Source organism: Zophobas morio, unplaced genomic scaffold (assembly GCF_036711695.1).
Source record: "Zophobas morio isolate AGI-343-1 ecotype UQ-CSIRO unplaced genomic scaffold, CSIRO_AGI_Zmor_V1 ptg000023l, whole genome shotgun sequence".
In the NCBI taxonomy this organism is placed as follows: domain Eukaryota; kingdom Metazoa; phylum Arthropoda; class Insecta; order Coleoptera; family Tenebrionidae; genus Zophobas; species Zophobas morio.
The window spans coordinates 6,503,415-7,544,722 of NW_026972128.1; the positions used below are offsets into that span (position 1 = coordinate 6,503,415).

Here is a 1,041,308-nt window from a genome sequence, read left to right on the forward strand (position 1 = left end):
AGTGAACTTAGAAATTAACATATTTTGTTAATGATGTGCTAGGATACAACTTTAATTATTAGTTTGTAAAGACATTATTTTAAAAAGTATTAATTCGAAAATCCAGCAGTTATAGTATAAGCTTTAATGTAGCAACACACTTAACCAAAGTCACAGAAGGTGAGTATCTAAGTAAATATTTTAATTTTATCCTCTAGTGTCATGAATCCTACAGTTCGTTACAGTTGAAAATTATTACATATAAGCTGTACGTTTTACTCCGGCTTACCTATATTGAAATCTGAAAATAAAGTCAGATTCGTAGGTACATTATTATTATTTCGAGCTTAATCAAATTGTCAATTAGTTTTCGAACTTTGAATCAAATTGTAACGTTTATTTCTCTAAATCACAAAGGTTGAAGAAAAATGTGGACTCTTGAAAAAGATAAATTTAGTCTCTGATTGATGAAAAATGGCAATACTCAATTTCTGCCGCCAAAAAACGTACCTATTATTCAAAAGCAATTTTAATATTATAAATATATATTTTAATGATCAACTGTAATAGTTAATAATCAAATCTACTTACAAATAACCCTAAAACACTATAAACAAAACACAGTATACAGAAACTTATAAGTTATAAAATTAATAAAAAAAAACTGCAATTTCTTTTTTTCTTGACCGAAATCGTCAATTACTCCACTAACTAATTTTTCGTCAGCATTAAAACCAGCTCCTAAGTTTTCGGTTGTGGAGTGTTGCATACATTTTCAGAAATTGCTATGAAATTTTAAATATAACTTGTCCACAAATTTCTTATATAACACAATGACAGTTTAAAAAAAACAGTTAACCATTTAAATTTTGTTGAAATTTTTCATCATGTGTTTTTAAAAACCAATATCTGAGTTATTATATATGGAAATTTCAGAGCGCGGTTTTCGCCACTATTTTCAGCTTAGAGCACTCTTAGACACTATCCAAGAAATATCGACATTTTTGTCGAAATTAAGATACAGTAAAAGCTATTTTTATTCTACTGTATCTCATTTCCATTAAAAAAAGTCTATAATATTGCGTGTGTAGTGTCTAGAGTTCTGTAATCTATCTAGAACAGCGGCGAAAACCGCGTTCCGAAATTTCCACAAGTAACTGAGATCCTATGAATTTTTAAAAATAGGTACGTAATGAAAAATTGACCAAAATTCGAAAAAGAAGATGATTAATGGGACAGGTTAAAATTTCATAATAAGTCTGTTAATAATGGAGATACGACATTCTGAAAATATGTTAAAAATCCCATGCTCTAATCGTAAAGACTCCTCGTAACTCTCTTTCTATGTTTCGAAAATTAGCAATAACAACTTAATTGTGAAATACACAAACCAATATATGGTAACACAGGTTTTATTATCAGTAGTGCCAATATCAGAAAACACTAAATTATATCACCTGCAGAGGCTGATTTTTGCCCGGAATTACTGATTTAACGATTATAACTGGCAAAGAATCGAACTCTGAACGATTTTATTCCTCAAAATTCACTCGATTGTTTAAATTTTCGAAAATACACATTTAAAAAATTTCGAAATTTAACCTTTGTCCGTTCTCAAGATATATTCCGTGTGATAAGAAATGACTGAGTCTGTCTGTTGGGAATACTTTTTAAACCAAAATGTGAATTTTTCTTGCGTTTATGTTGGCATAACGGAAGTACTTGTGTGACAGATACGTCAATAGTGACATGCGACAAATTTAGGTCAACATATTTTGGATTTTGCAAGGTAATAATGTCAACAATCTGTCAATCTTATCAGTTGACAACCGGAAATTGTTGAAAACATGATACCAATTTCAACTAAAAATCCAGGATTGCCAACAGACTTTGTCATTTCTGATCACGCGGTTGTGTATTTATAGTACAAGTGCATAATAATTATATAGTAGTATTCTTTCCGAACGTAGTGATATAAAATAAGCATTGTTAGTTGCATTTTTGAATTGTGATATTCAAACTTAAAACATCCCTAAATTATTTTTGAACCACCGCAAAAGCTATGCCAATAAAATTAGAAAACTAGTTAATACGACAGCCAGGTTTTAGGAAAAAGATTGTCTAGAGTTATTTAAATAGATATCAAAAATAGAACACCCAAGGGTTTCCAAAAAGTTCTTTCAAATTTTAAAATCGAAACACAAGGGCTACAAAGATTCTTTCAAAAACAAAACACCAGAATTCCGAGATTTTTTCAAATTCTTTCAAAAATAAGAACAGCAATCTTTCAGTCGTTAAAAAATGACCATGAATTCTATTTTTTATGATAACCCCTATAAAATAAAAATAGGAGTGGATTGTTAAACTGTAAATAAAAAGGCGTGCTATGCATGTATTTATAGTGACTTATTCTTCGTAAAAATTGTTTCTGATGGCATGATCAAGTTGTTAGTGGGGATTTCACAGTAATCAATAAAATCGCCAACAGACGACAAATAGACGGAAACGGAAGACCTACTTCTGGGATCGAGATGTTTATCTGTAGACCCAAACTTAACCAGATGCAATGGTGTACAAATACAGACACCTTTCGTGGTAAAATCCGTGACTGAAAATACCAGAAAACTAGCACAGAACCGTTTTTTGGGTCAAACTTATGACAAGAACGTATTAGTGAAAATTGTTCCAAAAATTATGTTAATTGATTCTAGTGGTGCCAGACATACCTGGCAGTGTCAACATTTTCATTCTTAATGAAACCGTGTCTTCATTCATTGTTTCTACTATTTACTTTATAGGGATTGCTACACACAATAGATCGTGTATACGAGTACGTGAGCGGATCTTTCGTTTCAGTGGTGTCATTGTTCCACTAAAGACCCTGTAGAAACCGAGAGTACCTCACTGAAAAAAAAGACAAGAAAACACCAAGCTATCAGTTAGCAAAGGTGTAACCTCATCACTTCCCAGCTCGAGAAGACTCCCCGGCGCTAATCCTGCCGAGGATAATTCCGGCTGAAATATCGTCCTGGCGTACGGAAAGAGCGCCAGGACATTAACGTGCAATCCTGATTCCGGACTTGAACGGCCATTGGTCATCCTAGATTGGTCGCGGGGTCCGGTTGACAGCTCCTATATAGGCCTGCGCCCGGAAATTGTGTCCAGTGCTGCCGGCTGCCTTCCGGTTCCGTTCCATTCCTTATACCGCGGCCGCCTTGATTCATTACCCTTATCATGGACCTGGACCAAATGACTTTTCTCCTTCTGGCCCCAACTCCATTTCTGGAAAAAATCGATCGCGGCGCCCGCATCATCCTGGGCGACTTGTAGCGACATTAATTAAATAAGGAACCAATGTAGTCGGACACGGTGAATGAATAACAAATGGTAGGTGGCGTGCCGCGTCAATCAAATGTCCGTGCTACGTGACCGATGAGCGTTTCCGGCCAAAACACCGCCATTTTCTGTGTTGGTTATTACCACGATTACGGACCTAGGGCTTCCGCAGCGTCAGCGATCTCTGCAAGAAGTTGTCCACGGGATGCACGAATCGTCGGCTTCGTTTCGTCGGGCCAAATTGCGCAAGCGGCACTAATTATCTGTCCCCTCGTGTAACTAAACCGAATCGGAGTAGTGTGAATCGAGTTGACAATGCAGAATTTTAATAATTTCGGGGCAAGAAATTTGATTCCGGAAGTGCTGCTACAAACCCAAGATGACGTCGGCTTGAAGGGTCCAAATGCAAGGGTAGAGGTTTTATTTTTAATTACTGGATACTGCTAGTCAAGGATAAAAGGCACTTTTTAAGGGTAGTAGAAATAAAAACTATTGTTCACACCACCTAGTCACACAATTATAGAAGTGAGTTTAGAAAATTGAAAAACGATCTGTTTTGAAAAATTTTGAGATGACGTCATCAAATTAGGGGTAGGGATGAAACAAATTTTGGTTAGGGTTTTACCATCTACAATTCTACACGATAGCTTACACTCGGAAATTAAAAAGGTGAAAACTATTTTGAGTGAATCTTAACTAGAGACAGAAGTGGTTTTTTGGACCCTTCTAGGATCACTCCTTAAGCTCATAAGTCCACGGCCCACAATACTTGCTGATTAAAAGTTAAAAAAATAACAAATTGAAATCTCAGGTCATATTTGACAAAAACACCCAGAGGTGTTTGGACCTTATTCAAAAAATGTCAGACAATTTAACAATATGGCACAAGAATTTATGATCTCGAAGATAAACAAACGATTTAAATATGTTTTACCAACAGCTGTTGAGTTGAATCATTGATACATGGTCTTGGTATAACGCCAACTTTATTGTAAAAATACTGTATATCTTTTACCATACTTTGTTGCGTCAGTTCTATGATTTCTTCAAAAGACCATTAAAATTCTCCTAGAACCGTTTTTTGTTCCATTATGCAGTCATGGTACATCCATGGTATCAGTCACTGTTTCTTCAAAGAAAATTTATTTGAGGTAAAACAAGACGAAGTGAATATAATAAAGAACTATTTCGACGTTCTTTAGACACTGGTAATAATTATACTTGGTTAATATTGAAGTCGCAATATATATGAACTTGACTTGCATTTGCATTACTGAAATGAACAGCTGTTAATATATTAGTCGATATTTAGGGTTGTGTGCCCTCCAAGTGGACATAAATCAGACAGAAAATTCCTCCAGGCGAGTCAGAAAAACGGCAAATAATAACACTAATTCAGAATTAGATTCGCAAAACTTATGTGACACCCAACATCCACATACAACATACCATAAAGATTTTATCTCGCATTAGTAACCGCAGCAAGGCGACATTCAGTTAAGTTTTATTCGCGCATTAATCCATGCACAGTTACATTTGGAAAGGTGTTCCGTGTAATTAGTGGTTGTTCTTTGAAGCTGACCTGGATGCAAATAGAATGTAAACTTTTATGGCTATTTTCCGAGTCGCAAAATTTCCCTGACGGAATCGTTGCACGATGCACCAGGGATAGATAGGCTATTGCGGAGTAAAAGCAACTAACAATAACTTTAAGGTTATTTGGAGCATCTCATAACCGTAACAGAGGGGCGTCAGTGATGATTTGGGGGTTTGTTCGCGTTCCATGTGATAAGCAGTTAGTTTTCATCTCGCCCAACGACATGGTGCTCGTTTCGCCGGCAGTTTGCATCTCCGACACCGCACATACCTCATTATTCTTTCATGCTATTGCAAATTATCCATCAGGAAGAACACAGCGAGGGAAGAAGTCTCCCGCTTAAAAAATTCCGAAAGTTGTTCGCCCGGAAACTTAATTATATTGGATGTTTCGAGTCGGCTGCCGGGGAGATTTACAATCGAATCGGTTAATCGATTGATGGGAAAAGGGCCCAGAGCTAGCCCAGAAAATAAGACACGGTTTTTACACATAATTTTTGTCAGTGACGTTACACTGATTTTTAACTTATTTGTGTGAAGAGATATTGCAGTTTTTTCTGGTCATTGCTTTCTCGACGTTGCATGACCCCTGGACTGTGAAAAAGTAGGTCTCGTTGTACTGTGGCGAGGGAAAAAATATCATATTATATTGCCCCTAAGTACACTGTTCCTACTGTGTAGCGAATTTTAGGTTAAACAAAGCCAAAATAGGTTTTAAAATAGGCGATAGAAACGGGGGATAACAAATTAGATATTTTTCTAAATTTTCGGCAAAAAAAATTTTACTTTTGTCTGTAATACTTTGCTAACAAGTTTAAGCTCTTGGTAGCCGGTATTTTTTTGTAAAGTATTGTAGTTTTTAAAATGCCATTTCACCTACTTTCCCCGGGGTATCTTCCAATCGTTTATACAATTACTCTACTATATTCACACACTGACTTAAGATCAGCCCAATGATCTCTAATCTAGTTATACTTGTTTTTAAAATGGTAAAATTTATATTTGAGATGCTTTTGTTGGAAATAGTATTGAGCATCGGCGATGCATTTCGACACTGTGGAGTCAAATTCCACAATAATCCAAAATGTTTCATTTAATTTAAAATTACACAACAAAATTATGAATAGCAATAATATATCTGTATTATTATATTTGAATTAATATTATCATTTCAGAAATTGAATCACAGACCAAATTTAAGTTCGGCTTACCAAAAAGCAAAGTTGCAAATTTGCCCTAATTGTGCAACAGTGTTAATGGAACTGACATTAAATACTAAATAAGAAAGAATTTCTAAAACACTTTTACACTTTTGAACTTCACTTTACGAAAACCCAACACGAACTAATTGATACAAGAGGAGGACTCGAAAAGAAAGTTGTAGGAGGGCTTGGTGTATTTAACACATCAAAGCTCTTCTTAGAAAAGCAAGAGACAACTTGTGTCGGGGTCTGTAAATGGGTGTTTTAATTATTTTAAAACCTATCCATACGTACTTAGCTGTGCAATAAAATTTGTTCTTTGATGGTTTAAAAATAGATTTGGGTTATTGAATTGTCGGCATTTTGCTAACAGAATTCCTCCAACGTTCTTACCCAAAACTCGGATTGGATTTTCTTTCTTTATATTAAACGTGACATTAGCAAGAAACATGTGGCAAAAGTAAAATAAGGCGAAAAAAGCAATAAATATATGATAAATGATCAAAAATAGGCAAATAGGCAAAAATAAGTAGGGCTCAAATAAAAGAATTCATCCTAGAATCCGCTCTTTAGTCATAATTGTGATTCCGTAACCCAAAAAATTCCAACTAAAAGTTCGTAAAAAATACTCTACCGTCGATGTGCTTGTAATTTCAGGTTGTATTACGTTCCTCTCCACTCTATTGTTTTTATTTTGTTAACAGCGAAAACCGCGAGACAGGCCTTAATTAAAAATTCCCCGATAGCTCCGGAATAATTCCGGGCAGAATTCGTCGGCTTGATTCCGGTTCCACGTACTACAGGTGTGCTCCTAATACAGCGAAGTGTTTCTAGGGCCTCTTGGGAGCGGGGAAATGGATTGGAAAACTTCCATCCATTGATTTGTATTCGCTTTGCGTCCGCCTGCCACTGTACTCACATATTCACCGACCGGTTGGTTACCTTATACGACTACACTCCGAATGGCTCCATTTCAGACCAAAATCGACTTTTCCGACCATTACTTGCCGCACCCTTGAAAATGGATCGCAATTAAAGAAAATGACCCAACACCCACGCTGACCGTTTGTACGCACACGGCGCTTCAACAGATATGACACTTTACATCTTCAATTTCGAAGCGAGATACAGCTAACTCTACCTGCAGGAGGTGTGGTCCACAAGCATCGAGTTACATTCTAATGGGAGTAGATTATTATGCATCGGAGTGATCTTTGAGGCACACGAAGAAGGTGATTTGGTGATATTTCTTACTACATTACTGCAACAACCATGCCAGATGTGGAGATCAAATGTTTCCCATTTACAACACGACGATCGCTTATCATACCACCAAGCATGTAGCAGTTTGGTTTGTACGAATAATTTCAGTGCAAAGAAAAATAAAACAAAGGATGGACATAAAACTAATTCTGTAATTTTTTATGTATGAAACGAATATCGTGTAGATGATGAAATGCTAACGAAAATTTGTCTAATCATCCCCACGAACAATTTGATGACGTCACCTTAAAAATTTGCATGGTAAACGTAAACATCTGCAAATAACGGTAAACTTGGACACCTAATATACAAAATAAAAATCGTTATGGTCGTAGATATGTACTTTCAGTAAAAGGAAGTTTTAGGATATTGTCGTAACTTCTTTTAAAACAAAACAAAAAAATTTGTGTGATTTTGAAGCAGCAAGTTATACAAAAAATCCTGTACGTGTGTTCGTGCTCGTGCCTTTTCATGCTTAATTTGGCTCCATAAGCGTTTCCGGCTAAAGATTGTTAAAAACTTGCCTTCTGAAGTTACAGCAATTGTTAGGGTGTAGAAAAATTTGTTTGAGAATTAGAACTTTTACAACTTTAAAATACTTCGTTATTATCGTTAAACGCCAACGTGATGTTCGTCGACCCCGAAGATCCAAATTACACAGGCAAAAAAAATTAATTAAATTCGCTATTACAGCAGAAAAGTCACTAAAAGTAAACGAGCTAGTTACGCTTATAAAAAGTGTACGGAGTGTACGTGTCGTATTTCAGATGTCATAAATTGTCCATCAAAATGTCAAGGAAATAAAAATCTACTTCTGGGCAGGTCGAAAGAAGTACTTGGTTTATCGCATAATTCTCGATGACCAAGTTTGCTTTTATGCCACTAAAGTGGCACAATTCGATCGGAATAAGATGTCAGCAATCACGTTACGTTAATTCCATCGACCGTTCCGGGGGTGGTTTTGCTCAGAAAATGCGCTTTCTTTGCATCGGTCGGGGCGATTAGTCTCGCGTCGCAACCCTTCACTGCGTCATCCTCTTTTGCTCCCATCCATCTCCTGGAAGCGCATCCATATTCATATAATTGTAATCGCATCATGCATGTGTCATTTGAGCAGTGTAACTACATTTCCTGGGCATTGTCGTCGGGTTATCGCGTCCCACCCCTCTTAATATTACGTTTTCTCGTCGCCACCCCTATCAAAACTTTGCTCGCACGCCGAATCGCAATTGCATTATGTGAAATCGTTGGTCAAGTCCGTGGAAGGGAGGTCCCGGTGCCCCTGGCTTTAATTAAAGGGAAACGAGTGCCCCTTTAATGCGGCGCATATCTCGTGTGCGCGATTAAGGGCCTGTCAAAAACAGAGAAATTCATTTTTTCGCATTCGTTCTTTAATTCCTTTTTTATCAGCTAAGCGGCATTCATCCGGCCGGGCCGTCGCTTCTCCTCGCCGCCCTCCGGAGCTTTTTTCTCCGGCTGGAATGCAGATTTTTTGATTAAATGTTTTCGCACCGCGGCCTGTCTCCGATGACAACGATCTAGCCAGTTAGGAAACGAATGGATTTCCATTATTTTCGAACCATAACCGAGCGGCTTTTTCAATACCAGGGCTGATGCTCTTTCAAAATGGAATCTGCTTGCCCAAATTATTATCTCCTTCCTTAAATAGAAGCGTACGTTTTCACTTATAATTTTGATCTTCCGTTTAACCAACACGTGTAGGTCTAGTATTTTCTACGTGTTCCACCGTGCGTTCATTAATTATTTAGATCAGTGGACGCTGTGGACGTTAAATTGACAGATTCTGATTGTCTTTGATACATTTAGCGGCGTTAGTGCTTGAAATGTCAAACTTTCTAATTTTTTGAAGTGCAAAATGGTTTTCTTGTGGAACATAAAACATTCATGATTGAGTCCTACTTCCAAAATAGAGTTGTCATTGAAAGCGAGTGGCATTATAACAGTGGTGCTTATTTACAAGAATTCCAACAAAAACCACAAAAAAGGTGCTGGGCGACCAATGAAGTCATAGAAGATGTTGAAGAACGCGTGGAAAACAAATCCATCAACTTATTGAGGCATCTGTCACAAGAAGTTGGATTTTCCCCGGGTACATGCCATAAAATTGTAAAAAAGCGCTCCATCTTTGCCCGTACCTACAAACTTCACCCCTATCACGACCTTTGGCCGTATGATTTTAATAAACGTCTTTCCTACTGCAGATAGTATCTTGAACATCTCAATGGTGATAACTTGCTGGATCTAACATTCTTTTCTGAAGCTTGGTTTCAGCTCTCCGGTACTGAGTTTGTGTGAGTTTGAATCACAATTATGAGATTTTGTTTTGTAGGTTATGTTAACTCTCAAAATATGAGATGTTGGAGTGCTCAAAATCCACATGTCTTTCGTGAAACACCACTCCATCCTGCTAAAATTAGTGTATGGTGCACAATGTCTCGCAGACGTATCATTGGACCCAAATTCTTTGAGAAAACTGTAACAGCAGATATCGAAACAATATCCTAACTGCTTTTGTTCAAAAGTCACAAGATGATGAACTCCAAGACGGAATTTTTCAACATGACGGTGCCACTGCACATACAACAGTAGACAATTTGAATTTTTTGCGTGATTTGTTTTATGATAGAGTGATAAGTTTACATTCAGTTGCTGAGTACCCCTTGAAGGTCACCAGATTTAAACCCTCTGGATTACTTGTTCGATCATCTAAAAAACACAATTTTAAAACTTCCATTCACACTATAGAAGAACTAAAAGACAGAATTACCGAAGAGTGCTCGCATTACTCCTGCTACGCTACAAAATGTGTCCGAAATCGAGAAGACATACGTTCAAAATCGCACAGCATTCTTCGATTTAAATAATTAATAAACACACGTTGACCTCACTGGTAATTCAACATTTTTATGGCACGACCACAGAATTCACCACACATCAGTGCCTTTATACTGATATAAAACGTGATGGTGTAACTTGCATTCTTTTGCGAAAATCTGGATGCTTACGGTAAAAAGTCAAGGCGGAATCATAAACCACAAGTATCGGTACATGTCATTTTGAGGAGACGTCATCAGATTATTGGTGAGGATGATTAGAAAAATTTGGGTTAGCGTTTTACGATCTGCACGATATTCTAACATACGAGTACATTATAAAATTTAACAACTATCGATCCGTTAGTTTCGGAGATTAATTATAATAAATATTGACACAGACAGGCGACAGAGAATAGACAGACGGAAAGCGAAACCTACTTTTTTGTATTCTTGGGATCATGAAACGTCGAGAAAATATGAAAGTCGCCGTTCGTCGGAGAAGTAAAAATGTCGCTATTAGTGAATCTCAAAAAATAAAAATACGGATATTCAACTGTAAAAAGTCTACACTAAACTCCAGATAGTGGGTGTAGATGGTTTTCTAAATATTTTATCCAGAGTTTTTTTGAGTTTTTAAAGTTAAAGCATTTTTTAAAATTTGTTCAAAGAAATTACTTTCCAAAAGAAACTGTAAAATTTTGTAGCGCAATTTTAAAATCTTTTAAAATAACCCATGCTCGCAATAAAAATAAAGATAAATTACAGAAACGTGTCCACACTACACACTTCAAGGAAGATTTACTCAAAAAAATTTTATAGGTGACGTCAAAAAATGGTTGAAGGAAGTAAATAAATAACATTTTCTGAATGTTTTACTATTTCACTCGAATATTTTTTGTTCTAATGAAAACAATTGACGATTACAAAGACTAGGGCAACATTTTTTTCAAAGGTTATTTCGACAGAACTCCCCCTGCCTTTGGAGTACTATTTTATTAAAAAAAAAAACTGAATAAACGACAGTGATATGAATATCTTATTTCCATTGCTTTTTACTGATTTACTCATCTTGACATGTTTTTTTTTTTTAATAGTACCATAAATGATATCCAGCTTTTTCAAAAAACCATAAAATTTGTTTTAGCGAATTTAATCTTTTTTGTGAGAACTCCTTATAAATATATTGATAAATCACGAATCTAGACTCATTATAAGGTAACTGTAGTACTTGCTAAAATCAGGCTGATTTTGGCGAATGACATACCCTCTAAAAAAATAAAAGACGAATGGACGGAACTAGTACTTGCCGAGATAAAACTGATTTTGGCAAAGCCATACCCTCTAAGAAAAGAGAGAGAGAGAGTGGGTAGGCGGGGCTAGTACTTGGTAAGATAAGGCTGATTTTGGCAAATGGCATACCCTTTAAGAAAATAGAGGGCGGGTGGGCGGGGCTAGTACTTGGTAAGATAAGACTGATTTTGGCAAATGACATACCCTCTATGAACAGAGAGGGCGGGTGGGCGGAGCTAGTACTTGTTAAGATAAGGCTGATTTTGGCAAATGACATACCCTTTAAGAAAACAGAGGGCGGGTGGGCGGGGCTGGTAGGTGCTAAGATCAAGCTGATTTTGGAGAATGACATACCCTCTTAAAATATAAAAGGCGGATAAGCGGAGGTAGTATTTGCTAAGAGAAGACTGATTTTGGCAAATGACATGCCTTCTAAGAAAATGAAGGGTGGCTGGGCGGGGTTAGTATTTGCTAAGATAACACTGAATAATTAAATTATTTTACAGTTTTAACTGTCGTAAAAATATGATAATGTGTTCCACATACGTGCACGAGGAGTGCGTGGGTCTCAATAAAAATGATACAGATATTTTTATTTGTCCTTAGTTGTGTAAATTAACAATTTGTTTGCCAATAAACTTTTTTCCAAGCCATATAGGGTACATATATATGTACTCAATTTGGCCTAAAGACACACTTTAATTAAACCGGGTATTATTGGGTTCTACAATTTTGAAAATATCTGAAATTTGAAAATTATGTGCAAAAATGTACAAAATTCTCAAACCTTAGGCAGGCTATACAGGGTCCAGTTACCTTATTTTGCACCTTTTAGATAGGATATATTCGGCAACATTTTGAAATGAAGTTATTAATTTTTTTGAGGTATGTATCAACAGAAGATATAGTTAAATTGAAAGTATGTAGGGGAGTATTTTTTTTTTCCAAAAATCTGAAATCGGGTGAAACCCAACCTGCAGGTTTAAAAGATTAAAATTCATTTAATACGTACAATTTTGAGATCATCAAATTGTTGATGGGGATGATTGGCCAAATTTTATCATCTACATGATATTCCTAATATACTTAGATACAAATTTTGACAACAATCGGTTCAGTAGTTTCGGAGATTATCTGTCCAATACTCTTTCGTACTCTAGGGGTCATGAAACTTCGAGAAAACATGTAAATGGCAAGTCGACCGATGGACTCGTTTACTATATTTCCTTGACTTACGCTCAGAAAGTAAAAATTAATCAAATTTTTAATTTTTTCTTAAGATTGCTGCTGAAGTTGTCAACTTGAGTATTATTTACAGAATGCTAAATTTTGAACGACAGTTCTTACAAATATTTTCCTGTTTTTAACTGAAATATAAATTCCTCAAGATTACATTTTGTGAACAGCTTTATATTTAATGGATTATTACCAATCATAAGTGGTTTGAAATTGAAACTTTAATAACCCATCGACTGAGTAATGACGTATTGTTCTGTCTGGGTTGTAAGTTGTGTTGTTGATATTTGAGGTGATAACATCGAACGTTTTAATTAAAGACAAATCTCTAGGAAAGATTTTAATATTATTCTTTACTGGTTGTAAGTGGTTTTGTATTGTTGCACATTACAACATATTTAGTTTATTAAAAGAAAATGGTTTCAATACAAAACAATCCAGCCCTTTCTTACCGTAATTGTAGCTGAAATTGTACACAAAAAGTCAAAGTTAGCATCATCATTGAAACGAATTTTCATCGTCACGGTGTATCATTTTCTGGTTTCGAACCCTTTGTATATCATTTTTCACACTATGGACCCTCTTATTTGACTCATTTTTAATCAAATTTGCTTAGCAAAATTTGAGGTGACATCATCAAAATTTTGACTTTTGTTTCCACTAAATTTGCAAATGCAGAGTTAAACCTGTAGCAGGATTGAAATACCAGATTTTTAGAAGACATCAGCTAGTTTTTGCAAGTGTTTGATATATATATTTTAATTAGTGATTTGTGTTGTTTACGATAAACTTAGACCATTTTCAAAATTTCAAATCAGTCGATATCATATTTTCTGAAACAGATTTGCAAACTTTTTTAAGCAATTTTGAAAAAGGGCAAATATACCGGGTGTCTGAAAAATGGCGGATGAACTCTTCGCTACGCTCTTAACAATCAACTGGCGAGTCTGGGAAAAATAGTAAAAAATTCCTTCTCACATTTTGGTGGAGTTATAATGATCACTTGCCAAAATCACTCTTATCTTGGCAGGTACTAGCCCCGCCCACCCACCCTCTATTTTCTTAGCTGGTATGTCATTTGCCAAAATCAATCTTATTTTAGCAAGTAGTAAGGATTGCATTTCAGTCACCATCGTTACTAAGAAATCAGAAAGTAAGCGGGAGGTATTCACTCCTTTTTTACTTTTATAAAATTAGGTTTTTTGACTAATCTGTGTATTTTTTATGTTGGCATAACAGAAGTAGGGTAAATGTGTACAAGAGTACGCACTTAGTGTAAAACTGTCAACAACTTTTTAATTTTTTTGGATAGACAAATTTTATGATATAGGTTCGTTATATACATGTTTAGAGATCAGATATATTTAATTGTACGCCCCAACACCACTATATTTTAAGAGTAATTTCAATTTTTGTCAAGATGTGTAAATGCGCACTCCTAGACAGTTTATTGTACAAGAGTGCGCATTTGAACGCTTATGAGTACGCATTACATTTTATGAAAAAATATTTGTTTCTAAGGTGAAAATAAATGGGAATAAGAGTGACTACAGACTACACATAAAACGGGAGACCTATTTCTTCGTACTCTAGGGGTCTTGAAAAGACGAGAAAACGTAAAAATAGAGAGTCGGTCGACGGACTCGATTACAACACGCTTAGGAAGTAAAAATAAAAAAAAATTCACCATAACCATCACCACACAACCTGAGAAGCAGTACAAAGTAGTAGAGTTAAATAATTCATTATCGTATGATATGTATCTCCAAGACTATTAGACTACGTATTGCACGCAATGCGCACTCTTATAGAATACCTCGCTGCGCACTCTTGTACATTTGTACATAACCTAATGTTTTCAAAGTTAAAAGCTTTTGATGGACAGAAAGTGTAAAACTGTTAGTGTATAACGACACCTTAAAAGTTACAACTAATGAAAATTATTACTGTAAAATAAAAGAACTGGTACGTACCTTACAAAAAACTAAAACTATGAGCGGTAAAAATTACATCCACACAACGTGTGAACATAAAATCGTCAGTACGACCAAACTATAAACTATATTCAGGTCACTTTTGCACCTTTATCTCAGGTTTAACGTTAAATTCTGAATGGTATAACTTCATCTTACCCAGATGGCACTAATAAGCAGAAATCATCAGTGCGTACTCTTATACATATGCGCACTCTTGTACACATTTACCCTAATTGTGTGATATATGTCAAACGTAACATGCGATAAATTTAGGTTATGTTTTGGATACATTTTCCAAAATTTTGTAAAAAATGTAGACATTATTTAGTTATTTACTCCTTTTCATTATTTTATGTTAACTGCTAAGAACAATTATGTTATATGTAAGATCAAAAATGTTGATACGGATTATTAAAGTTAAAACTTAATTATTACTTATTCAGTTGTGAATTTTAAATTTGATTATATTAATTATGCTTATTAAATACTGAAATAATAATTGTTGTTAATGTGATAAGTTTCATCTTTGCATCTACGAAATTACTAGATTTACATGGCCTACCTTTGTCTAAAAACATCCTGAACGATATATAGAAGTATATTATTTTCTAAAATTTAAGTAGGATTTACATAGCAAAATTTTGAGGTGATAAAATTGTAAGAGGGGGTTGACAAATCTTTGGTAGCGTTTAACCGTCAACACGCTGGTCTTTATTACACCCAAACTTCCCTAGCAATAATGCAAATTTTAATAACACTTTTGATGACCGCATTTGAAATGGGGGATGTCGAAATAACTGAAACTTAATTGGTTGATTTAATAATTGATATATGCCTATTATGTCAGTTATACGTAGGTATGTAAGTTATCTTAGATTAAATGTAGGTACCAAATTCTTTTTTTCAGTGAACATTGTGTTTTAATTTAAAATTATCGTAGTGATTTTCAAAAAGTCGTTTGTATCATAACCCCTATAAAACTTTAAAAATAGCCAAACCACGTAGAATGACAAGCAGTGCTAAAACATCTTCACTATCAATGGTCATAAGTTCCCTTATCTCTAAATTTGTTTCGACCTTCGTCGCACGTCCTCCTCAGCTCCTACTGCCCTCATGCCCTTCCTGTACGTAATAGAGCGACTTAGTCGAAGAAAAAGCTCGCTTCCAGCAAGAACTGAATCGGCTTCAGAACGGAGCGAATAAAAAAGTCCTCTTTGCGTGAGCCCCTTGGGGTGGGTAGACAAATGGGTGTCGCTGCATATGTAAAACGAGGAGCCCAGTCACCCTTTGTCTGTCATTTGTCACTGTCCGAGCGTCGGGGGCGGCACACGTCGTCATGGTAACACGCACACGACCGCTGTGCCCCCGTGCATCATAACCGAAAAGAACACACACCGCCGAAAAAGCGTAACACGAAAAAATGCCGTTTTGATCGAGTGCCGCCGGCCGCCAGGTGGAGGCCTTCTTGAAGGTCGGGCGGGGGGCGGCGGGGGCGGCAGCTCCGCAGAAAGAGAGCTTTCTGGCTGGGCTTGTGCATCAGTCAAAGCACGGTCCATTACGCAGGGCTAAGCGATAGCGGCTAATGGCTGAAAACCGGAGATGAATGGCCGGCTGAAAAGCTAGCCCCGCTCACTGAAAACCATCGACCTAAAACTCCCCAATGACGATATGTTAATTTGATGGGAAAACGGTATTAACTGCCTGAAAACACAAAAACTGGCGACTCTAGGAAGATTCGCACTAGCGCTAATGCTGATCGTTGGACGATAAAGCCTAAGGATAATGCCTTGAAATGAAACCGCACAAAATGTCACTGATTTCGAAGAAATATTACCGCCAGGATCATAAATCTGTCATCAACATTTTTTTCTCGCGCGCCATTTTCGCACAGCAAATTAACCCACAATCAACGTTCAATTCGCACAGCAGAGTTGCTGGCGTGGAGTTGGGCCAAAAAAATTTCATTTTGATTCTACGGAAAAAATTACCCACAGGAAGAGAATATATGTACATAATTTAAATGGTTTCAAACAAGACAAATATGCGTATTTTCAAAATTAAAAACTGAACGCTAAGTCTTCTCAATAATCTTTTCTAGGCCACATTATCAAACACAGTGAGAAATTCTTAATTTTGTCGCATAATTATAAGTACTTTATTGTAGGAAATAACAGCTGTTAACTAAGTACATAAAATAATTTTTGCCTAATCTATCTCATGATAACTTTTCCATTACCATTAAAAAGTCCAAACAATATATGAGACGACGGGGTGCTCTGTGAGGGTGAAAATTCAAGGTTAAAACACAGTGTTAAATTTTAAAATGTTGTGGAAGTATCCATGTTTTGAACTTTTTGCAGTTGCTGATAAAATATGGTTATAATTTTCTTATTACTGTTTTATTTAAATAAACCCATAAGACAAGTGTCATCTATTTTCGAATTGATGTGATAAAAATTGGTCGAATGTTATTTCAACAGAAGTTGAAGTACATTCCAACAAATCCCGCTTTTTTTGAAAAAATATAAAAATTAAAATTTAAAACCAGTGACGTAAATAACACCCCCACAGTTTTTTTGAGTTGAATTTTTCAATTATTCCATTTTTGTTTTTTTTGTTTCTTCAATTTTTAGATTTTGCAATTTTTCGATTTTCAATTTTTATTTTTGCAATTTTTCGATTTTTAATTTTTTCGATTTGCAAACTTCAGTTTTTCAATATCTAGATCTATCAATTTTTCTATTTCTCAGTTTTAGATTTTCCAATTTTTAGATTTTCCAATTTTTCGATTTTTTATTTTTCAATTTTTCGGTTTTCCAACTTTTGCATGTTTCAATTTTTCGATTTTTCATTTTTTCGATTTGCAGTTTTCCGTTTCCGTTTTTTCGATGTTCTGATTTTATGATTGTTATAATTTTTTTTTTTTTCAATGTGAAAATTTCAATTTTGAATTTTTCACTTTTTTGATTTGCAAATTTTCGGTTTTTTAACTTTTAGATCTAGTAATTTTTTATTTCTCAGTAGTAGATTTTACAATTTTTCGATTGTTAATTTCCCAATTTCTCAGTTGTTCAATGTTACAGTTTTTCGACTACAATTTTGATAATCCTATAATTTTTCGATTTACAATTTTTGGAATTTCCAATTTTTCGTTACGATTGGTTTTTTCTTCTTTCAAATTTTTTGATTCATGAATTTCTTTCGATTTTTAAGTTTCTCGATTTTTAATTTCCCAATGTTTCGATTTTTCACTTTTCGATTTTCTAGTTTCACGAGTTTTCCCTTTTTGATATTTCAATTTTTCGATTTTACATTTTTTTAATCTGCAGTTTCTTGTTTCGGTTTTTTATTTTCTTTATTTTTTCAATTTTTAGAGCTTTCGATGTTCTCATTTTATAATTTGTCCATTTTTCAATGTGAAATTTTTCTTTCGATCTGCAAATCTTCGGTTTTTTAACTTCTAAATCTTTTTTTTTCTGTTTCAGATTTTCCAATTTTTCAATTTTTAATTTTTCAATTTTTCTGCCTTTCAATATTACAGTTTTTCGACTTAACAATTTAGACAATTATTCTATAATTTTCCGATTTTACAATTTTTGATATCTGCCAATTTTTCGATTCGTTTCGTTTTTTCTTCTTCCAATTTTTTTATTCATTTCTCGATTTTTACTTTTTCAATGTTTCAATATTTCGCTTCTTCAGTTCTTCGATTTGCAATTTTTCGATTTTCCACTTTTCAATTTTGCAATTTCACGAGTTTTCAATTTTTGATATTTTAATTTTTCGATTTGCAGTTTTTTGTTTCGGTTTTTTATTTTCTTTATTTTTTTCAATTTTTAGGTTTTTTAATGTTCTGATTCTATAATTTTTCGTTTTTTTCAAAGTGAAAATCTTTCAATTTTTTCTCAGTGCTACATTTTTCAATTTTTCGATTTTTAATTTTTCAATTTTTCGATCTTTCAATATTACATTTTTTTCGACTTAACAGTTTTGACAATTCTAAAATTTTCCGTTTTTACAATTTTTAATATCTTCCAATTTTTCGATTCGATTCATTTTTCCTTCGTTCCAATTTTTTTATTCATTTTTTTTTTCGATTTTTAGTTTCATTTCTTTAGTTCTTCGGTTTGCAATTTTTCGTTTTTTTGCAATTTCTCGTCTTTTCAGCTTTTTTATTTTTCAATTTTTCGATTTTTCAACTTTTCGAACCAAAAAAGTGGAAAAATTGCAAAATTGCATAACCGAAAAATTAAAAGTGGAAAAACGAAAAAGTATAAAATTAAAACCTAAAAATTGGAAAAGTCGAGAATACGAAATACTTATTGTAAGATCGAAGTATTGGAAATTAAAGAAATCGGAAAATCCAGAAATACTTACAAAAATTGCAACATTGAAAAATTAGTAATTGGAAAACCGAGAAATCGAAAAATCGAAAGTTTGAAAAATTGAATCAACAAAAATGATAAAAGCGAAAGAAACATTGAAAATAAAGGAAAGGAAAAAACTAAAAATTGTGATATGTACAAAATGGAAAAAATGAAAATCAAAAATTCGGGAAAATAAAAATTAAGAAGTTGAAATGTAGAATTCAAAAATTGAAAAATTGAAACGTGAGGCTCGAAAACTTGGAAAATTGAAAAAATTAAAGTTGAACAAAGGAAAATGGTGAAACCCAAACTCTGAAAAATGGTAACATTTTAAAATGAAACGAATGAAAAAATGAAAAATTGTAAAATGTTGATTAATAATTTTGATTTTGATTCCAAAAATCTGGATCTCAAGAGTGTAAACTCAACACTGTTTCTTACACCACAAGTACAGGAGTATCGTATATTGTAAAAATTGGTCTAAAGAGTTTAGACAGTACTTCCCTCGCTGTCAGAAACGTGACGACTGCATGTCTATTATGTTTTTTTTCGCAGTAGATTTCATTATTTTTTTTGAGTCACCCGGTATATGCAAATTCAAAAAATATGAATGGAATGATAAATTACAAGTAAAGACTCATCATATTTTGCATATTCTAGATAGGATTTATTCGGCAAACTTTTGAGCTGACGTCATCAGTTTTTTGTAGAAGATAACCAAATATATTTTGACTAAAAATTTATTATGCTCTTTATAATCTTAAAACATTTACAAGATTTCAAAACATTCGGTTCTGGAGTTCCTGATTAAATCAATAAAATACATTTACCCATTCATTATTTTTTTTGGGTCACCCTGTATATGCAAATCCAAAATACATGAATGGAATGATAAATCACAAGAAAAGACCCATCATATTTTGTACATTTTAGATAGGATTTATTTAGGAAAATTTTGTGGTGACGTCATACATTTTTTAGGGGGGATGAGCACATACATTTTGATCAAAAACTTACCATACTTATGGTAACTTTAAAACACCTTCAAGATTTCAAAGCATTCGGTTTTGTAGTTCCTGAGTAAATCAATAAAATAAATTTACGCATTCATTAATTTTTTTGAGTCACCCTGTATATGCAAATCCAAAAAATATGAATGGAGTGATAAATTACAAGTACAGACTCATCATATTTTGTACAGTTTAGATAGGATTTATTCGGCAAACTTTCGAGCTGACGTCATCAATTTTTTGGGGGGGGACAAGTAAAAATATTTTGACTAAACATTTATTATGCTCTTTATAACCTTAAAACATCTGCAACATTTCAAAACATTCGGATTAGCAGATTCAAAATTAAATTGCAAAATGTTGTTTTTTATAATTTTGATTTTCCAAAAATCTGGACGTTACAGGTAAAAACTCAATTCGGAGTCGTAAACTACATGTTTAGGACTATATTATTTTATACAATTTAAAACCCATTTACTATGTACCATTTTGAAGTGTCGTCATCACATTAGTGGTGGGGATGATTAAACAAATTTTGGTTAGCGTTTTACCATCTACATGATATTCCTAATATAAATACAAAATTTCACAAGAATCGGTCCAGTACTTTCGGAGATTATCTGTCTAATAAAAATCCGGGACGGCAGACAGACGGACAGACGGACGGACGGACAGACGGACGGACAGACGGACGGACGGACAGACGGACAGACGGACAGACGGACAGACGGACAGACGGACAGACGGACAGACGGACAGACAGACGGAAATGGGAGACCTATTTCTTCGTCTTCTAGGGGTCATGAAAGATCGAGAAAACGTAAAAGTAGAGAGTCGGCCGACGGATTCGATTACAATACATACTTCCTTTGCTTACGCTCGGGAAGTAAAAATAAAAAGAAATGTATTATTATAAATTTTGGAGATCACGTCATCAAAATGTTGGTGGGGATGACCAATTTTTGATTGGCGTTTTACCATTTACATGATCATAATATAATAAAAAAATTTGACAACAATTCGCCCGATGGACTCGATTATACACTTCATTAGCCTATGCTCAGGAAGTAAAAACTAATAATTTCAGAAGTTACTATCTAAATGTTGTGCAGACAAGTGTAATTTTCAAATATTTATATTCTGCAAATGTTTTTCTTACAGTTTTTAACTGCCATGTGGGTCTGACTCTGAAGCACTGCCTAATTAGCAATAAGTAATTAATAAATAATTACACCGATCATTTCTCACTGAAAATCAATTTAATTATGTAAAATAATTATACCACCAGGCAGAAACTGCATATTACCTTATTAATTAACCTCCTTTGTTCTAATTGATACAACATTTATGCAGCTGCCTTACTACGCTGCACATCATGACATATAAAGTAAAAATTCGTAAAGTTTGCTAACATATTTAATGTAATATGCGCCCACATACTACAAATTTTTCTATAAATTTAGCTTAATGATATGGGCGGTACCACCTTCCCCTATCCACAATGAAGATTTTTTCAAAAAAAAATTCTTTTTTATGAAGGACCGAATCATCCACATGTAATCCAGTCACACTACACTAATAAAATAAAACATCCAGTACTAATGGACACACGGTTAACAAAGTCATCTAGAAAAGCGAAATATCAAATTTAATGTAATTAACAATTTTTAACAGCAAAAAATCCACGAGGGAATTTTCAAAACTTCACCCTTTGCTACAGATGTACTTCGCTCTGCATCCATTTGAGACATGACCTGTTTACCATTTGAAAAACATTTTGAATAAATAAATAGACGCTGGATGATAAAAACAGCACAACATGCAACAAAAACTGACACACAAATAATGAACTAAAACAGTTTCAACCTGCTTGCTTGCATTAGCCAACAAATTAAAATTTTACAGCCAGTCACCGCTCGACTGGATTTTGTACAAATTTTATGCGATTTATGCATAATTGGGAATTGTCGTGACGCCTCGCAACTGCAACTGTCCCAACAAATTGTGATTAGTTCTGACAAAACGCACGAAAATAATTATTAAAAAAAAAAGAAACGAGTTCCATGAAAAAAATGGTGTTGTTTATGCAGCGAGAGGACGGGCGAAAATAATGTTTAACTCTAAACTTCTAACAATTAGAGATTAGAAACCCCCGAAAAATGAATTCGCTCTGTTAATTAGTTTAAAAGCAGTTACGAAAACGAGGCGTCCACACTTATAAAAAGAACATTCAATACTGAGAAAGTTTGCGAAGATCCACTTTCGTTGAGTTTTCAGAGGCAAAAACAAGTTTATAAATATAAATAAAAAATAAATTACAATTTTAGTAAAAGTTAAAACTGCATCAAATAAATCACCGCACTTATAATGTTCCTGAAGTGGCCAAACACCCGGCCTAATTTGGGGGTGGCGCGAAAGACGCCGCCTTTGATCGGAAGCGATTGTCCAGAGGCGGCTTCCAGCAGAAGTAGACCTGCTGATAACGACCTCCTTCATAGCGTTTGATTCCAGTTTATGGTATCGCAGACATAACCGTGATCACCTCGTTTACTTTACGATCTGTATCCGTTGGGTTTTCAGTGCGGCCACTACATTTGCGCTAGATGAGTACGTCCATGATACTTTTATAACACAATAACAGTAGTAATGAAATGTTCAATCAATCTCAGCGGTTTTGTCGAGAGGCCTTACTGTGGCTACCGTGTGCTAGATGGCGGTGCATCTGTTGGTAGGCTTATAAAAAAATTTAACGGCCCCCTTGAGCGAATGTTATTTGTGGTGTATAAAAATCCACAAAATTGGCGTAATGGTATAATTCATGCATTTTTTAAACAGCTGACATTTACTGGTCGTAGATTATTTCATCAAATCCAGATTTCGATGTTGTAATTCACATTTGGTTTAATTATAACTTGTCTATGTCTAGGGGAGCCAAAAATGTCTCTAGGAGTGGCTCAAATTCCTCTGGCTTCCCCCTAGCTACGACCTTGTCTAGGGGTCATGAAACGTCGAGAAGATATGAAAGCACCAACTCACCCAATGGACTCAATGACTATACTACCTTAGCTTACACTCAAGTGTAAGTAAAAATGGCCTCTCAGCAATAATAACAACTTGAAGTGTTTATGTCTATACGTTGGAAGAATCTCACGTAGAAATTAGTTTCAATTAAATGAGTTTGTCGCCTCAAAACAGAGGATTAAAATTATTCATTAAACCACAATCGAACAAAATGTTCTGAATATTGTTATTATAATTCTTATTTAATCATTATTAAATAAAGATGTGTCTATTCTCACATTTTCGAGAAAATTGGGTGACTCACTCTTAATTTGATCTTTAAGAAATTAGAGAGTGATTAATTTTATTTTATAAAGTGGGTGCTTTGTGTAAAAAGTCAACACATATTCATAAACTACACGTATAGGACTATGTTATTTTATACAATTTAAAACCCATTTAGTGTGTACAATTTTGAGAATGACGTCATCACACTATTGATGGGGATAATTAGGCAAAGTTTGGTTACAGTTTTACCATCTGCACGATATTTATAGTATACATATAAAATTTGACAACAATCGGTCAGGTAGTTTCGATATTATGTGTTAAACAAAAATCCACACGCCGGACAGACCGACAGACAGACAGACGGAAACCGGAGATCTACTTTTTTTCGTAATCGATAACAATACTTCTTTAGCTGACGCTCAGGAAGTAAAAAGTAAGCTAAAAATCCCTATATATATTTTATTAAAATAAGTGTTAAATTTCTGGACCACCTGTAATTGGGAGACACATGCGTGTTATATGGATCACGAAATGTTTCCCAAAATTAAATAATAATTACAAGTTTCTTGGAAATTACAAAACAATTAACGAAACTTATTTTATCTCTATCTTCAACGTACATAGCTACAGGAAGTACTCAAAAAACCACATTGTTTGATAATGAAAATAAGGAAAAATGGATTTAATTTCATCACATTCTTGTCTTTTATTAAAACACACGCACTTAGTCGAGATTACATGAAACAACATAATAAAATAAGCAGCTGTGACCTTAATTGTGGATTGTGGATAAAACAGGTTAATAAGAAGTGATTTTTTAGGTAAAGTGTGCTACACATGACAAACCATCATTCAATTCAAACGCAACTAACTTTCCTGTCACAAAACAAGAAGAAAATGAGATTTTATAATCAGTTCGCCCTGATGTTGCATCAACTGAACTTTGGTTTTACCTTCAAAAGCGAAAAAATATTGTACATAGAGTGGCAATACGCCGAGAAGACATTGTTCTGTTTCATGGCTGCTTTATTGTTTCAACTAACAGTATTTCATTTTATCTACTAAAAAAAATGGTCGAAAGTTGTTTCGACAGAACTTCCCTCGCTCCTGAAATATAATGATAATTTTTTTGAGTCACTCTGTATACGCAAATCCAAAAAATATGAATGGAATGATAAATCAAATCTCATCATATTTTGTACATTTTAGCAAAATTTTGGGGTGACGTCATCAATTTTTTAGGGGGGGATGAACAAATACATTTTGATCAAAAATTTTCTATTCTTATGATTCCTTGAAAACATCTCCAAGATTTGAAAGCTTTCGGTTACGTAGTTCCTGATTAAATGAATAAAATAAATACACGTATTGATTCATTTTTTTTAGTTACCCTGTATATGCAAATCCAAAAACATTGAACGGAATGATTAATTACAAGTACAGATTCATCATGTTTTCTACATTCTGGAAAGGATTTTTTCGGGAAAAATTTTGAGCTAACGTCATCAATTTTTTGGGAGGGTTAAGCAAAAATATTTTGATGAAAAATTTATCATGTCTGTCATAACCTTAAAATATTTGCAAGATATCAACGCACTCGGTTTAGCAGATTCAAAATGAAATCACAAAATGTTGTTTTCTGATTTTGATTTTTTTTTCAAAAAATTTGAACGTATCGGGTAAAACTCAATACGGAATCATAAACTACATCGTAGCACTATGTTATTTTATACAATTTGAAACCCATTTACTGTGTACAAGTGACGTCATCACATTATCGGTGAAGATGATTAGACAAATTTTGGTTAGCGTTTTACCATGTACATGATATTCTTAATTTAAATACAAAATTAACAACAGTCGGCGCAGTACTTTCGGCGATTATCTGTCTAATAAAAATCCGGGACGGCAGACGGACGGACAGACAGACAGACGGAGGGACAGACAGACGAAAACGGGAGACCTATTTCTTCGTACTGTAGGGGTCATGAAATGTCGAGAAAACGTAAAAGTACAGAGTCGGTCGACGGACTCGATTGCAATACTTCCTTTGCTTACGCTCGGGAAGTAAAAATATGTATGAAAATATTTTTGGAATGACCACATTTCAAATGTAAATGATACATCAGCAGTCAAAGTCTAAGTGACAGATTGTGATGACTCAACATGTTTTTCTTATAGTATTTCCAGTCTAGCAAAATTAGATTTCGTCCAAAGTTCTCAAAACGTAATATTTGACCGTTTAATAGTTTGTGACAATTTTGACAACGCCTCTTCTATCTGCTATTTCACTCGTGCATTACTCCCCTATTAACACAGAAAAACTTGGAGCAATTCGTCAATAACTTTTTTTTTGTATGCAATGGACATGGTGATTTTTTAAATTTTTGCTCTAGTAACCCATGACGCTTACTACATTATATATTTTCACAGTTTTTTGCACCACCTCCATACATTGACCAAGTGTGGCGTGTTAAAATCTTTCGAAAGTTTACACCCCCCACCCCCTCCCCTATGAGTCACCCGAATTAGCTTTGACATACGAGAAATCAAGACCAGAACCAAGAGAAATATTTGATGAATCATGAAAATGCTTCACGATATTTCCAGTGAATAAAAGTAATCTCAGCGAAACATTGCTGAGATGTTTATTCTTTAAAAACGAAAGGAAAAGAAAATACGGTTGAACAGTTTCATGACAATCTCTACGTAAGCTTCACATTCCATCGGACGAATGACCACTTTTATATTTTCTCGACGTTTTATGACCTCTACAATACGAAAAAAGTAGTCTCGCGTTTCCGTCTGTCTGGTGTCTGCATCCATTTTTATTAGACACGTAATCTCCGAAACTGCTGGACCGATTGTTGTCAAATTTTGTATGTATATTAGAAATGTCGTATAGATGGTCAACTAACCAAAATTTTGCTAACCATCCCCACAAAGAAAGGGAAACTTTCGCGATGGCTCCAACTGAATTTTTTTTAAGAATGTAAAACCTTCTCGGGGTTTCCAAGTGTATTTTTTTTTAAACAAGATGAAACCTTCTCGGGGTTCCCAACCGTCTTTTTTTAAACAAGGTGAAACCTTCTCGGGGTCCCAACTGTCCTTATTTTAATAATGTGAAACCTTCTCTAGATTCCCAAGTTTCTTTTTTTTTTTAAGAAGGTGAAACCTTCTCTGTGGTCCCAAGTGTCCTTTTTTTAAGAAGTTGAAACCTTCTCGGGGTTCCCAATTGTCTTTTTGTAAAGGAGGTGACACCTTCTCGGGACCCAACTCGATTTTTTTTTAAGAAGATGAAACTTTTTTTCTCTCTCTTACGCTGTGACGAGTACTTTTTATATTGTTTTTATTCTATAGAGGTTATTACAAAAAAGTAAAATTTCGCAAAATCAAATTTCATAATTTTTCAAAAGAAGCAGGATTTGTTGAACTGTAGTTGAAAGGCGAGGGAAGTTCTCTCGAAATAACGTTCGATCAATTTTTTTAGGATTAATTTAGAACAGCCATAATGACCACAAAAAAAACATGAACCAGAAGAATCAATTCCTTCTGTTGTATAAATTTCAAAAAAGAACTCGTAGGCAATATATTGTAAAGAAACCTGTTAATAATTTATTTCTTGGGTGGTTAATCACAATTGAGACTGATTGTGAATTAGAGTCTTCTAATAAAATAGATGACCGGGAACACAATGATTTTAATGGTACGGAACGCCACTAAAGTTTATCAGCAGTTTTTGTTTTAACTGAAATATTTCACCTTTAATTGGAACTACCTGTTTTTGATTTCTATTATCGTATCTAATTTCGTGCCATTTGTATCAATAACGTTTCAATTTAAGTCGCGTTAACTTGAAATGGTTTGCAATTTCTTAAATGGTGCATTGTAAAGCGGCCAGTCAGAAAACACGATTGTCAAAATTTTTTACAGAATGCTCGCGCAATGGAATAATTTACTGATCTGAGAAGTAATAAAGATTATCGATGAATATATTCTATTGACAATCTGAATCAAACTAGAACAGTGAAAGTGAGGTTATGATCGGTTCATGAGCACTAAACGAAGCTATTACCTATATACACTGTTACTGGATCAATAACGTTGGACTGAAAAAAATGTACACATGGCGTAAGTAGTAAATTATGACAAAGTGTTTGACGACTTGGATGACTTTTGTGTAGGTATTTTTTTAATTTAAAGACATTTTTATATTATCTATAAAATCAAAAGTGAAATGTTTGAATATGAATACCGTGGCTGCAGCATCTTTTAGTGACCAATCCAGAAAACAAACATTTGTAGAAAGTGATCTTAACTTTTTTTAAGGAAATGCAGAGATTTTTATTAATTGTTCCAATTCATTCCGTTAAGTGGGGTAATTTCGGGGTGCTAAAGTTCCGCCCTTTGCAAGATTTCAGATGATTTTTGTAGGGTTTTTAAAGTGCTCGATTTGAGTTGGTCCAAAAGTAACATTTCATATACTAATAACATCCGCCAAAGTGGGCCGTTAAACTGTTTTATGGGGCTGGAAACGGGCCGGCAACAGATGGAACCGTCACACGTGCCGCCATCTACCAGACGGTAGCCCCAGCGAGCCCTCCCGTAAAAACCCCTAAGAATTGATCGTAAAACATTTTACAATTCTGCTTTAATGCATCGCTAATGCAACTCTTTACGACCTAGGCAAAACAAGTGAAAAAATGAGTATATATAAATTAGATTTATTTTTGAGCCGAGACTGATTGGTTCATAGTGGGGCGATGCTTCTTCTACTGCTAATAAATCCGAGCGTTTCGCTAATGAATTGCGCTATCTCTTTAGATTGTTCTGATGTGGGTCTTTTTTGTGGAGGCTTTCATAAAGATTCCATCGTTATATGCGAATGTCCGCGTACTTTTTGCCAACCCGGCTTCTTGTTAAGGAAGCCTGTAAAATTATAATAGAGATCTTACAGTTTTTGCCGTTCCTTCGAGATGCATCCAATACGCGCTGAGTTATGTTACGTGTGTAAATTTATCGGCGGTGTGCCTTTTTATACCGACATGATATTTATGCAACCGTGGCGTACTAAAACAGAATACCAAACGGCTAAAGCTCATCTTTCTACTTCGGTAGTTGATTTTTTCGATAACTGAACTTCATCCATTATTGATAACAATCGAAATTTCAAAAGGAATTTATCAGTTCAGAAAGTTGACGGTCCGAAATACTAACATAATCAACAGGATGAAACGACAAATGCCCATACAAAAACTGCAAGTAATCACAATCATTATTGTTCATATTCTGAAGTCTCACTACAAACTTCGAAAGTCGCTATTTTATTTACAATTGTAGATCACTATCTATCTGGCAAATTTTTAATCTGTGTTACCGTGTTAAATGGCTTTGGTATTTTGATGATAATAATTATCATCAGGGCGTGGACATTGCAGAGTACCTAATCCATAGAAAGCCTGCAAACTTCAAGGCCGGGGGTTTACGTTGACAATTACCTACTGTTCTGAAAATTTTTGCCTTGCAGATGTTTACAAACCACCAAAACACTAAATAAGCGTGGAACCACCTAGAACACACCTAGGTTTTTTATTTTTATTGAGAAAAAACTGAAGTCATATCATAATTCATAACATTTGTGCAGTCGACCTGGTAAATAGTGCGCATGAACTCGCTTAATTCCGTTGAGTAATGTGCTGGCGTCCGCGATCTGATCGTTATATCGTTAAGATTCCTGATGGGAATTCAGCAAAAAAAACCGATTTATTTTATCTATTATTTAATTTCCTTAAGGTTTTGGAAACACAGTTACAATACGTCCAGTGTATGAAAATAAAAAATTTATCCCCTACAAAAAGGACATGACGTCATTTCAAGAACTGATTTGTAAATCACATTTCAATTAGGGAAATGTCCTTCGGTACCGCTTTTTGTTACATGTTTTTTCATTCACTTGTTATTAATCAAGAGTAGTTGATACTTGTAAGGAGAATTTTGAAAATTTCGCTAGATACTGGCTTGTTAGATTTACAATTCTAGCCAATAAAATAAATTAAAGCTCGTGAAATTTCAAAGTTTTGTTTCACCAGTTAAACCAAAAAAGAATGTCCCTTAAAAAATTAGTTTTTTACTAATACCGGGTGACTACTAATGATTGAAGCAAATTTTTGTGTTGGCATTTTGAATTATTAGCATCCATGCTAGTGAGTTCACAGTTGTCAATTTTGACATGTAATAAACGTGTTGATTGGTTGACACGATGGCAGCTGTCCTAAATATCATTTTGACAATTAGGTGTTCCATCATAGATTTTAAATAGGTTACCAACCTGACAAAAAAAAATCGCAAACATTAATAGTCACTTGGTATTTAAGTATTAGGTTCTATAAAATAATTTCACTAATTAATTGCACGTAATTACCTATGATTTACCTGTGTGACGCATTTTCAAAAAAGGGAAATTTAGTAAATAAACAATATCCTGGGGTGGATGGAACCTCTTGAACCCGCGTGGAAAAAATTTACACTGGTGCTTGAAAAGCCGGAATTTTAATTCATTTAAAAGTACCTGTATAAAATCGGCAACACTTTGTATTCTATTTCTGAAGTAGTTTGAAAGGATCTTGGGAACCCCTTATGTTTTGTTTTTGAAGTAGTTTAAAAAAATCTTAGGGATCCCTTGGGTTCTGTTTCTGAACGAGATTGAAAGAATCTCGGGAACCACATGTGTTTTGTTTTTTAATTAGTTTGAAAAAATTTCGGATATCCCTTTTTTATTTTTAAAGTAATTTGAATTAATCTCGGGAAACCATTGTCTGGTTTTTTGATAGTTTGAAAGAATCTAGGAGATTCCTTGTGTCTGGTTTTTGAAATAAGTAGTTTGAAATAATTTCGGGGATTCCTTGTCTTATTTTTAAAGTACATAATTGAAAAGAATATCGGGAACCCCTTATGTTTTAGTTTTTGAACTAGTTTGAAAGAATATCAGGGACTCCTTTTGTTTTTGAAATAGTTTGAAAATTATTTCCTCGGGGATTCCTTGCCTTGTTTTGGTTTGGGAGTACATAATTTGAAAGAATCTCGGGAACCAATTGTGTTTTCTTTTGAAGTAGTTTGAAAGAATTTCGGGAATTCCTTGTGTCCGATTTTTGAAATATTTTGAAAAAATCAAACGAATCCCTTGTGATTTATTTTTGAACTACTTAGTTTGAAATAATCTTGGGGATTCCTTGTCTTGTTTGAAAAAATCTCGGGAACCACATGTGTTTTGCTTTTGAAGTAGTTTGAAAGAATTTCGGGGATTCCTTATTGTATCTGATTATATTATTGAAGTATATTGAAAGAATCTCAGGGACTCTTTGTGTTTTGTTTTTGAACTAGTTTGAAACAATCTCGGAGACCCATGGTCTTCTTTTTGAAGTACATAATTTGAAAGAATCTCGGGAACGAATTGTGTTTTCTTTTGAAGTAGTTTGAAAGAATTTCGGGAATTCCTTGTGTCCGATTTTTGAAATATTTTGAAAAAATCAAACGAATCCCTTGTGTTTTGTTTTTGAACTAGTTTGAAAGAATCTTGGGGATTCCTTGTCTTGTTTTTGAAGTACATAATTTGAAAAAATCTCGGGAACCACATGTGTTTTGCTTTTGAAGTAGTTTGAAAGAATTTCGGGGATTCCTTATTGTGTCTGATTTTTGAAGTATTTTGAAAGAATCTCAGGGACTCTTTCTGTTTTGTTTTTAAACTAGTTCGAACGGATCTCGGGGACTCCTTGTCTTGTTTTTGAAGTTCATAATTTGAAAGAATCGTGGGAACCACTTGTGTTTTGCTTTTGAAGTAGTTTGAAAGAATCCCGGAGATCCATGGTCTTGTTTTTGAAGTACATAATTTGAAAGAATCTCGGGAACCACTTGTGTTTTGTTTTTGAAGTAGTTTGCAAGAATCTCGGGGATTCCTTGTGTCTGATTTTTAAAGTAGTTTGAAAGAATCTCAGGGACCCCTTGTGTTTTGTTTTTGAACTATAGTTTTAAAGAATCGCGCGGATTCCTTGTCTTGTTTTTGAAGTACATAATTTGAATCTCGGGAACCACTTGTGTTTTATTTTTGAAGTAGTTTGAAAGAATTTCGGGGATTCCTGTTCTTGTTTTTGAAGTAGGTACATAATTTGAAAAAATTTCGGGAAAAACTTGTGTTTTGTTTTTAAGTATGTAGTTTAAAAGAAACTTCTTTCAAACTACATTCTTTCGGGTATCCCTTATTGTCCTGTTTTTAAAGTAATTTGAAAGAATCTCGGGGATTCCTTGTCTTGTTTTTGAAGTAGTTTGAAAAAATTTCGGGTATCTCTTTCTTGTTTTGGAAGTACATAATTTGAATAAATCTTTGGAAACAATTATGTTTCGTTTTTAAGTAAGTAGTGAAAGAATCTTAGGGACTCCTTGTGTCCGGTGTTTGAAGAAAAGAATCTCGGAGATTCTTTGTCTTATTTTTACGTAGGTACATATTTTAGAAGAATTTCCGATATCTCTTTCTTGTTTTGGAAGTAATTTGACTGGATCTCAAGTGCTTACACATTTTGTTTTATTTTTGAAGTAGTTTGAAAGAATTTCGGGAACCCCTTGTTTTGTTTTTGAAGTAGTTCGAAAGAATTTCCAGCCTCTGCGTGTCTTGGTTTTGAAATAATTTGAAAGAATCTTGGAATCCAGTGATCAAAAGGGCGAATGAGACGTGGTGAACCAGCGCGAGAAAAATTTAGACCGGTGCTTCAAAAGCCGACATTTTACTTCATTTAAAAGTATATAAGAATCCAGCTGGCGCCATCTGCCCCTGATAATATCCTTTCTACATACATATTTTAATAATCAGTTTTATTAAATTTCATAAAAAAAAAATTATTCAGGATCCATAAACCACGGGTACAGGTGTTATATTATTCCTTAAAATTTAGATAACCTTAACTACGCAATATAATCAGCGGACGTCATTAAATTGTTGGTGGGGATGATTATACAAATTTTGGTTAGCTTTTTACTGATTTCTACCATCTACACGATACTCCGAAAATGCATATAAAATCTATTAATTTTTATTTTAAAGTACTAACATTAACACGAGTTAAATAAAAAACGTCCATATTCATACCTACACTGTAAAAATTCCCACATTTATGTTTATCGCACGGTACGGCTCCCTTAATAATAGTCTCCTTGGGAATGATTTAATGCGCATCCAAATCACCAGAACGTTGTAGTTAGTTATTTCACGATGCCCGATCTTAGGACCTACCTGCCCACCATTTAACGGGTTGTGGGTCGACTAATGACGATTGGCCCAACATCGGAGCGAATAGCATAACGCGTCGAGGATGTTTCGTGATCGGAAATAATTATATTCGCAACTAAAATGGATAGCATAGCAAGCACCGAACAGACCCACCCTCACCCAGCTATAATTTCTACCTTCCCAACAGCTTATTGCATACTTGTGATATGCAATTTTTATTTTTTTACCTCTATAATTTAGAGTTTATGATAATAACACACGACGTTAATGCGAAACTTTTTTCTCCACGATGTGAGAGTGTGACTTTAATGTAGCGTAAAAAACGTTAAGTTGGGTTTCTTTGATTTGTGTGAATCTTGCAGGCTTTTATCTTTTGATCTTGTTATACATCTGTTTCATTAAAATTCAATGATTTTAAAAACAACCTACCTGTTAATTAAGTGCAGGTAGATTCACAAGCCTAAGAATCCCAATAAAAACAAGGGGACATTAACATCATCTAATAGTGTGCATAACATTCACACAATTAATTATAATAGATTATAGTATCTAAAAATGCAAATTAAATGAGTTAAACACATACTTAAAAATCACTTTATTGTCAATGCTTTTTTAAAAAAGTTAAATATATTGGTGCTTTCTTCTCTACATAAACTAAGAGCGTCTTTGTATTGATCAATACTAAATGAACCTTCGGTGTGGGATGCTAAAATGGTCTTTTCTACACTGTCAAAAACAAACATGAAGGAACCTTTTATTTCTCTTTCATCAGCAGGTGGAATAAGAACAATGGAATCAGACCTGTCTAGAAAACACGTTACAGCCGCATACATACATTTCATGTCAATTCCTGAATTTAATAATGCTAGACAGGTGGCATTTAAAGCACATGAAATTAACTAAAAAAAACAAGATTAATATTCTCATTAAATCAACCACCATGTGCAAACCTGTCCATTATTTTGCATTTCTTGTACAACAACAACTACAGCAGTTCGAGGGAAAAGGGCTACAGCAATGACTGCCTCACACACATTTCTAATCATCGATTCATTTAACCTATCTTTCACTCCTAAAAAATATCAAATAAAAAGGTAAGTAGTTTTAAAGGCAAATAGCTTTTATTAATCTATACCAACCAGGTAATCCCGATTTTGGTCTAAAATATGCTTCTACACAAGCTTTTTCAACCAAAGTTTTATTAATTTTGCTTTCGACTGGTCCATAGATTCCTGCGACAACTGTCGTCTCACCTGAAAGGTAAACGCTGTATTTTTATACCTGTTTCGAAACCAATGTCTTACCTTCTGAAAACAAGACTGAACCATCTGGACGAGTTAAAACACCTAATTCACACCGCAATTTTACTTCGTCCATTTTTGAAAAAGTGAGGTTAAACAATGTCACCAACTTGAACGCTTCAACAAATAAAATCTCTAGTTTTGGGGCGCGGTTTACGAAACCAGGAATCGTACAAATCACAAACGTTTAAATAAAATATTTATTTTAAATGCAAAATGTCACACATCAGTTCCCACAACAACAGATTAACATGGATTGGAGGTCCTCAAAACACTCAACACCATAAAAAATATTGTATTTCGTTAAATAAATCCAGACTGGTGCTCACATGTATTAGTCCAGCATGCATGTTAATAAAATCATTCTGAAACCGTTTTTTCGGGGCTTGCATTGCCAATTAAGTGAAACGATAACCACCATGAAAGCACAGGTTGGACCGCTGCTACAAACAACAAGAAATACAATCTCCTTTTATTTCCTGAAGTTGGAACAGCATCCCCATAGTAACTTGGTTGAGTATTGACCTCAACTAAAACTTGAGCTTTCAGGGTTCTAACCAAGAAAAATGCTAGCGCTAAATTCACATATATCAAACAGCTGTAGTAGGCTGTTCGTGCTCCTACAAGACTTACTAAAATACTAACAATAATTCCGACAAATTTATAACCACTGAAAGCTAACAAATCAAAAGTTCGTAGTGTGGTCTTGATGTTAGCTATATAAAGAGTGCAGCTGTATAAAGCTAATTCCACCACAAACCAAGCTAAAGCAGATGAAGCAATAATTCCAATTTGTTCAGGGGTGAATTTCTGCTGCATCCCCAAAACCATCCCTGCTACTAGAACATAAGTTGCATAAGCCATTGTTGGAATATATAAATCAGGAGCGTTGATCTCAAATCGAGGCTGCACAGGGCCATCTTGCTCATATTTGACAGACCAATCCTAAAATACACATTAGCACTACAAGAAAAATGTGTATTGAATGTCTACCTTGTGCGTAAATGGGAAGAACAAGAGCATTAATTTAGACAATACGTATTTTGTATCAACAGCAAAATAATATTTTAGGCTATTAACTGGAACAAATTTTTCAACTTCTTGTTTTAGCATTGATTTTCCTGTGTTTGCAAGCTGCAAAACAATGATGAAAAAATGAACCCTCTACCATTTATTCAAACCTGTTGCCCATATTGCAAAGCCATATCTTGAACAATTGGCTGTCCAAATACAGTACCAAACTGTGCATTTGGTGTAGGTGGTACATTGGAATAAGGTCCAGGCTGATTAAATCCATATACCGGAGGATTACCTTGCGGCACGCCATAATTTTGATTAGGTGTTGTAAACTGTTGGTTAGCAAAATCTGAAAGAAAGCTTGAGAACAAAGTCAAGTATTTGCGTCACACTACTTTGTTGATATGCACTTGGGGCTGGACTTTCGGAACCCAAATTCGGATATATGTTACTTTGTACTCCCTGCGCTGGATCATACGGTGTGTATCCCATAGAATTTACATCGCTAACTCGTTTTACTTTCCGCCCGAGTGCTAAAAAATCAGCAAAATGACAAAGTGAGGTTATGTAAGGCACCAATTTTTTAAATTGACGCCAAATCGCTTACTTGGTCGGCTCCCGGTGTTTGCGTTATAATTCATTATGGCAATTTAGTTGATTTGAAACATTAGAATTCGTAAATTTGTTGGTTTTTAATAAATAAATAGGGACAGACACGTCACTTCGACATCTGTCATTTTATGAGATTTTTATTGGTTGTTGAGCTGTTCTTTGAGCCACCGCCGTCACAGCCTGCTAAACATTTACGTCACATTTAATAATGTATGAAAATATTACTTTATAATTTATGGGTCATATGAAATAATTAATACAAAATGTTTCTTTTTTATTGGTTTTTCCTTATCTAAGTATATACAGTTATTACAGATCTCTGCAGTTAATTCGCTGCGAATCTACGGATAGACTGTAACTATTTTGAGGGCGTGGGCGACGCACTGACGTAATTTTGAATACAGTGTGTCATTTCAGATTTCAAGAAATGAATATAAAACAGACTCTTTTTGCATGAATTAAAAAGATTACAATTGCCTGTGAGACATTTGCTGCAAGTTATAGATCGTGCAATTAAAAATAAAATCAATAATTAGAGTTGGCTGAGAGGCCAGTTATATGGGTGGTACGACTACACGTCTGCCAAATATCTATAAGATTGTATTGACAGCGATTTAGATGAAATGTGGACAGTAGAATCAATCAAAGTCTGACAGGTAACTAGAAAGTTTCAAACCGAAATGCAGATTTTTGTGCTGTTTTGGAGTCGTTCAGTTGAAAAAAAGGCTGTTTTTTAACTCACAAATGACAGATTTTCTGAAGTGGGTGCTTTGTGAGCTTTCTGATGTTATGGAAATTTAATAGATTTTATGTATGTGTTACAAATTTAAAATTTATAGACGATGAGGGAACTACCAGATGAGAAAATAAGGTGTGACGTATGAACCCTATAGATATACGACAACGTAAAGAATTTTACAGAAAAAAATACAAACTTTATTTTCACTAATCAAACCGTTCGCTTTTACTACTTAGAAGTTATATCATCATTGTTCCGCTTTTTAATTTTATAACTCTTTGTTTTCGTAATCTGAAATTTCACATTACATTAATTTAAGGCATAATAATTAAAGATTGCACAATTGATAACAAATGGTGGGTGACAAAAAAAATTCACGAAACTATTTCATGACGAACCCATTTTTCTCTTTGTTAATACAAGTAAGAGTATAATGTTAATTTTCAAAACACAGAAAACACAAAAAAATTGTCGACACATTTCGCCAGTCACGTTGACATTATTTGACGTTTATGTTAATTTCAGCTTACTTAACGAGAAATTTTAAACAAATTTTCAAAAAAGTTCTGCATATAATATTTATTTCAAAATGGTTGTCGACGCATCGAGGACATGATTGTGCAAAGCCACCTTTAGATTTAGTTACAAAAATTAGTCGAAGTTTATTTCCACAGAACTTCCCCCGCTTCTGAAGTCCAATAAATTACAAGGGGACGCCGCACAAGTACGGACATTGTAAAATATATTTAAAGAAGATAACCAACGGGAAAATGGCCTCTCAGCAATAATAACATGCTTAACTGCGAGTGTTTATGTTTATGTATTTAAAGAGAGACACTTTTAGAAACTCAAAGCGGATTCGTACACCACAAGTGTCGGAGTATATTGTTGTATACCATTTAAAAACCGAATGTTTCGAAAATATTGTTCCGTGACCATAAATATGCTATATTTTTGGAATCAGCACGTCGAGATCTGTTTTTCAGAATTTTTTGAGAACCTTTGGACAACTTTTTCAATAGTGAACTGTTTCCAACTTCTTCAAATTTCGACCCATTTTCGACCATTTTTGAAACTTAACTAAATACATTTTATTATAGATTTCGAGTCGCACAAGTTACTTATTTCCGGGCTCGATTCTGTGATAACTCGGACCGTTTTTCCAGAATCACCCATTGAAAAATTGCAATTTTTGAAATATCTAAAAAATTTGATTTTAAAGTCGAATATTTCGAAAATATTGCTCCATGCTACGTTTTTGGAATCAGCATGTCGAGATCTATATTCCAGAATTTTTTGAGGATCTTTGGACAATTTTTTCTAAAGTGAAATTTTCCAACAGCTTCAAATTTCGAGCCATTTTCGACCATTTTCGAAACTTAACTAAATTTTCTTGTTGATTTCGAGCCGTAGAAGTCACTTTCGGGCTCAATTCTTCGATAACTCCAACCATTTTTCCAGAATCGTCCATTGAAAAATTGCAATTTTTTGAATTTTTACAAAATTTGATAATTTTAAAATAGTCTTTGAAATGACGTCATCGAATTATTGGCGGGGATGATTAGCCAAATTTGGTTAGCAGTTTACCATTCTTATAATATACCTACAAAATTTGGCAACAATCGGTCCAGTAGTTCGGAGATTATCTGTTTAATAAAAATCGACACGACAGACTGACAAACCGAAACGGAAGAAATTTTTTTCGTATTCTAGGCCAGGGGTTATAAAACGTTGAGAAAACATGAAACTGGAAAGTGAAAATACAAAAAGTAACTAAAAAAGGAACTAAGATATCAATTTTAACAGTTTGAAGTTATAATTTTAAAGACTGCCTCAGGTACGCTTTCATTTAAAAGTAGCATTGCTTTCATTATAAAAATTTGTAAAATAAGCAAATTCAAAACAACGAAGATTACACCATGGGTTTATGTACACACGTGTTTTTGACAATTGAGATGTCAACAAAGAATTTCATAATTTCAAAATTATTATACTGTACTGCAAATTTTATTTAGAATTTTCACAGCCATCTGCGACGACAACTATTTTGGATTAATAGATGCAATATAGCATTTGCCATAATTAAAAAACCACCAACACTGCATTCTAGCTTGAAAATATAACTCTGACAACACCGTAGCATTAAATTTGAAGTTTGACAAAGATAGTGTTACAGTTGGCTCCAGTAAAAACGGGAACTGTCAAAATTATTATGACAGATTACTGTGTGAATTTTTCTAGTTTAAACAGGACTATTTTGAAATAGATTAGAACAATTATGACATTGCAAAAATTTAGTGTCAAAATTTTGACAAATATATCAGATTTGTCAAATTGACAAGTAAGAGACAAATACATTTTACACTGTACAGGAATTTGATTCCCGTTTCTTCTGGAGCCAACTGCACGATGAACGGGTATTTAAAAACCGGCGTGCGTAAAACTCAACAATTTATTTCTTAATAACTTGAAAGTACACGTCTAATTACACAGCAATTATGTACAAAATAATCCCGGCGCAACTAGGCTGGCTTCTCTCAACATTTGCTGGACTCGACTCGACTGAATAATAATCGTTTCCGAAGGTGGCCTCTATTTAAAGCCGTATTGTATTTTAAAATACATTATTTGGTAAAAAATCTAGCATAATCAAATGTTTATGTTCATATATGTACCTATAGCTGTAGAAAAACTTTCAAAAATTTTCACTCTTCAAACAAAAAAAATAAATAAGTTGCTATTTAAAAACATGTCAATGAGAATATAATTTAAAACAAAAGACAATCAACATACAATTTTTATGTAGCGATGTACAGTTGCAACCCCCCAAAAGTGCACGATTTTTCGTTGTCATGGAATTTTTTGAATTTTTAAATTAATGTACTGTAACCGTATTCGAGATACACTCACATAAATTTTTATGGCACTCAAAAAGCGGTGCTCCTGAAACCGCAACCATAAATTATGAAAAGGGCTTGACAGGTCATTTTATACAGAGCCATATTCGGGTTGAGTTGAAAGTTTTACCTGCTTTCGGCAATGAAATTGTTTACTCAAATTCCCAAAGTACTTTGGGTAGATTTCAATTGGTCTTAATTCAAATAACTGATTTCACGTCTTACTTGTCAGTCGTTAGAGTGACTTATAATCTTATAAGTATTATTTAACTAATACAATTTGTCTATTATTTCACCTTATTTTTTTAACAGAGTACGGCCCTGAAAAATTCTGCGGGAACGTGCCGATATCTGGTCGCATAGGGTGTTAAAAGCAATAAATTGCTGTTGCCATTGTGCAGGGGTTTCACTAATTATCTGTCATAAAGTTTTATGTGGGTGTATCTCGAATGAAATTTGTCTGGCTATTACCAGTGACGTAGCATTTTTGAATAAACAAAATGTCAAATTTGACAAACTTTGTTATTCGAACGCCCATGATTTGCACATATACATATACATTTACAAAAGAGAAAATTATCGTGTACTTTTGGAAGGCGGCAACTGTACATGTTGAAAATATGTATTTAGAAAATCGAATTTAAAAATTTAAATATACATACCTATCAAAATTAAATGCAAAAAATTTTACTATAATGTTTTGTTTTTTCAAGCAGAATGCCTCGTTTTATCATAAAATGGACAAAAAGAGTAAATAAGGAACATGTATATGATTACCAAATGCAAGGCCAGTTGCACATAACGAAAAGGAAATCTTGTATTTTTGCCATTTGGACACTCAAAGGGGTTAAAATTACATACGTTCGATATGACGAAGAATTTTGTAAAAAAATGGTTCTAAAACTCCAAAAAGTTTATTACGGATGCGTTCTTCCGGAACTTGTTGATCCTAGGAGACGTAGGGTATTATCTATTCGAAATCCTGATTATATTTTAAAAGCACACAGAGAAAAAAAATCACTAAAAGTTAAAAAACAACTTTCATTTTAAGTTTAATAAAACTGATTGTTATTTTTTTGTTGTATTAATTCGTCATTATTAATTTTATAAATTTGACATCTTTTTAAATTATCATTCTCTGTTTTTTGGAAAGTTTGGTCGAAATCAGCTTCGAGCAAATTTTTTATAATCTATGTATCTATCTATCTATAAGCCTGTCTGTCCAATTTTGAACGTATGCCTCCCCTTCATTCTTACATACTTTCTTTATTTTTTTATTACTATAAATTATACTCCTATTGCATACTATTTATGTATAGATTATTTGCTCGTTTTGAAAATATTTAATATACTTACTAAATCTGTCAGCTCTAAAATGGTAGTTTTATTGTCTGTTATTCTTCTGGTTTATATTGATCAACATGATGCCTTTCTTAATACAAAAAAAAAAACGTGAAGATTATTTAGATAATCGTAAAATTTACCTGCAAAATAGAAAATAAACATACTCGACCTGCAACAACCAGAGGACGGACGACCGTCCTCAGGTAATTTATTCAGATAAGGAATTAGTACAGTCGCCCATTCAAGTAAAGATTTTCGGTGCTAATAATCCGCACCGACAAAATATTTTACTTTAGCTCTCCAAACGTTCATATAATTGAGTTAATTTTGTGGGGTGATCAGGTGATTGAAACAGTACTTGCGTTTTGGCGTATTTATTTTGATGTTGTCGGTACGGCAGATGTAGGAGAGTCTTAAGAGTTTTTTAAATTGAAATGAAAAAAAAAGGTCGGTAGAAAGCGGTGGAAACTTAAGAGTTCTTGGAAGGTATTCGAAATCTGGGAAAGGGATAAGTATTACTGAGAAGGATGAACAAAAGATAGGTTTTACGACATGCAGGTGGACGCAGAGAAAGTTTCGGGATGATTTTTTTTTGTTAGCAAGTGAGATCAACAAGTGGTGGTTTTTTAATTTTAGCAAAAACTATATAAGGAACACTGACTTATCGTTGTCATCGTTTTTCTATCCCATTTATTACTACCTGTCTTTTTCTTGTGGCTATTTGTAGAGAAAGTATGAGTTTTAGTTTACGTCTTTTGTGATCAAGAATATGAAAAACTAATTTAGAAAACGGCAACGTTTAAGTCGAGACCCAAGGTCTAGGGATCATAATTATAAATAACATTTCAAAATTATTTTCGAGGCAGTAGGCCATGATAGTGCACACCCGTTTTTAGATGCAGTTACAAAAAAGTACTAGATAGATATCAATTTTATCAGTTTTACGCTGCATTTTATTATAAAAATTTGTAAAATAAGCTAATTCAGGACGAGGAAGATTACAGCATAGTGATAACATGAGTTTTTGACAAGATAATTGAATTACCAACAACAAATTTCATAATTCCGAAATTACTATACTTGATGTAGGACTGCCAACTTTATTTAGAATTTTCATAGCCAACTGCGCCTATAACCATTTTGTAATAAATGATAAATATGTGCAGAAACTTTTTGAACATTTGATTGCTTGAGTTAGCATATTTTAAATACATTTTAAATATCGGATATCGTTAAGTTTACGCGTTTACGATATTTTAATAAAAAAAATAAGACGCAATTCGTTTAAATTGCGTCAATAAGGCGCACTGCGCAATTGTAGCACGCATGTCTGTCAAAAAGTTGCAGTCTGTCTCTAACACGACGGTGCGATTTCCTGTTTTACCATGCCGCTGACGTTCCACAGTTGATCTATCGCCCGCCAGAGTAAATTTGTCGTCTCAACTTCCCGTCCTCGTCTAATAATCTGTGTATCTCCGTTGTTTGAGTCATTCGTTGCATCGCAACTGTCACTTTTGCGGTCTTTGTACTCGTTTGACAGTTCATGATGCAGTTGACATAAACCGTGCAAAAAGTAGAGTTCAGTGATGCTCGTGGGTAATGTCGGTCGGTCCGAGAGTGTCTCGGGTGTGATATTTCTCGGTTTGGGGCCTCTGATTTAGCGACTACGCCCCCGAAAAAAATGAGTGAAAAACTGAACAAAACCATGAGCGGGGCGGGTGCCTCCGCTCCCAACAAAATGAGGCTGTATGCCACTTGGGTTGACAGAACCCCCTCGAATTGTATACCCAGGTCAGTAACACACGAGTGTAGTTATTTAACGTTTGTGTCAAGAATTTATTTTTAGGCTTTGTTCACTAACCCTGACCAGACTGGTTGTCTTAAGACCTTTGGGCTCAGATTTAGCCTCGATTTCAATTGCCGTCAAAATGCAATCGAGTAAACGCACATTACGCTCCAATGAGCTGATTCTGCCACAAAGCGGATTGTTAGACACGCCGTTGGAATTAACTTTTTGTCTTCAGTATCCGCATTTTTTGAAGAGAGAAGGAAATAAGCTCCACATTTTGCTACAAAGACGGAAACGGTACAAGAATCGCACAATGTTAGGGTTCAAGACGCTCGCGGAAGGGATCATTCGGATGGATCAGGCAAGTACAAAAAAATATATATTTGTGAAAAATGAACGAAAATCCTGTTAACATTGAAAACTGAAATGCGTCACCGGAACTAAATATACATAACAAAGTACTTATGTTAATGTGACGAATTTACATATATTATCCATTTAAACTTAAATAAAAGATCATCCTAATATATCTACCTGTAACCTTGTATCATATGTTAATAACTTCAAACATAAAAAAAATGAATTCATTAAAGTTCAAACAATTGCTCTCATGACCTCTCACTGACTCATCTACTTCAGTGGTGCTTTTTATGAGAAACATGTGTTGGGAACTATGCTATAGCAGTAAAATCATATTAAAAAAATGTTAACTGCAATAAACAGTTTTATAGAAAGCGTGACCCTGATTTAAATGTATCAAAAACATAATGCTGTTGCGCTAAAACAACAAAAATGGACGCATTATGAGTGTCATAAAGATAAAACTAAAATTTGCATAAAACAATCAATAATCGGGGCGTCATAACGAACCTAACATGTTTTATTTTCGTGAATTAATTACTCAAACTTCAGCGGTGTGTGCATTCGGATTAATAAAAATTCGAAATTTCGTTTCATTAAATATAATTACCCATTGTTTCTTTAACGTTTTCTCGCCGTGTTTACAAGAATATGTACAAGAGTCGTTAAAAACAGTTAAAAGTCGCGCCTATTGTAATACGAACTATTTCCAACTACGCCTCATGCTCTTTATCGACTTTGTAAATGAAGCATCTCGTTCATTCCGTAATGATTTTTTAATGAAGCGTTAATTGAACGCTCATTTGCTCGAATCATATAGGATTTTTTAGTAATGCCAAGTGCTGAAAGCGTGGTCGTTGCAAAGCTCGTATTTAAAACTTTTAAATTACCAATCATAAAATGAACACACGGTTAATCTCCGGAATTATCTCATAAATCCGCAAACAAAACTGGAAAAATTGTCTAAGGAGATTGGGCTCGTATTGATTGAAATATTGGCTAATAAATCATACATTTTGAAGATTAATAAATGCGCGCAAATATTATGCAATCTGCACCCGCGGCGAATGTTTTGATGCAATGAATAACGGATTTGCGAACAATCGATTTGTTTATGTATAATTAAACGGTGTTCGTCCGCCAGTGGAAACGGCGAATGAAGTCATTTGTTCAGTTTTTGCCTAAAAATGTGCTTTTATGATGTTAATAAAAGAATTGTTCGCAAATGTCAAATGGGAAAATATTCCAATTAGTAAAATAATAAAAACGCAATGACGCGTTTTGTTTAAATTTTAGTATTTTTTTAATGCAGATACCGGGACATGGCGTTTAATTTGGTTGATAACATTGTTTTTTTTTATTTCCGGAATTAAGTTGCGTACTTAACTCCTTTTCTTTAACTTCATCGAGGAGACGAGATTTTTTGTTTTAAACTGGAAGTGTTTATAGAAATTTCGGAACGCGGTTTTCACCATTGTTTTCAGCTTACAAAACGCAGGAAACATTGTCGACTTACTGCATCTCACCTCTGCCAAAAAAGTCTACAATGTTTTCCTGCGTGATTCCTAGAGTTTCGTAAGCTGCAAACAGTGGTGAAAACCGCGTTCCGAAATTTACATAAATATGTGAGATATTGATTTTTAAAGGCACGTGATGCACTTCTTAAATATTTCATAACTAGAAGTCATCAGCTCTCCCCCGTTCAAGCAACTTGAGGTCAAAATTTTTTCTATATTGTGTTTGTTTGCATATCCTGTTTATTTTCATTGTTTTTGTATGCACTTTTATGTACTGGTGAAGGTTTAAATACTGACTTATAAAGGCTTCAGGAAACAAATGAATACATTTTCCTTTAATTCTTAGGCAAAATTATTTCGGTTTTCGATAATTTAAGTTTTACTGTGTTATGTTTTACTCTTTTTTTTAATGTTTTACCTGAATTATTTAAGTAAATATTATTTTAAATAGGATTGCGAATTTACCGTCTTGTCAGCCGTATGACATTCTTATTAATAACGTTGGTGAATGTTATGCTTCGTCCTTCAGGGGAAACAATGCTGGAGAATATACTTCGACATTTTGACGCATATGGTATTTGGAATGTTCCTATAAGGATAAGATTTTCGAAAATTAATTTGATAATGTTAATGGATTCTGGGAAAATTGTTGGGAGTAAGGCCGAAAATAACTTCTAGAAGTCGATATCAATAAGAAAATGTATTTTGGTAATTTTCGAAAAATGCTGGAAAAAGTCAAAAAAATTCATACCTACTGAAAAAAAAAATAGATTTTTTAAAAGTTGCCTAAAGAAATCATAAGAAAAAATAGTGTTAATGGTTCCAGACCAAGATTTTCGAAAAATTCGGTGTAAAAATGAAATTTTTCTTGAAATTTGTTATTTTTCATTTTCTCGATTCTGGAAAAATTGTTGGAATTTTCGAAGAAATAGAGCCACAAATAACTTCTACAAGTGTAAATCTACTAAAAATCTCTTAGAAGAATGCTTGAAAAATAGTCAAAAATATATTATTGAAAAATTCGGATTTTTGAAAAGTTGCTTAAAAATTCACAAAAAATTCTGAGATATAGATCTCGACGATCTGACTTGAAAAACATAAAGTGTTAATGACCCGGAATCGAGATTTTCGAAAAATCGGAGGAGGGTTTTGGAATATAGATCTCGATGTGTTGATTCGAGAAACATGGTGTTAATGTCCCATACCAAGATTTTGGAAAAAAATTGGTTTGATAATGAAATTTTAAAATATCCCCAAAATTGTCGTTTTTCATTTTATGGATTCTGCAAAAATTGTTAGAAATGAAGTCGAAAATAACTTCAGCAACTCGAAATTTACAAAAAAATGTCTTGAGGTAATTTTCGAAAAATGTTCGAGAAAGTAAAAAAATGTAGATATCATCGATCTGTTTCGAAATATTAACGGTTCCAAAATTTTCGAACAACTTGGTGTACAAAAATGAAAGTTTTTTCTCGAAAATTTGCATTTTTCGTTTTATTGATTCTGGAAAAATTGCTGGATTTTTGAAGAAATTAAACCATGTGTCCTGGATCAAGATCTTCGAAAAAACCGGTTTGATAATTTTAAAATTTCTGGGAAATTGTCATTTTTCATTTAATCGATTCTGGAAAAATTGTTGGAAATGAAGGCGCAAATAACTACATGCTACATGTCAAAATATACATGAAAATGTATTGAGTTAAATTTCGAAGAATGCTTGAAAAAGTAAAAAGATCCATATTGAAAAATTGATATTTTTGAAGAGTTGCCTAAAATCATCAAAAAATTTAGATCTCGACGAGCTGTTTTGAAAAACAGTGTTAATGAGAGATCTTCGAAAAATTTGCTGTACAAAAATGAACGTTTTTTTTTCCTAGAAATTGTTTTTTATTTTATCAACTCCGAAAAAATTGGTGGTATTTTCGAAGAAATGAAGCCAAAAATGACTTGTACAAGTCGAGGTGTACAAGAAAATGTCATTATATACGGACTCTCCGGAATGTCTCAAACACCCATAACGGTTATTATCAAGGAATGTCGATAAATACGAAAAAATAATTTAAAAATTCTTTTCAATGTAGATAACAAGAAAATTATATTTTCATAAAAGTAAATTTGGCAACGTTGAACATACGTATTGCATGAAAAACTTTTCGCTTTTGAACAAGAAAATGTATTTAGTTAAATTTTCGAAAAGTGCTAAAAATTCATATTGAAAAGTTGAGATTATTGAAAACTTTTGGGAGATATAGACTGTCCGGAATGACGCAAACACCCTTAACGGTACATTGTTAAAGAATGTCGATAAGGGCGAAAAAAATTAAATTCTTTTCGATGCAGTCATAAGTTTATAAAAGTAAATTTGGCAACGCCGAACTTACATAATGCATGAAAACCTTTTAATTTTTTAAGACGATAACAATAGCAACGCCTACAACATTACCATGGATAACAGAAATGTGAACTAAACGTTTCATTATTAGTTATTGCGATAACTGAACCGTTTTTTCATTGTTAAACGTAGCAAAAAACTCAAATGTAAGATCACATATCTCCACCAAAAATAGGAAAAGTAATTTTTTCAATATTTTTATCGTACTCTTAAGGGTGTTCGCGCCAATCCGGATGGCCTGTTCAAGTTGAAAAGAAAATAAAACTTAGAGTTTTGAAATGCGAACAAAATTCTGTCCTTTTTTTAAACGCTAAACAAGTTAGTGTTCCTTGAAAGTAGATTCTCGCTTCCCGCTGTGTTTTTTGCCAAAAAAATTAGCAATTTAAAAACTTACGAGCGCATATGTGTAACTAGTTCTTGACCTGCTAAGAAGAACGTGAAATGTGGTGAATGAATGAGCGTTTTACGTTTTTTGGTATCTTTTAATGTCACAGATAAAATCTTTATGACCCTGTACAGGTAAACTGTAAAAATATCGTAACCTGAGATTCTTGTGTCGAGTAAAAATTGTGTTATAATATATTTAGTTTCCCGAAACATTTAAAAATGTTTTTTTAAATAACTGTTATATGTGAAGAAGTTTTTAAATGAAAATGTAAATATTTATAATGGAAACCATAAGCATTTGACAATCAATTATTTCTTTGAATATGAAACAATCAAGCTTTTAGATTTATTTATAGAAATATGAGTTATTTAGTGCCAACTGCGTGCATGGTGTATTTTGTTTGGAAAAATTTCGTAAATATCGTTTGGATGAAAATTAGTAAGTCTATAATCATTTGGAAGTGGCGCAAATAATGAGGACCTCAGACTGGGGTCTTGTCGGTCTCCTGGTGGTAGGTAATTATTTTAGAAGTGTGTTTCATAATTTAAGTACTTGTACTTATGTTCAGTTACAATATACTACATACTTTTATTATCAATAAATCTGTGGGTTTATTGCGTTTTTATTCAAAATGAACATGTTTCGTCCAGTTTTGTTATTTATAATAGTTACAGTCAGTTAATATAAAATTAGAGCGTGAAATTGTTTACACCGGAATTACATTAACACCCACTATTAATCATTTTAAAGAAGTTTCTTGTTCTACCAATTCATCGCTACGTGAATATTTATGACGTATTACGAGGTGGAAATACGGTTTTGCCTTTAAATGAAACCGGTCTGTACTAATTTTGAATGTGAATAATTGTGAGATTTGTGTGTTGATTATTATTAGAGAATTAGTAGCGTGATATATTTTCCCATTCGTTAAGTTTTATATTACATTTATCCAGGCGCACATATAAACTAGAAATGATAATGATTAGATTACGAATCTATAATTTACTGAATATGTAATTTATCGGATTTGGTGGACAGTGTGATAAGTTTCTGTTTCTATAAAAATTACACTCCGTACAAAAATAAAATAACTAGTTAAGTGACCACTGAAATACATTGCAAATCCAATTATTCTAAACTTTTCTACACATTTTACGGTTGTCATGAACATGATAAATGACTAATCAGAATTTATCTGTTGATTCCTTCCAAAAGTTTGATGACGTCAAGATTATATTGTGACATTCTCCTTAATTAAAATTAAATTAACTTGTTTTTACTGTACAGTATAAAAAATGTTCATGATAAATCTGAATTATTTTTTCAATTATTATTAGTTGCTGTAAAACAGTAGTGGGTTACAGAAAATTAACCATCCTGTATATCATCTATTGTAAAACAATGCTTACATGTACTGCAAACATGCATGCATCGACGTGACAAGTTATTTATGTGATATTTAAGTTATTTGACAATGTCAGAGCTGTGCGTCATTTCAGTTTTTTAAATAAAAAGTGTGTATGTTGTGTTTGAATTTTTGTAAACAATCTCACGAAATGATGCGCTTCTGAAAAAAATCAATCTAGAAACATAAATGCTTTCAATAATATAAAAAAAGACAGTGTAGGTCTAGCTTTGATTATCATTAGCTAAACATAGTACATAAAAACGAATACTAATCTTAAATTGATGGAATACATTCATTCATTTTGTTTATTTTTGCTTGTTGACCCGTACATCATAAAGTAATTTTCATTTATTATTAATTTGCTTGTTATTTAGACGGTATCAGTGAATGAAGTTGTAAGATGTTAAGGAATTTATGGAAATCACTGATTATTTATTTATTGGGGCTACAACTTGATTATTATTTTCGATTTTACATATGTAGTCATAAAATTTTATGAGCAATAATGCTCGGTTTGCATAATTTCAATCATTGCATACTTGTACCAAATTTAAGTCGTCGGACCTTCTGGCTGATATTATTTGGAAACATTTAACCACACTCAAAATGAAAATAAATCGACTGTTTGGAGGCTTGACGTCATCCGTTGTTTACTTTTTAGCAGACGATTTATGTTTAATAAGAAAATTAATTGAACGCGTGTGAGCTTGTAACTAAATGGAGGGATTGGCAACTCGTCCAACAATCACAAGAAAGATATTTTTACAGTGAATTCCCCAACTTCATTCCGTGAAAAATGTTGCACACATTTTTATGCATTAATCCTGTTGAAAACGGAATACTAAATACGTTTCACTCACGGTTCCCAAAGAGTTTTTTAAAAAATAAACATCGTATCTTAGCTACAACTTGTGTATCGTGTGCTTGCGTAAACTCTGGTAAAAATAGTAAAAATAATAGTAGTAATTATAGACTTCTACAACCGTTTCGCCAATCCTGTTGTATTTTTGAGAAAATTTTTCGTTTGCTTACACGCAAAGGTTTATTGCGAATTAACGACAATTTACGTTTTTATGTCCCATTCAATATCGAGTTCGAGTATAGCTTGGAATTGTTGTTTGTATAAATTCGGAAGTATTCAGATTATACAAAAAACTGTTTAATTCATTCACCGGTTTTTTTACATGCTCTCGTGATTGTATGTATACTTGGAATATCACGCTTGGTTTTATTTTAAGAGAGTTAATTAAAATAAATATCTGCTAAACGTCGCGTGTTTTATTTAAAATACAAACCAAACATCAGATAATGTTGAAAAATATTTACTAATCAAACACGGTATGCATGAGCAAACACTGTCAAAATATACATCTGCAAGAAATGAGCTCGTGAAATGCGCCTCAACGAAATGTTACTTTAATGTTGCCAGCGCTCATAATTACGATTGTTGTCTAGCGAAAAATTATTTTAGATTTTATTTATATCGCGTTTTCTATAATTATGTTGACAACAAATTTACGTAAATGAATGTTGCGAAGATAAATTTAGAAACGTCCGGTTATACCTTTCACTAGGTGGGAATTATCTCCGCTGCGCTGGTATCAAAGTTTTTGTTTCTTTTTACTTTCGGAGCGTAAGCTAAGGAAGTATTTTATTCGAGTCCATCGGGCAACTGGCTTCTTTATGTTTCCTCGACGTTTCATGACCCCTAGACTAGGGAGAAATAGGTCTCCCGTTTCCGTCTGTCTGTCTGCCTGTCGTCTGTCTGGATTTTTATTAGACAGATAATGTGTTCTAAAGTACCGGATCGATTGTTGTCAAATTGTTGTATGCATGTTAAATTTGTCTGCTCATCCCCGCCAACAATGTTGAGTGTTGAGTTTTGACCTTGGGCATCCACAGATTTTTGAAAGAAAACAAAATTGAAGATACATAACAAATTTTCGATTTTTCGGCTTTTCGATTTCCCGATTTTTCGATTTTTTGATATTTCAGTTTTGGGATTTTTCGTTTTTTTTTTCAATTCTATTTTTCGATTCTTCGATTTTCTGATTCTTCAAATTTTCAACTTCCCGATTTTTTTATTTTTACAATTGTTCAATTTTTTTATTTTTAAATTTTTCGATTTTTCGATTAATTTTCTCGTTTTTTTTCTTTTGGTTTTTCAATTTCTCGACTTCTATCTAGATTTCCCGATTTTTCGTATTTTCAGTTTTTTAATACTTCAATTTTTTTCGATGTTTCAGTTTTGAGATTTGTCAATACGTATTTCGATTCTCCATTTTTCCGATATTTCGACTTTCGATATTTCAATTTTGGGATTTTTCAATACATATGTATTTCGATTCTTCAGTTTTTCGATTGTTCCATTTCTTGATTTTTTGCCTTTTAGACTTTTCAATTTTTTGATAATTTCATTTTTCAATTTTTAAAATTCTAGATTTTTGATTTGTCAATTTTTCCGTTTTTTGATGCTTCGACTTCATGATTTTTTGATTTTCGACTTCTTGGTTTTGGATTTTTACATTTTCAGCTTTTTCAATTTTTTGGTTTTTAAATTTGTCAGTTTTTCAGTGTCTCGGTTTTTCAATATTTTCAATTTCCCAATTTTTAGATTTTTCGGCTTCGCGACTTTTTGATTCCTCGATCTTTTGATGTTTCATTCCTCAATTTTTCGATGTTTCGATTTTTAAATCTTGGTTTTAGATTTTTCGACATTTCATCGTCTCGATTTTTAAATTTTTTGATTTTTAAATTTTTCGATATTTTCGATTTTTCAATTTTACGAATTTTCAGTTTCTTATTTTCTTGATTTTTTGATTTTTCGATTTCTCAACTTCTCGATTTCCCAATTTTTAGTTTTTTCAGTTTTTTGATACTCCAATTTTTCTTCGATATTTCAGTTTTGAGATTTGTCAATATTTCGATTCTCCAATTTTTCGATTTTTCGAATTATCGATGTCGCAATTTTTTTAAATTTTATATTTTTCAATATTTCATTTTTCGACTTTTTTGATGTGTCGATTTTTCAATGTTTCGATTCCTCAATTTTTCTTCGATTTTTCAGTTTTTCGATTTTTTGTTTTTTCGATTTTTTAGTTTTTCGATATTCAAATTTTAGATTTTTCGATATTCAAATTTTAGATTTTTCGATATTCAGATTTTAGATTTTTCGATTTCTCGATTTTTAAGTTTTTTGATGCTTCGATATCTCGATCTGTTGATTTTTCGACTTCTTGGTTTTAGATTTTTCCATTTTCCGATTTTTCAATTTTTTGGTTTTGAAATTTTTCAGTTTCTCCACTTTTCAATATTTTTGATTTCCCAATTTTTAGATTTTTCGACTTCCCGACTTTTCGATTACTCAATCTTTGATGTTTCAGTTTTTCAATTTTTCTAAGTTTCATATTTTCAATTTTTCGATTTCCCAATTTTTCGTCATATCAATTCTCGATTTCCCAATTTTTCGTTTTTTCTGTTTTTTAATACTCCAATTTTTCTTCGATATTTGAGTTTTGAGATTTGTCAATATTTCGATTCTCCAATTTTTCAATTTTTCGAATTATCGATGTCGCAATTTATTCAACTTTTAAATTTTGGAGTTTTCAATATTTCATTTTTCGATTTTTTGATGTGTCGATTTTTTGATTTTTCAATGTTTCGATTCTTCAATTTTTCTTCGATTTTTCAGTTTTTTGATATTTCAATTGTGGAATTTTTCAATACATATTTCGATTTTCAGTTTTTCGATTTTTCCATTTTTAGATTTTTTGCTTTTTCGATTTTTTAGTTTTTCGATATTCAAATTTTATTATTATTAATTTTTCAATTTTTAAAATAGATTCGATTTCTCAATTTTTCAGTTTCTCGATTTTTCAATATTTTCGATTTCACAATTTTTAGATTTTTCGATTTCCCGACTTTTCGGTTTATCGATCTTTTGATGTTTGGTTTCTCAATGTTTCAGTGTTTCAATTTTTGATTTTTAAATTTTTCGATTTTTCAATTTTACGAATTTTCAGTTTCTTATTTTCTTGATTTTTTGATTTCTCAATTTCCCGATTTTTCGTTTTTTCAGTTTTTAATACTTCAACTTTTCTTTGATATTTCAGTTTTGAGATTTTTCAATATTTCATTTTTCGACTTTTATGATGTCGATTTTTCAATGTTTCGATTCCTAAATTTTTCTTCAATTTTTCAGTTTTTCGATATTTCAATTTTGGAATTTTCCAATACATATATCGATTTTAAGTTTTTCGATTTTTTGCTTTTTCGATTTTTTAGTTTTTCGATATTCAAATTTTATTATTATTAATTTTTCAATTTTTAAAATAGATTCGATTTCTCAATTTTTCAGTTTCTCGATTTTTCAATATTTTCGATTTCACAATTTTTAGATTTTTCGATTTCCCGACTTTTCGATTACTCGATCTTTTGATGTTTCAGTTTTTCAATTTTTCAAAGTTTCGATATTTCAATTTTTCGATTTCTCAATTTTTCGTTTTTTCAGTTTTTTAATACGTCAATTTTTCTTCGATATTTCAGTTTTGAGATTTTTCAATATTTCATTTTTCGACTTTTTTGATGTGTCGATTTTTCAATGTTGCGATTCCTCAATTTTTCTTCGATTTTTCAGTTTTTCGATTTGTTGCTTTTTCGATTTTTTAGTTTTTCGATATTGAAATTTTAGATTTTTCGATTTCTCGATTTTTAAGTTTTTTGATGCTTCTTTTTGCTGATTTTTTCATTTTCCGATTTTTCAAATTTTTTGGTTTTGAAATTTTTCAATTTTTCAGTTTCTCGACTTTTCAATATTTTTGATTTCCCAATTTTTAGATTTTTCGACTTCCCGACTTTTCGATTACTCGCTCTTTTGATGTTTCAGTTTTTCAATTTTTCCAAGTTTCGCTTTTTCAATTTTTTGATTTCCCAATTTTTCGTCATATCAGTTCTCGATTTCCCAAGTTTTCGTTTTTTCAGTTTTTTAATACTCCAATTTTTTTTGGATATGTCAGTTTTGAGATTTGTCCATATTTCGATTCTCCAATTTTTCGACTTTTAAATTTTGGATTTTTCAGTTTCTCGACTTTTTAGTATTTTCGATTTCCCAATTTTTAGATTTTTCGACTTGACTTTTCGATTTCTCGGTTTTTTGTTTCGTTTCCCGATGTTTCAGTTTTTCAATTTTTTAATGTTTCGATTTTTCAATTTTTGATCTTCCAATATTTCATTATTTCAGTTTTGGAATTTTTCAATTTCGATTTTGGATTTTTCGATTTCTCCATTTCAGATTTTTCGACTTTTCGTATTTTCGATTTTTCAATTTTTTTATTTTTAAATTTTTCAATTTTTTCGATTTGTGTGATATTTAGATTTTTCAATTTTTCAATATTTTAATTGATTACAATTTTCTCAAATTTTAGGTTTTTTGATTGTTCAATTTTTTGATTTTAGGATTTTTCGGTTCCGTTTCATAACAAATCGGTTTTTCGATTTTTAAAATTTTTCAACTTTTCGATTTTTAGATTTCTCAGTTTTTCAACATTTTAATTTTGGGAATTTATCAATTTTTGGATTTTTCGATTTTTTAATGTTTCGATCTCCCGATTTTTAGAGTTTTCGGTTTTTAAGATGTTCAATTTTTCGATTGTTCGATTTCTCGATATTTTAATTTTTCAGTTTTTCGACTTTTCGAAAAGCTTTTTTCCCGTTGGTTGCCTGCTTTATATATATTTCATATTTTCCGCACTTGTACGGACTGCGTCCCCTTGGAATTTACGCCCTCGTGGCAAGAGACGTTCCGTCAAAATTACCTTCGATCAATTTTTTAAAAATAGAAATATGTTTTACAAGTCTGAATGGTAACAAATTAGACACCAGAGTCCAACTAATCCTGCTTCTTTAGGAAAAATTATGACATTAGATTTTACTATTTTTTGTTCTAACCTTTGGTTATTGTAAAAGGTTGCTGTGCAATTTCGATTTTTTTGCCTCGGGAAAAATTTCAAGGCGGATTCATAAACAAGTACAAGTATGTTACGGATATTTGATAAAATTTAAATCCTGTAGGGATGACTAGGCAAATTTTGGTTATCGTTTTAGTTCAACCAACAGAAGTCGAAATTTAACCTGTTTTTAAATAATCTTGTGTATATAATGTAGTGAACTTCGGACTATGTTTGTAAACCTTTAAATTTTGTCACCGTCAGCTAATCAAACAAGAATAGTTTTCTTATAAATAAAAAATTGTATTCTACGAAATATAACTGAGCTTTAATTTTCTTGCATTTCCTGCTGAGGTGCCGTTAAGAAATATCGCTTAAAAAGTAAAAAATCATTGGCAATGTTTCAGTCCAATTAACTCTGCGTCACAACAAATTCTGCTTGCAATTTGCTAGTCGATAAATTAAGTATCCGATCAAAAATAACCGTTTCAATTGAAATTTTATGTGATGTAGTAGGTACATAAGTAATTTTGTAAACAAATTAACGAGTTATAAGTAGTTCTAGAAAATACAATTTTTAGGTTAGGAATATCATGTAGATAGTAAAACGCTAACCAAAATTTGTCTAATCCGCCCCACCAATAATGGGATGGTCATCTCCAAAATTTACAGTAGTAAATGTTATTTAAATTTAATAAAATAAGATACTCCTGCACTCGTAGTTTATAAACTGTCTATTTTTTTTGTGAATAAGATTTAAAAACTATATTTTATTAAAATGGTGGAACGCTGTAATATGAAATTACAGATTCTTTTTCGTAGTATTGCCCTAAAACCTGATATTCAAATCTGACAAATTTGATATCGATCAGTGAAGTGGTTGCTACGTTTGAATGAAAAATCCACACATACAACTAGACGCACTTTACTTTACGAAAAGCACGTTCAATGTATTCAATTACATTTTCCGTACTTTGTACTTCTAAAAATATACGTGCTGTGTACCACCATTTTCATTATTTTAATCGAAATTGAATGGATAATAAAATTGATATTTAATAACTTTATGATATTGCTGCCTTAAGATTAGCAGTTTTATCTCACTTTTATCTTAAATAAATTTAGACTTAAAACGAAAACGTGTTCTTGACGTGGTTTTTACATTCAATTCTTGATTATTTTAAATAGTTTTGTGGTTTCTTATTTTAAATCCTAGAACCATTATTATACTTCGAATACATTTTTTAGTTTAAAATTCAGAGCATATTTTGTTTTATTAAAAAAAATATATACATATATAAAAATTTATTGGCGTGACATAACTTATAAAATATTTAAAAATAATGCTTGGTAATTGTATCGTGTACTCATCTATACGTATAAAATCGAAGTTCGCTTTTAAAAATGAAAAACAACTTCTAAAATCCACACCTCATTTTTTTTAATCAATGATGATTTAATGTGTTCAGTTATCGCTTGTTATAAGAAACTAAAATTTGACTGTTTTAAAAGGTCATTATTTTTTAATGCATTAAGACGAAATTTCTCAAATTACGAATCAAATTTCGAGCAAAAACTGTTTGAACATGCTTTTCCAAGATTATTTTTTTTGTGTTGAAAATTTCTTAATTACAACTAATCCTTCCGTATTGATTCAAATAATGTGCGTTGTGCGAAGTTTCGTTCAAGTTTAAAAATAAAATTCTTTCATGCCTTGACCAACCTGACAACATCGCCCTTGATATTGTGTAGGAAATCCACTGTGGAATTTATCGGTAGCCATCTACACCTGAACTGAACAATAGATTGTTTCTTATTTTCCGTATCAGTAGTTTTTTACACTTTATTAATCGGTCCGTCGATATTCTTGTCTGAGGCGATTTTTGTGGTTAACCACGTGTCATTTTCAAATCAATAATCCTTTGCGGTAGTGTAGTAAACGCAGCCTGCTCCGAATCATTTTATTTTCAACCAGACGATACCTTTTCTGGAAACATTTCTAGTTATTTAAGTAAGGGCTGTGGGTGTATCTGATTGATGTGAGTATTGATTAAAGTAGCCAACTAGTGAGGTGGTTATAATAGAACAAGGGTTTTCAAGTTTTTTCAAGGGTAAAAATCCGAGATAAGGTATTAAAGAGAAGCGAGCCATCTTAATTTAAGATTGGGATGGGAGCTGGGAAAGAGTTTTATAATCAATAGTTACACTACAAATGGTTTTGGTTTTTAACAATACATTCATAAATTTATTGAAGAAATGTCGAAAAATTGTAATAAATTTAATACCGTAACGGTTTTATGTGTCTTCCATTGAACAAATAATTTATATTGAATAAAAAAAAAACGCCGTGAATAGAGAATTGATTTGTAATTTTAACACAACGTTCTGAAGTATGTTTTTTTTTCTAACGCCCATCCGCGTTCCATGTGTTGGCGTGTTACTAAGCAACATGCTTTTGATAACTGTAATAACATTAGTTCAATTTTCAACGCCTTTCTAAGACTCTGAATATTAATATTCCAATGACTATAATACTGATAATAGTTCTCGTGTTTCGTCTCTGTTGGAAGTTTTTTGGAAAGGTAATTTTCCAAGCTAATTTATGGAAAACTTTAAGTGCGCCATAAGATCGTCGTGACGTCTCTTCCTATAAAAAATTGATGGCGTCACGTGCTCTTTTAATGTTTTAAGCTCTACACATGTGGCTTAGTTCAAACAAATAAAATTTGTGCACCAATTTTACAAATATCTGAGAAACCATACACGTACGAACTACTTTTGAAATTTTAATGAAATAACTACAAGTGGTTGTTGAGTCATCATGGAACGTTCGTGTGGGATCCTGGAAAGCTGAATTGTTGATCCCTATATTTTTTTAGAGACAATTTAAATTTATTCAAACGAATTTGCCATTGTTGCTCAATAATTTGAATTTGAAAATTGGATAAAATTTATTATTTCAACAGGACTGTGCTCCTGCGCATTACTCGTATCATGGAAGGGTGTGGGATTACCAACAGGTGCATTGGGAACTCCAGTTAATAGCGTGGAACATATGGAAGATAAAATTAGACAAGCCATAGAATCAGTCTCACTAGATGTTTTAATGTGGGTGTTTGAACCATTGTTATATTGAATAAATACATTTTTGTTGTTAAAAGTGATTGTTGCTTTTCATTGGAAATGAAGACGACTTTTTTCCAAATATTTTTTCAAAAGTTTATAATTTTTTAAGTCGAGCAACACAAAATTTAAAATGCCAATTTACACTTTTTTCAATTGTGATTTTTGAAAAGTTGTCTAAAATCCTCAAAAAATCCTGGGCCGTAGAGCTCGACGAGTTGAGTCTAAAAACATAAAGTGTACGTTCCCAGATCAAGATTTTTGGAAAATTCGGTTTGCTAATATATTTTTTTAATACCTCAAACTGCAATTTTTCATTTTGTCGATTCTGGAAAAATTGTTGAAGAAATGAAAACATTTCCAAAAAAATTTAGAACGACAAGCTCATGCACCATTATAGTTTGATTAGACATCTGAAAACACTTTTATTATATCACCTCGGATAACCGGAAAAAAATGAGAAAACAATTTCCCAAAAATTAACAACAAAAAATGTTTTAATGGACTTTATTCATAGAGAAAAATGATGTCTTGTAGACAATTATCCCTGGATCTTATATTTAAAATCAATTTTACTAAATCATCAAATAACCCAGCAAAATGGAAAAAAATTATTCCGAACATTTTTCAAAAAACTTAAAACAGACTCCATACAAATAAAAAACACAACTGTATTCAGAATATTTTCCAAATTACGAATTTGAACTCATTGTTTCGATAATTTTTATTTTTCAAATAATTACCGCATAAAGGAAACATTTTCCAAAACTTTTCCAAAAAAATGTTCAGACCGGCTTTAACCAAGTTAGCATCTGATGTCATTTTTTGTCCACTTCTTCAAACGGCCAAGTAAATCAAATTATTAAAAAAAATATCGCAACGAAAAATTTAAATGAGTATGAAATAAAAGCAAATAACATGAAAAAAATATAAGCTTATAATAAATTTGAATTGTTTAATTTCGAATTTCAAATCATCCTTTTACATCTGGTCAAACAGGAAAAAAATCTAAAATTTTCACAGACAATATTTCCGAGATTTACGTATTTGAAGTCGTTTTTGCTATGTTTTTTTTAATAATAAATTTATAGCAAATTCAAAGAATCGAAAAAAACTGGCAAGCATTTTTCAAAAAATTCAAAAAGAAGTTAAAATAGGCGCCATGAAAAAATGACAAAGTTATGTAGAATTTCCATTGCCTAATTATAAATTTAAAATAATTTTTTGGGTTTTTTTGGTTAAGCGAAAAAAATTGGAAAAGACTTTCGATAAATTATCAAATAGCTCAGCAAAATGCTATAATTTTTCAAAGTTTTTCGACATAAAAGGGAAACATTTTCTAAAAATTTCAAAAAAAAGTTGAAACCGGCTTTAAAATTGTGAAAAATTTGAAATTATGGTTATTACATCTGTTCAAACAACCGAAAAAGGTAATAATTTTCCAACAAAATCTTTTAATGGACTTCACTCTATTAGAGAAAATTGACTCGTCCAAGACGTCATTTTTGCCAAATCTCTTAAAATGCCCCAGCAAAATGAGCCAATATCATGAAAAAATGTTTCAAAGAAGCTTTAAAACGAAAGAAAATTAAAAATAATAATTTTACAGACGTATTTTACGTAGGTGTCACGAAAAAAGATAAACTTAAATATGTAGAATTTTCATTACCTAATTACAAATTTGAAATAATTTTCCTTATATGTGTTAATGGTTCCGGACAAAGATTTTGGAAAAATTCGGTTTGATTATGGAGTTTTTTTTAATATCTCGAAAATGTTTCTATTTTTTTTAGAAAATGAAGCTCAAGAAATCTATAAGAAAATGTTTTTTTAATAATTATTTTCAAAGGATTTTCAAAAACGGTAAAAACATTCAAACGGGGGATATTGAAAAATGATATTTTCGTTGCCAAAAACTGCGAAATAGATCTCTAATTCGAAAAACATAACATGTTACTGGTGCTACTTGGTGCCGGACCAAAATTTTCGAAAAATTCGGTTGGATAATGGCATTTTTTTAAATATCTCAAATATCGGCATTTTTCAATTTAAGGATTCTGGAAAATTCTTGGAATTTTAGAAAAAATGAAGTCAAAAATAACTTTTATAAGTCGAAATCTACGAGAAAATGTCTTTTTTCGCCAGCCGTCTTAAAAGATGTCACTTTTAACGTCAATTTTGGACGGAAAACTTGACGTTTTTGTGAGAGTAAAAAAAAGTTGCGTTACTAAAGTAACAACGTCATTTTTGCCTTTTTAATCCTAGCATTAATTTTTTTTTTTAATCCTAGCCTTAAAAAGTTAAAATTTTTTTGAGATTTACTTTTTGGCTGGCGAAAAAGTAGTATGTTTCATTCGGATTAAAAGTCAGTTTTTGACTCGCAATTTTGCATCCGCTCGGCTTCGCTTCGCTCCGCCTCGCAAATGCAAAATTTGCTCGTCGCAAAAAATGGCACTTTTAATCCTAATAAAACAATCTACTATTGTGTAATTTGGAAGGGTGCTCAAAAATGGTCAAAAAATTCATGGAAGAGGTTTTGAAAAATTGAAATTTTAGAAAAGTTGCCTAAAAATACTCAAATTCTGGGAAATAGATCTCGACGCGCTGATTCGAAAAACATTACATGGTAATGGTGCCGGACCAAAATTTTCGAAAAATTCAATTTGATATTGGGGTTTTTTAAATTCACCGAAAATTGTCATTATTCATTTTAAAGAATTGTGGAAAAATTGTCAGAATTTTAGAAGAAATGAAGCTGAAAATAACTTCTATAAGCCAAAATCCAGAGAAAAATGTCTGTGTAATTTCGAAGGGTGCTCAATAATGCCTAAAAAATTCATACATCATTGAAAAATTGAAATTTTGGAAAAGTTGACAAAAAATATTAAAAAAAATTCAGCGAAATAGATCTGGACGAGCTGATTCGAAAAACAATATGTTACTGATGCCACTTGGTGTTGGACCAAAATTTTCGAAAAATTCAATTTGATATTGGGGTTTTTTTAAACCCACCGAAAATTGTCATTATTCATTTTAAGAATTGTGGAAAAATTGTCCGAATTTTAGAAGAAATGAAGCTGAAAATAACTTCTATAAGCCAAAATCCACAGAAAATTGTGCGTGTAATTTCGAAGGGTGCTCAATAATGCTCAAGAAATTCATACATCATTGGAAAATTGACACTTTAGAAAAGTTACAAAAAAAATACTAAAAAAAATTCGGCGAAATAGATCTGGACGAGCTGATTCGAAAAATTCAATTTGATATTGGGGTTTTTTAAATATACCGAAAATTGTGGTTTTTCATTTTAAGAATTGTGGAAAAATTGTCCGAACTTTAAAAGAACTGAAGCTGAAAATAACTTCTATAAGCCAAAATCCACAGAAAAATGTCTGTGTAATTTCGAATGGTGCTCAATAATGCTCAAAAAATTCATACATCATTGAAAAATTGAAACTTTGGAAAAGTTGCCAAAAAATACTAAAAAAAATTCGGCGAAATAGATCTGGACGAGCTGATTCGAAAAACAAAATGTTACTGGTGCCACATGGTATCGGACCAAATTTTTCGAAAAATTCAATTTGATATTGGGGTTTTTTTAAACCCACCGAAAATTGTCATTATTCGTTTTAAGAATTGTGGAAAAATTGTCAGAATTTTAAAAGAAATGAAGCTGAAAATAACTTCTATAACCTAAAATCCACAGAAAAATGTCTGTATAATTTCGACGGGTGCTCAATAATGCTCAAAAAATTCATACATCAGTGAAAAATTGAAATTTTGGAAAAGTTGCCAAAAAATACTAAAAAAATTCTGGGAAATAGATCTGGACGAGCTGATTCGAAAAACAACGTTACTGGTCCCACATGGTGCCGGACCAAAATTTTCGAAAAATTCATTTTGATATTGGGGTTTTTTAAATCCACCGAAAATTGTCATTATTCATTTTAAAGAATTGTGGAAAAATTGTCCGAACTTTAAAAGAAATGAAGCTGAAAATAACTTCTATAAGCCAAAATCCACAGAAAAATGTCTGTGTAATTTCGAAGGGTGCTCAATAATGCTCAAAAAATTCGTACATCATTGGAAAATTGACATTTTAGAAAAGTTGCCAAAAAAATACTAAAAAAAATTCTGGGAAATAGATCTGGACGAGCTGATTCGAAAAACAATATGTTACTGGTGCCACATGGTGTCGGACCAAAATTTTCGAAAAATTCGATTTGATATTGGGGTTTTTTAAATACACCGAAAATTGTCATTTTTCATTTTACGAATTGTGGAAAAATTGTCCGAATTTTAAAAGAAATGAAGCTGAAAATAACTTCTATAAGGCAAAATCCACAGAAAAATGTCCGTGTAATTTCGAAAGGTGCTCAGTAATGCTCAAGAAATTCATACATCATTGGAAAATTGACATTTTAGAAAAGTTACCAAAAAATACTAAAAAAAATTCGGCGAAATAGATCTGGACGAGCTGATTCGAAAAACAATATGTTACTGGTGCCACATGGTGTCGGACCAAAATTTTCGAAAAATTCAATTTGATATTGGGGTTTTTTAAATACACCGAAAATTGTGATTTTTCCTTTTGAGGATTGTGGAAAAATTGTTGAAATTTTAGAAGAAATCAAGCTGAAGATAACTTCTGCAAGCCAAAATCTACAAGAAAATGTCTGTGTAATTTCGAAGAATGCTCAAAAAATTCATACGGGAGTTGAAAAATTGATAGTGTTAATGGTTCCGGATTAAGTTTTCGAAAAATGCAGTTTGAAAATGATTTTTTTTTATTTGTTACAATGCATTTCCTTGTTCTTGACGTTTTTGCTCTGAAGATAGCAGTAGAAAGTGCTGAAACATGTTTATTAATTTATGAAATCATGGCCACTTCAAGAAAAATCACAACGAATCATTCGACTATGTTTAATATTTTTGATACATTGAAAAATAAATCTAGGAAACCCCTGAAATGTATTTTGTCTTGCATCTTCGGATTGGTTAGATTCGTTATTACTCTTGAATCACCCTTATCTAGTTTGCTGTGCTATATTGGTATACTTTATCTACAATATGTACTACTTTTTAATTGCTCCTCACACCCCACCTATTGGACTAGAAAACGTTCTAGGCGTTGTTCTGCTTTGCTCTCTCCGCCTTAAAAATTTTCTCTCAATACTGTATCGATTTATCGCCTCTTATCCACCTTTGACAACCTGAAACAAATAAAACCCTTTATTTGCAGGTATTACAGAGACAAATGGACATGGAGCTCGAAATGCTCCCCGAGGGCGGCGGCAAAGACAAAGACAAAGGTCCCATAGCGCGCCTCAGCGTGCTCCAGTTGAGTTCGACACCCGTCGACCAAGAACACAAACCGGACCGAGACCACGACTTCAGCGACGACGATGACGAGATCAGCTCAGGCGAGGAAGAAGTCGCGGACCTGTCCGACAGCGAGCCGATCCGAACGAAAATGCCCCACGCCCGGCACAACCTGAAGCAACGTTTCGTCTCTCTGCTGCGCCGCTTCAGGGTGCCGGACAGCGAGGGCGGGCGCAGCGCCGACCTGTCGAACCCCAGCGACATCCAGGCGCTGTTTCAGGAACTCGAATCGCTGAGCTGCGACGAGGACTCGCCCGGGGAGCAGGACACGATGTCCATCTCCAGCACGCCGAAGCCCAGCCTGCGGCCGTTCTTCAGCAGCAGCAAGAGCCTGCTGGACTCCAACCCGGCCCACAGCAGCGAGACCGAGAAGTTCATCGACGACAAGGCCTCGGGCAGCGACGGCAACGCGGATATCTGTTTCACGGACCCCGAGGTGCAGTCGGATCCGCAGACGGGGTCGCCGCCGAGGGAGCAGTCGGGCACGTCGAGGCAGAAGATGTCGGGAGACAGCGACTTCACTAACTTGATGCAGGAGTTCAGCGAGAGGAAGTCGAAGTTGTTCAGGTCGTCGGCTTCTTCGGGCAAGAAGAAGAACTCGCTGAGCGTGAGCTCGGACGTTCCGGTGCCGGAAGTGGTTACGGTGAGTTCGGTTTTGGGCAGGGGCGGACTGAAAGAAGGAAGTCGGGCGGGAAAGAGGCCGCGATTGTTGGGTTGAGCGGCTTCAAACTTTTTATTGCTGAAAACTTCCGTTTCCTATTTGTTACACAAAAAAAGCCCATTAAGCCGATGTCGATTGAAAAGAGCGAAGTAACAAGTTTGGTTTCTTGAATAATCGCGTTCTAAAAAATTGTTGTAGTATTGCGGATGGATGTGGTAATTTCTTTTGAAAACTGTTGTCGTTGGAAGTATACATTAAATTCCGCATCCGTGCGTATTGATCACGACAAACTCTCAATTTTTCGATTTTTAGGTTCGCAGTCTTTTGATTTTACAGTTTTTTGATTTGCATTTTTCGAGTTTTAGTTTTGCGATTTTTGGATTTTTTAATTTTTCGCTTATACGATTATTAGTTTTTTGTTTCTTCAATTTTTCGAGCTTTCAATTTTTTCCATTTTTCAATTTTTGATTTTTTTTTCGATTTTTTGCTTTTCAGTTTTTAGGTTTTGAAATTTTTCGTTTTTACATTTTTTGATATTATATTTTTTTATTTTTACATTTTACGATATTTAATTTAATTTTTAGATATTTTAATGTTCCATTTTTTCAATTTTTCGATTTTTAGCGTTGTTATTTTTCCTTAATTTTAGGATTTAGCAGTTTTATAATTTTGTGATTTTTCGATTTCTCAAGCAACTTTGGGTGATACTTCAATTTGACGTAAATCAATGTAGACATGTTTAACTAATCACTTGTAAAACACTTTTTGAAAGTTTGACAGGCAACGCCAACTCTAATAATTCATTCTATTATTTATTAATTGTTATGAAAATTTTAGGTGTTGCCTCCACTGGAAATGTTATGAATTAAAATAATTGAAAAAAGCACGCGTGTCGAAAATGACGTTGCAGATCATAATGCGAGTGCAACAACAGCATCCATTAATTTCCATACCCGTGCTGACCAATCGAAAAATTGAAAAACTGAAAATGGGAAAATTGGAAATAACAAAATTGTAAAACTGAAAAAAAAATCGCACAATTGAAGAAACGAAAAATCACACAAGTGAAAAATTAAAAATCGGGAAACTAAAAATCTAAAAAACCAAAACTGTAGAAACGAAAAATTGCACACTGAAAATCGAAAAATTGGAAAAATGAAAAAATTGAGAAGAAATAAACATTGATAGTCAAAAATCGTAAAATTTGTAAAATATGAAAATCGAAAAGTTGCAAAATTGTAAAATTAAATTGTAAATTCAAAATAAAAAATTAAAATATGTACAATTTATAAAAGCGAAAGTCATAAAACTAAAAAATTGAGCAAATTGAGAAAGTCACTGAAAAATGGGGAAACATTAAAACATGAGAAATTGAAAAATTAAGAAGTCAAATAATCGAAAAATCAGAAAATTGAATAAACGAAAAATTGAGAAAAAAAGCTGACCAATCGAAAAAAAAAATGAAAATCGACAGGTCGGAAAATTGAAGAAAGAAAAAACTGAAAAATTGAAAAAATTTAAATTAGAAATTTCGAAAAAATGAGAAACTATAAATCTTGAAACTGGACAATCAAAAAATTGAAAATCAAGAAGTGAAAAATTTAAAGAATTAAAAATTGAAATATCTAAAACTGAATAATTATAAAACCGAAAATTTGTAAAATAGAAGGGTTAAAAATTGGAAAACTAAAGATCTAAAAAATCCAAAACTAAATATTCTAAAAACTGTAAAAACGAAAAATTGCAAAATGGAAATCGAAAACTAAAACATCGAAAAATTGCAAAACTGTAAAATAGAAAAATCGAAAATAACGAAAAATTAAAACTTGACAAATTGTAAAATCGTAAAATATTAGAAATAGAGAAATTCAGAATCAAAAATTAGAATATCTAAAAATTATAAAAACAAAAGTCATAAAACTAAAAAATATAAAAATGGGAAGAGCAGAAAAATGAAAATTCGGGAAATATGAAAATTAAAACAGGAGAAACTGAAAAATAAAGAAGTCGAAAAATCGTAAAATTGAATAAACGAAAAATTGAGATGCTGACAACTTCAAAAATTGAACAATAAAAAAAACTTGAAAATTTTAAATCAAAAGGTCGAAAAATAAAAGAAACAAAAAACTGAAAAATTAAAAAAAATTAAATTGAAAATTAGAAAAATTCAAATTGAAAAAATGGAAAATTAAAATTCGAAAAATTGAAAAAATTAGTTATTAAAATATGTATCTAAGATTGAAAAATTATAAAACCGAAATTTGTAAAATTGGAAAGTTAAAAATCAAAAAAATTAAAACTGAATTTTCTAAAAACTGTAAAAACGAAAAATTGCAAAATGAAAATTGAAAAATCAAAAAATTGAAGAAATAAAAACTCAAAAATATAAAAATCGAAAAAGAACGAAAAATTAAAGCTAAAACTTGAAAAAATGTAAAGTCGTATATTTGTAAAATTGAAAAATTGAAAAGTTGCAAAATTAAAATATCTAAAAATTATAAAAGCGAAAATTACAAAACTAAAAAATTGAAAAATGATGTCACTGAAAAATGGGAAAAATGGAAAAATTAGAACACGGGAAATTGAAAAATTAAAAATCGGGAAACTAAAAATCTAAGAAACCAAAACTGAACTTAAAAATTACACAATGAAAATCGAAAAATTGGAAAACTGTAAAATGGAAAAATTGAAAAATTGAAAAATTCAGAAGTTTAACAATGAAAAAAATTGAGAAGAAATAAACATTGAATAGTCTAAAAATCGTAAAATTTGTAAAATATGAAAATCGAAAAGTTGCAAAATTGTAAAATTAAATTGTAAATTCAAAATAAAAAATTTATAAAAGCGAAAGTCATAAAACTAAAAACTTGAGCAAATTGGGAAAGTCACTGAAAAATGGGGAAAAATTTAAAACATGAGAAATTGAAAAATTAAAAAGTCAAATAATCGAAAAATCAGAAAATTGAATAAAGGAAAAATTGAGGAAAAAAAGCTGACCAACCGAAAAAGAAATGAAAATCGACAGGTTGGAAAATTGAAGAAAGAAAAAACTGAAAAATTGAACACTTGAAAAATTGCAAAAAATTTAATTTCGAAATTTCGAAAAAGTGAAAAATTAAAAATCTTGAAACTGGAAAATCGAAAAATTTAAGCAGCAAAAGTTGAAAAATGGAAAAATTGAAAAATTAAGGAAGCAAAAAATTGAAAATCAAGAAGTGCAAAATCGAAAAATTTAAAAAATTAAATATTGAAATATCTAAAATTGAAAAATTATAAAACCGAAAATTTGTGAAATTGAAAAGTTAAAAATCGGAAAACTAAAGATCTAAAAAATCCAAAACTAAATATTCTAAAAACTGTAAAAACGAAAAATTGTAAAATCGTAACATTGGAAAATTGTAAGATTTAAAAATCGAAATATTAGAAATAGAGAAATTCAGAATCAAAAATAGAACATCTAAAAATTTTAATAACGAAAGTCATAAAACTAAAAAATTGAAAAATGGCAAGAGTAGAAAAATGAAAAATCGGGAAATATGAAAATTAAAACAGGAGAAATTGAAAAATTAAGAAGTCGAAAAATTGTAAAATTGAATAAACGAAAAATTGAGATGCTGACAACTTTAAAAATTGAACAATCGAAAAAACTTGAAAATTTTAAATCAAAAGGTCGAAAAATTAAAAAAACAAAAAACTGAAAAATGAAAGAGTTGAAAAATTGAAAAAATGGAAAATTAAAACGCGAAAAACTGGAAAATAGAAAAATTTAAACATTCAAAAGTCAAAAAATTGAAAAAATTAGTTATTAAAATATCCAAGATTGAAAAATTATAAAACCGAAATTTCTAAAATTGGAAAGTTAAAAATCAGGAAACTAAAAATCAAAAAAATTCAAAACTGAACTTTCTAATAACTGTAAAAACGAAAAATTGCAAAATGAAAATTGAAAAATCAAAAAATTGAAATAAAAACTCAAAAATATAAAAATCGAAAAAGAACGAAAAATTAAAACTAAAACTCGAAAAAATGTAAAATCGTATATTTGTAAAATTGAAAAATAGAAAAGTTGCAAAATTAAAATATCTAAAAATTATAAAAGCGAAAATCACAAAACTAAGAAATTGAAGAATGATGTCGCTGAAAAATGGGAAAAATGGAAAAATTAAAAATCGAGAAATATGAAAATTAAAACACGGCAAATTGAAAAATTAAGAAGTCCAATAATCGAAAATCGTAAAATAGAATAAACAAAAAAAATTAAGAATCAGAAGGTCGAAAAATTGAAGAAATTAGATATTAAAATATATAAAGTTGAAAAATTATAAAACCGAAAATTTGTAAAATTGGAAAGTTAAAAATCAGGAAACTAAAAATCAAAAAAATTCCAAACTGAACTTTCTAAAAACTGTAAAAATGAAAAATTGCAAAATGAAAATCGCAAATTAAAAACTTGAAAAATTGCAAAACTGTAAAATTTTAAAAATCGAAAAACTGAAAAATTCAGAAGTTGAAAAATCAAAAAATTGAAGAAATAAAAACTCAAAAATATAAAAATCGAAAAAGAATGAAAAATTAAAACCAAACCTCGAAAAATTGTAAAATCATAAATTTGTAAAATTGAAAAATCGAAAAGTTGCAAAATTAAAATATCTAAAAATTATAAAAGCGAAAATCACATAACTAAAAATTGAAAAATGAAGTCACTGAAAAATGGGAAAAATGGAAAAATTAATAATCCGGAAATATGAAAATTAAAACACAGGAAATTGAAAAATTAAGAATTCCCGTAATCGAAAATCGTAAAATAGAACAAACGGAAAAAAAATAAAGAGTCAGAAGGTCGAAAAATTGAAGAAATTAGATGTTAAAATATCTAAAATTGAAAAATTATAAAACCGAAAATTTGTAAAATTGGAAAGTTAAAAATCAGGAAACTAAAAATAAAAAAAAATTCTAAACTGAACTTTCTAAAAACTGTAAAAACGAAATATTACAAAATGAAAATCGGAAACTAAAAAATCGAAAAATTGTAAAATCGTGAATTTGTAAAATTGATAAATCGAAAAGTTGCAAAATTAAAATACATGTCTGAAAATGATAAAAGCGAAAATCACGAAACTAAAAAATTGAAAAAGGGGGAAAATGGAAAAATTAAAAATCGGGAAATATGAAAATTAAAACACGGGAAATTGAAAAATTAAGAACTCCAATAATCGAAAATCGTAAAATAGAATAAACGAAAAAAAAATTAAGAATCAGAAGGTCGAAAAATTGAAGAAATTAGATATTAAAATATCTAAAATTTAAAAATTATAAAACCGAAAATTTGTAAAATTGAAAAATTGAATAATCGAAAAACATTAAAAATTGAAAAACTAAAATAGAAAAATCAAAAAATAAAAATACGAGAAATTGAAAAATTAAAGAGTTTAATAATTGAGAAATCGTAAAATTGAATAAACGAAAATTTGACAAATTCAGAAATTGAACAATCGAAAAAAATTTTAAAATATTAAATTAGAAGGTCGAAGTATTGAAAAAAAACAACTGTGAAATTGAAGAAACAAAAATTAAAAATCGAGAAACTGAAAAATCAAAAAATGTAAACAATCAAAAGTTGAAAAATTTAAACTTCGAAAAATCGGATGTTTGAGAAATCAAAAATCACAAACATTAAAAAAATTAAAAATTCAAAAATCGAAGGGCAAGGGAACATGGTCCTACTAAATTCTACTGCACGGTTTAAATTTTTAACGTTGACAGAATGCTGTGATGTCAAGTAGTACCACCTACAACTTTCACAATCAACTCTGATTCGTTTTATTTTCGTTAGCAAGGTGTTTTCACTAAAAAATTTTCATTGGTAATGATATTCATTTCACCTAATTTATACATAATCTCCTTCATTGCTCGAGATTTACTGTCATTATTTTTCCATCAATCGTTCTAAATTAAATTAGTTTCATTAGTAGTATTGTTTAAAACAAACTCTGTTTTAGCAAATTTAAGATTATGCATTCTTAAAAAATATATTTGGCACAATCTAATAGAGCTAAAATTTAAAATTATTTTCAGATATATAGAGTACGTCGTTTGAAAGCTATACACCGTAGTTGCATTTTAATTCCCGGTTAATTTTATAATATTCAAGTATTCAAAAATAAATAATAAATGCAGTGAAAGCTATCGTCAATTGTATGTAAATATAAACTGCAGAAGCTGTGCAATCGAAGACCTTTACAATTCTTTAAATCGGCCGTTGAACTTCACAAGACTGTAAAACTACTTTCCAATAAACCAATATTTGTTGCGGTATCGGTTATGACTTGCAATCGCATGCACCACACATCAAACAAGAATGTTATCCAGAACAGAAATAGCAGCAATTTCGGAGAAAAATTTATTGTAACTTTTACCTGAACTAAATCTGATCGTAATAGTTCTGAGACTTTTATTTGTGGCGATGACTAGTGTTTTGACCAAAGATGACTAATGCAAATAGAAGCACTTCTCTCAACTGCCTAACAGCTGTCGATCGACCTTTTCAAATGCTGAAAATTCTGGAGTATCATGAAGCGTCAAATAGCTACTACTTATTCTGTCAAGTAGCAATAGCGAATTTTAAACAAAAATAAATACGTTTAAAGGTTTAAAGGAACAGTTTCTTACATGCTGTAGTCAATGCATAGTTATTTAGGCTTAATAGCCTTGACAGACAGTGAACCGAGAGTCCTAAGATGACTAAATCCAGCACACCCTTTACAATACGCAAATCTCTTGACACTTGACATTAACGGCCATTTTTTATTACTAAAGTTTGTTTACGACTCTATAATGTAATTTGCGTCGAGATTTTGCTCCCATGACAATTTAGTTCCTAAATAAAATTCTACTCGTCGAAAAAATTTGACGAAATGTCTGTTTGGTAGTTTTTTTTTTAATTCAGCTGTTATTACTCCAAAATGATAAAATCCTTTGTACTCTTAATCTCGAATAGTATAGGCAGTACTTTCATTATTATGTTGTATAATGCAAACATCTGGAATATTTATCGGGCTATAAATGTGTTCCTTTATCAATTACCAGGGAAGGTTGGAAGTGTACTATAGAGTGTTTTAAAAAACGATATTTTTTATTGCCCAGATTTTACGAATATTTGTCGTGGTTATCTAAATCATACTGTTTGACAAAATCTCCGTTAACGATATTTTATTGAATTTATCAACTTAGATAAATAGAAATTCGACTGTATTGTAAAGTAGAACACAGAATTAAATAAATGAAAGAATGAAGGTTTTATACTGCCAAGTTGGTAGGAAGAAAAACTTCAAATTTATTAAGTATTATTGTTATTAAGAGAAACATTATTTAATGTTGCTAGTATTAATGGGAAAATATTGTCACAGGAAATAATATTTGAATCAGTCCGCCTCTGTTTTCTTTTTTTATACAATTTTTGGGAATGTACACTGACGCTACGGTTGCCTAGGCGCGAAAAATATTTCTCGAACAAGTCACTCGAGTCCTCCCTCTGGAAGAAACCGCTCTTCCGGAAGCAGTTGTATTAATCACAGGCCCTGACAGTATTACTGGACCATTATCAGCCCGACTCACCCATCATCGTATTTTTCTGCCATTATCATCAGTCGAAGTCAAAGCAGTCCTCACAGCCGTATTCAACAAAATCCACAAATAGTGAGTCGACAACTCCGAAAACCCAAACAATAATTAACTGTACAATTTCAGTTGCAACAGCTGTGCCAAGCCGGGAAGCTTTGTTAAATTAGTATTGATAGGAGGAGACACCCTGATTGGCTGGGTGATCCGTCCTTACGTCGAATTGTTGTCGAGTAAACCGCCGGAATGGTTGAATTACACGAGAATCTACATTGTTCCGGTGGGTAATTGCGGGTTAACGAGACATCTCGCTAATCTCGATCAAGGATACGCATCTCTGTTTCCCACCGATCAGGAATTGAAAATTGATGAACTCACTGGGAGATTACAGAGATACTTATCGGTTCCATCGTCGGCGCCGATTGCCCAACTTCCTCTCGGAGAAGCGATGCTGACGTGCCAGGATGACTCCAGTCAGCTTTTCGTACCATTTTTAAACGTAAGACGAGATTTATTTATTTATGCATTCGTTGTCTTGCGTATTCGTGTGGAATGGAGTCATTTCTTACATATGCGGCAAATGCAGATCACGCAAGTGAGAAATGGCCCATTTCGCGTGAATTGTAAACTATATTGTTTCTGCTATGTTACCTTTTTACTTTCTGAGTTACCAGATTTTTCAATGTTATAAATCCGTGTACAATTTTTTTCCCAAGCATCTAGAATTTTGGGAAAAAAATCAAAATTGTGTAACAACATTTTACAATTTAGCTTTGAAACTGCAAAACCGAATGCCTGAAATCTTGCAACTGTTTTAAGGTTATCGTAACCATGGTAAATCGTTAATCAAAATTTATTCGTTTATCCCCTTCCAAAAAATTGATGAGGTTATCTCAAAATTTTGTGGAATAAATCCTCTCGTCACTTTTGATGACTCAAAAAAAATAAATAAAATAAATGGGACAGTCTATTGTATTTATTTAAATCAAGAACGATTCACAAAACCAAATCTTATCATTTTTCGTAAAATCTGGATTTATTTACCTTCGACCAATTTTTTGATATCACAATTTTTGTTTTTTTTTTCATTTTCTTTATTTTTTTCAATTTTTCTATTTCTCACTTTTTAAAATTTTTAATTGTTCGGTTTGCATTTTTCAATTTTGTAATTTTTCGATATTACAATTTTTCGATTTTTCAGTTTCATTTTCCTGATTTTTTAACTTTCATTTCCCAATTTTAGATGACAATTTTTCATTTTTTCATTTCCTTTATTTTTTCAATGTTTGTTTCAATTTTGTAATTTTCTTTGTTTAATTTTTAAAATTCTCACTCTTTGATTTTTCAGTTCCACTATTTTCCAATTTTAAAATTTTTCAATTTTATGATTTTTGGATTTCTTAATTATCCAATTTTCTGATTTCTTTAATTTTGAATATTTCGTGTTTTCGATTTTGCACATTTTAGATTTTTAAATTCTCAGTTTTTAATTTTTCGATTTTTCACTTTTTCGTTTCTTCAATTTTCCGAGTTCTTGATTTTCAATTTTTAGATTTTTCAAAGTTTTCATTTTACACTTTTTCGTTTTGTTTATTTCTGGTTTTTCAATTTTACTATTTTTCCATTCTTTTGATTCGAAATATTGAAAAATTAAAAATCGGGAAACTTGAAAATTGAAAAAAATTAATGAATCAAAAAATTGGAAAGAAAAAACGAATCGAATCGAAAAATTATAGAATCGTCAAAATTGTAAAGTCGAAAAACTGTAACATTGGAAGATCGAAAAAATGAAAAATTAAATATCGGAACATTCAAAATATAAATCGAAAAATTGAAAAATCGAATAAATGAAAAAGTTTAAAATCGAAGAAATGAAAAATAGAAAAATTCTAAAATCGTAAAATCGGAAAAGTGAAAAATTTTAAAAATTATAATTATTATTACATATTTAAAATGAACAATTTTTCGGTTTTGAAATTTTTCAATTTTTCTATTTTTCACTTTTCATTTTCCCGATTTTAGGTAAGACTTTTTGTTTTTTCATTTCCTTTATTTTTTTTCAATGTTTTTTTTTCGATTTTATAATTTTGTTTTCTCAATTTTTCAAATTTTCAAACTTTGATTTTTCAGTTCCACGATTTTCCGACTGTAAAATTTTTGTATTTTGCAACGTTTGGATTTTTTAATAATCCGATTTTCTGATTTCTTTAATTCTGAATATTTCAATTTTACAGTATTTCGTTTTTTCGATTTTGTACTTTTTAGATTTTTAAGTTTCTCAACTTTTAATCGAGTTTTCAATTTTTAGATTTTTAAATGTATACCTTGTATACTCTTTTGTTTTTTTTTTTTAATTATTTTTCAATTTTACAATTTTTCCTTCTTTTGATTTGAAAACTTGAAAATCGAAAAACTGAAGAAGCGAACAATTGGAATTTTAAAAAACTAAAAATCGAGGAACTTAAAATTTGAAATAAATTAATAAATCAAAAACTTGGAAAGAAGAAAAATCGATTCAAATCGAAAAGTTGGAAAAGCCAAAAATTACTAACATCGAATAAATGAAAAAGTTTTAAAATGCAGTAATTGAAAAATGGAACAATTCTAAAATCGTAAAATAGAGAAAGTGACAAATTTTAAAAACTATAATTATCATTATAACATATTTAAAAAAAAAATTAGGAAAATTGCAAATCAAAAATCGAAACCAAAAATTAAAAAATCGAGAAACTGGAAAATCTAAAATTTCGAAAAAACGAAAAATTATGGAATTGTTAAAATTGTAACATTGAAAGATCGAAAAAGTGAAAAATTAAATATCGGAACATTAAAAAAATAAAAATCGAAAAATTGAAAAATCGAATAAATGAAAAAGTTTAGAATCCAAGAATTCTAAAATCGTAAAATAGGAAAAGTGAAAAATTTTAAAAATTATAATTATTATTACATATTTAAAATGAACAATTTTTCGATTCGTATTTTTTCAACTTTGCAATTTTTCGATATTACAATTTTTCATTTTTCCGATTTTAGGTAAGACTTTTTGTTTTTTTCATTCCCTTTATTTTTTACAATGTTATTTTTGATTTTGTAATTTTGTTTTTTCAATTTTTCAAATTTTCAAAATTTGATTTTTCCGTTCCACGATTTTCCAATTGTAAAATTTTTCTATTTTGCAATGTTTGGATTTCTTAATTATCCGATTTTCTGATTTCTTTAATTTTGAATATTTCAATTTTACAATATTTCGTTTTTTCGATTTTTAACTTTTAATCGAGTTTTCAATTTTTAGATTTTTTAATGTATACCTTTGATACTCTTTTGGTTTTTTTTATTATTGATGTTTCAATTTCACAAATATTCCTTCTTTTGATTTGAAAAGTTGAAAAATCGAAGAACTGAAGAAGCGAACAATTTAAATATTAAAAAACTAAAAATCGAGAAACTTAAAAGTTGAAAAAAATTAATGAATCAAAAACTTGGAAAGAAGAAAAATCGAATCAAATCGAAAAGTTGGAAAAGCCAAAAATTAACTGGAAAATCTAAAATTTCGAAAAAACGAAAAATTAGAAGTTCAAAAACCGAAAAATTGAAAAACTTCAAATTGAAAAATTGAAAAAATAGATTAAAAAAACAAAAAATTGTAAAATCGGAACATTGAAAAATTGGGAAATTAAACATTGAAAACTCAAAAAATTGCAAATCAAGAAACTAAAGAAAAAAAATTAAAAATTGATGAACTGAAAAATTTAAAATAAAAAATTGGGGGAATGTTATTTACGCCGCTGTTTCTAATTTTATGAGGTTATAAGAAAACAGAAATCGCAAAAAAAGTATAATTTTTTCAAAGGAACGAGATTTTTGGCTATACTTCAAGGGCGAGGGAAGTTCTGTCGAGATAACGTTCGATAATTTTTTCGTTTAACGCTATTTTATTAATTAACTGCAAAAGAAGCTATATGTGGACCAGTCAATTAAATACTATTAATTTCTTAATTATTATTTAATCGATTATTATTATTATTATTTCATCTTTTCTTTGCATTACAACTTGATACTGATATGCATGCAATAAACATTTTCTTTAACAAAATAAGAATACAATAATTGTGACATGGTTTGTATATTGAACTTTACACTACCATATAATTTTGCACAAGTTACGTAATAACTTTTTATTTCGTGTTACCTTTTTTCCTGTTTAATTTTCAATTTAAATGCAAATTATTCCATTTTTTGTTCACTGCTTTGATATATTGTAAATAAAATATGTTTCCTGTTTCCGTTTGGTTGTCTATCTGTTTTGGACTATTACATATATTGTTCACTAAACTACGAACTTTTGTTTATCTACACATTTGTCTCAAAAAATTTGAAACATCATCATACATTTTTTGTTAAATGAATCTTACCGCTTTACGTAGATTGTTATTGTTATTGTAAAAAAAATGTACAATGAAAATTTTACGATTTATATATCTAGTTGGCCATGATGTTTACGTCAGCCGTTTCAACTGCACTGCGACATGGTCAACTAGAGCAGAAATTTAAAAAAAATCACGCAATATAAGATAAAAGTTCATTTTAATAAAATATGTTGTCAGCATTGTGAGTTGCTAATTTTATCCAGTTCTAAATTTAAGATATCAAGATTTTAAAATAAAATATTTATCGAATAAAAAGCTCTTAATTCAAGTAGCATTTCAGATGAACATTTCACGAAGGTGTTTTCAACACGACGTTAAAGTTGGTCGTTAAAGATTAAACTAATAGTTGCAGTGACTGCTTGCTTGTAAAGTGAAACGTGATTATAGTTAAAAGTGAAAACTCGTTTATATCTATAACACATTTTGACTAGCGTCCAAAATTCGTGGTTTCAATGTTAAAAAAAATGTATATTTTCTAGCATCGATTGTACCCGTAGTCCATTAAGAGAAGTAGTGTAATTACAAAAATGATTTACTATTATCAACCGTGACTTTTAGCGGTGAGGTAGTTGAACTGCTAATGATTCATCATTAAGGAAATATAATTAGAACTGACCGCAAAAGACGAAGAGCTACGATTTCCATTGGGAGTTTTTACGTATTTTGTTAGTTAAACGAACAGATAATTGAAGCACATTATTTTCCACGCATTGTATAAATAAGTTCTATTAAAACTGAAGCATTTATTCAATTTTTTGTCAACAGGAAGTAAGGGTAGGCCCTGCAGAACACGCCTTATCGATGTCTGTGGATCTTGAAGACTTAATGTGTTCCAGTCCTCCAGCCCCTTCCTTAACACCACCATCATCACCCAACGTCCAAACTCGCGATTCACCATGGGAACCACTCGAACTTCAATTAGACTACTGGCAAATTTTTAAATGTACTGAACCTATTACAGTAAAGACTGATAAAACCAAACAAGACGGTAAAACTTCACTCAAAGGGCTGTTTAGAGGGCTCCAGGCGTCACCTTCGAACACTTCTGGACTTAACATTACCATGCACATGGCAAACAAGGAGAAGAAACAGAAAAGTAAGTAGCGAAATTAACGTCTTAATATCGGTTTAGTAGAATCATGCAGGTGTGTACATAATGAAAATTGTAAAACCAGTGACTCAGTGTGTGTCAGATTTTATTTAGTAATTAACTGTTTGAAAAATTACGTGTTGAATATTGACAATGAAAACACCAGTTTCACGCTTTACACGTTGTTCCCCAAATTCGTCACATAAAATTCCATACATTGTTTCAAAATGAGAAATTGTCACGGCACATTGTAAACAAATATATGCAGCATCCTCGAGTGCCTTGAGTTACTATGCAGTTTTTAAGAGTGTACGTTCAGTATTAAAATAATTTAGATTATATAACTGGTTAGCTAGATATGTTTTCTTGTACTTCAGGGGCGAGGAAATAATACTGAGAGAGAGGAAAAACCATATAATAAAATTTCTTCAGTTGTCTTATTAACTTAAAAAATATATCTTTTTATCTTGTTTATGAAATAAGAATTTTAATTAAAGACAGAAAAAATTGTTGAAATTTGGACCCCAGAGCAACAATAATGTGGAAATAAGAATGGGCTAAAGCAAGAATCGAAAAATTCTGGAAAATTTAATTCCAAAACGAGTTTATCTTGACACAGTGCAGCAAGATGGCGTTTAAGTAACGAAAAGAAAAATGTGTGGTAAAGAAGCAGTAGATGAAGTAAAATAAAAAAAATCGATAATATTTAGTGTGAAAGAAATTCTTATTCAGTATTCAGTTATCAATTTTTGTATACATGAAAAGAAATTGATCACTTAGAATACCGAAATTTTAAAAACCTTATATCTACATGTCATTCTAAAAACAGAAGTTAAAATGAGGTTGTATTGTTGACATGCATCAGCAAAAGCCTCTTGTACCCTACTGGCAATTTGACCGGCCACTCGTTTCGTCGGCCGGTGAAAAAAACTCAATAATATATAATTTAAATATTCTTGGGAAAAAAAATTTGAAAAAGATTATTTTCTCCTACACGAAAAATCGAAAGGAAAAAATTGTCTGAACATACGCACATAAGGAAACATAAGCAAAAGAGCATAAAAAAATTAAATAAAATATGTATGTACTCACAAAATATGTAACAAAAAGACGTCAAAAAAAATTTTACGATACAAAAATAAGACAAACTTACAGATCAAAATAGCCTTCATAAAAGATAAAAAAAAATGTTTAAAAAACAACACCTGATTTAAAATTAATTCAAAATTCTAACCTTTAGGCTTCTGCTACAATTTAGCGTATTCCCTCATCTTCATTTAGGAACCCATTGCAACAAAAAACACATGAAATTTTTGTGTACACAAAGAAAAATACCATAGAAGTTAACATAAACTTTATACATACTAATTTTTAATAACGGTGCAATTCAATATTACACAGAAAAAGTTTTGAAATCACAATATAAATTCTAAGCAAAATTTTACATTTGCATCACGCAATTCTTGGTGAAGATAAACAGAAAAAAATCCTTGCAACAGACTCAAAATACACGCCAAAAAAAGTTTCAGAGAATATTTGCCTAAAAATTCGCTAACAAACAGATAGACGGAAATGGAAAATCGATATTTTCACTTCATAAACTGGGAATGTCCAGAAAACAAGAAATGAAAGTCGAATTAAAATAGCCCTGCTACACTACGTTTGGAAATTACGAACATTCTAAAATTAATTTAAACGAAACTTTAATAAACAGTTCCAATAAACTCAAATCAGTTTCAATTAAAATGTGTGAAATGTTTTGCTGATTTTGTGAAAAACAATAACGATAACATAGCAACACAATAAAAAAGGTAGCAGAGAGGAACGCGTTTTGATACATAACCTCAAAATAATAACGATAATTGCAATGAATAATAATATTAATTCCATTGTTGCGTAAAACCTAAAGCAATGAGATAAAAATGTAAATTGTATTTAATTTTTAAATAATTAACTTTGATAAAAACTCTGATAACCCAATCATCCCGCCCACCCGCCTTAAATTGACATGCGAAAAAAAAAAATGAAACCCGCGAAAAATTCAAAATTTGCCCTTGGCTGTGATCGTCTAACAAAATGGAACCCTACATTGTGGTTTTAAAAAATGGCGGGATGGGTTCAGATGCAAATGGAAAAAATTATTCCTCCACTGACAAAAAAAAAAAAGAAAGAAAAAGCTGGGACTAAGTCGCGCAGGTTGAAGACCTTCTTAGTACTCAGCTACAAAAAAAACCTTTGAATGACTTGGAATGAAATCAAAATAAACGTTCTAAATCAATGCAAATATTTGAATATCACAAATTTAATAAAAACAAATAAAAAATCTGAATTAAAGTAACTGGATCCAAATATATAAGTTTTTACGGGCGTGTGGCGGCAAATTTAAAATTATGGCAGTCAACAAGAGAACAAAATTTTAATAAACGAACTATGCAGCTCTATTAGGGTTGGCGATCGGACTGTCAATTTCATTGTAGAGCACAACGAAAATACCCATAGGGGGCGTTGTAGCACGAGCGGAGTTTGGGGCTCCCGGTCGTGGCTGTTCTCCTACCCACGACGATGATTCTATCTATTGCAAGCACTGCCACAAAGCACTTCTTTATTACGGACAGGCCGTTACGGTAGCAAGCTCGTGGTTGCGACTCGTCTATGGACAGAAGCCGACAGCGCCACGTCATCTCGACCGCCTCGGACTTCTATTCAAACATGCATCCTTTATGCAGGTGGCGCGATAAATCCCGCCAGCTCGACTAGGAACCGGGCCCTACGCTTCTGATACGTGTTATGGCATTATTAACCTCAATTCCATTTAAATGTTCATTTTCTATGACTCTGCTATTAAACTACAACTGAACAAGTGTCCAAGTTTCAAAAAGAGCAATAAGCAACATTTAAATTCGCCATACACTCTTGTGAAATTTGAAACAACAAAGAATTCTTATCTGAGATTAAGATTGGACAGCAGACAATTTTATGATGGAAGCATCAGTCAACAAAATATTTACAAAACAAAAAAAACTAGCAAAATTTATAAAAACAAAAAATCTGGTGTGAAATAAAACTTGTGCAGACAAAAAATTACGTGAGGTTAGAAACTGCGAAGCATGAAAATTTACGTTGAATTTAAATTATACAACAAAGAAAATTATTGAGTGAGGCTAAAATTGTGAGATGTAAACATTGTGTGAGGTGAAAATTTGCAAAGCTAACAAAATTACAGAGTTTAATATTTTATGTCCATTCGAGTTATTGGTTATTATTTTTTTTTAAGTGACATTATTCAGCTGCGTTGTGGGCCATTGTTATAGATTCCCTCAAACAAACAAAAAAATACCAGGCAATCTGGAAGTTCAAAATAGCGTCGGACGAATGCGTCGTTCAAAAAATTATGCGTCAAAAATAAGTCTCCCAGAAATGCGATCAATCCTGTGAGGTTATGCAAATAATGGTCTAAATCAAAGGAATAAAATGCATTTCCACATGGCCGCTGTCAGAACAAAAAATTTACGTTATGTTAAATTATGCCACCCTTTATCAACGATTCAAACAAAGAATTTACATTATGTTAAATTATGCCTTGATCCAAGTGATTGATTACTTAAAACAATTAGCTTTGAGAGTTTATATCGTGGACTGTTTATCCCAAACAAAACCCATGATAAATAAATAACACAAAATGTATCAGGCGTTGCTAGGAAAGCTCCTCGGTGATGTAATTTTTAGCGTTGCGAGAAAGTATGTCTGATGTGATGATGATGATACGATGATAATAATGATGATAACTGCCTAAGGAGAGACATTTTTAATCCCTGTACCTCACTCCACGATATCATGAATTCTGCCGCAGTTTTCTACGGTCTATTAGCAATCTTGTGTGAAGAATTAAGAAATGTTATAATTAATACTTCAGTATATGCATCCAGAAACTTCATTCATAACTTTGTAAACAAAAGATGTTATCCTGACTAAGTGAATTTCATGAAATCTCCTAGTAAATGTTTATCTAAACAAATTCCTGATTGTTAAATTGTGTTCGAATTAGTTAACGATTAAACTCCTAACATGAACTATGAATTTACAAACAATAAAACAAATTTACACAACGTGTTAGCGTCGGTCGAAAATTCACTTATTTCCGCTCGGAAAAAACCGCAAGAATTAGCTCCGCGCGTTGGGGAAACTGTAGCGTAGTCGTCGTTACGATTAATTCTCGTTAAACAAAGCCTTTCCCTTTTTTATAACTACTAAACCAACTAACGTAACCTAGCTAACTCACCACGTGGTTACACTCACAACACACACACACACCAATTCAAATTGAAATTATTCAAATGCGATTTCTTGCAGGTGTTAATTTTTTTTCAGCCCTATATTTTAATTCAAATTCGGTCACCACAAAACCTATTATATATTCTAAATTATTTCAGCCGAAAACGCCAGTTTTAAAAAATAAATATCTGACGAGATATTAACGTTTGAGTTCTTGTTCAAACAAACATATTTATGAAGTCGTTAAGTAACGATTTGTATAATACAGCTACTTCTCCCTTACCATAATGTATTTTTATATCAACTTAGAATAAAAGAACTAAAAATAAGGAACAATACATTGAATAATAATAGACGGATGTACAAAGCCTAGTAGAAACGCTTACCCTTTAAACCCTGCAGACTTCTTCCTCATAGGCACATCACAGCAATCACTTTTCACCTTAAGCCCGAAACCAAATTATTTTTAACAAAAATAAACCACTTAAACTAATTTTCACACCGCACACCTCAACAAAATCCAAACCGACGGAACTCCTTTGCGTAACGCGAAAAATGAACAAAAAATTCTCGCCGATACCTTATCAGATATTTTTTGCAGAGTTTTTTTTCATCGATGCGTCGCACACTATATGAATCTTAATTCAAATACTGCAACATTATTCATTAGTAGAACATAATTTTCGCGCTTAGAGAACTCGATTTAAATACATCTTTCCAAAATATTTTATTTTTCGGCAATTAATGACACAACACAATTAAATTTTTTTCACCATATCTGCCAAAATACTCATCTTAAATGGATTCATACCGGGTGTTTCAACGGCCAAAATTAAACATTCGAGAGTAGAAAAAACCTTCAACGCAATCTAATAAAGCTATAATTTAGAAGTATTTTCAAACATATAGTGTTCCATTTAACTTATACAACAAAGTTGTATGTTTACTTTCGGAGCGTAAGTTAGAAAAGGATTGTAATTGAATCCGTTTGGCTACTTTCATGTTTTATCGACGTTTCATAATCATAACAAGTTTATTTCGGCAGAACTTAGCTCGCCCCTCAACCAACGGGTAACGTTCTTCGCAGCCCATGCGCCACGGAGACAAATTGCAACGTACCGTGGTCCGCACAAATGCGATCGATAGGAAATATATTTACACCAGAACCTACGGGAAAATGAACTCTTAGTAATTGAATGGTTAACTTCGAGTATTTATGTTTATCCTTAGTAAGAATTCGACTATAATCATTAATCACGTACGCGCATCAGTGGCCGCAGAAAAGAAAATTAAATTTGATTAATTTTGTCTCCTTAAACCAGAGGAGCGGACTAAAGTAATACAGCAGAATTTGACAGAAAACAAAAATCTACAGGTGTACTCTTCTCAAGGGTAGCAAAGGACTACCATATCTTTCTTTCTAACTTGACGTTGCTGTTAGTCGTGTCCACACTCTTAAAAACGACATAACACGCCAAGGCACGCTGCAACATTATTTATTTATACCTTCCAGAAATTTCATGACGTCATGTCAAAACATTACTAAATAAATACTTAATAAGAAGTGTCTATTTTTAAGAATATCGAACTCGTTAAATTTAGGTTGTACTTAATGCTGCTATTTTTTTTCAGTTATGAGGCTCGGCAAGAAGAAGGAAAAGGAGAAAGATTCTGAGCCGCGCAGCCAAACCGTGGAAGGGATTTCGAGATTGATATGCTCGGCTAAAGCCTCCCACAACACGCCGATGAGAGGTAGATAGTAGTAGTAAAATTAAAGTTGTTTATTTAATTTGCTTTATTTTTAGTTTATGTCGACGGCGTAGAGTTCAACGGGGTGAAATTCTTCCAGCTGAGCTCAACGTGGCAGACGCACGTAAAGCAGCTGTCTGTGGCTTTGGTAGGAGTGCCATTGGCGAGTTCCGAAGTGAATTCTATGTAACAAAAATTTAAACGGACCTTCCCTTTTTTAAAACCCGCCGCTTTGCTTCCGTGTCTCGTTTCCGCGATGCATTCATCGCTTCTAGTCAAGGTTAAATCCATCGTAATCCAACCGTTGACAATACATCCAAGTAAGGCTCAAAACTCAAGTTTGAAATGAAAATTTTCAACAAGAAAACTCACGTTAAGAATACTCCGTATATGTGATATAGTTTATAGTCGTCGTTATTGATATCGATAAATGCTTGAGATTTTTTGAAAACAAAAAATACTTTTTTACAAGCTAAGGTTAACTGAGTATCTAACAGTTTGTTTATAAGCACAGCAAGATTTATTTGTGGCCAAACCACTTTTATATCGGTATAACGTATCCAACGGGTTTGCACGTCATCATGCGTGTGTTCGTTGAAGCTCGGTTGACAACCGCCATCCAGGTTCATGGGGAGTGATGTGCGAAGCCCACCATATCAGCATTTTTGCATAAATACCAAAGCAACAATTTGTGTAATTTGAGGGAAAGTTGTTTGTATTATTAATGTGTAGAGGTTTCTCGCGGTCATCGTAGTCGTTTTTTTTTTTTCGAAAAGTTACACTTAATGACTGCAGAGAATAGTTCCATGTCAAAATCAAATTTTGTTTTTGGGAATGTTGAAAGGATCTCACTAAAGTTGTTTGTTGAACTGTGATGATGTGAAAGTAGGAGGAAATATTGATATAAGAAATGGAAAACGCCGTGCAACTGTGATTTTAACGCAGCTCATTCCAACTTGTTAGCTCGGATGGATGTTCCGTCATTAATCTCATATGGAATGTGCAACAAGTTTTGGAACATCCATCTATAGTTCATCAGTGTTTGATTGTAAATGATAGAGTAGATATCTGTTGTATAAATGCAATAATGTCTGGAATTAGTATTGTTTATATATACTACATACATACAAATAAACATGAATATGTACTTTTATTATTGTTTACTTTCGTTTATAACACAGTATATTAATCTGGAGGCTGCTGTTCCGACGACTCTTTCTGCTTTCGAACCGTTCCAGCCAGGTACCTGAATCTCATCATACACTCGTCCTGAAAACGAAGCCGGTATTAATTGCCGCTAGATGGCACCACTGCAGTCACACAAATCGTATGCTCGCTAAGCTATCTTACTATTGTGATTTTGAAAACCATAAACTACATAGGGGATTATTAAAGTTTTTTTGGAATCTTAGAAAAGTAGTTGATTTTTTCTTAAAACTAGAAATATCTGGTTTCAACGAAATACAAAAGAAATTAAACGAAACGTAAAATAATAGACAATTAGCCAAATTACGTTCCGTACAACGTATTTTACTTTAACTTACACAATCGCCAATAGGAACACTGCATCTTCTATGTTTCCATAGATATAACAGTTTTTTCTACGTTTTGCGTGCTGTACGTTCTACGGAACGTGGTTTCGCTAATTGCCTAATTTATAGGGCTTCCATCAGCCATTAAACAATCTATAAAATTAATGTTACGAACTTCCTCGCCTCGAATTTCATTACGCATTTTTCTTTGTCAACAAATCACTAATTATTAATTTTTAAGTAATGTTTTTGACTTTTCGCAAAACAAATGTAATTAATCCTACTCAGTAGTCAGTACTAACTACATTTCATTTTGTGTACATATTTTTTCAAGAACACCTCACTATTATTTTGGTGATAATAAAAATAATAAAACCCTAGAAATTCACGTGTTTCATATTGGTGTTTCTGAAATTCCGAAAATAATTTCTGGAAGTCTAAATTTACAAAAAAATCTCTAGGTAATTTCGAAGATGAGCAAAAAACGGTCGAAAATTTCATAAAAAGTTGGTTAAAAATTCACAAAAAATTGTAGACTCGACGTACTCATTCGAAAAATATAACGTGTTGTTGATCACGGACGAAAAATTTTAACTAGTCAATTTGAAAGTCATATTTTTTAAAAGCACAAAAATTGCCCTAATTTATATTGGCGGTTCTGAAAAATATGTTAGGGGTTTTCGAAGAAATGCAGCCGGAAATAACTTTTGGAGATCGAAATTTCCAAAAAATGTTTTTGGGTAATTTTTGAAAATGATATAAGTGTCGAAAATTTCATGAGTGGGAAGTATTGAAAAACTGAATTTTCGGAAAGGTTGCCTGAAAGATCACAAAAAATTGTGGAATAGATCTCGGCGTTCTCATTCGAAAATTATAGCGATCCCGGACCAAAAATTTTTTTTTAAATACAAAAAATAAATAAATGAAGTTAACAAATCCGTTGGGAAAACCTGTAGGCGAAATGTAATTATGATGAGATATTAGGTGGATGTCATGTATCAAGTGTGACAAGGTTGTTGTGTCGGCTTTTAATCGGGAAAACAACTGAGTAGACCTGTGAACTATTTTGCGAAAAGTAACGAGAACTACTAAAGTAAGCAAGGGGAACCTAGTGGTAACCAAAGAAACAATAAGAACAACAGGGGTGAGTTCCAACAAACATAACCTGTTCATGAAAACGGTGGAACCCTTGGTCAACAGAAACGGGCAAGTGGCGACATCGGTGAGCTAGACACCTGACCAGTGTGAGGGTGGGCCAAAATCTGAACCGAGTAGGAAATTGGCAAAACCACTCTCGCAACGTCCGGTGCTCAAGCAATAGAGGACGCGCCTAGCTGGGAAGCGGTGTCACCCCCACCTGTCTGTTCTGACCATCTGACGAAAATCACAACCAAGTCAAAACAAGATGAGCGCGGCAGAGCTAGCGGAGATCCGCGATATGTTCAAGATGATAAATGAAAAATTAACGTCCATTGAGGAGAAATTTGAAGACTGCAAAACAGAACTGAAAACGATCAAAAAAGAAAATGAAGAACTGAAAATAACCATCGCTGAGCAGGGAGAGAGGCTGGAAAATCTTGAAAAAGAGACCAGGAAAAGAAACATAGTAATAAAAGGCCTGGAAGACACAGCAGTTGAGAGCACTGGCGACTTACAAATGAAAATAGAAGAGCTTGTAGCTAGAATCGGTGTTTCACTAAACGGCAGTTTAGATATAAACGAAACATTTAGATTAGGTAAGTTTAGAGAAGGGAAAATAAGACCGATCTTAGTTAAACTGCAGTCATTCGACAAAAAAATTGAAATATACAAAAACGCTAAAAAGTTGAAAGACAGCAACATTTGGATAGACGACGATGTCACTAAGGCTGTTCAAGATATAAGAAGAAGATTAATTCCCCACTTAAAAGTAGCGCGGCAAAACGGGAAAAAAGCATTCCTAAAATACGACCAACTAATAATCGAAGGGGCTAAATACGGAATTAAACACTTCAACCAAGTAGACCAGGAAGAAATAAAATTTAAAAAGCGCACAGCAGCCGAACGTTCACCAGAAGAGGGATTTAAAACAAAATCACAAACAAAAAAGATATTCAAACCGAGTTAGCTTAGTTTAAATGTTTAAAAAAAAAAAAATAAAATAAAATAAAAAAAAAATGATATACTTATATAAAACTAAAAAAAAAAAAATTAAAAAAAAAAAGAGGAAAAAAAGGAAATAATAATTAAAAAAAAAAAAAATATATATATATGCATTTAGGGCTTGTCTGGAAGCCACAGTCGGCAATCCCGACACCAGAATCGGGCGCTACAGACCAATCATCTGTACGCCCTAAATTAACTGATTCCAGAAACTTCCACAAGAAATAACCGGACTGACCCTACGACGACGACAAACCGCAAGAATCAGGCTATACGAATTGGCTGCTGGAACGTGAACACCATGACAGAACCATCCCGGCTGGCACAAGTCTCAAGAGAAATGGGCAGGTATAAAATACACATCCTCGGGCTCAGCGAAACACGTTGGAAAGGAACTGGAGAACATGTGACAGGAAATGGCGACATCTTTTTGTACTCGGGGAAAAATCAGAGTGAGAAACATGAAAGCGGCGTTGGCATTCTAGTAACCAAGCAGATACGTAACTCCATAATAGACTGGAAACCGATAAATGACAGAATCATCACCGTACGAATCCAGACACAACATAAGAAAGTCAGTATAATCCAGTGTTATGCTCCTACAGAGGTAGCCGCTGTGGAAGACAAAGACACTTTCTACGACGTGTTGAGAGCCACGCTAGACAAGATTAAAAGAGGAGACATAATCTTTCTACTAGGTGACTTTAATGCGAAAGTAGGTTGCCACAACACAAATTTAGAGCACGTCATAGGAAAGCATGGATTGGGAATGAAAAATGATAACGGGGATAGACTCATTGATTTATGTAGCAGTCACGAAATGGTTATAGGTGGTACATTATTTCCGCATAAGGATATCCACAAAGCGACATGGAGATCCCCCGACCACCGCACCGCGAACCAAATAGACCACATCGCAGTTAGTAGCAGATGGAGACAAACGTTATTAGATGTAAGAAGCTACAGGGGCGCGGACATAGCAAGCGACCACTACCTGCTCATTAGCAGAATCAAGCTAAACACGATGAGAAAACTCCATGTACATAAATTAAATAGACCAAAATTCAACGTTGACCTTCTCAAGGAAGAAGCGATGGCAGAAAAATTCCAACAAGCGGTCCTAGAAAAAACTAATAATATAGGTATAGACGAAGAAAGTGGGAAAAGTTGGGAGACGGCCCGAAAAGCAATGCTCGCATCCGCCGAGCAAATTTTGGGAAGGAAACAAGGCGACAGAAAAGACTGGATTACCGATGAAACATGGGACAAAATCGGACTTCGTAAGGTAATACACAACAGCATGAACAACACAAGTGCAACGGAACAAAAAAACAAACTGAGGGAAGAATATAGAGCAGTAAACAAAGCAGTGAAAAAACTAGCCAGACGAGACAAAAGACAATGGGTAACAAACTTAGCGCAAGAAGCCGAAACAGCAGCTGTCCAAGGCAACTCGCGACAACTGTACAAAATCACCAGGCAATTAGCGAATAAGAATTTCGCCAATAACTGCTCAACTGTGAAAGACAAAAATGGCGAAAATCTCACCTCCACGACTGACCAAATAAACAGATGGTATGAACACTTCAACACTAGCTTAAGTACCCTCCCCGATGGAAACGAAGATATAAGTGAATCTCCAAATCCCTCAAACGATGCAAGAATTCCCACAACTGAACCAAGCTACGAAGAGGTCAAGAAAGCTATAAAACTTTTAAAATGTAACAAGGCAGCAGGCCCAGACAATATTCCTCCAGAATTACTGGTACATTGCCCGGACATCGTCGAGACCGTTATTTACCCACTTATAATAAATGTTTGGCAACAGGAAAAACTCCCTGATGACTGGAAAGAGGGGCTCATAGTAAAACTACCTAAGAAAGGTGACCTAACCTTATGCAAGAACTGGCGCGGCATTACACTGCTCAATGTAATAAACAAACTCGTCGGGACCATTCTGCATACCAGACTCGCGGATACACTAGAACCAACCCTACGAAGGGAACAAGCAGGTTTCAGGCCACACCGATCAACTATAGACCACATCAATACCTTACGCCTTATAGTAGAACAATCCCAAGAATTCCAAACATCGTTAGCACTATGTTTCGTCGACTTCGAAAGAGCATTCGACACGCTTCATCAGGAGGCAGTGTGGAAAATCCTGCAAAATAGAGGAGTCCCTGCAAAGATCGTCAACCTGATAAAAGAGATGTACCGCGGCGCAAACTGCAGAGTGATGCACAAGGGCAATATCAGTAAAGAAATAGCAGTAAGAAATGGGGTAAAACAAGGATGTGTTCTGTCACCACTGCTATTTAACATATGCTTAGACCATGTCATGAAGAAAATAAATGACACAGCAAGCGGTATTCGGTGGGGCATGGTAAGCAGACTCGGCGATCTAGAATATGCAGATGACATCTGTCTCATCTCACAGTCCGTACGAGCGATGGCACATAAACTAACCAGATTAAGCGATGAAGCAGAGAAGATAGGATTGAAGATCAACATCCAGAAAACAAAAGAGATGCGCATGCGAATTCAAGACGACAGAGAACTACGTTTGAAGAACACGGTAATCGAACAAGTACAGGAGTTCACTTACTTAGGTAGTATTATCGACGAGACTGGAGGTACAGAAGCAGACGTAAGAGCAAGAATTAACAAAGCCAGAAGGGCGTTTGGCATGCTCAACAATATCTGGAAGTCAGGTAGCTACTCCCGTGAGGTTAAGCTGCGCATCTTCAATACGAACGTTAAGTCAGTTCTCTTATACGGCTCGGAATCCTGGAAGATCACAAAGAACTTAGCAAATCAACTGCAAACTTTTATAAATAATTGCTTACGTAAAATACTACGTATCTTCTGGCCAAACCGCATAACTAACGAGGAGCTATGGTCAAGAACCGGACAGGAAAAAATAGAAATAGAAATCAGACGTAGAAAATGGGGCTGGATAGGCCATACTCTTCGGAAACCGTCAAATCACGTAGCCAGACAAGCACTTGATTGGAACCCCCAAGGACAGCGAACTAGAGGACGTCCAAAAAGCACATGGAGAAGAACAATCACACAAGAAACAAATGCCCTTAACAAGACGTGGAATGAAATAAAACCTATTGCGAAGGACAGAACCCGATGGAGAACACTTGTGGAAGCCCTATGTTCCTCCTAGGAATGATGGGGTTATTATTATTATTATTAGGTGGATGTCAATACACCCTGTAGAAAGATAATTTCTAAAAATATCGAGAATCAAACTTTTTTCAAAAATTGCAAACATCATCAGAATTTTGAAAATTTCATGAATTGAATACATTTTCTTTACTCTTTTAAGTCCTCAAAATTTAACAAATCTCAAAATGCTAATAATAATGCTCTCTCAATTGAAAAAGTTGTTTAAAAGTTAAAAGTACAAAACTTCACATTCAGTTGGTAAAAAAATTAAAAGTTGATTGGAATGAATTTAGATATTTTATAATTTTTGAACTTTTGTATCTTCTTTCGGTTAAAAAATAATTACAAAATGTGTTAAAACTATTGAAAAAAACATGTATTTTTTTTAATGAGAGCATCATGGAGACCTCTAGTGTCCTGTTTTCAAAAAGAGTGTTTTGCTTTTGAAAGATTTTGAAGAGAATTTCGACATGATAATTTCGAAAAATTTACAACTGTGTTTAAGAAAATGAAATTACTGCAAATAGGCTGCAGATGAAATGTCATCTTATTTAAGCGAACTTCCCTCGTCTCTGAGAGACAACAGTGAGGAAAAGAAATGAATTAGGTACACCAGATTTTAGTTTTTGGTAATGTGAAATACTTGTTTTATTTTAGAACAAAGCAATTTGTTGACTGAAATGGAGAAGGTGTGGGTGGGTGGGGCTAACTTTTTTAATCTATAAAATTATTTTAGCAACTTTTGCTTCTAAAGCACAACCAATACACCTGTAGATGTAGAAGATGATTTCTAAAAATATCGAGAATCAAAAATTTTTCAAAATTGCAAAAATTATAAGAATTTTCAAAATTTCATGAAGGTACACCATTTTTTACTCTTTGAGGTCCTCAAACTTCAATAAATCTTAAAATGCTAATAATAATGCTATTTATCAATTGAAAAAGTTGTCTAAAAGTTAAAAGTGCAAAATTTTACATTCAGTTGGTAAAAAAATTAAAATTCAATGAAATGAATTTAAATATAGTATAATTTTTAAAATTTGGTGTCTTCTTTCAGTTACAAAGTAATCACAAAATGTGTTAAAACCACAGAAATTTTTTTAATAAATGTATTTTTTTTAAGAATGAGAATTTCGAGAGAAAAATTTTGAAAAATTTGCAACTCTGTTTAAGGAAATGAAATTGCTGCAATAGGGAGCAGGTGAAATGTAATCTTATATAAGCGAACTTCCCTCGTTTCTGAAAGGCAACAATAAGGAAAAGAAATAAATTGTGTGAAATACTTGTTTTATTTTAGAACAAAGCAATGTGTTCACTGAAATGGAGAAGGGGTGGGTGGGCGGGGCTAATTTTTTTTAAACTATAAAATTATTTAGGTTAAAGTTACCTATAAAGCACAACCAATACACCCTGTAGAAGATAATTTCTAAAAATATCGAGAATCAAATATTTTTCAAAATTGCAAAAATTATAAGAATTTACAAAATCTCATGAAGGTTACCAATTTTTTCTTACTCCTTGAAGTCCTCAAACTTCAATAAATTGTAAAATGCTAATAATAATGTTACGTATCAATTGAAAAAGTTGTTTAAAAGTTAAAAATGCAAAATTTCACATTCAGTTGGTAAAAAAATTGAAAATTGAATTGAATGAATTTAGAAATTGTACATTTTTGTAATTTTGGTTTCTTTTTTCAGCTAAAAAATAATTACAAATTCTATTGAAACTACCGAAAAATTTTTAATACATGTATTTTTTTTACGAATGAGAGAATCTCGGGCGCCCTGTATTGTTTATGAAAGGGTTTAAAAGTATCTTAGAGTCCCCTAGTGTCTTTTTTTAATATGAATCCTGGGCCCCTGCTGCCTGTTTTTTAAGAATGTATTTTGTTTTTGAAAGAATTTGATGAGAATTTCGAAAGGAAAATTTCGAAATATTTATAACTCTGTTTAAGAAAATGAAATTAGTGCAGATAGGGTGCAGATGAAATATAATCTTATTTCTGCGAACTTCCCTCATCTGTGAAGGCCAACGATGAGGAAAAGAAATGAATTACACTAGGTTTTAGTTTTTGGAAATGTGAAAACCTTGTTTTATTTCAGAACGAAGCAATTTGTTCACTGAAATGGAGGAGTAGGTGGGCGGGACTATTTTTTTTAATCTATAAAATTATTTAGGTCAAAGTTGCCTCTGAAGCAAAACCAATACACTCTGTAGAAAGATAATTTCTAAAAATCTCGAGAATCAAACATTTTTCAAAATTTCAAAAATTATAGGAATTTTCAAAATTTCATGAAAGTTTACCAGATTTGTTTTACTCTTTGATGTCCTCAAATTTCAATAAATCTTAAAATGCTAATTCAAATTCAGTTGACAAAAAAAAATGAAAATTGAATGGAATAAATTCAGTAATTGTAATTTTTGAAAATCTAGTGTCTCCTTTCAGTTAGAAAATAATTAATATATAAAATTAAAACAACAGAAAAGTTTTTAAAACATGTATTTTTTTAAGAATGAGGAAATCTTGAGGGCCCTTGTCTTATTTACAAAAGAGTTTAAAAGAATCTTAGAGGCCCATTGTGTCCTTTTTTTGAAGTAAATCTTGGGGCCCCTGCTGTATTTTTTTAAGAATATATTTTGTTTTGAAAGAATCTGACGAAAATTTGGAGAGAAAAATTTTGAAAAATTTGTAACTCTGTTTAAGGAAATGAAATTACTGTAACAGGGTGCAGGTGAAATGTAATCTGATTTAAGCGAACTTCCCTCGTTTCTGAAAGGCAACAATAAGGAAAAGAAATGAAATAGGTACACCAGATTTTAGTTTTTGGTAATGTGAAATACTTGTTTTATTTTAAAACAAAGCGATTTGTTCACTGAAATGGAGAGGGGTGGGTGGGTGGGGCTAACTTTTTTAATCTATAAAATTATTTAGGTTAAAGTTGCTTCTAAAGCACAACCAATACACTCTGTAGATGTAGAAAGATGATTTCTAAAACTATCGATAATCAAAGATTTTTCAAAATTGCAAAAATTGTAAGAATTTTCAAAATTTCATGAAGGTATACTCTTTGAGGTCCTCAAACTTCAATAAATCTTAAAATGCTAATAATAATGCTAGCTATTTATCAATTGAAAAAGTTGTCTACAAGTTAAAAGTGAAAAATTTTACATTCAGATGGTAAAAAACATTAAAATTGAATGAAATGAATTTAAATATTATATAATTTTTAAAATTTGGTGTCTTCTTTCAGTTAAAAAATAATTACAAAATGTGTTAAAACTAAAAATTTTTTTTAATAAATGTATTTTTTTTTAAGAATGAAAGAATGTTGGAGTCCCTTGTGTCTTGTTCATGAAAAAGTTTAAAAGAATCTTAGGGACCTCAAGTGTCCTTTTTTTTTAAGAATGTATTTTATTTTTGAAAGATTTTGAAGAGAATTTCGAGAGGAAAATTTTGAAAAATTTGCAACTCTGTTTAAGGAAATGAATTTACTACAGACAGGGTGCAGGTGAAATGTAATCTCATTTAAGCGAACTTCCCTCGTCTCTGAAAGACAACAATAAGGAAAAGAAATAAATTAGGTACACTAGATTTTAGTTTTTGGTAATGTGAAATACTTGTGTTATTTTAGAACAAAGTAATTTGTTCACTGAAATGGAGAAGGGGTGGGTGGGCGGGGCTAACTTTTTTTAATCTATAAAATTATGTATGTCAAAGTTACCTCTAAAGCACAACCAATACACCCTGTAGAAGATGATTTCTAAAAATATCGAGAATCAAATATTTTTCAAAACTGCAAAAATTATAAGAATTTACAAACTCTCATGAAGGTTACCAATTTTTTTTTACTCCTCGAAGTCCTCAAACTTCAATAAATTGTAAAATGCTAATAATAATGTTACGTATCAATTGAAAAAGTTGTTTAAAAGTTAAAAATGCAAGATTTCACATTCAGTTGATAAAAAAATTGAAAATTGAATTGAATGAATTTAGAAATTGTGTATTTTTGTAATTTTGGTTTCTTTTTTCAGCTAAAAAATAATTACAAATTCTATTGAAACTACAGAAAATTTTTTAATACATGTATTTTTTTTTAAGAATGAGAGAATCTCGGACGCCCTTATGTATTGTTTATGAAAGAGTTTAAAAGAATCTTAGAGTCCCCTAGTGTCTTTTTTTAATATGAATCCGGGGCCCCTGCTGCCTTTTTTTTAAAGAATGTATTTTGTTTTTCAAAGAATTTGATGAAAATTTCGAAATATTTATAACTCCGTTTAAGAAAATGAAATTACTGCAGATAGTGTGCAGATGAAATGTAATCTTATTTCTGCGAACTTCCCTCATCTGTGAAGGCCAACGATGAGGAAAAGAAATGAATTACACTAGGTTTTAGTTTTTGGAAATGTGAAATCCTTGTTTTATTTCAGAACGAAGCAATTTGTTCACTGAAATGCAGGGGTAGGTGGGCGGGGCAAATTTTTTTTAATCTATAAAATTATTTAGGTCAAAGTTGCCTCTGAAGCAAAACAATATACTGTAGAAAGATAATTTAAAAAAATATCGAGAATCAAACATTTTTCAAAATTTCAAAAATTATAGGAATTTTCAAAATTTCATGTCAGTTTACCAAATTTGTTTTACTCTTTGATGTCCTCAAATTTCAATAAACCTTAAAATGCTAATTGAAATTCAGTTGACAAAAAAAAATGAAAATTGAATGGAATAAATTCAGTCATTGTAATTTTTGAAAATCTGGAGTTTTCTTTCAATTAGAAAATAATTACAAAATATATTAAAACAACCGAAAAGTTTTTAAACATGTATTTTTTTAAGAATGAAGGAATTTTGGGGGCCCTTGTGTCTTATTTATGAAAGAGGTTAAAAGAATCTTAGGGACTCCAAGTGTCCTTTTTTTAAAGTAAATCTTGGGGCCCCTGCTGTATTTTTTTAAGAATATATTTTGGTTTTGAAAGAATCTGACGAGAATTTTGAGAAGAAAATTTCGAAAAATTTGCAACTCTGTTAAAAAAATGAAGTTACTGCAGATAGGATGCAGTAACTTTTTACGCTTATTTACACGAACTTCCCTCATCTCTGAAGGGCAACAATGAGGAGAAGAAGTGAATTAGGTTTTAGTTTTTGGTAATATGAAAACCCTGTTTATTTTAGAACAAAGCAATTTGTTCACTGGAATGGAGAAGGGGTGGGTGGGTGGGACCAACTTTTTTTTAATCTATAAAATTATTTAGGTCGAAGTTGCCTCTGAAGCAAAACCAATACACTCTGTAGAAAGATAATTTCTAAAAATATCGAGAATAAAATTTTTTTTTCAAAATTGCAAAAAATATAGGAATTTTCAAAATTTCATGATGGTATATCAATTTATTTTTTTTAGTCTTTGAAGTCCTCAACCTTCAATAAATTAAAATTCTAATTCAAATTCAGGTGGTAAAAAATGAAAATTGAATGGAATAAATTCAGAAATTGTATATTTTTCAAACTTTGGTGTCTTCTTTCAGTTAAAAAAAAATTGCATAATATATTGAATCAGCAGAAAAGTTTTTAAACATGTATTTTTTTAAGAATGAAGGAATTTTGGGGGCCCTTGTGTCCTTTTTTAAATGTGAATCTTGGGGCCCCTGCTATTTTTTTTTAAGAATGTATTTTATTTCTGAAAAAATTTGAAGAGAATTTCGAGAAGAAAATTTCGACAAATTCACAACTTTGTTTAAGAAAATGAAATGACTGCAGATAGAGTGCAGATGAAATGTAAACTTATTTACGCGAACTTCCCTCATCAAGGGCAACAATGAGGAAAAGAAATTAATTACACCAGGTTTTAGTTTTTGGTAATGTGAAATTCTAGTTTTATTTTAGAACAAAACAATTTGTTCACTGAAATAGAAAAGGGTGGTTGGGCGGGGCTAACTTTTTTCAATCTATCAAATTATTTAGGTTAAAGTTGCCTCTAAAGCACAACCAATATCGAGAATCAATTTTTTTTTCAAAATTACACGAATTATAGGAATTTTCAAAACATTATGAAGGTGCCTTCAAACTTTAATTAATCTTAAAATGCTAATAATATTGCTATCTATCAACTAAAAAAGTTGTTTGAAAATTTCAAATTCAGTTGGCAAAAAATTTAAAGGAATGAATGTAGATATTGCATATTTTTGAAACATTGATATCATTCAGTTAAAAATAATTACAAAATGTATTAAAACCACAGAAAATCTTTTATACAGATATGTATTTTTTTAAGAATGAGAGAATCATAGGGACCCCAAGTGTCCTTTTTAATGTAAATCTTGGGACCCCGGCTGCCTTTTTTTACATAATGAATTTTGTTTTTGAAAGAATTTGAAGAGAATTTCGTGAGAAAAAATTGTAACTCTGATAATAATTGTCGTAAACTCTGACTATGAAAATATTGATTCGTTGCCACATAACGAAAAGTGTGGGCTGGGACGGTATGCCTGCCATATGGCATATGAGTTGCGTAGAAGGTCTCAATGGATCTCCAGCTATTTACCTATCGTCTCATCATAATTAAATTTCGCCTACACGTTTCCCCAGCGGATTTATCAACTTCAACAGCGTCATTTTATTTTGTGTTATTTTATAACAAATCTTTTATTATATTTGTGTAAAGTGCCCACACTTCAGTGTTTTAATTTTATGAACACTCCTTTTCATCTTTGATATATATTTTATTATCCCGTCGGGAGACTTGGTCATAACCCGATTTTCAAGATCACAGTAGTAAGAAAACTCATGCAACTACTTATGACGCTAAATCAAAACATACCTTAGTTTTATTAGGAACACAGTCTGCTATTTTATCCCACCTCTCAGCACAACCTTTCGGGTACCTCGCTAAAGCCTCTTCGAGCGCCTTTTGGTGCACCTGACTCCATTTTTTCACGCTATCATCGCCAATATCGACTTCTTTTTTCGTCTTCTGCTTCACCTTAACTTGTACAGGCTCCTCCTCCTGTTCATTTGGTAACTTGTAACAACTGTCTTTCATTTTATTTGCCATGTATGTGACCTCAGCCACAGATCTTCCCATTACTTCAGCTATAATTTCCCACCGCCCTGTCGTGCCACCAGGGTACTTTTTCACCAGTTTTACCAATTCAGCTAAGTCGTCGTCCGTCCACAAGCCGCCAGAACTAACGGGAGGTGGCGCTGGAGCACTCGAATTGTCATTGGAGCTCTGGAAAGTCGTTTCAAAGTTGGGTCCTTCTGGTACAACGAAACCCTTATTGCGTTTGCGAACAGTCTTGACTCTGACTGGTGCCTCTTCTGGTTCTGGTGTGGGGGCCCTTGTCACTTCTTCTATTTGTTGAGCTACTGCGGTTTTAATAAATCCTAAAGTCCTAGGTAGAGATATGATCATGTGCCAAAGTAGTCGAGGTATTTGGATTGGTAGAGTGTCTGTTATTGAAGGTTTTATCACAATCATTTCTAACGTTTCATCTGCTTTTTTACGGCGTTTGGACTTCCTGATTTGTTCCTGATAAAAAAATTATTATTTATTGATACAGGCGAAATTAGTAACTCACAAGTGTGTATTTTCGCTCGAAGTACGACGCCCAATTCACTATATACTGTCCAATAGTAACAATCACAAACAAAATTATACAAACTTCCACCATGCCCATTTTACGGACATAGCGATAATAATAAACGGCTGAGCGCCAGTTCGGTAGTCCATTGACAAGGACTTCATCGTAATATTGTCGCTTGGTGCTGCTTCTAAGAACTTCATAAACTGAAACTAAATTTCTAAATTGCACTGACGTGTCTTCGTGAGGGTTTTTATCAGGGTGCAACTTCAACGAAAGGGCTCTAAAAGCTGACTTAATTTCTTGATTCGTGGCACTCTACAACAAAACAAAGGTACCCTCATAATACGAAAAAATGCACACATTCAACAACTTACCTGCGAAACATTAAGCAAAGTGTAAAAATTTTCTTTGACTTCTTCAACAACATCAAATACTTCCAACTGTTCCGAATCAAACGCAGCAGCCGTATTTAACGTAAAAACAACAACAAGTGCACGTATTAGAAGCATATTTATTGTTTAAAATGATTGTAAATTCACATTTTTATAACGAAAAAAAGAAGTGAGGTTATGCTGCGTGTCAACTTAACTGTCACAGTCACCTGTTAGCACCGTTCAAAAAAGTGAGGAAAGTGCCCACAAAGCGTAAACTGTTTTTATATTTATTCACCCTATTACACACTTTCACGTTCAATAAGGCGTAAAACCGCCAGTGTGAATTATTTCCAGTTCAATCAACTACGGAGGATAACTGACTTGCAATTAAGACCCAAAGGACCGGCTATTCCACCTTCAGGAATCATAAACGTAATGTCTGGTTGCTTCTGGTATGTCCCCACTTCGTTTAGTTGTGCGTTGCTAGCAGATAAGTCGGATAATTTCCAAATTGCGATGTTTCTGGCTTTCCCGTGACGCGCGAGGACAAAAAAGTTTGTGTCAGTTTCTACGGCTCCACAAATAATTGCCCAGTGGGCTTTGTGCCCTTTGAGAAGACACGGCGAATTGTCTTTATCGGTATCATAAGGCACTAGTAGATTGGCACCTTGTAAAAGAATTTCTTTAATTTCTTTTGTATTTAATAATCCTGAGTAAACTTGAATGTCGGTGGACTTTAAGTGTATTTTGGCCAATTCAGCCATGTCGTGGGCACTGAAAATTTCTCCATTGTTAGTATATCCCTGTCTTTGAGCAGTTTCCAGTAATAATTGGATTGATTCCTTGGTCGGACTCCCCATATACATCCCAAGTGCAACTAGTCCACACTGGGGCCCATCCTGTGTAAATCCTTCCAATGCTTTATACGAATATTTTACGGGATCATTTAATTCCGTTAAAGTAAATAAAGTGCACACCTTATGCACTTCTGGATAATTTTCAGCCCACGAAAAGTTCATTTGTTTAATGTTATATTAACAATCTAAAACAATACATGTACAACACACCTCGCATTTACAATTAACCGTAGTTGTAGCTACTTTCGGCAGGGTCTCATCAGTCTTTCCGGTTTTCTGGTTTTATCTAAAGTGAGGTTATGTCGTCACAAAACACGACCGCTCGGGCTGAAAATAGCAGTGTAAATACAAATTCCAAAATTAAAAAATGTCCCGGAAAAGACACCTTTCAACGAATGAATTATTTGTACCAGGTGTGTGTATTAAGATATATATTTTTTTTAATAATAATAATAAAAAATATTCCAGGCTTGTAATGCAACGGCAACTGAAAATGCAGCAAGTAATTCTGCTTCTATCTTGTACAGCAACCTTTTGGTTGCAATTTCAAAGAAAGCAGTTCAGAGACTGTAAGTTTTAAGTTTATGTTTTGACAAAATTACAATTCTGGCTCTAGGGACATTGACCTGAAGCGAACACTCTGTAAAGGCTGTCGTTCATTGCTACTAGCCGGAGTTAACTGCAAGGTAAGAATAAAGAAAAAACGATCTATTTGGATATGTACAAACTGTTCCACAAGCAAAGTTTTTGATTTGCGCAACCCAGACTATCAACCTTGGCCTCAGCAAGCTGAGAGTCTTGTGGAAGTTATAGATTATAAAAACGACTGATACGAAATATTAATTTTATTAATAAAATTACAGAAAATGAATCTGATAGTCTAAATTATTTACTTAACGGTTTTAATAAGTAGCTAAATAAATACTTGTTCATTTGCTAGACTGTCAGCAAACGGACTAACAATTTCTTTGGTAGCAAAATAAAAAATCAGACCAAATGTAATAGAAATGGGAAGTGCAGGTAACGCCTTCTTGAAAATTGCCAGCAAGAGTAAAGTAAGACAGAGTCCCTAAAAACACACCAGTGAGAATAGGAAAGTCACAATTAATTAATTATACAATGAGGATGGCAACAAAACACGCCAAAGTGGTATTCCAATCTCCATACGACGATGCTTTACCAACCAGAACACTATAAAAAATGAAATCCCCCAGGCCCAGTTTGACACCTCCTGCAACAAAAAACATGTTTAACACTGAAGATCTTGTTTGTACTACCTACTTTCTTCTTCTTCTTGATGAATTTGTGTCCGCGGGGCCCCTCTAGGAACATCATGTACTTCTATTTGTCGTTGAGCAACTCTGTTAGAATGATTTTCGACCCAGTCTTGTGTAAAACCATGTTCTTCACTGTTTGATTCCACTGAAGAACGGGACGTTGCTACTGTTGGAGGAGTATCATCACTGGTGGCCATACTTGTGTAAGTGTACATGTAAGTTGCTAAAATTTACTAAATGTAAACAACTATCACTCCAAACTACCAACATACAGGAGTAAATGAGAGCGGGGAAAATTTGTTCATTTCGCTCTTGAGCTGTTTCCACCAAAATCCGTAAAGGTCCTTTAGGCATTAAAACAGCAATTAAATCTGGAATTAAAAACATAGAAAACGTCTTTGTGAGCGCTAAAATTTACCCCAAACTGAAATTACAGCCAACACAGCCCATGTTGTCCACTCTGGGAGATATTTAATGAACACTAAAGCCATAAGAGCGGCAACAAAAATGAGGTACGCTTGTTGCAAAAGTAATGGACCTTGCCAGTGAATACAAATCATGCCCATGACTCCAAAATTCCACATCAATAAAACTATTGTTGGATAATCCATGGGAATGTTGTATGCCCTTAGAATTTCTCTAAAATAGTTGTTATATAGTATTACAAATTAACACAAATTTCCCTACCTACTCCAAATAAAGATATGAAAATACTGAAAGAAGCATTAAAGATGACAAGATTAACCACCCATGTATGGTTTTATAGCAACGATATTTATACAAGACGATCAACAATACAGTCATAACCACAATAACCGCCATTAAAATTAATGAATTTGCCGCCGCGTTCCACGCTTTGGTGCTTGTGTCTGAACTTTCTTCATGAAATGGTGTGTAAACCCTACAAACACATCGTCATCAAACACACCCCGAAAACAATCTCCCACTTACAAATACATATCTTTAACTGAATAAAAATTCACAGCGCTTATGGTAGCCACCACGACTACCATACACAGGGACACGGGGGCAAATAACTTAATTACGTGTTTGGCTCCATATTTTAACTCTTCTTCTTCGTCTCTGAATTCAGCAACATTTTGATACTCCCTAGGTGAATTTCTATTTGTACTACCGTCCACAACACGGGTCTCGGGGACATTGTCGTCCTCCTCCTCTGGGATTCTTCGCGACCGCCGCTTGCGAGAACCCTCAGGACCTACCCTAGAATCCCCTGTAAGTGAATTTCCGCTTCCGTTTGTTTCCACATGGCCGTCCATCAGTCTCGTTTTTTCCGACACCGACTCGAACTCGCTTTCACTCTCAGACATACAATTTTCAGTGAGAAGTTGACGAGGAAACTCAAGAAAAAAAATAAATGGACAAAGTTTTGACAGGTGTCAACTGTCGGGGGAGGGGAACAGGGTGACTCAACGTGACAAGCAGTACTGCCAATAGCGACAAGCGAAAGAGCGTCTGATTTTAATCACTTTCAGAACCACTAAATTGCTGTAATTGCAGTCGGGCAGGAAATCGCAACTTTGTTGAACGTATTGTGAAATTTATATGTTAAATATCATTTATACACAATAAAAATATTTCCAGTAAAGAGCAAATGTTGGTATGCCTGACTGTCGTGTCTTTTGTGACCAAGGAACAGGCCCGTATTAGCTCCAATTTAGGACTCGGCTAAGAAATAATTTAATTACATTTCCCTGATTACATATTATAATGTTGGGTGCATTTAGTGTACCTTGTAGTTTCCATGTTACCCAAAAAACTGTCACAATTCTAAAACATGTCAGAAGATCTACTTCGCGTTTCAGAAGAGCGTCTAACGGAACCAGGTTCTCCTACCGGGGATGCAGCCGAGACTGAACCGGAACCTGAACCAGAAGTATATAAACCATTCAAAGTCTTTATTAATCACGTCGACAGTTACCATTCAAAATACATCGCAGCTGTAAGACCCTCAGATCTGTTGACTTTCGCCATAAACATTTCTCTTACAGTACATCACTGATCAAATTTATGGGCTCGGGAAACTTGTGCGAGGTGGTGGTGGTGAAGCTCTCGGTGAAGCCGAAGAAGCACCAGTTAAACCACCGATGGGAAATTTGCCCACTGACAAATACGAGTTTATCGGTTCTATAAGCGCGTCTTTAAAACATGGGACTGAAGATATTCTTTATATCATTGACGAGCAGAGCACGAATTTCGAAGAAGACATCTTGAGATGTGGTTTTATAATTTATGACATTACACGAATTCCGACCGAAATAAGCAAAGCGCTTAAAACTTTGTCCATTTTAACACAACAACTAGAAGAAGTAAAGGCTGTCGGTCCTAAAGCTTATGAACACTTTAATGAAAAGAAAACTTTTATACTGATATCGACTGTTATGACTTGGGCTAAGACAAAACCGTTAGATCCTGTAGGTTTTATAACTTTGGGGTAAATTTGTGTTAGGTATTTATTGTTTAGGACGATCCAGATCTTCCGTTTTCGGAAGTCGACTATAGAAAGAGAAGGCCGCACCCGAATTTTAAGGATCACTACAACTGTGAAAAGGAAGTCATAAAAATCGGTCAAAAAGTAACTTATTGTAAATTATTCTTCCATATTTTTACTTTCTGTGTAGTATAGCAACAAATTACAAACTTACGTTGTATGCAGCGGTATTACTTACGGTCAAGAAGAGGATCTTCTGGAATTTTTTTTCAAAAACGCGTGGTACAATGAAGTCGTTCCGATTTTTGACACCGGTAATAACAAAATTCCGTTTATACACGTCGGAGACTTGGCTAGGTAAGTCGCAACCTGTCTCACTGTTTTCACAAAGAACCACCAACAGAGTTCTTCATGGACTAATGGAAAATACTCCTGCGAAACCTCAATACATCCTTGCGGTAGAGCAGACCCCCACCACGTTAAGTCAGTTTGTTAAGACTCTCAGTAAAGTATTATCAGATAACAAAGTTACCAACATCATTGCAGAAGAAGCGTTTCTTTACAAAAATATGACCGTAAAATTTTTCGGCCACACGTAACAATTTTCATAGGACTGTTTTTTAGCAAACCATTTTCGACAGATGTATGGTTAATCTTAACATGGAACCTGTATTTATTGTGGAAAATCTGCAACTGCAGTGGCAAAGCGATCTAAATATCGCCGAAAACATGAATCAAGTAGTGCGCGAATTCAAAACTACACGAAACTTAAAACCTGTGAAAATCGTCATCCACGGACCACCCGGGTGTGGCAAAACAAAATTAGCGAAGCAGCTGTGCGAATATTACAACTGTAAATATGTTTCAATTGCTACCATGTTGGACGATTTTATACACATTTGGGTAAGATTGTGGTGGTTATAATTTTTAGTATCTTTCGTGCATGTAGAAGGAAAGTTTGATTAAACCGAAAGCACCCAAACCCGAAGAAACTGAGTATTTGGGTGAAGAACTAGAAGAAGAAGATGAAGAAGAGGAAGATCCTCAACTCATTTTAGACCAAATAAGAGAGACTGAAGTGTTTATGGAAGGAGGGATAAATAAAATACCCGATACTTACATCGCCGGTTTATTAAAAACATACTTGGCGAAGAATTTTTGTCAAAATCGAGGTTATGTTCTTGACGATTTTCCTCAAATAACGGCACAAGTACACGATTGTTTGTATCACCACCCACTACTACACTGTGGTTGTTGCAGGCCAAAGAATTATTCGGCCAAACCCAAGAGCCAGCAGGTGAAGAAGAAGAAGTGGTGGAAGTGATCGAACCTGGCAAGATCTTGCCCGATCTTATTGTCAGTTTAGTAGCCACTGACGAATATATCACGCAAAGCGTCATGAAATTACCAGAAGAAACAATCAGAGTATTATATATTTCCCATAGGTGCAAGTTGTTGCCTTCGCCTTTATCACTCTCTTCTAGGACACTCGCAACTCTGAAGAAAATCTTCTAGCAAGACTCGAGGTCTATCGAGAAAACAACACTGACGAAAACACAGTTCTCAACTATTTTGATGAACTAGAAATCGACATTATCCTTCTAGAAGTGAATGCTGAGGATGATCAAGAACCATTTAATATGATAATAGAAAAATTAGGACCTCCTTGCAATTTTGGCTTGTCGCCGGAAGAAGAGGAAGAACTGCGTCTGCTCTATGAACAAGAACGAAAATTATCGCTCGAAAAAGCTGAATTGAATAGGCAACTGGAAGCGGACAGAGCAGAAACTGAGCGCAAGAATAAAATGGAGGCCTGGGCGGAAACATTGGAGAAATTACAAATGGAAGAAGAGAAGATTCTAGTTGCACAAAGCGAACCGCTGCGACATTATCTAATGAAATATGTCTTCCCCATTCTTACTAAAGGCTTGATTGAGGTTGCTACGTTGAAACCTGATGATCCTGTAGACTACCTAGCCGAATTCTTGTTTAGAGAAAATCCGGAGGGGAAAATGTTTGATCCGTCGTATACTGCGGAGTGTGAAGATCTGTACAACGAGTTTAGAGGTTACATTGAGAAGATTATTACGGACAATGAGGCTTTTAATAAATAGAACAATTTTTTCAAATAGTATATTTAGTTTGTATTAGTATACATATTATTAAAATACATGTTGTGCGTTATTGGAGATGCATTAATTTTACTATAACTGCAAAATCTGCATATCGAGAGTAAAAAATAATGGTGGATTCATAAACTACAAGTATGAAATTTAAAAAGTATTCTGTTGAATTATCTGTCTCTTATTAGTGTGGCATTTAGAGTGAATAAAACTAGGGTATCGAATAATACATTTTATTTTGTAATTTGAAATCACCTACTCTATACATTATTAGAATACATGTTATGCAATAATATAAATAATTTATTAGGTACTATCGATTTGAATGCCAAATGACTAAGAAGCTTGTCTATTTTGCTAAGACAATAAATAAAAAATTCAGCGAACGTTAAGTCACCAAGATACTTTGAGCATTTCAATGACGTAACGCTTAATCTTTTCTTAATAAGTAAATATCACTCGTCCATCTTAACACTATCAAAAAACTAGCACTAGAACTAAAGTTACTGTACATAATAAAAAAAAATAAGTTTTTAAATAATGGAAGATGTCAGGACAAAAATATTCACACCCCTTTGGGAACAATTTGGATATGACTAATCACAGTGATTGCATTTCAACTAGAAAAAAGGCTATAGCCTTTCAGGCTTCCGATCTGCGTTCCCCTAACAATTGTATATAATCTGTTCCAAACTTGAACAAAACAATTCTTCGTGAACTCACCCCCTTCGCAAAAGAATTGAATAAGTTTTGATGTGAATTTAAAAAGAATCTAACCAACTAGGGTAAGTTCCATGATACTAGTGCACATACCAACAATATATACAGTTATAGGGACAATCTTATGTACAATGTGGACTTAACAATTTCAAATCTTCCAAAACTCACATCACATTTATTTTGAATATGAATACTTGGTACAAGTTATGAACTACTAACTAAGCGCCGGCAATTAGCACCACACCTTGAGAAAATCCTCGCCGCGACGGCGTGTAAGTAGACATACCGAAATTGAATTTTCAAACTCTTCAACTAATTAATAAAAATAGCCTAGAGTGGATTTCATCCAGGAAGTGTGCGAATTTGTGCTTTCCCTAACTACATACAGTTTTACAAAGAGCTATAACGTGGATACTAAGCATTATAAGTGTTATAAATGAGCATAATTAGGAACGTAATCGATTGCGCGTTATCGCTAAAAGAACCTGACAGACACACTAAACGGTTAGCTCTACAGAATGCAACGTAGAACCGGCCATAGGTTTCAATATTAACCCTACCTGACATTATAATGATGTTATAGTAATACTCGTAAACTAGGTAACACTAAGCCATAACATCGAGAATTGATAGAAGAGTATAAAAGGCGACTTGTGTCCCACTCCCCTTAGGACTTGAGGAGTTTGTTGGCACGCTGGTTTGCCATTGCAATGCGCGTTTCGTTGCTCTCACCCTAACCAACAAACATATAACCAGTGTGCCCCATCACAAAAAACTACGGCCCAACCCCATCCGTTCCCGGCCCTCGGAATCGTTAGTAACGCAACAAAAACCGACTTTGGGTAATAGCCAGGAGTTTATTGTCATAATTTTAAGTAGTGATATAACATTATGCACAAAAACTTGGGAACGGATCAGGTTTGCAATCAAAGTCTGTAATCATTTTAGTGTTTTTGTGTTGTGTGTCTACTTGAGAAGATCGTGGGCACGTTGGTTGGCCATCTGTATCCTTGTTTCATTGGACTCGCTCTGAACAGGACCATCGGTTTAGTAGGTATGTACGAGTAGATGTAGTGTCGTGGAGTGAACGGCAATGTAAACAAACAACACCCAGATTATTAAAAATTCAAGCAAAATTAGTTTATCGGTCGCCAGTAGCGCTAACGGAAACCTCATAAATATCTACTACATTTATGATGTTTCCGACGATCGATGGTAAAAGCTTTTTGAAATTAAAAGAAAATTATTCATAGACAAGCGGTATTCGAAAATCAATTAAAAGTGCATTGAAATTCTAGTGCACGCAAATTAAATAACCAATATTCAAAAAGCCCAACACGTTGGAGGAGGCTATTTAAATTTGTACAATACGCACATGATCTGCTATTCTAATTACAGGGAACGTTTCGATGTTGCTCGTTATTTCAACAACTCACTTTTGAAATAAACAACTTTTCGTATAATGGAACACCACATGGAATTTGTAATTGAATTCTATTTTTCAAACACAATCCGATTGTGCTCTAATATTAATGTTAATATCAAACTAGCTACACAGACCTTTCGGGTAAAGTCAACATTACGTTACGGTTTTTTATTTCCGTCGGTTTATTTGTTACTAGCTTTTCTCATTGTAGGAGTTACAGCATACTTCTTTCAAACTTAGACGTTCTATCTCTGGATTACTTAATTCTGATTTTTAGAACGAAAATAGACAATATGCTAAAAATTATGCAAAACAAAGAATAGGACCAAAGAGGGCTGTGACAGTTGAGGAAGAGAAAGAGGTGTGTGTTGGCACTCTGTCGTCACGACCTACCCCGTAGGGAATTTGGCGTGATGATTAATACCTATGTAACACTATATACGGCAGCACTGGTTTACGTGCCATATGAAATTTAATGTCGCTAAACACCTCTATACACACAGGATGTCACTAAAAGCGCCATCTTCGATATCTCTCATTGATCACACAGGCCTGCGATGAAAAACCTGTCTTAAATGAACAGATTAACTTAGACTTTTCGATGCTTCACGATAAAAATAATAAAAAAATTCCATCACGTACTTTTTTCAAAAACAAAAAATCAAAACGAAAAATTTCATCGAATATTGCGCATTTCTTAAATTTTTTTTTTTTTTGTATTTTTTTCCAAATAAACCTTACGTGACAGCAAAAATGAAGTTCATTTTGCAGGCCTGTGTTCTTAGAAACAGACAAAAAGTCAAAACCAAAGTTTTACGATTCTTTGAGGACTATACTCTAAAATTATTTTTAACTTCGTAAAGTGTTCTGTTTTTAACGCCACAAGGTAGTTTTTTTAAATGAAACACCCATACATGTTTACATATTTTGATTAACCTCTTTTTAGGCTTTGCAACCACAGTTTACTTTTGAAACTGCAAGGTGACGTTGCCACGTTATTCCAATTTTCTTGAAATTTTTTGGTAATGGAAGGGTTCACATAAAAAATCGCAATACGATTATTTTTAAAATCTGTCTTATTATATTTTTTAGAAGAATAAATAAAGGTACGCGCTTTGTTGCGGTATCAACTAAATGAAATTTTGATATATAGAATATCTGCAAAAAATCTAAAAGTTTACACTTTTAAAATATTAAGATTTTATTTATTTTATTACTTATCTTGCTCTACTTTTTGTTCTCATTCTTCTAATATGACGGGTCTATTAAAAAAAAAGTAAAACATCGCAGTAGCTATCAATTTTAAAACATGTTTTATAAACACTCTTTATATGAAAATTTAATCTTAATCTTAGCGAGTACTTACTTTTCTTTATCTCTCCACAAAATGTTGCAACACAAATTTTAAAAATAACCCTATTATTATTATTTTTTTTGTGAACTCTCATTACTAAAAAATTCAAAAAAATTTAAATAACTGCAAAAAAAATGGACTGCAGTCAAAAAAGAAGTCAATCAAAATGTATAAAAATGTATAGGGCGTTTCATGTAAAAAAAGTTGTGTTACGCTTTAAAAACAGAACATTTTGTATAATTAAAAATATTTTTAGAGTATAGCCCTCAAAAAAACCTACAACTCTGGCCGTTGACTTTTTTTTTCTATTTCTAATTATAAGTCTCACCCTGTATATACAGGGAGTCTGGAAAATTGCGGATTAACTCCCCGCTAGGCTCTTAATAATAATCAACTGGTGGGTCTGGGAAAATAGTAAAAAAAAAATCCTCTTCACATTTTGGTGGACTTATGATTTTAAAATTGGTCTTTTGCTACGTTTAACAACTAAACAACACATTCATTATCACAATAACTAGTAATAAAATTTTTAGTTAATATTTCTCTCGCCCATGACCATGTTTAATTACCATTTCAGTTACAATGTACAAAGATATGATTGTGTTGTTTTTGTAATAATTTGATAAAATTCCATTTGACAACAATGTTTGCCTGATATAAAGCGAAGGTACAAATCAGCAAATTCTTGAGTGCCGCAGATTTTTTTTTTAAATTCGGGAGACTCTTCATGGTGTATTATTTTGGGAGCCCACGGAGATTTTTTTTGTAAATTATTTAAAACAATTTTGGGGGACTTTGGTGTTGTATTGTTGGAAAATTCTGACCGGACCTGTTTTTGAGTTAATTTTAGGAGCCCTTTTTTGAACAATTTACAACAACCTTGAGGTTCTAGGTAGTCCTGTTTGGAAAGAATTTGGAAGTGCTTTGGAGCCTCTAGTGTCTTTTCATATAATAATTTAATTACATTTCTTAGATGATACGTCATTTGCTAAAATCAGTCTTATCTTAGCAGGTACTAGCCCCGCCCACCCACCCTCTCTCTTTTCTTAGAGGGTATCTCATTTGCCTAAATTACTCTTATCTCAGCAAGTACTAGCCCCAACAACCCACCCTCCCTTTTTTCTTGGAGGGTATATCATTTGCCAAAATCAGTTTTATCTTAGCAAGTACTGATAACTAACTTTTACAAAAAATGATCAAAATTTGGAAACATTACGAGCTTACTTACATCTTTTCTAGTGTTTAGTTGGTCATGCTTTAATGGATTTTTCTTTTATTGGTTTCGTTTTTGTTTATAATTTATAAATGTCTTATTAAAGTTTTTTTTTGTTTATTTATTAATGTTGTGTATTAAGGTCGTTGTCCTAAAAAAAAAATAAAAGGTGGATTTCAGTCACCATCGTTACTAAGAATCAGAAAGTAAACCGGAGGTATTCAAGCATTAGGTGCGTGCAGTATTGCCAATTTTAATTTTATAAAATTACTTTTTTTTCGTAATCTACTCCAGAAAGAATTTATTTATTATTTTTTTGGGACTCCCGAAACCCCTGTACATAACGTAATGAAGAGTTAATTCGTCATTTTCCAGACACCTGGTATAAAAGAGTAAAATGACCGATCGACTGATTGACTGACTGACTGAAATATCATCCACTAGCGTATACCAACCGTCATTTGTGAAACAAACTATCTTAGTTCTAAGTATTTTTTTAAGTAAATATGACTTCCATACAATCTTTGATTTCCTATTTGGCCCCTTCAAGGGTGGAATTTCCAAAAACGCTGAAATAAGTAAGTGTTAAGAAGCCTAAATATTAAATTTCAAATTTTTACTTTGAAAATGTAGGACTGAACGAATATTAAGATACTCATACCCTATTTTACCCTCTTGGGGGAGGAATTTCCAAAAATCCTTTCTTGGCGCGCGCCTACATTATGATGAGAACCTACATACAAAATTTCAAGTTTCTAGATCCACCGGTTTGAGCTGTACGTGATAAATCATCAGTTTACTCTTTTATACATATGTTGATCCCGTGGGAATTCCGAAAAATCCCGCCTTATTCCTTATCTACACCATAAAGGCGAAGCTATGTGCAAAATTTCAGCTTTCAGGTCCCAAGGGTCTGATTTGGACTTTGATGAGTCAGTCAGGACTTTTCCTTTTATATATATTGATTGAGATTTTTTCTGGACTGGGAGATAATTTACATGTCGACAGAAACAATAATTATTGACTGCGATTTAAGAAAATCAAACTGTCTGGTGAATTTCCACACCTTCAAATACAGAAAGAATCCTTGAGTCAGCTGCATGATGAAGAATTTACGGTATTTCCAGCAAGATGGGGCAACAGCTCATACTGCGCGCGAAACAAAAAATATTTTGATAATAGAATCATAACAAAAAATATTTCTTGGTCAGCCCAATCGTCTGATTTAATCCCTCTGGAGCATTGTATTTATTTTATGCAAATAAACCAATTTGATGTACGATATTTTGAAGGATCTTTTATAATCTTCCTGTATATAGCTGTGGTTTATATTATTCTTTAGCAAGTATTTATATTTTGCTACTTTGTAATTATTTTTGCCATTTCCTTTCTTTAAAACACAACCCCTATAATTTAACCAAAGGTCATACTAATCGTTTTATAATCGTTAGAGACCCTACTGTGATCTCTAATCACGTCATAAAATTTTATAGTGTATACAAAAATAACGTTCCGAGTAAACTTATAATTTGAACTTCAGTTACGAGAAAATTTATGGTTGAATTTAGGACTTCGAAACATGTAGAAAAAACAACTTAAAAAAATCAAAATAAGATTGATGCTTTAGCGTTAAAATTTAAAAAACCTCCCCCGCATCACTTGACTTAAGCCAAACTTACTTACCCAGTCGGTGTTAATTTAACAAATGAATAAAATATCCAGTGCTAGCACAATATCAAACGAAACAACTTATAAAAACCCGCCATAATTACCTTGTGATTGATACGCTCGATCTGTCTGTTTTGATTCTCCAACTCCGAGCCCATATCGATGGCCATGTTACGCAGATTCCCGATCATGGTATTAACCTGTCCCATATTCTCCTCCATCTCCTCCTCGCGAGCGTCGTTAGTTATACGTCCGATGTATCCTCCTTGAGGTCCCAATCCGTTGCGGTCGTCCATCATTCTCTGCGGCTGGTTGTTCACCACCTTCCCGTCGTCGTTGCCCTTCCATGTGCCCTCGTCCTCCTTAAACGACGAGCCCCTACGAAACAGCGCGAATTAACCCGATCGAAAGGCGCACGGGCTCCCCCGAAACGGACTCACTTCTGACATGGTAAAACGCAAAGTCCGCAACATTTTTCCATCCCGGTAAGGTTCTTTTCGGCCTCTCGCATATCAGCGTTGATCTGGTCCATGCCATCCTCGATACGGTCCAGTTGTTCTGTACAAGACCGACTTCGATTAACACCCGATCGACCCCCGAGCGACTTAGCACATTAAAACTCGCTATCTCGAAACGTGTAGCGTTGGTTGTGTGTGTGTCAGAGTTGGAACAAACCGCATGCACATGCCTCTATTCTACGGGGAACCCCCGGAAACGGGCCGAGGCGGCGCCGTGTTCGAGGGTTCAGTTAATGCACTACAGTTCTATATGTAGTAGTAAGCAGACTAGTTTTCAGTAAAGTCCATGCTACTCGAGATGTTTATAGAACGGCCTGAGCTGGGAAATATAAGAGAACTGACAGTGTGAAATATACACGTTTAACGGTTATGTGAGTTAGTGTTAACTTACTTCGGCAGTGTTAATCCTTCATGTATGTGGATGTCTTTGAATCATGTTATTAACCATTATAACGCAATTTTTATTCAGGGTGGATGCGGCTGAAACGCTTTTTTTTTCACCTTTTCGTGTTTATTGTTCATTACAAATGGGATAAATATCGAAAAAGGAGAGATAAAAACGTTTCAACCTTGACTGTACTTCATCGATTTGTTTTGGGCACGTTTTCTTTGAGGAGGATCTGGGAAAGTTGTGCAGAACGATTTGGAAAGAGGTCACATCCTTGGAAAAACTTTATTGGCCAAGGATCATTTCTATTCTTGAATGTATCATCCAAATAAGATTATTTGCCAAGAAGACGGTGAATAGCTACTATTCCAGAAATTGAAGGCTTTGATTTTCTGTTCATTAATTTTACTCCGTTACTTCTGTAGGTTTCTAATTTCGAAATGTGATATAAATATGAACCAATATTCGTTATCCAAGGTAAAAATATATCACATAAAAAGGATTCTTATTTTAAATTATACACAGCGGCCATAATCAAATGTAGGCATAAAATTAATACGAATATTTACTCATAAATCAATAAATAATAATATGGGTTGCTTCATTGTGATTATCAAAAAATTATCAAAATTTGTCTTTCTACACACTTTTTTTATGTAGGTGAAAAATTCCAATGTAAAACTGATTAAAAATAAATATCTCTATCTCATTTGATTACGTAATTGATTCATTGCCTGATTTAAATTAATGGCGTGATTAAGTGCTTCTGTACACCGGTCTATATAATTTTAATAATCTTTCGATTACTTGTACGTGATTGATCCCGTTTTGTTTCAAAAGTGACTGTTTAATAGTCGAGATTAAATAATATGTTTATATGCAGCCGACACTTTAAATAATCGATCGAATAAGATCAAACGATCTAGTTCAGCATATATATTTTCATCAATCTACGAGCAGCAGATGTATCATCTAAAAATTTTCTAACAGATACACCAAAATGTGTGGTCCGTAACATTTTGTAAGCATTAGAAAGAATTTTTAACATTTAAATAACTTTTCCTGTAAACATTGCTTTACTTTTGTAAAAAAATCAGATTATTACTATGATAACATGTACTAAATTTCCTTGTATGATTGATTATGTATAACTGTATGGTTACACAATCATTTTTTTTTCTGTCTGAACGCGCCAAATGTTTTCACTGATACAAACATCAAGATGACGCACAGGCGTCCAACATTTTCCTAAATTTGACAGGGTTATTGCAAAGTGAACTAAGTTTACTTGACTTTCCAATTGTCTAGGTAGTAATTTCGATTTTCAATGCTACACAATGGAACAATTAATGAAATTGGTTTATGGAGTGCCATTTGTCAAACAACTTTTGCTTTGATTTAAATTTGTCAACGTTTACACAATGACCAATTAAAGACAATTCCTTTGTTTTCCAAAGCTATTTAATCAAGTTTATTGATCATACTATGCTTTATGTAGAAATATAATTTCACGTTCACGATTTTGGAGAGAAAATCAAAATAAACTGCGTTCCCCGGACTACTTTTTTTACATTTTTTATTAACTTATAGGAGCGTAACTCCGTTTGTACAATACTTTCAAAATTTGAAAAATTTGGACCGGCCACGGAATTCTTTTCTAATTCGGGCTCAAGAATGAATTTCAGTGTAATTTTTTTATTAAAAACCCAAAGTCCCATATTTTACCTCTGTAAATTTAAACTTCAACATGACCACAAAGAATAATTACTAGGGGATTTAAGTTTTCCGCTTAAATTTCCAAATAATTTTTTTATTTATGAAAGTACTTACTTAAAACACTACCGTTTTTAAAAATGGAATTATGCAATTTTCAAATTAGTTATCCTGTTTTAACAATAGCGAATAAAAAACGGTTTAATTGTTTTGAAACAGGTTTTTTGTTTTAATTATTTTTTTAAATTACTTTTTCTACCGCGCACGTTTTTTGATTTTCTAATAGAGCACCCAAATGACGTCAAAGCGGTTCGTTAATAGACGAAAGGGGTTCTGGAATAGTTCTGGTGTAATTTAGATCGGTAAGATTGGTAGCCATGACGAGAAATGTCAGGTGAATGTCAGTGGCAAATGTCAAATTAAAATTTCCCGTATTTCGGGAGGCATAAGGACTTCTCTAACTTCTTCACAAGACATTTTAACTTACAAAAACTCGAATTGATTCAAATTAGTTATTGTTGTGAAAATTCGAACTTCAAATATTTCGTGGTTCGTGTCAGACCAACCCATCACCGACCACGATAAAATTCCCCAGATTTAAAAAAACGCAAATTTCAATTAAATTTTGCGAAAAAACGTGCGCGGTAGAAAAAATAGTATAAATAACTCGTTCATAAGGCCATTGTGGCATTCATCCTTTATGTAACTCGCGGCTTCGCCGCTCGTTCTATAAACGTGGGTTCATGCCTTAATATTTGCCTTATGAAACTCGTTCTTTAATATACTATTTTCAAATATTTGATGTGACTGATGTTAATTATCGTTAGAATTTTAGAACAGTCTACAAATTAATCAAATAAATTTATTTTTTATAACTGCTGCATAAAATATAATTGTAAAACCGTTTCTATCTCTCCCTTTTTTTAAATTGTATCTTTGGTATTTTATGGCTGTTGAACTTCTTCTTTTCCTAAGATTTTTTACTCAGTAGTTTTGGTATTTATTTGGTAAGTCACCCTAACGTTTCTATTTAATCACTGACTTTGCAAAGTTTAAGAGACATAATATATTCTTTAAAAAATACTTGTGATTTTTTTGATTTGTGATCTAGTTTTCGTTACCCATTATGTCACCAAATTACGTAGGTCGTCTCTTAGGACATACAATTTGTGTTATGATGACAAAAATCAGTCGTTTTTAGGGCTAGAACTTTATTTAAATGTGAAACAAAACTATCCAGGTGTGTTTTGGTAGAGAACTTAAATTTTCATCTCGAGAAAAATGTTCTCAGAACATCATAAGAAATGCTTACTTCCGCAAAGACTAGCAAGAAATTTCATGAAAAATTTTCTCGGGTTGTTCTTCTTGAAGCTAATTATTTAAGGACACTCAGTTATCTGATAAAATTATTTCGTGAGACTGGTAGCATTAAGAGGAAATCAGGAAGTCGCACATTAACAAAACAGAACTACCGAAGCTATTGAAAATGTCCGACAGGTTATGGATGATAACCCCCATACATTTTTAAGAAGGTTTTCGTAGTAGGGGAATGATTTATGTAACTTGTTTGAACCACGATCCTCTTGATGTAACATTTTTTAGTAGTGAAGCTTCATCTATCAGAGTACGGAAACTCGAAAAATAAAACGCCATTATATCCACAAAAAATTGGAGTTGGGGCTCATTTTCTTCGAGGAGTCAGTTACAGCCGCGAAATATTAGAACATGTTGCAGGAATTGACCAGATTAATCATGAAGAAATGCAGAATGGACATTTTCCGCATGACGGCAATAAAATATGTTCCTTATCATAAATAAATCATTTTAAAATCCAACGACGGTTTAATTCTTGTTCACATAACATAACCAGCTTTCTAATTTTGGGCCGCATTTGTTCTGTCAACAAATTCTTGGGAAATTACACCACGAATCAAAAAAATCACCCGGTTTGATATTGCGCCATCGTTCCTATTCTTATACTTTTCATATTTTCTTTTCTGTCTTGGCTGCATCTAAATAAACCTATTACATTATTTTAGACATAGCTGATCAGTTTATTCAGCATCCATTTCTACCGTAAAACATTTACGGCACGAATACGTGCACAGGTTTCCTTTCAAATCAACATAAATTAGTAGACTGCACAATTCTGCTTCGGTATAACAATACGCCAAACACAATGTACAGCAGATCGACATGGTATTCAGTAAAGTTATTGTCTTTAGTGCCGGTGTCAGCACCAAAGGCCAAGAGGGTTCTAAATCGTGACATTTCATACTTTATTGATGCTACATGATTTTAAGATGCAATATAGCGAAGCATATAAACACGAGAGCAGTCATCTTTTAAAATAACGCTCTATAGATAAAAATAACGTTTCGACGTGGGAATAGATGGCATTACAGAAAATAAATTACAATAATTGTTAGTAATTAGTTAATTAAATCACCTTGCAGAATCTGAAGCGTAATTAATAAAGCTGAGAAATGTTTGCAAATGTCATCCCTCCTCTAGCTACCTTGCCGCTAACCTTCATCTACGCTATAATCACTAAAACTGGCTTTATTAATATTTAAATAATAGAAATACTGTTAAAAGCTGGAATTTTTCAAACGCTTAGGTAATTTTACGGTCACTACCATATTTATTCTACAAATGAAAAAAGCATCCATACTTGTAAAAACGTGGGTGACAAAATAGATTGCATGCATATCCGGAAAACCAAAAATAATAGAAATTTATGCCCGTTTTTATTTATGTTTAATAATAAATATCCATTCTAAAAAACTTAAATTTTCTCTCTTCTTTATTTTATTAGAACGTTTTAATTAATAAACCTGTTGCTCACGATGTTTTTTAATTTCTGGTAAGTTAGTCAAGAGTTTCCGCAAATACCAAACACCTGTTAACACCATGAATTTCATCCTCTTTCACTTTTAACTCTTAGTAAAAGAGCACGGTTTTCCATATCGATTTTCCTCCATCTTCGTCACTCCGTGCAACTAGCAAAGAGTAAAGCGAATGATTCGGCGGAAACTCCTCGGAAACCAAATATTTCAAAGGTAAACTAATGTAAATGTATATGCTTGACTTGGCTAAGCCGGAGTGAAACTCGCTGAAGCATCAAGACGTTAAAATTGAAAAACGAATATAACATTCAAAGAGATAGTAGCACTTTGGAGTAGAAGAGATTTCAAAGTATCACATTTAAGTTGCCAACAACAGTTAAAATATAGTGTGATTTCATCCACAACCTTACCTGCCTGATCCCCATAAATCGTCCTGCACAACTAAAGTGAGTCTGTGTCGTCATTTGTTATGTCGGGTAAAGATCGGGAGGGCATGAAATTAAACTTTGAATGTCGTGTGGTACGGATCTAAGGAGTGAGAATTGTTCAGTTACTGTTCGGTGGGTGAATTGGAATAGAGAGACACAGCGAGACTAGATAGTATGCTTACCGCCCTGTTCATCCAGCATGACCAGGGTTTTCATCCCGACCTCGTGGCTCTACAAACATCAAGACAATCAGCTCGGATAACCTGCTCCCGTTCTCACCATGTCCTCCCGTATCAAAACTGAGTCAGACAGGCGAACACATCTCTGTGTTCGCCCGACTGGCGGTTGTTAGTTCCGTCGTACCAACACCTAAATACGTTAATCCACCAGAGGAAGGATCAGTGGGTACATCTATGGAGTTGCAACATTAGACCTGTTAGCCCACCACAAAATAAAAAACCGCAAAACCCACAAAGCTTTGTTAATTAACACCTCCCAACACTTTCCGGTGCTTACCGCCTTGATGATCCAGTGCTTCCAACGTCTTGGTACCGGCTTCCGAACTCTACAACATCACAGTGCCAGTAGCATACTTACAAAACCAAATACAGCACACCACTATCCTTACAAACACCCATATTTTAAAAAAGAGGTGAATAAAGCAGAAAATACACTTAAAGTGGAAGCGAGTGGACAAGCTAAGCGACAACAGCATGCGAAACGTGTCTAAGTGTTTCAGAACTGCAAAATGTTATCATGTTAGTTTCATTATCATGTAACCTTAGTTTAATATGAAATGCACCACATTAAAATGATGGTGGGCGGAGCCGCGGCACACCACTAACCGTCGTACTAGTGGTCTGTATATTTGAATTTAGCAACCAATCACAATTTGTAGCACTAGTACTAGTACGTACTAGTGCTACAATCTGTGACTGGATCTAGAATGCGTTGGTGTGCACGTGGCGCCCTCCCGGTCAGATGAAGTACACAACAAGTAGAGCGAGTCACAATGACGGATCTTGGGTAAAATGATGGATTGGGTCAAGTATGATAGAGTGAGAGTGGAGAGAGACTCACCTCCCTGGTCATCAAGAGCGACCAAGGTTCGGATTCCAGCCTCCTTGCTCTACAGCAGCACAAAACAAGTGTACATTGTATGTTAGTATATATGTTAAGTGGTACACGCCCGCTACAGATAAGCACTCAGTATATTTTATGTTCGGTTCGGATAGACAGAGAAGACTTTACAGACAGAGTTGGAGAGAGTGGAACGGGTAGCCCGGCAAGCTGTGGATGTGACGATAAGCCATGTTATTATATGGAACGACGCGACCTCCGACACCCTTCCGGACGTGTGTTGATACTTTTCTCCTCAGCAACGTAACTGGAGTGGATTTAGGAAAACTGTTCTGTTTTCACGTAGAGTTCTTCATGACGCAAGAAATAAACCGTGCATTAAATCTTTCTGCAAATATTGTTAGATGCGTCAGCTCCTGCATAACCTAAGACTCATTTCGCGGAAAAATAAAACCAGGATTATGGACATAAATGGCGAACATAAACTGAGCATGTTTAAACAGTATAAAATTTCCATAAAGAGCACACCTTATACTACCAAAGTTGAAGTTTAAACTTAAAGAAATTCAAGAACAGCTGTAGCTAAGGTTTAGTGTAAACACGAGAGCTTGTTTTCATAAAAAATAAAATTTGGTGGAAACAAGAGATAATTTATTTTTCATAAAGCATGCAATTTTGAGTACCACCATTGTACACACATAATTTATATTATCTCTTGCGGATTAATCTATTCAACGCAGTAGATATATTCGGGTATTTTTTGTTAAATGACAATGGGTTACAACCAGTATTGGACCTTGTCGGCATTTTATAGTTACCAACTAATCTAATATGAAAAGGTAATTTAGATAGCATGAGAATCACAACTGCACCGACACATGTACAACATAAAACCTTAATAAATTCAATCATTCCGTGGTATTTTCTTTTGACGATGTTGTTACTGTGAACACTTTCAACTTCACTACAAGAACTATCAATGTGGCGAACAATTAATCCGGAAATTGCTACCAAAATTTATGCACGAAAGATATTCTATACTTTGATGGTAAAGTGCGCAAGAAATTGCGCAGACGTTCAAAACATGACCATGTGCTTACATTTTAAACGCAACGTCTTGGAGTTTACCAGCAAAATATGTATAAAATATTTTTCTTGCAAAATGTTCAACTTAAACTTTCGACAGTAATTTTCGGAATAATTCTGTGACCTGTAAAACGACTCTTGGTGCTTAAAAAATTATATATTAATGCATATATGAAATATGGAGTTAGACCGTCATGATGACATGTATTTTGGTTTTTTTTTTTTTTTGACACGGATTGCTTTCTCTGTGTGATGTGGATTTTGTTGTATGCGTCATTAGCCAAGTTCCTTATTCAATTTGAGAACTTTAATTGTAGCTTCCATTAGAGACTCCGAACTGTCAGGCAACGCCTATGACGGACTTTCTGTTATCATTTCCAACAACGAAAACTAATAAATTAATTAATATTCGTTCCTTACGTTTCTATTCATTTGAATTTTGCGTAATTTCTGTGGTACGTGCATTAGAAAGTCTGTTGAAAACAACACTACTTTAATTATATACCGATGAATTTATTTCATTAAAATATACTCAATCAAGCAAATTTGTTTTGAATTCATGTTAATAAATTAAAGCCTCTACAACAAAACAAATACGTAATAGACGTCACAGTGTTGGATTTTTTTAAATTTACGTTCCACTGAAGTTTTAATTATCTCCAAGGTTCTTTATTAATTCTGAGTTATTTAATTAGAGCAACAAAATAATTATTGATAAAGAAGCTGCAGAGTTCATCTATGATGCCCTTTACAAAGTTTTAAATACCCCAGAATTCATTTGTATTTGTTTAATTAGTTAACTTAACTCCAGACAAAAATTAAAAATCAATATTACCACAACTTTACAGAGTGCTTCGTTTTTTATGACATTTTCTCACTTATTTTTTTAATTAAAAATTAATTTTTTAGAATTTTTATTTGCATTCTAGTGTCCTTAACCATTTTACATGTAACTAATAACCCACTAATCGCCAAAACGAGTAAAATTTTGCTACGATAAGGGGTTCGGTTACATAATTAGAGTCTAGTAGGCCATGGATTTTTAAAATCAGTTCGTACTTCCTGCGCCTCACTGCGCAATATTTAACCTAAAATTGTTATACGTCAAGTACCACAATAATAGCAACGTGCGACTTTGATACCAAACGTCAAATTTCAAATTGAACTTGATAATCTGTCAGTCGTGCCAACTTAACAAAGTGAACAGCTTACTAGAAATCAAACATTAATGAAAGCCCTGAATATTAAAAAACATAGTTTGGCAGGCAAACATTTGCGACGTCTCATGTGAAATATGCTGCTTTTCAGTTTAATAATAATAATAATAATAATAATACGATTATCATACCGATGTTGGTTCATTTGCCTACATTTGATTTTTAGGCAAATTCTAATATACAGGCTGTTCAAAAAATGGTGCAGCAACTCAACGATACATGATTAAATTCACAAATCTAAGTTGGGGAAAAACTATTAAAAAATTCTTCCCGTCAATTTGACGTTCACTTACAAAAACAAAATATCGATCTAGATAGACCAAACAACGTGAAAATTTAGCCACTTTCACCAGATTCATACTAAATAATTTTTAAGTTTTCGTTTTTAATTCCTGTGAATGAAGAAATCTATAGATAAAGACAAGATACCTCCAAAATTATTTTGAATAATAAATGTCCAATCGACTTCAGATACCCACCACAAAGTAGTGAGTTAAAATATGGTGAAATTTCGAAAAAAGAAATCTTCCCACTTCTACATTTGCACCAGAGGATTTTTTAAATAATTTTTTCTCTGCTCCTTAAATGGTCCTGAACAACGTGTCATAGAGTTGGTACGTCATTTTTTGAACATCTGTATATTTATCGAAAACTAAAAAGATTAGGTCATAGTGAGTGTAATAATTTGGTATGCAAAAAAAAAAAAAAACAACTATGATATTTAAATACTTTATTACTGAATAATGGAATTGAGTCTGTATACAGAGGGAACAAAAAATGACGGATAAGCTCCACAGTACGTTTTTAAAAAGGCTCTGAGAAACTCGAAAAAAATTATTAAAAAAATCCCTGCAACAAACTTTTGAAAATATTAGACTTCAAAGTTGAAGAATTAACTTTGTATTGTAATTCTGATGTTTTAATGAACTGGATGTCTAATAGTGAAGAGGAGTTCCTTTGGCTTTTGGGATTTTCAATATATTTTCAGAACATAATATCTCCGTTATTAATAAACCTATTATTATGAAATTCGCAATGCAACGTAAGAGTTTTTTTTTACATTTATATCATTCTTCTTTTTAGCATTTTGGTGAAATTTTTCATCACGTATGTTTAAAAATCAATATCTCTACTATTGAGGGCAATTTCGTAACGCAATTTTCACCACTGTTTTCAACTTACACAACTCTACAAATTACCCGGGTAATTGGCGATTTTTTTTTCCGAAAATAAGATACTCTAAAAAGAAGCTTATGTCAAAGAAGCTGCTTTTACTGTATCTTATTTTCAACAAAATAAATCGACGTTTTTCACATAATCTATAGAGCTTTGTAAGCTAAAAAGAGTGGTGAAAACTGCGTTTCGAAACTTCCATAAATAATTAAGATATTGAATTTTAAAAATACGTGATGAAAAATTTCACCAACACTTTAAAAAGAATAAACATAGTAAACTGTTTAAATTTTTTTTTTAATTTCATAGCAAAAAGTGTGTTAACAGGAATATTACATTCTGAAAATGTACTAAGCACCCCAAGTGACAAAGGTATGGACTCGCCTTAAATAATTAGTTATTAATACTTTAATAAGAATTTGCAAGAATACGATTCACGTCATTTTTTACTGTTGGTAGATGTCAATTTGATAATTTTTATGGGAATTTCATTTAATTTCATTTTTTTCGAGTTCTTCATAGCCTTCTTAACAACGTACCATTGAAATTTTTTGATTATCTTGTGTTATACAGTCGAAGTTCTAATATGTACAAATCCAAAAAATTCCATTTTAGTATAAAAATTTCGAAGTACAATGAAACTCTTGTTTTACAGAGACAAGATGAAAATCTGGAAAAACTTGTATACCGAACGGACTGTTTTGCAATACTTATTAAGCACACAACAATCATGTTCGTAATGACTGTCTGAAGAAAGTATTAACAGCGTTTTTTTGCTATCCATATTTTCCAAAATTTATGAAAAGAAGAATTTGGTTACATTTGAAATAAAAAATACATATTTTGTGGTGACAAACAATCGAGAATGAAATTATGAAATTCTGCGCAGCTTCAAAGTTAATCATCTCAAATTTCTTGTAAGCGTATTATTACCAAGAAATTAAATTTCTATTTTGTGTCAAAATTTTTTACATGACAATATAAGCTACCAACATAAATTAATAAATTTGATTTTTTTTTGTTTTTAAAAGAAGTAAAAATCTGACGCTTGCCATTTCCAAAATTCAAGTAGTAAGTATTGTTGTTGCAGTGATTTGTTAAAAAATACGTGTAAATTAAAATTTACCAAACCATCCAAACAAATTCATGTAAAACAAATTTGATGAGTAATGTTGATGAATAAATCCAAAACAATTTCAACAAATAAATACACCAAATCATGCACTGCGAGACTGCTGCTTCCAAATTAGCTTTCTCAAGAATTTGTTACTTCTGAGCATATTTTAATCAATTTAATGAAAAATATAACTGAGAAACATATTCACCGACAAATATTTTTCGAAAAAAAAAAAAATCAAAATAATCTATACACAAAAGCGACAATAAACCAGCACAAGTACGAATGTATCAAAACGAAAAATTTCGTGAATGAAACCAGACGTCTGCCACGATAAATAAACGAAACTCAGTATAGGAACTCGTTCCAAACAAAGCTAAAAAGCAATCAAATCCTAGGCGAAAATTCCAATCTTCCACAAGTCGGTTTAAAATGTTGACAAGGGATGAATAATGGTTGTTTCGAACAGTGCATTTCTAAATCCACTTTGTCAGAAAACGGTGGTGAGGTGGAGGTGGCGGTGGTCGCGAACCAAAATATTCAATTGTAGTCTGCTAGTGTGTGTGTGCGAAAGTGCGTGTGGGTATAATCTCAGTACCGTGCCTAGAAAAAGGGCCGCCTGTCTGAATATATCGGATTTTAAGTTTTTAACAAATGTGAAAAGGTGGGCGCCATACAGACCCGGCCACCCCCTAAGCACGGCCCTGTATAATCTCATATCTGTACACGTAACACAGCACAAACACAGGCACACTTGCAGGGCTACCGCTACCACAACATCGAGTCCATGTAAGCACACCGCAACCGTCCCATAAAACCCCCCGTTCTTCAGCAGAGCGTCCCCACGGTAGTCCTGCTCTGCACCAGTAGTGGCTCAGACTCGGTTCACAGGACAGAAAGAGACAGTGCAAGACATGCAGCACAGAGATACATCAATACGATTTCCATACAACAAGGCCTCGTTTAACAATCATGACATCACCGCATTGTATGGAAATTGCAACACTTAGAGCAAAGAAGGTATGAATTATTACAAAATAAATCAATCAACTAAAAAGTAAAATCCTGACACCCCAGTTTGGTTCATTTATCATGAAATTGCATTTGTCGTGAAATTAATCACCTAGAGAGAATAAGGTAATTAAAGACTTGGTACAAGTTTTGGCTGCTTGGAAAAGGATAAGAGTGGATAATTACCTCCTCACAGTATTGTAGCATGCGCCGGGTGCTCTCCAGAGACTGGAAAAAAATATTTTATGTTAATTGCCGCTGGTGGGTGATTTTTATGCCAGAGTTGGCCACCGAGAAAGTTGCTGTACATCTTTTAATGAATGTTAATTGCTACCGAATTCGCTGTAATTATTAAACATTTTTATTTGTTACAAACAAAAAATTTTCCATTATTATACCCTAATCACTTTATTAATTAATTTTAATTTGTGCACAAAAAGAGTCCTAAATTATTAAATTAAGTAAACAACGTATCAATAACTTAAGCCAATTCACTTCAATTATTCAGAACACACAGAACATGTTGTTGCGTGTGCTACAATGTCGTCGGTACGCCTATGTCTTTAGTACGCCTATGTCGTCGGTGTGTCAAAGAAATGTTGCAGCTGCAGGTCTGCAGCCACCCCTTTGACCCGGTTGACCCGTAAAAAATCATTGGGTTTCGATTCGGGGGCGACTTCTTATGTTACACCGACACAGTTAGTTTTTAAGTCAGTCGCTATTAAGTTTTGTCCGGAACATCTAGCACACGGGTGCTCTGATGTAATAATCAATTTTCAATAAACCTGTGTGCCATACACAATTGTTTATAATCTCCCCTCACCGCTACACACCATTTTGGTCCTTCGAGCCGGATTTTTATAAATTCCGGTAAAAAACAGTGGAGAGTAGTGACCAGTGAGCAGCAGGAGAAGAAACACAAAAAAAAGGGAAACAAACAGTTCTCGCAGCAGCACGGCAGCAGTGGTTCTTCAATTAAGTCACCACCCCGTGTCAACAATCTAAAAAATCTCCGGAAGCGACGCATACAACTCCGGTGAAATCATCCCGAGGATCCACAGCAGATCCCACTTCCCACATCGCCGTCGCCGAGGGCCCGAGACCTGCAGCACGGAGTAAGACGCCTGCGAGGAGTTCGGCCGCCAGTAGCACGGGAGTCAAAGGTCAGATCCCATTTTCCTACATTCCTACGATTTCCGCCTCTGTTCAAGTACTTATTGTGTGTATTTCCACATAAATTAAAATTAAAATGGGCAAAAGGGTTAACAAATCGTCCAAAAGCAGAGATGCCGAATCCGATTCGGAAGGTGAAACAGCTAATTTATTAAGATCGTGGATAAATAAGCGCAACCAAATTGTTTCAGAGTTGGATCGAATTTTAGAATTTGTCAGAAATTTTCCGTCTGGCAGCAATATCGGTTTAATAATCGCGCGAAGACCAATCGCTCTTAACGCAATTAACGATTTCAAAGAAGTGCAATTTAAAATCGAGGAAAATGTTCCACCTGCATTGCTTGACGATGAGGTAGACCACCGGATTAATTTCGAGGCAAAATATTACGAAACTATAGCCGAAATTGATACAATTATTAAAAGCGAAGGTAATTCGAAACATACTAGTATAAACAATCGTGAAAATCCAACTCCAAAAATAACGCTTCCGGCATTAAAACTTCCGGAATTTAGCGGAGCTTATTCTGACTGGACTTCTTTCCGGGATACTTTCAAATCTGTTATACATGAAAATTCTTCGTTATCAAATATTGAAAAATTCCATTATTTGAGGTCCACCTTGAAGGGAGAAGCTTTTCGAGCCATCGAGTCATTGTCCCCGGTAAATGCAAATTACGAAATCGCGTGGGATTTGTTAAACAAACGTTTTCAAAATAAGAGACTAATTGTACATGAGCATATAAAAAACATTTTAGATGCGCCAGCCGTCACAAGGGCTAATCAAGAAAATTTAAGACAATTAAGCGATTTATTATGCGCCAACATTGCAGCATTAAAAGCCTTTGAAATTCCAGTAGATCAATGGGATTCAATCTTAACCACCATAATTGTCGATAAACTTGATTACCAAACAAAGCGTGAATGGCAGTCAAAATTAACAGATGATATACCCAAATTAGCGGAATTATTTAAGTTAATAGATGCGCGGTGTCAAATTTTGGAAAGTACTGCCCATGTTAATGCAAATCCACGACCGAAACATTACAATATTAAGGGAACAGTCAGTCACTTCACAACAAAAAGGACATGCTTAGTTTGTAAACGGCCTAATCACAATTTGTACTCATGCAATGAATTTTTAAAAATGTCATTAGAAGAACGCATAAAAAAGATAACGTCTCTAAAACTTTGTAACAATTGTTTAAAACCAAACCACATTTGTATCGAATGCAGATCAAATAGTTCATGTAAGTATTGTAAACAAAAACATAATAGCTTATTACATAGAATGGAGATCCAACAAGTATTGCCTGAACCTCACGTTGGGACAAGCACTTCAAATCACACTAGCAATTACAATTTGTCAGAGACATTACTTAGCACCGCAATTATCTACATTTGGGATAATTTTGGAAAGATACATAAATGCAGAGCATTACTTGATGGAGGCTCACAATCTAATTTCATTACCAGAGATTTATGTCAAAAATTGCGCCTCAAAACACAGAGTACAAATCACATTATCACTGGCGTAAATTTATCGTCCAACAGAGTAAACGAAACCGTTCAGGTGCATCTTTCTTCATTATTTAAAGAGGGTTTGCATTATAACATAGATTGCTTGGTATTGAACAAAATTACACAAAACCTACCTCTAAACTCATTTTCTACGAAGGGTATGGTAATTCCAGATTTTGTAAATTTAGCTGACGCCAATTTTAACATTTGCGGAGAAATAGATATCTTATTAGGGGCAAGAATGTTTTTCCAAGTATTAAGAGATGGGAAAATCCAAATAGGCAACTCTCTTTATTTGCATAATACAGATTTTGGTTGGATTATTGGAGGATCCATAAACACTACTAATTTTATGAGCTTAAGTACGTGCAATACAAATACGCTGCAAGCTTTAAATGACCAAGTCTTAGATTTTTTTCAATTAGAGAGTCTTGCTGGAAGTCCTAATAACAAGATACTCTCTCCCGAAGAGAAATCTTGCGAAAAACAGTTTGTTGACAAACATAAACGTACCGATCTTGGAAATTTTGTAGTAGACCTCCCCTTCAAAAATAAGTCCATAATGTTGGGACATTCAGAAACAATGGCGCGAAATCGATTTTTCACATTAGAACGAAAGCTCTTAAAAAACATGGAACTGAGACATCACTACATCCAGTTCATGAGAGAGTATGAACAATTAGGCCATATGCAACTAGTGTCTGACATTAGCTCAGAAAATTCCTATTTTATTCCTCATCATGCAGTCATAAAAAATACGACACAAGGAAATAAACTTCGGGTAGTATTCGATGCATCCATGACAAGTTCTAACGGTCACAGTCTAAATGATAATCTATTAATCGGACCTAACTTGCAACAGGAATTATTTTTAATATTATTAAAGTTCAGAACGTACAAGTATGTCATTAGTGCGGACATTGAAAAGATGTATCGTCAAATTTTCTTAACTGAAAATCATCAACAATTTCAAAGAATATTTTGGCGTGAAAATGTAAGTGACCCTCTCCAAATTTATCAATTAAAAACAGTGACGTACGGGACAGCGTCAGCGCCATATCTTGCGATGCGGTGCTTAAAACAATTAGCACTAGAAAATATGAATGTATTACCTGTAGCCGCGTCAAATATTTTAAATAACTTTTATATGGATGACTTAATTTGTGGTTCAAGTACATTGGAAGAAGCGCTTGCACTTCGCGACGACATCATTCAGATCTTAAATCAAGGTAATTTCAAATTACACAAATGGGCTTCAAATGAACCAACATTATTACCAGAAAGTGACATAAAGGCTTCTGTTAATTTTTCTAGCGACACTGAAACAAAAACTTTAGGTTTAATTTGGAATTGCCACAAAGATCAACTGAAGTATAACTTAGCGTTAAACAGGCTACCCAGCAAAACTACAAAACGCACTATTTTGGCCACAGTGGCTACAATTTTCGATCCATTAGGTCTTATCACTCCAGTAATTTTAAAGGCAAAATTACTTCTGCAATCTTTATGGGCCGCGCAAATTGGTTGGGATGACCCAATTACTAGTGATTTAGAATATCATTGGAACCAATTTCTGATTAATTTACCCGATGTCAAGAATATTGAAATCTCACGTCATATTTTTAGAAATGACACCCCGAATATCGTTGAATTGCATGGCTTCGCAGATGCGAGTACTAAGGGTTTTGGAGCCGCCATTTATATTAAAACAATTTTATCAAGTGCTGAAACACATACTCAATTATTATGTGCAAAAAGTAGAGTAGCCCCACTTAAAACTATATCGCTACCTAGATTGGAGCTTTCAGCAGCGTTACTATTAGCGCGATTAATAAGTAAAATTCTGCCTGAACTAAATTTAAAAATTAATAAGTGTTTTTTGTGGACCGATTCAACAATCGTGTTAAACTGGATTGCGGCTTCACCACATAATTGGCAAACTTTCATGGCGAATAGGGTGTCAGAAATTCAAACTTTAACATCCGGTCATAATTGGCGCCACATAAATGGTACTGATAACCCTGCAGATCTGATTACAAGAGGTTTATTTCCTAAACAACTCATTGATTGCAAATTGTGGTGGTTTGGTCCCGAATGGCTCTCAAAGCCACCTACGGATTGGCCACAGACAATCATAGACTTAGGAACTGCAGTTCCAGAAAGACAAAAAACATTAATTACTTCCACATGTACTACCTTTAAATCGGATTTATTAATCAGATTTTCAAATTTTACCAAGCTTAAAAGAACTGTTGCATGGATCAAGCGTTTTGTAAATAACTGTAGAAACAAAAGACTTAACAAAGAATTAAAGTCGGGTTTACTAACCATAGAAGAATTGGACGATGCCAACCGCATAATTATAACGTTAGTTCAACGTGAATCTTTTCAAAAAGAAATTGCTATTTTAAAATCGGGTAAAGAATTGCCAACAAACAACTCGTTACTCTGCTTAAGTCCTTTTTTAGACTCTAATAACATTTTAAGAGTCGGTGGTAGATTACGTAATGCCGTTCTTGCTTATGACAGAAAGCATCAGATTATTTTGCCAAAGAAACATTACGTCACGGAGCTATTAATTCGTCAATATCATATCGCTCACTTACATGCGGGGGCCCAGGCCACACTAACCGCGTTGAGACAAATTTATTGGCCCATCGCTGGACGGGATGCAGTCAGATCCATCCTCAGAAAATGTATTAATTGTTTTAAAGTAAAACCCATAATTAATTCTGAAAAAATGGGCGATCTACCGGCGGTGCGTCTGCAACAGTACCGGCCTTTTTTAAAATGCGGTGTCGACCTTTGTGGTCCGATCATCATAAAGGATGGCCGTGGTAGAAAACCGAAACACGTTAAAGTGTACATAGCGTTATTTGTTTGCCTCAGCACCAAAGCCGTGCACCTGGAACTTATTTCTGATCTTTCAACCGAAGGTTTTTTAAATGCGCTAAGACGATTTATTTCGCGACGTGGTACTGTTAGTGAAATTTATTCAGATAATGCTACCAATTTCGTAGGCAGCGACCGAAAACTAAAGCAAATCTTTAGAAATGTTTTAAACAAAGAAGCTTTAAAGTCAAATTTGGCAAACATGAAAGTAAAATGGTGTTTTATTCCCCCCAAAACGCCCAACTTTGGAGGAATTTGGGAAGCCAATATCAAATCGGCAAAATTACATTTAAAAAAGACAATTGGTGATACAATTTTGAATTATGAGGAAATGCACACACTACTTGTCAGAATTGAGGCTTGTCTTAATTCGCGCCCACTGCTCCCCTTGACCAATGATCCAAACGATCTTTATCCTCTAACACCTGGCCACTTTTTGATTGGGGCTCCGTTAACTGCCCCCGTAGAAGAAGATCTCGAGTCTACAAAGCTGAACCGGCTAACACGGTGGCAGCATGTCGAAAAAATGCGGCAACATTTTTGGCGAAGGTGGCAGAGAGAATACGTGTCGCAACTACAACAGAGGTCCAAGTGGCGAGTTAAGGGGGACTCTTCCGTGAAACCGGGCATCTTAGTCCTTCTTGTAGAAGATGACGCACCACCTCTTCACTGGCCGCTTGGCCGGGTACAGGATGTCCACCCAGGAAAGGACGGCGTCGTCCGCGTAGTGACGGTAAAAACTTCAAAGGGTGTCTACAAACGCGGTGTGTCCAAAGTGTGTGCGCTGCCAATAGATGGCCAATAAAAATACTGTACCCGCGAAATGTCAAAGTGCTATTGTGTAGTGAAGTGCGTATGATAACGACCTTTGTGGCTCTTGTGCTGTGCGTACTCACTCAGACTTGCATTTTTATGTGTTTAAATTTACGTTTCTGGATTTTGTACACTTCATGTTATGTTCAAGTTTATGTTTGCCTCTTAATTTGTACATATGTTGTTGGATTCAAATGGATGCTTATTCTTACGTATATTATTTGACGTGTTGTTAGTACTCAAATTCAATTTCTTTAGCGCATTCCAATCAATGTCATTTCTTGTGTATTTAAAATATGGTACTGTCTGATATGCACTACAGGTTTTGTATGGTTTATCATCAATATGTGTGTGTTCTTATTTTTATATTGCTAGTCTAAAATGTACAATTGTAGTGTGAATTGTATGCCTAGAGGCATTCAAGGGCGGCGGCATGTTGCGTGTGCTACAATGTCGTCGGTACGCCTATGTCTTTAGTACGCCTATGTCGTCGGTGTGTCAAAGAAATGTTGCAGCTGCAGGTCTGCAGCCACCCCTTTGACCCGGTTGACCCGTAAAAAATCATTGGGTTTCGATTCGGGGGCGACTTCTTATGTTACACCGACACAGTTAGTTTTTAAGTCAGTCGCTATTAAGTTTTGTCCGGAACATCTAGCACACGGGTGCTCTGATGTAATAATCAATTTTCAATAAACCTGTGTGCCATACACAATTGTTTATAATCTCCCCTCACCGCTACACACCACATGTAAATCAAGTAAATATTAAAAATGCAAATAATGATGAAACGTAACAGGTACATTCATCCCAAAATAACAAAAATTATGACATACAGCAGCACAGCTATCTGCTATTTCTGTTTATCACGTCATATTTCAGAATCTATCTAAAATTTTGTCTTAGCTTTTATTATGCTGGTTACACAGGCCTGATGAATCTAAGTCTAAGTAACTCCGCCTCAATTAACCCTATGTACGTTAACAATAGTCCTCGTAATATTTTCCTGCATAAACTGAGTCTGTAATGCGATGATCTTAGCGATTTACATGTAATGTGTAGTATGACCGCCGCTGGGTAAGATTAACCTGAAGGTTAATTGCTCCAACGGGAGATTCAGATGAATCATTACGCTGGCTGTTTTCCGCATTACCCGCTAGAATCCGTTCTCTGCTAATTACGGTTAAAATAGTTAAAAAATCCATCACACATAAATAAAAACAAAACAAAAAATTTGGCATACGTTATCAAGTTGCAAAAAATACGTCATCAGGCTTTCAACGGTTTAAAGTGGAATAACAAAATGCTGATGGAATAATGGCTGCTTAGCGCCACAGAAAGTTGAAGAGAAAAAGACAGAGCCTTGTTGGGGAGAAACGACAACAATTAAATTTTTTACCCCAAAACTAAGAAATAAACATTTTTTTTTAAGAATTCCTAAAATATTATTTCAATAAAAATAACGTTGTTTGCTACTATGACATTAAAAAAAATGGTCAAAGGTTTTTGAAACATAATAAAATATTATTTTGCGAACTTTTATTTGTGATAACCTTTAGACATTAAAACAAATATTGATAAATAATACCAATAATAGTGTAAGAAACACTATATATTTTTTAGACATTCGTGTAGAGCTCGTTTTTTTGAATTCATTAATGTGTCATACTTTAGTCATCCATGCCCCGCTACTGCTCCAAAAATATGAATGTATGTATTGACAAAACGCAGGGCTATGCTATCCTTATCCAGTGAGTTTTCCCATTTGAAAATATTCCAATCAACATTTCAGCAAGGCCACGTATGTCAATTCCGACACGTGCAGTGTAATATTAATAATAAAACAATGAGGTGGCCCGTTTTTGATTTGATCAATCAGAAATAAAGTATAACCTCGATAATTGGAATTAATTCGGGAAAAGGTGTGTTCGTTTTAGCGATTTGTTCGAATCAGCGAATTTTTCAAAAATCTGAAAGGAAATAGAATAATAATTTTATACATTACTAAAAAGAAAGTTCAAGAAATAAATCTTAATTTTAATAAACAAAAATAAAGTTTCCTTAGTGCTCATTCACAATGGGCATAAAGCATAACGATGTCCTAAGCATTAATGCATAAAAATTTATGTTTAGTGCTCTATGCTTGTATTCGTTCACAATGAGCATAATGCTTCAGGCATCCGAAACATAAATTTTTATGCATTAATGCTTAGGACATCCTTATGCTTTATGCCCATTTGAATGAGCACTTAAGCAATAGATAATAAAATAGATACATTCGAAAAAAGAACTACTCCGTGACCATAAACACGCTATATTTTTGGAATCAACTTTTTCAAAAACGAAATTTTCCCCCTTCCGCAAATTTCGATCCATTTTCGACAATTTTCAAAATTTAACTAAATACATTTTCTTGCAGATTTCGGACCGATATCTTTGTTTTTTTAGAATCGTTCATTGAAATATTGGAATTTTCAAAAATTTCAAAAAATCCGAATTTCACACCGAATATTCTGAAAATATTGCTGTTACCATAAACACGCTATATTTGTGGATTCAACACATCGGGATCTATATTCCTGAGTTTTTTCGAAATTTAATTAAATACATTTTCTTGTAGATTTCGGGGCGTAGAAGTCACTTCCGAACTCATTTCTTTGATAACTCCACCCGTTTTTCCAGAATTGCCCATTGAAATATCGCAATATTTAAAAATTTGAAATTCACACCGAATATTCTGAAAATACTGCTCTGTTACCATAAACACGTTATTTTTTTGAATCGGCTCGTTCGGATCTATATCCCTAAATTTTTTTCAGAAAAATGAAATCTACCTCGGTTCTGATTACTAGATGTTCGAATAAACGTGGGTTCGGATTATAGAGGTTATACTGTGTAGATAATGGCGGTAACAATGTAAAAAACAATCGAGCCTTGTGGGAGCTCCGCTTATATTAATATAAAAGGGTGCTATTACATACAATAACTGCGAAAATTTTGATGAATCGAGGAAAACCTCAAGGGGGATTCATAAACCACGAGTACAAGAGAATGCCATTTTATAAAATTTAAACTGTACTTGCTTTGAAAGTTTTGATGTTTGGGCAAATTTTGGTTATCGGTTTGCCATCTATACGATATTATTTCGTAACATACATATGTATATAAAATTAGACAACAATTGGTCCGTTGCATATAATTTTAGTAGTCAATACACCCTGTTGTCTGTTGTATAGTAGTTTACGTGGGTGTTATTAGTCACATTAAAATATGCAAGTACTCGGAAAAATAATTTAACTTTCACACAATTACACACGTACTTATTAATCATCAAATATGTATAAAGAGATGAAACACTGTTTACAAAAGCAGATTTGCCAATCTTTTTATCTCTGTACTGCTAGACTATGAAATTCATGGAACCGCGGCGCGCAAGTGACCAACACCTATTCAAACAAGTAAATTTTATTTTAAATTTGAAGGTGGTCGAGTTGAGTATACAACACAACAACGTTATCTATTAGTTTCTATTCTTTTCCTCTTAAAAAAAAAACTCTGACATGCATTTCTTCTTACACATTAAATTGTTTACCGCACCTTCAGAATAATAAGCCTGACTTCACACTTGAACCACAAGTAAAAATTATACGTTGAGAAATACATACTTAATGCAAATGTATTTTTTAGTGTTTTATACACAAGTTTGCATTCAAGTACAAATTAAATTATCTAAGGCATTCCATCGACCATTTTACAAATCTTAATTAAAATTACATAAAAAACAAAGTGATGGTTGTAAACAAGAATAAATGAGTAATATTCGTAGATATCACGCAATACAAACATTTTAATTACATAATGAATCACTTAATTTCGCTATATACACATAATTCGAACACTCCTTTTAAATCATTTTGCAAATAATTTGACAACATTATCGAAGTGGGATAGTTTGGTTTTTACACCGACTGTATTCTACAACACTGAATTTTTTGGCTAACAACGTCAGAGCTATAACGTAATCGATTTTTTTAATGGAAACCCTAGTTTTTTACCGTAAATCGAGAGCACATCAAAGCAAACTCCGGGATACTCACAATTTAAAAATTCGAATACGATGACGCCCATTCAGCAACCAAATTTACTTTTGTTGGGGGCGTTGGAAAGGTCACCATTTTGTACACATATTTTAATTTAATTAGATTGCAAACTTTGTTTTAATAAACTAATTCTGAATGAAATTTTTAATTTTGAACATCTGTAAATTACAGGAAACGCAATGGCTTCGATTTTATTTGTGTTACACTTCTTTTGGATAATTACCCACATGTCATAATTGTTTGAGTTAGTGCATTTATAATCGGTGATATCGTTTAATATCTAGATAACCGTGAGGAAAATACATAGATTAAACCCATTTGGGGAAATTCAAATGATAATCTTCTGATTTGCTTTATGCACAACATATTGCTGCCACGATAAGTGGTTTTCCCTAAATAAAATATGTAACACGTTTGTTTTATGTATCTCGTGTTTATTCGAAAATGTTTACAAAGCAACAATTATAGTGGAAAGTGTGGTGTGGAACACGCGGAAGATAATCGTTTCCTACTCGTATAAATTTACACCGTGAGAAATGACTGTCGTTCGCTGCGTAATATCGCGTTTCCGAAAACACCGCCTACGAGAATATGTGGAAATAAATTTCTTAAAGTTGTCTTACACATTGTTAACGTTTAATTCCTCGTTATTTTAAAGTTATGACCACTTCTGCGTATTGTTTTCAACTTTACGAGATTCATTGCGATATTTTTATATTTGAAATTCAATTCATGGAAACCTTGATCCTTTCGGGCAAACTGCCCAAGAGCAAGCAGGTCAGGACTATAAATTGTTACAACTAAAATCCTCCAGTTTATTGATTTTCAAATAAACCCATTGGGAACCCCTTGGGCCATGTTCACGACGGTTGAAAATAAAATGGGCAGATTTTTAAGTTCGGGGAAGTCAAACCCTTTTCCAGAATTATAGCACGAACTGTTTGGCCTTAAACCACTGGTATAATGTTCAACAAACACAGTCAAATCTAAACTACTAAAAACATTCCTTCTGCATTAAAAACATTGAAAAATCACGTAAGTAGCTGTAGAATCATTAACTATGGCGTTCCATAAGGAACAATTCTAGAACCGCCTCTACTTGTTTCCTACATTAATGAGCTTCTTAATTACGATACAATACGCCGAGAACGATTAGTTTTGAGCTATAGGAAATCATTAAAAATATTTCACACAATTATCTAATTAATATTAAAAAAAAAAATGGTTCCGTAGTAAAACTTCGGCCAACAATTTTAGTAAAATCTATTTTACTGCATTTAGCATCTATATTGACAAAACAATAAATTTCACGAACTGAAGATAAAAATCGATAATACGCCTCGCATGGTAGAGGGAGCAAATGGAAATAGTTAAGAACAATAATAACCGGATACTTAAGATGGGATGAACATATCACTGCTTATCACTAGTATGAATGTAAATTACACAATTGTGTAACAACTTGTTATTATCTTTTTCCTTTCGCAAATTGTCATCGAGATCCTTTTTGTTTTACACAACTTATTTTTATTATTTTGTTGCATTTTGAGTTACTTATAAGATTAATAATAGGAGAAACTATATTCAAATTCGTTCCACGATCTGTAGGCGTGGACGAAGGGTTTAAAGTTTCCACGTCTTTCACGAAAATCACTTTTGATTAGTGTCCGATTTAAAATCAAATTGGATCGTTTCCCACTTCGCGTTAAAAGCACTTTCCCTGGTAATAATTACAGCAAAACACCTACAATAAAAATTGCGCAATTCGTGCATATTTCAAAACCACATCAACAAATAAATACAATTCTAAAAATAGCGAATTCGGGAGCAATAAACGATGTACAGTAATTCCGCAGGTGGTAAACCCCTATAGCAATTTCGGCGAAGTACCTCATCGGTGACTTGTCCCGCTCTGAGCTGCAGCTCCTGCAGTTCGGTCCTGGGGGCCCCATTTTCGGCAGCTGGTGCTGGTGCCGGCATTTTCTGGCAAAGATCAAGAATGACAGATAAAATAATTGGCGAAAAGCCGTCGACGCACAAATCTTTTTGCTTGGGACTGTACTTTACATTGTTTGACCCGAGAAAATCAATAATCGCGTAGAGGCAAGCAAGACGGGCGCGTTCTCTTATCTAAATCAAATGGTGTTACCGGAACATCCAGAATTTGCCCCTTTCCGAGGTGACATCATCGGTATTCCCACAGGCGAATTCCTAAGGCCTGTCTCGGTTTCCGTTTGCAGCAAAACACGATCGCTAGCGCGGCGTTTGTCGGGAAAAATTATTGCAAAAATACTTACGGCGGTTTCGGTGCTGGTGCGCGGACGAGGAGTTTAGCAACTAATTTTTGAGCGAAATATTCGGAATCGACGACAAACAACACTGTAAATTTCGTTTCACATAACACTTTGACAGTGAACTGTCAAAGCGTTAACGCATTTGGTTGACAACAGCCACTGAGCGAATGGTGGGGAAAGGGAGATGCGAGATGCAGAGGAAATTTCGAGTGGAGGTGCGCATGATCCGATAATTGTTGCAGAGTGGCGCGAAGTTTGATTTTTACGTTAGATTGGTCACGGTTCGGGTGCGTAGGTTTCGGATTAATCGCCGATTAGTGATTAGTTATTTTGATCGATGACTTGATGAAACAATAAATAACAAAGACTCATTTTGAAGCCTTGGAAAACTACGATTTCATCATGGGCGGTTGTCTGTATTTTTCCTTGGCCAGGGCCGGGTGCGCAAATTTTAAGTTAAGCGATTCCCGCAGTGGAAACTCTGAAATCGCATCTGTTAGAATCACAAGTCAGTTAAAAATATTTTCACTAATTTATTTAAATAAAATTCTATAGTTTTTGTTTTACTTTTGGATAGAATTCTCAAGGACCAAATCTCATAAGATATATTTTTATGTTCAAAAGTTTTTGCAATGTTTATGTTTTATCAAACTGAAGAGTAGTACATAATCACACAGATCCAAAAAAAAAATATTATATATTCTTTACTGTGGTGACCGAATTTAAATCAAAGTTTTCGCGCTGAAATTAATTGACAACGGCGCGAAATCACATTTGAATAATTTTAATTTGAAAAAAAAAAAGAGTTCAATCACAAAAAGGAACTCCTTAAACATAGGCAACCAAATATGCATGGAAGGTCTCTTGCACGTAGCGTTTAGGGGTTAGTTTGCATGATCTTTGAGTAGGTGGCAGCACGTAGCGCTAGGGTAATTTCAGTTAGAGGGTTGGTAGAAAAACCGCATGGTAGATTCATTACGAATGTGGCTGTGTGTGTGTGACCACGTGGTAAGAGCTAGGTTTAAATTAGTTGGTTTGGTAGTTAATAAAACGGGAGGAAGCCTTTGTTTAACGACGATCAAACGTATTTTTCATACTGATACAGTTGTCCCCAACCCGCGCGGTAAATTCTTGCGCCCTTTTAATCGAAAATTGCAGACTTCCGGTCGGACGCGAACACGTGTTGTGAATCTGTTCTTTGTTTGAAAATTCACAAATCAAGCTACTTTTTCTTAATACTCAGCTAGAGCAAACACAATTTAACAATTAGGATTATTTAAATGAACCATTTGCTAGAAGATTTCATGAAATTCACTTAGTCAGGAAAAACACCTTATGTTTAATTACGAATAGGTCTCTGGATGCATATACGTAAGTGTTACATTATAACACTTCTAAATTCTTCACACAAGATTGCTAATAGTTCATTTACGGCAGTTAAACAAGTTCATTATACTGCGGACTGGCGGGGGGGTTATGATATTTTCTCCCCTCAGGTGGTTATCATCATTATCACGATTAATTCATCGGGGCATGTTTCGCAACGCCAGATTGATTAATTAATTAAGGCATGCCCCCAACGCTACAGAAAATTTACGTTACCGAGACGCTTTTTCCTCGCAACGATTTTGGATACATCACCGAGACGCTTTTTCCCTCGGAGCGATGATTGGATATTTTTGTATTTGTTTATTATGTGTTTTGTTGGGGTAACCAGTTCGTAGTATTTTAACTTCTCAAAGTAAATTATTTTTGAAGTAACCAATCATTTAGATCATGATATAATTTGGCATAATGTAAACTCTTTGTTTGAACCGTTGATAAAGTGTGGCAAATATTAATCTCCTGTAAATTATGTTAACTCTGCAATTTTCACATCATACTATATTTCTTAATCTCACAATCTTAACCTCAGTAATTTTATTTGTTGTATAAATTTAATTGAACGTAAATTTCATGTTCTACAGTTTTAACCTCACATAGTGTTTCTATTTGTACAAGTTTATTTCACACCAGATCTTTCGTCTCATAAATCCTTGCTAAGTTTTGTTTTGTAAATACTTTGTTGATGAATGTTTTCTATCATATAAATTATTTGATGTCCAACTTTAATCCCACATAAGAATTATTTGTTGTTTAAGATTTCACAAGATTGTATGGCGAATTTAAATGTTGTTTATTGCTCTTTGAAACTTTAACACTTGTTCAGTTGTTGTTAACATCAGAGTTATAAGAGATTGAATGTTTTAAAATGGAATTGAGGTTAAATGACACAGAAAACGTGGCAGAAGCGAGGTTTGGTTCCTAGTCGAGCTGGCGAGATTTATCGCGCCACCTGTACAAGTCCACAGGTTTGGATAGATTCAGGGGGCGGCCGCCGACGTTGTGAATTTCTCGATTTGGCCCAATAGTCGAGATCTTTGCGGGTTGGACGACCGTAATGGCCTAGTTCCGCAGGGCAAAGTTCGTCATGGGATATGCGTGTGGGGTAGGCTTTGCGATAGATAGAATCACCGTCGCGGGGGGAGAACAGTTCCAGACCGGTAGCTCAGACTCCGCTTATGCTACAACGCTCCAGGGGTACTTTTGTTGTGCTCCTATTAACTGCCGTAACTTAAAAAGGAAAAAGAGATCGGCCGCCACACGCCTGTAATAACTTGTGTACTTGCATCCAGTTACTTGATTCGGTTTTTGCTTTGTTTTATTAAACTTGTGATATTCCAATATTTGCATTGATTCCAAACAGATGTACAGAATTTCCGTTTGTTCGTTTTTCGTATGTGTATGTCTGTAAATTCGCGAGTGTTTTTCTTCCAGTCAATTCGCGAGTGTTTTTCTTTCAGTCAATTCGCGAGTGTTTTTCTTTCACATATCTTAAGGTGTTTGAAATGTAATAAAATGTCGTCCGGGAATAAAACCAAGGGGGTTTTTGCGCTGAGGGGTAAATCTTCGCAGCGCCTTTCCCCCTGTGAGGGTGGTGCCGTTTCCCCCCCTCCAAAACAATTTCTGTCTATTATTTCTTGCGCTCTCGACAGTGTATGCACTTGTATGAAAGAACTTCTTCCCGCCATTTTTCAAAAGCAAAAAAAAAAAAAAAAACACAACGTAGGTTCTCATTTGTTAGACGATCACAGCCAAGGCCAAACTTTGAATTTTTGAATTTTCGCGGGCCTTTCAAACTGTTTCAAGGTCAAATTTTAAGGCGGGAAGATTGGGTTATCACAGAATTTGTTGCCGCGTGACCAGGATACAATGTTTGCATACAGCTTTAGAGAGATGCATTGTTGACAGACAACACATATTTTGTTATTATTTTTGTGTACTGCCGTTTGTTATTTGTTTTATGAAATCCGACCCTGAGCCAACAAAACCGAGCCGACCGATCAACAGGACAACTAATCAGCTCCCAACGACACCGACCTCCAGGTGAAAGCGATACACGATTGACGACGACGTCCAAAGATGCCAAGAACGAGACGACATCGCCCGCCGATGATATTTTTTTTTTAACACCCAATGCCCAAAGACGCCAAACACAATGAGTGCGATTGCCCCAGACGAAATCAAAAATCAAGTTCAGGAAGTCCCAATGATTTGATCGAATATTCCAGTGACGTGCGATTGAGTCCAGTTCCGAAGCCACACCTCTGGAACGAGATTTACTTGTCAGGTAAAGTTGCTCGTTCCAATTCAATGAAACCCGATATCTGAGTGTTGGGTTTCTGCACTAATCTTTCAGCAAGATCTTTTAGCACCAGGATTTCCTAGATGTCAGGAGAGATTTCACTAACGATGCCTGAAATTTTCCATCTCAATTTCAGAAATTTGTTTCCAGAACCAGATGACCAAAATTGTGTCAGGATGTTTGAATTGGGGGCGAGAGCTTTTAATTCATTAACAATTTTAGCACTAGGGGGCGCCGTAGCTCAAATTTCCAGTGGCGGTTCAAACTGGGGGGCGAGGGGCCCATTCCCAGAAGAGCATTTTGTCCATTTAATCCAAGCTTAGTCATAGATGTCACATTTTTCTCTACAGGTCACCCAAGCAGAGTTCAGGGGGGCGTAGGTTTTCCTCACCAAGACGAATCACATCATCTGAGTGTCAGCTGACGTTCTCTTTCTTCTTCTAACTAGGTGTAGCTGTCAACAGAAATCTTGTGTTCGATGCGAGGCCAAACGATCCTGTTCCTTTTTTTTTTCAGCACGTTAACTTGCGGGTTAACAAACAAGGGGGCGTTTTCAACTAGCTTTGTTGAGAATAATGTTTTTCCGCAGGAAAACACAACCATGGTGGAGACGACTATGATGTGACTGAACCCACTTTGACACTAGTTCATTTATTTGTAATTATGTCATTTTTCTCTCCAACACGAATCTGAGTGGAACTGTTCTAACATTTTTCTCTTTTCATGGACCCGACAAACGCTTCGAGGAGAACTGGAACATTTTCGTCAAAGAACACGAACGGCCACCACCAAGAAGGAAGTGTCTCCGCTCGTTTCGCAAGCTTCACTCTGAAAACACTTGGGGGCGACTGTGGTGACCGAATTTAAATCAAAGTTTTCGCGCTGAAATTAATTGACAACGGCGCGAAATCACATTTGAATAATTTTAATTTGAAAAAAAAAAAGAGTTCAATCACAAAAAGGAACTCCTTAAACATAGGCAACCAAATATGCATGGAAGGTCTCTTGCACGTAGCGTTTAGGGGTTAGTTTGCATGATCTTTGAGTAGGTGGCAGCACGTAGCGCTAGGGTAATTTCAGTTAGAGGGTTGGTAGAAAAACCGCATGGTAGATTCATTACGAATGTGGCTGTGTGTGTGTGACCACGTGGTAAGAGCTAGGTTTAAATTAGTTGGTTTGGTAGTTAATAAAACGGGAGGAAGCCTTTGTTTAACGACGATCAAACGTATTTTTCATACTGATACAGTTGTCCCCAACCCGCGCGGTAAATTCTTGCGCCCTTTTAATCGAAAATTGCAGACTTCCGGTCGGACGCGAACACGTGTTGTGAATCTGTTCTTTGTTTGAAAATTCACAAATCAAGCTACTTTTTCTTAATACTCAGCTAGAGCAAACACAATTTAACAATTAGGATTATTTAAATGAACCATTTGCTAGAAGATTTCATGAAATTCACTTAGTCAGGAAAAACACCTTATGTTTAATTACGAATAGGTCTCTGGATGCATATACGTAAGTGTTACATTATAACACTTCTAAATTCTTCACACAAGATTGCTAATAGTTCATTTACGGCAGTTAAACAAGTTCATTATACTGCGGACTGGCGGGGGGGTTATGATATTTTCTCCCCTCAGGTGGTTATCATCATTATCACGATTAATTCATCGGGGCATGTTTCGCAACGCCAGATTGATTAATTAATTAAGGCATGCCCCCAACGCTACAGAAAATTTACGTTACCGAGACGCTTTTTCCTCGCAACGATTTTGGATACATCACCGAGACGCTTTTTCCCTCGGAGCGATGATTGGATATTTTTGTATTTGTTTATTATGTGTTTTGTTGGGGTAACCAGTTCGTAGTATTTTAACTTCTCAAAGTAAATTATTTTTGAAGTAACCAATCATTTAGATCATGATATAATTTGGCATAATGTAAACTCTTTGTTTGAACCGTTGATAAAGTGTGGCAAATATTAATCTCCTGTAAATTATGTTAACTCTGCAATTTTCACATCATACTATATTTCTTAATCTCACAATCTTAACCTCAGTAATTTTATTTGTTGTATAAATTTAATTGAACGTAAATTTCATGTTCTACAGTTTTAACCTCACATAGTGTTTCTATTTGTACAAGTTTATTTCACACCAGATCTTTCGTCTCATAAATCCTTGCTAAGTTTTGTTTTGTAAATACTTTGTTGATGAATGTTTTCTATCATATAAATTATTTGATGTCCAACTTTAATCCCACATAAGAATTATTTGTTGTTTAAGATTTCACAAGATTGTATGGCGAATTTAAATGTTGTTTATTGCTCTTTGAAACTTTAACACTTGTTCAGTTGTTGTTAACATCAGAGTTATAAGAGATTGAATGTTTTAAAATGGAATTGAGGTTAAATGACACAGAAAACGTGGCAGAAGCGAGGTTTGGTTCCTAGTCGAGCTGGCGAGATTTATCGCGCCACCTGTACAAGTCCACAGGTTTGGATAGATTCAGGGGGCGGCCGCCGACGTTGTGAATTTCTCGATTTGGCCCAATAGTCGAGATCTTTGCGGGTTGGACGACCGTAATGGCCTAGTTCCGCAGGGCAAAGTTCGTCATGGGATATGCGTGTGGGGTAGGCTTTGCGATAGATAGAATCACCGTCGCGGGGGGAGAACAGTTCCAGACCGGTAGCTCAGACTCCGCTTATGCTACAACGCTCCAGGGGTACTTTTGTTGTGCTCCTATTAACTGCCGTAACTTAAAAAGGAAAAAGAGATCGGCCGCCACACGCCTGTAATAACTTGTGTACTTGCATCCAGTTACTTGATTCGGTTTTTGCTTTGTTTTATTAAACTTGTGATATTCCAATATTTGCATTGATTCCAAACAGATGTACAGAATTTCCGTTTGTTCGTTTTTCGTATGTGTATGTCTGTAAATTCGCGAGTGTTTTTCTTCCAGTCAATTCGCGAGTGTTTTTCTTTCAGTCAATTCGCGAGTGTTTTTCTTTCACATATCTTAAGGTGTTTGAAATGTAATAAAATGTCGTCCGGGAATAAAACCAAGGGGGTTTTTGCGCTGAGGGGTAAATCTTCGCAGCGCCTTTCCCCCTGTGAGGGTGGTGCCGTTTCCCCCCCTCCAAAACAATTTCTGTCTATTATTTCTTGCGCTCTCGACAGTGTATGCACTTGTATGAAAGAACTTCTTCCCGCCATTTTTCAAAAGCAAAAAAAAAAAAAAAAACACAACGTAGGTTCTCATTTGTTAGACGATCACAGCCAAGGCCAAACTTTGAATTTTTGAATTTTCGCGGGCCTTTCAAACTGTTTCAAGGTCAAATTTTAAGGCGGGAAGATTGGGTTATCACATTACTAATTATAAATTTTGGTTTTATGGAGAAACAGCTCTTAACGGTTATTTCTCACTTTTTTTGAAATTATTTAAACCAATGGATTGGAACGAACAAGTGAAATAAAATCAAGAACTATTCAAAATACGTTACGTGTACGTTTTTTGAAAAGGTCTTTAAAAGTAGAATACGAATCTTTTCGAAAGAGCACAGAAAAAAAACTTGCGCAGATGACCCCTTTCAAATTTAAGGCGTGTTTTATGTGGTGAAAGTCAGCTGTTTTACAGTGGTGTGTTTATTATTCTATACTTCCGGTTCATAAAAATCAGTCCATTTCAAAACTACAATTCCTTCTGAGAGAATTTAAGGCAAATTAGTGGTTGGTAAATACCACATACAAATAATAATTGGATATATTTTTAGTTTGCATTTTTCAATTTTTGTTGAACAACAATGTTAACAAAGAAATCAGTTGGAGTTAGTGTTCTCAATTTTCAATACATACATATGTTCGCAATAATATTTTTGACCCCTATGACCCCTATGACCACATACAATTTCGACGCCACTGGTCGATTTCCTCCATGTGCTGTTTCGAAAAGATTCGTACTATTATAGTACGAATCTTTATAATAGCACCTCTCTAAAAATATCATACAACAAACAATGATCTAGTATTCCATTTAAAAAATTGCATATGACATCATGGTTCGAAAAGGGATGACGTCACAAGTAAAGCAACTTATTAAAAAAAGAGTAAGTAAAAATACAAATTGACATGTTACAGTATCTTCATCAAAAACCATTAGTTTTGACATTACCGAATTTATTCCATAAGTACACATACATATGGATTATTTATTAAGAACCGAAAAAAAAAATATGTTCATTGTTCATGAAAGTTATTTAGACCGCAGTTCCTCCGCGAACTCACAGATTTTACGAAAAGTTATAAAATTTAATTTTGCGAATTTTATTTATATAAATAGAGATATGTGTGGACTGTTAAAATACAGGTAAAGAAAGTATGTTTCAAGTGAATTTTTCCATAACAAAATTTTGAGGTGACGTCATAAATTTTTTGGAAAGGTATAAACAGATGAATCTTGATCCCTTACAGATTTCAAACCATTCGCTTTTGCAGTTCAAAGTCTCAATTGTTATACAATGTTGATCTTTATTTAAAAAATCTGGATGTCTAGGGTAAAAACTAAACACGGATTCATAAACTACTACAGGTACAGAAGTATAGATTTTATAAAATTTAAATCTACTACTGTAAATTTTGCGAATAACGTTATCCCTTTTATGGTTGAGATGATCAGACAATTTAACAACAATCGGTAGGGCAGTTTCGAAATTTACCTGTCAAATAAAAATCGACACAGACGACAGATGACGACAACGCGAGACCTACTTTTTCATACTCTAGGTGTCTTGAAACGTTGAGAAAACATACTATGCTTCCTTACTTTACGTTCGGAAAGTAAAAACACAAAAGAGCCGAGAGATTCTTTCAGTTTTTTTTTAAAGAGGAACTTGAGCCCTCAGGAATATTTCGCATTTCAAAAAACAGTAGAAGTCCCGAGTTTCATTAAGCTTCTATTAAAAAAGACGCTAGAAGACCCCAGGATTCTTAAAGTTTCTCTTAGAGAAAAAAACACTAGGGGACTCCGAAATTTTTCAAATTTTAGAAAAACCTACAAGGGTCCCCAGATATTTTTTCAGTTTTTTTTTTAAAAGAGCCACTCGAGCCCCCGGAAAATCTTCCGCTTTAAAAAAGACACTAGGAATCCCCGAAAATCTTTAAGCTTCTTTAAAAAAACATTCGTTTAAATTTTAGAACGCAAAATTTGGGACGGGTTGTATTTATTGTGAATCTATAAAAATCAATAATTCTTGGAAAAAATCTCTTGACGAATTTCTTGCAAAAATCGAACGACTTAACTCGTGAAATTCCCGAAAACAGCTGATCTAGAAGTAGGTCTTCGATTGTTGATTAATTAGATGAACTTCGAGTGATTTTTGAAAAAAAATGTTTTGGTTTTTGGTATGTAATGTTAGTGGGGTTAGTGGTAGAATGGGGTAAAAAGGATTTTCTGGAGATTCTGTAAGTGGTAAATTTGTACTGCCTGTGTTTTATTGGGATCTTTAAATTCACATTTTCACAAGTTGATTTATATTTTTCAAAAATTACGATATTTGCAAACATTGCAAAAATATTCTTAAAGACAACAATGTCGAGTCATTTAACAAACTACTTTGTTTAATTAATCCTTAAATAACAATAATTTGAAAATTTTATTAATACCCGTTGTTTGGAAAATTTAAAGTAAAAAATCATTTAGATTTAACTTTAGATGGCGTCACATTTTGGAGGTATAAACTGATAAACTATGATGAACGATTGCCTTATACTTACCTTGAAATCAAATACGGATTCATAAATCACAAATATAGGAGGGTGTTTTTATTTTATAGAACTTAAGGGGGAAAATTTGTCTTTGAGGTATGAATTTTTTTTATTTAATTAATTGGTTCACTACACAAAGTATGCGAATGTAACAACTTCATTCATTTGAAAGCGTACAAAACTGTAACGACGGAATACGATAATCTAAAAATCTGCGCAAAATCAGAAGGAAAAACTTCAGTTAGCACCATACTTGAACCAAAGTCACAAAATTGACTTCCTGCACTCCACAGAGCACCACAGAAAAGTACACTGTTGATCACCGGAAACAACAAATTTCTTCTATTCTTTGCATCCCAACAGTACCACGAGCATTCACACAATGCAGCAAAAATTCCCTCATCCTAAAAGTTCCACTTCAGATCAAACTACGAAAAATAACTCACAAAATTGAAGTTTAACCATGTTTATCAACTCCTGTCCCCAGATGAGACCCAAGAATAACCCATAAAAGTTTCTTGCTACATTAGAAACGACAGTGAAAGCGTCAATATCCATTGCAGCTGACATCTAGAACATAAATTTTGAACATTTTGTTTGGAAATAATACATGGGGCAGCCCATTAAAAATAATAGATATCGATAATGATGACCGAAATGTGTATTCAAACTTCTACTTTACAACATACGTTTGTTAATTTTTGTGATATATGAACAAAACCATACGCTTGTGAAAAGATTACAAGTTTCCACTAGATTTTTTTTTCCTGTTCTGGGGTGTTTGTTGTAGTCTGTTTAGAATAAAGACAATTATGTCCCTAGTTTCTATGTAATCCAGTGGCGGCTCGTGAAGTTTTCTTCAGAGGAGGCTCAAATTTGAAAAGCACTACTTTTTATATCTTTTATTATCTGAATAATTTTTTTCGTCATGCCCACGAAAAGAACACTCTTGCGTTGACAGATAAATTATATTGCATCGATTAGTCTTTTCAAAATTGCCCAATTTTCACCAATTTTCTCGTAATAGTTCACCCTTTTATGAGCCGAATCTAAATTATTGGCAATGTTTTGCTTACCAAGCATTTCTAATTTGATCGAAGAAAATATGTGTTCCTGTGATTTTTCATGCCTTTCTATAGCTCGTGACAAATTTTGTAAATTATTATAGCCTGTTTTACCCCAAGCGGAAGATTTATCAGTTTATCACTTATAAATAATACACAATCCAGCAGTATAATTTGTTTCTTAAAACCGAAGCCGTTAACTATTTAGTTTTATTATAATTATTTTCATGAAATGCTCTGTTTTGTTTCTAATTGTAACTGTCAATACCATTAATGGGAGTGATGGTGTTGGTCTTCCCTTTTATACCCTTACCTACGTAAAGCCTAAACACCACCACCACTGAACAGGGAGCTCGCGAAACCACCTCAATGTTTTTCCTACTTACACCCGATTGCTCCAACTAATAAGAAAGAGATAAAGTTATCTGTACGACTTGATCTGAAAAGAGATGAACTAGCCGGAGGCTAGCGGCTTCGAGCGGCAGTCCGATGAACGTTTTAGCCAATGCAATACCCACGGACGGTGCGTCAAGGTTACCGTCTCATTATTCAGATGCATCGTCGTTCGGAGGCTAGCGGCTAGCAAGCCTCTGCGGCTGAAACCAAACGCGGAGTGGTGTGAATGTGAATTATGATTGTGAGGGCGCAAATATAAATTTTTCCGACATTTTAACCTGATATATGATGAAAGTAAATGAAACCCAAGAAAATATTCTGAAAAATAACAAATGTCTACAAAAATATAAATTCTTTCATCGAAAAAAATTAGAGGAAACTCAGCTCCAAAAAATAGAGGAGGCTCAGCCTCCCCTGCCTCCTCTGAGGAGCCGCCACTGATGTAATCTCTTTCTTGAATTATTAACGTATAGAGGATAAATAAGGACACATTGGGCAGTTGTTACAATAAATCATCAATGTTAAATGAAAGTACTGGGTATAACGACACAAGCAAAAATTAGAAGCTTTTGTACGTGATAATCAATAATAGATGGAATCATCAGAAAACGAATAAATTAACTTGGAACAAAATTGGTCTAAAATTATTTATGGCAAAACTTCCCTAGCACCTAAATTAGACATTTTATTCTAATTTTGTCACATTCTTTTCAATCCCTCAAAAAAAATTGCCCCCCTCCCAGATCCTTTCAAATTCTTTCAAAAACAAAACACTATGTTTCTTATACCTTCATAAAAAAAAAACATTAGAGACTTCCAAGATTCCTTTATATTTTTTGGAAAAACAAAATACTTATTTTTTTGTGATAGCTTCTATAAATTAAAAAAAATAGACAACAAGAGTCGGTCTTTAAGAAAAAAAGACTGGTTCCCATGTGCGCTTCGAACGCCCAGCCTGTATGTCTTGGTTAAAAATTTAATGGGGATTCATAAATTGCAAGTATAGGAATATATTATTTTATACAATATAAACTTCGTTTACTTAAAAAATTGGTGAAACACCTCCAAAAAAGTAGGTTAAAGGATATAAATAAGGGTTAGTTGTAATTCCACTTCAGTTTAGTCATAGATTGATATAGATGCGACATAGAGGCTGATTTTTGCCAAACCACCCTTATTGACATTGGGAGTCCTCAACCGCCAAAGACAAGCGCCAAATTTAAATAGTCAATGCCAATAAAAAAACTTGTTCCACTACAACTCGTCGCCTGAGAACTTGTTTGATCTACAGATCAGAGCGCGCTCAGGCCAATGTCGACTCTATGCGTTCAGGACCGATTTGGTGGGTTTGGACTATAATTTCTGCGGGAAATAGTTATTTATTCTATTTTGTATGAATTTTTAAATGTTTTTAGTGACAATTTTTGTGGTTGTTTTCGATACACTGTATGATATTAACAGTGAGAAAAAAAATGAAAAATTAAAATAATCGAAAATTCGAAAAATTGAGAAATCTAATAATCGAAAAATCGAAACCTTAAAAAATCGTAAAACCGAAACATTGAAAAATCAAAATATCGAAGAACTGAACATCGAAAAATGAAGCATCAGAAAATCGAAAACTCCCAAATTTAAAAAATCGGATAACTGAAAAATCGAAACATCGAAAAAAAGATCAAGAAATCGCGGAGTCGAAAAGTCGAACAATTGAGAAACCGAAATAGGCCAAAATTGAAAAATCGAAAAGTTAAAAATTGAACAATTTATAAATTGAGAAATTGACAATCAAAATATCGAAAAATCCAAATCTCGATAAATCGAGAAATCAAAAAACTTAAAAATTCGAAAAATTGAGAGATTGAAAGATCAAAGGAACGAGAAAGTGATGAAGTTGAAAAATTGGAACAGCGGAAAAATCAAAAAACAAAAAAATGGAAAACTGGAAAAACTGAGAAACCGAAATAGTCCAAAATAAAAAATTGAAAACCTGATAAATCGAAAACCTGAACAATCAAATTTCAATAAATCGGGAATGAAAAATTAACAAATCGAAAAATTGAAAAACAGAACATCTAAAACCAGGAAGTGGAAAAATCGAAAGATTAAGAAATATTGAAAAATTAAAATATCAAAAGATTGAAAAATCTAAAGTTTAAAAATCCAAAAATTGAAACATCGAAAAAATAAAAAGGTAGACACATCGAAAAATCCAGAAGTCAAAAATAGAAAAGCAGAAGAATTGAAATATTGAAAAATCCTAAAACTGAAATATCTAAAAACTGAAAAATCAAAAAAGTGAAGTCGAAAAATAGAAACCTTAAAAAACCGAAAAATTGAAAAATCAAAAAATTAAAGAACGAAGAACAGGCAAATCGAAACACTTGAAGGTCAAGAAATGGGAAAATCAAAACATCGATTAATTGAAAAATCGAAAAATTGAGAGTTTATGAAAGTCAAATTTGGAAAATTAAAAAATCGAAAACTTGACAAAATGACAATTGAAAAACAGAAATTCTAAAACCGGGAAGTCGAAAAATCAAACGATTAAGAAATCGAAACATTTGAAAAATTCGAAAACTTGAAAAATTCAAATATCGAAGAACTGAACTGACATCCAGAAATCGAAAAATCTGAAATTTTAAAAATTAAAAAATCTAAAATTTAAAAATCGAAAAATTGAAAAATCGAAAAAGTAAAATAATCGACACATCGAAAAATCCAGGAGTCAAAAATCGAAAAATCGAAGAATCGAAATACTGAAAAATCCCAAAACTGAGATATCGAAAAACTGAAAAATGAGAGAAAAACTGAAAAATGGAAAACCTGAAAAATCCGAAAATTGCAATATCCAAAAACGGAGAACCTAAAAAGTCGAAAAATTGAGCAATCGAAAAATCAAAAAAGTGAAGTCGAAATATCGAAACCTTAAAAAAATCGAAAAATTAAAAAATCAAAAACCTGCATAATCGTAAGATCGAAAAATTGAATAATAAGTAAACTGAAAAATCCCAAAACTGAGAAATTAAAAAACTGAAAAATTGAGAAATCGAAAAATCAAAAAAGCGAAGTTGAAAAATCGAAACCTGAAAAAGTAGAAAAATTGAAAAACCAAAAAACCTGAAAAATCAATTAATTGAAAAATCGAGAAATAAAAGTTTATAAAAGTCAAAAATTGAAAAATGGAAATATTTAAAAATCGTAAATTGGAGAGAAAAACTGAAAACCGAAAAACTGAAAAATTGAGAAATTGTAAAATCCAAAAATTGAATAATAAATAGGAGCAAATTGAAAAGTCCTCAAACTAAAATTTCGAAAAACTGAGAAATCGAAAGTTGAAACAGCAAGAAATTATGGTCGAAACCGGTTAGGATGTGTATCAGATCACGGACCATGGCTTATAAATATAAATCAAATCGTTTCCGAACGCTTAGAGTCGACATTGGCCTGAGTGTGCTCTGGTCTGCAGATCAAACAAGTTTTCAGACGACAAACTGTAATTCGTGTGACCTGAATTAAAGTGAAGGAAACAGTAAGTAGCTTGTAATTAATATTCTGGTCGAATTAATATATAAACGAGTCGTTAAAAATATTATGACATTTTTTCTATTGTAGTTAATTTTATTCCTAGTTAGAAACAAACACTGTTACCAACATAAGTCGAGGAGTCCTCGACCGTCATTTAATTTAAACTATGACGCTTCTCTATGTTCTCTGGTTTAGTTTTATGTAGACAATCCCAACGTAGTTGGCGAAACGCGTCGACAATTTTTTTTATGTCTTCAGTCTTATAGGCAATAAACATTATAGAACTTGATTTCCATTTATCTTACCTTGTTTTTCTGTTGGACTAAATATCTTTCGCTCCAAATAATTTTTAATTCCTATATCCGTGTCCTGCAATATTGTCAAAACTTTTCGCAGAATGCGTGCGCTGCCGCTGATATGTTAAACAAATGAAAATTAAGCTTGTCATCCGTTTTTTCATTGATAATAGTATTCAGTTACGTAAAATCATTACCGAAGTGTCAGATTTACGATAACCACATCATAGGTGACATGTCATAATTAAAAAAAAACGACTCAGCTGTTTCAGACAGGATGAGAGAACGTGCATGTTGAAGCTCGAATCGATAGTGACCGATATTTTAGCGGCGTAGTACCGATGAGAAAATTCCAGAGGATACATTTTTCAAACCTTCACCCGTTACAGTTTCACCAAATTTCGCAGACTGCACACGACAGTTGCTGACGAATGATTAATGTACAAACAAAGATTTACCTAACAATTTAATTTTAATATCATACTATACGAGTAATGACAATAATGTCACTGTGACTAAATAACTTTATTCAATATTTGTTGAAACATTCTGTACAAGCATTTCTAATAACAATAATAATAATGTAATATTAATAAACAAACGTATTTCTTTAATAATTTTTTGAAATGACGTCATCCACTTTCTGGAGGGGGTAAATAAGACCTGCAATCGCGAAATTACAAATTTGATTCTAAAATTTATTTTTCTCTGCGACAATATGCGTAAAGTTATAAATGTGAGTACTTAATTAAACTGCGTATAAAGGGACATGGCGCGCTATAAATTTCAAATGATATTTACTTCATAAAATTTTGAGAGACATCATCAGTTTCTCGAGGGAATGGGTAGACAACGTCTGTTTATGTTTTAGCTCCTACACGATGATCTTAATTTACGTCTAACATTTCATCGCAATCTGTTTCCTAGTTTCGGAGATTTTCTCTCATACAAAATCTCTCACAGACGCGAAACAGACAGAGGGGAAACGGGAGACCGATCCTTTTGTATTCCGTGAGCTGTGAAACATTGAAACAAGGGGAAATTACACATTTGTCAAAATTACCCTATTACAACACTTCCTTCATAATTATACGGTCGGGATGTAAAAAGACAAACATTATTTCAGACGTTTCATAGTTTGTAGAATGTGAAAATGTAGGTCTTCCCTGTGCTTTAGAAGCGATGGAAGTTCTGGTTAAATAACTTTATACCAGTTTTGTTATAATAAAATGGTAATCTTTAAGTAAAGTACTGCATTATTTGATTCACGTGACTAAAAGTAATTAAGTACTTACCGTTCATAATAAAAGTGACTCATCTTGTTAAAATTTATTACAGATTTAAAACGTCTCTAAATCATTGTGGTTTTTTATTTACATGAATAAAAATCTAACTTTCCTCACAAATTTTGCTAATTTTTATGAACAGAATCAAACTTATCTTCTTTAAAAAATTTATTCGCTTTGCTAAGCGTTAAAAACAACTGAAACACACCACTTTTTACAATTTCAAACTTAAATAAAGCATTCTTACAACTTTTATGTACAATGGGGTCGCTAAATTTAAACTTGGAGCTACTAATAGATTATCGGATTTGCACACCTAAAGCAGAGGCTGCAACTTTTGCGATTTCCTTGTGAATTATATTAACTTCAGATTGAATTAACGTTCTCTCCATGTGTCTATAAATAATTCTATAACAATGACTAGTTTTCCCTGTTTTAGGGTGTGTAAATTCATCTACTAAAACTACCTGCTCTATTATATCACCTCCTATGTTTCTCGCTAAATCGTAAAAATCGTTACTGGCGAATTCCTTATCTTGGGGTAACCAAAAACTTAAATCATTAACACACTGAGGAAACTGACTAACAGACTTATAAGTAACATTTTCATCACATTTAACTTTAAACTGATTCAAAAATCCAGTGTCCTGAGACCAGAAAAGCCGGATATCGGGAATCTTGTATAAACACATAGCAACTCTTTCAAGACCTATCCCAAAAGCCCATCCAATTCTATCCACAATTCCTGCATTAGTTAAAATTGGTTGCCTCATGATTCCACAGCCCAAAAGCTCCAACCAGTTGTTTTCGTGAAATACTTCTAGTTCCCAAGAAGGCTGAGTGAAAGGAAAATATGTATCAATCCACCTATATTCAATTTTTTCCCCAAACAATTGTTTCGCCAAGCCCGCCAGCGTCGTTTTTAACTCATGTTCCATCAACTTCACGGCTTCCAAAGTGTGACATGCTTGCTTTTGTTGAGTTCCTGTACTTTGAGTGTTATTGCCAACTTCGAATATTTGCAGAGTGTCATCTCTTGGAAACAATTCTTCCCGGGTTTTCAATCGAACTGCATCAAGTTGATGGAATACTGGATAGTGAGTTCTGTCAATTTCATCCCTTCTATATACATCTCCGACCATTATAAAATTATTTAACCCAGCTCTCATCAACTCTGACTGGTGCGCCGTCATATGAGCCCTTAGTAAGTAGTCTCTGTTTAAATAATAACAATCGGTTTTGGATCGTGACGGGTGGTCTTTCGGGGTGAGCAAACTGTCGAAATTTTGATCCAGGGAAACTATCGGTGATAGAGAATCATACACGGAAAAAAATGGGTTCCCACGCCGGTTGACGAAACGTTTGTAGAAATAATTGACCATTCGCTGTCGGACGTGGCTTAAAGGGTGATGTTCTTTGGTGTAAATATTGCGGCCCAAATGCGAAATTATTTTGTCTGTAACGTTGCTGAAGTCATCTTTGAGGTATGTGTTGTCTAGGAGTGTCACGTGCGACTGTATTTCTGGTTTAATCGACGAAGACAGCAATCTTATAATCTGGTAGTTGCTTATATTTTGAATTTTAAGCATTTTTGTTGTGGCCATAATTCTAACCTCAATTTCAAACTGACGTTAAGTAATGGAGCTGTCAATTCAATTGACAGTTGGAAGCGTTTTCTGGTGATAAGCCGGAGGCGTGTTGGTATTCCTACCGGGCGTTGACGTCATTGTAGGTAACGACTTTGACATAATGTAAATACGTAAATGTTGTCTTTAGGTGAAGGTGTCCTAATTATGTTTCGTAATAAATATCCGAACTCTTCGTGCAATTTGTTATTTAGTGATTAACGTAATTATTCATTTTACAGATTACAAGAGAAGTTTTTGCCAAATTTTGGATTTTTTAAGCAGCCTTATTTTTTATTGTACATTTGGTACTAGTTTAATTATTTAATATTTGTTTTTATATAAAATCAGTCACAAATGATATAAAAGTTGGGTCAAAAATTTAACGGACAGAAATTATGAAGATAATTAAAGCCACAGTTTTAACCAGTTTGTTTTTTACTCAAAATTTTTCAACTTATTAATATAGAATCAATCTACATAGTGCACTTTATACACATTTACTTTTCAAAAAAAAACAATGTTTATGAATTCATACAAAATAAAATTTTAGAGATAACAATGAGGATTAGATTTTTGAATACACAGTCTGTTATAGAAAATGACAAAGTTTCAGAGATTTATTATCGCTTTAAGACAGTAAAACATATTTGATTTTTATTCTCCACCATATTTAATAGTAATCCATGTCTGGTATTCTGAGGGCCTGTAAGTTACAAAAAGTATTGGAATAACTAGGTAAGAATTAGCTTTTAATATTTGTCATAACTTTTACATGTACAGCACAGATGGTGGAGGCGCCGGGTAATATTATGCCATTGCATTAATTACTTATGTGTACAGAAAAATTATCATTTTTAGGTTGTTATTATTATTTATTTGATATAGGTTATTTGGACATTAATTTGGGAAAAATTATGACTTAAGTAAGAGACTTTTTCGGTTATTCAATTAGAGGAAAAGAAAACGATTTTTTTTCAACTGGTTTATTACATATTTTAGAATAAAGAAATATTATTAATTTAATGGCTTTGTATTTACAAGAACTTTTGGGTTTGATATATTTTTAAACGAAATTAACTGGTGGGTGTAACTTAGGTAAATATATATTTTTATTTAATCCTCTTAAAATTTACACATTTCAAGAGGATTACATTTTTTGTTGAAACTTATCTCTGCAGAAATAATATATGTATGTAGTAGAGTTATTTGCAATGAAGACAGAAAAAGACAATGCACGATTTTGTATGCAGAAATAATATTACGGGACTTGTTTTGTGTAAAAAACCTTTATGTAGCAGACAGTGGACTATGATATTTTTCTTCCAAATCGGACTCCAAAACTTGTTCTATTAGCGCTATCTGTAACTACTCTCATATAAATAAAATACCAAATAAAATTACAAAATAAGCTCTAATATTTCAGACATTATAGTCAATGCTGCAGCAATGAAATGTATATCCTTTCCAAGTAGCAGCCATCCGACTTTTTCTTAGTCTGCGCATCGATAACAGATTGAGTGAAGGTCATCGACTTCCCGGCTGTTCCCGGTACGTCGCGACGCCTCGGATCCATTGTGAATTAACAAAGCAAGCGAGCTGGATAACAATCTCTGTCAATCGAGAAAGATGTGTGCGGTATGCAACAAAAAAAGAAGAAGAAATAAAAATCTAAAAATAATTTCCTGTGGCATAATTTTAATCACTATGTTTGTAGAGATCTGCGCCTGATCGACTATCCGCGGCGCTTTGTCCAATCACAGCCAGTTTCCTGTCTTAAATCTGCGTTTTTATTAAAAATGCCGAGGAATCAGCCTCAATATGCTGCTTTTTTACACTGACGTATATGATTACGTATGAAAATAAAAATAGGTCTTCCGTTTCCCGCTATCTGTCCTTGAAACTAGCGGACTGCTGTGAAATTTTGTGTGTTAGGAATAAATATTGTGTGAATCAAAATTTATCTGATCTTCCCCAACAACAATTTGCAAAATTTTGCATGGTAAATGGTATTAAATTTTATAAAAAAAACATATTTCCATATCTGAGGTTTACGAATCCGACTTTATTTTTTACTTTAGAGATCAGATATAGCTAGTCATTCTTATGATGACTAAGTAAAAAGAAGTGTAGAAGTATGGGTGTTAGAAGGTGTAAAAAAATTATGGAAGAAAATCCGTCCACATCAATTCAAACATGCATTTATTTTGTTGAGACGTCCCTTCACCCGTTTAAGCTTGGTCTTTGGGTGACTATTTCAAGAAAACTTACCAACTTTAGTTAGCACCGAAAGGCTCTCATTTTTATGTAAAAGATTTTTGAAATTTTTCAATTTTGTCTCAATTTGGTGCGTTTCTAAGTCTTCTAATTGTTTACTTCAGTGTAGTACGAATACTCCAAGATTTTTCAAACAGAGAAATATTTAGTGTCTTTTTAAAATTTGTTTGTCAAACAATAATTTAAAAGCAGTTTAACTAAAAATTATAATTAAAAATTTCTCAAAATATAAATCACAAATAGTAAAAAAATCGTCATTACTAGAACTGTGTGAATATTTGCTTTTGACAAAGATTATTTTGTGCTAAGAAGTTAAAATATTTCTAGAAATATGTGGAAACAGTGTTAAACACTTTTATTGCCCTCGTAATGGGCCATAAATACCCTTATAATGGTAATAAAGTATACCAACGAAAATACAATTTTCCGAACCCCCTCATTTATGAACACACCATAAATGCCTCTAAGAATAAGCCGATTCTATTGAGGAATAAACAAATACAACAAAACGTCGCTTTTAATTTTGGTATGGTGTCATAAGTTTCCATCTAATACGCTGCATTATTTGTTGAAAAATGTGATGGAAAAGTCAAAATCGTAAAATCACTCTTATCGTTGGTACACTATACGACGGAAATTTCTTTTTATTATTAGTAGTAGTAAATGAAATTATTTGAAACAAACGACTTGGAAATGCAGTAAACTTTGCATTTATCCCGAAATATTCATTTAATTCCAAAGTAGACATATTAGGAATATTAATTCGGTCTTTATTCTTTAGTAGATTCATATTGTACTTTTTTTTTTCTTTTTAACTTTGTCACTTCCAAATGTAGACGGTTCTGAGTGATCTTTAAAAAATAAGTCTCTATTTAACAAAATATTTAATAAATTTATAACTATTCGATATAAGTAGTTGACACAGCACACAAGTTGGAAAAGAAATAAGAAAACATGTAGGGTGTTAATAAATTATGTACACCTGGTGGACTGTGAAATTCGTTTATTAACGTCCGCTTTATTTGACTGTCTGCCAAATTAATTAATTTGTCAATTAGGTGTCAAAGTTTGAATGAAATTTTAACGTTTATTCCTTTAAATCACAAAGATAGGGGAGAAATGTGGATACTAATAGAAGAAGATAAATTTATTCTCGGTTTGGCCAAGCGATTGATTAAGAATGCAATATTCAATTTAAGAAAAATTCATTCATTTTAACTTTTTTTGAAATACTCACCAGGAGTACAAAATGACTTATCTTTCTATTTGGGGTTTTTGTTAGATTCAAAAGCTTGCTCAACAATGACGCGTTAAAACAAGTGTGTTTTAAATATGAGTAACAAAAAAGAGAAAGAAAAAAAAAGAAATATGGTGTACTATTCCAACAAATTATGTCCCTCTTCCTGCCATAACGTCAGAATTTGTAGACCTTCCGTTCCAAGCAGCAGCTTCTCGATGCTGATAAACACATGAGTTTTTTCCTAGTCTGCGCGTCGATAATATATTGGGTGAAGGTCGTCGACTTTCCGGCTGTTCCCGGTACGTCGCGGCGCATCGGATCCATTGTGAATGTAAAACGGGGAATTGTGGGAGTCGACGGGATCGGGATAAGAGCGGCTGTCAATCCACAGAGGAAGTGCGGCGGTGTGTGCGGTAAAAACCCGAAAAGCGTCTCCTATGCCGTCATCTTAGCCGTCGAGTGCGAGATGTTCACGGGAACCGTCCGCATCAAGCTGTGCGAAGCCCGGGAGCTGCGCCCCACGGACTGCTCGCGCCGCTTCGGCAAGGACGACCAGCTGTTGAACCCGTACGTGAGCATCGACGTGGACGACACCCACGTCGCCCAGAGCACCAGCAAGCCCAAGACGCTCAACCCTGTCTGGAACGAGTACTTCGAGCACGGCGTCGTCGACGCCAAGACGCTGACCATGACCGTCTTCCATTACGCCGCCATCGGGGAGTCGGACTTCGTCGCCAACTGCAGCCTCCCGCTGGAGGACCTACGCGACCATGACAAGGACTTTTGGGTAAGGCGTCGCGACGCTCGCCGACGACCAGGCAAAATTGCGCAAAACCGACGTCGTGTAAATAGCTGAGTGTTTACATGAAAGCCAATATTGATTTACTGCACCCTAAAACTGTGGAACGAGGCAGCGGTGATGGTGATGGGCTATTTTTGGAGGGTTTGAGGTTAGGTTTTTATTCCGATTTCGATGGGTTCGCTGTGGCGGCTGGAGGATGGGTTGAGGCGATCGTCAGCTTATCGGCCATGTTTATGTGAGAAGGATCGAAATTCGCGACTGGACCTGGAAGTGCTTTCCTTGCGCATTTTTTACAACGGGATTCAAACAGGAAATTCAATATTACACAGATAAGATTACTAAATACTACATCTACATACCAAACAAATTTACTACAATTTCAAAATCGTCGTTCTTATCTAAAACGGTTCATTCAATTTTTCTCGAGAGGAGAAATTCCGATTAACTACAATTCTAGAGAAACGCAAAATAAACATTAAAAAAAAATTTCAAACAGAAAATTATAACATGGTATATTTATCTTTAGTTTAGTAATTCGAGAATTATTCAAAAAAATTTGCTATCATGGGGTAGGATCTAACTGCATGTATGTGGAGGCGTATCTTTTAATAAAGATTTATTTAATGATTTTTTGAAATGACGTCATCAACTTTTTGGTGGGAATAAATATATTAATGTCGATATATACAGTGTCACAGTAATCACAACGTAATTGTCTACCATAATTAGATGAGCCACTTCTGAGACAATCGATAAAGTAAATCGGTTTATCCCTGATTTTTATTTTGAGATTGCGTCATCAAATTTTTTAGTGTACCTATTTAAAATTTTCGGGAAAAATAATTTCCCCAATAAAGCAGTTCAACCATGAATCCAGTAACAAGGTGTCAGGTATGTAGTTCGTGAGCTAAATCGAACATTTAACAGTAGACGTAAAGTTATATACCTACACTACACATTTTAAGTGAGACCTACCTAAGAAGCATTTGATGATGTTATTAATTCTTATATTTTGCTCTTTTTTTTCTAATATACGTATTCTTCTTTTCATAACAAGAAACTTAAAATGTGCTCAAAATGGTAAATTTTTGCAGGGAAATATGTATTCTGCAATTACGCTCCGCTTCTCGGTCTAAAATGAACGAAAAATTCATCACAATTTTTTTTCTTAAAATAAGTATATAGTTTTCTTTGAACAACACGGTAGTCAAACATGTTTTCAATTTCTTGTGGGGAAAAGAAGACTTCGTATATTAAGAAAAAATGGATATAATTTTAGCCCCGCCAACCTACCCCCTCTCAATTGTGATGATTTTATTACTCATCGTGAGCCGAGGGGCGGAGCTTAGATGCAAAATCCTCATTTCTGTACAAGAAATTACCATGTGAAATATGTTTTTAAGAGGGTAAAATGTTGTAGAGAATATAGATTTTGCAATTAAACTCCGCCCCCAGTCTGATGACGAATGAAAAATTCATTAGAATTGAGATCGGAGCGGGTGGGTGGGGCTTAATCTTTGGCTTTCTTTTTCTAGTACATATGATTTTCTTTCAACAATCTTTTGGCACAGAGAACAAGAGATATAATAAAAAAAAACTTAAAGTCAATGTATTATTCAATAATTTTGGATTGTACTCCTGATGTAAGCCACGTAGACCAACTTTCAATCATTGCACGGTCTGTGAACATTGCAGAAAATTTGATAAAATTTAAAAGGGAAAGGAAAAATAAATTTGATGGAGAAAAATAAAGAAATATATTTTTGTAAAAGGTGATGAGCATTTTGTGAAAAAATATTTTCAGTAGACAGATTACAGAGAGGCAGATGGAAACGTGAAACCTTACCTGAAACTCCAACATAATCAAACATTCGTCAAAATGACTATTGACTACATCATGTTTCGTTTTAGCTATTTCTTTTGAAGTTAAAACAGTAAGTATAGGGTATATGATGTCCAATGGCTGAGGCAAAAATACGTTCATGCAGCTTAATAGAACTGTGTATCTATAACCTGAAATTATATATGAAACAGCATAATATTTTAGTTAGTAGTGTTGAAAACAATAACAGCTATGTATAAAAACCATCGTATTTAAAAGTTAATCTTTCCACCATTTTTACTTCCTGAAAGTAAGCTAAGGAAGTATAGCAATCGAGTCCATCGGACGAGTTGTTACTTTCATGTTTTCTCGAAGTTTCATGACCCTTAGAGGACGAAAAAAGTGATTTCCCCTTTCCGTCTATCTATCGTATGTCTGTCTGTCCCTGTGTGTGTGTCATAGTTGTAAAAAAAAACAATTTTTTTTTGTTAAATGGGTTCATTTTTTTGTTTTTCGGGTTTTTTTTATTGTTATTGCAAACATTTAACAGTTTTATTAATTAAATAAGTAGTTAAAATATACTTTTTTCCGTAAACTAGCAAGTATGTGTTATTTAATAGTCAAGGTTTCCTTAGAAATTTCAAAAATTTTAAAATTTGCTATTTATAACCCCACAATTTTTAATAGAGACTAAAACAAAGATATTATTGAATAAGTAAAAAACTTCCTTGGATTAAAACAAATAATTTCGTTGATATGTTTTATGGTATTTATATTATGGTGCAGTTGTTAACATCAAATTGGTTACTTATTAAAAAAATTTCTAAAAAAATTAATTTATTTACAAAAACACGTCTCATGTTTAAAAAAAAAACTTGTTTTAAGACAATTAAAACAAACCGTTTTTTATTCACTAATAAGATCTGTAGTCTGCTGTCTGTGTCAACGTTTTAAGGTTATTGTAGTCATGATAAATCGTTAATCAAAATTTATTCGTTTACCCACTCCCAAAAAATGTATGACGTCATCTCAAAATTTTGCTTAATACATTCTATCTGAAATGTGCTAAACGATTGCATAAATAGAATTTTCCAAGATTGACAACAATTTGAGATAACTTCAACTTTATATGTATTAGGGGTCGCCTATTCCTATTTCTATTCGCGGACTGCTAATTATAGCAAAGCATTTTGCTCCCCCTGGAAGTTAACCAACCTAGTTAAAGATATTTGTAATTTCGAAAACACTTTCGTTAGTCTGCTTTATAAATACCGAGACTATTAATGTTTTTGATTTTTTGTCAGGTTGGCAACATATTTAAAATTTGATGTTGGCATATCTGATGTCAAATTCAAATTTGGGGCACTAATTTAGTAGACTCTAAGAACAAGACTGCGTAGAAACACAAAATCGGTCGGGCCAAGTTCAGTTTCAAATTTAAGGGGTGCACTTTCAGAGGCGTCCGTCATCGTTTCTCTGTCATAGTGAACTTTTTTAGCGTAAGGGTACCAGATTAGTGCCTAATAGATTCATTCGCATTCATGCTAGCGTGTTAAACGGTTCACTTAAGTCTATGTTTCCATGTGTTATTGTTTGCGATTTAAAAAAAATGACAAAATAAATTTTAAAAACCATCCCCTTCTAAAGTGTGCATGTTACGCTACTGACTCACAGTCCACTGTCAGATTCTGATGACTCACCATGTTGAACTTAAAATGATCCATCTGTAGCTGCCATCTTCTCATTGATTCTTAGCCGCGCTGATGTCAAAATTGACAACTGTGACGTGTTAACAGTGCTGCCAATAATTCAGAATTGCCAACCCAAAAATTTGTTTCAATCATTAATAGTTGCCCGGTGCTTAACTGGAGACGATTACATTACTTATACAAACAAGTTAATTAGATTTGTAATTTGCTGTTTGTCCTATTTCTACAAACAGAACACTTTTACTTCATAACTATCTAGAACTTGTGTTTGAGCAAGTTTTCTTTTGATACTGTGTTTACTGAAGTTTATTCTGAAAACTTTGTATTAATAATGAATGCTTTGTTTTGTAGCCTTTGGTGTCCAGATTTTGTTTTATTTCGTATTCACATGGTACAAACAGAAACAAGTAGTAAAATGACGATTTACTGAATATTTAGCGTAAATAGAACAAAATTTGTGTTACAAAAATCATAGCCAAACGTGTATCTTTTCAGATTGATTTGGAACCAACAGGCCGATTGCACATTCAAGTAGACTTGGATCATCGTGGTATTAAACATTCACGTATTTATACAGGGTGTTTCCTCTAAAGTTTACCCACTTTCTAACTTTTTGTTTACAAAGAAAAACTGCTGAAATTCGGAACACCTCTATATTGTTTAACAACTAACATTACGAGTTGCTAAATATACCATGTGTTGGAAATAAATCGTTTAGGATTCCAAAAACTTAGAATATATTCAATAAATTTAAAAAGTTTTTTGTACATATTCTAAGACAGTTTCATATCTCTGTCCCTTATATTTTTTTTAACCAGACTAAATAATATTGCAATGCCTTCGGGGTATATTTAATAGCGTAACAATAAGCTTCGTTAAATAATACACGGATGTCCCAAATTTCAGCGGTTTTCTTCATAAATAAAAAGGATAGAGCTAGAGAAATTTTAGATGAAACGCACTATGTAATAAGCGAGAGCTAAGATACAAAACATTCTAGGTGATGGCGAGATTCAACGGCAATTTAAAGAAAGGCAGCAGGGGTTTAACAGGCGACGCGGAGCTATGCGTCGAAGAGTTCATCAAGTCAATGGACACAAATTCATGGCGACTTTCCTACGTCAACCGACATTCTGTTCACACTGTAGAGAATTTATATGGTGAGAAAATAAAACAGTGAAGTGTTGAAAAATGTTAAATGGAAAATAATAATTTTAGGGGTTTAGGCAAACAAGGCTATCAGTGCCAAGGTACCAAACATAATATTATATATCGTGTTTTTAATATACCTATATGTATGTAGAGCTTTTTTACTGATTAATGATCGTCGGTAAAATCTGATTTCATAAATAGTTGTACATATTGTAGTTTTAAAATGATTTCAGTGCATCCTAGAATGATCTTGTTTTTGTTTTAAGTTGCAGCAACCTTCTGGCATGGCTGTTTTAATAGCTTTTCTTTAATGTTGTAAGTTGTTGTTGTTGTTCGGATTCTATAACAGTATGTCATTGATACATCATTTAAAATTTTTGCAGTCTGCACCTGCGTCGTTCACAAGAGATGCCATTCTTTAGTACTTACGAAATGTCCTGGAATGAAAGACGAAGTAAAAGTTTTATTAATGCGATTCGCCAATTTTACATTGTAAAATCAATTTTAGTCTACTCAACCAAACACCGGGTTCAGCGTGAATATTCCCCACCGTTTCGTCGTTCACAATTACAAGAGATTCACATTTTGTGACCACTGTGGCTCGCTACTGTACGGACTTTTTAGGCAAGGACTCCAGTGCGAAGTATGTTCTTTGAACGTCCATAAAAGATGCCAGAAAAATGTGGCGAACAGTTGTGGCATAAATGTGAAAGAAATGGCCGAAATTTTGAAAAATATTGGTAAGTTGACTCCTGAGAAATCCGTCTCACGACCTTCCAAATGTACGCCAAATACGCAAGCACAAGAACTTCCGTCGGACAATGCAGAAGCCAATAGAACTCAGTCTAATGCCGTTAAAGAAAACGAAGACGCTCTTCCCCAAGAAGACAAGGACAAAGCAAGTGGACACAAAATCGGCTTGGACGACTTCAATTTTATTAAAGTTTTGGGGAAAGGCAGTTTTGGAAAAGTCATGTTGGCGGAGAAGAAAAATACTGAGGAAATCTTTGCAATCAAGGTTCTGAAAAAAGACGTCATTATTCAAGATGACGACGTCGACTGCACCATGACTGAAAAAAGAATTTTGGCTCTAGCGGCTAAGCACCCATTTTTGACTGCTCTTCACTCCAGTTTTCAAACTAAAAATCGGCTTTTCTTCGTTATGGAATACATTAACGGGGGAGATTTGATGTTCCAGATACAAAGGGCACGAAAATTTGATGAGCCTAGAGCTAAATTTTACGCCGCTGAGGTCACTTTAGCGCTGCAGTTCCTTCACAAACACGGTGTCATTTACAGGGACTTAAAATTAGATAATATTTTGTTGGATGCTGAGGGGCATTGTAAACTGGCCGATTTCGGAATGTGCAAAGAAGGAATTTCTGAAGGGACCACTACTACAACGTTCTGTGGCACTCCGGATTATATAGCTCCTGAAATCTTGCAGGAGTTGGAGTATGGTCCTAGTGTTGATTGGTGGGCTTTAGGTGTTTTGATGTATGAAATGATGGCAGGTCAACCACCGTTCGAAGCAGACAATGAAGAAGATATGTACGAATCAATTTTACACGACGACGTTCTTTACCCTGTGTGGTTGAGTAAAGACGCTGTCAACGTACTGAAAGGGTTTATGACAAAAAATCCTAACAAAAGACTGGGATGTGTGACTTCTCATGGCGGAGAAGCAGCCATCAAGGTACATCCTTTCTTTAAAGAAATCGACTGGTTAGCTTTAGAACAAAAGAAAGTGAAACCACCTTTTAAACCTAGAATCGTGAGTATGCGTAAGACGTTTTAGGAATATTATAAATGTTTTCGAATTCTAGAAAAACAAGAAAGATGCTCTTAACTTCGACACAGAATTCACAAAAGAAGAGCCCGTGTTGACTCCCATTACCGCCGAAGTGACAAACTCTATAAATCAAGAAGAATTCAAAGGGTTCTCTTTCGTCAATCCAAATTACAATCCTGGTCGTTACAACGCTTCAGCGGAGTAAATTTTCTCGATAACATTTTTTCCATTTCATTTTAATCAAGTGGGAAACTTACATCTAACTCAGTTCTTAGGTAGAAGATTTCTGTGATCTTACTGGATTATTATACCAGAAATTAAATGTATAATTACGAATGGCGGCCTAAGCTCTGTAAATATTTTGATGAATTGAAAAGTTTTATTAGATCGAGTCAATTTATTATTGTTGTGGTAGCCTTAACTCTGCACTGATTCAGACTTCGTCACATTTGTGTTTGGAACCAAAACAAAAGCGGCAAATACATAAAGAGAGCTTATTATGAGAGATTTTTTTAATCATTATTATTGTTGATAATGTCATAGTTTATGTACATTTTGTTTAACGTGTGGCACCAGCTGATAAAAAAGCCACACAATAACAATAAACGTGGAGAGCAATCATTACGCAAAGCGTGCCTGTTAATGTTGTATGAATTAAAAGTGACGACTTTATCTGCCATATTGAGCTAATTAGCAAAATTCCAATACATTTCGAAGAAATGTAGGTACTTACGTTTGTTGTTGGAAAGAGCGAAATATTTCATGTCAGTAGTAGTTTAAATAATTATAGTCCAGCCAGCTAATATAGTGATGGATGTTTAGAGAATTTCCCACCATCATCAAACTACAAATTTCTTTGCGTCTTTGTCTTTGGTTTGTTTCTTTCCAGCATTATTAATAACGTTATTGAACATTTGCGTCCGTTATTGTGCCAAATTTTCTTTGCCTACCTCCTCTTTGTCTTTGTATTAAGATTTAAATGCAGGGCATTAAAACTTTATTTTGTTGTATTAGTATGATGTGTAAATTGATTATTAGATGGTATTATACCTATTTCTCCAAGTGTACTAAAATATGAATAAATATTATTTAGTGTAAAGGTTTTTTTTTATTTAATCGGCAACAGTGATTTACTTTAAAAGTGAAATAAAAACACTATTACTCTCTATTAATTGTATAATATCGTAAGAGCTAGGGATTTAATGGGAGAAAAACTATAGTAGAACTTAGTAGTGCGAAATTTTTTACTTTCCGCGGGCAAATTCGAAAATTCTTACCATTTTTCTAGAATCGCCAACATCAAATATTTTGTAATTTTTTAGTTTAAAAATATATTATTATTAAAAAAATAATAATAAAACTCAGTATTTCGAAAATGTTGATCCGGGACCATAAACACGTGCGAATCAGGTCGTCGAGATCTAACTATAGCAAATTCTTTTGTGGATTTTTAGTAAACTTTTCCAAAAGTTCAATTTTTTGATACTCCACACACATGACAAAATTTTTGACATTTTCTCGAGCAAATTCGAAAATGAACTGAGGATATTTTTTGCAGATTTCGATCTCCAGAAGTTGTTTTCAACTTCACTTCTTCGAATATTTCTACCATTTTTCCAAAATAGGCAATATGAAATATATCAATTTTTATGATTCAAAAAAAATTATTTGTTATGGATTTTTAGTCAACTTTTCAATGTTTAAAAAAATTATTATTTGCTCGAACACATTTGAAAATTACCGAAACAATTTTTTTTTATGAATTTCGACCCCCAAAAATCAACTTCCATTTTCCTTGTTCGAAAATTCTTACCATTTTCCCAGAATTGGCAATATCAAATATTTTGCAATTTTTAGAATTAAAAAAAAAACTTTCGAATCCAACAATTCGAAAATGTTGATTCGGGACTCTGTTTTTTCAGGTTATCAACATCTTCCTAATTTGTTGTGGATTTTTAGCCAAATTTTCTATATACTCAATTTTTCAACATATCAAAACTTTTTGAACTATTCTAGTGCATAATCAAAAATCACTGAAAGATGTTTTTGTGGATTTCAAACCCTAGAAATTATTTCCGCCTTTATTTTTTTCAAAATTTCTACCATTGTTCTAGAATGGCCAATATGAAATATGGCAATTTTATGATATTTTAAAAATTTGACTTATCAACCGAATGTTTCGACAATCCTATTCCAGGATAATAAACTCACTATATTTTACGAATCAGGTCGTCGAGATTTAAGTATAAGGTAAAATTTGTTGTGGATTTTTAAGCAACTTTTCCATAAGCTCAGTTTTTCAATTTTCAAATTCAATATTTTTGGCTTTTTCTCAAGTACATTCAAAAAATACTTGCAAACCTGATATTTGAAAAATATTGATACGGAGCCCTAAATATGCTATGTTTCTTGAAATGTTGACGAAATCTACACATACTTATAGCAAAATTTGTTGTAAATTTTTAGGCAATTTTTCCCTAAGCTTTATTTTTCAATATTTTAGAAATTTTTGACCTTTTCTCGACCACATTCGAAAATTCCGAACGTATTTTTTTTTATGGATTTCAACCCCCATATGTGATTTTCGAGTTTATTTGTTCGAAAATTCCTACCATTTTTCCAGAATCGCTATTATGAAATTTTTAGGAATAAAAAAAAAAAACTTTCAAACTCAATAATTCAAACATATTGTTTGGAATTATCGAAACGCTGTTTTTATGCAGCTTTTACATAAAATCAATTTTTCAATACGAAATATTTGGCCTTTTTTCGAGCAAATTCTAAAATTACTACAAGAGTTTTTTTCCCAAGAAGTTATTTTCGGATTTATTTCTTCAAAAATTTCAATTATTTTTTCCAAAATGGCCAATATGAAATATGGCAATTTTTAGGATATATAAAAATTTTGATCTACGAGATAAATATTTTGAAAAACTTGGTCCACGATAAATCATCTCCACTAACAATTTAATAACATTATCTCCAAAATTTACAACAGTAAATTTGTTTTTAATTTTATAAAAGAAGTTGGTTTTAAGATTATCGTAAACGTGGTAAATGGTTGATCAAAATTTATTCGTTTAACCCCTCCCAAAAAATTGATAACGTCATCTCAAAATTTTGCGGAATAAATCCTCTTTGGAATATGAAAAGTATTATGATTCTATACTTTTGTTTTATCAATGCACTCATAGTTTTCAGAATTATTTATACAGGGTCACTAAAAAAATTAGTGAAAGAGTTTATTGTACTGATTAAATCAAATCATCACAAAATTTTGTAATGGAAAAACTCACTTGAAACAAACGGGTAGTACGCTTATTTACATTTACTATAATCACTACATGCATATCCTATATCCTTATTCTAACATATAAGGCTTATCATAAAGATAAAATTCGCAAAATCAAATCTTATAATTTTTCTTCCACCAATTTTTTGACCTCACAATTTTTCGTTTTTCCTCTTCCTTCAATTTTACAACTTTTTTGTATTAAAATTTTTCATTTTTTCATTTTATTTCATTTTTCAATCTCTTGACTTCCTTTTTTTTCCACTTAATTTTTTTCTGTTTTTCAATTTCTTGACTTCCAAATGTTTAAATTTTTCGTTTCTTCAATTTTTCATGTTCTTGATTTTTATTTTTCATTTTCCAGATTTTTTTCATTTCCTCGATTTTGTATCACAATTTATCGTTTTTTCATTTCCGTTATTTTTTAAATGTTTCTAATTTTTAGTTTATTCGAATGTTCAAATTTTCATTACCAATTACAAATTTTTCAGTTAAGCAATTTTTGGATTTCTCAATTATCCGATTTTCCGATTTCTTTACTTTTCACTGTTTCAGTTTTACAATATTTCGTTTTTTCAATTTAGCACCTTTTTGATTTTTGAGTTTCTCAAGTTCTTGATATCCTATTTTTAGATTTTTGTAAATTTTCATTTTATGCCTACTTTTTAGATGTTTAATTTTTGATTTTTCAGTTTTACGTTTTTCAATTTTTTTCATTTTTTCTTCGAAAAGTTGAAACATTAAAAAATTTAAAATCGCCAAAAGTAGGAAATTGAAAAATTGCAAATTGAAGAACTGAAGAGACAAAAAATCGAAATATTGAAAAATTAGAAATCGAAAAATTTACAAATCGAAAAATATCAGTCAATCGGAAAATTCGAAAACCCAAAAATTCTAAAACAGAAAATTGATATAATCCTCAAAATTGTAAAATCGAAAGACTAACACTAAAAAATCGAAAAATTGAAAAATTAAAAATTCAAAAATTCAAAAGTCGAACAAATGAAAAAGTTTTGAAATCCAATAAATAATTGAAAAATATAGAAAAGTTCTAAAATCGTAAAATTAAAGATTGTTTTTAAATTTAAGTGTTATGACATTTAAAATGAAAAATAGGAAAATTACAAATCAAAAATTGCAAAACCGAAAAACTGAAAATCCAAAAATGGAAAAATTTTACACTGAAAAAAGAAAAATTATAAAATCATATAGAAAAACCGAAAATTAAAAAAGGAAAGAAAACAAAAAACCGAAACGGAAAATTGCAAATCGAAAAATTGAAAAATCGAGAAATTTTAAATCGAAAAATTGCAAAATATAACAACTGAAACACAAAAAAATTAAAAATTGAAAAATTACAAATCGAAAAATTGAAAAAACCAAAAATTAAAAAAATTAAAAATGAAAAAACCGAAACATTGGAAAATCCAAAGAGGTAGTAGGTGATGTTATCTCCATGGACAAATCGAGTAATTGAAAAAATAAAGAAAATAAAAAACCGAAACGAAAAATTTCAAAGCGAAAAATTGAAAAATTAAAAAATTAAAACTCGAGAAACAAATCGAAAAATTGCAAAATTTAGAAATTGAAAAACTCAAAAGTCGGAAAAATAAAAAACTCAAAAATTGCAAATCGAAAAACTGAAGGAACAATGACAACATTGAAGAAGTGAAAAATTCAAGTCAAACAAGTTGCAGGAGTGTAATTTACGCCACTGATTTTTACTTTATAGAGGTTATCAGAAAGCAAAAATTGTAAACTTTTTTTTACAAATTGTCAAAGAAGTGGGATTTATTGGGCTGCACTTCAGCGGCGAGGGAAGTTCTCTTGAAATAACCTTCGATCAATTTTTTACAGAAATAACAATTTCAAATGGAATAATGTTCCAAAATTTCGTGCAAAAGATGTACAGTTGGGGACACGGAATTTTAAACGACCTGTCAATCATAATGACAGTAAGGTATAAGACTACAATGTTTTTAAATGTCAGAAAATTGGTTGTCGTTTGAAATTCCGTGTCCCAAACCGTAGGTACCTAATTCATCATTTTTAATAGCTATTGTGTATAAAATTTAATTTTGGAGATCGATACATTTTTTGTTCACAATCAGACAGTAGCTGTTCACAATCAGACAGTAGCATACAGCTTTTTTGACATCTGAAACATTAGTTGGAAAGCCTGAAAGGGGTGAGTAATGATTACGCGTAACATAATCGGTCAAAAATGACCCACTTTCTGACCTGTGGTGGCGCCGCTGTCGATTTGAACTATAAATATCAAACGAAAGTATTTATTGCAGTGGCGCCCGCATAAATTTTGGTAGAAATTGCTACAAACTTTTCTAGTAGTAATGATAGTGATAATGATAACGAAAACCAAAGACTACGGAGAGAGCCGTTTTCCATACGCCAGATTTCTGTGAGAATAATACAAGAAAAGGACGTTATCATATCACCATCTAACGCCAATGAATAGGTTGTACGTCGCTTTAGAATGTTATGCGTTAGGTCCAACAATGAAAAAGTGAAGAAATGACACATGTGGCAACAGGAAAAGATGCTACATCTGTCTGAAAAATAAAGGTATAAAACAGTAACAAATATGCGATTTATGCGAGAGAAATGTATGTATTGAACATTCGATTAGTCGATTACAAAACTAATTTGTGCTAATTGAAAAAATTAATCACTATGTAACACGCAATTATTATTTTCTAAAAATAATAACATACCTTAAACAAATATTTTTACTATTGAAATTAATCTTATTTAATAACACAAATACAACCAGCGGGTCTACCGGACCCGGGTTGCTCAGGTACACAGATAAAATGCATTGCCCCGGATAAGCGTAAAACGCAGTGAATAGTGAATTGTGGTTTATGGTTTTTAAAATACCATCTTACCATGGCTTAGATTTATTACCCCTCAGGATTATATTTAAAGATGTATAAGTACTGAAGGCTACAATGTAGGAAATGATGGTATTTAAAATATGAAAATTTCCGTGGCAGAACACTATTAGTGGACCTCTTACCTCTATTTTTGTTTATGTGACCAAAATCACCAACATGAAGTATCAAAAATTACTATTAGTATAACTCAACTAATAACTACCGAAAAAAAGTGAAATAAAAAAATGTATCTGTATCTGCGCCCTTAATTTTGTATCTAGATACAGATATTTTGTGCTTAAATTCGATTTTATCTAGATACAGATACAGATACCCAAAAATGTATCTAGATACTCCCCAACACTGTCAATAAATATGAATTTTTCGTTTGTTTTATTGAATAACTTTTTAAGTATTGACTTTAGAATATTTGTTGCTTTTAATTTTTTAGAAAAAAAAAACAACAATCTTTCCATTTATGAAAAATATACCTAGTGTTCCATATAGAAAATAAAGTTGGCGTCATTAATAAGTGATAATAAAAATGTGAGGTTGCCGTACTTAGATGTTTTAAAATGACACAAATTTGCTCAAAGAACTACAGGTTTATCTTTAAGAGTAAAAAAGTTACAGGGGTTGTATCATTTAAAACAAATACCCTGTATTTATCGACAATTTGGCCTTCACTCGAATATTTCTGGTTTCAAACCAGCGGTCGCCCGCATTCTTTCCAAGCAAAATCGAGTTGAAGAAAGCAACGATACCGATGTCGCGCTCTCCGCTTTCATCGCTTCCATCTAAAGAACTGTATTATATACATGTATGTATAATAAAGTACTTTATTACTTCCATTGATTACGTAATCGCGTACGCTGCCGCCATCTCTCGTCCGCGGCCCTACTCATCCCCACCAGCGCACCGGTTCTTCTGTTCGCTGCGGCCGCGAGTGTCCGCGCGCTCGCCATCGATTCCGGGAGAGGTGGGTAGAGGTCGGTCGCGAATCGGGAGCGGGAGCGGCGCCGCCGTCGCTCGTCGTCCATGGCTGGTGCTGTCAAGAAGTGGTGTTTGTATCGTTGCGCGTCCGACGTCCGCGGGCGGCGGTGTTGATGTGGCTCGCGCCCCGTTCCTCCTAAGTGCATCGGCGGCGGCGTGCGAGGTGCGTCCCAATGTTCACGGGGACCGTCCGCATCAAAATATGCGAGGCTCAGGGCTTGCGGCCGACGGACTGCTCGAAGCGCCACAACATGACGTTCGGCAAGGCGGCCGACGACCAGCTGATGGACCCCTACGTTACCATCGACGTGGACGACATCCATGTGGCCCAGAGCACCACCCGCCAGAAGACGCTCGATCCCGTCTGGAACGAGTACTTCGAGCAGGCCGTCGAGAACGCCAAGACGCTCACGCTGACCGTCTTTCACGACGCCGCGATCCCTCCGGACGTCTTCGTCGCCAACTGCAGCATACCCTTCGAAGACCTCCTCAACCGGGACAAGGACGAGGCCGACTTCTGGGTGAGTGCGGGATGGACACGGCACGTTCGACTGAGTTGAGGGACGATTTCTCGACGATATGATTGACGGAATGTTTGTTTTCGTCTTGGATTGGAATAGGGTCAAGTTGGCGAATGCACGGTTACCTGCGTTACACAGTTCGTACGATACGAAAATGCAAGTTTTCGGTTTACGTTTGTCTGTTATTAGAGAGATAATCTCCGAAACTAAGTATCAAGTAATTTAAAATGTTAATAGTGTACTTCGCGGTAATCACGAAAATGATAAAGTTATTTATTTATAAGAAATCTGCTTCTACCCCCAATACTTAAATTTTCGGATAACGGTTTTGCAATAACAAAAAAAAAAAATGTAAATATCCAAATTGTACAATTCTGTATGAAAGTACATATATACTTAATGGAATTTTTAGAAATTTGAAAACCCGACCATATTGTTGATGACGTCACCCCCAAAAATTATTAAATAGATATATTTATTTTATCGATTATCTCAGGAAATGTTTATCTAATTTTTGCATAATGTAGGGTTAATTTGGTTAGAAATTAGATGGAGATGTAATCTCTGAAATTATGGCAATTCCTACCAAGTAATTTGAAATTTTAAGTGTACTTTACGGTTTTCATAAAAATGATAAAAGTTTTTTTTTGTAATCTGATTCTATCCCAACACTTAACTTATCTTATAAGGGTTTTCCAACCTTAAAACGTTTAGGAACATCTATACAGAAAAAATAAAGGTATAAATTCATAAATCACAGCTATATAGATGTATGTTAAAATTTTGAAATGACGTCATCAAATTGTTGGTGGGAATGATAAGACAAATTTTTGGTTAGCGTTTTACCATCAACATCATGAAATTCCTAAAATACATAATAAAAAAATTCACAAGATAACAAAGACAAATTATAACGACAAACAGACGGAAGCGGGGATGGATCTTAGATCATATAATAAATAGATACCACCACGCCGTGTTCTTTCCCTGACAGAGCCTGTGACGACATCCTCCTGTCACACATCTCTCTTCTGCATAGAGGGATTACAGTCAAGCTATCCTTGCCTGATCACTATTTGAATTTTGCGCGCCTAAATTTTAGGAAGTATGTCTGAACTAATTTCGTACGAAAGATGTTGACAGCTTGATTTCATAAATAATTCACAGTAGATAACGAAAGGAATAGTAAATTATTGGGCAGCAATTGTGATCCTTTATGATTACATCACTTAAAATAGAATCTTTGTTCTAAATTATAAAATTGTTTTTCATACAAGAACTCGAAAGAGAGGTTAGAAGAAACATCTGTCAAAAGCAATTTGTTGCGCTGGTGCGGTACCAGGATGGAAGTGAAATAGACATATACAGATGAAATGCATATAACAAAGATGAAGATGTGGTGATCACACAAGGATAGCATTATAATATTCCCCTTGACGTAGAAAACGACAACAGATAGCTTCATGTCTAGTCACAGCTTTCAGTTTGAGTATTGGTATCTATTTATTATATGATCTAAGGGATGGATCTACTTTTTCGTATTTTAGGAGTTATCAAACCTCGAGAAAACACGAAATTAGCAATTCACCGGATGGGCTATTACAATACGGGAGTAAAACTGATAACTAATTAAATGCAAGGAAGTTGTGTATTAACATAAAAACGAAAGGCAAAATCATCTTAGAAGCTTCGTTTTGCACTGATATTCTGCAAGATATCCAATATTGTATCCAGTTTGAAGTTGACGCAATGCCTTTTTGAAATTAGTAGTGCTATTCAGGGTACAGACCACGCTAAATTAACTAAGAATGAATATTTATTTATATCAATCTAATTTATTAAAAGTTGAAAAGTTCCCCAAAAATGCCACTAAATTTTATAGTTTTTAAAAGTTTTGTGATTAATAAATTAAGATTGGAAGCCTGTAGCTGAAATTACAAAAATGTAACATTTCAAATACATAACTAAAATACTTTTTTTAAGTCCACCAACATCTCAATTTCTATCAAAAATATACGTGGCAACATATCTTTAGTGATATATACCGAGTGATTATTAATGTTTGAAATTTTTTTTAAGGTGGCAACCTATTAAAAATTTTATGATGGCATACCTGATTCTCAAAGTGATATTTATGACAGCTGTCATCGTCTCAAACGATCAGGCGTGCTCATGTCAAAATTGACAACTGTGAACTGACGTACTAGGATGGATATCAATAATTCTAAATTGCCAACACAAAAATTTGTTTTAATCATTAATAGTCACCCGGTATCAGTATTTATAGACAGAAAGGAGTTTAGGATTTAATTACGTCAAAAAAAGGCGTTTATGGAATAGACCTTTTGTGAAAATTAAAAAAGATTTAGTGAAAAAGATGGTGATATTGGTCCGCACTCAAATTTAAGTTGGCAACAATGAATCTCTTAAAAGCACCATATTCGATTGGTGGATTTCATGGCACCCAATTTAAAATGTAGAAAAATCAGCCTAAGTCATTGTTACCAAGCTAATTTTGAGTGCGGACAAATATTACCATGTTTTTACTTCATAAAAAAAAATCTTTGTAGTCCCAAAGGTCCATTATCTATCATTTTTGAAATGGGAGGTGCGACTCAGGTCTTGCAAGTGTCAAATATAGTACATCTACATTCCCCTATGTGTAGGGGAGTTTACTTAGTTAGACATAACGCAGCAAGTAGTGGTTTTTGGAAAAAAGAAACGCACTTTATTGAATACTAATTTAAAGTTTGCAGTTGGTATAATTGATTTAAAAATCACACCAAGTTCGCCTCAACCACTTTGGTTGTCAGATTTCGATAGCTACGATTTGAAATTGAGTAATGTCATTTTGAAATCAGGAGTGCCAATCGAGGGTACAAATCACCCCAAATCAGAATATTTACATGAATTGTAATTTATTAAAAGTACAAAAGTTCCCCAAAAATGCTACTAAAGTGTATAGTTCTTGGAAGTTTTGTCAATAAACAAAGATTGGAAGTCTATATCTGAAGGTGAAAATCAGAAAAATATGACTTTAAAATGACTAATATACTTTTTTTTTTCTAAAGTCCGCCAGCAATTTCTATCAAAAATATACTTGGGGACATAGCTTTAGTCATAAATACCAACCCAGTCTATAGATAGAAAGGGGGTTAGGAATGTTAGGATTTACTTATGTCAAAATTATGTATCGTATAGGGGAATTTACTTAGTGCAACATAACGCAGCAAGTATGTTATATTTTTAAAAGAAAAGCTCCCTAAAAATGTCACTAAAGTTTATATAGAGTTTTTGAAAGTTTTTTGATTAAACTAAGACTGGAAGTCTGTGTCTGAAGCGGAAAATTACAAAAATATAACATTTAAAATAACTATAGTCTTTGCCATATCTATTGAAACACCACTTGTTAATCGTAAATTTGGCAACGACGTTCATATTCAGACAATTTTCTAACTAAAAGCCGTTGTCAATCAACCGAAAACTTATCAATTGCTAAATTTTAAGCAAAATTGACAACTGGTGTTTCAACAGAAATGGCAAAGACAATAAAATACTTTTTTTTCAAAAGTCCATCAACATCGCAATTTCTATCAGAGTTGGCACCACTGATTAAAAAAAATGACTACAGATCTGAATAACAACGTGTTTGAAATTGACATAATGCCATTTTGAAACTAGGAGTGCCAATCGAGGGTACAAACCACACTAAATTAACTAAGAATGAATGTTCACACATAAAATATAACTAAATTTTTTAAAAGTAGAAAAGTCTCCTAAAATGACTACTGAAGTTTCTAATTTTTGCAAGTTTTGTGATGAAACTAAGTTGGGGAGTGTACGTATGAAGCTGAAACTTACAAATATAATATGTAGAAAATACCTAACTAAAATAGGGTTTTTTAAAAAGTCTACCAACATCGCAATTTTTATCAAAAATTATGTGGCAGCATCGCTTTACTGATAAATATCACTATCTATAGACAGAAAGGAGGTTAGGATTTAATTATGTCGAAAGTGGCGTTAGAAAATCAGCAACAAATGTAAGAAATTTTAGAAACTATTTCCTACCATAAAGAATATTTGTCATATTTTTTTATGTTTTTTTTTGTGTTTAAGACAAGAATATTTTTTATAATAACTTATAGCATGTCAGTTTTATTAAGCTTTTGTGTAAAAAGACTCAAAAAACGCGTTTTTCCTCTTTGAATTTTATAATACGGAGGATTTGTCGGATTTTGCAGTAGTATTAAAAAAACTGATAAAAAGCAATTGTTAGTAAGGTAGTTTAGACCCAATTTTAGATCATAACGACCAACTGTTAGAAAAATTACGGTATCTGTAGCATTGAGTTGAACTAGATATAAAATTACGTAAAAAAAAATAATAGGGTTCCATTTAAAAAGTTGATTGATGACGTCACGCTGTCGTCATAACAACGAATATGGATTGTGGGTTGGTGGAAGTTGAGGGGTTATTTTGCGTTGTCTTTCTAAAATTTAGTGGTGATCCCTTGCTGAGATAATCTACAAAACATGGCATAAATTAAATTTTACAAACATCATCGCTGGGTATATTTTTTTATAGTGACTCATTCAGTATTTTTTAAGATGGCGTCATTCAGGTTCAAAGAAGTCGGTTGTGAAACATTTGAAAGAATTGTAGATTCACGGAAAAACAATATTTAGTACCTACTTGCATTAGTTAAATGTTAAATGTGAAATAAAAAATTGCACTCATTGATAGAGGTTTTTCGAAATTTCTTTGACCTTAACAAGGTTAAGGTTTAGACACGGACATTTTCCAGAAATGTTTAAAAATATTTGGTTTTGATCATTGCTCATTTTCATTAGGTGTTCCTTTTTGCTATACGAGAATTGAGTATTAAGTATAAAACCAATGGAATTTATTTATTTCAAAACGTGACGCAAGTCTTAGAACCGTTATTTACTGTTCCACATATTCGTAAGAGAGAAAAAGTGGTATCACTTTTACTACAGATTTCCTTGAACGTTTAATGATTAATATATTCACAAGTATCACACTATTAATATGAACATTCACTTTTAATGCGTTGAACAAATATTGCTTTGTCTTAATTTTACACTTTACTTTTTTACGAAACTTTTTTAGTTCATAAATTTCGAAAAAATAATCTGTGTTTTGTGACTGTAAGAATTAAAAATCTGATTTAAATACAACTAATTTAAAATATAATTGATGTTAGATATTTAATTTACTACGACGTGGAATATTAATAATTTCTGCTTTAAAATGTGACCTCTAAATGCAATGAATGCAAGATATTCAGTGAGGTAGAATTTATTACGTAATATTCCCTCTATATCCTTTCTAGTTTTTTTTTTGTAAATTCGCCCCTTCACCCTTGTACTTTATCAGTGTTATGAAAGTGTTCCCTAATGCCAATTAAACCAAAAAACTAGCAATTACAAAACCACGTAACAAAATTCGGAAAATTTAAAAATAAAATACAAAACAAAAATTTTAGTGATGAATAATTTGATAACAAAGAACGTGTAATGATCTGTTTATTGAATTCGTTCCAATTAGATAACTTTCCCGTATCGTTTTCGTGACATTGGCACTAATGTTATGAATTTACTTGGTTTATGCGTTATTCAAGGACCAAGGACGTATCTATTTTCTTATTTGTTTAAATAACTTTATTATTCTCAGGATAATTTTCGCGCAGAGTTTATTATCGAGCAATAATTACACAGTTTCTGTAAAAAATTTTGCGTTGTCACTCGTCATAACCTTAATAATAAACAAAACAAATTTACGTTGTGGAAATTCCAGAATTATTGTAAAGAAAAAATTATGGTAAATTATTACATTACATCACTTTTTAATGTGTTTGGGATAACAAAATCGTACTTACTCATTGGGTTTTCTAGCTTTCATTCATAAAGTCGTTGCGTAATTTATATTATTAACATCTGGTTTAACTGTGAACAACATCGTCACTTACTGGTTATGTGTCAGTATTTTCGTATTTTCCATATACAATGTGCTCAGAAAATATGTAAAAAATCTTAATTAAAATCTACTTTTTTAAGTGTATGTCAAAAGAGCGTCAAAAGTGAAAATTTGAAGTGGCACATCAATAATACTTAAAACAAGCCCGGCGAAAATATTTACAATTTTTTGTTACTTGGATCTACAGTCTTTTTTACAAATTTTGCCTATTTTTATTTTATTAAACGTGTAACTTTTCTTAGGCGTAAGAAAGGATTACTTAAGATTTTTTTTCTGGAAGAATGTCAGGCTATTGCACCCCATATGCTTAAACCAGGATTTTTCTAAGAATTGTTTGCTTCGATTGTTATGTGGAAAATAAAAACAGGATGTACAGTCACACTGAACGAGAACTCCAATTTGGTAACAGATGCCAAATAATATTTATACACTCGCCCATCTTTTTAATGACTAGTGTCTCACTTGTAATGTCATAGGTAAAAAAAAACCTTTATTTGTAATTTTCTCTAAAATTAAAAAAGGAAAAGGAAAAATAATAAAAATTATATGTTAAGGCAGTTGCGTCATTTACACTATGTGGTGCTAGTTGTGGTGTGTTTGTGGTTAATGTGTCATTCACACATGTGTGTACCACAGTTGTTGTCTTTTTGTATTTTTTTTTTAATTGTTTTAATATATACGTAAGAAATTGAAAATTGGAAGTCAAGACTCTTCCATTTAGTTGAATTGATTTAATTTTTCGAGGAACTGCAAAATTTTCCAGTTAGATTGATAAAAATCTATTCTAATCAAAGTTGTTTTGTTGTAGCGGCATTTATATGTCGCCACCTATCTGTGTGAAATGTTTGCGGTAATTTAGTAACACTTTCTAATCAAGCCGGTTTGACACTGGGAAATATTTATTTTGGAAAAGCTTGTGTAAATATTTATTTAAATCGTCCAAGGTATTTCCTAGTTGGTGAAATTTCAAAAATTTGCAAATGAGTTTGCTGACTGCACACATTTTTATGATTTGTGAAAAGCAGCCCGTTAGATAACCGTTCATAAATTTAAACACTCAGGGCTACCTATCAAATTGACACATCATCATCAAAAAATTCTCCGTTTTGATGGCACGACAAGTTTGTTTTTTTGGCCCAAGTAAACAAAACAAAAAAACATGCAAGTGAATTTTTCAAATGCTTTCGAAAATGACTCATCCGGTAAATAACTTCCACCTTGAGAATGCTCCTTGAACGCGGTGACGAAACGTCGGCATTTTGCCAACTGTACTAAGTTAGTGTATGCGTGTATCGTCAATTTATTTATTAACTCGGTCTGTTATTTCCAGGTAAATTTAGAACCTAAAGGCCGTCTTCACCTTAGAATAGACTTGAAGTTGACAACGAAAGGTAACCGAAAGTCGGGAGTAAGGGTTGTTTTTGATTAGATTTTCGCACAGATTATCATGGAGCTAAGCCTCGCGAGTTCAAGGAACGCCAAGGATTCAACAGAAGACGCGGCGCCATGCGGCGGAGGGTCCATCAGGTTAATGGCCATAAATTCATGGCAACTTTTCTCCGTCAGCCTACCTTCTGTTCGCACTGTCGAGATTTTATTTGGTAAGTTTGGAAGTTTCTTATGCACGGTTAATCGAAAATGTAATAACAAAATTGTGTTTGTTTCCGGGGCCATTAACTTCACAATGGTGGTTCTGTTTTCAGGGGTTTGGGCAAGCAAGGCTATCAGTGTCAAGGTACGAAGCCGTCGGCTGCATGGTCCGTGTATATAATATGTACATAGTGCAGCTTAGCTTATTTTTATTTTGTTGTGTCCTGTTCGAAACGAACCCCTCCGGCGGCGTGCTTTAGCGGCGCCGGAGGCGGTCATGATTTTCTATTGTTTATAGGTGTGGTAGCTTAATCTATATAGCATGTGACCAAGTTCAGGATTTGGTGACCGATTAATCGATTAATTTCATTTTTGATTTGCAGCGGCAACGGCATGGCTCTGTCTTTATATAGCTTTTTAAGTTTTATTGTAAGTTTATTGCATTCTCCATTTCTTTCTTTAATAACTTAACCGTCTGTCATGCAATCATGTTAAGTAAACAAGCTTCCCATATTAGTTAAGAAACTTTTTGGTAATATCATTTTTCTTTCGGTAATTCGGTGTTAGTTAATTGAATCATTGCCTTCAACTTTCCTTTTTTTAGTAATGAAGTTTTAAATTGGAATTTCTTACAGTTTGCACCTGCGTTGTTCATAAGCGATGCCATCTCTTAGTTGTTACAAAATGTCCAGGAATGAAAGATGAGGTAACTATTTTATACTTTGTTGTATCGACGAAGGCCATTCCATGATAACGGATCGAACAATCCTTCCATAATTGGCTAAAATTTATTTTTGACAAATATTTATTTACGACGGAATATTAGTGGTATTAATTGCGCAGACATAAAAATATTTTTAAAATATTGTTCAACACTTTAAATATCTCAGGTTACTGTCATTAGAACGGCTACTAATAAGTTATTCATTAAAAATAGAGTAAAAATTTAGAAACAGCTCAAAATTGTTGTGTATTAATATGAAATATTAATGTTGATATTATTTTTAAAAGTTAAAATTGCCTGCCCTTATTTTTGAAAAACTTGTAAAACATTTTAAACTGTCCAGCGCCCTAAAAAATCACAGATTTTACAAATTTTGGATGAATTCCATCACTTACAGACAAATTTTCGGACTACTGGATGTAGGTCGATGAGGATGGAATTCGAATCCACAAGTCCGACAAACACGAAAATATTACATACAAATTTTTGTAGAAAGTACTTGTGATAAAAAGCAAGGCGGATCCATAAACCACGAGTTTTTGTTTGTTTTGTTTTATAAAATTATATACTCTTTCTACGCAAAATAATAGACGTCATCAAATTGTTGGCTGGTATCATTAGACAAATTTTTGTTAGCGTTTTACACGATATTCATAAATCACATAAAATTCGACGACAATCAGCCCACTAGTTTCAGAAATTATCTGTCTGATAAAAACCGACGGTTTTTTCCTTTTCAAGGAACGTCGACAAAACCTGAAAGTAGTCATACTTCTTTAGTTTACGCTTAGAAAGTAAAAACACAAATTTAAGTCACGTGACTGTTTAAACAAAAAATATGTACTTTTATTTTTTCAAACTACTTCAAAACTACTTCAAAACAATGGGTCCCAGAGATTCTTTCAAACTACGTCAACAACTAGACACAAGGGGTCCCAAAATTTTTTCAAACTACTTCAAAAACAATAAAAGGGGTCCCCGAGATTCTTTCAAACTACTTCAATAATGAGGCATAAGGGGTCCTCGAGATTCTTTTAAACTACTTCAAAAATAAAACAAAGGGTCCTCTAAATTATTTCAAACTACTTCAAAAATCAGCCACAAGGTCCTCGAGATTCTTTTAAACTACTTCAAAAATAAAACATAACGGGTCCCTGAGATTCTTTGAAACTATGTACTTCAAAAACCACAGACGAGGTCCACGAGATTCTTTCAAATTACTTAAAAAATTAAACAAAAGAGATCCCAGAGATCCTTCAAACTACTTCAGAAACAAAACAAGGGGTCCCCGAGATTCTTTTAAACTACTACAAAAACAAAACACAAGGGGTCCCCGAGACTCTTTCAAACTACTTCAAAAACGAGACAAAAGAAGTTCCAGAGATCCTTCAAACTACTGCAAAAACAAAACGCAAGGGGTCCCCGAGAGTCTTCCAAAATACTTCAAAAACCAGACACAAGGGGCATTCATTAAAACTAGTTCAAAAACAAAACAAACGGAGTCCCCGAGATTCTTTCAAACTACTTCAGAAACCAGGCACAAGAGGTCCCCAAGATTCTTTCAAATTACTTCAAAAATGAAACGAAAGAAGTCCCAGAGTTTCTTTGACCTACTTCAAAAACAAAGGACAAGGTGTCTCCAAGATTCTTCCAAACTACTTCAAAAAGCAGACACAAGGAGCCCCTAGATTCTTTCAAACTACTTCAAAAGCTAGACACGAGGTCCCCGAGATTCTTTTAAATTACTTCAAAAACCAGACACAAGGAGTCCCCGATATGATTTCAAATTACTTCAAAAATGAAACAAAAGAAGTCCCAGAGATCATTCAAATTAGTTCAAAAACAAAACACAAGGGGTACCCGAGATTCCTCAAAACTACTTCAAAAACCAGACACAAGGGGCCCCAAGATTCATTCAAACTACTTCAAAAACAAAATGCAAGGGGTCCCTGAGACTCTTTCAAACTACTTCAAAAACGAAACAAAAGAAGTCCCAGATATCCTTCAAATTAGTTCAAAAACAAAACACAAGGGGTACCCGAGATTCCTCCAAACTACTTCAAAAACCATACACAAGTGGCCCCAAGATTCTTTCAAACTACTTCAAAAACGAAACAAAAGGGGTCTTCGAGATTCTTTCAAACTACATCTAAAATCAGACACAAGGAACTCCTAAATTCTTTCAAACTACGTCAAAAACAGAACAAAGCGAGTCCCCGAGTTTCCTTGGAATTACTTCAAAAACAAAACAAGGAGTCCCCGATATTATTTCAAACTACTTCAAAAACCAAGTACAAGAGGTCCTCGAGATTCTTTCAAGTTACTACAAAAATAAAACTAAAGAATTCCCAGAGATGTTTCAAAAACCAGACAGAAGAGGTCCCCGAGACTCTTTCAAACTACTTCAAAAACGAAACAAAAGGGGTCTTCGAGATTCTTTCAAACTACATCAAAAACTAGGCACGAGGAGCCCTTAGATTCTTTCAAATTACTTCAAAAACAAAACAAGGATTCTCCGATACTATTTCAAATTACTGCAGAAACCAGGTACAAGAGGTCCTCGAGATTCTTTCAAGTTACTACAAAAATAAAACTAAAAAATTCCCAGAGATCTTTCAAAAACCAGACAGAAGAGGTCCCCGAGATTCTTTCGAACTACTTCAAAAACAAAGCGCAAGGGTCCCTGAGACCCTTTCAAACTACTTCAAAAACGAAACAAAAGGGATCCTCGAGATTCTTTCAGACCACATCAAAAACTAGACACAAGGGGTCCCCGAGATTCTTTTAAACTACTTCAAAAACTAGACACAAGGAACTCCTAAATTCTTTCTAACTACGTCAAAAACAGAACAAAGCGAGTCCCCGAGTTTCTTTCAAATTACTTCAAAAACAAAACACAAGGAGTCCCCGATACTATTTCAAATTACTGCAAAAACCAGGTACAAGAGGTCCTCGAGATTCTTTCAAGTTACTACAAAAATAAAACTAAAGAAGTCCCAGAGATCTTTCAAAAACCAGACAGAAGAGGTCCCCGAGATTCTTTCAAACTACTTCAAAAACCAGACACAAGGGGCCCCAAGATTCATTCAAACTACATCAAAAACTAGACACAAGGAGCCCCTAGATTCTTTCAAAAACAAAACAAGGAGTCCCCGATATTATTTCAAATTACTTCAAAAACCAGGTACAATAGGTCCTCGAGTTACTACAAGTTACTACAAAAATAAAACTAGAGAAGTCCCAGAGATCTTTCAAAAACCAGACAGAAGAGATCCCAGAGATTCTTTCAAATTAATGTTAATATTTTTAAAATTTGATAGATTTGAAGTTTATAATTTGTTAAAATACTATTTGTAATAATTATACAGTTTCATAGGCATAACACGGCTGGCCCTCTGCCCGTTATCTTTTATTATTATTAATAATAATAATAATAAATTACTTCGAAGACAAGGTATCACGGGCTACGTCCAAGACATTTTTCAGGTTTAATTTCTTCCTGGAAATTCTTGAATGAAGGGGTAACCTGCTGGTCGAGATAAATTTCTCTGCTTATTTTCGCATATACTTTAAGTTATTATTTTTCTTACATTCAGTATTAGTTTCTTTCCAAATTTTTTATTGCTGGTTTTTATAATTGTGAAAAATCGTAAACTTTCATCACAATTGATTTTAAACTTTCTTAAACTATTTTAGTAAATATTGTATATATCTGTCATTCCTAATCCATTGGATTTGCCCATTTCAATTCAGCGGCAGTGATATAAGGTAACAAAATTTTACCGAGTCTTTTTTACTCTCACTGTATAAAGAATTTCGATTTTCAAACTCTTGCTTAAAATAACGTGTGATTTTTTTTAATTATTTAGTATTATTTACTCTACGGCTGACGTAAGCGTCATGGCCAACTAGAGCAGAAATTTAAAAATTCACCCGTTATAACGGTCTATCTTTTCCATATTCTCTATACTAGAAAGAAGTCGTGATGCGGCAAATGTGGACTACTTTCAGTGCCAATCGAATACAAATGATTTTTTTACAAGTAAAGATTTCGATTTAAATCGATCGATTTAAAAATTAAGAGTACCCATATTTCATTTTAAAAAATTTAAAGCTGTCGTTTCCAGTCGCTATACATGCTAACAACGTTCTTGTTAATTCATGTTTTAAAAAGAGGACAAAAGAAAACCAATGACACGGAGTTAAAAAGTCATTATTAAATCGGGAATTGGTAAATTAACGACAGATCAATACTAGAACTAGAACTACCAAGTAATACCACAAAGATAATAAGCAGGGTTTTGTAGTAATAAACTCCCGTTTTGATGTGTGTTGCGTTTATTCTTTATTATAATAAGTTAATTTCATTTCTATTTAAGATCTGTCTGTTCAGACGCAGATTAATGTTATTTTTCAGTATATAGTAACACCCCACACAAGGCTTATCAAGGTGATTTCATGTACCGATTTGAAGTTTCGATTTTTAAAACAAAAGTGGAGCAAAAGTGTTAATTGTACACAGGGTTTAAAAATGTATTATCTGGTGCTTTTCAAATCTGCTGGGAATTATACACTCCATACCACAACTCTTGTATTTTTTAACAAAACAATATTTCGTTTTCTAAAACGAAAAAAAAAATCACTAATTCGTCCTGTTAATCATGGAATGGCTAATACGCGCCACGGAATGTGCGTCTAACCGTACAAATAAAATCCCCCTTATAAATATTGACCATAATAAAAATTAAACACTCGTAACAGTCTAACAGTAAACACCATAATTATGAACTTGACCTTGTATGCACAAATTTTAAATATTTCGTTTGTCTTTGTTTCCAGTCTAGTCAACAAAGTACAAGATTTAATGTGAACGTGCCGCATCGTTTTGTAGTCCACAATTACAAAAGGTTCACATTTTGTGATCACTGTGGTTCGTTATTGTACGGTTTAATCCGTCAAGGACTCCAATGTGAAGTTTGTTCCTTAAACGTGCACAAACGCTGCCAGAAAAATGTAGCGAATAACTGTGGTATCAATACAAAACAAATGGCTGAAATTCTTTCCGAAATAGGTATTTCGCTGGCGTTGTGGCTGGCTTTCGTATTTTCATGCTTGAGTTTCAGGTGTTTCTCCCGATAAGCAGCCGCTCAGGAAAAATAGATACATGTCAGGTTCAGGAGCCAACGGCGCCAATTTCGAAGGCCAATCTGAAAATCAAGCCCCAGAAAACGAATTAGAAGGTGCAGATGAACGGTTAACTAAAATGATGGAGGAGAAGTTGTCCAATAACGGTAATGATTTTTGATGATTATATCAAATGTACTTGTAAAACATGAATACTCTTGCAACTATACTTGTTTTCATATCTTTATAGATTTTATAGCACGTTAGAGCTTAGCTTAATGAATGAACTTTACCGAATTCCCGTATCGAAATTCGATAATAGCTTTACGGTTGGAGTTGCATTGTCAAGGGACCATACTAACACATTGCATAAGACTAATGCGTATTTTACGTTCAGTTCATCACGCTTGCATTTACTTTTGGTTAAATCGATAATAAAGTCACTCATTTTTGGTATGTGTGATGATTTGGCAAATTTTTGGATTTAAAGTCATCCTAGTTCAAAGTCATCTATTAAATGAAGAAACTTAAATATAGCTACTTTGGTGTTAATTTCTAACAACCGACACTGAATGCCTAATAATAATCCATGTTTAATTATCTTAATTTAATTATACATTTTTTCAGAGACTATTTTTTTCCGTGTTAACGTAAAGGGCGAAATAGAAATTACAATCAACGTTTCTCTAAGTAAATACTTACCTTTCTTGTAGACTCTGGAAACTACTTCGAGAATAAATTTAATAAATAATACAACAGAATATCTTAAAAAACTTTATAAGAGAGGTATTTTTTCTGTTCACTGTGCTTTTTAACTAATTTGATCTTTGACGTTATTTCGATATACAGGGTGATGAAAAAATTATGGATGTGCTCATGTACGTTGTTAAGAAGGTATTGAAAAACTCGAAAAAATCCCCGCACCAAATTTTTGAAAATATTGAATGTCCAAGTTGAAGAATTAACTTCGTAATTCTGATTTGTTTTAACGAACTACAGTATAACCTCTAATCCAAACCCACGATTATCCGAACATCTAGTAATCCGAACAGAGGCTAGTTGAAGTCGATATCTCTTTAATCCGAACAAAAACTCTGCAATTCGAACTGAACTTGAAAACATGCACCTACTTGCAAAAATGATGCAAGATCTTTCTATACGCGTGTTGTATCGAATTTTTTGACAAGAAAAAGTATTTAGTTAAATTTCGAAAATCGTCGAAAATTTCTTGTCAAATAACCTAACCTCTAAGAAGATAAAAAGCGGGTGAGCCAGGCTAGTATTTGCCAAAATAAGACTCATTTTGGCAAATGACCTACTCTTCCAAGAAAAGGTACTAGCAACGCCCACCCACCCTTTATTTTCTTTGAAGAGTGGGTCATCTGTCAAAATCATTCTTATTTTAACAAGTACTATCCCCGCCCACCCACCCTTGTTTTCTTAGTTCTTATGTGATTTGCAAAAATCATACTTGCGAAAATAAGACTGATTTCCACAGATGACCTATTCTTTATTTTCTTAGAAGAGTAGGTCATTGGCCAAAATGAGTCTTATTTTGGCAAATACTAGCCCTGCCTACCCGCCATTAGTTTTCTTAAGAGAGTGATCATTTGCCAAAATCAGTCTTATCCGTAGTGAGTACTACTAGATTTTTCAGTTTTTCGGTTTTTCAACTTTCGAATTTTTCAATTTCTCGCTTTTTAAATTTCCAATTTTTTTATCTGTCTTTCTATTATTGATTTGTCTGGACAACTGAAAAAACTTTCGATTTTTTAATTTTACAATTTTGGCAGTTTTCCGATTTCTCAATTATTTGATTTTTAAAAATATGATGTTTCGATTTTTGATTTTTTGTCACCGAGCTTTTGGAAGGGAGAAAAAAGTAATTTTGATCAGCGATTTGCCACGTTTACCGTAAGTTTAAAACATCTGAAAATTTGTGTCTAATTTTTAATTTTTGGATTTTTCGATTTTTCAAAATTTCGGTTCGAATAAATTTGTTCTTTTAGTTAAAAAATCGAAAAATGACAAATCGTGAAAAGGAAACATTTTAACTTGAGAACTTGAAAAATTAATAATCAAAAAATTCAAAAATTGTAAAGTTAAAACTTGAAAAATCAGAAGGTTGGAATTAAAAACTGCAAAATTGTCAAACAAATTACCAAATGAAATATTCAAGTTGAAAAAGTTGAAAAATCTAAAAACTAAAAAAAATGAAAACTGGAATTTCGAATTCGATTTTATAAGATTTGTTTTTTTCAATTTGTCGATATTTCAGTTTTTGATTTTCCGATTATACAGTTGTACAATTTTACGATTTCTCATTTGTCCGATTTTTCAATTTGTCATTTTTTGATTTTTCAATTTTTTTGTTTTTAACAAGTGCTAACCCCTCCCACCCAGCCTTTATTTTTTTAGAAGAATAAGTCATTTGCCAAAATCAGTCTCATCTTGACAAGTACTAGCCCCGCCCACCCACCCTTTATTTTCTTAGAAGAGTGGGTCATCTGCCAAAATCAGTCTTATCTTGACAAGTATTTTCGGAAAATTCGGTGTGAAATTCGAATTTTTTGAATTTTTTAAAAATTGCGATATTTCAATGGCGATTTTTGAAAAACGGTTTAAGTTATCGAAGAAATGAAACCAGAAGTGACTTCTGCGACCCAAAATCTATATGGAAGTATTTAGTTAAATTTCGAAAATCGTCGAGAATGGGTGCATAAGGGAGGTAATACGAATACATAATGGGAAATTTCATCTTTGAAAAAGTCATCTAAAATTCTGATTAAATTTAGGGATATAGATCCCGACGTGTCGAATTTATTTATTCTCCATTGTTGGTTAAGAATATGTACTTTATTTCTTTAATAAAATTAAAGTTAATTTGAAATTTCCTTTTAAGCAGTGTATAAAGTTGTTATTCAATTCCCTTTCAGCATTTTGGGAAATTCGCTGATCCGAACAAATCGCAATTCCGAACACACCTTTCCCCAATTAATTCAAATTATCGAGGTTACACTGTATATGTCTAATAGACAATTAATTATTAATAATTTCATAATAATTGGCTAGAATTTTTTCAATTTTTATCGAATTTTAATTTTTCCACTAAATTCATATTAAAACATCAAAATTACGAAGTTAATTCTTAATTTTGAAGTGTATTAATATTGCCAAAAATGTGGTTCGGGGATTTTTTTAACCAACTTTTTGAGTTCTGTAGACCCTCCTTAACAACGTACCATCGAACAAATGCATCATTTTTTCATCGCCCTCTATTTTATTGCAAAAACACGTTTCAAATAAACGTCAGTCTGTACCACGGAGGTAGAAGAGACCGGAGGGAGCGTACCGTATGCTAGCAATGTAACGATTCTGGCATCGTTCAAGACCCGGTCAGACACCGGTTATGATCTTATTTGAACAAGGCACCAATATTTGCCAGCCCGACGCAAACGCGCTCCTACACTCAACAGCTGACAGAGTTTGGGTTTCCAGTGGCGTACTATCACGTAACACGTGCTGTTTATATGCAATTGTTCGTTCTTGAGTTTCGAGTTTAGTTGTGCTGTTTTAGTTTTGGACGTGTTGTTGGTGTTTTTAATTTGAATAGATTTTGATTATAATTAAAGATCATAATAACATTTAGAGACTTATATATAAGGTTGTCAACATAAAATATGTTGCCCCGCCACTGGTTATGACTGCTAAACATTTAGAGGGTGGAGCTTAGCACAGCGCGCATTTCAAGTAGGGTCATAAACGGTGCCTGAGTCTGTCACAAAATTCACGACACCTTCCCTCCGGTCTTTTCTACCTCCGTGGTCTGTACTAGTTCTTTAGATAGCCACAGTTCCACATAACATATTAAAAAAAATAAAGCTTTTAGAGTCCTTGTAATAAATGAATGACCTCAATTTATAGTCAACCCAAAAAATATTGGGAATTATCAGCATATATTTTTACTTTTATCTTGTATCACTAATAAAAATACATAAAAAAATTAAATAAATAACATTGAATCTTCATGTACAGAATGTTATTTAAAAATTGTTTAATTACTAGAAATTTCAACTATCGATATTTCAGTTTTTTTTTATATTTAGAACATCCTTGATTTTAGTACTGCATTGTATTCTATTTTGTGTTTCCTTTCTTTTTTGTTAAGTATTGTTTATATTTAAAGTTAATAGTTACTGCAATTTTTACTTTTTTAAGAGACATATCGACATATTGAAATAATAAGAATAAAAGAACAGTAATAAAATTTGAAAAAAATTAAAAAACTGAAATATCGTTATTTGAAAATAGTAAAGTTTTAGATCTTATATAAACACTCCGTGCATTCAAATTAGATTTATGGTATCACAACAAAGTAAAAATATATATATTTTAAAAAAACAGTCTGTATAAAAAGACTCACCCTGTTTATTAAAAATAAAGCATTTTAAAACAGGTTTACTGGACATCTATTAAATAATAACATTTAAAAAGCATAAAAAAGTATGAAGGGTGTTCAAAAAATGGCGCACCAAGTCAACGGTGCATTATTAAGTTCACAAGTCTAATAAGTACGAAAAAGTCGTTAAAAGATCCCGTATGTGATTTAGACGTTCACTTACAAAAACAAAATATCGATTGTGATAAATACATAAAAAAAAAACGTGAAAAATTAGCCACTGTTGTCAGATTCATTCTAAACATTTTTTTTTTAAGTTTCTTGTTATATTATAAAATGAAGAAAACAAAAAGTTCGATCGATTTCAGATACCGAACACAAAATAGTGAATTAAAATAGGGTGAAATTTTGAAAAGAAAAATTAAACTTTGAAGGGCTGTTTCTTCTATATTTGGATAAAAGATTGTTTTAACACCATGTATAATTTAATAAAAAAAAAAATTACAGGATACTGTTAAAAACAACAGAATTAAATAAATTGTTAATCGAGCATCTTTATAATAAATTGTGGCCTTTTGGACTTTATTCCATAAGTAGTGTTCACCTTGTATACAGAGTATTTTATCGCATATAATTCGTTCAAATTACTTCAAAACTATAACGTTATAGAAAATAACTTTAACGAAAATCAGTAAAAAGTCTATTTTTGAAACGTCATAAACTATAGTACTCTCGCTTTCTACGGAAATGAAAACTGTTCTTTTTTAAATAGTATTTTTTTACTATTTTCTGAAAATTTACTGTTTTAATGATGTGTAATAATAATAATACAAAATATACAGGGTGGGTCAATAAGTGCGCGGTTCTCGATATGTCATTAATAATAATTAGAGACAGAAAAAAGTTACAGACCAAAGTTGTACAAATACGGTCCTTTTATACAAAGTGTTTTTCTTTTGAGGCATAGCGTTAGTTTTTTTTTAAATAGAACACTATATTTTTACTTATGCGCTTTGTTGTGGTACTATTTACATAATTCAAGTATTATATATGGAGTGTTTATAAAGAATGTAAAATTCTAGAATTTTCAAATATGGAGATTTCAGTTTTTTTAATGGAACATCTTCCTCTATTTTCATTAATCCAATATGTCGATGTATCTCATAAAAAAGTAAAAAATCGCAGTATCTATCAACTTTAAATATAAAAAGTACTTACCAAAAAGGAGAGACAATAAAAAATAGCATAAAAAAAAAAATGAAATACCAATATTTGAAATTTGTAATATCTAAAAAATTGTTAATCGTTCGAGTATCTTTATTATAAATCTGGGTTTGTGAATTGTATTCTATAAGTAGTGTCCACTTTTTATGCAGAGTATTTTATGCCACATAATTCGTTCAAATTACTTCAAAACCATAACGCTGTACAAAATAACTTACTTTGACGAGAATCAGTAAAAAGTCTATTTTTGAAACATCATAAACTGTAGTACTCTCGCTTTCCACGGAAATGAAAACTGTTCTTTTTTTAAACTGTACTGTATCTTTTTTAAATTTTTTTGCAAATGTATTGTTTTAATTATCTAGAATACATAAACAAAATATACAGGGTGATTCAATAAGTGTTTTCGTTTTTGTTAAACGTTCTCTATATCTAAATGAAAAAACAATTATTCCAACCAAGCGGTATGGTTATAATTATTGTTAAAACATTATGAAAAAACTATTCAAAAAGGGGAAATTTAGTTCAGTTATATGTATGTATGTATGTCTATGGTTCTTTGAAAAGATTTCATTTTGTATTAGATCAACGTTTGAATAAGATCTTGTATTCGAATTTAACAGTTCCTAGTTAAGATTATTTTTCTTCAAGCATTTATCCGTTTTATTTCCAGTAATAAATATTTTATTGCTGTTAAATTATCTGCCTCCATGAATTATCTTTGTGTTTACTTGCCGTGTGTAAAATTGTTAACACAAATAAATTATAGTTATTATTATCGAAAAAGATAAAAGATATGAAACGTATGGTATGTCAAAGTTCCGCAAAACGTTAAAATAAAAAAAATCGATTTTAGAAAATTATTTAATCTATTTTTCCTTCAAGAAAAAAATAGATTTTTTACTTATTGCTTATACGTGTTATCGTGTTAACAATGTCAGATAATTAGCAGAACTGATTTTTCAGGTGGTGATTCTGCCGAACGCAAGAATAAATCAAAGATAGGCCTTGAAGACTTCCACTTCATTAAAGTATTAGGGAAAGGTAGTTTCGGCAAAGTGATGTTAGCCGAGAAGAAAGACACCGAAGAAGTATACGCTGTGAAGGTGTTAAAGAAGGACGTAATAATCCAGGACGACGACGTCGACTGCACAATGACGGAGAAACGCATCTTGGCCTTGGCCGCCAAACATCCATTTTTGACAGCGCTGCATTCGTGCTTTCAAACAAAAGACCGTTTATTTTTTGTTATGGAGTACGTCAACGGCGGCGATTTGATGTTCCAAATACAGAGGGCCCGAAAATTCGACGAGCCCAGAGCCAGGTTCTACGCTGCCGAGGTTACTTTAGCTTTACAATTTTTGCATAAGCACGGTGTCGTGTATAGAGATCTCAAATTAGATAATATCTTGCTGGACGCCGAGGGGCACTGTAAATTGGCGGATTTCGGAATGTGTAAGGAGGGAATTTTGGACGGGATCACGACTACCACGTTTTGTGGGACTCCGGATTACATTGCGCCTGAAATTTTGCAGGTAAATGGGGTAGAGAGGAGAAGTGGTGGAGGTTGTGTTTGTTGGGTTACAGGAATTGGAATATGGTGCTAGTGTGGACTGGTGGGCTTTGGGCGTGTTGATGTATGAAATGATGGCTGGTCAACCCCCGTTCGAATCTGATAACGAAGATGATCTGTTTGAGTCTATTTTACATGATGATGTTCTGTATCCAGTTTGGCTGAGTAAAGACGCTGTTAGTATATTGAAAGGGTTTATGACGAAGAATCCTAGTAGAAGGCTGGGCTGTGTGGTGGCACATGGCGGCGAAGCTGCCATTAGGGTGCATCCGTTCTTCAGGGATATGGATTGGGCCGCATTGGAACAAAGAAAAGTTAAGCCACCCTTTAAACCAAAAATTGTAAGTATTTTCAATATGTTGTTAATGTTATGGCGTAAAGTTCCATTTGAGTCCGGAAATATAGTCCAGAGTCAATAGATCTCATTGATCATTGATGTTGTATTGATTTTATAGTTTATATATACTTCAAGTTCAGCGTTCTATCAGTGGTCCTATATTTAATTTGTTAAATAGTTAAATGTGTTATCGACCCGTTGTACACGAGTCTGTATCATGTTTATGTTTGTGACTGAGTTAGGTTAACTTATCAGTGAAAATAAATTTGACTATTTCCATAATTTATAAAAGAACACTAGAATACAACCATCGCAAAACCTACTTCAGTTTTTTTTTTGACAAAAAAATCCCCCTTTGGAAAATTATGAAAATTGTGATTTTTATTTTCTGATAACCTCTATAAAGTAATGGCTATTACGTGATTTTCAATTCTTCAGTTTTTTGATTTGCGATTTTTTGAATTTTTAAGTTTAAATTTTTCAGTTTTTCAATTTTCTAACTTTTCAATGTTTCAGTTTTAATTTTCAATTTTTCTTTTACTTTTCAATTTTTTATTTTCTTATTTTGTTTTTTTGATTCTTCAATTTTTAGATTTTACAATTTTTCAGTTCAAAGTTTTCATTTCTTCAAATTTTCAATTTGCAATTTTTCATTTCGGTTTTTTGTTTTCTTTATTTTTACTAGGGATGTACCGACTAGTGGCCGACCGGTCGGATAAGCCGACTATTCGGCCGTTTTTCATCGTCGGCTGCAGTCGGCGACTAGTCGGCTAAACAGCCGATCGGTCGGCTTTTTTTTATTAAAATTAAAATAGTATATAAAACAATTAAACCCGGTTTACAGAACCTCAATTAAATATTTAATTGCGATCTAATTTTTAACCCCGCGTTAAAGTATCATGTGATCGACTCTACGCCAATCAGACGTCGCTAATGGCCTTCTTAAATGCGCGATCAATTTAAACTCAGTTAAAATATTGTATAAACTGGCCCTAAATTGTGTTATTCTTTATTTTTGTACTGAGTTACTAAAAAAAATTAAATGTTAAAATTATCCAAACAAATTTAACACATTTTTTGGAAAACAAAGGAACTTTAGTTATTCCTTTTATTAAAATAGAACAAACCTTTAAGGTAGCCAGAGAAATAGAAAAAAAAACACACTGTTTGTCGCATTTATAAACCGGTTTTAGCAAAGCCGAACAGTCGGCCGACTAGTCGGTTTTTACTGGCCGAACAATCGGCTAGTCGGTTAGTCGGCCAGACTTACAGTCGGTACATCTCTAATTTTTACAAACTTTCGGTTTTTCAATGTTCCGATTTTCTACTTTTTTGTTTTTTCAATTTGTCGTTTCTTCAATGTATCGATTTTAATTTTTCATTTTTTGTTGTTTCTTCAATTTTACGATATGCAATTCTTCGAGTTTTCATTTAAAAATTTTTCAGTTTTTCGCTTTTCCAACTTTTGGATGTTTCAGTTTTTAGATTTTTTTGTTCTTCAGTTTTTAGATTTTGCAATTTTTCATTTCGGTTTTTTATTTGCTTTATTTTTACAAATGTTCGGTTTTTCAATGTTCCGATTTCATACTTTTTTGTTTTTTCAATTTTTCGTTTCTTCAGTTAATCGATTTGCAATTTTTCGTTTCTGTTTTTATTGTCTTCATTTTTTAAATTTTCCGGTTTTTCATCGTTCTGATTGTATACTTTTTCATTGTTCAATGTGAATTTTTTAAAATTTTTGGATCTTTCAGTTTTTTGCTTCTTTAATTTTTCATTTCTTCAAATTCTCAGTTTGCATTTTTTCATTTCGGTTTTTTATTTGCTTTATTTTTTACAAATGTTCGGTTTTTCAATGTTCCGATTTTATACTTTTTTGTTTTTTCAATTTTTCGTTTCTTCAATTAATCGATTTTCTATTTTTTTATTTCTTCAATTTTACGATATGCAATTGTTCGAGTTTTCATTTTAAAATTTTCCAATTTTTGTGCTTTTCCAACTTAGATTTTTCAGTTTTTAGATTTTGCAATTTTTCGTTTCTGTTTTTATTGCCTTCATTTTTAAAAATTTTTCGGTTTTTCATCGTTCTGATTGTATACTTTTTCATTTCTTCAATATGAATTTTTTTGAATTTTTGGATCTTTTAATTTTTCGATTTCTAATTTTTCTGTTTTCAATTTTTCGATTTTTCAACTACAGATTTTTTAATTTTTCGTTTTTTCAATTTTACGATTTTAGAAGTTTTCATTTTTTCGATTCTTCAATTTTTCTTTTCTTCAGATATTCAAATTGCAATTTTTTGTTTTTTTTTTTTTATTTTCTTTATTTTTACTATTTTTCGATTTTTTGATTATATAATTTTTTGTTTTTTAAATTCCAGTTTTTTTAATTTCTCGTTTCTTCAACTTTTCGTTTTGCAGTTTTTCGTTTCGATTTTGATTTTCTTCATTTCTTCAATGTGAAATTTTTCAATTTTCGGATCTTTCAATTATCGATTTCCAATTTTTCGGTTTTCAATTTTATGATTTTAAAAATTTTCAAATGTTTCAGTTATCGGATTTTTAAAATTTTTCATTTATTCGACTTTTCAATTTTCTTTTATTCAAATCTTCGAATTGCAATTTTTGGTTAATTTTTTTTATTTTCGTTATTTTTACAATTTTTCGATTTTTCAATGTTCCGATTTTATAATTTTTTGTTTTTTAAATTTCAGTTTTTTTAATTTTTCGATTCTTCAACTTTTCTTTAAGCAGTTTTTCAATTTTTCTTTTTTTCTTTCTTCAATTTTACAACTTCTTTTTTTCTTGAATTTTCATTTTTAAAATTTTCAGTTCTTCGATTTGCAACTTCACAAGTTTTTCAATGTTTAGTTTTTTCATTTCTTCAATTTTTGGATTTACAAATTTTCGTTTCGGTTTATTTTCTGTCAATTTGTCGGTTCTACAATTTTCGATCTGCAATTTTTTGGTTTTCAATTTTTTCGATTTTTTTTGAAATAAAAAATCTGAAGATTTTGTAATTTTTCGTTTTTTCAATTTTAGATTTTTCAGTTTCTCGATTTTCCAGTTTTTCATTTCTGCAATTTTTGATTTCAGTTTTTCTAGTTTTCATTTTAAGCATGTTACAGTAAATATAATTTTAACAATTTTACGATTTTAGAACTTTTTTCTCAAATTTTTCGATTTTCCAAGTTTTGATTTTTCAATATTTTCGTCTTTCTCTCTCAGTGTTACAGTACAATTTTGACAATTCTATAATTTTTTGATTTGTTCAGCTTTTCGGTTTTTCATTTTGACGGTTTTTCAAGTTTTCGAATCAAAAAATGGAAAAATTGTAAAATTGAAAAATCAAACATGAAAATACAAAAAAAGTATAAAATGAAACCTTTGGAAAATCTAAAAATTGGAAATCAAAAACTTGAAAAATTGAAGAAATGAAAAATTCAAAAATTGAGAAACTAAAAAACGAAATAAGTATTGTAAAATTGAAATACTGCAAATTAAAGAAATCGGATAATTGGAAAAATTTAATAAACGAAAAATTATCAAATCGAAAGAAACTTTGAAAAAATAAAAGAAATGAAAAAATCTGAAAAATAGAAAACAAAAGTCAAGAACTTAAAAAATTGAGGAAACGAAAAACTGAGAAGTTTGGAAGTCGAGAAATTGGAAAATTAAAAAAATTAAAGTTGAAAAAATGAAAAATTATGATATCAAAAATTGGTCGAAGCTAAATACAGATTTTTCGAAAAATTATAAGATCTGAGAAAATAAAAATATGTACGTAACGTTAAAGTAAAGATAAAAAAGCGTTCCCAAATTTTCGGAAAAATTAAGTGAAGCGTGCTTGATTTAATTAATAAAATAAATTGCCTCATTCATCAATATTTTTTTAGTGATCCTGAATAAGTAATTCTAAAAATTATGAGTGCGTTGATAAACCACAAGTACGTAAAAAAATACATATTGTTTTCACCAATTCAAAAACTACCTTTCACATTTAGCTTTCTCTAAAGATGCCGAATATGGGTTTTTAGTTTTCTGGGATTGCTTATTTTCCAGTAAATAGCTCTATGTTTGTGCTTAAAATACAGTGTTGGTATTTTTTGCAGAAGAGTAAGAAGGATGCCTTGAACTTCGACGCCGAGTTCACGAAAGAAGAACCGGTCCTGACACCAGTTAGTAACGAAATCATCCATTCGATTAACCAAGAAGAATTTAAGGGTTTCTCATTCGTCAACAGAGACTTCAATCCTTCACGCTTTGTCGCTGAATAACTTTACCAAACCCATTAATATCCTTCATTATTGGTCCTTTAGTTCAAATTATCCGATCGGGTAAATCATAAGCTTGAAAGCTTTAATTTTTGTAAAACTTAAGGAAAGTAATACGCCAGTACTCATGTTACACTGTTATTACTGAAAATATTTATTATATGAAGAGAAGTTTATTTAACGATTGCAGATACCAGAGTTTATTTAGATCGTTTATATTTTGTATGTAAGTCAGATCTGAGATCGGTCTTTGATATAAATTCTATATTATAATTTCTAAGCTAAATATTCGTTAGAGCCCCATTTCATTGGAGCTACATCGTGCACAAATCTATTTTAAGGTGATGACGGTTCGATGATTGTGAAGTGGGGCTGTTCGGGGTTTCTGTGATTTTATGCTGAGACGCCAGAATTATTGTATTAACTCTAGTCACTGAATGGCCTATGCTCTGTAAATATCAAAAGAGTAAACCAGCAAGTCGGTCGAGGTTGGCCACTATAATGTTAATTATATATTATGAACTTTTATTAAATTAACGCACTTCTGCAGAGCCTTATATTGCGGTTTGTTCTTCCGAGGCCGAACTTGCCCTTCATAAGGACTCATTCATACAATATTGTCTTTCTGAATTATTATTTATTTGTATTGTGATATTGTGGGAATTTGCAATAGATTTAGTGTAGGCCGTTGCGCCATTTTTTCAAACATTCGTCGGTATCGTAAAGTCTAAAACGTAAGTAAGTTCTTGCTTGGACAGCGACCCGCACTAGACAGAAATAACAGTTTTATCAGTCACTTGTACGTAACACAAATACACGTAACGATACATATTAGGGAAATGTGCATTATTTTAAGAAAGCTTAAGTAGGTTGTTTACATTTTACCAAAGATTTTATTTATTATTTTTTAATGAAATGAGTGTGCAAACGTTAATACTATGTAGTTTATGTAGGAACTTGTAATTTATTTCGTCGGTTGCGTGCGAACGATTTCCGCAATGGCTTAGGACTGGTCTTTGCAAGATTTGAATGTGTGCGAGCCCTAACAATTAGTTCAACTTTGATCATAGCAACACAGAGTGTTTCAGTTCATTATCGCCATAACTAAGCTATCTAGAGAACATTGAGCTACATTTCAAGGAAATGTACATATTGTTAAAAGTAAAAAAAGAAAGTATATAACGTTTTAGATATTTATTAATGTGGAGCTTAGAGTAGTAGGTAAATTAATACAATTAACCCACGCTAATTTTAGTGTATGTCTAGATAATATCTATATCACAGATCAGTGTTAGCACCGAGCTGTTCAAGAATAACTTGAGGTTGGCAGTGTAAATTAGTGATTTAGTTCTCTAGTAGAGCATCAGAGTCCCTTTCACTCGTTCGGTTTTTTGCCGTTAAGGCGCGTGCTTGCATACGGTGTTGTGCCAAACCATGTTCACCCTAAAACCCGCAGCCTTTCCGCACCTCCCACCACTGTCTAAACCCCACTGTCGCATTGTTATTGTTTATATCATATTTGTACTAGCAATGTGTTGTAAATGGTGTACCTATTTCTCTGACGGTGTACTAAATTATAAATAAACATTATTTAATGTATTTATTTTATGGCGAATAAAATCGCTCAGCCTATCACGTTACAACACCATTTTTGATCTTCAGTACAGCAAAGTAATCAAGACAAGACTAAAAATGCGTTAGCTGGTTTTTAAATGGAACAGTCGTCCAAGAATCTGAAAGCTCTTTCTTTCCTCATATGGATTTTATAATGAAGATTTTTGAATTTTTTTTTCTCAATCCCTGATTCTGTTGTTATTAATCATTATTATCCCAACTTACTATATTCACGGAGTTGGATGGAGTGGAGAACATGTATCTGTGGCAGGTCAAATAATTTCAAGTTACTCAGTTACACTTTTGAATTGGCACTTAATGACTTTCCAAGTCTTTATATATGTCCCATTCAATCTTCTTAAATTCTCAGACGAAAGTTTTCTGGATTTTATACTCAACTCAATTTCAACTATATATATATAAGAATTCTGTTAAAATGATTCCATGAAGAGAGCGACAACATCTTGGATCAATCGAAAGTGGTTTAAGATCTTTTATCTTTTTATATTGTGGTGTCCCAATAATTAAATTTCATTAATTATTATTAAAGCTTTTGAACCGGTAATTTCTGAGGAAATATTGTATTATTGGAAGCGAATAACATTACAGAATCTGTACCAATAAATCTTCGTGTTATGGTTGACTAAACTTTGAGCATCCTCAAAATACCATAATCCCCAAATCCTCAAAACACCTTAATCCTCTGATCCTCAGAGCACCATAATCCTCAAAACACCATAATATTCAATCCTCAAAATAGGTACCATAATCCGCAAATCCCCAAAACAGTTTAATCCTCAAATCTTCAGAACAAGAACACCATAATCCTGAAATCCTCAAAACGCAATAATCCTCAGAACACCATAAACCTCAAATCCTCAAAACACCTTAATCCTCAAAACACCGTAAACTTCAAAGGACCTTAAACTTCAAATCCTCGAAATTTTCATATCTTAAAAATGCCAAGATACTCAAAACATCACAATCCTCAAAACGCTATAATTCTCAAAACACCCTAGTCTTCAAATCCTCAAAACACCATAATCCTCAAATCCTCAGAACTTCATAATCCCCAGATCCTCAAAACATCTTGATCCTCAAATTCCCAAAACACCATAACCCTCAAATCTTCAAAACACCATAATCCTCAACACCATAATCCCGAAATCCTCAGAACTTCATTATCCCCAGATCCTCAAAACACCATAATCCTCAAATCCTCAAAACACCATAATCCTCAAAACACTATAATCATCAAATCTTCAAAACACCATAATCCTCAAATCCCCGAAGTCGTCATATCCTGAAAACGCAAACAACGTAACCCTCATATCCTCAAAGCACCTTAATTTTCAAATGCTCAAAACACCATAATCCTCAAATCCTTTTTATATTGTGGTGTCCTAATAACTAAATTTCATTAATTACACAGTCGAACAATTTTTGAAACATTTCTTGTTACAAGCATTCTGAAAGGTTATTTTGTGCTGAATAACTATCTAATAAGACATTATGCCTATGTCGCCGTCGTCAAAAAAAAATTTTTTTGGAGATTGTTCATAGATAGTTCCAGTTAAAGGTGTACTACACCATAATGGGAATAAATATTTAGTACTGCCGACTGCATACTCCCTACAAACTGCAGAGACATATGAGAATATTCAACAGTTGTTAAACTGTATTAACGACAAAAAGTTTGAGTGCAATTTGATAGGCGATTTAAAAATTGTAGTTTTAGTGACTGGCTTCCAATCTGGACATACCAAGCATATGTGCTTCTTATGCAAGTGAAATACAAGGGAGAAAGCATTTCAACATCTGAAAACAATATTTTCTTAACTTTTTGCTGCTAACATAAACCAAGGTAAAGTCTAAAATATTACAGTGAATTTCAGTTTTCATATTATGTACGTTTTCTATATTTAGGAATTTCCATTGGGCCTGAAATTCGAATGAAGGATCAAATGTTCTACGCCTATTTGAATGATACGGAAAAATTTACTTGGGAATCAATTAGCTTAGCGATCAGTGAATTTTTAGGAAACAAACGTTCCACAAATTATGTCTGATATAAATTTCTTTGCTGATAATCTTTTCATCCAGAAATAAAGAAAGTCGAAGAAAGATTTAAGAGAAAGACCCAAGTATCCATTCTTTCCGAATACATGAGGCTTTTATAAAGAGTTAGATCCTTCTACATATTCTAGGCAGGTTAAATATTCGTAGACGTAATTAAATATCTGTCGACATAAATCTTTGGAACATTTTTTTTAGTGCTTCTTGTGCGTTTTTCTATATAAAATTAGAATTCAGTTCATTTTTTCTAATTGTTCACCGGACGACAATAAAAATTTGAATTTTTTTTTTGACGACATGGGTATATTATCTCTTTTAAGTATTGCTCTGCGCAAAATTACCTTTCCGACCATGTTTAGAAAATATATGTAATAAAAACACTGTTCTACTGTATTATTATATAGGAGTAGGTATTAAAGATTTTGAACTGGTAATTTCTGAGGAAATGTGAAAATGTGTTATATTGTATTATTGGAAGCGAATAACGATTACAGAATCTGTACCAATAAATCTTCGTGTTTTGGTTGACTTGAAACTTCAAATTTTCAAAATATTATAATCCTCAAAACACCATAATCATCAAATCTTCAAAACACCATAATCCTCAAAGCACGTTAATCCTCAAATCCTTAACACCATTGTCCCTAAATTATCAAAATACGTTAATCTTCAAATTCTCAGAACACAATCCTCAAAACACCATAAACCCCCAAATCCTCAGAACACCATAATCCTCAAAACACCATTTTCCCTAAATCATCAAAACACGGTAATCCTCAAATCCTCAGAACATCATAATCCTCAAAACACAATCATCCTCAAATCCGCGGAGCAGCATAATCCTTAGATCCTCAGTACACCGTAGTCATTAATCCTCAATACACCGTAGTCCTTAATCCTCAAAACACCACCATACTCAAACCCTCAAAACACCATAATTCTAAAATCCTGAAAACATCATAATCCTCAATCCTTAAAACACCAAACGCTCAAATCCTCAAAATACTATAATCATCAAATCCCCAGAACACCATAAACCTTAAATACTCAGAACTTCATAATCCTCAAATCCTCAAGACACCATAATCCTCAAATCCTCAAAACACCACAATCCACAAATCCTAAAAACATCTTAATCTTCAAACACTCAGAACACAATAATCCTCAAATCATTATTACACCATATTCCTCTGATCCTCAAAACACTATAATCCTCAGTCTCCAAAATACTAAAACAATAAAATCCCCAAAACACCATAATCCTCGAAATTCTCATATCCTGAAAACGCCAAAATCCTCAAAACAACAATTCTCAAATGCTCGAAACACCATAATCCTCAAATCCCCAAAAATAATCCTTAAATCCTCAAATCCTCAGAGCACATAATTCTTAAATCCTGAAAACACCATAATCCTTAATCCTCAAAATACCAAAATCCTCAAAACACACCACAATCCACAAATCCTCAAAACACCATAATCCTCAAATCTTTATACACCATAATCCTCAGATTGTCAACACACACCATAATCGTCAATTCTCAAAACATCAAAACCCTCAAATCCTCAGAACATCATAATCCTCTAAACACCACAATCCTCAAAACACAATCATCCTCAAATCGGCAGAGTATCATAATCCTTAGATCCTCAGAACACCGTAGTTCTTAATACTCAAAACACCAAAACCCTCAAATCCCTGGAATACTCATAATCTTGAAAACGGCAAGATCTTCAAAACACCACAATACTCAAACCCTCAAAACACCATTATCCTAAAATCCTGAAAACATCATAATCCTCAATCCTTAAAACATCATAATCCTCAATCCTCAAAATACTATAATCATCAAATCCCCAAAACACCATAATCCTCAAATATTCAGAACACTTTAATCCTCAAACCCTCGAAACACCACAATCCACAAATCCTCAAAACACCTTAATCTTTAAACACTCAGAACACAATAATCCTCAAATCCTTATAACACCATAATCCTTTAATCCTCAAAACACTATAATCCTCAGTCTCCAAAATACTAAAACAGTCAAATCCCCAACACACCATAATCTTCGAAATTCTCATATCCTGAAAACGCCAAGATCCTCAAAACAACAATTCTCAAATGCTCAAAACATCATATTCTTCAAATCCTCAAAAATAAACCTTAAATCTTCAAAACACAATAATCCTCGAATCCTCAGAGCACCATCATCCTCAAATCCTGAAAACACCTTAATCCTTAATCCTCAAAACACACCACAATCCACAAATCCTCAAAACATCATAATCCTCAAATCCGTAAAACACCAAAATCCTCTATCCTCAAAACACCTTAATCCTGAAATATTCAGAACACCATAATCCTCAAATCTTTATACACCATAATCCTCAGATTGTCAAAACACCATAATCGTTAATTCTCAAAACATAAAATCCTCAAATCCTAAGAACACCATGGCAAAATTTTCGAACAAGTTTACTGTTGGTGACGACCTTATTCCTAGTTTCTTGATTCGGGACTGTAGATACGTCTTAGCTAAACCGCTCTCCATAATATTCAATGCTGCTATCGAAAGCTCGTCTTTCCCGTCAGTATGGAAACGTGCAAAAATATGCCCGATTTTGAAGAAAGGAGATCCCTCCAAGATTCCTAACTACAGGCAAATTGCTATTTTATCGAACTTCTCAAAAGTGTTTGAGCAGGTGCTCTATTCAGCAATTTATAACCATGTTAAGAATTACATTTCACCACAACAGCATGGTTTTGTTTCTGGCCGCTTAACAGTTACAAATCTTGCTACAGTTAGTCAGTATCTTGCTGAAAAGATTGATAATCGTGGTCAGGTCGATATTATTTATACGGATTTTAGCCGAGCTTTTGATACAATTCAGCATAATATCCTATTACATAAACTTAGCTACTTTGGACTTACTGATAGTGCTCTGGCACTGATTCGATCTTATTTGTACGATCGAGTTGCTTATGTTTTTTACAATGGTTACACCTCAAGTGAATTCATCGTCGCATCTGGGGTTCCGCAAGGGTCCAACCTTGGTCCTCTATTGTTTATTCTATTTATTAATGATCTTCTATTGCAACTGTCTTGCCCAGCTTTAGCTTATGCGGATGATGTAAAACTTTATCATGAGATCTCTTCAGTGGGAAATATGGACTTGCTTCAATTAAATTTAAATAGGATTATTCAGTGGTGCGAAAGGTTCAAACTCAATCTGAATGTGGAAAAGTGTTGTACGGTTACTTATACGCGGACTCTGACACCCCTTAATACCTCTTACTATATAGATGATCATTTGCTCGAGAAAAAGCATAGTATGAAAGATCTTGGAGTGTGGTTCGATGCAAAACTCACTTTTCTTCCACACCTTGACAATGTGTGTAGTTCATCGCTTAAATCCTTGGGCTTTGTCATGCGTATCAGCAAATAATACTTCTCAGATATCAGTTTGATCAAAAAACTTTATTATGCCTATGTTTTGAGCAAACTTGAATATGCCTGCCTTATATGGTGCCCCATTTATGCATCGCATGCAATTGCCTTGGATAAAATTCATCGTCATTTTTTGAAGTTCCTGTCATTTAAGGTGGATGGCATTTACCCTGAGATCGGTATTGATCAACCTCAGCTATTACATCGACATGATATGGTCTCGTTGAGCTATAGGAGGGATCAAAGTTATGCTAAATTCGTATACAAACTGTTGCATAATCAAATCGATTGTGAATTTTTACTTTCAAAAATTCCAATTTATGTTCCACGCATCTCTTCGAGATCTGATGTTTCATTTCGTCCCCCGGCTGCAAGAAGTGATGTTCTGCGCAGAGCTCCCATCAACATCATGTGCAAGGCGGCTGATCGCATCTTTGACGACATTTTTGCTTAATTCCTGCTTAAATTCTTAATTTTTCTTTTTAATTTTTTTATTTTCTCTGTTAATTGTACAATATACATATTTTCAGTTAATTTATATTTGTGAAATATTATTACTTTATTTATTTGTCCTATAATTAGTTATTCCGTTGGACAATAAAGACTATTATTATTATTATTATTATTAATATTATTATTAACACCATACTCCTCGAAATTCTCATATCATGAAAATACCAAGATCCTCAAATCCTCATAACTCCATAAGCCCCAAAACCTCATAACACCATAATCCTCATACTCTCAAAATACCATAATCCTCAAATCCTCAAAACACCATTATCCCCGAATTATCAAAACATGTTAATCCTCAAATCCTCAGAACATCATAATTCTCAAGTGCCCAAAACACCATAATCCTCAAAACATCAAAATCCTTAATCCTCCAAACAGCAAAATCCTCAAATCCTCGGAATCATCATATCCTGAAATGGCCAAGATCCTTAAAACACCACAAACTTCAAATCCTCAAAATATGTATTATAATCCTCAAATCCTCAAAACACATAATCACCAAATTCTCAAAGCACCATAATCCTCAAATACTCAGAACTTCATAATCCTCAAATCCTCAAAACACCATCATTCTCAAATGCTCAAAACACTTTAATCTTTAAATCCTCAAAGCACCATTATCCCCAGATCATCAAAACCTGTTAGTCCTCAATTCCTTAGAACATCATACTTAATTCTCAAATCATCAAAACACCATAATCCTCAAAACACAATAATCCTCAAATCCTCAGAGCACCATAATCCTCAAATTTTCAAAACACCATAATCCTTAATCCTCAAAACACCAAAACCCTCAAATCCTCGGAATCATCATATCCTGAAAACGCCAACAGCCTCAAAACACCACAAACTTCAAATCCTCAAAACATATAATCATCAAATTCTCAAAACACCATAATCCTCAAATACTCAGAACTTCATAATCCTTAAATCCTCAAAACACCATCATTCTCAAATGCTCAAAACACTTTAATCCTTAAATCCTCAAAGAACCATTATGCCCAGATCATCAAAACACGTTAGTCCCCAATTCTTTAGAACATCATACTTAATTCTCAAATCCTCAAAACATCATTATCCTCTAATCCTTAAAACACCAAAATCCTCTAAACACCAAACCCTCAAATCGTCAAAACACCATAATCCTCAATTCTGAAAACACCAAAACCCTCAAAACACAATAATCCTCGAAACCCTCATATCCTGAAAACGCCAAGATCCTCAAAGCACCACAAACTTCAAATCCTCAAAATATTATAATCCTCAAATACTCAGAACTTCTTAATCCTCAAAACACCATCATTCTCAAATGCTCAAAACACTTTAATCCTTAAATCCTCAAAGAACCATTATCCCCAGATCATCAAAACACGTTAGTCCCCAATTCCTTAGAACATCATACTTAATTCTCAAATCCCCAAAACATCATAATCCTCAAATCCTCAGAGCACCATAATCCTCAAATCTTCAAAACACCATAATCCTTAATCCTCAAAACACCAAAATCCTCAAATCCTCAAAACACCATTATCCTCAAATCCTTAAAACACCATAATCCTCAATCCTGAAAACACCAAAACCCTCAAATCTTCAAAATACCATAATCCTTAATGCTCAAATCACCAAAACCCTCAAATCCTCGGATCATCATATCCTTAAAACGCCAAGATCCTCAAACCACCACAAACAGCAAACCCTCAAAATATTATAATCTTCAAATCCTCTAAACACCATAATCCACAAATCCTCAAAACACGTTAATCCTCAAATCTAACCCTCTAATCCTCAAAACACCTCAAATCCTGTTGGAAACTGAGGAGAATTCGATTGCTTAGATCAGAGCTATTTTTTTGTGTTTAAATTTTTGATGTTAACGATCACAGTTCAAAGCCAAATTTAAATTTTTTGCAGGTTTTCAGATTTGTTCACATGTCTGATTTTGGCGTGATGTTTGGGTAACCACAACATTATTATTATGATTGTGCTATCATTGATTTCACTACTCACATTATTGTTTGCGTTCACAATGTGGAGATTTTAGAAAAAGCATGTTTTTATATGTATGTACATAATATATCCATAAATAACACAGGGATCAAGTGTGTTGCACAATATTGAATCCTCTACGCAATGTGATGTAATCAAAATAAATTATCTAATTTTTGAAAAACAGTTCATTTATTTGCTTTTCCTTATCAAGCGGAATTAATAAAATAAATTCGAGAGACACGATACTATTAAACAATTAAACACTACTTGAACAAATTTCTTATCAAATAGGTAATTAATAAGAGTATTTTTTAAACGAATTTATTATGTGTACCATGTGAACTATTTATATAGCACACTACACTAAATAAAGATATTATATGGCCAATTTTTACTTTAAGTGGTAATTATTGTTATGAAATTAGAAGAATTACAAACAGAATTTTATCTACAACTATTTCTGTCTCTGTGTGACAATATTACATTACGAAATTACTCACTCGAACGTTGCCACGGATAATTTTATGTACCACGGGCGTATATATTTGTTTGCATAAAAGGAAACGACTCCCTCAGTTATCACTGGTGGGTTTATTTTACCCCGATTTTTAACCACTGGTTTCGTTAGAACTGGCTCATACACAACCTATGGTGAAAAGCAAAAAAAAATTATACATGCTGAAACAGGAATGTTTTAGTCAATAAAAATATTACACTGGATTAGTGTCCCTCTGCAGTGCTGCCACAAATATGGTTTGCTTCTGCTTTCATAATAGTCATGGTAAGTTTACTTACTTAAGCACTACTTAAGGTCACTCCAACACGTCTTTAAAAAAATAGAAAGCGACTTTATACATTTGTTACATCGCTAGTTTGTTTTTCAAGTAATGTAGATAATTACTACACTAACCTATGCTAGATTTTGTGAATATGTCTACAGTTTATCCAAATAGAAAATATATAAGAAAGGCTAGAGTATTGCAAGATTCATTACAAAAACTGAACTGGTTAAAGCAGCAACATTTAAAACGTATTATTATTATTATTATAACAACTTTTCGCATGAATGAGCGCATTTCTAAAAACCTTGGAAATCTCCTTGGTACTGGGATAATTGATCAAACAACGTCTTGTTATAGCAACAGAAAATTTTTTCCTGTTAAATTGAAAGTCATCCAAACTGAACCGCTATGGCCACGTATAAAATTAACCAAAACAAGCTATTGCAAGAGCTTGTAGCAGCAGTTGCTGAAGACAAAATGTACTGGGTGAGAAATGACGCTAAAATCAGGGCAGCCACCACATCGAAGTCTTATGACGAGTTTAGGTACGATAACTCTGTGAAAGTATAAACAAATTCTTATAAAAATTTCAACAGAGACATAGTAGCAGCCGCACACTTGCAGCCTATAAAAAACAAAGACAAAGAGAGAAGGCAGCGCAGCTGGAATACTTTGACAGACGGGAACTAAAGCACCTTCACTTTTGAAAACTATTCTATTAAATAGAAATGATTGGAACATGATAACAAAGTAAATTATATTTATATCAATAATAATAACCATCCCCAAACCATGTTACTATAGTATAGGAAACTGTCTTTATATCTATTAATAGAAATGTAAAAAATATAGTGCGACTTTGTTGGAATCATCAAGAAAACCCTACTTTCTGGGCTGCTGGATGGGGCACTGCGGTTTCATTGGATGATTAACAGCAGGTTTTTCTTTGTGGAAGCTCTGCACGGCTTCTGCCGGAAAATCTGCGTGACCTTTAGGAATGGCCCCAGAGATGGTCGTTGGCTTAGGAGGACTGCCTGAAATCGTGATTCCTGTGGTGTCTTCAGTCAAACCTCCCGAGTCTTTCCGGGTCTTGTGCTGCGTGATCCTCATGCCGCCAGCTTTGACTGATGGGGTGCAGATTTTGTTAATCAAAGGGATGCTGAGTGCCCTTGGGCTACTTACCTGCAGGGGGATGACCGGCTTTCAGTTCGCATTCGCTCTTGCCTGGGCTAGACATTTTTGTGCAATATGTTGCAAGTGTAAACACAAACACGTATTAACACGTCAACTTTCTGCTGCGTATTATTTTTACTCACGTTTACCTTCTTATCAATGTTTTTATGCAAATTTCATTATTTTCGACAAGGAAACCTTTGTTGAAAAATTGTGAGTTGTGGTTAACAGAGGACGCCACATTGGGGCCACTTAAATTCATCTTAAAAAAAATTAATAAAGCCACGGTAACTGATTTGGACATCGACTTATCAAAATTTATACAAAGATAAGCCGTTGTGACTTAGAAACACCAAAGCGACTTCTGTTATCTTATCGAACCAAAATTACCGAAATTACAGGTTTCTGTAATTCTGGAATGCCCGCATTGATTTATAGGTTATGAGAACGTGGTGTGGAAGTGTCAAAAGCAGCATATTTTTTACAAGAACTTAAATAAAAACACCTATTTTAAAACTAAAGTAGCGTTATTACGAAGCGATGGTGTTACTAGAAAACGACTCGGTAACTATTCCACATTTTTCCCCTCAGGAGCTCCATTTACTCGAAAAATTCTTTCAGTTCCTCTCAGAACTCACCAAGTTGTTCCAGAAAGCCAGACAAAGTGGTGCTGTGACAATGATTTTTAAGCGTTGTAAGTATGGTGTTCGGTTTTTGAAGAGTCGTTTTACATACTTTTCCTAGATGATGGGCGAGACCGTCCTATACCCAGAGATGGAAAAACGCCTTTACCCAACCCCCAGGAACATATGTGTTTAGTAAGGGCGAAGTCAAGGACTAAAAAAATTTCCACAGTGATTCACCAGAAAGACATAAATAAATTTCAAGTAGCGTATAGTAGTTTATTGAAAGGCAATTTGGATGGACTGAAAAAGTTAAAGAAATCCAAGACAAAGACGAAAGCTGAGTGATCTGAGATTATTGGGTGTTTTTTTTACAATTCTGGGGCAGGAACCGTGTGTACAAAACGGTTAGGATAAGATTTTGTGTGTGTTATAAGTATTTGTAAAATTTTAAGAATAATATATTAATTTTGTAAGAGTATACATATTTCATTTGAAATAAAAGATAAGCATCTAATTACAGTTTTCCTTGTGCTTGGTGGATGTACAGGGTCGATACAATACAATACTGACGAGTGCCTGAAGTGTCTAGCGTATAACTGGTTGCATAACTCACATGAATTTTAAGTTTAAATATATTTTACAGCGGGTTGGTTAGAACTAAAATAAGGGCACTTTTGTTTCCAAGACGAACTTACTTGTCCAGATGTGGCAAGGCAGTGGTTCGCACAATTTAAAAGCGCTTGATTTTTGAAACACTTATCACAGATTAAAATGCATATGTCCGTTTCGTCTAGGAAGGCTCCAGGGTGAGCTCCTAAACTACCGATCAGGAAGAAAACTGCCACAACTGTGAGAAATACTTGGTGAAGAGTATCTGAAAAAACAAAAAGTTGTATTAACAATAACGACACTACACTAAAGTATTTACGCATTTCGTCTGTACTGTATTTTTCTGTCAACTTTTTTGGAAATGCTGCCGCAGTTCCAAATCCTAATCACCAGTGGTTGCTCTACGAACTTATCAGCGTGTATGGAGAGTGACAGGGTTTTATATAGCTACAGAATTCCAATCGATGATTTAATTACTTAGTAAAGTAATCATCACCAATAGAGTTAAACACGTAAATAATTAATAGTCCTACAATGGCGCCATTAGAGCACATATCTATATAAATTATGGCGAGATAATGGGTTTTAATGGGGAAAAAGGGGCTTTGAGGGCCTATTAAAGCCAATTTGTTTGTTTGTTACATTAGTACATTTTTAATCTTGACCATGTTAAACACTCTCTTTGTAAAGTGAAAATCTCTCTTTTAAATTGCGTGTAAAGTATTGTTTACAAGAAATCGGATAAATGAACAATTTTTTCATTCTGTTTTATAAAGTGGTTACAACTCTACATTATAATTATAATTTTAATGAATTTTTATGGCAGCAATTTTTTTTACAACACATTTGGACTGAATAAAGGTAAATGTTGGTAAGATTGTGTCATACTTTTGATATATATTATACAATATAATTGTACCGAATAATATCAAAATATTTATTAATTGTCTCTAAGTATGTTAACTTAAATTTCATTATTTCGCAATTATTGAATTGATTATCCCGACTCAGAGTGTAAAATATGTACATAAAATAATGTTAGAAATAACGAACTATTTATAGGCATCTTTGTATATTAAAAAAGAAGTTTACGTCATATAGCGCCATTCTCGGTATAATATGTGTAGTAGGGTTTACCACAATATAATATATCTGACGATTGTTGGCCTATCCTGTTTATTTTTTAACTGTATTCGCCGAATATTCCGCACATAATCATTATTTATCGTAATCAGATTTCTTTGAATAGGGCAGTAAATCTGGTGAAATAAATATTTGAGAACTGATTTGTTATTGTTTGTAAATATTTGGCCTTAAAACGTATGAAGAGTGGATACATTTTAGAATTTGTATTATTTTTAAGAATTTGAAGCTTTCGGAATTGCATTTGTAATTTAAAATAAACAGTGATGTATGTGATAACGTACGAGGGCTACGAATTCTGTTAAATTCAAAGTTATCAGAGTCAGAACAAACACTCGAAATTAATTCATAAAATTTATGTGTTCTTTCAGAAGCTCAAAATAGCACTTGCCTTCTGAGTGCTACAAACCATGCGACCTATCAACACTTTTATTTCCAGAAGGTAGGAAACTTTACAGCAAATTATCGCATTTACCTTGTTTTCACCACACTACAACTTTGACTTTATGGTATGGAAGCACGACATTTCGTGTCGTTTCCATTTACAGAAACATCTATCCACTGTCTAGAAGACTTTATCACAAAAAACAAACAACATCTATTTTTACAGCATTACTTTTGAAAGTCAGCTCAACGGGAATATTAAATGCGGCACATTATGTCAAATAAAATATAATGTATTTTTTAACTCCACTCTCGTCTGTTATCTCCATTTCGAGATTTCCAACTATAACCGACTTAAACGTGCTGCATCTAAAAGCTTTTGCATTAAAAAATCCGGACTAGTGTACGATGTGTAATAAAAGAATTTATGCGATAAAAAAGGATGACGAATTATGGCTTGTCAAAGAGTTTTTAAACTGGTATGTTCTTTTAGCAAAAACATTGTTGATGCAAATCGCGTTTCAGCAGCGACCGGAGCTTATTGTGTGTCTGGAAGTCCTCCTCAAAAGCTCGTTTGCGGAGCAGTTTGAAAACCTGACGTAATTAACCCAAGATTGACTCGTTGAAGCGTAAAGTTAATTCGGTCGGTTTCAAAAGTTTATTATTTATCTTTTGTGGTTTGGAGATAATATCACTGACACAAATTGCCAGTAGAGTAGATGATAGGTTTACATCTTCCTCATTCATGAATGTTAGTGGCAATTAATAAAGAGATATAGTTTGACGTTGTGGACATTAATATCAATTATGTTCTCATGTACCTGATGCGAGCCACGTTTATCGATTGCTGTTATTTGGAAAAATGATAATTGCCTTTCGTAGATCCAATAAACATTACGCCCACTGTAACAAAGTGCGTGTAATTGTTGGGCAAACAAACTCATCCGAAATTGTTTCGTGAGAGGATCCATCACTTATCTTTCACAGACCAGACATTTTTAAATAATGCATCACATACATTAAACACATATATTCCATTTCCTCTATTCCTTTACTAATTAAACTTGGAAAGCATTCGAGACAACGCTGAATAAATTAGTAGCGTGCTTTAATTGCCGTTTACAGAGACCACAGCAAGCTAAAGCTATTAGATGGCGCAGTGGCGGAACCAAACTGTGTAAAAAAACACGAACTCCTTACATGTTAATTGTAGATTAACACTTGAAAGGTGTTAGATTCTCCAACAATCTAATTTTATTCCCCCAAAATGTGCGCGTATGACGTTGAACGGATTGGAGGAACTTTGCTTTGAAATAACGGATAAGTGTGTACAGGAATTCTTGCAAATGAGTAAGAACTAAAAGAACATTTTATTGTATTAATTTTTTAAGTGGTAATTTTACAGAAATTAAAAAGTCTTGTATCACATTTGTTTACTATGAGTGTTTTTTTAAGGAGCAAATAGGGTTTGTTTTGAAATCATTAAAAGTTAGACGGGCTTTTTATCCCGAATACACAATTTGTTAAATGTCAATTTCTGTGTCACCTCTACTCAGTTTACGATGTATAAAAATAAAAGGTCAAGAGGTTCTGCTCACTGAATAAAACGCAAAGTTTAGTACGACAGCTTAAATTTCAAACAACTTAACTTGTATAATAATTATTAATTTATTTGAATTTGCTAGTTTTTTATTACCTATTACTCGACGTTTCATGACCACTAGAGCACGATTTCGTCTATCCGTCTGTCTGTCCGTCCGATTTTTATTAGACAGATAATCTCCGAAAACTTTGTCTGCATGTTAGGATTATCATGTATAGATGGTAAAACGCTAACCAAAATTTGTCTGCTCATCCACACCAACGATGTAATGACGTTATCTCCAAATTTTACACTGTAATAAATGTTATAAAATAACGTACTCATGGTTTGTGGTTGCTGAATTCGTGTTGAGTTTCTTCTTAAGCATCTAGATTTTCGGAAAAATAATCAAAACTGTATAACAACATTTTACAATTTAATTTTGAACTTGCAAAATCGAATGCTTTGTTTTTTTAAGGTTATCGGAAGCATATAAATCGTTAATCAAAATTTGTGTGTTCATATCTCCCCAATCAGGAATTTCATGATACAATTTTTTCGAATAAATATTATTTAAATGTTAAAAAGTATCATAGTTCTGAACGTGTGGGTTATGAATTCGGGTTGAATTTTTATCCTAGACGTCGACATTTTTGGAAATAAAACAAAATTGTGGACATAACAATTTTTCTATTTGTCGTGTTGAATTTTTATCCTAGACATCGAAATTTTTGGAAATAAAACAAAATTGTAGACATAACAATTTTTCTATTTGTCAATTTTTTATTATTTCGGCTCTTCGATTTCTTGATTTTTCGAAATTTTCGGTTTTCGATTTTTTTATTTTCCCATTTATCGATTTCTAGACTTTTCACTGTTTTAATTTCTCGATTTCAGGAGTTTTCAATTCTTCAATTTTTCGAGTTTTCAGTTTTTTTTATAGGTTTTTAGTTTTTGAATTTTTTACTTTTTTAATTTTTAAAATTTTTGATTTTTTGAGTTTAATTTTTCGATTTATCGATTTTTCAATTTTTGGATGTTTCAGTTTAGGATTTTTCAATTTGTCAAGTCCGCAGTTTTTCTTAGATTTTCAGTTTTTCAATTTTTGAATTTCTCGATTTTCAGTTTTTCGCTTACTCAATTTTCGAATTTATCAATTCTTTAATTTTCCCCTTTTCTAAATTCTAGATTTCCCAATTTCTGGATTAATTGATTTTTTGATTTTTCGACTTTTCGAAGTTCGGCTTTTCGATTTTTTGTGCTTCCCATTTCTCGATTTCTCGTCTTTTTACTGTTTTAATTTCGCAATTTCAGTTTTCAATTCTTCAATTTATCGACTTTTCAATTTTTTTGCGAGATTTTGGTTTTGGAATTTTTAATTTTTGATTTAGAGTTTGATTTTTCAATTTTTCAATTTTTGGATGTTTCAGTTTGGAATTTTTAAATTTTTGAAGCCCACAATTTTTCTTAGATTTTCAGTTTTTCAATTGTTGAATTTCTAGATTTTCTGTTTCTCGCTTACTCAGTTTTCGATGTTTCAATGTTGGGATTTTTCAGCTTTCCGAATTTTTCAGTTGTTAATTTTATCAATTTTTTAATTTTCGGCTTTTCGAAATTTTAGATTTCTCAATTTCTCGATGAATCGATTTTGTGATTTTTCGACTGTTCGCTTTCTCGATTTTTCGAAGTTTTGAATTCTTCAATTTTTCGACTTTTCATATTTTTTTCCAGGTTTTTAGTTTTTGAATTTTTTAAATTTTCGATTTTTTGTTTTTAATTTTTCGATTTCTCGATTTTTCAATTTTGTTTGGGATTGTTCAATTTTTTAAGTCCGCAATTTTTTTCAATTTTTCGTTTAGTTAATTTTCAATCTTTCAGTGTTGGAATTTTTGAATTTTTAAATTTTCGATTGTTTGAGTTTGATTTTTCGATTACTCGATTTTTCAGTTTGGGATTTTTCAATTTTTCAAGGCCGCAATTTTTCTTAGATTTTCAGTTTTTCAATTTTTGAATTTCTCGATTACTCAATTTTCAATCTTTCAGTATTGGGATTTTTCAATTTTTCGAATTTTTCGTTTCTTAAATTTCCCAATTCTTTAATTTTTGGCGTTTCTAAATTTTAGATTTCCCAATTTCTCGATTAATTTTTTGATTTTTCGACTTTTCCCTTTCTCGATTTTTTCAAGTTTCGGCTTTTCGATTTTTTGATTTTCCCAATTGTCGATTTCTCGACTTTTCACTGTTTTAATTTCTCGATTTCAGTTTTGAATTCTTCAATTTTTCGACTTTTCAATTATTTTTCCAGGTTTTTGGTTTTTGAATATTTTAATTTTTTAAATTTTCGATTGTTTGAGTTTGATTTTTTGATTACTCGATTTTTCAGTTTTTGGATGTTTCAGTTTGGGATTTTGCAATTTTTCTTAGATTTTCAATTTTTGAGTTTCTCGATTACTCACTTTTCAATCTTTCAGTATTGGGATTTTTCAATTTTTGGAATTTTTTGTTTCTTAAGTTCCTCAATTTTTTAATTTTCGAAGTTTCGGGTTTTCGATTTTTTTGATTTTCCCATTTCTCGATTTTTCGACTTTTCACTGCTTTAATTTCTTGATTTCAGTTTCCAATTCTTTCCTTTTTTCTTCTTTTTCATTTATTTCCATGTTTTTGGTTTAAGAATTTTCGATTTTTTAGTTTTTTTTTGAATTCTCGATTTTTCAATCTGTGGATGTTTCAGTTTGGGATTTTTCAATTTTTTTCAAGTGCGCATTTTTTCTTGAATGTTCAATTTTTCAATTTTTTAATTTCTCGATTTTCAGTTTTTCGCTTACTAAATTTTTCGATCTTTCAGCGTTGGAATTTTTTAATTTTTCGAATTTTTCGTTTCTTAGATTTTTCGATGTTTTAATTTTCGGCGTTCCTAAATTTTAGATTTCTCAATTTCTCGATTAACCGATTTTTTTATTTTTCGACTTCGCTTATTCGAAGTTTCGGCTTTTAGAGTTTTCGATTTTCATATATCTCGATTTCTCGTAGTTTAAAATTTTTTTTCTAGGTTTTTGGATTTTGAATTTTTGAATTTTTCGAATTTTCGATTTTTTGAGTTTGATTTTTCGATTTCTCGGTTTTTCAATTTTTGGATATTTCAGTTTGGGATTTTTCAATTTTTCAAGTCCGTAATTTTTCTTAGATTTTCAATTTTTCGATTTGTTGATGTTTTGATTTCTCGGTTCGTCAATTTTTCGTTTCGTCAATTCTTCGACATTTCTATTTTTCAAATTTTCAAATTTTTAAACTTTAGTTTTTCAGTTTTTTGATATTTCGATTTCTCGATCTTTCGATTTTTACACTTCTAGGTTTTAGATTTTTCGATTTTTCAATTTTTCGATTTTTAAAATTTCGATATCTTGATTTATAGAGATTTCGAGGTTTCAATTTTTAGATTTTTTGATTTCTCAGGTTTTTGATTTCTCAATTTTTCGATTTTCAGTTTTGGGATTTTTCAATTTTTCTTCCAGTTCTCAATTTTTTGATATTTTAGTTTTGGGATTTTAAATTTTTTTGATTTTTTGATGGTTCAATTTCTCGATCTTCCGGTTTTTAGACGTTTCGGTTTTAGAATTGTCGGTTTTTAAATGGTCCGATTTTAAAAATTTTTGTTTTTTCAACTTTTTAGTTTTTCAGTTGTTAAATGTTTCGATTGTTCTTTTTCTAGATTTTTTTGATTTTTTGTTTTGTCGATTTGTTTCTAATTTTTTCAATTTTTAACTCCTCGGTTTTTCGATTTTGAGCTATTTCGAAATCTCAGTTTTTCCATTTTCTCAATATTTCAGTTTCTCAATTTTTACATTTTTTGGTTATTCGATTTTTCGGTTTCTTGGTTTGCTTTTTCTGTTTTAATCTTTCAATTTTTCTATTTTTTGATGTCTCGATTTCTCGAGTTTTCACGTTTTCGCCATTTTAATTGTACCCTTTTTTAAATTCTAGGTTTTTCCGTTCTTCAATAGTTCTATTTTTCCACTTTTCGAATTTTTAAAATTTTACATTTTTCGATGTTTCACGATTGACACTCGGTTTTTCGATGTTTTAAAATTTGTCGACTTTTCGATTTTTAGATTTTTCGATTTTCCAACTTTTCAATTTTGAGGATTTTTCAATGTCTAGATTTTTCAATTTTTCGATTTTTCCAAGTTTCGATTTTTAAATTTTTTTAATTTCTTACAATCTCGATTTATTGATGCTTCAATTTTTCGATTAAATTTTTCAACCATTTTTTTTATTGTTGTTTATTTAGCAGAACTTTGTAAATATAAATTCTATTCACTTCCTCACTTCACTTAATTAATTAGTTCTTAATTTTGTTTAACTAAATTTAATTTTCTTTACATTTTCACGGTCAGGTCAGCACGCTTCGGTCACCTCTGTTAATTAATTAGTTGTTAATTAAGTTTAAATAAATTTAATTGCAAATTAACAGTTTCTGTAGCATTTCAGTGCCAATTAGTGTGTGATTAATTATTGTCGGTTACGCTACATTTCTGTGAACAACTTTCATGTAATCAAAATGATCCATTTCACATTCATATGAATAGCAGTTGCCTTGCTCGTGACGTAAAGTGTCGCACTCATGGGAGTACTATTTTGTGCTCACTGTACAATATACAATTTTATGTTCATGGCGCATCATATGAATTGTGAACTTAGTAAGTTTTATTTTTATCTTGGTTATATTTTGATGATTAAGTTGGTTCACAGTGTGTTTTAATTTTAAATATGACTACTTTCTTCGAATAAAAGATTGTTCGTGTATTTGTTAGTATTATTCTTTGTTGAAAAGTTCATCGCTTATTTAATTTTGAGAGTGGAGTTTTGTAAATACACATACAACCAATTATTACTGTTGTGTTTGTTTTGTTGCTTTTAATGAATATAAAAATGGAAACGAGAAAAGTAATTTACAGCAGGAGTATTTTGCAATTCCAGAAGAACTCCTAAAGGGGAATTTGATGTTAACACTTACTGGCCAGAACATTAAAACGAAACAAAAAAATCTGATATAATTTCTAATGTAGTCAGGCATTGTAGGCCTCTGTTCTAGGTCCCCTGCTTTTCTTAATTTTTCTCAATGACTTTCACTTCTTAATGGATCATAAATCGTTATTATTAGGCACGGTATTGGTACGAATAAAACTTAAATAAGTAATTCTCGCGACTGCCGGCTCAGTTGCGCTTTGCGTGCAGCCACCCCTAGCTGCGCCGCTGATTGAGTTTACTTTTTCTTTCTGTGGCACTTCAAAGACCTAGAATTTTCCTTTTTTAATTAAACAAAGTGCTTCCACAACGTCCCACTCCGTATTAATTCAATCAATTAAAATGAAATGTTTGTTTGGTGGGTCAAAGGATCTTTATTTGCGGCGACGTGAGTCCACTCGACGTCTTTCACACATGTTGCGGACCACCTCTTGGTGTCAATCAAGAACGCTACGAATTCGTATCGATCGCGATAGCTGTCGGTTGCTTAGCGAGCTGTTTATTATTAGCAAACAGACCGTTAAAGGTCTGTCAAGTGTTGAAAGTTTTTAAACTCCTGCAAATGGGAGATGATAGGGCTTCCAAAGCAAGTGCTGCGAGCTCCGTAGCAAGCGCCGCTCCAAGTGAAGCGAAGAAGGCTGCTGCTCCTAAAGCAGAAGCTGCCAAAGCTGATGACACGAAATCCGTGAAATCCACAAAATCTACCAAGTCGAGCAAATCTAAAAAAGATGAAAAGGCTCTTGACGAAGAAGAAGTCGATGAAAGACTTGAATTTATTCTTTCGTACTTTACGAAATCGTATCGCCTGAAACAAGAAAAATGGACGAAGATGATGGCAGCGGATGAAAATAAGGTAACGCCTCGTTGTCAAAGTGTGAGTAACTATTTTTGTATTGTAGAAAATGATTTTGAAATTTTTGGACAACCCGAAAGAGAAGTTCTTGATCATGACTATCACCGCTGCAGGACTATTGACACCATTTACTGAGTTCAATAATCAAATCAAGTCTAAATACACCTACTTTATCAAAAAGAGGAAGGAAAAAGTGACGATAGATAATTTCTGCGATGTTGTGCTTTTTGGTGATATGGCAGGAAAGCCAATTGAAGAACTGTCGGTTCTTTTAGACACTGTTCTAATCCCGTTGCTGGCAAACCCTGGAAATCAGACTAACTGGCCTCAAGTGGTTGCAGATGATGTTGTAGCTCATGTCAGAACCTTCAGAAACGCAGTGGAACAAGTAAGTTGACCACATTATTGTTACGATTTTGTGACATTTCTTTGTTTTATATTATTTAAGTGTTAAGAACGTGTCTTTCTAAAGTTTTTTTTTATTCTTAGCTTAAGGGTGCCATGAAGAGCCAAACTGTGCTTCCAATGCCTCAAGGCATGTCGAAGCTTTTCGAAGCAATCACCCAATTTGAAGACTCTGATGGTACTAGAACAGATCTAGTTCTTAAAGCGTCGTTGGAAAGTGGTGTCACTAAATGGTCAACTGTGTGCAACGAAATTCTGCGCCAGTCTTCTACCATTGCTTTCGACGGAGGAAATCATCCATCGCCGAGTACCGAAGTGGCATTCTGGAAAGCACGGTTAAAGAATCTAGAGTTTATTTACGACCAGTTGAGGGACCCTCGAGTCAAACAAATGGCAAAGTATCTTGAAATGACCAAAAGTGCTTACACCTCCACGTTCAAGAAAGTCTTTAAAGATATAGTTGCTGGTGTTGTCGAGGCTAGAGACGTTTGCTTGTATCTGAAGCCTCTGGTTCCCCATTTTGCCGCATTTGAGGACAACGAGCTTCTGGAAAATGAGAACAAGATTAAACCGTTGATACACTGTATGGGTCTGGTTTGGGCTAATTCCAAATACTACTGTTCCAATGAAAAAATGGTCATTTTGTTTAGAGAAATCGCCAATATGTTGATAGACGCAAGCAATCGTCAGTTGGATCCTGAGTCTATTTTTCAAGGAGAACCTGACGAAATGTACGAAAAAATTGTCAAAACTATAGACATTTTGGATTTTTTTATGGAATCGTTTGAGTTTGTGAGAGATAATCTGGCTACATATTTCAGAAAAGAAGACGAAGAAATGCCTCCTCTTTGGACGTTTCACAAAAGAACTGTTTTTCAGAGACTCATCGACTTTGTCAATCGCTTAAAATTGATAAAAGGGATTCTCGCAACTAATTTAGGATTTAGTAAATTAGAAAAGGTGGAATTTGGTGGGATCAAAGGAAGATTGTTGTCTCAAAAGTGTGAACAAATTTTTGACGAATTTGGTAGCGCTTACAGCGTTTTTAATAATATTCAGTACGATCCTTGTGATATTGCTGACGATAGTATCCTTAGGGATAATGACGAGTTTTTTGCCAGATGTGCTGATTATGATAAAAGATTAGCTGCGATATTTTCTCAAGCGTTTGACGATTGTTACAATCTTGAAAGTATTTTCAAATTCCTTGCAGTCATTGGAAATTTGCTTGAACGGCCTGTCATCAGAAATGAAATAACACCAAAGTATCAAAGGATTATTGATATTTTTAACGAAGAACTTGATACGGTTAAAGTGATCTACGACGAAGGAAAAAAGAATGGAGTGCCTATTGATAAGAACTTTCCCCCAGTGGCGGGTACTTTAATGTGGCTTTTCAAGCTGAGACAAAGAATTGAAAAGCCTGGGGAAGATCTGAAATTACTTGAAGACGATATTATTAAAGAAGAAGAGGCTCTTCACGTCTTTGATAAATACGACCATATGTTAAAAATTCTGGAAACTGATAGTCAGCAAACATTTAATAAATGGTGTAAATCAATTCCAGCAGAGATAGAGGCTAGTATAGCAAAATTCGAGTTGATACGCAAACCGAACGATTTAATATATCTGAATTTTGATGATCAGTTAGTCGCTGCTCTGCGAGAAGTCAGGTATATGAAATTTTTGGAGCTTCCGGAAATTCCTCCTGAGGCCGTTGAGTTGTATGAAAAAGTAGAACTGTTCTTCGACTGCCAACAGAAGTTTAACAGAGTTGTGGAATGGTATAACCATCTGAAAATAAGTACACTGCCAGTGGAATATAATTTAATTGAGGCCGAAATGAAAAAAGTTGATGAAATGTTAGAATCAGTCATATCTGTTATAACTTGGAGTACGCATGAGAATGAGACTTTAATAGCGATATATGATAAAGTAAAATATCTTTACGACAGAATTAACCAATGTCAGAAGAATCTGACCCAAATTAATACTGAATTGGATGCATGGGTCAATTTCCCTCTGTTCGAAAGAAGAGAGGGCAAGAAAGAAAATTTGCTATATTTAGAAGATCGACACGAACGTTCTATCAAGCGATATAATCAAATTGAGACCACGTACGAGGAAGCTAAAAGAATGTTGGCGGAGAATTATCGACTATTCTTCGATATTCCTGAAGTTGTGGAAGAGCCCCCTCCTGAAGAAACCTCTCCGGAAGAAGAGTCGCCCACTGTTGAGACCCCAACTCCACGGAAAGGCAAAAAAGGGAAAAAAGAAGATGACGAGAAAAAGGAGAAAGCAGACAAGAAAGAAAAACCGAAGAAAGAGAAAGAGCCGGAGAAAAAAGAAAAGGACAAGAAGGGAAAGAAAGGAAAGAAGAAGAAGAAGTCAGTTGAAGAAGAAGCGCCACCGCCAGAAGAAGTGGTAGTTGATACTACTGAAAGCGAACGCCAAGCAAACTGGAGAAAATATTTGGAATATATTGACGAACTTGTTAAATCTAAGTTGATCAAAGCGGTTTACAATAGTTTAATTTACATTATGAATGAAAGCGGTGACGTAGTACCAGTTGTGCCTTTGTTTGAGTTATCTTTAGAGCTTCACGACCCGATGATCAATTTTGTACCATCTATCGACTTAACAGACGAGGACAATTTTGTTGAAGATATGACAGCCTTAATTGAGGATATCTTTAAAATGGGAGAAGTTATGAAGCGAATTGATCCAGAGAGAGAGGAATCTGATTATTTTAAAGACGTTAAATCTGATCCTACTTTAGCTAAAATGACTGAAGAGATTTTAAGCAGGGTTATGCTTATGAGGGAAGATGCATACGAATATCTTAAGGAGTTTGACGAATACGTACATTTCTGGACTGACGATAGACAAGAATATCTTCGACAATTCTTAATGTTCGGCAGACTTTTGAGTCAAGAAGAACTCGAAAGAATTGCGGAACTTAAAGAAACTCCCCCCACTGTTCCTCAGTTTAAGGAACAAATTGACCATTACGATGACATGTATAAAAAAATAGAGGGAATGGCTGATGATCACATATTAGATGGTGACTGGACGAGAGTTAATGTTAGACCTTTGAAGCAGGCTATTCTGAATACCATTTGTAAATGGGGTAACTTGTTTAAACAACATCTTTACGATCGTGTTATTAATAGTCTAAACGAACTGGATAGTTTTATCGTTGAAGCCATTCAAGCCATGCAAGTAGAACTCGCGGAAGATGATTACGATGGTTTAATAAAAGTCATGGGTTATCTATTTAAAGTCAAGGAAAGACAGCTAGAGACTGATAACATGTTCGAACCGCTGAAAGAAATCATGGATTTACTTTTTGAATACGGAATGGAATTTCCTGAAGAGGTACACGTTCAACTTCAGGAGATCCCAGACAGATGGCAGCAGTGCAAAAAGGTTGCCGCAACAACGAAACAAAATGTTGCTCCACTTCAGGCTCTTCAAGTCAACGCGATCAAAAGACGTATTAGCCTGTTTGAAATACGACAAGTTATGTATAGAGACATGTTTAAAAAGCTTCCATTTTTCAACTGGAACTGCAAAAATGTCTATAAATTGTTAGACAAAACAAACGGTGAACTCGTGGAATTAGAAGCTGAGATGGTGAAGTTACAAGAACAAGCTAATTTGTTTGAACTGACACTGCCTGAATTCAAACCTATGAATTCTGCACGGAAGGAAATCAGGCAAATTAAACAACTGTGGGATTACGTTTTTATATTTAGATCGTGTATCGACGAGTGGAAGAAAACACCTTGGAAGAAAATCGACGTTGAGGCTATGGAAATGGAATGCAAGAAATTCGCCAAGGAAGTCCGTCAAATGGACAAAGAATTGAAGGCTTGGGATGTTTACGTTCAGCTAGAAGCAGCAATTAAAAACATGATGACTTCTTTGAGAGCAGTAACGGAATTACAAAATCCAGCGATTAGAGAACGACACTGGAAACAACTTATGCAGGCAACAAAGGTAATTTTTATTGATACTTTAGTTACAAGTTACATTCAACTCGTTTGCCCTCTTATACTGCTTGCTTAAGGCTCAAGAAAGACTGCCATCATATTACACAGTGAGTACAAACACTGCAACACAAGACTGTTTCATACCCTATTTTTAATAAATTTTTCATAATTACCGTGTTTCCATAATGCCCTTACACATCTTATTCCTAGGTCCGCTTTGTCATGGACGATTCCACAACTCTCAGTGAATTACTTGCTTTGAATTTGCATGAATACGAGGACGAAGTCAAGAACATCGTTGATAAATCCGTGAAAGAAATGGCGATGGAAAAAATTCTCAAAGAATTAAACGCAACATGGGTTAACATGTCCTTCGCTACGGAGGTTCATGAGCGGACTAACTTGAAACTTTTAGTGGCATCCGAAGAATTAATAGAAACGTTGGAAGAAAATCAAGTGGCGCTCCAAAATATGATGACGTCTAAGTTCATCGATTTTTTCTTGGACGAAGTTTCCGACTGGCAGAAAAAACTGTCGAACGCCGATCAAGTCATCCAAGTTTTTTTTGAAGTGCAACGTAAATGGTGTTACTTGGAGAGCATTTTTATAGGGTCTGAAGATATAAGAAGTCAGCTACCTGAAGATTCGAAGCGATTCGAAAAAATAGATAGGGATTTTAGAGAAGTTCTCAATGAAATGTTGAAAGACTTGAACGTGATACGAGCCACGAACAAACCAGGGCTTTATGATAAACTTGACGGGATTTTGTCACAGTTGATTTTGTGCGAAAAAGCATTGAATGATTATTTGGATACGAAGAGGTTGGCATTTCCACGATTCTACTTCGTGTCTTCCGCAGATTTGCTAGATATTCTTTCTAATGGAAACCAACCTGATCTGATTCAGAGACACTTAACAAAGTTATTTGACTCTTTAGCAAAACTTAAGTTCGAAAAAGACGGCGGCAAAAACACAAAAAGAGCCTTCGGAATGATATCCAAAGAAAATGAAGAGCACGTACAGTTTAGTCAAACTTGTGACTGTTCGGGGAAGGTTGAAGTCTGGTTAAATCGCGTTATAGACGTAATGAGAAAAACCCTACAAAGCTGTTTTGCCGAAGCAATATCAACCTACGACGAGAAACCAAGAGAAGTTTGGATCTACGACTATCCGGCTCAACCTGCCCTTTGCGGTATAAAAACTAATTTTGACTATTACTGTTAGAATAAACGATGATTTTCAGGTACCCAAATCTGGTGGACGACTGAAGTGAATTTAGCTTTCGCACGATTAGAAGAGGGTTACGAGAACGCTTTAAAAGACTACCAGAAAAAACAAATAAATCAGTTAAGCGCTCTCATTAATTTGCTATTGGGGGACTTAACTGCAGGTGAACGTCAGAAAATTATGACCATATGTACCATCGACGTACATGCGCGAGATGTAGTGGCGAAAATGATACAAATGAAAGTGGAAAACTCACAAGCGTTTCAATGGCAGAGTCAGTTGCGACATCGATGGGACGATAAGATTAAAGATTGTTTTGGAAACATCTGTGATGCTCAATTTAGATATCAGTATGAATATTTGGGTAATACTCCACGCTTGGTGATTACCCCTCTGACTGACAGGTGTTACATAACTTTAACACAAAGTTTACACTTGATAATGGGTGGGGCACCCGCCGGACCCGCAGGAACCGGGAAAACCGAAACCACTAAAGATCTAGGCAAAGCCTTAGGGGTGATGGTATATGTCTTTAATTGTTCAGAACAGATGGACTACAAGTCGATCGGAAACATCTATAAGGGACTTTCGCAGACGGGTTGCTGGGGATGCTTTGACGAATTTAATCGTATCTCGATCGAAGTGCTATCGGTGGTAGCGGTGCAGGTAAAAAATATCCAAGACGCTATTAAAAATAAAAAGTCAAAATTCCTTTTTTTGGGACAAGATATCGTCTTGGTACCTACGGTAAGTAAAGCGAAACATTAATCAAGTCATTTAACGTTGTCGATAGGTGGGGTTGTTCATAACTATGAATCCTGGTTACGCTGGACGAACAGAACTTCCAGAAAATTTGAAGGCTTTGTTTAGGCCGTGTGCAATGGTCGTCCCGGATTTTGCTTTAATTTGCGAAATTATGTTGGTAGCAGAGGGTTTCCAAGAAGCTCGTCTTTTGGCTAGAAAATTTATCACCTTGTATACCCTTTGCAGAGAACTGCTGAGCAAGCAAGATCACTACGACTGGGGTTTAAGGGCCATCAAATCCGTCTTAGTTGTCGCTGGGTCTTTAAAACGCGGTGACAGGCAACGACCCGAAGACCAAGTGTTAATGCGAGCGTTGCGCGACTTTAACATTCCTAAAATAGTCACCGACGATCTTCCGGTGTTTATGGGACTGATTGGAGATTTGTTTCCGGCTTTGGATGTTCCAAGGAAACGAGACGTGGATTTTGAAAAGATGATTAAGAAATCAGCGATTGATTTGAAGTTGCAACCAGAAGATGGCTTTGTTTTGAAAGTGGTACAGCTGGAAGAACTGTTTGCTGTGAGACATTCGGTTTTCGTTGTTGGTAATACAGGTACGGGAAAGACTATGGTGTGGAAAACTTTAAATAAAACTTACCACAACCAGAAGAGGAAACCGGTGTATAACGATTTGAACCCTAAAGCTGTCACTAATGATGAATTATTTGGAGTAATTAATGCGGCGACCAGAGAGTGGAAGGATGGTCTTTTTTCGGTTATTATGAGAGATCAGGCTAACATGACTGGAGATGGACCTAAATGGATAGTTCTGGATGGTGATATTGATCCGATGTGGATCGAATCCCTGAATACTCTGATGGACGATAATAAGGTTCTTACTCTTGCTAGTAACGAACGTATTGCTTTGACACCAATGATGAGACTGTTATTCGAAATTGCGTCACTAAGGACGGCGACTCCGGCTACTGTTTCTAGGGCTGGTATTCTATACATAAATCCGGCCGATTTAGGGTGGAATCCGTTCGTAGCTTCTTGGATTGATACCAGAACGCAACAAAACGAAAAAGCAAATCTTATTATTCTTTTTGACAAATACGTACCACCATGTCTTGAAATATTGCGTCATAAGTTGAAAAAAATCACACCCATATCCGAAATAGCTCACCTGGCAATGTTGTGCCACCTTTTAGACTGCTTTTTAACTCCACAAAACGTGCCCCCGGATTGTCCGAAAGAATGGTACGAAATTTATTTTGTGTTTTGTACTGTTTGGGCGTTTGGATCTGCCTTGTTTCAAGATCAGATAGTAGATTGGCGCAATGAATTCAGCAAATGGTTTATTAACGAATTTAAAACTATTAAATTTCCAGTTACCGGAGGAAATGTTTTCAGTTATTATATAGAAGAAGAAAATAAAAGATTTGTTCCATGGATCGAGCTAGTACCTGAATTTGAACTCGATACAGACATACCTCTACAAGCGACGTTGGTCAATACCCCCGAAACAACAAGAATACGATTTTTTATGGACTTGTTGATGGGTAAGAGGATTCCTGTGATGCTAGTAGGTTCTGCTGGAAGTGGGAAAAGCGTAATCGTTGCCGACAAGCTTCAGAATCTCTCCGAGAGTTACGCTGTTACAAACGTGCCGTTCAACTTTTACACAACTTCGGAAATGTTGCAAAGGATTTTGGAAAAACCTTTGGAAAAGAAAGCAGGTAGAGTATTTGGTCCGCCTGGAAGTAAGACCATGATTTATTTTATTGATGATTTAAATATGCCAGAAGTGGACAAATACTTCACTGTACAACCTCACACTTTGATTAGACAGTATATGGATTACCAGCACTGGTACGACAGACAAAAACTTACATTGAAAGACATCCACAACGTTCAGTTTGTTTCTTGCATGAATCCGACAGCCGGATCATTTACCATCAATCCTAGACTACAAAGGCATTTCTGTACTTTTGCTGTAAGTTTTCCATCAACTGACGCGTCAATCCAAATTTATCATAGCATTATCAGTCAACACCTTGAAGCCGAACAAAACAAATTTAACCGATCTATTCCGAAGTATTGCGAGAGCTTAGTAAACGCAGCGGTGTTTTTGCACCAGAAAGTCGCAACTACTTTTCTTCCGACTGCTATTAAATTTCATTACACATTTACTCTGAGAGACTTGTCGAATATCTTTCAAGGTATGTTGTTCAGCACTGGAGACGCTATTAAAACTCAAACTGATTTAATGAGGCTCTGGATCCACGAATCTAACAGGGTATACGGAGACAAATTAGTAGAAAAGCGGGACTTGGATACATACAAGAAGCTTGTTATCGACTCGGTTAAAAAAAATTTTGAAGAGTTTAACGAAAACGAAGTGTTTGAGGAACCTTTGATTTTTTGTCACTTCGCTGAAGGTATGGGAGATCCGAAATATTTTCAAATTCAAGAATTCCAGCATTTAAGTAAACTTCTTCAGGAAGCATTAGATGGTTACAATGATTTAGTGATGGCAATGAATTTGGTCCTGTTTGAAGATGCAATGTATCATATCTGTCGTATTAATAGAATAATGGAAGCTCCTAGGGGCAATGCGTTGCTCATTGGAGTTGGTGGTTCTGGTAAACAGTCTCTGACAAGACTTGCCGCTTTTATATCGTCTTTTGAAGTTTTTCAAGTTCAGTTAAAGAAAGGATATGCCATTGCTGATCTTAAAGCAGATTTGGCTACGTTGTATTTGAAAGCAGGTTTGAAGAGTGTTGGTATTGTCTTTTTAATGACTGATGCCCAGGTTCCTGAGGAAATTTTTTTGGTGGCTATTAATGACATGCTAGCTTCTGGAGAAATCAGTGAGTTATTGCCAGACGAAGACGTCGAAAACGTTATCAGTGCGCTTAGAACCGAAGTGAAAAGTACTGGAGTCCAAGACACCAGAGAAAACTGTTGGAAATTTTTTATCGACAGAGTCAGAAGGTTGTTAAAAACAGTATTGTGCTTCTCACCTGTCGGTTCTACTTTAAGAGTGCGCTCAAGAAAATTTCCAGCACTCGTAAACTGTACATCCATAGATTGGTTTCATGAATGGCCTCGAGAGGCTTTAGAGTCTGTGTCTAAGCGATTTTTGGCGGAAATTGAAGTCCTTCCAGAAGATCTAGTAATATCAGTTTCAACTTTCATGTCCGACGTACACGAAAGTGTGAATAAAATGTCTGAAATGTACTTACAAAACGAAAAACGTTACAATTATACGACTCCTAAGTCATTCTTGGAGCAAATAGCCTTGTATGGAAAACTTTTATCGGAAAAGACCAAAGCTTTGGAAGATAATATCGAGCGCTTGGAATCTGGCTTACTTAAATTAGCTTCTACTTCTGAAGAAGTTGACGGGTTAAAGGAGGTACTAGCGGTTCAAGAAGTCGAATTGAACGTAAAGAACGAGGCAGCTGGAAAGTTGATTGCTGTTCTCAGTGCCGAAAACGAAAAAGTCGCGAAAGAACAAGCCGTTGCTAGTGAGGAAGAAGCCAAAGTAAAAGTGATTGAAGAAGACGTTAGCGTAAAACAGAAGATTTGTGCTGACGATTTAGCAAAAGCTGAACCAGCTTTAATAGCAGCCCAACACGCTTTAAATACCTTAAATAAAAATAATTTAACAGAACTTAAATCTTTCACTCAACCACCGGAAGCGGTAGTTACTGTGGTAAGTGCAGTGCTGATTCTATTTTCAACGAAAGGTAAAATACCCAAAGATCGTAGCTGGAAAGCCTGTAAAGGAATGATGACAAGAGTAGATAAGTTTTTGGAAGACTTAATTCACTACGACAAAGAGAATATGCACCCTGATATAGTTAAAGCTACCCTGGAATTGACCAAACATCCAGAATTTAATCCAGACAAAATTTTGAGCAAATCTATCGCTGCAGCGGGACTGTGTGCTTGGGTTATCAATATTTTGAAATTCTACGATGTTTTTGTGGTTGTTGAACCGAAAAGAAAGGCACTGCAAAAAGCAAACCAAGACCTGTCAGAAGCAAGAGCTAAACTTGCTGAATTGAATGATAAACTGAATTACTTGGAAGCACAACTGGCCGTTTTGAAAGCAGAATTCGACGAGGCCATAGCTGCTAAAATGAAGTGTCAGGCTGAAGCAGACGCGACTACTCGAATGATAGATTTAGCCAACCGGTTGGTTAACGGTCTTGCGTCGGAAAATATTCGTTGGAGAGAACTCGTGAAACTTTACAGGCAGTTAATAAAGACTTTACCGGGAGATGTCTTAATGATAACATGTTTCATTTCTTACGTCGGATGCTTCACTAGAAGATACCGGGCCGAACTAGTCGATAAGTATTGGGCGCCGCGTCTGAAAAATATCGAGCCAAAAATTCCGATGACTGATGGTTTAGATCCTCTGTCACTCCTTACAGACGACGCCATGGTAGCACAGTGGAACAATGAAGGACTACCCAATGACCGCATGTCAACAGAGAATGCTTGTATTTTGACGAATTCTGCACGTTGGCCATTGATGATTGACCCTCAGCTACAAGGGATTAAGTGGATTAAAACAAAATACGGAGACACTTTGACTGTTATTAGACTGAATATGAAAAATTATTTAGATACTATTGAGAGGTGTGTTAGCGATGGAGAGGTCATTTTAGTAGAAAACATCGGAGAAACTATTGACGCAGTTTTGGATAATATTCTTGGAAGAGTGTTAATAAAAAAAGGCAAAGCCATTAAAATTGGGGACAAAGACATTGATTACAATCCTAACTTCAAAATGATTTTGCAAACGAAATTAGCGAATCCTCATTATAAACCAGAAATACAGGCCCAAACGACTCTGATTAATTTCACAGTAACACGAGATGGATTAGAAGAGCAGCTCTTAGCCGAAGTCGTCAAAGTAGAACGTCCGGATCTAGAATCCTTAAAATCGTCATTGACCAAACAACAGAACGACTTTAAAATAATTTTGAAAAAATGTGAGGATAATTTATTGTATCGTTTATCGTCAGCCACCGGCAATATCTTAGGAGATGTCGAACTGGTAGAAAACTTAGAAACCACAAAGAAAATGTCCACCGAGATTGAAGAAAAAGTGAAAGAAGCTAAAGTAACTTCCGTTCAAATTGACGAGGCACGTGAACAGTACAGACCATGTTCTGCGAGAGCATCTCTTCTGTATTTTATTCTCAACGACTTATGCCGCATTAACGCGATATACCAGTTTTCGCTAAAAGCTTTTAGTGTGGTGTTTAAGGACGCTTTGGCCAAAGCAAAACCTGCAGAGAAGCTGAAAGAACGAGTCGTTAATTTACTCGATAACATAACTTTCTCCGTTTTTATGTACACCACTCGAGGTCTTTTTGAATGTGATAAACTCACCTTTATGGCACAGATGGCATTCCAAATTTTACTTCATTCAGACGAAATTGATCACGAGGAGCTGGATTATTTGTTGCGATACCCAGTGGTGCCAAATCTGACATCGCCAGTTGATTTTTTAACGAATCAGTCGTGGGGAGGAATCAAGGCACTAGCGGAGTTCGAGGAGTTCAGAGGTTTAGACAAAGACTTGGAGGGATCAGCGAAACGTTGGCGAAAATTTGTGGACAGCGAATGTCCAGAAAAAGAAAAGTTTCCTGGCGAGTGGAAAAATAAAACGTCACTACAACACTTATGCATGATGCGAGCCCTAAGACCGGATAGAATGACATATGCTGTGCGTGTTTTCATAGAAGAAAAACTTGGTTCTAAATATATCACGGCTAGAAGTGTGGAATTTGAAAAATCGTACGAAGAAACGAGTTCGTCAACGCCGGTGTTTTTTATCTTGTCACCTGGAGTTAATCCTTTGAAAGATGTAGAGAAGCAAGGAAAAAAGCTGGGTTTTACTTTGGATCAAGGGAATTTTCATAGCGTGTCACTAGGACAAGGGCAAGAAATAGTGGCCGAAAATGCTTTGGACCTGGCGGCGGAGAGAGGCGATTGGGTGATTTTGCAAAATATTCATCTAATACAGAGATGGTTGGCTAGTCTAGAAAAGAAGATGGAATACTGTGCAGAGTTTGCTCACCCGAGTTTCAGGTTATATTTAAGTGCTGAGCCGGATGCCGACCCTTTAGTTTCTGTGATTCCACAAGGGATATTAGAGTCATCGATCAAAATTACGAACGAGCCACCGACGGGAATGTATGCTAATTTACACAAAGCTTTGGATAATTTCAATCAGGAAACGCTAGAAATGTCTACTAAAGAAGCCGAGTTTAAAGCTTTCTTGTTTGCTCTGTGCTACTTTCATGCAGTGGTGGCTGAACGAAGAAAATTTGGTGCCCAAGGATGGAACAGGAATTATCCTTTCAATGTTGGCGATTTAACAATCAGCGTCAATGTCTTGTTCAACTATCTGGAGACAAATAATAAGGTAAAGTTAGAGTTTCTCGTATCTGAAGAATAACGTGTCGTATGATTTTAGATTCCGTATGAAGATTTGCGCTATCTGTTTGGAGAAATCATGTACGGGGGCCACATTACTGATGACTGGGACAGGCGCCTATGTCGCACTTATTTAATAGAATATATGCAACCGGAATTACTAGAGGGTGACCTACAATTTGCCCCAGGATTTTACGCTCCACCTAATATCGACTACATCGGTTTTCACCGATACATCGACGACCGATTACCAACTGAAAGTCCTTACTTGTACGGTCTTCACCCGAATGCAGAAATCGGGTTTCTGGCACAGATCTCAGAGAAAATGTTTCGAACCATCTTTGAGCTGCAACCTCGAGATACGGGAGCTCAGGCCGGAGCTGCATTTTCCAAAGAAGACAAGGTAAAGTCAACAAAAACACTTCCATTTCAAACATTTAGTTTATAGGTGAGAGGCATACTTGAAGACATCTTAGATCGGCTTCAAGATGAATTCCCAGTTGCTGAAATGTTAGCCAAAGTTGAAGATAGGACACCGTACATAATAGTAGCGTTCCAAGAATGCGATCGCATGAATACGCTAACCCGAGAAATGAAAAGATCGTTAAGAGAACTCGATTTGGGTTTAAAGGGTGAATTAACCATCAGTTCTGACATGGAAATTCTACAAGAATCGTTATTCATGGATAACGTGCCGGACACCTGGTCCGTAAAGGCGTATCCTAGCATGCTACCACTAGGACAATGGGTTGGTGATTTGGGTGCGCGGATCAAGGAACTGGAAAATTGGGTGACAGATTTTTCGATGCCACCTGCGATTTGGCTGGGCGGATTTTTCAACCCTCAGTCTTTTCTTACAGCTATTATGCAGCAAACTGCGAGGAAGAACGAGTGGCCTTTGGATAGAATGTGTCTTTTGACTGATGTGACTAAGAAAACTAAAGACGAGTTCAACGCTGCACCTCGAGAAGGTGCCTATGTTCATGGTCTGTTTATGGAAGGAGCTAGGTTAGTAATTTAATTAAATTTGTGTTTTCTTGGTCTAAATGAGGAATAGTGTTTAATTTCATAATGGGTCACCCTTGGCTACGATCCTGACAGATTAGCAAGAGTTTACTATAATTAACCAAATTTAATTCAGTGTTAAGACGTTCCTCTTACTTTAGTGCACGTTTTAAATTATGGAACAAGTTACGAACTAAATTTTACGTGAATTGTTTGTTAAATTCGGTTGAATGAATATTATAGAATACAAATTATATACAGGGTTAGTCACGAGAGAATTACTTCTGAAAATTATTTTTACGCAACCCAAAATACTAATACCCTGTACCACTTGATATTATCTAAATTTAAAATGAAATGCCTAATCCATGATTGCTTTGACTTTGGCATTGTCACTTTGACGTTAATTAATTTTTAACATTTTTTTTTTCATCGTTGACTCGTCTCTAGAGCCCCACTGGATCGACGACATACCGTCAGATCAATCTGGGCTATACTGAAGCCGTAAGTGCTCTACCAATGTTGTTCGCCGCTAATGTGCATGTGTTAATTCGCCATCTCTGCGTCACCTAGAGCCTCTTCGAAGTGCAAATCTGCAACCTCTGGACTTCTTCGGCCATCCATTTACAAAAAAGCCGTAGCATCCCCCCAAAATGCCCAACATTTTCAACAGATTAGTAGTTAAATTATTTACTTACTTGTTTGAGTTTGTTTTAACCTTTGAATAAAATGCCGTAAAAGGAATTTTCCGAAATAATTTTCTCGTGATTAATCGGTTGCAAAGGATCAAGAGGCACACTGACAAATTTATTAGCGCCGCCGGAGGAGATTTCCGACTGGCTGCGGTACCACCATGGACACTCGCGTAACCTCCTTTTCCACAATTGTCAAAATGAGATTGCCAAACTCAAAGCAATCATGGATTAAGCATTTCATTTTAAATTCAGTTAGTATCAAATGGTACATGGTATTCGTATTTTGGGTTGCGTAAAAATAATTTTCAGAAGTAATTCTCTCGTGACTAACCCTATATAATTTCAATTCGCTGGAACAAGTTCTAAAAGCTGAATTGCGGTCGATACATCTGTTGTGGAATAAAAACTTAGACTAAACACGTGTGTTGATATTATTTGTACTAAGTAATTTTGGTTTACTTTGTTACAGGTGGGATATCCAGCTCGGTAGCATCGCGGATGCCAAACTTAAAGATTTATTCCCGGTAATGCCGGTCATCTTCATTAAAGCTATAACGCAGGATAAACAGGACTTGAGAAATATGTATGACTGTCCTGTTTACAAGACTCGATCGCGAGGACCGACTTTTGTGTGGACTTTTAATCTGAAAACAAAGGAAAAAGCTTCCAAGTGGACACTTGCAGGTGTAGCAATCTTGCTGCAGATTTAGTCTTTGATTGTTATGTTGTAATTCAAATGTTATTTTTGTTAATAGAGATGTTGAATTTAAGTTCTTGGTCGTTATTGAGATCTGGTTTACAATGAAGCATCTTGTTTGGATGCAAAGTTGTGATGAGATGTGTACGAGTGTGAAGTCAAAAATTTGTCTTAAAAATGTACTTTTTTGATTCATAAATTAGCTTTGAATGTGTGTAAACTGGAAACGAGTTTGCCGCTACTTAACCAATTGTTCTTAATTCTAAAAACACATTAGTGAAAACGTACGTCCTTATGCAAAATTCCTAATGCAATTAATCTGATCTACATACCTATGTAGGGTGATTCGGCCTAAATGACGAAGTGATTTGTGGTTAGCGGCAACCCAAAATACATAATTCATTAATTCCTTGATTCACACTAGAATTTCAAAAATATTACAAATCTAGGAAGTAGGAAGTCTGATTTTAAAAATGTCAAAAAAGTGCCACTGTCACGTGTAAGTTAGCTTCTTGCCAAGAGAATATCATTTTGACATGTTTGTTTTAAAATTTCCTTTTGATTGACATTTTGAAGAACAATTTATAGTGCTAAAATACCGATAGTAGGTACATAGTCTTTTAATTAGATGTGTGTATAATTAATTATCATGCCAGAAACTGTTTGTTTATTTATCGCAAGTTGCATAATCGGTGTATCCACATTTGTGTGATCAACCCGAAATCTCGAAGACTACAGGGCGTGAAAATGAACGTTTTGTTGAAGCCGTTTTTTAATTTATCCTTAATTAAAAATTTCGTACTTTTGAGTCAACTTTAGCTCGATTTAGAAGATTGGTCGCAAAGAACAAACATCAAAAGGTCATTCAATTTCCTTGTCGCTTTTTTCAGTTATTTGTTTGTACTAAAGATGGGACTGAAATGGGAACGAAGAAAACGAAATTTCATTAATATGATCGTGAATAAGTTGGTCACGAATCGAGATCCCCGAAATTATTCAGTCTACACATAAATCTGTACAATTTTTGTGATCTTACGCTTCATTATTGGATTCGTTATACAAGCGAAATCATGTTTGTCAAGCGAATTACGACCCCCCGGTGTCGCCCCTTCTGTGAACAAAATGGCGTCACCTGTCCACTTTTCTCTAAAAAAATGCTTCTTGGGGACGCCGTAATGGAATAAATTGTCGGTGTCTCGGCATACTCTCGGAAGCGTTTAGTTGATCGAATTTCCTAATGAAATCAATTATTAAGATGAGGTGTTGTTCGCGGCGCGAAACTTCTGGATGGTATTCGAATTCCGTTCCATATTTATGGGCGCGACGCCTTGCATCGTCCGAAAGCGCACATCCCTCACTGTATTCGCTCGGGAGTTGTGCGTACATTGTTAATTCAACGATATAATACGCGAATTTGCCTACAAATTACCAACTACCCCTCTAGTAACGCTTAAATACGTTAGTTTCCACTAGAAATGTTACCGACTAAATTGCACAAGCTGCTGATTTATCGGTTTTTCACCCCGGTGCAATTTTCTTCGGGATCTGGATGCATATTTTAGCAAATAATAAATTTATGTGACGGTTTAGCACCAGTTTTTTTCGTGTTGGGTTACGGGCATTAAAAAATATGTAGTTGGGAAAATCGCTATATTTTTCTAAATTTTAAACGCTTAAAATATTATCGCCATAATTTGCTGCTACGTTGAACAGATCACACATTAAGTGAACAGCTGGAGATTTACGCAAATGTTGGTTCTATTATTTCCTGAACAATAAAACAAAGCGTGTACTTACTACTTAGTCGACAGTCTTGAGGTATTCAAGTTTACCAAACTAAGTACTTATTATAGGACAATCGACCTTATTGTTCCGCAGGTTGATCAAGGTTTTGACAACACAAATAATCCTTCTAGTTTTCAAAGAAACGAAATTAAACCTGTTTGATAACTTTAAATGGAGGATATACCTCATCTAAAATGCGAGACAGAAATTTTAACAATTTTCGCTGTATCGATTCGAAGTTGGCAATGTACACAGAGTACCAAAAAATAGCACCATATTCCAGACACGATCTTACTAAACTAACTTATAAAGTGCGTAGCGTGCGAACATTACAGACCTCCCTACGATTTCTATATACCTTAGTACTAAAATAATGCAAATCTTTAGAGACAAATAAAACTTTCGTATTTTGTTTTAAATAGGTAGCTTGTAATTTTTCATCAGCAAGAAACGTAACATGTTATCGACAAGTTTTCAATCTAGATTTATTTGTACTGTGAGCTCACATGGGGTATTTTCTTTTAAGAAACTTCTGCACACTTGTTGTCTAACTTTTATGTGCAGTTCCCTTATCGACTCTTTCAGCAGATTTTTTTACAACTGCAAATTATAACCGCCACACTAAAAATGTTTTGGATGATGTCCCAGATAGCCGTATGTACATACTACTACTCTACAAGAGGGTTAGTTTATACAACTAGTTAATCATTTTTCTTTTATTAGAATTACCTTTTATTCTTTCGCACGGCTTACTTCCTATAATGTAGAAATTTGTATAATTTGTGCGTTGTAGCAACACGATAATAGTATTTATTATTTTGGCATTCTCGTGATGTTTACGTGGCAATCACGTTTGTTTGCAATTTGCATAAAATATGCACTGAGTTTATGTGTGTTCGTGCTCGGCAGTCTACCATGATCATATGTTGTTTGTTCGCCCGCAATAGAAAGTTGAGTAATAATTGTGATTTATTTCTTACACATCCAAAATACTATATTTCTCTTGAGGATTATTATCAGTAGTAATGACGTCATTTGTCAGTTCGTCCATTCCAAAACTGTGATGTCACTCCAAGTTTTTTACATTTTGCTTGAAATTTATAGAGCGGGGTTTTCCGTTATATCTTTGAAAATTAGAGTTGATTAATAAATGCTGTCAATAATCGCTAAATTATGCAACCAAGTATACACCTTATCTCATTCCAGTTCTCTGTTCCATTGTGCCATTTGAAAGTCCGAAATTGACAGATTATAATCAAACCAAAACGATAAATATGTTTATGCGAAGGAAATTATTTAAGTTGCCAATACATTTTAGAGAGAAACAACAAAATTTTATTAAAAGAAACTTCAGTAAAACAATTCTTACGTTAATCTTCATCATCTTTATTAAAATTACTAACTGACCCCGTGAACTTCGTTTCATCTACAACTTAATTTTGAATCTCCAAACCGAATGCTTTGAAATCTTGCAGATGTTTTAAACATCTGATAAGCATAATAGATTTTTATTCAAAATAATACTTACTTCCTGCAAAAAATTGATGACGTCAGCCCAAAATTTTGCCAAATGAATCCTTTTTAAAATATCCAAAATAGGATGAGACTATATTTGTGATTTATCACTCCATTCATATTTTTTAGTTTTGCTTATAGGGGGGGGGGGGGTGTCTCACTGCGTCAGTTTATTTTATTGATTGAATCAAGAATTGCAAAACTAAGTTTTTAGATTTATTGCAGACGTTTTGAAGTTACTGTTTGACATGGTACGTTTTTAATTAAAATATATCTGTTTATCAAACCCAAAAACTTGATGACGTCATCTCAAGATTTTGCCGAATAAATCCTATTTAAAATGTGCAAAATATCATCAGTATATTTTCGTAAATTTATCATTGCATTCATATTTTTTAGATTTGCTTTTACAGTGACAAAAAAATGTATGGATCAGTCAATTTATTTTAGAAAATAACTCAAGAGTTGCAGAAATGACATAATTAATATAATTCATAATGTTTAAATATGATAACTATTAATATGTGATAATTAAACCGAAAACCATTTTCCTAAGAACACGAGGTTAGCAAAAACAAATTAGTTTGTTTAAACATTGTTAAATTAACCCCGAACATGTACAATTTCTGAGCGAAAATATGAAAAATAATTTTTGCAATCTCATCGTGACGTACCATGACGCCACTGTCACGTGAGCCACCTGATAAAAGGTCACATTTTTCGGTCCTCTGCGTTTAGTTTTGATTTCGGTTTGGTGGCAGCAACATCAGAGTCCGTTTTAGCTTAAAAGTAGGGCTCTTTTCACGAATTTCTAATTTATATATTTAAATATTAGTGAAAATGTGTTGTATTAGTACTGTGAACACGAACGAAAATGGATATTTTTTCGAAAAAGACCGAAAACAGGGTAAGTTCGAGTTCAGTTTTAATTTATCGGATTCCGTGATTCGTTCACTCGACAATATTTAAATTTTGGGAAAATTTTCGAAACGATTGAAATCGGTTGATCAAAGCTATACATTTTCACGACATAAATAAATAAATTTTAAACATAATTAATATCATTTATAATGTTTAAATAATTAAATATGATAAGCATCAATGTATGATAATTAAACCGAAACCCGTTGTCCTACAAGCCCGAAATTATTAAAAACAAATCAATTTGTTTAAACAATGTTAAATTATCCCCGAAAATGTGCATTTTCCCGGCCAAAATATGAAAAATAAATTTTGCAATCTCATCGTGACGTACGATGACGTCAATGTCACCTGAGCTACTTGTATAAAGGTCACGTGTTTCGGTCCTTTGTGTTCAGTTTTAATTTCTGTTTGATGGCGGCAAGATCGTCGCTTCATTTCGGCGTAAAAGTGGAGCGTTTTAGCGAATTTCTAGTTTATTATTAATACATATTACGGAAAATATGTTGTGTTAGTGCTGTGAACACGAACGAAAATGGATATTTTTCCGAAAAGGACCGAAAACAGGGTAAGTACGACTTCAGTTTTAATTTATCGGATTCCGTGATTCGTTTGGTCGACAATGTTTACATTTTGGATAAATTTTCGAAACGATTGAAGTTGGTGGGTCAAAGCTATACATTTTCGCGATATAATTAAATAAAATTTAAACATAATTAATACAATTCATAATGTTCAAATATGATAACTATCAATATATGATAATTAAACCGAAATCCGTTTTCCTAAGAACACGAGGTTTGTAAAAACAAATTAGTTTGTTTAAACGTTGTTAAATTAACCTCGAAAATGTACAATTTCTGATCTAAAATATGAAAAATAATTTTTGCAATCTCATCGTGACGTACGATGATGTCACTGTCACGTGAGCTACCTGATAAAAGGTAACATTTTCGATCCTTTCTGTTCAGTTTTGATTCCGGTCTGGTGGCAGCAACATTGGAGCTTCGTTTTGGGTTAAAAGTAGCACGTGTTCGCGAATTTCTAATTTATTGTTAATAAATATTAGCGAAAATGTTTTGTGTTAAGTAGGGATGTACCGACTAGTGGCCGACCGGTCGGATAAGCCTATTCGGCCGTTTTTCATCGTCGGCTGCAGTCGGCGACTGGTCGGCTAAACAGCCGATCGGTGGGCTTTTTTTATTAAAATTAAAATAGTATATAAAACAATTAAACCCGGTTTACAGAACCTCAATTAAATATTTAATTGCGATTTAATTTTTAACTCCGCCTTGAAGTACCATGTGACCGACTCTACGCCTATCAGACGTCGCTAATGGCTTCGTTAAATAGGTACGCCATCAACTTAATCTCAGTTAAAATATTGTGTAAACTGGCCCTAAATTGTGTTATTCTTCATTTTTGTACTGAGTTACTAAAAAAAATTAAATATTAAAATTATCCAAACAAATTTAACACATTTTTTGGAAAACAAAGGAACTTTAGTTATTCCTTTTATTAAAATAAAACAAATTTTTAAGGTAGTCAGAGAAATAGAAAAAAAAACACCCTGTCTGTCGCATTTATAAACCGGTTTTAGCAAAGCCGAACAGTCGGCCGACTAGTCGGTTTTTACTGGCCGAACAATCAGCTAGTCGGTTATTCGGCCAGACCTACAGTCAGTACATCTCTAGTGTTAAGTGTTGTGAACACGAAGGAAAGTGGATATTTTTCCAAAAATGCCCGATTTTTTTTTAAATATGTTGTTAATAACATGCATTCAGGACTGATAAAGTACGCCTTTAGAATATACAAAGTACTGCGTTCATAATTTACAAAATACCGTATTCATCATTTTTAAAGTACGGCGTCCAAATTTACAAAATACGGTGTCCTTCACCCATGCTATCAAACCTTAGTCCTCTCTTTTAATGGCAAGACGCACTCCAGACCTCCTCGTATTGTTTGGTTCTTGCTGGGCAACAGCAACGAGCGAGCAAAGTCATCGCTCTTTGGTGGCAAACGTGGAGAAATTTGTATATTGTAACTTTTGTAATTGAAGCATTTTGTACTATATATTGTATGTGTTACTAACTTAACTTGGGTTTTGCCAATTTAGCTCCAGTGGTGCAAATGTTTTGTTTTCACGGTGCATTTGCTTGGGTTTTAATTTTGCAACAGTGCATTCTTTGGTTCCGGGTTTGAATTCTCCATGTCGTCAGACGCTTTGGCCTGAGGGGGTTCTTTTGGCCCTTAGACGCTGGGTTGCATCGTTCTTTGAGAATGAGGTAAGACGACCTTGGATTTATGCGGCTGCGTTCTCCCTTGGGCGTGTGAGCGCTGCGACCAATAGATTTCGTCCCGAGTTCCATCGGTGTGCTTGCTTGGGTTTTCATTTTGCAACATTCTCAATTTTTGGTGCAATTTCTTCCGGTGGTGTATTGGCTACTAACTTTGCATTTGTATTGTATCTGAATTGTATCTGTGTCTGTAGTGTATTTTGTATTGTAGTTAGATTGTAGGTACCTGTATTGTACTGTATAACGTTCTATCCATCATTAACAAATCCTAGCCCTCTCCTTTCCTAGCGAGATCTGCTCCAGACCTTCCCGTGGTTCTTGCTGAGCATCAACTATCGAGGACATAAAATTCAAATTTTAAACCAGCAAAGTTTCACAAAAATCTTGAAAATCGCTCGTTGGTGGCCAACGTGGAGCAAAAGAGACTTTTGTAACTCAACTAACTTTGTTAACTTTGTATTATTAAGGAAACAAAAATATATTACATTTAATTTATTATTTATAAGGACAAATAGTCATTTGCCACACCGATGCTCATTTTTAGATTAAATGCTCACAAAACGCGTAGATGTTCAATTTGTGTCCGGGGAGATACAATGTTTGCAAGTAGGTACTTCGTACTTCGAATATGAGTATGTACTCAGTTTTATTCATACCACCCAATGTCTCGCTTCAATGTTTGACTATTATGTTGATTATGAGCACAACGCTGATCAACTTCCGTATCCGAATTACCCATGAAATAAATCATTGCGATTTGCACCTGAGGTAGTTCGTCGCACATTTGATTGACTTCGTGGACGTATGTCAGCTTGTCGTCTTCTCGGCATAAAACGACAGAGAATTATTTTCACCGTCAATCAATTCTGTAAATTTTGTCTTGAGAATTTTAAAATATTGAAAATTTCAAATTAAATCCTCGAATAACGGTAAAGTTTGAGGTTTTGTCGAAACCAACAAAGTGAATATACGTAAATAGAATGGTAGATCAAAATTAATAAGAAACTTTCGCAATGCGTAACTAAATTCACTTTAACGAACACTTTTCTTAAAATAAACGACGTTTCTTGTTAGGAAAAAACAAACAACGACTTGAAATGCAATAATACTTTTCACAATCGCACGGAAGAAATAGTTTTGTATGACACGTCAGTTAGGCGACAGGTCCGTCAGAAACGCCAACTATTCAAATTCATTCGAAGTGGCGATTCCCATGCAAAATTTTTATTTTTTTTTTAATCTTTTAGCCGTCTTATTTTTTATAAATTTTCTTACATATAAACCTTGTCCTGACAATAAGGAACACGTAAAAAAAAGAATCGTCCGTTCTGAAGTTATGAGCGTACATACATTTCGGCGATTCATTTTTATTAATATAGATTATGGTTAAATGAAATCAAAATAAATACTTGAATATCATAATTTTAAAAACGTTAAGACAACGAGAAAACGGAATTAAAGTAACTGGATGCAAATTTGACTATAAAAAACCAAAGTCTCTTATCTAAGTGAAGTTTCCTTAATTTTCTTCATCTTCATCGTTTTGTTGTTATTGATTTTTGATTTACGGTTGAAGTTGAAAATAAGTCAGCAAACTGTCCGTGCTGACATCCCTTTTTAGGGGTGACCGCATTAACTTGAAATTTGTACTCATCAAGTTCTAACTATGATTAAATAAATTACTGGATGGTAAAGCTAACAAGTACGATCAAAATCACAGTCAGCTGGTTCGGGAAACGCTCGGCTTACTTCGAGAATAAATGTTCAAATTAAAGCCGCAAGAAAGTTATTAAATCTGTAAGAGAATAATAGAACTTGAATTGGACTATTAAACCTGTAAGAAAATAGTAAACCCTTTCGTTTTTCGAGTCCACAATGGTATGACTTTAACCGCACATTTTCAAGGTCCTTCAACATTTAGATTAGTTTAAATGTCACAAATTAATTATTAACAATCTCCAGTGCGAAGTGTGTTATCATAATGCAACATTTAAGTAAAAACAATCAGAAGCTTTAGCTATAATTGGATACACAAAATAATGAAGCCTGAATAAGTGAATTTTCTAACACGTTATTTCTGTGAAAAGTTGCATGACTGTTAAATTATATTAGAATTAGGAACAGTTGAAAATCTTAAGATAAATTGTGAATTTACAAACAATAAAAAAAATTGACACCAATGTTGACATCGGCGAAACTTCACATTTCATATTGGAAAAACATTAATAATTAATTAGGCTTGTTGGGTGAGAAACTGTGGCGTTGGTATGATTAAGTTGCGTGTAAATAAAAGCAAATTAAGTTCAACCTAACCTTAATTTTCATCACCTGGTTATTTACACTCACACTAAACAAAAAACAAGTGACACATCAAAATCAAAACAAATCTATTTTCCCATTCATTATTACCAACCTTAAAACGTGACATTCATTAATTCTCCAAACGGTCTACCACCCTAACTGGAGATCTTTGTACATGGTTGACTACGTTTAATGATTTTTATTTCCCTAGCGTAGGTAAGCTAACTTTCACATTTAATTAATCTCCCGTTTCCCTCTGTCTGTCTATCTGTCTGTCTGTTTGTCTGGATGATTAAATGCTGACCAAAATTTTTCTAATCATTCCCACCAACAACGGAATGACAACTCTTCAAAATTTTTCATAGTAAGTAACGTTTAAATTTTCTAAAATAACATAGTGCTGCATTTCTTCTTTATGAATCCGTCTTTAGATTTTCCCTAGAGCATTCAAATTTTCGCAAAAAATCGAAATTATACCGTAAACGTTTACACTACATTCCAGTGTTTTATTATTAATATTATACTGCATATCGGAATAGATAGACGTGTCCTTGCTAAAATAATGTTGATCGAAACATTCTCAAATGGGAAAACTCCCTACACAGGCATAATCGTATATCAAAATATGTTAAAATTCAAAGGTTGTTAAAAATGAACAGCCAATCAGATTTACGATTTTAACTCGTTACTGTGGAAATAAATTTCCCATTTAACACCCTTTAAATTTAACGCATATATTTTGGAGCAATTGATAATTCGTTTCCTGTTTTGGTCACTTCAGACGAAATATACACAAGTGTGTTTCGTAACATAATACGCTCGAATGCGAAGTGGCAGGGTATGGGTAATTAAAGTATAATACATTAAGCTCTACAAAAATAGGAAAAAAAAGGCATGTAGTATCGTTAAAAAAAAATCTTAGATAGAAAAAAAAAAATAGAATGCTAAACACATTTATAGGATGCCATTTGCTTTTTACAGTATTATTTATCTATTATATTTGTTTTAATGTATAGAGGTTGTCATAAATAAATGTTTGGAACATTTTTTTTTATGTTTCAAAGTAACGGGATTTGTTGGGTTGTACTTCGGCGGCAAGGGAAGTCCTGTCGAAATAACCTTCAACCAATTTTTTAAATCTATTTTTCGAATTCAGATTATTCAGATGCGGTTTCAGGGTGTTGCTTTTTCAGTTTTAATTCAAACTGGGACACCACACTGTAAACTGCAATATTTTTGTTTGTTTGATTGATTATTATTTTTTTCACTAGCAGCCACGACGCATGCAAATGTCGACTCATTTAGAGGTAGCAAATTCAACTTTTGCGACCACCGGTTTAAAAAGAAAAATTGAGGTTATGTACGTAATGTTTGATGTGATTATTTCTTAAAAAATGAACAAATGTGTGCTACAAACATTACTTGAGTATACGCATGGTAGTTGGTAGACGGTAGAAGATAAAATGATTAACTCAGCGACGAGTATAAACGGTTTTCTTTGTGTTGAAGATTTAGATTAAGTCTGATTAGAAATCAAAACAAAATCATGTTGCGTCAAAAAATTGAACGTTTATTTTTTCATTTTATTGTCTTATGGTTTCTACTAGTGAAAAAAATAGTATATTAATCACGGTTGCAAAGCCACTTCTAGACCTCGCGCTTCAGAGCCCTCGACGCTGCGCGTCTCGGGTTCTAAATTGCGCTCGGTCTAGAATGCTTGGCTCTGCAACCTTGGCTAATAATATACTATTATTATTTTTGTGGTTAAGAAGAGGCTGTTGGGGGAGTTAGAAATGAATTTCCAGATGTTTCTCCAGTTCTTTGGATTTTTTGGACTTTGACTTTGTGATTTTCCCTTGAGAAACTTTTTTAATTTATGAAACTTACTGAAGTTCAAATTTTTGTGCCCGTTTTAAGGTTGATTTTAGCATTGAATATTTTGGCCACAGACTGCTTATTAAGTCCCTTTCTGCAACTTCAGAAAAATGAGCCGACTGTGTAAACCGTGACGTTTCTTTCGTGGTACCATGTAATGCATTTTTTCATATATTGGTCTACCTTTTCTGGTAGTAACCTGGAGGGTACAATTTTTGCAATTTCGTATATTAAAAAAAAAATAAATTTTAATTAGTCGCCTTGATTGATGTAGGATTAAACGTCGTCTGTTAGGTGTATATTTGGTTGCATAAAATTGACTATGTTGATTTTAACTGAATATTAATGAACCATTTTAATGAATGAAAAGGATTTTTTAAAGCTGTTTTTTAATATTTACTTTACGATTACAGCAGAGCGATTCAAATTCACTTGGTTATGCGTTCTAGAAATCTGATGACGTCATTGTAAAAATTATTAAACTCATTCTACACGGAAACATTATCACTAAATTTTGACATTTAGTGGTTTTGTACATTTGAAACCCATGATTACATATAGTGATATTGCAACACTGGTATAATAATAAATATATTTCCATTTTATTTTTAGAAATTGTGTTAAAAATTTTGTCCAAGATAGGATAGACAGTGAAAATATTGGTGTTGTATAGTGTTGTGTTATATAAAAGTTTGATTTTTGTAGTTGATATTTTTAATGTTCGGTTTGCAAAAATTTCACTGTATTATTTTCGTGCAGGGTTGTAGCATTGAATTGTTTCCGTACCGTTGCCTTTGTTCTCCATTATGTTAATCACACGCCACATATCTGTGTCTTAATACAGTGTCATGTGCAAATTTACATATTGCGTTAAGCTAATTTTTCAACAACAACGATAGGTATGTGCTTAACATTATGAATTATGTAAGATTTTCATGTAAAAATTTTGTTTCAGTTAGTGTAGGAGGAAAGCTAATGTTGTAATTATTGCAAGCGGTATTTTATATTTCTTCAGTATAAGTACTTTAGAACATTATTTTTGGGCAAATAATATTTTTTAAAATATTGTTAACTTAGTTTTCCTGAAATTTAGAGAATCTGTGCGACTTCTTCTCCAATGCTTTTATTTAATCTTAAGGTCGGTTTCTGAGTGCCCCGCAGTATGTTTAATTTTAATCCATACTTTTCATTTCAGCATATTTAATAGATTCAGTTCATTCATCGCATGGACGACTCCATTTTGCTTCATTTATGATAAATTTGAACAGAATGGTGAAAACCAGTTGTATTACCTTGTCTCCTGCAAGACATACAAAATTCGGTGAAAATGAGAATTCTTAATTTTATAATGATATTATTATAATTTATTCAAAATTTTTGAAAGCACGGTTTTCAAAGTGGGGTTGTTAAAACCACATGGAATAAAAAATTTGTTGTCGTTTTTGCTGACAGGTCTTAAAAATCATGCTTACGTAATAATGTGACACTAGAAAACGAAATGAATATAAATGGAACGCTTTCGAGTATGTGCTTCTTCGTTTTATCGATGCTGTTTCTGAATTTACCGTTCTAATTCCAGACTTGTCAAAGATATTCTACACGAACGACCCGGCTTGCAATATTGTTAATGATTATGGAACGACTTGAGCAGAAGTTGTAAGAATTAGAGTTATTTTTACAATATGTTTAATGCACGCCGAGCAGTTTCACGATTTTGTAAATATTTATACAAAGCTGTACGAAAAATGGTCATGAATAATTCATTCCTTTTAAAATTTCGCTGTATTTTATAGGGATTTTGCCGTTTCTTGTCGCAATAAATCGATAAATAATAGGAACAGAAAAGACGGAGACATTATCGTTTGCCCAGTATAATATATTTTACCACACTTGAAAGGGCACTGCAGTTGCACTAGTTTTTTAAGGGTTATTCTTCAAGATGTTCTGCGGGAACAGCGCCATTTGCCGTCTCAACCCAGGTGCTTACGGCCAAACTTAGAACAAACTGTCTGCAAGAGATAAAAGGGTCCTAGCTACAAACAAAATCAATTTCCTTGAATATGTAGCTACATTCTAACCAACTCCACGCTCAACTGAAAAAAATATATGTATTGTAATTTGGGACTACGTCGACTCAACTCACAGTTAAGACCACGCTACACCTAATTGGACAAAATTGAAGTCGATGTTGCTGAAAGTGCAGAGGGAAGACTGGAACAAATAGCTACAGAAGTTTGTTAGCGACGATTAGTTAATTAATAGAACAGGGTTGCAAGGACGTCTCAAGTACGATCCATTACATTTTTACGGCGGATCAAATGAAATCCGCTTCTTGTGCCACTTGAGTCAAATGACACGGTTAAGATACGAACGTGTTGGAATATTGGTGGTTAAGAAGAAATTAGCAGACGTGGGGTGGTTTATTATAAGCGATGACAAATTGTCCTCTTGGGCATTCCATCTCTCTAGGCTTTAATTATAAGGCTTGAAAATTGAAACTTCTGCAAATGATTTGTTTCCGTATAATCAGCATTGGCCTTTACCCTGTCTGTTCAAGCAAGGAAATTACAGAGAATACGGGTGGATTTTATGTGTTTTTAGCACGAAAACAATAAAACGTTTTTCAAGCAATTGATTGATAATTGTGTTAACACGAAAAGAATAATTTTTGAAAGTAAAAAATGGTGGATGCGCCGGGTCATCGTTTAAAATCATACAAATTTTTTCACCAAAATGCCGAATAAAATTCCACTTTATAAATTGCTTTTTAATTTATTTGCACCTGAATAAAATCGGTAATCTGTTATTTATTCACTATGAGACCACAGTGTTTTATATTCTCTCTTTGTCTAGTGTTTGCACCCAGTCTCTTTTTTTCACTTAATGTATTCGTGTAAAATCCGCCTCATTTTTATTTAGATGGATGTGTTTCTTCGCGAACTTCTTTATTTATGCTATTTTTGTCGCAGGCTCGTGGAATAAAAATATCTTTGAACGGACGCACAATCCCTGATTCAGCTTCTTTATCTCATTACGTGTTTGAGAAATATGTTCGCGTCCGAGAGAGAAACTTAGCCATTCACAAAAAGAGAGGACATGGGAAAAGTTTGGGGAAGTGTTTTGCGTTAACTTGGGTTGTTTATGGAATGACTGTATACGATTTTTATGTAGCGACTCGCAAAGTTGTAGGAATAGTTGTCTATGGCCCTGAGTTAGTAAAATCTCTTCATTAGGAGCTCTTGAGATAATCAATAGTGCCGCTGTCACGTTTCTTAGAGCACGTGTCTCAAGACACATAAAACGGATTCGCATTCGGAATTGATGCTATTGTCACAAATTATCTTCACTTGTCTGTGTGGCAGCTGCTAGTTTTTGTTTCTCGTGACGTTTGGTGGAAAGAAGTTCTGAGGAGAGGTTTTATCGGAGGATTTGGTGTAGGGTTTTTTTTGGTTAATTATGCAAGGATTTAATTTTGTGAGTATCCTGCAACTATTAACTGTGGGTGAAACTACACGCTCGAATGTAATTAATTAATTAATTTTTAATTTTTTGATACCGGTGTTAATATCGTTGACTAAGCCACTAAAGTCGTTTTGAAAACTTACTTGTAACAGGATTTGTGATATTATTTAAATTTGATACATATTCTGTAGAGTTTATTAAAGTTTAGTTGGTAACATGAAGTGAATTACTCATAAAGTTAATCTGATTACTTTATAACTGATGCACTTTTACTTAAAACTATTAATTTGATGAAACTTGGGTAAGCTCTTCATAAATGATTTGTAGATATTTGATTTTACCCCGTTTAAATATAGTTATTACTAGCTATAAAAGTAATATTATTACATAAGCTCTTAATGTGCCTGTAAGTTATTAATTTTGATAGATTCCATTACGCTTTAACGTGCTAGCTAATTTAGTAATATTAAACTTGAAACAACATTTCTAACAAAATTTTGATATCAGTCTATAAACATAAGAAAGAAAGTAGTTACAATTCAGACATATTTTTTTTATTAATGAAAAACAAATCAGTTGAAAAAGTTTCTCAATAGAGAATTATTTCTTTGAGCAAAACACTATGTCTATTAAGTAACTATCATGTAATTTTTAAATTTCTGCTCTAGTTGAGCCATGATAATATTACTAATAATAGTATGTATTTTTAAATTTTCTGGAAGATGAGCTATTAATTTTTTTTGAGTCACCTATATAGGTCATTATAAAAAACATGAATTAATAAATCACAACTATAGACTTATAATATTTTGCACATTTTAAACAAGAATTAGTCAGAAAAATCTTGGGATGACAACAAAACGGAAAAATTTTGATTAACGATTTACCATGCTTACGATAACCTTAAAATGTTAAAGGACGTTAAAAAGGACAGACAGAATACAAAAATGACTATTTCATAAAAAATTATTTGCAAATTATCACTTTGAAACCACTTTTGCTACAGTGGTTCAGACCATGGAGAAAAATTGAAAGATATTTTCCAAAAACTGTCCAAAAAATTCCTGAAACAGATTTTACTCGAAAATAAAAAAGTATTAACTCATCGTGAATTTTTTGGAAATGATAAGCTCAACAAATAACTCAGAAAATTTGAAAACTGATTTTCCAAATTTTTCCAAAAAATAATGTAATGAACTCTAGTCCAATAAAAACATCACTATTTCATATTTGCAGATTACCACTTTGAAGCCATTTCTGCTACAGTTGCTCAAATAATAATCGATAAAATTGGAAAATATTTTTAAAAATTGTCGAGAACAATTATTATTCTTGTAACGGACTTTATTTGAACAGAAAAAAGTGTTAGTTTATCGTCAATTTTTCGAACATAACGAACTCGAGCACAATTTGACTATAGCTCTTCAAATAACTGACTAAACATAGAAATATAGTTTTCAAAACTTTTCCAAAAAAATATTAAAACTAAATCTGTTCTACCTATTTTATAAAGCAAATTAGCACGTTCAAATCATTTTTGCCACAGCGCTCAAATAATAGGGAAAAATTGGAAAATAATTTCCAAAAGTTTTCCAAAGAGATATTTCAATACAAAAATCAGTATTTCATAAAGAATTATTTTCAGATTATTATTAAGAAAAATTGGAAAATATTTTACAAAAATTGTTCAAAAAATTGTTGAAACAGATTTTACTCGAATAAAAAAGCGTTAGTTTATCACGAATTTTTCAGAGATGATGGATTTGTGGACAATTTACTATAGCTCTTCAAATAACTGAGAAAAATAGAAAAACAATTTTCAAAAATGTTTTCAAAAAAATGTAACGAACTCTAGTCCAATATAAAAATCATTAGTCTATAAAAAAGTAATTACAGATTACCCCCTTGAAACCATTTTTGCCACAGGTATTCAAAAAAAATTGGAAAAGTATTTTTAAAATAGTCCAAAAACAATTTTGAAACAGACTTTACTGGAAAAGAAAATAGAAGAGAATAATAGAAACATATATTCAAAAGATTAAAAAAAAAAAAAATTGAAACAGACTCAGTTCCATTAAAAAGTGACAATTTCATAAAGAGCTATCTGCAAATTATCACTTTAAAGCCATTTTTGCTACACTTGTTTACATAATGGCGAAAAATTGGAAAAATATGTGCTAAAAATTGTCCAAAAAATGTCTTGAAACAGATTTTAGCCGAGTAGAAAAATGCAAGGGTTTATCGTGAATTTATTCGGAGATAACGAATTTGAAGACAATTTGACTCTAGTTCTTCTAACAACTGAGAAAAATAGAAAATAAGTTACAAAAAAAATCCAAAAAAATGTTGAACCGAGGTTTAGTCGCATACAAAAGTCATTATTTCATAAAGTATTATTTGTTCATTATCACACTGATGCCATTTTTGTCACCACTGTTGAAATAATGGAGAAAAATTGACAAATATTTTCCAAAAATCGTCCAAAAACAGAGACTATAGTTGTGTGGTATTTTCCAAAAACTAAAAAACTCCTGGAACAGATTTTACTCGAATAGAAAACAGTATTAGTTTATCGTGAATTTTTCGGAAATGATAGACTTGAGAACAATTCTACTATAGCTTTACAAATAACTCAGAAAAATTGAAAACTGATTTTCAAAATTTTTCAAAAAAATAATGTAATGAACTCTAGTCAAATAAAAAAATTACTATTTTATAAAGAAGTATTTGCAGATTACCACTTTGAAGCCATTTCTGCTATAGCTGCTCAAATAATTGAGAAAAATTATTCTTGTAACGGACTTTTTTCGAATAGAAAGAATTTTTCGGACATAACGAACTTGAGCACAATTTGACTGTAAATCTTTAAATAACTGAGAAAAAGAGAAAAATAGTTATCAAAAGTTTTCCAAAAAAATGTTAAAACGAAATCTATTCTATTTATTTTATAAATAATTTTTGCTACAGCGTTCAAATAATAGGGAAAAACTGGAAAATAATTCCAAAGAAATGCTGAAGCGAACTTTATTCCAATACAAAAATCACTATTACATAAAGAATTATTTGCAGATTATCACTTTGAAGCTATTTTTGATACAGCTACTTAAGTAATGAAGAATAATTGGAAAATATTTTCTAAAAATTGTCCAAAGAATTGTTGAAACATATTTTACTCGAATAAAAGAAAACGCAGTTTATCACGAATTTTTCAGAGATGACAATTTTACTATAGCTCTCCAAATAATTGAGAAAAATAGAAAAATAACTTTCGAAACTATTTACAAAAAAATGTAACATACTCTAGTCCAATGTAAAAATCACTAGTCTATAAAAAAGTATTTGCAGATCACCATCTTGAAGCCATTGTTGCTACAGCTATTCAAATAATGAAGCAAATTGGAAAGTATTTTTAAAATTATCCAAAAAAATGTTCGAAACTTTACTCGAAAAGAAAAGAGCGTTAGTTTATCGTGCATTTTTCGAAGATAACGAACTTGAGCACAATTTGGCCATAGTTCTTCAAATAACTGAGAATCAGAGGAACATAAAAATGTTGAAACAAACTCAATTCCAGTAAAAAGGGACTATTTCATAAAGAATTATCTGCAAATTATCCCTTTGAAGCCATTTTTGCTACACCTGTCTACATAATAAATCCATAAAAATGATCCAAAAAATGTCACACTCGACTAGAAAAATGCATTAGTTCATCCTGAATTTTTTCGAAGATAAGGAACTTGAAGACAATTTGACTCTAGTTCTTCTAACAACTGGGAAAAACAGACAATAATTTTCCAAAAAAATGTTGAAACGAGGTCTAGTCACGATTTCATAAAGTATTATTTGTTGATTATAACTTTGAAGCCATTTTTGTTACCACTGTTGAAATAATGCAGAAAAATTGGCAAATATTTTGCAAAAATTGTCCAAAAAAGAGACTAGAGTTGTGCGGTTCTTTGACTGCATGAAGTAAATTTATTTTCGACTGTACGGATTGTTTTTTTTTACCCACAACACACAACTTAGTTTTTTTTTTTTTAATAGAATACCTATATATCTTTATGGATTCTTATAGTCATAGTTTATTTTTGAACTTCCGATGCCAACTTATTCCAATTTTCTTGAATTTCTTCAAAGAGTTCGCAAAAAAGCGTAATATTAAGATCCATAAAATAATATTTTTGGGAGAGATAAATTGAGATATGCACTTTGTTGTGGTATCAATTAAATTAAGTTTTAATATAAAGCGTGTTTATACAAATACCAATTTTTCAGTTTTTCCTAACCCATTTTCTATTTTTTTACTCCATCCTGCTTTATTTAGTCTATAAAATTTGTGGATTTAGTTTCAGAGTGATCACCTCTAATGTTTTCCTACATTTCAAAACTCCTAGAAGACGAACAAGTAGGTATCCCGTTTTCGTTTGTCTGCTGTCTTTTGGAGATTTTGTTAGACAAATAATTTCCAAAACTACAAGACTGATTGTTCAGAATTGATCATTCCTTCACAAAAATTGACAACGTCATCTCAAATTTTGTTAAGCAAATATTATTTAATATATGCAAAATAATGTGTCTTTGCAGCTGTAATGTATATATTTGGAAAACAAAATTAAAATTGTATTAAATTTAATTTATAAACACTCACGGTTTTTTCACAATCTAGAAACCTACATTTCCATATTCTCCGATCTGTGAAACACTAAGCCAACATAAAATTAAAGACTGTGAAAATTACACGTTTCCCTTATCTTTGCTCACCACATAAAGTAGTCTTGGGCCAGCACTAAATTTAAAATTTCATTAATAAACTTAGAACGACTGCAGCTTTTACGATGAAAACTCTACAAAAAACATAGTTGAAGTTTAAAATGAGTAGAAATCGTTGACACAAGATCCACTTGCTCTAAATTCATTTTAAGCATTATTTAGAATAGCAATACCACTATCCTGCGACTGTTATGATTAGTTGATATTCATAGTGAGAATTACGAGCGGTGCGCCGCCCCTTTAGTGGTGTGTTCCGGGCTATAGATCAGCGTCACATATCTGGAAGATTCCCTACGCTCATTATTAGGAGGATTACCTGAATGGCTTTTGGCGGTAGCAGGGTCGGACGTGCTCACTCTGCGGGCATATGTTTTAATTTTCTCGCAGCCGACAGAGATGACTCATGGGGGCAGACGCAGTAAGGGCAGCATTCGTGCGTTACTATGACTACCACCGCCGGCATCGCAAGCTGTTTCTAGTACGCCACAAACACAAATCACCCGTCATTAACGAGAAAAATTGATATCTAGGACCGAAAATCGACCTGACGTCATATCAACATTTTTCACCAGTTTTCGAATGATCAATCACTGGGTGTTAGTAAGTCGTAACTAATATTTCGTGACGAGAGGTGGACGTGATGAAGCGAATCGTTTTACTGCTCAAAAGTCCGATTTTTTAAAAAAGATTTTGTCGCAGGAGGTTGTACTAATTACTAATTTCGAGTTGTTTTAAGGTCGAGGCTGAATACTGAAGTTCAAGTGGGAACTTGTGTATTACTGGTTGCGTGTGGAGTTGCTTTGTAGTTTAATTAGAACACATTAATTTATTAATATAGTTAAGTGAAGAGTTTGTGCATGGTTGTTTCTATCCAGCTGTCAAACATCATGTTAAACTTTCAAGTTACGAAGTCCCTACTTAATTAATCTTATAAAGTGATTGGATCTTGTAAGATAACCCTTATTTTACGTAATATTCGATCTAAGTATTTATTTATAATGGAGTCCTGCACAGTTTTATGTTGTTGTTAGCTGGGAAACAATAAATAGTGAAAAATCGTAGAAAAGTTTTTAATTTGATTTTTCATTTCCCAACCAACATGCACATTTACACGTTTTCATGAACGGACGTCCATGTTTACTTTACCTGAACAGAACTGTTTTGAAACACCCTGGGCGTGTATATCTTTTACTAAAATGTTGGAAAACAAGCAAAATTTAGTAGCGAATGTAACGAAAAATCTTTGTCGTTAAAAATGGGTTAATAACAACTATATAGACATTTTAGTAACTAAGGAGAACAGTTTCTAATGTAGCAAAAACTATTTTATTTACATAAAAAAAATTGTTTGTAATTTTTGTTTTCTGATAACCTCTATAAAGTAAAAACCAGTGGCGTAAACAACACTCACGCAGCTTTTTCACTTCAATTTCTAATTTAATTTGTTTCTTCAGATCTTCGATTTGCAATTTTTTAGTTTTTCAATTTTCCAACTTTTGAATTTTTCAATTTTTGGATTCTGCAATTTTTCGGTTTTTTATTTTCTTTATTTCTTCGATTTTTGGGGGTTTCAACGAGATGAGCTTCCAATTTTTCCTTTTTTTAATGTCAAATTTTTCAATTTTTCGGTTTGCAACTTTTGGGTTTTTAATTTTTTGATTTTTCAACCATTAAATTTTTTAATTTTTCATTTTTTACTTCCCGAGCGTAAGCAAAGGAAGTATTGTAATCGAGTCCGTCGGCCGACTCTCTACTTTTACGTTTTCTCGATCTTTCATGACCCCTAGAAGACGAAGAAATAGGTCTCCCATTTCCGTCTGTCTGTCCGTCTGTCCGTCCGTCTGTCCGTCTGTCCGTCTGTCCGTCTGCCGTCCCGGATTTTTATTAGACAGATAATCTCCGAAAGTACTCGACCGATTGTTGTGAAATTTTGTACTTATATTAAGAATATCATGTAGATGGTAAAACGCTAACCAAAATTTGTCTAATCATCCCCACCACTAATGCGATGACGTCACTTCAAAATTGTACATAGTAAATGGGTTTTCAATTGTATAAAATAACATAGTCCTACACATGTAGTTTACAACTCTGAATCTTTTCACCCGAAACGTCCAGATTTTTGGAAAAAAAATCAAAATTATAAAACAACATTTTGAAATTTAATTTTTAATCTGCTAACCAGAATGCTTTGAAATGTTGCAGATGTTTTAAGGCTATAAAGAGCATCATAAATCTTTAGTCAAAAAATATTTGCTTATCCCCTCCAAAAACTTGATGACGTCAGCTCAAAAGTTTGTGGAATAAATCATATCTAAAATGTACAAAATATGATGAGTCTGTACTTGTGATCTATCACTCCATTCATATTTTTTGGATTTGCATATACAGGGTGACTCAAAAAAATTAATGAATGCGTAAATTTATTTTACTGATTTACTCAGAAACTACAAAACCGAATGCTTTGAAATCTTGCAGATGTTTTAAGGTTATAAAGAGCATAATAAATGTTTAGTCAAAATATATTTGCTTATCCCCTCCAAAAAATTGATGACGTCAGCTCGAAAGTTTGCCGAATAAATCCTATCTAAACTGTAAAAATATGATGAGTCTGTACTTGTAATTTATCACTCCATTCATATTTTTTGGATTTGCATATACAGGGTGACTCAAAAAAATTAATGTATGCGTAAATATATTTTATTGATTTAATCAGGAACTACAAAACCGAATGCTCTGAAATCTTGCAGATATTTTAAGGTCATAAAGAGCATAATAAATGTTTAGTCAAAATATATTTGCTTATCCCCTCCAAAAACTTGATGACGTCAGCTCGAAAGTTTGCCGAATAAATCATATCTAAAATGTACAAAATATGATGAGTCTGTACTTGTCATTTATCACTCCATTCATATTTTTTGATTTGCATATACAGAGTGACTCAAAAAAATTAATGAATGCGTAAATATATTTTATTGATTTAATCAGGAACTACAAAACGGAATGCTCTGACATCTTGCAGATGTTTCAAGGTTATAAAGAGCATAATAAATGTTTAGTCAAAATATATTTGCTTATTCCCTCCAAAAACTTGATGACGTCAGCTCGAAAATTTGCCGAATAAATCATATCTAAAATGTACAAAATATGATCAGTCTGTACTTGTGATCTATCACTCCATTCATATTTTTTGGATTTGCATATACAGGGTGATTCAAAAAAATAAATGAAAGCGTAAATTTATTTTACTGATTTACTCAGGAACTACAAAACCGAATGCTTCGAAATCTTGAAGATATTTTAAAATTATCATAAGCATGGTAAATTTTTGATCAAAATGTATTTGGTCGTCCCCCCTAAAAAATTTATGACGTCACCACAAAATTTTGCTGAATAAATCCTATCTAAAATGTACAAAATATGGTGAGTCTCTTCTTGTGATTTATCATCCCATTCAAATTTTTTCGATTTGCATATACAGGGTGACTCAAAAAAATTAATGAATGCGTAAATTTATTTTATTGATTTAATCAGGAACTACAAAACCGAATGCTTTGAAATCTTGCAGATGTTTTAAGGTCATAAAGAGCATAATAAATGTTTAGTCAAAATATATTTGCTTATCCCCTCCAAAAAATTGATGACGTCAGCTCGAAAGTTTGCCGAATAAATCCTATCTAAACTGTAAAAATATGATGAGTCTGTACTTGTGATTTATCATTCCATTCATATTTTTGGATTTGCATATGCAGGGTGACTCAAAAAAATTAATGAAGGCGTGAATTTATTTTATCGATTTAATCAGGAATTACAAAACCGAATGCTTTGAAATCTTGGGAATATTTTAAAGTTATCATAAGCATGGTAAACTTTTGTTCAAAATGTATTTGTTCATCCCTCCTAAAAAAATTGATGACGTCACCCTTAAATTTTGCTGAATAAATCCTATCTAAAATGCAAAAAATATGATGAGTTTGTACTTGTGATTTATCATTCCATTCATATTTTTTAGATTTTCTTAAGAGGTGGTTCAAAAAAATTAATGAAGTCAATTTATTTTATTGATTAAATTAAAGGCAACACTTATTATTAGTATTACACCCCAACCAACCCAATTTGGTAGACACAAAATTTGTTAAAGGAAAAACTCGGTTGAAACATAAGGGTAGCACGCTTATTTACATCGACTTTAACATTACAGACCTGCATTTGTTTTATGCGCTCACTTGGTTCCGCGAATGTGAAATAGACATGTTTATAATCAACCAATTGTGAATTTCACCGTCAAGAATTAAAATAAAACCCAATGTTTTATATAATAAGCGGAAGTCGAAGCAATAAAACCGATGGTCGTTTTGTTTACAGTTTCTCTGTTTGACTCTCACGTATGCTGTTACGCTTGTCATCTTAAATTAAGAATGTTTATACATAAACGATTTTCAGTTGCCTTTCATATTACTAGACAGCGGATTTTTGTCGGGCCACGTCACGTTTAATCGGTACTAATTCCATAAATATAATTAACGATTTATTAATCAAACGGCTAAGTAAATGAGAACGGGAATTAACAGCAGAGTGCAACGAAACAGCGTTATTCTAATCTCAAATAAACGAAGTGCAGTCCGCAACCGCAATGAATTCGCATCCTGTACGAGCCGTACCGAGTTTGGCCTTGCCTAGCCCGACAGAAATCCGCTCTCTAGATATTACACACCGACGCCGTATACGTGAGTAAATTGTTTCGTTATTTTATTGATTATAAGAAATCAATATTCAAAACGACCCAATTCATTTTCCCGAAAATTTGGGAATACAATAATTTTATTCTTAGTATTATACTACATCTATCCCAACTGATATACGTGTCCTTGCAAAAATGTTGATGACGTCATCACAATTTTTTTTTAAATTCCCACTACAAAAATGTAATGAGAAAAAAAACCACAATAGGCATGCAGTCGTCAAGTTTCCGACAGCGAGGGAAGTACTGTCTAAACTCTTTAGACCAATTTTTTAATTTTAGATGTTTCAGTTTCTCGATTTTTCGTTTCTTCAGTTTTTCCATTTGCGATTTTTCAATTTTGAAATGTTCTTGTTTCTTCAATTTTTAGATTTTACAATTTTTCCATTTAAAGTTTCTGGAGTTTTCAATTTTTAATTTTTTAATTGTTAGAATCTCTAATTTTTAGACGTTTCAATATTCTGATTTTACTTTTTTTGTTTTCGCTATTTCAATTTTTCAGTTTTTCATTTTTTTGTTTGTTCAGTTTAAGGGTATGCATCTCTTAGAGTTTTAAAATTTTGCAGTTTTCCTATTTTCCAATCTTCGTATGTTTCAGTTTTTAATTTTCCAATTTTTAGATTTTTCGAATTTGCATTTCTTCAATTTTTCGATTTGCAATGTTTTATTTCGGTTTTTTATTTTCTTTATTTCTTCAATTTTTCGGCTTTTCAATGTTCTGGGTACTTCTGAGTCTCTAATTTTTCAATTTTTGGATTTTTTAATTTTTCGATTTGCAATTTTTGGATTTTCAATTTTTCGATTTTTCAACTGTTAAATTTTTTAATTGTTCGTTTTTTCAATTTTAGATTTTTCAGTTTCTCGATTTTTCCTTTTTTCAGTTTTTGATTTGTTTTTTTTTTTAGTTTTAGTTGTCATTTTAATTTTTTTCACTTTTTCAATTTTACGATTTTAGAATCCTTCCATTTTTCAATTATTGGATTTTAAAACATTTTCGTTTTTCGATTTTGAATTTTACGATTTCTCGATATTAAATTTTTCAATTTTTCAATCTTTCAATGTTATAGTTTTTGGACTTTACAGTTTTGATGATTCCATAATTTTTCGATTCGATTCGTTTTTTTTCTTTCCAATTTTTCGATTCATTGATTTGTTTCGATTCTTAAGTTTCTCGATTTTTAGTTTTTCAGTAGTTCGATTTTTCGTTCCTTCAGTTTCTCGAGATGCAATTGTTTACGATTTTCCATTTTTTCGATTTGTCAATTTTTCGTTTTTTCAGCTTTTCGATTTTTCAACTTTTCGTATCAAAAAATGGAAAAATTTCGAAAAATTCTAAAATCGAAAAATCAAAAATGAAAAAATGAAAAAGTATAAATTGAAAACTTTGAAAACTCTAAAAAGTCGACACTTTATTGGTGTTAAAAAAAAATATTAAGAACTTGGAAAACTGAAGAGACTGAAGAATCGAAAAAACGAAATATTGTAAATTGAAAATTAAAAAAATCGGAAAATCGGATAACTGAGAAATCCAAAAATTGGAAATTTGAAGAATCGAATAAACGAAAAATTTTTCAATGTCCTGATTTTATAATTTTTCTTTTCAATATTAAATTTGGCACTTTTTGGATTCTTTATTATTTTGATTTTTCAACTTTTGGATTTTTTGTTTCTTGATTTTTCAATTTTCGTTTCTCCAATTTTTGACTTGCAATTTTTCTAGTTTACATTTTAAATGTGTATCTAATAAAAACTATAATTAAAAAAAATTCTGATTTTTCGATTTTACAATTTTTGGTTTTTCCAATTTTTCGATTCGATTCGTTTGTTCATCTATTGAATGTTTCGATTAATTAATTATTTTCAAATTTTAAGTTTAGTTAAGAATTTTCCGTTTGAAAAGTTTCAATTAAAAAAATGGTAAAATTGCAAAATTGCAAGATTGGAAAATCAAAAATGAAAAAAAGTATAAAATGAAGACTGGAAAATATAAATCGAAAATCGCCACATTGAAAAAATAAAGGAAGTGAAAAAACAAAAATTGAGAAAATCGAGAAAATGAAAATTAAAAAATCTGGAAAACGAAAAAAAAAATCGAGAACGTGAAAAATTGAGGTAACGAAAAATGAAACCTTGAGAAACAAAAAATCGAAAAATAAACAATTGTAATATCGAAAAATTACAAAATTGAATAGTTCTAAATCGAAAAATTGCAGAAACTAAAAATTGAAAATTGAAAAATATGGAAATCGAGAAATTGAAAAATTGGAAAAACTGAATGTGCAAAATCGAAATTTTTTTTGGATAATTATAAGATTTAATTGTGTTAATTTGATTTTTTAATGATAATCTTGATAAGTTAAAATAAAGATATGTATGTAATGTTAAAATAAATGTAAAGAAGCATGCTACGCGTTCGTTTTAAGTGTTTTTTCCATTACAAAATTTTGTGATGACGTCATGAACATTTTTGCAAGGACACGTATGTCAATTTGGATAGGTGCAGCATAATACCAATGATAATGTATTTTCAAAAATTTGGGAAAATGGAGTCGTTCTTGAGTTAATGCAATAAATTGCCTCATTCAATAGTTTTTTGAGTCAGCCTGTATAACTACATAATTTTAAAAATTATGAGTTCCTTGATAAACCACAAGTATAGCATCATGACATTTTGCATATTTCAGACGATTTATTCGGAAAAGTTTGAAATGACGTCATCAATTTTTTGGGAGGTGATAAACGAATGAATTTTGATTAACGATTTACCTGCTTACGACACAATTTTGCGAGTATCTTATTTTATAAAAATAAAAATAAATTTCCTATAACAAATTGTACAAATGACGTCATCAAACTATTGGTGGGGATGACTGGCCAATTTTTGGTTGGCATTTTACCATTATAGTGCATGGTAGTCAAAGTACGCATGCAAAATTTGACAACAATCGATCCATTAGTTTGGAAGATTATTTATCTAATAACAATCCGGACAGAAGGCAGACAGACAAACAAACAGACAAACAGACAGACATACAGACGAACAGACAGACAGACGGAAACGGGAGACCTAAATGGTCGAGAAAACTCAAAAGCTTACAATGCTGTGGAAATATAAACAAGCTTAAGTGTGAGCTCGGGAGAAATCAAACGCTTACTTGGGATGATTAACATCAAATTTGTAAAAACCATCCACGAAAACATTCTGCTGGCGCTTAAAATTATTTCCATGAAGCTCAAACCTGATGCAGAACGCACTCCTCTAGAGAATTCCGTGCACAAAATTTGAGCTTTCTGCGAGTAATGCGTAAGAACAGTTTGGAACTCTTCCGGCCGCCAGAGCTTGAAATAATCCGATCAGGGTCAATCTCCTTGCTCGTTCGGTGGTGTGCAAAATTTGAGCTTTCTACGAGTCGCTTATAAAAAGAGTGGGCCTGTTTTTCAAGGGAACAACGAGTTAAAAGTAAAACAAGGGATTTCAAGATTTGGTTCATGAATACGTCTTTCCGAATGATGCAAGCCTTCCAAATTTTAACGATCTGTTTTACTGGTTGGCGACGACAAACGCTACAAAATAAATTAAAATATAGATAATTCCATCTTCCTGCTCAGTTTCAAGTGAACAGCTAATATTTTAGGAAGCAATTGTTACTGATTAACGACGCAGGCTTACAGCTGGTCTTACATAAATTACAAATGCAGCTACATTATTGAATTTGTATTCTCGAACAGTGTTATACCAATGAAAATTCAGAGGATGTTATTACGGGAGAATAGAATTGTGAGACGCAAAAACAAGTGTACGGATGAGCAGCAAAATTTAAAAATCGTTTAGAATGAGTGGAAGACGCTTTACGAGTCGGTCTCGGACGAATCGTTAATATCTTTGAAGGACGTGTCCGAAATAATGATGATTAGTACTTGGTGGATCCTTTCTTGTATCGACCGTGAATTAAATGAAAATAAAAGCATTTGGGTGTCAAATGGCGTAGGAACAGAGTGAATATCTGACTTACAAAAAGTAATTTAGCTTTGGGACAACGTATGATACAGCTTAATTTAATTGCTTCGATGTTCCGTGTTTGCTCGGACGCAACTTTTTTTTTGTAACACAGTTTGATGATTTTTGCAATATGTTTTTTGTTAAATTTTCACGGGTCAAGCAGCACCTCAATTTTTCTTTAGTAGATGTCCATCTCAAGCAAGTAGATGCTACTGATAGATAAGCACTGTAGAGATCGTATTTACAAAAGAAAAGTCCTGTCGCTGTATCCTAGACATCTATCCTGGAAACTTGATTAGCTAATGCAGAAAAATTCAATTTCGATGCACTTCAGGACACGCTTGCACTGAAAATACCGTCACATAAGCGCAATAAATCTAGTTTACTAGTTGTTCAAAAAGTATTGCAAAAAAGCTTTCTGGTTGACAACATTTAAACATTTTTATTACATAAGCCAGATCATGTGTTATAGTTGTATTGGTATTTGTGGAAGTTGCTGCTATTTCTATTACTCGGTTTATTGTTACGTTGAAATGAATTTTCTTTTCTCTATTTCAAGCTTTCGGGATATTTTTTGAATCAACTGGTCGAAACGTATTTATCAGAATTTTTTGACGATTTTTAGGCAACTTTTCAAATATGTTAATTTTTCAATACACCCAGTCCTTTGAATTTCTTGATATTTTTTCGAGTACCCGTCGAAAATTACCTAAATACATTTTCTTGTAAACTTCGAGTTGGGAAATTCATTTTAACCGAATTTGTAACAATTTTTCCAAAAAACGACAAAAATAAAGCTCACAATGTTCCATCAATAATGTATTTTTCTTACTAGCTTGTTGAAATGTATTTGCCATAATATTTTAATGAGTTTTGGGCAACTGTTTGAAAATCTGAATTTTTCAAAATTGAATTGTTTTTTTAGCATTCCTTTGAAAATTACTTAAAGATATTTTCCTGCCGATTTCGACTTGTAGAAGTTGTTTTCGGCCTTATTTCTTTCAAAATTCCAACAACTTTTCCAGAATCGATAAAATCAAAAATGACAATTTTTGAGATTTAAAAAAATCACTTTTAAATCGAATTTTGGTAAATGTTTTTCCGGGACCATCAATAAGTTATGTTTTACGTATTAGCTTATTGAAATGCATTTTTCATAATATGTTAAAGATTATTGGGTAACTTTTCAAGGACGTCAATTTTTCAAAACCCCCAGGATGATTTTTTCAAGCACCTTTCGAAAATTACCTAAAGACGTTTTCTTGTAGATTTAGACTTGTAGATGTTATTTTCGGCTTCATTTCTTCGAAAATTTCAACAGTTTTCCACAGTCGATAAAATGAAAAATGACGATTTTCGAGATATTTAAAAAAGTCAGGCTTAATCGAATTTTGGAAAATATTGGCCCGGCACAATTATATTTTTCGAATCAGCTCGTCAAAATGTAATTGTCAGAATATTTTGGGAATTTTTTAGACAACGTTTCAAAACTCCCAAATTTTCGATACGATTTTTTTTCCAGCACCATTGAAAATTACCTAGAGACATTTTCTTGTAAATAGACTTGTAGAAGTTATTTTCAATTTCATTTCTTTGGAGAATCGTTAAAATGAAAAATGAAAATTTTTATGTATCACGTATTAAAAAAATTAAAATCATATTTGAACCAAATTTCTCAAAAATCTTGGTTCATGGCCATCAATAAGTTATGATTTTTGAATTAAGTCGTTGAAATGTATGTATTTACTAGAGAATTTTGACGGTGTTTACAAAACATTTCAAAAACTTGAATATTTCAGAACCGCCTGTATGAATTTTTTGACTCTTTTTCTATTATCTTTCGAAAATTAAAATAAGGACATTTTGTTGTAGATTTCCACTTGTAGAAGTTGTTTTCGGCTTCAATTTTCCGAAAATTCCTATAACATTTCCAGACTTGATTAAATGCAATATGACAATTTTCCAGACGTTAAAAAAATTACTTTTCCGAAAATAAATATTTGAAGGATTTTTAGGTAACTTTTGAAAAATCTCAATTTTTTAAAATCTCCAGGATGATTTTTTTTATTGTTTTTTAAGCACCTTTCAAAAATTACCTAAAGACATTTTCTTGTATATTTAGACTTCCAGAAGTTATTTTTCCCTGCATTTTTTTCGAAAATTCCAACAACTTTCCCAAAATCAATAAAATGGTAATTTTTGAGATTAAAAAAAAAAAATCGAATTTGGAAAAATGTTGTTCCGGAACCATCAACAAGTTATGTTTTTCAAATTAGCTCGTTGAAATGTATTTGTCATAATATTTTAAGAATTTTTGGGTAACTTTCCAAAAATGTCAATTTTTCAAAATCCCCACCATGAATTTTTCGTTGTTTTTCAAGCACCTTTCGAAAATTACCTAAAAACGTTTTCTTTTAGATTTATACTTTTCGGGTTCATTTCTTTGAAAACTTCAACAGTTTTCCAGAGTCGATAAAATAAAAAATGAGAGTTTTAGCTATATTTAAGAAACGTCACGTTTAAATCGAATTTTGGAAAATCTTGGTCCGGTACCATTAACATCTTGTATTTTTCGAATCAGCTTGTCCAAATGCATAAAATATTTTGAAATTTTTTTCGAAAATTGGCTAAAGACAATTTGTGTAGATTTGGGCTTGTAGTGTTATTTTCGATTTCATTTGCTCGAAAATTCAAAAAAATTCCCCACAGTCAATAAAAGAAAAAAAAATGACAATTTTTGACGGAAGGACAGATAAACGGACAGACAGACGGACGGACAGACAGACAGACGGAAACGGGAGACCTATTTCTTTGTTCTTAAGGGGTCATGAAAGGACGAGAAAACTATAAAGTAGGGAGTCGGTCGACAGACTCGATTAGAATACTTCCTTCGCTTACACTTGGGAAGTAAAAAATAATTTTCGAGCCAAATTAAAAAAAAATCTTAGTACAGGGTCATCAACAAGTTATGTTATGCTTTTTGAATTAACTTGTCGAAGTGTATGTATTTATAAGAAAATTTTAAGGATTTCTAGATAACTTTTTAAAAACTTCAATTTTTCAGAATCGCTCGCTTGAATTTTTAGACTCTTTCGATCATCCTTCGAAAATGATCGAGACACTTTCTTGTAGACTCCGCCTTTTACAAGTTACTTTCGACTTCATTTGCCCGAAAATTCCAACAACTTTTCCAGAATCGGTCAAATACAATATGATAATTTCCGTGATATACAAAAATTTAGTTTTAAAACAAATTTTGGAATGTGTTAGCGCGGGATCATCAACAATAAGTTATATTTTTGGTATTAGCTTGTTGAAATATACTTTCTATAACATTTTAAGGGTTTTCGGGCAACTTTTCAAAAATCTCAATTTTTCAAAATTCTCAGGATGAATTTTTTTATTGTTTTCCAACCACCTTTTGAAAATTACCTAAAGATGTTTTCTTGCAAATTTCAACTTCCAGAAGTTATTTTCGGATTCATTTCTTCGAAAATTTTAACAGTTTTTCCAGAATTGATGAAATGAAAAATGACAATTTTCAAGATTTAAAAAAGAATCACTGTTAAATCGAATTTTTTTAGAAATCTTGGTCCTGCATCATCAAATCCTTATATTTTTCGAACCAGCTCGTTGAAATATATTTCTTGGAAAATTTTGGGAATTTTTGGTCAACTTTTCAAAACTCCCAAATTTTTGATACGAACTTTTGATCATTTTTCTAACACCATCGAAAAATATTTAAATACATTTCCTTGTAGATTTAGACAGTTAGACATGTAGAAGTTATTTTCGGATTAATTTCTTTGAAAATTCAACAGTTTTTCCAGAATTGATAAAATGAAAAATGACAATTTTTCCAAAATAAGCAATGTTCAGCAAATGTCCCAAATTGCCGACACTAACTTAGATATTTTCGGCTTCATATCTTCGACAATTTTGACAATTTTTCTAGAATCGATAAAATGAAAAATAACAATTTTAAATCAAATTTTGGAAAACGTTGGTCGTTGGCCATCTTATAGTTTTCTAATCAGATCGTCGAAATGTATTTCTTGGAATATTTTGAGAATTTTTTTAGATAACTTTTCAAGACTCCGAAATTTTCGATATAAAGTTTTTTTGATCGTTTTTGGAGCACCGTCGAAAATTACCTAAAACATTTTCCTGTGGATTTTGACTTGTAGAAATTATTTTCGGCTTCATTTCTTCTAAAATTCCAACAATTTTTTCAAAATTTTCAAACAGATTTTTTCAAAAATTTTCGCCCGGGACCATCAGCACCAATACAATTTTTCACAATTAGCGCGTTAATGTATTTGTTGGAATATTTTGAGGGTTTTTTAGACAAGTTTTCAAAAATCTCAATTTTTCAATACGATTTTTTTACCTAAGACATTTTCTTGTAGATTGGGTCTTACAGAAGTTATTTTCGGTTTCGTTTCTTTGATAATTTCAACAAAATTTGCAGAATCGATAAAATGACGAGAAATGACAGTTGATTGTGGTATTAAAACCGAATTTTGGAAAATTTTGCTCCGGCACTAATACCACGTTATGTTTTTCGAAACATTTCGTCGAAATGTGTTTTCCAAAATTCTTTGAGGATTTTTACGAAAAAAAAAATCTTATTTTTTCTAGTTTACCTTTTTTGCTTTTTTGACCGTTTTTGGAGGTCCTTTCGAAAATCACCAAAATACATTTTCTTTTAGATTTCGACTTGTAGAAGTTATTTTCGGCTTCATTTCTTTGAAGATTTCAACGATTTTTCCAAAATCGATAAATTGATAAATGACAGTTTGGGAGATATTAAAAAAAAAGTTAAACCGAATTTTTAGAAAATCTTGGCCCGAGATCATCAACCTATTTAATAAACATCTTTATCTTCCAAACAACTCCATAAAATACAACAAATTTGTTGTCAAAAAAAACTTACTTATAGAATGATACGAAATGCAAGGAATCTAATTTGAATAATATCAGTTAAAATATTTGACCAAAAATTGTTCAAAAAGCAAATTGAAATGTTGAAAATTTTTATCAAAAACTTTTGTGATTGACATAATTGTATCCTTCTTTTAATGAAGAATTTAAATTTAAATGGGTTGACCTTGAAATAATAAAGAAAGTTATTAGAAGAAGTTTAAATTAATTATTATTTTTTAAAATTTTCTCAGCAGACGTAAAATTTACAAAACTGTTACTAAAATGTCAGTGAAATTTCTATTGAAACATACAGCTTAGTATGTTCTTATTTGAAACATAAAATTTGCAGATGAAATTTCATAATTTCGATTCAGCAAAGTCAATTTCTAAAAAACACTAACATTGTTTGAATAATCACACAAGATTAACAAAGTTTAATTTCCTGATCTCAAAAAATTTAAGGCGATATGTATACCTTCCAAATTTCATTGTATTTTGAAAAAAATGCTTTTATTCTAAGCAGAATCATATACTACACTCTTAAGACAAAAGAAAATTTTAATCTTAAAAGTTAAAAATAAACTTGATGACAACATATTCTAAAAAGTAATCCAGTACCTACATGCAAAAGTCAGCATCCCGCCCCTCCCCACGCATAAATTTCCCCCCTTTTGCATCAAGTAGACATTTCAACTCTATAATTCACTTACCATTAACAAGTTTACCGCTTCACGTTAAGAATTCCGGCGAATTATCTTCCCCCTTATTCCAGACCAAAAAGTCCCGCATTTTCGATACAACGGTTCGAACCTGTAGCAAAGTCCACATCCTCGGAAGCTCGTTTTTAAATAATAAACCTCCATTAGCTCGCCTGATTTAAAAACCCTCCAAATATTTGAACACCGCCGTTCTTTATTTCAAGCGGTATCGATTGCATATTAAAAACTCGGGCCAGCGCGACCCAACTCCGCCAATATTGCGGCTGAGGATGAAATGGGCTCTATATACAAACAAGCTTTGTAAATTAATTTCGGATATCTTTGCTCTAAGGTGTCTGAGGGAGGCTGCGGTACGCACCGGACCCATTTCACCACCGAAGTTTCAGGAAGTCAAACCGTTAGTGCGAGCTTTTTTGAAAAGATTTCAAAAATTTTAACTAAAATATTAGGAGTACTTATTATATTAAAAAAATTGTAATCAAAATGCTTTTAGTTACTGAAAGATCTGCTATTTTTCTTTAAATGGTGACGAATGTCCTGCGTTACTCTGATCTGGTATGCATGGCGCTAACTCTGATCAACAAGGTCACACACTATAATGTGTTCTTAATACAACAGGTTTTTAATTTAAAACCTTTAGGTTCTCGACATGTTATTTAAGATATTATATCGTCTTGTGGTGTTTTTTCCTGTTTTTCTTTTTAAATTTTGTGTGTATATTTTTTGCAATATTTGGCCATCCTTGGCGTAAGGTATCTTCGGGTGCGGCGGCGGCGACGCTCCGGACCGATTTCACGGCCGTTGTTTCCGGGAATCGGCTCGTCGCGCTTCGCCCGGATTCGTCCGGGTCCGGGTTTCAGGTCCGCTGTCCGGGCGGAGTCAGTCTGCAGTCCTTTTGCAGCATGGGGGTAGTTCTCTTTGCTCCGGCATCACAGAGCGCAACACCTGGTTAAGTGCAAACGCGTGGTCGAGGCCGGGGGCAGTCGCCGCCTCCTTCCGTCACCGCTCCGTCGGCTGACATCCGTGTCAATTTACGTGTCTTGTCAACGTTACAACGATACAAACTTCGAAGTGATTTGTTTTTGTGTATGTTACTCGTAGCATGTGTTTGATATCGCGCGATGATGCGGGAGTTTACGCCCACGACGACGGCGTCGAGACGCTGCTGCTGTTGCTGTGGTGAAGCACGGGAGGATCCTAAGTAAACAAAGGTACATGGGTTTAATTAATTCGCGCTAAACAATCGTTCGTTTGAGTAAGCTTTTCTTTGTAAATATTCGCGTGGTTGGGGTTTTTGGATGACTGGTGGTGCCTAGAAATAATTCTAGCCGGTTAACTGCTATGTAGAAGATTTCTAAAAATATCTGGTGCAAGTTAGGCGAAAAAAATTTTCTTACGGGTCATTTATTATAAATTAAGTTGATCTACTTTAACACCCTCATAAACCTTTATCGATTTGACATTTAAGTAAAAACTTTTTTCCGAAATTGGTGTTAAAATCTCATTCTACTGTATGATTTTGTACTTTTTTTGCCGTTACACCTATTCACAATGTAACTACTAATTACCATAAAATATTCATTCGCTAAGAATTTTTGAAGAAGATAATTTTAACACAGAATTACAGATACTCGATAAATGAGATTTCTTTTTAGAAAAATATGTCTTTAAGATGTCCAAAAAAATCCATTAAGTAGTCATCAGAGAAAAAAGTTGCAAGTGCAAGGATCCTGGCGGTTGGTTGGCCGTTATCCAACGATTTGAATTTTGGCACTAGCAGTGTTTTTCCGGGGAGGTCTTTGGTTCTCGACCAATAATAGCACTAACTATCAACTGGAGATAGCGCATACTGTGCTAAAATTCTCCCACTAAGTTTGAGCTTCGATTTCACATGATTCAGAATCGCTTCTGTGTTAGTCGTAGTAAATTCGTCACGTTTTATACTCGAACGTTCTACAATAACACAATTTAATTTTAAGCGTTATTTATTTTCAAATAATAATCGGACAGAAAAAATAGAAAGCGATATTGTCAGAAATCAACATTTGGAGATTTCATCCGGTGTCGGGATTTTTCAAGAACGTTCAATAAGTGATTAAGCTGTTCAGTCTGTTCTACCATCACCTTCGTTTCTTCCACCTACGACTCTTTGAATTTTATATAAAGCATGATGAAACTTTAATTAAAAATTCATAACTTGGTTGGTCTGTAATCGATTTATTTTAAATTCATACAGTTACGAAGTTAATCTTATCCTGCTTTATGAAATGTTATTAAACGTAATTCCACGGTCTTACACAAAAGCTCCACCTCAGACTGTGGCGTAATTTATGCTAACAAAGCTGGGTTTTTAATTTTTCCCGTAGCATTGCGAATTTACGTATGTTTGTTTTATTTCAGGATTCAGCGTGATCGATGATTTATAGATTCATAAAAGAGATTATGCTAGGTGTTACGTGTTTATGTTTTCTGAGTAAATGCAATTTTCAGTTTAACGGTTGTGGATTTTAGTTCATTTCGGTGTTAAGTGCGAATGTGACAAGAGTAAAATATCGACGTGAAACTACGCTAAAAGATGTTAATGTTTTCATTAACGAAATAAACCTCTTATAAATTTTTAGTTTGTGTAATGTGAGTTTCAAACTGTAGTATATTGATTTTTTACAACATTAGTGAAAAATTATTTTTGGCGCTGTGGTCGTATATCTTTACTGATCACGTACTCATGCGCTATCCGGGATATCTTTTTATTACAGACTAGGGGTTCTTCGCGTAAAATTTTAAGATAACATATTGCTCATATTCTTATACAAATAGGTGCTATTTATAACTGTCTACGATTTAATGCGGGGCAGGTATAAGTATCTTTTAATTTATTTAACGGGATTGGATTGAGAAGGATTAAAATTTAAATAAGTGTCCTAGTGTAGACGCCAAGTGGAAAGCTTTTCGGTATTTGGAACAACTGAACTTGTTTTGTTTTTGTCTTCAGAAGTTAAGTGTGACTGCGAAACTTTACGTAGAGCTACAATGGTTGGTTCTAGTGTTTGTTTGTTTTGCTACAAAGCGCCACAATTTGGAATGTTCTAAATTGATGAAATCAAACATAATTAGAAGCATATTGTGGTATGAGGCACAGGAATTCAGAACAAATGTTGACCCGAATTTGATATACTACGGTTATAATGATGAAAATTTCACTTTTCGCTGTCTGAATTCTTTCTTTTCTTGTTGCTCTTTTATTTTGTTGTTTGAATATCAGCAGGTTCTGTATTAAGATATCACTAATATTTATAAATTTAACCATCTCATAAAAAAAAAATATTCTCCTAAACAATTAAACATTGTTGTAAGTGAAGACATTGTTGAAAATATCTTACGAATTAGATGACTGAGTTTCTAAATTTACAGTGACATTACAAAGAAAGGGCACAGTGTTCGTCTGCTTAATTGAAACAGAAAGGTTTTGTACGGAAATATAAAAGAACTTCTAAATTTATTACATTACCCCTGGACAGAATTGAGTTTGCTTTAGTTTATGAAGAAAATTTCCTTATAATTGCTACATTCTACGCAGACTTTTTATTGAGATTATAAAAAATAACACCAGTCGGACAGCAAATGTGAAAAACAACCGAGAATTAGATTAAGCATTTTTAGAATATACAAAAGCATTGTTTTTGCTTTCCGAGCGTAAGCTACGGAAGTATTAGGGTCTGGCGATCGACTACTTTCATATTTTCTCGAAGTTTCACGACCCCTGGAGCATGAAGAAATAAAGTCTCCCGTTTGCGTCAGTCTGTCTAAAAAATAATATAATCCTGTATACTTGTGGTTTATCAATCCGCCTTCAGTTTCTACCTTAGACATACAGATTTTTTCAAATAATAAAATTATTATGTATTCTTATAACAGCATAAAAGTAGCGAAATAGCGACAGTTTTTTTCTTAGAAAATGACTGGTATTATTTATATTTTTTTGTTGTTATAGGGGTTCCTGAAGTTATCATAAAATAAATAAAATTTCGCAAATTTCGACAGTACTTCGGGAGAGAAATTTTGTCTAAATAACCTTAGACAATTTACAATTAATTATAAAACATTACAACTGTGCTTTTCTGGAATACCTATAGCAAGTTTTAAGTTTTGTATTGATTGTGCAAATAAAGTTTTTCCTCATCATATTGTTGTTATTTGATATTTTTATTATTTTAGTTGAATTCTATTTTGTTTTAAATTTTGTTAGGAATTTCTAGATGGAAAAGTAAAAATTTACGCCTCTGTGTCGTCTGTCTGTCATTTGTTTGTCGTTTAACCGATTGCTGTCAATTTTATTTTACGAATAGTGTGTAGATGGTAAAACGATAATCAAAACCACCAACAATTTCATAATGTCATCTCAAAATATTGCTTGGTACAAATACTGTACTTGTGGTTTATGAATCCGCCTTGAGTTTTTACCCCTCTGGCATCCAGATTTTCACAAAAAAATTAAAATTTTGTAGCCACGTTTTAAATACAGGGTTCTTACTTATTAGAGACTAGCTGACCCCGTAAACTTCGTTTCACCTACAATTTAATTTTGAATCTGCAAAATCGAATGTTTTGAAATCTTGCAGATGTTTTAAACATATGATAAGCATAATAAATTTTTATTCAAAATATATTTACTTATCCCCTCCAAAAAATTGATGACGCCAGCCCAAAATTTTGCTAAATGAATCCTATCTAAAATGTCCAAAATAGGATGAGACTATACTTGTGATTTATTATTCCATTTCTATTTTTTAGTTTTGCTTATAGGGGGTGTCTCAAAAAAATTAATCACTGAGTCAATTTATTTTATTGATTGAATCGAGAATTGCAAAACTGAATTTTGAAATATTGCAGAGATTTTGAAGTTACTGTTTGACATGGTAGGTTTTCAATCAAAATATGTCTGTTTATCAAGCCCAAAAACTTGAAGACGTCATCTCATTTTGTCGAATAAATCATCAGTATATTTTCGTAATTTATCATTGCATTCATGTTTTTTAGATTTGCTTTTACAGTGACTCAAAAAATATATGGATCAGTCAATTTATTTTAGTGAATAACTCAAGAGTTGCAAAAATGAATACTTTGAGATCTTGCAGACGTTTTAAAGTTATCGTAAGCATGATAAATTGTTAAGAATATTTATTTATTGCCCCCAAAAAATTGATGGAATATCTCACTCGATTTTCGCAGATAATTTTGGGAATACAATACAGTTATTTTTAGTATTACACTGCACCAATCCAAGGTGGTATACGTGTTGATCGTAAATGTTGATTAGGTCATCACAAAATTGTGTGAAGAAAAGACTCAACTCGAAAATGCTGAATATGTTTCATTATACTTTTGGTGCGAAGGAAGTTCTGTCGAAACAACGTTCGATCAATTTTTTGACAATGGTTGATATAAATAAAACTCAGTAGACGCTCATACTCGAAATACGAAGTATCTACTCGAATATCAAATCAAAATATTTCTAGTTTTTGCAGGGTTATGTGTATTTTTTATGCCAATTCTTAAAAAAATAAAAATAAAAAATTTTGTCCAAAAAATAGACAAACATTTTTTAGGGTGGGCCACCCTTATCACTTAGGGGTTTAAAAAATAGTTTACAACCTATTCTCAGACCTACCGAATATACATAAAAAATTTCATACAAATCGGTCAACCCGTTTCGGAGGAGTTCGGTTACAAACTCTGTGACGCGAGAATTTTATACATAATGCATTATGATTTTAGAACAAATTTCATTACCATAAAAAAGGTTATACTGACTCGACCTTAAAAGATAGACATATGCTCTCACGGACTTTTCTTTAGAACTTTTAGAGGGGAACAATTTCGTCATACATGATTTTTACGTAACTTTAACCGTTTAAGCAGCGTAAGCAACGGAAGCAGTCAAAGGAGGAATAATTTTCCCGTTTTTCCGAATTTTTCATTGCTATTTCGCTCCTAATGATCGTAGCGTGATGTTATATAGCCTATATGTAGATATGATACATAGACTATCCAACACAAAAAGATTTTTTGAATTTGAACCAGTAGTTTCTGAGATTAACGTGTTCAAATAAACAAAAGCTTCAGCTTTATTATATAAGTATAGAAGTATAGATAGAAAAAAGTCTGAAAATAAAGTACGGTTCTTTGAGGACTATATTCCAAAATTATTTTTAACTATACAGAGTGTCGTGTTTTTAAGGCATAACATACAACTTAGTTTTTTTTTAAGAAACACTGTATATTTTTACATATTCTGATTAAGCTCTTCCGAGGCTTGATAACTACAGAACTACAAAAAAAATCGCAGTAAGGTTATTTAAAATCTGTGTTACAATATTTTGTGGAAAAATAAAGGGAAGCGCTTTGTTGTGGTATTAATAAAGTCAAATTTTAATATACACAGTGTTTATAAAAAAGTTCACAATTTTCAAATAGCGGTATTTCAGTTTTTTTCAAATAGTACACTTTGGTTTTTATAACTCTTGTGTCTATGTGTCTCTTATAAAAATAAAAAAATGCTGTAACAGTAAATTTTAAATCAAATATTTAACAGAAAGAAAAACAACAAAAAATAGAATAAAATGTAGTAATAAAATACACCGTGTTCTATTTGAATGTATATGAATATTTTATTTTATTTATACTACAAAATATTTGAACACAGAGTTTAAAAATAACTTCACCACCTTACTTAACCCTATTGCCAAAAGAAACGTCGCATCGGAAAGTCAAAAATAAACGCTAATTAAAAGATGTAACGTTTGTAGAAAAAGTGTTAGCTATACGAGGAACGGAAACATCTTTTCATCCTTGACATGACAGATTCAAAAAGTTTGGCTCTTTTTTAAGTTTTTACAGCATGTAAGTATTGTTTTATAAGCGGTTAATTTAAGTATAAAAATTGGTCTAAAATTTTTTCGACAGCATTTCCCTCGCCCCTGAAGTACATCTCAATAAATCTCTCTTCTTTGAAAAACTATACATCTTAATTTTGCTACGTTTTAGTTGTTTTAACTTCTATACATACTTAGATAATAGTAGTAACAGTGTAAGAAAAAAAAAAGAAACGTCCATTAGTCGAAATCAAATGTGCTATTTTTTACGAAAAATTTGATGTCTAAGGTAAAAAATCTAAGTAGATTTATAAATCACAAGTGCAAAGTCTGTTATTGTATAAAATTTAACTCGCGTTCATTAAAAATAATTTCGAGGGGACGTCATCAAATTGTTGGTGAGGATGATTAAACAAATTTTGGTTAGTGTTTTATCCCTAAAATATGTACAGAATTTGACGACAATTGGCTCAGTAGTTTCGGAGATTAACAGTCTAATAAAAAGCGACACAGACGACTGAAAAAAGACGACAGACAGACGAAAACAGGAGACCACTTTTTCGTAATCTAGGGGTCGTCATGAAACGTAGAGTGAAAGTAATCAGCAGTTCGGTTATTACTACTGTTATGTTATAATACTTCTTTCGCTTACGGTTGATAAGGACACAAAAGCCCTTTGTCTATCCTACTAATCAATATATACTGGAAATAATTTTACCATAGAAATGTAGAGAATGTGATAATCATGGTAACTGTAGGAAACTCTATTGCGTGAAATCTGACTAATACAACAAAGGTCAAACGCCCAATTTGTGTTGAATAGATATCTTCGTTGTAAAAAATTATCATAACATTTTGCGTAATTCTTCCTCAAACAAGTTGTTGTAACGGTTTTATCGCCTGTACCGTCAAAATGAGTAATTCATACTCTGCTGTTACGGCTGTGCATAATTTTGGCAAAATTAAAGTAAATGCTTAGAATAAATAATAACCTGTATTAACGCAATCTTGTTTTCTGCGTCCTCAATAATTAAGAAAGTTGCGGGCTTAAGGGTTGAGTATGCTAAATCTTTCATTCTCTGTCTACTAATTTACCCACAAAATTAAAATTGTATGTTCGCCGGTAAGCCTGCATTTATTTGAATTTAAATGACTGTTAGACAGCCACACCCGGCTTTTCATTATTTATTTCATTTCCCGGGGGAAATAATAATATATCACAACGATCGGAATTATTTTGCGAATAAATACTTGCGAATTCAGCACGTGTTTTGCTTTTCGTGGCCGGGCCACCATCGGGATTGATGATAAACGCCACTCTTACATTTTATGTGTACAAGACAAAAAGAAAGGGTCATTTCGGTTTATTTATTAGTGATTTTTCTTCATTATTTTCTCCTCTTTGCTGCTGAGATTCAATTTTCGAAATTGGTTTAACGACTTATCCGACTTAAAACAAACAAATTAAGCCGATGGTGTCCATAATAATAAATGTCAATAACACATAAAAATCCCATAGTCCCGCCGACCAGGAAACATAAACTGGCAATCCGATAATACTTGTCTTCGGGGTGGTTTCGGACGCCCTGTCTGGGGAGTTTTAGCCGGATTTCTCCTCTTTCTATTGGCACTTTACGTATAAAAAACTTGTAACCCGCGCGCAATATCGCACGATTTCTAATATAAAGGATAACAGAAGTGAGCTTGCTTGAAAAAATTTAAACAATCTGCTCGGGTTTCCTTCTTTGCAATTTGCATTATTCATGCAAGTTTGTAAACATCGGCTTCGCATATTCATGCAAATAAGTTTGCGCTCGCCTTTAATATAATCTAATGAATTTGCTCAATACTTTTTTCTTTCGACATTAACAAGACTGAGCTTCTGATGTTTAAACGAAACACCGCGCTGAAATTACACTGGTCGACAAAGAAGTTGTCGGAAAAAGTAGTCAGTTTTTGTCCCCTGAGGTGTCTGAATAAATATGTTTTAACATCAGAGTACAGTTTTAGTTAAATTCAGCTATAACTCATGAAGGAAGTGTATTCTTGTTAGCTTTTGATTGTCCTTCGCGTTGAAAATGTGGTTATATTGTTTGATAAGGTATACTGTGTGTTTCATTCTCTTCGTAAGGTCCTTCATAGCCGATAGCTTGTTGTACGTTTCAGTTCGGAGCTTCATGAATGTATTAATGAAATGCATAGCGCTCTGTTATTACTCATCAGGCTTCAGACTGATTTGAATCGAATGAAAATATTACGTCCCCTATTTTTTTAATTATGAAAAAATAACATCCACATTCATTCGTTGTGCGTTGTATTTTTAACTGAAATTACATGGCAAACTTCTGGCCCGGAAAAATTTTTGTGAAGGAAAGCTTTGTCGTTCCAGTTCGGCTAAAATTAGGAATGTGGAGGTCGGTCTGTCGTATATATAAGTTCGCAAATTTATTTTATGTGTATTAAAACGTGAAAGTGTTTCAGTTTTCAAGATAATTAGATAACACATATAAGAAGTAAAGTCTCAGGCGCTTTGTAAGGTTTAAAAGTTGGGCAGGGAGTTATCATAAAGACAAAGGGCGAAATCAGGATAATTGTCAAACTTTTTTGCTTATATATTTCTTGTGAACTCTAATAGCATTTTAGAAGCTTTAGGGCTTTTCAGACTTTTGAACTTTTCAAGATTTCCAAGTACCCTTCAGCGGTTTTTCGAAGGAAAAAATTGCTTCCTGTTCCGTGTTTTTGGGATGACATTGTTGTAATGGAATAAAAAAATACGAGCGAACATAACCGAAAAGGAATTTTTTCGTGTGCGTTAAAGCCGTGCTTTAAATAACGTCTAGGGGCAATCGTTCATCAAATAGCTGCTATCTTAGTAAGGAGGTGAACTGAATTATTAGTGTAAAATCAACTGAACTGCTTATTTCATTATTATCGTTGACTTTATGGTTGGTTGAGTAAATATTTTATACATACCCGTATTATGTCTACAACAATAGGCAGTTAGAACAACGAGAGTAAATTGTCAACAATGAAGTTAAACAAGATGTGAAGTTATGTATTGTAAGATGATGCGTAGTCTTAGGACGAACTAATGGGTAGAGAAGAGGTGGTGGATAGAAGGAAGTGTGCGAAAAACTAAAATAGCTAAAGCGATGTAAGATGTCTGGGACTTTTTAACAGTACAAAAATTTTGTGTGTATGTTAGGAATATCGAATAGATGGCAAATAATGGTAAATTTAGTAGCAAATATGAAATGCTATTTGTAAAATTTTCAAAATGATGTGTTTTTCAGGATAATTATGAAAGTTCAGAAGTAAAAAGTGGGTCGAAAGTTATTTCTAAAAAAAATTATAAAATTTAATTTTGCGAAATTTTATTTTTTGTTATAACCTCTACGGGTAAAAACAATGTAGAAAGTACTAATGACAGTGTAAAAAAAGCATATTTTACCTTCATTTGAAACCTCCGAGAAAGTTTCACATTCTTAAAGAAAAACAGTTGTACGCCCCGACAAGCTTTCACCCTTAAAAAAAAAGACAATTGGGATCCCCTAGAAGGTTTTACATTATAAAAAAAAAAACAGTTGGACCCTCGAGAAGCTTACACATTCTTAAATAAAACATTTGGGGTCTTGAGAAGATTTCACTTTGTTAAAAAAAACACAGTTGGGGCCCTAGAGAAGGTTTCACCTTGTTCAAAAAGTCAGTCGGCGTCCCCGAGATAGTTTCACATTCTTAAAAAAAAAACACTTCGGGGCCTCGGGGAGATTTTATTTTCTTCAAAAAAAGACACTTGGGGGCCCCACGAATGTTACACATTCTTAAAAAAAAATTGTTGGTGTCACAGAGAAGGTTTCATATTCTTGAAAAAAAAACATTTGGACCCCCGACAAGGTGTCACCTTTTAAATGAATGAGAATTGGGATCCTCAAGAAGGTTTCACGTTATTAAAAAAAAAACAGAGGGACCCCCGAAAAGGTTTCACATTCTTAAAAAAAAACACAGTGGAACCCCTTAGAAGGTTTCACATTGTTAAAAAAAAAACAGTCGGAGCCCCCGACAAGGTTTCACCTTAAGAAAAAACGACAATTGGGATCCCAGAGAAGGTTTCACATTCTTAAGAAAAAACAGTTGGGGCTCTCGAGAAGGTTTTACCTTAAAAAAAAATATTGAAACTCCGGAGAAGGTTTTACATTATTAAAAAGAAAACAGTGGGACCTCCGGGACGATTTCACATTCTTGAAAAAAAAAAACAGTTCGCCCCCCGAGAAGGTTTGCCTTTTTAAAGAAAAGACATTTAGGATGCCCCTGACGGTCTCACATTATTAAAGAAAAAACAGTTTGAGCCCCCGACAAGGTTTCACCTTAAAAAAAAACAACATTTGGGTTCCCAGAGAAAGTTTCACATTCTTAAGAAAAAACAGTTGGGGCCCTAGAGAAGATTTTACCTTAAAAAAAAATATTGAAACTCCGGAGAAGGTTTTACATTATTAAAAAGAAAACAGTTGGACCTCCGGGACGATTACACATTCTTGAAAAAAAAAAACAGTTTGCCCCCCCGAGGTTTCGCCTTTTTAAAGAAAAGACGTTTAGGATCCCCTCTGATGACGGTTTCACATTATTAAAGAAAAAACAGTGGAACTCCCGAGAAGGTTTCACCTTAAAAAAAACGACGATTGGGATTCCAGAGAATGTTTCACATTCTTAAGAAAAAACAGTTGGGGCCCTAGAGAAGATTTTACCTTAAAAAAAATAATTCAAACTCCGGAGAAGGTTTTACGTTATTAAAAAAAAAACAGTGGGACCTCCGGGAAGATTTCACATTCTTGAAAAAAAAAAAAAACAGTTCGGCCCCCCGAGAAGGTTTCGCCTTTTTTAAAGAAAAGACATTTAGGATGCCCCTGACGGTTTCACATTATTAAAGAAAAAACAGTGGAACTCCCGAGAAGGTTTCACATTCTTAAAAAAAACAGTTGGGGCCCCCGAGAAGGTCTCAGATTCTTAAAAAAAAACAGTTGGGGCCCCGGAGAAGATTTCACCTCTTTTAAAAAATTAGTCCAAATTTATTTCGACAGAACTTTCATCGTGCCTGAAGTATAAGTCGTACAAATCTCGCTTTTTGAAAAATTATAAAATTAGATTTTGCGATGTTTGTCTTGTGATAACCTCTTTAAAGCAAAAACCAGCGGCATAAACAACATCCTCGTAGCCTCTGTGCCGTGGGGACGCAAACGTCTAGGGGCGTATCTTTGTTAAGACCTAATGCTATTATTTATTTGGGACCAATTTTTTTCCTTTTATGAATGGGAATTGGTTAGAAAACTTAAATTGGATATTTTCATAGTTTAATATATATGTAGAAAAAAAGAAGAAAGTCGAACGCTGAGCTGCAAAAAAATCTTGTCACTTTTTGACATTTTACCAACTCCTATTCATGTTGAAACTTAAGTTTCCTTTTTTAGCTTCCGCTGAGATATTATTTGCGCTCAGAAATATTATTATATTATATATAGTACCTAATGAATAAGTTGTAATGTTAATTTTGAACGAAACCAAAATAATTACCTGAATACCGTACGGACTGTTGATTCCAACAGGAATAGTTCCACAGAAAATTAATTTAATTTAAGTGAATTTTTTAATTTTAACAAACTGATAAACGGATAGAAGGTATCGCACACTGAAATTACTGAACGAATAGAAAATTGAAATAAGAATGGGAAACGATACTCAAAAAAAAAAACAGAGCCGTTTTGTGGAGACAACTCTTTATGTAGGTGGCCGGAAGTGGCCAGTTTTGCATTTTGCACAATCTCGAGATTAGTTGTCAAAAAAGGAGCGTTTGATAAAACGACTTTCAAAAGTATAGAGCTAGCCCTACGAGAGCACGACGTGGACCCCACCCTGAGTAGGTGGGTGGCCGGTATGCTGAGGAACAGGGAAGTAATGATTAATGTAGGTGGCACTGAGATCGAGGCTGTTGTAGACAGGGGATGTCCTCAGGGAGGAGTTCTCTCTCCTGTACTGTGGGATACTGTCGTTGACAGCCTGATACGACGCCTCAATGATCTTGGCTACCACACAATTGGATACGCGGACGATCTAGTCATTCTGCTAACAGGAAAAAACGCAGATACATTATGTGAGATAATGCAAGCTGCAGTAAAAATAGTCGAGGAATGGTGCAGCAGACATACCCTCTCCGTTAATGGAGAAAAGACGAAACTAATCCTGTTCACCAGGAAAAGGAAAATTGGCACACTACAGATGCCAAAAATATTTAACACAACGCTTCAACTTTCGGACGAAGTCAAATACCTGGGAGTTGTATTGGACTGGCGACTGAATTGGAAGAAGCATGTAGATGATAAAGTAGAAAAGGCACGCTCGGCTCTTTGGCAATGTCGTAGGGTGGTGGGAAGGTCGTGGGGTTTAAATCCCAAGATCGCCCTCTGGATCTACACGGCAATAGTCAGACCGATGCTGTGCTATGGAGCTTTAGTTTGGTGGCCCAGAGCCAGACAAAAAACAACAGCCCTGCAACTTGAACACGTTCAGAGAATGGCGTGTCTCAGTGTTACAGGAGCAATGAGGACCACTCCCACAGCGGCTCTGGAGACTCTTCTTTGCTTAGCACCTCTTAACCTTTACATAGAGGAAGCGGCAATGACGACGTCTCTAAGACTTCACTCTCTGGGAGTATGGAACAAACAAGGCCGCACAACGAAGCACACTCGGATCTTAACGGAGGCGTTCAACAGAATACCCTTGTTAAGGATGGGCTGTGACCGAATGGGCACAAAATTAATATATGAGAAGACATATAGAATATCAATGAATGATAATTCAGAAGGACGAGCCGACATAGATATCTATGTCGATGGTGCCAAAACAGATAGTGGTTCAGGAGCCGGCATCTACTCCGAACAACTGAACGCACAAATTAGTGTACCTCTCGGCACCCACACGTCTGTCTTACAAACAGAACTGATGGGAATAATGCTGGGAGCTAGAATCATTGCTGAACGTGAAATCGGCAACAAATCAATACGCATACTTACTGACAGCAAGTCTGCACTACTAGCCCTGGACAGCTGTATGGTTCGATCCGGGCTGGTTTGGGAGTGCAGACAAACGCTAAAGTATGTAACGCAGAGGAATAGTGTGGAACTTTGTTGGATCAAAGGACACAGTGGCAACGAAGGAAACGAGAGGGCAGATGAGATGGCGAAGCGAGCCGCGCGCATGCCCTTCTGGGGACCCGAACCGGCAATCACGCCTTCGGTCGCCCTCTCGAACGAACTCGTAAAGCAATATACCCAGAGACGCCATGAGCAGATATGGGTGAAGTTGAGCAGCTGTCGGCATAGTAGAGCTTGTATGGCGACACCAGACCGTAAGTTGACGAAATTTTATCTCTCACTTTCAAGGGACAAACTGCGTAAACTGGTAGGATTCCTTACGGGACATTACCAGTTTAACAAACATCTATATACGATAGGGGTGGTAACAGACCCAATCTGTCGTGGATGCAATGAAGAAGAGGAAACAGCTGAGCACATTCTTCGTGAGTGTCCAGCCCTAGCCTCCTACAGGGAATCCATACTAGGGGACATCTGGCCTAGTATGGCAAATATCAGGGAGTTTCCACCCTCTGCATTACTCAAGTACATTCAAGCAGTTGGGTGGCTTGACGAGTAGAGGAGCGGGAAAACACCCTGATATGGACTTGGGGAAGGTACAATGGGCCCAAAGGCGAGGCCTAAGTGCCGGCTGGCCACGGTCAGCCCCCATAAATTAAGAATCCAGAATCCAGAATCCAGAATGGGAAACGATACTCAAAAAAAAAAACAGAGCCGTTTTGTGGAGACAACTCTTTATGTAGGTGGCCGGAAGTGGCCAGTTTTGCATTTTGCACAATCTCGAGATTAGTTGTGTCAACAAACGCTCAGACGAAGACGAAATTGTATTTTGGTAATAACTAAATTAAAAACCAATACATTTTACTTCCCTGTACATTTAGGCCAGACGACAATTTAAAATATATTTTGCAGCAGATAGCCAACGGGAAAAATGGCCTGTCAGCAACATGCGTAACTTGAAGTGTTTGTGTTTATACATCGGAAAAATGTGACGTAGAAATTTATTTGGTTTGAATGAGTTTATCGCCTCAAAACAGAGGACTAAAATTATTAATAACACTCAATCGAACAAAATGTTCTGAATATTATTATTATAATTCTCATTTTATCATTACTTTATTATTATCAAGACGTGCGTATTTTCACATTTTCGAGAAAATGGGGTGATTCGTTCTTAATTTGATCAATAAAAAATGAGGTAGTTATTAATTATATTAAATTTATGTTATCAAATGAAAAAAAAATATATGCTGCTCGCTAGTTTCATCCCGTCGACTCTGGATTTGTGAAGCACAAACTGTATCACTGAGTTACGTCAGCTGTAACATGTACCTATAGTTGCGTACTATGTTGGTAAAGAACAAAGCAGATTAAAAAATAGGTAAACAAATATAGTAATAATCAACAAAATCAAGATCGGATTTGTAAACCACAACTACATGAGTATATTATTTCATACAAAATCGGTAATGTTAATTATGCAATATAATGAGCGGACGTAATCAAATTCTTGATTAGCAAAATTTTGGTTAGCGCTTTACCATCTTCATGATATGTACATTTGACAACAACCGGTCCAGCAGTTTATTATATTTTTTATCGTTTCGAAAAATGAGGTGATAACAATAAGAAATTTGTAAGTCTAGATGCATCTAGCACACTTATTAATGCATTTTTCAACAGAAATGCAATCGAATCTTGAGTGGCAGTGCAGTTTAATGTTCCGTCATTAAAATTGAAGTTCCTCGTCTGCTTCCTCAGCCGCTTTACTTTAACTGTAAGAATTTGTGACTATTAAAGAAGTTTTAAGTTGAGCTGCCGTTCTCGTTAACTATGCCTGTAATGCAACTCCACTTTTATCGAAAACTATAAATTCAAAGACAGAAAACTATTTGTTTAAAAATTATGAATCATGAATCATTAGCCGTGTCTCACGAGCCATTCGTGAGTGGCATATAAAATAAATGAACAACAAAAACGCAATATGTTTGTTCAGTGACCGTTACCTTGTTCCATTTGGTCGGAACTAATATGTGCGATACACAACTATCAGAAAATCTCCCAAGAAAGGAACTAAAGCTGCAACATTTGTGGATTTAGAAGGGACCCTTATTGCACGAAATCAGTGAAGCTCCCAACCGTACAAAACTAGCAATAACTGTAAACTTCCTTAGACAGAGACAAGCCCTCCATCTTCTAATATGGGGAGGCATATCATATCTGGCATAATAATCGTGTTAGGATCGTTTCTCATGTAAGCGAAGTGACAAAGCGTCTGGTTTAGCGACGTTGAAGGAGAAATTTCCCTGAAATAATTTTTTACTGGCTATAACAAGTTAGTTGATGGATGTGTAACTGGTGAACAGTTGAGGAAAATGGCATGCAAAATGAATGGCATAATAAAACGTGAGAGAATGGTATTTGATTACAATTGGCGGCCGGCAGTGGGATTTGAACGGTCCAGCCTGAAACTTACGTGGAATGATGCTTTTCAGCATTAGTGGCCGGCAATTTAGTGACTTAACAAAAGAAACTCACCCGCAACAAAGGAACCTGAAATTTATGCGACCTTTTTCAGTCATTTCCGTTTGTAAACAAGCGAGGGAAAGGAACTGTGGAAATTTTGCGTATGTAGCTTTGTGGGGTGGATTATGCGCATTTAAATAATTTTGCATTGGGACATACAAATTCGGTTTACAAATTTATTCATTTGTACAGCGATTAACTGTGCATTTTCTAGTTAGATTATTGCATTGTGGACACGTTAGGCGTACTAATGGAATGAGACAGTATTGTGATCATTTCAAACGCAATGGTGTCGAAATTAAAATTTGTGGGAAGGTCAGAAGTCGATTGCAATAACTAAATAATAGCAGATTATAGGAGATGGAATAATTGATTCATATTTTATAACACATGTTATCTTGATTTAATAATTTTCATAGAAATACCGTTGGAAATTATAATTGTAGCAATTGTTCTCTTGTAATCCATTCTATAAGTTACGTTTAGCTGAACAATGTAATAACGTTCATTTTTAGATTTTCGCGTTAGCGAACAATTATTCTACAAATTTCCTGACAAACGAGTTCCAGAGTTTCATTGTTTAATTTTGAAACTGCATTGTTGCAACAGACATTGTTCAAACTAAGCACTACCAATTATTACTCAACTAGAGTTTGTAAAGTGGATAATTCTCGCGAAATTTGAAAATTTGCAGGCGTAAGAGATTGCGGTTTATTAGCACCAAACACTACTGATTCTAACAATGTAACGTCTGCTGAACTAGTGTTTTTATATTTCTACCAAAAAATCTTACGTTGTACTGAAATTTTTAACATTCAGAAACTTTACGACAATTTGTGTAAAATTCATGTATCAACTTCTTTAGAAATTGGTAGATTTTTGATAACTGACAACACAGCCGTGAATCCTTCCATATGGATTTTGTACACCACCGATTCAAAGCGGAACGAACAATGTAAAAAAGTAGTGAGTGAGAGTAATTTTTTCCACATTGTGTCTTTAACGTACACGTAGGTAGGTCAAGAGCCGAGATTCTACAGTGCTTTAAGCAAGATTGCCAAATTGTTGCCCATAAAGTTAACGGCATTTTGACTTTCATGCTTACGGTTATTATTATTGAGTTTCGTAAGCACGTGCTTTCAAATTAGCTGATGAAAAGATGTTTCTATGTTAAAGAGAAAAGCGCCATTATATACCTACCTATTATGGAGGGAGTTTAGTTAAAAAACTTTATATTATGCTGCAGAGCAGTTTCAGTTAACGAGCTTGTATTTTTCCATAATGCACTTAAACAAAAAAAAACCTCTACAAATCATCGCATTGAAAGGAGTTAAGATTCGAAAGGACGTTACTCAGGATGCGAAATAATAAGTTAATGAGACTGTGTTTCTAAGTACTGTGCGTTCTCGTTTGACAGAGAAACTGAAATTTATTTCCCTGAAAACAACTGCCGAAATCATCCGTAACATAAAAAACGGTTTTAGAAAGAAATAAACCCGTTTCCCGAGTGATTTTTCATCAGTCATCAATGAAGATTTAAATAGGAAGAGATAGCAAACAAACAGTAAAGCTTTTATGACCCATATTAAACCGAAAATAAAAAAACGAAACGTCTGCTTAAATCAAAATAAACGTGAGGGTGGATTTCGCGCAAGATAAAATTTTTAATTATGAAAAATTGGGTTCACTTGATGGTTTAAATCCGGAAACTGATGATGCTGTTGTTTACCGAATAAGTGAAAGCCGGAAAACACTCGCAATAATTTCTAAAACGTTTATTATGTTGTAAAAGGGTTTAGTGATTCCGGTAAAACGCACCCTCTTTACTTCCGCCCATCTCTCTTCTTAGCTTTCCATCCGAAATTCCTTCCAGCCTTCATTCTTTCCAAATTACTGATAATAATTTCAAAACTCACCTCGTCCGTCTTAATAATAATTGCGCTGCTTTCTCGAGTTCATTTTTTATATATTTTTCTTCTTCGGCTGAAGTAATGACATCTCGCGACCCTCACGCACTTTTCAAATCACACTTCATCACTCTTTTTCATCTTAACGGCATCGTAGGTTTGCGAATATTCCTGCGAAAATTTGATTTTGCGCACGATTTGCGAGGGAGATTTTTGCGCTAGATAATTAGACATTGTCTGATGTTAGGTGGTGTGTAAATAATGGAAACATGTTTACCGGCCTCGATTTAGTGTCCAGATTTCGTAATGAAATCACCGACTTGCTCCAGGTTATCAGAGGAATTAATTAAATTAAATCAGAAAGAGTGATTTATTATCTCAGTTCTTTTGGATCTCTGCAAGACCCAATTTAATTAGGTATAATATTTTAGCTGAGTAATTAGACATCAAGAGCGCTTATAATCTAAACCGGAAAGATTCGCAAGGAAAATCGTTACAAAACCGGTCTTGAGGTGTTAGAGCTTAACTTTTTAAAGTCGTTAAATCGTATGATGGATGACTGCTTTTATAAATCTACGCACCACATGAGCTTGATCTTTACAGTAAGATTTTTGACAAATTGTCAAGAGTTCCCTACGTGACTGCACCATTATTTCACACAAACCTACGAAGAAATTAAGAGCTCTTGTTGTAAATCAGCTTTCACATTTACTTTACCTTGATTGAGATTTAGCTGTTCCTCAACGTGACACCGGCAGTAAAGCGTGCAATCGATAAAATTCTGCCAAATTGGCAAGGTGCAAAAACGGTCTAGTCGTTATTGCCCTCATTTATCATTGCGCACAACTTTGTCAGTCTTACTTAAAAGAAAATTTAGTTTTTAATTCGACATTTCCTCGTAGCAGTTTGCTAGTACTGCCGGCTTGTTCCACAAAACGTCTAGACTTGTTCAAAACAAGAACAAAAAAGAAAATAAAAAAACGGGCAGCATTTGCTACAAACAATAAGAGAGATTACCGGAGTTTACATAAGTTGGTTCTAGTGTAACATGTGCAGCAGAATACACTAAAAGTAAACTTCTTAACAGGCAAAATGAATTCGTCTAATGGTGTTATTAAACACAAATGTGGATAATCTTCTGCTCGCTTTGTGCAAAGAAATAAAAAGCTTTTTCTTGTACGACACAAACTTTATTAAAATGGGAAAACAGAAACCTGGAAAGTATCGTCATCGCAAATGTGTTGATTGTCGTTGCGTGTTACAACATACAAACAAAACCAAACATTTGCCATACACATTCTTTTATTACCTAATACGGGAAATTTTCTCTTACATTAATATTAGAATCGTTGCTTATTACTATCTGTCAATTTTTTATGTATTGAGCTTTAAATTTAATTTAATTTTTTAGTCTGACAGCATAGCCTTGCGAAGTATCTGTGTATTTCTTTTTTTCGATAACAGATTTTATTTTATAATAAATGTCTCATAAAAATCCCGAATATAAGTTTTCAATATGTCGTAAATTCGTAGATGTATTATGTGTGGGTGGAACAAAATATTTATTTCCACAAATATATAAGTGATTTTATTGTTAAAGAAATGTTCTGATACTTCGTATTTTTTCCACTTTATTTTTCTGACAACTCTGAAACTCGGATACTTTCTTTATTAAAACTTTACAGTTCAGTTGTTAAAATTTATTACAAAATAGTTTTATGAGTGTTATGAGTTTCCGTTGTGCTATAACAGTAAAAATGTGGCGTGTTTGCACAACTGAAAACTTGCTTGAGCAGGTATAGCTTTCGCTAACAAGAAATGTATTAATTGTTATGCAAAAGTGACGTTCTTTCATCATGGTGCGCTAAAAGGAAACTTTGCCTGTTCTGTCTTTGCAGTGTGAATTGTGTAACATTAATGAGGTGCATAGAGAACCGTTGTTACTTGCTAATGATATTGCAATCTTTATACATGATTGTTAGAAAGTCTAAATTAAGAATTTAAACTTTGAAGTCTACTTGAAATCTGTGAAAAATATACGAATTGTTAGATGTGCGTGGTTTTTAGATAAGTTTGCATCAAGTTGGCTTTAAACGTGTGAACGCACTTTAATTTACTTACTAAACTTTAAAGGTGGCTTTACACGATTTTGACAGTTATTGTCAATACTGTGACTAATTATGTAATGTATTACAAAAGAAATCCTCTACAATTTATTTTTTTTATATATTCACATTTTGGTTACGATGAGATATGATTTTGTTGTTCTAACCTCAAACCCTTTATTTCTTTCATACTAATATAAACTTCAACTTGTCAAGGCCACCCGCGATGCAGATTCATCTGAAATCAACTATATTTTGAATTTAGGTGGATATGTCTTTCATAAGACAATTTATTGTTTAGAAAATCCAGTGTACTTTGTTTCTATTTCAGCTGAATTCAAATCTACGCAACATTTATTATATATATTTTATCAGTTGTGCGATCAAAAATAAAACTCTACTGGTTATCACTTGATGCGGAAATGTTTTTTGAACGTATGGCGTAGCTAACATCGTACATTGCACATCTGTCAGTGTCAAAACTGTGCTGTCACTTCTTGTCGTAAACTATCTGTCAATCTAATCTCAAATTGTTGTTAGACGCCAGCTACGCCATACGTTTAAAAAACATTTGAGCATTGAGAAGTAACTAGATGTATTTTTATTTTATGAGACTGTGGAGTAAAGTCTAAATAAATTTTTAATAGGACTAGTTTTTTTTTTTCATAACTAGACCTATTATATTATCTAAAAATTATATATTAGACAGAACTTCCCTTGTTACTGAAGTACAGTCCAACAAATACTGTTTCTCTGAATAATTACAAAATTTAATTTTGTGGGATTTTACTTTTCGTGATAATCTCTATAGAGTAAAAACAATATAGAAGGTACTAGTCACAGTGTAATACAAAAAAAAGGTTTCACCTTCTTAAAAAAATACAGTTGGTAGCCCGAGAAGATTTAATAGTCTTAAAAAAAAAAAAAAACGCTTGGGGTCCCGAGAGATATTTGGGGCTTCGAAGAAGGTTTTACATTTTTAAAAAAGACATTTAAGACCCCCGAGAAGGCTTCACATTCTAAAAAAACATTTGATGCCCCAGAGAAGATTTTGCATTTTTAAAAATGATAACTGGGAATCCAGAGTAGGTTTTACATTGTTAAAAATATGCATTTAAGACCCCCGAGAAGGTTTCACATTTTTAAAAGAGACATTTGGCGTCCTAGAGAAGGTTTTACATTTTTAAAGAAGACAACTGGGACCCCCGAGAAAGTTTTACATTTTTAAAAAAGACAATTGGGACCCCCGACAATGTTTCATATTAAAAAAAGACATTTAGGGCTTCCGAGAAGGTTTTACATTTTTAAAAAAGACATTAAGACCCCCGAGAAGGCTTCACATTCTAAAAAAACATTTGATGTCCCAGAGAAGATTTTGCATTTTTAAAAATGATAATTGGGAGTCCAGAGGAGGTTTTACATTCTTAAAAATATGCATTTAAGACCCCCGAGAAGGTTTCACATTCTAGAAAAAACATTTGATGCCCCCGAGAAGATTTTACTTTTTTAAAAAAGACAAACACCAGAGAAGGTTTTATATTTTTAAAAATATACATTTGGGGTCCACGAGAAAGTTTTACAATGAAAAAAAGCAGTTGGGCCCCGAGAAGGTTTCACTTTAAAAAAGATCTCTGGCGCCCCGGAGAAGGTTTTACATAAAAAAACAGTTGGGACCCCCGAAAGAGTTTCACATTCTTAAAAAAGGCATTTGGCGCCCCCGAGAAGGTTTTACATTATTAATAATAAAGAGGGGTGTATTCCCTTATTTTCGAGAAAGTCAGGTAATTTCATCAATAAAAAATTTGTTATGAGACATAGATAATACACAATGTGAGAGAAAAAGAGAAACAAAAAGAAAAAAAACGAAACGCCAAGTTTGGAATCGAACGCGCAACGCCCGGTCCGCATGCCTGACTTGTAACCACTAGACCGCATATTGTATGTTTTTGGAAAAATTTGGATGGTTAGGGACAAATTCAAATCGGATTCGTACACCACACTTACAGGATTATATTGTTAAATCAAATACACATAGAATTCTTGAAATTACCAAATTATCAAATTGTTGGTGGGGACGAGTAGCAAAATTTTGGTTAGCATTTAACATCTACATGAAATTTCTAATACATATACTCGTACATACAAAATTTGACAACAATTAGTCCAACAGCTTCGGAGATTACGTGTCTAATAAAATTGGATATAGACATTAGACAGACAGATAGACAGACAGACAGACAGACGGAAACGGGAGACTACTGTTTTCGTACTCTAGGGTCATGAAACGTTGAGAAAATATAAAAGTGGCCATTCGTCCGATGGACTCGATTACTATACTTGTTTAGCTTACGATTGGGAAGTAATGAATCTAGTTAGTTAGAAAAAAATGTAGATAATACTATATACCGAAAAAAAAACGTCGTCGTCAAATCAGCCATGTAATTAATGTAATAAAAAAATCTTGAAACAGAAGAAGTAATTTTTAATTCCCGAGCGTAAATTAAGGGAGTGTTGTAATGGGATCCATCGTTCTAAATTACGAAACAATAGGTCTCTCGTTTTTGTCTGTCTGTCTGCCGTCTATGCCAATTGTTATCAAATAGATAATCTCGGACTAGGGAACCGATTGCAGTCAAATTTTATGTGTATGTTAGTGATATCGGGTAGATGGTAGAACACTAATCAAAATTTGTCTGACCATCCCGACTACAATTTGATGATGTCCCCTCAATTTTTTTTTAGAAAACGCCGTTTAATTTTTATAATATAGCATATATTTTTAATTTTGTAAAATGGAGATTTTCCGTAATAAATTATTATTATTATTGTTATTATTATTATTATATTCCTATACTTCTGGTTTATGAGTCCGCCTTAACATTTACCCTTGGCATAAAGATTTTCGCAAAAAATCTAAACAATCTTTCATAAAGTGACGATAAACACGACGATCACCCAGAAGTTAAAGTTGCTGACCTCGGATTTGTAAAGCGAAAATTTCCCCTCATGGGTTTTTCGTTTTTTTTACACTGTTGCTGCTATTATCCATTTGTTTTTATGTGTAGACGTCGTATCACAACTAAAATGTCACAAAATCAAATTTTAATATTCCAGGTTATTACCGAAATGGGGACAAGCACAAAAAAGGTGAATGATCCTACTTTTAATGCTATGCCTAGAACAGTTTCCTATAACCTCAAAAACGAACAGTGGGCTAGGATGTAATTAAAAAAAATCCATGGCTGACTAGAGGTTTTTTTCGATTATGTGGTACTACGCTCGAACCGCTCAGTCAACGAGCGGTTGCTAGTGTTTCTCTTATATTACAATAATAATGTAATAAAACTTTTTTTTGAGAAAATCTGGATGTTTAGGGCAAAAACTCAAGACGAATTCATAAACCACACTACAGAAGTATGTTATGTTACAAAATGTAAATAGCATTTGTCATGCTATCGTCGATCGTCTCTTTATACATGACGGCGTTCATCCATAATGCTAATATAAAATTTTAAAAATCTGAATGGCTAAGGTTAAAAATAAAGGCGGATTCATAAACCATATCTACAGAACACAGAAAAGAACTGTTTGTGTTTAACTCGGAAGTGTCTAAGATAATGTTCTTGTTTACTATACTTCTAGTTGAATATCGATATTTTATGTTACGTAAAGCAACACATGTTCAGGTATTAGTGCCATTTTTAAGAAGTTGCACCCCGAATGAAGCGTTAATAATTCAAACAAGTATTTCAGGGTAATATATGTTTTATGATTTTTTAATATTTAAACATTTTTAAACAAAAGCGATTGTTACCTTTACCACCACAGGCGAACTGAAATAATCAAGAACTGACACAAGAAACTCTAAACTCTGTGAACTTTATGACGTTCTTTTTAGAGCCAATTGAACGTTTTTACGATACTTCTATGCAAGGATGTTAACACAGCTCTTGATAACTTCCACCACTGACTGAAGCAATTTGTCGATAAATCGGTTTCCACAGTCTCTTATTGGTTAAAGTATAAATCTGCGCCTTAGTTAATAGATGATATATGAAATATCATTAAATTAAAGAAAAAATTGGTCGAAGTATATTTTAACAAAACTTCCGTCGCTACTTAAAATTTGATTTTGCGAATTTATTTTTTTTTATATCACGTAAGTTAAAATAAAGATATATTGGATAGGTGGAATGTTATAATAGTACTATATTCCCAATTTTTTTGAAAAATCTGGTGAACCCTTCATTATGCAATGAATAAAATAAGTTGTCTCATTGATTAATTTTATTATGCGAAGCAATTCTAAATGACTCGTTTTTACACTGATACAAACGCACTATTTTGAGAAACCATATACTCGGAACAGGATTTGAAAAAGTAGATTTTTTAACACAAAAAGGTGGTACTAATCTATATTTTAAGGTAAGCCATATTTGCACTGCTAAAATACAAGTAAACCAATTTCATGTAGAATTTCTTGTTAAATGACAAATAGGTATGTATAGAATTAATTAATCCATAGGAAATTTTGCAAACACTTTTCCAAATATACATACAAATAAATTAGTAGTTTCATTTGTCACTAATAGCGATAATTACTGATCTTTTTTACGATCCTTCTTAATTTTTCCACTTAATGAGGAACATTTAATTTTAATCGTTATTTGTCACCCATCAACATGAGTTTCTAAGAGGTGGATCAATTTAGTGATACTAACAAGAGTTACGCAAAGTAATTAACAGTTAGAGTCAAATATTGGATGTCCTATGTACTGACTTCTCAAAGGCTTTTGATTGTATTCCACATGACGTCTTGCTCCTTATACGCTAACTTTGGTTTCTTATTATCTCTTCCACGTTAATGCATTCATATTAATTATTATGTGTTCTAGAATCGATTCGAATCTTTTGTCTTTTTGTGATCTCTGGAGTTCCGAAGGGTTCCAGCATGAAGCTAATGCTATTTAATTTGCTAATTAATGATTGTTATTGTGGCTTCAGTAATTTTTTCTTGCATAAGATCATAACCTAGAAATTTATGCTAAAACTTTCATATCTTTACCATCTTCATTCATGTTAAACAAAATAAAGTGTTTTTATATGTATATTGCAACTATGTTTATGCTATATTTATTGTTGTCTTGTAATTATGATTTCTTTTGTTGGGCAATAAGGAATTATAGTTGTTGTAATTATAATAACAACCAATCATGGGTCTAAACAAAAGTTGTTAGAAATGTATACAATCGATTATATTTCCATTTACATTGGAAACGAAAAAAGAAAATCACTGAGGTTTAAGACTGCACAGTCGGCCAGCCAAATTTATCGCCTGACGTTGCGCCACCGTTTTTTATATTTGTCTGATTGATTCCCCATCAGTTTGGCTTTGTCTAACTCTGCTAATTACATACAAAAATTTCTTCAGAAAAATACCCTATTTTATATTAAAAAATTTATGACGGATTACCTGCTCTAATGCTAGTAGCCTGTATATATTTGATTTATAGATTAAATTATTTTTAGAATGTGAAGGAGTCGTAATTGTTGAAAGTACGTAACAGGTTCTGTTTTTGTGTCTATAACGACACTGTCTGGTCGAAGCACATTATTATTGATTTACCTTGCATAAAATATCATTTTGTCAGTTCTTCGTTTTTTTTTTCTGAAGTTTGTTAATGTTGTGTGTGTTTATTAATCTATTCTGAGTTTGGTTAAACGCGAGTGAAAATATACAAAAATACTCAGACGGTAATAAAGCTCGCTAACCTCAATTTAATATACTGGTCAATAATTATAGGAACTATAAACTAAATATTTTTAATTAAGTAATTTTTTTTTCCAAAAAATGTTGAAATGTAGATAGTACGGTATCAATGACCATTATATTACTAATTGAATCTCTACCAGTATTTATTTAACAAAATTCACGATTTCAAAAATATGCTAAATTTCAAAGCATTTTTATCCGTACGGATATGAAAATATCGAATACATTTTAAGCCGTCCGGTGAGCTTTAAACCCATATCGTTGTTTTATTTTTTGTAAAATGCATCATCCAGAACATGCATTAAAATCAAACATAATTTTTATTTCATTGTTAACACAAACATAGACAGCATTTCCGCAAATATCGGTCTATACACTAAAATTGGGAGCTATATCGTTTAAACTTCAATAAAATAGCTGCATAAACATCAAAACAAATCCGTTTTCGCAAAATATGAACCCTATTATGATAAATAAAATGTTATTACGCGAATGTTGGTTGGCACGGTTGTGACAGGCCGAACAGACAGATAAAATCCCGAAAATTGATGAAATGCAGAAACAATTTCCGTTTTATTGCTGTCATTTATCACATCATAGATTACATTAATGTAGCTGAAATGAAAAATGACGCGTGAAAGAACTTCAATTTCTGCAGGCAGTGATACACACATCTCACCCCTGTAGATGATGCTGTTGTGGTTGGATGTAAGTTATCAGGGTTGTTGTTTGGGGTTGACCGTATGCTTTCGTGTTATTAAATTTAACGTTCCGTCTGAGCTTTCGCAACCATCTCGGCGCTCCGAACTTTATTAGCAAAATTCTCAAGTCATCAGCATTGTTGTTAATGTATTGTGATTGCGCCATAAATTGTAATAATATAGTTTTTGTAAACTGCGGATGGAGCACTTAAATTACTAGAGTACAACTTCCTGTTATTGCGCCATTTATCATTTTTTGCTGTAATTTCCCGCAAAAAGCGAGCGTAAAATGGTGTCGGCTCCCGGTGGTGCGTGCGCATTTTTTATACTTGACAAAAACGGGATTTTTAAGGGGTTGTGCTTTAAAGTTCGGGGAAATGAAATGAGTAGACAAATTTATAATTAAACATTAGCCTTCTGTAAAGGAATTGCCACTTTAAGGGAGGTTGATCAATACTCTCCCTGAAAGCGTTGTTACTGGAAACTTTATTAATATGTTATTCATGTCGTGGCGCTTCCTACTCGTAGGGAAAAGTAGGAGTACTAAGGAAACAGCCTTTCAGCGTAGCTTATGTAAATACTCATTCGGGGGTATTAGCTTACACTTACAGTACGATTTATGTTAATTATTTAATTGTGCTAAGAGCTGATTTGTGCGCAGTGGTTTTTAGAATGTGATTAAAACAGATTTGCATTTTTGTTTATTAAACTTTATTAATAAAACATATTTTTCATTTATCATCATAACACTGAACCTTAGAGGATACCTTAGTACGTGACTAAAAATATTATTAGATAATCGACTTATTTGAACAAAGTTTCACAAAGCCAAGAAGAAAAGTGCAAAAGTTAGTGCATAACCTGGAGGAAGTCAACTAAAACAGAATAAATTCAAGAAAATAATACCAAAGTTAGTAGAGCATGATGACAAAGAAATAAAGTGAAGGAAATTAAATATTCATTTAAAAAATGGTCCAAATTAAAAGAAATAATAGACAGAAAACACAGTAATTTTTGACAAATATAAACTAAAGTGTAACAAGATTATAAATAAGCAAATTTGTAATCGAATTAATAAATAAATAAATGTTGAACACAAATATAAATAAAGAAATTTAGTAACGAATTTATAAATAAACAAAAAAATAAAATTAGATTTTGCGATATTTGTTTTGTGATAACCTCTATAGAGTAAAAACCAGCAGCATAAATAACATCCCCGCAGCCCTTGCGACGTAGGGGCGTAAATTGCACAATTACGGAGAATGTAAAATATAAGAGGAAAAAATTACCTGCCAGCAATAATAACAAGCTTTAACTTTAAGTGTTTATGTTTATACATAGGAAGAATGTCACGTAGAAATTTATTTGGGCAATACATATCAACTACATACATATATATAATATATATACAAAATTTGATAACAATCGGTCCAGTAGTTTCGGAGATTACGTATCTCATAAAAATTGACATAGATGACAGACAGACCGACAGATAGTTAGACGGAAACCTGAGATCAATTTTTTCCTACACTAGGGGTTATGAAATGTCGAGAAAGCATGAAATTGGCAAGTCGCCCGATGGACTCGATTACTATGCTTCCCTATAGCTTATTTCGGAAAGTAATACATAAGTACATAAATTTAGTCTGATAGAAATTTATAAACAAATTTATAAATCAATAGTTTCAATAAATTTATCAATAAACAAATCTATAAATAAACAAAATTGTAAATAAACAGAGTTATAAACAAATTTATAAACAAATCAAGAAATTTGCAAATGATCCAATTAATCAAACATTTATAAATGAACAATTTTAGCAACAATTCATTTACAAATTTATAAGCAAAGTTAGCATCAAATTTATAAATACAATTATAAACAAATTAATGAATTAACAACTTTATAAATAACGAAATCTATAAACAATTAATAAAGAAATTAATAAATTAAAATATTTTGCAACAAACTTATAAATAAACAAAGTTACAAACAAATATATAAACGCCATTTATAAATAACCAAATTTAGTAACAAACGTAGTTATAAATGAATTTACCAATAAACAAAGTTAGTAAAAGTTTATAAATAAATAAAGTTTATAAATTAACAAATTTGGCAACAAATCTATAAACATATATATCAACAAATTTATGATCACATTTGTTAAAAAACAAAGTTATAAACAAGTTCATGAATAGCCAAATTTAGCAATAATAACATAAATATATAAATTAAGCAATAAATTTAAAAACACATTTATAAATAAACAAAATTATAAACAAGTCTTTAAATAAATTAATTCAGCAACAAATGGTATAAATAATAAACCAATTTGGTACCAATTTTACACAAAAATTTCAAAACAATTTATAAGCAAATGAACAGTTTAAACAAATTTATCAACAAACTAATTCAGCGACAAATGTATAAACAATTTTACTTATGAAGTTTTTTCCTGTCGATTTAATGATTTTGTCCAGTGTTAAGTTTTCAGAATTTTAGCAAAATAAATTTAAGTTTTGAAACCCCTTTTAAAATAATTCACAAAAATAATATTGCTGTTTAAAATAAACGTCGATGAACATTTTCAGATTTTCTAAAACGTACATTATTTAAAAAAAAACTGCTGCCCCTCTTAAGAAATTTGTTCAGTTTATTATACATAAGTTCTACATCTTTTTTTTTTATTTTTATTTATTCATGATTAACAGCTAGTGCCCGGAACCTTTATAAATATTATTCCTTCTTTGAAAATTTAAATAAGACTGTATTAATTTACATAGATTAATTTATTTCGTAACACTTGGGTATTTATTAAGTTTGTTAATTTCCTGTAAATGGTGCAAACGCTTTGGACAATAAAAAAATAAGGCTTAATATTGGAAATATTATTATTGTCATTATATCACTAATATTATTATTATTGTTTTAATACCTTTGTATTACTAAATTTTGGACTCCTATATATATATATTTTATTTTCTTCCCAAATAAGAATGTGTGACAATGACACTCTCTTAAAAAAAACAATTCACGATGTATTAATTTTCACCAAGGCCCTATACAGGGTGTTTACTAAACATGAGGCAAAAATTCAGGAGGTTCTTCCTTGGCTTGTTTCAAAATTTATGTCCCTGGATAATTTTCGGAAAGACGCTTTTTTGGAATGCACAGCAAGATCAAAGCTTTTCGAAAATAAAAAACACTGCTATTAATTCGTGTTACATATAAAGATTCTTGATCTACAAAATTTGCTGAAAATGACTACATTGACTATCCAACTTTTCAAAAAGACCAAGGTTGTTTCTTATTGCATTACACCCTTCAGTTATCCGATTCCCCAAATCTTGGTCATTTTCCATTGGAGAGCGAAAATCACAAGTTATTATGGAAATGATGACAAGCCATAAGAGAAACGTATTTCTGGACATGAAGTACACTGTAGCTTTAATTTACCTTTATCGCCCAGTGTCTTCGAAACAAAGCGTCTTTCCGAAAATTATTCAGTAACAAAAAAGTCTTAAAATAATCCATGAAATAATTTTCCGAAATTTTATCGCACGTTTAGTGAACATCCTCTATATTTATATAGTAGAAGTGATTTTAGTTTTTAACATTTTTAATTAGATTTTTCTTTATGTTTATTAAGTTATGTTTTATATTTAGTAGATTTAAAATTATAACCCCATTTGAAACTTCAAGCCAGATTAAAATGGAATTTAATTTGAAAGTAGTGAATTTATATAGCTATCTAATAAGCAATAACGTAAACGCAAGCAAGTCATGCCACAATTTAATAATCAAATTGAAGAAATTATACTGAATAAATCAAGAAATTCGACCAATTACACGCAACTGCTGCCATAAATTTTGAAATTTAATTCACTGCAATTACTTTTAGATCTAGCTAGGCATATGTAAATGTTCACATTGAAACCTAAAATTTGGGGACTATTTTTTCCGATAGTTCGTGTTATAAATTTTGGTGCATCACGTACAGGAAAGCATTTTTTGTGATGAGTATTAGAATCCCGCCGATGCAATTCTTCAGATGACGACGTCATCATAAATTTTCTTCCAGCACAAGTTTCTGAAGTGGTTTTGTTCAGAACGTGTTGCAGAGAATCGTTTTCGTAAGCCATTGTTAGCGGAGGCTTGAATTATTTTAAAATGTGTTTTTTACGTTGTCACAATAATACATCCCGGGCGGGATGATGGTATTCGAAACACGAAACCCCTGTTTCTATTATATGCAGACATGATTAAGTACGAATCGTACACCTGCTCCTTTATGATCAAAATACATCGGGTACTACAAATAACGCTTAGGGTGTGATTATCAAGAATTCCAGGGCGCCAGATAATTCTGAATTTCGGGGATTAAATTCCACATAACACACGGGAACAACAGAATAGTAAATTGACTCAGACACGACAGCTACGACAAATTTGCGTGCTACTACTAATCAGCAGTCTAAGCTAAGAGTATTGTCATCGTTTAGCGCTATTACTATTAACCGGACTCTGTGCAAACACTGGTTTCTCAAGCGGTGGCTTTCTTGAGCTTGAAAGTCAATTCTAACATTACTTTTACTTCCATTCAAGCAACGAATTAATTAATTCCGCTTCAGATGGCAAGGGCGCTGATTAAATTGTCCTACATTGTGTTTACTGTTTGACTTCGGGATAAAAGAAACGACTTTCACAACACACCTTTTGCAAAACTATTCGTTATTTAAGCGTAAGGCGGAACACTTAATTGAAAAACTCTAGAGTCAATTTAAAAGGTTGGTAAAAGTTTTGATCAGATTTTATTTTGGTCTCTTTCCCCACGAAGTTATTCTTTTCATATACGCTCGAGCAGAAAATGCCACCGGAAGCGAGGGTTGCTGTTTTAAATTTTATGTAAATTGTATAAATTTCGCAGTAGTTTGCGACATTTATATGTTGTTATTGTTAGCAAAACATAGGGCGTGGAAGGAACTGTTTAAAATGTTCGGCATCACACAATGTTTCGTGTTCCTTAAAAAAAAAAAAAAAATCGTGGACCCTGCATAACTTTCGGGCCGTTGTAGAAATTTTTTTGTGCGAAACATATTCATCACTTGGATATTTTTGGTAATTTGTGAATGTACGTTTATCCAGTTTAATTCCATATGTTCTCTGTACATATAAATATTTCAACGATTTAATGGTGAAATATTACAATATAAAAATGTTTTGGCGGTCTGATAGAACTCATTGAATTCTGCAGCTTAAAATAAATTTTAATGATGTGCTCTATTTAATGAACGAGCTATAAATATTCATACATATAGCAAATTTTGCCTCCAATTGTATAATATCTGCAAAACTCGAAAAACTGTAAAACATTCATTGAAAAATTGAGGTTTTTGAAAAGCTAATTCGTAAACATAACGTATTAATAATCCCAGACCTTTTGACAACTTTGTTTGAAAATGATTTTTTTTTAATATGTCGAAAACTATAATTTTTCAATTTATCGAATCTGAAAAAATGGTTGGAATTTTCGAAGAAATGGGACCGACAATGACGGTTTTCTGAAATGGTACTTGAAAAACGAGCAAAAAATTCATATGACGCGATATTGAAAAATTGATTGAAAGTTGTATAAAAATGCTTAAAAAAGTCTGGGTCTAGATTTACACTAACTGATTCTAAAAAGATTAATGGTTCCGTGATAAGATTTTCGAAAAATTGGGTTTGAAATATATTTTTTTAATATCTCGATTGTCGGTTTTCGCTTTGTCCATTCTGGAAAGGTTTTGGAACTTTTGAAGAAATGAAGCCGAAAGTAACGTTCACAAGTAGACATCAATAAGAAAGTGTCCTTAGGTAATTCTGAAATGGTGCTCGAAAAACCACAAATAAAACGCATTGAAAAATAGAGACTTTTGGAAAGTTGCCCAAAAATTTTCAAAAATTCGATAATTTTCGACGAGCTGATTTGAAAAACATAAGGTGTTAATGGTCCGGGATCAAGGTTTTCGAAAAATTCGGTTTCAAATTGAATGTTTTTTTAATTTACAAAAATTGTCGTTTGTGATTACATACATCCATTCTCGAAAAATGTATGGAATTTTCAACGAAAATATTTACAGTTCGAAATCTATAGGAAAATATCTAAAATTTTCAAATAGTGCTTGAAAAACGGTTTAAAATTTCATACTGAATTTTATTTTGAAAAATAAAGATTTAGCAGCTGTCTAAAAATTCTTAAAAAATTCTGGAATATAGATCTCAATCAGCTGATCCGAATTACATAACGGGTTAATGGTCCCGGACCAATATTTTCGAAAATTTTGATGAAAACGATTTGTTTTTAATTCCGAAAATTGTCATTTTTATTACATCGATTCTGGAAAAATTATTGGAATTTTTGAAGAAATGAAACAGAAAATATCTTCTACAAATCGGAATTTGCAAGAAAATATCTTCTACAAATCGGAATCTGCAAGAAAATATCTTCAGATAATTTTCGAATTGTGTGAAATGAGCTCACAAATTTGAGATTGAAAAATTAAGATTTTTGAAAAGCTACCTAAAAATACATAACGCTTTAACGACTGTGAACATGATTTTTTTTTATTTCGACAATTGATTTTTCATTTAATCAATTCTGTCAATCGATCGAAAAAATGGAGTCGAAAATATCACCTACAAGTCAAAATCTACAAAAAATATCTTCAGGTAATTTTCGAATTCTATTCGAAAAACGGTAAAAAATTTCATAACAAAGTAAGATTTTTAGAAACTTGCCTAAAAAGTCACAAAAAAATTTCAGATACAAATCTCGACGAGCTGATTAGAAAAACATAACACATTAATGGTCCTGGTCCAAGATTTACGGAAATTTCGATAAGATCTATATTATTTTTAATTTCGAAAATTATCATTTTTCATTATATCGATTCCAGAAAAATAACTTACTTAAAAATTTTCAAAAAAATTTGGAGATATATAAAATAAAATATAAAGTTTTAAACGAAAATATCTACAAGTTGAAATCTGTAGGAAACGAAATACAAGAAATTTTCGAATGGTCCTCGAAAAACGGCCCAAAATTTCTTGTTGAATTTTATCCTAAAAAATTAAAATTCATGAAGTTGCCTAAACAATTTTAAAAAATTTCGGGAATAGATCGTCGATTCGAATTATATAACGGGTTCTGGAGCAATATTTTCAAAAATTCCGGTAAAAATGATTTTTTTTTTAAATTTCGAAAATTGTCATGTTTTATTACATTGATTCTGAAAAAAATGAAGCTGAAAATACCTTTTACAAGTCGAAATATACAAGAAAATACCTTTCAGAAATTTCCGAATGCTGCTCGAAAAACGGTCAAAAACTTGACACTGAATTCCAACTTGAAAAATTAAAATTGCCTAAAAATTCTCAAAAAAATCTGGAATATAGGATCTCAATGAGGTGATTCGAAATACATAACGCGTTAATGGTCCCGGACCAAGATTTTCGAAAACTTTGGTAAAAACGAATTTTTTTAGATTCAAAAATTGTCATTTTTCATTAAATACATATACAGAAAAACTATTGCAATTTTCGAAGGAATGAAACGGAAGGTATCTTCTACAAATCGAAATCTACAAGAAAATATCTTTAGAAAATTTTCGAAACAAGGTCAAAAATTTTATATTAAAAAATTTAGATTTTTGAAAAGTTACCTGAAAATTTTCAAAAAATTCTGGTACATAGATCTCGACGAGCTGGTTTGAAATAAGATAACGTGTTAACGGTGATGTGAACATGATTTTTTCATCTCGAAAATTGCTTTTTCATTATATTAATTATGAAAAAATTATTGAGTTAATCGAAGAAATGAAGTCGAAAAGATCATTTACAAGTCAACATCCACAAGAAAATATCTTCGGCCGATTTTCGAATTGTGTTCGAAAAACGATTAAAAATTTCACACAGAGGAGTTACTGAAAAATTAGATTTTTGGAAAGTTCACAAAAAAGTTTGAGATATAAATTTCGACGAGCTGATTAGAAAAATATTTATAACGTCTTAATAGTCTGGGAAAGCTTTACGAAAATTTCGCTGAACATATTTTTTTAATTTTTCAATTTATTGAAAATTCCGGAAAAATTAAGGATTTTAAAAAGTTGCTTAAAAATTCTCAGAAAAGATAGAAAGATAGATTTCGAAGAACTGATTCTAAAACATAAAGTTTTGATGGTCCCAGGCCAAAATTTTCGAAAAATGCCTTTGATAATGTAATTTTCTGCATTATGGAAAAATTGTTGGAATATTCGAAAAAATGAAAAGGAAAATGAGGCTCGAAAAATGCTAAAAATTATACCGAGAAACAAATAAGATTTTGTATAATATTTATATTTAAGGAACTGAACTTGCTTAACCGACTGTACTTCAGGGGGAAGGAAAGTTCTATCGAAATAAGTTTAAACTAATATTTTATACATATTAAGTTTCTCTAGTTTTTTAATTTTTATATCACAATTTTTATTTTCGCTGTGAAATGAGATAAATAAAAATTCATTGCGTGTTCACTGCAGAGATAAAATATATAAAATTGAGTCGTTACAGTTCTAGAATTAATTATATAAATATACGTACCTACTGTATTTAGGTATATGTAGAAAATACCCATGTTAAAATAAACTTCGATAAGATAATTCATATCACGTTTTAACCTTTTAATTTTGTAACAAAAATTCATAAATATGTAATGTATTCAAAAATAAAAAAGTTTGAAGAACAAAGAAGACAAAATGTACTATTAGAGAAAAAATCTTCTCAGACATTAATTTAACGTGGGGTACAGATTTATGCGGTAAAGTAGTGAATTTCATTAAAAATATAATTTTTTTCTAGTAACAGTCATTACAATTTTGGAACAAATTATATCCAGAGTTTCTTTGTTTTAGTTCTTTTTAAATATCTTTAGAATTTATTTCTAAAGGATAGGTCACATATTTTATATTGTCTAAAACGGCCCTCTTTTTAATACCATATTTTAAATAGGTTGATAAACTGAGTGTCGTGCTTCAGACTTTGACACGAAAATCTGAATTCCAAGCAAATTTGATTGTATCCCTTGTTCTAACCGCTAAGTAAATGTTTAATTTCGGCTTGTCAAATTACAAGTTAACATGTACACCACCTTTGGTTGTGTTTTTAGCTAACTGCTTATCACATTTGCTGCACCTGTAATCACACGTAGCATCTGTAATTTACGAGATGACCTGAAATATGTGGCTGTAATTAGAACATTAATAGTTTAAACACACGTCCAGAGTAATACATTAAAAGATTTTAAAATTTTCCTGCGATGTACTTAGTTCGTTTCAGCACTGTTAAATATTTAGCTATTATACGTTTTCATTTTAAATTCTTTATTCGCTTATTTGATATTATTTCGTCGTTTCATAGCTGCTAGAACATGAAAAAGTAGGCCTTCCATTTCCACGTGTTTTGTTTGGTTTTAATACAATAAGGTGCCTCTTTTGCTAGATTTTCTCACTTATTTTCCAAACTCGAATTTTAACTTCGAACATAACTTCTTAATCATAAAATTTTAAGATGGTAAGCGCACTGTAAAATAAATCGAAATTCAACTGACACCAGCGGCTCCCTACAATACGGTTTGAACAAAATCACTCTAGAATCTTGTGGTGGATGAAAATTTATGGTGACGTCGTCATCTTAAGAATTGCATTGGCGGGTTATAATACTTATCTCGAGAAATACGGAGAAGGGATACTTTACTATACTTGATGCATCAAAATTCCTAACACGAACTAGCGGTAGCATAAAAATAACCATTTTCTTAATAAAATTTATGGAGCTATAATGAAGAAGCAACGCAGAGAGGCGGTATATATTTCATTTTCGTTGAATACAGTCAAAATTTTACGCTTCAGAATGAGAATCTTTTGTACAGGGTGATTATAAATATTCAGATATTATATTAAGTGGTCCGTGATGATTACCATCTTGCGTGATTCGGTGCAGACAAAGTCCACACTTGATTAATTTGTCAGTAAGCGGACGGGGAGGAATAAATATTTATAATCACTCTGTATGTAAAAATTAGTGTCTGCCTACAAATAAAACATGATCACGCAATTGCGGTGCCGTTGTTCAGAAAAATTAATCAATTTTGTATGTAACAAGGTGCAAGAATTATTTAAAAACTTCAAGTTACTGGAAAATCAGGTATCGTCTTGTTAAAAAAATAAACAAATTAAAATTCCATTAAATAAATTTCTACAATTTGTTAATTAAAAATTTTGCTTTGATATGTTATAAAAAAACTTTCAAACAAGATAATCTGATTGTTCACGGGTGCTGAGTTTTAAATCGACCCAAAATTTAAAAAGTGTAGACATTAATCTTGTTATTCATGTTTATACTGCGGAGAGAAACCGCGTTCTCGTGGCGTAAAATTTCAATATCTGTTAATTGCAAACGATTTAATAGATCGTAATGAAAGTGGAAACTAGAGTAACCATTTAGGGCTTGAAGTTTGAATTGTTTTCCTTATCGTGTTGTTCCGAGTGTCATCCAGACTTTGAATAGCTTTCAAATGAATTAATTCATCATGGTGGAACTTGGCGTGGAAATTACTAAGATTGATCTTTTATGAAGTGTGTTTGATTTAAACGTGCGATAAGCCGTGATTTAAACCGCAACTTTCCTCCCATACTAAACGCGATTTCTTTAGAATATTCTCTCTTTATGTGAAGAAAAGTTATTTCATTAAGATTCTTTCCCCTCTAATTTTCCGCGAGTTGTATTGGGAAAAAACTTAATTTCCTGGTTCATCAAAGAAATTTTCTTTGTTGAAGACAATGGATCAGAAATTTGCATATTGTGAATAGAGCAAGAAATAATTAGACAGAGAGTTTAGCTTAACGTGTTAATCAATTGGCGCCCTTATTTTAATACGTAAAAGCGACGTCTTGCAATATGTGTGAGATATAATATATTCAGGTTTTCAATTCGCTCGTCCGGCGCCTCCACCATTCTGACGCTATTCCGTCCACTCGAAGAAAACTCCATAAAAGTGGAGATTGTCTGAGTGAATTAAATTTATTAAAGGACGTTAATGTTTACAAGCGCACGACTCAGCGTCTAGACAAGATTTAGGTTTGGACCACTTCAAATAATTCAGTGAATAGAACGGAAAAGGTAAATGTTAGGGACAAAAAGTTTCGCTTTCTCTTTGAAATTTTCCTATCATTTCAAGTCGATAAATGTCGGAACTGCTATATTGTATGCGAGATTTATTAAAACGCAATTACAACTTTCGGCGTTTTATTTTGTTTGGTACTTCGCAAAATGGTGGAAAGCTATTACGTTTAATGTGTGACTAACATTTACGTGTGTTTTACTTAGAACGCAGTAATTTCGGCAATTTGCATTACAAAGAGATAGAGTGTTAAATAATGCCTAGTGGGTTCTTTGAATACCTGGTAATATAGCGGGTATTATTTCAAATGAGCGACTTTTTACAATACAGTGTGGTTATTTTTTAATAAGAGTTGCATCACTGAAGCACGATCTGTAAAGCTCAGAAAATATGTTTGAATATATTAATACTTACAACTAGCATAGCGTGTAGACAGCAAGCCGACACAGCTGACGTCAACGTTTTCACCATAAGCGTGAGCTCAACACTACCAATCTAAAGCGAGTGTTTTATCTACGTTAGACGCAGACTGACGTGGTTTCCAGAGGTAATACCAAGACTCCCTTCAGTTTAACGAACAGACAACCGTGTGTGCTCCGAAAAGTTGTCTCTTTTTAGATGTTGCTGCCGTTTATGAATTACAGTTAGAATTTTATTCTCCCAGTAAAATACTAGAAATGAAAACAAGTGGAAATCCTAGATCTAGACATGTTTAAAGAGACGAATTAGTTATTGAAAAGATGATTCCAGAGTCGGTTTAAAAATATATAGTAGATAATAATTTGTACATGTGTATATAACAAACGTTGTGAAAAAAAAAAAACGTTTTAACTAACTCTAGTTAAAACGTTTTTTTTTAACTAACTCTAGTTGTTGGTCGCATAGTGAATTGGGGAAGGAAGCAAAAGCCACGTTTCAGATTTAAAACAATTGTATTAGTATTAATTGTCAAGATTTGTTGTAACTAAACTGGCTTGAAAGGAAAGGTTGCCAATTATTATGTATACAGGGTGATTATGAAATATCGTACATCAATTTGCTTTTGGAAAATTTGTCAATACATTTTAATAAGAATTTGCCGCTTCCTTTAGTTATATAACAATCTTTCATTAAAGTTGAAGGTTGCCTATCTTAGTTAGGTTATAATTGATATTTGCCACAAATTTGATGACAGACAATGAATAGTCATCACATACACACAACGAGGCGGCAAATTTCCCGAAATTTTAAAGCCAACTTGATGAACGATCTTTTGTCGTCACTCTGTTTATATAACCTAAGCCAAAACTTTGTTCATCGTAACAATAGTCTTAGAACTAAGAGCACAAGAAGAGTTTTAGAAATATTCAGTTGAGGAAACAATTTATAGAAGAAATTCGAATTTGGTGCAGAACTAAAATTAAAGAGAGGATTAATAGACGAGCGTAATTTAAGGAAGTATTGTAATATGGCGAATGTTTTTTCGAAGTCTCACGACCCTTAGAGTACGGAAAAATAGATCTCCTGTTTCGGTCTGTCTGTCTATCTGTCTGTTTATCTGTTTGCGTCGATTTTTATTAGACAGATAATCTCCGAAATTACTGAACCAATCCCCGAAGTATTTTCTAGTAAACGTCATTTAAATTTTATAAAATAACATATAATTGCTATACTTGTGGCTCATGCATTCGCCTTCTGCCTTGATTTTTTACCAAATAGATTGCTATATTTTCGCAAAAAAATTAAAATTGTATAATAACATTTTATACTAAAATAAGCGTCACGGGAATCACCTGACCTGACCTGACCTGACCTGACCTGACCTAACCTGACCTGATGTGACCTGATTTGACCTGAAAAATAGTATTCGGGATGATTGTGACTAATTGACTAGCAAACTTATCAAGTTTTATTTGTATTTTAAGAATATTGTGTAGTTGGAAAAACGCTAATCAAAATTTGGCTCATCATCCCTACCAACAATTTGTTGACGTCATATACAAAATTTATAGTAGCAAATTTTGTTTAATTTTTTAAAATAAGACCGAATGCTCTTAAATTTTGCAAACATGTTAAGATTATCTTAAGTATGGTAGATTGTTAATGAAATTTTTTCGTTTATGCCGCTCTAAAACAATAATTTTACAGTTGTGCCGAATAATAGTTCTTTAATTTATATTTACCAAATATAAAGTTCAATTTTTGTCGTGAAGTTTTTAACCATTTCACCCCACTTTTAAGGTTATTTTTTAAAAAGTTGTGGATTTATAAAAAAATTGATTATTATATAACTGATTTTTGCAAATGACATATCCTCTAAGAAAAAAGAGGGCGGGTGGGTGGGGCTAGCACCTGCTAAGGTAAGACTGATATTGGCAAATGACCTATTCTCTATGAAAATAAAGGGCGGGTGGGCGGGGCAAGTACTTGCTAAGAGAAAACTGATTTTGGCACATACCATATCCTTTGAGAAAATAGAGGGCAGGTGGGCGGGGCTAGTACATATTTGCAAAGGTAAAACTTAATTTGGTAAATGACATAAACTATGAGAAAGTAGGGGGCGGGTGGACGGGGCTATCATTTGCTGAGATAAGATTGATTTTGCAAAATGACATCTTCTACGAAAAAAAAGGGTGAGTGGACGGGGCTAAAACTTGCTAGCTAGGAGTGAGTAAGTGTTCTTTAATTTATATTTACCAAACATAAAGTTCAATTTTTGTCGTGAAGTTTATAACTATTTCATCCCATTTTTAAGGTTATTTTTTAAAAAGTTGGGGATTTATAAAGAGTTTGGTTAGTATATAGCTGATTTTTGCAAATGACATATCCTCTAAGAAAAAAGAGGGTGGGCGGGTGGGGCTAGCCCCTGCTAAGGTAACACTGACGTTGGCAAATGACCTACTCTCTATGAAAATAAAGAGCTGGTAGGCGGGGTTAGTGAGTGCCAAGACAAGACTGATTTTGCCAAATGATATACCCACCCTCTTCTTTCTTAGACGATATGTCATCTGCAAAAATCAGTTTTATCTTAGCAAGTACTAGCCCCGCCCACCCGCCCTGTATTTTCTTAGAATGTATTTCATTTGCCAACATCGGTCTTATCTTAGCAAGTACTAGCCCCGCCCACCCGCCCTCTATTTTCTTATAGTGTATGTCATTTGCCAAAATCAGTCTTATTTTAAAAAGTACTCTTGACTAGCAAAAAATTCATATGACGGGATATGGAAAAATTGATTGAAATTTGTATAAAAATGCTTAAAAAATTCTGGGTCTAGATTTACACTAACTGATTCGAAAAAGATTAATGGTTCCGTGATAAGATTTTCGAAAAATTGGGTTTGAAATATATTTTTTTAATATCTCGATTGTCGGTTTTCGCTTTGTCCATTCTGGAAAGATTTTGGAACTTTTGAAGAAATGAAGCCGAAAGTAACGTTCACAAGTAGACATCAATAAGAAAGTGTCCTTAGGTAATTCTGAAATGGTGCTCGAAAAACCACAAATAAAACGCAGTGAAAAATAGAGACTTTTGGAAAGTTGCCCAAAAATTTTCAAAAATTCGGTAATTTTCGACGAGCTGATTTGAAAAACATAAGGTGTTAATGGTCCGGGATCAAGGTTTTCGAAAAATTCGGTTTCAAATTGAATGTTTTTTTAATTTACAAAAATTGTCGTTTGTGATTATATCCATTCTCGAAAAATGTGTGGAAATTTCGGCGAAAATATTTACAGTTCGAAATCTATATATATGAAAAAATCTAAAATTTTCGATTAGTGCTTGAAAAATGGTCTAAAATTTCATACTGAATTTTATTTTGAAAAATAAAGATTTATGAAGTTGTCTAAAAATTCTTAAAAAATTCTGGGATATAGATCTCAATCGCCTGATCCGAATTATACAACGGGTTAATGGTCCCGGACCAATATTTTCGAAAATTTTGATGAAAACGATTTGTTTTTAATTCCGAAAATCGTCATTTTTATTACATCGATTCTGGAAAAATTATTGGAATTTTTGAAGAAATGAAACCGAAAATATCTTCTACAAATCGGAATCTACAAGAAAATATCTTCAGATAATTTTCGAATTGTGTGAAATGAGCTCAAAAATTTCAGATTGAAAAAATTAAGACTTTTGAAAAACTACCTAAAAATACATAACGCTTTAACGACGCTGCGAACATGATTTTTTTTTAATTTCGAAGATTGCTTTTTCATTTTATCAATTCTGTTAATCAATCGAAAAAATGAAATCCAAATTTTCTTAGAGGGTACATTTGCCAATATCAGTCTTATCTTAACAGATGTTAGCCCCACCCACCCACCCTGCATTTTCTTAGAATGTATGTCATTTGCCAAAATCGGTCTTATCTTAGCAAGTACTAGCCCCGCCCACCCGCCCTCTATTTTCTTATAGTGTACGTCATTTGCCAAAATCAGTCTTATTTTAAGAAGTACTGGTCAAGATAACACTGATATTGCCAAATAACCTATCCTCAATAAAATAAAGGGCTGGTGGGCGGGGCTAATACTTGCCAAAATAAGACTGATTTTGGCAAATGATCTACTCTTTAAAAAAATAAAGGGTGCGTGGGCGGGGTTAGTACTTGTAAAATTAAACTGATATTGTCAAATGGCATACCTTCGATAAAAATAAAGGGTGGGTTGGCGGGACCAGTACTAATCTATGATCATCGACTATGTTTTCAGCAGGTACTAACCCCGCCCACCCGCCCTCTATTTTCTCAGAGGGATCTCATTCGCCAAAATCAATGTTTCTTAGCAGGTGATTTTTTTAAGATTTACTGATTTGAAATCAAAATGAACAGATTTGGAAGACAAAGTAGAACAAGATAGGTGCCTCCGTCGATATTTATATAATGAGCGGGAAGAGCAAAGAAGAAGATAGCATAATAAAAGAAAAGAACGTATGAAAATTGACAAAAGGAAGTACATAGACAATTACATATCGGAGTCTAAAAATTTTAGATGTTGACAAAGTAGCAGAATTATCTTTAAACAACTTTAGAAAAACGGGGGCTTTGCAAAGGGTTCGAGGCCAAGACCACTTGACCAAGCAGTGGACTTGAGTAGATGCGACAATCGTGCTTTAAAGTCAAAGAACTAGTCTGAATTGGAATATCAATAATAATTAAGTGTTATTGTATTTAAAATTGTGTGGTAATAAAAAATTTTAGGTTTAAGCTAAATTTGAAGTATAAACCTGACCCTTTATGACTTACACGCATACTTTAAAAGAAAATATAAAATACTTAGGAAAAATTAGAGCTGGGTGCAATTTTCCAATTTTCCACCGTATACGTAGTTCTAGTCTCTACTAAGCAATTTAATTCTAACGGAGCGATGTGTGGAATATAAAAAAAAGATCAATTTGTCATAAAAATATAGCTGTTTTAGTCAATAGGTACATATGATTCATTTAGAATACATGTTCATTATCGAGTGAAGTTGTGTTATTCATAGCAATAATCACCAGCAGTTTTTGATTTTTTTTAAGTTCTAATTTCGGTCATTAAGGACAAAATAGAACTCAAATAAAATATGCATGCGGCTATTTGTTCATAGGCCATTAACTATTATAATAAAATAGAATGTATGCATGACCTTTGTTTATTTACCCTTCCTCAATTATTTATATTAATGGTGGTTGTTTCGATTTATTAAAACCACTCCAGTTCAACAATAACTGAATCCAAACAATTACGTATTTCGAGCCACAAACAATATTTCATGCTGTGAACAACAATACGGAGTAAGATAATTAAAAACACTTTTTGTTCGTAGATTAGAAGCGATTTTATTGAGTTGTGTTCTTGGAAACTACACAAAAGAGTGAGAAAGAGGGTGAATTACATCAAACTCGATTGATTTCAACTCTACAACAACAGTAAACTAGAAGTTCATCGAGTTCGGTGTTATCTGTCAAACTGTGTGAAGTCTTCACAACAATACGAAATAGAAAGCATTCCATTAATTCAGAAGTAACCACGTATAGTTTACCATACTTTAGCGCAACGAATCGATCATTAACTATCTGAAAAACGCCTCCTTCACAATTTCGCCGTCGTTTTATTAGAAATGAAATGGATTTCTTTTTACGACTTCAAGTGTGTAAGTGTCAGACGAATTCCTAAAATACCTCCAAAATTGGCACGTTGTGCGTAATTACGCTTGTGTCGCACAAAAAGCCGTATTTTGCGAGGGTAAATCGTAACTATGCATGTGTGATCAATAGGAACTAAAAAATCCCTTTGTTTTCCAGGGAAAAGGGAACGCAAATATCCGAATCCCTCAGTCGAATGCAAACACGCTCCCCAGATAAATCCAAAATACTGAATAAAACATACCATCAGTTTCTTTTTTTTAATTTGTGTAAAGATCAAACTGTCATTAGTAAGTTATCTATGGTTGGGCGAAATTTATTTCAACCCCTTCGAAGCGTGGAAAATTGCTTCAGCATAATGCAGATGCGTCGCTAAAGGCAAAATGTCCGGCAATAAGGAAAACACAATTTAGCCTTTTTGTGCTCATTTTTTAGAATTTTAGTCATGTATGTAATTAAGGAAAGTGAAAATGTAATCAGGTTAAGAGTGTGCTTTTAATAATGGGCCCCTTTTAAGTCTTTGTTTTTGTGTAGATAATGAACATGCAATTTCGGGTTCGCTACTAGAACTAAATGGAGTTTTAATAAATATGGTACGGTTTTTAGCAAAAGCAATATATTTCGTACGTACTGATAACAGAGTATGATAAAAGGGACACATTTTGTGTTTTGTGTTCTATAATCAAGATATAATTTTAAACAGTCTCCGTCGGTCGTTTTCAAAAATAGGTTGATGATTTTTCAGATTTACCAATCTTGGAGTGACCTATGTGCTTTAATCTTGTTCGGCTAGATTTTTGAATGCAGTATCTGGAACGGATTTCAAATCCCCAACTTTTCCTTTGACCCTATCCCGTTTTCCAAGTTGCCGAGAAGCCTTTGAAGGCTTGATCCGGTAATGTAAACCACTTTCATAACTAAATGTTTGAAAAGTTTTTCTAACTTCTTGGTAGCTGAAGAAATAAATGGTACACACTGTTTTCTGAGAGTTTTATTTTGAAAAGTGGAAGACTGAGAGATTGTTTTTTAAACTTAATTTTTATGTATACCTGGTTGCATTTTTAATGACTCTGAGTTCCTCAGCGTACTTTTGTTCATTCAGAGAATAAAAGAGAAATGTGTTGGTGATTCTATTAGTTAAGTAATTTCAGAAATTACCTGACACTTTAACTAAAGTGAATTGAGTTTTAGAATTTTCAGAATTTTTGTCGTGGACGGCAAACACTTATAAATCAAATATTATGACATTCATAAAAATTAGAAAGAATAAAGTTTCTAAATTGGAACCCCGACAAACACTAGATTTAGTAACTTATTATTTGAATATTCAACATATTGGTTTTTACTACCAAGTATAGATTTAAAAAGGATGTAATTTTTGCAATAATATTAATTGACAACGTAAACAATTTTAAATTCCTTTATAGTCTGGATATGCCTATGATACTATATAAAATATATTGTTTTCAAACAAAACACTGACATGAAATTTCAATTATTGCATGTAGAGGACAAACCAGAGCTAGCAATGTTATATTATTCGATTCTTTTTTATACTGAAAGCAAAATGAATATAAAACAACACCAAAAATGATATACGTCACTTTCGCCGTTTGTTGCATCTGAAGACCCAATAGCGTGCATCACGCTACGTTCAGGTTTGTTAGTTCTAACTCTTGTACCGTACATAACTCGAATATGCTGTGATATTTTCTTTTTGTTGCGGTTGAAATTGCACCAACTACTAATTTTCGTATTTTGTGGTTTTTATTAGGAAGATTTAAAGAAAATTGTTCGTTTAAAATGTCAAAGATTTTTTTCACAGCAAATAGCAGAATCTCACAACACTGGAGTTTAACTTTTGATATAAAGGCTCTCTCTAACAATATATACTGCTGAAGACATAAATGGTTTGAAAACTGCTACACCTATAATAATAATCATTCCCCACTCCTTTAATTTATTTCATTACTCTACCATTCTCTCTACAATTTAAACGTACGGAAAAGGTACAATCATGACTTCTTCAAATTAATGAAAGACCTCATTTTCTAAGATCCAAACAACCGCTCTTCTATATTTAACAGTAAAATCTACGCAGGTTCATTTTCTTTTTGCAAATTCTGTTGAGCTCCTTCTCGAAGTGTTCTATTTTCTTGCATCTAACGTTCATTCCCCTCGTGGTACGTCAGAAAAACAATTAGACTAAAATGAACACACGTTGCGTCGGAAATGATCTTAAGTGCACACAGAGCGATTTATTAGCCAAACCTTAACGAATTTTAGAAGAGCATTCTATTTACTGTCTTAAAAAAGCAACGTCGATTATTCCCATGATGAATTTATAAATTACCATCTCGCTTATTTTTCTGTTAAATCTGTCAAGTAGTTTCAATAAAAACATCTTGAAGATAAATGATTTGCTTTCTCGAGGATTTCGTCTATAAGAGAAATAAATAGAAAAACCATTCTTATCCCAGCAAGTGGCAATATGTAGTTAGGTGATTGACACAGCGATGTTAAATCCATCTTTACGTAGATTATACCCGACAGTGATAAATGTGGGGCGAACTAACAGGAACTAGTAAATTAGATGTCGAGTTTTAAAGTTAATGAATTTATATAGTTAAGTTTTAATTTATACGTGTCGCGCTAACTCAACGCAACAAGAACAAAAGCTAATAAAAGTTGATGAAGTTGTAAGTATTTTCTCGAATTACTACTTCTCGCCGTCGTTTAAACGAAGTGAGTTTGGTAAGTTTTTCCGCTATAAACGACATCTAGATGCCTATTTAATAGCACAAGAATGAGTAAATCCAGAAAATGACAGCACATAGAGATCGATTGACGCAGCCTGACCCAAATTGCGGGAGAAAATGTTCGTTTTAATTTGACATTCGGTAGTTTTTAACCAAAGCCGCAATAATAAATTTGCCTTTTCTTGTTGGTATTGTTAACAACAGATTGATTGGTTCCGTTGTACCAAGTTTGGCAGTGATTGATTTTTTGCGCGGGGAAGCCCCGCAGCGGGGTTAATCTTCTCACTCCTCCCCTGGGTATGTTTGAATGAAACTGTACCCATCTCCAAAACAAACAGTTCAGTCATGCAAACCTTACAGATATAAATTCCGTAAAGATTAATGACGTGCCTTGACGGCGTCGGCAGAAAATATGTCTCTGACTATGTGTTGGTATTGATTTTATAAATGTGCGGTTCGCAAATTCGAATTCGTCCCAAATATTAATCAAACATCGCAGGCATTTGTATAAATTAATGATTTCTGTTTCTGTTTTACGGCCCATTTGGAATCCCGTGATGAATATTAATTGTGCCGAACGACAGTGGCAGTTGTTGATGGTTTTAAAGGGTGCACGTCGCGATGGCATCCTTCTTGTTTACCATAACTTCCAAAGGGCGTCCAATAGTCTTCCGAATTGGCTATCTCTACGAATAAGGAACGACGTGGATGGAGTTTTTTCGTGTTTTAATAAACTACCAGAACGGTGTATACGAACAAGCGTGGGTTGATGAGAAATAAGACGACTCCTACGTACCAAAAATCATAAAACTGTCTCGACTGTGTTTAAGTTTCATATAATTTTGCCCTAACCTGACTCCAATAAAAAATGGTCGAAGTTTATAATTTTTTTTTACAATTTATGGTTTCTGATAACCCCTATAAAGAAAAACAGTGACGTAAAAAACATTCCCCCAACTTTTTGACTTGAATTTTTCAATTCTTTAATTTTTCTTCTTTATTTCTTCAGTTTTCCGAGTTGCAATTTTTCGTTTCGGTTTTTCTTTTCTTGATTTTTTCAATTAGATATTCGATTTTTCAATTTTTCGATTTTATAATTTTTTGTTTTGGGTTTCTTATTTTGCGCTTTTGTTTCAAATGAGTTTTTCCAATACATCATTTTTTTGGGAGGGAATAAACTAATAAATTTTGATTAACGATTTACTTACCATGCTTACCATAATCTTAAAATGTTTGCAAGATTTCAGTTATATTGCAAAATTTTGATATCTTACTTTATAAAAATAAAAACAAATTTACTGTTGTATATATTTACACACAAAATTTGACAATAACAAGATTATCTGTCTAATAAAAATCCTAACAGATGACAGACAGACGGAATTCTTTTTCTTCGGATTCTAGAGGTTAAGAAAGGTCGAGAAAACACAAGATTACAATACTTCCTTAACTAACACTCAGCACCCAGATTTTATGATAAGGAAAACTTGGTCAAATTTTATAAGATATTTGCTTTATGATAGCGTAATTCATATATTCAATTTTTGAATTACATTATTATGTTATCCACTAGACAAAAAATCCGTCTTATATTAATATGAAATGTTTCCGTTTTTTTCTTGTTGAGAAAAGCTGGATGTGTAGACTAAAAAATTAAGCCGGATTCATAAATCACAAATAGAGGAGTATGCTATTTTGTAAAATTTAAATAGTGTTATAGTGAAAAATTTTGAGGTGACATCATCAAATTGATGGGGATGAGTAGACAAATTTTATACGGTATTCTGAAGTACCTAAACATTTAACAACAATCAGTTTAGTAATTTCGGAGATTATCTGTCTAATAAATATCGACATAGACGCCAGACAGAGAAATAACAGAGAGGCGACAGGCATACAGACAGACAGACGGAAACTTGGACCTATTTTTTCATACTCTAGGAATCATGGAATGTCGAGAAAACATGTAATAACATTTGTTTGCATTTACTTTTTTATTTTTCTGTATAAATTATGTAGCATGGGTATATTGCTCGTTGAGCTTTAATAAATTATTAACGTGATTATTATTATAAATTAGGCAAACAGAAATAGTTTGTAATACAAGAACTTGTTTTTTTTCTTACTTAAACTAGTTAACTTTAAAGGTTAAATTCGGATATTGTTAAGATTGATAAAAAATTGATAAAAACAATAGACAATATGTGGCTGAAATTATATATCAAGACATGATAGAATCAGGTTGACTTTCCAAGAAATTTAATCTTGAGGAAAAGTCGAAGATTAATAATTAAAATATCTTACTACGACATGGCGGAATTTGCAAATGACAGGGAACCGCAAAGTCATGAATATGGGAAATTGGGGAAAGTAAGATTAAGAGAGGAGTGTGAGGAAAGTTGTAAATTTGGTAACAATCAATTTCATTTTATTGTAGGTTATGCAATATATAATTTTATGTTCACAATTGAAATTGTTATTTATACAGAACTTTCCTTTCTCCTGAAATACAGTCGAACCAATGCGGCTTTGAAAAATTAGAAAATTTAATTTTACGAATTTTATTTTTTCTATTATAACCTCTATAATTTAAAATAAAGGTATATGTGGACTGTTAAACTGTTAAAGAATCATGTTACGTGTATGTTTCAGGTGAGTTTTTCATAACAAAATTTTGTTGCAGGTAATATTATCAATATTTTAGCAATTAATTTTATATCAATTTGAATAGATCCATTGTAATACTAATAATAAAAGTACTAAATTCTTAAATTAAAAAAATAGGATGAATCGTCCTTGACTTGATTAATAAAAAAAGTTGTGACTCGGCATTGATCCCCAGACCTCTAATCTGCGAAGCGAAAGCCGTTTTTGTGTAGGTTCGTATTATGTGTCTCAATAACAAGACGGTCTATGTTATTTTAAAAAATTTTAATGACCTTTGCTAAAAACATTTTGCGTAGATGTCATCAAATTGTTGGTAGAGATAATTAGAGAAATTTTGGTTACCGTTACGGCACCTTTGAAACACATATAAAAACGATTATCCGCGCAATAAAAATCGACACAAACGACAGACACACACACAGACAGACGGAAACGGTGAACCACTTTTTCGTATTCTAGGTGTCATGAAACGTTGAAAAAATTGGTCTAAAGAGTTTAGACAGTACTTCCCTCGCTGTCGGAAACTTGACGACTGCATGCCTATTGTGTTTTTTTTTCTCATTACATTTTTGTAGTGGGAATTTAAAAAAAAATTGTGATGACGTCATCAACATTTTTGCAAGGACACGTATATCAGTTGGGATAGATGTAGTGTAATACTAAGAATAAAATTATTGTATTCCCAAATTTTCGGGAAAATGAATTGGGTCGTTTTGAATATTAATTTCTTATAATCAATAAAATAACGAAACAATTTACTCACGTATACGGCGCCGGTGTGTAATATCTAGAGAGCGGATTTCTGTCGGGCTAGGCAAGGCCAAACTCGGTACGGCTCGTACGGGATGCGAATTCATTGCGGTTGCGGACTGCACTTCGTTTATTTGAGATTAGAATAACGCTGTTTCGTTGCACTCTGCTGTTAATTCCCGTTCTCATTTACTTAGCCGTTTGATTAATAAATCTTTAATTATATTTATGGAATTGGTATTGATTAAATTCAGTGATTATCTATCACCCGCTACTGAGTCCCGGCGATCCAGCGCGTCCCCACCTATAATCGTGACGTAGCCCGACAAAAATCCGCTGTCTAGTAATATGAAAGGCAACTGAAAATCGTTTATGTATAAACATTCTTAATTTAAGATGACAAGCGTAACAGCATACGTGAGAGTCAAACAGAGAAACTGTAAACAAAAAGACCATCTGTTTTATTGCTTCGACTTCCGCTTATTATATAAAACATTGGGTTTTATTTTAATTCTTGACGGTCAAATTCACAATTGGTTGATTATAAACATGTCTATTTCACATTCGCGGAACCAAGTGAGCGCATAAAACAAATGCAGGTCTGTAATGTTAAAGTCGATGTAAATAAGCGTGCTACCCTTATGTTTCAACCGAGTTTTTCCTTTAACAAATTTTGTGTCTACCAAATTGGGTTGGTTGGGGTGTAATACTAATAATAAGTGTTGCCTTTAATTTAATCAATAAAATAAATTGACTTCATTAATTTTTTTGGACCACCTCTTATGAAAATCTAAAAAATATGAATGGAATGATAAATCACAAGTACAAACTCATAATATTTTTTGCATTATAGATAGGATTTATTCAGCAAAATTTAAGGGTGACGTCATCAATTTTTTTAGGAGGGATGAACAAATACATTTTGAACAAAAGTTTACCATGCTTATAATAACTTCAAAATATTCCCAAGATTTCAAAGCATTCGGTTTTGTAATTCCTGATTAAATCGATAAAATAAATTCACGCCTTCATTAATTTTTTTGAGTCACCCTGCATATGCAAATCCAAAAATATGAATGGAATGATAAATCACAAGTACAGACTCATCATATTTTGTACATTTTAGATACGATTTATTCGGCAAACTTTTGAGCTGACGTCATCAGTTTTTTGTAGAAGATAACCAAACATATTTTGACTAAAAATTTATTATGCTCTTCATAACCTTAAAACATCTGCAAGATTTCAAAGCATTCGGTTTTGTAGTTCCTGATTAAATCAATAAAATAAATTTACGCATTCATTAATTTTTTTGAGTCACCCTGTATATGCAAATCGAAAAAATTTGAATGGAATGATAAATCACAAGAAGAGACTCACCATATTTTGTACATTTTAGATAGGATTTATTCAGCAAAATTTTGTGGTGACGTCATAAATTTTTTAGGGGGGACGACCAAATACATCTTGATCAAAAATTTACCATGCTTATGATAATTTTAAAATATCTTCAAGATTTCGAAGCATTCGGTTTTGTAGTTCCTGAGTAAATCAGTAAAATAAATTTACGCTTTCATTTATTTTCTTGAATCACCCTGTATATGCAAATCCAAAAAATATGAATGGAGTGATAGATCACAAGTACAGACTGATCATATTTTGTACATTTTAGATATGATTTATTCGGCAAATTTTCGAGCTGACGTCACCAAGTTTTTGGAGGGGACAAGCAAATATATTTTGACTAAACATTTATTATGCTCTTTATAACCTTAAAACATCTGCAAGATGTCAGAGCATTCCGTTTTGTAGTTCCTGATTAAATCAATAAAATATATTTACGCATTCATTAATTTTTTTGAGTCACTCTGTATATGCAAATCCAAAAAATATGAATGGAGTGATAAATGACAAGTACAGACTCATCATATTTTGTACATTTTAGATATGATTTATTCGGCAAACTTTCGAGCTGACGTCACCAAGTTTTTGGAGGGGATAAGCAAATATATTTTGACTAAAGATTTATTATGCTTTTTATGACCTTAAAACATCTGCAAGATTTCAGAGCATTCGGTTTTGTAGTTCCTGATTAAATCAATAAAATATATTTACGCATTCATTAATTTTTTTGAGTCACCCTGTATATGCAAATCCAAAAAATATGAATGGAGTGATAAATTACAAGTACAGACTCATCATATTTTTACAGTTTGGATGGGATTTATTCGGCAAACTTTCGAGCTGACGTCATCAATTTTTTGGAGGGGATAAGCAAATATATTTTGACTAAACATTTATTATGCTCTTTATAACCTTAAAACATCTGCAAGATTTCAAAGCATTCGGTTTTGTAGTTTCTGAGTAAATCAGTAAAATAAATTTACGCATTCATTAATTTTTTTGAGTCACCCTGTATATGCAAATCCAAAAAATATGAATGGAGTGATAGATCACAAGTACAGACTCATCATATTTTGTACATTTTAGATATAATTTATTCCACAAACTTTTGAACTGACGTCATCAAGTTTTTGGAGGGGCAGAATTGGGATGGGATTTCTGATATAGGCTACTAAAACTAAATTAAAATGATAATGGCAAAATGGAACGCCTGTTAAGTGTCTTTTAGGAAATTATTGTTTATGTCAATTTTTATAGTCTTATGAAGTCTAAGCATGGTTTAAAAAAATAGACGAACTGTAGCATAAAAAGATAATAGCAGAATTTTTGAAGGTTTTTCGGCTGGAAGGATATTCACAAGGCCTGATAGTGGTCAGTATGTGGGTTCGAATCCCGCTCAGGTTGTAGTATTTTTCTTTACTTCCACAGACCAAACTCTAAAATATAGTTCAAGAAATCCTGCTTTCAAAAATTATAAAATTTGATTTTGAGAAAATGGTATTATATTTTATGAAAAAAAAAGATCAAGGGTTACCTCGACAGATCTTCCGTTGCGTTTGAAGTACAATCCAACAAATTCCGCTTCTTTGAAAAATTAGAGAAAAGGTAAATAACCAACGGGAAAGAGTGTATTATTCTCAGTGTACATTCTTAACTTCGATTGTTTATGTTTATACATCGCAAGAATGTCACGTAGAAATTTGTTTAATTTGCGTGAGTTGTCTCCTCAAAACAGAAGGCTAAAATGATTAATTAGCCACAATGGAACGAAATGTTTTGAATATGATTACTATTATTTGATCATTATTAGATAAAGACGTGGGTATTCTCACATTTTCTAGAAAATTGAAAAAGATTAGTTGAAGGCTATGAGTATAATCCGATAAATCCAGCTCTTTAAAAAAATTATAAAATTTGATTTTACGATTTTCGTTTTGTAATAACCACTGTAAAGTAAAAACCAGAGGCATAAATAACCCCTTATCTTTCAGCACTAGGTAGTAACAATCTGAAGCTCAAGTGTTTATTTATGTTTATACATCGAATGAATGTCAGGTAGAAATTAGTTTGATTTGAATGAGTTTGTCTTCTCAAAACAGGACAAAAATTATTATTTAAGCCACAATCGAACAAAATGTTTTGAACATTATAATCCTTACTTTATCCTTATTACAATATAAATACGTGCGTATTCTTCACATTTTCGAAAAAATGGTGTGACTCGTTCTAAATTTTACCAATAAAAAATCTGTGATGACGTCATCAACATGGACAGCACAAAAGAAAAGTACTCACAGCGTTATACCTATGCAAGAAAAAAAAAAGGAAGGGTCAAGTTCGGCATCGAACCCACAGTCGCAGTACCGCAAGGTCGCCGTTCCCTCCGAGACAGCTACTGCGTCACGGAGAGGTACAAACCCTGTTGGGGATAAAACATACCTTGCAAACATTTTTGCGAAATTTGAACGTTTAGCGAAAAAACTGAAAGCGGATTCGTGTACTACAAGTATGTGAATACATTTTTGTGTAACATTCAAATCATTTTAAAATACCATTCATTGAAATGACGTCATCAAATGGTTGGTGGGGACTATTGGCCAAATTTTGGTTAACATTTAACCATCTACATGATAATTTTAATATATGTAGAAAATTTGACAACAATCGGGCCAGCAGTTCCGGAGATTACGTGTGCAATAAAAATGGATACGTACATCAGACAGACAGACAGACAGACGGAAACGGGAGACTACTTTTTTCGTACTGCAAGGGTCATGAAACGTCGAGAAAATATTATAGCTGTCAGTATGAGGGTTCGAATTCCACTCACGGTCGAAGTTTATCTCCACAGCACGTCCCTCGGCCCTAAAGTACAGTCCAACAATTCTTGTACTTTTTTAGAAATTCTTATAGAGAGAACGAAAATACACTAGTTAACTTCTTTATATATAGTCTGGCGCGGAGGGCGAGGAAATCAGGTGATTCTTGAAACAATTGCTCCAAAAGAATGAATGTTCCGATTAACATTTCTGCAAACACACCTATGGCAAGTCCGACACGTGCAATACTAATAACAAAAAATATAGATAATACCAGTCAGAGTGTAAAAATAGTGTACCATGAATCAATCGAATCAGCTACCTTCACGTTAACAATTCAATGTTTTTACGACTACAAGGTTCACACTGACAGACAACAGACAGATGACGAAACGTAGGACCTACTTTTTCCTACTCTAGGGGTCATGAAACGTCGAAAAACCATGAAATTCGTTGCATACATCTTAGCTTGCACTCGGGAAGTAAAAATCGATGAAATACCAGAACATATGTATGAATAAAAATCCAGAATCTAAAAACCTAATGAACCAGAAATCTAAATCGCGAAAGATATAAATTGTTAATTGTAGGAAAACTGCATAATTTCCTAAACGACTGAAAAGAGGAAATTCAGCTTGGCTTCAGGAGTTGAAAGCAGTATGGAGGTTATGAATTCGTGGAATAATAAGATGCCAACATTGGCTATGAAGTCGTAATGTTATGAAGCGGAAAGTATTAGTTATGATATTTTCAGCCAATTTGATGGTCGTTTACACTTAGAATAAGTGAAAATTTCAGTCAACACCCCCACAAAACTTTGCAAATCAGAAATATCACTAAAAGATTAGATTAAAACTCCCGTTTCAAAAGTTTATGGGTTATTTGATGAATTTAATGACTCATTTTAACACAGACAGTAGACAAAAACATTGGAATGCGACGAGAATTATCTTGAGGTGGTTGAAAGGACAAGGAACTTATCTATAAAAAAATGTGGAAATGAAGTAGAAAATTCAGGATCGAAAATCATATACCGGAAATGCATTTACATATCGGAAGAACGGCGACGCTATGAGAATCAAAGAAACAGAAAACTGTGGCATTCAGTACAATTTTATATTTATTTTTACAGTATAGACCCTGAACACTGAAAAATGTTGGTTTTCTACGTCGTTCTCAATAATGCGATGATACATAAGATTAATTTCTATTTCATTTTAATATAGGCACTAGATTTATAGATTTCCAATTACCATATGCTCATTTTTCTTTTAAGCCGAGTCCTTCTTTAATTTCATCGCTTCGCGTTCTGTTGACAGACTACCGCAACCATTAGTTACGTGGCATACCACAAGGGACAGTGACAGTTGTTCATGCTCTTATTAACTGTCAAATTATAAAATTTATGGCGCTCTCCCCCTTAGATTTTACCGAGCACTCGTAATATGAAGGGTTTTGCTCTTATGGAAGCGGTCTTTTCAGAATCAAACTATTCCCATAAGCATACAAGGCAATAACACGGGACTGCGAGGGTTAGCCGGTAGGGGAAGTCAGTGTGATTTCCAAGATAAATGGTTTTGATTAAAATGAGCTTACTCACCTTTTTTTATGGGCATATGTAGTGAAAGTTTTCCTTTACACGCCCACGTTTGTCTTGTATAATGGATTTTTGTATTGAAGGCTGTTCGCGAAAAACTTTTATTAAGACAAAGTTTCGGGAACAACATCGAGAAGTGTGTTTCTTATACATGAACGCAATTTTAAACTCGCATTTCTCAAACAAGAGCTGCCGATTTGAAAACAGCTAGCTTTCGCCAGAATAAGCCGCTTATTAAAATTTGATTTTAAGGATTCAAAGTTGCGCTGATGAGCTTGTTGGTAATTTTGTTAGTTTAAATTAATTCCGGCAACGTAAAGCGTTTGGGTAGGCAGCAAATGCGAGTACACTAATGGTAAGTCAATTTTTGAATTAGCTTTCAAGAAAGATTTGAAACGCCAAGCTTCTGAACACAAAACTTCGATTCACGTTTCATTGAGATTACCGTATATAAGTAATTTTTTAACTAACTAATTTTAACGTCCTTTTTAGAACACATCATTTGATAAAATCAAAACTGTGTCTATGTCTCCCAGTTGGAATTAAATTATTTGTCTGTTGGTGGTGGATTAAATTATTCATTTCAGAATTGTTATTACTAGAAATTCTGTTTCAAACTTTATAGTTACTTTAGGAATATTCTGTCGGTGCTAACACGCTAGTTAAAATTTGTCTCTTCTTCCCCACCAACAATTTGATGACGCCACCTCAAAGTTTAGCGTAGTAAATGTTATTCTTTCTTCTTATTGCTATTGCCTTCATTTTTTTTTAAGAAATTGGCTTTGTTTGATTATACTTCCTAATAACATAGGACGATTTTTTTGGTATGGACACTGTGGGAGTCGGTTCTTTATTTTTCTCCAGATTTTCTATAGTATATTGTTACGATAGTCCTGTAATATTATGGATTTTTTGATGCATCCTACGCAGTAAAGGACTGGAGGGTGCTTATAAATTCTTTAAAGCAAAGTTTAAAGGGCGCTTCATCATGGAAATAAATACGCCTCCGCTATTAAATATTCTTCATAATCATAACTGTCTTCTATGGGAGGATATTAAAGCTACACGCTGATCCTTCGTCAACAGCCTGTATATACAAGAATACAATGCTTTTCAAGTGAATGTGGATTACTCTTTCAAAATTTGTACAGAGTTTGTGGCTATCGTGAGCATGATAAGTTATTAATCAGAATTTGATCACATACAGTGTAAAGTCGTTAAAGTAGTTTCTTCATGCAGTTGTATTTTTAGAATTGTTTATACAGAGTGTCTCAAAAATTTTCATGAATCAAGCAATTTACTTATGTACTTATTTATTGTGTTAGTTAAAACAACCACTTCGATTTTTTACGAATAGACTGTTATGGTTACTAGTTTCACACCATATCTACCTAAATTGTTGTATTTGTTTCTCCTGAAAATTTGATGGCGTTATCGAAAAGTTTATTAAGAAAATCTCACTTGAAGCACACGCAGGTAATTTAATAATCTTATTACTTACAGGGTTTTTCAGAAACAAAAGAATTTAAAATTCGCAGAATCAAGTTTTATGAAACTGATGTTATTTAACTTCGGTTTTTCGATTGATCAATTTTTCAACACTTTTGGGAATGTTTCAATTTCTGAATTTTTCAGTTTTTTGAAATTTTAATTTAAACTGACTGATTTTTTAATTCACTCTGTATAAGTAGTAGTCATAAATCCCAAGTATAGACTTATCATATTTTGCACATTTAAAACAGGATTTGTTCAGCAATATTTTGAGCTAACGTCATCAATTTTTTAGGGGGGATAAGCAAATACATTTTGATCAAAAATTTACCATGCTTAAAACATCTCCAAGATTTCAAAGCATTCGGTTTTGCAGTTCCTGATTAAATCAATAAATAAATTTACGCATTAATTTTTTTTCACCCTGTATAAGCAAATCCAAAAAAATTAATCGAAAGTTGCTTCCACAGAACTTCCCTCGCACCTAAAATATAATGAAACATATCCAGCATTTTCGAGTTGATTTTACTTTACACAATAAGACTGATTTTGGTTAATGACTGAACAATATTAAGAGTAATCACTGGAATGAAGAAGGGGCGGGTGGGCGGGGCTATCGCTTGCTTATAAAAGACTGTTGGAAAAAGATAAATTTAACCCCGCCCACCCACCCTTTATCTAATTTTTTTCTTCAGAAATAAAAAATAAATGTTATAGCAAATAAGTAGTATAACAAAATAAATAATACTGATTTTGGTAAATGACTGAACAATATTAAGAGTAATCACTGGAATAAAGAGAGGGTGGGTGGGCGGGGCTATCGCTTGCTTATAAAGGACTCTGTTGGGAAAAGTTAAATTTAGCCCCGCCCACCCACCCGCTCTCTAATTTTTTTCTCCAGAAATAAAAAATAAATGTTATAGCAAATAAGTAGTATAACAAAAAAAAAAAAAATAATTCTAATTTTGGTAAATGACTGAACAATATCAAGAGTAATCACTGAAATGAAGAGAGGGTGGGTGGCCGGGGCTATTGTTTGCTTATAAAAGATTCTGTCGGAAAATATTAAAATATATATTTTTTCATTATGTTATTCTAGCAACCACAGAAAACAAAATCTTTTTAAGAATAAAAGATGAAGAGCTTTCAAATAGGTCGCAATAAAGGAAAAACTGGTTGACTAATATTCCGAGCGAATTTACCTCGCACCTAACGTACAGTCGAACAAACACTTACAGTTTAGAAAAATTATCAAATTGAAATTTGTTACACAATTTTGAGTTTTTTTTTCAAAAGTCTTTATGGCTAGAGTAATACCTAAAGATGGATTTATAAATCACACATACGTGAGTATGTTATTTTATAAAATTTAAATAACATTCGTACGGCAAAATTGTAAGAAGACGTCATGAGGGGGGCGTAAACGTGAAAATTTCCATTAAAAAACGCTTGCAAGATTTCAGAGTATTCGGTTTTCCAACTTCAAAGTTAAATCCACCCTTGATCATCAGCCTTCGAGATTTTTTCCAATTACTTCAAAAACAAAACAAGGGATCTCCAAGATTCTTTCAAACTACCTCAAGAACAAAACAAAAAGGTTTCCCCGAGATTCTATCAAATTACTGCAAACACAAGAGTAGAGATCCCCGATATTCTTTCAAACTACTTTAAATACAAAACAAAAGAGGTGTCCGAGATTCTTTTAAAGTACTTCAAAAACAAAACAAAAGGGGTTCCCAAGATTCTTTCAAACTACATACTTCAAGAATAAAACACAAGGGATCCCCGTTATTCTTTCAAACTATTTCAAAAATAAAACAACAAGGGTTCCCGAAATTCTTTCAAACTACTTCAAAAACTGAACACAAGGAGTTTCTGAGAACAACTTCAAAAACAAATCATCAGGGGTCTCCGAAATTTTATCAAATTACTGCAAAAACAAGAGAAGAGATCCCCGACATTCTTTCAAACTACTTCAAATACAAAACAAAAGGGGTCCCTGAGACTCTTTCAAACCTCTTCAAAAACAAAGCAAAAGGGATCCCCGAAATTCTTTTAAACTACTTCAAAAATAAGACACTAGAGATCCTCGACATTCTTTTAAACTACTTCACAAACAAAACAAAAGGGGTCCTCGAGATTCTTTCAAACTACTTCAAAGATCAGGTACAAGGGATCGCCGACTATTCCTTCAAACTACTTCAAAAACCAGACACAAGTGATCGCCGAGATTCATTCAAGCTACTTCAAGAACAAAACGAAGGGAGTCCTTGAGATTTTTTCAAACTATTTCAAAAACAAAACTAAAGGCGTCTCCGAGATTCTTTCAAACTACTTAAAAAACAAAGCACAAGGGTTTGCTGAAATTCTTTTAAACTACATACTTCAAAAACCAGACACAAGTTGTCCCGAAGATTCTTTCAGATTACTTCAAAAACAATATACAGAAAGGGATGGGATCATCTGGACATTGAGAATCCAAATATCACTTTCTTTTAAATAAAGTCAAATTTCGGGCTTTCAGGCTCTTGTCTCAATTTTTCCCGCGTTGGTTCAGCAGTACAAGTATCTTCTATAATGAAAAACAAAGAAAATTTAAACAATTCAGGTAATCAACTGTTAAATAATTCAAGTTATCAAATTTTGAATAATTCATATTATCAAATTTTAAATAATTTAGGTTATCTCAGGTTATGATAATGCAAGGCGTGTTTGAAGATCATACACAGAATGGGACATTTGATAAGCAAAAGTGGCCAAAGAGTAATATGATGTTTTTAATTGTCTGGATTTTATAAGCTACTGACTATTTTAGTTTCGTTGAAATTTGATCTGGTATATAATTCTTTGCTGTGGTCGACAATTTTCACCCACTTCATCGTTTCGTTGTTGTGATATCAGTTTCTGTGTCAGCAAAATTGCTGGAAAACGTCTGAAAATCTCAGAGTGTGTCTAATCTATGATTGAACTTTAGAAAAGATTCAAACAAGAATCAACTACTTGAGATATCTGAGACCTGTCTTGATTCAAACTAGTTGGGCTGGTTGAATAAACAGTTAAGCAAGAATTTACAAAATGAAATATTTTTTTGTCATAGAAATATATATTATTATTATTATTTTCTATAATGTGCAAGAAAGAAGGTTTGTCGAATGTCCGTAGTATTGGCTGATGGCAAAAGACAGATGGAAATAGGGGACCCAATTTTTCATTTTTTAGGAAACTATTTTAACTAATAGCATCTATTTGGCTAACAGTTAATTTAATGTTTACTCACCTTCGACAGTATGAAAAAGTAAGTCCCCAGTTTTGTCGGTCTGTTCTGTTGTTTATCTATGGTTTGTGGTCTAATGATGATTTTATTAGAGAAATAATCTCTGAAACTACTGGACTGTTGTGAAATTTGAGAAGTAGGTATTTTAGAAAACGAATATTTTGCATTACTGATTCAACAACTGTTTACCTTATCTTCCAGAAATGTTTTTCTTGTTATTAGTATTACACTGTATTTATTCAAACTGACATATGTGTCCTTGGTAAAAAGTTGACGGTGTCATCACAAAATTTTATTACGAGCAGGTAATAAAATATACACAAATTACAATTCACAAAACTAATATTATTAGACTTGTAAGAATTGTGCAACAGGACCCTGGTCACTTGAAACACAGGCATAGCATGCTGCTTTACCTCTAGTTTAACAGCCCTTGTATAACTTTATTTAAATTAAATTTTATAATGTACAGCTGATTTCACAAAAAAACGGGAAAAGATGAACAAATCAGGTTCTCATAGATTAATAAAAAGCATGGGAATATGATGTTCATGTCACTGTCATTTTTCCCGTTTTTGGTGAAACCAGCTATATGTAAGAAAGTGGATTTGATTGATTGCGGTTCAGTGGCGAGGAAAGTTCCATCTATTAAACATTTAAATCAAATTTTTGTGTTAATAGTAAATAAACTGATCCAAGCATTTGTCTAAATTTTAACTCTAACAAATTTATGATGTTCGTAATACCAATGTGTGTCAGTTTGACAGTTACGGTCAAATAACTGTCAAACACAGTGTCAAGTAGCTGGAATGCTAACATGATTATTTTAAAAATAAATTTCGTGGTCTAGTAGAGGACTTTTTTTCCATCAATATGGTAGCAAAGCGATTAATCATTTTTGTGCGTATTCACTACAAAGCACCATTTAATCAACGATCCTTAAGGAGCTTAGTTAGACGCCACTTTTTGCGCGCTCCACCTTGCAACAGCCTTAAAGCCCTCATTTGTTTGAAAACACATCAATTTGTCGTAAAACTATTCCGCTAAAGCACGTTTTTCCAGTTATTGATTATGAATTAATCTTTCACCATCCACCATTATGCAAATGTAAACTGTGTCCTGTAACGTTGTTTTTGTTTACAGAAGTCGTGCGTGGTGTCCCCGTCGTCCGGATGTTAGTGTAACCCCCGAAAAACCCCTCCCTCAGTGTCCAAGGTGTCGACTCCGTGTCCAAGCGTTAAACAGTTTCCCAACTTCCGGTCATGTAGCATGAAGATGTCAAGTGCGGGTTTCCTAGTGCTAGTCCTCGTGCTGTTAGTGACTTGTTCGGAGGCGGAACCGGCGACCGAGTTCGCGGAGGCCTCCGACGGCGGCACGGCCTCGCTGCCATGCAGCCTCGCCCCCTCGCACCCCCCGGACAAGGTGACCGTGGTGTTGTGGTACAGGGGCACCCAGGAGAGCCCCATCTACAAGTACGACGTGCGCAGCCCCAGGCCGCAGCACTGGGCTGACGCCTCCCTCGAGAACAGATACTTCCTGCGGATACTCGACGCTGAGAGGGCCGTCATGAGCATCTCGCCCACGAAACTGAGTGACGAAGAGATGTTCCATTGTCGGGTCGATTTTGTCAGCTCGCCGACCAGAATCACTCATGTCAATTTGACGATTGTAGGTGAGTTGATGGATGGAAATTATCGATTTTATCAAAAATGTAAAGGCGGGATAAGAGCGACGGTAAAAAATGTACACTTTATGTGCCGGAGAAATGCGCTTGAAACGTCTCGAGAGGCTATCAAACTGAATGTTTAAGTTAAACTTGAAACGGTGCTGCGACGCAGAGTGAACTCGAGCTTAACGTATTGCGCTGGCCGTAGTGTGAAAAATTTAAGTGTTTTAAGTTTTTTATGGCTTTCAAAATTTTTACGCATTGGGGGTGAAAATTATTCACTATGAAGATGTTTTCCAGATACTTAAAGTAAAATACACTGCGGTATGTTTAGGGTAATTGTACATACATTTCTGTCAAGATCTCATAATATTTTCAAACATCAGTAGAATAAAACACTTGTAATTTTTGTGTTGCATGATTTAACTTTTATTATTAATAATGATAGTGAAAATGATATTATACTGACAACGATAGTTTGCGTGATATGAAGGTGTCGTAATTTTTAATTAAATTTTAATGTGCTTGTTGTGTTGGTGAAATTAACAGATTTAGTTTTCCCGCATGTTTTAACATAACGCTGACATTCACCGGAAAACATAAAATTCGCATGGAAGCCTTTTGGGATACTCTCAACAAACATTGTACCCCAAATTGCAGCGAATGTGGCTCTTAAAATTGTTATATTTTAATCATTCTGGAGACTATTGAGGTGGCAGAAAAATATCGACAGAAATTCCCTCGCCCTTGAAGTATAATGCGATAAATTCCGCTTTTTTAAAAATGATAAAATTTGTTTGTAATAACCTCTATAAAATGCGCTCCCAAGTACAGATAACGTAAAATATAATTTAAAGCAGACAATCAACGGAAAAAATGCTCTCTCAGCACAACAACAAGCTTAAGTTCAAGTGTTCATGTTTATACATCGAAAGAATGTCACTAGAAATTAGTTCGATTTTAATGAATTTGTCTTCTCAAAACAGAGGACTCAATTTATTACCTGAATATTGTAATTCTTATTTGATCATTATTAAATAAAGACGTGTGCAGTCCCACATTATCGAGAAAATAGTCTGACTCGTTCTTAATTTGACCAAAAAAAAAAATGTCATCAGCATATAGATACTATTAGTCACAAAAGAAAAAAAAAAAAAAGAAACGGCTAAGCTTGGTATCGAACGTGCGACCAAAGGTCGGTTTTTGTCCAAATGACTAACAGCTCCACCAACCGTTATATCCCGTGTTAGTGGTAAAATGTTATTATACTTTGCAAATGTTTTTGGACGCTTAAGTATAGTAGTGTATTGTTGAATAATATTGAAATTATTTAAAAATAGAATTGAGGTGACGTCATTAAATTGTTGGTGGGATATTTCTAATATCCATACAAAATTTGGCAGCAATCGGTCCAGTTGTTTCAGAGATTACGTGTCTAATAAAAATCGACACAGACGCCAGACTGGCAGACGGAAAATCACATTTTTCGTACTCTAGGGTTCATGAAATGTTGAGAAAACATGAAAGTGGCAATTCGCTCGATGGACTCGATTACTATACGTCCTTAGCTTACGCTTGGGAAGTTAAAATTGTTGCAAATTGAAAAATAGCGGACAAGAATTCAAGAAAACTTAAAAAAATCTGGGATAAAAGTGAGAAATGATGAACAAGTATACATCTGTATAGCATCCAAAATAATAATGTTCTACAATAAAAGTACTCGTTTTAAAAAAATATGATATGCACGGTAAAATGAGTTAATGGCTTGTAAAAATAATAACTACTTTATAAAAATCATAAACCTGTGCTAAAACGAGTGAATGCTTTACAAAATTAAGTCATATTTGTTTTATAAAAATAATAAACGTAGGGTTGAATGAGTTAATGTTTGCTAAAAGCAGCAAATGCTTTATAAAAATAATAACGCATTGCAGAAACAATAAACGAGGGTTGAATAGGGTGTAGGTCGGATAAAAATACCAAACATTTATATATTTCAAATTCTGCTTGGTTATGATTTTACAAAATGAATATTGCATACAATAAAAACGGTTTATTTTTGTAAACAAATGCGTACAATTATTTGTTAAAAAAATATTCGAATCCAGTGGCCGAGATAAATAAATTTGCACGTAAATTTTATCAGTTGAGGAAGGTCATACTGAAGGTCTGAGAGGCGCTGGCCCTCGTTGGTAGTGAGTTACTGAAAATATCGGTAAGAGTCGAATTGTTCTACAGACCTCTGCTTCGTACGAACATAAGTTTTACTACATTTTGTACTTTTTAAAATCGTTTTCAATATATTTTAGTTTGAAACGATTCTTTATTTAATTTGTGTTTATTCAAAATTAACAGAAAACAATAAATCGCTGAGAAATATGGTCTACCGTGGAAGAAAAAAATATTGATTTTTTTTCATTTGATGACATAAATATGTTGTTTTTATACTGAATTATAAAAAAAAAAATGTAATTTTTGCTTAATGACTTACGTTTTTTAATCAAAAATTGTCAGGTTTATTATTGCTCACAAATCTAAATGAGTTTAAAAAATTAAAACTTATTCGATAAAAATAGTAACAAGGTAAGTGATTATGATCAATGATCTAGACTAAATAGGTAGAATTCTTTTAATTCTGGCAAAGTGTTGTAAAATTGTAGCAATTGAAACATCCGGTATGTTCCTGTTTCTGTCTTCGTCTGATGCACTGTATTTACGCAGATAAAGAATGTCCGCACTTCTGAACATTTTACGGGCGGAATTCTAAACGAGAACCAGATCAAATGTGCCCCTTTAAGCAAAAAAAAAATGGGCAATTGAGATCGTAGTTAATATCTAAACATTATTCATTTCAGTACGGAGACCGACTTTTTTTTTAACTTAGTTTGCATTTTTACGATTTCCAAGATCAATCAATCCAGTACAAAGGCAAAACTTTTGCAGCTTCAACACTTTCTAGGATGTTAAAAATTTCCACTTTTTTGTGCAATTCATTTCAACTCTGATTATGTTGAACTGTCACTTCCAATTGTTGTCCAAATATTTCATTTTAAGCAGTGATTTTAGTGATTAATAGGAATCAACTTTTCCAAAAAGCGTCGAAACAATTACGACGAACAATTTGTTATAAATTAGGAGGTTTATAACGGATACAAGTTAATCCCTTCTGCAAATTACAATTTTGAACTTTGAAGATGAACTTTTTTTAGAATTGGTGCGAACTTCCAGACGAGAGAGTACAGCAAAAAAACTGTTCTTTTCATCTTGATAATGATGTAAAATTGCGTTTTAGGCTTTAGAAATGTATCAAACAACAATTTTTACCTGGATATGCCGCGAATTCTAACAGCCGCGAGTTTTTTATTGAGTATTGAGCTTCACCTATATCCCGGATCAGTCGGTTGCGATTACAGACTGATCCGTTTCCACTTTAAACTCTTGCAATTCAAAAACTACAAACGCTATTATAAGAGTGTGGGTTTCCTTTTTCTATTCAAAGACCACGAATTGCTGTCAAAAGCCACGTGTGTTAAAAATATAAAAAGCTAACTAAAAGAAATGTCTTCACTTTTTTTTTAATTGAAATTGATATAAGAATTTCCGTTTAAACGTAGGAATGCTGGAAATAACAAGCTGTTTCAAAGCTTCCATATTTTGTCAATAATGTACCTTTTCGAATTTACCAATGACATTTATCAATCTATAAATTTTTAATTTAATAACCGGCCATAAAGTAATATTTACGCTGCAGGGCAAAACTGAATATTGTTGACAATATTTTATTGAATACTCAAAATAGGGTATTTTATTATTCCACCTGGAACATTTATAGCATTCACAATAAAATAGCACCGGAGTGTAAAGCTTTAAACTGTACTTTTCCAGACAATACAAAAGCGTTTACAGTTACTCCTATCAAAAGCAACCATAAAAATGTGTTTTAAAATGATATGTTCAGTTATTGCTTTCCACGACTAAATATTAATATTTTTATTAAACTTCAAAATTAGTTAATATTTTCATCTTACTTGGGCTTGATGAAGCGTTATTAAACCATTCAACCAGCATGCTCATCGAATATTTCGTTCCACAGTTGGAGAATTTTTCATTTTTACTTTTGCGTTGTTGTTGCAAAGAGGGACCCTCCGGATATTATATAATTATCTTTAACTAACATATTTCTACAAGAACAAAGAGATTTTCAAGCTTGTGGGTTTCAACAAAACATTATTTAATTGCAAGTTAAATCTGTTATTGTAAATACCTACAAACTTAAGATATTCATCAAAACAATGGCTGATAATCTTCGAGGGATGGAGTAGGGTCTCTTTGTCTTCCAAGTAAAACCGTCAGATCGACGTTATGAATAATGTAGATATCAGAAGCAGTTCATACCAAATTGATCTTCCTTTGTTCTACTGTATATTGAAGTTAAGTTCAAATAATTTTATTGTTCGCCACCTAAGTCGGGGTCAGCAAAATGCATAACTCGCTTTAACTTCTCAGCTAAATTAGAAAACTAATTTCTAAAACTGTGTATAAATTTCGTCGTCACTTTAAACGAATTCTGATCTTCTATGCAAGCACTAAATTCAAGCCAAGTGGGTGTGTTTATTTTTTCCACCACATTAATATTTTATCTTTACAACGTGAAATTTGTAATTCAATGGCTGAAGTAAAACAACCGCCCTTAAAATTTTCCGCCTCCGCAACTTATTACGTTGTTTAGCATCCCTACATGTGCTTCTTCATCAGTATCAGCTTCCTCCACCACTGAAATAGGCGCAGCTGAAAGAGGTTTCGTTATAATTCGATTTTCATCGAATTCACTTCTCTTAATGTCACGTATACGTAAAAAGCTCCTCCCCTGCGATCGTTCCACACATAGGCGTCGTCTTTTTAAAATCTTGTCGGGGGCTGACTAAAATTTTCACTGATGCACGAAGTACAAGATTTCACTGATATTAAAAAATAACAAATCAGAGTCAGTTAATAAAGTAGGGGATGAAATCCTGTCATAAGACTCTTGGTTGAGATTCAAGCTCCCGGGCACCCATGAGGTCGACGCCTATGATTTGCACCCTTCGTATTGTATTAATGCGTTCCTGTAGCATCTCCCCCATCTAATCGCCTTAGGTATGTGATGTCTAGTTCCAATAAGTGACAAGATTAACAGTGAATTGGATGCACGAGGGCGGAGGCTGCTCGGGCTGAAGTTAATATATGGACCGGACAAGTAGCAGATTAATGTAGGGGACAGTAGGGTGGTGTGGTTTTGTACTAAAGCCTTTCTGTGTTGGGACAACCTTGATCGGATTGGTCATGTAGTCCGTCATAAACTGCGGAAAGTGAATAAGTTGGTGCAGAGTCAAATCGTGTTCAGATCCATCGTCTTTAGTTTGGATTTATGCTGAACGAATAATAAAACCGGATTAAAGCAAATTTTTCTGTTAAAATTTGTGTAAATGTGCATTACGGATTTGATCAACCTAACCTCAAAATGAATAGAGTTTAGTTTTTTGTTTTTTCGGTGTGAATCGTCGTGATAGTTTGACAAAACCAATAAAAACGTATGCACTTAGAACCCCATTTTTGTTTAAAATGCCCGTATTTGATGCAAAAGCACGAATTCTGCTATTCTGTATAACCTCATCTTCCTTTGTGTAACCCCAATTACTTTTAATAACACTTAACTCGTTTCCCGGTGTTCTGTTACACAAGATGCAAAATCCACGTTTCCATAGAACCCTGTCCCTCTGACGTGATTCACATTTGAAGGGGTAGGAGTGTATCAGTTTTCCAATTTACTATTTGCTTTGTTATTTAAATACGGATTTGGTCTGCAGTGTGCTTTAATTGCTATTTGTGTTATTATATATTTTGTGAGTTGGTAGTTCTAAAAAGAACGATCGTCTGATTTTAAAGTGCATTTTATATGTTTAAAAAACAATGTAGTGGTCATACAACTGCAAAAAAGTAGCCACAAAAGTTATAAATGAACGTATATTAATATAATAATAAATGGCTTTATTGACGTAAAAACAATAAAAGAGATAATAATTAACTTACATTGGATTTTTTCTTCAGCTGGCAAAGATGCACTAAATTTAAATTATCAGTTAAACATTTTAATTATAGATATGAAAACCTGGTCTAAGGTTATTTCGACTGAAAATTTCCTCGCTCTTATACTATAGATCGACAAATCCCGCTTCTAAAAAAAATGATAAAATTAGATTTTCCGATTTTTTTGGTACGTTCAGATGACCAGCATCAACGATTAAAAGAAAATGAAATTTGATTGAGTTTGTCTTTTCAACGCAGAAGAGAAGTCTGATTAATTAACTAACCGCATTCAGTTTTTTTCCAAAAACATTAATAAATTGAAGAACATTTATTCGATTAAATTGTAAGATCACGAACAAATTTTGATTTATATTTATATATCGAATATCTACAAGATTTCACAGTATTCGATTTTTACAATTTCAAAGTTTAATTGATGTCAAGGGTGATACTCAAAACGGATTAGTAACACATGCAAAAACATGTTATTTTATAAAATTTAAAGAATTTTTAGGGAAGCCATAATCGAATAAATTTTGATTAACGATTTACTATGACTACGATAACCTCAAAACGTTTGCAGAATTTTAGAGCACTCGATTTTGCAGTTCAAAGTTCAGTTGGACAATGTTATAAAATTTTGATTTTTTTTTTCAAAAATCATCAAAAATCTGAATGTCGACACAGATTCATGAACCATAGGAATATCTTATATAAAATTTAAATAATATTTATTAATCTAAATTTTAGAGACGTCATCCTATTGTTGGTGAGGACGACTACCCAAATTTTGACTAGCTTTTTAGCATCTACACGATGTTCCCAATATACACGCAAAATTTGACAACAATAGGTCTAGTAGTTTCAGACATTATGTCTAATAAAAATATGGACAGGCGCTAGGCAGACAGACGGACGGAATCTGGAGACTTTTTCGTACTCTAGGGGTCATGAAACGTCGAGAAAACATAAAAGTAGTCAGTCCTCAAATGGCCTTCTTAGCTTAAGTTCAGGAAGTAAAAAATTGGCTTGAACTAAGTTAGACAGAACTTCGCTCGCATGTGAAGTTGATATTTATGTTAAATAAGATTCAGTTAGCACATTTTCAGCTAACGTCATCAATACCTTGATGGGGATGGATAAATAATTTTTGTTAATGATCTATGGGGCTGTTAACCTCAAAACACGGCCTTTAAATTCTTTAAAAAATAAACTATTAGAGATCTCAAAAATGTAAAAAGCTAAATTTTGTAGTGACTATTATCAATTGGTTCGGTATGTGTGGTGCTTCCGAGGCGGGGTACTAACCAATTGTTAATTAATTAAATGAAACTTGAATGATTTTTGAAAACAATTCTTTTGGTTTTTGGTGGAACTGTTAGGGAGGGTAGAAGATTTTCCGGAAAAGGAGAAAATTATGTGAATTTCATCAGGTTCGTGATTTATTATTTTTAATCATGGACTAGAGTAATATTATTAAAAAAGTTAACAGTGACCTATTTTAATTAAAAAAGGGTAATTAGTTTTTGTAATTCTGCAATTCCATCAGTTTAAAATAAACGTTTATTTATATTAAAAAAAAATGACGATATTTTCAAAAGTTCTAAAAGTTTTTCTAGGTTTGAAACTTTCAAAATATTGTAATTTCAAAATCAGAAATAGGGTTTTCTTAATTTATTCTTAAAAAAAATCGTTTACTGTAAGTGCAACATTCTAGAATTTTAAAAGTACGACCTTACTTCAGAGTGTTATAAAATAACAAAAATCTTTGGAAAATTGTGTTTAAAAATTTTGAAGTTTTGTAGAACCAAGGACAAGATAAAATTTTGATGTATAAAGTAAAAAAATATAGACTTTTCCAAAACTATAGATTTTTACAATTTTCAAAAAACATTCTGTTTAAAAATTCGGATTCAGCGTACAGTGAGATACAGTGAATCATCTGTGTACGTCAACGACCACACTTTCTCTTTGCCGACTACCACCCCTCCTGTCTGTGATTTTCTGAACATTTCATCTATATCTCCTTGATAAGCTGCAAACAATGCGGGGCTGAGTGGGCATCCTTGTGTCACTCCTCTATTTGTATAAAAACTCTCACTCTCTATTCCATTCACTCTCACCGTATTTACTGTTTCTTCATATATTTCTTCCATTTTCGTTACCAAGTATGCATCTACTCCCTTTCTCCTCAAATACTCCCACATTTTCTCTCTATTCACGCTATCAAACGCTGCTTTGAAATCTATGAACAATGCGTACATTCGTCCACCCTCTTTCCTTATTTCTCTTCCCACTAAAGCCCGCAGGATGTACACATTGTCCATAGTACCTCTTCCTTTCCTAAACCCTGCCTGACCGTCTGGTAACATACCCCTTGCTTCCATCTCCTTTCATAACCTCTCATCGAGTATCATTGCATATATCTTGTACGCCGTATTGAGCAAGCTAATCCCTCGGTAGTTCTTCACATCACTTTTTTGCGCCCTTTTAAATAATGGGATTATTATACCTTCTCTCCACTGCCGAGGAAACCCTTTTCCCTTCCAAACTCCATTTACCACTTCCCATATCTTTTCTTTCACTCCTTCTGTCCCGAACATCCACGCTTCGTTCTGGATTCCATCCCCTCCTGGTGCTTTTCCTCTTTTCAGTCTTTCAATCTGTCTTCCTATTTCATCTTTTGTTATTTCCGAACCTCTCCACATTTCTTCCGTCGTTGTGACTCCTTTATTTATTTTGCAGCATTTTTCCTCACAACCTCCCAATAATTCCATAAAGTGTGTTTTCCATTCATGTATTTTGATTTTCCCGCTGACTTCAGTCTTCCTTCTCCTTTCCTTGTTTATATATCTCCATACTTGCTGTTCTGTTTTCAGGGACTTTATTGTCTTCTCTTCTTCTTCTCGTTTTTTTCTTTTTCTTTCTTCCCATTTTCTCCTATAATTCTCTCTTGCTTTTAGGTACTCTTCTTTCCTTTCCTTGTTATTCTTCCATTTTCTTAATTTTTCCCTTGCTTTTCTAATCAACTCACTACATTCTCCGTTCCATCCATTTTTCCTCCCTTGCCATATGTATATCTTTCTTTTTTCCGTAGCTTCTACAATTAGGTTGCTCAGTTCCACTATCATAGCTTTTATATCTTCTTTTACTTCGAATTTCTTTTTTTTTAGTCTACTTCTGTATCTTTAAATTCTCTCTTTATCCCATATTCTTTTTTCTAATTCTTTTCTTTCGTTTCTTCTCTATTGTTTTTCGTACTCTTGCTCTTTACCTTTGATTTTTATTTCTAGAGGCATGTGGTCTGATTCTATCCTTTCCCCCACTTTGAAACTCTCTATTTCTTCCCACGCCTCTTCGTTGACAATCCCATAGTCTATAATTGATTCTCCCCTCGCCCCTACGTACGTCCATTCTCCTTCTTCATCTCCTTCCTTGTTTCCATTTAAAATTTCCCATCTCATTTCTTCTATTATCTGCCAAATGCTGTTATATAATCGTAATTTTTTCAAAAAATCCACATCTATAGAAGTATGTTATTTTATAAAATTTAAGTAACGCTAACTATTAAACATTTTGAGGTGATGTCTTCGCATTGTTAGTTAAGATATTCTGACAAATTTTAGTCAGCATTGTCTGTCACCCGATTTTCCTAAGACACATAAAAAATTTGATTACAATTGGTTGGGTAGTTTCGGAGAGTATCTGTCTAATTAAAATCGACACAGACGACAGACGGCACACGCCAGACGGAAACTGGAGGCCTATTTTTTTTATACTCTAGAGGTCATGAGATGTCAAGAAAACATGAAAGTAACCATTAATCAAGATATATATTGACTATAACTACGATTTTGCTTTATGTTTAAATATGTACCTTAAAACTTTTCGAAGCTTTCTAGGTTTGCAAAACTAAGCTGAGCCTAGGTGATTTCAAATTTTTAAAATTTCTTTTTGATATTAAATTATTTATAGTTATTGAAAGAATAATAATAATCAATCTTACTTTTTAAGAATGGTAACTTGAAACTAAATATGCGTCATTTAGGCATTTCATCTAAATATCTTTTTCTTTTAAAATATCTTACACCATTTTGCGAGAATCTCCCCTAGGTCGGTGCGTACATCCCAGAGATCAAGCCCGACGATGATGACGCAATTCCGCTAAAACGCCGCGGTAATAAAACAAAAGGGTAGAATTGCAACGTCACGAAATATTACTGAGGGAGCCTCCGTCATACACCTGCATCCCCTTTCTTTTTGTCACGGCACGCCGCGTTTTGGGGCATAAATAAATAAGCGGGAGGCAGAAGGGTGAGTCACCTCCAGCGCCTGAATAATTTAAATCGGTCATATTATCACCGTTGCAATAATTGCCGGAGAGATATCACGGCGGTAAAAATTTCGACGTCAGCTTTAATTAAAGCTTATAAGACTCCTAATAAAAATTTACAGAGAGGTGAAATTGTCCGGGACAAATTTCATTTCTTCAATAATTTATGTGGGCCAGCGCTGACCGGAAGAGTTAATTAAAAACCGTACTTTTCCGCCGAGAGAAAAATCCGGCCCGATGTCAATTCCGGTTTATACACTCGTTAGGCGTATGTTTATGTACCGTAATTAATCAAGCAGTCGCGTGCTCGACCTTTTGTTTATCTCTAATAACAAATGACTGTCTGAGGCCGTAATCTGAGAAAGATGATAATTGGATTACTTACGCAAGGGTTATCGTCGCGGAAAATGTCCCCTGTCTCGTACAATTTGTATTCTGCTACGCACCGCCTTGGAGGTGCCTCGCTTCTCCTCTCCAGATATGAACAGCCTGAATGGTTTTTCACGTGGAAAAAGGTAATACTTAATGACTGTGATAAGAGTCTATTGGGAAAATCAAGAACCATCGTTTATTTCCATCGCAGAAGTTTGAAGGAAAACCTCCGCGAACCGATACTTTGGCTCGGCTCGGGTTGCGACTACAAAAGGATCACATTTCATTCAAAGGTCAAGGAGATGGAAACGATTTACAATAAGCTGTAATTTAATGTTCGTCGAGATAAGGAAAAATGCCAATTCTGGGGTTTTCACTGTATACATATATCGTGACTAATTGCCATTTGAATTTTTATGGGTACTTTTCGGTTGTTTTGTTTGCATAAAAAACATTAATTTTATTCCGGTAGGAAGGGTGTAGATTTAAACTCCGCTTTCATCTTGATTTGATACTAAATGTGTAGGAGTGTGGTTTTTAAGCACATGAACTTTTTGTCGGTGCTTTTTATGCTAAAACGGAACTTTTTCAACACCCTTGATAAAAAGTCTATACTTTTCGTTTTCCAGGTATTGCATTTGTTACCATTTTAAACAGTTTAAACAAAAATTGCAAACATAAAATTACATTTTAAATGTTTTTCAGCACGTTTATGCATTCATAGTAAATGTTAGCTAAATCTGATAAAGTAACATACTTGTATACTTAAGGTTTATTAATCCGCCTTTAGTTTTTACTTAGACATATAGATGTATGAATTATATTTTCATTTTGTTAATAGAACTAAAACTAGGTTTTGTTCGAAATTCACTTTCATTATAGATAACACATAAAACACAGGGATGAATAAAGTAGTACTTAAAGCAGATGGGGTATTTTTTTTCATTCTCGTTTATAATTTTTTTAACGTTATTTCAATAATGTATTAATCTCCCCGAGTTGAATGCAAGGGGTTAATTACATTACTGGGTTTTGTACAAAATTCCGCTCATAGCTAAATCAATGTGTTTAAGCTAATTCTTTTATAAATTTGCATACGCTACGGACGCAAATGCATTAATTTGCATTACATACACTCTAACTCATATAAATTAAAATGTATTGTAACGGAAATATTTATGTAGAGACATGCAACATGTAAATTATTAAAAACGTAAAAGTTTTGGGAAATTTCTGAGAGTATCAAACAATGGAGCTCAGTTGTTGAAAAAAATTGTAAGGTTATTTCTTCTTTGAAAAATTATTACATTTCTTTTTGCGTTTTACTCTTTTTTATGATAACATTGATAACCTAAATGCGCTATCGAATGTTCGTGGCAGCTCCGCTTGTATTAATTATATTAAAGATTTTCATAAAATGCAGACTTTTGGATGCCTACGAGCAAAACTCAGAACGGATTCATAAACCACACGTATAGGGTGTAGGAGTGAATAAATTACTGTATACAATATAATGTACAAACTTTTGAGGTGACGTCATTGATGGGACTGATTAGACAAATTTTGGTTAGCGTTTTTCCATCTACAGTAAGACATAGAACACGCAAAATTACTGTCCTGTATCAAAATTTTCGAAAAATTAAGTTTAAAAATATATTTTTTTAATATCTCGAAAGTCTGAAAAAAGTAAAAAAAATCTTATGGGTGGGGAGAGGTGTTGAAAAATTGAGCTTTTTGTAAACTTGCTTGAAAATCCTCAAAAACTTTCCAAAATAAATATGTTTCGACCAGCTGATTCCAAACACATCACAAGTTGATGGACTTGGGTCAAATTTTCGGAAAGTTCGATTTGAAAAAGAGATTTTTTAAATATCTCTAAAGTTCGAATAACGACCGAAAACATACAGGGAAGAAGGGGTATTGAAAAATTGAGATTTTCGTCCTTCGTCCAGGATGTTCGAAAAATTCGGTTTGAAAATGAAATAAATATCTGGAAAAGGTCAAAATATGTACATACTGGGAAGTATTGAAAAATTGAGATTTTGACAAGTCGCCGAACCACCTCAAAAAATTCTAGCCTACCTGTAGATTCGATGATCTGATTTGAAAAACACAAATTGTTAATGGTCCTGGATCAAAATTTTTGAAAAATTTTGTTGGAAAATTAAATTTTTTAAGTATCAAAGAAATGTAATTTTTCAAAACTTACTTAAAAATCGTAAAAAAATTCTGAAATATAGGTGTCAACGAGCTGATTCGAGAAACATAAATTGCTAACGGTTCCAGACGAAGCTTTTCGAAAAATTCAGTTTGAAAATATTTTTTTTTTAATATCTCCAAAACTCAAAAAGAGGTTAAAAAATGCATACAAGAGATACCCCAAAAATGGAGATTTTTTTGAAAATTTGTTTAAAGATCCTCAAAAAATACGTTTCGAGAAGCTCATGCCAAAAATCTAATGTCTTGATCGAATCAAGAAGAACCATAAAAAATTCTTATGGGGGGTGGGTAGTTGAAAAATTGAGATTTTCGAAAAGGTGCCTGAAAATCCCCAAAGAATTCAAATATGTGTAGATAGATTTAGACGAGCTGATTCGAAAAAAAAAGTTATTAATAGCTCCGGTCCAAGACGTTTTGAAAAATTCGGTTAGAAAATGAAATAAAATATCTCGAAAAGGTCAAAAAATACATACGGGGAGGTATAGAAAAATTTAGATTTTTGGAAAGTTGTTTAAAAATCCTGCATACCTTTTGGCATATACATTTCGACGGGCTGATTCGAAAAACAGAAACTGTTAAACTCAGTTTGAAAATAGAATTTTGTAAGCATCTCCAAAGTTCGAAAAAAGGTCAAAAAATTCATACCGGAACTACCGAAAAATACAAGTTTTTTGAAAATTTGCTTAAAAATCCTCAAAAAACTCTGCGAAATGCGTTTCGAAGAGCTAACACCAAAAACATAATGCACTCGGATCAATATTTTCGAAAAATTCGCTGTGAAAATGAGACGTTTTAAATATCACCAAAACTACAAAAACGATAAAAATTTCATATGAAGGTTTGAGAAATTTAGATTTCAAAAAGTTGTCTAAAAATCCTCAAAAAAATTCAAAGATAGATTTAGACGACCTGATTCGAAAAACTAAATTATTATTAATGGCTTCGGTCCAAGATTTTCGGAAAAATTAGGTTTGGAAATGACATAAATGTGGCGAAAAGGTCAAAAATACATACGGGGAGATATTCGGAAATCGAGTTTTTTGAAAAATTGCCTAAAAATCTTCAAGAAATTCTGGGATATAGATTTCGACGAGCTGATTCGAAAAACAGAAATTGTTAATGGGCCCGGATCAAAATTTTTGAAAAATTCAGTTTGAAAGTGAAATTTTTGAAACATCTAAAAAGCTCGAAAAGAGGTAAAAAAATCATACTGGGGATACCGAAAAATACAGATATTTTGAAAACTTGCTTAGAAATCTTCAAAAAATGTTGTGAAATACATAACGTGTTGATGGACCCGGATCAAGTTTTTCGAAAAATTCGCTTTGTAAACGAGATGTTTTAAATATCGCGAAAACTCCAAAAACGATAAAAAAATTCATATGGAGTATGGTAGGGTAATTGAGGAATAGAGAGTTTCAAAAAGTTGTCCAAAAATCCTCAAAAAAATTCAAAGATATCTACAGATAGTTTTAGACGAGCTGATTCGAAAAACATAAATTATTAATAGCTCCAATCCAAGATTTTTGGAAAACTTTGGTTTGAAAATGAAATAAATATCCCAAAAAGGTCCAAAATACATACGGGGAGGTATTGAGAAATTGAGTTTTTCGAAAAATTGCCTAAAAATCCTCAAAAAATTCTGGGATATAGATTTCGACGAGCTGATTCGAAAAACAGAAATTATTAAGTTTCCCGGCCAAGATTTTTGGAAAAATTCGGTTTGAAAACGAAATAAATGTCCCGAAAAGGTCAAAAATACATACGGTGAGATATCGAAAAAGTGAGTTTTTCGAAAATGTTGGGATGTAGAATTCGACGAGCTTGATATGAAAAACAGAAATTGTTAATGGTCCTAGATCAAAATTTTTGAAAAATTCAGTTTGAAAATGAATTTTTTTTAAACATCTCCAAAGCCCGAAAAGAGATTAAAAAAATCATACTGGAGATATCGAAAAATATAATTTTTTTTTTAAATTCGAATTGAAAATGATTTTTTTTTAAATATTGTCAAAGTTCAAAAAACCGTTAAAAAATCCATAAGGGGGGGGTTAGATATAGCGCAATTTTTCTTTTTCTTCTTTCGCAACGTTGTCTAAAAATCCTCAGAAAATTCGGAGATATGTTATAAATAGATTTACAGAAGCTTATTCGAAAAACATAAATTATTCTTAATGAAAAGTTCAAAAAATACAGACGGGGAGGTATGGAGAAATTGAGATTTTTGAAAAATTGATTCAAAACCCTCAGAAAGTTCTGGAATATAGATCTTGACGAGATGATTCGAGAAACATAAATTATTATTTGTCCTCACTCAATACTTTAGAAAAATTGTGTTTGAAAATGAACTTTTTTAAATATCTTTAAAGCTCGAAAAACGACAATACATCTAAAATTTGACAACAATCGGTTCAGCAGAGTTATATAAAAATCAACAGAGACGACAGACGCCAGACAGACAAACATAAACATAATTTGGTTGTTAAACGCCCTAATTTTTTTTAATTCCTTATTTTATGATTTAAAATTTTTCAATTTGTTTTCAATTGAGTCCACAAGCTTGTAGGTCACTCATAATTTTCTTCCCATTTGCTGCCAACAAATGAGGAATAACTTCGTTTGCAGCTGTTTCAATTTCTAGTGGAATCAAACTGAAATTACTTTAAGAATCAATATCTATTTTACTCGGGAGACTACGGTGATCCTTCACACTTAAAATAAATTGCAACATAAATACAGTTAGACAATTGAACTTTTGAGCCAAAGGCAGAAAAGTGGCGTTTGTACATGTGGCAAAATGCCATTTCTGCATTAATATGAATGTAGGGATTACCGACGTCTCAATGTAGAACGTTCAAGTGAAAAATTATTTTCTTAAGGTTGCCACCATCTGCAAATGTGAAAGTACACCTTTAGGGGAAATTTTGAAAGCAGCGTAGGAGTGCCTTTGTATAATTTTTCCTCACTCACATGACCATAATTTACGACGGTGAGATAAAAGAATTTATCCCACTCATTTGAGTTGGGTGAGGTTAGATTAGGCACTCATTTAACTTATTACCTTCGTATGAGTGGATTTAGTAACGCATTTATTAGCCCAAATATATTTTTTAATTTTTATTTAAGTGACTTTTAAACAAGTTCCAGGATCGTAAATAAAATTTTGTACATTACACGTGGGCTAAAGCGTTGTTATTAGAGTCGGCTGGCGCCTCGTTGTGAATAAACCGCTCACTCGTTGGTAATTATGCTTTTATTCCACTTGATTATCTTCAGAAAATATTGTTGCAGAATTAATCAATGAAACTGGTATTTGCAAAACAAGAGTGCTCAATATAAATAAATATAATGCATACTGATAATTTCTTTAAGAGTATTTCGTTAGGTATAGTCACAAGGTTATTGTGTTAAATTCTGTTTAATATTCTGATTGCCTCTGAGAAGCAAAGTTGTGTTATTTAATTTTTTTCAAAAAATAAAAGAATTGAAGTTGGCTAAGCTTTTACTAAAATTAAGACGTAATATTTCCAGACGCCTCTAATTTTTTATGCTGTAATAACCGAAATGAGTAGACACTTGGCAAATGTAACTAGGGCAAGAAACACATTAAAATGATATATATAAAACACACCGTGTTTTTAAAATAATTGAAGGTCCTAACATAAACAGCGTTTTACTTGCGATTCTTTCTACCACAATTCATTTGTGTAGCTTTAAAGATAACTAAAAGTGGGGTGGTCTTTTAGAAGTCTTAATAGTCTTAGACAGGAAAAACCATCATTAGCGAAAACAGAGAATAATAGTATACTAATTATTAATCCTTGAAGAACACCACATTTTTGTAATCAATTAGTAAAGGATGTTTTAATTGTAATTTAGTTTGAATTTTTCAAATAAAGTTATCATTGTCACTCACTAATTTCATGCATTACGTTCTGGGTTCCAAGTCTTATTTATATTCAACATTTGATCACTCTTTTTCTTTGTAAACCGACTTCATAAATATCGCAGATTTATCCATTTTTCACTAGAATAGTCCAAGAATATTCAAAGAGAAGTCGAAGTTCAGTTGTATTCATGTAACAATTGGCTCTTAATAAAACTGTCAAGTTGGAAGTTGCCTCTCTATTGTCCAATTGAACGAGTATTCCAGAACAACAGGTAGTTGACGTTATGATTTTTAAATTAACAATCATTCGTTACTACATAAAAATAAAAGTCCAATGAAACATTTCTAAAGTGCTTTTAGTCTAACGTTTAACGTTTCTGCAATACCGACAACTAATTGTTAGATTTATCTACTTGTTAAATTAAACGAAACCATCTGGTAACAACTTCGCAGATGCTTTAAACAGCGATAACCGCATTATACTTAGTGGAGGCAATCCGTGAAATAACGATAAAATAAAGCGACAACGAAATAAAACCAGTGCTAACGTTCCAGACGGGTATAAATTGTGGTAAATCTCTTAAAAGGGTTGAAATCATTTAGATTTTCCGTTTAGATACTTAGCATATTGTCAGGGCTAAAAGTTTCCAAGTAGTCTAAAATTGTCTGTTAAACGAATTTTGATGTCGCATTAATGTGAAAAGAATGATTTGCTTTGTCTTGTTTCAAGGACTTTAACTCCTTTGGTGGGCCAAGTTCTGAAGACTTGCGTATTATTTATGACCTTTGCTTTGTGGAAAGTTATGTGTTATACGCGAGTCCGTGTTCAGGGTGATATGCTCCGGGGTGGTTAGATTACACTAAGGCACGCAATATTAACTTTCCGTTGATCCTTTTATTGCCTTTCATCAATCCGTAACAGGTGGCCGGAATAAAATTTTAAACTATTTAGGGACCTAATGGAATATGCAGACGAACTTGTGCACGGTTTTTACTTTGTTGGAGGATTTGACGTACCTAATTAAAATAAATTGCGCAACTATGCTGCACGTAATTAATTATATTACTGTATGCGAGTTTTCGAAATGCACCTATTCGAAACTTTGGACAATTTGAGAGCATTAACATGAAGCGTTCTGTGTGGTTTTACTGGATTTCTTATACATTTGTTGTAATTGTTCTGCACGAGATTCATCAAGTTAAACAAGGAAATAATAGCCTTATTCTAATTGGTGCTTATTAAATGTGATGGAGGTCTAAACGAAGGCATAATTAATTCTTGTTCTCGCATTGTCTTGCTTCTACAGTATCTAAGATCTTGGAAAATCAAGTGTTTGTGGAAGCACAATATGGTGCTGAGCATTGTTGGGTGGGTACCGGTTCAGTGTTATTGCTGATAAGATAAGTACTGATGTTTATGTCGTTCATCAAAATCTAAAACCCAAATTTAATTAATTTTGTTACACAGACGCATTCTTCTAAATAGCTGAATAATTGAAGGATAGTGGTAGTGCATTTATTTGATTTGTGACGGAAAGATGGCGTTATACAAGATGTTTATAAAAAATTGTGTATCAAGTTGTCTTTGAAATTTTGTGAATTTTATCGCATCGTCGTGATAATTGACTGATTATGCAGTCATAATCTAATTTTCTTAAACTTTTTCAGTTTATTTGAGAGCTAGGCAACCAACAATTCAGCTTGTATGTAGGTTGCTATATTTCTCATGAAAATGGTAAAATCTTATTAAAAAGTAAAAAAGCAGTGCTATTTTCCATGCTAAATATTATACAAATTTTTTATTCACCGTCATGTACAATGTTAAAACGACGGTTTTGTCTGATCGTGCTTCAGCGACTGATTCGAAAATATTCCGTTTGTATAGTCCTGGAAAAAGAATTTCAAAATATTCGGTTTAAATTTTTTTTATTCCTAAAGATTGCCATATTTTATGTCAGCGATTTTGGAACAATGGTAGGAGTTTTCGAAGAAATGAAGCCAAAAATTAATTCGGGAGGTAATAGTCTAGGTATAGAGAAATCTCTTTAGGTAATTTTCTAAGGTAGTTGAAAAAAGTCGAAATTTTCAAATTGAAAAATTGAGCTTTTGAGAAAGTTGTATAAAAGTCCACAAAAAATTCAGAGGTATAGATTTCGACGTAGTAATTCGAAAAATATCACGTGTTTCTGGTCCCAGAGCAAGATTTTCGTAATACTCCATTTGAAATTCATTTTTTTTACACGTTTGATATTCATTAAAAAAAAAAACATAAAATTGTTAAAACTCATTGAGCGATTCTGAAAAATTGCAGAACTTTTGATTTTCGAGAAAAATGATGCCAAAAGTGACTTTTGGAGATCGAAACTATAAAAAACCTCTTTAGGTAATTCTGAATGTGGTAAAAGAAAAGTCGAAATTTTCAAAAAAGGGAGTATTGAAAATTGAGATTTTTAAAAAAGCTGTCTAAAGGTCCACAAGAGATTCAGGAATATAGATGTGGACGTTAAGATTCAATGGTAGGAGTTTTCGAAAAAAATAAAGCCAAAAATAAATTCAGGAGGTCGTAAGCCCTAGAAAAATTTCTTTAGGTAATTTTCCAAGCTAGCAAAAAAAACATTGGTCGAAAGCTGTTTCGACAGAACTTCCCTCGCACCTAAAGTACAGTGAAACATATCCAGAACTTTTGAGTTGAGTTTTTAGTTTACAAAATCAGAATTTTGTAATGACGTCATCAACATTTTTGCAAGGACACGTATATCATTTTGGATTGGTGCACTGTAATACTAAAAATAACAGTATTGTATTCCCAACATTTTCTGGGAAAACGGAGTGAGCCGTTCCTTATGTAATCAATAAAATAAATCCATACATTCATTCATTTTTTGAGTCACCTGTACAGCAAATATAAAAAATATGAATGCAATGATAACTCACAAGTAAAAACTCATGATATTTTGCACATTTCGGGTAGATTTAGGAATTTAATTCGTTGCTATGGAAATTTGCAATTTAACACTTTCACATATCACAAGTTTTTACAAGATTAAGGGCCGGTTGCATAAACGCAAATCAAATTTAATCTCTGATTAAGAACAATTGTAACTATGATAATAACAATCGTTACTATGGAGTTAATCAGAGATTAACTTTGATTTGCGTTTATGCAACCGGCCCTAATAGGGGCAAAATCAGTTTTATCTTAAAAAGTACTAAGCCTGCCCACCCACCCTTTACTTTCTTAGAGGGTATGTCATTTGCCAAAATCAGTCTTATCTTACCAAGTACTAGCCCCCCCACCCGCTCCTATTTTCTCCGAGGATATCTCATTTGCCAAAATAAGACTTATGTTAGCAAGTACTAGTCCCGCCCACCCGTCCTTTATTTTCTCAGAGGGTAGTACTTGCTATAGTACTTGCTAAGATAAGTCTTATTTTGGCAATTGACGCATCCTCTGAGAAAATAGAGGGCGGGTGGGCTGGGATAGTACTTGCTAAGATAAGACTGATTTTGCCCCTATTAAACTTGTAAAAACTTGTTAAATTTAAAAGGTGTTAAATTGTAAATTTCCATAGTAATGAGTTAAATTCCTAAATCTGATTGGATGTTTCCTTTTTAACAATTCAGTCATTAATTTTTTTGAGTCACCCTGTTTACGCAAATCTAAAAAATATGAATGCAGTAATAAATCACAAGTTTAGACTGATCATATTTTGTATAAATATTTTAGATGTATTTATCCGGCAAAATTTTGAGATGACGTCATTAATTTTTTGGAGGGGATAAGCGAATATATTTTGATTAAAAAGTTATTATGCTTATAAATTTAAAACATTTGCAAGATTTCAGTTTGGCAGATTCAAAATTAAATTGCAAAATGTTGTTTTATAATTTTGATTTTTTTCCATTTGGACGTTTCGGGTAAAAAGCCAACACGGAGTTATAAACTACATGTGCATTATTGGTGGCGATGATTAGGATAAATTTTGGTTACCGTTTTACCATCTACATCTACATGATATTTCTAATATAAATACAAAATTTGACAACAATGGGCCTAGTACTGTCGGAGATTATCTGTCTAATAAAAATCCGAGATGGCAGACCGACAGACGGACAGACAGACGGAAACGGAGGACCTATTTCTTCGTACTGTAGAGGTCATGAAAGATCGAGAAAGCGTAAAAGTAGAGAGTCGGCCGACGAACTTGATCCGCTTACGCTCGGGAAGTAAAAAGGAGAAATTTTCAAATTGTAAAATTGAGCTTTTGAAAAAGTCTCCTCAAAGTCCACAAAAAATTCAAGGATATAGATCTCGATGTACTGATTCGAAAAATATCAAATGTGTTTGGTTCCAGAGCAAGGTTTTCGTAAATTTCCGTTTGAAATTTATTTTTTTTTTAAATAAAAAAGAAATCCCATATTTTTTGTTGGCAAAAAATAGCAGGAATTTTCTAAAAAATGAAGTTGCAAATAATGCAAAAATCTGTTCATGTTATTTTCGAAGATGGTTGAAACAAAATGTCGAAATTTTCAAAAATCGTGCTTGGAAAAAGTCAAAAACTCCACAAAAAATGCTATTATAGATCCCGAGATACTGACTCGAAAAATATAGGTCTCGGAGTATCATTTTTGAAATATTTGGCTTGATATTCGTTGAAAAAGAAAATCATAAAATTGCCAAAAATCGTCGGACGTCTCTGCAAAAATCGCTACAATTTTCGATTTTCGAAAAACGAGGGCAAAAGTAAGTTTTGGAGGTCGAAACGTTAAAAAAAAAAATGTTCATGTAATTTTTAATGTGGTCTAAAAAAGGCGAAATTTTGGAAATTGAAAAATTGAGTTTTTGACAGAGTTATCTAAAAGTCCAGAGAAATTTACGAATATGGGTTTGATTCGAAAATTATCGCGAGTTTATGATACTGGAGCAAGATTTTCGAAATATTCCGTTTGAAATTGACTTTGTTTTAAATCCAAAAAAGTTACTACATTTAACGTGGGCGATGCCATACCTAGAAATGGTAGGAGTTTTCGAAGACATGAAGCTCTAAATAATTTATGGAGGTACAGAAATATCTCTTTAGGTAGTTAGTTTTCGAAGATAGTTGAAGAAAAGTTGAAATTTTCAAAAATTGTGTTTTGAAAAAGTAAAAAATTCACAAAAAATACTAGGATAGATCTCGACGTACTGACTCGAAACATATAGGTCACTAGGGAACATGTTGGAAATATTCGCTTTCATATTCATTAAAAAATAAGTATAAAAATGGGCGATTCTGGAAAGATTGTAGGAATTGTCGATTTTGGAAAAAATTGGGCCAAAAGCGAGTTTTCATCGTCAAAATCTACAGAAAAACCTCTTTAGGTAATTTTGGAGACAGTGGAAAAAAAGTCTAAATTTTCAAAAATTTTGAAAAATTAAGCTTTTGAAAAAGTTATCTAAAAATTCAGAAAAAAAAAACAGGGATCCCGACGTACTGATTTAAAAAAATTCCTCGTGTTGATGGTCTCCGAGCAAGATTTTCGAAATATTCCCTTTAAATAAAAAAAATGGCCATAATTTACATGGGCGATTCCATAAAAATGGTAGGAGTTTTCGAAGAGTTGGAGCTTAAATATAATTAATTCTGGAGGCTGTAGTCTATAGAAAAATATTTTTAGGTAATTTGGCAGATGGTCGATAAAAGGTCGAAACTTTCAGAGGGATTTTGAAAAAGGTTGTTAAAAATCCAGAAAAAATTGGGAGATTGAATTGGCAATTTTCAAGGAAGTGAAGCCGAAATTATTTTTGGGTAATCTTTGAAAGTAGTCGAAAAAAGATCGAAATTTTTGAAAAATTGAATTTTTGAAAAAGTGTCGAAAAATCCGCAAGAAATTCTGGAATATAGAAAAATATAACGAGTTGATGCTTCCCGATCGAAATCTTTTAAATAGACTACTTGGTATTCATTTTTATAAATTTTAAAAATAGCCATATTTTATCTGGCTGATTCTCGAAAAAACTTAGAAAACTTTGAAAAAATGAAGCCGATGATATAGTTGGGAAGTCATTATTTGCTAAACAATGTTTTTAGGTAATTTTAGAAGACGATTAAAAAAAAGCCGAAATTTTAAAAAGTTGGGGTACTGAAAAGTGCAGGTATGTAAAGATTTCGATGCACTAGGTCGAAAAACATAGCGTTGATGGTCCCAAAGTAAAATTTTCGAAATATTTCGTTTATATTAATTTTTTGTTGTAACCTTAAAAAATGAGATATGTACAACCTAATATATGCACGATCTGTTTAGGTAATTTTGACTGTGGTCAAATTGTCGAAATTTTGGAAATTGAAAAATTGAGCTTTTGAAAAAGTGATTACTCTTAATATTGTTCAGTCACTTATCAAAATCAGTATTATTTATTTTGTTATACTACTTATTTGCTATAACATTTATTTCTTATTTCTGAAGAAAAAAAATTAGAGAACGGGTAGGTGGGCGAGGCTAAATTTAACTTATTCCAACAGTCCTTGTTAAGCAAACAATAGCACCGCCCATCCACCCTCTCTCCATTCTAGTGATTACGAGTAATACTGTTCAGTCATTTATTAAAATCAGTATTATTTATTTTGTTGTACTACTTATTTGCTATAACATTTATTTCTTATTTCTGAAGAAAAAAATAGAGAACGGGTGGGTGGGTGGTGCTAAATTTAACTTTTTCCAACATTTTTTTATAAACAAACAATTGCCCCGCCCACCCACCCTCTCTTCATTTCAGTGGTTACTTTTAATATTGTTCAGTCATTTATCAAACTCAGTATTATTTATTTTGTTCTACTATTGATTTGCTATAACATTTATTTCTTATTTCTGAAGAAAAAAAATAGAAAACGGGTGGGTGGGCGGGGGTAAATTTAACTTTTCCAACAGAGTCTTTTATAAGCAAGCGACAGCCCCGCCCACCTACCCCCTCTTCATTCAACTGATTACACTTAATATTGTTCAGTCATTTACCAAAACCAGTATTATTTATTTGGTTATACCACTTATTTGCTATAACATTTATTTCTTATTTCTGAAAAAAAGAGAGAACGGGTGGGTGGGCAGGACTAAATTTAACATTTTCTGACAGAATCTTTTATAAACAAACAATAGGCACGTCCACCCACACTCTCTTCATTCCAGTGATTACTCTTAATATTGTTCAGTCATTTACCAAAATCAATGTTATTTCTTATGTCTGAAGACAGAAATGAGAGAACGGGTGGGTGGGTGGGGCTAAGTTTAACATTTTTCTACAGAATCTTATGAGCAAGCAATAGCCCCGCCCACCCACCCTCTCTGCATTCCAGTGATTACTCTTAATATTGTTCGGTCATTTGTCAAAATCAGTATTATTTATTTTGTTATACTACTTAATTGCTATAACATTTATTTCTTATTTCTGAAGAAAAAAATAGAGAACGGGTGGGTGGGCGGGGCTAAATTTAACTTTTTCGGCGTTAATGCTGAAAATAATAATAATTTCCGAAGGTGCTCTACAAAATGACGACATTTTCCAAGAGTTTTTGAAAAAGTTGTCCGAAAGTCTACAAAGAATTCAGGGATTCGAAAAATATAGCACTTTGATGGGGCTTGAGCAAGATTTTCATAATACTTTTTTTAGCATTCAACTGTTTTATAAATTCTAAAAATTGAAATGTAATAATATAGGACGATCTCTATAGGTAATTTTAGAAATTGGCCCAAAAAAAGATCCAAATAAAAGATCTAAATGAAAGATTCAAATTTTCGTAAGAGGCGATTACTGACAGCTTGGGCTTATGAAAAAGTAGCCTATAATTCCAAAAAAAAATAAAAATCTGGGACCTCCACGTCCTGATTCGAAACATATCTCGTGCTGATGGTCTTGGAGCAAGAATTTCGAAAATTTCATGTGATATATATTTTTGATGTTTTTTATTATGCGGGCGATTCTGAAAAAATGGTAGGAATTCACCAAGAAATGAAGCCGAAAATAAATTCTTGACATCATCTCCTAGAGAAAAATCTTGTCAGGTAATTTTCGAAAGTATCAAAAAACAGTGAAATTTTTGGAAGGGGCGAGTATTGAAAAATTGAGCTTTTAAAAAATCCAGATCAAATTTAAATCAAATCCATATGTAAGATTGTTGGTTGACATTCAATTTCTAAAAATTAATGAGATATCGAGAAACGCATCCTTATTGATCCATCCCTAATACTTATTTAAAGTGTTATTTTTATTTAGTTCATATCCTTTTCCTAAATTTGGTTTGCAAAGGCAAGATTGTCAAGAAAATAAACTGATGACATTAAAAATATTACAATTGATGTGGCAGTCCACGAGAATTGTGAGCGACGTATATATTAAAGTTCAACACCAGTTATTAAAAATTCTCTCAACCCTTTAGCCAGTATATTATTTTGTTTTGAAGAAACGTGTTGTTACATATTATGTATATGACGGTTATCATTACCCTACTTTCGCCACCATTGTTGTAGGCTATTCCATACGTCATTCAATTTAGTTTTTGTCACATGTGGAACTTATGATCCCTCAGTTAGCAAAATCTGAGTTCCGCATGTACATATTTATTAGAATTCCCTTTGTTCTTCCACGCTGAGTGTTTAAACATGCTGTTAACATTACTAAATACATATGCAAATATTTACACGTAATGCAGAAATGTATGTGGAAGTTCTGTAGATTAGAAAACACATGTAAAATTACCCTAACAGAAATTACAATCAATAATATTTCTTTCTTGTTGTAAAAAATAGATTTACATGAGATGCACAAAGTTCGTAAAGTGAAAATAAATTCCGTCAAAGTTCAGGAATGTAATTTGACGAAACTCTAGAGTTTGAAAATGTTTGAATGATGTTAGAGGTTATGACATCATCTATATTCTTCGTTAAATGATGACCTTATTTTTATGACTTATTTTAAGACGGTGCAAATGGCCGGTATAAAACTCTGTACGAACATTTCAAACACATAAAAAAGGAAATAAAACTGTGAAAACAATTATTGCGAATGAAAAAGATAGAGCTAGAGATCTGACAATCGCTGATGATCTTCGTAAAGTTATAAACACGACTTATTTTTTGAAGAACTTGATGATAACTAATGACATAATTGCAAATTTGGATAATGTGATAACTTTTCCTTCACGATTACATTTTAAGCGAAAATATTGTAGACGGAACAAAATTACGAGTAGTAATGTGATCAAATTAATAAGTGAAGTATCCTGAAACTTTAAACGTAAGTCAAGTAACTAGGTCAACAAGTGCACATTGTAAATCGGTTCAAGCCATTTTACAACGACGTGAATGGAATGCCGTTGAGTATCGCAATATTGCACACCAAACATTTTTCATATACATGTAAATCATTCAAGATGAGTAGAACTAAGCCTTTCAGAAACGCCTGTTTTCATGATGTAAAGCTTGCTGTTGTTATTGATGAAAATAAATGACCACCTTTAACTCCTCTACATCGTAAAAAAGTTCTATATCACATTTCAAAAGACAAACGTTAATTTTATGGAAATTATGCCTATGTCCCCTTTCAACAAACTGGTGACGTCATCGTAAAATATATTAAATAAAGGTATTGAAATATTAGATATACAAAAAAACTAGATTTATTTTTTTTTAGAAATACGTAAAATCTAAATATTTGATTTGATTAAATGTACAGGTTTTAAGGGTATAAGACATTTGCATTGAACTGTTTGGCCCGGATAAACTGAGACTGTGTAAGCGAAACGCACACTTTTTGCTCTTGTTGATCTCTCGTTTCGTTCCAGCTCTTCGCAGCGCATTTGTTGTGCACAATGAATTAACGATGGAGTTTGCCGTGTCAAGGCAATTTAAAACAATAACGTCGATGCTGGATAAAATTGTCTTTCAAAATCCTTAATTAACCCAAATATCTACCGAACTAAGACAACGAGCAATTTGTATGGGGTAATCGGCTTGCTCATCAGACAAGTCGACGTTTCCACCACCAACTTCGAACGTCTTTCATTTGTACCAGAAGATAATATTTCTGTTGCGAAAAGCTATCGCAGGTGATGAGACGTGATGTTTTCTTTACTCTCTCCGTTGAAGCGAAAAATTGGTGACGTGGGATTCACCGATTCTGTACGGTCGAAAAAGGTTCGTCGAAACACGAAAAAAATAAAGCCGCAACTTTACCCTCTGTAAAAAATAATTCCAGGAGGAATTTTAATAATAAATAAACAAAACGAACAAGAATGCTCCCGAAATCGCCCGAAACCATTACATCAGATACAATTTTAACGTTTTATTAACTTTTATAAATTTAGGCTGTATTTAACAATAAATTAATAAAGGTGGAAATGTCGGAAATGTTTTTTTTATGAGCTTGAGTAGGCGGTTCTTTTTTAATGTAGTTGTTAGGAAAAAGTTCGTAATTCGAGTGTCTGTTCTGGAAAGGGGAAAAACATAATACCAACTTCAAAGATTTGACGTTGACAGAGAATTTTATATCACAGAGGGAAAACGCGACGGGTGAAATTGTTTTGTTCTTATTTATTGCACAAGTGACGCTTACAAGTACAAGTAATATCGAGCTGAATTTCTCCGAGGTATAAATAAAATCACCGTACAACGCTCTTTTAGCAGAGTTTAATTGGGTTTCAGCAAATGCATGCAATTCTAGTTCTTCGAACTGCATATCGATTGTTTTGTTCTTATTTATTAGATATCGCACAAGTGACGTTTCGAAGTAATATGAAATTGAATTTTCTCTATGTAAATTACATCGATCGCTACAAAAGCGTCCTTTTAACAGAGCTTAACTTGGATTCGGAAGCTGCAGGCATCTAACCCTAGTTATTTCTCGAATGTTGCAGCAATTGTTCGGTTAAATTCTTCATCTATATTATTTTAAAATTTTGCTTATATTGAAATGCAAGTTGCAGTTAGGTGAACTGAAATATTCAGTCATTTTAACACTATAAATAATTCGCCATGGAGTCTTTTTAGAAGCTTTTTCTTTAGGAAAATAATGCTTTTTTTTAATATTAGATAATTTATGGAAGTTTTAATAAGTGCTCGTATGTGTAGTAACTATATAGTTATTTAATTATTTAGACGAACTGGAACTATATAGATAAAACTTTACGAGGCAGCCAGTGTTTAGTATAAAAGACTTCAGATCATTCAGTTTTGGAGTTTCAAAGTTAAATAACTGTAAATTGTTGTTGTACAGCTTTGTTTTTTTCTCTAAAAATCTGGATGTCTAGGCTAAAACATCATGACGGATTCATAAACCACACGTATGCCGTTTTATAAAATTTAAATAATATTTACAACGTAAAACTTTGAGGTGGCATTAGTTTGGTTAGTGTTTTACGATTTACACGATATTCCTAATAAAATTTAAAAATAAGAATAATCGGTCGGTAGTTTCGGAGATTATTTGCATAAAAAAACTGACACCAACAACAGACAGAGGGAACTAACCGTTGGCAGGATGGACCATTTTACAATACATCCTTAGGTTATACTCGAAAAGTGGAAGTGGATAATCGTGTATTTTGGGTAAACAGCGATTTTTTTTGGTTTCGAAGGGAGGGTCATAAATGTACAACTGACTTATCTAGACTTCACACATTTGGAAAATAAGGGCGTAATTCGTTTTTCTGTTTTAGCTTTTTTCTAGCTAATAAATGATCTACAAATTTTCTACGCAAAACATGAAAATAATGAGAAACTAAGGGATGAAACATTTGAGTTTGTATTTTCAATCCTACAAAAAAATGCTTCTTAGCTTTTTCACTTCCCGAGCGTAAGCTATTGAAGAATGTGTAGTAGTCCATGAGACGAATGGTCACTTTTGTATTTTCTCGATGTTCCATGACCCATACAGTACGAAAAAAGTAGTCTTCCGTTTCTGTCTGTCTGTCTATTTCCTATTAGACACATAATTCCCGAAACTGTTGGACAGATTGTTGTCAAATTTTGTGTGTATATTAGAAATGTCATGTAGATGGTTATATGTGGACCAAAATTTTATTAATCATCCCCACCAACAATTTGATGGCGTCATTTCAAAGAATTCTACGTTTATTTAATTTAACTGTTATACAACAATATACTCCTTCCTATACGTGTGTACCGTCCAAATTTTCGAAAAATATGATGAACTGTATAATTCCAGTTTACCATTAGGGTAAGACATCCCGGGTTCACTGCCAGATTTGGCTTCTCCTTTTATTTTCTTTTTTTTTTCTCTTTTTCTCTCACATTGTGTGTTATCTATGTTGATGACATAACAAATTTCTTATTAGTCAAATTAAGCACGTCTTTGGGCCGGTTGCATAAACGCAAATCAAATTTAATCTCTGATTAAGAACAATTGTAACTATGATAATAACAATCGTTACAATGGAGTTACTCAGATATTAAATTTGATTTGCGTTCATGCAACCGGCCCTTTATATAATAATGATAAAATAAGAATTATAATATTCAGAACATTTTGTTCGATTGTGGTTTAACTAATCATTTTAGTACTCTGTTTTGAGAAGACAAGCGCATTGATATCAAACTAATTTCTACGTGACATTCGTTCGATGTATAAACATAAATAAACACTTGAGCTTCAGATTGCTGTTACCTACTGCTGAAGGGCATTTTATCCCGTTAGTTAAGCGCTTTAAGGCCGGGGGTGTTATTTATGCCCCTGATTTTTACTTTACAGAGGTTATTTCAAACCGATGAAAATTGTAAAATCAAATTCTATAATTTTTTAAAGAGTTGAATTTGTCGGATTATACTTTAAGAGCGAGGAAAGTTCTGTCGAAATAGCCTTAGCTCAATTTTTAAAGATCATTTTCTAGCTAGTCAAACCGGTTTTGATCGTAGTATTGTAATCGGGCGAATGTCCATTTTCATGTGTTCTTGACGTTTCATAACTCCTAAAGTACGAAAAAAGTGCTTTCTGTTTCCATTTGTCTACCATCTGTCGTAGATCGTCTGTCGTTTGCTGTCTGTCGTCTGTGTCGATTTTTATTAGCCATAAAAATCTCCAAAACTACTGGCCCGGTTATCGTCAAATTTTATATGTATTTTACCAGTATCGTATAGATGGTAAAACACTAACCAACATTTGGCTAATCATCCACACCAACGATTTGATGACGTCCGCTCATTGTATTGCGTAGTTAAAGTTATTTAGATTTTATGAAATAATGTACTCCTGTACTCGTGGTTTATGAATTGTCCTTGATTTTATCACAATTACTTTAGAAATATTTTTTTTGTAATATTTTCACGTAGTGTACATAATGTAGCCGATAGTTCGTTTCTGCACATAAGATTTGTGTTAATCGCGGATTTCGGAATTTGTGCAATGCGCCATGTGGGTTCAGGTCCCATTCTTACGGACTGTTTTTTTTAATTTGCGAATTCAAATTTTATAATTTTTCGAAATAACTGGATTTGTTTGATTATATTTAAAGGACGTGGGAAGTTCTGTTTAAATAACTTCAGACCAATTTTTTTACTCGTTAAGTGAACTGTGTACTTTGGAAAACTGTTCTTGGAAAATATACTGCACAGATTGTTTTCAATAAACCAAAAAATATAAAATTTTTGTAAATATGTATATTAATCTTATAGAAAGATTCTTGGAAGCTTAACTTTTCTTTCTACAGAATCGACATCGTCTAGATTTGAAACATTAAATTTGTTAAAAAAATCTAGAGGTTTCAAAATGTTAAATAAAATAAATGTATATTGTAGAAAATTCAACTTCCATCCATAAATTTCTAAATAAATTTTCAAAATTAAGTTAATATTCATAATACTTATAACAATATTCAATCAAATATAATGAAGGAAAACCTAGAATTTCAAGAATTCTGAAAAACGCGAAAAAAAGTCTGGAAATTTATATTTTTACAGCAAAATTAAAATCGTAAAGTTGGCCGTAGGTTATTTAGTTAGAACTTTCCTCGTCCTTGAGGTACAGTCTACTACTAACTATAATCTGGCTCCTTTGATAAAAATGATAAAATTTGATTTGATATGACAACCCCTGTAAGCTAAAAAATACGTAGATAATACCAGTCTGAGAGTCTAAGAAAAAAAAATGGCTCATGAGGGGATTAAACTCGCAACGGATTTGGACCTTCACATGCCTAACACAACAATGAGTAAGATAACAATCGGAATGCCTAGGGTAAAAAGATAAAGGCGGATTGATCGCCCACAAGTACAGGATTGTTATTTTATAAAATTTAAGTTGGATTTACAATTTGAGTTGACGTCATTAAAGTGTTGATGGGGATAATTTGACAGATTTTGATTAGCGTTTTACTATCTACACTATATTCCTAACAAACATAAAATTTAACAACAATCGGTGCGGTAGTTTCGGAAACTATCTGCTTGATAAAAAATAGATTTCTTGTATAACCATAGTTTACGGAAACGGGAGACCTTTTTTTCGTACTCTAGAGGTCATTCACTGTCGAGTAAACATTAAAACAGACATTTATCGGATGGACCTTACCATAGTACTTCCTTAGTTTAGTACCAAGGGTACATACTCGTACGTTATTATCGATGCAGAAACATTCAACAATAGTTAAGAATTCATTAATATTAAACGTGACGCCAAATTATGTGCATTAAAAACAAAAATTGCTGTTGCTGCCACATATTCACTTTTATTTTTATTTCAAATTTCTTTTACTTCATGGGTATAAGGTAGTATGTTTGTAATTTCATTTTTTCTCGACGTTTCATAAATCTTCGAATATAAAAAAGTAGTTCTCCCGTTTCATCTGTCTGTTCTCTGTGGTCCACTGACGGTTTTATTACTCTAAAACTACTGATTTAACAGTGATGAAATTTTACATGATTTCTCGGGCCGTTCCCTCTAAAAATTCGATTTTTCGACCACTTTCGGAAATTACCTCTAGGTATTTTCTTGTACATATCGATCCCCAAAAGATGTTTTCGGTTTCATTTTGTCGAAAAATCCTACCATTTTCCCAGAAATGCCAACTGAAATCTGGAAAATTTTAGCATTTCAACAAATTTGACACTTAAAACGAATATTTCGAAATTTTTGGTCCGGGACCATACACATTTTTATTTAAATAATAATGTCTTTATTAAAATCAAAATGTACCATAAATTAAGTCAAAAGACGTCGAATGATTTTAACAGGAATATTAGTGGAAAGTTAGTGATATTTAATTAGAGGGTGGGTGGGCGGGGCTAGTACGTGTTAAGATAAAGACTGAAAAATAATAAGAATATTCAGTAGGTTGGAAAGGGTGGGCGGGGTACTGCTTACTTATAAGACTCCGTTTAAAATCAGTCTTATCTTAGTAGATGGTAGCCCCGCCCAACCACCCCCTCTTCAATCTAGTACTTGCGAAGAAAAGACTAATGTTGGCAAATTACATACTCTCTAAGAAAATAAATATAAACAAATATTTTCGAAAATTAGTTGAACACATTTTCTTCCAGATTTCGATATTCAGAAGTCATTTTCGGCTTCGTTTCTTCGGAAATTCCAACCAACTTTTACAGTTACGTCAACATCGCTAACATTTGTTATGTTTGAGGTAACTCTTTAGATACTCTATACGTTATTGAAAAATTATGACCCGACCAGTTTTTGAGTTACTTTTGGGACTTTTTTTTATTTACTCGTAAATCAGTCTTAAGGTTCTAGGAAAGAATTTGAAAGTGTTAAGGAGTCTATAGTGTCTTTTCTTATAATAATTTAGTCAAATTTCTTAGAGGATACGTCATTTGCTAAAATCAGTCTTATCTTAGCAGGTACTGCTAGCCCCCTCCCCCCCCCCCCCACCCGCCCTCTCTTCTCTTAGAGGGTATCTCATTTGCCAAAATCAGTTTTTTCAAATTAGCACGTCGAGATCAAATATTTCGCAATTTTTTGTGGATTCTTAGGACTTTTTCCAAAGCTCAATTTTTTGGAGAATTTGACCAACATAAGTCATATTGGGCTTCATTTTTTCGAAAATCCTAGCATTTCTGTAGAACCGCCAATTGAAATATGGCAATTTTTAGGAACAACGAAACTTTCATATTTTCGAATTAGCAGATTGAACAACGTGAATTTTTCTCGATTTTTAACAACTTCCCGAAAAGCTCAGTTTTTTAATACCCCCCCATTATAAAATGTTTGATCATTTTTTCAAATACGTTCGAAAGTTAGATTTTGATTGCTAAAAGATATTTTAGGCTTCATTTCGTAAAAAGAACTTTTCTAGAATCGCCAACTGAAATTTTAGGATTTCTACGCTAAGGAAGTATTGTAATCGAGTCCATTGGCTTTTTTGTTTTCTCGACCTTTCATGGCCCTTAGGATATGAAAAAATAGGTCTCCCGTTTCCATTTGTCTGCCTGTCTGATAGTCTGCCGTCTGTTCGAATTTTTATTGGACCGATAATCTCCGAAACTACTGGACCTATTATTGATAAATTTTGTATGTACATTAGTAATGTCATGTAGATGGCAAAACGTTCACCAAAATTTGGATAATCATCCCCACCACCAAATGGCATGGCGTCATCTCCAAAATTTATAATATTATATATTTTTTAATATTATAAACTACTCTTGCACTAGTGATGTATGGATTCGTTTTGAATTTTTCCTAGACATTCAGATTTTTGGAAAAAAAAATCAAAATATATAGCAACATTTCGCAATTTAACTTTAAAACTACAAAACCGACTGCTCTGAAATTTTGCAAACATTTTAAGGTTATAGTAGGTAGTGATGGTAAATCGTTAATCAAAATTCATTCGTTTACCCCTCCCAAAAAATTGATAACATCATCCCAAAATTTTGTCAAATAAATCCTACCTAAAATATACAAAATATGACAAGTTTATACTTGTAATTTATCGCTCCATTAATAGTATTTAGATTTGCTTATACAGCGTGTCTCAAAAAAATTAATGAATGAATTTTATTTTATTTATTAAATCAGCAACTATGTATAAAACTGAATGCTTTGAAGTCTTGTAAACGTTTTAAAGTTATCGTAAACATGGCCAATTTGTAATCAAAATGCATGTGTTTAACCCTTCCAAAAAATTGGAATAAAAATTCCACCGAATAAATCCGATCGAAAATGTGGCTTATGAAGAGTCTATACATGTGATTTATCATTTTATATATTTATATTTTTCAGAATTACGTATCCCGGGTGACTCAAAAAATCAGGAAATCAGTCAATTTATTTTATTGATTAAACCGGGAACGGGTCACTCCATTTTCCCGAAAATTTGGTAATACAAGACTGTGATTATTAGTATTACACGGCACCTACCCAAATTGATCAATCTCTTTGCAAAAATGTTGATGACGTCATCACAAAATTTTGTAGAGGATAAACTCATTTGAAACATACTCGTAGCATGCTTCTTTACATTTGCTTTAACATTACATAGTTACGATAAACTGACGGAAATGGAAGACATATTTTTTCATAGGGGTTATGAAACGTCGACAAAACATAGAAGTAGCGAGTTCCCGGCTTAGCTTACACTCGGGAAGTAAAAATTCAGTAAGCATACAGGGTGATTTACAGAACTATTGCTTAGTTTTAATAGCGAATTATATGACAAAAAATAAGTAAATAATGCTAATGAAAGCATGATGAATTGTTTAAAATATCCGAGAATGTTCAATATTACTTTCCACCGCGGTTAATTATTAGAAAACGGTTACCAAATAAATACGTATTAAAAACCATGTGCTTATAAGGTTGGTGGAAAGTAATTTTGATAACGTAGATAAATTAAAAATTCTGTACTTTCTCGATTTTTCAGAAATAATCATAGTTTTACTAGAACTGTTTACTTAGCTTTTGCCATATAATTCACCATTAAAATTATCCAGTAGTGCTTTGAACACCCTGTATAATGAAATGAAGTGGGTCAGCCTTAAATCGTTGTACATATTTCATTGTAGATTACGTAGTACCTACTCCTAATAAATTTGTTTTCAAAAATGAAAATTTTGCACATTCGAAAATTTTGAACCTTTTAATGTTAGAAATTACCATGTTTATAAAAACGATAAAAACCAAAATACACATTTTGCTAAATGTTAAATAATACCTAGGTTAATTAACCCTTCTGCAGAAATACATTAGTTTTGAAAACTACGTAGTAATTAATAATTATTTAATTATAACAACATTTTCCGAAAAAATAAACCGACAATGACGTTTTACATGGCTGTTTTAGAACTGCCAACTCAAACTGTTCCTAAAAGCGCCTTTTAATTCTTGGCAACACTTCTTTAGATGTTTACTGTCGAATAGTTAGGGGAGAAAATATTTACGATTGTTCACATCCACGTTGTAAAGCCACCACCCGGAATATGTTTCGACTATTCTCACAAAAAGTCATCTTCATGCACACAAGATTGTCGTTTTCATACAATGCATTGCCAAGCAAGACTAGACTTTTCTCATACAATTATTGTCTTTGTAGCTGCCACACCATTACAGATCAACCACTTTCATACGTTCTGACAGCTTTATACAATAGTTCTTGAGATTGGCAATCATGAAAGCACTAATCCCTTATTACAAGGGTATACCATAAAACTGAAGTATTTCTAGTTAAAGTTTACGATTGTAATACTTGTGACACGTTTGCGTAATATTCACATATCGTTAAACTCGACTTATATTTACATCGCACATCAACGTTAAATAAAAAGTGCGAAAACCGGTATTATGTGAGCTATAGCACATCCGAGAAGCGACAGCTTCGACGTTAATGTCACTTATAATTTTAAGCAACCTTATCTCAGAATATATAGCCGTGAGAAATTGTCTTTAATCATCGTTGAGTTGGGTAGGGAAGAACAGTGTTTTGCCTCTTCCCTAAAAACTCGATATTACTATATTGCTAAATAAATTTCACTCAAAATGTGCAGTGCGACATGTTCCTTTGTCTGCAGTTTAATAATCCGCCCTTATTTCCAACTTAAGGTTTACGGCTCGTCCTAAAAAATATCTCAACGATTACACTACTGATTCCTGGGAAATTTTATCCACATCTATTTTTAAATTAAGTTCATCAGTGTCTCAGCATTTCACCGTTTGTTAGCCTCTTGGATTTAAATCCCGCTGAGTCCAGTGGCTTCAATTGAATTCGTTTGCAGTTAACGTCATTTTTTTCATCTCCAGTGTCTGCTTGGGAGATTAGGGTCAGTATTTGGGTTTGGTATAAATCTGTGTTGGGCCGATTACTCCCGTTCTGAGCTGTCCAATTTGGAATTTGTTGTTATGGCGTATAAGTGTTCACCGTATTTCAAAACGCTTGTAAAATTCCATCCTCTTGGCCTAGTGCCCTGCTACGCAGAGAGTTCGGAGACTTATTTATGGCTATCCTTGCTCGCCTCGATGCCCATAAGGATACAGCGCTTTTGCATTGGCAACTAGGAGTCTCTGTGTGTTTTTTTATTATTGGAAATATCTGTAACCCCGGAGGATATATGCGCTGAAATAAAAATTATTTATTTTTCTGACGTTCCACCTTTGTTTTTTCGTTTTAGATCTGCCGTTGTCGCTATGCATTCAAATGGACTTGAAACGGCTCGGTGGAATATTATGCTGTCAAATGTTGTAATTTAGAAGTCGCTACAGAACTTAGAACACGTAATTTTTGACTTTTTTCTAACGTTGCTTGAATGTAAGTTTGTGAAAATGTGGTTTAGGGTGCACGAGATTTTTGAATTAAGTTCAGATGGGTAATAATTAAATAGGCAGGGATCAAATTCTGGTAAGTTAGATGTTCGTGTTTGCTTTTGGTGGCTAATGGATATAAACTGGTAACTAACAAAACATTAATTTGGTATATGTAGGCACAAGTTTCTATAGTATCGTCACAAAAATTATATATGGCTTCTAATGGTGATGTTTTATCGAACTAAAAATATATTTTGACTTTGTTAACTGGTAATTTCACATTATTTTAATGCGAACCTTATTGATTACAGTTGATTTAAGAAATATTTGCGGAAATTTATTTAATAATGTCTTGACTGTACTTTACCTACTTGGTTAAATTCTGTGCAACTTTTTCATGATTTTAAAACTAATTTATGTTTCTTTTCGAATTTTGTACTTGATGTTTATGAATTCGCTTTGAGACATCCAAATTTTCTAAAAAAAATTGAAGTTATCCAGCAACCTTTTGTACTATAGTATGAGCGCAGGTTCCAAAGTGTTATTTGTTCTTATCATGTAAAGTGGTCGTTTTCTGACTTAACATGAAAATCGCGCACGTTTGAATGTGAGATGGCTTTTTTGTTTCTTACAACTTTACCAAAAGTTGAAATTTTCAGTACTCCCATTTTATATTATATGTATATATTTTTGACCACTTTCGAAAATTACCTAAAGACTTTTTCTTATAAATTCTGATCTCTAGAAGCTATTTATATTTTTCAAAATTGTCAATAGGATATACCGCAAAACTGAATTTTTCAATACTTAAGAAAATTTCAACGTTTTTTCGACCATCTTCGAAAATTACCTGGTGAGTTTTTGTTATCGATTTCGATCTGCAGAAGTTATTTTTTGCTTTATTTCCACAAATATTGTCACCATCTTTTCGGAATCAAGAAAATAAAATATCGCAAATTTTTAAATTTGTCAAAAACGGGGACCTTGACAGCGAATATTTTCAAAATCTCGATCCGAGACACTAAAAAATGGTATGTTTTTAGAATCACCTCGTCCAAATATATACCCTAGAAGTTTTTATGGAATTTTGGGAAACTTTTTTAAAATTTGATATTTTTAATACTGTTACGTCGAACGGGTGTTTAAAATCGGCGTGGGTAAGTACACGACTAACTATGCAGCGATTATGTACACAATAATTCCGACTGGAATGGATTTAACTAGACTAAACTTTCGTCATTACTGGACTCGTTGACTGAGACTGAATCGTTTCCGAAAGTGGCCTCTATTTAAATCCATACAGCATGGTTCGCGAACACCGCTTCCAGATTTTTCTGGATCCCGCAATCGAGACTTTCGGCAAGGCGTTCCAGGCTTGTCTTTATGCGCAAGCCGCCCGGCCGCCGTCACCGATGATGAGTTACCAATCATCACCGCACATATTAGAAAAGCCTGGCGTATGGGTTTATTTCGTAACAAGACTAATGAAAATATTTCGACCATTTCCGAAAATTCCTCATAAAAGTTTTCTTATAGATTTCGTTCTCTAAAAGCTGTTTTCTGCTTTATTTCTTTGAAAATTGCCACTAGTTTTCCAATATCAACAAAGAGTATCGCAATTTTTATTATTTTTAAACTGAATTTATGTTTTTATAATCAGCTTCTCGATATTTACTTATACCTTAGAATTAGCGATGAATTTTTGGGGAGTTCTTCAAAAACTGAATTTTTCAATATTCCCACGTGAAAATTTCGATCTTTTTTTGATCATCTTCCCAAAAAAAAACCTTAAGAGTTTTTCTTATGAATTTCGATTTCCATGAGTTATTTTCGGGTATATTTCTTCGAAAGTTGCGACCATTTTTTCAGAATCAAAAAAAGGAAAAGTCAGAATTAAAAAAATGGATTTCATAGGGGATATTTTCTATACCTTAATCCCGCTCCATCAAAACATGTTTTTTAAATCAGCTCATTAAGATCTATATTCTAATTTTTTTTATGGATTTTTAAGCAATTTCACCAACAGATGAATTTTTCAATATGACATTTTTGACTTTTACCTAAAGAGTTTTTCTTAGAGATTTTGATATCTAAAAATATTTTTGGCTTTATTTCTTCGAAAATTTCCATTGCTTTCTTAGAATCGCTAATAAGATATTAAAATTTTTCACAAATTGAAACTTCGTAGCGAATATTTGCCAAATCTTGGTCCAGGACACTCAAACGCAATATTTTTCGAATCAGTTTCTCGAGATTTATATTCTAGGATTTTTTAGGGATTTTGGATAGCTTTTCAAAGATCTGAATTTTTCAATACTAAAAAAATTTTAACCTCTTTTCGACCTATCATCAAAAATTACCTAAAACGCTTTTCTTATACCTTCCAATAACCAGAAGGTATTTTCTGCTTTTTCACTTCTAAAATTGCCACAATTTTTCCGGGAAATTTTTGGACACTACATTGTTTTATTACTAGTATTACACTACACGTGTCGGAATTGACATCCATGTCTTTATTAAAATAATGTTGATCTGAACATTTTCAAATGGCAAAACTAACTAGAAATTAGGCATAGCCTTGCTCTTCATCAATGCATCCATGTTTTGTCATCAGACTAAATATAAAGAAGTTAACAAAATGTGTTTTCCTAATATAATGCGTTCGAATCATATGCAGTGGCGGAGTATGGGTGATTAAGGTATGATACATTCATGAATTCAATAAAACAAGTTCTATAAGAATCTCTAAAAACATAGATATAGTCAGATATCGCATACAAACACAAAAAAAATTATAAGCTGTCAAAACACATTTATAGGATGTCAAAAAATATATAAGATGTCATTTAGTTTCTTGTACTGTTAGTGATATCATCTATATTTCTTTTAATTTATAGAGGTTATCAGAAATAGAAGTTCCCAAATTAAATTTGCTTACGTTTTCAAAGAAGCGGGATTTGTTGGGTTGTAATTATTCAGGGGCGTAAGAAGTCGAAATAATCTTCAACCGATTTTTTGTATTTGTAGTTGTTTAAATAATGCACGAATCATACGTTTACGTGCAATAAAATAATTTTTATCATAAGTGGTTAATAAAAAAAAAAAAATTTAAGTAGATCAGGAATTTGAAACTTCTGAAATCACAATTATTGTTAGTTTCCAAAGAATAATTGATTTTGTTTTTCTTTTTTTTTATAAATAGTTGGTTCTCAGGCGCAATTTCGCGTATTTTCTTCAAATCCGATTCGAATCCTGCTTTTCAGCTTTACAAGATTCATAATTTGTATCTGGATCTACATTCGCATGGACATCCAGATCCTATATGCATCTCAATCCGGATCTAGATATACAGGGTGTTCATTCAACATGCGGCAAAAATTCAGGGGCTTATTCCTTGGTATCTTTTAAGATTGTTTTCGTCTTAAATGATTTTCGGAAAAACGCTTTGTTTCGAAGATATGGTGTAATAAAAGTAAAGTTTTATTTCTCTGTATCTTCCTAACAAAGTATCTTTCCCAAAACCATTCAATGACAATATTTCTTATTGCCCCATTTAGTAAACACCTTGTATAATGTATATATAGCTAATTGGTGTCAGAATGTGGAACGCTTCCTGGATCGAAAACATTTAGCTTTACCGATCATTTTAAAATCTTTATATCTGAAATCGGATCCAACCGATATTTATATGTGGATCCAATCCAGATTTAGATCCGCTGAAATGCTGCATATTTCTAAAATAAAAGTTTTTCTTAAGAATTTCGTTCATATTTTCGATCATTCTCTGTATTTGTAAGAAATATTGAAGATAAAAAATTACAGCTAAATAAAATTATTATTAACGTGGATTATAATATTTTAACCAGTAAAAATTGAGGTATTTAATAATGTATGTATTTAGTGTACAATAGGCTTGTTTACGTTTAACCCATCGTTGTATTTCTAAAACGGATATGGAAACTGTATAAAAAACGTATATGCCCTGATGCACAGTTAATCTAATTTCCTTTGAAATTTTTTTGATCTAAAAAATTTTTACTCTCTCACTCATAATAATCTACAGTATTTTCTATTTTTAATGTGGTTTTCTAAGCAGGTACTCAAGCAGCATAATTATCTGTTAAATGATTCATCAACACTAAACTCTATAAAAATATTGATTAACTGTTAAAAATAGATCAAGGTGCTACTTTATATACACTTTATTGTAGGAGACCGAAGGGTTGACCGGTTTTCTGCATTCAGAATATAATTATTGTACATATGGTTTTAGTGTGCTGAACAATAAATAAGATTTCCTTGGCAAACTTTCTTCTATAATTTTTATCATTTTCCAAAACGTTGAAATGACATCATCAAATTGTTGGTTAGCGTTTAACCATATAATGATAGTCTTGAAGCATGTCTAAAGTCCTTTAGTAATCGGTCTAGAGCTTACGTGGCTAATAGAACCGCTAAGAGACATTAACATCTGTTCTTTTTTTAAGTAGTAATTATTTTCCAAACAGCAGACATTGAGTACTTTTTAATTACAAAAATGTGTGGCAGTAACTAGAAAGTTAAAGATTTAAGTATTTCCCTGCAAAGAAATTGGCAAATGTCCAATATTTGACGAGCGATTAAGTAACATTTAATCTTTCACGACACTAAAAATTTTACGATTACATACTGAATAATGGCTATTAAACTGTGTATAGTAGAACAAATAAATTTGAAACTAAGTGGAGTGTTAAAAATTGACATATGTACACACGATTCCATATTTTTCGTATCAAGATATTAAAAGTTGTATTGTAGATGGTGAGAGGGTGTTAAAAATTAAAAAAAAACATAAGAGGTTGCGATGGGTTCATATGGAATAATTAGAGCTCGCTTAACGAGCGAGATTCTGTGTATGCAAATCGATTTGTTATGTAAATTAAAACCGAAACCCTGTACAATTCGCTTTACTGCCAATAAATTATTTAGACAATGTGTCTGTATTTTAGTACGGACTGCTTAATAATTTATAATTTTTTAAATAGCCATTTATAATTCTACCATTGAAACTATTTATGGAGGTGTGTATATTTTAACACAAATATAATTTTTTTACTAGAACTTTAATTACACACTAATCACGTTACTTTTTGTTGTATTATAATACTGTATTGAGAATTTATACACTCCAGGTTGTACGTAAGCTTAAATTTTTCTTTAAAGAAGTTTGGCGCATCCTTTGCACCAATTTATTTGAGACTTTAAAGTTTCAGAAGTTCTTGACTTTTCAGTGGCAATAAAGTACCTGTTTCATTTGTCCTTTGGAAACTATAACAGCAGAAACATTTGCTAAAGTTCCTATACCAGTATAAATATTTATTCAATTGTTCTCCTCTAGAAAATATGTCAGAACGCGCACGTGACCTCCCGCCAGATATTGGAAAATTTATGTTAATGGTATGGTTTTATGAAAAGTAGGCCGCAGTTTTCCTTCGCGACCGAAGAGGAAAGAATGTGTAGTGTTTCGCAATTTCGCTTGATTACGACTTGCGTAGATCCCAAGTGATACAATTTATCTAAAACGATGGCTTTTAAAAATCAATAGCCAAATTGCTGAAATATTTCAGCAGCGTCGAACAAATTTGACGACGGTAAAAACAGGCGTCCGAAAAACCACATCCCTGAAAGGTCAATATAATTTTATTATGTCTCCGAAAGCTTTCAGTTATTTTAAGGTCAATTTCTCCCGCAAGACATTGTGTTTTATGCTTTCACGAGAGTCGAATATTTCACCTCATCTTGCATTCCGACCGAGGATCGACATGTGCGTCTCCCGGATCAATTCCGGGCATTTTCCGGAGGCGGGCTTAGATATTAGTAACTCGTAAACTCAGTTCGAGAAAACGATTTTTCACGTTTCGTCAGTCACAGGATTTCCGCGGTAATCACTGGACGTTTATGGTGCGCAATTAAAACGTTGAGAGATCGACGGTTTTAGCGATTTTTAATTAGGGGAGACCTGACGTTGCCATTGTTCATGGTTCTTTTGTGCGCTTTAGGGGGCCATCTCACCGTTAACCGTTTTCCTTTCAACATTTCGTTTAATCAAATTATTGTATCGGTTACTCCATCAATGACAAGAAAAGATATTGGAAATAAATGATTTTTGTTTACTAAAATTACGATTTGATAAGGGTATTGGTTTTGTTTTTGCTTCCGCTGTAAAAGTTGATAAAGCATTTTCAAAAATAAAGTCGTGTAACGTCCTCTCTCAAGTGCTAAATAAGCGTTGATGGAATTGGTACTGCTTTGACCACTTATTTTTGTTAGTCGGTATGTTCATCGATTCCACTTTCAGCTAAATTTGGCACTACACTTGAAATGAATTGCCTGGAACTTTGTAACTTTTACACCAATTTTATTTCAAGTTTTTTCATTGCATTCTGCCTCTTTACATTTTCAGTGGCTTTTGAAGTTTATGTAAACTTTCGTTAAAACATTCTAACATTTCTGTTGCACTTTTTAGTTTAGCTTCTTTATACTCTGTAGTGCTTGCATGAGATGATATTTGATTTGTTTTTTTACAAGAGTAAAATTTCTTTGATCGATTGACAACTCATTTGTTCATCATAAATTCACTAATTTCAAAATGAAAATGAGTGCTTCATTTTATATACATATTCGCTCTTTCAGTGATGGAAATTTTTATATTGGTCTTTTTGTTATAACTAATATGTTTACAATTCAGAATATCAAACTCATAATTAACTTGCTAATTTTTATCCAGCTATTTATAGTTTATTTCAAAAATAATATTCCAATATATCAAAATAAATTCTGTTAAAACAGCTGCCGATAAAATAGTCCTGTCAGAATCAGGAGGAAATACAGCAGTCTAATGTATTGTACAAGCGAGAGCAATAAACTGTGGTTGTCCGTATGATTTTATAACACTGTGGTAAGTGTTTTATTACGACACTCACGATCATTTATTGTTGGTGAGTGAAAAACGAAATATAATATCGAAGATTTTTTTTTTAGATCAGATGTTGTTTAGTGACGTTAATAAATTCCTGTTTTCTCTATAAGGAAGTAATATACATGGTAAAAGCTTGTTGTAGTAGAAATTAGTAGACAAATGAAACTTTATCTACTACAGTGTTAAAAAACTGAGACAATGTTTAGTGGTGTAAAAGGGTGTAAAACGACTGACTGTATATGGGTATGCAATCAACAAAGTTAAACGAATGGAAATCAAATTTGCTCTTTAAAGATAAAAACGAACCCAAGTTCAATGCCAGTGAAGCGAAGTAACGAATCAGATTTATGTGTGACCTAACTTCAGTGCACTTTTTCCGTTTTTATTTTGAGTAGGGTTTACTAGGACAGTTATTTTCCTAGTGAATGCCTATCTCTTTTTATTAAAGTAAAAACGTCATACCAAAATTTTTCACAGATCTCTTTAGTGTCAAGGCACATTTAGTAATTTTTTAAACGGAAGAGTTTATTTTTTCGCTTTATTTCCGTCATTTCATTTCAGATTTCGATCAATTCCAACTATTTTTGTTAATTAGGCTTTCCGCTTTCTGAAAATTGGTCGTTTGAATAAACCGAACCTCCTGAACTAGAACCTGGGCTCAAAACATTCTCCGAGAGTTTTTGATTTGTTTTTTTCATTTTTGACCAATCGTCCGGCTCCTCCACCATTTTTATGCCAAGACTAATGGTAAAAATTCCAGATTTCGGCTCTCAACTGTCTGAAATTTAGTTTCCTTACTAAATTGTACTTTTTGAATACGAGTCCAAGTTCAGAGTTTACCTAAGGAGCTTTTTGAATTTTTTTGACTATTTACTTATATCTTGAACGATGCGCATTGAAACGGGATTTCGACACCTGATGACAAAAATAAATTTTGCCGTGCAAAATTGGTCTAGAAATTCAATTTCGGGCAAATTGGAAGATTTTCATTCTTTCACTTTATTTTCCACTATGCTTCAGATTTCGACCATTTCTACCTATCGGTTAATTAATTAGGCTCTGAGTTTTATGAAAATTCGTCTCTGTGCCAACAAGAATTTACGCCCAAATAAATTCCCCAAATTTTTCAGATTTTTTCTTTTTAATTTTTGATTCCTCTGCTATTTTGACGTCATGCCTTTTATCGTGAACATTCCATATTTTTTTATAGGTTGGAAAGGCACGAGTGGCTAACTTATTTTACCCAAAAAAATCATTTATTGGTACCAAAAAACTTTAAGGAATTAGATGGTACAAATGGGAAGTCGGTCTTTTGTACCTTTTTGAAATGGTGAAATCGTAGATTCGAAAAGTAATTTTTTGATTTGCGGATTGAAATGCCAATTCTATCGAAATCGAACTAATATCCAATAACTGATGACGGAAATGAATTCTGTTGGGAAAAACTAGTCAAGAAAATTAACTTCACACAAATCAGAAGAGGTTTAATTTGTTGATTTTATTTTTCGTTATTTCGTTTATTTCCTTTCAGATTTCGACTACATCAAGCTAACTCGGTTAATTAAGGTTCCAGTTCTCTAAAAATTGGTTTTGTGGTTTTGTGTACGAAAGCGAACGTCCTAAACAAGAATCTCAGCTCAAAAAAAAAATCCTGAATTCCTCGGATTTCTTTTATTTTTGGGCGTTCGTCCATTTTTACGATATATCTTATGGGGGAAAATTCCAGATTCTGTCTGACATTTGGTGTTCTTACTAATTTGTACCTCTTTGAATACGAATCCGAATTCATAATAATTGAGCTACGAAACTTCTTGTATTATTTTGATAATTTTATATGATGCTACCCATAAGGAAATGGCATACCTAAATTTATCTCTTTCAGGCCCAAAAATGATTTTTCGTTTCAAATGGTAAATCTGTAAATTCGAAAAACATTTTTAGAGATGCGGATTGAAACGCAATTTTAATAGAAAACGAATTAATATTCAACAACTGATGACATAAATGAATTCTGCAGTGCAAAAATAATCCATAACCTCAATTTCAGGTAAATCGGAGGAATTTTCACTTTATTTTTCGCCATATTTCGTTTCAGATTGCGATCATTTCAAACTTGGTTAATTAACCTCTCATCAGATTTCTGAAAATTAGTTTCTTGAACAAGAATCTAGCTTCAGAAAATTCTCCGAAAACTTGTAATTTTTTTTCAAATGCCTCATGTCTTAAAAAATCCAGATTGGGGCTCTGAATTTTAGTTTTCTTACTAATTTGTACCTCCCGAATGTGAGTCTGAGTTCAGAATCGACCTATGAAGCTTTCTGAATTTTTTTGATTATTTTATATGGTGCTACCTGTAGAAAAAATAACATCGTACATTTGACTGGTCTTTTAGGCACGAACAACTGATTCAAATGCTTAAAAAACTCACTTGTTGAACTAAAAATCTCCAAGAAATTGAATGGTTTTACGTGGAAGTCGGTATCTTGAACCGTTTTGAAATTATGAGCCTGTAACTCGTAAAATAAGTATTTCAGAAAACGCGGCTTGAATCAAGATTTCGTTTGAAATCGAGTCCATTTTCAATAGCGGATGCCAGAAATGGATTTTGCAGTGAAAAAGTAGTCTAGACACTTAATTCAGGTAAATAGAAAAAGTTTAAATTTTTTCATCGTATTTTTCTCTAAATATCATTTCAGATTTTCAACCACTTGAAAATAGGGTTAATCAGGCTCTCAGTTTTTTGAAAACTGGTCTCTTTATCTATCTAAACGTTCTGAACAAGAATATGACTTCAAGAAATTTGCCCAAAGATTTTAATTTAAAAAAAATTTTTTAGTAATCGCCCGGCTCCTCCACCATTTATACGTCTTGCTTCATCTTGAAAAATTCACGAAAATTACAAATTTTTGCACTCGGCCGTCTAAAACTTAGATTCCTTACTATATATTTTATACCTCCTGAATACGATTCTGAGTTCAGATTTGACCTAAGAAACTTTCAGATTTTTTTTATTATTTTATATAATGCTACATGTACTCGTAGAAAACTGATTTCGGTCCAAAATTGACTTGCTACTAAAAAACTAAGAAATCGAATAGTATTAACAGAAAGTCGGTATCTTGACCCGTTTTGGGATTATGAGCCCGTAAACTCAAAAAATATTTTATGAAACGCGGCTTGAATCAAGATTTCGATTGCAATCGAGTCAATATTCAACATCGGACGAAATAGATATATATAATTCTGCAGTGTAAAATTACCTTAGTCTAGACACTTAATTTCAGGCGAATCGAGTGATTTAAATTTTTTTCACCTTATTTTCCTCCATATATCATCATCAGATTTCCGCTCTCCGTTTTTTAAAAATTGGTTGCTTTATTAATGTAAACCGTCTGACTTTAAAAAATTCGTTCAAAGGTTTTAAATTTTTGTTAATTCTTTAGTAATCGCCCGGCTCCTCCACCATTTTTATACGCCGTGTCTCATATCGCAAAAAATCCCTGAAAATTCCAAATTTTGGCTCTCAGCTGTCTGAAATTGAGTTTCTTTGCTAATTTGTACCTCCGGACTACGAATAATCTGAGTTCAAGATTGACCAAAGGAGCTTTCTGAGCTTGCTTCACAGAAAAATGACAAAGTCCATTTTGTCGACCCTCAGGACCGACGACTAGCTTATATGGTTCAAAAAATCATGCGTTGTAGCAAAAATCTCCACGGAATTGAATGCTTGAACAGGAAATTTGTATCTTGAACTTTTTGGAATGACGAACCCCTAAATTCGAAAAATATTTTATGAAGTGCGGCTTGAATCAAAATTTCGATTGAAATCTAGTCAGTATTCAACAGCGGAAGCCAAAGGTGCATTCTTCAGTGCTTTTGAATACGAATCTGGGTTTAGAATTGCCGAAAAAGCTTTCAGAATATTTGGAAAGACATTTTTCGGAACTAAAAATCTTCAAGAAATCGGGTGGTATAGGTGGAAAGTCTGTATCTTGAACCGTTTTGGAATGGTGAACCCGTAAACTCGAAAAATATTTTTTAAAATCTGGACTGAAACACGTTTTGACTGAAATCAAATAAATGTTCAATCATTTATAGCAGAAATGAACTCTCAAAATTAATCTAGAGACTCAACTTCAGGCAAATCGGAAAAGTAATTTTTTTCGCTTTATTTTCCGCCATGTCATTTCAAAGTATCTCTGGCAATTTGTCTCTTACCTTTTGAAATTTTTAAAAATACAACTTTGGTGTATAACCCTTAAATAAAACATCTAGTATATTCGAAAATAAGCCAAATGCTCGATTTTTGTTCATTGCAACACCTTATATATAAATAAATTAGAAATCAATAAAGGATAAAATATAACTATTAAAGTGTAATGAAATATGCAATTTTCCAATAAATTTTTACAAGTAAATTTTAGCCAGTCAGCTTTGAGCCAATAGTTCCTTTGTGTAACCTTTGAGATATTAAATAGTAAAGTTTGATGGTAGAAGCATGCCACGCTGCATATTTCAGCTGAAATCTTAAACCCTAATTAAAATTTCAGAATAATCGGTTCAGAGATTATCTGTTCAAGAAATTTCCTTCAGACGGACGGACAGAGAGACGGAAATAGAAAACACGTACTTCAGATTCTATGACCTGGAAAATGTCATTCGTCAAGATGACACCCCATTACATTACTTTCATAGCTATGATGGTTCATAAAATTAAAAAAACATGTCGCTTTTCAAATAATTAATCCCATAATGGAGCATTAGACCATCATAAAACACATTCGTGGCCTGACGATCTTTTAATTCTTCACTCTTCAGTTTTAAAATTAATCCTTACTCTGATACTGACTTACTCTAAGTTCACTGCTGATGATATTACTTCCATATACGTGCTAAATGTGTTCACATAAAGCGACGCTTCCTAAGAAATAACCCAATTACTGAGACAGCGTTCTTGCAGATGCGCCCTCTGGTAGACGGCAATTTCAGTATCCGAAAAATAATTAGCTAATTTCTAGACACCCATAAAGTATGCGTTACGCTAATATTTATGGGGAGACCTCGATAAGGGTGACGCTGATAGCTTCCGCAACTTCCTAATGGATCGTCGAACCTGATTTTTTTGTCATTAATAGGCATTTGGTTCTTGCGGAGGAATAAAGGTTAGAAGCCTTTTTCAATCTTTTCGACATTGGTGGGTGGCAGCAAGTGTTTTAGGATAGAGTCGAATGTGAAGGGGATTTTAGCGGAAATTATAATATAAAAAAAATTATACTTACGTTGAGAGTTTTCCAGTGACTGGAGATTGTAGTTCTTAGTAGTTTTCCTTAAATCAAAAATACATCAAATAACCTTTCAGTGCTGTCACATAGAAAAGATCTCTGTTACTTTAATTTTTAATATACGTAAATGTATCCCCTTAAGGGTTGTATCATTAAAATTTAAGCTCAGCTTTTGCAGTTTCCATTTTTAATATTTACATTTAATCAGCTTGTTTAAGTAAAATTCTAAGAGCTCATAATTAACATTGCCTAAGTAACTATTAAGAATTGAAGTTAAGAGGACGCTATTTAAAGGAAAATTAGCAAAAACGGTTTACAACGAAACTGTTACTGATGAATCAAAACGCAGGTATTTATTTCACATATTAAAAAGAAGTACAACACCGTTCTCTTACGTTATATAAAAATTCTGAATAACTCGTGTTTCATTTTTTCATCGATTTTGATTCCGCCCGCTTGAAATATGTACTCTGTAAACCCCTTAACCGTAAACACAAGAATTACCTTACCGCCCGAAATTTCGATAATTCTTTATTATTAAATAATGAGTCGAAGTTTTCTCCATCCACGAAAAATTGAATTTTAAAACGGATTAGCTTAAATTGTTTTTCTCGGTATTACATTTTAATATGATCCAACTTTTCCTAAACAATATCGTCGTTAAGCCTCCCACTTTCTCCTGGGTTAACCACAAGTCGAATTCTGAAAGAAAAAACTTAATAAAGAACCGTCTTTTCTTTGCGAAAGCAGATGATAACGCAAATGGCCAATAATAACGGTGCAGAAAAGTTAGAAGATTCAGTTTTGAGACGCCTTGATCGGTCATCAGATTATAAAAGATGTCGACATAAACACACTTCAGTGGTTCGTTTGGCGACATCAGATTTCAATATCCTTAAGAGAATCGCGGAGGAGTATCCTATCTGTGAGATTGCGGATGTCATCAATCCAGTTTTCTTACAATTTTTCGTGTTACTCATAGAGTTGTGATGCTCTCTTCAGATTTGGGTAAAATAGGGGTCGAAAAAAGCCGGCGTGTTTTTACAAGTACAGTCGGTTGTGTCAACGGTTATAATGATAAGATATAAAGCGTTTCTAAAGTAATGTCAAATGTCAGGTGTATTAAAATTTCTTCTTCCAATTTCGTTTCCATTCATTGTTTGCGCAGGAAGCACAAGCGAGGAAATTTAAATGTCAAAGCTTAGATGATAATAACGCACGAAGAATCATTTATTGCGACGGGGGCTGCTTTCACTGCAAAGCTACACTGACGCAGTTGATTGGAATTTGGTTAGATTTGCGTCACTCGATTCAGTGTTATTAAATTCAAGTAACGTTACTTTGACCAGAGTAGGGTTTCGGATTTTCGCTGTATGAAATAAATTATTCTACCTTCTAATAATTGGATTTCTTATGAGATTGTTTAATTAGATTTCATCCCCCATTCATGAAGCACTATATCAAGAAACTTAATGTTATCCATCTGGTGAATTTAGTTAAATTATTATTACTAAAAGGGATCAGATGTTCAAGTAAATACTAATTATTCTTCTAAGGTTTAGTTTCCTACTTGAATTTTGTATTTTTCAAAACAGTTTGTTTATAAAATTTATTACTTCTATTTAAATAGGTCTGAAACTGAAAAGTGGACAAATTTAGTTTAGTTTAAATTCTAACCCTCTTGACAAGAAGTTATGAATTTCTTTTAAAAGTTAAAAAGTTTACAACTATGGCAAGAATACAGGTTGGAAGGAGTATTTGCTTCCTTTTCGCCCTCATGCACTACAGTTGCAAGTGTTGAGTTTCACACTCATAAATAACTCATAAATAAGTTCTCTGCGTGCTCGTACTTAGTAAAATAATTTGGAAGGAATTTAATAGGTTCCACTTAATTTAGTTTTTCTTAACAGATCTAATTATTATTTTCGTTGCTTAGCAAAATATTGGATGTGTTATATGAATAAATAATGTCTAGTAATAATGACAGTAATATTCTCGCATGATTTCACCCTAATGTTTCTTCAGCAATAAGTTGCTATAAATAAAATGGTGCGTAACATAATTTATAGTACAGAATATTCGGCAGGCAACTCCACGAAGCTATGAAAATTCCATTCACTAAATTGCTCGCTATTAAGGTCATGTTACCCTTTGTAATTCTGTCGATGCCCTGTTGTATACTAGAAAACATAAGATTAAATCTTGTTTTTACAGTGCGATCTTGTATTGATTGCCTTTTCAGAATGACCCATATAGATTTTTTACTATTAAAAAGTGATTAAAAGAAAAAAGTATCATAGCACTTTACTTTAGTACTATTAACAATTTTTACTTTCCAAGCATAAGCTAAGGAAGTATTGTAATAGGGTCCATCGGTCAACTGGCTACTTGTATGTTTTCTCGAAATTTCGTGAGTCTTCAAGCACGAAAAAGTAGGTTCCCGTATATTAGACCAATAATCTTCAAAACTGCTGGACCGTTTTTAGATCATCCCCATCAATAATTTGATGGCGTTAATTTATCATTTAAATTACGAAATCATATACTCATTTGTTCGTGTTTTATGAAGCCATCTTGATTTTTATCGCAATTATTTCACAAAAATGTTTTCGCCTAATATTTTCCGAATGTTTTATATAGCCGATATCTCGTTTATGCATCAATACCTCGTCGAATGGTTTTTTACGCTGTGACTGGTATTATTTATAATTTTTATTGATGAAGTTATTCATTGCTTGAAAATTTGAGAATACAGTAATGTTGCGCTCACCTATATTTAACAATAATACTATAAGAATTGCCATAACAATAGCTACTTTGCTAAAATAATATTCAGAATGTTTTCACGCCTCTGCTTTGAGGAGGTAGCGGTACCTGTCTAAAAGTCGTAGGAAGCTGTATTATTATATTTAGGGATGCTGGAAATTCTGTCAAAATTTCAGACTTTAGACCAATACGAAAAAATAAGTCTCCCGTTTCCGTCTGTCTATCTGTTTGTAGTCTGTCCGGTTTTTTATTAAACAGATAATCTTCTAAACTACTGGACCGATTGCTGTCAAACTTTACGTGTATATCAGGAATATCGTGTAGATGATAAAACATTTACGAAAATTTGGCCAATCATCCCCAACAACAGTAGGATGACGTCATATCCAAAATTTACATTAATAAATCTTATTTAAAATTTGTAAAATAAGATTCTCTTGCAATTGTGCTTTATGAATCCGTGTTGAGTTTTTACTTTGAACCAAAATTGTCTAACAACATTTTGCAAACTGCAAACTTAAATTATGACGTAATCTTTCAATTTTAGTTAACAATCTTTAAATGTTATAAAATAACATGCTTCTGCATGTGTGATTTATAAATTCGTGTTGAGTTTTTACGTTGGAATCCAAATTTAAAAAAAAAAAAAATTTATAACATTTTACAATTTAACTTTGACACTGCAAAATCGAATGCTGTGAAGTTTTGCAAATATTTGAAGGTTATTTGAAACATGTTAAATGATGACGTCATCTTTCAATTTATCAATTTTTCCGAATAAATTTTCTTCAAATTTACGAGTTTATGCTCAGGATATCCAGTTTTTTTGGAAAAAAAAATTGAGTGTGCTTAGTCCATTAATCAGTGCTCTCCTCTGCATTGAGGATACAAAATCAATCAATTTTCGTTTTCTTTTAACCGGTGATGATTGTGATACGTGCTAGTAGTCCAACTCTTTCTCAGTATAAACATAAGCAGCAATCGAGGTTAAGCATGTATTGAGAAATTGAGAATATCTATATGTTTTCCTGTTTGTTAAATACAGGATGAATCACTAAGCGTAAGAAAAAAAGTCAAAACTAAAGTCACATTATTATTACAACTTAATTATTTTCAATGGAACACCCTATATATTTTCACAAATTCTGATTGACGCCCTAGGCTATACAAACACAGTTTATTTTTGAAATTCCGATCCGACGTTGCCAATTTATCCATTTTTCTTCATTTTTTTTATCCATGGAAGGAAGCAAAAAAATCACATTAGGGTTATTTTTAAAATCTGTATTATACTATTTTGTGAAGAGATAAATAAAGGTAACCACTTTGTTGTGGTATATATAAAATTGAGCCTTATATTGAGTGATTATAGTTTCTTTTTTTAGATTATTGTAATTTTCAAAAAATGTCGTTATTTCAGTTTTTTTAAATAGAACACCGTGTATTTTCTATATTTAAAATTGACAGTTACTGTAAGTTTTTACTTTTTTGTGAGTCACACACCTATATATTAAAAAAAAAAATATACATAAATACTAAAATTTGATTTAATTGATTTCAAAACAAATTGCGTAGTACTCTGATTTAGGCCCACACTAGAAAATTACATCATACGATAAAAAAAGTCCCAGTGAGCCACGAAATTTATTTTTAAAATAATGATGTTGGCAATATTAATAATTGACACTTCATTTGATAGTTATTTGATCGTGACTCTAAAATTAAATAAAGAAAGCGTTGGTGTTGCCAACTTCATTTTTCATTTCATGCTAGAGGACTTTTTATATTTCACATTTAAACTTTATTCACTAAGATTATGCATTGTCAGTGTCAGATTTTGAACATATTTTACGTTTCTTGCTATGAAAAAAAGATGGATATATATTTAAAAAAAAACCAAGGCTAAATATAAGCCCTATCGCAGTTGTGATGATTTTTTTATTCGTCGTGACCCGGGAGATGGAGCTTAATTGCAACATCAATATTTCCCTACAAAAATTTACCATTTTGAACATGTTTTAAGTTTCTTGTTATGAAAAGAAGATTACATATATTTAAAAAAACAAGGCTAAATATATAAATATATCCACACTTATGCGGATCGCGCCCCTTCGGAATTTGCACCCCCATAACACAGGGGCGTGTATAGAAGGATATTTAATTAACCCCGCCCACCCACCTCGTCTCCATTTCAGTGATTAATTTTTTTTGTCTCAATGAAAGGTGGATCTTATTCTGAACAGAAATAAAATCGTTAGAATAAGAACAAGGCGGGTGGGCGGGGTTAGTATTTGTAATTTAAATGTAGTATTATAAGACTAATTTGGCAAATGACATACTCTCTAAGAAATGAAAGGGTGGGTGGGCGGGGCTAGCTTCTGCTAAGATAAGATTGATTTTGGCAAAGGATATACCCTCTAAGAAAATAGAGAGCGAACGGGGAGGGTTAGTATTTGGTAAGATAAGACTGAAAAATATTAGGAGTAGTTACCAGAATAAAGAGGGGTTGGAGGGACGGGGCCAGTTCTTACTTATAAGACTGTAGAAATAAGCTAAATTTAGCCCCACTCACCTCATTGCGCCATTTCATTGACTTATTTTTTTTACTATCAAATGGGAATTGAATTATATATATTTTGCCAAGTGGTAAAATTTAAGATTTACTTTATAGGAGTTCTGTCAAAATAACCTTCAAAGTTAAATTTTCTTATTAAAATTTCGTTATACCATTTTGATATTTTTTCCAAAAATCTGGGTGTCTTGTTTTTTTTTACTAAAATCTGGATATCTACGATCAAGAGTCAACACGGATTGATAATTTACAAGTGCAGTATCTTATTTTATAAAATTGAAATATCATTTACTACTGTAAGTTTTGGGGATGAAGTCATCCCATTGTTGGTGGGGATGATTAAACAAATTCTGGTTAAGGTTTTACCATCTATACGATATTCCTTACATATAGCATTTGACAACAATCGATCTGGTGCTTTAAGAGATTATCTGTCTAAAAAAGACAGACGAGGAGACGAAAACAATAAAGTAGCCATTCGCCTAATAGATCCTACTACAATACTTTCTTCGTTTACGCTCTGGAAGTAAAAGTCGGTCTAAAATTATCTGAACAGAAGTTACCTCTCTTGTGGAGCCCAATCAAATAACTCCAATTGTTTAGATGAATTATAAAGCATCTAGGGTCAATTAGAATAGGATGGTCAAACTAGAGGCACGTTTACTTCAAATGGGTTTTTCTTAATATCATTTTGAGATGACGTCATCAACTTTTTACTAGGGACAACTATGTCAATTTGGATATGTCCACCTCCAGTGTAAAATAATACATAATACTAAATTTCAGGAAAATATATAAGCAGCTTTAATTTTATCAATAAACTACACATATTTTTTTTAGATACCCTGTACAAGTATTCTAAGAAATTTTAGACAAAATGTGAACCTCTAATAGTATGCAAATTCTAGATATGAATTTTTATTTAGCCAGATTTTTCGATGACGATACAGTTTTTGTTGCAGAAAGGATTAATAATTTAAATTTGCTTTGCCAACTTTTAAGATGACGTCAACAAATTATTGGTGGGGATGTTTAGATAAATTTTGGTTAGCGTTTTATCATATAGAATTTCGCAACAACCTCTGCGGTAGGTTTCGGAGGTTGTTTGTCGTCGCCGACAGACAGCAGACGACATAGACAGATAGCGCGAGATCTAGTTTTTCATAGTCTAGGGGTTATGAAACGTCTAGAAAACATGAAAATTTCCATTAGTTAAATGGACTCTTTTACAATATTTCACTCGATATTTTTACCTGCTCTTATAAATTTAAAGATAAAAGTGGACTATTAGCAATTCAATGAATATTCAAATACAAGATAAAAATTTCGCAACAAGATAATTTGAATATGCACGAAAATTTAAAAATAATCGGTTCGGTAGTTTTGTAGACTATTAATCAGTCAAATAAAATGGACGATAAATATCAAGGAAACATGGAATACAACATTATTTTAGAAGTGACGTTGCAATTATAAAAAAGCCGTTTCAGTTTTATTATCTTCAATACTTTATTATTTATTAGTTCATAACCACTTTGCGCTTCCAAGGTGTTCCAGTTTCCCATCGCCCTATATCTCCGTTAACTTCTGTATCTTAACGGTGGCACCATCTACCGTTATCGATCCAATCCGAACAAGTAATATCCTATTCTCACATTCCACATTCACATTCCGCTCCAAATTCTTAAAATTAATTAATGCAAAACTAAACTAAAATTATGCACGTTCGTTTCCACCACTGCACCTAAATAACTCCAGCAAACGCAACAATCCACCCCAATTCACCCCCTCGCATACAAAGAACCTCTCAGTTTTTGAAACGAATGTGTTTAAACATTTATGAAAATAAAGCATCACGTAATTATGTGTTTGAATAAACGGATGCCTCCTCAAACTCCTTGATACATCACCGACATAAATCTGGAGTGTGATCGTACGAGGTTATGTACATAGAGGGATGAGAGAAACCAAATATACATGTTGACTCGTCACTTTTCATCGTCGCACGCAATTCATATCTCCAGAAGATGGAGTGTTCAGGCAAAAAATAAATTTGATATTTTGCTCAAGCGTGACGCTTGAGTGTTCTGATGTGACACAACATTATTCATTACAGTTGATGATCTTGTCAAAGCATTAATTATATGGCGAAGTCTATTAGAATGGGGCCTTGACGCGTGGTTAGAAGAGAAGAAATAGGGACGTGTGTTTCAATATGTAATTTAAATTTTAATAGCGCAATAAAAATTATATCAATGGAAGGAATTTATAATGTAGACGCAATAAGTATCAAAACGCATGTTTGTGGTGGTAAAAGGGATATTTATTGTTTATTGATTTACCTCACATATGTAACTCATTTATTAAAAAAAATACTCACGCTAATGTGACAGCGTGATTTTTTTTATCTATAGATTTTATCGGCAGTGATGACGGTACTTTACTATAATTCACTAATATACAGAATGATTCACGTGTAATAATGCCGAACATACAACTCAAAATAGCTGTCATAGATCCAGAATGAAAAAATAGTTCGCCCATTTTCGTCTATCCTATCACTATTACGGATAGATCACTCTCTACATTTCAAAAACGTCTATTGTCAATTGTAGTAATGCTGGTTGGAATATTTGGTTTTCCCGAAGGGGAGAAGAGATTTCAGAGAAAAATCTCCATCAGGTAGTCTTATGATGCGGCCGCCCCTCGTGTACATAGTTCTTTATTTCTTGTTATAAATTGCCTAATTTTATTCTGTGTTTATATCGAGAATTAGCAATTCAAATTATGACTTTCTTGTTGTAATTTGTTGTCAGCAGGCTGCCTTGTCCTTCTACCCCTACTCGGAACATTCCGCCGTGTTAATTTCCTTAAATTGATTATTCAGAGAAGCACTTCCTTTTTCTCACTCGGTTTTATTAATGTATCAGCGTACCAACGACGTTCTTGAAACACGAGCTTTAGTCCTGTTTAAGCCGACACCGCGACGATGAAGCATCCTTGGCGGCTTAATATTAAAAAATGTAATAGCTCGTCACGGTAACATGGCGTAAAATTTTAATTTGGTGATTACATAACAACAAGAAAGGCAGTTTACGGGAGAGTCTAGCTCACGGCTTGTGTAATTGTCAAAGTTTGCTTGCAGGGAAAGTTTTGCTTTGAGTTTTTATTAAATAACACCTATCCAATTAAAACTTTACACTATAATGTGGGTAGGGGAGGGAAGGGGAGTTTCGGACGTAACTTAATTAGCGCGTCACATAGATTTTCCTAAATTAATACGAGACTTGTGCAACTTAATGATCGGTGCTAAATATATCCTATAATATCTACAGTATGCGTCAAAAGTATGGAAATCGCAAGTCAGGAAGCCGTGGTACACCAGAGCGAGGGTGCCCGAATTCAAATTGTATATGCTTTTAAAAGTGAAATTTTGGGGCTGCAGGCGCCGGTCTAAATTTTTCTTGAGCTAGTTCAGTCTTGATCCTGGGACTACAAGATTTTTTCAAATTACTTCAAAAACTAGACATATGAAGTACTCGAGATTCTTTCTAAATATTTCAAAAACAAGAGAAGGGATCACCGAAATTCTTCCCAAATACTTCAAAGCCAAAACATAAGGGTTCCCCAAGATTCTTTCACACTACTTCAAACACAAAACAAAAGAGGTCTTCGAGATTCTTTTAAACTACTTCAAAAACAAAACAAAAGTGGAACCCGAGATTCCCTCAAACTACTTCAAAACCGAAACAAAAGGGGTCAACGATATTCTTTCAAATTACTTCAAAACCAAAACAAACCAAGTATCCGATATTCTTTTAAACTACTTCAAAAACAACAGAAAAGGGGTCCCCGAGATTCTTTCAAACTATTTCGAAACTAGAACAAAAGGAGCTTCCGAGATTATTTCAAACTACTTCAAAAACAAAACGAAAGGGACCTCGAGATTCTTTCAAATCACTTCAAAACCAAAACAACAGAGGTCCCCGAGATTCTTTCAAACTACTTCAAAACAAAACAAAAGGCGTCCCCGAGATTCTTTCACACTACTTCAAAAATAAAAGAAAAGAAGCCCCCGAGATTCTTTCAAACTACTTCAAAAACGAAACGAAAGGGGTCCCCTAGATTCTTTCAAACTACTAAAAACAAATGAAAAAGCTTCCCGAGATTTTTTCACACTGGTTCAAAACTACAACAAAAGGAGCCCCCGAGATTCTTTTAAGTTACTTCAAAACCAAAATAAAAGGGGTCTCCGAGATTCTTTCAAACTAATTCAAAACCAAAACAAAAGTAGTTCCCGAGATTCTTTCACACTACTTCAAAAATAAGATAAAAGAGGTCCCCGAGATTCTTTCAAACTAATTCAAAACCAAAAAAAAGTAGTCCCCTAGATTCTTTCACACTATTTCAAAAACAAAACAATAGGAGCCTCCGAGATTCTTTCAAACTACTTGAAAAAAGAAACGAAAGGGTCCCCGAGATTCTTCCAAACTACTTCAAAAACAAAACAAAAGTTGGTCGCGAGATTCTTTTAAACTACTTCAAAACCAAAACAAAACGAGTCCTCAAAATTCTTTCAAACTATGTACTATGTACTTCAAATATAAAACACAAGGGGTCCCCTAGATTCTTTCAAACTACTTCAAAAACGAAACGAAAGGGGTCCCCGAGATTCTTCCAAATTACTTAAAACCAAAATAAAAGAGGTTCCGGAGATTCTTTCAAACTACTTAAAAAAAAAAAATGAAAAAGCTTCCCGAGATGTTTTCACACTGGTTTAAAAGTAGAACAAAAGGAGCCCCCGAGATTCTTTCAAGTTACTTCAAAACCAAAATAAAAGGGGTCTCCGAGATTCTTTCAAACTAATTCAAAACCAAAAAAAAATTAGTCCCCGAGATTCTTTCACACTACTTCAAAAATAAGATAAAAGAGGTCCCCGAGATTCTTTCAAACTAATTCAAAACCAAAAAAAAAGTAGTCCCCTAGATTCTTTCACACTATTTCAAAAGCAAAACAATAGGAGCCTCCGAGATTCTTTCAAACTACTTGAAAAAAGAAACGAAAGGGTCGCCGAGATTCTTCCAAACTACTTCAAAAACAAAACAAAAGTGGGTCGCGAGATTCTTTTAAACTACTTCAAAACCAAAACAAAACGAGTCCTCAAAATTCTTTCAAACTATGTACTATGTAATTCAAATATAAAACACAAGGGGTCCCCCCGATTCTTTCAAACTACTTCAAAAACGAAACGAAAGGGGTCCCCGAGATTCTTCCAAATTACTTAAAACCAAAATAAAAGAGGTTCCGGAGATTCTTTCAAACTACTTAAAAAAAAAATGAAAAAGCTTCCCGAGATGTTTTCAAACTGGTTTAAAAGTAGAACAAAAGGAGCCCCCGAGATTCTTTCAAGTTACTTCAAAACCAAAATAAAAGGGGTCTCCGAGATTCTTTCAAACTAATTCAAAACCAAAAAAAAATTAGTCCCCGAGATTCTTTCACACTACTTCAAAAACAAAACAAAAGTAACCACCGAGATTCTTTCAGTTACTTCAAAAATAAAATAAAAGGGGTCCCCAAGATTCTTTCAAACTAATTCAAAACCAAAAAAAAGTAGTCCCCTAGATACTTTCACACCACTTCAAAAGCAAAACAATAGGAGCCCCTGACATTCTTTCAAACTACTTGAAAAATGAAACGAAAGGGTCCCCGAGATTCTTTCAAACTACTTCAAAAACAAAACAAAAGTGGGTCGCGAGATTCTTTTAAACTACTTCAAAACCAAAACAAAACGAGTCCTCAAAATTCTTTCAAACTATATACTATGTACTTCAAATATAAAACACAAGTGGTCCCCTAGATCCTTTCAAACTACTTCAAAAACAAAACGAAAGGGGTCCCCGAGATTCTTCCAAATTACTTAAAACCAAAATAAAAGAGGTCCCCGAGATTCTTTCAAACTACTTAAAAAAAAAAAATGAAAAAGCTTGTCGAGATGTTTTCACACTGGTTTAAAAGTAGAACAAAAGGAGCCCCCGAGATTCTTTCAAGTTACTTCAAAACCAAATTAAAAGGGGTCTCCGAGATTCTTTCAAACTAATTCAAAACCAAAAAAAAAAGTAGTCCCCGAGATTCTTTGACACTACTTCAAAAACAAAACAAAAGTAACCACCGAGATTCTTTCAGTTACTTCAAAAATAAAATAAAAGGGGTCCCCGAGATTCTTTCAAACTAATTCAAAACCAAAAAAAAAAGTAGTCCCCTAGATTCTTTCACACTACTTCAAAAACAAAACAATAGGAGCCCCCGAGATTCTTTCAAACTACTTGAAAAATGAAACGAAAGGGTCCCCGAGATTCTTTTAAACTACTTCAAAAACAAAACCAAAGTGGGTCGCGAGATTATTTTAAACTACTCCAAAACCAAAACAAAACGAGTTCTCAAAATTCTTTCAAACTATGTACTATGTACTTCAAATATAAAACACAAGGGGTCCCCTAGATTCTTTCAAACTACTTCAAAAACGAAACGAAATGGGTCCCCGAGATTCTTCCAAATTACTTAAAACCAAAATAAAAGAGGTCCCTGATATTCTTTCAAATTACTTAAAAAAAAAATATTGATTTGAAAATACTCAGACTGCCTAGCCTGTATATTTTTCATTGCCTCACATACATTTTAAATGTAACTTGGATAATTATAATCGTCATAATGATGTACATAGTTATAACATTAGACATAATGATAAACTTTGTCCTAGGAAATGCAGAATAACTAAGACACAAAATGGAGTTGAATTCTATGCCATAAAATTTTACAACAAGCTGCCAGCTCAAATAAAAGAACTAAAACTAGGTACTTTTAAGAAAACTATTAAAAAAGTGCTCTTAAGTAAGGCCTATTATGAGATAGACGATTTTCTAAACGATAGTCCGTGGATCTATGAAATTGTGTGATCTTGTTGTCATATCTTAATGTATGTTTACAAATTTGACGTGTATAAAACAAATGTAGTGTTAAAGTACAAAACAAAAAAAAAATGAAAAAGCTTCCCGAGATTTTTTCACACTGGTTCAAAACTAGAACAAAAAGAGCCCCCGAGATTCTTTCAAGTTACTTCAAAACCAAAATAAAAGGGGTCTCCGAGATTCTTTCAAACTAATTCAAAACCAAAACAAAAGTACTCCCCGAGATTCTTTCACACTACTTCAAAAATAAAACAAAAGTAACCACAGAAATTTTTTTCAGTTACTTCAAAAATAAAATAGAAGGGGTCCCCGAGCTTCTTTCAAACTAATTCAAAACCAAAAAAAAAAGTAGTCCTCTAGATTCTTTCACACTACTTCAAAAACAAAACAGTAGGAGCCTCCGAGATTCTTTCAAACTACTTGAAAAAATGGAACGAAAATGTCTCCGAGATTCTTTCAAATTACTTCAAAACCAAAACAAAAGAGGTCCCCGAGATTCTTTGAAACTACTTCAAAACCAAAACAAAACGAGTCCTCAAAATTCTTTCAAACTACTTCAAAATCAAAACAAAAGACATATCCGAAGATTTTTCAAATTACTTCAAAATAAAAGGCGTCTCCGAGATTCTTTCAAATAATTTAAAAATTAAAACAAAAGGGATCCTTGAGATTCTTTCAAACTACTTCAAAACCATAACAAAAAAAATCCTCGAGATTCTTTCAAACTACAGTGAACTTTTTATATAAGCAACTCCGGATATTGTTATCAAATTTTGTTTTGATATAATCACGTCAACTCTCAGTCGTTAAAGAGAACAAGAGTCAAATTTAACATTGATGAAGTTATAAGTGCGTTCAATTTGGCTATCGAATAGTCAGAAAACACTTTCTGACTAGATATACACATATCTTCTCGTTCAGGATATTCTACTTTTAAGAAAAACTCGAGAAAAAGGAGTTCCTAAAAAGTTTGAATACATTTTTTAGAATTAAATTCGTTTTTTGATCACTTATTCTAATATAATGCGCCATAATTAAAATTTCCCGCCAACAGAGTAAGCGAGAATCGGTACTACGTAATTAGTTTTATGTGAGTTGAAACAATTTGTTTCTTGATTGTTCGTTCTAAGAGAAATATATTTGTTATACATTTATGGTACGCATTTAATCATTATACAAATCAACAAACCAGCACACACAAAAACCGTTTCTCTGAACTTTCACTTCTCACACTGTCACTTAATCCCAACTTTGACGACGACCTAAGCTCTTACTGCGAACAGCTGCAGCGTGTGCCCATGCTCTTGTTCTCCTTTGTTACACATAACGAAATTAACATGCTGGGTTACACACGTAATTTTCGCACAGTAGCGAATCTTGTGTAAAACCAAAACCTCGGAAAAGGGATAAAAATATTTGGTGAAAAAAAAAGTAGAACTTAATAATTGTCGAGCTATCAGGTTTAAACATCCCTCCGTCGTTCCCTCCTTCGCAGAATCAAACATCCCTCTCCGAGTTTTCCGATTTACGTTTTACGACGCCGAGTATATGAAGCTTTTTTACAACATATAAAAACCACTGTCACAAAGGTTTTTTTTTCATCCCGCGACGGAACTGACGACTACGAACTATTGGCAGCAAACAAATTTAATTCGCTGCGAAACAGCATCTCTTCAACATTTATGACTTCATGCGAAATCTCGCAGTGACGAAAGAAAAAAAAATTCGATTTTAACTTAGAGGAACGAGATCGCAAAACTTTTAAGTAGATTTTCTCGAAGGTATTATCCGGATAGGATAGTGCTTTAAAATCTCGAAGACATAAGAAGGTAAGGAGGAGTTTTACTTTACATTCGATCGGGAAGTCTGCGGAGAGGACGTGATCTAAGGACTGGTTGTTGAGCTGCATACATTTTTTTAGGATTCATAGTGAGGCATCACGGGCTGGGGCTATTTTACGACGACAATATATAAATAGACCCTCTGTCCCTTTGACAGGAGATTCTTAAGACGCTATTTTACATAAATATACCGTTACCGGAAAATACTGGTGGGATAGCTGCTGTTCTGAATATGTCCAAGGAGAATGAAAATTAAGATATCTCACCCCTTTTGCATAAGGGGATAGAAGCAAGGTTAAACTTGTGCTGATAAAATTTGAAAAATTGTTACGACCGATATTTCCTGGTTCTTGTCTCTATGGGAATGCCAAATTCCGGGGACTAACTTTGCGTGAGCACCACTAGGAGAAATCCTATCGACTACAAAGGGTACATTGATAATAAAATCTATCGAACAACTTTCAGATAGTTGAAAAAACGAACAAACAAAGCTCTGAAAAGAACAATTTACGCTTTGTTACTTCACTCGTATAGTGGATCTAAATTTTATTTGCATTTACCTGAACATAAATTTAAATAAATCGGATTATTGATGTGCGTATGGGTTCAACTATGACCGTTGGCGTTGCAGATTTATTGCGAAATAAATTATCCAAGAAGTAATTGGTGATTAGTTGATATTGTTATCAGAGATAATTTATTGCGCAATATATATTTTATGCAAAAAAAATTGCACCCAAAAGCGTACTCCAATTACTGCAGTAATTTTTGATGAATATCAGCTTTATTTGTCATTTGTCATCTGTCTACAGTGTGGTCATAAAGTCATACATCAATCCATATTAAAAAAATGAAAATAATATATACACATATCAAAGTTGTCTACAAAGTTTCACTTTTTTAAAGCCAGGTCGCATTTTTGTAAGTATAGCATGGCGATAACGACTTTAGGGGCATTTAGTTACTGGAAAATGAAGTTTATGTTTTGTTCTATTTAGTTGTTTATGCGTTGTGTTGTCATCTCTACGTTTAAAAATCGTATTGTATTTGATTTATTACTTTTTTATTGCACTGAGTCTAATATTGATATATAAAATTATATCGTGTGATTTTTACTTCCCTAGAGTAAACTAATAGGGTCCAAATGGATGCATTCATGTTTTCGCGACGTTTCATGACCCCTGTAGTACGAAAAAGTAGGTCTCACCTTTCCGTGATCTGTCGTCTGTCTGTCTGTCTGTCTCAATTTTTATTTGACAGATAATTTTCAATTTTTTTTCTTTTGGAATTACCGATTTCAAGATTTTTCAATTTTTTTAATTTTCGGCTTTCCGATTTTTCCGTTTTCGAATTTTCAATATTTCAATTTTGCGAATTTCCATTTTTAGATTTTTCGATATTCGAATTTTCAATATTTTTACTTTTCGAATTTTCGATTTCTCAATCTTCGGTTTCCCGATTATTCAATTTTTCGATTTTACGATGTTACAAGTTTTCGATTTTTCGGTTGTAGATTTTCCAACTTTCAATTTCTCCGTTTCTCAATTGTTTGAATTTCTACTTACGATTTTTTGATTTTCTATTTCTAAATTTTCGATTTTTAGATTTTCCATTATTCGAATTTTCGATTTTTCGGTTTTCCGATTTTTTGTTTTTCGATGTTTCAAATTTTCATATTTTCGTGTTTTTTCGAATTATTTGATTCATCGAATTTTTTTTTAGTTTTCCGATTTTTCAATTTTTTTCTTTTCAATTTGTGGATTTTTCGAATTTTCGTTTTTTCGGTTATTTAATTCATCGAATTTTCGATTGTTTTTTAATTTTTGATTTTTCATACTTCTATTTTACAATATTTGAATCTTCATTCTTGTTTCCTTTCGATTTATGGGTTTATCGAATTTTAATTTTTTAATTTTTCGATTTTCGACTTTTCGGTTTTCCTATTTTTCAATTTTTTGTTTTTCAATTTGTGGATTTTGCACATTTTCATTTTTTCTTTTCAATTATTCGATACATGAAGTTTCGAATTTTCTAATTTTCGAATTTTTTATTTTTCAAATTTCTATTTTCGGTTTTTCGATGTTCGGATTTTCAATTTTCTTTCTTTTGGAGTTACCGATTTCAAGATTTTTCAATTTTTTGAATTTTCGGCTTTCCGATTTTTCCGTTTTCGAATTTTCAATATTTCAATTTTGCGAATTTCCATTTTTAGATTTTTCGATATTCGAATTTTCAATATTTTTACTTTTCGAATTTTCGATTTCTCAAATCTTCGGTTTCCCGATTATTCAATTTTTCGATTTTACGATGTTTCGAGTTTTCGATTTTTCGATTGCAGATTTTCCGATTTTCGATTTCTTCATTTCTCAATTGTTTGAATTTCTACTTACGATTTTTTGATTTTCTATTTCAAAATTTTCGATTTTTAGATTTTCGATTATTCGAATTTTCGATTTTTCGGTTTTCTGATTTTTTGTTTTTCAATGTTTCGAATTTTCATATTTTCGTGTTTTTTCGAATTATTTGATTCATAGAATTTTCAATTTTTCTAATTTTCGAATTTTCTAATTTTCGATTTTTCTAATTTTCGAATTATCTGTTTTTCAGATTTCGATTTTTCGATTTTCCGATATCCGAATTTTCATTCTTTTTTCTTTTGTATTTATGGATTTCTCGAATTTTCATTTTTCGAATTTTCGTTTTTTCGGATTTTTTTGGTTTTATCGACTTCCGGATTATTCAATTTTTCGATTTTTTGAATTTTCGATTTTTCAATGTTTCAATTTTGCGAATTTCTATTCTTATATTTTTCGATATTCGAATTTTCGATTTTTCAAATTTTTGGTTTATCGATTTTCGATTTTTAGATCTTTCCATGTTCGAATTTTCAATATTTTTTACTTTTTGATTTTTCTATTTTCAATTTTTTCAATATTCCAATTTTTCCATTATTTAGTTTTTAGACATTTCAATATATTTGATCTTTTATTGCTTTTTTACTTTTCGTTTTTTCTATTTGCGATTCTTCGAATTTTAGATTTTTCGATATTTGAATGTTTAGTCCTTTTCTTTTCAATTTTTCAATGTTCCGATTTTTTAATTTTTCGATTTTTCGACTTTTCTGAAGATTGTTCTATTGTTTGCATTTTCCGGTTTTCCATTTTTTAAGTTATCAATTTTTCGATACGTATCCCGATTTTTCAAATTTTAGGTTTTTCGATTTTCGATTTTCTATTTCTCGATTTTCGATTTTTCGACTTTTTCTGAAGATTGTTCTACTTTTTCCGCTTTTCGGTTTTCGATTTTTTGAATCATCAGTTTTTCGATACATACTCAGATTTTTCAAATTTTAGGTTTTTCGATTTTCAATTTTCTGTTTCTCGTTTTTCAATTTGCTATTTCTCGATTTTCGATTTTCCAATTTTTCGATTATCGATTTTTGGGACACTTGATTAATCGAATTTTCGATTTTTCAATATTCGAGTTTTATCAATTTTTTACTTCACGATTTTTCAATTTTTCAGTTTTATCGTTTTTTAGTTTCTCGATGTTTGAGTTTTTTTACTTTTCGATTTTTTGATTTGTCGTATTTTCAATTTTTTCGATTTATCAACTTTGGGGAGAATTTTCTATTTTTAACATTTTCAAATTATTCAATTTTCGTTTTTTTAAATTTTCAGTTTTTAGATATTCCGATTTCCTATTGATTTTTGATTTTTGTTCTTCGATTTTCCAATTTTCGATTTCTCTGTTTTCCATTTTTCGAATTTTGATTTTTCGAATATTTGATTAATCGAATCTTCGATTTTTCGAAGTCGTTTCTACACACAGAGGTCATCACAAAACAAACACAAATCGCAAAATCAAATTTTATAATTTTTCAAAGAAACTGGATTCATTGGACCTCAAGGGTAAGGGAAGTTCTGTCGAAATAACACCAGACCAATTTTTACTTTTTGAGTTAAGGAAGTATAGTAATCGGGTCCATCGGGCGACTCCCTAAACTTGTGTTTTTCCCGTTTCCATCTGTTTATCGTTTGTCTGTCCGTTTATCCGTCCGTCTGTCTGCTTGTATCGATTTTTATTACACAGAAACTACTGGACCGATTGTTGTGAAATGTTGTATGTATATTAGGACTGTGACGTAGATGATAAAACGCTAACCAAAATTTGGCTAATCATCCCCACCACCAATGGGATGGATCTCAAAAATTTGCCCAATAAATCCTCTGTGAAATATGCAAAATATTAATTTTAATAGTTCTATACTTGTACTTATACATAAAATCAAATTTTATAGTTTTTCGTAAAAGCTGTTGTAAATTGTGCTTTGTTTTCATTTTCGAAAATTCGTTTCGCTTGTTGTTTTTTCAATTTTCCACAAAAATCTTTTTTCTTAAGGCTACTTCTTGATTTTAGAGGGAATTACGTGTTAAATTCGTTACAAGTTTACAATTTCTTAAAACTGTGTCAAGTTACGACCGACTTTTCGGTCGAATTTGTTCTGTCAACAAATTCGTGGGTAACTAGAGCACAAATCAAAAAAATCATCCAGTACAAATTATTGTGCTTGCAATAAATGCATAAATAAATATAATTTTCATTATTTTCATCAGTGCAGTCATCTGTACAGTTTGTTTTACCAGCTACTACCTGCATACAATATGTTCATGTATATTAATCTTATTTACATTAATTGTAATTTGAAATTAAAATTATTGTTAGTTGTGCCGTAAAACCAATATACTCGCGGTGTTGAATTTAAAATTGGAATGAAGTTTTCAATTCTTTTACGCAGCTAAATCACAAATAAAAATTATTATTCAATTTGACGAATTGTTTAACCAAATTATAATCAGTTAATCTCGATAATAAAAAAAACAATACATATAAGCTCAATGGTGTACTCAAAAATCCTGTAAAACTGACATTAATAAAAAATATTCTGATGGTACACTATTTTCAAAATGAGATAAACGTTTGCTCGATTTAGAAATTTACTGCTTCATTAAGTTTAAATTGGTAAGCAAGTCAGGCTTCCAAGTCTGGAAAAAGTTTGCTCAATTAGTGTTAAAACTCAAAAGAATAAATGCATCAGTTCTTTTAAAGCACGCGACACTAGACTTCCTTGTTAGTTGGAAAAAAGGTTGCAAGCTGTTCTGGAATGTAAAGCACAAAGTTTTAATTATTTCGAATAAGTAGTCGCTCGTTAAAGACAGCTAAAGGATAAGCTAAAAGGACAAGGATAACAGGTACGTAATGATTAATTTTGAAGCAATAATAACTACTTTTCTTGCTATTGTATAACAAATTAATGTTTTTATCAATTTGATCCACCTTGTTTAATGTTTTCACGCTGCGTGGAATAATCATTCATTTATACACTTGTTGCATAAATAAGTATAAAAAGCTCGATTCATCCACGACCACTCTCACGAATGGTTCATTTATTACACGATGAACGTTTCGATTTGTGTGTGTGTTGACGAGATTCATAATAATTCTCTCTAATTCAATAAAAAATAAAAAAGCTTTTAGCGTGGTCCGCCGCGAATAATTTCGTTACAAAGAAAAAAGAAAAAAAAATTACTCGCAGTAAAAAGTTCTGTGTAACCCTAGTGAAATTGGATTAATTGTTAATGGATGGTTTATTTTACACAGTTCGGACATAGTTAACTTGTATAACCGGAAAACAGTTTAACTCGGTTTTATGACAAGAATGCTGTGTGAAAACCGAATTAAACTCTGCCAACCTCGCGTAATGACGTTTTTATTCAAACCATCAATGAATAAATATGATAAGCCTTGACCCACATCAAAAGGAATTTAAAAACGAATTCCTCGGCAAAAGCGGAATGCTAAGTCATTCTCTTTGTAAATTGAACACACTCTTTTGTTATTAAAATGCTTCCAGATCCTCGCGTCAATAATTAGAATATTGCTAAAAAGATCGTCCCGAGAAAAGAGAGACGTTTAATTTTTAATTGAACCGGGTTTCGGCCTCGTGGAAGACATGGTCGGTTGGCAATTAAAGGTGGAAAAGGAACGGTATAATTGTGGAAAAATTTATTGGGGCCGAAGGAGAGAACTCGAAAGCGGGATCGGTAAGAGCGGCGCTATATTTTTCGAGAGTGTCAAGGAAATGAATCGAAATAATGCAGTTTTTCTTTTATAAAACGGGTTACATTTTTATGTAAAGAAAGTCAGTCGTTTATATAAAAAGCCATTACTTTTTGCCCCGCTCTCATTCTTCGCGTTTGATAAATTGCATTTTCAATACAGAACGATGGGATAAATGGTAATTTATTCCCTGAACTCGACCGAGTAGAAAACCTAACCGATTTTAATCGAGATCATTTTTTTAGTTTAAGTTTAATTAAAATGGATGGAGACGGGTTAGGGCACGCCAGGGCAAAGTGCCGCAATCGTTGAAGGGAACTTTATCTTGCATAGGTCATCAATGTCCTCGACAAAATGAATTGTTCGGGTGCAGTTTTCTGCACTGAATCGCAACTGCTTTTTTACTTCCTGAATATAAGCCAAGGAAGTGGTGTAATCGAGTCCATCAGGCGACTGGCTACTTTTTTGTTTTCTACACGTTTGAGTAGGAAAAAGTAGGTAGTCCATTTCCATCTGTCTTTCGGTCTGTCTACCGTCTGATTGAATTTTTATTAGACAGGTAATCTCCGAATCTACCGAACCGATTGTTGTCATTTTGTTAGGAATATCTTGATGGTATAAGAACATTTTACAATAATTTAATTTTGAAATTACAAAATCAAATGCTTTGAAATCTTGCAAACGTTAAGGTTATCGGAAGCGTAGTAAATCGTTAATCAAAATTTATCCTCTAATGCCCCCCTCCCCAGGAATCGATGTCATAAACTTTTGTCGAGTAAATTCTATTTAAATGTTAGAAAACGCCATCGAGATTTTTTGAAAAAAGTCAAAACTGTAGTTATAACAATTTTTTTCTATTTCTTAATTTTTCGATTTTTCGATTTTTCAATTTTTTCAGTTTTTTAATTTTTAAATTTTCGATTTTTCAATTCTAGAGTTTTCAAATTTTCGATTTTTTCATTTTTCCACCTCTCAGTTTTCCGATATTACAGTTTTACGATCTGTCAATCGATTCCTCAATTTTTCAATATTTGACGTTTCTTAATTTTCTATTTTTCGATTTCCCAAACTCTCGATTTCGATTTTTTGGTTTTTTGACTTTTTGAGTTTTTTATTTTGCGATTTTTCGATTTTTCTACTTTTCAATATTTCGATTTCTCCAATTCTCGATTTCTCGGTTTTCGAATTTTTAAGTTTTGATTTATCAGATTTTTGATTTTTCAGTGTTTTGTATTTGTAAATTTTTTTCTTCGACTTCGATTTTTCAATTTTTCGATATTTCAATGTCGAGATTTTTTCATTTTTCGATTCTTCAATTTCTGGATTCTTCAAATTTTCGATTTCTCTTTTTTCACTTTCCGATTTTTCAATTTTCCTATTTTAGTTTTACAACTTTCGATTTTTTTTATTCCTCAATTTTTCAGTTTTTGACCTTTCTAAATTTCCGATTTTTCGAATTCTCAATCTTTCAATTAATCGATTTTTTTTTATTTTTCGAATTTTTGGGATCTCGACTTTTCGACTTTTTGCTTTTCCCATTTCTCGATGTCTCCACTTTCCGAAGTAATGTATTGTGATGTTTATTAAAAGTTAATATACCTTTATGCGGATTTTGACGTTTCTAAATTTTCGATTTCTCGATTTCTCGATTATTAGATTTTTTGGTTTTTCGACTTTTCGAGTATTTTATTTCCAGATTTTTCGATATCTCGACTTTTCAATGTTTGGATTTCTTGATTTTTGGATTTTTTAATTCAATTTTTCATTTTTGCAGTTTTTTTCAATTTTTTAGATTTTTGATTTTTCATTGTTCCGTATTATTTAATTTTCGATTCTTGGACTTCGATTTTTAGATTTTTCGATTTCTCGTTTTTGCAATTTTTTAATTTGCAATTTTTCGATTATTCAATTTTTCCGTATTTCTCAATTTTTGACGTTACTAAATTTTCGACTTCTGGATTTCTCGATTAATCGCTGTGTTGATTTTTTGACTTTTCGATTTCTCAACTTTCCGGCGTTTTGACTGTTCCATTTTTAATTTTCCCATTTCTCAATTACTCGACTTTTTAGAATGTTTCGATTTTTCAGTTTTTCAATTCAATTTTTCAACTTTTCAATTTTCAAATATTTCAGATTTTAAAAAATTTTTGATTTTTCGACTTCGATTATTGGACTTCTCGATTTCTCCATTTTTTAGGTTTTTTATTTCTAAATTTCTCGATATTGCAGTTTGGGATTTTTCAGTTTTTAGATTCTTCAGTTTTTCTTAGATTTTTCAATTTTTTGATTCTTTAATTTTTCAATTCTCCAATTTTTCGATATTTAAGTTTATCAATTTTTAATATTTAAAATTATTTGATTTCAATGTTTTTCAGTTTTGGGATATTTTTGTTTTTCAATTTTTCGAATTTCTAATTTTAGATTTTTTAGTTTCTTGATGTTTTGATTTTTCGAATTTTCTATTTTTCGGCCTCTCGGTTTTAAATTTTCTAGTTTTTCTATTTTTCAATTTTACGATTTATTGAGATTTCCATTTTTCGATTTATCGATTTTTTCAGTTTAAAATTTTTCACTTTCTCAATTTTTAACTTTTCGATTTTAGAATTTGGTCTATTTCAATTTCTTAATTTTTCAATTTTTCGACTTCTCGCCTTTTCGATTTCTCTATTTTTTGATGTTTCGATTTTTTGATTTCCCAGTTTTTCGATTTTTCCACAAATTGGCGTTTTGATTTTTCGAATTTTTAGTTTTTTGATGTTTTAATTTCTCAACGTTCCGATTTCCAGATCAATCGATTTTTTAATTTTTGATTTTTCGAATTTTCAGTTTTTTGATGTTCTAATTTCGCAACGTTCCGATTTCCAGATCAATGGATTTTTTAATTTTGGATTTTTCGATTTTTTTGACATCTCGAATTTCCAATGTTCCAGTTTTTCAATTCAAATTTTCGGTTTTTCAATGTTTCTGTATTAGTTTTACCATTTTTCAATTTTTCGATTCTTTATTTTTCAATTTTTCATTTTTTGACGTTTCTAAATTTTCGAAATTTCGAATTCGCAATTTCTCAATGAATCGATTTTTCATTTTACGACTTTTCGATACCTAGATTTTTGGATTTTTTGAAATCTTCATTACTCGATTTCTCGATTTCTCGATTTGTCAATGTTTCGATTTCTCGCCTTCCAATTTCAAAATTTTTCGATTATTCAATTTAATTTTTCGACTTTTCAGTTTTTTGATTTTGCAGGTTTGTGACTTTAAAGGTCTCGATTTTATAAATTTTCTATTTTTCCACATTGATTTTTAGATTTTTCAAATTTTCGAATTTTTGAAATTTCTTAATATTTCTATACTTCGATTTTTCTTGGAATATTTCATTTTTCAATTTTTCAACTTTTCGATTTTTTGATGTTTTCGATTTGTTCTCGAATTTTCAATTTTTCGATTCTTAATTTTTCTGGTTTCAATTTTTCAATTTTTAAAATTTTAGATTCGTGGATTTCCCTTTTTTCGATATTCAAATTTTTCTACGTTTTAATTTTGGATTTTTCGATTATTTATTTAATTTTCGATTCCTCGAATTTCCGGATTTTTCGAATTCTCAATTTCTTGGTTAGTCGATTTTTTCATTTTTCGATTTTTCAATTTCTATATTTTCCAGTGCCTCGACTTTCCGATTTTTCGAAATTCTCATTTCCCGATTTCTCGACTTTTCAACGTTTCGATTTCTCGACTTTTCGATTTTTCAATTTTTCGATTTTTCAGTTTTTCTATTCAATTTTTGACTTTCCAGGTTTTCGATTTTTCAAATGTTTGATGTTTCAATGTTACAATTTTATAAATTTTCCATTTTCGAATTCGATTTTTAAACTTATTGATTTCTCGATTTTTCAATTTATTAATTTCTCAAATGTTTTCGATGTTTCAGTTTTGAGATTTTTCAATTTTTCGATTCTTCAATTGTTCGACTTTCTAATTTTTTACTTTTTCGATTTTTAAATTTTAGATTTATGACTTTTATTATTAGATTCTTTGATGTTTTGAATTCTCGGTTCTGTTTTTCAATTGTTCATGTTTTCGGATTTTCGATTTCTCGATGTTCCAGTTTTTCAATTTTTCAAATTTACAGTTTTTTGATGTTCCAAATTTTCAACTTTTCGATATCCAAATTTTTCGACCTTTTAATTTTTGAATTTTTCGATTAAGTACTCGATTTCTCGAATTTCCGATTTTTTCCAACTCTCAATTTCTTGATTAATCGATTTTTTTATTTTTCGCCTTTTCGATTTCTATATTTTTTAGTATTTCGACTTTTCGATTTTTTGGAATTCTCATTTCCCGATTTCCCAACTTTTCAATGTTTCGATATCCCGACTTCTCTATTTTTCCATTTTTGATTTTTCAGGTTTTCGATTTTTTAGATTTTTGATTTTTCAATGTTACCATATTATAAATTTTCCATTTTCCACTTCGATTTTTAAACTTTTTGATTTCTCGATTTTTCTATTTATTAATTTCTCAAAATTTTTCGATGTTTCAGTTTTGAGATTTTTCATTTTTTCGATTCTTCAATTTTTTTTACTTTTTCGATTTTTAAATTTAAGATTTTTCATATTTATTTTTAGATTTTTTAATGTTTCGAATTCTCGGTTCTGTTTTTCAATAGTTCAAGTTTTCAGGTTTTCGATTTCTCGATGTTTCAGTTTTTGAAATTTCGATTTTCCAAAATTTCGATTTTTTAATTTCAGATTTTTCGATTTCTTGATTTCTCGAATTTTTAATTTTTTAATTCTTCAATATTTCTACTTTTGAATTTTTGGAATTTTTAAATTTTTGGTTTCTCATTTTTTTATTTTTCGGGTTTTCGAGTCCAAGATTTCTTGAAACGATTTCTTGATATCTCGCTTTTTCGATTTTTAAATTTTTTGACTATTCGTATTTTAGACTTTTTGATTTTTCAGGTTTTCGATTAAGGGATTTTTTAACAATTCAATTGCACTTCAGGGGTGAGGGAAGTTCTGTCGAAATAACCTTCTACCATTTTTTTTTAATAAATTTATTTTAAAATGTAACAATGAATAAAATTACATGTTCTCAAATTGTTATTAAATAAGTCTGACGATTGAAATACAAATTTAAGTTTAAAAATCAATAAACTTAAGCATTTAAAATAATTTTTAAGTTGTTATATTTATTAATTTTACTTTTCAGTGTTTTCCTTCAATTAAATGGTTAGCATACATGTGTTGAATACTAATAAATTTGTTTAAGAACGTTTTGATGATTATTTCATGTCATCTTGTGGTTGATTTTGAAAATCGTAAATTGATAAATATTTTCGATTATCTCTACTCAAAAATATACATTTTCCATTCTGAATAAAACATACATCCCGCGAATAATACAATTTCAGTTGTTTCAACTTACGAAGAAGAATAAGAACACTACTGTTTTGTCAAATATACAGTCACTATTATGTAAATTCTCTGGAACAAAGAAATGACTAAACTTCTGGTAAATTTGTTTGAACATTACAAATTGCACAAAAGACGAACGCTAAGAGCAGGTTTCTTGAAAGCACTATTTGGAAAATAAATATTACAATCCTTTGTCTATTTTAAAAGACATTTGTGTCCTAGAGCATTAACACACATGAACAAAATTTAGAACAAAACGAAAATTCTAGTACTGATAAAATTATTTGTTACCACCTGCTGTCAACGAAGTAATCTTTGTAAAATCCAATTTGATGTTCGTAATCCTAATTTAAAATTTCTTTCACATAAACAAGTGTGGTTCAAGCAGATGCAATTTGCCACACTTGTCATTAATTTTTTTTAAAATAGAAAAAAAAAGTTCGATGAGGGTATATTTAACTTTTTTGTGCCGGTAGATGAACGACAGACCCTGTTGCTGAATCGTATTTGGAATGTTACACCGTTTTCTCGCGTTGATTAAACTTTCCAGAGCAGACAAAATCGATCGTTGTTATTTTTTGTCCGTATATTTTCTGTTTTTATTAATTCCTCTAAGTGTGAAAGTTGTTTTAATTAAAACCGTACTTCTACCACCCTCATTATTAAAATTCCCCGCAATAAATTTAAATTAAACGAATAATCCTTAAAACTACAAGTGTTATTAAAGCAAATTGCGCATTAAACAAGGTCTAAATTGTGGAAAATCCTCTCCCTTAAGCGATTAATATGCGCGTGAGTGTCCTACCAGTATAATATCACCAACAATAAAACAAACAATACTAAAAAAGTGATGCAGAGAAAATGCCAAAAATGTAAATGTCACTGTCTTATTTTCGTGCCCCATTCTCGTCTGACAGGGTCGTGAAAACGGCACAAACTGTGTAAAGAGAACGACAGATAGTGGAATTTTTACTGCCTCGACCCATACAATAGTTCTTCCAAGTTTTTCATTTCGTTAGGAAACGTTTTAGATGCAATGTACGCTTTCGTGTTGTGGCGGTTTGTTAAGTTGAATTGCTGCAATTCAATTACTCAGTTTCCTGTCGGTTTTTCAGCACTCCACTGCGCAACTTTTCAACCGTTCCACGGTAATTAACGCAGCAAATCATTAAAAAAGCTGCATTTTCAGCGGCACCGGCGATAATGAGGAGAAAAAATTAAGCGAAACTCACCGCTACGGCGATCCAGTTTTCCACGTCTAGAAGCGTTCGAAAAGGCTCGCATTCGAGAGATCTCTTTTCAATTAGCTGGAATCAGCAAAATAACTGCTGGTGAACGGGTTCTGGTAGTGTTTGGGATAGTTTGTTCGAATAAGTAGAAGTATGCGGTTTTAATTACACGACTGAATTGGGACAATGGAAAAGTCGGTGTTAATGTTTGTTGAAAAAGACTTTGTGGTTTTACGTAATTGCACGCCGTTGCTACATTTTTTTCCCGGAGCGAAGTAGTGACACTGATTTACCAGACCCAAAAGTAGCTATTTTTGTTGTTTTTTTTTTTTTTAATGAGAATGTCTTGAAATATCATGAACTAAATTGGACAGAATAGCCATGATTACTAATTAAAATATCACAGTACTGACAGTTTTATCATTATTGTTTCAAAGTGAAAAATTTTTCTGCTGCACGCAGATATACAGACAATATGAAATATTTTTAAAGCAAATCACCAACGGAAAAGAGTGTATTATTATCACTTATCAGCGTACATGCTTAACTTCGCTTGTTTATATTTATACATCGAAAGAATGTCACGTAGACATTTGTTTAATTTAAATGAGTTGTTTCCTAAAAATAGAAGACTGAAATTATTAATTAAGCCATAATGGAACAAAATGTTTTAAATATGATCATTATTATTCTTATTTGATCATAATTAAATAAAAAAATGCGTATTCTAATATTTCCTAGAAAATGAAGTTCTTAAATTCATTAATAAAAAATTGGTCGAAGACTATAAGTACAATCCGACAAATCGAGCTCTTTAAAAAAATTAAAAAGTTTGATTTTACGATTTTTTCGTTTTGGGATAACCGCTGTAAAGTAAAAACCAGACGCATAAATAACACCCCTTGCCCTTCAGCACTGGGTAATAGCAATCTACTCAGGCCAATATCGTCTCTAAGCGATTTATCTATAAGCCGACTTTCATTAGAGCTGATCTAATACACGTCCACTACCAAGAACTAACCCGTTTCGACCATCTGGTAGGACTTTACAACGAATAATTAAACAAAGTTCTTGAACATTTTAACGATTTAATACATAATGTTTCCGAATTACACAATTTATATTTCAAATTGTATTATCAAATGATAAAACGTTCACCAAAATTTGTCACCAACAATGAAATGACGTAATCTCCAAACTTTACAATAGTAGATGTAATTTAAATTTTATATCCTCCGTTTAGTTTAGTAGTGTTGAGTTTTTACTTTGGACGTCAAGATTTTTGGAAAAAAATCAACGACATTTTACAATTTATAGTTATTGGAAGCATGTTTGTCAAAATTTATCCCTTCATGCCTCCCAGGAATTGATGATGTCTACTTACAATTTTGCCGAATAAATGTTATTTAAATGTTAAAAAGTAGCATAGTCCTGAACTTGTGGTTTATAAATACGCAATTGAGATTTTTCGACTTCTAGATTTCTCTATTTTTCAACTTTAGATGTCTCAATTTTTCAATATTTTAATTTTGGACTTTTTCAATTGTTCCATTCCTCAAATTTTCGATTTCTCGACTTTTTTATTTTCGATTTCTCAATTTTCCCATGTTTCAATGATGCGATTTCTCAATTTTTGTCCTCTTCAATTTTACGATTTTGAAACACATATTTCCAATTTTCAATTTTTCAAATTTTGACGTTTATATCTTATTTTTTTCCGATTTCTGAAGTAATCTTCTTTTTTTTATTTTCCCGTTTCTCGACTTCTCAAAGTTTAGATTTTTCACTACTTCAATTCTTCAGTTTTCGATTTTTCAGGTTTTCCATTTTTCAGTTTTACGATTTTTCGACTTTGCATTTTTGTTTTTCGATTTCTCAATTTCCCAATTTTTTAATTCCTCAATTTTTTGGATATTTCTTTCAGTTTTGGCTTTTTTCAATAATTCGATTTTTCGACTTTTCGATTTTTGGAGTCCTGGATTTTTTGATGTCTCGATTTTTTACTTTTTGGATTTTCAATTTTTCGTTAAACTTTAGATGTTTAACTTTTTCGACTGTTTTATACTTCGGTTTCTCAATTTTTCAACTTTTCAATGTTATAATTTTTCAATATTTAAAATTCTTAGTTTTTCGATTTCTCGAGTTTTCAGTTCATTTTTATTTTTCCGAATTTTTAAATTTTCAATTCTCCAATTTTTCTTTTTTAAAATTTTTCAATTTTTCAATTTTTTGATTCCTCGATTTATCGAATTCAGATGTTTCGATTTGATTGTTCAATTTCTCGATTCATCAATTTTTCAATTTTTAACTTTTCTTCTCGACTTTCGACTCCTCTTTCTCGATTTTTCGATTTCTCGATGTTTCAGTTTTTGGATGTTTCGAATTGTGGATTTCACAGTTTTTCGATTTTCTATTTTTGGGCTTTTCAATTTTTGGATGTTTCGATTTTCAGTTATCCGATTTTTCAATTATTCAATTTTTTCAATTCTGGGATTTCAATTTCTTGATTTGTCGATGTTTCAGTTTTTCGATTTATAAATTTTAGTTTTTCGAATGTTTATTTTTTGATTTTTTATGTTTGGATTTCTCGATTTTTCAATTTTGTCCGATGTTTTAAATTGTAGATTTTTCGATTTCTCGATTTCTAGATTTTTCAGTTTTTCAGTATTTCTATTTTTCAATTTTCCAAATTTTAACGTTGCTCTAAATTTTCAGTTTTCCGATTTCCCAATTAATCTAGTTTTGATTTTTCCATTTTTCGACTTCTCAATCTTTCGATTTTTCAGCTCTTCAATTCCACGATTTTTCAATTTTTCGACTATGCTTTTTTGGTTTTTCAATTTCTCAATTTTCCAAATTTTTAATTTCTCTTTTTTTGGATATTTCTTTCAGTTTTGGGATTTTTCAATATTTCAATTCTTCGATTTTTCGATTTCTGGAATTTTCAGTTCTTCTATATTTTAATCTTTCAATTTCCCGGATTTTTAAATTTTCGATTTTTCAATTTTTTGATATCTCAATTTATCGAGATTCGGATGTTTCGATGTTTTGAAATCTCTCGATTTATCAATTTTTTCCATTTTTAACTTTCAGATTTTTCGATATTGGGCTATTTATATTTCGAAACATCGAAAAGTTGGAAAATCGAAAAATGAAAAAATAAATTGGAAAATCGAAAATTGAAAAATTCAGAAAATTGAAAAATTGAAATATAGAAGAACTGAAAAATCAAGATAACGAAAAATCCAAAAATTTTAAAAATAGGAAAGTTAAAATATCTAAAAGTTGAAAAATTGAGAAATCTCAAAGTTTTAAAAACGAAAAATTGAAAATCCAAAAAGTAAAAAGTCGAGAAATCAAAAAACCCAGAACTCAAACAGTCGAAAAGTTGAAATACTAAAAAATCCCAAAACTGGAATATCAAATAATTACAAAATAGAAGAAAAATTGAAGAATCGAAAAACTGAAAAATCGCAAAACTGAACGAAAAATCACAATTAAATTTTAGTTAAACAAAAAAAATTGTTGCATGTCGGCATTGGCCCGAGTGCACTCCGGTCTGTGGATCAAACAAGTTCTCAGGCGACGAAGTGTTTATTTATGTTTAGACATCGAATGAATGTCACGTAGTCAATTGGTTTGATTTGAATGAGTTTGTCTTCTCAAAACAGAACTAAAATTATTAATTAAACCACAACAAAATGTTCTGAATAGTATAATTTTTATTTTTTCATTGTTATATAAAGAAAATCGTTCTTAATTTAACAATAAAAATTGTGATGACGTCATCAACATGGATAATTCTAGTCACAGTATAAAAGAAAAGTAGTCAAAGCGTTATACCAATGTAAGAAAAAAAAGGCAAAGGGCCAACTTCGGCATCGAACCAACGACGGTATGTTGCCGGTTTGCTGAGAAAGCCGCTGACCCACTGATCCACGAACGCTTCTGCTCTGTGTTGGTAATATAACGTTATTATACCGTGCAATTGTTTTTGCAAAAATATTAACGTTTAGCGAAAAAACTGAAAGCGGATTCGTTTACTACAAGTACTCATTTTAAAATACAGTTCATTGCGATGAGGTCATCAAATTATTGTTGGGGACGATTAGCCAAATTCTGGCTAGTAGTTAATCATCTACATTATATTTCTAATATACATACAAAATTTGACAACAATCCGTCCAGCAGTTTCGGAGATTACGTGTCTAATATAAACGGATACAGACACCAGACCCACAGACAGACAGACGGAAACGGGAGACTGCTTTTTTAGTACTGTAGGAGTCATGAAACGTCGAGAACACATAAAAGTGGCCATTCGACCGATGGACTCAATTACAATACTTCCTTCGCTTACCCTCGGTAAGTAAAACGAATAAAATTCGCAAAATGAAATTTTATAAATTTTTGAAAAAGTTGGATAAGTTGTATAGTTCAGGGGCGAGGAAAGTTGTGTCGAAATAACTAACCTTTGAGCAAATTTTTTGCCTTCTTTAGAAAAAACAACATAACATAGTTTATTTATGATTTCCCATTATTAGAATAAAATTAATGTGCTGTCGAAGGGTAACGACCTGAAAATTAATGCCGTTAATAATCAAGCCATAATCAATAAACGTATAAATTAATTATAACAAAATAGACGAATCGAAAAGTGGTGCATTGTAACACATAATTATTTAATACATTTAATATGTTGTCGTTTGTTTGCGTTTATTGAATATTGTATACTGTGTGCGAACTAATCAGAAAATAGATAAGCAAATAAAAATTAACTCATACAGTTCATGGTAATAAAACATGGCAAGTGAAATTATTAACTAATTAATTTTATGTTCGATTGCATAATAATATGTTTTATGGTATCGTTTAGCGTCCATAAAGTGGCTCTAAACTATTATTTTGACTACTACTCGACTTTAAAGGAGTTGTTTATAATTAATAATTATTTCGGAAATTGAAAGAAAGTCTTTATACATACCTATTTTTAATTGTTACAATGTTTAAATATCGATATTCTAGCTTTTTCAAGGAGAACAGCGTATATTTTATTACTGCATCTTGTTGTTTTTTGTTCTCTTTTTTTTATTAAGTAAATAATTTCTATATTTAAAGTTTATGCAATTTTTTACTTTTTTTTTGCGAAACACACCGATATGTTGAACAAAAGAGAACAAAAAATAGAGTAAGATGCAGGTATAAAGTTGACTGTTCTACAGGCTGGCCGGAATGTCGCCAACATACTTAAATAAGACGAGTCGCTGTATTTGGCTCTTATAATGTTGTCAATATATTTATAGTAGCATTATTAACACACTTATTGTTATGAAATTTTAAATATAACTTGTCCACAACTTTCACAACATAACTGCATGGGCAGTTTTTTTAAACAGTTTATTATCATATATTTTTTTAATTTTGTTGAAATTTTTGCATCACGTATTTTAAAAAGTCAATAATTCAGTTATTTATGGAAATTTTTTTAGCTTGCAAAACTTTAGAAATTGTGCCGGATCTATTTTCGACTTTATGTGTTGGGACTGAGATATAGTAAAAATACACGTTTAGCAGCTTCTACGATACAAGCTTTTTTTTACTGTGTAGAGTTTCTAACAAAAAAAGACGACGATACATCTGGTACGATTTCTGGAGTTTTGTAAGCTGAAAACGTTGTTCCGAAATTTTCTTATAATTGAGATATTGATTTTTAAAAATACATTATGCAAAAATTTCAATAAAATAAAATGGACTGCTTATATTTAAAATTTCATAATCATAAATCTGTTAATAACGGAGGTGTTAGATTCTGCAAATGTACTCAAAATTCCATGCAGAATGCCTTTAAGTTACATTATCGAGGGATGGCAATAAATGCAAAAAAAAAAACAAATTAAACAACTATTTTTCGATATATTTAGAATACGAGAAACTTATATTTTTACAAAAGCAAATTTAGCAACTCTGAACGTACCTAGTGCTTAAAAATTTTTATTTTTTTATTTTTATATTTAATTGCACTGGGTAAACCTTGTTGCTAAATAGATTTTTATCAGTTTTTTATACAAATAAGACATTAATAAGAAAAGATCCCAAATTGAACCTAACATACTTTCGCCAAAATGGCAGATACAATGTTTTCAATGTTTTTCCCATATTTCCGCGACATTCTGGATAACTTCTATTTGAAATAATATAAATATCGATATTTGAAAAATGTAATATTTAAGAATATTTTTACAAACACTCCATAAATTAAAATTTATTGAAAATAAAGTCTAGGAAAAGGTTAATGAGAATGTGTAAAAGTATATACGGTGTTCTACATATTTAAACAAACTAATTTGTTATGCCTCAAGAACACTGTATTTGTTAGAGAAAACAATGAAGAACTTGTCAATAAACTGTTTAAAAATTATCGATTAGGTTAAGTAAAATGAGTCTTAAAATTCATTTTTTACAGTTCCACTAGGACTCATTTTTTTCAGATCTGGGTGATTATTACATTTCTACTACTGAAAAACGGTACTAAGGAAAATATTGAAATGTAAGTTCCTAAACTAAATATAAAAGAAAAGTGAATAGAAAGACGTCCTAATTAGTTGTAATATCGAACTTACTACTTAGTTTATGAAACTTTCGTATTTCTTCAAAAATATATTTTTTATCCAATCTTAACGTGATCGAAGTAATTTATTTTTGCTGTTGTTCTTATAATATAGGTAAGAAGAATAAATTGTACACAAATATTTAGAAAGTTTGAAACTTGTCTAGAGTAATATGAAATATCGAGAACTGAACGTTTAGGCACTCACCCTGTATTTGTAGACTTTAAACTACTATCTAGATACACAGTAAATATAAATTAATGGTAATATTTTCTGTCGTGATGACTTTATAGAAAGTCGTAAATGGAAAAGTTGTAGAGAATTCAAAATGATTGCAAAAGCACCCTCGTCTTTTCTTTATCTTAATTAAGTTAAACACGCAAGCATAGCATTAAGAAAATTCACTATTAACTGTTCTCTAGTAGTCACCTGAAATGTGATTTTAAAACCCATCTTGGAATTCTCTACAACATTCCCTTCATTCAGAAAGAAAATCTTGCCGGTTATTTAAATTTATATGTAAATGTCGCATATGTATCGAAAGCAATATTTGTTTAAACATAGTTGACTAATTTATGAGTTTACTTTAATAACATATACATGCTTCGATATGGAAAACTTTGTAGCCAGCCACTGAGTAGCCTTATAATAACCAGGATTTTTGTGAGTATTAATGTCAAATTTTACATAATATACATAAACTTTTATAAACTATCAATACAGAGACTTAAATTTATGATCAATCACAAAATATTAATTATTATCTTTGTTGTGTTATAATAAAATCACCCTTCGATTTAACAACCCTTTACTGCTATGACATTCAGAATTTAACTACGAACATAATTATTTTTCATTAAATCAAAGTTTACAAAAAACTTAACTTTAAAAAAAGTTGTCCTTATATCAACTTTTGAATCTCAGCTAATTGAATTATCACCCGCATTGGGAGAAATAATACAATACGGAATCATCACAGACTTAATCTGCTGTAGTCGGCAATAATGGGGGCTCTTGTTTTTTAGACAGGACTGACCGTTTTTGGAATATATTTTGAAGGGATTATTAATTAAATGTGATTTAAACATTTTTTTAATAATGCTGTTAACTCAGCTTCCATACAAGTAAACTGCCTAATCTTAGGCTAAAAACGGATTACCTATTTCCTCTGTATCTGTCATACTTCTGTTTACGTATAAAAAATAATTTAATTCAGTTAATGATAATTTAAAAAACAGGAGTTGTTTTTATTTCTGCAAATTTGAGAAAGAAAATTGTTGAATCGACAATCTTGGTCTTTGAAAGAAAGCATCGCAAACAAGCACGTCTGGGACTTATTGTGAAATTCAGTTTACGTGTTTCAAACACAATTGAAACTTGTATAGCAAAAATGATGACTGTGTATATAGTTATAATTTGTTATAGCATAACTGTAACCACGCTGACTTAATAAAAAAGTGATCAATTACAAGTTTGTGGTTTGGCGCTCTGTGAAATAATCCACTTAATCCGAAGTTGATGTGTCACACACAAGGTTAAATCTTAGCTGTTTATTTAGTTAACTAGTTTTTTGTGACTATAATGCAGTTAAGTAAACTCCCGCGGCACCACTAACTAGTTCAGTTGTGAAAATTCCGCGGTAGAAAGTGAGTCAAGTTTGATTGTGATGCATTTCGTCATAATACAATTTCAGGAATTTGCGACACATTCCAGCAGCTTAACCGAGTAAATTCCCATATTCTTTGATGGGGAAAGTGCGGAGAGCCTACTGTTCTGTCGAAAAGTTGTTAAAAGTGGTTAGCGACACAGTTAGTCTAGATTTAGAAGGGTCTCGAATCGAAAGGGACCGTCTGAACTGTAATCAATAAATTATTCTCACCACACCTTTCCACATAAATTTAGTATAAATCGGAGAGGCAACAACGATCAATCTTACGGCGCGAATGCCTCAAGCTTCTTAAAAAATGAGTTCTCGACCACTTCAATTAAAGGATTCAATCAAATAAATCCCGCCGAAAGCCGCCACAGTAAACATTTCCCACATATTAGAAACAATCAGTCATTCGGATCAAAACAATGCCGACACGAAGAACGACCACACTACTCACAAAAGGATCTATATATAACTTTTTTCGACTTTGCAGACACTTATGTGCTTTATTCCTTTTGCTTTTGCGCCTGTAGATTGAAAAAGTCGACAACAAAAACACAAACGACGTTGTTGACTCTGTGTATTTCTTAACTTGCCTCCAAACAGCACACCTGATGTCACAATCAAGATTAAAGTTTAAGTAATTGAAAAATTCGGTTTAAATTTTTACTGTACAGCTAAGGGTTGTAAATTATAATGTTTCGATCCACCCTAACTTTATAAAAGTGAAACTAAAAACTAAATCAAAAATTTTGAAGTAATACGAGAACGTATTACTGGAGTGAAAGTAATAGGCTCGTGAAAATTACTACCCTGTAGCCACACATGCAATATCAACCACATTACAATATTTCAAATAAATGTTGTTTTCCTAAGCCAGATTATATCGAAGTGGGACATTTAAGCACGTAGGGACCGAAAGAGAACCCATGAGATTTCTCGGCTTTGTTCATTATGCCACAAAGAGGCACAAAACGATATATTATAATGTGTATAATAATGCTAAGGCAGGGTAAGTATGAGCTAATAATTACAAAGTCTGGACCAGGATCCTGAGTGTATTCCATTACGACATAACGGATTAAAGATTCTTAACCATATTTGTTTACTCAATTTTACCAATTTTGGCATGTTATTTCTAATTTTGACTGAACTTAAAGGGAGTTACCATATAAAAAAAACACCCCTTCGTTTCCTGTTACAGTTCATATGAGCGAGAAATTAAAAACCAGAATCCTTGTCCATTTCAAACACAAAGTTTAAGCTTTGGATTAAGCAGCACGAGAGCGCCTTCAATTTAAAAAAAAAAAAATAGAAGCTTATCCGTCATTATTTTTTTGCTGGACTAACGACATTTTGTATGACTTTTCTTGTCGAAACTACAACAAAGAATTATAAGGAATTAGTTGAAGAAAACACTTCACAATCAGTTCGTGTTTGATCAGAAAGCAAGCAAGTCACCTATTAATTTATGTTTGTGATAAACTGTGAGATATTTTTACATGAACGAATTCAAGTCACGCGAATAAAATCACAGTTTGACTGTAAGTTGTTTACATTTGCTGGATGTGGAAATTTCAAATACATTGTTATTCGCTATTGTCTGGCAAAAATTGATTTTATTTGTTATTGATACATCATATTTTGGTTCAATTTCTTTATAGACCGAATGTTTACTTCCGACGCTTTCCGAGAAATGATATTGAATGTAAAGAATTTTTAGAAAGATTTATCTATAACTGGCTTTCTCTCAAATAGTTCACTCGAAGTTTATATGGACACGGACCCTAAGTTCTCCGGTCTAGGACAATTCGGCGCGGCCGACTTGGCGCGGCCAACTTGGCGCGGCCGACTTGGCGCGAGACATTTTGGCGCAGGGACACTTTGGCGCAGGGACACTTTGGCGCAAGCCATCTTGGCGCGAGCCACCTTGGCGCGAATGAACTTGCACCAAGAAAAATAGATATAAATATACAAAAATTGCACCCTTTGTTAGCATAACCTAATTTTTATAGTCTCCAACGCGGGGAGGGATAATGTCGACTTTTTAATGGACACACGGGCGCTTCGCGCCCTGCACCCCATTATAAACATACTCCTAAACGTGGAACTTCTTGCTCCGTGGATCATTTAGTTATTAGAATTTGTGTGAATGAAAATGTGTATTTGGTTGCCTACACTTAGCATAAATAACAGGGTGCCAACCAAAGTACGAGCAATAAATATTTTTTATATTATATACCGACGTACTCGCGCCAAGATGGCTCGCGCCAAGATGGCTTGCGCCAAAGTGTCCCTGCGCCAAGTTGGCTTTGCGCCAAAATGGCTCGCGCCAAGTCGGCCGCGCCAAGTTGGCCGCGCCAAGTCGGCCGCGCCAAATAGTCCCATTCCGTAAGTTCTCAGACCATCCCCGAAAGTTTTAAGATTTTGTTTCACGCAATTTCATTTTCTTTTAAAACTAATAGTTCGGAAAGCAAAGGTTGACATTTTTTTGAACCCATAGGAACATTTAACACCGACACATAAAGAGAATTAAGTATAAATTGTGGTGCCCGTTAAATTTGAAACTTTAGTATATAGGGTGATTCCTAACATACAGATGTCCTAGATAAAATTTCGCGCAACTATGTCTTGAAAACGGATAGAAATATTGAAATTCTGTAAACGTTATAGCTTTTAGCTTGAAGGGAGAAGCTTAATTTTCTACATTGCGACTTAGATTTTTTTAAATTGCAACACATATTTTTCGACTGATTTTGATAGATCATTAAATTATGATTGCAATAATACAAAGTACTTAGATGTTTATTTCATTCTCGGTGGATAAAAAAATCAAGCATGAGTTGAATGAATTAATTTATTTTACAAATAATTAGTAAAACCGATTTCAAAAACAGTTATTTAACAATATATTTGAACTGTCGTCCTTCAAACTAAACATAAAACTTCTTATTAGTTCCTCGTAGCGTTTAATAGAGTATCACGTGTTAAATAGGTACAAACATCCCTAATTCAAATTTTTAAACCTTCTAAATCGCGCGTCGTAAAATAAGTCAAGTTTTTATGATTACTAGAAAAATATATCTAAGGCAGTTAAATCTGGGATGCGAGTTGGCCATCGCGTAGGTGTTCTGTTTGTTGCATGTTTTTTAGAATTAAAGAATTCAACCGTTTTTAGCAGACAACAATTTTTAACAGTAGTAGTGTAATCATGTTTACAAATCTTTTTCAATGACAATATATTATTTACAGTGAAAACTGATGCAGCACATACTACATCATTGTGACTGTAATTTAAGGATTTACCAAAATCCCTTAAAAATATGTATATATGCAGTGAACAAAATTAAGTTAAGCCCTTCAAGATACAAAAAACATACAAATAAGTTTAATTTCCTACAGTCTTTTATAAGCAAGCAAGAGTCCCTCCTATCCACCCCCTCCTTATTCCAATGACTACTCTTAATATTGTTGAGTCATTTATCAAAATCAGTCTTATTTCACCAGATAGTAGGCACGCCCGCCCACCCTGTTCTCATTCTAACGATCTTATTTCTGTTCTGGGACACTCTGTTTACGAAAAATTTGAAAATCTTCTTTGAATCCGCATCGTATGTCATAATTCGCATGCGTTATTGGTATAATGTGATTTATTCTGCTGCGTCTTTAAACAGTTGAAATTTAAAAATTAAATAAAATGAACTAATAATTACAAAATCTGGACCAGGATCCTCAGTGTATTTCACTGCGACATATCGGATTCTGAAACATATTTGTTTACTAACTTATTTTTGCATGTTATCTCTGATTTTGTATGAACTTAAGGGAGTTAGAATATAAAAAAATTCTCACCCCTTCGTTTCATATTACAGTTCATATGAGCGAGAAATTAAAATCCAGAATCCTTGTTCATTTCAAAAAAGTTTAAGCTTTAGATTAAGCAACACGAAAGCGCTTTCAATTTTTTTCAAATAAATAAAATCTCTTCTATCATTTTTTCCGCTGGATCCTGTCTTAACGACATTTTGTATGACTGTTCTTGTCGGAACTACAACACAGAATTACAAGGAATTAGTTGAAGGAAACACTTCTCAATCAGTTCGTGTTAGATCTGAAATCCGAAAGGATTCAAAGTTGTCGAAATGAAAGGTTTAACCTCGGATAAAGCTGTCGAACTTGCAATATCAACAGAAATATTTATACGAGATGCAGCTCAACCACGAAATATAGGGAATAGCGTTGTGATAAAACCTGCAATTCTAGTCACAAAAATGCAAGCTCCTAGTTGCAGTAAAATATTATTTAATGTATGTCAAATGAGGTTAATTTTGGTGGATGCGCCGGGCGAATTATCATTAATCCGAATTCTATTCAGAATATATGGTATAATATCTGATAAACTCGCACAGCATTTATACCAACTTACAAAAGGTCACCTCTTTCATAAACACCGATTATCGCTTAGACGTTCTATAGGGCGAAGGATTTGAAAATACACACAAAAAGAACTTCAGCAGGATTATCGCAGGAACGGAGTATGTTAAAGGTAGTAGCTTTTTATAAGAACAGAATATAACTGGAATTCAAACTGCAAACGCTTTTTTATTCTGCTGGTTCATCAACATGAAAGAGATTCTCGCCTCACTGGACTCGAGTAGAATGAACTACTTTGGTACATCAGCGTTTCGTTATTTTATTATCATTTTCTCGGCGTTTTATTAAACCTTTTTGCATCCTTAACAAGACAGTGATACAAAAAAAGTGTGCTACAAGTTGAACTTTGAACTTTCACTTGATTAAACAGTCATATTTTTCAGTAATCACGTTTTAGAAATATGAAGCTGGAAGTGAATATAATATGAATGGTTGACTTCTCGCAATAAAAAATCAAATGCGAGTCGTAACATGGAAGGCTACCTTTAAACAACCTGAAGGAATTAGATTTAAATAACAATGTGGAAAGTTTCGTGGTAGTTTAAAGCTTTTGTGCTGCGATTTCTTGGAAGCGAGAAGAATCACTGAGAACCTGGACGGAATTATGTTTGTCACTTTCTTTCATCCATACTTTTAAAGACTTTTTCAATAGAGGGCTTTTGTTCGATTTTTTATTATTCACTTCAGCTATAAATACCCACTGTGGGTGACAATAACTAATGACGATCAGTCAATAGTTCGGCCGTATTTTGCAATTGCAGTTTCTGAGTTGGCACACAACACGGATGTCTTTTATCCTAAATATCTGGTTTCATTCACCCTGTTTCCTGCCTTTGTTTCGACCAAATAATATATGGCTTCCCTGTCCTCTCTACCCATATGATAAATTGTAAAGAGATAAAGGGATTTATAAGATACTTCACAAACGACTATTTCCAACGTAACTTTTTCTACTCAGAAATTTTGTTTAATTTTTCTCATGGAATACGCTTTTTTCTAAAGAGACTTTACATCTTTTGAGAAGTAGCTAGCATAGATCATATTTTAGGGCCCTTGATCGCTGAGGACTGCTTCCGGACAACAAGACGGATTGAAGGCAAAGTTATCGACAACCGTAACTTGATAAATGGTGTGTCATTTTCATGGAGATTGGAAAAAATATAGCTTTGGTGTTTTTATCAAACGTATGTATAGTAATTTTCAAATCGAAACTGTACATTTAGACAGACACGTAACTACACATTTTCAGGAATAACTTAATTCAATTATTCCTGAAATCAATTGTAACGCACAAAAGCCGCGTTCTTTGTCACGAATGACTTTCTTTCATAACTCATCGAATTACGTCAACTTCTGATTCGAATGATTTTTCCTCAGGCAGAAGAAAGCCTTGACACGTAACTTTTTGCTCGAAATCGGTGGCAGAATGTGAACAAACAGCGGCGGCGGCTTGTGTTTGCCAATAAAAGCTGAGTTTACATTTTAGAAAACAGGTAGTTTAATTTTATTTGAAACTAAGTGCACCTGCTTCCATTATTAATGGATGTTGACATTTTGAGAGAGAATATCACCGGGATTTAGCACGTTTTTAGTGGGTCAATGAATTGATGTGTCTATCAAACGGATTAAAAATAAATAAGATCGTGTAGGATGGGTTTACAACAGGTGAGAGGAGCGTCAAACGATTTTAGTTTAAACCTGAAATCTTAATGTAGGAAGACGATACAAATTTCTTTGTCTTTAAAATTTATAAGGATTAAAACTTCCAGTATCTGTAGATTAACTTATTCTTTGGAACAAGTTTCAACTAAGTTTTAACGGGTGCATGGACTGCCAGATTGTTAAAGTAAAACTAAAAGAGCAGCTGCGGTTTCCTTTTGAAAGATTCGAATGAAATTTTCAGGAGAGCATTAGCATAAAATTCGACGAATACATTCAGTATCGCTGAGAGCACAAAGTAAGATATTCCTATTTATAAATAGAAACAGGTAAGTTTCAGAGCGCCTTCATTTCTGTGAAATATCTTCCTTCTTAGTGTAGTCGAATTGGCCCAGATTTAATCGCATCCAGGAAAATGAAAAATATTTCGTCGCAAGTCGGAACGTCTATCCCAGACGAAATCAATATATCATTATTAAATTTTTCAAGAAACCGATTGTCGCACTTCCTGTATAATATTCGTGAAAATTTCCTCCTAACTCAATCCATTTAAGAGCATTTCCACTTTATAATATAAACGCTGACTCAAGTTTTTAATAAAAAACCCAACTAGATGGAACTGCCGAGAACATTTCGCTAACTTTACATTCGAGCTGAGATCTTTGATCTAGTTCTGTAGCGCACTCTTGCCACTGGAAAATATGAACTACCTTTCTTCTTTTAATAACAAGCTGATGATATTGCATCGGGGAAATTCGAATCGTCGATTTGAGAAAAAACTGTGTTTGTTTAACGATCTTCGGAAGGAAGATGTGGTCAAAGGACCATACTTATGTTTGATGAGGCATACTTATTGAGGCATCGATATTCTTTCAGTAAAGTGCTCGCATGAAGTCGGCCACGAATTCATTTCTGCCGTTTGTTACGATATAATAACGGTAAAGTCAGCTCGTGTAATATTTAAATTGAGAACGCTTTCTTTGACGATGCATTAAATTTAATATTGAGAAAGGAAGCAAAGAGTGAAGAGAGCACAGGCGGCGATCGAAGTTGAGACTTAATATGATTTCCTGTAAAAGAGAAAAAGGGACGTTCCTTCACTGCTCACTTATTCATGTCTGCTCCCATTTCCATATGCAATTAGACGTTTGCTAGGGGCATTAAAGAGGTTGATAACGGTATCTGAATATGTGTTTAGAGAACGGGACAGCTGAGCTGGTTTTTAATCAATGTTTGAATGTGTGTTTTTATATGAATAAAAATGTGAACGTTTAATTAGCGTGGGATTATTTTTGTGCTTTTTGTGTGTTATCTATACTTGGTTTTGTACAGGGTTGTTTGCACATGTTGTTTTGTGCGGCTACTAACTGCCAACTACTGTGTCCTTGCTTTGAGTTTCGAACTACTTCAACCAACTAAACCGACCTTAATTAGTTAAACCGCTTCAGATAAGATTAATAGTAACGAGGTTTGCTTCCGTGAGGCACAATTCAATATAGTGTGTTTGTTCCACCTTTAATTTAGTTTAATAAATTGAAAAATAATGTTAATTAAGAGGCGTTTTTAGATTATAAGGAAGAGTGTTAAGTGTGTATTTAATATTTATTTTAAGATTTTCTAATTGTAGAATTAATTGTTGTTAAAGTATATTAAAAATAATGACCTACTTAATTGAATAATTTATCAAACATTTTATTGTTGTTTGTTGTTGTAAGTTGGGTCTTCATACTTTGGAAATGAGGGATGAATAACTTTATTTAAGCATGTCAGTTCCAATCAAAATAAATATTTATGAAGCAGAAAACTCCCTTTTCTAAATTTAATTTTCAGCCGAAAGTTTGTTTTATTAACATGTGTTGCAAGTTTGTTGTAAAATTACAAAACTTTCGACATCTTGTACTTCAAACATTCATTTTAAATTTACAAATTTGACTGTAAATTGTTTACATTTTCCTTAAACGTGGAAATTTCAAATAAATTGTCTGGCAAAAATTGATTTTATTTATTACTGATAATGTTTATTTCCGACGTTTTCCGAGAAATGATATTGAATATAAAGAATCTTTAGATAGATTTATGTACAACTGACCGTCTCCAAAATGGGTCACTCGAAGTTTATGTGGGCATGGACCCTAAGTTCACAGACCATCCCTGAAAGTTTTAGATTTTGTTTCACGTGTACGATCTTGGGATTTATAGGGTGCTTAGATTTTAAAAGAAAGCAATTTCATTTTCTTTTAAAACTTAAACAGTTCGGATAGCAAAAGTTGATATTTTTTTGAAGATGGTTGAACCCATAGGAAGATTAAACAGTTGATACATAAAGAGAATTAAGCATAACTTATAGGGCCCGTTAAATCTGAGAGTTTAATATACAGGTTGATTCTTAACATACAAATCTTCCAGATAAAATTTTGCGCCACTATCTCTTGAAAACAGATAGAGATATATATATAGAAATTTTGTAAACGCTATTGTTGTTAGCTTGAAGCCGGAAGCTTAATTTACTACTCTGCAACTTATATTTTTTTATTTATTAGATTAGCATGTATATATTTTTCGATTGATTTTGATGGATCATTAAATTATGATTACAATGATATAAAGTCCTTACGTGTTTATTTCATTTTCAGTTCGAAAAAAAAATCAAGTTTGAGAATTTATCAAAATCCTTTAGAAAATATACATATATGCAGTGAACAAAATTATGCTAACCCATTTAAGCTACAAATAATGGCGTTTACATAATTTCAATATTTCTATCCATTCCTAAGATACAAGTTCGTGGAGTTTTATCTGGGACACCTGTTTAGGAAAAATTTGAAGAAAAATTTTGAATTGACCGGTTTTTATACTTAAATAGGTTGCAACATGTTTAATATACTTATAAATTTATGTTAAATTTATAAGTGTATTAAACATGCTGCAAGTTTAGCACTATTTATTTTTGAACTATATATGTTAAGAGGAATACAATTCTAATTCTTGTCCGGGGGACACCCCTTAAGTTTTTCGCAAATATTGAGAGTTACTCTATACCGGGTGTCTAGAAAATGGCGGATTAACTCCTCGCTACGCTCTCAACAATCAACTGGTGAGTTCGAGAAAAATAGTAAAAAAAGTCCTTTTCTCATCTTGGTGGAGTTATAATCATTTTAAAATTCTAAAATTGGTTCTTTTTAATTTTAAAATTGGTTCTTTTGCTAAGTTTAACAACTAAACAACACATTCATTATCACAGTAATTGGTAATACAACATTTAATTAATATTTCTCTCGCCCATGACAATACTTAATTACCATTTCAGTTAGAATGTATAAACATATGGTGGTGTTGTTTTTATAACATTTTGATTAAATTTCATTTGACAACAATGTTTGCCTGATATAGAGCGAAGGTAAAAATCAGCAAAAATCGAGTAAGCAGTAAAAAATGTTTGACGTGTCAAAAATTGTCAAAATTTTCAAAACCCTACGTTTAAAATGTTCGCAGTTAAAAAAAAAAAAGTTATCTAAGATTCCTGTGGATAATAATTGTATGCTCAATACTATTTTCTCTGTTGATAATTCTACGAAAATAAAAACGATATAAAAAATACCACAATTTTCATGAAAAGTTCTCTTTGGCCTTATTTTTTTTTCAGCAATTTTGGAATACTCTGTATATAGTTTTTTAAATTAATGTTAAATTTTTCATGAAACTATTATTTTACTCAAATAATAAGGAAATGGAACTTCAAAGATTTCTGAATAATTTTGGAGCTGTCTTTTGAACTCAGATATTTGCAGAAACATTGAAATAGTTATTTGGAAAACTCGTGGGGCGAGCGAGTAGTTATCCAAATGATTTTATTTTTCCCGTTTAATATTCACATCAAGATTTTAAACGTTTTTCGGCACACAATAGCTAAAGGAAATTAATAGCTAGATGATCAATTTTTTAGTTGTGTTCTTTCGTTGCGATTTTTTTTGTTTTGTTTTTTTCGATGTGTATTAAATTCCTTATGAAGTAAAAATCAAATCATTTGTTTAGGTTTAATTAACTTTAATGTTAAGTGATGCCAAATGTTTGTAATTTTTTTCAAGTTGGCATATAGAACACCTTCTTAACACATTTGTTAGGCGTGCTCATGTCATAATTCAGAATTGCCAACATATTTTCAACTAAATTCTTATTCCTAGAAGCTTAAATGTTTACTTTTACATACAAATTGTTTCTACTGCGCTTACATGATTTTTTATTAAAAAACTTGTTTGATTTTTTAAATTACTCCTGCCAGCAATTTTAATACGTGGTTCTGACCGAATATTGCAAAGTGGTCGCGACCCTAGATTAATGAATTTTTGCTTTAACATGTTGATATCAGTCGCTGGTATAAAATCTAGACGGTTGAAATTTTAAATGTATTCTATCGAAGCACTACGACAGTAAACTTTCGACACTTAAATGAAACTGTTATTTCGTGGAAGATGTAAATATATCTGCTATTTTGCGTTTGTTCTTTCTGTCTCGACGGCACGTTATTGAAAATACCCCTACTGATTCTGTCGCGATTTGCCAATAATGTTCTTTTTAAAATCCCGCAAAATCCAGAAACCGCGAGCTTAAAAGCATAAAAAAGCTTTCCCCAAGCGTTATTCATAAAAGTATCGAATCTGAAAGCAGTTTCTATTTAGCATTTTGAAAGAATCAAAACAATAGCTTTAATGCCAACAAAAGTAAGTTATTTCTCAAATAAAACAATTTAAATTATGCATTCTCGGCATTTAGAATCACAGGAATCTCATTCAGGCCGAGAAGCCTCTGTTGACTCAACTGGAAAGTGACTCTTGGAATTCACGAAAGTCCTTGCAAACCACACCTGAAATTCAGCTGAATAATTGGCTTTCACATTTGTAAGCGGATGATGGAAGGTATTTTGTGGCATACTTAAATAACCTTTCAGTTTTTTTAGTGGATACTCGGGAATTCAAAGCCGATTTTGACTTTTTTCAACAAGTCTGAATTTTAGATCATCTATAAACATCTGTCTCATGGCGATAGAAAAACTTTGCGAAAAGATCGTGATAAATGGCTAGAAGACGAGCGAAAGCTATTTTCTGTGTTTATGAAATGATACGTTATTCGCTGTCTTTGACGATAATTTGCGAGCATTTATCACAGCATTGACAAATATATTAAAATGATGATTGGTGTGGTGGTATTGTTGATGTCAGTTCTTTTGAAATATGGTTCACCGAAATTTACAACATCACCAACTCTATTGGTGCACAAGATTTTTGAACATCATAATTTAGGAGGAAAATGGAGCGAGTTGGATTATAAATCAAACCGAGCAATGTATTTCATTTCGTTCGTAATAATTAATTACATTCTATCCTGTGATTTTGGCAGCGGCTTTCTGAGTTTGTATTTAATTTTTCGGAGAGCTTTGGTTATCAATTTCATCTTCAACTCGATGAAAAATGCAAATTAAAATATTGTGCCATATTTGTGTTTGGCGGGATTTAATTATCTTTTTCGCGCAGAGGCATACAAAGAAAATAAAAATATTCCGCAAAATAAAAGTAAAGATAAGCCTCAGCTGCTTTTTATATTTGGTCCATTAATTTTAAGCACCGATGATGTGACCCACTTTACACTGATATTAAGTATAGAGATAACTTAATAGCCTAATTTTCGCCATTAACACTGCAGCATAATCGTTACCCTTAATATACTAGATGGTCATAGTTAATTCAATTAACTTGGAGTTAACCGCAAACTAACTCTGTTTTCACCATACATTTTACACGCTGGTTGAAACCGGAAGTTTGGAAAACTATCCTTTTGATTATAATTAAATTTGAAATTAATATTCAGGCTTCAGCCTTATTCAGGGTGTTCACCGTGGAGAGAAATGCAGGTGCATTTGTGTTTAACTTAATATAAAGTTTGACTAGGGCTGCTTTATTTTAGTTTACAGTTGGATCTGGCTTGGATTAGTTTATCTGTTCTTGCAGGAAACCTGAAGCTTTTTGTACTACTTATTTAAAATATTATAATTCTGTAAACGCCATTGTTTTTGGTTGCAAGGTGGTGGCTTAAATTGAAATATGAGGTGTATAGATTTTAGAAGGTAACTAATTCAGTGTAAACTTTCCTTTGTGTGTATTAATAGAACAAACTATTTTAGCATATTTCTGCCAAATGCGATTGTGATTAATTATAATTAATAAATGATTAATTTAGCGATTCCGTACAGAATTAAAATAATGTTAAAACACATTTAAATCAGCGTCAACGCAAGTGATTAATTAACCCTAAAGCCGGCGTTTATAACAATAACGTACCCTTAACAACCTCATCTTCGCTTCATAATGAGAACTGTCAAACTTATTGATAGAGACAGCCACCGTTCAGCTAATGAGTAATAGCGGAAATTACCTGTTCTAAAAACAAAAAGCGTGTGTTAAAACGATTTCTAAATGAAATAATAGCGCGATCACTGACAAATACTCTCACTGGCGTCGTTTTAATGCAAAATGTACGAATCCGTATGTACGTGACACTTTCGTGTTCGGCTCTTTCGTGTCATTAATAGACACAATGAAGCAATTAAACATAAATGAATTTATAATTTTCGCGGAGAATTTATCGTTTTTCGCTGTCTCGTTTAAAATCCCCATTTAACAGCGCTAATGGAGTCTGATCCGGCGATGGAATTGATTTCTGAAGGGGACACTACATGCGACCCACATTGATATTCTCGTCGGTGTTTTCGGGCTCTACAATATTAAATTCGGGGAAATGAAATTTGTGTTATTGTGGAAAATCCAGTGTTTCTTATTTAAAAAGTGTCGACGTCGGCAAAATCCACACAAACGGAAGGGCCAAAAGGAAGTAAACATAGTTAACGAGTATAATAACCTTTTTATTGATCAAACAAGATCCCGAGTTTGGGGCTTTATGTAATTTAGTTGTGTTGTTATTGCAGCTTGTGTATTTGATCACAGATTTCTTTAATTATGGCGATATAGGCAGGAACTTGATAAACTCCAGTCACGTTTGCATAAAGCCTGGATTTTAACAAGAGTTGTTGGACGGAAGAGGCATTAATTCAACACACGCTTCCTAGAAACAAATCAACAGAGATTTATTTATACCTGCAATAAAACCGACAAACTTGTTCACATATGGCTGCAATGAACACATATATACAACCAGATAATGACCAGTCGTAAGTCACAACGTTCAGAAGTTGAAACATTCGCAAAATTACGTCACGGACTTTTTGGTGGGGATTAGCTAGAGGAAACTGGAAACCAGACAATATTGTATTGTTTTAAAAAATACGGTTCTGGGTTAGCTTTGACGTCGAATAAGTAAATAAGATACTTTAATAAATAATATAATAAAAGCAGTTAATGTCAAAAAATACTCTCCCATCAGAAAAGTTGAAGATCGCGTGTCGTTCATATAATTTTATTTTATTGTTATTTCCCAACCTATGCAAAATATTAGAAGGCGAAGGAATAAATTTGGCATATTGACTTCTGCGTAACTGAATAACGGGCCACAATTTAGAATTTACAAAAAAATTTCCCCGTGAAATGAAAACCTATAAAGAACAAGAAAGTTTAAAGTAAGCAATTTAAGCATCAGCAACATGTAACACAAGCGAAAGCCGCCATGAAGTGCAAATCTTAGTCAACGCGAAATTTTAATGAGAAAACTTAATATTAGACACCGTGTTCTATATTAAATTTGAAAGCTCTAAAAAATCTTTCTGGACGTCTTATTATCACCCTACGAACTTATATACGTGGTCCAATTAGTGTAAAACTACTTTATTACATTATTATACGAAGCAGGCAGACAGGAGAGCACATTTTAAAATTGAATAAATGAGAACTGACGAGATAAACAACTGAGCCAGTTTTATAGGATAAAAAGGGCTAATGAAGCTGAGGTATAAATCAAGCGTGGTCTTGGAAAAGCCGTTGTGACGTCACCTGCGATTAGCAACCTTACTATATCATTTCCGCCTAGTTTCCTTCCATTCTGGGTCAAAAATAAAAACGTAACTGGAACACCAGAATTTCGCTGTAGTTAAACAGGTGTTGATTAAGCGGGCTTTATTAAACAAGGTTTGAAATATGATCCTGTACTTGTTGCCAATATTAAAAAATAAAATAAATAAAAATATGTTTCGCGGAAAGTAGTAAAGTTCTCTGCCAAGTGTAACATGATATCACCACTGTTTATAAAAACGATAAAAACTGAATTGCTCTGTAAAAATTTTACGGTCTTTTGACAGGCTCTGCTTTATTATTGTCATTGTAATAATCTGAAATATTCAAATCTGGAAATACTAACAACTGCTATATCGCTCGCGTGTGCTAGCTTTAATAACAATAAAATTTTATTGTTATTGTAATAAGTTCTTGGGGTAGGGATGACTCTTTGAGATTAATTTAAATTGAAACGTTTATTTATTACTGTGGTACTTGCTTTAATTAAAATAATGCATCGTCTATTTTTTGCTTACAGAGAATGGAAGTTACATATTTATTTAGGTTTTTTAATAGTTTATACTTGTTGATGAAATTTTAATAGTTAAATTAATAAAAAAATTACTAATGCTAATTCAAAAGTTGACATAAAATAGTAATTCGTAATCATAGGTTGCAGATAAAGAAAACCACTATCACAAAGTTGCGCATTTTCATTAAATGCACCTCAGTTTTTCTTTTAGTCGGATGTAATAATTACAGTTCTCTCATCAGCTTAATTGAATTAAATTCGATTGAAAATTGGAAAAAAGCTCTAATGAGAGTGGAGCGGTGTTAGTGACAAACTTTTTTATTGTTTTTCATTTGTGTTTGCTTGTCTCGATTACAGGTTACACTAATGAAACTCGAATGGATTTTATCTAAATTGTTTGTACGGTTTTCCGATAGTTTTCAAAGTATTTGACAAGTTGACACCTTTGTTTAATTATTATGGATAAAGTTATAAAAAAATCTCAATTTTTAAAAAGCTGAAATTTTGGTTGGATAGGTTTTCTTTCACTGTCATGGAAGCTTCCTAGAGCGCTACATGTTAATTTGTTGTTGGATGAAATATTTATCACACTTTTTGTTCTACTCTATTATTCTATAGAACAGAATAAATATAGTGTGTGTTTATGTGTTTGAAGTGCGTTTTAGCTTCTGTCAGCTAGTGATTTATGTGTTTGTAGGAAATTTCGGAAACCAAAATTGAATATTAGCGTCGGTAATAGAGACGTATTTATCTTTACAACAGTCTGCTTATTTTCCTCTAGAGCATAATAATGTTTTGTTGGGGTCGCAGGTTTATTACAGAGCCGGTTAGTTATTATGGTTATTATCACAAAAAAAGGTAATCTATGGAGTTCCAGCTGATGCAGTAGTATTGGAAGAATTTACGGAATTATTGTGAAATACTTTAATTACACACAATTATAAACCACCGTACATTTTAATAACTTCTAAAGCCCAAATAATAATTTTCACTTGCTATTTTTGACCCACTTCCCCGCCGGCATTTTTAGAAAAACCTGAAAAACTCCGCATCTTGTTTTTTTGTGACAAACAGAATAACAAAACAGGAAAAATACGAAAATCTGTCTGAAACAAAGTACGAGAGGTTTAATATTCGTAATTGCTTGTATCTTGATACGAGTCTGAGTAATTTAATTTTTTCATAACATAAATTTACGGTGTTTTTTGCGATGGCATTATTTTTTAACGATGCTGGAGAACATGTTTTCAGTATTACGTTCATTTGGCAAATTTAGAAATTGCATGCAAGTGGCCCATTACACATCAAAACAAAGATAGAGAGAGCAAAACCGGACAAAAAATTAAATTTGACTTAATATTCAGCACGTTCTGTTTACCAAGATCAGCTCGGCGTAAATATTTACGGAGAGACCATGTTATGGACGGAACCATGTCGGATATATTTACGAGAAGGATTGACAGCAGGGAAAACAAACATCTCGTGATACAAATTTGCGCACATATTTCGGGAATACGGGCTGAGAAAAAATCCTTAGTCGTTTACACAGAATTTATTCGGTAAATACGGCATATTTTGTTTTTTTTTAAGATGACATAGAACAAGATTAGATGATGCATTTTTGTAGCCTGCTTTAAATTAATTCGGTGAATCAGTGACGAGTTTGAAATGCATCAGCCAACATTTTTTTTTCAAAAATCCATGACTATCTGATAGTGCTTTTTATTGCTCTCTCGGTATTTCCCAGAACACGATCCGAGAAAATAAAACTGGTCATTATGAGAGCAGAGTCGGGAGACTAGCTTAATTATGTCTAATTTCTAGCTTAGACAGTTATTTGTGCCAATATAAGACACATTTTTCGTCTCGGGGGGAATAAACGTAAGTTACTGGAAAAGAGATCGAACAGGTGGGTGTAGCTAATACCCTAGTAACTAACTTCAGTCAAGTATATGAAAAGTACACGCAAAATCGCTCTTTAAAAAATATTTTTTAAATAAACAAATTTAAAATCTTTTTGAGGTGACGTTAGAAATATTTTGGAGCCGATGAATAAATAATTTTTCATGTTTTGCAATGACTAAATCGTCCACCATCCACCCCTTCCCCATTTCAGGGATTCAATTTATGTCCACTATGCTACATTTTGAAATGACGTCGTCATATTTTTGGTGGGGATGATTTGACAAATTTTGATTAGCGTTTTACTATTTACACACTATTCCTAAAACACAATACCGACACAAACGATAAACAACGGACAGATGGACTGAAAACTTCATTTAACTTCTTTTTGGTGAGCGGAACCAATTATTATTAATAATTGGTTCCGCTCACCAAAACTGGATGATCCCTAAAATATGAAAATATAGGTCTTCCGTTTCCGTCTGTACCGTTTTATATTAGACCGATTATCTCAGAAACTATACGACTGATTGTTGTCAAATTTTATATGTATGTTAGAAATGTCATGTATATGGCAACACGTTAACCGAGATTAGTCTAATGATCCCCATGAACAATTTGATGACGTTACCTCAAAATTTAGCTTGAAAAAACCGTTTCATTTATAATTATAATTTTACAAAAAAAAAACATAGTAATGTTTTTCTAGTTTATGGATCCGTCTTAAATTTTTATCCTAGACATAAAAATGTTCCAAGCAAGAATCCAAATTATACAACAAGAGCAAGTCTGGCGTTTTTTTATTCTCACACAGTGGCTGGTATTACCCATTTTTTTTTAATTCGTAGAAAATGCAAATTTTCACAAAATTCGACTTTATAATTTTTCGAAAAAGCTGGATTTATTGAACTCAAGAATACTTCAGGGACGAGGGCTTTTCTGAACTTATTTTACTTTCACTTAGTCGAAAGCTTAAAAGTTATAAATAAAAATCTTGAGTGCTCCTGGTGTTTGAATTTTGGAGCAATTTGAAAACATTTCAGGGGGCCCTGGTGTATGATTTTTTAAAAAATTAATGAAAAAATCTCCTGCTTCTCCTGTTAGGTTTTTCAACAGAATTTGAAGAAAATTGGTCTTTGGTTTTGCAAACAAAATTAGAATCCCAGGGCCTCGATTTTTGATAAAAAAAAGATGAAGCAGTCCCGAATGCTGTGGTTTTTGACTTAAAAAAAAATGGAAAGAATTTCGGTGGTCCTGGTTTTTGATTAAAAAAAAAAATTAAACAAAATCGGTATCCTGCTGATTGATTTTTGAACCTTTGTGTTTCATTTTTGAAAAAAAAAGTTTTCAGGGGCCCCTTGTGTTTGACTAAAAAAAAAGGGATCTCGGAGGTCCTGATTTAAATTTTGCTCAAGGGCGCCTGGTGTATAATTTTTGAAACATTTGGTGTTTGATTTTGGAAAAAAAAATAGAATTACAGGGATTCCTGATCTTTGATAAAAAAATCTCGTAGCCCCTAGTTTTTGATTTTTGAAATTTAGGAAATCCCTGGTGTTTGATTTTTAACAAAAAAAAGAAAATCGCGTACACCCGGCTGTTTGAATAAATAGAAAATTTAAGAATATCAGGGGCCTTTGGTGTTTGATTTTTGAAAAAAAAAAAAGTAGAATCTCGGGTTCTGCAGGGTGTTGGATTTTTGACAGAATATCCCTGATGTTTGATTATTAAAAATATATAAATAAATAAATATATAAATATATATATAAATAAATAAACAAATAAATAGATAAATAAATAAAAAAAAGTCCCGGGTGTTTGAATTTTGACGAAATTTGAAAACATTTCAGGGGGCCTAGTGACAAATTTTTGAAAAAAATATAAAGAATTTCGGGGTTCTGGTATTTGGTTTTTGAACAGAATTTGAAAGTAGGTGTTTGATTTTTGAAAAAAAAAATACAAGATTCTCAGAGGGCCCTGTTTGATTAAAAAAAAGCATCTCGGGGCCCCAGGTGAATGATTTTTGAAAAAAAAAAAGGGTTCTGGTTTTAGTTTTTTGAACAGAATTTGAAAGAATCTTGGGAAAATTTAGTGTTTGGTTTTGGAGAAAAATTAAAATCTCAGGAGCTCCTGATATTTAATTTAAAAAAAATTGAATGAATATTTGAAGCCCCGGTTTTCCATTAAAAAAATGAAAGATTTCCGAGTGGACTAGTTTTTGATTTTTGAAAAAAAATTTGAAAAAATCTCGTTGGTCCTGCTTTTCGATTCTTGAAAAAAAATTTAAACAATCTCGGGATGCTGGTGCTTGATTTTTGAAAAAGAATTGCAAGAATCTCGGAAAACCTTTGTGTTTGTAGAGTTTCAGGGCCCTTGGTGTTTGATTAAAAAAAAAATGATAATCTCTCGGGCTTCTGGTGTTGGGTTTTTGAACAGAATTTGAATTAATGTCGGAACATTTGTTGTTTGATTTTTAGTAAAAAAAATCCCGAGGACCCCGCTGTTTGGTTTAAAGAGAAAATTTCAGAATATTAGGGGGGCCCTTTGTGTCTGATTTTGTAAAAAGAGTTGCAAGAATCTCGACAAATCTTCGTTTGATTTTGGAAAAAAACATTCTGGGAGTCCTAGAGTTTGATTATTAAAAAAAATAATATAAGTCTCTCGGGAGCTCCTGGTGTTTAAATTTTAACGAAATTTGAAAGAATTTCAGAAACCCCTAGTGAATAATTTTGGAAAAAAATTTAAAGAATCTCGGGGTTCTGAGGTTTGGTTTTTGATATAGAATTTGAAGGTAGGTGTTTGATTTAAAAAAACAACCAAAGCATCTTAGGGCCTTGGTGTTTGTTTTTTGAAAACAAATTTAGAGGCCGTGGGGTTTAATTAAAAACAAAAAAAATAATAATAAAGAATCTCGGGTTTCCAGTGTTTGATTATTGAAAAAAAAAATTGGTCCTTTCTCGAGGGTTTTGAAAATATTTGATAAATAAATAACATTTTGATATTCCGGAACCACTCAGTAGAATCTAACAAAAAAAATTAAGCGTTTGCCCTACTTAGCGCCCCGCCCCCCTTCTCTACTGTAATAGCGTCCATCCGACTAATAGTTACTTTCACGTTTTCTGGACGTTTTATGACCTCTATCAGACTGATTGTTGTCAAAGTTCTCAAAAAGATGTATCATAATGCCAACAAAAATTTGTCTAATAATCCCCCCCCCAAAAATTTGATGACGTCATCTTAAAATTTTGCTCAGTCCATGCCATATAAATTTTATAAGATTACATACTCCTATACTTGTGGTTTACGATTTTTCCTTGATTTTGTTTGGTAACAAAACGGAACATGTGGTAAACACGTTAGTTTTGTATCTGAAGCGTCTGGGGTTCGATCTCCAATATATACATTTCTTTCCTTACACTGTGACTGATGTAACAGTACGTTATCAGTCCATATCTATCTCTACTTTAAATTATAAGGGTTATTTTAATTTTATAGTTTTTGGAAAAATCTGAAACTGAGCCTAGGACCAATTTTTTGTATTAAAAATCTCGTTTTTTCTTTAATTACAATATCTTAAAAAATATGTTTTTTAAATTAAAAAAATTAGGCAAGTTATCAAACAAAGTAAATTGTGACCGTCGACCGTCTTCTGTTCTGGGTTTATGGTTTCTTAGAATAATGCGTAATTCTAAAAATCAATTTTTATGAATTTTCAAGAAATTGGAAGAGTTGTACTGTATTTCATAGGCAAGAAAATTCCTGTTTAAATTGTCTTGGACCAATAATGTATTTTAATTGTCTAAAAACATTCACTAACGCTTATTCATACGACCCCTTGAGTTACCAAGATTTCAACGGCATCGATATATTTTCATAACATAAATTGTAAAATTTTAGTGTACAATTTTGTAACCCATAATTATGCGTCAAAAATTGTGGTGAACTATTAGTCCGTTTAAATTTATATCACGTTGAAAAGAATAAGGTATACGTTAATGTTTCCAGATATTTAATATTTCAGTAATTACTGCGACTTTAAAAGTGAAGGGTTAAGCTTCGGTTTCAGGTGCAAACCCTGATTACAACAGGAAATCGTGCCATTTAAATTCCAGCGTTCCGTTTCAATTACGGAATAATTTTTAATTGGCAATTGGTCGCTGCCATCACCTCTATGCTCCCGTTAAATCAGACATCAAACAAGCTTGTTATAACAATTCAATTAACTTTGAAAGGGTTTTATTAAGATTTTAGGGTGGAAACTCATCCACTCCCTGCAATCTACCTTGGAAGATATAAATTATGAAGAAGCGTGGCAAAAGGCACGGCTGTTTTAAATCGAAATGAATATTTAAAATTTTATGACAACTGGAGTTGAGGTATATGATATTGCTACGAAACGTAATAAAAGTAATGCAGGTTATGAATACTAAGAAGGACATGTATGCAGGGGGAAGTCGGTGCATGATTGTACACTTGAAGTTAAAAAAAAATCAATTCTTATACCAGCAACCGGCTCAAGGTAGATAATGAAGCTCTGTACAAAAAAACATGAAAGCAAATCCTGTTTTCATGCCATGGTTTCAGGAGCTGGGTTCAAGTAAAACGTCTGGTTTCTTTGTGGCCGCATGAGTTGGGGATTAATAGACAAACAGCCATGCACGAGTAATGATTTCAGACTTGTTGAGTCCTAGTCCTTTGACATCTGATGAAAATACTAAGTTTTAAGCAGTTTGAAAGGCTGAAATAATGAGCTACAAATAAAAACAATTGTTTGAATGATAAAACATAAGCAATGCAGCATTGCGGGAAATTTCATCGCGCATTTTATGTGCGAGATTATCAAATTATTTCTGCTTCCACAATGCAGGTCGCTGCCAACAACAACGCTTTGTGTGATTCACTTTTCATAGAAAAAATGAAACGCGCCGTTTTAAAGCTCTACAACAATATGGAGTGATGGACGGGATTTATTAATTTTCGCTTGGAATTTTGTCGTTTGTTATCTAATTGATGTTAATTATTATTGAATAGTGGTGACGTCCGCTGCCACTCTTTACACAAAGGCCGAATCACAACACACCATTTTTTTATTTTCCGAACATAAAGCTTAGGAAGTATTGCAATCGTCTGTCTGTCTGTCTGTCTGCCTGCTTGCCGTCTCTCCGAATTGTTATTATATAATCTTCGAAACCAATGGATCGATTGTTGTCAAATGTTGTATGTATATTAGAACTATCATGTAGATGGTAAAACGCCAACCAAAAATTGGCTAATCGTCCTCACCAACAATCCGACGATTGTGAAAATGTTGATGACGTCATCACAAAATTTTGTAATGGAAAAACTCACTTGAAACAAACGCGTACCACGCTTGTTTACACTTATACTTATAAGGGTTATCATAAAAAAATAAAATTCGTAAAACGATTGTTCGTTTTCCTTTATTTCAATTTTTTGTTTTTTCATTTTCCTTGATTTTTCACCTTTCCCAGTTTTCACTGTTTACGTTTCATAATATTTCTTTTTTGCAACTTTTTTCAGCTTTTTGATTACTCGACTTCCAAATTATTAATTTTACAATTTATCGATTTTTCTAGTTCTTCATATTTATTTTTTATTTTTCAGATTTTTTAATTTTCATTTTCTCTATTTTATGTCACAATTTCACAATTTTTCATTTCCTTCATTTGTTCAATATTTCTTTCAATTTTAAAATTTTTCGCTTATTAAATTCTTCATATTTTCGATCTGTAATTTTTCAATTTTTTCAATTTTGCAATTTTTGGGTTTATCAATTATCCAGTTTTCCGATTTCTTTAATATTCAATGTTTCAATTTTTCACTTTTTCGATTTTTAAGTTTCTCAATTTTTACATTTAAAGTTGAAAGAATCTTGGGATTCCAGGGCTTGGCTTTTGAACAGAATTTGGAGGAATCTCGGCAAAATGTAGTGTTTAATTGGTTTACAAAAAAATTGAAAAACTCTGGAAAGTCCGTGATATTTTATTAAAAAAAAATTGAAAGAGTTCCGGATACCCTAGTTTTAGATTTTTGAAAAAAATTTGGAAGAATCTCGGTGGACCTAGTTTTTCATTTTGAGAAAAAAAAGAAAGAATCTCGGAGTCGCGGTTTTTGATGCAAAAACATTGAAACAATCTCGGGATCCTAGTGTATGATTTTTGAAAAAGAATAGGAAAAACCTTGGTTTGGTTAAAAAAAAAATCACGGGCTCCTGGTGTTTGAGTAAAAAAAAACAAAAACTTAAATTGTCAATTTTAAAGAAATTTGGAAAACTCTCAAGGGCGCCTGGTGCATATTTTTTGAAAAAAATATGTAAGCAATCTCAGGCTTTGGTGTTGGGTTTTTAAACAGAATTTGAAGGAATCTCGGAAACATTTGATGTTTGATTTTCGAAAAAAAATAGAATCTCAGGATTCCCCGACCTTTACTTAAAAAAAAAATAATAAAAAAATCCCGTGAGCCCTGGTTTTTGATTTTTGAAAAAGAAAATTGAAGGAATCTCGGACATGCATAATTTTTCTTCTTTGCAACTTTAACTTTCTCAATTTTTTAATTTCTCGATTACCAAATTTTTCAATTTTCTGTTTCTTTAATTTTTCGATATGCAGTTTTTCGGTTCTCCCATTTTTGTTTCCTCGATTTTTCAATTTCTTGATATTTATTTTTTATTTTCCCGATTTTTAAATTTGTATTTACTTTATTTTACCTCAGTTTTTCATTTACTTTATTTTTTCAATGTGTCTTTTGATTTTGTAATTTTTTGCTCATTCAGTTCCTCAAATTTTTGATCGTTGATTTTTAAATTCGATTTAGTAATTTTTGGGTTCATCCATTATCCAATTTTCCGTTTTTTTTTATATTCAATATTTCGATTTTTAAGTTTCTCAAGTTTTAAATTTAAAGTTGAAAGAGTTCTGTCGGGTTCTGTGGTTTGGTTTTTGAACAGAATGTGAAGGAATCTCGACAAAATTTAGTGTTTGGTTATGGATAAAAAAATTAGAATCTCAGGGGCCCCTGATCTTTGATTAAAAAAAAATTAAAAAACCTCGGGGGCCCTGTTTTTGATGCAAAAAAAATTGAAACAATCTTCGGATCCTGGTGTTTGATTTTTGAAATAGAATTGGAAAAACCTTTTTTGGTTAAAAAAAAAATTCATGGGCTCCTGGTGTTTGATTAAAAAAAAAGAAAAACTGAAGGGATCTTGGGGACCGTGGCGTTTGAATTTTGTAAAAGTCTGAAAGAATCTCGGGCTTTGGTGTTAGGTTTTTAAACAGAATTTGAAGGAACCTCGGAAACGTTTGATTTTTGGAAAAAATGAATCTCAGGGGTTCCCGACCTTTGATTAAAAAAATGAAATAATCCTGTGTGTCCTGGTTTTTGATTATTGAAAAAAAAATTGAAAGTATCTCGAGCATTCATAATTTTTCTTTCTTGCAACTTTAATTTTTAAAATTTTTTAATTTCTCGATTTCCAAATTTTTTAATTTTTTTGTCCTTTGATTTTTCGATATGCACTTTTTCAATTTTGCAATTTTTCGATTTTTCAATTCCTTTATATTTATTTTCCGTTTTTCCGATTTTTTAATTTTCATTTTCTCTATTTTATGTGATAGTTGTCATTTGCTTTTGCCCATTCAGTTCTTCAAATCTTCGATCTCTGATTTTTTAATTCCTCGTTTTTCCAGTTTTTTCGATTTAACAATTTTTGGATTTCTCAATTATCCTATTTTTCGATTTCTTTAATATTCAATATTTCGATTTTACAGTTTTTCGATTTTTAAGTTTCTCAATTTTTAAATTTAAAGTTGAAAGAATTTCGGGGTTCTAGTTTGAACAGAATTTGAAGGAATCTCGACAAAATTTAGTGTTTGGTTATGGAAAAAAATATAATCTCAGGGGTCCCTGACGTTTGGTTAAAAAAAATATAGAAAAAATCTCGGAAGGCCCGATTTTTGATCAAAAAAGAAAAATTGAAGAAAAAATGGAAGAATCTCGGTGATCCTGGTTTTTGATCTTTGAAAAAAAAATTGAAAGAATCTGGGGGATTAATAATATTTTTTCTTTCTTGCAACTTTATTCTTTAAATTTTTTAATTGCTCGACTTCCAAATTTTTCAATTTTCTGTTTCTTTAATTTTTCGATATGCAATTTTTCGATTCCTCCATTTTTGTTTCCTCGATTTTCCAGTTTCTTGATATTTATTTTTCATTTTCCCGATTTTTAAATTTGTATGTACTCTATTTTACGTCAGTTTTTCATTTCCTTTGTGTTTTCAATGTTTCTTTCGATTTTGTAATTTTTCGCTCATTCAGTTCTTCAAATTTTTTATCGTTGATTTTTTAATTCTTCGTTTTTCCAATTTTTTCGATTTGGCAATTTTTGGGTCTATCAATTATCCAATTTTCCGGTTTTTTTTTTAACATTCAATATTTCGATTTTTAAGTTTCTCAATTTTTAAATTTAAAGTTGAAAGAATTTCGGGCTTCTGTGGTTCGGTTTTTGAACAGAATGTGAAGGAACCTCGACAAAATTTATTGTTTGGTTTTGGAAAAAAAATTGGAATCTCAGGGGCCCCTGATCTTTGATTAAAAAATTTTTTTTTAAATTTTGGGGGCCCCGTTTTTGATGCAAAAAAAAATTGAAACAATCTTCAGATCCAGGTGTTTGTTTTTTGAAAAATAATTGAAATAACCTTGGTTTGGTTAAAAAAAAAAATCACGGGCTCCTGGTGTTTGATTAAAAAAAAAAGAAAGAAAAACTGAAGGGATCTTGGGGTCCGTGGTGTTTGAATTTTGTAGGAATTTGGAAGAACCTCAAGGGCGCCTGGTGCATAAATTTTGAAAAAAAAAATTTAAAGAATCTCGAGCTTGGTGTTAGGTTTTTAAACAGAATTTGAAGGAATCTCGGAAACATTTGAGGTTTGATTTTGAAAAAAAATTAATCTCAGTGGTTCCTTACCTTTGATTAAAAAAAAATGAAAAAATCTCGTGTGTCCTGGTTTTTGATTATTGAAAAAAAAAATTGAGAGAATCTCGAGCAATCATAATTTTTCTTTTTTGCAACTTTAATTTTTAAAATTTTTTAATTTCTCGATTTCCAAATTTTTCAATTTTTTTGTTCCTTTGATTTTTCGATATGCACTTTTTCAATTTTGCAATTTTTCGATTTTTCAATTTCTTGATATTTATTTTCCGTTTTTCCGATTTTTTAATTTTCATTTTCTCTATTTTATGTCATAGTTGTCATTTGCTTTTGCCCATTCAGTTCTTCAAATCTTCGATCTCTGATTTTTTAATTCCTCGTTTTTCCAGTTTTTTCGATTTAACAATTTTTGGATTTCTCAATTATCCTATTTTTCGATTTCTTTAATATTCAATATTTCGATTTTACAGTTTTTCGATTTTTAAGTTTCTCAATTTTTAAATTTAAAGTTGAAAGAATTTCGGGGTTCTAGTTTGAACAGAATTTGAAGGAATCTCGACAAAATTTAGTGTTTGGTTATGGAAAAAAAAAATAATCTCAGGGGTCCCTGACGTTTGATTAAAAAAAAATATAGAAAAAATCTCGGAAGTCCTAATTTTTGATCAAAAAACAAAAATTGAAAGACTCCCGAATAACCTGGTTTAGGATTAAAAAAAAAATGGAAGAATCTCGGTGGTCCTGGTTTTTGATGCAAAAAAGTTGAAACAATCTCGGGATCCTGGTGTTTGATTTTTGAAAACTTTTGGGAAAACTTTTGTTTGGTTATAGTTAAAACAAAAATTCACGGCGCCACTGGTGTTTGATTTAAAAAATAAAAACTGAAGGGCTCCCGGAGGCCCTGATGTTTGAATTTTGAAGGAATTTGGAAGAATCTCAAGGGCGCCTAGTACATAATTTTTGAAAAAAAATGAAAGAATCACGGGCTCTGGTGTTAGGATTTTAAACAGAATTTGAAGGTATATCGGAAACATTTCATGTTTAAATTGGGGAACAAAATGGAATCGTAGAGGTGCCTGACCTTTGATTAAAAAAAATAATGAAAAAATTCCATAAGCCCCGGTTTTTGATTTTTGAAAAAAAAAATTGAAAGAATCTGGGGGATTAATAATAATTAATAATAATTTTTCTTTGTTGCAACTTTATTTTTTTTAATTTTTTAATTGCTCGACTTCCAAATTTTTCAATTTTCAAGTCAATTGTTTCTTTAATTTTTCGATTTGCAATTTTTCAATTTTGCAATTTTTCATTATTGTTTCCTCGATTTTTCAATTTGTTCTATTTTATGTCACAGTTTTCAATTTCCTTTACTTTTTCAATATTTCCTTCGATTTTATAATTTTTCGCTCATTCAGTTCTTCAAATTTCGATCTCTGATTTTTCAATTCCTAGACTTTCCAATTTTTGCGATTTAGCAATTTTTGGGTTTCTCAATTATCCAATTTTCCGATTTCTTTAATATTGAATATTTCGATTTTGCAGTTTTTCGATTTTTAAGCTTCTCAATTTTTAAATTTAAAGTTGGGAGAATTTCGGGGTCTGGGGTTTGGTTTGTGAACAGAATTTGAAGAAATCTCGGGATTCTTTGGTGTTTGGTTTTTGAAGAGAAAAAAAAGAATCTCAGGGCAGGAGCGCCAGGAGGCGTTTGATTTAAAAAATTGCAAGAATCTGAAAAGCTTTGTTTTTGATTTTTGAAAAAAAATCTAAAAAATCCCGAAGGCCCTAGTTTTTGATTAAAAAAAAGAAAGAATCAAGGAGGTCTAGGTGATTTAAAAAGAAATTTAAGAATGTGAGGGGTTTATGGTGTTTGATTTTTGAAAAAGAAATGCAATAATCTTGAGAAACTGTAGGTTTGATTTAAAAAAATAAATAAATAAAGAATCACGGGTTTCTAGTGTTTGTTTATTAAAAAAAACCAATTGACTGAATCTCTAGAGTTTTGAAAATATTCGACGAATAAATAACATGTGGATATTCCTGAACCAAGTTTGTTCCTTTATTTTCCAATTTTTCAATTTAGCAATTTTTGGGCCCAATTTTCCCATTTCTCTAATATTCAATATTTCTATTTTGCAGTTTTCCTATTTTTAAGTTTCCTAATTTTTAATCCTATGATTTTTCAATTTTTCCTTCCTTTAATTTTTCAAGTGCTTAATCGAACTAAATAAATATAAAAAATCAAGACGGATTCATAAAGCACAAGTATAGGAGTAAAATATTTTATAAAATTTAAATAACATTTTCTACGCAAAATTTTGATGGATGAAACATTTGCGAGGTAATTTTCCCATGATATTAGAAGAATTTGTCTAGACTTTTTTGCTTTTCACAGCTGTAGAAGTTTCTAACTTTCGTAATTACGTATCACATAGTGTACAAACGAAATGTTTAAATTAAAAGCATAATCAAATACAAACTTTGGAGATGTACCCTCCAAGCTGTTATTAACGACCCCAGAAGTTCGCAGAAAATCACTCTTATTCAAACTGTGTGTAACCGCAATGCAAAAACAAACTTGTGTATTCGTACATTTTCCCATAAATGCATTTACACAAAAGTTCCCAGGAAAGTGCTATTCATTTCGCGTGGAGTAGTTTTAATGAAATTTCTATGCAAGTCTCGTCCGTACGGTAAGACGCACGTTTTGATTGTCTTTGATTCTCACTTTTCTGAGCTGAGGAATATAATCAAATCAAGAAAGAAAGCCAACTTTCCGTAAGTGTTAAGTTTGCTTTGTTCGATATTGTGCGAGCTTAGCAGCCCAGTCAATTTTTTCCGACGCTCGTCCAATTATGTTTCGACAATAATTAATTAGCATCACTACGTCACTCGAGCAAACAAAGTCTAAGAATAAGAGTCATGTTTATCTGAGAGCGGCAACAACAGCCACTCTTTGTTTGCTCAATTTCATTCACTTAATTTATTTGTTGGGAAGAGAGAAAAGAAACAAATGAAAGTAAAGCATAAAATGGATGTCTTTATATAAAAAAAATAGTTGGAGGTTATTTCGACAGAACTTCCCTCGCCCTTGAAGTACAGCTCAATAAATCCCGCTTCTTTGAAAAATGACATAAAAAATAATGCGATTTTTGTTTTCTGATAACGTCGTAAAAACAAATGGCGTAAACAACGTAATATTTTTTTATTTTGAACTTTCTAGTTTTAAAATGTTTCAATTTTTAGATTTTGCAACTTTTGATTTGAGTTTTTCGAGTTTTTAATTTTTCATTTTTCAATTTTCCGACTTACCTACAGTTTTTCGTTTCGATTTTATATTTTTTATTTTGTCGAATATTCAATTTTTGAAAAATTGAGAAATTGAAAAATTCCACAACTGAAATGACAGAAAAATGGGAAATCGAAAAATTGAAAAATTGCAACATCGAAAAATTGAAAAACTGAAACATCGAGAAATCAAAACATCAAAACATCGAGAAGTCGAAAAATCGAAAACTTGGAAAAATCGAAATAGCTAACAACGAAAAATTGTAAAGTTAAAAATTGAAAAATCAAAAATTTTAACTTCAAAAAAATCGATAAATCGAAAACTTGGAAAATCGAAAAATCGCGAAAGTGAATTATCGAAAAATCTAGAGAGATCGCAATCTCCATAAATCGAAACATCGAAAAACTAAAAGATTAAAAAAATTTAAAAACTGAAACATCTGAAACGAGAAATCGAAAAATCGACAAATCGAAACATCAAAAAAAAATAAAAATTTTAAATTTAAAAAATTTAAAAATTAAAATATCGAAAAATCGAGGAATGGGACTATTCAAAGTTCCCAAGACTGAAATACCTGAAAACTTGAAAAATCGTTACACCATGTAACAACGAAAATATGCGAAATTAAAATACTGAAAAATCAAGAGAAATCGAAAAGTTTGAAAATCGAAGTCGAAAAATTGAAAATTTAAAAAATCGAAACTTCGAAAAATCAAAAACCATAAAAATCGAAAAATTGATAAGCAGAAAAATTGAATTGAAAAATGGAAAAATCGAGAAGTTGAAATCTCGAAAAATCAAAAAATTGGTTCATGGTAAAACTGAGAAATCGAAAAATCGAAAATTTGGAAACGTCAAAAATTGAAAAATTGAAGAATAAAAAAAAATTGAAAAATCGTAAAGCTGTGTAGTCCGAAAACCGAGAAATTGAAGAATCAAAAAATTGAAAGATCTCAACATTGAAATATCGAAAATTTGAGAATCTAGAAAGTGGAAAAGTGAATAATCGAGAAATAGAAAAGTTTAAAAATCGAAAATTTCAAAAATCAAAAACCTCAAAAATCGAAAAATTGACTTGAAAAATTGCAAAAACGAAAAATCGAGAAATCGAGAAGTCGAAAAATCGAAACAGTGAAAACTCGGGAAATCTAAAAATCGGAAAAGCGAGAAGTCGAGAAATTGAAACATTGGAAAATCAAGAAATCGAAAAATCAGAGAATAAAAAACTAAAAAAATCGAGAAATCGAAAAGTTGAAAAATTGAAGAATAAAAAAATTTAAAAATCGTAAAAATGTGTTATGGGAAAATTTAGAAATCGAAAAGAGGATAAATTGAGAAATCGGAAATTTGAAGAATCGAGAAATTGAACAATATAAAAATCGAAGAATAAAAAAATTTAAAGATCACAGCAGTGAAATATCGAAAAATTGAGTAATGGAAAAATTGAGAATCTAGGAATTGAAAAACTGAAAAATCGAGAAATAAAAAAGTCTGAAAATTGAATTCGAAAAACCGAAAAATTAAAAAACAGAAAAATTTAAAAATCAATAACCTTAAAAATCGAAAAATTGAACTGAAAAACTGCAAATTCGAAAAATCGGGAAATCGAAACATTGAAAAGCCGAGAAATGGAAAAGTAGGAAAATCGAGAAGTCAAGAAATTGAAACGCTGGAAAGTTGACAAATCGAAAAATCGGAAAATAAAAAACCCGAAAAAAAAAGTGTAAAACTCGAAAAATTAAAATCCATTCATCGATAAATTGAGAAATCGAACAATAAAAAAATTAGAAACGTCAAAAATTGAAATAATGAAGAATAAAAACATTGTAAAGTCCTAAAACTGTTTTGTCGGAAAATTAAGAAATCGAAAACTGAAAAAATCGAGAAATCGAAAATTTGAGGAATCGCGAAATTGAAGAATTAAAAAATTGAGAGTTCTCAAAATAATAACATCAAAAAATTGAATAATCGAAAAAGCAAAAAGTCGAAAAATCAAGGAATCAAAATATTGAAAATTTCCAACACTGAAATACGAGTATTTGAAAAATTGAAAAATAGAAGATAAACTGAAGAATCGAAAAATTGAAAATTTCTAAAACTGAAACAACGATAATATGCGAAATGAAAAAACTGATAAATCTAGAAAAATCGAAAAATTTGAAAATCGAAGTTGAAAATTGAAAATTAAAAAATTGAACATTTAAAAAATCAAAAACTTAAAAATTGCGAACTTGATAAGTACAAAAATTGAAAAATGGAAAAACCTAGAAGTCGAGAAACTGAAACATTGAAAAATTGAGAAATCGAAAGATCTCAGTACTGAAATATATAAAAATTCACTAATCGAAAAATTGGGAATCTATAATTTGAAAAACTGAAAAATCGAGAAATAGAGAAGTCTAAAAATCAAAGTCGAAAAATCGAAAATTTCAAAAATCGAAAAATTAAAAAATGAAAAACCTCAAAAACCGCAAAATAAAAAATCGAATATTGATTTGAAAAACTGCAAAATCGAAAAATCGAGAAGTCGAAAAATCGAGACATCGAAAACTCGAAATATCAAAATATCGCTTAATTGAGAAATAGCTAAATAGAAAAATCAAAAATTTAGAAACGTCAAAAATTGAAATATTGAAGAAAAAAGTTAAAAATCGTAAAACTGTGTTATGGGAAAACTGAGAAGTCGAAAATAAAAAACATTGACAAATCGAAAATTTGAAGAATCCAGAAATTGAAGAATCAAAAAAAGAAAGATCTCAACACTGAAATATCGAAAAATTGAGAATATAGAAATTGAAAAATCGTAAAACACTGGAAAATTGAGAAATCGAAATATTGAAAAATAAAAAACTCGAAAAAAAATCGAAAATTCGAGAAGTCTAAAAGCCGAAAATTCAAAAAATTTATTCATCGAGAAATTGGGAAATCGAAAAATCAAAAATTCAGAAACGTTAAAAATTGAAAAATTGAAGAATAGAAAAAATGAAAAATCGTAAAACTGTTTTGTCGGAAAATTGAGAAATTAAAACTGAAAAAAGCTAGAAATCGAAAATTTGAGGAATCGAGCAATTGAAGTATCAAAAAATTGAAAGTTCTCAAAGTTGAAATATCGAGAAATTGAGTAATCCAAAAATTGAGAAACTAGAAATTTAAAAACTGCAGAATGAAGAAATCGAAAAAATCGAAGTTGAAAAATCGAAAAATTAAAAATTCGAAAAACTGAAACATCAAAATTCTGAAAATTCGAAAAATTGAACTGAAAAACTGGAAAATCGAAAAATTAAGAAATTTAGTAGGTACTCGAGAAATCCAAACATCGGAAAGTCGAGAGATCAAAAAATCGAAAAATACAAAACTCGAAAAGTCGAGAAATCGAGAAATCGAAAAGTTGACAAATCAAAAAAGTCGATTAATCGAAAAATAGGGAAAAAAGAAAAATTGAGAAATCCAAAAGTGAAAACATCGAGAAATCGAAAAATTGAAAAATCTGGAATATCGAAAAATTGAGTAATCGAAAAATTGAAAATCGAGAAATTAAAAAAATTTTGAAAAATTCCAAAACTGAAATATCGAAAAAGTGAGAAATCGAAAGCTGAAAAACCAAAAAATCAAAAAACCGAAAAGTCGAAAATTCGAAAAATTGACATCTCGAAAAATTATTATATGTCTACAATTTTGATTTCTTTACCAAAGGTCTTTATGTTTAAGATAAAAATTCAACACAGATTCAAATACTGCAAGTTCAGGAATATGTTAATTTTAACATTTAAATAACATTTATTCAATGATAAATTTTGGTTAACGATTTTCTATGCTTCTGATAACCTTAAAAATTTTGATACACCATTTATAAAAACGTTTAGTTTTAGTCTTATACTACTTTAATCAGAAAGAAATTTAGCGAAGTTTTAAAAGTCAATTTTCTGTATTGACTCTCGGATCTTCAGCCAAAGGTCTTAGAATCCCTTCCTACTCTCTTTCAAACGTACACTTAACCACTTTGGTAATGTGTACCACTTAGCAAAGAACACAAAAACATTTATCTAATGACCTCACTTAAGCGAAATAGAAAGAAATCCTACCTTTTGACTTCGACTTTACACATCCTCTTCCTCGTCCACCGCATTCAAACGGAACCGAAACGAAATGACCAACTTTTCATCACAAACGCCCTCAACCAAATTTTAAACATTTTTCAGTAAAATCAATTTGCCGATTTATGAGACCATATTTCTAAATTACCGGAATCCCAAGCGTCCAAATTGACCATTCCAAATATTTAAATAACGCTGCACAGATTCTATAATAATTAGCCTTGGGTAGCGAAGCTGAGGTTGATGTAATGTCCGATAATTCGGGCAGGGTGGGATTTGCGCTGCGAATATTCCCCGAAATGAAACCTTGACTGAAATCCTTTCTAAAAGACTGCAGATATGATACGCGCTTCTAAATTCAATTCCATGCAGAATTCGTTGGGATAAATTCCCGCAGAGTGGCAAATTTAAGGCACAAAAAAGACCAAACTAATTAGTTACTAATCGTCCTAAGTTGATTTATCCCTCCGCTTCCACGGAAGAACTTATCCGACGTGAGACACGGGATCTGAGACAAGCGTAATAAAATTTTCACATTGTTGACAAATGTAAGTAGTTTGTTCCGATTTGAATTTATCGAGTAGAAAAGTTACGAGACGAAGATATGAAGGATGAAATAGAAATGGAGGGGCAAATGGAGAGGGCGGAAAAATGAAAAGTGGACGCTTGAGAACTTTCCTTCCAAAGAACTTCAAAGCAACTTTATTAGTTTGTTCTACTGGAAAGTTTCCTACCTTTACTGTGTTAATTAGAGCTGGAATAATTCTGGCGCAATTCTGTTTAAGTACTGTAGGAGACGTTATCTTAGTGGAACGATTACAGTGTAACTTTTACTAATTGAAAAACCTATTTGCTAAAACTGCTAGATAGCTTTTCAGCTCTAGTGATACTTTTTGTGTTTAAAAACCCAGCGATTTGGAACAACTTTAAAATCGCTGGATTAATTTTTTTTTTCGAAAAATGTAGTCAAAATTTGACGGTTAAAAATACCGAATTACTCTGTATATTTATCCTCACCAATTTTTATTGCAAAACAAAGCTCAGTTTTAGGAGCTTCCTTTAGGCAATTTTCCAGCGCGTTCTTCTCGTAATTACATGTGGCAGCATTCGTGTTCTAAAATATGTCAGCTTAACAGAATCAAACTGGTTAAGAACCCCCCGGGTTCCCGATAACCTCACTCCATGCGGTTTTCAATTAACAAAGGCATCTCAACTTTTGCCGCATTTATTATATCCGAAATTTGAAGCGTTTTAATTACTTCATACAGGAAACGTCTCCGAAACCAAATATTTCACTGATTTTCATACCGGAAGCCCGTCCCGCAAAAATCCGCATTTCCACGAAGACGACTGAGAGCGGATTAATTTGCGAATTGCTAATTTTCTGAGCTAATTCGAAAAGTAAACAGAGTTAAAACCAAATTAATGTTCGAATTCCGCGTCGGTCTTTCTGGAAATAATTTTTCAAGTGTTGTGAGATTTTGGGGTAAAATCCGAGTCGGCTGGCCTTTGTGAAAAAGACGCAGGCCTTAATTTAATTGTCGGTACTCGGTGTTATTTTCGTTTTCCGACCCCAAATTCACCTTTTATCAGGGAACAATGCCACAAAATTCCATTGAACAAGCCGCAGAGACACTGAAAAATGGGGAGCTAATTTCAGGAGCTTTTCAGCGGCGGTGACATGACTAACTAGCAACTACTCATGCGAGTATGAATACTTTTATTCGCTTTTGTAGTGCTACTTCAGAACTGTTAAAGCACTTAAACATTATGCACGCTCCATTAAAAGTTCACGTCGTCGAAAAATTTTTTCTTTATATCAATCTTTTGTCTAATCTGTTGAAACTCGTTCCATTTAGGAAAAAAAAATGTTGGAACAAAAGTACAACGGAAAGCTTTTCGAGCATTTTTAATTTAATTACGATTCAGCTGAGCTACAACAGTGAAAACTTGACCAAGCGAAACTGAACCTTGAAATTACAATGAAAACGGGAGTCTGTCACATTATGACAGGAAATTTTAAAATTTAGATGACTTTGCTTTATGGATAAATGCTCTGTCGGCTGCATGCATGAAGCTCCTCTCTTTGTAGTTTTCAACTAAAATGCTGTAATTAGTGAACATGAATGTGTTTAATGTTCCTCACTTTAGGAACTGTGAAAAAACTGCAACAAATAATGGCGTTTCATTTATTACGTAACTCTGTTTATTATGTTTGTCAGACCGTTTTGCTCGTCAAATCTGTTTTCATTTGACTGATTAAAAAACTAAGGCGTTCTAATTAATCAAGAATTTTGATTAATGGGAACAGCTATCTTCCAGTAATTAAATTATCACGACAAACTTGGAACTTAACAATATCTGTTAAAGTAAATTTATTATACCAAATTGTTATTGATTGTATCCGACGTCTGGCATTATTAATTACAAGGAATCTTAAATAAATGATTTAACATGTACAAGATTATTTAATTTAAAAAATTAAATTTAACTTACTGCCTACAAGAAACTCTTACATTTATCTCTACACCTTTAAAAATCTTTACAAAATTAGGTATCTTAAACATGCAGTTTCGTGGTCCTAGAGTGTAAAAAAATCCATCTGTCTGTTCGTCTATGTAGTGTCTGTCGTCTGTGTCGCTTGTAACAGCCATAACAGATAAGCAGTAATCAAAATTTGTCTATTTATCCCCACTAAGAATTTGATGCCGTCACGTCACAATTTTGCATAGTATTTAAATTTTATAAAATAACATACTCCTGTATTTGTGGTTTATGAATCCACTTGAATTTTTGGGCCTATACATTTAAATTTTCCCAAAAAATCTAATCTATATAATAACTTTTTATAGTAATACCGGGTGATTTTTTTATGATATAGTTACTCAAGATTTGTTGACAAAAAGCCAGGTCGAAATTTGAACCAGTTTTTGATTTAAAATAATTATAAAATTTTAATGCATTTAGTACGTAATTCATTTTGTCTTAAAAAGGCGCATTGTTATGATGAATTCCCAATTTCAGAACATAATCTCATTATAGGTTATCTTATCACTATCACTTCTCAGGGACTGAGTTTAGAAAACTAGGTTATCTTATATCAACAAGAATTAAACCTTCGTTGAATTGTATGAGCTGTAGCGCTGTCATGTTGAAAATATCCATTCTGTGATTCTTCAGGATCGGCTGGTCAATAAATTTCTGCAGCATGTTGTGCTTCGTGTGGTCGTCTTTGAGAAATCGCCAACCAATTTCCAATTTTTTGTGGATGTAATGCCATTTTTTTCAAAATAATGAGGCTTTTATGCACTCCACATTCTCATAGTTTGTAAGTTTACATACTCTGATAGATGAAACCAGGCTTCATCACTACAAAATGTTATATCATTGCTTGACTTAAATAAACTAGTTACAATAAATATCATTCTCTTTTCATATTAGGTGGTAAAGGTTCTTGAAACACCTGCATTTTGTAGGGAAACATCAGGTCACTCTTAAAAAATTTTTGACAAGATTGAACGGTGACCTCCATAGACTACTTTATTTTCTTACAATGTGACTAATATTACATATATTTTTTCAACTTATAAGAAGAGGTTTGGATTTGTTGGAATGTACTTCACGGGCGAAAGAAGTTCTGTGTTAATAACTTTAGATCAGTTTTTTGATAACTAGGACTGAATACAGTAGGAACAAATAATCTTCGTCAAATTTGTATGAACAAGTTGAAATTACCTTAATTGAAAACAATTCTCATATTTAAAAATTCAGTTCAGCCATCTTTAAAAATGGAGGATTGCAATTTGCACAAGATTTTTAGTCAGCTTTGCCTTAATGTACGGGTAACAAACTAAACAATGATGTATACAGGGTGATTAAATTTGCAAATTATTAATTTTATCGTGTTTTTCATATTGATCACCTCTACTTCCTTAAAGGGTACGTAGTTTGCCAAAATCAGTCTTATCTTAGCAAGTACTAGCCCCGCCAACCCACCCTTTATTTTCTTAGAAGACGTCATTTTCCAAAATCAGTCTTATCTTCTCAAGTACTAGCCCCGCCCACCCACCCTTTAGTTTCTTAGAAGATATGTCATACGTCGAAAATAATAAAAAGTTGTCACAGATATGTTAAGTGTATTACAAGATCTAACTATAAAATGCAAAAGCACATGTTTTGATCTTCGTAACGAGCACAAAAAAAAACATCAGGTCTCGAAGATTGTAAAATTCTTAAAAATTTTACAACACTCGACACTTCCAAAATTCATTCAAATAAAAAACACTCTTTGACCATCTTCCAAGAACAAAACGTGAGGGTCCTTCAGAATTCTTTCAATTTCTTAAAGTATTAAATAAACACCAAATTCCCCAAGATTTTTAAAAATTCTTGAAGAAAAACACTCGGGATACCCAAGATTCTTTCAGTTTCTTCCAAAAAAATACACTAACAGGCCCTAAGATTCTTTCAAATTCTTTACAATATTAAACACTAGATTTGTCAAATTTCTTTAAAATTCTTTAAAAAACGCCCTGGGTAAGATTATTTCTATAAACGAAACACCTTCAAATAAAAAAAGCACTAGAGGTCTTCAAGATTCTTTCAAATTCTTAACAAAAATAAAACAACTTTGTCTTCAAGATTCATTGACAGAACACAACTGTAGGGACCCTTAAGATTCTTTCAAATTCTTTAAAAAATAAAACACTAGAGGCTTCCAAGATTTTTTCAATTCTTAAACAAAATTAAATTTAAGATTATTTGACATTCTTCAAAAAAAAATCACTAGAAGACGCCCTCAGATTGTCTCAAACTCTTTAAGAAATAAAACTCACAAGACTCCCAATATTCTTTCAAATTCTTAAAAATATAGAACACTTGGATCACCAAGATTTTTCGGCTTCCTAAAAAATAAGAATACCAGGGGCCTCCAAGACTCTTTGAATGTAATACAAAATATATAAAGCATCATTTAACCTTCTTCCAAGATCAACACACCAGGGGCCCTCAAGATTCTTTCAAATTCTTTAAAAATTAAAACACCATGGTCCTCAAAATTCTTCAAAATTCTTAAAAAAATAAAACACTCGGAACAAGATTTATTCACATTGGTCGACAATGTTTTTTAACTTATTTCAAAACAAAACACCACTAAAAATTGATTCAAACTCTTTTAAATATTAAACACCAGATTCCCCAAGACTCTCTCAATTTCTCCTAAAAACAAAACATCAGGAACCCCAAAAGTGTTTCAAATTCTTAAAAAAAAAAAATAAAACACTTCGGGCCTCCAAAATACTTTCAGATTCTTCTAAAAATATAGAACACTTGAAACATCCAAGATTCTTTCAGTCTCTTCAAAACAAAAACACACTAGGGATCTCCAAAATTCTCTTAAATTAAAGAAATATATTATAAGAAATATCATTGGCCCCCATGATTCTTTAGAATTCTTTAAAAAAAAAAATACTCAGAAAGTCCAAGATTCTCTCAGCTTGTTAAACAGCACTGGTCCTAGAGGTTATTTGACTTAAAAAAAAATCACCAGAAACTCCAAAGACTCCGTCAAATTCTTGAAAAACATACCAGAAGCTTTCAAGGATTTTCTAACTTCTTTCACAAATGAAAAATTAGAGGTCCTCAGATTGTTCAAACTTTTAAAAAAATAAAAGTCATGGGATTCCCAACATTCGTTCAAATTGTTAAAAAATAGAACACTTGGAACCCCAAGATTGTTTTGGCTCCTTCAAAAAGAAAACGCCAGGGGTCCCCAAAAGACTCTTTCAAGTTAAAAAAGTATATAAAACATCATTTGACGTCCTTCCAAGAACAAAACACCAGGGGCCCTCAAGATTTTTTCAAATTCTTGAAAAATTAAAACACCATGGTTCCCAAGATTCTTTAAAATAAAAAAAACACTCGGGAACCCAAAATTCTTTCAGGTTCCTCTAAAAGCAAAAAAAAGAAACACGAGGGGCCTCAAGATTTATTCACGTTGGTCACCAATGTTCTTTAACTTATTTCAAGAACGAAACACCAACTCAAAATTGTTTCAAATTCTTTAAAATATTAAACATCAGATTCCCCAAGATTCTCTCTGATTCTTCTAAAAAATAAAACTAAGGAACCCCCAAAATTCTTTCCGAATCTTCTAAAAATAAAGAACACTTCAAACATCCAAGATTCTTTCAGCTTCTTCAAAAAAAAAAACAAAAAAACACTAGGAATCCCCAAAATTCTCTCAAATTAAAGAAATATATAAAACATCATGTCATGATTCTTTAGAATTCTTAAAAAAAAAAAAATACTCAGAACTCCCAAGATTTTCTTAGTCGCTTCCACAAAAGAAATAAGAGAAACCTCAAGATTCTTTATAATCTTAAAAAAACACTTGAGGAAAGAAAATCAATTAAATTTCATTTTCTTTTAGCGCAGATGGTTGTTATCGGAGCGTGCTAATAGTCGAATTCTTCCGAAGTATAAACATAAACAGTCGAAGTTAAGCATATGCTGAGACAGTGAGAAAACATTTTCCGGTTGGTAACTGCTATTATCTATATTTTTGTATATATAGATGTTACCACAAATAAAAAATCAAAATCAAATTGCATAATTTTTCGTACAAGGATGATTTGTTGGAGTGTACTTCGGGGGCGAGGAAAGTTTTATAAAAATAACCTTCGACCAATTTTTTAATTTGTCTTACAAACTGTGCATGAAAATGAGTCAGAGCTACATAACAACAAAATTTTTTTTAAAGAGTATAAGACCATATGTTTTCCGCTGTAGATTCAATCTGAAAACAACGACTTACAAGAATTCAAGCTTGAAAACGATCTCTGAAATTGAACAGCGACCGCATTAAAAAATTGTCAACTGCATACAACATCGTACAAATAACGGACGACATTACAGCCACTCAAGAAGATACCACCAACGCTATTTCTTGCACTAATTGCACAACACAGTTCACTAGTTGTGCTAATGTTAATTACAGTATATGCTTGCTGTGTAAATGCGCCGTCTTATATGGGTTTTATAGCATAACCTCAACATTCAGCAATCTAACTGAAAGCTTTAAAATAAGTATTTGTAATTCAGTTCAGCTGTAAAACAGTGTGTGGCCATTGTGCTTGTAAAAATTTCTTGTAGAAACCGAAGATTAGAAATTAGTAAATATGATTTTAAACTGAAAGCGTTTTAAAACACACATTACCCAAATTATTATTAAACATTAAACATATGTGACAACAGCTTATAATCACCGTTTTGGTTCCTATTTGCTTAAGTACAGCCATTTCATCGAAAATGGCTTGTGTAATCTGGCCAGTATAGAAGCAAGTTTGTCCGTTCAAAGTTGCATAGTAGATCATCTCGTTATCTCTGATATTACAGTTATACGTAGTTACGTGATCAATATCTATTTTAGTTCAAAAGATCCGAAGACAGTTCTCATAAAAATCTCAAGATGCACTATTTCAATTTAGAATATTATAAAATATAGGAACATTTTCTTATTATTAAAATGTGTATAGCTGAAATATCATTTCTGTGTTGAAACTACAAAATAACAAACGTGTATATTATTTCTAACTTGATTTGACGTTTAGATTATATGTTGTTATTAACGTAAATGAATTGTGGCGGTCAATTCATTACAATTCAACACCAATTCAGTTCAATTCAATTACCACTACAATAGTTTAGCATTGATAATGAGGCCCTCTATCATTGTAGCTATAGATACGTGAAGCCCAATATTAGCGGATACAATTTTTTAAATGAATTGCTACTGATAAATTAATACGTAGACAACAACCAAATAAACAAAGTGCTTTTAAATTAGGTCTTATCGAACCTAGCAACATCACGACCCCGAATTGAATTCCCGGGGCAATACTGCAAGATCACTATTAGATAATCTGAAACAGTTCTTCCGTTAATTCCCTGAAAAACTGCTCCACATCGAAAAGACGTTGTTGGCTTTTCTGAGAACGGTTATTTTGTACTTTCTTGAGCCATCCCAATAAAAGTGCAGTTTGAGTTACGAGATTTTTATTTAACTGTTTTTAAAGTAATAGCTCAGATATTTCTTCGCTGACGTTTATTGTATGATCAGTTATTACCAGTATTTTCAAGCTCTAGTTATAAAATACTTTAATATGAGTCCAGTTTGTTGCAATGGCATTTTTATTGTAATAGGATCCATTTGATGAATGCCATGTCTTTTCGATATTTGATAACTCGTAGAATATAAGAAGATAGGTCTCCCATTTCTGTTGTCCAGGTAATAAGTATAGTTTTACATTAAGTAATTACTGAAACAGAATAATTCGTTTAGGGTATAGAACTAAACAGCCGACAGTGTCAATAAATAACTGAACGCAAACAAATTAGAGGTTATTACAGTAATCTCTAGCACATATTCCAGGTATTTTCTCGTTATGTGTGCACATTGCCACATTAATAATGACAGCAGAGGCTGCTTTAAAAACAGATAAACGGAACAGTGTTTTGATATTCACTGTTCCGAAATAAACCATTCGAGGCACTTCTTGCCAGGATAATTATTCCTGCATGGTAGGTTTATGAACACTAAAACTTTATTATCTATTATTAATACGGATAAATGGTAATATTCGGACTCATTTTACTGAATTAAATAGTCAAAATGGCGGAAAGGATTTTATATTTTTATTGCTAGTGGCGTACTTTGCATAACCGTCATTTTCTTCTACACTTAATACAAAAACTTTAATAGCCATAAAGTTGCAATTGCTCCACAAGAAGTGGACGCTGCGATAGGGTTGGAGACACTTTAGAAGTGATAACATGTAACACGATCTTCTTTATATAGCGTTTTAACAGGCATTTTCTTGTTAAGCTTTTACTCCGTGTACTGTTTGTTGAGTGAGTTATAAAAGAAAATCATCTAAGTCAAAGGAGTAAAGAATTTATGTCAGCCTCTTTCAGTATTTCATTCTCCAAGCATGAAAAAGGTGGCGGAGTTGGATTGCGAAATTTTGTACAAATTGAAATTATGCGTCAAAAACACTTGCGTTAATTATTTAAGTTAGAACCTTTCATAAAACTTTGACCCATTAACTTTTACTTTATTGCTGCGTGCTTAACTTTTTATTCCACTTTTTTTAGTAATCATATTTTCTTTGTTGTAAAACAGGGCTCTGAAAAAATTTCAATATTAAAGAAAAGTGTTACTTCGACATTAAGCATAGTTGCCACAGTGAACATTTTGAATCAGCACGTTTCCTCGTATTCAGTTACAATTCTCTTTGTTAAAAATTATTACCATCGATTTCGCCCGTTCTGGTTTTTTTTTTAAATAAATTGCCTCGAGCTCAGTTCGAACAAAACATTGAGCATGTACATATTTTGCGGTAATTTCCGCACGTGTTTTAAACAGGTCGCCTCGTCATAATAACATTTCCGATACTCCAACAGCGAATGATGAATGATGAATGATTATGCAGGTTTTTCAGTTTTCCGTTAATAAAACTCATTCTGGTATATTTTCCACCAGATTTGGATCGATAGCAGAGAGAGCAGATGAGAATAGTTGGACAAGGACTTGTAATGGGAGAAATAATGAAAGTGATTTCGCTCTGATGTGCTTCAAGTGGAGATAATTGAGATGACAGAAATAATTTAACAGGCGTACAGCTAGTCAAACAGAGTTGCTGCAGGATTTACCCGATTTAGCTAGCACGGAATGAATTGGTGAATAAATGAATAGATAAAAAAGTAATTGGAGAATACTTGTAGCGGCTTAATATTGACAAACTCGGATTAGAATAAAACAATTTAGTTTGTATAAGTTTCACGTTTAGAGCTGAATATTCGTCAGGTTTTTTTAAGTTGTATTAATTGTATAAATTATGTAACAACTGCATTTCCCGCAACAGCAATTAAATAAATACATTAAAATCGATTTGGTTGTGTAATAATTACTCCATTTACAATTGACTTGGTTTACAGGATAACAACTTTGTGTACAGTTGACTTAGCAAATGTTTCACTCTCCCTCAGTTTGTAACATTTCGCAACTGCCATTTAGTAAATGAGTTGAGGAGATAATGAATAAATTGCAACACTTTTACTCTTTGTATAGAATGGTGCCGATATCAGTAGTTACTATCTGAGACAGCTGTCGTTGTTTTGGTAGTACAAATGTTTGCCAAACGTTGTTATCTGAAGTATTCACACGTAGTCTTACATTTTTCCTTTTCATTTTAAATGATACATATCATGTCTGTATTTTTATTTAAAGTTACTAATTATTATTATCGTCACTATTATAACTGTATCATTAGTGTAAAAATTGTGGTTGTTTTACGTTATTTTAGGATTTAGAACTCAAACTAGTTTTGAGACAAAAATTTTCCTCTAGATTATGCGGACAGCACATGTAGATAAATGGTGTACAACAATTATATGCCTCTAGAGTCTTGCTTAGCATAATCTCATCAGATTATCATGAACGAAATTAACAGATAATCCGGAATATTATACATAAGCTAAAATAATCTAAGTAGTGATATTACGAAAACATTCGGTATTATTAAATTATACTTGTAAAGGGGCGCTACAAACATCACGTATCTAAAGAGACAAAATGGAATGACCAACATTTACTTTCCACAAAGTGTTTTGTAAATATTGCAAATTACTTACTTTTGTTTAAATTTTGTGAGACAAGATCAGGTATTACTACGATGTGATAGCTGATTTTGCTCTAATTTGTTTTTTATACACTTAAAATGTCAGTTTAAAATTGCTACAGATCATTAAATAAAAAAATGTCAAAGGGTGTTACCTCAAAATTTTGCAGAGTAAATTAACTTTAAATTTTATAAAATAACATACTACTGTACTTGTGGTTTATGAATCCGCTTTAATTTTTTTGCCTTATGGATTTAGAATTTGTAAAAAATCCGAATTGCACAATAATATTTTATACCAGGATAAGATAAACGCAGTCCAACCAATTAACGGGCCGCTATTTTCTTACACACTGACTGGTATTATCCATATTTTTTAAAGTATGATAAAATAAATAAAATTTGGCAAAATGAAATTTTATAATTTGGATTAATAAAAAAAAATCTATGGTGATCTATTCGGCAGATGTTGTGAAATCAGGCTGTTCTCTGTTAATCTCCACCGAAAATACGATGACTGTATATGGTTCTATACCTCTGGCTTATTAATAACTACATTGTTCGAAAATCAGAATTTTATAACGAAATGTGACATTTAACTTAAAAATTAAAAACCGATTGCTCTTTAGAGGGAGTTGCGAATTTTGACTCTTAGGTTTTCGATAAATTTTCAGAATCTAATATGTATCTCCATTATTAACCACTAATTTATTACTATGAAATTTATACATATATAACCTGTCTACAACTTTCCTGATATAAGATAGTTTTCCATCATCTTTAAATAAAAGCAATGGTTGTGTCTGTTTTTACATTCATTTCATTTCCGACAAAAGATATTAACAATGTTTCCCATGCGATAGACTGCAAACAAACATTTTCATGCTTTAGAGGTCATGAAACGTCGAGAAAATATGAAAGTGGACAGTCGCCCGATGGACCGTATTACAATACTTTCTGAGCGCAAGCGAAATAAAATTAATGTAAGAAAAACTTGGACTTGTTTAAATGACTATGTTTCAGAAGCGAGGAAAATGATGTCTAAGCAACTTGGAAGTAACTTTGTGATCTATCGCTTTCAACTTCCTTACATCGTTTTTTTTTTTAGGTCACTTAGCCTAACATAAATTTTATTTTATCTTGTTAATCTATTAACTAAGAAAGTTATTAAAATATCATCTAAAGCCAATAGATTTTTCAACTTAATTTACGTGCAAAACAGACTTCATAATACTTCAGAGATTAAAATTTAAAATTTTCCTTTTTACTTTCTGACCGTAAGCTCATGAAGTGTTGTAGTAAGGTCCATCCGACGAATAAATTAATTTCATGTTTCCTCGACGTTTCTTGACTAGTGTACGAAAAAGTATGTCCCCGTTTCGGTCGGTTTGTCGTTTGCGTCGATGTTTATTATTGTAAGATTATTTGTTTAATCTTCTAAACTACCTGACCGATAGTGTTCAAATTTTGCAGGCATGTTAGGAATATCGTGCTGATAGTAAAACGTTAACCAAAAATTGGCTAATCATCCCCACGATTTTATAAATTACGTGTTCTCTAAAATTTATAAGAGTAAACATTATTTAAATCTTAAAATAATAGTATATGCACTTGTGGTGTATGAATTCGATTTGTTTTTTTATCCTAGTTATCATACATAACTTGGAAACTGCAAAACTAAATAAATGCTCTAAAATCTTTCAAATGTTTTACAATTTGCCGTAAGCATGGTAAGTCGTTAATCAAAATGCATTACTTTATGCCCCCTCAAAAACTGATGACGTCATCTTACACTTGTGGTTTATAAACTCGTGTTCAGTTTTTGTCCTAGACATTCACATTTTTTGAAAAAAGTCAAAATTTATAACATTTTACAGTTTAACTTTGGAAGCTCAAAACCGAATGTTTCGAGATTTCTCAAACGTTTTGAGATTTTAAAATTGTTAGGTTGTCAATGAATCTTTGTCTCCCTCCTCCCGCCAAATTGGTGACCTTATCGCCAATTTTGCCCGATACTTCCCATCTAAAATGTTCAAAACGTTATTAGCATATATTTGTGGTTTATGAATGTATTCATATCTTTTTTACTATATAGAGGTTATCACTATCACAAACGAAATCGAAGTAAGTTTCGATCAATTTTTTCAGCATATTTCCGAAATTACTGGAAATATTTAGAAAAATTTTGATATGATTGCTCACTATTAAGGTAAATAATATTCTAACTTCAGTGGCAAATAAGAGGATCACCATATACCAAACGTAAAAATTATTAAAAAACAAAATCACCAAATAAATTAATAATAATAATTTTTCCGTATTATTAAAAAAAACTAAATATTTCTGGAGATTTAAAAGTTGGGTTGTTTGGAGTCTTGCTATTTTGATCATGAAGAAATAGGTCAGAAGTTCATGAAGTTCAATAAGAATTTAAACTTAGCACAGTTAAAACTTAAAAATGGACATAAACACACTGCAGCTTGGAAAACTAACAACAAATTAAGTATTTAGAAACTATGAAAAAGGAAACACGAAATTAATTTAACTTTCATGAGATTCAACCCTGCAAAATGAGTAGAATCCACCGTAGTGAAAATTTAATTAACTTTATCCCAAAAATGTTATTATTTTTACTTCCTTCGCACTGTAAAGTTAAATAAAACGTGTTTAGTGGTGACGTGCTCCGTCAACAACCCGTAAAGACCGGGTGACTATAACGACTGAAGCAAATTTTTGTGTTGGCAATTCTGAATTATTGGCAGCCATGCTGTAGTCAGTTCCAAGTTGTCAATTTTGACACGAACACGGATTGTTGCGACGATGGCAGCTGCGAATTTAGTGTCATAAATTGTAATGCTGCCAACCTGACGAAAAAATCACTTTACCCTAGCGGGGCAAGTATTTCTGTGATGTAAAAAACTGGGAATTGGATTCAGTTGGTTTATTTTTAATTTCGGCTGGTATTTGTTCCGTGTAAAGGTTGTACCACGAACAAATGTATTTTCAATTATTTTTTTTTATTTTCTGCTAGAACATGGTAACGATGACATGTAATATTTACACAACTGCGAACTCAGTCCCCGCCTTTTTTGTCGGTCGTTCTCATTATTCAGCAAAGTTATAAATTAACACCAACGTCGATTTTTAATTTGATACTGTCACCATTTGCACTGTTGTGGTGTAATTTACTCAGCGACAAGCTGTAACAGCAATTGGTCGAACAAGTGAGTACAAGTACACCAGTAATAGCTATAAGTGATTTCTTCACTAATGCAACCAATAAAGCAAGCTTTATCGTCGTGTCAGCAATAATTTAGCTGAAACACTAGCCGTCAAACTGTTTCTCGCTTTGGAATCTGCTTAATTTAGCTGGAGTAGGCAATAAATGTTTAATAGTTTAACAGTCACACGAGTAATTACAAAGGTGTTCGTACTCCACTGGATCACTTCTCTGGGGTAAATAGCTCATTACTCACGTAACGACGTCGATTTTTGACGTGTTTGCAAATCCAGCTTTATTTTTCTAGTAATGGCACGAGGTGGCAATAGTGAAAACGGGCATAAAACAGAAACTGATGTCGTTGGAGAAGTGGTTCTCCTCGTCGGGCAAGAATAAAACGAACCGACACAGTAAAGATTCATTGTGGGTCGTGTAAAAGAAAAGTCGTGTAGCTTTGCGTGAGCTATTGCGTTAAACCTAAGAAATTTTATCGACGAGGTACACCTACACGTAGATCTTGAAAAGGAGATTTTCGTGGCGGAAGTGTTTCACAACTTTTTACTTTTTTAGAATCTATTCATCCAAACTAATCCGGCATGTGATGGTAAATCTTCTAATCAATAATCTTTGAAGTGCTTAAAGTTTGTAGTCGCTCCCCAGCGTGCATTATTCAAGATGTAAGCTCCTTAAATGAAATACTGCTTGACAGTAGTCGCACAAATGGCAAGTTATAATCCCTTAAAGTTGTAGGTCTCAATTAGACATCAAGGACTGGGTTGATACGTCCAGTTTAACTGCCAACTGGAGCTCCAAAACGTTCATAATATCCAAAACTTGGACTAAATTATTGATCATGCAGTGGTTTTGCTCATATTCGGACAAGCAGTCATACAATTATTGTATTAATTAGTGGAGACCCTTCCTCGGCTGGGAAATTCCCATTCTGCTCCACACTATCGCCCAGATTCACGTTGGAACATGTTAATGGAAACTTTGTCAGTGGCCTGCATTAGAGGATCATGTGACCTGCAAGAGATTTTATCGCGTAGTTATGGAACTCTATTAAAGCGAAAGCTGGCGTGCGTTATGGAAAAACTTTACAACTTATTTAACAGGATCGAACACAAGAACGTAACCGCAACACGGTGGTTACGACACAAAAGCGGCTGGGATTGTGAGCCGCCAGCCACAAGGCGACCATTATGCATGCACATTTGTTAAATGCTCTCAGCAGACACCGCATAGATCTTGTATCTCGTTAGACCTGCATGCAATAAGAAACTACACTCCATTAATTTCACTTACTGGGTTCTCTTCTTAAAACTGTTTCATCTACAAAAATATTACGCTGGCAGTAAATACAAGAATATTCTCAAAGGAACTGAAGCATCGTAGATGTAATATCCAGCCTTAATATCCACATAAATGATGTCGCCTTTAAATCACAAGAGTGTTCTAATTTATCATCTACTCGTAAGGTACAGGTTAAAACATGTGAAATGGTTCCTACTTTTTATTGCCCAGAGAACATTGAGAAATTAACAACGAAAATGAGTAATGTGGTAAAATTTATTTAAATTCTTCACTTATCCTCGCAGGGCAAGAGTTGCCGCATAATTGACAGCATTATCCGCTTCGTACCCCCATTAGAAAAATGACTTGTATAATTTGCGCTAAAAATCCCCCTCACTAACATTTTTGGAATTCGACTCGTTCATTTAGTTATTGTTGATTAAAAAAGTTGGACACGCGTTAAGTTGAGAACAAGTCAGAAAACTACCCGCGTCAACATCCCTTTTCTACAGGTGACCGCATTGTTCAGAAATTTGTACCCCGAAATTCTGATGATTAAATGAATCACTGAACTGCAAAGCAAACAAATCTTCGTTTACCACTTTGGAGCACGATCTTTAAACAACAAAGCGTTTACAGCATGATCTCAAAGAATTCACGCATCACTTAAACAAATCACATATAAAATAAGCAAAACATGGCATATTAATTAAAATCAAAATAATAATTCGAGAATAAATGTTCAAATTGAAGCTGCAAGAAAATAATTCCGATTAATACAAGACAACATACAGCGCTTTATATTCTGAAAGTAAACTCGGAGAAAAAAGTATTTGTGCGGGAAATTCAAATGTAATAAAATCAAATCATTTACCCATTTTTGACTCTCTTTTAAATCTTAGATTCTACCTCTTGTCAAAATAGAAGTTTAGCTTTTTTCTAGTCTCATATATAAACAGTAGCCGCACCCACCCCGTTTTCATTCCAATGACTACTCTTAATATTGTTAATTAATGACAACGTTATTGTCTTAATAGAATCTGAATCAAATCTGTTAAACCATTGGTAAGGAAAGAGATAAGTTGTTCAATAAGGTAGACATCTAGAGAGTATTCACCTAGTATTAAATAACAATAGACGTGAGAATCATATTCAAAAAATTGGTCTAAAGAGTTTAGACAGTACTTCCCTCGCTTTCGGAAACGTGACGACTGCATGTCTATTATGTTTTTTTTTCGCAGTAGATTTCAAAGCATTCGGTTTTGTAGTTCCTGAGTAAACCAATAAAATAAATTTACGCATTCATTAATTTTTTTGGGTCACTCTTTATATGCAAATCCAAAAAATATGAATGGAATGATAAATCACAAGAAGAGACTCATCATATTTTGTACATTTTAGACAAGATTTATTCAGCAAAATTTTGTGGTGACGTCATACATTTTTTAGGGGGGATGAGCAAATACATTTTGATCAAAAACTTACCATGCTTATGACAACTTTAAAACATCTTCAAGATTTCAAAGAATTGGGCTTTGTAGTTCCTGAGTAAATCAATAAAATAAATTTACGCATTCATTAATTTTTTTGAGTCACCCTGTATATGCAAATCCAAAAAATATGACTGCAGTGATAAATCACAAGTACAGACTCATCATATTCTGTACAGTTTAGATAGGATTTATTCGGCAAACTTTCGAGCTGACGTTATCAATTTTTTGGAGGGGATGAGCAAATAAATATATTTTGACTAAACATTTATTATGCTCTTTATAACCTTAAAACATCTGCAAGATTTCAAAGCATTCGGTTTTGTGGTTCCTGATTAACTCAATAAAATAAATTCACGCATTCATTAATTTTTTTGTCACCCTGTATATGGAAATCGAAAAAATATGAATGGAATGATAAATCACAAGAAGAGACTCATCATATTTTGTACATTTTAGACAGGATTTATTCAGCAAAATTTTGTGGTGACGTCATAAATTTTTTAGGGGGGATGAGTAAATACATTTTGACTAAAAACTTACCATGCATATGATAACTTTAAAATATCTTCAAAATTTCAAAGCATTTGGTTTTGAAGTTCCTGAGTAAATCAGTAAAATACATTTACGCATTCATAAATTTTTTTGAGTCACCCTGTATATGCAAATCCAAAAAATATGAACGGAGTTATATATCACAAGTACAGACTCATCATATTTTGTACATTTTAGATAGGATTTATTCGGCAAACTTAAGATTTATTATGCTCTTTATAGCCTTAAAACATCTGCAACATTTCAAAACATTCGGGTTAGCAGATTCAAAACTAAATTGCAAAATGTTGTTTTATAATTTTGATTTTTTTTCCAAAAACTGGCCGTTTCGGGTAAAAACTCAATTCGGAATCGTAAACTACATGTGTAGGACTATCTTATTTTATTCAATTTAAAACCCATTTACTATGTACAATTTTGAAGCGACGTCATCGCATTAGTGGTGGGGATGATTAGACAAATTTTGTTTAGCGTTTTACCATCTACATGATATTCCTAATATAAGTACAAAATTTCACAATAATCGGTCCAGTACTTTCGGAGATTATCTGTCTAATAAAAATCCGGGACGGCAGACAGACGGACAGACGGACAGACGGACAGACGGACAGACGGACAGACGGACAGACGGACAGACGGACAGACGGACAGACAGACGGAAATGGGAGACCTATTTCTTCGTCTTCTAGGGGTCATGAAAGATCGAGAAAACGTAAAAGTAGAGAGTCGACCGACGGACTCGATTACAATACTTCCTTTGCTTATGCTCGGGAAGTAAAAACAATGTTACCCATGCTCCTCCCTCCCGCACAAGGTCCACCTCAATAAATTATTTCAGTGATCCAGAGAAAAGGGTCAGCTTTTACACTTGTACTTGTGTCTAATTTATTTGATTTTTTATTATCTAAGTGTAAACACTGACGGAAAAATCGAGAAAAAAAAATTAATCCTAGATTCTATTATTTTTCAATATAAGAATAAGAGAGGGAATATAAGAGTTAATAAGACTGAAGAGTCAAAATAGAATAGGTGAGTGGGAGGAACCACTTCTGACTTTGTTTTAAATCTTAGATGCTCCCTCTTCATTCTAGTAACTACTCTTAACATTCTTCAATTTTAACTTAGCAAGAACTAGCCCCGTCCATCCGTCCTGTATTTTCTTGGAGGGTATATCATTTGCTAAAATCAATCTTATCTTAACAAGTAGTAGCCCCGCCTACCCTCCTTCTATTTTCTCAGAGTGTATCATTTGCCAAAATCAGTCTTATCGTAGCAATAAATACTAGCCCCGCCCATCCATCTTTTATTTTCTTAGAGGATATATCATGTGCCAAAATCAGTGTTATCTTTGCAAGTACTAGCTTCGTCCACCCACCCTCTTATTTTCTTAGAGGGTATATCATTTGCCAAAATTAGTCTTATCTTTGCATATATTAGCCCCGCCCACCCTGCCCTCTATTTCCTTAACTAACTCATTCTAACGATTTTATTTCTCTTCCGTATAAGATCCGCCTTTAATTCGGGCCATATAAAATGAATCAGTGAAATGGAGGTAGGGGGGGTGGGCGGGGATAATTATATGTCATTCTGTAGAGTGGAATGGAAACTATAGAACCTGCCCTGTTAAAAAAAAAACAAGCGGTAGACATAATTTTTTTGTTACACTATTTGCTATAAGATTTATTTTTTATTTCAGAAGAAAAAAATTAGAAAACGGGTTAGTGGGCGGGGCTAAGTTTAAGCTCATGATTGGTCAAAATCATGTCTGTTTAATTTAAGTTCACATACTTTGTATTTTTTCTTTGAGTTTGATAGCATTGCAAACATAAATTCTATCTCTTATTACGATGATATTAATTTAACTGATGATAAATTTCAAGTTTTTTTCTACAACGGATCAATGGCATAAATGAACTATTTTAAATCTCAAGTGAGAAGTTATGAAGTGTGGAGAATGTAATAATAAAGTAAAGACATTTAGAACTTTTATATATCATTGTTATAAAAAAATAAGTTAACCTGGATAAGTGAATTTCCGCTAAGTATTTTATACATTGACATTATTGTTCTTAAACGAATTGTATTAGAACCATGAACAACTAAAAATCTTAACATGAACTGCGAATTTACAGACAATGAAACAAAAATTTCGTGTCCATAGAATTTACACATTTCAGGTTAGATAATAATCATTAATAAACTGATATTACACTAATTACTGAATGCGATTAAAATTTTACACAATACCAAACAAGAAGTGTCCCGCCAAAACGGGAAGTGACTGATCTCCCAAAAATCTACCTATACTGCATTATCAACCCTTAAGTAGAATACCAACCCGAGAGTGAGTTTTAATGCGGTTTAGCGGGGTTGTTTTTCTCGGCTCGAAATTTAATTTTTAAATTCAAAACACCACAACGAGATATCATAAAAAAATAAAATTTCCCAAAATCAAATTTTATAGGTTTTTGAAAAAGCTGGATTTGTTGGACTGTACCTACTTCAGGGTCAAGGAAAGTTTTGTTTAGATAGCCTCTTCCGTATTGCTTTTTGTTGTTTTATTATATTTTTAGCAGAACTTTTAACCATATCTTTGTTCTAAATCCTTTATACATCGATTTGGAGTTAAAACTACCTTTAGTTTTTATTCACTTTTTAAAACTTATATTGTGCTTTTAGTAAGACAAGATATGGTGTAGCACAAGTTCTGTTTAGAAGTCGATGGATAATCCACATTTTTACTCTCACTGCAATCCAACATTTTTTTTATTGGAATTGTCTTTATTTGTTCCCAAATTCAATTATTATCAAATCAAAAAATATTTGCTACTACATCATTGAAACTAAATCTTAGCACAACAGACTTATCTGATTTTTTTATGAAACGTCTGGACTTCTCACGACAAATCCACGTAATCAGATTTTGTCAGCCAGACCCTTAGATTTATTGAAGTCGAGAGCAATTATTAATCGTACTTAAGTAAACATCACTCGTCTAAATCCCGCTTCGTCTCAGCTCTTCTTGATTCTTGGTAAATATTGGGATAAATCTTTCAACTTTTATACTCTCTATAGTTTTGTTTTTACATCTTCTCGTCAACGTGTTTGTTTCAATAATATAAATCTGAAAAACGTCCAACACTTTTTTGCTTTTTATTTTTTGAATAGTTTTATCAAATTTTCTTCACTTCGTGGTTGCTGCGCCGATATTCTTTTTGAGGCAACTGAGGAATCCTAAACTGAAAAAAAAAAACTGAACGCGATATGCATTCATGAGCTTAAACTAAATAAAGTGTGGGTTGCTCTATCCTCTCAGTCTACCAGCGTTGAAATTTGTTAGTAGCTCGGAGCGAATCAGAATGTTTGTTTGATATGCGAAGGTGGGACGAATAATTTCCGGTCTAACACAGAAGTCGTATCTCAACCTCTTTGATACTTGTACATTATACACATAATATATAATACCTACTTCACAGATAATGTAGAACTCCAAAATTCTAGCCCACGACAACGCTTTTTCCTGACAATTTATCCTTTATAAGACACGATTAACAATAAACGTCTTCAAGCTGGCGCTAGATGAGCAAGCTGTCTTTCACAAAGGGTAATGAGAAAGACAGTTAAAAGCCAGCGTCAACTGGAGGGTCATTTTTACTAACCTTACTTTGCGAGTGTTGTTATACAAAAGCAACTTTAAACGTAAAAGAAACCTAGTTCAGTCGCTAATTTTATAAGAGTGATAAAATAATATGTTCAGTTCAATTACTTTTGCCCCCATTTATTAAAATGTGCATGACGTCGCTCCTACTAATTAAGACGTTTTTTGTTCACTCCACTGAAGCTCCAGAACGCCAAAGCCATAAATGCAACCTTGCAGTTTCCTAAATTACATCTCTCCCCGGAGTTCGCTGATTTGTGAACGAGCAAATCTCTGTTGAGACTTGTAGGTGTAATTCTCTAAATCCAAAGCGATCTCTCCCTTTTGCTCAAATAAGCTTAAAACAGAACTATGCATACTCTGCCATCTTTGATTCGAACGATATCTCTTTGTTTAGATTTTGTTGCAAAGTTATATCAGAATTTCCTCGAGCTTGATACGTCTTTTATCGTCCAGCACTTCATGAAACTTGCTCGAGGCCAGTTCAGATTGATGTTCATAAATTCATGGTTTTTGAAAAGAGAGAACACAGGTCGAGTTACCAAGAATATTGAGTATTTCTTACAAACGTGAGCAGAAATTTATGCTCGAGTTTTATGCTTGAGTGCATCATACTGCATCATATCTATTTTTATATTCTCTTTGAATCGGAATGTGCAATGCGAAGTTCTGTCGATGCGATTTTGAGGTTTTTATTGATGTATGCGGGAGTGCTTTTAAGTTTTGACAAAAAGAAGTCGTCTGAGTGAATAAGGGAATTTTACAACAAACATGTTATTAGTGTTATATTCTTGCAATTTAGCTCTTAAATCAAACATAAACTAAATAAAGAAAGATTAAAAAGTCAAATCCTGGTACATCGCGATAAGCGTTGCATTGTTTTTCTTTGATGCTTAACTTAATCAGTGCGATGTTAAAGTTAGAAGCCGAACAAATAAAAACTTTTCAACGTCTCGAACTAGGTATAAGCTGATTATTTTGCATCACAGCATCTACAAAATTTATGAAAACACTTCTTCCTGAACTTACTCAAAACTATGTCAAGCGTTGGAAAATAATTTGCGGTTGCAACATAGCTGCGATATGCGATATGGTTGAAGCGTAACATTTGAAATGTAGCACTATTATACAAGGTGTTTTATTTTGTTATATATTTCCTAACGGTACAGAAAACAAATTATACGATGGAGATTCTGCACAAAAAGTCTGATTCCGGGAATCATGTAGTTTGGAAACTTTTAATTAAGTTTATCAAACCTCCTCAAATTACTATTAAAACAAAGAATTAAGAAAACTTTTCCTCTTCCTCACGGTTTGTAAAGCGACGAAAGATTCATTATATCTTCGGTTTGAATAGAACTTCTGTATCTAGACTGGAAAATATGAAACCATTTCCCTTTATTCCAAAAAATAGTATTCAATATTTGTATTTCCATTGCAACATAAATTTCGTTGCAAGTATTCATCTTACATGTGGTATTACTACTTGTAAATTTTATTTTCGTTTGTAATCTGTAAACTTGTTATTACTATTCTACTTTTTAAAACAGACTTCTTCTGTCTGAACATTCTGTTGCGTGTTTTAGAAAATTACAAACTAAATTTATTTAACAATATACTCTTTGTTGGTTTATCAACGCTGCTATGGTAAGTGGAAATTTCACAAAACACTGAGCCACATGAAGCTGAATTATATTTCACTGGTAAATTATTTCAGCACAGTAAACTGAAAGGAGGTATTAAAAAAACAGATGAAAGCAAATATCGTTGTCAGAATCCTGTTTGAAACACAGTTCAGTGTACATGGTTTTAGAGAGATTTAAGAGTTCCATGCAAAATTCTGATAGAAATTTTTAAATTATAAAATAAGAGAGTTATGAGAAACTCAATAATTCATTGAAAGATATGGCGAAGTGAAAGATTAAATTTAATTTTTGCAGCAAACAGCTCTCAGCAGATATTTTATTTATAAATATTATTTTTAACAACTTCGCTCTCTTCTTCAGTGTAACTTTATGAAATATTTTTCAGTGGATACTTTTAGCATGCTGTAATTCAAATTTATTTGTTTTTAAAAACTTGTGCATGGAAATTTTAAATAAAATATTAGGGTATGTTAATATTTTTAAGAACATACGTACCATTTGTGGTAATGTTGTTAAAGTGTCAAAAGCATACTTGAACTGAGAAATTTCTAACCACTTCACGTATTCCCAAACTTTTAAGAAAAGAATTCCGTTTTCGATCAATGTAATCTTTTCTGCAATGCCATCTTTGCCTGTAGATACAATGGACCGTTCTCTGGTCTTATAGCAGAAACACTAAGGATAAGATGTGAGCTTAATTACATTTGTATTTAACGTTAGTCTACGTTATTGAAATAATAATGGTAAATAATATTCAAACGAGTACAATTCTCCCGCAAAAAAATTCTACGCTCTCTGCTTAGAATCCCTGTTGATGTGGTTTGTTTTGTGTGTAAATGATTAAGTAATTACCGCCAACGTAAATAGTTCTTGTGCTAAAGTATTAAATGAACCATTCATCACGACCCTGACATTTATAGGATGAAAATCAAAGCAATTTCGTGGGCGTAGAGTCCCATCTCTGCATTTTTTTTCTGTGTGACAGGTGGGTTATAATTAAATTTGCGTGAATTAATAACAGAACGGAGAAACATTTAAATGAAAATTTTTTCCTGGCGTCTTTACTTCTACGACTAACACAGTGGGTGTGATTTTTTAAATTTCTGCTCTAGTTGGTCATGACGCGTACGTCAGCAGTGCGATTGAAATGGCCAACTGGAGCAGAAATTTAAAACTTACCCGATATTAACTGAGACTGCGCAGTAATCGTGTTATATAAATCAAGTTTTCAGATTTTGTCTACACATTTTTCCAAGTTCTAAGTTAAGATATATTTTGCAAAATGCATGGTGGAGATATAAGTTTGAACATCTTGATGTAATTGGTTGACATCAAAACCCTGTATTTCTTGCGAGTGTGGAGTATTTTACTTTTCAAAGCTATGTCACAAAGTTTGTTTCAATTCCAAGATACCATTTTTCATCTAATTTTCTGGAAACAACGGGCTGTTTTTTCAACTCGAGCGTGTCCAGGGGAAACGGAGTGGGTGTTTATGTTTTATAAATAAACCAGCGGGGCAAAACGGACGAAAAGAGAAATGTTAAGTAGATTAGGGTAACTTTGAGAGTTACGAACTACATGTACTATTTATTGAACAACAACAAATTTTTCTTGAATAATGAAAGCAAATCAATAATATCTGCGCATAACAGGGCTTCAATTTAGTATAACATTTGGATTGACATTGCATTACACATTGTATTCGAATATTTTGAATTATCTATTTAATCTTTCTAATAAGGTATCCAGTAGGTGTATTGGGCTCTTTTGTATCTTGTACTCCCATTACAAAAAATCCCTACCCAACCTGGTACTAAATGAATTAAATTAGAACATTGTTTTAATATGGCCAATCGATTCGCAAAAAGATCAATCTGGACATTTATTCAAGAACTAAGAATTTACAATATATTAGACAATAATCATCGGTCTCGGTTGTATTCTTCTGCTAGTGGAGTAATGCAAGGATCAAATCTTCAGCGCATTTTATTCAATATGTTTATTAATGATGAGAAAAAACTTTTACCTGTCATGTATTGTTCTAACTTTGTAATATAGGGTAAAATTAATAAAACTAACATTAAATAAATGTAATGTAAAGTTAATTTCGGATTTAGCATTTTTTTTGTTAATAGTATTACAGTTTCTCCATGTAGTTTAACCAACCAACTCTCTATTTTTAATTTACTTTGTTATCTTGTAATTGCACTTGGTTTTACCGAGTATTAATAGATACGATTATTGATGTTATAACACTTGACGTTTAACATCTGTTTGTTTTATGGTTGGCTGATTAAGTATATTTTCTAAAAGTCGATCATGTTCAGACAGGTTCAGACTCTATCAACAAGGGTACGAAAGTATTTTTTAAATTTTAGTTTGTGCTTTAGTCACTGAATCATATACTGAGAATGACCACATAAGAATGCACCCCACTACTCACTTACTAAGTTCAACCTCCTGAATACGAATCTGAGTCGTGATTTTTTTTATTTTTACTTCCTGAGCGTAAGCTCCATCCGTCTGTGTGTCTGCGGTCGGTCCAGATTTTTATTAGAAAGATAATCTCCGAAACTATTGAACCGATTGTTGTCAAATTTTATATGTGTAAATATCGTGTAGATGGTAAAACGTTAACCAAAATTTGGCTGATCATCCCCACCAACAATAGAATGACGTTATCTCGAAAATTTACATTAGTAAAAATTATTTAAATTTTATAAAATAATTTATTTCTGCACGCGTGGTTAATGAATCCGTGTTGAATTTTTACCATAGATAACAAACTTTTTGCCAAAAAATAAAAACTGAATATAACATTTTGTAATTTCACTTTGAAACTGCGAAACCAAAATGCATTATAAATCGTTAATCAAAATTTATTCGTTTATTGCCTCCCCAAAAAATGATGACGTTATCTTACAATTCTACTGAACACATATTTTTTAAATTTTATAAAATAACATTTTCTTTTATGTGTAATTTATGAATTTATGAGTTTCTACCCTTGGCATCCAAATTTTTGGGACAAACAATATTTTACAATTTAACATTGATGTTGCAAGAACCGAATGCTGTGAAATCTTGCAAATATTTTATTGGAAGCATGGTAAATAGTTAATCAAAATTTGTCCGTCATCTTAGAAATGTGAAGAAATTGATGAGTGTGTTTTGGAAAAAACTGGGTGTGATTAATTAATTAATCAATCAAATTTTATTTTCTTTTGACTGCTGACGCTTGTAATCTGAACGTGCTAATAGTCGAATTCTTTCGAAGTATAAACATAAACTGTGTTAAGCATGTATTGGGAAATTGAAAATATCTACATTTTTGTCGTTATTTCATATTGTCCACACTTGTACAATTATCACAAAACGAAAATTGCAAAATAAAAAAAAAAGTTCTTTAAAGAAGCGGATCTGCCGGACGGTAGTTCAAAGGCGAGGGAAATTGTTTCAAAATAACCTTGGACCTATTTTTTTATATTATGATACCTATAGAAAAACGACATCCGATTTATCGATTTCTCAAGTTCGAACGGTTAATTTATCCTGCCCAAATGGTCATTAAAAGCGACTAAAAAAGCCAAGCGAATCGAAACGTACAAACCAGAAGTCGGATAATGAAAATTTTTTGCCAAATATTTCTCTTGTCGTGGTATTTATTAATTTCTTTATTTGACACAGGAGACTCCTGAAACTTACTCCACTGACCAATTTCAACCTTCTGAATACGAATCTAGGTTCAGAATTGACCGACGGAGATTGCTGAATTTTGTTTGGCCTTTTTATAACATATGACACCTATCAGTCGCTCAAGTTCGAATAGGCCCAGATGGTCATTAATGGCAGCTAGAAAGGTCCAAGGAATCGATTCGTACAACCCAGAAGTGGCATGCATAATTAAGCCATTTTCAAATGGTGATCCCGTAAACCCGAGAAATATTTTTTGGGAAATATTAAAAATCAAAATTATAAAACAACATTTTGTAATTTAATTTCGAATCTGCAAAACCGAATGTTTTGAAATCTTGCAGATGTTTTAAGATTATGATAGTTGTGATAAATGTCTCTTTATCAGTCCCAAAAAACTGATTACGTTATTTCAAAATTTTGCCGAATAAATCCTATCCAAAATGTACAAAATATGTCTATATTTGTAATTTATCATTGAATTAATATTTTTTAGATTTTCTTATACACGGTGACTCAAAAAATTTAATAAATCGGTCAATTTATTTTATTAAATAAATCAAGAATTGCACAACTGAATGCTTTGAAATCTTGCAGACATTTTAAAATCATTGCAAACATGGTAAATTGTTAATCAAAATAAATCCGTTTACTCCTCCTCAAAAATTGATGACGTTATCTCAAAATTTCGCCGAATTAATTCTACCCAAAATATGCAAAATATTATGAGTTTTCACTTGTGATTCATCACTGCATTCATATTTTTTACTGATCAAATTAAGAACGAGTCACACCATTTACCCGAAAATGTGAGAATACAAACGTCTTTATTTAATAAGAATTATAATAATGATATTCAGAACATTTTGTCGATTGTAGCTTAGTACTTGATAGTTTTGATCCTCTGTTTTGAGGAGACGAACTCATTCAAATAAAATTAATTTCTACGTGACATTCTTCCGATGTATAAACATAAACACTTTCAAGTTGTTTTTCTTATCGAGGATAATCTAAGGACATACAGTAATGGAGTCGTTCTGGCAATTTAGTAATTTCATATTTTGTCTATATTTCATAACTTCTAGACAAGACAGTAGTTAGGGGGAGGCTAGAGAATGTTGAGCTTCCTCTACATCTAAACAAGTTATAATTAACCAAATGCGAATTACAACATCGAAAATCAAAATAAAATAGAGTATTTTATTCAATAAGTGGAAGTCAGAGCAATAAAAAAGTCGGGACCGTCGGCATTGTGATCCGGTGATTGCAATGAAAACTTCATTACTATTTAGATCAAGGCAGGTATGGGTGGGGCTTAATCTTTTTAATTTTTTCTTAATATACGTAGTATTCCTTGAATAACACGATACTCAAAAACATGATTTTAATTTCATGTAGAGAGATAAGAGATTTTCTTAATATACGTAGTCGTCTTTTCAGAACAAGAAACTTAAAACATGTTTAAAATGGCAAATTCTTCTAGACAAATATGGATCTTGCGATTAAACCCCGCCCCTCGATCTGATAACGAATGAAAAATTCATCACAATTAAGAATTTAGATCAGGGCGGGTATGGGCGGGGCCTAATCTTTGGCTTTATTTTTTTCTCAATATACATAGTATTCTTTGAACACCACGATACTCAGAAACATGTTTTTAATTTCATGTAGAGAGATAAGGATTTTGTAGTTAAGCTCCGCCCCTCGGCTTACAACGAATAAAAAAAATCATCAGAATTAAGATAGGGTGGGTGGGCGGGGCTTATATTTTGCCTTTGTTTTCTTAATATATATAGCCATCTTTTCACAACAAGAAACTTGAAACATGGTTAAAATGGTACATTTTTGCAAGGAAATATTTATTTCGCAATTATAGGGCGAAACCTAATTACAAAATCCGCATTTCCCACAAAAATTTACCATTTTGAAAATGTTTTAAGTTATTTGTCGTGAAAAGAAGACTATGTATATAAAAAAAAAAGGGCAAAATATAAATCTTTTAGTTTAGTTTCTGTTTCACTCTCACGTCTACAGGATGATTATGTTCTAACATACGGCAGACGTGATTAAATTGTTTCGTTATTTTATTGATTATAAATCACTATTCAAGAGTAACAATAATACAATACTTTTATTATTATTAAAAGTTAGTCTTGTTGTGTACCATTTCACGATAACGAAAAAAAATAGACGAATAAGTGTAAACTTTTCTATTAGTGAAACTGTTATTTAGGTATTTTGTATAAACAATTGTTTTAATAAACGCGTTAAGTAATAAAAACACTCCTCAAAAGGAGGAAGAAAGAAATTTTGTGAAAATGAACAGTTGAACACGTGTATCTGACTTCCTACTCGTAAATATACCATTCGTAATTGCTTTATCTTTGTAACATGTGAAAGATGCAAATTTTGACTTGTCTTAGTTCCTTGTGTGTAATCTTAAACTTGTCGCCTTAAGCAAGTAAGCAAAAACAATTCAACGAACTCCTTTTGCTAGATATTCAACGAATAAGAGCAGTGCACCACTTAATTATTTTCATCTCGATACTTTAACAGCTTTCCTTGGCGTCCTGACTTTCACAAAAAAAAAGTCGCCAAATCGATTCACTCCTGCATCCCAATGTAAATGCAAATTAAAACCACGTTCTTCCTCATTTTATCATGCATGTTAGTGCGTTTAAGCAATTCATGTCGGGAATAGCAGATGACGTCTTCTGTGCTTTTGAGCTTGAGCGAAATTGTAACTCGGTTTGTCGAATACGAAGACGTCAAAACTGGATGTAATTTGTATGGAAAGATTACGTTATAAAGCATTTGCGGCAAAAGCTGCAGCATCTTGCACTAGACAGCAAACTTTGATGTGCTTGTTTGACACTGAAAGTTTGTGAGCTTTCTCAATCTAATTAACGTTTATCCTAATTAGACCCTTAGTCATCTCTTTAATTAAGTCGCAACTTTTCGAGCAAGTTTTCACGCAGTTTGAGTTTCGCACCAAGAATAAGGAGGAGATAACTTTTAACAATACCACCGCCTAATATCATTTTATTTATGAAACTCTAACTGAATCTATTATGGATTTGGCGGTAACCGCAAGGACAAGTTAAAAAAAAATGGTAAAGTGGGCATAATGTGCACAAAAAATGGAACAATTAACCTTTCAGCCTTTTCAGTTGTGAGTGAAATAAAAAAAAAAAAAATCTCAATGAATAATTGAAATTCTGTGACAACGGTCGGTTCATTCTACCCAACAATAATATAAAACGTCAAATCCAGGAATTTAAAAAATTGGTCTAAATTTATTTCGACATAATTTTCCTCTCCTTCCAAGCACAACTCCTGCTTGTGGAATCTTGAAAATGCTGATCGAATCCAAGGTCTTTCAGCCGAAAAGCGTACGTTTCAGTTGTAATACCCGAAATCGCACAATCGATAGCATTGACATTGTTGCACTTCAGGAACATTATGCAGGGAAAACAATAGAGTAATCAAGGCAATAATGAAGCAATAAATTTTAATCGATGTTATGTCGACAATAAATTAATTATAATGCCAAAATTTCAAAAAATTTCTTTATGTATGTGTTCTTGTTTATGATTCACTTGGAGCAACAGATGACGATGAAATATTTGTTTACAAAAAAATGTTAAATTTAAAATAATATATTTTTCTTTCATTAATGTGAAATTAAGTAATTTGTGTTTACGTTGGTACAGTTCCAATTAATTTTATTGTTATTAATTATTATATTGTTCATACGCTCCAAAGTAAACACGAGTATGCAATATATACTGATTGCACGATCTATAAAGCAACTAAGCTTGTTAGTCACAGTTTATTGCTTGAGAAACTTTACACCATAGGAGACGATTTGCATAGATGAATATCTTCTTACATGAAACTGCAACAACAGCTTAACATTTAGTCTTCTTAAATGAATATTTTCCTGATTATCATTAAAGTATTTTCTAGATGATATAATAATGAATAATGAGTAATAATGGAGTTATTTCAAAATAATCTAGAAGTTATTCCTGAGCTGTATTTGGAAAGCGATTTAATTTCCTGGTCTGTAATGGTAGTGGTAATTTTTTTTTTTCTACAATAGGTAAACATAGAAAAGTAGAAAAAGATTCATAGAAACATTTCTCTTGAGTCAGAAATGCAATATCTGGAAAATTTACAAAGCTGAGAAACATATATATTTCTATGTTAAAACGATTGACTTTTGATATTTGTGGTCATTGAAGTCGGTAAAATAAAATGCCTTTTATTGTGGAACAATATTTGTTTCTGTTTTTTCGAGGTACCAAATATTTCGTTGTCAAGATTTTTAAGAAATTTATATCCATAGATAGAAAACACGGTTTTGGTAAATTTTTACTTCTTGAGTATAGACTCAGGAAGTATTATAATCGTGTCCATTGAACGACTGGCTACTTTTATATTTTCTCGATGTTTCATGACCCCTAGACTACGAATAGCAATAGGATGATCTCAAAATTTACATTAGTAAATATTGTTTAAATTTTATAAAATAAGATGCCTATGCACATGTGGTTTATCAATCGTATTGGGTTTTTACCCTTGATCCAAATTTTTGCGAAAAAATTCAAAATTGCATTTTTCAATTTAATTTTGAAATAGTAAAAACTGACTGCTGCGAAATCTTGCAAATATTTTAAGGTTATTGGAGGAATGGTAATTTGTTAAACAAAATTTTTTCGTCATGCTTTTTACAACATTGCCGAATAAATTTTCTCCAAATTTATCAGTGTTTTTGGGAAAAAAATTGAGTGCTGTTAATTAATTAATCACTTAGTCAAATTCGTTCGAAGTATAAACATAAATAGTCGAAATTAAGCATGTACTAAGAAACTGAGAATATCTACATTTTTTCCCGTTGGTAATCCGCTTTAAATGTATGTATTTCATATTGTCCACACTTGTGCGGACCACGCCCCCTTGGAATTGGCGCCTCCGTCGTGCAGGGAGTACAGGGGTGTTAATTACGCCACTGGTTTTTACTGTAGAGAGGTTATGAGAAAACGAAAATCACAAAAAAATCAAATTTTCTAACTTATTAAAGAAGTGGGATTTTTCGGACTATACTTCAAGGGCGAGGAAAGTTCTAAGTTCCACCTAAATAAAAAAAATACAGAATGTCCAAACGGCCTGGCGCCAAAATTATAAAAAAAATGTGTTGTCGTATTTAGCTACAAATAATCCAAGGCTAAAACTTAAATTTCAAACATTCTGGGTGTATCATTCGAAAATTACACACCTTAGATTCATTTTTCAACAGTAACAACCTATATATTTTTATAGAATTAAATTTCATCAAGAGAAAAATAACGTCAGCCACAAAGGTTTTTTAATGAACAAGTTTTGACTTCATTAACATATTTATTAAAAGTCGATATCATGCTATTAGGCAGAACTTCCTTCGTCCCTGATGCACAATTAAACAAATCCAGTTTTCTAAAAAACAACAAGAAATAAATAATACCAGTGGCAGTGTAAGACAAAAATGTGGCCAACGTGGGGCTCGAACTCGTGATCGTCGCGTTATCATCAGCACGCGCTCTAACCAATTAAGATAATGACACATTAGTCAATGTTTCTCCTATACCTATTAGTCCTATTACTAGCAAATACCGATTTACTTTACGAAAATAAATCTCAAGGCGGATTCATAAACCACAAATACAAGAATATGTTGTTTTATAAAATTTAAATACCAGATACAATGCGAACTTTTGAAGTTACATTATCAAGACTCCTGAAATATATAAAATTTGACAACAGTTAGTCCGGTGGTTTCGGGAATTAAAAAATGTTAATAAAAATAAACACAGACGACATACGGAAACGGCAGTCCTATTGTTTCATATTGTAGGAGTCATGAAATGTCGAGGAAACATGAAAGAGTATTTGAACTTATCTACAGGTGTCTGAGAAATGGCGGATTAACTCTTTAATACGTTATGTACGGGGGTGTCGGAAGTCCCAAAAACATAATAAAAAATTTTTATGATATATGTTACGAAAAAAAGTAATTTCATAAAAGTAAAATTGACAACACTGCACGCACCTAATGCATGAATACCTGCGGCTTATTTTCTGATTTCTTAGTAACGATGGTGACTGAAATCCACCTTTTATTTTATATACGAGACCTTCCTAAGCATGACTAATTTGAAGAGAAAGCTGTGGTAGAAAAGTGTACGGTTTTTAGGCAGAAAATAAGAACTGGCACAAAAATTATCTAACGTATTCAAGCACAAGCACAAAAAGTGTTTTTAATTTTTTTGTTAATTGTGGCTAATTTTACAAAACTGTGGTTAAATTAAGTTTTGGATCTAAATTGTAATAGGAGATAGAATTACGACGTTTATGGTATTAATTTCCATTATCCTTAATTAATTTCATTATAAATAAATTATCTGGGGTAATTATTAATTAATACAATTAAAAAAAACTATTTATTTCTTACTAAAATTTTAACATTATCTAGTCAAAGTTCTGTTTCATAGCTTAATGTTGAATTATTTAAATAGTGCAACTAATTGTATCTCATCACTACTTATTGAAGCAAAAATTAGTATTTATACTAGGAGACTTATATTTAGTAAATCTTGATATTTTTCATTTAAGTATTTATTAAGGTATTCAATTACAAGCACGTAATTGTTAATTATTGTTTGGATAAATGAATTATGATTAATTTTACCTAGATCTTTGTGTGTTTTTTTGTTAATTGTGACTAATTATAGGTAATTATTTCAGCTACTGTTGAATTAAGTTTTGAAAAAACATAAAAAAATTATTTAATTATGATATTAATTTCTAGTACGTAATTAGAATGTTTTCAATTATCGCTAACTTAATTACTCGCGATTTGAATGAATTTAAGTTACATAAATTTTTACTGTACAAACTAAATGGTTTTTGATACAATAATTATTGTTTTGATGAAATAATTGTGGTTAATTTTACCCACATGTTTGTATTTTTTTTACTAATTATGACTAAGTTTACATAATTATTTCACCTACAGTTAAATTAAGTTTCGAATCTATAATAAAACTGGAAATAGGATTACATCGTTTACGGTATTAATTTCCTTTATTAGTAATTACTTTTACAATTATGTTTACTAATTGATATTTATTATCTGGGATAATTAATACAACTTATATAATTGAATGCAATTACTAACTATTCATTACTAAAATTTTAAACATTATCTAGTTGATTATGACACCAAGTTGAGTTTATATTGCGATATTTCTTAAATGGAATAATTATTATCTTGACTAATTACAATAATTAGAACTAATTCAGAATCGATGAAAATAAAAACAAAAGTAACTCACTACTACTAATGGAGGTAAAAATTAATATTTATACTAGCAAGTAAATATTGATATTTTTCATTTAAGGTCATTTAATTATGACACTGATTTCTAGTACTTACTTGGAATATATTTAATTATCGTAATTTAATTAGTGGCGATTTGAATGAAATGAAGTTATAATGCTACATTTTTAATGTAGAAGTACTTAAAATGGCTCTTGATACAGTAATGTTTGTTTCGATGACATAATTACGATTAAGTTTACTTATATCTTATATCTTTGGGATTTTTTGTTAATTGTGACTAATTTTAGCTAATTATTTCAGCTGTCGTTAAATTATGTTTTGAATCTAAATTCTAATTCAAGATAGGATTACATCGTTTACGCTATTAAGTTCTATTATCCTTAATTACTTCTAAATGGTGTCTTTTAAATGGAATTACAAATCTGGGATAATTAATTAAAATTATGTAAGAGAATTTAATAACTGACTGTTATTTGCTAAAACTTGAACATTATCTAGTCAGGATACACCTGCGTATGACCCTGAGTTACATTTATATTACTAATTTTGTTAACGTAGTAATTATTACCTTGATTAATTATAACAATTAGGACTAATTCAAAATGACCGAAAGATAGAAGCAAAAGTTTTGCTTCATAGTTTTTAATGATTAAATTTTTAAATAGTGCGATTAATTGTAACTCACTACTACTAATTGAACTAATTTTAGGACAATAACCATAAAAACCAGTACCTAGTCATTAATTGTTATTAATAAAACAGGCTGTTATTTTTCATTAATAAATAAACCAAAAAAAAAACAGTTTAATAAGACATTTATAAATTACAAACAAAAACAAAAACAACAAAAGAAAATCTATTAACATTAAAGCTGAACTAACTAAACACTACAGATGTTCAAAATTCCTGCCTTGTGCATATAAGTAAGCTCGTAGTGGGCGGGGCTAGTAGCTGCTAAGATAAGACGGACTTTGGCAAATGAAATACCCTCTAAGAAAAGAGAGGGGGGGTGGGCGGGGCTAGTGCCTGGTAAGATAAGACTGATTTTAGCAAATGAAGTATCCTGTAAGAAATTTAATTAAATTATAATAAGAAAAGATACTAGAGGCTCCAAAGCAGTTTCAAATTCTTTCCAAACAGAAATACCTAGAACCTCAAAATTGTTTTAAATTTTTCAAAACAGAAAAACTGGGTCCCAAAATTATCTCAAAAACAGGTCAGGTGAGAATTTTCCAAAAATAGAACACCAAAGTCCCCCAAAAAGGTTTTAAATATTTTACAAAAAAATGTCTAGGGGCTCTCAAAACAATACACCATGGGTACCCAAACATTGCGGAACTCAAGACATTTTCATATTCGTAAAAAGTAAATCACTCAAATCTGAAAATATTTTTTCAAGTTTATCCAACAAAACACCAGATTTCTTTAAATTTATCCGAAAATAATAACCCAGGGGACCTAAAGTTATTACAAAAACAACACAACCATATCTTTGTACATTCTAACGGAAATGGTAATTAAACATGGTCATGGTCGAGAGAAATATTAACTAAAAGTTTTATTACTAGTTATTGTGACAATGAATGTGCTGTTTAGTTGTTAAACGTGGCAAAATAACTAATTTTAAAATTATTATAATTCAACCAAAATGTGAGATGGAATGTTTTTACTATTTTTTCCAGAATCACCAGTTGATTGTTAAGAGCGTAGCGGAGAGTTAATCCGCCATTTTCCATACACCCGGTATAGGGCATTTTTCAAATTTTAATTTCCGATATATTATCCAAATGGTGCACACTCTGTAGTTTATAGTAAGTATTTTCAAACTTATCTCTTAGTAAGTTTTTTTTTATGCTAAATTTACTTAGGTTACTTACTTTTTTTCTTTATTTTCTTATTGTTAGAATAAATTTCATATTATGTGGGAACAAAATAAAACGTGTTAAAGACAAGAGGGGAAATGTTAATAAATGAAAAACTCATTTAAGAATCTAATCTAACTAAAAATATTTTCCATGAAATTTTCCATTCATTAAAAGATTTGATATAATTTCTTTATGTCGTATAAGGAATCTAAATCTTCAAAAATATATAGGGCGTTTCATTTAACAAAAAACAAATTTGGTGAGTGTCGGCTGAATGGAACATCTTGTATATCTGAATATAACTGTAAAGATAACTGTTTGTACTGGACTGTGTTAAAGAAATTTTTCAATTGTTGAGGATAATCGTCCACTAGCAAATTATTGGGACACTCTATATATAGCTAAGAAATACGTTTACAATTTTTCTAAATGGTAAATAATTATTAAAAAAAAAACCGTGTCAGAGCTGAAATTTCTGAAATCGTCACTAAAATTGTATTTTGTTATATGCTTCTATTTCTGATTTAGTTTTGAATTGTCACATTTATTTGATAACTTAATTTTTCCGCCATGTCGAATGATAATCAGATTGATGTTACTTGTCAATTTATGTAAATAGCGACAAGTTTAAATCTCCAGTGATAGTCTGATGTGACAAATATTATCTAAATCTGACGTTTCCAAACGTGAAAAATCTCTTTACAATTTTATTGTTGCGAAACCTGTAGAGAATTTTATTATAATACGTACATGTCGCCGTTAAAATATAATATAATCTTTAGAAAAATATCTAAACTAAATGTATAGTCTGTGTATTCATCGTAAAAAAATATCCGATATTGACATTTTTACTTTGTCCTTGACCTCCCTTGTTCGGTCATAAAGGTTAGAAATTAAGTGAATATTATTAATGTTTTATCTACAAACTGGCACAAATGTTCTTGATCACCTAAAGGTGCTACCCAAAAATAATTGTCCAGCTTGAGGGTTAAATTTATGTTTTGTTTCAACTGTTATTTCAATATCTGAACTGCCTAACGTTGTGGGTACCCCATCTGGCGCTCTTCCCCGCCTTCCTTTACCATCCTCCGCACTCCACTACGTAATCGCCAATAGTTTTAGAAATAGTTAAACACACCCCAAATTCAAATTAACCACGGTGTTATCTAACACAAAAATGCCCCGCCGGAATTTTAACTCCCCGAAATATTTTTCTTTCTGCGTTTGCACCCGACTACAACTAGCAGTTTCCATATTTCACGCAGGTATGGGTTTAATCCTGGCAAAGTTTGCGGTGATCCAGAAAACAAAGAGTTCGGCACCGTGCCAGATCGATCCGGTCTGGCATACCGAACAATTTCGACTCCCAGCTCAGCTGACCGCTTTTTATTTGTTACAGTGCCACCGACTGGTGTCCAAGTGAATGATGACTTCACCATGGTGAAAAATGGCATCACAACGGCCTACGCTGAAGGAGCCAGTTTAACGCTCACTTGCACCGCCACTGGTGGCAAGCCCTTGGCCAAAGTAAGGTTCTATTCAAACATAACACTATTATGCGGAGGAAACGAGTTGAAAGTTGGAACTAGTTCTACACTGATACCGCTGAAAAGGTTTAAATTGGGTTTCAGTAATCAGTAAACGGTTTCTAGGAATTGTACATGTTGTTAAATGTAATTAAATGCGGATAAATTTCTAATAGGAGTCATAATAAAAATTAGTAGTTATTATAATTATAAATGAAATACATGTTTGTTTAAGGTCTAACTTTTAATTAATACTAAACTCGTTTTGAGTAATAACTTGTTTACACAGCGTTTGATTAAAAATGAGTGATTTTAATTTAATTGCATTTGCAATAATTAATGAAATTTTTGTTAATTGAACATTATTCAAATACAAATCTGGTTCATTAATTACACGTTTGCGTTATGTATCGACAGCTAGTGTCAACAAATACTCTGATTTGATTATTGAAATACTTTCAAGTTTAAATGGAAAAGAATTGCTTTTCATTGAAATGTTGATTGATTTTGTTACACACGTTTTTGAAATAAATTCTGTTGTTGGTTTATTGTTTACCAGAGTTGTAGTGCTATATTGCTGTTCCAGTTTCCGATACATGGATTACAATAACAATACTGCAGCTACGTGTACCTGATGGATATTTAATTTTTCGAACGTAAACAGGATAATGATCCTGTCTGTCTTATTGTAAACAGCTGAGTACACACACGGCTATTTTAATTCACAAAAGTTCGTGGAAACTAATGGATAAATTTCACGAAATGCACTCTAACGACTAGTGGGTGTACAATAATTATAGTCTGAAGTGTCTACCATGTTGATTATGAGATTATTATGTGGTTATTCAAGACTGGGGAAAAATGAACAAACAAACAGAATATTACACACATAATAAGTGCTTTAAAAGCATTATGAATAATAAATTTTAATTATTCCTTCATAATTTTGTTGAGTATAAGTAAAAATAAAGACAATAGTTACAGAAGGTGATGTATGACCCAACAACTAGATGCGTGCGTGTCAATATTGTTTTTCGTATACAGCAATAAATAATAATTATAGCATTACTTCTCTCCCAACACTTAAGGAAATTAAACAACCTGTGTTTGATCGTCAAAATCAATACATACATATTTTTTAGATAATGGTCTGTAACAATAATAAAAAAAAAATACTTTCACTTTTCGCTGAAAACAACCTTCTCAATTTTGGCGTACACAATTTCGACACGTCATTATACACAGTTTAAATATAAAACAAGTTTATGAGACACACGGTAAAATTTGTAAGTTCATTTAAAAATTCTGTAATTATTTGCGAAATCAAAAACTAAAAAATGGAAAATCTGAAAACACGAGAAACCGTAATACGAAATATGGAGAGATCGAGAAATCGAAGCATCAAAATATCAAAAAATAAAATATCAAAATTGAAAAACTCAGAACTTGAAAATTTTCCAAAATTGAAAGATCAAAAACTTGAAAAATTGGGAAATCTAGAAATCAAAAATTTTTAAAATCGAAAACCGAGATATCAAGAAATCGAATAAAAAAATCGTAAACTCGAAAAATTGAAAATTCAAAAACAGAAAAATGAAAAATTTGAAACTTCGAAAAATGAAACACAATCGAAAAATTGAAAATTTAAAAATTTGAATAATTGAAAATAGGAAAATTAGAGAATCGAAAAATCGGAAAGTCCAAACATCGAAAAATTGAAAACCTGATACATCGAAAAATCCAGAAATCGAGAAGTCAAGAAATCTAAACGTTGAAGATTCGAGAAACAGAGACACAGGAAAATAAAAAAATCAAAAAGTCGAAATGCCGAAAAATCAAGATATCGAAAAGCAGATAAATCAAAAAGTCGAAAATTTAAGAAACGTCAAAAATTAAAAAACTGGAAAATCGGAAAATTGAGGAATCGAAGAACTGAAAAATCGTAAAACTGAAACATGCGAAAATTGAGAAATCGAATGTTCAAAAATCAAGAAATCGAAAAGCCGAAAAATCGAAAATTCGAAATATTAAGAAATCGAAAAATTGTTATATCTATGATTTTGAGAAACCGAAATATCAAAAAAGTCGAAAAGTTGAGAAATCGAAATAACCCAAAATCGAAAAGTGAGAAATTGAAAAATTTAAAAATTTACAATTGAAAGAATCGATGAATCGAAAACTTGAAAAATCGAGAAATCCAGGAATTGAAAAATTGAAAAATCGACAAATCGAGAAATCGAGAAATCCAGAAATCGAAAAATTGAGAAATCCGGAAATCGGAAATCGGGAAATCAAGAAATCTAAATGTGGGAATTCGAAAAAGAGAGAAATAGAAAAATAAAACAATCAAAAAGTCGAAACGCCGAAAAATTGAGAAATCGAAAAGTAGATAAATCAAAAAATCGAGAGATTGAGAAATCCAAAAATTGAAAATTTAGAAAAGTAAAAAATTGAAAAAACTGAAAAATCGGAAAACTGAAGAATCAAAGGATTGAAAAATCGTAACACTGAAACAATGGAAAATTGAGAATCGGAAAGCCGAAAAATCGGAAATTCGAAATATTGTTATATCTGCAATTTTGAGAAATCGTAACATTAAAAGATTGAGAAATCGAAAAGTCACAAATTCGAAAAATTGAGAAATCGAAATGACCCAAAATCGATAAGTGAGAAATTGATAAATTTAAAAATTTACAATTAAAAAAATCGATGAATCGAAAATTTGAAAAATCGAGAAATGTAGGAATCGAAAAATTGAAAAACCGACAAATTGAGAAATCCGGAAATCGGAAATCGGGAAATCAAGAAATCTAAACGTCGGAATTCGAAAAAGAGAGAAATAAAAAAATAAAAAAATCAAAAATTCGAAACGCCTAAAAATCGAGAAATCTAAAAATAGATAAATCAAAAAATCGAGAGATTGAGAAATCCAAAAATTGAAAATTTAGAAACGTAAAAAATTTTAAAAACTAAAAAATCCGAAAACTGAAGATTCAAAGAATTGAAAAATCGTAACACTGAAACTATGGAAAATTGGGAAATCGAAAAGCCGCAAAATCGAAAATTGGAAATATTGAGAAATCAAAAAATTGTTGTATGTATCTACAATTTTGAAAAATAGACACATTAAAAGATTGAGAAATCGAAATAAAGCAAAATTGAAAAATTAAAAATTCAAAAACGTAAAAATGTACTCGAGAAATTAAGAAATCAAGAAATTTTAACTTTGAAAATTCGAGAAACAGAGAAATATGACAATAAAAAATGAAAAAGTCGAAACATCGAAAAATTGAGAAACCGAAAAGTGGATAAATACAAAAATCGAAAATTGAGAAACGTTAACAATTGAAAAACTGAATAATCGGACAATTGAAGAATCGAAAAACTGAAAAATCATAAAACTGAAATATCGGAAACTTGAGAAATCGAAAAGCCGCAAAATCAAAAGTAGGAAATATAGAGAAATAAAAAATTGTTATATCCACAATTTTGAGAAATCGAAAAGTCAAAAATTTAAAAAATTGAGAAATCGAAAAAACCCAAAATCGTAGGAAAATAAAAAAATCAAAAAGTCGAAACACCGAAAAATCGAGAAATCGAAAAGTAGATAAATCAAAAAATCGAGAGATTGCGAAATCCAAAAATTGAAAATTTAGAAACGTAAAAAATTTAAAAAACTAAAAAATCCGGAAACTGAAGAATCAAAGAACTGAAAAATCGTAACACCGAAACTATGGAAAATTGAGAAATCGAAAAGCCGCAAAATTGAAGATTCGAAATATCGAGAAATCGAAAAATTGTTACATGTACAATTTTGAGAAATCGAAACATTAAAAGATTGAGAACTCGAAAAATTAAAAATTCGAAAAATTGAGAAAACGAAATAAAGCAAAATTGAAAAATTAGAAATTCAAAAACGTAAAAATGTACTCGAGAAATTAAGAAATCAAGAAATTTTAACTTTGAAAATTCGAGAAACAGAGAAATATGTAAATAAGAAATCAAAAAGTCGAAACATCGAAAAATTGAGAAACCGAAAAGTGGATAAACAAAAAAATCGAGAAATTGAGAAAGACAAATATCGAAAATTGAGAAACTTTAACAATTGAAAAACTGAATAATCGGACAATTGAAGAATCGATGAACTGAAAAATCATAAAACTGAAATATCGGAAGCTTGAGAAATCGAAAAGCCGCAAAATCAAAAATAGGAAATATAGAGAAATAAAAAATTGTTATATCCACAATTTTGAGAAATCGAAACATCAAAATATCGAAAACTCAAAAAGTCAAAAATTTGATAAAAATTGAGAAATCGAAATAACCCTAAATCGAAAAGTTAGAAATTGAAAAATTGTAAAATCCACAATTAAAAAATAATCCATAAATCGAAAACTTGAAAAATCGAAAAATTGGAAAATCGAGAAATCGAAATCGAGAAATCAAGAAATCTAAAAGTGGGAATTCGAGAAACAAAGAAATCAAAAAGTCGAAACGTCGAAAAATCGAGAAATCAAAAAGCAGATAAATCAAAAAATTGATTGATCGAGAAACTGAGGAATCCAAAAATCGAAAATTTAGGAACGTCAAAAACTGGAACACCGAAAAATCAGAAAATTGGAGAATCGAAGAATTGAAAAATTGTAAAACTGAAATATCGGAAAATTGAGAAATGGAATGTTTAGAAATCAAGAAATCGAAAAGCGGAGAAAATATTGAGAAGTCTAAGAATTGTTATTTCTACAATTTTGAGAAATCGATACATCAAAAGATCAAGAAATCGATGTCAAAAATTGAAACATGTGAGAAACCGAAATAGCCCAAAATCGAAAATTCGAAAAGTTAGGAATTGAAAAATTAAAAAATTTTAAATAACAAAAAGCGTTAAATCGAAAAGTGTTACAACTATCATTGTAATTATAACGCAGCTAGATGGTTACTTTTTGTTTAAACTTAGAAATCGCCAAATTCAACAACCGAAAAATCTAAAACCTAGTAGTCAAAAAATCGAAGGAAAGAGAAATAGCGCACAACCGAAAAATCGAGAAATCTAAAAATCTCAAATTTTAAAAATTATTTACAGTGTAATTAACCTTGTAAATCCGAATTAATTCGGGAAAAGTGTGTTCGGATTAGCGAATTTCCCAAAAATCTGAAAGGGAATTGAATAACAACTTCATTCATTGCTAGAAACGAACTTCAAGAGATAAACCTTAATTTTATTAAACAGAAATAAAGCTTCGTTAAACAATAAGAGACAATAGATAGATTCGATAAATATTATTACTCCGTGACCATAAACACGTTTAAATTTTCTGCACGTTAAAATTAAAATTTTCCACTATGTGTTTTTATGCAAATTTCGACCCATTTTACACGATTTTAGAAATTTAACTAAATACATTTTCTTGTCGATTTCGGGCAGCAGAAGTCACGTCCGTCCTCATTTCATTGATATCTCCAATCGTTTTTTTCAGAATAGCCGACTGAAATAACGCAATTTAAAATTTTTTTGAATTTTTCGAATTTCCCTCCGAATATTTCGAAAATATTGCTCCGTGATCCCAAATATGCTATATTTTGGAAGAATTTTTAGCGGCTCCATTTCTTCGATAAGTACAACCTCTTCCTGAAATATCGTAATTTTTAAAAATTAAAAAAAATGTGAATTTCACTCCGAATTTTTGAGAATTTTTAGACGACTTTTTCAAAAATAATTTTTCACTACGTATGTTGCCCCCCCCCCCATGTATATTTCGACTCATTTTCGACGATTTTCCAAATTTAACTTAATCTATTTCATTGAAAATTTGGGGCCGCAATAATTTTTAAAAATATCAAATAATTCGGATTTCACACCTAATTTATTGAAAATATTGTTCTGTTACTCTAAACAAGCCATATTTTTGGAATCAGCACATCAAGATAATTTTTTTGAGAATTTTTAGACGACCTTTTCAAAAATGAAATTTTCCAATATATATGTGTATCAATCAGAACTGAAAAATGGAAAAATCGAGAAATCGATAATTTAAAAATATCGAAAATTAAAAAATTTAAAAATCGTAAAACTGAATCACCGGAAAATTATGAAACCGAAAAGAGAAAAAATCGAGAAATTGAAAAATTTGTATACCTAAAATATAAAACACAAAACGGTGGTCTGTTTAACTGGATTACAATACTTTCTTAGCTTACGATCGGGAAGTAATAAAGTGAATTTTGTATTGAAAATATGCTCTGAATGAAGCCTGAACGTGTTTTCCTAATTTAACCGTTAACAAAAGCATTAAAAATTATAAAGGAAAAATAACATAAATCTCTAAGGGAATTCACGATCACATACAGCGCAATAATGTTTGTATGAATGCTGATGAACGTTAATACTGAAATACGATTTGTTGACGGAAGATTACTCGTTTTCGGTAACTTTGCTGAAAACATGTTTTGATACATTTCGACAAAGCTCATTTATATGCATTATCTGAAAATATTTTCTAATATATGTATGTGTTATTCCATTTAGGGGAAGGTGGGGAAAAACGTTGCACTGCTACAAATCTAGCTACTTCAATATTTCCTGTTTTAGACATACTAGTAATAGAGTAATACCTTTATTGTATTTATCACTCATGTGTTATATCGCTCTTTAGAGCCGTGTGCTATATTAGACCAAATAGCCTTATTATTACACAGGAGCGAGCAAACGCGGTCTATTCATTAGAATTATTGCGCAGTATTATTAAATATAGGTAACTAAACTAGAATAACGCTAAACGAACAAAGAGCCTACTATTATTATGTTGTCCAATCGGTTAACCTGTCGCGACTTTGTTTCAGGTCTCTTGGTGGAGAGAAGGCGACCTTGTGACAAATCACTCTCAGTACTTCCCCGACCGAAGAAAATCGCAGAGTGTGCTGAAAATTGACAAGCTCATAAGGCCACACTTACTCGCCATCTACAGTTGTGAAGTCAGCAATAGCAGACTACAACCTCCTCTCGTAGTCAGAGTCGCCATCGACATGTACCTGAGACCCCTCGAGGTCACGTTACTCGGAAATAATCCCGAATTTAGTGCAGGGAAGCGTTACAATATTACTTGCAGATGCAGGGGATCCAGGCCACCAGCTATCATCACTTGGTGGAAGGTAAGAAGTCTTTTATTTTATTTTCCCGGAACAAGACTGAATTAATGAGGCTCATTGTAATTATAATTACGCAGCTAGATCAAGCGATGGTTAATTTTTGTTTAAACTTAGAACATACGTACCTAGATTAAAAGAAGCTAATTAAATAGCATCGCTAACTATTTTAAGTACGTGAGCTTAAGGCATTTTGTAGATTAATATAACTTCCGCAGTTAAATAACGTTATTATCATCATAACGATATTAACCTCAGCAGTGGCTGAACTCGCTGGAGTTAAACTATGTGCAAACTCAATGTAACCAGTGAATAGTTACATCCTTCAGGGCAGTTGTGATGTGCACTGAAGGTTCAAAATTAGAGAACTGCTTAACAGATGCACGTGAAATTAGACTTATTAATTAAATTAAACAAAGGAATTAAACTAATAGGACCACGTTCTAAGGCCGCATTAACTTAAAGAACGGTTTACGTGTGGGACGTGCAAACTAACAGAAGGGCAATTATTTTGTGACTGTTTTAAATAAATCTAAACCTCCTTTTTAATAAATATTTAAGTCGCTTAAGGAATATAATACATCATCCCATCTTTAAAACTTATGGTAAAGCTGTTTTCTCTTTCATGAAGTATCATTGGTTAAATGGATAAACAATTATTTATTAAAAAGAAAATTTAATTAGAAAATGGCACTTATTCTATGTGCCGCCTTCTCAAAAAACTTTCTATACTACACGTGACTTCGTGTTGATTGGTTGCTATGAATTGTAACTATGATTATTATTAACGTCTACAGCGGATATTATAAATATAAATTTGATAAACTTTTCGAAACATAAAATTTTTCATTGCCACTTCCAACCGAACTTCTGGATGACGTAAGACACATCAAAGCTTTGCCGTTTTTACACAGGTGATGCTTACGGATTTAATATAATTAAAACAAATTTTATGAAAAGTGGTTCATTTTTTCAAATAAAATCACAGTGTTTTCTATACAGAAACCATAGATTTTTTAAAGTTTTTTACCAAATTATTTTGAGTTTTTTTGTAATATTTATTTCGCTACAGTACTCTTACATCAAGAAAATAGGAAAATGACACCAAAAAATGTTCAGTTTTTTTAAGTTCAAAGTCTAAAGTTAGGATACATATATATGATGTCACCAAACGACGTCATTAGCTTTTTAGCTAAAAAAAATCAAGACGAAACGACTTTAACTTAAATATTTACAAATGTATTAATTTTACATAAAATACTCTACCACATCAAGTAGTTTTCTTTGTCTCCACGGAATAGTATACATATTTTTATACAGGATGTTTACTAAATATGTGGCAAGGTGATTTGGATTGTTATTTATGGTAAGCAATAAGAAATAACCCTAGTATTTTTTGAAAAGTTCGGCAATCAGCTGGATGTAACCATTTTCAGCAGTTTTTGTAGATGAAGAATATGCATTTACATGTAATATGAATTAATAAAATATTGTTTTATTCTGAAAGTTTTTACTGCTCTGTAACTTCGAAACAAAGCATCTTTTTGAAAATCATCCAAGGGCAAAAAAATCTTAAAATAACTTAAGGAATAACCCCCTGCGTTTTTGATCCATGTTTAATAAACACCCTGTAGATTCAGATAATATGTACCTTAAAATATATTTTCACTAAACCTTCATTTAATATCGATATAAAACTCTAAATAATCGTATTTACAAAAAATAGTCGTAGACAAAATTATTTTTCGTTTTAGTAGATCAACAATTACATACTCAACTCTTGACGATTGTTATTTAAGAATAACATTGTGTTGGGTGAAAATGTGAATATTTGACAAGCAGCCAAAGATAGGTGTTTATTAATTAATTTTTAAAAAATAGTCTAAATTTGTTTTCAAACTTGTAGAAAAAATATATCCATTAAAAAAATGCATTTGATGTCATATCTTTGGAATTAATGACGTCATATAGAAATAAGTCTCACTAGAAAAACTGTATTTTAAAAATTACTTAATAACTCAAACGTTTTTTAAGATTTATTAATTTATGAATATATTTTAATTCGACAAGTATGATATACAGGGTGTTCTAAACTTGTCGCAAAAAAAAATAGTAGGTCAAACAAGGTGCATGAATTTTAGCTGAAACTTGTTAGACTTTATATACATTATCACATCTTTTAAGATATAAACGTTTTTATGGAAACATTTTGAATGTGCTCACATAATCATCAGCAAATACAATATGTATAATAATTAATCGTTTCAATATTAACAACTTTATTAATTAAATAAAAGTCCACTAAAAATGAACGCAAGGAAATGACAATAGGAATTAGATTAAAGTAAATCGTCAAAATTGCGTCCATGTGCATTTAGACTTGATATACTTTTGTAATAATGGTTCCTTGGACGTTTTCAGGCATCCATAAGATTCTTAGATAAATTAATAGGTGTTGGTCACTTGCGCGCCGCGGTTAGTTTACCCCATGTGGTAGGTCTAATCCCCAAGGACCCTTGAGCCCAAAAAGGGGATTATAACGGTGGTCATTGCCCACAGGTACATAGCTTCCTTCCTTATATATTTAAAAAAAAATAAAATAATTTCTCAACAAATTGTTTTATTTTTTGCAGCATGAACCTGTTGGTATAAAATTTAAGAGCTATACATAAATGAGTTCTCGGTCAATTTTAATCGAAGTAAAATTGATATTAGGTGTTTTTATTAACAAAAGGACCCGTAAAGTATTCGCTAGTAAGAAAATTATCGGCAATTCGAACAATTATGGACCAATTCTTGGCAACAATTATTTATGGTATTAACCATTCAAATTATATGCAAATCTTTCTGACCGCTGCGCGCAACTGTCCCTTACCTTTCAGGTAGTTGGCGCGCAACTGTCTGGCGGGATTACTACCACCTGCAGATTTTCCTGACCAATGCCCAAATTAATTGATTTTTTTCAAAATTAAAGGAGCGGAAATCGTCAAACTACAGACAAAAATGAGAAATTTTATTCAAAATTACCGTTGATGCTGACGCACCATTTTTTTTTATACAATTTTCTGCAGTTATTTTGCACCATGCTATACATATATTGTATTGTACTGTTTACTAATTTTGATCTATAAAATAACGCTGACAATAAGATTAAGTGTTTGTAAAATTTCAGAGAGACTAAATGAACCGTTTCTCAGACGTTGAATGAAATAAATCAGTTTGCACTATGCCACGTGTTTCTTTTATTTGACACAACCCCTCTAACTTTTTTATTTTTAAAGATAAACACATAGTTCTTTGAGAAAATTTGTATCATTTTAAAAGATCACTTATGTGAATAAGTGAATTTTGTCGTCTATTTTATTAAATAACTTTTCAGGTATTGATTTTAGATTGGTTGCTTTTGATTTAAAAAAAGTCAATTTTTCCATTTATGAAAAAATATACCTAGTGTTCCATAAAAAGAAAGTTGACGTCATTTCCGGTTCTACAGGAAATGATAATAAAAATGTGAGGTTGCCATCACATAGATTTTTTAAAATTATACAAATTTGCTCAAACAAACTGAAAAAAATGAAAGAAACACCTTGTATAATATTAGATTTTTTGAGTTTTTCACTCAGAATTTCGAAAAAATAAGAAATTACCACTGAAGCGAAAATAAAAGTAGTTATATTACAGAACGTCAGCAACTTTATGCAGAAGGTAAATATATTTTCGTTAATATTTGTATTTAGATGTATAAAAGATAGTTAATCGATCGAGATTCAGTAGCCACGTATGGAGAGAACAAAGTTTCCTGATATTCAAAGTCAAAAAACAACATATAACATACCAACAATTTTAAATTAAATTAAATTTGTTACAGAATAAATCAAATCCGCTCCTGTTCGCCGTTTGTCCACTGCCAAACTTTAAGCGATAGTTTATGTTCTTAAAGTCTTTAACTTTTAAACTGTATTGGTATGGAAAAATAGTGCTTGGACTGTACGTGTAACAATTATTGAGGCATCATCAATTTCACATTTAAGACCCGGTTTATACAAGCTCAATTAAATATTTGGCTCCAATTAAATTTTTAATACGGCGTTAAAGTGCCACGTGACTGACTACGCCAATCAGACGTCGCTAAAGGCCTCGTTAAATGCATGATTAATTTAATCTCAGTTAAATTATTATGTAAACTGGCCCTAGGGCTTTATATAAATACTGCAGCAAATAAATTAATACTCCAAGTGAGCTTTGTAAAAGTGGTGACTTTAGGAATGTGTTGAAGTTTAAATATTTAAGTCAATTCAAAGAATTATTTAAATGGGCGCTAAACTACAATATTTAAAAACAAATTTAAAAACATGTATTTAATTATAATAATAATTATGATATAACACTAGGCTACTTGTAGAGAGCATTAGTATTTTTTTTACATAAAAAAGAATACAATTTAATGGTTGTTCCCGGTTCATATCGAGGTTTTTTCTACACATCCGTATAAAAAACAGCGTCAGGTGAATCGGTTTTTAATTGAACATCTCGTAAATGGTAACCATGGAGATTTTTTTTTTTATCGAGTTAAGGGTCCCTCGTTCTGTAGAGATCGAATGGCACGATGACGTCAAATACATGTATCGAACCTTTATTTTTTATATTTTCAGTCACAATTTACGTTACAATAATAGATATACCAATAATTGTGTCTTGTTCCAAAGACTAGATTAATGTACCTACTTACTAAAATACGCCATGCTTTATTTCCAAACACACAAATTACTCTTGGAATTAACTTAATGTCATGAGTTGATGAAACTGTGATGAATGCAACAACGAAATGTAGTGTCAAATGTCATAATTAATCTGATAGGTGACACATTAATTAAAACTGTAGCAGTGTCCATCATCAGTGAGAAGTGGCAAAGTGCCAACATTTTTAAATTTACAGGTAACTGGATGTACGAAACATTTATGAGCTCTATAGATCAATACATTGTTATTTTGTTTGAATTTAAATTTTATATTTCTTGTAAGTGTATTTTTTAAAAATTTAAATACGAAATACTTCCTTAAACTAAGTAGCTAATTTTTTTGCAACTACTTAAATCAGTTTCGTTATAAACGAAACAGATGTACTCAGTAGCCCTAAATTTGTTTCTAAGAAAATCATTAAATATGTAGGAGGGGAAAAGTATAAATATGCATATCATCCGCTTTAAAATTTAAATTTTGAGACACAGTTCAAAAAATACGGAGACAAACAGCCGATGCACGCTGTCAACAAAACGCGCATAATCCCAACCCAAAATGTTTCAATATTAAAAAGAATAAAGATAAGCGATGATGGAACTCGAGATGATTTTTCGTAGGCCAGTGTATATACAATTTGAACGTCTTAATAAAACTCGCGATATTGCTTGCAACACGAGTCCACAAAGAAGTAAGCACGCCCTTAGAGTGAAATGTAAATTTGACAAGTAGGCAGATAAGGAGGATAAAATAACGGCATTTTTATGGTAACGAGGGATATTTAATATGTATTATTTACAAATTCCTGTTTTTACATCGCTCTGATAACGCGTCCCTTACTTTTAATGTTACAACCAGATTATGAATTGCTTTTCGTCCGAATGATTATACAATTTATGTACGCACACACAGGACGAACTCTCGGTTTTTTCGGCACGCAAAAAGTGGCGCTGGCACGGTTACAGAAACGCCGAAATTACCAAAGCTCCGGGCCTTCGTGCTTGAATTATTTATGCACTGCAATAAAATGTTACATGAATGGACGCAAATTCAAATCGGATCACTTCGAGATTCGCGAATGTGCCTTAAATTATCTGTGAAATTGTTGCGGAAGCCGTGAAACGTTCACGGTACACTGTCGAAAAGGAAGCCTCACTGACAAACAGGTGCTTTTAAAACGCGTTTAATACTATTATCTCGAAAATCATAACTAACAGCTCTGTTCGCAAGCCGGAACGAACGGCGGCGATGCCTATTTCGAACAGCGAGCTTTCGATTCTCGCACTCTGTGGAGTTTTATGGAGTCTATAAATTTTTCAGCCAGCCTTTAATCTTGTTTTGTCAAAGGGAAAAAACTGATGAAGTCCGTTCACTTCGGCTGACTATGAATAATAAAGGACTCGAGAACTAGATGAAAGCGTGCTGAGCTAGGTTGTTAGTTGAGAATTTTAGGTCGCGCTTCTAACACTTCACGTAACTTTGTTAAGAAAATGAACGGTATTATCGACTTCGCGAAAAGTGCATAGAAGAGGCTAAATTGCTTTCAAACTGTGACCGACGATCGGTGAACTCTAGTGCACTAGAAAAGGAAAGCTCTGAAATTGGTTTGTTTAATCTTTTAATTGACGACAGTATTATAAGTATCACAATGGAGTACCTACTCCCATTATGTAACCAACGCGTAACGCTAACTACATTTACTAGACATCTCAATATTATGGCGCAGCGATATAGTTTGCAGATAAGTCTTATAATAACATCACAACGGATTACTCCGGTTACGTAACCAGTAAGTAATGTTAACTGTATTTACTAGATGTCTGATTAATGTTGTGTTACCTACATACTTTGGAATGTTTTATTTTTATTAGGTATATATGTAAAGTGCTTTTCGGTTCATTTTACATACTAGCATGTCACATCGAAAATTGACGTTTCAGACACGGCAACACCAAAAAACATATAAAAACATACATACTAAGTATTATGTACCTAGTTATAATTTATATTTATTATTTATGTCTGTGTTGTAAGTAAGTAGTGTATTCATAAACAAAAGGTTACAAGTCTAATTAAAAACATAAATTTTATCGCTGCCTTCGTGCACAAGTGACATATTTTTTTTTTATATTATACATATCTTCATGTAATTATAATTTATAGTCGTCCATAACGACCTGCGCTTTTTAAAACTAAACATTTAGAGACTGAATGCATATTATAGTTTATGCTCAAAATTAAAAGGGGTAACATAAAAAAATAAAATTTAATGATAGAAAGTATTGGTAATGATTTGAGATCTACATTTATTTTATTATCTATACTCTATACTTATATTATAACGCTGAAGTGTTTGTTTAATTGAACACGCTAATCTCAGAAACTACTGGTTCGAATTCAAAAAATCTTTTTGTCTTGGTTAGTCCATTTATCGTATCTACATATAGGCTATATAACATCACCCTACGATCAATAGGAGCGAAGTAGCAATGAAAAATTCGGAAAAACGGGACAATTATTCCTCCTTTGACAGCTTCCGTTGCTTACACTGCTTAAACGGTTAAAGTTACGTAAAAATCATGTATGACGAAATTGTCCCCCTCTAAAAGTTCTAAAGAAAAGTCCCCGACAGCATATCTTTTAAGGTCGACGCAGTATAACTTTTTTTATGGTAATGAAATTTGTTCTATAATAATAATAATGCATTTATGTATAAAATTTTCGCGTCACATTGTTTGAAAACGAATTCTTCCGAAATGGGTTGACCGATTTGTATAAAAAATTTTATCTACATTCGGTAGGTCTGAAAATAGGTTGTAAACTATTTCTTATACCCCTAAGTGGTAAGGGTGGCCCACCCTAAAAAAATTTTGTTTATTTTTTCAACAAAATTTTTTATTTTTATTTTTTTAAGATTTCAATACTTGGCGTTCCCGACGGACCTGTCGTCTAACTCATGTGTCATACAAAACTATTTCTTTCGTGCGATTGTGAAAAGTATATTGCATTTCAAATCGTTCTTTGTTCTTTCGTAAAAAAAACGTCGTCTATTTTAAGAAAAGTCTTGGTTAAAGTGAATTTAGTTACACATTGCGAAAGTTTCTTATTAATTTTGATCTGCCATTCTATTTACCTATGTTCACATTGTTGGTTTTGACAAAAGCTCAAACTTTACCGTTATTCGAGGATTTAATTTGAAGTTTTCAATTTTTAAAATTCTCAAAACAAAATTTACAGATTTGATTGACTGTGAAAATACTTCTGTGTCGTTTTATGAAGTTCATTACAATGCCGAGAAGACAACAAGCTGACATAGGTCCACGAAGCCAATCAAATGTGCGACGAACTACCTCAGGTGCAAACCGCAATGATTTATTTCATGGGTAATTCGGATATGGAAGTTGATCAGCGTTGTGCTCATAATCAACATAATCAAACTTCGAAGCGAGACATTGGGTGGTATGAATAAAACTGAGTAGATACTCATGTTCGAAGTACGAAGTACCTACTTCATTATTACTGTTACATACCTGAGCATCTACTCTATGTACTGAGTACCTACCTGGAAACATTGTATCTCCCCAGACACAAATTGAACATCTACGCGTTTTGTGAGCATTTAATCAAAAAATGAGCATCGGCGTGGCAAATGACTGAGCTGTCTGTAAAACAGCTTAGAAAACTAGTAGGATCGTTGTAAGAGTGAATTTTGACTAAACATGGCGACTTTCATGAACGTGCAACGTCGTCAAAAGGTGCATTCAGTTTGAAAAACACATTAGTAGCGGGAATAACGAAAACTTTTCAGGTAATTAACTTTTATTTATGCATAAATTGTGCAGTGGGTTTTTTTCTAACACTGGCCATAGAGTTCTTCTTTGTTGGTTCTGATCCACTTCATTCTAGCTGTGTTCTTCTTGTTAACTTTCTTTCGACACTCTTCGTCAAACCATTGCTTTGTTTCGTTTCTTTTTTGGGTATTAGCCCCATGACCTGTTCTGCTGTCTGCGTGATGCTGTTTCTTATATCTTCCCATCAGTGTTGGGCAGTATTTAGATACTTGTATCTAAATAAAGTATCTAGATACATTTTTGGGTATTTAGTATCTGTATCTAGATAAAATCGAATTTAAGCACAAAATATCTGTATCTAGTTACGAAATTAATGGCGCAGATACAGATACATATTTTTATTTCACTTTTGTTTCAGTAGTTATTAATTGAGTTATACTAGTAGTAATTTTTGATACTTCATGTTGGTACAAAAATAGAGGTAAGATGTCCACTAATAGTGTTCTGTCACGGAAATTTTCATATTTTAAATACCATCATTTCCTACGTTGTAGCCCTCAGTACTTATACATCTTTAAATATAATCCTGAGGGGTAATAAATCGAAGCCATGGTAAGATGGTATTTTAAAAACCATAAACCACAATTCACTATTCACTGCGTTTTACACTTGTAGGGGCAATGCATTTTATCTGTGTACCTGAGCAACCCGGGTCCGGTAGGCCCGCTGGTTGTATTTGTGTTATTAAATAAGAGTAATTTTAAAAGTAAAAATATTTGTTTAAGGTATGTTATGAATTTTAGAAAATAATAATTGCGTGTTACATAATGATTAATTTTTTCGATTAGCACAAATCAGTTTTGTAATCGACTAATTGAATATTCAATACCTACATACATTTCTCTCACATAAATCGCATACTTGTTACTGCTTTATATCTTTATTTTTCAGACAAATGTAGTATATTTTCCTGTTGCCACATGTGTCATTTCTTCACTTTTTCATTGTTGAACCTAACGCGAGGCGGGCTTGGCAGGTCCGTTTTGCCCTAGAATGTGCCGATTATGTTTAAGTGTAAATCTTGGCCAACAAAATTTATATTTTTACAACCCTCGGTAGAATAATTTATCGTGATATATTCTCAGAAATCGTGAAACGAAATTAAAATAAAATGAGTTTCCACAAAAATCTAAAAATTTAAAGTTCCACTCTGGTGATTCCAGCCTGCCAGGCAGCCTTTGATCCTATAAGAGGTTTAATTCTTTTTTAAGAAATTGTACTTATTTTGTCTTAAACGAAACCAGCAATTCTTCCTAAAATGTATATACCTCCAGCACCGGGATAGACGATTACCTGACATGGTCATAAAAACATCGTAAGCCGATATTAAAGAATAATAATTTATGACAGGTTGCCGACAACAGACCTTCAGCACAGAATAATCATTCCCGTATTCTTTTGAAATATTAATTTTAATGCTGGAGATAATTATTAGATATACTCAAACACAATTTGGACACTGTAGTATGGGAATAAAAACAAAAAAAATATTCTTTTTAAGCGTACGTAATAAATATTGCACAATTTGTAACACATCAAACAGGGAAGCGATGGCCTATTTGCAGGAAAAAAGAAAAGATTTTTCAGTCTTGAATAACTATGCTACAGTAAAATGTTTATTTTTTAAATTCTGCACCTGTGGAACGGGTGTTTACTAGCGGAAACCAAATTTTGACATCAAGAAGAAAAAATTTAGGTCACAATACGTTCGAAATGTTGTTAATTTAAAAAAAATTATTAAACAATACATAAAAAAATACATAAACATGTTTTCAGTTATTTTATTCGCCAAAGCTTCAAAAATTATCTGTTTTCTTGTATCTGTTTCGAAAAAATCGAAAACAATCTGTATCTAGATATTTTTATCTTCCATATATCTATATCTGTATCTAGATACTTTTAAAAGTATCTGTCCCCAACACTGGTTCTTACATTCCACGTACCAATCCTTATTATGTTTTCCTTTTTTTGTTTTTTTCCCTCTTCTCCCTCTGTTGATTTCTCAAGTTTGTTTCCTGAATTCATTGTCCTTGTTGGTTGTCTGGTCTTATTTTTAGTTTCATCCTTGTCTTCCGTTTTACTTAGTTTTTTGGATGTACTGGGGGTTCGTGTCCTTCCAGTTTTTGTTCATTCTGGTTCCACTTCATAATCTTTCCATTAACTTCCAATTTCAGAAATTTTATCTTGACGTTGGATCCCTTTAGTCTTCTTTTCTGGCTGAATCTATGATTAATCTTTTGTATTTCTCGCTCACTTGTAGTCATTTAGGATTCTATGAAAATGCATTTCCTTTTAAGCATGTTTTTCTTTGCCAATATTTCTTAATTTAGAAATACACAACAGAATTATAAATAGCAATAAACAAACCTTTTTTATGTCGTCAAAATGATCGCAATAATACATATATTGCTGCTTCAATCCATGAACCTCATCTTGTCAGAACACGTTTTGGAGGCAATGGACAATCCGGTAAGGCTTAAGGCTTGGATCTTCAAATGAGCTTTAATAATAATAATAATATTTATTGGTTTCAACGGGAAATCCCAATTACAGAAACCAAATAAACTTCTACAAAAAATAATTAGAAGTACATGTTAAACATATAATACTTTTCTACAACGTTTAGCAAGTTAGCAGAGATCAAAATTAATGAATCATTATGAGTATAACAGTTATTAGAAATACAGTTAAATAAACCGCACATTAAATTAATTGGAGATCTATCTAGAGCATTAGTTCTAGCAAAGTTAATATAAAAAGAAATATGTTGGCTAGTATTTAGTCGTCGTACAAGAAAATTATTACCCAAGAGCACAGAACAGTCATTTTTATTATGAAGAAGAATATACAAGAAGCGAATCAAGAGCATATTCAGCCGAGCATGGAGTGGTGTAAAATTAAATCTCTTCAAAAGATCTGAATGCTCTACACCACGTGGGGGGTAAACACCGTCTTGTAAGAAAGCTAAGAATTTTAAAAGTTTTCTTTGTACAGCCTCAATCTCCTTGCGATGGATTGTGTAGATGGGGTACCAAATAACTGCTCCGTACTCCAGTCTTGATCTCACCAAAGAAAAAATAATATGATAAGAATTCGCTAATTCACAGATTCTCTACAATTGCGATAAATAAAACCATATGTCTTGTAAACCTTAGCGATAATGTCTTTATAATGATTTGTGAAATAAAATTTGCTATTGAAACTGATACCTAAGTCAAATCTTTCCAGTATAACTTCTTTTAAATTACACTCAAAAACAATGGTGAAAAGTTTTCTCATATAAGAAACAACTTTGGATTTAGAGATATTCCACATTAATCTATTTCGAATACATCAATTGTAAAGCAAAATTAAGCAAAACTGAAAATAGTAACAATCATTAACAGAATTAATTTCCATGTATAATTTGAGATCGTCAGCCAACATAAGTTTATTGAGGGGAATAGCATCAGGAAGATCGTTAATGAAGAGCAAAAACAACAAGGGTCCTAAGTTCGATTCCTGTGGGACTCCAGAACATGGAGTAAATGGTTTAGACCTAAAATTTCTGTATTTCACAAATGAGATTCTACCGGTCAGATAAGAGGTTAAAAGTTTCAATAACGGATTTGTGAAGCCAATATTACACAGTTTTTGCACTAATAAACAATGATATATTTTATAGAAACCATTTTCGAAATCTGTATATATCTATACATCACATTATCCATTACCATCAATTACTTCCGGTATAAATTGAGAAAATACATCTAAATTTGTAATGGTGGATATTTTGTGCACAAAATCATGCTGACAAAATTGATTCGAAAATCTTAGCAAAGTTGTAAAGTATCGAAATACCTCTATAATTTGTCACCTGATTCTGTTGTCCTTTCTTAAGGATGCGACAAATATAACCCGTCTTCCAAATGAAGGAAAGACGGATTTCTTTATTATTAAATTAAATATAATTCAAAGTGGTTCAGCAAGAATCTGCGCACAGTCTTTAAGTAAGAAAGAGGGAATTCCATTAATACCCATTGCGAAAGAATCCTTGGATTTTTAAAAATTTATGAGAACATCTTCAACAGTAATTAGAATTAGTGTTAAAAATGAGTTGAGAGTACTCCATAGGTTTAGAAGCAATTTCAGATGGACAAAATAACTCATTACCTTTAGAGATCATAAGGTCTGGAATTCTAGATGTTCCTTTTTTGCTTTGAATAAAGCTCCAGAACTTTTTGGAATCAACAAAAATGGATTGTTCTAAATCGGATAAGTATTTTTTGTAAGCAAGATTAATAAGTGCTTTAGACTTGGAAGGAAGACGTTTATTTAAATGAGTCATAAGAGCACATTTTTTTAATCGTATAGAATCAACTTGAGAGAGAATATTTGGGCACGGTTGAGTCAAGTAAATTGTACAGAGTATCACAAAATTTGGAACATGCTTCTTCCACATTATCAATATTATTTATAAAACCCCAATCAATAGCCAAAAGTTGTTGCTAAAGTTAATGAAAATTCGCTTTTTTAAGGTTGAAAAGCTTGTGAGGCGCGAAAAGAAATTGTTCAAATTTATAGACAGAGAAGGTAGATATAGATCTTCCTCATCATATGAAGAGAAGGCTTTATCAACCGAACAATAATTAAGATTGGAAAAAACTAAGTCCAGAAGATGATTGCTACAATTAATAATTGAATTGCATTGGGAGAATCCATCGAATGTTTTAAAAATATTTAATATCTCACAAAAAATGTCACCATAGCTGCTTGCAGTATTGAAATCACCTATCACTAAAAAAGTGATTGTTATTCGAAAAAAATTCAAGGGAACTAAATGAGTCAAAAAATAAATCGGATTGCTAGATTGAAATGTAAGGTGGAATATATAAATCAATAATAAATAAAGTATGACAATTATCAATAATCACTCTTGCACCGACAATATCCATAGAAAGAAAAATGTTGGCTATTGATGAAAAATCGATCTCAGTGCAAAAGTAACAGTTTTTAGCGGCAAAACCAACACCTCTAGACAAACCTGTATATTCCATAGAACGGTCTTTACGAAATACAGTATAGTTGGTGGGAAAGAGTTCGCTACAATGAGTATCACTAGTAAGCCAAGATTCTGTGATAAAGATAAATCTAAAATTATTTGCTGAGACATTGTTGTAAAGTCGAACGCATTTAGAACGCAACCCGCGTACATTTCTATAGAAAAACTGTATAGAGTTATTAGAAATGTCAAAAGAAGATGAGTTTGGAGGTTTATCATAGGTAGAAATTCAAGTTTGAGGTCTTAAGTTGTAATCGGTATATTGAATCAATTTAAAGAAATGCTCTTCGGTGTGTTAAAATGTATTTGATAACATGAAAAGACGTGTTATTCTATATATAAGGGAGAATGAATATCATTTCCAACATTTTCTTTAACTTTGTTTTCGTCTTTTTAAGTCAACTTATTCACAAATCTGCAGAAGTTATTTTCTTTCACTAGTTTTTCTAGTTTTCAACAAGCAACAGCTAATTTTCGTTTCTAAATTGATTTATGTCAGTATTCGTATGGATTATGTTAATAAGGTATGCTGACAGTTATATGTCTATGATGTTGAGATACATACGTATCGTGCACGTCAATTTAATACGTTATTTTGGGGTTTAAAATAAAACATAACTGAATCATCAAAATGTAAAGAATCTAGCGATGTACTAATTAGTTCTGAAACAATCTGGATGTCACCAGTATATCAAACTCACTGTGTAGCCAGCATGTAACAAAACATTTGAAAGTGCCTCGCCTGTAACTGCGAATTAATTACGTAATTTGATGAGAAGGTGTCGATTATCCTTGTTCTCCGTATTCATTTAGCGAGTAGTAGTAATATACAACCTGTTCAAGTGTAGAACATATCGATGTCACGCACGATTGGCAGCTTGTTAGATTGGCAATATATTAAAGCAATCACCTCCCCCTCCGACGCTATCAATATGCAAAATATGTTTGTGATACATGACCCACAATTAATGGCTTCCTGCAAATCGATTACCATTTAATCTCCCAGAAGAAGAAAAAATCGTGTCCCTTAACAATGTAGAAACTCTATTTATCATCACGTTTGAGACGAGTATTTTGTCATAATATGAAAAAGTGAGAGAATTTAGACACAAGATGATGATGTCTGTGTACGGGGAAGACACTTTTTGAGATTGGATTCTTTTCAGGAATTAGATTGGAAAATCGATAGCTTTGTCCTTCGGTGTATTGCGTTGGCTTTTTCTCCGAGCGCCTTTATTAGGTGCTTATGGAATAATTCCGCAAAAATTTAAACATTGCGGTCGTCCCTAGAGGATCAGAGATTACATTTGACGGAGTGTGCGCACAGGGTTGCATCGTTCTTTTAGTGGATAAAAAGTTTTTTCAGTTTTTAATTAAAGCCCTCACTGTGCATTCTATGTTGCTTTGTTATTTCGTAATATTCAGTTATTAGAGAGCACCACTGATTAAGAGTCGGATTATTGTAGAAACAGTGGAATATACGTACAAAAGATTGCCTTTTGTTGGTGATTTATTGAGGAAATTGAATTAATAAAACTCCATTTACAATATCTTTTGTCGCCGTGAAACTGAATAAAATTTGTTGAATACATTTTTTTTTTTTGATAACTGGTCACAACAATGTTAGATTCTAACTGTTAATCTTTATTAAAAATACGTCCCAGCAGGCTTATACATTTTTTTGTAATGTTCACGTTAGAGCTATTTTTACATTTTGCCTCCACGTAAGTGATGTAAGAATCGGCACATCAAAACATGTTCTCACAATAAGTTACCAAATGCGAGTAATCTTTTACACGTTGTTATTTGAGTGTGCTATTTTTGAAAATTCATATTATTCGTATATAAGCAACCATAAAGAAAAGTTTGTTATAAGCACGAAGTAAAAGTCGTTTAAGCCCTCACACAACTGTATTCAGACAATATCCTTCCGAATCAACAGTACTTTTCCGATATAAAGTTCAATAAATCGAACTGCCTTCATATCTCTGTATTTGTATCGTAAAATATATATACAATCAACCGTGAACGGAAAAAAACAACAACTGGAAGCACTCATCTGCGCAAATAATAGCGAATAATTCTCATTGTGGAAGAAAAACACGTTTAATGCCAACAAAATATTTGATGTATTTTATCACAAGAAAGTCTCATGTATTCCAGTACATAAATTATACGAACGAGAAATATTCGTAAACATAAAATAAAACGAAAATTACGAGGCTTTTACGCTCAAAGAAAGATATACACCCTCATCAATACAAATACGTTTCCAAATTGGGTGGATGTTAACACAACTAAAGAAAAAATATTAATTAGACTGAAATTATTTGTCTCTCCAAAAACCATTGACTGTTAACACACTATTAATTACAAATGTATAAAACATGAATAAAAACACAAACAACACCTTAAATTTCCCGCTTCGATAAGCTTTTAATTGGGTGTACATTAATGTTTTTAATTAACTTTTACACAGGACACCCCCTCATGAAATTTCCACCTTCTCCGAATATAAGAAACCCATTTCTAAAATAAATAAATCAAATTTCCTCACAGCAAAGAAGAACGTATAAACTCGAATTCCTGCCTGTTTAAATTTCAGCTAATTTGATGTAATTTGTAGAAATTCATTTCGACGTTTTCCCTTAATACCTACATTTTCGAGTCAAAGCAATTATGCTTTATCTTGTGTTGCAATTTGTGTACAAATTAAAATCCAATGTAACGACAATTACAAAAATAATGGTGAAATAATGAACGCTGTAAATAAGGGTGCCGCTATTGTTGAATGGGGGCAGGTGTGTCCGTTGCGTTCGAATTTATGCGGTATATTGGCAGGCGTTTTATTGAGTTTCTTACACACGAAAAATGAGTATATTACACTCAAGCATTCGGGTGTTATGAAAGTTTTAACAAAAGGAAGGATGTGCTGAAATCTTTGCCAGGAAAATGACGCCGTTATTCTGGAGAAAGCGCGTAGTTTTATTTCTGTTTTTATTTTATTTAAAATTGCGCTTAATGGAAATCTTTGTTTCGGAAAATTTTTAGAAATGATATAGATGTCTTAAATTCTGTCGTTTTATGCATTTTTGCAAGAGAGAACATTTATCATTGGAGATAAATCTATTGAACTTGTTCCTTGTTCATGGAATCGGCTTAAATTTAACGCCATAAAATATTCTCAATGTAATAAATTATTATTAATACAATATTCTTACATTTAAAACTATTCATTTTATAAAATGATTAATTCGTTTAGCATCAAGTTAGCAATCTTATCACAGCTTGTAATTGTTAAAGTTCAACAACCAGTAACGAACCGCCGAGTTATAAAATTTTACATAAAACTTCGGTGTACGTACTTACAATAAATTAAGTTCGCAGTTATGAACATTTCGCTGATATTAAAGTTTTTTCACCAATTGTAAGTTCAAAGTGCCTTATCTTGTTGTGCTCCAAGTACTTACTTATTTATGAAACTACCTCAAGTTTGAATAATTACAGCAAAAAGTTTTTTGTGCACGCTCTTGTGGTTTTAGACTTAATTAAGACGGGAATTTGGAAATGATTTATGTCAGACGTACTTTACGAACTAATAAAATGTGTGAGCGTTGCTTTAATATGAGGAGCTTACATGTTGGTGCGTGGAGTAGAATTTCATTTTTTAATGATGAGTATAAAATTGGTGAAGTTGTTTTAGCTCTAATATTGATATCGCACAAGTTGATTGATTCGTGTTTTACCTAGAGAATACATTTTCCATTTGCTAAGGCTAATTGGTGTTTTTTGTAGCATAACCCTTAACGGAATTTTCTTTCTGTAATACTGTTCCAAACATACATTTGTTATCAGATAGTTTAATAGAGTTTAACGGGCAACATATTTCTAAGTGATTCTACAGAACATAAGCTACGTTTTCAAATATAGGAGTATTATTTATTTGTTACAAGAACACTCATAAAGTAAAAACTAAGTACATACATTTATTCCCGTGTAATTCCTTTGCTCTTCTTTATTGATGGAAGAAAACATTTCTTAAGATACAAAAAATTCAGACTAATTACACAGCTTATTAAATATCGTATTAAATAAGTTCTCTTAACTACTTTATAATCGACGTGTTCTACATTAAATTCTATAATTTTTATTAAACAAACTGTACAAGGGTTTCATAATTTTTAGTCAATGATTTGTTGTGTAAAATTTGTACATGACAACTAGGATTCTGTTTATAATTTATACAAATACATTCTTAATTGAATATTAAAATTCTATTAAAACATCGTTGCATTTAATTCCCTAAAATAGAAACTAAATGCAAAAATTAAAATATTAAATTATGTCCATATAAAGGTGTAGATCCCTACAAGTGGAATAAAAAATTCAAAAAGAAAGAACAATGTTTTTGAACGTTTGAAGGGTTTTCTAATTCACATAAATTAAATCCACTATAGATTTGGGTCCCTGAACTCTGAAAGCACGTGTAACTGTGGGCGAAGTCATTCATTCCTGAAAGAAAACATGAATGCCTAAAGTATTATTTTTCTTTCTAGTAATCATGTAGTCATTATCTTGACATACAAAGCCGAGATGATGAAACCAATTCCATGTCCGTAGGGAGCATATGTCTCCAGATTTTTTTCTGCCAAGATGGAAGGAAACAACAACAAACAAATTATCTTCGGTAGTAAAATCTCGGACCCATATTGTTCACACAAATTGAACTAAAAATTTTTAATATTGTTCGGTCTAAAACCCAACCATTGCGTGCTAAATATCACGTAAAGCTTTCTCAAAAACTCTTTAAATGTTGTGGTGGATAAGAGACTTTTAAAAGAAAAGGCACACAGTTATGTAAACCGTTGGAACCACTTAAAAAATTTGACTTTAAATTTCATTAGGAATTCGCAGATATGGAATTTGCGGACATCATAATTACGACTTTTCCACAACCCGCCAGGTATTTAAATGTGGTTTTGTTAGAATTTCAGTAAATACTATCTGGAATCAGGACAAAGAAACACATTATGGAAATGTTTTTTGTATGAAATTAAATTGTTTAATGGAGAACTAAATGTTAATACGTGAGAATAATTCAAAATTTTAGATATATCTATTGAAATGATTGCATAATTAAATTGTGGTTTATTAAATATTTATAGAATAAATTAATGCCAATTAAATTGTGGTTTATTAAATATTTACAGAATAAATTACTGCCAACTAGTTTTGGTACATATCCAAAGTATTTAATCATTTTTGCTTCCCGGTCGTAAGCGAAGGAAATATTGTAATAGGATTCATCCGGTGAATGAACGTGATATTAGATGTTTTCTCGACGTTTCATGGCCCCTAGAGCACGAAAAAATAGGTCCCTCATTTCCGTCTGTCTATCATCTGTCTGTCGTTTGTCTGTCGTCTCTCTGTCAAATTTTAATGTGTAGATGGTACAACCCTAACTAAAATACTCCTATAGTTGTGATTTTTGAATCCGACTTGAATTTTTATCCTAGGCATCCAGATTTACGCAAAAATATCACAAATATACACATACTAAATTTGACACGACTATAAGAGCCACGTTCCCCACAAGTTGATTAGGACGCGGGCTACGTACGAAGGTCACCGGTCTGATTCTCTTATGGAGCACTATTTTTTTCTTACACTGCGATTGGTATTACGTATACTGTTTTTTTCTAAACAACTGGTTTTATTTAACTGTCATCAGGGGCGAGGGAGGTTCTGCCTGATAATGAGATATATGGAATAAAAACATATACACGTGCTTTAGGTACTTTTTGACTTACTTAGTGCTTTGGTCGTTTGTGCTTTCCCCATTCTTATAAATTTATTTCAGAGGTGAGGGTAAACTATACGGCAAATTTTCAGATCAATAATCGTCAACGTAAACGCCTGACCTAGAGTTTTGCAACTCACACGCATGCCTAGGGATTACTACTAATAACACAAAACTATTTTTTACAGAAGTTAATTAAAAAATGGACGGTGGGTCAGAAGTCAGGAAAATTTACAAATATGTATTTATTTAACCAGTTTCTGCAATACCGTACTTAACTTTCTAGGGGACATGAATAAATAAACTTTAACTAAGGTTAGTATATCGCTAAAATTTCTGAAGAATGTTTTCGTAGAATCAAAGTCAAATTGAAAAATTTCCCTTCTGCCTTCCGCTAACTTTTCTGTTTATAGAAACTTAGAAAAAAGTTTAGAATTTGAACGTCTACGTTTAAGTGTTAATTTTAATTTTTAATTTGTAATGATAACCAAGTTTAAAGTCAGTGAGCAGTGATCTCCTGAAGAAGGAAACATGTTATCCCAAAACGTTGAGAAAACTCTGTACTAATAAATAACTAAATCTGTCCAATACTTAGAAGAAGAAATTGAATTAAAAAAAAGTAAATAAATGTTATTTAAAATTTACAAAATAAGACACTTCTGCACTTGTAAAGGAAATCAAAATTTTATAATAATATTTTACAAACTAAATTATAAATTGCATCATATAAATTGGCCAATTATTTAAATTTAAAAAATAATATACCCCCGCACTTGCGATTTATGAATCCGTGTTTTTTTACCCTTGATATCCGGATGTTTGTAAAAAAAATTAAAAACCGAAGGGTTCTGAATCCCCCAAACGTTTCCAAATTATTATAAGCATGATAAATCGTAATGAAACTTTATCTCCTCCCACCCCAAATTGATGACGCCTTTGTTAATTCTTCTCCGATACATCCCATCTAAAATGTGCAACGATCAAAAATTGAGCTTTTGGAAAAGTTACCAAAAAATCTTGTGAAGTAACCTCAACATGCTAATTCGAAAAATATAAAAGTGTTGTTCTAGAGCAAAATTGAAAAACAAATTTTTTAATAATTCTAAAAATGTCCATATTGCAACTGGCGATTCTGAAAAATCGCAGGAATTTTCGAAGAAATGAAGCCTAAAATATCTTTTAGGGGTTGAATTTTACGAAAAAATGTACTTAGCTAATTTCGAGGGTGGTCGAAAAATGATCAATAATTTAATGTTATTGAAAAATGAGCTTTTGGAAAAATGGCCTAAAAATCTACGAAAAATTCTGAGATGTAATTTCACCGTGCTAATTCGAAAAATGTAAAGGTGTTATTGTTCCAGAGCAACATTTATGAAATATTCGATTTGAAAACAAAATTTTTCAATAATTCTAAAATTTCCGTATTTCAATTTGGCTATTCGGCAAAAATCGCAGGCAGTGTGGAAGGAATGAAGCCCAAAATAACTTTTAGGAGTTGAATTCTACAAAAAAAATATCTTTAGCTAATGTCGAAGATGGTCGAAAATTGATCACAAATTTAATGTTATTGAAGAATGAGCCTTTGGAAAAATGGTCTAAAAATTCATACAAAATTCTAAGACGTGATCTCAACGTGCTAACTCGAAAAATATAAAGGTATTATTGTTCCAGAGCACGATTATTTAAATATTTCAACTGACGATTTTGCAAAAATCATAGAAATTTTCGAAGAAATGATCCCTAAAATAAATTTTAAGTGTTGAATTCTACAAAAAAATATCTTTAGCTAATTTGGAAGGTGGTCGAAAAATGTTCAAAAATCTCATGTTATTGAAAAATGAACTCTTGGAACAATGGTCTAAAAATTCACGAAAAAATTCTGAGATGTAATCTCAACGTGATAATTCGAAAAATATAAAGGTGTTATTGTTGCAGAGCAACATTTTTGAAATATTCGGTTTGAGAAACAAATTCTTTAATAATTCTAAAAATGTCCATAGTTCAGTTGGCAATTCAAGAAAAATCGCAGCAATTTTCAAAGAAATAAAAGCCAAAAATAACTTTTAAGGGTTGCATTCTACAAAAAATGTCTTTACCTAATTTTAAAGGTGGCCGAAAAATAAAAAATTTAATGTTATTTGAAAAATAAGCTTTTGGAAAAATGGGCTAAAAATTCACAAAAAATTCTGATTTTAGGATTTATAAAAATTAAAGAAAGCATTTTTCCGCTCTTTACATTTTTAGGTCTTTAAGATTTTTGTAAGTACTAGCTAAGATACAACTGATTTTGGCAAATGACATACCCTTTAAGAATAGAGAGGGTGGGTGGGCGGGGCTAATAGCTGCCAAGATAGGACTGATTTTGGCAAATGAGATACTCTCTAAGAAAAGAGAGGGCGGGTGGGCGGGGTTAGTACCTTCTAACGTAACACCGGCTTTGGCAAATGACTTACCTTCTAAGGAAAGAGAGGCTGGGTGGGCGGGGCTACTAGCTATTAGATTAATCGTTACACTCTCCAAGACTTACAAGATAATAATAAGGGTCTTCAAGGCGTTCAGTGCTTTTAGGATTTATAAAAATTCAAGAAAGCATTTTTCCGATCTTTACGATTTTTAGATCTTTAAAATTTCTGTTTTCTTTAAAGTCTTTGGAATTTTTAAAAGGTTTGGCATTTTAAGAGTTCGCGCGATTTTTACAGGTTGTAGAGTCTTTGGCTTTATAGAATTTCTCTAGAAACTTTAGAATCTTTCAAGCCTTTAAAGTCTTTAGTCTTTAGAGTATTTAGTCTTTAGACTCTTTAGTTTTCCAATCCATGGAAATTTTGAATACTTTGGGAATTACTAGCAGTTTTATAAAGCTTAAAGTTTCTGCAATTGCTAGGAGCATCAGTACTCCCAGGTTCTTTAAAATTTTAAAGATTTTATTGGATTTTTTTTATATTTAGAAGATTAGAACTTTAATATAGAATCTTAAATGTCTTTGCATTCGCAATTTCGAGTGTATCTAATCTGTGAAAGCTTTTATTTTTTTTAAACCACTGAGAACTTTGGAACAGTGGAATCCAGTAATCCAGAAAAAAAGCTAAAACTAACCCCACCCACGTCCGCTTTTGAATTTCATTGAATTGCAAAATATATTATTTATATTTAGGGTCTCCGACCAAAATTTTCGAAAGTTTAGCTTGAGCTCCAATTTTTTTTTAAATCCTAAAATGTTTGCGATCCTGGAAACATGGTAGGATTTTTCATCGAATTGAAGCCGAAAATAACTTCTGGGAATCGAGACCTACAAGAAAATGTCTTTAAGTTTTGAAGGAGGGTTGAAATATGAAAAGACGTCGTCAAATTTTTGGAACATAGGTAACAGACAGACGAAATGGAGAACTACTAAATAAAAGTGACGATTAAATTTCTAAAAAATTAATTACAAATTTTGAAACTTTTCACTGAAGAAGCGAGAATTGTTGGACTATGCTTCAGGGGCCAGGGAAGTTCCGTTGAAATAAGTCTAGCAAAATTGTAAGACAACAATCAATTTTTTAGTGGAAATGAACAAAAATATTCGTAAAATGCACCTAAAATTTACAACAATCAGTCAGTAGTTTCGGAGATTATTATTATCCATTAAAATCGTCAACTGACAACAGATGACAGGTAGACTAAAACGAGAGATCAGTTTATTCTACTTCCCGAGTGTAATTAATCGACGAATGGCTACATTCAGGTTTTCACGACCTTTTATGACCTCTAGAATAATAGATCTCGCATTTCCGTCGGTTGTCTGTCTGGCAGGCAATCTTTGAAAATATCGGATCGATTGTTGTCAAATTTTAGATGTATGTTAAGAATATCTGGTAGATGGTAAAAGGCTAACCAAAATTTGTCTGATCATCCCCACCAACAATTTGACGACGTCTCCTCAAAATGAATGAATTCGCCCCAGGTATCCAAATTTTCGCAAAAGAAACAAATTTTCTGATAACCTTTATACGTAAATATAGATAATAAAACCGACTTGTAACTCGAAGATCTTATTATCTATATATTTTTTTTTGTATAGTTAAAAAAAATGTAATGTATAAAGAAGCGGAATAGGGACGACACATGCATTATTTTTCTCTCCTCAAGAAAATTGTAAAATAAAATTAATACGTTTGATCATAGTTACAGTTACTAACACGAATCTCTAAATATGATTCCGTTTAGAGTTAAGTTGCCTCTTTAGATTTAGCAATGTTATAACTTCCTACAGCATTAATTTTAGCTAGTTTGTCTACCTACGTATTAACATAAAGAATCTCTAATTTTATTCTCTTATGAGGCGTGTAAAATATTTGCTACTTGACAATGCACTCTGCATGAAAGAGGAATTTTTAAATTACATTTTTGTTGAGTTTATATTACATTTTTTAGGAAAGGTGCAAAATACCTTTCTATTTTTAACGTAAATTAATTCTACTTACTCTACTCTGTGCTTTTATTAATAAGCTAAAAACTATATTTTCCGAATAACTTTTAAAAATTTTTATTTTTATTATTTTTAAATTATGCACTTTACTAGAGATTTTAAAACCATAGAATATAAAATTTTTGCGAGAAGTGTGATAAAAATTTCAGAGCCGAGTTGCTCCAGTTTGAACATTGTTTGAATCCTAATCCTGTAAAATTTGAAATGTTACCCTTCACTTCGACATCTTTCAAGTACACTTCTCCATGTTTCATGAAACGTATTGTTCTCATCAGCACTCGTAAATGAAATTTAAAAACCGTTTTGTATGTAAAATTGAATATCCATCAAATTTCCGACAATTTCTAAACAACTAGGGCAATTTACACGAAGCAACCCTTTGAATGGCTTGTCAAATACATCATCCACGCCTCGATGCGAATCAAATTATGTAGTACAGGGTAAAAAACGGGGCACGTTATCGCGATCCCTGCATGAAAGAGAGCTTAAGTTCGTGGGCGATTTATGCAGGTTTCTGTGGCAAGTTCTCGTCATTTGAAAAAAGTGTCATATTTTAAAAATTCAATGTAGGTTCAGGTTCCGATCGGCGCCGAATACAAATACCGCTAGTGAAAGAGACGTCATTATAAAGCCATCGGTATCGCATATGCGAACCGACAGTATCGCTAAAAGATGACGGTGATCCTGACGATTTTTCCCGCACGTCCTATACCCATATTTCACCGAATCTAATTCGAATTTGACGTTATTGCTAAAGTGGCTTAGGGGCCAGCTGGGCAGTGTCAACGTAAATCTTTAGATTTTAGACTAAAAATGATCGCCGGGAAAATATCGAGACTTGGAAGACGGTCCGATGTTTAAAGACTAACTTCAATGCGTGTTTCAACGTAATTGAAATATCTTAGAGTCGCTCCGCTTTGACTTTGTATTTTCAATTTTAGAACAGAAAATTGCTGCCATCAGAAAGTGAGTTTTTTTAACGAATAGTGTCACTCAGGGAAAATTAGCTTTATCCGGTGACTACACTGTGTTTATTTTAATAAAATTCCGCTCTATTCAGTACACACACTAGGGCACAAAAAACGTTAACGTAATGCGGCGATCGAAAATAAAACGAATTAGAGTTGGCTGTAAGACCAGTTTTATAAATGGTACAACCGCGCAATTGATACGTCGCATCAGCTGACAGATCTGTAACCTGTCAGCGCCAAGGGTTAAACACGTGCCACCGAATTGAGTCAGACCACATTTCCTCGTCCATTTTTTCGCGGTTGCAGTAATCGATGCCCAAGAGAAATTCGGATCAATGACAAAAAGTAATTAGTTGACCGTTTTTTGAAATATGTTAGAAAATTACGTTTTGTATTTTGATAATATATTTAATTCTTACAGCCGGTCTATAAATAATACCTCTTGAAACTAAAGCTACGTCTACATGTACACATTTCGTCTTACGTCAGGAATGTGCAATCTTTGCTTCGTTCCATACTCGAACGTGGACATAATAATTGTGCAACCTGGGGCACACGCCAGATGTGATTCTCGGAGTTTCAGAGTGAACTAAATTCTTGGAACGAAGTTCAATACTGTGCAAAGGAAGTCACTGTGCAGAGATGCAGTCATCAGTGCAGTCATGCAAATACCAAAGCAATGAACTTTTGGCCAATTTCCTCGAAATGTGTAGACGCTTTCCTGCCTAGGTATAGAAAATAGAATCGAACCAATGTCCCAAAAAATTTGAGTCTAACGAGAGAAACTTATTTCACTATTATAGATTTTTTAATTTAGTCATACTTTTTTGTTATTTTTAACCTTAATGCACGCTTTTAGTTAGCTCAATAAATGTGTGTGGGAATTATGTCTAGAAAAATAATTGTAACAAACATGCATGGTACATTATTCTATTAAAAATAAGTCACGAAAATAAGGTAATATATTTATTTTTTGTATTTTTGTTTTGAAGATCAACTTTTTCTACAAAATTTTTCGTGCTTTCACTCACAGAAAATGTAAACAATGGCGAAAGGAGCACATATAAGATAATAGCTAAAGGTTTTTCAGTTCTAGTCTCCTTTTTCTCGTTGTCTTTCATTTTCTGAAGATGCCCCTTATGAAAATGTCATAATGATGACCCTCCACATTGCCACTGTGAAAAAATAGGTTTCCTGTTTCCGTCTGTCTGTCTGTCATTTGTCTGTGTCGATAGTACAAACCACCGGTCTTTATTGAAAAATTTTATACTCCTATATAGTTTAGAGGTGGTAAAACGCTAACCAAAATTGGTGCATGATTCCTACCAATAATTTGATGACGTCCCCTCAAAAATGTGTTAGTAAACGCCATTTAAGTTTTATAATAAGTATAATATAATACTCCTAATTCTGTAGTTTGTGAACACCCTTTGACTTTTCATCCTGGGCACCCAAATTTCTGCAAAGAAATCCAAATTACGTTATCACAGTTTTCCTTGACGGTTTATTACTACTGCTTATGTTATATCAGGAACTAGTAATATTTTTGCGAACATCTATTTCAAGATTAATATTTCATAGACAATTTCGATCTCGTTTCTAGTTTTATTTTACGCTGTGAAGAAAAAATGCTTAATCATTTTAAACCAACGGCAAAAAGCTGGAAAAATATGCTAAAGTAAAAATAAAGAAAAAAAATAAGTTCGAAAGATTATAAAAAATTAAATAAAAAAAAATTGTCCAAGGTTACTTCGACAGAATTTCCTTCGCCCTTGAAGTACAATCCAACAAATTCCGCTTCTTTGAAAAATTATAGAAAATTTGTGTTTTCTGATAACCTTTATGTAGTAAAAACCAGTGGTGACAAAAGACACCTTGAACCCGCGAACAATATGAAATGTATTCAAAGCAAATAACCAGCGGAAAAGAGTGTACATGTTTAACTTGGATTGTTTATGTTTATACATCGAAAGAATGTCACGCAGAAATTAGTTTGATTTGAATGAGTTTGTCTTCTCATTCTCTCTCTAAAATTATTTATTAATTAATCGAACAAAATTTTATGAACATTGTAATTATTTTATCATTATTATATAAAGGCGTGCGTATTCTTCACATAAAAATGGAGACAGACAGAGAGATGGACAGACAGACAGGCAGACAGACGGAAAGGGGAGACTACTTCTTTCGTATTGTAGGGGTCATGAAATCTCGAGAAAACATAAAAGTGGCCATTCGTCCGCTGGACTCGATTACAATACTTCCTTTGCGTACGCTGGGGAAGTAAAAGACGGACGAAAAGGCGTAAAAAGCGAAAAAAAAATTTACAAAAGCACAAAAAAGCAATAAAAACACACAAAAAAGACAGTCAAAAAAAAGAATTAAAAAGAGACACAAAAAGTGACAAAAATGAACAGACAAAGATCATAATAAAAAGCTACAAAAAAAAACAGAAAAACGAAAAAACTGGATAACTAAAAAAGCGATTAAAACAGGAACACAAAAGTCACAAATAAAGACGAAAAAAGAAAGGAACAAAAAAGGTACAAAAACACAAAAAGTAGCAGGTAAAGCGACAAAAAGGAAAAATAAATAAATATTTATTTATTTAATTAAATCTTAAAAAATTCCCCAAAAATACAGTAAAAAATGCGACAAAGACAAACGACAAAAAACTCGAAAAAAAGCAGCACGAAAAGAATAAAATAAAGACAGGAAGAAAAGAGAAAGACAACAATAGAAAAGCGGAAAAAATGGAATAAAAAAAGTGGACAAGGTATGCCACTAAACACACAGTGAGAAAGTAAATATAAAAAACGACAAAAATAGGAAACAAAAAACGAAGGCGACAAAAAAGGAACTACAAAAAGTTTACAAAAATGCAAAAAAATGCGACAAAAAAACGGCAAACAAGCGACGAAAAAAAGGAATAGAAGTCGACAAAAAAAGGCGAAAAGAAGAAAAGCGACAAAAGGGGGTCATAAAAATGAATATATAAAGTTTGCAAAAAGCGCCAAACAAGGAACCAAAAACCAGAAAAAGAAGACAATAAAAAGCGATTAAAACTACAAAAAAAAAACTAATAAAGGCGACAAAGGAAAGAAATGAAATAAGCTAAAAAACCGCCTAAGAAACCACCAGAGAAAGCAACAAAACCGATATTAAACATCCACAAAAAAATGCAGTAAAAATGCAAGTACAAAGCACTCGACAAAAAGCAATAAAAAGCGACAATAAAGTTTCCAAAAGGTCCACAGAATGAAACAAAAAAGTGAAATCCAAAAAAAGTGAGAAAAAGGCGTAAAAAAGCTAAAAACATATTTACAAAAATACAAAATAGGCAACAAAAACAAGCAAAAAAAGGAATCCGAAAAATGGGATTTAAAAAGGACACAAATAAGCGAAAGGAAAGCAACAAAAAGGCATTATAGAAAGCCCACAGAAAAGGAGACACAAAAATGAATAGAAAAATGTAATAAAAAAGCCAGAAACAAATCAACTAAAAAAACCGACAAACAATACATAACAAAAAAGCGATTAAAACAGGAACCAAAAGCCATAAATAAAGGTGACAAAAGAAAGGAATAGAAACGGTACCAAAACACAAAAAGTTGCAGAGAAATTGACAAAAAAGACATTAATAAATAAATCTTTATTTATTTATTTATTTATTTATTTATTTATTTATTTATTTATTTATTTATTTATTTATTTATTTATTTATTTATTTATTTATTTATTTATTTATTTATTTATTTATTTATTTATTTATTTATTTATTTATTTATTTATTTATTTATTTATTTATTTATTTATTTATTTATTTATTTATTTATTTATTTATTTATTTATTTATTTCTTTCTTTCTTTCTTTCTTTCTTTCTTTCTTTCTTTCTTTCTTTCTTTCTTTCTTTCTTTCTTTCTTTCTTTCTTTCTTTCTTTCTTTCTTTCTTTCTTTCTTTCTTTCTTTCTTTCTTTCTTTCTTTCTTTCTTTCTTTAATTAATTCATTAAGAAGTCCAGAAAAAAATCCACTAAAAAATGCGACAAAAGAAACGACAAAGAAACTTGAAAAAATGCAACGCAAAAGGAATCAACGACCAACAAAAACAATGAAAAAGCGATTAAAAAATGGACAAGATAGGTCACTAAAAAAGCAGTAACAAAGCCAACATAAAAAACGACACACAATAGGAAATAAAAAGGAACGCGACAAAAAAAGCGACAAAAAAGGAATGATAAAAAGTCCACAAAAAATGTAACCACAAAAAGAAAAAAAAAACAACAAAAAGTGATTAATGGAATAACTGACTACAAAAAAGGCGGTCACAAAATAAGAAACACTACAAAAAAGCGACGAAAAAGCGGCCACCAAAATGAGAAAAAGCAACAAAAAAGTCTGCAAGAAAATCCAGGAAAAATGCGACGAAAAAATTAATTACAAAATAGCCACATATCGTCGGCAAAAGGCGACAAAAAAAGGCAAAAAAAAAGGAATGAAAGACGAGAAAATAAAGACGACATTAAATAAGAGACCAAAAAAGTCGACAAAAGATTTGAAAAAACAAATTGTTCTATGATTATTATTAGCAATTCAAGAAATTTTACATTAGAGATTGAAGAAAAAACCAAACTTTATTACTTATGAGCTATTCTACCTATGATGGGTAAGAATGTATCAGAGACGAAAGAAAAATCCGCTATTATTATTCAAAACTGTTCAATCTTGCAATGAATTATAATTCTTGGTTAGTTACATGAAAAAAACATTAAATTTGGTCGTAGAAAAAGTATAGTGGGAAAACGCTGATTTCTCACTTCGGAGAAATCAGTTCTTTTTCGCATTTGTAATACAGTATACTGTTTCCATTCCATATGGAAGTTTTTGTGTAGTTGTTATTTCAAATAAAGCACCATCTCCATGTAGACAAAATAATAATGAAACGGATATTAAAGCAACCACACTATCGTAAAACGAATTTAAGGTTGAAATGGTGGATGCGCCGGGATAATCTTACGAATTTTTACAGTTTAATTTATTTTTTATAGTCAACATTTTTTGCGGAACAAATGAGGAAACTACTGCTTGAACCTTTAAAGCCAGCAGTTAAAAATGCCACTGCTGAATATTACCACAATAAACCGTGGAAACTTCCACGATCTTAGCAAATTTTATAGATATAACAACGCAGAAAAATGTCAACTTAGTCTCCATGTATTTCAACAGCCACGTTGTTATTGTAACAGTGATTATTTAAATATTACACGAAATCTTATAGACAAACACAGAGTGAGTCAAAAATGTAGCCCATAATTTACAAGAAACAAGACCTTTCACCTTCAAACAGACTTGATAATAATTGAAGTAACGTAATGGGTAATAAACCGTTGTTTTATTACGTTCTGCATAGATATTTCATGCATGAATATTTCATATTTAGATATAATCTTTATTCTGAATTGTCATCAAAGCTTTACTTTGCATGCATCCAACAAGTTACATATTCATACTTCGCAAAATGTTATTACGTTCATAATTAGATTGTTATATACAAAGTATATATTAGTTTTCCTTGTACACAGCTTACTATTTGTACACATCTCCAAGAAACATTTTGCAATTTACTTCATTCTAATTACCATTCTCAATGTTCGTTTTCTTTTGTTGGATAATTGCACGAATTCAATTTCTAGCAACTAAAAATAAATAATAGAGCTAATTTCTTAGTTGTATGTACCAACGAAACTTCGTTATTACGAGGATATAATTCTCCGATATAATTAGAAAACTTTGCGCTGTCATGTGAGACGTCTACTACATTATATTTAAAGCAAATTTAACTAACAAATTTTGTTTAAAATAAATTTCCTTGCAAATTTCAAAGCCTAATCAGGCTACCGATGTAACAAGACACAATGTTGTTGCTGATTATATTTTACAAGCCCATTTTATTAATAAGAGCAGTCTCATTGAGTTTTCGTCAAGACGTCTTTGTTATTATTTCCATTATTATTTTCATTACACAATGTTATAAAAATTATTAGGAAACGCAATTAGTCTTTGCGTGGGTTCAGTTGTTAAACTTCGTGGAAAATGTAGTAACATGAAAACAGATCAAGATCACATTATCATAGAATTATCAACAATCTTCTGAGATTACAGGTATTAATTGTTGCAGTAGAATAAATTAGTTTTCTTTCTCTGTGATATTTTTCAATAAAATCTTTTTTTTGGTCTCTGAGACAATGTGATGAAATTTACAATAAACTATTCCTTCTAGATAATATCTCACGTCTCTCAAGTCTACTACATTAGGATCCTCAGCTTTTCTCCTGGTTTTGTGGATTTATCAACAATATAACCAATATCGAGAAAGAGCATCAACCTTGTGATAAACTCGCGACACAATACCCTCCAAATTGTGAACTATCCTCGTCGCTGTTTGTTTCTGAATGACATCATCAGCATCTTCTGTGATATATCACGTGAAAGGAGTTCATTAAATTAATTTCGTCTGAGATGTGGGCCGATCCTCCGGCTGCAAACTCGCGTAAAACGAGAAGAAAAACGTCGAGATAATGAATTGATTTGATTTTTCGATAGGATCCGTCTGTTTTGTCTCAAGGCGCGGTTCACACTAAAAAGAAGTCGCATAAAAACCGACGAGATACGTATCGATTAACTCAATGGTCTCGTACACTTGTACAGAAGCAGCATTTCTCCTTTTCTTGCTCGAATCAGCGACCCCATTGTATTGTTAAGCACGGCCGCAGCTCCCTGAAAAGAGCCGCAAATAGCTAGTGCACTACATAAATTTCAGCGAAATATCATATTGCGCCATGATCAAGTCACAAACGTGCAAAAACAATAGGGGACCGGTAATTAATATAAAACAGAAGGGCAAAAACGGAAACTCGAGAACGGATGATGATTTGTACAAATGTTGCCTAATTCCGACCGGCCCTAATGGACTCACACGGCACGTTTTAAATAAATTAGATGAGGGAACGTGAGCATGTGACACTCGTTCATTGGTTTCGGCGTATCAGCACGATACAACAAAAAAAAGGTGGAAAATCATTTTAGAAGGGGAGCTAATACTGTTAATGGAGTTACATTTATGACACAATGCTTGTTGTCCTCTGACGTAAGATCGATACTTATAAAAATGTGATCAGAATACGGAGGGCTCTAATTTTATGCGACAGGAGCACGAAAAAAAAGAGGAGAAATGAGAGCGGGAAGAAATATAAACGAGCGACGCAAATTCTAGACTAAAGGTAAAAGTCTATATAATTTTTAGATACCGAGTGTTCAATTGAAAAAATAAAGCTGGCCATTATGATGTATGTTTGATGACAGCTGTCAACGGGGAAATGCTAATTATAAACAACAGTATGGACTAATAAAACACCTGCGTTTCTCGCTACGTTTTTTTGTCAAAATAGCAAAGCCAACTACGACTTTTTCAACTGAACGCTCGTTATGTACATTGGGCAAAAAATTTAGGAACGCAAAACTCGCAGACGATTAAAAAACAGATTATGATCCTGGAAAATTTGAATAATTAAGTTACTAATGAAGTTAAGCATCGTTACAAAAATTGCTCATAACAGGTAAAATCGAACATTTTCTCACAAAGGATTTTTTTAATAACAACTTTGAGAACTTTCTGTTGACAACTTCTAAATTGTGGTTTTATCGAACTTGTTAAGTATGTTCCAACAATCTTATAATTGGCGTTGGATTGTTAATTATACACTTGGTTTATTCATGTTTGTAGGTCAGCTATGGGAAAGTTGTTAAAGGTCTCGTGATCAAATTTGTCGCTTTTTAAAAACAATTAATGCTGTTATTGAAGTCTTAATTATTGTTTGCCTATTTTGCACCCTCCATTTCTTAAAATGAATTAACAGTTAATAAGTAAATTCACCCAGAATAACAGTCTAACCCTATACAGATGATGATAACGATGTTAATTAAGAAACGGTGCAGCAAAATTTCTAGGTTAGATTGTCTTGGTTAACAACAGGATTGAACAAATTTCAGTATTTACAAGCTTCGGGCATGCGCAGGACTATCACATTCTGCCGAATAATTAAGAAAGATCCAAAGCCCACTTGATGAAATAGAAGTGGGTAGATAGGGTCTGTGTGACAGCTATTTAAACGGTTGTGATAGAATTCGCTTAGAAAGTTCAAACTTGTTGGAGCTATATGAGCTGTAGCGCCGTCATGCTGAAAATATTCGTTCTACAATTCTTCCCGATCAAGCTAGTCATTAAATTCCTGCAGCATGTTCTGATATTTTGCAGCTGTACCTAAATCTTCGGCTTCGAATAATGCCACATTAAACTCAATTTTTTTGTATATGTAATGGCGTTTCATCAAAATAATTACGATTTTCTGTACTTTACATTGCCATTTTTTTTAATTTACATATCCTAATAGATGAAACTAGACTTCATCACTGGAAAGTATTATATTAAGAAGATTCATTGAACGAATATCTCCCGAAATAATTTTATCAATCACATAACCGAGTCCCCTAAGATTTTATAATATGTAAGTAGTAATTTCGAAATCACAAACGAAACTGCACAAAATGTCATTTACTTATAAGTTCAAGATAATTTAAGTGATTTTTAAAATAATTTCTACAATTCAACAGGAAGGGCGTTTGGAGTTCAGGTTTTTATACCACATTTTGCACTTTTTTTTTTTCAATATGTTGTAGGTTGAACTGACTCTCTGTTCAATTTGTGTTCATTCAGAGTGAACAGAAAATAAAAAGTCGCGGAGAAATATGACCTACAATAGAAGAAGAAACATTTCTATTGTTAAACTGAATTATCATAAAATTTTTGATTAATGAGTTAAATTTTTGATCGAAAAATTGTCGTGCTCATTATTGTTCACAAATCTAAATGATTTAAAAAATTAATACCTATTGGATAAAAATAATAATAATTAAATAGCTTTATAGCAATTTAGAACATCACGAAAACGTATTAGTCGTGCAATAGTTATAAATACAGGGTTTCTATAAATGATTATCGGGTCGAAGGAGGTCATGGAAACGTGCCGCCTCTCAGTTTTGAACTTTACTAAATGCTCAAGGACTTACGACAAATATCACACGCATCTATATAACTGGTTGCCTAAACGCTTCGTATACTGTTAAAAAATAAAATTAACTCATAAAATAAACATCACATTAAATATTCTCCATTTTGTTCACTCTTTTTTTAATTTCAAAAATGTTCTGTAACATCCTTTCGCCAATACTTTGGACCCATTGTTTAATTTCATGTTGCAACAGAAACTCTAGACTGCTGAGCAAATCTTGCCAAAGTAGTTTGCGGATTCTGTTCAAGTCGTCTCAAATCACCAACAACTTCCTCAAATACTGAAGCTCTTCCAGGAGATTTTTTCTCTCAGTTTACGAATGTCCCATTGCGATAATAAGACATAACAATGAAAGTGTCTTCTTCAACAGAATGAACCATTTTCACGGTCTTCGCTTCCTAGCACAAAAATAAAAATTTTGGTACGCAAGCACCAAGAGTTTTGAAAACGGAAAACGTTAAAACGATGACTTTAAATGACAGATTACAAACAACATTACGTAACTGTCATAATGGAGCATTATTTCAGCGAAACGACCAACGCTCTTAGAATCATTTATAAAAACCCTGTACAAATTCTTTTAATCGACATTTTCATTATTGAAATCGGAAGCGGATTATTATGTGCTACTTGAATTTCAACAGGGCATCCCTACAACAGAATTTTCTCTAATTTTGGCAAGGTGTTGTAAAACTGCACCAATTGCGACATCTGATATGTTTCTGTTTCTGTCTTCGTTCGACACACTGCATTTACGCAGAAAACGAATGCCCGCACTTCTTAGGATTTTAGGGACAGAAACGTTTACCTGTGTACGTGTGTCGAACGAAGACAGAAACATGTTGTTTTACTATACCGTAGGTACTAATGTAAACAAAAGTGTTGTCGGTATCCAGCAGCGAGAGGCATTAGGCTTCTCCGCCTCCTCTTAGGGGGTTCCCATAATCTCATATATACCTAAGTAGAATGGAGTGGACTATGGACAAAATTTTCTCATTTGAAAGTTCTAAATTCGATAGGAAAACTTTAAGAGATACTCCTCCAAAATTTTATTACTTCATCTACAATTTTGCCGAGTAAATTAAATTCATAATGTGAAAAATAATATGCTTTTCTTCTTTTCTACTTTCGTCGATTGTGTTCTTCTTTTTAATCAACGTATATCGACGTTGGCTGATTACGAAACACTGACAATTTTATTTCTTTAATCTCCACTAAAAAACTCGATAAACTAATAACTTGTTAAAGAATTATTAAATGAATCAAAAAGTGATTTTTCATAACTATTTTTATTATTATTATTTTAATTCTAATGCGACGTTAATGAGATATCGAGAAATGCGCTTAGTGACTCACCCTGTATATGTGGAAAATTTTAAAATAACTACTTCATATTTCATTAACTTACGTATCAACATCAAAGTTATCATACTTTTTATTTTTCGACTTATAACTAAGGGAAATATTATAATAGGGTAGGGTTTCTAAATTCATGATTACACTAACTACATAAATAAATAACACCCAAAACTATCGCACAGAATATTTCGAAATTTTTTAATGTGCTTCAAGGTTAATGTACACATGGTAGAATATATTTCTGAGCAAATTTTTCTTTATTTTCAAACAGCTTTTCTATAATTATTGTCTACCACTATTTTTAATATCACATAAATAATTAACTACAACATTACCAAGCCAAAGACCAATAATAATAAAAACAGAACTGAATCCCTCACTCAAAAAACTAAACAATATCCTGTGTTTGAGATTATTGTTTGTAATATTTATTAATCCTGGAAGTTTCAGACAGGACACGTTTTGTATATTTCTCATTTATTGCAGTTTCAGGTCTTCAACTCTAGAACGGTGTTTCATTTTTAAAACAAACTACCTAAATATAAACGACCCTCTCTGGTTCAACGTGTCCATAAACTTACGTTAGCTGTTCAAGAATGTTCAAAGTCTTGGCTATTTTCTAGAGTAGACGGTAAATGTTCCCTTTCTCAAATTACATATTAATACAACAAAATGTCATCAGGTATGACAAGATAATTTTAGCATGTTTTGAACATTTCGTCTTTGGATTATTTCAGCCTAAGTCGGCAGCTTATAAAACCCATTAGCAATGCATTTTATATGAGACTTTGCAGCGGTGTTATCGGTGGTTAAAAACACATCGATTTTCTGAAGACGTCGGTAAATGCTTCTGATTTAATTTATCGTAAAATTTTTATCGTTGTACCTTAAAGCTTGAATTTCAAAGCAACATTTTAAAAAATAAAAGTCGAACAGAAATAGATCCGGAATGACCAAGTTTCTATGAAATATTCTGCTTTAGATAAGCATAACGCGCTCTGGATTAAACAGCAGTGTAACGAGAGCGGAAATTAAGCGACTAATTTATTCACTAAATTTATTCGCTGCACCGTTTACCTCCTGCAACGCTTCAAACAAATTAGAAAATTTTTCAACGTCAATAGTGTTACATGTAATTTTACACGCGGATCAAGTGGATTGAAGCCGCTCAGAACCGACTACAGCGTCGTAATACTTTTAAGCAATAAAGTAAAGTGATGCCGTGGAATATTGCATTTAGATATAACGAAAAAAGATAAAAAACGCTGTTGCAAGTTACTTTGTCACTCTTTTATCGCAATTGACAACAGTGATTTGACAAAAAGTGTTCTAGTTACAATGGGAAGGTTCCAAATGATTTATTTAACTCTTTTGTGAGTATAAAATCTGTTTCAGGGGATAGTTTATCTGGAAAGAATGTAAAGTCTGCAACTAATGAAATTTAATGGTGTTTATAGGAGGTATTACTGGGACCAAATGAGGAAGAACTATTAGAGTTTAAGTTAAATTAATCTACTTTCTAGTCTTCACGGAACACTTAACTGATTCTACGCCGCAATAAATCTGACAAGTATAGACAAAACTAGTCGCTCCATTATAAAAACAATGAAAATAAGAATTCCTAGCGCCTGTGGTCGTTATTTAAAATTCCGCAATAACCAAAAACGCGAACAATCTCTAAGCACATTTTTTATTAGAAAGTTATTTCTTCTTGTTAACCTCCACCTCCACAAGCTCCGAAAAAATTCAGTTAATTAACGAAGTGATTCGAACATTGCTGTAAAAACTCTACGGAGCTTTTACGATTTTCAGACAAAGCTCCAATATAGTGAGTTGTATGACTGCACGTGTCGGCTGCACTCTCTAATTAAAAGCTTTTTTTAAATTAAATTTACCTCAAGCCCGTTTTATTTTTCTCCACTGCGCTATTCACTCTTTTTTCTAACGTCGACGAACAAAATTAGTAACGCTTCGCATCCAGAAGCCCTCTTTCTTCCTCTCTTCAATAATGCAACCGCACCGCCGAGAATCTTGACGGCAAGGAGCTCGGGGATATTCACTGAAGCAGGAAGCTTACCTTTAAAGAAACCGACGTTCAATTTTGCGCATTACACATCTCCTCTTTCGATCACTGATTAATTTCTACTCACTAATATAGTGTTTGAAGTTTCCGGTTCGTCGGAATCGATCGGATCATTTCTGGCAAGGTAATTTCTTTAATTAAAAATTGATGGGGAAGAAAGGCGGCGAAAGGAATATGAATATGGCGGTATTGTGTACAATGTGTTATAAACCCCAAGAATCCGGGTTGACGGTTTTCCGGGTTGTAGGGTCGCTACGATCGATTTGTTTTCTTGAGATTTAACGCAATGACCGAAAAGTCGGAGAAACAAATTTATCGGGGTAGATAATGCAACGGCGAGATAGAGGGTAAAAATCCCTAAAACTAGAAGCGTAGTTTTGCCTGAGAAAGCACTATTTGGATGGAGATAAACACGTGAAATTAATTTATACTTAAATAAATCTGAGAGTTCGTTGACCTAATCATGTTTCAATTACACGGGAAATGATTTAGCCAATAAAACAATTCGGCAACGTTGCAATAACAGTAAAATTTAACCGAGGATAGACATTAGCGCCCAACAAAATGACAACTGTGAAGTTAACACGTTATTTTAAAATCACTGGTGCCAACTGTGTTGCATTAATCACAGCCATTTCCAAAGCATAATACTTCCCTGCGATATTAACCTACACATCAATGTTAAAACCCCTTAATAAAGCAACAGACGACAGTAAAATGTTAATTATATATATTTTAAAATGCATATAGTTTCGTAAAAAATTGATTCCATTTTTCGTTTTTTCAGTTTTTCGATGTGTAATTTTTCATTTTTCTTTTACACTTTTTTAGAAAAATCGTAAGCCACAGTGCAGGAGTATTTTGTTTTATAAAAATTAAATAGCATTTACAACGCAAAATTTTGAGGTAACATCATCATATTGTTGGAGGAGACGATCACGCAAATTTTGGTTAGCGTTTTATGTCTAAAAATTCGGAGCACATTGTCTAAAAAAATTCACACAGACGATAGACAGACGTTGCTCAAACATTGAAGTAGCCACGCCCTATTACAATACTTCCTTGGCTTGCGGTTGGGAGGTAAAACATGAGAAGCGTTTTTCTATGAACTAAGTTTGGTTCGGTTGAGATCAAAACGCGGATTCTGGAAAGAGATGGACAAAAAACCTGAAAGGAAATGAATAAATAAATAGACAAATACAATTACGCTGCGCTGTAAACACAATTACATGGTGAAACAAAGAATATCGGAATAATAAATTACTCATCAATGTTTTGTAATTTACATGTATATGACAAGTTAGTGAAAAATAATACACATTAGATCCTGGTCAATAAATAGTAAATACGATAAACATTCAGAACACTCTCATTACGGGTAGGTAGCAGCTGTCATTAGGAAAAGATGAGCTGAATAATAAACAAAATCAAGATAATATGTATTCACTACAGAATGTAATAACTCGAAATTGCCTTCGTTTGTGTAGAAACACTCCTTATTGTTTAATTACTTGAAAAAGTGAGAGTATTATCTTCAGTTAATTAAAATTCCACCAGTGAATATATGCGCGCTTCTTAACTCGATTTTTGTTTTCATTTCTGTACAAAAATACCGTAAAAATAGAACAAAGGATCCTTACGCACTGCGTTCAATGCAATATGATAGCTACTTGACTGCTTATAACACCATTATTTATAAAAGCGAACAGTCTAATTAAAAAAAGAAGTTACAAAGAATTAAACTTCAAGCCTAATTAATAACATGAGCCTCACAAAACGGATAAGATCGCTGAAGAGATGAAAACATTTCGTTTTTTTCAATTAATCTCCGCCTGGCTTTTATACGAACGACGCTTTCGAAACCAGCAATCTTTGCTTATCCTTATTAATTACAATTATTATTTATGCGTATATAAAATTAATTAGGCATGAAGTAATCTGGGTATTTTAATAAATGATTCATTCTCTCAGCTCACGAAAGCACGTGTATAACCTGAAGAATAATGAAACTGAGCTCTCTGCCGGAATAATTCAACCATTTAGGGATTGAAAAGAAGAAAGTCGAATGTTAAAGAACTGATCTCGACTCTTGACAGTCCCTTCGCCCCGACATTATCGGCAAGGCTTTGTTCTTTTTTCCGTCAAATAGTACGCTTTGATCAAGCCAACACGTTTAAGCACTAACCTTAATGTTTACCATCAATAAGGAAAAATGCCCGCTTTCTTTGAGATAGGAGCATCTTTAATTAAACTTCTGACATTAATTATTGCGAAAATGGCATAATTTCAAGAGGCCGCTGTAGTTTTTGCCGGCAAGTAAAAACGGAGACAGCGAGTCTGGAAATATGGAGTTGCGTTTCCTTTCGCTATCGTTTTTATGTCGATATGTAATGCCAGAAATTTTTCTCTGGATATAAAATTCCGTAGCCATTCCTTATATCAGCGACAAAAACAACTGTTACTATAACACGAAATTGATTATTGCACTGACAATATAGGCGACGTTGAAATTGGGAGGTCCTTCTGAAATTCTTGTTATCGTGTCAATATTTTCACGGGGGTTTTGTTAACTTTTCATTTAAGTTTTCCCATCAAGAACTGAACCTCCGCGATTAATACCGCCCACGATTTAGGAAGGAAGCATTAAACATCCATTTAATTAAATTACGAATTTTTAATGCTGTGTATTTTTGATCGGGTTTTATTAAATTAGCTCTTTGCTTGAAATCGTATTCCTGCTTTCGTACCCCTAATGTATACGTTCGTGTTAACTTTAAAGTAAAATTAATAAAAATAGCTCTGCTGAATGTTGAAGGATACATAGAGTCTGCGGCATTTGTAAAAGGATGGTGTGCTTCTATTCCGTTTTATGTGGTTTTACATATGTTGTGATACGAAGCGTATTCGTGTTGAGAGTCATTCAAAACCTAGAAAGATGGTCCACGAATGAATTACATACTTTTTTTTGCGAAATTCCATTTTAATAACGTAATGGGTTAATCATCCCCACCAACAAATTGATGACGCCATCTCCTAAATTAAGAATAGTTAATTCGTTTTTTATTATACACTTGTGGTGTATGAATCCGTGTTGAATTTTCACTCTAAACATCTACATTTTTGGAAATAAAATCAAATTTGTATAACATTTTGCAGTTTAACTTTGAAACTGCCAAACCGAATGCTCTGAAATCTTGTAAACGTTTTAAGGTTATCGTAATCATGGCAAATCGTTGTTCAAAATGTATTCATTTATCACGTCATCTCCAAAACTTGCCGAATAAATCCTCTTTGAAATATGCAAAATTTTATGACTCTGTACTTGTGCTTTATCAATGTACTCATAATTTTTAGAATTACTTATACAAAGTGCCTTAAAAAGTGAAATTGTATTGATTAAATCAAAATGACTCACTCCATCTTTCTGAAAATTTAGAAGACAGTACTGTTATTATTAGTATTACACTGCATATATCGAAATTTATATACGTGCCCTTACAAAAATGTTGATAACGTCAAGACAACATTTTGTACTGGAAAACTTGCTTCAAACAGACGAGTCGTAGAAATCTTCGTTATCTTTAACTTAACATTACATACATATCTTTATTTTAATTTATCAGGTTGGCATAAAGAAATAAAATTCGAAAAATTTGGATTTATTTATCATCGACGAATTTCTTGATATCACAACTTTTTCTTTTACCTTTCTCTTCGATTTTACAATTTTTTGATGTCATAATTTTTAGTTTTTCCATTCTTTTGATTTTTCAATTTTTCCATTTTTCAGTACTGTTTCATAATTTTTCGTTTTTGCAACCTTCGACAAAATTTGTCGATTTTTCGTTTTCTCAGTTTTTCAAGTTCTTGATTTTTATTTTTCATTTTCCCGAGTTTTTGATTTTAATTTCCCGATTTTGTATTACAACTTTTTGTTTTCTCATTTCCTACATTTTTTCAATTTTTCTTTCGATTTTATAATTTTTAGATTATTCAATTTTTCAAAATTGCTCAATTTTCCAATAAATGTTTCAATTTAGCAATTTTTGGATGTCTCAATTATCCGATTTTCCGATTTATTTGCTTTTCAATTTTTCGATTGTACAATATTTCTTTTCCACTATTTTGCAGTTTTAGATTTTTTAAGTTTCCCAATTTTTCAAGTTCTTGATTTTTATTTTTCATTTTCCCGAGTTTTTAAACAAAATTGAAAACTTGTTGAAATTCATCCGCAAAGGCATTTGTCTGAATTGAAATTTTTCCTGGATCTCGAAAATGTGTCTACTTTTGCAGTTGGTCGTCAAATAACGAAGAAATAAATATTTACACTGGTGCGTCCGCCATTTTTACACAAAATTTGAAACTTGCCCAAATTCATGTATCTGAACGGAAATTCTCCCAGAATTACAAATGTGTCCTTATTTTGCTTACAGCTCGCTACTTAAGCGAGAAATGAGTTTTTATTCTGGCCCCTCCACCATTTTTAAACAAAATTTGAAAGTTGTTGAAATTTATCTGGAAAGACATTTGTCCAAACTGAAATTTTCTCTGGATCTCGAATAGGTCTCTGTTTTTGTTGTAGATCGTCAAATAATGAACAAATAATTTTTTACCCTGGCGCATCCACCATTTCTACACAAACTTTGGAGCTTGCGCAAATTTTCACAAAAAAGTATGTATTTGACCTGAAATTTTCCCAGAATTACGAATTTGTCCTTTAGCGGCTAGTTACGCGCGCAACTAATTTTTATTTTGGCGCCTCCGTCATGTTTACGCAAAATTGGGAACATAATCAAATCTTGGCGAATCGGAATTTTTTCGGGTTAACGAATCTGTCGATTTGCTTTCTGTAGGTCGTTGAATAAGAAAGAAATTAATTTTTATTCTGTCACTGCCCCTTTTTTACACAAAAGATTAGAACTTAATTAAATGTTGACAATAAGGTATCTGTCTGAACCAAACTTCTCTCATAATCACCAATCTCAATTTATATTTCCTGTAGGTTGTCAAATCTTTACGAAAAATAATTTGCCTAAACAGGAATCTTCTCAGAATTATTGATCTATCAGTATTTTAGCAGTAGGTGATCAAACATACAATTTTAAAACTTACTCAAATCTTCCAAAAAGGGTATCTATCTGAACCGAAATTTTGCGAGTTTCAAAAATAAGTTCTTATTTTTCCAGTAGTTCGCTGATTAAGGGAGAAATGAATTTTTATTCTGGCGCCTCCACCATTTTTACATTTAATTTTAAAGTTGTTGAAATTCATCCGGAAAGGCGTTTATCCAAATTAAAATTTTCGCTGAATCTCGAATAAGTCGTTATTTTTGCCGTAGGTAGTCAAACAATTAAGAAATAAATTTTTATTCTAGCGCATCCACCATTTTTAAACAAAATTTGAAACTTCCTTAAATCATCTATCTGAACTAAGATTTTCCCAGAATTACGAATCTGCCCTTAGCTAGCTAATTAAGCAAGAAATTAGTTTTTATGAATCTGTACTTTTCTTGCTGCAGGTCGTCAATTAAAAAAGAAACGAATTTTTATTCTGGCACATTCACCATTTTTATACAAAATTTGAAGCTTATTCGGATCTTCACAGAAAGACATCTGTCTGAACCACAATTTTGCAGAATAACGAATCTGCCTTTATGTTTCCTGTATCTCACTGATTAATTGAGAAATAAATTTTTATTTTGGCGCCCCCACCCTTTTTACACAAAAGTTGGGACTTATTCAAATCTTGAAAAAGACATCTATCTGCACTGAAATTTTCCCAGAATTATGAATCTCTCCTTATTTTTCCTGTAGCATTTGAATTATTTGTGAAATTAATTTTTGTTTTGGCACCTCCATCATTTTTACACATGATCAAATCTTCACGAAAACACATCTATTTGAATTGGAATTTTCTCAAAATCACCAATCTGTCGTTCTCTAACTTGTCAAATAAAAAATTAATTAATTTTTATTCTGGCGCCTTCACTTTTTTCATACAAAACTTGGAACATGTTCAATTTTCACGAAAAGATATCTCTATCTTAATCAGAATTTTTGAGGATCATGAATCTGTACTTTTCTTGATGTAGGTGATCAAATAAAAAAGAAACCAATTTTTATAGAAAATTTGGTCCTTATTTGACCCGTAGCTCGCTGATTAAGAGCGAATTAAATTTTAATTTTGGCGCATCCACCATTTTTACCCAAAAGTTGGAACTTGTTCAAAACTTTGCCAAAGAACAACTGTCTGAACAAAAATTTCTCAGGATCACGAATGTGCTCTTGTTTTTGCTGTAGGTGGTCAATTAAAGGAGAAATTAATTTCTATTCTGACTCATCCACCCTTTTTACGAGTATATAAAATTTAAAACTTAGTCAGATCATCAGAAAAAAACATCTAAAAACAACCGAAATTTTCTTACGCTCACGAATCTGTCCTTATTTTCCTAGTAGGTCATTAAATGAGGGAAAAATCTGAGGCATCCACCATTTTTTCACAAAATTTGAAACTTACTCAAAGCTTCAGAAAAAAATCATCCATCTAAACTTAAATTTCCCAAGATTACGAATCTGTCTTTATTTTTCGAGTAGGTCATCAAACAAAGATGAAATGAATTTTTATTCTGGCGCATCAACTATTTTTATAGAAAATTTAGTATTCACTCAAATCTTCAAAAAAAAAGGCATCTGGCTGAACCAAAATTTCGCAGAATAACAAATCTGTCTTTATGTTTTCTGTAGCTCACTGATTAATTGAAAAATGAATTTTTATTTTGGCGCCTCCACCATTTTTACACAAAAGTTGGAACTTGCTCAGATCATCAGAAAAATGCACATATCTAAACCTAAATTTTCCAAGGATACTAATCTGTCTTTCTTTTTCCAAACGAAGCAAAAATGAAATTTTATTCTGGTGCATCCACCATTTTTATACAAAATTCGAAACCTACTCAAATTTTCAGAAAAATTATCTATCCGAACTGAAATTTTCCCAGGATCACGAATCTATCCATACTTTACATCAAGCAAGTCATTTTTATTATGGCACTTCCATCATTTTTAAACAAAACTTGGAATATGTTCAGTTTTCACAAAAATGTAGCGGATCATGCACCTGCACTTTTTTGTTGCAGGTCACCAAATAAGAACGAAACGAATTTTTACACAATATTTGAAACTTACTCAGATCTTCATATAAAGGCATCTATCTGTACTGAAATTTTGCAGAATCACGAACTGTATATTTTTCCTGTAGTTCGCTGATTAAGGGAGAAATGAATCTTTATTTTGACGCATCCACCATTTTTATACAAAAGTTGGAACTTGTCAAAACTTCACGAAAAATCATCTATTTGAACAAACATTTCTGAAAATCACAAATCCGTTCTTATTTTTGCTGTTGGTGGCTAAATAAGGTAGAAATATTTTTTATTCTGGCGCATCCACCATTTTTACACAAAATTTGAAACTATTAAACCATCAGAAAAAGCCATGTATCTGAACCTAAATTTTCCCAGGATCAGGAACCTGTCCTTACTTTTCCCGTAGGTTATCAAATAAAAGAGAAATCAATTTTTGTTCTGGCACATCCACCATTTTTAGACAAAATTTGAAACTTACTCAAACACTCACAAGAAGGCATCTTTCTGAACAGAAATTTTCCCCAAATCACGAATCTCTTCTATTATTCTTGTGGTTCGCTGATTAAGGGAGAAATGAATTTTTAATCTGACCCCCCACCATTTTTACACACAATTTTAAACTTGTTGAAATTCATCCGGAAAGGCGTTTGTCCAAATTGAAATTTTTTCTGGATCTCGAATCTCTATGTTTGCTGTAGGTCGTCAAATAATGAAGAAATAAATTTTTACTCTTGTGCATCCACCATTTTTAGACAAAACTTGAAACTTGCTCAAATTTTCACAAAAAAACATCTTCTGAAGTGAAATTTTTCCAGAATTACGAATCTGTCCTTATATTTCCCTTAGCTAGCTAATTAAGCAAGAACTTGATTTTCATGAAGCTGTACTTTTCTTGTTGTAGGTCCTCAAATAAAAAAGAAACGAATTTTTATTCTGGCGCATCCACCATTTTTACACAAAATTTGAAATTTACTCAAATCTTCGAAAAAAGCATCTATCTGAACTGAAATTTTCTCAGAATTACGAATCTGTCCTTATCTTTCCCCTAGCGTATTAATTATCCGAGAAATGAATTTTTATTTTGGCACCTCCCATCATTTTTACACAAAATTTGGAAACTGTTTGAATCTGAATTTCCTCAGGATCACCAATCTGTTCTTTTTCGTTCTCTAGGTTGTCAGTTAACAAAGAAATGAATTTCTGTTCTGGCGTCTCCACGGTTTTTAAACAAAGCTTGGAAAATGTTTGTTATATGAAAATCTATCTCTGTCTGAACCGAAATTTTCCCAGGATCATGAATCTGTCCTTATTTTTCCAGTAGGTTATCAATTAATGAGCGAAAAGTGAATTTTTATTCTGCATCCACTATTTTTAAACAAAATTTGATATTTACACAAATCTTCAGAAAAAGCCATCTCTCTGAACCGAAGTTTTACAAGAATTACAAATCTGCCCATATTTTTTCCTTAGCTAGCGAGTTAAGGGAGAAAGGAATGCTCAGATACCCATAATTCAGCAAATTTCAACTAAAATTTATTTTTTAGTCTTCAGTAAAATAATATTGCATCAGACTATGAATCTACGAGTACATTGCAAAAAAGTTGTTTTTTCACAAAGTAAATATAAACTTTTAAATACTTTTATGTATTACATATGTGATTGACTTGAAAATATAGTACGTATGAGAAAATTAATTACAGGAAAGACAAATGTTACTTCAGCGGAATTCAAACTTGTGGCAGTTCTGCTTAGCTCACAACTCAGACACAGAAGGCATTGTGGTTTCGTTTGTGAGTGGGACAGCCAAGCAAGAAATTATGGTCGCATTACTAAAACGTGACCACTATGAAAACTGTCTGCGTATTTTTAAACAAAAAAAAGTAGTACACCAGAAACTATTTGAACATAACTCAATTGCATATAAAATTACCGAAAAAATTGATTAACGCTATGGACAAAAAGGATATGGATACGACGATTTTAAAATCAAAATTTTCACCGTATAATGAACCAAAGACGACATTTTTGTACTTATTAATGTGAGGTATACCTACGTATGCTAACGCGATACATTTTTGAAAATCATAAAGAAAATGTCGGAGAACTTAAGGGTCATCATGGTGTCATTGGAGTCGTAATAACACCTTAAGTGCTCAGTATTAATCCGTGATTTCTAAAATTTTGTTTAACCACGTATTTTTAAAATACCTAGTTTAACTCGGTATATATAAATTCAAACACGATAACTTCAAACTCAATTATAATCAGAACAACCGACACAAAACGCTTTGAAAATAATAGATGTTATTGGAAAATAATATAAGCTATCATACTGTAATAGCGACTATTCGTTGCATAAATTATTAATTTCGAAAATAAACGCTATTAATTGGAAAATAGTTGATGAGAAACCAATAATTACCAGCGCGTAAAATACACAGAAGCACAAACACTCCCATTGTCAAAACTAACTAATCTAACAATACAACAGCGGCACAGAGCAGTGCGAATCTACAAATTACGCTAAATTATTAAGGTTCCTGCTTACCGCAGGTTTACTGTCCTCTCCAACTGCAATAAAATATTTCAACAAGATTGTTGCAGCACTTTTGCGATGAATTAACGTACCATGTCCTAGAAGTCGTTCGTATACATTACGTTCGTTGGTGTTGACACTAATTTGGTCTTTCTTAATATCATATTAGGAGAACCCTTCCGTGGTTGTTATTTAATGAAACAGATCAACACTGCCTTCAAATATTTGTTTTATGGAGTCGATTTATAACCGTATTACAGCACCCCTTATCCTCCTTATATGGTACAACGCATCCCTTGTTCTTGAGGTAGGGTTTCGGCAGAGTTAATATACTCTTCAATCGACCTTGTTAATAAGTTGTAACTCTTGATTTACATTAGCGGGATTATCCGGAACCTCGGCATAATGCGAGTCGGTTTGTATATGTCTTCGTTCTAGAAGTGGAAATTGTGAACTGATATGAAGCATGATAAGTTACTGGTTTGTTATAATTTTGACATCGAAATTAACACATTCGTCTTAAAATGTATTACAAGTGTTTTTATACAAACTGTTCTATATGTATCTTACTAGTAATTAGGTTTTTTAAACAACTACTATGTTTTTTCAACTTTTCATGACCCCTAGAGTACGAAGAAATAGGTTTCCCATTTCCGTCGGTTTTTAGGATAGGAAATTTGTTTTTATTTTTATAAAATAAGATACTCCTGTATTTGTAGTGTATGAATCCGTCTTGAGTTTTTACACTAGACATCCAGATTTTTGAAAAAAAAAAACATTTTGCAATGTAACTTTGAAAATGGAAAACCGAATGCTCTGAAATCTTACAAACGTTGTAAGTTTATCGTCAGCATGGTCAATTGTTAATCAAAATTTATCTCTTTATCCCCTCCTAAAACATGTATAACGTCATTTTAAAATGAGGCAGTTTATTATATAGATAAAATCAAGAACGACGAATTATTTTCCCAAAAGTTATATAGGTATATAATTTTTCGAAAAATGTGGATTTATTTACTTTCTACCAATTTCTTAATATCCCAATTTTTCGTTTTTCTTTTCTCTTCGATTTTGAGATTTTTTTATATCACAATTTTACGTTTTTTTCATTTTCTCATCATTTTTCAATTTCTCGATTTCCAAATTTTTCAATTTTTCTTTTCTTCAATTTTTCAACGTTGCAATTTTTCGATATTACAATTTTTCATTTTTGATTTTGCAGATTCTCAATTTTTGATTTTAAGATTTTTCAATTTTTTGTTTTCGATTTATCATCATATACTCCTATCATATTTTCGTTTCATCATTTCCTTTATTGTTTCAATGTTTCTTTCGATTTTATAACTTTTAGTTTATTCAATTCTTCAAATTTTCAGTTTTTGATTTTTTAATTTCTTGATTTTCCAATTTTGAAATTTTTCAATTTTGCAGTTTTTGGATTTCTCAATTGTCCGATTTTTGGATTCCTTTCACTTCCAGTACTTGGATTTAAAATATTTCGTTTTCGATTTTTAAGTTTCTCAATCTTTTAAAATCGATTTTTTTGTTAATATAATTATTTTTAGTTATATATTTTGAAGGAAAACTAGAAACATTGCAAATCACAAGTAGAAGGAACGAAAAATGGAAAAATGTAGAAATCGCAAAATTGAAAAACTGTATATCGAAAAATTGAAAAATTTAATAATTGAAAAATTTCACGGTGAGGTAATAAAAAATTATAAAATCAGAATAGTGAAAAATCGAAATATTGAAAAAATAAAGAAAATATATAAAGAACCGAAACGAAGAATTTCAAATCGAAAAACTAAAGAAATGAAAAACTGACAAATCTAAAAAATGAAAAATTAAAAATCGAAATTTCTTGAAATTGCAAAATCTAAAAATTAAAACCTCTAAAATTTGGAAAATCGGACAGTTACAAAATTTAAAAATGAAAACTCAAATAGATGCATATCGTAAAATTGAAGAAACGAAGAATTGAAAAAATTGAAATTGAAAAATCAAAAAATTATAAAATCCAGAAATTGTATAATTAAAAAAAAATAATAATAAAAATTGAAACCTCAAGAAATTGGAGAAATCCAAACCGAAAAATTGTAAAATCGAAAAATAATTATACAATCGTAAAGTAAAAAACTGTACCATTGAAATATGAAAAAATTAAAAATAATTAAATAGCGAGAAATGAAAAGTTTTAATTGAAAAATGGAAAAACATTCTAAAATCGGATTTTTCTTTAATTATAGTTATTATTAGTAACAATTTTAAATGAAAACTAGAACAATTGCAAATCAAAAACTGCGATAACGAAAAACTGAAAGATCTAAAATTGACTAAATGAAAAATTAAAACATCTAAAAGCTGAAAAATCGCAAAATTGAAAAACTGTAAATTGAAACATTGAAAATTCAAGAAAAATTATAAAATCAGAATACTAAAAAAGCAAAAAATTGAATAAATTGAAGTTGAAGAATAAAAAATTTTGAAGAAACGAAAAATTAAAGAATCGAAAAATTAAAAACTCAAGAACTTTTAAGTTGAAAAATTGCAAAATCTAATTGTTGAAGAAACAAAAAATTGAAAAATCGCAAATTGAAAAATTTAAACAATTTAAATTGAAATAAATTAAAAAATCAAACACTGAAAAACGAATAACAGAAAAAATAGAAAATCAAAACGATAAATTGCAAATCAAAAAATTGAAAAATTCAAAATTAAAAACTCTAGAATCTCAAACTGAAAAATTATAGAATCGTCAAAATTGTGAAATCAAAAAATTGTAACATTGAAAAATCGAAAAATTGAAAAATTAAATATCGAGAAATTGTAAAGATTTAGTGAAAAATGAAAACATTTCTAAAATCATAAAATTGAAAAAATCCATTTTTTTTAATTATAATTATTAGTACTTAACTTACTCAATTTTAAATGAAAACCAGAAAAATTGCAAATCAATAAATGAGGAAACGAAAAATAAAAAAATATAAAAATGACTATAAATTTAGAAGCTGAAAAATCGCGAAACTGAAAATTGAAAAACTGTAAATCGAAAAATTAAAAAAAATCCAGAAATTGAAAAACTGTAAATCGAAAGATTGAAAAATCCAAAAATTGAAAAGTTTCACCTTGAAGTAATGAAAAATTATGAAATCAGAAATTACTAAAAAAATAAAGAAAATAAAAGACCGAAAAATCAAAGAATGTAAAAATTAAAAATTGAAATCTCATAAAACTGCAGAGCGGAAAACTGCAAAATCTAAAAATGGAAACCTCCAACAGTTGGAGAATCGGACAACTAAAAAATTTAAAAATGAAAACTCGGAAATGTTATAAAATAACATAAAATTCAACAAAAATTGAAAAATTGCAAATCGAAAAATTGAAGAAACGAGAAATTGAAAAAATTGAAACTAAACAAATAAAAAATTGTAAAATCGGAACATCGGAAAATCGAGAAATTGTAAAAAGAAAGAAAATAAAAAACCGAAACCAAAAATTGCAAATCAAAAATCTGAAAAAACGAAAAATTAAAAATCTGAAAATCGAAAAATTAAAAATTGAAAACTCAAGAAATTTTAACTGAAAAATTGCAAAATTTAAATGTTGCAGAAACAAAAAATTGAAAAAATCGATAAAATAAACAACCGAAACGAAAAATTGCTATTCGAAAAATTGAAAACTTGTGAAACTCAAATCGAAAAATTCCAAAATCTAAAAATTACAAAATTTGAAAGTTGGAAAATTGAAAAACTGTAAAATTTAACCTTGAGAGCGAGAAAAACTGCAAATCGGGAAACTGAAGAAAAAAATGAAAAACTGAAGAATTGAAGAATTCAAGTCAAAGAAGCTGCTGTTTATTTAAGTCATTGGTTTTTACATGGTAAAGGTAATCAGAAAAAAAATCGTAAAAAAAATATATTTTTTAAAAAGCGAGATTTATTAGACTGTATTTCAGGAGGAAAATTCAGGCTAAATAACGTTTGACCAATTTTTTTTAGATACACGAAGTTTTCTTTGAATTTTACACACCATAGTTGCATTTTTTGGACGTAACACATTGCACAGTTTTACATATTTAGACTCCTTATTGGAAAAGGAAAATCCCATCAAACAAAAAGATTTTCACTTCCCGAGTGTAAGCTACGGACGTTTCATGACCCCTAGACTACGAAAAAGTAGGTCTCTCGTTTGTAACGATTCACTCGGACAGAGTTCGTTTTTGGACAAAAAGTTAAAATGAGGGCGTCATTTTTTGCATCGATTTTCCGGAACAAATTGTCCGCACATTATGGCTAAAAAATGTATAAGGTTTCTCGCTGTACAGAGGGCGGCCGACGATGGTCGACCTCCCTAAAAAAGATATTATACTAAATTGATGTTTTTTGCACCACGCATAAGTTTTACAGCCCAATTCCGCGAATTTATGCCATATCATTTAAACTCACCCTTTATAATTTTATAACGAATTGTAAGAACGCTTTTAAATCGTGATGCCCGTTTTTATACTGCAGATACATTTGCGTTGGCTTGCGACGTGCCACAGCGATGCTAAGCTGTAATAAATTCCTCCAAGTGGATATTTATTTTCATAATATCCAAAACATGCATTAAACATGTTTTCCCAAATCGAATCTTTTATCTCATCATCATAATTCATCCTTATTGTGGAGCCATTAGTGTCATATAGAATCAAGACAAAAATTAAGTCGGCTAGGTCTGTTTATTAGTGTGTTCTCCGCGAGAATCCGTTTTTTGGTGTTTTTGCGCTTGATTTAATTTAATTTTCCGCGGCTAATTTCCAGTTTAGGGGGTTGTTTGCGTGTCGACATGGGCCGGATTCCTCGACTGAGATTGATTGTGGAGAGATTATCTAGGGGCGTTTATATTTTTATAGCGTAGCGCAGCATCATATCGGTCTTCTCTCCTACACTCTTTTTGTTGAATTACTTTGACTGAAAAATTCTGTTTGGTCTTATGGTTCACTTTGCATATACTTACGCTCCCCTTTTCAGCCCAAGGGAAACATATATTTTTCTTCTGACTCCTAAAGCCAATCGATCATTGTAAATTGACTAACTATTTTCCAATAACGCCGCCTTCGGGACCCTAATTATTTATAGAATGACCCGAAGTCCAATTAGAAGTTTTGCTTTAATTAAAGTTCTTGTCTCGGGATACGCTTGAAAAAACTCGGATGTTTTGAGAAATGGTGGCGGCTTTATGCGATTAGCGGGTAAAAAGTGGGACTTTTCGACTCATTAATTCCGGATTTGGAGGTTTTTTTTTTGCGAAAATAATACTGGCTCTGATTTTTTCTCGGGGTGCTTGGATACTGTACATTTATGTTAGATACGGATTGGCCAGTCCACGTTGAGTGGCAGCCAGTAAGCCCATAAGCAATCTCGAGTTGTTAAAAACTTACCGAACTTCTGAAGAAGATACGATTGCTCCTAAAATTGTCATTTCGTTTCCACGAGGTTAAAGTGATTTTTTTTTAATAAATTTTATTGTAACTAAGGTAATACTTTTTCCTTATATGTCACTCATTGTAAATACGGCATTTTTTTGTCTTAAATTCATAATACATAAATAATCAAGAATCAGATGTAATAATAAAATTGCGTGATCAAAACGTGAACAATGAATGTCCCTATTGATTAGAAAACACGTATATGTGGTTGGCAGTAACTCCAGCGCTGCTCCAGCTTTCGTATCAAGTTTGTTAGTAGTATTATTGACCCTTTATCGATGAGCCATGCTGGAAAGGCGATATAGATTGTAGACCGTAAAACTTTAACGAAATTGCAAAGGAGTGATATTCATCGGCAATTTTGCTAAAACTGATCATGGTTTTGATATATTCGGACTGATATTAGTGTTGCATGAGTTACTGGCTACTTTTATAGTTTTGACTTCGAGCACGTCCATTTTACGTCTTGGTTAGCAAGCTCTGCATAATTCATATCAACTTGTGCTTGACAAACATCATAATAAATCAAATTTCCGTCACCTCTGACACAACTTTAACACTTTGAACAAATGTTTATGTAGAAAACAGAGTTAAGTACGGCAAAAAAAATTGTTAACTTATTAGTAACGTCGCATTTTTGGTACTAGGCCCACAAAATTCCACAATAGAATCATAATTATTTATTTGTGTTATCACAAAATTTTCACCGAAATGTCCTGGTATACAAATTTTGATGTTCACAAAGAAACCACACAAACACAAAGCGTATATAAACACAACCTGCAAGTAATATTCAGTAATGTTTGTCACGACATTCTTTGAATATATTCATGAAATAACTATATTGTTAAAACTCAACAACTGATTTATTAGTAATACTAGTTTACATGACTAAACTATACAGCGATTATGTACACAATAATTCCAACTTGATTGGCATGGATTTGACTAGACCCAAATTCTCTTAACATTGACTGGACTCGACTATACTGAGTTGCTCCCGAAAGTGGCCTCTATTTAAATGATCTTGTGTTCCTCTGGAAGTTCACGAGCGTCGCTTCGAGGTTTTTCTGGAGCTTGCCATCGAGCCTTCCGACAACTTGCTCCAGTTCTGACACCAGTGTTACGATGATCGGTAATTTAAAATCAGTGTGGGTAAAACTCAACACTTTATTTCTCAGTACACGACTAAACTATACAACGATTATGTACACAATAATTCCCCAACATATACTGAGGAAGTGTTAATAGGGCTTACAGATGAATGGCTACTTTCATGTTTTCTCGGGTTTCATGACCCCTAGCATATAAAAAAATAAATCTGCCGTTTATTTGATTTGTATTAGATAGATGATCTCTGAAATTACGATACCGATTGTTGTCAATTTAAATTAAATATAAATATGTATGTTATAAATGTCGTGTAATTGGTAAAACACACAATTTGATGACGTCACCTCAAAATTTTGAATGCTAAATGCCCTATAATTTTTTTTAAACAACATATTCTTATATTTGTAGTTTATAACTGTTCACCGTTTAGTTCATCACAGCCTTAAGCTATACTGTTTTTTTCTAAAACGCTAGAATTGTTTGATTGCACTTCAGGGGCGAGGGAATTTCTATCTAAAAACATGAGACTAATTCTTTTAATTGCAAAATGTGTACTTTAACTCTTAAAAATATTCATTTCATAACAGTTCAATCAAGAAAATTTCACGTCTTCAAAAAATTACTTTTCCTTTTTATAACAAGTCGATAACATTTTATGTAACAATACAAACATGGTTTAACAATCAATCTTATGCGCCTACGATCGCAAATAAATCGTTATTTTCACGATGTTGAAAAAATTAAATTAAAAAAAATTGTCTAAAGTTATTTAGACAGAATTTCACTTGCACCTGAAGTCAGCAACATTCAAAGAAATTCAAGCTGCTAGAAAAAAAAAATCGAGGAGGATGGGATTCCAGTTCAAGATCAAGGCAGAGGCGTGGAAACCCCAAATATAGCTTACTTATACACAAATTTTCTAATAAATAATTGCGATTAAAATCAAGGGGGATTCATAATCCATAAGTACAGGAGTATAATATTTTATATAATCTATAAAGTATTGTCTGTGAAATATTTTGAAGGGACGTCATCACATTGTTGGCGGGGATTAGACAATGTTTGGTTAGTATGTTATCTCTATCTCCTAACGTACATATAAGATTTGATACGCAGACCACAGACAGCAGACAGACAGACGGACGGACGGACGGAAACGAAAGACCAATTTTTTCACACTCTAAAGTTCATGAAACCTTGAGAAAACTTAGAAGTAGCCATTCCTTGGATGCACCCTGTTACATCGCTTCCTTAGCTGAGGCTCGAGAAGTAAAAAATATCGACGAGAATGGAATTCGAGCCAACGCAAGCAGAACTCAATTTGCCCATGACGAAATTCATTATGCGAATAACTCAAATATGAAATATACAGGGTTGTTCAGCTAAGATGACCCATTTATGTTTTTAAAAATAGGCAACCGAAGAAAAATGGTCGAAGGCTATTTTGACAAAACTTCCCTCGCTCCTGAAGCATAATCCGAAAAAATCAGTTCTTTAAAAAAATTATAAAATTTGATTTTGCGATTTTCGGACAGTGTAAAATATATTTAAAACACTTAACTGACGGAATAAAATGTCCTTCCACACTAAGTAATAAGAATCTGAAGCTCAAGTGTTTATTTATGTTTATATATACATCGAAAGAATGTCACGTAGAAATTAGTTTGATTTCGATGAGTTTATCTTCTCAAAACAGAGGACTAAAATTATTAATTAAACCGCAATCGAACAAAATGTTCTCAATATTATAATTCTTATTTTATCATTATCATATGAAGACGTGCGTATTCTTCACATTTTCGAGAAAAAGGGGTGACTCGTTCTTAATTTGACCAATAATATATTTGTTATGACGTCATAAACATAGATAATACACATTGCGAGAGAAAATGAGAAAAAGAAAAGAAAAATACGAAAGGCCAACTTAGAATCGAACGCGCTACGTCCAGTCCGCATTTCTCAGTCTTAACCAATATACCCCGACCGGGATGCTTCACGCTAATGGTAAACCACTATTATACCGTGCTTTACGTTTTTGTGAAAATTTCCACGGTTAAGGAAAAACTTAAAGGGAATTCGTATATTGCTGGATTACAGTTAAATCAAAAACACATAGAATTCTTTGAAATGACGTCATCAAATTGTTGGTGGGGATGATTAGCAAAATTTTGGTTAGCATTTAATCATCTACATGATACTTCTAATATACATACAAAATTTGACAAGAATCGGTCCAGCAGTTTCGGAGATTATGTATCTGATAAAACTGGATACAGACACCAGACAGACACACAGACGGAAACGGGAAACTACTTTTTTCGTACTCTAGGGGTCATAAAACGTCGAGAAAATATAAACGTGGCCATTCGTCCGATAGACTCGATTACTATACTTCCTTAGCTTACGCTCGCGAAGTAAAAATGGGTCATTTACCTTCTAATAAAGATCGACATAGAGAGACTAACTGACGAAATAGGAGACCTGCTTTTCCTAATCTAGGGGGATGAAACTTCGAGAAAACATGAAAGTAGCCATGAACCAAATTACATACAATACTTCCTTAGCTTACACTCGGGGAATAAAAATATATGTTAAACCAGTCACAGTATAAGAAGAAAGAAAAGGGAATCGACTATGTGACCTCTGCGTTACTCTTTCGATGCAATATTCACTACAATATTTCACGGTTATGATCGAGCTGATCTTGAAAAATTTGGATGCCCAGTAAAAAACTCTAGGCAGATTCAAAAACAACCAGTACAGGAATACATTATTTAATAAAATTTAAATTTATGACGGTAAACTTTGAGGTTCAGCATCAAATTGTTGCTCGGGACGATTAGAGAAACTTTGTTTTGAGTTTGGAGTTTTATCGTCTGTACGATATTCCTAATATGCAGGGTGAGCCAGTTAGAAGGGAAAACATCGAATAGATTCTTATTAATGAACCTATGTTAACGGCATTTTGTTGATAAATAAAGCCGAATGAGCTGCATGTATGCATCCCTTCAGTAACATGTAATAATTGAGAGAAAGCAAAATATTTTTTTTTATTTAGCTGAATTTTTAATTTCAACAAATTTTATGTAATGTTGTACTAGTTAACTAGTTAACAAGAAAATTAAAAAACTTATTTTAAGAAAAATTGTAATGATTTACGAATACTAAAGCTAATGAAACTAATCTTTTAAATCTTTTTTAAATAAAAAAAAAATACATCTGAAAAATAAAAAAAACTTAAATAATATTTCTAACTATACTTTATTCCGTGGCTTTATTTAAACCAACGAATTTACGTATGCTCGCTGGCTATTATTCTCCATTTGCAAAAATAAATAATAAGGGAATTCGAGGTGTCCCCTTTTAGCTGACTCACCCTGTACGTATAACATGTAACAATGATCGGTCCGATAGGACTGAAGATTATCTGCCTCATACAAATCGACACAGACGACAGAAGACAGAATACAGACAGACATACGGAAACGGGCACCTATTTTTTCATACTCAAAGAGTCATAAATAGAGAGCGGATTTATAAGCACAAAAAAATTAAGAACAAGCGCTTAAATAAGCACAACATTTTCAATAAAAAAGTTTTATTTTAAGCAAAAAACCATTTAATAAGCATAACACTTTCATCAAAAAATTGGTCTAAAGAGTTTAGACAGTACTTCCCTCGCTGTCGGAAACTTGACGACTGCATGCCTATTGTGTTTTTTTTCTCATTACATTTTTGTAGTGGGAATTTAAAATAAAATTGCGATGACGTCATCAACATTTTTGCAAGGACACGTATATCAGTTGGGATAGATGTAGTGTAATACTAAGAATAAAATTATTATATTCTCAAATTTTCGGGAAAATGAATTGGGTCGTTTTGAATATTGATTTGTAATAATCAATAAAATAACGAAACAATTTACTCACGTATACGTATCAGAGGCAACTGAAAATCGTGTATGTATAAACATTCTTAATTTAAGATGACAGGCGTAACAGCATACGTGAGAGTCAAACAGAGAAACTGTAAACAAAACGACCATCGGTTTTATTGCTTCGACTTCCGCTTATTATATAAAATATCGGGTTTTATTTTAATTCTTGACGGTGAAATTCACAATTGGTTTATTATAAACATGTCTATTTCACATTCGCGGAACCAAGTGAGCGCATAAAACAAATGCAGGTTTGTAATGTTAAAGTCGATGTAAATAAGCGTGCTACCCTTATGTTTCAACCGAGTTTTTCCGTTAACAAATTTTGTGTCTACCAAATTGGGTTGGTTGGGGTGTAATACTAATAATAAGTGTTGCCTTTAATTTAATCAATAAAATAAATTGACTTCATTAATTTTTTTGAACCACCTCTTAAGAAAATCTAAAAAATATGAATGGAATGATAAATCACAAGTACAAACTCATCATATTTTTTGCATTTTAGATAGGATTTATTCAGCAAAATTTAAGGGTGACGTCATCAATTTTTTTAGGAGGGATGAACAAATACATTTTGAACAAAAGTTTACCATGCTTATAATAACTTTAAAATATTCCCAAGATTTCAAAGCATTCGGTTTTGTAATTCCTGATTAAATCGATAAAATAAATTCACGCCTTCATTAATTTTTTTGAGTCACCCTGCATATGCAAATCCAAAAATATGAATGGAATGATAAATCACAAGTACAGACTCATCATATTTTGTACATTTTAGATACAATTTATTCGGCAAACTTTTGAGCTGACGTCATCAGTTTTTTGTAGAAGATAACCAAATATATTTTGACTAAAAATTTATTATGCTCTTTATAACCTTAAAATATCTGCAAGATTTCAAAGCATTCGGTTTTGTAGTTCCTGATTAAATCAATAAAATAAATTTACGCATTCATTAATTTTTTTGAGTCACCCTGTATATGCAAATCGAAAAAATTTGAATGGAATGATAAATCACAAGAAGAGACTCACCATATTTTGTACATTTTAGATAGGATTTATTCAGCAAAATTTTGTGGTGACGTCATAAATTTTTTATGGGGGACGACCAAATACGTTTTGATCAAAAATTTACCATGCTTATGATAATTTTAAAATATCTTCAAGATTTTGAAGCATTCGGTTTTGTAGTTCCTGAGTAAATCAGTAAAATAAATTTACGCTTTCATTTATTTTCTTGAATCACCCTGTATATGCAAATCCAAAAAATATGAATGGAGTGATAGATCACAAGTACAGACTGATCATATTTTGTACATTTTAGATATGATTTATTCGGCAAATTTTCGAGCTGACGTCATCAAGTTTATGGAGGGGATAAGCAAATATATTTTGACTAAACATTTATTATGCTCTTTATAACCTTAAAACATGTGCAAGATGTCAGAGCATTCCGTGTTGTAGTTCCTGATTAAATCAATAAAATATATTTACGCATTCATTAATTTTTTTGAGTCACTCTGTATATGCAAATCCAAAAAATATGAATGGAGTGATAAATGACAAGTACAGGCTCATCATATTTTGTACATTTTAGATATGATTTGTTCGGCAAACTTTCGAGCTGACGTCATCAAGTTTTTGGAGGGGATAAGCAAATATATTTTGACTAAACATTTATTATGCTCTTTATGACCTTAAAACATCTGCAAGATTTCAGAGCATTCGGTTTTGTAGTTCCTGATTAAATCAATAAAATATATTTACGCATTCATTAATTTTTTTGAGTCACCCTGTATATGCAAATCCAAAAAATATGAATGGAGTGATAGATCACAAGTACAGACTCATCATATTTTGTACATTTTAGATATGATTTATTCCACAAACTTTTGAGCTGACGTCATCAAGTTTTTCGAGGGGATAAGCAAATATTTTTTGACTAAAGATTTATGATGCTCTTTATAGCCTTAAAACATCTGCAACATTTCAAAGCATTCTGGTTAGCAGATTAAAAATTAAATTTCAAAATGTTGTTTTATAATTTTGATTTTTTTTCCAAAAATCTGGACGTTTCGGGTGAAAAGTCGATTCAGAGTTGTAAACTACATGTGTAGGACTATGTTATTTTATACAATTGAAAACCCATTTACTATGTACAATTTTGAAGTGACGTCATCGCATTAGTGGTGGGGATGATTAGACAAATTTTGGTTAGCGTTTTACCATCTACATGATATTCTTAATATAAGTACAAAATTTCACAACAATCGGTCGAGTACTTTCGGAGATTATCTGTCTAATAAAAATCCGGGACGGCAGACGGACAGACAGACGGACGGACAGACGGACAGACAGACGGAAATGGGAGACCTATTTCTTCGTCTTCTAGGGGTCATGAAAGATCGAGAAAACGTAAAAGTAGAGAGTCGGCCGACGGACTCGATTACAATACTTCCTTTGCTTACGCTCGGGAAGTAAAAAGTTTTATTTTAAGCAAAAAAGCATTAAAAACATAATCATATTACAAATCAAAGAACACTTCTTAGAACTTTGGATAAAATATTATTACAATAATCCTAGACTTTATATTTTACACACGTATTTCAGTTTTCTTTAAAACAATTTATGATTGTAATATGTTCCAAGTTGTCCACTGTAAAAAATTTTCGCCGATAATTTAAAATGTGTTTAAAATTGGAGAATGTGCGTTCAACATCCACACTCGTTGTTGGGGCAAATTTGAATTTTGCAACTAATGTTGAATCTAACTCCAAATTTTCCACCTTCTGGCCTTGTAAAACACGAGCAACGTCGGAAAGAACACCGAAACCTGCATTTTTATTTAACACTTCGTCAAGTTTTTGAGATATTCTAGTACCAATATCACCCCTTACTGCGTTTGCTTGTTGTTTAAATTCTTTCACTAAGTTTATGGTATCTACCAACAACATGTTGGGTTTTTCTAACTTTTCTATTACCTCACATACGGATTGGTAATTGCTTCTTAGAAAAGCTAGATCTTGTCGCAAATCTTTGATTTCCAAAATATTTATGCAATCTTTAATCGATTGAATCTTCGCTAAACTCCGTAACTACTTCTTCAAATTCTTTGATATATTTGTCATAATAAAATGTGGCCTGTAACCATGTTCCCCACCTCGTTATAATCGGCTCTGGGGGCAATGGTATGTTTAGAAATTTTTCCTTAAAATCTTGGACTCTTGGTGGGGCTTTAACAAAAATCTTTTTACCATTTGCCACTAATTTATTAACAGTAGGAAACTGCAAACGTATTCCTTCAGCCACTCTGTTTAAACCGTGGGCAATGCAAGTAGAGTGAATTAAATTGGGGTACAATATTTTTAGATTATTCCCTGCTTTCAACATATAACGAGCTGCATCCGAGATCATCAATAAAATTTTATTCGCCGGTACGGCATTTGGCAAAAATAGTGACGTAAGACTGTCATTTACAAATCTGGTAATCGTATTGCCATTTGTTTTATCTAACATTTTCAAACTTACTACATACCCTCGACTAGGGAAATTTTCATTTAAGATTCCAACAATTAAACGTGCCACGTATCTTCCACAACTATCGGTTGTTTCATCGACAGCGAACCATAAATAATTATCTCCAATGCGATGTTTAATTTCGTTGTAAACTTGCTGAAACACTGGGCCTACATAATTTTTTCGGAGAGTACTTTCAACCGGAATACGTCGATTGCAGTATTTTTCAAGGAATTCTTGAAGAGGGCCTTTCTCCAATTTTTTTAAAGGTATATTGGACTGGATCATCATTTTACATAAATCGAAATTAAACTGAAACTGCTCATCTTTTGTGGAAGTAGATGCAACAGATTCATGTATGGTCTGCTGTTTAATTTTATAAACTTCAAACATTTTCTTCCTTTCTACATGAAGAGTCGTTCTGACATGTTGCGTCACGTTATATTTTTTATCACTTTGAATCTAAAACAACGTACATATACAGGATCAACAAAGGAAAATAGATTAAAAAAAATTAGTGGGCTTACGGTTTTCACACAAGCTTTGCAGAATATTTTGTTGTTTTCTAATTTTAATTCTGGAAAATCCCTTATCCACTCATCCGGTGTCGATTTTACTTTCGACATTCTTTTAAAATATTAGTAATATTTGTATGTTTGTATTGATGAGGCTGATACGTGTTTAAACTCCATATTAATTTTAATAATAATGAAAAAAACTTTCAGAGTTTAAAAAATATATTTGTAGTCACTGCTACACGTGTTTCGGTACACAGTACCGTCTTCAGGCAGAAGAGAAACTGGGGTTTTACAGAGCTATTCCTGAATTTATACCTGATTTAACAATGGTGTTTTTAAATTTATGTTAAGTAACGGAGATTTGTTTATTTCGGTTTGGTCGTTCATTAGTGTATTTAATTTATTGTACCTATTTATTTGTTGACTGTCCCCTTATCTGAAAATAACTTTGAGGTCGAACTTAAGAGAATAAAAATAATAGCTAAAAACAATGGTTATTCGGACGAGATCATAGATAATATGTTAAAAAAGAAAATTAAAAAAATCACATCAGCATTAATATATCCTTTAATTAAAGAAACCAATCAATATAACATTTTAACTCATTTTGGAAAACTTTCTATTAAAACTGCAAAAATACTGCAAAATGCAGGCTATAAAATTTCCTTCCGTACCAACAATTCTTTACATAAATTAATAAACAATAGTAAAGACAAATCACCTAAGAAATCGAATTCTGGAGTTTACATGCTAAGTTGTGGTGACTGCCCCTTAGTATACATCGGACAAACAGGGAGAAAATTTGAGGAAAGGATAAAAGAACATAAATCAGCATTTGTCAACAAAAAATCAAATTCTACGTACGCGAACCACCTTATCCAAGAACAGCATAATTTCAACGACGAATTCAAAATTTTACACATAGAAAATAAAGGCGCAAAATTAAACGCGTTAGAATGTCTGGAAATAAATAGGTACAATAAATTAAATACACTAATGAACGACCAAACCGAAATAAACAAATCTCCCTTACTTAACATAAATTTAAAAACACCATTGTTAAATCAGGTATAAATTCAGGAATAGCTCTGTAAAACCCCAGTTTCTCTTCTGCCTGAAGACGGTACTGTGTACCGAAACACGTGTAGCAGTGACTACAAATATATTTTTTTCACTAGCAGCCATCAAGCATGCAAATGTCAACTCATTTAGTGGTAGCAAATTCAACTTTTGCGACCACCGGTTCAAAAAGAAAAACTGAGGTTATGTACGCAATGTTTGATGTGATTATTTCTTAAAAAATGAACAAATCTGTGCTACAAACATTACTTGAGTATACGCATGGTAGTTGGTAGACGGTAGAAGATAACATGATTAACTCAGCGACAAGTATAAACGGTTTTCTTTGTGTTGAAGATTTAGATTAAGTTTGATTAGAAATTAAAACAAAATCATGTTGCGTCAAAAAATTGAACGTTTATTTTTTCAGTTTATTGTCTTATGGTTTCTACTAGTGAAAAAAATAGTATATTAACCACGGTTGCAAAGCCACTTCTAGACCTCGCGCTTCAGAGCCCTCGACGCTGCGCGTCTCGGGTTCTAATTTGCGCTCGGTCTAGAATGCTTGGCTCTGCAACCTTGGCTAATAATATACTATTTTAAACTCTGAAAGTTTTTTTCATTATTATTAAAATTAGTAATATTACTAAAAAGAACTCAACATGTAACAAGGGAGAACCACGTATAACACTGTACTACGACAGATGCGATAGACTGATGGTTGTGAAATAAACGGTTCATTTACTTAAAAGTTTCCATTAGAAAAATTTTAAGGTAGGTACTTGGGTACAATAATCCTTTTTTCTAGAAAATCTTCAACGCTCTTGCCGCAAAATGCCGAAAAAGAACATCTGGTTTTTTAATTCATTATCAACGGAAGTAAGGATTTAAAGTCATAAAATCTATGGAGTATTTTTCCAATCCTATAATAAAATTTTATTACCCAAACGACCGGAACCTATTCACAGAAAGGGTCTTGCGTAAGTGTACTTCAATGGTCAAGTCCAGGTAAAATGCATACGATACGATACGGCTAACTAACAAGTATCTGTCATCCCGACAAGGCTGGCATTTGAACAAAATATGCATTAAAACTCATATTCGTCGAAAAAAGCATTAAATAAGCATATAAGTTTTAATATGGATAAAATTGAAAAAAAGCAAATAAGCATAAAAAAAAATGTGTCAAATGACTCCAAATTGTATCATAGTTACAGATATAAAAAAGTTTTGAAGTGCTTACATTTTTCACAAAAAGCATTAAACCTAGAAATCCGCTCTCTAGTCATAAAAATTCGGGAACACACGAAAGCAACTAGTCGCCGAATGGACCCCGAACTTGACCTGACCTAACCTAACTTGACATGACCTACTTGACCTGACCTAACTTATCTTGATCGGACCTGACCTGAACTGCTAGTTTTAAAAAAATGAATTAATTAGTAGAGACGTACCTATTTCAGCATTTTGTAATGTGATCACTTAATGTTGAATTCGTACTCGAGCAAATATTACCACTACAGGACTGCATCTTTCTTTTCAAGTTAAAATCTGCAGTCTTGTGAGGAAAACTGAGGAATTCCTTAATAGCTAGTTAATTAATGATCTTTCCACAGGTTATCTACAGGAGGTGTCACAAGTAAAAAATGCTATGTCAAGGACAACACAAAAAAAGTTGAAGATTTACCTTCTCAATTTTTTAAATCGAAGATAACTGCAATGTCTTAGCGTGTTCTAGGTATGTACTTAGACACCTGAGATAGATGCTGTTCTCTAATGTATTTGCTGTAGTTAATACCACAATCTCTATATTATGTAACTAAAAATGTGTTAAAAAATGAGAAAAAAGGATTTTCCTCTGCTGCGGAAGTTGTGTTAGAATATTAATGGTCTGTTCCTGATACTCGTAAACAGGTTTCACCATGTTTAGATTTTACTGCAGCAATCTGTAATTGCACTGACTTACTGACACTTATGTTTCCAAACCTATATTGAACTCTTTTCAATTTTATTACCAACTTCTTCAATCGAAGCTACTGCTACTTGGAACCAATTATCCACAGCTTACATTTGAAGCCTCTACATCTTCCTTAGAAGGAATAAAATCCCGTGGCAATCTATATCAAAAAATTTAGCGTTAACGATTCGCTGGAGTGATGTACAAGTTGTTGACTACTATCCTCTGCAGCAAAGTTGAAAAAGTCTCCATCAAATCCTTCACGCAAATAGTATGACCATTACTACAGCTTTCTTGTTGGAAAACTCCCCTTTATGTGAAAAATATCCGCGGTTTTGCATCAAGAGCGGCGAAAAATAGGGAGGAAAATACGCCCACGCCCACTTAACCGTGAGCATGCAAGAAATGTAAATCATTCTGTCGTCGTGCGCCAAACATCCAGCGAAAAGAATTTTTCGCCTCAACTTTGTAATTGGCGTCAAATCAAACACGAGTGTGCGTTGTCGTAATCGCTTCGTTGATTCGCATGAATCCAGCGATCTCGCACGGGAGACGGACTCATTCTCCATTCTGAAACTCTTGACTTGTTCGTGTTTTTCTTTGAACGTACACATATTTTCTTAATATGCGCGAGAGTGCTTAGGGAACGACGAGCCGAACACAGAGAGGTCGCATATGAAATTTTTCTCTTGTTTGCTTTGCCGCGTCGAGCGCGCCGTCCCCAGGCCTGCATTCTTTACTCGGAGCACTTTTATTCTTAAAATTGAGCAGGGTAATACCCAAAGTGCTTTTTTAATCGATGATATTGGGTTATATTGCTTTTAATGGAGGTTTCGGTGGTGATCGCATTAAATTCCAAACTGCTCGTTCCCAGGGCCGGCTTAGGAGCACGGTAGACGCCTAGGGCAGACGAGTTCAAAGAAGCACCGGTATAAAAAGTAGATCTTATTTTTAAGTAGTCTGAGATACGGTTCATTTCGTACGCATGCATGATGTATATGTTCCTGCCAAAACTTCAAAAGATACATTAAATTCATACACCGGTGCTCAAAATAAGGGGGAAATTTTATTAGACGAACAACCTGACTCCTAATGTGTTTTAATGACTAACTATGAACACCATTAGTACACGACTAGTTATAACTTTTTGATTTTGATAATATTTTTATTAAATTGTATAAGCAAAAATAATATTTCGGAAACAAATGAAAGGATTTCTATTAAAATTCTTTAAGCGTTTTTGCAGCCGACAGGAGAGTAATTTAGGTGTTAATACAACTACCAGAAGGAATATTTATTACGAATACTTAAATTTCTAGCTTCAACAGCGCCCTATAAAATGAAACGACTTCCATGCATTTTAAACAAAAAATAGCAATTATGTTGAGATTATGTTTCCCGCGCTACCTGTTACTTATTGTTATTACAGTTCATTCTTCTTTAGGGTTCGAACCACTATTTAATCACATAAATTACCATAACTGTGGTGCATTATTGAATTTATTTAATGCACCGCTAGCGTCGTAACTTGTCTGATTAAATGGTGGTTGAGGCCCTGACGAAGAATAAATTGTATATAAATGTCCTATCTAACCCAAGACCCAAGTTATCTTATTTGGAAAATTTTAAATTTAACGCCACTGACGATTTTAGTGGTTTTAGAATTTGAATAAAAGTTTAGAATTAATTTTCAAAGTAAACAAATAACAATAGATTTTCACACTTCACTCCAGGTCCAAACATAACTCTCATAAAACCTTTAGTTCATTCTTTCTGTTCCCAGTCATTCCCATTCCCATTGTATTAAAGATTTTAGATTTTTGATTAAAACGAAATAAATAAAATAAAAACAGCAAGAAGATTTAGATTAGAATGGTTTTATTAACATCTCATCATTTTACAATGTTCATTTCTTTGAATTAGTTTTTTACGAAGAGGTCCAGCGTCTTTATTCAGGCGCCGTTTCCTTTTTTCCTGGGTTTTGACCGGTCCTTGTACTGAGAACTGTGTCCGAAGAACTTTGCGGGCGTTGGATCCAAACAATCTTCCGGAACCTTCCCTGGTTATCGAGAGCGACAGTCCAGGATTCAGCATCTCCTCTCGGCGTCTTCGTTTTTCCAATAATAGCTGGTCTTTGACGATATTCCTCAAGAGCGGATCTCCTTGGGCGATGCGTTCCCACCAGTCGTTGGATCTAGTGGCATTCAAAAGCGAATATGGGTCCAAACACCTGGAACAAATAAAAATAATACATAAATAATAGCAAAAATAAAAATATGACTTACCTCAAGATGCTGGTCCAAAGCTCTACTGGTAAATCTGGCAGGGCAAATTCAACAGCGGTGACGAAAGGCAATATTTGGTACATCTTGGAAAATTTTATCGTGCAAGCAGAGGATAAACTGAGGGGGTAACGGCGAGCTGCGGTATGTATACCCGATACGCGCTACCCTTCCACTCGACTGACGTTGGAGTGGGAAGCGCGGTGGTGGGGATAGGTTGCAGGCGCGGCAGGTTTAATTGGATTGTGTTTTCCATTTGTATTAATATCTGTGAGCCTACTGCCAATTAAATCTTAGTGTTAATATTTTTATCATTTTAATTTTCTTCATCGGCATTCGAAACTGAGAACTTCACCGGTTGTTCCCTTTACAGACACCAAGTCGGAATCATAAATGCAATAAAATTGAAAATATCACCAACACATTTTTAATTCTGTGACCCATATGCATGCCAAATTTTTAGACCGAACTTTCCCCAGCCTTGAATGTTAAGCCTGCATGTGCAGCGAGTTTTCCCATTTGAAAAAGTTCCGACCTATTTTATTTCAACAGGAAAGGTATGTCAATTCTGACACGTGCAGTGCAATACTAATAATAAAACACTGGGGTATATTGTTCTTGAGATTTTATCAATAAAAAAATAAAATGGACCATGCTTGATCTAATCAATAAAAAAAAATAAAAAAAAGATTAAATTCGAATTTTAATATAGATCTTTTACGAAAAAAATTTGGCAATAATCGGTTAAGTAGTTCCGGTGATGATCTGTAGCCATAAAAATTGACACAGACGACAGACAGACAGACAGAAATGGGAGACCACTTTTTTCGTACTCTAGGGGTCATGAAACGTCGAGAAAACATTAACATAGCAAATCGCTTACGCTCGGGAAGTACTCGTGGTGCATTATTGAAATTATCTAGTGCACCGCCAGTCTCGTAACTTGAGTGATCAAAGGGTGATTGGGACCCTGACGAAGAATTAATTGTTTATAAATGTTCTATAACCCGAGACATTAGTGAACATTTTTGGAAAATTAAAAATTTGACACCGCTGATGATTTTAGTGTTTTTAGAATTGGAATTAAAATGTAAAATTAATTTTAAGAGTGAGATATTCTGCAAATCAATAAATGTCTTCTGTCAAATGACGAAAAACTCCGAAGAAAAATGTATATACAAACATATGTTAAATATATGTTTTATTAAATCATTGTTGTCATATTATTTCATTTAGAGGAATTTTTACTGTGTACGTAACTCCAAAACTTTTAAGACTTATTTTCAAGAATAACAATTATTTTCCACACTTCAGTTTAAATCTTGACTCCTGGTCAGGTTAAGTTTTACCGTTCCCTTTTCTCAGACATAACTCCCAGAAAACATTTCCCTCCTTCTTCTATTCCAACTCTGTTGAAGATTTTAGATTGTTTTGTTCAATCACTACAAAATTATTCAAACGTAAGTGCTCTCCTGTTAAAGGCAGCATCATTATTCCTTTAGGTAAAATTAAATAAAAAAAAATAAAAACTGTAAGAATATTTACAATGGTTTTATTAGCATCTCATCATTTTACAATGTTCATTTCTTTGAATTAGTTTTTTACGAAGAGGTCCAACGTCTTTATTTTGGCGCCGTTTCCGTTTTTCCTGGAATTCGACCGGTACTTGTACTGAAAACTGTCTCCGAACAACTTTGCCGGCGTTGGATCCAAACAGACTTCCGGATCTTTCCCTGGTTATGGAGAGCAACAGTCCAGGATTCAGCATCTCCTCCCGGCGTCTTCGTTTTTCCAATACCAGCTGGTCTTTCACGGTCTTCCTCAAGACCGGATCTCCTTGAGCGATGCGTTCCCACAGGTCGCTGGATCTGGTAGCATTCAAAAGCGAAGATGGGTCCAAACACCTGGAACAAATAAAATATTAGTACAAAAATAATAGCCAAAATAAAAATATGACTTACCTCAAGATGCTGGCCCAAAGCTCAACTGGTAAATCTGGTAGGACAAATTCAGCAGTGGGGACGAAAGGCAAAATTTGGTACATCTTGGAAAATTTTATCGTGCAAGCACAGGATAAACTGAGCGGGTAGCGGCGAGCTGCGGTATATATACCCGATACGCGCTCCCCTTCCACTGACTGACGGTGGAGTGGGAAGCGCGGTGGTGGGGATAGGGTTCGGGCGCGGCAGGTTTAATTGGATTATGTCTTTTATTTATTTAATATCTCTGAGCTTGCTTTCAACTAAAACTTGGTATTAATATTTTTATAATTTTAATTTTTTTCTTCCGCATCGCATTTGAAACTGAAAACTTCACAGGCTACTCTATTTAAAAACACCAAGTCGGGGTCATAAATGCAATAAAATTGAAAATATCACCAATACATTTTTAATTCTGTGACACATATGCATGCTAAATTTTTAGACCGAGCTTTCCCCAGCCCTGAATGTTAATCCTGCATGTGCAGCGATTTTTCCCATTTGAAAAAGTTCCGATCTACTTTATTTCAGCAGGAAAGTTATGTCAATTCTGACACGTGCAGTGCAATACTAATAATAAAACACTGGAGTATACTGTTCTTGAGATTTTATTAATAAAAAAATAAAATGGACAATGCTTGATCTAATCAATAAAAACAATAAAAAAAGATTAAATTCGAATTTTAATATAGATCTAGTAAACATTTTTGGAAAATTAAAAATTTGACACCGCTGATGATTTTAGTGTTTTTAGAATTGGAATTAAAATATAAAATTACTTTTCAGAGTGAGATATTGTGCAAATCAGTAAATGTCTTCTGTAAAAAGACCAAAAACTCCGAAGAAAAATGTACTTCTATACAAACATATGTTACACGTTTTATTAAATTATTGTTATCACATTATTTTAATTAGAGGAATTTTTGCTGTGGACGTAATTCCAAAAATTTTAAGAACTAATTTTAAGATTAACAATTATTTTCCACACTTAAGTGTAAATGTTGACTCCAGGCCAGGTCAAGTTTTACCGTTCCCTTTTTTCAGATATAACTCTCAGAAAACATTTCCCTCTCTTATTCTGACTCATCCCAACTCTACTGAAGATTTTAGATGTTTCATTCAATCACTACAAAATTATTTAAATATAAGTGCTCTCCTGCTAATGGCACGGAATTAAATTTAAAAAAATAAAAACAGTAAAAATATTTACAATGGTTTTATTAACATCTAATCATTTTACAAATTTCATTTTTTTGAGATATTTTTTTACGAAGAGGTCCAGCGTCTTTATTCTGGCGCCGTTTCCTTTTTTCCTGAGTTTTGACCGGTCCTTGTACTGAAAACTGTGTCCGAAGAACTTTGCTGGCGTTGGATCCAAACAGTCTTCCGGATCCCTCCCTCGTTGTGGAGAACGACAGTCCAGGATTCAGCATCTCCTCCCGGCGTCTTCGTTTTTCCAATACCAGCTGGTCTTTGACCGTCTTCCTCAAGACCGGATCTCCTTGGGCGATGCGTTCCCACAGGTCGTTGGATCTAGTAGCATTCAAAAGTGAAGATGGGTCCAAACACCTGAAACAAACAAAATATTAGTACAAAATTAATAGCAAAAATAAAAATATGACTTACCTTAAAATGCTGGCCCAAAGCTCTACTGGTAAATCTGGCAGGACAAATTCAGCAGCGGGGACGAAAGGCAAAATTTGGTACATCTTGGAAAATTTTATCGTGCAAGCATCCCACTCGACTGACGGTGGAGTGGGAAGCGCGGTGGTGGGGATAGGGTGCGGGCGCGGCAAGTTTATTTGGATTATGCTTTTTATTTATCTTATATCTATAAGCATGCTTCTAAATAAATCTTAGTATTAATATTCTTTAATATAATTTTCTTCGTCATTCGAAACTGAAAAATGTACAGGCTTCTCGATTTAAAGATACCAAGTCAGGATCATTTCCGGCCAAACTAGAAATGTATTTTTAATTCTGTGACACATACACATGCCAAATTTTTAGACCGAACTTTCCCTGCCCTTAAAGGTTAACCTATATTTGTAACGTGTTTTCTCATTTGAAAATGTTCCGATCTACAATAATTCAACAGGAAACCTATGTCAATTCCGACACGTGCTGTGCAATACTAATAAAAAAACCCTCGGGTGTACCGATCTTGAGGTTTGATCAATAAAGAAAAATAAGACAATAATCGGTCTAATAGTGTCGGTGACAGACAGACAGAAACGGGAGACCACTTTTTTCGTACTCTAGGGGTCATAAACCGTCGAAAAAACATTAAAGTAGCAAATCGCTTACGCTCGGGAAGTAAAAACGTAACAAAATGTCTTTGCCTTTTTGGAACAAGTGAGTTTCGAATAATCGTTTTCTAGATAGTATTTTAGTTTCTTTTTGACCTCGCTTTATCGAATTTGTTCATCATGTGGCTTCCAGTTCGCTCGACACCTCCCTTTCGCTCTTCGTCCTTCCTAAAAAAACATTCAGTGTACGTAGAAAATTAAATGTAAACCGGCCCTGCTCTTTTCCTTAAAAACGGCGAACTCAGGCATTTTAAATAAACTTAGTTAAGCGAAACGAAAGGGTGTCTGGATTACTTGGCGAGATTTACCAAGAAATATTTCAGGCATTAATAACGTACTTGTGTGAATTTATTTCTTGAGTAGTAGTTAAAAACAATGATATTTTCAAGTTTTGGGAGCTACTGCCGTTTATAAAAGTTTTCGAATTAAGATTTCCTCTCAACAAAGTCAAATAATTTTCAATGGAAGCGATTAAGTTGGCTTTTAACTCATTTCATTAGGAGCCGTCTTTGTAAGCGCTACAGAAAGGAGTTCTGAAACATCTACTTAGGTTTCTTTAACATAGTGAGAAGGCTATTTATCACGTCTTGATTGAAATAAGTGGATCACTAAACACTTCATACCTGAAAGGGATCCTTCAGCTTAAACAAAGAAATTTAGATTATGCTTACAATGTATTATCTGCCGCATGAACGTGTATGTTGAAATTATGCAACGTGCATTTAATTACAAGCGATCCAGATACGAAGAAACTAATTTTAAAAAAAACAACCATAATACTTTTTAACTATAAATGCATTTTCCTAAATTTTTGTTGTACCTGATATTCGTAGTCAGAATATTAGCAAATAAATAAAAACATAGTTCACAACATGCTGAAAACGGACTAGGTAGAAAGGGTTAGTCGTTTCCTTTTCTGATTATACTGAACGACCAAAAGACCAACTGCGGCCATAAATTTTTTTCTGCTATCATATAAAATGTATGGCTTATTCTCTAAAACCTACTAAATATATGGGCCTCCTTAAACTAAGAGATATAAAAAGTATTATTTTTCAAACTGTCAAAGAAAAGATATGTCTTTGTATTATACGAAAGGAAAGAAAAAATGAAACAGACGGCACAGGAATAAACGTCAAATTTAATAATTTTCCTCTTTCATATTTTTTTGCTTCTTAGGAATCGTGCTTAAAATTTATTGTCAAGAAAAAAATAACTGAAACGACCGATTTATTTTTTGTCAGGAAAATCCTCGCAACATTTAAGAACAACTGAATGTTTATCCTCAAACCGTCCTTAGCAACTCTTGTGTCAGATTTTTTGTTGCTTAGTATGTTGGGAAATAAAGAACGACTAGTCTTATTTGTTAGTGACAGAAAACTTTGTTGAATACAAAATCAGATATTCGTACGTCTTGAATAGAGAATGCAATTTAAACTTAGAATGGATAGAGAAATGCCAGAATGATTTACATTGTTGTTAAAAATTCCTTCATTCCAACTCGCCTAGGGATGTTTGCAAATCATAATCTAAAGCTAAAGTAAAAATGGTTTAGTTGTTTGTAAAAACATGAGAGTTTTAATTAAAAGATAATAAGGAAAATATTACATAAGCCCAAAAGAATAACAGAACCGCAAACGTTATTTCAGCAAAACTTTTGTTGATTAACAAAGCAACCGCATGTTGAATACAAAATTAGCGTTTTGTAATTTACATGGAAAAACAGACACATTTTCTTTTGGTATTGGTATTGGCAGTCACATAATTATGACAAATTGGAAAACGAATTACTAATTTGCGCCAATCTTCCCTCGTGTCATGAGTACTTACTTTGTTTAACAAATTTGTAAATGAGTGACAGTGGTTTTTATAAATTAGACACCCCATCAGAATATCATTATTTTTTCGTAAAATCGAAGCCTGAGTACACTTTAATATTGATAAAGGTTGTGACACATTTGGCAATTTTTCTCCTGTAATATGTCAGAGTTAGCAGAAATATTGCGTGTCATGACATAGGGGGATTTTTTAAAAGAGCTCGAAAAAATTCCAGGACGTGCTAGAACAAAAGACTTGGCACAATTTATAGCAAAAGTTTTCAGAAATCAGAGACGAATGGCTGCTCCTAATGATTATGATAGTGCTGGGATCAGTCATAAAAGGTAAGATTGCTTTGTTTTCAAATGTAAAATCGCTGAGCCAGAAATTACACTTTCGGCTTTCCTAGAACTAAATAATTCATCACCAGTGAGGCCGAATAACATATAAATCATCGTTACAAAATAAACCTTTTTCGTGTAGTCATAGACAGAATATAATGTTTTGATAATTTTAGCGAATACTGAAAATTTGTGTGATGGATTGAACTTAAAGCACTGCGCAGATATTGTAATCAGAATGTCAAGAGCGGCTTTCAAATGATCCTGACAAAAAGAGAGGGAAAAACTGTGGAAAATTAAACATCAATTTTTTTGGTTTCAGAGTTTCCCGTTAATGCTCAGGTATACAGTGGAAATTTTAGTTTAACCTGAAGCAAGTTATGTAGCGAAGTCATTAAAAGTCTGATCTCCCGTCATATGAATGCTAGTATTAAATCAGAGTAGACTGTTTGTGCCTTAATTAGTCTGTTGACATCGCCGGTAACGAGGTTAAGAAAGATACAAGTCTTTGAAAGAGTTAAAATTGAAACATCAAGCACAAAGTCTCTTATATTTGAGCAAAACCCTCTCACAACATAAACGGCTTTTTAAACGCTTTGTCTCTTGTAGTTTTTCGTGCTTGCGCAAGAACTAACCACATAAATCAAATCTGGGGGCTAAAGAAATAAATATCAGGTTACAAGCGTAGGTAGTTTACATGTTGATCTTTTTCTGCAAGTCCGTGGTCGCATTTTTCCCAGCTTAATCCCTTATTTCATTTCGTGTCATAAAACCGTGAACAGAACTGGAAAATCACATCGTTCCAGAATTAACGCTTTAGTAACTTCATTTTTGGAGAAAATAAGATTATCTGTACAACCCTGCTCTTCTATTTTTTATGTTTTAATCTAGCCTCACTAAAGTAAAAGCATATTGCATCTGGGGTTGACAGAAAAGCGTGTGTTGGGCTCAGAAATAAAATAAAGGAAAGAAAACATTTAATACGACACCGGAAAAATCCGTAAAAGTTTATGACGCCGCGTCATTTTTCTTCCTGTTACAGTTGGCGTTCGAAGTGTTTGTCTACCGAAATCGTGTTATGTCCCCGGAGTCGGCCTCACCCTCCGGGACTCCGGGAATTTTCGACGGTTTCCATTAAAACTCGCCGCAGAGATATTCTTGACCCATATAACGGCCAGCTAAGTGCCTCATTAATTTAGAGAATTTCAATTCGAATGCAAGGACTAACCAGTTTATTATACACTAAGGCTGGTTATTACCGCGTTTGTAGAAGTAAAACAAAACTTTGGTGCTGTGATTTTAACACACATTTGGAAAGCTGTGTAAGTACGTGTAAAAACTAGAGAGTTCGATATCAAGATTATTATATTTTTACTCTTATTTTTACTCTGTTGGTAGGTGGCAAGCACCTAGTTTAGCATAATAAATGTAAGTTTGTTGATTAATGATGTTTGTGAGCTAAGCTTACTAGAAATGTAGAGGGGTTTTAGAAAATAAAGAGGACGCTCGGATAACATTTTTCTTTTCACCTCACTAGTACAAATTCGTTTGAGATTAAGGCTAAGAAAGATATACGCATGCTTTGCTAATATTAAATCCGCTTATTCTTTGTATTTGCTAAAGTAAATTATGGATGAAGCTTTACAGTCTTGTGAAAAATGCAAAATTTGTGAATTTCATTTAAACTGTTTAGAATAAATCCACCGTTAATGCAAGAAACTACAAAAAACTCAAGAGAATTGCAGATTATAACGGAGCGAGTCAAGGGGATTTGTTAAGTCCACTACTAGTTTCTTGTTTACAAATGATTTGGAAATAAGATTTTTTTCTTTCCAATTGTAATGATATATGATATTCGACGAATCCCGTTTTTGGCAATATAACTTTTTTAAGAATATCGTGTAGAAGGTGAATTATTAACCAAAATTTGTGTGTACATCCCTACTAAAAATACATGACTGTTTGTTTTTATACCTGTACTGTAGTTAATTAATCCATTCTTATATTTAACCCTACACATACAGGTTTCTGGAAAAAATCAGGACGGTACATTAAAATGGTTCAATTTATATATCTTATAAACTACAAAACCCATTATTATAAAATTTTGCCCACACTTTAAGATAATCGTGAACGTGGTAATTTGCTATTCATAATTTATCTCATCATCCCTTTCAAAGACTTGATGACATCATCTCAAAATTTTGCAATGTTAGTTTCATTGGGAATTTTCACAATCCCATCAACTTTCTTCATACATTCCTAAGTTTTAAGACCATTTTGTAATGAATATACGAAAAATATGTGTAAATAAAGCAATGTATTTTGTTAATTTTTTTTAATTTTCTGAAATTCTGGAAAGACAGGACTTTTGTTTATGTAATAATAATAATAAATTTTCCATTTTAAAAAATAAGGTCAAGATTTTTTCATGTGTCAATAGATTGATTATGCCTCAGGAACGAAGAACATTCTCTCTAAACAACTTTAAGGTCTGGAGCTTCGCGGAGTGAGAATAAATGCGCGCTTGAGGTAGCCCTCTTGTCACGGGTGGCACCGAATTGCGGCTCTCTGCGTGACTCGTCGTCGTAGAAGGAATTGTGTCATTCGACGTAATCGTAGCAGTGGCCGTAAGTGCAATTAATTCGTACGGGGTGAACGGTTGCGAGCATTACGTAAGCTCAGTAAAGTCGTTTCTACCCTGGACCATGGTAGGGTGAAAAAATAGGTCTCCCGTTTTCGGCTGTCCGTCGCTTGTGTTGATTCTTATTAGACAAAAAATCTCCGAAACTACAAAATCGATGTTGTCGAGTTTTATATGTATGTTAAGAATATCGTGTCGATGGTAAAACGCTAACCAAAATTTAGCTGATCTTCGCCGCCAACATTGTAATGACGTCACTTTAAAATTATCTTTCGTCAATACCCTTTCAACATTATGAAATAATATAGTGCTGTACTTTAGTTTATCAAACCACCTTGATTTTATTTGTTATCTTTATTGTTTAATCCTTCTTGTTCTTTAGTCACATAATACGTGGCTACATAATCTTGATTAATGGACTTGTAGGGAGACGTTCTCCTTTACATATGGAGGGACGACAGGGTTTCTATTTTTTACTTCCCGAGCGTAAGTGAAGGAAGTATTGGAATCGAGTAGGTCTCCCGTTTCCGTCTGTCTGTCCGTTTGTTCGTCTGTCCGTCTGTCCGGCCGCCTGTCTATCCGTCTGTCTGCCGTCCCGATTTTTATTAAAAAGATAATCTTCGAAAGCACTGGGCCGATTGTTATCACATTTTTTATTTTTATTAGAAATATCATGTAGATAGTAAACAGCTGACCAAAATTTGTCTAATCATCCCCACGTCACTCTAAAATTGTACATAGTAAATGAGTTTTAAATTCTATAAAATAACAAATCCTAGACATGCAGTTTATTTATTATTCCGTGTACAGTTTTTACCCGAAATTTGTAAAAAATCTAAATTATAAATATTTTGCAATTTAATTTTGAATCTGCAAAAACGAATGCTTTGAAATCTTGCAGATGTTTGAAAGTCATGATAAACATAACAAATCTTTACTCAAAATATATTTGCTTGTCCCCTCCAAAAAATTGACGACGCCAGCTCAAATTTTGCCGAATAAATCCTATATATATGTCGATATCAATCGAGTATAAACTTGTGATTTATTGTTCTATTCATATTTTTTGGATTATACAAGGTGACTCAAAAAAATTAATGAATGCGTGAATTCATTTTATTGATTTAATCAGAAACTGCAAAACCGAATGCTTTGAAATCTTGAAGATGTTTTAGTGTTATCATAAGCATGGTAAATTTTTGACCAAAATGTTTTTGCTCAACCCGCCCTATAAAATTCATGACATGTTAAATCTATACTTGTGGTTTACCAATGCTGTAATATTTTTTAGAATTGCTTATACAGTGTATCTCAAAAAATGAATGAGTGAACTTATTTTATTGAATAAATCTATAATTGCAAATCTAAATACTTTGAAATCTTGCAAATTATTGTAAGCATGGTAAAGTATTAACTTATTCCCCCCCAAAAATTGATGACGTTAACTCAAAATTTTGACTCATAAATTCTACCCAAAATGTGCAAAATATGATGAGTTCTTACTTGAGATTTATCATCGCATTCATATTTTTTAGATATGGTTAAATAGGTGCCTCAAAAATTTAATTTATTTTATTGATTAAATCAGGAATGGCTCACTCCATTTTCCCAGAAAATTTTGTTAATACAATACTATTATTTTTCAATTTCCATTTTACACTAAATAAAATAAGTCAGTGAAATGGAGAAAGGGGGTAGGCGGAGCAAAATTTAGCTTTTTTACTTCCCGAGCGTAAGCAAAGGAAATATTGTAATCGAGTCCGTCGGCCGACTCTCTACTTTTACGTTTTCTCGATCTTTCATGACCCCTAGAAGGCGAAGAAATAGGTCTCCCATTTCCGTCTGTCTGTCCGTCTGTCCGTCCGTCTGTCTGTCCGTCTGCCGTCCCGGATTTTTATTAGACAGATAATCTCCGAAAGTACTCGACCGATTGTTGTGAAATTTTGTACTTATATTAAGAATATCATGTAGATGGTAAAACGCTAACCAAAATTTGTCTAATCATCCCCACCACTAATGCGATGACGTCACTTCAAAATTGTACATAGTAAATGGGTTTTCAATTGTATAAAATAACATAGTCCTACACATGTAGTTTACAACTCTGAATCGACTTTTCACCCGAAACGTCCAGATTTTTGGAAAAAAAATCAAAATTATAAAACAACATTTTGAAATTTAATTTTTAATCTGCTAACCAGAATGCTTTGAAATGTTGCAGATGTTTTAAGGCTATAAAGAGCATCATAAATCTTTAGTCAAAAAATATTTGCTTATCCCCTCCAAAAACTTGATGACGTCAGCTCAAAAGTTTGTGGAATAAATCATGTCTAAAATGTACAAAATATGATGAGTCTGTACTTGTGATCTATCACTCCATTCATATTTTTTGGATTTGCATATACAGAGTGACTCAAAAAAATTAATGAATGCGTAAATATATTTTATTGATTTAATCAGGAACTACAAAACCGAATGCTCTGAAATCTTGCAGATGTTTTAAGGTCATAAAGAGCATAATAAATGTTTAGTCAAAATATATTTGCTTATCCCCTCCAAAAACTTGATGACGTCAGCTCGAAAGTTTGCCGAATAAATCATATCTAAAATGTACAAAATATGATGAGCCTGTACTTGTCATTTATCACTCCATTCATATTTTTTGGATTTGCATATACAGAGTGACTCAAAAAAATTAATGAATGCGTAAATTTATTTTATTGATTTAATCAGGAACTACAAAACCGAATGCTTTGAAATCTTGCAGATGTTTTAAGGTTATAAAGAGCATAATAAATTTTTAGTCAAAATATATTTGGTTATCTTCTACAAAAAACTGATGACGTCAGCTCAAAAGTTTTCCGAATAAATCGTATCTAAAATGTACAAAATATGATGAGTCTGTACTTGTGATTTATCATTCCATTCATATTTTTGGATTTGCATATGCAGGGTGACTCAAAAAAATTAATGAAGGCGTGAATTTATTTTATCGATTTAATCAGGAATTACAAAACCGAATGCTTTGAAATCTTGGGAATATTTTAAAGTTATTATAAGCATGGTAAACTTTTGTTCAAAATGTATTTGTTCATCCCTCCTAAAAAAATTGATGACGTCACCCTTAAATTTTGCTGAATAAATCCTATCTAAAATGCAAAAAATATGATGAGTTTGTACTTGTGATTTATCATTCCATTCATATTTTTTAGATTTTCTTAAGAGGTGGTTCAAAAGAATTAATGAAGTCAATTTATTTTATTGATTAAATTAAAGGCAACACTTATTATTAGTATTACACCCCAACCAACCCAATTTGGTAGACACAAAATTTGTTAAAGGAAAAACTCGGTTGAAACATAAGGGTAGCACGCTTATTTACATCGACTTTAACATTACAGACCTGCATTTGTTTTATGCGTTCACTTGATTCCGCGAATGTGAAATAGACATGTTTATAATCAACCAATTGTGAATTTCACCGTCAAGAATTAAAATAAAACCCAATGTTTTATATAATAAGCGGAAGTCGAAGCAATAAAACCGACGGTCGTTTTGTTTACAGTTTCTGTGTTTGGCTCTCACGTATGCTGTTACGCCTGTCATCTTAAATTAACAATGTTTATACATACACGATTTTCAGTTGCCTCTGATACGTAGGTATACGTGAGTAAATTGTTTCGTTATTTTATTGATTATTACAAATCAATATTCAAACGACCCAATTCATTTTCCCGAAAATTTGAGAATATAATAATTTTATTCTTAGTATTACACTACATCTATCCCAACTGATATACGTGTCCTTGCAAAAATGTTGATGACGTCATCGCAATTTTTTTTTAAATTCCCACTACAAAAATGTAATGAGAAAAAAAACACAATAGGCATGCAGTCGTCAAGTTTCCGACAGCGAGGGAAGTACTGTCTAAACTCTTTAGACCAATTTTTATAATTTTATGAGGAAGCAGTAGCCCCGCCCACGCACCTTTTCTTCGATCCAGTGGCTAGTCTTAATATTGTTCAGTCCTATCTTAGCAAGTTTTAGCCCCGCCCACCCACCCTTTTTTCTCTTAGAGGATATGCCATTGACAAAAATCAATCTTATCTTAACAAGCACTAGCCCCGCCCACCCGCTCTCTATTTTCTTAGAGGGTATGTCGTTTGCCACAACCAGTCTTATCTTAGCAAGTACTAACCCCTCCCACCCATTCTTTACTTTCTTAGAGGATATGTCATTTACCACAATCAATCTTATCTTAGCAGATACTAGCCCCGCCCACAGACGCTGTTCTCATTATAACGATTTTATCTCTCTTGAATTGTGATCCACCTTTCATTCGGACTAGACAAAATGAATCACTGAAATGGAGGCGGGGTGTTCTTTGGTAAACTGAGAATGGAAACTAATAGCACGTAGGCTGTTAAAAAAGCGTTAATCGAATTTTTTATTATACTAGTTATACTACTTATTTGCTACAACATTTGTTTCTTATTTCTGAAGAAAAAAATGGGAGAACGGGTAGGTGGGCGGGGCTAAGTTTAACTTTTCCTACAGAATCTTTTATAAGCAAGCAATAGCCCCGCCCACCCACCCCTCTTCATTCCAGTGATTAGTCTTAATATTGTTCAGTCATTTGCCAAAATCAATCTTATTTTAATAAATACTACCACCCGCCCTGTATTTTCTTAGGGGGTGTGTAATTTACCACAAGCAGTCTTATCTTAGCAAGTACTACACTGCTCCAATCCAAAAATGTTGATGAAGTCATCACAAAATTGCGTAAAGTAAAAACTCAACTCGAACATGCTGGATATATTTCATTACACTTTCGGTGCGAGGGGTGTTCTGTCGAAACAACTTTAAACCATTTTTTTTATTTTCTATACTCTACATCAAAGTAATGACACATATGTATACTAGGTGTTATAGTAACTTTATAGTATAATTTTGAATATTATTATTCAGCTGAATACTGCACATGAGTTTTTATATTAAAGAAAATTTCCATTAATCTTTGTATTCTACGATGAATATGTATTATTTTACATTTTTTAATTCACGAGCGTAAGCAAAGTGTCCGTCCGAAAAATGACTTTCATATTTTCTCGACGTTTCATGACTCCTAGTATACGAAAAATAGGTCTCCCGTTTCCGTCTATCTGCCTGTCTCTGTCATTTTTTATTAGACAGATAACCTCCAAAACTACAGGATCGATGTCGGTAAGTTTTATACACATATGTGAGGAATATTGTGTAGATGGTAGAGCGCTGACCAAAAGTTGTTTGATCGTTCTCACCGACACTGAAATGACGTTACTTCAAAATTTTCCTTCATCTATACCATTTAAATTTTATGAACCCCTACTTGCAGTTTATGAATCTACCTCGATTTTGTTTGTTAATTTTATTATTTTTATTGTTTCATCCTTCTTGTTCTTTAGCAAATACGTAGATTTTATACGAGGTGTTGGGCGATCGATTCCAGATGTTTCCCTTTTTTTATTGATAAATCAGGACCGTACGCCTAATTGTCTCCACAATTGGAGAATATAGTACTGAATTAACGGTAAGTGAGCAAATATATCACACACAAAAATTTGTAACGGGTGTTCAATTAAAAAATCACTTAGAGTAGGCGCTAGAATTTCGAGTGACAAAAACGGCATGTCTGTTCTTGTAGCATCCACTAGAAACATAACCTCACCAAATGGATGCTATAAGATTAGACATGCCGTTTATGTCAAATGAAATCCCAACGCCGACTCTGAGTGATTTTTGAATTTCATTATTGCTGAAAGATTTTTCGGTTAGTAGGAGCTCAGGTAGTAATCTAAACCTTACTAGTTAATTATGACCTGACCTGATCTGACCTGACCTAACCTAGCCTTTCTGTTTTATCAATTAAACAATTTTAAACATTTCTTTGAATAAATAAATACATCCTTAAAACAGTTATATATTTGGTGAAATAAAAATTAGAATTAATTTCTTTTTATAGTGGTCATCATAAATTCATAAAATTTCGCAAAATCTAATTTGATAATTTTTTGAAAAAGCTGAATTTGTTGTACTGAATTTCAAAGACGATGAAATTCTGTCTAAATAACCGTGTACCATTTTTTATAAATATGTAGGAATAAAAAAATTCTAATTATGATGGAAATTTTTGTTTCATATAAATTAACCAAACATAGACACCAAATTTTATTATAAGGTAAATATATGCAATTTATTATAATTTCTGTGAACAACCGACATTAACTAACTTGTTTACAATCAGCTTTGAAATCAACTAAACTCTATAGCGTACTGTAGTAATACTTCACAAGGATTATGTGCTAGCATTAAGGGTAAGTACTTCAAACATTTCCTACAGTTATATTAAATACTTTAATGTAGTAGAGCCATTTCTCTTTTTAACGCGTAAACTTTTTCATTAAAAACGTTCTTTACACATTTCGAGCTACTTAATTTTAGCGGTAGTTAAAGCAAATTTGTGTAAAAATGAATATCTTTACTGTATTTACCACTTTATTTCTTTGCCATAGTGTAGTATTTTGACGAAAGTATAATTTCACATGTACCTGACGTTTCATAATTTACCATACGGACTTTCAAATTTGTTTTTAGCGTGTAGCCCACGTAAAAACTACATTGACATGCTCGAGCTTTTTTGGCAAATTTCGTTGCTAATTTGTTTATCGAATTTATTCCGGACTTCATGAATACACTGCATATATTACACGCATTTTTCCAGTCAAAAATAACGCTCATAATTCTGAGTACGTGAGCACCATTGCCAACTTTGTAAATAATCCGGCATCCACGAACTAAATCATATACAGCATTCCAAAATCTCGTGACTCTTGTCCGTCACGTATCAGCTGCGATTAGATCAGGTTTATAAAGTCCTTAAAAAACCAAATTACAAGATCTAATTTTATGTCAAATTAATCAAAATCGAAAACAGCGACAGCTTTGTGAGTTTTTTCGATGCTGTACGTAGGTATCTATTGTTACAACAGTCGCTAAACTTTATTTGATAAAAAGTTCGTATTTTCACATCCCCTGCTCGTAAATTCAGCTCCTTACGCATGGCTGCAAAATTTGAATGGTTTGTTTTGCCTGCTGATCCAAATTACGCGTTTATTCCGATCTGTTCAATAAAATTCGACCTCAAACTGTCTAAAATTCTGTCACAATAAAACACGAGGTATCAGACAAAATAAATGGTTTTGTTATGACATCAAATACGAAGTCGAGTGTCCCGTTTTAATTGGTCTCGCTCGCAGCTAAATACTTTTGTTCTTCATGTAATCGCATTCCAGCACACAAAGCCCAAAAAAAACAATAACGTTATGATCGTATTTTCCAAATTGTTTGAAATGTCAAATTCTAATGATCCTCAACCGCGTAATGCGGTAACAACAAAGAAAGGAAAGTAAATTGTTGTTTTTGGATCTATTGTCACACATGAGTTAATTACTCCTCCGACAAGGTATTCCAGTGACTCTATTTTCTTCGATGCAGAGAATGTTCGTTTAATCGATACAGCGCCGTGCAGATGTTATCTATCATTTCTGTTCGTTGCTCCCGAATAGAAGAAGTTGCAAAGATAACAGGCGCAAAGTATCCTGTTGTTTGTCCGTTTTAGATGATCGTGCTTTAATTAATTCCTCGTGCTACAAAGTAGACCGTAAAGCACTTCTTCACTGCTAAATAATTACGTTCACGTCAAGATGAAATTCCGCCGGAAAAATGGCAAACTTTTTCGTTTTCATTAATTTTTAATATTAAGAGCTGTAGGGTTTCGAACCGTTGTGTACAACATGCAGGTACGAAGAGTGGTTAACTTCGTTATTAGGGTAAATACCATAGGATTGAGCTTTTTACGTTTCGTTTCGCTTTTGCGCTTTGTTAATTATCGTTCCGTTCGTTGTCTCTATATCCCTCATTATCACTTAGCTTTAATTACACTGAAATTCTATGTAATGGGTTTTGGTGTTGGTAGCCACACTTTAACGACTCTAATCAAAAATTTTATGTAGGACTATTTTTATATTACGGAACTTCATACCTGTTATAATATTTCTATGTCATGTCTGCATGAAACATGAATATTATTGCATTTTAAATTACCAAACTGATTTTTCTTTTATTTTATTCATCCAGGTGGTATACATTAACATTAAAGTAACTTTCAATCGTCTCTATTTTTAGTTGTGGTTTTATTGTGCCCCAAAGCCTTAATTTTTCATAGCGATGCTTTCAATTCTAGTATCTCTAATGACATAAATACTTCGTGAAGTATCAGCACACCATTTAGGTTTATTTAGTGTTCATAAAGCAAATTGAGCTTATTCATTATCTACTAAAAGCATTATTTCATTCGTTATGCATGTCTGAATAACTAGTAAAGACAAATGTGTTAAATGTGGATATGTTGGAAAATAGTTTGAATATTCCATATAATAAATATAATAAAGCTATTTTAGTACATTTTGATAAAGACAGTTATTTATATCATATCTGTGGCTCCTATATTTTAGCAAAAAAAAATGGTCTAAGGATAATTAGGCACAAATTTCCGCTCTGACACTCAGACCACCAAATCCAACTTCTTCGAAACATTATAAAATTTGTTTTGTGAAATTTTATATGATTTATGATAAAGAAATTAAAAATATAGATAGCAAATAAATAGCTAAAATAAATAAAAAGTTGTTCTTCTCATAGTCTTGTTAAATTCATTTATTAGAGTATAATTTCCAATTATTTTCAAACAAATGTACTATTATTTAGAGGTTGCACATTCAGTTACAATTTTTAACTCCGAAACTACTCAACTGATTGTTGCCAAATTTTAAAGCTTTTTAAAAATAACGTCTAGGTCTCGGTAAAACGCTAACTAAAATTTGCCTGATTATCCCTGCTAACAATTTGATGACGTCACGTTAGAATTTTGGTAGATGCTATTTAAATTTTATAAAATAATATAAATACACACTCATGTATTTGTGGTTTATGAATCGGCCTTGATGTTTTACGAAAACAAATTGGTACTATAAAACGAAATTTATTAAGTATTATCTATTTTTTTTTCTAAAAAACTGGATTTGTTTGAATCTGCTTCAGAGGCGGGGGAGTTTTATATCTAATAATATCAGACTATTTTTTTAATAGGCCATTTATATAATTTTACAGGTATACAATATAAGAGTTTTGTAATCCTGTTTCCACTACACTATTTTAAGTCAAACCTTAAAAAATCTGGTATCAAAGGGAAGCTTACTTAGAGATAAAAACAAAATTGTAATAAAGTACACGGTATCCGTTTGAAAAATATAAAAAAACTGAACATTTGCAAATTTAACACTCTCTTGACTCCCTTTTGCTAAGGTGAGTAAAAACAACTAAAAAGTATTATGCCATAATTGAAAAATTTTAAATATGAACATTTTTCAAAACTCTTGGTCAAAAATCTTTGTGTTTAGAACAATTTTTATTTATTTTTTTTGAAGATGACCAATGTAAACTATGAAAATATATAGGAAACTAAGTTTAAATAATACTTTATTTAATAATAAGAATATTTTGTTTATCAAATTTAAATAGCATTTACCACGCAAAATTTTGAGATGGCTTCATCAAGAACATAACTTTATTTGTTTTAGAATAGTTTTCTATATGAAAAATAAAGTCTTCTTTGTTAATCACAGTCACGTATGATATTTTTTATTGTTTTAAAAATTGAATTTAATATTTCCATTTTCACTTCCCGAGCAAAGGAAATATTGTAATCGAACATGTTTTCTCGACGTTTCATGACCCCAAGAGTACAAAACTATGGTCTCCCGTTTCCATCTGTCTGTCCTCTGTCTATCGTCTTTGTGGACTTCCGCTCATTATATGGCATAATAAACATTTTCTAAATTTTATGGAATAGTATACTCCTGTACTTGTGGTTTATGAATCTTCCTTGATCTTGTTTATTATTACTATTATATTTGTTTATTGTTTAATACGTTTTTTACTTCCCGAGCGCAAGCTAAGGAAGTATACTAATCGAGTCCATCGGATGAAGGCCACTTGTATATTTTCTCGACATTTCATGACCCCTACAGTACGAAAAAAATAGTCTCCGTTTCCGTCTGTCTGTCTGTATCCATGTATTTTCATTAGACACGTAATTTCCGAAACTGCTGGGCCGATTGTTGTCAAATTTTGTATGTATATTAGAAATATCATGTAGATGGTTAAATACTAACCGAAATTTTGTTAATTATTCCCACCAACAATTTGATGATGTCATTTAAAAGAATTCTAAGTGTATTTGATTTAACAATTTTTCTCTAACCGCCCAAAATTTTTGCAAAAACATAATGGACAGTATAATAACAGTTTACCATTAGTGTAAGGCATCCCGGTGGTGATCTAGTGGTTACGAGGCAGGAATGTGGACCGAACGTCGCGCGTTCGATTCTAAACAGGGCCTTTTTTTTGTCTCGCATTGTGTATTATCTATGTTTATGATGTCATAACAAATTTTTTATTGATGAAACTACCCCACTTTGTCGAAAAGGTGAGAATACGTCCTCCTTTATTTGAAAATATAAACCCACGAATGTGTTATTTTTCAAGAATCTGAAACCTTCTCGGAGGTCCCAACTGTCTTTTTCAAAAATGAAAAACCTTCTCGGGCACGCCAAATGTATTTTTTTAATGTGAAACCTTCTAGTGGGTCCCAACTGTCTCTTTTTAAATACGTAAAACCTTCTTGGGGGCTCCAAATGTATTTTTTTAAGAATACGAAACCTTCTCGGAGGTCCAAACTGGCTTTTTAAAAATGTAAAACCTTCTCGGGACCCCAAATGTATTTTTTTAAGAATATGAAACCTTAAGGGTCCCAATTGTCTTTTTTAAAAATGTCAAACTTTCTCGGGGGCGCCAAATGTTTTTTTTTTAATGTAAAACCTTCTCGGGGGTCTCGAATTTCTTTTTTAAAAATGTAAAACTTTCTCGGGGGCGCCAAATATTTCTTTTAGACTGTGAAACCTTCTCAGCGGTCCCAACTGTCTTTTTTTAAGAATATTAAATCTTCTCGCGGTTCCCAACTGTCATTTTTACAAGATGAAACCTTTTTGTTTCTATTAGACTCAATTGTCTTTTTTTAAAAATGTAAAACCTTCTCGGGACCCCAAATGTATTTTTTTAAGAATATGAAACCTTAAGGGTCCCAATTGTCTTTTTTAAAAATGTCAAAATTTCTCGGGGGCGCCAAATGTTTTTTTTTTAATGTAAAACCTTCTCGGGGGTCTCGAATTTCTTTTTTAAAAATGTAAAACTTTCTCGGGGGCGCCAAATATTTCTTTTAGACTGTGAAACCTTCTCAGCGGTCCCAACTGTCTTTTTTTAAGAATATTAAATCTTCTCGCGGTTCCCAACTGTCATTTTTACAAGATGAAACCTTTTTGTTTCTATTAGACTCAATTGTCTTTTTTTAAAAATGTAAAACCTTCTCGGGACCCCAAATGTATTTTTTTAAGAATATGAAACCTTAAGGGTCCCAATTGTCTTTTTTAAAAATGTCAAAATTTCTCGGGGGCGCCAAATGTTTTTTTTTAATGTAAAACCTTCTCGGGGGTCTTGAATTTCTTTTTTAAAAATGTAAAACTTTCTCGGGGGCGCCAAATATTTCTTTTAGACTGTGAAACCTTCTCAGCGGTCCCAACTGTCTTTTTTTAAGAATATTAAATCTTCTCGCGGTTCCCAACTGTCATTCTTACAAGATGAAACCTTTTTGTTTCTATTAGACTCAATTGTCTCTTTTTAAAAATGTAAAACCTCCTCGGGGGTTCCAATTGGCTTTTTTAAAAATGTAAAACCTTCTCGGGGGTCCCAATTCTCTTTTTTAAAAATGACAAATCTTCTCGGGGACGCCAAATGTTTCTTTTAGAATATGAAACCTTCTCGGAGGTCAAAACTGGCTTTTTTAAAATGTAAAACCTTCTCGGGTCCCCAAATGTATTTTTTTAAGAATATGAAACCTTCTTGAGGACCCCAATTGTCTTTTTTAAAAATGTCAAACTTTCTCGGGGGCGCCAAATGTTTATTTTAGAATGTAAAACCTTCTCGAGGGCCCCAAGTGTATTTTCTAAGAATGTAAAACCTTCTCAGGGGTCCCGAATTTTTTTTTTTAATGTAAAACTTTCTCGGGGGCGCCAAATATTTCTTTTAGACTGTGAGACCTTCTCGCGGTTCCCAACTGTCACTTTTAACAAGGTCAAATCTTTTTTTTTTAAACTGTGACTAGTACCTTCTATATTGTTTTTACTCCATAGAGGTTATCACGAAAAAGTACAATTCCGCAAAATCAAATTTTATAATTTTTCAGAGAAGCAGTATTTGTTTTCACTGTACTTCAAATGTGAAGGAAGTTCTGTCGCAATAACTTTCTACCAATTTTCTTTCTTTAGACATATAGTACGAAACAGGGTCCGAATTAAGCTCGTAGGCGACAATTCTTTTACAGTATAGTAATGTCGCGCCCGTCTATAACAAATTAATGATTGTAATAACAGCTCGCCCAAAATTATATCGGCCGGTTTGGTTTGTGACGGCACAATAATACGTAGTAGTAAGCGAAGAAAGATAAGCTCCTCCGTAGTCTAGTGGTAAGGGCACCCGCCCGGTAAGCGGTAAACGAGCGGTTCGATTCCCACCGGAGAAGCAACATTTTTCTTAGCTTACCTACAGGTTTATTAAAGCTTGAGTAATTAAATTAGTTGTCTCCTTTGTTTTGAGGAAACAAAATCAATTAAACTTCATTTTTTTTTTTGAGGCAGATGCTTGCTTTAGGAACGTGCTAATAATCGAAGTTAAGCATGCATTGAGAGACTGAGAAAACATCTTTTTCCATATACACTTTTGATAATTACAACAATTAATTAAGTAAAAATTAATATTGACATAATGACCCTGTTAAAAGAAAAATAAATTAAAAAAATTATCTTGTATATGAAACATGGAGTCCAATTCAGGAAGACCTTTTATTATAAGAGTAGTACTTGTCTGTGTAACGTATCATTGCTTGTACATATTTATCGCATTTTATTAGGGATACACTAAAAACTGCTTATGAAACTAAAGTCATAAGGCCACTATATCTTTCATCAAACTTTGACTTCATGTTGAGTACAAGATAAAGGTGATATTATAACATGTGAATCGCTTATATATTCGCATATAATTTGAAATACTGTCACTATCAATTTGATAAGTACCTGCCTTAAGTCACTAGAACATGCTTTTTCCTCTCCTTGCGAGTGCGTCGTCAAGCTTTCATTATAACACCTTCTCAAAAATTCTGCAGCTTATCTTTGACTTCCACTTCAAAAATTATAAATAATTAACATTACTTGAAGTCCATTAAACATATTTTTTAACACGTTAAGGAAACAATTCTTATTCGATATTGATCTTAGCAAAAGTAAGTTAATCAGAGAAAATAAATTTCAACTCTAGAATTCCCCGAGGCACTTCATACTGTGTTTACTTTTTGTTTACCGCTTGCAGGTGTCATCTCCAATTTGTAACAAAACTTCAGGCAATTAATTAGCTTATTGCCTAATGAACTGATTATTATAGAGCATAGGATGTTAGTTCGAGCGTGTACAATTCTACGGTGAATAATAAATGAATGTTTATGTACCCAATACATGTGGCACAACAAGTTAGGCACAAGCAATTTTGCCCTCGTCAAGCCCGCTCGATAATCGCCTCGCGTCGTACAATTTAACCATAAAAAATTAACCGCATAATTAATAATCTTCACCCTGTTTAATCTTAGCCGAAATTTTCTGTGCGACCAACGTAACTGGATTTTTAAATTAGCTGCTTCAAGAATCTCGGATCCATTTTTCGATCCTAAACCCTGGTGTGGTTACGGCTTGAAATATTTATTCCACTATTAGCACAGAGTGCGGGAAAAGAGCAACGTGGTGAAGGGTCGGTTTTTATTGTTCTAGAGTAAAGCTAATCCGTTGTACTTTACTGCGGTGCTAGCTGGCGTCGTTCTATTTATTCCTTCAGTCGGTTAAAAAGTGGCAAGGTCACGGTAGACCGGTGACAAATTGGTGCAAAAACGGTTGTTATCAACGTCCAACTCCGGCTCAAGTAATTTCGAACTTTCCTTCTTCTAATTCATTTATTTCGGTCGCGTCAAGCGCATCTATGGCGAAGTGTTACCGGGTTAATTAAGATTGGAGATGACCTAATAACTACAGCGTGCGATTTTTTAACGATATGGCTATTATAAATTTTTAAATTTAACCTTCTTGAAAGAGACATGAAGTTAGTACATAATTTTAAATAACGTTTACCATGCAAAAGTTTGAGAGGACGACTTCAAATTGTTGGTGGGGATGCAGATCAATTTTGTTATTGTTTTTTTTTTAACAGGATAAATTCCTATGAATTTTTCCAACTTCGTGCACTTTTGCAATAAATATACCCCTTATATCTTATCAGGCAGTTAATTTGGCGAAAGTGTCAAGCAAACAAGTTCAGATCACAGCACATCAATCACGCTTTCGGATTCGTGCCTGAAAATTTGAGCTAAATTTCAAATAAAAGTCACGCGAACCGACTCATTCCACCCGAGAATAGTGCCCTGATTAATGTTCAATAGAACAGGAGTTTGCGGAATTTAAAAGTGGAAAGCTCTTCGGATCAGTTGCGAGAAAAAACCGAGCTCCAGCTAACATCGTCGGACTTTTAGTAGTTTATTATAGCTTTAAATTAAGGGAATCCCCGACTAGTTGGGGGAGTTTCGTCAAGACAAGCCACTTAAGATTCCGTGTCCGAGGAAAAATGGTGTCTCTCGGCGACAGTTCAACTATAAAGCGTCGGCATTAAGAGGCGCGTGTCGAGGGAAACCCTCGGGTTAATGCTGCGGTACGAAATGAGGGAACTCAGTTATAGGCTGGAATAATTTAAGGAAGAAAAAAGGGCTGTTGACGTGGTCACAGGTGCCGGACTTTCGTCAGGACTGATGCGTTCGAGGCGCCCGAGCTTACCCTCATCAAAGTGCCGTCCGGGAGATTCATGGAACAATTAAAAAAGTAGGTCGAGAAGGTTCGAAGAAGGGGTCATTTACATATCTGCATCGGTTATCCCGGAACTTTAAATCAATTTTATCTTTTGTAAAAACCGGAACGTACGAACTGTTAATTGGAATCATTTTCAAATGTGGCCTGTACTTGTGGTTTATGAATCCGTCTTAAGTGTTTACCTTGAGTATTCAGATTGTATAATTAATCACCAATTGATTAGTTATTTAAAAGGCCATTTTAAAATAAACCGTTTACTGCATACAATACTTTTGTCACAGAAGGTAATCTAATTTCGTTACTAAACTATCCGACCCCATCACACTAAACCTCGTTGAAATGTCAACAAAGCGTGAAATTCACAATCAAAAACTTTCTTCGGCTTTGGTTCCGACTACACTCATGACTAAGCCATTAGAACACAGTAACTTTGTATTAGTAACTACTTACACAGGTTACCACATTTGTTTGGTGTGTTTCTCTGCTGAAATAACACTTCAAAATCAATATTTCCTTATAGGTAAAATTTTTGTATTAACTTGTTTATGTTCAATTAGCAATACTAAAGGAGAAAATATTTTTTAAATCTAACTCCCATTTATGTAAAAGGAAACGTGTGTATTTTCCCCTAAAACCTTCTGATCAATGTTAAATAAACTGATCAAAAAAGTTTGCGGACCGAGCGTAGCGTGACGGAATGAATTACTACCTCCGTGTAAAGTACACTTTTTCCGCAACCGATGCGATTAAAAATGTAAAAAAATCTGTAAAGCTGTTTACATAAAACTTCTCTGGGCCCTGAACCGTAACAAATAGCTTAAACATATCAGAGCTTATTTTTCAAGTGATGTATTTAATAATTTTTTGAAAGTACGTCATCAGCGGTTTAGTGGGGATATTTTACACTCATCGTGACCCCACGTAATAGAAAAAACGAACACATTTTCAAGCTTTTGAACTTGCCAGAACGAGTATTGAAAATATTTAACTTGAAATTCCCTTAAGCTTTCACATTGACTAGCACCAATTTGCATTATTTCAGTTTCCACGAAATTCTCTGAAAATAATACATAATTAGGCACGAGACTCTCAAATCAGTCTCGATTTTTCGTAAGATATGAAAAGAGAAATTACGTCCGTCAGGTAGCAGAAAATAATTTACGGCAAATTTCCGAATCTGGTAAATCCTGAATCCGACGTTTTATGACGAATGCAGAAGTCGATGTTTGTGGATCAAAGTGACACGGTGGATAGAATTCCTCCGGTGGCTGAAAGCCGTGTTGCAGATTCTATTACAAATAAAATAGAAGCTGCCAATAAAATTTTGTACAATATTTTATCGAGTTCGTTGAGGACTGCTAACACTTCCGGCAGATATCTTGAAAATCGCACAGTTGTTTCACTCAGTGGACGTGACGGAAAGGTTAATAAATACAAAGGGACGTCTGTATCTGAGGAAGAATCAGTAAACCGGGATAACAGTGTTCTTTTAATAGGAAAATACATACAAAATAAAAATAAATAAAATCAATTGACTTAAATTATAAACCTTAAGAAAACTTTGAGTAACTGACGGAAAAGTTAAAATCAGCTCATCACTTTAAAGAAATGCTCGCACTTTGAGCGCTCAAGTCTGTAACTAGGATTTAATTTTCCGTTTATAAAATGAAAAGTCTGGTAATAAATATACACGTTGCCTAGACACATATTTTCGCCTATATTAAAATACTAAACTTCAGATCAAGAGTAAGAAATGGTAGCCCTACGTGACGTCACGTGTTATTTAAACTAGCAGCTATATTTCCTCGGCGACTTCACCAATGACGTCGTAAAAACAGTTCTTCTTGAAAAGTTTTATCGCTTGCGTTAATTAGTTCCAAACAGTTTTTTTGCAAACTTCTTCAATGTAATACAAACCTGGCTTGAATTATAACACGAATATACAGAATTCTCCATGTCCAGGCAACCGCGTAAAGAAACAAAATTCAATAGGACACTATTCTTCGATTTTATTTATTTTCATTTCAAATTTTTTTTGGGGCACACCGGACAATGAGAGCACGAATTTTACCTTTCTCTACACTACGAATATTATAACAGGTAGCTTTTTGGTGAAAAAATTGAAAACGCCTCAATTCTACCATTTTTCAACACCAACCGCTTACGTACTGCCATATTACGTATACTGCACATATTAAACGGCATCATATATTTCACGTTTATTTTTAAAATGTTCGGCTGGTAATGACACCAATATTATTGTTTTAGATAAAGTGAAATAAATAAAATAAAAATAACAAGAATATTTACAATGGTTTTATTAACATCTCAATGTTTTACAATATTCATTTCCATGAATTATTTTTTTTCGAAGAGGTCCAGCGTCTTTATTCTGGCGCCGTTTTCTTTTTTCCTGGGTTTTAACTGGTCCTTGTACTGAAAACTGCGACCGAAAAACTTTGCCGGCGTTGGATCCAAACAGTCTTCCGGGTCCTCTGGTTATGGAGAGCAACAGTCCAGGATTCAGCATCTCCTCTCGCCGCCTTCGTTTTTCCAATACTAGCTGGTTTTTGACGGTCTTCTTCAAGACCGGATCTCCTTGGGCGATGCGTTTCCACAGGTCGCTGGATCTGGTGGCAGTCAAAAGCGAAGATGGGTCCAAACACCTGAAACAAACAATATATTAGTACAAAAATAATAGCAAAAAATAAAAATATGACTTACCTCAAGATGCTGGCCCAAAGCTCTACTGGTAAATCTGGCAGGGCAAATTCACCAGCGGGGACAAAAGGTAAAATTTGATACATCTTGAAAAATTTTATCGTGCAAGCAGAGGATAAACTGAATAGGTGGTGACGAGCTGCGGTATATATACCCGATGGGCGCTCCCCTTCCACTTGACTAACGGTGGAGTGGGAAGCGCGATAGTGGGGATAGGATTTGGGCGCAGTAGGTTTAATCGGTTTATGTTTTTTATTTATATTTATATTAATATCTATATGAGCGTGCTTCTAACTAAATCTTAGTATCAATATTTTTAAATGTAAATTTTTTCTTCGACATTCGATACTGAAGAAACCAAGTCAGGATCATTTCCGGCCAAACTAGAAATGTAATAAAACTCAATGTCATCAACGCATCTTTAATTCTGTGACATATATGCATACCTAATTTTAAAATAGTCGTTTTGAAAATGATAAAAACAATTTATTTTTAACTAAACGAGTTCATTACCACCATTATCACAATTTTTTTATCACAATTTTTTGTTTTTTCGTTTTCTTTATTTTTTCAGTTTTTCCATTTTTCATTGTTTGTGTTAGATAATTTTTCGTTTTTCCAACTTAAATTTTTCCAGTTTTACGAATTATCGACTTTTTCACTTTTACGATTTGCAATTTTTCAATTTGGCAATTTTTCGATATGACAATTTTTCATTTTTCGATTTTTCAGTTGCTCAATTTTTAATTTTTCGTTTCGTCAATTTTTTAAAGTTCTGGATTTTTATTTTTCATTTTCCCGATTTTTTTATTTTCATTTTCTCGATTTTTTCATTTTCGTTTTCTCGATTTCTTATAACAATTTTTCTTTTTTAAAGTTCTTTTATTTTTTCAATGTTCTTTGGACTTTATAATTTTTCGTTTATTCAGTTTTTCTAAAGTTTTATCGCTTGCGTTAATTAGTTCCCAACAATTTTTTATCAAACTTCTCCTTTAATGTAAAACAAACCTGCTTTGAATTATAACACAAAGTCCAGGTAACTGCGTAATGAAAAAAATTCAATAGGACATTGTTCTACAATTTTATTTAAAATATGTTTATTTAATTAGTTAGTCGCCAGGGCAGTTTTCTCGTCACGGATGGAGTTGAATAGCGGCTCTGTGCACATTTCGCTCGTCGCGGAAGTAATTTCGTCACTCAGCGTATCGCCAATAAGCGTAATCCGTTTCCGGGAAGGGGATTACACGGCGTAAGCCCTGTCAACTATAATCCTAAGTCGGGGTATGAGGCTGAAGTTGTGTCAGTGGTATATTTCTAGAGACACTAAAACTTCTAGAAATTATATATATATATATAATCTGTTACCCTCTTTTACCCATTGGGTGTCGAGGGGGGAGACGCACCGAGCCGCTCAGATAGGTATGGCGATCTTGGCCACCCATACACAAAGTGACTGCGGACAGCGTTGCTTCATGAGCATTATCGCTGCGCCGCGCTAGGGGCTATCTGAGCCGTACTGCTCCCTTAGAAATTAACATTTCTCAAATATTTTGTCTAATTTTAAACACTCTTTATCATGGCCTGGAAATATGAAATACAAATAATTATTATTATTTTATCTAAAGTACATTGTAAAACAAAAGGTTTGATTACAACTGAGTTTATACAAAGAACACAAACCTTAAAAAAAAGAAAAAATTGTAGTTAAGTATATTTTTATTTCCCGATCGTAAAGGAAGGAAGTTTTGTAACAGGGTTTATTCCGCGAATGGCTACTTTCATGCTTTGGTGATGTTTCATGTCCCCTAGAGTACGAAAAAATAGATCTTTCGTTTCCGTCTGTCTGTGTCGATTTTTATTAGACAGAAAATCTCCGAAGTCACAGGACCGATTGTTATCAAATTTTATATCAATGTTAGGAATATGGGGTAGATGGTGAAACTTTAACCACAATTTGTCTAATCAATCCCACCAACACTTAAATGACTTCATATCAAAATTTTCATTGTAAATACCATTATATTTTATAAAATAGCATACTCCTACATTTGTGGTTTATGAATCCGCCTTGAGTTGTCCCTTAGGCATCCAGATTTTCACAAAAAAATCCTAATTGAGTAACAAACAACCTTTCGTACTAATATGAGCGGACTATTTACGAAAGTCTGTCGCAACACGAAGGTCATGGATTAAATTACCTTATACGACTATTTTTCTTACACTGTGACTGCTATTATCTATATTTTTAGAGGGTAACCTAAAGAAATATTTTAATAGGGTCCATCCAACGAATTCATTTTTTCTTGATGTTTGATGGCCCCTATAATACGAGAAAACAGGTCTCCCATTACAGTCTGTCTAGATTTTTATTAGACATATGACCTCTGAAACTGCCTGACCGATTTTTGTCACATTTTAGATATATGTTATGAATATGATGTAGATGCGAAAACACTAACCAAAATGTGTCTAATCTTTCGATTTTGGTTGCATATTATTAATTATACGGCGTCGTTAGAAATGACTGAGTCTGTTGTCAGTACAATTTAAACAAAAATGTGAAGTTTTCTGCATCAATCGTGACATTGGATAAATTTAGGTTATGTTTTGGATACATTTTGCAAATTAAAATTGCGAACAATCTGTCAATCTTGACAGCTGACAACTGGAAATTATAGAAAACATCATGATACCAATTTCAACTAAAAATCCAGGATTGCCAACAGACTCAGTCATTTCTAATTACGAGGTATATCAATGATGACGACATATTACTCGAAGAGCTAACTTTCAAGGACACCACCGATGAGAAAATTTATAATAGTGAATGTTATTTAAATTTTATAAAATAACATAGACCTATATTTGTGGTTTATGAATCCGTGTTGAGTAGCCCTAAATATCCAGATTTTTGAAAAAAAACCAAAATTTTATGGGGTCATTTTACAATTAAGCTTTAATGCTAGACAAAAGAAGGAAGACTGAATTTGTTGTGTACTAGTGAAACGTGGATATAATTTTGTTCCTTCAGCAGACCAAAGAATAATCCTAAGGAATCTCAGACAATTATTATTTCGAATTTTTCGAAGTTTTTTTTCATACGTAGTAGTTAAACAAGAGCCACATAAGAAGTCACAACAATTAAGATGTGACAAAATCTTTTAGAGGTTGCTTGAATTTTGAATATCGTTGCCGGCATACGTGGGAAATATGGAAGAAAAATACTAATTCTGAGTCAAAGTTAACGCCTATAGTAACCTGTACCATGTGCTACGTAAAATATTTTGACACTTTCAATATTGATACATGACTATATTCCGTCCATTTGCAAATTTCGTTTAAAACATAGCTAGTTTCGGGCATTTCTGCTTCTGAAGGAATGAAACTCACCAACATCTGAGTTAATTTTACGAAAATAGAAAAGTAAAGGACCCAAAATTGTTCTCTGTGGGACACCATTATTAACCTTCTGCTTGTTTGAGTTGCTTTTTGCTGTTTTTTATATAATTTTTGAACCAATTAAAATTACGACTACAATTACAAGTACAAGGTCAAATCGTTTAAAGAAAAAAATATTCTTTTTGGGTTCCGGTTTTTACACATGACATTATCCATAGCGTGCGTGGATTGATTAATAAAATTTGTTGTCTGACACTGCTGTGAAATATCAATTTTTCAAAATGGATTAAGGTTGGTCAAACTAACACCTACACGTCCCAAAATATCAGAAATATTTTAAATACATTTTTAGAATACCAGCCGGGTACAGTTTTTATAAAACCGGTTGTAAGGAAGTGTCATAAAAATAATTCCTTCAACGTCAGCAGCAGAAGCAAAACAATATTTCCCTCCAAACCTTATGGATCTCTTCTCTGTGCCGCCATTGTAATAAACGAAAAGGACTTTTTTAAAACTTTGATAAGCTTTGTATTTCGGGCCGAGCCTCGGCTTCTGGCTTACATTGGAGCCCACGCACGTGTCCATCCTGCAAAGATTTTTTCCTGCTCAAATAAATACGCCCTAACCCGCTTTCTATTACTGTTAGAAATCGAGTCTGTAGGCATTCTGGCGGTAAATTGATCTGTTGTCAGCAGAAAGGCGTTAGGGATTTACCTGCGGGTTGGAGGGTCGTTCTTGGCGGTCTCAGGTCTTCCATCATACCGGCCGATAAATTTCCGATTTGTGTTCCACTTTCAACAATGGCTGTCGCAATAAAAAGTGCCATGCAAGACGATAAAATTCTCGGTCACTGCTCCCGAATTAGAGTTTATGGACGACATCTCAAAAGTGATTTCAGTAAGTGGTGGTGGAGTGATATCTCGGCGTTATTGAGTCCAAAAGGCCGGACGAGGACGGAGAACTCTCTGATGGTTACATGTTTCGTATCAGGCTGGAGGGATCTTGAATAAAATTCCAAGCTGAATCCCTCGAATTATGCAGGTCGCAGTTCCGAAGGATTGCCAGAAATTTAAAAAGTAATAAGACGACACATCGAGGAGATGCCTGCAAATTTCAGCCAGTTTCCGGACGAGATTGCAGTCGATAAATAAGTGAAGCATGGCTGGAGCGCGGAACAGTAAATGGGCGACGGGTATCATTACATGGTATGATTATGGGATACCGAACTAACTTTTTATACCGACAAAGAAAACTCACAGTATTTTCTTTATAGTTGTACAGTAAAGAAGTTCCATTCACCGAAGAATGCCGAGTTTCCGGGTGATGCTACACGACGTCTCTGCATGCAGATCTAAATTCTAAAGTAACATTTCTGGTTAGATCCATGAATTTGTGCTGATTGGTGCCCCACATCCGTAGTTTCGGGGTTAAAAATAACTCATGTTAGTGCATTCGTTTAAATTAGTAAAACTTACGATTTGCCGCTGCAGAATCTGGCGAGAAGCCATAAATCGATTTTAAGTTTATTCCAAACTACCAAGCATTGAAGAAAGAATGTAATTGACAAAGTCCGGCCATTACCATTCCGCATTACTGAACAATGTGACTCGAGTGTAGCATTTGCCGTTCCATTTCGTCGATAATGTTTGGTATTGTATTTTAATGGGCGCTATAATTAGGTCGATTATCTAAAAGGGATATTTAATTAGAACCAGTGCTAATAGCCAAGCGCATACGATCTAATTCCTCTCTAAGGCTTTTGTCACCTACAATATTCCGGTGCACATCCTCGCGAGCACACTAGTTATGCTTAATTAACTAGAGCCATACTCACTGTGACAAGCCCTGAGGCAGAACTAAGAATGTTATTATTGACGGGCCTAAGAAACAGTCAGGGGCGGACTGGAACAGGAGCTAGAAGGCGTCTTTTATGTTGACATGGCACTTTGTCATCTCAGGAATGGCATTGTTTCGTCTTTCACAACGCACAAAATGACCCCCGGCTGTGGGCACACAGGACAATGAGAGGACGAATTTTACCTTTCTGTACACTTACGAATATTATAACAAGGAAATTTTTAGTGAGAAAATTGAAAGCACCTCAATTCTGCCTTTTTTCAACACCAACCGCTTATAGAGGTATTACGGACAGCTCACATATTAAACGGCATCATATTTTTCACGTTTATTTTGAAATGAAATAATAGAATAAAAATAACAAGAATATTTACAGTGGTTTTATTAACATCTCAATGTTTTACAATATTCATTTCCATGAATTATTTTTTTTCGATGAGGTCCAGCGTCTTTATTCTGGCGCCGTTGTCTTTTTTCCTGGGTTTTGACTGGTCCTTGTACTGAAAACTGCGTCCGAAGAACTTTGCCGGCGTTGGATCCAAACAGTCTTCCGGATTCTTCTCTGGTTATGGAGTACAACAGTCCAGGATTCAGCATCTCCTCTCGCCGCCTTCGTTTTTCCAATACTCGCTGGTTTTTGACGGTCTTCCTCAAGACCGGATCTCCTTGGGCGATGCTTTTCCACAGGTCGCTGGATCGGGTGGCAGTTAAAAGCGAAGATGGGTCCAAACACCTGAAATAAACAATATATTAGTACAAAAATAATAGCAAAAAATAAAAATATGACTTACCTCAAGATGCTGGCCCACAGCTCTACTGGTAAATCTGGTAGGGCAAATTCACCAGCGGGGACGAAAGACAAAATTTGATACATCTTGGAAAATTTTATCGTGCAAGCAGAGGATAAACTGAATAGGTGGTGACGAGCTGCGGTATATATACCCGATGGGCGCTCCCCTTCCACTCGACTAACGCTGGAGTGGGAAGCGCGGTAGTGGGGGTGAGGTGGGGACGCGGTAGGTTTAATAGGCTTATGTTTATTATTTATATTAAAATCTAGGAGCTTGCTTGTAACCAAGCCTTGGTATTAATACATATTTTTAAATGTATTTTTTTTTCACCAGCATTCGAAACTGAAAAATTTACAGGTTTTTCGATTCAAAAATACCAAGTCAGTTGCTTCACTCAGTGGACGTGCCGGAGAGGTTAATAAATACAAAGGTACGTCTGTATCTGAGGAAGAATCATTAAACTGGGATAACAGTGTTCTTTTAATAGGAAAATACCAATGTAAATAAAAATAAATAAAATCAACTGACTTAAATTATAAACGTTAAGAAAACTTTGAGTAACTGACGGAAAAATCTCTTTAAAGAAATGCTCGCACTTTGATCGCTCAAGTCTGTAAAAGGAACTAGGGTTTAATTTTCCGTTTATAAAATGAAAAGTCTGGTAATAAATATACACGTTGCCTAGACGCATATTTTCGCCTATATTAAAATACTAAACTTGAGATCAAGAGTAAGAAATGGTAGCCCTACGTGACGTCACGTGTTATTTAAACTAGCAGCTATATTTCCTCCACGACTTCACCAAGTACGTCGTAAAAACAATTCTTCTTGAAAAATTTTATCGCTTGCGTTAATTAGTTCCAAACAGTTTTTTAGCAAACTTCTTCAATGTAATGCAAACCTGGCTTGAATTATAACACGAATATACAGAATTCTGCATATTTCTTCAATGTCCAGGCAACCGCGTAAAGAAAACAATACAATAGGACATTATTCTTCGATTTTATTTAAAATATTTTTACTTCATTTAATTAGTGAGTTGCAAGGGGCATCCTTCTCGTCACGGGTGGAGTTGAATAGCGGCTCTCTGCACATTTCGCTCCTCGTGGAAGGAATTGCGTCACTCGACGCAATCGCGGCAGTAATTGTCAGTGCAATTGTCTTGTCTCGGGGGGTGTACAATTGCATCTGTCTGCGCAATTCGTTCTTCGTAGAAGCTCAGCCAAGCGTTCTCAAATGTTTTACGTAATTTTAAACACTCTTGATCAATTCAATCATTATCTGGAAAAAAACACTTTTCCGACCAGACATGTATTGATCAGGAATAACAGAAATAACAATACAGAGCAAAATCGTTGCTGAGGCATTGATTCATCTGCCTCAGCAATGGTTTCAAAACTATAAATGCATTGAAAAGGGCTGAATTCCCATTCTTTTGAAGATTTTTTAGACTGCTTCCTTCAAACACTACAAAATTATTTGTACACAAGTTGTCGGCTGCTATGGCACCATTATTATTTCATTAGTTAAGATGAAATAAAAAAAAACAGTAGGAATATTTCCAATGGTTTTATTAACATCTCATCATTTTACAAAATTCATTGCTTTGAATATTTTTTGACGAAGAGGTCCAGGGTCTTTATTCTGGGGACGTTCTCTTTTTTCCTGGGTTTTGACCGGTCCTTGTACTAAAAACTATGTCCGAAGGACTTTGCTGGCGTTGGATCCAAACGGTCTACCAGATCCTTCCCTGGTTATGGAAAGCAACAATCCAGGATTCAGCATCTCGTCTCGGCGTCTTCGTTTTTCCCGTACTAGCAAAAATTGACGGTCTTCCTCAACACCAAATCTCTGGTGGCAGTCATCTTAGTAATGGCATTCACAACGCACAAAATGACCCCCGGCTGTGGGCACACAGGACAATGACAGGACGAATTTTACCTTTCTCTACACTTACCAATATTATAACACAGATATTTTTAGTGAGAAAATTGAAAACGCCTCAATTCTACCTTTTTTCAACACCAACCGCTTAGGTACTACCGTATTACGTACAGTTTACATATTAGACTGCATCACATTTTTCACGTTTATTTTTAAAATGTTCGGTGGCTAATACCACCAATATTATTCTTTGAGATAAAGTGAAATAAATAAAATAAAAATAACACGTATATTTACAATGGTTTTATAAACATCTCAATGTTTTACAATATTCATTCCCATGAATTATTTTTTTTCGAAGAGGTCCAGCGTCTTTATTCTGGCGCCGTTTTCTTTTTTCCTGGGTTTTGACTGGTCCTTTTACTGAAAACTGCGTCCGAAGAACTTTGCCGGTGTTGGATCCAAACAGTCTTCCCGATCCTTCTCTGGTTATGGAGAGCAACAGTCCAGGATTCAGCATCTCCTCTCGCCGCTTTCGTTTTTCCAATACTAGCTGGTTTTTGACGGTCTTCCTCAAGACCGGATCTCCTTGGGCGATGCGTTTCCATGGATCGCTGGATCTGGTGGCTGTCAGAAGCGAAGATGGGTCCAAACACCTGAAACAAACAATATATTAGTACAAAAATAATAGCAAAAAACAAAAATATGACTTACCTCAAGATGTTGGCCCAAAGCTCTACTGGTAAATCTGGCAGGGCAAATTCACTTGCGGTGACGAAAGGTAAAATTTGGTACATCTTGGAAAATTTTATCGTGCAAGCAGAGGATAAACTGAGCGGATAGCGGCGAGCTGCGGTATATATACCCGATGGGCGCTCCCCTTCCACTCGACTAACGGTGGAGTGCGAAGCGCGGTAGTGGGGATGAGGTGGGGACGCGATAAGTTTAATTGGCGTATGTTTGTTATTTACAATATATTATAAAATCTAGGAGCTTGCTTCTAACCAAACCTTTGTATTAATACATATTTTTAAGTGTATTTTTTTCTCACCAGCATTCGAAACTGAAAAATTTACACGTTTTTCTATTTAAAAACACCAAGTCAGGATCATTTCCGGCCAAACTAGAAATGTAATAAAATTGAAAATGTCATCAACCCAACTTTTAAAAGAGTCGTTTTGAAAATGATAAAAATCATTTAATTTTACTAAACGAGTTCATTACCACCGTTACCACAATTTTTAGACAGCAAAATTTTTCCTTTTTTTATTTTCTGCTTTTTTTCAATTTCTCTCCATTTTTTGTTCCAGCTTCGTAATATTTCGTGTTTCATTTTTAAAATTTTTCAATTTCTCGACCTTAAAGTTTGCAATTTTTCAATTTTGCAGTTTTTCGATATGACAATTTTTCATTTTTCGATTTTTTAGTTTCTCAGTTATTAATTTTTCGTTTTTTCAATTTTTCGTATCGTCAATTTTTCACTTCCATTTTTACTTTTTATTTTTCCAATTTTTTAATTTACATTTTCTCAATTCTTTATCACAATTTTTCTTTTTTTCATTTCCTATATCAATGTTTTTTGTACTTTATAATTTTTCGTTTATTCAGTTTTTCAAACTTTCAATCTTTGATTTTTCAGTTCATCAATTTTCCAATATTCAAAATTTTCAGTTCATCAATTTTCCAATATTCAAAATTTTCATTTATGCAATTTTTGGATTTCTGAATTTTTTGATTTTCCGATTTTTATAATAAATTCAGTATGTTTTTTGATGTTGAAATTTTTTTGATTTTTAAATTTGTTCAATCTATTCAGTCCTCGATTTCCAATTTTTACAATTTTGGAAAACTTTGACAATTCTAAAAATTGGAATTTTATACTTTTTCGTATTTTTCATTTTTGATTTTTCAATTTTACAATTTTGCATTTTTCCATTTTTTGACAGAAAAGTTAAAAAATCTAAAAATTAAAAACCGAAAAACTAAGTGACTAAAAAAACGGAAATATTGAAAAATCGAGAATTTGCAAAATCGAAAAAGTGGAAAATCGAAAAATTGCAAAATCGAAGAGAAGAGAATTAAAAAAAAATTAAAACACTAATGAATTGAAGGATTGAAAAAACTAGAGATGTACCGACTACAGTCGGCCGACTGTTTATAAATGCAACAGACAGTGGGTTTTTTTTTCTATTTCTCTGACTACCTTAAAAACTTGTTTTATTTTAATAAAAGGAATAACTGAAGTTTCTTTATTTTCCAAAAAATGTGTTAAATTTTTTTGGATAATTTTAACATTTAATTTTTTGTAGTAACTCAGTACAAAAATAAAGAATAACACAATTTAAGGCAGTTTATACAATACTTAACCAATTTTAACCACTTTTTTGGAAAATTTTTGGAAATTTTGAATTCGCTTTGCGTGTTTATTGGACCATATATCGTGACGGCGATTTCAGAATCGTAACTAGCAGAAGATTATCTACACTTTGACACCAATTTTCGGTCGATTAAACTAATTTTAACCGGTTTTGACAAAGCCGACTAGTCGGCCGACTGTAGTCGGTACATCTCTAGAAAAAACCCAAAAATTGTAAGATCGAAAAGTTATAGAATCGTCTAAAATTATAAAGATCCAAAATTCTAAAATTAAAAATCGAAACTTTGAAAAATCGAATAAATGAAAAGAATCTAAACTCATAATATTGAAAAAGTGATTTTTTTTTAAATTACAATTACGTATTTAAAATGTTTCTGGAATAATTGCAAATACTTAAGAAATAAAAAATGGAAAAACCGAAACTGAAAAATCTAAAATTAAAAAAAAAACGAAAAAATAAAAAATCTAAAAATTACAATCGAAAAATTTCAAATTGAAAAATTGCTAAATTAAAAAACTGAAACGTCCAAAAATTGGAAAAACAAAAAACTGAAAGATTTAAAAATGAAAACTTGAATAGTTGACATATCGTGAATTTGAAGAAAAAAATAATGAAAAATATGAAAAATTGCAAATCGAAAAATTGTAAAATTGTTGAAATATCCTAAAATTTAAAAATCAAAAAACTGAAAGATTTAAAAATGAAAATACGAAGAGTTATATCGTAAAATTTAAAGAACAATAAACATAAAAATGGAAAATTTTAAAATTGCAACGCGAAAAATTGAAAAAAAAAATCAGAACATTGAAAAATCGAAAAAATTGTAAAAATAAAGAAAATAAAAACCGAAACAAAAAATTGGAAATAGAATCAATCAATCAATACAATACAAGAAAATTTTACCATATCGAAAAATTGAAAAATTCAGACTCGAAAACTCCAAAAACTGCAAATTAAAACACTAAAGAAATAAAAAAATGGAAAAATCAATTTTGAAAGGTGTAAATTTAAAAAAACGAAAAATTGAAAATCGAAGAATTACAACGAAAAAATTGAAAAATGAAAAATTCAAAAATTGAAAAATTTACTTGAAAAAAGAAAAGTTATTACATGAAAACATTGACTAACAAACAAATTTTAAAAATAAGGAAAATAAAAATCCGAAACCAAAAATTGCAAACCGAAAATTTGAAGAAATGAAAAATTGAAATATCAAAAAACTGAAAAATAAAAAATTGAGAACTCATACAATTGCAAAATTTAAAAATTCAATCATCCAAAAATTGAAAAATCAAAAAACCGAAAAATTTAAAACTAAACAGTCGAAAAGTTACTATCGTAAAATTGAAGAAACAAAACAAACGAAAATTAAAAATTATCACATCAGAACATAGAAAAATCCCAAAAATTGTAAACATAAAGGAAATAAAAAACCAAACCTTAAATTGAAAAACAAAATTAAAAGAAATGAAAACTTGCAAATCGAAAAATTGAAGAAACAAAAAAAAAATAAAAACTGAAAAGTTGCAACGCGAAAAATAAAAAAAACGAGAAATTATAAAATTGAAACATTGGAAAATGGAAAATATTGTAAATATAAAGAAAATAAAAATCCTAAACGAAAAATTGGAAATCGAAAATTTTACGAAATTAAAAAATTAAAGAATAGAAAAATTGAAACAATCAAACTTGAAAACTCAAAAAATTGCAAAAATTACAATCAAAAATTGCAAATTGAAAAATCTAAAAATTGAAAAATTAAAACATCAAAAAATTGGAAAATCAAAAAACTGAAAGATTTAGAAATGAAAACTCGAAGAGTTACATATCGTAAAATTGAAGAAACAAAAAAATTGAAAAATTGAAAAATGGCACCGCGAGAAATTGAGAAAAAAACGAAAAAAAAATTTAAAATCGGATTGAAAAATCGCAAAAATTGTAAAAATAAAGAAAATAAAAACCCAAACCTTAAATTAATTGGTAATCGAAATTTTGAAAAAATGAAAAATTAAAGAATCGAAAATTTGAAAAATTAATCTTGAAAACTCGAAAAATTGCAAATCGAAACAAAATATGAAAAAATGAAGAATTATAAGAAAGAAGATAGCAAAATTTTTTATAATTTATATATATAACAAGCGGGATTTGTTGGACTCTACTTTAGGAGAGAGGGAAGTTCTGTTAACATAACGTTCGACCCATTTTTTAAATTTAGTATACGATACATCCAAAAAATGTATATTTTTGTTAGTTCGAAATTTACAATTTGCCCTAGAATTGATGAACTAACTAAAATTGATCTAAAATTATGCTTCCATTTCAAGCGAGTTTTCCCATTTGAAAATGTTCCGATCAACATTATTCTTGAAATTTGATCAGTAAAAAATAAGGTGAACTAATTTTGATTTAAACTATAAAAAGATACAGAAAATAAGAGTCACAGTTTAAGGTAAAGAAGGAATAGTTAGAAAATGAAAAAAACGAAAAATTATCACATCAGAACATAGAAAAATCGCAAAAATTGTGAACATAAAGGAAATAAAAAACCAAACCTTAAATTGAAAAACAAAATTAAAAGAAATGAAAACTTGCAAATCGAAAAATTGAAGAAACAAAAAAAAATAAAAACTGAAAAGTTGCAACGCGAAAAATAAAAAAACGAGAAATTAGAAGGCGGAGACGAACTCAGCACTACCATAGAGACTCCCGCTTATACTAACATAAAAGATGATCATACAATTTGGACTTTTTTGCAAAAATTTGGATTCGTATACCACAAGTGTAGGAGCATATTATTATTATCTAATCTGTAAATCATTTTAATGTAGAATCTTTTGAGATAACGTCATCAAATTCTTGGTGGGGATTATTAGCCGAATTTTGCTTAGCGCTTTACCATCCACGTGATATTCCTAATATACATGCAAAATTAACACAGACGAACTTGTCTTTAGATAAAACCAGAGCGGTATTGATTGAGTCACAAAGGCGTGGGAAGTTCAATATAAATGATTTTACCCATCTTTAAAACAAGAGATTTCAAAATTTGTATTCTAGACAGAGAACTAAGATTTGTCCAACCCACGACCTAATCCATCTCTTCTTACATTTCAAAGCGACGATAAGAGCTACAATTGCCAATTAAAATTCGTTTAGAATAAATTCGTGCTTTATTCTTATTCGAATTTGAACATTGCTTGCCTCACTGAACTGATCGTCTATATCTTTCAAGGCTCTAATTAGCTGATGTAATCTGGATAAATCGTGTAGGCTTGAATTTGTATCGAATGAAATGGAAACACGGGAAAGTTTAAAAATAAAATTATTAATTAAACAGTTGCTTTTGTATGAATGAACCTAATAAGAGTGCAGATTCGGTATTACCGAAAGCAGCAAAAGCTAAAATTCACTTCACGTATTACCCATGTTCTCAACGCCCTGGGTCATCCTTTACAAGACGAGTCTGTCTTTGTCGCCGTTTTGTTGGTTTGTCGATTGCAGAATAATTTGAATTTGTTCAGTTTGCCTAAGCAGGTCACATTCTGCTATTAAACTTATCAGATTCGCAGCGATGCAGTTGTTGAATCATTTATGACCACACAGCACGAATTTGTACTCAAGGCTGGGTTGTAATATAAGGCATCCTGGTAAAAATATAACAACATTTTCAGTTGTTGACTCAATCTTCTTGATTAGGAATAATTTCTAGATTAAATGCTCTGTGTAAACCACTTTCTAAAGAAACCCGGCAAACATTTTTTGCATTAATACGTATTTATATTGGTTAATTAGCAATATCAAATTAATGTGAACAAATACAGGCGACCGAATAATGCATGTTGATTCTCCGGCGCGGCTGTTTATTTTACTGATTCAAAGCAACCCAAAAAACCTCATCACTCAGTTTTTTGCTATCTCTTGCTTTAAACCCAGTAAATATTCGGAGCTTTCACACACATTTGTTTGTAAACAATTCGGAAACTCAGGGTAATAAATCATAAGGTATTATCAGAGATCGACACGGAATACTGTTTGTCAGTTTCAGAAACTTGTTGTTTTCGGTTTTACGCAGAGATCCAAAGCTATGTATTCAAACTTATCCGTCCCTCGAGATACGTTCTCACCGAACCCGTCAACAATTAAAAAATACGATTTTAAGCTCTTTGTGTCTAACTCGTTTGTTACAACCGCAACGGATAGTACGGAAATGCAAATGACGTTCGAAAAACTTTCTGTTTGTGTTAACCAATTTCTGAAACTGCAACGACCAATTAAGTTCTCTTTGTACAAATACTGACTAACATTTGTTTGAAATGGGGTTAATAGAGGGATGCAGTTGTAGGTCAATTTTGCATTAAAGTTTGCAGTGCCTGAGGAGAGACGAACGTTGAATATGAATTATCAAATTTTACGCTGCAGGTAGATTTTTGAATTTTCTGGAATTATTGATGTAGAGTAAAAGTTCGCACAAATTCATTCGTTTTGTTTTGTTTATTCATAAAGCCCTTAGTTAAGCGTTTCCATTGTACTGCTAAAGGATGATATTTTATTTAAACTGATTCTTCTGAACAAAGAAGAGAAAACCTTTTTCATTCGTAATTTAGAGGAGAAATTGAACTTAAATTCGAATTACAACCAGATGAATTTAATTATTTTGTGTTAACAATATTTCACTCTCCACCTGTTTATTTCAAATTAAATCGACATGTTTTGCAAATTACTACTTCCATCTTCAGTCTTAAAGTGAACTAATTTAAACCTGGTCTACACAAATACACACAAATTTAAAGCATCAAGAGCGGTATCAATAAAAAATTGTGACTTGCTGGATTAAACTATGGATGAAAAAATTTAATTAAAAGTTACCCCAGTGTGTTATTGTTAGTATCTGTATCCACAATATTCGCAAAATTACAAATTCATAAAGGCACCGTTGGACCGTTGGATTGGTACACTCATCTCGTTTGTTAACTAATTGACTGTTCCAGAGTGTGTGTTGTTAACGATGTTAAATATACAAGAGAATTATAAAATATCGCACACCAAGTTGGCTTTGAAATTTCCGAACTTTTGCCACTTCGTTGTAATGATTGACACTACTCACTGCCTGTCATAAATGTAACCATAACCAAACATTTTCGGATAATAGATATATTTATTTAGCTCATAGAAAGAATAAGACAATTCAACTGGAAATAAAATATTATAATTTGAGAATAAAATATTTATTTGTAAGTACGTTATTGTAAAGGCGGCAAACGTTAACGATTGCCAGCTTTTCGTTTGCGTCGAGTGAGAATCTCTCGGCAATTTTTTTATTAAACTCAGCCTCTTGGCAAAATTGCGTCGGCTGGCAACTTGTGTCGGGACTGCGAATTGGAATAATTTGAATTGGAATTTTGCCTTGAGTTGCGTTAGATAGACGGAAATTATCGATTAAATAGAAGGATTTTTTTAATGCGCTAGATTCAACCTGAATGGTAACACCTTTTAAAAACTTACAACTACTTTACAGATGAGTTGTTTGTTGTCATTTATGATATTTTATTATGATTTAATTTCGTCTATCTGTCTGTCTGTCTTTAAACGTCTATGTGTTGATAATTTTATGAGACAAACAGCTACCGAAAGACTGACTACTGAAAAACTGTTGCTGTATTTCATGATTTCGTGGCGTTTTATAACCCGTAAGGTATGAAAAGTAGATCTCCCGTTTTGGTTCGTCTGTCGCTTGGATGTTGGCAATTATATTATACCGATTATCTCTAAAAGTACTAAACAAATGCAATGAAATTTAATGCAATTTATCGTCCATCTATATCTGTGATTTATGAATCTGTCTTTATTGTTTTCCTTCAAAACTAAAAAAGATGTATGACAACTTTTTCCATCTTTACTCTCTGAAATCTTACAGACGTTTTAAGATAATCGCACACTTACTTAGTAAGTCGTTATTCAAACTTTATGTGTTTATTCCTTCCAGAAACTTGTTGACGTCGTGTTAAAATATCATCTACAAAATGATACGAGTTTGAACTTGTTGTTTATTGTTACATTAATAATTTTTTTAATTGCTTTTGCAGGTGATTTAAAAAAATATGGAACGGAGGAATTAATTTTATTGATTAAATCAAAAAACAGCTTACTTCAATTTCCTGAAATTTTGGGAATACAATACTGTTCTTATTAGTATTACCCTTTACATATTCAACCTTGTATATGTGGCCTTGTACTTTAATGTACTTTAGCAATCCACGCATATCTTTATTTTAGCTTATAGCAGTTAACATAAAAATAAAATTCACCAAAAGAAATACAATTAGTCTCTATATTGAATTTACGAGACTAATTTTTTTTATTGTTATTTTACAGAACAAGGTCAAAGGAATAAAAATTTTAGCTGGACTAGAACATAAAAAAAATTCAAATAATCCAGACTTTTGTTGTTTATTTAAACTCATGTTTATTCTTCTGTAATGTTAATTGTAGAATTATTTATATTAAACAAAAAATATTTTAACATTTTTATTTAATCATAAAATTTGTTTCCCCTTACAAATCGATCCATAGGTTTGTTTGATTGAACAGGATCACGAATATGTGCTTATTTTTGCTGAATGTCCAAAAATAATTGAGAAAATCGCAAATATACCGGTCGATTTAAGCGGAATTTTAAAACTTTTGAAGTCGGTCCAGAGAAACATCTGTTTTATCAGAAATTTTCTCAGGATCACGAATGTATGCTTATTTTTGCTGTACGTCCACAAACGTCTGAGAAAATCGCGGATTCATCCAGGCGCATCCACCATTTTTAGCGGAATTTTAAAACAACTCAAATCGATCCGGAGAAATGTTAATCTTATCGAAAATTTCCTCAATATCACAAATCACTCTTTATTTTTGATGTCTGTCCACCAATAATTGAGAAAATTACGGATTCATAGCACCGAATCCACATTTTTGTTTGCAAAATCGTATTGGAAATTTTCTCAGGATCACAGATCATTCCTTATTTTTGATGTACGTCCAGAAATCACTGAGAAAATCGCGGATTCATCGAGTTTTTTTTTATTGAATTTGTTTATTACGGAATTTCACCATTTTACAATTTACAGATATTAATGTTATCATAAATATTCTCAAAATTACAAATAAGTCCTTATTTTTTGCTCTACGTCGACAGGAAGTTGAGAAAATCTCGGATTCATTCAGGCACATTCACCATTTTTAAGCGAATTTTTAAACAGCTCAAATCGATCTGGAAAAATTTTCTCTACATCACAAATCAGTATTTATTTTTGATGCTCGTTCACAAATGATTAAAAAAATTACGGATTCATCCGACCTAATCCTTTTTTGCAAAATTTTAAAACTACTCAAACTTACCCGAAGGGATAATAATTTCATCACAAATTTTCGCAAGATTACAAATCTGTGTTTATTTTTGCTGTACGTCAACAAATAAGTGAGAAAATCGCAAATTTATCCCGGCGCATCCACCATTTTTAACGGAATTTCAAAACAACTCATATCGAATAGGATAAAGATTAATCGCAAGGGAAATTTTCTCAGGATTACAAATCAAGTTTTATTTTTGATGTACTTCACAAATCCCTAAGAAAATTGCGGATCCATCCGGTTAAATATTAATTAATAAATAATAAATATAATTATATTAAACATATTTTTAATATTAATTCAATTTATTTATTACGGAAATTCTCCAATGTACAATTTTCAGATATTAACTTTTTCATAAATTTTCTCAGAATTACAAATCAGTGTTTATTTATTTTTTAAGTTAACAAACGGCTGAGAATAGTTATTGCGGATTTATCCCGGCGCATCCACCATTTTTAACGTAATTTCAAAACAATTCAATCGATGCGGATAGACGTTTATTGTATCGGAAATTTTCTCAAGATCACACATCAGTCCTTATTTTTGATGGACGTCCACAAATCACTGAGAAAATCGCGAATCGGCCCGGAGAGATTTTTTTAAAATTTAATTTAATTTATTTATTACGGGAATTCTCCATTTTACATTTTACGGATATTAATCTTATCGTAAAAAAATACAAATTAGTGGCTTTTTTTGCTGCACGTCAACAAACAGCTGAGAAAATCGCGTATTCATCTAGGCGTATCCACCATTTTTACAGGAATTTTAAAACAGCTCAAATCAATCCCGAGAGATGTTAATCTTTTCAAAATTATCTCAACCACACAATTCAATCCGCATTTTTGATGTTTGCCCAGAAATGATTGCAAAAATTATGGATGCATCCAGCCGAATCCACCGTTTTTTGGAAAATCTTGAAACTAGTCAAACTGGCCCGGAAAGACATTAATTTTATCAGAAATTTGCACAAGATTAGGAATATGTGAGTATTATTCCCGTCTTTTTCTGGCTACTAAAATCGGCCTGAAGAGGCATTATTTTAATTAATTTATTTATGACAATTCTCAATTTTATCATTTATTTTACCATATATATATTTGCTCAAAATTACAAATCAGTGCTTATTTTTGCTGTACGTCCACAAACAAATGAGAAAATCGTGGATTCATCCAGGCCATCCACCATTGGTAACTAAATTTTGAAACAGCTCAAACCGATCTAGAGATGTTAATCTTATCGAAAATTCTCTAACGATCACAATCCTTATTTTTGATGTCTGCCCACAAATAATCGAGAAAATCACAGATTTATCCCCCGCATCCACCATTTTTTTCAAAAATTTAAACTACCAAACTGCCCCGGAGAGACTTTAATTTTGTCTGAAATTGTCACAAGATTACGAATCTGTGCTTCTTTTTTCTGTACGTTTGCAAACAGCTGATAAAATCACGGATTCGTCTAGGCGCATCCACCATTTTTTTCGAAATTTCAAAACAACTCAAATCGATCCGGGTCGACGTTTATTTTATCGGAAATTTTTTCAGGATCACAGATCAGTCCTTATTTTTGATATACGTAAACACTAAGAAAATCGCGGATTCATTCTGCTGAATCCCATCTTTTTCTAGCGATCTTTTAAAACTACTCAAAAATCCTCGAAGAGATGTTTTAGATATTAATTTAATTTATTTATTACGGAAATTCTGCATTTGCCATTTCCAAGTATTAACCTCATCATAAAATGTCTCAAAATTACAAATCAGTGCTTATTTCTGCTGTACGTCCACAAACAGCGAAGAAAATCGCGGATTTATCCAGGCACATCCACCATTTTTAGCGAAATTTTAAAACAACTCAAATCGATTCGGAGAGATTTTAATCTTATTGGAAATTTTCTCAAGATTATAGATCAGTCCTTATTTTTGATGTGCTTACGTCCACAAATAATTGACAAAATCACGAAGTCACCCGGCGCACCCACCATATTTTAAAATTACTCAAATCGGCCTCAAGAAACATTAATCTGATCGGAAGTTTTCTAAGGATCACGAATTTGTGCTTATTTTTCTACTTCGTCCACAAATAATTTGGAAAATCACAGACTCATCAGATCGAATTCGTCCTTTTTCTAGCGGAATTTTAAAACTTCTCAAGTAGGTCCGGAAGATCGTTTATAGTATAGAAAATTTTTTCAGGATCACGAATCTGTGCTTATTTTTGCCGTGAAGTTCACAAATGGCTAAGAAAATCGCGGATTCAACAGAATGTATCCACCATCAGTGTTGAGGACAGATAATTTAAAAGTATCGAGATACAGATATAGATATATGGAAGATAAAAGTATCTAGATACAGATTGTTTTCGATTTTTTCGAAATGTATCTAGATACAGATACAAGGAAACCTACTTTATGAAGCTTTGGCGAATAAAATAACTGAAAACATGTTTATGTATTTTTTTCTGTATTGTTTAATAATTTTTTTTTTAAATTAACAACATTTCGAACGTATTATCACCTAAATTATTTCTTCTTGGTGTCAGAATTTGGTTTCCGCTGCTCAACACCCGTTCCACAGGTGCAGAAGAAGAGATTGTGGTATTAAATTTAAAAATTAAACATTTTACTGTAGCACAGTTATTCAAGACTGAAAATTTTTTTCTTTTTTCCTGCAAATAGGCCACCGCTTCGCTATTTGATGTGTCGCAAATTGTACACTATTTATTACGTACGCTTAAAAAGAATATTTTTTTTGTTTTTATTCCCATACTACAGTGTCCAAATTGTGTTTGAGTATATCTAATAATTATCTCCAGCATTAAAATTAATATTTCAAAAGAATAGGGGAAATGATTATTCTGTGCTGAAGGTCTGTTGTCGGCAACCTGTCATAAATTATTATTCTTCAATATCGGCTTACGATATTTTTATGACCATGTCCGGTAATCGTCTATCCCGGTGCGGCAGGTATATACATTTTAGGAAGAATTGCTGGTTCCGTTTAAGGCAAAATAAGTACAATTTCTTAGAAAGGTATTTAAACCCCTTATACGATCAAAGGCTGTCAGGTTTGTTGAAACTCATTTTATTTTAATCTCGTTTCACGATTTCTGATAATATATCACGATAAATTATTCTACCGAGGGTTGTAAAAATATTAATTTTATTGCTCAAGATTTACACTTAAACATAATCGGTACATTCTAGGGCAAAACGGACCTGCCAAGCCCGCCTCGCGTTAGGTCCAACAATGAAAAAGTAAAGAAATGACATGTGGCAGCAGGAAAAGATGCTACATTTGTCTGAAAAATAAAGGTATAAAACAGTAACAAATATGCGATTTATGCGAGAGAAATGTATGTATTGAACATTCGATTAGTCGATTCCAGAACTAATTTGTGCTAATTGAAAAAATTAATCATTACGTAACACGCAATTATTATTTTCTAAAAATAATAAGATACCTTAAACAAATATTTTTACTATTAAAATTACTCTTATTTAATAACACAAATACAACCATCGGGCATACCGGACCCGGGTTGCTCAGGTACACAGATAAAATGCATTGCCCCGATAAGTGTAAAACGCAGTGAATTGTGGTTTATGGTTTTTAAAATACCATCTTACCATGGCTTAGATTTATTACCCCTCAGGATTATATTTAAAGATGTATAAGTACTGAAGGCTGCAATGTAGGAAATGATGGTATTTAAAATATGAAAATTTCCTTGACAGAACACTATTAGTGGACCTCTTACCTCTATTTTTGTTTACGTGATCAAAATCACCAACATAAAGTATTAAAAATTACTACTAGTATAACTCAACTAATAACTAATGAAAAAAAAGTGAAATAAAAAAATGTATCTGTATCTGCGCCATTAATTTTGTATCTAGATACAGATATTTTGTGCTTAAATTCGATTTTATCTAGATACATATACTAGATACCCAAAAATGTATCTAGATACTTTATTTGGATACAAGTATCTAGATACTGCCCAACACTGCCCACCATTACTTAAATTAAGTATTTTACCTACAAAAATTTTTAAATAATACTCCTATAAATTTTTGTAGTTTATTTAACCACATGTTTACGCTTCTGTAGTTTTAATTGTAGAATTAGTTATACATATTAAGCGAAGGAAAAATTTTAATTTCTTTAACATTTTTTTTATCACGAAAATTTGTATATTTGTTTTTTCTCTTGTAAATCAATCCGTAACTGTGTTATTTTGTACTTCAAGCACGAGAGAAGTTCTGGGGAAATAACTTTCGACCTTTTTTTTAACAGAATTGGTGGATAAGTTTTATTTTGTAATTTGTCAAATTTAGGACGGTATTGGGTCGACAAGAAATTTGTTTGATGTTGTTATGTGGAGAAGTCAACTTGAAATTGGTTCAGACACCAAAAATGTAGTCTCACTTTATTAACAAATATAAATAAATATTTACAAGAAAACAGTCACTAAATCAGGTCGAGGGAAATATTTTAGACCTACTTTTCCTACGTCGTTTTTGTCTTCCTTCTTTTGGAATCTTCACTGATTTATTATGTCATTAACAAGTTGTACAAGTGGAACTGATTGTTCAATTTTGTTACAGGACGGTGTGTCCCTCGAAGGTGGCACGGTGACGGTAAGCGCCGACGGAAACACCACCACAAGCACCCTGTCCTTCACGCCCACCGCCGCCGACCACGGCCTCATCCTCACCTGCAAAGCCTCCAACCAGAGAATTCCGTTCAGCGAGCAGCAGCGCACTTGGATGTTACGTGTCAACTACCCTCCGAAAGTGACACTAACACTAGGACACGGCCTGGACACCAGCGTGATCAAAGAAGGCTCGGACGTGTACTTCGAATGTCATCTGACGGCGAACCCTTGGGTAAGTGGCGGAGGGCTGAAGCACCATAATAATATGTCAAGGCAAAATGAGGGTGGTTTTTGAAGCAGCTCGTGTACGAGCCACACCCTTTGAATCAATTCCTGCTGCAGCGGTCGTGTTGATGTTTAGCGTTATGTTTTTGCTCCTGCTGGTGTTATTACGAGCCTGATGTTCGGTCCAGCGAGACGACATAAATATGTCTTGTCGTCCGTAAGTTCCGCCGTTTACACTGGAACATAATAACAACTTCCTTACTCCATTCAAGCGCGGAGGACACTATACTGTAGAAATATTAGATGAAAATGTAACAGCGGAGCGTCATTTAGAGGAAGTGTCTTTGCAACCGCAATATTGCAGCAATGTTTGTAGTGTTTCTGTTAAGGTTTCCCTAAAGGTGTGCACCGTGAACAAATTTGCTGCTTCTGACATCAGTGCAGTCGTAAAAGTGTATGTACATTTCTAGCAGAATCACAGCACCAGTTACTGAAGTAAGTCAAGCTGTGTATTAAAACTTATCTGATATGCTATAAAATTTGCTGTCGGCGTTTTTTCCACACACTTCTGTGTAGTTTCAAATAATAACATTGTAACAAGTTTTTCGCTTTATTTTTAGTTTTTAAACGTTGGCTATTACAGCTGCTCATCGTTTTAGTTGCAGCCGTAGAACTAGTAAATTCGTGTAAATTTTCGTGTTCCACGTTCACGGTTTATTTTTCAGAAAAGCAAATGTATAATCCAAAAAATTAGGAAAAACGTAAGATAATAAATACTAGAGATGAGCGAAACTGTGATTTTTCTATCACGGCGTGAACAGTGATTGTTTTTTCTCAGCCACGGTGATCGGGCATGCTTTCGTCAAATAACGGTGTGCTAAACATAAGAGATATGATCATGACCACATGTTCGTAAACTCGGTATGCTATGAAAACAGTGATTGCGTACTTCAATTCAGGAACAAGCGTAGTCACCGAGATCGTTATAGGCCAAAACGTATCACTGTCACCAACAGTGAAAAACAGATCACGATAAAGTAATCACCGGTAGTGAAATATCATTTCTATGAATCAAGGCATCCGTGATCTGGTCAGGTCAGGTCAGGTCAGTTCACAGTGAAGTAAACACCGGTAGTGAAATATCATCTCTATAAAATACCTAGAATCAATACGTCCGTGACTTTGCCGGGTATTATTAATCTACAGGGTGATTCACGAGTAAAAAGCTCGACAAACTTGAAAAGGCAACCCAGAATACATTTCGAAGGGATTAATAGAATATGTAAGTATTTGTTTATTAAACACATTAAAGATTATCATAATATCATTAATATTATCACAATTTTGTCGAAACCATCACTTTTGAAATTCACCTCAAAAATGTATACATTTTTCAGCACTTGCTAAGGTAAGACTGATTTTGGCACATGACATCCTAAGACCGATTTCGGTAAATGAACACTTTAGGAAAAAACGGGGGGAATCCACTGATTTATATGTGCTTACTGGACTTGTACTCCTCAAGTTGATTTTTTCAGAATAATTTAGCGTCTATAGAATTATCATAACTAAACAAACTAACTAGCGAGCGCAGCGAGCATGTTTAAGTGTTATTAAAAATGACCCGTTAATGTTCCGAGAAACTGAATTATTATTAATGAGAGCATTTTTTATTGTCTAAATTTTTTAAATGCATTTATTAATTAATCAAACAATACCATGCGTAACTTCAAAATTTTGGTACTCCTAAGAATTTAGTAACTTTATTTTTAACCCTATTATACAGTATGTCCCCGGATTGATTTCACAAGAGGAAAAAAACTGTATTTTATATTTTACAAAAAAATGACATAGGAATAACATTTTTTGCTTAATTCGAAACGAATAAATCTGCAATTAAAACTTCAATATTCCTGGTTTGTACTCTTAAAATAAATTTTTTCATATTTCTAAGTTCTTCGTTACTTTTAGTTTTTTTCGATTTTAAGGACACAGTCTGATAATATTAAAATTTTAATTGCAGATTTATTCGTTTTGAATTAAGCAAAACAGGTTATTCCTATGTCATTTTTTTGTAAAATAGAAAATACAGTTCCTTTTTTCTCTTGTGAAGTTAATCCGGGGACATACTGTATATAATCGTAAACAAAATGTCGAATATCAGGACATTAAATTATATGTACAATGTAACGGGTGATCAAAAAGTTTTCAGAATAGAGTTGGCGATGGAAATATTTGTCATGTCTTTGATTAAACTGTAAATGTCAGGCATAACCTCATTTGTATTTCAATAATTTGGATTTTTGACATTTGCATCGTAACTAAAGACATAAGGAATATTTTCAAGACCAACTCTAATCTAAAAACTTTTTAATCACTAGTTATATATCTGCTGAAATTATTCAGGGTTCAAACTCAGGTTCACTCATGTTTTTAATAATTATTTTATTATTGATAAAATCCAAAGTTAGGTATATTTGTACTCCAACAACAAAAAAATATCAGTAATTGATAAGCATAATAAAATATAGTGAAGTATAGTGTGGAAAAAATGTAGATATTCTCAATTTCTCAGTGCACGCTTAATTTCGGCTGTTTCTGTTTATACTTCGAAAGAATTCGACAAATAGCACGTTCAAATTACAAGCAGCAGTGGTGGTTAAAAAAATGAAATTTGATTAGTTTTGTCTCCTTAACGCAGAGGAGAGAACTAATTAATTAATTAACGGCAATCAGTTTTTTTTTTCCAAAAGCACTCATAATTTTAAATTTGGCTAAACTGTAAGATGACGGACAAATTTTGATTAACGATTTACCATACTTCCAATAACCTTGAAATGTTTGCAAGGTTTCATAACATTCAATTTTTGCAATTTCAAAGTTGAGATGTCGTTATAAAATGTAGACTTTTTTGCCAAAAATCTGGGAAAAGGGTAAAAACTTCGAACAAATTCATAAATTCAGGAGTAAAAAAATTAATTAAATAAAATTCGGCCGAATTTTAAGATGATGTCTTTATTTTTTGAGAGATTATAAACGAATAATTTGGACTAACAACAATTTATCATGGTTTCTATAACCTTAAAACGTTTACAAGATTTCAGAGCTTTCGGCTGTGTAATTTCAAAGTTAAATTGTAAAATACAATGTTGAATGTTTTCCCAAAGAACAGGATGTCTAGGGTAAAATTTCAGTACGGATTCATAAACTATATGTGCAGGTGTATTTTGTTTCATTCTATTGTTGATGGGGATGATTACCCAAATTTTGGGTAGCGTTTTACAATCTACATGATATTCCTAGTACAGGTACACAATTTGACCACCATCGGTGCTGTAGTTTATCTGTCTAATAAAAATCTGGACGGACGGCATACAGACAGAGGACACAGAGATATGTACAGAGACACAGACAAACAGGTAGACCGACGAAAACGGAATATCTATTTTTTCGTACTCTGGGGGTCATGAAACGTCGAGAAATCATAAAAGTAGCCAGTCGTCCAATAGACTCGTTTACAATATTTCCTTAGCGTACGTTCAGGAATTAAAAACAACAAAAAGTGATCAAAGTAAACGGCTAAAAGAGCAAGAGTTATTTTAAATTCTTTAAAAAATATATATACCAGAGGTACCAAGATCGTTTTAACTGCCTTCAAAAATTCAACAAAGGAAGTACAAAACTTTTTGAAATTCTTCAAAAAAGATCATGGGGATCCCAAGATTCTTAAATGAAAACAGCAAAAGCCCGAGATTTTTAAAACTCTTGCAGTGCTAAAATATCAAAAGTCCTAAGACTCTTTCGAAAATAAAATTTTCGTGGTCCGAAGACTTTTAAAAACGACATCAGAATCTCAAGATTTTTTTTCAAATTCAACCTCAGGGGTCCCAAAATTCTTTCAAATACTTAAAAAAAGATCATGGAGATACCAAGATTCTTAAAATCAAAATAACAATCCTTTTAAAAACAAAACATTAGAGGCTCCTAACTCTATTTTGCGCTATTTCAAAAATAAAATTTTAGGGGATATTTATTCTTTCAAATTTTTTCAGAAATGAAATACCAAAGGCCTTCAAAGTTCTTTAAATTTCTTTCAAAAACGAAATATCAGGATCTTCCAAGATTTTTTCTAATTCATTCTAAAATAAAAGACCAGGATCTGCGAGACTACTTCAAATTGTTAAAAAAACATAACTACCAACATCGTTAATCTCATTTAAAAATTCAACAAGAGAAGTTCAATTTTTTTTTTTAATTTTTCGAAAAGATCATGGGGACACCAAGATTCTTAAATAAAATAAGATTCAGAACTAAAATATCAGAACTTTAATTAAACGCGACGCACCAAAACGTCAGAAATATTTTCAAATTCTTTGAAACAAAAAAAAAAAGTCGGAGTCCTCGAAGGGTATTTTAATCTCTTTCAAGAATACAGCACCAGGACCTCTAAGATTCGTTCAAATTCTAAAAAAAGATTCTTAAATTGAAAGCGACAGAGGCCCGAAGATTTTTTAATTTCTTTTAAAAATGAAGCTAACTCTGTTTTACTCTATTTCAAAAATAAAACTTTAGGAGTCCCCAAGATTATTTTAAATTCTTAAAACAAAAAAAATGTCGTAGATACCACCTTCCCAAGTAATTTTAACCTCTTTCAAAAATTCTACACCAGAAAACTTCAAAAATCTTTTAAATTCTTGAAAAAAAAATATTCAAACAAAAATATGAAAATAGTAGAGGTCCAAAGATTTTTTAAAACTCTTTCAAAATTAAAATATTAGAAGCCCCTAAGTTTGTTTTAACCTTTAACAACAAAAAGATATAAAAAGTGGAAACAAAGGCTCCAAAACGTCCATAAAAAATGCCACATAAAAGTCAAGGACAATAAAGGGACCCAAAAACGGAAAAAAGCGAAATTTGAAAAGCCACACAAAAAAAAAACAACAAAAACTTACAAAAAAAAAACAGTCAAAAAAGCATGGTAAATGGTCCACAAAAAATGCAACAAAAATGCTCCAAAAATATGAAAAAAAAATGGCAAAAAGCGACAAAAGAGGGAATAATTTCGTTAGCGTTTTACCATTTGCAGTCTACACGATATTCCGAATCCACATATAAAAAAGTAGTCAGTGGTCCAATTTACTAGACAATGTAAGTTTACAGTCAGGAAGGAAAAAAAATGGTCTAGGCTTATTTCAACCGGACTTCCCTCGTCCCTGAAGTACAGTCCAACAAATCCCGCTTTTTTGAAAAATCATAAAATTTGATTTTCGAAATTTTATTGCGATAATCCCTATTTAGTTAAACAAATATAGATAATATCAGTAATATCAGTATAAGAAACTAAATGACAACCTATATATTTTTTAGAGATTCTTGTAGAAGTTGTTTTTTTGAATTCATCACCATTATTCCGCCACTGACCTTGATTCGAACGCATTATGTTACGAAAACACACTCTGTTAACTTGTTTATATCCGGTATGGAATGCACTTCTGTATCCATAATAGAAAACGGATTAATAGTTGCTCCAAAATTATGATGCTTGTTACAAGTGAGTTTTCCCATTTCAAATTGTTACGATCAATAATTTGGCAAGTACACACATATTAATTCCAATTACCATCTCCAAAAAAAGTCAGACATGGAATTATTATTTCTTTAATTGTGTTGGCAAAGTCCGCACTGTACTGTTAGCTTTTGAAGCTATTGAAAATCGTTCAGGAAATTCTTAGAAAGCAAAACTATTTATCTTGAGAAGAAATAAGTGTTTGACTGCTACAAACCAGTATCCACACTTACGTTAGTAGTTAAGCAAAATACGGAACGACATCCCCAGCGAGCTTGAAGCCACACTTATTTTGACTCAAAATTGGATACTTTTCCAATGCTACATCGCTTGATTTCCTCCCAAATTTCAGTTGATTAAAACTATCAATTTATGTAACATTACAATTTTTTAAAACTAACAATGAACAAAGAACCGAGCAAAATACAGTCGAAAAACACTAAAACGCAGTTGTCGTAAACAATAATCTTACCAACTATACCACACTAATAAGGTAGGCGAACTTAAAATTGGGACTATTTTTCAAACGTATTTACTATTCAAACGAAAAACAATTGTGTAACAATAACCTTATAAACTTATTTCTTAATAACTCTCAATGTTCCATTAACAGCCGCTTCATTAATTCTCTTGCGGTTGTTCCACAGCAATCGTTTGATGTATTTTTCGTAAAATTCCTTGATTTTCTTTTTTATTCGCTACTTCAATTTCCTAAATGTCGAAGCTGGCCAGTTTTCTTCATAATATAAGTACTTTATTCTTTAAATGTGACCAAATAATGTTTACTTGAAGATGCTTTGTCGTTTTGGAAAGAAAAATAGGATTCATCATCATAAATGATGTCTTTTTTGCCACTGAGTTTGAAATCACCAGAAAATAAGGCATTTACCCTGGCTCTTTGTCGTTCTGGTCGTTCAGGTGTCGATTTTCATGCATCTATTTTGGTGTAACGGTTAATTCCTTTTTGTTTTAATATTTTCGATATATTCCGATCTGACACATGATATTTTCTTACTAACTTCGATGCAGTCGCCCCATTTTTCTTTGAAAGTTTAACAATCTTCCAAATTTCTTCTTCCGGTAATTTTCTTCTTTGTTTTTCCAGACTCTTCTTTCCTTTCTGTTCCAGCACCTCCATCCATTGTTCCCAAACTCTATAGACAGTGGTTTTCCCAATTACATAATTTTTTAATCTCTTAACCGCCAAATATGGAGTAATCTTTGGCTGCCTGTCATGCACTAAATTTATTAATTTTCTTTTTTCAAGTTCTTTTAGTGGGGCCATTGCTAATATGACAGTTTTGCTTAAAAATAAATTATCGTCATCAAAATCTAAACGTCATATTTAATATAGCACTATGTAAATTGCTTCTTTATACAAAAATTGTGGAAATTAATTATAGTCCCGATTTTAAGTTCGCATACCTTATCCCATACAACCAACAGAGCGTGAGCAAAGTGTGTCCGTGTACAAGTACACAGTTCGCTTTATAAACGATAAGGGTCAATTATGACGTAAAAAAACAACCCTAAACTTCTGCAAATTTATTCTCCAAACGTACATCATCATTCTGAAAACCCTATCTTTTGTGTAATATAACATTCTGTCCCTTCACACATCTAGCAGACACATCAATCTTCATTTCAATTTCAGAAATTTCTCTATAACTCGTCGCAACAACTTTATAATGCCTCAAAATCGTCGCCAAAACGACCTTCATGGACATGTAGCCATACGTAGGACCTAGACACTTTCGAGGACCACCACTAAACGGTATAAAGGAAAAGGGGTGTCTTTTGGCCGTTTCGCCCGGCAAAAATCTGTCAGGGTCAAATTTGAGAGGATTAGGCCAAATTTCGTTGTCTCTATGAATACAAAGAATGGGGATAAAGGCGGAGCTCCCTTTCGGAAAAGTAAAATTTCCTAGATAAAAAACGTAGTTGGTATTGGTGAACATACAACTTTACTACCTACCGACAACAAGATCTTCGGTGAAGTACCTTCCAACTAGTGGCGCGACGGGAAAAATCCTCAAAGTTTCTTTAACCACACGTTCAAGAAGTGAAAGCTGGTGCAGATCTTCTAAAGTGACGTTTCTGTTGCTACCACCAAAAACAAAATCTAGTTCGTCGAATACTTGTTTCTGAAAAATAGTTTTAAATTGTGACTAAATGGTTTCTACAGGCCACCTGGATCTCTTGGTGCATGGCTAACATCATCAGAACGTAACCTAAGGTAAGAGACGTTGCATCGGCACCTGCAATTAGAAATGCTTGAGTTTCTTCAGCTGACATTTCTTCGTTCCATGTTGTTTCCGTATTTTCTAACTTCAACATGTAATTCAACAAATTTGGCTCTTGCTCTAATTTGAGGTACGACTTTTCGCGTCGCTTACTTTCCAGAATCTAAAATTGCTTACTTTGAATTTTATCTTATGGGTACTTCCGCGCATTTACTTTTTTAATTAGACGCTGAACATTATGTAATATAGCGTTTGTTTGTTTTGAGAGAGATGATTTCTTCCACATAAAATCTGGATGAAGAAGAGGATTAAATATACGTAACACACTCAGCTCCCCTAATCTATAACATTGAATTGGTGGATAAAAAACACATACAATTGGCATAAATAAATTACTTAGCCGTCCACAAAATCACATCGGGTCCATTTTTTTTCATAACTTTGAGATCAGTACCCAGGATTGTACCTAAACCAAGCAAATTACCTCAACTTATGATTTGTTACTTACCACAAAGAACATCCGTCATGCATTGTGCAAAAATTGGAAACATATCAACAAAACCTGCATCAAGTGTGCCTTCAAGTTTTTCCACCAAGACGTTTGAGTAATTTGCGAAAATGTCAACATATGAATTCAAAATTTCCTGATTTAGAGTCCCTCCTAATAATTTTCGATGAATTTTCCACTCAGTCGCTGTTGAGAAATAACATGTACATCAAAACTGAATACAACATATAATATATAACAATAAAAATGAATTTTTCACAAACCTGGTAAAGTAAGAAGTCCTTTTCCAAAAACCGGGTCCACAAATTTCATGGTTGAAAATTTTTCCGAACAGTTATTTAGAATTGCTTTCACATGATCAAGTTTCATGACAACGAAATATAAATCGGAAGACATCCAGAGTTTATAAAAAAGTCCATATTTACGTTTCAAACGTGTAAAACTTTCCAAAATATCTGAAAGGATTGATAAACTGAGAACATTTTAATTAAAGGTAGGTACTTACTTTGAGTGTGTCCAAAAAATACATAAGCACTTCCAATTAGAGGAAAAGGTATAGGTCCATTTACTTTAAATGCGCTGTAATAAAGATGTCGTCTCCTCCACGTTCTTATTAAAACAAAAAAGAAGCACAGAAAACAAGCAAGCCCAGTATAAGTATTTGGAAAATAATCAGTTCCCATCCTGTTCTTCACTGGTAAAATATTTCGATTTGCCTGAATTTAAACGCGTGCATTTAATTTAGCTATTTGTGGAATGCTTTTACGTACTTAGTAGAAATTCTGTTATATTGCACAAACAATTTTACTTTATTATATTTACAAATAAATCTCCACAGACATTTAAAAAACACATAAACTGTCTTGACAAGGCTGGTAGTAAATTTGCCTTTTCTTCTACGGGTTATAATAAGTACATAAGTACTCGAACGTGGAAACAACAAATCACCGTATTATATACAGGGTGACTCCGAAATATATGCAATAATTTTAACCACGGCATCCCCCACCCTAGGAGTGTCTAAATAGAAAAAACAAATTAAAAATCGAATGTCCTGTGAAACTCCAACTTTTTCTTTCTGTCCTATCACGGCCACGATCGTGACTTTGAGGTTGAAGGTACCATGTTCTCGGAGATGCTGTATCACTGATGCAAATATTCGCGCACACCAATTACCATATCGACACATTCTACATTGGAAAACTGCACCATACACCGATTTCACCGACTGCTCGATGTTTTCACGTTGCGATTAAAAAAGTGCCTGATAAAGTCACTTTTTTGGTTCTTAATCCGAGTCGCTCTGCCCCATTCATTGTAGTACTTATGTAGGTCACGAAACATTACCAGCGACGCGTATAAAAATTTACATTTAATTCGAAATAATTTTTTCTAGACACTGCTACCACTTAGGACCGTGAATTTTACGCAGTGATCTAATCATATTGTGAGCTATTCCCCTTTTTTTTGCATGTGTTTCGCAATCACCTTGTATATTATGTAAAAAAGATATTTGCAATGTAAAAGATTTACTGCCGTCATGGTAAACTACAACTTTTTCATTATTTTAATTATATTTGTTCCCTTGGCCGATATTCGTCGTGTTGGTTGATAAACGTAAACAACACGATTATATGTATAATTTCGTACTTTACGAAATAATTTTAACCAGCGATAGCCTGAATACAAATTGATCACTAAATTTTAAAAATTTATTTTTACTGTCATTGAAAGAATTCGTTTTTTCTGAATGAAAATTATACAGAGAGGTGCAATTAATAATATTAACAATGAAAGGATATATAAATAAATTTCAACCAAACTACGGGGTCTGTTGATGCAGAAATTGAGTGTTCAGTGTATATCTAACTGTATGTTTAACGAGACGAGGTTCTCAACGTTGCCACACTTACCTCAATAATAAAGTTGGAAATGAAATCACAAACCGGTAAGTCGATACAAAAAAATGTCTTTATTTGCAACACTATGTGTCAAATCACTTTCGAAATAACTTGCTCGGAATTATAAATTAACTATTTGTAGATAGTTGTGTCTTTTTTCCCATAAATGTTTATTGTTGTTTGTGTAGTTCAAAAGATTTTTTATTCATAATAGGCTCAAGTAATCTTCTTTGAATACTTAGTGCACAATAACACTGTAATGTTTATTACTCCACAAACCGTGGAAAAAAACACAAAAATATTGTTGCAACGCGTTTCGGCACTATGTACATCAAATTAAACTAACATAGGAATTCCAACTAAGTACACTGATTTTTAACCTATTTAATCTAATTAATGACTCTACAAAACATTCCATTCAAGACGCCAGTGAACAACTCATCAAAAATTTGTAACAGAAAAACTTTTATGTTAAAGCCGACAAGGTTAATAAAGTAATAAAATATGAGATAAAGAGAATTATTTCGAAAGGGTCAATTTACCTATCGCTAATGGTCATTGTCAGTCAGTTGTTAAGATGGTCAGAGAAGTAAATAGTATGTTCAAAATAGTGACAACCTATTCTTGTAGTTAGTTTCCGGAATTCATTTACAAGATTTCAAAATTGATGGTTAACAAACGAATTTAATACCTTACCAGCCAAACAGCCAAGTTTTGCTACTAAAAATTCCCTGGATTTCATTATTCATATAAAAAAAAAGAAATTGCTACCCAAAAATAAAATAATATAATGAACTAACCAAAATTTTTTAATTTAACGGGCAATTTTTTCTAATTTAGAAGTATAGTCAGAAGTAATGCTTTCGGAACAGGACTATTATCCATTTCAGATCGCTACAAATAACTAAATCTAATCACTTTATTTTTTGAGCTATATAATTATGGGTATCATTTTTCCAATTTAAAATCGGCTTAGAAGGTCAAACCGAAAAATTAATTCTCCATTAAATGTCAGTAATGTCAGTCTAAATATATTAATCTAAGTCGTCTACAAACTCAAATTCTGAGTCATCCGAACTCCCATTAACTTCTCCGAGTCCTCGTCATAGTGCAAAAATTTTTTCTCCAAATGCTTCAAGTGGACGGTAGTAAGGCTTTCAGCCATAAATTGCTAACTATCTTGCCATGCTACGTACTTATTTAAAGTTTTTACACTGCACCCATGTAAGATTGTACTGGGCATGGTAAGGTGGAAAGCGAATCGGTCATATCCCTTAAACCCTAAATAATGTGATAAATATTTTTGCCATTTTAAAAATTTCGCGGCACCTCTTAAAAGACCACCAATCTTTAAGTTTTAATGATTCCAAGAACGCATCTGAATGACAAAAAAATTACTGTTAGTCATTTCTAGCGATCTGAAATGGATAACACACGTATCAGTTGATAAATCAATTACTACTCGAATATAAATAATACCTTACATACAATATACTGATACGCTATTCAACTAAACAAAGTAATGAAACGAAAATCATATCAAATCAGCAAGCCACATTTATATCTTTCCAACCGTAACTTGCCTGAGAGCTAGATTACCTACCCACAATTTTCTCGACTATTGATTTTAAAATTCCAACGACAAAACATAAACTTTTATAACCTAAAATCCATGTGGTTTTCGCAAAACCGAACAGCATGGATATATTGATTCCGGAAGTACATAAATCGCAAACTTATCCATAAATAAAGCACCCACAAAAGTCAAACACTTTTATTTGAATGTAAACGATACAAAAGCTGAAAGTTTGGTGACCTCTTTAGTGTCGTAGTTGCTACGACCAATCGCATTTGCAATTAAGGAGCTACCGCCAAGCTTCTACAATTAATGGTAAGAAAGCGGAAACCGATTAGAAGATTTTTTTTATTTGAGTTCTCAATAGCAATCCAGGACATTAGTTCATTTTTCGAAAAATATTTTTAGAAAATTATTACACTTTGAATCGCCGGAAAGTAACACATTTTTTTTCGATATTTAATAAAGGAAAATATGAAAACAACCACACGGTGTTCTTTATTTTCGAGTTTTTGCCGCCTTTTTCGAACTTGAGTTTTGGTAAAGAATCAAATAACTTTGTTAAATGTCTCTGAATCAGATCAGGTTGATTTGCATTAGACTGAATGTCTAGCAAATCTGCGGAAGACACAAAATAGAATCGTGGGAATGCCAACCTCTTCGTATCCAACTATAATCGTTCAATGCTTTTTCGCACAAAATCAACTGTGACAAAATCCCGTCAAGTTTATCATAAAGCCTTGGTTTGTTCGTGGCTCGTATCACGTTCAAGTCTTTCAACATTTCATTCAGAACTTCTCTAAAATCCCTATCAATTTTTTCGAATCGCTTCGAATCTTCAGGTAGCTGACTTCTTATATCTTCAGACCCTATAAAAATGCTCTCCAAGTAACACCATTTATGTTGCACTTCAAAAAAAACTTGGATGACTTGATCGGCGTTCGACAGTTTTTTCTGCCAGTCGGAAACTTCGTCCAAGAAAAAGTCGATGAACTTAGACGTCATCATATTTTGGAGCGCCACTTGATTTTCTTCCAACGTTTCTATTAATTCTTCGGATGTCACTAAAAGTTTCAAGTTAGTCCGCTCATGAACCTCCGTAGCGAAGGACATGTTAACCCATGTTGCGTTTAATTCTTTGAGAATTTTTTCCATCGCCATTTCTTTCACGGATTTATCAACGATGTTCTTGACTTCGTCCTCGTATTCATGCAAATTCAAAGCAAGTAACTCACTGAGAGTTGTGGAATCGTCCATGACAAAGCGGACCTAGGAATAAGATGTGTAAGGGCATTATGGAAACACGGTAATTATGAAAAATTTATTAAAAATAGGGTATGAAAGAGTCTTGTGTTCCAGTGTTTGTACTCACTGTGTCATGTGGTGGCAGTCTTTCTTCAGCCTTAAGCAAGCAGTATAAGAGGGCAAACGAGTTGAATGTAACTTGTAACTAAAGTATCAATAAAAATTACCTTTGTTGCCTGCATAAGTTGTTTCCAGTGTCGTTCTCTAATCGCTGGATTTTGTAATTCCGTTACTGCTCTCAAAGAAGTCATCATGTTTTTAATTGCTGCTTCTAGCTGAACGTAAACATCCCAAACCTTCAATTCTTTGTCCATTTGGCGAACTTCCTTGGCGAATTTCTTGTATTCCATTTCCATAGCCTCAACGTCGATTTTCTTCCAAGGTGTCTTCTTCCACTCGTCGATACACGATCTAAATATAAAAACATAATCCCACTGTTGTTTAATTTGCCTGATTTCCTTCCGTGCAGAATTCATAGGTTTGAATTCAGGCAGAGTCAGTTCAAACAAATTAACTTGTTCTTGTAACTTCACCATCTCAGCTTCTAATTCCACGAGTTCACCGTTTGTTTTGTCTAACAATTTATAGACATTTTTGCAGTTCCAGTTGAAAAATGGAAGCTTTTTAAACATTTCTCTATACATAGCTTGTCGTATTTCAAACAGGCTAATACGTCTTTTGATCGCGTTGACTTGAAGAGCCTGAAGTGGAACAACATTTTGTTTCCTTGTCGCGGCAACCTTTTTGCACTGCTACCATCTGTCTGGGATCTCCTGAAGTTGAACATGTATCTCTTCAGGAAATTCCATTCCGTATTCAAAAAGTAAATCCATGATTTCTTTCAGCGGTTCGAACATGTTATCAGTCTCTAGCTGTCTTTCCTTGACTTTAAATAGATAACCCATGACTTTTATTAAACTGTGGTAGTAATCTTCCGTGAGTTCTACTTGCATGGCTTGAATGGCTTCAACGATAAAACTATCCAGTTCGTTTAGACTATTAATAACACGATCGTAAAGATGTTGTTTAAACAAGTTACCCCATTTACAAATGGTATTCAGAATAGCCTGCTTCAAAGGTCTAACATTAACTCTCATCCAGTCACCATCTAATATGTGATCATCAGCCATTTCCTCTATTTTTTTATGCGGTCATCGTATTGGTCAATTTGTTCCTTAAACTGAGGAACAGTGGGAGGTGTTTCTTTAAGTTCCGCAATTCTTTTGAGTTCTTCTTGACTCAAAAGTCCGCCGAACATTAAGAATTGTCGAAGATATTCTTGTCTATCGTCAGTCCAGAAATGTACGTATTCGTCAAACTCCTTAATATATTCGTATGCATCTTCCCTCATAAGCATAACCCTGCTTAAAATCTCTTCAGTTATTTTAGCTAAAGTAGGATCAGATTTAACGTCTTTAAAGTAATCAGGCCCCTCTCTCTCTGGATCAATTCGCTTCATAACTTCTCCCATTTTGAAGATATCCTCAATTAAGGCTGTCATATCTTCAACAAAATTGTCCTCGTCTGTTAAGTCGATAGAGGGTACAAAATTGATCATCGGGTCGTGAAGCTTTAAAGATAACTCAAACAAAGGCAGAACTGGTACTACGTCACCGCTTTCATTCATAATGTAAATTAAACTATTGTAAACCGCTTTGATCAACTTAGATTTAACAAGTTCGTCAATATATTCCAAATATTTTCTCTAGTTTGCTTGGCGTTCGCTTTCAGTAGTATCAACTACCACTTCTTCTGGCGGTGGCGCTTCTTCTTCAAACTGGCTTCTTCTTCTTCTTTCCTATCTTGCCCTTCTTGTCCTTTTCTTTTTTCTCCGGCTCTTTCTCTTTCTTTGGTTTTTCTTTCTTGTCTGCTTTCTGCTTTTTCTCGTCACCTTCTTTTTTCCCTTTATTGCCTTTCCGTGGAGTTGGGGTCTCAACATTAGGCGACTCTTCTTCCGGAGAGCTTTCTTCAGGAGGAAGATCTTCCACAACTTCAGGAATGTCGAAGAATAGTCGATAATTCTCCGCCAACATTCTTTTAGCTTCCTCGTATGTAGTCTCAATTTGATTATATCGCTTGGTAGAACGTTCGTGTCGATCTTCTAAATATAGCAAATTTTTTTTCTTGCCCTCTCTTCTTTCGAACAGAGGGAAATTGACCCATGCATCCAATTCAGTATTAATTTGGGTCAGATTCTTCTGACATTGATTAATTCTGTCGTAAAGATATTTCACTTTATCATATATCGCTATTAAAGTCTCATTCTCATGCGTACTCCAAGTTATAACAGATATGACTGATTCTAACATTTCATCAACTTTTTTCATTTCCGCCGCAATTAAATTATATTCCACTGGCAGTGTACTTATTTTCAGATGGTTATACCATTCCACAACTCTGTTAAACTTCTGTTGGCAGTCGAAGAACAGTTCTACTTTTTCATACAACTCAACGGCCTCATAAGGAATTTCCAGAAGCTCCAAAAATTTCATATATCTGACTTCTCGCAGAGCAGCGACTAACTGATCATCAAAATTCAGAAATATTAAATCGTTCGGTTTCCGTATTAACTCGAATTTTGCTATAACTACTAGCCTCAATCTCTGCTGGAATTGATTTACACCATTTATTAAATGTTTGCTGCCTATCAGTTTCCGGAATTCTTAACATACGGTCGTATTTATCAAAGACGTGAAGAGCCTCTTCTTCTTTAATAATATCGTCTTCAAGTAATTTCAGATCTTCCCCAGGCTTTTCAATTCTTTATCTCAGCTTGAAAAGCCACTGGGGGAAAGTTCTTATCAATAGACACTCCATTCTTTTTTCCTTCGTCGTAGATCACTTTAACCGTATCAAGTTCTTCGTTGAAAATATCAATAATCCTTTGATACTTTGGTGTTTTTTCATTCCTGATGACAGGCCGTTCAAGCAAATTTCCAATGACTGCAAGGAATTTGAAAATGCTTTCAAGATTGTAACAATCGTCAAACGCTTGAGAAAATATCGCAGCTAATCTTTTATCATAATCAGCACATCTGGCAAAAAATCGTCATTGTCCTTAAGGATACTGTTGTCAGCAATATCACAAGGATCGTACTGAATATTATTAAAAACGTTGTAAACGCTACCAAATTCGTCAAAAATTTGTTTACCCTTTTGAGACAACAATCGTCCTTCGATCCCACCAAATTCAACCTTTTCTAATTTACTAAATCCTAAATTAGTTGCGAGAATCCCTTTTATCAATTTTAAGCGATTGACAAAGTCGATAAGTCTCTGAAAAACAGTTCAGTTGATAAAGATACTCTTGTACGTATTTGTGAAACTCCTTAATATATTCCAGTGCATCTTTCTTCATAAGCATAACCCTACTTAAAATCTTTTCAGTCATTTTAGCTAGAATAGGAACGGATTTATCGTCTTTAAAGTAATCAGATTCCTCTCTTTCTCTGAATTAATTCGGTTCATAACTTCTCCTATTTTGAAGATATCCTCTGTTAAGGCTGTCATATCTCCAACAAAATTCCCCTCGTCTGTAAATGTAAATTAAACAATTGTAAACCGCTTTGATCGACTTAGGTTTAACAAGTTCATCAATATATATATTCCAAATATTTTCTCCACTTTGCTTGGCGATCGCTTTCAGTAGTATCTGGAATCTTCTGTCGGTGGCGCTTCTTTTTTCATTTCTTTCTCGTCTTCTTCCTCTTCTTTTTTCCCTTTTTTACCTTTCTGTGGAGCTGGGGTTAGAAAACAAAAAACCCACTTAGATAAATAAAATAATCTAGTCTCGTTCTGAAAGTTATTAAAACGGCAAAAAAATGATCACCAAATGACAAATACTGATTACACCGCCGGGAGCTTCGCTCGTTTCAGTTAGCTCTCGCTTTTATTTTTGTCAATAAATAATAAGTTCCAACGTTTTAATGTTATATTTAAGAGAGTTATTTAGTAGATTGTCTGGCTAGGTATTTGTATGATTAATATATAACACCCCACAGCGCACATAACGCATAGGGATTTAGTATTTAGTTGCCCGAAAGTCCTGAAACAAATTGAAAAGGAATCAGACCCAATGAAACTTGGACAACTTTAATACTCGGATCTGGGTTGTTCGTAATACAGGTGTTCGCACTAATTTATCGGGGTAGTTTGGTTTACAAACAGGAAAATAGGGTCGCGGAAATAAATAATGTATTGTTTTACCCTGATGAAAAGTGGGATATTCAATGGAGCAGGAAATGGCAAAAGACAAAACGTAAATCAGACCCGTTCCCGCCGACTACCCTGTCAATTTCCGCTGGCTTTAAAAATCAATTTATCTAATTAATTTGATGTTAAGCAAGTACACCTGTACACTGGAACGGGGGTGAATGATGTTATTATAAAATGAGATCGAAACCAACTCCATGAAGTTTTCGAGCTGATGGCAGAACCAATTACGCGATATCAATACAGCTGCAGAGTCGAAACATACAAAGTTTTTTAAAGTTTGTGATTGGCAATTTGGAGTTCGGCAACGATGATTACCGACCCCACCCCAATTTCGTATTTATTATTTCGATTTAGACCGGTGCGCGGATATATCTGGGCTATATTGCCAATAATTTTATTTCTATTCCAGATTTGTTGTACAGTTACAATGACAGAAACGGCCAATTTTATTAACAAATAGCCACATTAAAGTCCAAACTTGGTTCAAAATCGAATCAGCGCTGTATTTGTAATCCGCTTGGTCAAATAGTAATGCAAACTCTCACCTTAATCATATCAGTATTGAACACCGATCGAGTACACTAAACACATACAACAACAAAAAATATATTAACAAACTATGAAACCAACTTGAAATTTTGAAAATTCAGTTCGATGTTTGCAACGAACTGGCATAATGTTGCATGCAAATAGCGTGCTTATGAGGTTGTTGCGCTTTCGATTCAACGTAAATCGGTCAGCGGACTTGGTTCAAAATTGAATCAGCGCCATATTTGTAATGCGGTCTATCGAATAATAATGTGAAAGCTCTCACCTTAATCATATCACTAATGAACGTTGAGGCGCACAAATCTCATTAGATGTGTCCTGTTGAAGTTTGGACCTGACGAGAACGGATGTGCAATTATGGCTCAATCACTTCCATGTGGCATCCTGATGTTTGTATGTTTGGATCTGGATATATCCCGGAGGACGGTTGTGATTGAGACTTTTCATTAAGTCGAACAGACGAGACGTAACGTGCGGGATTTTGATTTATCTCCGAATTTGTCACATTTCTCCTTCGTCTTCGGATGAAATCGATTACTTTTTATTTCCTTTTCTTACAGCTTCTAAACAATAAATATTACAGTGACATGTAACAAAATTTTATGCAACGGTAAAACTTCTGTTGAAATGGTGAACCCATAGATCAATAAGTAATAGGAAGCTGCATTTTATTGCGGCACGACGACTGCATTTATCATGACCTGTTTATACCAAAATATGAGGAGTAAGCAAAATTTTCTTCAAGTAGGTATTTCGACTTTTCATATTTTATTTCATTATTTATTAGCGTCTTCGGACTACATCTAGTTTTTGCAGTTACGTTTTATTACAAATTATTGTGAATTTCCTGGCAAATGTGTATAATTATCTTAAGTATATAATTAAGAGTCTTATTTACTTGAGCATATTAACTGATTGTTACCTTGATATCAGCAATAACAAATAAGTTTACTATGTTACGCAAAAGCAAAATGTCGTGTCAATTTTGTTATTAAATTAACCTGGTACCTATTTGGAAGTTAACCTGCTGTAACATGTGTATACATTATCACAATTATTGTGACCCAGATTTTAATAAATAACAGCGCTTCGATTCTTTACAGCTTAATTTTCATTAAATCTTCATCTCGTCTAGCGAATTTTGTTTCGAAAACAAAAAATAATTTACTAGGTCAATACAAGACACCAAAACTTTTAAAGAATCGGTTCGTAGAAAAGAGAGGGTCAAAACAAATGTCCAAAAAGCATCTTAAACTAAACTCTACCCGATAAGCCGGAAATCGTTAATAAAACTTTTAAAATGTGTTAATTACGTTTTTTACAATTGTAATCCAGGATTTGCGTAATTGAATTTGTTTACAAACGCAAACAGTGGATTTAATAAGGAGAAAGGGGTGCATGAAATTATTGACCATCGGAAATTACGGCCGCCAGTTTTATGTATTTCTTTAATGCGTTTAAGTCTTATCGAAAAATCGACCTCGTGCCGTTTAATACCGTAATAATGTAGAACTTTATATTAGCCGAACATTACAAACAAATACATGCACGTGGATAATTATAAAGAGTATTTACAACATTGATAAATTAACACATAAATGTGAATGTGTTAATGCGACTTCTGATTAAACTAATAAATTTTAATTGGGAATTATTTTTCGGCTGATCTGCAAGTTGAACACTAAGCTACTGAGGGCATATTGGAAATTTCTGTGGATTAAAGGTGCAGATACTATCTTCGGAGCAATCTTGTTACTGGAAGAGATTTCAACAAATCGCAGCTTTCGCCACTTCTTTTATTAAACACGTTCAAGACTTTAAAGTGACAATTTTCCACAGAAGTAGGTTACCGAGTCTTACATTTCTTATCTACTATTTAAATATTGACGCAAGAGTCAAGGTCTCCTGTTAAGGACGTGACGCAGGCTTGACCAAAAGCACAAAAACTAATAGAAAAATATTTTTCTTGGGAAAAACTGAACCGCACAATTTTTATTTCTACCTCTTGTGAATTAGTTTTAGATTATCATATTATGAACAATGTTTTCCCTGCACAGTTGTCACAAGTGTCTTAAATGATCTGAAAGAGCGAAAACGGAAACTTGTTTTCTGAACTAACACATTTCCAGCTCATTTGCAAAGTACTGAACTTTAACCTTAAAATAAAATGAACTACAAGTAAATTAAGTTAAATTAAATTAATAGGATAATTTTCATTGCTAGTAAATTATTTGTAAACATTCTGTGGCATTGTGTTAATAAAACTATCCGTTCATCCCATCTGTAATTGTAATTCTAACCTTTGATGTTGCCAACTGTACCAAAAAATATCATTACTGTGATAAAGGTGGTGGTGGTCCTTGGTCGTTCTAGATTTAATCAATACAATTCCTTCTTTGATAAATTTTTTTGAGTCACCCAGTATAAATAGTTCCAAAAAACAATGAGTGCATTGACTAACCACAAGTGCAGTCATATATTTTGCATATTTCGGAAAAGATTTACTCCTCAAAATTTTGAAATGACGTTATCAATTTTTTGGGAGGAGATAATATAATAATGAATAAATTTTGATTAACGATTTATCATGATTACGATAACCTTAAAACGTCTGTAAGATTTCAAAGCATCCGGTTTTGCATTTTCAAAGTTAAATTGCAAAATGTTATACAATTTTGATTTTTTTTTTCCAAAAATCTGGTGCAAAGTCGGAACGATTCGTACATCACAAATGCAGGTACATCTTATTCTATAAAATTAAAAACAAATTTACTATTGTAAATTTTGGAGATAACGTCATCACATTTAATCATCTATATCATAGTCCTTTGACAACAATCGGACCGGTAGTTTCGGGGATTATCTGTCTAATAAAAATCGACACAGACAGACAGACTCTTTAGCTTACGCTAAGGAAGTGAAAAAAAAAGTTAGAAAGACAACAAATCCGAAAGAGAAATAATAAGGGAAGAATAGTCAAAATTAAATACGAAAAAATTGTGACAGATGGAAAGTGATGGAAATGGGAAAAAAGAGAAAAGGGACAAAAATAGACGAAAAGAAAACGACAAAAACTCAAAAGGACTAGAAGTAATAATAAGGCAAATAGAAATAGGACAAACTAGACGAAGAAAGAAAGGAGGGAAGGAAGAAGATGAGTAAAACACGAAGCAAGAAAAAGAATAGTAACTTAATACAAATGCGAAGGGAAAAAAATGGAAATACACTAAACATAAGAACTTGGTATAAAGTATAAAAGGGAAAAAGAGGAGTAGGTAGAGGAAATTATAAAACATAAAGAGGAGATACTAGTATTTATGGAAACAACAAAGAAAGGAAGTGGCCAGAACACATAAGGGATACTGGCTATTTGTGTTAGGGATAGATCAACAAGATACATAAAAAGAATAATAACGATAACAAGGACATAATTAAAGAAAGCTAGATAAATGATATTAAAGATAGAAATGAAAATGTATGATAACAGATAATAGCGTATGGAGAAAACGAACATGCAACAAAAGAAACTAAAAATTAGTTCTATGGCCCACTACTAAAAGCAATAGAGGGAAAATAAAATGTTTAGGAAAAGAAAGAAAAGAAACGAAGAACAACAACGAAAAAAGAATAATATAAACTTGGAATAGAAGAAAAATGAAACGAGTTCAAAAATGGCTTGCTTTAAAACTTCTCCGAGATTTCAAAGCATTCGGTTTTGCAGATTCAAAATTAAATAGCAAAATATTATTTTATAACTTTGATTTTTTTTTACAAAAATCTGGATGCTTCGACTAAAATTTCAACACGGCGCCACAAACCACATGTGGAGGACTATGTTATTTCATACAATTTAAAACCCATTTACTATGTGCAATTTTGAAGTGACGTCATCACATATTGGAGGGGATGATTATACAAATGTTGATTAGCGTGTTTACCATCTACAATATATTCCTAATATAAATACAAAATTTGACAGCAATCAGCTCAGTACTTTCGGAGATTATATATCTAATAAAAATTCGGACAGACGTACAAACAGACAGACCCACAGACGGACAGACGGAAACGGGAGACCTATTTTTTCGTACTCTAAGGTTATTGAAAGGTCGAGAAAACGTAAAAGTAGAGAGTCGCCCAATCGACTCGACTAAAAATTATCACAGATGGAAAAGATTGGAAATGGGAAAAAAACAAAGGGACTCAAAAAATTAAGAAGTAATAATAAGCCAGGTAGAAAGAGAACAAGTTAGCCGAAGGAAGGAAGGAAGGAAGGAAAAAAGGAAATGAATAAAACACGAAACGAATCGTAATGTAATACAAATGTGAAGGGTGATAAATCAGAATACAGAAAATATAAGAAATTGGAATGTACAAAGTACAAAAAGGAAAGAACAGGAACTAGTAAAGAAAATGATAAACCATAAAGAGGAGATACTAGGCTTTAAGGAAAGAAAAAACGAAGGAAGAACTATGGCCAGAACACATGCATAAAGGATACTGGTTATTCTGGTCAGGAGTGAATTAACAAGATACAGAGGAAGAACTGGTAAGATTAAGAATAACACCAAAAAAGATAAGAAAAAGACATAATTAAAAAGACTAGATAAATAAAAAAATATCAAAAATCAAGATGAAAATGATAGCTAATAGACGATAATAGCTGCAAAAAAACAATAGATGGGGGAAAGGAAAATATGATAATAATGGGAGGCTGAAATTGGAAATTTTAGAAAAAGAAGGAGAAGAAACTAAGAACAACAACGGAAAAAGAATGATAGAAATTTGTATGGAAAATGATTTAGTAATAATCAACATTCAGACGCAAAAACATACATATACGAGAGAAGTAACTAGTAAAAATGAAAAATCAACAACAGATTATTTTCTAAAGACAAGACAGTGGAACGTGGTAAAAGAAGGTGAAATAGGAAGTGACTACTGTCTGATTAAAATAGACATGACGACGATGAAGAAAGGTAAAACATAAAAAAGAGGGCATCGAATGAGCACTCGAAAAACTTGGAATAAAATAAAAATGAAATGAGCTGAGGAACTACAAAAATAAAAAACAAAAGATAAAAAGAACACAATGATAAACCAAAGGTTAGAGTATGAGCCATACAAAAAAAAAAGACAATAAAAAACCAAACAAGAGTCATGGATAAGATTCAGAGAGAAAATGGATCAAAACTACAAAGGAAACCAAAATTATTTTTCGGAAACCGAAGCCGCTAAAACCAAAGAAGAAAAGACTAACAAAAGATTTGGATGAAAACATAATTACAGATGGAGAGACAATGAAAAGATAGATGGGAACAACATTTCCAAGAATTGACGGTGGATGATCAAGATGAAGAGGAAGAACATGTGGAGCAAAATGAATCACAGAAAATAGAAACAATACAACAAGAAGAATTAGGAGGGAGATAAAATATATGGAAGAAAAAGGAAGAGAACGATTAAACAAGTTAATGAGTGAGAGAATACAGGAAATGATGAAATCAAAAGTGCTTGTGGAAAAACCCTAGTAAGAATAATGAAAAGAAGAATAAGATAAATGATTGAAATCAATATAAAATATGCTCTGTGTGAATTCACAAGGGAACAAAGAGCACACCCAACATTTGAGATCAGCAAAAAATTTACAAGAAGGAAGAGATACTTGTTTATTTTATAGAGTTGGAAAAAACATTTGTTCGTATACGAAGAGGAAGGCATATGAAAAACAGTAAAAAAACAAATATGTAAAGGAACAATAAAAATTATAAAATAAATGTACACAGAGAACACAAACATAGTCTGAATCAACAACGAAGAATCAAATTTTATAATTTAGGAAACTAAACAAGTGTATTTGTTTGATTGTATATATTTTAAGGGCAAGGAAAATTCTGTCTAAATAACTTTACACGATTTTTTTATTATACCCAGTGTTTAAAATTAGGGATTTTTTTATATTTCAAAAACTACTAGCTTTTAAACTGAATGTTTACTACGACACAGAAATCTTTTATCTTGTATGAGACAATGAAGCAACCCCATTACAAAATGATTTAAGTATTAATAAAGATATAGAACCTTCGCCATTACGTTGTAATAGGAAAACAAAGAAAACAGCATTGATTACGTTGCATACAAAGTGATGTATTATAAGTGAGATCAAAATACATAAATGAAAAATAAACAATACTTCAATTTCAGGAAGAGCAAGCTTTTAAAAGCTTTCCCCGAGTACAAGGCGTGCAAACTCGTGTACTTTATCTCCAGTTATTGCTGCTCCAAGTTCATTTTTATTATTTTGGGGCCGTGTACGCTCTGTTAACAAACCGGTCTTCATAAAAGTCAAAATTTCCTAACTAGTCCTTCTCAATAAGCGTAACGTTGAACTCGACACCATTACGCCTGAACGTTATCGTCAGAAAGGGCCTAATTGAGTCGACTTCCTTCCACATCCACACCTGGAGAAATAAGGATGTCGAGGGTCTTGAATCGAGTCAGCTTCATAAAAATGCACTTTGTCGCAGGTATTTGTATAGGGTAGAGCTACAAAAGTTCCCGCGCCAGCTTTTCGAATCAGCATAAAAACCACCCCCGGAACAGCCCTGAGCGGCATATAGAACGTCGAAATCGCTAGTATCCAACGAAATCTCCCTCTTGCGGTTCAATTCAGCTTATGCGCGAATTTTTCTCCTTTCAAATTAGATTATTATTAAAATTCCATCCGTGACATGTTACTTCCCGAGTTGTTTTTCTTCTTGCGAAATCGTATTTGTGGGGTTATCGTGAGAATATTTGATGGCGTTGGGGCTGTTTGCTGCGTTTTATGATTTTTAAAAGTCGTTAGCTTAAGTTCAGAGCTTGTAATTAAGTTAGATGAGATGTTGCATGCAGATTACGAGGTCTGCTCGAGGCGAATTTTTGCTTGAATCATTCACGTGTTAACTTCTGGTGTTGTGGAATCGTCATTCGTGCTTAAATTATAAAGTAAAAATAGGGGAAGGACTAGACTTTATGTTAATAATTTAATATACGAAATGACGTTTTTACGAGCCTTGTTTTCGTTAACATATTCGCATAAATTTGCCGTAAATTTACGTATTATAATCTAATAAATTTAAGCAAAACTAAGTTTAGGAATTTAGCTATCAGTTGGAGCATCACAGTGTGGATAACTTAATGAGAAAAACTATACTGCATAGAAAAATAGCAATCCTCTGGTTTCTTCTCACAAACCCCGTTGTTAAAATGATGGATGCTCCGGGTCATAAACCAATTATTTAACAAGCATCACAGCATTAACAAAAAGAACATTTCTCAGCTTTACCGCTTTTTAATCTAGTTAGATTTTGACGAACTGTGTGTGTTCTGTAATTATTTCAACGCCGTTTCCTTTAAAATTCGCTTCCGAGTGTGCCAGCAAGAGCTCCTTTCAAAATGCTTTTATTACGTTCATCTTTGAAAAGCCTGCGTACGAATTTTTTCCGACTGTAGACTTCTCCTTTTGCGATTTTTAAAAGACGACCGTTCAGCTCCATGCCTTGTAATTAACTGTGGAAGATGTTGCATGCAGATTAGAAGAAGGTTGAGCTGAATCGTAAAAATCATCCACGTTCGAAGCCGGTTCGATGATTTGCATGTGGCGGATGCGAGATCTGGGCAGAATGTCAATAACTTCGGTTGAAAGAAAAATTAAATGAAGGAAAACTGTCTCGGGGAAAACTCCAGCGCCACCAAACAAAAGCAAAACGGTATTGTTCTATGAAAAATTGGCCGAGTTAAGCAGACCTCATAGAAAATGTCATCCGTCAATAGATACAAGGGAGAAGAAAACCAACGCAAGCAGCCTCGGGGTAATATTAATAACCCCTTGGAGATGTGGAATAATGGATGGCAGTAGCGTAGGCAAAGTGTGGGCGTCGCGACAATTCATTCCAGATTTCGTACCTACTTTCTAAAGAATCATAAGAAACGATTCTTTTAATTAAGCACGAAATCTCTTTTGACAAAACATTATTTATATTGGGAAACTTGTTTAATTACTTTGAAATTAACACTTACAAATTAGAATAGCAATATGCTGAGAACGGATAGAAATATTGAAATTCTCTAAACGCCATTGTTTCTTGCTTCAATATTATTTACATTAAAAAATCAAATCTCAAAGGAATCGAACTGTACACCACGTGAAATGTCTGAGTATAACTATTGATTCTGAACTACCTAGAAAGAGCATGGTAATCAAGTTACAAAGAAAATGTCTGTTTCTCAAAGACATAGAAGTATTGACGTGAAAGAGTTATTTTTGCACAGTTATATAACAAATTATATTTAGGAGTTATTATTATACCACAATTATGATAAACTAGGCTTTCTCGTCACCCGCCACTAACTACCCCACTAATGGATGCAGAGGCACCCTGATTCCGCCACAGATGACGCAGCTGTCGTTTTAAAAACGTAAACATAAATTTTGGGCGTACTGAGGCGAAATGCCATAATTAAACTCGATCGTTTAAGGTTCGTTAGATGGAAATTAATCACGTCTCAGAATTGTGCGGCAAGAAATTAGGAAGCAAGGCAAACATTATACGTTAATGAAATTAAAGGGTAAATTTCAGGATATGGGCGATATAAAATTTCTTCAGTTTCCTTTTATTAAAATAATAATTCTCGTGTTCAATTTCGGTGTTGGTTTGCCTTTCGGCGGAAGCAATTAGGAAAATTTATCAAGTCAGACTGTACAGTGCAAAATATGATGGACTGGCAATCATCGGTCCTAATCAAAATGGAGCGCAGACCCCTCCGACAAGGTTCGAAATTAGGATTCGGTTTGTTTTAGTTGATTTACCGTTTTCATTCACTAATAATATTGCGGCTGTATTCAAATGGCAGTGATATACAGCATCCCCTTGCAGCGTGTACTCACGGCAGACGTTGTTACTAGCTGTATACACACCAGGTAGAAATTCATTTTTGGAAATATTATTATTCGAGATAGATTAAATTTGATGCATGAGTTGATGATACAAAGATGTTGTTTACATAAGTGGCAAAGCGGGAAAATGAAACACAACATGTTTGTGCGATATCAACATTCAAAACACGTGATGCTGAATGATTGAATGATTTTAAAGCTTCCGTTGCCGGAGTTTTTAGAACAACAACGAGCCGTTTTTAGAACATCAATAAGTAACGCTGAGATGCATAATTAATGTCCTAAGGGAGGAATTTAAACTAAAAATAATACGATCGGCAGTGATGGTTGTGAAACATTGAAGAGGGAACGAGCAGCCGCATTTTTGGAAGATGCCGATTTCTACAGTTGTCACAGGAATTTATTAATGAGGTGCCACAAATTGCAGTCTTTATAGTAGAATGAAATCAATAATATAACATTGTTTTATCAAGAAAATATTCCTAAATACACAAGTCAGGTGGAGAATCCACACTACACACAAATTGGGGGGACACTGTGTGGAAATATTGCCAGGGGGCGTGACTTGACAAAATAGCCCCGTCAAAAAAACTCCGAAAAAATAGCTCAAGAGAAAATAGCTCCTGAGGAAGCAGCCTCCTGAAAATAACCCGATATCAAATTTTTGGCTTCCATTTATTCACAGAAATTTTTAAAATTAGTTTATTTGAAATAATAAAGAGGTCAAGTCAGGTCAGGTCAGGTCATGTCAGATCGAGTCGGGTTAGATCAAGTCAGGGCAAGTCAGGTCAGATCAAGTCAGGTCACCTTATTACTGACAATTATTTTAATCTAAGTATAAAAAATTGGTCTAGGGTTATGTGAAGTGAAATTTTAGTTAGCCTTGTAGGCACTATCTGCACCATACATCTAAATTTTGACAACAATCGATCCGGCAGTTTTGGAAATTATCACACACCTGCGTTTATTAAATTTAGAAAACATTTTTTCTATTTGATACAGCTGATTCTTATGTGTTTTTGGGTGCCTTACAAATAAAATTATGGAGGCAGACATGTAGTGAAACAGGAAATATATATTGACATTAAAGTGGTTGTATTTACAGTTGAGTGTTAAATTTATTACTATTTTTAACTTTTAACATATTTGTAATGTACCGACTAAATTAAGCTTCCTCCTTCAAGCTAAAAATAATGGCGTTCTCGAGATATTAGGCCGCGGAATTTTAGTTAGCTATAGACTATTAGCCTTTCGTTTTTGCGGAAATGATATCAACGTTTTCTTTTTAAATAGTCAGTCTTTAAGAATGCTGAACATGATTATTGGGAATCTGTTAATGGTGTAACACTTGCTATGTGATTCATTTTGTTTAAACAATATTTGGAAAGATAGAAATTTGAAATTTGACAATGACACAAAATTTTTTATTTCAAATACTACTTATTACTGAAAAGAGAAAAGAGATAATGTTTGAAACGCATAAAAACATTGTCTAAAATATTTAGACAGAATTAAAAAGGCATGCTATGTAGTATGATAAACAACTTGAAAAAATGTATTTTATGTTTACATATCGAAAGAATGCGACCATTAAGCACGTAGCAACCTGCCCCCTCAAAACAGAGGAGGCGATTCAAAATTTTTAATTAACCGAAAATAATTCTTAGTTTATTAGTATTTTTACCTGTTATTTTATAAAACTTATTCGCGCACAAATATTTTATTTAGATCACCAATTTCATTAATGTGTTCTTTGTACAATAAGATAGCTGATAAATGTGACATTCACTTTGATTCTTCTAGTTACATATACTGTTGTATTAGGGATTTGTCTTAATAGTTTTTTTTTTTATATATAATTAAGTTATGATTTTTGTTAACAATGAATTTATTTTTATTTAGTCGTATGATTCCTGTAATTGGGGTGACCTGTTGGAATCAATAAACTATTATTATTATTATAAATACAGGTATACAGGTGGGTACTACTTTACTGTATTCTCAAATTTTCTAGAAAATAGAGTAAATCGTTTTGATTTGACCAATAAGAAATATGACTCATGAGTCGATCGAACCAATAACCTTCGCGTTAGTAATTTACCATTTTTACGGAATGGCCACTTCACACTTCAATGCCCTTATGCTGGTATAAAATGTGACGAAGGAATTTGGATTTTTTTTCCGGAAATTTGGATGTCTAGAGGGTAAAAAGTCAAGGCTGATTCATAAACCAAAAGTATACAGTATATCCCCGGATTGAGTTCATAAGAGGAAAAAAACCGTATTTTCTATTTTACAAAAAAAATTACATAGGAATAACATTTTTTGCTTAATTCAAAACGAATAAATCTGCGATTAAAATTTTAATATTATCAAACTGTCCTTAAAATCGAAAACAACTAAAAGTAACGAAGAACTTAGAAATATGAAAAAAATAATTTTAAGAGTACAGACCAGGAATATTGAAGTTTTAATTGCCGATTTATTTGTTTTGAATCAAGCAAAAAATGTTATGCTTACGTCATTTTTTTGTAAAATAGAAAATACAGTATTTTTCCTCTTGTGACTCAATCCGGGGACATACTGTGTTACCATATTAGATACTAGATGAATCAAATTTTAGTTAGCGCTGTATCACTTAGACGACATATATAACATATAGATACAATTTGCCAACAATCGATCCGGTAGTTTCGAAGTTTATCTGTATAATAAAAAACAACACAGACGACAGACCACAAACAGACAGACAAAAACCGGTAACCTATATTTTGGTACTCCAGTGGTCAAGAAAACATGAAAGTAGAGGTCGGATGCAATAGTCCCTTAGCTTACGCTTGGGAAGTAACAATATTCACTTCAGTTGTAAGAAAATTTATCATTTCCGAAAATTCCGACAAAAATATACTTATACACTCATTTTATATAGCTTTTTAGTTTAGTTATTTAGACAGATCTTCCCTAGCTCCTAAAGTACAGTCGCACAACTGCAGCTTGTTCGAAAAATTATAAAATTTAATTGTGCGAATTTTATTTTTTTATGATAACCTATATATAGCTATAAGTTAAAATAAAATTATGTGTGGAGCATTAAACAATAAACAATACAAACATAGTAATAATCAAAATCAAGGTATATTCATAAACTAAAAGTACAATAGTATATTATTTCATAACATTTATCTAACTTAACTACTCAAAATGATGAGGAGACGTCATCAAATTGTTGGTGGTCGGTGTGGTAGTTTCGGAGACGGGCAGACAAACGGACATGCAAGACCCACATGAAAGTAGCCAGTAGCCCGAGGACCCTATTGCAATACCTCATTGGCTTGCACTCAGAAAGTAAAAGTAAATTGATGTCATTTCCGGAAAAACCAAAGGTAATAAAACGCTAAAGCTATACGGATTTATATATTTTTTTATGTTAATTTAACTCTTATATTGCACCTTTTCAAATAATAATTGAGATATTAGCTTAAAAAATCTTAAAACGTTACACCAAGCGAGTTCATATCAAGTGCAGCACCACTGAAAAATAAAAAATTGTATTTAATGCACTAGAAAGACTCGTTCTATTATACTTTTCTGAAACAACCAAAAGCGATAGGTATAATAGCTTTAACACTATTTTTTAAGAACCTACAAGATCGGTCATTCCTGAAGGTTTTTCCATTTTAAAAGTTCTAACTAAATAGCTAGTGCCTCAGTTCAGTTCTTGTGGACTTGAGACAGATACACCAAAGAATAACTATTAGAACAGCTTTATCCCGCAGCTATCCCTCAAAAATGAAAAAGGCAAGCAAAATGAAAGACCCAAGGAATTACCCAAATGTTAAGAATAATGATACAAAAATAAGAGGCTCATAAATAATTGATAAAATTGCAACCATGTAAAAGCGCAGAGAATTTGATCCATTCTCCTATTTTAGAACAGAGTCCCGGCTAAATAATAATCAGTAAATGAATGTGCTGAGTTTAAAACAAATTTCCACCCACACAGTCCTGGTAAACACAAAATAATTTTCCGTTTGTAACAAACTAAATAATTTACTTTTTTGGGCAATTAACTTAATATGTATTACTTTTTCAACGAATTCAATTACGTAATATTTGTTACGTTTCCGTTTGAATTGTTACGTTTAGAAATATTTTTTTACTTCGAATCCATAAATTTTAGATAAAAAAAATTTACTCTACATCAATATTACCTACTAATGAACCAAACCGCGGCTAATGACAGTTACACTGTACAATTTACATGGTTGCTAATATCCATTAACTGGGTTAACAGTTGATTACACAATCCCATCAAAATAAGCTTAGATTTTAAACCGTGAGCACATATTAATCTGGATGAAATGCAGTGAGTAGATAGGTGTACTGCAGCCTTCACATACGAGAAATAAAGAAAACAATTTATATCTTCTATATTACGTTAGTCAATAACGTTAGCTAGAGATATTTTCATACAAAAATACCATTATAGGTTAAAATTGTGCTCGTTTGACTACAAACTTCACGTATATATTTTTAAGTACAAAACACCAATCTGAAAACATCATACTATTTTCATACACATAATCATCATATTTCCTTTTTATCATCACATTAGATACGACATATTTACGCTGCAGCAGGAATAAAAAGCTTTTTATTTAGATACGTTATACTCTACCAATGTGGAATGCAGAATGACTTGATCGAAAAACTCAATTTCGTCGAAAACAACATTAACGTTTTTGTATAGTAAGCTTTTTAATATAGTGCATGAAACACGAGACTCTGTATTCTCCTTTTGTAAATGATTTGTCAATAACACTATACAAGAAGAAAATTACTCCATGTTAGTTTCACGTCATCATCATAACAATTTTCCTCGTGTTTCCCTTTTTTCAAAAAATATAGAGTGCAGTGCACTCTTATCTAAACCATACTTTCTAAACACGTTTTTAGTTCTTAAACAAGTGAAAACATTTAGCTATAAATAAACCGTATCTCGTATCCGCACGCTCCTACTTCTAACCCAACTTTGAGTAAGTTTTCATGTGCCGCGCATTTACCCTAATTAAAGAAAAAAAATCCTAAATGCTTTGTGGTCATAATTTTTAATTTGGTCGAAAATGTTTTCCGCAGGCATTCCTGGTTGTGTACCAACACGTTTTATTTTGGCGCTTTTAATTTCAACAACAACGCAAAAAACGTTAATGCTTAAACTAAATTTCATTATTGTCAAAAAAACCACCATATCCGGCTTGATTTCTGGCCGCACTTTCCATATAAATTTCACTGACTGAAAGTTCAGTTGCATTGTGGAACTCGTTTATAGTCTGAAACAGTCGCGTGAAATTCAGGGAAATATTTGCTTTCCACCGGAAAAATAAATATACTATATCAACTAGTAGCCGCGATTTATTTCCATTTACGTTTTGTGTTTGTGGAAATGGAAAAGGAACGAAAAGCCGATCCTTCCGCGAAATATCCGGAAATAAGTCAAAGTTTCCAGAACAACCTCTGCTTAATTTCTGGTTTGTGTTGCCATAGAGTGTTAGGTTGTATGCAATATGTTTTATGGTGTAAATCAGGCTTGCTGCAAATGACAACTTCCCTCTGTTGTCAACAGGAGACGACGTCATCTCGATGCCATTGTTTAAGCTGGATAGTCGAGGCTAATTTACATAAAATTAAAATAAACAGTCGCAGCTTTGGTGCTAATCTATAATTTAATTGAATAATTGTCTGAATTTACTTAAACATTGGTGACTTAAAGTCAATATAAGTTTGAATTGTAAAGTGAATCGTATTCAATGGTGAAGTAAAATCAATACCCGGAAAATTTAGTGTAATAACAAAACGAGTAAGGATTGTAACATTATTTTAAATGTGGCTATTACACTTTAAATTTTATTATAACTATATATTTTATGGCAGTACCAATTCTGTTAGCACAGAATAAATTAACAATTTAAGGCTTCTTCAGTTGATCTATGATTGGTTGTGTTTGCAGAGATACAAAACTGTACACAATGAATATAGATGGATTCAGTAAAGTGCTACACAAGCAATTAAGTAATACTTCAAAACAGCAGGAGACCCAAAGTCTTGTCTCACCAAAAGCCAGAAGCTAAACAAGGCGACGTTTAAACTATTAATTAGTTTCAAATTCATGCCTGCTAAGTTCTCCTAAGGCTAAAATTATTTGGCCCGGATAAGATTATTTAGCGAAAAGCATATGGAAACATACTTAAAACTAATCATTCTTTGAAGGAAGGCAAAGTACAATCGTGCTCTAAAATATTAATTTAGCACTAAAGTGAAATTCGTTCCTATTTGCCAAAGCTGGAACTTACAAAGACAAAAATACTTTATTAGAAAATATGTACTATTATGGTACACACGCCACTGTTCTGACGCCGAGTATCAGATTCGGAGCGAGATTCTCGTCAGTTATTTGTCGTTCCACTATAGCCGGAAATTTCTCGCACCGTTTTGTAAAAAATATGAGAGGCAAATAATGTTATTATCAAGCCCTGGGCAGAAGAATAATGGCACACGTCTTGTAAAAGAAGTGGCTATTTACATAAATATCTTCAAACACTGGTATTAAATCATGTTGAACCATGTTAGCTGAACACAACGCGATAATTTATGTGGCTGACTTCTTATTTATCGATGTACTTTTTTTAAGCTGATGATATACCGACTTTTGTTTCGTCTGAAGGTAGTAAAAAAGCACTACATTCCATCACCTTTACAAAGTGTCAGAAAAAAGATGGTGAGTCAAGGACATAAAAGGTGATAAAAAGTTCCTATTAACATGTGCTGGGAATCCGTACCTAGGGGAATTACGGCTTTCAGAAGGGAACACAAAGTGTCGTAAAACTTTTAAAGAAAATCTATATAAGCTGAAAAAACAAGGGGACTATGATAAGGACATCTTATTCAGCAGGAAATAAAATTTTATTTGAGGAATTTAAAGAAAAAGAGTAAACATGCCGACTGTGTGTGACACATTTAATTAAAGTGGAGTCAAAATTTTCACACGAAAATTTTATTCGATGTGTTTTTCCAATTAAACTTTATATTAAATTAAATGAGCAAAGTTTTAATTTAACCTGCGGCTGTTTGTCTATTGCTTGATGAGCGTGCATTTTCACTGATTTTGCAACACGTCCTTAATGTTTCATCGCACTACAATTAGTATATCAAAAGCCACTTTATGGAGTTATATTTGCAAATTAATTAAAACTGCTGTACAAATAGCACTGAAATCTGATTATACTAATGCAAACCGAATATCCTGATAAAAAAGTCAAGCTGATTTTACAATTAGTTTAAAAAAATGTAAAAGACAAAATCAAACTTTCACCCAATCATCGATATTTGCTCTTTTGTTAACCCACACAATTACTCTATAACGTTTACAAACAACATTTATGTTAAAATACACAGTTTTCCAGTGAATTCACAAAAAGAGCCTAGTGGATTCAGTTAAATTAATGCAATGCAATTACCGAATTGTAAACATTTTCAAAGCGCGCAGCGCCGTATTCAAAATAAATTAAATATTTAATAATCTCAACGAACTTTACACAGAATTAACAAATCTCTAAGATCCTAAGTAAACATAGAAAAGTTACACTTTGTTGTATATGTACGTGTAAGAAAAGATTTTTTTTAAGTTGCTGGTTATTACTAATGATGCTCATGAAGAGGAAGAAATGAGACAAAATAAGAACTATCCAGCATATTTGCGAAGAATCCCGAGTTAATTCATGACCCATTGCATTTTAGCTAGTAATACTTTACTTTGTGCATACAATAAGTTAGCTGGAGCAATGGTCTGAAAGTTGGGAAACCTATAAATAACTAAACTAACTACAATAAATATTGCGCCAGGCTTTGAATCTCTGTTCAGATCGCAACTTAGTTTTTGGGCGTTTACTGTATCGATGTTGCAAATAAATACATAGTGATTATAATATCGTATATGAAGTTTGTTTGAAAAATCTGTTGCTGCCTTTTTAATAAGAATTTGCCGCTTCCTTGAGATAAGCATATCGTTCAATTATTGGATACCGATCTATCGCTCGTCACAGAAAGAATTGCGTCATCGCACCTAATCGTGGCAGTGACTGTTAATGCAAATCTTACACCTTTCGTCTCGGATGGACCGGAATTGCGGCTCTCTGTATAATTCGCTCGTCGTAGAAGGAATGCGTCATTCGGCGTAATCGCTACAGTGACCGCAAATGCAGTTGGTAAAGGAGGGAGTAGTTTATTCGCGTTTATTCTAAAATTTTCAACAAATTGTTTTTATTAAAAAAACCATTTTGTCTCGGTTAGAACATTCTAAGCTTAAACAAGGGTTGCAGCATAAATATGTATCCTACTAAATTATTTCTAAATATAATCTTAACTCTGAATGAGAAAACGGATCGAATAGTTCGCCTATTCTGGGTAGTTTCACGTAATGCATAACTGACGGCCTTTATATGCTACTAGATAACGTGCACCGGAATATAGCTCTCAGAACATTAAATGCACCCTGTTTTAAAATATAACAGTATTAAAAGTATTCCTGTTCTAAGCCGTCCTTTTGTTAAAACTACCTTGCAGGGATTGGCTGATTCGAGAGCGCTCGCGCAAAATATAGATTAGCACAACAAAAACAACCAGCTGGAGCATCAACATATTTCTTGAATTACCAGTGGGATGGCATTTCCACCCTTATCGGCAACAAAACCACCCCAACTCTAATGATTCATTAGAGAAATGCAGCTCGCTGCATCGGACGTTAGCTCCGCAACCACTTGAATAAGTGAGGTACATCAATACTCTGCCCGAACCCACTCCCGCTTAACCACATCGAGATAAAGATTATAATTACTTGTGGACTGAAAATTTCGCCACTAAGCGTCTTCATACATATGTTAATTACCAAATTAATTTTCAAGTCACGGAGAAAATGAGTTTGAGGGGCGCTGGGGAGCTATTTACGGCCCTCTCTCATATAGCAATGTCTGGCGAAATGATGCCGAGATAAACAAATAATAACAATAATTGGGGTGGAGAGGATTTAGTGAGGGAAAGGATGAAGTCGAAGAGTACTCGCTCTCGTATATAACTCAAGAGTGATTTATTCTATGACCATAAATAAAACGATAAAATTCACCTTAGATTCGGCATCGCACACGATGGAAGATTAAATTGGAAAGTTGGAGGATTAAAGTTGGATAAGATAGAGTCCGATGAAAATTGCCTCTTGTGTGCGGCTAACCACCTCAAAGGGACCAATTTTAGAGCTGCTGCTTCGTCATCATTCACCAAATCCTTGCTTCTTTAAGGAAGGAAGTGCATTTGCTTATAACTACGCTCTGTTGTATGAATTCCCAATTCGGTTACTATGCAAGTATTTATTTTAATTTCACTAAGAACCGAGGAAAATAGAACCATTGCGACTACGATGCATATTTTATGCATTACTTTTGTTCTCCGAGTTTATTCAGTAAGCGCTCGACATCGATGATATATTTCATCTTGGTTGGAAATGTCTCCATTTCCTTATTATTGTCTTGTTGTTGTAAAAACAAGAAATTTAATAATGCAAAAATGTATCGTATTTCATCCGTACACAACGAGGGGAGAATGTTGTGGGCTCGTAAACATCAGCTTCGACGATATCGTTATTATTGCAGTGCCAAAGAAATATAAGCGGCAATAAGTAATAAATTCAGCCAATCGTAATTCTTTCTGGCTGTGAAACAGTTTTCTTTTAAGCATGGTTTGACTTTGTGGTGTTGTGCATACATTCAGATTTTTTCTTTGAGAAGAAGATTGTCAATATATGGTCACAAAAAAAAACAAATTGTGTATAAATCGAATAAAGCATTATTTTAATACAATTATGGGCGTATTTAAACGTATAGCAGCAAAGAAGGGACAAGAAATAATTTTCAGGATTACCGAAATAATCAACCCAATAGAAATCCAAAACCATACCTCCAGGCATCCCATTAACATCATTCTGACTTAAAACATAACAATCTCCCACTTCATCGGAATTGTTTTTCTAAAAACACAGAAAAGCCAGAGTAAATATTTATAATTTGGTATGCTTTTTCGGCCGTTTAACAAACACGTTGTTTCAGATAACACCCTGTTTAGATACAAATTCAGATAATAGCCGGTTTCTTTAACTTCAGGCCTTTCTGGTACAACACACGTGGGAATTAAAAAAAGTCGCTTATATAAAACTAGACCCAGTGGAACACAAATTCGGTTGGTCAAGCAGTTCTCTGCTTGTTCGTGATTAACAATATATTAGCGAAAACTGAACTTTATGAAACATCAAATTTTAAGATCGAGCATTTTCACATAAACTTGCTTGCCATAAAATGAGAATTACCTGCAGTTGGCCACCGGACAATTTTGTTGTTGTTTTCATGTACAATGTACAAGCGCTTATCCAGTTAGCCACGTACTGAACTTTTTATGTTAAATGCCACAACCGCATCACAACCCATCAACGAAATTTATTAATTACTGTGTAATCGACAGTTATATGGAAAATTGGTGATAAACTTTAATTTAAAAATGATTTTTTAAACGTGTATTTTCAACAGATTTCAAATTTGTTTTTCGAAATTTTCAAAACTCCCAAACCCAAACATCCCGCCAAAATTTGTCTGTTAACAAACTTACAGTGTGATAAAACTGAATAATTGAATAGCCTTTTATACCCATAATTGTATTTTCACCTCTTCTTTAACTAATAATTTTCTAAAAACCTTCGGCTGAAAACTGTTGTTAGCAACACTACTAGCTTTTGAAATTTTTGAACGATAAAAAAATTATATTTCTAACTAATCTCAGAACCTTGACGAATTTATTTTTACTCTATATGCAGGTTGCAGGTATAACTGCACTTTTCTATGTCCACAAAAAAACTGCCGCATATTATACTCTTTACCTTGTCTTCGCAAACTATTTGGGCAATCACAAAAGCGCAAACGTTGACTAGAAACCCTGTGTGCCGCTTGCCTCACGCGAACTTGAGCCGTTTTATTTCAATGAACATTAAATTCTATCTCTTTCGAATTTACAACGATGACTTATTAAAATTAATTACGCCACACTCTATCAATAATTTCAACCAACAAAGAATTTACATAATGTTAAATTAAATCACACTTGATTAAACGGAGAATTTACATGAAATTAAATTATGCGGAAATTCCAGCTACTGAGTAAATCAAAATGCATTCGCAGATTTCCTCGTGAACCGAATTCCCACATTAGATACAAAAAAACATATTTAATACGATCAAAATCACAATAAGCTGGTCCCGGAAACGCTGCACTTTAGAGCGACCCTGTCGAGAATAAATGTTAAAATTCAAGCCGCAAAAATATTATTAAACCTGTAAAAAAACATTAAAGCCCTCCCGTTTTTTCGAATCCACGAGATTATTATATTATATTTTGATATTTTCAAAACGGTTCAACCTTTAAGATCAGTTTAAATACCATAAATTAACTATTATAAATCATTAATGATAATAATACTAAAGTAAAATAAGAAGTGACCGCCGAAAGCACATAGTGGAGACACTTCCTCCCCACATTTCTATCTTAACAGAGGATCCCTACACATGGTTGCCTATAGCACTGACTGACATTCTTAATTTATTTTTCGGATTCAAATTATTCGAATGAAGTTTCGCGGAGCGGTTCTTTTTTCTCAGCGCGAAACTTTAATTCAAACCGGGACACTACAACTGATTAATTAAAAGATTACAAAACAATATATTGTGCAATGCTTATCTGTCACATTGCAAATATAAAAGTCAGTATTTTTATTTTAGCCAAAACATTGTTGATGTCGTCGCTAATTTTTTTTTTTTTAATTTATTCGTTAAAAAATAAACTGATTCCACATACAAATTCACCATATGAGAAAAAAAACGAAACAATTATCATAGCTTAAAAATCTCGTGTACCGTTAACCAGTATTATTATTATTTAATTAATTGTCGTCCTTTTGAATGAATGAAACAGGTTTGAATCAGATTGTCTTTTATTTAATGTTATCATTTAATTAGTTGAATGTTCTATGTATGTCTAGATTGTCTAGTTTATCGGTCTGTATTTTATTGATCACATATTTCGGAATTAGTTAGTTGTAGTATGTGTCAATTTAAAAATAGATCTATATAACCTGCCATGTGCGATACTGATTAAAGTATGTTTTAAATATTTATATTTATATACCTTAGTAAAGACACAATAAAAGTGAATGTTGACGTTAGTGAACGTATACACTCGTTACTCACATTATCTATCGGATTTTATGTTTATATGGTGCTTTTTTACTTCAACACCGTAAGCTGTAATAGATTCCATCCAAGGACGGCTGCGTTCATGTTTTCGCGACTTTTCATAACCGCTAGAGTACAAAAAAGTGGTCTCCCGTTTTTGTCTGTCTGTCGTGTGTTTTGATTTTGATTAGATCGATAATCTCCCAAACTACTCGACTGATTGTTGTCAAATTTTATGTTTTATGTTAGAACTATCGTGTAGATTATAAAACGTTAATCAAAATTTGTCTATCCTCACCAACAATGGAATGACGTCATCTCAAAAATTTACGATTATAAATGTTATTTAGATTTTATAGAATACTATAGAATAAAATACTCCTGCACTTGTGGTTTATGAAGCCTTGTTGGGTTTTTATCCTAGAGATCCAGGTTTTTGAAAAAAAACTGTGTAACAACATTTTACAATTGTTACTTATTTGAACGTTCTTAGTCGAATTCTCTCGAAGTTAAGCATGTACTGATTATATTTGAAGTTTTTATTAACGCCACTGACTTTTGCGTTATAAAGTTTTATTACAAAAAAAATCGCAAAACCAAATTTTATCATTTTTCACAGAACGGGGATTTGTTGAACTGTGTATTTCAGGGGCGAGGGAAGTTCAGTCAAAACATTCTTCGACCAATTTTTTGCTTCCTATTCCATCTAATTCCTTTACCCGTACCTGCTATAACTTTCCAATCTCGCAGTCTATTTGTCGAAAGTCTCTATATTTCTGCTCGCAGTGCCGCCTCGTTAATATTCCATTGTCGACTCGTCAACTTTATGTTATCACCATATTTCACAAGAATATTCTGAACCTCTACCAACTTAAATATCGATTCGAAATACGTAATGTCGTCACATTTGACCAATTTTACGAGATATGGGTTACAATTAATCCATAAAAAGGTAGTGTAAGAAGATAAAGGGAATTTTACGTTTCTAGAGAAGCTGCTGTCTCCTTCAGTTCAATTGTATGAAAAACTGAATTAAATTTTGTAGCTTTATTTATTTCTTTAGTTGAAAAAAAGTAGGTACAAAAAAATCTTATTGTAGCCAAAGGCACGTACTGAAAATTTACCCATTCCCAGACCTCCCACTTTTACATTATTGTGTCTAGATTAAATGGAATGAAAAAGTGTTACTCAGGATCAATGAGATTCAATCAGAAAGCCTTAGATTATTTCATTCGAACCAACTCTCTGTCAGAAGAAAAAACCTTTTTGCCTTTAGATTAAAAGAGAAAAACCTTCTATAATAATAATTCGGGCAAATGTAGGATTACCAATCACACGGTTCAGGCTTGAAAGCATATTCTAAGGTTGCCACACACACAAACTAGAAAAAAACATTTATCCACCACTGGCGATTCCTTATAGATTCGTCCCAGCAGTCCAATAACGAAAATTCAAAACCTGCCGTTTCTATGTTCATCCCGTTTTATTGTAGACAATTTAATATAATGTCTATCAAGGAACATCTGCGAAGATATGAAAGTGACTAAAATGTTAATGGATATGTGAGGAGACTTTTAAAAAATATGTTACCTTTTATGTCCTTTCGTTGATTTAGAGAGCTACGCTTTCCTTTGACCTCCCTTGTTACAAAAAAAAAAAAACTCCTAAACTCAGTGCTTTAAACGACAAAAACATTTTTGTGTTTGATATCACGAAATATTAAAAAAAATGTTTTTGTATCCCTCCTACACTGACCTGGACAAGCTTTAATCGATTTGTTCAAGAAATTTTCTAATTTCAGTGAGGGTAAATTTTGCTGTAGCTCTATCACGTTCCGTGATTGGCTAAAAATGCAGTTTTATAAATACATATTTGCAGCTTTTAATACGTTTCGGGCAAAAACTCATTTCCATGCCGTTTATTCTTGCAATTTATTGTGGGTTTTATCTTACACTGCACACATTATGCACGTAGCAAATACCCAATGGTCACGAGTCATGACATAACCCTCCATTTACCTCTTTGTAAAAGAATTAAAACGAGGAAACTCAGAACAGTTCTCCTACTGAGTTGTACACAAAGTTACTGCATAATAATGAGTGGATCTTGCTAAGATAAATATCAGGGTGCGTGTAAATATGCAATAAAAACTGCACCTTTATTGTGGCTATATTTTAAGGTTATCAAGAGTTAACCACAGCCATAAAATCGAAAGTAGTGAAGCGTTTCTCACGTGGAATATTTTAGGGGCAATAACAGCCACAAATTAGCCATCAAACGGGACCACTGAGTAGCCGAGTTTGCAGCAGAGAGAGTTTTTTTTTTTTAATTTTTTATTTTTTTATACACCTACATTAAAATTTTGATAAACTGTCAATTGACACAATTGTATAGATAAGTTCAATGAAATTGTCTTTACATAACGTGTTAAAGTATAAACTTAGACTTGATTAGACGATTTGGAACGAACGGGTAAAAACTGATTTAGAAAAGTGGCTCACGAATATTTTTACGTAACAACTTCATCCAAGTGCTAAACGACGGATCGTTTAAAAGAAAAAAATACACAAAAAGATCTGTATTCTCTTTCGCTTTTATAACATTACAATAAAATTCCATTTGTAACATCTTAGTATCGACTATTTTATTATGACTGTAAAAGCTCCAAATTGATTTTTCACTCACTTCCAATGGAACAACAGCCCCAAAACCATTATGATATGTATTTTTCAATTGAATTGAACGAACTGCGTGTTTGTCAATTCTCAGACAACGTAGTTTTGATTTTAATTTTTCGCTCCCATTTTGTTCATTCGTTCTTTTTTCCAGCTGTTTGCAACAGTTGGTTGTTTTGTTTAATTTTGTGTAACTGAACTGTTTTCTATTGTGTTTATGGGACATTTTAATTACATCGATACTGAAAAAAGATGTTGATGTTTTTGTGGTAACAGCGTAAGCAACTAGACTAGACACAAACAAAAAAAAGAAAAAAATGACCTAAAAATAGCAACGTCTTTATGAACAATTGTTTCTCCAGTTCAAGAAAATGTATTATTTACCTGAAAATTCCGGGAAGCATTTTTGCTTTAATTGAATGTACTTTGAAAATGCAACTTCATGTTGAGAAACCAAACCAGGTTTTCCCTTAAGGCGAAAATTTAAATTAATGCTTCACCTACTTTTCCGGCTTATTTTTACATTTTAATTGAAATATTTGTATCCATTTCTACAGACGACCACACAAATTTCAAGCAAAGGACCCAAACGGCGGAATTAATCTGAATGTTTTAACAATCTACAAATAGATAATTTCGTACCCAATTACCCAGCAATTTGAGCCGCGTTCACGAAATCTGGAGCTAAGAACCGCGCCTTTGTATTTTTACTCATGCTAATTAAGTCCGGGTTTCCGGTCGCTTGGATAATACCTCCGCACGATCCAAGTTGGTAATTTTTGTTTGAGAGGGTGTATCTGTTGCAAGTGGTATAAATTAGCGTCATCACTGAAGCACCCTCTTCTTCATTTGCATATCTGACGAAGCGAATCTGGGATTCGTTTTAATTGAGTTCCGGAACTGATTACAGGTGCATCGAGTCTGGTGGCTGAGGGACGGAAATCGTCTGCTGAGCAATTCGACGGCGGGAGTCATCGTCAGCAACCAAACCCTGGTCCTTCAGGTGAGTACTCTACTTCAAATAGAAGAAAATAAAGGCAGATTTTGTAAGATTAATTTCATGGTATTTGCAGACAGTGATGTGTCACAAAATTTCTGTTTTTCGAAAAATGGTTCACTTTCACTTGATTTTCTATCTGATGTCAATATAAGCGTCCTTTGGCCCTTCTCAATATTATTAAAAAAATAACGAATTCTTTTGAAAATACTGATAAAATTCAGAAGACTAGACTGAAACACTTGACATGAGATTAGTATAAACAACTTCAAAAGCACTTTTAAAAGTTCGGTAAAAAATTTGATAAATTAGATTTTTTCTCTTAGTCATTCGCGGTTTAATAGAAAATAGAAAGAGTCTAAAAAAATCACAGAAATTCTAAGGAACACAAGTACTAACTCAAAAACTCTAAGAATATGAAGAACTCAAATAATCCAAAAAATATTTTTTCAGAATCTGTCGGAATCATCCAAATTTTTCTTGGTATCTCGGATTATGTCAAATTTTGTCGGAATCTTCTCGGTTCTTTCGGATTCTTTCGGATCTTCTCAGAAATGGATCAGATTTTTACGTATTCTTTTGAATTATTTCCATATTTTCTCAATCTCAGATGTTTTCGAATTTTCTGGAATTATTTTCGAAATCTCTCAAATTCACTTGGATTTTTCGCAATTTGGCAGATTGTCTGGAAATTCCTCAGATTCTCTTGGAGTCTTTTGGATCCTCTAGAATTTTTTCATATATTCTCGGATTCTTTCGAATTCTCTAGGAGTCTTTCGAATTCCCTCACATTCTTTCGAATTCTCTTATACTTTTTCGTATTGTCAAAATCTCTTGAATTATCACAAAGTCTCTCGGATTCTTTTGAAGTTTTTCGGGCAGTTTTAGACCTTTTCAAATTTTTTGTGATTTTTTCAGATTCTCTTATATTCATTTGGATTCTTCCAGATTATCTCGGTTCTTCTGAATTCTGTCAGATTCTCCCAGATTTTTTCCTATCTTTTCGGAGTCTTTTTTGATCTCTCATATTTTTGCGGAGTCTTTTGGGTACTCTCAAATTTTTCGTGTTCTCTCGGTTTATGTCGTATTCGGATTCTTTCGGATCCTCTTGAAATTTAGTCGATTCTCCCATATTCTTTCGGATTTTATCGATTTCTCTTCATTTATTTTCGAATTCTTCCGGATTATCCCAGATCTTTTCAAATTTTCTGGAATTCTCTCGAATTCTTTTCCATCCCCTCGGATGTTGGTCAGATTCTCTTGTATTCATTTGGATTCTTCCCGATTCTCCCGGATTCTCTTGAATTCTCGCAGATTCTTCTATATTTTTCGGATTTTTTCTCATTCTCTCATATTTTTCGTGTTCTCTCAATTTTTTTTCATATTTTTTAATATTTTTTCGGATTTTTCCGAATTATCTGGGATCTTCCTAGACCACAGTCCTCTCGGAATTTTGTTGATTCTCCCATATTCTTTCGGATTATATCGATTGTTCTCGAATTATTTTCGAATTCTTCCGGATTATTCGCAAATTCTTTCGAATTCTCTGGGATTCTCTCGAATTTTTTCAGATTCTTTTCGATCCCCTCAGATGTTGATCGGATTCTCTTATATTCTTTTGGATTCTCCCAGATTCTTTCATATTTTCTCGGATATTTTCTCATTTTTTCATATTATTTCGGTTTTTCCGAATTTTCTAGGATTTTCTCATAATTTGGTCTGATTCTCTCGGTTTCTTCCGGTTCTTTTGGGAATTTGGTCGGATTCTCTCGGATTCCTTTGGATCATCTAAAGTCTTTTTAGGATTCTTTTGTATTCATCCAGATTCTCTTGAATTCTCTTAGATTCTATCAAATTTTTTCGTATTTTTCCGGATTTTTTCTTATATTCTTTTGGAATTTTCCAGATTCTCTTGTATTCTTTTGAATTTTCTAAGATTTTCTTAGATTTTTTTCGTGTTTCTTTGTATTTTCTCATATTTTTTCGGATTCTTTCGAATTTTGTAGGAATTTGGTCGATTCTCTCGTATTATTTCGGATTTTATCAATCTCTCTTGATTCTTCCGAATTATCTCGGATCTTTTCGAATTTTCTGGGTTTCTCTCGAACTCCTTTCTATTTCGTCGGATGTTGGTTCGATTTTTTTGTATTCTTTTGGATTGTTCCAGATTCTCCCGAATTCTGCAAATTCTCCTAGATTTTTTCGGATTCTTCCGAATTCTCTCGGATCTTCCCAGAACTCCGTTAGCACTCGATTGAGAATCGACTGCTAACGGATCTTTTGGATCCTGTCGGAATTTAGTCGATTGTCTCGCATTCTTTGGGACTCTATCGATTTCTCTTGATTTATTTTCGAATTCTTCCGGATTCTCGTGAATCCTTTCAGATTCTCTGGAATTCTCTCGAATTCTTTCAAATTCTTTTTGATCCCCTCAGATGTTGGTCGGATTCTCTTGTATTCTTTTGGATTCTTTGTAATTCTCTCGGATTCTCTTGAACTCTTTTAGATCCTCCCAGTTTCTTTCATATTTTGGGGGACATTTTCGAATTTTTTCATATTGTTTCGGATTTTTCCGGATTCTCTAGGGTTTTCTCATAATTTGGTCGGTCGGTTTTTTCCGGATCCTTTGGGAATTTGGTCGGTTTCTCTGGGATTTTTTCGTATTCTTTGGAATTCTCTTGAATTCTCGCAGAGCCTCTCGGATTCTTCCGGATATTTTCGTACATTTTTGGACCCTTTCAAATTTATTTATTTATTTTATTATTTTATTTGTTTATTTATTTATTTATTTTTTATTTATTTATTTATTTATTCTTAGTGATTTTTTCGGATTCCCTTATTTTCTTTTGAATTCTTCCAAATTCTCTCGGATTCTCTCGAATTGTATCAGATTGTCCTAGATTTGTTCGAATTTTTTCGTATTGTCTCACATTTTTTGGGACTCTTTTGGATTATCTTATTTTATTCGTATTTTCTTGGTTATTTCATAATCTTTGATATTTTTTCAGATTCTTCCAAATTCTCTCGGATCTTCCAAGAACCTAGACGAATTCTATCAGATCTTTCGGATCCTCTCGAAATTTAGTCTAGTCTCTCGTATTCTTTCGCATTCTATCGGATTTTCGATTTATTTTCGAATTCTTCCGGATCACCGCGAATCCTTTCAGATTCTCTAGAATTCTTTCAAATTCTTTTCGATCCCCTCAGATGTTGGTCGGATTCTCTTGTATCCTTCTGGATTATTTGTGATTCTCTCGGATTCTCTTGAATTCTCGTAGATCCTCGAAGTTTCTTTCATAGTTTCTGGGACATTTTCGAATTTTTTCATATTGTTTCAGATTTTTCCGGATTCTCTAGGATTTTCTCATAATTTGATCTGATTGTCTCGGTTTTTTCCGAATCTTTTGGGAATTTGGTCGGATTCTCTCGGATTTTTTCGTATTCTTTGGAATTCTCTTATATTCTCGCAGAGCCTCTCGGATTCATCCGGATTTTTTGGGACATTTTTGGACCCTTTCAAATTTATTTATTCATTTATTTTATTTATTTATTTGTTTGTTTATTTGTTTATTTATTTATTTATTTATTTGTTTGTTTATTTGTTTATTTATTTATTTATTTATTCTTGGTGATTTTTTCGGATTCTCTTATTTTCTTTTGGATTCTTCCAAATTCTCTCGGATTCTCTCGAATTCTATCAGATTGTCCTAGATTTGTTCGAATTTTTTCGTATTGTCTCACATTTTTTGGGACTCTTTTGGATTGTTTTATATTATTCGTATTTTCTTGGTTTTTTGATATTCTCTCATATTTTTTCGGATTCTTCCAAATTCTTTCGGATCTTCCCAGAACTTAGGCGAATTCTGTCAGATCTTTCGGATTCTATCGGTTTCTCGATTTATTTTCGAATTCTTCTGGATTACCGCGAATCCTCCCGGAAGCTCTGGGATTCTATCGAATTCCTTCCGATTCTTTTCAATCCCTTTAGATGTTCGTCAGAATACAAGAGAATTTTTTGGATTCTTCCTGATTCTCTCGGATTCTCTTGAATTCTCTTGGATTCTCCCACACTATTTCATACTTTCTGGGATTTTTTCGAATTTTTTCATATATTGGATTTGTCCGGATTCTTCAGGATTTTTTCTGGATCCTCTCCGTTTTTTTTTAGATTCTTTAGTATTCATTCAGATTTTCTCGGATTTTCTTGAATTCTCTTAGATTCTCTCAGATTTTTTCATGTTTTTCCAAATTTTTCTGATTTTTCCAGATTCTCTCAGCTTCTCTCGAATTTTCAGTCAATTTTCACTCATTCTAAAAATTCAGCCATTAAACAATTATCACCGAGAATACTACCTATTAATTCTGTATAAGCAAATAAAAAACTTTTTTTTTGAGATTTCACAGCTGGTTGACTAGATTTTCCGTCTAAAAGTTGTATTCTTATACATATTTGTGTTAACTTCTTTTTATTATTACTTGAAAACCGTAGCAAACGGGATAATAGAAAACATTATGTTCAATTTTATTTATTAAACACGAAGAAGCTATAATAGAAAGTAAAATTAAAAAAATATATTTTTTACTACTCAGCAACTTGTAATTCAAGCTAAAAACAATGTCGTTTACAGATTTTAATATCTCTATTCCTTCTCAAGTAATAAAGCCGCGCAATTTTGTCTGGAACACCACATAGACAGTGTATTAAAAAAAAAAAAACAGTGCTCCACTGGAGTTTTGAACCAGCGACCTTCGTGTTAGTAATCCTGGCTCTAGTCAACTAAGCCAGCCGTTCCCAACCGGTGGTTCGCGAATTCTCGATGTACGAGAAAAAAAAATTGTAATGGAATTTATAACTCTCAAACTTGACAAATATATAACATATTATAGAAACCATGCCAAAAAAGTTCTAATTTTGTTTGAATGTTCTAGTTCTTTTTGCAGCATTTTTTCAGAAAATGAAATTGAACTTCTGTCGTGTTTTTAAAAGGGGTAGATTCAAATTTTATCAAATTTATACACCATTTACGACGAAAAAATCTGAATTGACATTGGTGAGGATAATTAGTGCTTTACCATTTATACGATATTCCTAACATACATATAAAATTTCACAACAACCAGTCCGGTAGTTCCGGAGCTTATGAGTCTAATAAGAATCGACACAGACGACAGACGAGAGATAAATAAATGACAGACAGACGACAGACAGTTGATAGACAGACGAAACCGGGGCACCTATTTTTTCATACTCTAGAGAATCATGAAACATGGAGAAAACTTGAAAACCGAATGAACCCCATTATAATACTTCGACTTTATTCGTGTTTACTTCAATTACATGGATCTAAAAAAACGCTGAAACGAAGTATTTCTTACTTACTCAGCCTAATAATAAACTAATAATAACAGTACTATATTCAAAAAATTTTCTGGAAAAGAGGATAAACCTCTCTTGATTTGGCTTTAATCAAATGTGATAATAATCAAGGTAGATTCATAAGCCATATGTACAGGGGTAGATCACAAACAGAAAGAAACGACAGATCAGAGAAAATATGAAAGTAGCCAGTCGCCCGATGAACCCTATTACAATTGTTGCTTCGCATACGTTCGAAAAGTAAAAAATTGTAAATTGTATACTAATTTTTTGTTCTACATTGTACATTTATTAGGATGATCTGTGTTCCAAAATAAAATCATTAGTTATAACTAATCACAATGAACTAACATATTTTATGTTATGAAGCAGCAGGCAAAATTTTAGAGTTCTAAAGGAAAAATATAATTTCATTTGCAGAATAATGCTTGCATCAATAAATCAAAAAACTCATTATGTGTAAATTTAACATTTCACGTTAAATGATTAATTATACAAAATTTGTTATAATTATTAACATTATAATTATTTGCTTACAAGAATAATGTATGGAGTTTCATTGATAGCTGCCATTTTAGATTGAAATTCCTAGTAATAAAATATGTACATGAAACGCCTAAAATAGGCCTACAATATCTTTAGATAAATATTAGTAACTCTGTTCCTGAGTGTAAGAATTATAGCCTCATCACAATAAAAGATGTGCTAAATTTAACAGCTGCTGCATTTAGCAAATTTTCCTCAGAAAATGAAGACATAAACCTTCATCAGACTTTGTTTAGTCACGAGTACGTATAAAATAATGGGAAACATAAATAAGCAGCAAAAATTTATTGCGGTGAAAAAAATGTCTCGACAATCTCGCGAAATTACTCAACGACTCATACTGTTTTCCTTGAGTGTTGTATAGCCGTCAAACATGAAAGTCTTTGTTGCATGAATAATAATAAAACAGTTTTAATTAAATTTGTAAATACAAATCGCACCACTACTATTACCATATTTTTTATTTTAACTAAATGTTTGTATGTAAACATAAATTATTGAAAGGTAAACTGTACTAAGTTTCACTGTATTCCAATTATTATGAAACTCAACGAAAAATATTTAATTTTGTACAACGAGCAACAGGTTTGGTGTATAATTATATCACAATTAAGCACGCCAAAGGCTCTAATGAGGCTAGTAGCAGGCAATGATTATCATTAACTTAAACTTAACAAAGAACAACGAATTTTATTCTAGAACTATTTAGAACAATCGATTTTGTAAATGTGTGAAAACCAGAATTTCAACAAATTTGTTTTAAACATGTTTCACGCTACATTCATTAGCAAATATTTGTTCAAAGTGCCGGTCACATTACGAGTAAAACAGAGTCATTCATAATTTATTAAAATTAATGACTTGTTAATACTGAATAATTTACATACATTGCTGCCACGTCGAATTTTGAAGTAATGGTCACAGCACAGTCATTGTAATACAACTTTATCATTGTAACATATACTTCCCTAATCAAACTTCTGTAATTCAGTTTGGTAAAACGTGAAGTCAATAACAACTAATCTCGTTAACAAGCTGCCAATTGAAGATTATAGCATATACAACTTCCGAAATTTATGTTCGTTTTGTAAATAAATATAGACTCACCAACCTCATTTTAACCACTACTTTCACATCTCCAAGCACGAGTCTCGCCTTTACCAACATGTGCTTAAAGTAATCTCAGTTTAGTTTGTAAAGAATGAAGACAATGTCAAGCGGTCGAAAAGTCTCTAACTTGTTGATCTTTTTATCAACTTAGACATAAACTGCTGTCCGAGCTCGTTTATTATGTGTGTTTACGATTTCAAACTTCCCCAGTGCGCCAAGAAAGAAAAAAAAACTCCTCTAGATTACCCCGGCGCATCCACCAAAATTGCACCGCATAGACCAGAACATCGTTATAAATAGATTAAATTTTTTGCAACCCGTTGCGTCTGTCTTTTTTAGGTGGAGAAACGAAACATAATTCGGACGAAATGATTTTCTTTACATAAAGAATTTCTTCTCAAGTTGCTCGGTTTCCAGTTTCATCAAATTACGCTCTTTGGTGGGTTTGCAGTGAACTTAATAAGATGGCTTGACTTACAGCCGAAAGAGGCGGTGCATAATTTTATGGTTTAAACATTTGTACAAAGGGGGAATCATATAGTGGATGTGATTAGGACTTACTAGCGGAGTCGTCAATAAAACATTAGTGTTGTGTTTTATTTTTATTTCATTTTTAAAGGGCGCCATTATTATTAAATTTGTGGATCGTTAACGTTTTATAGCTACGTACGAAAAAATAAACACTCATTTTATTTGCTACAGTTTATAAAATATGTGTTCCGTTTTACTTTCCGAGCATAGGCCCATACATGACCTCTAGAATACGAAGAAATAGGTCTCTCCTTTCAAAAATTGACTAATCATCCCCCTCAACAATTTGATGAAATTTTGGGAATTTTGTAATGTAAAAACTCACATACATATTTTTATTTTAACTTATAAGAATGATCATAAAAAATAAAATTTACAAAATTAAATCTTATATTTTTAGAAAAATCTGGATTTATTTACCTTGAACTAATTTTTTGATGTCACAATCGTCTTTTATTCTCTTTATTTTTTCAATTTTCCATTTTTCAGTGTTTTAGGGTCATCATTTTTCATTTTTTCAACTTTAATTTTTTCAGTTTTTCAATTTCTCAACTTTTTGTTTCTTCAATTTTTCGATGTGTAATTTTTCAATTTTGCAATTTGTCGATATTACAATTTTTTATTTTTCGATTTTTCAGTTTGTTTCTTTCGATTTTATAATTTTTGATTTTTCAAATTTTCAATCTTTGATTTTTGAATTCCTCGGTTTTCCAATTATAATATTTCAATTTCACGGTTTCTGGGTTTTGCAATTATCCAATTTTCCGATTTCTTTAATTCTCAATATTCAGATTTTACAATGTTTCGTTTTTTCTGTTTTGCAGTTTTTCGATTTTTCAAAGTTTTCATTTTATACTTTTTCGTTTCCTCATTTTTGATTAATTTTCAGTTTTACAATTTTGCAATTTTTACATTTTTTTTGATTCGAAAAGTTGAAAAATCGAGAAATTGGAAAAAAAAACAAATCGAATCGAAAAATTGGAAAACCTAAAAACTGTAAAGTCAAAAACTCGAAAAACTGTAATATTGAAAGACCGAAATTTTGAAAAATTGAATATCGAGAAATGCAAAAATTAAAAATTGAAGAATTAAATAGGTATTAGAAAAAATTTTATAATTCAATGATTGAAAAGTGGAAAAATTTGAATTTATTAACCTTGCACCAATTTTTTGTTTTTTCCTTTTTCTTTGCTTTTACAATTTTTTGATACTACAATTTTTCATTCCATTTTCTATAATTTTTCAATTTTTCCATTTTCCAAAATTACGGATTCTTAATTTTTTGTTTTTTCAACTTTAATTTTTTCAATTTTGCAATTTCTCGACTTCCAAATGCTTCAATTTTTCATTTCTTCATTTTTTCGATTTGCGGTTTTTCAATTTTGCAATTTTTGATAAGACAACTTGTCTTTCTTTTCTCGATTTTTCATTTCTTTTATTTTTTTAACGTTTTTTTCGATTTTATAATTTTTCCTTTATTCAATTCTTCATAATTTTATTAATTAATTTTTCAATTACTCGATTTTGCAATTGTTAAATTTTTCAATTTTGTAGTTTTTGGAGATCTCAGTTATCCGATTTTTCGATTTCTTTGATTTTCAATATTTCGATTTTACAATGTTTCGTTTTTTCGATTTTGCACTATTTCGGTTTTTAAGATTCCCATTTTTGAAACTTTCGATTTTTTAATTCAATTACTACTTTAATTTTTCAAGTTCTTGTTTTCCAATTTTTTTTCAATGTTTTCATTGTATTTTTTTTTAATTTTTCAATTTTACAATTTTGAAATTTTGGAATTTTTTTTATTCGAAAAGTTGAAAATAGCAAAATCGAAAAATTGCAAATCGAAGTACCCAAGAAACAAAAAATCGAAACATTGAAAATCTAAAAATTGAGAAACTTAAAATTCGAAATAAGTAATGAATCGAAAGACTGTATCTTTGGAAGATCGAAAAATGGAAAAATTGATTATCGAGAAAAATTCAAAATTGAAAAATTGAAAAATGAAATATATGGAAAGAAAAAAGTTTTAAAATCATATAATTGATACATATAAAAATTCTAACACTGTAAAATTCAAAAAGTGAAATGAAAACTGGAAAAATTGTAAATAAAAAATTGAAGAAATGGAAAATTGAAAAATCGGGGAACTGAAAAATCTAAAACTGAAAGAGCGAAAAATTAAAAATCCAAATTTAAAAAATTTCAAATTGAAAGAATATATTATATAAAATCAGAACATTGAAAAACTGAAAAATTGAAAAAAGAAAGAATATAAAAAACAAAACGAAAAATTGCAAATCGAAAAACTGAAGAAACAAGAAAAATGAAGAAACGAAAAATTGAAAAAGTTCGAATTGAAAAAACAAAAAGTTATAAAATCGGAGCATTGAAAAATCTGAAAACCGTAGCATTGAAAAATCTGAAAATCGTAAAAATAAAGAGAATAAAAACCGAAATGAGAAAGTCAAATTGAAAATTCGAAAAATGGAAGATTAAAAAATCGAAAAATTGAAAAGTTAAACATTTTAAAACCGAGAAACTTTAAATCGAAAAATTGCAAATCGAAGAACTGAAGAAACGAAAATTCAAAACATTGAAAAACTAAAAATCGAGAAACTTAAAATTCGAAATAATTAATGAATCGAAAAATTTGAAAGAAGAAAAAACGAATCTAACAGCCAAAAATCGTAAAATCGAAAAACTATAGAATCGTTGAAACACTGTAACATTATAAGAACGAAAAATGGAAAAATTGATTATCGAGAAATTGAAAAATCGAATAAATGGAAGGAAAAAGTTTTAAAATCCAATAATTGAAAAAGTGAAACATTTTAAAAATATAATTATTTTTATATATTTAAAATGAAAACTGTAAAAATTGCAAATCACAAATTTAAGAAATGGAAAAATGAAAAATCGGGAAACTGAAAAATCTAAAACTGAGAAAACGAAAAATTAAAGATCCAAGATTGAAAATTTTGTCATAAAAAAAAAATTATAAAATCAGAACATTGAAAAACCGAAAAATTTAATAAAAAAAGAAAATAAAAACCAAAATGAAAAATTATAAATCGAAAAACTGAAAAGTCGTGAAATTGCCAATCGAAAAATTACATATGGTAAAAGTGAAGAAACAAAAAAAATGAAAAACTGAAGAAACAAAAACTGGAAAATTTGGAATTGGAAAAACAAAAAAAAATAATAAAATCGGAACATTGAAAAAGCAAAAATCGTAAAAATAAAGAGAATAAGAACCGAAATCTAAATTTCGAAAATTTGAAAATATAGAAAATTAAAGTATCAAAAAATTGAAAAGTTAAAAATGTTAAACTCGAGAAATTCTAAATCGAAAAATTGCAAATCGAAGAACTGAAGAAACGAAAATTCTAAATATTGAAAAACTAAAAATCAAGAATCTTAAACTTCGAAATAATAAATGAATCGAATAATAATCTGAAAGAATAAAAAACGAATCGAATAGAAAAATTGGAGAACTCAAAAATTGTAAAATCGAGAAACTGTAGAATCGTCAAAATTGCACTTTAACATCCTAAAATCGAAAAATGAAAAATAATTAATTATCGGGAAATTAAAAAATAAAAATTGAAAAATCGGATAAATATGGAAAGGTAAAAGTTTAAAAATCCAATAATTGAAATAATAAAACATTTTAAAAATTATAATTATTATTATTCGATACATATTTAAAATGAAAACTGGAAAAAATACAAATCAAAAATTGAAGAAATGAAAAGTTGAAAAATCGGAAAACTGAAAAATCTAGAACTGAAAAATGTAAAACTGAAAAAACGAAGAATTAAAAATGTAAAATTGAAAAATTTCACATTGAAAAAAAATTATAAAATCAGAACATTGAAAAACCGAAAAATTGAAAAAAAGGAAGAAAATAAAAACCAAAACGAAAAATTGCAAATTCAAAAATTGAAAAGTCGTGAAATTGCATATCGCAAGAGTGAAGAAACAAAAAAAATTAAAATTGAAAAAACGCAAAATTGAAAAAGTTGGAATTGAAAAAACAAAGGATTATAAAATCTGAACATTGAAAATCGAAAAATCGTAAAAATAAAAGAAAAAAAAACGAAACCAAAAGTGCAAGTCGAAATATGAAAAAATGGAAAATTAAAAATCGAAACGAAAAATTGCAAACCAAAAATTGGAATATTAAAAACTGAAAACTCGGGAAACTCAAATCGAAAAAGTGCAGAATCTGAAAATTGAAAGATTCAAATTCAAAAGTAGGAAAATTGAAAAACTAAAAAATTTAAACTTAAATACTCTGGAAATTGCAAATCGAAAAACTAAAGAAACAAAAAAGAACATTTTTTTTTATAAAGATTATTAGAAAACAAAAATCGCAAAAAATTTTTATAATTTTTCGAAGAAGCGAAATTTATTCAGGGCAAAGGATGTTCTTCGAGCAATTTTTTATGTCATTTTTGTTGCTCCTACGCTACAGTTTTAAAAATTAAAGTCTGAAATAAGCTTAATATACTTAATACATAGTGATCAAAAAGATTGTACATCCATATCTTTCGTGAGTTTTGCCGCTCAGTTTGTGATGTTTAACGCCTGTCACAAACTCCAATTATAACTTAGCTTTCTTGTAATTCTACTTAGACGATAAATTTTCAACACGTATCTCAAAGAAGCGGCAAACTCTTATTAAAAACACAGTGACACATTTTCGAAAACCAACTTACACACGATCTTTCATAACCACCTTGTACAACAATTTTAATTTCTTGTGCGATGTTCACTCCAAGTAAACTAATCTTAACTCAATCACGTCTTTCAGAGCGTAAGTCGTGCCAGTTCTGGCCGTTACTGCTGCGAGGCAACGAACAAAGAGGGCACATCCACCAGCCCGGCTTTTCACTTGCGAGTCAAATTTCCACCGGTGTGCGGCGAGAGGGGCGGCCGAAAAGTGTTGGGGGCGGCCAAGGACGAACCTCTTAAAGTGGAATGCAAGGTAAGAGAGAACAGAACTCTGTTGTTATATTTAATTAACATCAACGCAACCTTCTTCCGCGGCGTTCCACATAATTAGCTCAAACTCAACATAACAAAATCTCCGCCATATACAGTTGTCCCCTAGTTAAGCAAGGAAGTTTCGTCAACTTTTCGAACTAAAAGTAACCAAAAATAGCACTAATTTAAAATAACTTATTATACTACTCGCCGAAAAAATCGCAACACCAAGAAGTAGTGTTTTTATTTTAACTAAAGTTTGTGGGTGTCATTGTCTTAACAAAAGAAGTGCACCATAACATTTGCAGTTTAAAATTCGACGAACAACAACTGTAAAAAATTAATAATGTGTCGGTCCACCCCTTGCATTTACACATTCTGCAACTCGCCGTGGCATACTTCTAAGTAAATTATTGATATCCTCCTGAGGCAGGGATTCCCAGGCAACCTGGACTTCATGTCTAAGTTGAGCTAGAGTCTGTGGATACTGTGGTAATTCACCTAGCCTTCTGCCGATCATGTCCCACACATGTTCAATAGGTGATAGGTCCGGCGAACGAGGAGGCCAAGGAAGAATTTGCACTTGGGCATCTTCTAAGCACCTCAAAGAGACCCGTGCAATATGCGGCCGGGCATTGTCCTGCTGAAATAGGGCATCTTCGATGGTTTGAACAAACGGTATAACAACCGGTTCCAGGATTTCATCAACATATCGTTGAGCTGTCATAGAGCCTTGAATCATGACTAAAGGTGACCTGCTGCCATATGCAATAGCTCCCCATATCATTATGCCCAAAGTTCGAGCCACATGCCGTTCCACAGAAAAAGCAATATTCCTTCGTTCTCCACGAAATCTTCTAACCCTTTGCCGACCGTCGTGCATGCCTAAACAAAAGTGGGATTCATCTGAAAAGACTACTGAATTCCACTCAAGATCCCAGCCTAAACGTTCGCGGCACCATTCCAAGCGTTCACGGCGATGTTCTGGAGTTAGCGGTAGTACCAAATGGGGACGATAGGAACTTAGTCCAAAAGACTGAATGCGGGTGTAAATTGTTCTCATCGCAATCGGCCGACCAACCGCCGCATACCAGTCATCTGCTATCCTGCGTGTAGACACATGTCGGTTTCTTACTGCCAATGTTTGTAGGTACCGATCTTCACGTGGATTCGTGCTACTCCTGCGCCCAGAACCTCTAGCTCGGTGACCTCTACCTTCCTCGTGCCATGCTCGCCAGCATCGCAATACAGTTAAAACATTTCGATCCACGCGAGCAGCGATTTCCCGAAATGACAACCCTGCTTCGCGAAGTCCCAAAATGCGACCTCGCTCTAACAGACTTAGTTGTTGAAAATTTCGACGTCTACGCACACAAGACATTGTGACAGTACTAATATTGTCAGATAGCACAATAAAACACAAATTCCCATGGTGAACAGTAATGCAAAGAAATTATTAGTGGCGGAGAACAATAAGAAAGAAAAAAATTTATAAGCTTCCGTTTTCGGTAAAATCTGTTGTAACTTTTATCAGTACATTATCAAACATAGATACATATTTCCACAAAGTTTCATCAATAAAAAACCGCCACTTCTTGGTGTTGCGATTTTTTCGGCGAGTAGTATATATAGGAGTACTTAAGTATTTTTTTTTTAAATTATATGGTAAATGTGGCTCTTAAACGAAGAGATTTAGAGACGATTTCTGCACAGTAATCAAACGTCCGTGCCCGTTAAAATATGTGACGTGTTTTTAATCCACAATTTGTGGATGCTTCTTTCTGGCCATCCTGTATTAAGGAGAGCGGCGTTAATGAGGCTCCAAATTTGGGGATACGTCAATTTGCGCTACGCTCGTCTCTTTCTCTCCCGTGTTTGGCTATATTTTCCAAAAATTATAGCAGTGTAATAGCGGCTGCGGGCCCGTAAGTCAATTAACCCCTTCTGAATGATATATTAAGCTCATCGCCCAAACATGTTGCGAAACGAAACCGCAGACCGAAACGTTACCTATCAGTACTAAACTAATGCAATAGCGCCACATGAAATTGGCATTGTTCGAACCTTAATCAAAATTAATGGTTAATGGGGGATGAAGGCGGCCTGGATTAGCCAAAAATGTTCGACGTTCGTCGTTTTTGCCAATTAAAGGAGATTCCGGGGCGACCTACACCGGCTAAAAACGTTCTCCTTTCGACGTTCTCCATTGTAAGGTCCACAGGCGAGGCAATTTTAATAAAAGTGTCAAGAAATGGTTGCTTCGAATGGCAATTGATTCCTTCCATTGTTCGTTATTTAAGTCAAGGGTTAGTTTGTATTTTTGATGGGTTGCTGAAGCGGAATCTGAAATCGATAATAATTTTGATACTATGAACATGTAGAAGTAGAAAAAACGGATTATGTGTTCTACACTGCGTACTATTCAATAATTAGTAAACAAAAGAATTCAGAAAGTTTTCTCTGTTTGAGGAGTTTGAAGAGGAGGTTCAAAAATGCAACTATTATAATAATAATAATAATATTGATTGATTCAACGAGAAGAAATCCCACTTACAAAAACCACATAAACTAAAAATAAACTCCTACAAAAAGTAACTACAAAATTGACAAAAAAATTCAGTAACCTTAAACATAATACGAGTATATCTTAAACATATAATATTATTCTACAACGTTTAGCAAGTTAGCAGAGATCAAAATTAATGAATCATCATGAATATTACAGTTATTAGAAATACAATTAAAAACACTGCACATTAAATTAATTGGAGATCTATCTAAAGCATTAGTTCTAGCAAAGTTAATATAAAAAGAAATATGTTGGCGAGTATTTAGTCGTGGTACAAAAAAAAATATTTTATCCAAGAGCACAGAACAGTCAGTTCTATTATAAAGAAAATTATCTTAGTGTTGGGGACAGATACTTTTAAAAGTATCCAGATACAGATATAGATATATGGAAGATAAAAGTATCTACATACAGATTGTTTTCGATTTTTTCGAAATGTATCTAGATACAGATACAAGAAAACAGATACTTTTTGAAGGTTTAGCGAATAAAATAACTGAAAACATGTTTATGTATTTTTTTATGTATTGTTTAATGAACTTTTTAAAATTAACAACATTTCGAACGTATTGTCACCTAAATTATTTCTTCTTGGTATCAGAATTTGGTTTCCGTTAATAAACACCCGTTCCACAGGTGCAGAAGAAGGGATTGTGGTATTAAGTTTAAAAAATAAACATTTTACTGTAGCATAGTTATTCAAGACTGAAAAATCTTTTCTTTTTTCCTGCAAATAGACCATCGCTTCGCTGTTTGATATGTCGCAAATTGTGCAATTGTTTGTTACGTACGCTTAAAAAGAATATTTTTTTGTTTTTATTCTCATACTACAGTGTCCAAATTGTGTTTTAGTATATCTAATAATTATCTCCAGCATTAAAATTAATATTTCAAAAGAATACGGGAAATGATTATTCTGTGCTGAAGGTCTGTTGTCGGCAACCTGTCATAAATTATTATTCTTCAATATCGGCTTACGATGTTTTTATAACCATGCCCGGTATTCGTCTATCCCGGTGCGGCAGGTATATACATTTTAGGAAGAATTGCTGGTTCCGTTTAAGGCAAAATAAGTACAATTTCTTAGAAAGGTATTTAAACCCCTTATAGGATCAAAGGCTGCCTGGCAGGTCGGAATCACCAGAGTGCAACTTTAAATTTTCAGATTTTTGTTGAAACTCATTTTATTTTAATCGCGTTTCACGATTTCTGAGAATATATCACAATAAATTATTCTACCGAGGGTTGTAAAAATATTAATTTTATTGCCCAAGATTTACACTTAAACATAATCGGCACATTCTAGGGCAAAACGGACCTGCCAAGCCCGCCTCACGTTAGGTCCAACAATGAAAAAGTGAACAAATGACATATGTGGCAACAGGAAAAGATGCTACATTTGTCTGAAAAATAAAGGTATAAAACAGTAACAAATATGCGATTTATACGAGAGAAATGTATGTATTGAACATTCGATTAGTCGATTCCAGAACTAATTTGTGCTAATTGAAAAAATTAATCATTATGTAACACGCAATTATTATTTTCTAAAAATAATAACAAACCCTTAAACAAATATTTTTACTATTAAAATTACTCTTATTTAATAACACAAATACAACCAGCGGGCCTACCGGACCCGGGTTGCTCAGGTACACAGATAAAATGCATTGCCCCGATAAGGGTAAAACGCAATGAATAGTGAATTGTGGTTTATGGTTTTTAAAATACCATCTTACCATGGCTTAGATTTATTACCCCTGAGGATTATATTTAAAGATGTAAAGTACTGAAGGCTACAATGTAGGAAATTATGGTATTTAAAATATGAAAATTTCCGTGACAGAACACTGTTAGTGGACCTCTTACCTCTATTTTTGTTTATGTGACCAAAATCACCAACATGAAGTATCAAAAATTACTACTAGTATAACTCAACTAATAACTACTGAAAAAAAATGAAATAAAAAATGTATCTGTATCTGCGCCGTTAATTTTGTATCTACTATCTAGATACAGATATTTTGTGCTTAAATTCGATTTTATCTAGATACAGATACTAGATACCCAAAAATATATCTAGATACTTTATTTAGATACAAGTATATCTAGATACTGCCCAACACTGATAAGAAGCGAATTAAAAGTGTTGTAAAATTAAATCAAAAGATCTCTCTGTCTTGTAAGAAAGCTAAGAATTAAAAAAAATTTATTTGTACAGCTTCAATTTCCTTGCGATGGATTGCGTAGATGGGGTACCAAATAACTGCTCCGTACTTCAGTCTTGATCTCACCAAAGAAAAAAATAATATGATAAGAGTTCGCTGATTCACAAATTGTCTACAATTGGGATAAATAAAACCATATATCTTGTAAACTTTAGCAATAATTTCTTTACAAGGATTTGTGAAATAAAATTTGCTATCGAAACTGATACCTAAGTCTTTACTGCAGTCAAGTTTTTCCAATACGACTTCTTTAAATTATAGTCAAAAACAATGGTGATAGTTTTCTTGTATAAGAAACAACTTTGCATTTAGAGATATGCAACATTAATCTATTTCGTATACACCAATGGTAAAGCAAAATTAAGCAAAACTGAAGGTAGTAACAATCATTAATAGAATTAATTTCCATGTATAATTTGAGATCATCAGCCAACATAAGTTTATTTAGGGGAATAGCATCAGGAAGATCGTTAATAAAGAGCAAAAACAACAAGAGTCCTAAGTTCGATCCTTGTGGGACCCCAGAAAATGGAGTAAATGGTTTAGAGCTAAACAATGATCTATTTTTCATTGGAAATCATTGGAGTCACGACGGAAAAATGCCATCGTTGTCTTCGGCTACAAAATATTTAATAATTCAATTCATTCTCCTGAAATATTAAGTTCGTTTCGAATAAGGGTACCTAATCATCTTATCCGGGATCCTATACTATTCGAAATCGACTCACACAGGACTAACTACGGAATTCACAGTCCTTTTACTAGAGTGGCACGGGCTTTAAATTCTTTACCATCTACCATCGACATCTTTAATATTTCATTAAATAGGTTTAAACGGGAGCTTTTGTATTAAGGTAGGTAGGTTAAGTAATAAGAATGTGTATTTTTAGTTAAATATTTTTTCTAGATATTTGTACGTTATGTATGTAGATAGTTATTTTCAGTTGGACGTTTGTTAGATGTTGTTTTTTTCAAATTTCTAAGATTGCCTGTATGGTGTAAACTGTTTTTGGCAATAAACTAAACTAAACTAAAAAAAAAACTAAACTAAACTAAACTATTTTATCGAAAGCCTTTTCGAAATCTGTATATTTGAGATAACAATTTCCATTAACATCAATTACTTCCGATATACGAGTATATTGGGAAAATACAGCTAAATTTGTAAATTGTAAAACCATGCTGACTAGATGAAATCAATCGCGTAGATGAGTAAATGTAAGAATACAAAATCGATTCGAAAATCTTAGCAAAGTATCGAAATACCTCTATAATTTGTCACCATATTCTGCTGTCCTTTCTTAAGAATGGGACAAATATAACGCTTCTTCCAAAGTAAAGGAAAAACGGATTTCTTTATTATTAAATTAAATACTGAGATTAAACTTGAGGCGCTATGTGTGCTCCGTGTTAATTTGAGTGAATCTGTGGTTTTTATAGGTTGACTAAGGTAGTATAGACTTCGTATTCTTTTTTTGGCTCGGATTGGAAAAGAGATATACCCGTTGTCAAATTACGCCGATAATCGCATTACCAATATATATTTCTCGCTAGATACTTTTTTTTTATCAATAACTTCAACAATTTAATTAAACACTAGTAATATCCTTTATAAACCTTGTGTTTACCCTTACCGTGGCCTGCTCTTTGTTATTGAAAAGTCAGTCACCATAACGGGCCCTTTGGTGTGAAAATTTGTGTATCCGTCTTTCCCTATAATTTAAATATAAAAAAATAAGTATTTGCTTTAACTGTAATATTATAATTAGATCTGGCTCTGGTACTATTAATTGTGAAGGTTGTCAGGGCCCCCTACACCTATCCTGTGTGAGTCTAAATGGTAAGAAGGCTGTTAAATGGACACGATCTAATTCTAAAAATATAAAAGTTGTATATAATGCATCTAATACGAATGTGAATCTATTTAAAGATCTCAAAACTTTAATTTCCTCGCTTGAGACACAATTTAGTAGCACCATTCAAAACTGAAGGAAAAATTTCAATCTCAGGTAACGGACTTAAAAAGTATAATTACCATTACACCTCAGCCGGACAAGTACGATTTTGAAGACATAGTGCAAGAAATAACGGAACGCGAAAAAAGAAAATGTAATATTGTTTTATTTGGTGTCGCTGAACAACCACCTCACTTCACCAAAGATCAGCGCCAAGAACAGAGCAAGGGAATTAATTGTTGGAGACATAATCAAGGAAGTTGGATCAAATATACAAACCACAAACCTAAATATCCAAAGGTTAGGTCGTTATTCTGAGAACAACCCCCAACGAAGACTAATTAAAGTAATATTAAGTAATGAAATAGAGGCCCATAACATAATTCAAAAAGCAAAAAAAATTAAAAGTGTTGAACGTTTTAAAGATATCTTCCTATCATATGATAAAACTCCCCGTCAAATAGTCTATTATAAAAAAATTAAACAAAAGCTTACAGAAAGAACTGCTAAAGGTGAAGCTAATCTTAAACTAAATCGTTCACCCAGTCACAACAATTCCTACAGTTGCATGTACCAGAAGGTCAGAGTTTACGCATCAAAATTAATTAAGTATATAATTATATGTCTATAGACAAGATAGAAATTTTAGTGCCTCTGGTTTAACTAAAGGTGGGGGTGTTCTTTTGGCCGTAAACAATAACTTCACATCTTCGGCATTGAACCTGTCCAACTTAACAAAAGTAGTACCATCTATCGATATACTTGGGGGTTCTTTATCGTACAATAATATGACAAAGCTACATATTTTTGTAATTTGTATACCATCATCTGTATCATTTCATGATTTTGGGCTATTCTTCGATGCCTTGACCAACTATTACAAAAATTTTGAAAGTTACACCATTGTTCTTGGTGATTTTAATATTCCACTTTATAATAGTGATCCATATAATATATAGATACACATCTGCCTTAAATAGTTTTGCTAGTGTCGTCAATTGTCACCAGTATAATACTATACAAAATATTTGCTGTCACATTTTGGATCCAGTTTTTGCCAGTATCCCTTGTAATGTAAGTAGTTCTGATAATCCAATTGTAAGTGAAGATGGTCATTATCCAATCTGAAATATTTCCTTTTCTGCAACAAATAATTCTCTTAAAAGTTTTACAAGCCTTTAACTTCAGAAGGGCTAATTTTCCATTATTGTATAATATGATTCTATCTATAAACTGGACCCCGTTGTACGAAGTTCCGTCTATTGAAATCGTCTGTGACAAGTTTTATCAAATATTGATTAATTTATTCGAAATAACAATTCTAAAATATCGCAATAGCAAAAATTCTCATTTATATCCACCTTGGTTCAATACAGAAGTCATTAGTTGTTTACGTACGAAATTCTATTATTTCAAAAGGTACAAAAAGTATGGCACTAATCAGTTCTACCATATGTTTAAGTAATACCGTGCCAGATCAAAAGTCTTAATTAACGCGAGTTTTATGGTATAGGTACATTAATAACATGCAAAACATATTATCTGTGCAACATGGGTTCATAAAGAATCGATCAACTTTAACAAATTTGTTATGAATTACACAAGACATTTCACAGACACTTAACAATAACGGCCAAATGGATGTTAGATATACGGGTTTCCAAAAGGCGTTTAATATCATTAATCACCAGACACTTCTGGAAAAAATCCGTCTCCATCGATTCTCCGGAGTTTCACAGGGATCGAATCTTGGACCATTGCTGTTCTTGTTGTTTATCAATGATTTACCAGTCAATATGTCGTGTGATAAAAGGTTGTTCGCAAACGACCTGAAATTGTATTATAAGATATCCTCAATAGATGATTGCCGAACTCTTCAAGAAAATGTTAACACTTTATATCTTTGGTGTCAAACAAATCAAATGAATTTAAATAAACATAAGTGTTATATTATGACATTCTGAAGGCAGAAAAATCTCCTTACCTATGACTATAAAATAGCAGACCACACGATTCAACGAGCGGAATATTTTAAAGACTTAGACAGACTTACATTAGTGCCACACATAAACGATGTAGTTAGAAGATCACTAAATACTTTTTTGTGCATCAGTCTTGCAGACAATACACCGAAATTCAATCTCTAATAACATTATTTTTTGCTATTGTGCGCTCCAAACTAGAATATTGCTCCATTGTCTGGTCACCCTTATACAATGTGCATATTACTTACTTAGAATGGGTCCAAAGACGTTTTCTAAAATATCTGTGTTTTAAATTGGATGGCATCTATACTGATAGAGGTTTGAGGGAAGATATCTTTTTACCTAGATTTAATTTTAAATATTGACGAACACGTAAGTTGCTGTAGGGGGTCGTATTTTTGTTTAATCGTTTACATAATAAAATTGACTGTATCTACATTAACAATAAAATTTCATATTACGTCCCTAGGGTTAAGAACATTCTTTTATTGTGACACTTGCAGGACTAACATTTTAGTAAAATCTCCAGTTGTAGTTATGTGAGGAACATTCAATAAAATATCAGTTTGGTGTGATATAAATTTTGACAAAATTAATTTTATTAAAAAAAAGGTTATCTGGGGTTTTGGATTATAATTAGGGCGAAAATGTATAAAAATGGTAGGCTTTTTTTTTCATTCCTATTATTTTATTTTAAGTTTACTTTATTTTTAGAAATATATTAGTTAATTTATTATTATTTTCTGTAACTGGGTGAAAACACCTGCAGAAAATAAAAATGAAAATAAAAATAAATAAATAAATAAATAAATATAATACAAAGTGGTTCAGCAAGAATCTGCGCAGAGTCTTTAAGTACGAAAAAGGGAATTCCATCAGTACCCATTGTGGAAGAATCCTTGGATTTTTTTAAATTTATCAGAACATCTTCAACAGTAATTTGGCATGGTGCAATAGAAATATTAGAATTAGTGTTAAAAATGAGCTGAGAGTACTCCATAGGGTTAGAAGCAATAAACTCTATCGAAGAAGTCTGCAAATGCGTCAACAATTTCAGATGGATCAGATAACTCATTACATTTACAGATCATAAGGCCTGGAATTCTAGATGTTACTTTTTTGCTTTGAATAAAGTTCCAAAACTTTTTGGAATCAACAGAAATGGATTGTTCTAAGTCGGATAAGTATTTTTTTAAGCAATATTAATAATAGTGCTTTAGACTTGGAACGAAGACGTTTAAATAAGTCATAAGATTGTGAAGATTCCTCTTTTTGTATTTTTTTAAAAGCACAAATTTTTAATCGAATAGAATGAGTTACGTCACTAGTAAACCAAGGAATATTGGCGGTAGAGACTTGAGGATGAATATTTGGGTACGGTTGAGTCAAATAAACTGTTCAGAGTATCATAAAATTTGGAACATGCTTCTTCCACATTATCAATATTATTTATGAAACCCCAATCACTAGCCAAAAGTTGTTGGTAAAGTTAATGAAAATTCGCTTTTTTAAAGTTGAAGTTATTGTTCAAGCTGTTCATTTGAAAAGCTTGTGAGGCGCGAAAAGGGATCTTGTTCAAATTTATAGACAGAGAAGTATGATGTAGATCTTCCTCAACCAAACAATAATTAAGATTGAAAAAAACTAAGTCCAGAAGATGATTGTTACAATTAGTAATTGAATTACATTGGGAGAATCTATAGAATGTTTTAAAAATATTTAATGTCACACAAAAACTATCACTATAGCTGCTTGCATAATTAGGAGTATTAAAATCACTAAAAAGTGATTGTTATTCGAAAAAAATTCAAGGGGAACTAAATGACTCAAAAAATAAATCTAATTGCTGAACTGAAGTTTAAGGTGGAATATATAAAATAATAATAAATAAAGTATGTTAATTATTATCAATAATCACTCTTGCACCGACAATATCCAATATCCATAGAAGTAAAAATGTTGGTCATTGATAAAAATTAGCAAAAACAATACCCCACCTCTAGACAAACCTGTATATTCCATAGAACGATCTTTGCAAAAAACAGTATAGTTGGTGGGGAAGAGTTCACTACGATGAATATCACTAGTAAGCGAAGGTTCTGTGAGAAAGACTAAAATAAAATTATTTGCTGAGACATTCTGAGACATTGTTGTAAAATTCCATACATTAATTAGAACGCAAACCCCGCACATTTTGATAGAAAAACTATATAGAGTTACTAGAAATGCCAAAAGAAGATGAGTTTGGAGGTTTATCAGGGGTAGAAACCCAAGTTTGAGATCTTAAGTTTTGTACAAATTGGTCGGAAAATGCAGGTTGTAATCGGAACATTGAATCAGTTTTAAAAAAATGATTTTAGGGATGCCTTTAATATAACGAATTTTTAACGTCGTTTCTCCATTGGTTACTCTTTCAGAAAGCGCTCTCTCAACTGATTTATACAGTTCTTGCTCGTTAATTTTATCCGAGAAAATTTAGCAATTTTTGTATGTTGGAGAATTTTCAAGATGTTTAGCTAGTTTTAAGTGTGTGATTGCTTCCCAATCACTCCCTAACATGACTTTCATTGGGCAACTACGTGAGCTGTTGACATTGAATTTCCCGAGCCTAGAAATTTTTACATTTTCCGAATTAAAATCTTGTTTGATTGCTTTTAAAAGATTCGTTGCGGCTTCCATATCATTTTTATATATTTCTTTCTTAGGTGGATTTTTTTAAACCCCATTGTTTAAAAAAAGAAGTTGTGTGGCCAGAAAACATCTTTTTTCCTGAATATGCCACATTTTAAGGAATATGCATTTTCCATGTAATCCGAACCTTAAATTGATAAATATTTATGTACCCTTATTTGACGGACGTCAAGCATGTAAAGTTATTTATGAATCAAGAGACTAAAGTATGGATTTAATCCCGAGATTGTATGGGCATTTTCACGATATTTAATCCAGGGAAGTATAAAACCCTTCTTCCGACCGAGTTAACTAACTAATTAACCCATATCGTAGTTAACTGATGTTTTGTCAGGGAGACAAATTTGTCTGTGTTATGAAAAACTTCGTGCAGTTCATTAAAGGTTGTAAAATATATTCACATTAATTCGAAAAATGTCCGTAAATATTACTAAAAGACTTTAAAAACAACTCCAAATTTGTTATCGCTGATTGTGTTTGCATTTATAGTGTTCTAATTCTAGTTTTAAATAAAATCAAATTAAATGTCAAGCGAAACCGGCCATCAGTTTTATTTAAAATTAAATTTCAAATAAAAACATTCTTATTCTTGATCTCACAAACACACAAAAAGAACATACAAGAAAATTTTCTGTACTCATCTGAAACACGAATGATTAAAAATTGTAATGAAAATAAGTTCCCAAAAATCTTTATTTTGTTACAACGTAAGAAAATGTCTGTTATATCTTTCGCACTGCAGACAATCAAATTTTCTACATCAGAAGTGACAAAGAACTCCCCTCGTGAATCAACACAAAAGTAGGTGATTTATTTGATGTGTTCCATTGTTAAAAAAAATACGTTTCAAAAGATATTGAATCATAAAATCAAATAATAAAACCCTGTTCGCTCAACTAAGTATTACGTTTTTCTTAAGAGCTTCAAACAGCGGCATAATCAGAGATGTTAATTTCTCGCTTCCTAGTTAACACAGTATTACGAAACTGTCGTAACTTTAACATGTATAAAGTTGAGTAGACCTGATGAGTGCAAGAAAACTCTCTTGTGCTTAGCGTGATAATTACATTTAAAATCAAAACGTGTGAGTCGCGTTCGTGTATTAATTTCACCTGACATATTAAGCTATTAGGAAACAAGCTACAAAAAAAGCATTTCGTTTGTAGATAAAATTATACGAGCGAAGTTTAAACGGCTCCGTTCCATTTTTGTAAATCGAATATTCACTAAATGAGTTTCATTCCAAAGTTGCTTTAACAAAATAGTTTGTGCTCGTGTCCTGTTTTATTACCTAGTAGGTTCAAAGTTTGCTAAACTAAATAAATTGGTTTAGTCCAGATAATTTGGCCCTAGTTAGTAGGCAGATGTAAAAGTAAGTACATGGGAGGCAGGAAGTTACTTTAGCAACAAAAATCTTCACCGGTTCTACGTAGTTGAAAATTAGAAACATTGAAGTTAATACTTTGTGATTACAATGTGTTCAGTATACGGTATTCTACGTATTTACGCCTTGGGATCAATAATTGTTTAAATATAAGGTAAGATTTTAAGATGAGCTAGAAGCAGATTTTATAGAGGCGCAATTCCAGCATGTTGGAACATTAAAGTAATAATAATTAGGCGAATACAGCTGCCGGTTTCTCTGTATAGTGCAAAGATTAAAAAGAATTGTAATAAAAATGCTAATAAAGTGTAGTTTTATCAAGATTTACATATTTGCTTTAAATATGGCAAAAGTAACGTCAGCAGAATTTAAATTTTTATAGACTTGTAATAGACAAGAGTAAAATCTAAAAATATTTGAAAAGATAAAACGGTTCCAAGAAATTTTCCATTAAAAATTTACTATTTCTAATTTTACGTATTATCGAAGAAATTCTGTATTTTGACTAGCAAAACCTGAAAACAAAGCAAGAAATTAGTCGAATGTTATAACACAGAATGTAAGCCCCTTAAGTACCATCAAACAAATCCAATTTGAAAAACACTCATGAGAGGGTATAAACTCAAGGTGCATTCGTAGACCACAAGTACAGAAATACATTGTTTTATAAAACTGAAGTAGCATCTACCATGTGAGATTTTGAGGTGACCTCATCAAATTGTTAGTGGAGACCATTAGGCAAATTTTGGTTAACGTTTTACTATCTATATGATATTCGTAACATACATCTAAAATTTGGCAGTAATCGGTCCAGTAGTTTGCTGATTATCTGTCTACTAAAAATCGATACAAACATGAAACGTCTAAAAAACATTACGTTCATTACATGGACCCCTTTACAATAGTTCCTTAGGTTACGCTTGAGAGGTAAAAAGAAAGACTCTGAAAGAGAATTTTAAAAAAATTAAAAAAATATAGTCTCCGCAAATAGAAAATGCAACAAAATAAAAATAAATTTTAAATTCACATTGGACGTAAAAATAAACATGTATTTTATGTAAATAATGTTTTTAAAATTTAGTTAAACTTATTTTATATTGTCGTTGTTATTATAAATTATTTGTCCCTGTTTTCGTTACGTAACGTGGTCCCAATAACTTTTCTTTAGGTAGTCCTATAAAATCTTTTTGCTCTCGTAATTCTTCGAACAGTTATAAAATTTAATATTACGAATTTTATTTTTTATGGTCATCCCTATAAGTTAAAAAAAATGGTCGAAAGTTATTTTGACAGAACTTTCCTATTAGTTAATAATTACACTTACTTACTTTCTGAGCGTAAGCTAAGTCGAGTCCATCGAACGAATGACCGCTTTTATGTTTTCTCGACGTTTCATGAACCCTAAAATATCTGTCTGTCGTTTGTGTCGAATTTCATTAGACAAATAATCTCCGAAACTACTAGACTGATTGTTGTCAAAATTTGTGTACATATTAGAAATATCGGTTAGATGGTAAATCGCTAACCAAAACTTGACCATCACCACCAACAATGATATGACTTCATCATTCAACTGTTACAACAGTAAATGTTATATAAATTTTATAAAATAACATACTCCTTCACTTGTGGTTTATGAGTTTTTACCCTCGGTATTCAGATTTTTGGAAAAAAAATACAACGTAAGCTAAAAAAGTATTGTAATACAGTCGATCCAACGAATGGCTACTTTCATGTTTCCTCGACATTTCATGACCCCTAAAGTAGGAAAAAATAAGTCTCCTGTTTCCGTGTGGAAACTGCGAAACTGCTGGACCAATTGTTGTCAAATTTTATATCTATATTAGGAATCTCATGAAAGTGGTAAAATCTTCTACTTGTGGTTTATGAATCCGCCTTGATTTTTATCCTAGGCATCCAGGTTTCCGCAAAAAAATGAATAACAACATTTTATACTAATAAAGAGAACGGTTCAGGAAGGACTCTAGGGCTGAAATATTGAAAGTAGGCTAATTACTCGCAGGTCTAGGGTTCGATTCCCTCATAAGCCACTTTTTTTTTCTTATCCTGTAACTGTTAATTTTATAATTGTTCGAAAGAGTTGACTTTGTTGAATTGTACTTCAGGGCGAGAAAAGTTCTGCCTAAATAAGCTTAGATAGTTTTTTTTTTCTACTGTGCTTTTTCTTTTCATCACGAATATTTTCTACTATACAAAGGATTTCGTTTTTGGGGAGTATCACATAGCTTAAGTTTTTTAATACACCACCCTATATATCTTACATACCCTGATTGGCGTTTTCTTTGGCCATATAACCAAAATTCATTTTTGAAATAGCGATGCGACGTTGCCACGTTATTCCAATTTTCATAAAATTCTACAGTAGGATAAAAGTTCACAAAAATATCTTTTGGTCTGCGCATTTGTGTACAATATTTTGAGAGAGAGAAACAAATGTGTGAATCTATTTAATTGAACTTTAATATACAGAGTGTTTATAAAAAAATCTAAAATATGTATTTCAAATTTCAAATATCGATATTTCACCCGGTCCCTATCTGATTTCTGCATCTTAGTTTACTTTTTATTCTTTTTTCGATATATCGATATATCTCTTTAAAAAGCGAAAAATCTCAGAAACTGTCAACTTTAGCATTAGAAAACGCTTAACAAAAATTGGTCCAAAGTTTTAATACAATGATACAAGTAGAGATTCATCATATTTTGCACATTTTGGATAGGATTTGTTCGGCAAAATTTTGAGATGACGTCATCAGTTTTTTGGGACTGGAGCTCTATAGGGATTTTTGTAAACCCTTGCATCGCTAAAAAATTTGTCGAAGATTATTACAGCAGAACTTCCCTCCCCTCTGAAGTATAATAAAACATATCCAGCTTTTTAAAAAAATTGGTCGAATGGTTATTTCAACAGAACTTCCCTCGCCCCTGAAGTGTAGCCAAATAAATCCCACTTCTCTGAAAAATTATCATTTTTTTTGCGATTTTTGTTTTCTGATAACCTCTATAAAGTAAAAACCAGTGGCGTAAATAACGCTCCCACAGCTTATTTGACTTGAATTTTTTCTTCAGTTTTTTATTTTTTTTTGTTCCTTCATTTTTTTCAATTGTGTTTTGTCTAGTTTTCAAGTTTAAATTTTTCAATTTTTTAACTTTTCAATTCAATTTCTAGATTTTGCAATTTTTCAATTTCAGTTTCTCAAGTTTTCAATTTTTAATTTTTCCATGTACAATTTTTCGTTTCAGTTTTTTATTTCCTTTATTTTTACAATTTTTCAATTTTTCAATGTTCCGAGTTTATAATTTCTTGTTTTTTCAATTTCAATATTTTCAATTTTTCTTTTGCAATTTTTCAAGTTTTCTTCTTTCTTTCTTCAGTTTTTCATTTCCTAATCAGATCAAAGGGCGGAGTTTAATTGTTACATCAATATTTCTATAAAAAATGGTACCCTTTTAAAAACATATTTCATATGATAATTTCTTGTAGAGAAATGAGGATTTTACAACTAAACTTCAGCTCACGATGAATAAAGCATTCATCACAATTAAGAAGGGGTGGGTGGGCGGGGCTTATATTTTGTCCATTTTTTTCTTAATACACGAAGTTATCTTTTTCCAACAAGAAACTGACAACATGTTTAACTATCCTGTTAATGAAAGAAAACTCTATATATTACAAAAAAACAAAGATTAAACCGCCACCCGCCCCGATCTCAATTGTGATGAATTTCTTATTCCTAATCAGACCGAAGGACGGAGTTGAATTGTAACATCTATATTTCTTTAAGAAATTCTACCCTTTTAAAAACATATTTTATATGATAATTTGTTGTAGAGAAATGAAGATTTTGCAACTAAACTCCCATCCTTCAGCTCACGATGAATAAAGCATTCATCACAATTGAAAAGGGGTGGGTGGGTGGGGCTAATATTTTGTCCACTTTTTCTTAATATACGAAGTCTTCTTTTCCTCTTTTCCCAATAAGAAGTTCAAAACATATTTAACTGTCCTGTTGTTGAAAGAAAACTCTATAAATTTAAAAAAAAAGCAAAAATAACGTTATTATACGGTGCAATTGTTTTTGGGAAAATTTGAACGTTAAGCGAAAAATCTGAAAGCGGATTCGTATACTACAAGTGTAGGAGTATTTTTGTATAACATTGAACTCATTTTAAAATACGGTTCATTGAGATGACATCATCAAATTGTTGGTGGGGATGATTAGCCAAATTTTGGCTAGCATTTAACCAACTACATGATATTCCTAATATACATACAAAATTTGACAACAATCACTAATAAATGTCTAATAAAAATGGATACAGACAGACAGACAGACGGAAACGGGAGACTACTTTTTTCGTACTGTAGGAGTCATGAAACGTCGAGAAAATATAAAAGTGGCAATTCGTCCGATGGACCCGATTACTATACTTTCTTAGCTTATGCTCGAAAAGTAAAAATGTGTAGAATTGGATTTTATTATTATTATTATTATTTATTGTTAATACAGATTCCCCTACAGAGTAATCCAAATATTGGGGAAAATACAATAAGGTTATAAAATCTAAAAAAAATTTAAATGATTTAGTGATTTTACATTCAAAAATGTCGAAACTATTGTGAACGACGTTGTAATTTCTACACCTGTTAAAAATAGGAGAAAATTCTTGAACATTAATCCTGGGTGATGAATATAAAAATATACGTGGTCAACATTTTGCAAATTTTATTGTTTTTGTTAGAACCCCTATGAGCTAAAATAAAGATTTATGTGCAATGTTAAAGTCAATGTAAAGAAACGACTACACGTATGTTTCAAATAAGTTTTGAGATGACGTCATCAATTTTGGGGGGAAATAGATAAATATGTTTTGATTAAGAATTTACCATGCTTACGACAACTTTAAAACGTCTGCAAGATTTCAAAGCATTCGATTTTGCTGATTCAAAATTAAATTGCGAAATGTTGTTATACAATTTTTTTTCCCAAAAATTTGGATCTGTCGGATAAAAACTCAACACGGATTCATAAACTACAAGTATAAGAGTATGTCATTTTGTACAATTTAAAACGCATTTACTATGTACAATTTTTTGGTCATGTCATCACATTGTTAGTGGAGATCATTAGACAATGTTAGGTTAACGTTTTATCGTCTACAGTATTTATTATACACTTCAAATTTGACAACAATCGGTCCGGTAGTTTCGGAGATTATCTGTCTAACAAAAATTGACATAAGTGACTAAAAAAAATACATACAAAAAGACAGACGGAAACAAGGGACCTATTTTATCGTACTCCAGGTGTCATGAAGTCGAGAAGTAAAAATCTCTAAAAAATTGCAAAATATCTAGGGTGTGCCATTAAAATAAACCAAGTTATGTGCTTCAAATATAGACGATCTGTATAGTTGAAAATAATTTTAGTATATATATGCTACTCAAGAAACCGTACAACTTTAGTCTATGACTTTTTTCTGTTTTCAGTAATAATTATTGTTACATCCAACAACGCGCACTAGGTGACTCACCCTATATACTATATATTCATTTAGTTCTATTTTCTCATCGACTCGACGAAAGTTTATTATTCAAACACACCCGATTTTAATTTTAATAAGGCAAATGACGGACATTGTTTAAATTTAGTTCACGTGTTGTATTGTGGCCCCTGTATATATGTCAACAGCGACCCATTAATTTTTGTATACAGAATGAACAAGTTATTAAACAGTCGTTAATTACACCACAAAATGTAATAAGGTACTTACAGGACACAGTAAGAAACGTTTTAGCTCATTTTAACACCGATCAAGCAACTAAAGTAATTAGAATTTACTTTAAGCAATTTATAAAACTTTTAAGCTGAATTTAATTGACTCCATTATTTTACAATGTAAAATATACGAATTTATAAGCGTGTAATCTAGATCGTTTTAATTGTCAACAGGTGAAATGTCCCCAACTCCCTGCGGATCGCTTTCGCTGAATTTTCTTTGTGAAGTGTAAAATAAACAAATGAAACAAATGTCCTGACGTTTCACCGGTTGCTTGTATCCGGAAACTGAAAACAGAATGTTTTATATATCTTTCCAAGATAAGCACTAAAAGTAAAACATTAGAGAATGCTTCCGTTTTCCGCCGTATTTGTATAGTCCTCATGAAAAATCTAGTACTGTCACGAGTTTACACAAGTATTCCCGCTGTGCTCAGGCCAATTTTTGGCCTAAAGAGCTACATCAATATGAAGTCAGACTGTTTAAATTGATAATGTGGTCGGAAGTAACCCGCAGGGAAGGAAATGGTCGCTTGCTGAAAAGTGCTATGAAGATCTGAAAGACAGCATAGGCCCACGTTCTCGCTATATGGAAATTTTTATTATTCATGCGTAACGTTATAAAAAATTTCCCACTGTTTGCCATAATCCTGTAGTAGTTTCTCTACTTATTCAAATAATGGAAGATTATGCGAAAATTCACTTTTTCCTTCCTTTTCGTGAACTAACAATAGACACTTTCTGTGTTTGTACTGCGCAGCTCTACCAGTTTTATAGCAATACACTTTATCTTAAGTGCGTTATCCACTTTTCGAAAATAAAAGTGTACTTTGTCAAATATTTTCCATCTGTCATGTGCAAGTTCGAAGGCGACAAAAGCCGTTGTAACGAATCTAACTCGATTTCGGTGGGTCGAGTTCAAAAATGGGGCGATCGATGAAGCAGCGGCTTAATAAAAGATAAAAATTGTAACGCTTTTGGGATTAAATGAAACGATTAAGTTTTATAAAAGAATGCGAGGAAACAAGAGCGGAATGACAGAACTTATCGAGAACGTTCGAGCACGTGTTCTTCCATTGTGCTAAAAAACTGTTGTGGAAATACAGACTTAATCTACCTGCATAGCGCGAGCTTTGCGATAAATTCAAAAGAACGTGAACGTAATAGTGTTGAAGCTGGAGTGGTATCGAAAAAGACTCGAACCCTTTTGGCAACGTCATATAAAAAGAAAACATTGATCGGTGTACAGAGTATCGTAGATCAAAGAAAGTCTCTTTCATTTTCGCCTGTAATGCGCCGGACATTAATTTGTTTCATTTAAAAAGTCGGAAAAATGACCACATAAAATTCTAGACAAATGGTGCGAAAGAAACTAATTAAATTTCGCACCATCCTAGTGCATCATAAGCTTGAAATATGACCCGAGTTTTAGCATTCATTTAAATTTTATGAAAGAAACTTGATATTAACAGCCCTTATTTTACGTGGAATATACACGAACGATATTCTGTTGTGCAAAAGACTTTGTAAGAGGAAACGCATTTATTAAAAATTATATTTTTATTTGACGAGACAAACCCACCTCCAACAAGCAGCAGGAATACGAGCTCTTTAATTACACTTCACTGTCACGGCTTTTCAGTAAAATAACTTTCGAATGATTTTAAGCGAATTTTTTGTGAGTTGTTTGTAAGTAAAATTTGTACAACAAGATTTGTAACATACATATTATCTCTAGCGAGCGAAACACGCTGAACTTGACGAGTAATCCACATGAGATAAAAATTCATGCAAGGTAAATAAAGATAAATAATAACCGCTCGATAATTTGAGCTTTAAATCGATCAAGAATAAAAGAATATAAATTCCAAATTAAAAGTAAAAGTGTCGATTTATGTATATAAAAAGCAGGACCGTGAAAAACCGCACACGAATAATTTATAAGTGTTTATAGTTCATTGTAAACCAGTAATAAAGTCGTGATCAGTTCTGTTCAACTTGTGTGAGATCAATAATTCATGTCGTAAATTGATTCTAAATTAATATATTCAAGCCTTCGGACAATAACCGAATGAATTTAAATTATTTATTTAAAAAAAATACACGAATGATTTATTCAATTCTTTGCCTACTACAATTTGGTCGCCTCAGAAAAATAATTAATTAATTGCAAAATAGCCCCACATTTTTTTCACCCACCAGTTGTTTTGTCATTAAACTTTTCAAGGGAAATGATTTATATATATATATGTACGTAATGCAAGTTTCTGAAAACAGCGACTCGAATTGCCACACTTTAACCCAAAGAACGATTTTTAATGGAAAATAATTACCTCACTGTAACAATTTTAAGTTTCAAACACGAAGAACACAAGTTAAACTTAGTCTTTTCGCGTCAAAAAAAAGTTTAGTCTTTTAGTGTATTTTCAATTAGGCGGAAAATTAAAAAAAAATTGTAATATTTCGTGCAACAAAAAATTTTCTGCTATGCTCAGTTACCATTACTTGAGGGTAGCTTCATATATAATACATTGAAAGTCTAGTTTTGAATAATTCTGTAAAGCAAATAACTTTTACAAGAAACTTTGTGGGTATAATTAAAAAATCTCTTTTTTGCGCTCCCGAAAGTTCTTGATTCCCTCGAAGAGCAGCCTAAACAGTTTTTTCGCGAGGCACAAAAAACGCTATTTTCCAAGACAACGAAAGTTGAAATTTCTTTTTTTTAAGTACACTGACGGTGTGTTAATGCTTGTTTACTGTTTTTGTGGACAAAACAACAATAATAAGATGGACTGTAGTGTATTTTTTTGAAACTAGTATTCAAAATTTTATTTTTAAAATATACATGCTAAAGGTGCTACGCTTAAACAATTTGTATTTTTTATAAAACACATATGAAGAACTGTCAAACACGTTAGAAATTAATTTTAACATATCACATTATCTTATGATATCTTTTGTCAGATTACGTAGGAGCTAAATCACTTTAATAAGCTGTTAATAGTGGATAACTTCTAGTAAATTCAAGCACCGTACTTCTTATATCATACACTTCAAGCTTCCGAAAGAGAATGTTCGGAGAAACACGGTCAAAGCCATCGAGAGGTCACAAAATACATCTCCAACACTGCGTTCTTGTCTTCAAGTCCATTTATTATGAAAGTTATTAAATGTTGAACCGCTTGAGTGGTTCACCGCCCTTTTCTAATCCCATATTGGTTATTATACAAGATGTTTGGGAAAATATTTTAGTTTTCTGCTCAAAAGCTCGGATATAACTTTTTCAATCATTTTACTCATTGGAGATTCCTTAGGACAATAAATTGGAAATTTATACAGGGAGGTTTTTTACGGTAGGTAAATAATCTTTTTTTTTTATACTAAGATTATTAATTTAGTTAAGGAACCAATACTTAAATGCGTAGTGTACTTAATAATTACCATATTAATGTCAAAGTAGTCTGCTGATAATATCACGAAGTTGTATAAGGGTGACTCTCTTGTCCCTGGAGTTTACATTAACAAGCTTACAGTGTGATAAAACTGAATAATTGAACAGCCTTTTACGCCCTTAATTGAATTTTCGCCTCTTTTTAACTAATGATTTTCTAAGAATCTTAAGAAGAAAACTGTCGTTAACAGCACAAGATACTAGCTTCTGGTTTTTTCACATTATTTGACTAGAAACCGTGGGTTTCGCTTTCGCCACGCAAATTTGCCCCCTTCTTTTTTTTAGTTAAGTTCAAATTCTGTCTCCCTCGAAATTATTACTGATTAAATCAAAATACATTCAATACGTTCAAAGTCACTACAAGCTGGCATCGGAAACGCTGCGCTCTAGAGCGGTGCCGTCGAGAATAAATGTTCAAATTCAAGCCGCAATCAGACCTGAAACAAATTATTAAGTCTGTAAGAAAGCCCTCCTGTTCTTCGATTCTGATTGAAATTTCAAGATCCTTCCTCTCAAAATGGATCAACGTTTAAGATTAGTTAATAGTTAAACTGCTATCTTGAACTATTAGCAATCTCGACTGATTAGTTAAGAAATGTAGTAATACTTGAGTAAAACATCTAAAGACTTTGATGTAACATGATAAATAAAAGAATGAAGCCTGAATAAGTGAATTTCCTGACACGTGGTTTACATGAACAATTCCATGACTGTAAAATAGAAAGAATCGAAAGAATCTAAAGACTCTCAAGAATACAAAGAATCCAAAGAATCCAAGGAATCCAAAGAATCCAAAGAATCCAAAGATTCCAAGGAATCCAAAGAATACAAAGAATCCAAAGAATCCAAAGCATCCAAAGAATCCAAAGACGCCAAATGATTCAAAGGATCCAAAGAATACAAAGAATTCAAAGAATACGAAGAATCCAAAGAATACAAAGAATCCAAAGAATACAAAGAATCCAAAGAGAATCTAAAGAGAATCCAAAAAATTCAAAGAATCGAAAGAATCGAAAGAATCGAAAAATCGAAAGAATCGAAAGAATCGAAAGAATCGAAAGAATCGAAAGAATCGAAAGAATCGAAAGAATCGAAAAAATTGAAAGAATCGAAAGAATCGAAACAATCGAAAGAATCGAAAAATCGAAAGAATCGAAAGAATCGAAAAAATCGAAAGAATCGAAAGAATCAAAAGAATCGAAAGAATCGAAAGAATCGAAAGAATCGAAAGAATCGAAAGAATCGAAAGCATCGAAAGAATGGAAAGAGTAGAAAGAGTCAAAAACGTCGAAAAAGCCGAAAGGGTCGAATGAGTCCAAAGAGTCGAAAGAATCGAAAAAGTCGAAAGAATCGAAAGAATCGAAAGAATCGAAAGAATCGAAAGAATCGAAAGAATCGAAAGCATCGAAAGAATGGAAAGAGTAGAAAGAGTCAAAAACGTCGAAAAAGCCGAAAGGGTCGAATGAGTCCAAAGAGTCGAAAGAATCGAAAAAGTCGAAAGAATCGAAAAAGTCGAAAGAATCGAAAGAATCTAGAGAATCCAGAGACTCCAAAGAATCTAAAGACTTGCAGGAATCCAAAAAATCCAAGAGATCCAAGGAATCTAAGGAATTCAAAGAATCCAAGGAGTCCAAGGAATTGGATTCTGGTTTCATAATTTATGGAGGCTGACCGTAGCTAGCCGGCGCTTAGGCCTCGCCTTTGGGCCCATTGTACCTTCCTGAATCCAAGGAATATAAGGAATCCAAAGAATCCAAAGATTCCAAAAATCCAAGGAATCCAAAGAATCCAGAGAATTCAAAGAATCGAAAGAATCGAAATAATACGAAGAATCCGAAGAATTCGAAGAATCTAAAGACGCCAAATCATTCAAAGTATCCAAAGAATACAAAGAATCCAAAGAGAATCTAAAGAGAATCCAAAAAATCCAAAGAATCCAAAGAAAATCCAAAGAAGAAACTCTCATTGTGGTGTAAGGATAACTTAATGAAATTAAATTATAGCAAATGTCAAGTAATATGTTTTATCTACGACTCTTTAATAATAGACGCATTATGTACGTAACTATAGATACATAATACCCCATATTAATATATAATATAATATTCATTAAACACTAGTGAATAATGGATTTATTTCAAAATGTCCTAAAATACTGTTCCTTTTTTTCTAGAAAAATATAAACGTCAAAACTATGTATGTATTCGTTTTTTACGTGTTATATATTTAACAGTTATTATTCTGTGTAGGATTTAAAATTTAAATTTACAATCTAAACGGAATTCGTATTTCGCGATTGTAGATTGTAGATGGCTCTGACGTTGTTTACGTTGCCACCTGCTACTACGGACGCTTAGCCGCCATTGTGCGTATTGTTTTGAATTTTGATTTCTTGCGAAAATTTATTACCGACGAGTGTTTTTATAAGAGGTTATCATCAGTTATAATGGATGAAAACACTGAAAATCTTCCTGGCACACCTCCCGAAGTGGCAGAAGCAGCTGGTGCTGTTAACCTGTTACCAGAGAAATCTCAAAAATTGTACAAAATAGCGTACAATCAATTCATGAAGTGGAAACAAGAAAAGAAGATTACCTCATTTTCCGAACGGGTGATATTAGCATACTTTGCAGACTTATCAAGTAAATACAAAATTTCTACGCTGTGGACTTATTACTCCATGCTACGAAGTACTCTCAACATCAATCATAACATTAATATAGAACAGTACCATAAATTAAGAGCATTCTTAAAGCGTCAAGGAGAAAATTACCAGCCAAAGAAAGCGAAAACGCTTAGTCCTCAACAAATAACTAAATTCATCACTGAAGCCCCTGATGTAAAATATCTAGCAACGAAGGTAAGAAATTATTGTTTCAAAATTATGTTGTAGGTTCTCATTTATTATTTTTTTAAAGGTGGCTTTGATAATGGGCATAATGGGTGCATGTAGGACTCAAGAACTGCATTCAATGCGAATTCAAGACATCAAAGATTTGAATTCAGCTTTTTTGGTAACACTGCCCAACACTAAAACAAAGATTAGAAGATCTTTCACAGTAACTGAAGATTACTATTTAATATGCAAAAAGTATCTTGATTTACGTCCAGCTGAAGTGCAATCAGATGTGTTTTTCCTTAATTACCAGAATGGTAAATGTACTATGCAGAGAATAGGTATCAATAAATTTGGTGGTATGCCGAAAGAAGTTGCAGCATATTTGGGGCTCCCAAATCCAGAATTATTTACTAGACACTCTTTTCGTAGATCCTCGGCTACTTTATTGGTGGATGGTGGAGGGGACATAACCGATTTAAAACGCCACGGAGGATGGAAAAGCTCCTCCGTGGCAGAGGGCTACATAGATAACAGTGTGAAATACAAACTAGAAACATCAAAGAAAATTTTTAAACAGGTGAATCCCTCGTCAACACCATGTACATCAATTCGAGCTCCTGTAATGGCAGAAAACTGTGAAAACATAGAGGAGTATGCTGCTGTAAACTGCGATAATGTTGTGATGAATCCATCTCCCCCATGTACATCAAGTGAAACTAATTGTGGTTTAAGAGAAACTAGTAATTTTGTTAAAAATTCCCATTCCCTCAGTAGTAATGTCAGTGTTGACATGAAAGGCAAGCCAATACAGATTTCAAACTGCAGTGGCCATTTTACATTTAATTTTCTTGCTAAGACAAGTAATAATAATAATTAATTACTTATTTGTTTTGTTTATTGTTTCTGAAATAAATTATTATTTGTGAAACGTGTATAATTTGTTTAGAGTCGTAGATAAAACGTCGTATTTAACTAGCGCATAATGGCTATTATTCACACGGATGATTTACACACTCGCCTGCGGCTCGTGTGTAATTTTCATCCTCGTGAATAATATGCTACATTATGCGCTTGTCAAATAATATACTATTATCGCCAACCGGCAATAGAGACATGCATTACCATAGCGATTTTCGGAAGTAAACAAACACTTTATTTTACTGTAAAAATCAAGCACTTTACCTGCCGCTTATAATTGTCAACATAACCATGACTGTATGACATTCTGTCTGTCACTGTCACGGTTCCAACGAGAAAAGTTCTGATACGATTGCAGAGTTTCCTTGAGGAATCTGTGCTCAATAAAATGAAAATCGCAGAGACAATTTTAGGTGAAAGTCAAACTGACAACATATTTGTTACCAATGATAATTTTACTCAAGATTCACCTAATGAAATTATTAGCACGGCTAATCCTCAAACATTTTCACTTCAAACTCCTTCGACTTCAGGACTCAATTTTTATAATCCGTCAGGTTGTACATTTACATTTAATATAACAAGTAATAAGTAGATATCTTTTGACTCATTGTTATTATACGTTTACTGTCATAATAAAATGTGATAAGTCATAACATTTCCATTATTTTTAATTATAAATTTTTAAGGTTGGCGATAAAAATTTGTATGCACCACGTCAGTAAAGGATCTTTATCGATCTCGCCTGTTACTCGCCTCGCTCGCTTCGCTCGCTCGGCTCATAATCTCAGACTCGTTCGATAAAGAATCACTTTACTGACTTGGTACATAAATAACTATTAGTCGTAAAATTCTGGCATCAATTCCGTGTTATGCTATTGACAATAATCCCTTAAAAGTTCTTTCTTCCGTAAAAGACCATGGTATCATTTTAGACAGCAAATTATCCTTTGTCCTGCATTACGAATATATTGTTTCAAAAGCGAATAAAGTATTAGGGTGTATAAAGAGATACTGTCATGATTTTAATGATATTCGTACTTCTCTAGTATTATATTCATCATTGGTCCGTTCAGTTTTGGAATATGGGTGCATACTGTGGGATCCTATATATCAGATACATAAGAATAGAATTGAACGCATTCAAAATAAGTTTGTCAAATCTATTTTGTTCAAATTACCACTTAAGGTCTCTCATTCTACTAGTCTTAGTAAATCTTATTTGGGTTTGTCTTTATTAAGTGTACGTCGTGATTTTTACAAAATTTGTTTTATGTATAAACTTTTAAACAATATGTGCGATTCTGATATTCTTAATTCTATTAACTTCTATGTTCCTCAGTTCAATGTTAGACAAGCTCCCTTGTTCTACATTAAATTCAATTTTACGAATTATTTGTTATTTTCACCACTTAATAATATATTATTTACTTGTAATTCTATTTATAGCAGAATTGATTTTTATTCAGATACATTTCCTAAATGTCAAGCTAAGTTAAGGCAAATCTTATTTTAAAAATATTGTAAGAATCTCATGTGATTTTATTATTTTTTCTTTGTATTGTTTAAGGATGTTTTTCCGTCAATAAAGTAAGTAAGTAAGTAAGTAAGTAAGTAAGTAAGTAAGAATCGAAAGAACCGAAAGAATCGAAAGAATCAAAAGCGTCGAAAGAATGGAAAGAGTAGAAATAGTCAAAAATGTCGAAAAAGTAGAAAGGGTCGAATGAGTCCAAAGAGTCCAAAGAGTCGAAAAAGTCGAAAGAATTGAAAAAATCGAAAGAATCGAAAGAATCCAGAGAATCCAGAGACTCCAAAGAATCCAAAGACTCCCAGGAATCCAAAAAATTCAAAGAATCCAAAAAGCCAAGGAATTCAAAGAATCCAAGAGATACAAGGAATCTAAGGAATCCAAAGAATCCAAGGAGTCCAAGGATTGGATTCTGGATTCTTAATTTATGGGTGCTGACCGTAGCCAGCCGGCACTTAGGCCTCACCTTTGGGCCCATTGTACCTTCCCGAATCCAAGAAATATAAGGAATCCAAAGAATCCAAAGATTCCAAAAATTCAAGGAATCCTAAGAATCCAAAGAATTCAAAGAATCCAAAGAATCGAAAGAATTCGAAGAATTGGAATAATTTAAAGACGCCAAATGATTCAAAGGATCCAAAGAATACAAAGAATACAAAAAGAATCTAAAGAGAATACAAAAAATCCAGAGAATCCAAAGAAAATCCAAAGAATCGAAAGAATCGAAAGAATCAAAAGAATCGAAAGAATCGAAAGAATCGAAAGAATCGAAAGAATCGAAAGAATCGAAAGAATCGAAAGAATCGAAAGAATCGAAAGCATCGAAAGAATGGAAAGAGTAGAAAAAGTCAAAAACGTCGAAAAAGTCGAAAGGGTCGAAGAAGTCGAAAAAGCTGAAAGAATCGAAAGAATCTAGAGAATCCAGAGACTCCAAAGAATCCAAAGACTCCCAGGAATCCAAAAAATTCAAAGAATGCAAAGAATCCAAAAAAAAAACAAGGAATTTAAAGAATCCAAGAGATCCAAGTAATCTAAGGAATCCAAAGAATCCAAGGAGTCCAAGGAATTGGATTCTGGATTCTTAATTTATGGGGGCTGACCGTAGCTAGCTGGCACTTAGGCCCATTGTACCTTCCCGAATCCAAGGAATATAAGGAATCCAAAGAATCCAAAGATTCCAAAAATCCAAGGAATCCAAGGAATCCAAAGAATTCAAAGAATCGAAAGAATCGAAATAATACGAATAATCCGAAGAATTCTAAAAAGTCGAAAGGGTCGAATGAGTCCAAAGAGTCGAAAGAGTCGAAAAAGTCGAAAGAATTGAAAAAGTCGAAAGAATCGAAAGAATCCAGAGAATCCAGAGACTCTAAAGAATCCAAAGACTCCCAGGAATCCAAAAAATTCAAAGAATCCAAAAAATCCAAGGAATTCAAAGAATCCAAGAGATCCAAGGAATCTAAGGACTCCAAAGAATCCAAGGGGTCCAAGGAATTAGATTCTGGATTCTTAATTTATGGGGACTGACAGTAACCAGCCGGCACTTCGGCCTCGCCTTTGGGCCGATTGTACCTTTCCGAATCCAAGGAATATAAGGAATCCAAAGAATCCAAAGATTCCAATTATCTAAAGAATCCAAAGAATTCAAAGAATCCAAAGAATAGAAAGAATTCGAAGACTTCGAAGAATCCGAAGAATCCAACGAATCCAAAGAATACAAAGAATCCCAAGAACCTAAAGAATTCGAAGAATTCAAAGAGAACCTAAAGAGAATCCAAAAAATCGAAAGAATCCAAATAAAATCCAAAAATTCGAAAGAATCGAAAGAATCGAAAAATCGAAAGAATCGAAAGAATCGAAAGAATCCAGACAATCCAACGAATCCAAAGACTCCCAGGAATCCAAAGAATCCAAAGAATCCAAGGAATTCAAGTAATCCAAGGAATTCAAGGAATCTAAGGAATCTAAGGAGTCCAAAGAATCCAAGGAATATAAGGACTCCAAAAAATCCAAAGAATCCAAAGATTCCAAAAATCTAAGCAATCCAAAGAATCCAAAGAATCCAAAAACTCCAAAAGATCCAAAGGATTCAAAGGATCCAAAGAATACCAAGAATACAAAAAATCCAAAGAAAATCCAAAAAATCCAAAGAATCCAAAAAATCCAAAGAATCCCAAAAATCCAAAAATAAAAAATTTAAAAATCAAAAAATTCCAAAATACCCAAGAAATTCAAGAAACCCAATAAACTCGATCTCAAGAATTCCAATAATTCAAAAAAGTCGGAAATATTCAAAAAATTCAAAAAAATCCAAAAATTGAAAAATATTCCAGATATATGCCAAAAATCACAAAAAAATTAGGAAATAAAAAAACCAAAAAACATACAAGTTATGCAAAAAAAGTAGAAAAACTTGAAAATAATCCATAAAAACAAAAAAACCCAAAGTACCGAAGAAATCCAAAAAAAAAAACAAAGAAACTCAAGAAATCCAATAATTCCAAAAATCCAAAAGATCGAATATATCAAGAATCCAAAAAATGAAAAAATCAAAAAAATCCAAAATTCCAAAAATCCGAGGAAATACTTACATTAGTTCTTCTGGAGTAAATGCGACCAATAAAAGAATGTGCAAAAATAACTTTTTTTGTAAATGTCAAAAACTAAACTGCAAGATAAAATTTTGTAATTTTTTTCGACCGAGGGTATAAATTTCAGATAACACCCGTGGTACATACAAAATCTTAGATATAAATAACTATTTCTACTTATAGGGGTACGATAAAATCAAATGTTATAATTTTTGGAATAAAAGGCCGCGGTCTAATAACTTTAGAACAATTTTTTATATGCTACTTTAAATGACCTTAGCAGGCTTACATTACACTGCAAATAAGTCGGTGCTTTCCAAAAGAGCGTTTTCATAAATACCAGTTTAGGGCTCTAGAACAAGAAATGACCAATACTCAATATTCCTATATGTTGCTTTACCTTCGTCAACAGGGTGTTTGCTCGGTTGTGGTTGAGGATGGGGTTTCTCCCGAGAAGCAACGAAACTCTCCCGGGTGTATGCAAAGTTTCATTACACTGTGATTATTGCTTCCTAACAGACTGATTTAAAATTACCACTCTCTGGAGTAGCATTTGTGCAAAGTTTGACGACACTGCGAGTATGCAATTATTATATACCAAAACACGAATTTCCGATTTACTACTTTCAGAAACTTCTAGAAAAAAGATTGCTGAAAAAAGTGACCCACGAAGGGATCGAACCCACAACCTTTTTACCCAATTGAGCTAATCGACAGTGTTATTCTTATATTGTAGTAAAATGTTATTATATATTTAGAATTTTTTGCAAAAATATGGATGCGTATAGTAAAAAACCAAGGTAAAATTCATAAACCACAAGTACATGAATATGTTATTTATTAATTAATGTCGTATTTGTAAATTAAAAGCACAATTCATTTATTATCATAACCAACTCAAGTATGTACCTTAACATGCAAAAGGATGTTACTTGTGACACCGTCACACCTCCATATATGGATTAAATCGTTCGCTCGAAAACCTACTCGCAATATCAGTATCAATATCAGCCGACAGCTTATAAATAATGTACTTTAAAGCACTTCATATATTCTTTTACGCTCCACCGACATCGACCTTGTATTGCTGTCAAAGACGTTATGCACGCTATTGTAACTTTGATCACTTGAGATCGCTTTAAAATTTTCCACCATGCTCTTGTAGGGGCATAAACCTCAACATTTCGCGTAACAACGCACTAGTATCGAGCTCATTAAACATGTATGACAACGCATGTGTCAGATCACGTAACTTAATTTTCCCGTACCGTGTGTGTTCCCTGAGTTATGAAAGCAGTGAGTTTTTTGCCGAAGCCAAAGAAAATTTATAATTCATAGCGGTCCCCAATTACAGTGCACTCCAGGGAGACGTCCAAGAAATGATTGCTTTGGCAACTTATATTTTATGTTTTGTTTGTACATCAGACGCTCACTGTGCCAGTACGGCCCTGTTTTCTTCGTTTTTGGTAACGGTCCAGTGCCAGTGGCGGCTCGTCAAGTAATGTCAGTAAATAAAATGCCAATTTACTTAAATTTACAACAGATGAAGGTATTGAGATACCGAAATTCTGTACGCCATTGCTTTTAGCTTGAAAGCGGAAGCTTGATTTAGTACATTGTAAATATGATGCTTATTCATTCATTACTATCATTTCTCCAAACACATTTAGCGCATCTAAAAAACTACTTTACCACTTTTATTTTGATACAAACTGTTTCTCACCTGTTTCTGACAACACGAGCCGCCCCTGCCCGGTGCACCGCATGGACACCACTTATCGATTCCAGAACTCCGCTGTTCTCTCCAGAGTTTTCTTAAACTTTTCCACAATATAAACCACCACAATGGCACCAACGGAAATTCTAAAGGATGTCGTGAATTTGTCTGGAATTGCCAAGCGGCCAGTGTTAGTTACCTCGACGGCTCCAAAACTTAGCAGACGCTTTCGTTGCCGTGATAAATCGCAGCAGGACCAGCTTAAGCTCGTTTCGCAACGTTTGCACCAGATTTCATTATGTGCAACGGAGGTGTTCCGAACGATTTTTGCTTTAAATATGCGCGAGAAGCGAGTCAAATGGGTTTATTAATGTTTAGAATTTCGCGATCAGAGATAGTGGAATATGGCTCCGAGGACGCTGTTAGCTGCATTTCTTTGTAAAATGTACTTTAAATTAACTACTTCAAGTTAGTTTCTCGAGCGTATCGGATGCGAAATTGTCAGAAAAGAAGACAAAAATCGCTGTTTTCTTTATGTATTCAGCTTTTCTGTTGAATTCAATTTGTAAAGTGAGTGACGCGAAAAGTACTACATTAATTATTTTACTATTCATGCTCATATTTATGACACAGTTGTCGTTTCTTACTCTTTTCTTTGCTTTCTCTGTACTTAATTGTTTTCATTATCCATCTCACTGCTAGGACTCTTTTCTTAAAAAAACTTATAAGTAGTTTAAAATTGTCGTAAACTATAACGAGTGTACTTTAACTTAAAAAATTTGAATTTGGTTGAGATTCGCTGCGACGGTCGACGTGCTATTGAAATCAGTTTCAAAAACACAAAAAATTCTTTATCATTCAAAATATCAGCTGAACTTAATTACTCATAAATCTTGATGTTACTAATTTGTCTCCATTGTAGCCTAATTTAAATGAAATAAAGTTAGTAGTTCCAAAATTTAATTAAAACAACAATTTGCTTTGAATAAATATGAACTCGGGCTCTACACACTCTTTACGTAGTCTTTAAACAGCGCCTGGGTTGAGGATCTGAGCAAAACAATAAAAAACTTATTTGAATAAAACCTGTTTGGAAAGACAACAACTATTTGTGTATCTAGAGCTAAAATAACACGCAAAGAAAGTTGACTCCGGCATATAGCGAAGCTCGACTAACTTTTTAAAGCGACAAAGATACTTGAAACTCACACGTGATTTTTTTGTAGCTGTGAAATTAATTGATTTTCACTTCCCGATCGTAATCCATCGTCTGCAGTCTCTGTCAATTTTGATTTGTCAAATTTTATAAATGTACTGGGAATGTTATCTATTGTCCCTTTCATACTAAAATTGTCTGTTTTTTGTTTTTTCTTTTCCAAATTCTTGATATCATAAAATATCGAATACAGATTAGATTTTCTGACATGAAAAAATTACACATTATTAATTTGCTTAATGTTTTTAAAATCTCATTTTTTGAGAAAAAAATTCCATGCGGACACCTCAAAACGCAGTCAGGACAGTATTTTTTTCGATCGCAAAGTGTTTATCACACCGAAGGCTTGGATCTCACTAGCATTTTTTTCGGTATTGGAGCATCTTACTTAATTTCGGAATCATTTCTTCGATAGCTTGTACCATTTTTCCATAATCACCCGCTGAAATATTACGGAAGCATAAACGCGCCATGTATTTGAAATAAGCAGGACAAAATCTGTATTCCAGAACTTTTTGGGAATTTTGGCAACTTTATCAAACGCAAAATTTTTCAAAATTCGACCAATTTTCGACAATTTTCGAAATTTATCTAAAGTCATTTTCCTATAGATTTCGATCCCCAGAAGTTAGTTTCGGACTCATTTCTTCAATAGCTCCTACCATTTTTCCATAAGCACCCGCTGAAATATTACAATTTTTTGGAGTTCAAAAAAATTTATTTTCTAACAGAATTAAATTAAATCTTACCGGAGGAACATAAACACGAATGGAATCAGAACGACGACGTCTACATTCCAGAATTTTTTGAGAACTTTTTGGCAACTTTTTCAAAGAATCAAAGAATCAAAGAATAAAAGAATCAAAGAATCAAAGAATCAAAGAATCAAAGAATCAAAGAATCAAAGAATCAAAGAATCAAAGAATCAAAGAATCAAAGAATCAAAGAATCAAAGAATCAAAGAATCAAAGAATCAAAAAATCAAAGAATCAAAGAATCAAAGAATCAGAGAATCAAAGAATCAAAGAATCAAAGAATCCAAAGAATCCGAAGAATCCAAAAATTACAAAAAATTCGAAGAATTCAAAGAATCCAAGGAATTCAAGGATTACAAAGAATCTAAAGAGAATCCAAAAAATCCAAAGAATCCAAGGAATCCAAGGAATCCAAAGAATTGAAAGAATCGAAAAATTCGAATGAATCGAAAGAGTCGAAACAGTCGAAAGAATCGAACGAATCTAAAGATTCCCAAGAATACAAAGAATCTAAAGAATCCAAGAAATCAAAGGAATCCAAAGAATCCAAAGAATCCAAAGAATCCAAAGAATCCAAAGAATCCAAATAATCCAAAGAATCCAAAGAATCCAAAAAATCCAAAGAATCCAAAAACGCCGAATGATTCAAAGGATCCAAAGAATACAAAGAATCCAAAGAATTCAAAGAATCCAAGAAATTCAAGGATTACAAAGAATCTAAAGAGAATCCAAACCATCCAAAGAATCCAAGCAATCCGAGGAATCCAAAGACTTGAAAGAATCGAAAGAATATAAAGACTCCCAAGAATACAAAGAATCCAAAGAATCCAAGGGATCCAAGAAATCCAAAGGATCCAAAGAATCCAAAGATTCCAAGGAATCCAAAAAATCCAAAGAATCCAAAGAATCCAAAAAATCCAAAGAATCCAAAGACGCCAAATGATTCAAAGGATCCATAGAATACAAAGAATCCAAAGAACACCAAGAATCCAAAGAGAATCTATAGAGAATACCAAAAATCCAAAGAATCCAAAGAAAATCCAAAGAATCGAAAGAATCGAAAGAATCGAAAGAACCGAAAAATCGAAAGAATCGAAACAATCGAAACAATCGAAAGAATCCAGAGAATCCAATAAATCCAAAGACTCCCAGGAATCCAAAGAATCCAAGGAATCGAAGGAGTTCAAATAATCCAAGTAATTCAAGGAATCTAAGAAATCCAAAGAATCCAAGGGATCCAAGGAATGTAAGGAATCCAAAAATCCAAAGAATCCAAAGAATCCAAAGAATCCAAGGACTCCAAAAGATCCAAAGGATTCAAAGGATTCAAAGGATTCAAAGGATTCAAAGAATCCAAAGAATCCAAAGAGAATCCAAAAAATGTAAAGAATCCAAATAATCCAAAGAATCGAAATAATGGAAAGAATCGAAAGAATGGAAACAATCGAAACAATCAAAAGACTCCCAGGAATCCAAAGAATCCAAGGAATCCAAGGAATTGAAGTAATCCAAGGAATTCAAGGACTCTAAGGAATTCGAAGTATCCAAGGAATCCAAGGAATATAAGGAATCTAAAGAATCCAAAGATTCCAAAGATTCCAAAAATCTAAGGAATCCAAAGAATCCAAAGACTCCAAAAGATCCAAAAGATTCAAAGGATTCAAAGGATCCAAAGAATACAAAGAATACAAAGAATCCAAATAGAATCCAAAAAACCCAAAGAATCCAAATAATCCAAAGAGAATCCAAATAATCCAAAGAGAATCCAAAGAGAATCCAAAGAATCCAAAGAATCCAAAGGATTCGAAAGAATCGAAAGGACCGAAAGATTCGAAAGAGTCGAAAAAATCGAAAGAATCTAAGGAATCCAAATAATCCAAAGAATCCAAAAATCCAAAAATAAAAAATTTAAAAATCAAAATATTCAAAAAAACCCAAGAAATGCAAGAAACCGAATAAACTCAAACTCAAGAAATCCAATAATTCAAAAAAATCAGAAATATCCAAAAAATTCAGAAAATTCCAAAAATTGAAAAATATGCGAAATATGCCAAAAATCCAAAAAATTAGGAAAAAAAAACAAAAAAAAATACAAATTATGCAAAAAAAATTGAAAAAATTGAAAATAATCCAGAACAGTATTTTTTTCGATTTCAAAGTGTTTATCACCCCGAAGGCTTGCATCTCTCTAACATTTTTTTCGATATTTATTGGAGGATCTTACTTAATTTCGGAATCATTTCTTCTATAGCTTCTACATTTTTCTATAATCACCCGCTGAAATATTAGGGAAGTATAAATACGCTATGTATTTGAAATAAGCACGACGAAATCTGTATACCAGAACTTTTTGGGAATTTTGGCAACTTTTTCAAGTGCACTCCAGACCAAATATAAACAAGTGTCTTTTCGTAACATAATTCGTTCGAATCATAGGCAGCGGCGGAGTATAAGTGATTAAAGTATGATACGTTAATGAATTCACAAAAACAAGCTCCACAAGAAATTTAAAAAATACGTAGTGTCATTAGAAAAAGTTAGATATCGTAGACAAACACAAAAAAATTATAAGTTGACAAAACACATTTATAAGATATCATAACTTCTTACGCTGTTACTGGTATTATTTATTTCAATCTATGACGTTACCCCAAAAAACGGTTCGAAAAATACATATTTTTTTAAATTTATTATCGAAATAACTTTCGACCAATTTTTTCGTTTCTGTTTCCTTCAACTTTTTTGTGGTCTGATTAAAAATTAGAAATTTACCAATGTTGCTTCTACTTCTTTAAATGTTCTACGTTTGCTTGTAGAACTCTCTATTTACATTCACTAAAATCCTAAAAAATGTTGTACAGTGTTGTAAGAATTTTAAGTTAAATTTAAGTAAATTTAAATATTCAGTTTGTATTAAAGCAATTATAAACTCTAGAAATAGACAACAAAAAATTAATTAACTAGAATCGTCAGCCACCTCTCTTAAAATATGTATATTAATTCCTCCAGTCGCAGAGACAAACAAATACATTAATTGTGCTACGAAAGAAGAAACCAAGTTTACGAGTGTCATAGATATGTCCCGAACAGAGTTGCAGTAAGATTTATGTTTCTATATCGCTGTTTTCATATGCTGTATAAAAGATATGAAAAGGTGGTGATGGAATCAACGTAGATAATATTTGCTGCAACTTTTCCCCTAAATTAAAACCAGTAATAACACTAATGGAGTGGAATTCCGAATATAAAGTCAAAAACATTGACATGAAATGTATTCTACCTACAACTTTTTCATAAAAACTTGCACACTTTCTAAACGATTTGCCTATAAATTTACACACCTACTACATAAATACTGTTTAGAAACCCACCATCCATTAAAAGTACATTTAACCCCTAAATAAATAAAGCTAGCTACATTTTCTTGTTATTACATCCGTGATACGATATTCCGTCTGCAATCCTGTCAATCACAAACTTTATTACTTTTTTATATGTTCATTTCGTCTTTGTAAGCACATCAGAGCACCTCTGGAAGGTAAATGCAAGCCTCACTAACCATGATTTATGTCACCCCAGCAGCAGTTAATGCTGAAAGAGGGTAATTTACAGGCCATCTCTGGTATTCCTCATGTACATCCAACTCGTTAAGAATGTGCTGTTTGCTTTTTAATATCTTTGTCCCTCCTAATGGAAAGGCGAATACTAACGAGGCTTGAAGGACGAATTCAATCCGGATAAGTTTTCTGGCTAATTGCACCAGAATTGGACGTTTCTTTGTCTGCTGTACATAAAGACATCTCGATTTGGTCGTGACCCAACATCATCGATCTGTTGCGGTTGTTAGCATAACAGGTGGGGGGTGATAATTACGTCACATCCTAGGATGCGGAGGAAGAATACAACGGAGAGGACATAGGGTTGATCGCAGGAAATGAAACGCCATACAGAACTGACGCAATATTAAACGACCGTAAAGTTGAGGAATATATAACCTCAGATCAACTGGGTGCCGAAGTTTGAATATGGATAAAATTTGAGAAAAGGTTGGAGAAAAGAGTATAGGAGATGCTTGTTGCGGCAATTCTTTCTCCGTAGAATCGAGGCTTTTTTCTACTGCACTGTCTGAATTTTCCAAAACTGGAAAAACCAATATTATTTATTATTATTGTTTGTAGCAACCAATTTGTTAATTATCCTGCCTAAAACTGCGTGACCTTTTCCCAACAAGTTGTTGTTCCTGCTTTATGTTCTAACAGCGAATTTATATGTTATTACTGCTAATTACATTTGACAAAAACCCCCTGGCACTAGCCGCAACATTTAAATGAAATGCTGGCATTAGTATATGTATTTATTTATTATTTTATGTTCATTGTTAAACAAAATGAATTATTCATGTAAATTATTATCAAAATGAGTTTCTGTGGTAAGATCAAACGTACAGAAATATGACAAAACAAAACAAAATATCCGACTATTTTAAAAAAATTACAACAGTTGGAATTATTGTTCTTCCCCAAAAAATTAAAAACGACTCTTTAAATACGAAATTCCCGTAAACAGATTCATCTTAAAATCCAAGACGAATCCATTTTCACGAACTTTCAAACGTGTATTTTAAAGATTCGTAAACTCATCTGAAAAATCACTCGGTGCACTGGCACTATAGTAAATTGGTTATGTTATTTCCACGCTACACGGAAAAATTTCAACACTGTCATCTATTTATGTTAAACTAATTTCTACCCTAAAAGAGCCAAGTACGTCTTCATCAGAACTGAACCCTCTGTTATTAATTTTCAAAAATTATTTCTAAAATTTAAATGTTTTTGAGGTTCAAAAAAATATATTTTCCAACTAATATTTTTAAATCTTGCACCGGGAGCATAAACACGCTATGTTTTTAAAAAGGCACGACAAAATCTGTATCCCACAATTTTTTGAGAATTCTTTGGCAACTTTTTCAAAACTCGACCAATTTTCGACAATTTTCCAAATTATCTAAAAACATTTTCCTATAGATTTCGCTCCCCAGAAGTTAGTTTCGAACTCATTTCATCAATACCGCTTACCATTTTTCCAGAAACATCCGCTGAAATATTACAATTTTTTGGAGTTCAAAAAATTCTTTCCTAACCGACTTTTTTAAATTTTACTCCGGAAGCATTAACATGCTATGTATCTGAAATAAGCACGACAAAATCTGTAGCCCAAAATTTTTCAAAATTCAACTAATTTTCGAAATTTATTTAAAGACATTATCTTATAGATTTTGATCCCAGAAGTTAGTTTCGAACTAATTTCCTCGATAGTTCCATTGCATTTTTTTGGGGATTAAAAAAAAATTCGAACAGAATTAAATTAAATCATACCCTGTGAGCATAAACACGCTATATTATTGAAATTAGAACCACGAAATTTCCAAAATGTTTTGAGAATTTTTAGCAACGTTTTCAAAAGCAAAATTTTTCAAAATTCGATAAACAGCAACAATTTCGAAATTTATTTAAAGACATTTTCTTATAGATTTCAACCTCCAGGAGTTAATTTTGACTTATTTCTTAAATAGCTCCTACCATTTTTCCATGATCGCCCACTGAATTCAGTATTAGAATTTTTTGGAGTTCAAAAAAAAATTTTCTAACCGAATATTCTTCAATTTTACGACGAGAGGATAAACACGCAACGTTTTTGAAATAAGCAAGACGAAATCTATGTCCTACAATTTTTTGGAAAATTCGACCAATTTTCGAAATTTATCTAAAAATATTTTCTCATAGATTTCGATCTTCAGAACGGAATTTCGGACTCATTTCTTAGACAATTCCATCCGTTGTCCCAGAATCACCAACTGAAATATGTATTACAGTTTTTTGGGGCCCAAAAATAAATATATATTTTCTAACGAATTGTTTTAAATCTTGTACAGGGAGCATAAACATCTTATGTTTTTGATAAAAGCACGAGAAAATCTGTATCCCGCTATTTGTTTGGCAATTTTTTGACAACTTTTTCAAAAGCAAAATTTTTCAAAATTCGAGATATTTTAAAATTTTCGGACTCATTTCTTCGATAGCTCCGTCCGCACTCCCACTGAAATATTAGTTTTTGAAGTTCAAAAAAATATATTTTTAAACGAATATTTTAAATCTTGTACATAAACACGTTATTTTTTTGGAATTAGAACGACAAAATATATATTCTAGAACTTTTTGAGAATATTTTGGCAACTTTTCAAAATCAAAATTTTGTCAAAATTGGACCAATTTTCGACAAATTTCGAAATTGATCTAAAGACATTTTCTTCTAGAGTTCAACCTTTAGAAGTTAGTTTCGGACTCAGTTTCGACAACTGCCTCCATTTTTCCAGAATCAACCGCTGAAATATTACAATTTTTTGGAGTTAAAAAAAAATATATTCTCTAAGATAATATTTTTAAATCTTGCACCGGAAGCATAAACACGCTATGTTTATTAAAAAAATCACTACGAAATCTATATCCCAGAATTTTTTGGGAATTTTTTGGCAACTTTTTCAAAAGCAAAATTTTTCAAAAATCGACCAATTTTACACAATTTTCGAAATTTATCTAAGGACATCTTTTTATAAATTTCGATCCCTAGAAGTTAGTTTTTAGCTCATTTCTTCGATAGCTCCTTCCATTTTTCCAGAATTACTGGCTGAAATATTACAATTTTTGGAGTTCAAAAAAAATTTTTTTTAACCAAATATTTTTAAATCTTGCTACACAAACATAAATACACTATGTATTTAAAATAAACACGACGCAATCTGTTTTCCAAAACTCTTGTGGAATTTTGACAACTTTTTCAAAAGCAAACTTTTTCAAAATTCGACCAATTTTCGACAATATTCGAAATTTATCTCAGGACATCTCCCTACAGATTTCAATCCCTAGAAGTTAGTTTAGAGCTCATTTTTTCGATTTCCAGAATCACCGGCTGAAATATTACAATTTCTTGGAGTTCAAAAAAAAAAATTTATTTTCTAACCGAATATTTTAAATCTTGCTAAGGAAACATAAACACGCTATGTATTTGAAATAAGCGCGCGATATCTGTATCCTATAACTTTTTGGGAATTTTGGTAACTTTTTCAAAAGCAAAATTTTTCAAAATTCGACCAATTTTTGACAATTTTCGAAATTTATCGGGAGACATCGTCCTATAAATTTCGATCCCCAGCAGTTAGTTTCGAACTCATTTCTTCGGTAAGTCCTATTATTTTTCATGAATCACCCACCAAAATATTGCAATTTTTTGGACGAAAAAAATATTTTCTAACCGAATTAAATTAAATCTTAGCGCCGGAAAATAAACACGCTATATTTTTGGAATCAGATCGACGAAATCCACATCCCAATATTTTTTGGGAATTTTTTGACAACTTTTTCAAAAGCAAAACTTTTCAAAATTCTACCAATTTTCGACAATTTTCTAAATTTATCTAAAAACATTTTGTTATAGACTTGGACGTTTAGAAATTAGATTCATTCATTTCAAAAGATTCTATATCAAAATGATCTAAATATAATAATTAAACATTGCACTTCAACACACCAGAAGTAAACTCGAATCTTTCCTCTGTATGTGCGCAAAACTGATTCCGTTTAATATATAGACTGTCCGTAATGCACCCATAAGCGGTGTGTGCTGAAAAAAGATAAAATTAAGGCTAGCCTCATTTTACTTAGTTGCAACAGTGAACAACTTTAGGTAAATTACACAAATTTAGACGCAGTGGCCATTTTTAACAAAATTTGTGGAAAACTTGATATTGGTATTGGCAAATCTTTTTCGAAATTTTTGCAAAATTAGATTTTTCTGGCATTGAACAATTACACATTTTTACCTTGCTTAATGTTTCTAAAATTTCGTTTTTTTGTGAAAAAAAGGCTAAAATAAAGAACGATTCATAAACTACGAGTATAGACGTATGCTATTTTATGATTTTTTTTTAATTGGACAAAGTTTGATTATCATGCATACACACGATATTACCAAAATATGTATGTACATACATATAAAATTTGACACCCATCGGTCTAGTAATTTCGGAGATTATCTACCTACAAATATTGACCCAGAGTTCAAACGGACGGAAATGGTAGACCCCCTTTTTCATACTTAGAGATCATGAAACGTCAAGAATACATGAAATTAGCCATTCGTCGGATAAAAATATATTTTCAAACAGGGCCGGCCGCGAAACTTCAGATGAAATATTCAACACGAAACTATTTATAAATTGTGGAAACATCTAACTCAGTACTACTATAAAAATTCTTTGAACTAGTCATCACTAATTAAATTTGCATGTCTTATCATTACAAATATTATTTTCCTTATCACAAATCCTACACAAAAATCATGTGCAGACTGAGATGAAAAAAATATTTAGTTATTCATTCCCTAATTGTACCAACGTCAACTGCGATTGTATTTGATTTAATTAATTGTGATAATCAAAGCGGATTCATAAACCACAAGTACATGAGTATACTACTTTATACAGACAGCTTCAATTTGCTTCTTACTCAGCGATATCAGCTTTTATCAATACTTACTTCCTACTATATAGCTGGAGCGTAAGTTCGAGAACAAAGGAATGGCAATATTAAATTATAGACAAGCGTATTGCAAATCGCTTTGTTGAAATTAACACTATCGTTAACACAACTTTGTATTTTAGCACAGTAAAGCGGAATAAACTAAAGTGGATTTTAACTAAAGTACCTAATCAATCGCTTAATTTCGCGTAATTTTTAGATTTATAAATTCTGACTCAGTCACAGGATTTGTCGTTTAAACCAAGGTGCTGGAATTTTTTTCCTACTATTTGCTCTGGTTAAAACAATCTTTACACAAGACTATTTCAAGTTTTTTTTTATTTTACTAAACTAGGAATAAAGGAATAATGAAAACTAAAGAGTATTTAAAGTTTGCTATCTCTATCATTAGTCATTACACCGTGCGCACTTCACATAGGTAAAACACAAAATTGTTATCGCCTTAATTTATGGTAGAAAAACAAAAGGTAGATTAAAATAAAATAATAATTACCATGTTTTCCTGTTTTGCAAAGGAAACAGGGTTTAAATAGCTCTAGATGATTTCATTCATAATGTAAAATACCCCGCAAAAAAAACAACATTTTAAACCTTATATACCCCTTTCATCCTGTCTTTAGTTCCGTCACCTTCCATGTCGCATGCAGTAATATTTAACCCCTCGCATTAGAGCCTTTTCAAATAAAAGCCTCTTACTCCCACAGTGGAATTAAAAACAAGAATTAAAACGTATTAAAGATATGATGTTATTTTTTAAATACGTGCTCCACGCCGCTCCCAAAAACTGACAAATTTTGTAAAACCCTTGAATAATTAATTTATTATGCGCAGAGCACGAGTTTATAAAGTTGTCGCCTCCCCGTCTTCCGAGCACTATAATTCACGGTCTTCCTAATCATTTTCTCTTGGGTCGTCCTCTTTCACTTCTGTCCGTTTAAAGCCATTATCACATTCGTTTAAGCCGTTCCGTATCATCCACTCTTAGCACATGAAGATGTTCTGTTAACCTTAATGATCTTTGGATTTAATCGTGGACAGTTGAACATTTTTTTTGGCCAGAGGAAACCACCACAAATGGGTACGGCTTCGCAGCGTATTGCGAATGGGTTTAATTTCAATTTAATCTGGAAGGTTCTTGTATCCTGTGACATTTTCCATTGTTATAACAGAATCTCGCTATCTAACGCCAGATAATCACGACGTTGTCACGTTCAGTCTTCCATGTAACAGAAGGTCGCGCGGTAGTGGATGAATTTGAATAAGGGATGCTTGCTCTTGCTTTTATCAAATTTTCTAACTTACAGCTGCACGAGAGAAGCGACCCACTTTATATGAAATTTAAAAAATACCTATACTTTCATAAATATAAGTTTTCAACAAAACTTTTAATGTTATTGATGGTGAACTTTACAATATCGATGTAGTCTTGTACATAACGTGACAGTTAAGGATACGCATTTTAAAATGGCCTGGGTGAATATCTTCTGAAATGTAGTGGTTAGTCTTTGGAGGTAAAAATCCATTTATTTTGATTCGTACAAACAGTGTAATATTAAACATAACACTCAAGGGTTGCCAAAATTTCAGGAAAATTAATTGAGTGGTTTAGAAAATCAGCACTAAAAGAAATTGGTTCATAGATTAATTTCTGTGAAATATCCTGTGCAAGATTTTAAAGAAAATTACTTAGGACAATAAAGATTTATTTCACAATTCTCTTAAAAGGAACTCACCAAGCTTCCAGACGAAATGAGCAAATTTTAACCCTTGTTCGGTGATGCATAACTGAATATTAACTTATAACATTTCTAAAATATACTGTCCTGATAAGCCCACAAACACTGAAAAACACGAATAATTCAAACAAAATACTTGTGTTTTATTTTTCTTACACTGTGACCGGTATTATCTTTTTTTTTTTTCTCTAAAAATCTGTATTTGTTTGATTTTGTGTAAGGGAAGTTCTGACTAATAACGTGAGACCAATATTTTTATGTATGTTTCCTCGGTATTTCGAATAGATATATATAGAACATGCAGCAACTGAAATTACTGTATTTCAGCAATGTTCATTAAAATCAACCACAAGAATTTGATATTCTCAGGTATATATTAATTCCAATAATGCAGCGTGTTCACTGAGTCATTAAAATATCTCCATCAACCTAAAACGCGCATTTACGAGATTATGTGTTCATAAACTTCGAAAGCTTTAATTTCATGACTCAAAGTTTTACGTTTGGTTTGAGTTGACTGAAACGTGAAAACTTGAGACTGGTGTAGAACAACAAAATAATGTTCGAATAAATTAAAGATGTAAGTGATAACCTGTAATGAACGAATTACACATTGATCACGGAGCATTTATTGAAAATAATATTTGACGCAGCCTGGTGGAACTCATTAGGGCTACAATTTAGAATTAATTTCAATGATGTTCCATTTTAGACGTTAGAAGTTAGAGACGTTATAAAATTTTTATGTTATTTTATAAAAATGTAAAAATCGTTTACTAAAAAAAAATGGGTGAACGTCATCAAATTATTGGTGAAAAATGATCAGAGACAAATTTTGGTTTGCTTTTCACAATATACTCGTACACGATATTCCTAACATATATACAAAACTTGACAATAATCGCTCCGGTAGTGTTGGAGAGGCGTCGAAGGTTCGCCAAACAAATATACCTGTTAGACGCATCATTTCAGCAGAAATATTGATAAATATTTTATAATTTTTTTATGGGACAAAACTGAATATAGGCAAAACAAAAGATGACAATGCAGTTATTTATTGTTGTACTTCTCAAATATAATTTTTAAAAAACGAACCATGCTAATATAGCGTGTTTCGTTAGTTTGAATATATGTAATTTGAAATTGACTGAGTTCTGTCAAATTGTGTTACAAAAAATTTTGTCCACAGTTCGTGTTACACGGTGATTGATATTAATGTAATCAGTGTTTACATAAAAACCTTGCTAATATTGCTAGCCCATTAAATAAAAGTATTTCTTTTATAATAAGTTCGTCGAGATTTATATCCCAGAATTGTTTGAAGATTTTTATATAACTTTTCAAAAGTCTCAATTTTTCAATATAAATTTTGACGTTATGTTTTTCGAATCAACTCGTCAATGTTATCCCAGAATTTTTTAAGAATTTTGAGCAACACTTCAAAAAAATCAATTTTTCTATAAGATTTTGTATATCATTCACAATTCAAAAATTACCTTAAGGCATTTTCTTTACTTTAAGATTTAAACTTGTAGTAGTTATATTCAGCTACATTTCTTTGAAAATCCTAACAATTTTTCCAGAAGTGTTATTAAAAACTAAAATGACAATTTTCGAAATATTAAGTAACCGCATTTCAAACCAAAATCTTGCTTCGGGATCATTCGAATCAGCTCGTCGAAACCCATACCACAGAATTTTTTGAGGATTCTAGACAACCTTTCAAAGATCTCAATATTTCAATATGATTTTTGACCATTTCCCAAGCTTTCGAAATTTTAAAATATTCCATTTTCAAGTCGAGTTTTGAAGAATCTTGGTTCGGCACTACTATACAGGGTTATTTAGCTAAGATGACCCATTTATGTTTTTAAAATCGACAACCCAAAATACCGATTCCACCTGAACCTGGATTACAAAAAATGTCTTAAAATTAAATTGTATCAAAGTTTGCTAAATGTATAGAAACGTCAGTCAACGCCAGTGTCAGAAAAATGCGTATGCATTCATTTTTCTGACACTGACGTTTCTACACACATCTAATCAAACTTTGATACAAATGAATTTTGAAACATTTTTTGTAATCCACATGAATCGGTATTATGGGTTGCCTATTTTAAAAACACAAATGGATCATCTTAGCTGAATAACCCTGTATACCTATACATATTTTTAGAATCAGCGCGTCAAAATTTATTTTCCAAAATTTTTTGCGGATTTGTAGGTAACTTTTCGAAAATCTTGGTCCAGGACCACTATTAAACCATTATATTTTTCGAATCAGCTCAAGATTTTATTTCCGAATTTTTTGAAAATTTTGAGCAGCATTTCAAAAATCTCAATTTTTCAATACGACTTTTTTACCGTTTTTCCATCACTTTTCGAATATTACCTCAAGGCAATAGATTCGTTTCTTTGAAAATCCCAACAATTTTTCCAGAAACGATAAAAAGAAAAAATGAGAATTTTCGGAATATTAAAAAATTGCGAATTAGCTCGTCGAGACACGTACCCTAGAATTTTTTCTCGCTATTTCAATATGATTTTTGACTTTTTTCCAAACCATCCATACATTAAAATATTCCATTTTCAAACCGAATTGTGGAGAATCTTGGTTATATCCCAAATTTTTTGTGGATTTTTAGTAACTTTTCGAAAATGTAAATTCTTCAGTTGATTTTTTTTACCGTTTTTCAAGCACTTTTAGAAAACCATCTAAAATCACTTTCTTGTAAACTTCGACTTGTAGCAGTCATATACTGGGTTTTATTTTTTCGAAAATTCCGACATTTCTTTCAGAACCAATAAAATGAAAAATGAAATTTTGACTTTAAAAATTTCATTTTCAAACCGATTTTTTCGAAATCTTTGGTCTGGGACCATTAACGCGTAATTTTTCCCGAATCAGCTATATCGATATCAAAGTATATTCCAGAATTTTTTGAGAATTTTTAACCAACTTTTCAATTACCTAAAAATAGTATCTGTAGATTTCAGCTTGTAGAATTTAGTTTAGGTATCATTTCTTCTAAAATTCCAGCAATTTTTCCAAAATCGATAACGTCTAAAATGACAATTTTTTAAATACTTGTCAAAAAATATTTTTTAAAAACGAATTTTTCGCAATTCTTGTTTCGGGACCATGCTATGTTTTTCGAATTAGCTCGTCAAGAATGTTTTGAGGTCTATTATACAACTTTCCAAAAGTCTCAATTTTTCAACATAATTTATTAATTTTTGACCATTTTTTCGAATTTTCGATATACTTATTTAAAAAAAAATTATTTTTAAACCGAATTTTGGAAAAATTCTGAACCATCAGCACGTTATGTTTCAAAATTTATTTTTAAAATTTCGGAAAATCTCAATTCTTCAATACGAACCCCATTCGAAAATTACCGAAAAACATTTTCTTATAGATTTTGACTTGTAGAAATGATTAAAAAAAATCATTTTGATACGGAATTTTTCGAAATTCTTGGTCTAGGGCCATTAACCCGTTTTTTTTTTTCGAATCAACTCGTCAAAATTTTAACTCAGATTTTTTGAGGATTTTGAGTTACATATTTCAAAAATCTTAATTTTTCAATATGATTTTTTTCGAAAATTACCCAAAGACAGTTTCTTATATCTTTAGACTGTAGAAGTTATATTCAGCTATATCTCTTTGAGAATTCTAACAATTTTTTTTTTGGAAAATCTTGCTTCGAGATCATTTGAATCAGCTCAAGATGACTCACACCCCAGAATTTTTTGAAGATGCTAGACAACCTTTCAAAAATCTCAATATATCAATATATGTAATTTTGACCACGTTCCAAGCTTCCGAAGTAAAGTATACCATTTTCAAATCGAATTTTGGAGAATTTTGGTCTAGGACCATCAACACATTATGTTTTTAAAATTAGCGCGTCAAAATTTATTTTTAGGTAACTTTTCGAAAATCTCAATTCCCCAATATGAATTTTTTGGACATGGTTTCAAATACCATTCGAAAATTACCGAAAACAATTTCTTGAAGATTTTGACTTGTAGAAATGCTTTTTTGCTTCATTTCTTCCGAAGTTTCAACAATTTTTCCAGAACTGATAAAATGAAAATTGACAATTTTCAAGATTAAAAAAATTTCATTTTCAAAACGAATTTTTCGAAATTCTTGGTCCAGAATCATTATGTTTTTCGAATCAGTTCGTCAAGATTTTATACCAGAATTTTTTGAGGAATTTGAGCAACATTTCAAAAATTTCAAGTTTTCAATACGATTTTTTTACCGTTTTTCGGGCAGTATTCGAAGATTACCTTAAGACATTTGAACTTGTAGAATTATATTCAGCTATATTTCTTTGAAAATTCTAACAATTTTTCCAGAACAATAAAAGAAAAACGAAAATTTTAAAAATATTAAATGATTCTATGTTCAGACCGAATTTTTCGATTCTTTTTGAGGATTCTAGACAACCTTTCAAAAATCTCAGTATTTCGATATCATTTTTGGCCTTTTAAGAAGCTTTCGAAATATTTAAAATATTCCATTTCCAAACCGAATTTTCTAAATTCTTGATCCGGGACCATCAACACCTTATGTGTTTATAATTAGCGCATCAAAATTTATTTTTAGGTTACTTCAAAAATCTCAATTCTTCAGTACAAATTTTTTTACCGTTTCTCGAATACATTAAAAAATTACCGAAAAACATTTTCTTGTAGATTTCGCCTTGTAAAAATTATTTTCTTACAAAATCTCAACATTTTTTATAAAATTGATAAAATGAAAAATGACAATTTTCAAGATTAATAAAATGCCATTTTCAAACCTAATTTTTTGAAAATCTTGTTCCAGAGCCATTAACACTTTGTTTTTCGAATCAGGTCGTCAAGATTTTATACCAGAATTTTTTGAGGAGTTTAAGGAACATTTCAGAAATCTCAGTTTCTCAATACCATTTTTTAACGTTTTTAGACAACTTTTCGAAGATTATGTCATGATATTTAGCCTTGTAGACGTTATATCTAGAATTATTTCTTTGAAAATTCTAATAATTTTTCCAGAATCGATAAAAAGAAAAATGACAATTTTCAAACCGAATTTTTCAAGAATCTTGGATCATTCGAATCAGTCCGTCGAGACCCATACGCCAGAATTTTTTAGAATTCTAGGCAATCTTTCAAAAATCTCACGATTTCAATATAATTTTTGACTATTTTTCAAGCCATCCAGATATTAAAATATTCCATTTTCAAACCGAATTGTGGAAAATCTTGACCCGAAACCATCAACACGTTATGTTTTTAAAATTAGTTTGTCTAAATTTATATCCCTAAATTTTTTGCGGATTTTTAATAACTTCGAAAATCTCAATTCTTGAGGATGAATTTCTTTTTACCGTTTTTAGGCGTTAAAAAAAATCATTTTCGAACCGATTCTTTCGAAAATCTTGGTCTAGGACTATTAAGGTGTAATGTTTCTCGAATCAACCCTATCAATTTCTAGTCAACTTTTCAAAAATTTCATTTTCAATTATTGTGAATGTTTTTATCACTTTTCGAGCAGCACTCGAAAATTACCTAAAAATAGTGTCTTATATATATCAAATTGTAGAACTTAGTTTAGGCATCATTTCTTCAAAAAGTTTCAAGTTTCCCAGAATGGATAAAGTTAAAAATGGCAATTTTTTGAAATATGTACTTATAAAAAAATGTTTTTTTAAAACCGATTTTTTTTTAACAACTTTCCAAAAATCTCAATCTTTCTATATGAGTTTTGACCATTTTATCGAACTTTCGATATGTGTATTTAGAAAATTTCATTTGCAAACCAAATTTTGGAAAATCTTGTTTTTAGAATTAGCTCGTCGAAATCTGTTTCCCAAAACTGTTTTGACGTTTTTAGGCAACTTTCCAAAAATATCAATTTTTCAATACAAAAATGAATTTTTGGACCATTTTTAGAGTTTTCAAAATACTGTAGAGTTAGAGATTACAATTAACGGAAGATAAAACGCGGTGCACTGACGTATCAAAACTATGCACTTAGTTTTGATCCGTCTTAATGACATAATAAATAAAATATAAAGATAAATTTGTCTACCTAAACGATATTACAACGATAAACCTTTCAAAACTAGACAAGTACTAAAATATTTAAATTCCCCCATAACGAATAAATTTTACTCCACCACACACTACCTCGTCACATAAAATCAAACCATATTGTTTTCTACGCCCCGTACTCATCTATCATTTACCCTAACAACCAACTTCCATAAATTTGTCATATCGTAACTTTCTGTGCATTCTATCACAAACTCGTTTTAAAATATTCAGCATTAATCAGCTTTACGCGAACAGTATTCAGTGTTTGCAAACCTAACACATCAACTTTTAAATATGCTAACAGAATTTTAACATACAAGAGGCACTAAGCTGAAACGAATGCAGCCTAGTCAACCGTGCAAATTCAAAAACCGCGTATTTATATATTTTTATGCAACTCGGGAATTTCCGCTCAATCTGTTGTGATTACCCGTGATATAATTACCGCAATTTTGTTAACGCCACAAAATTTTGTTTGCTGCTGATCGGTTTGGGTCAAATATTTGTTTTCCTTAGCTGGAAACATCAATCGTAGTTGTATCGACAAAATCGTTAGTTTACCAAATACGACTGAAATAATGTAGTTGTCAAATAAATGATAGTTTGAGTGAATTTTTTTGTTTCGGTGAAACCCTCTTATGCTAACTTTCTTAAGCAAGTACATTACAGTTACGTATTCTTCCTCGTTTCCCTATAAATTTCCTTTCAGGATCCCAGTTCGATCCGGTCCAGTGGGGAATTTAAATTAGATTCCTTTTGACCTATTCCCGACTCTAACTAATTTAAGATTACTATCAGTTATTCGTTGAAGGGAATTTGTATACCTACCTCCGACGTACTCAAATAACACTGTTAACTTTTCCTGTGAGATAGGAATTTATTTTGGTTAAGCTTTTATTTACTAAAGAAGCATCTGATCTCTAAGATGCTACTTAACGCTCTATATTTACAGAAATCCAAATATTTACATTTATATTGTGCGTAAAACTTTATAATTGAAGTTTTCAAAAAGCAAATTTTATTAAACCTCGGCATTTGAATCGAGAAGAATGTCTTCGGGCGCTTTTTACCCACACGTTTGTTTAACAATTTCAGCAGCGTAGACCCACGCAGAACTACTGAAATGCTTTTATTTTTTACCAAAGTATGTGAAAGGATTAGTAAACATGTTTCCCTGACATTGTTAAATTCGGGCAACATGAAATTGATTTTGTTAAAAACGCAAACTTTGCCTTCTTTTTAAAGTTTACATTCAAAATAATAAATATACATCTACATGTTTTGCTTTCGTCCTGCGAGCTTTCCGCCTGAATGCATTATTACCATGTTTTCAGATCCAAATGTCACAAGGCTTATAGATAATATTTACCAGTTCCACAACCCTCCATCAATATTACTGTCAACAACTCGATCCCGACCTGTTTATTCCTAAATAATTTCATAATAAACATTATTTATTATTTAACAACAGTTTGGTTTTACGGTGATCCTGCTGGGGTTTAAATAGTCGCCGCTGCTGGTTTAGGTGTGTTATGCCACCCCAAATGAAGTAAGGGAGCAATCAACTTTACTATAATAGCGCCAGTAACAAATTAGACCATAATGAGAACGTTATACTTCATGTAGTAAATAAGTGCTGTAATTGTGCCTTACGTTCGAAGGTTAGGTTAGTTAATGCTACACATTTTTACTTTAAGTTATTTCCGAGCATTTTCGAAAATTTCCTAATTTTTTCTCGATTTCGTTTTCGAAAAGTTATTTTCGGTTTCATTTCTAGTGAAAGTGAAGTATGGACAATTTTTGGATATTTTAAAAATGTGTGTTCTCATAAAACAATAAAATTTGCAAAATCAAATTTTATAAGTTTTCGAAAAAGCTAGGTATGTTTTATTGTAGTACTTCAGGAGCGAGGGAATAATAATAATTAGAGAGAGGAATAAATATGAGTAGATAAAAAAATTCCTTCAGTTAACTTATTAATTAATAAAAAAGAATTTTCTTTTATTATTGTGTCTTATTTATTTTATTGAAAATGGAAATGGAACAAGAATTTTAATTAAAGATAGAAAAATGTGTTAAAATTTGGACCCCAGAGCAGGTTTTAACGTGAAAACAAAAATTGGATAAATCAAGAATTGAAAAATTCTGTAAATTTAATGCCAAAACCAGTTTATCCTGACAAAGAAGCGGTAGATGACGTAAAATAGAAAGAATTCGATAATATTTATTATAATATTGTTACGAAATAAACCCATACGCCGCCCCGGCACGACGCCTATGGGCCGTCGGGAACTTTCTGGTCTTACGCCGATGATGATTCATCCTCAATGCGACCGAGCGACGGAGCGCTAAAGAAATGCCCGAAAGTCGCGAACAGAAAGATCCTGATCGCGAAAATCTAGAAGGAAATATGGGTTTTAAATAGAGGCCACCTTTGGGAACGATTATTATTCAGATAGTTGAGTCAAGAGAAGTTGCGCCGGAATTATTTTATAATCGCTGTAATAGTTAGTCGTGTAAAATCGAGTTAGTAAGAAATAAATTGTTGAGTTTAACCTACGCCGATTTTAAACACCTGTTCAACGTAACAATATTTTCAATTAAAACCGTTGTCTGAAACGTTTAGGAAAATCAAACCATTTTTCCATTACCCTCAAAATGAAATGTTGCCACATTTGGGATATTTTGTACATTTGATTTTGAAATCGAATATTTCGAAAGTTTTGCCCTTGAGACTATCAACAGGCTATATTTCTCAAAACAGCTCGTTGATATCTGTATGTCACAATTTTTGTGGATTTTTAGGCAAATTTGCCAAAAGCCTAATTTTTCAATCTCTTACCAGAAAAATGTTGAGCTTTTTCCGAGCACTTTCGAAAGTTTCCCAAAGTAATTTGTTTGTTGATTTCCACGTGGAGAAATTATTCTCGAAATCATTTCTTCGAATATTCAAACCATATTTCCAGAATCGCCAAAATAAAATATGGATACTTTTGAAATATTTTCGAAATTTGACTCTGAAACCGAACACTTCAAAAATCTTGTATGAGACATCAACAGGTCATATTTTCCGAAACAGCTGGTTAAGATGTATATCCTAGAATTTTTGTGAACTTTTAGGCAAATTTGCCAAAACGTTTTAAAGTTATATTTGACTTCATTTCTTCTAATATGCTAACCACTTTTTCAGTATCGTCAAAATGAAATATGGACATTTTTAAAAATTTGATTGTGAAAGCGAACATTTCGAAAATCTTGGTCTGGGACATCAGTAGCTTATGTTTTCAAAAATAACTCGTTGAGATCTACATCTTAGATTTTAGGCAAATTTGTCAAAAGGTCAATTTTTCAATATTCTTAATTTAACTTTTTTTCGAGTACATTAAAAAAGATCCTTAAAAACATCCTTTCTTAATTTCGACTTGGAGAAATTATATTCAGCTTCTGTTCTTGGAATATTCCAACCATTTTTCCAGAATCGTCAAAATGAAATATGCATGGTCATTTTTGGAATATTTTAGAAATGTGGTTCTGGAACTGAAAATTTCGAAAATCTTGTTCTAGGACCATTAACAGGCAATGTTTTCGAAACAACTTGTTGAGAACTATATCTTAGAATTTGTTGTATACTTTTGGGCAAATTTGCCAAATTTTTGAATTTTTTCCGATTCCGATTTTTTCTCGATTTCGACTTCGAGAAGATATTTTCGGTTTCATTTCTTAAAAAATGTTCACCATTCCAGAATAGCCAAAGTGAAATATGGATAATTTTGGGGTGTTTTAAAAATTTAATTCTATAACCAAACGCTTCGAAAATCTTGATCTGGGACCATCAGTAGGTTGGGTTTACCAAAAACATAATTTCCCTCTCCCCACCCTTTTAAAACCATGGCCCTGTCTCCGAGCAATTTCGAAAATTACCTAAATAATTTTTCTTGATTTAGACTTGGAGAAGTCATTTCCAGAATCACGAAAATGAACTAAGGCTATTTTGGGATATTTTAAAAATTTGAGTTTGAAACCGAACTTTTCGAAAATCTTGGTCCGAGACCATCAACAGGCTACGTTTTTTGAATAAGCACGTCGTTATTTGTATCTAAGAATTTTTGTGGATTTTTTGCTAAAAGTTCAAATTTTCGATACATTCCCGCTGATTTAATGAACTTGGTTGATTTTGAAACCGAATATTTCGAAAATTTTGGCCTGGTACCATCAGCAGATTGTTTTTTGTAACAACTCGCTAAGATCTATATCCCAGAATATTTTATGCATTTCTAGACAAAATTGCCAAAACTTTATTTTTCAATATTCCCACTTTCAATATGTATCTCTGTATATGTAATTTTGACCTTTTTCCGCGCACTTTTGAAAGTTTCCTAATTTTTTCTTGATTTCGCATTGAAGTTGTTATTGTCGGTTTCATTTCTTAAAAAATCAACTATTTTTCCAGTATAGCTAAAGTGAAAAAAATTGACATTTTTGGGATATTTTAAAAATTTGAATCTAAAACTAAACAATTCGAAAATCTTGCCCTGGGACCATCAACGGGGTTATATTCAGAATTTTTTATGGATTTTTAGGCAAATTTGCTAAAAGCTAAAATTTTCAGTAAAAGCTCTTTTGATTTTTTTTATTTCGAACATTTTTAAAAATTACCTAAAGACATTTTTTTGTTAAATTCCACTTGCAGAAGTCACTTTCGTCGACATTCCTTCGAAACTTCTATCAATTTTCCAAATTCACCAAAGTGAAATATGGCCATTTTTGGGATAAACATCCCAAAAATGGCCATATTTAAAACTAAAAATACGAACATTTCGAAAATTTTGGTCTGAGACCATCAACATACAACCATCATGCTGTGATTTTCGAAAGGAAACGGAATCTGGAGATCTATATCCCAGAATTACTTGTGGACTTTTAAGCAACTTTTCCAAAAGCTCAATTTTTCAGTATCTTCCCCTTCACTTTCGAAAATTCCCTCAGGACGCTTTTTTTGTTGATTTCGACTTGGAGAATTTATTTTCGGCTTCATTTCTTCAAATATTCCAGACATTTTTCAAGAATCGCTAAAACGAAATATGGCCATTTTTGGAATATTTTCAAAATCTTAGTCTGGAACATCAATAGGATATGTTTTCAGAACAACTTTTTGAGGACTATATCTTTTTTTTGTGTACTTTTGGGCAAATTTGCCAAAACCGCAATCTTTCAATATGAAATTTTTGATCTTTTTGCGAGCACTTTCGAAAGTTTCCTAATTTTTTCTCGATTTCGACTTCTAGAAGTTATTTTCGGTTTCATTTCTTAAAAACTTTTCACCATTTTTCCAGTAGGTATAGCTAAAGTGAAATATGGTCAATTTTGTGATATTTTAAAAATATGATTCTATAACCAAACGTTTCGAAAATCTTGATCTGAGACCATCAGTAGGTTGGGTTTACCACAAACACAATTTTTAATCACCCTCCCTCCTCTCTTCCCTTTTGAAACAATTGCCCTGTTTCCGAGCAATTTCGAAAATTACCTAAATACATTTTTTTCTTGATTTATACTTGGAAAAGTCATTTCCAGAATCACGAAAATGAAATAAGGCTATTTTGGGATATTTTAAAAATTCGACTTTGAAACCGAAATTTTCGAAAATCTTTGTCTGAAACCATCAACAAGTAGCGTTTTTTGAATAAGCTCGTCAATATCTGTATTCTAGAATTTTTGTGGATTTTTAGACAACTTTGCTGAAAACTCAAATTTTCAGTATCTCCCTGTTTGAAATTTTGACCTTTTTCCGAACACTTTTGAAAATTATCAAGATTTTTTTATTTCGACTTGTAGAAGATATTTTGGGCTACATTTCTTAGAGAAATCAAACCATTTTTCCATTATCTTCAACATGAAATATTAGGGATTTTTGAAAATTGAATATTTGGAAAATTTTGCTTTGGGACAATCAACAAGCTGTGTTCTTCGAAACAGTTGGTTGAGATCTATGTCTCACAATTTTTGTGGATTTTTAGGCAAATTTGCCAAAAGCTCAATTTTTCAATATCTCAGAGAAAATTTTTGAGTTTTTTCCTAGCACTTTCGAAAGTTCTCCAAAGTAATTTGTTTGTAGACAGTTTTTTTTTGTTGATTTCGACTTGCAGAATTTATTTTAGGCTTCATTTCTTCAAATATTCGATCCATTTTTCGAGAATCGTTAAGACGAAATATGGCCATATTTTGAATATTTTCAAAATCTTGGTCTGGGACATCAATAGGCTGTTTCCACAAATAACACCTTGAAATCTATATTCCAGATTTTTTGTGGACTTTTAGAAAAATTTGCTGAAAGCTCAATTTTTCAGTATCCTTCTTTTAAGTTTTCTCGAGCACTGTTAAAGTTAAAACATTTTTTTGTTAATTTGGACATGGAGGAATTATTTTCAGTTTCTTTTTTTTTTACAGAATCGTCAAAATGAAATATGCGTGGTCATGTTTGGGACATTTTAAAAATATGATTTTGGAACTGAAAATGTCGAAAATCTTGGTCCGAGCCCATTAACAGGTTATGTATTCGAAACAATTTGGGTAATTTTTTTGGCATTATTTTTTTTTACCATTATAGCCAAAGTGAAATATTGATATTTCTGGGATATTTTTAAATTTAATTCCGTAACCGAACATTTCGAAAAGCTTGATCTGGGACCATCAACAGGTTGAGTTTACCAAAAGCTAAACTTTTAATTAACCCATTGCCTTGTTTCCAAGCACTTTCTTAAATTACCTAAATACATTTTTTTCTTCATTTAGAATTGGAAAAGTCATTTTCAGTAACATTTCTTCGAAAATTCGAACCGCTTTTCCAGAACTACGAAAATACTCATGTACTTAAAATAAATCATTGCGAGATGCTCCAACGGCCGAAGGGTGGAAAATTAAACATTCGCTGTAAGAGCTATAATTAAAAGTATTTTCAAACATATATAGTATTCCGTTTAACTTGTACAACAATGCATGTTTACTTTCGGGGGGAAGTTAGAAAAGTAAATATTGTAATAGCATCCATTTGGTTAACATCATGTTCCATCGACGTTTCATAATCATAAAAAAAAAACTGATTGAATTTTATTTCCACTGAACTTACCTCGCCCCTGAAACCAATTTGATTTTGCGATTTTTGTTGATGTTTAAAGACTGACACATTTGCTGAAATTACATATCCGAAATGTGTCAGTCATTAAACGTCATGCTCAAAACTCCCTGAACTGAAACTAATTTACAAAAACTGAAACTCGCCTGAAACCATCATTATGACAAGTAAATGCGAAATGCAAACGAATGGCAAGTCAAACTAGATCGGAACTACCGCAAAAATATCCCGGAATAAACTGAGAACATCGCGCAACTAAAAGAAAAACAACCGCAAAACTGGATGCAGCATCAATATCGATTACAGAAATTCATTTACACATTTCATGAGAGTCCATTGCTTATATTACCTATACAACAAAGTTAGATCCAAAGGATTGCTGTGCGCAAACAGCTCGTATTTATACGTGATGTTTCATGTCAAATGGTCGATCAAATTACTTCAGAACTACTTCCCTTAAATTAAATAAGTTAAGGAACGGAGAGCCAGCAAATAAACTCCGCACGTCATAAAATTAATCGTGGTAACATTCGTACTTTAACGTCAGGCATGAAAATAAAAAACAAGAATTTTCTAAACCAGTGTTTCCTCTTCCATAAAATTTTCAAGTAAATTTGAAACGAAATTAAAACTGATTATACTTAAAACTAATTTATTACCTTCGACTGGAACACGAACCCATAACTCTATGTTATCTGGGTGGTACGTTCCCAACTAATTCCACAAATCCGAGTGTGTTACCAGTTCAAACCAAGCTCGCGGTTTAAAGTTCGTGCTCTAGTCAGGGGTGAATTTATTTAATAAAAGCGACAAATTATGAATTTGAAGAAATTTGCTTATTATTGCACTTATGCGACACATGTAGATTTAGCTTTTCGTCGTCACTAAGTAATTGAACCACATCTGAAGTTTACTGCATTATACAGAGTGGTAAGGCACTAAAGCCATAAAATCTTTATGTGTAATAACGAGAGAAAAGCTTTATTTTCCACAAACTAGGCTGCTTATGTTCGTTGCCATGGCGATGATTGACGTCATCAAAGATTTTTTTTAATGGAAATGTGTCATTATGTGAAATAACTAAGAAGATTTAGACTGCTTTTGTTGACATCATTTAGAAATTGAAATGTCGTTGTTTTCCAGTTTTTAGAAATTAATCTCATTGAAGATGAAATTGTTATTGAACTTTTTGTTATTTAATTTTAAATTAAAAACCAGAATTAACAACAAGGGATATTTTTAAACTGTAAAATACACGATTAAAGGTAAATAAACAAAATTTTATTTGATCGAAACATGCGGTTATTTTTTTGGTCCTTAAATGCGGGATCTGAAATTCAGAAATTGATATATAAGTACATTTTCTAGCTCTATAGCGTCGTTATTATTGAAAAATTAGTCTTGTACTTTTCCGTAATGAGCGACTATATACTTGTAAAATTTCTTAGGAGGAAGTTGTCTAAAAATCCACAAAAATCTAATTTAAAAACAGCCTATTGATGGTCACGCGCCAAGATTTTTGAAATATTGTGTTTCAAAATCTGATTTTTAAAATATTCCAAAAATGGCCACATTCAGTTTCAAATTCTCGAAAAATGGCTCGATTATTCGAGGAAATAAAACCAAAAATATATTTCTCAAGTCGAAATCAACAAAAGAATGTCTTTAGGAAACTTTAGAAAGTGAAGCGGGAAATATTGAAATATTGAGCTTTTGGAAAAGTTGCTTAAAAGTCCACAAGAAATTCTGGAATATAGATCTCAAGAAGCTCTTTCGAAAACCAAAATTTTCGAAATGTTCGTAATTTAAAAAAAATCATAATTCATTTTGGTGATTTTGGAAAGTGAATGGAAGTTTGGAAGACATGTTGACTTTTTTTGCAAGCGGAATCAACACGAAATGTCCTTCCATAATTTTAGAAAATGCTCGAAAAAAGTCTAAAGTTTCAAAACAGGAAAATTTGAGCTTTTAACAAAGTTGCCGAAAAATCCATAAAAAGTTGTGGGATGTAAATCTCAACGAGTTGTTTCGAAAGACATAACTTGATGGTCCCAGGCCAAGATTTTCGAAATATTCACTTTCTGAATCAAATTTTTAACATATCCCCGAAGTGTTCATATTTCACTTTGCCAATACTAGAAAAATGGTTAATTTTATTAAGAAATAAAACTGAAAATAACTTGTCCAATCCAAAATCAGGAAAAAATTAGGTAACTTTCAAAAGTGGAGGGAAAAAAGTAAAAATTTCATAAGTTGGGATATTGAAAAATTGGACTGTTGGCAAATTTGTCTAGAAATCCAGAAAATATTCTTCAATATAGCTTGAATAAGCTCAACAAGCTTAGTCAAAAAACTTAAGCCTGTTGATGGTCTCAGACAAAGATTTTCGAAAATTTCAATTTCAAACTGAAATTTTTAAAATATCTCAAAATAGCATTATTTCATTTTCGTGATTTGTGCTTTTGGTAAACCCAACCTGTTGACGGCCCCAAATCAAGATTTTCGAAGTGTTTGGTTACAAAATCAAATTTTTCAAATCTCCAAAATTGTCCGTATTTCACTTTCGCTATACTGGAAAAATAGTGATTTTTTTTTTAAGAAATGAAACCGAAAATAACTTGTCCAATTCGAAATCAAGAAAAAAATAGGAAATTTTCAAAAGTGTTCGGAAAAAGGTTAACATTTCATAAGTAGAGATACGTATTGAAAAATTGATCTTTTGGCAAATTTGTCTAGAAATCCATAAAATATTCTGGGATGTAAATTTCAACGAGCTGTTTCAAAAAACAATCCGCTGAAGGTACCAGATCAAAATTTTGGAATATTCAGTTTCAAAATCGATTTTTTAAATATCCCAAACATTACCATATTTCACTTTGGCGATATTAGAGAAATGGTTGTAATATTCGAAAAATGAACCCTACAACTACAAGTCGGAATCAACAAAAAAATGTCGAAAATGCTTGGAAAAAGTCAAAAAGGGGAGGTCCCAAAAATTTGAGCTTTTACCAAAGTTGCCGAAAAATCCACAAAAATTCTGGGATACAGATTCGACCAGCTTATTCAAAAAACGTAGCCTGTTGATGGTGTCAAGCCAAGATTTTCGAAAATTTCGGTTTCAAACTCAAATTTTTAAAATATCCCAAAATAGCCTTATTCGTGATTTTGGAAATGACTTTTCCAAGTCTAAATCAAGAAAAAAATGTATTTAGATCATTTTCGAAGCCCCAACCCAACCTGTTGATGCTCCCAGATCAAGATTTTCGAAATGTTCGGTAACAGAATCAAATTTTTAAAATATCCCAAAAATGTCCATATTCCCCTTTGGCCACTCTGGAAAAACGGTGAAAATTTTTTAAGAAATGAAACCTAAAACAACTTCCCCAAGTCTAAATCAAGAACAAATTAAGGATCTTTCGAAAGTACTTGGAAAAAGGTCAAATTTTCGTACTGAAAGCTTCAACTTTGGCAAATTTGCCCAAAAGAACACAAACAATTCTAGAATATAACAGGTTGTTTTGAAAACATAGCCTGTTAATCGTTCTAGACCAAAATTTTCAATTCCAAAATCAAATTTTTAAAATATCCAAAAATGACCATGTATATTTCGTTTTGAAGATTCTGGAAAAATGGTTGGAATACTCCAAGAACTGAAGCTGAAAAAATGTTCTCCAAGTCGAAATTAACCAAAAAAAAATGTAGTCAAGGAACTTTTAAAAGCTCTCGAAAAGAAGATATCGAAAAATCGAGGTTTGGCAAATTTGCCTAAAGGTTCACAAAAATTCTAGGATATAGATTCAACGAGCTGTTAGCCGATTAATGTCCGAGACCAGGATTTTCTAAATCTTTCAGAATCAAATTTTGAAAATATCCAAAAGTGTCCACATTTATTTTAGCGATTCCGGAAATATGGTTCGAATATTCGAAGAAATGATGCCGAAAAGAATGTTTCCAATCGGAAATCTACAAACAAATTACTTTGGAGAACTTTCGAAAGTGCTAGGAAAAAACTCAAAACTTTTCTGTGAGATATTGAAAAATTGAGCTTTTGGCAAATTTGCCTAAAAATCCACAAAAATTGTGAGACATAGACCTCAACGAGCTGTTTCGAAGAACATCGCCTGTTGATTGTCCCATAGCAAAATTTTCAAAATAATCAAATTTAAAATCAAATTTTCAAAAATCCCAAATGTGCCAACGTTTCATGTTGAAGGTAATGGAAAAATAGTTTGATTTTTCTATGTAGCTGTAGCCCAAAATATCTTCTACAAGTCGAAATAAAAAAAATCTTGATAATTTTTAAAGATGTTCGGAAAAAGGTTAAAATTTCAAACAGGGAGATACTGAAAATTTGAGTTTTCAGCAAAGTTGCCCAAAAATCCACAAAAATTCTAGAATACAGATGTTGACAAGTCTATTAAAAAAAACGCAGCCTGTTGATGGTCTCAGACAAAGATTTTCGAAAAGTTCGGTTTCTAAATCAAATTTTTAAAATATCCAAAAATAGCCTTATTTCATTTTCGTGATTCTGGAAATGACTTTTCCAAGTATAAATCAAGAAAAAAATTTATTTATGGTTTCAAAAGGGAGGAGGGGAGTGAGGGTGATTAAAAATTGTGTTTTTGGTAAACCCAACCTGCTGATGGTCCCAGATCAAGATTTTCGAAACTTTTGATTATAGAATCAAATTTTTAAAATATGCCAAAATTGTCCACATTTCACTTTGGCTATGCTGGAAAAATGGTGATTTTTTTTAAGGAATGAAACCGAAAATAACTTGTCGAAGTCGAAATCCAGAAAAAATTTGGAAACTTTCGAAACTGTTCGGAAAAAGATCAAAAACTTCATATTGAAAGATAGAGCTTGTGGCAAATCTGCCGAAAAGTACACAAAAAATTCTAAGATATAGTCCTGAACAAGTTGTTTCGAAAATATAGCCTGTTAATCGTCCCAGGCAAGATTTTCTAAACGTTTGGTTATAGAATCAAATTTTTTAAATATTCCAAAAATGACCATGCATATTTCATTTTGACGATTCTGGAAAAATGGTTGGAGTATTCAGAAGCTGAATATAATTTCTCCAAGTCGAATTTAACAAAAAAAATTTTAAGGATCTTTTTAAATGTACTCGAAAAAAGTTAAATCGAACACATTGAAAAATTGAGCTTTTGACAAATTTGTCTAAAAATCTGAGATGTAGATCTCAACAAGAGATTTCTGAAAGCATAAGCTATTGAAGTCCCAGACCAAGATTTTCGAAATATTCGCTTTTAAAATCAAATTTTTAAAATGTCCCAAAATTGTCTATATTTCATTTTAACGATACTGGAAAAACGGTTGCAATATTAGAAGAAATGACGCCGAAAAGAATTTCTCCAAGTGAAAATCAACAAACAAATTACTTTAGAGAACTTTGAAAAGTGCACGGAAAAAGCTCAACATTTTTCTGTGGGGAGATACTGAAAAATTGAAATTTTGGCAAATTTGACTAAATATTCACAAAAAATTGTGAGACGAGTTGTTTCGAAAACAAAATTAATAGTCCCAGAGCAATACTTTAAATCGAATTTTAAAAATATCCCAAATGTGGCAACCTTTCATTTTGAGGCTAATAGAAAATAATTTGATTTTTCTAAGAAATGTAGCCGAAAATAACTTCTATAAGTCGAAATCAATAAAAAAAATCTTTTGGTAATAATCCAAAATGCTCGGAAAAGGTCAAAATTTCAAAGTGAGGATATTGAAAAGTTGAGCTTTTGGCAATGGGGTATAGATCTCAAGGACCTGTTTCAAAAAACAGTCTGTTGATGGTACCAGACCAAAATTTTCGAATTGTTCGGTTTCAGAATAAATTTTTTAAATATCCCAAAAATTACCAAATTTTATTTTGGCGATATTAGAAAAAATTGGTCTAAAGAGTTTAGACAGTACTTCCCTCGCTGTCGGAAACTTGACGACTGCATGCTTATTGTGTTTTTTTTCTCATTACATTTTTGTAGTGGGAATTTAAAAAAAAAATGCGATGACGTCATCAACATTTTTGCAAGGACACGTATATCAGTTGGGATAGATGTAGTGTAATACTAAGAATAAAATTATTATATTCTCAAATTTTCGGGAAAATGAATTGGGTCGTTTTGAATATTGATTTGTAATAATCAATAAAATAACGAAACAATTTACTCACGTATACGTATCAGAGGCAACTGAAAATCGTGTATGTATAAACATTCTTAATTTAAGATGACAGGCGTAACAGCATACGTGAGAGTCAAACAGAGAAACTGTAAACAAAACGACCATCGGTTTTATTGCTTCGACTTCCGCTTATTATATAAAACATTGGGTTTTATTTTAATTCTTGACGGTGAAATTCACAATTGGTTGATTATAAACATGTCTATTTCACATTCGCGGAACCAAGTGAGCGCATAAAACAAATGCAGGTCTGTAATGTTAAAGTCGATATAAATAAGCGTGCTACCCTTATGTTTCAACCGAGTTTTTCCTTTAACAAATTGGGTTGGTTGGGGTGTAATACTAATAATAAGTGTTGCCTTTAATTTAATCAATAAAATAAATTGACTTCATTGATTTTTTTTGAACCACCTCTTAAGAAAATCTAAAAAATATGAATGGAATGATAAATCACAAGTACAAACTCATCATATTTTTTGCATTTTAGATAGGATTTATTCAGCAAAATTTGAGGGTGACGTCATCAATTTTTTTAGGAGGGATGAACAAATACATTTTGAACAAAAGTTTACCATGCTTATAATAACTTTAAAATATTCCCAAGATTTCAAAGCATTCGGTTTTCTAATTCCTGATTAAATCGATAAAATAAATTCACGCTTTCATTAATTTTTTTGAGTCACCCTGCATATGCAAATCCAAAAATATGATTGGAATGATAAATCACAAGTACAGACTCATCATATTTTGTACATTTTAGATACGATTTATTCGGCAAACTTTTGAGCTGACGTCATCAGTTTTTTGTAGAAGATAACTAAATATAATTTGACTAAAAATTTATTATGCTCTTTATAACCTTAAAACATCTGCAAGATTTCAAAGCATTCGGTTTTGTAGTTCCTGATTAAATCAATAAAATAAATTTACGCATTCATTAATTTTTTTGAGTCACCCTGTATATGCAAATCGAAAAAATTTGAATGGAATGATAAATCACAAGAAGAGACTCACCATATTTTGTACATTTTAGATAGGATTTTTTCAGCAAAATTTTGTGGTGACATCATAAATTTTTTAGGGGGGACGACCAAATACGTTTTGATCAAAAATTTACCATGCTTATGATAATTTTAAAATATCTTCAAGATTTCGAAGCATTCGGTTTTGTAGTTCCTGAGTAAATCAGTAAAATAAATTTACGCTTTCATTTATTTTCTTGAATCACCCTGTATATGCAAATCCAAAAAATATGAATGGAGTGATAGATCACAAGTACAGACTGATCATATTTTGTACATTTTAGATATGATTTATTCGGCAAACTTTCGAGCTGACGTCATCAAATTTTTGGAGGGGATAAGCAAATATATTTTAACTAAACATTTATTATGCTCTTTATAACCTAAAACGTCTGCAAGATTTCAGAGCATTCGGTTTTGTAGTTCCTGATTAAATCAATAAAATATATTTACGCATTCATTAATTTTTTTGAGTCACCCTGTATATGCAAATCCAAAAAATATGAATGGAGTGATAGATCACAAGTACAGACTCATCATATTTTGTACATTTTAGATATGATTTATTCCACAAACTTTTGAGCTGACGTCATCAAGTTTTTGGAGGGGATAAGCAAATATTTTTTGACTAAAGATTTATGATGCTCTTTATAGCCTTAAAACATCTGCAACATTTCAAAGCATTCTGGTTAGCAGATTAAAAATTAAATTTCAAAATGTTGTTTTATAATTTTGATTTTTTTTCCAAAAATCTGGACGTTTCGGGTGAAAAGTCGATTCAGAGTTGTAAACTACATGTGTAGGACTATGTTATTTTATACAATTGAAAACCCATTTACTATGTACAATTTTGAAGTGACGTCATCGCATTAGTGGTGGGGATGATTAGACAAATTTTGGTTAGCGTTTTACCATCTACATGATATTCTTAATATAAGTACAAAATTTCACAACAATCGGTCCAGTACTTTCGGAGATTATCTGTCTAATAAAAATCCGGGACAACAGACGGACAGACGGACAGACGGACAGACGGACAGACGGACAGACGGACAGACGGACAGACAGACGGAAATGGGAGACCTATTTCTTCGTCTTCTAGGGGTCATGAAAGATCGAGAAAACGTAAAAGTAGAGAGTCGGCCGACGGACTCGATTACAATACTTCCTTTGCTTACGCTCGGGAAGTAAAAAGGTTGTAATATTTGAAAAATATATAAAATAACTTCTGCAAGTTGAGATTAACAAAAAAAATTTCGAATGTGCTTCAACAAATGTCAAAATTAAGAATATTTTCGAAGGTGCTCGAAAATGAAACCATGCTGTCAGAAATTATTCATTCGTGGTTATTATTTATACCATGTGATTTTTTAAATAAATATCTCCTGTAATTGGCCATCATGAGTACGTCAGTGCGTATTACAACTGAAACAGCTGACGTAAGCGTCATGGCCAACTAAAGCAGAAATTTAAAAAATCACCCCTTATAAGGCAGAATTCGACAACGCAAGTAGGGAAAAAATTCCAATGGAACTTATTATCATTATAAGGAATAATATTCCTTAGATGACTTTTACTTTCTCACCGCGGAAAATTCTCTTTTTAATGACGATTTTTTAAATAATCTAAATTATATCCTTTCTGGTTTCAGTAATCCCAGCTACTGAAGCCTGAAACTTATGCAATTAAGTAAAAATCCAAGCTCTATTAATTACCTGCTATTATGAATTTGAATTCATACATTTTTACTAACATAATAACCATAAATTTAAGATTCTACTACCTTCAAGTAGACGCTGTGTCGATATTAATGGCCACCTAATTTACATATTTCCCTCGTCTTTCTTGGCGGAGGCATTGAAATGCACCTAATCTTTCAATACTGATCCGCCTCCTGTAGTATGGTCATAAATTTAAAGCTTAAGCGGAGAAAGAGAATGTTTAGTTGCCCACATTTACAAAAATACCCTACTTAAATTGTGCTTTAGCCAATGATGTCTTCTATTAATTACACTGCTTTAGGTTGTTTATGACCAAATCAAACGTCAAGATCGTTGTTGATATCATATCGGTCAAACGTCAGTTTAGAGCAGGTCAACGTCATTTACCTCGTTATTGTTACTTAGTTTTTGTTGTGATCCTCGGAACAATGTAACTCCAGAAATAATAGTATACGACATCCGTTGTTGTTGTCACATGTCATTTGACGCCACATTTAAATGACCATCTGATATTACTCCCAACATTCCATTATCATTTGTAATAATGTTTACCGATATTGGCTAACTCATGTCTTAGTTATGTCGATGAAAAGATAATTGCTAATGTTATTTACAGGTGACAAGGGTGCTTGAACGTGTATGAGTGTATGCATCTATAATAAATTAAAAACGATCCAAACAAATAGTCGTTTTGACTTATCTAAACCCAAATCAAACGTTACTTATTGCTGTTTCATACAACCTGACGAGGTTAACATGTTTTTCTCATCGTTAAATTTCATCAGTTAAAATCGATATCGTCATAAATTATACATTGTAGAAGAATTATCATTCCAAAACAAATGTTTATGGAACTAGTTCGCGAAGCCTTCCTTCAAAGACTGAAGTTTTATGACGAGACCACATCCGAGTGGAGTGAAAAAATCAATCGAGGGCGCTAAAGTATATCAGTTTGCGAAGGAATAATACACATTGTTTTTCGCTTTTGGGTCATTAAATAAAACACCTCTTTAAAATTTCGTTTAATTTGGCCTTTTATTTTGAAATAAAAATATTTAAAAATTTGCATTGTGGAACGATATAACAAATTTTGAACTCAGCTTTTTTAAGCATATTTTTCCTATATTTTTTATGACTCGTTTAATATAGTGATCTCTTTCACAATAAAAGGGTTATTAAGTTTTTTTGTGCGAGAGCTACCGAGATTTTTAATTACAAAAAGTTTGTTCTAACCTCCAGTTTAAAATTAACTGCTCACAAATATCGCTCGTCGTACAATTACAAAAAGCTAGTTTCAAAATTTTTTAGTACAAAAATATAAACTTTTCAAATTTTAAAATTGTATATTATAATCTCCTAGTTAAAACAAAGTTGTCTCGGGAATTCAGTTGGTTGGTAAAATGTTCGAATTGATTTTCATAACTGCTTAAGAAAACCTTTACAAAAACCCCAAACGCTCTCTTATTGTCTATCAGCATGATTGCCTCAGCAAGTAATCTTTCGAAAGGTTAACATTAACGCCTTACTATTACATTTTCTTGCCTTCGCATCATTAATTCCGCGTCACGATGTACAACGGAGAGATACGTCGACAACGGCAGAAACAAATTTTTGTGCACGCTCTCGCTCTCTAATGAGGCGTCTAAGCTCCGATGATCCGGGTCCCGGATCGCTCCGGTGATTATCTCCCTTCATCCGACGTGACGCGTTGACATTTTGATTGTTCATTTAGTACCTATAGGAAGATTTCCAATCTATCGTGACTTTCCTGTATGGGGCCGAGCAAAAACGCTGGTACGCAACGCTGTCAAACAGGTTTCAAAATTTCACCTATGTTTTGGTTTTTGTGCAAAAACTTGAACATAAACCTGAAAAACAAACGGGTTATATATTTTCTTGTTTGACAATATTTTCGACTAATTCACTTTAACGTATGCTTCCCCTTTAATCATATAATCGCGTGCACCCTAAGTAATCTTTATAAATAAATTGACGTTGAAATTACTCAAATGTGTATATTTGATACATTCTGTACAAACATCCTGCAGCAAATACAAACGTTTTACGTTCGCCCCAACTCCCGGAGCAAATTCTCTATCTCTTGCTACTGAATGTCGAATCCTGACGGACATATTCGATGGATGTCCTGGGACTACAACCCCCGAAGAAATATTTGCACGGGGACTCAACCCCCGACACAGTTTTGTTATGAATTTTATTTATTTCTTCATAATTAAAACGAATATACGTTGGTATACGTGTTTTTGTTCAACTACATTTTTTGAACTTTTGAAAATTTATATGGAAAATGTGTCTGTTGGGTGGAATGTTTCTGAAAACTTAATTCAAATACCAGGCAATAATGTTTCCGCAGTGCGTCAAGTTCGAGTACAAAATTATTAATTTTTAGTTTTTGAGCGTAAGCCTCCTCAAAATTTGCTTTAAGAAACGCCATTTAAATTTTATAAAATTACATACTCTTGTACTTGTGGTTTATGAATCTGCCGTGATTTTTACTTCCCAAGCGTAACTTGAGGAAGTATTGTAATCGAGTCCATCGGGCGACTGTTTTTTCGACGTTTCATGACCCCTAGACGACGAAAAGATAGCTCTCTCTCGTTTCCGTCTGTCTATCTGCCGTCTGTCCGCGCTTGTGTTGATTTTTAATGGACAGATTATCTTCTAAACTACCGGACCGATTGTTGTCAAATTTTGTATGTGCGTTATGAGTATCATGTTATTTAAATTTTATAAAATAACATACTCTTCCATTTGTAATTTATGAATCCATATTGAGTTTTTACCCTAAGCATCCAGATTTAAAAAAAAATCAAAATTGTATAACAGCATTTTACAATTTAACTTTGAAATTGCAAAATCGAATGCTTTGGAATCTTTCAAACGCGTTAATCAAAATTTGTCCGTTCATCCCCCCAAATGAATTTTATTGAATAACTGAAATTGTAGATATGACATTTTTGATTTTTCGGCTTTTCGATTTCTCGATTTTTCAACCTTCGATATTTCAGTTTTGAGATTTTTCAGATTTTTATTCTAAATTTCGATTTTTCAATTTCTCAATTTTCAATCTTCCAATTTCTCGAATTTCAATTTTCAATTACTAAATTTTTCGATATTTCAGTGTTGAAAAATGTCCAATTTTTCGATTTTTCAATTTTTCAAGTACATATTCGATTTCTCAATTTTCGGATGTTTCAGTTTTTCGCTTTTTCAACTTTTCAGTTTTTGACGTGTCTAAATTTTCGATTTTTTAATTTCCCAATTTCTGGATTAATCGATTTTTATTTCTCAGTTACCAGATTTTTTGATTTCTCGGTTAATCAATTTTTTGATTTTTTGACATTTCGACTTTACGATTTTTTTTTATTTTCCCGTTTCTCGATTTGGCAAATTTTCAATGTTTCCATTTCTCGACATCTCGTTTTTTCGATTTTTCAGTTTTTCAATGGAATTTTTCGATTTTTCAGGTTTATAATTTTTCAATTTTTTTCGATTTTCATACTTTCAATGTTACAATTTTTTAAATTTTTAAATTTTTGATATTTCGATTTCGATTTTTAGACACCAATTTCTCAATTTTGGAGTTTTTCAATTTCTCGATATTTCACTGTTTAAGTTTTGGGGTTTTTTCATTTTCCCGTTTCTCGATTTCTCGACTGTTCAATATTTCAATTTCTCGATTTTCAATTTCAGTTTTTCAATTCGATTTTTCAGGTTTTTGATTTTTAGACTGCGAGTTCTCGATTTTTCAGTTTTTCAATTTCTCAGTTTTTCAATGTTTGAGTTTTGGGATGTTTCATATATTCGATTCTTCAGTTTTTTTTCGATTTTTCAATTTTCCGATTTTTTGTCGTTTCAGTTTTTCAACTTTTCGATTTTTAAATTTGAGAATTTCCAATTTTTTAACTTTTCGATTTTTTGCCGTTTCGATTTCTCGATTTTTTGGGATTTTTCATAGTTTAGATTCTTAATTTTTTTAGATTTTTAATTTTTCGATGTTTCAGTTTAAGGATTTTTGAATATTTCGATTCTTCAATTGTTCGATTTTTTGACGTTTCCATTTTCCGATTTTTTACTGTTTCGCTTTTTCAATGTTTCCATTCTCCATTTGTTATTATAATTTAGGCTGTATTTTGATATTATAATATTTTAAATTTTTAATTTTTAAAATTTCAGATTTTTCGATTTCTCAATTCTTGATTTTTTGATTTTCCAACTTTTCGATTTGTTTTATTTTTCCATATTTCGATTTCTCGGCATCTCAATTTTTCAGTTTTTCAACTGAATTTTTTTCAAATTTATAAATTTTCTATTTTTCGATTTCGATTTTTAGACTCCGATTTCTCGATTTTCTAATTTTTCAATTTCTCGATTTTTCAATGTTTAAGTTTTGGAGTTCAATTTTTCGATGCTTCAATGTTTCTTTGATTTTTCAATTTTTTGAGATTACAATTCTGGAGTTTTTCAATATTTAATTCTTCTTTTTTCGATGTCTCAATTTTTTATATTTTCAATTGTTAAATTTTAGATTTTTCAGTTTATGTTTCGATTTCTCGTTCCTTCAATTTTTCGATTCTTGAATTGTTGGATATTTTGATTCTATACTATTCTTCAATTTTTAAAATTGGAGATTTTTCGATTTCCGATATATTAGTTTTTCGACATTTCTGTTTTTCAATTTTTCGAATTTTTAAATTTTGTTTTTCAGGTTTTTGATGTTTCGTTTTGTTGATCTTTCGGTTTTTCGACTTCTCGGTTTTAGATCATTCGGTTTTTCAATTTTCCGATTTTGAAAATTTTTGATTTTTCGTTTTTCAATTTTTTGTGTTTTTAAATTTTTCGATTTATCGGTTTTTCGATTTTTCAAGTTTTCGTTTTATCGATTTTCTTCTTTTTAAATTTTTCAATTTTTTTATTTTTAATTTTTCGATTTTTGGACTTCTCGGCTTTTCGATTTCTCGATCATTTGGTGTTTCGATTTCTCTATTTGAGTTTTTCAATTTTTCGATGTTTTCATTTTTCGATTTCTTGGTTTTTAGATTTTCCAAATTTTCGGCTTTTTGATTTTTAAATTTTTCAATTTTTCGATTGTTCAACTTCTCAGTTTCTATATTTTTCAAGTTTTAGTGTTATCAATTGTTTTAACTTTAAATTTTTATTTTTTTTAATTTTTGACTTTTCGATTTTTGAACTTCTCAATTTTTCGATTTCTTGATCACTTGATGTTTCGATTTTTCTGTTTCAATTTTTCAGTTTTTCGATGTCTCAATTTCTCGATTGCTCGATTTTTCAATTTTTCGACTTTTCGGTTTTCGATTTCCCAATTTTTCGTCATTTCAATTATGGAATTTTTCATTTTTCGATTCTTCAAGTTTCCGATTTTCCAATTCTTCGATTTTTTAAAATTTTGGACTTTTCGATTGCTCGATTTTTCGATTTTTCAATCCATCGATATTTCTATTTTTCACTTTTTGGGATTTTTGAATTTTTCTATTTTTCAGTTTTTTCATTTTTCAAATTTTTGAGTTTATGATTCCTTGACATCTCGATTTTTCGATTTGTTGGTTATCTGCTTTAAATAGGTTTACCCAATCCCCCCGTTGTCCGCGCCAGACCAAAAATAAAAAAATTAACAAAATATGTTATCGTAACATAATACACTGATAAGAAAAGAAATACTGACTACAACGCAATCTGAAAAGCGAATGAGAAGTGAACTCTTTATAATAACAGCGCGTATCATTTAGTGCATAAATTTTATAAAGATTCCAAATACACAGTAAACTCGAAAGATACGGAAAAAAAATCTGGGCCACGGCAAGAAACGCGCAAAAGGAAGCGGGGTGCCGCATATGGAACGAATAGTCACCAAAGGTCTTTACCTGAATTTGTAGGATAACTTCCAACAGCAAAATCGACATTTACTGGCGGGAACTGATGAAACTGACAAGCGCATGTATGGACACCAATTTTCGATATGTATATAAAAAAGTCGATTTCACGACACAAATAAAATTCTACCCTGTCACTTCTAACTTTTCTTAGGTTCAGACCTTCATCGGTTTGGTTTGTTACACGTTGTCTGGGAAAGAAAAACACCGAAATAGCGAATTTGTGGCGGAGAACAGTGTTAAAATTGTATGTTGAAAGAGATTAGTATGTCCCGAAGGAAAAGTGTTTCGAAGACTGTAGAAGGGTTAATTAACGAAGGAACACGAATACCAAAGAACCGCTAGTTAAAATTTAATATGCTCACATCTCGCGGACTTTTCACTCCAATTTAACGTGTTTGCTAAACTTTCATTGCGAAACTCCGAAATTTCAAAGCCGTTTGACAACACTTTGACAGTTCTTGCATGCGGTTAGCGCCTTATAACAAAACTGTTTGAAGCGTGTGTTCCGGTCCTTGAAACTACTGTTTGACTGCAGGCCAAGTCGGTTTACCATTTCACTAGTGACAACATATGTGGGCGTAATTTAAGACACTGCTTTGGTTGCTGCAAATCTTTCCCTCATATTTTACTTCCCGAGCGTAAGTTAAGGAAGTATTGTAATCGAGTTCATCGGACGACTGCTAGTTTATGTTTTCTCGACGTTTCATGGGCTCTAGAGTACGAAAAATAAATCCTCGGCCTCCATCTGTCTGTCGTCGATGACCGATTGTTCTCAAATTTTGTATATATGTTAGGAATATCATGTAGGTATCATAAAAAGCTAAACAAAATTTGTCTGCCCAACTCCAACAACAACGGAATGACGTCATCTCCAAATTTTACAGTAGAAAATGTTATTTAAATTTTACAAAATTACGTACTCCTCCATTTCTGGCTTATGAATCCGTGTTGAGTTTTACCTCAGGCGTCAGATTTTTGGAATAAATCAAAATGTTATTGCAAGAATTTACAATTTAACTTTAAAATTGAAAAATCGAATGCTTTGAAATGTTGCAAACTCTTTAACTCTAACTCTGTAAAATAAATATTATTTAAGTATTAAAATAAAATAGTCCTGAACTTGTGGTTTATGAATCCGTGTTGAATTTTTATCATAGACAACAACTTTTCGATTTCTCAATTTTTCAACTTACGATTTCTCAATTTTTCGATATTTCAGTTTTGGGATGTTTCAGTTTTTTTAATCTTCATTTTTAATTTTTCAATTTTTCAATTTCTCTATTATCAATTTTTCAATTTCATAAATATTTCAGTGTCGGAATTTTTCAATTTTTCGATTCTCGAACTTCTAGATTTTTCAAATTTTCGAGTTCTCGATTTTTTTCACTTTTCGATATCTCAATTTTCCGATGTTTCAGTATTACAATTTTTCTATTTTTGGATTCATTTTTTCGATTTTTCGATTTTTCAATTTTAGACGTTTCTAAATGTTCTTTAAACGATGTTTTAGTTTTTTGACTTTTCAATTTGTCGATTTTTCGTCGTATTGACTTTTCGATTTTTTTATTTTTCTGTTTCTCGATTTCTCGACTTTTCAATATTTCGATTTCTCGATTTTCAATTTTTCAGTTTTTCAATTCAATTTTTCGAATTTTCAGGTTTTTGACTTTTAACTTTGTGAATTCCCAATTTTTCAGTTTTTCAGTTTCTCAATTTTTTCTATCTTTTCAGTTTTAGGATTTTTCATATTTAGCATTCTCCAATTTTTCAATTGTTTGATTTTTTGATTTTGTACGTTTTCAATTTTTTAGTTTTTCGATTTTTGAATTTCTTAATCTTTGGATTTTTAGATGTTTGTTTCTCGATTTTTAAATTATTCGATTCTTCGATTTTTAATTTATGTTATATTTAAATTTTAAATACCTATTTCGATTTTATATTCTAATTTTTCAATTTTTCGAATTTTTAAATTTTAGATTTTTCAACTTCACGGTTTTAGATTTATCAGTTTTTCAATTTTTCGATTTCCCTATTTTTCCAATTTTCGATTTCTCAGTTTTCCGGTGTTTCAGTTTTACAATGTTTCAATTTTTCGATTCTTCAATTTTCCGATTTTTCAATTGTTGGCGTTTCTAAATTCTCTAGTTTTCGATTGCTCAATTTCTCGATTAATCGATTATTTGATTTCTCGATTTTCGATTTCTCAGTTATTCAACTCAGATTTTTGATTTTTAAACTTAGCGATTTCCCGATTTTTCAATTTATCGATTTTTAATTTTTTTAATTTTGCCATTTTTTGTTGTTTTGATTTCTCGCTTTTTCAATTATTAATAATAATAATTTATTTTCTACAGGTACATAACCCAATTATAGAAAATACAAAATAACATATAAAAGAACATATAAAGAATAATTGTTTACAATATAAAAGAAAAAACGACGAAAACGTACGGATATGTAATGAATGGCCTAACGATCAAACAAATTGATTATACTTTTTTTGGTGGTTCGCAGACTGTCAAAATGTATGTCACATATTGATGATATATTATTAACAATATCAGACATGATAAATATAGGGGATTTACGCAGAGTATTAGTCCTACATGTAGCTGAATAGATTGTTGTCAATTGTCGCACATTTAATCGAGGTACTATAAAATTTATTTTATTCAACAGCCACATGCAGTCTATTCTGTTGTTCAATAATTTGTACATAAAAACTATACTTAATATTTTGCGCCTTACTGCGAGTGAAGTATAATTAAATCTCCCTAGCAATGTTAAATGGTCATACCCTCTAACCGGATAGTTTCCGTCTTTAACAAAACACAAAAATTTTAAAAATCGCCTTTGTACCGATTCTAAACGATTAACATGAACCTCATATATTGGCGACCACACAATAGCACAATACTCTAATCTACTACGCACTAATGTAAAATACAAAACACTTAGCGTTTGTGTATCTTGAAAATCTCTACAGTTTCTAATAATCAGACCATACATAGCGTATGCTTTTTTAACAATCTCTGTTATATGCAATACAAATGTGAACTTGTCGTCGAATAATACTCCCAGGTCCCGTGCAGTCTCATTACGCTGTAGAATGGTGGTACCTATTCTGTAAGAAAATTCTGTTTTGATAAACTTTCGAGAGAACGTCACAACGAAACATTTAGATATGTTTAGTTGAAGCCGGTTCCTGACGCACCAAGTTACTAAAGCATCTAGGCATCTTTGTAACTTTTCGCAATCAGCTGAAGAGCGAATTTCCAGGAATAATTTTAAGTCGTCCGCAAACAACGATTTATTACAAGATACTAGTGCATCCGTCACATCGTTAATGAAAATTAAGAATAGCAGGGGGCCGAGATTTGAGCCTTGCGGGACTCCCGATATTGAGATGTACACTTCAGAAAAATGCCCGCCATGTAGAACTTGTTGTCTTCGATTAAAGAGATAAGACTTCATTAAGGCCAATAACGGGGTTGAGAAGCCAATACGATCTAATTTATGAATTAAGATGTTGTGGTCAATTTGATCGAACGCTTTTTGCAGATCTGTATACATGGCATCTACCTGACTATTTCTATCTATTACTTCCGATGTAAATTGCGTAAAAGTGGCTAAATTCGTGGCAGTGGAAGGCGCTTTCATGAAATTGTTTAGTTTTTAATTTAATTAAATACGTATTTGGTTTTATAAAATTTTACATTTTTCGATTTCTCAATATTCTTCAATTTTTAGATTTCTCGATTTTTTAGTTTTTCCATTTTTCAATTTTCGATTTAAAATTTTAGATTTTTCAATTTTTCAATTTTTAATTTTTGTGGTGTTTTGGATTTTTCGTTTTTAAATTTTATAAAATTACGTACTCCTCCATTTGTGGTTTATGAATCCGTATTGAGTTTTTACCTTAGGAGTCCGGATTTATGGAAAAAATCAAAATTTTATTACAAGAATTTACAATTTAACTTTGAAATTGAAAAATCGAAATGTTTTGAAATGTTGCAAACTCTTTAAATCTAACTCTATAGAATAAATATTATTTAAATATTAGCAAAATAGTCCTGAACTTGTGGTTTATTAATCCGTGTTGAATTTTTATCATAGACAACGAGATTCTTGAAAAAATCAAAAATGTAGATATAACAACTTTTCGATTTCTTAATTTTTCGATATTTCAGTTTTGATGTTCTTTGACTTTTCAATATTTCGATTTCTCGATTTTCGATTTTTCTGTTTTTCAATTAAATTTTTCGAATTTTCAGGGTTTTGATTTTCAAATTTTGTGATTTCTCAATTTTTCAGTTTTTCAGTTTCTCAGTTTTTCGATCTTTTCAGTTTTGGAATTTTTCACATTGTATTCTGTTGGACAATAAATTTTATCTTATCTTATTTTATCTTATATTAAGGATTCTTCAATTTTTCAATTTTTCGATTTTTTAATTTTTCAATTTTTCAGTTTTTCGATGTTTTAATTTCTTACTTTTTGGATTTTTACTTTATATTATGTTTAATTTTTAAATACCTATTTTGATTTTATATTTTAATTTTTCAATTTTTCGATTTTTCAACTTCTCAGTTTTAGATTTATCAGTTTTTCAATTTTTCGATTTCCCTATTTTTCCAATTTTCGATTTCTCAATTTTCCGGTGTTGCAGTTTTACAATTTTTCAATTTTTCGATTTTTCAATTGTTGGCGTTTCTAAATTCTATAGTTTTCGATTGCTCAATTTCTCGATTAATCGATTATTTGATAAGATTTCTCAGTTATTCAACTCAGATTTTTGATTTTTAAACTTAGCGATTTCTCGATTTTTCAATTTTTCGATTTTTGAATTTTTTAATTTTGCCATTTTTTGTTGGTTTGATTTCTCGCTTTTTCAATTATTCAATTGTTCCATTTTTAATTTAATTAAAAACGTATTTTGATTTTATAATATTTTAATTTTTCAATTTTAAAAATTTTACATTTTTCGATTTCTCAATATTCACTTTTCTGCGACATTTCTGTTTTTCAATTTTTTGAATTTTTAAATTTTGGATTTTCAACTTCTCGATTTTAGATTTTTAGCTTTTTCAATTTTTCGATTTCCCTATTTTTCCAATTTTCTTTTTTCGACTTTTCGATTTCTCGATTTTTCAACATTTGTTTCTCATTTTTTCGATATTTTGGTGTCGATATTTTTCTAATAATTACAGAATCAACTTTTTCAATTTTTTAATTTTTTGATTTTTTAACGTTTCAATTTTTCAATTTTTTATGTTCCTAAATTTTCCATCTTTCGATTTCTCAATTTTTCGATTAATCGATCTTTTGATTTTTCTGCTTATCGATTTCTCGATTTTTCGACCTTCGGACTTTTCGATTATTTGTTTTTTCCATTTCCCATGCCTCCACTTCTGGATTTCTGGATTTATCGAATGTTTATATTTTTATTCTTCAATTTTTAGATTTCTCGATTTTTTAGTTTTTCGATTTTTCAATTTTCGATTTAAAATTTTAGATTTTCCAATTTTTTAATTTTTAATTTTTGTGGTGTTTGGATTATTCGTTTTTTCAATTTTTCAATTTTTTACCTCCTTAAATTTTCGATTTTTTGATTTTGCCATTTCTTGATTTCTCGGCTTTTGAATTTTTCAGTTCAATTTTTTTATTTTTCAGGCTTTTAATTCTTAAACTTTATCGCGACTTTTCAATATTTCAATTTCCCAATTTTTCGATGTTTCAGTTTAGGGATTTTTCACATTTTCAATTCTTACATTTTTTTTTAATTTTTAATTTTTTGATATTTCAATTTTGGGATTTTTGAATATTTCGATTCTTCAATTTTTCGATTTTTAGATTTATCGATCTTTTGATTTTTTTTTTGTTTCTCAATTTATCAATTTTTCAATTTTTAAATTTTGGATTTTTCAAATTTTTAATTCTTCAATTTTTAATATACCTATATTACATTTTAATATTCTGGTGTTAAGACATATTTTACTTTTTCAATTTTTAAAATTACGTTTTTTTGATATCTTAGTTTTTCAGTTCTGCGATGTCTTTTTTGCAATTTTTTGATGTTTTAATTTTTGGATCTTTCGATTTTTCGACTTTTCGGTTTTTCAATTTTTCGATTTTTCAGTTTTTCAATTTTTAAATGTTTAGATTTTTTAATATCTCCATTTTTCGATTTTTTTATTTTAGATTTTTCAATTTTTCAAATTTTAACTTTACAAGTTTTCGACTTTTCGGCTTTACGATTTTTCAATTTTTCCGTTTTTAAAGTTTAGATTTTCCAGTTTTTCAATTTTTCGTTTTTTTGATGTTTCGTTTTCTTGATTTATCGATTTTGCAATTTTTCGAATTTTTAAATTTTTGATGTTTCAGTTTTTTGATTTTTCGATTTTTCGAATTTATGATAAACCCGGTTTACACAACCTCAATTAATTATTTAATTGCGATTTAATTTTTAACCCCGCGTTGAAGTACCATGTGACCGACTCTACGCTAATCAGACGTTGCTAATGGCCTTGTTAAATGCGCGATCAACTTAATCTCAGTTAAAATATTGTATAAACTGGCCCTAAATTGTGTTATTCTTTATTTTTGTACTGAGTTACTAGAAAATTAAATGTTAAAATTATCCAAACAAATTTAACACATTTTTTTGAAAACAAAGGAAGTTTAGTTATTCCTTTTATTAAAATAAAACAAATTTTTAAGGTAGTCAGAGAAATAGAAAAAAAAAAACACACTGTCTGTCGCATTTATAAACCGGTTTTAGCAAAGCCGAACAGTCGGCCGACTAGTCGGTTTTTACTGGCCGAACAATCGGGTAGTCGGTTAGTCGGCCAGACCTACAGTCGGTACATCTCTAATTTTTTGATATTTTGATTACTCGATCTTTCGATTGATTTTTCGACTTTTCGGATTTAGATTTTTCGATTTTTCTCTTTTTGAACTTTGAAATTTTTTTAATTTCTCAGTTAATCGATATTCCGAAGTTTCAATTTTTCGATTGTTTGATATTTCGTTTTTTCAATTTTTCGATTTGTCAGTATATTTCATATTGTTCGCATTTCTGGGAAGTTCTGTGAAAATATTGCTAAATCGCTGTATTTTGGAAACATTGGTCGAAAGTGAATCTTTCCAAAATACAGCGATTTAGTAATATTTAACATAATAAGGGACAATCATGAAGTTATTTCAAAATAATTTAGAAGTGATTTCTCATTGGTATTTAGAAAGCAATTTGTATATGTTGTAATTGTAAAATATTTTGTAACACTGATGCACGACAGGGACGTTGGATAAATCTGCATCTATACTAAGAGTTATATATTATCTTATTATCTGCAAAGCTAAAATTTTTGGGAAGCGCTGATCCTGGTGTTGGTTTCAGGTCGACGCCGAGCCGCCAGCGTCCTTTTTCCGGTGGAGTTTTAACAGCACTCCGGGGATCTCGAGGGAACTGAGCGAGTTCACCACCGACCTCGGCACCAGCATGTTGACGTACGTGCCGAGGGCGCCGGCGGACTACGGCACTCTGCAGTGCTGGGGCAGGAACGAGATCGGCTCGCAAAGCGTTCCTTGCAGCTACCATATCGTCCCTGCAGGAAAACCCGACCCGCCGCACACGTGCACGGCCGCCAACGTCACGCACCATTCCGTGCTGCTCACGTGCAAGAAAGGCTTCGATGGAGGTGAGTGCTAAATTTTACGACAGCGAATTACGCCACGACCTCATGAGATGGTAATCTTGGCGTTTGTGGTGGTGGATTCGTTTTTATGGTTACGGAGGATAGGCGCAGTTAGCATTTCAGGCGGAAGCTTATCCTCGATCAAATAGAAAAAAATGTGTGCTACAACTTGTTGAAGTTTAATCAACACATGGCAGTGTATTAACAAATCCAAGTTGGGAACAAATTAGCGATAAATTAAGTGTTTTTACTGCCCGAGCTGAGCTGACGAAGTTCTGTAATTGAGTCCATCGAATCTACTTACATTTTTCTCGACGTTTCATGACCCCCGTCTCTGTCTGTCTATCTGTTAGGAAGATAACCTCCGTTCTTAAATTTTGTATGTGTCTTAGGAGTATACATATATGATGAAACGCTAACTAAATTTGGCTAATCATCCCAATGGGATAACGTCATCAATGTACAAAACTTACATTAGTAAATGTTATTTACATTTTATAAAATAAGATACTTCTGCATGTGTAGTTTATGAAGCCGTGTTGAATTTGTACCCTAGATATCCAGATTTTTGAAAAAAAAATCAGAACTTTATAATTTGTCGTTTTTTCAATTTATAAAATTTTCAATTTTTCAGCTTTTCGATGTTTCAATTTCTCTACTATTCGAGTTTCGATTTCTTCGATAGGTATTTCAATTTTTTTAATTTTAAAATTTTCAATTTTGCAATTCCTAGATTTTCCAATTTTTCGATTTACAATTTTTCGATTCTTCAGTTTCTCGATTTCTCAAATTTTCGATTTCTCCAATTTTCCATTTCTCAGTTTTTTATTTTAAAAAATCAGTGATTTTGTTTCAGTTTTATGAGTCTGCAATTTTTTGATTTTTCAATTTTTCAATATTCCAATTTTTTAGCATTTCTAAATTTTCAATTTTTCGATTGAGTTTACAATTTTTTTATTTTTCGACTATGTTTTCGATTTTTTGATTTTTCGGTGCTTCGGTTTCTCGACTTCTCGGTTTTCAGATTTTCAATTCTTCAGTTTTTAAATTTTTTTATTCGTTCATGAAGTATTTTTATGCTAGCCATCGAGATTTTTGGGAAAAAATCAAAATTGCACAATTTTATCGTTTTCTTAATTTCTCGAATTTTCAAGTTTCGATTTACTCAAATTTTCGAGATTTTAGTTTTTTTATTTTCAAATTTTTCAATTTTTTTAATACATATTTCAATAATTTTTTGGCGTTTCCAAATTTTCGATTTTTCGATTAAGTGATTTCTCGACTTTTCGTCTTTTAGATTTTTCCATATTTTGGTTTTCCCATTTCTCGATTTGTCGATTTTTCCATTTTCATAGTTCCAATTCTTCAATTTTTTTATTTTTCAGGTTATTTATTTTTCAATTTCCCAGGTTTTCAATTCTTCGAAATGTCGCTTTTTCGTTGCTTCAGTTTTGAGAGTTTTTAATTTTTCGATTTATCGATTGATCAATTTTTCAATATTTGAGTTTTGGGATTTTTAAATTTTTCGATTCTTCAATGTTTTGATATTTTAATTTTTTGATTTCTTGAATTTCGTTTTTAAAATATTAGATTTTTAATTTTCAGTTTTTCGCTTTTCAAATTTTTCTATTTTTCAGTTTTATCAATTTTTCGATTTCTGTAGATACCCAGATTTCGATGTTTAAAATTTTCGATATTTTTGTAATTAAAATTTTTCACTTTTCCTGTTTAGATTTTTTCTAAATTTAAAATTGTAACTTTTTCAAATTTTAATTTTTCAATTTTGGGCTTTTTCGATTTCTCGATTTTTTCACATCTCCATTTTTCAATTTTTCGACTTCTCGAGTTTCCAATTTCTCAATCTTTTAATGTCTCGATTTCTCGATGTTTCAGTTTTTGAATTTTTCGATGTTTCGATTTTTTGATTTCTCGGTTTTTCGACTTTACGGCTTCCTGATTTTTGAATTTCCCGAATTTTCATTTTTTTGATTCTTCAATTTTTCCATTTTTTTAATTTTAGAATTTTCGATTTCCCGCTTTTTTGATTTTTCAGTTTTTCGATTTTTCAATTTTTCGTTTTTTAAAGTTTACGTTTTCCGATTTTTCGATTTTACGGTTTCTTAATTTTTTAATATTTGATATAATTTTCGACTTTTCAAATTATCCATTTCCCAACTTCTCAATTTTTCAACGTTTAAAATTTTTGGTCTTTACATATTTTAAGTTTTCTATTTCTCAACTTTTCAACACTTCAATTTTGGCAGTTTTTCTATTTCTGAATTTTTCGGTTTGTCGATTTATCAACTTCTCAACTTTTCGATTTCTCAAGTTCTCTATCTTTTGATGCTTCGATTCCTAGATGTTTCAATTTTTCAATTTTTCGATGTTTCGATTTCACGATTTCGCGGTTTTTCGATTTTTCGAATTTTCAATTTTCGAAATTTCGAATTTCCAGTGTTTTCATTTTTCGAATTTTCTATTTTTCGATAACCGAAATTTTTTAATTTGGATTTCTGGATTTTTCATTTTTTCCATTTTTTGACTTTCGATTTTAGAATTTTCGATTTTTCGATTTTCGATATTTCGTTTTTTAAATTTTAGAATTTTAGCTTTTCTAATTTCTCGTCGAACTTCCGATTTTTGGATATTCAAATTTTCAATTTCTTTTCTTTTCAATTTCTCGATTATTCAATTCTTTAATTTTTCAAATTTTCGGTTTTTGATTTTTGAATTTTCAATTTTTCCATCTTCAGTTTTTAGATTTTTAACTTTTCAGTGATTTTATTTTTCGATTTTTTGATTTCTCGCGTTTTCGATTTTCGAAACTCGAATTTTCAATCTTTCTACTTTTCGATTTTTCGACTTTTGATTTTCCGAACTTTTGGTTTTTCAGTTTTTACATTCTTCAGTTTATAAACTGCAATTTTTTTTAATTTTCCATGTTTTGATTTCTCGAGTTTTCGAAACTTCAATTTTCAATCTTTCCATTTTATTGATTTTTCGACTTTTGATTTTTCGAATTTTCGATTTTTCAATTTTTACATTCTTCAGTTTGTAGACTTCTCAAGTTTTTTTACTTTTCGATTTCTAAATTTTCAATTCCATTCTTCAGTTTTTCGATTTTTCGATTTCTCAGTATTCCACTTTTCGATATTCGAATTTTTTTAATGTTGAGTTCTCGATTTTTCTTTTTTTTTTCATTTTTCGACTTTCGATATGTCGTTTCTTGGGTTTTAGAATTTTAGGTTTCCCAATTTTTTGGATTTTCGTTTTATCGAATATTTGATTCATGGAATTGGCGATTTTTCGATATTCGAATTTTCAATTTGTTTCCTTTTCAATTTCCCAATTTTCAATCTTCGATTTTTGAATTTTTTAATGTTCGATTTTTCAATTTTTCCGTTCTTCAGTTTTTGGAATTTTTAATTTGTTTACTTTTCAATTTTTCGATATTCGAATTTTCAATTTTTTTACTTTTCTATTTCCAATTTTTTCATTTTTCAGTTTTTAGATTTTTCAATAGTTTTATTGTTCGATTTTTTAATTTCTCGGGTTTTCGATTTTATTTTCGAAACTTGAATATTCAATCTTCATACTTATCGATTTTTCGATTTTTAATATTTTGAATTTCATATATTTTCGATTTTTCAGTTTTTACATTCTTCAGTTTTTAGACTTTTCATTTTTTTACTTTTCGATTCTCAAAGCTTCAATTTCATTCGATTTTTCAATTTTTCCATTTTTCGACTTTCGATATTTCCTTTTTTAGATTTTCGAGTTTTAGGCTTTCCTATTTCTCGGATTGTCGTTTTTTTTTCGAATATTTGATTCATCGAGTTTTCAATTTTTCGATATTCGAATTTTCAATTTGTTTCCTTTTCGATTTCTAGATTTTTCAATTTTTCAATTCTCCGCATTGTCTTTCTACTTTTCGATTTTTCGTCTTTTGATTTTTCAATTTTTACATTCTTCAGTGTTTTGACTTTTCAATTTTTTTTAATTTTCGATTTCTGAAATTTTCAATTCCATTTCTCAATTTTTCGATTTTTCAATTTTTTGATTTTAGATTTTTCGGAGTTGAGGTAAAAAACAAAAATCGTTAGATCAAACTTTATAATTTTTCAAAAAGCGGGATTTGGGCTTTACTTCAAGGGCGAGGGAAGTTCTGTCGAAATAACGTTCGACCAATTTTTTAGCAATAATTCTTTGAAACTTAGCACAAGCGTCGAGTTTATCCACCCCTACCTAAATTCTAATGACGTCACCTCAAAAGTTTGCTAAAGAAATCGTACTCACAATTTGTAAAATAATATTAGTTACAAAAATTTCTCATACACATTTACACTTCTGAGTGAGATAAAATTACTCTTAAGTTTGCTAAAGAAATCCTACTCACAATTAAAGTAGTAAAATAATATTAGTTACAAAAATTTCTCATACACATTTACACTTCTGAGTGAGACAAAAGTACTCTTTGGATTTTTTTTTTTTTGTATAGAATGAGATCTATTATCTAGCCAGCTTTAAATTTTAAAAACTAAGGCTAATACTTATTGAAGTGATTTTGTTGTCTGCTTTGGAGCAACAGACTAAACTGCAGACTTGGTTCGAGAATAACATTTGAAAAGAGCTCATAGAAATTCAAAACACGTTAATCTCACGCCTTCAGCTGAAAAATATTTAATAACACGATGTAATAAATTTATTCTTTTAATATATGTCGACGTACGTTTGTTATAAAAGCGAATAAACATGAAACTTTACATTAGCGTTCGTTACTAGAACAACATAAAAAAATAAATTACTAAACTAACTAATACCTGTGTAAACCATAATTTATACAAATAAATTTAACACCGTGTTTAATTAAAATTTACATACCTAATTACCAAAATTTAAATAAATAACAGCGATATTTTTCGTTTCTATATATTTATTGCGATATATATCAAATCTGTATTACTTGCAGAACTGAAAAATATTGTTAACTCAACTACTTTTTCGCTTTAATTCACAACTCTCCTGATAAATATAATACCAAAATCCAACTGGTCCAATATTTGAAATGAAAACAAGACTGTTTCGAATATTAGTAACCGAAGTTATTAAATTTAGTTATCCAGACTTCACAAGATAAACAATTTTTGGCGTAGATGAATTCTAAAGCCTGCTTACTCATAAATTTAGCTAGTTGTATATTCTGATTTACGCCTGTCCTAAGCCTTATTGAAGGGCTTTATCTTGTTTGAGAAATACTTCTACAAGAAAGTTCATGTTTAAATAAACCTGTTTCCACCCCCTTTATCCTTTCTAAGTTTATGTTTGTCTAAAGCTCTTTGAATGTTTCAGCGAAGAAAATAACTAAAATACACTGATAGTCGCTTTAAAAATTTAAGCAACAACTGAAAAACAAACACGGCGTGTTGTGTTGAGTTTAGAATTCCTCTCCGCGAATTTTGATTTTATTGTACATTTGTCTTTATACAAAATAAATTTGCCCACAATTGTCTTGAGACAATTTAGGCAGCAACGTGTTTCAAAGTTTGCCAATGTATGTATAATTTAAGCAACAGTTTCAACGGTGTGGTATTACGACGCCATAATGCTTTGTGTTTGCTTTCTGTACTTTCCAGAGTGTATAGACTATTTCTACGAGCACAATTTATATCACAAAGTGAATTAATGCAACAAAATACATTATTAATTTGACGTCATTGTGGAAAACGTAATTGCTTGAAGCATCGCAGCTTTAATTGTTTAAGAGTTTTGAAATTTTATCTTGTTTTTCTCGTAAATATTAGTCATTAAATTTGTACAACAACATAATTCTGCTCTTCGATTAAGATATCACAAAAGCGCAAAGATGAGACAAATATTTTCTCGTACTAGATTTTGAAGCGTAAATCTAAAATAATTTGACTTTTTAAATATTGTGGTCAATTATGATCGAATCTTTCCACATTTGCTTTCAATTGTGTAAAAAGTAGCAGTAAATATTATCACTGCAAACGAAATGGATCAATTTTATTAGCGTGTTTCGCTACAACTTCGAGTATCGAATGCTCTAAACCGCAAGGCAGACACTTAAATCCCTCTGAAATTATGTCCCGTTAAATTTGAACAAATGTTTATTAATTCAAAAATAACACCCGTCCCGTATATGTATTCGTCTCTTCATAATAAGCGGTCCGGTGTAAATATTAACACTGAAGACTAAACACCTTCGAGAAATCGAGTGATCCAAGCCTCAAAGTGTAATCTTGAACCAATCTGGAGTTATGTCCCGTTAAATTTGAAAACTGTTTTTCTAATTCAGAAATGACACCAGTCCCATATCTATTTCCTCTCCATATATATACGTACAAAGTATCCCAGTCCCATATCTATACCCTCTCGATATATACGTACAAAGTATCCAGTTTGAAAATTAACTGGTAGGAGTAGAGAAATTCGGGAAATTGAGTGCCCCACACTTCAAAGTAGAGTCTTGAACCATTCTGCAGTTATGTCCCGTTAAATCTGAAAAATGGTTTTCTAAGTCGGAAATGACACCCGTCCCGTATATCTTCGTTAGCCCGTAAGATTGGAGAACTTCAAGGAATTGAATGTTACAAACCACAAAGCGGATTCATGAATTTCCTCGGGAGTTATTTGCTAAACGTCAAATCAGAATTTTGAACAGTTCTGATGTTACGTCCCGTTAAATTTGAAAAATGGTTTTCTATGTCGGAAATAACACTCGTCCCATATATCTTCGTCCTTCCATACTAAACAGTTGGAATAGCCATTCTGAAAATTAGCTTTGAGGGCTAGAGAACTTCGGGGAATTGATTGCTATATACCATAAATGAGATTCTTGTACCGTTCTGGAATTGTCCCGTTAAATTTGAAAAAATGTTTCTTAATTCAGGAATAACACTCGTCTCATATATGTTCGTCTCTTCATCCTACACAGCTAAAGTATACGGCCTGAACATTTGTTCAAAGACTATCGGGTGCTCCAAACCACAAAACGGAACTTTGAACCGTTCCGGAGTTATGTCCCGTTGAATTTGAAAAATGGTTTTCTGAGTCGGAAATGACACCCGTCCCACATATTGTCGCCTTTCCATACTAAACGGTCTAAAAATTAGTCCCTAAGGCTAGAACCCTTCGGAACACTGATTGCTTTAAACTAAAATGAGAATTCTTGTACCGTTTTGGAATTAAGTCCCGTTAAATTTGAAAAATGTTTTTTTTTAATTCGGGAATGACACTTGTCCCATACACATATAATCGTCTCTCCTTACTAAAGAGGTAGAGTATCCGGTTTGAAAATTTGCTCCGAAGACTAAAAACTTCGGGGTATCGAGTGCTCCAAACCACAAAACGGAAACTTGAACCGTTCCCGAGTTATATCCCGTTAAACTTGAAAAATGGTTTTCTAGTCGAAAATGACACCCGTCCCACACATCTTCGTCTCTCCATACTAAACGATCTCAAAATTAGTCCCTGAGGTTAGAACCCTTCGGAAAATTGATTGCTTCAAACTACAATGCAAATTCATGAACCGTTTTGGAATTATGTCCCGTTAAATTTGAAAAATGTTTTTTAATTCAGGAATGACATCGTCCCATATATATTCGCCTCCATACTAAAGACGTAGAGTATCCGACTTGAAAATTTGCTCCAAGGACTAAAAATTTCAGAGTACCACAAAGCGGAACCTTGAACCGTTCTGGAGTTGAAGTTGAAAAATAGTTATTAATTCGGAAATGACACTCGTCCCATATTAAACGGAAATCTGGTTCGCAAATTAACCTCTAGGACTGAAGAGATTCGAAGAATCGAGCGGTCTAAATTTTCAATGCAGAATCTTGAACCGTTGTGGGGTTATGTCCCGTTAAATTTGAAAAATTGTTTTCTAAGTCGTAAATGACACTCGTCCCGTACAACTATACTCGTCTCTCCATACAAAAGAGAAAAGTTCGGGCAATTGATTGTTACAAACTATAAAGCGAATTCTTGAAACGTTTTGGAATTATGCCCCATTAAATTTGAAAAATGTTTTTTAATTCGGGAATGACACTCGTCCCATATATATTCGTCTCCATACTAAAGACATAGAGTATCCGACGTGAAAATTTACTCCAAAGACTAAAAATTTCGGGATATCGACTACTCCAAACCACAAAACGGAACTTTGAACTGTTCGGGAGTTATGTCCCGTTGAATTTAAAAAATGGTTTTCTAAGTCGGAAATGACACCCGTCCCACATATTTTCGTCTCTCCATACTAAACGGTCTAAAAATTAGTTCCTGAGGCTAGAACCCTTCGGGAAATTGATTGCTTCAAACTACAAAACGAATTCTTGAGCCGTTTTGGAATTATGTCCCGTTAAATTTGAAAAATGTTTTTTAATTCGGGAATGACATCGTCCCATATATATTCGTCTCCATACTAAAGACATAGAGGATCCGACTTGAAAATTTGCTCCAAGGACTAAAAATTTCAGAGTACCACAAAGCGCAACCTTGAACCGTTCTGGTGTTGAAGTTGAAAAATTGTTATTAATTCGGAAGTGACGCTCGTCCCATATTAAACGAAAATCTGGTTCGCAAATTAGCTTCTAGGACTAAAGAGATTCGAAGAATCGAGCGGTCTAAATTTCAAAGCAGAATCTTGAACCGTTGTGGGGTTATGTCCCGTTAAATTTGAAAAATTGTTTTCTAAGTCGTAAATGACACTCGTCCTGTATATATTCGTCTCTCCATACAAAAGAGAAGAGTTCGGGCAATTGATTGTTACAAACTATAAAGCGAATTCTTATGCCCCATTAAATTTGAAAAATGTTTTTTAATTCGGGAATGACACTCGTCCCATATATATTCGTCTCCATACTAAAGACATGGAGTGTCCGACGTGAAAATTTACTCCAAAGACTAAAAACATCGGGGTATCGATGCTCCAAGCCACAAAACGGAAGTTTGAACCGTTTCGGAGTTATGTCCCGTTGAATTTGAAAAATGGTTTCCTAAGTCGCAAATGACACTCGTCCCACATATTTTAGTCTCTCCATACTAAACGGTTTAAAAATTAGTCCCTGAGGCTAGAACCCTTCGGGAAATTGATTGCTTCAAACTACAAAACGAATTCTTGAGCCGTTTTGGAATTATGTCCCGTCAAATATGAAAAATGTTTTTTAATTCGGGAATAACATCGTCCCATATATATTCGTCTCCATATTAAAGACATAGAGTATCCGACTTGAAAATTTACTCCAAGAACTAAAAATTTCAGAGTACCACAAAGCGGAACCTTGAACCGTTCTGGAGTTGAAGTTGAAAAATTGTTATTAATTCGGAAATAACACTCGTCCCATATTAAACGGAAATCTGGTTCGCAATTTAGCCTCGAGGACTAAAGAGATTCGAAGAATCGAGCGGTCTAAATTTCAAAGCAGAATCTTGAACCGTTGTGGGGTTATGTCCCGTTAAATTTGAAAAATTGTTTTCTAAGTCGTAAATGACACTCGTCCCGTATATATTCGTCTCTCCATACAAAAGAGAAAAGTTCGGGCAATTGATTGTTACAAACTATAAAGCGAATTCTTGAAACGTTTTGGAATTATGCCCCATTAAATTTGAAAAATGTTTTTTAATTCGGGAATGACACTCGTCCCATATATATTCGTCTCCATACTAAAGACATAGAGTATCCGTGGTGAAAATTTACTATAAAGACTAAAAACTTCGGGGTATCGAGTGCTCCAAACTACAAAATGGAACTTTGAACCGTTCCGGAGTTATGTCCCGTTGAATTTGAAAAATGGTTTCCTAAGTCGGAAATGACACCCGTCCCACATATTTTCGTCTCTCCATACTAAACGGTCTAAAAATTAGTCCCTGAGGCTAGAACCCTTCGAGAAATTGATTGCTTCAAACTACAAAACGCATTCTTGAACCGTTTTGGAATTATGTCCCGTTAAATTTGAAAAATGTTTTTTTAATTTGGGAATGAGATGGTCCCATATATATTCGTCTTTCCCTACGAAAGAGGTAGAGTATCCGGCCTGAAAATTTGTCCCATTAAATTTGAAAAATGGTTTTCTAAGACGGAAATGATACCCGTCGCATCTATCTTCGTCTCTCCATACTAAGCGGTCTAAAAATGAGTCCGTAAGGCTAAAGATCTTGGGGGAATTGCTTGCTTCAAACCGTAAAACGGATTCTTGGACCGTTCTGGAATGTTAAATATTTTAAAAAACTTATTAATTCGGAAATTACACCCATCCCATATACATATAATTTGTCTCTCCATATTAAATAGGCCGAGTATTCAGTTTGAAAACCAGCCCATATTGCTAGTCAACTACGGAGAAGCGTATTCTCTAAACCGTAAGGCGAATAATAATTAAATTTAAAAAATATTTCTTAACTCAGAAATGACACTCGTCCCATATATATTCGTCTCTCTGTAATAAACAGGAACACCATCCGCTGTAAAAATTAGCTCGAAATACTAAAAAACTTCGGGAAATAGAGTGCTCCAAACTACAGTAGAGAATCGTGAAGCATTCCGGAGTTATGCCCGGTTAAATTTGAAAAATTCAAAAATGACACCCGTCCCATAAATATTCGTCCCTCTAATCTAAAAATCGGCTCAAAAGACTAAAAACTTAGGAAAAATTGTTTTTCAATTCAAAAACTACACCGGTAAATGACAACAGTCCCATATATATTCGTCTCTCGATACTAAACAATTAAGGTATCCGCTCTGAAAATAAGCGGACTGGTAAACTTAAAAAAATCGAGTATTTTCAACCACACGGCGGATTCTTGCACCATTTTTTTCTTTTGCTTGATTTTTTTTGTCGTTTTCTTTTCTTTTCATTTTCATGTTTTATCGTTTGATCTTTGGTTTCAAAATTTACGGTTTGACCACTTGGTGCCTGAACTTGATTGCAAATATAAAATTCAAGTATTCTTGTGTATAGTTTGATAAAAGCAAAATGTTTACAAATCTTTTAAACTTAATTGAAAAAAATGGACGCAAATACCTCTTTCTTTTGCTTTTAGTGATTAAGTTCTTCATTATAAAGACTTATGTATATGTATGTGTGATTTATATTCCTCATTTCTGTGGATCTAGACAATATAAGATTTATTTTGGGTACCTGTATGATCTATACAACTGTAAATTACTTATCTTGGGTGACTTGAACATACCTGAATTTTTAAACTGGTCTTCAACTTTCCCTTTTAAAGCATCTACTAGGGTAGGTTTTATAGTTCTATTCGATCCTGACTACATTTCTAAAATTATGAAACCTTTAACAGTAAGGTGATCATTATTTCAACGCAAGGTCAACGGTGTCGCCATTCAATACAAAATTAAAAGCAATTTCGCGGGTTAATCACATTATTCATTGGCAATTTGATAGGAAAATGACATGTGCGCCCTAATCCCTAAAAGAATGTTGTAAATTTAATTTTGTTCAGATACAAAAGCTATTCGCGTTACACTAGAACCTAATGGAAAATAAATCAAATAAATTTCGTACAACAAAGCCAGTAAATTAGCCTCGTCCATAACACAAAGGGGGGATTGTTCTGGATCAAGCTTTAATCTAAAATTCATCTAAGTGCAATACCTTAACTTGTAATAACCGAGATAGAAATTATGAAAACAGTGGCATTATGCCATAACAGAATGGATTAAATAATAGCTCTATTATTACAGGTTTGCGCCAGAAATTTACGATGGAGTTAAGCTCAGGCGAGGAAATCGTTGCCAACATGTCATCAACGACGCCAGATTTTATCGTTACTAATCTAGAAGCTGCTCAAGATTATTCGGCAATCGTGTACTCGGAGAACTCCAAAGGCCGATCCAAAATACTGTCACCTTTAGCATTTCGAACCCAGCCAGCTCCTGGTCTGAAGGAACAAAGGCGGTCTACAGGACCCACCGAGGGAGAGAAAAGTGGAACAGGACCATGGCTTTATATTTTGTTAGCTGCTGGGTCTACTTTAATTGTCGCCGGTGCCATAGGAGCGATTATTGTCGTCGTCAAAAGGTTTAGGGTAGGTTTTATTGTTATAAATGTCCACCACATACTCAATAGGTCGGCAGGAAATTGCTTGTTTAGGCGAAAATTAATTTAGCTATTGCGTGAAACAATTTCCTGTGTTATCAGTCATTTTTTATTCTGTTGGTTTTTTGTTTTCAAAAAGTTTGCTTAAATTCTCGGATCCTGAAGACACTTATTATAAATGATACAAACATTACAACAAATTCATTATTGATCCGGCAATTATCTATGTTTTTTAGCACTGTAGTGTATGATCACTGACAAATAAAATTATTGCAGTTAAAATTTAATTCAGCGTAAACTGCATCTATTCCCGGCGCATCCACCAATTTTACGCTTTCTGAACCCCTCACATATTTTATGAGTATGCTAAAATTTATAACATGTTTGTACTTTCATAAAATTTTATTAGTCAATAACAGTGTACTAACTTCTGTAGGGAAGAAGCAAATTAAATAACCAATTTATGTTATAATGAAACAAATTAAAATATTTGGCTACGACAGAATAAATTACTCAGAGTGGAATATTTTAATTGCATTAAAAGTTAATTAAGTTAAATTAGCTGATTTATTAGGAGTTTAAAATTGTTCTCGATTTATGTTTATCACCCTTAACAGGTCAACATAATGTTTATTCGACACATAGTACACTTGTCAAAAATGGTTTCAAGATTTTGGAAGGAGAATTTGTAAATGTGGATATAGATCCAAATATAATACAGAATTTAAAATTTGGTCCAATAGCCTCTGTCGATGTTGAAATATCGTTTGTCTGTGACAAGTGTGAATCATTTGTAATGGAAAATTTTGAAAAAACATTTAATAATAATTAATCAATTGGTCTAATAAGAATTATAGCTAAAACACAAATATTGTGTAAACAGCATTTTCTTACAAACTTAATTTATTTATAATTTGAATTCTTATATATATTTGCGTATGCATGTTTTCATATTTAGCTACATATTTTTAATAAAGTGGTGCATATTTCTTCGATATTTTGATGTATACAATCCGAGCCTTAGTTGCTACGATTAGGCAGAACTTACCGCGCTTCTGAAGCATAATCAATTCTGCACATTAAAGCGTAGACTTCAATAAAAATTCATTTATTATTGTTTTGTAAGGATAAACATTCTGATTAAAATTGGTATTTTAGGGATGATAATAAAAGGTAGCGTATTTATGTTTCGAGAAAACTGGAAACAATTAAGTCGGTTTATGCATTTTTCTGGTATTAATTTATCCAACTCGAAACAAACATCTCCTTCAACCGTAAACCATTTTTAATAAAGCAATAATAAATTACTCGGATACAAAGAATCGAACAGATAAAAAATCTGCATTCATTTCGCATCGCTTCTTAGTTCGGAAATTGCGAAAAGTAATTTAGTACAAAGTATGATTAAAACCCCCATTTGTAAGAACACACCCCGCGTGCATTTCGAGCGGAATGAACAATTTATGGACCGGTTTATCATGATACATATCGTAAACCGTAAATTGTGCGATCCGCGTCGTCTTTATTGCTCCAGTGGCCATTCTGTTTCTCGCTGAAACGATTAAATTCAAATATTGTTGAGCCGAAATGGCAACACGTTGCCGGATTATTTAATCCGACGTCGGCGTCGGCAAATTCCCCAGACGGCCAACTCCTCCACGGATAATACAACGTTCCGTTCCCAGTACGAATCATTGAAAGTTTCTCAGCAGAGTTTTGTTGTTTTCAGGTGGACAGTCCTGTGAGAGAGCGCCGTCCTCGCAGCCCTAAAAGGGAGGAAAGTCCATTGAATCCCCGTGTGCCGCCGCCCTACACGGACCCCATCACAGACGACAACAACCCCGACCTGATTCCCCCCACCAACGGTGAGTACGACCAACGGCGGAGAGGGAAAAATTGGCAATATTTTCAGAATTAAGAAAAGAAACATTTTAACCCCAAGAATACTAATAATATGAACAAAAGAGTTGGCATATTCGAGACAACTAAAGCTTTTTAAACATAAAAATAGATTTAAATTAATCGAACAAATTGTACATAATTTGGAAAAATATTTTCAAGTGTCCAGTGTATATTTGTTGTGGACAGGCACCGCCACTGGTGTATCCCGCGAGATGTCGTCCTGAGTGATAGCCGCACTCTTATGAACTCGAGAAAAACTCGTTTAAACTAGGAAACATGTACGAGGCGATAGGACAGAATGGTTCCGAGGTGAAAACTAGAAATATAGCAAACTGAGAGGGCCATTAATCATGGCCGTAATGGTTACACGGGAAACGCGACAACTTTTAACGCATGCTTCCCAGTTTCATGAAGCTAAAAAACCTACCAAGAATGATGTTCTCTCGACTTTATTCCGCTTACACGCTAAAATACTGAGAAAGTGCGTTATTTCGCTAATAGATGACGGCCATTTTGCTGGCCCCAGGTCACGTTTTCGACGTTGTTTTCGTTTACAAGTTGCGGAAATAAACATGAAGCAGCTCCGATACGCGACGAGAATTTTTACGATATGTAACAGATTAAAAATAATGGTATTGTTGGAGATAATCCAGTGCAATTAAATATTCTGGTACAGCACTTCTCCATAGATATAGACCGTGTCGTAACTATATTGAGATGTGACGATAATGACAAAATTAATCGACTTTTCTACATACATTTTTCTTATTAAGATTCCATTTTTGAACTTTAACTTTTCAAAAATATAATTCGGCGGATATTTTTTTATTATAACTTGATTATTTTGCATAGGCCACACACTTAAGCGATGTTTCATTTTTTGCAAAAACAGCCAATTAAAATCAACACATTTTCGAAAATGCCTTGCCAAATAGCAACGTTTTTCAAATCAAAGCAACCGCGTTTGTATACTGGACATTGTTTTCGGTGGTCTGCATAATTACAAACAGAACTATAAATTTTCATAAAGATTAATACGATCACAGTCATGTTAAGATTGATTTAATGACGGTGATTTTTTTTTTAATAAAATTTTGTTGTAATCGGCCAAGTTTGGACTTTAAATCGGAAGAATGGGACTTAAAATGTACATTTGGTTGCATAACTTAGTTTAATTTTTTTAATTTTAAAGATTTCAATCATCAAAAAAATATTGTCACTAAGACGTTGTTGGTTGATTAATGGCTAATTAACAATCTTGTCATTTTTTTAATTTTACTCGCTCATTTGTTAGCCTTCATTGGCAACTCGTTCGTTAAATAACTATTTAACAGTAGTTCCTGTGGGGTACTGGAAGGATTCGGGGGGTGCATAGAGCTCCTGGGGAAAATTGGGGGCGTTTAATCAATTTGAGGGTGCGGCACAAGAAAATATCTTAACATTTTGAAAAACCGGCAGCATGTTATAATTCAAATTATATAGGGCGTTATCAACAAGTGCGTAAAGTAATTTGTTTTTTGAAAAGTGGACAGTGAGCTGCATAAATTTGGGAACCACTGCTTTAGTATCATACCTACTTTATTTTTGAAATTTCCTTAAAGTCTAAAAAGGAAAGCTTCACGAAAACATTGCAAAAATTATGTATACGGTTTATTATGGAATCAATAAAATTAACTCTTAGTATAAAGAGTGTTTTTTAAAAATTCTAAACTATTCTATTTTCTAAATATTCATATCTAGTTTCTACAGTTAAAACATCCTGTATTTAGTACTACATCTTAGTGTTTTTTATGCTTCTTCATTTTTCTTAAACATTTTCTATATCTAAAGTTAGTAATAATAACGTCTGTAATTTTTTCCTTCTTGCTAGACACCAAAAATCGAAAAAAAAATAAAATGGTCTACTTAAAAAATAGAGATGAATGATAAATATTTGAAAATGTATAAGTTTATATAAGTATCTTATCTTATACTAAAATTGTACTGTTTTTGCGTAACATACACTAAAATTATTTTAGACTAATCGTAGTGTTTTGTTTTTGAGGCATAGCACACAACTTTTTTTTTAATAGCATACCCTATATATTTGTACTAATTTTTGTAATCCTTTTCCTAGGTTTTATAACGAAATTTATTTTTCAAAATTTCGTTGCGATGTTGCCACATCAGTATTACGTCTTAAGTGTCATTTTTCTTAAAGTTGGAAAAAGTCAGTTCCTAAAAAGTTATTGCGGCCTCAGAGAGCAAATCTCAACCCAGTTTCTTGTTCAGGAGTCTCTAATTAGTAAGTGGAGCAAATTTCAAAAAGGGACAGAAAATTCTCAAAATTCTCACATCGTGCTGAAAATTTGACCTAAGGTCAATTCGACGCTGCTGAATTTATTTTCGCAATCAGTTGTTTGGAATTTACAACGGTTCAAAAAAATCCGCGTTCATTTCATTTTATACGTGTGCTAAAAAAATTTTTTTTAACTTTGAAAATTCATAAGTCGAGAACCACTGGTGCTACGCAGTTGAAGCAAAAATTGTTCGATTCCTCAGACTTTTGTGAGTCAGAACAAAAATCATCAATATTTCGCCTTAAGGGGTTTAGTCGCAGGGGATGAGTTTATCGGACCATGTAATTTTTCTTAAAGTTGGATAAAGTCAGCTCCTAAAAAATTACTGCGGCCTCAGAGAGTACATCTGAAGCCAGATTCTTATTCAGGAGGTTCTAACTAGTAAGTGGAGCAAGTTTCAAGAAGATCTGTGCCTTTTGAGAAAATTCTCAAAATCTAACTATTTTGGGATACTCTTCGAAAAAAATTCAAAAAAAAAAAATCTCATATCAAGCTGAAATTTTGGTCTGTTAATTAGACGCTGCTGAATTGATTATCGCAATCAGTGATAAACCACTAGTGCCAAGCAACTGAAACAAAAACTTCTCAGACTTTTGTGAATCAGAAAAAAATCATCAATAATTACGCCTTTTAGAAGCACGGGTTAGCAGAAAACACAATAATGTTATTTTTAAGATTTATTTCTTAATATCATTTATTAAACAATATTATACCGGCCGTCTGGACAATAAAAAATACTTTATGATGTAGATTACGAAAAAAACCTAATTTTATAAAAATAAAATTGGCAACACTGCACGCACCTAATGCGTGAATACCTGCGGCTTACTTCCTAATTTCTTAGTAACGATGGTGACTATAACAACCAATGGTCATTAATCGTTGTACATTATTATTAATAAAACAAGGTGTTATTTTTTATCTTTAATTTTTTTTAATAGCTCTTAAAATAAGACCGATTCTGGCAAATGACATACCCTCTAAAAAAAGAGAGGGTGGTTGGGCGGGGTTAGTACTTGCTAAAGTAAGACCGATTTTGGCAAATGACATACAGAGTGTTAAAAAATCTTCAAACATCGATATTTCAATTTTTCAAATAGAACCTCCTGTATTTTATTTTTGCACTTTATTATATTTTTTGCCCGCGTGTTTCTTAAAAAATTTTTAAAATCGCAATAAGTGGCAACTTTAAATATAGAAATAACTAAACAAAAAAGAACGAGACAGAATAAAACACAAAATAAGGTACAAGGTGTTCTATTTGAAAAAACTGAAATATATCACAACCTTCATTTATCTGTTCACAAAAGTTTGCACACAAATTTTAAAAATATCGTTACTGCGTTTTTTTTTTTGTGAAATCTATTGCTACAAAATTCAAAGAAATTGGAACGTGGCAACGTCGCAGCAGAATTTCAAAAATAATCTGTGCTAATAAAGCCTAAACAGAGTCAACTATGTAAAGATGTGTAAGGTGGTTTATGGTCCTCAAAGCACCATACAACTTTGATCTTTTTTTTTCTATTTCTAACGATAATAATTAATAATCAAGTTAAAGAAGTAAATTAGACAGCAGAACGTTTTTTTTTTGCAATAAAAAGCACAGAAAGAAAAAATTCTAAGACTCAAAGACTTACAGTCTGCAACCTAAATTTTAACAAAAAGCAACATAAACGAAGTTTCAAAAACTCGAGAGCTGTGAACCGAAAACGATTAAATGTGTGAAGCGTAGACATTAATAAGCTCGCCAGATTATGTAAAGAAACATACACGGTATAGATGGCTAAATATACATACGAAGACGGACAAAAAAGCCTTCAAAAAATTTCTCCAAACTTTTTTATTATTAAAATACACCAGTCTGGATATAATCGGGAAAAACTTTGCATCGAATTTACTGAAGTATGTTTTCATTAACTTTAAAATATAATCATACAACACAAAAATTCAGTATGGTAAACAAAACACCTAATACATTCTTAAACATTATCCATTTTATTGACAATTTCTTCTACATTATTCTGATAAACTCTACTCATATTTCAGAGATTCAGCTCCACCACACTCAGGCTCGAAAATACACGTAGCAAGTCAGCAAAATCAAGTTAGGTTAAGTTCTGCCCTCAAATACCACCAAACCGCAAGAATTGTGACATAATCTTTGGTACTCCCGTACGATAGTAACTCATCAAGACAACACGAAAAATAATTTTCTAACACTATAACTTTCTCTTGCTTTTGAGTTTTGTAAAATAAGAATGTTGCACATAGTATATTTAGTAATAACGTTTCAACCCATTTGTACTTCTGTCTAGAAAATGGAACCTATTGTAAATTTTAATTTGATTAATGTATTTAGAAAAAATAAACTTCTCAAGAAAAAATACAATCAAAGAAATACAGTTATAAATACCTTATCCGACTATTAATCTTGAAATAAGTTTCTCATTCACCTAGACGAAACACCCTGTGTTTAATTTCCCACTTTAAACAATTCATTTTCAAAATTTTAAAATGGAAATTATACAGGAAAATCAATAAATTTAGCGTATACACTAAAATAAGTTCTATCAAAATATGGCAAGGGACTTTGGGAATAATACTTTACTTAGCTGAAAAGTAATCTTCCACCATCAGACGTAGCGAAATACAAACTGGTAATAAAGTAAACATGTAATATATTAAATCCGATGCTTGAACATAACGACAAAGGCCGAAATCATAATATGCCAATCTACCTTCCTGCGACAATACGACATCGATTTTTATGCGCAGCAGCTTTATTACTTTGTCATATGCAGTTCAAAATTTACAAAGTATCTTGTCACGTAGATTAAAACATTCTTTCAGACCAATAAAACTTCTCTAAATTCCGAAAACAATTAATTACAAACATACTCGTATATAAATTAACGGTGAGTTCACAACCTAAATGCGTTTCCTAATAGACCCTACAACACAAGAGTGTCAAAAAAACAGATAATGAAAGCGTGGGCTTGCAACAACCCACACGCAAGAAACATTAAATAAATCGAACAAACGTGTTCAGTTTGGAAGGAGAGAAACGTGATTAAAGCTGCCCGACTTCTGCTATTGCTCAGCGAATAAATTAACTATCACGTGGAACAGATCTTTTGATGTATCATTGGTGACACGATGAACACATACATAATCCGACATGTCGTTAAAAGTCGTAAAATATAGTCAATTTCGTTAAACTACTCCTATACAGAGTGAGTCACAAGTAATAATGAGTAATTTATCAAAAATATTGAACATGGTCTTCTAAAATTTGACATCTATCAGGTTTTGAATGTTCTGATAATACATCTACGAATCCTTTGGAGGTGTATTGTGGGTTGCATTCCCAATTCTATCCAGTTCATTGTTATTCATGAATCACTCTGTATACAGTGTTCATTTCCAATTAACAGTGCAGTAAATTGTACACTTTGTTGTTTCAGAAAGTCTGCTGGATGCATCGATGGTTCCCTACACGATAACGGCTCGACCATCCAGCAAACGAAACTGCGCGACGCAGATGCCAGTGAAGCCCTACCACGTAACATGGGCTCCCATACTGCAGTCGCGAAATTGTGCCACTCAGACCCCACCCCCGCACAAAGAAAGTTCTGTCTAGTCTACCCCAACGACCCCAATCAACAGTCTCGGCACCGGGACCAATACCACCTGTGATATTTGTGAATATCTCATATTTTTAAGCATTGACATTATCAAAACTAAAACTGTTAACGCTGTTATTATTTCATTGTCAATAAAATATCATTACATGTGTACCAAGGAGTTTAATTTACCCGAATGAGAATCTGAGAATTTACCTCTTTCTGTCTAAAGTGTCTGTGACAGCCGACACGCTAAATTCAAATAAGGTAATAACGAAAATTTGTCTGGTCACCCCCACCAACAAATTGATAACGTCATCTCAAAATTTTGCTGGACTGGATAAATCCTATATATGTAGATACTTAATTTCTATTACCGCAAACATTTAATGTTAACTGCACTCAAATTTTTATTCTATTATAAAATACATATGTACATTTGTGTTCCAAAAATATCGTAATGACATTCTACTGCGTCGAAGCGGTTTTTTCAAGCTGCATTTATAGTTGAATAAAGTACTTCCCACATTTTTGAACACACCATAAAAATTCTCCAAGCAAGCAGTTCTGCTTTATCTGTCAATAACTTAGATTTTTCAAGGATTTCCATTCGTTGTATTGTTGGACTCGCTGTCACGTATAGATTTCCAAACCACTGAATAAGTTTGTCCGAAAATGGGTGTTTTATCTGTCCTTCCACTGATAATATAAACTTCCAACCATTGTTAGGTTATAAATGAAACTAAAATGAACCGAATTCAATAGGAAAACTTTCGAAAACTTTTCGTCATCACAATAACTGCATCATTTTAATACAGCAATAGGTTAGCGATATGCATTAATTGTGCTGTTAGGACTGACGAGACATGACAGCAAGAGTGCAATTAATTGAACCATTTATATTCCGGATTTGCTGCTTAGCAGCAAACGTGGACCAGTGCGAGAGTCATAAATTATCCTTATATTTTCCGAAAGGTGCGTGTTAATAGATATAACCTACACCAATTAAAAGGTCATCAAATTCATCCCTCATTTTGTTCCAGCCGCATTGACCGTCACACAATTTTAACCGCATTACAACAAACGGAATGTGAATGTTCCCTAAGCTCCAGCCCTGCCTCCACCCCAGTTTTGACGTATTGTTTGTTAATGCGCTTTGAGAGTTTATCTGATAAATTGCAACAACGGCGTTATAACGTTTTGTTGTGAGAGAAGGGAAAAGTTTAATCAATACTGCGATATAAAGTACAATAAAAGGCAATTAAACTGTCTAATAAAATACTGAAATAGCACAAAAACCGTAGATGTTAGAATAAATATCCATTCATGAAAATTTCAGGAAAGCCATGTTTAATTTAATCGGCTTTGATAAACGTTTTATTTGAGCAATATGTTCGAGTGCGATGTTTTATTTTTGTATTTGGAAAATTGACTGCATTCAATTTTCGTACTTCCGGTTTGAAAATTTAGTGGAGCTGTAAAATGTAAAATGCAGATCGGTTCTTCGGCTGAATTTGTGAGATAATACGAATATTGCAATTTAATCTTCAATTAAAATATAAAAAGTAAGTACATAAACAGCTCTATACAGCCACAAAATAAAGAAAATACAAAATAGTTTGATACAAATAATCGATTTTTATTTTCAACTAGTATGCATTTGACTGTTTGAAATTAATAGTCCATATTTTAATTACTTTAATAAAAGCGTTTTTCATTTACGTAAATTCATTTGAAATATATAGTCTTAAATTTGGTGTAAAATTTTATATGTTTCACCTAAACTTTTCCACTCTAAGCGTTCTCACGTGTTTACACAACTTAGCTAGTTCTTTTTTAAAAATTTTCCAAAAAAAAACAAAAATCTGACATATAGAGTTCATCGTGCTGATTCCAAAAACGTAGCGTGTTTATGCTCTCGGGGCACGATTAAAAATTTTCGAGTTGAAAATCAATTTTAGAAAAATTCAAAAAATTGCATTATTTTAATGAGTTTTGAAAAAATGGAAGGAGCTATCGAAGAAATAAGGCCGAAACTGTAAGAGGTCAAAATTCATAGGAAGATATCTTTCGTTAAATTTCGAAAATTGTCGAAAATTGGCCGAAATTTTTATAGGGTGGAGAGGTTTGAAAAATTTTGTTTTTGAAAAATTTGCCAAAACAAACAAAAAATTCTGACATGGAAGCAGATTCCAAAAACAGCGTGTTATGATTTCAGGGAAAGATTAAAAATTTTTGTTTGAAAATAAATTTTTTTAAATCCAAAAATTTGCAAGATTTTAGTGAGCAATTTTGAAAAAAATAAAAGGAGCTATCGAGAGGCCGAAACTCACGTCTGGAAGTAGAAGTTTTTATTTTTATCGGGTGGCTGTCCTCTCCAGGGGTAAATGAATGTAAAATATGTACTAAAACGAAGATATTTTTACTTCTCAGGCAATAATTAAAGAAAATTTTGTAAAAAATCATTTTAGTTGAAAGTGTATTTTTTTTTTGCTTATCGAGCGTAAACCAAGGAAGTATTATAATAGAGTTATCCGAAGAATGGATACTTTTATGGTGTCTCGACGTTTTATGATTCCTAGAGTATAAAAAGTAGGTGGCCCATTTCTGCCTGGCCTCTGTGCTGTTCTTCTAAACTACTGAGCGATTGTGGTAAGATTTTAGATGTATATTAGGAATATCGTAAAATGTTAACCAAAATTTGTTATCATAACCCCAAAATTTTAAATAAAGTGTGATAACCCAAACATCCCGCCCACGGCTGTAATCCCGCCCAAAAATTCAAATTTCGCCTTAGCTGTGATCGTCTAACAAAATGGAACCCTACGTTGTGTTTTTGAAAAATGGTGGGATGTGTTCAGATGCAAATGGTGGACCCCAAGGTTGGAAAAGTACCGCTAAATAAAACACAAAATTTATGGAGGACACAAAATTATTTATTCCTCCACTAAAAAAAAAATAGAAAAAAAAAGCTGCGACTAAGTTGTGTCGGGTGAGGACACCCCTTAATGCTCAGCTCCAAAAAAAACTTTGCATGCATTTTAAATGAAACCAAATTAAACGTTCTGAATCAATGCAAATATTTGAATATCACAAATAAAATTATGGTAGTCAACAAGAGCACAATAAAAAATACCCATAGCACAAACGGAATATGGGGCTCCGGTTGTGGCTGTTCTCCGCCACGACGGTGATTTTATCTATCGCAGGCTCACCGCAAAGCATATCTCTACTACGGACGTGCAGGCCGTTACGGTCGCAAACTGGCAGTCGGGTCCCGGCTATCACGAAGCGAACAGCGTTACGTCATTTCGACCGCCCCTGAATTCTGTTCAAATCTACATCTTTTATACAGCTCGACTAGGAACCGCGCCCTTCGCTTCAGCCACGTATTTCGGTGTTATTTACCTCAATTCCATTTTAAGTGTTCAATTTCTTATAACTCTGATATTAACGACAACTGAACAAGTGTTAAAGTTTCAAAAGAGCAATTAACAACATTTAAATTCCGCATACAATCTTGTGAAATTTTAAACGACAAATAATTCTTATTTCTTATTTGAGATTAAGATTGGACATCAGATAAGTTATATGATGGAAACATTCATCAACAAAATATTTACAAACAAAAAAAACTAGCAAACAAAGATCTGATGTGAAATAAACATGTGCAAATAAAAATATTACGTGAGATGAAAACTGTAGAGCATGAAAGTTTACATTCAATTTAAATTATACAACCAAGAAAATTACTGAAGTTAAAACTGTGAGATATAGAAAGTTGCAAAACCAACAAAATTACATGAGCTTAATATTTGCCATACTTTATCAACGATTCAAACAAAGAATTTATATTATGTTACATTATGCCATAATCCAAGTGATTGGTTCCTTAAAATAATTAACTTTGAGAGTGTGTCGTGAACTGGTTACCCCAACAAAACACATAATAAATAAACACAAAAAGATCCAGTCATCGTTGCGAGGAAAAAGCGTCTCGGTGATGTAAATTTTATCGTTGCGAGGAAATACCTCGATGATGTAATCAATCTTTAACGTTGCGAGGAAATACCTCGATGATGTAATGATGACAACGACGTTAATAACGATGATAACTGCCTAAGGGAAGAAATTATTTTAACCCCCCGCCAGTTCGCGATATAATGAATTTTGTTAATTTAACTGCCGTAAATGAAGTATTATTAGTAGAGAGCGGAAAATATGCAGCAAAATTTTGTGAAATATGATCATATGATATGCATCAAATTTATGCAAATATGCAATAACTTTCTTAATATATGCAGAAATATGCAATTGCATATGCTCCAAAAATTAAAAGAAGCGTAATAACCGAACTAAATTTATTTACAAATTGCAAAAACACCTTACCTTTTATTACAAAAAATACATAAATCATATTGCAAAGTGTTTAATTAGATCTCACTGACAAATAAATGCCATTTTTTAAGATAATATTCTTATACTAAAAAATAAATATAGGTAAACAGAACGAATTAAAAAATAGTAGTAATCGACTATTTAATTACTATTTTGGTAACAATTTATTTTTAAATATTTTTCGAAATATTCTAACAAAAATTTTTCCGGTGATTCTAAAGTATGTATGTATTTGTAAATAGAAAAACTGCGTACTGCGTCCACAGATGTAAAAATACTTATCGGATTAGAGCAGGCACAACAAAACACAGTTCCTTCTTGAAGAATAAGTTCAGGAAAAGGTTCAATTCGTAAATTAATTTGAGTTATCTACATATTGACACACATCTCTATGGCTTTAAATACTTAAATGCAAACTCACGATGAAAAATAATAGGATAACGTCCCTTCGACTACCATAAAACATACCATTAATACATTTAAGTAACGAACAAAAATATTGAAATGAACGGTATTTCCAAAATTAATTAGGACCCGAATTTACCTGGAAGGATGGCTTAACACCTAGTGGTTCCTCCAAACTACCATAAAACCCAAACCTTTCCCAGCTATTTGAAGCTCAGGACAATATTTGCAATATGATTCATGAAATTTCGTCTTTCTAGAAAAACGCCGATCGAATGGCAATTTTTTTTTTCAGAGTAGCACAAAAATTGATAAAAATGCAAAATATGCACCCGTTACGTGAAATATGCAGCAGAAGGCAAATATATGCAAATATGCAATTTTTTTATAGTTGTATTCATTTTTAATTAGCATGATTCATTCACATATTAAATATCAAGATTTATATGCAAAAAATAACGGATATGCAAATTTCATAAAATCCGCTCTCTAATTATTAGCAATCTTGTGTGAAGAATTAAGAAGTGTTATAATGTAACACTTACGTATTAGCATCCAGAAACTTATTCATAACTTGTAAACAAAGGATGTTATCCTGACTAAGTGAATTTCATGAAATCTCCTAGTAAATGTCTGTCTAAGCAAATCCAATGTCTGTTAAATTGTGTTAGAACCAGTTAACGATTAAAATCCTAACCTGATCGATGAATTTACACACAATAAAACAAATTTACAGCACGTGTAGCGTCGGTCGAAAATCAGCACCTTTTCCAATTTAAAAGCCGCGAGAATTAGCTGCGTGTATTGGAGAAAACTGTGACGTCATCATCACGATTAATTTTCGTTAAACAAATGCTTCCTCCCTTTTATTAACTACCAAACCAACTAATTTAACCTAGCGTCTTTTCCCCATGCACCCACACACACCACCCAAACAACAATCATGACGCGTACAACATGCTTTTCGCCATGCCGCGATCTTGGCTACCACTACCGCCCTCTAACTAACAAGCAGAACTACCAACTACCCCCATGCGCTAACGTGCACATGGTTGCCTATGTTTAACGATTTTTTTTATTGATATTTTTTTCTCAAATTCAAATTATTCAAATGTGATTTTCGGGCAGCTATTAATTAATTTCAGCGCGAAAATTTGATTCAAATTCGGTCACCACAACAGATTAGAACAAATCATTTTGTTGATATGTTTTATGGTACAGTTTTACATTTGTCTTTTATACTACAATTTTCAGCAAGAAACTGGTCATATTATTCATTAAAGAAATTTCTAAAAAACTGGTTGAAGGTTATTTCGACAGAACTTCCCTCGCCCCTGAAATAGAATAAAACAAATTCAGCTTTTTCAAAAACTTATAAAATTTTTTTTTAATGAGAACCATTATAAATTAAAATAAAAATATGTATCTAACGTTAAAGTAAATGTAAAGAAGCGTGCTGGGCATACGTCCCAAATGAGTTTTCCTTTAACAGAATTTTGTGATGACGTCATCAACAATTTTGCAAAGACACATATATCACTTTGGATAGATGCAGTGTAATACTAATACTAATACAGTATTGTATTCCCAAATTTTTGGGAAAACGGAGTGAGCCGTTCCCGATTTAATCAATAAAATAAATAGACTCATTCATTAATTTTTGTGAGTTACCTTGTATAAGAAATTTAAAAACTTTTAATGCAAAATAATAAATCGCAAGTATAGACCCATCATATTTTGCACACTTTGGATAGGATTTTTTCGGCAAAATTTTGAGATGACGTCATCAATTTTTTGGGAGGGGATAAACGAATAAATTTTGCGTAACGATTTACCATGATTACGATAACCTTAAAATATTTACAAGATTCCAGAGCAATCAGTTTTGCAGTTTCAAAGTTACATTGCAAAATATTGTTATTCAGTTTTGAATTTTTTCCAAAAATTCTGGATGTCTAAGAAGAAAATTTTACATGGGTTCACACACTACAAGTGCAGGAGTATGTTATTTTGTAGGAGTAGAATTTAAAAAACTTTTTATTATACATTTTAGAAATGACGTCCTCCCAATGGTGGTGGGGATGATTAACCAAATTTTAGTTAGCATTTAACCATCTACATGATATTCATAATATACATACAAAATATGAAAAAAATCGGTCCAGTAGTTTCAGGCGTTTCAGAGATTACTTGTTTAATAAAAATGGATGCAGACAGCCAGACAGACAGACGGAAACGAGAGACCAGTTTTTTCGTACTCTAGAGGTCATGACACCTTCGCTTATGTTCGGGAAGTAAAAATAAATTTGCATATTGGTCGAAAGTTTCAAAATTCCTGCTCTTTCTAACAAAGACTAACATTAATTACATCAAATAACTGAAAAAGGTAGGTAATTAAAAATAAAATAATTAGCACAAAAGAAACCTATTTTAAAACAAACCGTTTTTTATTTACTAACATAGGTTATATAGGTTAGGTGCGTGCTAATAAGCGAACGTCAAGACATGTATCTACTCCATCATGGGTCACTTTTTTTTCGTACACTGTGACTGGCATTATCTATTTTTTTTTTTAAACTGGATTTGTTTGATTGTACTCCACGAGCGAGGGAATTTCTGTCTGAATCAGGGATGTTATGTAATGAAAATTGTAAGACCATGGTCTGAATTAACTTAATTATAGTGTCCTAATGTCAATTCAGGAAACTGTAGACTTCAATTGGTTAAAACAGTGAGTTCATTTTAACCGGCAATAAAAAGGCATGAAATGAAAACACTTAAGTCTAATATCTTCTTGGGTTGCCATAAATGACACTATAAAGTCGCGTGGAGTCATTAAACTATCCTGAACTGAAAAAGAGAGCCGCAGAACTTAGAAAACAAAATTACGATATCACAAGTGATTCATATTAAAATTAACTTCACAAAGTAGCTGTTACTTTACTTAGTAAGTTATCGCTACAATCAGGGGCGGCTTGTCCCATGAGGCAGGTGAGGCAGTGCCTCACCAATGAATTTTACGCCTTATTAGGATTTTTACTATTTTTTAACGACACATTTCGGTCAATAATTTGTGTCTTTTTTCTAAAATTTTAAAAATAAATATGGAAAATTATATTCTTATTTTTATCTCAGTAGGTACTCGTTGCTCCCTTAATTAAACAGCGCGCTGAAACACTCGACACAACATGTATTTTGTGACGCGAATGAGGCAAACTCGAAGCTTGCCTCTACAGAAGGTATAGAAATCATATCGTTAATAGGCAAGCAACCTGCAATACACTCATAAGCGGTATGAGTTGAAAAAAGACAAAATTGAGGCTAGCCCAGAGATATGGAGAAGGAGAATGAGCTTCCCCATGCGCAGACGAAATCCTTGGTCTAAAATTGAAAGCAGCCATTTTATCAGTTGACTGTTGCCAACATAATCACAAATCACTAACAGAACTTGATATCCCTAGACAATTGCTTCATTATTGGGCGGGAAGTTTAAAATCATTAATTACAATGACCTAATAATAAATCACAACTAAAATATATTTCACCTTAAACGAATAAATAAACATAATTATACTTCAATATATTTATTGATGCGAAAACAGTACTAATTATGTGTACACATGTCTAACAGAAGTGCCTTGAGCAAGACATGAAAGTCTTTTGCTCAAATGAAACATTCTTATTCGCATGTAGGCATTAATTATTTGTTTAATAAGAATATATAAATGGCCTTCATCGATGGCCACCGTCTCGAGTGCGTGGGTCTTCTAAATTAGGAAAAAGAATGCTGGCATGCCGAAAGTTTTAAAAAATTGTTCATCGCTTGGAAGTTTATCGGTGAGTTGCAAAATTTTTCGTATTAACAGTAACAACAAGTCTTCACAACCCCAGCAAAAGGTTTAATAAGCCCACCTAAAATCAAAATTTTGTTAAGACTTAAAAAATAACTATTGTAAGTATTTGATTTTACCCATGTTTTTTTTGTCCAATAATCTGTAAAAGTGTAAGTCACTTCTTCTTGTTTCAATACAAGAAGAAATGCAGTCTGCGCACTTAAACGTCTTCACCACCATTTTGACAACATAGCTACCAATATATGCCACGTTTTCTGCCACTTCACTCAGCCCAATAAACTTAGACGGTCATAGTCATGATCTGCAAGTGCTTCAGTCAAAATATCGAGATCATATTTTTTCAAGACAAACACGTCAACTGATTGTTGAACATTTGTGCTCTTTTGCTTTGGGCCAATGTTAACAGAGAGCAGACAGGTGGTGCAAAGCACTTTACAATTTCCTCCTTCCCTCGTTATGTTTGTAAATAGAAGCAATCTTCTAAGTTTTACAAAATCGTAGAGGAGTAGGGTTATTGTTTCACCCATTTCTCGATCTGAAAACAGAAAAATAAATACAGATTTGTGTAATTCCAGTGCATAAAAAAGTAATACAATTGTTTTTTTAAAAGCTTACCGCACTGAGCAGAAGAAAATTTCTAGATGATCTTGACTACATTTATGTTAGCAAGTCATTCAACCTCTTACTACTAACAAATTCATCAAAAATTCCCATGAACGACGTAGCGGAAATAACAAAGCCCAGAATTGACGTTTTTCGGGGCGTGCACCACAAAGGGCCGCCAGTGACATCCTTCAAATTCAGAAGATACTCACTGGTGTCGATGAGAAATGGACGCCACATTTCTTCATTGTTTTCTCTCAAAGGTGCCTTAAAATTCTTAGCACGTACACTTCGGGAATTGAGAATATCAAATAAAGAATCTATCCTTCTGATGAATTCTATTGTTGTTTCACAACCTTGAAAGTCACTAATACCAAGATCTTTTAAAAATTCAAGTGCATCCGCAACTCTTGCTAAGAGTTTGTGCTGCTAAACTCACCTATAATAGAACTTAATTATTGTCAATAAGGAATATTGTCAGGAAAACAACTTACTTTCATTTTGTTTCCATCACTCCAAATGTGCCTTTTTCAACTTGTTTGCAACATTTAGGAATTCATCATTTTGTAATTCATGTAGTTTCTTTATGTAACGCCAGCTTATCACCTTCCCTCCTGTCAGAACTACTTTTTGAGTTCTTGCTTTTACTTCCACTTGTACTGCTACTGCTTTTTCCATGGTATCTCTGCGCAGCACTAAATAATAATTATTAACAGTAGTAAAAAATTCAATATAATAAAATATTCAAACCTTAATGTCCTCTTTACACCTTGAGGTATAATCGATGGAGACTCTTCTCAAATATCAGCTGAAGTAGCACTCACAGTACTCATTGAAGTTGAAGAAGCTTCTAGACTTTCATCTAAATTCACACTGGGAATTGCGTTCGATTTCAATTGTTTTCACTCATTTACAACAATGAAATCAGTTGTTGTGAAATGATCTGAGCACACCAGCTTATACTTAGTCAGTTTGAAGCTGTCATCTTTTTTCACAACAATCAGCCACTTTTTTAAAAGTTTTCGATCTTTCGGAAACCTAAAATCAGATATAATAAATATTGATCACATAGTATTGCAATAACCAATTGTTATTAATTATAACTATCTACGTATTCGATTTTAATAAGATAATGAAGAAAACTTACTGATGAAAAGATACACCTTCTGAACGAAATCGTTGACAATTTTTACAGTGAGAAACTGTACAAGACATGTTTGTTGTCAATAATAATGTCCTTTAACACTAACAAGCACGTTCACACGTACACTAACGGTAAAACAAATTAAGTAATAATTTTAACTCCAAATTACAACTGGTTCAACAACGTCGTAACCTCGTAGGTAAACAAAACTTTAAGGTTAACTGATAAAATGGCGGCCCCCATAGTGTACCGATGCGCAGAAGTCGAAGCTCATTCTCCTTCTCCATATCTCTGGGCTAGCCTCATTTCCGTGCTTGCAAAAGAGATGCAATATTTGCGCGCGGAGAACGCAAATTACAATGCAGTCTGCATTTGCCGAAGTATTCAAAATTAGGCCGTTGATTGTTTTGCCACAAGTCTGTGTGTGTATAAATTGATTCAAAATTTCGGTAACAGAATTTTGTCTTAAAAGTGCCTACGTTTGCGTGTGTCGCGTTAGTGCTTTGTGCTTGTTATAATTTGATTTCGGTAATCGTTATTTAAGGTTACGAGTAAATCGGAATTTTTCTCTACTAACGTTAAATGACAATAGCAGTTCTGTTTTTTCTACTTTCACGTATGATGATAAATTCTATGTAGTTAAGGAATTAAAACGGCCGGTTCCTGATTTGAGTAAATCGTTAATTGATCTATAAAAAAGTTTAAAATAAATCCAGAGTATTTATGTTTTATATGTTTTTCGTTTTGTTTTTTGTTATAAATCAAATTAGGTTTATTTTATGTTGTATTTGATTTTTTTCGATATGTTTTCTTTAAAGTTTATTTTAATTTTGTTTTTTTTTAAGTTATATTAGTTTTTTCTGACCACGTTTCCCTTTCCTTTTGTCCTGTCATTCCCATCCTTTCCTTACAAGAGTTCCTTACACCTTCACGTTGGTTCTTGGTGGACAGTTAAATGAGTTTACAAATTTGTTTATTTGACTAAGTAGAAAATATTTAAGTAATCTTGATTTATTTATATTTTAGAGCGTATTGTGCTTTGCCTCATCAACTTTTCAAGTCATGAGCCGCCCCTGGCTACAATGCTAATTTATTTATTGTCGACATTTATTCTCTTTTAAATACTCCGGGGCAAAATCATATTAAATCCGGCTCTGTTGAGTTCTGCACCGACTTTAAAAGTTTCACTAGAGGGCGCACTCTCACTTCCACCTCTTTTACAGTTTTCTTTACCACACCTGTCAAAGTTGACGGATAACGATTGACATTGCGCCGTGTCCGAATAAAAACAATTATTCGAAAAAATGACCATAACCAACGACCTTAATTTGCCAACTGAAGAAGAATTATCAGTTCAGGAAATAAACCTTTCCGGCCCGGTCCTCAAGGCAGCGTCTTTTCATTTAGGTCGAGCTTGCTTACATGAAAATAATGTGAGGTTATGTGTTACCTAATCATTCTTAAAAAAATAAACCGATTTGCAGGAGTTCATGCTTTGCAGGGACGAATTGGGCGACCCTCGGGCATGTATTGAGGAAGGCAAAGCGGTGACTAATTGCGCCCTTAATTTTTTCCGCACTGTAAAGAAAACATGCGCTGACGAATTTATGCAATATGCTAACTGCATTGATAAATCTAGCCCCAATCAGCAGTATACACCGTACGTTTTGTAAATTGCAATAATTAATAGTTGACTGGAAGATATTTGTAGATGTCGCAAAACCCAGGCTGTTTTTGATAAGTGCGCTAAGGATGATATGGGGATTGAACGATTGCCATTTGACTATTATGCAAGAGTCCAGGTTCACAAAACGGCAAGACCTAAACCTGACGCTGAAGGACCAGCTGTATATCCAGATGCTACACCTTATCTACCTGAAAGCGCTGAGAAACCACCAGCAAAATATGGTTCACGTTACCTTTTCATGTGGTAATACTGCCATTGTTTAGTCACAACATGTTGATGAATTGTGATGTAGTGACTTGTTAGGTAGTTGTAAATAAATTAAATTAAAAACTAGTTTTTATCAATTTATTTAAGAAACATATTTTTACTGAGCTGCACGGCAAAACAAACGTTTTTTTAAACTTAATTTTCATTGTTAGCAATGCGAATTTTTCCCCGGCGAAATTTCCATGATAAAAATTAACCGCGACAGGTAAATTAGTTGACGAAAAGTGGTGCAGACACGACGCTTAAAAGCTTTACAATATAAATATAAAATACAAGTAATTATCCAAGTTAACTGCAAACAGACACACTAATCAAAATATTGTATTACTATTTCACCTAAAAGTATTATAACTGTATTTGCTATAGAAAGTACACAATATCTCTAAATTAATCCAATAAAGTTCCTCAAAATTGACCACGGCAGCTTCGTAAATAACCGTACACACGTGGGAAATATACTCCCTTATTAGATTTACCGCGCAATAAAAGCCTAAATGGGTATGTAATTCGTTTTAAGCATAATAAGTTCGAACATGCGCCATTTTGCGGTATTAGCCCTATATAAACCGAACGGAATTTTCAAAACAACAGTCTCGAGCTCGCAGTGAAAAAGCAAACACTTGAAGACCAACATGCATTTCTCTTTTGCCAAACTGTTGACCATCTGCACCCTGGCCTTAATTTTGGCTAGCTGGTTGGTTCCATCCGAGGCCACCTACAGAAAACCACCCTTCAACGGCTCCATTTTCGGAAAGCGAGGCGCCACTAGTGGTAAGACATTATAGTAAAGTAAAATTTTCGTTTGAACATTATTTTTATTGAAGAGTATGACAGCACCGGCAAGGCACTATCTGCTATGTGCGAAATCGCCAGCGAAGCCTGCCAAGCTTGGTTTCCAGCACAAGAAAAGTAGGATTGGACGATCACTGCAAGATCATAGACCTCTTATTTATGTATTCATTTTATAACGGCAAAAATGTAGAAAGATAGTCTAATAAAAGCAAGTGGAATATATTGTGGTTTTAAATACCTACTACATTTGATAAAAAAGTTTTATTTGTCAGTTTTAGTTACTTACAAATATACAATGAAACTTCAAGCGTTGAATCAAAGTTTAAAAAAATATCCACAAAATTGCTTCTATATAAAGCACTTCATCGTCCTGCTCCAACAACAATCGTGGCTTCCTACATAATTCTGGTACGTCTACGATGATCACAGTCATTTTACATCTCCTTAAGATTAAATGCATTGTAATAATAATCACAAGTTCAACAAATAAATAAATAAAACCTCCCAAAATAAATTAACGTGGTGTACATTATGTTTATTTTTGTTTTTTATTTATTTATTTTCACTCTTATTGTAGTCGTTAGTGACGATATAATTATGTATAAGGAAGCAAATGTGATACATACGTTACAACTAGGTTTTGATTTTTGACTTACAACTATATTTACACGTTTTCGAGTTAAACAAATTAATTAAAGTCTTCCATTTTCACGTTGTCGATTTATGTGCTGTTTTAAATGCTTCACGTAGTCGAACATCATGCCTACGAATGCCGTGTCTCGGATGTATTGTGGTATCCAACCGTTTAAATTGGTGTTCAACACCCACTGGAAGATACATTTGTTGGGATTATTGGGATCTTCTTGCATTGCCCAACAACCGGCACGATTTTCACCCCTAGCAATGAAGATATAAGTAACAGTATTCTCATGGGCAGATGCTATATACATATAATATGAAATATATAGGAAATACAACTGTTCCACCTTTTAAAATACCATTTTCGATAAAACTATAAAATCTTTAAAATCGACATTACGAGCTATTACTGATTTTTGCTAGCCCATCCGTCAGTGCGCCTCAGATTTCAAAAAGGGACTTTTTCTGTTACTTTTCGTGATATCGAAAATAAAACTAAATAATCACAGCTAGCTGTGAGATAAGTTGTAAAGATGGTACTACTATAAAAATGACACAACACTGTCACTGCCAAAAACGAAACACATAATATCCCATTCACAATCTTTTATGTTGGATAAACTCAGAATTGAATAAAACCATCCATTTTTTCGCTTCAAATAACTTTTTTTTTGAAAATTCGAAACGTCAAACTAAGGGCAGTAGTGCCATCCACAACTTGACAGAAAAGCCAATTCCAATTCATTTTATACTGTGTGTTATACAGAAATTTCCACCTATTACGATATATAAATATTCAGGACCTTGGTAAAACATTAAATCCAAATTATAATTAAAAATAATATATTTTTTTGCCAATAAACATTTATTTATTTATTTATTTATTTAAATTCCAAAGATCGAGCATCAAAAAATCGAAAAATTAAAAAAAACTTATAATTCAAAAAATTGAAAAACAGAAATATCGATGAACTGAAACATGAAAAACATCAAAAATTCGAAAATTTGGAAAATTTAAAAATCAAAATGCCGCAAAGTCAAAAAATCAAAAAATCCAAAATTTAAAAAATCAGAAAATTGAAGAAGAGAAAATCTAAAAAATTCGAAAGCTGAGATGAAAAACTGGGAAATCGAAAAGCCGAACATTTGAAAAACCAAGAAAACGAGAAATCGAGAAGTCGAAAAATTGAAAAGTTAAAAATTAAGAAATTGAAAAAAAAAATGATAAAACAAAAACTTGAAAATCGAAAAATTGAAAAACTGAATAATCGAAAAATCGAAAGATCAAGAAATCGAAACATCAACAAACTGAAAAATCGGGAAATCAAAAACTATAAAATTTAAAAAATTAAATATCTAAAATATCGAAAAATTGAAGAATCGAAAAAAATGAAAAATGGAAAAATTGAAAAATCGAAAACTTGAAAAATCGGGCAACCAAAAAATGGAAAAGTCGAAATTTTGAAAAATCAAATAGCAGGCAATTTAAAAATTTAAAAATTCGAAAAATTAAAAACAGAAATATCGATGATCTGAAAAATTGAAATCGACAGATATAAAATTTAGAAAATTGAAAAATTAAAATATCGAAAAGTGAAAAATCGAGAATCGAAACATCAAAGATTAGAAAAATTGGAAAATCTAAAATTTAAAAATCAAAAAGCCGAAAGGTCAAAAAATTTAAAAACCGAGAAGTAGAAATATCCAAAATGTAAAAAAATCGGAAAATTGAAGAATTGAAAACTAAAAAATCGGGAAATTGAAGTTCCAAAGCTGAAATGATAAACAGGGAAACCAGAAAATCAAAAATCGGAACATCGAAAAATTCAAAATTTTCAAAAATCGAAAATTCGAAAAACCAGGAGAACGAGAAATCGAAACTTCGAAAAACTGAAAAACTGAAACATAAAGAAATAGAACCATCAAATAAATGAGAAATCGAAAAATTGAAAAGTAAAAATTAAGAAATTGAAAAAAAAAGATAAAACATCAAAAAAACGAAAAATTGAAACATTTCAAATCTAAAAATCGAAAAACTGAAAAATCCCAAAACTGAGAAATCGAAAATTTGAAAAATCGGACAATCTAAAAATCGAGAAGTCGAAAAAATTTTAAAAATCGAAAAATCGAGATATCAAGAAATTGAATATAAAAATTGTAAAGTTGAAAATTTGAATAATCAAAAAATACGCAATTCAAAAAAATTTTAAAATAGAAATATCGATAAACTGAAAAATCGAGAATTCGAAACATCAAAAATTCGAAAAATTGATAAATCTGACATTTAAAAATCAAAAATCCGAAAAGTCGAAAAACCTAAAAAACTAGAAATCAAAAAATCTGAAATTTAAAAAATCTGAAAATTGAAGAATTGAACTAAAAAATTCCAAAGCTGAAGTGAAAAACTGGGAAATCAGAAAATCAATAATTGGAACATTGAAAAATTGAAAATTTGAAAAATCGAAAAGCCGAAAATTCGAAAACCCAAGAAAACGACAAATCAAAACATGGAAAAATGAAAAATTGGTCTAAAGAGTTTAGCCAGTACTTCCCTCGCTGTTGGAAACGTGACGACTGCATGCCTATTGTGTTTTTTTTCGCAGTAGATTTCATATATTTTTTTTTTGAGTTACCCGGTATATGCAAATTCAAAAAATATGAATGGAATGATAAATTACAAGTACAGACTCATCATATTTTGTATATTCTAGATAGGATTTATTCGGCAAACTTTTGAGCTGACGTCAACAAGTTTTTGGAGGGGATAACCAACTATATTCTGACTAAAGATTTATGATGCTCTTTATAACCTTAAAATATCTGCAAGATTTCAAAGCATTCGGTTTTGTAGTTCTTGATTAACTCAATAAAATATATTCACGCATTCATTAATTTTTTGGAGTCACCCTGTATATAGAAATCCAAAAAATATGAATGGAGTGATAGATCACAAGTACGGACTCATCATATTTTGTACATTTTAGATATGATTTATTCCACAAACTTTTGAGCTGACGTCATCAAGTTTTTGGAGGGGATAAGCAAATATTTTTTGAGTAAACATTTATGATGCTCTTTATAGCCTTAAAACATCTGCAAGATTTCAGAGCATTCGGTTTTGTAGTTCCTGATTAAATCAATAAAATATATTTACGCATTCATTAATTTTTTTGAGTCACCCTGTATATGCAAATCCAAAAAATATGAATGGAGTGATAGATCACAAGTACAGACTCATCATATTTTGTACATTTTAGATATGATTTATTCCACGAACTTTTAAGCTGACGTCATCAAGTTTTTGGAGGGGATAAGTAAATATTTTTTGACTAAAGATTTATGATGCTCTTTATAGCCTTAAAACATCTGCAACATTTCAAAGCATTCTGGTTAGCAGATTAAAAATTAAATTTCAAAATATTGTTTTATAATTTTGATTTTTTTTCCAAAAATCTGGACGTTTCGGGTGAAAAGTCGATTCAGAGTTGTAAACTACATGTGTAGGACTATGTTATTTTATACAATTGAAAACCCATTTACTATGTACAATTTTGAAGTGACGTCATCGCATTAGTGGTGGGGATGATTAGACAAATTTTGGTTAGCGTTTTACCATCTACATGATATTCTTAATATAAGTACAAAATTTCACAACAATCGGTCGAGTACTTTCGGAGATTATCTGTCTAATAAAAATCCGGGACAACAGACGGACAGACGGACAGACGGACGGACAGACGGACAGACGGACAGACGGACGGACAGACGGACAGACGGACAGACGGACAGACGGACAGACAGACGGAAATGGGAGACCTATTTCTTCGTCTTCTAGGGGTCATGAAAGATCGAGAAAACGTAAAAGTAGAGAGTCGACCGACGGACTCGATTACAATACTTCCTTTGCTTACGCTCGGGAAGTAAAAAATGAAACACAGAGAAATCGAACCATCAAATGAACGAGAAATCGAAAAATCGTCAAGTCGAATAATCGAAAAATTAAGAAACTGAACAATCGAAAAATCGAGAAAACGAAACATCAAAAAAAATGAAAAACCTAAAATTTAAAAATTCGAAAAATTGAAAAACACATCGTAAAATTGGAAAATCAAGAATTCGAAACATCAAAAATTCGAAAAATTGAAAAATCTGACATTTAAAAATCGAAACTCCGAATAGTCGAAAAATCTAAAAAACGAGAAATCAAAAAATCTAAAATTTAAAAAATCTGAAAATTGAAGAATTGAAAAACTAAAAAATTCAGAAATTCCAAAGCTGAAGTGAAAAACTGGGAAATCAGAAAATCAAAAATTGGAACATCGAAAAATTGAAAATTTGAAAAATCTAAAAGCCGAAAATTCGAAAAACCAAGAAAACGACAAATCAAAACATGAGAAATCGAAAAATTGAGAAACTGAACAATCGAAAAATCGAGAAAACGACACATCAAAAAAGTGAAAAACCTAAAATTTAAAAATTCGAAAAATTGAAAAACAAATATCCCAAAACTGAAAAATTGGGAAATCGAAAGATAAAATTTAAAAAATTAAAATATCGAAAAATTGAAGAATCGAAAATTGAAAACTTGAGAAATCTAAGCACCAAAAAAAAACAAAAATGAAGCATGGCAAATTAAAAATCGAAGAAAAATTGAAGAATCGGGAAATGAAAAATCCCAAAACTGAATCGCTGCAAAATTGAGAAATCGAAAACTTGACAAATCGGACAATCGAAAAATCGAAAAGTCGAAAAACCAAAATGTCAAGAAATTGAATAAAAAAACAGTGAAGACGAAAATTTGAAAAATCAAAAAACTGGCAATTCTAAAATTTAAAAATTAGAAAAATTTAAAAACATAAATATTAGGGATGTACCGACTAGTGGCCGACCGGTCGGATAAGCCGACTATTCGGCCGTTTTTCATCGTCGGCTGCAGTCGGCGACTAGTCGGCTAAACAGCCGATCGGTCGGCTTTTTTAATTAAAATTAAAATAGTATATAAAGCAATTAAACCCTGTTTACAGAACCTCAATTAAATATTTAATTGCGATTTAATTTTTAACCCCGCGTTAAAGTATCATGTGACCGACTCTACGCCAATCAGACGTCGCTAATGGCCTTGTTAAATGCGCGATCAACTTAAACTCAGTTAAAATATTGTATAAACTGGCCCTAAATTGTGTTATTCTTTATTTTTGTACTGAGTTACTAAAAAAAATTAAATGTTAAAATTATCCAAACAAATTTAACACATTTTTTGGAAAACAAAGGAACTTTAGTTATTCCTTTTATTAAAATAGAACAAACCTTTAAGGTAGCCAGAGAAATAGAAAAAAACACACACTGTCGCATTTATAAACCGGTTTTAGCAAAGCCGACCAGTCGGCCGACTAGTCGGTTTTTACTGGCCGAACAATCGGCTAGTCGGTTAGTCGGCCAGACCTACAGTCGGTACATCTCTAATAAATATCGATGAACTGAAAAATCGAAAAATCGAAAGCTATAAAATTAGAAAATTGAAAAATTAAAATATCGAAAAATTGAAAAATCCAGAACTCGAAACATCAAAAATTCGAAAAACTGAATAATCTAAAATTTAAAAATTAAAAAGCCGAAAAATCGAAAAACACAAAATTTAAAAAATCGAAAAACTGGAGAATCGAAAAACAGAAAAATCGAGAAATTAAAAAATTTCAAAGCTGAAATGAAAAATTGAGAAATCGAAAAATTTAAAAATCGGAACACCGAAAAATTAAAAAACTTAAACAGAGAAATCGAATTATCAAATGCACGAGAAATCGAAAAGTCGAAGGATCGAAAAGTTAAAAATTAAGAAATTGAAAAATAAATGATAAAACAAAAACTTGAAAAATCGAAAAATTGGGAAACTGAAGAATGGAAAAATCGGAATTTCGATAAATCGAGAAAACAAAAAACTGAAAAATTTAAGAACCGAAACATTGAAGTCTAAAAATTGAACTGAAAAACTGTTTTCGAGGAATTGAAACACCGAAAAGTCGAAAAATTGGAAAATCCAGAAATCGAAGAGTGAAAAAATCAAGAATCGAATATTTGGAGAATCGACAAATTGAAAATATCTCAACACTGAAATATCGAAAAACTGAAAAATGGGGAAATTGAAAAAACGAAACTAAGAAACAAAAACTGAAAAATTCCAAAACTGAAATATCGAAAAACTGAGAAATCGAAAGTTGAAAAATGATGGATAAACCACAAATAAAACGCAAGACGGAGTCATAAACTAGAAGCGGAAGAGTATGTTATTTTATAAAATTTAAGGAACATTTACTACCGTAAAAATTGGAGATGCCATCTTATGATTGTTGGTGGGGATAATTCTACAAATTTTAGTTAGCGTTTTACCATCTATAATATACGATATTCTTAATATACAAACAAAATTTGACAACAACCAGTCCAATAGTTTAGAAGATTATCTGTCTAATAAGAATCGACACAGATGCGGTCAGAGGGCAGATAGACAGACGCAAACGAGAGGCCAATGTTTTCGTACTCTAGATGTCATAAAACGTCGCGAAACATAAAACGAGCAAGTCGCCCGATGGACTCGCTTACAATACTTCCTTACCTTACGCTCTGGAAGTAAAAACACTGACTTTTATGCACTTAACTTACCTAATATATTTCTCATTTTTTGGCAAAGATGGATGTTCAGTCCCTACACAAGCGATAATGTAACGTCCCTCAATATAAGCCCAATGTCTCAAATTAACAAAATCTCTGCTGGTTACAACACCAGCAGCCCCATCAGCACCAATCTGATAGCTAATATCAGTATGTTCATCAATCACTTGCACCTTATGAGATTCTAACAAAGTAGGGTTCCACTGCGGCAAAGTTTCTACTCTATAAAATAACTCATCAAGCAAAAACTTTGGAGTAACATCCAAAAACGCCTTAAAATACATAAACAATTAAAAATACAAAACACAAAAGTGAAAATCTTACAGTAAGTTTAAAAATTTTTCCTACTTTAGGCACTGTCATGGTGTAAACTGAATCGCTTCCACTTGCTTTCTCTAATTTCCAGTCTTTTTTGAGCAGTAAGTCCCACGCCTCTTGCATTGTCTTAGCAGCTAAAACTTTGTAATTTTCTTCCTACTCATAAAAATTTAAAAAAATTAAAAAACAATAAAAAGTGTGATGGGGTATTACTTGTTCCCTTGTAAGTTGCACTGGCGGATATCTACCCAGAACTGGGCCTGAGTCAAATCGATACATCGAACCTTCAGGTGAACCAAGAGGAGAGTAAAAATTACCAACACTCTCAGTGTATAAAGAAGGCAAGCCATGTACGTAACTACGAATTAATGGGGCCCTTTCTGAATCCGGATTAGCTATAAATTTACATTTTAACAAAACAAATCAATCAAAATCAAATTAAAATACAATTACATATGTATGGTCACTTACTAATAAGGTATCTTCGAGCATGTGATTCTTGAGGCAGCACTCGAAAATCAAGAAACCACGCTTCTCCCCACGCCAAAACAAAGGACGTTAATACTAGAAGTACTTCGAAAACGGGCTGCGCAGAATGGGGCCACTAAAAACGACGATTATAAAAGGCACACTACATTTGAGTTAGCTTACATCATACACAAACACTTTAGAAATGAGAAAGGCGCACGTTAGTGTTGTTGATATCTGGAAATTAGTACATTTAGTTGGTTAAAAAGGGGAGACAAGTCGACTTACGGAAACTATGAACCAGTGATTCATGTAAATCAACCCATAGAAGAGTAACAGCACTACAAATCGACACAGCGCGGTTAAAACGACATCAAATAACGATGTGTGTATATTGTAGTGATAAATTTGTTCATTTAAAGCTTTCATGATGTTTTCACCTTTTAACTAAAATTGAGGTATGAAATAAATGAGTTTTCACGGTAGATGTATTACCATCACACAAATGAGCCACATAAGTCCAGTAAATAATAAATCAAAAGTAACAAACATACAGAAGAATCTTCTGACTGTAGACATCCTGCCATTGGCACGTTGACCAGCTAACAAATCTTCCGAGATTATATAATCGGGATGCAGGGATGGTATGGTGTTAATACTATGTGAGTGCGCTGCAGAGGAATACGATTTTAAAACATTGACTTCAATATTTCTCTGATTGTTTAATCAGAGGCCCAAATACTATAATCTCTTGTTTGTTTATTAAATACAGATTAAAACTATGGGAAAGCAAATAGTCAAATTACTTACAGACTTCCAGTGTTGGTGACTGAATATTGTGGCTTTGTGACTGTATTAAGTTTTCAGCTGCCTGACGAATCTCTTGATCCATTTTTTGTATTCAATAACTACAGCAAACTGACGGATATAAACAAAGAACGGAGCGGTGAGATAACAAACTATCCTTTGTACTTAAAGACTAATGCATTCTTGGAAAATGTACAAACGTAATTGGATACTTAATTATAAAACTGATCTATTAAATTCAATTCCAACAGTTATTACATTTCATTTCGCAAGTTTTTATGTTTTTCTTGATTTTGAATATTCTAATTTCTTACCAGCATTACTTTATGAAATTAAATGCGCATTCAAGTGGCTTAAATGTTACTAACTATGCGATATGTAACAAACTTACAACATTTTAATGTTGTTTTTGTTTACGGAGAATCAAAATAAAATTTTTAACTCCACTGTGGCCAAACGACAAATGACAGCGCCATGACAGCATGTCAGAACAGCCAACAAAACAACGAAACTTACGAAACCATAGATATCCAAGTTTCAGGCTTAGTTAACAAAATAATCCAGCTTGAACCTTGTTTAATACAACCGCTATCGTGTTAACCCAAATAACATCCGCAACAAGATAAGAAAGAGATTAAAATTCAATGATGCTTATCACGACCTTGATATTTCAACTTTTGCATATTGCCGACCTTGAGTGTCATTCCCGTCTGTCAGAAGAGTCATTTGTGTTAAATATACGCATTTTATTTATTTTGTAATTACGCTTTAAATAAGCAAATTCCTGGCAAGAGCCAATGAGTGCTTGTCAATATCTCACCTGGATCGATTTCAGTGGTGCCGGATAATAATCACCTTAAAAAATGGGGGATCCGAATCAGGGGGCGCAGTGCCAGATGAAAATCGGCCACTACCTACTCGGCCAAACTCTGGGCGTTGGAACCTTCGGCAAAGTGAAAATCGGTGAACATCAGGTAACGAAGCATAAAGTCGCCGTTAAAATCTTGAACCGGCAGAAAATCAAGAGCCTCGATGTAGTTGGCAAGATCAGGAGAGAAATTCAGAATTTAAAGCTGTTTCGTCATCCGCACATCATCAAATTGTATCAGGTGATCAGTACCCCGACGGATATATTTATGATTATGGAATACGTGTCTGGGGGCGAACTGTTCGACTATATTGTCAAACACGGGAAGCTGCAGGAGCATGAGGCTCGACGGTTCTTCCAACAAATTATTTCCGGGGTTGATTACTGTCACAGGCACATGATAGTTCACAGAGACTTGAAACCAGAAAATTTGCTTTTGGACCATAATATGCACGTGAAAATTGCTGATTTTGGTTTATCCAACATGATGATGGATGGCGAGTTCTTGCGGACTAGTTGCGGCTCACCGAACTATGCAGCACCTGAAGTTATTTCAGGGAAACTATATGCCGGACCTGAAGTTGATATTTGGTCATGTGGAGTAATTCTCTATGCCCTTCTTTGTGGAACTTTGCCATTCGATGATGAACACGTTCCAACTTTATTTAGAAAAATTAAATCCGGCATTTTTCCAATACCAGAATACCTCAACAAATCTGTAGTCAATCTTTTGTGCCAGATGTTGCAAATTGACCCCATGAAACGGGCTACGATTGAAGACATAAAGAAACACGAATGGTTCCAAAAAGATTGTCCAGCGTACTTGTTTCCATCGCCAGTGGATCAAGATTCGTCTGTGATTGACACAGATGCTGTGGCTGAAGTTTGTGATAAGTTTGGAGTACAAGAGAAGGAGGTACACAATGCCCTATTGAGTGGAAACCCCCATGATCAACTTGCTATTGCCTATCATCTGATCATCGACAATAGACGCATTGCGGATGAAGCAGCTAAGGCTGAAATTAAAGATTTTTATGTAGCTGGTAGTCCGCCTCCTGTGAGTATGAGTCCTAGTCCCAGTCCTTGTGACTTTGGCTCTAGTCCTTTGAAACCTCATCCTGAAAGAATTGCACCCCTTCGTGATAGAATGGCTTCAAATCAAGCAGCTTCAGGTGATAGAGGCAGAGGTAAGTATGATAAAAGAGTCAATAATTTGCTAAAAGTTAATTTGTAGTCAAGAGAGCCAAGTGGCATTTGGGTATCCGGTCACAAAGTAAACCCCATGATATTATGATGGAAGTGTATAGGGCAATGAAAGCATTGGATTATGAGTGGAAAGTTATTAATCCCTATCATGTTAGGGTGCGCCATAGGAATCCCTTACATGAGAGATTCGTGATGATGTCTCTGCAGTTATATCAGGTCAGTATTTTCACAATAAAAAATGGAAAATACAAAAATAAAAACAATGTGGGTTCGCTTTTTGTCTGTTTTATGTTTAATAAAAACTGGTTATTATTGTTTGATGAAGAAATTTATAGTTGGGGACTAATTATTTTGATTATCATGTTTATGTAAGGAGGTAATTGACTGCATTAACTATATTGATCGTTATCAAAGCAATACATAAAATATTCATAATGGTAGGAAAAACAAATATTACTTCTAGTTTTTTTGTTTTGTAAACAATTTTATAACAAGTTTCTGTTTATATGTATATTTATTCTATACTTGAAAAATAGTATGGTAAATACAAAAAACTAGAGGGCTAATTTAACATCTCAACAGTAATTAATTGTGGAAACCTCCTTAAGTAAGTTTGTTTTTTCTTTCTAATTTTTTAAAATTTCGTGGTGACATTATCAACATTTTTGCAAGGACACGTAAAATTGCAAAAATGTTGATGACACAAAATTTTGTAACGGAAAAACTCACTCTAAACGCACCGTATCATGCTTCTTTACATTTACTTTAACATTACGTATACTTATATCTTTATTTTAACTTATAAGGGTTTTCATAAAAAAAATAAAATTGCAAAATCAAATCTTATAATTCTTCGAAAAATCTGGATTTATTTACCTTCCACCAATTTTTTGATATCAGAGTCGTATCTTCATTTTATATGACAATTTTTCCTTTATTTTCCAACTCTTTCGATTTTATAATCATTCTTTTTTCAATTTTTCAAATTTTCAATATTTGATTTTTCTTTTATCGTAATTTTTGTATTTCGCAATTATCCGATTTTCCGATTTCTTTAATTTTCAATATTTAGATTTTACAATGTTCCGTTTTTTCGATTTTGCATTTTTTTGATTTTTTAAAAGTTTTTTAGTTCAGTTTTTGATTCGAAAATTGAGAAACTAAAAAATTGGAAACAGTTGCAAAATTGAGAAATTGGAAAGAAGAAAAAACAAATCGAATCGAAAAATTGGACAACCCAAAAATTGTAAAATCGAAAAATTACAGAATCGTCAAAATTGTAACAAAAAACTATAACATTGATAGATCGAAAAATTGAAAAATCGAATAAATGAAATTAAATTCTAAAATTCAATGATTGTAAATTGGAAGAATTCTAAAACTGAAACAGTGATTTTTTTTAATTATAATTATTATTACATTTTTTAAAATAAAAACTAGAAAAATTGAAACTCAAAATTAACGAAACGAAAAATCGAAAAATGTGAAGAACCGAAAACTTGAAACAGTTAAAAAAATAAGAAAACGAAAAATTGCAAATCGAAAAACTGAACAAATTGAAAATGAAAACTCGAAGGGTCCTAAAATTGAAGAAACAGGAAAATGAAAAACTGAAAAGTTGAAAAAACAAAAAAGTTATAAAATCGGAACATTGAAAATCGAAAAATTATAAACATAAAATAAAAAACTGGAACAAAAAATTGCAAATTAAAAAATTAAATTCGAAAAGTCGAGAAATTTTAAATCGAAAAATTGAAACATCCAAAAGTTGGAAAATCGAAAAACTGAAAAAATTAAAAATGAAAACTGGAAGAGTCATAAAATTGAAGAAAAGAAAAATGAAAAACTGCAAATTTGAAAAAAAAAAATTACAAAATCGGAATATTGAAAATCGAAAAATTATAAAAAGAAAGAAAATAAAAATTGAAACGAAAAATGCAAAATTTTAAAATTCAGAAGTTGGAAAAACTGAAAAATTTAAATTTAAAAACTCGAAAAATTGTGAAATTGAGAAACTGAAGAGACCAAAAAACATAAAAATTGAAGAATTAAAAAATCCGAGTCGAAAAAAGTGCGGGAGTATTATTTACGGGTTCTAGAGGTTATAAGAAAACAAAAATCGCAAAAAAATGGTATAAATTTTCAAAGAAGCGTGATTTGTTGGGCTGTACTTCAGAGGCGAGGGGAGTTCTGTCGAAAAAACGTTCGATCAATTTTGTTTTGTAAACAATTTCATAAGAAGTATCTGTTTATTTATCGATGACCTTCGTATTATTTATATACATATAGGTATATTTATTCTATACTTGAACAATTGTTTAGTAAAAAAAAAAAAAAATAGAGGGCTAATATAATGTTTCAACAGTAATTAACTTGTGGAAAGATCCTGAAGTAACTTTGTTTTTTCTTTCTAATTTTGTAAAATTTTGTTATGGAAAACTCACTTGAAACGCAGCCATAGCATGCTTCTGTACATCTACTTTAACATCACATACACATCTTTATTTTAACTTATAAGGGTTATCATAAAAAATAAAATTTGCAAAATCAAATCTAATTTTTCGATATCACAGTTGTTTTTTCATCCTCCTTATTTTTTCTATTTTTCCATTTTCAGTGTTTCAGGGTATTAATTTTTAATTTTTTCAACCTTTTTTTTATTTTTCGATATTACAATTTTTCATTTTTGATTTTCCAGTTTCTCAATCTTTCCGATTTTATGTCGCAATTTTTCGTGTTTTTATTACCTTTTATTTTTCACCGTTTCTTTCGATTTTAAAAGTTTTCGTTTTTAAATTCTTCAAATTTTCAATCTTCCATTTTTCAATTCCTCTATTTTCCAATTATAAAATTTTTCAACTTTGCAATTTTTGGATTTCGCAATTATCCGATTTTTCGATTTTTTAGATTTTTCAAGGTTTTCATTTTATTCTCATTCAGTTTTACAATTTTGCAATTTTTCCTATAAAAAAATTACACACCCAGACATTCAAAAATTAAAAATCGAAAAATTGGAAACTCAAATAAATGAAGGTTTTAAAGTACAATGATTCAAAAATGGAAAAATTCTAAAATCGTAAAACTGAAAAAGTGAAAAATTTAAAAAATTTCATTGCATTGCATATTTAAAATGAAAACTAGAAAAATTGAAAAAAATAAAGAAAACAAAAAAACGAAACGAAAAATTGGAAACTGAGAAATTGCAAATCGAAAAATTGCAAAATCTAAAAAAACTCAAAAGTTGGAAAATTGAAAAACTGAAAAATTTAAACTTAAAAACCCGAGAAATTGTGAAATCGAAAAATTTTTAAACTCAGAAGTTGGAAAATTGAAAAACTGAACAATTTTAATCTAAAAACTCGAAAAATTGTGAAATCGAAAAACTGAAGAGACCAAAAAAATGAAAAATTGAAGAATTAAAAAATCCGAGTCGAAAAAGTTACGGGATTATTATTTACGGGTTCTAGAGGTTATAAGAAAACAAAAATCGCAAAAATATGGTATAAATTTTAAAAGAAGCGGGATTTGTTGGGCTGTACTTCAGAGGCGCGGGGAGTTCTGTCGAAAAAACGTTGGACCAATTTTGTTTTGTAAATTTCATAAGAAGTATCTATTTATATATAGGTATATTTATTCTATACTTGAACAATTGTTTAGAGGGCTCATTTAATGTCTCAACACTAATTAACTTGTGGAAAGATCTTTAAGTAACTTTGTTTTGTCTTCCTAATTTTTTTAAATTTTGTTATGGGAAAACTCACTTGAAACGCAGCCATAGCATGCTTCTGTACATCAATTTTATTATCACATACACATCTTTATTTTAACTGATAAGTTATAAGGGTTTTCATAAAAAAAATTAAATTTGCAAAATCAAATCTTCCAATTTTTCGGAACGTGGATTTATTTACCTTCGACCAATTTTTTGATATTACAGTCGTTTTTTAATTCTCCTTATTTTTTCAATTTTTCCATTTTCACTGTTTCAGGCTCATAATTTTGTATTTTTTCAACATTAATTTTTTTTTTTTACTTCCCGAGCGTAAGCAAAGGAAGTATTGTAATCGAGTCCGTCGGCCGACTCTCTACTTTTACGTTTTCTCGATCTTTCATGACCCCTAGAAGACGAAGAAATAAGTCTCCCATTTCCGTCTGTCTGTCCGTCTGTCCGTCCGTCTGTCCGTCCGTCTGTCCGTCTGTTGTCCCAGATTTTTATTAGACAGATAATCTCCGAAAGTACTCGACCGATTGTTGTGAAATTTTGTACTTATATTAAGAATATCATGTAGATGGTAAAACGCTAACCAAAATTTGTCTAATCATCCCCACCACTAATGCGATGACGTTACTTCAAAATTGTACATAGTAAATGGGTTTTCAATTGTATAAAATAACACACATGTAGTTTACAACTCTGAATCGACTTTTCACCCGAAACGTCCAGATTTTTGGAAAAAAAATCAAAATTATAAAACAACATTTTGAAATTTAATTTTTAATCTGCTAACCAGAATGCTTTGAAATGTTGCAGATGTTTTAAGGCTATAAAGAGCATCATAAATCTTTAGTCAAAAAATATTTGCTTATCCCCTCCAAAAACTTGATGACTTCAGCTCAAAAGTTTGTGGAATAAATCATATCTAAAATGTACAAAATATGATGAGTCTGTACTTGTGATCTATCACTCCATTCATATTTTTTGGATTTGCATATACAGGGTGACTCAAAAAAATTAATGAATGCGTAAATCTATTTTATTGATTTAATCAGGAACTACAAAACGGAATGCTCTGACATCTTGCAGATGTTTTAAAGTTATAAAGAGCATAATAAATGTTTAGTCAAAATATATTTGCTTATCCCCTCCAAAAACTTGATGACGTCAGCTCGAAAATTTGCCGAATAAATCATATCTAAAATGTACAAAATATGATCAGTCTGTACTTGTGATCTATCACTCCATTCATATTTTTTGGATTTGCATATACAGGGTGATTCAAGAAAATAAATGAAAGCGTAAATTTATTTTACTGATTTACTCAGGAACTACAAAACCGAATGCTTCGAAATCTTGAAGATATTTTAAAATTATCATAAGCATGGTAAATTTTTGATCAAAACGTATTTGGTCGTCCCCCCTAAAAAATTTATGATGTCACCACAAAAGTTTGCCGAATAAATCGTATCTAAAATGTACAAAATATGATGAGTCTGTACTTGTGATTTATCATTCCAATCATATTTTTGGATTTGCATATGCAGGGTGACTCAAAAAAATTAATGAAGGCGTGAATTTATTTTATCGATTTAATCAGGAATTAGAAAACCGAATGCTTTGAAATCTTGGGAATATTTTAAAGTTATTATAAGCATGGTAAACTTTTGTTCAAAATGTATTTGTTCATCCCTCCTAAAAAAATTGATGACGTCACCCTTAAATTTTGCTGAATAAATCCTATCTAAAATGCAAAAAATATGATGAGTTTGCACTTGTGATTTATCATTCCATTCATATTTTTTAGATTTTCTTAAGAGGTGGTTCAAAAAAATTAATGAAGTCAATTTATTTTATTGATTAAATTAAAGGCAACACTTATTATTAGTATTACACCCCAACCAACCCAATTTGGTAGACACAAAATTTGTTAAAGGAAAAACTCGGTTGAAACATAAGGGTAGCACGCTTATTTACATCGACTTTAACATTACAGACCTGCATTTGTTTTATGCGCTCACTTGGTTCCGCGAATGCGAAATAGACATGTTTATAATCAACCAATTGTGAATTTCACCGTCAAGAATTAAAATAAAACCCAATGTTTTATATAATAAGCGGAAGTCGAAGCAATAAAACCGATGGTCGTTTTGTTTACAGTTTCTCTGTTTAACTCTCACGTATGGTGTTACGCCTGTCATCTTAAATTAAGAATGTTTATACATACACGATTTTCAGTTGCCTCTGATACGTATACGTGAGTAAATTGTTTCGTTATTTTATTGATTATTACAAATCAATATTCAAAACGACCCAATTCATTTTCCCGAAAATTTGAGAATATAATAGTTTTATTCTTAGTATTACACTACATCTATCCCAACTGATATACGTGTCCTTGCAAAAATGTTGATGACGTCATCGCAATTTTTTTTTAAATTCCCACTACAAAAATGTAATGAGAAAAAAAAAACACAATAGGCATGCAGTCGTCAAGTTTCCGACAGCGAGGGAAGTACTGTCTAAACTCTTTAGACCAATTTTTTTTTCGATATTACAGTTTTTCATTTTTCGGTTTTCCAGTTTCTGAATTTTTCCGATTTTATATCGCAATTTTTTGTGTTTTTATTACCTTTATTTTTCACCGTTTGTTTCGATTTTATAAGTTTTCGTTTTTAAATTCTTCAAATTTTCAATCTTCCATTTTTCAGTTCCTGTATTTTCTAATTATAAAATTTTTGGATTTCGCAATTTTTGGATTTTGCAATTATCCGATTTTTCGATTTTTTTAATTTTCAGTATTTAGATTTTACAATGTTTCCTTTTTTCGATTTTGCATTTTTTTTATTTTTCAAGGTTTCCATTTTATACTTTTTCGTTTTTTCATTTTTGATTTTTCAGTTTTACAATTTTGCAATTTTTCCAATAAAAAAATTACATACCCAGAAATTCAAAAATTAAAAATCGAAACATTGGAAACTCAAATAAATGAAAGTTTTATAAAGTCCAATAATTGAAAAATGGAAAAATTTTAAAAATTTCATTGTCATTTGCATATTTAAAATGAAAACTAGAAAAATTGAAAAAAATAAAGAAAATAAAAAAACTAAACGAAAAGTTGGAAACTGAGAAATTGCAAATCGAAAAATTGCAAAATCTAAACATTGAAACATCCAAAAGTTGGAAAATCGAAAAACTGAAAAATTTAAAAATGAAAATTCGAAGAGTCGTAAAATTGATAAGATAAGATAAAATTGACGAAATAAAAGAAAAATGAAAAACTGAAAAAGTGCAAATCGAAAAATTGAAGAAAGGAATAAGTATAGAAAACATTGATTAAATTGAAAAAACAAAAATTAATAAAATGGGAACATTGAAATATCGAAAAATGTTTTAAATAAAGAAAATAAACCGAAACGAAAAATTCGGAAATTCGAGAAATTTTAAATCGAAAAATTGCAAAATCTAAAAAAATTCAAAAGTTGGAAAATTGAAAAACTGAAAAATTTAAACTTAAAAACTCGAGAAATTGTGAAATCGAAAAACTGAAGAAACCAAAAAAATTAAAAATTGAGGAATTGAAAAATTCAAGTCAAAAAAAAATACGGGAGTGTTATTTACGCCTCTGGTTTAAGTTCACAGAAAACAAAAATCTCAAAAACAATTTATAATTTTTCAAACAAGGACTAATTTAATCTCAACAGCAACTAACTTGTGGAAACCTTAAGTAACTTTTTTCTTTATTTCTAGTTTTTTTTTTTTTTGCTTTCCTGTTTTGTGGTTGTTTTTTTTGCCCTTTTGAAATTATAAGTCTAAAATACAAGAAAGCACAATATTGATGTACATAATAATTCATATGTACAATTATAAATGCAAAATAAAAATTTTCAACAACAAAAAATACTAGATTGTCTCAAAAAATTGTTAATCAATTACTTAAACAATGACTGTGATACGACCTTGTTTGTGCTTCAATCACACGATTTTATATATTCGAAACGCTTATACAGGGTATTTTAAAAAATTGTGTATTTTATATTCCCGTTTAGGTGGATTATAAAAGCTACCTGCTGGACTTCAAAAGCTTGGTTAACGAAGAAGCAGAATCGAACAACGCACCTACTTCCATTATGGGATCAATGGCGACCCCTGTTCAAACGGGTAACGGCACCATCAACGCAAAACCAAAAGGTCACTACACAATGGAATTTTTCGAAATGTGTGCCGCTTTAATTATACAATTAGCACGTTAAGACAAAAATTACTTTATTTTTAATTCTGAAATTATTGGTATCTGTAATATAATAATCCAAAGGATTGTTTGTAAATTGTAGGTGTGTAGATTTTTAGTGATTTTACCAGTGATAACAATTAATTACTAAAAGAAAACGAAGGTATTACCGTACGCTTTTTAAAAGCGATTAATTTTTATTAGTTAGTTTTTTGGTGATATTTATATTGCTATACCATTCTATCAATGTATTTTTGTTGTGTATATAAAATATAAAATATCCAAACAAGAAGTTTTTTATTTATAAAACGCGTTATAACAAAACTAATATAATCTCTTTGTGGCAATATCCCGTCTGTAGTGTTCTTCCATGAGGTTAGTCTTCTCCATTCTGTCAGCTGCAATTTTCTCAATCTTCTCCAACAAATCTGGATAGGGGTGTATAGCTTTAACGAAATCTTTCCTATCCAGACGATACAATTCGCACGTTTCCACAGCAATAACCGACGCCACTCTAGTCGCCTCAGAATTAACCAAAGCGATCTCCCCAAAGTGGTCACCATCTTCCAAATGACAAACTTCCTTCCCCGACGCTGTATACACAGCTACCGTCCCAGTGGAAATAAAATACATGCAATTTCCAGTTGAGTTAGCTTTGACCACCACATCATTCGTTAAATAAATTTCAGACTTCAAACACGAAACAATCCTGACGAGCAAATTAAGCGGAAGATCTCTGAAAAATTCCACATTTTCCACAAGCTGCCTGCACGTCTGCATCACAATTTCCTGACGCAGCTGCCCAGAAATCGTGGCATAAATCTCGTTCTCTCTGAAATAGCTTTTCTGAAAATGAAACTCGTAATAAGTTAGAATTCTTTTCTGGGTATAAATCGGGAGCTGCTTGTGGCGCATGAATTCGACGAGTTGTTTAACCATTTGGGAGTATTTCATTTTCGGGCTTGTTTTGGCCCGCAGGAATTCGATGACCCGAGCTGAAACATGGTGTAATTTTCTGGAACGAAAGACATTTTTGTGAACCTAGAAGATAAATTTGGACGAATTTTGAGAGAAACCACAGGACTGTGGTCATCAAGTACTCGTAGTTGTTTTCGGGTTCTTCGACGCCGTAGGAAGCTGTGTAAATGAGGAGCGCCCCGTCGTACATGCTCCGGGATATGGCTTTAAAAGGTGTGGTGTTCCTGTAGGCGGCACTAAAAATAAATTTGTTCTGAAGCGTGTTCTAAAATTGTTTCGATTTATACAAGTTCTTTTTGTCATTGAATAGTAGATAGCCGAAGATTTGGGTACAGGATAAAATGTGCCAGAAAATTAGCATCGTAAGGACCATGAGGACTCCATGTCTGACGTAGAAGTCGACACCGAAAATCTACTTGATTTGTAAAAAAAGAGGAACAGAATAATAACTAATAACCATACGTTACAAAGTTTCGTCGCGAGAGTGTTGAAAGTGAAGAAGCGCACATATTTTATGGTTGAAAGTAGCTGCAATATAGTCAAAGCCCAGTTATTCTGGTCGTGTGCATAAGGCATGTTAACAAACAAGTCAAAATGGGTTGGAACAGAAGACAGAAAGTCTAACAAAAACCGCGTTCTCAAGTAGTGCCTGCAATTAAAAAATGAAGCTGTTTATTTTGAAAGTTAAAATTTGGATATACCCTATTATTTTCTGATGGTGAAGCACAACTTCTTTTTTCGATTCGTCGTAGTATCCAGTGGTTGCATTGACGCCAATATCCAGACAGCAAATGAGATCTGTTAACATTCTTATGGAAAGAAAGGGAATAGAGTGAAAAAATGGCATAGTTGTATTAAAAGCGAAAAACCCCACGTCCAGTGGTACCAGAATTAGTTGTATCAAGCAAATGAAAGTCATGAAGACCTCCCACCAAATCCTATCAATAAAACACCGTTAAATTATAATTTTTCACAAAAATTCAGTTACCGAGCGCTGCTAAAAGGGTGAATACTTGTCGGATGGTATCTTATATGGCGCTGTTTCTCTTTCTCGATGGCACCATGACTTCTTAAGTGGATAGCGCACGACTTGCAGATTTTTTCGTGGACGAGAATCGTCCTCATTGCTGATCTTTTAAATTTGACTATAAATGTATTTCCAGGGAACTTCTTTTCGACCTCGTCATCCTCGGCCAGCATTTCGCACTCATGGCCTAAGTTCGAAAACTTGTCCAAACATCAGAAAACCATAAACACAGCAGTTAATACTTACCACTTTATTGTACTTCGGTGCGGTCATTTTAAAACTCTGACTTCACGATATGTTTCACGAATTGTTGACGTTCTGAAAATTGTATTTTGAATTCCCTATGGCAACACGTTAACGCTAACTCGAAAAATTTATCCATCGCGCTAATTTCAAATTTCGCGCCATGTCGTCCTGGTAAAATTTGCGATACCAACCGCAACAATGCAGAAGTACCTGCGGGGCTTGTTATCTTGTTATTGTGTAGTTCCAAGATTTTATACAAATTTCTGATAAAACGACTGATAACCAGAAATAGATGTATTTTTGTTTGCTGCTTGTGCATCCTAATGTGTGAGGATAAGTTTGAAAAGATTTTTAATTTCCGTCGAACCACTTAACCAAGCATGTCGGAGCCCCACGTGAAAGTGCACACAGTTTTGGACAACAGGGTGTTCGATGTTCCTTACAGTCCGTCGACAACTGCCGAGGATATTTGTGTTTATGTTTGTAAACAACTGGGTATCTCGCCCATAACCAGGCACCTGTTTGCTCTGCGTATAACAGGCAAGCAAAATTTTTTACGTCCGTCGTCGCTGTTCACCGAAAAGTACACACAGTTCGATTTACGGATTCGTTTTAAAGTACCTATTGTGCATAAGTTGAGGAAGATTGATGAAAGGACGTATGATTATTATTTCCACCAAGCTCGGACTGATGTTCTTGAGAATAAAATTCCGGATATTGTTTATGAGAAGTATCGGCGCGAGTTGGTGGGGTTGGGGATTACGGATATGTATAGGGTGATGCTGGAGAAGGACATACCTAGAGAGACTGTCGAGAATGAGTACAAGAAATATATACCTAAAGAAGTTTTAAAAAGACACTCGTTTTTTATCAAGAAACCTATACATGATACGTTAGGCAAGCTCCAGAAATCCGTGCATGATGCCAAGTATGTTAAAGCGGAGTATTTGAAACAGTTGGATATTATAGCGCCTGAGTACCTGTCGGAAGTGTACAAAGCTGTGACCGATGAAGATGGGGCAGTTTGTTCTGTGTTTATTAAAACAACCCCAAATCATCCTACAGAGCCTGGAATTAAATATTGCATGGAATCAAAAAAAGAAGTAAGGGGTAACATTAGGGTATTTGTGTGTTTACACTGATTTTTACAGCAATGGATTCAAGTTTGTACCATAGAAGAACTTGGGTTTATTTCAATACGTGATGAAGACGGCACTGTTGAAATAAGTCGAAAAAACGGGATTCCGTTCTATTTGAAATTTAGTAACCTGCAGACTATGTTTTCATTTATCAGTCTCTTGGATGGCTACTACAGATTGACGTGCAAATGGACTTTTAATATTTGTAAAGATGTTCCAACCCCATCATTGCAAAAATTGTACTCTATGAAGTGTCATGGACCCGTTGGGTGAGTTGTATGAAAATTAAATTTAACGTGACTTTAGTTGACTAACTGATCTCGTGAGTCACCTATAAAGTCATACTAATTGTTTATTCATTTTATGGTGTTTGAATAATCGTCATTAATGACTAAACTGCAATGTAGCTAGTACTAACTAAAACTTGTCCATTCATCTCCTCCAAAAATTGATGACGTCACCTCGTTTATTTACCGGTTTTATACTAACCCACGCCTACTTTTACTATTATAAATATAAATAAATACAAAACTTTTTACTTGTATTTAGTATTGTAATCGAGTCCGTCGGCCCATTCTCTACTTTTACTTTGTCTCGACCTTTCACGACCCCTAGAATACGAAGAAATAGGTCTCCCTTTTCCGTCTGTCTGTCTGTTTTTATTAGACACAATCTCCGAAAGTACTGTCATAGATTAATATAGATGCGACATACAGGCTGATTTTGCAAAACCACCCTTGTTGACATTGGAGTCCTCAACCGTCAAAGACAAGCGCCAAATTTAAATAGTCTATGCCAATAAAAAAACTTGTTTTACTACAACTCGTCGCCTGAGAACTTGTTTGATCTAAGACCAGAGCGCGCTCAGGCCAATGTCGACTCTAAGCGTTCAGAAGCGATTTGGTTGGTTTGGACTATAGTTTCTGCGGGAAATTGGTCGGTTTTTATAACGACTAAATGAATATTTTTGGTACATATTTAGATGATTTTACATATTTTGTTTAACTAAGAATTAATTCTTTATTTGTGTTTTATACTAGCAAAACGTCTTAAACTAAGAATATTGTTGAAATCGTAATAACCCAATGGATTTTTTTCGGGAAAACGTTTTGAAAGCACTGTTCTATTTTGTATGGATTTTTAAATGTTTTTAGTGATAATTTTTGTGGTTGTTTTCGATACACTGTATGATATTAACAGTGAGAAAAAAAGTAAACAATTAAAATAATCGAAAATTCGAAAAATCGAGAAATCTAATAATCGAAAAATCGAAACCTTAAAAATCGTAAAACTGAAACATTGAAAAATCGAAATTTCGAAGAACTGAAAATCAAAAAATGAAACAGAAAATCGAACAAATGTAAAATTCAAAAATCTAAAATTTAAAAACCGAATAACGAAAAATCGAGAAATTGAAACTCCCAAATTTAAAAAATCGGATAACTGAAAAATCGAAACATCGAAAAACTGGAAAATCGAAAAACCGAGAAATCGAAAAATCAAAAGATCAAGAAATCGTGGAGCCCGAAAAGTCGAAAAGTTAAAAATTGAACAATTTATAAATCGAGTAATTGACAATCAAAACATCGAAAAATCCAAATCTCGATAAATCCAGAAATCAAAAAACTTAAAAATTCGAAAAATTGAGAGATTGAAAGATCAAAAGAGCCAGAAATCGAAAAGTAATAAAGTAAGTCGAAAAATCGACTGGAAAAACTGAGAAACCGAAATAAGCCAACATAAAAAATTGAAAAACTGATAACTTGAAAACCTGAACAATCAAATCTCGATAAATCGGGAATGAAAAATTAACAAATCGAAAAATTGAAAAACAGAACGTCTAAAACCAGGAAGTCGAAAATAGAAAGATTAAGAAATATTGAAAAATTAAAATATCAAAAGATTGAAAAATCTAAAATTTAAAAATCCAAAAATTGAAAAATCGAAAAAGTAAAAAAGTAGACACATCGAAAAACCCAGAAGTCAAAAATAGAAAAGCCGAAGAATTGAAATATTGAAAAATCCTAAAACCGAGATATCTAAAAACTGAAAAATCGAATAATCAAAAAAGTGAAGTCGAAAAATAGAAACCTTAAAAAATTGAACAATCAGAAACTCGAAAAATCAAAAAATTTAAGAATTGAAGAACAGGAAAATCGAAACACTCGAAGGTCAAGAAATGGGAAAATCAAAACATCGATTAATTGAAAAATCGAAAAATGAGAGTTTATGAAAAGTCAAATTTGAAAAATTAAAAAATCGAAAATTTGACAAAATGACAATTGAAAAACAGAAAAACTAAAACCGGGAAGTCGAAAAATCAAAAGATTAAGAAATCGAAACATTTGAAAAATTCTAAAACTTGAAAAATTCAAATATCGAAGAACTGAACTGAAAAATCGAGAAATCGAACAATCTAAAATTGTAAAAATTAAAAAATTAAAATTTAAAATCCAAAAATTGAAAAATCTAAAAAGTAAAATAATCGATATCGAAAAATCCAGGAATCAAAAATTGAAATGTCGAAGAATCGAAATATTGAAAAATCCCGAAACTGAGATATCGAAAAACTGAAAAATGAAAGATAAACTGAGAATCTAATAACCTGAAAAATCCAAAAACTGAGAACCTAAAAAGTCGAAAAATTGGCAATCGAAAAATCCAAAAAGTGAAGTCGAAAAATCGAAGCTTTAAAAAAAACTAAAACATGAAAAATCGAAAAATTAAAGAATTAAAGAACAGGAATATCAAAAGCCTCGAAAATCAAGAAATGGGAAAATCAAAACATCGATTAATTGTAAAATCGAAAAATTGACAGTTTATAAATGCCAAATTTGAAAAATTGAAAATTTGGAAAAACAACAATTGAAAAACAGAAAATCTAAAACCGGGAAGTCGAAAAATCGATAGATTAAGAAATCAAAACATTTGAAAAATTCGAAAACATGAAAAACGGAAATAGGGAAGAACTGAAATGAAAAATCGAGAAATCGAAAAATTTAAAATTTTAAATATTGAAAAATTAAAATATCAAAAACTGAAAAATCTAAAATTGAAAAAACAACAATTGAAAAATGGAAGAGCTGAAATGAAAAATCGAGAAATCGAAAAATCTAAAATTTTAAATATTGGAGAACAGAAATATTGAAAAATCCCAAAACTGAAATATCCAAAAACTGAGAACCTAAAGAATCGAAAAATTGAGAAATCGAAAAATCAAAAAAGTGAAGTCGATATATCGAAACCTTAAAAAAATCGAAAAATTGAAAAATCAAAAACCTGCAAAATCGTAAGATCGAAAAATTGAATAATAAGTAAACTGAAAAATCCCAAAATTGAAATGTCCAAAAACTGACAAATTAAAGAAATCGAAGAGTCGAAAAACCAAAAAATCGATTAATCGAGAAACTGAAAAATCGAAAAGTCGAGAAGTGGAAAAACCGAAAAATTGAGAAATTGAAACAGCCCAAACTCGAAAAATAAAAATTTTTAAAAATTAAGATTTGAAATTAAAAAAAAATCGAAAAATCAAGAAATTGAACAATCGAAATATCGAAATCTCGATAAAATGAGAAAGAGAAAAATTGAAAAACCCAAAAATTTAAAAAACAAAAAAATTGAAAAATCGAGAAATTTTAAAAACCACAGAATTGAAAAACCAAAAAATTCAAACGCGAGAAGTCTAAAATTCGGAACATCAAAAAACTGAAAACCCTAAAATTTAAAATTACGAAAAATTGAAAAACAGAAATATCGAGAAAAAAAATCTAAATTTTAAAGAGTGATAAATTAAAATATCGAAAAATTGAAGAACGAAAAATGGAAAAGTCGAGAAATCGAAACAACAAAAAATCGAAGAAAAAAATGAAAAATCGAAAAACTGAAAAATCGGAGAAATGTTGAAAAATCCCAAAACTGAAATATCGAAAAATTAAAAAATCTAAGAAAAAATGAAGAATAGAAAAATTGAAAAATCCAAAATTCGATAGATCGAAAAATTGGGAAATTGAAGAATCTAATATTTAAAAATGGAAAAATAAAAAAATCAAAACAGTAAAAAATCCAGAAATCGAAAAAATGAAAAATCGAAAATGTTAAAACGAGAAATCAAAAAATCGAAGAAAAATTGTAGAATCGAAAAATTGAAGAATTGAGAAAGTGAAAAATCGAGAAATCGAAAATTGAAACTGAAATATCGAAGAATTGAAAAATTGAAGAAGCGAAAAATTGAAAAATTTGGAAATCGAAACTTCAAAAAATTGAAAAACTGAAAAATTTATTCAATATCGAAAAATTCAAGATTGGAAACATTGAAGGATTCCAAGAGTATCGAAAATCGACGAAAAACTGATAAATCGAGAAATCGATTCGTCGAAAACATGAAAAATTGAAAAATCAAAAATGTAACAACGACAAATCAAAAATTCGAAGAAAAATTGAAGAATCGGAAAATTCAAAAATCTAAAAAGTGAAAAATCGAAAACTGAAAAATCCCAAAACTAAAATGTCCAAAACCTGAGAAATTAAAAAATTGAAAAATTGAGAAATCGAAAAATCAAAAAAGTGAAGTTGAAAAATCAATCAATTGAAAAATCGACAAATAAAGAGTTTATAAAAGTCAAAAACTGAAAAAGCGAAATATTTAGAAATCGTAAAATTTAAGAGAAAAACTGAAAACTGAGAAATTGACAAATTGAGAAATTGTAAAATCCAAAAATTGAAAAATAAATAGGAGTAAACTGAAAAGTTCCCAAACTAATCAAGTCGTATAAATCAAATCGTTTCCGAACGCTTAGAGTCGACATTGGCCTGAGTGCGCTCTGGTCTGCAGATCAAACAAGTTCTCAGACAACGAACTGTAATTCGTGTGACCTGAATTAAAGTGAAGGAAACAGTAAGCAGCTTGTAATATTCTGGTAAATCTAGTGTCAATTTTTTAGTTAGAAACAAACACTATTGCCAACATAAGTCGAGGAGTCCTCAACCGTCATTTAATTTAAACTATGACGCTTCTCTATGTTCTCTGGTACTGTTGTCAAATTTTGGATTATTAGAAATATCATGTAGATGGTAAAACCTGTGGTAAAACGCTAACCAAAATTTGTCTAATCATCCCCACCAATAATGTTATGACGTCACTTCAAAATTGTACATAGTAAATAAGTTTTAAATTGTATAAAATAACATAGTCGTCCTACACATGTAGTTTATGACTCCGTGTTGGATTTTCACCCGAAACGTCCAGATTTTTGGGAAAGAAAAATTAAAATTATAAAACATTTTGCAATTTAATTTTGAATCTGCAAAACCGAATGCTTTGAAATCATGCAGATGTTTTAAGGTTATGATAGGCATGATAATTTTTTATTCAAAATATATTCACTTATCCACTCCAAAAAATTGATGACGTCAGCTCAAAATTTTGCCGAATAAATCCTATCTAAAATATAGAAAATATGATGAGTCTGTACTTGTGATTTATCATTCCATATATAATTTTGTATTTGCTTATACAGGCTGACTCAAAAAAATTAATGAATGTGTGAACTTATTAATTGATTTAATCAGGAACTACAAAATCGAATGCTTTGAAATCTTGGAGATGTTTTAAAGTTATCATAGCAAGGCAAATTTTGTATCAAAATGTATTTGCTCATCCCCCCTAAAAAATTGATGACGTCACCTAAAAACTTTACCAAATAATTCTTATGTTTTTTGTTATTACAAATATTTAACAGTTTTAATTAAATAAGCAGTTAAAATACACTTTGTTTCGTAAACTAACAAGTATTTGTTACTTAATAAAGGTTTTCTTAAAATCTCAAAAAATTTAAGATTTCCTGTTGCGCCATCTTTGTGTTTAAATTTGAATTGGGCGACAACGCAGACTTCAAGAACATTAGAGAATTAATTCTATGAACACCATGCTAACATAATCTTAAAATTTTGAATACAGATTAGGACAAATAATTTTGTTGATAAGTTTTATGACAGTTTAATAAATTTATTTGATTGTTTGTACACTACTCCAAAATTTCTCGCTCTTTCTAACAAAACTAACATCAATCACTTCAAACATCTGAAAAGGGTAATTAAAAAAAAAACAAAACACGTTTCGTGTTTTAAAACACTCAGTATAGTAAAATTTGATTTTGCTGAACAAATCCTATCTTAAATGTATTTACAAGGTATGATTAGTCTATACTTGTGATTTATCACTGCATTTATATACATATTTTAGATTTGCTTATACAGGATGTCTTAAAAAAATTAATAACTGAGTCAATTTATTTTATTGTTTAAATCAAGAAGCGTAACTTTTCTAAGCATGGTAACTTTTTCATCAAAATGTATTTGTTTGTTCCCCCCAAAAAATTGACGACGTTATCTCAAAATTTTGCCGAATAAATTCAACTCAAAATGTGCAAAATATGATGAGTTTTTACTTGTGGTTCATCATTGCAATCATATTGTTATTGATCAAATTAAGAACGAGTCACCACATTTTCCCGAAAATGTGAAAATACAAACGTCTTTATTTAATAAGAATTATAATAATGATATTCAGAATATTGTATCGATTGTAGCTTACTACTTAATAGTTTTGATCCTCTGTTTTGGGGAACTCATTCAAATCAAACTAATTTCTACGTGACATTCTTCCGTTGTATAAACATAAACACTTTCAAGTTGTCATGTTAGATACATATTTTTATTATAGCTTGTAATGGTTGTCATTAAAAAAATAAAATTCGCAAAATCAAATCTTTTTATTTTTCAAAAGAGCTGGATTTGATAAGGTGTACTTTATGGCGGAGGGACGTTCTGTCGAAGTGATCTTCGACCAATTTTTTAATTCTTAATTTTGACCACAGAGGCGAATTTTCGTATGCCAAATTAGAAGAAAAACGCAGTAACCGTCCAGGATGTTTTATAATTAGAGAGAGCGCTGTAAAGTACAACGACTATTACATTGATGTTTGTACAAAAGATAGGTAAGTCGCATCTCATATGTAAAAATGTGATCTATTTGAAATCTTGTAGTTTAAAACCGAAAACGTACAAATTGGAAAGAATAAGCGGCGACGAATTTATTTTTAACGACGATTTAACAAGGTACAAAAGTATTCCACAACTGGTAGCTGCGTATAATGATCCTAATGGTGCTATTTTCCTACAAGAGTGTCTACCGCCTTCAGAATATGGTACATAATACCGTAATAAATAGCGCAATTTAAATAATCGTGAAACTTTTTCCAGATACTTCTCCCTTATTGTTGTGCCAGAGTGATAATCTTCCGGGAGATTCCGTCACGGATACTTCAGCTGTGAACAATCTTATGCCTTCAGCGCCTATGTGCATCAACTGCAAAAATTTACAAGTTTTCAAAGGTAAGACAATTGCTGTTTTGACAGCAGTGACGTTTAAAACGTACAATGTTGTTGTATTTGATTCTTGCGATTATTTTTGCACGCGTTGTCAGTCAGGACGAAGAAGACGGTAATTTTACCGACTTAACACGATGTAAATTAAGTCACTTAGGCTTAGAGTACTTAGGTGACATCGCTAAAACCGAATCGTGGATTAGATGTCAGTCGTGGACATCAAATAGCCCTCACGCTATCCCCGCCACCATAATAGATGATAATTTCCCCGAACACTCCCGAAAAAAAGCCAAAAACTATTGCAGAAACCCCACTAAGGATCCCAATGGGCCGTGGTGCTACTCGATGAGTTTGGACCTAAAATACGACACTTGTGGCATCCCGTTATGTTCGGTAACCGACTGTAAAATCACGGGTCCTGGTATGGAATATGCTGGTGACTACAAAAAAGGCCTATCAGGTTTTATAACGTATTTATTAGACACAGTTAAAATAGTTACCTTTAGACAGAAAATGTTTAAAGTGGAACAAAGACCGAAGCAAAGTTAAAGATAAAGGAGAATACGTGTCGTACGACAAGTTCAAGAAAACCCGTTTCCCTGAAGGCGACGTATCAAAAGCGAAAAAATATTGCAGAAACCCTAATGGTGACGTCGGAGGCCCGTGGTGTTTCGTAGAAAACGAAGATACCGACGAGATTGAAAAAGAGTACTGTGATATTCCGTTTTGTCAAATTTCAGATTGTGAAGTGTTTACTAGAAATACCCCAAATTATACTCATTTCACGGATTTTAATAACACTTTGTCACAATTTAGTTTCGGGGTGAAACTATGGGACTCCGACGCGTACTCAAACGCGAATGCCACTTTAACACTATCGGTGGTAGCTTTACCCGTGACGGGCCAAGAAATGCGGGATTTGGGTACAGGCCTTGAAATTTTTCTTTCAAATAAAGGCAGTGCCCTAACTTTCGGAAACAAAGACACACCGGAGTATGAGGACACCCCCGGTATTTTAAAATCGACGAGTTTTACAATGTTCACGTTGTCGTGGACGGCCCCTTTTATCACTCTATCGTACGAAGGCCAAATCAAACCCATCTTTTTAGCCGAGTACAGAACAAAAAAAAACTTACTCGGTGAACGCAAAAACAAGTTCAATTTTTACTCAGCTCGGGGTACTAAAGTCATGTGGACTTTCCCGTTTTGTATGGACGATTTTGGTTGTGACGTCCAAACTACCACGGGACCTCAATGGCAGCAGTTCTGGCCTTTGCAAAGTAGCGAAGTTGGACAAGAACTAACATTTCAGTTGCGGGCGTTTCATTCAGCGTATTTGCTTTTTGTACCAAGTCCGGCCGTAGATTACCCCAGTGTTAAATTCATGCTTCAACATGATAACCAAATGTCGCGAATTACGGTTAATGTTAATAAAAACTCCGAAGTTGTGGTTAAAGAATTGGAACTACCTGCGATTCTGGACTATTGGAATTGGCACGAATTCTCGATTGCTTTTTTTGCCGACACCATGCAGTTCTACTGGACGAAAACTGAAGGCACGAATATGATTTTTGAAATACAGCATGTGTTATTCAAGAACGTGCTTTGGTTTTCGCCGAGTTCTAATTCTATAGCTCATTGGACCTTCTTTTGTGTGCCACCGGAAGTTTCGAAGCCACCGGCGCCTCTTTTGCCTGAATGTGCGCTAAATAGGGAAGAAGGGGACTATAAAGGGACTCAGGATGTTACGAGTGAGGGAATGCCGTGTTTGCCGTGGTCCAGTACTAAAATGGTACCCGAAGAAGGTAATGATTTTCCGGAAAATAGTTCTTTAAAAGCGTGGAATTACTGTCGTGATCCTTCCCAAGAAAAAAGAGGGACTTATTGCTACACGTTCAACAGATACAAAACAATCGAAAAGAGTTACTGCCATCTTAGAAAATGCAAATCTGAAGATTGCAAAATGGCGGGCTCTGGTAATGATTATGTAGGGACTTTGTCTACAACGCGTTCGAATAGATCATGTGAATATTGGTTTTCAAATACGACTGTTCACCCGGTGGAACAACAGTACTTAAGTGAAACACTATATGCTGACCTTTTTCTTAATTATACAGAGAATCATTGCCGAAATCCAGCGCGCGATATGGGTGGTAGTTGGTGCTATACAAACGACGCGGATGTTGATAAAGACATGTGTAACGTCAGAGATTGTGACAGACCTGAGGAAAATATCATTATTCTTGGAGGGGCCACGGCAGGCCGGAAAATCTATATACTTCCGCAGTGGAAAATCACCGGTCTCGAATTTGGAATAAAACAGTGGAACCCAGATGTTACCGAAGGTATACAATTTAATTTTTACCCCAGACAAGGAAATAACAAGTTCGAGCTAGTTATGGCAGCGAATGGCAACGAGAAGATGTTTCTTTACTACAAAAACAACATCATAAAACAGAAAACTCTCATTCATTTGATAGGGTCAGGGAAATGGACTGATTTTTGGTTACTAATGCGAAAAGGTGAAATCTCGATAGGTTTCAAAGGAGTACCTAATAGCTTCTTCGAATACATCAGTGACGAAGTTTTCGACCCCATGTTTCTATCTTTCGGGACAGTAGAAGGTAACCCGATTGGGTTTTTTCTTCAAAGTGACCAGTGTTACACCGAGAACGTTACCTCCAGCGATTTCACCAAAACAATGCCCATTGGTTTATGGTCCACCACACAGAACCCCATCTATCGCAATTTTAGTCTCCTGATTCGCGGAGACGGAATCGTCGTACTACCTCTAATGACCCTCCCGAGCATCCTACTCCCCTACAACCTGAAAATCGACTCAAGAAAGAAAGAAATTTCCATAAGTCACGATAACAACGTTTTGGAAAGACACCCCGTGAATGAAGGTGTATTCACTCACGATAAGTGGAGCCACTTTCTGATCAGCTTCAACGAAAACTACTTGAACGTTACTAAAGAAAACCAGACAGTGTTTATGTTTTACAGTATGAAACCGCTTCTCTTCTACTGGTTTTCTTTCGGGGTCGAGGCTGGATGGGCCATTTGGAGTGTTAATTGTGAAGAGTTGGACCTCGATGGGCCTCCGAGAGATGGCGGGTGGTCTGCTTGGTCACCATGGCATTGTACGGTCAAATGTGGAGGGGGTGAAGGTTTTCGTACCCGGAATTGCACGAACCCGAAACCCAACATCTGGGGTAGATTGTGTCCAGGGTCACACAAGGCCACTGGAATTTGTAACGATTTTGTGTGTGGGGACGTGAGTCCCACAACTTTGGAAAAAATCAGAGGGAGGTTGCAAACGCATCAGTTTAGTTTTGTCGTCAACGAAGGAAAATCGTTGGTTTTGGAAAACGACCACGAAATGTTGAAAATTATTGTGAAAGAGTCACCAGACGCATATTACGAGTGGACATTAAATGGGGTTTTTATTCACCCGGAGGAAAATCGGGTCGTTCATCAAGGAGACGATTTGGTTGTTAGAAATGTAGACGTCGGGGATTCCGGTGTATATGTTTGCATGCTCTATCGAGTCAATAAAAAAAGAGTCGTGTTAAAAGTGATTTCGGTGGCTGTAGTTAGTGAAGATTACACTATCAAAACTCGAGCCACTAGATCGACCACAATATCTTGTAAATCCGTCGTTTTGGGTTATATTTATTCCGATTTGAGTCTGAAGTTGTATTTGAATGACGAAGTGTACAAAGATTTTGGGACGACGATGTTAGCGGCGGTAAATTCTGAGTTTTTTGACAATTTGAACATGTCGCACACTGGAGATTGGAAATGTGTCGTAGAACAAAAAGATTTGAAGCTTTCGTGGGTTACCAATTATCTACGGATGGAAGTGAAGAAGGCCCCCAACTTTTACACAAATCTGATGGAAGATAACCTCACGAGACCTCTTTTCGGTTGGCTGTCCACAGAAGAAAACGTTTTTTATGCGCTGGTTGCCATTGTAGTGTTCGTTGTTATTTCAGTGGTGTTATTTTTGATCATGTATTTTAAGTTTTGCACTCTGAAATCACGATGGCAATAAAGTGTTTTAACACCTTGTGTTTATTTATTTTGTCAGGTCAGAAAAAAGATGGTTCTAGAGGCATCACTATGACTTACAGAAGCATGTGGAAAATTACAAAGGGCAAAAAGATTGAAGTCGCAATGAAAGTTTTAAAACAGGAAGTGTGTGAAAAATACTCAAAGGTACGTAGTTAGAATAGTGAAAAATAATTTATCATTAATCGTACGTTTTAACTTAGGAATTTCTTGAACTCGCCGGTCAATACGCGTATCTTCAGTCAAGTGCCATTGTTCGTCTTTTTGGGATTACTTTATCAAGTAACGTTTCGCTTGTTTTGGAATATTTTCGGTTAGGGCCTTTGGATGAATATTTACAGGACAATAAAGGCCTTATGAAGAAAGTTGATTTGATTGAAGCAGCTAGCAATCTCGCCACAGCTCTGTGGCATTTGGTAAGTTATTCATAAAGTTTTATACTAAAGCAACTGATTTTTAAAATGTAGAAAGAAAATGGGATCGTTCATGGCAATATTCGGTGCCGGAAACTGATGGTTAGTGTACATGACGAAAATTCGTTCACGGTGAAATTGACTGATCCAGGAATTCACATTTCATATGCATCTAAAGAGTAAGTACAATAATTGACTTTATTAAATAATTTAAGTCTTTCGACGATGATTAATTTCATTCTTCAGTAAACTTATTTTAACGCATTGTCAGTAAAAATAACTATTAGCCTCAATTTATTGCTTTCTGAGCTACCGGAGTATGGCATTCGAGTCCATCGGGCGACTTGCCAATTTTTTTTTCTCGGCGTTTCATGACCCCTAGAGTACGAGTCTATCTATCTGTCTCTTTGTCTATCTATTTATTTGTATGTCTGTCGTCTGCAAGGAGGGTAGAATAAGAACGGAGGGATTGGTTGCATAGAATAGGAGTCAAATTTGGGATCTTCAATACCATAAATATGTTCACCGTTGGCTCAGACAAACAAATGTGAACTTAAATAACACGATGACAATATTTAAATTTTAATTAAAAAAAATTCAATGCCGCTAATAATATTTCTTTAAAAAGAATACAGGGGAATTTGTTATTACACCAACCTTGTTTTATTCTTATGTCAATTATGTTTAGTGAATGGATAATATGAATCCGTCTAGAGTTTCACCCTAGACATCCAAATTTTTGGAAAAATAAAAATTAAAATTTATTCGTTCATCCTCTTCCAAAAAATCGATGACGTCATCTCAAAATTTTACCGAATAAATGCTCTCTGCAATATGCAAAATATCATGACTATACGTTTATCAATGCACCTCATAGTTTTTAGACTTACGTACACAGAGTGACTCAAAATAATTATTGAATGAGACGATTTATTTTATTAATTAAATCAAGAATGACTCACTCCCTTTTCCCGAAAATTTGAGAATGCAGTGCTGTTATTATTAGTACATATATAATCATACATTTTGCCTTTTTTTCTTAATATGTGTAGTCATCTTTTTACAACAAGAAACTTAATCATGTTTAAAATGGTAAATTTGCATTTTTTGTCTTTTGGTTTTCTTTTTTGATTAATACATTTATTAGTTTTCTTTTACAACACGATTCCTTAAAAACATATTTCACATGGTAATTTCTAGTAGAAAAATAAGTAAGTGTCTCAATTGTGATGATTTTTTTTTATTCACCTTTAACCAAGGGGGTGGAGCTTAACTGCAAAATACTTACTCTTTACAAAAATTAAAAACATGTTTTTGTGTATTGTATTGTTCAAGGAATACTCTACATATTAAGAAAAAATGCGAAAATATTGACCCCACGCACCCACCCCATCTCGATTGTGTGTTTTTTCATTCGTAGAAACCTAAAACACGATTAAAATGGTAAATTTTTGTAGACAAATATGGATCAATTAAGCAATTAAGCCCCGCCCTTCGTTCGGACAACGAATGAAAAATTCATCACAGTTGAGAATTGAGATCGGGGCGGGTATGGGTGGGGCCTAGTATTTGTCTTTATTTTTTTTCTTAATATACGTAGTATTCTTTGAACAACACGGTACTGAGAAACCTGTTTTTAATTTTTCGTAGAGAAATAAGGGTTTTGCAATTAAGCTCTGTCCCCTTGGCTCACGACGAATAAAAAAAATCATCAGAATTGCGATAAGGCGGGTGGGCCTTTTTTCCTTAATATACATAGCCATCTTTTCACGACAAGAAACTTAAAATATGGTTAAAATGGTACATTTTTGCAAGGAAATATGGATTTTGTAATTATGGGACGGAGCCTAATTGCACAATTAATATTTCCTTATTATACAAATTTTCCATTTTAAACATGTTTGAAGTTTCATGTTGTGAAAGGAAGTCTACATACATTAATACAAAAAGACAAAATTTACTTTACAAGAAATTAAAATCACGTTTTTGAGTATCGTGTTTTACAAAGAATACTGTGTATATTAAGAAAAAAAAAGGCAAAATATAAGCCCCGCCCACCCACCCCATCTCGATTGTAAAGATTTTTTTATTCTTAGAAACTTAAAACATGTTTAAAATGGTCATTTCTCGTAGAAAAACAAGTATTTTACAATTAAGCTGCGCCCCTCGGCTTACGACGAATAAAAAAATTCATCAGAATCGAGATTGGGTGGGTAGGCGGGGCTTATATTTTGTCCATTTTGTCTTAATATACATAGCCATTTTTTCACAACAAAAAAATGCAAAATCGACTAATTTTTTGATATCACAATTTTTCTTCGATTTCACACTTTTTTTATTTTCTTTAATTTTTCAAGTCTTCAGTTTCTCAACTTCCAAAATTTTTCGGTATTATAATTTTTCATTTGTTGATTTTTCAGTTTCTCAATTTTTAATTTTTCGACCTTTCAGTTTTTCGTTTCCTCAATTTTTCAAGTTCTTGATTTTTTTCATTTTTTGTTTTGTAATTTTCATTTATTTGATTTTATATCACAATTTTTTGTTTTTTCATTTCCTTAATTATTTCAATGTTTCTTTCGATTTTAAAATTTTTCGTTTATTCAATTCTGCAAATTTTGAATCTTTGATTTTCCGATTTTTTAATTTTTCAGTTTTGCAATTTTTGGATTTCTTAATTATTTAATTTTCAATGTTTCGACTTAACAATACTTCGTGTTTTGTACATTTTCGATTTTTAACTTTTCCAATTTTTAATCGTTCGGCTTTTCAATTTTTCAATGTCTTAATTTCCGGTTTTTAGATTTTTCATAGTTTTTATTTTATACTTTTTCGTTTTTTCATATTTTTTATTCGGAAAATTGAAAAATCGAAAAAGTGTAAATCGAAAAACTGCAAATCGAAGAACTGAAGGAACGAAAATTCGAAACATTACAAAAATTAAAAATCGAGAAACTTGAAAATTGAAAAAAAAAAATTAATCAAAAAATTGGAAAGTAGAAAAAACGAATCGAATCGAAAAATTGGACAACCCAAAAATTGTAAAATGAAAAAATTATGCAAACGTCAAAATTGTAAAGTCGAAAAATTAAAAAATTAAAAATCGAAAAATTGAAAAATCGAATAAATGAGAAAGTTTTAAAATTCAAGAATTGAAAAAATTCTAAAATCGTAAAATCAACAATGTGGAAAACTTTAAAAATTATGATTACATATTATTAGAAAGATATTTAAACTGAAAACTAGAAAACTCAAAATTTAAAAGAAGAAACGAAAAATTAAAAAATTTGAAAGTTGAAAAATTGAAAACTGAAGAATTACAAATCGAAATATTGAAAACTTTTATGTTATGTATTTTTTTAAATGAAAGTTACAGAATGGAGGATATATCCTTTAAACACTCATTACGAATTGAATTAATTGAAAGTAACGGAATTGATTTCTTTTTTGAAAATTGAAAATAAAAGAAAAATTATAAAATCAGAACATTGTAAGGCCAAACAATTGAAAAAATAAAGAAAATAAAAAACCGAAACGAAAAATTGCAAATCGTAAAATTGAAGACACCAAAAATTGGAACAAACAAAAAATTATAAAATCGAAACATTGGAAAATCCAAAAATTGTAGAAATAAAGAAAATGCGAACTAAAACCAAAATTTGCAAATCGAAATTTTCAAGAAATGTAAAATTAAATAATTGAAAAATTTAAACATTTAAAATTGAAAACTCGAAAAATTAAAGGAATAAAAAATTGAAAAAATTATTTCGAAACATCGAAAAATCGAATAATTAAAAAAATAAGGTGAATAAAAACCGAAATAAAAAATCAATTTCGATTTTTTTTTATTACAAGTTTTAATCTGATAATATATCTCTGTTTACTCAGCACTTCATGGAAAAGGGAAAATTAAACAGTTCATTTAAAATAAAAAATATTTATTTACAACTAATATAATACTGTACAAATAAATCACAGTCTTACAACTAAGTATAACTATTACAAAACTATCACAATTAAACCCAATAATGACTGCATTAAACAATAAAAAAGTTCAAGCAATCGAATATTAAATATTAAAAAAATAAACAAGTAATTTTTATAAATGACAACGCTTAATCAACTTCTTCGATTGTTGGTCCACCTTGTTTCTGGCCTCCGAAACCGCCTGCTTGTTGTCCACAACTTCCAGGAGCCCCTGTGCCTTGCCCTTGGTACAACTTCGCCATAATTGGGCTGCAAATCGCCGTCAGCTGCTTTTGTTTGTCTTCGTACTCTTCCTTCTCGGCTAGAGTGTTGGAATCCAGCCATTGCAAGCAGCTGTCACACTCTCTAGTCGCAGTCTCCTTATCCGAAGCCGATAGTTTGTCCCCTTGTTCAGATATAGCTTGTTTCACCTGGAAAATGTAACCTTCCAGTTGATTCCTAGCGGTTATCTTCTGCTTTTGTTTCTCGTCCTCTTCTTTATATTGTTCTGCTTCGGCGACCATTCTGTCGATGTCTTTCTGAGACAATCTCCCTTTGTCATTCTTGATGGTGATGTTGCGGGAGTTGCCCGAGCTGGTGTCTTTGGCGGAAACGTTAAGTATGCCGTTAGCGTCCAAGTCGAAAGTGACTTCGATTTTCGGTACTCCACGAGGAGCCGGAGGAATTCCAGTCAAGTCGAAAGTTCCTAGAAGATTATTGTCTTTGGTCATCGCCCTCTCACCCTCAAAGACCTGAATGGTAACAGCCGGTTGATTGTCGGAATAAGTAGTAAATGTTTGAGCTTGTTTGCACGGAATTCTTGTGTTGCGTTCGATGATTTTCGACATCACACCTCCAGCTGTTTCAATACCAAGGGAAAGTGGAGCGACGTCGACTAACAGCACGTCTTGAATCTTCGAATCGGTTTCACCGCTGAGTACAGCTGCTTGGACAGCGGCACCATAGGCGACTGCTTCGTCTGGATTGATTGAGAGATTCAATGCTTTACCGTTAAAATAGTTCTGAAGGAGGTGTTGGATTTTGGGAATTCGGGTAGACCCTCCAACCAGAACAATGTCGTGGATCATCCCTTTGTCCATTTTTGCGTCATTGAGGGCTTTTTCGACCGGCTGCAGCGTCCCTCTAAAGAGATCGGCGTTGAGTTCTTCGAATCTGGCTCTGCTGACTTTAGTGTAGAAGTCGATGCCGTCGAAGAGGGCGTCGATTTCAATACTAGCTTCAGTGCTTGAAGACAGAGTACGTTTTGCTCTTTCAGCTGCTGTTCGTAGTCGTCGGAGAGCCCTCGGGTTGCTTCTCAAATCCTTCTTATATTTCCGCTTGAATTCGTCCGATAGGTGGTTAACTAGTCGGTTGTCGAAGTCTTCGCCACCTAGGTGGGTGTCACCTGCAGTGGATTTAACTTCAAACAGCGACCCTTCGTCGATAGTCAAAATGGAAACGTCGAAAGTGCCGCCACCCAGGTCGAAAATCAAAACGTTCCTCTCGCCTTTCAAGTTTTTGTCTAAACCATAAGCCAAAGCCGCCGCTGTGGGTTCGTTGATTATCCTCATCACATTCAACCCGGCGATGGCGCCGGCGTCTTTGGTGGCCTGTCTTTGCGAATCATTGAAATATGCAGGCACAGTGATAACAGCATCCCTGATCGACGTCCCCAAGTAGGCCTCCGCCGTTTCCTTCATTTTCGTCAAAACCATAGAGCTGATTTCTTCAGGTGCGAATCTTTTCAGTTCGCCTTTGTACTCGACCTGGATTTTCGGCTTGCCTGAATCGCTGATGACTTTGAAAGGCCAGTGCTTCAGGTCTTGTTGTATTTTGTCGTCGTCGTATTTTCGCCCGATTAGTCGCTTGGCGTCGAAGACTGTGTTGCTGGGGTTCATCGCCACCTGGTTCTTGGCGGCGTCTCCGAGGAGACGCTCGGTCTCGGTGAAGGCGACATAGCTGGGGGTCGTTCTGTTACCTTGGTCGTTTGCGATGATTTCCACTTTTCCGTGTTGCCATACTCCGACGCAGGAGTAGGTTGTGCCCAAGTCGATACCAACTGCCGGAGCTTTCACCATTTTGTCGTGTTTGTTTTCGTTCACTTGGAGAAAAATTCACTGGTTTGCACTGTTTAAAGTCGCTATGAACTTTTGTGTTGCTTGTTTGTACTTCGCTTGTGTTCAAATGACTGAAGTGTGGCGCCGAATGCGCGGCTTATATATGAATCGGTGAATTCGTCTCGAGTCGACGCGAATGTTCTCGAAGCGTATGAGTCAATACTCGGTGGTTCTGGAATATTTCGTGTTTGACAACAGAATTATTAGTTGTTATTAAATATTAAGGATGGTGATGTTTTTGCGGCATAATCGGCTAATGCTGTTTTTTATGACTATGTGGGCAGTAATAACGAAAAGTTAATTTTATTGTAATGAAATAATAATAATAATAAAACGATTTTTCGTAAAATAAAAAAAATCAACGCACTTTTTTTTGTGTGTGAAAAGTCTATAATAAAAAAAGCGTTTCCTAAAATTTGTATTGCAACAATTTAAATAATGTCAAATTTAAGAACGCTAGAAAATTCTAGAAAGTGCGATTTTGCGGTAACACGACTGAACTTTTGTGGATAATTCGCACACTCTGACCGAATATTCGCGAAGATTGAATTTGCTGTAATCAGAATTATCGAACAATAATTGTGATGATAAATATATTTTTAAGTTTTTCATGGAAAACTCTGGTTAATAACGGTTAAACTATTCTTTATTAAATATTGTGTTAATTAAAAGCATTTGCAAACCTATTTACAATTGCGTAAGCAAATATTACGTGGAGGCCGTTTCACACGTAATTGCCCTGGAGTGCCGCCGAATTTTCTGGAAACGTTCGCCGCAAACAGTCATATTTACCATTGATTTTCGTGTTTTTATGCATATAAAATATTCATGAAAACATTCAACTCTTTGCTTTTGATGTTATAATTGCCTGTCGCGAAAAAAAGTGATTTATGCTGGTATATATTTTTTTTATTAGCAAAATGGCAAGTTGGATTCATTTGAATTTTTATAGAAATAAACAAGAAATCTTTTTCGTTATTTTTAAGTATGCAATATTTACAATGTGCATTGAAGGTTACATCCGACCTTGTCTTTTATGCTGGTTTTTCAAGCAATTTCCGGAAGCGGAAACATGCAAATTTAGACCGGAATGTTCTGGAACTTTCTTTGTGTGAATCATTTGTCAAGGTGTCGTGTTTAAAATAATTTTTATAATGTAAAATATGTATAATAGGAAGGTCATAAACATATTTTTTTTCGTTTCATGTTTTCTCGATGTTTCATAACTCCTACAGTAGGAAAAAATAGGTTTCACGTTTCTGTATGTCTCCCTATCTACCGTCTCTGTCGATTTTTATTAGACAGACAATATCCGAAATTACCGGACCGAATACCACGTAGACGGTAAAACGCTGACCAAAATTTGTCTAAAACCAGTTTTTACAAAAAAAAAGTATCACAACATTTTGTAATTTAACTTTGAAATTTTGCAACCGTTTTAAAGTTTTCGAAAGCGTGGTAAACTGTTAATCAAAATTTATCCATTCATGACTTGTAGTGTGAATTCATACACCATGTTGCATTTTTATCCTAGACATCGAGATTTTTGGAAAAAAATTAAAATTGCATAAACATTTTTCGGCTTCTCAATTTTTCGAAATTTCAGTTTTGGGATTTTTGATTCAATTTTTCGATTTTTCAAATTTTTGTTTTTCTTTTTTTTTTATTTTTCAGTTTTCCGATATTTTCGTATTACAATTTTCCAGTTTTTTGGTTGTTTAGTATTTCCATTCCTCACTTTTGCGAATTTAAAATTTTTCGATTTCTCAAATTTTCAATTTTTGGTGTTTCTAAATTATCGATTAATCGATTTTTCGAGTTTTCGACTTTTTTTATTGTTCGTATTTCTCAATTTCTCGACTTTTCGGTGTTTAGATTTCCAGATTTTTCGATTTTGTAGTTTTTCAGTTTTCAATTTTTCAGGTTTTTGATTTTTAAATTTTTTGATTTATTAAATTTTCGATTTTTCGACTTTTCGATTTTCAATTGTTCGATATTTTGATGTTTCGATTTTTGTTCTTCAATTTCTCCATATTTTTAATTTTCGATTTCTCGATGTTGATGCCCTTCGGTTTTTCTGTTTTTTTGATTTTTTGATGTTTGAAATTTTAGATTTTTCGATTTTAAATTTTTTTCAATTTTCTGAGGTTTCGATTTTGGGTTGTTTCGATTTCTCGGTTTTTCAATTTTTTGCTTCTACAATCTTTTGATTTTTCAGTTATCCGATTTTTCAAATGTTGGTGTTTCGATGTTCCAGTTTCTCAAATTTTTATTTTTCGTTTGGGCCATTTCGAGTTCTCGATTTTTCATGTTTCGATTTATCGATGATGGAATTTTTGTCAATTATTCGATTTTTAAATTTCGTCCTTTTGATTTTAGATTTTTGGATTTTCCATTTTTTCGATGTTTCGATTTTTCAATTATTCGACATTCCAGTTTTTGGATTTTTCAGTTTATCTATTTTTTGATTCTTCAATTTTTCAATTTATTGTTTTTACTTCCCGAGCGTAAGCTAAGGAAGTATAGTAATCGAGTCCATCGGACGAAGTGCCACTTTTATATTTTCTGGATGTTTCATGACCCCTATAGTACGAAAAAAGTGGTCTCCTGTTTCCGTCTGTCTGGTGTTTATCCATTTTTATTAGACAAGTATTCTCCGAAACTGCTGGACCGATTGTTGTCAAATTTTGTATGTACATATATTAGAAATATCATGTAGATGGTTAAATACTACCCAAAATTTGGATAATCATCCCCACCAACAATTTGATGACGCCATTTCATTGAATTGTATTTTAAAATAATTTTAATGTTACATAAAAAGATACTTAATTCAGATCATTTTGTTCGATTGTGGTTTAATTCAGATCAAACTAATTTCTACGTGACTATTCTTTCGATGTATAAACATAAATAAACACTCGAGAATGCAGGATATGTTTGTTGTACTTTAGGAGCGAGGGAAGTTCTGTCGAAACAACTTTCGACTAATCTTTTTCTTTTGCAGTTTTTCAAATTTTGGATGTTGCGATTTTTCGACTTTCAGGTTTTAGATTTTTCAATTTTCCAAATTAAAATTTTTCGATTTTGCGCTATTTCGATTTCTCGATTTTTCAATTTTTCGACTTCTAGACTTTTTGATTTCATTTCATTTGATGTTTCGATTTCTCGGTTTTTCGTTTTTTTGACTTTTCGGTTACGATTTTTTTCAATTTCTAAATTTCTCAATTTTTTTGATTTTTCAGTTTCATAAATTCTCATTTTTCGTTTGGGTCATTTCGTTTTCTTGATTTTTTCATGTTTCGATTTATTGATTATTCAGTTTTTCAATTATTCGATTTTTCGATTTATGGATTTTCCATTTTTTCGATGTTTCCATTTTTCAATTTTTCTACATTTCAATTTTGGGTGTTTCAATTTATATGTTTTCGATTTCTAGATTTTGCAGTTTTTAGATTTTTTCTTTTTTCGTTTTTTTGATTTTTTAAAAAATTTTTTCAATTTTTCAAATTTAAGTTTTTCGATTTTCAGATTCCCAATTTTTCAATTTTTCGATTTCTCGACTTTTCGATTTTTCAGTCATTTGATGTTTTAATTTAAGAGTTTTTCGATTTTTTGACTTTTCGGTTTTTTGATGTTTTCAATTTCTCGACATTTCAATTTTTTGATTCTACAATTTTTCGAACTTTCTATGTTTCAATTTATCGATGATTGAATGTTTGAATTATGTCTTCGATTTTTAGATTTTTGAATTTTACACTTTTCGATGATTCGATTTTTCGACATTTCAGTTTTGGGATTTTTCAATTTATCTGTTTTTCGATTTTTTAATTTTTGGTTTTGCGATTTTTTAATGTTTGGATTTCCCGATTTTTCAATTTTTTTTTATATATTTTTCAATTTTTAAATTTGTCAACTTTTCAATGTCTATTTTATAAATTTTAGATTTTTTAGATATCTGTTTCTCGTTTTTTTGATTTTTCAGTTTTTCGATTTCTTAAATTTTACATTTTTCAATTTTCCAAGTTTTTGATTTCGCGACTTCTTGATATTTTGATTTTTGAGTTTTTCGATTTTTCGAAAAACATTTTTTTCCGCTTTAAATATATTTCATATTCTTCGCACTTTTACGGACCGCGTCTCCTTGGTATTTGCGGGATTTGTTGGGCTTCAGAGGTGAAGCAGATAGTTCTGTCGAAATGACCTTCGACCATTTTTTTTTGTGTATAGTTGTATACAACATGGATTTATGTCGTGTTAATCTTGATTCATACATCCGTTATTCAGTGAGTCATTCCTTCCTTCTCACTTATAATGTCACCAAATAAAACACATCACTATAAAAATAATAAAACGAGAATGTCAATAATAACAGTAGTTATCAATTATACTTTCAGATTATTGCAGCAGTGATTTAAGCGTTACCATAACAGTGGGTTAATTAATATTCAACATAGCACTGCCATTCTAGTGGAATTGTCTGTTTTACATATTAAAAATTTGGTCATAATTTAAAATGTATCAAATTCGCTTAACTCTATACAGGGTGTTAGGAAATGCTTGCAACAAACTTTCAGAGCAAAGGCATTACAAAAAAAGGAATCTAAAATCTATGTACAACTTTTTTCAAAAATGTATAGTTTTTCTTTTAAATCGCCTTAAAAATAAGTATCACACCGTTTTGGAACTGCATGGAGGCCAATTTTTCAATAATACGTTCCATTATTAAAATTTCTATTGTTACTTAGCAACGAATTAGGAATGGCAATCTGCTTTCTATCTGTCAAGGGAATCGTTAAAAAAAAAACATCTTTGCTTAGTTACCGAGATACACTAACATTGTTCAAATTGTTTCAAATATTATTGTTAGATTTATAACTGTCATTGTCAGTAATACTCATTGAGAAAAAATGCCAGAATACAGCATAGAAGAATATGTAGACATGAATTTTGTTTATGGGGAATGTGGAGGCAATGCTAGAGCTGCAGCAAGACGGTATGCTGAACGTTTTCCTGGGCGTCGACAACCGTATCGCGAAACCTTTTCAGCCGTGGATAGAAGGTTGCGGGAGACAGGATCAGTTTTACCTAAAAATCAGGAGATTGGACGAGGTCGAGATCCAGATATGGTCAACATTGAAGAGCACATTATCAATCGTGTTGAAGAAGACCCGTCAGCTAGTACGCGTGAAATTGCTCGAGAAGCAGGTGTTAGTCACTGGACGGTGTGGAGAACGCTACGAGAATCTCTTTTGTACCCGTACCACCTCCAGCGGGTCCAGAGTTTAAGTCCGAACGATTTCATTCCTAGACAAAACTTTTGCCGATGGATAGTGAACAGCAATAATGAAACTCCCGGATTTCTTTCTTCCATACTGATGACAGATGAATGCTGTTTTACTAGGGATGGAATACTTAATTTTCATCATACTCACCGCTGGGCAGATGCCAATCCTCACGCGATTTACGAGACGCACTTTCGACAACGTTTTTCATTAAACATTTGGGCCGGAATAATAGGTAATCAAATGATAGGACCATATGTTCTACCAGAAAGACTGAACGGAGACAATTACTTTCATTTTTTATAAACACATTTGCCATTGTTATTGGAAGATGTACCTTTAGACATTCGACGAAGGATGTACTTTATGCACGATGGTGCTCCTACGCATTTTAGTTTACAAGTGCGACAATTCCTGACGAATGTTTATGGTGAGAGATGGATTGGAAGAGGTGGACCCATCGCTTGGCCACCCCGTTCTCCCGATCTTAACAGTTGTGATTACTACTTATGGGGTTATATGAAATCAATTGTTTATCGAACTCCAGTTAATAATTTAGAAGATTTAGAAGCAAGAGTTATGATGGGCGCAGAACGGATTCGAAACGATCCCGAAGAATTAAATAGTCAGTAACTCATTACTCAGGAGAGCAGAAGCTTGTATTCGTGCAAATGGTGCTCACTTCCAACATCTGCTTTAATTTTCTTGTTTTGTTTTTGCGTTTTTTGTTTTTTATTTTCGCTTATTCGTTTTGTTTGTTTATTATAATTAAAGGTTATTTTTCTTTGTGTTGAAAATTGTATTTAACAAATTGGCTTAAATTTTAAAATCGTTGGAAGATTTTGAACAAAGTTTTTAACTTATACAATACCTTTCTTGTATTTGTTGATAAACTATGTATTCTACCTTTTTCCGCAAAGCAAAAGTAGAATATAAATTTATTAAGAAAAGATAACTGCTGGACAATCGAAAAATAAAAAGATAATGTTGGACGTTGGAGTGCTAAGCAGTGTTTAACACCAATTTTTACCTGATTTTTGAGAATATTTCAACTGCTTAGACTATTTCTAGGATCTTTTTTTATTTCCTAATATTAAAAAAATTCTTAAAAACAAAAACATTTAGTATATGGTTAACCATTAAGAAGTAACTAAGAAAATACCTTAAGCGTTCTATGATTTCGGTACTCTAAGGGTACCTTTTTATTATCAATAATGAAATCACTTCCATTGCAAAGAGGATACTAAACACAGTTTAAGATGAGGGAATTGGCAGGAAACCCGACAGTTATCGTACAAAGGGCAAATGAAAGTGCGTATAAAATGAGTTTTTCTGTCATTTCAGTAGTAAGTGTTCCTTGCTACGGTCCACTTTCGCGTACACGGCTTGCGCCGGGATTGTTTGCTCATCTTGTTGTACATTGTGTAAGTTCGGATTTTTACCTACAAGCGGCAAATTATTTTGTTGCAATTTTCATAACGAGTGGTATACGAACGATCAACAAGCGGAGTTAGTTGTCCGTTATATGGACCGACGAACTTAGGTCCTACAGACTCCTCCGAATCTTGGGTGGAGCGTCCTCATTTGTTCATCAAACAGTTAATAATCATAGCCGCTTTTTTCAAGATCGAACAACAGGGGTCTGTACTAATCAAGTCGAAGGGTAGTGAGGAGGATGAAAAGTTTTATCACGAGGTTGGGTGCCATGAGTTGTCCCTTTTTGCCGTAGTATTAGATCAACTGGGAGCGCTATTGCGCTTGAGTTGACGAACTATTTCAACATTTCATTTACCACACTGCTGAAAGATAGATTTTCCTAATCTTTCTAGTGTTTTCCTTCGGGATTTTTTTCAGGGGAAAAACGCAAAACCCCCTCTTTCTGGTATCACTGCAGGTTTTCAGAGGCCGTTTGTGGTGTTTTCTGAAATTTCCGTTAACAACCGCGTTGGTACCCTTATTAGCGTGTCGGAACCGCGTCTATTTCGTTAAACGTCCGAATCAAACATTTTAAAACTCAAAGGTGTTTATTGTCTTGATGTAAATGTGACATTTTTGTCAATTTTTGACAAATTAGATTTAATCGTTTCTAAGGAAATAATCATCTTAGTTCCAGAATTTTCACAACTACCTTAGAAAAAAAAAGACAACGTCGGCAGTTCTCAAAATGTGGGGACTGATTTTTCGATACGCTTTTTAGAAAAAACTATTAACCTTTGAAAAAAGTGTTACTAGCATTTTTTGTTGTTCTCTTCTTCAGGAGCCTACCTTCAAATTTTGTTGCAAGCATTCCCTAACACCCTGTATACATATGTACACACTTTGAACTTGTAATTCCATATCGACCTTTTCATAGAAACGTGATTTAACTGTTGCGTGCGACCAAATTTTCATTCCCATTAGTGCTCACCGAGCTTTGTTGCTAATTTCTGAATACCGTGTCTGGTTTTCATTGTGAGTTACTCATATTTAATTTTTAATTTCCTCGATTTGTAGATGTTTTACTCGATAACATGTTCAATGCCAAGGTTTTTGTAAACAGCATGATTCAAAATTCAAGTAGTAATTTATTAAATATTAAATATAACTACCCGTGGTTTATGAATCCGCCTTTAAAAAATTAAAAAATTTCAAGGGTCCACTGGATACCCGTAGAATGCTACGCCAACCTGGACTACTCCAAACGTTCCACAGCTGCAGACGTCTGGGCTTTCGCCACCACATTATGGGAAATTTTCATGTTCGGTGCAGAAATAAAAACGACCGATCACGTTGAAGCCATGAGGGTAACATTTCACATAACCGTGTAACCACCATACATGTATTTAATTATAGTTCTACGCAAACGGGAAACGGTTACCCTGTCCACCCACGTGCGATAAAGATATCTACGACCTAATGAGGGAATGCTGGAACGCCGACCCCCACCGGAGAAAACAACCCCAAGCCCTCATGCGAGACATCAACCAAATTTTGTACCAAGTCTACAACTCCCGCCGAATCCATTCCTACGCTAAAGTCTTCACTAAGTCCAATTCCACCCTTCAGACGGTCACAGCGACATCTACGTACAGTTTAACGTCGAATACCACCCAATCCACTTTCATGCCTGGCAACGAAGATCTGGTGGCAGCGAGCGAATTGGAGAGCGACTCCGCCCCTTCGAGTTTCCGCAGCCAATCGCAAAATTGGCTGCTGAATTCACAAGAAGTGTTGAACTGCGAGGACTCGTATTCTTGCGACTTCTCTAATATTTTGTCGAATTTCAATTTTTCGACGACGGCGACGACGTCGTTGGATAGCATCAATTCTTTGCAGAGCATTTTCGAGTTAGATCAGGACTGCAGCGTGGTTCTGCAAGGGAGGATCGGGCAAGGGTTTTATGGGGAGGTGTACAAGGGCACGCTGGAGTATATGGGGAACCCGGACATTGAACCCCGGATCGTAGCGATTAAGAAACTGAAGGCTACGGCTTTGTCTTCGTGTTTGCAGGATTTTGAGAGGGAGATTAATATAATGAAGACGTTGCAGCATAAAAATATTGTTGAGATTTTGGGAGTTTCGCGGGAGCCTGATATTTCGTTGGTTATGGAATTCGTGCATCACGGGTCTTTGCAGAGTTATTTGAAAATTAATAGGGAGTCGTTGGGGATGCAGCAGCAGTTGAAGTATGCTCTTGATATTGCGGAGGTTGGTTGTTTTAGTATAGTGTGATAGATTGGGTTACTTGTATTCGTGTTTCAGGGGATGGATTATTTAGGAAAGAAAAATATCGTTCATAGAGATTTAGCTGCGCGGAATATTTTGGTTGTTGATGAAAACCATGTGAAGATCTCTGATTTTGGGTTGGCACAAGTTATGGGTACCAATGAGTATTATATTTTGAAGACTAGTAGAGAATTGCCCATCAAATGGTAAGTATATGTAGTGCCTTTTTTCACATAATGCAGTAAAAAAAAATTAAAAATATTTCGCCAGAACTTCTCTGGTCTCTGAAATGCAGCCCAACCAATTCCACTTTGAAAAATTTCTAAATTTTTTTTGCGATTTTTGTTTTTTAATAACCTCTATATAGTTTCTTCAGTTTTTTTTTTGCAATTTTTCGAGTTTCTAAGTTAAAATTTTTAAGTATGTATTTCAATTTGCCAAATTCTAAATTTCTCAATTTTTAGATTCTGTAATTTTTTTTTGAGTCCTCAAGTTTTCAGTTTTTAATTTTTCAGTTTTTCGATTTTCAATGTTTCGTTTATTTTCTTTATTTTTTCAATTATTCGATTTTATAATTTTTATTTTTTTTTGTTTCTTCAATTTTTCGATTTTTCACTGATTCAATTTTATAATTTTAATTTTTTCGATTTTTATTTTTTTTTGTTTCTTCAATTTTTAGGTTTTACAATTTTTCGATACAAAATTACTCGAGTATTCATTTTTGAATTTTTCAGTTTTTCAGTTTTCGAACTTTTGGATATTAGAATGTTTAGGTTTTGCAGTTTTTCGATTTGCAATTTCATCAGTTTTTAATTTTTCGTTTTGTAATTTCTCTAGTTTTCATTGTAATGTACTTATAATAATTTTTAAAATATTTCACTTTTTCAATTTTACAATTTTACAATTTTTCAATTTTTCAATTATTGGGTTTGAAAACTTATCCTTTATTTGCGTTTTCAAAATTTCGATTTGCAATGTTTCGTTTAAATTTTTTATTTACTTGATTTTACAATTTTTCAATGTCGCGATTTAAAATTTTTATTTTTTCGATTTTTCTTTTTTTTCTGTTTCTTCAACTTTTATATTTTGATAATAATAATTTTTAATATACTTCACATTTTCAATTTTATAATTTTGTTTTCTGATAACCTCTATAAAAAAAACCAGTGGCGTAAATAACACACGGCTTTTTTTGATTTGCAATTTTTCAATTTCTAAGTTTAAATTTTTCAATGTTTCAATTTTCCAACTTTTGAATTTTTCAGTTTTTCGATTCTTCAGTTTTTCATTTCTTCAAATTCGGTTTTTGATTTTCTTTTTTTTACATCTTTTCGATTTTTCAGTGTTCCAACTTTATATTTTTTTTGTTTTTGATTACTTTTTTTTTGTTTCTTCAATTTTACGATTTGCAACTCTTCGAGTTTTCATTTTAAAATTTTTCAGTTTTCGATTTTCTAACGTTTGGATGTTTCAATTTTTAGTTTTTCGTTTCGGTTTTTTATTTCCTTAATTTTTTCAATTTTTCGGATTTTAGTGTTCTAATTTTTATAATTTTTCTTTCAATGTCAAATTTTTCAGTTTTTGGATTTTCCACTTTTTCAATTTTTCGATTTCTCAACTTTTAGATTTTTTGATTTTCAATTTCTCGATTCTTCAGTTTTTCGTTGCTTCAATTTTTAATCTAAAATTTTTCCGGTTTTCATCTTAAATATGTATTAATTATAATTGAAAAAAAACACACTTTTTCAGCTTTACCATTTTAGAATTTTTTCATTTTTTAGTTATTGGATTTTTAATTTTTCAATTTCTCGAAATTTAACTTTTTAATTTTTCGTTCTTTCAGTGCTCCAGTTTTTCGTCTTTACAATTTTGACAATTCTATAATTTTTCGATTTTACAATTTTTGTGTTTTCCAATTTTTCGATTCATTAATTTTTTTCGATTTATAAGTTTCTCAATTTTCTCATTTTTCGTTTTGTCAGTTCTTCAATTTGCAATTTTTCTTTTCACTTTTTCGATTTTTTAATTTTTTCCGATTTTTAAGTTTTATTTTCAAAAAATCGCAAAATTCCAAAAACTCAAAAATGGAAAAACGAAAAGTATAAAATGAAAAAATTAAGAACTCGAAAAACTGAAGAACAAAAATTGAAAAATTGGGAGATTAAAAATTGAGAAACTCAGAAACCGAAAAAGTCCAAAATCGAAAACACGAAATATGTATTGTAAAATCGAAATATTGAAAATTAATGAAATCGGAAAATCGCATAATTGGATATCCAAAAATTGCAAAATTGAAAAATTTAATAAACGAAAAACTGTGATTTAAAATCGCGAACACGCAAAATAAAAATCAAGAATTGGAAAATTGAGGAAACGAAAAATCGAAAAATAGAAAATTAAAAATTGAAAACTTTAAAGTTGAATAATCAAAAAATTAAGAAACCAAAACAATGAAAAATGGAAAAATTGCAAATTGAAAGAAAAAAAAACGAAAAATTGTGATTTCAAAAATTGGTCGAAGGTAAAAAAATCAAATTTTTCGAAAAATTGTGAGATTTGATTTTGCGAATTATATTTAGATTAATAGCATACATATACTGTTATTATTAACAGTACTGTATTTCCAAATTTTCGGGAAAATGGAGTGAGTAGTTCTTGATATTTAATTAAATCATTGCCTCATTCGTTATTTTATTTTGAGTCACCCTGTATAAGTAATTCTAAAGACTATGAGTGCTTTGATAAGCCGCAAGTATAGAGTCATAACGTTCGGCATGTTTCAGAGGGGATTTATTCGGCAAAATTTTGAGATGACGTGATCAATTTTTTGAAAGAGGATAAACGAATAAAATTTTATTAACGATTTACCACGACTACGATAACTTTAAAACGTTCACAAGACTTCAGAAAAAAAATGTTATATAATTTTAATTTTGGATATGGATGTATCCTATTTTATAAAACTAACAAAAATTGCTAAATTTTGAGAAAAATTTTGGTTAGCGTTTTACCAGATGGTAAACGTAAAAAATTTGAAAACGGGAGACGAGTTTTTTCGTACTTTCAAACCTTAGCTTACACTCAGGAAGTGAAAAGCAAACATTTTACAGAACTAATAGTTTAAGTAGAAGTAAAAATAAAATATCGTTTTTCTTAGGTACGCCCCTGAGAGCTTACGCGATGGCAAATTCTCAGTTCGCTCTGACGTGTGGTCGTATGGAGTAACAATGTGCGAACTGTTCAACTGGGGAGAAGAACCCAAACTGACTAATATTAGCAGCACTGATAATGAAGGTCAAGAGCAACAAGTTTTCTTAGAAGCGTTAGAAAGGGGAACCAGGTTATTACCACCAATTTTTTGCTGTACCACAATCCATTCTTGCCTTTTATAGATTTCCGTGTCCTCCGACGTGCCCACAATCTGTCTACATTCGCATTATTTATCCCTGCTGGCATTCGGATCCACATGAAAGGCCAGCGTTTGCCGTATTGGTACATGAAACTCATGATTTATTGACGCAGTATTGAAAACTGTGAGTAGGATATGAGTTGCATGTTTCAATTAATACCTTTGTTGTGTATTACAGAATTGCGTGCCCTTCAAAACGCCCACGAACCGTGAATTTACATTATTTATTCGTGTCGGCATGAAGATTTCCATTTACAGTCTTTGTTAGTGGAGTTGTTTGACTAACATGAAGTTTGTCAGTTTTGTGCCACAACTTGTGGGTAACTTTGTAATTTTACGTGCAAACGCACTCTTATCTCTTTATCAACTTTATTGATGAAAGTACCTGTTTTCTTTATTATTTGCTCAATTATTTCTATTACAAACGCACGTTTCTGTGCCATTTTCAGTGCAATCTTTCATATAAGTGTAAATATGTATATACGTTATTATTAAAATAAACTGTAACAAAATGTATTGTGTTATTTTTCACGTGTGTCAATTTTTAAAATAATTACACCTGTAATATAAAAATTGAGAAGTGTGGGTAAGTTTTTGCTCTAATGGGAGTTATATCCAGTGAAATGTTTCTAGGGTTTTCCATGTTTTGATTTTTGGTCACTAACGATTTCTGCTCCACTTGAAGTTTATTTAAATTTTTGCTCAAAAAAGGAAATAAACTGGCGTCGAGCAGCAACGACAACTGGAGTAGTATGGATATAGATCCATCACCGAGTACCTCGTCAGGTTCGTAAAATATCCATATCAGAATATCAACAAATGTTTTTTCAGGTTATGTCAAAATTTTTGTGTTTGACTAACACATGAGGGTTTCAGGTGATTTAATGGCTTTAACGCAGTCAAGCTTGCCAAAAATTGACGAAAATAATGCGATAGAATCAAAAACGCCTAAAGAACGGATCTTAGAATTGTTAGATGTTTTAGAAAGTCATGTTGAAAAGTTGCGAAGAGAAGCAGCGCAACTAGAAGAAGACAGAGACCACTTGTTATCGTCTCTAGATTCGGTTAGGAACACAGATTTAATCATAGAGTTGGCGGACAGTAAGTGTTATGTAACTGCGGAATTCAGTGATTAAATATTTCTTTAGATGACAGAGATGATGTGTGCCGGTATGCCGAGAGAATAATGAACCGTTGCCTTACAGTTGAAGTGAAAATCCTCACTCAGCGCGACAAAACGCAGGAAGAAGCCTTACATCAAGTGAATCATTTAATAGACGGTCTTGTAATGTGTGTGAAATCAGATCCTGAAAACGCGAAAGCAAAATGTGTTTCCTTTATGAATGCATGCTCTTCCAATATAGTTCATGGCGTGACTGATAAGAAATTCGAATCAGCTTTATTAGGATGTACTGTTGATGACCAAAAACGAGTGAAGAAACGCCTTCAAGGTTTGTTACATTATTTCGATAAATTGAATGTAACTTCTATTCAGTGAAAATAGCTAAATGGATGGTTTGCCACTTTGCTCTGGCTCTGCTTTTTGCTGTTATTACAAATACATTAAATTGTTCGTTCATAAACATTGGAGTTCCGGTTAAATTCTGCTTAAGTAATTTTACTTCAATGTTGCAGTCTTACATGGAGTAGTCACTGTGATTGGTTAAAAGACCTTATTTATAATAAATTAATGAATCAAATAAATGATAGTTAAAGTGTTCATTAAGTTTATTTATATACCATTATTACACTTTTGTGGGAAAATATTTTGGATCTTTTACATGTGTAACAGTTAAAGTGGCTTGTAAAGATTCAACCGTGGTAGGCTCATCTGCTACGAAGATCACTGTAGTTACGAGGCTGTGTTGGATGAAGCCGTTTTCGAGGAAATGACCTTTTGTATCACCAGCGTCCAACCATACAAAGAGACAAGGGGCATCGGCTCGTAGGGCGATTAAAAATCTTAGGCCTTCAGCATCAAAGTTATCTACCGCCAATATCTAGAAAAAAATGCGATTATATACATCATGTGTACACGTTTATATTTATCCATTATGTCTTTATAAACAGATTAAGTATGATTATGTTGAATCATATCTTTAAGAAAATACATCTTATCTTAAAGATATGTCGCCATGTTTGTACATATTTAAGCTTTTGGTCATTAAGTGCACTTTATATTTGTAATATCTGGTTTTTAAAGTGACGGTTTAGGATGACTAAGAACTTTTTACTTTATTTGTGATTTCCGGGTAATATCGTCGCAGAAATTAATTCGCCTCATTATAAAATTTTTAAACTAATCTCAAAGACAGCTATTTTATTAGTCACTCAGATTAATTTCAAACCAGACGTTGAAAAAGTGTTTGGTTGTAATTATTTACAGCTTTAATATAATTTTGGCAAATATTAATAATAGCGCATTTATTTCTCATAATAATATCTTAAAATACCGAGAGAGCAGTAAAAAAGACGATTAAGGATAGTCATGGATGTCTGAAAGTTTGTCTTTGATAGTTGCATTTTCAACTCAAACTTTGAAATTGACATTTGAAAATTATATCAAAGACAAATCTTCAAAAATCGATGGCTGTCTTTGGTGGTATTTTTATTGTGTTCGCGATATTTTAAGAATAGGTTTCAGCGTTTTTAGCATTTAGAAACGAAAAAATCTACAAAACGCATTTTTATTACTAATATTTATCATTTATGAAGATAAGGCCCAAAGGTTAAAACTGTATTGTTTGCACAAAAATGAAAAATGTTAATACGTATTAATGTGGGTCAGCAAAAATGTAAACAATATAATCCTCTAAAAAGGTTGAAAAATATAAATATGCATTAACTTAAACAAACATGGGGGAAATAGCGCTGTTTTTTATGATATATTTAAAAACAACAAATGCTGCGTAGGTACATATCTTTGATAATGAAATAATCAAAACAATGGGAAATTTTGTAGCGTTGGCCTAAACAATTCCTGTTTTTATTTTTGACCCAGAATCTTAATTAAGCAAAGTATTTATTTTTGATATCCGCAAACGAAGCTTCTGTATAGGCCATCCACGAAAATAGTGGTTTTACGACTTTGACTTCTTCGCCACCCTTGTCAACGAATAATACAGCTTTATATAGGCAACTGCTCTTTGTTGTGTTTGGCTAGTTTTTTTGTGCAGAAATATTAGTTAAGATGCTTTTTCTTTCCCAAACGAGGGGTTTGGAAAAGCAAAATCATAAAACAATGATAGAATAAATTTTGTGGCCTGTACACGGGTTTTCAGCGATATTCTTTGCCACGATGTATCAAAATCCTCCAGTTGCTCCCTCGCTTTGCCTCTTTAGAATCCTTACAACTTTCTATATCACCTGTGGAAAGTAATAAAAAGTCTTGTATTTTATTTTTTCAAAATTTAACAACACAACAAAACGTAATGATAAATTTAAAAAAAATTATTGTGGTATCCTGGATTTTGAAATTCAAATTTCGCACTGAGAAAAAAGAAAAAACAGCGAAATTGCAGTTGAAGTATTAAAAATGAGAAAAACAGTCAATAACATAGGGAACCATGCATATTTAGAGGAATGTCACCCTCAATTAGTCAGAGTTCTTTCTTTTGTAACAATGTTGAAAATAACTAAAATAAGAGTAGGTTAAATTTAGTTTGTAATTTCATAAAAAGGCAGTTGTTTAAACAAAAATGAATCGCAGTCGACGCCACAGTCTGTTTCAATGAGTGTCTTAGTTTATTAATGTTTTTACTTCCCGTGCGTAAGCGTGTAATCGAGTCCGTCGGTCGACTTTCTACTTCTACGTTTTCTCGACCTTTCATTACCCCTATGTTCTAGAGATGTTAAAAAACTGTTTTGTCTGTCAGTCTGTCCGTCTGTCTGGCGTCCGGATTTTTATTAGACAAATAATTTCCGAAAGTACTGGGCTGATTGTTGTCAAATTTTGTACTAACATTAGGAATATCGTGTAAATGGTAAAACACTAACCAACATTTGTCTAATCATCCCCACCAATAATGTGATGACGTCACTTCAAAATTGTATATGTCTAGTAAATGGGTTTTAAATTGTATAAAATAACATAGTCCTGTACATGTAGTTTATGATTCCGTGTTTTTTACCCGAAACATCCAGATTTTTGGAAAAAAATCAAAATTATAAAACATTTTGCAATTTAGAATCTGCGAAACCGAACGCTTTGAAATCTGGAGATGTTTTAAAGTTATAATAACCATAATAAATTTTTAATCAAAATATATTTGCTTATCCCCTCAAAAAGATTGATGACGTCAGCTCAAAATTTTGCCGAATAAATCCTATCTAAATCGTCCAAAATATGATTTTGCTTTTTTCTAATTTTATGGGCATTTAGTAGCCCCGCCCAACCACCCCTTCGTCGTTCCAACGACTACCCTTAGTATTGTTATTCTTTCAACAACACGATACTCAAAAATGTGATTTTAATTTTTTGAAAAGAAATAAATATTTTGCAGTTAAGCTCCGCCCCCATAGTTGACGACGAATAAAAGAAAATCATTACAATTGACATAGGGTGGGTGGGCGGGCTTACATTTTGCCTTTTTGTTTTAATATGTGTAGACTTCTTTTCGCAACATGAGACTTAAAACATGTTCAAAATGGAAAATTTCCATAGTTCCAAAATCCACATTTTCTTGTAAAAATGTACCATTTTAACCATATCTTAAGCTTCATGTTGTGAAAAGATGGTTATGCATTTTAAGAAAAAAAAGACAAAATATAGGCCACGCCCACCCACCCTGTCTCAACTCTGATGATTTTTTTTATTCGTCGTAAGCCGAGGGGCGGAGTTTAATTGTAAAATTCTTGTTTTTCTACGAAAAATTACCATGTAAAATATGTTCTTAAGAGCAAAGAAAAACTAAATGTATTAATTAAAAAAGAGAAGCTCCACCCATCCGTCTCGATCTCAACCGTGATGAATTTTTCATTCGTTGTCAAACCTAAGGGCGGAGCCTAATTGTAAAATACATATTTCCTCACAAAAATTGTGTTTTAAATTGCTAAGAATAAAAAAATCATCACAATTTAGATGGGGTGGGTGGGCGGGGTTTTATATTTTGCCTTTTTTCTTAATATATATAATATTCTTTGAACAAGACGACATTCAAAAGCATGTTTTTAATTTCTTGTAAAGAAATAAGTATTTTGCAGTTAAGCTCCGCCCCCATAGTGGACGACGAATAAAAGAAAATTATTACAATTGACATAGGGCGGGTAGGCGGGCTTACATTTTGCCTTTTTGTTTTAATATGTGTAGACTTTTTTTCACAACATGAAACTTAAAACATGTTTAAAATGGAAAATTTGTATAAGGAAATATCGATTTTGCATTTAGGTTCCGCCCCACAATTGCAAAATCCATATTTCCTTGCAAAAATCATTTTAATCGTGTAAACCCCACCCACCCGCCCTATCTCAATTCTGATTATTTTTTTTTAATCGCCGTAAGCCGAGTGATTTATCAGTAACGGCTAACTCCATTTTCTCAGAAAATTTTGGGAATACGATACTGTTATTTTTAATAGTACACTACACCAATAAAGTTGATATACGTGTCCTTGCACGAAAATGCTGGATATGTTTCATTGTACTGTCGGTGTAAGGCAAGTTCTGTCGAAACAACTTTCGACCAGTTTTTTCTAATCTGAAATTAGTGAAACTTTGACTATTCGTCAACACGTGTAATGTTGGTTTTGTTGCCTGGAAACTCACAGTTCATGTTAAGATTTGTAACTATTTATGGTTCTAATTTAGTTTTATGATCATGACACGTTCATATAAAAGACGTGACAGGAAATTCACTTATTTAGGCTTAACTCTTTTTTTTTTTTATAACGATGTTTAAAGTTTATGGATGTTTTTTACTTAAGTACGAGTATTACTTTATTCACAGTTAATAACTTCTCATCGAGATTTATAAATAGTAGTTCATTTATGGCATTTGGACCAATCTTAAACGTTGGTCCATTTTGAGAGAAAGGACCTTGCAAATTTTTATCAACCGTTCGATAAACTGAATTTGGAGATTTTATTGCTGACAGTGTACGCACCAAACTCAGCCTATTTTTGATTTTGTACTACATTTAATATTCATATTTTTGTTGTGTTTATTTCATATGTGCTTTGTTAATGTTATAAATTTAAACAAGTTATCGTTATAAATTTGAAAGATAGGATGTGTATTTTAATTGAAATAAAGCACGATATCACGTGGCGCAAGCAGTATAGAGGTAGAGTATAATATGCGGCAGGTTTTTTAAGTATAGAAATGTGATGTGTGTATTAGACCTGTCTATAGAGTAAAAGCATAATTTAAATTTGCCTCCACACCATCATAACAACTTTTTTGTGTTGCATAAAAATGAATACACGTTTCTGATTTATTATGCGTGTTGGGTGACACATTCTTGGCAGTAATTATGACTCGAATAAGTTCTGTTTACTGTTACATTAATATTACAGTTATCTGCCGGGATATTATATTTCGTATCAATTTTTGTAGTTCAGATGGCGCCAAAGTATACACGAGCGTCCTCGGGAAACAAAAAGTTATTCCTTCTTAATAAAATACGAATGTAAACGAGTTGTAAAACCAACAAAGGTAAATATAGGTTCTGCTATTAATTTTCTTGGAGGCGATTATTTATTTTGCTATCTCAGACTTCTGTATCAATATTTAAAGAGAAAAAGGTGAACAGACAGATGGTCGATGTAAGGTTTGTCGTCACATAATTGTTAAGTTCAGGATGACTGAATTACCGCAAAATTGTAAAACAGTGTATAAATCAACAAACAATTACAATTATTATTTCGTTATACGACGAAACTATTTTTTTCAATATATTACAAACTGAAAAGTTTGTCTTGTTGACATACTTAAGGTAGTTAAAGCGCAATTATTTCTACTTTAATCAAAGAAATGAAAAATATTTCCATGACCTCCCTTTATAAACTCTAGTAAATACTCCATAAACATGAAAATATGGACCAATTTGTAATTATTATTTTTTTTACCTCCAAATTAGATGTCACCAGATTAGCTTCCTTGAATTTTGAAGGAAAGAAATAATTTGAAGGTGTCAATGTTATCGTACCCAATCCAGCCACGAAATGTATAAAACAGTTAAATCTTGCTTCTTCTACTGACCCGCAACCGGAATCGGAAAGGTACTGATCGATATCAAGAGTGGCAATCAGCGTCGAAGTCACAGGTTCCTTAAATAATAATAATTAAACACACCAAATATCGTTGAAAAACAAATACCTACAAATTCTCCAACAAACTGCGTACCATTGACAGGTGTGAAAGAATCCCACGCATAAATAGTTAAATTGATCCATTTTTCCCCGACTCCGTATTCTTTGTTTAATATATGATACACTTCAAGTTGATTGTCACTGTTGGCGTGACCTGTAACTAATTCTTGGGAGAAGAAACCCGGAACGAAGTAATGAAGCATCTTCCATTTCCCCGTATAGTCTATGGAAGACCAGCTGGGAGCAACCCACACGTCATTTAGTTGCCAAAATAGGGCACCCATGGTGTAACCACGGCCATCGTTATCAACTCGTCCCATGTGTCGACGATAATGTTCAGTTTCAATTTTGATGGACATTGCTTGAATGATCTAATATTACGATAGTAATTGAAAGTCAACTATGCGTGATCTAACCTGCGTATAGTAGATGAGAGCTTCATCATAGTATTCGTTGTTTTCGCTGGGAAGTTCTAACTGAAATTCAATAAGGTTTTTCAGAGGATCATTACCATCAGGGTGATGTTGTCTATGTTTCATAAAGTCACTATTGATACTTAAGTCGGTTAAATTGTCGGTCACTGTAAGCCAAGAGCTAACACTCGGCAAAGACTGGAAACCATATTCAGAAGAAAATCTAGGAATAGGGTAGATGCTTGTGTCGAAGCTGTCTCTATTGTTAGTGTAAAAGTGTACTAAAAAAGTGTTAAGTGAATTTTTTGAACTAGTGACGAAATAAACACACCGTCTCCGTAAATCAGGCTACCAGGATCCAGGGAAACGTACCCTTCACTATCAGTTTCGATTCCGTTCGATGGACTCGAGTCAACAAAGTTTGCATTCTTCGTGATCCTCCGCATTTCATCCCTTACGGTGTCGATATACAACTTAATGTAATCCGCTTTGTAAACTTCGAAATTATCAGCCGTATTGAAATAATTGGAAGCTAAATTTCCCTCGTTTTCGTTGTTACCACCCCACAACGCTAAACTTGGATGACTCTGGATTCTCTTAACTTGGTGGTTAACTTCGCTCTTCACGTTACTAAAACCACAAATAAGTTATTTTTGAAACGATAATCTTTGTGTGTACTAGCTTAAGAAAATCGTCATCTGCTGGATACATAGAAGACGCGAAAACAAAATCCTGCCAGATCATCAATCCATACTCATCTGCCAACTGGTAGAAGAGATCAGATTCGTACACCCCACCACCCCAAACACGGATCATGTTCATCTCAGTGTATGTCGCAACGCTTGACATGAAGTGGTTGAGTCGTTCCAGATTGTAGCTGTTTTCGGGGAGAATATCGAAGGGGATTGAGTTAACACCCATGGCGAAAATTGGGACGTCGTTGACTTGGAAGTAGAACGAACGCCCCATTTCTAGAAAATTATATAAAATTACTGATTATTTTTTGTGATTGTGATTACTGATTACCAAGCTCGTCTTGAATTAATTCAATCTTCCTGAAACCTATTTTGATTTCTTTGTAACTGTAGTCGAAGACGCTGTCAAAAGATACACCTAGAGTGTAGAGTGGTTGTTTACCGTAGCCATTGGGCCACCAGGTTTCCACTGAAGTCTAAAATGATAAAAGTAGCAATTTTGAAATAGGTTTTTGATGAGGTACTACTTTTGGTACGACGATCTCGGTTGTATTCACCACTTCTCCGTATTCGTTGGGGATAGTCAGAATTGTCCAGTTTCTAACTGTAATTGGTTCATTTGCTGTCTCTAGTTCAAAGCCTAAAAGTCCTACAATGTCTGCTGGGGGCGAAAAGTAGGTGTCGATTGATAAAGTCCAGTTGTCGCCGGTATCCAACACTTCTGCCACTACATACTCTATGAGAGTGCAATAATAACCTTGTAAATATATGTCTTTCCTAAAAATATAGTGGAAAATTAACAACAAAGAACATGAAGGAGTCGAAAATTACGTCACATTTTTAACGCGATAGTGACATATAATGTGAAATACAGGGTGAGTCACTATCCCATTAATTATTAGAAATAGAGAAAAAAGTTAAAAACCAAAGTTGTACCAACTGTTTTAACTATACATAGTGTTTTGTTTTTAGAGCGTAACACACAATTGAGTTTTTTTTTTTAATGAAACACTCTATATACTTTACATATTTTGATTGACCTCTTCTTAGGCTTTACAACCACATTTTAATTTGGAAATTACAATGCTACGTTGCCACGTTATTCCAGTTTTCTTGAAATTTTTAATAATGGAAAGATTCACAAAAAATTACAGTAGAGTTATTTTTTAAATTTATGTTACAAGATTTTGTGAAGAGGTAAAGAAAGGTACGCGTTTTGTTGTGGTATAATGAGATTACATTTTCATGTACAAAGCATCTATAAAAATGTTTTAGTTATTACAATTTTCAAATATCGATATTTCAGTTTTTAGAACACCCTATATTTTATTACTGTATCAGAATTCTATTTTTTGTTCTTTTTCTTCTTTGCTGAGTATTTTCTATATTGAAAGTTGATAGTTATACTGAGATTTTTTACTTTTTTAAGAGACATATAGACACAAAGGAAGCATGAGGACAAAAAATAGAGTAAGATACAGTAATAAAATACAGGGTGTTTTAGATGTTCTAGGTGTTTTAGAGATGTTAAAAAACCGTTTTTACTTCCCGAGCGTAAGCAAAGGAAGTATTGTAATCGAGTCCGTCGGCCAACTCTCTACTTTTACGTTTTCTCGATCTTTCATGACCCATAGAAGACGAAGAAATAGGTCTCCCATTTCCGTCTGTCCGTCTGTCTGTCCGTCTGTCCGTCCGTCCGTCCGTCCGTCCGTCCGTCCGTCCGTCCGTCCGTCCGTCCGTCCGTCCGTCCGTCTGTCGTCCCGGATTTTTATTAGACAGATAATCTCCGAAAGTACTGACATAATAGGCATAATAGGCATGCAATCGTCACGTTTCCGACAGCGAGGGAAGTACTGTCTAAACTCTTTAGACCAATTGTTCAGTGTTTCTTTAGATTTTATAATTTTTCGATAAGCCAAATTTTCAACTTTTTATTTTTCAATTCACCGATTTTCCAATTTTTAAATTTATCACTTTTGCAATTTTTGGATTTCTCAATTATCCGATTTACCAAGTTCTTTAATTTTCAATATTTCGACATTACAGCGTGTTCCTATTTTGCGCTTTTTCAATTTTTAATCTTCCGATTTGCATTTTTTGGGTTCTCCAATTTTCAAGTTATTGATTTCCAGTTTTCGTTTTATACTTTTTCGTTTTTTTATTTTTGATTTTTCTATTTTATAGTTTTGGAATTTTTCCATTTTTTTTAAATCGCAAAACTAAAAAATCTAAAAAAAATTGAAAAACCGAGAAACTGAAAATTCTAAAAAGTGGAAAATCGAAAAACTGCAAAATAGAAGAACCCAAGAAATGAAAAACTGAAATAGACAAACTAAAAACACGAAACTTAAAGAGCGAAAAAAATAATGAATCGACAAATTGGAAAACCCAATACATAATTTTAAAACTGAAAAATTATAGAATCGTCAAAATTGGAAAGTCGAAAAACTGAACAATTAAATATCGAGAAATTGAAAAATTAAAACTGGAAAAATTAAAACTCGAAAAATTGAAAAATTCGAAAGACGTAAAACTGAAGAAGTGAAAAGATTTTAAAATCATTGTTCATACATATTTAAAATGAAAACTGGAAAAATTGCGTATCAGAAATTGAAGTAACGAAAATCTAAAAAATCTAAAAGTTGAAAACCCGAAAAATTAACAAATTTCACATTGAAACAAAAGAAAATTTATACAATAGGGACATTGAAAAACAGAAAAAAATCGTTATAAACAAAAATGAAAATAATGAAAATAAAAATAAATAATTACAATTGAAAAATCTAAAAATCGAAGTATCCAAAAGTTGAAAAATCAAAAAAAGAAAAATTTTGAAATGAAAACTTATTTTAGTTAGTTGTATGTCATAAATTTGAAGAAACAAAAAAAATTAAAGTCGAAACATGCAAATGAAGAAATTGAAGAAACAAAAAAACTGAAAAAACAAAGAATTATAAAATCAGAACATCGAAAAACTGCAAATCGAAAATTTTAAGCCAAGCAAAACTGAAGAATCGAAAAATTAAAAAATTTTAAAAATTGAAAATTCGAGGAATAGTGAATCGAAAAATTGCAAAATCTAAAAATTGGAAAAACAAAAAAATTAAAAACTAAAAAAATTCAAATCGGAAAATTGATATAAAAATTAAAATTGAAAAACGAAAAATTATAAAATCCAAATATTGAAAAATCGAAAACTTGAAAAATTTAAGAAAATGAAAAATCGAAGAGGGAAAACTGAAAAATTAAAAACCGAAAACTCGAGAAACGCAAATCGAAAAATTGCAAAATTTAAACATTGAAAAATTCGAAGGTTGGAAAATTGCAAAGCCGAAAAATCTAAAAATTAAAAACTCGAGAAACTGCAAGTTGAAAAGTTGAAGATACAAAAAAAAATAATTAAAAATAATTGGATTTTACTTTAAAGAGTTATTTTTAAACAAAATTACAATTTTTCGAAGAAGCGAGATTTGTTGGGCTACACTTCGGGGGTGAGGTAAGTTCTGTCGAAATACCTTCCACCCATTTTTTATTAAATGGGTTTGTTTTTGCAGTCAAGTCCGTTGACCGACTCTCTACTTTTACGTTTTCTCGACCTTTCATGACCCCTAAAGTACGAAGAAATAGGTCCCCCGTTTCCGTCTGTTTGTCCGTCTTCTGTCTGTCGTCTGTTCGGATATTTATTAGACAAATAATCTCCGAAACTACTACCGATTGTTGTCAAATTTTATATCTGTATTATAAATATCATGTAGATGGTAAAATGCTAACCAAACTTTGTCTAATTATCTCCACCAATAATGTGACTCCGTGTTGAGTTTTTACCCGAAACGTGCAAATTTTTGGAAAAAATCAAAATTATAAAACAAAATTTTTCAATTTAATTTTGAATCTGCAAAACCGAATGTTTTGAAATCTTCGAGGTGTTTTAAAACTATCATAAACCTGGTAAATTTTTGATCAAAACTTATTGGCTTATCACCCCCAAAAAATTGATGACGTCACCTAAAAATTTTGCCAAATAATTCCTATGTTTTTTTGTTATTCAAATATTTAGCAGTTTTAATTAAATAAGCAGTTAAAATATACTTTGTTCCGTAAACTAACAAGTATTTGTTACTTAATAGGGTCAAGGTTTGCTTAAAAAATCTCAAAAATTTTAAAATGTGCTGTTGCGCCATCTTTGGTTTTAAATTTTAATTACTTGGACGACAACGAAGTCTTCAAGAACATAATAGAATTATTAGATAATTAATTCTATGAACATCCTAACATAATCTCAAAATTTTGAATACAGATTAGAACAAATAATTTTGTTGATAAGTTTTATGATAGTTTAATAAATTTATTTGATTTTTGTACACTACTCCAAAATTTCAAAATTTTTCGCTCTTTCTAACACAACTAACATCAATGACTTCAAACATCCAAAAAGGTAATTAAAAAAAAAAACAGAACACTTCTCGCATTTTAAAACACTCAATATATTAAAATTTGATTTTGTTCACAGCACGTCAAAGCCCGTACTTTTATTTATCGTTCCTATAGCGATTTTTTGTGAACCCTGCCAAAGAATTTCGAGAAAATTGGAATAACGTGGCAACGTCGCATTGGAATTTCAAAAGTAAACTGTGGTTGGAAAGCCTGAGAAGAGGTCAATGAGAAGAGGTTAATCAAAATTTGGAAAATATATAGGTTGTTTCATTAAAAAAAAACTAAGTTGTGGTACAGCTTAAAAACAGAACAGTTAAAAATAATTTTCGACTATAGTCCTCAAAGAACCGTACAACTTTTTTCTGTCTCTAATAATAATTAATGAGATATACAGGGCCGCGTCTTAGTGACTCACCCTGTATATGTTAAATGCAAAATTATGAACAATAAATATTAAAATGTTTTATTGTTTTCCGTATGTCTTATTTAAAAATTGTTTAAAGGGCGTTTTGGGTTAATGCAGCCGTCTGCGATATAAAACATATTGGACTAAAATACATATAAAACATATTTTACGTGCGAAGTATATTTATATAATGAATCTATTTATAGAATGAGCAGGTCGACCAAAACCAATATTTAAAGGTGGCACTATGAGGAAATATAAATCTTATGATCCATTTAATTTATATCTGCGAGGCATTACGTTGTCATACCTTACCTTTTTAACTGATTTTTCAAAAATATAAACATTACCGAAGCATAATCAATCATCATCGGTATTTTCAGGAAATTTTATGTATGTAATCATTTTTTGAGATGACATCTTTAATTTTTATGTTGTTTGATAAAATTAAAATAACATTTGCAAAATTTTGAAGTGACTTGGTCACATTGTTAGTGAGGTTCTGTTTAAACTTGGATTGTTTATTATAAGTTCTTACCAAATCCCGACTGAGGGAAAAGCTGGACCCCAATCCCACGAGAACGATGCCGGGATTTTTCTAAGGTAATTAACATGGCATTCGCCCTTGTACGAATCAGGGACGCACTCAGGTGGAACCACATAATTTTGTTCGTGTTTGGCTGCTAAATCATCGACAGCCGAAATGGGTGATAAAAATTTTACCTCGATAGTGTTATCACCAACCTAAAATTAATTTTTTCTAACGAAAAAAATGTATAGTGAGACAGAGACCTTAATTTGCTCAGTTATGTTGAAGATATATTTGACAAACATGTTCTGAGTGGTTCCTACTTCCACATCGTTGATCAAAATAGTGGAAAAAGTATCGACACCTTCAAGAACTAAATTGATTGTATAATAATCAGTCAAAGCCTCGCGTACTTCAAAAGTGGTATAGTACGACCAGTTACTTCTCGCCACCCATTTATACTCCACATCGTTGAATCCAGCGTAAATATTGTCCAAAACGCCATTATTCATCAAATCGGTGTAAATACCCCCAGGAACTTTCGCGTTTAAATCTAAATACTCTGAAAAATATGTTAAAATTTATATTTTTCCTTCTTCGACACTCACCGCCAGATTCATCCTTAAGTAGCCAATCACCATTAAGCGACTGCCTCGTCTGCGCGTCCACAAAATGCACCACAAACAGCAAAATTATTCCAAAACCGCAACCCATTTTAAACGGTGTTGCTAGCCAAAACTATCTGTGTTGAACTAAATAAAACTCTCGAATCGTTATCAAAGATTTATTTACTGATACTCAGCGTTGTTTAAGTGAACAATTGTAAGTACTGTCTCTAGCTCAGCAACAGAAGTCGCTTCTTCTGCTTGAAAACTAACATTTTTGGTGGGACCAATCTGGGCGAATCCGTTTTCGCTAAACCTGCCCCGGATTTGGTGGGAGTCCAACCAAACGAAAAGACTAACACCATCGGCTTGGATCGAAATCTCGAATTTTTTGGCTTGAGTGTCTACTTGTCGAATTGAGACAATTTCAACGGTGGTTTTCGTCAAATTTGATTGTTTGAGGGAGGTTGCCATGATTAGATTATGTGGTGCTATGACGGCGTTGCCGGAGAGAAGAGTGAGGTAGAAGAAGCAGTTGGTTCGTGCTTCGGACAAAGAACCACAGCCGAGACTTTGAAGGTAGCTGTCGGTGTCAATCACGTTGACTTCGACGGATTTTCCATATTCCTACAAAATTTTGCAAAGTTGACCGAAACACGGATTGGAATACGAAATACTAACCAAAGTGACGTTGTATTCGGAGAAACCGACTCGTTCGAACGAACTCCAGCTGTAAACTTCTACGACTGCAGACACGTCTAGAGATACACCTACTAAAGAAACGATTTCCGACATGGCGTAAATTGCAAATTGTCTTGAAACGTCTAAATACCCTGTTATAATCGTCGGTGCGAAGAATTCTATAGCATAATACTGTAACATTTTCCACTTGCCTGTGTAGTCTGGAAAAGAGGGTTTACCATCACAGTTTACGCAAACATCGTATTACCTATTCCAGACCACGTAGGTGCCACCCAGACGTCGTTTAACTGCCAGAAAAGAGCACCCATTGTGTTACCTCTTCCTTCAGAATCAACCCGACCCATGAAACTGCGATAATACTCAGTTTCAAATTTTATTGACAAAGCTTGCACAATTTGTGAGTAAAAGATATAAGTCTTGTAATAGTCTGGTATCGACTTGTTGAGGTTTAATTGGTAACCGATTAAGAGACTGTTTTCAGCGAATCCTAACACGTGGTGTTGCCTATGGTACATGAAAACACTCCCCGGATCTAAATTATCTACATCGTCGGTGACAGTCAACCAAGTGTCAGCGTCAGGAAGAGATTGATAACCGTATTCAGACGCAAACCTTGGAATTGGATAAGTCGTTGAGACTAAACTGTTGACCAAGTAGTTGTAGAAATGAACTGAAAGACTCATTGTGAAATTTATTTTTGTTGAAAATTTGCTCACCATCTCCGAATAACGGGTCTCCGGGATTTTTCGCAAGATAGTGTTCTTCTTCGGATTCTTCACCATTGGACGGACTTGATGAAAGAAACAAGACATTGTTTGTAATATTGAGTAGTTCTGAGCGAACTGTACCTATGTACAGTTTCAAGTAGTCGTTTTTGAAAAGAGTGAGATTTTTTTTAGTGTTGTACCAGTCAGTCATTAAGGCTATTTCGTTTTCGTTGTTACCAGCCCAAAGCGCAATGCTTGGGTGGCTGTGAAGACGTTTAATTTGGTGCCGAATTTCGACTCTAACGTTGCTAAAAAAACAGTTATATGCTTGTGTCCAATAACGACTGTCCTTACTTTAAAAATTCGGGATAAGTGGGATACATGGCACAGGCGAACATAAAGTCTTGCCATACCAAAATCCCTAGTTCATCCGTCTTTTGATAAAAATAGTCAGACTCGTAGACTCCGCCTCCCCAAACGCGCAACATATTCATATTGGCGGCATGCGCACTTTCTAAAATTTTCGCTATGGTTTCAGGATTTTGTCCCTTTTCGGGAAGAATATCAATAGGGATTTCATTCGCCCCCTTTGCAAATATCGGAACGTCGTTTACTTTAAAGTAGAAGCTGAGTCCAGACGCTAGAATTTGATCGTTATTCCAGAAAGATTAACAGCTAACTTACCAATGGGTTCCTGAACTATTTCTATTTTTCGGAAACCTATTTTTATGTTTTTTGAGCTTACTTCTGAGCCGCTTTGGAACTGTGCGCTTAAAGCGTAGAGTTTGGCTTCGCCGTAGCCATTGGGCCACCAATTTCTGACTGTAATCTGTTGTCAAAAATTTAGAACCGGATTGTTACAGTTTTTTTTATAAATTACCTTTGGAACTGTGAAGGAATAGTCAATTTTGATTTCGTCGTTGTCGTTACTGGGTTCATTAACTTCCACTATTTGTTCGATTGAAGATACGTCAGTTTCCAAAGTGTAGCGGAGTTTCCCTTCTAGGGTTTTTCCTTTCGTGGCGCTTAAATATGCAGATATTGTTATCATCCAGGAATCGTCCGAGGTTTCGTCGTAATCCACCAGGAGGTAGCGAATCACAGACGAGTCGAATGCCTCCAAGTATACTTCCTTCCTTAAAATCTACGTTTAAGTGGAATTTTAACTAAAGTTGTGTGAAACAAAGACAATAATATTTTTTCCTGTGTAAATACTGACTTTGGTTTAAAAAATTGGTCGAAGATTATTTCGACAGAACTTCCCCCGCTTTCTTGAAAATTTATAAACATTGTTGGGGATTTTTGTTTTCTGATAACCTCTATAATTCGCTAGGATTTTTCAGTTCTTAATTTTTATTTTTTTCTGTTTCTTTAGTTTTCGATTTACAATTTTTCGAGTTTTCAAGTTTAAATTTTTCAAATTTTGAATTTTTGATTTTGCGAATTTTTCGATTTGAGTTTCTTCCGTTTTCAATTTTTAAAATTTCATTTTTTCGACTCTTCAATGTTTTGATTTATAAATTTTTGTTTTTTTATTTTTAATTTTTTCAGTTTTCCGTTTCTTCAATTTTTCGATTTGCAATTTTTTTGTTTCTTCGATTTTTAGATTTTGCAATTTTTTGATTTTGCAACTTTTGGATGTTATAGTTTTTAGATTTTGCGATTTTTCAATTTTCCATGTCTTCAATGTCAAATTTTTAGGTTTTTCAATATCCTGATTTTATAATTTGTTTTTCAGTGTGAAAATTTTCAATTTTTGGATTTCTCAAATTTTCGGTTTTCAAGTTTTTGACTTTTTAACTTTTAGATTTTTTTAATTTCTCATTTATTAAATTTAAAATTTTTCTAGTTTTCATTTTAAATACATATGTAGTAAGAATAACAATTTTTTAAATATTTCGCATTTTCAAATTCACGATTTTAGAATTTTTCCATTTTCCAATTACTATTGTGTTTTAAAACTTTTTCATTTATTCGACTTTTTAAAGTTTGGATATTTAATTTTTCAATTTTTCAATTCTTCAATTTTTCATTTCCTTCAAATTTTCGGTTTGCATTTTTTGTTGCAGTTTTTTATTTTCTTTATTTTTACAATTTTTAGATTTTTCGATGTTCCGAATTTATAATTTTTAATTTTTCCAATTTCAATTTTTTCAGTTTATCAATTTTTCGATTTGCAATTTTACAATTTTTCATTTTTTTCGTTTCTTCCATTTTAAGATATGCACTTTTTCGAGTTTTCATTTTTAAATTTTTCATGTTCTGATTTTATAATTTCTCTTTTTTTTTCCATGTGAAATTTCCAAATTTTAGGATTTTTTACTTTTTCGATTTCCAATTTTTCTATTTTTCAACTTTTCGATTTTTTAATTTTTCGTTTCTTCAATTTTTAATTTGATTTTTTTCTAGTTTTTATTTGAAATATGTAATAACAATAATAATTAAAAAAAATACTTTTTCAGTTTTACGATTTAAGAATTTTTCTCAATTATTGAATTTTCAAATTTTTTCCTTTATCCGACTTTTCAATGTTCAATTTTTTAATGTTTCAATTTTTCAGTTTGTAATTTTTCTTCCCGGTTTTTTAATTTTCAATTTTTTCATTTTCAAGTTTTTCAGTTTTTCGTTTCTTCAACTTTTCGATTTGCAATTTTTCATTTTTCTCTTGTTTCTTGAATTTTACATGTCACTCTTCGAGTTTTCTTTTTAAATTTTTCAGTTTTTCGATTTCCCAACTTTTGGATTTTTTAGATTTTTGAAAATTTTTGATTTACAATTTTACCAGCCTTCAATTTTTAATATTTCAGTTTCCCGATTTTTCAATTTTTGGATTTTTCATTTTTCAGTTTGCAATTTTTCGTTTCGGTCTTTTATTTTGTTTTTTAATTTTTCATTTCTTCATGTTCTGATTTGTAATTTTTCTAGTTCTCAGTTATTGGATTTTAAAACTTTTTCATTTATCCGACTTTTCAATTTGTAGTTTTTCTTTTCGGAATTTTTTTTTCTTTATTTTTATATTTTTTCGATTTTTCGATGTTCCAATTTTATAATTTGGATTTTTTCAGTTTTTTGTTTCTACAACCTTTCGATTAGCAATTTTTCAATTTTTCATTTTTCTTTTGTTTCTTCATTTTTACATGTTACTTTTCGAGTGTTTTTAAATTTTCAGTTTATCGATTTTCCAACTTTTGGATGTTACAGTTTTTAGATTTTTACAATTTTTCGATTTGCTATTTTACGAATCTTCAATTTTTAATATTTTAATTTCTGGATTTTTCAATTTGTCAGTTTTTCACTGTTCTGATTTTATAATTTCCCTTTTTTTCAATGTGATATTTTCAAATTTTTGGATTTTTTACTCTTTCGATTTCCAATTTTTCAATTTTTCAACATTTAGATTTTTTAATTTTTCGTCTCTTCAGTTTTTAATTTGCAATTTTTCTAGTTTTTATTTGAAATAAGTATGTAATAACAATAATAATTTTCAAAACAAAATACTTTTCAGTTTTACGATTTAAGAATTTTTCCATTTCTCAATTATTGAATTTTAAAAATTTTTCCTTATCCGACTTTTCAATGTTCGATTTTTAATGTTTCAATTTTTCAGTTTGTAATTTTTCTATTTTTTAATTTTTTCAATTTCAATTTTTTCAGTTTTTCGTTTCTCCAACTTTTAGATTTGCAATTTTTCAATTTTTCATTTTTCTCTTGTTTCTTGAATTTTACATGTCACTCTTCGAGCTTTCATTTTTAAATTTTTCAGTTTTTCGATTTCCCAACTTTTGGATCTTTTAGATTTTTGAAAATTTTCGATTTGCAATTTTAAGAGCCTTCAATTTTTAATATTTCAGTTTCCCGATTTTTAATTTTTGGATTTTTCAGTTTTCAGTGCAATTTTTTGTTTCGGTCTTTTATTTTATTTTTTCAATCTGAAATTTTTAAATTTTTGGATTTTTTCACTTTTTCGGTTTCCAATTTTTCGAATTTTCAACTTTTATAATTTTTAATTTTTCGTTTCTTCATGTTCTGATTTATAATTTTTCTATTTCTCAGTTATTGGATTTTAAAACTTTTTCGTTTATCCGACTTTTCAATTTGTAATTTTTCTTTTCGGAATTTTATTTTCTTTATTTTTATATTTTTTCGATTTTTCGATGTTCCAATTTTATCATTTTGGATTTTTTCAGTTTTTCGTTTCTTCAACCTTTCGATTAGCAATTTTTCAATTGTTGATTTTTCTTTTGTTTCTTCAATTTTACACGTTACTCTTCGAGTTTTCGTTTTTAAAATGTTCACTTTATCGATTTTCCAACTTTTGGATTTTACAGTTTTTAGATTTTTACAATTTTTCGATTTGCCATTTTACGAGTCTTCAATTTTTAATATCTCTATTTCTGGATGTTTCAATCTTTGGATTTTTCAATTTGCAATTTTTCGTTTCGTTTTTTTATTTTCTTATTTTTTCAATTTGTTAGTTTTTCACTGTTCTGATTTTATAATTTCTCTTTTTTTCAATGTGATATTTTCAATTTTTTGGATTTATCACTTTTTCGATTTCCAATTTTTCGAATATAAAACTTTTATATTTTTTAATTTTTCGTTTCTTCAATTTTTAATTTGCAATTTTTCTAGTTTTTATTTGAAATAAGTATGTAATAACAATAATAATTTTCAAAAAAAAAACTTTTTCAGGTTTACGATTTAAGAATTTTTCCATTTCTCAATTACTGGATTTGAAAAATTTTTCCTTTATCCGACTTTTCAATGTTCGATTTTTAATTTAATGTTTCAATTTTGCAGTTCGTAATTTTTCTTGTTTTTTAATTTTGAATTTTTTCAATGTCAATTTTTTCAGTTTTTCGTTTCTTCAACTTTTAGATTTGAATTTTTCAATTTTTCATTTTTCTCTTGTTTCTTCAATTTTACATGTCACTCTTCGAGTTTTCATTTTTAAATTTTTCAGTTTTTCGATTTCCCAACTTTTGGATTTTTTAGATTTTTCGATTTGCAATTTTACGAGCCTTCAATTTTTAATATTTCAGTTTTCCGATTTTTCAATTTTTGGATTATTCATTTTTCAGTTTGCAATTTTACGATTTTAGAATGTTTCTATTTTTCAATTATTGGATTTTAAAACTTTATCCTTTATTCGCCTTTTCAATTTTTGGATTTTTAATCTTGCAATTTTTCAATTGCTATTTTTCGTTCCGGTTTTTTATTTTCTTTATTTTTAATATTGTATAAATTTTTCTGTTTGTTTTTTAAATCACAATTTTTTTTTTGTTTCTTGAATTTTATATTTTGCAGTTTTTTGATTTGCAGATTTTCGTTTTGGTTTTTTATTTTCTTAATTTTTTCAGTTTTTCGGTTTTTCAATGTTCTGATTTTGTAATTTTTATTTTTTTCAATGTGACATGTTTCAATTTTTGGACTTTTCAATTTTTCGATTTTTCAACGTTTACATTTTTTAATTTTTCGATTTTTCAATTTTATATTTTTCAGTTTCTCAATTTTTCAATTTTGTGTTTCTTCAATTTTTGGTTTTTTATTTTCTTAATTTTTTCAGTTTTTCGGTTTTTCAATGTTCTGATTTTGTAATTTTAATTTTTTTCAATGTGATATGTTTCAATTTTTGGACTTTTCAATTTTTCGATTTTTCAACGTTTACATTTTGTAATTTTTCGTTTTTTCTATTTTATATTTTTCAGTTTCTCAATTTTTCAATTTTGTGTTTCTTCAATTTTTTGTTTGCAATTTTTCATAGCTTTTATTTTAAACATGTAATAATAATTATTATTTTTAAAAATGCAGTTTTTTGATTTGCAGATTTTCGTTTGGGTTTTGTATTTTCTTTTTTTTCAGTTTTTCGGTTTTTCAATGTTCTGATTTTATAATTTTTATTTTTTTCAATGTGAAATGTTTCAATTTTTGGACTTTTCAATGTTTCGATTTTTCAACGTTTACATTTTTTAATTTTTCGTTTTTTCATTGTTATATTTTTCAGTTTCTCAATTTTTCAATTTTGTGTTTCTTCAATTTTTTATTTGCAATTTTTCGATTTTACAATTTTTCGGTTTTAAAGTTTCTCCATTTTTAGTTTTTCAATGTCTCAATTTTTCGTTTTTTCAGTTCTTCGATTTGCAATTTTTCAATTTCCTATGTTTTCGATTTAGCAATTTTTCGTTTTTTCAGTTTTTCGATTTTTTCCATTTTCTTCAATTTTTCAACTTGTCAAATAAAAACATGGAATCATTGCAAAATTATACAGTTGAAAATTCAGAAATGAAAAAATGAGAAGTATAAAATGAAAACTTTGCAAAATCTAAAAATTGGAAATCAAGAACTTGAAAAATTCAAGAATCGGAAGATTAAAAATTGAGCAACTTAAAAATCGAAATATTGAAAAGTAAAGAATTCGGAAAATTGGGTAAGTGGAAGTCCAAATAAAAATTGTAAAATTGAAAAATTTAATAATTAGAAAATCGAGGAATTGAAAAATCAAAGATTGAAAATTTGAAAAATTGAATAAAAAAATTTATATAAAATTAAAAAAATGAAAATTTAAAATTGGGAAGCTGAAAGATAGAAAAACGAAAAATTATGAAACCACAACATTGAAAAATTACTATGACTGCATAGACCACAAGTTTAGTCATAATATTTTGACTAAACTTTCAGACAGGATTTATTAGCCAAAATTTTGAGATAAAGACATAATCTTTGTGGCAGAGGGCAAAGGAATAAATTTTGATTAACGATTTACCACGATTTCGACAACCTTAAAACGTTGGCAAGATTTTAGAGCACTCGGTTTTACAGTTTGAAAGTTAAATTGCAAAATCCTATTATACAATTTTGATTTTTTTTTCTTCTAAAAATCTGTATGTCTAGAGTAAAAACTCAACACGGACTCATACATCACTAGTGCAGGAGTATCTTACTTCGTAAATAAAAAAATATAGGAGTAATATTTTATTGTAAATTTTATAGATGACGTCATACCACTGTTGGTGGATCCTAATATACGTACAAAATTTGACAACAATCCAGTAGTTCCGGAGATTGTGTCTAATAAAAATTGATATAGATGACAGACAGACAGACGGAAACGGGAGACCACCTTTTTCGTCATCGTTCGACGTCAGTGGCGCTGTATAATTTTCACACTATATATAGTACATACCAAATACCCATAGAAGGGAACGCTGGGCCCCAGTCCCATGAGAAAGATGCCTGCATTTTTCTAATCTGATTTACATGGCATTCCCCATTTTGTACGTCTTGTGGACAGACTGGCGGCACGTCGTAGCCTTGTTTTGAAGACAATTCCTTGGCCGTTATTATAGGAGAGGCGAATCGCACCTCAATATTGTTATTTCCGAGCTATAAACACATAAAAATATGACTTGCTATTTGACGATTTTGGATGTGGGCGTCATTTTAACTACCTTTAGAACATCCTTAACGTCGAAAATGTACCGCACAAACATGTTCTGGCTTGTGCCAATTTCAACATCGTTGACTAAAATTGTGGCAAAAGTATCAAGTCCCTCAAACACTATATTAACAGTGCTATGGTTTAAAATACTGTCGTCGACTGAAATACGAGTTGAAATGAGTTAAGTAAGTAGCCAACTGGGAACACTAACCTGCAAATTGGTATTTATAAGTCCAATTGGTCTCAGCCACCCACCGAGTTTCAGTATCATTGTTTCCGTAAAATATGTCACCAATAATTTTGTTTTGCATTAAATCTGTGTAAATGCCACCTGGTACAGTCGCATTTAGGTTATTGTATTCTGAAATAAATTTATGATAACTTTATCTGAATTATGACGGAGAATAATAACTTTACTTCCTGTTGCTTCTGTAAGTGACCATTGTCCGCCCAAATCTTGCAGTTGTAAACAACTTAAGCCAAGAATATTCGTAGCGAAAAAGACAAGTTTGCGCCAGCCAGCCATAACTTAACAACTGAGAGAGTTTAGTCGATTGAATTTGATGTCATAATCTCGTGTGGTGTTTAAGATAATGGTACTACATAAATAACAACATATACATTTTCATATCTTTATCGGTATTGTTACAATGCCGGCTTTAGTGAATAACTGTATTATTGTAATTGATAGAACATTTCCATGAAATAAACAACTTTTTTTTTTCTACTTTTTAGTGTTTTTCTCTCAAGAAGTAGAACACAATAAGTAGATGCAGGAATTCAGGAAATTGTTATGCTCTTCTTGTTTCCAGTTTTTATACGCCGACGAGAGCGAATATGCGAACAAAACTGTAAAAGTAGTGAAAAACGTAAAGTTATTGATTTCCGGCTTAAGACGGGTTGAACAAAATCTTCTGTTCTTAAGATTTGTACTTGTTATGATAAATTTTTCAGTAGACAATGGTGATGTTATCAAGTGAGAGGAGATAAAGATCAATATTCCTGATACCATTTAAAATTATTATCAGCTTCATTGAAATCATTTCGTAGGCGAAGAGCATCTAAAGTACTACTCTTCCAATTATGTTTTCAATAGTTGGCATTGTTTTCCTTGGTATTAATTTACTTCAAAACAAGTGGTCATCAGTGATATCAGATTATGACTTGAATGATCACAAACGTTTTGTACTTTGGTCAGAATTTTCCATAATTTCCACTTGTTAGTTTAAGTACCCCAAAGTCAATAGATAGCAATTTTAAAAATAAATTGTGTTTATCGTGACTTTCTACTCAGAAATCAATACAATACATAAATTCATTCGACATGCGGTAAAAACTAATGAATAGCAACATTATAATTTTTTTAAACTAAAAGTTAAATTCTGTCGCTAAATTAGTGCGCCCTTTCTATGGCAGATTCTGGTGATAAAAAAACCTTCATTTTATACATAAACAAAGCTTGCGGCGTGTGTGGGCAGGGGTGAGCAACGCGCCACCCGTGAAGTTTATTTTGTAATATTTTTTATGCAAAATTAACAAAATGGTATTGGAGCTAGCTAGCGGGAGGTAACAAAGCCAAACACAACTAAATTAAAATTTTGTTTTAAATGCGTGTGCTAATGCGTTTTTTGTGTTAGTTTTTATTTAAAAGGACTTCAATAACATAAGGGAGGTTAATTTATTTTTCGAAAGACAGATTATTATCTGAGGCATCCATGCTATTAATAATAACAACATGTATTTTGTGTAAAAAAATATTACAATGTCTTTCAAATCTCGTCAAAAAAACAAAAAAAAAAAACGATTATTAATAGAAAGTACACATATCTGTGAATTACATCGTCAACAGAATTTTCCCATTGCATAACCAAAATAAATAAAATAAACACATATTAAATGCGGTCGAAATCATAATAACGTGTTTTTGGTACACACTTCGCTATGAGAGGAGTGTCCGAGAATAAATGTTCAAAATTTAACTCGTAGAACACATAATAAGCATAAAATATCCCTTCCCGTTTCGAGTCCGCGATGATATTAATTTAACTGATAATAACTTCCAAAACAGCCCAATAAATATTATAAAATACATGATGTATTGTATAGAAATATTTCCTTACAAGTATACTAATGCATCGTGAAAATTTGATCAGATTAATGGCTAGTCATAACGATAAGACAATGGGTGGGTTTCCTGAGTAATCGCGACATCACGATGTATTTTTACTACATAACATACCTATTTTTCCTTTGATTAAATTTAACAAATAAAATGCAACCTACCAGTTTTAAATTACATGTAACTTCTAACACCACACAGTCTTTTCTTTTCGACTAACTGAATCTATCTACCCATCTAATGGGGAGGAGTCACCATTATCAGCACTAAATTTTGGAAAAACCAATGAAGCATGAATGTTATCTACAATCCTACGTTATGGAAAGATTTAATCGTTTGAAAATGGATTCGTGGTTTGGTTTTATTGAAAAACTACAATATGAATTATTATTTATAAAAAATAAATTAACACAGATAAATAAATGATAAATATAAACAAATTGTATGCAAAAAGGTTTATGAAGAAATTAGTTGTAAATAATACTCATTTTCACGTACCTACTGATAAATTCAAAATCAGACAAAATTAAAAAATTTAAATTATTTAGAGATTAAGTGGAAAAATGACATTGTTGAATTTTTGTCACTTCGTTTCACACTACAGAACTTTAAAGAAAATCTTTAGTAAAAGGCGAAATATTCATTCCAAAAATCATGTATAAAAGGCACAAGTTAAAAAATGTTTGATAAAACGCAAAAGGCTAATTCCGCAAATCAATAGTTTTAGTGAGAGCCGAAAAATTTATTCCGAAAATCTTTAGTAAAAGCCCGAAGATTCATTCCGAAAATCTTTAGTAAAAGGCGAAATATTTATTCCGTAAATCTGTAGTAAAAGGCGAAAAATTCAATCCGAAAATCTTTAGTAGAAGACGAAAGATTCAGTCTGAAAATCTTTAGTAAAAGGGGAGAGATTCGTTCTCAAATATTTTTAGTAAAAGGCGACAGATACATTCCGAAAATCTTTAGAAAAGAGCGACAAATTAAGTCCGAAAATTGCTGGTAAAAGAGGAAAGATTTATTTCCAAAATCTTTAATTAAAGGTGAAATATCAAGTTCGAAAATTTTTTGGAAATTCATTCGGAAAATCTTTAGGAAAAAGCGAAAGGTTCAAGTAAAAGGTAAAAGATTAATTCCGAAAATCTTTAGTAAAAGGCGAATGGTTTATTCGTAAAATCTTTAGTAAAATGCGAAAGATTAGTTCCGAAAATCTTTTGTAAAATGCCAGAGATTTCAAAAATCTTTAGGAAAAGGCGACAGATTCATTCCAAAAATTTATAGTGAAAGCGAAATATTCATTCCGAAAATCTTTAGAAAAAGGCGAAAGATTAATTTTGAAAATCTTTTGTTGACGCCAATAGAATAATTCCGAGAATCCTTATTAAAGGCGGAAGATTAATTCGGAAAATCTTTACGAAAAAGCGAAAGATTCAATCCGAAAATCTTTAGTAAAAGGCGAAAGATTAAGTCCGAAAATTGTTAACAGACGAAAGATGAATTTCGAAAATCTTTAGTAGAGGCTGAATGATCAATTCCTAAAATCTTTAATAAAAGGTGGAACATTAAGTTCGAAAATTTTTTCTAAAAGAATAGAGACTCATTTCGAAAATCTCTAGTGATAGGCGACAGATTCACTCGGAAAATCTTTAGGAAAAAGCGAAAGATTCATTTCGAAAATCTTTAGAAAAAGGCGAAAGATTCATTTCGAAAATCTTTTGTTGACGCCAAGAGAATCATTCCGAAAATCTTTAGTAAAGGTGGAAGATTCATTCGAAAAATCTTTACGAAAAAGCGAAAGATTCAATCCGAAAATCTTTAGTAAAAGGCGAAAGATTAACTCCGAAAATTGTTAACAGACGAAAGATGAATTTCGAAAATCTTTAGTAGAAGCTGAAAGATCAATTCCTAAAATCTTTAATAAAAGGTGAACATTAAGTTCGAAAATTTTTTCTAAAAGAATATAGACTCATTTCGAAAAAATCTCTAGTGATAGGCGACAGATTCACTCGGAAAATCTTTAGGAAAAAGCGAAAGATTCATTCCGAAAATCTTTAGTAAAGGCGGAAGATTCATTCGGAAAATCTTTACGAAAAAGCGAAAGATTCAATCCGAAAATCTTTAGTAAAAGGCGAAAGATTAGTTCCGAAAATCTTTTGTAAAATGCCAGAGATTCATTTCGAAAATCTTTACTAAAAGGCGACAGATTCATTCCAAAAATTTATAGTGAAAGCGAAAGATTCATTCCCAAAATCTTTAGAAAAAGGCGAAAGATTCAATCCGAAAATCTTTAGTAAAAGGCGAATGGTTCATTCCTAAAATCTTTAGTAAAATGCAAAAGATTAGTTCCGAAAATCTTTTGTAAAATGCCCGAGATTCATTTCGAAAATCATTAGTAAAAGGCAACAGATTCATTTCAAAAATTTATAGTGAAAGGGGACGATCCATTCCCAAAATCTTTAAATCCTAAATTTAAACAATAATTTCTAAAATTTAAATTTCCTCTTTACGTCACCAATAACGAGGTCAAGACCAACGACGCGACGAAACGCTGACCACCGCAAGAGCACCATCGTCAGCGTTACGAAGACAGCGGTAATGGAACAAAAGAAAATACAAGAAACTGGGACGCAATATAATTTCATATGTGTTATTACCTTTAGTTTAGAACCACTCACACGCTGTAAATAGTTAGTTTTGTATAAGTTAGGTTGTTTTGAATAAAACCAGTATTAAGCTTTATTGGCTTTTTACTCACTCCCACAATTCTACCCCAGAATTGTTCAGAAAAAGGCGAAAGATTCCTTTCGAAAATCTTTTGCTGACGGAAGATTCATTCGGAAAATCTTTACGAAAAAGCGAAAGATTCAATCCGAAAATATTTAATAAAAGGCGAAAGTTTAAGTCCGAAAATTGTTGTTAAAAGACGAAAGATGAATTTCGAAAATCTTTAGTAGAGGCTGAAAGATCAATTCTTCTAAAATCTTTAATAAAAGGTGGAACATTAAGTTCTAAAAATTTTTTTTATAGAATAGAGACTCATTTCGAAACTCTCTAGTGATAGGCGACAGATTCACTCGGAAAATCATTAGGGAAAAGCGAAAGATTCATTTCAAAAATCTTTAGGAAAAAGTGAAAGATTAATTTCGAAAATCTTTAGAAAAAGACGAAAGATTCATTTCGAAAACCGTTTGTTGACGCCAAGAGAATCATTCCGAAAATCTTTAGTAAAGGCGGAATATTCATTCGGAAAATCTTTACGAAAAAGCCAAAGATTAAATCCGAAAATCTTTAGTAAAAGGCGAAAGATTAATTCTGAAAGTTTTTAGTAAAAGGCGACAGATTCATTTCCAAAATCTTCAGTAAAAAGCAAATGATTCATTCCAAAAATCTTTAATAAAAGGCGAAAGATTAAATCCAAAAATTTACGGCAAAAGGCGAAAGATTAATTTCGAAAATCTCTATTAAATGCTGAAAAATTAATTCCGAAAATCTTTAACAAAAGGTGAATGATTCATTCTTAAATCTTTAGTAAAACGCGAAAGATAAATTCCGAAAAGCTTTTATAAAATGCCAGAGAATCATTTCGACAATCTTTAGTAAAACCCGACAAATTCATTCCAAAAATCTATAGGGAAAGCGAAAGATTATTTTCGAAAATCTTTAGAAAAAGGCGAAAGATTCATTCCCAAAATCTTCAGGGAAAAGCGACAGATTCGTTCCGAACATTTTTTGTAAAATGCGAGAGATTCATTTTGAAAATACTTAGGAAAAGGCGACCAATTGAAAGCACCAAGAGAATAATTCCGAAAATCTTTAGTAAAAGGGGAGAGATTCTTTCTCAAATATCTTTAGTAAAAGGCCGCAGATACATTCTGAAAATCTTTAGAAAAGAGCGACAGTTAAGTCCAAAAATTGTTGGTAAAAGAGGAAAGGTTTATTTCCAAAATCTTTAGTAGAGGATCTTAATTAAAGGTGAAATATAAAGTTCGAAAATTTTTTGTAAATTCATTCGGAAAATCTTTAGGAAAAAGCGAAAGGTTCAATTCGAAAATCTTTAGTAAAAGGTAAAAGATTAATTCCGAAAATCTTTAGTAAAAGGCGAATGGTTTATTCGTAAAATCTTTAGTAAAATGCGAAAGATTAGTTCCGAAAATCTTTTGTAAAATGCCAGAGATTCATTTCGAAAATCTTTAGTAAAAGGCGACAGATTCATTCCAAAAATTCATAGTGAAAGCGAAAGAGTAATTCCGAAAATCTTTATTAAAGGCGGAAGATTCATTCGGAAAATCTTTACGAAAAAGCGAAAGATTCAATCCGAAAATCTTTAGTAAAAGGCGAAAGATTAAGTCCGAAAATTGTTGTTAAAAGACGAAAGATGAATTTCGAAAATCTTTAGTAAAGGCGGAAGATTCATTCGGAAAATCTTTACGAAAAAGCGAAAGATTCAATCCGAAAATATTTAGTAAAAGGCGAATGGTTCATTCCTAAAATCTTTAGTAAAATGCAAAAAATTAGTTCCGAAAATCTTTTGTAAAATGCCAGAGATTCATTTCGAAAGTCATTAGTAAAAGACGACAGATTCATTCCAAAAATTTATACTGAAAGGGAAAGATTCATTCCCAAAATCTTTAGAAAAAGGCGAAAGATTAATTTCGAAATCTTTAGAAAATGGCGAAAGATTCATTTCGAAAATCTTAATTAAAGGCGGAAGATTCATTCAGAAAATTTTTACGAAAAAGCGAAAGATTCAATCCGAAAATGTCTAGTAAAAGGCGAAAGATTAAGTCCGAAAATTGTTGGTAAAAGACGAAAGATGAATTTCGAAAATCTTTAATACAGGCTGAAAGATCAAGGCCTAAAATCTTTAATAAAAGGTGGAACATTAAGTTCGAAAATTTTTTCTAAAAGAATATAGACTCATCATTCATTCATTCGGAAAATGTTTAGGAAAAAGCGAAAGATTCATTTCGAAAATCTTTAGAAAAAGGCGAAAGATTCATTTAACAAATCTTTAGAAAAAGGCGAAAGATTCATTTCGAAAACCTTTTGTTGACGCCAAGAGAATCATTCCTAAAATCTTTAGTAAAGATGGAAGATTCATTCGGAAAATCTTTACGAAAAAGCGAAAGATTCAATTCGAAAATCTTTAGTAAAAGGCGAAAGATTAATTCTGAAAGTTTTTAGTAAAAGGCGACAGATTCATTTCCAAATTCTTCAGTAAAAAGCAAAAGATTAATTCCAAAAATCTTTAATAAAAGGCGAAAGATTAAATCAAAAAAATTACGGCAAAAGACGAAAGATTAATTCCGAAAATGTTTTATAAAATGCGAGAGAATCATTTCGACAATCTTTAGTAAAAGACGACAAATTCATTCCAAAAATCTATAGGGAAAGCGAAAGATTATTTTCGAAAATCCTTAGAAAAAAGCGACAGATTGATTCCGAACATCTTTAGTGAAAAGCGAAAGATTCATTCCGAAAATCTTTAATAAAAGGCCAAAGATTAATTCGTAAATTCTTAAAATGTTTAATAGAAGCTGAAATATTCAATCCGAAAATCTTTACTAAAATGTGAAAGATTAAGTCCGAAAATCTTTGGGAAAAGGAGAAAGATTCATTCCCAAAAAACTATTTAGGAAAAGACGAAAGATTACTTCGGAAAACCTTTAGGAAAGACCGAAATATTAATTCCAAAAATCTGTATTAGTAAAAGCGAAAGTATCATTCCGAAAATATTTAGAAAAAGGTGAAAGATTCATTCAGAAAATCTTTTATAAACGCCAAGAGAATAATTCGTTTCGAAAATCTTTAGTAAAAACCGATACATTAATTTCCAAAATTTTTAGTAAAAAGCGACATATTGATTCCGAACATCTTTAGTAAAAAGGTGTAAGTTTCATTCCGAAAATCTTTAGTAAAAGGCCGAAGATTTATTCATTCATTTTTAGTAAAAAACGACAGATTAAGTTCGAAAATTGTTGGTAAAAGACGAAAGATTACTTCCTAAAATCTTTAATAAAAGGTGAAATATTCAATCCGAAATCCTTACTACAAGATCAAAGATTAAGTCAGACAAGCTTTAGTAAAAGGAGAGAGATTCATTCCGAAAATCTTTAATAAAAAGCGAAAGATTAATGCCGAAAATCTTTAGCAAAAGTCGAAAGTTTACTTTGGAAAGAAAGTAAATGCCGAAATATTCATTCCGAAAATCTATATTAGTAAAAGGCAAAAGATTGATTCCGAAAATCTTTAGTAAAAGCGGAAGATTCATTCCGAAAGTTTCTAGTAAAAAGCGAGAGATTCATTCTGAAAATTTTTAGTAAAAAGCGAAATAATCATTTCGAAAAGCTTTTGTAAAGGACGATTGTTTAATTCCGTCATTAAAGATCTTTCTCTCTAAAGTAAAAGGAGAAAAATTCATTCAGAAAATCTTTAATAAAATAGGAAATATACATTCTTTAGTTTGATGGGCTTCGGGATTATAGGTTCAAAATGAACACAAGGAGAACAGAAGAGCATAAAATGCATATTCTTTATTTGCTCAAATCCGTATATAAAATAATGTATAACACTGTAAAAAGCTTTGGTCACTTAGATTAACTCACTGTGCTCGCTTACAACAATGAAGTAAGAAATGAAATGATTTTTTCGTGCAACACATACATATATTTATTTTGAATTCTACACATATTAACTTAAAATTTTGAAGAAATATTCCAGCTCTAATTCTGTATCTTCCTTCAAATCCGTGCAGTGGACAGCATTCTTATATTTATCAATTCCAAATTTCGCCCTTAACGAATTAGGCCTGATCTGCCTTGCCACCTCCGAATCACTCGGCCCTACGAACTTCCTAAACTCCCCATGAACATCAATATCATCATTCTTCGCCGAAATTTCCAACGCAATACACGGTCCTTCCAAAAAACTCAACAACAAAGCATTAAAGTCGCTCACAACCCCCTTATACACCTCCAAAAACTCCTCCGCGTTAGCGTTATTCAAATAAAACGCCTGCATCGCCGTAATCTTGAAGTGTGAATCCGTTATGAAACTGATAATGTATCCCAACTTCCCCTCGCTAATAGCATGCGGTTTGACAACGCAACAAGTGCTATTTTTCAGCTTCAGCGTGGTTCGCGGAGCCTTCCTTCCGTCTTCCGGAAAGAACAACTGTATTTTCTTCGTAGCGCTGTCACAATCGTCGGCAGCGTGGAAAGCATTCAGCGCCTTTTCCAGCCCGTAGATGGCCCTCAGGCTATTGGGGGCCGTCCGTCTGGCTTCAACCGGGTCCGTGGGGCCGACGTTCTCCTTCCAGCGTTTGATCGCGTCGTCGCCCACCAACTCCAAGGCCACTATGGGCCCCGAAGTCACGTAATCTACGACGAAGGGCAGGAAAGCGGAGCCCCGGAGGTGGTCGTAAAGCTCCAAACACTCACTTTGTTGCAAATGGCACATCCGCACTTTAATAATCTCGAAATGTCGGTCTTGGATCTGGTTGAAAACTTCCCCGATTTTGTCGATTATGCTGGGCTTGATCACACCGAAGGTGTGCTGTCTAGTGTTGCCGATAACCTGTTTGGTGCGGCAGTCGGCGTAGTCGGTGATTTTGAGTTGGCGGCCGTAAATGCGGATGGTGTTCCCGACGAAGACGTCCTTCCGCTGCAAGCCCTCGTAGAATGACCGTTTCAGGAATATGCGTTTCAGATCGATGTCGTATAGTTCAATTGTGCTGTCACATGGGTAATAATTGAGAAGGAGCCGCTTTTGATAAGCCGACTCGTAGTCGAACCACTCAGCCACGAAGGATAATTTGTCAGTGTAATCGGTGCCGAACGATGCTGACATTGTCGATATTCACTGAAATGAAAAAACGAATGTGACAGGTTACGTCAACTGATTATTTTTAATGTAGAAACAGAGGCGGACTTAACCAAAGTATGCACTATGCGGAAAAAGTGAATTGCGTTGCTTACTGCATTAATGGCTTAATTTTTTATTAAGTATTGACTGAGTGAAAAAAGAGTGGCTATGCTTGTAGAACCTTTCACGATTGTTTGAAATTTGCGCCATCTGTGACAATCTGACAGATTCATTTTAAGTTATAATTAAGGCTCGGATAATAATATGGAAAATGCATATTTTAGTTAAGTGCATTTTTATGCATATTTTAAAATTTTTGCTGCATTTTTCGTGGTAATTGGTGAAAATCTTAATTTTAATACAATTGTAATATAGTTGGTTATTGGCAGTATGCAAGTAAATGAGTACCGACCTTTTCTAGTAATGCGGACGGGTTTTTCAAAGACTTCATTTGTGGGCACCCCAATCAGGCGCATTACTAGAATTCTTTACCTAATGGCCTGTAAGCCAGGTGTTTTAAATACAGATAGTTCTGCAAATGTATTTAACGGGGGGTTGGAAGAAATGGAAAATCTAGAATTTAGAATTGATTTTTTCCAAATTCATTCATCATCAGAGTTGGGGACAAATACTTTTAAAAATATCTAGATACAGATAAAGATATATGGAAGATAAAAGTATCTAGATACAGATTGTTTTCGATTTTTTCGAAATGTATCTAAATACAAGATACAAGAAAACAGATACTTTTTGAAACTTTGGCGAATAAAATAACTTACTGAAATAGTTATTTATGTACCAAGGGCACAAAGAAGATGTTTATATTCGAGGGCAACGTTTACAAAATCAAGGGCCTCTGGCCCGAGATTTTGTAAGTTGCCCGAGATTTATAAACATCAAGTTGTGCCCGTGGTGCATACAAACTTTTATTTTTCACGAGAAAATCTAAAAAAAAGACTAATTTATATAATTAATTCGTAAAAAAAAAAATTACGTGGCGTTGATTTTGTTGTCAAGGAGATTCTATGTTTATTGCAAACACGGCGTCTATTCACGGTGTCAACACGTATATTTTCGACCGCGGAAATGAATGAGGAAAATTGTGAAATTCCAGAAAACATTGCGAAGAAAGCGCAAAAAGCCAATGAAAATGTGTTACCTGGAACATCAGGATCCATATATGAAAAAGAATACAAAATTTTCCTTAATTGGAAGATTAAGAAGTGGCTTACTTCCAAGAATTGGTGAGTTATTCTGTTTATAAAATAATTATTTAACTGTGTTCTTCATTTTTAGTCAGAAAAATATTCACCCAGTTCCTTATGGTGAGAATATAATTCATGAATCACATGACCCCATTTCTTCCAATAGAATTTGTTCATGCCCTTAGTTACATGTCTTATCACAGCGGTAATAATTTTATTGCCTTATTGTGGTCTGTTGCTACCTAAATTTAAAAAGTGTCAAATTTGACAAATTTTAGAATTTCATAATTTTTTTTTCTATTATGGCTTGCCAACGTTGGGGGCAAGCTCAAAACGACGAAATCAATTCTGTTATCAAAAAATGTGTTCATTCATTATATTCTCATGTCGAATATAACTCGTGATATGATTAATAATCGAAGATATGGCTCGTGAAACCGAAGCAGCACATTCAACTCGTGCTTCGCACTCGTTGAATCTGCAGCTCGGTTTCACTCGAAATATTTTCGATAATAATCATATCACTTGTTATATTATAACTGAAAATATTCGATGGTCAAGACAACTTTAAGAGTAAACGACAACATAGACATTTCTAATTATCATCGTTTGACATATTTCTATAAAAAACCCAAAAGGTTATGTGGCAAAAAAATCCCGAGTTTTGACTGGCGAACAAGTAATCCATTTTCTAAAAGATGCTTCCGACAACAGATATTTACTTCAGAAGGTAAACTAAGTTATTTTTTGATGATTGTAATTAATTTAAATACGAATGTTTTATGCTGTAAAGGTAGTTGGAGGATGAGTGAACACAATTCAAGATTTTTATATAATACGTTATTCGGTGCTAGCAGAATGGAAGCAGTGGCAGAAATAATTCCAATAGAGGCACCTCCGAAAAGTTTAAGTTTACCTGAATAGTTTGGTATGAATAGCAAGTTTGTAAATTGTAATTTGTATCTTCGTTATTAAATAAATTGTCAAAAAATAAATAAGTGGTTAAAAATAAACAATAATTTTTTTAAATTTTTGTTTAATTCGGTTTAGCAAAATAGGGCATAATGAGAGGGCGTAATAACTCTTTATGCCCGCTCATTGTGCCCCGGATATAAAATGCCGCTTTACGTTTATCAAATCATGGATATAAAACAAACATTATATACGAGTGAAAAATAAACATGTTTATGTATTTTTTTATGTATTATTTAATGAATTTTTAAAATTAACAACATTTCGAACGTATTGTCACCTAAATTATTTCTTCTTGGTGTCAGAATTTGGTTTCCGCTACTAAACACCCGTCCCACAGGTGCAGAAGAAGGGATTGTGGTATTAAATTTAAAAAATAAACATATTACTGTAGCATAGTTATTCAAGACTGAAAAATCTTTTCTTTTTTCCTGCAAATAAGCCATCGCTTCGCTGTTTGATGTGTCGCAAATTGTGCAATATTTATTATTTACGCTTAAAAAGAATTTTTTGTTTGTTTTTATTCCCATACTAGGTACAGTATCCATTGTGTTTGAGTATATCTAATAATCATCTTCAGCATTAAAATTAATATTTCCAAAGAATACGGGAAATGATTATTCTGTGCTGAAGGTCTGTTGTCGGCAACCTGTCATAACTTATTATTCTTCAATATCGGCTTACGATGTTTTTATGACCATGTCCGGTAATCGTCTATCCCGGCGCGGCAGGTATTATTATTATTATTATTATTATTAGTTACGTTGGCCAACAGGTATTACAACCCAATTACAGACCAACGGGAAAAACTTTGGCTTTAGATGAAACAACTCTGTTAACAACAGCTAATATTACTGCAGTACCCATTGGGATACAGAGACACAGCGGATTTAGAAATACGTATACTTTATAACCACATACCAAATTAAAGAAGTCTAAAGTAACTACCTAAAAATATCAAAATCATTCTGGTGAGTGTTGTACTGGGTGCACATTTCATAAATAGGTGAGTGTTTTGTGATATTTAAACGAGGAGTGGACAAGTAAAAACAGGGACAAGATCTCGATGCCAATCTGGGAACCAAAAAGTATAATCTATCAAGTAGATTAGGACAGTCAAATTGAAAATGAATAAGTTTACGCAGAAAGGACATGGACGCATTTACTCGTCTACTATCTAGGCTTTGAAATTGAAAGCGTTCTAAAAGAAGGGTATGAGAGATACCTCGCTCAGGATATATGCCATCAACTTTAAATACTAAGTATTTAAGAAACCGACGTTGTATTTTCTCCAAGGATTCAATATGAATACGGGAAAATGGGGACCAAACCACACTAGCATACTCCAGCTTAGAGCGGACATACGCAAAGTAAAGAGTACGAAGGCAGCTAATGTGATTAAAAATTTTACCACATCTCATAATAAAACCAAGAGATTTTAGTGCTCCTGAACAAATGTTACTTATATGGTCAGCGAAAGTAAGCCTCGAATCGAATGTAACACCCAGATCACGAAAAGTATCAACTCTAGTTAGTATACCGTTATTAAGGGTATAACCATACGATATTAAAGATGTCTTGTTAGTAAACGACATGATGTAACACTTAGCATAATTTACAGGTAGTAGATTGGAATTACTCCAGTTGTGAAATGTGTGAAGATCATTTTGTAGTGACAAGCAGTCTTCGAATGAATTAACTTCTCTGAATATTTTTAGATCATCAGCATACATGAGAACATTTGATTTGATATCCCTAACAACGTCATTGATGTAGATAACAAAAAATAGCGGCCCCAATATAGAACCCTGTGGGACTCCAGAAGAGACAACAGTTTTGGAGGATTCATAGCCATTATACTTTACAACTTGAACTCTGTTGGATAAATAGGAACTGATTAAGTCAAACAGGGCACTTGAGAAGCCGAAATTTCGCAGTTTTACAAGTAAAAGGCCATGATCTAATTTGTCAAAAGCCTTAGAGAAATCTGTATAGGCCACATCCACCTGGCGTTTAGCATCAAGATTATCAGCTACAAACTGCGTGAATTCGCAGAGATTGGAGGTGGTAGATCGTCCATTAACAAATCCATGCTGAGACACAGTGATTAAACTCCGGGTATTAAATGAGATAAATTTATGTATAATAGTCTCAAAAATTTTCGCAAAATTACAGATTAACGATATAGGCCGATAATTTTCAATCATAGTTCTATTTCCAGATTTAAAGATAGGTGAGATGATAGACAATTTCCACACATCTGGGAACACACCAGTTCGAAAAATTAGATTGAATATTATCATAAGAGGAAAAGCTAAAATGGATGCACAGTCGAACAGCAGAAAAGCTGGAATCCTATCATGACCAGATGTAAAGTTAGGTTTAATTTTCTTTAAAGCCCACAGTACATCAGGTTCAGAAATATTAGTACAGATAATATTACAGTATTGTCCGGTTATAATGAACCCGCTTGTAATGAACTTCCGGCTATAGTGTACTGTATTTCAAGTAACGAAATTTTTTCCATATATCTAATGTATTTTTTTTCGGTTATAATGAACCACTGAATCCGCTTGTAATGAACTTTCGGATAAAATGAACTAAATATTATTCAAAATAAAGTGCAGTTTTCCGTTTATAATGAACTTTTCGGGGATTCCCTGATTTACGCGCTACGCATTTCCCCACCAACTTGCTTTCTGTGCCAGTCGATTCTTGGTCACTGTGTCGAAGTAGCGCTACATAAGTACTTACTTGTGTAATAACATTGTTCGAAATGGAAAAACAAAAACGTAAAGCTCTAACCTTAAAGGACAAGTATGATATTATACAAAAAATACAAAGTGGTGTTAAACAACGCGATGTTAGCCAGGAAATGAACTTGATAAAATCCACTGTTTCTATGATATGGAAGCAAAGAGAAGCCATTTTATCAGCGTATGGTCAGGGAAATTCTACGTGTAAAAAAATGAGAAAATCAAAGCACCATGAAATGGATCAAGGGCTTCTTAAGTGGTTTACACAAAAAAGACAAGAAAACGTTCCTGTAAGTGGTATTATTCTACAAGAAAAAGCTAATGAAATGGGTAGTAAAATCGAAAACAAAGACTTCAAGTGTTCTAAAAGTTGGATTGAACGTTTTAAAAGAAGACATAATATCCGAACAGGAAAAATTGTGGGTGAGTCTGCAGCAGTAGATTTGAATGTTGTTAATGACTGGTTAACTAATGTTTGGCCTCATATTCGGAAAAACTATGACAGTGAAGACATTTTTAACGCTGATGAGACAGGGCTCTTTTATCAAATGACTCCTGATAAGACTTTAAAATTTGTGGGAGAAAGTTGTGCTGGAGGAAAGTTATCTAAATTGAGGATTACAGTTTTAGTAGCTGCCAATATGTCTGGAACAGAAAAAAGGAAATTGTTGGTTATAGGCAAATCTGCCAATCCTAGATGTTTCAAAAATAAACAATTGCCCGTAAAATACAAATCAAACCGTAACGCGTGGATGACCTCTGAAATTTTCACAAATGAACTGCTTGAATGGGATGAACAATTAAAACAAAAAAATAGGAAAATTGTACTTTTAGTTGATAACTGTACAGCTCACCCTGAGATTAAACTAAACCAAATTAAATTAGTTTTTATGCCACCGAATACGAGTTCAAAATTACAACCGATGGATCAAGGTGTAATTCATTCATTAAAGAGCCATTATAGGAAAATTTTACTCGCGCAGATGATAGAGGCTATGGACAACGGAAAAACATTTTCAGTTAGCATTTTAGATGCTGTAAATTTTATTCACATGGCTTGGCAAAAGGTTAGCAAAGATACAATAGCAAACTGTTTCAAGCATGGAGGATTTTCTGAAAAAAGTGCTGAATTTGATGCAGACGATGAGCTTCCCCTAACAGAATGGTTAAAAAAACATGAAGATGATCCTGGACTTATTTTCACAGATGTGGATAATGCAATTGAAATTGCAGTGCAAGAGAAAATCGGGGAATTTAATTTTGAAGAATATGTGGAAATTGATAACGACATAACGGTAACAGAAAGACTAACTGACGAGCAGATTATAGAATCAGTGACATCAGTCATGGCAACAAGTGACGAGGCCGAGGGTGAGGAAAATGAGTCTGATGAAGATGTTGATGTTTATGTTCCTTCTCTTAATGAAATGGCGCAAAAAATGGCAGAGACTCGCAACTTTTTAGAATCGCGCACTGTTCCGGAGCCTATATGGAACAGCTTTTGCAACCTCGAACGCTATATTAGTGACATTCACTTTTCTAATAGATATGTACAGACAAAAATAACTGATTTTGTCAAGTAGACTTGTGTTTATGTGACGTCTTGTTATATGTAATTACATAAATAGCTATGTTTTTTTTTATTTTTAGTTTATAAACCAAGAAATATTTTTTGAATTGTTCCCAACGTAGAATTGAAGTAAATTGAATTTAAACAAACGCAGTTTTTATTTTTCCGTTAATAGTGAACTTCGGATATAATGAACTAGTTTTGTTACATTTTTTGAGTTCATTATAACCGGACGCTACTGTATTACTAAACGAATCCTCTGAATAAGCGTCAGCGATAGCTGTGGGACCCTTGTTTAGATTGAAGTTGCTACAGAAATGTTCCGCAAATGCATTTACAATATCATAAGGATTTGTTAAAAGACTGTTAGAGTATGACATCTGAGAGGGAATACCATTACAGTTCTTTAAATTATTAACATGTGACCAAAATTTACCCGGATTAGATTTGATATTAGATTCCAAATTCAATATATAACTACTATATGCTGTTTTAACGTCCTTCTTAATTTCAGTTCTAATTCTTTTAAACTCATCATGAGTTTCCGTGTTCTCAGTTTGTCTGAATTTACGTAATAACTTCCACTTGCGCTTCAGCTTACCAATAATAACTGGAGTAAACCAGGATGGAAAATTTGAGTTACGTCTATAACTAGATTTTGGTACATGCGAGTTGATTGCAGTATTTATCTTGTCATACAGATACGAGCACGCAGTATTGACATTGTGCATATTCTTAAGACTAGACCAGTCAGTATCATTTATAGATTTATATAAACTCGGGAAATCAGCTTTCCGAAAGTTCCACTGTTTCGGCTGGGAATTATTGGTGTTAATATGTTTCAATTTATTATCACGTATGGTGGAAGTAATTAGGAGGGATGGGTGGTGGTTATCTTCTTTCAACATAGGGTCAGCAGATTTTTGTACAGTGCAATTGAAATTGGAGATTACGAGATCGAGACAACGACCATTAATATTGCCAACATTATTATACTGCTGATACTAGCCAAATTGTAGAAAATTTTGAAGAATAGAAGATTTTCTGCTACAGTTGCTAGCTCTAGATGAAGTAAAATCATAATCCGAAATATTGAAATCTCCTACTATAATAACTCTTCGATTGTAAAGATCAGGCAAGTTCCCAAGTAAGTCGAATAACAATTCAAATTCATCAGTACATGCGCCCGGTTGAATATAAACCACAAAAATGTATAAAGATACCTGTCCCAACGAACATTTGACACCTAATAAGTCTGTAAACTGTAAGTCATTAAAGCCTTTTGATGACAAATCTAAACTATAGACTGCAACTGGTTGACGAGCTGCTAATAGAACTCCACCTCCTCGGGAAACATTCATTTTTTCAAAATTTCTATCAGCTCTAACTATGTGGAAATGACCTGGACAAATTTCAGAGCTTAGGACCGAAGTATTAAGCCATGTTTCCGACAAGCATACAATGTCATATTCACAACAAAACATAGAATTATAAAAATCAACTAATTTAGTGTTGATGCCTCGAACATTCTGATAATAAATGGAAATCTGAGAATAGGAGGAAGTGATATTGCCATGCTGTTGAAGACAAGACAAACAATTAGGTAAAGTATTAATTAGTTTAGTGTTACTTTCCCTCGTGAACTGACAATAGCAAGACAGAATAGAATGACTTTTGTGAGACTGATGATCAATAGGGAAATTGAAACTTTTAGCAGATATCGATCTAGAAGCAGCAAAAGAAGTTAATTGCTACAAATCAGATATACCAAACAAGTCAGACTTTACTTTTTTGATTAAATTTTTATAAAACACACAATGTGCATAATCCCAGCAAGCATGGGAAGTTTCCTCAGTACTCAAGTTATCTTTTGATTTAATACTGGTACAGTTTACGCACTTGAGTTGCTCACTTGTAGCTTGACAATCCTGTAGCACATGCGCCTCGGAACACCTCGGACAAGAAATACTTTTTTTACATGTTTTTACAGAATGATTGTAGCCATTACACCTATAACACCGTATGACATCAACGGCATCATAGATGTTGCAGTCATCCAAACCAATCAGACAGTGACCGAGACTTAAAGCATTTCTGTAAGATGTGACATCAACCTGCAAAATTACTTGAAAAATTTTCGGATGATTTTTTACCGGCAGAAGTTTCACGAGAACACATTGCGAGGAAACAGAAAAAATATGCTTATTCTGTTTTAACAAGAGCGGCACTATCATTTCTTCGTTTATGCCATCAGAAATACCCGAAATACGAATGCGTGGCAGAGGTGTTTTGACATCATGAATATCATATTTCTCCTCCAGTTTATTATTTTGTACTAACCTCTTGAATTCACCAGGATCATGACATTGTAGGAGCACCCCGCCATTTTTTATAGATTTCACCTTTGCAATTCCGAGTTTATCCGTATTTTCCAGATTAAAAGATGTCACAATGTCAGATTTTGTTTGCATAGTCGTTTGAGTGGTATTCTTAGGCTTAATTACAACAGCGGATGTATTTTTAAGTGTAGCAGCATAAGATATAGCTGGGTTATTGTTATTGTTTTTAGAAATTTGGAGGTTGCAATCAGAATGTTGCTGCAACACTCTCGAAATTTCCTCACGCAGTAATGAATTTTCATGCTTTAAACCAGCAACTTGTTCGTTAAGCTTTTTAAAATTCTCATTAACTGTACGTGAAAACTCTGCAAAAACTTCTTTTAAAAAGTCAGGAAGCTTTTGTAGTGCCCCACTATCAAGTAAAGGATCAGCAGAATTATTAAGAGAGAGGGGGCTACAAAAACCACAACCCCATGTTAATATTGACCCTGTATCTTTTAGAGATGTTACTGCAGATTTAGTAAGGTTAACGCAAGGTAAGTGATAATTGGCCGCACATTCCTTCCGGCAACTAATATAATCCTCAGCCCTGCCTATGGTTTTATTGCACTTTCTGCATTTAATCGCCATACCTATCGATCCCCACAAGGGGGATACCAATAGAGGACAACAAGTGATAACGTATTTGTAAAAGAGCAGTATAAGAACTAGACAAGACCCCTATTTGGACACCATCTCACCAGTCAAGCAGACAAGCCTCCAAAGTAACAAAAAAGCAATCGTTCAGCTTGCAAACTTATGCAATTGAACCAATACAACTCCGCACACTCACACACAACCAACCAGTTCGACGTACCGCGATTATTTGTATATATATTTTAGGAAGAATTGCTGGTTCGGTTTAAGGAAAAATAAGTACAATTTCTTAGAAAGGTATTTAAACCCCTTATAGGATCAAAGGCTGCCTGGAAGGCCGGAATCACCAGAGTGCAACTTTAAATTTTCAGATTTTTGTTGAAACTCATTTTATTTTAATCTCGTTTCACGATTTCTGAGAATATATCACGATAAATTATTCTACCGAGGGTTGTAAAAATATTAATTTTATTGCCCAAGATTTACACTTAAACATAATCGGCACATTCTAGGGCAAAACGGACCTGCCAAGCCCGCCTCGCGTTAGGTCCAACAATGAAAAAGTAAAGAAATGACATGTGGCAGCAGGAAAAGATGCTACATTTGTCTGAAAAATAAAGGTATAAAATAGTAACAAATATGCAATTTATGCGAGAGAAATGTATGTATTGAACATTCGATTAGTCGATTACAGAACTAATTTGTGCTAATTGAAAAAAATAATCATTATGTATCACGCAATTATTATTTTCTAAAAATAATAACATACCTTAAACAAATATTTTTACTATTAAAATTACTCTTATTTAATAACACAAATACAACCAGCGGGCCTACCGGACCCGGGTTGCTCAGGTATACAGATAAAATGCATTGCCCCACTATGAGTAAAACGCAGTGAATTGTGAATTGTGGTTTTTAAATACCATCTTACCATGGCTTAGATTCATTACCCCTCAGGATTATATTTAAAGATGTATAAGTAGTGAAGGCTACAATGTAGGAAATGATGGTAAGTATGAAAATTTCCGTGACAGAACACTATTAGTGGACCTCTTACTTCTATTTTTGTTTATGTGACAAAAATCACCAACATGAAGTATCAAAAATTACTACTAGTATAACTCAACTAATAACTATTAAAAAAAAAGTGAAATAAAAAAATGTATCTGTATCTGCGCCATTATTTTTGTATCTAGATACAGATATTTTGTGCTTAAATTCGATTTTATCTAGATACAGATACTAGATACCCAAAAATGTATCTAGATACTTTATTTAGATACAAGTATCTAGATACTGCCCAACACTGTAAATGTTATACCGAAACTGTTTCTAAAATTAATACACGTTTGCAAAATAACTGTATTTACTTTGTTGTTGACGAAACAACAGATGTATGTGGCAGATATATAGCAAATGTATTAGTTTGTACTTTATCTGCAAACTTTGTGTCAGATACTTATTTAATTGCTGTTAAAGAGCCATTTAATAAAATCGTATTAAAGCTTTCAGATGCTGCGTCATATATGGTCAAAGTTGGAACCCACTTAAAAGTATTTTACCCAAATTTGGTTCATTGCACTTGTCTCGCCCACGGTGTAAACAGAATAGCGGAAGAAGCAAGAAATCAATTTCCATTGGTAAATGAATTAATTAATAATATGAAACAGGTTTTCGTTAAGGCTTCTTTAAGAGTACAAGTAAGTATATGAAGATACACTACCAGATGTACTATTACCTACTAAACCTGTCATTACACGATGGGGTACATGACTTGACGCAGCTTTTTTTACTTCCTGTGAAAGGAAAGAAATCATGTCAAAATTTGATGATAGTTCACCTACAGCAATCAAGGAAGCTAAAGAGATTTTAAATAGTCCTAAATTAAATCAGAACTTAAGTCTCATAAATAACAATCTACGAATTAATTAGTGTAACATTAACAAAATTAGAAAAACAAAAAGTACCCTTAAGTGAATCCGTACAGCTACTACCAAATTGTTTCGTCCCTTAAATATGCCCCAATAACATCTGTCGATGTAGAGCGTAGTTTTTCAGTGTATAAATATATTTTAAGTGATCGAAGACATTCAGTTAAAATGGAAAATCTAAAAAAACATATTATAATAAATGTAAATAATAATATTTTTCAAGACAGTAACTACTAACTAGTTTGTCAATAAAATAGCTAGTTAATAGAGTAATATGATACACCGACATAGTTAGTTTTAATATGCAAATGTGTAGTTTAATTCCAAATATGTATTATCTAAGTTATAACTTATAAGTGTTGTAAGAAATGATGAATTTTTTGCATATAATGCCAAATTTCTCATGCATATATTTACATGTTTTTTCTGCATATAATTCCCAGCTTTAGTTATAATTGATGACAACCGAGCATTGTTGCTACGACTAAATTAGCTAAATTGATGACAAAACTGACAACGCGAATATTTGAAAGCAGAACGTCATATGACACGAACTGACGCTGCTATGCTTGCGTAACAAACAAAATCCTGCACACTGATGTTTAAAATAAACATGAACGCCATATAAATGCAATGTTTATTTAGAGACATATTTTGGTCGCTCTGTACATGGACGCCCATAGAAACTGTTCTCATTTGAAGGCACCCTTAAATTTTTGTAATATATTTCACTTGTATATACAGGGCGAGTCGCTAAGCGCTATGTCCTCGATATTTCATTAATTATTATTAGAGATAGAAAAAAGTCAAAAACTATAGTTGCACAGTTCTTTGAGTAGTATATTCTAAAATTATTTTTAACTATACTGATTTCTGTTTTTAGGTACTTAGTATTTTTTTGAAATAAAACAGCCTATATATTTTTAGATATTAGCCCTGGTTTTCTTAAAATTTTTTTGGCAAAGAAAGGGTTCATAAAAATCGCAATAGGGCTATTTTTGAAATGTGTCTTACCATATTTTATAGAGGAATAAATAAAAGTACGCGCTTTGTTGTGGTACCAATTAAAACAAATTTTAATATACCGGATATTTATAAAACAATCTAAAACTTTACAAATTTCAATATTTGTTTTTTTAATAGAACACCCTGTATGTTATTACTGTATCTTACTATTTTTTGTCCTCACTCTTCGATATGTGGATGTGTTTCTTAAAAAAGTAAAACATCCTAGTAACTATCAACTTCAAAAATATAAAATAGTTAACAAAAAAGAAAGAGATCAAAAAGTACGTGGTTCTTTATTTGAAAAATTAAAATATCGATGTATGAAACTTGTAATAATTAAAAATGGTTTATACACTGACCGGCGAAAAAACCGGCCACCCTGAAAAATTTGGCAAAACCAAACTTTAAAAATTATTAATTTTACCAGTGATCGTTATTTTATTAAAGAATCATGAGATATAAATTTGCAAAAAAAAGAAGCCAATTAAACGCAGAATTAAATTTAATTTAACAAAATAACAGAAACAGAGCGACACTTTGAGACACGTCTGTAAGAGTTAACGGAATTATTTTCGCGTGGAAACGTTTATTAATTGCCAAACTTATAATCAAATGATAAAAAACACTGTTTACAACAACAGCCTCCTTTATTGTTTTGTTTTTTTTAAGAAAACGTCGTACTTGGTCTGTTTCTGTTATTTTGTTAAATTAAATTTAATTCTGCGTTTAATTGGCTTTTTTTTGCTAATTTGTACATCATGTGTCAATAGTCAATGATTCTTTAATAAAATAACGATCACTAGTTAAATTAATAATTTTTAAAGTAGTTTTGCGAAATTTTTCAGGGTGGCCGGTTTTTTTGCCGGTCAGTGTAGATAATTAAGATAATAAAGGAGAAAGAATTCACACATTTTTTAAGAATTTAGATTTTTCATTTAAATTTGAGTAATTTCTGGCGTTCTTCGTGTTTTATTAAGAATTTAAAAGAGTATTGGGGGACCCTAATGTGTTTTTTTAAGAATTTAAAAGAATCACGGGAAACTGTGGTGTTTTTTTTATTTAAAAGAATCTGGGGGGTCCTTCGTAATCTCGCGGTACCAAACTTTTTTTTTTGTAGAATTTAAAGGAATCTTGGGGCCCCTCGTGTTTTTTTAAAAAATTTCGAAGGTCCACAGTGTTTTTTTTATTTAAAAATTTACGGGCTTATATTGTTTTTTCAAAAAAAATTAAAGAATCCGATGACCAGCAGTGTTTTTTTAAAAAGTAAAAGAATTTCGATAACTTCTAGCGTTAATAAAAAAATAATTTGAATGAATCTCGGGGGACCGTAGTGTTTTTTTTTCTTGAAAAATTTAAAACAATCCCGGGGGTTCCTAGTGTATTTTTTAAGAGTAATTAAAAAATCTCGGATGAGAGTTCCTTGTTTTTCTAAAAAACGTAAAAGAATCTCTACAACTCCAAGTGTGTTTTTTTTATTTTAAGAATTTAAGGGAATCACGGGAAACCCTAGTTTTTTTTAATTTAAAAGAATCTCCGGAGTCCTTTGTAATCTCGGGGTACCAAACTTTTTTTGGTAAAATTTAAAGGATTCTTGGGAATCCTAGTGTTTTTTTAAGAATTTAAAAAAATTTGAAGGTCCACGGTGAATTTTTTTTTTTGAAAATAAAAATAAAATACGATAGATTAGGTTTATACTAAAATTTTATTTATCTCTCCATTGCTGCGATTTTTTGTGAATCCTTCCATTATTAAAAATTGGAACAATGTGGCAACGTGGCATCGGAATTTCAAAAATGAACTCAGGTTGTATAGCCTAAGAACACGTTAGTTAAAATATGTGTTTCATTAAAAAAATATAAGTTGTGTGTAACGCCTTAAAAACAGAACAGTCTCTATAACTCCATAACAGTTTTAGATTATACTTCTCACTCTGTACAGGGTGTTCAACTAATTGCCTCTATGACACGTTGTTCAGGACCGTTTATGGAGCAGAGAAAAACAAATTAAAACATTCTTTTGTCCAAATGTAGAAGATGTAGCCATTCGAAGTTTAATTTTCCTTTTTAAAATTTTACCATATTTTAATTTACTTTTTTTTGTTGGGTATCTGAAATCGATCGGACTTTCATTATTCAAAATAATTTTGGTGGTATCGCATTTGATCTATCGTTGAGTTGGTGCCCCATTTTTTGAACACCTGTATAGAGGTGAGTCATTATGTGCACGGTCCTCGATATCTCATCAATTATTAGAGGTAAAAAAATTCTTTTTAACTATACAGGGTATTCTATTTTTAAGGCCTAACACATACACACAACTTAATTAAATTAAATTAAATTTTAATACACAGGTGTTTACAAAAAATTCTCAAACTGTACAATTTTCACATTTCAATATTTAAGTTTTTCAAGTAAAACACCCTATATTTTACTCTATTTTTTGTTTTCATTCGTCCAATACATCAATGCGTTTTTTAAAGAATTAAAAGTCGCAGTAACTATCAACTTCAAATATAGAAAATAGCTAACAAAAAAAGAAGAGAAGAAAAAAGAGAACAAGATGCAGTAATAAAATACAGGGTGTTGTAAGTGAAATGAACTGAAATATCGAAATATGATAACAATGTAACAATTAAAAAATTTTATAAACACTCTTTACAAAAAGATTCAATTTTATTCGTACCACAAGAAAGCGTGTATGTTTATTTATGATCTTTCCACAAAATATTGTTAACAGATTTAAAAAAAAAATAACCTTACTACTATTTTTTTGTGAATCCATTGCTACAAAATTTTAAGAAAATTGGAATAACGTGTCAACGTTACATCGGAATTTCAAAAATAATCTTTGGTTTTAAAGCCTAGGAAGAGGTCAGTCAAAATATATAAAAATATATAGGCCGCTTCTTTAAAAAAAACTAAATTGTGTATTATGTCTTAAAAACAGAACAGTATAGTTAAAAATAATTGTATTATTTTAACATATTTTTTTACCTTTTAGTGTGAATAAAGAAAGACATGTGAATTACTGAATGCAGAAAAAATGCTTTTTTAAAACATATTAAATTTGTCCCTTCGTGTTATTAAAAAAAAAAAAAAAAATTCTCCGAAACAAATGTCGATGAAAATTTGAATAATATTTCAGAGGATAGAGTTCAAATACATTTACTTGTGTACCAAATTTTAATGAGATCTGATCAACAGTTCTGGAAATATTTAGCTGTACTTATCCTTAATTTTTAGCAACCCTGTATATACAGTATGTCCCCGGATTCAGTTCACAAGAGGAAAAAAACTTTATTTTCAATTTTACAAAAAATGAAAAAGGAATAATATGTTTTGCTTAATTCACGATAAATAAATCTACAATTAAAACTTTAATATTAACTTCCTACAGGATTGCCAACATGTCACAGTCAGGCGGAAATGGTAGACCTACTTTTCCATATTATAGCAGCCATGCAATGTCAAGAAAACATGAAATTCGCCATTCGTCAAATGGACGCTACTATATTCCCTAGCTTACGCTCCGGACGTAAAAATAATCATGGCGATTACCCCGTTATCATTTTACAAGTCCATTCATCCCAAATTTAATCGAACGAAATGGCTCTAAGTGAAAATAAATAACCCATTTTACATCACCTGTTCTAAACGAATGTGTTTTTCATTTAGTGGTTAGAGTAAATCGCGGTAACTTGAATGTGATCTATTTCGATCACTAAATGGAATTGTTGTGAGACTCATCTGGTGTTTTTAAATTGAAATCGTTTATTAATATATTTAAGTAAAAAAAAACAGATTTTGGTAAAAGACTGTATTATTTTATTCTAAACTAAAAGGTATCTTAACATTAAATTATGTATTATTTTTTTGCAAAACGACTTGATTGTGCAGTGGATTGTTTCAGTTTCAGACAGAAAAAGAATTCACTTACACGCCTTAGGATATGAAAATAAATTGACTACGGTTTAGGCTTAAATTACAGTACCGCACTCATACCAGTCTCCCCAGGGGCGATCGTAAGTATTGGGCGCCAGTGTGCTTACCGTAAAAAGACTGCCCTTAACAGTCCATCACAGTTTTTATTTTTTGTTTTAAAGTTAGTGCTACCGGGTAAACGACGAATTTTATAAAAAGGTGATTTGTCTAATTTTATTTTCATAAGCAGTAAAGTTATATATTAAAATATATTCAATGCAGTGACATCTAATTACTATATGAAATCTATGTTAGGTTTTTCCTCGGTTCATAATGAATTCGTGTTTCCTACTACAGACGATCACGAGGGAGGGTGCATTCTTCCTTATTACGTAAATATTAGATTTTTGATGTTCTGCAAACAAGTTCTAGCTTAGCTTATATTAGCTACATAAAACTTTCGTCGTTTTTGTGAACTATTTGGGGATACCTGACGACAACCAATAAACACGTTGAGAAATTTTACAACTCCGACAGATTTGTAGTTACCGTAATTAATTAAATAATGTGCTCAGTGCTTGTTATAACGAATTATTCAAATACGTATAATGTCATTAAAATAATGACCAAAGTAATTCATTTGTGTTAATTAATTAATATATAAGCTGCCTACAAAACTTTTGAATCAAAAAACAAATTGTTACGAGCTAAAATTAGTCTACTTTAATTGTTGTTCGTTACCTTTACATATATGTAGATTTTAGTATTCAACAAGGCGAACCTTTGAAATTTTTTTTATTTACTTATAGCGTTATTAACATGCATTGGTTTTCATGGACCTGTTCATTATGTTGCTAAGTAACAAATCCAAATTCACTTCCTTATTTATAAATACACTTTGCCCATAACGTATGTTTGATATTTTAGTTCAATTTTAAATAATTAAACGCAAAACAATAAAACCTCGGTACTATTGCCATAAAACATTTACACTGTTTTCGTTGATAATTCACTAACTTTGTTATATTTTTCAAGTCGTTATTTTTAAAGTGCCATTCCTAATTTTTAAGTGGTAAATAGTATTACACCCTTAACGAGGATAGAACTAGAGCAGAATTTTATTCTGTCAGTTTTAGTTTCAAGAAAAATGAATTTATTGTATTACCATCGTAAATTTTATCATTCGCCGAGCCACTGTTTCATATAATGCAAGCACCTGCAGGCTATGCAAAGAAATCATTTGAAATAAAAGATTTATCGGTTTAAATAAAGTGTAACAATACATACGACTGGACAATCCTAATTTATGAGTTTTTAATTAGTTATTAATTGGCGAATGTTAGAAATAAGAGCTTCTAGAGCTAATAGTTATTGTCTAGAGCAGTCAAGCAAAGAAAGTTTCTAGAGGTGAAATATGTGTTCCGCGAACAAAAAGAAAAACTGAAGTTTTAATCATTTTTATTCAAGTCGTTTGAAGTTTGTAGCAGACGTAATAGTAGTTTCCTGCCAACATTTTATGAGAAAAATCCATTAATGGTCTTTATGAGTGTTAGATTATTGTAACAGAACCGTCTAATACATATTTATGTCAAAATGTGTGTTATACCAGTCGCAAAGTGGATCAAGTAGTAGTGTTACATGAAAGGATGTAGATTGAAAAATGACTAAGCTTTGTGCTTTCAAATCCTTGCAAATATTATATTATTGAAATAGGCAGTAGTAATAAAATGACTACAGTGTATTTGTCTGTTCTTCCTCTCGAGAATAAAATAAAGCATAGAGACGTTCTCTCAGGATGTGACGTATTAGTGAAGGTTCGTTTCATTGTTGCATAAAATAATATTCGCCACAAAAGCAGCGAAAATGTATATGTATTAAATTTTAGATGTACATGTACAACGATATTTCTTTTGTATTGTGGAAATCAACTGATTAAAGTTATTAAGGGTTTAATATTTCAACTATGATTAATGAAACTATAACTCTTTGTAACAATTCACCACGTTTTATAAATATACGCTCCTGCGTTTCAAGCTAAAACTCGTCAAAATGTCTGTACTAATTTAGTATGATTTCATATGCAAAGATGACTTGATCACATATTTTCTTCATCACACTATATACAATGTATCGAATATGAACGTATTCATTTAAGTTGTTTAAAGCACCTGTAATTTGAATATATTTACATAACAGTTTGTTGTTACACAACTGCGTGAAATAATGACATATTGCTAGGCTCCTTTGGAAGCAGTGGTTACATAATTATATCGTTTAAAACAGAAATTTGTTACTTATTATTTTCAGTCGATACAGTTCTAAATGAAAATAACCTAACATGTTTGAATGATTTTTCTCATTTTCACAAATTCTCTTAAATATGTGCTGGATTTTAGTGGTTGAAATATACCATATTGTAGTTTTTAATTAAAGTTGATACACGTATCTTTTCTAGGTACTTAAAAAACTAATCAACTAGTCGTTTCAAACTTTGACAGCAAAAATATCATGTACTGTATATCTCCGACCTAGTTCTATGTAAAGGATCTTTCATTATTCGTAAAGTTTTATTACTTGACCTTAAATAGTCAGGATAAAGCTTTCAGGTCGGGGAAGATGTGTTGAATTTCATTACCCCAAGCGACATAACATGATATTTATAATAGACTATTTCAACTGTTGAAAAAATAAAGCATAAATGTGTTTTACAAAATGCCCGAAGGCAATTTGGGGTATGAAAATATAAAAGTATTAAATTTGGTGATAACATTCTATAGTCTTTTATACTCTCCGAATGCACAAAACTCTACTCAAATAAAAGAATATGAATATACTAAAAATAGACATTTGTGTGTATTTACGCAAATATCAAAGTATTCAGTTTTGTTGTGTGGTCTTTATAAAAAAACTGTAAACTACGTGGAAATTCTTTTCTTATTTTTAATGGCTCGAATGTGAGGCCTATATAATAATATTTTTCTAAGATAAAAAAAAACACCGAAGTTATTATTTTCGCATATATTGATAATATAAAATAGTTACGATAACATAAAAGTACACAAAATTTCAAAGTAGTTATCAGAAAATATTTGCTTAGTAAAATCCCCAAAAGGAAAATGAAAATTATAAATCTACATTTAATTAGGTATTAACTTTCTCGGCAAAAAATATTTTAATTAAAATTTTACTTACAAATACCAGATTCTACCTCTTCGGCTCTATTACGACAAAATTCTAAGTACATTATTTGTTTTAATAAGTAAAGCAGCGAATTTAAATCAGAGTATAAATATATAATAATTCGGTCTTTTTAACGATGCTTTTGTGCAAACATTTTACAAATTTTACATTGTCGACTTTCACGTAGCGCTATCAAATGATATATAACGTTGAATTATTTGAAATAATTGAACCGACTATGCAACTGCATCAATAAAACAAAACTGACAATTAAATCGTTATTAGAAGCAATATATAAATTGAAACTTTAATTGGCTAACAATTAATATTCGTTTTAGTTGTATTTTTCTGTGTAGAAAAAAACGTGGTGTGTTAATTTGAGTTTTTTTGTACTTACTCCGTTTTGAGGACAAATTGTGAGTTTAAAAAAAAAGTTCCAAGAGAAGGTTTTAATTAACGGTAATGTGTAAGCGTCCGACAAAATGAAAACGGAACATAAAAGTGAATTTAGTAACATTCTTTTAAAAGAGAACACACAACTAATGCAGATTTCTTTTCATAAGCAAAGCTTTTATTTATTCAAAGCGTAATAAACATTTTTACGCCGATTTAGTCTCTACTGTCTTGATTCGTGAAACAAAAAATCAAAAAAAAAAAACAAAAAGAAGTAAAAGAAGCATAAACCAAAATTTACACAAAACAATTTTTGTATCGTGTGAAATTAAGGCAAACCTTTTCCTATTTTTCAAGTTAAATTGTAGGAAGTATGCTACATACTAGGGGATTACGAGTTGAAGGAAAATGTTTTGGGTTCACGCGATATTTCTACACATTATACCCAAGGGGTTAATTGTCTTTCTTCGGAAACTTATGTAGCGATACATTGGAGTTTTTGAAAGTATTGTTGCAAGTAACAGTATATAATACATTAGATTTAGAATGTACAGACATACTTTTTCGATTCGAAAAGGACAATTATCTAAGCTACACCTACATAAAAAAAGAAAAACAGAACTTTTAAGATCACGTGGGTCGAGTAAGAGGGCGTCGAAATTAATAATGAAAATTAGCAGTCATCAAGATATGAAATTGTGATTTAAAGGTTGTTCTTGTCTTATTTGCTTCATTAGAACATCTTGTAAATAGAAAATAGGGCGATTTTTTTATCGAGTCTTGAGTTTCACATCTCTATCACGTCATGTTCAGATCACGAGTTCTGAATATAAATGTTGGAAAATATTCAGTTACTATCCCATCATAACATATATAAGTTCATTTTTACGATGTTCCTAAATATGATAAAATACGTATAATAAATATTTGAATTTTATGCTATAGTGGCAAAAAAGACAGTGTTTGTTATAAAGTAGTTTTTCTCGTCTCACTATTATAAAAGAGTGGTCCAGGTTATAAACGTCAACTTTGTTTTTATTTCCTGAGTAAGCTAAAGAAATAAAAAACCATTTGGGTAAGGGTTGATTTCATGTTTTCTCGACAATTCGTAGCTTGTATTACACGAAAAATAAGACTTCCGTTTCTGTCTGTCGTCTGTTGGCAATTTTGTTAGACAGATAATTTTTCGAAATTCCCGAACTGATTTTTGTGAAATTTTACACATTTTAAGAATACTGTGTAGATTGCAAACCCAAAAATGTTCTCCACCAAAAATTTCATGTTATCTCAGAATTGTGCTACGTACATTCTGTTCAAAATATGTAATATAATAATTACTAGTTTTAATTTTATGTATGTAGATTTTTGAAATAAAATTCAAAATCGTACAAATGAAAAGTTAATATCCCCTCCAGAAAGTTAATGACGTCATGTATGTGCTTTAGTCCGTAATATATTTTATATATCTATGTTTCAACACGATCTAATTTTCCATAATTCTGGGAAAACAGTAGTATCTTTTTATTATAATGCAGAGTGTTCAAAAAATAGCTTCCACATTCGGACAAGATTTTTTTTAATTCTTTTTTCTCTGCTCCATAAACATCGTGTCATCGGGGCACAAGTCTTTAAACACCTTGTATACGTATATAGGGATTTTTATAAAAATATAAAATTTGCATAATCAACTTTAATATTTACATAGCTAAGGAAGTAGCGGACGAACGCCTACTTTCATATTTTCTCGACATTTCGTGGCTTCTAGAGTATGAAAAATTAGGTCTGTTTGTTGTCTGTGTCGATTTTTATTAGAGAGTTGTCTCCGAAACTACCAGACCGATTGTTGTCAAATTTTGTATGTATCAATATCAAAATTTGGCTAATCATTGCCACCCATAATTTGATGACTTCCCCTCAAAATTTTTTTGTGTAAATGTCATTAAATTTTAAACTGAAACATCGAAAAATCGAAAAACCGAAAAATCGAAAACTTGTTTAATTTTATTTGAAATCGAGAATGGGAAAATTCAAATCTGAAACGTTTAAACTTAAAAGAAAATACAAATCGAAAGAGTGGAAAATCGAAACATTGAAATCTCGATACATAGAGATATCGAAAAATCAAAACATCAAAAAATTTAAAAATCAAAAATTGAAAATCCAAAAAATCTAAAAGCGAGAAGTCAAAAAATCTAAAGATCGAGAAATCGAAACATGAAAAAAGTGATGAATCTGAAACTTAAAAATTCGAAAAATTGAAAAATTGGAGAATCGCAAAATCCAAAAGTCGAAAGATCGCAAAACCGAGAAATGGAGAAATCGAAATTGAAAAATTGAAACATCGAAAAATCGAAACATCAAAAATCGAGAAATCGAGAAGTTGAAAAATCGAGGAGTCAATCATCGAATAATCGAAAAATTAGGGATCGAAAAAGCCCAGAATCGAAAAATTGTCGAATTGTAACATCGAAATTTTAATTAACCGAGAAATCGAAAAATTAAAAACTGAAACATTTTAAATATCAAAAATCGAAAAACCGAACAATCCAAAAACCGAAAAGTCGAAAAATCGAAGGATCGTGAAATTGAAACGTAAAAAAGAGAACAATGTAAAACTTAAAAATTCGAAAAACTTGAAAAATATAAAAATCGACTAGACTAAACATTAAAACGAGAATCTAAAATTTAAAAGTAAAAAATTGAAAAATCTAAACTTTGAAAAATCCCAAAATTGAAACATCTAAAACTTGACAAATTGAAACACTAAATCGAGAAATCGAGAAACTGAGAAGTCGAAAAATCGGAAACGCCAAAAATTGGAATGTTAAAAATCGAAAAATTGAAAATCGTAAAATTCAAATATTGGAAAATTAAGAAATCGAAAAATAAAAAAAATCGAAACATGGAGAAATTGAAGAATTGACAAATGAAAAATCCCCAAACTGAAATATCGAAAAACCGATTAATCGAAAAATGGTTATTTGATTTTGTTTTTTTTTTGTCAAAAATCTCGATCTCTAGGATAAAAATTCAACACAGATTCATAAACCACAAGTTCAAGACTGTTACTTTTTTGATATGTAAAAAACATTCAACATTTGAAAGCATTCGATTTTGCAATTTTGAAATTAAACTGTCAAATGTTGTTATGGAATTTTGATTTTTTTCCCCAAAAATCTGGGTGCCTGGGGAAAAAACACACGGATTTCTAAATCACAAGTGGAAAAGTACGATATTTTACAAAATTTAAACATACATACACAATTTGACAACAATCAGTTCGATAATTTCGTAACAATTAGAACCTATTGGATAAAAATATCAAGCATTAATTTATTGTAGAAATACTGATAACATAAAACTGCTTTCACAGTATCTCATTTCTGACAAAAAATATCGATAGTGTTTCTTTTGTAGTTTCTCAAGTTTTATAAGCTAAACACAGTGGTGATAACTGCGTTCCGAAATTTCCATACATAATTGAGTTATTAATTTTTAAAAATACGTGATGCAAAAGTTTCACCAAAATGATGATGATAAACTCTTTTCAGTTATAAAATTATTAAAATGACACTTGTGTTTTACAATCTTATTTCAATTTTGGGCGTTTTCAATTTTTCCATTCTTCAAATTTTAGGTTTCTCAATTTTTGTCCTCTTCAATTTTACGATTTTTAAATATTTCAATTTTTCAAATTTTGACGTTTCTAAATTTTTAGATTCCGATTTCTGAAGTTTTTTTTCTATTTTTCCATTTCTCAACTTCCCATAGTTTCAATTGTTCACTTCTTCAAGTTTTCCATTTTTCAATTTTTCGATTTTTCAGGGTTTTGATTTTTCAATTTTTCGATTTTTTAATTTCTCAATCTTTTGGATATTTCTTTCAGTTTTAGGATTTTTCAATATTTCGATTTTTGGAGTCCTCGATTTTTTGATTTCTCGATTTTTTATTTTTTTGGTTTAAAATTTTTCGTTAAACTTTTTCAATTTTTCGATTGTTTTATACTTCGATATCGCAATTTTTCAACTTTTTCGATTAATTTTTCAATTTGTAAAACTCTAATAATTCTTAAGATTTAACATTTTCTTTATTTCAATTTTTCAATTTTCCGAATTTTTAAATTGTTGATTTTCCATTTTTTTTTAAATTTTTCGATTTTTCAATTTTTTTATTTCTCGATTTATCGAATTCGGATGTTTCGATATTTTGATTGTTCAATTTCTCGTTTCATCAATTTTTCAATTTTTAACTTTTCTTCTCGGCGTTGGACTTTCGCGATCCTCGGATTTTTCGATTTCTCGATGTCTCAGTTTTTGAATTTTTCGATGTTTCGATTTTTGAATTTCTCGGTTTTTCGTTTTTTACTTTTGGGCTTTTTAACTTTTCGAGTTTCCAATTTTTCGAAGTTTCGATTTTTCAGTTATCCGATTTTTCAATTTTTTAATTTTTTTAATTCTGGAGTTTTGATCTCTCAATTTTTCAGTTTTTCGATTTTTAAATTTTAGATTTTCAAATTTTTATTTTTTGATTTTTTGATGTTTGGATTTCTCAATTTTTCAATTTTGCGATATTTTAATTGTTCATTCGTCAGTATTTCTATTTTTCAATTTTTCAGAATTTTGACGTTGCTAAATTTTCAGTTTTCAGATTTCTCAATTAATCTATTTTTGGTTTTCCCATTTCTCGGCTTCTCAAAGTTTCGATTTTTCAGTTTTTCAATTCTTCGATTTTTCGACTTTCCTTTTTTGGTTTTTCGATTTCTCAATTTTCCAATTTTTTATTTTTTCAATTTTTGGTTATTTCTTTCAGTTTTGGGGTTTGTCAATATTTCGATCCTTCGACTTTTCGACTTCTGAATTCTTCGATTTTTTGTTTTTTGGATTTTCAATTTCTTGTTTTTTAAACTTTGGATTTTACAATTTTTCGACTGTTTTAAATTTCAGTTCTTCTATATTATTAATTAATTTTAATTAATTAATTTATTATTTATTTATGAGATTCGGATGTTTCGATTTTTGATTGCTCAATCTCTCGATTTTTGAATTTTTACCATTTTTAACTTTTCGATTTTTCGAATTTGGCCTATTTATATTTGGAAACATGGAAAAATTGGAAAATCTATTTATTTCGAATTCCGAAAATTGAAAAATTGAAATGCAGAAGAACTGAAAACTCAAGAAATCGAAAAATCGAAGTATAAAACAGTCGAAAAATTGAAAAATGCATAAACGAAAAATTGAATATCCAAAAAATAAAAAGTTGAGAAATAAAAAATCCAGAACTCAAAAAATCGAAAAAACCTCAAAACTAAAATATCGAAAAATTGAAAAACGAAGAAAAATTGAAGAATCGAAAAACTGAAAGATCACAAAATTGAACGGAATATCCAAAAATTGGGATATTAAAAAATTGAAAAATTGAGAAATCGAAAAGCAAACAAGCAAAGTTAAAAAATTATAAACTTAAAAAAATCGAAAAATTGGAAAATAAAAAAATCGAAAAATTGAAGAACTGAAGAACAGAAAAACCGAAACTTTGGGAAGTCGAGAAATGGGAAAATAAAAAAGTAGATTAATTGAGAAATAAGAAAACTGAAAATTCAGGAACGTCAAAATTTGAAAAAAAGTATTGAAGAACTGAAAAATCGAAAAATCTAAAATTTAAAACACTGAAAAATTAAAATATCGTAAAATTGAAAAATGGACAAATCCAAACATCAAAAAACTCGAAAATCTAAAATTTAAAAATCGAAAAACTGAAAAAAAGACAAATCGAGAAATCGAAATTCGAAATTTAAAAAAAATCGAAAAATTAAAACGTCGGATAATTCAAAAACCGAAAAATTGAGAAAGTATGGAAACTAAATAACCACCAAAGTTGTGACTAAAAATATATAAAAATTAATACAAAACAGAACACAATATTCCTAAAACATAAAAATAAGTCCACTTTGGCAAAAAAATCCATTACATGATAAGGTTCCATTGCTATTGCTAATTTAGGACGTTTTGTTAGTATCAAACCCGATTTAGTTAAACAAAGAAAATTGTATGTCAAAATCGAGTGAAACATATGAAATGTGATATTATGTTTAAATAATAACCATTTACCGTAGAAATTCTAAATGCTTAGAGTCGACATTGGCCTGAGTGCACTCCAATCTGTGGATCAAACAAGTTCTCAGGCGACGATTTAGAAAACGCCATTGATGTAGATAAAATTTCAAATCAGGTAATTTGCTCCGTGCTTAATCGTCGCATTCTTTCGATATATAAACTCTTTCTCCTTTAAATATATTCCATATTGTCTGTCACTGGCTTTTATTATATGCAGGTTAACACAGAACAAACATGGCAAAGTATAATTTTAAGAATTTTTTTTCTTAAAGATATTACTTACAGGAACAAATTAGAAATAATCTGACATATTACAAATAAGTACTAAATTTCGAAATTAAGAAGTTTTGTAATACTTTAAAACTGTTTCATATGTATTGTATGTATATTGTGTATGAACAAATCCATTATTAATAATAATTTTTAACAATATGTTTTTATGTATTTCATTAGTTGCATATAACGAAAAAAAAGCTCTCTAGTTATTTGCCATGCATGTATATTGTCTTTGCCATTTCTATTGAAACAACACCTGTTGATTTTGTTCAAAATTTAGCGATTAGTAACAGCTTTCGGTTGATTGACAACGGCTTTTAGTTAGAAAATTGTCTGAATATGAACGTTGCCAAATTTACGATTAACAAGTGGTGTTTCAATAGAAATGGCAAAGCCTATAAATTTGCGACCTACATTCCCGAAAAAAGACATCAACTACTAATTAGAGATTTTTTTTATGGTTCGTTATTTATCTAAATGTTTGCTTAGAATTACTGCTGTTTTTGTACAAATTATACAAATTATACATTGATTTCGACACAGCTCATTTGAGTTTGAAACTAAACTCCACAATTTACTCCTGAAACACACTCAAACAAACGCAGTGTTTTTTATAAAAAAAAATATAAACTCAAGGCGGATTCATAAACCACAAGTACAAGAGTATATTATTTTACAAAATTTAAATAGCTTTTACCATTACGTTTATGACAACATATTCCTAAAGTACATATAAAATTGAGCAACAATCGGTAGTTTCGGAGATAATCCGTCTAATAAATATCAACACATACCGTAAACAGGCGGAAACGGGAAGCCTATTTTTTCATAGGGAAGTCAAAATCAGACTTTTTCAAAATTTAAAAAACATTTCGTAAATATAAAGGGTTTTGATTTCCTTCAATAATTACATTAAATGTAACTTCGAAAAACGTTAAAAGAAAGTGACGTTTACCATTAGCACAGGAGGCTTAGAACTTTTTTAAGAATGGCTTATCAAATGAAATTTAACAACAGGAGTTTTTCTAATTTAACCGATCTCCGGAATTACAATAGCGAGAAGATATAATACAATACTTATTTAAAATGGGATTTTAAAAGTAGAAAAATTAATATAATTTTTATATTAACTAACTCTAAAGCTATAATTCTTATGATTCCACAATTGCATGCAGCTTAAATTGAAAATAGGAGTACACACGCGGAAGACAAAGACGTGAAAATTAAATTAGCTCAAATCGAATTAACTTAAATTTTTGCAACACGTGATATTTCGCGCACCCTTAATTCAATGAATGTAATTAACTAATCAGCGATATAAGTATGTAGATTAAATTAAAAAGTGACAGTTAAAACGCCTGCATATCCTTTGGGTCCTATAGTAATTAATTCCGGAACTTTTAATACACTTCCAAATTTAGCAACGAAACTCATGTATTTCCCAATAATTGTCATTAGCATTTACGCGAGATGTATACCACACAAATGCGGAAATTTTCAAAGCCAACCACCGCAGATGGTCACGTCACGCTCCCCGATTATTAACATGTTTTGCCTTAATCACTCAAAAAGGTGTCGATTAGCTCCGATTTATAAACCAAACACACCTTCCCCCTTCAGATAATTATTTCGACATTTCAGAATCAATAAAGCAAACAATGCCGGCAAACGTGGGCCCAAAAATAATAAATAAACCCCCCTCGCTTCCCACCAAATCCCCCAATCTCGTCCAAACGAGCCCAAATTGAAAAAATCAAGCCATTAAATTTGCAAACCAATGAACATATTAGCGTGCTTAATAGTGCATCCTCAGGGGAAAGCCCGGCTTGGCGTATTATCTTCGGCAGCGCACTAACCTGTTTGAAGCCGCCCCCGAAACGTGAGTGGCGGCGTAAAGTGGCTGCGCCGCGTCCACAGGTGCTATATAACGTGGGCCACCAGCTATATGAAGCCGTCTTCGTGTTGTAGTGCTTTTACAACCAACTCCAGCCGCCGGAACCTGGATTAACCACCAGCACAGGTGAGTGTTTGCGTTTCCTAGTTACCACTATCCTGGAAATTAAACAAAGTTCCGATAAAGTCCTGTTAAAAAAATGTGTTATGTGGGTTTTTCTGGATGCTCGAAGGTTATCTAAAGCAATTTTTAACTGTCTTTTGCTGTCGCCTTTTTTATGGCACGTTGAATTCTGAATAGGATTTAAAGATATTTATTGCAAAATAATGTGAAGATATATTTCTTTTTCTTCTTCGAAATCCAATTACTTTCTTTGACTTTGTTACATCGCTTTAAACGATTTTTTTTATTCCTCGAGTTTAAATAATTGTGTATTAGTTTTCAATAAAAAAGCTTTTGTGTACTTATTCAAAATAATTATACGTAGACAAATTAACTCGTTTTATTGAATTTGGAACGAGTATAATAGTAACTTATATAAATCAGCGGTTTCGATACATTAAACTGTGGCGTTTAGAATTTCATTAAATATGTACGGATTGGATGCTTTAATATCAACTGCTGTCATAGCCCAGGACCGCAATCGAAGAATAATGAAACTCGTTAACTTAACGCACTTGTAGGTGGTAAGTGTGTGGGTAGTTCGGCTAAAATTTGAACATTTTATTCATATTGCAAGAAAGGTATAAGTTATCGTTTTGAGTTGATTATGTCACGGGTAATTTAATAGTACATATTTATAGCGACTTTAAAAAATGTGGTTGACTTTTAATAAATGATTTTTGATTTGTTTGAATATTTTAAAGATCCGCTTTAAAAAGGCGTAATTAAAACCTAATATTAAACTGTGAATTTTAAAACATTTAAATGAATTGAGATATTTATTTTTGACAAAGCATTTTTTGTTTTATTCCCTTCGAGGCAAGAGATACGACTTGAAATATTATTTGACTTACAATTCATACGTTTTTTTATTCTGACCTTTGCGAATTTTTTATGTTGTAAATATTTATATTATTATATTTGGCATTCACAAATTCCGATATGCCAAAACCCTTCGTTTTTAATTCCCGAAAAGAGAAAATTTTTATTCCAAAGTTCACTGTGAAAACATCTGAAGGATACTATTTCACAAATAAAAACCCATCAGAGAAACAAACCGTATGATGTTTGATTTCGGTCTGATCAGGTCATTAAAAATATTGCTTTCATTATTACAAGTTGTAATAATGAAAGCAATATTTTGTAATTTACAACATTAATTAGAAATAAAATTTAAGAGATATCTTTATTACTAAAATTTTCGACGAGTTCCAAGAAGTATTTTTTGTCCAATAGCACTTTAATGAAATATTTTTTTAATCAATTTATATTAATTTATCAATAACGAAGGTGTTTTCGTTTGAGATTTGGTAACGTCGATAATCGGCTTTTAATGAAGCATCATTAAATCAGTTGAAATATATAGAAACAAAAACTACAGCAACTTATTTAATGTCTGAAACTAGTAGCAGCAGTTGTAGCGAAGCTAATTAACCATAATTAGTTAAAACTAAATTATAATTTAGATTAAAATAAAATGAAAACAACTATTTGAAGTAAACGGCTTCTGTCTTTCAAATGTATTTATTTATGTGGAACGCCTACAATTTATTGTCCTCAAAAGGATTATTTTAATTAAACAATCGGTTGTTTTGCGACTGTCACGTTGTGACGATAATTTAAGCGAAAATGACAAAATGTGACATCGCCAGTTCATCCAATAGAAATAATGTTACGACTAAAGAAATAATCTAATAATGGTAAAATTAATCACAGATAACAATAACTTATAAATCACTCTATTTTTAAAAATTAAAACATTAATGATCATTTTTTGTCTAATTTATTATCTATAATATTGGGGCGACTGCTTAAAAATTAACAACAGGATTTACTAGCAACGGCTTTATGATTATTTGGATAAATTGATTATTGACACATACTAAGAAAATAATGGTTTATTTATTTATCTATTTTTTTATTCATTTATTTATTAGAATTTTGTGAATTTTATGTTTCAATTTTTGGAAAGCCCTGTATGTAGTATACGAATCTAAGATTTTCTTGTTCATCGTTCGCTGGCTTCGTACCCTGTTGTTAAAAAAACAGTTTACGAAATATTTTGAAGCTTCATTTTTTTTAAAAGGTGATTTTTTTTAACACCTTGTTCTGACTAGGAGAAATAAGCTTTGATTTTGTGTGTTGGCGTAATTAAAAAAAAATTCACTCAAAATACAGAGCAGCTTTTTGGCTTCTAAATTCGACTATATAAGGTTTTTGTAAACTACATACTGTTGGGGCAAATGTACGCAACATTTTTAATTAATAAAGTGGAAAGTCAAAGTGAAGGAAGCAATATGCCTCGTCGACAGATGAGAGTTTGCGTAAAACCAGCTTTGAAAGAGTTTAAAGATACAAAACTTCCGCATCTTTTATCTTATGGTATAATTAAATTTATGACCTCCCGAGCATAACCTACGGAAGTATTGTAATAGGGTATTTTCGCGTTTTGTTGACGTTTCATGACCCCTAGAGTGCGACAAAATTGGTCCCCGTTTCCGTCTGTTTGTGTGACGTACTTATATACTTGCGGTTTATGAATCCGCCTTGATTGTTAAGCCTAGGCATCCAAATTCTTACAAAAAAAAAAACGAAATTGCATCATCATAACCCGCCTATATTCAACAATAGTAAACCAATAATTATTATAATAAGAGCTACGGAAAATAATATTTAGAAAATTTTGCTTCAGCGTAGCTTAATTAATCATTTTAGTAGTCTCCTGTGTTTTCAAATTTTTCAGCAAAGTTAGTGTGGGTTTAATGGTCACATTCTTTAGGTAAACAATTGAAGTTAATATAGATATAAGATCATAGACTTTTTTGGATTGGTTATCGGCTTTAAATATATTTAATATTGTCGGAAAACACAATAAATTTATTTTAGATTATAGGGGTTGTAATAAAAAATAATTATAAAATTAAATTATATTATTTTTCGAAGAAGCTGTATTTATTCGATTGTATTTCAGAGGTCTGGAATATCCCAAAATGAAATTGTCTTATCTTGTAGGAGATTTTACACTAATACAACCACGAAAATCAAGTTTCTTAAAAAAAATATTGACTTGCCCAAATATTTTTGAAAAAAAAGTTTAGATAGCTGCTTTAATAATATTGGCTGCTGTTTCATCTGAGTTATTTTTTAAATGGATATATATATATATATATATATATTTAAATTTTGAACACTACTTCGTCGTCGTAAAATTATAAAATTTTTGAATCAATAGCAATAGAGAAAAATTGGTCGAAAGTTGTTTTTAGGGGGGGATGAGCAAATACATTTTGATAAAAAATTTGCCATGCTTATGACAACTTTAAAACATCTCCAATATTTTAAAACATTCATTTTTTTTGAGTCACCCCCTATAAGCAAATCTAAAAGTATGAATGGAATGATAACTCACAAGTATATACTCATCATATTTTGGACATTTTAGATAGGACTTATTCGGCAAAATTTTGAGCTGACGTCATCAATTTTTTGGAAGGGATAAGTAAATATATTTTGATTAAAAATTTATCATGCCTATTATAACCTTAAAACATCTGCAAAATTTCAAAGCATTCGGTTTTGCAGATTCAACATTAAATTGAAAAATGTTGTTTTATAATTTTGTTTTTTTTTCCCAAAAGTCTGGACGTTTCGGGTAAAAACTCAACACGGAGTCATAAACTGCATTTACTTTGTACAATTTTGATGTGACGTCATCATATTATTGGTGGGGATGATTACACAAATTTTGGTTCCTAATATAAATACAAAATTTGACAAGAATCGGCCCAGTATGTTCGGAGATTATCTGTCTAATAAAAATCCGGACAGATGGCAGACGGACAGACAGACGGACGGACAGATGGACAGACAGACGGAAACAACTTTCATCAGTCTATTTGATGGACATAAATTCTTGTTGTCTTCTTTCATAAGTAAATACCAGCATTGATGCCATTACTACAATATTCGTCACAATAATAAATACCGAGGTAAACTCGCAAAAGCAACCCTCTTTCCTCTCAAATAATTATAAGTCATTGACATTTCCGTATTTTTGTCTTTAGACGTCTTATTACCCAAAATCAATAAAGACCGGAATAGAATTCTCTAAAGTGGGATCTTAATTCCTAATTATATATCAAACATTTTGAGTAAAAGATTATTAAATTAAACGCGTGGAATTTTTGAAATTACTGTAAAATTAATAAACCGTGGGTTTGAAGCTAACTGTTAAGCCAAATTTACCTCCTTAAATGATTAAGCCCCAATCTAAAATCGCATTTAATAAAAAATGTAGAACAAATACAACTGTGACCCACAGTGATCAGTTTCCAGGGTCTGTAAATAATAGATTTTAGTGAGTAACAAGTGATGTTTCGTTTAATTAATAATAACATCCGCACTGTTGTATACTGGATCATATTTTCTCTATAGCTACACTGCTAGAAAATAACTGTTGAATTTACCGCACTACATGTTTTTACTTATCATATCATAATTCGCTAGCCGGAAATCAGCGTAGTGTACTTCATGTATTTACGAGCCGAAGTTAGCGTAAGAATCTTGTTGATAATGACCAAATTTATTGACTTACTTTGCGCATAGTTACCAAGTCGAGCTTGACCGGAAATGATGATCACCGATCACATTTCTGCTCCAGCGCCAGGATATCGTAAATCTTGCATAGGACAGACGCTGTTGTCTTATTAATGCCGCCTCAAACTCGAATCAAAGTAATTGGAGAAACTTTCTCATTATCTGTATAGTTTCTTCAACACTGCGCTACATTTAATTTTTCATATAGCGACAGCACGGTAGTTTTGTTTAATATTCAAAAAGCCCGGAAATTATTGCAGCGGAAAATTTTATTTCAGGGATGGAACAAAATTTTGTCAATATAACTTCAAAAGAACGCCCAGTTTTTGTATTTTAAAATGGAATATGTTTAAATTACGTTTTACAAAAATAGAAAACGTGCAAAATGAGAAAATTGTGTTTGTTTTGTGTGGCCTAGAAAAATGTCATACAATTTTAAAAATAATTAAAGAATTGTTTTACGTGCTGCCGTAATTATGGTGGAGGTGCCGGGCAAATGAACAATTATTTAGTTATTATTTATGCCATGCATTACGTAAAGAAAAATAAAAAACGCAGTTATTTAAGTGCTCTGAAATTAGTTTAATTTGTGTTAAATTCATCTTAGCACAAGGGATTTTGGGTGTCTTTTTTTCCACAAGTCGTTCATCTTGTTCCCAAGTTGAAGGTTTATTGTGGCTGTATTTCATCCGTAGATTTCTTCCAACTTTAAAAAAATTTAAATTAGAATTGAGAACAAATTAGCATTTTTTTTAAACAAAACAAAAAAAAACAGAATAGCGACAATTAAAAACGTATTTAAATTCGACCAACAACCGCTTAATCACTCAATTTTACTCAAACCCTTGCGTTACCTGTAATTGTCTTTTCAGCAATTACCAAAATAAGTAACGATTTATCATCTACTATTTACCGAATGCGAGCACCACTCAACAAAACGTAAAATTTTCAAACCCATTAATTTAGTTAACAAAATGACAAACGTCACAAAATAAATCCACTCAATAATGAAAAATGAAGTCTGAATCTTTTTGCCGTCACATCAGTCCGACTCTTTCATTTTTAATTACAAAGAAAACAGGGTTTAGCCAAACTGTGTACTGAGGCCTGTATAATTAACATTTCGTGTCTCTCGTCTAACGGTTAATTCACAAAAAGCACATGCAAATTCTGGTTAATTGGCGCAATTACCATAAACTCTTTTCCATGAGTTCTGTTAAATTCCTTGTTAACATTATTGGGTCGCAGTTGGGACGATCTATCATTTTCACACCGGTGAATCCATATGCAATCATCTTGTAAATATAATACATAGGGAAATGAATCGGATCGAACAATTCATCGGGGAGCCCACGTATGCTTATAATATTTGAAATTTTAATGGACCAGTGCACCCGTATTAGATGGGTCGAGCCGTTGTTTGAGGTCATTCAGGTCAAAAGAAGTGATTAAAGCGGAGATTAATTATTTTGTCGCTTTTAAAAATATACTTAAAATATAACAGCTGACGTTAAAGCTCGACCATAGTATTATTAAATGGCGTTTAAGTTGGTATTTTTAGATAGGGTGCTTCATCATTCACTCTGGTTACACAAAAAGCTATTACTACCCTTGGAACACGGTTTTATATTGAAACATAATGAACCTAAATTTTCAGTGACGTTAATGTCAATGGAAATAGTTGAACAGAGGAATAAAATTACTCTTTCGTCAAATATACAAGAAGTAAGGAAAAATCTGAACTTTTACTGCTTGCTTTAACTCGTAACTTATTCGCATAAATCAACTATAAAATATAAAATAGCCACATAAAAGAATGATTTAAACATTAAGCATGCATTACTTTTGGTTAAAGTTATGTTTAATATATTTACTTCCTGAGCGTAAACTAAGGTATAGTAATCGAGTCTATCACGCGACTTTCATGTTTTCTCGACGTCTCATGACTTCTAGAGTACGAAAAAATTAGTCCTCCGTTTTCGTCTATCTGTCTGTATTAATTTTTATTAGACACCAAAACTACTGGACCAATTGTCAAATAACGCTAACCAAAATTTGGCTAATCATCTATATCACCAATGGAATGAAACTGCAAAACCGAATGCTCTGAAATCTTTCAAACGTTTTAAAGTTATCGTAATCATGGTAAATTTTTAATCAAAATTTATCCTCTCCCAAAAAATTGATGACGTCATCTCAAAAGTTTGCCTAATAAATTCTCTCTGGAATATGCAAAATATTATAGTTTCATAGTTTATAGAATTATTTATACAAGCTGAGTAGAAAAAATAATTAATGAGGCAATTTATTTTAATCTTTAACGCCTCTTTTTTGATAAAAGAAAACGTAGAGAAAAACGTATGTGTTTTATTAATTCATACGGCTCCATACAATTGACATTTGCGCGTTCTCAACTGTCATCGATTAAATTTTAATTCACAACGTTTAAAAAAAGTCAAAGCCAACTTGATGACTTTTTAATTGAACACCCGTTGTCTTTATTTTAACTTATAGGGGTTATTGTAAAAAAATCAAATCTTATAATTTTCTGAGAAATCTGAATTTAATTGCCTTCACAATTTTTATTTTTCCCTTTTTCTTCGATGTTACAATTTTTTGATATCACAATTTTCCTTTTTTTTTCTTTCAATATTTCATTGTTTCGGTTTCATAATTTTTCGATTTGCAATTTTTCGATATGACAATTATTCATTTTTTCAGTTTTTCGTTTCCATAATTTTGCAAGTTCTTGATTTTTATTTTCCATTTTCCAGTTTTTTTAGTTTTCATTTTTCGATTTTATAACACAATTTTTCGTTTCTTATCTCTTTTCTTTTTTCAATATTTCTTTCGATTTCATAATTTTTTGTTTATTCGATTTTCCAAATTTTCAATCTTTGATTTTTCAAAATTTCCAATCTTCGATTTTTCAATTCCTCGATTTTCCAATTTTGAAATTTTTGGATTTCCAATTATTGGATTTTCCGATCAATACATATTTTGTTGTTTCGATTTTTAATTTTTCGTTTCTTCAATTTTTCAAATTCTTGATTTCCAATTTTTAGATTTTTCAAAGTTTTCTTGAAAAATGGAAAAATTAAAAATCGAAAGAACTGAAGAAAAGAAAATTTGAAACATTGCAAAACTAAAAATCGAGAAACTTAAAACTCGAAAAAATAAAAGACTCGACAAATTGGAAAGAAAAGAAAACCGAATCGATTCGAAAACTTTGAAAACCCAAAAATTGTAAAAAAGTCAAATAAATAAGAATTTTAAAAAATTTCATTTAGTCAATATCACAATTATGGGTTTTCAAAATTTTAATCCAATAATTGAAAAATATAAAAAATTATAAAATCGTAAAATTAAAAAAATAAAGAAAACTTTTTTCTTTTCTGTATTTTCTGTGTAATATTTTCCGAAGGTAAATAAAGAATTATATTATTAAAAACTGAATTGAGAATTGAAAAATCGAATTTTTTTAAAAATTTTTAGTACTATTACATATTTAAAATGAAAATTAGGAAAACCCCAGATCAAAAATTGAAGAAACAAAAAATTGAAAAATCATGAAACTGAAAAATCTAGAATTGAGTAAATGAAAAATTAAAAAATCTAAAAGTTAAAAATCGAAAAATTGAAAAATCGAATACATGAAAATTTAAAAGTTTTTCATTTATTCGATTTTACAATTTATGGGTTTTCAAATTTTTGATCTAATAACTGAAAAATAGAAAAATCGTAAAATTGTAACACTGAAAAACCGAAAAATTGAAAAAATAAATTAAAATTTTTGGTACTATATTTTTTGTACTATTTTATTTTGATAATCCCTTCTTAAATGTTTTCTGTATTTTCTGTATAATATTTTCTGAAGGTAAATAGAGAATTAGTATTATTACTATTATTAAAAAGCCGAAATGATAAATTAAAGAAATGAAAAATTGAAAAATCCAACAATTGAAAAACTAAAAAATAAAAACTCGTGAAACTGCAAATCGACAAATTGCAAAATCTAAACCCTGGAACATCCAAAGGTGCAGATCAAAAATTGAAGAAACAAAAATCATGAAACTGAAAAACCTCAAATGGAGAAAACGAAAAATAAAAAAATCTAAAAGTAAAAAATCGAAAAATTGCAAATCGAAATACTGAAAAATCCAAAAATTGAAAAATTTCAGATCGGAAAAAGAAAAATTATAAAATTAGAACATGAAAAACCGAAAAATTGAAAACATGAAAAACTGAAAAACTGAAAATTTGAAAAATGAAAACTCAAAGAGTTGCATGTCATAAAATTGAAAAAACAAAAGAGAAATCAAAAATCGAAAAACTGAAGAAAATAAAAATTGAAATTTAAAAACAAAAAATTGTAAAATCTGAACATCGAAAAATTGAGAAATTGTAAAAATAAAGAAAATAAAAAACTCGAAACGAAAAATTACCAATCGATAATGTGAAGAAATGAAAAATAAAGAATCGAAAATTGAAAAGTCGAGATATTTTAAATCGAAAAATTACAAAAATTAAAAAATAAAGAAAATAAAAATCGAAATGAAAAATTGCAAATCGAAAAATTGAAAACTCGAATAAATGAAATTTTAAAACTTTCATTTGTTCGATTTTACAATTTTTGGGTTTTCAAATTTTTAATCCAATAACTGAGAAATAGAAAAATCCTAAAATTGTAACACTGAAAAACCGAAAAATTGAAAAAATAAATAAACATTGTTGGTACTATATTTTTTGTACTATTTTATTTTGACAATCCCTTCTTAAATATTTTCTGTATAATATTTTCTGAAGGTAAATAAAGAATTAGTATTATTATTATTATTACAAAGCCAAACGAAAAATTGAAGAAATTAAAAATTGAAAAATCCAACAACTGAAAAACTAAAAATTTAAAACTCGTGAAACTGCAAATCGAAAAATTGCAAAATCTATACACTGAAACATCCAAAGGTGCAGATCAAAAATTGAAGAAACAAAAATCATTAAACTGAAAAATCTCAAATGATGAAAAAGAAAAATTAAAAATCTAAAAGCTAAAAATCGAAAAATTGAAGACCGAAAAATTGCAAATCGAAATATTGAAGACATGAAAATTTGAAAAACTGAAAATTTGCAAAATGAAAACTCAAACAGTTGCATTTCGTAAAATTGAAAAAGCAAAAGAGAAATCAAAAATCGAAAAACTGAAGAAAAGAAAAATTGAAATTTAAAAACAAAAAATTGTAAAATCTGAACATCGAAAAATTGAGAAGTTGTAAAAATAAAGAAAATAAAAACTCGAAACAAAAAATTACAAATCGATAATTTGAAGAAATGAAAAATAAAGAATCGAAAATTGAAAACTCGACATATTTTAAATCGAAAAATTACAAAAATAAAAAAAAAATAAAGAAAATAAAAATCGAAACGAAAAATTGCAAATCGCAAAATTGAAAACTCGAGAAATTCAAATCGAAAAATGGAAAATCTAAATTTGAAAAATTCTAAAATTGGGAAATTGAAAAAGTGAAAAATTTAAATTTGAAAACTAGAAAAACTGAAGAAACAAAAAAAATAAAAAACTACGGAATTAAAAAATTCAAACAAAACTCCGGGATTTGGTGGGTTGCACTTCAGATGTGATTAAGTTCTGTAGAAATAACCTACGACCAACTTTTATATACATATATAAGTGTCGTTGATTACTCGTACATTTAAGACATTTTCTTTTTCGTTACTATTTCAGTACTTTTCTTGAGGTTCCTAATCACTTACTTTCCGACATAATTATTTCATAGAACTTCTAGATTAATGTAATTAACATAAATTAACGACAAAACCATTCGCAAAACCACAAAAAATCTGCGACCTGACATGCTATAAAAACATTTATTTTAAAAAAACTTCTTCCACACAGACGAGAAACTTCGCCCGAACTTTAAGCTTTTGCATAAGTTAATTCCGATTAAACCAAAACATCGTCGTTTTATAAAATAGCTAGTGATCTCTCACTTAAAGATGTCTGTTAAATCCCGTTACACACTCGGAAACCAATTCCAATTCAACTTGTTGCTGGAGAGCAACGCGAAAGCACGTAACCAATTGAAAGGTTTCCAATTTCATCCGTTGATAAAGTAAAAACTCGCATCCTTGCGTCATCTTTTATTTAAACAATCTTTGATGTCGGAAAAAAATAAATCCGCCTAGACGTAGAGGTGTTAAAGTGTTTAAGAAACCCCAGGGATATTTTACTTTCCGCTCTGACGCCACAAAACTTAAAACCGGTCTTGGAATAAATCTCTATAAAGGGATGTACTAAAAATAGACCGCTCAATCAAACAATCGGGTTGATTTTGACGTCGCCGAAGAAGTTCCGGTTAAAAAGTGCATTTTTGATTAGCCGGACACGACGAAATCAATTGCGACTTCATATTGACTGGGTGAGCATTGAGGTCTATATAAATGTAAATACCGTCTCAGCTTTGTCGGCTTTGTAGGGTTATTTCGGTGTTGTAAAATATAAAAATATATACAAATATGGAATTAAATATTGATCTGATTATTAAATAAGGTGGAAGATTCGCTTAAAAATTCACGCTCCAATTACGTCACTACAGCTGACATTTTTTCACTTATAAATAATAACTTAGGGAATGAGTAAGTTTACAATTTTTACTAAAACTTCAAAACTTGTAATGTGACAGATAAAATTTTACACCACTTCAAACATCCGTCGAAGAAAATATGCGGTGTTAAGAAGTTTCATAAGCACTCTGTAAAAGTCACAATGTTAAAGGAAAGTTGAAGTTAGATGCTATAAACAAGTTAAAGACTTTATAACATTAATACATTAGCAAATAAATCTGCTAATTTATGGCTGGTTAGTTTACGTTCACTTTATACCCGAGCTTTTAGAGAACGTCTAATGAGGAATTAAAGTATCTATCGGGATCATACTGCATGCTTTTAGTTGTTTGAGTTGTGTAATAATTTCTATATGCATCCCTTAAACATGAGATTTAAAAGTTTAGCGTCGGTATTTCTTGACAATGCGAAATTCTACGCGATTTACAACCCGAATCTTACCCTTCTCCTGTAAACCATTATATTCATCTCATATAATTTAGGTTATTTACAGGTAGGCATGTGTCGACACATTTGCGTACGTTAACAATGTTAAATAGCGCTACAAAATATCATATTTACCTCGTTTGAAACGAAAATCTTGCTCCAGGCGCACATCTCCATAAGATTTTTTGCGCTTTTGCAACCGAAAGACTTTTTTAATTATGTAAATCTTTGTATTATTTCATTATATAACTTCTCATATTTCTCGATAAATTTAATAACATGACGTAGAGATTGAAAAACTGAATGATTCAAGAAGTTAATTAGGTACGAAGAAAATAGCATTAGAAGTGATAAAGATAAAATGTTGAACTATTACTGAGTAAAAAATTTTTCAGCCTTTGTTGGTTTACAAGAAATATATGTATGTTATGGTTAACGAGGTTTAACCATTTACCGACTGCTGTTAATTAGAGTAGTGAATGAATGGATTTTACCACATTTTGTAAATATAATGTTGATAAAAATAATTGCATGCCATAATCCGTCTTCATTTCATTTTATTCGCGTACTGAAAAATTTGTTTTCAACTTTCAAAATTCATAACTCGAGAACCACTAGAGCTACGCAGCTGAAGTAAAAACTGCTCGATTCCTCGGACTTTTCTGAGTTAGAAAAAAAATCATCAATATTACGTCTTGAGGGGTTTAGTCGCAGGGAACGAATTTACCGGACGATGTCAGTTATCTTAAAGCTGAAAAAGGTCACCTCCTAAAAAATTATTGCGGCCTCGGAGAGCAAATCTGAATCCAGTCTTGATCAGGAGGAGGTTCTAGCTAGTAAGTAAAGCAAATTTCAAGAAGATCTATGCGTTTTGGGAAAATTCTCAAATTCTGTCATTTCGCGACTAAGAGAAAAATGAGAAAAAAGTCAAAATTATCAGATCGAGCTGAAATGTTGATCCAAGGTCAAATCGACGCTGCTAAATTGACTTTCGTAATCAGTTGTTGGGAATTTATGACGGTTCAAGAAAAATCCGCCTTCATTTCATTTTATTTACGTGCTCAAAACATTTTTGTCAACTTTGAAAATTTATAACTCGAGAACCACTAGTACTACGTAGCTGAAGCAAAAACTGCTTGATTTCTCGGACTTTTCGGAGTTGGAAAAAAAAATTATCAATATTACGCCTTAAGTGGTTTAGTCGCAGGGAACGAATTTATCGGATGATGTCAGTTTTCTTAAAATTGGTCCTAAAAAATTATTGCGGCCTCGGAGAGCAAATCTGAAGCCAGATTCTTGTTCAGGAGGAGGTTCTAATTAGTAAGTCAACCAAATTTCAAGTACCTGCTAAGATAAAACTGATTTTCGCAAATGACATACCCTCTAAGAAAATGAATGGTAGAGGGTATATCATTTGGCAAAATCAGTTTTATCTTAACAAGTATTAGCCCCGCCCGCCCACCCTTTATTTTTTTCGAAGGTATGCCATTTGGCAATATTACTTTTATCTTAGCAAGTACTAACCCCGCCCACCCACCCTCTCTTTTCTTCGAGAGTAAGTCATTTGCCAAAATCAGTCCACTTTTTTTTTTCTTTGAGGGTACGTTACTTGGCAATATGAGCTATATTTTGGCTAGCTCCGCCCACTCACCCTTTATTTTATTAAAGGGCTAGTACCTGCTAAGATAAGACTGATTTTGGCAAATGACATACTCTCTGAAAAAAAGAGAGGGTGGGTGGGCGGGGCTAGTACCTGCTAAGATAAGACTGATTTTCGCAAATGAGATTCCTCCAAGAAAAAAGAGGGTGGGTGTGGGCGGGGCTAGTACTGGAAGCCATTAATGAAAATGTTAGGGTGGCTCAGTTTTTAATATTTATTTTTTGCCCTTTTATCTAATATTCTAGAGTGAAAATGTGGCGAGAACTATTTAATACTGAATCTATTTTAGAAAAGGATCTTGTATTCTTAAACAATAGGTTCGAAGCTTAGAATTAGATCGACTCAGTAATTTTTGAAAAATTGGGGCCTCTCAATGTTTTAGTTAAATTTTTTAGATTTGAAGAACTCTCAAGTCTTTTTGTGTTTTATTTTTCAGAGAGTTTGAAAAAATCCAGGAGCCCCATTGTCCTTTTTAAAAAGTTCGAAACAACCTTCGAAGCCCCTGAGCTTTTGTTTTTGAAAAACGTTTCAAAGAATCTTTTTTTTTGTTCTAAAAGAGTTTTGTCAATTTTTAGTGTTTTCGTTTTGTTTTTTTAACCCATGGACCCCTGGTGCTTATTTTTCAAAGAGTTTGATGAAAGACTGCAGAAGGCCATAGTATCTTTTTTTATTAAACGTGACAGAAACTTGAAGAGCCTTGGTATTTTGTTTTTAAAACATTGTCAAATAATCTTGAGGAATCATATTTAAAAAACAATATAATCGATACTCCTCCCACTCGCATAAACTCCACCCACCGTAATAAATGATTTCATTCGTCCGAGGAAGTAAATGTAAACGCTGACGGCAAACCCGTTGTATGAATTGTCAATATAAATCCAACTACCGTGGCAGAGCCAATAAAATGAATGATCAAAACGGAATAGGGCGGGGCCACTTTTGACTTTGTTTTAAGTCTTACATTCTACGGCTTGTCAAAATAAAACTGAGTTCCCATTTTATAGTAAATACAATACGGCAATGAAATAGATACAGGCAGTGGGCGGGGCTGACTTTAAGTTTTTTTCTTATAAGTAAACAGTGACCCCACCCACCCACCCCCGCTTCTTTCCAGTGACTACTCTTATTATTGTTCAGTTTTATCGTAGCAAGTACTAGAGAAAAAATCTGAGTATTTCGCGACCAGATACTCTAGCCAAATTTTGAGTTAGATAGTCCCTAATTTCGGAATCGGTTGAAATTCAGGGTACCGGTTTTCATCGTTCGTCTTCGTGAAGTTTTCTAGCCACATTGGTTAATTTTCATGCCGAAGTCTTTATGCGTTTAGAATCTACGGACACATTTATCGAACGGTGTCATTTTGAGAAGATTCGAACATAAAAAAATATACAAAAAAAATCAGGGGCGGTCCTGCAATTTACTTGACGCCAGATCCTTGTTCGAGAGGTTGGAATTAAGGAAGGGAGTGATTTTCAGACAAATCGAGGATCGTTTAAGGGAGACAGCTTGATATGACTTAAAACGAAAATTTTGACTTCGGAAAAATTTGCTCAAAAAAATAAACATTTTTCAATATAGCTGAAATCGGTTTCTAGACTAACTTGGTACCGCTGAGTCTGTTTCTGGCATCAGTTATTTAAAAATTTCACTATTTTGAAAGAAATCCTTCTTTAACTCATACTTAAAAACCAAATTTTGAGTTTGACGGTCCACAACTCCGGAATTGACTGAAATTCAGATTTCCTGTTTACACAATTCGTTTTGTTGGAGCTTTTTAGTCACATTAGTTAATTTTCAGACCGAAGTCTTTGTCCATTTAGAATCTATGGATACATTTGTGGAACTGCGTCATTTTCAAAAGACTCCTACATAAAAAATAAAAAAAATCAGCTTCAGATTTTTGTTCGGGAGGGTCGAATTAGGGAAAGAAACTATTTTTAGACAAATCGGGAACCTTTTAAGTGGGATAGCTTGATATAGCCTAAACCCGAAAATTTTGGTTTTTGAAAAATTATATCAAAAAAATTAACATTTTCCAATATGATTGAAATTCGATGTCTTTACCAATGTTGCATCACTGAGTCCAGTTCTGACATCAGTTAAAAATTTTCACTATTTTAAAAGAGATACTTCTTTAACCTATACTCAAAAACCAAATTTTAAGTTTGATGGTCCATATCTCCGGAACCCGCTGAGAGTCAGAGTTCCGGTTTTCACCATTTGCTCTTTTGAAGTTTTCTGGTCGCATTGGTTAAATTTTAACACGAAGTCTTTGTCCGTTTAAAATCTACAGACACATTTTGGTGTCATTTTCAGAAGACTCGAACATAAATAAATAAAAAAAATCAGGAGTAACCCTGCTGTTTTTTGGAGCCAAATTTTTGTTCGAGAGGTTCGAATTAGAGAAGAGAACAATTTTCAGGGAAATCGGGGACAATTTAAGCGACATAGCTTGACATGGCCTAAATCTGAAAATTTTGAATATTTTGGCTAGGAACCATTTGGTTATCTGCCCGAAATTCCGTTTGTAGACTAATTTTCCACCGCTGAACGCTGAGTCCATTTTTGGCATCAGTTGTTACAAATTTTCACTATTTTAAACGAAATCCTTCTTTAACTCACACTCAAAAACCAAAATTTGAGTTTGATAATTCAAAATTTCGGAACCGCTGAGATTCAGGTTTCGACTTTCATCGTTCGTTTTCTTGAAGTTTTCTAGCCACATTAGTTAATTTTCATGTTGGAGACTTTATCTGTTTAAAATCTATGGACACATTTATCACACGACGTCATTTTGAGAAAACTCGAACATAAAAAACATAAAAAAAATCAGGAGCCTGCCTACAATTTACTTGACGCCAGATCCTTGTTTGAGAGGTTACAATTAGAGAAAGGAGTTATTTTCAGACTGATCGAGGATCGTTTAAACGAGATAACTTGGCATGACCTATACCGAAAATTTTGACTTCGGAAAAATTTGGTCAAAAAAAATAAATATTTTAAATCTACCTGAAATTCGGTTTCTAGGCTAATTTTGCACCGCTGAGTCTGAAATTCAGAATTCCTATTTTCACCATTCGTTTTCTTGAGGTTTTGTAGTCGTTTGTAGCTAATTTTCAGAAATCTGTATCAGAAGTGATAAAGATAAAATGCTAATCCACTACTGATACTGGAGTAAACAATTTTTCACCTTTATACTTTTAGATGAGAGACTTTAATGAATACAACAGGCTAATTTATAATTTGTTTAAATTAATTTCACTTAGATCCATAAAGCACATTTCAGTAAATCAGTTTCCAGCCAGGCATTCAGACTTATGTTCTCCGAGCTTTGAAAGAAAACACTTAAAGAAAGAAATATAGAAGGTTTCCTGTTTTTTGGTAGTTTTTGCATACTCGGACTCCCCTTTCTATCATTTGTTAATGCCGTTGAAGATCATCTTTTTTCACAAGATTTCCACCCACAACGACAAAGAATCGTTAAATTTAATGAAAAGCTCATGTACTTCTCTTTTCTTAGGTTCGAAAGGGACTTAGGACACATGATGCTACGGAGTAATTTTAATTTCAGCTCCACTTATCTCCAACAAAACGCAATGAAAAGACTTTTTACTGTACGAGTGTCTCATATTTTCCGCATACATATTAGTGCTGATGTTTCTCGCTGAAGCTTTTGTCTTTATACAGTGGAGTGGTTTCTATTTATGCTCTCTAATGAAGCTATTGTGACATTTTTGTTTATGTTTCATTCAAACTCAACAGCTTTCACTTATTTCACTTACATAAAACTTGTTTCGTAATAAATAATAATTAGAGCAAACACTGACTGCGAGTAAATTTATTGGTATGCTTGTGTGAGTTCGATTTTAAATTACGGCTCTGTATTTTGGGGAGCCTCGAGTCATATGAAATATGTATTTTTGAACAACAAAATTTGAATAGGCTACTAATCTAGATAATGAAATTATAACTAAATTCACCTGGAAAAATAAATATTTTATGACGACGTCGACGGCATTATGGCCGCATTATTACCATGTCATCAAATTTAAAAAATTCACACTTCTGCATATTTAATAAATTAGCCTGGAACGTGTCCAGGGAAATTCTCGTCCTAACAAATGAAAAATATTTCCGAATCTATTTCGCTGAATGCGAGTAAGCTAATCGACCACGGTTGAAACAATATTAAAAATATGAATAAAAGAGAAAAGTACGTGCCTGTGTCGTATCGCTATATGAAATGTAAATTGCACCAGAATACTTTAATGACAGAGCTTTTGATGTCATCGCAAAGAGTCGGCCGGTTATTGTGAGTTAGTTCTTATAAATGAGGCAAAAACATTATTTTATTTTCAAAGAGGGATGAAATATTTTATTTGGGCGCAGATGGATGTGTACTAAATAAAGAAATTTATTCGTTTTTTTCTTTTTATTACAACTTGACTGTCTCTCATAATGTAATTTTGACCACCCTTGATGTAAATTTACATAAAGCGAAAAAAGTGTGGGTTGTATGTTTACCAGCCAAATAATTTTTGTGTGAGTACTCAAATTCAGTTTAATATGATAGGTTTGTTATAAATTTAGCTGTAAGATATCGCTGCGGCGTTGGCGAAAAACGAGATTGGACGGGTATGAAGTCTGTGTTGTCTAACTTTAGATTTACTGACATTTATCAAATTTGTTATTTTATTGTCTAGAAGCCAGTTTATTTGTAAATGATTTTGATTATATTTTATGTTAATTTTTTTTCTTCGCCACTCAAATCAAGCCACGTATACTTTTTTCGTCGTGAGAAACAATTTATGAAACAGAATTGTGTACTCCAAACAACATGTTATTTTATCAAGGAAACTAATTTTGCAAGTTAAACATCGTTGTTTCCATCGGCGTTAAGCCAAAGTTACGCGATTAAAATTAAACCTGTATCTACAGATGCATAAATGTAAATATACTGAGTTCGCTTTAATTCCAATTTTCTTAGAGAACGTATTATACATTAACAACTGAAATCAATAATTTATGGTTGATTTGATTAATTTTTAATTAGTCTTGTTTCTGTGTTCGGCTTACATTTTGTTATACGTACAGTGGCTACAAAAGTTACTAAAAAAGTGTAACAAATTTGGTTAAAAATTTAGGAGTGAAAATTAACTCTAAAAATTCACGGTGTTCGAGGTTCAAATTTAGGTCCGTTATTATTCATAATTTTTATCACTGATGTCGTGGACGTAATACAACGTAAAAAGCTACTTTTAGCTGATGACTTGAGACTTTTTCTAGGAATAATATCATTGAGAAACTCTAAACGACTGCAGAGCGTTGAAATCTTTAAATCTTTAATCTTTAAAAACCTTAGTGTCATTTCTGTATTTTTTTATTTTTTTATTTTAATAACGATATATATTATTTAGTTCACTCCTTAGGCTTCGATTAGAATATTGTGCTTTAATCAAGTCTTTTAATCAGGCTATTACATATGGAACAACTTGAGTCCATTCAAAGAGAATTCTTAAAATTCCTTTCGTACTTAATAGATGGTGTTTATTCATGTAGATTATGACATCGGTCTTATTAATTAGGTTCAATCGTAATTTGTTACTTGGTATACAATACCTGCAATAAAATTGTATACCGTATGTTTATTTCTATGAACCATTTTTTTTTATATAAATACATTAATATTATTATTTTAAGCTCATTCAGACAAGACATATCATCATTATTATTATGCTTTTTATGTAAAAAATGTTTTGTCCACGTTTCAGGGCCTATGCTTAGTATACGCTCTATAAACTTTATAAAATAACATATTCTTGTACTTGTGGTTTATGAACTTGCCTTGATTTTGTTTGTTATGATTATAATTTTTATTATTAAATATTTCTCGCAGTAATGCTGCTATTGGAATACATGATACCATCCGTATAAAACATGGAGTAGGGACTGTTTAAGCGACAGAACTTGATATGGCCTAAATCAGAAAATTAGTGAAAAAATAAACATTTTTCAATCTGCTTGAAATTTGGTTTCTAGACTAATTTTGCACTGCTAAGTCCGTTTCTAGAATCATTTGTTGAAATGTTTCACTATTTTAAACAAAATCATTCTTTACTCAAAAACCAAATTTTAAGTTTGACAGTTCATAATTTCGGAATTGGGTAAAATTCAGATTAGCGGTTTTCACCATTGGCTTTCGTGAAGTTTTCTAGTCGCACATTGGTTAAATTTCAGGCTGAAGTCGTTGTGCGTTTAGAATGTAGGGACAGATTTACCGGATGGTGTCATTTTCAGAACATAAAAAAATTCCAAAAAAAGTCAAAAGCCGGCCGGAAATTGTTTTGACGACGGTTTCTTGTTCGGGAGGTTCAAATTAAGGAAGGAAGTAATTTTCGGACAAATTGAGGACCTTTTAAGCGAGATAGGTTGATATGGCCTAAATCCGAAACATGTGGCCATATTGGTTTGGGAAAATTGTTCAAAAAGTAAAAATTTTCCGGTCTGAAATTCTGTGTCTATCTGAGATTCAGGGTTCTAGTTTACCACGTTCGTTTTCTCGAAGTTCTATAGTCGTATTAGTTAATTTTCAGACCGAAGTCTTTGTTCTTTTAGAATCTACGGACACATTTGTTGGACTGCGTGATTTTCAGAAGACTCCTTCCTACATAAAAAAATAAAAAAACTGAACTGCCGTCCTGTAAATTTTTTGACGTCAGATTCTTGTTCTGGAGGCTCGAATTAGGAAAGGAGCTAGTTTGAGACAAATCGAGGTTCGTTTAAACGAGATAGCTTGACATAGCCTAAATCCGAAAATTTTGGTTATTTTGGCTTGAAGAAATTTGGTCAAAAAATAAAATGTGTTCAATCTGCCTGAAATTCCGTGTCTAGATTTACATATTTTACACCGCCGAGTCCATTTCTGGCATCAGTTCTTGAAAAATTTCACAATTTTAGACCAAATTCTTCTTCAACACACACTCAAAAGCAAAATTTTGAGTTTGATAGTTCATAATTTTGCAACCGGCTGAGATTCAGGGTTATAGTTTTCATCGTTCGTTTTCTTGAAGTTTTCTAGTCGCATTAGTTCATTTTTAGACCGAAGTCTGTATTCGTTTAGAATCTAAGGACACATTGTCGGCCTGCGTCATTTTCAGAAGACTCCTTCCTACATAAAAAAAAATGAACTGCCGTCCTGTAAACTTTTTGACGTCAGGTTCTTGTTCAGGAGGTTCGAATTAGGAAAAGGAACTAATTTGCTAATTTGAGACAAATCGGGGTCCGTTTAAGCGAGATAGCTTGATATAGCGTAAATCCGAAAATTTTGGTAATTTTGGCTTGGGCAAACTTGGTCAAAAAATTAAAAAAATTCCATCTGCCTGAAATTCCATGTCTAGATAAATTTTATACCGCTGATTCCATTTCAGGCATCAGTTCTTGAAAATTTTCAAAATTTGAAACCAAATTCTTCTTCAACACACACTCAAAAGCAAAATTTTGAGTTTGATAGTTCATAATTTTGGAACCGGCTGAGATTCAGGGTTATAGTTTTCATCGTTCGTTTTCTTGAAGTTTTCTAATCGCATCAGTTCATTTTCAGACCGAAGTCTGTATTCGTTTAGAATCTACGGACACATTTGTCGGCATGCGTCATTTTCAGAAGACTCCTTCCTAAATAAAAAATATAAAAAATGAACTGCCGTCGTGTAAATTTTTTGACGTCAGGTTCTTGTTCAGGAGGTTCGAATTAGAAAAAGGAGCTACTTTGAGACAAATCGGGGTCCCTTTAAGCGAGATAGCTTAATATAGCGTAAATCCGAAAATTTTGGTTATTTTGGCTTGGGCAAACTTGGTCAAAAAATAAAAAAAATTCAATCTGCCTGAAATTCCATGTCTATATTATTTTTATACCGCTGAGTCAATTTCAGGCATCAGTTCTTGAAAAATTTCACAATTTTAGACCAAATTCTTCTTCAACACACACTCAAAAGCAACATTTTGAGTTTGATAGTTCATAATTTTGCAACCGACTGAGATTCAGGGTTATAGTTTTCATCGTTCGTTTTCTTGAAGTTTTCTAGTCGTATTAGTTCATTTTCAGACCGAAGTCTGTATTCGTTTAGAATCTACGGACACATTTGTCGGCCTGCGTCATTTTCAGAAGACTCCTTACATAAAAAAATAAAAAAAATGAACTGCCGTCCTGTAAATTTTTTGACATCAGGTTCTTGTTCAGGAGGTTCGAATTAGGAAAAGGAGCTATTTTGAGACAAATCGGGGTCCGTTTAAGCGAGATAGCTTAATATAGCGTAAATCCGAAAATTTTGGTTATTTTGGCTTGGGCAAACTTGGTCAAAAAATAAAAAAAATTCAATCGGCCTGAAATTCCATGTCTAGATAAATTTTATACCGCTGAGTCCATTTCAAGCATCAGTTCTTGAAAATTTTCAAAATTTTAAACCAAATTCTTCTTCAACACACACTCAAAAGCAAAATTTTGAGTTTGATAGTTCATAATTTTGGAACCGACTGAGATTCAGGGTTATAGTTTTCATCGTTCGTTTTCTTGAAGTTTTCTAGTCGCATTAGTTCATTTTCAGACTGAAGTCTGTATTCGTTTAGATTCTACGGACACATTTGTCGGCCTGCGTCATTTTCAAAAGACTCCTTCTTACATAAGAAAATAAAAAAAATGAACTGCCGTCCTGTAAATTCTTTGACGTCAGGTTCTTGTTCAGGAGGTTCGAATTAGGAAAAGGAGCTATTTTGAGACGAATCGGGGTCCGTTTAAACGAGATAGCTTGACACGGCTTAAATCCGAAAATTTTGGTTTTAGAAAAATAAATATTTTACAATTTGCCTGAAATATTCGGTTTCTAGACTAATTTTGCACCGCTAAATCCATTTCGGGCATCAGTCGTTAAAAATGTTCACTATTTTAAACGAAATCCTTCTTTAACCATGGCCGACTAGTATAAAGATTATGGCCTGTCCAAATGTACCATACGTGCTGCCATCTATTAATAATTCAAAAACGACAAAAGAATTATTAACACTTTTTGAAAGGCACAAAGGCATTCATACCGAAACAAACGACCATTACACGTTTTGAAGTCTCATAATGTCAAATCAAATTAAAATTTTGCTAAATTATTAAGCGTAATTATTAATAGATGGCAACACGTATGGTACCTCTTGGACAGTCCATAATCTTTACACTAGTCGGCCATGCTTTAACCCACCCTCAAAAGCCAAATTTTGAGTTTGATAGTCCCATAAATTCAGGTTCAGGATTCCGGTTTTCATCGTTCGTTTTTTTGAACTTTTGTAGCCCCATTGGTTAATTTTCATGCCGAAGTCTTTATCCATTTAGAATCTATGGACACATGTGTGTTATTTTGAGAAGACGGGAACATAAAAAAATAATAAAAAAAAACCAGGAGCCGTCCTGCAATTTACTTGACCCCAGACCCTTGGATTCTTCTGGATTCTTAATTCTAACCTTGTTCGGAGGTTAGAATTAATGAACCGAGTTATTTTCAGACAAATCGGGGATCGTTTAAGCGAGATAGCTTGATGTGACCTAAAGTGAAAATTTGGTCCAAAAATAAACATTTTTCAATATTCCTAATATTCGGATTCTAGACTAATTTTGCACCGCTGAGTCTATTTCTAGCATCAGTTATCGAAAATTGTCACTATTTTAAAAGAAATCCTTTAACTTATGCTTTAAAGACCATAAGCTATCCTGAAATTTTTTTGACATAAAATTCTTGTTCAGGAGGTTCGAATTAAGAAAGGGAGCTATTTTCAGACAAATCGGATCTATTTAAGGGAGATAGCTTGATATGGCTTAAATCCGAAAATTTATAATTATATAATACAGGGTCTTATTGAAAGGTACGTACAACAAAATGGACAGTTTTTCGCGAAGTCGAAGAAGTCGGAAAAACTTATTTCGTGTTATCAAAATTATAAGGGGAAAATTAACCCTTATCCAACCTTTTTAGACGCTACTGAAGGATAAATACGTAAAATTAATTTATTTTAGTAAATCCTAGCAACTGTAACAATAAAACTTTTGTCAAGACTAAATGTTGTTATAGAAACGAAAGATGATATTTTTATCAGAGGCGTACAACGAATTTGGACATAAATTTTAATAATTTTTATCTCGAAAAGGAGAACACTTTTACCTGAACTTTTTTTAACTTTTAGCACCCATACTTCGAGACCAATTGCCCATTTTATTTTGTACGTACCTTTCAATAACAGGCTGTATATTATAACAATATTTTTCAGCTTGGCTGAAATTCGGTTTCTAGGCTCATTTTGTACCGCTGACTCCGTTTCTGACATCAATTGTTGGAAATTTTCACTATTTGAAACAAAATTCTTCAACTCTTGTTTCAACACCAAGTTTGAATCTTTTATAAAACAGTGGTTTTGTTTCTGAGGCGAAAGAAGTCAATAATAACTTTACCAGACAAAACTTTAAATAAATAAAAAGCCACCAACACAGTTACAGTTAAAAATGTTAAACTATGTAGTATGTAGCCACATCACAAAATCCAGTTTTCTCGGCAACCTCAATTCGTCCTAAGCGATTGTTAAACCAGCTGCGTGCAATTTTCGCATTAATTCAAACTTAGCTTAATAAGTCCAATAACCGAAATATTAGAATGCACTACCATCTCCTTCTAATTCGTTTCAGTCAGATGGAGATGGTGGTTTTCCTAGTTCGCTAAACAAGTCACTTAAAATTTACATGATAAAAGCTCGATTTTCGTGCAACTCTGCTCATCATTCCATGCTAATTTTCTGCGAGGCATCGGTAAACAATCTGGTCAGAAGCAATCCGATCCATACCGGAGCCACGCCATAAATTACTCCCGTTTAAAAATTGTAGTGCTGAGCAGACGGACCCTTTAATCGCCGTGATACTACCTCAGGCAACGCCTCTGCTTTATGTAAAAGAATTTATGACAAGAACGTATAGTCGGATGATTATGCCGTAATAAAATCCAGTTACGTCTTAATCCGGAGTTATAACACATTAAAACTGCTGCCAAGCAGGCAGTCTCTCGATGGTAACATGTCATTAAAACAATTGCCACATATGGTCTGCGATTATGACGGTAATTATTAGGTTGTAAGCCGATTAGGGAAGTTATGACTGTTGAGCTCCTGATCTGATTACGGAAAATGTTTATTCGTCCATTTTATTGAGGCCTTTTATTTTATTATTAAACATCATTAAAATTTATGCACATAGTCATTAACTTAATTTTACATCATGTAAGTTCACAGGAGCGTAAGAGCTTTAGGGTTTAAAGGTATGTAAATCTCATTACATAATCGATAGCTCCAGTAGAGAATAAAATTGTGCCTGTACACATTAGAGTGTTTAAAGTTCAACCGAAAAATGCGTGCATCATTTTGGAGTCAAGTGAGTGGAATTAAATCAGAGGAATTCTAAAAACTCGTTTTTTACATAAAAAAAGCGACGATTTATGCACGTCTAGAATTATATCCGTATCTGGAAAAACACAAAGCGAAAAATATGTAACAAAGTATTTATTCCAAAAACGACGCGAAGAAAAAGCAATTATCGAAGTAATAAAAAGTTAAGCCGGCGCTAAATAAACGTACTAAAAATTAGTACCCATATTTCATTGCTCGTAACAAACTTTTAAACATAATATTGCTTTTTAACAAAACGGGAGTAGTGCTAATCGTGCTTTATTGGTGCTTTGTACCTCGATTTCAATTTATTCGATATAAAGCTCACGTAACCTTAATCTGAGCCACAATACTATCAGACTGTCCGTTATCTATATCGGATTATAAATTCAGTTAACTGTAACAATAGCGTGATACTCAGAAGTCTTTAAGTACATTGTGCGGTCAGTAATTAATAACGTAACTAACAATAACATACACAGACGTGCCAACATTTGAAACGAAACTTAATAACAATAATAATTAGTCAAAACTACACGCAGTAGAAATGTTAGCTGTATAAACAAGAGGAAAATTACAACGAGATGAAGACCTTCAGGTTTGTTAGCAGCAGAAGTTAGGAGAGATTGGAGGGAAAGTTCAGAATTAACTTGTTGCAGAACGGGGTGGTTTTATATTGACTCGTTTTGTTTTTTCAAGACGGCGAGGGTTGCAGTTGTTTAAACAGATCCGTGATGGAGCCTTGACACACAAAGCTAAATGTGGCGTTAATAGTTTTGACAAAAATGTAACTAGTTTTGACAAACTTTAGTAGTCTTACCAATGTTTTTGTTTTCGTGGAATATTAATAGTTTTTAAATGCAAAAAAATATGCTTTAACATAATTCTATCACAGGTATCAACTATTTTGCTATTTCTAACACTTGACAATTTTTGACAATGTCGATTATATAATATATAAGAAACTAAATTTGAAATAATTTCCACGGCTACAGACAACAGACAACAACACATCTTGCTTTATACTTATACAAAAATTGTATATTAATTTTTTCATTTTTCCATTTCTTGTTGATGAAATAGGGAAATGAAATAAAATGTGGATGTAACGTATTCGACCATATCAGTGTAAACATCCGAAGAAGTATTACGGATGTTTTTGTATCGATTTCGAGTGGTTAGGCTGGCATTTTCAACAATACAAAACTTGCTCCTATAAAATAATGTACCGGGTGATATTTTTAAATTTAATGCCATTACAAAAATGCAGATAACGTCTAAATGGGCAAATAAAATATTACGTAAGTTAATTTACCTGTATACTAACATATTTATTAGCTTTTAAATTTATAATTATTTTAATGAAAAGAAAATCAATACTTTCATAGTAGTAGATATATGTTGATTTTTATTAAATTCCATTAGTTAGTCTCTAAAAATGTCGAATAAATTAGTTTGTAAATGTACGTACGCGCATTATTAAAAACTAAAAACACACTTTGCTGCTGCTAGAAAATGTGGCTTTTAATTTATGTACTAAAATTTAATTATAATAAAAAGTAACAGCATGGCTGATTTCAAAATACCAAGTGACTATTAATGTTTGTGATTTTTTTGTCAGGCTGGCAACACATTTAAAATCTTATGATGGCATACATGTTGTAATACTGAAATGTTGGGCGCCATTTGCACGATCACGAATCAAATGAAACAACTGTAACATTTGTCCACACGCAAATTTAAATTGACAACAATGAATCTTTTAAATCAAGCACCATATTCGATTGGTGGATTGGTACCACTGAATCGGCGACTATTTAGTCCTGCAAAAGTAACTGCCATCTTCTTACTGCCTTTTAGGCGCGTTCATGTCAAAATTGACAACTGTGAATTGCCAATTCAAAAATTGCTTCAATTATTAATAATCACCCGGTATTTTCACCATTTAATTTAATTTGGAATTTTGCTATATTAGTCAAGTAGATCTAAAATAGTAAAAAAAAAATAGTCGAAGCGCTTCCCTCGCCTCTGAAGTCCAGATATTTTGAAAAATTATAAATTTTGACTTTTAGAAAATTTATTTTTGATAACCTGTGTACATTTACAGATTCTTGCCTTGTTTTCTGAATTTATCAAATTATCTTACTGTATTCGTACCAATACTTCGCCAATGCTTTTGATTAGAACGCATTATGTACGAAAACACTTTGTTAACTTGTTTACATTTAGTTTGGGACGGAGTACGGGCAAATCGGGTGAATGATCAGACAGTTGCTCGAAAAGTATGAATGCAATAATAAAACGCAAGACCCTGGATGTTTCTAGTGAGTTTTTCCATTGGAAAATGTTCCGATTAACATTTCAACAAAGACACCTATGTCAATTCCGTCACGTGCAGTACACGTATAACACAAATAATAATAAAAAAATAGTCTGAAGTTACGAGTATTTAGACAGAACTGAAGTATTATAGTCCAACAAATCCCGCTTATTTAAAAATTATAAAACTTAATTATTCGTGATATATATAGCAAGAATCACTGTTAAAAACCCCATGAGCGCTTTGAAAGGGCGAACTTCGAGTTATAAATCGAGGACGTCGACTTGTACACTAGAGATAATTCCCGTCACACTTTAACATAAAAAGTTATTATACAATTTGAATTTTTTGCGAACATATGGATACGGAATAAAATTAAGGAGGACTCATAAACCACAAGTAGAGGATTATGTCATTTTATAAAATTTAAAAGACATTTACTATCAAAAAATTTAGCAATACTCGGTCCAGTAGCTTCGAAATTATCTGTCTAATAAAAATCGACACACAAGACGGATGTCCACAGACAGACAGAAACGGAAGACCTACTTTTTCATACTCCAGGGATCATGAAACGTCGATAAAACATTCATGGGCTGGACCCCGTACGAACTTTCATAGCTTACGCTCGGAAAATAAAAAAATAGGTGAAATTTATTTCGACAGAACTTCCCTCGTCCTGAAACAAATCCCGCTTCTTTGAACAATTATAAAATTTGAAAAGTGAGAACAATAGAAAATATATTTAAAAAAATTAACTCCTAGTAACTACATAGTTAATTTTGAGTATTTATGTTTATATAGGACATTACTGTAATTTTCGAGTAAATGGAGTGAACCGTTCTTGATTTGCTAAAAAAAAAATGTGACGACGATGCGAATGAGATTCGAACCTCACTAGCGTAGATCTTATTCGAACGCTTGGTTGGCGCCCCAGCCCAACCAGCTACAACGCAGTTTTTGTAAAATAATTATGATTAAAACTAAACACGAATTCGTAAACTACAGGTGTAGGAGTATACGATTTTGTAAATTTTAAAAAATATTTATTGTTAAAAATTTGAAAGAGATGGCATACCGTTTTTGGTGAGGATGATTAGACAAATTTTGGTTAGCGTTTAACCATCTGCATGATATTCCTAATATACATACAAAGTAGAGATGTACCGACTATAGTCGGCCGACTGTTCCGCTTTGCTAAAACCGGTTTATAAATGCAACAGACAGTGTGTTTTTTTTTATTTCTCTGACTACCTTAAAAACTTGTTTTATTTTAATAAAAGGAATAACTAAAGTTTCTTTGTTTTCCAAAAAATGTGTTAAATTTGTTTGGATAATTTTAACATTTAATTTTTTGCAGTAACTCAGTACAAAAATAAAGAATAACACAATTTAGGGCAGTTTATACAATACTTAACCAATTTTAACCACTTTTTTAGAAAATTTTTGGAAATTTTGAATTCGCTTTGCGTGTTTATTGGACCAGATATCGTGACGGCGATTTCAGAATCGTAACTAGCGGAAGATTATCTACACTTTAACACCAATTTTCGGTCGATTAAACCCATTTTAACCGGTTTTGGCAAAGCCGACTAGTCGGCCGACTATAGTCGGTACATCTCTAATACAAAGTTTGACAACAATCGGTTCGGTAGTTTCGAAGATTACGTGTCTAATAAAAATGGATACAGACACCAGACAGACAGACAGACAGACGGAAACGGGAGACTACTTTTTTCGTGCTATAGAGGTCATGAAACGTCGAGAAAGCATAAAAGTGGCCGATAGTCCGATGGACTCGATTACTATACTTCCTTAGTTTCCTCTCGGCAAGTAAAAATATAGGTAAATTATATGAATCGTTTATTAGAAAATTGAAAACAAAAACGATTGGTACATTTGTGTTTTTTTTTATATTTTCTGTAAAACGTATCAAACGATCACAAAAGTAAATAGTTGCCAATTTGTTAAGATGACGCCATGAAACCATAAAATATAATTTCTCAAATTCTCATTATTTTTTTGAACAACTCCTTTACGTTATAATAAATGTAAAAATGGATTACTTAACCAAAAACAATAAATTGGTCTAAGGTTTTTGCCACAGAACCTCCCTCGCCCATAAAGTACAGTACAACAAACCCACCTTCTTCAAATTTTATGATAACCCGTATAAGTTAAAAAAATATAACTAGTGCTTCTCACAATGTAAGAAAAAAAGTGTCCATTGGCGACGAAATTGAACTTCCTTAAGAAAACATGAAAGTAACCATTCGCCGGATGGATCTTATTACAATACTTAGCTTACAAGCTCGGGAAGTAAAAGTATGTTACAAATTTCAAATGAGATTTTTCTAATAAAATTTTGAGGAAACATCAACAATCTTTTTGGATAGAATAGACACAAGTTTTGTTTAGTGATTTACCCGTTTTACCATTTCAAAAAAGTTGATCGAAAATTATTTCGACTTCCCTTGCTCCTGAAGTACAGTACAGTTTATCCAATTTTTTCCAGAATTTATAAAATTTGATTTTGCATTTTTTTCATTATAAAATCTTCTGATGATATCATCAATAATATAGCAAGGACACGTATAACAATTTGGATAGATGAAGTACATACTCACAGTAACAATGCTATATTCCCAAATTTTTGGAAAACTGGGGAAGCTATTCTTGATTTAATTAATAAAATAAACTGCCTCATTCATTAATTTTGTTGAGTCATTTTTGTCACTCACAGCAACTATACACATCGAAATATCAAAGAAAACAGTGAAGTGCGGCTCCTCTGCTATCTAGGACTTAATTTTGCATTGATACAAACACATTTTCGAAGAAACCATTCACTCACAACAGGAAACGGAGATGAGCGAGGGTTATAATTTACGATTGGTTCGGCATGTTTGCCTAATTTTTTAATGCAAAAATATATCTTTTAGCATTTGTAACTAAAGAGAAAACGAGATTTCCTTAACATAAAGAAAAAAATAAATAATTAGAGTCACAGTTTAAGATAAAGAAAGCATCCACTCAGTCAGCGCTTCGAAGCGGATTCGTATACCCCAGGTATACATAATTCTACATGATATTACTAAAACAAATAAAGTTTGACAACATTCGATCCAACAGTTTCGGATATTATATACAGCCTGTTATTGAAAGGTACGTACAAAATAAAATCGGCAATTTGTCTCGAAGTATGGGTGCTAAAAGTTAAAAAAAGGTCAGGTAAAAGTGTTCTCCTTTTAGAGATAAAAAATATTAAAATTTCTGTCCAAATTCGTTGTACGCCTCTGATAAAAAGATCATCTTTCGTTTCTATAGCAACATTTAGTCTTGACAAAAGTTCTATTGTTACAGTTGCTAGGATTTACTAAAATAAATTAATTTTACCTATTTATCCTTCAGTAGCGTCTAAAAAGGTTGGATAAGGGTTAATTTTCCCCTTATAATTTTGATAACACAAAATAAGTTTTCCCGACTTCTTAGACTTCGTGAAGAACTGTCCATTTTGTTGTACGTACCTTTCAATAACACCCTGTATCTACTAAAAATCGACGCAGACCATCAACGGATGGAAATAGGAGACTTATTTTTTCATACTCTAGGGATCGTGAAATGTCGAGAGAAAACATTAAAGTCTAGAGACTGTCCACGTTAGTGACCAGTTCTATTACTTTTATCAGTATCTATATTAAAAAAAAAAACTACTTTCAAAAGTCTTCGTCCAGAAATCTTTTGCAGTAGTTTTGGTTCAATTGGGATCTATGAACCAGCTCGATGTTGTACTTTTAAAATTCAATAACACGTCTAAAAACAAAATTCCAAGATCATTGTCTAGGTTTTAGGATGCTATTTTGACGTAATTTATAAAAACGCCAAATGTGCATTTCAAGAAAATACTAAAAAGTTTGGGACTGTTGGAAAGGGGATTCTCTGCCTAAAACTTGAATATTTATCTTCATTTTCAAAGTCACCACAGCCGAATTTATTTTGTCAATATTATATGTCTACAAAAAAGACATAAATGACTTCCACTTTATTCATCCAGTATTTTAAAAATAAATGATACGTTTCGGAGCTTCAACATTCCTTCCGGTGTAAATATTTACAGCTCATTCAGTAAGATTCTCATTTACGTATGTAAATAAATGCTATTTTTTTGACAGATGCATGCACGGAAGGTTATAGTAGTGCTGGTCTACATTCTCACAGTGTTAGTTTCCTTGGCAGTAGCGAAAAGGTATTCATCAGAAAAACGAGTGCAAAGTAAGTAAATCCGCTGTAAACACACGACGTGGTAGAAAAATCCTATTCTCCCGTATTTAGATCTATCGACATTCAAGACCATGATGCGGTATGGCAGAGCAGGCCCCACCTCCAACCAAAAGGAGAACAAAGTCAACATCCACCCCAGAGCTGACGCCTTCTTCCTTGGACCCAGGTATGTAATTATGAAAGTTTGATGAGAAGCGATTTTTGTTGTACTATTTGCTCAACGAATTCGTTTAATAATTTGTGTTTACTTGCTGGAATTAATTTATTAATAATTGTGTGTGTAACGCTAGCAAGTTCAGGAACGCATGTTTGCACCTTGTAAAATTACCAGCCGCGAGGTGTACAAAAAAGCTCATCAAGACAATGCTTCCGGTACTCCTCAGTGCGAGCTTTTGTGTCTAATGCTACATTATTCATACCGGCAAAGGAATGATTTTATGCATGGCTGAGGGATCAGGAGAAAGCTCGCTGAAATGAGTGATTAAAAAATGTTCGCCGCGCACATGGCTCCCAATAAGAGAATATGTCTCAAGTGGTTGCAATGTGATCATTACTTTCAGTCCTTTGAAAGTCCTCGTTCATTTTTTTAATGGAAATAAGCGCATTATGTATTTCAAAATATATATTATACGGTAATGATTCATTATGAAAGTGCATCCAGTGTGATATGTACGAGGAACAAATAATACTACAATCGTTGCTTCTACAAGCATATATTTTTAATATTAACCATGACTTAACAAAAATAATTACTTATTCTAGATACGGCAAGAGATCGAGTTGGAGCCCTAATGCGTCGTTGGTTTATCCTGTCTCTTCCACCCCACTCTGTGGTTTAGATGAGGATTTATCCTGTGCTTACACCGGCATCTCAGACTTGTATCGATGCACTCCGAGGTAAGATTATAAAAAATTCATTGTGTATTAACTTACACGAAATTTACATGCAGAAACTGTAGTCATGTTATGAAAAATTTCGAATTTTCTTCATTGTGGTCGTGCTGTCAAATTTTTAATTTTCGGAACGCCAAATGAATATCCTTGTGTTGTTACACACGATTCTGGTCTGTCATGTTCAGTGGCAAATCCTTTTTTTTTGTATGTCATGTTGATTTCTCAAAGTTTAAAGCAAACAAAAAATTCTAAAATTTACAAAAGGGTTTTTTTCTTTTGTGCCGGTTTACCGAGGTCGCATTTAAAGAGAATAAAGGGCAATCTGACGTTTCACACTTCATTTGAATTTATTGATAAAAAACACGCAAAAGTGAATTTGCTTTATGTTTCCGCGGAATTAGTTTAATGGTAAAGCGAAAATTGTTGACCTTTTTTTATTTAGTGTTTAATTATCACTTTATTATTAAGCAATCTCATTAAAATTCAAAAAGCTATAGTTAAATGTTTTGACTAGTAAGAGGTGTTTTTATATATTAATTCAAATTCAGTTTTTTCATTGTAAGACAACAAAAAAAAACACAAAAGATTTGTGGCGCTGGATATGTTATAATAGGCGAATTAAACATTTAATTTGAACAGACATTTATTAATGTGTGATTATTCCCTAAATCTTAGCTGGTTGAATTTGACCATGTGATTAATTGCATCTCTGTAAACCGAGTCTTAACTAGTTAAAATAATCTATCATTGATAATAATTTTTTTTTCCCAAAAAAATTCGTATTTTTTCGCACAGCTAACGTAAATTTGTGTATAGAAAATGAAGAGCGGGCGGGCGGGGCTAATACTTACTAAGATAAAACTGATATTGCCAAATGGCAAATCTTCGATGAAAATAAAGGGTGGGTGGGAGGGGCCAATACCTGTCGATATAAGATTGATTTTGCCAAATGATATACCCTCTACCATTTATTTTCTGAGATGAGAAGGTATGTTACTTGGCAAAAGCAGTCTTACCTTGACAAGTATTGGCCCCACCCACCCACCCTTTATTTTCTTCGAGGGTCTGTCATTTAGGAAACTCAGTCTTATCTTAGTAAGTACCAGTCCAGTCCACTCGCCTTCTCTAAAATTTATCCTCTTGAAGTTCGGTGATGCAAATTAATTCTACATTCTTATATCTATCCTGACGTGAAAAGTTACATACCTATCATAGAAAAATCTAAAATAAAAAAAACAAAAATTATAAAATTCGAAGTCGGAAAATTGAAAGCTGGAAAGTTGTAAATTGAAAAACTGCAAATTTTCACATTGAAAAAAAAAATTATAAAATTAGAACCTCGAAAAAAAACCGAATACCTGAAACAAAAAATTGCAGAATTTAAAAATTGAAACATCGCACAGTCAAAAAATCAACCGGAAAGTCGAAAAGCGGAAAGTCGAAAAATTGAATAGTCGCAAAATCGAATATTTCGAAAAATCGAAGAGTCGAAATCTCGATCGGAAAGTCAAAAAATCGGAAACTTGGTTGGATCGAAAGGTCGGAAAATCAGGAAATGAAAGAGTCGAAAAGGCGAAAAATCGAAAAGCGTAAAATTGGGAAAGTCGTAAAATCGAAACGTCGGAAAGTAAAAAATTTAATTTGATCGAAAATTCGAAAAATCTGAAATTGAAGAATTAAAGATGTAATTAAAATTTCATGTTAAAAAAAATAATAAAATCACAACAATTATAAAATTAGAACCTCGAAAAAAAAACCGAATACCCGAAACAAAAAACTGCAGAATTTAAAAATTGAAACATCGCACAGTCAAAAAATCAATCGGAAAGTCGAAAAACGGAAAGTCGAAAAATTGAAAAGTCGCAAAATCGAATATTTCGAAAAATCGAAGAGTCGAAATCTCGATCGGAAAGTCAAAAAATCGGAAACTTGGTTGGATCGAAAGGTCGGAAAATCAGGAAATGAAAAAGTCGAAAAGGCGAAAAATCGAAAAGCGCAAAATTGGGAAAGTCGTAAAATCGAAACGTCGGAAAGTAAAAAATTTAATTTGATCGAAAACTCGAAAAATCTGAAATTGAAGAATTAAATATGTGATTAAAATTTCATGTTAAAAAAATATATAAAATCACAACACTGACAAACCGAAAAATTGAAAAAATAAAAAAAATTAAATTCCAAAATGAAAAATCGCAAAATCCACAAACTAAAACAAATTAAATTTTCAATTTTTCGAGTTTCCCACTGGTTTTGCGACTTTTCGATGTTTCGATTTGTCGATTTTTTGATTTCTTGATTTTTCGACTTGGACCAAATGACATTTTCGACTTTTTGGCTGCGATTTTTCAACTTTTCGTTTGATTTTTCGACTTTGCAATGTTTCGACTTTACGATTTTTTCGACTTTCCTTTCTCTCGGCTTTTTTATTTGTCAATGTTTCCATTTTTCGATTTTTCAGTTTCTCAATTTTTAATTTTTCAATTTTTCGTTTCCTCGATTTTTCAAGTTCTTAATTTTTATTTTTCGTTTCTTTACAAGTACACGCCCACCCGCCCTTTATTTTCCTAGTGAGTAAATTATCTGCCAAAATCACTCTTATTTTGGCAAGTACTAGCCCCCCCTTCCGTGCTTTATTTTTTTAGGTGTGTCATTTGGCAAAATGAGTCCTATCTTAACAAATACTAGCCCCGCCCACCCGCCCTTTATTTTTTTAAAGAGTAGGTCATCTGCCAAAATCAGTCTTATCCATACAAAGAAGATAATTTTATAACAAATAAGGCCGACACACATCAAAAATGGTAAAAACCCACCTATATTTTACCATACAGTGTAGATTTTAAGAACACAGCATTCTTACTACCGTTTCCAATACAATAAATTTTTCAAAATTTATATCTGTATACTTTCATACCACTTAATTGAGTTGAATTTGGTTATTGTTTAAAATATAACTTTATTTAAAAATAACTGTTTAAGAGCTTTAGAGTGTTGAAAAATTTCCTCAAAGTCAAAAAGCTTGAAAGTTTCATGCAAACTAACTGTAATTTAAGGACTTGAATCATATTTGTCCTAAAAACCCTTGAAATGAGAAAGTTGCATTTTTCATGAATTCAAAAAACGGAACTTTTTGTTAAAATTAAAGGGTTTTTAATTTGGACAATTAAACTTAAAACTGTGATAAAGGATTTGTCAAAAGACGATACTACCAAAATAAAATTTCTAAAATTAAAACAGTGGAACTTAGTACGTCTACAAAAATTGGTGGAGTAAGGTTCCAAAAGAATTCTATTTGGAAAAAAGAAGGATAAGCTTGACATTGAAGAAAGAATATAATAGCTGACAAAAAAGGTTCTAGAAAAATGTTACTTTTGAAGGAATTTTAAGCCCTAACCTGGCTAATAAGATTCTACAAGAATTCTATTTAGAAAATAGAAGGACCAGAAGAATTCCGTTGTATAACTACAAGGTTGACATTGAAGAAAAAATATCATGAATGCCAAGTAATAAAGGTTCCAGAAGAATGCTATGACTGAATACAGAGAGATACAAAAATTTCGAGACATAACTGAACAAGGTTATAGAAGAATCATAATCTAGGAAAGATTCAGACGAATTCCTTTCCCAGTACGAGGTTGAACCTGAAGAAGAATATAACAGATGGCACTTAAAAAACACGAAAGCACGTAGGAGTCCTAAACTGGATAATAACGTTCCACAAGAATTCCGTTGCCAGCACAAGGTTGACAATGAAGAAAGAATACCACGAATGACATTTCATAAATAATCTAGAACAATGCTATTATTAAATACGGCTGGAACAAGAATTTCTAGACGTAACTGACCAAGGTTGTAGAAGAATCATAATCTGAAGAGGAAAGATCCAGAAGAATTCCCTTTCCAGTACAAGGTAGAAGTTAAAGAAAGAATGTTATACATGACACTTAAAAATGCTACTTTTAAACACAAACGAAAGCACGCAGCAGTTTTGAGCCCTAAACTAGACAATAAGCTTCTAGAAGAATTTTGAAAATAGAAGAACCAGAAGAATTTCATTGGGAGTACAAGGTTGACATTGAAGAAAGAATGTCATGCATGACATTTAATAAAGGTTCTCGATGAATGCTATTACTAAAAACAGAGGTACACAAACATTTCGAGACATGACTGAATAAGGTTGTAGAAGAATTGATATGAAGAGGGAAGATCCAAAAGAATTCAGTTTCCAGTACAAGGTTGAAATTGAAGAGAAAATATGACACCTAAAATGTTCTACAAAAATGCCACTTTCAACTACGAAAGCACACAAGAGTTTTTAGTCCTAAACTGGACAATAAGGTTCTATAAAAATTCTATTTTGAAAATAGACAGACCAGGAGAATTTCGTTGGCAGTACAAAGTTAACAATAAAGAAAGACTATCATGAATGATATTTAATAAAGATTCTAGAAAAATGATGCTATCACTAAATACAGAAGGACACAAGAATTTCGAGACGTAACTCACCAAGGTTGTACAAGAATCCTGATCTGAAGAGGAAAGATACAGAAGAATTCCGTTTCCAATACAACGTAGAAATTGGAGACATAATATTACACATGACACTTTAAAATGCTCTAGAAAAATGCTACTTTTAAACATACACGAAAGCACGCAGGAGTTTTGGGTCCTAAACTAGACAATAAAGTTATAGAAGAATTTTGAAAATGGAAGAACCACAAGAATTTCTTTCGTAATACAAGGTTGGCATTGAAGAAAGAATGCCATGTATGATATTTAATAAAGATTCTAGAAGAATGCTATTACTAAATACAGAGGGACACAAAAATTTCGAGGCATGACTGAAAAAGGTTGTAGAAGAACTGATACTAAGAGAGAAGATCCAGAAGAATTCCGTTTCCAGTACAAGGTTGAACCTGAAGAAAGAATAATATATGACACTTAAAATGTTCTAGAAAAATGCTACTTTCAACCACGAAAGCACGCAAGAGTTTTTGGCCCTAAACTGAACAATAAAGTTCTATAAAAATTCTATTTTGAAAATAGAAGGACCAGAATAATTCCGTTGGCACTACAAAGTTAACATTAAAGAATGAATATCATTAATGATATTTAATAGAGATTCTAGAAGAATGCTATTACTAAATACAGAAGGACACAAAAATTTCGAGAGGTAACTGAACAAGGTTCTAGAAGAATCATGATCTGAAGAGGAAAGATCCAGAACAATTCCGTTTCCAGTACAAGGTTGAACTTGAAGAAAGAATAATATATATGACACTTAAAATGTTCTAGAAAAATACTACTTATAACCACAAAAGACGCAAGAATTTTTAGCCCAAACTGGACAATAAAGTTCTATAAAAATTCTATTTTGAAAATAGAAGGACCAGAAGAATTCAGTTGGCAGCACAAAGTTAACATTAAAGAAAGAATATCATGAATATTTAATAGAGATTCTAGAAGAATGTTATTACTAAATATAGAAGGACATAACAATTTCGATACGTAACTGAATAAGATTGTAGAAGAATCATGATCTGAAGAGGAAAGATCCAGAAGAATTCCGTTTCCAGTACAAGGTAGAAATTGAAGAAAGAATATTACACATTAAAATGGTCTAGAAAAATGCTACTTTCAACCAGGAAAACATGCAAGATTTTTTGGCCCTAAACTGGACAATAAGGTTCTATAAAAATTCTATTTTGAAAATAGAAGGACCAGAAGAATTCCGTTGGCAGTAAAAAGTTAACATTAAAGAATGAATATCATTAATGATATTTAATAGAGATTCTAGAAGAATGCTATTACTAAATACAGAAGGACACAAGAATTTCGAGAGGTAACTGAACAAGGTTCTAGAAGAATCATGATCTGAAGAGGAAAGATCCAAAACAATTCCGTTTCCAGTACAAGATTGAACTTGAAAAAAGAATAATATATATACATATAAGGCACTTAAAATGTTCTAGAAAAATGCTACTTATAACCACGAAAGCACGCAAGAGTTTTTAGCCCAAACTGGACAATAAGGTTCTATAAAAATTCTATTTTGAAAATAGAAGGACCAGAAGAATTCCGTTGGGAGTACAAAGTTAACATTAGAGAAAGAATATCATGAATGATATTCTAGAAGAATGTTATTACTAAATATAGAAGGACATAAGAATTTCGAGACGTAACTAAACAAGATTGTAGAGGAATCATGACCTGAAGAGGAAAGATCCAAAAGAAGTCCATTTCCGAAACAAAGCTGAAGGTGGAAAAAGAATATAATAGATGACGCTTGAAAAAGGTTCTAGAAAAACACTACTTTTAGACACGAAAGCACACAAGAGTATTGAGAATTAAAGTGGGCACTAAGCTTCTAAAAGAATTCTATTTTGATAGAACTTCCCTTGCCCTTGAAGTACATTCTAACAAATCCCGCTTCTTTGAAAGATTACAAAATTTAATTTTGCGGTTGTTTTATGATGACCACGTTATAGTAGCGTAAATAACACCTCCGCAGCTCCTGTGTAGCTGGTGTAGCTGGCGTGCAAATTCCAAGAGGACAGACATATAAAATATTTTTGAAGCTGATGACCAACGGGAAAAAATGTATTTTCAATTTCTCATGCTTAACTTCAACTGTTTATGTTTACACTTGGAAAGAATTCGACCATTAGTACGTGCAGATAACAACCATATCAGTGGCGGCATTTGTGTTAAAAGAAAATGAAATTTAATTGATTGTGCCTCCTTAAAACACACGGGAGAGGATGAATTAATTACATTCTCATAAATTTGCTTCCGATCTTAAAATGTTTGCAAAATTTCACAGCATTCGGTATTGCAAATCCAAACTTAAATTGTAAGTGTGGATTTTTTACCAAAAGTCTGGGTGTCTAGGGCAAAAAATTAACACGCACACGCAGGAGTATGTTTTCCATAAAATTTAAAGAACACTTATTTGGCAAAATTATAAAATTAAATAGAGATAATATTAATCCAAAAACTCGAAAATAAATTAAGTTGCTTAAAAAATTCGAACAATAACTACAAGAATTAGTAATATGTTTTGTACTATGCTCCTATCTGTACTGTTCTCGAAACTGGTGTCTCTTAATTCTGAAAAATTTGTTCGACCGTGAACATTCACGATAAAATTATTAAATTATTATTATTAAGAAACCTATTAAACGTTTTCCTTAAATGCGTTGAAAGATGGTTAGGATCAAACGTGTTTTTGCAGTGTGCTATCTTTTAACTTTGAGTACCTACACAAGTCTTCAGAATTAATTTCTAATCTTATTTTATCTTTTAATATTCATTTATTCCTTTTAACAAATTTCGTCTACAAAAAAAGGTGACATTTTGTAAATTATATATTTATTATTCTCTCTCTGCTTCAACATTTATCGAGTCTTAATAACAGCTCTTTTAATGAAAATTAAATATGTTAACATCAGGTTTGATCGAACAGGAAGAGACAAAGCAATTACAACGTAAAAACCAGGAAGCTTTCTCGGCGTTGGCGATATTAATTATAAATAAACAAATTTCCGGAAGAATGATCTCTATAAGCAAATGTTGTGATTTGTGATAAATAAAGTGACATTTCAATGATAAAACTGTCATATTGTGAAAACTTCTGGACAAAAAAATAAAAAACGCACAGATTATTAAAAATATCAACCAAGAAACAGACATTAAGTAAAGCTCAACACAGAAAAGTTCTGCGTACCTGTCCTGTCTCAAGCACGTTGTTTATATTTGTTCTTTTGCTTAAATTCTTCACGTCACAAAGTTTATCGCAAATAAAACCACTATTTAGCTACAAAACCGTTACATGACTTTGACAGCTCACCAGTTTTAATAAGGCCAGTGCTGTTTTAACCTAGTTTACTTGTCTGTTTACAATATCAAAATCTGGGCAAATTTATTGGTTACATAGTATATTCTGGCACGATAAAGTTTACCAAATTCAGAACCTTTGATTTACGGTATGATAGCGGTGAAAAAAAGTGCAATCGTATTTTTTTCAGCCCCGAGAACAGAAAGTTGAAATTCAAGTTTAAAGCATCGTTTACTTTGATGAAAAATTATTATTTAAGAAGCTGGGATTGTCACCGCTTCACGGTGCTCTAGGCGCGGAAAAAACACTTACTGACGTATATCTCTTAAGCCACTTTTTATAAATTCCTGAGAAAAGGTTCTCGTGTTGTGAAAAGTTGAAAATCCTACAACTATACTGAAATGTATGTTATCAAAGTGCACTGGTGGAAGTGATGGATGTTGCTTATTTGTTTTACATAATCTCAATTGTGTCTTGAGGTCTATTAATATACCTACTACCGTTGCGTAAATAGACCGTTGCCCTCCAGGTATATAAGAACCCTTCAGCTATCCGCATCAACCGAAGTGTGAAAATAATTTTCACAGTCCTCTCTTCTTGAAATTTAATAACGCTGTTTATAAATATGACGCAGATTACTAAGTGTCCAAACAACTAAATAAAGGAACGTCAAACACAAGATGAAACGGTTTTCTACGTTCCAACAATTCCGCCCGTATTGTCTCTGCATTTGTTGATTAAAATGTGAGGAGTAAGATACGTGAATTATGAATGAAATTTAAGTGTAAATATTGTTAATGATTCTTCTTGTGGAATTTTCTCATTTAAATTAATGAAGAATTTGTTTGCAAAAATTGTACGTTTGTGTTAGAACAATATCAAATGTTATTGGTGAAATGTGTAGTTAATCATGTCGTCAATGAAATGCAAATTAAGGGTTTGCTTTCGGTCACCATTTGTGTGTATCTTACTCTGTTGATTAGTAAGGCTACAAAAGCGTAATAGCCGACAGGAGTAATCATTTCAACAGAAAAGCCCTATTTATTTTCTCTTTTCTCCTGATATACGCATAACGATAGCAAAATTTCAACAAAGCGAGAATTAAAAGAAAATAACGAAAAAATGCACAGCGGTCCAACAGGATTAATTATAAACTTCATTCTCAACTAATTGCTGCTAAAATTCCTTGACGACATTATGTTATCAACGAAGTTTTTAAATGAGTTTAGTTTCGTTAATGTATTTTTTACTTTATAACCGCTGTGTACGTAAATAAGTTAAACGCAAATCTTTAAGGTCTGCCTGTAAAAAATTATTCGCTTACACACGCCGTCGCTCCAGAAATTTTAACAAGTTTTCACTTTGTTATACTTTAATACCATTTTCAGTCTCTTTTTTTACTTTTTCTTTTCAGCTAAAGCACTTCGGAAATGAGTGACTATCAAAAAATATTCCAGCACCGCTGTTACAGTTGCCGATTGTTCGCTTTGATGTTGAAACATTTACAGATTTAAAAATTTATTTTTTCGCGAAAACAACCAAAGGCGTAAAGTGGCCTCTTCATCACACACATGACATGAACAATGAGCAGATTTCTTTCAATGGGCACGGCCCACTTAATGTCAAGAGCACGTATTTCATGTTTAATGGCCCTTTGGTATTTGAATTCTTCGGCCGGATAAATATGCACGGACGTAAATAATCGTGATAAACAGGATGCTATTAACGCACCAGTAAGTTTATTTACAAATTAACACAATGAATTTACCTTATTCATGAACGGAAAAATTAGCAATATGTATTTTTAAATTTAAATTCCTATTTATGATTTTATGAATACCATAGTCGTTTTTAATGTACTGCACACTCTCTTTAAACTTTAAATATTACTAAGTTTAGTCATTAATTCGACAAGTCTCCTTTATTTATAATTTACAAGTAATTTAAATTTATCATGTACTTTGCAAAATAAGTTGCTATTTGAGAATAATTATTTGATGGCGCTTGATATAATAATTTTTTCCTTTTTTCTATGAAAAAGTGATATTAATATAGATGTATTCTACATCAAACTGTAGCTTTTTTCAAGTTCTGAAAACAGTTCAATCAACTGAAAAAATGTGACAGAGCAATATGGTAAAAAACGCACCATTATCTTCTGTTTTTCCTCTTTTTTGTACGTTAAAGATAACAGAATCATCTGAAGTCCCTCACAGTGACAAAAATCAAAATATATCATAAATTGATTAAAAATACGTCCAATGATTTTAACATGAATATTAGTGGAAAATTATATTAGCGTGCTCTACTGATTTTTCTAATTTATGACAACAAATTCAGTTCTATTCAAGTCGTCGGGAAACTGGTAGATTTGGAGTTACATGATTGTTAATATTTCTAGTCTAACTATTTTGCTATTATGTACTTCAAATTCATTGTAATATTTTTAATGTATATTTTGCGTTTAACACGTATCAACAGCTAAGATTACTACTAATCTGAGAAAGGAAATGTTTTGAAGGTTTTGAAGAAAAATGTTTGCTGCTCCGGTGGGAACCGAACCACACATCTCCCACTTGCCTGGCGGGTGTCTTGACCACTAGGTCACAGAGCGGCTTATTTTTCTTTGCTTACCAATCTATTATTGTGCTCCACAGTTTAATAAAAGCCATAGGTTCAATAACTTGAAATTTCCATGTCAGAATTATATGAAATAAATATTTAAACCATAATCACAGTAGGTACATTTTTAGCGATCTATTTTTTGCGAATACTATGTCTAGAACAATTTTGATCAACAATTTACCATGTTTCTGATTACCTTAAAACGTCTGTAAGATTCCAGAGCATTCGGTTGTGAAATTTCAAATTTAAATACTAAAATAATGTTATACAATTTTAAGTTTTTTTTCCAAAAATCTGGATCTCTAGGGTAAGAACTTATTATTATCATTAACTCAACACGGATTTATAGACCACAAATACAGGTGTATGTTATTCTATAAAATTTAAATAACAATTATTTGGCAAAATTTTGTGATGAGGTCATTAATTTCTTAGGAGAGGATAAACGCGTAAATTTTGGTTAGGCTTTTACCATGCTTACGATAACCTTAAAACGTTTTCAATAATTCAGAACATACGGTTTTGTAGTCAGATACATATGTGGAAAAGAACTAATACGTAATAAATTATTATGTGAAGTAAATAAAGAAAAACATGAAAATAAGAAACAAAAAAAAAAAGCGGGAGAAGAGACAAAAACGTTTTACGTGTTGATTTTTATACAGTTTATTCCGAAGTTTCGTCCTGTGTTATTTTCAAATTGTCAATATTTGTAATTTTAAAAAATCGAAAAATCAAAGAATTGAAAAAGCCAAAAATTGAAATATCGAAAGATTAAAAAATCCGAAAACTGAAAAGTTCCTACATTTTTTTTTATTATTTAAATGTTTAATATCATATCAACCACGAATGGTTACTAGCGAGAGTCGAAAACTTGAAAAATTTAAAAATTTTAAAAATCGTAAGTCGAAAAATGTGAAATTTTTGAAAATCGAAAAATTGAAAAACCAGAAATACAGAAGAACTGAAAAATATAAAAATTGAGAAGTCGAAAAACCTAAAACTTGAAAAACTGAAAAATTAAAATATCGAAAAATTGAAAAATTATAAAACTGAAATTATGAAAAATTGGGCAATCGAAAAATTATCGAAACGTAGAAAAATTCAAAAACTGAAACATCGAGAAATTAAAACCTCAAATGGTCGAAAAATCGAAAATTGGACAAACTAAAAATTGAAAAAGGCCCAAATCAAAAAATCTAAGTCAAAAATAAAAGAAGTGAAAATTTAAAATTAAAAACGTCTATAAAACGAAAAATTAAAAAATCGAAAACTGAAAAATTTTGAAAATCGAAAATTTGAAAAAACTAAAACCAGGAAGGCGAAAAATCGAAAAATCGAGAAATCGATACATCAAAAAATGGAAAATGAAAAATTCAAAAATCTAGAATTTCAAAACTGAAAAATCGAAACATCTAAAAATTGAAATTTAAAATTAAATAGTAATTACGAAGTAAAATTGAAAAATTTTAAAACTTGAACTTTAAAAATCGAAAAATTGAAAAATAGAAACGGTAAATACTCGAGAAATGGGAAAGTCGAAAAATCGAAAAGTTAAGAATTTTGAAAAACGAAAAATTGAAAAATCTAAATTCAGGAAGTCAAAAAATCGAAAGATCGAGAGATCGAAACATCGAAAAATCGAAAAATTCAATAATTCAGAATATAAAAAACAAAAAATTGAAAAATCGGAAAATTGAAGAATCGAAAAACTGAAAAATTGCAAAATGACGAAAAATCGAAAAATTCAAAAAGTGAAACATCGAGGAAACGAAACATCAAAATAACAGGCCAAAATCGAAAAGTTAAAAACTGAAAAATTTAAAATTAAATAGTAATTAAAAAGTAAAACTGAAAAATTTAAATCAAATAAAAAGAAAAGTTGAAAAAACGAAGTAGGAATTGAAATATCCCAAAACGGAAACATTGAAAAATCGAGAAATCGAAAAGTCAAAAATTTTGAAAAACGAAAAATTGAAAAATCTAAATTCAGGAAGCCAAGAAATCAAAAGATCGAGAGATCGAAGCATCAAAAACACGAAAAATTAAAAATTTCAAAAATCTAAAATTTAAAAACTGAAAAGTCAAAAAATCAAAAAGCCGAGAAATCGGGAAATCAAAAATTCAGATTTAAAAAATCGAAAAATTGAAACATCGAAACATCTAAAAATTGGAGAATTGAAACATCGAAAAATTCAAAAAGTGAAACATCGAGGAAACGAAACATCAAAATAACAGTCCAAAATCGAAAAGTTAAAAACTGAAAATTTTTAAATTAAATAGTAATTAAAAAGTAAAACTGAAAAATTTAAATCAAATAAAAAGAAAAGTTGAAAAAACGAAGTAGGAATTGAAATATCCCAAAACGGAAACATTGAAAAATCGAGAAATCGAAGTCAAAAATTTTGAAAAACAAAAAATTGAAAAATCTAAATTCAGGAAGTCAAAAAATCGAAAGATCGAGATATGGAAACATCAAAAAATCGAAAAATTCAAAAATTCAAAAATCTAAAATTTAAAAACAGAAAAGTCAAAAAATCGAAAAGCCGAAAAAATCGGGAATTCAGTAATTTAGAATTTAAAAAACAAAAAATTGAAAAATCGGAAAATTGAAGAATCGAAAAACTGAAAAATTGCAAAATGACGAAAAATTGGGAAATTGAAAAATTGAAAAATCGAAATGGTAAAAACTCGAAAAATCGGAAAGTCGGAAAAAAAAGATAAATTGAGAAATCGAAATAGGTATTGAAATATCCCAAAACGGAAACATTGAAAAATCGAGAAATCGAAAAATCGAAAAGTCAAAAATTTTGAAAAACGAAAAATTGAAATATCTAAATTCAGGAAGTCAAAAAATCGAAAGATCGAGAGATCGAAACATCAAAAAATCGAAAATTTCAAAAATTCAAAAATCTAAAATTTAAAAACCGGAAAGTCAAAAAATCGGGAATTCAATAATTCAGAACTTAAAAAACGAAAAATTGAAAAATCAGAAAATTGAAGAATCGAAAAACTGAAAAATTGCAAAACTGAAATGACGAAAAATTGGGAAATTGAAATATTGAAAAATAGAAACATCGAAAATATCAAAAACTAAAACAAAAAAAAAGAACCATCAAAATTGTAGGTCAAAATCGAAAAATTAAAAACGGAAAAATTTAAAATTAAAAAGTAAAATTGAAAAATTGAAATTGGAGAACTCGAAAAATTAAAAAACTTGTCATTTTAAAATCGAAAAATTGAAAAATCGAAAAAGTAAAAACTCGAGAAATCGGAAAGTCAGAATTATCTGAAATATTTAAACCATAATCGCAGTCAGGACAAACGTATGTACATTTTTAGCGATATATTTGTTTGCGATACTCTCTCTAAAACAAGGTTGTTTCATATACGAACAGGATTTTTTATTATTAGAATTTTGATCAACAATTTACCATGTTTTTGATTACCTTAAAACGTTTATAAGATTCCAGAGCATTCGGTTTTGCAATTTCTAAGTTAAATAATAAAATGTGCTACGCAGTTTTGCTTTTTATGTCAAGGGTAAAAACTGAAGACAGACTCATAAACCACAACCATAGGAGTATAAATATCGTTATACAATTTTAAGTTTTTCCAAAAATCTGTATGTCGAGGGTAAGAACTCAACACGGATTCATAAACCACACGTGCACGTGTATATTATTCTATAAATTTAAATAACATTTATTCGGCAAAATTTTGTGAACAGGTCATCAATTTTTTAGGAGGAGATAAAGCATACATTTTGATTAACCTTTTATCATGCATACCATAACCTTAAAGCGTTTTCAAGAATTCAGAGCATTCGGTTTTGTATCGTTAAAAAAATCACTCGACTGTTTAAAGTATGATTTCAAAAAACTCTCGTTTTGAATTTAAAATTTTCTGTAACAAAACCAGGAAATTTGTATCCTTGTACACTTTATTATATCTACATCTTTACGGATTAAGGAAATTCACAGTGAGGAGGCGGAGCAGTCTAATACCCCTCACTGCTAATAAGTTGCATAGATACAAAGAAGAAAAATAAAAGAATAACTCTATAATTATAATACAACTATAATTTAAAAGAGACGAAAAAAGAAATATATATTTAAGCGAAATTTTGCATTAACAATAAAATAAATAACGAATTGATTAAGTTATCAAAAGTGTCTAATTTTTATCGCAAGGAATTTTACTTTTGCGTCCAATTTTGTTACTTGTTAATTTATCACATTAAGTACTTTATCAACGTAAACGAAAACAATCACAAAATATTTGCACAAATCTACTTTAAAAATGTTGGTAAAACGATATAAACAATTAAAAAAAGGTCGTTTATGCTTGCCAACAAATAAACCGTGTGGTAAATATTGGGTTTAAATAATTACACCAGACCTAAATGTCAATATAAAGTCATTCAGCACCTCGTGGATGTATGTTTTTTCATCGAATCCATATTTATTATGTGTTTGTCTACATTACACATTACTCTTTTGTATTGCTAAGTAATTAAATCACAGCATTTGAAAATTCGTGCAATTTACAAATAAAAACTCGCTTCAGATGTCCTCTTCCTATATTCCAGTAGATTTCTTGTTTAATTTCCGCTTACCGGTCCCCGATGACAGTATCCAAATAGGAGCGAAAACTCGCCCGCTTCGGTAAGAATTTTTCCAAGAAATATTCTGTGTCAATAATACATGTTTGCCTTCGCTTGAGAATCATTTTAAACAAAACGTGTTAAGAAATGTGAGAGATATTTTTTAAGAATTCGTCCATCAGTAGTCACCTGGCGCATCCACCATTTTTAGCGCAGTGCACTTAAATTTTAACAATACGTCGAATAAAAATTCAAAATGTAAGACCGTGCACTATTCACTTTATTTTCTCGGTAAATTCGATTGTCCTACGCGAGACTGTTGAATTTCCTATTCCGCATAACGCACAGTCTCCCAATTGAAAGTTTCTAAATTCAAGACAATAAGACGATCGTACGAAATATCGATATTTTATAAATAAAGATACATGAGGATGGAATACTGATAAATGACATTTCTTTTGAGAGTTCATATCAAACGCTATAAAACGCACGATTAAATTTAAGTTGTTTTCGCAACACATAAGGAAGAAAAATACCCCAAACAATCAAATAAAGAAATATGACGCGGCCGCAGACGTGCATGCAATTTTTCTAAATCCACGGCTTCAAATGAAAATATTGAAATTGAAAGCACGCGAGGGCAGCCTGTTTATTTCAGGATATCAACCAAGATTAAGTGCGTTCCTGTGGAGATGATGCGATTAGGTTCCCTCAAAGCTTATCCCATTGACATTTTGGCCTGAAACAAGCCGTGTAAAGTCGCTTTATGATTTTAGTGAGCCGTTATACGTGACGAACGCGGTGTCGCTCACATTCACTACTATTGTTAACAACGTATTAATGTATTAAAGCACGATTTTTTTTTGTTGCAGGAAAGGACATGAGAGTGAAGAATTCTCGACGACTTCTAACTGAATCGAAGATTGTACTTAAAATGTGATTAGATTTATTAATGTTACGTTATCTTATATTGTTAGACTGGGGCTCGCCTTAGGGCTGGGGGCGAGGCACAGTTGCTTCCGATTATTTTGTTACTAAAACTGTAAACTAAATAAGTGGATGTATTTCATGTGCAATAAACAATTATGTTCAAACTTTCTAGCACTAATATTCTTTTATTTTTTCGCACCTGAAATGAAATCGTATCCGTTTCCCAAAAATATTTACGTAAAGCAATGCGAAAAATACTGAAGTGACCGTAGTTGACCCCGAGTTGGAATAATTTTCCTAATTTTATCCTTCCGAGTTAGCATGGGTTAACCATGCCACAAGTTGGCAAGTATCATCAAAGACAATGGCTGCTCATATATTTGACAAATTGTTCGTGCACACTATCTTGTATCATGCTAGACTTCGCTTAATCTGCCTGATTTAGTTGAGGTTTGTGAACTCAAGTTATGTCAAGAGCTTTCTTTAATTTCATATGCATCAACTAACACCAACCGATTTTTTAAACACAATATAACAATTTTATAAATATACAGGACGAGCCAATAAGCGCCCCTCCATATCTCATTAATTACTAAAGATAGAAAGAGTCAAGCAACATAAACTAAAATTATTTTTTTAACGAAATGTTTATATTTATAATGATTGTGATACTAAAAAATCTGAATGGAACACTCTTTATATATGAACTCAACTAATACACGCAAGCAAATAAATGATACAATGACAAAGTTGAATAACCACAAAACTAGCGTACAGTTGGGATTAACAACAATGAAAACTGGCTACGTTATGAAGTGCGAATTGTCGTTATAAGTTTGAATGATCGATTCGCTTTGTCTATACTAAAATAATATTTATCTTCGTGTTATCAAAAGACAAAATAAATAAGGGCCCAGTACAATGGAAACAAAGTATCAACGTACGATGGAAAGAAAATAAGTAGGGTCTACTTACGATACAACTAATAAAACCCACCATTACATCGGCGAGTTATTTTATAATTTGTATAAATATTTCCTTTTGGAATAAAATACAAACAGCCCTTTGTTGAAAAATATTTCCAACAATTAATTACTATCGTTGCTGAACAATTCGTGGGTATATAGATACATAGGAGTATTAAATTGTACAAAGGTGTATTGTTGGTTGCATACACGATTTGAAAAACCACGCATTCGAAGTGGATTTTTTCACAGGGTATGTATAATAGCCACAAGTTGCAAATTAATTTAACAAATGACTAAAGCAAGTGTTAAAAGTTCATCGTCAATTCTAAGTAAACAGACAAGCCTAATTCTGTTATTTAAGTTTTTAACTCTCAATGGTTGTACCTAATAATTGAAACTTCCTGTGGTTCTGGTGTCTCAAAATTAAATCATAAACAAAAATTAAAAATTCTTTAACAATTAAATCTAATACTAATCTCAACCAGTTTTTATTTTTTATTTCTCCGGTAATACTGAGAATAAATAACATCAAACGATCATCAATGAAACAAAGGCTGGCTTTATTTTAAAGGGCTTGCGATTGACTTCGTAGCAATATGCGTTACATTATAAACATTAAAAATATTTGTAAACTTCACGACAAAATCTGGTTTGGGTGCCTCATTAAAATTTCTTGTGCGGGAAGTCTTTGAAAAAATACTCTTTAATACATCCAATGTATCGGATAAGCCGAGAATTATTCCCTAAAGTAATGAGAACGAAATATCGGACAAATTATGAAAACTAGACTTTAGAAACACGCTTTCAATTAAAGTTTTACTGTAGAAGTTGGTTCATAAAATATGCAGTGCTTGTTAGAAAATGTAGCAACCACGGTTTACAGAAAAGGTAAGCGCCGTCATTTTTCATAAAAATGGTATACAGAAAAATGGCATTTTGACGTTTTAGTTACTTTTTATTTTTGGAATAAATACCACTACAAAAAAAAAAAACAGATAACAAAAAATGTAACTGATTCGAATTTCAATCCTCTTAAAACAAACATTACAAAATTGGTCGAAGGTTAAACAGATTACGAACAGGAAAAAATGTTTTTCGAAAAATCGAAATATCCAAAAATCGAACAATCGAAAAAACAAAAAATCAAAGAATTGAAAAAGTCAAAAATTAAAACACAAAAAAATTAAAATATCAAAAAATTGAAGTTCCCACAATTGAAATGTTAAAGATTGAGAAATCGAAAAACTGAGATGTCAGGAAATCGAACATCAAAAATTCCTAAAATCAAAAATGTAAAATTTAAAAAAATCAACTTTCAAAAATTGAAACAGAAGTCGAAAAACCTAAAACTTGAAAAACTGAAAAATTAAAATATCAAAAAATTGCAGAATCAAAAAATTGAAAAATTCCTAAACTGAAATTACGAAAAATTGGGAACCGAAAAATTATCGAAACATCGAAAAATTGAAAAAAAAAACGAAATATCGAAAAATTCAAAAATTAAAACATCGAGAAATCCAAATATCAAAAGATCGAGAAATTGAAACATGAAAAATCGAAAAATTGAAAAACTCAAAACTCTAAAGTTTAAAAACCAAAAAATAAAAAAATCTAAAAGCGGAGAAATTGGAAAATCAAAAATTCAGCATGTAAAACATCAAAAAATTGAAAAATTTGAAAACTGGGAAATCGAAAAATTGAAACATCGAAAAATTCAAAACTGAAAAGTTTTAAATTAAAAACTAAAATTAACTAAAAAGTAAAATTGAAAAATTTAAATATCGAAAAACTGGAATAAGGGGAAATCGAAACAAGAAATCGAAAAATTTGGAAAAACGAAAAGGTAAAAACTCGAGAAATCGGAAAGTCAAAAAAAGAAAAATTGAAATATTAAAATATCCCAAAACTAAAGTATCACAAAGTTGGACATTAGAAGAAAAATTGAACAGAAAAATTTTAAAATCCCAGAACTGAAAGATCGAAAAATCGAGAAATCGAAAAGTAGAAAAATCGACATCGAAAAATCGAAAACTCAAAAATTTTGGAATTCGAAAAATTGAAAAGTCTAAAATCAGGAAGTCGAAAAATCGAAAGATCGAGAAACTGAATCAATAAATGGAATATTTGAAAAATTCAAAAATTGAAAAGTCAAAAGCTCTAAAAGCCGAGAAATTGGGAAATCGAAAATTCTGAGTTAAAAAAATTGAAAAATTGAAAAATCGGAAAATTGGAGAATCGAAAAACTGAAAAATCGAGAAATTGAAAAATTGCAAAACTGAAATAACGAAAAATTGGAAAATCGAAAAATTCAAAAATTGAAACATCGAGAAACCGAAACATCAAAATAATAGGTCAAAATCGAAAAATTCAAAACTGAACAATTTAAAATTAAAAAGTAATTAACTTGAAAGTAAAATTGAAGAATTTAAATATCGAAAAATTGAAGTACAGATGTAGAAACGGAAACAAAATCCGAAGAATCGGAAAGTCAAAAAAAAAAAGAAAAATTGAAAAATCGAAAAATCGAAAACTAAAAAAAACCGAAAGTCAAAATTAAAAATTCGAAAATTGAGAAGTCAAAAACTTGAAAAATTGAAGAATCGAAAACCTGAAAAATTGCAAAATTGAAATAACGAAAAATTGGGAAATAGAAAAATTGAAAGATCAGAACATGGAATAATTGAAAAATTCAAAAATCGAAAAGTCAAAAGCTCTAAAAGCCGAGAAATTAGGAAATCGAAAATTCTGAGTTAAAAAAATTGAAAAATCGGAAAATTGGAGAATCGAAAAACTGAAAAATCGAGAAATTGAAAAATTGCAAAACTGAAATAACGAAAAATTGGGATATCGAAAATTGAAAAATCAAAACATCGAAAAATTCAAAAACTGATAATTGAGAAAACGAAATATCAAAATAATAGGTCAAAATTAAGAAGTAATTAACTAAAAAGTAAAATTGAACAATTTAAATATCGAAAAATTGAAATACATATGTAGAAATCGAAACAAAATCCGAAGATTTTAAAAAACGAAAAGGTAAAAACTCCAGAAATCGGAAAGTTAAAAAAAAAGAAAAATTGAAAAATCGAAATATTGAAGTATTCCAAAACTGAAATATCAAAAAATTGAACAATGAAAGAAAAATTGAATAGAAACATTTAAAAATTCCAAAACTGAAAGATCGAAAAATCGAGAATTCGAAATCTAAAAAAAACGAAAGTCAAAATTACGAAAATCGAGAAATTGAATCTAAAAATGGAAAAATTGAAAAATTCGAAAATTGAGAAGTCAAAAACTCAAAAAATCGAAAAATTGAAAGATCAGAACATCTAAAAATTCAAAAATTGAAACATCAAACAATTCGAAAAGGTAAATTCAAAATAATGTCAAAATCGAAAAGTTGAAAACTGAAAAATTTAAAATTAAAAAGTGATTAATTAAAAAGTAAAATTGAAAAATTTAAATATCGAAAAACTTAGATATGAACAAATCGAAACAATAAATAGAAAAATTTGAAAACTTGAAATTTAAAAATCGAAAAATCAAAACGCGAGCAATTGGAAAGTCAAAAAAAAATGCAAAATCGAAATATTGAAATACCTATAAACCTGAAATAAAAAATGGGAAATTGGACGAAAATTGAAACATCGAACATAGAAAAATCGAATAGTCACAAATTTTGAAAATCGAAACATCAAAAAATTGAAAGATCGAAAAATTCAAAAAGTGAAACATCGAGGAAAGGAAACATCAAAATAACAGGCCAAAGTCGAAAAGTTAAAAACTGAAAAATTTAAAATTAAATAGTAATTAATTAAAAAGTAAAACTGAAAAATTTAAAATTAAAAAGTAATTAACTAAAAAGTGAAATTGAAAAATTTAAATATCGAAAAATAGAAATATGGAGAAATCGAAACAGTTGAAAAGGTCAAATCTCAAGAATCGGAAAGTCAAAAAAAAGAAAAATTGAAAAATGGTAATATTGAATAACTCAAAACTGAAATATCAAAAAATTGGACATCGAAAGAGAAATTGAATAGAAACATTTAAAAATCCCAAAGCTAAAAGATCGAAAAATCGAGAAATCGAAAACTAGAAAAATCGAAAGTCAAAAATTTTGAAAATCAAAAAATTGAAAAATCTAAAATCAGGAAGTTGAAAATTCCAAAAATCGAGAAATTGAATCCAGAAATAGAAAAATTCAAAAATTCAAAAATCGAAAAGTCAAAAACTCGGTAAAGTCGGAAAATTGAAGAATCGAAAAACTGAAAAATCGAGAAATTAAAAAATTGCAAAACTGAATTAACAGAAAATTGGGAGAGACAGTTGTAAGTGATTTTTGTTGTTCTTCCCGTTCTTTCTTTCCTTCCTTCCTTCCTTCTTTCTTCCTTTGTTTCTCCTGAAAAATCAGAAAATCTAAAAATTCAAAAACCAAAACAAAAAAGGTAAATTCAAAATCGAAAAGTTCGAAACTGAAAAATTTTAAATCAAAAAATAATTAATTAAAAAGTAAAGTTGAAAAGTTTGAAAACTTGAAAATTAAAAACCGGAAAATCGAAACGGGAGAGATCGGAAAGTCAAAAAAAATTGTAAAATCGAAATATTGAAATACCTCAAAACTGAAATAAAAAATTGGACGAAAAATTGACGAATACAAAAATTTAAAAACCCCATCGAACATCGAAAAAACGAAGTCACAAATTTTGAAAATCGAAACATCAAACAATTAAAAAATTGAAAAATTCAAAACTCGAAGTCAAAAATCAAAAAGCCGAGAAATCGGGAAATCAAAAATTCAGAATTTAAAAAATCGAAAAACTGAAAAATCGGAAAATTGGGAAATCGAACAACTGAAAAATCGAAACATCGAAAAATTCAACAAGTGAAACATTGAGAAAACGAAACATCAAAATAATAGGTCAAAATCGAAAAATTTAACATTGAAAAGCGATGAACTAAAAAATAAAATTGAAAAATTTAAATACCGAAAAATTGGAATACATATGGAGAAATCGAAACAAAAAATCCGAAAATTTGAGAAAAGGAAAAGGTAAAAACTCGAGAAATATTGAAATACTCTAAAACTGAAATATCAAAAAATTTCAAATGGGAGAAAAATTGACGAAAAGACAAATTGAAAATACAAAAATTGAAAAATCGAACAATTGAAAAATCGAAAATTGAAGAATTTACAAACTGAAAAGTCGAAACATTACAAAAGTCGAGAAATCTGGAAATGGGAAAATCAAAAAATCGATTAATCGAGAAATTGAGGAATCGAAAAATCGAAAAATCGTAAAACTGAAACAACAGAAAATTGATAAATCGAAAAATGAAAAAATCGAGAAATCGAAAATTTGAGGAATCGAGAAATTGAAAAATTCCGACACTGCATTATCGAAAAATTGGAATGTTAGTTGTTAATAATTAAATAAGATTTACTCAACAAAATTGTAAGATCAATTTCTGGAAAAAGGCATAAACGGATAAATTTTGATTAACGATTTACCATATTTGAGATAACCTTAATACGTTCGTAAGATTGTAAAATGTTATATAATTTTGATTTTCTTTCAAGTATCTGGATGCCTAAGGTAAGAAGTCAACACGTATTCATAAACCACAAATGGAAGAATACGTTATTTTATCAAATATAAATAACATTTACTACTGTAAAACTTTACTATCTACATGCTATTCTTAACATACCTACCTACAAAATTTGACTACAATTGGTTCGGTAGTTTCGCAGATTATCTATCTAATTAAAATCTGGACAGATGGCAGACTTGCAAACAGATGGACGAAAATGGAGACCTATTTTTTCGTGTTCTAAGGGTCATGTAAAGTCGCAAAAACATGAAAGAAGCTAATCGCCCGGTGGACTCAATTACAATACTTCCTTAGCGTAAGCCCAGGAAGTAAGAATTGCTAAAGGTTCTCTTTTTAAGTCACGCCCTCTGGCGGTTCTGCTGTTAACGCAAACCTCAACTATTTCTATTATCGAACGCAATGTAAATTTTCTCAAGTAGTCTCACTATCCCTCTATTCACGTTGGTAACAACTCAAACTCCAAAGCGCAAAGAAATACCATCCAATATCTGCTAAATAGAAAGTAATCTCATTTCCGGAAAAAACACATTGAAAAGAAGTATTTACTGGTCTATGATTGGATCTTGCGCTTATCGCCTTTGCAGATGAATGAAACAAATCAACATTTGTCAGTTTCTTTTAACAAGATGTCAGCTTAACGTTTTGTTCCGGCTGTAAATGTGATTGAAAGTCAAAGAACATTCAAATGGAAATTTAAACTACAATTTATCTCCTAGAAACTGTAATTCTTGGGGGGTAAAAAATTCCGTTTTCTTGCAAATTTTTAGGTAGACGGTAATTCCGGGTAAACTTCTACTCAGAGAACAGTGTTTTTCATTAAAAAAAAAAAAAAAACGCAAATAATAATAAGTATATAGAAAGTTACAAACAAAATGCGGGTATAAGTTTTAAAAGCTATAGTAAAACCCTAACCGATAATAATTAACTTTGTTGTTACTTTCTAATTTCAAATAATTACAAAAAAAACAAGCTAAATAAAACAAAACTTTCAAATATATGAACGCTTTATTCCAACACGAAGTGAGAGAACGATAACATACCTTCCTCCGTAATGTAATGAATTTATTCAGGGGTGCAAAAATGATGATTACACAATAATTTATGATAATCCTTCGCATAAATTAGATATTCCCGATTTGCATAATCCTCACACCCTGCTAATCTTGGAAGACATCCGGCAAAGAGAACATGCCGAATTGACAAGAGACATGTTAAAAACACAACTGATCACTTTCCACTCGTCTCCAATAAAACGGCTTTTATGGCTTCACGGCTACTAGGGCGTGACACCTGGGCGATATCCCTTGATCCGTAACTTTAACAACAAAACATTCTATCCCTCTCTCCTTTAAAAACATAACTCGATCTAAAAGTACCACATTTTCGCATATACTCTGCATGGCAGCCTGAAACGCTGCTAATGCCTCGACTAGGTGAGCGTCCCTTTTATGTTGGGTCCATTTTTCACGCATTTTGTCCAAGAATTGATGATCAGTTATTTCGCCTCCTATTAGAGCGTGGGTGTGTTTTAGGGTGGCTAAGTAAGTTTCGAAGGGTTCGGTGTGACCATCTGCTTGCTTTAATTTACCGGATTTTCTTTTTAGACGCCTCACCTGGTAATTCTCTGAAAGAAAAAGCATTGAAATTCTGAATAAATTTTTAGCAATTACGGAATATTCAGGTTTAACAAGAGCGGTAAGTAGGGACGAGGTAACGTTATTGAACTGAAACAATGTAACGTTAAACATGCAGCACTTTGAACAATTTCGTTTCAATTGTTATCAGAAATGTCGAAATTTGTTAGTAGTTCGGGGAGAATCAATAAAAATTATAAGTCGATAAAACGTCAAAACCACCTTTAACAAAAAAGTAAAAGCACATTTATAGTAAAGCATTGCACGGATCTACACCAACTTATCAGACATTAGTCTTATGACAGATTGCTCTTATTGTTTTAAAGTATGGTGCGGTGACAAACCTCTAAATTCATCTTTTGTAGACCACTAAAATTTGTGACGTTGTCCCTCCAAATATTTTTTTAACTAAAAAAAGTAGACTTACTCTTTCTATGCATACGTTAGAATCCACACGTAACTGTAGCACTGGGGGAAAAATAGCGTCTACCCAAAATCGCCTTTCTCAGGAAGGGATCAAGGTAGGAAAATTTACAAAAATATGCTTATTATTTCTTGTAACGTTAAATGTACTTTTTCAGTGTCTGTTTACTTTAGTATATAACAGGTTTACAATATATATATATACTATTTTACTTATCTACGTTAAAAAAAACCACCATCGACTCACTACGTAGATTAATTAACCGACTTTACTGTTACCGATAAGCTTAGTACCGTATGCAGATAACAAAAAAGTATAATATTGTGGTTGGTTATTCGTTAGCAACTATATCTTTTTGTTCGTTTTTAACCAAAAGTGCAGTGACTTTCCTACAATGTCTAGTCCCCACAACAAATTCTTTAAAAATATCGCAAAGCTTAGGACAATAACTATATAGTGACAGCTTTGAAATGTAAGTATAATTGGTGGAATATTTTTTATATTTTCTCGACGTTTCATGAACCCTAGAGTAAACAGGTCTCCGTTTCCGTTGTTCCGTCTGTCTGTTTGTTTGAATTTTCATTAGACAAATAACCTCCGAAAATACTGGACCAATTGTTGTCAAACAAAACGAATATTGTGTAGGTGGTAAAACGCTAACCAAAATTGGATAAACATCCCCAACAATAGGATAACGTCACCTCCAAAATTTACATTAGTAAATATTATTTCAATTTTATAAAATAAGATAATCGTAAAAAAATTAAAAATGTGTAACATTTTGCAATTTATTCGTTTATCCCCTTCCAAAAAATTGACGACGTTATCTCAAAATTTTGCCGAATAAATCCTCTTTGAATATGCAACATACTATGATTTCATAAATTTTAGAATTACTTATACATACAGAGTGACTCAAAAATTAATAAATAAGGCGATTTATTGTACTGATTAAACTCAAGAACGACTCATTCCAGAAAATTTTGAATTCAGTACTGTTATTATTAGCAATACACTGCACCTATCCAAATTGATATACGTGTGCTTGCAAAAATGTTGATGATTTTAACATGTAGGAATTATAAAAAAAAAATAAAATTCGCAAAATCAAAATCAGTTTTTTGATATCACAATTTTTCGTACTCTATTTTCTTTATTTTTTCAACCTTAATTTTATTAATTTTTCAATTTCTCGACTTCCAAATTTTTCAGTTTTATGCTTCTTCAAGTTTTCGATTTGCAGTTTTTCAATATTGCAATTTTTCGATATTACAATTTTATTTTTCGATTTTTCAGTTTCTCAATTTTTAATTTTTCGTTTTCTGAATTTTTCAAGTTCTTGATATTTATTTTTGTTCGTTTTTTCATTCCCTCCATTTTTTTCAATGTTTCTTTCAATTTTATCATTTTTCGTTAAAATCAATTTACCAAAATTTCATTCTTGACTTTTCAATTTCTCGATTTTCCAATTTTTACATTTTTCAATCTTCCGATTTTACAATATTTCGTTTTTCCGATTTTGCACTTTTTCAATTTTTCGTTTCTTCAATTTTTCAAATTCTAGATTTCCAATTTTTAGATTTTTCGAAGTTTTCATTTTACATTTTTTCGTTTGTCACTTTTGATTTTTCAATTTTACAGTTTTCCCATTTTCCGAAAAACTTGAAAAACCGAAAAACTGAAAAAACGAGCAGTCGTAAAAGTGAAAAAATGCAAATCAAAGGACTGAAAAAACGAAAAATTGAAACACTGAAAAACTCAAAATGGAGAAACTTCAAAATCCAAAATAAAACAAAAAAAATTTTGAAGAAGAAAAAACGAATTGATTCGAAAAGTTGGAACACCTAAAAATTGCAAAGTCGAAAAACTGTAAGACTGAAAATTTGAAAAATTAAATATCTAGAAATTCAAAAATTAAAACAGAAAAATTGAAAAATCGAATAAAATGAAATTTTTTTAAATACAGTAACTGAAAAATGTAAAAATTCTAAAAAAACTAATAAAAAACATTTGAAGAAGAAAAAACGAATTGATTCGAAAAATTGGAACACCTAAAAATTGCAAAGTCGAAAAACTGAAAATTTGAAAAATTAAATATTTAGAAATTCAAAATTTAAAATAGAAAAATTGAAAAATCGAATAAAATTAAAATTTTTTAAATCCTGTAACTGAAAAATGTAAAAATTCTACAATCATAAAACTGACAAAGTAAAAAATTTTACAAATTATAATTATTATTACATATGTATTTAAAATGAACACTGGAAAAATTACAATTCAAAAATTGAAGAAACGAAAAACTGAAAAAACGAGAAACGGTACAATCCAAAAATTGAAAAATCGAAAAATTAAAAAATCTAAAGATGAAAAACCAAAAATCGATGAGCGAAAAACTTGAAATCGAAAAATTGAAACATTGAAAAACTCAAAATCGAGAAACCTAAAAATCCAAAACAAACTAATAAAAAAATTTGAAGAAGAAAAAACGAATTGATTCGAAAAATTGGAACACCTAAAAATTGCAAAGCCGAAAAACTGTAAGATTGAAAAATTGAAAAATTAAATATCTAGAAATTCAAAAATTAAAATAGAAACATTGAAAAATCGAATAAAATGAAAAAGCTTTTTAAATCCAGTAACTGAAAAATGTAAAAATTCTACAATCATAAAACTGAAAAAGTAAAAAATTTTACAAATTATAACTATTATTACATATGTATTTAATATAAAAACTAGAAAAATTACAATTCAAAAATTGAAGAAACGAAAAACTGAAAAAACGAGAAACGGTACAATCCGAAAATTGAAAAATCGAAAAATTAAAAAATCCAAAGATGAAAAACCAAAAATTGATGACCGAAAAACTTCAAATCGAAAAATTGAAACATTGAAAAACTCAAAATCGAGAAACTTAAAAATCCAAAAAAAAACTAATAAAAAAATTTGAAGAAAAAACGAATTGATTGGAAAAATTGGAACACCTAAAGATTGCAAAGCCGAAAAACTGTACGACTAAAAATTTGAAAAATTAAATATCTAGAAATTCAAAAATTAAAATAGAAAAATTGAAAAATCGAATAAAATGAAAGTTTTTTAAATCCAGTAACTGAAAAATGTAAAAATTCTATAATCATAAAACTGACAAAGTAAAAAATTTTACAAATTATAATTATTATTAGATATGTATTTAAAATGAAAACTAGAAAAATTACAATTCAAAAATTGAAAAAACGAAAAACTGAAAAAACGAGAAACGGTACAATCCAAAAATTGAAAAATCGAAAAATTAAAAAATTCAAGGATGAAAAACCAAAAATTGATGACCGAAAAACTTCAAATCGAAAAATTGAAACATTGAAAAACTCAAAATCGAGAAACTTAAAAATCCAAAAAAAAAACTAATAAAAAAATTAGAAGAAAAAACGAATTGATTCGAAAAATTGGAACACCTAAAAATTGCAAAGTCGAAAAATTGTAAGACTGAAAATTTGAAAAATTAAATATCTAGAAATTCAAAAATTAAATAGAAAAATTGAAAAATCGAATAAAATGAAAGTTTTTTAAATCCAGTAACTCAAAAATGTAAAAATTCTACAATCATAAAACTGACGAAGTAAAAAATTTTACAAATTATAATTATTATTACATATGTATTTAAAACGCAAACTAAAAAAATTACAAATCAAAAATTGAAGAAACGAAAAAATGAAAAAACGAGAAACGGTACAATCCAAAAATTAAAAAATCGAAAAATTAAAAAATCTAAAGATGAAAAACCAAAAATTGATGACCGAAAAACTTCAAATCGAAAAATTGAAACATTGAAAAACTCAAAATCGAGAAACTTAAAAATCCAAAAAAAAAAACTAATAAAAAAATTTGAAGAAGAAAAAACGAATTGATTCGAAAAATTGGAACACCTAAAAATTGCAAAAGTCGAAAAACTGTAAGACTGAAAATTTGAAATATTAAATATCTAGAAATTCAAAAATTAAAATAGAAAAATTGAAAAATCGAATAAAATTAAAGTTTTTTAAATGCTGTAACTGAAAAATGTAAAAATTCTACAATCATAAAACTGACAAAGTAAAAAATTTTTAAAATTATAATTATTATTAGATATGTATTTAATATGAAAACTAGAAAAATTACAATTCAAAAATTGAAGAAACGAAAAACTGAAAAAACGAGAAACCGTACAATCCACAAATTGAAAAATCGAAAAATTAAAAAATCCAAAGATGAAAAACCAAAAATTGATGACCGAAAAACAAATCGAAAAATTGAAACATTGAAAAACTCAAAATCGGGAAACTTAAGAATCCAAAAAAAACTAATAAAAAAATTTGAAGAAGAAAAAACGAATTGATTCGAAAAATTGGAAAACCTAAAAATTGCAAAGTCGAAAAACCAAAACTGAAAAATTGAAAAATTAAATATCTAAAAATTCAAAAATTAAAATCGAAAAATTGAAAAATCGAATAAATGAAAAAATTTTTTAAATCCAGTACATAACTGAAAAATGGAAAAATTCTACAATGACAAAGTAAAAAATTTTTTAAATTATAATTATTATTACATACGTATTTAAAATGAAAACTAGAAAAATTGCAATTCAAAAATTGAAGAAACGAAAGACTGAAAAAACGAGAAACGGTACAATCCAAAAATTGAAAAATCGAAAAATTAAAAAATCTAAAGATGGAAAACAAAAAATTGATAACCGAAAAATTTCAAATCGGAAAATTGAAAAATGCAGCAATTGAAAATTTTCACAATGAAAAAGAGAAAAATTAAAAACTGAAACGAAAAATTGCAAATGAAAAATGGGAAGCTTGAAAAACTAAAAACTGAAAATTCATAAAATTGCAAATCGAAAAAATGCAAAATCAAAAACTGAAACATCAAAAAGTTGGCAAGTTGAAGAACCAAAAAAATTTATTCAAAAATGAGAACTCGAAGAGTTACAAATCGTCAAATTGAAGAAACAAAAAAAAAACGGAAAATTGAAGAATTGAAGAAACGAAAAACAGAAAATTGAAATTGGAAAGATAAAAAATTATAAAATTGAATCACTGAAATGTGCAAAAACTGTAAAAATAAAGAAAAAAGATCGAACCGAAAAACTGCAAATCGAAAATTTGAAGAAATGAAAAAATAAAAAATCAAAAAATTGAAAAATTAAAACACTGAAAAACTTACATTTGAAAACTCGAAAAACTGGAAAAACAAAATAATTAAAAATTGAAAAATTCAAGTCAAAAAATCTACGAGTGTTGTTTACGCCACTGGTTTTAAATCATCAACGTTGCCATTTGTTGAAATATTTATTTATTCTTTAAAACACTCGATCAAAATCAAATCAGTAAAATTTAATTAATTGGTCTATAATCGCTAAACAAATTTAATGTATTACAAATATTAAAAAAAGGATCTAAAATGAAGTCAATTTCACAGTTTCCATAATTATGGTTTTAATCTGAGGTCGTAGAAAAGGCATAACACGCTTTAAACCTCTCTAGACACTTGTTTTTTAAACACTCGCTGCGCTCGTGATTAAACAAACTCATGACTAAAGAGCCGTTTATAATACTTGTAGCATAATATGGTATTGTTTAATTATAATTTCAGTGCTTTTCTAATACTTATTTTCCGCTTTCTATTATAGAAGTGGTTTTATAGAGTTCTAAAAAACACACAAAATGCAAAATTACCTACACCAAAAAATTTTAAACAAAAAACTTAGTGAGAAGTCGTTCTCGTTTCCATTCCTGAACAAAGACCCAGCGATTGTAGTTCAAATTTGAACACCACGTATATGGGAACGTGGCATTTATTTATTACCTGTCATTTTCGATAAAACAGGAAATGTAAGTCCATTAGATATTCTAGTTAAAATTTTTACGTTTTTATTGCACTGGTAAGTAAAATATGAAAATGAAAAATAAACACTACTTTGTTGCATTACCATAATTTCTTTCGTAATAGCCTGTCGACCATTAAGGAGTAGTTTAATGGTGAAGAATTGACCCCAAAATTAACCTACGAGACGAAATATACAACTGTACACACAGGTCATCAATCTTTATAATTACAGTCGTAGCCGGAAAATTCAATTTTAAGGGAAAAACATTTAATTACATTTGATTAATCCGACTTTTACGTTATTAAAGTGACCCAGGTTAGTTTGAAGAATTAGGAGTTTCAAGAACAACATGAATAACAAATTTTCATACCTTTTATTTGATATTTATTTGTCTGTCCCTCACATAGTAACATTTTTATTTTATTATTTATTACGAAATACTGTATAAGTGGGAAGTCCATAGTAAGAACAGTGTTAACACTATTTGTTTGATATTAATATAATGTGTGTATCAATAACTATTTTCCCACGTCGTTTTGTGACAACAAATTAGTAAGTATGCATTTTATCGCACCTTTGTGTTATTCATTGTGGAGTAATTTATTATATGGAAATAGGTTTCCTCGCCATAAAAAATTCTTTTTAGGTCAATTATATAGAAAACAGTGTTTAACGCGCCCGTGTTGTACATTTACAGTGACAGTTCTTTAAAAACTGAAGGACAGTCAAGGTGTGTTTCAAATAAAACAGAATTTTCAGTTTTTTAATTAAGGTTTCTAGCATTGTCACATAAACAAAAAAATGTTTATTAATGTAGTTTAAGAGATTTATTTAGTTTGAAAAATAAAAATCATATTATCATGTAATCCAAAAATTTGTGGGAAGTTACTTAGACAGAAATTCGTTCACTCTTGACGCACAGCTAAAATTGTCTATGCTTCAGTTTTTTTTTTGAACAAAGATTCATTTAGTAATTTTAGTAAATCAGGACATTTCACACATTCGGTGGAAAAAATAAATTCAAATAGACATTCCATAATCATTAATCAATGCATTTCCTTCGTCATGTAAGTTCCAAGAAAAATGTTATTGAACAAATTGTATTTTTTACGATAACCGCTATACGTCAGGTTAGAAATAGCAACACATTATTAAACCACAAGTAAAGCGGCATCTTGCAATATAAATTTGGAGCGAGATTTGTTTGGAAATGACGTCATTAATTGTTTGGTGGGGATGACAGACAAATTTTGGTTAGCATTTTGCCACAGTAATCTTAAATAACACTTAAAACTTCACAGTATTAACTTGTTAGCTTATGAGATCATACCTCATAAATGAGTTTCCAGATACATATTTGGGTTTTTTTTTTACTTATCTTATCAAACATAAACTTGCGCCCACCAATCAAACAAAGATATCATACAAATGTAGTTTACTTAATGGGTATCTGGGATGATAAACAATTATTTCGCATCGATTCACTAGGTGAGTTTTATAAGTTATGCATATTGTTCCACCAATAATAATTAGGTCGATAATTGTGCAAAAATTTTGAGACACTATTTTTAAATCAATGAACTGAAACGTATGTTAGTTACCGTTAATGATCTTTTTACAGATTTTCTATTTTGTTTGTATGGATCTGCTGCTCAAGCAACCTGCACTCTATTGCAGTAAAAGGATAAAGCGCAAAATTAGTTACACTTTGATTTAGACCTAGACTAGGACTCATAACGGGGCAATTAATCGTGGAATAAAAACGCAGATTGTTTCCTCTACGAAAAACGTGAATAAAGAATACTGAGAGAAAGTACTAAAATTACACCACGGGTGCCACCTAAAAATATTTAATTCATTATGTGAAATTACTTCAAAAAATCCAAAAAAGAAATTAATTACTTTTCAAAGAGTGTTTGGAAATCTGTGCATTCAAAAAACATACATAGTACAACTTACTTGATTTCAACGTATCTAAATAAATTATTAACACGTTAGAAGCATTGTGTGTTATCAGTTTTTATCTATTTATCCCCTCTAAAAAAATGATGGCATTATGTCGAAATTTTGTGATAAAACCTATCTAAAATGTGCGACATATGCGATACTTGTGGTTTATTAATGCACCGATATTTTTTGTCAAGCCGGTTTTTGGAAAATAATTCAAAACTGTACAAAAAACGAATTGCTCTGAAATTTACTACAAGTTTTCACTACACCTATTCACATCGATATAGTGCCTTTGATAAAATATGGATAACGTCATCACGAAGTTTAAATACGTTAAAATTTCTAGGAAGCCGTATATGTTGGACTGTACTTCATATGCGAGGTAAGTTCTATCGAAATAACTTTTGACCAATTTTTATTTCAATATGTCAGCAAAATTTTACAAGAGAGCATTGGATCCTAAAAAAATATGAAAGTGATGGATTATTATATTATGTCATGTGACTAGAAAATTACAATCGAGCCATTCTTGAACATATAATTACATCGGAATTCAATGCGAATGATTAGGTACTTTGAAAGTAAATTGTCAAAGGAAAACGAGTTTTATAAGTATATAGCGGAAATAATTTACAGACATCGTTTACACATATGTGACTTATTACTAATTTCTGGGATTAGTTTTTAATAGAATGATTTTGAAACCGGGCACAATAAAATTTGTTGTGCCGTTAAATAATGTTTTCATTGCACCTAATAATTATTCCTTTTCTACGCCTTACTAAGATTTAATAGCATGAATAATAATTTTGATAGTGTAATCATAATTATACTTCATTTTTAGTAGGCTAGGTTTATCGTGAATTGCAGGTGGCTTCAAGAAATTTTCCGTTATATATATATCAGAAAGTACGTCAATTCTAACGAGAAACTTACGTTTTCTGTTACATAAAATTTCCGATGAAATATTGGCTACAGGGGGATCATTTAATTCAACAATACGTAGTACGGATATAAATTGCTTAGAAGGTTGACGTTACAAATTTGACGTCTGTCAGCTGACAGAATGACATAATATGTTATGTGTGCAGTAGTACCACCTATACTCACTGCTTTCATAGCCAACTCTAACCCGTTTTGTTTTTGACTGCAAATCGAAACGATAACGGAAACAAAATAACAATCTAAAACCAAAGTTGAAAATATGGCGACAAATCTCTGAAATAGTCCTCAACAAGATGGAACTAAGGAAAACATAAACTAAGCGTTAGTGTATATGGTACGTTGTTTAATAATTCAAGCGAGCCTACTTCCGTCATCTTATGCAGAAACTGTGAATAGAGCGAATTACAATACAAATCGTTGCTCAACACATAAGTAACTGACAATGGGTGGTTATTTTAAGATTTTGGACACGTCCATTACGTGTTGATAAGAATCTGAATAGGACGATTCGATTCCAGGCTAAAAAAATATTTTTGGGCCACTGTGACCAAAGGCAAAAATATAATTCCAAATAAGAAAATAATTGAAGAGCCAACTTTTTCATCACAACGTACAGCGTACAACAAATGATTATATTTTTATTACAGGAAGAGAGAAAATAAAAGGCCGGGAGTGTTCAAATGAAGAAACAAGTATAATTCAAAAACGTTTGGTATTTGTAACAAATATGGTGGTACAGCTCATTTGGAATCGAGAGAAATTATTTAATTAATCAATTAAGTCTGGTACTGATTGTAACGGAACATTTCCTGCAGTCGTTATACATGAACAATCAGATCGTTGGCTTTGTCTGCTCCGCAATATACAAAAAATGAGCTAAATGTTAACGCTTTGTTTGAGGATACCGACAAAGAAGTTTTTACAACACCACTCCTGATGTTAGAAGAAGTAGCTCCTTCGATGCAACCTGCTTTTGCTTATCTGATTTCCCACAAAAAAAATTGACAATATTTTTCTATCGAGTTTTGCAAGCTGAAAACAGTAGTAAAACCGCGTTCCGAAATTTCCATCAATAATTGAGATATTGATTTTTAAAAGATACGTGATGAAAATTTTGCACATAATTCAAAAAAATTAGTCGAACATTATTTCGCCAGAACTTCCCTCGCCCATAAAGTACGGTACATCAAATCTAATTATTTTGAAAAATGAAAACATTTGATTTTGGGAATAGTATTTTTTCATGACAACCATAAAGATAGTAGTAATGTTCAAGTAAGAGTAAAGCAACGTGCTACCCGATTGTTTCCAGTGAGTTTTCCATTACAAAATTTTGCGATGACGTCATCAACAATTTTGCAAAGACACTTACATCAGTTTGGATAGATGTAGTGTAATACTAAAAATAAAAGTACTGTATTCTCGAATTTTCGGGAAAATGAATTGGGTCGTCTTGATCTTGAATATTGATTTATAATCAATAAAATAACGAAACAGATTACTTACGTATGCCGCGTGTATCAGCAGTCACCCTGTATATGCAAATCCAAAAAATATGAATGGAATGATAAATCACAAGTATTGTCTCATCAATTTTTTGGAGGGGACAAGTAAATATATTTTGATTAAAAATTTATCATGCTTATCATAACTGTAAATCATCTGCAAGATGTCAAAGCAGATTCCAAATTAAATTCCAAAATGTTGTTTCATAATTTTGTTTTTTGCTTTTCAAAAATCTGGACGTTTCGGGTAAAAACTCAATTCGGAATCATGTGTAGGACTATGTTATTTTATACAATTTAAAACCCATTTATTATGTACAATTTTGAAGTGAATTTAGTGGTGGCGATGATTAGACAAATTTTGCTTAGCGTTTTACCATCTACATGATATTCCTAATATAAATACAAAATTTGACAACAATCGGCCCAGTACTTTCGGAGATTATCTGACAGACGGACAGACAGACACACGGACAGGCGAGAGTCGGCCGACGGACTCGATTACAATACTTCCTTTGCTTACGCTTGGGAAGTAAAAAAACAAAAGATTAACTTTGACAACACAAATTTTCTATTATAGTATAGTTTTTTGGCGAGTTTGATAAATCAAGTGAATCGCAGTTTGTATCCACCAGTGGTTGAGTTATAATTGGTGGTCGTACTCTGGTACGCTAGATCATGGAAATGAGCTTTGAACAATTTTACGATCAATCGAACACATAAAATACAATGGGATTTATGTTGTAAAATTTTACTGTAAATTGGAAATTTTCAAGAGGTTGCTAAGACAATCCATTTACTAAATATAAATAACTGTTTAGTACCTCAACGAAATCGCCAAACAGTGCTCAAATTTAAAATGTATTTAATGCAACTATTTAAAGCTAACTTTATATATTATTTACTTTGACTCACAGTAAAGTCAGTACACTTACTCTGTATAAGTCCATCTAAAAATAAATATCGCCATATTATCGTCATAACAACGCAATGTGAGTAATTTAATTATACTAATTGAAATTAAGCTTAGTCAGTTTAATCTGTTTTGTCTTTTACGACCTCTACACAAAAAAAGATTGGCACCACTCTATACAAGGATATCGCTGGCACTAACGCCGATACATATTTTTTTTTTTGTAGATTGTAAGTTCGCCAAAAGCTGTATTTCTGAATTTATGAAATTTTTTACCTTTTCCGGAGCACTTTCGGAAATATATATTATTTTGTTTATTTTAACCTCCAAGTCATGGACTGGGACTATCAAAACGATATACTTTTCGATTCAGCTCTTCGAGATCTACATCCCACGATTTTTCGTGAATGTTTGACAACTTCACCAAAAGTTCAATGGTGCAGTTTTTTCGAACACCCTCGAAAAGTACCAAGAGATTATTTTGTTGATTTGCCCCCCCTAGAAGTTTTTTCGGCCTCATTTCTCCAAAAATTCCTAATATTAACGCTATGATTTTAGATTCAACTCGGCGAGATCTACGAGTACATCCTATATTTTTTTCTATATTTTTAGACAAATTGGTCAAAAGGTCAATTTTTGAATCCATGAAATTTTTGACCTTTTCGGAAGACCTTAGGAAATAACTAAATTATATTATTTTGACCTCCATAAGTGTGTTACGGCTTCATTTCTTCGAAAACTCTTAATCTTTTTTCAGAAATGCCATAATAAAATACATATAACAATTTTTGGGATATTCAAAAAATGACATTCTGAACCCGAATGTTTCCAAAATCTTGTTCTAGGACTATCAACATTTTTCGAATCAGCTCTTGGAAATCTATATCCCACAATTTTTCGTAAATTTTACATCCCTGATCTTTTTGTAGATTTTTTAAACAAGTTCACCGAAAGCTCTATTTTTGAATTTACGAAATTTTTTACTTTTTCTGAAGCACCTTCGAAAATTACCAAAATATATTATTTTATTTATTTTAACCTGCGTAAGTGCTTTACGGCTTCATTTCTTGGAAAATTCTTTTTTTCCAGAATCGCCAAAATAAAATATAGCAAATTTTGAAACATTAGAAAAATCACATTTTAAAGCCCAATATTTCCAAAATTCCACAATTTTTTGTGAATTTTTGGCAAGTTCGCCAAAAGTTTAATTTTTTAGTATCTAACCCACATACGAAAATATTGCAGTTTTTCAGAGCACTTTGGAAAACTAACAAAAGAGACTCTTGTTGATCTGGCCCTCTAGAAGTTTTTTCAGCTTCATTTCTCCAAAAATTCGTAATAACTTCCACAATCATTAAAACGAAATATGACAATTTTTCCAATATTTCAAAAATCAAAATATGAACTCTAATATTTCGAAAATCTTGGTCCGATACCATCAATCGCTATATTTTTCGATTTAACTCGTCGAAATCTACATCCCTGATTTTTTTGTAGACTTTTAGAAAAGTTCGCCAAACGCTCCATTTTTGAAGATGAAATTTTTTACTTTTTCCGAAGCACCTTCGAAAATTACCAAAACATACTATTTTGTTCATTTTAACCTGCATATATGTTCTACGGCGTCAGTTCTTCGAAAATTCTTTTTTTTCCGGAATCGCCAAAATTAAATATAACAACTTTTGGCATATTTGAAAAATTACATTTTCAACCCGAATATTTCCAAAATCTTGGTCTGAGACTATCAACACGATATATTTTTCAATTCAGCTCTTGGAAATCTATATCCTACAATTTTTAGTGAATTTTTGGCAACTTTTCAGGACCCAGCCTTTACATGAAAATGTTCTAGTTTGTTCAAGCATCCTGGAAAACTACCAAAAGAGATTCTTTTGTTGATTTGGACCTCTAGAAGTTTTTTTTGGCTTCATTTCTCCATAAATTCGTAATATTTTCCACAATCGTTAAAATGAAATGGGTATGAATGAAATATGAGTTTTTGAAATTTTTTAAAAAACAATTTTTGAAACCGAATATTTCCAAAATCTTGGTACGACATCATCAAAATGCTATTTTTAGATTCAACTTGTCCCGACCTACATCCTGCATTTTTTTGTAGATTTTTCGCCAAAAGGTCAGTTTTTGAATGTATGAAATTTTTTCCTTTTTCCGAAGAATCTTTGAAAATTTCCAAAATATATTATTTTGTTCATAACAACCTCCATTAAGTGTTTTACGGCGTCATTTCTCCGAAAACTCTTAATTTTTTTTCCAGAATCGCCAAAATAAAACATAGCAACTTTTGAAAAATTTGAAAAATGATATTTTGAAACCGAAGATTCCCAAAATCTTGGTGTGAAACTATCAAGACCACATGTTTTTATATTCAACTTGTAGATTTTTTGCAGATTTTTAAACAAGTTCGCCAAAAGCTCAATTTTTGAATCTATGAGATTTTTTATTTTTTCCAAAAAAAGCTTCGAAAATTACCATATATATTATTTTGTTCATTTTAACTTCCATAACTGTTTAACTGTTGCATTTCTCCGAAAACTGTTAATTTTTTCCAAAATCGTCAAAATAAAAGATTTTGGTATATTATATTTGAAAAATCACATTTTGAAACCGACAATTCCCAAAATTTTAGCCTGGGACTATCAACACGATATATTTTTCGATTCAGTTCTTGGAAATCCCACAATTTTTCGTGAATTACGGCCAACAGTTCAATTTTTCAGTATCCAGCCCACGTATGAAAATATTGCAGTTTTTCCGAGCACCCTCGAAATTTTGTTGATTTAGCCCTCTAGAAGTTCTTCGAAATCATTTCTCCAAAAATTCGTAATATTTTCCACAATGAGTTTTTGAAATATTTTAAAAATCAAATTTTGGAACCGAGTATTTTTGTTAACTTCGCCAAAAGTTCAATTTTTCAATATCCAGTTCCTATATGAATATGTTTCAGTTTTTCCGAGCACTCTCGAAAACTACCAAAAGAGATTCTCTTGTTAATTTGGATCTCTAGAAGTTTCTTCGACCTCATTTCTCTGAAAATTCGCAACATTTTCCACAGCAGTTAAAATGAAATAGGACAATTTTTGAAATATTTGAAAAATAAAATTCTGAAACAGAATAATTTGAAAATCTTAGTCCAACACCATCGAAACGCTGTTTTTGAATTCAACTCGTCGAGATCTATATCCTAGGTTTTTTTATAGATTTTTAGACAAGTTTGTCAGAAGTTCAATTTTTGCACCTATGAAAAATTTTACTTTTAGAAAATTATCAAAGGTATTATTTTGTTCATTTTTTCTCTGACAACTCTTAATTTCTTCTACAATCGCCACAATAAAATATAGCAACTTTTGGGATATCTGAAAAATCACATTTTGAAACCGAATATTCCCAAAATTTTGGTCTGGTACTATCAACACAACACATTTTTCGATTCAACTCTTCCGAGATCTATATTCCACAATTGTTTGTGAATTTTGGTAATAATTTCGCCAAAAGCTCAATTTTTCAGTATCCAGCCCACATGTGAAAATCCTGATTTTTTCCGAACACTCCCGAAAATTAACAAAAGAATTTTTTAGTATCTAACCCACATACGAAAATATGGCAGTTTTTCAGAGCACTCTGGAACACTAACAAAAGAGACTCTTGTTAATCTGGCACTCTAGAAGTTTTTTCAGCTTCATTTCTTCAAAAATTCATAATAATTTCCATAATCATTAAAACGAAATATGACAATTTTTGCAATATTTCAAAAATCAAAATATGAACTCTAATATTTCGAAAATCTTGGTCCGACACCATCAAGACGCTATATTTTTAAATTTAACTCGTCGAAATCTGCATCCTCGATTTTTTTGTAGATTTTTAGGAAAGTTCGCCAAACGCTCCATTTTTGAAGATGAAATTTTTTACTTTTTCCGAAGCACCTTCGAAAATTACCAAAATATATTATTTTGTTCATTTTAACCTGCATATGTGTTTTACGGCGTCATTTCTTCGAAAATTCTATTTTTTCTAGAATCGCCAAAATTAAATATAACAACTTTTGGCATATTTGAAAAATTATATTTTCAACCCAAATATTTCCAAAATCTTGGATTGAGACTATCAACACGATATATTTTTTAACTCAGCTCTTGGAAATCTATATCCTACAATTTTTAGTGAATTTTTGGCAACTTTTCAGGACCCAATCTTTACATGAAAATATTCTAGTTTGTCCAAGCATCCTGGAAAACTACCAAAAGAGATTCTTTTATTGATTTGGGCCTCTAGAAGTTTTTTTTGGCTTCATTTCTCCATAAATTCGTAATATTTTCCACAATCGTTAAAATGAAATGGGTATGAATGAAATATGAGTTTTTGAAATTTTTTAAAAACCAATTTTTGAAACCGAATATTTCCAAAATCTTGATACATCATCAACACGCTATTTTTAGATTCAACTTGTCCCGATCTACATCCTGAATTTTTTTGTAGATTTTTCGCCAAAAGCTCAGTTTTTGAATGTATGAAATTTTTTACTTTTTCCGAAGAATCTTTGAAAATTTCCAAAATATATTATTTTGTCCATTTCAACCTCCATTAAGTGCTTTACGATCTTATTTCTCCGAAAACTCTTAATTTTTTTGCAGAACGGCCAAAATAAAATATGGCAACTTTTGAAAATTTTGAAAAATCAATTTTGAAACCAAAGATTCCCAAAATCTTGGTCTGACACTATCAAGACCACATGTTTTTAGATTCAACTCATGGTAGATTTTTTGCAGATTTTTAAACAAGTTCGCCAAAAGCTCAATTTTTGAATCTGAGAATTTTTATTTTTTCCAAAAAAACCTTCGAAAATTACCATATATATTATTTTGTTCATTTTAACCTTCATAATTGTTTTACTGTTGCATTTCTCCGAAAACTCTTAATTTTTTCCAAAATGTCAAAATAGAGCAATTTTTGAAACCGAATATTTCCAAAATCTTGGCCTGGGACTATCAACACGATATATTTTTCGATTCAGTTCTTGGAAATCCCACAATTTTTCGTGAATTACGGCAACTTCGCCAAAAGTTCAATTTTTCAGTATCCAGCCCAGGTATGATTGCAGTTTTTCCGAGCACCCTCGAAATTTTGTTGATTTGGCCTCTAGAAGTTCTTCGACATCATTTCTCCACAAATTCGTAATATTTTCGACAATCGCTGAAACGAAATATGAGTTTTTGAAATATTTTAAAAATCAAATTTTGAAACCGAATATTTTTGTTAACTTCGCTAAAAGTTCAATTTTTCAATATCCAGTTCCTATATGAATATGTTTCAGTTTTTCCGAGCACTCTCGAAAACCACCAAAAGAGATTCTCTTGTTAATTTGGATCTCTAGAAGTTTCTTCGACCTCATTTCTCTGAAAATTCGCAACATTTTCCACAACAGTTAAAATGAAATAGGACAATTTTTGAAATATTTCAAAAATCAAATTTTGAAACAGAATATTTTGAAAATCTTAGTCCAACACCATCGAAACGCTATGTTTTTGAATTCAACTCGTCGAGATCTATATCCTAGATTTTTTTGTAGATTTTTAGACAAGTTTGTCAAAAGTTCAATTTTTGCACCTATGAAAAATTTTACTTTTAGAAAATTATCAAAGATATTATTTTGTGCATTTTTTCTCTGAAAACTCTTAATTTCTTCCACAATCGCCACAATAAAATATAGCAACTTTTGGGATATCTGAAAAATTATATTTTGAAATCGAGTATTCTTGAGCACTCGCAAAAACTACCAAAAGAGACTCTTTTGTTGATTTGGCCCTCTAGAAGCTTTTTTTAGCTTCATTTCTCTAAAATTCGTAACATTTACCACAATCATTAAAATGAAATGGCAGTTTATACAATATTTTAAAAAACAAATTTTGAAGCTGAATATTTTTTGAAAATCTTTATCCGACACCATCAAAACGCTATGTTTTTAAATTCAACTAGTCGACATCTACATCGTAGTTTTTCTCAAAGATTTCTAAACAAGTTCGCCAAAAGTATTACAGCATTCAAAAATTGAGCTTTATGGTTTGAAAATGCTCTAGTCAACGTTAAATTACCGCGAATGTCTCCAAGATCAAAAACAAATGGGGGCACCTTCACTTCATATCTAAATTACCCAAAAAACGTTTTCCATTTCTCGCAGACCACTTTTTATCAACAAAACAATTTCGGCAAAATTTTTCACTCGCAAACCCAGTAAATTCAATAGACGAAATTTTCACGGAAACTAAATTACACGGCCGAAATCTCGATGATATCAGCCATCCCAAATCACGTTACAACATGCTTTGTTATTAATCCATAACTAATTCAATAACTCTACATTTTTCAGCTGACTGCGAAAATCGGATTTTGGCCAAACACAACGTGAAAAAGCGTCGCCGTCACGCCTTCGCAGCGACCAAGAAAGCGACGTTACTTTACAGCCGGCAGCACGTGTCCAATTGCAATGAAAGTGACAACAATTGTGAAAATATCCCGATACACGGTGACTAACGTGAATAAATAAGAGAACATCCGTTTTTACGAGAGAGTTCACCCACCACATCACAGTCAACCACGAACAATTAATGGATCATACGACATGCACTAGATATCCGGGAAATAAAAGACCACGTAAAAGCGAGTACGTTCGAGTTAGTTTAGCAAAACATAAATATAATAAAGTAATTCGAGGCAGATAAACCTTTATTATGCAATGCGACATGATGGTAGTAAGTTCCACACGCAGTTAACGCTTTGTCAGCGCGGCAAACGGTCCACTTTTCCGCCGTTTAGTCCCCAGACGAAATGAGTGGATCACGAAGAATATTCGTCACAATAGGACTGCTAGTAGCGACGTGCCTCCTGTTGTCACAGTACCGAAATGCGCTGCTGTCCCAGTACACAATCAACGAAATCAGAGCAGTTCGACCGAGGACTGCGTCCACAGGTATGAAGAAAATCCTTTACTGGACGCCGATGTTCCAAGAACTCAACTTCAACCTAGGTCTGGGTGCTAAAATTTTCGAAAATTGTACTTACACCAACTGCTACACCACGTACCACAAGGACGAACTTCCGGTTGAAGAATTCGACGCGATTTTGTTCCACGGGATCGAATACAGAGAAGACGCGTTTGGTAAGCCGGAAAAACGAAAACCGAATCAAGTTTACGTTTTCTCGAATCAAGAGTCGCCGATTTATACGCCACACTTCATCAAGGACTATAATGGCTTCTACAATTGGACTATGTCGTTCAGGTTGGACTCTGATGTGTTGCGACCCTATGGCTTCATAGATAAGAAGAAAACTGGCTACAGGCTTCCCTCCATCGAGGAAATTCGCAAAAGACCCAAGAAAATCGCGTGGTTTGTGTCCAATTGTGGTACTTCTAGTGAAAGAGAACGACTTTACAACGAAATACGGAAATACGTTCCAGTTGACGTTTACGGATCGTGTGGTGATTTAAACTGTCCGAGGAGTAGTGCAAATGAGTGTTATGCTACAATGGAAAAACAATATAAGTTTTACTTGTCGTTTGAAAATTCGGTGTGTGAAGACTACGTTACGGAAAAACTGTACAACGTACTGAAACGAAACATAGTTCCTATAGTGTACGGAGGTGCCGATTATAACACAATCGCGCCCCCAAATTCTGTGATAAATGTGATGGATTTCAAATCCGTCAAAGATCTAGTTGCGTATATTAGACAATTGGATATACACCCCGAGGAGTATCTAAAATATTTCGAATGGAAAAAAGATTACGTTTCGGACACTAGCAATCAACTTGCACTTTGTACTTTATGCAAAAAATTAAACGAACCGATCGAGACTAAAGTGTACAGTGATTTGGATAGATGGTGGAATGGTGATAAATTAGATAAGTGTACTACTGACTTTATTAAAGCATTTTTATAACACTACTTGTGATGCGTGTATTTATTGCTTTTGTTAAACAATTCACATTAAATTGACGAAGACGGTCGTATTCTCGTATTATTGTTTCAAAAATGACTATTTTTCTGCTACCTACTACACTTAAGATATAACTTAAGTTGCGTAAAATCACAATAGCATCATCTACATCCTTCGTGAGTGTCAAAAACATAAAGCCTTGAGTCAAGTTTATTAGCGCCCGATTGTGCAACACAACACAAACTTACTTAAGTATTTATTATCAGTATTATCACATTTAAAATAGTTTGAGTTATATACAATTATCTCAAATATTTGCGAACGAGTTACCGTAAGCCAACACGCAAAATTGGGCTTAAATGGGATACACCTTGTACAAATTATCACTCATGTATAAAAATAGCTTTTCTTTTTCTACGGAAGTATACTGGAAAATACCGAATGTTTCGAGTTTGATAAAGCCAGTCAACTACATATTTTCATATTTTCATTATGATTTAATGAAATTCCACTAATTAGTGAAGATATGAGTTAATTAAAAATGTCTTTATCAACTTTTAGTCCGATATTAACACACATTGCAATATACAATGTAATAAAAAATTGGTCGAAGGTTATTTAGACCGAACTTCCCTCGCCCCTGAAGTGTAGCCCATCAAATCTCGCTTCTTTGAAAAAATATATTTTTTTGCGATTTTTGTTCTGTCGTAACCTTTATAAAGAAAAAAATAGTGGTGTAAATGACACTTGTGCCACGGGGGCGCAAATTCCAATTCATAATGGGAAAAATCGAAAAACTGAAAAATCGAAATAATAAGAAATTGAACAATACTAAAATTGAAAAGTCGAAAAAATTAAAAATTAAAAATTTTTAAAAGCGAAAAACTGGTCAATCGAAATATCATCATAAATCGAGAAATTGACAAACTGTTAAATTTAAAATTAAAATATCACAAACTTGAGACACACAATTAAAATATTGAAAAATTGACATATCAAAAAATTGAAAAGTTGAGAAATCGAAATACCCCAGAATCGAAAAACCAAAACATTAAAATCTCGATTAATTCAGAAATCAAAAAACTGAAAAATCGAAAAAATGACAAATCGAGAAATTGAAATGTCTAAACTTTAAAAAATCAAAAAATTGAATAATCGGAAAATCGAATATTTTAGAAATTGAAACATCGAAAAATTGACAAATTTAAAAAAATCGAAAAACTGAGCAATTTTAAAAAACGGACAAATCGAAAACTCGGGAAACTGAACAGTCAAAAAATCGAAATATCGAAATCTCGATAAATGCAGAAATCGAAAAACTGAAAAACCAAAAAATTGAAAAATCGGAAAATCAAACATTTTAGAAATAGAAAAATTGAAAATCCGAAAATTTAAAACGGAAGTTAAAAAAATTGAAATATCAAAAAACTAAAAAGCAGAAAACTCCAAAATTTAAAAATTCGAATAATTGAAAAATGGAAAAATCGCAAAATTAAAATATTGCAAAATGAGTCATCGAAAAATTAGAAATGAAAACATCAAAAAATTGAAAATTTAAAAAACAGGAAACCGAAACAAAAAATGCTAAAATTAAAAAATTGAAACATCCAAAAACATAAAACTTACAAAATCGAAAAATTGAAAAATCCCAAAATCGAAAAATCGAGAAATCGAAAAACCGAAACATCGAAATCTTGATAAACTGAGAAATCGAAAAACCAAAAAAAATCAAAAAACTGATCAATCGAAAAATGAAAATATCTAAAACTGAAAAGCCGAAACATTGAAAAATCGGAAAATAAAAATTTTTAAAATCGACAGCGAAAAATTTGCAAATTTAAAAAAATCGAAAAAATGAAAAATTATAAATGAATCGAAGAATCGGGAAACTAAACAATCGAAAAATCGAAACATCGAAATCCCGATAAATGCAGATATCGAAAAATTGAAAAACCGAAAAATTAAAAAATTGGAAAATTTTAAAACCGAAGTCAAAAAACGAAAGATCGAAAAAAACTAAAAAACAGAAAAATCTAAATCTCAAAATTCGAATAACTGAAAAATAGAAAAATCGACTAAGTGAAAAACGAAAAATCGAGAAAACAAAGAATTGGAATAATAAAATATTGCAAAATGAATCATCGAAAAACTGAGAAAACAAAACATGGAAACATTGAAAAATTGAAAATTTAAAAATCGAGAAATCGAAACAAAAATTCGTAAAATTAAAAAAACTGAAACATCCAAAAACATAAAACTTTAAAAATCGAAAAATTATGGATCGAGAAATTGAAAAATCCTACAATTGAAAAGTCGAGAAATCGAAATACCCCAGAATCGAAAAACCAAAACATCGAAATCTCGATTAATTCAGAAATCAAAAAACTGACAAAAAAAATGACAAATCGAGAATTTGAAATGTCTAAAATTTAAAAGATCGAAAAGTTGAAAAATCGGAAAATCGAATATTTTAGAAATCGAAACAACGAAAAATTGACAAATTTAAAAAAATCGAGAAACTGAAAAATTTTAAAAAACGGACAAATCGAAAACTGGGGAAACTGAACAGTCGAAAAATCGAAACATGGAAATCTTGATAAATGCAGAAATCGAAAAACTGAAAACCAAAAAATTGAAAAATCGGAAAATCAAACATTCTAGAAATCGAAAAATTGAAAATCCGAAAATTTAAAACCGAAGTTAAAAATCGAAATATGTATCAAAAAACTAAAAAACAGAAAACTCCAAAATTTAAAAATTCGAATAATTGAAAAATGGAAAAATCGACGAAGTGAAAAACGAAAATCGAGAAAACAAAAAATTCGAAAAATTAAAATATTGCAAAATGAATCATCGAAAAATTAGAAATCAAAACATCAAAAAGGTGAAAAATTGAAAATTTAAAAAACGGAAAACCGAAACAAAAAATGCTAAAATTAAAAAATTGAAACATCGAAATCTTGATAAATTGAGAAAAAAAATCAAAAACTGATAAATCGAAAAATGAAAATGTCTAAAACTTAAAAGCCAAAACATTGAAAATCGGAAAATCAAAAATTTTTAAAATCGACACAGCAAAAAATTGACAAATTTAAAAAAATCGAAAAAATGAAAAATTGTAAAAACCAATGAATCGAAAAATAGGGAAACTAAACAATCGAAAAATCGAAACATCGAAATGCCGATTAATGGAGATATCGAAAAATTGAAAAACCGAAAAATTAAAAAATTGGAAAATTTTAAAACCGAAGTCAAAAAATTTAAAGATCGAAAAAACTAAAAAACAGAAAAATCTAAATCTCAAAATTAAAATAAATGAAAAATAGAAAAATCGACGAAGTGAAAAACGAAAAATCGAGAAAACAAAAAATTCGAATAACAAAATATTGCAAAATGAATCATCGAAAGATTGAGAAATCAAAACATCGAAACATTGAAAAATTGAACATTTAAAAATCGGAAATCGAAACAAAAAATCGTAAAATTAAAAAATTGAAACATCAAAAAATGTAAAGCTTAAAAAATCGAAAAATTATGGATCGAGAAATTGAAAAATCTCAAAATCGAAAAGTCAAGAAATCGAAATACCCCAAAATCGAAAAACCGGAAATCTTGATAAATTGAGAAATCGGAAGCTAAAAAATCAAAAAACTGATAAATGGAGAAATCGAAATGTCTAAAATTTAAAAGCTGAAATTTTAAAAATCGAAAGAGCGAAAAACTGACATTTAAAAAAATCGAAAAACTGAAAAATTTTAAAAGATCGACAAATCGAATACCCATAAATGCAGAAATCGAAAAATGAAAATCAGAAAAATTCAAAACCGAAGTCAAAAAATTGAGAGATCGATAAAATGAAATATCAAAGAACTAAAAAACAAAAATCCAAAATTAAAAAATCCGAATAATTGAAAAATAGAAAAATCGACGAAGTGAAAAACGAAAAAGCGAGGAAAAAAAATCGAAAAATTAAAATATCGCAAAATGAATCATTGAAAAATTGAGAACTCAAAACATCAAAAAATTGAAAAAGTGAAGGATCGAATTATTGAAAAATTCCTAAACTGAAATATTGAAAAACTAATAAACCAATAAAAATCGAAGAAAAACTGAACGGAACTTCCAAGACCCTGAAGTAGAATACAATAAATCATCCAGCTTTTTCGAAAAATTATAACATATGATTTTCCGAGATTTTTCTTTACAAAATTTTGTAACGACCTCATCAACATTTTTCCAAGGAAATGTATATCAGTGCAGAGTAGTAATATTAATAACAGTATCCTCCCAAATTTTCGGGAAAATGGAATGAGCTGTCCCTGATTTAATCAATAAAATAAACTCACTCATTCGTTCATTTTTTTTTAGTCAACCTGTGTAAGCAATTCTAAAAAATATGAGTGCACTGATAAAATCACACTTATCATATACATATACATACATATTAAACAGAATTTATTCGAAAAAATTTTCAGATAACGTCATCATTTTTTGGGGGGTATAAAAAATACATTTCGAATACAAATTTCCCATATTTATGACGACTTTAAAACGTCTGCAAGATTTCAAAGCATTCGATTTTGCAGATTCAAAATTAAATTGCAAAACGTTGTTATACAATTTATTTTTTTTCGAAAATCTGGATGTCTCAGTTAAAAACTCAACACAGATTCACGAATTAGATATGTAGGACTACGCTATTTTATACAACTTATTAGCCTTTATTATGAAAAATTTTGAAGTGACGTCATCACATTGTTGGTTAGCGTTAATACACCTATACAATTTGACAACAATCAGTCCGGAAGTTTCGGAAATTCTGCTTAATAAAAATTGACACAGACGCCAGCGAGTCGGAAACCGATGACCTACGTTTTTGTACTCTAGGGGTCATGACACATCAAGAAAATGTGAAAGTATCCAGTCGCCCGATGGACTCGATTAAATAAGTCCTTGTTCATAAGAAAGTGATATTATCCTGAATTCATATCAAATGTATCTTCTCGAAAAATAAAATTTACCAATGTACTATTAAAAAAAACTCAATTGCGAAATATCCCAAACCCAAACATGTTTTAACTTATTGTATGCAAAATACTTCGGCTTACACAAGAAACAGAAATTATTGCTTTGAAAGATATAAAAACATACCAACAAATCTCGATTAATTATAATTTTCATCAGATCATGTAAAGATATGATAATATAATATTCTATTATTATATTCTAATTAACCATTAGAAATCCTTTCGTACTTGAAGAAAGCATATTAACTTGATATAAAGCAGAGCTTACATTTGATACATTTCTATTTTCTTAAAAAAAAAAAAAAAACATTTGTTGTTATATTAGGGCTAATTTTCTTTTCAGTGCTTTCATTATAATATATCCTAATTTCTTCCACGAGATCTGGTAATTATTTGACCCCTTGGTCTGAATCCATCACACTTCGAGTTTTTAATTATAAAAAATAAAAATCGGTGATATGTACGTAAATTTTAGATAAAACAACTTATTTTCGATGAACTTCAACAGTTTGTATTCTACATCATAGCATGACCTACAGCTTACTAAAAGATATCATAGAACGAAAATCAAATCAAAGAACGTGACACATTACATCTCTAAAAATAAAAATAGTATGTCAAAGCAATTTTTTACCCGCAATCAAATACAAATTAGAGTACATCAAATAGTATTTTTTATCATAAACCCGCATTTTAAGAACAAAAATCTCTTATTAAACCAACTTATCAACCTTGTTATCAAACCTCCTTACTCGAGGTCAAAACAACATCTAATTAAATTCCAAATAATAAAAACAAACTCCATCACTTCAACAAACAGTTAAAACACACAGCTCTTGTTATTCCATAAAGTATAAACAAAACGAGTCTAACCTGATTGGGCCACATCTTCCAAAACAGCTCTAAACAAGCAACTATTGGTTCGCGCTAAGTGCTCCTCTGGCGTCATATTACCAAATCCGCCAACAAATCCTTGACACGCGAGCCTCAAAAAAGGAGTTTTCAAAAAACGCAAAACGCCGGATTTAGTGGTCAGTTCTTTAAGTAAATTACTGACTGGGAAATTCTCAAAGCCATCCTCGGTTTGTTTCAGCCTGTGATAACAGCACGGCATGATAACCAACGACTTGCAAAATTCCAGTTTGGTAAACAGTTCTAAAATTATCACACTCAAATCAGCACAGGCGTGAAGTCCAGTTATACAAGCATGTTTCATAGGAAAGGCTTTTGTTATTTGTCGTATGTGATGTTCCGACTCATTAGTAACGAAGTGTTCTACATAGTTTATAGCGGCGTCAGAATCGCTGTATTTTTTTTGTTTAGTTTTTGCTAGGTTGAATTTTTGGGGGCAACCTTCAATACCTAGGACACGATATTTGTATTTATCGTAGAGAAGACGTGGAAGGTACCCCTGCAATTTATTACTATTAATATTATTATTATAAACAATTAAAGTGGCTAACTCTTACTAAACCCGTACCCACATCTACAATAAAATCACAGTCACTGCGTCCACACGTTTCGTGTATCAGAGGAGCTAGTGACTGAATTTCATGTTGTTTCTTGTTACTTAAGCCAGAGTTATTTGGGAATTTAAAATCCTCGCAGCTTATTTTTTTGGGAAGTGTAAACCTAAGCTTGTTTATTTTCTGGAAAAATGATTGCAGTGAAGGCGGTGCGTGCACCTGAAATTATAACGTTATAATATCACTAGACTCAGTGACTTCACAATGACTCGCACTTACCGAAACCACGCCCACTGATAACTCGTTCAATTCGTCGTTGGAAAGATCACTTAAAAACGGCAACCACTCACTCGGAAACTGGTCAAACACTTTATTCACAAGTACATACGTATTAGGAGAGCTGAAGACCCACTGATACGTTTTCAAAAAATCGAAAACCTCCTCAAGATACTTCTCCACCGTATCATAACGCCCCGGCACCGCCATTTCTGTAAAAAACGCCAATAAAAGAAACCAATAGAACAAATCAAGTTTTATTAAATGAACGAAGTACAGGAAATTTCACTCGTTTTCCATAGTTGTCCACATTTCGCTAGGGCGACTAGTCGTATCAAATTTCTCATTCTTTGGCCCCAAAACCACTTTCCCGCTTAAGGCTGGATCGTTGTTCCCTAAATATTTCTCTGTAACGTCTTTCAGAGCGTTCTTATCGACCGACATTATCTCCGCTCTGTGTCTTTGTAAAATATCTGGGGTAAGTCTTCTTAAGAATTCATCACAGCCTTTAGCACAAGGAGGAATGGGTGCGTCCACCGCTTGGAACACCCCTAATTTCGATTCTAATAATTCTTGGGACGAAGTCTTGTCTACATTTTCTTTAAGCCACGCAAACGTGTTGTCGAAAACGTCGAGGGTCTGCAAACTTCTAGGATCTCGGTAGCTGTAGAAGACCAAGACACCGTCACTCGTTAGCCTGGCGCCTCCACCATAAGCACCTTGCTTTTCCCGAAGTTCCGGATGCAGATATTTCGCAGACAAAAGTCGCGCTAAAACCCTCAACCTAGCAAAATCTTTCTTATTATAAGGAGCGGTTAAAACCGCTTTGCTGCAGTAGTTGACAGGGACGTTTAAAACGTGGTGTTGACAATTAACCGCGTTGAAAGAAGACCAAACTTTGCCCTCGACGTAGCTGCGATCATGCGTAGCCTGTTTAGAAGTCTCTGGGATCCCCGTGGTAAATTGTGCAAACGTCTTCATTATTTTTGACTGGTTTTCCTGGGAGATGTTAAAAGCGCACCTACAACGATTGAAATTATTCACACAGAATAAAAAAAGTTGCTTGAACAGACCTAAGGTTGTTCTTCGTGAAGATGATTTTTGCTATGTTTTGGATTTCCTCCAGGACCGCTTTGTAGCGGGAAGTACCGATTAAGCGCTTCATGTAAGAGATGTGTTGGAGTCCACCTAAAAGCTCTTTTTGATATGCGCTACCAGAAACCAAAGCTGAAGCTGCTTTCATTGCATAGATGTGACCCGCATCTGCTACACCATGGGTCAAATTCGCCATGTATAGTTCAGTCAATCTTTGGAACCTTTCAACGTCCAGGGATTCCCTGATGTTGAAAAGCTCACGCCACAACTCCCACATCGACTCCACGTTTTTTTCAAGACAATGACTTGAAATAAAAACGGACGGTTCGTAATTGTGCAGTTGGAATAAACTTTCGCCGATGTGAGGCTCCAGAGATAAACCAGCTGTCTTCCGATTCATCAAACTGTCAAATTCGCGGAAATTCAAATTGTCGGTTCCTAATTTGTTGATTACGTAGCAAAACAAAGGCAGCAGCATTTGCTGCTCTGGAGAAAGCTCGACAGTGCCTAGTAAACCCTTGAAGTAAACGATTCCATTGGAGCTGACTTTATTTATCTGTACAGGAACAGAGTTAATGGTCACTCGTTCCCGGGAAATTTTCTCGACTTCGTTACTTATATCTTCCATCAACAAAGTAGGTAAAATGTCTGTGTTTTGTTGTTCAGTTTGCACTTTTTGTAATTCCAAGCACTTTTTGAAAACAATCTGCTTATCGTCGTCTTTCAAGTCTTGAGTCTTTTTTTTGATCAACTCGTCTTCTAACGCATTCTGCTTTTTTTCGAAATCCTTGTCGGGCGACATCGTCAAAATCAAACGATGGGTGTTATCTTTGAAGTACCGTTTGACTATATTTTGAAGATAATTACTATCTTGCTTCATTTCTTTCTTCAATTTATCTATTAGTTTATTTACTTGTAAGGCAGCCAGAATGTCCCCGTTGTGATTCCACGTAGGGACCAACCCAAGCACTACGTTAAGTCCAAAATTGGCGCTTTCGTGCTTAATAGAAATCTCGTAGCGGTGTAAAATCGACTCAATGTGTTTTTCGTCAAAACCATGACTAACAACATTGTCCAAAGTACTATCAAATATTCCCACTACCTTATCAAAATCTTCTTTTTTCACCCCTTGCAGCCCTATCGTGAAAATGCTGTCTCTAGTTTGCATATCATAGCCAGTAGAGGGTGTAAAACCACCAGAAAAGTTTGGCTCAACCATTGACTTATAGAAAGGTGAATTTGGACCCTTTATTAACAACTCGGACACAAACTGCATCAAAAAAGTGTCGTAGATATCCGTAATGTCCGACAGAAGTAACGAAACAACAACTGAATTTTGTTTTTCTATAGGTTCTCTCATAGCCTCAAAGCGACCCTCTATATGTTCACGTTTAGGTGCACTCCAACGATTTTGCTTGGGGACGACTGTATGCGCAGGCTCGCGATATTCATGTGGTGACAAATACACCCTATTGAGATATTCCAAACTAGGCGAAAGCGGAAAATTACCATACGAAAAAAATTTAGCATTACTTGGGTGATAACACTCCGCGTGAAACTTCTTCAAATCCTCCCAAGTCAAATTCGGAATTTCCAAAGGGTCACCCCCCGAAATAACCCCATACGTGTGATCCGGCAATATCAAATTTTGCAATTTCTGCCCCAACAAATTTTCGTTTTCCGAAAACGCCCCTTTCATTTCATTGTAAACCACACCTTTGATTATCAGCGGGGTGGCGGCGTCCGCTGGATTGACATTCTCCAAGCGCCAGCCCTCTTGCATGAAATCCAATTCCTTCAATAATGGGCGAAACGTCGCATCGAGGTAAATTTTCTGCAAATTGCGAAAATCGCTCAAATTTTGCGTGCTGAACGGGTACACCGTGTAGTCGGATCCAGTCATGGCGTTCATGAAAGTAGCCAATGAGCGATTTAACATTTTGAAGAACGGATCTCGAACAGGGTACTTCTTTGACCCGCACAAAACCGTGTGTTCGAGAATGTGAGGCAAGCCGGTGCTGTTTTTCGGTGTGGTGCGAAACTGAATGGCGAAAACATTGTTGGAGTCGTTTCGGTACAAGTGCAAGTATTCAGCTTTTGTGTTTTCATGCACTAGGTGAATAGCTGTGAGGCGAAACTCGGACACTTCTTGCACCCCTTTTATCTCGAAGCCGTGCAGTTTGTAGCCAACTTTAAACACGTTCAAGTCGTTTGATTCAGTTAATACTTTTCTTCGTGCGGCGTGCGATGATTGTCTGAGAATTTGGTTCAGAGTCGTGATGGACTTTAGATGCGCTCCCAAATTTTTGTACCACATTTTCTTTTAGTGACTATTCATCAATAAAATTTCAAATTGGGATTTAGAGTGGAAAAGCACACTTACCGGCTTTTTTACAGTGAACAAAATTTCAACACACCTCACGAGACATAATAGACATAACCTCTGAATTGTTTGACATAACCTTAAAAAACAAAAGCAACATTGCGCAACTTTGCGGCTAATAAAATGTAATGAAATTGCATTTCTGTAAGGTTTTCTCTTTAAAAATAAAGTGGATTTTTTAAGGAACAGAATGTAAGGAAAAACGAATTACCTTTACTTGTTTGACCTTGAGGGGGAGTCGGCGACACTACTAAGCACAGTTTTCGAACAACACAATAACATACCTAAATTTATATTAAAAAATAGTCCGGTGTTGATCGCGTTTAACATTTACAAAATGTATAAAAATATTTTCCAAAATTAACACAAACACAATTTGAAAAATCAAGCTTGCCAACAGTTTGTAGTAAACATTAAAATTTCCTACATCGCACACTCTTTTTTGTTGATTTTACTTAAATACCAACCGAATAAACACAAATTTTTAAAATTCTTTCGAAATTATTTGATTGTGTTAACCGAGATGGTTGTTACCGTTTCTTTTCTTGTATATAACGCAATAAAAGAAGAAGTTTAAATTTTCCCAAACACAATTTATTTTTATTGGAATGCAAATAACTGGTTATTCTTCTGGGGCGGAATAATTAGCGATCTCGAGATAAGTTGTTAAAAATAAAATGTGTTCTGGTGATGACTCCTACAAGGAATAAATTATTTTATGTCAAAGTTATACGAAATGCACCAAACTTGTTGTGACACTGTCACCGTATCTATATTGTCTGTACAGTTGTAACACTCAACCAAAACACCTCGTTTATCGACTGTTGGTCTTACATCGCATTTTGCACATTTACTGTCGTTATCTGGCCCTTCATCATACATGCTGTCGCCGTCAGTTGTGTTGAGACAAAATGTGTATATATCCTTACAAAAGTGTCACTGATTATATGTTATGAAACAGCCTAGGTACCACATACCTTGATAAGCTCAATATTTATTTCTCGACCCTCGTCTGGGACACGATCTTCTCTCATATCAGCGTTAAGAGCTTCATCACCAAATGGATACGCGGCGCTTTTAGGTGGCTCATACTCACCCTAAACGTGTACAAAAGTTTAGACACATAATTTAGTGTGAAAATTTATTACCAGGTTTAAATCAAGAAGATTATAACATAATAATAACAAAAAAAGTAGATGAGACATTTTCACTAGAATTTTACAAACATCACAATTTTGATTGTCTTGACAAATTTAAATAATCAAAAACAAAAACAATAATTATCCAATTACCAATAATACTTGTATTCAAAATATAATAATATTATAAATTTTATAACAAAATATAGTGTTACTTTAAACAGATATACATCTTCATAATACTTGGAACAACAAATACAGCCTAATTATAATACAAAATAAAATATTCGATTTTTGATCTAGAGATTCATCACGATGAAGATGACTTGCCAATATGACAAATAATTTCTATTTATAATAATTTACACAGTAAAGCTAATTTCTCAAGGGGTCTAAGCTCTCCAGGGAAAAATCGTCGTTTCCAAAGCTGATGCCACGACTGAAACCGGTCTGTAACACAAAAACGGATTTTAAAATGTGGAAGTTCTGTCAGTTAAAACCAACAGTACCAACTTCAGAAAAGGATTAACCTGTGGTACAGTTGATACCCCCATAACCATTACATCCACAAAAAGATTTCTAACTGGCAGCTAAATTTTTTCCTCTAATAAATTTATGAGTTAGTGCTCATTCACAATGGGCATAAAGCATAAAGCATAAGGATGTCATAAGCATTAATGCATAAGAATTTATGTGTAGTGCTCTATGCTTCTATTCGTTCACAATGAGCACAATGCTTAGGACATGCTTATGCTTTATGCCCATTGTGAATGAGCACTTATGCTCATTGTGAACGAATACAACCATAGAGCACTAAACATAAATTCTTATGCATTAATGCTTATGACATTCTTATGCTTTATGCCCATTGTGTGACAAATATTTCACTGGTATTTATTATTAAGAGGGTTGCTGAAAATATTTCATGGCACAACTGTTAAAATATTGGTTTAAGACTGATTTAAGTAAGAAAACACCACTATACTGTTTTACCGTTGTAAAATTTGTTTGGCAAATAGTCACAAAAGATAATCTGCGTAATGAAATGTCAATGGATAGATGATACAACCACATTCAAAGGAATCAGTATTATCTCAAGATAAGGTCCTTCCTTCATTTCACAGTAACCGTAATCTGTGACCATTTCTTAAAATAGGCAACCCATTTTACAGCAACTGAAAAATTCGTAGAACGTGAGGGGCTTATTACTTAAGACACAATTTTACAACAAAAAGAAAACAAGTTCTACAGACTGTATAACACAAGTTTGCTCTTCAAATCAGCATGACAAAAATTCGACTGTTTTCATAGGAAATTAAAAGAAAAATAATTTTGAAACACTTTATTTCAATGGGGAAAATCTTAATATCAAATTATTATTTATGATAATTCAGCCTCAAGGCCGGAAAATAATAGCAAATTAGGAATAATTATTTTCGCTAGTTTATTAGTATGATAAAATAAAATGAACAATAATAATATTACCAATGAAATATTTAAGTACCTTGACCTAATTTGATAAAAAATACTATCAACTTTAAACTTTTTATCAAAAAAACCGTGCCAGCTTGGCAACCTATTTAAAGTTGTTTAATGGCATACCTAATTGTTAAAGTGACAACCAATCAAAACGTTAGTTAGGCGTGCTTATGTAAAACTTGTCAAAAATTTGCTTCAGACATAATGGTCACCCAGTATTTGTCGTCAGTTGTTTTTTTTTATATTAGACAAAAAAATTACGCATTTTATTATTTTGCTCTGAAGGCCTCTCCTATAGAGCGAATAATTCCCATTCAAGTTCTAATTTACCTTCATTTCCAGAATCCTTTTATCTAATAATCCAATGGCATTTTCAATATCCTGTGACGTGGCGGCTGAACTAAAATCCCCCATTTCGAAAGGATCAAAAGTTTTATCATTGTTTCCGCTACAAAAACAAAAATGAAATAATCATATAGTCATTTACTCAAAACGTACTTATTGGTTGACGACACTGTCGATATTGTCGTCTGGGGACCAAATGGGCCCGCTCCAAACAAGTCCTGTCCCATCGTCTTAGTAGCATTAGTTTCATTATTATTATTAACATTAGTTCTTCTGGCCGCTTTTGGAGGTGGCGCAACTGCAAAAGGATCGTTAAAAAATAAAACTTTGCGTTTAATAAATCGTACTTAAAGGAGGATTTGTTGCATTTCCATTGATATTAGTAAAAGCATTTGTGTGATTATTTTCAAATGAACGTGGATTGAAATCATTATCTTGGTCAAATTCGTTCAAAAGCAGTCCTTCCAGTTTTGTTCCTACAGAGGGCGTGTTTTCGAAAGCACGAGGGGGAATAGGTGGTGCTAAAATTGTAACTTTCAAAACACAATTTGCATTTGTTGCAATCGTTACCGTTTCCATTTGTATTGTCTGAACTAAAATCTAACAGTTTTTTCGTGGTTCCATTCACTGGTTCCAAACTGTCACTGGAACTAACACTAGTTGAAAGGGGAACTTCCAAGATGTTTTTAATTTCGTGTTTTTTCAAGTACTGATCCAGCTCTGGTCGGATGTTACTAAAGTGCGAAATGTCCAAAAGTCGTTGTTTATAAATATTATTTTCCTGTTCCAATCGTTTAATTTTTTGCTGAGTTATCATGGCTCTCCTTTGCGACTCTAGATCTTTTCCTGAAGTCTCTAAGAATCTTTTGTATGCTAATTCAAATGCTTGCCCTATCGTTAAAGTGATTTCTTCAGCGAGTTTGTCCGATATGAAAACAAAACACTCGTGTTTTTCTTCTGCTTCATTGTCCACTGCAACAAGAAGGAATTATTTCTGGGGAGAAAAACCGGTAAATCTAGTACCTTGGTTTGGTTGTTTGGCAATAAAAGAGAAGAACTTCTTTTCTCCTTTATCGTCTGCGCAGTAGGATATCCTGTGTAACGGAAACTGGTGTAAGATAACATGGGTTCTAGGTTCCTGAATGGCCACTCCGTCTATACTGATGGTCAGTTCGACTTTTCTAGTTTTGGCACCGGTTTCGCTTTTTCGCAATTGTTGGGTAAATCTCAGTTTTCTTATTCCCTCCTTCACTACTTCTATACCTTTTGGTTGATCTACAACTGTGTTACCTAGGAATTTGACAAGATACGCTATATGTCCTTTTTGGAGTGCTTCAGGTGGGTGAATCCATTTGCGTTCTCCGCTGGTACCGTTCGAATTTTTACTGTTCAGTTTGCCTTGTGTGTTCTGGGCCCACTTCAAGAGGGTCGACATTCTGTAACAAAAAACAAGAGTAATTTCTATATCATACAACAACAGTGAGAAAACATCTTAAATTCTCAATTCTGGAAACAATAGACTTTGAACAATTTATTATAGAATACTTTTCACTTTTATTCATGCACAAATTATGCAAACGTCGAGGTTAAAGAACTCATCACGATTCTACGTATTGTAACACATCAATGACTGAAAACCTTTGTCTACGTTGTCCGGAATGTAACAAATTTTTTCGCAACCGATTTTTCTGACGTGAGTGTTGGCTAAATGAAAGACACCAATAAACATTTCTGGTCTCTGCTATATTTAAAACTTCCGAAGTGCTGTCAATTGTACGGTTTCCATTCGGCTAAATGCAGACATCCTGTTGTAAATTGATACGATGAATATTTATCTCTAACGATGATATCACATGAATTATACCCTTATAGAAATTTTAATTAACGTCCGATTTGGAGTTAATTTTCCGGGTTACGCGATGTCTACCACCGGGCGCCGTTAATTAATATTCTCTAACTGTTTATAATTAAATTTGCAGACGAATAAGAAAGTGCGAAACCAAGACGCGAAGAAGATTACGGCAATGACCCATTTTAGAGCAAGCTGCAAGTTTAAGCAGCAATTAACAATAATGGTTGTTCTAAAACGTTATGCAACGCTTGCAACCATTACCATAGGTGGAGGTGTTTTCAAGGATCACCTCCGAAATATAACGAGATGGCCAATTGTGCTGACATTTTTTGCTGCCACGTGATTTTATTTGTTCGATTCGTGTAAATAAACACGAATAAATTACCATGAAATTATTTTGATTCAGAGAATAGCGTGACGCTTGGCTTTATGCAACAAACACTAGTGTCATTAAAACTTGTAAAACAGTTTATTTCACTGCACATCATCCTTGGGGAAAATTTGTACGGGCCTTTCACTTTTGTGGAGGGAATTTTTGAAATTTGTGTCTTAAACAAGAATAAAAAACATCACTTATTTTGGCGATGATGCGAATAATGAACACAGGTCACAATAAATCAAATTTTTTCTTGGATGTGTGTAGATGTTTTTCTGTAAATATTCATTAGTGCAATTTAAACGAGTTTTTAAGAAACTTATCAGAAGCGTTGCGTTTAACCACAAAATGCTACTGTCTAGATAAAACCGACCATGTAAATCTTTTCCAATGAAAAACACCAACGACGTAAAATCCTTTCCACAAGCAGAAACCAATCTATGGCAAATTTGCAGTAATATAAACTCTGGTTGAATTATTTTTTAACGAACCAGTTGAAATTTCCGTATAACGATTTCATGCCAAAACATAAAATCGACGTCGTATTTTTTCATTTTATTGATGTAAAAAGGCGGATTTTTATTGTTTATTTTATCCATAAGACTGAGTACCGGAAAATGAGACTAATCAGATTTAGCTGTGAGAATAATTGTATAGGTGGTACCATTGCACAATCACACCACGTCATTCTGGTCAGTCCCTTGTTAGTGTCAAAAATTAATAGCAAAATCGGGAAGACCAGTTCTTTTGTCATTTCTAATAAAAACGTTTTTTCGACAAATCCTAAATACATAACATCAACATTGACAAAAAGTAATTAGTTAAAGGCTACGTTGACATTGATTTGTGTCAAATTGAGGTCAGTAGTACCACCCGAAGCTTGACAGACAACGCCAGCTCTAATTCATTCATTGTTTTCGATCGCGTGGTTAATACCTGTAATAATTTTCAGCAAAGTATAATAAATAACTGATTATCATGATAAACATGTTTCAATTTTGTATGACCTAAAAGTCGAAGATGTGCAACTTTATACAAGACTGTACTTTCGCGTAATCCTAGGTATGTACCAATAAGTTTGCACAAATACACATAATAAATAACACTTCTTGTCAATAGTCATTTGACATTTGGAAATGTAATTGTTCAAACTGAAACAATCTTTTGATTCTATCATCACGAAAACACACATAACCTGTTGGAAACTTCGATTAAAAACAATAACTGAAATTAAAAAAATTCTGAAATTTCAGATGTACATACCTACTTCAAAATTATTGTAGCGATAGCAAGAAAAATGCGTCTAACCATTCTCTCCAAAAAATTGGTGACGTCATCTTAAGTAGGTACACCTCACTTGAAGTTTAGAGCGCAACATGCATTGTGATTTAATAATATACTACCGATTTTTTTTACTCATCTGGGTGTTCTAATAAAAAAGATGATATAATTCGTTATAACAGGTACTCTTTGAGGTTTGAACTTCACCAAAAAGCTTTTATTTTTTGGAATTACTGTTTCCATTAAGAAATGGGAAGGGTTACATTATGCATATCAAAATTAATATATGTACTATATACTCGAAAAAAAAAACTCTTGTAGGCCGTGCAATTTATTTCTAAAATAATGATGTTGGCAACATCAACGCGTTGTTTTCATTGTAGCAGTTGCGGTCAAAGAACTGTCAAATAAAGGATCAAATAGCTGCAATGCCAACATCATTGTTTTAAAAATAAAATGCACCGCCTATCAGAAGAGTTTTTTTGTGGTACCTATACCTACTCAGTCAAACGATGATGACGTCATTTCAAAAAATTGTTTAGATTTCAATGGTTTTTATAACATTTTTGTAATTTTTGATTTTTTTTATATTCCATAAAAACTAACATCCCGATTAAAGATGTTAAATTAGAGAAATACCGTAGAAATGCAAAGTTGACGTAGAATAAATTAATTATCATGCTTGGAATTCATGAAATGTTACCTTATAAAAGAACATTACTTTAGTAAAGGTTATTTGGAATCTTATTGCAATATTATGCGATGTTGTTAATTATATTACTAACTACTATAAAAACTACCCACTCCATTTCATATAATTTTTATATACAGGGTGATTCACTAAGCGTGCGGTTCTCGATATTTCATTAATTATTAGAAACAGAAGAAAAAGTCAAACATTAAAGTTGAATGGTTCTTTGAGGCCTATACTTTAAAATTACTTTTAAAGTAAATGACACCCTATATATTTTTACATATTTAGAGTGACCTAGTTTTTTATGCTTTACAACCACAGTTTACTTTTGAAATTCCGATGCGACGTTGCCACGTTATTCGAATTTTCTTTAATGTTTTGACAATGAAAGGGTTCACAAAAAAATTGCAATAGGATTATTTTTACAGTCTGTCTGACAATATTTTGTAGAAGGATAAATAAAGGCAAGCGTCTTGTTGTGGTATCAACTAAATAAAATGTTAGTATACCTTCAGTGTTTATAAAAATCTAAAACTTCACAATTGTCAAATATGTATCCATATTTCAGTTTTTTTCAAATGAAAAAGCCTGTATTTAGTTACTGTATCTTACTCTGTTTTTTGTCCTCCTTCTTCTACTACGTCAATTTAAATTATCAATTTAAATATACAAAATACTGTCGGATGTCGTATTTATTAAATATTCCTATGATTTTTTGTAAATCCTTTCACTACTAAAAAAAATCTAGAAAATTGTACAGCTTGACGAGCAGTCAATCAAAATATATAGGTTGTTTCATAAAAATAATAATAATAATAAAAAAATAACTATAGTCCTCAAGGAACCGTACAACTTTGGTTTTTGACTTTTTCTTCTGTTTCTAATAATTAATGAGATACCGACAAACGCGCACTTGTGACTCATCCCATATATAGGGTGTCTCAGTTGACTTGTTTCTCTTTAATATGTCAAGATATTCAAAAGAAAGAAGTATATAACTTAAAACACTTAATTAAAACAAAGAAATGTATAAAGTGAATATAACATCTTAATCATATCACCTTTGTTACTTTATGGAAAGGACATCAACGTTTTCTTTTTTCTTAAATGGAATATTTTTTATTTTTTCAGTGGCGGTCTGTAAATCCGTAAATTAAAAAACTATAAATGACGGCAGTTCTATAAATAAATTTATAATTTTTTAAGAAATACTCATAAAATCTGTGCTTATTTTTGATGATATCAACTTTTAATTTTAATTCAAATGGAGCAGAGTACATTTTTTAATGCAGATTTTTTTTAACCGATAATTTAACACCTTTGTGTAGTATTATATGTTACGTGATATTATGTTACAGGTGTTAATTAAAAATCAAAAGTATTGTATTTAACCCACCTAAAAACATATTTTATACATTCTAGTCGAAAGGAAAAAGTTGATTATTATTTCCGTAAAAATCAAAAGCGATATAATGCTACTTGAACATTCATTTTGCAGATTTGTCTGTGTTAATTATTATCCGTTCTAAATTTCAAACTTCCACATTTCCAAGTGACTGAGATATTGCAGGTAAACCCAGAGTATTCGAGGGGCGATTTTTTTGTTTTATATGTAGATATAAATAGTTTTTTCCGTTATTATGACTAATTTGGTTTACAAGTGACATTGAAAAACCCAATTTGTGACTAATTAATCTTACTTTTAAATATTTATATTAACTACAAACAAGAAGTAACTTTTTACTTAATTCGGTACATCAAACAGCTTATAAATTTATAGTTCGCACACAAAACGATTTCATGCGGCAGTTTCCTAAATGAGTTTTTTTAGTGCCAATTAACACAATCTATAAAACATGTGATGTAATGTGTTCTCGAAGCAATATATTTCAGCAAACAAGAAATAATTTAACAAATATTAGGCAATTACAAAATTCAAATAACCAAATTATGCATTATATTGTTTCCCAATTCGCAATTCTTATTAATACACTTGAAGTTGCCTTTACTAGTGTTTTCTAACGACAAAATATCACATCCCATTACTAAATTAGCAGTTACTCAACACCACTAGAAATTGCTGTTTTTACAAGTGTTTGACAAGACTCTTGTATTAACATACACAAAGACTAAGTTCCGGCTAAAATATGAAACCGGTTAAATAAATATCTCGAAAAGTGTTTGTCCTAGCTAATTGCGATTGTACATGGGTTTTGGAGAATTATAAAAATTATGTATTCAAATTCTACAATTTTTCAAATATGCGGCATCATTAATTTCAAGACACAAGGCTAACTTCATTTTTTTGCATGGCAGTGAAGTAAAAACGTGAAGAGTTTTTGTGGCTTTAATTCGTCTTAAATACCAATCACATCTTATTGTCTTATTTTCTTTTTAACATTTTTTGTGCAAACCACTGCCGAAGTGATGGTTACTGTCTGGAACCACTTCCTGACAGGCAGCTATTATCTGGACAGTTTTTGTGTGGAGTCGGTAATTCTCGTTATTTTTTTCAAGCAATCAGTTAAATAATCGGTGTTTGAAACATAATGGGCCCTACTCTGTAATCAGTCAGTTTTAAACAGCCTATAATGTTAAGGTATTTTTAAATAGTAGTTATAATTAAATTCAAATAAAATAGCTTCTAAGTATACAGTTTCAAATTTGAACAATTAATGGACGGAATGGACAAGCGTTGCCATTATAGTCAGTTCCCAGTACACACGACGTGTGTGATTGTGTCCGTATACCGTATGTCGTGAACTTAATTTATACTGACAATCATAGGTTATCTTTTTTTTTTGAGATCAGATGATGGATCAAGGTCTACTTCCGTTAAATTATGTGGAGCACAATTGGGTTTAATTCCTTAAGCTAAACAGATATAGTAGTGCAATGGATTTTTCAATGGGAAGTAGTCTGCCTTAAAAGAAAATATAAAAACGCATAATTGTAACTTTCCCACAACTGTGTAAATGATTCATAAATTTTTAAAAGGCATTGATAATTATACTCTTGCAATTTGAAATAGTTAATATGTCCGTCGACATCAATTAGTTGTGGGAATTTTTTAATAACTCATCTTAAATTAATTTAGACTAATTAGGACAAAATAAATAACACGTTAACGTCATTCCATTAAGGCTGAACTTGAGTCAGTACATGTCCCTGTCGTAATACATCTTGAGATTTTTTTATACACAAAATGAGGAACGTTTAGCTTTGTCCAACTTCATTGATCTGAAATGAGTTTCAAATATTTATACTTAGCGTTGTGAAGCAAAACTAGAAAACAATGGCAAGCCAACCAACGTAGAAAATCAAATGCAATAATGAAATAACTTGAGCTCTCGTACCATGAAATAAAACCAGTCAACTGAAAAACATGACATAAGAAGGTAGGCTGGTCACAAAAAGACTGCGATAATTTAATTTTAATTATAATTAACTCATAAAAGTGTTTATAGATAAGGAACCCGTCATTTCTTTCTTGCTTTCCAAAAAAAATATTTTTATGAGTTTCATTACTAGATAATGTTTTAACGAAAGTGGGTATTACGATATGCTTTCTAATAGTTTCACTTATTTTCAGCGGTAAGAAGGTGAGATACTATTAAATGACGATCTAGTCTTATAAAAAGAAAATGAACTTTTATCAAACAATAAAAAAATTGGATGGTACGACCTCGTCTGGATATCGAAGGCCAGACCAATTTTTCGTAGCATCCTGAGTAAAAGCAAGCAAAACTTGGTCAAATTATCGTCGAGAGGCAACAATTAGGAATGCCATTACTACAATTACTGCCAACAGGTTTTCTTCAATGGTACTTGAAGAGTTCACGTCGGGCCATTAATCGAGGAAATGTCTTTCGGTTTCAATTTATTTTTTTGATATTGCGGTTCCTGTGAATCGTAATAATTATGCGTTGATTTTTATCAGCTGGTTCAAGCTTCGACGAAAGCAATCATTACGCATAAAAAATCAAATATTGGGTGGTAATACGTCAAGGGGGCGTTACGTAATTTAAACGGATGTGTACTGCTATATTTCGACGTATGTACAGTGACTAGACATGGAACGGTCATCACTTCCAACGGTTCTTTGTCAACTGATTGACTTGATTAGCAAGCCATAGCAGAGGCATGAAGTACAAATTTGTTTGAAGATGAAAATTGTTTAATCGTAGTTTGATCATGTGAAATGTGAAACAATGGAGTTATGCTAACGGAAACGCAAAACAATGGCATGAAATAGTACTCAAGTCGAAATAATTTTAGCAGAAATAATCCTATATCAATTAAGATATTTCATGCAGTATCCGGCTCAAGCCAAGCGATTAAACGCGGAGGTACGGATTTTACAGAGCCTTGAAAAATCAATGCTTGTAAATTTTGCATAATTTATCATTATTTGCTTCGCTTCGCATGTGGGTACCCACTACTAATAATAATAGCCCGATTTTTTCACTTTACTAAAAATTGCTCGCAACGCCTACATTATGTAAAGTTCCTGTGAAGTGAACAAAAACAGCAATTGTGACGTCAACGTCATCTGCAGTGGCATTGGAACGAATAAATTTGTATAATTTTACAAGGTAAATGACCGTTTTGTATAATGGCTACCTGAATGCGGCGATCATACTTATTGAAAATACGGACAAAATCTCTTGTCCTGAATCTAAAATGAGGAACAACGGTCAGCAAACCACAAAAATTACACGAGGAAAACAGTTTCAAACGCGCTAACCATGAAACGCAACCATCAGTTTAGTGGGACAAAAGAAAGGAAAAGGCAATAGAGAAAAAGATTTATCATAATAACACATCAGGAGCGACCAATAAAAATCTTCTTTGGCACAGTTTTTCGCCGCAGCGCTTTCTCTAGTTTTTCTTCAATTTTCATGAACTTTACGATTAAATAGCAAGATTTTTATCTGACATTATTCACACCTACAGTAAAGGTGATTGTAAACTTCTACGGTAAAACGTGCCGGCTGTTATTAAGGTCGCGTCATCCATTGTGTTGGATTAGTTACGAACCAGCCCTGTGTTTTCTCTAATTTTACGTTTACTGAAGATCATTGCAATTTTTCTGCTATGAATAATTTATGTGGGCGAGTATGTAAATGATGTGCCTTACTGTAATGACACGACTTTTAAAAAAACTGACATTGAAAATAATTACCAAGTTCACTTTTTCAAATTCTATTAAACATTATAAGCGTTTACATACAATTAATCATCGATTCCTCTATACCAGTTATTGACGCAAAGAATGTTAACTGTTTGCATATAATCGAGTAACATGCCTATAGATAGCCAGCGATAGTTACTCAGTGATAAATGAAAGTTTAACTTCCTTAATGCAACTGTGCTGTTCTATTTCTTATAGTGTGACTCAAAGGGTCGTATCTCTTTCATAATGTGGACCCGTCCATTATGAAATTAGATTAGCAGTATTGTTAATCGATTCCTTCCTCAGAACTACGTCGTTTCTTCCAAATGGTCACACTGTGAACGTTGCATAAACACTTTTTGCATTTGCCACCGGTAAATGCACGTCGTTGATGCTAACACTATTGTCATTACGAAATGACTCGTTATTCAAGAGTTTTTAAAACTGTGGGAAAAATAACTTTTACGACCATTCTTGCATTAATTATTAATTGTTGGACAAACGTTCCGGGAGAAATTTCAAAACTATAAAAAACACAAACGCTTCCTTCATTATTAGATGAATAGACTTGTTTAACATCATTTTTTGATTAGAAACCTTTGTATAATTTGACCTTAAGGTTGCTTATGTAGCTATTTGAAAGCATTTACGCCCACGAGGCCAGTCACTTGGTCAAATCAGCTGTTATTTAAATAAGTAGCAAACCTGATAATTTTGACAGACTAGAACATGACCGTGAAAAGGTACGTTTCCGTCTACGTTACACAATATGGTGATCCGCGTTTCAATAAAAATTATCAGCAATTACTAGCAGTTGTTAAAATAATAACTACTTATTGTCATGCCGTTTAAAATCTTCATAGTCAATTAATCTGAAATTACAGCTTTTTATTTAAAGGATAATCACTGCGAAGTTGTGGTTAAAAAATATAAAATGCAAAAAGCGCACGTTTTTAGGAAGAGAAATTTTAACCGCGAATATTGTGCAAACGACGTCATACAAACAACCAATTAACTCAATTGTGTAAGTTCGGCTTTAGGTTTAATTACGAGGAGGAACACACAATTTAAAACGAATAAAATGGACTAGGTTGGTTTATTTTTCTCGGACGCTCAGAAAATCTAAATACTGACTTACCCAGTACTGAAAACTTACTGCAGATACAAAACTTATTATGGTAGACATAACGGTTTAATCCTCAATAATAAAACGAGGCGTGAAAACTACTTGAATACACAGGAACAAAGGTTTCTACGCTTTACGAGTGAAGAAAATTGCACTAAAGACAATTATTAAAGCTTGAGTTATTTAACGTAACTACGTTAATGTCAGTTCATGTACATGCAGCCCCGAATTCAATTTTTATTTTCAATTTCTAATATCAAGGTAATAATTCATAGGTTCCCAGTTCCTGTTGCTTATATACATTTGTTGTTAGTTATTCAAGAGAGCGTGATGAAAACAAAAAATGCGATGTCAGTGCTTACATAAGCGTAATAAATAATTTATAGTAAATTCTAAATAAGAAATATATAAAATAAAGAACAGGTGAAATTTGGCAACTGTTTGGTGGACAGTAGTTTGGATGTGTGTAGGGATTTTAGCTGCATTATTGTTTTCCATTTGTATTAATTATATTGTGGAGCAATGACAAACAATATTAAGGAAATGATTATAATAAATTTTAAAACGTAATTTCTGCGTCACTTCTACAGTAGATATACTTTGGACAATTATATATTCCCAATTAAATCGTTTGCTAAACATGTGGGCACACTATTATATAATAAATTATCATTTATCTCACTTACTATTACATCAGAACAAAGCTAATAAAACCCTAGTTTGCACAGAAAGATATAGTAAATATTTCCGTGCTATTTATTTGTAACACTTTTTAGATCAGTTTAGAACATGATCGCGTCACTTGAATACCATACTACAGATACATGGAAAATAATTGTATGTTTAGTCTCCATGAACACTATGTGTAATCATTCATTATATAAGTGTTAACCTCATATGTTGTTCTTTTATTAGCATTATTAGAGAGTTTTTCCACTATCTACATTAACTGTATAGCTATATTCCTTTATAACTATACTACACATAAAAAAATTAAGGGAGAGGTAGTCGTATTATAGACTAATCAGATACTCAAAGCCCATAGGAAGACAGTTTCCACCGACAAATTGGCACGGAATCCAATTGACCAGTAATAAGTCAGGTACGAGTCTGCTTGGTTACAAACTGATCCGGCATGACCGCACGGGACGTGTTTCCATGCGAGAGCAAACTGTCGGGTATAAACTGTGGCCATATAAAAGGATAACGCAGAAAATAAATTCCGTTTAGACATATACTATCTGGTACATGCCATAGCATCTCTTGTGCTTATCTATTGAGAAGTCACATAATCGATTACATAAAGACTGCGCACGGTTCATTTGCTACTAAATGTCTTCACAATGAACTTGGTTTCCGTTTAAAAATGCTGCACCTTGAAATACCGGACGATTTTTAAAAGGACACAGGTACATATAATTTTTTACATTTAAATATATATCAATTACTTAGCAACATTTTGCGATGACGTCGTTACATTTTTTGGTGGAAATAATAATAACAAGAAATAGAGTAAGGTCGAATTGAAAACTGTTTTGCAACAATGGCTGTAATAATCAACTATAACATTAACGACGGTCAACTGATATAGCAACAGAGTTCCCAACATTGTTGAAGGAATTTTCATGCTGTACACTTTCTTATGTAACCTATTGTGCATTCTATATTGCTGTACTGCGAAAGCAATCACTGAAACCGAAAAACTGAAATAAGGTAGACAATTTAAAAATCAAAGTTGTCTTCATTTCAGACGAAACTTGAGATCTAGAAACAGTTTCATTATGTCTGTATTTGGGTTTCCTTTTTTTAGATTCTTCATTGTGTAATTTGTTACTTTGTCATAGTTTAGTCAATACGTTTAGAACGTATTTTACTAACTCTAAAAATTTAATATTTGTTGATCACCCTAATAGACTCTAAATTGGAAGAATTTAAAGAAACCATAAATTTGAAACGAATGAATTCATTACTGCCCTATATTGGTGAACAATACCCTTCAAATATCTTTACCTACTTTTATCGGCATTATAAACTCCGACCACCGCCTGTGGTTAGCGGTTTCGTAACTTTGGAGGTCAATTTCTTCGAAATCATAGATAATTAGTTAAATCTAATTATGCACATATACCGGGTGCCTGGAAAATGGCGCATTGACTCTCCGCTACGCTCTTCACAATCAACTGGTGAGTCTGGGAAAAATAGTAAAAAAAAAATTCCTTCTCCCATTTTCGTGGAGTTAAAACGATTTTAAAATTGGTTCCTTTGCGACGTTTAACAACTAAACAACACATTCATTATCACTATAATTTATAATAAAACTTTTTGTTAATATTTCTCTCGCCCATGACCATGTTTAATTACCATTTCAGTTAGAATGTATAAAGATATGGTTGTGTTGTTTTTGTAATCATTTGATAAAATTATTATTGTCATTTGCCAAAATCAGCCTTATATTAGCAGGTACTAGCCCCGCCCACCCACCCTCTCTTTCCTTAAAGAGTATCTCATTAGCCAAAATCAGTTTTATCTTAGCAAGTACCAATGACTAACTTTTACAAAAAATGATCAAAATTTGGAAACAGTACGAGCTTACTTATATGCACAAGGCAGGACTCCCGAAACCCCCGTTCATAACGTATTGAAGAGTTACTCCGCCATTTTCCAGACATCCGGTATAAAAAAAAGTGATCACTTAGATAAAAATTTAGATATATTAAACCAGAAATTCTGAAATTAAGGAAAAAAAGTATTACGATGTCAAACCTTGTCCATAGCGACAGGTATAAGCAGTCTAGAAGAAAATGACACCTCTTGTTTCAGCGAGTTTCTATTCAATTTTATTAATTCAAGTATTGTTGACACATCGTTTACACTTTTTTTTGTAATCCTGAATCCTGATTTCCCTTCCTTATTCACGCAGTTAGACATGTTAAAACGTTACTTAATGGAACATAATGTTCGAAAAGATAATGTAGAACGAGTTGAAATTACTATCTGCATACCTTACTTACGAATCATTAAGGTATGCTTTGTTTAGCTTTCATTTAAAGAATGCCTCCAACCTGTATACAATTATTATTTTTTATTAAGTTCAGGTAATTTTTACATGACTACAACTTTTCATACAATCCATTTGTCCAATAAACATGTATTTCTTTACATGACGTCATCGATATTTTGGTAGGAATAAATTTATTAATTGTTAGTAATAAAAAATTTTGTTATTTCGGAGAAATTAAATGATAAACAAAATAAATCAATCCTCACGCCCATTTTTTGACGTGTCTCACGTAAACATATCTAGAAAATAAAAACACATGGCAAGTTCATTCTGTACAAGTTCATTTTGTAATCTCTGAAATAAATTACAAAATTTAGAGGTCGGTTGGTTCGTTCTGAGATCATCTGCCTAATATACGTACATTTTAACAGACGGACTGGCAGACTGGTAGACAGGCAGACAGACAGAAGTTGAACAGGCGGAGAGGGGCGAAAATAGGAAACTTGCATTTTCGTTTTCTATGAGCTATGAATCGTCTAAAATACTTCCCTTCACAATCGTCCAGAAAGTAAAAACAGGCTGCCACACATTTTATGTGGTATTTTTAAGAATGACTCCATCGTTACATATTCATTAAGGCCATCACATAGAAAACAGAAAAAATCAACATTAATTACGCTTGAATTAACCATAAGTCTACATGCTCTAATAGCATCGAAATACTTTCTTCTGGCATTGGCAGATTTAGTTTTATTCAGTTCTGTTTTTTTGTGATTTTTAATCTTGAAGCAGCTATTATTATATCTCGGAAAAACCAATCATGCAGGTATAGTTCAGTTGCGTAATATTTAGCCGTTTATAAAAATTTCCTTGCCTAAAGACAATCTCGTCGCCTCTTCTCGTGCAAAACCTCTTTTATATTTGAATCGTCATTGAACGATCAAGGCTACCGTCCTGAACTGTAATAACTTTTGTCTCGATTTAGACACGATTCTGGAATGTGTGTGCTTACCGTACCAGAGCACAACTGGTACGACACTTTTTGGTCCTGGAGTTGGCCAAAACAAATCCAAAACGTGACGAATTTTTCTAAATACGTCAAGTGAAAGTAGTGCAAATTATATGAACTGTTTATGTTTTGCTACGCTACATTGTAACTTTAGAATCCCATAAACGAGTTATGGTTATGGAAATGACAGCTCGCTTTGAATTCGAATTAGATTTTTCTCTATGTAGTACACAGTCGGCGCTTGCTGTAGGCTGCGTGAAAGTGGCTTAATTTGAAGAAAAAATTTACTCACGCAAAAAACTAATTTTGTGATTTTCTTGCGGCTTGTAGGTCACAGAAACGATGTAAAATTCTGTGCGAAGTAACTTCGAGCGAATACTAAGAAACCTTTCTATTCTTAACAAAGCATCAAACGTGACTGAAAACTCGGCTGGAAAGTCAAAACAGACACCTTAAAGAGTCTTGCAAGGTTTTCACCTTTGCGCATTTTTTTTTAAATTGGTTAAACGAAACGAAACAAGGAACAATAAATCCGCATAAAAGAACATTCACCCGCACCAATCTCTAGCCATCAATTTAATAAATCGTAACTGTAATATTATTAGCACTGACTGTCTATTAATAGGAATAAGTCTATTGTACTTACTTGTTGAGTTTATTACTTGATTGTACACTAAGAACTAAACTTAACTGAACAATGTAGTATACAGCTTCTCTGCCATGGTTCACGCGCAACTAAAAAACACCCACCTCGAAAACAGGTTGTTAAAGGTGCTGCCGCGGTGACGGTATAAACATGAATTTATGAAGCGAACAGGGACGGCGGCAAATAGGGGGCGATGGGATCTAGGGGACTCCCCACTTTTCTATTTTTTTTCGAATCACACTTTTTCGAAAAATTAAGTCGTCTGTCTATCGAAACATGAAAAATGGGATATTAATCCATATATGTATATATATTTTAATGTTTAAAATTCTGGATTGATTACTGTGAAATTTTAGGAGTGTTTTAAGATTATCATATAGGTGATAAAACATATACCAAATTTGTCTTAAAGTTTAATAACAAATTATTAAATAAATGTTTATAAAGAATATTACACCGGGGCAGGTCCAGACTATGCACGGATTTTCATTAACGTTTCATATCTAGTGGGTCATGCATTTTGTTTGAAGTTGGTATCACTGACTAATGAATGAGACTCTTCCAGTGAAATCATGGGGATGGAAAATAGTGAACTGAGCTTGACTTTAAAGTTAAAAAATACTTTCTTAACATCAACATTTAATAATGCTGGTTTCCAAATAATTGTACTGAAAGATTAAGCTCAGCCAATAAATTTACTGTCCCTTATTTTTAAATTTCAACCTATTTATGACTCTTATAGCAAAAATGAGGTTCAAAAAATATGCAAAAAAAATAAATTGGGTATGTTTAAGACTTCAGATTTATGGTGATATTATTAATTAAATTGGAAGAAGCAAGTTTTCAAATCTCACTAACTCTAAAAATTTTAATTATTTGCTTTCTTTATTCATGCTTTGGATATATTGTACCTACGAGCATTACCAATAAATTGTATCTATGATCTAAAACAGAGTAATAAAGCATCAAATTAGTAAAGGTTAAATATTTATTAACAGCGAAGTTTATCGGACCATTCAATAAAAGAAATCTAACTATGGCAATGCAGTTTCTACATTTGTCACAATGAATGATTGAATTCATAAACTTCATTTTTAAAGTCGTTTTTAAACTAAAAAAAAACTGCCACCCCTTATCCAGAAAGATCGTAAATGGAATATACTAGCATTTCAAATAAAAATTAATGTATTCACAAAACCTCTTTGTTTTACCCGTGATCTCATACTATATATTCACGTTTTTGTATCCAAACACTTATAAATATCAATATCACGTACTTGTGTTGTCATTAATGAAAAGGCTTGCGATAATAATTGTAGGTCGATTTCCATAATATGTAATTTTGTAAAGGTTTCTGAATTCATTATTTTGTACCGCACCTCTAAGAGGATTTCTGAACACCGGTGTGGATTTATAAATAAACATCTACGGTTCTAGTCTTATAAGATTTAGGGTCGTTTTTTAAGTTTGGCGCGTTTGTTAATGTCTACGGTTGGTATCATTTTCAAAATTTTCCATATGATCCACTGTTCGCTAACTTTGATATTCAAAATCTTCCAAACAGAAAATCTTGAATGAAGTATAGATGTTCCAGACAGAATTATTTAATTTACTTACTTATTTATTACTTCCCGAGCGAAGGAAGTATTGTAATACAGTCCGTTAGTCGACTCTTCTTTTACGTTTTCTCGACGTTTCATGATCCCTATAGTACGAAGAAATAGGTCTCCCTTTTCCGTCTGTCTGTCTGGTAAAACGCTAACCAAAATTTGTCTAATGCGTTTTAAATTATATAAAATAACATAGTCTTACACATGGAAGTAGTTTATGACTCCGTATTGAGTTTTTCCCGAAACGTCCAGATTTTTGAAAAAACAAATTAAAATTTAAAACAACATTTTGCAATTTAATTTTGAATGTTCAAAACCAATTGCTTTGAAATATTGCAAATGTTTTAAAGTTAAGCATGATAAATTTTTGATCAAAATGTATTTGCTCATGCTGTTTAGGCTGATGAAGTCATCTTAAAATTTTGCCCAATAAATCCTATCTAAAATGTGCAAAATATGATCAGTCTATACTTGTAATTCATCATTGTATTCATATTTTTTAGATTTGCTTATACAGGGTGTCTCAAAAAAATTAATAAATCAGTTAATTTATTAACCAAATGTGAATTACAACATCGAAAATCAAAACAAAATGTAATGTGTTATTAATTTATTAACTTTGGATAAGAAATGAATTTATTTGGATAACAAAAAGCGCCTGTAAAATTAAAATAGGCGTTACAAAAAGAATACATTCGGTTTCATTTAACATACATTAATACAATACATAAGTTGTGCATACCTTTTGTTATTTAATAAACACTATCAGACCGAACATTTTGTCTGCTCGACGGTCGAAATGAAAAAAAAAGGACGTCGCACAATACGGCGTTTGACACAAGCCCTTCTTTTCCCCTTCTCTTCTTGCCAGTTCTGACAGTACCAACTTAACTTATAGCTCTTACATTCTACCCTAACATGGCCTAGTCTGATTTCACCATTGAAGGTCGCTTTACAAAATAATTAATACTCAACACTCCTCCTTAATTATTTTAGAGCGTAAATCTTCAAAAGTTTTGCGAGATAACGCTTTGGTAAGTATATCTGCCAGCTGATCAGAACTTCTAACATGTTGCAGTCTAACTGTCTTGTCTACGTGCTCTTTGATGAATTTTCTAGGAATTTCAATGTGTTTCTTGCCTTTAGTTATTTTTCCATCATACGAGTTCTTCAGCATGTGAATAGCGGATTGATTGTCGACACATAGCGTTGTTGGTTTGTCTGATGTAAAAATTTCCAGTTCTTTTCCAATCCTGCGAATCCAGCAGACGTCATCAATTGCTGAGACAGCGGCTCGATATTCAGCTTCTGCCGTAGATGTTGCGACCAGTCGTTGTTTCTGCGCGTACCAGACAATTGGTCCGCCTCTCATCACAAGGACTCCGCTAGTCGAGTGTCCGGTGAGTGCATCGCCACCATAGTCAGAATCGGTGTAGGCGATGAGCTCGGTATCTCCATTGAACCAGATTCCATAATTTACGGTTCCTTTCAAATACGCAAACACTCGTTTCACCATCTTCCAACTGCTTTCCATTGGATTGTTGTTGAATCTGCTGAGATAATTCACAACAAAGCTAATATCAGGACGTGATATTGTTGCGAGATACAGGAGGCTTCCGATCACTTCACGATATGGTTTGTCTTTCGACAGTGGTTTATCATTTTCGTAATTCTTCTCATCAGTCAACATTCCTCGTTCCATTGGCGTATAGGCTGAATTTACAGTGTCGAATTTAAAACGTTCCAGTATACTCTCGGTGTACTTCGGTTGACTTACAAAGATTCCATTTTGATTCGCTTTGATCTCCATTCCCAGATATGATATTTTGTCTTTCAAGCTGTCATCAAATGTGATTTCAAACTTCTTGCTCATCTTACTCAACACTTTCAACATTTCTTGTACATCTTTTCCGACAACAAGTCCATCATCTACAAATAAAGCAATGATGATACTCTTGTTTTGATTATAGTATATGCAGGGATCATCGTCCGTACTTTCGAAGTTTAAAGTTTGCAAAAACGTCGAAAATTTATCATTCCAGTTTTTCGGAGCTTGCTTCAGACCATACAGACTTTTATTCAGTTTGCAAACTCGTCCTGTCTTATCGTTGAATCCTTCGGGTTGATACATGTAGATTTCTCCTCTCAAATCACCATGCAAAAATGCTGTCTTAACATCAAATGTTATAAGTTTCATACGATTTGAGGCTGCGAGACTCAAGATTAGTCGAATTGACACATGTCGTGCAACTGGACTGAACGTTTCGGAATAGTCAATTCCCTTTTCCTGTTCAAAACCTCTCACTACCAGTCTAGCTTTCAGTCGTCCATCTTGCTTTTCACGTAACACCCAGCGACAGGTCAAGGGTGTGATGTGACTTGGCATTTTCACTAAATCCCATGTTTTCATTTGCATAAGCGATTCAAATTCTTCCGTTATGGCCTGCACCCACTTTTCGTCCTTCAACGCTTCTGTGATAGGAATGTCTTGAACTTCCCCAATCATGGCAGTATCCATATTCCTTTCGTCATTCTCTGTAATGTAATCATCTAGTCTGGCTGGCCTTTTCAAGTTCCTTCGATTACGCAGATTTGAGCGTGTACTTTCTTGTTGAATAAGCACACCAGATGAATCAGAATCATCTGATATATCTACATACTCTGACGATTGACTTGCGGTTTCGGAGGATGAAGTATCATGATTTCTTTCCAAGTCTTTTTCTTCATTTTCATCAGTCATTTGAAATTCGATGGAACTCCTTTGATTTTCAGGGTTCTCATCAAATACAACATTTTCAGAGCTGACTATATCGTCCTCCTCCTTCAAATAAATTCTGTAACTTGGTGAGTCCAAATCATACCCCACAAGAATTCCTTTCCGAGATTTCTTCTCAGTTTTACCTCGCTTGTGATCTTGAATGTATACATAACATTCGCAACCAAAACATTTCAGACTCTGTAATTTTACTTGTCGTCCAAACCATAAGTCAGCAGGACTCATTCCTTTCACTGAGCTAGTTCCGGTTTGATTAATCGTAAATACCGAATAGTTTATTGCTTCAGCCCATAGATTTTCGTCAAGATCTTTGGCATGAATGACTGACCTTGCAGCTTCAACTACTGTGCGCATTTCTCTTTCAATCCGTCCATTCTGTTGGGGTGTATACGCATTCGACTTGCTGTGAAAAACTCCAAGTTCTTCCAGAAGATTTTTCACATTTGAGTTGATGACTTCTTTTCCATTGTCCGACCTGAGGCATTTGACTTTCCTTCCAAATTGATTTTCAACCATTTTCATAAAAATATCCAACTTACTCGCTGCTTCATCTTTGTGTTTTAAAAAGTAAACTGTTCTAAAATGCGAAAAGTCATCTTTCAATAACAGAAAGTACTTGGCTCCTCCCAAAGATGGAATATTCATCTCACAGAGATCTACATGAATTAGTTCTAGTGTACTCGTCGATACCTTCTCGTTCCTCGGATGTGAGACGCGATGTTGTTTTCCATAGACACAGCCAGGACAGACGTAATCATTCCAGTCATCGATATACTTAACACCGCTCTTCTTCAATATGTCACGAACATACTTGATATTTTGGTGGGCCAATTTTTCATGCCATGCTTTGATTGAAGTTGTCATCAGACATTTGTTGACTTTTTCATTTCGAAATAGCATTGTGTATAGTTTGTCCTCGCGTTCAGCTATTGCTACTGTCTCATTTCCGTCTGCTAATTTGTAAACAGATTGTTCGGCATTTGCGCATTGTATAAAACCTTTATCTAACATTTGAGCAACTGAAAATAAATTGAAACTTAAGTTCGGAACAAACAGTACGTCAGTCAGCACCACTGGATACCATTCAGTTCCATTGAATGCTTCCATTTCGACATCTCCGGCACCTATACCTTCAATTTGCGTGGAATTTCCGATAAGTATCTTTGTTGGTTCTTTAAATTCAGTGAAATTGATTAGCCAGTCCTTTCGAAAGGTCATATGTTGCGTGGCTCCACAGTCTTGGTACCACGAATTGTAGCTTTCATTTTTAGCATTTCTATTGTTGATTTCTGCAGTCGTCAGACCAATAGTAATAAATGCCCGTCGTTTTGACTTATCAGAATTATTTTTGTCCGACTTATCGTTTGAGTTTTTATCATTCGGTCTTTTTGAACATTCTTTTGCAAAATGTCCCTTCTCATGACATATGTTACACGAATAATTATTTTTGCAATATTCGATGTATTTGGCACAGGGTTTGTTCTTACAATCTTTCTTGAAGTGTCCAGGTTGTCCACATTTAAAACACAGATTCGACGAATTTTCCTGCTGTTTTGGCTTACCATTTTTATTCCCTGACTGTTTGGTGAAAAAGGCATTGTGGCCTTTCGATTTATCTGTTTCATGTAGCCTGTCTTCTTCTAGTCTCAGACGGTCAATTAAGGTAGTTAAATTCTTGTCACATGAACTGACATTGTCCCACGCAGTGCGAAAATGACACAGTTTTGGTGGCAACATTCCCAAGATTCTTGTCTGAACCCAATTTTCTTTAACCTCTTCACCTTCAGCACTCAATTCTTCAGCCAACTGCATTATTGCTAAACAGTTCTCGACAGCTGACTTACCATTGTCATACTTGTAACTGAAAAATCGTCTTTGCAGACCTTCTATAGTTAAATCAGACTTCTTGCCGTACAACATTTCTAATTTTTCTAACATTTTGTACGCTGATTTGCAATTAACAATTTTCTTGGAGATTTCACTACTTACATTTAAACCAACTAAAACTTGACATTCAAGATCTTTTTTAGTCCAAAGTTTGACTGCGGCATCAGTGTCGGCGCCTGAAGGCTTGGTATCAGTTCCGATTGCTACCGCATACAAGTCTTTGGATTTCAGAGTTAAATCTAACTTGAATCTCCAGGAAATGTAATTAACTTTACCTTGCGCATTTTCTGACAGAGTTTCCAACTGTGTTCTGACCGTATCCATTTTTTTTTTTAATTTACCAGTACTAAACTAACTTGTACAATATTTAAAGTTGATAAACAAAAGTTAACCTCACTGACGAAGTATTTATCTGACATACACAAGGATTAAATTCACTTGCAAAATATTTAGCTGACTTGCGACGACACACATGTACAAAATTATTGTGAAATAACTGACAGAGATTATGTTTCACAAACTAACAGACCAACAGACATAAAAACATAAATTCTCCTGCATTACATCAGACTTGGTAATATTTATCAGACAAAGAATTTGTTACACTGACGAACAGACATAAGAATAAAAAATAGTATATTGCATATCGAGGGTGGTAAGAAGCTAATTACGAACGAAGTTTATGCACGAGCGAGCGTAGCGAGCGAGTGATGTAATATGAGTTCGTAATTAGCTTACCACCAGAGTTGTGTCATATACTTTTTCTACGATCTATAATAAAGAATCACTTTCAGAAGAAATTTTTTTGGGAAAGCAAATATTTATAGTTGCTATGGAAACTACCCAAACAGGCACGTAATATATATATATTACGTGCCTGTTCATTCATTACATGCCAGTGGGTGTAACTATGGTTTTACTATAAGGCTAGACAGTTCGTAATTCATGGATTACTATGTGGGAGTAGAAAAAATTTCTTACTAATTACATACGAAATTTGTTGTAAACCGACGCTACTGTTGTAGTTTTCCACAGACGAATGCTGATTGCTCATTGGCTGGGATGCTGGCGTGCAGTGATCCGCGATGCGCTAACCTCACTTTCTTATATCATTACAGCTGCCACGTGCTTCCTCAATCCGACATGCTTGCTTTCTTTTCAGACGGTTTATCCATTCATTTCTTATTACAGACCAAAGTTAAATCAGACACAGAGCAAGCTACTGGGCCCATAACCTGTTATTAATTTATTAACTTTGGATAAGAAATGAATTTATTTGGATAACAAAAAGCGCCTGTAAAATTAAAATAGGCGTTACAAAAAGAATACATTCGGTTTCATTTAACATACATTAATACAATACATAAGTTGTGCATACCTTTTGTTATTTAATAAACACTATCAGACCGAACATTTTGTCTGCTCGACGGTCGAAATGAAAAAAAAAGGACGTCGCACAATACGGCGTTTGACACAAGCCCTTCTTTTCCCCTTCTCTTCTTGCCAGTTCTGACAGTACCAACTTAACTTATAGCTCTTACATTCTACCCTAACATGGCCTAGTCTGATTTCACCATTGAAGGTCGCTTTACAAAATAATTAATACTCAACATAATGTTTTATTCAATAAGCGGAAGTCAGAGCAATAAAAAAGTCTGGACAGTCGGCATTGTGATCCGGTTATTGCAATTCGTAGAAAACATTTTTTTGTTTAGTTTCTGTTTCACTCTCACGTCTACAAGTTGATAAGTGTTATCGCTATTTGTCTTAAATTATGAGTTCCATAAATGATTTTCAGTTCGATCTTCAGTCGCACTTCTGTACGGCAGACGAGATTAAATTGTCTCGTTATTTTATTGATTATAAATCACGATTCAAGAATAACAATAATAGAATACTTTTTTTATTAGTATAATATACTTTGTTTTTCAATTTTTAGTACAGAGCCAAAAGAGAAGGAAGAAAACGAGGAAAAGGGAAACAAACAAGGAAAAGGAATAAAGGATGCAGATAGGGAAATCGGAAAAAGGGAAGCTGGTACAAAATTAGGAGAAAAAAGGGTGAAGGTACTGTTTTGGAATGTCCAAGGGTTGCGAAAAAAGGAAAAGGAGTTCTGGGACTACGTGGGAAAATTTGATGTTGTGGGGCTAGTAGAGACTTGGGTACAAAGAGAAAACTGGGACAAATTGGAAGAGACACTACCACAAGAATATGTGTGGGAGTGTCAAGGGGCGACAAAGGAAAAGAAAAAGGGGAGAGCAAGCGGGGAAATAGTAATGGGAATTCGAAAAAAAATGCAAGAATTGGAAAAGGGAAGTTATAATAAAAACGGACTAATGAAGAAAGTAATACAGCTGGATAACAATCGATGGGAAATAATAACCGTTGATAACAAGAAAATGGAGGAAACCAAGATAAACATAGAAAAGGAAACAAAAGAAAAAGGAGATGAAAAAATACTTATAGGAGGGGATTTTAACGCAAGAATGGGCGATAAGGGGACAAGAATAATAGATAAAGAAAAGGGAGAGAAAAGAGGATCAAAAGATAAAGCAAATAACAAAGAAGGGAAAATATTGTGGCAGATAATAGAAGAAATGGGATGGGAAATTTTAAATGGAAACAAGGAAGGAGATGAAGAAAGAGAATGGACGTACGTAGGGGCGAGGGGAGAATCAATTATAGATTATGGGATTGTCAACGAAGAGGCGTGGGAAGAAATAGAGAGTTTTAAAATGGGGGAAAGGGTAGAATCAGACCACATGCCTCTAGAAATAAAAATCAAAGGAAAAGAGCAAGAGTACGAAAAACAAGAGAGAAGAAACGAAAGAAAAGAATTAGAAAAAATAATATGGGATGAAGAGGGAATTCAAAGATACAGAAGTAGACTAGAAAAAAAGAAATTCGAAGTAAAAGAAGATATAGAAGCTATGATGGTGGAACTGAGCAACCTAATTGTAGAAGCTACGGAAAAAAGAAAGATATACATATGACAAGGGAGGAATAATGAATGGAACGGAGAATGTAGTGAGTTGAAGAGAAAAGCAAGGGAAAAATTAAGAAAATGGAAGAATAACAAGGGAAGGAAAGAAGAGTACCTAAAAGCAAGAGAGAATTATAGGAGAAAATGGGAAGAAAGAAAAAGAGAAAAACGAGAAGAAGAAGAAAAGACAATAAAGTTCCTGAAAACAGAACAGCAAGTATGGAGATATATAAACAAGGAACGGAGAAGGAAGACTGAAGTCAACGGGAAAATCAAAATACATGAATGGAAAACACACTTTATGGAATTATTGGGAGGTTGTGAGGAAAAATGCTGCAAAATAAATAAAGGAATCATAACGACAGAAGAAATGTGGAGAGGTTCGGAAATAACAAAAGATGAAATAGGAAGACAGTTGAAAGACTGAAAAGAGGAAAGGCACCAGGAGGGGATGGAATCCAGAACGAAGCATGGATGTTCGGGACAGAAGGAGTGAAAGAAAAGAAATGGGAAGTGGTAAATGGAGTTTGGAACGGAAAAGGGTTTCCTCGGCAGTGGAGAGAAGGTATAATAATCCCATTATTTAAAAAGGGGCAAAAAAGTGATGTGAAGAACTACCGAGGGATTACCTTGCTCAATACGGCGTACAAGATATATGCAATGATACGCGATGAGAGGTTACGAAAGGAGATGGAAGCAAGGGGTATATTACCAGACGGTCAGGCAGGGTTTAGGAAAGGAAGAGGCACTATGGACAATGAGTACATCCTGCGGCATTTAGTGGGAAGAGAAATAAGGAAAGAGGGTAGACGAATGTACGCATTCTTCATAGATTTCAAAGCAGCGTTTGATAGCGTGAATAGAGAGAAAATGTGGGAGTATTTGAGGAGAAAGGGAGTAGATGCATACTTGGTAACGAAAATGGAAGAAATATATGAAGAAACAGTAAATACGGTGAGAGTGAATGGAATAGAAAGTGAGAGTTTTTATACAAATAGAGGAGTGAGACAAGGATGCCCACTCAGCCCCGCATTGTTTGCAGCTTATCTAGGAGATATAGATGAATTGTTCAGAAAAGCACAGACAGGAGGAGTGGTACGGAGCAAAGAGAAAGTGTGGGACTTTGGCGTACACAGATGATTATGTGATTGTGGCAAAGAAAAGAGAAGAAATGAAAACAATGATTAAAAGTTTCGAAAAGTACGTACAAAAAAAGGAATTGGAAGTGAATGTGGAAAAAACAAAAATGGTGGCGTTTGGGAAGAAAGTAAGAAAGGAGAAGGAAGAGTGGGCATGGAGAGGGAAGAACATTGAACAGGTGAAAGAATTCCAGTACTTAAGATATACATTAATGAGCAATAACTCAGATAGAGCGCATATTCAAGAAATGGTCCAAAAAGCGAACAAAGTGATAGGAATAGTATGGGGAATAGGAGAGAAAATTTGGACATGATTATAAGAGAAGAATGATGATGTTTGATAGTTTGATCAAAAGTGTATTTATGTACGGAGCTGAGATTTGGGGCTGGAGGGAATATGAAGAAATAGAGAGAGTGCAAGAAAAATACTTGAAATGGACATTGGGATTGGAAAAGTATAAGCCGGGGTATATAGTGAGAGAAGAAACAAAAAGGGAGAAAATGAGAGTGGAAGCAGGATTTGAAGAGACGTTCAGTGAGAGAGGTGATTGCAAGATATTGCAAGAATGTTGGAAAGAAATAAGAAAGGAAGGGGGAAAACATGTTTGGAACGAAAGGGACAAGTATTATGAAGGAAAGGGATACGCATGTGAAGAAATAGAGAGAATGAGAGAAATGGGAAGGAGTATGAAAGAAGAACTGAGTGTAAGAGATAAGGATATAGATAAGCAAGAACGTAGAGCGAGAATATCGGAGTCTAGATATAATGCAGACTATAGAAAAATAGTAAAGGATGAAGTACCAAAGTACACACACAGAGAGAGAGTATAAAGGAGAAAAGAATGATGGCGAGATTTAGGTGTGGAAATGAAGAGAAAGAGAATAATTTTTGGATGGATGAAAGAAGTATGGAAGATAAGGGAACTATGGCAAGGGGTGGGCAAGCAGAAAGAATAGAATATTTATTATATAACACTGGAATTTTTATTTTATTTTATTTTATTTATTTTTATTGATATTGATTTATCTGATGTAGATTAAGTTAATTTGTACCCCTAATGGGAATATTATTAAGCCTGTAAGCCAATTAATAAATTACTACTACTACTTTATTTTTCAATGATTTAATCATGACTGATTTGTGATTCGTAGGAATGTCATTTCTAGGACCCCTATAATTCTGTGTGTAATTTACACGACGTTAACTTGGATAATCACCATTCCCAACATTTTTTGATTGACGACAACTAATAAAACATCTTTCTACATTTTAATGTAAAAATGATAACTCTACGTCACCGTATACCGGAAATAAAAACCTGCAAAACAAAATTCCAGTTACATAATAAATAAATATCACTCACCCAGCTTGAACGCTGTTCATTTGAATTTAGTTGATAATTTCGATAAATGGTACAATAAAGGACACAGTGATGTCCCAAATTACCTGTAGGAACCACTCGAAGTCCCTATAGTTTTGAAGTAATTTGGGTTTTAGATTTCTCATATAAATACATTTTGTTTTCATAGATAACTTTATTTACCGTGTTTCCTGACTTTCAGTTGTTTATGGATTATAAATCGTAAATTATAAGGTGTTCATGTTCTTGTGTTTCCATTATTTTATCGCGATTTATTTGCTAGTCACTAACCAGAAGTAAGTCAAATTCTGGACCTATGTTTGTTTGGTTTCGCATGTCAAGCATAAAACCACATCTTACCACCTGAATTCATAGATGTGGGATGCAGTAATACGAGGAAAGGCAACCGCCAACGTGAACCAATGACTAATCCATTATATCACTATAAAAAAAAAACAAAGTAGATGTTACACTGGGTAAAATTTTCAAGGTCGGCTGTAGGGTAGACGCTTGCAGTTGTCGCTGGATTTCAAGGCTTCAGTGGTTTTTATGTCGTATTACAAGGTTTTATTTATTGGCTGTTAGTTGTTTTCGATAAAAAGAATGACGTGAAAATTTTAAAGGTGTTATTATTGGATTTAATTTTAATTAAACAGTTATAATTATATGCTCTCCCACTCTCTATGGTTATTGCCGAATTTTTAATAGTAATAGGTTTTTATGCACTTTTACCAAAACCACTGTAATGTAAAAAAACCAGCAGTGAAAAAGAAAACTATGAAACTAACATAAAAACTTGTTCTGCTGTAGTTGCTTAACCCTGACCTGCGTGATCAAGTGTTTAATGTGTATTTGTTTTGAACTGTTCTACTTAATTTAAAATAACTATCACGTGGACAGCGTGTCAATAAAAATTCATACAAAACTATAACTTGGTTCGCAGACAATGAAACATGCCTAAATTAGATACACTATAATATGGGAAAGAAGAAATTATACACTCATTTTCACCTTGATGATTTATTATCAGTTAAAACGTTTGATAACAACCTTAAACTTCTGTAATATTGCTTTAAACTCGACTAGTTCTACCACAGATAAAAGCGTCAGTTTATTGTATAGTAGCAGCTATAGGCAGGTATGACTTATTGCATTTTACAGTCCATGTGCGGCTTATCGAAAATGCAACCAATAATGACTAGATTAAACTTCCATTGATATGTCTACATACTTAGCTCATTTTAAAATAAAACTCATTTTTCAGAAGAGGTTGTACTTATTCTATTTGCTTGGATGACTAGAAGAAGCGCATTGCGGCAATGAAACAACTTCGGATATTGGAGTTCCTAAAACTTGTTCACATACCAAGCCCATTTCCTTATCTAACATTAGTGAGCTTATTTGGTCTTCGTTTAGCATATCCACACTACAAAAAAAGCAACCATCCTGATTTTAGTTTGGCAAGAGTATTCGGAAATTCTACCTGGAAAGACTTTCAGTGTCTGAATTGTCCTCTTCCGCCGTGAGATATGTTATGGTTTTTTCCAAAGGACTTGGGATTTTCTTGGCACTAGTTTTCGTTTTATCTTCAGTTAAGCCTGGTTTTGGTTCACTGTTTCTTCGCTCGGTCAGAGAACTGATGTTTAACATCATCATGCCATGTGAAAAGATTTCTTTCACTTTTTCGCCGGTTGGACCCAAAAGGTTATCTAGACTTTGTCGCCGACCTATAAACAACCTAGATATGCAACGCTGTCCTTGTTAAAATTATGATTCAGTTAATTTAATAACGCAAAAGAAAATCGATTACGTGGAATCACCCGCCATGTTTGTATCCAAAAATACTGTAATTTAAAACTACCACCACATAAATATTAAATATCACACAAATAAGTAAAAATATATCATTGGCTACCAATAAAAACTATCTTTACTTCCTGAGCGTAATCGAGTCCATCGGGCGACTTGCCACTTTCATGTTTTCTCGAAGTTTCATGACCTTTAAAGTACGAAAACTTTGAAATTACACAATCGAATGCTCTGAAATCTTGCAAACGTTTTAAGATTATCGTAATCATGGTAAATCGTTAATCAAAATTATTCGTTTATCAGTAATTTTGTATCAAGTTTTCGAAAATTAAGAAAAAGTGTATTTAGTTCAACTTTACATTTTCGTATTTAGGACTTTCAAAATTGTTGTTTTTCCACACTCCTGAAGTTGTTTCAAGCGTTTTAAAAATTTTAAAAACCGAAATTTTTCGGAACTTCCAAATTTCATTTTTAACAGAAAAGTATCCAAAATAGTTGTAATCGTTTAATTTCTAGTATTTTTGTATAAAGTACGTGGATTATGTACAACTGCAAAATTTTTCAAGTACATTTTAAAATGCATTCCGTTTAGATTATTAAACTTTGTTTTTTTGTCATTTTCACATTCGTGCCATTTTTAATTTGTTTGACACATAATTCAAATTTCCGGAAATTTCAAGTCAACCGATTTAATTGTGTATACTTTTTACATTTTCATATTTAGAACTTTAAAATTGTCGTTTCTTCACACCCTTGAAGTTGTTTCAAGTAAAATTTTTAAAATCGACGTTGTTTCATCATTTTTAACTCAAAACTATCCAAAGTTTAATTTTCAGTATTTTTGTATCAAATACGTGGATTCTTCACAATTGTAAATATCTCTTTTAAAATTCGTTCCTTTTATTTAAACTTTCATTTTTTCACATTTGCGCCATTTTTAATTTGTTTGACAAACAATTCAAAATTCCGAAAATTTTAAGTCAACCGATTTTATAAAATTGTCTATATTTTCACTTGGCGAAATACAACATAGTAGTTTTCAAAAAATTAATGAATGTTTATTGTATTGATTAAATCAAGAATGATTCACTGAAACTTATAAGGGCTATCACAAAAAAGTAAAATTCGAAAAATTAAATCTTATAATTTTTCGAAAAATCTGGATTTACCTTAGACCAATTTTTTGTTATCAATTTTTCGTTTTTTCATTTTCTTTCATTTTTGAATATTTCGGTTTCTAATTTTTCTTTTTTTCAACTATAATTTTTTCATTTTCCTGATTTTTTAATTTTCATTTTCTCGATTTTATAACAAAAGTTTTCGTTTTTCATTTCCTTTCATTTTTTCAACGTTTCTTTCGATTTTATAATTTTCAACACAATTTTTCAAATTTTCATTCTTTGATTTTATTTTCTCGATTTTCCAATTTTTAGGTTTTTCAATTTTGCATTTTTGGATTTTCAGATTTCTTTAATTTTCAACATCTCGATTTTACAATACTTTGTTCTTATTTTAGACTTTTTGGTTTTTCAATTTTACAATTTTGCAAATCTTCCATCCTTTCAATCGAAAACTTGAAAATCGTATAATTGAAAAAACCAAAAATTGCAAAATCGAAAAAGTGGAAAATCTTAAAATTGCAAATCGAAGAACTGAAGAAACAAAAAAATAATTAATCAAACGAAAAATAATAATCGTCAAATTGTAAAGATCGAAAAATTGAAAAATCAAATAGTATATGAAAAAGTTTTAAAATCCAATAACTGAAAAATTCTAAAACCGTAAAATTGAAAATGTCAAAAATTTTAAAAATTATAATTATTCAAAGTTGAGGAAACGAAAAATTTAAAAATCGAGAAACTGAAAAATCTAAAATTGAAAAATCGAAAAATTGAAATTCGAAAAATTGCAAATTCAAAAATTGAAAATTTTCACATTCAAAATATACATACGATCAGAACATCGAAACACCGAAAAGGAAATAAAAAACCGAAACGAAAAATGGCAAGTCGAAAACAGTGAAGACATACAAAATTGAAAAATTAAAAATTGAAAAAAGTGAAATTGAAAAAAACACAAAATTATATATGAAAGATCGAAAAATAATATATAAAAAGATAAAGAAAATAAAAACAGAAACGAAAATTGCAAATCGAAAATATGAAGAAATGAAAAAAATTGTAAAATCGTAAACTGGAAAAATTAAAAAAAATTTTAAATGATTATTAATTTATTATTGTAGTTTTTGTCTTTATTTTACTCTGTAACAGCTTTATTGGCGTTAATAAATGCAATTATTAATTACATATTTAAAATGAAAAGTAGAAAAATTTTAAAATCTAAAACATAAAAAATTGCAAATAAAAAAATTGAATAAAAGAAAAATTGAAAAACAAATTATAAAATCGGAACACTGAAGAACTAAAAAGCTGTAAAAATAAAAAAAAAACAAAACCGAAACGGAAAATTGCAAATCGAAAATTTGAAGAAATAAAAAAAATGTCAAATAGTAAAATTGAAAAACTGAAAATTTTTAAAAATGGTTATTACACATTTAAAATGAAAAATAGAAAAATTGCAAATCAAAAATTGAAGAAACGAAACATTTAAAAATCGAAAAACGAAAATTGCAAATCGAAAAATAGAACAAACGAAAAATTGAAAAAAGAATTATAAAATCGCAACATTGAAGAATTGGAAAGCTGTAGAAATAAATAAAAACAATACCGATACGAAAAGTTGCAAATCGAAATTTGAAGAAATGAAAAATTGAAGAATCAAAAAATTTTAAATTGAAAACTCAAAAAATTTTAAATCGAAAAATGCAAATTTAAAATTGAAGAAACAAGACAGATTGAAAAATCGCCAATCGAAAAGCTAAGAAACGAAAAAATTAAAATTGAAAAAATCGGAAGATTGAAACATTGAAAAATAATATATAAAAAGGTAAAGAAAATAAAAATATAAACGAAAAATTGCAAATCGAAAATTTGAAGAAATGAAAAATTCCAGAATCGATAAATTGAAAGCTCGAAAAATTTTGAATCTAATAAGTGCAATAAAAATTGAAGAAGCAAGAAAAATTGAAAAACCGCAAATCGAAAAACCGAGGAAACGAGAAATTGAAAAAATTAAAATTGAAAAAAGAAAAAAAAAATCGAAACATGGAAAAATCGAATAATCGAAAAAATAAATAAAATAAAAAACAGGAACAAAAAATTGTAAAACTCGAATTGGAAAATTTAAAAATTTAAAAATTGAATAATTTAGAAACTGGAAAAGTGAAAAACTGAACTTGAAAACTCGAAAAATTGCAAATCGAAAAACTGAAGAAACAAAAAAATTGAACTATTGAAAAATTCAAGTCAAAAAAGCTGTTTAAGTGTTATTTACCAATTTTTTTGATTACGTCATTAACTTTTTGGAAGGGATAAATATAAAAATTTTGATAAGCACAACCTCAGACACATTATCGTCTGCTTAAATTATTAATTAATCAATTAATTAAATTAAAAATAAACACTTCTGCAGAAAAGCAATTTACCCTTACTTGAGCCTAATGAGTTTTCTTCATTTTTCGCCGAAGACCGCGAAATCCAGTTGGAAATATTGGTGTCAAGTTTCATCTTATTCTTAATTGAACTGAATTCATTGTCACTCTTTGTATTAGGCAAAGTTTTCTGCTTAATTAATTTGGGCTTATCTCCATCCTCTCCTTCCAGTTTCCTGTACGGTACGTCGTCTTCAGGACTGGAAGAATCCAAATTAATTTCCGTCCACTCGCTGGAATGGCTTTGGGCAACGCTCGGATTTTCAATAGGAGACGGGGACCCATTTAGTCGCACATTTCTGTACCCTTCCACTTCTTCCATTCGCGACATAATTGGACTAGAAGAGGCCCCCAAGACTGGAGGAAGACTCTTATATTCATCTACAAGTTCTTGAGCATCATCTAGGAAAGACTCATTCGAGTCTTGGCTCCTCTGCTTGTTAGGAGGGGGCAGCAAAGAAGCTTTTCTTCGAGTTTGATGAATTTCATCTGATATTTGTTCTAAGTTTCTTAGTGCCTCGGCATACGTTAACTTCGCGGTTGCCACTTGTGACTCGTAATGTTGGACCTTTGACTTCTGTTGCTCCAAGAGGTGGTTAAAATGAGCTTTCATTTCATAGTAAGGCCTTGAATGATTGGAAAAACGTTGCAACATTATTAACAACTGTGGTGATTTTGGTTTCAACAAATAAATTGATTTAAAAAGCCCAGTGAAAAATAATGTAACCAAATACTTACAATAGCATTAATTCGTGCTGTGATAAAAGGTTACTGAAAGTCATGAGGGATCTTCGAATGGATAAACTATAAAGCAAAATAAAATACCAAAAATAATACGTGAATAAAAATAAAACAAGATTAGTGTTATAATTATGGCTACCTGCTCTTAGCAATTGCCCTTTTTAGTTCCTTTTGTAAACTTTGTACTTTAGCGTTAGCTGCTTCATGCTTCATACAAGCAATTCTATGTTCTGTCCCTGCAATACCTCTTTCTCGTTCAGCGTCATTCACTCTCTGGGTTGCATGGTTTAACATTTCTTGCCAGGCAGGGTCTGACAACAATAAAACTTAACAAAAAAGAAGGCCAGATTTAGTCAACTTTACCCAAAGTGCGCCCCCCTAACCCTTGTTCGGCTAAATAAACCATCTCCCTTGCAGCACTGTGGGCGCTATTCGCCCTTTCAAACTTCATAGCCGCTACTTGCGTTTGCTTCAGTGCCTCGTTCGCACAAAATCTCGCTTCATAGTAGGGTTTTGCCCGTTCAACACACATTCCTAATTTCACGCGGAGGGCGTCCACGCGGGCCGTGCTATCACATAATAATTGGCGGAAGGAACCTCTGGCTTCGTCTAGTTCGACTTCCAATTTATTGATGTCGTCGGTTGCATTGTTTAAGCGCTCTAATTCTATGTGTACTCTGGGATCAACTGTGTCAGTATATTCAGCACCATTTTCGCACATTATAATAAAGTTGGAGTATTGTCAGGTTATTTTTTTGTTGTTGCCGTAATGTGGATAGAAGGTACTTGGTTTATTGCATTGTTGGTGCTTGTGGGATGCCTAGAACTAGAAATTAATAAATAAAAACAAAATTTGAGGTTGACAGGAGAGGTAAATGTCAGACATGTCATCAGCTGCGCACGGTCTCTAACTTGGGAGGCCGATCAAGGAAGTCGGATAAGTGACGGACGCGATCACAGAGAAGCGGTGTTTTCGACATTATAGCACCAATTTAAAATTCTATATATTTAAATACTGATTGTTATCACGGTGCCAATATGTATTTCTTAGCATTTTGTAATTAAAGAAATAAGGGGATTTTGTTAGTACAAAAAACTGGTCCACGGTTATTTACACATTTATATCCCATGAAGGACTTACAGTCCAACAAGTTTAGCTTCTTCGAAAAATTATAAAATAAAAATAATCCTTCTAATAAATTTAAAGTAGATGTATATCGACTGCTAAAGTATAGGTAAACGAGTTACAGTATATTTAAAGACCAGACGAGAAATATTGAATAATATAAATTATAATAATGATAAACAAAATTAAGGCAAGTTCATAAACTATAAGTGCAGCCTTATGTTATTTTATAAAATTTAGATAACCTTTACTACACAAAATGATGAGGAGATGTTAATCAAATTGCTAGCAGGAATGATTAGAAAAATTTTGGCTACTATTTTACCGTCTAGACTAGACAGTAAAAGAATCGATCTGGTAGTACTGAAATCTGTTTTAACAAAATCGACACAGAAAGATGAAAATAGCCATTCACCACATGAACTTTTTGCTTATGCTCTTTTTTGACATATTTAAATATCTTGAAATTAGAACGACTAATAAATTTTATACATTGCGACAACTTTTTTCGTGAATAAAATCATTTGGTAAGTTTTAAACAAATATTTGAAAAAAAAAATAGCGCTATACAAACATTGGTTAATGCTTTCTTTTTCAAAATCGTTGAACACATTTGAGAACTAATCCTCAATAATGACGTCATTTGTTTTTCCCTACTCGCTGCAAGCTCTTTCGATCAATTATTTTCACTTAACTTCTTCAATTGCTCGCTACCGCTAACTTACTACGTTTCTTATGTTCTGCTTTTGACATGCAGGTAGGACCTATAAAGTTTCGTAGTTACAAAAACAATGAAGGAGAAGCCCCAGAAGAACGTTTATTTATAGATATATAATTACAAGACATTTTAGAGGTACCCTTACTTATTTAAGAGATCTAAGATTAATATACAGTATACATACAAATAAAAGCAAACAATAGAATGAAAAGGGAGCATGCTTGTTGCTCGAAGCTGAGTCTTCAAAGAACCTGTGACCTAGGAAAAGCTTCTTCCATTGCCCGTTGCTACGAGATTCTAAGTGAAGGTTCCTTGGGTAGTGTCTTCCGTCCTCTAACGAATCCTTGATTAGACGTTATCCCTTAACCTTCCAGTGGATTGCCAACTCTTCAAGATGTCTTTGAAGTAAATCAAGGATGAATTTGAGGTCGACCAAAAACTCACCTTAGGCTATTGACGCTATCCTAGCCAGCCTACAGACTGGCTGGTCTACAGGAATCAGCTGATCGACCAATTACTTAGCCTGCTGGAGAGAGTTTTCAACTTCTTTCGAATCTTTGAGTTCCTACCTAGGTTGTGGCACCAAATAACACAATTGGGGGAATCGATTCCGATGGAAAGCCAAAGGTCTTCATTGCCTGGGAAGTAAAAAGACTGATTAAGGCTTCTGTTTTAGATTTTTACACTGATATTTGGAAGGGAGTGTGTAATCAAGGATTAGGTTTAGGAGTGTGGGAGCATGACAGTTGAAAATGTTGCGATTGACTACTTAACAAGTGGCCTCTCCACTTCCTCGCGTTTTTGGAAGAGTATTGTTCTTCTATTGTTCCTTCAGTGGTCTCCGAAACTGAAGCCTGAATCAAGATGACACGATCGTCAAAGCATTCTGCTTCTTCGTATAGTCCAGAAAAAACAATCCAGGAGAATTCAATTAAGGCATTTTTTTTCCTAATCACTATAACAGAAATTACTTTAGTGATTAATAAATAAAACAAAATAAATCGAAACGGAATTTCTAACAACGAGTTTCATGCTGATCATGAGTTTCATGTCGACTCTGAGGTTCATGTAGCAATGACTAGGGTTACGAGGGCGGAAACTACAAAGATGAATGTGATTATTGATTAAAATGGTTATGATGATTCTAAACAATAAGAAAATGATTAATTAATTCAATTATTAAAAAATTATTTTAGCTAGAATTCCAAAACATTATAAAAAAGGAAGGAGCTTAATTCAACATAAAGAAAGACTAAATAAAATAGTAGTTCAACATCGAGGATAAATATATAAAAGTGCCGATTAAAGGACGGAAACAATATGAAAAAAAAAGGCAGAGTGAGAAAAGTACTAATATGAGGGCATGGAAAAAAAATTGATCGAAGATTATTTCGATCATTTCGCCGTTAAAGTACATTATATTAAATCAAGTTAAAATAAAGATATGTATGTAATGTTCAAGTAAAGTGAGTTTTTCTATTACAAAATTTAATGATGACGTTATCAATATTTTTGCAAGGATAGAAAGGACAAAAAACAATAAAAGAAAGACAGCAAAAATGCTAGTAAAAAGAAAGGAAGTGTAAAATACGAAAGACAGAACAAAATATGTCACGAAAAATGGGACAAAAAAGAGACAAAAAAAGTCTCAAAAAAGGTTGCAAAAAGATCTAACAAAATCACATTTAAAAAAGGTGAAAAAAGTACACAAAAAATGCGACAAAAAAATGAGGCAAAAAAGGTCGAAAGATATTCTCGTTAAAAATGAGAAAAAAAAGCGACAAAAAAGACAAGAAAAGTCGACAAAAACAAAAAGGCAACAAAAATGGGACTAAAAAAACAAAGAAAGATGATAAAAACTACAAAAAATGTGACAAAACAAAAATCCGAAAAATATCGCTAAGACAAGGGAATAAAAAAGAAGCGATTAAAAAACACCAAAAAGGCCACAAAACTGTGATAAAAACAAAAATGGACAAAAAATATTCCAAAAAAAAAGAACCAAAAACGACAAATAAAGAAAAAATGAAAACAATCTTAAAGACGGCAGTGAAAAAAGCATCAAAAAAGGGAGATCAAAACAGGAAATAAGAGGCACATATGAAAGACCACGAAAAAACTACAGAAAAAGTGACAAAACGTAGAAAAACGCAAACATAAACCAAACCAAAAAAGCGACAAAAAATTATATATTAAAACCTTGAAATTTAAACGAAATCAGAAAATAGACACATGTTATTATCCAGTTAAATTAACTTCTTTCGAGTCAACTCCATCAACTTTCATTCTTTTTTCAGACGAGTACATTTCTCTCCATTATTTCGGTATCCATGACGAAAGTAGGCACAAATTCCTGTTTTTGAGACAATTTGAAGTAATAATTACTCCTTTCGAGCCATTTAAACTTGCATTTTTACTCTAAAAATGGTGGAGGCGCCGGGATAATAATATATAAGCAAAACAATGATTGTATTTTCGAAACATTCAGTTCCAAAACTCTTGACGTCTGAACGAGATAATAAAATAAAGATAAATTTTGCTACAGTTAAATCAACTTACTTCGAGTCGACTCAATCAACTTTCATTTTTTTAACAACCTGAATTTCTCCTCTAAAAGAGGTGGAGGTGCCGGGATAATATATAAATAAAAAATTGTGTCTTCGAAACTGTAAGCAAACTCTTTATTAAATAAAATATTTTTAAAGGGAGCATATATTTTCTTAAAAATATTTATATCAAAACAAAATAACTAAATAGACACACATGATAATCCATTTAAATAAACTTCTTTTGGTTCGAGTTTAAATTATTTCACACGGGTAACTTTTTCTCGGCTATTTGAAGATCTATGATGAAAATAGGTACAAATTCGTGTTCCTGAGAAAATTTGGGTCAATAATGTTTGATTTTAGAACGATTAGAACAACTTGAAATTTTTATCTAAAAATGGTGGAGGCGCCGGGAAAATAAATAATTAACAAATTGTGTCTTCCAAATTTTTAAGAAAATTCTAAACTGAACGATATATTTAAGAAAGAAGCTTATATTTCCTTAAAATATTGTTATCAAAGAAATTTAAAATAAAGGGAGTTCTTGGAGTCTTGTTTCTTGAAGAATTTGACAACAATTTGCGAGCTCTTGTTTTGTCTTTGAAAGAATTTAAGAGCATATTAGGGAATTCTTGAATGTTTTGAAAAAATTCTAAGAAACTTACACTATTCTATCTATGAAAGGATTCTAAAGATTTTTAAGAGCTCCTGTTTGTTTATAAAAAAAAAATTGGAAACCTCTTGGCGGTTTCTAGTATTTTATCTTTGAAAAAATTTTGAAGCATATTGTAATCTCTTGGATTTCTTGCTTCCTGGAGTATTAAAAAATAAGTGACCGCAGTCTTTCAGTTTGGGGAGAGCGATGTTGGTGTTTTGTTTCTGGAAGAATTTCAGAAAACCTTGGACGCTTTTGGTTTTCTGTCTCTGAAATAATTTTTGAAAATTTTAGAGGACTCTGGTGTCCTGCTTTTTTTGAGAATTTAAAAACATCTTGAGCTTCTCTGGACATCTTGTAGCTTGAAAGTTTTGAAATTATTTTATTGGACCGTAGTGTTTCAAGAATCTTAGGGCATTCTGATGTGTTGTTTTTGAAAAAGTTGAAAAAACCTTGGGGTCCTTAGTGTCCCTTAAGGTAGAAAATTTGAAAAATTCTCGATGATCCCCAGTGTTTCATAGCAAAAAAAATTGTGTTGATGTCATCCACATTTTGCAAGGTGGATAGATGCATTATAGTACTAATAATAAAAGTATTGTACTGTTGTTATTCTTAAATAGTGATTTATAATTAATAAAATAACGCAACAATTTAATCGGATTTGCCGTATGTAATAATACAGGTGCAGCTGAAGACTGAACTGAAAATCATTTATGGTACTCGTAATTTAAGACAAATAGCGAAAATATTTGTACGCCTATAGATGGGAGAGTGAAATAGAAACTAAACTAAAAGATGTTTTCTACGAATCGCAATCACCGGATCATAATGCCGACGGTTCAGACGTTGTTATGGCTCTGACTTCCGCTTACTGAATAAAACACAGCAGTGTATTTTGATTTTCGAAGTTGTAATTCACATTTGGTTAGTTATAACTCGTCTAGATCTAGGGGAGGCTCAGCATCCCCTAGCCTCCCCCTAATTGCGACCTTGTCTAGGGCTTATGAAATATCGAGAAAAAATGAAAGTACCAAATTGCCCGATGGATTCCATTACTGTACGTCCTCGGGTTATTCTTGATAAGAAGAACAACTTGAAAGTGTTTATGTTTATACATCCGAAGAATGTCACGTAGAAATTAGTTTGATTTGAATGAGTTCGTCCTCTCAAAACTATTAAGTAACTAGTAAGCTACAATCGACAAAATGTTCTGAATATTATTATTACAATTCTTATTAAATAAAGAGTTGGTATTTTCACATTTTCGGGAAAATAGGGTGACTCGTCCTTAATTTGATATATAAAAATGATGAATGCAATGATGAATCAGAATTAAAAATTCATCATAACTATTTTGCACCTTTGGGTAGAATTTATTCGAAAAAATTTTGTGATAATGTAATAAGCAAATCAATCTATCTAATGAATGCAGTGATGACAGAATTATGGGTCTCAGTCAGAATCGGGAAATTTAGCGCCGACAACGTGGATTTTCGCTCGCCTAATAGGATCACAGACAGTCGAGGAGGTGTCGAAACAGTTAATAATTACTCCTGATTTGACATTTGGTATAACACAGAACACACACTTGTGGTACCTCAGTAGTCACTCGAACAATCAGGCAACCTCCTCGACGATCTGTGATCCTGGTCGGAAGCCGAACATCGAGGTTCGCTGTGACAAGCGTTGGCAGCTGAATTTTCGCTCGCCTAATAGGATTACAGACAGTCGAGGAGATCTCGAAACTTGTAATTGAGCTGTCAACTGTCACTTATTATTATGGCCATATGTTGGCGCTGCGATCGAACAGAGGTTTTTATTACATTGCGCCACCTCCTTGACAATCTGTGATCCTGGTGCAAAGTTGAATATCGAGGCTCGCTGGCTTTAGCACTGACAGCATGGATTTCGCTCGACTAATTTCGCTTGCCTAATAGGATCATAGACAGTCGAGGAGGTGTTAAACCATTGATAATTACTGCTGATTTGACATTTGGTATAGAAACCTGTAATACCTCAGCTGTCACCTATTCTTATGGTCACATGATGGCGCCACCTCCTCGAGGATCTGTGATCCTGATCCAAAGTCGAATATCGAGATTCGCCGGCTTGGTCGTCTATTATTAAAAGGAGTCGCTACATTTGGCTCTTATGGTGTCAATATATTTTCACAATGTAATATCTCCATTATTAATACACTTATTGTTATAAAATTTTAAATGTAACTTGTCCATAACTCTCACTACATAACTGCGAGGGCAGTTTGAACCAATTTATTATCATATATTTTTAAAATTTTGTTCAAATTATTGCATCATGTATTTTAAAAAGTTAATATTTCAGTTGTTTATGGAAATTTTGGAACGAAGTTGTCACCACTGTTTTCAGCTTGCAAAACTTTAGAAATCGTACTAGGTCTATTTTTGACTTTATTTGTTGGAACTGAGATATAATAAAAATAAAAGTTAGCAACTTCTACGCCACAAGCTTTTTTTTACTGTGTATCGTTTCCAACAAAAAAAAATCGATGACATATCTGGTATGATTTCTTGAGTTTTGTAAGCTGAAAACAGTGTTGAAAACCGTGTTCTGAAATTTCCTTTAATATGTAATTGAGATATTGAATTTTAAAAATACGTTATGCAAAAATTTCGCTAAAAATTAAAAAAGTATGATCACAAATTGTTTTTAACCAAATTGCCCTTGCGTCATATAAAAAAGTTACGTACAATATATATATATATATATTTAAAATTTTAAAACCATAAGCCTGTTAACGGAAATATTATATTCTGAAAATCTACCGAGAATTTCACCTAGAAAACGTAGCGACTGGCTTGACTTAATTTTAGTAAAGGAGCGGAAAAAAGCATGCTACCTAAAAAACACAAGCCATAATTAACGCGCAAATTTCATACAATTCTTTTAAAACTTTGTGTAAACTTTACACAAAGTTTTAAAATAGTCGCAGGAAGACCCGAATTTTTTTTTTATTCACAGGGGAACGAAAAAATTAAATTTTATGCCTCATTAGCTTTGATTGTACTTTTAGTTACTGCCACTGTTGTAGTAATAAGGATAGTGGAAGAAAAAAAGCACCATAAAAAGATTGTTTTTTTTAGTTTTTAATTAATAATAAGGTATGCCTAAGACCTATTTCCAAATGTTATATCAATCTTCGGATATGCCAGAATTCAATATTTTCTCAGTTTTCAAGATTTCTAGGTCTTCCAAATTTTTCACACTTTCTAGATATTTCCAGATTTTCTAAAATTTGTAGACCCCAAGAGTCTTTGAATCTTTGGAATCTCTGAAAACTTTAGATTCTCTGAGATTTGTAAGATAATAATTAGGGTGTTCAAGACTTCTAGTGCTTTTAGGATTTATAAAAATTAAAGGAAGCATTCTTCAGATTTTTACGATTCCTAGATCTTTAAGATTTTTATTTTTTATAGTCTTGGAATCTTTAGAATCTTCGGCATTTTAAGAGTTTGCGAGCTTTTTACAAGTTTGAGAATCGTTGGATCTTCGTAATTTCTCTAGAACCTTTAGAATCTTTGAAATATTTGAAACAGAATTTTAAAAATCTGTTTAACTTTTGATTTCTTAGAGTTCTTCGAGTCTTTAGAATCTTTAAAATCTTTAGACCCTTTAGAGTATTTCAAATCTTTGGAAATGTTGAACACTTTATAATTACTAGAAGTTTTATAAAGTTTAGAATTTTTACAATTTCTAGGATCTTAGTACGTCCAAGTTCTTTAAAACTTTTAAGATTTTGTTGGAACTTTCTTATATTTAGAACATTAGAACTTTAGTGTATTCAGAATCTTTAGTGTCTTTACAATTCGCAATTTCTAGTGTATAGAATCTATTTGGAGGTCTTTAGAAAATCTCGAATGTTTAGAATCCTTGAAAGCTTTTGAATTTTTCAAGCCACTGGAGACTTCTTAATCTTTTTAAATCCACAAAAATTTCTGGAATAAAGATCTCGACATGCTGATACCAAAAATGTAGCATGTTTATGGTCACATAGCAATATTTTCGAAATGATCGGTTTTAAGGTCAAATTTTTGAAAATTCCAAAAATTCCGATTCTTCGATGGGCCATTCCATAAATCGTTGGAGTTATCGAAGAAATGAGATGTACTGTATTTAGTTAAGTTCTGAAAATGGTCGAAAATTGGTCGCAATTTGAACGACGGTGTTGAACAAATTTCATTGTTGAAAAAGTTGTCAAAAATCCACAAAAATTTCTGCAGTATAGATCTCGACGTGTTGATTCCAAAAATTTAGCATGCTTATGGTCACATAGCAATATTTTCGAAATAATAAAAAAATTGAAAACTGGAAAAGTGAGACTTTGAAAATACGAAAATCGAAAAATGGAAAAATCGAAAATTCGGAAGATCGAAAATCGAAAATTCCATGAATTAATTATACGAAAAATCGAAAATCGAAAAACCGTGAAATTGAAAAATCGAGGAATTCAAAATTCGGAGAAATTGAAAATTGAAAATTCGAAATAAAGAAATATCGAAAAACCTAAACTTTGAAAAATTGAAAAATCGTAAAACTGAAAAGTGAAAAACTGAATTGAAATCGAAAAATTGAAAAATCATTTTTTGGAAAATATTTGAAGATTTTGAACTCACTTTTCAAGTTTACTTGGCTTGATGTCGTGACGGATATTTTGTATTCATAATTGGCGGAAGATTAGCTACGATTTGACACCCATTTTCAGTTGATTGAACCTATTTCAACCATTTTTTGGAAAATTTTTGAAAATTTTGTACCCACTTTTCACATTTATCTGACTTGATGTCGTGACGGCGATTTCGAATTCGCAATTGGTGAAAGATTATCTACAATTTGACGCCAATTTTTAGTCAATTGAACCCATTTTAACAATTTTTTTTGTAAAATTTTTTTAAATTTTGTACTCACCTTTCACATTTATTTGACTTGGTGTAGCGACGGCGATTTCGGATTCGTAATTGGCGAAAAATATCAACAATTTGACACCAATTTTCAGTCGATTGAACACGTTTTAACCATTTTTTTGGAAAATTTTTGAAAATTTGAACTCATTTTGCACGTTTATTTAACTTGATATCATGACGGCGATTCTGAGTTGGTCATTTTGGAAAAACCGTTGGAGTTATCGAAAAAAATTTCTGGAGCATAGATCTCGACGTGCTGATTTTAAAAATGTAGCATGTACTGCAACATTACATAATTTGTATTTGACATTTGGCAAAATCAAATTTTATAATTTTTGGAAAATAGCGGGTAATATTTTATAGTACTTCAAGGGCCAGGGAAGTTCTGTCGAAATATCCTTTGAGCAATTATTGATTAAATATTTTTTTCGGAACTCTAGAATGTCAGATGATTTTACAGCCAAGGGCGACATTTTTGTTTATAAAAGGAAACGTTTCTGTTGGAATTCCCTGAGCATTATCTCCAGAATTAAAGTCCTAGCCGGAATTTTGAAATTCTTCTGGTAATATCGTTCATGAAACACTTCTACGCCAAAAGGTGAAACGACTTTTGCTTCCTACACAAAAATTTTGAGAGGTTTCGACTCCAAATCCTCTCCAGCTTTTATCACACGTTTTATTTTCCAATCGGTAAGATCTCGCTCGGGTGATTTCTTTTCTAAAGCAGCAGTGAAACCAGTAAAATGTCCATCGGTTCGTCAACGATTTCCTTGTGGACCTAGACATTTGGCCTTGACAGTAACATTATAATGATTGGATAAGCAAGACAGGGAGCTGCAAGTTCTAGGCCATACTTTCACATACTTTCTTCTCTCGAACTGTACGATGACTTCTCTCTACACACCACGCGCACAAATACGATCTATATTGCTGCTGTTAACGAAACTTTCTTTGCATAATGAAAACGCCACGATGGTTTTTAATTAATGAGTGGTACGAACGTGGCAACACGCAGAAATTCGTATAATAAGTCTTGAAAGTAAAAATCGCTTTAATGTATGAAATTTGCGAAATTTTGTATTTATTATATTAAATTCTTTTAAGACTTTCTTTTTCGCACTGTCTTCCAGTTGACGAGCTATTAAATCGTTCATATCATGTGGCAAATAATTATTTGGTTTCGCTGAAAATAACACGTGTTTGTTTTTGATCAACTGTCCGTGATTCAGTTTTCTACTGAGATCCTTTTTTTTTTCTTTTAAATCGTCTCAATTCACAAGAAAACAGAGTCGAAAATAGGCGCACCTTAAATCTAAATTATCTACCCAGCAAAACAAACAATTTAGCGCTTTGTAGGTCGACGCGTATAAATATTATGTATTCAATAAATTGTAATTGGGTATAAAGTCGACTCATAATGAAGCATTGTGAGAAGGAAATGTTTAGTCTCATTTTTATGCATTGACTGTAGTAATTGGTGGGAATGACTTTTACATGCATCGAATATGTTACAAATTTTTAATTTTTATTGTTCATATGTATCACGTTGACTGAAGAAATTTTCTTTTCTCTTGACATTTGTGCTATCTTCTCAGCAACAACCCGTACCAGGTAGCATCATCTCAGTAATTTGCCGTTCCGCCAAATCTAGAAACCTTTGTCAATATTTTATTTCGAAATTCCGCAACTGCTGAGGAGGTCAGTTGGAAAACTTTGCACCGCCCATAATTCGTCGTATATTATGTTTACATAAAGATGCTAAAAACAACTTTCGAAATCTCATCTATACTTTATAGTAAACGCAATAAATAGAAAAGCTCACGGTAAAAAAATTACTTGACCGAGGTCAGTTTCAGTATATCTGAAACGCTTTCAGATCTGAATCTAGTTCAAAACGGACGCCAAACAACTAATCACTTTTTTCTGTTGGAAGTGGTGCGGATTTTGTCCAAATTGGGTTACCAAAAAACGAATGCTAATTTAATTTATTGACAATTATTATTAGCTGATGATGTCAAACGACTTTCATTTTCCAGGTAAACATTAACGGAAGTTATTTTTTGGGTTTGGTGACTGGACGCGACCTTGCGATTATCATTGTGGTCCTGCTAATATTTCATGATAACGATTCGGTGTCAATCGATTTCGGGTAAAAATATAACGTGTGGCTTTTTCTTTATTGCTGTCGGTCATAATTATACGGTAATTATCATCAAGTTGTTGGAGCTGGTGTTTTATGTATAAATTGTAAGTGCTCATCATGAAACCATTTTTTTTTCTGTTACAGTAAAAAGTCGTATTTAAGGACTAAATACAACGCAGTTTTTAACAGGTCCTTTAATAACTATTTTTAGTAGTATGGCAGCAGTTTTTAGAAATAAAAACTTTTAAAATTATTTACATCTTTCCTCGTTTATAAGCTATTTCGATTATTATAATATAACAGTAATAAAACTGTTAAGTAGTTCCATAATTTGAGAGAAATTACAATACATAATAATAAATACATTACATAAATCAGTTTATACAATTTTTTATAGATACCTATGTAAACAATTTTAAACATTAAAAGCACATTACTGAATCATTGCAAATCACTTAATAAATTAATTTATTTGGAATTTACCTGGGAATTTGTTATGTAAAGCACTGTTAACAACTAATCTACAAATAATAACAGAGGTTACTTAAATCCATAATCCTGTTTTACATTAATTGTTCAGTCTTCAATAAATTGTAGAATTTGAGTGCCCAAGATTTGTTCTAAAAATCGAACTGGTAGATAAGTAGACACTTTTTGATTATTGTTTTATCATCTACATGATATACTTAAAGTATACTTAAATGTTTATTGAAATCGTAGATTGTTCGTTTAAAACATTTCTAAAATCAGAGAGGACAGATACAGAGAAATGGAAACTCTCCATTTTCGTCTTCCACGAACTGTGAAATTAGGCTTTCGTCAAAACGATCTTATTAATTCTAATTCTACTTAATTTTAAATACAAATCACCAATCAGTGAAAGTACAGCAGAAATCATTTAAGAACTGTATGATATACTGAAAATTGTCAACTGATAATTACACCTAAGTACCTTATGCTTAATATAAAAAAATCTGTTCTAAATTTAGGCAGGATAAATACATCTTGAATAAAAGAAAATGTATAAAATATATAAATTTAAATTTTGGCAACGAAAATTATAATATATTCTATTTTTAAATAGAGCAAACAAAGGAGAACATAAACACCAATCCAAATTACAAGATATATTTTCCTGCAGATGGTCACCAAAATTTGTCTAGTCATCCCTACCAACATTTAAATAGCATAAACTCATTTTTGTAGTCGAGTCCATCGGCCGACTGTCTACTTTTTCGTCTTCTCGATCTTTCATGACCCCTACAGTACGAAGAAGTAGGTTCCCCGTTTCCGTCTGTCTGTCCATCTCTCTGTCTGCCTGTCTGTCCATCTGTCTGTCTGTCTGCCCGTCTGTCTGCCGTACCGGACTTTTATTGGACAGATAATCTCCGAAAGTACTGAGGCGATTGTTGTCAAATTTTGTATTTATATTAGGTATAGTAAATAGTAAATATAGATTGTAAATCGGTAACCAAAATGTGATGACGTCACTTCAAAATTGTACACAGTAAATGGGCTTTAAATTGTATAAAATAAATGTAGTTTATGACTCCATGTTGACTTTTTATCCGAAACGTTCAGATTTTTGGAAAAAAAATTAAAATTATAAAACAACAATTTGTAATTTAATTTTGAATCTGCCAAACTGAATGCTTTCAAATCTTGCAGATGTTTTAAATCTATGCCAAGCATGATAATTTTTTAATCAAAATATATTATTCGCTTATCTCCTGCAAAAAATGGATGACGTCATCTCAAAATTTTGCCTGGTACTTATCTAAAATATGCAAAATATGATCAGGCTATACTTGTGATTTATCACTGCATTCATATTTTTTAGATTTGCTTAAACAGGGTGACTCAAAAAAAATAATGATTGAGTTGTTAAAAAATATACACCCAATTAGATTTAGGAATTTAACTCGTTATTGTGGAAATTTGCAATTTAACACCTTTTAAATTTAACAAGTTTTTACAAGTTTAATAGAGGCAAAATCAGTCTTATCTTAGCAACTGCTAACGCCGCCCACCCGCCGTCTATTTTCTCAGAGGATATCTCATTTGCCAAAATCAGTCTTATCTTAGTAAGGAGTAGCCCCGCCCACTCGCCCTCTATTTTCTCAGAGAATATGTCATTTTCCAAAATAAGTTTTACTTTAGCAAGTACTAGCCCCGCGCACCCGTCCTCTATTTTCTCAGAGGTATGCCATTTGCCAAAATCAGTCTTCTCTTAGTAAGTACTAGCCCCGCCCACCCGCCCTCTATTTTCTCGGAAGATATGTCATTTGCCAAAATAAGACTTATCTTAGCTGGTACTAGCAAGGATTACCCTCTGAGAAAATAAAGGGCGGCTGGGGGGGGGGGGCTAATAGTTATTAACATAAGTCTAATTTTGGCAAATTACATATCCTCTGAGAAAATAGGGGGCGGGTGGGCGGGGCTAGTACTTGTTAAGATAAGACTGATTTTGGCAAATGACATACCCTCTAAGAAAGTAAACGGTGGGTCAGCAGGGCTAGTATACTAAACTCACTTGACATACACCTTGTAAAACTTTTATGACTTACGAGGCTTAAGCCAAACCGCCCTGCGATCTGTAAACCTAAGGATCCAAAAATCTCTAGGCGTCTAACCGTTAACCGCTACACACCCTTATAAGCCAAACTGGCTATTGTAAGCTTTATGGACTCGAACCGCAAGGATTATTACTGCACATTGTTGCCATAATGCAGCTGTAAAGTTTTACTAAGTATATGTGAACTGAGTTAAGTTATACAATAGTCAGTTTGACTTATAAGGGTGCTTTGGCTTAAGCTGCTGAAGTCATAAAGTTTTACAAGGTGTATATCAACTGAGTTTAGTATACTTGCTAAGATAAAACTTATTTCGGCAAATGACATATTCCCTAAGAAAATAAGGGGCGGGTGGGCGTCTCTTGTACTTGTTAAGATAAAACTAATTTTGCGATTATTAATCTTGTAAAAGCTTATGAAATTTAAAGGTGTTTAATTACAAATTCTTCAATAGTAACGAGTTAAATTCCTAAAATCTACCAGAAATGTGCAAAATGTGAGTTGTCAATGCATTCATATTTTTTAGATTTGCTTATACAGGTGACTAAAAAAAAATTAATGAACGTATCAATTTATTTTATTGATTAAATCGGCAATGGTTCACTCCATTTTCCCAGAAAATTTTGGGAATACAATAGTGTTATTTTTAGTATTATAGTGCACTAATCCAAGTTGATATACGTGTCATGCAAAAATGTTGATGACGTCATTACAAAATTCCGTAAAGTAAAAACTCAACTCAAAAATGCTGGACATGTTTCACTGCACTTTAAGTGCGAGGGAAATTCTGTCGAAACAGCTTTCGACCAATTTTTTTTGGGTAACTGTTATTCACATTTTATACTGTACTTGTGGTTTATGAATCGGTCTTAATTTTAATCACCACATTTCGCTTCGAGTGTCACCTAACTACTATTTGAATTGTTAAAATATTGCTCTAAAAATTTGTACTCGTTTTAAGGTTATTAGGAACATACTAAAGCGCGAATAAGAATTCAATTACTCATCCCTTACAACAACTGGATGATGTCATCTAAAAATTTTATGTAAATAAAAATTGTTTAAATCTAGTACCTCAAAAAAAAAAAAATTCGAATGGAGCAATTTATTTTATTGCATTGAGCTAATCGGCCTTTGCTCTAGGTTCCTTTTATACTGTTATATATAAAGGGTGATCCAAAAATGAAAAAAAAGCTCGGTGGTACGTTGTTAAAAGAACTCGAAAAAAATGGTAACCCATTTATATTATAAAAATATTAATTTTACTACAATGGGTTCGGTAGTTTCAAAAATTATCTACCTAATAAATATTGACAAAACCGACACATAGACAGACGAAAACGGAAGCCCTAGTTTTTCATTCCCTACGCATCATGATTGGATTTATATTTATGAACCTTTAATGTTAAGATGTACAAATATTTGCACACCAAAATTTCTAAAATATTTTATTTTTACTTTTTATTTTACGAAAATGTATTTTTTTTTAATTTTTGCTATGCAGAATTGATATGAGAAAAAGATTTGTAGTAAATACTCATATTTGTAATTAAAGTTTTATTTATTACGTTTTACTTTAACATTTTTAAGAAAATTATAGCAGTACTCAATACTCATACATGGATAAAATATATGTATTTACATTTATAAGAGCTTGTTTCAATATCAACTTATCTTTAACTTACCATTCAAAACTTCAGAAAGAGCGAGAGATTAATAATGTTTGTGACTTTTTTGTCAGGTTGGCAACCTGTTTAAATTTTATGATGGCACACCTGATTGTTAAACTGACATGAGCACACTCAACCAATCATACGTTTGTTAAGCATGCTCATGTCAAAATTGACAACTATGAATTGACGTACTGACATGGATGTCAATAACTCAGAATTGCCAACATAAAAATTTGCTTCAATCATTAATAGTTACCTGGTATTTTGTAGTTTTGAAGCCATTATTTCTTTCCAAATAATCAAAATGTTTTTTTCGCACTGATTGGTCTAAATTTGATGAGATCTGATCTGATCTGACATGAGACTCATAAAATTCGCAGTTTATGTATCTGCCAAAATTTTGGTCCATTTTATTATCTCTATTATACTTTACTGAAAAGTTGAAATTGCCAAAATATGTATTAAAAACTGGACTTTTTTAAAAAACTTTGACAACTTTTTATTGCACAGAATGTTACATTCATAATAACGGTAATAATTTACCAGACTTTTGCAAAAGTTAAATGTAATATTAATTGTTTTGAAATGTCCTGTACAAACAGTTTAAATAAAATGGTCGAGACACCGACAGTTTCGTACATAAAATTGGTATTGGTCAAAATGAGGCTATTCTAATACTACACTTATCTTACACTGGAAGGGCGCATTTTCCAGGGGGTTTGAAGATTTGAGAATTTGATTATCTGGAGATTTCAGGAAGTAGTGAGTTGACGATTTTGAAGATTTGTGGTTTGAAAATTTTGTGATTTGGAGATTTTGGGGGTTTGAAGATTTGAGGAATTGATTATATGAAGTTTTGAGGATTTGGTGATTTGAAGATTTCGAATATTTGAGGGTTTGAAGATTTTGAATATTTGTAGGTTTGAAGAATTTAGTGATTTGAGAATTTATTTAAATTTATTTGAGATAACGTCATTATTTTTTTGCAGGAAATATCTAAATGAATTTTTATCAACGCTGTTATTATTATTTTTTTTATCTTATTTTTGTATCTTTGTAAAATTTAAAATAGGTGTGGACAAGAGAGCAAGTAAGATGTAATCAATTTTGTAGAGAACTTTTATAGACAAATATGTTGTTGCGTTAATTGTACCAAAAAACCACGTACAAAAATCCACTTCGTAAGTAGGTATTTAAATTATTTTTCGTTCATCCAGTATAACAAGTAATTTCACGTCGAGTGCGCGCACCGCTCCAAAATGAAAGTGTGGCTCTTTCAAATTTTTCGCACATCTATTCTATTCTTCATTTCAAAGTTACCTGAACTTGTGGCCAATCACCCATATATTACGAGTACGTAGTTTTCACTCACCGTAACCCATCCAGCAGTTTCACTAGAATTGTGATGTGACCAGCATGATAGGTATACAATTTTTTAGTACCAAAGCCGCGTTCACTTTCTAAAGTTCCATAGCCCGAGGAAATCCGATGTTTGTTTTTATTTTGATGGGAATCCTAATTTTGGAGTGAGCATGAAGTCAAAAGGTGGGAAAGGTCGATCTCGATAGAAATCTCGCAACAATGGCAAGCCGAAGACCCGATAGTGCACTCCTCTGCGCGCACAATATTTTCTAAAAAACAACACAATCAGCTTCTTGGCGCTACTTAACCTAAAAAGGTGATAAATCCGATGGAAAAAAATAAACAAAAGCATTGTTGTCGTACAACAATTAAACAAACATTGAGAGCGGATCTGCACCTTGAAAATCGCACGAGATTTTATCATAATGGCGAAGAAATTTTTCTCGGGATTGCTCACTCTAGTTTTTCAGATAACACTTTCTTTGCAAAAATAAACATCTGTGGGCCGAAGTGGTACTTTCTCCCTTTTATTGGTCTACGGAAAAGAATGCTCGTGTGAGTCATATATGGGCACAAGAATACGGATGTGGCTCTTACGCAATTGCCTTTTTCTATAACCTTGAGCGGCTTTATGCAGCTCGTTTCTAGGTCCATTATTTTGTCGAAATCGCTTATAAATTACCCGGACTTTTCTTATTGCTGTTTTTCATTTCGTGCTATTGGCTACCGAAACCAACGGTAATTATATACAATTTCTCGTGTTTCGTTACACACAACTCTTGCTTTTTTTGGATAGGTACTCATTATACTTTCATTTTTATAATCGAATTAAAGAAATGGTTTATTTAAAAGGCCACAACGGTAATGACCCACTCCGAAATATAATTGTTACAAATTAACAACAGTTTTGTTTAAGTGTGTAGGTTAAATATGTATGTGTTGTTACACTAAATTGAATCGTGCGTTGGTTACACTTTCGTGATTTTTTTTCTTACTTTATTCATTATTTGCGATTTTTATACTAGTTGCAAATTACTTTCTCGTCGTGGATTTGCTAGAAAAGGTGTAAAAGGACACTTATGCAATTTTTGTCAAAGAGTTTGAAATGTACAGGCAATGCAGATTACTGTTATTATTAATTGCAAAAGAAATGATTTTTGCTGTTGAACAATAATGTTTCAACAATGTGACGAAAGGTTGTACAAACTGCGTTCAATTTTATGGGCTCTGGCGCTCTTTCATGTAGAAACTCAACACCTGGGAAATTTATTTAATGCTTCGAATAAAATTTATAATGATTTTCACCACAAATACTCATTTTTTAATCAAATATGCAAATAAAATTTGCATTATTTTTTACAAGAAGTATTGTATTTCACGGAAGTTTCTCTTAGAATTAAAATCTAGGAACGTGTTCAAAATTTACAATGTTAAAAGGTTTTTTACGTTTATACACAGAAGAATAAATTGTCCTAAATGTCAGATAATAAACACTCTAATATATTGATACATTTCAAGCCAAGATGTTTTAGACAAAAAGATAAAAATTAAGGATCGAACGAAAGCGCAAAATTTTAAAAATCTGTTAAGTTATGTACATATGCTCAACCTATGAACCAAACCCACAACGAATGGTGGTTTTTGGTACACAATTTTTGAGTGGTTGAACTAATAATTTTTTGGAGGGTGCCATTATCCTATCAATAGGGGGTGAATTAATGTCTTACTTAATTATAATAATAATAATATTATTCTGTTCCCAAAATTTCACAGAACTACTAGATGCATTTTAAAAATCTTTTAAAATCTTTTTTGATGTTATCAGTTTTTTAAATGGTATAGGAATTTTGATTATCATTACTATCATGTTCTGTTGTATCTTTATTTTTAGTTGCTGTCTTTATACCACAGAAGAAGTGATTTAAGAATACTGATTCAGGTCAGGTCAGGTCAGGTCAGTCTTTACGGTTTCTTTATATGAAACCAATCTAGTGGCCATTACAACCTGATCCATATGGTTGTAAAATGTAAATTGCGAGTAATAAGAGCTAGGTTTCTCTCATCGTTAATAAATGGGCATCTGGTGAGGATTTGGTGATTTGAGTATTTGAGGATTTGGTGATTTGAGGATTTCGAGGATTTGAGGACTTCACGATTTTTAGCGTTTAAAGATTTGAGAATTTTTGAATGCACAAAAGCCTTGAAAATTTCAGTGAAGATTTTGTAATTACAGAAGTCTTTACAGTTGTTTGGATGACACCATACATTCTAGCATTCTAGTGACCATTGCAACTTGACAATCTGCATGGCTGTAAAATGTAAATTACGAGTAATAAGACACGTAAATCGTTAATATATGAACATCTGGTGAGGATTTGGTGGTTTGAGGGATTGAGAATTTGGGGATTTGGTGATTTGAGGATTTTGAAGATTTGGAGGTATGTAGAATTAGTGATTTGAAGATTTTGAGGGTTTGAAGATTTGAGAATTTGATTATTATCTGAAGATTTGAGCTCTTGGTAATTTAAAAATTTCGAAATTGTGGGTTGATTTAGTGATTTTAGGGGTTTTTGGCGAATTGATTATCTGAAGATTTGAGAATTTGGTGATTTGGATATTTCAAAGATATGTGGGTTTGAAAATTTAATGATTTGGAAAATTTGGGCTTTTGAAGATTTAAGAATTTGATTATCTGAAGATTTGAGGATTTGGTGATTTAAAAATATCGAAAATTTGTTGGTTTGAAAATTTAGTGATTTGAAGATTTTGAGGGTTTGGAGAGTTGAGGATTTGATTGTATGAGTTTTGAGGACTTGGTGATTTAAAGATTTCGAAGATTTGTGGGTTTGAAGATTTAGTGATTTGAAAATTTTGGGGATTTGAATATTTGAGGATTTGTTTATCTGAAGATTTGGGAATCTGGTGATTTGAACATTTCAAAGATGTGTAGGTTTGAAGATTTAATGATTTGGAAAATTTGGGTTTTTGAAGATTTGAGAATTTGATTATTATCTGAAGATTTGAGGATTTGGTAATTTAAATATTTCGAAAATTTGTGGGTTTGAAAATTTAGCGATTTGAAGATTTTGGGGATTTGAAGATTTGAGGATTTCATTATCTGAAGAATTGAAGATTTAGGCGTTTGAAGATTTGATTGTCTGAAGATTGAGGATTTGATGATTTAAAGATTTGATTGTTTGAAAATTAAGGATTTGATGATTTAAAGATTTCGAAGATTTGTGGGTTTGAAGATTTAGTGATTTGGAAATTTTGGGGATTTGAATATTTGAGGATTTGTTTATTTGAAGATTTGAGGATTTGGTGATTTGAAGATTTTGAAGATTTTTGGGTTTGAAAATTTAGTGATTTGAAGATTTTGGGAATTTGAAGATTTGGGGATTTGATTATCTGAAGAATTGAGGATTTAGGCGTTTGAAGATTTGATTGTCTGAAGATTGAGGATTTGATGATTTAAAAATTTCGAAGATTTGTTGGTTTGAAGATTCTGGATTCTGGATTCTTAATTTATGGGGGCTGACCGTAGCCAGCCGGCACTTTGGCCTCGCCTTTGGGCCCATTGTACCTTCCCCAAGTCCATATCAGGGTGTTTTCCCGCTCCTCTACTCGTCAAGCCACCCAACTACTTGAATGTACTTGATTAATGCAGAGGGTGGAAACTCCCTGATATTTGCCATACTAGGCCAGATGTCCCCTAGTATGGATTCCCTGTAGGAGGCTAGGGCTGGGCACTCACGAAGAATGTGCTCAGCTGTTTCCTCTTCTTCATTGCATCCACGACAGATCGGGTCTGTTACCACCCCTATCGTATGTAGATGTTTGTTAAACTGGTAATGTCCCGTAAGGAATCCTACCAGTTTACGCAGTTTGTCCCTTGAAAGTGAGAGATAAAATTTCGTCAACTTACGGTCTGGTGTCGCCATACAAGCTCTACTATGCCGACAGCTGCTCAATTTCACCCATATCTGCTCATGGCGTCTCTGGGTATATTGCTTTACGAGTTCGTTCGAGAGGGCGACCGAAGGCGTGATTGCCGGTTCGGGTCTCCAGAAGGGCATGCGCGCGGCTCGCTTCGCCATCTCATCTGCCCTCTCGTTTCCTTCGTTGCCACTGTGTCCTTTGATCCAACAAAGTTCCACACTATTCCTCTGCGTTACATACTTTAGCGTTTGTCTGCACTCCCAAACCAGCCCGGATCGAACCATACAGCTGTCCAGGGCTAGTAGTGCAGACTTGCTGTCAGTAAGTATGCGTATTGATTTGTTGCCGATTTCACGTTCAGCAATGATTCTAGCTCCCAGTATTATTCCCATCAGTTCTGTTTGTAAGACAGACGTGTGGGTGCCGAGAGGTACACTGATTTGTGCGTTCAGTTGTTCGGAGTAGATGCCGGCTCCTGAACCACTATCTGTTTTGGCACCATCGACATAGATATCTATGTCGGCTCGTCCTTCTGAATTATCATTCATTGATATTCTATATGTCTTCTCATATATTAATTTTGTGCCCATTCGGTCACAACCCATCCTTAACAAGGGTATTCTGTTGAACGCCTCCGTTAAGATCCGAGTGTGCTTCGTTGTGCGGCCTTGTTTGTTCCATACTCCCAGAGAGTGAAGTCTTAGAGACGTCGTCATTGCCGCTTCCTCTATGTAAAGGTTAAGAGGTGCTAAGCAAAGAAGAGTCTCCAGAGCCGCTGTGGGAGTGGTCCTCATTGCTCCTGTAACACTGAGACACGCCATTCTCTGAACGTGTTCAAGTTGCAGGGCTGTTGTTTTTTGTCTGGCTCTGGGCCACCAAACTAAAGCTCCATAGCACAGCATCGGTCTGACTATTGCCGTGTAGATCCAGAGGGCGATCTTGGGATTTAAACCCCACGACCTTCCCACCACCCTACGACATTGCCAAAGAGCCGAGCGTGCCTTTTCTACTTTATCATCTACATGCTTCTTCCAATTCAGTCGCCAGTCCAATACAACTCCCAGGTATTTGACTTCGTCCGAAAGTTGAAGCGTTGTGTTAAATATTTTTGGCATCTGTAGTGTGCCAATTTTCCTTTTCCTGGTGAACAGGATTAGTTTCGTCTTTTCTCCATTAACGGAGAGGGTATGTCTGCTGCACCATTCCTCGACTATTTTTACTGCAGCTTGCATTATCTCACATAATGTATCTGCGTTTTTTCCTGTTAGCAGAATGACTAGATCGTCCGCGTATCCAATTGTGTGGTATCCAAGATCATTGAGGCGTCGTATCAGGCTGTCAACGACAGTATCCCACAGTACAGGAGAGAGAACTCCTCCCTGAGGACATCCCCTGTCTACAACAGCCTCGATCTCAGTGCCACCTACATTAATCATTACTTCCCTGTTCCTCAGCATACCGGCCACCCACCTACTTAGGGTGGGGTCCACGTCGTGCTCTCGTAGGGCTAGCTCTATGCTTTTGAAAGTCGTTTTATCAAACGCTCCTTCAATATCCAAAAACATTCCTAAGGTGAAGAGTTTGTTCTCCATCGCCCACTCTATACGGTTTACAACAGTGTGTAGGGCCGTATCGGTGGATCTTCCTTGGATGTAGGCATGTTGGTTCGGATGTAGAGGTTGCTTGCTCAAAGCAGTCTCCCGAATCTCTTTTTCGCTTAGTCTTTCTAGCGTTTTCAGCAAGAATGATGTTAAGCTAATTGGTCTGTAGGATTTAGCCAAAGTGTAATCTTGTCGTCCTGGCTTAGGTATAAAGATAACCTTTACTTTTCGCCATGCATTCGGTATGTAGCTGAAAGCCAGACACGCCCGAAGCATTGGCAACAAAATAGGGCGTAGTCTGCTCATTCCCCTCTGCAGGAGGGCGGGATAAATACCGTCAACTCCTGGAGATTTGTATGGGGAAAAGCTGTCCACTGTCCACTCCAGTCTTGCCTCCGTGACTACCTTTGCTTGGTGATTTAAAGATTTCGAAGATTTGTGGGTTTGAAGATTTAGTGATTTGAAAATTTTGGGGATTTGAATATTTGAGGATTTGTTTATCTGAAGATTTGGGAATCTGGTGATTTGAACATTTCAAAGATGTGTAGGTTTGAAGATTTAATGATTTGGAAAATTTGGGTTTTTGAAGATTTGAGAATTTGATTATTATCTGAAGATTTGAGGATTTGGTAATTTAAATATTTCGAAAATTTGTGGGTTTGAAAATTTAGCGATTTGAAGATTTTGGGGATTTGAAGATTTGAGGATTTCATTATCTGAAGAATTGAAGATTTAGGCGTTTGAAGATTTGATTGTCTGAAGATTGAGGATTTGATGATTTAAAGATTTGATTGTTTGAAAATTGAGGATTTGATGATTTAAAGATTTTGAAGATTTGTGGGTTTGAAGATTTAGTGATTTGGAAATTTTGGGGATTTGAATATTTGAGGATTTGTTTATTTGAAGATTTGAGGATTTGGTGATTTGAAGATTTTGAAGATTTTTGGGTTTGAAAATTTAGTGATTTGAAGATTTTGGGAATTTGAAGATTTGGGGATTTGATTATCTGAAGAATTGAGGATTTAGGCGTTTGAAGATTTGATTGTCTGAAGATTGAGGATTTGATGATTTAAAAATTTCGAAGATTTGTTGGTTTGAAGATTTAGTGATTTGAAAATTTTGGGGATTTGAATATTCCAGGATTTGTTTATCTGAAGATTTGGGAATCTGGTGATTTGAGGATTTCAAAGATGTGTAGGTTTGAAGATTTAATGATTTGGAAAATTTGGGTTTTTGAAGATTTGAGAATTTGATTATCTGAAGATTTGAGGATTTGGTAATTTAAAAATTTCGAAAATTTGTGGGTTTGAAAATTTAGTGATTTAAAAATTTTGGGGATTTGAATATTTGAGGATTTGTTTATTTGAAGATTAGAGGATTTGGTAATTTGAAGATTTTGAAGATTTGTAGGTTTGAAAATTTAGTGATTTAATGATTTTGGGGGTTTGAAGATTTGAGGATTTTCAAACGCGCTACCGCCTTCATTTCAGGTCTGGTCAGGTTAGGTCAACTCAGGTCAGTGTTATTTCAAAAGTTGTCATTTTATTCATGTGTATAGTTTTGGAAATTTCATTCTACCCAATAAGATTTTATTGACGATAACGAGACGCACAGTAGTACAATGGTAAGAAATATTTATGGCTCACACCAGTTCACTCGAATTTGTCTGAGACCATTTAGCAGGTAGTTGTACTTATAAAATAATGGTCATTTCCGTTCATGAGTAACGATGGTCCCTGTCCGGACCTAGATTATTCTGCTTTCTAACATCTGGGGATTACCGGCACGCGACAACTTCTTGTAAATCTCTCTTGCTATTGTACTACTGTCCGTCTCGTTATTGCCAATAAAATTTTATAGGGTACAATGAAATTTCCAAAACTATACATATTTTTAGTAAACTTCCCAAAAATATTAAACGCACTTAAAAAAAAAGTATCGGTTTGGTTGTTTCCTACACCAAAAAAATTGCAGAGAAATGGTACAACAAAGATAGAAAACCGGCATTTCCGTATTCTCCAAGCTCTCAAATACCAAGAAAACACGAAATTAGATATTCGCTCACCTGATTATAGAATTTCAGTTCGCTACGAGTACCTATCGTTCGAGAAATATTTTTCGATGCAGAGTTTAAATTCGCAATCATATTTTTTGGGATGTTGTGTGCAAAGATGAACAAATAAGTTCGATTATTTTACAAACGTGTAAAATATACATAACGAAAATCGCACGTAAAAAACTCGCTGTGCATATGCAAACGAAACTGATTTAATAATATATATTTTGAAACTACGTTTTGACAGTTTAGAGGGTGTAATAATCCTACAATGTCTCCAAAAGTTCAAAGCAGTGGCGGCTGGTGGGTCAAAATTTCGGGTCGGCCAAATATTTTGAGTCTACACCTTGGTGTTATATATTTTCGTAATGTATGGCTGCTACTCATTAACCACTGACATTTTACGTGCCAGGATGTACAAAACATCTCAAATGTTTCGACCTGTTAAAATAATTTTTTATAGGAAATTGACAATGTCAGTTTGATTCCAAATACTATTAATCCTTAATTCTACTTGTTCTGCTTTATCATTAATTGAGAACCACCGAAAACATTATTTTTACTGAGTTCCGCGTCGACCGGCGGCTATACGGCTTGCCGACCCCGGACATCCATAATTAAATAATAATAATTAAATAATGACATGCAGTTAAAAAATATATAAAAAAGTAATAATAAAAGTACCAACTGTTAACTATCTTCATTTACATTTATTTTTTTTTTAATGTATATGACAAATTGTCAAATAAATTAATTGAATAATTGAAAAATTAAAATGATTTAAAACTTTAAATTCGTTTCTGAAATATCTGAAAACGCTTAGATGCTAAAAATACAGAAAAAGCGCATTTATGTTGTAGCTAAGTTATGTACGAAAAATAAAATTTTAGATAATTTAATGTAATTTTTTTCGTTTATTATTCATACACAGGAAAATGTATTAAATCGACAATTATTATTAAAAAAAAATAGTATGCACTGAAGAACATCGAAGCCGTTATTGTTTTGTAATTTGGTTAGCTATTTTAAATATTAAGCGTTTTAAAAACTAAATTCGCGTTGCTGGGTACGGCGAAGGAGGATTTCGCCGGACCTGGCACAACATACGTTCCGCCAGGTCTTTGTCTACTACAGTGTACTAGACAAAGAGAACGATGAAACCGTAAGCTGCTACGAAGTCGAAACATCGAGCATAATGCATTCCTGGATACGGCGTGCCGAAATCTCGCCGGCAAAGCGTGTTTATCAGCATTTAAAATTAGCAACAAATGCTTTATTTTGTACCTACAATATAATAAAATATATTTTTAATATATATGATCTATCCTAACGTACATTCAAACTTTATTTGTTTTTTTATTTTCTAATTTCAACGCTTACTAAGTATTTTAAAATGACTGGTAAGGCGTGGCCGCCCCTGACCAGCCGCCCCTGGTTCAAAGTGACTGGCTTCAGTAGTTTCCAAGCTTATTTGCCTAATAAAATTTTTAACTAAAACAGAAAGACACGCAAACGATAAGTAGGCAATTAGACATAGAAATCCTAGTAAACTTTCGTCTCATTTAAGGAAAATTTCAGCATTTCTTTTAACGAATAAATGTGACGACATTATGCATTTGTTGTATGTTCCAAGGCTATTAAAGTATCGTAACTTTCCGTCTCGAAAGCGAATTAGTTTCTTTCAGATGAAGTTGTTTTATAAAAACAAGGAAATTTTTATCAAGACGTAAATATTTTGAACACCGTTACTAAGAATTAGATTTTACGACTGTAACAAATTGCCTATGAAAGAATGAATTCTCGTGTTTTTCATTCTGATTGAACTGGAAGAGAACTGCGTCAGGAAAGACTATTTCTTTCAAAATTTGTTTACATGCATGTATTCATCTTGCTCATCTGCCTAGGGATATTTTTGTTTAATGATTTGTTTTTCTAGAGTTTACAGACGCTGGTAAGCACAAATGCAAGTGTCTAAAAAATATTAAACAGTCTATATATGTTTACAGGGAATGATAAGAATTAATATTAATTAAGAATTAAGTGATTTTTCACTTTATTTGAAAACGAGTATTCACTTTCAAATTAACTTTCCTTATAAACAAGTTTGTACTAAATATGCACTGCGGCAACTACCTAGGGAATAAGTACAATACATTTATGGACAGATGCTATTTAATTTTTTAATTAATTTGTAAACTAAATTCACATTTCTTTTAAAGTATAGCTTTTATTACTTATTTATTGTTAGTTAGATTTAAGATTCCCTTAAGACCAAGCAAATTAAATTTAATAAAAGATTGGTTTGCATACAATTAATCCTCATAATTTATTTAGTTTTAATTAGGTAAAGCTATACCAGTGCAGTTGGTCGTAAAATTCATTTTTAACATTATTGTGTTTCAAATATTCCCACATACCTTAGTTAAAACGCTATAAAATAGCGAGAGCTAAGAAAATAGAACCCTTACAACTTCGTCTTTTTTTTCATTTGCTTGTGTATTGGTACTTTACTAGACAGCAACCTTTGAAACTACCCAACCGATTACCTAAACATTTTTGCGTAACTTTAGCTTTACAATTCTACAAAAACATGAACACGTTATAGAGAATAAACTAAACCGACGTATAATTGTCTCGTACAATGTAGGGTCAGAACCGCCGTAGGACGTTGGGAAAGTTTATAAGGGGCCAGTCGCAAAGGTGGCTATTGAGATACAGAAAGCGATAATCAAAAAACAAATAAATAGAAATGCTATTGTAATAACTATACACAATAAGAGAAAATAAAAATAAAAAAACAAAGTAACAGGTCAGGTGTCACGGGGAACCAAATCTGTCCGGTACGCCTCTGCCTTGTAAATTCAAAGTCATTGTCATAAAGACGGAATTTGTTTGTTTGGGAGTGTATTCGTTTGTGTCAATTTTGTGTGAAATAAAGCTCTGTCTCACGCTTTAAAGTAAGAGTTGCAGGGAAAACTTCTGTGTCATGTTAAAAAAACCCATAGAAATATTTTTTTATGTAAGGTTTGTATTGTTTAGAAAAATTTAAACTCAAGTGTTGTATCCACTTCTTATCAGTAATTTATTTATAGAGAATTAATTTCAAATGCTACTTACTACAATACGTAATGGACCTATTGAAATATCTGTCTAATTAATCAATCTGTCTGTTATTTCACTTAATCTAAAATTATGAATAAAATGAAAAAAATTGCAAATCCGCTATAAAAACCATGAAAAATTCTCACTGGAATATAATCTTAATTAAATCTTACAAGATGATCCTTCTAAGAGTATCTAATTAAAATTCATCGTCACATAATTTTA

At 32.4% G+C, this 1,041,308-nt stretch overlaps 36 protein-coding genes and 3 long non-coding RNA genes across 58 annotated transcripts; 17 read left to right on the forward strand and 22 right to left on the reverse strand.

The window, feature by feature from the left end:
- Window positions 1-33,240: 33,240 nt before the first annotated feature.
- Window positions 33,241-34,078, reverse strand: LOC135134320 (exosome complex component RRP46). Its single transcript, XM_064062961.1, has 4 exons — window positions 33,965-34,078; window positions 33,800-33,913; window positions 33,611-33,732; window positions 33,241-33,559 (listed from the first exon to the last, which is right to left on the reverse strand). The coding sequence occupies exons 1-4, from the start codon at window positions 34,035-34,037 to the stop codon at window positions 33,251-33,253; spliced, it is 618 nt and encodes a 205-aa protein (XP_063919031.1). The 5' UTR covers window positions 34,038-34,078; the 3' UTR covers window positions 33,241-33,250.
- A 69-nt stretch (window positions 34,079-34,147) lies between these two features.
- Window positions 34,148-35,729, reverse strand: LOC135134319 (protein YIF1B-like). The gene is made up of 5 exons (XM_064062960.1): window positions 35,586-35,729; window positions 35,374-35,511; window positions 35,143-35,327; window positions 34,955-35,095; window positions 34,148-34,906 (listed from the first exon to the last, which is right to left on the reverse strand). Exons 1-5 carry the CDS (start codon window positions 35,617-35,619, stop codon window positions 34,322-34,324), a joined length of 1,083 nt encoding a protein of 360 aa, XP_063919030.1. The 5' UTR covers window positions 35,620-35,729; the 3' UTR covers window positions 34,148-34,321.
- Window positions 35,730-42,058: 6,329 nt separating this feature from the next.
- Window positions 42,059-83,843, forward strand: LOC135134705 (phosphofurin acidic cluster sorting protein 1). The gene is made up of 8 exons (XM_064063475.1): window positions 42,059-42,361; window positions 42,417-42,720; window positions 62,735-63,517; window positions 71,025-71,230; window positions 71,282-71,651; window positions 76,345-76,675; window positions 82,574-82,693; window positions 82,747-83,843. The coding sequence occupies exons 1-8, from the start codon at window positions 42,252-42,254 to the stop codon at window positions 82,878-82,880; spliced, it is 2,358 nt and encodes a 785-aa protein (XP_063919545.1). The 5' UTR covers window positions 42,059-42,251; the 3' UTR covers window positions 82,881-83,843.
- On the reverse strand, window positions 83,822-97,722 carry LOC135134707 (dnaJ homolog subfamily C member 1-like). The gene is made up of 4 exons (XM_064063477.1): window positions 97,497-97,722; window positions 97,117-97,437; window positions 96,357-97,067; window positions 83,822-83,959 (listed from the first exon to the last, which is right to left on the reverse strand). Exons 1-4 carry the CDS (start codon window positions 97,629-97,631, stop codon window positions 83,876-83,878), a joined length of 1,251 nt encoding a protein of 416 aa, XP_063919547.1. The 5' UTR covers window positions 97,632-97,722; the 3' UTR covers window positions 83,822-83,875.
- On the reverse strand, window positions 97,616-98,784 carry LOC135134709 (actin maturation protease). Its single transcript, XM_064063487.1, has 2 exons — window positions 98,597-98,784; window positions 97,616-98,538 (listed from the first exon to the last, which is right to left on the reverse strand). The coding sequence occupies exon 2, from the start codon at window positions 98,513-98,515 to the stop codon at window positions 97,856-97,858; it is 660 nt and encodes a 219-aa protein (XP_063919557.1). The 5' UTR covers window positions 98,516-98,538; window positions 98,597-98,784; the 3' UTR covers window positions 97,616-97,855.
- A 399-nt stretch (window positions 98,785-99,183) lies between these two features.
- Window positions 99,184-101,052, reverse strand: Psn (Presenilin). The gene is made up of 7 exons (XM_064063476.1): window positions 100,582-101,052; window positions 100,322-100,531; window positions 100,049-100,269; window positions 99,903-100,001; window positions 99,635-99,853; window positions 99,472-99,584; window positions 99,184-99,422 (listed from the first exon to the last, which is right to left on the reverse strand). Exons 1-7 carry the CDS (start codon window positions 100,959-100,961, stop codon window positions 99,267-99,269), a joined length of 1,398 nt encoding a protein of 465 aa, XP_063919546.1. The 5' UTR covers window positions 100,962-101,052; the 3' UTR covers window positions 99,184-99,266.
- Window positions 101,053-101,149: 97 nt separating this feature from the next.
- On the forward strand, window positions 101,150-104,249 carry LOC135134704 (adenylate kinase 7-like). Its single transcript, XM_064063474.1, has 9 exons — window positions 101,150-101,593; window positions 101,643-102,065; window positions 102,116-102,226; window positions 102,273-102,439; window positions 102,486-102,657; window positions 102,707-102,985; window positions 103,032-103,292; window positions 103,343-103,507; window positions 103,567-104,249. Exons 1-9 carry the CDS (start codon window positions 101,429-101,431, stop codon window positions 104,194-104,196), a joined length of 2,373 nt encoding a protein of 790 aa, XP_063919544.1. The 5' UTR covers window positions 101,150-101,428; the 3' UTR covers window positions 104,197-104,249.
- Window positions 104,250-104,424: 175 nt separating this feature from the next.
- Window positions 104,425-136,128, reverse strand: LOC135134708 (synaptosomal-associated protein 25). 8 transcript variants are annotated; one of them, XM_064063478.1, is made up of 8 exons: window positions 135,957-136,128; window positions 135,550-135,642; window positions 123,353-123,394; window positions 116,999-117,047; window positions 116,665-116,713; window positions 111,027-111,144; window positions 110,691-110,964; window positions 104,425-105,658 (listed from the first exon to the last, which is right to left on the reverse strand). In XM_064063478.1, exons 2-8 carry the CDS (start codon window positions 135,609-135,611, stop codon window positions 105,593-105,595), a joined length of 660 nt encoding a protein of 219 aa, XP_063919548.1. In that variant the 5' UTR covers window positions 135,612-135,642; window positions 135,957-136,128; the 3' UTR covers window positions 104,425-105,592. The 8 variants fall into 8 exon arrangements, with proteins under 8 accessions (XP_063919548.1, XP_063919551.1, XP_063919549.1 ...); XM_064063481.1 differs by having other exon boundaries at window positions 104,425-105,954; XM_064063479.1 differs by lacking the exon at window positions 116,999-117,047 and adding an exon at window positions 117,563-117,611.
- Window positions 136,129-152,111: 15,983 nt separating this feature from the next.
- Phers-m (Phenylalanyl-tRNA synthetase, mitochondrial) lies at window positions 152,112-153,617 on the reverse strand. The gene has a single exon (XM_064062544.1). The coding sequence runs from the start codon at window positions 153,566-153,568 to the stop codon at window positions 152,264-152,266; it is 1,305 nt and encodes a 434-aa protein (XP_063918614.1). The 5' UTR covers window positions 153,569-153,617; the 3' UTR covers window positions 152,112-152,263.
- Window positions 153,618-157,375: 3,758 nt separating this feature from the next.
- LOC135134080 (calcium-independent protein kinase C-like) lies at window positions 157,376-165,482 on the forward strand. 2 transcript variants are annotated; one of them, XM_064062677.1, is made up of 7 exons: window positions 157,376-157,893; window positions 161,935-162,004; window positions 162,440-162,599; window positions 162,658-162,689; window positions 162,975-163,045; window positions 163,100-164,365; window positions 164,418-165,482. In XM_064062677.1, the coding sequence occupies exons 1-7, from the start codon at window positions 157,573-157,575 to the stop codon at window positions 164,586-164,588; spliced, it is 2,091 nt and encodes a 696-aa protein (XP_063918747.1). In that variant the 5' UTR covers window positions 157,376-157,572; the 3' UTR covers window positions 164,589-165,482. The 2 variants fall into 2 exon arrangements, with proteins under 2 accessions (XP_063918747.1, XP_063918746.1); XM_064062676.1 differs by having other exon boundaries at window positions 157,473-157,893; window positions 161,935-161,989.
- A 6,040-nt stretch (window positions 165,483-171,522) lies between these two features.
- LOC135133958 (protein kinase C-like) lies at window positions 171,523-198,923 on the forward strand. The gene is made up of 10 exons (XM_064062524.1): window positions 171,523-172,083; window positions 179,414-179,474; window positions 179,525-179,684; window positions 179,787-179,818; window positions 180,309-180,379; window positions 185,237-185,468; window positions 185,521-185,688; window positions 192,111-192,679; window positions 192,732-193,058; window positions 197,163-198,923. Exons 1-10 carry the CDS (start codon window positions 171,736-171,738, stop codon window positions 197,325-197,327), a joined length of 2,133 nt encoding a protein of 710 aa, XP_063918594.1. The 5' UTR covers window positions 171,523-171,735; the 3' UTR covers window positions 197,328-198,923.
- A 9,532-nt stretch (window positions 198,924-208,455) lies between these two features.
- Window positions 208,456-209,085, reverse strand: LOC135134260 (death-associated protein 1). The gene is made up of 2 exons (XM_064062886.1): window positions 208,937-209,085; window positions 208,456-208,878 (listed from the first exon to the last, which is right to left on the reverse strand). Exons 1-2 carry the CDS (start codon window positions 208,989-208,991, stop codon window positions 208,637-208,639), a joined length of 297 nt encoding a protein of 98 aa, XP_063918956.1. The 5' UTR covers window positions 208,992-209,085; the 3' UTR covers window positions 208,456-208,636.
- A 135-nt stretch (window positions 209,086-209,220) lies between these two features.
- On the forward strand, window positions 209,221-210,029 carry LOC135134259 (signal recognition particle 14 kDa protein). Its single transcript, XM_064062885.1, has 3 exons — window positions 209,221-209,491; window positions 209,549-209,621; window positions 209,672-210,029. The coding sequence occupies exons 1-3, from the start codon at window positions 209,468-209,470 to the stop codon at window positions 209,896-209,898; spliced, it is 324 nt and encodes a 107-aa protein (XP_063918955.1). The 5' UTR covers window positions 209,221-209,467; the 3' UTR covers window positions 209,899-210,029.
- Window positions 209,990-210,858, reverse strand: LOC135134262 (uncharacterized). Its single transcript, XR_010281263.1, has 2 exons — window positions 210,482-210,858; window positions 209,990-210,427 (listed from the first exon to the last, which is right to left on the reverse strand). It is a non-coding gene; the product is annotated as an uncharacterized LOC135134262 (long non-coding RNA).
- Window positions 210,859-218,882: 8,024 nt separating this feature from the next.
- LOC135134237 (dynein beta chain, ciliary-like) lies at window positions 218,883-234,395 on the forward strand. Its single transcript, XM_064062866.1, has 9 exons — window positions 218,883-219,149; window positions 219,196-219,537; window positions 219,639-223,556; window positions 223,760-224,741; window positions 224,793-225,523; window positions 225,570-231,974; window positions 232,026-232,388; window positions 232,434-232,993; window positions 234,155-234,395. Exons 1-9 carry the CDS (start codon window positions 219,126-219,128, stop codon window positions 234,393-234,395), a joined length of 13,566 nt encoding a protein of 4,521 aa, XP_063918936.1. The 5' UTR covers window positions 218,883-219,125.
- A 34,213-nt stretch (window positions 234,396-268,608) lies between these two features.
- LOC135134087 (nephrin-like) lies at window positions 268,609-763,144 on the forward strand. 2 transcript variants are annotated; one of them, XM_064062687.1, is made up of 11 exons: window positions 268,609-268,908; window positions 329,935-330,463; window positions 484,205-484,332; window positions 491,172-491,480; window positions 607,695-607,976; window positions 650,676-650,768; window positions 663,146-663,319; window positions 742,752-743,052; window positions 754,772-755,115; window positions 756,856-756,991; window positions 762,832-763,144. In XM_064062687.1, the coding sequence occupies exons 2-11, from the start codon at window positions 330,061-330,063 to the stop codon at window positions 763,005-763,007; spliced, it is 2,346 nt and encodes a 781-aa protein (XP_063918757.1). In that variant the 5' UTR covers window positions 268,609-268,908; window positions 329,935-330,060; the 3' UTR covers window positions 763,008-763,144. The 2 variants fall into 2 exon arrangements, with proteins under 2 accessions (XP_063918757.1, XP_063918758.1); XM_064062688.1 differs by lacking the exon at window positions 762,832-763,144 and adding an exon at window positions 761,414-761,686.
- LOC135133951 (uncharacterized) lies at window positions 593,579-594,087 on the reverse strand. The gene is made up of 2 exons (XR_010281222.1): window positions 594,018-594,087; window positions 593,579-593,959 (listed from the first exon to the last, which is right to left on the reverse strand). It is a non-coding gene; the product is annotated as an uncharacterized LOC135133951 (long non-coding RNA).
- Window positions 615,066-617,093, reverse strand: LOC135134234 (cytochrome P450 4C1-like). The gene is made up of 9 exons (XM_064062863.1): window positions 617,057-617,093; window positions 616,792-617,002; window positions 616,550-616,741; window positions 616,287-616,472; window positions 616,175-616,244; window positions 615,993-616,119; window positions 615,726-615,941; window positions 615,511-615,679; window positions 615,066-615,459 (listed from the first exon to the last, which is right to left on the reverse strand). Exons 2-9 carry the CDS (start codon window positions 616,967-616,969, stop codon window positions 615,116-615,118), a joined length of 1,482 nt encoding a protein of 493 aa, XP_063918933.1. The 5' UTR covers window positions 616,970-617,002; window positions 617,057-617,093; the 3' UTR covers window positions 615,066-615,115.
- On the forward strand, window positions 687,647-700,966 carry LOC135134613 (uncharacterized). Its single transcript, XM_064063335.1, has 3 exons — window positions 687,647-688,242; window positions 688,301-688,999; window positions 700,829-700,966. The coding sequence occupies exons 1-3, from the start codon at window positions 687,829-687,831 to the stop codon at window positions 700,964-700,966; spliced, it is 1,251 nt and encodes a 416-aa protein (XP_063919405.1). The 5' UTR covers window positions 687,647-687,828.
- An 8,217-nt stretch (window positions 763,145-771,361) lies between the features above and the next one.
- On the reverse strand, window positions 771,362-773,684 carry LOC135134488 (uncharacterized). Of its 3 annotated transcripts, XR_010281322.1 has the most exons (6): window positions 773,398-773,684; window positions 773,001-773,288; window positions 772,745-772,945; window positions 772,263-772,689; window positions 771,764-772,182; window positions 771,362-771,705 (listed from the first exon to the last, which is right to left on the reverse strand). It is a non-coding gene; the product is annotated as an uncharacterized LOC135134488 (long non-coding RNA). The 3 variants fall into 3 exon arrangements; XR_010281321.1 differs by having other exon boundaries at window positions 773,001-773,684; XR_010281323.1 differs by having other exon boundaries at window positions 772,263-772,700; window positions 773,001-773,684.
- Window positions 773,685-774,633: 949 nt separating this feature from the next.
- Window positions 774,634-775,414, forward strand: LOC135134099 (NADH dehydrogenase [ubiquinone] 1 alpha subcomplex subunit 8). Its single transcript, XM_064062704.1, has 3 exons — window positions 774,634-774,827; window positions 774,879-775,054; window positions 775,106-775,414. The coding sequence occupies exons 1-3, from the start codon at window positions 774,699-774,701 to the stop codon at window positions 775,326-775,328; spliced, it is 528 nt and encodes a 175-aa protein (XP_063918774.1). The 5' UTR covers window positions 774,634-774,698; the 3' UTR covers window positions 775,329-775,414.
- A 505-nt stretch (window positions 775,415-775,919) lies between these two features.
- Window positions 775,920-776,360, forward strand: LOC135134101 (neuropeptide SIFamide). The gene is made up of 2 exons (XM_064062708.1): window positions 775,920-776,119; window positions 776,173-776,360. Exons 1-2 carry the CDS (start codon window positions 775,981-775,983, stop codon window positions 776,259-776,261), a joined length of 228 nt encoding a protein of 75 aa, XP_063918778.1. The 5' UTR covers window positions 775,920-775,980; the 3' UTR covers window positions 776,262-776,360.
- Window positions 776,361-776,386: 26 nt separating this feature from the next.
- On the reverse strand, window positions 776,387-785,128 carry LOC135134092 (steroidogenic acute regulatory protein-like). Its single transcript, XM_064062694.1, has 9 exons — window positions 785,042-785,128; window positions 784,727-784,902; window positions 784,520-784,678; window positions 784,415-784,468; window positions 784,235-784,367; window positions 783,977-784,158; window positions 783,770-783,919; window positions 783,437-783,717; window positions 776,387-777,037 (listed from the first exon to the last, which is right to left on the reverse strand). The coding sequence occupies exons 1-9, from the start codon at window positions 785,121-785,123 to the stop codon at window positions 776,833-776,835; spliced, it is 1,422 nt and encodes a 473-aa protein (XP_063918764.1). The 5' UTR covers window positions 785,124-785,128; the 3' UTR covers window positions 776,387-776,832.
- On the forward strand, window positions 785,069-795,350 carry LOC135134091 (5'-AMP-activated protein kinase catalytic subunit alpha-2). 2 transcript variants are annotated; one of them, XM_064062692.1, is made up of 4 exons: window positions 785,069-785,177; window positions 785,874-787,093; window positions 787,141-787,328; window positions 794,877-795,350. In XM_064062692.1, exons 2-4 carry the CDS (start codon window positions 785,902-785,904, stop codon window positions 795,078-795,080), a joined length of 1,584 nt encoding a protein of 527 aa, XP_063918762.1. In that variant the 5' UTR covers window positions 785,069-785,177; window positions 785,874-785,901; the 3' UTR covers window positions 795,081-795,350. The 2 variants fall into 2 exon arrangements, with proteins under 2 accessions (XP_063918762.1, XP_063918761.1); XM_064062691.1 differs by lacking the exon at window positions 785,069-785,177 and having other exon boundaries at window positions 785,580-787,093.
- LOC135134090 (potassium/sodium hyperpolarization-activated cyclic nucleotide-gated channel 2-like) lies at window positions 795,347-797,521 on the reverse strand. The gene is made up of 7 exons (XM_064062690.1): window positions 797,310-797,521; window positions 797,025-797,263; window positions 796,738-796,974; window positions 796,499-796,685; window positions 796,324-796,448; window positions 796,100-796,272; window positions 795,347-796,053 (listed from the first exon to the last, which is right to left on the reverse strand). The coding sequence occupies exons 1-7, from the start codon at window positions 797,334-797,336 to the stop codon at window positions 795,383-795,385; spliced, it is 1,659 nt and encodes a 552-aa protein (XP_063918760.1). The 5' UTR covers window positions 797,337-797,521; the 3' UTR covers window positions 795,347-795,382.
- A 14-nt stretch (window positions 797,522-797,535) lies between these two features.
- Window positions 797,536-829,314, forward strand: LOC135134083 (tyrosine-protein kinase hopscotch). Its single transcript, XM_064062682.1, has 14 exons — window positions 797,536-798,412; window positions 798,461-798,717; window positions 805,324-805,443; window positions 805,493-805,653; window positions 805,709-805,840; window positions 809,928-810,055; window positions 810,112-810,324; window positions 810,376-810,500; window positions 824,319-824,469; window positions 824,519-825,373; window positions 825,428-825,597; window positions 828,549-828,731; window positions 828,784-828,924; window positions 828,979-829,314. Exons 1-13 carry the CDS (start codon window positions 797,690-797,692, stop codon window positions 828,917-828,919), a joined length of 3,354 nt encoding a protein of 1,117 aa, XP_063918752.1. The 5' UTR covers window positions 797,536-797,689; the 3' UTR covers window positions 828,920-828,924; window positions 828,979-829,314.
- Window positions 805,858-809,891, forward strand: LOC135134614 (uncharacterized). Its single transcript, XM_064063336.1, has 2 exons — window positions 805,858-806,294; window positions 806,341-809,891. Exons 1-2 carry the CDS (start codon window positions 805,886-805,888, stop codon window positions 809,889-809,891), a joined length of 3,960 nt encoding a protein of 1,319 aa, XP_063919406.1. The 5' UTR covers window positions 805,858-805,885.
- Window positions 814,240-816,486, reverse strand: LOC135134088 (major heat shock 70 kDa protein Ab-like). Its single transcript, XM_064062689.1, has one exon. It carries the CDS (start codon window positions 816,360-816,362, stop codon window positions 814,434-814,436), a length of 1,929 nt encoding a protein of 642 aa, XP_063918759.1. The 5' UTR covers window positions 816,363-816,486; the 3' UTR covers window positions 814,240-814,433.
- On the forward strand, window positions 829,307-830,522 carry LOC135134098 (BAG family molecular chaperone regulator 2). Its single transcript, XM_064062703.1, has 4 exons — window positions 829,307-829,382; window positions 829,434-829,586; window positions 829,677-829,901; window positions 829,949-830,522. Exons 2-4 carry the CDS (start codon window positions 829,553-829,555, stop codon window positions 830,296-830,298), a joined length of 609 nt encoding a protein of 202 aa, XP_063918773.1. The 5' UTR covers window positions 829,307-829,382; window positions 829,434-829,552; the 3' UTR covers window positions 830,299-830,522.
- Window positions 830,511-843,372, reverse strand: LOC135134085 (beta-mannosidase-like). Its single transcript, XM_064062684.1, has 11 exons — window positions 843,194-843,372; window positions 842,849-843,147; window positions 842,595-842,800; window positions 837,744-837,993; window positions 837,548-837,692; window positions 837,204-837,492; window positions 836,853-837,151; window positions 836,525-836,802; window positions 836,120-836,479; window positions 835,866-836,066; window positions 830,511-830,800 (listed from the first exon to the last, which is right to left on the reverse strand). Exons 1-11 carry the CDS (start codon window positions 843,297-843,299, stop codon window positions 830,546-830,548), a joined length of 2,688 nt encoding a protein of 895 aa, XP_063918754.1. The 5' UTR covers window positions 843,300-843,372; the 3' UTR covers window positions 830,511-830,545.
- On the reverse strand, window positions 843,356-852,759 carry LOC135134086 (beta-mannosidase-like). 2 transcript variants are annotated; one of them, XM_064062685.1, is made up of 11 exons: window positions 852,455-852,759; window positions 852,249-852,398; window positions 852,048-852,196; window positions 851,783-851,982; window positions 845,480-845,735; window positions 845,284-845,428; window positions 844,954-845,239; window positions 844,609-844,907; window positions 844,140-844,562; window positions 843,872-844,092; window positions 843,356-843,817 (listed from the first exon to the last, which is right to left on the reverse strand). In XM_064062685.1, exons 1-11 carry the CDS (start codon window positions 852,561-852,563, stop codon window positions 843,374-843,376), a joined length of 2,682 nt encoding a protein of 893 aa, XP_063918755.1. In that variant the 5' UTR covers window positions 852,564-852,759; the 3' UTR covers window positions 843,356-843,373. The 2 variants fall into 2 exon arrangements, with proteins under 2 accessions (XP_063918755.1, XP_063918756.1); XM_064062686.1 differs by lacking the exons at window positions 852,048-852,196; window positions 852,249-852,398; window positions 852,455-852,759 and having other exon boundaries at window positions 845,480-845,743; window positions 851,783-851,909.
- Window positions 852,760-860,671: 7,912 nt separating this feature from the next.
- On the reverse strand, window positions 860,672-977,040 carry LOC135134095 (nucleoside diphosphate kinase 7). The gene is made up of 3 exons (XM_064062699.1): window positions 976,878-977,040; window positions 890,178-890,373; window positions 860,672-862,013 (listed from the first exon to the last, which is right to left on the reverse strand). The coding sequence occupies exon 3, from the start codon at window positions 861,999-862,001 to the stop codon at window positions 860,844-860,846; it is 1,158 nt and encodes a 385-aa protein (XP_063918769.1). The 5' UTR covers window positions 862,002-862,013; window positions 890,178-890,373; window positions 976,878-977,040; the 3' UTR covers window positions 860,672-860,843.
- Window positions 866,970-895,053, forward strand: LOC135134008 (tigger transposable element-derived protein 4-like). Its single transcript, XM_064062575.1, has 5 exons — window positions 866,970-868,499; window positions 871,360-871,394; window positions 890,124-890,238; window positions 890,290-890,341; window positions 894,983-895,053. The coding sequence occupies exons 1-5, from the start codon at window positions 866,970-866,972 to the stop codon at window positions 895,051-895,053; spliced, it is 1,803 nt and encodes a 600-aa protein (XP_063918645.1).
- On the forward strand, window positions 890,234-938,826 carry LOC135134100 (RYamide neuropeptides). Its single transcript, XM_064062705.1, has 5 exons — window positions 890,234-890,341; window positions 921,654-921,753; window positions 921,814-921,928; window positions 922,525-922,659; window positions 938,591-938,826. The coding sequence occupies exons 2-5, from the start codon at window positions 921,654-921,656 to the stop codon at window positions 938,631-938,633; spliced, it is 393 nt and encodes a 130-aa protein (XP_063918775.1). The 5' UTR covers window positions 890,234-890,341; the 3' UTR covers window positions 938,634-938,826.
- Window positions 946,216-973,411, reverse strand: LOC135134093 (probable methyltransferase-like protein 25). Of its 3 annotated transcripts, XM_064062697.1 has the most exons (5): window positions 973,301-973,411; window positions 973,192-973,240; window positions 972,910-973,131; window positions 972,320-972,857; window positions 946,216-946,853 (listed from the first exon to the last, which is right to left on the reverse strand). In XM_064062697.1, exons 1-5 carry the CDS (start codon window positions 973,396-973,398, stop codon window positions 946,489-946,491), a joined length of 1,272 nt encoding a protein of 423 aa, XP_063918767.1. In that variant the 5' UTR covers window positions 973,399-973,411; the 3' UTR covers window positions 946,216-946,488. The 3 variants fall into 3 exon arrangements, with proteins under 3 accessions (XP_063918767.1, XP_063918766.1, XP_063918765.1); XM_064062696.1 differs by having other exon boundaries at window positions 972,916-973,131; window positions 973,192-973,411; XM_064062695.1 differs by having other exon boundaries at window positions 973,192-973,411.
- Window positions 954,623-1,006,211, forward strand: LOC135134096 (alpha-(1,3)-fucosyltransferase C-like). Of its 3 annotated transcripts, none has more exons than XM_064062702.1 (2): window positions 954,623-954,641; window positions 964,852-966,427. In XM_064062702.1, the coding sequence occupies exon 2, from the start codon at window positions 965,310-965,312 to the stop codon at window positions 966,420-966,422; it is 1,113 nt and encodes a 370-aa protein (XP_063918772.1). In that variant the 5' UTR covers window positions 954,623-954,641; window positions 964,852-965,309; the 3' UTR covers window positions 966,423-966,427. The 3 variants fall into 3 exon arrangements, with proteins under 3 accessions (XP_063918772.1, XP_063918770.1, XP_063918771.1); XM_064062700.1 differs by lacking the exons at window positions 954,623-954,641; window positions 964,852-966,427 and adding exons at window positions 955,253-955,485; window positions 1,003,003-1,006,211; XM_064062701.1 differs by lacking the exon at window positions 954,623-954,641 and adding an exon at window positions 955,270-955,485.
- Window positions 973,430-976,751, reverse strand: LOC135134084 (presequence protease, mitochondrial). The gene is made up of 3 exons (XM_064062683.1): window positions 976,667-976,751; window positions 974,262-976,613; window positions 973,430-974,209 (listed from the first exon to the last, which is right to left on the reverse strand). Exons 2-3 carry the CDS (start codon window positions 976,598-976,600, stop codon window positions 973,474-973,476), a joined length of 3,075 nt encoding a protein of 1,024 aa, XP_063918753.1. The 5' UTR covers window positions 976,601-976,613; window positions 976,667-976,751; the 3' UTR covers window positions 973,430-973,473.
- LOC135134094 (PTB domain-containing engulfment adapter protein 1) lies at window positions 977,947-994,907 on the reverse strand. Its single transcript, XM_064062698.1, has 7 exons — window positions 994,791-994,907; window positions 980,653-981,065; window positions 980,200-980,601; window positions 979,977-980,150; window positions 979,783-979,927; window positions 979,615-979,732; window positions 977,947-978,255 (listed from the first exon to the last, which is right to left on the reverse strand). The coding sequence occupies exons 2-7, from the start codon at window positions 981,062-981,064 to the stop codon at window positions 978,181-978,183; spliced, it is 1,326 nt and encodes a 441-aa protein (XP_063918768.1). The 5' UTR covers window position 981,065; window positions 994,791-994,907; the 3' UTR covers window positions 977,947-978,180.
- Window positions 1,006,212-1,007,550: 1,339 nt separating the features above from the next.
- LOC135134278 (SH3 domain-binding protein 5-like) lies at window positions 1,007,551-1,013,557 on the reverse strand. 3 transcript variants are annotated; one of them, XM_064062907.1, is made up of 6 exons: window positions 1,013,010-1,013,557; window positions 1,012,786-1,012,957; window positions 1,012,644-1,012,709; window positions 1,011,906-1,012,531; window positions 1,008,030-1,008,273; window positions 1,007,551-1,007,972 (listed from the first exon to the last, which is right to left on the reverse strand). In XM_064062907.1, the coding sequence occupies exons 1-6, from the start codon at window positions 1,013,365-1,013,367 to the stop codon at window positions 1,007,828-1,007,830; spliced, it is 1,611 nt and encodes a 536-aa protein (XP_063918977.1). In that variant the 5' UTR covers window positions 1,013,368-1,013,557; the 3' UTR covers window positions 1,007,551-1,007,827. The 3 variants fall into 3 exon arrangements, with proteins under 3 accessions (XP_063918977.1, XP_063918976.1, XP_063918978.1); XM_064062906.1 differs by having other exon boundaries at window positions 1,011,900-1,012,531; XM_064062908.1 differs by lacking the exon at window positions 1,012,644-1,012,709 and having other exon boundaries at window positions 1,011,900-1,012,531.
- Between the last annotated feature and the right edge of the window lie 27,751 nt (window positions 1,013,558-1,041,308).

Bases quoted from the DNA above. Each gene is read 5' to 3' on its own strand.
- LOC135134320 (XM_064062961.1), bottom strand. From the start codon at position 34,037: ATGGACGAAGTAAAATTGCGGTGTGAATTAGGTGTTTTAACTCGTCCA. The intron at 33,914-33,964 runs GTAAGACATTGG...TTTACCTTTCAG, and splicing joins TTCAGTCTTGTTTTCAGAAG to GTGAGACGACAGTTGTCGCA. The intron at 33,560-33,610 runs GTTTGCACATGG...TGTTTTTTTTAG, and splicing joins AAATGCAAAATAATGGACAG to TTAATTTCATGTGCTTTAAA.
- LOC135134319 (XM_064062960.1), bottom strand. From the start codon at position 35,619: ATGAATTATAACGCAAACACCGGGAGCCGACCAA. The intron at 35,512-35,585 runs GTAAGCGATTTG...CTGATTTTTTAG, and splicing joins AAACACCGGGAGCCGACCAA to CACTCGGGCGGAAAGTAAAA. The intron at 35,096-35,142 runs GTTTGAATAAAT...ATTGTTTTGCAG, and splicing joins CTTTGCAATATGGGCAACAG to CTTGCAAACACAGGAAAATC.
- LOC135134705 (XM_064063475.1), top strand. From the start codon at position 42,252: ATGAGTGAAAAACTGAACAAAACCATGAGCGGGGCGGGTGCCTCCGCT. The intron at 42,721-62,734 runs GCAAGTACAAAA...CTTTATTTGCAG, and splicing joins GGATCATTCGGATGGATCAG to GTATTACAGAGACAAATGGA. The intron at 63,518-71,024 runs GTGAGTTCGGTT...ACGGTTGCCTAG, and splicing joins CGGTGCCGGAAGTGGTTACG to GCGCGAAAAATATTTCTCGA.
- LOC135134707 (XM_064063477.1), bottom strand. From the start codon at position 97,631: ATGCTTCTAATACGTGCACTTGTTGTTGTTTTTACGTTAAATACGGCT. The intron at 97,438-97,496 runs GTAAGTTGTTGA...GTTTTGTTGTAG, and splicing joins CTTTGCTTAATGTTTCGCAG to AGTGCCACGAATCAAGAAAT. The intron at 97,068-97,116 runs GTGAGTTACTAA...TTTTTTTATCAG, and splicing joins TCGAGCGAAAATACACACTT to GAACAAATCAGGAAGTCCAA.
- LOC135134709 (XM_064063487.1), bottom strand. From the start codon at position 98,515: ATGAACTTTTCGTGGGCTGAAAATTATCCAGAAGTGCATAAGGTGTGC.
- Psn (XM_064063476.1), bottom strand. From the start codon at position 100,961: ATGTCTGAGAGTGAAAGCGAGTTCGAGTCGGTGTCGGAAAAAACGAGA. The intron at 100,532-100,581 runs GTAAGTGGGAGA...ATGTGTTTGTAG, and splicing joins TCAGTTAAAGATATGTATTT to GGTTTACACACCATTTCATG. The intron at 100,270-100,321 runs GTAGGTAGGGAA...CAACTATTTTAG, and splicing joins TTTTCATATCTTTATTTGGA to AGAAATTCTAAGGGCATACA.
- LOC135134704 (XM_064063474.1), top strand. From the start codon at position 101,429: ATGTCAGAAGATCTACTTCGCGTTTCAGAAGAGCGTCTAACGGAACCA. The intron at 102,658-102,706 runs GTAAAATTTTTC...ACTGTTTTTTAG, and splicing joins TTCTTTACAAAAATATGACC to CAAACCATTTTCGACAGATG. The intron at 103,508-103,566 runs GTATTATATATT...ACTCTCTTCTAG, and splicing joins TACCAGAAGAAACAATCAGA to GACACTCGCAACTCTGAAGA.
- LOC135134708 (XM_064063478.1), bottom strand. From the start codon at position 135,611: ATGGGGCCCCCAGGACCGAACTGCAGGAGCTGCAGCTCAGAGCGGGAC. The intron at 111,145-116,664 runs GTAAGCATACTA...GGTCTTGTACAG, and splicing joins CATGCTGGATGAACAGGGCG to AACAACTGGACCGTATCGAG. The intron at 110,965-111,026 runs GTGAGTCCGTTT...GCTGTTTCGTAG, and splicing joins TGCGTTTTACCATGTCAGAA to GGGCTCGTCGTTTAAGGAGG.
- Phers-m (XM_064062544.1), bottom strand. From the start codon at position 153,568: ATGGCCACAACAAAAATGCTTAAAATTCAAAATATAAGCAACTACCAG.
- LOC135134080 (XM_064062677.1), top strand. From the start codon at position 157,573: ATGTTCACGGGAACCGTCCGCATCAAGCTGTGCGAAGCCCGGGAGCTG. The intron at 162,600-162,657 runs GTGAGAAAATAA...TAATAATTTTAG, and splicing joins CACTGTAGAGAATTTATATG to GGGTTTAGGCAAACAAGGCT. The intron at 163,046-163,099 runs GTAAAAGTTTTA...AATCAATTTTAG, and splicing joins GTCCTGGAATGAAAGACGAA to TCTACTCAACCAAACACCGG.
- LOC135133958 (XM_064062524.1), top strand. From the start codon at position 171,736: ATGTTCACGGGGACCGTCCGCATCAAAATATGCGAGGCTCAGGGCTTG. The intron at 179,685-179,786 runs GTAAGTTTGGAA...TTCTGTTTTCAG, and splicing joins CACTGTCGAGATTTTATTTG to GGGTTTGGGCAAGCAAGGCT. The intron at 185,689-192,110 runs GTAATGATTTTT...CTGATTTTTCAG, and splicing joins GGAGAAGTTGTCCAATAACG to GTGGTGATTCTGCCGAACGC.
- LOC135134260 (XM_064062886.1), bottom strand. From the start codon at position 208,991: ATGTCTAGCCCAGGCAAGAGCGAATGCGAACTGAAAGCCGGTCATCCC. The intron at 208,879-208,936 runs GTAAGTAGCCCA...GCACCCCATCAG, and splicing joins AGCCGGTCATCCCCCTGCAG to TCAAAGCTGGCGGCATGAGG.
- LOC135134259 (XM_064062885.1), top strand. From the start codon at position 209,468: ATGGTGTTACTAGAAAACGACTCG. The intron at 209,492-209,548 runs GTAACTATTCCA...AAATTCTTTCAG, and splicing joins TGTTACTAGAAAACGACTCG to TTCCTCTCAGAACTCACCAA. The intron at 209,622-209,671 runs GTAAGTATGGTG...TACTTTTCCTAG, and splicing joins GACAATGATTTTTAAGCGTT to ATGATGGGCGAGACCGTCCT.
- LOC135134237 (XM_064062866.1), top strand. From the start codon at position 219,126: ATGATGGCAGCGGATGAAAATAAG. The intron at 223,557-223,759 runs GTAATTTTTATT...TCTTATTCCTAG, and splicing joins AACTTATGCAGGCAACAAAG to GTCCGCTTTGTCATGGACGA. The intron at 231,975-232,025 runs GTAAAGTTAGAG...GTATGATTTTAG, and splicing joins ATCTGGAGACAAATAATAAG to ATTCCGTATGAAGATTTGCG.
- LOC135134087 (XM_064062687.1), top strand. From the start codon at position 330,061: ATGAAGATGTCAAGTGCGGGTTTCCTAGTGCTAGTCCTCGTGCTGTTA. The intron at 650,769-663,145 runs GTGAGTACTCTA...CACGTCTTTCAG, and splicing joins ACCAAACCCTGGTCCTTCAG to AGCGTAAGTCGTGCCAGTTC. The intron at 755,116-756,855 runs GTAGGTTTTATT...TGTTGTTTTCAG, and splicing joins TCGTCGTCAAAAGGTTTAGG to GTGGACAGTCCTGTGAGAGA.
- LOC135134234 (XM_064062863.1), bottom strand. From the start codon at position 616,969: ATGGGAACTGATTATTTTCCAAATACTTATACTGGGCTTGCTTGTTTT. The intron at 615,680-615,725 runs GTGGCCTGTAGA...ACTATTTTTCAG, and splicing joins CCATGCACCAAGAGATCCAG to AAACAAGTATTCGACGAACT. The intron at 615,460-615,510 runs GTAGGTAGTAAA...TTTTTTATCTAG, and splicing joins CACCGAAGATCTTGTTGTCG to GAAATTTTACTTTTCCGAAA.
- LOC135134613 (XM_064063335.1), top strand. From the start codon at position 687,829: ATGGATGAAAACACTGAAAATCTTCCTGGCACACCTCCCGAAGTGGCA. The intron at 688,243-688,300 runs GTAAGAAATTAT...ATTTTTTTAAAG, and splicing joins TAAAATATCTAGCAACGAAG to GTGGCTTTGATAATGGGCAT. The intron at 689,000-700,828 runs GTCAGTGTTGAC...GTCACATCCTAG, and splicing joins CCCATTCCCTCAGTAGTAAT to GATGCGGAGGAAGAATACAA.
- LOC135134099 (XM_064062704.1), top strand. From the start codon at position 774,699: ATGACCATAACCAACGACCTTAATTTGCCAACTGAAGAAGAATTATCA. The intron at 774,828-774,878 runs GTGAGGTTATGT...ACCGATTTGCAG, and splicing joins CTTGCTTACATGAAAATAAT to GAGTTCATGCTTTGCAGGGA. The intron at 775,055-775,105 runs GTACGTTTTGTA...AGATATTTGTAG, and splicing joins CCCAATCAGCAGTATACACC to ATGTCGCAAAACCCAGGCTG.
- LOC135134101 (XM_064062708.1), top strand. From the start codon at position 775,981: ATGCATTTCTCTTTTGCCAAACTGTTGACCATCTGCACCCTGGCCTTA. The intron at 776,120-776,172 runs GTAAGACATTAT...TTTTTATTGAAG, and splicing joins AAAGCGAGGCGCCACTAGTG to AGTATGACAGCACCGGCAAG.
- LOC135134092 (XM_064062694.1), bottom strand. From the start codon at position 785,123: ATGGATCAAGAGATTCGTCAGGCAGCTGAAAACTTAATACAGTCACAA. The intron at 784,679-784,726 runs GTAATACATCTA...CCTCAATTTTAG, and splicing joins TGTGGCTCATTTGTGTGATG to TTAAAAGGTGAAAACATCAT. The intron at 784,368-784,414 runs GTAAGCTAACTC...CGTCGTTTTTAG, and splicing joins CTAAAGTGTTTGTGTATGAT to TGGCCCCATTCTGCGCAGCC.
- LOC135134091 (XM_064062692.1), top strand. From the start codon at position 785,902: ATGGGGGATCCGAATCAGGGGGCGCAGTGCCAGATGAAAATCGGCCAC. The intron at 787,094-787,140 runs GTAAGTATGATA...GTTAATTTGTAG, and splicing joins TTCAGGTGATAGAGGCAGAG to TCAAGAGAGCCAAGTGGCAT. The intron at 787,329-794,876 runs GTCAGTATTTTC...ATTCCCGTTTAG, and splicing joins TGTCTCTGCAGTTATATCAG to GTGGATTATAAAAGCTACCT.
- LOC135134090 (XM_064062690.1), bottom strand. From the start codon at position 797,336: ATGACCGCACCGAAGTACAATAAAGTG. The intron at 797,264-797,309 runs GTAAGTATTAAC...TGTTTGGACAAG, and splicing joins CACCGAAGTACAATAAAGTG to TTTTCGAACTTAGGCCATGA. The intron at 796,975-797,024 runs GTAACTGAATTT...TTTTATTGATAG, and splicing joins CACCCTTTTAGCAGCGCTCG to GATTTGGTGGGAGGTCTTCA.
- LOC135134083 (XM_064062682.1), top strand. From the start codon at position 797,690: ATGTCGGAGCCCCACGTGAAAGTGCACACAGTTTTGGACAACAGGGTG. The intron at 805,444-805,492 runs GTAAGTCGCATC...GAAATCTTGTAG, and splicing joins GATGTTTGTACAAAAGATAG to TTTAAAACCGAAAACGTACA. The intron at 824,470-824,518 runs GTAACATTTCAC...ATTTAATTATAG, and splicing joins ATCACGTTGAAGCCATGAGG to TTCTACGCAAACGGGAAACG.
- LOC135134614 (XM_064063336.1), top strand. From the start codon at position 805,886: ATGTTGTTGTATTTGATTCTTGCGATTATTTTTGCACGCGTTGTCAGT. The intron at 806,295-806,340 runs GTTTTATAACGT...AGTTACCTTTAG, and splicing joins CTACAAAAAAGGCCTATCAG to ACAGAAAATGTTTAAAGTGG.
- LOC135134088 (XM_064062689.1), bottom strand. From the start codon at position 816,362: ATGGTGAAAGCTCCGGCAGTTGGTATCGACTTGGGCACAACCTACTCC.
- LOC135134098 (XM_064062703.1), top strand. From the start codon at position 829,553: ATGGATATAGATCCATCACCGAGTACCTCGTCAG. The intron at 829,587-829,676 runs GTTCGTAAAATA...TGAGGGTTTCAG, and splicing joins ATCACCGAGTACCTCGTCAG to GTGATTTAATGGCTTTAACG. The intron at 829,902-829,948 runs GTAAGTGTTATG...ATATTTCTTTAG, and splicing joins AATCATAGAGTTGGCGGACA to ATGACAGAGATGATGTGTGC.
- LOC135134085 (XM_064062684.1), bottom strand. From the start codon at position 843,299: ATGGGTTGCGGTTTTGGAATAATTTTGCTGTTTGTGGTGCATTTTGTG. The intron at 837,994-842,594 runs GTAAGAACTTAT...CTATATTTTTAG, and splicing joins TTTCCCTCAGTCGGGATTTG to GAAAGACATATATTTACAAG. The intron at 837,493-837,547 runs GTAATCAGTAAT...ATAATTTTCTAG, and splicing joins ATTAATTCAAGACGAGCTTG to AAATGGGGCGTTCGTTCTAC.
- LOC135134086 (XM_064062685.1), bottom strand. From the start codon at position 852,563: ATGGCTGGCTGGCGCAAACTTGTCTTTTTCGCTACGAATATTCTTGGC. The intron at 845,736-851,782 runs GTATGTACTATA...GTAGATTTTAAG, and splicing joins TTCCCTTCTATGGGTATTTG to GAAGGAAGTATACTTGGAGG. The intron at 843,818-843,871 runs GTTAGTATTTCG...AAAATTTTGTAG, and splicing joins CCGAATACAACGTCACTTTG to GAATATGGAAAATCCGTCGA.
- LOC135134095 (XM_064062699.1), bottom strand. From the start codon at position 862,001: ATGTCAGCATCGTTCGGCACCGATTACACTGACAAATTATCCTTCGTG.
- LOC135134008 (XM_064062575.1), top strand. From the start codon at position 866,970: ATGGAAAAACAAAAACGTAAAGCTCTAACCTTAAAGGACAAGTATGAT. The intron at 868,500-871,359 runs GTACAGACAAAA...TGTATCTTTTAG, and splicing joins TTCACTTTTCTAATAGATAT to AGATGTTACTGCAGATTTAG. The intron at 871,395-890,123 runs GTAAGTGATAAT...CGTGCTTAATAG, and splicing joins TTTAGTAAGGTTAACGCAAG to TGCATCCTCAGGGGAAAGCC.
- LOC135134100 (XM_064062705.1), top strand. From the start codon at position 921,654: ATGCATGCACGGAAGGTTATAGTAGTGCTGGTCTACATTCTCACAGTG. The intron at 921,754-921,813 runs GTAAGTAAATCC...TCCCGTATTTAG, and splicing joins ATCAGAAAAACGAGTGCAAA to ATCTATCGACATTCAAGACC. The intron at 921,929-922,524 runs GTATGTAATTAT...TACTTATTCTAG, and splicing joins GCCTTCTTCCTTGGACCCAG to ATACGGCAAGAGATCGAGTT.
- LOC135134096 (XM_064062700.1), top strand. From the start codon at position 955,406: ATGGATAACGTCATCACGAAGTTTAAATACGTTAAAATTTCTAGGAAG. The intron at 955,486-1,003,002 runs GTAAGTTCTATC...TTCAATTTTTAG, and splicing joins GACTGTACTTCATATGCGAG to TACAGAGCCAAAAGAGAAGG.
- LOC135134093 (XM_064062695.1), bottom strand. From the start codon at position 973,398: ATGGCGGTGCCGGGGCGTTATGATACGGTGGAGAAGTATCTTGAGGAG. The intron at 973,132-973,191 runs GTAAGTGCGAGT...TTATAATTTCAG, and splicing joins TATCAGTGGGCGTGGTTTCG to GTGCACGCACCGCCTTCACT. The intron at 946,854-972,319 runs GTTAGACTCGTT...TTTTTCTTTCAG, and splicing joins GGAAGATGTGGCCCAATCAG to AGAATTACCAGGTGAGGCGT.
- LOC135134084 (XM_064062683.1), bottom strand. From the start codon at position 976,600: ATGTGGTACAAAAATTTGGGAGCGCATCTAAAGTCCATCACGACTCTG. The intron at 974,210-974,261 runs GTCTGTTCAAGC...CAATCGTTGTAG, and splicing joins TTCACGAAGAACAACCTTAG to GTGCGCTTTTAACATCTCCC.
- LOC135134094 (XM_064062698.1), bottom strand. From the start codon at position 981,064: ATGTCGACCCTCTTGAAGTGGGCCCAGAACACACAAGGCAAACTGAAC. The intron at 980,151-980,199 runs GTAACGATTGCA...TTACAATTTTAG, and splicing joins AGACAATACAAATGGAAACG to CACCACCTATTCCCCCTCGT. The intron at 979,928-979,976 runs GTACGATTTATT...ATCCTTTTGCAG, and splicing joins TGCAACAAATCCTCCTTTAA to TTGCGCCACCTCCAAAAGCG.
- LOC135134278 (XM_064062906.1), bottom strand. From the start codon at position 1,013,367: ATGTGCGAAAATGGTGCTGAATATACTGACACAGTTGATCCCAGAGTA. The intron at 1,012,710-1,012,785 runs GTAGCCATAATT...TTTGCTTTATAG, and splicing joins AGGGCAATTGCTAAGAGCAG to TTTATCCATTCGAAGATCCC. The intron at 1,012,532-1,012,643 runs GTAAGTATTTGG...CAATCATTCAAG, and splicing joins CAGCACGAATTAATGCTATT to GCCTTACTATGAAATGAAAG.